The 1,153,433-nt window shown below is 41.8% G+C and overlaps 63 protein-coding genes, 5 long non-coding RNA genes, 3 other non-coding genes and 1 pseudogene across 135 annotated transcripts; 37 read left to right on the top strand and 35 right to left on the bottom strand.

Annotated features, from left to right (window-relative positions):
- Positions 1 to 94,507: 94,507 nt before the first annotated feature.
- LOC105286482 (netrin receptor UNC5C) lies at positions 94,508 to 124,925 on the bottom strand. 3 transcript variants are annotated; one of them, XM_011351460.3, is made up of 12 exons: positions 124,484 to 124,925; positions 114,928 to 115,174; positions 105,066 to 105,479; positions 104,159 to 104,440; positions 103,795 to 103,962; positions 103,073 to 103,105; positions 102,336 to 102,500; positions 101,833 to 101,874; positions 98,611 to 98,748; positions 97,526 to 98,023; positions 96,072 to 97,029; positions 94,508 to 95,684 (listed from the first exon to the last, which is right to left on the bottom strand). In XM_011351460.3, exons 2-12 carry the CDS (start codon positions 115,007 to 115,009, stop codon positions 95,513 to 95,515), a joined length of 2,952 nt encoding a protein of 983 aa, XP_011349762.2. In that variant the 5' UTR covers positions 115,010 to 115,174; positions 124,484 to 124,925; the 3' UTR covers positions 94,508 to 95,512. The 3 variants fall into 3 exon arrangements, with proteins under 3 accessions (XP_011349762.2, XP_011349763.2, XP_011349764.2); XM_011351461.3 differs by having other exon boundaries at positions 105,066 to 105,476; XM_011351462.3 differs by lacking the exon at positions 103,073 to 103,105.
- Positions 124,926 to 245,541: 120,616 nt separating this feature from the next.
- Positions 245,542 to 254,867, top strand: LOC105286481 (netrin receptor UNC5C). Its single transcript, XM_011351459.3, has 13 exons — positions 245,542 to 246,241; positions 247,322 to 247,536; positions 247,859 to 248,072; positions 250,182 to 250,517; positions 251,022 to 251,189; positions 251,489 to 251,653; positions 251,962 to 251,997; positions 252,065 to 252,335; positions 252,455 to 252,603; positions 252,845 to 253,587; positions 253,752 to 254,143; positions 254,338 to 254,439; positions 254,523 to 254,867. Exons 1-13 carry the CDS (start codon positions 246,181 to 246,183, stop codon positions 254,692 to 254,694), a joined length of 3,024 nt encoding a protein of 1,007 aa, XP_011349761.1. The 5' UTR covers positions 245,542 to 246,180; the 3' UTR covers positions 254,695 to 254,867.
- A 35,503-nt stretch (positions 254,868 to 290,370) lies between these two features.
- Positions 290,371 to 294,922, bottom strand: LOC113562020 (myrosinase 1). Its single transcript, XM_026969908.1, is given in 4 exon segments — positions 290,371 to 290,593; positions 290,595 to 290,801; positions 291,054 to 291,122; positions 291,315 to 294,922. Coding segments are annotated over 4 exon segments (549 nt in total). The 5' UTR covers positions 291,462 to 294,922; the 3' UTR covers positions 290,371 to 290,467.
- On the bottom strand, positions 293,354 to 298,236 carry LOC113562019 (sperm-tail PG-rich repeat-containing protein 2-like). Its single transcript, XM_026969907.1, has 11 exons — positions 298,125 to 298,236; positions 297,902 to 298,029; positions 297,652 to 297,807; positions 297,351 to 297,515; positions 297,061 to 297,282; positions 296,778 to 296,897; positions 296,551 to 296,701; positions 296,189 to 296,439; positions 294,280 to 294,448; positions 294,105 to 294,223; positions 293,354 to 293,548 (listed from the first exon to the last, which is right to left on the bottom strand). The coding sequence occupies exons 1-11, from the start codon at positions 298,234 to 298,236 to the stop codon at positions 293,354 to 293,356; spliced, it is 1,788 nt and encodes a 595-aa protein (XP_026825708.1).
- A 1,376-nt stretch (positions 298,237 to 299,612) lies between these two features.
- On the top strand, positions 299,613 to 367,264 carry LOC105286472 (nuclear migration protein nudC). Its single transcript, XM_011351445.3, has 7 exons — positions 299,613 to 299,849; positions 299,948 to 300,025; positions 300,146 to 300,364; positions 300,622 to 300,810; positions 366,278 to 366,472; positions 366,673 to 366,875; positions 366,974 to 367,264. The coding sequence occupies exons 1-7, from the start codon at positions 299,775 to 299,777 to the stop codon at positions 367,023 to 367,025; spliced, it is 1,011 nt and encodes a 336-aa protein (XP_011349747.2). The 5' UTR covers positions 299,613 to 299,774; the 3' UTR covers positions 367,026 to 367,264.
- On the bottom strand, positions 301,138 to 318,326 carry LOC105286471. 2 transcript variants are annotated; one of them, XM_011351444.2, is made up of 5 exons: positions 317,412 to 317,493; positions 316,972 to 317,216; positions 303,092 to 303,280; positions 302,423 to 302,687; positions 301,138 to 302,289 (listed from the first exon to the last, which is right to left on the bottom strand). In XM_011351444.2, the coding sequence occupies exons 2-5, from the start codon at positions 317,011 to 317,013 to the stop codon at positions 302,264 to 302,266; spliced, it is 522 nt and encodes a 173-aa protein (XP_011349746.1). In that variant the 5' UTR covers positions 317,014 to 317,216; positions 317,412 to 317,493; the 3' UTR covers positions 301,138 to 302,263. The 2 variants fall into 2 exon arrangements, with proteins under 2 accessions (XP_011349746.1, XP_011349745.1); XM_011351443.3 differs by lacking the exon at positions 316,972 to 317,216 and having other exon boundaries at positions 317,412 to 318,326.
- On the bottom strand, positions 367,246 to 370,316 carry LOC105286473 (serine protease 48). Its single transcript, XM_026969906.1, has 10 exons — positions 370,270 to 370,316; positions 370,045 to 370,082; positions 369,842 to 369,963; positions 369,666 to 369,770; positions 369,464 to 369,603; positions 369,123 to 369,253; positions 368,834 to 369,036; positions 368,434 to 368,568; positions 368,133 to 368,357; positions 367,246 to 367,837 (listed from the first exon to the last, which is right to left on the bottom strand). Exons 1-10 carry the CDS (start codon positions 370,314 to 370,316, stop codon positions 367,544 to 367,546), a joined length of 1,440 nt encoding a protein of 479 aa, XP_026825707.1. The 3' UTR covers positions 367,246 to 367,543.
- A 5,984-nt stretch (positions 370,317 to 376,300) lies between these two features.
- On the bottom strand, positions 376,301 to 376,516 carry LOC113562037. Its single transcript, XR_003406596.1, has one exon. It is a non-coding gene; the product is annotated as a small nucleolar RNA U3 (small nucleolar RNA).
- A 1,139-nt stretch (positions 376,517 to 377,655) lies between these two features.
- Positions 377,656 to 379,048, top strand: LOC105286475 (coiled-coil domain-containing protein 58). Of its 3 annotated transcripts, none has more exons than XM_011351452.3 (2): positions 377,656 to 377,762; positions 378,266 to 379,048. In XM_011351452.3, the coding sequence occupies exons 1-2, from the start codon at positions 377,718 to 377,720 to the stop codon at positions 378,650 to 378,652; spliced, it is 432 nt and encodes a 143-aa protein (XP_011349754.1). In that variant the 5' UTR covers positions 377,656 to 377,717; the 3' UTR covers positions 378,653 to 379,048. The 3 variants fall into 3 exon arrangements, with proteins under 3 accessions (XP_011349754.1, XP_011349755.1, XP_011349753.1); XM_011351453.3 differs by lacking the exon at positions 377,656 to 377,762 and adding an exon at positions 377,793 to 378,053; XM_011351451.3 differs by lacking the exon at positions 377,656 to 377,762 and adding an exon at positions 377,793 to 378,087.
- On the bottom strand, positions 378,749 to 381,026 carry LOC105286476 (UPF0389 protein CG9231). Of its 3 annotated transcripts, none has more exons than XM_011351454.3 (4): positions 380,522 to 381,026; positions 379,845 to 379,989; positions 379,655 to 379,748; positions 378,749 to 379,488 (listed from the first exon to the last, which is right to left on the bottom strand). In XM_011351454.3, the coding sequence occupies exons 2-4, from the start codon at positions 379,984 to 379,986 to the stop codon at positions 379,305 to 379,307; spliced, it is 420 nt and encodes a 139-aa protein (XP_011349756.1). In that variant the 5' UTR covers positions 379,987 to 379,989; positions 380,522 to 381,026; the 3' UTR covers positions 378,749 to 379,304. The 3 variants fall into 3 exon arrangements, with proteins under 3 accessions (XP_011349756.1, XP_011349757.1, XP_019889577.1); XM_011351455.3 differs by lacking the exon at positions 380,522 to 381,026 and adding an exon at positions 380,182 to 380,513; XM_020034018.2 differs by lacking the exon at positions 380,522 to 381,026 and having other exon boundaries at positions 379,845 to 380,010.
- Positions 381,027 to 381,154: 128 nt separating this feature from the next.
- Positions 381,155 to 387,920, bottom strand: LOC105286478 (E3 ubiquitin-protein ligase listerin). Its single transcript, XM_026969668.1, has 9 exons — positions 387,239 to 387,920; positions 386,794 to 387,003; positions 382,781 to 386,712; positions 382,551 to 382,697; positions 382,325 to 382,455; positions 382,031 to 382,242; positions 381,752 to 381,943; positions 381,465 to 381,632; positions 381,155 to 381,376 (listed from the first exon to the last, which is right to left on the bottom strand). Exons 1-9 carry the CDS (start codon positions 387,773 to 387,775, stop codon positions 381,317 to 381,319), a joined length of 5,589 nt encoding a protein of 1,862 aa, XP_026825469.1. The 5' UTR covers positions 387,776 to 387,920; the 3' UTR covers positions 381,155 to 381,316.
- Positions 387,836 to 388,207, top strand: LOC105286531 (phosphatidylinositol-glycan biosynthesis class F protein). The gene has a single exon (XM_011351545.1). The coding sequence runs from the start codon at positions 387,836 to 387,838 to the stop codon at positions 388,205 to 388,207; it is 372 nt and encodes a 123-aa protein (XP_011349847.1).
- A 1-nt stretch (position 388,208) lies between these two features.
- LOC105286479 (alcohol dehydrogenase class-3) lies at positions 388,209 to 391,379 on the top strand. The gene is made up of 7 exons (XM_011351457.3): positions 388,209 to 389,153; positions 389,452 to 389,695; positions 389,870 to 390,090; positions 390,206 to 390,422; positions 390,524 to 390,654; positions 390,734 to 391,008; positions 391,126 to 391,379. Exons 1-7 carry the CDS (start codon positions 389,133 to 389,135, stop codon positions 391,148 to 391,150), a joined length of 1,134 nt encoding a protein of 377 aa, XP_011349759.1. The 5' UTR covers positions 388,209 to 389,132; the 3' UTR covers positions 391,151 to 391,379.
- A 41-nt stretch (positions 391,380 to 391,420) lies between these two features.
- Positions 391,421 to 486,599, bottom strand: LOC105286480 (proteoglycan Cow). Its single transcript, XM_011351458.3, has 10 exons — positions 486,498 to 486,599; positions 435,708 to 435,765; positions 424,369 to 424,471; positions 422,125 to 422,253; positions 412,218 to 412,363; positions 409,263 to 409,417; positions 396,858 to 397,080; positions 395,364 to 395,523; positions 394,510 to 394,736; positions 391,421 to 394,096 (listed from the first exon to the last, which is right to left on the bottom strand). Exons 1-10 carry the CDS (start codon positions 486,597 to 486,599, stop codon positions 393,966 to 393,968), a joined length of 1,434 nt encoding a protein of 477 aa, XP_011349760.1. The 3' UTR covers positions 391,421 to 393,965.
- A 968-nt stretch (positions 486,600 to 487,567) lies between these two features.
- LOC105286470 (inorganic pyrophosphatase) lies at positions 487,568 to 491,883 on the bottom strand. 2 transcript variants are annotated; one of them, XM_011351441.3, is made up of 8 exons: positions 491,289 to 491,883; positions 490,422 to 490,660; positions 489,710 to 489,796; positions 489,548 to 489,611; positions 489,372 to 489,434; positions 489,045 to 489,258; positions 488,855 to 488,964; positions 487,568 to 488,586 (listed from the first exon to the last, which is right to left on the bottom strand). In XM_011351441.3, exons 1-8 carry the CDS (start codon positions 491,482 to 491,484, stop codon positions 488,555 to 488,557), a joined length of 1,005 nt encoding a protein of 334 aa, XP_011349743.1. In that variant the 5' UTR covers positions 491,485 to 491,883; the 3' UTR covers positions 487,568 to 488,554. The 2 variants fall into 2 exon arrangements, with proteins under 2 accessions (XP_011349743.1, XP_011349744.1); XM_011351442.3 differs by lacking the exon at positions 491,289 to 491,883 and adding an exon at positions 490,916 to 491,198.
- Positions 491,884 to 493,192: 1,309 nt separating this feature from the next.
- On the top strand, positions 493,193 to 497,895 carry LOC105286469 (pre-mRNA-splicing factor SYF1). Its single transcript, XM_011351440.3, has 15 exons — positions 493,193 to 493,234; positions 493,318 to 493,466; positions 493,554 to 493,875; positions 494,064 to 494,363; positions 494,451 to 494,592; positions 494,677 to 494,828; positions 494,908 to 495,128; positions 495,269 to 495,431; positions 495,513 to 495,626; positions 495,727 to 495,889; positions 495,985 to 496,094; positions 496,221 to 496,424; positions 496,509 to 496,731; positions 496,814 to 496,966; positions 497,684 to 497,895. The coding sequence occupies exons 1-15, from the start codon at positions 493,193 to 493,195 to the stop codon at positions 497,758 to 497,760; spliced, it is 2,535 nt and encodes an 844-aa protein (XP_011349742.3). The 3' UTR covers positions 497,761 to 497,895.
- On the bottom strand, positions 497,044 to 501,189 carry LOC105286529 (F-box only protein 42). Of its 2 annotated transcripts, none has more exons than XM_026969484.1 (7): positions 500,616 to 501,189; positions 500,173 to 500,516; positions 499,864 to 500,021; positions 499,654 to 499,784; positions 499,270 to 499,409; positions 498,987 to 499,123; positions 497,044 to 498,866 (listed from the first exon to the last, which is right to left on the bottom strand). In XM_026969484.1, the coding sequence occupies exons 2-7, from the start codon at positions 500,374 to 500,376 to the stop codon at positions 498,329 to 498,331; spliced, it is 1,308 nt and encodes a 435-aa protein (XP_026825285.1). In that variant the 5' UTR covers positions 500,377 to 500,516; positions 500,616 to 501,189; the 3' UTR covers positions 497,044 to 498,328. The 2 variants fall into 2 exon arrangements, with proteins under 2 accessions (XP_026825285.1, XP_026825284.1); XM_026969483.1 differs by having other exon boundaries at positions 500,599 to 501,186.
- Positions 501,190 to 502,683: 1,494 nt separating this feature from the next.
- Positions 502,684 to 507,061, top strand: LOC105286468 (cell division cycle 5-like protein). The gene is made up of 10 exons (XM_011351439.3): positions 502,684 to 502,900; positions 503,017 to 503,282; positions 503,617 to 503,747; positions 503,852 to 504,354; positions 504,555 to 504,729; positions 504,809 to 505,252; positions 505,517 to 505,635; positions 505,733 to 505,897; positions 505,999 to 506,280; positions 506,500 to 507,061. Exons 1-10 carry the CDS (start codon positions 502,856 to 502,858, stop codon positions 506,719 to 506,721), a joined length of 2,352 nt encoding a protein of 783 aa, XP_011349741.1. The 5' UTR covers positions 502,684 to 502,855; the 3' UTR covers positions 506,722 to 507,061.
- Positions 507,062 to 507,103: 42 nt separating this feature from the next.
- On the top strand, positions 507,104 to 507,642 carry LOC113562023. The gene is made up of 2 exons (XR_003406571.1): positions 507,104 to 507,382; positions 507,571 to 507,642. It is a non-coding gene; the product is annotated as an uncharacterized LOC113562023 (long non-coding RNA).
- Positions 507,643 to 508,163: 521 nt separating this feature from the next.
- Positions 508,164 to 525,106, top strand: LOC105286467 (nuclear receptor subfamily 2 group E member 1). Of its 2 annotated transcripts, none has more exons than XM_011351436.3 (9): positions 508,164 to 508,798; positions 510,687 to 510,767; positions 511,133 to 511,294; positions 521,133 to 521,298; positions 521,936 to 522,140; positions 522,657 to 522,782; positions 522,866 to 523,108; positions 523,331 to 523,412; positions 523,681 to 525,106. In XM_011351436.3, exons 1-9 carry the CDS (start codon positions 508,789 to 508,791, stop codon positions 523,932 to 523,934), a joined length of 1,329 nt encoding a protein of 442 aa, XP_011349738.1. In that variant the 5' UTR covers positions 508,164 to 508,788; the 3' UTR covers positions 523,935 to 525,106. The 2 variants fall into 2 exon arrangements, with proteins under 2 accessions (XP_011349738.1, XP_011349739.1); XM_011351437.3 differs by having other exon boundaries at positions 508,183 to 508,798; positions 521,130 to 521,298; positions 521,945 to 522,140.
- Positions 525,107 to 525,489: 383 nt separating this feature from the next.
- Positions 525,490 to 525,705, top strand: LOC113562038. Its single transcript, XR_003406597.1, has one exon. It is a non-coding gene; the product is annotated as a small nucleolar RNA U3 (small nucleolar RNA).
- A 913-nt stretch (positions 525,706 to 526,618) lies between these two features.
- LOC113562035 lies at positions 526,619 to 526,834 on the bottom strand. The gene has a single exon (XR_003406594.1). It is a non-coding gene; the product is annotated as a small nucleolar RNA U3 (small nucleolar RNA).
- A 234-nt stretch (positions 526,835 to 527,068) lies between these two features.
- LOC105286466 (venom protease) lies at positions 527,069 to 532,692 on the bottom strand. The gene is made up of 7 exons (XM_011351434.3): positions 532,547 to 532,692; positions 531,003 to 531,089; positions 529,259 to 529,588; positions 528,431 to 528,733; positions 528,221 to 528,322; positions 527,986 to 528,137; positions 527,069 to 527,679 (listed from the first exon to the last, which is right to left on the bottom strand). The coding sequence occupies exons 2-7, from the start codon at positions 531,067 to 531,069 to the stop codon at positions 527,518 to 527,520; spliced, it is 1,116 nt and encodes a 371-aa protein (XP_011349736.1). The 5' UTR covers positions 531,070 to 531,089; positions 532,547 to 532,692; the 3' UTR covers positions 527,069 to 527,517.
- A 1,137-nt stretch (positions 532,693 to 533,829) lies between these two features.
- On the bottom strand, positions 533,830 to 540,201 carry LOC105286464 (E3 ubiquitin-protein ligase Arkadia). Of its 7 annotated transcripts, none has more exons than XM_011351431.3 (14): positions 539,878 to 540,197; positions 539,231 to 539,420; positions 538,679 to 539,117; positions 538,313 to 538,449; positions 538,051 to 538,166; positions 537,687 to 537,838; positions 537,457 to 537,575; positions 537,135 to 537,261; positions 536,816 to 537,050; positions 536,571 to 536,735; positions 536,268 to 536,465; positions 536,102 to 536,184; positions 535,878 to 536,013; positions 533,830 to 535,810 (listed from the first exon to the last, which is right to left on the bottom strand). In XM_011351431.3, the coding sequence occupies exons 2-13, from the start codon at positions 539,412 to 539,414 to the stop codon at positions 535,884 to 535,886; spliced, it is 2,085 nt and encodes a 694-aa protein (XP_011349733.1). In that variant the 5' UTR covers positions 539,415 to 539,420; positions 539,878 to 540,197; the 3' UTR covers positions 533,830 to 535,810; positions 535,878 to 535,883. The 7 variants fall into 7 exon arrangements, with proteins under 7 accessions (XP_011349733.1, XP_011349732.1, XP_011349730.1 ...); XM_011351430.3 differs by having other exon boundaries at positions 533,830 to 535,797; XM_011351428.3 differs by having other exon boundaries at positions 533,830 to 536,013.
- A 435-nt stretch (positions 540,202 to 540,636) lies between these two features.
- LOC105286462 (succinate--CoA ligase [ADP/GDP-forming] subunit alpha, mitochondrial) lies at positions 540,637 to 543,885 on the top strand. The gene is made up of 7 exons (XM_011351425.3): positions 540,637 to 540,807; positions 541,864 to 542,099; positions 542,169 to 542,390; positions 542,458 to 542,562; positions 542,645 to 542,824; positions 542,969 to 543,103; positions 543,203 to 543,885. The coding sequence occupies exons 1-7, from the start codon at positions 540,771 to 540,773 to the stop codon at positions 543,287 to 543,289; spliced, it is 1,002 nt and encodes a 333-aa protein (XP_011349727.1). The 5' UTR covers positions 540,637 to 540,770; the 3' UTR covers positions 543,290 to 543,885.
- LOC105286463 (UDP-N-acetylglucosamine transferase subunit ALG13 homolog) lies at positions 543,537 to 544,994 on the bottom strand. Of its 2 annotated transcripts, XM_011351427.3 has the most exons (3): positions 544,857 to 544,994; positions 544,543 to 544,744; positions 543,537 to 544,372 (listed from the first exon to the last, which is right to left on the bottom strand). In XM_011351427.3, the coding sequence occupies exons 2-3, from the start codon at positions 544,627 to 544,629 to the stop codon at positions 543,956 to 543,958; spliced, it is 504 nt and encodes a 167-aa protein (XP_011349729.1). In that variant the 5' UTR covers positions 544,630 to 544,744; positions 544,857 to 544,994; the 3' UTR covers positions 543,537 to 543,955. The 2 variants fall into 2 exon arrangements, with proteins under 2 accessions (XP_011349729.1, XP_011349728.1); XM_011351426.3 differs by lacking the exon at positions 544,857 to 544,994 and having other exon boundaries at positions 544,543 to 544,822.
- Positions 544,995 to 545,109: 115 nt separating this feature from the next.
- Positions 545,110 to 550,916, top strand: LOC105286461 (nuclear pore complex protein Nup214). Its single transcript, XM_011351422.3, has 5 exons — positions 545,110 to 545,439; positions 545,629 to 545,925; positions 546,049 to 550,222; positions 550,431 to 550,605; positions 550,686 to 550,916. Exons 1-5 carry the CDS (start codon positions 545,407 to 545,409, stop codon positions 550,711 to 550,713), a joined length of 4,707 nt encoding a protein of 1,568 aa, XP_011349724.1. The 5' UTR covers positions 545,110 to 545,406; the 3' UTR covers positions 550,714 to 550,916.
- On the bottom strand, positions 550,894 to 554,826 carry LOC105286528 (integrator complex subunit 4). Its single transcript, XM_026969938.1, has 7 exons — positions 554,502 to 554,826; positions 553,974 to 554,392; positions 553,496 to 553,822; positions 553,153 to 553,417; positions 552,544 to 553,006; positions 551,974 to 552,463; positions 550,894 to 551,873 (listed from the first exon to the last, which is right to left on the bottom strand). The coding sequence occupies exons 1-7, from the start codon at positions 554,550 to 554,552 to the stop codon at positions 551,135 to 551,137; spliced, it is 2,754 nt and encodes a 917-aa protein (XP_026825739.1). The 5' UTR covers positions 554,553 to 554,826; the 3' UTR covers positions 550,894 to 551,134.
- A 154-nt stretch (positions 554,827 to 554,980) lies between these two features.
- On the top strand, positions 554,981 to 557,296 carry LOC105286460 (myeloid differentiation primary response protein MyD88). The gene is made up of 6 exons (XM_011351421.3): positions 554,981 to 555,225; positions 555,334 to 555,533; positions 555,615 to 555,707; positions 555,792 to 555,919; positions 556,005 to 556,333; positions 556,432 to 557,296. Exons 1-6 carry the CDS (start codon positions 555,110 to 555,112, stop codon positions 556,826 to 556,828), a joined length of 1,263 nt encoding a protein of 420 aa, XP_011349723.3. The 5' UTR covers positions 554,981 to 555,109; the 3' UTR covers positions 556,829 to 557,296.
- A 137-nt stretch (positions 557,297 to 557,433) lies between these two features.
- Positions 557,434 to 678,475, top strand: LOC105286458 (neurocalcin homolog). The gene is made up of 5 exons (XM_011351418.3): positions 557,434 to 558,075; positions 669,101 to 669,311; positions 669,681 to 669,799; positions 669,943 to 670,131; positions 670,449 to 678,475. Exons 2-5 carry the CDS (start codon positions 669,242 to 669,244, stop codon positions 670,647 to 670,649), a joined length of 579 nt encoding a protein of 192 aa, XP_011349720.1. The 5' UTR covers positions 557,434 to 558,075; positions 669,101 to 669,241; the 3' UTR covers positions 670,650 to 678,475.
- On the top strand, positions 558,070 to 660,025 carry LOC105286457 (neuronal calcium sensor 2). 2 transcript variants are annotated; one of them, XM_011351416.3, is made up of 6 exons: positions 558,070 to 558,518; positions 585,940 to 585,982; positions 639,665 to 639,783; positions 641,262 to 641,405; positions 646,873 to 647,001; positions 651,644 to 660,025. In XM_011351416.3, the coding sequence occupies exons 3-6, from the start codon at positions 639,673 to 639,675 to the stop codon at positions 651,818 to 651,820; spliced, it is 561 nt and encodes a 186-aa protein (XP_011349718.1). In that variant the 5' UTR covers positions 558,070 to 558,518; positions 585,940 to 585,982; positions 639,665 to 639,672; the 3' UTR covers positions 651,821 to 660,025. The 2 variants fall into 2 exon arrangements, with proteins under 2 accessions (XP_011349718.1, XP_011349719.1); XM_011351417.3 differs by lacking the exons at positions 558,070 to 558,518; positions 585,940 to 585,982 and adding exons at positions 610,235 to 610,829; positions 612,842 to 613,322.
- Positions 678,476 to 678,992: 517 nt separating the features above from the next.
- Positions 678,993 to 686,642, bottom strand: LOC105286454 (GTPase-activating protein and VPS9 domain-containing protein 1). 8 transcript variants are annotated; one of them, XM_026969937.1, is made up of 18 exons: positions 686,503 to 686,641; positions 685,966 to 686,121; positions 685,742 to 685,885; positions 684,149 to 685,493; positions 683,851 to 684,053; positions 683,489 to 683,648; positions 683,028 to 683,201; positions 682,777 to 682,938; positions 682,343 to 682,601; positions 682,142 to 682,230; positions 681,770 to 682,057; positions 681,633 to 681,664; positions 681,080 to 681,542; positions 680,747 to 680,973; positions 680,379 to 680,635; positions 680,085 to 680,296; positions 679,618 to 680,003; positions 678,993 to 679,522 (listed from the first exon to the last, which is right to left on the bottom strand). In XM_026969937.1, the coding sequence occupies exons 3-18, from the start codon at positions 685,871 to 685,873 to the stop codon at positions 679,391 to 679,393; spliced, it is 4,521 nt and encodes a 1,506-aa protein (XP_026825738.1). In that variant the 5' UTR covers positions 685,874 to 685,885; positions 685,966 to 686,121; positions 686,503 to 686,641; the 3' UTR covers positions 678,993 to 679,390. The 8 variants fall into 8 exon arrangements, with proteins under 8 accessions (XP_026825738.1, XP_026825731.1, XP_026825736.1 ...); XM_026969930.1 differs by having other exon boundaries at positions 681,633 to 682,057; positions 686,503 to 686,642; XM_026969935.1 differs by having other exon boundaries at positions 681,633 to 682,048; positions 686,503 to 686,642.
- A 1,315-nt stretch (positions 686,643 to 687,957) lies between these two features.
- Positions 687,958 to 694,383, top strand: LOC105286455 (uncharacterized WD repeat-containing protein alr2800). Its single transcript, XM_026969945.1, is given in 8 exon segments — positions 687,958 to 687,992; positions 690,494 to 690,735; positions 691,007 to 691,230; positions 692,951 to 693,002; positions 693,004 to 693,135; positions 693,272 to 693,473; positions 693,735 to 693,929; positions 694,174 to 694,383. Coding segments are annotated over 7 exon segments (1,188 nt in total). The 5' UTR covers positions 687,958 to 687,992; the 3' UTR covers positions 694,315 to 694,383.
- Positions 694,384 to 694,649: 266 nt separating this feature from the next.
- On the bottom strand, positions 694,650 to 789,924 carry LOC105286456 (protein phosphatase Slingshot homolog 2). Of its 2 annotated transcripts, XM_011351414.3 has the most exons (9): positions 789,669 to 789,924; positions 783,447 to 783,502; positions 743,973 to 744,132; positions 724,771 to 724,949; positions 719,599 to 719,664; positions 701,485 to 701,679; positions 700,476 to 700,745; positions 699,665 to 700,221; positions 694,650 to 699,586 (listed from the first exon to the last, which is right to left on the bottom strand). In XM_011351414.3, exons 1-9 carry the CDS (start codon positions 789,723 to 789,725, stop codon positions 697,344 to 697,346), a joined length of 3,783 nt encoding a protein of 1,260 aa, XP_011349716.1. In that variant the 5' UTR covers positions 789,726 to 789,924; the 3' UTR covers positions 694,650 to 697,343. The 2 variants fall into 2 exon arrangements, with proteins under 2 accessions (XP_011349716.1, XP_011349717.1); XM_011351415.3 differs by lacking the exons at positions 783,447 to 783,502; positions 789,669 to 789,924 and adding an exon at positions 769,199 to 769,680.
- A 2,217-nt stretch (positions 789,925 to 792,141) lies between these two features.
- Positions 792,142 to 793,301, top strand: LOC105286453 (cytochrome b-c1 complex subunit 8). The gene is made up of 3 exons (XM_011351411.3): positions 792,142 to 792,304; positions 792,534 to 792,699; positions 792,820 to 793,301. The coding sequence occupies exons 2-3, from the start codon at positions 792,546 to 792,548 to the stop codon at positions 792,912 to 792,914; spliced, it is 249 nt and encodes an 82-aa protein (XP_011349713.1). The 5' UTR covers positions 792,142 to 792,304; positions 792,534 to 792,545; the 3' UTR covers positions 792,915 to 793,301.
- A 1,040-nt stretch (positions 793,302 to 794,341) lies between these two features.
- LOC105286451 (ribosome maturation protein SBDS) lies at positions 794,342 to 795,959 on the top strand. The gene is made up of 2 exons (XM_011351409.3): positions 794,342 to 794,845; positions 795,180 to 795,959. The coding sequence occupies exons 1-2, from the start codon at positions 794,715 to 794,717 to the stop codon at positions 795,805 to 795,807; spliced, it is 759 nt and encodes a 252-aa protein (XP_011349711.2). The 5' UTR covers positions 794,342 to 794,714; the 3' UTR covers positions 795,808 to 795,959.
- Positions 795,954 to 802,841, bottom strand: LOC105286452 (cob(I)yrinic acid a,c-diamide adenosyltransferase, mitochondrial). Its single transcript, XM_026969431.1, has 4 exons — positions 802,727 to 802,841; positions 797,204 to 797,402; positions 796,654 to 797,023; positions 795,954 to 796,574 (listed from the first exon to the last, which is right to left on the bottom strand). The coding sequence occupies exons 1-4, from the start codon at positions 802,818 to 802,820 to the stop codon at positions 796,347 to 796,349; spliced, it is 891 nt and encodes a 296-aa protein (XP_026825232.1). The 5' UTR covers positions 802,821 to 802,841; the 3' UTR covers positions 795,954 to 796,346.
- Positions 797,474 to 801,340, top strand: LOC109611141 (THAP domain-containing protein 2). Of its 4 annotated transcripts, none has more exons than XM_026969432.1 (5): positions 797,474 to 797,626; positions 797,859 to 798,019; positions 798,406 to 798,529; positions 798,805 to 799,123; positions 801,257 to 801,340. In XM_026969432.1, exons 2-5 carry the CDS (start codon positions 797,867 to 797,869, stop codon positions 801,309 to 801,311), a joined length of 651 nt encoding a protein of 216 aa, XP_026825233.1. In that variant the 5' UTR covers positions 797,474 to 797,626; positions 797,859 to 797,866; the 3' UTR covers positions 801,312 to 801,340. The 4 variants fall into 4 exon arrangements, 3 of the variants coding, with proteins under 3 accessions (XP_026825233.1, XP_026825235.1, XP_026825234.1); XM_026969434.1 differs by having other exon boundaries at positions 797,476 to 797,626; positions 798,805 to 799,127; XM_026969433.1 differs by having other exon boundaries at positions 797,477 to 797,626; positions 798,835 to 799,123.
- Positions 802,842 to 806,090, top strand: LOC105285263 (cell division control protein 45 homolog). 2 transcript variants are annotated; one of them, XM_011349380.3, is made up of 9 exons: positions 802,842 to 802,978; positions 803,438 to 803,590; positions 803,774 to 803,888; positions 803,969 to 804,139; positions 804,219 to 804,457; positions 804,549 to 804,885; positions 804,959 to 805,353; positions 805,456 to 805,532; positions 805,609 to 806,090. In XM_011349380.3, exons 2-9 carry the CDS (start codon positions 803,565 to 803,567, stop codon positions 805,671 to 805,673), a joined length of 1,425 nt encoding a protein of 474 aa, XP_011347682.1. In that variant the 5' UTR covers positions 802,842 to 802,978; positions 803,438 to 803,564; the 3' UTR covers positions 805,674 to 806,090. The 2 variants fall into 2 exon arrangements, with proteins under 2 accessions (XP_011347682.1, XP_011347681.1); XM_011349379.3 differs by having other exon boundaries at positions 803,679 to 803,888.
- On the bottom strand, positions 805,762 to 823,665 carry LOC105285265 (nucleoredoxin). Its single transcript, XM_011349382.3, has 7 exons — positions 822,995 to 823,665; positions 808,133 to 808,402; positions 807,805 to 807,905; positions 807,394 to 807,589; positions 807,162 to 807,252; positions 806,932 to 807,071; positions 805,762 to 806,861 (listed from the first exon to the last, which is right to left on the bottom strand). The coding sequence occupies exons 1-7, from the start codon at positions 823,463 to 823,465 to the stop codon at positions 806,631 to 806,633; spliced, it is 1,500 nt and encodes a 499-aa protein (XP_011347684.2). The 5' UTR covers positions 823,466 to 823,665; the 3' UTR covers positions 805,762 to 806,630.
- Positions 823,666 to 826,233: 2,568 nt separating this feature from the next.
- On the top strand, positions 826,234 to 838,687 carry LOC105285261 (oxysterol-binding protein-related protein 8). Of its 7 annotated transcripts, XM_026969495.1 has the most exons (18): positions 826,234 to 827,045; positions 827,350 to 827,492; positions 829,254 to 829,382; positions 831,295 to 831,347; positions 831,586 to 831,816; positions 831,890 to 832,034; positions 832,230 to 832,451; positions 833,758 to 833,969; positions 834,166 to 834,344; positions 834,441 to 834,618; positions 834,770 to 834,866; positions 834,958 to 835,154; positions 835,265 to 835,390; positions 835,454 to 835,702; positions 835,804 to 835,971; positions 836,260 to 836,312; positions 837,084 to 837,256; positions 837,365 to 837,378. In XM_026969495.1, the coding sequence occupies exons 2-17, from the start codon at positions 827,357 to 827,359 to the stop codon at positions 837,166 to 837,168; spliced, it is 2,460 nt and encodes an 819-aa protein (XP_026825296.1). In that variant the 5' UTR covers positions 826,234 to 827,045; positions 827,350 to 827,356; the 3' UTR covers positions 837,169 to 837,256; positions 837,365 to 837,378. The 7 variants fall into 7 exon arrangements, with proteins under 7 accessions (XP_026825296.1, XP_026825297.1, XP_011347677.1 ...); XM_026969496.1 differs by lacking the exons at positions 837,084 to 837,256; positions 837,365 to 837,378 and adding an exon at positions 836,522 to 836,655; XM_011349375.3 differs by lacking the exon at positions 836,260 to 836,312 and having other exon boundaries at positions 826,235 to 827,045; positions 837,365 to 837,596.
- Positions 838,688 to 839,176: 489 nt separating this feature from the next.
- Positions 839,177 to 840,094, top strand: LOC113561908 (annotated as a pseudogene).
- Positions 839,693 to 844,918, bottom strand: LOC105285256 (protein asteroid). Its single transcript, XM_011349366.3, has 7 exons — positions 844,757 to 844,918; positions 844,466 to 844,664; positions 844,065 to 844,254; positions 843,930 to 843,996; positions 843,684 to 843,865; positions 843,472 to 843,590; positions 839,693 to 842,413 (listed from the first exon to the last, which is right to left on the bottom strand). Exons 1-7 carry the CDS (start codon positions 844,769 to 844,771, stop codon positions 840,129 to 840,131), a joined length of 3,057 nt encoding a protein of 1,018 aa, XP_011347668.2. The 5' UTR covers positions 844,772 to 844,918; the 3' UTR covers positions 839,693 to 840,128.
- A 244-nt stretch (positions 844,919 to 845,162) lies between these two features.
- On the top strand, positions 845,163 to 851,296 carry LOC105285257 (basic salivary proline-rich protein 1). Of its 4 annotated transcripts, none has more exons than XM_011349370.3 (7): positions 845,163 to 845,229; positions 845,308 to 845,604; positions 845,758 to 845,834; positions 846,118 to 846,199; positions 846,293 to 846,503; positions 846,649 to 847,850; positions 848,074 to 850,269. In XM_011349370.3, the coding sequence occupies exons 2-7, from the start codon at positions 845,545 to 845,547 to the stop codon at positions 848,281 to 848,283; spliced, it is 1,842 nt and encodes a 613-aa protein (XP_011347672.1). In that variant the 5' UTR covers positions 845,163 to 845,229; positions 845,308 to 845,544; the 3' UTR covers positions 848,284 to 850,269. The 4 variants fall into 4 exon arrangements, with proteins under 4 accessions (XP_011347672.1, XP_026825300.1, XP_026825298.1 ...); XM_026969499.1 differs by adding an exon at positions 851,195 to 851,296 and having other exon boundaries at positions 845,190 to 845,604; positions 848,074 to 848,294; XM_026969497.1 differs by having other exon boundaries at positions 845,190 to 845,604; positions 848,074 to 848,294; positions 848,806 to 850,269.
- LOC105285258 (KDEL motif-containing protein 1) lies at positions 849,840 to 852,739 on the bottom strand. Its single transcript, XM_011349372.3, has 8 exons — positions 852,658 to 852,739; positions 852,043 to 852,263; positions 851,721 to 851,929; positions 851,447 to 851,658; positions 851,125 to 851,369; positions 850,814 to 851,051; positions 850,207 to 850,506; positions 849,840 to 850,133 (listed from the first exon to the last, which is right to left on the bottom strand). Exons 2-8 carry the CDS (start codon positions 852,204 to 852,206, stop codon positions 850,014 to 850,016), a joined length of 1,488 nt encoding a protein of 495 aa, XP_011347674.2. The 5' UTR covers positions 852,207 to 852,263; positions 852,658 to 852,739; the 3' UTR covers positions 849,840 to 850,013.
- On the bottom strand, positions 852,719 to 855,439 carry LOC105285259 (exocyst complex component 3). The gene has a single exon (XM_011349373.3). It carries the CDS (start codon positions 855,338 to 855,340, stop codon positions 853,073 to 853,075), a length of 2,268 nt encoding a protein of 755 aa, XP_011347675.1. The 5' UTR covers positions 855,341 to 855,439; the 3' UTR covers positions 852,719 to 853,072.
- Positions 855,440 to 855,518: 79 nt separating this feature from the next.
- LOC105285254 (50S ribosomal protein L27) lies at positions 855,519 to 856,380 on the top strand. Its single transcript, XM_011349364.1, has 4 exons — positions 855,519 to 855,606; positions 855,704 to 855,782; positions 855,888 to 856,057; positions 856,126 to 856,380. Exons 2-4 carry the CDS (start codon positions 855,704 to 855,706, stop codon positions 856,327 to 856,329), a joined length of 453 nt encoding a protein of 150 aa, XP_011347666.1. The 5' UTR covers positions 855,519 to 855,606; the 3' UTR covers positions 856,330 to 856,380.
- A 69-nt stretch (positions 856,381 to 856,449) lies between these two features.
- LOC105285255 (tRNA-splicing endonuclease subunit Sen34) lies at positions 856,450 to 858,326 on the bottom strand. Its single transcript, XM_026969500.1, has 5 exons — positions 857,840 to 858,326; positions 857,465 to 857,733; positions 857,170 to 857,380; positions 856,901 to 857,062; positions 856,450 to 856,831 (listed from the first exon to the last, which is right to left on the bottom strand). Exons 1-5 carry the CDS (start codon positions 857,895 to 857,897, stop codon positions 856,626 to 856,628), a joined length of 906 nt encoding a protein of 301 aa, XP_026825301.1. The 5' UTR covers positions 857,898 to 858,326; the 3' UTR covers positions 856,450 to 856,625.
- A 74-nt stretch (positions 858,327 to 858,400) lies between these two features.
- On the top strand, positions 858,401 to 864,347 carry LOC105285253 (ras-related C3 botulinum toxin substrate 1). Of its 2 annotated transcripts, none has more exons than XM_011349362.3 (4): positions 858,401 to 858,626; positions 859,174 to 859,300; positions 859,791 to 860,127; positions 860,226 to 864,347. In XM_011349362.3, the coding sequence occupies exons 2-4, from the start codon at positions 859,185 to 859,187 to the stop codon at positions 860,358 to 860,360; spliced, it is 588 nt and encodes a 195-aa protein (XP_011347664.1). In that variant the 5' UTR covers positions 858,401 to 858,626; positions 859,174 to 859,184; the 3' UTR covers positions 860,361 to 864,347. The 2 variants fall into 2 exon arrangements, with proteins under 2 accessions (XP_011347664.1, XP_011347665.1); XM_011349363.3 differs by lacking the exon at positions 858,401 to 858,626 and adding an exon at positions 858,638 to 858,799.
- Positions 864,348 to 865,222: 875 nt separating this feature from the next.
- On the top strand, positions 865,223 to 872,649 carry LOC105285252 (ER membrane protein complex subunit 1). Of its 3 annotated transcripts, XM_011349357.3 has the most exons (16): positions 865,224 to 865,647; positions 865,815 to 865,930; positions 866,187 to 866,370; positions 866,613 to 866,666; positions 866,952 to 867,107; positions 867,256 to 867,592; positions 867,683 to 867,986; positions 868,446 to 868,466; positions 869,040 to 869,212; positions 869,274 to 869,435; positions 869,518 to 869,802; positions 869,886 to 870,081; positions 870,166 to 870,363; positions 870,446 to 870,571; positions 870,663 to 870,890; positions 870,993 to 872,649. In XM_011349357.3, the coding sequence occupies exons 1-16, from the start codon at positions 865,502 to 865,504 to the stop codon at positions 871,151 to 871,153; spliced, it is 2,847 nt and encodes a 948-aa protein (XP_011347659.1). In that variant the 5' UTR covers positions 865,224 to 865,501; the 3' UTR covers positions 871,154 to 872,649. The 3 variants fall into 3 exon arrangements, with proteins under 3 accessions (XP_011347660.1, XP_011347659.1, XP_011347662.1); XM_011349358.3 differs by lacking the exon at positions 868,446 to 868,466 and having other exon boundaries at positions 865,223 to 865,647; positions 870,993 to 871,153; XM_011349360.3 differs by lacking the exon at positions 866,613 to 866,666 and having other exon boundaries at positions 865,502 to 865,647; positions 870,993 to 871,153.
- Positions 872,650 to 872,824: 175 nt separating this feature from the next.
- LOC105285251 (TELO2-interacting protein 1 homolog) lies at positions 872,825 to 877,625 on the bottom strand. Of its 2 annotated transcripts, XM_011349356.3 has the most exons (14): positions 877,367 to 877,624; positions 877,008 to 877,279; positions 876,757 to 876,893; positions 876,514 to 876,691; positions 876,228 to 876,405; positions 875,818 to 876,140; positions 875,545 to 875,756; positions 875,050 to 875,445; positions 874,714 to 874,953; positions 874,079 to 874,639; positions 873,708 to 874,008; positions 873,388 to 873,616; positions 873,044 to 873,175; positions 872,825 to 872,937 (listed from the first exon to the last, which is right to left on the bottom strand). In XM_011349356.3, the coding sequence occupies exons 2-14, from the start codon at positions 877,187 to 877,189 to the stop codon at positions 872,845 to 872,847; spliced, it is 3,162 nt and encodes a 1,053-aa protein (XP_011347658.1). In that variant the 5' UTR covers positions 877,190 to 877,279; positions 877,367 to 877,624; the 3' UTR covers positions 872,825 to 872,844. The 2 variants fall into 2 exon arrangements, with proteins under 2 accessions (XP_011347658.1, XP_019889129.1); XM_020033570.2 differs by lacking the exon at positions 872,825 to 872,937 and having other exon boundaries at positions 873,166 to 873,198; positions 877,367 to 877,625.
- Positions 877,626 to 877,843: 218 nt separating this feature from the next.
- LOC105285248 (PMS1 protein homolog 1) lies at positions 877,844 to 884,480 on the top strand. The gene is given in 16 exon segments (XM_026969501.1): positions 877,844 to 878,319; positions 878,322 to 878,453; positions 878,565 to 878,729; positions 878,825 to 879,099; positions 879,176 to 879,295; positions 879,502 to 879,645; positions 879,829 to 880,250; positions 880,357 to 880,543; positions 880,637 to 880,781; positions 880,929 to 881,235; positions 881,320 to 881,458; positions 882,646 to 882,831; positions 882,930 to 883,064; positions 883,289 to 883,491; positions 883,765 to 883,942; positions 884,210 to 884,480. Coding segments are annotated over 16 exon segments (3,183 nt in total). The 5' UTR covers positions 877,844 to 878,063; the 3' UTR covers positions 884,399 to 884,480.
- A 298-nt stretch (positions 884,481 to 884,778) lies between these two features.
- LOC105285247 (mitochondrial-processing peptidase subunit alpha) lies at positions 884,779 to 888,485 on the bottom strand. 2 transcript variants are annotated; one of them, XM_011349353.3, is made up of 12 exons: positions 888,340 to 888,485; positions 888,101 to 888,271; positions 887,698 to 887,951; positions 887,524 to 887,603; positions 887,110 to 887,295; positions 886,877 to 886,969; positions 886,593 to 886,765; positions 886,297 to 886,408; positions 885,994 to 886,202; positions 885,675 to 885,840; positions 885,329 to 885,461; positions 885,038 to 885,216 (listed from the first exon to the last, which is right to left on the bottom strand). In XM_011349353.3, the coding sequence occupies exons 2-12, from the start codon at positions 888,157 to 888,159 to the stop codon at positions 885,038 to 885,040; spliced, it is 1,644 nt and encodes a 547-aa protein (XP_011347655.1). In that variant the 5' UTR covers positions 888,160 to 888,271; positions 888,340 to 888,485. The 2 variants fall into 2 exon arrangements, with proteins under 2 accessions (XP_011347654.1, XP_011347655.1); XM_011349352.3 differs by lacking the exon at positions 888,340 to 888,485 and having other exon boundaries at positions 884,779 to 885,216; positions 888,101 to 888,159.
- Positions 888,486 to 888,539: 54 nt separating this feature from the next.
- On the top strand, positions 888,540 to 892,839 carry LOC105285246 (general vesicular transport factor p115). The gene is made up of 12 exons (XM_011349351.3): positions 888,540 to 888,889; positions 889,104 to 889,332; positions 889,392 to 889,651; positions 889,741 to 889,942; positions 890,027 to 890,178; positions 890,291 to 890,481; positions 890,578 to 890,750; positions 890,882 to 891,309; positions 891,387 to 891,567; positions 891,805 to 891,992; positions 892,078 to 892,455; positions 892,542 to 892,839. The coding sequence occupies exons 1-12, from the start codon at positions 888,812 to 888,814 to the stop codon at positions 892,602 to 892,604; spliced, it is 2,523 nt and encodes an 840-aa protein (XP_011347653.1). The 5' UTR covers positions 888,540 to 888,811; the 3' UTR covers positions 892,605 to 892,839.
- Positions 892,840 to 893,114: 275 nt separating this feature from the next.
- On the bottom strand, positions 893,115 to 896,954 carry LOC105285245 (NADH-ubiquinone oxidoreductase 75 kDa subunit, mitochondrial). 2 transcript variants are annotated; one of them, XM_011349350.3, is made up of 12 exons: positions 896,795 to 896,954; positions 896,376 to 896,548; positions 896,078 to 896,185; positions 895,637 to 896,002; positions 895,220 to 895,441; positions 894,991 to 895,126; positions 894,529 to 894,881; positions 894,271 to 894,456; positions 894,005 to 894,194; positions 893,749 to 893,924; positions 893,530 to 893,664; positions 893,115 to 893,434 (listed from the first exon to the last, which is right to left on the bottom strand). In XM_011349350.3, exons 2-12 carry the CDS (start codon positions 896,532 to 896,534, stop codon positions 893,282 to 893,284), a joined length of 2,184 nt encoding a protein of 727 aa, XP_011347652.1. In that variant the 5' UTR covers positions 896,535 to 896,548; positions 896,795 to 896,954; the 3' UTR covers positions 893,115 to 893,281. The 2 variants fall into 2 exon arrangements, with proteins under 2 accessions (XP_011347652.1, XP_019889130.1); XM_020033571.2 differs by lacking the exon at positions 896,795 to 896,954 and having other exon boundaries at positions 896,376 to 896,772.
- A 1,239-nt stretch (positions 896,955 to 898,193) lies between these two features.
- On the top strand, positions 898,194 to 900,166 carry LOC105285244 (elongation factor 1-beta'). The gene is made up of 3 exons (XM_011349349.3): positions 898,194 to 898,599; positions 899,439 to 899,860; positions 899,947 to 900,166. Exons 1-3 carry the CDS (start codon positions 898,208 to 898,210, stop codon positions 900,099 to 900,101), a joined length of 969 nt encoding a protein of 322 aa, XP_011347651.1. The 5' UTR covers positions 898,194 to 898,207; the 3' UTR covers positions 900,102 to 900,166.
- A 1,763-nt stretch (positions 900,167 to 901,929) lies between these two features.
- Positions 901,930 to 905,665, top strand: LOC105285243 (lysozyme). The gene is made up of 4 exons (XM_011349348.3): positions 901,930 to 902,711; positions 904,530 to 904,715; positions 905,273 to 905,346; positions 905,445 to 905,665. The coding sequence occupies exons 1-4, from the start codon at positions 902,648 to 902,650 to the stop codon at positions 905,583 to 905,585; spliced, it is 465 nt and encodes a 154-aa protein (XP_011347650.1). The 5' UTR covers positions 901,930 to 902,647; the 3' UTR covers positions 905,586 to 905,665.
- On the bottom strand, positions 901,967 to 904,573 carry LOC105285242. 3 transcript variants are annotated; one of them, XR_895036.3, is made up of 3 exons: positions 904,436 to 904,573; positions 904,190 to 904,300; positions 901,967 to 902,736 (listed from the first exon to the last, which is right to left on the bottom strand). It is a non-coding gene; the product is annotated as an uncharacterized LOC105285242 (long non-coding RNA). The 3 variants fall into 3 exon arrangements; XR_895035.3 differs by having other exon boundaries at positions 901,974 to 902,736; positions 904,100 to 904,300; XR_895034.3 differs by lacking the exon at positions 901,967 to 902,736 and having other exon boundaries at positions 903,884 to 904,300.
- On the bottom strand, positions 904,806 to 905,393 carry LOC109611343. The gene is made up of 2 exons (XR_002193724.2): positions 905,270 to 905,393; positions 904,806 to 905,149 (listed from the first exon to the last, which is right to left on the bottom strand). It is a non-coding gene; the product is annotated as an uncharacterized LOC109611343 (long non-coding RNA).
- A 106-nt stretch (positions 905,666 to 905,771) lies between the features above and the next one.
- LOC105285241 (nucleolar MIF4G domain-containing protein 1 homolog) lies at positions 905,772 to 910,889 on the bottom strand. 3 transcript variants are annotated; one of them, XM_026969507.1, is made up of 9 exons: positions 910,146 to 910,884; positions 909,358 to 909,935; positions 908,958 to 909,242; positions 908,710 to 908,897; positions 907,117 to 907,292; positions 906,684 to 907,036; positions 906,446 to 906,577; positions 906,044 to 906,342; positions 905,772 to 905,922 (listed from the first exon to the last, which is right to left on the bottom strand). In XM_026969507.1, the coding sequence occupies exons 1-8, from the start codon at positions 910,600 to 910,602 to the stop codon at positions 906,046 to 906,048; spliced, it is 2,466 nt and encodes an 821-aa protein (XP_026825308.1). In that variant the 5' UTR covers positions 910,603 to 910,884; the 3' UTR covers positions 905,772 to 905,922; positions 906,044 to 906,045. The 3 variants fall into 3 exon arrangements, with proteins under 3 accessions (XP_026825308.1, XP_026825307.1, XP_026825309.1); XM_026969506.1 differs by having other exon boundaries at positions 905,845 to 906,342; XM_026969508.1 differs by lacking the exon at positions 906,446 to 906,577 and having other exon boundaries at positions 905,845 to 906,342; positions 910,146 to 910,889.
- A 2,910-nt stretch (positions 910,890 to 913,799) lies between these two features.
- Positions 913,800 to 1,010,878, bottom strand: LOC105285240 (Down syndrome cell adhesion molecule-like protein Dscam2). 4 transcript variants are annotated; one of them, XM_011349343.3, is made up of 33 exons: positions 1,008,324 to 1,010,878; positions 962,898 to 962,989; positions 942,506 to 942,692; positions 942,098 to 942,240; positions 934,707 to 934,871; positions 928,519 to 928,665; positions 928,195 to 928,335; positions 927,605 to 927,795; positions 926,686 to 926,926; positions 926,258 to 926,411; positions 926,034 to 926,185; positions 925,368 to 925,637; positions 924,959 to 925,104; positions 923,998 to 924,433; positions 921,640 to 921,933; positions 921,294 to 921,524; positions 921,069 to 921,224; positions 920,919 to 920,989; positions 920,515 to 920,758; positions 920,294 to 920,440; positions 920,009 to 920,170; positions 919,677 to 919,893; positions 919,512 to 919,600; positions 919,230 to 919,409; positions 918,893 to 919,081; positions 918,628 to 918,813; positions 918,031 to 918,478; positions 917,725 to 917,951; positions 916,174 to 916,342; positions 915,876 to 916,024; positions 915,666 to 915,768; positions 914,779 to 914,967; positions 913,800 to 914,354 (listed from the first exon to the last, which is right to left on the bottom strand). In XM_011349343.3, the coding sequence occupies exons 2-33, from the start codon at positions 962,929 to 962,931 to the stop codon at positions 914,303 to 914,305; spliced, it is 5,910 nt and encodes a 1,969-aa protein (XP_011347645.1). In that variant the 5' UTR covers positions 962,932 to 962,989; positions 1,008,324 to 1,010,878; the 3' UTR covers positions 913,800 to 914,302. The 4 variants fall into 4 exon arrangements, with proteins under 4 accessions (XP_011347645.1, XP_011347646.1, XP_011347644.1 ...); XM_011349344.3 differs by having other exon boundaries at positions 914,752 to 914,967; positions 915,876 to 916,039; positions 1,008,324 to 1,010,877; XM_011349342.3 differs by having other exon boundaries at positions 915,876 to 916,039; positions 1,008,324 to 1,010,876.
- On the top strand, positions 916,033 to 916,635 carry LOC105285238. Its single transcript, XR_895032.3, has 3 exons — positions 916,033 to 916,209; positions 916,304 to 916,431; positions 916,588 to 916,635. It is a non-coding gene; the product is annotated as an uncharacterized LOC105285238 (long non-coding RNA).
- On the top strand, positions 999,576 to 1,010,307 carry LOC105285239. Its single transcript, XR_895033.3, has 2 exons — positions 999,576 to 1,006,661; positions 1,007,454 to 1,010,307. It is a non-coding gene; the product is annotated as an uncharacterized LOC105285239 (long non-coding RNA).
- Positions 1,010,879 to 1,017,610: 6,732 nt separating the features above from the next.
- Positions 1,017,611 to 1,033,460, bottom strand: LOC105285233 (protein abrupt). 6 transcript variants are annotated; one of them, XM_011349329.3, is made up of 9 exons: positions 1,032,929 to 1,033,451; positions 1,031,719 to 1,031,913; positions 1,031,370 to 1,031,621; positions 1,031,124 to 1,031,262; positions 1,030,852 to 1,030,938; positions 1,019,908 to 1,020,080; positions 1,019,396 to 1,019,615; positions 1,019,143 to 1,019,257; positions 1,017,611 to 1,019,019 (listed from the first exon to the last, which is right to left on the bottom strand). In XM_011349329.3, the coding sequence occupies exons 1-9, from the start codon at positions 1,033,115 to 1,033,117 to the stop codon at positions 1,018,968 to 1,018,970; spliced, it is 1,422 nt and encodes a 473-aa protein (XP_011347631.1). In that variant the 5' UTR covers positions 1,033,118 to 1,033,451; the 3' UTR covers positions 1,017,611 to 1,018,967. The 6 variants fall into 6 exon arrangements, with proteins under 6 accessions (XP_011347631.1, XP_011347632.1, XP_011347633.1 ...); XM_011349330.3 differs by having other exon boundaries at positions 1,030,852 to 1,030,923; positions 1,032,929 to 1,033,447; XM_011349331.3 differs by lacking the exons at positions 1,017,611 to 1,019,019; positions 1,019,143 to 1,019,257; positions 1,019,396 to 1,019,615; positions 1,019,908 to 1,020,080 and adding an exon at positions 1,020,410 to 1,021,374 and having other exon boundaries at positions 1,032,929 to 1,033,457.
- An 8,821-nt stretch (positions 1,033,461 to 1,042,281) lies between these two features.
- Positions 1,042,282 to 1,084,045, top strand: LOC105285236 (trafficking kinesin-binding protein milt). 4 transcript variants are annotated; one of them, XM_020033580.2, is made up of 9 exons: positions 1,042,282 to 1,042,472; positions 1,048,082 to 1,048,186; positions 1,051,751 to 1,051,855; positions 1,077,827 to 1,077,903; positions 1,078,178 to 1,078,553; positions 1,078,661 to 1,078,896; positions 1,079,069 to 1,079,262; positions 1,079,418 to 1,079,660; positions 1,079,738 to 1,084,039. In XM_020033580.2, the coding sequence occupies exons 4-9, from the start codon at positions 1,077,853 to 1,077,855 to the stop codon at positions 1,081,197 to 1,081,199; spliced, it is 2,562 nt and encodes an 853-aa protein (XP_019889139.1). In that variant the 5' UTR covers positions 1,042,282 to 1,042,472; positions 1,048,082 to 1,048,186; positions 1,051,751 to 1,051,855; positions 1,077,827 to 1,077,852; the 3' UTR covers positions 1,081,200 to 1,084,039. The 4 variants fall into 4 exon arrangements, with proteins under 4 accessions (XP_019889139.1, XP_011347637.2, XP_011347636.1 ...); XM_011349335.3 differs by lacking the exon at positions 1,042,282 to 1,042,472 and adding an exon at positions 1,044,986 to 1,045,069 and having other exon boundaries at positions 1,079,738 to 1,084,045; XM_011349340.3 differs by lacking the exons at positions 1,042,282 to 1,042,472; positions 1,048,082 to 1,048,186; positions 1,051,751 to 1,051,855 and adding exons at positions 1,063,136 to 1,063,768; positions 1,063,975 to 1,064,348; positions 1,071,502 to 1,071,890 and having other exon boundaries at positions 1,079,738 to 1,084,045.
- A 404-nt stretch (positions 1,084,046 to 1,084,449) lies between these two features.
- On the top strand, positions 1,084,450 to 1,086,110 carry LOC105285232 (60S ribosomal protein L11). The gene is made up of 5 exons (XM_011349326.2): positions 1,084,450 to 1,084,542; positions 1,084,992 to 1,085,156; positions 1,085,247 to 1,085,396; positions 1,085,469 to 1,085,616; positions 1,085,933 to 1,086,110. The coding sequence occupies exons 1-5, from the start codon at positions 1,084,537 to 1,084,539 to the stop codon at positions 1,086,058 to 1,086,060; spliced, it is 597 nt and encodes a 198-aa protein (XP_011347628.1). The 5' UTR covers positions 1,084,450 to 1,084,536; the 3' UTR covers positions 1,086,061 to 1,086,110.
- Positions 1,086,111 to 1,086,231: 121 nt separating this feature from the next.
- LOC105285227 lies at positions 1,086,232 to 1,098,188 on the bottom strand. Of its 3 annotated transcripts, XM_011349319.2 has the most exons (10): positions 1,097,692 to 1,098,188; positions 1,093,692 to 1,093,940; positions 1,093,106 to 1,093,371; positions 1,091,622 to 1,091,900; positions 1,090,987 to 1,091,532; positions 1,090,620 to 1,090,856; positions 1,090,428 to 1,090,523; positions 1,089,692 to 1,089,793; positions 1,089,124 to 1,089,182; positions 1,088,621 to 1,088,730 (listed from the first exon to the last, which is right to left on the bottom strand). In XM_011349319.2, exons 2-10 carry the CDS (start codon positions 1,093,915 to 1,093,917, stop codon positions 1,088,709 to 1,088,711), a joined length of 1,833 nt encoding a protein of 610 aa, XP_011347621.1. In that variant the 5' UTR covers positions 1,093,918 to 1,093,940; positions 1,097,692 to 1,098,188; the 3' UTR covers positions 1,088,621 to 1,088,708. The 3 variants fall into 3 exon arrangements, with proteins under 3 accessions (XP_011347619.1, XP_011347620.1, XP_011347621.1); XM_011349317.3 differs by lacking the exon at positions 1,089,124 to 1,089,182 and having other exon boundaries at positions 1,086,232 to 1,088,730; XM_011349318.3 differs by lacking the exons at positions 1,089,124 to 1,089,182; positions 1,089,692 to 1,089,793 and having other exon boundaries at positions 1,086,232 to 1,088,730.
- Positions 1,093,874 to 1,103,031, top strand: LOC105285228 (DNA topoisomerase 3-alpha). 3 transcript variants are annotated; one of them, XM_011349322.1, is made up of 13 exons: positions 1,093,874 to 1,093,962; positions 1,094,879 to 1,094,982; positions 1,098,710 to 1,098,796; positions 1,098,959 to 1,099,302; positions 1,099,373 to 1,099,491; positions 1,099,575 to 1,099,921; positions 1,099,988 to 1,100,276; positions 1,100,354 to 1,100,852; positions 1,100,955 to 1,101,297; positions 1,101,383 to 1,101,977; positions 1,102,052 to 1,102,292; positions 1,102,425 to 1,102,672; positions 1,102,831 to 1,103,031. In XM_011349322.1, the coding sequence occupies exons 3-13, from the start codon at positions 1,098,716 to 1,098,718 to the stop codon at positions 1,102,869 to 1,102,871; spliced, it is 3,147 nt and encodes a 1,048-aa protein (XP_011347624.1). In that variant the 5' UTR covers positions 1,093,874 to 1,093,962; positions 1,094,879 to 1,094,982; positions 1,098,710 to 1,098,715; the 3' UTR covers positions 1,102,872 to 1,103,031. The 3 variants fall into 3 exon arrangements, with proteins under 3 accessions (XP_011347624.1, XP_011347623.1, XP_019889142.1); XM_011349321.2 differs by lacking the exons at positions 1,093,874 to 1,093,962; positions 1,094,879 to 1,094,982 and adding an exon at positions 1,098,296 to 1,098,481; XM_020033583.1 differs by lacking the exons at positions 1,093,874 to 1,093,962; positions 1,094,879 to 1,094,982 and having other exon boundaries at positions 1,098,296 to 1,098,796.
- Positions 1,102,698 to 1,104,093, bottom strand: LOC105285229 (protein chibby homolog 1). Its single transcript, XM_011349323.3, has 3 exons — positions 1,103,593 to 1,104,093; positions 1,103,397 to 1,103,512; positions 1,102,698 to 1,103,232 (listed from the first exon to the last, which is right to left on the bottom strand). Exons 1-3 carry the CDS (start codon positions 1,103,774 to 1,103,776, stop codon positions 1,103,140 to 1,103,142), a joined length of 393 nt encoding a protein of 130 aa, XP_011347625.2. The 5' UTR covers positions 1,103,777 to 1,104,093; the 3' UTR covers positions 1,102,698 to 1,103,139.
- A 137-nt stretch (positions 1,104,094 to 1,104,230) lies between these two features.
- LOC105285230 (85/88 kDa calcium-independent phospholipase A2) lies at positions 1,104,231 to 1,107,892 on the top strand. Its single transcript, XM_011349324.3, has 3 exons — positions 1,104,231 to 1,104,783; positions 1,104,993 to 1,105,083; positions 1,105,263 to 1,107,892. The coding sequence occupies exons 1-3, from the start codon at positions 1,104,563 to 1,104,565 to the stop codon at positions 1,107,360 to 1,107,362; spliced, it is 2,412 nt and encodes an 803-aa protein (XP_011347626.1). The 5' UTR covers positions 1,104,231 to 1,104,562; the 3' UTR covers positions 1,107,363 to 1,107,892.
- Positions 1,107,893 to 1,108,003: 111 nt separating this feature from the next.
- On the bottom strand, positions 1,108,004 to 1,116,902 carry LOC105285231 (transcription factor Sox-1a). The gene is made up of 4 exons (XM_011349325.3): positions 1,115,912 to 1,116,902; positions 1,110,256 to 1,110,433; positions 1,109,683 to 1,109,770; positions 1,108,004 to 1,108,946 (listed from the first exon to the last, which is right to left on the bottom strand). The coding sequence occupies exons 1-4, from the start codon at positions 1,116,165 to 1,116,167 to the stop codon at positions 1,108,269 to 1,108,271; spliced, it is 1,200 nt and encodes a 399-aa protein (XP_011347627.1). The 5' UTR covers positions 1,116,168 to 1,116,902; the 3' UTR covers positions 1,108,004 to 1,108,268.
- Positions 1,116,903 to 1,122,730: 5,828 nt separating this feature from the next.
- LOC105285226 (transcription factor SOX-9) lies at positions 1,122,731 to 1,139,593 on the top strand. Its single transcript, XM_011349316.3, has 5 exons — positions 1,122,731 to 1,124,038; positions 1,128,192 to 1,128,338; positions 1,135,295 to 1,135,631; positions 1,136,016 to 1,136,329; positions 1,136,606 to 1,139,593. Exons 1-5 carry the CDS (start codon positions 1,123,812 to 1,123,814, stop codon positions 1,136,871 to 1,136,873), a joined length of 1,293 nt encoding a protein of 430 aa, XP_011347618.2. The 5' UTR covers positions 1,122,731 to 1,123,811; the 3' UTR covers positions 1,136,874 to 1,139,593.
- Positions 1,139,594 to 1,153,433: the final 13,840 nt, after the last annotated feature.

Raw genomic sequence — 1,153,433 nt, 5'->3', positions numbered from 1 at the left:
TGGCGACAGAAATGATGAAAAGTATTATTATACACGTTTCTCCGCGATGTGCGAAATAAGGCGGGACATTTCGAGGGTAGATGAAGTATTAGAATCATCGTTTTCATTACTTTTTATTAATCTTGCCATCTACGAAAATTCCCGATAACGGCTTTTGATAAGGATCCCTCGTCGACGAGAGACAGAGATCGGTGCGAAAAGCGCGTTGCGATTCCCGCGGAGGGAGGAAGGGAGAGTCAAGTCTCATCAATTAGCGCAGCGATGTTACACATTTACGTATACACGCGGAGAGTGACCGATGAGTCATTGTCATTAGGCGAACGTATAAGCTGGAAACTACTGGCTGCACGAACCTGGGTGAACGGGACTTCGTTGACGTTAACAAATCGCATACGTGCGAATGAAGCGGCGCGATTCGGTCGTTGCAATGATCCTTGGTAATTACGTAATATTATCCTGCGATCATCTGCTCCGCTCTTTGGCGGAGACGCCGTCCTTCCTTGCCGGATCGGCGAAACGCGATCTCGCGCGATATCTCGCCAATTTCACTTCGTATCATTCGAAGAACTTTGGCATCCTTTTTTCTCCTTTCCGTCCTTTCCTTTCTCCTCGTTTCTTCGCCCACCCCTCCCCACCCCTTGCCGTTTCGATCTTCGCTTTCTGCCATTGTACCTTTCGCTGTGGCTCTCTGGTCGTTTCATAGCTTCATTAGAAGCGAGGGTTCGTTTAATAATTCATCGGGGGAGCACGGCCTCATCGTGTCGCTCCACTGCCTCGCCTCCGTCTGTTCTTTGACGAATAGTCGGGTATCTCTCTCGTGTACTTTGTTCTTGGCGGAAAGTCTCGTTCCGATAGGGAATACCGCGATGCGCCTTATTACAGTGTGTATATTCAGGTGAACAGCCGCCTCGGTTTACTTTAATAGATTCAATAAATAACCGAAAATAAATGCTTTTCTTCAACTGTAAAGCTTGCCGAAATTATCATCATAAACAGCAAAATTAACAATTCGGACATTAAACACGTTTATGTGAGGCCAACAATTTCGGAATAAGTTGTAGTTCGTCACGATTCCTGTTGCAAGTAATTTGTGCGTCGCGTTATAAGACCGTATGCGAGCAATCGTATCGTAGTAATCGTACCCGGCGTGTTACAATAAATCATTGTTGTCTAGCGGAATGGAACAGCGAGTGGAGGGCGGGACGATGTCTTCTGAGGCGCATTTTATCCGGGAACACGTGGGACGCGCGATGGTAAGGGAATGTTAAGAAGAAACCGGCATCTTCGAGATAATTACAAGCGGCTTCCAAAGCGAGAGTCTCGGATTCAGCCTTGTCTTTGGGCTCCCCCGAGAATTCGGTCGCTTCGAAGGAAATGGTGCCTCGTAAAATAGAGAAGAAATATTGTCAGGCTATTTATCGAATCATTACTGCCCATAGGAATCCAATGACGCGGAGTTATTCGAAGAGAGGAGGGAATGCCTCCTTCCAACATGTGCAACATGCGGAAGGAGAATTCTCGTTCGGAGAGAAAGAAAAATCGCCGCGATTATTACCTTCGTTTAGGAAACAAAGCTGTGCTCTTACAAGGCGATTATTTTTATACTGTTCTAAATCATTTTTAATGAACGCATCAAATTTGTCGTCACTATCTATCAAGATATTGTCTCGCTATCTATAAAATGGACTTTTACCTTTTTAACTTTAACTCTCCCTGTCTTTGGTCAGTTTATTTATTTATTTATTTTATTTATTTATTTATTTTATAGTATACATATATAATTGTGTAACATTCCGGAAAAGCCATCCATTCCCGTGTATGTGCATTGATCGAAATCGGAAAACAGAGGTAAATTCGAAGCGATGAAAAAAAATATCACGCATATAACGTTACGGGCGTTAAAGCATTACGCGTTAAATTTCCGACTGAAGTTTAATTTTACGGCTTAATTACTTCGACGAGAGGAGCTTTTAAATTAAACTGCTGAATCAATCAACGATGGCGATACGCTGAATTATTCGTACACGTGGAACAAGTGAGATCGGAAACATGCCGAAACCGACGAGTTAATACACTTCGGTTCAAGGTTCATTACCTTCATTATCACGTATGAAAATTAAAACCGCCAGAGGTTTATTCCGCAAAAAGTTTTATCGATCTTCCAGGAAATAAAATTCCGTTCTGCGCGATGTTCTCTTTTTATGATATTTATCAGAATAGGATTATCGGACGTCGATTCGTTATTTAGAATGTCGTATATCAAGCATAAATTTCAGAGTTTGGAAAATAGAATATGATATTTAGTCAGATTCGTGTTAAGTAGAAGCGTTCTCTTTGTTCCGTGTCTCTGCCCCCTTGGGAGAAATTTTCGTGCACGTACGTTTATTGCGCGCGGTTCAGGCATAAAGTATCAATTCCGATCTTCCTACGACGTGTTTACGACGCCGACGGACTAACTTTATGTCTTTCTTACGAACTTTACGAGACCTGCCGCCTTCCGAGAGTGCGTCCGCGAGTGCTACATATCGCTGTTGAGCGAGGAAGGAACCGTCGTCCGTCGATCCTTCGTCGGAAGGAAACGTCAGTCGCTGTTTGTTACTATTAGTGGCTGCAGCTCATGCGAGAATCGTCCGTGCGAGAATCCCGACGCGATTCAGATTACGCGATGCTGTTATGGCCCGTAAGCGAGACAATGGATTCGCTGGATCGAACGGAATGTGACTGCGCGGAAGATAGATAATATTGTCGCGTACGGAGGCTTTCCATGGCGGTATACTGTTTATCGTGAAATTCATGCGATCATTCTGAGGCACGATTCAAAACGTTAGAAGATTTATTCAGTTATTTGCAGGTTGCAAATAACCGAAACCTACTTTCTTCGCGTCTCGATCTCTAATTGTATGCAGGTAAAAAATAATGAATACAAGTATATAACGTTACACACTTTATTCAACCACGCATAAGAGAGCTTTTTTACATCAATAAATTTCCGCCGCGGACTGCCGTCGCGCGAACATTCGATTAAACACTACAATCTCGCGCGCGAGATCATTCCGGCCAACGTCGAATATTTCATATCCACCAATTAGAGCGCTTCTCGGTGATCAAAATGCCGCGACCAGATAAGCATTTATCAGTTTCGCCGAACGGCTAAACTCGTTTTCCTGCATTGCGATTAAAATCGCGATGCAGGCGCGCGCGCGAGACCACGCAATGCGTGTTCAGCGCGCGCGTGCAAATATTCCTCGTCGCGCTCTCCCCTGCTGAGCCTCCTCTCGCTCTCGCCACCGAGTATAATTGAGTTAGCCGTGTGACACGTCGTGCCATCTCTTTTGCGAACTCTCTTTCTCCCTCTCTCCCTCTCTCTCATCAGGTGGCGGCGACGCTGGCGTCCGGGGGATGGTCGGTTGGTCTGTTCCGCGACGACGATGGAGATTCGGCCGGTTGCAGCTGCCGCGTGCAATTCCGAGGTCGGGACGCGCCGATAAAACGCAAACATTTAATTAAAAGATAATCAACTGGATTGCGCGGCGCGGCCGCTAATGTTGCAGAACGGGAGATAGGACCAGGACCGCACAATATCGGTTCTTTATGCATATGAGAGCGTGCCCGGGCTGCCGCGTCCGCGCCGTCGCTCGGCTATGTGATTTAATTTTACACGAATATAAATTCGTATCTCGCGTACAGTCCGATACCACCGTGTCACCTCCGCCATCGACCGCCGACCGTCACCGCGTCGTCCGTCCGCGTCGAAGCGGAGATGATCGCAGCGGATATCAAGCCGATTTCCTATCAACTCATCCGTGACACATGCGAAGGTAGGAATGTGAGATACGATGAAAATTTCAGATCCCGTAGAGGTACAGTTTTGATCTTTTTTAAATGTAATGGATGTGTAAAGTTTGCAGCATGCGTGATGGTCCACGCAATTGTGTTCGCGCCTCGATAATATCCTCGGAATAAAAATTCAAGCTCAACTGTGATAACGTAATAGCAAGGAGGATCTGTCACGTTTCTGCATTTTCTTTTATTTTTCGGTACAGCGTCTAGCAATCGTCAGGATTACAGACTAACAACGGTGATAAGTCCGTGTCCAGGTCTTTGCGACCGCGAAGGGAGAAAAACGTGATAGCGGTTAAGAGAGCGCGAAGAAACGGCGCGAAAGGGTGGCGACGAAGGGCACGATCGTCCCCGGGATATTAAGCTCGCGGTCACGTACGCCATTACCGAAGCTAATGCAAAGCTCTGCCAGTCGTTTTATGCCATCTGTAACCGGATCTCCCTTAGACGACGAACTGGTGCTCCGCTCTGCCTTCACCAGTCCTCCTCCTTTTCCGCCACCTCCGACAATCCCCCAACAACTCCCCGCCGGTTCCCAATCGATTCGACGTGCCTTCGATTAAAGACCTCCCTCTTTCCTCCCTGCCTTTTCTGCGTTTATTCGTGCGCTCCGTCTCACTCTATTCTTCCGCATTTCCTTTTCGTAACCCTCCTTTCTACGTGTCGTTCTTTCCCTCCGTCGGGAAGAAAAGTGTCCCGAGATTTTTTCGCCCCCTTTCTTTCACTCGCCCCTTGATACCGCTCGATTTCGGCGAGTCTGTATTCAACGTGCGCGATCGTTTTTTCCAGAAACGGCGTGATAAAGCCTGTGGTTTATAGGTAAAATTCCTTTGCCCAAATCCCGTATACGCTGATTGCTTGAACACATATTGCGAGCAAAATACAGACTTATTTCGAGTTGGCGATGAATCACGAGTCACTTGCATGCCTTATTCATAAAACGCAAATGTAACGCATACGAATTCGAGAAATCCCAAAATCTTGTTTTCCGGCGATTCCCCTCTTTGGCGTTATATCATTTTTATCATTCTTCATGACGAATCTCGTCTCGTTTGTATCGGAAAACGCTTACATACAAGCCGACAATATTGCGGAAATTTACACAGTCCTTCTACAAAAATATACTATCTAGTCGATTTATAGGGCAGTCTTCCGTTCCTACGCAGTCAAAAGTTCTCCCTTAGGGAGAAATTCAGAAGGGCATGTTATCACGAGGATTTCTCACGTAACTTGAGCCTTAAAGAAAAGTCTGTAAGTCTAAAAAATTTTTTGTATAAATCAAAAGATAGATATACAGTTTGCAATTAGAAAATTTCATAAAAAAGAGAATTTATCATACTTTATGCGGGCAATATCTTTTGACAAGAGATTATCCGCCCTTATCCAACTAAGTGCAGCATAATGAATGAATTGCCGACTAAAAGACGTAAAAGAGTGCTAGCAAATTATTAAGCAAGAATGTATTTCTCAAGCTTTGCTCCGATCCTTTTGAGTTACGCGCGAAACCCTTTAATGCCTTAATCGACGCGTTCATGATTCAAGATGCCGCTCCCCTCATGAATAAAATTTGCAGCTTTCTCGAGCCCACCGGGCTGTTCGTTAACGTTAACGGGGGTTGATTAAGCCTAAGTGAAAATTCTGCATGATACCTATTCTCTACTCTGCCTCTCACATTACGGAACGGTAGGTTCTATTAACATTACCGTAGGATTATAATGTAGAAAGAGATGAATTATAATCTAGAAAAAGATCTCGCTAAGTCGGGGGAGCTAGTTGAATTAGATTGTCGAAGCCCTCGAAGTCAAGACGAAGGGACTGCCGGAGAGTCTGCGCTATTTTGCTCCCTCCCGGCTCTTTGTTAATCGCAACCTGCGCGCGGTGCAAAAGCGATGGTGACCACCTCCGACAATAGTGGCGGCAGGTTCGATCCCGGGGGCACGATTATGTGTATGGTGTGCCATGGAGGAAGAGGGAGAAAGTGGAGGACGGGAGAGAGAGAGAGAGAGAAAGAGTGACAGGGTGACTGGGGGAGCGAAAGAGAGTGACGTTCTCTGTGAAAGGGACCCTCAGCAGCGCGGCTATTGAAACCGAGCGACTCCCGTGGTACGCAACGGAACGGCGTTTGCGACATGTATATGTATGCGTGCCGCTGTGTTGCGCGATAATATTATATAGGTGCAATTTGAAAAGAATTGCGCGCGGACTCGTGGACTCGGAGGTTCCCAACGATATCGGGTTACCACGTCATGCGGGTCGAGCGATGGACAAACGGATGGATGGGGCGGTATGAGCAGGCCGGTCGATTGACGATAACGAATGCTAATGGATCGGATGAGCTAATTTACCTTCATTAATCGATTGGTCTTCGAATCTGGTCTTGGATGCCGCGCGAGCCTGAGTCATCTAGGCTGCTGGGAGAGACGATCGTGATCTATTGAGGGTTGAGCTACGGATTAGAAGAGAGGAAGGGAGGGAAAAAGAGAGAGAAATTCAGCGGTACACTAGGGTAGCGCGAGCGAGGGCTACTTTTCGCGGGGTTCACTGCGGACAGGTCAATAAACTCCTTTCGCCTATCGACGGGCGAACGTCGGGTGGCGAACGGGACGAAGGGAAGGTCCTCTTAAAACGTCGAAATTAAATTCCGTCGGGGGTGGGGCGCGCCACCCAGTTTAAGGTCCATTCTTATAGCCGTTCCCGTTGTGTCGTGCGCGCTACTTATTTCTCACAATCCTCGATGCCTAGCGCGTCCTTATTTCCTTCCTCTTATTCTGCCTCGGCTGTCGTTTTCCTCCCCTCGCGCATCCCTTAAACGAGGGGCGGTCTCGGAGCACAACGGGGCTTTTTCCTTCTGGACGAAGCGAAGAAAAATATACGCGGCGGTTAGGCGGCCTCAACAACGATCCATTCTGAAGCACGACCCGAGGAGTTTTCCATTAAGTGCCCTACGAAAAAGCCCGCGTGTGCGGTCACAGAGGAAGGCGGTGATACGTTTTCGATGTTTTCGCTATCTCTCCGCATGTACTGTTCCGCGGTGAACTTCCGTCTACGGTAAAAGCGTGCTCGTAGGAAACTCGTGCTTGGTCATTTTCGTTTGAGTCGTAGCGAGTAATTGTATAGCTTCACAAGATGGTCGGGATAAACTATGGCACGTCTTTCTCCCGCCATCTCGTCTCCTCTTTGTAGCCAGCCTCATCGTCGCTCTGCAAAGGTAAATAGGTATTGGAAATTCAATTATTGAGCCCGCTTTCCTGTCAGCAGTCGACCTTCGTTATTTTTAATGAACGAGCACTTAGAACGGGGACGGAGAAGTAGTCCGGGAAGGAGAGCGTATGATCTTCTTCAGGATCACGGTCTCGCTCTTTGTACCGCGAGCAACGATTATCGAGCCGATAACGAGATCGTCCCCGCGGAAATTCACCGTACCGGTGTAATCCCGTAGGAGTACAAAGAGAGCCGTATTCAGCGCGGATAAAATGTAAGAATATTCATGCAAAGACTCTTTTTTCCATACCTTCGGCTCTATCTCCTTCCTCTCCGTTCATCCAATACAAATGCAGCTAAAGGCAAAAGCAGAATCTTCTTTCGATGAGATCCCGCTGCTGGTTCTGCAATACCGTGATTGAAGATTCTTCCGCAGCGGGACGAATTACAGCTCTAAAAGCCGCGATTCCGCGCAGCGAGTCCCATTGCGCTTTACGCTCATCCATTCGCGATTGATTTCCTCGCGACTTTGATACCGGCAATGGATGATATTCTGCGAGTGTAATTTCTCGGCAATAAAGTTTGCGCTTTGCGATTCCATTGGCGTGCTCTTTCAGGGAGATTCGCAGAAGGGTCCGCCTCGATCGCATTCTGCCCTTTCGATGCTAATAAATTGATCTACATCATTCCCGGTACTCTGATTATTTCTAGGTAGCGAGGAAACGAATAATTATCGTGAGTCAATGTTCCTTTATTCAACACGGCGCTTCCTCGTGAGCACGCGATGCTAAACGCGCGAATATATCCGAATTACAACGACGACGACGACTTGCAATCGATCAGAACGTGTGCATTTCGTGCTGATCATTTCTTTCGTGTTTTTCCCTCGATACGCGATACGATGAGCAAATTGCGATAACGATCATCAATTATCGAGTGGCTTCGAAGAACGCGCGGAAAAGGAAACGGACATTGCATTTTTTCGCTTTACTGAGTTCCGGCTGTGTACGGCGACGAAGACAATAGGAAAGTGCGTTGCTCAATGTGCAGTCGAGTGGCATAGGCAATAAAGAGTCGCGGTCCATAATAAACAGTTCCTGAAATAGAATGATTATTTATTACTTCCTATCGATAATGGCTCCTCGACGCTATTAATTATTGAGGACCGACGGTTTTACGATATTTCGCTGCCGTTCGCAGAAATATCCTCTACGAGGAGAACGCATACGAGCCGGACGAGCGCGCGGATGCATTCAAGCGTGAACCTAAGATCGATCGGGGTTCATACCGCGGAATTTCTTCCCGGAATGGTAATTACGAGATTCCTCCTTTTGTTACGTCCTACGGGCACGGCAATTGCCATCGCAATAACGAGTTTTACGTAATTTGCAGGAGGATACTACTAACGCTTAAATTACGAATAATGACGGGGCGCGGGTTAAATGAAGTACCGAGCGCTATAATGATCGACTGCCGCGAGAAGAACTTTATTGACCCCCGACGCGTCACGTATCTCAAATAACTAAATATCCTTATTACTATATCCCGACCGCGATCTCGCCGACTTGCACGAGCCGCTCCGCGCTGAAAACGGTACGCCGGCAATCCCGTTCTAATTAATATCTCTGCGAGAATTTTTCCGCGTTTCTCGATTTTTCTCCTCAAGACGAGACGAGCGGAAGTTAAAAAAACCTGGAAATTCCGCCTGCGATGGAAGCTCGCCGTTTCTTCGTGTGCACCTCTTTTAGGATAACCCGTATGCTCCCACGTGCGGCCAAACAGGATGCGCGGACTCGTTCGAGCGTGGTAAGACCGATAGTGTGCCTCTCCTTCGTGGCGGTTTTTCAAGCGGGCCCGTTGGGCGTTTCACGGTCGCGCGACGCCAGACTTTGAGCCCGACCGTGGTCTGGTCTATCGGCCCATTACCAGCCTGGCACGTTGAACGCCCTCGTAAATCACCGAAGTGGCTGCTCGCGTTTGTTGCCGCGATTTCTTGCTGCCAGCGAGAGATTTCTCGGGCTCGTGCGTGTATGCGCGTATGCATGCACGTACATACGTATGCGCGATCGCTGCGTGGAAAATCGTTTGAACCGGGTCTCACGTCGCTTACGCGGCGCGACGAAATGTTTACACGCGCGCACTCGTCGTTTTACGACTTGATCCCGTTGCCGTGCATGGTACGAGTTGCAGAGCGAAGGAACGCCTGTATTGTCTTAACGTCGCGCATTTCAACGACGTTTGTTTAACGTCACACCGACGTGTTCCGTTTGGATGCGAAACCGGTAACGCGGTCTTCGGCCCTACTTCGCGCCTTGTCATGAAGCGAAAGCATGCATGTGATAATTCATAAGAACAGCTACGATATGAGAGATGTATGAATCCCAGACTCTTATGCGATTTAAAGGGAGACCTAAGTGTATAAAGAAATACCGTGAGAATATGCATCATGTCTAGTGCAATTCGCACGAAGGGTGCTAATATGCGTAAAGCCACGTCATTGTAGACATACCCGAGCTCAAAGATAACAGCGTTTTATGGCGTTATCAAAACGTGACTCGCGCCAGAACTCTGGCCGTGATTCTGGCACGCGACGTAGCCGCGGTTTACTGCGTACGTATACTTAGCGAGGAAACGTGTGTCTGGCGACGAAACGATGAGATAACTCGAGGGACCGAGGCACGCCTAAACATCGGAGGCGATCAACGAGGGGACCGTATAAGAGGTGCACACCATAAAACGGCACGTTGCGGGGGGGCCCGTTTGCGCCGTTAGAGCATCTTGCGTGTCGAACATTCGGCGCAATGCGAAACGACGTTAAGGCCGACTTGCGTCCAAGATGACTATCTTTATACCGTTGGAGTCTTCGTCCCGCGGCCGTCGGTAGTTCTCCTTCACCCTGCTCCCGCCCATCGCCCCATCCCGTTCTCCGAAACCATAGATCAGCCTGAGACCACGTTCTCTCTCTCCTCAGGTATATTATCCGCGTATTCGTGGCGCGCTAAAAATACCGAAACTCCGAAAACGGGCGTTAAGATAGCGCTGGGCGTGACCGCGTCTAGGGGTCTGCGGGCGAACCGCGCTTAAAGAAGGGTTACGGCGAAGTAATGGCCCGTGCGGGCAAGGGGAAACCCTGGGTGCGGACGAAGGGGTGAGGGTGATGTCGGTTTCTTCTTTTTTTCTTGCTACACGCACTCACGACAGACCACTACCTTACAATGGTCTAGGCCTATAAAATGGAAAATCAATATCGCCCGTTTTCGCGCCCGCTCTCCCCCTCGTTCCCCTTCGCCTGTAAGTCCGTCCACGAGGTCGCATCCCGCGGAGTTATCGCTGCCGCGAGGTAGATATGGGGTTTGAACGAGGTCTGGGCGATCTCTCGTTCCTCGAGACGTCGATGCAGACTGCACTTAAGTGCTAAATTGAATTTGTTCTCCATAGCGGCGAAGTCCGATACAGCGCCGGCTCTTCTTTCCTTCGTTCAAGGTCTCGAGGATCAATTATCTCAATATAACTCCGTCACAAAGAAGCTCGGTCGACGACTATCCGCCTTTACGTACAATAGCTATTAAAAATATAGTGGTCGCGCAAGGGGATAAGGGATGCAGGGGTGGGATATCGGGCAATAATGCCAGTAATTCCATAAAGAAACTTTCCATCGTGCCTGAGAGAGTGCTCGTCATCGCTAGTCATGGCGCGACGAATGGATGAACGCAGACGAACACGCTCGCAGATGCGGCGTGCAAAACTTTCCGTGGATTCGGGTCCAATCGCGCCCTCGAATCGAGAATTATCTATTAATACTCGGAACTAGTTGAATCGTTTTCTCCCGTCGCTTTTGCCTTCCAGTAATGAGTTCTATAGAAAAATTCTTTTGGTGCCGGACGAGGTGCGCGAATAATTTACAGACGCCTGAAAAAATATTTTCAATTGAAGGAACGCCGAGATGCCGGCTGAGTGCCGTCTCTCGTAATGCTCTCCCGCTGTTTCTATCGCGTGCAACTTGAAAGTTACCCCCAGCGAACCCTCCCTTTTAACATCTCCCCTTTTCGCGCGAACTCACAACTGTCGAAATCTCGTTCCACGTGGCGTTTTGAATCGTGGCGATAAGACTCGTGACGTTTTCGTTTCTCTCACGAAGTAAATGTCTCTCGACGATACCATCAACATTGTCTATGAAATGCGAAGTTATTTCATTTCATAGACCATTTTTGTAAAACGCACACTTGTTTGTGGATTCTTTTCGCTCGTGGATCCAAAAATTCCTGTACGCATGTTTCAACACTAAGGGAAATATGATAATTGAAAATACTTCTTCAAAGCTTCTTTCTTAACAATTTTTATACATGAACTGATTCTATGCACTGTTGAATATGACGAATATAACATGATGCGAGAGGAATACTTTTTGTGTTGTCACGCGAAACATTTATCGGTAAAAGCCAGTTTTATGATTTGTTGATTATAACAATTGCAAGAGAGAGGTAATTTCGTAGGTAATGCAGAGCTTTGTATGCTATTAGGTAAATATAACTAAAAACGAGACAAGTACGTTGACAAGCAATAAAAACTTTTCGGGTGTAAAAGCGGTAAAAGGCGCTTTAAAAGACGATCGTAAATTCGAAAATAATTCGAGCTATTAAGGGAGCCGTAAAGAGACGGTTTCGCCAAACAATTTTACCGGAAACGACATTACAATCATGGTGAAAAAGACGGGTGGGAGGAAGGCGTCTGAAGTTTTCCCATAGCAATATCTATCCCCCAGCGACGAATTAAAATTTATGCGTCGAGACGGAGTCTCGAACAAACAATTCTTAAAGTGCTGGAACGTGTCTCCGTTGTGTTCGCGTCGTCACATCGCTTTACTGAAATTTATTTTAATATAGAAACCGACATTCTTTCCTGTCCGTGATGAACGACGTGCCTCTTCCTCGACTATTGACGTTCGCAAAGCACTATTAATATCATCTCGCGCAGGGCACCGTGCTTGCAGATTCCTCCGGAATGAGAGTTACGTGGCCCCGGGGCGACATACTCCGCGTATGCTTTCGCATTCCCGTGCTGCGACTTGAAACGAGACACGTTGACATCGCGTAAATTGCATCCTTCGTAAACTCGTCTCCCGGCGAGACCGCGATCCCGAAGTATGGTAACCGCCACTGGCCGACGTTATTATGACTTTAAGAAACGTCTCATCGCGTCTTCTCTTTTCCTGGCCTCGCCTGGAATTTATACTGAAAACCGTCGCCGTGGCAGGAGCAACTTTCGGTGGTTACCTAAACTCCCTAACCCATCGACTTAGGGGGGACACTTCCAAGTGTATTTCTGGGTCAGGGTGGCGAAACCCCGCTGATATATACCGCAGATATGCGCGGTTGAAAAGAGAGGAGGCAAAGCACACGGTGGGTCGATCGAAGAGAAGCGAGGAAAAAGAGGTGAGGGTTTCTCTCGGCGAAGGGATTGAGGGTGGGTGGATGGGTGCTTCTCCGCGGACAGAGACGGGAGAATAAATAGCGTTATACGCGTATCCCTCCGCAATACACGTCGCGCGCTTCCGCCTTTCTTCTTCTCCGCGGAGGCCATCATTTCCAGAACTCTGGCTCCCTTGTAAACGGGAGTCCGGGATCCGCGCGTGATGCATGCGGGCTATTTGCAGTGAAAAAAAGAAGGAAAAAAATAAAGAGGAACCAGCGAGCTCTGTCCCACATTTTTGACGGGTCGCTGGATACGCGCGTATCCAGCCCTCTCTTCCCCCGGTCGCTTTTTATCCGCTTCTTTCCCTCTGTTCTCCGCTTCCTCTGGAGCGTGCATGAAGATAATGCGAGCGGTATCGCGTACGGGCGAGATTTCGACATCCCGATTAAACTGTCGCTTGCTGTTGCTTCAATTTGACGTTTGCACCATTGCTCTCTAATTAGAAAATGTAAGCGGCTGTTATCCCATCTGCACGAGACAGTCTTATTACGTGAATATGTATCTCTCTAGTACGTTTACGTTTACGGTAAGCGTATTATTACGTAAGTGTGTAATACGATAGTGTGTCAGTGATTGTAGAACATTTAATTAAGTCGATTCAAGGAAGCCATCTGTTGCATCAAATATTGAAGTTGTTGCTTACATTACCACAGATTTATACGTACATTCATAGTTCTCAATAATAGTAATAATATAATAGTTTTAAATCTAAATTGCAATATGTCATACAAATTCAACGATAAGGAAAAATGCTGTGATATGACGCCTCAAAGTTATACAAAGCAACGCTATTCCTATGACATTACCTTCATAAATCAAAAGCTATCATTACGGCAGGAGTTACCGTCCATGATTCTGTTCGATAAATATTTCATGTAATCGGCAACCCGATAATCGACCTTCTCCACGCCAGCTTGAAAAATACTTTACTGCCGAGCTAGGTAAGCGGCCGTTGATCGTTAATGCTCGTTAATGCCCATCTCTCAAGCTCGTCAATGTCTCGGGACGCGCGCTCGATCAAGTTGCGCTAAAAGGCAAAGACGCGCGGCTGACTTGCGAGATTAAATATTCACATCGTTACTGTACTCGCTCGCTCGTGAAGCGTCGGTTATTACCTGTCACTTGATATAAAATCATTTTAGAATTTCAATAACCGGCTCTTGGCCACCCCGTATGTCGACCTACCGGCCGGCCGGTCGCTCTCGCTCGGTGGCGTTTCTCTTTACAGCACGGGGTGAGATCCCTTGTATCGGTCGGCAGGGCTAATGGCAATCCCGAACGGACTTCAAACGCAGCATACGGCACGTATGCGAGGCGCGGCGCGCGACGCGGCCAGTAATTATATTGGCGGCCGATGGGCATCGCCTTTGACCGACTCGATTGCACGGTAAGCAGACCGCGAAGGAAATTACCGGACGATCGAGTGTCGCTGTGATGGCCTCGTGAGTCAGTACGGTACTCGATGGTCGCCTATGAACGTTAACGAAACGTCAGTTCAGAACCGAAAAGTCTTGCTCTTCGGAAGATTTTCCTGCGAGCACGTCGAAATGATCGGAACTCAATTTGTTGACAGAAATAAACGTATTTGTTTGTCTATGCGTATTCGTATTTGCATGGTTTGCCCAGAGAATCGTGTTTATTATAAAAGCTTTCATGTGAAAGAACGAGCATTTTCTCCGTGCAGAAAACGAGCCCGTAAGTGTTATCGAAATATCTGTTGGTACCTAATGCTACGTATCACAGTAATGCACGTAACGTGAAAGAGAACACGATTCAGATCAGCTAGCATGACGTACTTATTAAGGCGAGCGTTCACACACGCCCGGCTTATTACGCGCACATCTAATCACATCGACGGGGACATAAATAGTTGGCATTGTGAAAGCGTAATCAGCTTGTTCATCCAATATCCTCGCGATGCCGGCGCGACCGAGAAATGGAGAGAAAGAGAGACCGACGAGATTTCGTGATTACGAACGGCTGATCAAGGCGGATCCAATTTTCGAGACCTGCCAGCCGTTAAGACAAGCTCGACGACCGCAAGGACACGGTTCGCGTATTAGTTGCGAGGTACTTTCTCATCCACGTTGCCTCGCTACGCGGTGGAAACAATTTCCTTAAATTTATGCACCCCCGCGTGGCGCGGTTGCGGTGCCGGCACCAGCTACCATCGATGCAGTCGAGCCCGTAATATTTTCACGAAGGAAGAGGTAGAAAAAGAGGAGAGACGGTGGGAGAGAAATAACATAGCGTACGGATGCCCGTCACCACGAGGGCGGAGAGGAGACGCCTTCCGCTCTCGTGACGTTATCGGGCTTTCAGCGTTTCCACGCCGAGGAAACGCACGGCGGGTGGATGATATTGCACCCGGGAATCGACGGAAGGGGGACACAGGCCACGCTCGGCCGTCGATGTCGATAAACGCGCGAAGCCTTCCTGGACCGCCCTTTTCGGCCGTTACGTTGCGTTACGTTGCGTTACGTCGCGTACTCGCGCGACCCTCCCGCGCCGCATCGAGCGAGGGGTAAAACGAAGCGTAAAGTCAGCAGGCGAAAGTACTGACGCGTATCAAACGCCCCAATGTTTGCGTTCGCAAATTAGCACTCGCGAGGAAAATCGACGCGCCGACGAGGTGGATGCTCGAATGAATTTTGAGTGTTTGTCGAATCACGATTATCGAAAATATAGATGTCGGAAATTTTATTTTATTATTCTAGAGAATCTCGGGCTCTTTAACTGCAGGCAATTAACATTGAGCACTTGCCACAAAGTTTATATTTGCGAGCTTTCTTACGAAGGATATTTCGAACTACAGCGAAGGCCGCAGGCGTTCTAGGGTTGAATGCAGACGCATGATTCATAGCTATGCCGCTTGATGCAGTACCAGAAGCTGTATCTCGGTAGCGATCTCGTAATGATCGAATGGCTTTGAGGCCTCGAAACGGGGGTGTTTCGCTACCCTGAAAAATAACACACGCTCGACGGACACGTGTAGCAATTAATCAGCTTCGGGGGTGGCGGCTTGAAGAGGTTGTTGCCGTCACAGGCAGATGACGGCCTGCGGCGGCATCGTACTGTATTTTATACGGTGTCGTGTTATGGTTTTGCGGTGCCCGCGGTCGTTCGCGTGCAAGTAGAACGGGGCTGCAATTTGGCAGCAATCGTTATATTCGGCACGACGCCACCATCCCTCCCGCGAATCATGCTTCGTGCGTATGCGTGTAGCTCACACACACGCACGCACTGGTTGCGTTCATTTTTTAAGCTCGATTTCAGCCCGCGGCCGCGGGAATTATCAACGGCCATATCGTTCGGCGGCGAATCCTTCGCCGGTAATACGAGAGACTGATATTTTTCGGTTCCACATGGCCACTCGTCAATGTCGAGCCAGCTGACACGCGCCGGCGCGCCCGCGCATGCACTCCCGCTGTTGATCAAACTTTTATTCACTGATTGCGGGATGCGATTTCGCCCTTGAGCTATTTTCACGCTATCAGTAACGAGGATGTCTAACCGATGATGAATCCGCGCGTCACTTCGAATTGGTACGATCGTTTTGCATTTTACATTGCGTTCACAAGCGGACATGGCTAGCAGTTTCGTGTTTTATTCGCGCTCGTTCTGTTCCGTTCGTGATTCCAGGTACAACTTGATCCTCAGGTGCGGGCCCCTCGTACCTGTCCGTCGAGCAGGATGAGATCGGAGGGAAGAAAAGCATCTCCGGATTCTGAAAGGATGCGATATCGTGTTACACGATAACAACGGTACAATGGGGCTTTGTTAAGGACTGCCGGGTCCTTTATTAAAGTCCTATTGATTCCGTGTGACCCCTCGCTGCCCGAGCAAATGGCTTGACCTATTTCGCCCGCGCTCATTATTATTTTCTCGTGGAAACTCGAGCTTTTCTCTCTTTAAGCGAAACGAGCGACGAAAGAGCGTGGCGCGGATTCCGAGGACCGAAGGAGGATATAATCCGATCGGCGGTAACCGTCGTAAAATCCGCCGACTTGGAATCGGGATGGTGGGATTTATCGAGGCGGCGAAACGGAATATTCCATCGTCTCGCGCGCACTCGCACGGCTCTCTCCTGTTCCTGTGAGAAATGAGACGGAGATCCAAAGTTTCTCCGTATAACCTCCCGGCGCATTACCGCGCGTGCGGTAAATAATGTGTGGGTGAACGTTAAATCGTCCGTTAACGTATTATCGCTCGAAACGAGATCCCTTGAGCAGAGGGGCTCGCGCTAGTGCGCGCGCGTACCTCAAGACGAAATGCATCTCGATTCGATGTGTTATACGATCTGCTCTCTCGCGAAGGACCTTGCGTATTTATGCCGCGAATAATTCTCTTCGCGGCTTCGTGGGAATTATGGGTTTCCTTCACAAGATTCTTTCGTCTTCGATTCTTTTACTGAGCTCCAGCAAATCACCTGCGTATTGCAAAATCATAAAATAGAAGGCGACGCTTTTGCTCCGAGAGCGTCTCTTCCTTTGCCTTTAAGGCAATGTTTATTAAATGCATTTTTATTTCACAAGAAAATTTCTGAATAAACAGAGTGTTTATAAGCGTCAGCATTACTTTCGTCTCAAAAGAAGTCACTTTGCTAATATATTGCGAGTATATAAAATAAAATGGAATTTTTAAATTTATCAAAGCTTCTTTTTTCGATAAAGTTATTAATGATTCTTTAAAAGCTAGGAAATTGTTGATTGCTGCGGATAGCAAAATCGCTTTTTCAGAAATCATGAATTAAAAAACGGCGAAAACACGTCGTTACGATTTTCATTTAATGATAACTTAATTACCACGTCGGATTACCTTGCTTGAAAAGACATCAAGCGAAACGCGCTCGAATGGAAAAGGTGGATTTTACAGTCCAAGGAATGTTAATAAACGTCGAGGAATTTGCACTAGTAACGAGGGTAGATTCTCTGAGTGTAGAGCGTGTTTGTTCGGCGATCGTCTTTGCAACGCAATGTTCGGTCTTAACCGTTCATGGGAATTTCCCTTCCCGTTAATTGGAACTTTACGATCGAAGGCTTTGTGCCTTTCGCGGTGATTGTCAGCACCCGATAAAAGCATCATCGGGACGTTGAACCAGACTTCCCTTCCGCAGGGACGGCATCCCCTGATTTGCTAACCCACCGATCCACCGATTTCACCCTTTGAATAGCCGCTGTCACGTGATCTATCAATTTTAATAGATAGCAGATAATTAATAGATAGCAGTGGACAATATTATTACGAAGCTACTCGAACCAATCTTTGAAATGAAATGTATCATTCAGAAATGTAGCTCTGTGCGAATTTGTTTTTGCATAATTATGTCTTCCTCAATTTTAATATCTATTTCTGTATGCATCACCTCTATGTATACAAACGTGCAGATTAAGTGCAAATCCGTTGTGGAAGATATATTTTTCTGTGAAATATTGATTGCTCGACAGCAAACGGATTCAAGTCGGATCTTGTTTTATTTATTCCTTTCGTTTGCGAAGATCGTATTGCGGGAAACTCGCAAATCCCAAAGTGACATGCTGAACTAGATATTCATCTAGACAGTAAGTAAAGTTAGCAACCGTCAATGGCGCTAAAAACGATGGCGCCGAAAATCAATACGACCGCACGGAATGAACCAGAATATATCCTGCATTTTCAACTTGGTACTGCATTCCTTTTGATTCTATAGGTTTAGAAGTAAAAATACACATACAATTGCAATAAAATTATGTTGTGTTTACGGCGAAATTTTGCAAGGTACTTTACGTATTCTTGGGACAGCTTATCATGCAAATAAATGGATTCGTAAGAATGAATAGTATACGGACGAGCTTGTAATAAATGCTAAACTAGGAATCCCTTTAGGCTCAAAATAAAAGTACTTTATCCTTCTTCGCCTGATTGGATGGCCCACTTCAGTCGTTGTTCCCTTCGGTATTGAAATTTAGAAAGGTAGACGCTAACGTCATTCGGTTACGAAATAACACATTTGGGGACCATCTAGAGCATGTGCAAAGTCCCATAGAGATTAAAGAAACGCGTGCATTAGGGGTAGTCGTCCAACTATGTCACTCGACAAGTAAGATACATCTTGCGATAAACTACAGACGACTTTTTCGTCGTGTAATCTCATTTTACGATAATTCGCTTTTAGTCTCGGAGCTGCGACTGTTTGGTTTTATTCTCGTTGTGCCCTGGATCGATAAGTGTTCTAATGGCAATTCGAATAAAGTCTATAAAATCCCGGGCGTAATTATCGGTCCTGATGTTTGTTTGCCGTTCAGCCAGCGAGAAGCGCTTGCATAGGAAATCGAAAAGCGAATAATAAAAAAAAGAAAGAAATGCAGAGAAAAGGCATGGGCTCGCCGAGAGGAAGTCCGAAACGAATTCTGGCGCGGGCTAAACTCGGTATCAATGAGAATTTCCAGATCGATTCCGCGTGGAGAGCCCTTCTTTATACAATCGACGGTATTCTCTTTGCTCTCGCTCTCGGCAAGCTAACGAGCGTAATGTAGTGTAGTTAATTTTTTTCATGATGCCAAGTCCGGAAAAAGCGCGATTTTCGCGTCGAGTGGAAATATGCTCCGGATATTCATTCGGGCAGTTTTTAAATGTTTTGTAATCGCGAGAAAGACCAACAAACTTTTTTCTGCGCGAGTTTGCAGTACATCGTTTTGCAGATATATGCATTAATGAGAAAAAGGATCTTTTATGTGACGTTTATTTGGGAATCTCTCTGGGAACATTTATAATAACTTATTCAATATATCGCAATTTCGAGCAATATGTTAATTTCGAACAAGAGCTTTTGCCTCTGGGAAATAAAATGGTTTATTATCCAACATGGTAGCTGCATTATACCATTGTCTGAATCAGACTTCTGGAAAGCTTTTTTCCGCTGAAAGCGATCACTCGGGAATAAATTGGGCGTTGAAGCGTCGCGTGAGCAACGCTACTTTCGCGGCGATATACCGGATGTATCATACCGATTTATTTCGTTTCTTGACGCTTGGTCGGTTAATCGAGGCGCGTTTCGAGTTAATCGGCCGATATCCCCGTATCAAGGCGTTTGGCAGCGTAAAGCGGATTTCGGCGGCTTGGAAGTCGCTCGCGCGCGCGACAAGGCGGCGGACGATCCCCCGTTGGGGACACGAGCTGATCGAAATCGATGGCGCGTGCGATTTGAGAACCGGCAGGGGTACCCTGTGTAAATAAAGCATGGAACGTTTACAATGTAGGAAGGAAGGGTGGAGACGAGAAAGGACGGCACACACGCGACGGCCGACCGACGCCGGCGTCGGCGGACTCCGTCGCAGCCGCATGTCACTCCGGTTTAACCGCGTGTCAGCCGATATCATCGCACCGAGTGGAAATCTCTGCTATTGACAAGCGCATGAATATCGTTAATAATAAATAATGCCCCACGCGGATCCGGCCCCATTCTCGCTCACTCACGCTCTCTCTCTCTCTTTCTCTCTCTTTTTCCCTCTGTCTACGATTAGTTCTGTGACTCGCATCGGTTGACGGTGTCGATTCGATAGAGCAATCGAGAGGGAGAGAGAGTACCGATCGAAAAGTCACTGCTCGCGTCACAACGCCGGTGGAGAATTCTTTTGATTGAATTCTTCTATTTGAGCGACGCGTAACTTATTGTTAGTGACGTACGCCGATCTTTCTCCCGATGGATTTTTCCTCGAGCATCGCACGATCGATTCGCGAGACTTTGTTTCCGTGTGCTGATGGATGCCGAGCATCGCGGTTGCGGTACAATGTGAAAGCGGAAGCGGGTTGTGCATTATAGATGACGTTGATCATTCCCGATAGCCGAGTCGAAAGATAGAAGGACTATCCAGGCGCATTTTCGAAGCGCGTTGCAACGAACCGCGCCGCGCCGAACAAAGAGCAAAGGGACCGATATCGCGGATGCGGGCGATACATTAATCACGCGCCATTGAGAGCGAGCGTACGCGCGGTAATCTAGATTTAATTGACACGCGGATATGCCGCAAGTTAAAAATGCTGGCGCGGTCTCGCGCTGGTTCGCGCGTCGGAGGATTCTCGTCGCCCTGTTCCGCCTGGTGCAGTCTCGTAACGCAATTAACTTTTTGCGTAATCCTGCTGGTAATGACGCGAAGGAAATTGCGAGAATTAATTAAGACGGCGCGGGAGTACCGGTGGGGTATACCCGATCTCCGGTTTTTTCAGCGTGCGACGCGCATGCACGCGCGTGCCCGGTATGTTCCTGCATCTAGTCCCGGAAAGAAGCCGTTCGTATAAAAGGAGACCGTTTGCGCAACGTGCATGTCTCAAGGGTGGCGCGCCTAGAAGCCGATGAATATGCAGATGGGCCTTTCTTTCTCTTTCACCTTCTCTTTCTTTCTCGCCCTTTGTGAGTCTCATCTATGTCTGTATTTCGACCAAATAAGTACACGAGGAATGAGAGATAGAGAGAAAGAGAGACAGGAAGCTGCGGCTCCCCCTGCGGAAGAGAATTCGCGGTTCGGTCGAAAACATTCTTTGCATTTTTAACGCGTTTCGTAGGCCGTGCGCGCACGCGTCAAGTAAATTTCACCATCGGAGCGAGGTGTCGTTGGTTCGTCGTTCGATTTTTGAGCGTCACACTATGATCCACCATTATGCGCGCCGTTAGGGCGTATGCGCCGCTACGCCGGGAACCTGTTTTGTCTATGTTCCACGGCGAGGAAGTTCGCCCGTGGTACATACGCCTGAAGGGCTGTTCCGTTAAGATCCGATGAATATGTAGATTCCATTCGCCTGCGCGCCCGTTCCGCCTCTCCTGTCTCCCCTTTCGATTCTGATACGTTCTCGAAGGCGTAGTCCGTCTCGGCTGAAACTGCAGCTATCTCGTTACTGGGTTAAAATAATGCGAAATGGCGAAAACGCCGATGTAACTGTATTTTTGCGCGGGGAAAATTAGAGTGCATCGTCGGCATCACGTTGTAACGTGGCTTAATTCAATATTCTCATTATGTATAATATTATGCATATTATAAAATATGTATCACGGCGTATTTCGGTACAGAAGCAGCTTAATTGTTAACCTGATTAATTTTCAATTTATGCTATTATATGATTTGGATTATATTATTATATTATATTACAATATATGTATATATAGCAACAATGTGCAGTTGGATGCATTAGTACTGTCCAATAGATCGCGTTCATTAAGAATAGATGTATTATAATACGCGATTAATTAATTCTTCGTTTTTTACAAGCACGAAGCAGAATTAGAATGTGCAATTAATCACGTAATTGAGTGTAAATTTATTGGAGAACATTAATACACCCGATTAAACGAATATTTTATGTAACTCGGAGGTGCGTATCGACAACGCCGTTAAATCTAACATTCTAATAAAATTTCGTCGAGTGCGTGGCTTCTATCACGAAATAGTACTCCGAGATATCTTATTTCCGGGCGTTACATATGTATCCACATTTTACATATTACATGTCATCTCCGGTGGTGTCATGTTTACAGAGTGCTCCGCCAAGGAGCAGGAAACAACAATATAGCATTCGCGGAGAAAAGACGAAAGGCGGCCTTTCCTCCTTCTCGCTGCCAAAATCGCGCCGGAAGGAAAGAGCTCCTTGCATTATGCAAAGTGGCATATATCGCGGCGCGTGCCGGAGAGGCGGAACGAAGGGCGCGCATTGTATTCGCGAACGTCTATGGATTTCGGGATCCATGCTCGCATTTCACGTCGCGAGAAGAGATGTGGAGTTCTCGCTGGTGAACCGCGACGTACCGCGACCGAAGAAAGCGGAAGTAAGGAGAGAGCAGGAGGTGGGCTGGCACTTATAGAAAATAGATCTCGGGGGTGCGACGCGCGACGTGTCCGTCTCGTCGTCGACAGCGCTATTTCGCTCGCGCGAGCTCGACGCGAGGTAAATACATCAGAGAGCGCGCGTACACCATTGTCGTATTAATGGAAAGGATTGCTTGTTCAACCGTGTAACGGGAAGTAGCGCTTCGACGGATCTAAATTGAAATTCGATTGTCTGCCGCGCTTGGCTCGCGTCGACCGTGTTTGCGCCGCCGCCGACGCAATTGTCGTCCCGCACACAGAGACAAAGACAGCACGACTTTCCGACGCTGTGAAATGTTGACTGGTGGCTCGTGTGAATTCGTAATGAATATCGGGATGCGGAGAAGTGAGAGTCTCCCTCCGCTGATGGCTACAGAAGCCCCAAGCGGGGGTTGCGATGGGGAGAACGCAGGGAGATGCGTAACTCGTTCGCCGACGAAAGTCTCGATGTTTGCGGAGGGAAACGAGACAACGAGCGACAATGTTCGTGGAAAGCTGCGTTTCCGGGCGTTCTGATGAGAGAAGACGGTTTAGCAAATATCATCTCTAGATTGTCAAGTTTCGACAATTATTCCTATCGAGAAAGAGAGAGAGAGGGGAGGGGAAGAGAGAGAGATATATATATGCATTGTATTATATGAACTTTATATTCGTTAGGTGGGAAAGCACGATAAGGAAATCGGAGCACTGTTGAAGCATACTCGTATTCTCGTTTCCACGAGGAATAATGAAGGACGCGACGCGCACTTTCCGAACAAGCATAGATATCGGCCGAGAATCAATTTGAACAATTCCACGGCGATTCCTTTGATTAAACAAGACCGCGTATGCAGGTCGTTATAAACAGGGTGCAGCCGTCGCGTGCGCTCGTTACGCGAGTTTTTCGTCAGCGCGAGCCCGCCCGTTTCCGCTTCAAAGGGATCGGCGGCGTGGCGGCACCGATGCCAGCGGTGAGGCGCAATTCGCAATTAGTCCGACATTCACGTCGTATCGGCTGTATCGCTCGATAATGCCCGGTTGGATCTAGACGCCTGCCGCAGTACCGACTTTCCCATGACATAAAGACAAACCGCGCGCGCGCGCGGGGCAGCCTTGTCACGTTCAGATGTAAACCAGACTCTCGGGCGCAGTCAACCTCTGCCTCTATCTACTACCTCTACTACCTACTCTACCTATCCGGCGAAACACGCGTCACGGGGGGAGCCGTGTGCCCGTCAGGAACACGAGCATCGCGTTCGCGTTCTACACCTGGCTGCAACGCACACCGCGAGTTTATCGTGTACGTGAACCTGTATTTACATATGCGTGCGTGCACGAGCGAACGCGAATGCTTCGCGTGCGTAACCACGGATGTTCGCGGACACCCGACACCGGTAACTTCTGCAGTCTGCAGTCTACTTGAATCGGGCGTGTGTGTCTTCCGTGTCGGCGTTGCCCCGTCCGCCACGAAATTCACTCTGGCGTGTACGCGCGCCCCATTCAATGAACGAGGGCATTCATCCCTGAGGGGAGGAGAGAGACAGACAGAGAGAGAGAGAGATCGCGCGCAAATTCATGAGTTTTCGATCGAATTTCATCACGCCGCTATTCAGAAATTAGAAACTGCGCGGCACAGCGCGCGTTCTCCTAGACGACGTATTCTCGCTGCATGCAAATTCAAACGCGTTCCCAACGCGTCCGTGAATCGTTGCCGACAATCGCGACGGCAGTTTTCTGCCTGGGATGGCCTGGGGTGGAAAGATGAAAGAATGGTCCATCGCGTATTTCCACGCTAAGTCTGTTATCGCGCCGCGTGAGAAACATGGCCTCCCCGCGAGGGAGCGTCGTGGAGCCGGGGGTGCGAGCTTGGTGTTTGTTTGGGAAGTCGGGCCAAATCCCAGTGTACACAGTGACAAAACGTACAACTTAGAGCTTAATATCCGAAGCGATGTGTAAGGGGCGGTGCGATGCTCAGGACGACGGACACGACGCGGCGGCGCGTCGGAATATCCGTCTTGACAACCCCATTAAATCATTCATCCACCGGCAGCGAATTAGCATCCGTAAACAGCCTCTCTTCCCCTGCAGCCTGTATCACCTTGGTATTTGCTAAACGTTATGAAATCAACGAGCGCGCGCGCTCTTCTCACGCCTCTCTCTTCTTCGCTCTTCCATCGTCCATTCACCCCCGAGCGCTATGGGTACTCGCTATGGGCTCTCGAAAGAGAATCGATAATGGTCCCGGACACATTGGATATACAAAGATTGTTTGCCTCCTGGAAAAGCCGGCGGGCTCGTCGAGGTGTCGATATCCGGGCATATATGGTCTACTATATCGCCGTTGTTACGCGCGTTCGAGTCAAACCGCCGCAAAAGAGAGATTCTCTCGACCCGGGCAAGCACTCCAGAATTCTAGTGACAGTTGTACACTCGGCGTAAATCTCTCTTTCTCTTCCGCCCTTTCGAACATTTTTTATTCGTTATTCGGTCGAGGGGGATTATTTTGTGCACGCGTGAGGAAGTGCGCGACCCTCTCCTCGAGATCCCCGGTCTCCTCTTTCATTATCCGTCGAAAGAAGCACGGCACCCCCATTTCGAATCTAAACTGCCGCAGATGTGCGCCGAGATTAGACGGGCTCGTCAAATCGGAGGATACCAGACACGCACGTTTCGCGATTCACCGATTACGCGGAAATCCAGATGAAAGTAAATTAATAATCGCAACCTAATCCGATTATGGTAATGCAACAATGATGCGTTGAATTAATTACAACGTAGAACTGGGTTACGCGTCGATACTTGCGAACAATTGGAATAGCTGATGATGATGAACTGCTTGATTATTGATGATTATTATGCATATAAAAATATACATCGTATTGTATACTTTGAAAGTTTATTTTTGCCAGTAATCGCACGAGTTTGGTATCAGCATATTTTGGAATTTTTATTCTCTAAAATTGTAGTGATTATCTTTTTCTTGTATTTTTGTCTCTTCGTCGCTCCGTACGCTTTTTTCCAATTTGTGCATGTAAAATACTCTTCTGTTACAATGTAACAGTTACATTATCCACCGTTTACAAACTTTTTGCAGATGGATTCACATCATTAGTGAATTTCATATTATATTTTGTTGGATAAAGTATCATAAACAAATGACGTTTATTATAAAATTGACACACATCTTCTTTACTAAATTTACCGAATTCGATTCTGAATCGAAAGGGGAAGATACAGGTTTCTTCTTCGCGTTCTCATATATTTTGTTGTTTTTATCATAATACCCACTTTATAGACGCATACAGAGATTGGAAAGTCCATGATCCCTTTCGTTATTAGAAATGATAGGTTCTGGATTCTCCGACTTCTAGCAAAGCGCTGCTTTGCTGTGATATTTTGCGAAGAAAGGCAGCATCGAACTCATCTCTTCTCGCTCTTTTCACTTTCGCGTTCTCCTTCGACATAGAGGAGACTACCTCTACCTATGATCCTTTTTCAATCCCGTGGACCGAGAAAAAGGCGACAGGACGCATGGGATTTGGAGCTTTAGGAGGACTTTATGGTAAGCATCTTCGATTTTCCGTTAAGGTTATGGGCCACAGCTAGGTGTACGGGTCTGGCTTACAGACGGAGTCTATTCTGCGGATTTTCAAGGATAACGTGTACCTGATAACGTCCTTCCCGAAGTGAGGGTAAGCCGATGCCGACTTGTCCACTGATGTGGATTTCGAATTTCTTTTCTTACGTTGACATAAGTTGCGTGAAGGAATAGGAAGATGAACGGAGTTTATAAGGCGCACTCTTCCAAAAGAAAAAAAAAACATACAGCAGCCGCATGTTATGTTCTAGCGGGTGCATAAACGGCGTGTTGCGTGCCCATGAACATGGCAGGGTGTAAATACGTCGAGGGATAAAGCGCGAGAATCCAACATCTGATAACCGTCGCGCGAGCTCAATGGGGTTTTAATAGTCGTTTAATGGCGTTACTTCAGAAGTTGGCAAGTAGTCGAGCGACAATTTATTCTGCTATAATGGACTCAATGCTGTAAAGTCCAACACCGTCGTTCCGACGGTGTAAAAATCACGCTTGTAGCGTCACGAATGCCGTTTGTTGGCCATCGATCCGTCGTCGAGGCGTTAACAATCGGTGCACGGTAGCGGCGCATCTGAAATCCATTTTCAGGTTGGAAACGAGGTCGGAGGAACTCGTTGAATCGGAAAAAGAGAGAGAGTAGGAAATTCAAGGCGTCGAGGGCAAACACGGGTGCTGACATTGTGTAAACATGCTGTGACTACCCTCGTCCACGGCGACGAAGACGACGACGACGGCAGGCGAACAAGAAGAAAACGACGATGTCGGTGGCTTTCCGAGAAACTGGATATTCCGCCTTAAGACAGAAATTAAATACGCTAGATTGCCACGTGACGGTACTCATTTTCTGAAATTAGAAACTGTAATCTGTAGACTCGACCCTGCCTACGTACACTGACGCCTGCAGGAATTCATTATTTCCCAGAGATTGAAGAAAATTGTGTTTGTCGTATCACGAGAGCGTACGATTTCGCAAAGCCTCGTTTGGAGCGGAATCGAACATGAAAATTGAATTGTAAATTGATACATTATTGACCTCTGTGACTCTTCGCTTCAGAAACAGCTTGTCTGATTTCATCTGGTCACGCGATTTTAGATGTTGTTTTCAGATCTCTTATTGTTTGAGATAAGTTGAGTAAGTCTTTGATTTGATAGTTCGTTTATATTTTTCTCTTCTATTTTTCTTACACACGCTACTTTTCGTGTATATGATACGTAATAACATATATCTACATTTCCACAATATCCTCTAGACAGTATTTTAATCTGCACTTATTCATTTGGCCTCATATCTGTAGGTTAACAGTTCACATTAGTTATTTATGCGACCGAACTCTTTTAGCAATCTGGGACATGACAAAAATTTAAACGAGGTCATCATTCAAATGCGGTTTCCTTTCGGAGCTCAAGAGAGTGAACGAGAACAAAGATGAGGGTGGAGTGCCTGGAAGCACTCATTTCCTGAAGTTTCTGGGACGAGTAACAAACCGTAATATACTGACAACCCCTTTCGGCCCTAAACGTAGCCAATATCTCTGCTCTGCTTAGTCTGTTTCACGCTCCGAATAATATGAGGTCATTTCGTAGGTAGGTCGATCCACGAAATTGGACGTCGTGGTCCACAACGTGTCAAGTAACTCGTGTTTAAAGACTTAAGTAGGTTTATGAAAGAAACACAAAAGAAAGAATAAGAAATAAGATTGCGTGTGGTCTCTAGTATCTAGATTTTTAAAGAACAAAATATTCTTTTAATTCATTTCATTCGCATACAACTATTCAAAAAATAAACAATTATTATGAATCCTCATTTTTCAACATTTCTCGATATCGCCAAGACTCGTGGTTAAATTTAACGTATTTAATTTAGTTATTACTTGAATGTCTTGAATATACGCAAGTTACAAAAGATGTTCCATTCTCACGCGGAACATGAAGATGTGCGGGTAATGCAACCCGACAATGTTATCATCCATCTCTGCCTCGAGGTATCTCTCAAGGTACAAGGTTGCACTTCGCGTACAAATTAGTTGGTGTTGGCCGTTGCCTAAGTAAATCGCTGCGCGAAATTGACGTTACTCATTCGCGGGAGAAGAAGAGAAACGAATAGCGAGAGAAAGAGCAGGAGAGGCATTATGAAAGCGAGAGAGAAAGAGACCTGCTTTCCTCTTTAGGTCTTATCTTCGAGGATAGAGTGGTGAGTACACGTCGTGGAGGAGACTCTCGGCGAACACGGGAGTAAGTAACGTACCGGTGCCGCTTGCCTCCGGAGTACGTAAATCTCTGCGCTGGAACCGGAACTCGCTTAGCGGCAGATTTAGTACGAGGCGTCGACTCCGCCTAGAAACCGCGGAGGTTTGAGTTAAATGGTTTATGCAAGACCGAACGAAGCGGTAATGAAGTTCTCCCGCCGAGCCGTGTACAAGGATAATCTACGGGACCCTCGATTTATCGCCCGTTTATAATACGTTACGTTGCGCGTACGCAACGTGAAGCGAGCGCACGTGGCTTTTAAGTGGGCGATGCGTCCATTCCGCCGATTTCGCGATCCGCAAGACGGAAATACAATCATTTCGCGCGAACATGGGGTTCCGTTGCCCGAGCTTGATGGAGGTTCCGTTGTGTCGTGATTATACGAGTTGTCGTACACAGGGCCGAGCACGTGCAAACGTGGCGCGGAACTTAGGAAGCTTCTTTCACGAAATCGATTCGGTTTACTGACGAATAAATCAGAAGGCGTTTTCTAAAATTTTACGGTGTTTGCGAGATTTATATTTATAGTATCTACCGGCTTTATAGCGTATGGATTAAAATAGGGAAAGTTTGAAGTACCCACGCCGTGGGTACTTGTAGCGCTTTAACCCACGTTTACGAGTATGCGCTGGTTTTATGTGAACGATGTGCACGTGCGAGGTAAAATTGAAACGCTTGATCTGCATGAATATGGAAGCTTCATTGGAGCTTGTTGGTAGCCAAACTTTGATATACTGCGACGATATATTTGGTGAATTGGATATGTCGGGTTCTCCGAGCTGACTCTCCCTCTCTCTCTTTCTCTCTCTCTCTCTCGTTCTCTCTATCACATCAAGGGTGCCGGAAACGGAAGGTATTACGCGAGGGCAATCAGCATGGGAGCCGATTACAATCTAACATACGGATTAGTCCTAAATTTGACATCAAATGTAATTGCACTGCGGATAAGCAATAAAGCTCGAGCTGGAAAGCCCGTAAGATCTTTGAAATTTCACCGGAGAATTAGCTCGTTGAAGATTTCATTAAAACAGATTAAGAGCAAGTTACACACAGAGATAACGAGGGACCCGCGTCCAGCGGTTCGATAGCAGCAGCTTCCTCCGGACTGACAAGAAGCGTTATCGACAGATATATCGACAGTTCCGTCTCGCTGGCGGAGATTAATACACTGCCGCGGCAACGCGTGAAACATGGAGAGTCCTCGATACAGGATGGCGAATCGCCGACACGTGTTGGCAATAAGAGGAAATGAAATTGTCGTCAGGATCGTTTTCTACTCGTCTCCATAGACCGGTCGCGCGCCCTTTGGAAAGAGAGGAAGACGATCGTGAAAGTGTGTCATCCCCTTATGCGGAAGACGTCCTACCGCACCGTGCTTGCACGTGCCCCTCGGTTAAACGAAGAGGTCGGGATGGAAGGTCGGCCGGCAGAAGCAAGAGAAATAAAGCAACGTGGATGCGCGAGTTGCGAGAGAAGGAAAGACGGAGGATGGACCGCGGGAGAAAAGCGAGAGAGGAAAAATGGTAACGCGCGGCCATCCATTTGTAACCAATGTTTGCTTTGCCTCGCTGCCCGCTGAAAGCTTTTACACCGCCGACCGCTCGAAAAGCTACTTGGTACCTGCCAACATCTATACGGTAATTCAACTCGCATCTCCGCTAATTACCCGTCAGGGAACGTTAATGCGGCTATTGATCCTCTTTCATGTCGTGCGCTTTTGCATCTCGCTTTTTAAACACTCGCTCGCGCGATGTGCGAGTACCCATTTCGTGCTATGCATCGTTCTCGATGAGTAAACGCCGCGTCGAAACATCAACGCAAGTGTGATTATACGAAGCGTAAACGAAAACTCGTTAAACGTGCGGAATTATTTTACAACGTGACATCGACGCTAATCAACCGTTAATTACGTTTGCTTATTTTTTCTTCAATATAAACTGGGAACTGACATTTTTCCCGAAATCCTTCTTAAATATAAATTAAATACAAATATCACATATATTACAATGTAGCTTATACCTCTATTATTCTGATGTGCTGTATTCCACTTTGAAATGTGAAACTGTGTTAAGTGTACACGTGATTTATGATGTACCCGATATTTCTTTTTCGACAATTGGGTCGTTCGGGGATGTTGCTTGAAAGTTTTCTGGAGCGAGGCCAGTTATCTTTCCTCGGGTCATCACGGAATCATTTAAGAGAGAGCTCGAGTAGTAATTCTCTCGTAAAGAAAAACTCGGCCGGAGTTACGCTCTATAAAAAAGAAATACTGCGAACGAACGAGCGGAGGAGTTACGCTGTTAATCAACGGTTAATGCGCTGCCAACAAAACCCAGCGGGTTTTAATTAAAATCGTTCACCACACAGTACGTTCCCCCTTACGTCGTTAAGATCGTGAGAACGAAAATCGAAGCCAACGGGAGCGCAGCTACAAAAGTCGATATAAATACACTCTGTGAACACGGAAAACCGAAAAAACTTTATTGCCTGGAAGAAGATACACATGTGCAGTAGTGGGTACACGAAAAAAGAGAGAGAAAGAGGAAGAGTGTTCGCTTGTGTTACTCGATAGATATAACCTTTCAGAATACGTGTAAATCAACGTTTTAATTCCATTTATATCGGATACGTTTACTTTGTATCATGGTACATTCGTGGGTAGTCTAATTGTCGTGACGATTGTAATTATACTATTATAATATCGTTATTATTATTCGTAGCCGCTTCATGCTGGATCGCTGGATGCATCATTATTATTTGTAATATCGTGATTGTCGTAGTCATGTAAACCAATTGCATCACGTTATACAAATGGATTGTAACGAAATACATTGCTATACACTGGCACATAGCGGAGTATCCGTTTGATGATTAAAATATATAATACACGCGCGATATTGACAATCCAGCTACCGAATTACTAGAATTACCATTTATCGAACAATTGGAACCAATGAAAGTTTTTGCTTCAAGCGTTTTGCATGTAACGGAAAGGCTTTCGGTGACCAAGATTGAAGCGAATAATGCAACTAATCGATCTGTAAGCGTTGCGTTGCCACTTTTGCATGAACGTCACGATCGATGATCGACGAGCGGGTGACATGCTAGTGCGCGTCTCGCGTCAGCGAACATTTTCAGCCAACGTCAATACTTTTACTATCGAACGTCTCGATCGCATCGTTGCCATCTTCGTCACTCTTAGGCGGCGTGGCTTTTGAATGCCAACGTTGGGTGCAACGACGTTGATGACGACGAGGACGTCGCGATACAGCCCGCGAAGGGCCACCATCAAGGGTAGCTCACGGATCGATAGATCGAGTGAGATCCAAGTAACCCCTGTCTGCCATTCGCTATTCGGTCGTGCTGCCCCCATCCTTTCTCCTTCCCGGTCTCTTCTAGCGGCCCTCGTCACCTGAGTAAATTTGGGAAACGCCAGTATTAAGGGCCCTTCGCGGTACACGAATTTCTACTCGTCGGTTCTACGCCGTCTGGATAGACGCGGCCACCCCCGCATATAGAACTGACGTACCCGGAGCTGGGCAACGAGTCTGGTAATGGAAATGGGAATTCGTGGTAACGGGAGAGTCAGTTCGTCTCAAAGCGGAGCCCGGTTGCTAAATAAACAGCGGCAGCGCGTCTTCACAGGGGTCTAGTAAACACATATCGACGATTGATTGATTAGCGAAATCAGAGTGCGACTGTTGCCGGAATGCCGGTGTCGCCTTCGTAGGTGTTTGGGAGTTCGCGTTTGTCTCGGGCCGTTAGATCTTCTTAATCCGGCGATGAGAGTTCGACGAGGGTACACTGCTGCCAGATGACATCTTTAAATTGCGCTGAATCAATCAATTGACATTTTATTTGTTTCATTTGTGTGTCGTTTATTATTTCGTAAATGTATACTCTCTTACTTCCTCTTTTTTTATTTTGTGAAAGATGCATGGCTGATTATCCAAATACTTTGTTGGCAGGACTTAGTGTAAGAAGATTAATTATGACGCAAAAAGCGGCTTGGAATTATTTCGAAGCAACTGCAAGTGACGCAGTCCTGTTAAAACAGTGCTGTAGACTTTAGAATGACTGCCGACAATTGTCCCGTCGGAAGTCGCGAAAGAGTTTTGTTGATTGAAAAGTCGTATCTTCTGTGGCCACCAAGTGCTTCCTAAGAAAGTCGACTTTCGAGAGATTTTAATGAATAGAAGCATTCGCTATTCTTCGTTACACAGATGTAATTGTAAAATCGGTCCTTTGTCTCAGACTCTACTGAAGAAAGAACACCTCTTCGACATCATAGACTTATTGTAATAAATGACTGGAATTAAATTATGCATCGCAATTGTGCGACTTCCGCTTGGTGATACGAACGCAGCTCATATGATATATGATGTTCATGTTTTCATATAATGTTTGAATACATATACAATCTCTTGCGCGAATATTTCTAAATTATTAAATTTAATTATTTAAAATTACTAAGAATTTATTTGGCATAACAAAAAAGTTTCTTAAAATGTTTAGCAAATTTTCCTAATATATGTTTTTAAATCAAATATTGACTATGTGTTACAACGTTTCGTTTCGTGAAACAATCATTAAATGATTTTTTCGGAGAAACAACGCGATAGACACGCAAGCGCTGGGAAACGTCATGCTTGCCAACACTCCACATGTCGTCTTCCGACGCGAAACACTCGTCGTTCTCAGGCATTCGAGAACATGATAGTGTGAATATCTTTTGCTGAGAAAGTGTGAATTCTTTATCTGCGAGATGCAGAGTCTTGACAGTTTGCCAATGTCAGAGAGATAAAGAAAAAAAGAGAAGAAAAAAAAGAGAGAAAGGAAAACCAGCAAACGAAGGCATCGGACCAACCTTCAGATATCAAATGTTCCTTTTTACTTTTATTCTCACCGAAGGCAAAACGCCAAACTATCTCTGACTCGGTGTACGTAAAATATATTTTCACGCTCGCGAGGAAAAGCATGAATTTCGTTAACAGGATTTACCGCGCCCGATACCATCCACGTCCTGTTCAAACAATTCTTTCTCTACGCAAGTGCCGTTCGTCAAAAGTAAATATTCGCTTATCGATAGACGGCTTTCATGACCGGGAGAGGTTTTATCGTCCGCCGGACTCGGTCGTGTCGGCTTTTCCCCGTGTTCAAGTGTATTTAACGGGCTGTCAGCTCGTCCAGATTTGCGTCGTTTGCCTCTTATACGTTTATACGCGCGTGTACAAGCGAAACTACCGTCTTTCCGTGAAAAGGACAAGGGAGATCGGGCTCTTTACGAGCATTTCGCGCGTTGTCTCTTTACGCGTTCGACGCTCGTTTCGCACGAAGATCCCGAGGCGGCTAGGACATGTGCGTTTCCGGTTGCGAGTGTGTACCGTCATCGTGACACCGCGATCGTATCTCGCAGCCGATTACGCGGAAGAGTCGTCGTTTCCGCCGCGCGACGCCAAGCTGAGAAAGACCAAGACCGAAAGTTGCATCAGGCCGCTCCGGAGTGTTGGGGTCAGAATCGCGGCTCAACGTCTCAGCCGTATATACCGGGAATAACATTCGTCATGACGACGCCAGTGCACCGTCCTTTATTAAAGGTCTGTGCGACGCGGCTTTGAAACGTGATCAAACGCCGCGACCCTACGGCGAAAACGGGCGGGACGTCTTGACGGATGACGAAGATCAACGAAGCTTGCGAGAGGAGAGCGAGCTCCCGCGTCGCCGCCACTCCGAACGAGCTCGTCTTTAGACGGTGAAGATCTTTGCATCGGCACTTTGTGCGATCGGTGGTAGTAATGGTGGTGAAGGTGATGGTGATGGTGGTGGTTGGGAAAATATTACATGTCTGATCAGAATAGGGCGCAGCTACGTAACAGCGGATACGTAATGGATAATCTCGGCTGGTTAATTAGAACGATCGTAATTAGCGGGATAATTGACAATGCACCGCGTGCGCTTGCGTTTCGTATTGACTAATTAATTGGTACCGCCACCGACAAACAGAAGTCCTCGTTCCGTGTGCATTCGCCGATTATCCGCGTTGAAGGATGTCAATTAATACTCATTTTGCGATAGAACGCTCGTGCATTGTTAAAGACGGACATAATGCAAGGAATAAATTGCAGATAAATGCAACATGAAGGCGGCTTTATAAGAGCGGAATGTTGAAACTTTATTCCGAATGATCTTCGTTAAGAGGACTATGATAGGTCTTATTTCTATGGAAACTGAGATTCTACTTTGTGATAATGGACAATTCTCAACTTGAAAGTTTAAAAGAGGAATTCTCGACAAAATCTTATAAACTTTCCTGATATTATAACTCTACTATTCTTTAAAGCATGTTTTGTATGTATCGCGCAAATCATCAATTATTTGCAATAAACTTTTATATTATTTATAAAATAGGATTTGTTGGTTCTAAAATGTTGAAAGACATTTTAAGTTACGAAAAACTATTAAGTAATGTTCGTTTACTACATTTACAAAGCACGAGAGTAGATTTAAAATAATAAATATTAGAATATTATAGTCAAAAGTAGAAGCGAGATTTCGATTCGAGCAAAGCCGTGATAAGAATACAAAAATAAGCTTGTCTGCACGGTTACAAGATTCTCAAACGAAGGCTTAAGCACCGAGTAAACTGGATCACCGGGGCGTAACGAGAAATTAGTTAAGTAGGCATTATTAATGAGTCCGACGGTATACCGAGAGCACCAGATTGTACGACATGCATATTAACAACTTGGCGCCAAGGAGTTTTTGCGTAATACGATTACTTTCCATATCGAAATGCTGCTCCCCGCAGGAATACATTTAATTAATGTCAAAAGTGATCAGAGAACACGAAAAGAATATATTAACGATAAAAGAACGAAAAATTATTAATGAAAGCAGGCTCGTTTTAGGTGTACTTTTATATAAATTCGCGCAAGAAAAAGGATTTATAATCATGTTGAAAAAATCATCGGCAATTTTGACGAATTACTTTATTGAAAAATATCACTTTAGAAATACATTTCTTGTTCCAATTTGTACATTCACGGCATATATCATTGTAATATAGTTTGTTTTTCAAATGAGAGGTACATAGTGCGGCGATAATTGAACGAATCAACAGCAACCAATTTCGCTCCGGGAAACAGGTATATCAACGTTGCCTATAATTTACACCTGCTCCTAATCAGACCCCAGTTATTCAATTAAACAAATTAGAATTTCTCGCGTAGCGGTTCTTGATCTTGCGCGGATTGAGAATAACCGCTCGCGAGAATTTATCCAGTCCCTGCGAGCGTTAAAAAGTCAATCCGCGGACTGTATTAAAAAACGCATTTTTACGAGCTCTCGTACTTTTACGAGCAGCTGAGAAGGAAGGTAGCGTCCGGGATATAGGAACATTCCATGGAACGATCAAGCCACTCGGTACAGCAAACGCGGTTGGCTTGGGGTAGTGCGCCCTTAATTAACCCTTTTATAAATATCCTTCTAGGGCATCCCTAATTTCCCTGCGCTACGCCGCAGCAGTGGAAAGCAGTTTCGCCATCTCGTTGCCTTCTGGCCTTGACTCCCCGCTCGTCCCTTGCTCGAGCAAATATAGAACGAGCCGCGGGAAGCCAGCTCGTGTTAATTATCCATACCACGATGCTTGTTCTCGTTTTCTCTCTCTTGCGCCTTGCACTTTGTCCGTCTTCGGGCTTGTTCTCGATACCTCGTATACAACTTCGTTGTCAGCGTGGAGGGTGGAAGGTAGGCGGGGGTGGGTGGTGCGCAAAACTAGCCGAAACACAAAACAACAAGACACCGAAAGGCGGTACGACTTCGTATTTCGGCACAAGCGCGGTGGTGGGAAACAGACAGTCGGCGAGACGCTGGATCCGCTGGAAGAGAACATCTTTGATGAGTTTATTTAATTGCGGAACGTAGCTCGGAGCCGAATAAAAGAATCAGGAACTTTGCGAAGTTTGCGTTATGAGAAGCGGGAAGTTTATGGCATGGTCGAAGACGCCAAGTTCCGCCTGGCGTATATAATTTGCGGAGACAGTTTATAAACTCTTTCTGCAGCGACTCCCTCGCTGAGAGTAATCCCGCAGCGTTATTTTCGGACGATGTTACTATTTAATGATCAATAAAAATGCGGGAGACGAAATGCAAATATTATATATTTCCCGTGATGATCGTGACATCCAATGGTATTATCCACGCAGTCGAAAGCGAGATATAATTTTCATATTAGCGAATAGCGATAAAGTGAGAGGGAGCGTCGTACTTTAATTATTTTCATAATCTGATTCTTATAATCAAGTCTGATAACGTTCATAATTCTAAGCCACGTTCTCGAATTAATATTCGAGGCTTGGTGATATCTTCTATACATAATTGATGAAAAACGAGCTTGTTAGCAGATACGACGATAACGATCCTCGGATAGCGATATCGCGATACAGCGGTGTCGTTTTTCATGACTGTAATTATCGCCCTTGACCTTGCTACCGGAATTACACGATGAGATCTGGCTTCTATGTAACCGAACGGGTAGTTCTGCACGTCAGCCCCGAGCGGGTAATGTGGATTATCCACGACGATCGATCAGTCCTCTAATAGCTCGCTCAGGGGTAGGGGCGGTGAGATAATGCAAAATTGATGAGTCCCTCCGAGTGTTTGTAATCCCGAGAAATATATTGAAATTGCCGACGATCCGGCACCGACGGCTGGAAATGATTCGTCGGCCGCCGCAATAATTCTGGATGATTTGCTTCGGATATTAGCAGGCGGAGGAAGTTTACGGTCTCCTCCCGCGCGAATTACCGATTCGCCGCTGGTATTTGATATGCCGTCGCGCGACCGAATAACGATCGTAATTTCGTGGATACCGCCATTGTCGGGGGAAGGGGGCGAGTCGCGATTTTGCCTTTCACCCGCGCCGCCCGGATTCGCGTGTAATTAGCCGAGTTTTTAGCGTCTGAGAGTCTCGCGCGAGAACCTGTTTGCGTCTCTCTCGGTGAAATGTTGTCGGCGCCTGATCGTGACTTCTCACAGCCTGTCGTACCGTACGAACCACTGATATTTGCCGAGCGGTATAAAGTATGAAGTATACGGCGCGCAAACGACCGCCCATGGTCGACGAGTAGCATTTCTGATTACAGCCCGACGTATATTGACTGCTTGATGTTTGCGATCGCACCCATACCCGTTAAAGCATAACCACGTATGTATGATTTCCATTTGGTACGCGAGGATGCACACCTCGAGCGTGCACCTCGTGAAATGTGGAGTCGTTGTGACGTAAAATGGCTCGTTGCGCATTCACATGTATTATAGATAAGTGGCGTTCACTAACGAAAGTAACTCTGGCTGCTCTGTTATCGATACACTAAAAAGTATAAGACGAAGATACACTGCCAAGAGGTACTAATCCTCTTTGATACAACCGTGGTGCAACCGCCGAGGAACTACCTTGAAACAAGATTTGCCTTTGTAACGAGAGAGTCTCCGCGTGAGTGGTTCGTGCCGAAGCACCTTCATAAAGGTGTACGCCGAATCCCCTTGGATTCACGTGTCTGTCTGGGAATTCGCTCGATGTTAACCAGTCGGTGCATATTAATTCCGAGGGATGGAATATCTGGATCTTTGAAGAAGCCAGAAAGAGAGAGGGTTGAAGAGAGAAAACGAAAGAGAGAAAGAGCGAGAGAGCGAGAACGAGAACGAGAGTGAGAGTGTGTGTGTAAGAGAGAGAGAAAGTAGAATAGGCGCCGGATAGAGCGCTAAACTGGTGATAGAGACGGATTCCTCTTCCTTCAAGGTACCTCTCTCTTCGCCGACGATCCTGGGATTTCTTCGTTCGTGCGAATTCTTAAGATCAGTCAAGAAGGAAGCGAGGATTTTCGCGATAGATGAAATAAAGGAACGGAGGCGAACGTGCAAGTAGCAGGAGAGGGAGGAGTTATTAACGATTATCGGACTGCTGGATCCTCCGTTCCAACCACCATCGCCCGCTACCCTCTCGCTTCGACCACCCTATAGCCAAATCCCTATCGTCTGCCGTGCGATTAAATGCGGTGTGCCGTATTAGCAAAGATTCTCCCGGCGCTCGAGGACTCGGGATATTGGAATGCGAGTCTCGTGTGTGTGCACGATGAAAATCCACCGGCGTGTACACGCGCGCGTGCGATTTACCTGCGTTCCGCGCGCTCGCGTACACCTGCCTGCGCGCGTTACATACGATCGCGCGACTACGGGGAGTCGGGGCTGTAATTCGATTTCGTTAATGGCATCCCGCCGCTGTAGCGCGATGTCGTAATTTTTAATGAGCCATGCGGTCGCTTAGGGAGAGAGCCCGGGCACGGCGTATTAATGCGGTCGGAGTGAAAGCCCCGGTGATACGTTTCGGCAGACCCGGGGCCGATTGCGCCATCGATTAAGATCGTCCGATTAAATGCGATTACGCGTTGATCCAGATGCAACAATATCTCGCGCACCGTCGCCGTCCGGATATTAATTGGCTCCGAGAGTCCTTTGAGCTCGCCGGCGGCGATCCAATTGACGGAAGAAGTTACATGCGATTCTCAGATATCAAAAGTTGGTACTGCAATTAACATTAAAATATTCGGCAGACGTCGCTTAAGTTATTAATTAACGCCGCACGCATGACAGACACGAAATCGCGGAATCTAGCGTAATGTGACACGTGACGCGGATAAGGAGACGTAAAGATAGGGGAACAGAAATACTTGTACTTAAATTATGTGCATGTGAGAGCCTAATTAAAGCGGAATTTAAATAGGGTTATGAACATATTATTTATACAAGATACCGCGTCACCGTCAAATTGTGATGTAATACGACATGACGTGTGATGAATATAAATGGCTCCCTCATGCGGGTACAGACAAGCAAGGGTTGACTCGTTGAATAAAACATTATAATAATTATTAAATAACGACATTTCACAGACAGTTTTACATAACTTTAGTAAAAGAATAAAGGCGTGTTATACGATTCAATTCTTGCCATTCAACGTAACTAAAATTTATCCGGTTTAATTGGTATTAAAATATAAATTAACACTGGTCGTCGGAATCAATTCCAGCATGCATGTTGCATTGATCGTTCGGGGAACAGTCTAGTTTGAAAAGCGCTTTAGAGAGATGCGGTCGAGACAGTTTTCCAATGGACGAGCCACGTTTACGAGCAGCTAAAGGTCTGTCCGCACGTAGTCGCGAGCGACTTGCACCCCATACGACACATAAATATATTTAGAGAGGTTATAACCCACTCTTCTCTTCCCTCTCGCCCTTTGCCTTCTCTCATCTATCCGTCGTATGTAGAAAACCCAGCGCGGTTTTGTCGGGTTACATTCAGTACGTCTTATTTATTGCCTCTCGTCTCTTTCGTGCTGGAGGTAGAGAGAACATCGGAAGGTGGAGAGCGTCCCCTCCTTACTCATCCACCTTGCACTTTCATAAGCTTGGGCTCGTCTCCTTCGCGCATACATAATCAGCCGCCGGAAAGAAGCTGCTATACCGAGATAAAGTCACAGCCAAGCACGAGAAAGAGAAGGAAGAAGAGAAGAAGAAGAAGCGTAAGGAGGAATAAGAGAAGCAGAAGAAGAGGATAAAGCAGATCGGGACATCAAGAAGAGAAAGATGGAGAGGCAGGCAATAAGGAGGAGAAAAAGAAAGCGAAGGAAGTGGAGGAAAGAACGAGAGGGATGATGAGGAGGAAGGGGTGCAAGGCAGAGAGAGGCCGAGCTTAGTCAAATGCACGCTCCAGGGGCTCTGCATAACTTGTCGACTGCAGTCCTTCATTCTTTTGTTTCGCCTACTTGCCTGATCCCGCTCGGCCCTCGCTCCTGCTCCTCGATCTTATTCCTGTCTCTCCTTCCATCTCTCTCGGTTCACGGCGACAAGCGCCTTTAATGTGATTGGAGTAGAGTCTCAGTAATATCGAACCCTACTTAAGAAAACCGCCTTAAGATCACGGGTTTCGATTACCCGCCTCCGCCTGTGCCACGAGTATTTCGTAGTAAAAGTTACGACCGCGAACATAGTGATTCCTCGAGCGAGTGCCTTAGGAAGGAACTCCGCGAGGAAGAGAGAAAAAGAGACGTTTGTACGTGGGTTTATCTTATGAAGCGTCCACGAATGGAACGCGTTCGCGACCTGAGCTGAAATATTAAAATATATTCGATATAAAGTATATATCGAAATTGTGCTCTTTAACCAGAGTCGGGAAAATTAGTAAAAGTTCGCTAAAGTGGAAGGAAAGATAAGATGATGTCTAGTCGCGAAAAGTTGCGAATGCAATTTTTTGTACACTGAGAAAAAAATGTAATTGATCCAACGAAATGTCTTGTCACGGGGTGCCAACAAAATATATACTTATTTCGACAAGTTATATATTGAAACAAATATGTAGTTCTTGGATTACACACATGAGAATTATAATCCAACAATTATATATTTGATTCAATATATAACTTGTTGAAATAAGTATATATTTTGTTGGCACCCCGTGACAAGACGTTTCGTTGGATCAATTACATTTTTTTCTCAGTGCAGTCTGTTACATTGTGCGGGAAGAGATTTTACGGAGAAATCAGTACTACACGTTTCTGCTTATTTTACGGAGCATCTTAGGTGTAACAAAGGTGAGCTTGTAACTATTTCAAGAACGTTCCTCGAAGTAGATGCAAGCTACAGGTGTGAATTAAGCGAATTTAGCTGGGTATTTCTTTGCGGTGGAATAATGCGATAGAGCAGCAAGAGAGAGGCTCGGATTAAATCGGATTTTAAATATACGGCGCTAAAAGCGCGCTCACGGATGGTGTACGTAGGACAAAGAAAGAAGATGAAATGAAGGAAAGAGAGGAAATATCAGAGAAAGAGAGAGAGAGAGAGAAAGGAATGGGCTCGAAATTGCATTATGCATGCGGCGCCAAGTACACTCAGTAATTACTCGTATTAATAGAATCAATCTCTCGTCGCACATGTTGGGATGACATTTATTAGCGACACGTGTTCGCCGTGGAGGAGGCTTTATGCAGTGTTATCCGGTACTCGGGAGTGGATGGATACGCGGAACGTGATATCCGTCGCGCGCTCACTCGTCGTTGTTTATCGAGAAGCGGCGGAATTTTTGCACGCCCGATGCACGCACACCTGCTTAATCGAAATAACGCATTTTTAATGGAGGACTCGTCCTGTCGAGCCGCGTACGCGTGTACTGCAGACGGAAAAGAGAGAGAGAGAGAGATAGTCCAGGCGTACCTGAATTTATTTCCGTATTCGCGACGTATAAACATTTGAATTCATTACGCTTTGAAATCAGGCAGAATGATTCATCGAGACAGCCATTGAAAGCCGTGAACACTCTGACGAGCACGTTCCCGACGTGAAAAGGTTGTTGGCGTTATTGACGGAAGCGTTAAAACCGAAAACAATGCGGACTCCTGTTTTTCGCGTGTACACACGATGCCCCGGCGTCAGCCCGCGCTCTCGCGAAGGGATAATCATACAAATCCGCCGGCATAAGCTATAATTAATTAAATTCAAATAAACGAGGTAATCGGCGCGACAGATTATTCATTCGGTAGTAGGATTACACGTGTCTCAATACTCCTGAAATCCGAGAATTTACACGCGTTAATTATTTTGCGAAAACAACCGCGCGTTCACGTGTTGCCCGTGCAATATCGTCGCAAAATTGGGGAAATTTCAAAATGAGACACGTAAATTCCCAAAATGGGTCCCGTAGTTGGATTATTATCGTGTTAATGTTAGAACGCATAAAACAGTTTGGAGAACGAGATATTACATTTCGCGAAGAAATAAAAGCTGTAAAAATTTCTTCAGAAAAATTACCGAGTCGACGTGAGCGAAAAGGTAGAGTTATAATAATATCGTACCAACACAGATTTCCGTCTTCTCGAACAGGTAACTGGAGAGGTCTTGGGCCATCACCTCTCTTACTGTCGGTCCGACCTTTCGGAACTTTTGTTCCCACGTTCACCGGTGCTCGGAACAGTCGAAAAGTGAGATTCATGGTGAAACTTTAAAAGAAGAGTATAACTTGCTATCGCAATTTGAATATTTGGAATTATATATAATTACGATGTTACCGAACATAAATTTCGCAAGAAACATCACGAGCATTGCATTTTATCGTTTATAAGTACCGACATAAAAAATGTATTCTTCTTCAAAAATATCTACCTTTAAAATATTAGCGGAAAAGCATATCAATATAACAAACATGAATCTTAAGCATTTGGAAAATATCATATGATATCCAAATCTCGAAAACATAAAACATAGATTATAGGAATAGGAATGACAAATTTCAATTTTACGCGAAATAACACTTCTTTCTTAGATACGTTGTCGAAGTTTACAGTTAACGAGAATACGATTCTTTTCTCTTATGATTATCGATCATCCTTAACTGCAGTTGTCGCGTGAAAATTCACGAGAGACCGAATTTGGTTTCAGCTGGTGCAATTCCGGTGCTCGGGCGTCGCTCCGCGCCGGTAAGTTCGACGCACGGTGGCGGCGTTTAGCTGTCGGACTTTTACATGTTACCGCGTGTCCCGTCTCCGCCCTGGGGTCCTGGGGTCGTACACCTCTAACAGTTTTACTGTCATTTATTTTATCGGCGGGAAATCAGAACGCGTTATGGGGTGTCGTAGCACACGGGGCCACAGCGATCGGTGATCAGCCGGACGATAACGACGTCGTTACGGAGTGCCGGTAGCTGATATACATACGAACCGTACAAGCCGATAAACGTGCGGCTAGACTCGCCGGCCGGCGCCGTCGAAACGATTCATCCTTGTGATTATTAATTGGCATGTTCGTGTGAAGTATTAAGTGAGCCTGTGTTTGTGAGCCGTCTTTTGATTCTTTTGACTGCTATCAGAATCTAAATTGATTGCGATGTGTTTTGATCAAAAAGTGATTGCCACTACAGTCTACACCAATACTCGATTGTGCGACGATGAGGCAGGTGACTGAAATTAGAGTCGCGAATGAGATGACAGCAGCCCCATTCAAGGAAGACGTACTTGTGGGATACTTTTTTAGGGTATTATGCAAATAAGAAGTTTTGAATAAATTAACTAGAATCAAAATTACGTCATACACAGGGTGACCGTTACTCACTGTGGAACGACGACAGTTTGGTTTGCACCTTTAATGTCCCGTGAATGCATTCGGAACTTCGAAGCGACTTCGACTTTTCGATGGATGCACATGGTTCCTAGCATATGTAAGCGTGCACGATCGCTTCAGTGAATTGCGACATCCAGAGACGCGTGCGCGCGCGTTTATCCGCTCGCGCGGATAAGGGGATGATTTCTGGTGCGCGCGTGAATCGGCGCTCGAGCAAAGTTCTCGCGGAAAGTTTCGCTGCCAAGAACAACGTCGGGGCCGTCTCCAGATGTCCGTAAAATTTATTTTCCTCGAATGAAAATCCTCAGGATTAAATTTAAAATTGAATTGATGTTTTATATCTAAAAGTTAGTTATTTATAAGTTTTAATTATTGTATTGGGAGATGTGGTTTTACTGATGCAGAAAAGATACTAATGCTTTCCAATAATTGATTTTTATCGGGAGAGTTCCGCGTTCTTCTAGAATTGAATAACGTCAAGCTATTGTGGAAATGGTGGTTAGCATGAGAAAAGGAAGCGTATATCTTGAATAACGTCGTTGACATGACGGTTTGCTGCCGTACGCTATGATTGTCACCGCGAAAACCGCAATGATATTACCCAGCACGGAAACAGGAAACATTTCTTCAGTTGCCAGGATTTCAATAAGCTTCCTTGAAATACGTGTATCTCTACTTTCATACATCCATTATCACACGTCTTGTGCGTGGATATTCACATTCCCATCACGAGAAAAGTGCGAGTGCGAGACGTGACGTTTGGTCATTTTAAATCGTCTTCCTCATTCGCGCTTAAATGCAAAGTTTATGCACCGTCAAGTGATACTCGTTTCATATCGTGAGACGGCTGTCGTCGCGACGAAATTTTACAAGTGCGTCACGGATAATAGAAACGCGCGACGAGATACGCACGTCGCTGCGGGAGAGCGCGCTCCCGCGACCGGTCTCTATGTAAATTTTATTTTGCACGAAAACCGAGGGTTTATACGGCGAGATTAATAGCTTCTGCCTTCCTCCGGCGAGCGTGGGATAAGCGATGTGCGCGCGAGATAGTAGCTGTTCCAGAAACTAGTTGCTTCGATGTTCCGTCGTACGAGCAGAGAAGACGAGAAGCTGCGGGACAGCAGCTGCGTAACTTTTATTACTGTCACGCTCGATTACGCGTGTTGATGGAAAGCGCGAAGGCCCCTCGCGCTCGTAAACAGAGAAAAATAATTAGCAATAAATGTTTGTCAGTCACATAATGCGGGTGCAGCAGTGTTCTCTTTCGCTTTGGTCCGATAATGAGCCTCTAGGTGAAAACACGCGGCGCGCTACTGATGTGGAACAGCGGCAGGAGCCCCCATGGGGATCCGATCGCTTGTTGTGGCATGGTGTGGATAACGCTTTCGCGTACATCGTTAATATAATTTTCCGCAGCCTGCATGCGTGCGCGCGCGGAGACAGAATCTACGACGGCGGCGACTGCGTCGATTTCTGCGGTGTCCGATTTTACGAGCGATCGTAACGTTAAATGAAATCGGTGCTCCGTCTACTGGCGCGGGCTGACGGAGCGTTACAGTGTTGCTGAGAATCCGATTCTCTATAAATAATGCCGCCGATAACGTCAAATCAGCATGCACGCGGTCGTACGTTGTACTTTTACGAGCGGAATACGCAATAATGCCGAGTTCACCGTTGCCCCTCCGTCGTCCGATATTCAATAAGAGAATTCGTTTCTTAGGGATTCTAACAAGAGGAAATATTACTTGCTGCGAATTCTTAGCAAACAAAGTCTGCGATTGAATATTGGACGTTGTACGTCGGACGACAAAGGCAACGTGAATCCGCCATCAATTCTGGCGATCTCTTTTACACATGAACACCGACGATCCGCAGGAATGTCATGAATCGTAGCACGCGATCTGAATAAATCGACCGTACGGTGATACATGTTTATCAATGAACGAGCGTCTTGCTAGAAAACTGTACGCCTTTACTTCGCAGACATTTGCTGCAGCTATTACTTTTAATTATTAGTCTCGCCAATAATAACTCACGATTTATAGCGTATTCGTAGTGTAATGCTAATGGGCTATTACTCGGTTAGATTTATGATTAACACTTGACCTCTTATTGCAAATATGCGCGTTCTGATCAATCACAATTAATTAAGGAAACATAGAGATATAACTCGCGTCCTACTAACCGGTCTCCGAATATCTCGAAATTTTCCTAATTCGACTACGTAATTCGCGTTCTTTATATATAATAATTCTTTAATTTTCTGAATAATCGAATATTAATTCTTCGCTAATATTAGATGTAAGTTTTGATTCTTTCGCTGTGTAAGTTTTTCTACAATTTGATCATTTCTCGAAACACGGATTTTCGAATCCGTCGGGAAAATGCAAAAGCTTGTAGTCGACACGACGGCGTTCACGACGTATAGATAAATTTTGTGAGATAAATCGTCTCTGGTGTTCGGTGATGGTGGTCTGTGAACAATGAGACAACCAGCAAATGCGCGACCCGAGGCAGCTTGCAGCATCGTGTAATAACGACGCCGAGCAAATCGGCGGCGTGCTGCTGCAGCAAAAACAATATTGAAATTTGCGCTTAATGCCTCGTATAAAATTACCGTGCCGCGCTCACAAAGGCGGACTAAAGAGACGTGTCGACCTACCGTGCGGAATAAAAATCTCATTTCCGTTCCGCGCGACACTACACGACGCGACGTGCCTCGTGCTTACTGCGGAGCTCTTCGTGCCGAGCGATCGTAAACCTGGTTTAAATTTAAAAAAGTCGCGATCTTTTTCCAGCGTTCCAGCCGCGTGGCGACGCGAGCCTGATTTACTTTTCTGCGCTTTTTCTCTCTTTTCCTTTTTTTTAACGCGCCCGGATTTAAATTGCACTTAGCGTCGCGCGCTCGTTTGACGAACGACGCTACGGTGTCGAATTTCGTAGGGCAGACGAAGATCGATTGATTCGTCGACGGAAAGGGGTGCGATGTCCGCCGAGATTTATTCGCACAAGAGCTTGGAAAACATCATACTTGCATATCACAGCGTGACATAAAATCATACGCGTGTATTTTTGAATTGTTCTTTTTACTTGACGAAATATAATACTTTCCCTGAATATTGCATTTACGATTTTCTTTTATCGCGAGAAAATAGAGAAATTAATTTAAATTTAAACTTTCACGCTTTGCGCTAGATATTATATTCTGTTTGAATATAGAGTAATTATTTCGTATATTAATTTTCATAACGCGAGCGCTGTCACGTCAGCGAATATTTAACGTAAAATCTGGTGATTGACGTAGAGTGAAGAATGTCTGGTCGCGATAAAATGCCAGATTAATGGAAACCGAAGAATGGACCACTCGATTTTCTATTCTATCATTTACATATGGACCAAGTTTGGTTGAAGCTGACTGCAAACACAAGCCTCATTTAGAGTGGTCACTTTCGAAAGCACTCAGCCAGTGGCACTCGAAAACGTACCATGAGTCCGCACGCCGTTAAATCGAGTTCTGATGAAACGCATCGATCGCAATGGTTGCATGACAGTAAAGCTATTATATGTAATAGTTGCATGTTATAGATTGCTATCTGTGTGATATATATATTTTTTTCCTTTTTTATTACAATGATAATTTATCGAATAACAATTTTACTCTTTGACGAATATCTAATGTACATTTACATATACTACGTATATAATAATTATGAGACTACTTAATATGTCATGCAAATGGTCATAACTTTTTACAAAAAATTGACAACATACAAGAAAGGAAAAGAATAATTTCATTTTATAACAACTTTCGATATTCGCTTAATAACGGAACTTCTCGTAGCTGTGCAAGCGTTGCGTCTCGTCCGAGCGTTCGATCACGGGACTGCCAAGAGTGACGCAATCGGGAATTAAAAATTCTCTCTACACAGTCGTCGATAAAACCATCGACGTGATCGTCGTATAACGTGGTCTCGATGTAAATAGGCGATCGTCTTTGAGATTCGTGGAGTCACTTGGACGGGCGCGATCGTGTTTGAAGCCGTCGTGCCGATGTCGAGATGCCGATGCCGCTCGAGTAATCAGCGAAACACTTCGTATTCTTCCTGCTTCTAATATTCCCGAGACGTGCGCCGACTCCTCTCTCGGAGACCACCAGGATCGCCGTGGTACCGGTTCTCTGGCGGGTTATTACGAGGCAGCTTCCCGCTAACCGATGATGCTCGAGCAACGGCAGCACGAAATTCTTCGGTGCATCGTGTGAACATACGCGATGGATGGAAGAAAGAATCGGGCGAGCGCGTCAATTTCTTTTCGTATTTAATTACTGGTGCCGATGAAACGTTAAGTCGACCTTTGTCGTGCAAATTGCTACCCTGCAATCTGCGCTGACAATGCAGATTTGTGTGGCGATATTACATGCGCACGTCGGTTTACATGAGGTGTTTCAGATTTGCTGATAGCATTTGAAGAACGGCTAAAGAAAACGGGTTTATTAGTGGACGCAAGTCAACGGTACAATGAAAACGAGATGATATTCTATTGAGATTTTATACGACCACGATGTTGTTTCAAGTGAATCTCACGGTCCCTGTCTCAAAGCTCCTTAGCAAAGCGATATAACGGAACGGCGAACGTCAGTTTCTCGATGGGTTTCTATTTGCTCAGAGTACACAGTTTGCCAACCTGTGCGGTTACGGGCTCATTATCCATCTATTCCACGAAGGTCGTGCAAAAATTTGCGCAACTCGCAGGCACACGTTCGTGCATACATGTCCCAGCTTCTAACAACGGCACGAAGACACAGGGATTTAATCTCCAGTGTCTCGAAACGTGCGAATCACCCGTGATTTATTTATCATCGCGTTACATTCTGCTCGCTAATAGGCGCAAATAAATTTTGATTGTAATGGTAATCAAATGCGAATATTTAACCAGCGTGGCATGCTTGAAATCGTAGATTACGGCGCGTGCGAGGCCATAAATACGCTAAATATCGACAAGTATTGTGCTTTACATAACAATCCCGTGAAAATAACCGCGGCGCACGAAATGGACATGCGTCATTAATAGCGTTGAACAAATCGTGCGATACCAGCCTAGCTCGGCTCGCCGCCCACTCGAAAATCCCTCGCTATTCAGTCACACTGACTCACAGGAATTACGAACATTCAGGTTTTAATAGATTTCGCCCGACGCGTGTCATTCGCCCCCGGTACCGAATAAATCCGCATATCCGTATCTAAAATAAATTCGCTGGCTGCATATGCTATCGCCGTTATTAGACCACCTAGCTACCGACTTGCGCAAGTTCATCTAGATAAAATAAACATGTTGCAAGCATTATCGAGTCTCTCAGGTGAAAACAAAGTATGATTAATCTCACATTAACGTAACGTCACGCATTAACGTAATGTAATGTTCTTGCGTACGCGACGAGCGGGATAATTACATCGCTAAAGTAATTACCTTAATGATATAATTTGTTGCGTAATACCTTTTACGGCTAATTATTATCTTAATCGGTATGCGCGCGGAATTATGGTATCCATAAAATTGCCTTTACAAAATATTTCGTCGCAACTGCTGTTCGATCCGCATTACGCGTCTCGCGAAAAACTTGTGCGTAAATCAATGAATATACATACACTCATGGATTGTGTCAGATGAATTTTACTTTACGCACAGCTTGCGTTTCGCAAATCGATAGTGTGTACTTTCGCGCGATTAAACGCGAAGATACCGTAGGCACGCGTGCAGTCTGTCAGAGAGCGCGAGGGGTTTGTCCGAGTTCATTGAATTTTCAACCGATTTCTACTTATCCCTTGGTTAGAGTACACGGCCAGTCGAGCAGCCATGGGGTCTTCCTATTGTCCGGCTACTCTTTTTATCCCGGTGGACATCGCGCGCGAGTGTCTGCGGCCACCATAAATCGCCGCGGACGAACGCTCGGGAATCCTCCGACGTCGCCGACGTCGGCTCACCGCGGGAGAGAAAACCGCCTTTTGTCCTACGGGGACGTTAATAATTACTCATGCAAACGAGTCGTACGAGCCGTCGTCGTTTATGAGCACGGCTCGTCGCGAATATGTGCGTATGGAGCGTTGCGAAAGTAGCGGGCCGGAGAGGATTCGCCGCGAGTGCGAAACGAAGCTGGAAGAAGAATTCCGGCACGGCGAAAGCGCGCGATTGGCTTTCGTGATTACCACGCGTAACAGGGACGCTAATAAGCGGCGCATTAATTAACCGGACAACGCTAATGTGCCTTTACGATTCGTTAATGGCCCGTCGGCACGCTGATTGCTCGTGAGTTTCAATACTTCCGATCTGTCGTCGTGGTTCTGCAGCCGCGCTGAATCATTTCGTCAGAAGCGAGAAGCCGGGCGTATCTTTGTCTCGTGGTACTCTCGGGATGCTGAAGATGTTGGGCCTCTCGATGCTTCCGATTCCGAACGATGAAGGAATAATCGAGCACTCGTGAATGTGGCCAAAGTGACGTGATCCGAAGTGACTAGAATCGGAAATCTGATTCGCCGCGCTGCTATGCAGTGAACATTCTTCACTCGTTCCGATCGAGCACTCGAAATCTCCGAAAAGAAAGCTGTTATCGCGTTATTCTTTCCCATATATCGGCGAACGCATGTATATCCGTGCGTACGTTTCTTGTCGCTTGCCGCCATCCTTCTCTACCTTATATCCGCTAATTAGAATAAACAGGTTGCCGACAGCGGGATCCTTATGAGCTTTATCGAGCGGTCGATTAAGGATCCCGATGCTATCTCGCGCAACAACGAGAGCGCAGCCTACTGCCTCGGACATCTCGTAAACTCGTCCCGGAGTTGCATACGACCAGAGAGGAGGCAGGGCCAAGGACACGTGCCGCGAAGGGAAAAAAGAAACGCGCGAGCGGCCCTTTTATTTCTTGACGGTGAGCACACGGAGAGATATTCAGATGGGCGGCGTGTAGTACGAGGCTGGAACGTAATTGCCCGATTCGGTCATTATAAAGCAATGCGCTTTATTGCCCAGCGACGACGTGGCTGTAAGGATCGTGTTTCCTCATCAGCGCGGTCGCGAGACATTTCTTGCGAGTTTCGTATGGACGTGGTCGGTTCGTGAATTACGCGAGATCCTCTTTTCGAGTCCGCTCGACGATGCGCGCGCGGCAGGTCGAGCCGAGATCCGAGGAGGTTAATAATATTAATAAATAACGCGTCACACACGCGCCGACACATTTCGCAATCGATCCTCTCCACTCGCGGATGCTTCTTGACCCGGGAATTTTTGCGATTCGTGCTGGACGCTCTCCGAATATTTTTCCGTTACTTATCTCTCCGGTGCGATTACAGGGACTCTTGTCGCGTTGGCCGGACAGTTGCCTCGGGTTTTACGTATAAATTGCGCGACGGGTCGCAGCGCGGATGACAGTTGGAATAAAATCGAGGAATAATAACGATACGAATTTTATTGTTCCTCGCGGTCGAAGGTCCGGCGTGCGACGTAAACTTGTTTCTCGCGTCCACCGCGTGGGAAAACGAGCCGGGGACATTGGAAATTTTGTGCAATTCAAAAATAAGTAACGCACTCTCATCCGGTCGTATGCAAAATGTACGAATGTTTCTCTTAATTCGCGTGAGCGATTCACATCGCGAAACACGATGATGCGATCGCGTGCAGCGAATTAGACTATCATCGCGCGAATGTATAATAGCTTGAACGGCGTTGCTTGCTCGGAATTATCCCGAATTACCTGTACACAATTACCGTGAAACTACGCGGGAGTAGTAAGCGAACGGTATACAGTCGAGCATATCGATTCGACAGAATCGCCACGGGAGAAAGAAACGCCTGAAGATCTGCGTCTGTCTCGTTTCACGCTGATGCGAAACTAGAATCAGAAGTGTATTGCCGAACCAATTGCCATTGTAATGTTCTCAACGCAACGTCGTGGAGTCGACGGATCCGTCTGGATTACGTCCGATATGTCCGTCAATGCCGGACCAATTAACCTTCCTTTTCCTGCCCCCGCGCCCTCCATGTATCCAATCGAGGAAGATTGAAAGGATAGCTTCCGCGCGCCGCCGAGCACCAAAAAGGGGTGGAATTACGCTGCCCACTTTTTCCCTCGATATTAGGCGCCGAATTAACTGTCGAAGCCGACGAACCACTCGACCTTTTCTCCTTCATTCTCGCCGTCTTATCGCCGTCCGCGAAATTACCGAATCCCGTATACCTACGTCTAACAGATGTTAGCTGTACCAGATGTTTCACGTAAATTTTTTCTTTGATAGTTCCAGATTTGCAAATTGTTAGTGCTGCCAAGATTGATTTAAATACTTTGATTTAAATGATTGCGCAATCTCTTAGAGATTATATGGATAAGATTATAAATATTGAAAAAATTATAAAAATAGAATTAGAGAGAGAGAGAGAGAGGTTGATAAAATTTTTAATTGGGTAAAGAGCAGAAACATTTGCATTTGTTATTTGCATAAATCTTTTCAGAAATATTTCTTTCATAAAATTTTGAACATGATCATTGCTCGCATTTCAAATATTGATTGTTGCTCACGGATTTTGTTTTATATTCACTCTTGCGTTCGACATTGGAGCATCAAGATGGTATGCTCGGCAGCGATGAATTTTAGACTTTTTCTCCGGTATGAACGACGGGTGCATTCTCTTCTATCAGAGCAAATCGGTAATACATTTGAGAAATCCAGAATATTTTCCTACATAAGGCTGTTCAGCAAACCGTCAAATGCGCTAGTAAACCCTTCCGTATCGTGGAGTATTTCCATCTACTTATTGGCTTTTCCGGTATTCTAGAACGATATATACGTATACATATTTGGTTGCCGGGAGAAATCATGATTTTATACAGTATCAAACGGAGCACAGCTAATAATCATACACCAAATTGATCAAATATTATATTTATTATATCTGAATTATTTTACAAATATTATACATCAATAAAAACTAGAATGAAAAAAGGATATATCGTAAAACATTCGTAAAAATTTATTTGAAATTATTATTGAATTTATTTAAAATTATTTCAACATTTTATGAATAGTTTTTGTTAAAATATTTTGCAAATAGAAAGTTAATAGCTTTTAAATTTAAATTACGTTTTTTACAGCTAGTCTTTCTTTGTGGTAGGTATCATTTAAAACATTTAAGCGATCAATGGACGTATCAGTATCTAAAGCATCAGAAGCAAGACACATTTATGAAATAAATTCGATCGATCTCTCGCTATTTAAACATCGCGCAAATGACACAATTGCAAGTGTCTATTTCGTTGGTGATATCCAGCTTTGTGTTGTGTCGATCTAATCAAACTCGCGGATGAATAGAACAGCTGACGGTCTTTTCTTGGCTGCTCTGAATCGCCGGGAAATAGGCCTGTACCATTTCTGACACCGGCAGAATTCTATCAGCGATCTGTTGTGACAGTTGAGCGATCGCATAATAAGTTTTATCGATCGAATCGGACATTAGCGTTTATCTCGATTGCGGTAGCCACGAGCTGGTTGGCGACGAACGAAGAAAAAGGGGATCGAATTATTCATTACACCTGGCCTTCTTCGGCTCTCGTTTGCATACGATTTGAGAAATACATATGTATACATAGGATAATGCGTGTGTATGTATATATATATATATATACACACACACACACCACTACGCGTGTATTATTCCTCAATACGCATTCGTCGCCTTGCCGACAGAAACACATGGCATTTTTATGCAAATATAGTTTCTCCTGACGACTCTTTAAAGCCAGTCCGACCGGTCGAAGTTCGGAATACGTGTACCCACGTACACGCGTACGTGCGTTTTGTTTTACGAGCCTTTCGTAATATGCGCTGTTAATATTTGTCGTGCTAGCGCTCGGTATTAAAGTGGCCACGGTTGACCGACCAGTTTATAGTCGATATTTAAATATCCGCGTCGTCGCGCCGCAGACACACGCACCCTGCGGAAAGATGTCATTACCTCGACATTTCGAATCGATGTATTTCAACGCCTCGTTAAGAATCGATGACCGTCCGTGAGATATCAGTAAATTTTTATGAAGCCCACAATATCGTCCGAAACGCACATTCTCGAATAATTATCATGCGTAATTAATGTATATGACCGGAAACGAATATGAATTATAACTCATATCGTTATCCACGGTTTTCGCGTTACGCAATAATCTTCAAATCACATTACGTTTGCGTGCGCGGACATACTTTCAAATGTATAATATTGTGCATAATTAACAATGATACAAAATTCTAATTAACATAATTTCTTAATTATTAACAAGTGCGAGGTAACGTTGAGAATTTTCTCTGCAAAGACGAGACCCGTTTCGTAACGAATGTAGACACATTTTATTTTTAATTAAGTATACGGCGTCGATAAAATGTCATCTGGCTTCCACCGTGGCGGAACGATCCACATAATGAGTTTCGTTGCGAAGGGAGGTTGCGTACAGGCGCACCATGGAGAGACGTTTTTAACATTCACGTGCAGAGAAGTCGAAAACCCATTACCGCCCTGCGTGAAATGAGCTACGGCTACTTAGAGGCGCCTCCGACCGGGAATTCGTACTGCAGATACGAAACTGGATTTGGCCACTACCAGCTTCTACTCCGTTCTCGCACGAATCTCCGTCGAATCTCTCATCTTTCGCCTTTCATCTCGCTTTCTTTCTCCTTCTTCTCGTTTCCCCCTTCGTGCTGTATTTAAATAGTTTTGTCTACGTTCCACTTATACCAACGAAATCCGCGTCTCTCATGGCACACCAAAAGGGAGAAGCCTGACGTGCGACCGCGCGGTAAACTGCAGAATAAATTCACGAAAAGACGGATACGCCTGCCAAGGAGGAACGAAACGTGTGTCACTCTCGCGAACCGGCTTTCCTACGTGGAGCAATAAATCCTGTCCCCGTACATTGTTGAACGTGTTCCTGATTTCATTCCAGTTTCGGTTCACGAACGCGCGCGCGCGCGCTGTAGGTAGGGCAGGGTGAGAAAATAAATTAAAGACGCGCCTTTTGGGGAAGATGGCCGAACCGGCTGTTGTTTCCCTTTGAATATGCAAATATATGTTGATTTGAGAAATCTTTAGGCGCATGACATAATGATGATGATGACGACGACGAGACGTCGGGAGACGAGCTATGGCGATAGAATATTAAGGGACCCACCAGAGGAGCCCTATAATCTTGCGAGAACGCCAAGGTTCTAAAGATGCTCATTCTCACGGAGAGGATCGATTTAGCTGGCGGACGGTAGTGATTATGTCCAATTTCGTCGGGGGCTGATTTCGAACTAATGCGGAGCGATCTCGTATCCGCCGACGATGCCCACGGTCTTTGTGTTAAATCAAATTACGGACGTTTTGTGCGCATCGCTCGAATTTTTGCGTCTTTCAGAAACAAGACTCTCAAGTGGTGTGTCTGCTCGTTTAATATATTCGTACTTAAATCGGAAGTGTCCCTTGTCGCGTGATAAGAGTCGTACGGATACACAGTATCTCACGGCTTGATTAGATAATCCGAGGAATAAATCAGCCGAAGGTACGATAGTTACATCCAGTTAAGACACACGTGAGCGCAATCGCCATAAATCGCAAGTGTCGGCCGCAAGGGTGTTGCGCGAGCGTTAATTATCGTGCGTGGACGACCGAATTGACACGATAAAAACCAGCTGCCTCTCTGGCACCTGAGGCCAGGGCATGGTCGACATCACATTGACTGGTCAACTTGCGGATGCATCGGCACAACGCGCTCATCCTAAAACTACATTCTATAAAAACAAGATTAACAAAACTATTACGCGCATTTTTACTAAAATTTTTACTAAGATAAGCGCGAGCTATGACAAATATGACCGTAAATAATAAGTTGCACAAGAATTTTCCCTCGCGGTGTCTGCGAGTGAAAATAATTAAAATGTGTAGGCTTGATACTGCTTTCATATAAAACTCCAACCGCTGTCTATCTGCTTTGTCTATATTTATTCGCTGATAAACCTTTCATCGTCGCGATTTTACGAGGTACCTTGTGAAACGTTCGGAATAAATCGCTGTATAGATAAAACGGGCTGTTGCAGTGCCATGCAAGAGAAACTAATAGAATCGGCTATTAAATTACACGTAAATAAATTTCAATTATGTCCTCCCGTGTGCGTTACATTCGTCCAGGCGACATGGCGCAATTACTCCGCATTAAAAACTCGCAACTGTCGTTAAATAAATATCGCGGAAAATGGAAATGACCGCGTGCACACGCCCCCGCTAAATCAGAACATTCCTCTTCATTATCGGATAAGCCCGCTGGTTTTTTAATAACGCGCGGGGTGCTCCATAGGTCAAATGTCACGCGAGACAATTAAAAATTTGATCAGCGCGACCTCGTCGATCGGAGAGAACCGCGAGTAATTTTCGGATCGCATTTTGTCGAGTGGCACGGCGTATCGAATTTCAATTTTTCTGGCCGCCTCTAAGCGGCACCATCACTTTACAAACGGGCCGCATCGTGCGAGAGTTCCTCGTACCACGTGGCCGTCTTCCGTCCTTTCGTGAGGTTTATGCATATTCGGAAAGTGCACTCTGCATATAAATGCACCCCCAGACTACCCGAAAGGCGGCGCTTAGTCGGGATGGCAGCGGGAGAAGCAGGGAGGCTAGTATCACGTCCATCGAGACATTTTTCGCGGTATAGCTCTCCCTTCGGCCGCATTTATATATTTATATAGCCGGTGCTTCGTATTTATATGTAGACATCTTTCGTCCCGACGAAACGCTCCCGAGGATTATAAAGCTCGCGAAATATTTTCGGGCCACGACCGTCATAACTCAAGCGCCGCGCTCGTTTTGCTCTCCTTCTCACCCTCGTCGCCTCGCACGGATGGGAGAACCACCAGAGTCGGAGCCTCTCGCCAACTCGCCATGGAAGAAAGAGAGAGAAATGCAGTGCTCACACGAAATACGAGTGCGCATTTGTCTCGCGCCGTGCGCGGATGCTGATAAATGTATCTATTAGCCGTCGCGAGCCGCATTGTTACGTGGTAGTCAATCGTGCAATGAGTAAAAAAGGTGAGGTACGCTGAAAGGCGTTCGCGCCGATCGGAATGAATGAAAATTACCTTCGTATTTTCGAACGACTCGCATTTGAACTCCATTTGGGCCAACCGAGGGGAGTTTCGGATTGACGTTTCAAGTGCACGCGCGACTGCCAAAAAATGCGCTTTGCTGTTCTTATTATCGAAATCCCATGTTTTACTCGCTACTTTGAATTTTTCAACACATGTATTGTACTTTGTATTCAATTGTATTGTAACACATATTCATCCCATTTGCTTAGTATTTTTAATAATGAATATATGTTACAGTTCTTATTATTAAAACCACTAAAAAGACGGGATGAATATATGTTACAACCAAATACAACGCGATACAACAGGGATACAATGTTGGAAAATGTCTGTTGCCTGGTTTATTGCCTCGGCAATGAACGGCGTAACGCACAATAGGAATTGGCGTTACCGGAAGTCCCGAGGGCGAATGCCGAGTTAAAACGAATCTGTAACGCTATAGCGCGAGCAATCGAGCAGCGCATGGGGGGGGGGCATGCAGCAAATGGGGCTCGCGATACACAGCGAACATAATCAGACATCGCGTACAATGTGTCGGGGATTAAAGCAAGCGCCCCGGACTTGAATCGGTTAAATAAGCGGCCAGGTAATTTTAATCCGCCACGCTCACGCGAATTTCACGCCGCGGAGCGTGAACAATACCGCGGCTTCGCGATGTGATTAATTAGACGAAATTACAGGCCCCGTCATCGATAATATCTCTAAGATAAGGATCGGCCGGCACGTCGACGAACGGACGTCGACACGGCGTCGGCTCCCCCAAGTCTCGCTGAATGAGGAACAGGACGGGAATAATTCTCCTTTTGCTCCACGTTCTTCACCTTCTTCCTCGCCCTTCTTCCTCGTGAACGTGTCATAAAAGCCTTCGTACGTGAAACTATTTCTGCCGGTGACAAGCAAGTATCCGTTCTGGTGCGCGCGAAGATATACCATCCTCTTAGCTTTCGTTCCGTCTCTTTCTTTCTCTCTCTGTCTCTCTCGGTCGACCAGTATGGCAAAAAATCGAGCGCATACATTCCCCTCTGCTTATAAATAGGAATTCGAAAAGTATCCTCTTCGCATCGGATGCAGTCTCTTATCGCCGGGCGCGATAATTAGCCGGACTCGGATGCTCGTGGGCGTGTATCGGCCGTTTGCACGTCCGAATTTATTTCCCCGTTCGGGTTTTCAAAGCGGAGACACGGAGACGCGGAAAGTCACAGCGACACGGCAACGATATCACACAATGACGCAACGTGACGTCCGTGGCAGGAAATGAAAGTTTATGACATTCTTATTGCAAGTAACCCGTCTCCAGATTTTCTGCCTGGCTGCGTGGCCGGGGCGTATTTTGCGCTAGTGTTTGCGTTTCATTGACAGTAATAGACTGCTCATCGTCGAGACACCGAGAGTGAAAAAGAAAGAAAGAGAAGAATTGGAAGAGAGACAGAGAGAAAGGGAGAAAGAGAAGTTGATGCTTGGCTAGCTAACCGAATTGTAAATCACATGGCATTATATTTTCCGGCTTACGATGGGCGGTACCAGAAGTCAAAATACATCGTCGAGATTTACCATTACGGACGCCTCGAGATAATATCGCCTGGCATCTCTTCCGCTACTTCGGCATTCATATATTCCCGTCGTAAACGACACAGCGTCGTTCACCGCTGCGCGCCAATCCTCTTGGTGTTACCGTTATCTTTATTCTTCTTAAATTAGAGAACTGTTTTATCGCCATCTCCTAAACGACTCGATTAATCTGAATGTTTCTTCTTCAAGCTCGTCCAATAAAATGATTCGATAAAATCGTAACTCGAAGATTCACGTGCGATATTGGATCTCCTGGAAGTCTCGTCCTCGGATCGAATCGAGGCGCAAGTCGGGCGCGACTTGACAGAATCAGCTGGTCTCATCAGGTCGTCAAGGCTCTTGAAGCGTGACTTTCCCTCGAGACTCGTAACGCGCGGTGATGATGTAACGCGGCAATTCCGCGCCGTGAAAGCATAAACGTTCACGCCTAATTAAAAGAAGTGTCGCTCGCCGACTCGGCCAGGAATGAAATTAATTATGCGCCACTAATCGCACGCAGCGCGCTGCGCGACCGATCGCGCGCATGGTACCGTTAAAACACCAATTAGCAAAACAAACGTTGCAATTAATGACTAATATTATGCGAGACTTATTCATCGCGGTTGCTCGTTAAGTGCCGCACAGACGGAGCAATTAATCGCACTGCTTCTCAGCCAGCGCCGTCCAGACGCACGGCGCGCAATTTATCGCTCCGATTCCGGCGCAGATGATGTGCTAAAAACAAATGAATGTCGGCATTGTGTGGTGGCAAAGGAAGGATTTCTTCTCAGAACGTTGCGGTACTCGAAAATCTGATAGCGCACGTACCTTCGGCCGCGTCATGCAAATTTTACGGCGCGTTTCGTAGTTGACGGATGGACATCGCGACCCCATGCATTGTACATGGTGTCTGCTGACCGCATTGCAGTTAGAGTGGATTAATTAAAATAGTTGAAGGCATTCAATTGGCGCTCAGCTGTCTCCGGTTGATTAGTCCCTCGTTCGACTGGAATCCCTTTCCTTGAATAATTTACCTTTGCGCACTATGTTCCCTCGAAATGACGTGGACCAACCAACGCGATACGGAATTCCATTTCGGAACATTATCCGCCTTCATCGGACAACCGGCCGCCTCACAGTGAAGGTATACACGGTGAAAACTGTACTTTAAGGATCTCTCGCGCATTCCCGTTGCGTTTAAAAGTCGTACACGACTGTCGGCGTCCACGTCCCGCTTTCATAACGCATAAGCCGCGTTTCCTCTCGTTATAACTCTCGTTATCTCTCTTCCTCTCTGCTTCTTTATCTCGCTTGATACTGCGGCGATGTACTTTAATACGAGCCGCCGAGTTCAAACCGTTTCGAACCCCTCCGCGGTGTAATCACGTAATTACGCGCATTAAAAGGAGCCTCCTCGGAGGTACCAATTTAATTTCCGAATTTCCAGCGGCGAATTACCTCGACCGCGCTGCTGGAGTCCGACAGTGGACTCAGCCGGGGTCGAGCAGAGCAGGGAGCGAGCTGACGCGACGCGCCGCGCCGCTCCGTCGCAATTCAGAACCATTAGCGAAATTACTCCGTGTGGAACGCGCTCGGGAGAGTCGCCCATACGACCTTTTTCTTCTCCGATGAGGCGAAAAACGGCGCAAAGCCCGTTCTCCTAAAGATCGAAACGACCCTTACGCGCGGACGTCGTGTCTGCGTATGCAACGTACGCGTGTCCTGCTGTAATGGTGGCCGGTGAGGTTGCTGCATCCTGTGATCGTGTACGGGGTAATTTTCACATTTGCACGTTCCTCTTACTCGCGCTCAAATTGCGGCGACCGTCGCGAATTCAGAGTGACGAATGCTAATAAATACTTTTGAAGACGTTTTATCGTTGCCGTGATTGTTCGGTTGGAGCAAGCTCGATGTAATTCTTGAAATTTTCCCGCACAAACCGTGAGTGGCGACTAGTATTAAGCTATCTTAATCACCACGACTCCCCTTCGTCTGATAGCAATATTGAAGGAACGGCGCACAGCCGCGCGCGCGGCTGCACGAGCGTAATTACGCACGTGCGCGCGTGAAAATGATGAACGTATTCGAGTTTACGATAGTCCGCCACGAAAGAGATTCCGCATGCGAGCGTTTAACGGCCGCGTCTCACGCGATACGTATTGTATAATTAAAATATCGACGTCGTCACCCCGCACCCTCCATCTCTTGCACCTTTAAGAAGTTCTTTTTCCGCTATTCCCGTCTGTCTCACCTTGAAACGCTAATAAAGACGATTGTCGACGGCCTCCGGCAACCACGCGAGGAACATGCCGGACAAGACCACTTAGCACATTGAACACGGAGTTAGGACGGTTTAGATACGAAAATTACACGTCTGTTTTGAAGATAGTCCCGTTACTCAGCGTGGTACTCGTATTCGACAACGCCAATCGCCGTGCATCTCATAACGAGAATCCGTTCGTACAGCATTCGCAACGAACGTGTATGGAAAGTTGGAAGTATCGTGCAGAAAATTACAAATAGCCTAACGGTCACGTGGTGTCAGGTGCTGATCATTCTTACGCGTAACGAGAAGTTCCGAAACGCGTACAGGCGAAAAACTTGCAGCAAGAAGGATTCAAGTATCATGGAATTAAGTACAATCTTTCATTGATTTTTTCGGATTGGAGTGAAGAAACCCTTTAGCTTAATTGCAAGGAAATCAACTCGAGAAATTCGTGAAAAGATCTATTTTAAGGTGTGTCGTTGCCGCTTCATTTCCCAAGCAATCAGATGATTCAATATCTACATTTTCACTGGAGAAACTTTCATTACAGTGAGGCACGCAGCGAAAGGCTAAGGTTAAACGACGATAAAGTTATCTCTTAAAAAGCATTTGGTACTCAATATCTTTTACGACCGACACCGTGTTTCTTTGGAAACCCGATAAAGACGAGTGTGCCGTGCGCGCGCGCGTCTAGTGACCACGCGAAACGCGTGTCCGGCGATGCCGGCGAACACATCGAGCAGAAAATCGTTTACAGCAACGCGATTACGCTCGTCCGAGTACCGACGACGTAGGTATCGGACTTGTACCCGCGGCAAGATACGCGGATGTACCATTATCCGTACGCGTGGGAGGCACTTGCACGCATACGTATGAAAGCGGGGGTTCACCTACTGATATCAGGTACACGCACACAGAAAATGTCTCGCCTGGACTCGACTGGCATCGATCTTGCCTATCCAATAGATACGTCGAGTCTATCTCTCTCTCTGTCTCTCTCGTCTCTTGCACTCCTCGACACTCGCTCTCTGGCCATTCGCAATTTTACGAGCTGTTTCAAGACCCATGACGCTGCAATCCCACGGCCAACAATGCGCGCTCCCCTCCGCCCATCCCTTTTTTCCCCAGCCTTTTTGCTGGTCCAAGATCATGCGCCAAGGATTGCCTGGGATTGCCATGCGGAGCCCGCAGCGTGCGCGCGAGCGGAGACAACCACCGTGAACTGGGGCGATATTTTCATCCCGATGCTCGGCAATCCGCTACATTAGTTTACGTCGTCGGCTAAGCGCTCTTTAAACGGTTCATGCATTATGGATTAAGAAATCTGAATTCCTGCCCGCGCGAGCGAGCAATCAGCGCTGTGGCTCGCGAACGCGCACTCCCCTCTGGCAATTCCGCTCACGATGATAACGTTGAATTTATTCAGTGGAAAACTCGAGCGTCGAAAAGACGAATCTCGACGGAGCTCGCTGTCAACTTTTGCATTGTGAAATGACATTCGATCGTTAACGCTTAGAATCGACCATCGAAGCGGTTGATCAAATTGATCAGCTGTAATGATATTACGAAACATCAGCTTCCGGCAAGACGCAAAGATCTCCTGTGGAACAATCGGATACTGTTTCACGGAAAAATACCACAGATGATATCTATGAATCGATCCAAAGCAAAATTAGCTTGACTTCTCATCAGAAATCTTCTCGCATACATCAACCCTTTGATTGCCATAGCGATTCATTAAAATTTCTTCAAATATTCGAAAAACTGCTGCAGTACCATGCTCTTATTGTTGAAAGATCTTTTTCTTAGAAAATTGCTTCGAGTTGGCGATATATTTTCGCACTTTTATCAGCTTCAAAGAGTTAACATAATAATTTAAACATCGGATCAAACATTGGATCAAAGTCTGAACGAAGTGCACGCGCGCGCATTCCGCTCGCTACTTTTCCGAGATGACAGGACTGGCAAAAAAGAAGCTGGTCCAGTTTTATCTCGGTTCGGATGGAGTGGTGAAATACGGGCTGCGCTCGTACGTAGGTAACAGCTGTAAAGAGTCAACACCGCATCCAAATATACGACAGTACACAGACACAAGGTGTCAGTCTGTCCCCCCGCGTGCGAGGTGGCGTGGCGTGCGACTGTCACGTACAGAGCTCGGGCGACTGGGCTTCATCCACCACCCCGCTCGGGAGATGCAATTTCCGCTATTTTTACCCCGAAAAGCTTCTCGGGGTGCTCCCGCGGCACGTTCCTCAAATAAAGCTCGGCCGCCCTACGTGCACGAGGTTAAGCCGCGTAGGTGCCGTCGCGAGCATATCCTCGACCTTCTCCTCGCCGTTTACGTATACCGATGCACCCGCTTCGGCGTTCCGCGCGATTCAACGAGGACGATCCGCCCCGCGACCTGGGTGGATACGTTACGGACGCAATTTGTGAATCCTTTCGTGAATCTTCCCGGCGATCCGTTGATCTCTCCCCGGGAAGCTACGCAAATCTCACACCCGGTCGTGTGAGTCATCCTCATGCGTGTGCACGAGAGCCTACGAGAGCTTCAGGCTTCAAGTTGTTGCCAAAAGGGGATTCCCGTGAGCCTTGATCGTCTTCGCGTCTACCCGGCCGAGTCGGAATCGATCGCCGGCCGGAAATGGAACGCGCGCGTGGAGGAGGTGTGGGTGAAGGAAACGACGTACTTTACAGTCTCGTCGTGCATCGCGCTTTTGTTTCACGGTTTTCCTTGTCGTAAATCCAACGATCCCGCGTCCTCGCGCAACGTCTTGCCGTATCGCGGCGGAGACGTGCGCGATGTGACGCGTGATCTGCCTCGTGTCGGCACGTACATGCACACGTTTTTGTTCGCGGACAAATTTGGGGGAAAAAATTTCGGGAGACGCGAAACGCTGTATCGCGAGATACGATCGTCGAGCGGCGAGTGGACGTAACACGATGCGATATGTTTTAACGACCGGCGCGGTGCGTGTCACATCGCGATCCAAATTACTCGGTGACTTTACGGGTTTCGCGTGGCACTCTCATATTTCCAGACGCGCCTCGACGTTTATCACGTCTTGTCTGATGACATCCTTCCCGGAGACGTTTGTTTTGAGCTCACGGGACATTCGTAGCAGCGGCGCGGAGACGTACACCGGGGTGCTACTCTTCGTCTTCGGTCTTCCCCGCGCTCGTCTCTCCGTTTCCTCCCTTCGCGCGCCAGTTCTGTACCCGGGACTGGTAATACCTCCAGGGATACCGTTTAACGTCCCGTCATCTGACAGGAAGGATTCCAGTGGCGCTCGCTGCTCCCGAGAGCGCGGTACATTTCAGACGATTAAATTCAGCCGCCGCGCCGACAGACAAACGGCCTTAAGCCGTAGGATCATGCCGTAGCTCAACCTCGGCACGACAAGCCGCGGCCCTTAATCCTAGCGATCAGGATAATCGTTACCGTACGTACCGTCACGAGAGCGAACTCGAGAGGCGCGGATAAAGGTCAGGGTTGCCGATGAGGGATCCACTTTGTGTTTCCAACGGCGATTGTGGAACGCGCTACGCTACTCGTCGAATATCTTCATTCATCGGGAAACTTGCCGGAAATCGATAAGCTAGCTGAAGTAGTTTCGTAAGTCTAAGAGTAACGGCTGCTCGTGCTTCGAACAGAACGTATCTATTTAGAAATCCGAAAGCGTCTCGGATCTTCTGAACCTTGGCGCCTTTGATGAAATTCCTACGATGGTCTATGTATATTTATTCGAAAGCTTCTTAAATGTGATAAGCGCGAGAGAGCAGCGCATTTTCACTCATAGATCACGATAAAAATCAAAAGTCATCGCGAAGGACGTCGGTGCCCGTTTGCATATTGCCGAGATGAGAAATTATGCGCATGGAAGAGAAGGGAGGCGGAGTAGCCGAGGAGACGAGGTAGATCTAAGATGAAGAGGAGGAGGAGGAGGAGGAGGAGCGCTCTCTTTTTCTCTCTCTGTTTCTCCCGCATGTGCTCGCGATTGTATCGCCCGGTGTGAACGTCCTGTCTGGTAGTTGAGATGACCAGGGTACGTAGCGAGAGAGAGGTGACAGCGGCGACAAGGGGGAGGCAGAAGACAGAGAGGGTGGTCGAAGAGAAGTTTTATTGCGACAAGTGCGCTGCTCTTTTCTACGGGCCCCATTACCGACCGACTTCCGGTCGGCATTGTGAATCGGCAGGGAACAACGAGGCTGAAATGCAATTTGCTCCCGCCCTGCGCCAGTTGAAACTCGAGAGCGAGTCCCTTCATTCCCGTCGTCCCAGATATGTCGATCACAGACTGGAGAACCTCACGCGCATAACAGTATCGTTCTTATACTTATTAAAGGTTTGTTAAATATGCTCGCGTTTGGCCGAGTAAAGGTTGCTAAGAGAGTTAACGTTGCCGTTGGTTGCTTTAGAAAAGAGCTAATGATCGTGATGATTAACTTTCTAAAATCTTCGTACCTTTATAAACCCACTGAAAAGAACAGTTACGCTGCCATTTCGTTTAGTTCCTTGGGAATGATGTATTAATCCTAATTGCCACGGATGAATCATTAATGACGCTTTTTATGCGATTTTACGTGGAGAATGATAAAGTGGAGGTGTATTAAACATGTTTCGGCTACTTAAAGTATACATCTGTCTTGATATTTCATATCAAATGAACCTTTATAATATACCGTTGTTGCAAGAATTGACGCAATAATTGCACAAAGGCTAAGCTAATCGGCCGTATCAGCGTACCATGTCCATCGTGGGATCGCTGTCGCTGCAATTGTCCACGAGTCGCGGAAAATGGATACCGGCCGTCAACGGGCGTCAAAGTCCTCGACGGTGATTTGATTTGCAAACCGTAACTCGAGCGCGAAAACCCAAAAAGGGCTCGCCGACCGAAAACAAACGACTCTTCCTGCTGGTCCCGGCAGAATATTCGAGCCCGCGCGATTGTCCGATCGCCAAGAGACAGGAAGAAAAAACCAGAAAAATAGAGAGAGACAGAAAACGTTCGCGTTGAATCTACACGTGTGCAGTCCCGATACCCGCGTTTATTGCCATGGATTAACTTGATCGTGCACCGATGAAACTGGTTCACGGCAGGAGGAGGAGGAGGAGGAGGAGGAGGAGAGGGTGGGCATCTCGAATCACGAATCGCGGCGAGGATAACGGCGGGAAAGGGAGCGCAGCCACTCGCTAATCTTGCCGGCGACGTAACCGTATCTTAGTGTGGCGCCCATTGTCTTTATCCGCCGTGAAAGGAGAGGCACTTAATTATTCCTACGGGACGGCCGTTAACGATCGGTGACTGTCGACCTCCGCGACGGATCGCCGGCTAGAATAAGGGGCGAGGAGAAGAGAAATGTCATATATCGGATTCATATATCGGACTTGCATAGCTAAGAACAGGGGACTTGAGGCGCTGGGCGCTTGACTTGGTGCCACGTGCGTGCTCCGTTCGTTCCACGTGCACGTGCCCAACGTCGTGAATCTTTGCTGATTGGCGGCCTTATCGCGATACACCAATGCGTCAGGGGATGCGATTCTGTCGCATCGCGATTCGTCGAGGAAGCGTGAAACGAGCGCGATTAGCGAAGCCATGGTATCCTCTAATCGATCGCGATGCAGTAATCTCCCTGTGACGCGTTTTATTACTTAACCACGCGTAGGGAGTCTCTCTCTTTCTCTCTTCAAGGTTCTCTATACATTTCATTCTTTACTACGTGTCATTCTTTACGGTAAAATATAACTAACAGAAACGCTTCTCTCGCATCAAGTTCTGCTTATCCCTCCAAGACGCTTAAACAATCGACAAGCTAGTTGAACGAGAGATTCCCGCCGACCGTTTCATCTCGATCTTCCATGCCGCTTCTCGGGGGGGGGGCTGGTAATCGCGACGAGGCCGCACACGGAGCCGGTAACAGCCTATGGCAATTACGGTTAGGCAGCATCAGCAACCGCGGCAGCCATCGGCGGCAGCAACGATCGCGCAGCGGAAAGCAGCGGCAGCAACCGCTGTGTCGGCAGCAGCGACGTGGCTCGCATTGCCCGCGCGAGATATCGATCGAACCTTCGCCTTTCACCGGCCATTGTCCACGGCGCGGTGTGCGCCGGGGCCTGGAAATCTAACTGCCGATAATTGCCTTCGAACCCGTCAAGTCATACGGCGTAATAGCATAATAACCGGGGCTAAGCGATCAGATTAAGAGAATGAGTGCCCTCCGGGTACCGGCAGTCACGGGTGCGCGCGGTAACCCTTCTTTATCTATATATCGCATCTCTGTCTTTCTCGCTCTCATCCCTACGTCCCTTCGTCGCTCCGCGACGATCCCACCTTTCCCCTTCGTTGTCCCGACAGCCGTGGGGTTTGCACACCGGAGTATCTTGGTCGCGTTGCTGTTAAAATTAGGCAACGGAACCGTCCGAATTGGATGACGATGTCGTTGTGTTATGGCGATGCAATTCGCATTCCAACTGAATTGCATTGGCTGGATAATGGCACATTCAGTCTTCTCTTCAAGTGCTTCTCTTCAAGGGCTTCTCTCTCTCTGAAGCATCGTTTAATCTCCTCTGTCTCTCGAGTATAAATCAGTTCGAGTTTCAAGATACTGTTATGTCGTTATTATACTTATGCCATAGACGCAGTCGCGCGACAATAAGCCTCGATACTCGATAGTGTCATAAAGAATAATTATTGGCGATTGGTGCGCAGAGCGATAGGCATTACGCAGAAATAAAGTGCAACAATGAATGACTTGGACTGGGAATTATCGAGCAGTCCGGCTGAATAGACGGTCACGCAATGACTGTCTGTTTCTTCCGGTGGACAAGATCGTCGAAGTCACCGTACCCGACGTGTCTTTCAGCCGCGCACGCGGAGATCGTTGCGCGAGATCGTTCTCGCAAACCACTAAACCACTTCTCGGTACGGAGACGCAGAAAAGTGTCGAGTGCCGGACAAAGGACGTAAATTCGTGCCCGTAGGTTACCTCCAGGTGCCGCCGCCTACGTTTACGAGGCAAAATGCGCCCGACGACGCCTCGTAAACGCGCGCATAAGGCGAGCGCAAGGCGCATTATTACATTGTGACTAAGAAAGTCAGTCCGCGGTGTCTACGGCCATGCCTCGGGGCACCGATCGTAAATATCATTCGAACTGCTCGCTCCTGGGGCGCCCAAAGGCGAGAACGCACTATCCCGTGACTGGTCAGCAAACGCGATATTAATCGCTTTTGATCCGCGTTTCTAGGGTGGGCGAGCGACGCCAGGATTCGGTCGCAGTGACCGGCGCTTTCCTCGAATAAAACGGTCTCACGAGTTTAGTACGCTATCCTATTCGTTTCTCCACCAGAACTTTCTATCGCGATGAAACACGGCCGTCTATAGAGTTGTTCCTTCGTCGTAACTTGAAAAGCGATAGAAAGCGCAATCGTATCGAGACGCCGCGCTGACAATGATAGTGTCACGATTTAACGTGTGAGAAACGAAAATATTTCATGCTTTCGAAACGCGCGTCCGTCTGGAAGGATTTTTGGAATCGCGCGTCTGTTTCTCGATCGTCGTCCGACTGATCGTAAATACGGCAAAGTTGACTTTTAGTGCTCAAAGGTGGTAACGAGCGCCTATGATCAGCTAAGAGGGCTGCCATTAGCTAGATCGATGGGCGAAAGTGTCAGGAGTTTAGAACGCATAATGCCGTCTTTCTTCGCGACCGGCTGACTTATCGCCTCGGATTATATACTACTTCGAGCATGTAGTAACTCTTGAGCAGTTACGAGGCTTTAATTCGCCGGAAAGAATTCGATTTTCTCGTCATTCTTGCGGAATCTTGTCGTAATTTACGTGTCGTTCTCGCTGTCGCGCAATTGCGGTTGATGAAACACGGAAATGCGTGCACGATAACGTTGCGCTAACCGATCACACGTACCGAGATCTGCGTACTGATATGCCGATAGCACTTAATCGTGCTTAATCAGTCGTCCGCGCTTCGCGACTCTTCAACCGACACGATGGCTCGACACGATCGGGACTCATGTATGATGGCGATTCCACGTGTCACCCGGAAACTCGGAATGAAAGAGCATCGAAGAGCGAGGATGGAGCGTAACGCACGTCGACGCACGATGTGTCTTGCGAGACGCGCGGCGAGTTCTCTTGCTTGACAGACATTTAGCTGACGTGCTCGTATCGAGCTATGCTTCGTGTCCATCTCGCGATGGCCGTAATCCGCATGTCACCGTACTTGTCGTACGTCATCAGATCGACCGTTTTGAGACGGGACAATGCAGGCGCTCGTAAATTTTATCAGGAAACACGTTCGATTATGGCAGTGCAAGTAACAGCTACGGACAGTTTGCTTGAATCGCCAATGTCGCGTTGCTCACTCGGCCAATTTTCTTACTAGTTTGTATCGATTGCGTGAGGATCGAGTTACATCGTAGAATGTAACGTTTGAATTTTATTCAATGCATCGCGCGCGCTTCATCTTATTACGACGAGCAATTATACGAAAGAGTGATTTTAACGCGCGAGTTGCTCAGGCCGCCTTATTCCGGTCGTGATGGGACTCGCGAGACTGCTTTTACCATAATTTATGGAAATTGTAGAATGACCAATAAAAATAATTGAGAATTATATTTATGATGAGCGGTTAGAGACTGATTCGATTAATGACGCTTTGCTGCACGCGAGACCATTCAGACGTTGGTGCGTGTTAGTTGATGATCGCTCCGGAGTATCGATGACGTTTAGCATTTGTATGCGCACTCTTGATCGAGGCTCGTAGCAATTGAGGTATAAATCTCCTCCTGCTAGGCAAACGAACCCGCGCAACGGTGATTGGAGCCTTTCAAGGTTCAAGGTCTGTTCTCAGCCTCTACTACTTGCTCGCTTCTACTCACTCTTGTTCCTTCTTCTTTACTTCTGCCTTCCTCGCTTTCTCATTCCCGCGGTTTTAATCTCTTGCCTCGAAGAGAGCACAGCCGTTTCCTACGAATTCTTCGTATCCATCTCACCGTAAAAAGTACATTGCCGAGTATCATTTTCCCCAAGCATCGCGGCAATCGTAGCTTCAACCACGTAATGCTTCTGCACTAGCCGCACATATAATACATACACAGTCGCGGTTAATACCCGGCAAAATTGCGCAATCTGACGATAAAGTGCAATCTCGAGGAGCAGAAGAGATATGAAGCACATGACGCGCATATGAATATACAGCGCATTGGAAGTGTTATGCGTAATAAAAATAATTATGGATTTTTCATCGCACGTGCGAGACCGACGAGGTTCGACTTTTATCGTCATCTAATCATTTCTTACGATTCACAGCGTTATGACTCGTTACGTGCGTCCAGCTACTTCAACCAGCCTATAAATAAGAATGCTCGATTCCGTTCCGCAAATCGAGCGACTTCCAAATTCAATTGTCGTAATACCTGATTTTTATTGCGATCTTTCAGGATCGCAGTGTGGGTGATTAAAATTAACGCAAGCTTGTACAAACGTTAGCTACACGTGCATACGCATCTGTATATGTGTTTTGTATTTGCATACTTCTGTCCCATGTGTTTTGAAACTCATGGCTACACCAGGATAGTTGAAGGTAGTGGACGCGGGAGAAGATAGGTTGTTGGCGGTTATAAAAGAGCAGTAGAACGATGCTGGGGGAACGGACGCACGCTGATAATTAATAACCCACTTCTTCGGCGAGGTTGCTCGGCCTTTGTGCTCCGTGGACTCGCTCGTTCGCTCGCGAACCTGATTCTCTCTCCCCATGCGAGCCGGGCATACCTTCCAGTTCTAGCCAAACCTGTAACCGGGAGCAGGAGTGGTTCGAACGACGATTCATTAGCCGAGCAAAACACTAATTGGTTCGCTTCCCCGAAACCTCTCTTGCCACTGCAAGAAGCACGACACAGATACGAGCAGCGACTTTTCGGAACGATATTTTCCATGTGACCCACTATTACAGCGGCATGTACCAGTGGTCGAGTGGTCACGTCCGAAGGAATGAAGAGATTTTGCATCCCGAGGATTCCTTTAGCTGGGAATTACGCCAACCCGGAAATGATAAAACGGTGTTTCAACGTCGTGTATACTTGCAATTATCTACACGAGTAATAATCGTTCGAGGTGTTTCCTTTTCTAGTTTCTCATCTTATTCCGAAAAACTTGAAAGTAGAAATCCCAACTTACATAATTTTGTGACCTAAATTTGGTGTACGAGTCTTGAAGTATAAGTAAAAAATGATCAGAAGCTCTTCAATGTTTCAGAAGTAATTTTTCGCGCTCGAAATATCATTGTAAGGATTATTTCATCCAAAAATACTTATTACAGAAATCGCTGAATGTCAGATAATGAGTATCTGAATTACACGCTCGAAAATAATTTCTCATTAACGATTTATACTTTCTTCGATCGCCCGATTTATACTTTTGCTCCATGTGACAACAACTATATTGTTGTTGCCCCGGGCTCTCCAATTGAATTCAAGCTGAACCTGCGAGGCGCTCTCGAGTCTTCGAGACGAATCGACATGCACGCGTCCACACGGTAGCAGCCTGCATCGCGATGCCTCTTCTGGCGGCGGCAGTGGCGGCTGCAGGATGTCAGTATAAAGGTCATGAGGAAGGGGTACGAGGGAGAGCGGAGGTAGTCGTGGCGGCCGGCGGTCTCCGAAGACCGCCCACTAAATCACCGAACCGAATTCCATTTGGCTCTCGGGCTTCTCTCCGTAGAGTCAACAACGTATTTACCCGTCGATTTGGATCTTTTGCGGTCAGCGGGGCCTCTCCGTCCTCCCCCACGGTCCCAGGCCCTTCATGCGCTTACGCGCTGCCCCCGCATCCTCCTCTCCCTCATGCGTTCTCGCCGGGCCCTTTCTCATTTTTTTTCCTCGTCGTTCGCCCCCGTCCGTGCACCGCATGCGGTCGGTCGGCGTGCTGCACGTTCCACGGATGTCTCCAGCTCGGGATTATGAATATTGATAATATCGCCGCCGAAGAGACCGATGGCGGTTCCAATGTAAATATCCCGGCGACTTCTCGGGGCTCTTGCCACCCGCGCGCTCGGCTCGGCTCGGCTCGTCCTCGCGTGACCCTTGCACTCTGCCGCGAAGCTCGATTTCTGTATGCTACCGACGACAACAGTTTCGTTCGGAAATGCTCTCGTTAGAACGAGCGAATCTCGACAATTGGGGTGTTGTTCTCCAAAGATCTTGTTGTTTTCCAAAGATCTCTCTCGGCGCATATACACGTACATCTCTCAAAGAGACATTGCGGACATTGCGGACGGATGTTCGACGGATGCACGAATCTAATTCGTTCCTACGAAATTCACTACGTCACGCGAGATAATTCCCTCACGGACTGGCACGCTACCATGCTGAGTGACAAATGGATCGGACGAATGATTATGACAGTTAAATACGGAGGAAGACGCCGTACGCGTTGTTGTACAGTCAATCTACAAATGCGGAGCATCGTCCACTTTTTAAAATGAATGTGCGCGCGTCCAGTTTGACGTTTAATGATCCTTTATCGAGCTAATACGTATTATCGTAACATGATTACTTTCGTAATTCTTTTTATTTTTTTGTGTCCGTCTCTCCTTTCACAAGCGCACCTTCGCCGGACTACGAGCGAAGCATCGCGGAGAAAAGTTTGCGAGGAGGAGGGTCACGCTACGCCGAATATTGCAGCAGACGCCCCGCGTGTCTTAATAATCGTATAATATCCGACTAAAGGCGAGCTTACGCGTCTTCCTACCCCATCACACGCATCTTCGCCTGCAAGAGGTTCTGCCAGATCGCCGGAATGCGAAGAGTCGGAGCTCGCCCGAGGGCATCTGCTCGACGATATGGCCTTCTGTGCGTCCCCTCGCGACTGCCACCGTTCATTTTACGAGGCTCCACTCGAGGCGAGCCGTCAAACCCGCGTAATATCGGGTAATCCTCGGCAAGGTGGCTGCAAAGAGGGAGCAGGACAGAGAAAAGGGGTGGCACGCGTTACCCACGAAAAGGGAGATTCCGGAAGAGGGAAGTGCGAGTGCGGTGGAAGACGCTCGCGAAAGCGAGAGGGTGGGCAGGTGGTGGCGGAGAGAAAAGGCGGAGGTGGAATCCCCAAGTACTTGATATGCGGCGAGCGACAGCCTTCTGTAAGGGCTGCTTGCGGTCTTAAGCCTGCAATTCCGAGCAGAAATATGCCACCTCCGCCTTAAAGCTCCTCTTTAACGGTCGAACTACGCCGAAATTAAGCGGAAAAGGTCTCTCTCGAGGAGGAGTCCTTCCTCGGAGTCTCCTTCCGCGGCCTGCGCTAGATATTGGGTTATGAGACTCGCGATTTTAACTACGCAATGCTACTAGCTGCCATAAAGATGCTTCGTGGGCGTCCATATTGACGATAAATTCTCGCCGAGCGTAGTACTGGATTCTGTTCTTACCTCTGCGGCAATAAAGGGTAGCGCTTATGAGACACGTCGCAATTTAAAGGATTCCGCTGTAAAGTATTTGCTTCGCGTTGCTTGCCCGTTATTACGTTTTTATTCTACGATTATTTTCGATATTTATTCTACGGCTGGCTAACGATTTCTCTTAATTAAGCGCGCACTTTAAGCCGAGTTAAGCCGAGCTGGTAGATACAATCCCGGATTAAAGTGTCGATGTTTATCTTACTGGTAATTGGTTGACGCCAGAGCAAACGGATTTTAATGAAACGCACGGAAAACGCACGTGAGAGACGCACGTCAAACTGTTTGGGGATTGGTGCATTTCACGCTTAAATGAGATGATTTTTATTTAGACAAGGCCTCCTACTCTTTCAGCACCCATCTTCCCGCTGACTTACTCAAGGAAAAAGAGTGGCGTCTCTCTTTGTTGCCGGCAGCTCGACTTTCCGTCTTGTCGACGATCCCGTTCTAGACAGATGCACGCGTGTACGGCCACGTCATTACGCGGCGAGGAGCGACAGGATGACACACGCGGAACCCATAAAGCTGACGCGCGGCGAGGAACGAAGGGCTCTCGATGGAATTTTAATGAGCGGCATTTCGTCGGTACTGTCGGATTTTCGGAGTGACGCGTTAATGCCTTCCAAATGTACGTAACGCACCTTCGTGAAGCGTAAGGAACGCGAACATGCCGTCCTCGCGCCCCTGAAACTCGCAAAGTGAGACCTTTACGAACTGCCGTCGCGCACGCACGACTTCGGGTATACCCTTTCTTTCCCTGCGTGGGTGTCTTGTACCGAGTTAAGATTAAAGGAAAATGTTTCCAACTCGTGTACGACGAGAACGAACCAAGTTTAGCGGTAAGTTGTGAGATGGATCGCGACACGTGAGGCAAGGGATAATAAAATTAAATTACGGGTCGGCTGGGGAGCTCGTGTTACATGTGAACACGCATAGGCACGAAAATCCCATGGAAAAGTATCACTCCCGAGGTAACTTCTCGGGGTACGTGTAAAGCCGAATTTTCTGCACCACTTTGAAGCGTTACGATCGTCGGAACGTTATCGCGCGACGTGTCATTTAATTCGACGCGTTAATGTAGTACATCACGCGCGAAGTTGTCATTTAAAAAATTTCTCCCTCGTCGTACCAAATTTAAGCGGGCTTTGCCCAAGCTTTTTTCGCGGTCGGTAGATGTTTATACTGTCTGCGAGATATTTCCACATTGTGCGCATTCTCAGGATTCGTCAAATATAAAACTCGCGTGTGACTACACGTGACTGTACATACAATATCATGTATCTCGTGGCATTATTAAAAACCACAAGCGTTCCAGACTATCGTCAGACGTTTTATGCATTCCTAATGCATTCCTGATGTATCCTTATTCCCGTAACATAATCATCACGAAATTAAGAGAAATTAAAAGACACAATGTAAACTAAAACTGCTCAGAGGCGAGATTTTAAAAGTTGCCCTATAATTGCTCTTATTACATTATGAATAGCGTTGTTAAAGCCTTAATTTCCTTTTCACTCTCTTGACACATGTTCCACGGGCGTCCACAGAGACAACCGAGAGAACGTTGTCATTATACGCATTACATTACACCTCTTTCACGTGTCTCCGCCACGCCTGCCTTTTAACACGTAATTATTTTCTCGCTTCCTGTTCTCGCGCGCACGCGGGTGTCAGCTTCCGAGCGGCGTGAAGCGCGAAGAGATGCCGAGATGCCCACGCAGCATCTGGTCCAGACCCGATGAGTACTGCGATAGTCTCGCTTATTGGATCTTGCGATTCAGTGCCATGGACCGATTCGATCCTCGGGAGAGCCGGGACGCTGCGCGAGCGGGACAGCGAGGCCGGTACACGCGGATCGTGGCCTGGACCAGGCACATTTGTCACCACGGAGAGACGTTGTGGCGAGCTGATATAAATAGGCGCAGCGGTGACAAACGACCGGTTCTTACGGCAAAATAAGCAAACACGGCGTTCTCGTGGCGGGCCATGGTCGGTATGCGGGTTGCGGGGGACAGAATGGTGTTATAGATGCCCTCACCTACGTCAGTTCGGGTCACCGTCTCGATTCACCTTCGCCGCTGCCAGACATGATGGAGCTCGCACGTAGGTAAACGCGTATCTATGCACCGCGACCAGGATAAGCGAGAGCTCGTCCTGGAAGGATGTCGGTTAAGGCTCGCGAGACGTATTTTTATCCGTCGAAGCAGCTAGAGGGAGAGTTAGGAGCGCGCGAGAGAGGCAAAGAACAGGAGAGAGAGAAGGAGAGAAAATGCAGCGGAGGCTGGTCGCAGCAACGAGCCGCGAGATATATCTGTGCAGACGCGTCTATATTTACGTGGCGGACGATCGTGGCGAGAGGGAGGGAGTGAGAGAGAAAGAACGAGAGAGAAAGAGAGAGCGACAACGCCGTGCATCATCGTCGAATGAAAAATCTGGCGTTTCCTGATGAGAAACGATATTTATAGGGCCCGCACCCGGTTGGTTGTACGTGTCCGAAGTCATGAGCTCGACGTTGATAGTGATCCTATTATGGGTGGATCGACTCATCCGGCTGGCGTGCCAATGGCTGATGCTATCCCTTTGGAAGAGATTTTACGTACTTGGCCTGTAATCAGATATGTACGTTGTACGGAACGAGCGCTTACGCGCGAGCAGATGAATCGCCGTGGCGAGTGGTAGGCAGGACTTTGAGCGCGCGATTGCTTATATTATACTTTATACTAGCCTGATTTATGTCTCTCGCGCGGTCCGGCAATATCGATGGTTAAGGAAGGGTGGCGAAGGGGGCCAGTAAGCAGCATAGCTTCGTCGAGTGCAAAACGCTCAAGAGAGCGTAAGAGAATGGACGACGCAGCCGATCGTATTCCGCTCGGTCCGCTCGAACGGCCGATTAATTGTCGGGCACATAGCTTTCGGAGTGCGCTCCCGCGCGGCACTAGGAGCATAAGCGATTACTTATGATGCGAAAAAGGAGGAGGAAGCCTCCTGCGTCGCATCGCGAATGCAAATGCACGAGCGGAGCGATAGAGGGTATCGATCTTATCGGGACCATCTCCGACCTCATCGCCGTCGTCGCCGGCTCCGTCGCCATGCCGGAGTCATCTGGAGAGCCCTTAACGCCGCGCTGGCGGCCGCTTGGAATGTAACCAAGTCCGTGAGTAAATAAATGGCCGAAGCAAATGCGGTCGGCGCAAATGAAGCCGGCGAAATTTAATTCCGCCTGCTCTCTCCCAGCGGGAAAGAGCTCCGCCGGTTCCCGTGCGCCATTGTTGAATCACTGCCAGCGCGTAGATCAGAGAAATGTGACGTCTCGTTCGCTCGCCTCTCTCGCCGTGACCTACATGCATACCGACTTTATTGAGATATTCCGAGCCCCGGGACGAGCTCTACCATAGGAGGAGCTCGCGATGGCGCTTCCGCGACCGTAAATTCGGGTTTATCATTATGCGATTCCTAATGAGGGTCGACGCGGCCGGTGGGGTCGAACGTAAACGTTCCCGGTTACGAAAGCTCGTGGTCGGCGCCGTTCATCTAGGAGGATCGTGCTCGGTTGCCAACGATTTTTTGAAATGGTGCCCAACTCCGTGGCTGGGAAAGCGTCCGCTTGGAACTTTTCAACCGCCGTGAATACGAATGCGCTCCGGGGACAGCGCGAATGAATGTAACAAGTTTTAGACTCTCGATTCGTTTTTCGGCCGGCGCAAATGAAAGTCGTCAGGTAAAAAGTAATTCAGTAGTTACGTAATATCATCGGATATTATTGTTGCATTGTGTGCTACTCTCTATCTCTCTCTGTCTCTTTTTGTATCTATCTGGATTACGTAACGAGAAATTAAACTTGTGATCGAACCGTTAATCAAACGCTGACGATCCGACAGACTCGTAGCTATGCCGTTACATCATCCTATTACGCTCGGCGGCGATCGGTTATCGTGATTTCGTAATAACACCTCGTTTTCGCTAACAAATTGAAAACGCTCGAAAGTGCGCGCTTAACTATAAATACACGCAATTTTCCTCTCGGTGGTGAACCGTTCTTCCCGGTCCTTTCCAATTAAATCCATCACGTCGGAGGGCTGGAGCAGGCCGTGTGCCGTGCCGTCGAGTTCATCCGGGGAAATCGGGCGTAAGAAAAAATGGAGCGAGAAGAGGGAGGCAGAGATAGACAGAGAGAAAGAGGAAGTAAGAAAGAAAGAGACGCAAGGAGTCGGCGGCGAAAACGGAAGTGAAACGTTACATCTGGCTTAACGGACGTGGACGTACGACGGTGTATAAGGCGTTCTATATTTACTGGATTCCTGTCGTCGTACGATTCCTATGCCGCGGCGATAAGCGCTCGTCCTCGACGACAGATTTACTCGAGCGAGGGGTATTTCCTGATTCCACAGCGGGCGCGAGTCTCCCCCTTTTGCGACTGCAGATCCAGGGGGCAGATTGCAGGGGGATGCTTCGTGGAGAAATCTTAATTGGACAGTTCGTTGAAGTAGCCCGAGTTAAAGACGTTTGCGTGATAGAGAGCACCCACGGTAGGATTAATCGTCCCGGGGTGCTATTATCGGACCAACAGAGGGGGAGATATACAAATACTATGGTAACGTATAGGCCTCGCGCGTGGTTAGAATCGTATTTCATGATAACGATATCTACAGCAACCCGTATGCTTACACGGAGATAGGAAAAGAAATCTACAATTTTCTTTATCAATTTTTGAGATAGTCCATTTAACGAGCGACGCTTATCCTAATAACTGACAGATCACCCACTGTCGCAGCGCTAGGCGAATTTTACGAGCGAAATGCATTCGCCGAAAGGTAATTGGCAATTTGCTGATTTAGCAATTTGATTTGCGGATGCTGATTAGGATGCGGATGCGAGTGCCGTTCAAGCTGTTTCGATTGTTCCGCATGTAAATACAGTCTCTCTTGACACTGTAGTGTACCACAAGTTCTCCCGGTGGTTTTCGCATTTCGCGACCGTGTGGCGAGGCTTAATACACGCGCGAGTGCAGCCTGCGCGATCTCCACGAGATATCTTCTCTCTAGCAGGGTTCCCGGTGCGCGGCACGTGGATACGTTTTGTTTTCGTACAAATAGGAACACGGCGCCTTGGCACCCGGAGCGGATTGGCTTGTCAAGTTGCCAGGACCTCGCGAATACGGGATGCCCCCGGGTTTAGTCAGCGGCATTCCTGGAAGCCATGCCTGCTCGCGCGCACCGATGAATTATTGCGCCGATTTAGAGAGGCCTACGGTCGTTGAATACGACGCGCCGCCACTTCGTCGGCACGTTCGTCTCGCACCCGTGGATGGATAACTCTCGCGCGGTTCGTCACAATCCGCGTGGCTACTGCCATGAAACTTTCACTCGGAAAAGGTAATGATCCCACCACGTGCATGCGAGAGAGTACTTTGCTCACGAGGGCGAAGCCTTCTTTCATCGTATCTCGATCTGAAAAGTCGCGCGATACAAATCGCTTCGGGAAGGCTCTTGTTACAGGAAAGAAAAAAGAGAAACAATAGCGTTGATACAAAGACGGCTCTATTGACTCTCGTGGAGTACTTTGGAAGATGCTGGAAGAGGATACGCGCGTGCGTAAGCGAGGAGGACGATTGCAGATAAGAGATTGTGAATGCGATGTCGTAATGAGCAATGGAGCTTAGGATCTCCTTGAGTACACGTACGATATCTCGATCCGATGAATCATCACGATGATTTCGAAATGTCCGGCGGAGGCATGTACCAGCCGAGAGCTACGGCTTCTTTAATACCGCCTGGTCGGGTGCCGAGCGCATGAATGTCTTTTGTGAAGTCAATCGAAACTTGTCACGTACCGAAAGGAGCAAGCATTATGCGCGCCTTGCGATCCCTATCGCGCACATACGATGTGATAGAATAATAAAATAAAGTTATGACACGATGGTGGGTGTCGCGTTGTTGCGAGTCTGGACCAACGATTTTATCGATCGTGCCTCAGTGTGCATCAAGACAACTAAAGAGAAAGAAGGGGAGAAGAGATGGAGAGAGAGAGAGAGAGAGAGAGAGAGAGAGAGAGAGAGAGATTACACATCTCAACGCAATTATAATTTAATCCACCGCGAGAAATGGACACTCTGGGAATTAATCGACATTCACAGCACGTCCAACGGAATTGCGGATCAGTGACGCATGCGACGTTCATCGAGCGGATAGCTTGTCGGGGTGGTATATGTGACTTGAGAACGCATTAAGTGATTTCGGAATGGAAATCTGCGTCCGCGGTCCGCGCCGATTCGAGAAGTTGACGTGGATATCGCGGTCGTGGCCGCCGCCGCAGCGAGCGCCTTCGGAAAGTTCGACTAACGTTGATCTACGTGCTGGAAAGATAATGCATAATACATCCCGGAGAGATGGCGGAGAGCGAGACCGCGGCGGTTGGCGTCGGGTCCTGCGGGGTGCAGAGTCGGTGCAGTCATAAATTTGCAATAATGCAAATGCCTCATAGCTCCTGTGCGCTCGGTAGCCTACTTTACGGCACCGACGCAGTGGTAAACGCAGTGGCCGCAATGGAGAATGCAACGAGAAATGCATGCCTCGAGGAGCATCTCCGCGAGCGAGAGAGAGAGAGAGAGAGAGAGAGAGAATGAAAAAAAAGGAAGAAAGATAGATAGAGCTCGGCTCCTCGCTATTATCGGCCGCTCCGTTGTCGTATGTAATTCTGCCGACTGCAAGTTACGCGCGTAACCTTTTTCGCATTATTGCGATGCCGTCACCGGCCGATTATCCGCTAAAATGTTGCTCCGTAAATGGTATTTTTTACGATAATTGGTGACATTTGCGACGCGTCTGACGAGCGAGCGATCCGCGCGGCGTTTATTGTCGCTTGATATTTTCCGTGGCAGTAAAGCGAGTACACGAGTTGACCGTGCTGCTCGGTATTTTAATAACACCATAAAATGTGTGGATCATGTAACTCCGGAAAATCATCACATTTGCGAGATATTTGTTTCATATTTCGTCTCTTCGTTAACAAACAAATCACACTTGTGCGAATACTCATTTTCATCCAATTCTGCATTTTGTTGGCTGTCACATCACGTAACACATTTTTCACCCTTTCGTATTGCGTCGCGTTACGATTCCGAAATATCTAGGATCGATACTCGCTCGACCCGCTCACTTTACGATCGCTCGTAGGGGCGTCTTTACGATCGGGGACCGCTCCATCCTGCTCCTTTTCGAGTTGTAGGCCTAGCCAAGCGATATATAAACCGTGACATGCGTCACGTGCGTAGTCGGAGGCGCGGACCACGTGCCATTAGCTGCGTAAGAGTCGAGAAGTGGAAGGAAGCGGGGGTGGAAAGTGGCCTCCTTCCTGTGTGTTGCGCGCCCGACTTTTCTTGCTGACCCACACTGACAAGAGTCGCTCGGAATCGTGGTTTAATGGCAGTGAAGATCACAATGACCCCGAAGCGGGGGATGCGCTGAAAGTTTCATGGGGGTTCCAGGACAGGGATGACTCACGACAGCGTCCCCGCTCGCGCGAGTCGAGATTTATGCGCGCCTCTTTCGCGGCAGCGAGTAAACGAATTTCCCTTACTATCCCTCTTCGGCGAATTCTCTCCTCTTCTTTCGGCAGCAGAAAGAAGCGTAGGCGAAGATACGAGGGAGAAGATGATGCTTTAATGTTAACGAAGGCCTTATACGCTTTCGGCATTTCTCCCCTTCCGTAATGCTGTAACGTTAAGGATGGATGCTTGGTGAGGGACTACGAAGTACGATTGATAATGCAGTTTCGGCGGAGAGAATTGATGTTTCTCGCTAGATGGGTTCGCGGAATAAGAAGGCACAAAGTACGCGTCTACGTAAGATGAAATCCCAGTGGGATAAGTGGATGAACTGTTATTGAAATTGGGTCGGAATATAACGAAGTCTGCCGGCGGGCAAATATTTCGATACGAATTAGAAATGTGTATTTTATATTCCTACGCTTCCAGCAATATCCAGGTTCAATTCGACATACCGCGTCGGAGTTACCTCTCCGTTTCAGCGAATTTCTATTTCGAAGAGAGAGAGAGAGAGAGAGAGAGAGAGAGAGAGAGAGAGAGAGGAGCTACTCTTAATCAACGCAAAGGCAAGTTTACCTTACCGTAAAGTACGACGTTAAAAGCAGAGCAAGACCTTCGGAAACGCCGCGAGACCTGGTTTTCTCGTTCGATAGTCTCTTAAAGAAAAACAGACCGCGGCCAGATGCCGCTAAATTGGCACTCGAAGACGTCCCGGAGCGCCCGTGGACCGGAAACAACCGAATTGGGGGACAAATTTAATTTGGCCAAGGCGAGACGCGCGTCGCTAACAAAGCAGTCGAGGATGGCTTCTCCTTCTCTCCTCTCTAGCCGTGGATTCTGACACTCGAAACTTTGATGCATCTAATTCATTCAATTTCTCTCTTTTTTAACGCCTGCATAACTGCCACCAGTCAGAGACATGTTTACAATTGATACATTGAATTTAATTAAATAAATTCCATTGACATTTAATTAAATAGATTTCGTGAAAATTAAACGAATTCCCAATAATTAAATAAATTTTGTTTCTCCGTCTTTCGAACAGAGAGACAGAGATAGAGAGAGAATGCGAGAGGCAGCGAGAGGGGGCAGAGAAACAGAATGATGAAACTCGCTTTTACATCACACTCGGGGAGGCAGAGCTAATATCGAACCGCCCGAGGAAGACTTGGTAATTCTCCTCTTACACATAATTAATCCACGCCTTCGCAACAAGTCGCGGTTCTCTCGTACAAGCATCCTCCGCTATTTATAGAGCGATCTATTTGCGCCCGCGCGGAACATACAACCCGACAGTCATACCTTCTGACATCGCTCGTCGACGTGTTCCGGATCGAAAACGCGTGAAGACGACGAGCTGGAAGAAGCTGGAAGCTAGGGAAAGGGGCGACGGGGGGTGGCCGGTGGAAGGTGAGGCGCGAGACCGCGAGGTAAAGGCCGCTAACGAGGCCTCCGGGCGATTAACATCGGCATTTTAACTACGCCGAGCGGGGGCCCCAGTTGATTTAACGGGGCCCGTACTACAACTCCTACGCGTAATCGTGCCGGCGAATAACGAAGGCCAGGAGAGCCCTTCGGTCGTATACAGTCCCGTACACGAAATCCTCCCGCTGGGGATGCGCATTGTTAGATCCGTATCGCGACGGCACGTGGAACACGCCGCGCACGCCAGAAAAGGAAGGTGATCGTGGAGGTCCGGCGAGCGAGATCTCGAGAGATCTACCGGCGTAAGATCGATCGATTCTCCGGACGAAGCGCACTGGCATCTCACCGAAATTGAATATCTTTGTTCACTTTAATGCGCCGCGCGGCTCGTTAACGTTACCGCCGACGCCGACGCGCGCGATTAAGTCGTATTTCATGCCGGCATAAAATCGGCCCGATCGGCAGATCTGCTACGGCTACACGATCACAGTAAGTATAGGCTACGTTTCAGTTCGTGGTAATTAAAAGCGAAGTGCTGTATAAAGTCGTTTCGCGGTTTACGACAGTGTCACGGGCATTACTTATCGACAATTTTTGCGGTGTGTTTAATAGCCTTGCAGCGTCTGGATTTATGTGTGCCTCATTACGTAATCACGGATCGATTTAGATATTTCTACTTTTCCGCATTCGCGGGAGGGGTGCGCACCTGTTTTTTTGACCGTTCATAATGGTCACGCTGTGGCCTTTGTAAATATTAGCCGAAAAAATAACGCGGCGTTCCTTTCCCGGCTGTGGACTCGCGTGGGCACACGCGCGGAATCAATAAAATATCGTGCCGAGCTTGCTTTTACACGCGGCACGTCGCAGTTTCGCCGTTTCGCAGTTGATAGAATAACAGAAACGCGTGTTTGCTTTCGCAACACGACTTTCCACGCTCGTTCGCGATGCCGCTCGTAATCCGCGCGCAAATATACTCGCAAGGAGGCCGAGACGATTTCTTACTAACGACACGCATCCGTTGATCTCACGTTTGATCGAGCACATCGTGAGGTCCAGAACATGCACGTTCGCTGATACGCAAACATGAAATCTGTAACAAATGCAGTTGAGATAACAGTCCATTATACGGAAACCGTACGTCGTAATAGTTAACATCCTCGAAATCCGGATATGAATTTCTCGATTTAGTTACCGACGGAATGAAAGGCGTAAAATCGTGCCTCGAGATATTTTCCTCGAAAAAGTTGGAATGATGGGAGCATTAAACGCGCAGCAAGTAGTCGATGGCAAGAAGATATTCTCCTTGCAATATCTGGAGCGATATCAGTATGCAATACCTGTATCGACATCCTCGCCTACCGTTCCATGATGAAACTTTCATATTTCGTTTTAACGAGCCGGCTGGCGTTTCTCGCCGGCGATCATTAATTTGATCAATGATCCATTACGCGGAGCACGCGCGTTGCCTGCGCTCCGCGTTGTACCGCTCGATTCTTCGTGATGTCCGTAGGCTGACCCGAATATCTCCGACATTCTGTCGAAGCTCTCGAAGCGCCGCGGCGACGAGCTCCACGTGGAGGAACAACATGACGACGCGTTACCTCGCCAGGCCGGAATTGCCGGAGGTTTATCACTTCCTGCCGCAATTGTCGGGCGCGTTGCGTCGTCGAGTGCACCGTTGAGCGTCTCGGGGGGGATTAACGATACTTTTATTGGTCTTGTTACCGGTTAATTGCGCCGGTTCGCCTACACCGTGGCGAGGCGGAAGCCTCCTGGATCTCGAGACGTCGAGATCCCGTGCACTCGCGTCGAGGTACGTTCTCTGCGCCGCGTTGGACGCGCTCTTCACGCTGCTCGTCGCTGTCATTACCGATTAGTCGGCGAGGCATGGTGTTTTACGTGACCGATCCTGCGAGATGCACCCTAGAGATGCCACGAGCGGACGGACTTACGCGTGCATGCAGGCGTGCTGTAAACCGGTTTCTGGAGCAGCTCCGGAGCAGCTTTGTTTACGGGGCCCACCGGGGCCGTTTGTCGTGGCGCTACCGCGGTTGATTTTATATAAATGGATCCGGACTTCGTTCTTCTCCCGGTCTCCCCCTGTCTTCCCATTCCTCGCTCTGTTTCTGTCTTTCTCTTTCTCTCTCGCTCGGCTATTCTCTCTGTCCACGATCTCGCGCCGCTTGTCTAAGCACCCGCCGGCCCAGAGGCTTTAATCAAGGATAACAGCTGTAACGGTGTAATCAGCGACGATCGCGGGGTGCTACAAGCAGAACTATTAATATCCATTTGGAAGTCAGTCTCTCTCCACTCCGCTCCCTCCGCTCCGCTCTGCTCGGCCTCGCGTTTGTTCCTTTCGCGCGTGTCTCTGTCACACTCGAGCAGTAAAATTGGACTCGTGGGGTGCACGAGTGCGGACGAGGGTGGTCGGACGAGACCGGGTGAGCGTAGGGAGTGAACGAGCGGAATACCCGCGCTCGTTCGAACGCTGCGCGTCGACAGCGAGGAAAAGGGGTTGCGAATCGATCCGAAAATACCGAAGCGGAAATTGCCGCGCGACATGCGTCTGCCCTCAACCGCCGATCGGGTGAGATCGTCGTCCGCTTCGGGATTCCGCGTCGGATCCGCGCGCGATTCGCGCACGTCCTCGGCATTTCGCATTGATTGCGCGCGCTCGCCTGCGAAAATATTTGTCTCGCGTATACGAGCGCGACACCGCTCGTGACTCGATTTGACTCGTGCAGTCTCGAGGCCGTTTGACATGGTCCTCACGCCACGGCCGGATGCCGTTAATACGTCGTTCACCCCGGATTCATTCACCCCGTCGCGACGCAACGCGTAGCTGCGCCGTGTGCAACATAGACGTTCAGTCGGAAAAATATAAACTGCAACCCGCAAAGTCGCGAGGCTGAGATTAGAACTCCTTTTAATGATGAAAGCTCGTAGCGCGCTTTTGTTCCTGCGCCCCGAGTCTTAATTAAAGGGATCCGCAGGAAGCTCATTTTCCGGCCAGTTTTCATGCACAAAGGATCGCCCGGCGGTCGGCGATTCTTTCCTTTTTTTTCCACTCCCTTCTGTCCCCCTCTTGCCCTCCCCATTTGCAACCGCCGCTCGCACCGAAATAACGCGAAGCACTGTCGCGAGTTAGCACGTAATTTTTCGTTCCGCCGTTTAGTCCTGCACCGTGCACCGCATCTCCCTCCCCCTTTTTCTCTCCTTTTTCTCTTGTTCCTCTCGTGAAATTCTGGTAGCTTGTTATAACGAACTTTCGAAACTAGCTGAGATTTGCATAGCATTACTACACCCGACCGCGCGCGCGCAGGCTCGGCACTATCGTCGTAGCATTTTAAGGGGGCTTTGCGCGAAAGAGAGTGCCGACCCTGTAATTTACATGAACTAGGCGCTCAAGAATGACAAAACTGACTGCGACGTAAACTTATAATTCTCCCGCGCGGTTTCTCGCCGACTCCGCCGTTACTTTAGCGTCTCTATATGTCTCGCGTAAATATATTGTCGGAGCTCGTTCGCTAGTCTTCATTAAGGGCTTTCTCGGTATTTGCTCTCATTTTGCCCGCGTTTCTCTAAATATCTTATATAGGATGTTTCAGACGCGTAAAAATATTTCAAACGAGTTTCACATTTAATTACTTTATCTTTTTTTTCTTGATCTCATAATTAATGTGTTGTTATGCTACAATCTTTAAATATTTATCGTTAAATTTTTTGACGAAAGATATAAACGATCGAAAGATTAGCATTGTCAAAGTGCAATTTGCGAATATATCTACCTTCAATCTGATATCGCATTCATATCGAACTCTATACTCGATTGAAAATCAATTCTAGTGACACTAAAGTATCTCTTCAAAGTTTCTGAAACGTAATATACATTTTGTTCGAATTATAAATAAAAATTTGTCAGGTCTCCCATAATGACATATATTAAAGTACCAACTTCATTGAACTACCTGTCCAATCGTGTAAATAACCATGCGGATACGCGGATATAAATTCATAACTCGTGACAAGAGCTGGAACGAATGCTACGGTAGGTTGATTCGAGCGCGTAATGAGCTAGAATTTCTATTAATATCGCATCCCCGAGCGCGGATGTTTCCTGCTGCTGCGACGCGAACTCGCGTGATGATCTCGCGCCGAAATCGAAACTCGGCGGCTTTATTGGATTTTCCACGGGGAAAATAGCTTGCACGCGCGCGCGGACAGAAGTGGAGAGAGGAAAAAAAACGTCGTTCGTTGCGGCAAAGAGACGACCGACGGAAGAGAGCGGTCCTCAATTACAGGTAATTAAATTAATTGGGCCACGAGACAATCAGGCCAATTACCGATACCAATCAAGGATCGCACCGCGTCACTACGTACTGCCGATGCGGCTGCACCCACACGGGGCTTTTTTACTCGGATGACAAACCCCATTAATTACAGGGCCACGGAGCCGACCCTCCGAAATTAGCACCCTCCGCGTCGAGCGGTGCTGCCAATTTCAGGTGGGTTTAGTACGAGCGTGCAGTTTTCACGTGTCTTTTCCGTGCATGGTGCCTCTCTTGCGACCAAAGGGCGCCCGGGACTATCGACTTGTTCGTTTACCGCTTTTCGAATTTGCGACTACTTTGCGAACTGCGGCAAACTCGGGGAAAATTTCCAAAAGTTCGGATCTCGTTAGCGCGCGAGTAGCTACGCGAGTATCCCGCGAGAGATCTACGCGACTGCGTTTCACCCGCTCGTCTATTACGTCTATTTGCGAACTCGTACGCTCGCTAGTACACACGGAAAGTAGGATTTAATGTTAATCCGTGAAAATCCGTAATTGCACGTTACACGCTGACGCCGGCGTTTCGCAAGCGGCGCGTTGCGCCAGCCGCTCTCGATCGCGTATTTTATAAACGCGGATCTTACATCGATATCTTGCGATTAAACGATTGTCGAGATTGATATCTCAATTGGCGAGTAACGAGTCCCCACGTTATTAAACGGGCGGGTGTTCCCGCGCTGAGAAATGCCCGCTTTCTCGCGGGGATTTCACTTGTCAGCGACTGCTTTAATCATACAGAAAGCAAGGCTCAAATTGATAGGTACAAAGGATGTTGAAACGCGCTAATTGCATGGTAACATACAGTAGCATACGAGTTTTACACGAGCGCGATAGTAAAATGTGCGAACAACTGGCCGGAATATTATTACGATCCTATATCAGCGATGGAGGAAATAACATTCGGTGGCATAATGAAGAGGGAAAGAGAAACGCGGTATTGGCTTTTAATTTAAGGTCACAATAATAACGCTTTTAATTGCACTCGACTATGCAATTAACTAATCTATCGTAAATGCATGAATATACAAATACTGTCATTCTTGCAGCCGACAGTTATTTCGCGATAATGTTCGATCGTTCGATTTAAAGCTTGCGCCCGTTGTTTGTTGCAGCTCATAATTATCAGTAGTGATTACAATGTGTAAAATATCCCGAATGACGATCATACATATTTAATCAACTCGCGAGCCTGCGGCTTTCAGACCCGCATGCGAAAAAGCTGCTCGCATGTTCGATTGGACAATTGGGCTTGAAAGGTAGCAGTTGAAATTGTTTATTTCGCGTTATTCGATACTTTAAAACAATTATTATAAATCTAAATGCATTGTGTCAATATTTTATTCCAATACTGTGATAAAGGAAAATTCGATCTTCTATTCAGTTCGCACACGAAACATGTATCAAAAAAGCAACCACAACTCTCCCGTTACATCATTTTACGTGAAATGTAAATGTCTCTCGCGAATCGTTGCGATTTGTACGGCACTCGAATGCAGCCCCACCGGCGAGTAATATTTTCTCTTACTGTTAGCACCAATTTAATCCACAAATTAGCATCTGGTGCCGTAATCCTAATGACCGTGATTCAAGCCGCTCCGTTGTTCGAACAGTTCTTGTAACAGCACACGCGCGCGCAGGCCATTGCTCCAGACAAGCCGCGCAGTTGCACGGAAACACGCGAAGATGATTAAAGCTAAGCAAGCTATTATGCGCGCGCCGAGCGTGATTGGTCGCGGCTCGTTTCAGCAACCTCCACCCCCGCCGAAAATGCGCACCCTCACCAGGGTGAGAGTGGGTAACAGAAAATTATCGCGACCGCGTATCGCTCCCCGGAGGGGTCCTCGGCGTGTGCGGTACCCTCGCTGCGCTTTCAACCCCCTTCCGATTGCGCCGTCGCATTACGCATTCGCGGTGCGCGAGGGGATTCCTCGCGGTGTTCGTTACTAATGGGCGTTCTATTTAGCGGCGCCCTCGGTCCTCTAGGGACGTGTCACGCGTCACTGATCTCGCCAGGCCCGCGTTTTCCGGCGTACAATGCTCGATACCGACAACGGCGTCCGGGATGTCAAAGATATCCCAGAAGTCAGGGATATCGCGCGTATACGCGTCGACTTTCCCGCTGCGCACACATTCGCGCGATCACGCAAAGGCGGCCCCCGATGCGAGTGCGGAGTCTCCCATGCACGGAGTGACACTTGGTCGAAGGGAAAAGGACGCGCCGACGCCCGTGCCCCTCGATCAACGTCAATCAGCCGTTAAACAATGACGCGCCGCGCAAAGAGGATTTTATTGTATTGCGGAGAGAGCAAAGTTGGAGGCACAATGTGACCCCTCGTTCTTCGGGGGCTTTTGCACCACCGAGTTCTCCCTGAACACCGGGATCTGCTCCTTTCTTTTTTTTTCTTTTTTTTTTCTTTTTTTTTTTCTGTACGAGCGTGAAGGATGCGCTTTTCGGAAACGCTGTTGTCCTGGCGGTTGCACGGCGATTGTATGATCTCTCTCGGGGCGATACGGTAAACGATCTCGAGGAGCTCGGCGCGGGGTGAGAATTAGTCCACGACGAGACGTGCGGGTCACGAGTCGCAAGAATTTTAAAAAACGTTACCTCGATCCAACGTTAAGGGCGAGTGAAATATTATACGGAGAAGGGTTGCCGTGTTGCACGTTTGGCGTCTGTGTGCGAGAAGGGTGGAACGGAACGGGGGATGGATGAATGCCGGAGCTAAACGAGGGAGGAAGGCCCGACTGGCTTGTTCTGAAATGGATCTTGATAGCGCGACAATGCGGCCGTGTACGTGCAACTCAACGCAACGCTACGACGTGGTGCAATATCGTCGAGAGAAAACACCGCGAAATTTACCATGTGTCGTGCATTAACATAGCTGTGCTGTATCCACAGAATTGCCGTGCGAAAACATCAAAATACGTTTTTAAAAACCTGTTGACAACAAACACGCGTTTGTGCGCGCATTATGAAAGCGTACATCTCGCGCGAGAAGAACCGGGTTGCGATTAAGTACGAAGAATAATGGATAACCGCCGGCGGAAGGGAAAAAGAACGAGAAAAAGACAGAAGAGAGATAGAAAGCAGGCCAGGATAGGCGCAAACAAATTACAGCTGTAATTACCCCGGCTTAGGGAAAGTATTTAATAGGATGCGATGTATCTCCGCGAAGAAAGGATCGACGAGATCGGGCCCGTCTGCACGATCTTATCGCGCCTTGCGTTCTACGCGCCATAAAACCGCCTGTCTTTCGCCTGTATTATGCGGCTGTCCGTCGCGAAACCATTTGTAAGTGACACACGCAGAAGCATAGCGTCTCTCTCGCATATTCCGAAGTGAGTCACGAAAATCGCGTGGGTTTACGAATACGGGTATCCGCGTCGTTTATCCGCTGTCTTGAGAATCGAGTCGACAATGGTCGAAAGGACGGATACATATGCGCGCACGTTGAGTCGATACAATGGCAAGGATTCCCTCATTTTCATATTGTCAAGAATACTAAAGTGAAAATCCTTAGACTAAAGTCTAGTGACGTATCTCGTGCAAGATTAGAAAAAACGGGTAGTTTCAGCAATTTCATGTTTAATCAAGATCTCTCTGTCACTCTTCTCGCATGCAAATTTCATAACGTGTATGAAAGACTAACGGAAGGGAGATTTTTATGAATTTAATGAATTATGCTGACAGATCTGTCCATTCCATCATGTCGCGTTTTGACCGATCCAAGGGACAAAGTAGAAATCAATCGCGACGTTTCTCGGGAAGATGGTGTCTGATTCTGCCACTTGTACCGCGTCTCGAGTTTAACTTGGCGATGAGGCTCGCGGCAAGCGAGAACTTGGTGCACTTGGTGCAACAGCAAAGATGTTGTTTAGCCGAGTGCTCGTTGCGGCTACGCCACGGTAGCGGCAGCAGCCTCCGCGGATAATATACGAAGCGATGAGCGAAGGAAATTGGAGAAACGCCGGAGGCTGGCGATGTGTATCACACGAGAAGCGGCGGGCGAGAAGAAGCTCTTCTCGCAGCTCGCGCGGAGCAAGTTGGAAAGAATGAAGACGAGTCCCCGCCAGCCAGCCGGCCTGTCGAAATCGATTTCGACGGTGCAGAACGCCGTCCGATGTAATAATGCCGTGTGTGAGTTATATACGAGCGCTCAGCCGCGGCATTTTCCAATGGAGTCTGCAATAAATACGTCTCCGCGCCGCTGGCATCGTCGGAAATATAGGTACGCGCGGGATCCGATGTATTATGCATCCGCGCGCCCGCGTGAGAAATGCGGGCGTTTCGACGAGAGCACCGTAATCTTCCCCGTCTCGTATTTACACGCGTCTTTCGCGGATTTACAGGATTTTGCAGACGCGGCGAGTTCCGTGAGGCGAAGATTGCGACGGATCCGCGGCCTTTTTCGCGCGATTCAAAGACACGGCAGCGTCGCAAATCAGCGAGGAGGAGGTGGCCACTTTCCGACGCTTATCCTGTAAAAGTTTAATCGCTCTTTGTAAGCGTTAATCCTTCCGGAGAGATCTACCGCGGAGCACGAGTTAATGGTATTAGTAACGCGATTGGGGTTTCACTGTGCTTCTCATTATGGATTTATTGCGAGTAATGTCGTCAAAGCTTCTTTTGATGAAATAAATGCAAATAAGAACAGATAAATACATTTTTGCATCATAATAACAAAATGTGTAGCTATATAAAGATAAAGAAGAGAGCCGTTTCTATTGACGCGTTTTACCCCAAAATATTACTTAGAGAGATGCCACTATGTGACACGTGATCAAAGAGTTCATATTCATATAAATATTCATTGCGAGTATATTTATTTACCGTTGTTTATTGTGAATATGCATGAATAATTTGCCAAAATATCTCTTGATATTCAAGTTATTCAAGATTCCACGATGTACCATGCTTTCATTTGATCGCGACGACGGAAAATTCAACCTTTCACGTGAATTTGCGTCTTAATCTATCATCTCGCTACGGGCCTCGCTGAAATCGTTCTTATCTCCGATCATAGAGATGCTAATCTGCAAGATGCCAGTGATTTCGTCAGTGTTTGCACGAGTGTGCCAGGCGAGCGATTATCTCGCCGTGAGACGCGCCTCGAGCGAGCGCAAACTCTACGCAGGTGTAACGCATCGCGAGGCGTTCTTTGCGAAAGAGGCGAGTACGCGCATTCTTGCCCTCGATGTCGAGGGCGACAGCATCACATCATCACCACGGATCGTGCTACACCTAATGCCGAACCATCGACAGCGAGTACGACAGCATGAACATACTCCATTTGCGCAACGAACGGAAATCAGCACGCGCGAATCGCGGGGAACGATCACGCGCGCGATAAACGCTTTCGTGTCGCGTCGCCTTTGGTATAAATTTAAATTCGCGCGACACGATATCCTTAAGCGACGGCCCTAGATCAGGCGAGTACACGCGCGATCCCCCGGCGTCTGTCTAACGTGTCATTTGCACGTCGATACCATGGCCGTTTCGCGCATGCCGTGACCGGAACACGCGTGGCGTACACGCGCGCGCGATCAAACGCTCGGAAATAATGACGAAGCCGGCCCAGCAACGCGTTATTACTTGCACTTTCTGTCACGAAGGGACAAGGTACGCTTCTTGCCTCGCGCGAGCATCCGCGCACGCGAGGCAACTCGGTCCTGGCCTGGCCGAGAGGAAAAAGGAACGAGTCGCGCGTTGTAAGACCCGTCGAAAGAAAAGAATCGAAGCGCGCGTATAGGTACGTGCACTCTCGTGTGCTCCCCGCGTCGCTTAATGATGATTCAACGTGCCAATAAGTCATTAGCGTCGAGCAGTAGATGCGCACGAACGAGCGAGCGACTCGTACAGGAGAGACGTGCACGAGAATCGTGATTTGCGCGCGTGGCTTTATTATAATTTACGCCCTGTCCGCCGTCTCGCTTTAACACCCCAGCTGGATAGACCCGCTCGTGTATACCCACGCGAATGTCCGACCGAGTGAAAAAAGATGAGATGCCGAACGTCCGCCCAGCGCCTCGCCACGACAGGAACGAATCGGAGCGCTTATTTTCACAGACGCATTCTCAATGAGGATTCGACATGCCGATGCGTCATTGACTGTCTTTCGAGCGACGAGCGATATGCGATACTCGATTCGATATTTCACGCTGTCCCGTAGTAGGCGAGGATCTACACAATGGCTCGTGTGAGTCAAAGGACCATGTAAAGGCTTCGCTGTTAATAAAAATGTATGCCTAAGCAAAGCGCCGTGCAAATTGTGTAGCAAAGGGATACGTGAACTTGAGAGAGAATTACATGGTGTTGTTTTATTGAGACGTGTAGTTGAAGGATGCGATTGCTGCTCGTGGAAAAGTAATCATTCCAGAGTCGATAGACGATCGATTATCGCGCGAGTAACAAAGTCCGTCTCGGACGGAGAGACTCACTCATGTTATCGAGAGAGGAAGTAACCCTGCACTCGAAGCTATTTTTATAGCGCCTAGTCTTTCTGGCTGGCAACATGCTGGAGCACTTGAAAAACACTTGTGCGCATTCCGTTACGTTTACGCAACGCTCTCGCGCGGAGCGCCTCAAAGAAAGAGCAGAGAAAAGAAGCGGAATTGCTCTCCAAGGGCGCTTCTTCAGCGCCGGGCGTTTTTAATTTCCGAATAAGTATGCGCCGGAGTCATTTGTCATCTTTTTTTTAAGCTCGAGTTGTCGCACTTTGTATTATAAAGTCCAACGAACTTTGCTACGAATTTATCATTGTTGCCGCGCTCGACGTTTTTATGAGAGTCCAGTTCATTCACTTCTGTTATTCATCAATAATCAATTATTACCGCAACTGATGCAGCTGAGAAAACAATAGTAAAAAAATATTTTTTTAAAGAAGAAATCAAGAGGAAATGCATGATAAACGATTGCATTTTTTCATTTACAAAATACACTTTTATCGAGAGAAAATTGATGGTTGAATTGATTCGCGTTATTGTGATGTTATTCAAGTGACATATATTTACGACGAAAAATACACAACGGCAAAGAAATTCCATCAGACAAGTTAAATAGTTTATCTGGAATGCAGTTGACATTTTCGTAAAATTGCGCTTTTAAAGAGTTAATTCCGACGTCCATCACTTTTGCGGCGGCTGAAAAAAAGTTGAAATACTTCTCTCCCGCCTCCACGTTCCCATCCCACACCCCCGAGTGCCGCCTTACCCGTTTAATTTCCGGCACATCGCATCGCCCAGCGCAGCGACGAAAGTTTCCCACAATTCAGCAGAGATAAAGCATTTATTGAATCAGATAAAGTTTAATTTACCGTGCTAACGTACAAATACGATGGAAACGTCGCCGGTTTCGATAATCGAGCTTCCGACTATCGAATTTATCGTAACGTATTTGTTTCGGTTCATTTATTAAATTTTTGCACACTTCCGCAGAATAATTTAAACAGACCGATGCGCTGTCCTTCCGATCCAAAAGTATTCAGCATTATTCATAATTGAATTGATTCGATCGATTTTATACGTTTTTCGTTTTCGCTTTACGGATTTTATCGTAAAGCGAAAAAAGAATGGTCGTTTTCGGATAGAATCACGCGAAACGTCCGCTAGATAAGACCGTTTAAAAAATTCAAAGTCGTGCCGTGCTATGAAAACACAGCGTGTGGTAACCGAATTACATCGACACCACGTAGACATCGGCGAAAAGCTGTCGAGCTCTCGGAAAAGCTCGGAAGGGAGCTATAAAGGGAAAGGGGTGCGAAGGATCGAGTGAGAGAGCACGCGTGACTGGTATTGGCATTTGAAAATTGCAACGCCCGACGTCCATTGTCACCTGTTTCCGCCTCCTGCAACTTTTGCAAAAAGTACATACCTATTTTCGAGGAGAAATCGAGGAAGGTCGCCACAGCCGGAATCGTGGAGGATAGAATATCTTGTCCATGTCGAACGTCCGGAGACAAGCTGAAATTGAAGTAATATACAGCGTCTGCACGCGCGCGTGAAGGTGCGCCTTTAATAACGGCCAAGAAGGATGTTCCTTCGCCAGCAAAAAATTATTGACAGTATGCCGATAAAGTGCGTTTGCAGAGTTATTACATTGCGGCGTTCTCTCGGTGCACCGACAGTTGTGATACGACCTTTCACGCCGGAAAGTTCCATGTGGGTTTTATGGATCGTGTCTGCATTTATTCTTCTGCGTTGTTAATGAAAGAGTAATTTCGCATGAATGCAAGATAAATAAGACGGCATTTTTGTGTTCGAGTTTGTTAAGAGATGAAACACTCGCGAAGGTATCTCGAGAACGCATCGTACTGCTATAAGCACGAATGTGCAATATAAATTTTCGCAAATTAATAAACTCGACGGATGGAATGTTTCATCCGAAGGAAGGGTTGGAGGGGCCGGGATCGGGCTGCAGTAATGAAGACAAACGAGTTTGACTCTGAGGTATACAAGAATATTTTATTCGTCGAAAGTAACAAATATACAATTCTCTCAAATAAATCGTCGATTTAAATCATGTCTGTCGTAATTAGCTCGTTTTATGCGATCGCGCGCGTTGCTCCGCGTTCCCCGGAGCGACGCCGTCGTGTTACCTCATGTACCGCGATCTGTATTGTCGACACGCATAAAAAGGATGTGTACGGCCGTTACACGAAACTCTGTTGTAACAATAACGGAAGTGCATACGCTTACGAAACCGAGGTAATTTTGGCACGATTCTCTGAAAAATAATAATCACCCGCTCGTGCTCGCGTGCGTTCATGCTAACAAATCGATGAAAAATTACGTCATCGCGTCGAGGTGTCGCGGATTGGTATTGCCGATCCGCTCGAACTTTATACTTGGTGTCCTGTATATATAATCTATATGTATATATATATAACATATATTTATATATATAAACATCCATCTAGAATGGATATATCCCATCTGCATCTGCGCGCGTGTTCTTAGCATGTATGTACATGTACATCCGTCTAAATGCACAGTCCCTAATTACTTCGTCACGATTATATACGGTTTCCCTTGACGGACCACGCTCTTGAGCCTCTCGGATAAGCATTTCTCGGGCCGTGGTCCTTCACGCGCCCGTGGGATCCCTTCCTAAAGGGGGATCTTTGAGCTTCCCGCTAACTCACGTTTATTTACAAAGTACCAGTGCGCTTTTGTCGCGCACAATTAAGGCAGTGTTTCGATGAGTCCGTTCGGAGAACCGAGTTCTCCTCATTCTCCTCCTCTTTCATCCCTTCGCCCTTCCTCTCACTCGCGCGGTCCAGCGATCCGACTCACTGTGCTCACTTGTGGACGTCGATCTCGAGTTCACCGATCGCTGCTCGATCACCCACCGATTCACTGATCGCCCGTGATCGCGGGTGGGCGTGCAACGAACTTTCACTCACCGCTGGAAACACTTTCCAAGATCCGGTTCTCCATTTTGTTCAGAGCCACGGGCCGAGCTGCGCCTCCAGAATCGTGGCGGCGTCGGTTCTACCCATCACTCTGAGGTGGTTCAGTAGATCCGTCACCGCTGTCGGTTCCCGGTGCCTTGCTTCCCACAGATCCAGAATGTGCTCGGTCGGGCTAGCCTTGGTCGCGAAGTAATTGATGTACCTGTTACACGAGCGAAGACACCGGCCGCGTGATTACTGAGGAAAGCGCTACGGGCGGATATACCGCTGGCGAAAGGCATTTGGGAAAAGATCTATATACGTAACTAGACGAGCGCGACTCGACATCGATCGTCACAAAACTTTCTCAGATATGATAAAAATAGCAATCTTAAATTTAGGATGCAGGAAAAGTAATGTAATCCGGAGAAATCATCCGATTTTTACTGAATTGTCGATTATTGATGATACGATTGATTTATGGAAGAAATAGCTTGCTCTCGCGTGTTTTATCGCGGCGTGTGAACGTATTTCATGTCTAAATGGAGGATTTATTAAGGATCTATAAAGCAAGCAAGACGGAGAGAAAGCTATTGGCCGGGTTACCAACCTGTCGACCTGAAGCCTCTGCGCCAACATTCGCCAATCGTTTCCCAGAGCGTTCGGCGGGTCCAGGCACTGGCAGAGCTGCTTCCTCAAGGATCTCGTAAAGCGGAACGGCCGCAGCGTGGTGGAGTCCGTCGTGGCATTGTTGGCGTGTCCGCTGCTGACCACGGTGACTTCCCTGAGCGGTCTCGTGACGCTACCCGACGAGATCAACTGTTTCGCGCCGTCGTAAACGATTCTGAAGACCTGCCTCGTGTCCGAGTTTCCTTGCGAGACTTGCAGCTTGTAGCTCCTCGTGGTGGTCGGGCCAAAGGCCGTATCCAGGCCGAAGGTCACGTGCTTGGCGTTCTCCTGGCAGTTCCAAATGTCTCGGAACGGGACTTCCTGACGCTCGGTGGGCGACTTGCTCTGCCACTCGTTGCCGACTTCTTCGAGGCTGACGCAGAGCGACTCTCCGTTGTCTTGGAACAGCAACGTACGCGGTTTGTCCAACAGGTAGCCTCTGATCTGCGACTCACGATCAATGATGGCCTTCATGGCCGCCTTCGTGTCTTCCACGGCGTAAACCCGAACGCAACACTGGCCAGCCTGACTGGCGAACAGTGCCAGTCGTAGTCGTTTCGTGGCAATCGAATTCTCACAGCTCTGACCGGCTAGCACGTAACCGCGAAGCTGCTCGGTCACGATGAAAGCCTCCGCGTGATCCAGCTGCGTGAACAGCGGTGTGTTGATAGTCTCGTTGCCCAGAGTCAGCACCCTGGTCCACGTAATTGACTGATGGTCTTTTGACGTCATCGATGAGGAGCCGTCGTCGACATTAACGCCGTCGCATGCCCAAACGCTCAGTTCCCAGGTTGCGGGGTGCAACATGGCACAGTGCTCGAATTGGAGGATCACAGGCTTGTTGAAGGTCGCGGACGACGGGCCGCAGGTCACCACAGCCGATAACTGGGTTATCCCGTCTGTAGGGGAAGAAGACGGAATCGAGGATTCGAACAGATACGACGGGAAGAATAGCGAGTGCGATACCATGCTAATTATCAGACTTTTAAAAGCCGTTATTGTGCTGTTATCATTATCAGCGCGTTGTTGTTGCCGATCACGTCAAATTGAGTTCGCTTGATTAATCGCGCTGAACACGCGTAATACATACACCCGCGATTTTTTCGATCAACAACAAAACGAAGTAGGCGGAGATCGACAAGCGCCGCGGATGATATTATCCATCAACGTTCGTCGGCGTCGAGTCTTTCGCGGTGCCCTATATTGGCCTATATCGAAACGCAGGGATATAACTCGAAGCACGTGCGGAACGGCGTTGATATAAAAATAACATCGCGCTATCGCGAATGTACTTGGGCGTACGCGCGGAGTAGGCGTTTGCAGCTGCGATCATAAAAGCCCAGCATCCGGCCGCTGGCTCCCGCGGCGTAACGTCATGAATAATTTGCAACTCACCGGGTAATCGGGGTCTGTAACGATCCTCGTTGAGCACGGCCAGGTAGAGCTCCTCCCGCAGCGGCTTCGGAACAGCTCCCTCGGGCACCGACATGGAAATCCCGGAGTCTGGGAGCACCAACAGGGCGCCGCGCGTGTTCACTGCCGCCCTGGCGACGTTTCCGGCCTCGAGCTTCGGCAGCCGCACGCTCTCCGAGGCGACGTTATACGTCGAATCCGAGGAGGGGTACGAGCTAGTGACACTGTTCTCGCTGTCGGAATGGATCTGCTTGTCGCTGCAGGATTCCTGGGTCGACGTACTCGGCGTGGGCGACATCGGCGACGGCTGGGGCGCAATCGACAAGTGCGGCACGTCGTAATGGTGTTCTGAGAGGGATCTCGACATCGACAGCTTCGGGTCGAAAGGATACTCGTAGCAGGCCGGCACACTCGTCGCCGTCACATCCGGCTGCAGGCTCAGTTTCTTGTCCTGGTCCGGGAAGAACTCCGGCTGGAATTCTGAAACGCACACGGCCGACGCACGGCTCGTGGGTATCTCTGCGCGCTGCGGACAAACGCCGCCGAGATACTATTCCGATATTCTACGGTGTGACAACGACGGAGGGCTCGCGCCTTTCATTCGTGGTTATGATAAATCTTGCCAGAGAGATTAGCGATATTTGAAAGATATTTCAGACATTTCCGCTTAGCTTGCGTGAGAGATCATTAATCATGCGGGCTTCCACGAATGAAAGTGGCGAATACTTTTATCGATCTCGAAATAGTATCTTGCTAATTTCTAATCGGCTGATGTACGAGCGATTTAGAGATAACGTGTAATCTCTGGATGATACGGGGCACAAAATAATTTTACTCCGATTAAAATGACGTATGACGATAAGAACGTTTTTTCATTATGCGTGTAATTAATAGTAGACTAGCTATAGGATAATCGCAGAGAGAAAGTTTAATCTCTACACGAATCAAAGTCTTGCATTTCGCGCGGCTGGTTCTGGTTCAAGCAAGAGGCGTGTCGTATTTTTCTTTTTCACGAGAAAAGTTTTGGCGCCACGTTTTATCTAGGTTTTTACCTCGGAAATGCTTACCATTACGAGCCATCGAGTACAAGGAGTGATCGCGACCTTTGCGTCGCAGGAGTCTCGCCAGAAAGATCGCCAAGCCGCCAATTACCACGCAGGCAACCGTTAGACCGACATATAAGGCTACGTCCATCTGACGATTCGCTGGAAGAATTACATATTGCGACTTATTACATCTCCCCCATTATCTCTCTCTCTCTCTCTCGCTCATTATTAGTTCCTTACAAAGCAGACAATCGAGGATCGCGGGAAAATTTCTCTCCCCTCAAACACCCGGACAATACTGCGCCTATTACGGTGCGAGAACCTCGAACAATTATTAGTCAGTTTAGCTTTCATGTGGACCGGCCGACCACGTCGTTTCTTCATGAATACTTAACGCCATAACTTTTATTTACTTTTTACGCGAGACTTCTCTCGCGACGACAAAAGGCGCCAAGAGGAGGAGCGTTAAGCGCTCCCGCGGTCGTCGCTAAATATTACGAGCTCTATAGGAAAGTTTTAAGGTTCCCCTCCATTTACGCCGGCGACACGCTCGTTTCCTTTGCGCGCTCGTTTTCTTTAGCGCGTCAGTTTATCGTTTTACAGCTGCGCGTTATTTCGTACGGCCATAAAGATTCCGATCATTATTATCGCTGCCATTAACGTACGCAATAAAAGCAACGCGAACATGCTCCGCGCGGAATAATAATTTCAAGTTAGCGACGCGTACATAGGAAGGGGTAAACGGGGGAAGGAGGGAACAGGTCGAAAACCGCGGTGTGGAAAGCCGTTTAATACGATCGACCGAGATCACGCCGCAATGCAACGGGTATTTAAGCGAAGCGCTGTTCGCGGCTTACAGATCAAATTACGCGAGGGTGCACGGCCCGTGCTCGAGAATATCGCGCGGGGGTGCGCTTACGCAAATAATATGAACCGCCGTTGCTTTACGAGCGCCGTCGTTCCGGATACAGCGAGCGTAAGCAAACACGACCGCAGAAGATGAAATTCCCGAAAGTAAAACCGGCCGCGCGTAGTAAAACGTGGCTACGGCTACGCGCCGGCTGCCGCCGCTTCGTATCTGAATTATGGGCAATTTTTCCCTTTCCCCGGATTACTTGGCGTACTTAGCCACTCAACGAGAGCTCTTCCGTGGCATGCGCGTCCCGCGCCAACGATGTAGAAAACGACGTCTCCGTGGTCGTAAAAAATTTTCGAGGAATACCTCAACCGGCCGGGGCAACCGTGCGCTGGGCCTGACGCTCTTAAGCTTCTTCCAATTTTAGAATGTCAAAGCCACACGAGGTCGTAACCCCGCTACGTGACTTTCGAGCCCGAGCTCTCCCTTTCGCGGGATCGTGTGCGCCTCGTTGGCGCACGCCGTGTTTCCGACACGTGCCCGGCACGTCAATATATACGACAGCGACGAAAATGCATACGAATTCGGGCCTCCGAAAACGCAATAGTTCCACATCGTTACCCGCAGAACGCGGCAAGTTGGGATCGGAAACGCGCACGATTTCCACCCTCCTCCTGGAGGACAGCATGAAAAGTGGCTTTCCGCAGGGGCGTCGGGATTTATTTTCCACGAGGCTATTGATAACGCTTCATAACTCGCGGACTTAATGTATCTGAAGCTATCTTTCATCTTGGTTCCTGAGGGCCTTGGCGCACCGTGCGGATATTACAAAATTCGCCGTCAATAATTTATTTATCATTTTGACGGGAAATTGTAACGGAGATGTTTCATTTTCATTTTTGTAGAGTTTCCTGTGCTTCTCTTTCTCATCTCGTGAAAGTAAAATTCAAGAATTCCGCATTCCTATTCGTTGCATCGACGCGCCCGTGTATCGATCAGCGTGAGCTGTCCACTTTGGACGTTCTATCTCGATTGACGGCATTGCATCTTAAATATTTAAACCAGCGACGTCCGAGATGACTCGAGGTTTCTCCGTGAGACGCCTGTCGGCGTAAGGCGGTAAATCGCATCACGTTCCTCCGGCAGCGTGCGCGCGCGTATCTTCCATCTATATTTTATCGTCGCTTTCAGGAAAATCGAACCCACTTCTAGATTCAAGGGGGCTGCTTCGGGGGGGCATCCCAGCCCCCTCGACGAGAGATCCAGTCGTGTACACGCTCGGGTCTGCGCTACGGGATAATGGCACTTTATTTGCATGCGCGATCAATTTCCCCCTTCCGCGGCGAGGGCGTAACGGCTACCGATTACATAATTTTCTTCGATATTAAAGCCGGTCTCCGCCCCACGGCGCAAAGGGGGGCAGAGAGGGTGCAGCCGTATCGCGTGCAACTTTGATGTGCCTCGGTCGATAGAATTGGCTACCTTAGGGTGGCGCGAGCGAACGGGGGAGGACGGCTGGCGTCTGTACGGACCAGAGTGAGCCACCCTTGGCTACGAGCTACCTCATTGTTACGATTGTTTGGATCGCGCAGCCGAGGGGTCGCGCGGCCGATCATGCCGGGCCTTCGCGGAGCGTCAATAATTAACTGGTCGAGTAATTAAAAGTAAATAGTACCGCGCGGGAGGGCCGTCCCGCGTTCTCGTTATCGACGCGGAAAAACGCAAATACGCGCGTCGCGAATGAAGCGAGCGATCTCGTGAGCGAGCGGTCGCGCGGATCGCGGCGGTCTCTCATTTCATCCGCGGGAATTATCTGCAACATGCGTGCGTAGATACGCGGTACATACAGCTACGTGATGCACGAGGACGCGAGAGGCGCCGGGACTCGCGTTATTACGTCGGATTGATGAATAATGCTAATGTCCATCGCGCCGGGATTCACGCTGTCTTTCTCTGTTTTGCCGCCTTTTTCCAGCCGCATAAAACATCTGATTTGAATGGTATCAGATCGCTGGGTATAGCGCCGCGTCGCTAGCCAAGAATATAAATGGCGTGCACCGGGCGTGAAGAATCCATCCAAGAATGTCGCACGACGAGTTAAGGACATTTGCTCCACGGTTGAACGCCTTGGTCGCGCCCTGCGCGCAAGGGAACCTCCTCTCCTACTCGTCCCGTTTTATTTTTCGCGTGCACTTACAAATCCGGAACGAAACGGAGGTCCGAGCACAGCGCGGAGCAATCGCAGCTTGTCTAATCGAGAAACTTTTTTCTCTTTGCGGATCGGCCGGTCTGGCGCGGAAAACGACGCGAGGGCGAAACCGTAAAAGGAAACGGATCGACGGGGATTTGAAAGAGCGGGAAAATGCTTTATTGCTTGCCCAACTCACCTTCCTCGGTCAAATGAGCGCCGCCCACCTTCGCGTTGCCGACTGTAAAAGGAGAAACGCCAGTAAGTTAGATAATTAAAGGATTTCGATAGTATCGTAGTCTACTGATAAACTCTCCGGCGAATGCCGTACGTCTGCCAGTTTTATGCTTTTACGTTGTAATTAAGTTTGCTCCGTTAATTGTATAAATATAACAAATGGCAAAAATAACGAGAATATCCGTTCCAAAAATATAATAATAGTCAGTCACACATTTCCGATAAAATGTTTCATTCGTTGTTCCAACGTCAATATTAAAAAGTCGACCGAAAGATGATAATTATCTTTGCATTACGTACATTACAGAGAACGAGAAATACGTCGACTCGGTAGTTTAAAACCGTCCCTCCGAAGTAGAGCGCGATTGAATGGCTCGTGACTCGTCGGAAGTTCGCGGTACGCAAAAAGATTCCAACAAGCGAGCAAGTGCAATCAAGACATAGAAAAGTTCGCCGATGACTTACCGTTGCACATGCCGCCAGTGCAATTCGCCACGCTGATGTCCCTGCCCTGGCAAGGTCGCCCACCGTGGCTGGGCGGGGGTTCGTCGCACGTTCTCCTCCTCGTGTGCGTGCAGTCGCTCCCACACACCGACCATGCCGACCATCTGGACCATCCGCCGTCCACGACTGGTAAAAAGAAGAAAAGAAAGGAAGATTGAGGCCTCGTTTCGTTCAGAGTCGTTAAGACGAGTCCGATCGATGCGCTGAGCGACGAAGAAGAAGAAGAAGAAGTTTCACGAGACAAAACGGCCTCGTAACTCGCACGAATCCCCGCGGTCTCGTTGTGGGAGACCATACTTGCCAATTCGGTCACGTTTACTGCCATTGTACCGGCTCTTACAACGACGTTTACCTCTCTCTTTTTCTCTCTCGCATAATTGACTCGTATCGACACGTTTTTCCTCGCGTTACCATGCGCGAAGTACAAGAAAGAAAAAAAAGCAATCAGATAGGTGACTAACGTAAGACGCGTCACATCCGTCTGCACCCCCAAGTCTCTCATTTCAAGTAGGCTGCTTTATTGAGCGCACTTGAACACCACCGGAATAAACAGCACTCGCTGACGGTTCGCTGCGTTTTATTAAAACGCCCTTACGCACGGTTGCGGCTGCGGTCGCGTACGTGTCGCGGTTTAATTTTCATCCGGACCATGGGGGCCGGTGATAATTAATTCATTCATACACATGCGAAGGACTTACCCAAGGTATTAGTGAATTCCTCCAAAGCGCCGGCTACTCCGAGGTGAGCGAGCGTTAAAAGGGGAACAAAAAGTGCGTGGTGAGTGCATTGACCAACGTGAGTGTGCGAGTGGCTAACGCGTCTCTCGCGTGAAAACGCCGAAAGAATCTCAAGATCGATCAACGTCTCAACCGCGTCAATACGTAGCAGCGCGGACACCGACGCGGACTCTCCTCGGGCATTATCCCCGTGGGCTCGGTCGTTTGCATGCAGCCTGCATAGTTCTTTACGGGGACAGCCACAGGTACCTTCAGGATGTCGCGAACGTTTCGAAAGGCGAATACGATTCACAACGGGCTCTCAACCGCGACGAGAGCGTGACGCGCGCTACACAGATACGCTCGACGACGGGGGAGGGCACAAACTGCGAGGGGATCAGACTGTAAATCAAGCGAGTGTCTTGTCTCTTCAGCATCGGTAATATATCGGTAATATCGTCTCGCAATGATAGAGTCTGTCCGTCCGTCCGTCTAACGTTTGCGCGATGCAAAGTGGAGTAAGAAGGAAGAAGACATTTCTCTCGCTTCTCTACACGTTAAGTATCTTGAGTGGCCGTAGCAGTTAGAACGCGACAAAGAGCTGCATGAAGACGAGCAGGAAGACTCCCAGCGGAGGGAGAGAGGCTCCTTCTTCGAAAGTCTTCTGCGCGCGCGCACATGGATAATGAATTCAAGGGACTCACCAGGGCAGGCTGTGTTGCAGTCCATCTTTTGCTGAGACGGACCGAGGCACGGCTGGCCGCCGTTCATGGGCGCCGGATTCGTGCATGTCCTCGTCCTCTTCTGACCGCCTTTCGCGCATCTCGAGTGGCATTCCGACCAGGAGGACCAGGAAGACCAGCCGCCGTTAACTAATCGAAAACAAGAAACATATTTTTGGAATCGTGATTTTCGAAAGATGAGTGTCTTGATTAATTAGAAATATTTCGACGGAAGTTGTATGGACAAAATTCTATGCGTCAATGATGCAGAATAAGGATTACGCAGTCATAATTAATTATGTTATTAATTATAGTTATAGAAAGCAGTTTCTCATGGTGAACGTACCATATACCGTCAAGCTGACTGGCTCGCTTAGTCGTTTCGCCGCGATATTTTCGGCAACGCAGGTGTAGTTTGCCTGATGGCTGAGTTTCGCTTGACCGATGAGAAGATGGCCCTCACTGGACACTAGTAGCGTGTCCGACTCGGTGTCCACGGGGATATTATTTCTTAACCAGTAAACTCTAGGTGGTGGCACTCCCACCGGAGGCAGACACCTGAGCTCGGTACTCTGGCCTGCCTCGACCGACACGGAGTATGGCGGCGACTCGAATTGCTTCTTCAAGTCTGCAAAAAGATGATTTGCGCGATCGTTTTGATAAAACTGATCATCAACAGTGGGATAAGGGAGCGTACTATATAAGTTGAGTGTTATTAGATTTGGAAAATATCAACTGTTTTACTTAACACATATATCAATTTTTTTCTATATTGCGCGATAGTGTTTTTGAGTTTTTGATAATCTATATGTGCCCTCTACTTTATCTCAAGCTCATTTCTACATCTAGCTTTTGAGTTATGTAATTCTAAAATTGGCCAAGCGGTTGTTCCTTTAAATTGATTCTCTTGGAAACTCGACGCTCATTGCATTGTCGTCAATTAAGCGACAGAATTAAATAACGACTACGCCGGCAGGAGAATCAAGATAATTACGCGAGGGGACGAAGACAAAGTGAGACGAAAAGTCGGCTGTCCCGAGAATCCTCGCGCGACGTTTATTTCCTTTCTCATTCAAGTACCTCAAGTACTTTGAGAACGAGAATTGTCTGGCTTAAAAATAAGAGCATAATCTCCACTATTACTCTGAGAATGTCGTTATTGCGACTTTTAATCAGTTTAAACATTTTCTAATAAGATGAAAGATTTAAAAAAGGATTAATAGACGACAGGATCATCTTATTTGCACACTCACAAGCAACATCGATGATTGCTGGCTGACTCTTGATCTGCCCCGATCCGGACCAAGCAATGCAGTCGCACTTGAACTTGTCTTTGCCAAAGTACTCCTCGATGTGATCTCTCGTAACGTTGAGCTCACAATCAACAATCCTTGTTCCCGTGTGCGGATCCACGAAATCCTGCTGCTGGGAGTCCTTCACCCGCTCGTTGTTACAACGAAAGTAAATCTCGAGCGCGTGAGCAGCCTTGCAATGCAGCGTGGCAGGTTTGTTCTTTACAACGAACGAGTTTACGGGTTCCGTGAGAAAAACCGGTAAATGAACACCGCCCTCGGAGATGAGCTCGGTGTCACTGGCTATTGTAGCCGAAGGCACATCGTCTTCCTCCAGGAGATACGAGTCCTCATCTTCTGCGGCATCTTCACCTTCTGACATAAAAAGAGTTTAATTAAACAAGGAAAAAGACTGCATTTTACTCTTCTACAGATATCTTTAATCACAATAATGCTGGATATGTCTACATTCCATCTGTCTGTAGCATTGTTATCTGCGAGGGAGATGGATATGGTATGCGAGAGATTTGTATGTCGATTTATATAGCTATTTGCTCAACATCTCTCATATCTGATGCGCAAATAGACGTCGCGAAAACTCGTACGTTAACATTAACAATTAAGCGGATGATAGAGAGGGGGGAGGTGCGCCCATTATTGCGCGATAAATCGGTGCGATTGCGCATTATCGTATCAGCGGCCGTTCATAATGTCTCGTAATCGGCGAAAATCTGGCGACGCGGCAACGCCGAGTCGGTCGTCTGCGTTCGCTAAATACGCCGTAACCGTAACTCATGGTCCAGTTATTAATTCGATGATGATCGTTATTCGCGTGGCGCGTTTCTATGTCGGAGTCGTGAAAATTTTATATTTCCCCGTCGACACAATGGTGTCCCTCCTGTAAATCCTGACGCTCGGCCATTAATGCAACGCCGCCGAGCGCAGGCCGAGCTACGAACGCCGACTACGAACAATCGCGGCGCGCACTGCAGTAATGAATTTTCGGATTTACGCGGCGCACCGGTGCACAAGTCCGATGTATTTTCCGCCAACGAGTGGTTAGACCTTTATCCCCGTGCGACATTTGGCTGGGGACCACAATTTCCATCGCGATAAACGCGCCACCCCATACACCGTCACCTCTCTTTCTCTCTCTCTTTCCTCTCACGGCGAAGCTTAAAAAAATGCGACGCATCAGTAATAAACTATCTGTATTCCATTTTTTTTATACAGTGCTCACTTTGTCAACATAAAGTCCGATATCGAGCGCGCCTATAGTACCTGTATCGCGACATAAATACGAGGATGCGAAAATCCGTGCGGCTGTTAAAGCTGGCGAAGCCCACTCGCGCATTGTTCGCGTCGCGATCGATGAGGACGGCTCTGACACGGCGTCGATAAACGGATCGGATAAACGCGCACGATGTATCGCGGGATCAATGCAGATGTGCCGCATCTCGTCTTGCGATCGGTTGTTTCGAGGGATCCGGCGAAGCGCGTGAAGCGAGCACTCGACCAGGGTAGTTCTGACTAGTCGCGCTGGTTTCTTCCTACGTAGTTTCGGTGTTGTGATGGCTTGATTACGACATGCGTTATTTCCGATTTGAGTGCGTCCAAAACGAGAGAGAGAGAGAGAGAGAGAGAGAGTACCCGCGAGTCAACGAAATCAAATGAGCGCGTTAAAAAATACATGGCTTTACTTCCCTCTGGGAGAGAGGGAATTCCGCGCGATGGTGGCGTTATAATGGGGTGGGCGATTGCCAAGGGCTGCACGGGGCGCAACGGGCACGAGCGGAACTCCGAAACTCCGCTGAGAGCGAGGCCGGAATTCGGTAACGGGCGACACACTCGCGTTCGCGCGCAAGAGACGCAAGCAAAATAGGATTTTCATCGGTTTCCGATAATTCGAGCAGATCGAATGGCCGATAGGATCCATCGAAATCATTCTGCCCGGTTTCTCCTGATGGCGGATTCGTCCATACGAATTCTCGTTAGTCGTTTGGGCGCATGCGGCCAGTTCGTTAACCATTTCGGGACACGGCTTTCCGTCGCACTCGCCGGCGATTTTATTGTACGACGCCCAATCGGCATTTCGTCCCGAGGAGGGAACGAAAACGCGTCAAAAACGAGTCATCGTATATTCGCTAGTTATACGTCTTGTTTATTACGCAACGTCGCCGCCAACAACGCGAACCGTTTAATACCGGCGCGAATGGAATAACTATCGGGCTAAATTGGAATTGCCAGTTCCATATCCCGAGCCCCTCCTAATTGCGATCGCCCCGAGCGCCGTTTACGGCCACCCGTCTCGCGAGTCGGATGGACGCTGTATAATTTGTAGCCGTGATCTATTTGCGAGCCGTATACCGGCCGCTCTGATAGCGGCCTTTCCAGCGCATTGGATACCTACAAAGGAAAAGAGTGCACGCGATAACAAGACGTGGATTTAATCGGGCAGCGTCACGCGATGCACGGAAGTGGAACGAGGCGGAATGGGACTTTCATCGGTTCCCGATGAAACTCGCGAGCGGATCGAATCACTGACGGAGAATATCGAATCACGCGCGCGAAACGACTCGATCCTCTCTGCTCGCGATCACCGTACGTTGTGCGCGTCATCGTCAATCTCGCTCTCGCAGCCGCGTAATCGCGTGTACTTTTAAAGTACTTTCCGGTGGCGGTTTCCAGGCCGCATGATTGACAGGCCCCTGACCAGCAGACCGGCTCGCCGTGCTCTCGAGCGAGGTCTTTAAACGCCGAAAACAAGAGTGCGGACCGAGAAATGCAGGCACGCAGCGGACGACTTAATTGACTCGGGTCACGCGACACCGTAATGCCGAGTCAGGAAAAAGTTTCGCCATCGGTCCGAGATAATTATTCCAAGTGGAATCTTGTCCACGATGAATATTCGATGACCGCGATCGCGAGCGCAGTGCCCGTTCGTTATTCATTATGCACGCGTCTAGTCGGACAACGCGCGCGCCGTCACCGCGTCACGTTACTGATCCCACAAATATCCTCGAGCCATTACCTCTTTAATCGAGAACATTTAATATCTGATATTAATCCGGCGAGACGTCTGGAAAAGTTGGACGTGCAAGAGTGGGAGGAGGAGGGCCTAATCGGGCGACGTCACGCGACTCGGCGTCGCGAGCCGTGTCGTGTCGCACGGCGGATTGTCATCGGTTTCCGATAATTCGACGTGATCGGACGGGGATGATAGCGCCCGGATGGGGCAGTTGTGTCCGGTCTCTCGTATCGTCGTCGAATCACCTGGCCACGGCGCCGGCATATGAGGCATATACCCTCGTTAGCCACGGTTGGAGGACTAGTTAGTCGTATCTTCGTCGGATACGCGTCGCGGGCAGCCGGCAGCTGCGTACACAGCATGTACCTACACGTATACGTGCATGCTGACGCGACGTGCATTCACGTCCTGGAGCCCCACGTGGCTCCAGTATGCGGGTTGGCCACGTAGGATATCACGCCGGGACGAGACGGAGACGACACCACCCTCGTATACGTGTACGGTTGCACGACGCGTCCGCGTACCGGGAGACCACACATGACGCCTCTTAATTAACAAAGGTACCTGCAACAGCGGCGCCCAGGAGCACCCGATGTGGGCTGCCCCCCCGGGTTAACGCCGCACCGAGCACGAGCGCGAGGAATACACGCCGGGTTGTACAAGAGGGTATATGGACGAGCCCGATGTCTCGCGAACGCGACAAAGAGAGACCAACCCAGGAAGAAACAAGGAGCACCCTTGTTTCTCACGTCACGTGCCTTGTTATTTTAGCTAGTGCGCCGAGCAACTTTCAAACTACCGCCGTCTGTTGTTTCGTGGCCGCGGCAATATTGACCCAACGGTTCGTTGTAGCTTCCCTGATTTTCGTGCGCGAGCGCGAATAAGAGAAGCAGACGACCGCGCGTCACAAGATAGAGTGAAAGATTTGGAAAAATGACGCCGAATAAAGGGTGCCGTGTTCCTTTCGTGCGGTGTGAAATCGGATTAGCTAGAAGTCGCGTCACTATGTGCGGCCCAGGTGCAAATATTTGGGGGAGCCCTCCCCCGGGGAGACGGCGAGTCAACAATGAGTCCCAAAAGTTGAGTTAACGTTTTCATGATCTCTCATCGCGAAGAGACCCGTTTCCGGTTCGAGGGTGTTGCGGACGTAGCGTGTCATCACGTCACAATGGGGGACGGCGCCTAGCCGTCGTAGCGGGGTCGGGGTCACCATTGTATTCCACGCCGTTCATGGATCACGACCTCTGGGCCCAAATAATGTGAGTCAAGTTCTCGGTGCTCGATGCGGGACTTTGTCGAACCGTCATTCGGACTAACGAGAGACACGAGAAACGCCGAGCGGCTCGGTACAACGATTTCTTCATCGATCGGTATCGCTCGCGCGTGGGAGATATGGTCGAAGATCGCCGCGACTAAAGAGAGCTCGATGGAGATCGTGATCCTTTACTCCAGCGGATAACGAGATGACATCGCGACGGACGGATTAAAGTGCCCCGACTGATCCGGATTGGTCGATACGTCTTAATCCCGGGTAGAGACGTGGAGGGAGATTGCTTATCGTGCGTACTGCTTTGCACGCGTGCGAAAGTAGCACGTGTTGCTAATGGGATTTTCTAGAAATCGCAGCCGTACAGGCTGTTCCAAACTTGAAGTCCGCATGCGGACTGATGCGGCGTCGTTTGCACAATTTCAAGTCGATTTGCCGCGACTTAATTGGCCAGAGCTTTTTTTCGCAAAAGGCTCCTAAAATGCACGGGAAGGCTGGAAATACCATTTTTGCGCGAGAGTAATCGAATGTAGCCCGAAGCGTAACGCACGCGCGCGCAGACGCGCGACACCGTGTGCGTCGACGGCGACTAAATGAATTAAAGAGCTCGAAAATGCATGAGCAGCGAGGGTGAGAGTGGCGCAAAGAGTGGAAAATGGAGGGTGATGATGCGTATTACACGAGACTCGATTGCGGCGCGGCCGCGCCGCTACGTTAAGGCGTGTAATTAAGCGAATAACAGAATCAGATACGACTGTTCGCGTGTTACCACCCGCGGTGGCTTCTTGGAGGGTGTATTGATAACAGCGAGGTGGAATCGCATGCGTCATGCCGATATGTTCCTCCAATACTTCCTCGCACGTATCCTTTGTAATTCCAGACCATTAAAACCGAACGAAAATTCGTGCTCGACGTAACATCAGCGGATTCATCGCTGAAGTTATGACGTATCGAACGTGCATCGTAATGATCCATGATTCTACATCGAGATTGCATTGAAACGACTCGTTGCGTATTGTTCGAGATAAAAGCGAATACAAGTTTCGCAGATCGAATCTGATATCACGCTCCGAGGATTTTTATTTTTTACACGTGATGTAACGTTGCGACTGTAACGAGTGTGAGTTTGCTGTGGCCTTTTACACCTAAAAGTGTACTCTCGCAATTCGCCAGGTCGTTCGAATATGGATAGACGTTTATACGTAATATTATTAATCTGAAACGACGACGGGCGTTTCGAAATCGTTCGCGCTCCTTAAACTCGCTTCAAATCTTCTTGCAACGACCGTCATTTATAACGTGATAATTAATCGAGCGTAATCGGATAATAGGAACTGCGCGCTTTAATCTTATAAAAAAACGTACGGGAATATCACGACTACGAGGAGCGTAATCCGATCGGCCGATATTTCACGATCGCTGTTCCCTCGCGGGTACCGCTCTCGGCGGGCCCCCGGTTTCTCTCCGCCGACATTCTCCCCGATTTCAACAATAATCGTGCTTGCGCAACTTGCGCGGGCCTCCTCGGCCGGCACGGTGCAGCGGCCGCAGCTCGTTTGATTTACGATAATTAAAGCTGACCTGACCTTTCGTCGCAGCGAGAGGAGCGCGCGCGCTCCCCGGTCGGTCGGGGTACCGATGAGAGACTACGAGATATTAAAGAGACTCTCTCTCTTTCTCTCTCTTCCTCATCCTCATTCTCGATCGCCGCTCGTTTTTTTCTCTCTTTATCCTCAACGCCCCCTTGCCCTCTCATAAGAACCGCTCTTTCCGAGTCTGACAAGACGAGACCGTCTGCGGAACCAACCGGGTAATTGCACGACGAGCGAGCGAGTTGGCGCACCAACCGGCATTCGCGGCTTTTGCATTTTTGCCCGTGGCGGTTTCGCAGATCTCGCCAGCTTCCACCGCGTGCCCCGCACGCGCGCACGGTCAGTTGCATTCGCGATCGGCGGTTGTATCGCGAGTGGTAATCGCGATTTACTTATGATACTTATCGTGGCGGGCGGGGGCGGATGATCCGTCGCGTTGGCGTGAGTAGCGGATCTTCCAGCCTCCTCTCGATCCACTCGCGCGCATCTATTATTCGCTCTGGACGCGCCAGCGCCACGCTGTGATCGAGAATAACGAATCCAAACGCGAAAGCGATGATATAACGCCCGGCGATTTATAGCGCGCGATCGTTTCGTGAGGTGTATGATTAGAAACACCGTCCTCGCCGTGCACGCGTGCTATTGCCGGCGCACGAATCCGTCACGGTTCGTGTGGTTTACTACGCCGCGCGATTAAAGCGACTCGTTTCGCAACGACGAGACGAGTCCCCGTCGAGGGAACTCTCTTCGATCAGTACAGAGACAGAACTTGCCGAGATCATCCTTGGTCAGGCTCACAAAAGCATCGATCGCGAAATCAATCTGCCCGCTGCGTCCCTTCTCGCAGCTGCCTCGGACGTTTACGTGCGTCGTAACTTACCAAGCTCCCATGTAAATCACGAACGAACTCGGAGCGCACACGAATTAACGATCAATTCCTCTGCATAATCCCGCGTCGCGGAACATAAATTTTCGGCCGGGGCACGCGCGCGACGCTATCGGTTTCATAAATTTAATCCCCGCGCACGAAGCGGATGCGGCGAGCTTCCACTCGAGCGGTGAGCTCCGAATTCGGGCCCGGCGTGAAAGCCACGATATCGCTGACCCTCTGTCCGTAAAACGCGTCGTAAAATATCCTCGCCACCCCCTCGCGAGCCGAAATACCTTCCCGACTGAGATTCGCGCGTCGCAAGATAACGAGCGTGGCTGAAAAATTGAGCGGCATCGCCGCGCGCAACGATGCTTGGAGACCGGCGTGGCGAAAACGTGAGAACGTCGGGTCGTTGAAACGGCACCTCCTCACCGCGGGCACCCCGTTAATTATTAACGTGGCTAATATTTTTCTCGTCGTGCCGCGGCAGCGCCGCGCCGGTCAAGACAGCGGAATTATGACGCGATATCACGTCGCGATAAATCGTCGGCGTAATTATTCACATGCACGCACGCGTGTGCGTGCATGCGTGCATATAATACGTCTCGCGCGCCCGACCGACAAGCGGCATGTAGGAGAATGGCCAGTCTGCGAGCTAGGCGCCGCTTGCTCGCCGCTTCCTGTCTGAGAACGACGACGAGAACGATGACGACGATGACGATTGTTCCTTAGACAAAGTAAATCACGGGAAAGACTGATCGCTGCGTCCGTTCTCTCGCCGCGAGCGCGACGGCCGCCACCGTAATTCCCGCTGTAATTATTACGAGGTCAGGGGCCATAATTGTTATTTATCAACGGCACGATGTACGGCTAAGTACGTATCGCCATCACGGCTTGTTCCCCCGTAACGATGATAATAACGAGAACGGCAATTATCTCTGCGTCACATGCGACCGCGACTTGGAGAACAGATCACAATCGTTCTTTCATTCACTTGAAAGGTGCGTCCCGCCTGTGTCATTACGCGGGGTGGTTCCGGATCAGCTGGGTGGTATTTTATCTAAACGCAGTCTGCGACGACGAAACGCTCGATGCGCCGAGTAAGTGTACACGCTAGCTTTCACGCGTGGCATGCACGCGTGTGCACGATTCTAACCGACACTTGTATTGTATCGCGGATACGCGACGTGCCCGCCGACGATAATTGTTACTTCTCCGAGGCAGACGTGCGTGAGAAATGGAAAGCACACTTTTGTGATCACGCGTACTCGCGTACGTGAGAGATGCTTACTCGCGCGCGACGTTGACCGTACCGCGAGATTCCGCTTGCCGCGGCTCCACGTCGCGCGGATGCTGCGAAAGAATGAGAATTATTTATCTGCCTGGCGGAGAGCGCCGCGGAGAAAAATGAGCAAAGGTGGACGGCACTGTGCATGTACGCGTTATGTTGCGATTTCTATTGTACAGCACGTACCCGGGGGAATGGAAAACGAATGTTTTCAAGCCGGCGCCGTTTGTTCCTGTCGATGTACGCGTGGGCTATACGCGTCTCGCGCCGGATAATGAGGATGAGGAGCCGCGTATGTCGCGTGCACGTGTGTATGCATGTGTGTACGAGCGCGCGTTAAGATTACATAGTTAGATCCTCTCAGGAAAGATAGTTAGCGAGTCATAATTGTATCCTCGTTCTGTGCTGGCGTTAAATCATACACATCCGCTTTTTCCGAGAGGCTCGTTTACCCGTAAAACAGTTACTCGCTGCACGAGTTAACGATCGCTCGCGTGGGACACGAGCGTGTGGGGTTGCGCTTATTTGGACAATGGAACGAAATTTTGGCCGTGAAAAAGAGAAGACGCGTCCACGGAAGAACGCGAAAGATGGATCACGCGACGCGTGATTCGTTTCGGCGGACGGCACGATACTTTTCACCCGAACGTTAACGGAGATTGATTATCAGGCGCCCTTTTTACATACGTTAACGCACGCACATTAACGTTTGGACGTGGCAGCGAGTATCCGCGTCGCGGTGGATGCGATCCGTCGTTAGCGCGGACGACGGATGACGAGAACGTGTCGCGGACGTTAATTAGTTCGCTGCAGTGTCCCTCCGAGAGAGAAGATTATAGAAAGAAGGGAGCAAAGGGCTCGGGGGGCCTCGCCACGTAGTCCGGGAGGTCGCTCAAAAGTAGCTCCGGGGAGGTGTAATCCATCATCGAAAACGGACTGGTGTAATGTAACCGGCCGGTTATACGCCGACGACTAATCAGTCAGAGGCTGCCTTGCCGTATAATTAGCGATCTCTCGGTCTCTTTCCCGCGGCGGATATCATCTCTCTGTATTTGTTACGCTCGTTCGTGTACACGCACGTATCCCTTAGCCACGGTACTCGGCCTTCCTTCCTTCCTCCGTAGCTCGTATAAAAGGCACGCCTCTATTTCGGTTTCCCGCTCGCGATCGTTAGCGAAACGCCCGAGTCATGGTATATTACGTCTCACTCACGTTCATGATATTTTCGAAATTGCATGCAACGCCCGTCGCCGCGCGATCTCATCGTCCAGATGAGGCTGTGCAACACTCGAGTGCGCTCGGATTTTATTAAGAATGCGGTTTGAGAGGCGCGTCCGTTGTTTATCGTCCCGTGTAACCGAGGCAAGAGGATGACGTGGAAAATGGCTCAACACGTCCGACTGCAAATGAGGAGCCCGGGCAAACTAGCGCGATTAACGATCGGCTCATCAACGACGTAACGACACAACGTAATTTACAGTAATCTCCTTCGTGCAAACGAACGGCCGTGTCTGGCAGAAGAATTCGCGTAAAACGGTCTTTCTGCCACCGCGTCTAGCAGAGGCACCGCGAATGAGGGGCACTCCGAGGGTCGCGCAGCATCTCGAATCCAGGGAGATGCGCCCGTTCAGGGGTCATTACAGGCTCGGCACGAGTTAAATGGCGAACTTAACGATCACCTACGAGATCTACTCTTTCTAGCTAGCTTTACGACGAAGCAGCGACCGAGCTTTAAATCTCTCTGTCTCTTTCCCTTGATTTTGAAGTTTTTACTTACCCTCGCCAGATGTGAAGGGGCGAACCACTCCGGGCAGGAGCACGCAGAACAGCAGGAACAGCGAGCAAGATTTCGGCCTCATCGCGTATCACAGATCACCGCGGTCCGGTCATTCGTTCATCTCTCGCACGCCACCACGTGTGAGAGTGGTCCACGAGCGGTCCGAGAGAGCCGGAGACTTAAAACACCGATGCGCGTCACTCGGCACGACGCTGGCCGCACTCGTCGGTATGATACGTGCCCGCACCTGCAACACAAGCAAGAGAGAACAACGCTTGATTAATGTGATAATTCCAGCGTCCCGTTTCAGTTAACGCGAGAAAATTTATTTTCCGCGAACGCGCGCGGTCCGTAATCGCGCGCGCGTGCCATAAATCTTCGGCTCTTGCCTATGAACGGCATAGGCGTAATACGCAGGCTACTTTTAGCGATTTCGAGAAACACGATAAAGCAACCCGCCTTGCTCTCGCGCGTGGTGCATGTGGAAGGCTGCTCTTTACACAAAATGGAAATTCCCTCCAACACGCAACCGCGGCAGGGAAGTATCGAGGTGAAACGGGTTTAACGTTGGTCGGGTCGCCGCCGCGGCGTTGTTTCTACCGGAAAGCGTAAAAGACGGTTAGGAAAGTCGAGAGTGCCACTTACGACGAGGCTGGCAGCCCTTGCCATTTAAATATTCCAACGACGGCAGACACTTTCCCGCACGCGAAATTTCCTCGCGGCGCCTTCATTCCCAGTCGCTCCGCCGTCGTGAAAGGTACGCGAGGAAAGCCAAAGCGGCAAAGGGAGAGGGCGCAGTATTCCCCCATGGTTCGATGGTTCCCTCGAACGCGAGCGAAACTGCTGTTTCTTCGAAAGGGGGAGGATTCCGGTCGATAACCGTCGGAATTAATTATTAAGCGCGATTCGTCTACTGGAAGGAAGTACCGTTCCTCAGGATTACCGCCGTACATGCCGCTGGAAATCCGAAATTGAAGAAGTTGATGCGTTTAAGGGCGGAGACCCGAGGGCCGCCTTCGCGTAATGGGATTCGGAGTTTACTCTTTCGAACGCGGCCTCTCTCGCGAAACGCCACGTAATAAAGTTCCGGCAAGATAGCGCGTTATAATCCATGTTTCCGCTTGAACAACATTGTTGTCCACGGGGTATTACACCCTCTGAGTATTACGCGAGAGTTACTCTCGCTCGTCGATCGATACTTGGAGCTCCCGGCGAGATGCTTAAAATTCACGCGATGTGTGCGCGTATCATGCAAGAAAATCCGCGCGGAAACGTGCGATCGCGAACACGCTTAGCGTGCACATATGCAAAAGCTTGTTAGTACCGTATAAGCGTTGTTATACGATCTTGCCGAGTCGGTTACACGTTGAAACATGACTGAAGGATCGTTTATCAATGTCGTTCGTCAAGGTCTCTCACTAGATGTTCGATTACATTTGTAGGAGCTATTGCACAGCAGCTTTCTCGTGAGTAAATGCAATCGAATCGAGGCAGAATGGTGAAATTTAGCGTGCCGTGATAAAAGAAATGGTAAATCGCCGTCTTTAGGTTTCGTGTTTGCGAGCGTCGTGAAATGACGCGAGCTTTGCTCCGGAAATAATCGCGATAACGAACTCGGGTCCAAAACGACGCTTCGTGAAATAATTGCACTGGCCGATCAGATTATAATGCTGTTTTTCATATCGCATGATAAATTGCACTAAAACACTATGCAATGTTTTCACGCTATGATACGTAAATAATTCTCCAACAAGGACTAACGAGTTCTCGCACGACAGGCAATATCTTACTTTTTATTTCCACGCGAGATTCATCTGCTCCATGTCACATCTCGCGTTTTCCGTCAACAATAGCTACCGAGCGATCGATGAAACCGCTGAGCGACATCGTTGCGAACGATGCTGCACCGCAGGTCGAAAACGCTCTCGGAGATTCATGACGCGGAATAATCCGACGAAGACCCGTGCAACGCGCGCATTATGGTGCGCCGCGCGTATCGCGCGGCCATGCACAGATTTCCCATCTCGAGCTCGTCCTAATCCCCCGGGACGAGGACTCAATTTATAAACGTGCTCGGCATTATCCATCTAAAGGTTTAAAACACTCGATGGAGCGGGCGGCGTTGCGCTGCGGCCACACGGCATTTCACACTGCAGTTGGCACGAATCCGCCTGTCCCGAACTCCGTTTGGTCGGAAAAGCCGACTACCGTCCTTTCTTTCTTTCGTTGAATCTGTTCGGATAAATCGCGGCGACTTGTGGCGCAATAAGGGCGCATCGCGTCGGCACTCGCAGGCAAAGCGGAACGAAGTAGGCGCTCCTTTTACGTGGCAACTGGAAGGCGAACGCGATACGAGAGCAGCTTAAGCCCTCCTGACACATCCCGAGTATCGCATGACAACAGGTAGAGCGACCGACCAGACTGGACCCTAGTCAAAAGGATTCAGCTACCGGTTTCTTGATGAGGTCGCCTTTCTCGATTCGGGAGGGTCAGGAATTGTACGCGTACGCCGCACGTTCGTGCATCTGAGAAATTTCGAACGAGCGATGATCCTGGGAGGAAAAAAAAAATGTTGAACCCAGTAGGCCGATGCAGCTGTAAATTTCAACTGGAGGTGTCAGTCGCTCGATAGTCCAGTATTCTCGTCGGCGATAAACGAGGATAATCCTGTAGGATTAAGAAGGTCCATCCGACATAAATCCCAACGTCTTAATTCTCGATAGCTGGCGTTCGGTTACGATCGAATACTGCACCGGGACGTCCAGATGTGTTCCACGCGTATCTGACTCTCTATGTTCTCCTTTTCGCGGACGTCTTGCTAGGAAGGAAGAGCTCTTTTCTTCTATCGGTTCCATTTATATTCCGACCATGCATTGCGCGAGACACGGTGCGCGTGATGCGCTCTCAAGATCCCACGAAGCACTCGCACGCGCGTCACAAGCGCGTGCGAAACTAATCCGCGCGCAAACCGCACGAACATTCCTCAAGGATGTACCGATGACCGCAAGGAATCCCCTTGGAACGCGCGTCGAGCCCGAGGTACCATCCGGAACTCCGAGGAGACCGTTTCTTCCTCTCCGGTCCGTTTCCCTCCGTTTTTCGCCCGCTCTCTTCGCTCCTCTCCTCCGTTCGCCCGTAACGTAATCCGAGAAGATTACGAAGCGAAATAAACATGTCAACCTCCCCCGCGGCGCAGCGGCGACGGGGATGCGGGTTTGCGCAGCGTCTTTATAGACCGCACGTAGAGGGTATCGCCTTTCTTTTCCTCTGCCGCTGCCTTCTCTTCCATTTCTACCTCGTGTGCTCACAGAGACGTCTCCTTCGTTCTCTCGACGTTCGCTCGTTGGCGACGTAGATTCCTCAGATACCGGTCCTCTCCTTCTTTCTCTCTCTTTCTCTCTGTCTCTCTTCTGTTATTTAGCCGAGGGGCAGATGCGTCTAGTCCGGTTCACACGAACTCGATCGGTCACGCGCCCTATCCACGTACAATCTGAATCCTCCAATCAGAGAGATAGGTCATCGCGGTTTTTTTATTTCCTTCAGAAAGATCGATCGTATCGGCCTCCGTGCGTGTTTTTTCCTTCTCTTCTTCCTCAATGTGTATAATTTATACATGCTGCTGTCCAAGAAAGGGAGAGAGAGAGAGAAGGAGGACATGATGTTGGGATGCTGGGCGGGCTGACTCACTCCGCGGGAGTGGAAACCTGCGACTTCGTGGAACGCGTACAAATTCGTGACTACCTGCGGCAAAGGGAATCGATTTATGCGCTCCTTTGGGGCGCACCGTGTTCCAGGACTTTAAAAACGACCGTATTGTCGGTCGAGATGTTCGCAGGTGTTTCAAGACGTGCTGATATGCTTATCGATTTCTAGTGGTTATTAATGGACTATAACGGGACGGAGAATCCAGCTCTCCGCGGTTTACACATCCAGAGCGAATACTGAATCGCTCGTTTTTTGCGTATCTTTGTGCTCCATGTTGTGCACGAATCTCCTCGGTATCGCGCGATGCGCAGTCGGATCACGCGAGGAACGATCACTTTCTCTATGCGCGCAATGTTTCCGACTGTAACACGCGCGTGGTGAGATCTTTTACGTGGGAGAGCGTGGCGCGCAACATAAATTACCTGTTCGTGAGCACCAAGGATACTATCTCGCGTTCAATGTAGGCTTCTCGCTCCCCGGCCGTGCGACGGGGTGGTAAAACTCCGGCGCGGCGCGTACTTCGGCTTCCAACATAAAGTAAGCGTAATAACTCGGGGAGATCAAAGGAAGTCGCGAGTGGGGTTTAAAAGAGTGCAACCCGTAAAATCAAGCGTCGCGGCATCCGTGAACTCGGCCGGCTACTTCTTCGCGCGCGAGGCGGAAGTGGGAATGAAGCACGGTGAGCAACGGTGTCACGACTCCGGACACAAAGGATCTTTACAACTTCTACCGCGGAGCGGATCAAAAGGATCCGGAGGCCGCGGACCAAGAGTTTCCAACCCTACGGCAATCCCTTGGCGTTCCTTTCAGGGGCATTTCGAAAATCGGGCATCGCAACGGCGCGACTACGGCGCGAACGAATGCCGGGAGCCCCAGGCCACGTCAGCTCTCGCTCGACCGAACACCGAAATACACCTACGTTCTCTTTACTCCCCCTTTACTCTTTGATCGTTTCATCGGCCGCGCAGAGAACGGCACGGCCCGTGCGGCTACGGCTCTTTTGCGCGTAGTCATCTCGCCAAACAGGAACGCCAAGAAGGGGATAGGAGCAGGCTGAAAATATACACGCGCGGAGACGATCGCGCGCACTCGCGTCGCACGTCGGCGATACCGGCGATGTGAATCTCGCCCGGACTCCGTGGAGGAGGATCAAACGTTCCAACTCGGCGCGCTTAGCTTTTGGTCGACGAGACGAGCACCGTGCCTGGAAGTTATTTGACGGTTTTGCATGAATATAAAGTACAATGCGACTACGACCGCCCCGGGCGGGATCCTCTTCGTACCCTCGATGTGAGGCCGAGAGACGTAAGAAAGCGAGGGCGACGCGACATCCTCCTCGATCGCACCGGCATATTGGCGCACGTAAACGAGGAGCCGTCGCGAGCGTTACGAGATTCCTCGTCCGGTATCCGCAACGTGTAAAAAAAGAAACGATGCTATCCACCGCGGCCCGTAAAATTCCCCGATTTTCCGTGCCGATAAGAAATCTCGTGTGCGGTAAAAGTTCGCGCGCCGGAAGCGGTTGTTTACGACAGGTGTTCCGCGCGGTTCTTCCGTCACGTCGCACGTGACTTTTCCGCTGCTTTCCACGCGGTTCCCATGAGAAGTGGCCCGCGAGAAACTGAAGGCTCTCGGGCCATCAAAACCTTATAGAGACATCGCGAACATCGCCAGAGCGCATTTTTATTTCAGCATGTTTCATCCGCGCGCGGTTTTATCGTGTCGATGTTACGCGAGACGAAAGCGTTTCGCCATCGGAAATCCATTTGAGCGGAGCGAAATTGCTCGTTTCGTTATCATCTTCATCTTGCGCCTGCCGTTCCTGCATTAACTCTCGGAGATGATCGTCCGGCGTCGTTATCGATCAATCAAATAATCTCGAAGTGCTTAACATCTGCCCGTCCGTCGCGTTCAATCGGCGTCTTACTTTGCTGCGTCTCGATTTGTATCGGCCATGTTCACCGGTGGGATAATGCCGTGGCGGACCGGTCGGTCCTTAAAGATCGATCGTACGATCGATCGGTCGGCGCGATCGGCTCGAAGACACGGCCGTTTCGCCACCGCAGAAATTCGTCGACGCGTGAATGTGTTTTCTCGCGCAGAGTCGCATCGGGCGCTCTCTCTCTCTCCCTGCTGGGGCCTCTTTTGTGCGCTACGAAGCAGGTAGGCGCTTCGTGTTCTCACGGACGCGCCCCGAACGAGTCGAAGGGCCGCCGCAGATGGGGCGGCCCTACGCGTGCCAGGTGGAGCCCCCTCGGCGACTCCAGGTCCACGTCTCGAGCCGATGCAACAACGGTCTTTCCCGCGAGCTGATCGAAACCGCGATACGCGTCGCAAACTGTGTGGCAGGCCCGGGCTTCGTCGATCTGACGGCGAGATAAAAGGCGATACCGTACCGAGTTTTTAATGGCCGAAGCACGGAAAACGCGGGGGTACCAATGAAGGGGGATCATATGCCGCTCACGTAGCCGGGGCACGTACGCAGGGGCTTCCTGTCTTTCTCGACGGAGAGTCCGCGTGGCGAGCCCCCCGATCGGGGGGCACGTATCTACAATACGTGCTGTCGTGCGTGGAACGGCGAGAAGCGGAAGTCGGAAAATGCGCCCGACGAAGACGCCGGCGGCGGCGACGCGAAATGATAGACGGCGTTAAAATCGTCGGGCACCCCCGACACGAACGTGACCAGTACGCACGAATGTGTACACCCTTCCGCGAATAATATCGCGTGTGAATGGCGTATTAACTCCGGCGGAGGAGTATCGGGGCCGCTCGGTTTCTGCATGGATCCTGTGGAAATTTGAGAGTGCAGGGTTTCGCGTAATAGTTTCACTCCAGAATATTCCAATGTGATCTTTTTGCACGTGCCGGGCGAGCGAGGGGCCGAGGGGGGTCGAAGAATTTCAACGAACGCATTACGAAGCGTGCGCGCACGACAGTGAAGCTGAAATTGTACGCTCAGGGGAGCAAGAAAAGCAATATGAGCGTTTGATATGAATTGGCTCTTGATACGAATCTAGAACGCGTCAATCGATACCCGGATCGTCATTAAAAATATTGAGCCTCTCATTGCGCTCGGTTATTATTTAAGTGGCTGATCAAGATTGAAGTGCAGACAAAGCGGGGCCTGGTATTTGCGTACTCCATCGTTCTCCATCCACGCTACACTCAGGACGTACCTGAAACATTTATTTAACATCGAGATTCATCGAGTCCCTCGAGCGAGCGTTCGCGTAATTTAAACTCGTGGACCTGAGTTATTGTACGGAAAATTCATAATTACTTCGTAAGAAACGCGAGCCATCCTGACGTGTAATTGCTTTCGCGCTGTTACACAACGAGAAGCGGAAGTCAAAAGCGCGGCGAGTGCCGACGCGGAAACCGACGCGCACGAGACGGGCGATGTCAGTCGAGAGGCGAGTTGTCGGCGACGGTAATATTCAAAGGAGCACGCGCGCGTGTCACGGTACTCGGTGTATTTACAGAGAGCGACTAACATAGCAAAAGCAGAAATAAAGGGATCCATCGGTGCGACGCGGTCCGCTTCGCTCCGCTTCATTATTCTCGAGAGCCCTTTTCCCTGCGGCGTGGCGTTGATCGTTCTGCGCGGCTCTGAGCGCGAGTTAATCGTTAACGACGTCTCCGAGCAAATCAAATGGGACACCTCCTTTTCAATCGCCAAGTGTCAGCCGCCAACGCAGCCGGTCGAAATGTTTAGTCAGCGATCTGATCTGTTCCTTGTAATCGTTTAGAAGCAGCGCGATCTCTTTCTGGTATCGCGTTTCGAAGTTATTTATAACGGTGGGATCATACGTTGCCGGATTGCTCCAGATCGCGTTTATCGATTCGACTAGTCGAAGTCGCGCGAGTGTATTTTCGTATTGCGACAGAAGCGCGCGAGACGTTCATCCTGTACAACTTATCGCGAATTATTTATGCGAATTATTTATAATTAATTAATCAGTGTTCCATTGCGGATGGCGCGGAAATGTTTCCACGAATATAACGTTCATTAGATGACACAAAATAATAATCTCATTAACGTGATATCATTAATACATGATTAATACATTCTTCTGCGGTGATTTAAAGAGATGACGTCGTGTTATTAATTAATGATAAACGAGTATGCTGTGGTCTAGCATTTTCCATCCCGAGCGATTTACTCCATGCCACAAAATCGTGATCTTTACGAGCGATTGCGAGGTCATGGAGTATCACGGCTAACGATTCGCAGTCAATAAATGCTGCATATGCTCGGCATCGGTAATATTACTGATTTGTCGGAGATAATACCGTGCTTTCAGCGTCGTTTTCCCCCGTCGTTGTCGTAAGCGCGCAAACATACTGTCGATACGATCGTCCTACCGTTTCACGAGGATGCTGTAATTGAATCGATCGTTCTGTAAACCGACGATTTGGCTGATACGGCGGTGTAATAGCGGCGTTTTATCGAAGATCGACGTCGCGGGCGTGGAAACGTGACGCAATCGACGGATCTCCGGAAAGCTTCCTCGGATACCACGTATCATATATTTCGCGTATTTACAGGTAGACTAGTAGAGTGCAATTTTAAAACGCCGCAAAAGGATGCGGGCGTGTATCCCGCCGTAAATCGCCGGCAACTTACTGCCACCGTTAAGTCGTGTCGAGGAACGTGCTCCCGTACACGTGCAGTCCTGGTAAGTGCCCTCCGAGCACTTGTAAATCTCTCTTCGATGCTACATCCTTACGACTACGTGTGGCTACGCGTGATATTCGAATGCTCTCGCCCGGGAATCAATTTGCCGACGTGCTCGCGATCGCACTTAATCCTCGTGCGGTTGCTTTCGCGCGTGTTACTTTATCCGATAAAGACAGAACGTTTTCAAGACGGTCCACCGAGCGTCTTGAAATCTCCTCGCTTCCTCACGGAGCTCCGCGCCAGCGGCGTAAAGGAGCGACGTGAACCAGGGGCTTCCGATGAAGCAACAAGTAATAACGTATATCTCGAGTGAACACCGCTCATGTAATTTTTCCGACGGCTTCATTCATTTAGCGCGCAGACCTGTAATATAGCGTGCTCAAGCCTGCCGGAGCAGCAGCGACGGCTACGCGCGTCTCGAGATTATAGTCGTCTCGCGCGAATCCAGTAGTTGGTATCGGAAAGCGATCAGCGGATCGCGGTTCGTAACAACCGGTATTTCGGAAGAAGCCGATCGGCGAGTCGTGGCTAAGAGCTTATGACACGCCATGGCTTTTTAATGGGCAGCCCGGCGACTTTCGATCTGGGTGCAACCCAGCAGGAGCGCAGGGGTTAAATGTTTAACGTCCATCTTTCGACTCGGTACCCCCGGCGGGTTTTTGAGTATGTGCAGCCACCGGAATGGATCGGGAACGCTCCGATCGCAGTAGGGAGAGCATAATGAATCGTCTCGATTAGTCGTCTGAAATATCGCGACTCTCAGAATGTTTGAATGTCTTGATCATGGGGAGAAGAGAATTCTTACGCTTGAAACGGATGGTACACGGTGCAGTTTTTGGAAACACTTTCACGAATTAAATCGATGTGAGAGTCGCACCAGTATCAGGACACGCGTCGCTTCGCATCTATCATTCAATTTCGCAGTTACGCATTGCTGCAGTCGTCTGTGATGTCATTCGCGAGTTTGCATCAATTATTCTAGCACCGTCGGCGATTACGAGACGGACATGTGTCACTGTTTCTGCGGGCTTCCCATACAAAGGCGCGCTTTATCGCTTTCTTTCGCTCACTTTATATCTTGACTTTGCATTCGCTGTCGCGATGTGTTCTCCGGCGCGGGAAAAATTCGCCACACGACGCATTACGCAACCGACATCGGATATCACTTACTCGTGCAGCCAATCAGCGATGCGTGGTTATCCATAAACCGGCTGGCACTTTAACCCCACTGCACTGACACTGGCGTTATCATCGTCGCAAGTTCGTTACACCGCGCGCCGTAACGTCATTCTTCCGTCCCGATCCGGCGAGGGACCACCTCACATCGATCTCGCGAAATCTTCGATCTCGGCAAACAGGGAGAACGCGCCTAGTTCCCACCGTCACCAGGAAAACCGCTCGAAAAATCGATCCCCCGAATTCGATCCGCAAAAATTCGCCACCCCACAGGTACAAACTGAAAGCGAAACACGTCGATCTCACCCCTCGCGCACGTTTCACGAACGATACGTTACACGCGCGCCTGCCAAAGTACGTACGAGGGCACGGGTGTCTCGAGAGTAGCCGTTAAGAGCGGATAAACAGCCGGGAGCCCCAGCACGCGCAGCTCATGTCGGCCAACTGACTCGTAGCGCGGAAACCTCGGGGCCCTTCGCCTCTTGGGCGCCGGTGCTGGGCGAACACGGCGGTGGTGGTGGTGGTGACGGTGGTAGTGGTGGTGGTGGAGGTGGTGGTGGTTATGGTAGTGGAGGTTGCCGACGGTGGTGGAGGTATCGTGGACGGCGACGGTGGAGGTGGTGGTGGCGGTAGTAGCAGCGGCGGCGAACGCGAAGCCACGATGGTGTAGGCGCTGGTAGAGGCGGAGAGGCGACTCTCTCTCGGAGGAGAAGGAGGGAAAGAGAAAGACGGAGGGAAAGAACGAGAGAGACAGAGCTGGTGGGAGCGTGGTGGATGCTGCTCTACAGTCGTAGCTGCACATGCTGCGGAGTACCGTCCGAACTGCCGCACGAGACGGAACGTACACTCTCCACATGGAGAGTGTACAGAGAGATGGCCACGGACTTTGTTAAATATTCATCCCATCCAGTTGTCCCGGTGGATCGTATGCCCATCGTGGCGCAATGTTTGTCCATGCTGCTTGCCTTCGCCGATTGCCTCGCTCCGAGGGATTCTACGGGCGAATTCCGGAACGTTCGTTGCCCGTCACGCGTGCTCGTCCGGGATGCACGATGCAACTACGAGTAACCGATTAATTGTTAAGGGCAGCTTGCGCCGAGGAATCTGTGAATGGTATTTCGTGAACGAAAACCGAACCTCGGCTAAAGCGGTCGAAAGCGAGGGAATGTGTTTTCTTCTCGTTTGTCTCAGCTTTTAACTCCGCGGTAAAGCAAGGTTTCCGAAGGCAGGGCAAGAAATTCGGGAAACCGGAGAGCTATTCTTTTCACTTTGACAGAATGGGGCTCAGGTTGAGCATGGAGAATCCGCGTTCCGGACTCGGTGCATAAATTTGTTTTTTCACCAAATAAATACCGGCCATTTATTTAGGTGGTCCCTTCGTCCTCTCCTCCTGTTCCGCCCCCTTTTTCCCCGTTCTCCGCGATCGTCCTTTCCCCGCGTTCGCCAACGCTTGTCGCAGCGTTCGCTTCGATAAATAAATATTGACCGTCGAGGCGGGCACCGCAAACAAATCCATTAATAACACAAATTTAACCCCGTCGCGGAGGCGTATGCGTGTACTCGGTGGAATCGGGGGCGCGAGTACACGCGCGTTTAGTTTCACCTGGACCAATCTGATGGCCCCCTCCGTCTCCCTGCGTCCCGTGCGTAACTCGACGTTGTCGGTGTCAATTTATGCCTGCGGGTGGATTCGGCGTTACGGTAGAACAATTTAATAACGTTCATTTCCATGCGTTCCCCACCTCGGCCCCGTGCCCTCTCTCCACAACGGGCGATCGCACGGTTCAGTGAAAAGACAGAGAGGCGGTGTCGCGATCGCGCGTAACGGAGAGAAAGAAAGATAGCGAGAGCCAATCGACGCGGGGGACTCGTGGTGAATGGTTTCATGCAAATTCGCGAGCTTGCAATCAAATAATACGCAATGTTTAATATCCAAGTCCGCGGCGAGTCTCGTTAACGCGCATGTTACAAAGGCAAACATACAAGTTTCATCGATAGCTCTTTCTCCCAATTTCCCTGTCCCCTTGCGCCATTTAGAATGGAGAAGTGAGTGTATGCAAGGGGAATTTCGGAAGAGTTGGTTTCCCGAAATTATATTTGCACGAAAAGAACGCGTATTATTATTTTTTAAATTCTAAACGTCTCTATCATCGTGCGATCTGTACATTATTGGATCTTGACCAATATTGTTTTATGTATTCCTTTTTTTCGAGGGATATACCATCTTTCTTTCTATTTTGCATGGGGGTGTTCATCAGGCGTAGGTAGAAACCGTCTAGCTTTTCCCGCTGCTAGAATTCAGCGCGAGAAAACTCACCGATATTTCAAGTCGTAGGTACGAGAATTGAATATTAAAAATAGATCGTGAGAATACGAGCGCGCGTGTGCCGAGCGCATCGCGGCAACTATAGCGGGGTGAACAGCCCCGCGCGACGTTGCTATAAGAAATTCATCTATCATCCTCGTTGCTCTTGCGAGTTCTCTCTCCAACGTGTCCGCGCTGAGAAAGTAATTAAACGTGGACTTAAACGCGTGTAAGAAGCAACCCTCCGTTTACGTTTATGTCTTCATTCGTGTGGCTGAACCACTTAAAGAAAAAGGGATGCATAACTATCACCCGTTCTCGTGACAATCGTATTTGTATGCTTGATTATTCGTTATTCATAATTACCGAGTTATTCATGCATCTCGTATTTAATCCTGACGACAACGTAACGTGATATGACGTGTGTCACGCCGTTCATGTCCCTTCATCACATGACTCGTGATCGATAAGTGAGAATCCTTCTGGATAGACAATGGTACAGCTAGCACGAGAGGGATGAAAAATTGTACCCTTCTAGCGAGCCCCCTCGTAGCGCTGCGCGGAGTCTGGACACAAAATGGAGAAGATGATCGCCTCGTAATCCTATATAAACACGGTTATTTTTATCCCATTACGGGGCGGTCCTATAACGACCCGTGTAGCCTCAAGTCTGCATAATGCCTACGTTCGTTGTGCACGAAGCTTTAAAGGCTGCCGACGGTCGGGGATGACCGCAGGGTTCCGAGGGGTGTACCGGTGCCACACCCCCTCCCGTCTGCTGCCACGAAGCTGCTTAACAGCAGGGGGTAAATGTGCCTGGTCCATGATACAGTCCTTCCAAATAGTCGGCTCCTTCGAAGACCTTAGGAGTATCGTTTCATTGAACTCTGCGCCTTTGCGTCGTCGAAATAAAACGCGTTGTGTAACGCCTTCTGAAAAAAATATGGTAGCGATATTGAACGATTTTCGTCATAAAGTATTTAGCAACTAGTGTCTGGGTAAAGATTTACATATTACGATTATGAAAGCTCGAAGACCGTGCCTCGTGTAAACTTTCAACTGGCGACGGCTTTTAATCAAGTCTTTGTACTGAAGAAAAATAATCAGCTTGTTGCGTTTAGATCCTAATTCGATACGTTTATTTTGCTTACCGAGATACTATGTTGTTTTACATGCAATTACGTGTAGTCCCGTGATGTTCCCGACGGAGAAACGTTCAGCTTTCTGTGGTTTTCAACTTCGGCCGACAAGAAGCTGAAGAATCCACGGGTTGGCCAATGCCGGTCACACGTGTCACGCACTCATTCTCGAAAGTCTCGGTTGCACGTGACGCTCAGGGAATCGGACGTCTCTCATCTCGCAGCCTCCTTCTGCTCCGTTAATGATATGCGGCAATTATCGCCGAAACACGACCGTCCTTTGAAAACGCACCGGAAATGGCTCCTTATCAAGCAGAAAGTTGAAGATATCCCAGTGCGTATATCGATGAAGAGGCCGAGATATATAACGGTCTCTTCGTCCGTGCGGAATCCGCCCAGAAGCACGCCGCCGAAGGTTCGCTCGGCAAGACGTGGAATATTTTTTTTCTCAGACCCTCGTGCATTCGTTCTCGTGGGTTGCTTTCCTTAAGAGGAAACTCTTGTAAGGTCGTTTCGTTTCGCCAGGAGGTCAACGGAGCTCGAAGGTGCCCCTCACCGCCACTGTATCGTTCTCCCCTTCGGGGAAACCAGGCCGAAATTCTATGGTTGAATCGAATCGAGAGAAGATGATCCGGTTTACGTAAACAGAGAAACTCGTGTATTCCGCGTATAAATATGTATAGAATATTGTGTTACGAAAGTGGATCCACGCGACAGGTGATTAGGATTCGAAGAACGTTTTTGAATAAGCTTCGTCATCAACTGGAATATAAAAATAGCAGGTTTTATATGTGATTCCGCCAAACACAGTTAAGAGTAAATGTATCTATCCTTGTACAGTTGTATTCTTCGTTTCTTATTATATTGATTTATGCTGTGCTATATCTATGTATACATTCTCTTATACAAAACAAAAATGCGACTGGAACAAAAAGGGAGTGACTCGCCAGGAAAGAAGATCGAAGCGCAGAGGACAGAAATACGAGGAGACGACTCATCGGGCGATGTCGTATGACCGCACCGAGACGAAATTGACGCACGATAAGATCGTAGAAGACTCAATAGAACGGAGTACAGTTTTTTTCGCGCGTGTCAGCGTGTCCATTAATTTTCAAGAGGAAAATCGACCGTCTAGTATTACGAGCAAAGTCTATCCAAAGACCCTACCGTGGAGTGAAATTCGAGCTTGTCCTCATTTCTCGTAAAAAAGGGACCAGAGCAGAAACGGGAAAGCGAGAAAGAATCCGGAGAGTAAGAGCGAGATGAAAAATGCTTGCTGGACGGACCCTATACGAGGGTTTCACGAAGATATCGAAGGGACCGAGGACGGAAGACGAATACGCCACGTTCAGCCGATGCATTCGAAATATTCAAGGATGGGTCCTGTGCGCGCGCGCGGAGATCGGTGGGGAGAAGAGACTGAGAAGATTGAGTCCTTTATCTGGAACGTAGGATCTCTCCGTTCCCTTGAAGAGAGCCCACCTAAAACAAATACGTCCACTTCGGTCGAGAGGTGCGCTCAGGCAGGTAAGCATGCCCAGCGAGTGCATCGATTCCGGTTCCTCTCATACTTTATGTTTATCTCTCTCTCTCTTTCTCGTAGTCCGTCTCGCTAATAGTACTTAATGGAATCGATAAGTTGTACGACAAATCTCTGGTATCTCAGCGGTATAGAACTCGCGTCCGTCGTAAATTCTATCAGCTCTCGACCTGGTGCCGGGCAGTGCGCCGTTCGATTCCTGCCGGACGGCATTCCCACATTATGGGGGCAACACATGGACCGGGAAGATAGTTGGAGCAGGTTGGATTGTCTTTTTTATAGCTACCGTGACCTTTACGATCGTTCTACCTAGGGCTTTTATAGCTAATACGATTACTTTTATTCGGCCGTTCCGTCTCGACGTCGACGCCTCTTTGTTCACATATCGATGCGGTTTTCTGGCCGATGTCGAAACGCTCGAAACTACGATAACAAGGAACCATTTACGAGAACGCGAGTTCCGCCGTGGTATTAATGCTGCTAACTCATTACTGTGAGATTTCCCTGAGGAGATGCCGAAACTATTGAAGCATCGTACTTCGCGAACTGCACGTCGTCCCGCGTTTCCTCCGGATTTTAATCTCCCGGAAACTCTCCACGACGTAGAATAATTGCCTGCTGACGATGAAAAGGATCACGAAGCTTCTCCACCCGCGTGATGCTTGAGCTAAGGAGATCCGGGAAGCGGGTGACGCGATCACGACATAGGAAGTCGGAACGAAACAAAAGAGAACCGAGTCCTTCTTCCCTTTGTCTCTCGCAGGAACACCCTTCTCTCGCGGCGCGTATTATTATTTACTGGGCGATACGGCTCGCCGGTGCACACTGAGATATCGACGAACAGAATGAGGGAGACCGGACCGCTAATGGCACGTTGGTTTTCTGAAAGCCGGGGCGCGACTCTCGAGTCCGGTCTACGAGGAGTCTCCCCGTAACCCGGCAATTTCGGTGTGCCCCACAATCTGGCAGATTGCATGCCGCGCGCTGCCTAGCAAGCGAATTATCTCGATTCCGTACGCGAAAGGGACCGCGCGGTAGGGCCGGGGGTTGATCTACCTTTCCCGGGATTTTTACGAGCGGCGACCGCTTATAATTCAGAAACGAGATATTCCTCTCTCCTTCAATCTCCACTTGTGACTGAATGCTCTGTCCCCGCCCTCCCCCACCGCACCTGCCGCTCCCAGCTTTTCTCTGGGCGGCGGTCCGGGATAATGACGGAGCCGTTGATCTCATGGGATTCTGAGAAGAATCGTGCAGCAAATCATATCCGCGTATAGCGTACGCCGATTCGTAAGGGCTGCTTTGAGGCGAGAGAAATCGCGTCGTCGCGTTGATCTCCCGCGGATCTTTGAACGACCACAGTGAGAAGTTGCATGCTGATGATTTTGTAACGCGGGGTGGGGTGTAATCTGTGATAATGCGAAATCCGATAGCGGTCGTAACGTTTTATTTGCCGCTGCGTACTCTGTGATCTCGCACGAATATTTATGGGCTTGCAGTGCGGCGTGCTCCGTGCTAAATATATTTGCGATTTATCATCGTATCGGGGATCTTAGTTTATGGCAGTCTTGGCATTTAACGAAAACACTTCATTCTCATGTCATTAATCATCTTGCAACACGCCGGCTATGTGACTCGAAGGCTCCGATTGTTTCTTTTTATGACGTATTAAATAATGCATCGATAAATTGCGAAAATCTGGACGTATGCATGATTAACGAATGACTTGCCTCGCGGCAACATCACGTAATAACAGTGCCTCGTGCGTTTACGAAAGACCAACAGAATTGCTCGTTAGGCTTCGTGCTTCTGAAAGGACGATCAAGAGATGGAGCGAAAACGATATTTATTTCGATTACACATTATCAGAATCGAGGCTCGCATAACGACCGTGTACTTTCGCACAGTGCCGTGTGCCTGCCAATCAGGCACCCATTCAAGCCCGCGTATCATTGAACCATGTACGCCCTGTCTGCTCGCTCAAGCTAAACTCAGTCAATCCGAGCGTATTTACTTCTCCTCGCCGCGTCGGTATCGCGATTTTCAATTAGCGAGGGAAACGACGAATCTGATCCGTCGAAGAGGACCGGGCGTTGTTTGACAGGCCGTGTTCGCAACGGTAGGCGGACTTGGTTGGAGCGATTTGACGCACATTCTTTGGACGCGTGCTCGGCAATTTGCGGTCCCAGGGCGCTTTACAATTAGCGGTATCTTCGTTGGCAGCGGCATTCTTAACAGGGTTCTTCGCCGGTCCCACGCACCAGCTCTCTTCCGAGGGGTACCTGTCGGTTTTGTCGTTAAGCATTAATTGAGCCCCGGCCGAGAGATTACAGAGAGGATCCTCGCGCAGAGTGGTATCCCAGAAACCGAATGAATTTCAGACCATGCGTCGCTCTCTCAGCCTCCTTTGCAGCGATGTTTCTCGTCGGTATCGTCTCTCTTTCTCTCTTTCCTTCGTCCTTTCCTCCTTCGGGCGCGGTTACAGCTCGTCCGACGAATCCGACGAGGCCAACCTGTTATTAAGGGACCCCCGACGATTAGATTGCGCTAATGGCGAACCGCTGTCTCCTCCTGAGAGAAGAATCGGCTTGTACTTCTTTTGCCTCCATATCCTCCTGCGCTGGTCGGCTTCTCGGCAGCCCGCTGTTGTCCGCCTGGCAAAGGTCGGCGGGAAAGCATCCCGAAAATCCGTGCTATCGCGCTGTACCGCGTTTCAAGCCTCCTTGTATCTATCCCGGACCTTCGGTGGACCTCTGTTACTCCACGCTGATTCCATTAGGGGAGAGTATCCGCACCCGATTCCACTCTCGCCCCTTCGCCCTCCCGCGACGATTCCCTCTCGCGCGACGGGATTCACTCCCACCTCCACCGTCGAGATGGTACTCATTTAAGCGCTTCGTATTTCCCGTGGGAACTCGGCAGCCCCAACAAAGGCACGAAAAACGTTTAATAAATAAATTGATCAGGTTTCTCCCCACTATGCAACCCTCGCTCCCGACCTCTTTTTTTCCGCAAACGCCTGTCCCGTTTCTTCCTGCCGCTGGCAGGACGCGTGGTGCCAGGAACCCCTCTCAGCTTCCGGAAACGCGACACCATGAACTCGAATCCAACTCACGTTTCATTAGCTCGCTAATGCCCGGGAGATGAGAGCGTTCCGCGTGGAGGAACGTTCGCTTACTCCTATTATTGCCACGGCATAATGGAATTGTTACGAGATTTTCGACGCACATGGCACGTCACATGCCGAAAGTATACTACTAGTTTCCGAGCGCTCGATCCCCGGCGAATGCTCCAGTTTTCAGACCCCGAGTCGAAATCTGGGTCGAGTGCTCTATCTCGGCGGGATACTCGTATATTATATTATTATTTCCGAACCGAATGCGTACGATATGACATAAAAAAATATCGGAGTTATCCTGCTATTTGGAGATTGAGAACGTTGTTCCCCCGTTGCGCATTTGGCGCTGCATTATTCGATTTTTCGACTCATTAGCGTTTACGTTAATCTCTCAGTATCAGTCAAATAAACACGTCCAAACAAATAGCTGCATTTAGCGGTCAATACGACGCTAAAGAGGGATCACAAACTTAATGCATGCTCGTAGCTCACGGAGAAAGACAGAAAGAGAGAGACATCAAGTTGATATGTAATCTTCTTGATTGTGTTGAAGAATGCTCCGGCTGTCATGTACGCGTCGTTCCGCGGAGAACGCGCTTCAAATAAGGATCCGCATTGTAACGTGAGCATGAGTTTACGACTCGCGCTTCTACGCGCCTAGAGGTGAACAATGGACTATCCTGTGCCGTACAAAAGTTGTCGTCATTAAACTACCATATGTAAGCGCGTACACGCATGTATATCCGCTCGCGTCCCAAACTTCAACTCGTCGCAAAGTTCCATTGTATCGACGACGGTTTACGACCGCGGATAATAATAATCAGGAAAACCGACGACGAAAGGGGAGCCTCCGCTCGCGCGGCAGCGGTCGCTTTCCACGGTGCTCCGTCTGGTTCTGAAAACCGTCGAACCGCCCTGCAACGGCACCGCGGTGGGTTGCGCTATTACACGGTAGTTTGCGAATCGTCTGTGTTCGCCATAGGGGCAGCAGGGGGTGAATAGAGGGAGATCGGTGGGATCTACGTGCACGCGTGCACGCGGGGCGACACAATTGCGAGCGGCGGCGGGTAACTCGAGTAGGCTCTCGGCGATCTCTCTGGTCTCTCGCTGCGGGATATGCATTGGTGCAACAGGCCTTATACAACCGCTGCGCTACTTATGCAATCGTGAATGCGTCGGCATCCCCGCGTCTTGCTCCCCTCCTGTACCCGCACGTATGCAGCCCGCGATACGTTTCAATACGTCGTGCCCGCTCGAAGGCCTGCTTTGCCCGCACGAGATATGCGCCTCGAGGAGACGAGCGGCCATTGGTGAGACCCGGGTGCAATTTTCCTTCAGCTTGCGAGGGTTCGAGTTACGTATCGTTAGTACGGAATCTAACGAAATCAGATTTTTTTGTCGGTCAGCTCGGGTCGCACGGTACCGAGAAAGTTGTCCGACAAGTAGCGTGTTACTTGAAAAAATCAATGTCAGAAGTTGGATTAAGAATTTGTTGGCAAGTTACGCAATATATCCCGGAAAAATGCTTATTTCGACAAGTTGCTTAATAATCCAATTAAGTTTGAACTCTCGTGATACAGGATTATCGTTTCATTCCGTTCGTTCGTGCTTTGGTGGGCGATAAAGCCGAAGCACGAATGCCGCAATAGTAGAACCGTAGCGGTTCGTGCCGCTCGTTTTACGAGTCAACCTCCGCGTCTACGATTTCATTTCATCATACCTGAGGGAAATCCATCCGAGCCATTTTCTCCGTGACTCTCGTTACAGGCCCGACCGGTGTGCGGCCATAATTAACATAATTAATACACGGTCGACGAGTGCCTCCCGCGGCTTCCAACCCGAACCGCGGGACTTTCGGTTACACAGCGTGTGGCTTTACCTGAAATTACCTGAGCGAGCTGGCGGGAGAAGGAGGATGACCAAGGGAAGGAAGATTCGGGGAGATACGCAATGCCCCCTAGAGTGTGCGGGAGTGATCGATAGGCAATACAAAAGGTCGGATTAATAGACGGATGGGGTTGCCCGTGGTCCGTCTGTCCTCTGGTAGTTTGATAGTTCTTCGTCGGAGCAGGGGAAGGAAGAGAAAGGATGGGAACTGTAAAGGATCCAAGACCGGAGCGGTCGGACAGGATGCACGTCGTGCGTCCCTCTTGTCCCCTTCGAAAAAATCCCACGTCCGCACCCACGACCTGCATTCAGTCGCAGGTGCGGAGGTCTCGTCCATTTCGCGCACCGATGAGGACCGCTTTATCCGGCAGCTGCAGACTCGTTGTCATCCTTCTCTCGCTCCTTCAATCTGCTGTTTAACTTCGCTCTGTCCGGCACATGGTCCACCTTGACATCGTCGACTCCGTGAGTCGTGCGGTCGGCAGAACAGTTTCGTGCCACTGTTTTTTTCTCCTTTTTTCTTGGAGTCGAGAGGGCCAGGAACTGCTCTCTTGACAGTCCCGCGGCTCGCAATGGATTGCAGGACCGTTGCACAATGCACCGGGGTAACACCGGGCCCTTTGTGCAACGCCGGCACGTACGCGTGCTCTTTCTGCCTATCGTGTTTCTCCCCTCTTTCCTCTCTCTCTTTCTCTCTTTCCCTCTTTCCGTCTTTTTCTGCTTTTAAGCGGAAGAGAGGGGACACAAACGCAAAAATCTATGCGCCCTTAATTCGCTCTTCGGTGAATGTACAATGGGTGTACGTTTTCCAGCTCGCCAGAGCGACGAAGGAAAGCGTTGGTTCACGAGCGGATTTTCTCCACACTCCAGAGATTTCGCCTCCCATTCATGCGCCTTTGTTTCCGTGTTCCTTTCTTTCGTTATTTCTTGCGCCTACCGAAACCGCTAGCCACTCGCATCTGTTCCGGCCTGTCTGCGGACATTGATCACAAGGGAGATCGATGTCTTCATGCTATAATTTGTCCTTGGTCAATGTAAGTTCGGGGATAAGCTTCCTGTCACTCACGGCTGTACGTTGATGGAGGGAATTTATCGTAAAGCACGTTTTCTTGTTTCGCTCATAATTAGATAAAATTATATAATCGAAATAAAATTCTCTAAAAACAAGAGTGACACTTTAGTCATTTTCCGCGATCACGTTCTTTGCCTAATAAATTCACCTCGCCGTGAAAGATATCCTGTTGCGAGCTCCATTTGCCATCTCGGACGTTGCCGCAGACGATCCCAACTGCGGTAATCGATCACCGGATAGATTTTCGTCCATCAATTCTAATTGATGCCGCTCGATTTACGTCTCGCACGGAGGTTTCTTGCGACTGGCCACCCTCAATCTCGTTTTCCCGTGCAGCGCAACGTAACGCCGTAATTCGTCGAACAACCGCAGGCTGCCGATACTCGGCGGTGGTAAGCATGTAATTCTGATAATGGACGTAAAAAGGTTACCTACGTTCTCGAGGTATCGAGAGCTCTCTCTCTCTCTCTCTCTCTCTCTCCGCGCATGGAATTTAATTCTTTGAAAGATTTACGTCGGTCACGAGGTCCCGCGAAATTCATGGTTCTATTTAGATCCCAGGCGATTCCTAGGGGCCATATGAAAATTGAATGGGATCTATCTCGCGTGCGTTCCTTTCCACCAGCGCCAATTCTCTCTCTTCCTCTGTTTCTCTCCCTCTCTCTTCTCTCAGAGAGTTCGCCGAGTTCGCCGCTTTCCGATGAGCGTTCCGACGTTCTCCAGAGGTAACGCTCAAACTCGGACGATATTGGCGAGATTGCGGCGGGCAAGTTGCTCAACCGGCAGTAGCCGTGCGTATTGCGCCTTGCGAAACAATGGGAGCCCTTGAGCGTGTTGCGACGGACTTCCGGCAAGTAGAGTAGTCTGTGTCGAGGACAGAAACGCTGCAGGGAAGCGGCCGTATCAGCACGGAAGACACGTTGCCGCTAAGTTGAAACGCGTGGAAGTTGATCAGGCCACGCGTTCTTCATTGTTAAGAAGCAGAAATGAACGAAGGACATCATCGATCATAAAATTGATCATAAAGGCGCCGTTGTGCGCCGTACGTCGCCGTAACTCGTTTTCTTCGTTCGACCTGGCGAACGATTAATTGTGTTAACGAGGCGATTAATTGATTCTCTGAATGGTTCGCATGTAGGGACAAGACGCTTGAGATTTGCAACGACGACATTGCGATCCGCACGTCGATGAAGGCATGAGTATTAATGCGGGATGATGCGAAAATTAATGGTCCGCCGCGTATCGCCAGTCGATTATCCGATTTTTCGCCGGGAATCGATTAATCTGGAAACGCGCCGGAACTATAAACCGTAATTACTTATCTTAATCCGCGTAAGTGGTGGTTTTACTTGGAGGCGAACGATGTTTCTTCTTAATGACCAGGGACGAACGATAATCGAGTCAGAGCTGGTCGACTTAACGTCAATCAATCCCGGCCGCATCGCTTCCACGGCACGCTTTTATTTTATCTCTCTTCCTTTCTCTGTTTCGCCTGACTATAAATCAGTGCGTTTTTACGGATGCGCTTTTTTCGCTGGAGATCTCCAACGCGCGCATGGGCCTGATTAAACGGGTTATTAATTACGCCCTGCCGACGACGTGGATGAATGTGGTACGCCCGATAAATTGGGGAACGTCTTTTTTCTCGACTACTTTCTTATCCTAGAGAGCGTTTGGATCACGAAACCCATACTATACCCATCCGTAACACACACTGCAGGCAAACGATGCACAATCTTGAAAGAATCTATGCTAAAGAATCCATGCGAAATTAATTAGTTTTCCGTGAAATTAATTATTATAGAATCTTCACTTTAACGTGTTTCGCTATTTTGGAAGATGAAGCCTTCCCAACTGATGTCAGGCATTCGGAATACCTAGAAAATTAGTTGCCGATTACATTAGGCTCCCTCGTTTGCCATTCGGCGAAGCAAAAGTCCGTTCCGGCTACGGGAACAGGGAACCGCTCGTAAATAGAGTCATCCCATCAGTCCGAGCTGGTAACGACACGATCGTCGCTACAGGGTCGCGTTGGTACGAATACATTCATTAATCCAAATCAAATGTCGTGTCACGAGTTACTCACGAGAGAGCCGGCTCGCTCTTTGTGCTTATTCCAAAGCCATAACTTATCTCGGTTGCGGCCATTATCGTTCAATCGAGAGTAAACACTATGAACGTTTAATTGACTTTTCGAACTTTTCTCTTTTCTTTTCTTTCTTTTCCTTTTTCTCTTCTTCTTCTCTTGCTCTTTTATTCCCTTTTATTCTCTCTTCAATCGCACAACCAAAACTTTTTCTGAATGACTGCAGTGAGCCTGTAGGAGCTGCGATAACGGATTCTTTCATGTGAAGTATATTATTCTACTTATGAGCAGAGTCCGACTCAGTTAAACTCTTTTACAAAGTATTTAGACGGATTTACGGGCACTCGAGTGGCATCCGCCGTGATACCAGCTATATTATCTCGAGAGCAATTAGCCAAGAACACCGTTCTTTCGAGGATGCAGGCCGCGTCTTCTTATCAACCTGAAATAAACATCACTACCAGCTATCCATTATCGCGGGATAAGAAAACCTTCATCGTTTTACCGGCAATGCCACGCGTTGAATGACGTGGAACGGTCTCCTTGGAGCAAGTTAGCCATTCGGAGCGATTATCCAGTCTGAATGTTTAATTCGCGCTTTCATTACATTACTTCGATATGAGGATTAGGAAAAGACAAAGATATGTGCACCACCGTGCATAATGCGAGAATTTTAATCTGCAAAATGCGCGCAGGTGTTCAATGAAGAAGTGTAGGCAATAAAGAAGACCAGGCATTCGGTATTTCTCATCATCATGGAAAACGATTCGTTTCTCTCGTTTCTTTTTGCGCGCCCGCACGGAGATCAGCAGCAACTGCATATCTGCATGTTCTCCATGTCTCGTTCCGGAGGAAGGATTTCCGACGTCGAGAACACGCCGATCGCGGGATGCGAGATACCGATCTCGAGCGCGCACGAGAATCGCCCGGATTGCTTGTTCGGATAGGACGACTACAACCGGTAACGTCTGATAAAAGCATTTTTCCGCTCGGCGAGAATTTCACGGAAATCAGAGCGTTTACCAGACATACTCGTGGCACGATCCAGGAAACCGGTTGGCGGTTTAATAAGGAGCGCGCGCGTTCGTTAAGTCGTTACGTCGAGCTAGTTAACGTTTGCTAACTATTAGCGAACGCGAATGTGTCGTCCGTTTGAGCGGTCCCGAGCGTAATACATCGCGCGAGCGGTTGCTGCTTTAATGGCGAGCAGCGTGTTTCCGTAATACGCGAGATAATAACGTAAGATACGTCACTCCGAATTACGCGCGATTACGCGGCGCGTAACGCGCTCGCTGCTCGTTTCTGCTCGCGGACGTTACTCGCGTCGTTCTCGGACGGAATTGCGAGCGGATAAATTATTTCGCCAAGCGTGCGAGACGCGGGTTTGAGTAGACGCGAGCGAGCGTGCTTCCTTCAGCTCTCCATCAAGTATGCGCTTTTTTTCATGGCACGTTACGGTGCAGCACGCGCGCCAGAATGTTGAAGAGAAAAAAAGGGGACATGAGCGTCCCCGTTCAGCCGCATTAATTTATTATTGCGATCGGGCATGTTGAATCAATTAGTTCGTCCGAGGAAAAACGGGTTCTCGTTGGCCCTACAGCTTATGCGCTCACTATCGGCAGCACAAATTCCGCACAAACGTCGACATGTATCTGTGACCCAGGTCGGGTGCCGTGCGCGAATAAATAATGGAGTTAACGAGCGCGGAGCGTCGCACTCGGCCGACTTTCTTGGCGTCGTTCGGTCGTGCTCGGTCACCAGGCTCGCTTGGAGCCGCTTGGAATCCACGTCGAGAACGTGAGCGAACTTGGAGAAAGGATCGATCGATTCATCGATCGATAGTGGATTTTAATATGCCTGGCGGACCACCAACGGCGGGTCGATTGCATGACAAGATAAACGGAAAAGCGCAGAGTACGCTTTCGCCGATTTAAGTTACTTTGTCTTAGTAAATTCGGCGCGTCGTGGGAGAGAAAGAAAGATCACAACGGTAATTTCTCTGCTTCTAGACCGCTTCTAAGAGATATCAATCGATACCATCGAGCTCGATGCGCATCCGTGTTCTGCGTATTACAAGGAAGATGCATCAGGCTGGACCTCATTATATTGCGTTCCACGACAGTGAAACGTGCATCCACGAGAGGCGCAAAAAGCCCTCGGACCCGGAGTAAAACAGCGCGAACGTACGAGAAGTACGCGCCGTGAAGACGGGTACGCGCGCCACGCTCTCGCACGAAGATACGCCGGAATTTTAATATTCCTCGGCGACGAGAAAGGGCCAAGTGTAATCCCCTTGACAAACGGTTGCCTCCTCCGTGATGCCGCTTGACAAACAGGGGCCATCGGTTTCGCGCGGAGCTGTGGACGAGGACGGCGAAGTTGACGACGAACAGAAAGAAGAAGAGCAGAAGACAGACTAGGGGGAGGCGAGTCTCGAACGAATCGTCTCGCTATGCTACGCGCGTGAAGTGCGGACAACGGAAGGAACACGCGCGATACCCGGGGCGCGCGAGGGAGGAAAAGAAAGAGATAGAGATAGAGATGCTGGACCGGCTCCAAGAAGTTTTGCCGCGCTTTGTCGCCGAAACAAATTGCTCGAGCTCGTCGCGCGGGACGCGGACGTCGCTTTCGTTCTCTCGTTTTCGCCATAATTGCTGTTTCGGCCAGGCGAGCACCCGGCTGCGAGTAGACCGGTCCAGTTACTCTTTCTCGCCGTTGTCACCGTTGATCGCGTCGCGGAAAAATATGGGGACTATTGTCGCCAGCATCGCGCCGATGGCACGCGCGAGAAATGCGACGGCATCGTCATTCGGCGCGCCACAAACCGCGCACTCGCGACGAGAGAGTTCTTCATATCGCGCGAGCATTACCGGGCTTTGAGCCGCGCGCGAGCCGCGTTCATGGCGCACCATTAATATGGGTCGCCGGATAGCTGACAACGACGACGGCTACGTTCCAAGATTCCGACTCGCGCTGCTGCTATTTTCAACTCGCCGCGTCGCGCATGTCGGCTGTATCCACGCGGGAGAAAAATTAGGAGTTCGTCTAGTGACGAGCGGCTGCCGCCTGTAAACGACGCATATTTCGTGCAAAATTGCCGCAGGCGGGTTCCACTTTTGCGCCACGTAAGAGATTCCAGATGACTGCAAGTCGAGTATGAGCTGGATGCACTTTTATCGTTAAAATCTACATGTTGCTAAAATCCTGTGATATTAGGAGCATCTATGCATAACTTTTTTTCCGGAAATATATATTTTATTTTCGTTATATAAAACAGTAATCATACCGTGTAACATGATATTACAATTTGAAATATTTTTAAAACCATGTTCAGAGAAAGGAGCTGATGTATATATTTGATAATTACATTTATTAGATGATTATTCGCTGTTCTTTGAATTACAATTAAATCATTCGCTTACGGGCAAATGATCTACTACGATAAACGCCTGCGACAAGTAAGCGTTATTTGTATCGCAACAAACGCTCAAGGAACAAGCCGACGAAAGCGGTGTGCAGCGGAGAAATGGACTCCACTCTCGCGGAAGCAGTAGATTAATCTTACCGAGGTACCGTACAGAGATACGCGCGCGCTGGCGCAGGATTATTAATCGGCACCACGGCCGATTACACGCGGATTGTTTTCCTTTCTTCCGTCGAAAAGGGCTTTCCAGAGATCGGTATCTACATATTGTAACTCTAGCGCGCCGTAATAAATACGTTACTGCCGGCGTAGGGGTCAGCGCGGAAGGTTGGCCGCGGAATGCGAGGGTTGTCCAGACGAGAAAGGCCGCGGGATGATAAGGGACCCCGGGAAAATGACAAAAAAAAGAACTGGTAAGATAGCGCGAGAAGCCGACGGGAGCGAGACATAGGAAGGAAAGGGGAGGACTTGGGGGGGAGAAGAGAGCCGTGGCGGACAATTAATTTCGAAGCGTCGCGACGAGAAAACGAGTCGGGGCGCGCCTCGACGAGGATCTGCATGCAAGAACAATTAGCTACACCTCCTCGTGGCTCACCTCCGCGATAAATCAGCGAACCGCATTACCGCAACGGCCAGCGCACACAATGCCTGTAATTCTCGCCCACTCTGGGAGCCGTAAGAAGGGACGTAAGGAGGGAACAGGAGAGAGGGTGGGCTGCTCTCCTCGACGCTCGGTCCGCGATCATCATCCACGGAGACACGACCGAGAACGCGGTAACGAGAATGTACACTTTGCCCAGCCGGGATTCGTCAACGCCTTCTACTCGTCGCCGACGACAAGAGATTAATGAGGACCTCGTGGGATCGCGTCGCTCATTGCGCCGAGACACTTCACGGAGCCTCGTGAAACGAAAGGGCCTAATAAAAAAATGCCCGTCCCGTCGGTATGAAGGGACATTTGTGGCGGACCGAAATATGTGATGTGGTTTCGCAGGTTTCTCATTCTTTATCACAGCGCGATGCAACGGACGTTAATCTCTGCCGAGCATGACGTCGCTATAATTTTCCGATTAAATTATGGTCCCGATGGACGTTTATGGTCTCTTCAGGATAGTAAAAGTAAAGTGTCCGCAGCGCATTCATGTGAATTTTATTTCAAAAATCTGTGCGAGTATACGCTCGAAAGTACATGCAATAGACCCCCATAGATGATACGGAGGATACACATTCCGCGTGATGACGAATCGCTATACAAGTATATTATATATGTACGTGGAAATGCTTATAAATTTTAACTTTTACATATATATAAGCCTGCACATCTCTTACTTCAGTTGCACATATGACAAGGATTAATCGTCTTTTATTACATGCATCATGCAACGCGTTATACAAAGCCGCGTTATACGGGATTATTATCATATTCGACTTATTTTACGTTTCTCGCATATACAGCGCTTTGCACGAATCGACTACCGATTTTCTAGATCAGACCAGAAGATACTCCATGAATGATTAAAACACCCTGGACATAGGGGCCATCATATCTTGCCTTCTTTACCGGCATGTTTGTCGCTGTAAATCAGAAACTAGAAGCGTGTGCATCATCAGCGAAGCGTTCGCTTCTCGGATCTCCATTATCCGTGGCGTCGGCCTTCGCGGCGCGAAATATGCGGCCGCGGCTTAACAGAACGACGTCTCGATCGTTCAGGCCACGCGAGGAACAATGGGGGCTGGTGCTCGTAAACGTGGAGTACTCGGAGGACTCGGACGGGACGATAAAGCTCGTGCGATAGAGACTCGTCGGAACACGGGGGCGAGCCGTTGAGCCGTGTGGCAGGACGAGGAAGGAAGCACCGGTTGTCGTGTATCGGTACATCGAGCACCCGCGCTTACGGCTGATCGAGCGGAAACCTTTACTGCCTCTCCGCCTCTTCGTAAATCGTCGCGCCGCTTACCGATTTTATTTACCGCCCGTCAGCAGTGCCGTGCACGACGAGACCGCGGAGGAATCTTCTTCGAGGGTTGCTCAGTTACAAGGGATAAAATGCGCGCTGGGATTTATCGTCGCGCGGATATATTATATAATATCCGCGCGCTCGCGCGGAATCAGGGCGGAACAATGGTCGGAATAATGGACGCGAGCAGTTTTCATGGGAATGAAATCGTCGCGCGCTTCTTCCCTCTTGTCTTTTCTTTCGCTCTCCCTATATTGCTTTCTCTGTGTTGCGCTCCCTTCTTTCTGCCGGAATTTTCAATGACGAAGAGAACGTGGCTGGACCCGCGTCATCGAGCGTTTTACGCGCCGCACGGCAAAAAGTTTAATGACGGCCGCGGCGATTGTACTCGGAGCGCCCGCAATTTCACGCTCAAGCGATTCGGCGAGGTGCGAGAAGAAAGCCTGAAGTATCCGATAATGTATCGTTAAGTGATCAATGATGTCGGGACACGGATGGACACGGAGGTTACGTGTTAATGCGGCGTCCGGTATGTCTGGTTTCGCGGTAAGCACCGTCATTTTTTCCGCAATTCCGCGTTTATCGCGTTAGTGTCATTAACGGCGTCTACCTCGTAATTAGCTCCCCACGAATCCGTGCTCGGCAGCATGTTGAGCACTTAATTGCATTCGCGGGATATGCTAAGCGGATTCTCGCTAGAAATATGTCGCGCTACAAATTTACTAGCCGGAATGCTGTCCTTGCGAAGTTATGTCCTCGTCGACTAATATACTCCATTAAATTAGAGACTTTTCGACTCGACATGCATTATGCAAAAGCAATCGCGTGGTACACGAGTTGTACGACAGACATTAAGGCAATTTATCGCGCGATAACGTGTTTGTTATCGAGGAAACAGAAACTGCGCTAATTATCCAGAAATTTATTCTTACAATCTCGTCCTACAATTATGTCAAAGCATACACGTTTGATATTACAGGTGATATCAGTTCAGCCGTCCCCCAGCTGGGTATCCCGTAACCAACTGAACCAACTTGTAACGACCGAGAATGAGACAAAAGGAAAACTCGCCAAGTGAGTGACGGTACGTCAGTAATACCGGAAGCCCGGCAACATTAATATCGAGCCTCTTAACGAGCGATTCGTATTATCGCCATCGATCAATGTTTCATAAATGTATCACGGTGGAAGCGTCCGACGCAGACAATGAGCGGTTTTCGACGATAGCGCGATTCCATCAGCGATCCATCAACGAGATAAAGGGCCTATCGATTCCACCCCGAGGCGGAGAACGGGTTAAGTCTTATCCGCGGTAAGAAGCGCCGGGCTAGATTCACTTGATCAATCATTCCGACAGTTGAAGGATCGATCGACTCGCCGGTGTTTACGGGGAATATATCTGCTTTAAATTCTTCTCCGTACTTCGCGAAAGCTGCGCTCGCGATCTCGGCAGGAAGGACGAGAAGGGAAAAAGCGTTATTAAAGCGTGTCTTCTCTTCTCCAAGAAGGAAGAGAAAGAAAGAGGAAGAGACAGTACGACAAACGTGCGCGAAATAAGAGCGACAGGCCGCGGGGGCGGTCAGACGCATTTAAAACTCCGGGCGATGCTGCGAGTGGTCCACACGCAACGGACCCGAGAGGCAACAATTGGAGCGTAATTATGAGAGCGGAGGCCTCTCTCTGGACGGCTGACTCATATTCAGCCGGTCGCCAGTCTCTTCGTGGTCTCTCTCGTTCTCTTTCTCTCTTTTCCTCGCGTTTCTCCCGCTCGGTCGTGGCACGATTCCACGAACGTTAGAAAAAGTATCTCGCTCTGGGCGCTTATCCGTGCGAGCTTGTGGTTTCTGACCACATGTCGAGATAGTGAGGTACTTAGGCACTCGCAGGCCTGGAGGCGTCCTCCGCGCGCCTGCACGCTCCGGACTCGCTCGGAAATTTCGATAATGGCACGGCCATTTAATGGCTGCGCGCTGGTTGTAAATGTAAATGATAGGCTGCAACGTGTTATTAGACTAGTATTCTCAATCTTGAAGAATCTTCTTACCATCCGCGAACAGCTAAACAGATGTTATCTCTGTTTCCTTTTTTTTAATTTATGACTATAATGCTGTAACAATAGTTCCTCTAAATTGATATCCTTGGGTAGACAGACAAGAATTTTAAGCTGTATGGATTACGTTTAGGAGGAAGATAGGAGCCGTTTTCTGCGTATATAGCACAAATTATCAGACCTCGCACGTGTTATCGGCTGGCTGGTACGACACAGGAAACTCGAAAAAGAGGCATAAAAGTGCAGACTACGCGCGGCGGGGAGACTTATGGCTCCGAATAATTTTTCGTCGCGGAGGAGGTTGGATAACACCCAGCTCCTTCTCCAGGGTGGTCGTAAAACTGCCGGACTTTGTACGTCCCTGGGCAGAGATATGCCAACGCCTCCCCAACGGAGGTTACGGAGCGTAACGCAGCCATTCATCCCACACCTCGTCGCCGGTGTCCGGGTTCCGGAGCAGGCCGGCGACCTGGTCGTAGCGGCGCACGCGCCAGGAAGTGACGGCTGCGGTGGTGAATACCAGCATTGGACGGCATGTCCGAGACATTACATATTTTCTCTGCGACTTGCAAACAATATGAACAAAATAAAATGAAAAAGAATGCTATCCGCATCAAAATCAAGTCATCGACAATTTCCAAATCAGAAATTAAACAATTTCGCTCAGAATAAATCCAAAGACAGCAAACAGATAAGATAAATTCATTCTTCGAACGAGTCTACAATTGAACAAATTTTTGTTAACGGAATTTGAATTGGAAGCTCAATGCTGATACTGCGTGCTGGACACCGAGAATCACGAGAAAATCGATATCGTGATAATCGCTTGGAGCAAGAGAGGAATCCGTCTGCAACATGCCGAGAAATCTCCGCGAATTTCGAGCGAAAGTGCGTGACTTCTAGGGCACCCTGTGAGCAAGCGTGCACACATGCATTTCTTCGCGTGGCACTCGCACGCTGGGAGGCGCCGCCGATAGTCGTCTACGGACTTATCGCACTTCCTCGATCCGTGTAAACGTGAAATATCCACCGCCGCTCGCGGCACGCACGTGAGATCGTCGAACTCGGCGCCGATCGTTGTAAATCACGAGGGGCCACGATCGATATCCAGCTGTGGGTAGATCGATCCGGGCTTGATGAAAGATCGATCGCACGCGGAACTGCAATAATTGAGCACGGGGGTGGATGATGGGCCGGCGCGTGGGCAGGCCGCGCCACGTGCGAGAAAAATTGCGCTCGAGTGTAATCGATCCGCGCTCGTGCGCGCGATACTCTTTAATAGAAAATTGTGATACGGTAATAACAGGGTTTGCCATTGCGCCAGCGTGTGTCTTGCACTACGTGAAACGGTATCCGCGAGCTTCGCGGATGGCATGACACAAGTATGGATAAATAATTGTATATTGTTCGCCGTGCGTGCGTTCCGTGAGCTCCGCATGCGAGAGCTGTCCCTTGTTGCGATGAGAACGTACATACGTACGGTCGAAAGGGGCGACCGATTGTCTCAAGGAAGAATCCGCGAAGGGCGGAGGATCCGTGTAATTTATTATTTGCGAGACGCGTTATTGTTCGCCGAATGGGATCGAATCTCGTATCCAATTATACCACCAAATGTCGGTCGTTTCGCCGACGTGGGCGCTACATTGAAGGGTGCTTCTTCAACGAAAACGTATATCCTCGTTCAATCTTAATGCCGTGCGAGCACTAGGCCAGATTCTCGCTCGATATACAGGAAGTAGCTAAATCAAAAGCGAAGAATTTCGGGCGGGATAATTTACTGCGGTCGGCTATCATTTTTTCGTCGGATTTCTTGTAAGCCCTCCGAACAATTAGACCCCTTATGAGATGCGAAGGGCTGCGCCGCGCCGCGAGGGAGATGCGCCTCTCTTGCATCCCGTTGCCATCGGCGGCGAGGAGGGCGGAGAGGAAGTTGTCCAAAGTGACGCCAGCCACGTGTTACGGAGTACGAAGTGGAAGTGTATGGTGCTCAGAGCGACGGAAGTCGCGGAGGATAAAGCGCGCGGCGCGTGTAGATAGAGGAAGAGAAACGACGACGCTGACGCCGGTCATAAAATCCCTTTTTTTCGGAAAATCCATTAGAAACATCGGTGCCGCGGCACGCCGCGACTTATTACTATCTACCTACCTACGGGAAGTCCATTATATTCCGGGGAGATTTAAACGCACTTTTAACCCTACCGCCGTAGGTATTTATGATTTGTTATTTGTGTCATACTCGGCTAGAGATAGACGGAGAGAGAAAGAGGCAGAATAGTCCATTACGTATCTGTTCAGTTTGAGGCCGCGCGCGTTGGGGACCAAAGATTTGTAGTGCGTAAATCAGGCGCGGCGGGACGCGCAATCGGCTCATCCTCTGTCGATGTTTCGACCGTTCGTATATTAATTCACACGATCGAGAGTTTTATCCTGATATCTGCCGAGTGCTCAAACACACAGGCAATGATACAGCTAAGCGACGAGCGCCTTTTCGAAGAAGCAGCACGTGCATCCGGACAGATAATATTTGTACGATGTTGAATGTACACCTAGTGAACATATCCTGAAAATCCAAGCATAGATGACAAGATGCCTTGTTCCCGACTTCTTTTTTCTTCTTCGACCTCTTCTTTTTTCTCGGTCTCGTTCCATCTTTAACGCCACTCAGGTTTCGAAATGCGTATGTCTGCCTCGCGTTTTCACAGCGATGCGTTTCCACGAAATGAAGTGATGTACGAGCAAGACAGGCGGGTAGGACGACGATAGGGTGAAGGTAGAACGACGCTCGGACGATGCTCCTCGGGCTAGGGTTGAAGAAGGGCACCGCCAGCGGGTCGTTCGCCAATGCGAGCGGTGAAGCCTCTCGATTAATGGACTACGCGTGTCGCACGCTTGTAGCGGACGCGTGTAGACACGGCGCGGGTACACACCACCGTCCGATCGTCGGGCAGACGGTATAAATTGGTAACCAGAGTTCGTAGAGACAGTCCGCACGATCGCGGAGACGGACGCAGGGCGTCGCGACGCGCCGTCCTGAGCGGAGAGAACTCGACGTCCGCGCGTACGTCGGTGCACGCTTTCCGTTTTCGCTCGACAATTTCCTGGCGCGCGTCGTGCGCCAGGTGTACGCTCCCGTTATTATCGCGTGGAGATAGGGAGGTAGGGTGCATAAGTGATTAGAGGACAACGGACTCCTCGCGGCCCGTTGTTCTCGTGCTCAGAGAAGCAGACGCGCGCGGACGCACTCCCGCGAAAATATTATATCGCGTTTCGATGATGTGTGAATCGGCGAAGAGGGGTTCTCTCGCTATTTCTGGTCTACGCGCGATCGATCGATCCTCTTCCCGATGCTGTCGTTCGTGGTGCGAAGCGCCGCAATTTATTTCCTTTATGTCGCCGCCCGACGCGAAGGCTGTGTAGGTATTTGATTGTGCGCCGTGGGAACACGGTTATTGCGAAAACGTTTCAGGAAATTACACATTCTTTTTTTATATATTGCATAGGCAGGCGTTGTAGTTTTTACTGCCGCTTGTGTAGAGAGTATTGTATAAATTTATTCGCACGATGAGATGACTATGACTTTACGCAATCCTTTTATTTCCGGTTTCGATAGTGGGAAATGAAGAAGTCAAATGATTTTTCCGTTAATTTCAAAGCTTTTATATAAACAACATAATCATCCAAGTCAATCAATCAATAGTCAAAAGCTCGTACAATTATATTACATTACCTTATGTATGCGACAAATAAAAGAAGGGAAGTTTATGAGGAAGTAGTACTTCCACGCGAATATCGGTGTCGGCCGGGCCATTAATTTTTCCAGGATGGGCCACGAGAGGGATCGGACTTACCCTAGAAAATTAGCGCATCTCGTTCCGGCGTTGCCTAATCTTGTGCTTGCGAAAGAAACGAAAGGAGCTAATCGGCCACCAAGTGGATTATAAATCCCGGCACGCGGAGGCAGCGTGCCGGCAGGACGTGCAGAGAGGAAGATGCGTCTGGCATTTCGCCGAGAGGTACCGGCGTAAAGCAGCTTCGGCGCCGGGTTCGGGCAACCCCTCTAATTATTAACCGCCTTATCTGGCCAAGGAGGGAGCGATAGAGAAGAGACCGGCGTGGCTTCTCGTCGGGTATCCCCTGCGCGTAATTAAAAATAACGACTCGCGGTGGGACACTCCGCGCGCGAGCGAGCGTTGGTCGTTCCTGAAAAACGAGCCAGTGTCCCATACGCGAGGCACTTTTCGCTCGCCAGCCACCGAACATCGGCTGGCAGGCAGTCTCGACTGGCAACCCCTCCTGCAAACTGGTTTCGGACGTAATTGGACGCGACTTCGGTCTGCGTTAAAGCCTGCGACCAGCACGGACGGACGACGATGCGCGTCCGTCGCTCAGCCTGCAACCGCGAACGGGAAAGTCCGGTGTTGTCGCTAAATTTATTTTGCCGACCCTTCAGGCTCGGTGTCCGGCTGGTGCGCGGTAGGAACGAGTGATAACTTGGCACACTTAACGGCCCTGCGAGCTGAAGTCAGAATTTCGTTGATTCGGTCAACGAACCTAGTACCAATGTAAATTTACGTAAAGTTACGTAACGGTACGGATTGTAAAATACTTTGAGAATGAGACTTGCATGAGCTTAGAGACGCATAATAGATCGCGTTTGCTCCAAGGGGAAACATGTAAATTGATTAGAATTCTTTGGGCGTCAGCAGCTTCTCTTATACAGCGTTATATTGACACTATCAAACCGCTACCAATTAGAAAAGCAATTCTGCTGTTCAATCACACTCGGAAACATATGTAGGTCCATAATCGGGCCAAAAAAGCACGTTACCGTTACGCACGTCTCGGAATAGGCATAGTACGTTTCCGTTCGATTGCTCCGCTAATTGTCGGAGGGAGCCGGTAACGTTAGTGTTTACCTTAAAGCGGATAGATCCAATTATGGAGCACGTTCGACTCACCCTCCCGTAGCCTCCGAGAGCGCCGCGATCGTGCGCTCTCACGATGGACGAGCGGCTCCCAAACGGTATCTCGCACCGCCGCATCAATCTCCCGCCGGGGTTCTCTTTTTTTTACACTTTTCGCTTAGTTTTCGAAGGGATTCTAGCAATCGGACGTTGCAGGAAGCCGCGGCGCTTCTCGTCTGGTCGCCGAAAGCTCTCGGACGGAGCAACAAACCCACGCGAAAGTTTCCCGCTCTGCCTCGGCCGGATGGTCGAGGGCGAAAAGGTCGAGGCTTGCCTCCGCGTCGTCCTTTCCACCAACCCCCGCATCCTCCAGTTTCACCTCGCCCTTCTGGTGGGGTTAGCGCGGGGGAGCCGCGTAATGAGCTTCCCAGGCCGGTTGTAACGAGCAAAAACTTATCGTCACTCTCCCTTCTGATTTACTCGACCTGCCACGTCGTTAGTTGTAGTGTTCTTCTCTCGCTTACTCACTCGCTCACTCTCTCCTCAAATGCGTCCTCACCCTGAAAAAAGGCCCGGTGCTCTCGCAGCATCACCACGGGCATCATTTTTTTCGAGGGAACCGCAGCTTTGCCGCTTGTTCCTCGAGCGAGATTCTTGGCTGGCAATTACGACTCGAGCCGCTTCATAGGTGTATTAACTGTCTGCGGTTCACTATTTGCGTTAACGTCACGTATATGTCTCGCAACGAAGTTGTGTAATGAATCCAACGGACAGTGGAACATGACAGGTCGTTTCAGATACGGCTTCGAATGAAAAAGAGACACTGAGCGAGATTGCTATTACTGGACTTCAGAGAAATTAATGTTTTAAGCAGAGTTAAATTTCAGAAACGTGACTACTCTAGCAAAATTGAACTTTATCATCAAGATTTGAACGTTTACATTTATTCGAGTGTTTCCAATGTTGTAAACGAAAGCTCGTGAGTGCTCGTGAGCGTGTGGATATTTTATAAAATTTTAGAAGGGAAGAAGGGAATGTGGTTGAGGATGTTGCACCAGTTGGCCCATTTCCGCTATCAATATATATTTGTTTCTACAACCTCTGCGAGGCTTCGTAAGCCTTTTTGTGAACAGGAGGCTTTGGTGACGGCTGGAAGCCACTGTGCTGTCAGGAAAAATTTCAGTTTTTTAGTATACCTCTTCAGATAACCCCGAGAACCCACAAGGGGATAACATGATAATTTTAACGCATGGAATATGTTCATTGGTAAAGAAAAGTTGGAAACTGATCATAAATAAGAGAGATAAGTCATCAGCTAATTATCTAGTATATACCATACATATATGCATCGAAAGTGCCACTCAACAAGTCCAACATCTTGTAACCCGATATTAGAAACCCTCATCATGACTACAGTAACAAAAAAAAGGTTTCTTCCTAAGAGACGATCATCATGCGATTAATTTGCTCCTCTTCGCGAATCCTCTTCGCGCCGTTACAGGCGCGGGACGATCCCGAACAAAAGAGCGAGCAATAAAATGCAGATCCTCGACGAGATACAACGAGAGCTGACATTTGATAGATCGCTTGGCGATCAGTGTCGGATTAAATAAGATGAGAATGCACATTTCTGACGTAATGGTAACGGTTTCGCAATCCTCCCTGGCACGGAGGCGACTAGGCTCCGATCGCTTCCTGGAAAATCGTAGGAATTTGATTGGACGCTCGCGGCGCTAATCGATAGCCTTAATTATAACTATGCCGATCGTTCGTTGAACGAAAGAAATCGATAATGCGTCGACTGACTCGGACGACTGATGTCGGGCCGTTGCCCGACTCCGGCCGGCCACGATTCGCGCGTTGTTTAAACCGTTTGTCTTAATGAGAGTTATTTGATCCCTCGTGTCGCCGACGCCGCACGACGACGGACTCGTAACGCAATAAAGCAAAAAGCTAATGGTCCTCGTTACCGCATTGTTAGGTGATAGAGATCGGCGGAACGTCGTCGGCACATATTTCCAGCGGGCGCTGACACGTGTCGCTCTCGTGTCCCGGGTCGTTCTCCGTTGCCCCGGTTGCGCAAATCAGACGCAATCTGTTGCGTTCGATTCGTCATCGTCGCCCGAGTGCATTAAATCGTCGGCCCCATTTCTCGGATGTCGAATCGTGCATACCGTTTCAACGCACGGAGCGAGCGCGTTTCTCGCGATAGCGCTTAGAGGCGTTCGAGCGAAAGAGCTCCGAGCCTTATCAGCGGTGTTCCATTCGATTCGCGCGTGCATTCATTTTCGAGACTGGCATTTCTCATCAGCATCCAGACATTTGTGGATCGTTAACCTTTATGTCGTTGTTCTACTTTCTTCTGCACGGTCGGCCTACTTGCTACCGTAAAAGCACTATTGCGCGCTCGTGACTCCGATATCGGATCGCTCCTTGTTGGTTCTCGCGCTATCTGACACTCGTAAAATTGTGCTCTGTTCTTTACAAATGGCTCTGCTCTTGCCATCTGGAGTAAACCGTTACGATGAAATTCCTGGACCTTTGTACCTCGATCGCTGTGTGTAACTGACAACGATCTTGATAAAAAAAATTAATGATTGCCTGTTTCAATCATACTGATGCTGAGTGAATTATGAAATCTGTACAATAAATTATGTTATATTATTACGCAATTATTTCTGCCAAATTAATTTTTTACGGATGCAATTTGTAAGAAAATTAATTTAACGCGTCGCTTAATAATACGTTACAAGTGTGTTACAAGTTTTTACGTTTAGAATTAATATTTGGCAAAATGCATGTTATATCTCAGTACATCTCTTCTTAGACGATTTTTCGCTACGAGTTGAACGTTTATTCAGGTGCAATTGCGCCGACCGTCCCTCCGGAACGTTATAAGGGTCGTAACGATTATCTTACCATTCTCGGCGCATTAGAGCAAGCTCTAACTCGTACGATCCAAATCTTCCGGTCGCCGCGAGGGCAGCAAGTTCAGAACTAATTGACCGTGGCAGAGAACTCATTAAAAGTGCACTCCGGAACTCCAGATGCTGGTGGTTGGTAACGAGTGTTGTAATTCGAGCTAGATCCTTCCGTGGCATGTAAACGACAGCCCTGTGCTACCGTCTCAACAGCTGTGCCGATCTTTTTTGCTTTTGATTTACGCACCTAGCATCGTCCTACTTTCAAGTCGGTGAGCAAACAGGACGATATCCTGGCAATATTGCAATCGAGCATCTCTTTTTTTTCATTTTTGAAGTTACGTGTCATTTTAGAAGAATTATTAAAGAGAATGGAATAACTAAAGGTTGAAATTTATGTTATAAGCAAGATGGCGATTATAATTGGAATTATATATAAGAATTGTGTTTCAAAGACTAAGTACTTAAAAGTCTTTTAATGCGAAGGATTCGACGAGAATTGATTCAGAGTAGGAGTAATAGGAGACATAGAAGTGATGAGTTACATATAAATCAACATGTTCATACTATTGTGTTGCATTGGTTTTTGCTTTTTATATAATACATTTGATGAAACTACATTATATCAAAAGAGCATAATTAGATTTGGAAGTGCATATTATAGACGCAAGGTGTGCTCTATAGTGGCGAAAATAGTTGAACCAGACGTCGGTTTGCTTTCTGAATCGTATTATTAATATGGAGTGTCTAAGTGTCTAAGTGTCTAAAAGTTTGAATTACTTGATTTATTAAAGACGAATCGAGCGAAGACATATAACTATGCATTACAATATTCAAAAAGGTAAATGATGAAGTGATCGAACATTCTATGAAAATTACAACGTTATTAAACGACTGTGTTATTAAAGGACCGTTACCAAGTATGCATGTTATTCAAAGTCAAAATGGAAATGTTATCTCTTCAGAATTATGTCAAGACGAATAATAGCGAGATTATATTCTCGAATCAAACCCAATTGAATCAACGGCGGACGAATCGGTTAAGCAATTAGAAGGTATAACTGATTTATCGGAATCGTTCGAGAAAGTTTTATTGGCGCAGAGAGATGTATTTCTTTATACACCGAGCGGCAGCTTTGCCGAACAGAAGAAGAAAATAATCGGCTTATCCGGGCGACTTCGTTAGACTGACAAAAGTTCGTCTCTCTGGCCGAATTCCCATTCCGAGTTTTTCCTCGATAGGATCACAGCGGAGAGCTGACGATGCGGAGATAAGGGAGATTGGAAAAAATATAGGAAATCTGAGAGACGGAACTTTTCTGCCGAGGAGGAGAGGAACTGGTGAAAAAGAAGGAGAAAGTTACCGCAAATAAGGAAACGTTCCGATAGGCGTATCAAACGCGCACAGCTGTCTCTGCGAGGACAATTTCTATGGGATCTCCGATACGTAATACTATCTCTTCAGATTATACAACTGACGCATAGTTCTCTCGTGTCAACGTTCAGTCACGCAAACGCTCCGTTGTGAAAGACGATATTAAGTAATCAGTTACCCACAGAAGATAGGGCGAGCGATGGGAGATTGATCAAATGGAAAGTATAGCTGTACAGTTGCATTCCATTTATTCACTTATGCTGCACTTATCTTGACTATATAATTTTTTACATCCGATAAATAAATATTTACTAATCCATTCAAATAATTACGATTTCTTCCATCTTCGATCTACGATTTCTACACATCTTCCAGTTGTTGATGATTTAGAGGGTATGTTCTTTATATCATTTGATAACGTATAAAATCTTTATACGAAAGATTGGGTTTCTTCGGCGGATGACAAATGCGCGTATCCGTGTTTAGATACAAACGCGGAAATAAATCGCGCGAAGTGCGGGAACACCGGCTTGCAATATTGGAAGTCACAGGTGCTCGACTTCTCTCTATATCCGGAAACTATTGTTTTCTCATAACCCCTTCATAACTGCTGGCGCCTCGTATGTTTCTTTAGGATCACACGGAAGAATTTCAAAGGCTGCCGGCATTGAAACGCTCGCGTTTCATTGGGACTCGGCCTAAGACAACAAACAGACAACTCCCCGTCATGAAAAGTGTACGAGCATTCTCTTTTGCATCTCTAATTTCGCTGAATTATTGTAGTGTAATTTGATGTCAAGCTATTTCATTATTATGGCGTATCGTTGATACGTCAATTTCTGCAAATTGCAAAAGCAAATTAGATAAAAATTTCAAAAAATACAGTTATTACCGTCAAATCTGGAAGAATATCTAAGAAAATATCTGTAACAGAACAAATATAAAAACACATTCTCAACTAAAGTTCTCGGTATATCTCTAAATCTTTAAAGCGAACTCTTATTGTTAAATAATAAATTTTGGACCTTGGCCTTTCTTTTCCAGCTTTGAAATCATAATATCAGAAAACATATCTGAAAAATCGTATAGTCAAGCATTTATATAGTTATTTCGCCACTATTTCATATTATCTACTTCTTCCATCTTCTTAAGAAACGACACAAAGAAGATCCTTCTTTGCAAAACACGGAGGAATTTCCTTGGGCAAGGCTGTTCCTCGTTATCGCACTTTCCATAGCCGGTGACGCTTATTTATCTAGCAAGCCTCTTACGTGTCTGGGAACGGAAGTTGTCCGTCCCCGGAGATAACCGGAAGGAATCGACATTGGGGCGCCTTAAACGCAGATTAACGCGCGCGCATCGATCAACTTCATGGACGTCGTCTCCGGGGAGAGAGGGCCACTTCTGCATCTACGTAAACAGCGGTTTGCCACGGAGATCACGTTTCTACGGTGGTCGGGAGCACACCCGGCAGCTTGTTAGTATTTGCACATGGCGTTAGGTGTTGCCCGTGGGCTGCGTGTGGGGTACGCACGTGCGTTCTGCTCTCTTCGGCCTGCCTGGCGCTTCCTGATGTGATAACGTTCCAGATAACGCCGCCGATGCGTGCGGAATACTTAAGAGTCGGGACTGCCCCGACCAGGGCGCACCAAGTGACTGCGATCCTGGTTCAGCCCCGTGTAATATACCGTCATGCATTCGTGGAATGCGAACGTTCTCGGGGAATCGCGAGGGATGGAGTCCTGCCCTTAAACTCATCCCCCGCAGCCGCGCGATCACGCCGAGATCATCCCGTGCCGTTCAATTTTCGCGAGTCGTTTAAAGGCACGAATGTAATTTGAGATTCTACGAAGATTCGACGAGATTCTTTATTGCTCGTATCCAGCCACGTTCTTACGCGGGTGCCTTATCTCTACCGTGTTACGTTAGCCCGTTAGGTAGGACTTTAGCGGGCCGTTCTTGTTCTACGTGTACGTATAATTGGGCCGACGCTTTTCTCAGATCCGCAGTCGTGGCAAGTGCAATCTAGAGAGCAAATTCTCTGTTAAGACCGCCGCGTGGAAACAAGTGCGCGCGGTTCGTGCGAGATGGACAGGTTTGATTATACCGGCGCGGAGCAGCAACCAATAGCCACCTCTGTTGGCGGTAACGATCCTGTTGCACCACCGTCACGAAGCAACGTCGAGAAGAAGTCGGGCTGAAATGACTTCCGGTAACTCCAGATAAAAACTATTTACATGCAAATTTCTGCTTACAGAATTCCAAGAAATTGTAATAACTACGGCGCGCCTCCGGCCACGTTCGCTTCGCCGCAAACTCAGAGATTATATGCAATATTCATTTATATTCTCTCGTTCATTGAATGATACATTCATTTATTTTCACAAAAGTGCGAAAATTAATAATGTTCCTTATCGTATCGTCGTATCGATCGCCGGCTGTACGTGTATGTACATGACACGTTCACGCGCGCAAATTGATTTCGCACGACGTCAGTGATACACGCAGGTGATGTCTGTCGCTAATGCGAGCGCGATGGTAAAATTAACGCTAATGGAAATGCAAATGATTCCGCGCGACGCAAGAAGAGCACACCGTACGGATATTAAAAAATAGCAGACGGGAAAGGATACCACGGAAGGATAATTGCGCGCGCCAAACGCGTTGCGCCAAATGAGCGAATGATGATCTCGAGGGCCGCGAAAGGGAGATAAGATACAAAGGCGGGGCGCGGGAAGGCTCTTTCTTTGTAACAATACCCGCTATTCCCGCCCCCTTCTTTTTATACCCTCTTTATACCGATGTCCCATTGAATGCAACTTATGGAAGTCCGTTCGGCAAAGTTGCCTCGCGGATTTTCGTGGGGTGGAGGCCGTAAGCCTCTACGTCGTCGACAATGGCCTTCCATTCTGCCCCTCCCGTCTCCCGGCCGCAGCAGTTTCTCATTCCCTCCACCTCGGCGACTCGATGGACCTGAGGAAAAGGGTCGTGAGAAGGTGGCGGTGGGTTGAGGTCGCTACCCGGAGCGGGCGACGGGGGTGCGCGGCGCTCATTCCGGCCGCAAGATTTAGAAGCCAATTTTCGCGAGCATTGACCAGACTCCTTTTCCTCCCTTTCGGCCGTTCTCCTCTTTCTCTTTCACCCCGTATCCGCTTCTTCCACCCTTCCGGCGCTCAGCAAGCCGAAGGGCTACCGTCGAAAAGAAGCTCAGAAAATACAGCTGGCCGTTGACTGACCGCCGAATCGTCGTGGAGGAATATAGGGCGGCGGCGGAGAGCGACAAAAGAAGGTGGAAGGTCTTTGATTTCGTATTCTCGGACTCGACTGATTTGAAAGTATAACAGCCCGACCTGAGCCAGTATCGCGCAACAATCGACGGGAGGATTCTACTTTGATACATGATCGCGATATTATCGTTTTGCACGTAACGTCTCGAATGCGCCGCGTCTATTGACCACGATTTTCTTGGATATATCAGATTTTATGACTGGGGAGCGTACTAGCTTGACTGCTGTTGGGTGATACATTTCAACCGTTTTCCATGAAATGATGACAAGTGATCAGAGTGTACGATACTTTTATTCGCAACTTGTGTGCTCCTGCGATAATTTATTTAAGTTTATTATCTTGATATTCTGTCAAACAAGTCGAAGGACGTTCGTTTCGTTCTTATTAGATCTTAATGAAAATCTTCCTTTTCGCTCTAATTCGAGGTGAAATTTTTCTCCGCAATCTCAACGTGCAAGAGTAACCGCTCCGCGGAATGATTTAACTAATGACAGAATCGAGAAAACGTAAAATGCCATCCCTTCCGTATGTTTCATCCATTATCGCGAATGCCCGTAGATACGGATCTCCGTTCGAGATCGCGCTCATCTCGCCGGTGGATCCGGGCAGCGGAGTTTCCTCGCCGTTTTATCGCCGATCATTAACGTCCTGGCTAATATTTTACGCGCGTCGCGTCTCGAAATTCCACGGGGTCTGCTAACGAGGGAGCTGCTGGAACGATCAAACGCCGTACGAATGACGGCACGCCGGTGAACGAATCTCTGGCTCCGCTCGTCCGAGATGCCAAATGCTCCGAAGATGAAATTAGAGTAGACGACTGTTGTCCACGGATCCGGCGCTCTTCTTTTCTCTCTTTTACTCTCTCCGTTTCGCGACGTGGACGAGGGCACGGCTACACGAAGACGGAACGGAAGAGAGACGTCGGGAACGTCCTCGGGTATACGCGCAATTACTCTCCCCCCGTCATATCCGACGCCGGTCTTTTCATTACCCTCCTAAATGGCGCATGAAGTGCCCACCTAGCCCTCGTCTCTCCCACCTCCCCGACAGTCGCTGAAGTTGAAATACCGCGGATAGGTGAGGTGGCAGAAGTACGTTTGTATGTGTCCCAGACTCGCTATAATGCTACTGCCATGCAACTCCAATAATTACTGGTACCCGGGAACAATGGGCCGTGCCTGTCATAACTGTCATCCACCGCGCTGGCCTCGCGTTATTTAAGACTCTCGTAGCTTATTACTTCTAATAGCCGGCAGAGTTACGAGCGCTTCTTTCCTCGCCGGCTGACCTGCAGAAACGCGGTTAGACTGGCTGCCGTTCAGCCAATGTCCCGTACATCGGATAAGCATCGCTTATCGAAGGTCGCCAGAGGCCCGGAGAACGGAGACTACTGCGGGGTAAAGATCAAGACGATAGAAGATCGCTTCAACTCAAACGCTGCCATTTCGACCCGCAATCTCTTCACTCGTGGATAATTACTGTAGGTACAACGATGAGAGGATTGATCGGAAGTTGATGTTATTGTCGATGAAGTGCGATAGTAAACTGCGCGTTATCGCGAAAATCATGATGGCGTTTCTGATCTGGAACCGGAAGTTTAAGTGCCGGTAGAGGAAGCCATCTTTTACTTGGCGTCAGTGCGAGACGATCCCCTTTTTACGCACGCCAAAGCAAAGTTTAACGTTAAACGGTGCCGCGGGAAAGCGCGGATTGTTACGAGATTGTCATCTTAAATTTTACGGCGCTGTAACGCCGCGTCATTACGGAGTTATAGGGGTCGTCAAAATCGTGTTACGATAACGTATCTACCGGCCCGTGCTGTTCTTGATGTGCTGTCTCGGTACCGCGTATAAAGAAGCGCGTTCAACATGTTTTTTTCATTTCTCTTTCTTTGTAAAGGAGACGGGGACGTTATATGACTTTAGTGGCTCTAATTTCATGGCCGCGAGAATAATGCATCGCAGCGAATGAAACGATTACAGCGTGCACGCGCGCGCGGAATATTTCCCTATCGTTAATCGTAAGAGGATTATAGCAGCTGTGAAGGTACTACTACTATGTGTGGCCGCAAATGAGATTTACTGCCTGACCGTTAATAACTAATAGTTTTGAATAGGAGCTCACAGAAATTATGCATTTGCGTCATTAATCGCTTCCCGCGTATTCGTACCGAGCTCTACGATTCGTTCGCCAAATAGCTCGATAGTCGTAGAAGCAATCAAGAAATGTTCACTTCTTTGCCACATCTGCCTTATTCTCGCTATTTTCCCTTTGCATTTTCTTCGATTTTCTTCTTCTCCGTCTCCTCGTCGACCCAATTAAAATGCCATGAATACAACTCGGATCGTTCTCAACGATATCAATGTATCTGGTATAATTCAACGCAGAGCTATCTCTCGGATCGGAGATCGCTCTCATTGAAGATCGGTATTCGGGGTTCCCCATCGGGAATTCGAGCATCACTTGAGCACGACCGCCTTCCAAGTATGACGAGTACGTGTGTCATCGCTCGAGTGCGCGCACACCAGATCTTCCCCGCAGATAGACAGACAGGCGTAATGGTTGTGCCGTGGGGACGCTGCTGGAGAACTCGAGGAACTCGAACAGATGCTCCGATCGCTCCGGTAGCCGGCGCATGCCTCACGCTCGTCAGATAACTCGGCTGAATTCAAAGCGGACCGCGAATCGATAAGAGCCGCTATCACCGTCGAGCTTAACCAGAGACCAGCAGGATCGAGCGACTCGCGCAGCAGCACTCTTTCTGCGGCACTTTTGTAGACTGCACCGTGTATATTTCACGAGTGTTCTGATAACGGCTCAGGTACTTACTCTGCAGGATATCATGGAATATGCGCTTGCGACCAGTGTCTGGAACACGTTTCCGAGGAAACGTTCTTGAGAGTCTCTAAAAAATGTTATTTGAGTGATAATTCATCAGAAAGAAACATGATTGTTGTAATTCAATTGATTATGCTGTAGAAACTTGCGATATCTGCGTTGAAAACATTGCTGGAACGTACGAGACGGGAATTGTTTCTAAAACCTCTCTTTTATTTTGTGTTTCGACTATTAAATTATTTCGATGGCGAACAATGCAAATGAATTTATAATTGCGTAGTTCATGTATTAGCATAAAAAGATTCACCGTCCGCATTCGGTTATTTGTAGCAAAATTCTGCATTACTAGGAGAATCTGGGATATATCTTATTAAAATCCAAACTCGGCATCCGCTTTTAATGCGGAGAGCAGCGAAGCAAAAGCCGACTGGAAGGAAAGTTTTAATTTAATCCGGCGGTCTCGCGCCGAAGTGGTCGGCTCGCTTACTAAAATGGGGGATGGTGCTTCTATCGCCGGAGCGCGAATTATACGACGGATGACCAGCGAGCTAACTCAATTGCCTGCCATACTCTTACCTCGATGCGTGTGCCGAAGAGATTAATATTATCCTACCTCAACGCAGCAGAGTTACGATGAGGGAGTTCACGTCCTGATTACCATCGCATATTTCTACAGAGGAATCCAGCTTGCCAATAAATTATCGCTCAGATACCTCCTATATTTAATCTCTTCTCGAATAAATTACACGCGAGAGATTCTCTTTTTCGGAAGGATCACATGTTACGATAGAAGGATAAAAATTACAAGATGATAATTGATAAGCTTATCCGATCGAGCTTGCGTGTCGAGTAAATCGAGTGAAATTATAGCGATGCATTTTGACAAACATCATTATACTTCTATCTGCTTCCTGTCAGAGAAGGGTAAAGAGACCATATCACAGTAAGACTTGTGGCGTACTTTATTATCAGGGACTTTCTTTCGTTTCTCCTCGCGCTGGTAATATCAAGAGCGTGACGGACGAGAAGTGCGCGCCGTATTTATTTTTGCAAAACGAGTCGATGCGACCGCGAGCGCCATTAATCGAGAGCTCCCCCAACAGGAACACCACGCGCACGAGAGAAGGCAAGAAGGAAATGGTCTTAGGATAATAGCGTTATTATACTCGCGGAGTAGATCGTATCGTAGGACGAGAACCAGACCCCGCTGCAAGTGCGGAGGTAGACGCGGGAGAGTTTCGAAGGGCCTGGCTGCCCTTGGTGGACGTTCGAGAAACGTCGAGTGCGGTGTCTGCGCTCTCGAGAACGTTTATCACACGTGCGTGTACTCGATGAAATCGAATTTACGTATGGAACGGACGGATTATCGTGTCGACCGAGGGCGGGTCACCCGATACGAAATACGGGGTCATCTTTCGTCAAAAATCTTGCCCTTTCGTCGTACCGCTAGCTTTCGTCGCGCAGATGCTACGGGTCAATCGTCGCCGAAAGGTCGGATTCCTGCGATGAATTATTGCTTCAGCCCGGGCTCTACGTGGATATCGAAGGAGACTCGTGTGCGACGGTGGTAGTGTGGGTGCGTTCGTTCGCGTAATGTGAGCCCGTTCCTGAAACTATGATGAAAGAGTATCGTTGATACAGATTGAATCCGCTGACGAATGACTGATAATTATATCTGACAAAGATCGTAAGAGAGAAGAAAATCTAATATTTCATTTATATGTTGGGCGTTTTATAGCTTAGAAAGAGTGTTTTGTATAATTAACGATGTATATCTTCATTTTTATTAATTATTAAAAGACACGAGAACGTATTGAACATTAATCGTCATTATTTTCGACATGCTTTTATCAACTCTCTCGCCAACGATATAGATACATACAACGAGTGCATTAAAGTGCAGGGAGTAGTGCAAAGTTCTCTCAAAGTAAGAAGCGTGCGTCGAGTGCGTTAAACTCCCTGCTCCGAGCAGGGATGGGGTGCAATCTAGATCGTTTACAGTCATCGACGAGGCATCGCGTCCCTCCGGTTTCGAACCCCGCGCACTGATGGAGTGAATTCATGCAATAATGCCTGTTATATAAAAAAGAGGGAAGTAGAAAAAAAGAGAGGAAACGAGAGCGGACGCATGATTCGTCGATACTGCCGGTGGCGGGTAGTGAGCACGTCCTTGTCGGCATCGGGTCATACGCCAGCTGACGCGGCCGGGGATAATAACGTCGCGAGCCGCATGCATTAACTTTAATTAACAATTTGACGTAGGTCTTTGCGCGTGCATATTAAGCGCGGCAGCCGCTCTCGCGCCGCCGCCGACGACGAACGATCGCTCCGGGCGACATTCTGGAGCACCGTTCTTCTGAAGCTTAGTGCTGCGTCGGCTGATTAAACTTACAAAAAGACTCAGCCCGCGCCTTGCACCAGCACCGGTCCCGGCCTAACGAGAAGCGAACATCCTCGGTCTAATAAGGGGGACCGCGTCGAATTCTCAGCAGCGATATCTGAAGCTTAATACCGACGCATGTGCCCGGAACTCGGCTGAACCGTTCCAGCCGGACTCGACGATCGCGTGGTGCTTGATGGTGGCTCTTCAGGAATGGCGAGGGACTGGCGAGGGATAGGTGCGGGCGTGAGCAAACCTGGGTTTTCATTTATTCCCGAGCTGATTTACGACGGTCGCCGGATAAGCGGACTGCCTCGTGGATGGCCGTGCGAACGCTCGGCGTCGCCTGGTCGCTTTCTCTCTCTCTCTCTTTCTTCCTCTTTTTTCCGCGCCGCATTGTCTTGCTCGCTTGGCGCGCTCGCGCACGCTAGCATAACTTGCACGGAATCTTATGATTTAGGTAGCAATTTTTGCGGCGCCAACAAACTCTTTTTCCGCTGCTCTCGGCACGGAGATGTATCGTTTCTTTCTGCGATTACCGCTTTCCTCGTATCAGGTGCTTCAACACGCATCGCCTCGACAGGTGCACAGATTCCTCTTGCGTTCGCTTCCGTCGTAAAATTGCTAAGGAACGCCTTCGAGGACGCGCGTTATCATCGTCGGTGTTGAATCGTGGACGCCTAACGAGCGCTGATTCCATCGAGCGTCGTTATCAAAGCAACGGGATCATACCGACATTAGCCTAACCGAATCTTGTAAGACATCCGGCTGGAGACAGTCGCGATCCGCTGGGGCTTCACGGGTTCCGCTTCTTCGATGGCTCGTCGCATTTGCCCGCGCGATCGTGAGCAGCCGTCCGAGGAGGACGACGACCCGGCTCGCTCGCGTCGTACCCCATCTGCTCGGTATAATAAGATGTCGGCCATAAACGTCTTAGCACTTTGCGGGCTGCGCTTAATTGATCGTCGCCCTGGCTCTCCTCGACGATTGGGATCGGTGTACCTGGCGACGAAGGAGCGGCGCCGCCGCTCTTTCCCAGGTAAACGCGACTTATTATGCACGCCGCAGGGATATTAGGGCCCATGGGGCCCCATAGCGTAACGGTTTCCGTGACTGCTTTCCGCACGGGCGCTGCTTGCTGCAAGTTTAAACGCGCTCAGAGAGAGCTGCCGCTCGAGTAGTGACTCGGTGGTGCCTCGACAGTGTGTTCTAATTAGCGTGACACACCGAATATTCCCGAGAACCAAGGCTACTGCTGCTGCTGCTGCTAGCGTCGCGACGGCATTGTTAAGGATTCCGTGTGAATGCGAGAGAGGGAGGGAGGGATGAGTGTCCGAAATTAATAACCGCGGTCAAATTCCGGGAGAAAGGCTCTTCTCGCAGACGACTCTAAGAATTCTTTCGTCTCGTGAAGACGGAATGCTCATCAGTGGTCGTCGACGTTTCACGTTATCCGACTGACAAAAGTTCTCCGGCATAATATCGCGATACTTGTCTGCACTTACTCTTTGTGTTTATACATTGAAAACTTTCGAGTAGATTCATTGTGACGTATACCGTGTCACAAATGGAAACTCACTTGTTGTTAGCGACAAAGTGAGCCATTGTAGATTCCGAAGGCTCGGCGTACCGAGAAAGACGAACCACCGACAAGCCGTTCGTCTACGCACATGGAGTATTCGCGGGGTTCTTTCTGGACGAGGGTGCAAGTGGTTTTCTGAGAAGCATTGGATACTCCGAATTGGCGGATTGCACGCGGAACGATTAACTCGCCCGGAACAGAAAAACGCTGGCTGGCTTGGCTACGGAAGATTAAAGGGCCCCGCTCCTCTGACCCGTAAGCAATACCGCGAGCATTAAACGCCATGTGTTTGACAACGTAACACGCCGCGTCGAGATCTGAGAGAAAGGCCGCTTCGAATATGGAACATGTGTAGGTTCGCGACTCTCATGACTATCATCGTTCGTCGACGAATGGAGGCGTTCCTGCCATACACCGGGCTATCCGTCGCCGCCAGGAGAGAGAAAGAAAGAAGGAGAGAGAGAGAGGATAGTTGTCGGATGTACTGAAATAAAGCCGACTAAAATTAGGATGGCACCTCGCAATAAAACGTCCTCACCGCTGCCTCAGCGATGACGACGTCTTGCGTGGTACGCGCGTAATTACTGCACTTCCACCCTTTGCCACCTTCTCGGCGCGTCTCCACGAGATGTCTGCATTTCAACGTGCATTTCTTTCGCTGGATTCGCTGGATGCATTCTTCCGGACAAGCACACTGAAAATGATCATCAAGCGGGTTATCTTTTTTTTTTACATTTTTCAATGAAAAGTAATCTGCGGATGTATTTTTTTCCAAATTTTTCAACCTTTTGCTAAATAAAGTCGGTGGATTAATGACAAAAGAGAAATATTAGACCGCTCTGAATGATATTACACACGCAACGTGAACAGATTTTAATTGAATGTTTCAAAACGATTTATTTCAAAGTGTATACAGAAATTCGTGCGAGAAATATTCGTTTACGATGCACCGATGCTCCGCCATCGATGAGAGCTGTTAAAAAACGCGGGCATGTTCAGCGCAAAAAACGGTTGACGCGAATAGTTCATTCGACGATGCAACTGCCTACAAATATTTGGTAGGAAATGTATAGGTGCGCGTGCAAATATTTGGTGGGCGTTCCGCAAAATGAACCGACTGCAATGGGGAGTATCAAGTAAATCGTTTTTGATACGTTTCGCGATATGGAAACGTAACGATTTCGAAACGATTCACAGGTGACATACCGATAATTCTCAATAAACCGTGGCGCCACAACTTCTACAATTTTAGATGCAATTACTGCTGCTAAAAAATGGAGCAACATTTCGAGTTCGAGCTGTGGACATTAATCGGCGTGGCTCCTTCCGAAAAATTAACTGCTAATGGTTTGGAGGTAACGGTTCGGATCGCTGGGACGTAAATCAAATGATATCTGTGTCCGAAAGATGGTCCGACCTTTAAGGAAATCAATATCCACCCTTGAGGGGAGGGAGGCGGACAGAGGGAGGATAGACGACAAGAGCGACCACGGATGGGAGGACATGTGTATATGTGTGCTATACGTATGTCCACAGGAGACACGAGAGACACCAGGGGGTAAGTATTTGATGCTTGTCTCATCCCTCGGTGTACGAGAGTCGCGAGACGGGAGGGTTCAACTGATCTATGACTCAGTCAGGAAGTACGCCTCGACAAGGGTGACGCGGAGTACGAGCGAGCCTCAACCTGCCCTTAGCGTCCCGATACCCTTGAATCATTTCTGAAAGTTCGAGGAAAACGATGAGCCAGCATCGAGCTCGCTATATACGTGTACGTATCGACTTTGTCTCGAAATACCCGAGTAGAGAGACTGGCTTCATCCCCTTTACAGACCGGAAGTATGATCCAGCGAGTCACGTGCCCGTCGAGCGAGAGGACGCGGAACTGAAAAAGCGTCTGATGAAACGGGAGACGCGCGATCGATGAGAGCGACGGAGGAAAAGAGTAGAGAATAGGGTGAGGGAGAGAGAGGGTTGTACAGAAGAAACTGAAGAATTAGAGAAATAAAATATCCATTACGGATATAGAGATGCCGAAATTGAGACATAATTCCGTGATTAAAAGCACGGGGTGGTACGAGCTGGAGTTGCAGCGAATTAACAAGCGCTATCTTAGAGAGTCCGTTATTGGTGGAAATGACGCACAATGGGAGGATAATGGATGTTAGAGTAGTTGATTGGGGTGGTTAAACATCTGACTCATCGTTAGATACAAGTTACCACACGATAATCGACGCATTCTTTTTTTTATTTTATTGAGATGAACGTCCGTATCGTTAAAATTATTTTATATTGCTTCGACTCATCTTCCGTGACTCCTCGGAAACGGAAGAGGGGAAGGAAAAAAGCGCGAGAGGACAAATGAAACGACGGGAGAGCCGAGTGACTGACGACCGTGGAAGAGCCAATTTAACTTCTTTCAGCTCCAAAGAAACCCTTAGCGCGCTTAGCTGCCGTATCCTCGCGAGGAGGTCACGGTCTCCCCCCGAGATTGCAGATAACCTTAATTGAATAACTGTCAAATTAAAGTGGCAAAATTTTAAATCAGCGACATTGAAGTAACGCATTCAATCCGGTGTCGCTCCGTCGCGAATTCGCCAGATTAAATTATCGCGCGTTCATTAAGACGCGAAAAGCGGAACGCGCGACGGATATATAAAGAACCGGAGCAGTCTCCGCCACCTACGCGAGTGATTAATGGCGACGAGATTTTTAATATCTGTAAAGTGTCGGCCGCGACGTCCGTTTCATCGCGTTTCCTACCGTTCCGCGACGACGCCTCCGCGCGTCCTCGCGTTCCTCGCGGTTGATCCCTCACGCGCGGAGGGATATAAACGAACAGCCGCGAGACGAGAGAAATATCGCCGTCGCCCGGATGAAGAAAGGAGGGGAAAAAGGGGCGAGGAGATCGCGTGACTGCGGAAACGAGAAGAAAGCCGGCGCTGCGGCGGAAACGGTGCGAGAGGACCCGCGAAACGACGGAAGCGCCTGGAGCCGAGGGGCAGGAGGGAGGGCAATCTAATTTCTCCCAGATCTTTGCGTCACGGGAAACGTCTCTTCTCTCTTCCCTTCTCTCACGTATCTCGCGTGTTCGCATAGCCGCGAAAAATCGGAATGAGCCGTCGTGCTTTCGCCAATAAAGATTTACGGCCGAGGCCGACCTTTAAAGACCATCGAGTGCCGGCTCCGTGGAGCGGAATAAGCCGGGGCGGAATTTGCGCACGATACGAGTCGTCTTAAATATGAACGTTCTCACAGTTATGGGAACGCTCGAGTTAGAAGCCGAGGGTCCGGAATCGAAGCCACTTCGCATCGTTGACATTCCACGCGCTACGACAACGCCCTGTCGCCGATGGGGCATTATTACCGCCGCCCTTTATCACGCTATCGAACGCTAAACTGGGACGATGCATCCTCGCAAAGAGCACCTCGAGAAAATCATGGATATCACATATCGCATACTTGAAGGAATTGCCACTCCTTCACCGTAATCACGAATTTATCATGTTATTTCCGTTCCGCGTTCAAACTATTGTTACGCGAAATGAGAAGACCGTTTTAACGCGTCTCGGAATCTTGAATCCCGATCTCATTACGAAGCAAATCCTCGTCGCGGATTCTGAAACGAGACTTCAGATTCATCTTCTCCGTTTCAGCGGAGAGAGAACCATGGGAGCGCAAAGATCCGAGCGGATTCTATACCGTCGCCAGTAGGCGCCCCCGCGCGAGGAGGAATCAATCCTTCGCGCTGCATTCATTAGCGTCGCCTTAATGACCCTCTAATGACCGTGGGGTTGACCTTATCTGAGGCGAACTCGTGCGTAACGAGAAAAGCCCGAAACGTGATTTATTATCGAAAAACACCGACGCGAGATGACGAAGCGGAGTGACGAGGAGGACCAAGCGCGGGCGCCAAGCTAGGGAGAGGAAAAGGGCGTCGGTAGTACGTACAGTCGCGGAGCGGAGAAAGTGGAGACGCGTGTGGAACGACCCTCGGGCAGAAATTTGCCGACGCGTTGGATCGACGACGAAGGCGAAAGACGTCGAAGGAAGCAGGGAGAAGAACGAGGGGCAAAAGGGATTCCCCAAAGCGCCCTACGGGGCTCTGTAAACGCGACATTAAAATCAGCTTACAAATCGCTTCGACGACGTTTCCCTTCCGCTCGCGGAGTGCCTATCGGATTGAAGCTCGGTGAGACCGACTGCTCCGTCCCGGTTCTTCGCGTTCTTTGTCCTCATCGTTGTTCTCGTCGCCATCGTTTCTCCATCTCACTCGATTGTTCGGGAGAGAGGGTGATTTTTCTGCAACCGTTGCGTTTCTACGACTGCAAATCGATTCGATTGTCGCGGGTATTGTCCCTTTCGGCATTGTAATGATCCTCGAAGTCCTTTCGCGAGCTCACGTCGAGATGCTCGTCCACAGGACGTTGCCCGATAATGTTACTCCGTTCGACTGCGAGATCGGGTATTAGCAGGGGCTGCGATGGGAGCTTTCCGGGTATTATTCATTATTACTTATAACGTTCACCAATTTCCCTAAATAGTTACTGTCCACTTATTGATGCATATGATTCAATAATGCATCTACATATAAGTTATTAAGATATAACAACGAGTTCTAGTAACTATTCTTTGAATCGCATCGAACCCTCGTATTCTTCAAGAGGTCCGCCAACTATGCCTGATACTAGATACCTGAAATTTCCGCGAGCCAGCATTCAATCGCTGGTGAAGCAGCTAGGAATCTGCAAGGAGTTTAGTTGGGCGAGTCAGGGGTTCGTTCCAAGTCACCTCGCACGCCAGTAAACAGGGTGGAGATGTTGGCGGTACTATAGGAAGGAGAAGAGGGTTGAAAGAGATACGTGTATGTGATTCAGTGGCAGAGTGAATCGCCGTCTCTCTCTCTGTGCACTTCTGTGCGTGGTGCAGCCGGTACTGCCGGCTTTCGAGTGCAAGGCAAAGGGTCGAGGGAGCAGAATAGAGGACGAGACGAGAAAAGCCGCAATCCTCTCTCGCGAGAGAGGCGCTCACTCGAGTCACGAGTGCGCGTCTGCAGAAGAGGATCCCGAACGAACGCGCGCGACGCGTTAAGGCCATCGTACGTAAGTAAGCTTAAAAGCTAAGCCCTAAGCTCAACGACCGATCGCGCGTGAGCATCGTGCTCGCACGCCGATCGCCGACGGCCTCGCAGCAGGAACGAAACGACTTCATTCGGACGTCCGTAAAAAATGACGCGATTCCGCTCCAAGTCGCCGCGGCCTCGTGCGCGAAAGTAATTTAATGCCCAAGTATTTTATCGCCGACGTATAACTTAGGCGAATAAGGGTTTTAAGCGCTGAACGACGCGAAAGTAATCCCAGGCCCCGGGGGATAAGAGAAACAAGGGTCGGTGATCTCAGCTTGTTTCGGATATTAATTCTTACGACTAAATCTGCGGACTGAAACTCTGAGGCCGCACGCTGACGTAAATGTTCCCTGGAGTAACGCGCCGCTCTGCTCGGATCTATACACCGCTTCTCTATCCTTGGTAAACTTGCGGCTCGATTTAGATAGCGCGAGTTGGGAAGAAGTTTCGGAACTTGAACATTGTATTTACACGCGCTGCGGTTCCGTGCAAATATTATAGAGAGAGATTGCATGATCGTCATTATTTTCTTTAGAGGAAACGGCGTCAGGTCGATCGCGTACAACGAGAATCGCATCCTTCAGCCGTGTCCCTATTTCCGTCGGTGGGAGCTATATTTATTCCCTAATGCCATTGATATATTTACTGTCAAGCTCCTGTTCTCTCTACGCTAAGCAGCTTGCGTGAAAATAAAGTTTCGCGTCCCGGATGCAGCGGCGGCGGGTGATCCCTTAATCCGTCCAACACCGTAGTTCACGCTTACTTCCCTACTTCTCGCTGCCGTAAAATCCGACGACGTATACGACGCAAATAAATCCCACGAATTAAGTTGCGCCGTTGACTTTCGCGCGAGCCGGCAGCGCGAGTCGACGGCGCCGCGATCCGTGCGTCACGACGTCGCGCGTCCTCCGTAAAAGCGATCTCTCCAGCAATAAGGTAGCGCTCCGCGGGTTTATCACAAGCACAGCTTTACTCGGAGGCACTTTGCCCTTCGCTCAAGCTCCACGATAGAGACCGTCTCGAAACGAAGGCAATTACGCGCCACGGCATTATCGCCTGACGGGTGCGCTCGATTTCCTCCGCGCACCCCGGCGCTTTTTCTTCATCGCTTTCCCTTTCGCGACAATCGATATATACAGGCCGAAGGTCTCTCTCGTTCATTAAAGTGTCAATCCAGTCTCGAGAGGGTGAACCCCTCCCGTCCTTCACCTCGTCACCCAACCGCCTTATCCGTCGCGAGAGACGCCCGTGAAATAAAGCAGACTCCGTCTTCGAAGTAAGCCTCGCTCTTAGAGGAGAGTTTCTCGGCAATCTGCTAAATCGAAAGGCTTTCTCGAACGGCTTCACATTCAACTCCTACGCTCAAAGAACGAAGGTGATTGTTTGATCGCACGTGACTCGCTGCAAGTTTGTCCTAATTATTTGAAATCTGCAATGAGAGACATCGGATATCCTCAGAACCTGAGACAGACGCTTGCTTCAATGTCTCGATAGAGATGCATCAGCACAACACAAACACAGGATAAGGTGAATATCCGTTACCGGATTTGTGCAGTCCGATTCCCAGGAACGGTTGGTCGTTCGTCTAAATCGCGACAGCTGTTATCGGTCTCGTAGATCCCGGCGCTATTATACTCCTGCATAATCGGAAGTCCGTCGCCTTAACGGGAAGAAGGTGCACTGGGATTATCATTCCAGTCACGAGCGGCTGCGAGTTACTCGACGACGATGTAACGCCAGCACCGTTTCATTCCGTAATCACCCCGGCGCTACGTACATACTCGTAGGAAGGCACGAACGAGCGCGCGTGCAAACGGACATCTTTAACAGCTCTTCTCTTCCTGTCTTTCTCTCTCACTCTCGCATCGACTCTCGTGGCGTTTCTCAGTCCGCTTTCGCGGCTCAGCAGCCGCCTGAAAACCACTCGTAGCGTCGGCGGCGACGACGACGGCGGTGGCGGAAGTTCCGCAAACTTCGATAAAGTTCGTCGATTAAGCGCGGGGGTATGCCACGACGACGCGGAGGGCGAAAGACGCTTCTCCGGGTGTTCCGGCGGCGGTGGCCGTCGCGACGGATGTGCACGCAAGGGTGAACAGCACAGTTAAGCCGTTCGCGCGCGTGTTCTCTCTCTCTCTCTCTCTCTCTCTTTCTCTCTTTCCTTCATTTCTTGCTACCTGTCTCGTTTTGTCTCTCTTCTTTTCTCTGTCGCGCGTCTGTTCAGCGTCGAGAAGATATAGACGGCGGCCTCATCCCGCACGCGGCCTCGGCTTGGGCCCCTGTTCATTATAACTTGGCCGTGGGATGCGCGAGGCCTCGTTGTTGACGGCGTCGGCGTCCCAATTATATACGCGTTGCCGCTAACTAACCTTATTTGCAAACCCCGCGGGCGTGCACCCCTGCCGCCTGTCTCCTCCCTAAAATCCGTCTCGGCGAGACCTCCGCCTCTCCCTTCGTAAGCCACCGGAACCCCGGCGTCCCGCCGATTTAATTGCGACTTGACCGACAAGCCGACCGTCCGCGTGGTCTCGTCGTTGACGTTCGCGATGCCGACCTCCGCGGTGAAATCTCTCGGGCGGATGTCACGTCGGGATTAATCCGACGTGGAATTTCTTAATCGAGCCAACTCGTGTCAGCAATGACAGCAGGATTCGCTTGAAGCGGTACATCCCGGTACATCCTGCTTAAGTTTTGTGTTAAGACGTCACATCTGCGACGTCTTGTCGTTTCATGGTCGACACCGATCTTAGCATCAGTTCTAAAATTATATTCTTTTTCCTGCCGATTGTCACCGTCGCGTGTTTACTAATTCTTCGTTCTAAATACGTTATCAGTTAGCTCGTTCTTCATACCAAGCGGGGAGTCATTAAGTTTTCATGAATTTAAAATGGACGAGCTGTTGTGGATTCACTGCAGCCCGCTTTGCAGATTTAATTGCGTCTTGACCGAGACCGTCGTCGGATGATTATTGCCGTCGCGGCGAAATCCACGGGCGGATGTCATATTTCGCCGTCAGAATGAGCGTATTACGACAAAAGTTCTGTCAGGCTTTTGGTAATTCACCAGAAATAAGCGGCTGCGAGCAAGAGAATTTTCTGCGCTCGAGATCACTTCGCGAAGGCGATGGTGTTTCTTTTTAGCAACTTTGATGTTGCCTGAGCATTTTCTTATTTTCCGTGTATTTTGCCGTAATAACGGTTGTTCGTGTAATTTTTGCTTTACCGATACTTACGTAGTCATCGCCCTTACTTTGTCGTGGAAAGTTGCGTGCGCGTCTTCTTCGCGTTCGTAATGAAACGCATTTGCGAAATACGGGAACGTGAAGTTATCTCGTTTTGCATAATTTCGCGGGAGCATAGTTGCCTTCCGGAGTTTCACGGACCTGCGATGGAAAATAGGATACACACGGTTTAGAGTTTACCGTTGGTTATTATATGAAAGACCGTTCTATTCCGAGTTTGTCGCTCGCGCGCTTTTGGCAAACGTACGCTTGTTTATTGAACAAGCGTACGTGATAAATTCGCTACGTTTCCGTACAACTACACGCACAAAGGGAACACTTGTGAGAGAATAAGCCTGTCGTTTCGTCGTCTATACTCGTGTCGTGGAAAGAAAGCAATATTCTCGAGGGAACAACGAAGAGGAACAACGAAGAGGAACAACAATATCTCTGATATTATAACAGCAGTGATGTGTGTCGGTGCGATTGTGATGTCGGAGAGCGGCGCTCCGCCATTTTTCTCTACTCATCTTTTTTTCTGCCCAACATCCGGAATAGCGCCGAAGTTAATATTTCATGTGCCCGGCTGTTCCGGCGTTGAGAAAATGGCAAGGGCGAGGCCGCAGGTTTGCGCCGTGGTAAAAAGGGGTGGTTCGGGATACGAGGGTGGCTGGGTGCGTGAAGTTATGAGGCCCTTTCCGGCGGAACGGCCGGACTACCCGCGGTGTGATTTAGCGCCAGTAACTGTTCCTTCTCATTCAATGAAATCGTCGCTTTTACCTATCTTCGACGTACGAGAGGAAAGATCGTTCTTTTCGAAAATAATATGCTTATTCTTAGTGCTACATAATTTTATTTCATTCTCTTCGATTTACAAAGATCTTCGATAAACGTTAAATTCGTCGCACGCTTGATGGAGAGCTCTCCGCAATTGCGGAATTGTGAGTCCGCGCCGGAGACGACGGACTCTCGTTGCTCGCACGAGGAAGGGATCGTTAACAGTTGGCCGGAAAGTATGGAAAGTTCGCCGTGGCTGACACGGGAGAGCCGAATCGGCGATATTCTATTTCCGTGGAGATGAGGGATGCTGCCAAAACTTCTCCTTGACAAAGCGTTCGAACGGATCTGACGCGGTATAGTTGGAGCGATAAAACCGAGACGGCGACGTCGACGGGACGTCGATTAATCTCGTCTGCAGCGACGTCGACGCCGATCGTTCTCTCTCTCGTTCTTCCTCTCTACCGTAGTAGAAATCGAGGGACGAGATAAGTTCCCGAAGCTCGACAGTCAGGAAACGACGGTCCTTACAGTCATTACCACGCGTCGGATGGAATCCGAGAAGAAATGTCTCCCGCGTTTAATCGAGCCACTCAGTGAGTAAAGATCGTGAGCGGAGCACGTAGCTAGTGCCTGTTTCCACTCGGATAGCACAATCGATATAGTTAAACCGGGAGACAAGCTCCTGTTGACGAAGCAAGCAATTGCACCTGTTCCAAACAGGATATAAGAAAAGTTTGCCGAATCGTCGTCGACAGTTGGCGAATTATTAACGAGAAATGGAAATCAACTGCGATAGCTTGCTTGTGTTGACGAAAGAACGGTTTCTTAAATGTGCCTTCCAGCAACGAAATTCTTTCTATCGAAGTAGCAACGCGAGAAACAAACTAATCCTCGCGAGCGGCAAGGGATCGTAAATTTGCGACATAGATGCGGGATCCTTTCCGCAAATACGGCAAATCCTTTTTTTCAAATCATGCTGTTATTTTCGCACATACTCTCCATCGGGATGATCATTCGTAGATATTGCTCGCCATCGATCATCGATCGATGCACCCAAGTCCTTATCGCGGAGACGTGCGCATTTCTATTGTGCATCGCGCCGAGTGGCGGGGTGTGAAAGCGTGAACGATAAAGGTGTCGGTTTGCGAGCTCCTTGAAAGAATAATGGCGGTATGTAGGTAGAAGAATCCCCCTATCTCTCTGCGTCTGCCCGTTCTCGTTGTTCGGTAAAAGCTTTCGGCGTGCTCGTTGGGAATCGTTGGGAATCGTCGTCTCCAGCCTCGCACCCCCGCATCGGCCCAGCCACCATCTTCTGCACCTCTTTCGGAAGATGTGCACTCTCCGCTCACCGGATGTGTATCCCTCCCATGGCCATTTTAACGGACCCCCATTGTCCTCGGGATCCCGACGCGGTAGTACGCCACACTACGAACCCCATTAGAGGTACCTCGAGCGCGACGCGCGCGTCCATCTCAACCGAAGGACGATTGTTACCGTAATCGCGAACGACGTGACGAGGAGGTACCACTTGGTTTCGTCGCACGTCACCCTGGATCACCGGAAGATGTTCACTCTGACTACGACTGTCTTGCCCACTCACGCCGCAACAAGACGTTTCTGCGTTGATTTATTGGTCGCCGTTACCTCCGTTGTCGATCCCGTAGAGACATCGTCTCTAGATGATATCTGACGAAAATGGAAAGGATGTGGATGAAACTCGTAATTTCCGAGAGTAGTGTATGAGAAGACATCAGGATACACATCAGAAATGAGTTAAACCGATGATGACCGTGGTTTTCTACGATCTTATTGTCGGAGTGATGATAGGCTTCCATGACATAAGAGGTACGAATCTTTGGATGGCTATTAAGGAAGTTTGCGATTCTGAGAGGCCCGTAATATCAGACAATGGCCCTGTAAATTTAATCGCAGTCTCACTCGCGTTTGTGTTTGTCTTGTCGGTACTCCTGCGGCTCGCTCTGATTATGAGTTTCTTAACGTTCAAACTTCTCCGTTGGATCCCCATCGAGGAACGGGGCGAGAGCGAGTTTACATTGAAGAATATAAATCGCCGATCGCTCTCGCTCTCTCGTTCTTCCGTTCTGTCCTGTCTGCATTTCTTTTTTTTGTCCGCAGACTTTTTTACGTGTTTCCTCTCTCCCCGGCGGTTTAGAAATGGCGGAGGGAAACTTTGACTCGCAGATATAACGATCGTCTGTCGATAACATACTTTTCAGAGTCAAGAGCCGCGCGAAACATAGTTTCCACGAGATATCGGCGAACTTTATCACTTTGCCGTGTTGAGAATGGACGCTTTTCACGGTGGCGGCGGCGGCAGTGCAGCGGCTACGACGTTTCCGTTTTACAAGACGTACATCCTTACCGAAACAGCCGAGCGGAGTCTGCTGGCGAACGTTTCTTCTCGAATTCACGAAAAGACCGGGAAAACGCGCTTTACTCAAGCGAGTGAAATAAAGCCGGGAAAGCGAGAACGACGGAGGTGTGTTTAGTATTTATTTCCCTAAAGGCCGCGCTTTCTTATTCTCCACGTGCACTCGGCCTTTTCCTTTTGCACCACTTTTCGTATTGCGGATCCCTTTTTGCCGTACCGAAGACGGTGAACGCCGGACAGATGGATCGTGCGCGCGAAGGATTCCACGATACGGAGAAACTGTACCAGACGGAATTCGAATACGGTAACGGTGAGAACGAATCACTTTCGCGTGCGGAGGCACGTACAGAATGCCGTATTTAGTATGTGCCACGAACGAACGTAATAACGTTTTCATGAAAGAGAGCTGTACATTTGTCCGCTGAACGTAAACTTTTTAAAACACGCGGAAAAATATGTTTTCCGAATTACATGCGTGTAACTCTCTCGTTATTTACGATCCGCTTCGGATATTTGAAATGACATTTACACGTTTAACCAATCGGCAATTATTTTTATCCGAGATTTCATCTGTGTCAATGAAAGAGATGTTAATAAAATATTAATACGAGGAATGAATACAATTCACCCTGGCTGGCGAATGAACACGGCAGTTGGCGGTTGAAGCGTCGCGAAAATGACATTTAGTAAATCAGAGGTATGTATGTATGCAAAACGCAGGGACGTTAAATATAGCCAGAAGCGAATTCCAGGACCCGCCGCGTTTCCGCCGGGATGCCACGGGACGCGACCATCATTTACGTATTATGCGGCGATTGTGTCCCGCCGGTTTGCGATTCCGAAATTTGCGCCTCGCAAATGAAAATATAATGCCGGGGTCGCGCGTAGGCTGGCGCGAATTTTCGGTTAGGGGACCCTAAATCTCCCTCGTCGCAGCGGGAAGTCGAGACGCAATCTCTTCCCGGGGGCTAGTATCTCTCTTCCCCTAGACGCAAACGCGTGTCTCGCGGACAAAAGATTTATTGGAAATTACTGAGGAGAAATGGAATAGCGTTTCTCTCCGTTCTCTCTCTCCCTCTATCTTTCTTCTTTTCTCTCTCTCGGTACACGCGCGCGTCTTTCAAGCGTCGTCGTCGTCATCTACGACGTCCTCCTCGTAGCATCTATGACCGTACCCGTGTCTGAGCGTTCGGACTGGCGAATAAAAAAATAAGCTAGTACGATTTAAATAACGCAGATTACATTTTACAGCCGGCGTGCATTAGGTTATTACCTCTCGGGCGTTAAGTACCGGAGCAGAATGCTGCGCGCAAAAGTCGTTTGTTTAAAAGGGAGAAGGGGCGCCGTCATAAAGCAACGCGTTTAAAGTAGTTGCGAAAATAGTGGTTACTCGCAGACGAGGAGGTCGACATTTAATTTTCATACCGGCAGCAATACCGGTTCCAATTGGAGAAACAGAAAAACCAGGAAATTGGAGGAAGACCTCGCCTTCATTATATAAAAGCAATCTTTAAAGTACCTGCTTCGATTTTTGTGCCGACATAAATATTCTTTAAATATCGTTAATAATAGTATCGCGTCGCAAATGTACGCACAAAGTACAAATTAAAAAGTGCAAAGTGTAAAAAGAAATAAAAACTGAGGAGCAATCGATAAATGTACAAGACAAGGGATTTCGAAGAATCAAATTAATTCCCGATACGATCTCGACTCACTATCTCTCGTGGTCACGTGTCTGTGGTAACTTTACTACGTACCAATATCAATACATTCCACGCGACTTACATATTGCATTATGCATCTTTGTGATCAATTTTTACAACGTTTTATAACGCGTTCAGTTTTATGTTTCAATTATTAAAATCGAAATTTCACGCGAATCTCGCAAATTCATTGTAACATTCAGCGCGTCGATTTCATCAGATATGAGTTCGCGAATATGCGGATATTCGCGTTCCTAACATCCAATGGCAAAAGCTTTCGTTGTCGCGATCAAATTGTATGTATTATCGCGTATTACATTATTATCGTTATTATTGTGCGTGCGCGATGTGTAAGAATTATAACTTGTACAATTCTATACTAATATTATTGATCCTTGAAATTGCCAGTATAACCATAAAATATCAACAATCTTGAGTGCTACTGTGAGCGAGACTGCATATTAATTCTATTCTTGCCTTTATTTTAGACGTTAATTAAAAGTTATAATAAACTGAATTCAGAATGTTATTAGGAAGCTTAGCGCATACGAGCGGATGTACATAAGCCCCAAATACGGTACTTTACTTTACTAAAGTTCCATCGGGATTTAGAAACATAAATTCACGACATAACTTCGATCTTAAATAATATAAATATTTCGATAGTTTTGACTATTAATTATATACTTATGCGATATTTATATAATTGGATGTAATACAAATATGAATAGTACATGAGTATAGTGAACTATAGATATAACTAAAAAGAATCAACTTTACGTTAAAACTTATAAAGAAATATGAGTCGCACTCTTTCGTACACGTGCTCGTTTCCTCGAAAGAATTCTTCGATATTTGCACCTGCGTCGAAGCTCTCTCTCTCTCTCTCTCTCTCTCTCTCTCTCTCTCTCTCTCTCTCTCTCTCTCTCTCTCTCTCTCTCTCTCTCTCTCTCTCTCTTTCGTGTAATCGCGCTCAGGTAATTACCGCGTGAGGCAATTGGAATAGGATTTTAATCCCTGACCGTGCGATCACGAAGCGGAGTCGCGTTTACGCGAGCAAGTTTTTAAACAGTTCGCGCGACTCCTCCTACCGATCGTTGCGGAGTAAATTATCCGGAGTCGTACCAATGCTCACGAGTGACCAGCGAGAATGAGCGTTTACGCGGAAACCACGGCGAGAAATCTACACAGCGGAGGAAATTACAGTTGTTACTCGGGCGCGGCGCTCTCGCGAGTAATGAGCAGACGGTTTCTTTGAGAATAGAATAAAAAGACGCTACCGATTCCGCAAAGTTCCACGCGTGATTGTCATTCTGATAATCGTAAAATCTTTGGTATGGACCTTTATCTTTATAAACTCTTTTCCGGTAGATGAAATTTGTCCGAAACGCTCGAGAGAACGCGAGATCTTTCTTTTTTCTTACATGCAGGTAGAAAGGAAATGTCGCGTTAAGACGTGTGCAGCGCGCCAAGCATTTCTCGAATCCATGCTCTATTTCCAGGGAAATTACAAGTTCAGACGATCGTTATATCGCGTCGAAACAGGAAACTGCTAAACACCGTTTTAATAGCGGGAGACGTGTACAATATCGCGACATTTTCAATGGCACAGAGGCAGTTATTAATAATTAATAGGTTCCCATAAGAGATTCTCTAACGAGCTCGATCTTTTTTTTTGGGTGCAGCCGCGAGGATTTTTATGGGATTTATGAGCCCGTTTACGCAAGGTTTCGATGACAGGCCATGAAGACATTTCTCGACCGGTTTGCGCTTGCTACGCACGTACGCATAACGACCATAGATGACAATAACTACCGGCGTGATCGACGCGGCATATCAATTTTCCCGCGCAATCTCATACCCGGCAGATTGATAATCATACCGCCGTTGGCTTCGGGGTAACGGTTAAAAATTACGCGTCGCGTAGGTACATCATTAATGACCATCATTTTAATATGCAGCTTCCTGTCTTACAACCCCCTTAATTCGTACCGCCGATATCCGCGCCGAGTACGTGACGATTAAGTTAATTGGGGTAAATGGATATCAGTGGCGCGTCGGATAAGCGCGGCGTCGTGCCGCGCGCGCGCACGTTTTACGCACCGACAAAAGAATTAACATAATTACCCGGACCCACCCGTCGCTTCCTGCCGATTTATCGGGCTTTTATTAGTACGCGCTGTCCGGTTATCATTTACTTCGTTAGCGTAAAATTCGCCAAATGATGCCCCGTTAAAGCTCGAATTCCCAGCCGTGCGTTGCCACGATGGCGTCGTCCCGCATCGATCCTCGTATCGCGGGAACCGCCGCGACAAGCGTGCAGGGAATAAGTACGATCACCGGATACGACCGAATTTGCAATTAAAAATTCTCGCTGTCTCCATCCCGGTCACTTATCCGGTTGCGCCGATAAGCGGTGCTCATTTGCGTACGCCGGGAAATTGTCGCGCGGCGTGAATTGTCCGAGGCGAGCAGCGCGTTGACGCAGATTACGCGCCATTCTCCAACGAAACGTGAAGTTACACGAAACAATTTTCATTTTATCAATATTGTCACACCGGGAAAAGAGGAAGCCCGTGACAAACGGCGTCACTGTTTTGCCTCGTTTCGCGATGAGAAATGGGGGAACTGCGCTCGTGAGGGCGGCCTCTGAAATCGCGGCGCGACAGTTAAGGATCAGAGCGGGTGCGTTCGCGCGTGCATGCGTGCTCGGAGGATGATAAAATCTGCACGCACTAAGAGGCCGCGCGTAAAAAAAGCAAGGGTGCGCTCGCGCCGGAAATTGGTACAATTTGTACGCGTCACGTAGGAAACACGCGGCTACACACATGCCGAGGGCGCCGACGAGCGCTGGCGCCGCCCCTGTGAAGCACCTCCACCGTTGCACTTTCGAAAGAGGAACCATCGCCGCCGTCGCGATTTGACGCAAATTAGTCCTAATGGCCGTAGAGAGAACATCGTTCCCAGTAACTTCCTTCGTTTCCTCTCGCACTGCTTACATCGCCGTTCGTATCCCCTTTCGTCGTGACGAGCGGCGGCCCCCCTGGGGCCCCAAAATCCCGAGGCACCGCAGTCGTGAGATTACGAAAGAATCTCGAGGACCCCACGGCTTAATAACTGGGTACGAGGCATCCCGTGACTCGCCGTGATGGGAAAGGAGCGTGAGGTCTGGCAGGAAACTCACGAACTGGCCTGTGAGAAACTCGTTTATTTCTTAAACATTATTTTATATCGTAAACGCCGCGAATCGTATAGCACTGATTTCCCGAGTCACCTTTGACTTGCCAATCCTCGCAATTCTGATAACCATTTCAATGTCTATCTGTTGCTGCGTTCAGAAAGCACAATGGTGCCTTTCAAAGTGGCCACGTGACTACGATTTGGTTGACCAGTAGCGAGACTATGGCGAGTTCACTGCGCGTCACGTATAATTGTATAGACAGTTCATGCGTAAGCGACCTTAATGTCGGACACAACTGTCCGTACACATTGACTTTAGCTTGTCGCGATTCGGCAGAATTAACGGCGGCGTATAGCAACGTCAGTGCATCCCCTTCGCTGTACATATACCTTTGTTTTCTCTAGAATTTATTAAGTTGGCGGTATAATTCCAAAATAGTCTCTGCAACGCTCGGAAAACATTTCCATGCTATAGTTGCATAATAACTCGCATCAGTTATGTTTCCATTTATGCTCAAAATTTCGGACGAAGTACACTCTAATTCGTCGAGTCGACTTGTATCATTTGGGCTAATTGCACCGTTGTATAATTTAAAAAAAATGATACGGGATCAGGATTTATGGAGGCCTGCGTCTACTTTGCATCTGGATTTTCATTCAGGGGAGCACGCGCAACGTAAGATATCCCCTTTTATCTTCCGCGGGTTTTGTTTCACGAATACATACGGCGGATAGGAATGTCGCGAGGATAATTAAAAATCCCGAGCTAACAAAGCTAGGCTACGTGCCGAGCATCCGGCATGAGAATCCGGCCTGGGCTCGCGATTCGGCGTCCAGAGTAACGTACTACGCTGAAAGGAACGATCCACGCGGGTAAAATCCCCGCGCGATGTAAACGTCCGGGGCGTGCCGCGACATCCCGGCGGCATTTCCGCGAGATTGGAGCCGCGACGACGGCGTTTCCAAGCCGGAAAGTGAGACACGTCGGGAATAATTCAGGAACCCCTCGCGCGGACTCCATGCTTGTTTTACTGACCATCGCTCGCGATGTAATATTCATGGTGCCGCGCGAGTTACGTTTACGAATTTTTCATCCGCCTCGTGCCGGCCATCGTCGGAGATCGCGCCCTTATCGTTCCGGTACCCTCCTTTCTTGATGACCTGCGTTGGCTGTTTCGCCGGAAACCGTCGTCCGTTGTTTACGAGAACCCCGGAACTCCCGATCGACGGGATCGATTACGAGTTTTGGGGCGAGTTCGAGGGGAAGTCCGTGCAAAAAGAAGGAAGAAAGAAAGTCGACCCCTCCGTAGATCGCGCTCTTATGAATCATACGTCTCGGTGCCTGCGGTCGACAGAATAAAGAACCTTCGGAGAGGAAGAACTCGCGCGGCCGAGAAGAAAGTTCCATCCCTCTTTCGTTTCTTCCTGGCGAGAGAAGAGCTCCCGTGTCTCTTCTATTCTCCCGTTGTTCGCTGTTCCTTTGTGGAACTTAAACAATAGCTCGCAACTTTTGTCACCAAACGGCGGAGTCGCGTGATGTAGCAGGTGGAACGTTCTCATCGGGTTGGATAACGATGACTGCGCCCAGGACTCGGAAAATTGCTGTCTGATTTTCAGGTTAATCAGATTCGTCGTGCAATCCTCGTTCGAGGATGTACGGTGAATGAGATGGCGGAACTTGAGACTCGGGAATACCGTAGCGAGGGATTCGCCAAAGTTTGCGATTGTCGGCGAACTTGTTATGCTAATGCTATTACCGACGTTGCGCAAAAATAGCGCAACGTTGCGATTTCACAGGACATTCTATTGACGTCTCGTTCGAAAAGGCTTGCAAAGGCTCCGCTCCGCTCTATGGACCGTACAGACGAAAGCTCTATCACTATTAAGGAAAAGAGTGCAACCATTTGCGGAATGAAGCAAATGGCCGTAATGAGAGAGGAAATTTTTACGATAAAGGGGAGAAGGGTAATAAGCCGCGCCGAGGGATGGAACTTTAATTTTATAGTCACCATTATACGCGAGGAGGCAGGAAGGGATATGGGGTATATTGTTCACGCAATATCGATCTCTGTCACGGTTATATATATATTGGCGATTGGTATTAATGGCAGTTCGTCGCTCGATGGATGAGGCAAAGTGCATACTTTATTTCGGGCGCTTCCGTTCGTGAAAATGAGCCAATATTTAATACGTTTCTCGGTACTTCTCGTCTGCATAAATTATCGGATACTTTATTGGGAGAACGTAACCATCGCTCATTACTGCGCGGTTAAACATACACGCATATATATACGCGTGCACATTTTTTCAATGCGCTACGACTCATAGTTCTATGTAGAAGAACTCTGCGGACGTGCGTCGATATGTTCATCGAAAAGCCATTACTAGGGATCATTTCGTATTGTCCAATTGAAAAATCGTTAACATTTCCACGTAATCAGTAATCGCGTCCAACTCGCAGTCCCCCGATAATTGTCCGATACATGAATATCTGATACCTCGACGTTTAATGGACATTTTTGACAATCCGTCCATCTCTAATGTCCGTAATGGACTTCGTTCAAGATTAATAGTCCCTCTTCATGGAGCAATGTAAATACGTTATACATTTTTCATATCAGGCACTCTCTCTCTCGCTCACGTTAGCTCACGTAACGAAACGCGAAATGTGACAAAATTCCCAGTTAATTTCCACAGCGATGCAAACCGCGCAGGTATTGTCGAGAGTCTACTGCGTGTATAAAGGGCAAGCATAGCACTTTTCGTTACTCCACGATATTTTCTGCTTTTCATTATACCGCTATCTGTGCGCATACATGAGTCTTGACAAAAGAGCAAGAACCTGTCTCGTAAAATAAATCGTCGATACGTTAGACGAGGTGGTATCACGCGATCGACTCGTGCCGCAACGCATCATTGATCGCAGTTGTATCACACAACGCCGTTAGATGTTTCTATTTTCATGAGTCGTGAATTAATCATTGCAAACCTCGCTTCAAGACTACCGTTGCTTGTCCATCGCGAGTATTGGCTACTCGGAAAAGATGCTCCGATAATGTGAATTGCAATTTATCTACCACATTGCTCCATCGTTGCGATTGGAAAAGTAGATCACTTTTTGTTTTTGTTTGTTTTTAGATACTGATAAAGTAAGCTTTCTTTATGGAGATAAAGTAAAAAAAAAGTGATACTGGTCTCGCACGATTGATCGACGCGTTACACATATACATATGATGCATGGTAGCATATGTAATAATAAAAACAAATTGAATTCACAGTATCGCGCATTCCTGCTCTGCATCTATAATTCGCGGATGCAACGCAAGCAGCAGATATAAGCGATCTCGCCTCGGAGCGACGACGCGCACGTAAATTCGACAGGATGTAACGCGAAAACAAAAAGAGGATCCGATGGAGAAGAGGTTCCCTCTTAGCAGCGAGTGCCGACCAATTAAGACTTTATGGGCAATACCGGCGAGGCAGGCGACGTAAACTGCCTGTGCGCCCTCGTTTCGCCGTCAAGCGGTCGTTAAGGACGATTCTTTGTGGCCACGCGGTCGGCCTGTCCGTTAGCGGCTCGAGATCGTTTCGCTTCCAGACGACGAGGAGGAACCCTGGGTTCGACGTGGAAGTCGACACGTGTGCGCGCCGGGAACAAAGAACCGATGCGTTCCCTCGAAATCCCCGTTGATACGCACTTCACCAGTTATCGCGCGAGCTTACGATGTCGTTGTGAATATCAGCCGATACTCCGAACAGATACAGTCCCAAAACTAAATATTCAGCGGTGTCGCCGACGAAAGCTCCGACGAGTTTTTCGCGACGAGACGCGCCGAGCGACGTCGGGATGGGGGCGTTTATCGGGTGGAAAGTAAGTTTCGCTGTTAAGCTTCTCCCGAAATCCCATCCTTGCGCTCCCGTACACGTGCCCGCGACGCTCTCATTGTCATTCCGCGTTTCACTCGGGGAAATAACTAATTCACTGCAACGGGAGAGTGGGTCGGTTGCACATCGCGTTACTTTTTATCTCGAAATCCGATCGGCGAGAGACGTCTCCTCCCGCGGAAGAATCGCTTAATGGCATCTGTTTAGCGGGAGGGAGAGTTCTCTTCCGATCCGCTCGCGGACCGAATTCGTTGGCGCCCCGGATGTCCCGACATCCGAGAAAACAAGCGGAAAACCGGGAAAAAAGGGAGCGCTTTTCCACGGAGGACCGGCCTTGAGCAAGGAGTTGAGCAGCCAGGGATCGGGCGCCGCATTCTTCGGGAAACGAACGGAAGGTGGAGCACGGCTTTTAGGACGGATCGTAAGTGGGGCCTGCATAAGTAATGACGGCGTCGCAACGCCGTGAACGCGCTAGCTGGCGACGCGCCGGCTGGGATTCCGAACGACAGGGAGAGTTTCCGCTCTCCGGACGACAGCTGCGACCGGGCTCACGGTGGCTCAAGCTAAGCCGATCGGCGAAATCCGGAGCGGCGTTCGCTCGTCGTTACGCCGTTCCCCGCGATACCGTCGCAGAATCCGCGCTGTCTCCTCCGCCTCCTCCTCGCATCTCGTTTCGTCACCGGCTTTATCTCGTAGCACGAGGTGACGAACGTTTCAACCAGGCTACGACCGAGAGGACGGCAAACGCAGGCGGAAAACGCTAGCTCGCAGTGAGTGAGCGGCAACGTGCTGCTTGCTTTACCCTTCCGCTTGGCGCCTATCGTTCCCGTGATAAATGACTGCGCGAAGCGAGCGAGTAACGTCCGTCATCCTTCGTCATACAAGGTATCCTGTAATAACGAGCAACGTGACGCAGCCCGAGAAGGTGGCTCGCAAAAGCACGATCATCGAAGGAGCAATTAACGGGAGAGGAAACGTCGAGCGGAAAACGTAATATCGTTTCGTCTCGAGATTTCAAAGCCGTCTCTTCCCCTTTGCGAGATTCTTACCTTTCGTTTCTCGGGGCGACGCTCACTCGCGTGCTCCGTGAGCGTTCATTTAATTAAATGCTCATTTCATTCGACACGCCTCGGCTTTTCGTCGCGTTCCACGTAAAAGTAATCGGACGACGGGCGGAGCATCGCGCGGATCGAAAATCGCTCGCGATCCAATTCCGATAAGGCCGGCTTACGTTACCGTAACGAATTCACCGCGAAATCGGACCCCGAAAGACGCACCGGTAATTTGCCACCGCCGTCGGCCGAATACGATTCCGTGGCCGTGGTCCTTTGAAGGGCGATACCACCGCTACCACCGTCATATCCGAAAGAATCGTTAATGTTATCGACTCGGCGTTTTTCGCCGCGGCTCTCTTCCCGCCGAGTCACGCGATGATCGCCACGCGCGCGACCCACCACACGCACGCATGCGTACGCGTGCGTAACCGAGCACTAAATCATCATGCCTCGTCATTAATCATGGAAAGTGACCGGCCCGTTCGCCTCGCTCGCGCATGATGGAAGCGAGCCGCGCCGCGCCCCGCGCCGTTACAAATTGTGTTACGCGAGATGTGCGAGAGATAATCGCACAGCTCGCTCGAAACGAGCGGCGATGCGGTCGCGCAGACTGGATCAGGCCCACCGCTTTATGACACGTCGTTTACGCGGCTGCCGTAGTGCATTTGCGTCGCGATCGCCGGCTCACCGAGCTTAAAAGCGGGTCCCCGAATATTAGGCTTGAAGCGGAGTGGTTGCGGCAAGTGCGCGGGAATTTGATGGACAGATAGGTGTTCGTGTGATTGAATTCGCCTGGGTGACCCGCGCATCCTCGTCCGGAAGAATATATTATTTTCATCGCGAAATAGCCCCCGTGATCAGGCTTTTCTCCCGGACAATCTCCGCCAGGCAAATAACTTGGATTTTCAACCTGGAAGATCGTATATGCAGAATTGAAATACGGGTTGGAGACTAACAATATCCTTCTCTGTTAGGAAGAGAGACTCGCTGCGAAAAATTCTTCTTTCGCGGCAGGCTTCTTCAACAACGTCGGCATGAAAAGCCGTCGATTGCTTCGAGTTATGAGGGGATCTCGAGGTGCGAAAGGCTGTAGACGAATACATCGGACAATGTGTTGCGCGTATGGGTGTGTGCGGCGAGAAACGGCGGTTGGACAAAAGGAATTACGAGAAAAAGAGGAAGAGCGACGGAAAGGCGGAAAGGGGAGGTGGGGTAGTGCACGTAAAGAACTGTACGTCCGCATACATTAGTCCTGCGACCTCCGGGGTCATCCTCGCAATTTCGCGACGGTGGGAACCCGAACCAGGACGAGAGTCCTTCCTCTTTCTCCCTTTCCGTTTCTCTCTTCCTCCCCCTCTCGCTGTCTCTTTCTTTCACCCCGGATATTTTTTTCGGCGAAGCTCTCACAGAAGACCGCTCCGTTGAGAGACGAGCGTTCGCTAATGTTCCGCTCCGCACGATGAGTTATTAGTGGTTCCGCGCCCGGAGAAAAATGTGATAATTGCCGCGTTCACGGATTTGAGAAATTACTCGTAGCCGCGTGGAGACGAGGGCGAGCAAAACGAAATTGTAATCTTCCGCTTTATATTTCCGCGTCTGGCACCGCGCTCGACGGAACCTTCGCAGAAACGCGGGATAAGCCGCGAGAGAAGAGAAATCCTACACGAAATTTCGATGCGGTAAGCCGAGCAAGTTTACCGTTCTTAATGCAAGCAGGAAGCTGCAGTACAAGCCGATACCTTACGTCGCGCGATAAGCGCTCGTCGCGTGAGCACGGGCGCTTCGTCTCCTTCGATGACGGTAAGTTGGTTAGCGTATTCCTGAGTTATAACGGCCATAAATCGCTCCGCTCCATTGTGGATGAGCGAGAGGCGCAACTATACGCGATGCATTTTCTCGTGCGAGCTCTCATCCTCTCCGAGGAGCCACAATGTGACGGTATTTTTCAGCGCGGCGGAATATAAACTCTCCCCGTTCTCTCGCTTGTTCATGCCCTCCATCCTCTGCGCGCGGAAAACTCGCAAGGACGTTGCCAATGGGTCGTTTCCTCCGCCCTTTTACCAACTTCACGCGCGGCGAGCGCCGAGAAATCTCTTTCCTTTAAGAGGAAAGGGAGAAACGTCGGCGAAGAGAAGGGAAGGGAAGCTCTCCTAATCGAGGGATTCTCGATCAACGTCTCGCGCCGGAAGGGAATCATATTTTCCGCGAGGAAGCGACCGCTTCAGCTTTTTTTCGACCGTCTTCCTCAGGCCGCCCGCCACCCTCCACCCTCCATTTCGCGGTATCTTCCTAGTCGTCCTTGCCGCTCGAGCGGGAAATCTTCTTCGCGCGTACAGACGTGTTTTTCCGATGGTTTTCTTGCGGCGTGTCCTCACGACGGTGGCAGCGATTGTCGTCGGGTTCCTACTCGGGGATTGATAATGCGCGAGACACCGTCGGTATCCGCCCGTCGATTATCGTCGAAGACAAATCCGTATGGCGGAGGGTTGCTCGGGACAGCGGCGTGGGCGACGAGAGGGAGACCGGTCGCCATGAAGAAAAACGCTTGCGGTGGCAGCGAACGGACGGAGACAATCATTTATAGGGTCTGGAGAACGAAGGACTCCTCAGAAGGACGAGCGAAAAATGGCATCGAATGGATCCTCCCCGCCGGTAATCGATAGATTCTTGGTCGCGGAATAGGCCGGCTCTTCCTCCTTCTCGGGAATGCCTGGACAATGGCATGATGGGGACCCCAGTTGGGTTTAATTGCATTACGGATGCTGAGAAATGTTTCATCGTGACTCGCACTTGGTCGGATCGTTAGAAAATATCAATCCCGAGGAGCGAACGTTTATGTATGAGACTATTCGGAACATTAATATTCGCGAGACTTGCTGATTTCCGTTACACTTGTGTCTCATCGTTAGAAGTATCCTAAGGAGAAAATTTTTATGTATGAGAGCATCCCGAGCAAATTAATATTCGCGAGAGTTTTCGATTGGCGGGATGCGATGGAATGAAATCATTTTGATTTTGAACGGATACTTTGAATAATTCGAACGGAAAATGATCATGTAAACGGTCATCAGATAAAAGTGACATAAAAAGTTTTTTAGCAGCAAATAACTTTTGCAACAATGAGTAACAAGCAGTATATGCACATAATTGATTTCGACTAAACACACATCATGTCTATCTTTTCGTGACAATTCTGAACATCACTTTGCTTCACAAATACTTGTTTACGTGGACATAACGATTGGTTGCAACGAAAATTTATTGCGGATTCCTGTGTCCATGTCTGATAATCACTTCAAGTTAACATGTTAATTTTAGATAGAACAGAAAAATTTTCAGTCTTTTGTATTTACAAAATAAAGTGTTTCATGTGAACTGATTGGGTATAACAATGTTGAACATATTAGCATCGTAGCTATATATAATATTTTTATGAACTTATGAAGACTGTTTATTGAAAATCGAGTTACGAGTCACATTGCCAATGTACTATTGCTTTTACGAGTGTTGTAGCAAATATTTCAAAGTGACAAAAAGAGAAGGTGGATATTGAAATAACCTTCTACACGACCACCTAGAAATTTCCTCCCGTATTGGTCTCGAATAATCCCCGAGTCTGGCGTGATCGATGCCCCGACTCGCTGGCAAAAAATTACGTTCCACAATTACGCGGATGTAGCTTCGATCTTTAGCTTGCTCGTCCACCACACAAAAAGCGTCCTGGGGGAAGCGAGCCGGTGGGATGAGCACATGTCGTGCGGTGCAACTGAAAGAAATACGCGGCGGCCCCGAAGAAAGAGTTCCGTGCGCGCTGGGAGACGGTGGTGGTTGGAACGGGAACGGGGATAGGGGTCGAAGGAGAACCGGACGCCGAGGATGCAGAAGAAGCGGAAGGAGTACCGACCTAGCGGATTTCGCGGGGCACGATGACGAGGAGCCGCGGGAACCGGGGAGTCACGAGTGGTCGGGATTAAAAGTTCGCCGAACATCGGCGTGCCCGATCGCCGTGGTCGAGAGCTAATTAATTGCAGAAGCGGTGGACCGGGCGGCATGTAGTAGAGTGGGTTGGGGGAGGGAAAGAAAAAGAAAAAGACCAGGAAAGCGATGGAGGAAGCGGGCAAACCGACGGCGAATGCTAAAGTTAGTCAATAGGACTCTAGGAGTCCCAGTAGTCGGTTTACTTTTTGCGTGGACCTTCGCGACGTTGCTTCTCGTATTCCTCCTGCTTGTCCCTTGGATTCTCCTCTGGTCCCTCTCTTGTTCTCTCTCTCTCTCTTTCTCCCTCTTTTTCCTCCGTTCACCGGCCGCTTCGTCTGCTCCGAGGAGAGTCCTCCACCCCAGACTCCGTGGCTCCGACAATGGAGGGCTCGCATTGTCTTCGTGGTTTATCGCTTCCTTCGATTGCCAAGTACACGCCGGCGAGTCCACCCGACCGTTCCCTCCTCTTCACAGAGCCCGATGCTTCCTCTCTTGTGCTTCGTCTCTGACTTCTAGCGACTCGTCCCGCGTCGCACGCCGTGCACCGCTGTGTTTCGCGCGTAGAACTTACGGTGACCGTAAGTACACTCGCGAGTGCTTCTCCGAGTTTGGACCGCGGCCACGCACGGTCGGAGTTCGTGTCTTCCGATATTCTATCCGTGCCACGAGTACCCGGAACTCGCGAAGCGTGCGGTAAAAATTGTCACATTATCTCGAGATGCTCTTCTATGCGCGGATCGCGTCAAAAAAGCGTCCCCATGAAATGGTGCAAAGATCACCTCAATATTCCAAAGACTCAAGATTCTATTAAATTTGATTAAATCTTTCTAAAGCAGTTTTTAAGTAATTTAATTAAATTTTTCAAGTATTCTGTATGTATTGATATTATATTTTTGAGTTATATTATAATATTATAATAGCTATGAGATCAAAAGGAAGAAATCGAAAAGAGTTATAAATTCTAATATGCGTATAAATGATTTAGAGTCCATAGGTTTTTCGCATGTTAGTGATGGGTATTCTTGTGCGCACTAGTTTGGATGGTAGCCATACGCAGCTGGAGATCGGTTTTTTCGAATGCAGCGAGTCCTCGCAACGTAAGCATTTCATTATATCTAGTAAAAACGAAGATTGATTGTACCTCAGATAGACCCAAAACGACCAAGATGCTGCTTTGGTATTATCACCGCGTTATAATGAAATCTCGCTTTTTGTTATACCAAAATTATTACGTTGAAAATTGTTTAGATTGTATTCGGCCAAGCGGGGGATATTTATCACGACCGTGGGATATAGTTTCGGAAATCCCGCTGCAGGTCCGCAATAATTTAAAGCGGTTATGCAAATAGGCGCCGCGCAGAAAGCTCCGTATTAAGACACACGTGGCTTGTGTGGCCGCTTTGAAGCAAAATGAATTTTCTCAAAATAGCTGCCACGTAACCTATGATTATCCGACCGGATGAATCTTTCTACCGATGCTCATCCATTTACATTCGTGATTAGTTTACAAAAGTCGTTCACGGCAGCCGGATACACGGGACGTAACACGCTTCTGAAAGTCGTTAACAAGAAACTCGGATTCGAGAGATCTCTTCTCTTCTTTTTCTTCTCTCTCATCATCCATCGACCTAATGAAGCACGTAGGGGCGGTCTTTCCATTTCTTCTCTTTTTATTAATCCGTCGGGAGGACCTTTTCTGCGCGCGTCCCGAGGCCGCGCGATGCAATTTGTATTTTCGGCGTCGTAAACACGTCCGTCGCGTATCGCGAGCGTCCCGGCGCGTATTTCAGGCCCCGTATATAAATCCGTTATTCAACACGCCATTAAGTGCTTGGCCCGCTGGAAAGGAGGCGGAAAGGGCGGTGGCGAGGGCGAGCGGACAGAGCGGAGTGCGAGGGCCGCAGTCGTAAATCGCAATTACGAAGCGGCGCGCTTGAGAATTTGTCGCGCGGGATCTAAGCGTTCCTGTGAGAGCGCGCGAGTGCACGCGATCGCGCTGCGTTGCACGTCCTGGACCACCGACGAGCGTACAGTGCACGTCGTCGTTGGTCTCTGATTAAAACGACGAACGTGCCACAACTTGTGCTGTCCATGCTTCCATTTCTCGTAGCGGGAAACAATCTCGGACTCGAACACATGGCAGATTTCGCGGAATTTCCTGTACTTTATACAACGTTAATTCCGTCGTGCTTCAATTCCCGGGATATAATTTAAATAATTTGTCTAATTATTTAAAGAGAGAGGATAAATCCATTGTCGTTATCGCATACCTTGCAGTAAACGCGGATATTCGATTGGATTGTTCGTACTTATAGATCCCAGGGAGCCTCACGCAGTGAAGATAGCGGACCGTAGAATTTCTAAAGAAATTCTAAGGTCCAAGTTCATTTTAGACGGTGAGTCGTTTACGTTGGTAACTGTACGATTGCATGTCGGGAGGTAATTCGAAAGGAGACGGGGATGTCTCTACTCGTTCTCTTCTACTGCCGCCGCCGACTGCCAGGCGGACCTGGAGTCAGCGCGAAATCAATTACGCATAGCGCAAGATGCAAGGCCGACGAGCAATGACAAACATCCCCTTAGCGCGCGTGCCATCATGCGCCACGGCTGCGATCGGTTAAGCTGGCTTATGCTCTGTCATCTATGCGTGAATGTAGAGAGAGAGAGAGAGAGAGAGAGAGAGAGAGAGAGGCCGGCGGCACGAATGGCAGGCAGACAGTTCTCCCCCTCTTTCATTTCATCGTCTGGAGACACTTTTTCGCAGATAGAAAACTTCGGATCAAAGAAGACTTCAAATATCCGCACTTGAAACCTTCTAATAGATCGCGAACATCCTGCAAGAGTGACCTCGCTTTTATCCTCACGTTATTATGCCCTTTATTGGTTCGTAATTTCAAAAAAACCGAATGTAATCCGCGATCGCTATCTCAGCGTTAGTACCACTTCACATGGCCATCAAGTTGTCTGGAATATCAGTTAAATAAAAGCGCGAAAAATTTCGTTAAAAATTTGTTGATTTCTGGGAATGTAGTTTGCGAATCAACCGCTGTTGGTTGTTATAAGTTGCACGAGCAGTTAACGCTGACACGCTTACGCTCCTTTGGGTCTCGATCGTTGAATTTATCGGAAATCCATCTAAACCGTTCGCCTGCGATCCTCCGGAGCCTCTCGATAAACATTTCAATTAGAAACGTATTAGGCCCCGGCACGCGAGAGCCACCCACGTGGAATCCGCCCCCCCGGGGGCAGTTCGCGGGCCAGTGCCCGTGTATTTTCGTGCCGTCTCTCGTCCAGAGAAAAGAAGACCACGATGAGAGATCGGGAAGAAGCTGAGGGACCACCCGCGAGTCGGCTTCCAGAATCGATAAGCTGGAGGGAGACTGGGGGACCCTCGGCTTCGTCGAATCCACCAAGTTCACCGGTCCATTCGTCTTTCCACGCGATCTTCCTCTCTCATCCGTCTCGCCATCCTTCTCGCCGGTCCCGCGCTTCTCTCCTCGCGACCATTATCCTTTGCCCCCGACGGCTTTAGAAATCTCGGGGAGCACGTGCCGACGTAAATCGTAATCTTTACGTGAGAGGAATCATCGTCCACACGCTTGAGGGCACGCTTGATACGGACGCGTCACGACCTCGCGGCATGAATTAGCGCCTGTTCAAAAATTATCCCGCGGTGCGTAATTTATCGTTGTTATCGAGAAGACACTTAAATTTATTATCGCGGAAAGTTCGCTTGCGTTATAGATCCCACAGTGGGATTCCCACTCCGCGTAAATACCGTATTAATACAGGCACTTGCGCCAGACGTATATCGCATTATGTACGTATCAGGTATTTTCTGCTGTTACGAATTTATACTTTACGATTGACGTAACGTTAAACGCGTGTAACCTCTGCATGAGCAATTCCAAGCGTAAATGTTATTAATTTGACGTCCACATATATATGCCTGTTTTACTTGGCAACAACACGTGAGATGCCCAACATTGCTCGAAGGCGTAGCATGGCGAGTGATTCTATTTTAGCATAACTGGTTTATACTTAGATCCTCATAGGTTACTGCATATCTTGAAGAGTTCCCTCATACTTACGGGTTTGAGCGAGCCTCGCGATCTTAGATACTTCCGATGTATTTTGAATGATGATGTAGAAGTCGTTGAGATCGTTGATCAGGGAGAGATATCGAGGCGACACGCTTGAGCGATCGTATTGTGGTCTGACAAAGATGCCGAGAGACCGAGAGGCCAAGGGTGCAGGGATAACACAAATCGTTTCGTGAGAATCGATCAATTTTCACAGGAGTATCAATCAAGGCAGCAATCTTGTTGTAACGAAGATGAATCTGATGATCATTTCTCCGTATTTGTTTTAAAAATTCTATTCGTCTCTCTTTTCAATTTTATTTTAATATAAAGCGCGTGAATCTCATTGTTGCGGAGTATTATTCTTCATTTAAAAAAAAAGTATACTGTATTAAAGTGATTGTGTTTCATAGCGCACTTTGTAGATTTTTTTCTCCGCTTCTAAATATAAGAAAAATTGCTTATACCGCTATTATACCCAACGATGCATGTATTATACATACATCTGCCTTTATAAAAGGGATATTGCGAAATATCGAGAGAAATATGAAATTTCACATCCACTAACAAAGATAGTCTGGAATGCAAATAGAACTCGCGGGTATTTGAGCCGACGCAGGAGAGGGCTCTCTCCCGCGGATTTCTTTCCTTAGGATTCATTTCGCGCCACTCGACCGTTCCGACGTGATTCTTTCCTCAGGTTTCGTCGATTCAAATAATTCATATATCGCGATTATACGGGCGCGCCCTTTCGCGCACAGCAGAAGCCGTAAATGATACGAGGGACGCGAATATATATTTCGAATTCTCGCGCACGTTTATGATCCCGGGAGAAAGTCGTGAGTCGAAAGAAAGGCACAACGGAGGGTGGCTCGCTTACAAGGAGGGTAAGTCAAAGGGAGAGAACGAAACGAGGACAATCTCGTATACGTGTAACCGATACTGACGACAACTACGACGACGACGTCCGAGTCGCGCGGTTCAAGCCGCTGACTCCTATCGATCGCACCATTTGATATTCCGCGTTGAAACTCGGTTAAATATTTGACATACCGAGAATGAGGGTGGCTCGTAATATGTACTGAGCAAACGGCGGTTCCGGGCCCGGTAATCTGCAGCGTCAATGTAATATCCACGAGATTCGACTTGACATGGAGTTACCGCGCCGCATCAGTTTTCCGAAGCCGTGCCAACAATGCGCCGCGCAAGCATCGCTCACGGGCTATTCGAGAATTTATGTGCCCATCGCGATTTATGAATTATCAGACGCAATGTTCCGTTCTCCTTTTTGGCGCAGATGCCAACCGCGTGTGCGTCAAATTAAAGCGATTTTGCAATTAAGCGTGCGACGATGCGCCGAGAGAAGTGGGCATATATTCAATCACGTCACTTTGCGGTCAAAGAAAGTCGTAAATGCGCTCACGTCAAGGTTTAATTTGTTTTTATACGGAGATATTTCTTGGTAACTTCCAGGTGCAGTCGGGATCTTTGCTCGAGTTATATTTAGAAGCGTGAAATATGTATATGTTTATGTACGTACGGTACTCGCACACGCGCGTGCGATGCGATATACCGCGGGAGTACACCGCAACCGTGTATTTCAGTCTGCGAAGACGACGCTTTACAGTGACACCGCCGTATGAATTAACAAACACCCTCCACCGCGTCGCAGGCTCACAAGAAGTTAAGTGCGACAGTAGCGATATGCCGGTCCGCGTAATCCCCTTCACACGCGCCATAATTCGCGTTTACGTCCTTTTCCGGACGTGTACGTCTTGGTTACGTTTAGTAGTGTCATGAAGAAGCGACGAAATCTTACGAGTCGAACTCAAGTAAGATGGAGGTAACAGATTTGCTTGTGAGATCGGTCTTGCTTAAACGAGATAAGAATAAATAAATGTATAATATACAGGAAATTGGCACATGGAATCTCTTGCCTGCCAGGACCTATTGTTTATAAGACTGAACTGATTCATTGAATTTACAAGACTCATATGCATAATTTATGAACGCGATGAATATTTATGCTGCAAATTTCATGCTTTTCCAGTCCAAGTTTTATTAAGAGGGATTGCAGTTTCACACAAGCTAGATATATCTGCCATGAAATTTAAATTACGCATGGTTTATCGTCTATGGAGCAATACTATATATAGTACCGTGCTCTCTAGTATGGAATTCCGACATGTTCTCGTTCGCGCGTTCAATAGCTGAGAAATGCGAGAGTTAAAGTTCGAAAACGGCAAGTGCGACAGTACAACCAGCACGACAGGCGTCCTGCCTCTTCAGGTGTGCACGGGGGTGTACAAATATTTGCCGAGTCTTCCCGCTACTTATTTATCTGACTTGGGTACGTTGAGGGATTGCGCACGCATAGCATATACATGGTATACCTTCCTCAGAAGAAGCCAGCAAAGAAAAAGGAAAGCTGCAGTCGCTGCACCATTAGTGGAATATTATTTTCACGACTTCTCGAGCAATTACAGAAACAACGGAGATTCACTCTTTTATTAGTATGCATTTACGTGCAGTGTCGTAAAAGAAATTTCTTTGCGTCTCTTCCGGGAATCGGCATCAAAAGTCGATGCGTCTAGTATTAATTCAAGCATTCGATTGTGCCGTTCGAGAGCTTTATTTTACCGTTTAAATATTATTCCATCTCTGCCACTTATTTTGAGGAAGCTCTTATCGTGCAGTTGTCTTCTGTCCAATTATCGTTCTAGCAAAGTGACATTAATTTCCTTTAGCGTGTATAAGATATACCGGGATATGATGGTAACATGACATAAAAGTCGAACAAAGCGAGACAGAATTAGCCATTGTTCCTTGCTTATCGATCACTTATATTTAGCAGCAGTAATAGTATCTAATTATGGTTTTACAGTAGGAGGTTTAAGAAAAGGAGAATTATAAGTACAACTGACTTCTCAGAAGAACAAATGGACTTTTATTAACTTAATTACAGCACAATCTTCCCTTGTATCCGCAAAAGAATATTCTCGTTATTCTCGTGCTTCAAGATCTATTTCTAAGTCGATTGAATCATCTTCTTTGAAATGACAGATATCTATATAAAAGTGTGCGCGTCTCTTCCTCCATCTTTCTCTCTTTTCGCTTAAAAGACGTTGGAAAGGCTTATGTTAAAAAGAGAAAAATGCCACCTGCAGCGTGTTTTTAAACCAATGTATTACAAGGGTGGTCGTAATTCGTTCTCGACGACAGTCCACTCGACGTTTTCCGCGCTGCGGGTGCTAAACCACCGGTCGAATCAGCCGCTGGATGGCACGATTTAGCGCCCAAGGCGAATCCGAGTTACCCTCATGTTACCCTCGCACTCCCGAAGGATCCGCGCGAGCGTGGTAACGGCCGGCGGACAGGGGGTGGCATGGTAGACGCCAAAACGCCTGTACCGTGGTCGCGATGATCCGTGTTGCAAAATTTCCCATCCTGCGTATCACTCACGTTACATCACGCAGCTGCAAACTGCCGGGACGGCCGTTAGACAAGTATTTGATCACGCGAACAGCGCGGCCCGCTCTAATGAAGACTCCGCTACCCCATTGTCGCCGCGGTATCTCCATTATTTTTGCGCCGTTATTAAAAATCTACCGTAGACTGCGGGAGCGGGACAAAGAATTCGACAGGCATTGTCCCCTCGTCGTCCGTGCTTTTGTTCGCCACGCTAAATGTCAATGAAACTCCCCGCCTCTTCCACCCCGACTGCTGTCTTCGTCGGCGTTCCTTTGCCTGTCGCGAGGAAGCGAGAGGCTGCGCCCCAGATTCATCGGCGATCTCTGTCGTTTTCGTTGTTCCTGTTGACGTCGTTCTGGGGAAGCCGGGGAGAAACGTTGTCCCAGGCTTTATGTTTCGTCGGGAGAAATCAATCGTACGACGTGGTATCGGGGACGTCGCACCCCTCGCAGCGTCTCTCCACCCTCTCCACGTCGTGACACTGATTTTTCCAACTATTCGTGGACCCTCCTCGTCCCGTGCTGGGGTTACGATAAGACGGAATTGTTGAAGCGGGTGGTATTTGCCAGGAGATGTCGACGTTTCTGTATCGGTTGGATTGTACTTCCGTTGCGGTTGTCTCCAGAGTCCAAAATCATGGGGGTTGCCGGTAAACAATCATCGGAATTCTCCCCTGGCTCAAACTTGTCTTAAAGCTGTATTGCTCCATGTCTGAAATAAGTAATGCTTGCAAGGAATTTATAACGTATGAACGTAAAGCACATACTTGACGCAATGACATGTTTAATGATTTAGATGACTTTCTAGAATAATTTTACATTTTCGTTCAAACATAAAGCGAACAGCCAATCGACGTGTATCTCATTCAACTTAACGCACGGTAATTAGTTTTCTCGCGTCGTTTGCGCGCGATGCGACGCGCACTCGCGCGCGCGCGTTTAATACAATTTATAGTCGGTAAAACGCCGGCGGAGAGAGCGGAATTTTATTCGCGGCGGGGGCTGGTCCGATAAATTTGGCATGAAATTTCGAACTGCCGCTAAAATGATTACGCGGTTCTCGCCCTCCAGGAGCCTATCCAAATTTTGAAGCACGGCCGGCCACGCGGATCGTACGTCACACGTGATAAAGATCTGAGGCCGATCGATCCTGACGCGCGCGAGACCGTACCGTGCGTTCCGCCCGTAACGCTCCGTGAGCGACTTTGTTCGGAAAAAGGGTGTCGCGCGGCCATGGTGGAGGATTATTAAATCGGGCAGCGTTATCGTGACTGAGAGCGACAGAAAGGAAAGTAAGGGCTAGAGAGAGAGAGATGGAAAATGGTAGAATTGGTCCTCGGGACGAGCAGCCAGTCAGGATGGACGAGGCAAGGGATAGAAGGCGACGCGATACCAAACCGAGCGACAGGCAGGAAACGAAGGACAGCACGAGGCAGATAAAGAGGGATGCGAGCAGACAAGAGGAGACAGAAGGGGGTGGTAGGACCGACCAGGCAGGATTGCTCTATGGGGTGGTTTCGGAGCACGGATACCCAGTCTCTACGGCCGCGGTAATGGTTATAGCACCATCGCGTGCAATCCCATTAGCACCGATGCAATTTACCCGATCTATCACACCCTATTAAGCGGTGCGCTTTCCACCCCCGCGGGCGGGCGCTCGATCGCTTAACGCTCGTTTTAATCGAGTTTGCGCAACCGTGGCTGCGCCCGGCGCCCGGACGCCTCTCTTGGCGATGGATCCGGGCGGACAATGTTTTTCGAGTCGCGCGCGAAACTCGTCGCGCCGATGTCGATTCGCGGCCGGACAGCGGCCGGAGATAAAAGAATGTGGTGGTAGTCAGCGGAAGCTGAGGGTTTTCCGATAATTAAACGCCGGCTGAGAGATAAAGTTATTATTCCCCGGCAGGGATGCCAGCCGGGGGTAGCAGCGGTCGTGCGTGAATCTAAGACTCTTTTAATTGTAACGAAGCAATGGAACGATGCGGGGGATCTTTGTCTCGCGACGAGACGCGATCGTAGATGCCTCGGTTAACCGCGCTGCGGAATTTGATCGGCTAATGTACAATGCGGTCGTGCCATTGGCGCAAGCGTTATCGCGAGAGCACTCGAAGGACGTACTCGCAATTATGGGATGGAAGCGCGTCGATATGGAGTCATGCACCTAGGAGGCTCTCAGCGTGCTTCGAGGAGGCTATCGTTGAACGGCACCGAACCGACCGATCGATCGGACAAGTACACGATTCTATAGAGAAATTATCGATGCGCAGGTATCAAGAGGAGTAATTTTTCTTCCCTGTTACGCCTCAAGTGTAAATAGCATTTCGAGCAATTAGAGAGGTGGTGTCAAGATGTTCTTGACGGAGTTTCGAGGAGGTACTTCGAAAATGGATTGAAAGTAGGGCGGATGTTACTCGAAAAACAGTCCCTTGCCACTTTGTACCACCGGCTGCTGAAGTGGAGAAGGTAAAGGCAGGCTTGCTCTGACATAGCAGGGGGGACATAAAAGGGGGTGTATCCCGAGACTCCCTTCTTGCGAGGATCGTAACGTCAGCTGGGACCTGAGTGAGTTGCGACGATTCCGGCACACAAGTCGGTCGCTGCCATCGATTCTGAAGAAACTGGGAGCCAGCTGTCGCTACCCTCAAAGCGTGATTCTTCCGTTTTATTCTCAAGTTTTCGCGACAGCCGCCATCCGCCTCCCTGTTTGCCTTCTCGCTTTTGCGAAGATTCACTTGGAAGGGACGTGATCGGTATCTATCATGAGCGAGGTGTACTTTGTAACCGGCAGAAAGTCGACAGTCAGAGGAGTCGTCGACGTAATGTCCCGATTAAAAATTGGCCAAGAGAAAGTTCGAACGATCCGTCAAATTCGACTTTAATAAACGTTTTAATAGCCGACACGAAACGTCATTGTTGCATCATTACATCGTACAGCAACGCGCGACGTAACGCGTTATGTAGTCACAAAGAACATTTCAGCCAAGTTGCACTTCGTACGGTGGCATGCAGCCATAATTCCCGGTTTACATGGCAGGAACAGCTGTCGGAACTTTCGTCTTACAAATATTACCCGCTCGGGAGATCATCCCTTTACGAGACCTCCTCCGGAAAGACGGCGGGATGACGCACGTAGCCGGAATACGAATGTGCGTCCAACGCGCGGAGATTTCGATGAATCCGCGCGCGTCCACTTAAATCGAGACACGGGAATCTGTTACGAGCACATGCACTTCGGATTACGGGAAAGGTATTTTCGGTGGGTTGTTGGCGGGTTGGCAGCGGGGCGTGGGAGACGAGGGGCTTGCTGATCCACGGGGATCCCGAAAGCATCGGCGACGCCTGTAATCATCTCGTTACAGCGGCATTGTGCGGATAGGAGAGCTGCACGGATATGGCGCACTCCAGTAAAACCTCGTCCCCTTCCGCTTCTCCTCCGCCGCCTGAAGCACCGTCGATGATTACATGGAGCGCGCGCGGATTGAGCCCGCGGTGTATGGCGTCCTAATCAGTTGGCGCATTGTGAAATGCAAAATTACAGGAGACGAGGATGGAGCGCGATGATGGCGGATGACGTCGACGCCCGGCACGATAGAGCTCGAGCTTAATTAACGCCGAAATAAAACGCGTTCTTCTCGTCGGTGATTTCCGGTGCGTGCATGTGCGTGAATGCGTGAAATAATTATACTGTTCGCCCAAGCGGCTTACTTCCTTTTTTTCCTTTTGCATGTCTATATGTGCAGGACAAAATGGGCTGTTTTTCAAAGCGAGTTTACGCGTGGCGATCTATTCGGGCTTCTCATTGTTGCGATATCTTAGCCTGGCTTAGAGTCAGTCGATATTTTCGGGGACACTTAATCGCTCTTAAATCATAGGGGCGCGCTAATGCAGCTGGGAATTAAGTACGGTCTTATTAATATTCATATTCACGTATCTCGCGTCGTAATTAGTAGTTAGTCCGATACCTTCTGCGCGATGTCGATGCAACTAGACTTGTTTAAGCACTTAATCTCGGTGTCCCAATGTTGGGGGAAGGGCGCAGCGCGATTGAAATAAAACACTAGGTGTTCCCTCATACCCGCGTGATAGCGCAGAGTCTATCTCTCGACAATCAAGCGCAACGGCGAGCTTCATTCTTCCCGAAGGGTGAAGCGATCGGAGGATGAAAGGAAGCACACTGGCTGGAGCTTTGGCCGATCGGTGCGGCCAGTGCGTAAGCTATGCTATTAAGGGCGGCAAGTGGGTGCATCTGTCTGGGCAAACCTGGGCTTAGTTCCAAAATCCCACTGCAAATAGAGATTCTGGTTACTCAGAATGGCAGCTCCAACTCTGCAACCCCGTTCTCTGTATCTTTTTCCCTCTCCTTCTCTCTCTCTCTCTCGTTCGCCTCCGCTTCTATGGGATATTCACTGTCGAACCGGCATCGTTCGAAGCGTAAGTCTGATACGTTCGGTCTTAGCTTGCGATATTACCTCGAGTGCTGGAAGTGAGCGCTCGCAGTCGGAGGCATTTCGACGCCCGGATTGCGCTCCGCTCCGAATCGCTTCGGCGGAAAGGGAACCGGATCTGCGAGTCGCGGATACTCATTCGTGAACGTCGCTTGGCCGTTTGTGTATAGGTCGATGCGATGCGCTCGGTAGTAAACCGATAGCGCTAAGAAGCAGCAGATTGCACAAACCGATTCTCGAGGGCGAGAGTCCGCCAGGCGATTGCACGTTGCGACGCATGTTCCGCTGGTGACTCTCTCTTTCCTCCTCTCGGTCTCTTCAGTTTCCTCTCTCTTTTGCTCTCTCTTGAGATAATACTCGGAGAGTAATGCGCGCCGGCGGTAACGGCGAGCAAAGTGCTGATAAAGTGTATACATCTGTAAAGTAACTGACTGAACCGTCCCTCCTCTCAACAGGACCCTCGTTCCATTATGCGATCTCGATCCTGTGTGTCCGCGGGAAGCGTATCGTCCACCATTAATGAAAGAGCGTGAAAGCTCTCGCGATAATAGCACGCGCACGATGGCGGTTTAAAATGTACGTGAGGCTTCGACGGGTTTCAGGATCGACATCACCATACTTACCGCAGTTCCTGGACACTTCTCTCATCCTCGCACTTATCGGAAACACCTCGCGTAAACTCGTGTCCGATGACCTTATCCGATAGCGCACTTCTGTTTTGTCCCTTGCGTTTCGGTGTGCGTGTTGCGACAATGAAATCGATATTGCGTCCAGTAGATCAATTTCCTTTCTTATTACTAGTATTGCTTGCAGGTACGTAAGTTCTCGTACATTTAGACAATACTACAATTCGATTTTTTAATACAGATCAATGTTTAATTATCTCGATCACAATGTGTCAAAAGCTTTCAAAATTCTTAATTAATAATATATCATAAAAAGAATAATGCAGTAGATCTCGATGTAATCTCACTCAAAGACCCTTCCGCTTCGCATATCGAGATCCTATTGTATTAGGAGATTAAATCATAAAATTTTTTCTAATTTAACACTTTGTCAATTTGCGCGCAACTGTTAAAATACTTTTAAAATATTTCTTGTATCAATAGTCGCTGATAATAAGAGAAATAATGTAAGATAATGAGAATCTAAAGAGAAAAACGGTTGGCGCGATTGGAGATATTAATTAAATAGGTATGTATATCTTTTTGCAAGCATAATTACTTGTAAATTCATGATTTAATAGAATATATTTAGCTCGAATTCACTCACAATCTAGATTCTTATTATCTGCATTGCGTTGATCAATTATTTCGTTTCACGATATTTATTGCAGCTACCGGAAATTGCACAGCATCTGGCTCTAATTCATTTCTAATCCTCCAATAAATTATTTGAACTCACTGGGATGTTCGTGAGATCTCGACAAAATCAACGCAACCTTAAGCAAAATTGATGCGGCGTTACGGCGTAAGGAACATTAAGCTCACGTGTTTCGATCTCTAAAGCGATTTTCTCCCCGCTATGCAAGAAGGGTCTGAATGCAAAGATGTTATTCTTCTTCCTTAACTCATACATATTTCTTCGCTGAAACGTCCCCTTCGCGGCCGTACCACGAATTACAAATCATCTTGCACGATAATACCAGGGGAATCTCCCTGTTCTCAGTAAACTCTAACTCCCGCGGATCACGAGTCAAGTATATAAGCGTCGCACTCCGTAGTGCAGCGAAGATTTCATTGTGTGCATGTGTGCCACGTTATACGTTATACATATTTAAGCACAAATTATTTATGGCTTTAAAATCTCACTTGAAATGTGCGGGAATATTATGAGCAACGCATCTTTTATTTCTCCTCTGTGAGGCGTACGATTTTGCAGAAACATCGCTGTCAGAAGATATCCCAGATATTTCATCGCGAATTCAACTTAGAATCGTCACGCCGCAATCACGTTCACAATACACGTGCATAAATCACTCGGAGAACTCTATCTCGAACTTGGAAATCGCGTCATTAGGGTTCATCGGTGGTAGGTGAGATCGTCGTTAAGCCCATCGACGATAAGTACAGATGCTCCGGGATCTCGTAGATTCCGCTTCCTCCAGCTTTTCTACTCCGCTCTTCCGCCCTACCCTTGGTCCCTCTTTCTCTCTATCTCTTCTTCTCTCTCCCTCTCGTCTCTCTCGTCCTCCCGTTTCACTCTTCCGCGAGTTTAATTAGGCCCCGCTTCGGGATATCGCAGGATCAGCAGCTCGTTAGCATGTTTTAATTGGCGGCTGTCAGAGAGATCCCTCCTTACGATAAGCGCCTCCTCTAACCAGTCCGCTGTTCGGTGACACGACTCTACAGGTACTCGGATTACTTACTCGCGAGACATCGCAGTCGATAGGAGGGGTGAGGTGGGGTGGGACGCAACGGCAAAAGGGTAGTAAGAAGCGAATTTAGAAAGGATCGGCTCGTATACACGATTTTTTGTCGCTTAATTCTGCCAGTGCACGATGGAGGAGACCAGTCGCGTGTGTTCGCCTCACGACATCCGCCTTCGTACGCTCGTGTGTTCGCGATGATGAGCAGGCTGGACGGAGACGTGACCGGCAGCAAAGATTAACAAGGTGTCCCGACCTGATTGTCAGTATTGATCCCTCAACCTTCCGACGCCAGCGTGTACTTTTTAACGAGATTACTCGTAATGACGCTGCCGTGAATTACGCGCGTGCCTGCGCGAGGAATCTATTTAACCAGACAGAGCCTGTCCAACGTTCCATTAATATTCTTCGATGTTAGGAGAACCACCCCTTGCGATTTTCCGCAGTAATTCTTCGCACAACGTCAGTTTAACGTCAATTTAAAATTTGCGCTTCGAGAAATATGTTGGAATGATATGTTTGCTTAAAGTGCACACGTCAAGATGCCGTGTCAATATCAAAGAATTTTATCACCATGTTCACGGTGTCCTATTGCGCAACATCTCCCATTTCGCAGCGCGTGGCAACATCGATTCGCCCACGTTCTACTTTTCGATTATCCCGTCGCGATACATCGAGTGATACATTCTCCCTGAAACGCTAAACGCTCTTACATTTTCTCGGATCTGCCCGTTTCACCATACGCTCTTCGTATTCGCGGCGCGCCCCGCGCGTTGTTGGATAACGTTATACGTATCACGTTTCCCGTGAGCGAACTATCGAGCGATAAATTTATCGCGCGATGCGTGTTCCGTTTTCTCTTTCTCTTTTACGCGCATTCTCTCCCTTTTCCTCTTTTCTGTCTCTCCCTCTCTCTCTTTTTCTCTTTTCAGCCACCATCTCCATTTGCAACTCGTCGCAAACAAACCGCGTAATCTTCTTAATTTTTGTCGCGCCGCTCCGAACGCGCACGTCGACGATCCGCTCGTCGCGCGATTGATTCCCATAAATATGCATTCGTGCTCCTTTCGCCGTCCGAAAACGCTTTCAGCACGCGTTCCGCGCCAACGTCGCCACCCTGCAGGCACCCGCCAAGTTTCGCAATATTTTGCGCGGTGTGGAGGGTGGTGTTCGCGAACCCTCTCGACGCGTATCCGGTCTTAAGCCCCGGTACGTGACGAGGAGTATTTGCGGGCGCGTTACCGGCCCCCCGCGCGCGTGATCAGATTACGCGTAGCGCGCCGGAGGCTTTGTCAGTCCGAGAACGCGACGATCAGTGTACGTGAAAGCGTTTACGCGAACGGTAATCGACTAATTAGCGATGCGTTCCGCCGGAACCTTATCCGCGCCTTATCCGGCGCGACGATTCTCTTTTTTCCTCTTTCAAGCTGCTAACGTAACGTATTGCCGCCTGTAGCGGTGAAAGCGTTGCACGGGGTAAGCACGACTAATTGGCAGTCAGTGATAAACTTTAGTCAAATTGTTTGCGAGTTTTCGGATCGCCATAAATTCACGCGGTTTAATTGGATGTCCTATTCGAGGCTTTACCGGGATTCGTAATAATCCAGTTCCGTATATTCGGTCGGAACGATCGATTTTCCAAGAGAGACTCATGTACCTACCGAGAAACCTCTTCGTCATTGTTTTTTTTTGTTGTTGCACATTTAGAGATGAGCCGCGGATAATCAATTTGAGAGGTTTGCTTATGCACGAAGATGCGGTACGCAGAGAGCTGGCGGTAAAGGAGTTGCTGTCGTCGCAACGCTTCGCAGCGAGGAATCATAAAGTAAAATACGTCCAGATGAAAGATCGCGCTGACCCGCTTTCGTTATTTGGACCGCAGATGCTGCAGTACCTCCTCTCATGCATATTCCATCGCGGCATGGAAATGTCGCGTTAACTCGTACTAATCTTTTACACTGCGCTTCGCCGTTACAATAGAGCGGACTTGTTACATGAACGCCGCTTATGCATATGTCACGGGCTGCATTATAGCGCCCTCCGCTCGCGGTACACGTGCCGCTGCTCGTGCTATTTCCCAGGCCGTTTCATGAAAAATTCTAGATTCCCGCACAAATAGCGGCTAAACGATTCTCCATACGATCCTTTGGTACTTATGGATACTCACGAGTCTCAACGTCCCCTTAACAAAAAAACGTATTACATTTTAATTGCAATCAATAATTTAATATCTGATAATGAGTGAACGATATCGATGAATTCAATCACATCCTGCGATACGCCGAGCGGCCCTTTAAATTCTGCAAACGTACGGTACGCAGGTCCATGGGAATCAAAACCGAGAGATGCGCTTTTCGCTCCCCGACTGCAGTATTATCCGTATTATGTCCCGGACAGATGCACGCGTCCCGAGAGAAGGAAGGAGAGAGAGAAAGAGAGAAAAAGAGAGAGTGACAGTGAGAAGCAAGAGGAGCAGAAGGGCACGGAGGGGGCTCCACTACGTATGCAAATCCGACTCCGCCCTGAATAAAATATTAACCGACCAATCGAACACGGAGGTGGGGAAGCGGGGAAGAGGAGGAGAGAGTAGACGCACGCGAGTCTCCCTCCGGAGCAAGAGTGCCGCTTTTTTTCCCTTCCCCCGTGAATACGCTTCTTTTTGTTACTTTTTGCGTAGGCACTGCCTCCATATGTACGTACGTAAATGTATGCGCGCACACGCATCGCTCGCGCGGGTAGTAAAGATCCTCTCACGACGAGATCCTCCTCCTCCCTTTACCACCTCCGGCACTCTCTAGTTCTCGCTCTACACCGAGTTATCTCCCTTTATCTCGCCGCCGCGTATTCCCCGGGGTCTCTTTAAATCGAAGGCCTCGTTATCTCAGGCCGAACGGATTCTCGTTAGCGAAACTTTAATTATAACCACTCGACAGTGTCCAGATAGCCGTCTCCTCGCTCATCCGAAACGAAGGAGCGCGACAAGTGGACGGGCGGGGGGCATGCAGCTGGAGAAAAACGGCGATGAAGGCGGCTTGACGCCGCCAGGAGCCGTCTCGAGGGCCTTACTAACAATTAACCTTTTTGAGAGACCTTGCGCCCTTGCGACATCACGAGAATCGACTCCCGTGAAACGTCGTACTTTGTCAGGCGACACGAAAGAACGGTAATGGCGCAATATTCTCGGAAAAAATGAACAACTTCCCTCGTGTTCATCGCACCGTACAACGCCCAGCATCGCGTAACCGTTAATTAACCGCGCAAGTACCGGGAAAGCTAAACGTGTGAATGAGTTTTCCATTTTAAACGAATTCTCGTCACGATCTAGCGTTTCATATTTTCCGAAATTATCAAAAGGAGATCATCTCGTTGTCCGTTAATTTAAAGGTTGATTCATGCTCAGACAAATTGTTATCCTGCCACAGCAGCGTGAGACGAGAGACCCATCTCCGTGCCGCGTGTTTTTTCTTCCAATCGCGGACGAGGTCGGCGTTGCGTGAACTTGAAATTTCATTCCTGCACAGTTTGAGAGCGGGTTACCTTTCCCGCAAATGCTCTCCTCTTTGTGACAGACGTTGCAGTACGGCGCGAGACGGTCGAGGACCAATCGCGTCGAGGGCACGTCGCGTGAAATTTAATTGCGTCCAGACTCGCGCGTCCGTCGAATTTCCAGAGCGGCGGTCACGGAAGGCAAAAGACAGAGCGAAAGAGAACGAGAGAAAGAGACGGAAAGAGGAAGCGAGAGGAAAGTAAAGTCGCTCGAGGCGGAGGAGCGTCGTGTCGCGTCGCGTCGCGTCGCGTCGGTCAAAGCGGCCGCGCATCGCGCAGCACCGCTTTTCACCTTTATTTGAGTGTCGTACGACGGGGCACCTCCTGTTTAGCCAGGCGCGAAATTACGTAGTTTCGCGCTTGGGGCTACACGAAACGCGCGCGAGACGGTGGTTGTCGGGGGTGCAACGAGCGGCCACTCTCCAACCCTCTCCGTTTCGAGAAACAAAACTCCATTCCGTCGCGATTCTAACGAGCGCCACTGCTATCGCTCTCCGCTTGATTCCGCACAGGCTGTAACACGTTCCGCGCAATGGTTTTACCGGAAAATAAACTGCAAGCGGAAAAAGAAGATGCCGCGCGCGTGCCCGCTCGCACGTCGCCAGGACAGCTCGTTAGGGAAGCGCATCGCGTGTCGTCGTTTCGATTAATTATGTGTAGGTGTTGGCGCGCCCCTCGCTTTTTCGTGGTTCTCTCCCCCGTCGCCAAATCCACACTGGTGTTAATTAATGCTAACTCCCACGGTTGCGACCAGTTGAACGCGCGTTCTCCGCGCGGGCTGACGCCGAGAGTGACCGCAGTGAGAAAGAACGGCGTTAACTGCGTACTTTTTCGCAGCTGAACGAGTAACGGCACGAGGTGAGAGCGCGACATAATTAACGACGTGAGCAAACTTGAATCCGACCATGGATCCGAAACGCGGATGATTACGTTTCTCGTTGAATTAATTAATTTTTAATTGAAATATATTACCTCGGCTGCGCGCTTGTGGCGACGTAGGTGCGCCGTCCTGTGATTGTATGTTAAGTCCGCGAGTGGGAGGTGAGTTGGATGTAGTGTGATTAGCGCAAAACACGTATAATTTTTAACTCTACGATCCCAACGAAATAATCTCGTTGTAATTATCGGCTTGAAAAATTGCTCGCCTACTTGCTCGTTACGCCGTCGCCGTAATGTCTTTCCAAATAAAAGTGCGCGACCTCTTACCGGGGTAATTACGACAAGAGAAATATTAGTTACCTGTCGCGGACACACCCGCAATTAACGTGCATGAGGCCTAATTACAGTCGAATTACACGAGTAACGCGATAAGTAGCGCGATTATTTACCGAGTCGAATGTTCTTTCCGCGAAAATAATTTTCTCGTCTTCTGCGTATATCGTTTTAATAATTTTTTACTATTTCGTTCGACGACATTCGAGAATTTTATGTTCACGTGTCTGCGCGGGATATCTCTACACTTTCTCAAGATGCAGTTTAATTATCTAAAGCGCTTTACGGGCACAGTACTTGCGATGATACATTCGAATCCTGAAACGACACGTATGAAACTAAAACGACGCGACGCTGTGCGTCCCAACGTCTTCGCGCCAAGTGGAGACTACTCTCGTAATCCGTTTTCATCCACTTCGTCCAAAAAACGATTGGGCGGGGATGCTGCGCGCGATGGGAAAGGATCGCGCGTTTCAGCCCCGAAAATCGTTTCCGGTTCCCGTGGGACCGATGACGAGGGCAAATTCCCGAAGAGATTCCCGACGAGGAATGAACCTAATTCCACCCGGGGCGGCGCTCCTTCCGCGTCGAATTGGGTAGTAAAGCGGCAGTAACGGAAGAGGTGAATGAATATGACCACGGTGGCTCTTCCGGCGTAGCATGGCGTAATACGTATCGCTGATAAGGCGGTACACATAAAATTCGCGAGAGCAGTTTCTTCCTTCAGCAGGGAGGTAAGTTTGTCGCGCAATTCGCTTTTCTCAAGAACGGTGCAGGAGAAAAGAGAGAAATAAGGAGAAGACGAGGCAGAATTACCACTCGGACGAGAGCAATAATATCCAGAATCGCGAATCGCGAATACTTCCTTTTAGGCGTGCAATTGATTCTTGTCAACGAGCGAGTCGTTGATGCTGGAGTCACGCGACGCACGTAAGCGCTCGCTCTAAATCACGCTCGGATCGAAGCGTGACGCCACTTTGAAGATTTACGGGCCGCGCCAGCGATGATGATCTCGCGCCACCTTCATCCCTATTTTATCCCTCCCGCCGCAATGATGCAACGCCTCGTCGTGCGAACGTCGCTTGGCTGCCGCGTCGTCATGATGCGTTGCTTTTGGTTTTCGTATCCCTTTTTTCTCCCTTCGATCCATCGCCGCGTGCCCGATCCGAGCGAATTAATGGCGCGAGCCGCGGGATATCTGTTGCGGGAAATCGGGAGTTATTCGCGCGTACATAATTCTCGCCGCGCGAAATATTTATATCGCCACGCGACGGCGTTTAACAGAATACTCGTGTAATTGAGGCGTGTTCACGCCGGACGCGGGACTCGTCGTCGCCTTCGTTTTGTCGATCGCCGATACGCCTCTCTGGATCTTCCCCGATTCTCTTTTTTTAATTCTTGCTGGTTGCACGACGGCAACCAGCATGCGTGCGCGTCTGTTCGTATGCCGACCACGTCCGGAGGTGCGCGAGAGCGCAGCTCGATGAGAGACGTTGTTTCGCGCGTCCATCGGTCGGTCGGCAGGGATGAACTGTGGTTCGTTAAGCAAGCCATCGTGCCGCAACTCCTCCAGAGCGTATAAAGTTCTCGGTGCCGGCCAGCTTGTGTACCGGCGCGGTTAACTTCACGGTACCAATTATTCCGTGCACGAGCAACGCGCCTCTCGTTATTATTTGCCTACTACCTCGTTCTCGTGACTGAATGCCCGCGTGCGTGGTATTCAAGCCCTTAGATAGTACCAGCAAAGCCGCATCAGCATGATCCATCTTTCCGCGCGATCCGTCTTGAGACCTCCCGCTCTTCCGTTTGAGAAAGAAGCGGCACAATACCCGGGAGTATATCATCGTTAACACGCTGTCATAAATTTCCCGCGCCATTGTCCGCTCTTTAAGAGCGCGATTTATGCAACTGCACGAAAAGCGACGAGCTAACGACACCACTGGCGACACCGGCTCCTCGGCGCGAGATCTTAATTCGCCGCGATAGCACGATAATCATCAAGATTTAAGGACGGTCGGCGGAAATTGATACCCGCCGACGTTATCGTTCGCATCGCGGAACGGTACCGCGAAAGCCGGAAACGGCGCCGGTCCAATATCTATCGTAATTGCGTCCGAAGACGAAACGGCGATTCCGCCATTCGGTCGGCAGGTGAAGCTGCAGACCGGGGAAGAGAGGCGGATTGGGGAGACGACAGGAAGCCATCGTCCTGATCACTAACGGAAGTGAGGGGGAACCAAGCTCCATGCGACCAGATTCTGCGGTTCTTGCTGCTGCTGACCATGTCGCCGACCATGTCGCGGAAAGCGGACGCGCGGCGTAACGGCGATATCGAAAACGCAGTCCCAAAGCCGTAGTATAATTCGTACGAGGCCACGGTCCGTTGGAGTTTAACCGGAAACGCAATTTAAACAAATTGCTGGATCTGCCACACCGACGCCAATCCATCCCGTTCTACCGGCGGTTACAATTCTGCGTGCGGAGCGTTCGTTCTCGTTTTCCTTCTCTCTCTTTTTCGCTGTTCCTGTCCCGCGCTCTTCCTCGCAGGCCAGCGACGACGAATGCCGGGCGTCGAGCGAGACGCCTTGCTCGATTAATCGAAATCGAAACGAACAGAGCGCTACGCGCGGGACGAGGTAACGGACGTTTATCGCCCGTAGCGCAATAATTCGATTTTCGGTTAACGTCGCTTTTCCCGCTGCGTCGCGCCGCGCCGTTCGGTGGCCGGTAGTCGTTCATCCGACACGACAAAACTGCGCTCAGAACGGTTTATGGATTTTCACTTGGCATGCAGCCACGCCGTGAGTCGCGTTGATCGAATTAAAAACTCGGTGACGCTGCGATCGCGAGGTTTTTTTTCCATGGCGCGCGGCTATCATAGCAGTTGTTGCGATTCGAAAAAAAGGGCTTCACAACGTTTCTGGAACTAGCGAGGAAAAAATCGTCGGTTGGCAGGGGAAAGAGTGAAACGAGCGGAACGCGTGTAACTCGACGTTCGATCATTTTGGTTTATCGAATTGCGAACGCCGGTGTTATCGAGCGTACCGTCGCCGTTGTCGAGGAAAACACTTTCGCGTTCACGATTGCGGATTACGGATAATGCGAAACGATTGTCGCGTAGCCGTGAAGTGCGCGCGTACTTCACTTGAGCGCGGTTTCCGTAGCGTTAGCCCGTAGACGCGGACGCGACGATGCGACCGCGTATTGATTTTTGACAAAAATATACGCGGTAATTTAAACGACAGATGTCGTTCCCGAGATTATACGGCCGGAATGGCAGCTCATTTTTATGGACGTTTCGACGAACGTGACAGGTGCGTCGCGAGCGTGTATTGCCGGCGTCGCTCTATATATGGCATCGCGTCAAAATCCAGACAGAGATGCGACAACGCGGCTGAGCGCTTCTCCCGCGCGTGTAGCCGCGATATCTAACCACGATTACACTACGATTACGCCGTAAACCCGGGTGCAAAAACGGGGAACATCGCGATGACGTAGCACCAGCGTAAATCGTGCGTTACCCGATCGTTCGAAAAGTGACGACGGCACGAATTATCGTCGGCTATTAGGGGCGGAATAATTAATTCGGCGCGCGATCGTTCGACCTCGGCGCAATAATTTTTCCTCCCCCGCTCTCGGGACCGGCCGATGGTGGAGGTCAGAGTGTTAGGCGGGAGAGGAAAAAAGGGTGAAAGAACCGGCACGATGATTTCTGCCCGGGACTGTACCACTACCACCGGGTGACAACGTAGTTTCCCATGTTTTATGGTCAGTTCCGTGCGCCATGGTATCTGATTGCGTCATAAATCGAACGAGGAACGGCGCGAGGGTTGCAAGCGCGCGCGATACACGACCTACGAGATTTCGCTCGTCGAAATTTAGCGGCCGCGTCCCGCCGTTCTTTTTTCCCGTACCGCAGTCGCGATTCCCACAAGAAATAAAATCCGTACAAACACTCCGCACATGAAATAACACAGGGTTACGAAATCTCATTAAGTTTAGTTTCTTTACGCGTGGGAGTCAAAGCTGTGGGGCGAATCTCATCTCATAGAATATCTAAGTAAGTAAATAACAGTTTGAAGTAACACTGACTGCACAGAGAGAGAAAATATACGTTTCTCTTTTTCCGATGGCATAATGTGCAATAAACATTATGCATTTTCAAATGTACACTAAAGTCTGAACTTTGTATTTGTTTTAAGTTTCAGAGAAACAAGTGATATATTGTTTAGATGAAAATCGCCGTGCATCATATGTCTGCTGGAATAGAATACGTTAATGAAAAATAGTTCTTGCAGATGCGCGGTACGTGTACACTTAAGTGGTACATTTCTCCTACGGTATCAGGTTCTTGCTCGCTGGCATCTCCACATTTTTCTTGGGTTTATCCGTTCTGCTTCTACCCAACGTAATAAGTTTAAACCGCGCATCAATTTCACACAATACAGTTTACATTATTTACGTACTGAACTTATTGAAATTACTAGAAAGCAAAACTCACTCCACGATTTACCGATAATGAATCAATTAAAAAAAAATCAATTTTATTTTTAATAATTTATTTTTATAAATGTTCAACACAAATATAAACCAACATAAAATTCTCTTCAATATGGTGTATTTTCCAACATACGCTTTACATTATTACAAATTTAAAATAGTCGTAACTTTCTTTTGATCGATACAATTTGCATCGTTTTATCAAGCGAAACATGTACAGTTCTAAACACCACGTTGCATACATTATTCGAAGCACAAAGCCCACTCGGCGAGTCTCCCTCCGAAAAATACGCCGCTGCGATACTTACGTTTGGTCGGAGGTCGCGCACGTTCAACGGGTAACAGTTGTTCCATTAAAACGATTTGGTACTCGAGTACCTCGGTGAGTCAGCGGGGCTCGGCCGACTCTTTCGCTCGCGGAGGGCACTGGAGAGGCTCCGCTCCGTGTAATTAATTCGCCGTGAAATGCTACATTAATTCGTAATGGGCCATGTGTCGTGTGTACGCCAGGTACCCTTCTCGCTTACAAGTGCGCCGGATACACCGCGCCCATTAATTGTTTTTCGCCGTGCCTCGCGCAAATGCCTCGCACGATCGTTGGATCGCCCTCCACCACGTCGTCTCCCTCGCTCCTTTCACCTCTTGAACCCCGCGAGCTCCGAAGCTGAAACCGGGTAATGGTAGCGAACGGTACAATGGGACTCTGTGCTTTGCGTATGCCTCGACAAAGCTCGCGTGCGATTACGATTCGTTTGTCGATCGAACGGCATACTAGCAAGGCGAATGGCTCACTCTTGGCGCAACGAGCATTCCGATTGCCCGGTTGTTTCTTTGTGACCGTTCGTGCGCGGGTAAGTCGTGCAGGAAGAAAAACGAATAAGTGATCAAGAAGAGGAGAAAGCGGGCTTGTGCTTGGGACGACGTTTAAATTAGCGGTTTGGCTTGGCGCGAGCGTGGTCGGTCCGATCGCGCGTCGAGTTCCCAAGTTTCTCTAGCGACGCGCACATCCAACGAGCGGTTACATTGTAACCCGCCGTTTAATCACGTTTTTTACAGCTCCTAGGGAACCGTTTTACGTGGCGGTCGGCGAGCGAGACACGGCGACGCGTGGGAGGTGGACTGGGCTACCTCGAAACGAATAAACTTTGTTTCTTCCTGCGGTGAAGCCGTCGGATGGGACGGACAGAAGCGGCAGAAGGAGCGACGAAGTAGCAGAGAGTAATCGTGGCGCGGCCTCCCGAACTTCGAAACGAGAGAACGACACGTCGTCCTGCTCGTCCCTTTTTCGCTAACTCTTTTTTTTCCTGTAATTTTCCTCGGCCGGTCTCGTGAAACTTTCACCTTCAAAGTAGCAGCGCGTCGCTCCAACATCCTCGTCCGCGACGACGTCGACGCCGACGCCGACACCGACGCCGTCGCCGTCGCCGTCATCCGCACCATCGTCACGCTTTGACGGCGGTAATGGTCGCTACCGTCTAAAAACTCCGTCTTACCTCGACGTGCCGCGACACTTTTCATCGTCTACCGTATTCTCGATGCATCGAGCCGCTCGAGTTTTTCTTGGCGATTCTTTTCTTCCTTTGGCTTTTCTCATCGGATATACCGGCTTGCACGCGCGCGCGATCGCCGTTCCCACGGGAATCCTCCTGCAACTTGCCGCATGCACGCGTATACGAGAGGAATAGTGCACCTCTTAGCCGCACGCTGTTCGAACCGGTTACGACGTAAGGTCGGAGGTCGTACGGAGCTCCCTTTCCTCCCTCCTGTGAACTCCGAGGGCACTGGATACCGCCGGTTCCCGGAGCGGCTTGGTCGACCTGCCCTATCATTGTTGCGACTTTACGAATATTTATCGTTGCTGCGCCCGTCGAGCAGCGCGATAAAGGTCTCGGCGTTTGTGCAACGTTAACGCATATCGAGCAGGCCGAGGTCTCCAACTCGCGAGAAGTTCAGCTTGAAAGCTGAATCTGATTCGATGCAATTTCATGCGAGCTTATCGATTATTGAATCACTGATGATTTGCGCAGAAGAGACTGAGTCTCGCATAATCATTTTCGCTCTTAATTTTCACTCTTTTTTTCAGTTTTTTTCGAGGCGTAGAATTTGTACGCGTGTCCTCTTAACTGGAATAATTACATTTAGTAAAGCTGGATTGGCGCAATCGGAAGACGTTCTAAACTTTTTGCTTCCATCTCGTCTCCGCGTGAACTGCGCAACTTGAGACAATCCTCATGGCGCGTGAATTCTCCGGCAGCTAAAGCATTGTAGGAACGCGCGAATCACGACTGATTGTCTGTCTGTCTGCCTGTCTCTTGACGAGCGAAGGTAAAGCGACGAGAGACGCGCGCGTTTGGGGGATTCGATTGACGACGATGAGCGACGGTGAGACCGGCTCCACGAGAGCATCGTCGACGAATTACTTGGAATTTTCGTCGGGGACAGATTTCACGGTCTGCTTGAGACGTTCGAAAGTTTGGAGACACTGAAGCAGCAGCAGCAGCAGCATCAGCGATGGCAGCAAAACGGCAGCGGGAAAGTAAGAGATGGAGAAGACAGATAGGGGGAGATGGATAGACAGATCGCAGGGGGAAGATAGTGCGAGAGAGACGGCGGTTCATAGGGCAAAGTTTCTCTTAATAACTATGCCGCGTAACTTGACAATCGAGGCGTGAACGCGAGATACGGATTAAAGGGAGAACTTTGCTTCGGTTCTCGTAAGAGAACAAATTTCGGAGGGTAGCTGTTTTTCGTCATCCCTTGTCGCAGGCAAGTGTTGGGGCGACACACGACTGCGAGCCGGGAGGAGCGAGATTTCCTGAGGAGCAGCGGAAAGAAATGATTGCATCGAGGACAGTAATTTAATCTCGGACTAATATCGTAAATACGTAAAGCCGCGTAATAATTCAGGCACCTTTCGCGGAGAAATCTCGTCTCGCGAAACCGGTCGTGATGAGATCGCCCGTGCATCTCGGATACCGCGAGAAAGAGACGCGCACCATGTAAAAAAGCGGGATAGAAGCGAACGCATTTTGCATTTTGATCATGCGAAATCCTTCTCCGATTATAACCGGGTGTCATTTTAATCGGTCTCTCACGATCCTCGACTAATACAGCTCGAGCGAGTTGTCGCGGTAAATGTCGAAATCTCGATAACAGCGGGAGAAAAAGAAAAACCGCGGAGGTAAAACATTTGCCTTGATAATTTTCAAGACAACTCTCTGCTCTCTTCGGAATGACCACTGCGTGCGACAGATCGTTAAAAAGTTTCGTATCTCTCGCACCGAAATAATCTGCAGGATCTCATCGGAATCGGTCGGAGGGAAAGAGAGAGAGAGAGAGAGAGAGAGAGAGAGAGAGAGAGAGAACATTTCCTATGCCGTGTTATCCAATCAACGGCGCTGCAACAAGCCAGTTACAGATACGCAAGCGTGGCAATTACATACGTCGCGTTGCGAGCACAATGGAAATTCGCCAGACTGTTTGAAATTCGAATTACCGCACGGATATCTTGACGCGAGAGTTGCACGCGTCGAGTTATATCAGAGCTCAGACACGCGCGTTGTGCGCGTTGTGTGCATGTATAGAATCCGCGAATTATAGACTTCGAATCACACAAACGTAACGTAAACAATCGCTGCAATCGACACGTCTCGCGTCAAATCTTGTTCATCTCCTGACAGTTCGTGCAAAAGACCTCTTTAAAACTGGCAAATGCAACGTCCATTTGAGTCAAACGACAGTCATTATTTCGTGCTGAATGTGCAGCGGCAATAGAAAAAAGTCTCCAATGACTTTTGCAAGTAAACTTGTTCGATCGTTATTACGACTGACTAAGAGTGCCATTGCTACTTTATCGCGAGGAAACTCTCGAATGGAACTGTAATACAAAGATCACTACTCTACTACTAGAGAACGCCGAGGATTATTGCGTGCGGCACGAAAGTTTCACGAGCAATAAAAGAGAACAGCATAGCGTAATTGATCGCCGACGAGCTGTTCGGTTAGACTATTTCGAGCATCGTTCTGAAAGAGACGCGTCGATCACCGCGCGGTGCAATAGCCGCCAATTTTTATGATGAAATCATCGCTTTTTGCGGGAAGCAGATTTTTGCCGGCGGTGCGAAAGTCGGGAAAGAAAAATAGGGATCCGTCCGCTAAGGTAGACAACCCCACCGGATCGGAGCTCATCAGGGAACGTTGTAAAACGGGTATTGGCGTTATAAAACCGGAATCGCGCGTTGGGGGAGAATTTTGACGACGAGGGTTGGACGCCCGCGCGTCTCTGGCGCCAGCCCGGAAACTGCAGTGTTTATATCGGCAATTAACAAGTTCGCGTACGTTTGGGTAAGTCACCCCTCGTTGGTGGCGTACTAACGACTACGAGGGCGGACCCGCTAGTTACGACATGGGAAATTTCGTAAAAGGCAGCATCACGATAATACGGCGCTGTTGATTCACTGTAAATCCCCTTTACAATTGCGACCATGAAATTAAGTACAGCGACGTTTTCAGGCGAGTCTAGGAGCAATTCAATCCACTCTTTCGATTTTTCTGATGCGTTTCAATGAAGTAGTAGAGCGAGCTCACAATATCAGCATATCTTTAAATTAAAAAAATTCCTAATCGCTGGTTTTCTGGGATGACACGCGAGCGCGGGAACGAGTTGCAAAAAAATAGAAAATAATTTATATCCTCAAGCATAAATTCTTGCGGAGCATCTCCGCAAGTTACAACATAATCTAAGTTACGACATGATATATTAACATGATATAACAGGCGGACCGGTTTTAAATCTCTTTTTCCTGATCCTCTCTTGAAACGTGGTGGTTTCATTTAATTAAAGTTCTACTTTTAATCTACCATCTTACATCATTTTTGCTCGTGGTGCCGTTTGCCGCAATTAGTAGGGTGTTGTCAGGAAAAGTCACCGCTACATATTTCAGCGATATTCGCGAGCGCAGACAATAATATCGCCGCCTTGTCGCGCATGTCGGGGTAAAACGGGAGGGATCTCGCTTTCGGGACTCGGAAAGCGTATTTTCCAACCCCTGCTATTTTTTGCATTCGACGTGCGCTCCGATCCGTGACGAAATCTCATTTCTTTCCGCGAGACGCGATTTCGATATGTTCCCGCTGCGAGGAGAGTCGGAGGGAAAAAACATATCCTCCCTCGCGCGCCGCACTGAAAGGTCAATATTTGACAAGAAGGCGGTGGTGGCGTCGTGAGAAGGGGTGTCAAGCGAGATGTCGCACGTCATGACGAAAGAAGATCGCATGCAGGGGGCAGCGATAATATCCCGGCAGAGTACGATATGTGTTCTCCAAGCAGCGTCACGGTTACTTTTCGGATGACGCCACCGAATACTATATACCGTTCCTCGGAATGGCGGTTGGGGAAGATTAGGAGGTTACTTTTTCGCAGCAAAGAGAGGACGCGGAATTACGGGTCTAAGGGCTACCTCGGACGAGGAGAATCCCGGGCGGACAGGAGCATAATTGCTCGCCGAGTCGTTCACGCGCAAACCTTTTTGATATACCCACCAAGCCTGATTGCGAATGTGATTTTCCCGGAAAGCAGATTAAGGATTAAGTTCATTCCGGTCTGAAGGTCCAGATAAAGCGAGATACGTCGGCTTTGGCGAATATATACGTCACTTTCGCTAATCGCACGAGAACGGCGCTTCCGCTTTTTGTCGTTTCAATGCTAGTGATTATCGCGGACTGCTAAATGCTTTAAATCGAGCGAAGTTGCGCGCTGTTCAACGCACCGTTCCTGTTTTAATTGTAATCTTGATAAATCTCGCGGTAACTTCTCCTTTGGTGCTTTCAATTGAGAAACTTCGGAGCGCGCGAGCCCTACGGTGGATCCTGCGTCCGCTTTCGAGCACAATGGAGCGGCGATCCCGTACAAAATGCGCTACAAGTATCAACTTTGTCGCGCGATATCGGATATCGGAAGACTGAAATGTCGCCAGGGTTTTTTTCACGCGAGAACGCATTGACGCCGTCACGTTTGCAACGGGTCCCTACGACGAAGTCGTCCTTCGATTTCCATGACAACGGACGCGAGCTTGAATGCACGTCGTTTAGGGGCGATCGACAGGCCTCTGGCCTCTCCATATTCAACGAGCGAAATTCCCGGCCTCTCCGTCACTACGACGATCCATCGTCGGCTCCTTAACGTCGATCCTCCAAGTACCGACGTTGCGCCGGGTGGCGGCTTTGTTGTCACGACAATGGCTTCGCGGGAGTTCCCACTTCGTTTCCTCGTACATGCGAATTATTTTGTATGCTGCGGCAGATTATTGCGCCGCGGCTGTCATCCGTGCTGAGAATTTATTAAAAATTTAATTACGCCGATGTCGGCACGGAGCGCGGAGGAATGTCAATCGATACAGCCTGCAACAAGTACAGGTAAAACGGTCGCATTGCTCATTACGCCAGCTAAATACTTTTTAATCAGCCAGTACGCTCTGCTTTCGTAGAATTTTAATTAATACTAATACTAATGGCGGAAAAATGCATCGAATGAAGTAAAAAAGTATAATTAAAAAATGAAAAGAGTTTTCATGCAATCGGGAATCCTTATTTTCCCAGACGCAACGAGATAAGTTATTCTTCAAAGTAACTGTTGGCTCCCAAGGCCTCAGCCTTTGCATCGAGTATCGAGGTGTAAAAAACGCGACTCCTGGGCTCATCGGCATTTGTACGCTGGCACGGCGCAAGGATATTCTTAGCGTTTGTACGCAGACATCCCGGGTACAACACGTAAAATGGAAACACGTGCGATGCCCGATGTTATCGTCCCTTGGCGCCGCGCGCTCGGGAGTATCCCACTCGCTCGGTCTTGGCGGAAGTTCGCCGCGAGAAATTTAATTCGAACCACACGTTGCGTTGTCTTCAAAGCGCCCTGTAGATTGCCACCTCGTGTAAGAGATCGTTCCCTCCGGCTTAGAGCTCGTCTGTTCGCCTCCATCGGCCAACTTCCGTTTCAGATAGCGCGTGACACGCGCGCGTTCGTCTCTTAATTGAGAACATTCCTCCGCGTGCCGCGTACGTTCGTGACGTTTAGCGCGTCTCTCTTCCTCTCTCTCTCTCTTAGAAAAGTGTTATATAATTAATCGTACGCGCTCGGAGACGTGAATCCGGTGCTTTCGATTGAGAAGAGTCATCTATAGTTTCCATCGTACAGCGTTTTCAATCATGGATCGCGATTAATTACTCGTGATTCGCCTCTCGCGCGAAGCTTGCTAACCGAACGAGCTAACGAATTAATCATTTGAGTCGGCCGATCAGAACGAACAGTCGGTCACGCAACTGGCTAACCAAAACGGGCAAGTGTCCGTTCGATTAATCTGCCAAAACGAGTAAACGAACGACGATTTGATCGATTTACCTTTTATACATTTGTTTGCCAGCGAGAGGCGAAGGGCAGAGGGATGAGAGGGGAAGGAGGAGGATGAGGATGAGGATTGCTCGACCGGACGTGACGCGCGCAGTCCTACATCCAACGAAAACCATCGCGCGCCGTTAAACGCTATAAATCGAGAAACGAAACGTGGATGGCGACCGCGCCAGAAATTTATCGAACGCTACTGGTCATTCGCAGACGGGGGCGCATCGAGCAACCCCCCATCGAGTCCTGGCCTTCCGGTCCTCCTCGCGATCGGTTACATGGCGTAAGTGTAATGAATCTCCGATCTTCCGTGAAACGGCCGTGCGCCTGCGCGGGCATCGCCGACCTGAGCGGTTCAATGCGGCTCGTTAACGCGTCTCTTAATCACGATCATCCCGAGCGGACAATGAGCTCAATCGGCAGAAAAAGTGGCCGGCCACGGCGGCAAATATAAATCTCCGGTGTCAGAAACAATGCGACGCGCTATACGAGACGGAAAGGGGCGCAGGGGGGTTCGCCCACGCGACTCGCACCATCGATACTCATTCGTACCATCATCCCACTCTGAGCCTCCTCTCGCCCGCGCTTCTTCATTTTTTTCACTCCTTCGTTCCCCGGACGAGGAGAGACAAAACGAGCGCGCGAGGGCGAGGAAGATGGAGGAACGGAAAAAATTGCCGGTGATCAATTTTGGCGTGCCGATAAAAAATGCGCGAGTAGCCGCACGGTGTAGGTTTTTTTTCCTCGCTGGATCTGACTCGCGAGAAAAATGTTACCTTCGGGCTGCATCGATACACGGGCGCGACAGAGTAAAAATATTCCGCTCTGTGGAGGAAGCTAACGTTCAAAACGTAACGGCGCTCATCCTCCAGGAAGATAAGCGGGATATAAATGAAATTCCTGGAAATCGCCTATGAAATTGGCCCGCGGACGTTATCGCTGCATCGATTCATCGTTCGCCATTGTAGCGTTATTCCGTTTTACTCGCACACTTGCGTCGTAACGCATCATGATGATATTCCCTGAACGCACGGATCCTCCCGAAATTCCCTCTTGGCTAAAGTAGATCGATAATCGATACGTCGAGTTGCGGGCGACGTGGAGGAGCGGAGGATGCTCCCGGGTGAAATTGAATTGTGAACCGCCAGTGTAATTGGCTCGAATCAAGGCGCGTATCCCTCGTTCGGCCGGAGGAGGCGGTGGATAAGGAGCGATTAGGATAGAGAAGAAGGAAGAGCAGGAGGAAGAGGATACGGAAGCGGAGGACGCTATACGTGCATCCTCGAGCGCACCCACACACTCGCGGATACTCGCGCAAAGGGGGAAAGAGAGAGGGCCACTCTTCGAGGAGGCCTGTGCAGCGAGGAGACAGGAAGAATTTCATGCTCTGCGAAGCGGGAGACTCTACCCGAGGGATTACCTCCAATTGATCCGGCCCTGTTGCCTCCTTTCTCGCTCCTCGATAGATCCTTCTATCGCACTTCCTGCGCTCGCCTGTCCCCCCTTTCCTCCTCTACGTCTCCCCATATCGCTTTGCACATATATACCATGAGGCGGAGAAAAAGTCGGTGGATCAGAGGAGGATGCGCTTTCCTCCCTCTCTTGCCTTGATCTCCTTTTTCCCCCGACGCGCCTCGTCCTTCTTCTCTCGGCCATTGTTCGCGCGGGAAACCAATAGCGGGAAATACATCGTTAGGAAGTGACAGGAAGGAAGGAAGGAAGGAAGGAAGGAAGGAAGAACGAGGAACCGCGGCATAGTAACGACTCTCCGACTCGCGGGAGCGCCCTTTACATCGAGGCTGCTGTTCTCTCGGAGAGGGTGCTGGCGCGACGGCGAGGGCGAAGCGCCAGGAGGATGCTCGATCACGCCTGATTTCTTCTTTCTATAGCGATCTGGCGGCATCTTTTCTCTCTTTCTCTTCCTCATCCCTTCTTCTCATCTCATGCCTCATCTCGTCTCATGCAGCCTCCAAGGGAGTCTCCTCGTGACTTGGCCCCCCGAGACTCGCCATTACGAGCGCGCCCGGAAGACTCTGTCCCCTCGTTCTTCCTCAGCTCTTCCTCGACGCTTCTTCGGCTTCGCTTCTCTTTACTTCCACTCCTTTCTTTCACCGTATCCGCTCCTCTTCCTGTGCGTTTTCTTTCGTCTACGTCGGTCCTCTTACCCCCGGCGAGCTTCTCGCGCCAATTAAAAGAAGTGACTCTCCATTCTCACGCCCGACAAGGCGAAGCCCCTCGGGGGCTAAGCGCGATGCGCGTTGACAAAGTGACAATTACGCAGCACGCATGCACGAGTGCAGGCGGCCGCCCGAACGGGGGAGAGGAGGCGCCGCAACCCCCGCGTATTTCGTAGTCACGTGCGGTCTCGTGTTACATTTTCATTCGGCTAATTGCCTTTTCATCGAATCCCCGTGCTTCCCGCGATACGACGTAACGCACGTCTCCTTTCCCTGTCTCTTTCTCTCTCTCTCTCGTTTTCTCTTTTTTTATATTGCATTCTCTCTCCTGCAGACGAGAGTAGAACGAGACTCAAATCATGTGACCCGCATGTACGCAACCCCGATAGCTGGGCATCGGCGCAAATTGGAGGGGCTCCCCTCGGACTTCTTGAATAGCGCGGTACTTATGCTAGTCGAGAGGAGCGCTCTTTGCTCTTCCGAAAAAGGAATTGGTATACGAAGCGATGGAGAAGAGTAGCTTTAGTGTATTCTACGAAGACATTAGAAAGGTATTCAAGCGTTAAAACTGGCACTTGGCTCGTACGACTCTAATTACAAAACTAAATCAACGTAAAATCTACTTTAATTATTAGCTTCCAAGTTAACTATCGCATTTAACGTTTTCTTACTAACGAGTTCGTTACGGATATATATCCGATATCCTGAACTTATTTTATACGCCGCACGACTGATTAAGTCCTTTTACCGATGTCCCCTGCGAGGTCTCTCGTTCAGCTCAATTGCTTCCCAAGGACTTTTAATAGCGGTGCCTCTGGGGACCTCGGTTCTCTGCGCAAATTGGTGGTCTTCCCCATTGAAGTCGACGCTATTTCCCGATAATGAGAACGTGATATATGTCGCGGTCAAACGCCTCCCTTTTTTCGAACATTGACCCATAAATGCAACATCCATCATGATTTGGATAAACAAATCGAACAGTACTTTTGTATGCGTTTATAAATGTTGGAACACGATTTAAAAAAAATAAAAATCGTTGTTTCAATCCTGATACGCGACATTATCATCTACTTTCATAGAACCACACTTCCACAAATTTTTACACAATTTTTACACGCGTTACACAAATATCAAGCAATACATAGTTATGCAATGCTCGACCATACTGGTCGATTGGTCTTTGAGAAGCGAAAGAAAGCAGTTGTAAAACGAGTGGCTTACGGGACATAGCGAGACGACTAACAATTCGAGCGAGCATCTACACAGAACGGTCGCCACACAGAGCTTCATCCTTAATTCAGTTGAACCGCGGATGATCAAAGAACGATAAGCACGAGCGTAGTCGTTCGTATGGTTTCAGGCGATCGAGGTCGCGATTCCACTCCCGTGGACGTCGCTTATGTAAGACAGTTTTCAGCAAACGAGGAGCGAGATACTCGGAAGGAGAGTAGAAAAATAAGCGGGAGAGTACAAACGCGAGAGGATGGGGGATGAAGGGACTCGCGTCTTCCGTTTTCGAGAACCATCGACGTCGGCAAAAGTGCACGACGATTCGTCGTCGCCCGCAGCACCTCCGAAAGGTCCTTTTCGCCGGTCGACGCGCAGTTTATTCGACTTCTTTATTTCAAGAATGGACTCGATTATTTTCTCATTTCACCGAACGCTCGGTGCACCCCCGCGCCCTCTTGGACGCCAGCCAAGACAATTCCAGCGCGAGAAGGACCGTTCCGTGGCGGATAATAAACGCAATCTTAATCCCTCTTTCGCTGTCTTCGACGCAATTCGGTACTTTAATTGGAGATTCGCGAGAGGGGTGTGCCTGATGTGTGGGAGTTGAAGTGAATCAGATTCGTACGAACGTGCATGTCTTCTCTGCGGATTGCGCACTCTTATCCTTGCTGACAAGATTACAAAGCAGCGTCCTTTTTCGCGTGTTTCCTCTCTCGAGAGATGCACAGGCAGTGATTTAATTTTAAAAAACCGTAAATTGTTTTGATATTACGATTTTACGAAGTATTTCAAAATATACAGATGCACATTCACGTGTGGATCAGCGTGCGACTATAAAAGTTTTAAATATTTATTACGCGCGCGTGGAATTCCTTATATAAATATTATCCGAAATTTTCTGTAAAAATATTGTGTTTATAAAACAGCTTTTATCCCTACCACATCAAATAACAGCAATAAAGCGAGATCACAAGATGCAGCGCGCGAAAACAACAGTGAAAGGCAGAGTGGAAACTCTAGTTAAAACGTGGCAGAGCGCATTATGCACAGCTCGTTAGTTCACGTGACCGACTTCGAGAATTTATGGTGGAAGCTGAAGCAGAGGTCACGTCGAAGTCCACAGCCGATGGTATCGCGCGACGACGCCGGATGTGCACCTCGGAAAAATAGCTCTCTCACGCGGTGTGCTCGCATAAACCATATTAGTCGATACTGCCCACCCGCAGCTTATTAGGGAACGCAACCGGAAATGTAATCTCCTCGGCGGAACAAATCTCCGCGGCAAAAAAACGAATCCGTGATTATCGTAACGATCTCTTCGTTTCCTCGTTCGGTGGACACGCGGCGCAACGGCATTCCACATCCCGGGCACGTATGTAGAGTCGAATTTATTCGTGAACGGCGCTACGCCATTGGACGCTGGGAAAGCATTATTTACCTTGGTAATTACAGCGAGAGGCCGGTTCCACGCCGGTGGCTCGCGGCCCACAAATTATCGAGTGCAAGCTTTCGTTGTTTTCGGCGGCGCAAGGGCGTGCCCGCCGGCCAGACGCGAATCGTTATATAAATCCCCTTTTACAATCCGCCGTAATTTTTCGCAAACCCCGACGGAGGTCGGCCGCGGCTATGAAGATCTCCTTGGCGGCGACGTCACGTCGCCGTGCCGGAATAAACTCGCCCTGCGCGTGTCCGCGCTTCGGTAATTCTTGGCTTTTACGCGCACCGGTTTCTCCCGCGCTTACGTTAATTGCCGTCCGCGACGTACGCAGAGACGGTAAATTGTGCACGATGCATCCTTCCCCCGTCCTGTAATTAAATACCGAGTAACGTCAAGTGTGCACACGACCGTGTTCATCCGATCCGATGTTAATTTCCGTTTCCGCGCCCATCATCGTTAATTTCATCGGACAACGCGCCTTTCAAGAACGCGCGTCTTGAAAATGTCTTTAAACGGTTGAGTTGGATAGCGATCTAACTGGTCTCTGTGTCCGTTCGATAGGGTTCTCTCTTTTAAATATTCCTTTCCGAAACTTGATACATATTAGTTACTTATTATCGGTCTCGATTTCAGAAAGAAATTTGATTACTCTGCGAGGTAAATTCGACGACATCTAATCTTCGGTTTCTCAGCAGCCGCATCTTCTCAACGGTAACTCCGCTTTCAGATTTCCCGGCGCAGTATCAGTATGTTATTAATGAGGACGTAAGGCGATGGCAACGGATAATCCGATTTCGTGGTTTCGCGCGCGCCGGCTTAAAGAAATCTTAGCCGAACGACGTCTTCGCGTTCCCTCCACGCGTCCGCGGGAAGACCCACGCGAACGAACGACTTGCAGGTCCTCGCGTGCAATCTCGGGGTAACCCGAGTCTCGAATGATCGCGGTCGCTGAGACGTTCCCTGGTGACGATGCGGGGGGAGGAAGTCTTACGAAGTCGTCTTGGGTCGCACGTCGACCGTCTCTCGTCTCCGTTAACGAGCCACGAACCAAGAAACAGCCAGCTGGTAATTGGATCGGCCGATCGACTCCTTTATGCACCGGCTTTACGCCACCGCGACGAGCAATGCGGTCTTCCTCAAAGCCACCGAGGCGTACACGCAAGACTCGGTGCAAGACGGGGCGGAGGGTCACGGGTAACGTTATTAACCCGTAATCGAGCTCCGGGCAAACAATGAGGCGGTTTAGTCAAGTCGGTGCCCCGGCGATCGTGCCTTCCGGCACTTCCGGCCGCGTCCCCCCCCCCCCGCTACAAACTTCGTCACCCCTCGCAAGAAGTTCCACAGCCTCCCGCGCAACATTACGTAAACTTCCCTGTGCCTGATCGGAGAAACCAGGTCTCTCTTGATAGGTTTCTTCTTAAAATTTATACGTGGCCGATTTATCGTGAATCGGTTCGTGGAAAAGAAACTAAGGTCGTCTCGAAAATGGGAACGAAATTGAGATGAGGTTGGATTTACTCGCGACGTTTTATTAATTTCACAATGTGTTGTGACAATATTCTGCAAACGATTATTTGGTCCTCGTTTTATACGTACTTCCTTCAGAATTTGCCTATTAATTAAGTAGGTTCATTAGAACTTGTACCAATTGGAAGGAATTCGGCAATCGTCAGCGTAACAGACGCAGGAGCAATGGGGAAATTACTATGATGATCGATGTATGGGGTCTGGAAATCGAGGGGAGGGCCACGCAAATTTATGGGAAAACTTTGCAGTCCACGCGAACTTTATGAAATGACGTGGGCGTAGCAGCTCTCGAGAGAGAAACAACTTAAAACCTGGAAAGGAAAGATTAACGTCGGTCGGATGACATAAAAGCATGTATCTTAATGTAATTACGTACATCCGCAAAGGTACATCGTAAAGCAGACCTCTGCTCCGCTTCTGCCTCGTGTGACGTATAATAAGTGTGTTACATATGTATTAAGGAATGCATAATTACCGTGTCACGGGAATACTCAATCGTTAATTAACATTTAAATCTCTCCACGTCGAATTCGTGATAGCTCGGGACACGAATACATCGAAAGGAACGCTACTGTCGTATTCCGATAGCCGTCCGGCTGGAAACTCGGTCGCACAAGTGGCTACTTAAAATACTTCCGCGGATATATCATTGCTTTAATAACGTCAACGCGTGAAGTTAGGGGCGGCAATAAAGCGCTTGAAATATTGCCCCGCGGAATTCCCCCGTTCCTCCCTTCGCGACGCGTCGCGTGGCGTATAACCAGACGCAATTTTTCTCGTTATCGCGACCGAGGTACGAAATAACGAGATTCCGCTATCGGCTTTGAACAGAGATCGAGGCGAGGAGTGGAAACTCGCTGGAAACATCATGGAGGAACGGCAGTAGTGATGAGCCAGCGCCGAAGGGATTTCCATAACCGAGTCGACCGGACGCGGAGCTGCCTTGTCGGCCGAGCTGTCGCTGCAACCGGTGCAAGCGTATTCGATTTTCACGGGTCACATCGCCGGAAACTTATTATTCTCTGGTGGGAGGGGTGGCGGAGGAGAGAGAGAGAGAGAGAGAGAATGTATGCGTGTATACGTGAGAAAAGGAGGAAAAGTGAACGAAGGTAACGTGGCAAGAGAGACACCGTCGAGCTGACCCGTCGATGCATGGTGTCGACAGACGAAAGAGCGAGAGAGACCGCGTGCACCAAGCGACTGCAATAGCACGTTTCACGTATAAATCCGCGGTGATGTGACGCGATAAAGAACTTCTGTCTCGTTCGGATCTCTCTCGGATCGTATGCGCTTGCGATGAAAATATCGCGATGTGCAAAGTGACCGAAACGTTCGCGCTTCGAGTGCGAAGCCTGATTACGCGGAAATGAATTTCCCCAACATCCCGCGCGATGGACGTTCCCTGTAACGACTGGTATGCTCTTAACGGTACCAATCGGGATTTCCAATTAGAAAAGTAAACGCACCGCGTCGAGAGGCATTGAAATTCGTTCAATTAACCGACGATCCTCCGCGACGTCGAAGTCGACGGCGCCGGCGCTCGATAACCGTTGAAAGGACGCTTTTATTACGTCATTCGCGAGCGGAGGAACGATTTCCTCCAAGTTTCCTCGGTCGTTTCTGCCTCCGCGTTACGGTGCGGTAGGTGGCCGCCGTACGTTCCATTGTCGACGACCGGATCACGATTTCGTGACTTCGTGAGCGCGCGACTCTGTGAACGGTGGGCGTATCGATCGCTCGGGCCTTGATGCCAATAAGATCCTTAGGTAAATCCTAAGCCGATGAGACGAGTCGAAGATCAGCGCGCAAAGACCGAAAGGCTCCGAGTCGGCGGCCAGAGCTAATCCTAATTGAGTCGCCTTATATAAGTCCGACCGGTCGCTCGTCCTCTTCGTTCTCTCGCCTGACAATCTCTCTCTCTCTCTCTCTCTCTCGCTCTTCCATCCTTTGCCGTCCCACCCTCCTCCCGTCGACATTTCGAACGGGCGGGCGGGGAGCATTTTCCGCCACGCCGAGGTAACTTCCATGACGGATTCCGAAATTGATTTCTCGGCTGCATTCACACAGCCTCGAGGCGAGCATTTTCCGGCCGCGGTGTCGTAACTTTGAGCCGCGGAAACGAATCGGCCGTACGGCCAGCTTGCTTATTCTGAGCGAGCGAGGGGCTGGGTTGGAGTTACGTAACTGGATGACGGAGTGGAAGACTTTGATTAAACTTCGATCAGCCTGTGTTTTTCCAGGCGGCTTTATTGGCTGTCGATGAAACGTCGGGCACGAGAAGTCATCGCACTTTCGCACGCTGTTTTGCTTTTATTACGATCGATTTAAGGCGGATTTGTTCGGAATATTGGCTCGCGTTAGCCGCGTTCCGCGCGTAGGCAGATGAAGATGGATGTACGAGGTTTTTATTCTGCTCGACGCTGTTTTCCCGCCGAACGTCGCCGTCTCGTTTCCCGCTGCAACAGGTAGACGCGACGCCCTAATTTTCTCGCACGAGAACGAATGGAAGAAAGTAAGAAAAATACGCGGATGAATCGACACGGACTCGGAGAGACACGTACTTCACGTCAACGTCGTCCGATTCACTTCCATTGGATTGTCTCGCGCCTGGCGAGCGCGCGGCATTCAAGGTCCAGGGGAAATATGGTATAGCCGATGGGTACGTGATCCTTTGATCCATTGTCTCGACGTGAAGGGGATGCAAGTCGGAGAGCCCCCGGGGAACCCGGCGTCGCCGTCGCGTCGGCGAAAAGGCGAATTCTAATTTGACGAATGAGAAAGTTTCAAGGAGGTCCGTTGCCTCGAACCTCCCCCGGTGGCACGCGACAAAGAGCGTCAAAGAGCAGCAAGACGAGAGTTGTTGCGATATGTAAAGAGAAAAAAAGAATATACGATGCTGTTCGTCGCGGATGAATGACGGAGGCCGACGCCCGGCGCCGCAAAGCATGTGCCGTGCTCAAAGGAACCTGAAAACAAGAGAAGTATTCGCGTTTGACGAATAATGACATTTCCAGAGCGAACGCCTCGAAGATTTCCTCGGAGGCTGTAGCAACGCGACGTTGGGGCGTCGCTTAAATGCATCGTCGGTAGATTGCGAGAAGCGGATGTAGTCATGTAGATGTAATAAAGTACGCCTCGTAAGCTTAACGTAGTCGCGTATTTTCGGTGCCTACCATTGCTTAACGACGTGCATTCGATCGATAAACGCATAAATCAGCGCTTCATTTCTTGCGACACGTCGAACAAACAGTCCGACGAGGCAATTTTTGGAGAGCTGCCCGCGTCTCGAGAGGCGGATAACTGATGAACGATAAAGAACGTCACCGGCGATAAAGGGCGCATCGCCAGTCATTAGGAGTACAAGCGTGCGCGCGAGGAAAGGACGCGCGAGAAGCGTCCTCGCGAGGCTGATGGAGGCGCGTAGCTTCAAAGCGTCATCCAGGAAAACACGGCGAAGAGGGTGGAGGATGGAGGCGAACATGAAAACCCATTGCCGCGTAATTAATAACCGTTCGAGCGGCGAGTGCCGAGCGTGGGTGTCGTAAAGTGGCTGTCGTTAGCCGGTCGTTGAAACGGCGCCTTACCGCCTGGCTCGCGTGTGTCGCATATTTCTCGCGCGTACCCTCCTCGCGTTGGGCCTCGAAAAACTGATTGCCTGATTTAATAACGTTTTACGGCGACACGAGAGATCCGAGGTAATTATCTTTTCTTAGACACCCGTGGCGAGAGCGAATCACGCGACCGCCGCACGTTTTCCACCAGCGTCGACTTTAACGTCGCCGTAAATCATTGCAATTTTTCGTTACCAGCCGTTCGGTAAATGATGTCCGTTTTGTATTTGTACTGTTTGTCGGTCAAACGTTTCGCGCTGCGAATGTAATCCTATGTTGTTTGATGTAATAATCGAGATTTACCTCGTGTTAAATTTTAGTTAAATCCGTCCCTTTTTCTCTCTTATGAACATACATTGTATACGACATAACATTATTTAGTAACTGAAAGCTGCATCTGGCACGGATATTTTATTTTGATGCTATGGAGTTAGTATACGTGCGCGGTGATTCACGTTTACAAGCACTGGCAACAAGTAAAGAATGACCACGTTTAATCCTACGTACTACAACGTGCAAATACCTCCCTCAGCATTACCAGAAGGATAATAAATGCGCATAGCGATAGTTCTACGACTCGTCATTTTCTTATCGCCCCTTTTTATCGGCTCGTACTGTTGCGCATGCAGCATAAGCGCACGATTCCGCCTAGTCTTCGACGCTCTCGCTTCCCACCGAGTTAATTGCGCTTATAATCGTTATGCCGAACGGTTACGGTTAATAAATCACACTCAACCTATTATTATCGCGAGATTCGACAATACCGTTATACCTGGCAACGCTCGTTGCAAGTGATTGAATCACGGAGACTCTCGGATTCAAATCGCAAGAGAGAGAGAGAGAGAGGCAATTCGTCCGAGTCGATTCTCAAGAAAAATTGAAACCGTTAGATTTATTTCACCTTTTCTACCTAACAATTTTTTCTTTATGCGAATCTTTATACGAAGATCTTCATGCCGTTGCGTCAAATTCCGCGCGATGCAAGATAATCGCGTTTCGAAGCAAAAAGGTGGCGTCCCGTTTACGAGGAGCTTCTTAAACGGACGATAACGCGACAGTCGCGTCGCACTGATTGCTTCGACGCAAGCTACCCGGCGTGTTTCTCCATTCCGAGAAAATTGACTGTCATACGTGCAGTCGCCCTGCCAGGACGGCACGAGCTTCCGTGAGGAATAAGCTCGGCAGGTAGTCGTCATCCAGGAACGAGGGAACGATGCCGGCAGCTCGATGGAAATAACGCGGACGGCCGCCTTGTTTCGTTATCGATGTACCAGCTAGACGGTCGCCAGCCGGTTCCTGCAAATTGGACGAGGCAAGGCGCTCCTAAGCCGCTTCTCGTTTCACGATAGCGGAAGCGCTGGAACGTCCCGAGGACGTCCGGATTGCGACGGCGGGTAATTTCACGTCACATCGTGTCCTTTTGCGTGAGCAAGAGGAACGTCTCGCGATTTCACCCTCTTCTCCTTTCTCTCTGTCGGATCGATGCCAATCGCCATGGTATCGATAGCCGGCCGTCCGTAAAATTGATTCCGCTTCCATCGGCTCCCTCGGGCTCGACCACGAGCCGCAAAATCTCGTGGGAACCAAAAGGTGCTTCCTTACGTCTTCGTTGCTCGTCCGGTCCTCGGCCCTTGGTCTTACTCCCTACCCATCCCTTCACGCGGCCTCTGGAGAGACCGCTACGTGTTTTATTTCTTCTCTACCTCTCGTCAAGAGGAGGCACGGTCTTTCCTCTCGGTCGGCTGCCCGGCGCCGCTGTTTGCTTTTCCGAAAGCGGTCCCGACATGGCGCGCACACCTACCGTCCCCCGGCCACGGGTCGATAAGATTTGTCCCCCGGCCAAACGAGTGCCCGTTGCACCGAGTGGCGTTTCCTCGAGTGCCATTTTATGACCGATAAGTTCCGTCGGAAGACGGCGAAATATTTACCGTGCCCTTCTGGTCCCCTTTGTGTCTTTATCTTCCTTTCTTCGCGCGATTGTCGAGAAGGACGTCCTCGAAACACTCCAAGGCTCTGCCAGCGTGTCGGTGCAAAAGTTACAGGGAAACGTGGTAGAGTTGCAGGGACGCTTGTCAGATACACAGCTCTGGTACAGAGGGATGACGTTTCTTTATGCGTCACTAGTGTAATATCGAATGGAACGCTCACGGAAATCAAACGAAATGATATGAAACATATCACCGTATATAATCGACCTTGTCTCTTTAACGAACAAAAAAAGAAGCGTACAGGTGAAAAATGTACATGTAATTTAAGACGGCCAGTGTATCTGGAAACGGTCACGTCCTCTGCAACCAGGATGTCACTTGGTCCGAGAAAAAGTGGCGTGGCCGGTAGTACGTACCGCGAGAGAGCCGCTCGTAAAATAGATTCCAAGATATTCAATGGGACGGCACTTAAGGAAGCGAGGAACGGCGACAGCCGTAAAACCGAGTCTCTTAATTTAAGACGAGCCGAGTTTTCACGTTGACATCGGCCGGGATTACGCGCGCGGTGTTCTCTTTGGAATACCGGATGCGTCTCCGTCTGCTAGTTAGCTAGTTACGGCGTACCGATTGCGAGGATATACCGTATCGACGATATCTCACGTATATGATTCTTTAATGATACTTTATGCGCTCGTACGCGCGCGCCTGACGCGACGCGAGCGTACGGGGAACGTAATTTCAGGGGCGTCGTATTCCACCGACGACGTTCCCTAAATCGAGAAACAGCAAGGGGTGCATCGCGACTCTGCGAAATCCCGATACGCATGCATTTATCGCGGCAGTTAAACGTAGCGTTAAACGTGAAACGAGCTTCATTCGCTGTTTAACGTTGTCGCGTCGCGCCGCTGCTCCTCGGGCACGCCATCGAAGATCGTTATCAGCCGTGGTTTCTCCTCGATCCGTACACACCATGACAGAGTGTACTGCCTGAAGACGTGGTGCAGACATCCATGGAGCATTCTCTCTTCCCACCACCAGGAGTTGATGCTCATATTCTGATGAAGATCCATCAGCGATACCTAGAGAACAGGCATGCGGTCGTCGGACAGGGAAATCATTTTCCGTTTGCTTGCTTCGTATTCGCCAAATGTGTCGCATACGATTCGCATATGGATTTCTGTTGCATTCTCGATATTTACCAAGCTGAGGAATGAACCAAATGCAGCGGCGACGGTGACAGTTGCTGTGAGCGTGTGCGTGATCACGAGTAGCAACTCTGTGCCGAGTATGATGACGATTAATATAATGCCGAAACCAAATTCTATTAAATACGACCAGTCACCGCTCATGTCCACCTGTCGGCCAATTGATTTGTCGAGCTTAACGCGCGCGATAATGTTCATGAACAGGGTCGACGAGGGTCGACAGGGTCGCGGCGACAAACGCACCAATGCAATTTATTTCGCTCGCTATAAACGTTTCTTTAATTTAATACAGGAGTGAGAGAGCGCTTACCAGATCGGAGTATGCAATGGCGATACCGAAGAGCTTTATGATAACGACGGTGATTAACGTTAATGACACTAAGCCAGTAGCGTTCCAGCCCTCCACTTTCGTCATGGACAATAGTGTCAAAAGCAAAAGCACGAGTGCCACTTTCTGTGATTAACAGGACTGTTAATTTTAGCTAATGTCATCGCAAATCAGCAGAAAAAACTCTCTTTTAATATTAACGTCTACTGCACGTCACATTTACCACAAGTGTAGCGAATATTAATTGCAAATACAGCAGTTTCGTGACTCTAAGCAAGGTGAAGTGAAAACTGCTCAACAGCAAATAAAGAATCCTGTAATCATGAATCGATAGTTTTGTTAAGTTGTCTCGATAAAGTAGACTGTAATATATAATAAATGCCATATAAAAATATTCTTACGCCAGAATAACGATTGTTGCGACTCGCGGAGACAAATATGCTTTAACGGTTGGTCTGCAATAAGTGCATATTAAATTTAAGTAGTATACATCCCATTTTCTTTTTTTAAGGAGAAAAATAATTATAGAAATGTTACAGAAATGTAGTAACAAAATCTTTTATTCGGTTATCATAAATGTAATACAGAAGGAAATTTGCTTAAAGCAATGAAATTAATTTGACCTCAACGACATCACGGTACCTACGATAGTTCAATGGCCGCTATTCCAGCGTGAAAAGACTTGTCGAGAACTTCGACGATGCTGGCGCCGAGGAAGCCGACTCTACGATTAGCTCTATCCCGGAAGATTCCGGAGTAACTATGTTCGAAGCAGCACATCGCGCAGGAGAAGTCAGACAATACTAATTGTTCTTTCGACGAGCGCCGGCGTGCCCTCGGGCTCGGGGAAAAGTGTCGGCGACGTCGATTCTATACGGACGACTTGATTCCTCTCTTTTACGTTCGATTAGTATCCGCGACGCGATGGCACGCGAAGTTCACGAACGTGACAGCGAAACGAAACAAAAGTCGCACGGGACTGGTGCCTTTCTCATCGCATTCTCGCCATTCGCGTGTGATTTCGGACACGTTCGATCATACCGGAATCCAGACTGACGTTTCGCCGATAGAGTTTCACTCATCCGTGAAACAATATGAAAAATTATAATACCGATTCGAGATTTGCATTCAGAAAACTGCGCGATAGTGTGCGACAGGTACGTCCAGAAATTATTCAATTGTGTATACGTCGGAATAAACTCGAAGACCGCAGCTTGCGGTCGGTGTTTTCTGTTTCTTCTCACTTCATAATGGCAATTCCCTTGGCGTTTGTCTCTAAACCACGTAAAACCCGTCCTGAATAAACATGGGGTAACTGCACCGGTCGGACGCACGTTCCGTCAGCAAATTAAAAAAAATAGATGCACGAAGAAGGGGAGAATGGGTTCGCAAGCACTGCGAAATAAAGTCTCACCGGGGCCAATTCGATCGGAAAAAATTCCGAGGGGATTTCCTCTCCTCTCCTCTCCTCGGGTGGGACGGGATGCTGCGCGCGCGCGCGCGCGCGTACAACTTTTTTTTTTTTCTTTTCCTCCGTATCGGCCCGAGTTTGGATCGGACGCTCGTCCATTTATATGATTAAATTCCACCTGATACACTCTCGTTCCATTCGAACTTTACAGACAACCCGCGCGAGGAAGAAGTCTCTCTGACAGGGAAAGCTGATTTCTTTAATGTTCCGCTTCCGACGTGATCCGCATCCACGCGCGCCGTTTCGGACGTGACAAACCAATAGCTCGAAAGTATTATATATCTCGCTCATGGACAATATTATGGCGAGTATATATGTCATCTATATATATATATATAATTTCTTGAACATAGTGTAAAGCCGAATGAGTTTATCGTTGGAAAAAGAACGAACGTCCAACAGCTGACGCATCTTGGACGTTTCATTCGTCACCGGCAGTCGTCGTGGAGCCGATGTCGCCCCGACAATCGGGCACATTCCAGGCGTCAATAAAACTTAGTCGAACAAGTCCGAGCACGATCGCCGGCGCTTAACACGGCCGCCACTTTCGATGGAAGAAGTTTCGCCGAGCATAACACACCGGAGAAGAAAGTCACTTTCCCGCGCAAACTTTGATAAATATCGTATTTGTGCAGTGATATAATGTTTCGAACTTTCGCGCGGTATAATCATAATGCTCAACGAGTTAGGAGAACTGGCGCCCGCTAATGCTACAACTTTTAATGGCATAACACTGATAGTCGCTCGCGAACTAGCACCGACGTTGAAACAACGGCGCGACACCGCCAAAGTTTCGATTGTGTCCCTAGTCCGATTATGAATTTCGACCATATAGGACCAGAAATTAATTTATCCTCTGCATAATTATGTAATGAATTAACACATTATTGCATTTTGCGAATGCGCCCTTTAGAAAGCTTTATATGAGCGTGCGAATGCAAAAAGCTCGATTACATTCTATATTATGCGTGTTATGATATCTCAATATTAATCCGATTATGCATGTGACTCATGAAAGAGAAATAATAACGCACACTTATGATTACATCCTTGCGGCAGTCCCTTGCGCACTCGAATCTGGTGTCACATGACACCAGATTGACCATTGACCATTGACACATAGCGGAAACTGCGAGCAGACGCTTGCACCATATGCTTGACGCAGTGATGGTGATTATATAATATTTTTCTGAAATGCGCGCGTGTCGCTGCGGTTGCCTCTGTGCGTGCATCGGTGATCAGAGAGTTGCCGCGTGCATCCGGATTAAGTAGAACGGAAGTCCCGGCGTAATTCACCGTGGAGAACCACTTTGCCGCTGACTGTGCCGTTGCGAGTCGGATGGCGCCAGAGGAATGACCGGGTGTCGAAAAGGGAGCTCTGCAAGCGAGTCTGCGAGGGAGTAACAAAAGAGCGGGCGCGAGAGAGGACGTATCGAGCAGTATATCATCGTGCGCGCGCGAGCGAGCGAGCGATCGGAGAGGAATGGCGAGGACCCCGTTCCCTTCGTCCTTTTAGCATATCGTTACTTCGGCACTCGAGTGTGGCTGCGTTTAACGACCGCTCGGGACACCCGCTCCGACTCGCTTCCCGCTCTCTTGCTCGCACGTCGATTCGATCGTCGTGCGCGCCGACGACAAAAAGCCACCAACCGCGCGAACTCGGAACGCAAAGAGTGCTCGCGACGTCTCAATTGACTCGGTAACGGCTGATTTACGGCGCGATTCTCCACGATTCGCCGCCGTTGGATCCACAAAGCGCCGCTCCACTCCACTCGTCGCGAGAGGCGCGAGATCCACCGGCCCCCGGTCGTTTTCCACCCTTCGCGCGAGCTGCAGCGGATAATGTATCTCTCACCCCGCAGACGCGAGCTCGGCGAGGCGCCGCAACGCGAGCAAATCGCAGGGTACACAGCGCGAGTGCATACGTGCGCAGACTTGAATATACAATACCGTTTACATGGCTGATTACGTTATTTAATCCGCTGTAATTTTCCCCGCGTGGCCTCTTATCCGGCTTTCGGAACGTTCAGCGCGCAAAGCTTCGGAAAATATCATTTACTTGAATTTCGGATTAGGTTTGGGATAATTGATCGCAAACTTGACGAACCTTGCGAGATTAAATAAGGCAAGTGTAAACCGTGAACGCAGTCGTCGAATTAGAATCGTAAGTTGATTGCCTTGATGGGAGCTTTGCGATATCTAATATCTGCGGGAATAACAGGGATGATTGTATTTGTAGGGGTTTAATCGTAGGGGATGAATGTACCCATTGCGATCAGAATATTATAATTGCAAAGCGTGGAGAAACCGGACAGTTCTTGTGAATCTGGTTAGCTGGTGCACAGCCGAATGGATATTTTAGGCAACTTCATCGGTACAACGCATGAATTTAAGGGTCGCGCAACGAGTTTTTGCCAGTGGCGAGCCGCGCGGTGGCGTCTTCCGTGAGGAATTACGAGGAAGCTTAGTTCAATATTGACCCGAGCAAACGTGTGGCGAATATTATTACGCCATCTGCATAATTTCTGTATTCAGTCGGTGCTCCCTGAAACGCGTCTGTAATTACTTCGGTTGCCGTGAGGCCCGTCGTCGTGAGGATGGTGGCGACATTGAGCGGTGGTTTCGGCATCAGGTGGATAGGCGTTTGTATTATATATGTTATGTAAATGCTGTATACGAGGTAATTGGACGATCGTGCAAGTCCGAAAAGCCGAATTTCTCCGTGGTTTCCGGTTTTCTCGTCGAATCCCAACGTGAACCCGCATTCATGCCGGAACGTCGTACTTTCTGACACGTACGCACTTTCCAACGAGCAAACGTGGTTCCTAAACTCACACATCTCGCGCGCATAGATTTTCATGCTCGCAACGGTAAATAGAGTTTCACTGGTCGCCCATGATAGAACCTCAGACTTTCGGGGTTGCGCCAAGTATCGCTGATGCTATATGTTCGCGATATTTTTATTCATCTTTATTTGTCTTGCTTTATCGCATTAATTGAATATATTAATCTGATTTTATTATATTATACGATATAGAATTGCAATATGTTATTGCAGTAGATGGGATTTTGTGAAACCTGAAGATGATATATGAATCTAACAAGTTTCTCTTATATATATTTCTCACTAATATATTTATTTATAAAATTTTATTTTAATTCTACACTTAATTTTAAATCTACAATCAAGTCTAAAAATTTCCAAGTTTCATTTTTTTGACATACTTAACACAACAAGAATTGTTTCAATGAGATAAAACTATTACATGATTAAAAAATAAAAATTTCGTAGAAATGAATAAGAGCCAATAATTTACTGTGTGTCTCATTCGGAATTTTCTCAGCAACGGCGGCTACCGCTATTGTGTTTAATTTTTCTTTTTTGCCAGTTCGAAATTAACTCTCCATTCGCACGTAACGGCTTCCTCTCGTGTATATAACATCGGATTCACGCGTCGAATGCTGTGCCATCAATGGACGGTGGTATATTCACCGTTACAATGGAGATCGTGAACATTTTAATTCATGAACCGATGAATTAATCATCACTTGCAAATGTGCTCCGTCTGGAATCTCGAATAGGGTCTTGAGCCGTTTCTTGCGTAGGTACTTTGTCATATCTTGAATTACTTCGACATACACAACCGCTAACCGTACGCATATTGTTGATATCTTAAAGTATTCCGATCAGTATCGACAGACATTCGTGAAAAGTGCGTGCTTCTTCGATATGAAGAGAAAGATAAGAAGTAAATTCGCGAGTTGGATATTGCGATCTCCTTCCACGTTTTCGGGAGTGAGTTTCCCGGAGCTTATCAGGTAAGAGAGGACTGAAACCCGCAATATTCGCACTTCGCCTCTCGCTGCAGACGCGAGTGAAGGGGCGATTTCCGCCGTGCGGGAACGTCGGCGATCAGTCGCGGCGCGGAAAGTGCGCTGATTGTGAATCGACCTGATTGCCCGAATGCCGACGGCGTTCAAACATCGTCCACAAAGGAGGCGGTAATACCAGGGACCGTGGGCTGCGGCGTCCTCCCTAAAACGATTATCCACTCGACGAGCCCTCGGCCGGAGGGAGGGTTAGCCGCCCTCGTAACGACGTATTGTGAGGACCTCTCGTTGCACGAAACCCGTCGGGACTTCCTACCTCCGACGCCGGAAAATCCTCCGAGAGTATCCTCTCGAGAATCGCGCTCCTTCTGCTTCTGCCACCCTTCGTGAGGGCTGGTGATCGGCGTCGCGTACTTCCGCGAACGCGACTGAATTCGCGCTTATCGAAGGATCACTCTGACGATTCCGAGTGCCCGGTGATCTAGGAGCAGCGTGTCCCGCGAAGTGCTTTCGGGAATTGGGAGCTTTGTTGCATTCTCGTAAGGCTGGTGGTGAGTAGACTGCACTACGAAGCTAGAGCTGCTCTTTTTCACCAAGTATTATAGAGAAAAGTTCAGCTTAAGGGAGTTTCCGTCGTGCGACAAGTTGCTGCAAATTGCAAAGCATGCCCTTGAGGATGATGAAAGTTTGGTCTCAAAGCGCGGTCTTTGTTTCTTCTGGCGTGATGGGCGTTTCGCGAATAAGACCATTGTACGCTGGGTGAAAAGGGGACTTTCATTTTTACGACGATGCGAACGTTGCATTGTCACAGTCCTAACGTTGAAACAACGTTATTACACAATTAAGAAAATTAAAGGAGAGCGTGGCATTATTCAAGAAAGTCTATGTACCCGATGAGAAATTAATTAAAAAAAAAAGAAAGAAGCAAAAAAGTATTTTAAAGAAAGAGCTGGACAATTTGTCGGAACGCGTTAAGCTAGTTCCGCTAAATTGCCGGAAGTTCTTTTTGCGAATTACAGTATATCCATGTCATCTGAGTTTCTTTCTTGTCGCAGGTCAGGAAACTGTAATGACGTAAAAGTTTAATGACGATTACTGCGCGATATGTAACTCTAAACTTAGACACAGATGCCCTGTGCCGGCATGTGGTACGGAAGTAAAATTCTCTCGAAGGGGTTAAAGCAACTTACTTTCCTGGAGCATTGGTCGCCGCTTTGCATACCGGAGTATTCTATTACCCCGCCGCTCATGCATTATAACTAACGTCACCGTATCTCTAGATCGGACTCGTTCTTTGTTCGGTCTTACCTTCCGGGAAAATTCGCCAGCCGCGTGTAACCGCAAGTGCTGAAAGCTGAGTAACGCATATTTCTATTTTGGAAGACCATTCTTTTCTTTATGCATCGGCGAACGTTAGACACGAGAGGCAAGAAAGACAAAGAAGACAAGAAAATCTCCCTATAATTCCGCTTCGACCAATAATCATTCTGTCCACATAAAAAAGAAGAAACACGGCTATAAAACTGAAATGACAAAATGGAAAACAAAGATAACGAGATCGTAATATTGTTTGTTATTAATACTCGATTTTGATTATTAATGCTCGATTAATATCCAACATTTTTTATTACTCAAGTAAACTCTCGATTAACATTGCAGTAATTGCGTGATCTCGTTTAAGCGATCCGACTGGAATTGGCCTTCTCATCGGGAGTGCTTGGCAATTTTCCTGCCGGCTATCGTTGTCTGATCACGCGTTTTGACATGGCAAGGTCCGCGTTTTGCCGGGACAGCTGCGGCACGCTGTTTCACGTGCGGCGAACTTTCGACATGAATAACCGATGGCTAATGGGTATTCCGGCGTGTTCCGCGGTCGGCCCGTGGGTCCTCTTAGCGCCCGTTGAATTAATAACAATTGCTGTGCATTTCCAAAACGGGTGACATCACCGCGATACGTGAACCGAGTTCCTTATCCTCCGTCTCTCGTCACAGCCGTGCGGCCACTTTCGTCGACGATATGTAAGAGAGCGCGCGAGGGCAGTTTTCTCGAGTTTGCGAAGACAACAGCTGCGAGCGTGCTGAAATATTAAGGCGCTCCATGCGCGAGTGAGGTAGATTCTACGGACAACCCTTTGGGAGGGATGCAATCGATGAGAGATAGTACGTTCCACCCGCGTTTCCTCAACCCCGTGCACGCTCGATACGTGTATACGTATCGACGACGTTCTATTGAATTGTATGGACGCGAGAGACAGACGTAGGGGATGGTCATCCGCTCGAAATGACGTAATACATTGTAGACGGAGCAACGTTATACCTACGTACATCGCATCGGTGGAGCTATAAAGAATGTCTTGAGGTACGCGTGCCTTTGTATCTCGCCAGATATATAATCCAAGAAAATCCAGCATTTTCTAAAGTAAAAGCCTCTTGCACATAGAGCTGGCAATAATTATTATAAGAATTCCGTTAGTAAGAATCATCCAGCAAACAATTTATCCGATAACATGTCTTTACTGCCGAAATATAATAAATCGCAATGGAGCATGCACTGCATCGCCCCACCCGTGACTCCACTTTCGCTGGGATTGTCCGGGTTTAACGGCGAGCTCAATCAATGCCATTAAATCGGAAAAGGCCACGGACCGGTGGTAGAAGAACACCCTTTGCGATTTTACTCACGTCGCACGACAGAATTAAATAACAATCGATCTGCGCGACGCAGCGTGCCACCGGCATTCGACGCGCCCGAAAGCGGCCGGCGAACGCGAGCACACGATTTGCGTTTTAGCCGCATCGCTAAAATCACCACCGTCACCTTCCATCTGTGCGGCACGCGTGACTTCGCAAACGTCATCGTGGACCGGAACGTTGTTTCACGCCTTGCCGGCGCGTGTGGTTCATTTGCGAACAAATGCCGCGGATTACACGCTGCCCGCCGCTGCCATCGTCATCGTCTCGTCGCCGATTTAATGATTAAATCGCCGGACGCGCGTAGCCGCGTTATCCGCGCGCATTCTGTCAATCGCATTGATCATCGCACGACATATTTGGCGAAACGCGTTAAGCGTGTTTATCGTCCGGCGTTTAACGGCCGCAGCGCGGAAGCCAATTACGCGCGGTGTCTGTTTGCAATCGGGCAATATTCATTGTCGCCGGTTTGCAAGCCGCGCATAATCATACGTGACGCGACATTGTTTTTAATTACGCCCGCCGATTATCTCGTTATGCGAATTGTGATTTCCACTAAATGTCGCCTGACGCCAACGCGCTGCAGATAGCCTGTGTCATGATACGGAGATAAAGATGGATAACAATGTGCGATGTGGGGTCGTTCCTGTTCTCGTTGCGCACTCGCATCCCTATGGCACTCGGCCAATTAATGTCGATAATCGATCAAGTCGACGACACGTCACAGATAAATTTACCCTAATTGCACAAGTTTTTTTATTATTCTACAGGTGTAAATCATTGTAAATATATTTATACGTATATGAGGACTCTCCCTTTCGCCTGCGCAAAAATTTGAGGAAACATAATACCGCGATTTCCACAGAGTTTGTTCGAGCGATGACTCAGATGATTACGATGCCGAGATAAGGCAACGCCTTTCGATTTTTCAAATAACCGCTTATTTGAAAAATAAGCGGATAAACGAGCATCCCGAGTCAGCGGCCGCCACGCGCGTTAATAATTCGCGGCGCGGCTTATCTAGATGCGGCGTGATATACAGCGTGCTATACGCGAAACAAGTATGTGGTAATTTATACCCACGGCTATACCCCGCAGTCGATACGACGTAATGTCTGTGAAGACCTGCCCCACAACTCGATGATAAAGCCACGTACTTTATTTCTTCATTTACGCTTTCAAGCGGACGGAGATTTTAACGCGAAGGCGCTTTCTCGCGTCGCCGTAGCGTTGCACGGAGGAAATTAGCGATCGCAACTGATCGTCGCCGAAGAAAAGACTTGCGCTTGGAGTAAGACGTCAACGGGACACCGTCGACGAGAGGCCTGCGCTCTCGTCCGTTATTTTAACGCGCGATACCCGCGGGCACGAGACAACGAGCCGCGTGCATTGTTCCATCGCTCCACATTTTACTCCTTTCTTCTCGTGTCGCTCGTCGTTCTCGTCGTACGGGTTTTCTCGTTTCTCTTTTTTTCGGGTATGTCTCTCCCTCTGTCTCTCTTTCTCTCTCTCTCCGCTCTGGATCCGAACGGTACGGAACGAGCGCGTGGGTTCCTTTTTCCCGAGGGCGACATAAAGCCCGGGACAAATTGCTACGTGTGTTTACGCTAAATCGCTTAAGCGCGCCACGCTCGCAGGGATCGGCTCTCTCGTAAAGGCGAGAGATAACCATCTGCGAGTGAGGGCCATCGACGTAAGTCAAGCTTCGACGTCGCGGCGAACCGATATACATGTGGGTATAATGCATAATGGGCGGGCCGCGCCGACGGTGCACATCCGGATTAAGGATCTACGCGATGCCGCGGCTACCTTAATGCCCGGTATGGTGTGCCTTAAACGTTATCGCGATGCATGCCGAACTCGACCAGGGCATGAAATGCGCATACTTTGTGTACACATTCATCCTTTCCGCCATTAATTACCGCCGCGGGGATCTTCCTATCTAATCGGATGCCCTGAGATACCTAGGATAAACAGAGCGCTTGGATGGACGCTTTAACGTTTGCCAAGGTGTGCCGATCGGATTCCCGGTGACGCGATAGGTCGCTGGGAAAATATTTGCAGATTTGACGTCTCTATTCCACCCTGATGGCGCGACAAATTCGCAAAATATGAGAGCTTAATTCACGGCACATCTGTCACGTTCTGCTTGCGGAGGATGTCATTCTGCTCTTCAAACGCGCCGTTACGTCGCGCACAAAAGTTACTAGGCGAGGGGATCGCACGTAACGACTTTCATCCGAGATTTCTCTCGCGACAGAGCACGACGGCGGTACAGGGACACTCTACTCGCTTTGCGATCTATTTACGGCAAGTAGCGACGTGGTATCGGTTTCCTGGATGTGTAACCAAGCGATTCGGAAGCTCGTTTACCGTTACACCCACCCTCTTACGGAGTCGTGAGGTTGAAGGGTCGCGCTGCCGCCGTTGCCGTCGCCGGCGTCGCGACGACGCGTCTAAACTCGTTCTCGCGGTTGGATCCGATTTCACGTTCGAGCGGATCGGCAGTGATCGACCGTAGGAAATCCCATATGTTCCCGCGAGGATGCTTCTTCAGAATTTCCTCCCCCCGACGCTCGAAGCGGATGCTCGAGCGATTTTCATTCGATCCTTAGTAAAGCACGACGGTAGACGAGATGCGATAACAATGACCTCCAGGCTAACGGCGTTGGCTTTACGACGCGCCATGAATGAACGGCTGGATGAATATTGAGTCATCAAGAAACGGAGACGTATCGACATTTCGAGCGACAATGCGCACCTCACGGACCAAGCAGGGGCTTGGCTTTATCCGGATGTATGTCCCGATCATAAAAAAAAAACGGCAGCTTTACTGAAGAACAAATGACCCTCGACATGCTTTCGTTCCCAACTCGCGATCGTCGTTGATTATGTCGTGGATGTTCCGATGCGGTGAAGGGTTGAAGTATCGGCAGGGATGAATAGAAATAAATACCTCTTCGCGGCCACTCACTCAAAGAGAATAATTGCATCCCCTTCTTGTGCTTTCAAAAACTAAAAACTAAAATTGTGCACATTTAATAAAATTGTGCAAGTATACTTTGAAAAAAAAACAAGTTAAATTCAACGAGCGAGAAAATCAAGGGTTAAACGATTTCCGTTGAAGCGGGTGCTAGAGGGATGCACATTGAAAGCGAGCTGTCGATCATCGGTGAACGCGGAAGGAGGACGTTCGCAGAAGAAAGCGCAGTCTAAAGCGTCATGAGCTGCCACTACCACACCACTACCACCTCCACCATCACCACCACCATCGCCGCCGTTGCCGGCGACGCCGCAGATACCGCCACCACTGGCAGCAGCAGCAGCCAGCAGCACCCCCGACGACAAGGGGATGAAGAAGAGCGTCGGTATCGAAGTGAGACGTATATATATGTATATATATAGAGGTGCGCGCACGTCGGCAAGTTCAGTCGTCCACCGCGTGCCGACCCGCGAGCATCGAGCGTAGCCACCCTCCCTTGGCGATTTTCTCGTAGCCACCCCCGTTTCGTGCGCCACCGTGTGCGAGGGGTCGGTCACGTGTCCCCTACGTCTCTCGCACGCTCGAACGCGAGTGCAACCATGCAAGTGCGAGCACCCTCGTTCGGATTCGTCATACAGTCTCCGACATGAGCCGCTACTAATTATGGCGTTTCTCGGCGAGGCGGATTCCTCTTTGCAAATCGACAAGTTAGAAGCGAGTCTGGAGACATGATGCTCGATCGTTTGTTTCGCCGTACAAATCCCGTGCACGGCGAGCATTCAGTCGGGGTTGCTTCTGCTGTTTGATCAGAGATGAGTTTGATCCATCTGGATACACGATCCACCGGTGATCACGCACGATCGTGCACCGGCAATGTTCACTAAAGTCGCGCGAAATAGCGAACGAAATTTTCTGCTGGTTCTCGTTGTGACCATGATCGCCGATTATGAGGCCACAATTGTTTACGAGGAATAACAAGCACGACGTCGGTAGAGTACGAAGTTTGTTATGCTCGGTTTCCTCAAGTGGCATCGAATAAAGCGCCGGTTTCAGTGAGATGTGAGGCAACGATGGAGTTGAGGATCAGTATACTTCTCTTGATGCTTCTTCGCCTTGCCAGTACGCTCGAAAGTAAGTAACGAGGCGTAAAACGATACGCCGAAGCAACAAAAAATCATGTTCTCTCAAAGAGATTCTTATTACGTATCTTCGAACTATCAATCCGACCTATCTGTAACAGCCCTTTTAACCAGATGATGCATTTCACGTGTTTGCTACTTAAAATGAGATGTCAGCAGTATTAATCGTGCACGTATGCATCGCTGACTAAGCGCATTGAAAAAATCCGTCCGGCAAAAAAATAGCTAAATATTAACGGAGCTATTATTGCAACGCGGAAATTGGCCGGCGCTTTCCGGAGCGACCGAAAATTCATTTCGCACGCTTCCGGCCGGCGGCGCATGCACAGCCGTCCGAACGCGGCGCAAATTTACGCCTCACGTTCCTCGCGAAAGCCCCTCGTTGCGGATCGTGACATGTTTTCTCATGAGCGTGACAGCGGGGGTAATCATCGTTCGCCGACGCTTACTATACTGCGGCGGGTCGGACAAGAGAGGCGCGGTTGCTCGGGGTGTAATAAAGTTCCCGCGGGACTTAGGAGCGAGACGGCGAACACGAGGCGTAAAGTCCGCGAGATCTGTGCGTGAGCGTGCCCCGCCGGCTGATACACGGCGTAAAATCCACCCCGCATCGTTAAGTCCGTCTTACCGTTTCTATCGTGCGTATAACTCTACGTCTAAATATACCACGACGTGGTATCGCGAAAACAAGAGCGCGCGCACACGCTTCGAACGTCTTCGAGCAGCGATGCGCTTTCAGGGAAAAGATGATGAGAGTAGCAGGATCGGAGGTAGTTCGTGATGGTTATTGGATCCGGTAATGCGCCATTAGTAATCCGATAACGCGTTTCCATCGGCGCTTCTTTTTATCGCGGTGATGCGGCTTAATCCGTTGGATGGACCAAGAGCGAGCCCGCGGCGACGATTGCAATTCAATCGATCCGATATGAAAAATTTAGGGACGTATGGGTTCGTATGGGGATTATAGTGACGGCTCCATCGGATTAGCGGAACGAACCGGGCTAGAATTACCGATTCCCTTCTTGCCTTTTTATTTGCAAAAGCGTAAGCGTGTGCTGCGTATGCTCATCAGATACGAAGGAGACGGACGACGCCGACGAGGATGACGAGGAGAGTTATCCAGTCGAAGATTACGATTACGGTGACTACGAGACCGCGACTATAACCAGCGATACCGATCTCATCGCTGGTGGTTCCCTGCCGATTTTCCTGGCGGAGCCCGTCGATACGTTCGTCGTGAAGGGGAAACCGGCGACGTTGCACTGTCGCGCCGCACACGCTCTTCAGGTACGCATTACGCTTGTGATAACCGCCAATTTCTGTCTTCACTTAACATTTTATACAAACATGCGTTTCTGCGTGACATACTTTCGTGTAATCTGTATCACGTTGTACATGAATATACGAAGTTATCATTTTCTCCACTCGCAACCCTCGTTAGGGCTCTTCACACAATGCCTTTGTCTCCATCCTCTTCTCGGCTCGTGCTTCGTGCACAGCTCTCTCTTTCTCTTCTCCGTTCTTATTACCCACTTAGCCGTAATTTAACGAAGCAAGCTGTTTCTTTCACGGTATGTGAACCTGCACGCTCCGCCGCTCTTTTCCGCAGGTGTATTTTCGTTGCAACGGTGACCGGGCCGAACGCTCGCAGCAGCAGGATTTCGTCGACCCCCGCACCGGAACGAGGGTCGTCGAGGTCGAGTTGAACGTGACAAGGAACGAGGTCGAGGAGTACTTCGGAAGGGAGAGATTCAAGTGCGAGTGCGTGGCATGGTCGGGACCAGGTCAAATTCGAGGGCAGCCCGCTACGGTTGAGGTCGCCTGTAAGTAGAGAGCTCTCCATTCCCTCTTTCTCTCTTTCTATTCTCGCCTTGCTATCCTATATCCGCTGTCCTCCCCCGATTCTCTTTGAACGTTCGGTTTACCGACGCGCCGAAAGGATTTTTCTCTCTCGTTACGGTAATGACCGTCGGCTCATTTCCGCGATACGTGAGGTGCTTTAACTCGGAAGATTACGTCACTCTCTTGCTCGCGTTCATACGAGGGGAAACCTTTGTGGTAACAGCTATCTCCACGACCATTCAATTGCAATTTACTTGCTAATGCAGATTGTAAAATACACGTCATTATGATAGTTAATAATTGCATCGCGTTGCATTCGTATCGTGCCCCGATAATATGTATAATTATATTTGTTAACATTTCTTCTCCGCGTAATTGCGCTTGTGCGTGGGAAAGTCGGAACGTCAGAAAAAAGTCTCACGTTTAAATGATAAATTATTTTATCAGACGTACGCGATGAGAAATTTCGCGGTTATACTTTATTGTGTCGTTATTTAGCAACTTCGTTAACGTGATTTTCCCGTAACTCGTTTAAAGCTTTTGAAAGTACTCGACGCAAAGTCCACCCCCTCGTACCACCCCGCGGTAAATGCGAGTTGGAAGATGGAACAAATTGAAGGGACAGAGCGAGTGTGATTCGGTTTTCATCAAGTGTCCTGTGACGCGCAAATCGAGTACAAAATCTAATCGATATTCTATCGCAAACGGAACGACAGACGCGTAAGCCCTGAAATAGCGTTGCGTTTTTCCAGAGAAAAAAAACGAGGGGCGGTCCTCTGTTATTCATTGCAGAACACTCGTGAGTTATTAAAGCTAAAATAAAGTCACGTACACATGGGACGATAAGCCATGATCGAAAAGTATATTTCGGTATTTCGTGCATGGGATTCCAATAACGGCGCGACTGCGCCGGGACCGGACGTCTCGTGAAAGGCGCAGCGCAAGAGCAATTTTCATTTAGACATTTGCGAGTCGCGCCACACCGCGCAAACACGCGTCGCAAACAGGATGCAAAATTAAATCAGTATTTGCATGCAAACAGAAAGCAGACGTGCTTTCGAAATGGAATGCGCGATGTCGATCGAATTGACGTGCCGTGATTTATCGTGGAATCCGACGATTGCACGTTTCGAGAGATATGGTCTTGTCTTATTTTTCACTAAACGAAGTCGACAATTGATTTAATGGACACTGACGCTTCTTGGATTATAATCTTCTTTAATACTTGAATATTTTATGCTTGCGATCAGTTAAAGTCGATGATGACAACGACGAAAATAACGGAATAACGGAAAGTTGAACGGTCATAATTGCATAGAGCTGTGATGTCTAAAATACTCATTATTCGTCTTCTACCTACAATCTATTTATCCTATTAAGAACGTCAAATAGAACTGATTCTCGCACTGAGTTGTGCTCGAGAGACTTTTCGCAGTCGAGTCTGCATCGATAGAAAACGTTAGATACGTCTTAAAGCATACGGACGAAATTAAATGACATAAGGTCGAAATTATATTCGGATTACGTCATATCGCGAAAAACTCTCGGTGCCATGAAGGCATCGTAAACTGAAATACGTGCAGCTCGATGTATCCGTAGATGGTCCATAACGCGGACTTTGTGATGCTGGACGTATCATCCATCAGCCCGGTCCTACATACCACGTTATAGAATCCCAGTTTCTAAAGCACGTAACCGCCCGTGTAGAGGCACCATGCTTCCCCTCGGCCGGTGGCTTCGGCCGGTGCTTATACTCTTCACGAGCGATATGAAAGCCCCGCTTTTTGAGCGCGGACGTGGCGCGGCAAATAATGCCGCGACGGATAGCCGCGCTGAACGAATGACCGCCGTTATGCATTCCGCGGTTCTCGCGCCGCAAATCCCTTTCCGCCTTCCCGGCGAAGAGATGCGGGGGTGAAGTCCGTGAAAGCAATCCCCTCGCGCGAGCGCGCGTTTGTGCACGCGCTGTAATATCGCTGAGTGCCGCGCGCCCTTTCTCCGTTTTCCCTTCCTGTCCGTCCCTTGACGTTCGTTCGTGTTCACGAGCGAATATTAAAAACTGCCTGCCGGTGCCGATCGCGCCGATGTAGATCTGAAGAAGCACTTCCTGTCGCCGCCGTACTCGCTGTCTGTGGAGAACGGCCGTAACGCGGAACTGCGATGCTCCCCGCCCATGGGCATACCACCGCCGAAGGTTTCTTGGCTGAGGAACGGCTCACCCCTTGAGACAGCCGTCGCCGGCGCCGCTTCCGCGTCCTCCGACGCAAATCCCAACGACGTGTCCTCCGCAGACGGCTTCGTGCAGTCCGCCGACGGACATCTGCTCCTCGGGGAGGCTGAATTGAGGCATCAGGGCAACTATTCCTGCGTCGCCGAAAATCTCGCCGCCAGGAGGGTCAGCGAACCGGCGGTACTCACGGTTTACGGTGAGCAATTTACCCTTCCGCTACACGAATCGTGAGATGCAGTTAAAAAATACGCGATAATTGCGGAAGCGGGTGGACAAAATTGTACAAAATTGAATTTTTCCTGATGTTTTATTTATAGTGTTATGTTTTCATACTAATTATTTGCATCGCGTTTTACAGTGCCAAAATCTTCTTGCTTGTGTTAGGTATTGTTGTCGTGTCATGCACATGTATTACAAAAATGATAATTTTTGTTCGGTGAACATCTGCATCCTATTCATCTCACACATTCATAGTCTTTTGTCATGAGCTGAATTCAAAGATCTGATGCGCTTGCAGATTTTGTGGTGATTAAACTCTGATTTTCTTATTTTTAATTGGCGTTGCGTTCGATGAGCAAGTCGCCCACGTCTCGGCCCGTTCGAGCCGCGGGGTGTAACAAGGTGTTATTTGTTCCCGTTTTAATTTCGCCGTCGGCATAGCGTTCTTTTTTCTTCCTCTATCTTGCCGATCCATTCTCAGTGAACGGCGGGTGGTCGTCCTGGTCCGGATGGTCCGAGTGCAGCGTACGCTGTGGTAGGGGCGTACAAAAGAGGACAAGAACATGTACAAATCCCGTTCCAATCAACGGCGGCCAAACGTGCCCAGGCCCAGCCACACAAAGGGTGGAATGCAATCCTTCCTGCCCCGGTAGGTGGACTACAAAGACTCAAGCACGCGACACTGAAAATAATATAGTGCAACGTAGCGAGTCTTAATAGAATAAGAATTACAATAACAAACACTCATTACAACACTAACCCTTACCCGTCTCCCTCTGCACCCCTAAAATCCATTGAAACGTGCTAAAAATGTCCCAAGCGTTTTAAACGCGCGTCCTGATCAAGATACAGCGGTACAGATGTATCTATTCTTTCGACTGCGCGTACCTCGCAAATCAGATAATCGTAGTTTAATCGGGGTTTTCAACTTCGTCTCGTTGCACGCAGCGATTGATGGCAGATGGTCAACTTGGTCCTCGTGGTCCGCATGCGGTCCTGATTGCACGAGAGTGAGGAGGAGATCCTGCAATGATCCCCCGCCGAGCAATGGCGGTCGTCCCTGTCAAGGCAAGGACGTCATCGTCGAATCCTGCACCACGGATCGATGTAATGGTGAGTTCCAACCGTCCCGAGTTTCTGTTTCTTATTGTTCTCCGTGACTCGCGCTCGATGCCTGGCGATTTATTCGGAACGGGCGGTCCTTTGGTTCTCCGTTCGATCACTATTCGTAAAATTTGATGACTCTGCATGCGCGATGATTCGTCGGTAAGACGATGTCGATGGGTGAACTTCGAAAATGACTCATTCCTCTGGATTCCGTAATGTTTGCTAAAACAAAAAAAATATTGACGCGAGATTTGTTATACACAACCTTCGCCATTTGGATCAGATTGAAACATTTTCCTCCTTGTCGCACGCAGCGCTTGGACAAGATGGGCCAAGAGTATTCAAGGAAGGTAAAGAAACGATCGAGTTACTTTAAAGTGCTTTCGTTTAAAGAGACAAATGTTTTTCCTTACGTAGCAACCAGAGCAGTCGACCACAGGAATATTCTCGCATTGTGGGTGACTTTAAGCTTAGCCGCGATAATACTGGCTGTAACAACAATTTTCTTCGTTCGCCTAATGCGTCGGAAGGAAAGAATGGATGCTTTGTACGGCGTCGCGAGGCTAGACTTCCGGCGTCCGGGTGATCTCGCAAAGTCGGTCGTTTCGAAGAACGAGCGTTCCGTTCCGGCTAGCGACCGGCGTCTCGAACATGTGATCGACGAATCCAACGCCGGCAGATTACCCAGGTATATATCTACGTATCGATCGCGAAATAACGAGAGTACGGTGCACGATACGAATCGCAGCATCACCGGTTACATCTACATCTGACTTTACGATGCGCCGCGCGCGCGCGATTGTGCAGATCCTGTTCCGAGCATCATTACGACGTTCCGCAATTGTCATTACCGTCGACAACGAGGCCATCGCCGAGCTCCTCCGTAACCAGGTCTTCTTGCAAGAACTCGCAGCGAGGACGCGGCATGTCGGATAATGAGGAGGGACGGTCCTCTCGTAAGAAATTCCCATAAATTCGAGAACGCGACAGAGCTCCTTACTCCCTAATCAGTCTCGATAAAAATCTCGATCCTTCCGCCGTATAAATTTGAGAAAGAATACCTCGGCTCTCTCCGGCTCGAAATCAAACTTGATGTAGTACCTTGAAATACCTGATATAAATCGAATTAAGTACTCCGCGCTCGCGCGCGGATCAATGCTCGTCACTCCGTGGCGAAATGTATTAATGTAACCTCAGGCTCAACCTACCAAGCAAATCCAGAAAGCACCAACGAGGACGACGACGAGCAGGACGACGACGAGAGACCGGACGAGAATGAGCGATCCGCGACGGACGACGGTAGTGGCTTCATCGTGAGAGCCATAATCGACGAGCAAGGCGCCCTCCTAGTCGTTCCTGAGGTGGGCGTCTCGATGTCTGTGCCGGAGGGTGCGATTCCGCGTGGACGCCGACACGGTCTACACCTCGCCGTTCTCGGGGAGAACTATTTCAGACCGAATCTTCCGCCCGGGCTCACGCTGCTGTCCGCCGTGGTGGCTTGCGGCCCGGCGGGCATCGACCTCGTGAAACCGGTGATCCTCCAGTTCGAACACTGCGCCGAGCTCAGGGCCGGAAACTGGGAGCTGAGCCTGTGGTGCGCGGAGATCGATCTGGAGACCCGCTCGAACAACTCGGCCAGCTCGTCCGCGAGCTCGAGCACTTCCCCGTCTGGTGCGACGACCTGGCGCAAGGTGCTCATGCTCGGCGGTGATCCGACGAATCTGCCTGGTCAGCCGTTCGCACAGCTCGATCATGCTGGTGTGTTTCTTGTTACGGAGACGCCTAACGTTTATGCCGTGGCAGGTGAAAATTCGGCGGTTGCACCTGGTCTGGCTGTGAAGCGTCTCTGTGTGGCGGTCTTCATCTCCCGCGAACGCGATCACATCAGGTGTCACGTGCTCGAGGACACCAAGGCGTCGTTCAAGCTCGTAAGCGAGCAAGTGAGTCTGAAATGAGTCCATTAGATGTGGATATTTAGATGTAAATTTCGATATCGCAAGTACGTGGCAAGTACATTGGCAGGATGCAATTATAGTTTGCATCAGCAACTAGTTGTTCATATTTATTGTGTCATTTTCGTGAGTCGCGCATAATACTTTTGCAGGAACGTCGTTTAGGTAGCAGCCATATCGATCACGGTACTCTCGGATTTCGTGCCAGTGGCACGTCGCTTCGAGTCGATCTCGAGGATAGAGAGAGTGGCTTCGCCGAGCGACAGGAAGTACCTTATCGGCGCATTTGGGGATCCTCGAAAATCAGTATCCGGCGCTCCTTCAGGATAGAGAAAGTCGTTGCTGACCTCAGGCTTGGCTTCGAGCTTCGTGCTTGTCAACGTGGTTTCGAGGATCAGAGCTTGCTTCTGAGAATCGATCTCGATCTCGTAAAACGAAATAACATGAGTGGAAAGAGAAGCGGTAATAAGGCGGAATCTTCTGTTGTTCTACGGGGAAAAAGTTCAACGAGATCCACAGAATCCGTCATACCGAGACCCTTCAGGTACTCGTTTTTTGCGCTAAATTGCGTTTCTGAAGAACAGAAACATACAATTCGTTCATTAAATTATTCGTTCTTTTGCAACATATTGCATTAATTGTTCAAAAGATGAAAAATATTTTAATATGTTTGGTTGTTTATCTTCGTTGATAATTTGCGATTATAATAAAGTTACGATAAATGTTTAACTACTACAGATTTTCAAAAACGTTGAGAAAGCAGCTGTGCCAATGTCTGGATCCGCCAAGCGTGCGTGGCAATGATTGGCGGATGTTGGCGCAGAGGTTGCAAGTGGATCGGTAAGTTTCAAGCTAATCCTTTACAACGTATCGTCCTTTGCGGATTTGCGAAATAAATTTGAACCACCGCGATATTTTAACAGATATGTCGACTATTTTGCGACAAAAGCGAGTCCAACGGAGCATATTTTGGACTTATGGGAAGCCAGACACCGCGAGGCCACGGCTCTAGCTGATTTACTGAATCATTTAAGACTGATGGGTCGCGTCGACGCGGCCAACGTACTCGAGAGTCGCCTGGGGCCATGGATCTAAAAGATCTCGAGAAACTTACACTGCCATAGCAAACGAAACCTAAATTTGTAACACGAGAAACAAAAGTTTTGTAAATAGAGTAGTTATTACATGGTACTAACAAACTGGACGTAGAAATATGTTGTATAAATATTGTCAAATCATATTTGTACATAAAAGTCGTTTACAACAAATATCTGCAGAACTGCAGCATGTGTTTTCTCATATCTCCTTTCTTCTGTCTCCATTTTATTAAATTAAGAGCTATTAAACTAACACATATAACATGTAACTAACATTTAAACTAAAGGAACTAGCAACTAGAATCAAATTTTTATTTTGCAGTCGTTTCAGAGATAATTAAATCATTAAATATCATTAAATCTAATATAATTTTTAAGAAATTTATTTAATGCGATTTTAATGTATACTCTAAAGAGATATGTATCATATTAACAAAACGCATTGTGTAACGCTGATTTGTCATATTGTTACATATTTATAAATTTAGTAGATCCTTTTTACATCAATTATTTGATAGTAAGAATATAATTTACTCTTTTTATAGTAATTTTTCATTATGGAAAATTTTTTCACTTAATTCATTTAATTCATATTATTTTTAATAATGATTATTATCATCAATATTAATAATTTATTTTTACTGCTTACTTCCAATCAATTGCGTTTAATGATTGGTGCGAATTCCGCCTAATGAGACACATCTTAACGAGCAAAGCGATGGCGTGTCCGGGTAGCCCGGAAATCACGGATGAGACATTCATGGCCGTATGCGCCCAATTTGCACCTGAATGCCAATCGTCGCCAGGTATCCGGTGGTCCTCGACTGAGATCGGACGAGGCAGAAGCTCGACGGAGGATCCAGTTGTGGTCGCATTTAGACGGGTATTTAGGTGCCATTTGGACGTATCGTATCGCGGCGCAAGCATTCGAGGAAGGCTGCCAGGTATCGCATCCTGGACCAAGGATGCGTAGGATGCTCGAAACAATGGGCATTATCCCGTCTCCGTATAGGGGTAAGGGTCGAGGGGTTTGGCAAGGTATAGGTATGCAAGTACGGATGGCAGAGCTAGCAGCCCCTATATAGGTATGCACGTATCCCTCTGCTTCCTCTATCGCTTTTCCCTCCCCTCTCTGTTTCCTCTTAGCATTGCCATTAGTCCTTCTCTCTTGCTGTGCTATGTCTCATTCTCTTCTTCTCTCTCTGTCTCTCTCTTCTCACTTCCTCTTCGGATCCTCCTGGAAGGATGAGAGGCGGAGGGGCGGTAGCATTTAATCACAGGGGCCCGCTGGTGGTAATTCCGCCGGACAATGCCTGTTGACCCGAGTCGCCGGGGTGGCGTACCGACCACCCTTTAACGCTATGCGATTCGCTAACCACGAGTCCGATACCTCTCTGTACTCCTCTCTTCCTCTCGCTTTCACTCTCTCTCTTCCTCTTTCACCCTTTCGAATTTTTATTTTTTCACTTCTCCACTGTCAATGTTCTCGTTTATCTATCAGCTTGTTCTTTCGAAACTTACGACGAGAAAAACACTCGCCGACAAAAGAATACAGAATTAATCGAGCGATGTCTGATAACATCAAGAAAAACATTATTTGTTCTCTTCGAAAGACTTGGATAGAATTATTCGATAAACAGAAAATAGATAAACTGTACACATCATCGACATCACATCAAATAACTATCAGCTTTTTCATGAAGTTTTCTGTGATGAAGCGCATCTCTTACCCATAATATTGTAACAAGTAAACGGATTTAGCAAACTGCAGCCAAGACTGTCTCTCCAGTGATTCTAGACATATTAAGTAACATTATTGGTCACGTTCAACATGTGTTTACTCGTTAACGACTAGCACTTGAGACACGATGTGATATCGCGTTTCAAGACACACGATTGTCGACGGTAAGTGAAGAGCTAGCGTAGCAGAAAGAGCGTCGTGCCTTCGGAGGGATCTTTAAGCGTCATTGTTGCGTCGCGCAGTTACGCACGAGTTACCGAGACGGTGCGTGCATAATCCACGGGGTGAGTCACATAAATCGCCGGCCCGGTATCGTATTAATTTCCCGACTAATCGCGATTGGGATCTACAGGCAATTACGAGGCGGATCGGCAAATCTGATTGTACGCGCGGCGCTTTACCCGCTTCCGTGCAACGCGCCGCGAAGTCACGCACACGCGGAACGCACCGCATCCGGAGCTCCACGGGTTCGTACAAAACACCCACGCCGCATGCGAGGGTACCGCTCGGGGGTGGTTTATGAATCGGCCACGGACGTATCGCGATCGAGTGACGTGGGATCGGCTTGGAGTACGTGGAGTCATTAATTCGTGCCGCGGGGTGTCCAAATACGGCATCAGCCGCCGGCGATTTCAACTGCAGATCCCCGACCGCGGATCGGTTTGATTTTTACCCCGGAGAGAGAAATGTCAACGCATCAATAATACATACACGGCGTATTACACGAATCGAATCGAATCGTAAATCGCGTCGTAGCGTGATCTTCGAAGAAGGAATTTAATAAGAGTTTTGGGACTCGAATCACGGTACAGCTATTAATGGGGCCTTCATCGCAACACGCAGCAGTCACTCACCCCCCATTAAAAGCGTGAGATGCGCACGCGGACTGTCTGCGAGTGGACTTACGCGCAATAAAACACGGCTGTAAAAAGACGCGCATAAGTTCTCCGAGTAATGGTGTGCGCGTCGCGGTTGCCGAGCGTGCGTGTAACGCGAAACCCGCTGGTATATCGTCTTTCGAATAATTACTTTTCGTCGAAAGGAAATGAAGGAGGATCCCGCGGATAAGAGCAGTATATACGACCGTTTCGTACCGAGGGGGGAAGGTTACCGCGTGCGCTAACGAAAGAAAGATCGTGAAGGATGTGGAGGCAGGGATGGGAGATGTTATCGTGGATTGTGCTGGGCCCTCGCACCCTGGGAATCCAATCGTAAACGACGAAAACTGAAATTACGGACAGCCACCGACGCGGCGAAGAATTGTGCGTGTCGAATAAATTAAGCGGCCCTGTACTCGCGCGTCTTTAAATTCCCTCTCTCGTCCAACGAGCCGGAAATACTTTACGGGCTAAATTAAAACCGCCTGCCGACATCACTGAACGTCACCTTTATCGTGACTACACATTCCGTTATCCTACATACTTTTATATCATCCAATCATTTTTATCTGCGTGTGTATTCGTTTTACATGCAATGTTCGTATTGTATTACATTTCCGTGCGGTTGTTCTAAAACGTGTTAATACAAAATGTCTGTTTACTGTTATGCAAATCAGCGATGAATATGATTGAATAATTAAACGCATGACGCTGAAAATTTAGACAACAGAGGTGGAGCGGAGGTGTACGCCGCGATAAAATAGCGTTGCAATAATAGGAGGGGAATATTGCCATTCATCAAGTTAACTCGTTAGCTGCGGCTGCCATTAAAAATGTTCGAAAAACCGCTCGCGCGCGTAGGCGTTGCACGTGTCGAAGAGAAAGTTTTGCGACGAACGAAAATTCCCGGAGCGTTAGCCACCACCGAAACGGCAGCGGAAGGAAGAAGAACATTTTTTCACTGTCGTTCGCCAGGATTTTTGCAGCGCCACCGAAACAAAAAGCCAGCCACATAGTTCCGAAACAATTTCGTCGTGGAATTCCACGACATCCGCAGCTAAAAGGCAGTAAATTTCGCGCGTATTCCGTATATGTGGACGACGGTATGTACAGTCTCGCTTGAAATTGTTGTCAAAGAGAATCTCGCAATCTCTCGCGATCGTTCTAAAATATAGAGCAAAATCCACAATTGTACAAGATACGTCTTCAACTTTCTTTCTTTACGTTGCATCATATCGGAACTCTCAAAGTGAGATTTCACGTTTGTACACAATTGATATTAATATTTAATTAAACTTTAACAAGTAATCAACTTCCTCGGCATCTCCGTAAGAGTATACCTCCATAAGAGCGCAAGATGATTTATGAAAGTTATTAATCAATACAAATTATTTCAAGGAAGGAAATTATTTGCATTGATTAATATTTATTTTTGTCCATAAGGAAGCACTGTTTGCATCTTTCAATTTGCATTGTTCTCGTTCACCGCGCAGAGTATACCGAGAGACGGTGAGATATTTCGATTCACTCCTTCCCTCCGCGCGAATTTGTTCAACGCATAATTCTATCTCCTTCACGGCGGTAAGCGAGTATCAATGTCTTGATTTGCTCGTGTCACCCCATGTCTTCCTTCGAGCGGGAACGACGCCGTAGCCATCTACACGAGGCATTTGCATGGGAACGCCCGGCTTTAATCCGCGCAGCGGCGAGCTGCCGGCGGTGCTGAATTATGCCAGCGGCGTAATTTGCATAACCCTTGCAGGCCGGCCCCGATAAATGACGATTCGCGGAAAATTGGCCCCCGGCCGCGGCATCCCTGCACTCCGAATTAAATCCGCCGCTTAATTAACCGAAGTTTACAGCACGAGAGTCGCCGCAATCTCGTTCGCTGCGACCGCGCTCAAGCGCGCGCCGCTGTCACGTAAAATCGTAAGAACCTTCTGTTTAGCGTATTACATACATCCGTATACCGTACGAGGCATTTTTAACTCTTTTTAATACCTAATTAAATACAAAAGTTGTAAAACTGGTGTGCGTTCCTTTCGACTGTAATTCCTGATTTGCTTAAAATTAACGTATACACACACAGGCGCGCGCGCAAAATTTAGCTACCGAGTCACAAGAAAGACGCGTGATTCTCTCATAATTTCTCCGGCATTTGTTCAGCATAAGTAATTAATTAGTCCTCATGAAATCACTTCCCTCGCATTCCCCAAATTAGGCCAACGCAAATTCTGCTGCGCGATCGCTGTTGAGAACTGCATCGAGTAATTACGCCCTTAAACTATCGGCGGATAATAGTTGAGAACATTGAAGTTTCGAAGTGGCGTTTAAGCGAAGGAAGCCGTTAATTAACCCCTGAACTTTGCCGTTCGAAGGGAGCAAGAAGAAAAATTCACGTTAACCGTGGTTTGCTCTCCTTCCGAAACGCACGCATGGTCTCAATTCCCATCGAAACGAAATTACTTGAATCGGTTTATCCCCAATGAGATCGTTATTTGTCAGTGTTTTTTCTTTTCTTTTCTCCGTTCTCCGTTCACAGAATTACGTTAATCGCGCGAGTTAACAATGAAAAACTGCTGTTACTGAACTGCTAGATAATTCAGTGCATAGAATGTATAAAGTGCAACGCAATGAAGCATAATGGCCGACATGATCCATGTCTCAAGGCTGAATCAAAAGGCGATTTACCTGGCTTACGTCTGGTCAGCACACGCTGGTGGCTGGATCTTAATCCCCGTTTCATTCCTCCTCCAGCGGTGCCTTTTCCTTGCGCTGCATGGTGGTGCAATTTATCGTATTAACAAATCACTCTCTTCCCTTTTAATGTATGCATGCCTTGGCTTCAAGTATCTCGCGTCGGAGATCGCGTTTCTTCTTCGGCTTTCTCTCTCGATTTCGCATCGCGACTTCTGCCAGCTCGACTTTTCGCTGGAATCTCTCTCGTCTCCGGTTGTCAAGCTGAGAAATAAAACTGGTGTCGTTAAAAGACACTTCGTTCCGACAAAATTATTTCTTTTTTTATGAATTTTAAATACATATAATAAAACCTGTGTGTTTTAATGATTCGTTTTGTTTTTGAGATATTCGAAGGTACGAATGCGTGTTCTCGGAATCTCCGATCATCGATTCGCAGATGCGCCATGTTAATGATGTGATTCATTTCGCTTTCATTTCCATGCGCCTCTATCTCGAAATGGCATTAATTACCAGGCATAAATTGTGTCAGTTCCCGTCGCATTTTAACAGGTGATTTCATGCATAAACATGTCCTTCCGATCTACGATCCCAAATTGGTCATGTAATTTTAAAAACGTAATACCGCTACATTCTACTGTCCGTCATGGGCTTTTTCGTTGTTAATGATGCAATCATACCCGTCCGTCCCCTTTGCTGGACGATGTTCCGTATTAACAAATTACCAGCACGCCTCTCGTCATTACACAAACGCAATTTCGCGTACCGGTTTCAACTTTAAAACCCCGTGCACGCGCATACTAATCCGAATCCGCCCGGTTTTATTCACTGCTTTATCAACGACATTTTACATTTTCTTTCGAGCAAATTTTAAAAGTAAAAAGCACAAGAATTTATGTTGCATCTATTTATTAATTGTACTTTTATTGCTCTCTCTCTCTCTCTCTGTGCCACAATGAATTTCGAAATTCCATAACGATAAATGATCATCTAATAATTCCGGAATTAATGAATAATTCTCTGAATATTTTGGATTACGCGTATGCGATTAATTATGATGCATTTGTCACCCTGCAATCGTGTTTTACAACATAAATAAAATGACAAGAGAGACCAGAGAAAATTCCAATAATCTTTTTTCGCGCGGTGTTGCACATGTATAAAAATTGCAAAAAGCAATTGTGTATTTAATAAATCACGTGATGTCATACATTATTGTCGCGATTCTTTTTCAGAGTTCGGCATCGCAAAGCGATGGCTGCCAGGAGGACGAAGAATCGGAGGAAGTTTCGTGATCTGATACTGATAGATGAAGGAGAGAGCGAGCGTCGAAAGAAACGCAGAGCGGCGGGTTCTCTGTGCTTCAGTGTCGCGTTCCCTGGAACGCTGACAGTGAAGAACCGACCGTCGTGCCAGGGAGATTAGTTCCGGTTTCTGAAGAATCGTCTGTCTTGTCCTGTACACGGCCACAAGACGCGAAGGAACGGTAAGGTACGCTCGGCGAGAAGAAGCCCGATCAGAATCGCGTATCGAAATAGAACAAATCGTTCGACACCGCAACAATGACGTCGCGATATCCGTCAAAAGCTAAATCGCTTTAAAGCTGTCACTGTGGGATGCTCTCGAGGCGTAAAAAGGGATGATGGATGTTGAGCCCGGCTGACAATTGCGGAGCGCGCATAATGGCCGCGCCTTCGAATTTTGTCCGCGAAGCGAGCCGCGATGTCATACATAAATTGAAATTCACATATTAAATTCAAGTGGGTAATTGATATGTGCCGACCGTAGCCGCATTAAATTTAATGAATGGTCGCGTATCTATCCCTATGAGCGCGTACTCCATTTACAATACTGCGAACCGCAGCGACGCCGATAATTCATCGTGGTTTCGCGTGATTCGCCGTTGTGTATTCGTCGATCGTTCAGCGGAGCGCTCGCTCGCGTTACGTATTAACGTCGGCGTCGATGACCGGCAACAACGCCGATAAAAGAATCAAGTCGCAGAGTCAAGTCGCGGTTTCGGAGTTCCGGGAGGAACTCGTCGCGCCGTCGCCATTCGTCTTCGAGGATCCGGAGGAACGAGTCGTTTGACAGCCGTACAGCGTACAGCTGGGAATTCCAAAAATCGCTTCCGTTATCGCAAGCATGGTACGCGCAGTCCTGAACGCGCTACGTGCGAATTAAGTGACGTCGTACACGGTGGACTATGAGACGGGGTTCCCGGGGAAAGGAGAGTACTATAAATACGGCAATAAATCGCCACCATAAATCGCTGGCTTTGTTACCGTCGGTATCGATATCGTTGTCGACCCCGCTATCGGATCCAGGTCTGGATCTCAACCAAAGACGAGGATGACAACAAAAAGGAGTAACAGAAGCAGGCGGTGAAGCAGGAGGACGTGGGGGTGGGAAGGAGAAGGCGCAGACCTAAGGTGGAGCAAACACCCCCGTTACGTGTAGGACGAGGCACGGACGCGTTTCCATAAGAGGACGAGGGTGCTCTCGATAACGCTCTTGTTACCTCGAACGCGGACACGTTGCGCCTTGTATCGGGTCCTCGAGCAGAGCCAAGCCACATCGAGCCGCACGATCTTCTTAGCAGATAGGACGCGATCGACCCGCTCGGCCTTCGCTCTTGGAGAGAGATCGTCCATCCGAAGGGTCATCCCGTTTCAACATCCACTCAGATGAGCCTGGAAAGGTGTATCATTGCCGGCGGGAGAAAATGTCAAGGTTGCGTTTCGCGTGGCGGTTGGAGAGGTGCAAATGAACGTCAATTGAACTTCTCGAGTTCCCTCCTAGCATCGAAAGAGGATTTCTTAGGCGACAGAAAGCGTGTTCTTTCGGAACAGATGATTGGTGCTTTTCAGGTCGCGTTGAGGAGAGATGTTGCAAGAGATCTAGAAATCTGAAACAGCGTAGATGTCAATTACACCTAAAGTTTGATAAAACGAGATTTAGCGTAGATTTAAATGAAATCAATCCTCGTAAAGCCCTTTCGTGCTCATTTGTCACGGAACTTAATAGATCGTTCAGGAATTTCTTCCTGCCTGCCTGCCTTCAGGCAATACGAGCGCTTTGTTTGTCGCATTCCCATGGACCCCGACTGCGTTTCTTCAACAAAACTCCCAGCGATTCCCCGGATACCACGGCTCGTGTTTTAATTTCAGGCGCTCCAAGTGCGTCTTCTCTGTTCCCCTTGCTTCTTTTGGAACGTCTGTATCTCAGTTGTTTCCGTGCTTTCTTTCTGTCCGATTGGACAGAATCGATAGGTACCGGTGGATGCCTCATTCGTCGCGAAAATTTCATTTCCTCCCATTGTTTTCGCATCAGATTCTTCAGGAGAGATTCCACCGCGAGAAAGATCTCATGATTTACCGCATCTACACGTGTACACTTCGCATCTGCATCAAAAGCCTATTAGGCTCTGAAGAAAAAAATATAACGACGATTTTATCAGCACGAACGCATTATAAATCTCCTGATTATCAACGCTTTGCTGAAATTTTTGTCAATTCAGGACTGTTTCTTCACTTTCTTCACATACGCCATAATCAAAACGCGCGAACAACGGAGTGAGTCCCGTATGCCGATCGTATCGTATCGCTCTGTGACCATATGCACTTCTTCAGCAAAGGAACTCGCTCCATCGCGATGGACTCCAGGGAACCGCACTATCTTTCAATACGCTCGATGCGTTGTGGGCACTCCGAGGTAATCCTGGGGCACTATCGCATTCTGTTGCATTCTTTCATAGATTTGCGCTGCGTGCGTGCGTGCTCACTCGTCCAACTCTTGTCAGGGAGTCGTAGTAACTCCCTCTTGGAAAAGAGACTCTGCGCATTACTATGGTTCACACCTCGGAAATTAGGAACTAACAGTAAAAGAACGTGGTCCAGTCGTAGACGTGATGACAGCGCGAATCTTTCTGCGTTTTCCTCCTCGTACGTGGAAAATTGGTGAGGCCGAGCGAAAAAGACTGAAACGAGCCGAGAGGTAGTAGTTGCGAGTGGAGGCTAAGCGCGTGACACGCTTTATTTACGATGTTATTTCCGAGGAATCTACCAAGCGCGCGCGTTCACGGTGGTAATTTGGTCGCGCGGCCGTGTTACTCGCTAGCTGGTCGATGTAAATGCAAATACAAATGCATTTAAACCGGCCGCCTTCTCTCTCTCCCTTTCTTCCTCTCTCTCCCTCTCTCTATTCTCCGCGTCCCTCTTCTACTCGGGCGATTCTGCTCCGCGACTCCGGCAATCGCGTTCTTCTCCTCTCGCTTTGGCGAACGATCTCTCTGCCTATACCCGCAGCCGTAACCGTTAATCCGTGCCGCAACTAACCGCGCTCGAATATGCCAGCATGGCTACACGTGTGCCACATTGCCGCGAGCAACCCCCTCAGCAGATCTAATGCTCCCCGATGCCTCGACATCAGTTACCAAGTCTGATGCCGCGCGGGACGGAGCTACCCTTCTTCTTCATTAGCTCCGACGGGTGACGTGCACGCGAAGCTACCTTTCTTTTTTGGCCGAACATTTGTCCTGAAGCTTCATGAACTATCTGCGGAGCATGGATCTCATAATATGTACTTCGTCACTTTAATTAGGCAGTTTAGTTCGCGCGTGACATTGTCGCGGACGCGGCCCACGCGCGTATTCCATTTATATCTGGATTTATATCGTTGATTTGGATTCCGTTGATCTATCCGCGCGTCGCAACGCGTCACGTCGTGACATCCGTTTCCTTCCTTTTTGATTTTTCCCGTCGCATGCAGCTTGAGTCACTCCTAGTTGTTCAAAAGTTCCTTTTGGGCCTGCGCCGAGTTTTCATCAGGAAGGGCTTACAACTCTCTCTTCTCGTCTTCGATCATCTCAGGTTCCTGAGGGTGATCGATCGCTCACAAAGCTTCCACTTTTAAATGTTGCAAACCAATCTTGGAGTATGTTCTTTCGGTCACAACATTGCCGTCATACGTTTCACAAATAATTATGGTTGCAGTGATAAAAAATAGTCTTTATGTGTAGCGAATGCAGAAGTTTAATTTCGTAAATCAGTGATTAAATTCACTGACAACTCAGATACATGGAGAGTTAATCGGGATATTAAAATGTCATATGGTTACGAAAGCAATAAAGCTGAATAAAGAATCTTTCTTTGGTTTATCCCGTACGAGCACCTCTTCGAGTTTGAAAGATTTCCGGAAAGAGAACTCTGCCTTTCTCCTCCGTCCATCGTGTGAAGGTGTTTCTCTCGTCGCCGAGCGAACTCACCCCCGTACGAATCATAGCGAACGTGTCTGGCGACGACAGGATAAAGAGGCGCTCCTACACGCACTTACGTCACGTCCTCCCCTTTGTACTCCCGCGCCATCCGGTGCGAAACCATTCGCCGTCTTATCAGCGCGCGGGGCGCGCGCGTCCAGATAAGGCACGTCGGACGTGGTGCGCGCCCAGCAGCATAAATTGTTTCGAGGACACTCGCCGATCTCGCGAGCGATTCGTGAACAGTGAGGAGCGAGGAATGGTGCACGCTTGTATGTGCAAGTATATGGTCGCCATGCAGCCCCGTGTATCGCGCAGTTTATATGGGAGCGACCGTGCCACTCGTTCCTTTGCTATCATCCCGGGAACAAATGTCTCCTTCCCTTGTCTTCCGTCTCCCCCGAGCAGCGAGAAGTTCGATCGTTCAGACCGCAAGAAAGTACTTTCACGACGTCGCTCCCCCATCCCCACCCCCATCTCCGCACTCTCTTTTGCAGAAATCGCAACGATCCTCCGTAATCTCCGAGTATCTCGGATATGCCGTTGCGACATATCGAACATCGAGAAAAAAAGTGCGATGACATCGAAGTGCGAGGATATCTCCGTTGATAATAATGATAACGGAAACGCGAGTTGCTGCTAATTTTGACATTAATTTTGACAGAGCGTCGTCCATCCGCGATGGGCATGCTTTCGTTTCGCTCGCGCACATGCACACAAGTAACATTCATTCACAAATGTTAACGATGATCTCTTTCTTGCTGATCTCACATTCTCGCTCGGCAAATTGCCGTCCATCTCGATTTCGCCAAGAAAACACTTGGAAATCCGCTTCTATTGGAGATTTCGCCACGATTTAAACGGAAGAATGCGGTTGAAGCTCTTTCGCTTGCTGGAGCCGGTAGATACCAAGATGAAGACCGAAGGGGGATGAGTCTTAGCCGGCGCGCAAGGAAGCGCGTTACTTTTCGTTGGTAAACCGTGGTCAGCGTTTCTCGAGGATCTCACGATTTACAGGAGTGAACGTTATTAAGGAGCTTTCGTCCGAAAGCACCGATCCGAAGGCGCTTCCATTCCGCTTCTTTCGTGGGGGGACCTTGGTAGATTTGACCGCGGTCGAGAACTTTATTTCTCCTCTGCCGCCAAAACAGGTACGAACCAGGAGGAATGAAACGCGGCGAGGGGTTGGGAGGGGGGAGAGAGGAAACATTGTCGAGGGAGAGGACGGGAACGGTAGTTCGTTAGCTGATGTAATTTCAAACTTGCTGACTGGCCCCGTGTATGAATGGATCCGAGCGAGGGTGATCGGGCCGGAGTGAGGCGAGAGGGGGTTGATCCGCGAAACCGCCATTCTATCGGGCCGGTGTATGTACCTCTCTCCAAAGCCCAGGGGCGGATTAGACCTTCGATTGACCCTTCTCGAGTTTGTTCTTTGGACCGCAAGTCGTTTGACCGCTCAGAAAGGCGAACTCTCAAGTGGCGCGTATACAAAATCTTTCTTTCAATACTTCTTCTCTCTTTCTCTCGTCGCTTTACTTTGTCGACTTTGCCTACGCGTAGGAGGTAATGGAACGGCTTTTAGCCAGCTGAATAGGCACCAGAAGGGAAGTGAACAGACCGATGAAGCTGACTTTAAGTATATGCCACGAGTAGACAGCCCGCGAATGTTCGCTACTTCTCGTTTCTTTTCTCTCCTTCAGGGGTGATGTGGTTTTCATTGTTACATATTTTATTGATCACGTGAAAGAGCACTCTAGGATATTGTACGCGCTTTTGTAAGATCTTCATATTCATTTAGCAACACCGAGATATCGCAGGACGATCAGACGGCTACGAGGGGATCGATAATTCTGCATTTACACAGGCAAGTCGTAAACTCTCGTTCGAGGGTTTGCGATCACGTTAACCTGATCGCGATCCAAGCCGAGATTAAGGTGGATCCTTGCCAGAGCGTATATCAATCGTCCGATAGCCTGAATTGTGGAATCCCACGAGCTCCAAAGACGATCGCCTCTGCATTAGGGGTTGCATTATAAGCGCGGCCGGCGAATGGTTCTACATCCCCTCGAGCTATAGAATATCGGACATGCGATATATATATATATATTGTGCTGCTCGAATATCTATCGGATTATCGTACCGTAGTAGATCACCGCGCATTTGATGAAAAGTAATTCATCCGAGAAAGAGGAAATAACTTCGGAAGATATTTCACCACGTAACGACGAGAGTGAAATCTTTTCTGGGTTAATAACTTCGTGTTGGACGTTGTACGCAGCTTATCGGGATACATCACGGACCTCTTAATATCACGACATTAACATACAACAGGCACTAACACGCTACTTCATGAAACAATCGATTCAACGTGTATCAGGCGGGCGCAATCGTCAACGATACAAATTTATTCTCATCTGCGGTGGTTGCACGCCACAGTTTCGCCGTTAATTGCCACGATATCTCCGCAGATAGCCCGCGACATTGTTTCTCGAGCTTGAGAAATACTCGGACGAGAAAACGGTTGCGGGCAAGCACGGCCGGGCGAGTTGGCGTGCCGCGACGCGTTAAAAGCTGTCGTTACTCATAATTAGCGCCGAATCACCGAGGCTTTTACACGGATGAAGGCCTTTTAAAACGGCGAGCATTCGTGACGGTTGGCTGTTAGAATACTTGGGCACGCAGGTACCTACGGTATTACGAGTTCCTGGTCTCCGTTGAATGTGCATGGGCTGCGCCTGAAACAATGAAAGAAGTCTCACCGCAACCATGAAGTTAACTACGTGGGCGAAATTGTTTCCAGATGGTGGTAGTGGTAGCGTCGCCACGTTGCCGCCGAACATTCGTAGTATGGTCGATCGATAATTATTTCTCGAAACTAAATTCACCTGCTCATGCGAAATCGCCTGCAGAAAGAGATCGTGCGCGTCCGTTGATTACCCTGTCATACCTTTTTTTCGTTCTTGCGTCGCTGCGGAAGAACAATTGGGCGAATCAGTCAAGTTTGTATGCATGGAGCTGAAAAAGGCTGTTGGAAAACATATTTTGTAGTTCGTATTCTTGTTGTAATACGTTCGTGAAAATTTTGATACGCGGCAATGTGTATCAATGGCTTGTTAAACATACATGAATCTGTGGAATTAGGTAAAAAGAGGAAAATGAAGATTGAACGAATCCGAATGTAATCCGCAATGTATTTATCGAAATGCGCAACATTCATTCCGGACAGCGACGGCTTTTTATTGGATTTTGATCACACTTTTCAATTCTCCGTCTCGCACATCGCTTTATTTGGTCATTTTTTTATGCCGGCTGCACACGGATTGTCAATTATTGTGTTAATATTTTGTCTTATTTGGCGACTCTCATCACGGCGCTTTCCAAATATTTATGCGACATATGATGGGCTGCTGGAAACCGTTTTATCAAGTTTTTACAAATCGAGTAGTATAACAATAATACATATTATGTCATAGTATGAAACGACAATGTATTTCCCAAGTATCGGGCCCTTTAGAAACAAAAATGTCTCGGTTAAAAGTTTTTTAAACTGCAATTGTCAACCGCGCATAATCTAGGAGATAATTACAGACGGAATAAGAATGAATCCGAATCAAATGCTTTGGATGCTCGCCATATAGCCTGTATACAAGTTTTTTTTACGGTCTTTATGGTCACAAAGCCGACCACTTGGCGAGCTAGTCGTTCCTTGATGAATAAACTTTTTCGCCTAGGGTTTGCCTCTCGCGAATAAACGAGGCACGCCCAGTCATTTGTACAAACGTATAAAAGCAGCGCGGAAAAGGCAATGAATCGCTTTATCTGACGAAAAAAGAGGCGAAGAGCAAGCAGAAGAAAATGCCGCGTCGCTAAATAAAATCTCGGAAATGGAAATCGCGACGGAAACGATAAGCGTGTATGTAACTATCCTTTGCGTAAACTTGAACTCGGCATTTTAAGCGAGAGATTCTAATATCTTTCTTAACACCCGATATTGAGGCGGGGGGAGTGTGTATATACTTTTCTCTCTCCTTCATTAAGATGTATAAAACTTGTAAAAAATCATACACGCATTTGCACCCGGAATCTCTTGGATTTGACTATCGTCTCGTGATAAATTGAAGATTGAGACAGAGATGGAGGAGGAGTTTGTTAAAGCTTCGATGTTCAATGCCGAATGTGCGCAGTGACAATTTAATACACAGGGATACTTATGTGGTTACCATAACAATTCGAACCCTTATCAGTAACTTTTGTTCGAAATTTTGACAGGGGTTGTCCGAAACAAAGACGGCGATTTCTAAAGGCGCTTCGTTACGTCGGCGGTGGTTGACGTCACCGTCGACGTTGGCGAAAGGCCGCAACAAAGGAGCCGAGATCCACAAAGAGGAATATTATTCCTGCCGGGCGTAATCCCACGGGCGAGTACGAATATTTATTACGCGGGCCATGTTAAAGCGGCCGGCTGAATGCGAAAACAATGGCGGATTTTCCTCAAACTGACTAGCCACACACGAATAACGCGGCCTATCTGATTTATAGGGGACTTCTCTTCCTCCCCGTTTTATCTCTGACGGAAATTAAGTTTTCCGGTCAGCGTCGTAATATCCAGTAAACGCGCGGTAACATCGTTAGGAGCGCACTGTCGCTTTTCCACGATGATGTTGATATCCATGACACCCGAATTAAAGTATTAAAATCGCAACGTGTGAGACACGTCGGAGAGGAGAAGCTCGCCTGTAATCTTCGTTACAGTTTGCATTGCTACTCTGTCTAATAAAACAACAATCGAAATAAGTTTCCTTAACGGGAGTGCTTCCCTCGACGGTCGCCGCGGGGAAAACTGGATGCAGGTAAGACGTCACTTCTACTCCTTTTGTATAAAAGAGACAAGTCCTCGATTTTCACGGTAAGCCCACCTCTTTGCGTAACTGGCGCGCACACAACGACGCGGCCACCATTTCGCGCAGAGTACGAAGCGACCGCGCGCGCTTTCCGCCCTTTTACCCCTTGTTTTAAAATATTTGGGCTTTATGAACGCGCTCGCAGGGTGCATAAATTATACGGTATTCCGTGCGACGTAACGAGAGAAAGAGGAAGAGAGAGAGAAAGAGAAAATGTCAGAGAAAGAAAAAGAGAGACGAAAAGGGAGACGCAAAGAAGCAAAGCGTCCGGAATATAATGTCCCGTCGGCTTTTTCCCTCGGCGCAAAACACCACCGGTAAAGCACACAAATTGCGTGACGAGGGAAAGAGGAGAAGCAGCAGGAGACGTCGACCCGCTCGGATGTCACATCGAATATTCGTGGAATAAATTGTCACGTTCCGCTCACGCACCGGCGTGTTTAACCGTAGGCAGAGCGTTTTCCGCTATTTCTGCGATATTGCGGCAAACGCGTAAGACATCAACGTGACAGGCCATCGAAAATGTATACGTTGCGAGTAACGTGGCGTTCATTGACGTGATTACATTAATCTCGCGCGGTACGAGAGGAGTCTTCCCGTTTGATTACGTTATCTCGAACCAAATTGCACCACTGACATTTACAAGATGATAATATCCATAAACCTGGCTTGACTGTGTCGAACAACTTGATCAAGCGGGATGTACAGGCGGCGGCAATTTCGATCACGAGGGAAATGTCGAGCGGGATTCTTCCGCGCTATAAGAGAAAGGGTCATAGGTGAAATGTGGGTAAGACGCATTTATCTTCGTTTCGGGCGAATCGAGTGCGAATAGGCGAACACCGATAACCCTCGTACACCTGGGACGCGGATCGACTTATTTCCGACAAATCGGCGCGAATGGCGTCGGGCTTTCGATTGATCGAACGAAACATTCTCCGGCTCCCGACGCCGTCCCGAGGGACCGAAACGACTCCTCTGGCCGCCCGCCCTCCGCGTTTCTATTCCGCAACGACGAAGGTCGAAACTTTCCCCGTTTTCGCGCGACCGTGGAAATCCCTGGGCGCGCTCAGGTACAATGATTTGCACTGTAAACGCGGAATACCTGGCGTGCTATTTTCGTCGACTCGCGCCGCTGTGTTTCCCAGGAAGGTAATACTCCGCGACGAGGAGCACCATGAGGCCGATCTCGTTTCTCGTCTCGTCCGGCTTTCAGCGGCAGCGCGCGTAAACCGCGAGTAATAGAACGATTCCGCGGACGAAACGTCTGCGAGTCTCGTCGAAAACGCGACATGTTTCTTCAACGTTTCATCATGAACGTTTGATTGTGACGTTGAGGGAGGAACGTAATCGGCAGGACGATCGTTTTGTCGCGCGATCGGTTACCGCGCTTGTCAGGCCTCAATCTGCCTCGGATAGCGTCGTCATCCCTCGCTTAATTGCACCGCCTTTTCTCTTGACATCAGCCGCCGTTTAAGTATTCTTTGAAGGCCAGACGCCGAGAATTTTACTCGTTTTATTCGCGATCCGCCTGCTCTCTCGTTCGGTCGCTCGTGTGCCAGCTCACGCTGCACAGACGCGCGGCTATGCCTCTGAGATATTTTAATTGTCGCCTCAAAGCACAAGCACAGCCCTAATGTAAAAATTCTTCGTCACTCGGATGAAATATGAGAGGAGTTGACGAGTCGCTAATAACCTCCCCGCGGAGCTACTGACGGCAAATTTAAAGTTCCCCCGAGGGTCACCCCTCCAACGTGTGATCTTACATTCGCATCTCGGGCTAATGCGTGCACGCATTAGTACGTAGTGGGCGAAAACTTTTTCTCTTGAAGAAGTTTCAGATCAGTATTAAACTCTAATTTTGTGCTCTCTTTCAATTTATTTTATATTTAATATAAAAGATCCAACATTTGATACATATTTTTACTGCTTCACGCAAATAATTACTAATGTGATTTCTTCTGGAATGTTTTCTAGAATCTCATCGCAGAAATTGTAATCTACTTGTTCAGCACCAGTAAAGATATGCAGTGATGCGAAAGATCGTTTTCGTTATTCATGAGGGCATATAAAATATTTATGTCGAAATCAACGCGCGCGCGGCAATGGGTAATTCGCAAAAGAATAGCGAGGCGCATCGAGTCGTTACGAAGGATTGCGTTCCATCGATAACCGCGTTTCGATTTCCGAGGCTCAGGTGCCTGGATGTTGAATTTAGTCCCCGGGGCTCAGGCTGTGCGCGGCAGCCGGGAGCTCGTGGAAGTTCATAGGATCGCGCCGAGTAAATCGGGATGCAAGGGTGGGCACTGCAAACGCGAGCCGGTAAAGAGAGCCGTTCGAGCTCGTTAACACGCCCTTTCGACGGACCTTAAATCACTCGTGTCCTCGAAGAATCGGGAAAGAAACTTTATAACATTCTGAGATTAAATTGGATTTCTCCATTCCACCCCCATCCCTACGGAAAGAGCATGCGAGGGAGCGAGAGAAGAGGCCAAGAGGAACTCCCCGCCAGCGCTTAATTTTCGAGAGCGACCCTTTCGGAAAGTCCGTCAGTTAGTTACGAAAGGTAAATCGCCGCGTGGAGAGTACATCGACTGGTGATACAGGAAAACGCTTACTTTACGGGGTAACGAATCGATTCGCACCGATTAGCTCGCGCGGATCGGTAGCAGACGTTGTATTTCCGACGTGGCGGAATCCGTGGAGGCGCTTTCTTCGGTTTCCGGTGCGTTGCGTGTCGAGGGTGATTTTTCAGTCGACTCGCCCTCGCAGCGACGAGACGCGGCCCTCGGCGCCGATAAACCTCTCGCTCGCTCGCTTGTGCGACTCGGTGAAAAATAATTTGCCGTGCGCAGCCAACTTTCGCGAGCATTTCGGGCCATTTGTCCGCGGTAGCACCTCGCCTCACAGAAGGAACTACTTTAATATCGCCTCCACCGCCTATTTCGTATGCATGCCGCGACGCGATCTCGTTTTCTCTTTCTCTCGGGTGTCGCTTCGCCGCCGCCCGTCGCCACCCCCTTCGTCCGTCAGAGAAAGAGCACGCGTGAACGACCCCGCTCGTTGGAAATGGCACCCGTTCGTAACCCTCCAGGACGGGATCATTCGGATCATGCTCCGCAGTCAGAGGTGTGCGCGTCTGGCGTGCGAAAGGAGGAATCACGGGCATAACTTTAAAGTCCGACTACAACTGCCCGCCCTGGATAATAGAAATCCCCGAATTGCACGCGTCCGCTCCGACGCAGACCTCAGCAGCGGCTGAAATTGAAACGGGAGTCCTGTGCGACGCGAGAGATCATAGTTTTTTAAATCCCTTAACACCCTCGAGACTCCCATCTAAGAACATCGCGGCTAAGTATACCGAGTACTTTGGTAGACTTGGTCGCATCGCACAAAGAAACTTTTATAACCATACATGGACGGTGCTTAGACATCGAGAGCACGGAAGTCTCGTGTTCGTGCGTAATCCGTTTTCCGTTAAGCCCGATTTTATTGTGCGATATTTGCCCTCGATTGTCGTACGGCATTGCACGTCTTTCTGGATCTCTGTTGTCCGGAAACGGTTTTCTCAAAAGGCAAATTAATACGTCAGTAGTTGAGCACGTTGTATAAATTCGTTGACGAAAATATTTTCATCTCGTTCCTCGGCGTTTTCATGTCAGAGTCAAAATACAGAAGAAATAATAGTGTGAAACTGTCGCGGTAATTTATTGTTGGAAAACATGGAGTGATAAATAAACTTGTCGCAACGTGCTCGTAAGTGAATCACACGGCTTTAAAATAAATCTGGATGCTACCCAACCGAGGTATATTCTTGAGAGCATACGTTACATCAAAGTGTACGTGGCTTTTAATAAAGAGCACTGCTAGGGAAACGTGGCTTAATAATGCACGAAAGCTTTCTTCCGCTCTCCATTGTCGCTTGGAAGTTGCGCAAATAAAGAGGACGCAGTAAACTCCACAGTTATTGGCACTCTAAGAGCAGGTGTTCGGAATGATTTCTCCTGGGATCCCGGCTCTCTTCGGATGTGATTCTTTTATTCTAGCCGAGTGAAGTCTCTACCGTGCGCATAAGAAATCAGAGGCGGGGAGATTAGTAGAAAACGCAGCTGAACGTCAGACCGAGAAGTGATGTTGGAATCCCGTGTGTGCCGCATTTGTCATAAATTTTAACATTCTCTATCTAAGTTTTATGCGACAACAGAATTTGTATCGAGGCTTCTATCCAAGCAGTATTTCAGGATATTTGCAGAAATATGTACATTTTCTTGATACGCAGGTAATCCTCCACATATAAGAACATAGATGTTGCACATCCTCCATCACGCGCGCACGTATGTAGGCTTGCGAAGGATAGAAAAGCACAAAAACTTTCAGCTTGGTGAATTATAGGGATTCCTCCGCGTTTACGCTGTATATATATAGATGGTGGCTCCGTAACGCACGCACAACACACAGAAAGAATGTTTGTTTCACGCCCCTTCGAGAGACCGATTTAAAATCAGGCTAAAGGCGCGTAGGCTGGTTTCCGGCGGACGGCATTACTGCCGGAACACGATTCAGACCGCTGTCATTTCGGACGATTCGTTTTCTGCCTGCCTTCGCCGTGGCAGCGGCCGCGAAGGCCTCATGAGGACGTAGGTGGAAACACGAACTTCCAAGGGGACACTCGCTCGCCGTCCACCATGCGTACAGCCGAGGCCGCGGCCATAAATTCACAGCACGCGAGCTCGCGCCGGAACCGTGTCTTCGTAAAATCTTAGATCGAAGATTACCGCGCTCTCGTCGGTGCCGCCCGCGCGCTTGTGAAAAAAATAATTAGGCGGACGCGTTCTTACATACGCGATGCATTATTGCGGCTACGCGCATTGTCGCGCATAAATTGTCACGAGGATGTGCTAATCCTCATTTATTAGACTACTTTACCTTCTCTTTCTTTCCCCTCCTAAATGAGTACAAGCTTGCGACACAATATTGCTTCATGGGGGAGGAAGGCGAGAGTCATGTTAAATGAGCGCTCTGAGTCTTCCACGTTTTCATTTACTTATCTTTTTACAATAATTATCAGATATCGTTAGATAAATAATAAGCTTGAATTTCGTGATATGTAATCCAGTTAATTTAATCGTACTTAAGCGATACACAAGACCCCGCCGGTTCACACTACACTCGTCACTCTCGCCCGTAATTTTCTCCTGAAATTAAAACATTACGACACTTTTTATTAAGGGATGCTGGTCGTCGAGGCGTGACATGCGCGCACGCTCGTCGTGATGTACACTGTGTATTTAAAAAATGTAGATTAATAAAATTCGAGTACGCGCGCGAAAGCAGTGCATCCCGGCTAGCCGACGAGACACCACCGCGACGGGGTTCGTTGTAATTTATGCTCGCGCTCGTAGGGTTGGTTTGCCCCATAAAGCAAGATAAATATGCGTACCGGTTACCTCCGCGTACTCTTAAGGCCCGTGCACACGGGATCGGAGCGCAATCGAATTTTCAAGCGTCGTGCTACGAGCCAGCGAGCCGGTCGGCGCGATGCCGCGCGCGGATGGAAATAAGTTTCAAGTAGCGCACGTAACTTGGACTACCGTCGTAAAGTCTGCGTTTCCAGTAACTTAACTCTCTCGCGGGTCTGGCAGGCAAATAAATTTGCGGAATCGCGAAATGATGCAAGGGCTGAACGCAACCTAAAGGTCGGCCGATCGTGCGCTCCGTAGCTCCACATTGCGCCGCGAGAAAGTATGCTCGTATATCTCTCCGTTCAGGTGCTTTCTCGAGAATATGAGAGATATGTTTACTGCCCGTTCGCTATCCTCCCGTTTCCGCCTTCCTCTTTACCCCGCACGGGCGTCAATTGATCATTTCGCGTTACTCGTATCTCAACGGGCACGTTCTGGGTGCTTTCTCCCGATATTCAGTTCGACTCGCTTGCCGATTCGTCTTACGATGCGAATGAATTGAATTAATTAATAGCCTAATAAGAAGTACAAATATTGGGGAGACCGATAGTATTTATGCACCTTGCGTCTATCCTTTGGATTAAATTATTTCGATTTATTGCGTAGCGTTGGGGAAGGAGGGATGAATCACGTCACGGCGCAGTTCTCATGAATATATCGGTGCACAATCCACGGGATACGATGTGTTATGATTTTATTTCAATCGTGTTCTCCGTTTTATAGGAATCGCTGGCGCACCAGTACTAAACGTTCCTCGAACTGGAAGCAATTCGTGCTTGCGTGCTGCTCGGTGAAAATGCGCTCATATATCTCTCTCGTTCAAGGTGTCTTCTCGAAAGATACGTTTACCACCCTCGCTCTCGTTATTCTTTTTCCCTTCCCTTTCTCTCTCTATCTCTCTCTCTATTCTTTTTTTCTCGTTTTCTACTTCACTCGCTTCCTCTTTCTCTCTCTGATTTTGCTCGTGCGTCGATTGATCATCTCCCACACCGCAACTTTACCTCGTGTGCGAACCACGTGTGCCTCACGGTATTTTCGCACTCGCGAAATTGTTTCGCGCCGCTATTCGCACCACGATAACGTAATAGCCATGCATTATTTGGTTGCACACACGCTGCGCTCGAGTCTAAAAATAAATACCTAACGGAACTGGTTTATCCGATTCGACGGGTGTAATTACAGATACAGTGGTCAGTAACGTATTGTTACGCCTGTAAATTATCCCGCTTTTCTTTATTAACAGAATTTAGCGCCGTGTATTTAAACGTATGTAATGGATGCCGTTTAATTTTATTTTTTAACATTTTTCTCGTTTTCTTTTAAGATCGTATCTTTGATATATCGTGTGTGTAAATGATAACGTTTGGCTCTTTAAGCAATATTTAACATGAAATCACGTATCGAACCTTGAAAAAACATTCTCGATATACAATACACACAATTATTGCTACTTTGAGATTCTCACACGTTTGATTCGGGAAGAATATTAAAACGATGATGTCACTACTCGCGCAACGCATTTTCCTGCCACTATGCGCAACAGATGAGCAAGGCACCGTCTCGGCAGAGTTTCCGGTGCGTCTCGCGTCATCCATCGCGGGAAACGACGAACGAGAGTAACGAGTTGACAAACGACAACAAGACCGACGAAATCTTTCCTAGCATGAGAATGCACTTTGGGGATCGGACACGGTTACGAACGCGGTAAGCGTTCGTAGTGTCTCCATCCATCACGCTTCTTAGAGTTCGACCGTTCGATCCTTCTCCCTGTATATGCTGATTAATGATCGGCGAGTCGGCGATCAGGCTTGCCCGGCGTCGAGTTTCCTCCGTAGATCGACGTGGCCCGTTAATTCGCGAAATCCGATCGGTGTCCATCGGTGTCCATCTGTGTCCATCTTCTCCTTCGTCCTCCGCCCCGTCGCTCCAAAGGAAGAAGCGGGTAGCTTCTTTCGATCAACGTCGATTAATCTCGATTTGGGTTCATCTCGTCTTGCTCCTCGCGAGCGTTCTTTTTTCGACGCGCGCGTGTACTGCAGTCTCTTCGTCGGCTAAAGGGCGGAGAGCGCATAATTATTCATCGGGGTCTTTGCCTAATTCCAGCTCGTTAATCACCGCTTCTCGAGGGCCGCCTCCTTAGGTCAACGGACTCGCGGAAGATCGACGTTCTAAACTTCCTCGTTGATCTGAGCAAACGGATACCGCGGATTTTCCTTCCATTTAATTATTGTTAATCCCGATTGCCGAGTCTGTCTCCCAGCTTTATATCAATCCCTGCCAATCCACACATCGAAAACATCGGAAACGTCGACTTCAAAAAGAGAAGTAACGAAAAGGACGAAACTAAACGCGACAATATGATTTACTGAAAAGAAGATAAAAAAGACATACGCATATTGCAGCATATAATAAAATATACTTTCGTGTCGATGCAAGCGCACGCAAAATGATTCTGCATCAAGGACCGTAATCAACCTGCCTCTCGCACGATATGGTATTAACGGCTTTTTTCTTAATTGGCATATCGGACAAGCACGCAGCTTCAGGATTAAGGTGCACTTGCACTGTAAACGTAAAGTATACGCCCGGCATCGCACGTATGGCCGGAGCCATAAAATTAAGTGGCTCCCGTGCACGCGTTGGAAACGAAATCCACCTCGAAGTGGGAGAAAATTATTGGACCGGTCTGCGCCAGGGCGAAAATTGCTGTCGTCCCGTTTTTATTCTGATACGACGCGGCGATATCCTCGGCGGAGGCAGTTTCGATCCGGTTCCCTACGCCGATACGAATCTCCGCTGTGTATGAACGAGCTTTAACGCCGGAACGATCTTGCCGCGACTAGAGGCCGTAAATGAAGTTCTGTTCACCATAGATGAGGATCTTGCTGCGGCAACGAATAAAGATATCGCGTCGCACGTCGGTAACGTGACTCCGTAGTGTTTACGTTAATTAAGGCATCGTATCCGACGCGATTTATTCATAACTGATGAAAATCCCTCGGGAGATGTTAGAAAACAGTCTTCAAAGGTATGCCAATCCAGCCTCGCCGAGGTAAAGAGCATATTACATTACTCGCGCTTGCGATGCGCCACGCGAGTTAAGCGCTAAATAGTCGTGTCCGTTATTGCGCATAAATGCAGGGTGGATAGCGCAATTTCCAGTCGCTTGTTGGCATACCAAGCGCCTAACGCAACTTCAATACATCCAATAGTCATGTAATGAATCGATAACCATTTGCACTAATAATATGTCGGACTATTAGCGTAATTACTAACAGCAACATTGCGCATCGCAAACTTGTTACGCTTGCCAATACCTACGGAATTAACATGATCTGCTCGATTTTAAGATAAAAGCATCGTCACGAGCGAGCAATGAGATAATCCGCGAAAAAGCGAGAAAAAGATCGTAAAACGAGTTCAAAGGACAAGAGAAGCGAAAACTGCTATTGAATTATCGATCGAGAAGTCTCAAGTCGAACGCATGAACAGCTTGAACGTTCGACGCCCGAGACTCCCAGGGGACCAATCAATTTCAAATTTGCCACATCGATCTCGATTTTCCATCACCCTGAGAGCCACGCATTTATTGCACAAAATCTTTGCCTCCCTCTCGCAAGAATCGACGGTGACACCCTTGGTCCCCTTGGAACGGTGGTCTGCCCGGTGCGCCCTATCGATCAGCGACTCATTCAGCCCGCATTATCCGTATGTGAACGCTCGTATGCGCCATCACCCTCTCACCGTCCTTTAATTCACTCTTCTGTCTTCGTTGCCCTCTCCACCGTTAAATCTTTACGCCACAGCGTATTTGGTGCGATTCCTCCCTGTAATTGACGCTCATTCGATCCGCTTACTCCGGCAGACCTCTCGGACGCTGTTTTTGTCCTTAATTATCTCGCTCCGCGTGGTACCGAAAAAGAAAGGCGGCAAGGGAGTAGGGACGGCGAGGTGCTAGAGAGACTCGTTAGTTTTCATTCGGGTCGTCGAACTAATTAATTTCGTCCAGCCGCGACGAGCCGCGCGCGTCCTCCGTTTAAGACCGTGAAAAGGAAGATCGCGCGAGGAAAGGGACTCCTTTGGGGCCGCTTCCCCAATTAGACACGGATATGTAACCGTCGGTAGATTAACTCCGCGCGACGCGTGTCATGCGTGAGATTGATCGTCGACGGTCCTCTCTCGGAGAAGACAGCGGATGAGACAGCGTCAGCGAGAATTGTCTTCACGACCGAAACAGGAACGCGCGCGCGCGCGCGCATGAGCCAACGAACTTTGGGACTTCTTCTTCTTCGTGCGGATGACGGGTCGACGGAGAAAAATTGTGCACCGTCTTCCTCGAGGTCGGAAAAGTTTCCCCTTACGCCGAGCACGCGTATGCGGTCGCGCGACTGACATGACGCAAAGTTGAGCTGCTTTCTGCCGGAAACTGACAGCCGTCCTTGAAACAACGAAAGTTCGTTGTTCGGCTTGGTTGCGCGATGATGTACGATTTGCAAACTTGATCGCTGAACGATAGTTATTACATTTATGCCATGATTCAGGTTGTGATTTATCGCGTTTGCAGGAGTCGGGCGCGTCGAGGATTCCACGGCTGTTGTCCGATTCTCAGGACGATTCACAAAAGAAGATATCGGAAATATTCGAGAGAATGCCACGCTCGTAATTGCAATCGCCTACAATACGAAGAATTCGCCGCGCTTCTTCCGTCCGCGATGCGAGAATTTAGACCCGCACTAAAACGAATCGCGGGAAAGGTATGAAAGCGCTCGGTCTGTGTTTGGATTTGCTGGTGTGTTCGCGCAAAAGAGACTGCACGGCCAGAACGGAGGAGAGTCGTGCACACCCTGATTACACCATAAATCGAATCTCGGCCGACCGCGCGGAAGCTCGGATTAAATGAAATTCCTATGCCATCTCGTATATCTTTCCGGTTTGCAGTGGCGGTTGCTTCGGCAACGAGAAACGCGTCAATGTAACGTTTCCCGTCTGAGAAGCTTGCCGGGACGCTTTGCGTGAAATATACAGGAAGATTTGGCGGCGCGGATCACCTTACTCTTATTAAATGCAATCTAGTAGGTTGATTGATGACCACGCCGCGACCGGCGCACCCCGCTCAGCGGGCAAACAATAAATCTCGAATCCAAACGGTTAAAATGCGAAATTGCCGGATATCCGATATTCCGAAGGCTTAATATATGGGACTTTAAAATATCCCCGTCAGTTGTTTGCGTCGGATAAAGAATCGTGAATTATTTCCGCGATAGATAACAGTTACAACTTTAACGTGGTGCGTTCTAGAGAATGCAGCGTGAAACGTCAATCGCATATATTATGGAAAATGATAAGTGAATGTACATGTTAAGGTTCAATGTTATTCAATATTAAAATTCAATTAATGATCATAATCTGAAATTGCATGCAATTTAACGTCCAATCATGTCGTATATAGTACACATGTGCACATCCTTGCTCCTTTTTTAAACTGCAGCAACACGATAATAATAATAATAATTTTTTTTGCGAATATTCAGAGAATTTTTTCTTAAAATATATCCACTTCACTCGGTTGCACATTCAATTCGACACCCAGTTGGCTACATCTTTGCAAGGCTGGCTGATGTTTCTGTCTCGAGAGACCATTCGTTCCGACATCGTGCATTTTGTGGCGCTACGTCGTCTCGTCTTGGTCGTAGAAAGAGAGATGGACAGATAAGAAACGCGAGGCGGTGATAAAGGAGCAAGGGGATGATTCGTATAAGAAAGAAAAAAAAAGAAGAAAGAGAAAGAGAGACAGAAGAAAGGAACAGAACAGGCCGAACATGGCTTCGAGCGTGGGCGGGCAAGCCGAAAGATCGACAAGATCGATAAGATCGCGCAGTTCGATGCTCGCGGTTGAATTGTCAACTGGTGCCGTCGAACGATCGGACGATCAGGATTCAACATTCCCCTTCATCCCCCGCGGCCAGGTTCCTGCGAGAACTCGCCGAAATTCTGCAAGAGGAAAGAGCAGAAGTATCATTGACGTTTTATCCGCATTCCGGATGGGAAAAAAGTGAATTTTGGTTCTATCGATTTAATTGTCACACAATATTACGATCGACGGTGCATGCCGACGTTTTTCACGATATTTTCTCCGTTTTACGACGCTGTAAAAATGCTTCTGTAATCACGTTACTTCACTTGTAACGGAACTCGAACGCGAAGTTACGATTGCAGACGCGTGCGGAAGAAACCCAAGGGAAGAACCCTTCATTGCAGAAAATGCGGCTGCCTCTTGCGGACGACTTTATAATCGAAGATCTCGACTCAGCGGATTGCCAAACGAATCCGGCGTGGCCGCGCCGTGGAAGTATCTGGCTTTGGGAAGTTTTAACGAGCTTCTTCGCTCGTCTTTTCCCCGGCATCGAACCGGTGTTTGCTCTGCCGAAGTAAAACCTGGCGACGCTGGTACCCGTAGACGGGAAACGCGGTGCACCGTCGTCCGTTATTTGTCTTCGTCTCGGCACGAGCGTGGCGGCGGCTTACCGACGAAAAATGTACCACCTCGTGAAATGAAATGCGCAAAGCGTCGAGTGGTCGCATGGCCGTTTGTCTTGCGTGCCTCGGGGCGATGTTAATTAAATTGCTCGGAATCGGGTCTTATCGAGAATTAATATCAATTAAAGGCAACGACCTGTCGCCGATCGAGATTGATGTGCTGCGAAGTAACGAGGCGTCTTGTTCATTACGAATTCAAATAAAATTCTCGTTCCTTTTCGTGACAAACAAACATTCTGCAGGTACATCGCCTCGTTGCTTCCTCGCGGTTTCGTTTCGTCGTTTTCGCATTTTTGCGTACGAATGCATTTTATGAATATTTTGTTGCGCGAGCACCTGCATCCTGCAGCATGAGGGAATCAGAGTAATTAAGTCAAAACTTGTGTGATATATACCGAGTGTTGTCGCTGAAAGTTAATTACTCTCGCAGCGTCACGAGAAAATTAATTAATTTATTATGTATCAAAGAAGATAAAGAGAATTTAAAACGCTGCTACGAATATTTCGCTCTTCCGATAAGGACGCAGTATTACGCGCTCACGTATCATTGATGTAGAAAAATACCGATCTTTTTCAATATCCGAAGTAGCCGCGGCTGTTGGCTTAAACGCGGAATGCCACGAGCATTTCTCCGTTGTTAAATTCAATTACAAGATCTAATCCAGCCCCAGCGCGATGTCTACGATAGTCAGTTTCAGCTGGATAGAAACCGGATAGCGAATGAAGACACTCGGCCATTTGCAGGCTGCGATTTTGCCGGTCGACCGCTTCCACGGAATCGCGTCATGAACTTTGCTCGTTACAAGCGTCGAAGCGGACACACGCTGACGCTCGTGCTTGCAACGTTAATCCTTTGACAGTTCGAGAACGGGTATTTGCCGAGCTAATGTCACGCGGGAGAGGGGGATGGGTCAGGCACGGGGGTAGGAGACGCCGGATGGAAGAACAGCGAGAAAGGGGAGGAAACGTGACAGGGACAACCCTCGCGCGCGAGTGTCCGACCCTTTGTTTGAGCTCTGTCAACCGAGATACATTTTCCGTTTCGCGCCAAGGGTGCAAAGCGATTGTTCGACGCTCGAGCTCCGCTCGTAAGAGCATCTCCCAGCTGCACTTACGCGCATTACAGCATCCCCTTTTCTGCTTCTTTCACTGCGCGATCCTTCACGGTAACTGCCTCGGCGAGGATTCAAGCAATACAATACCTATCTGCCGACACGCGTGATACGCTCGCGAGTTTCCGGCAGACAAACTTGATTTCGAAAGGAATTTAATAAAAGGAATGCACATTTGTGTGAACGTTCTCACAATGGAGAAAATTGTCATTTAATATGTCATTTACTTTACAATTTATATAACGTACGTAATTTAATTTATAACGTGCTGAATGTAATCATTGTTAAACTACGAACGAGCATCTCCTCGCGATAGATACGAAGCTAGCAGCTCGCGGGCGAGCTGAAAGTAACTGCGCCATGAAATATTCATGGTGCGAACCATGGTGTTTCATGTACGCCTGCCAGGTGCAGCCACCCGCAGTCGCATCGGGCCGCGCAGGTGTAATCCGTGCCGCTTAATCGCGCGCCTGGAGTATGTCGGGAATCGGTTTGTAGCGTGGCAATTCGGTATTAGCACTCCCCGATTATGTAAAGCTCGAGCGATTATGGAGATCGAATTAAGCTCGTGGCGCGCGCCCGCGCACTCAAACGGGGATGACGCGTGAAGAGCGGGAGGTCTGCGGCATAGGGGTCGTGAGTGCTTTTCGCGGAGGTAGCGTAGCCTCTCCACCGTCGAGCAGCTGGGGGGAGGGGATGAGCGCGGGCGGGCTTGCAATTCCCGTAAATTAAAGGACAATCGAGCCGAGGTCACTCCCCATTGTTACCGGCTCTGGTTCCAACGGCACGACCGGACAATGCGCATCCAGCGAGATTCACCCCCGTATTTCATGTAACTGCCAAACGCTCGTGGTTTCCGACCCGAAAGAGGAGCAGAGACGCTTCGTTTGCGAGACGGACGCGCGAGTACGAAGAACACCCGTCAAAGATAAAAAAAGAGAGGGTTGCATTGTGCTCTGCTGATAGCTGTCTGTGGCTACTCTGGCGGCCACTTATCTTCGCGAAATTTCGCCACTTACCTTTCGGCGAAATTTTATACATGTATATAGCACTCAGCGGTCTCCAGAACCAAGGGGTTTCCCAGATTCCCATGGAGCGAGTGTCGATAATCGTACCGCAAAGCGGTCGCACTTCGAGCGCGTTACATCGGAACTCTGCAAGTTCGGCAAGCATCTTGGCACCACTAGCTGCCACCTGTGCGCGAGTTCGCGTTTACACACCCCTCAGCGTGCCCTTCCTCCGGCCGGATTAGACTCCTGGCAACGGCGAGATCTCCGGAGGATCTTCTTGGTTTACCTCGGAATCGTGACGGTTTGCCTTGAGTTACCGGGCGCGCTTTGATCTTCGGCTTCGATAAGTCGCGAAAGGATCCCTTCCTGTGCCAATTGCTTGTGTAAACTTTCATCGAGTTCCCGGCGCGATTGCTCGCGAGTCGCGTGCTGCTCGGACGTTGGATCGATCTTGCCGCGGTACTTAAAGTCAAACAAGCTTGTATAGATATGTAAATCGCGTTACGCTCGCGGAGTCTTGCCCAGCCAGTCGATTAATTTGATGTATTTTAATTACGTTACTGGTCCCGAGAGCGGCTCGTAATTGCTCACGAAAGGCCAGTCTGCCGGCCGCGAGAGTTATCTCTTTTAATCGATCGAATGCTTTTGTAGATGAAGGGAACAGGAGTGCCTGTGCAACTGGAATCATCGTGGCCGATTGGTTCTTTACGAATTTTACATCAAACATTACTCATTTATCAAAGATTACTTATGAGCTCTTTGTGAATTAATGTTATGCAGAAAGAGCATTTATAATTATAACAGACCAGTTAAAAACTTGTATGCTTGAACAAATTAAACAATATTTAATTTCTTTCTTTAATGCGGAGTGTGCTTAATATTTAAAGTGAGATCAGATATTCTCGATAAATAACAGTCATAATAAATCAAATTTGTTAGTAATATATGGTTGGCAGAAAAAATTTATAAGGAATGACAACTCCGTGTAAAAGAAACAATCTCTATTACAATACATATTACAATATATATATTACAACATCTTGTTATATTGAACAAAATCTGCTAGATGAATAATCTTTGAGCACATCCGATCGATGAGATTTCCATTTCGCCGTCAGTAATGATGGAATGTTACAGAGATTTCTCTGACATGCGCATTTAAAACCAAGATACCGCAACCCTTTGTGCCGAAACGCATCCCCGTCACGCGTGCAAACTAACGGCGTACCCCGCGGCGCGGAAGTCACCGACAAGTCGCTCTCCCTCTCTCTCTCTCTCTCTCTTTCTCTTTCTTGTCTCGTGCTCTATTAAAATCCGTCAAACGCTTCGCGGGCAATTAAAGCTTGACGGCCAGCCGCATCAAATAAATCAGAGATCAATAAATTAGCGGGCGGTTAAGTTCGGGAAGGGGGTTGTGACTTTATCTGCGCGGTGGCATCGCGCCGCGCCGCATCGCGCGCTGCCCGCACCGAGCCAGGGAGGCAGAAGCGGAAGCTGGCCCCAATAAAACACTTGCCACCCAGCGCTCTTACGTTTACGTCTGCGTTTGCACCCCCGCTCTGTGTTCTCTAATCTGCATTTTAAATGTCGACGCTCCTACGTGGCGTACAGATAACGCCGAGCACCCGGACTGAAACCCGCCCTCGCCGCCGCCCCCCGTCGACGAGTCGCTCGCTCTCTCTTTCTCTCTCTCTCTCTCTCTCTCTCTCTCTCTTTGTCTTCCTTTCACTTTCTTTTCTCTCTCTCTCTCTCGTCAGTAACCGCTTCGTTCTCGTCCTCGCCGGATACGCCGCCACCGGATACCTCGCGAGTACATTCTCGCGCCCGCCTCGGAGATAAAAGTACTTGCCAGAATAAGCTACGGAGATCCCGTCCCGTGTACCACCAGTCACGCTGAGAGTCTGTCCACGAACATTCGCCAGACGACTTCATTGTTCGCCAGACTTTTCGGAGCATCCGCCTTTCCGCGCGAGGATATCGGCCCAGTCTGCGCGGCTCGTCGGCGAATTCTTTTTGCGCCCGGGGTAACGAGCTGTGCGTCGGAGTTCCTCTCGTCCGCTTGAAAGCTGGTTTATGGATCGTTTGGGGCCTTCCGTTATGACGCGACTGGGAAACTTTAATATTCATTTCCGGATGTGTCCTCCGCGAACCTCGCGAGGATTAGCCGCGGGCGAGAGGCAATCTTGGATTCGGACGTTTGGCGGGATGCAAAAAAACGCGCTGAAAGTATATGACAAGGAAAAAGTTAAGAGATAAAAAATATTTCAGGATATATAACTTCAGTTATGCCCATGTACTTATAATGGCCGGAGGGTTTCTTAAACTTTGTACATCCATAACTTTTGAGCAGTAGTAGTTTTCAGTGCGCGCAGCCTTTATCTTACCACCGTAAAATAAAAATATCTCCCTCGTGCGCGACGTTCGCGTTAAGTGTAGACACTGGGAAGATCATCCTGGCATCTATATTGTCATAGAGATCAGCGGAAATGAGGCGTTTCGTCGGTGAAACCGACGACATAAATCCTATCGGTGGTAGTTCGAGCCGAAGAAACGCTCGATTTTATGGCTCCGTCGAATTCAATGGAACAGGAGTTACGATGTACCGAATACATCAAAAGATCGCGGTATCGTAGTGAAGGGGGATGAATCAAGGGCGGCGACACCGTTGGCTAAATGACCGTACGCGATTGCTCGAAGCAAAAAAGCTCCTGCTGTTTCCCTTCATTTATGCGTTTGTTTTCACTCAGTTTCGTAAATGCGACGAAGAATGGCTCTACCACTTTAGTCTCGCAGCTTTGGTGAAAGTTTTCCAAAGTTCGAAGCACTCGACGTGCCAACTTCTTCTTTAGTGAAATTTATTTGCCTGTTGAGTTTTTAATCTGATAATTCTGATAATGTATAATTTCATCTACAATTAAAAATTGAATTGACATAATTATTATCCAAACGATTTAAGAAAGAAATAAACATGTTTGTTAAAGAGAGGTTTTTACATAGTTCATATAGACGCAAAGAGAGTATAAATGACAATATGATAGAGAAGAGGGATGGAACGATGCTAGATGGCTGCCACCCCCGACCAAAGTGCTAGTAAAGTCAAAGGGACAACGTCACATCCTTCCTGGCGGGATATTCCTTTCTGCCTTCCCCTACAGTGACTTTTGCAGACCCCGTCATCATACGCGCAAACAATGGCTTTTCGCGAACGACTGCGTGAGTCGCGAAAAACTGAGACAGTCGTGTGGCAAGACCCTTTGTCCATGGGGTACAGTCGGGAGGTACTTTCGAGGGGACCGAAAGAGAATGATCTATGCCTCGCTAGCCCTTCTTTCTTTACTTACTAACAACGGATGTGAGCCTTTTGTCTTACGTTCAAGGAAAAAATATTACTTGGATATTACTTGGATAATAGAAATTTTTAATTGTAAAAATTATGACTCTAGTCATTTTATCCAACAGCCTTTTCATTGTAGTAAATCTTGCTTTCTGACTTTCCCTGTTCATGAAAAATATTGTAGTAATCGAATATTTAAAAATACAACTGCTAATGCTATTCATATTTTCTGTATATTATTACCTCTTTTGTATTATTTATAAGGCATGTTTGCCAGAGAGAAAAGGAATAATAAAATCACAATGTATATTATGAAAACCAAAACCAAAACCTTCTCCGCTTACGGAGAAAGAATCCAAAAAAGGAACGAATAATAGAGAGAATAATAGAGAGAGAATAATAGAGTTGATTTTATGAAAGACTTATGATGAGAGAAAGAACATTGCGAGTGAATTTATTTTACGTTGCACTTATGTGTTCGTTTTATCTCATGCTACATTTTGATTTTATTATCACTCGACTATTAAATATACATTTAAAGTATTGAAGAGAAAAATCGATGTATCCCCTGTTTCCTACAATATTGCATACTCCTCAAGCATCTCAAATATCAAGTACCTATAACTGATATTGCTACAAACTATTTCATTTATGATTTTCCACGGCAGTCTATTTTCTTGGTTTTTGTTAATGTCGCGTGTCCCATTGTTTTATCGCGAAACTTTCAAACGGGAACCCGGAACAATAAGACTTAGCACTATGCAATGGCACGTGTCGAATGCGCGCTTCCTTCGCCATCTCTACTCCTCACCTAGTCGTGAACTAACAAAGCTTCGAGTAGCATAATAGCACCCATCGCACACACCGAATCACTTACATGGCGAACTAGAACAAAGTAGCGTGACACTTCCAGTAACAGAAGCGTCATCGGACAGAGATACGTCGGGATGCCGGCGTGCCGGTGCTGTCTATCTGTCCTCGGCAGACAATACGAGATCCGAGGACAGACGTGGCCGAACCGCGCCCCTTTCATGTACCGCTGATTGATACCCCCAGTCCTGTCCGACGTGGGGTTGCGACGGTAATGTCGCCCTCGTTGCCAGTCTCGCGTACGGCCACATTATCAACGCCAGGCTCGAGATGTGCCGATTAACCGAGTGGACGATGCTCAACATCGCCGAAAATGTCAAGTTGCACGCTCACAGCCTCGACGTAAAATAAGGACGAGCTCGCGTTCGTCATGCCGTGCGTCATTGAGACTCAATACATCATCACGTGGCGATCATGTTACGTCACTCTCATTATTACAAAAATGAGACTTACCTTAAGCGATAAAAGCATGTATAATAATATCGTCGTGCATGTAATACAGAATTTTCGCAATGCAGATATGCAGCTTACAGCCTCTCAGCTAAATTCTTTTTAAATATGTAATCTACGTCCCAGCCCTTTCTGGCGCGCGTCCTTATTTCCCGCAGACAACCGTTAATGCGCATTAACTTCCGCCGTCGGGACGGACGTTGAAGCGCGGATAACGCTATTTCCGTCATCGTCAGGTGACAATCGGTATTACCACACTTCCGGCTCGAACTTGCGATATGAATGTCGTTTCCTTCGCATCGGGTGAAGCGACGTTTCAAAGGGCTTTTCTCGGTAACGGCGACGGAAGGGCTGACTCGCGGATACGTTGTTGCAGAGTTATCCGCCGCATCCGTCGCTTCTTGTTAGAGTGACGTTCGGGAGAGACGATCAAAGGCGACATTCCTCGCAGGCAAGAATCTGCGGAATTGCTTCCCGGACGCAAGCCGGCAAGCCGCGCGTGACGATTCGGCGAGGAAATTAGCGGGTCGTTGACTACACGGATGATACACCCCTTGTCATCGGGGTGGTATCAGCGTCGCGCCCCAGGCGTCGCCCGAGTTGAATTCGCGTGAGTGCCGTTTTAATCGCGCACAAAGTGCCGGTTGCGCCAAGGAAAGACTTATCGATCTGTGTTTTACGGACACGCTGACATGTCGTGGAGAAAACGCAGATGTTTGCGAGTTTCAAAGTTTACGCAATGTTTTATGCCGCAGTGCAAACGCGAGATAACAGAGTTTATTCTTTAAATTTGTGCATGTACTTTTTTGTTTTAAAGTTTTGACGTATCGTCTTTATATTATATTATTTTGATGTTTTGAAGTGTTATTATCTTTGTAATTAAATTTTATTTAAATAAAAGTTGAGTTTTCTGTTGGAACATATAAAAATGAAATTATTTAAATATAAACATGTATACTTTGATTTGTTATTAGAGAAATGCGTATAATTTTATTGGTATTTATGAAAGCATACATACACACACGAATACAAGTTGCACACGCAATAACTTTACGCTCTGATTTCAATTAACGATTTGTTTGCGAGCGTGATGTATTGTAATTTCAATTAACTCTATGGATGAATTACCATACCGTGAAAAATCGCTGGCTAACGACCAAATCGAATAACTCCGCATATTGATGCTTTTTTGCATAGCTTTCATAACTTGCGACACGTGCTCTGCGGAAGGTAAATTATTCCGTTTACATCCACTATTTCTCCGTTAGTCACAATTTGCCCGATATCGACATACCCGTTTTCAGTTATGCAAACTTCGGGTAGCATGTAATCGTTATTTAACCGCTCCAGTAATTTGCCGAGCGCCGACGCTGTAATCTGCAATCAAAATCATGTAATTGCGAGAGATATATATCTTTACACATGACACATAACGCATGATGTATGATCTTTCGTAATAATTTACAGCGTTTTATCTTCGTACATGTATTATGTACATTCTCTTTGTGGAACGAGTGCACCATCAGCGTCGCGTTCGAAAGACATTTCTTTTGTCCAAGCGAATATCAACTTCTCCGTAAAAATTAATCCCGAAGAAATCGGCGGAGCCCTTGACAAGGCGCACCTCCTCGTCTGTGAAATAAGGCATCGCGAACGGGAGAATCCTTGGAAGAGACTTTTGAAGTCTCTACTCGATCTCTCATCAGCTTCGAATAGTCGCCGCTTTTGCTGAAAATTGGATGAGTGAGCCAGCCATTGTGCCATTTCGAGGCCTCTTCTCTGTCCGGAAATATCGACTTGTGAATCATCGTTCTGCAGTTCCATCCACACGTAGGATTGAATAATTCCAACTTTTCCTATCGCTGATTGCGAAAAGACACGATTTTAATACACTGCGACGAGAGCTTTCAAGTTGAAATGAAAACTCATTCGAATTGTAATCTTCTCCCAGTAATCCGAATAAAAATGTCTTGCCAAATTATTTGCCGTTGGTGCATACCATTCTGTGATCGACGAAAATTTTCATTATACATGTCGTATACCTTTGCGTACGCCAATAGTGCACAATGACCACAGAGATAATCCGCAATGTCAGATTAATTAATTGCCGCTATAAGCATACTGCGGTCAGGATACACTATCACAAATTCGTCTCGATTATGGTAACCCAAAATTTCCTAAAAGCAGAATTCAATATAAGAGTACAAGTACGTATTTCTCTTTAAAAAATCGGAAATTATTACAAAAATGTAACAAAAAGAAGATCCCATATTCAAAAATTACAAACATGCAAACAAAATTATATGTTTGTAATTATTAGACATATTTTTGACAAATTTTCTTTTTTCACTTATGCTATAATTTTATACCCTATCTACAAAGGCTTCAAATACTATTTTAGCATAATCCTGGAACCATTCTACTAATATAGAATTCGTACGTTCTTCCAAAAATTGTAAATTAGACAGTAAATCCCAGTCAGCTAAGCTAACCATGAACATCATATCATTTGCCATAATTTTATTAACACCATTATAATATCATATAGTATCTTGGTTAACGAAGTTTGCGAAGGTACGCTACAAAATTCTTGACAGGGATATCTTAAACATTTTAGCCTGCAAATGAGCAAACTTCTTAGACGACACGGAAACATCGTTATGTATTATAATATCTTCGCAGCAACGACATACTCACACCAATGCTTTTTGCAAGCGTAACGTCCCCCTGTAATGTGAGTCAAGACTTGTATATCTTGTAACGTTATTCAGGGTACACCCCGATTCCTCGTGCAATGCGATCCTCTTTCATCTGTAAGGAAAGCGTATCTATCTCATCTTTCTAAGAGTATTTTATTGTATTATATTTAATAAGAAAAGATCAGAAAACTGTTTATATGATATCTAAAATTCTTTTAATACGTTTGAATATGTATAAATCAGAGTTGAGCATTATTCGAATAAAACATTATTCGAATAGCCTTTAAAATATACTATACATATTCAAATATAAATAATTACATAGATGTTATCAATTTTTGAAACACCATTATTTAACATATGATTAAACTTTGAGTAAGATTATTATTTAAACGCATATGTAATTTTCTAGAAAAAGGTTTGATCATATTATAATTTACTCACAAACAGTGAAGACGTAGTTATTTATCTTATCTTTAAATTTTGGCTGGCATGAAATTCATGATTATAGAGGCAATATATCCTCGCATGAACGAACATAATATGATGTTCACACAAATCATCTGTGATCTCTGATTCGTTTAAAACCGCTATATATGCATTGGCATAATCAATGATGCAATGCATATCTGGTCCATTGGTAACGATTCAACGTTTAACTTGCATAATTTTCATCCTCGTTTATTAGATTCTAATAATTATCTTGGCAATATTATTTGACAACTGTTGTCGCATATAATATTTGCTGTGCACACAATATAAGTACGTAAATTATTTAAATTTTGTACAAATTTATAAATAATCTTTCTTTATTTGTTACGTAGACGAGTTGAGGTACAGTCTTTGTTCACTAAAAAGGGAGGAAAGAGAATCATCAGTACAGCTGGTGAGTATTAAGAGATATTCATAACACGCAGATGCAAAGAGGATCTTGATACTTATACTTCCTGTCTGATGTATAGATCCTCTTTGTGTTTATGATAAAAATCATTCGTTATATACGCGTTACTCTCGTCCAGTGTCGGTCTCGAATTCGCATGAGTCATATAATCCTATACAAACTGTTCTAGAGATTATTTTGCTGATTTCATAAATATGCATCTATATGTATAAACATAAATATATAAGTATATTAAAGTTACATGACACGTTTGATAAATGTTATCTCGTTTCAAGCCAACAGTCGTTCGCTCAGTATATTCAATACTGAGCGAAAGACGTTAAATTTTATTTTACTTGCTACATAGTGGCCAATAAGTGTGAGCAAGTTGCCTTTCCAGTCGCATGATTTGATATTTGGGAAACATTTGCCTTTCTTCACGCATCATTACGCTCGAATGTTACAGTTCAGTGAACGTCTTTTGCCATCTCCAACTTTCGCGGTATTGATCTTAGTCGCGATCTCCCTCTCGAAAGTATGAAGAAAAATTTATTGCACTGCAAGTTCTTCTTCTTGTTTGAATATTTATAGATTTTTTACATCCGTGTCTCGCATAAGTAAGCATAAATGATTTATAGAAACCTAAGACTTGCTTGCAGTAGATTAAATGATTTATTCAAGAAATTTTGTGATTCGATTAAGTTTGGAAATAAAAAACTGCATGAAGAAAATGTTATAAAAAGTTAAAAACATACATGTTCGATAATTATGTTTGAAATTACTCGATAAAAGGGAGAGAAGATTTAGTCTATTTTATTTTATTAATTTGTCAGTTGATCAATAACGATTTGGAAACACAATGCTGATACGTTCTTCGAGGCACAACGAAGTAACGAGAAGTTTTCTTCGATCGTCGATGGCACGACGACTTCTGAATTTTACAGCTAGGTTTTACGATTTCCGATTTATCGAGAGTGATGTTAAACGACTTCTTCAGGACCGATGATGCGATATACGGATGTATCTGCATAATAAACGATTAACTGAATTAAACGTGTATTAAATTGAGTCTATATGGCATTTGAGCGCTTGAAATCATGAACGATATTATTCACACAAACAGTGCATTATAATGTTCATGATAAACAAGTCGCATTTTTCTCTAGAGCCTGCGATTTATGAAACCACTTTACACACGGATATGGCGAAAATACGGTAGACGGAATAATGCAGGATGCTAGTCATCTCATAGTGCATAACTGTACCTCATACATCACCATCTGAAGCATCCGGTATTACTCTCGCGTCCTACGAGCACGCAATATCCTGCCATGTTACAAGTAAGTAAATACTATCGAATGCTTCCACCAGTCGGAAAATGAAAAAAGCGGAGCCGCTCGAAAGCAATCACTCAACCGTTAATTATTTTCCAATATGTTCGCGTACCGAGATCAATCAGAAATGCTAATTACTTACAATCTATATAGTATTTGTCATAAAACTGTTTATTATAAAACGTACGTTCACTAAATGTCCAGCGAAATGTATTACCGATTACATATAAATTGAAAAAAATTTACGCGATAGTGCGATGGTCCTGGTCCTTTGATTTCCTTGTTTCGTTCACGAGGAGCGTAGCATATCACGCCGTACTTCACGTTCTTTGATATATCTCCTCTGAGATCGTAGTGTGACGGACCTGTGCACGCATGGCAATAATGAAAAAGCTTCCCCGACGATTTCTTTGTCATCTACCTCGCTTTGTACCTGGTACATGGAAATCAAGGCTTTTCGGTATCGTCGGAAAGCGACTGGCGCGTGAACCGAAGGGTGGAGCTAATCGTCGGCAAAGGAAATCGCATCTATCACGATTAGCCTTGAAAGCTGATAAAGCTTCGTAAGCACCCGGATACGGTCCATCATCCTATCAAAATTGAACGATAAATAATCCTTAATCCGTAGCAAATGAATATTGGCATAGTACTCGATCTTATTGTACTATGTTCATCGCGAGACGCGTGAAAACGCGCGCATAAAAAATATTTCACTTTTTATAGGTCGAGATACACTAATTCTATGCGTTGAGATCAAGAGATTGCACGATAATCAGGAAAATTTCACCCCCTCCTTCGTAATTTAATCATTTAGGATAGACGCCGGCTCGACGCAAATCCGAGCGTCGACGTTTCCGGTTATCCGTAGTTCGCACTATAGGGACAGAGACACCAGGCAGGGATTGGCTCGAATTTCCGGCTCAGCGAGCCGGAAGTGATTTCTCTGGGCAACATTCTCGGCCACGCGCTTCTACGTGGAAATGACCTGCAGAGCACAGCAAAATGTCATTTCCGACGCACAGTCACCACTCTTCTCCATATCATGCAGATACAGCCTTCTTGAGTTGCGGGGTTGATACCGTTATTGTCGATGAAAAAGGCTCGATGAAAGGGAGGACACCAACTGCTGTTCCTCCTAGTTATCGATGGGTGATTCGACCATTCGCCGAGGAACTGATGTGGCTGGTCAATAAGCGCGTTTAATTCATTTACTGATGCTGTGCACGTAGATGCATCACAGACTTTGCTTACGGCTTCGCATTGTTTCGATTGTTTAAGCGAGACACGCCGGCTAATCGAAACTATACGAACTCGTCGGGCACAGCGGAATCAGCAGCAAGTCGTTCGGCACTGGCGATTCTATCCTGGCCTATCTACTGGCTGCGGCATCGAATCTCGTCCCGACGCTCTCGATTAACGGCCAGATTGGATCCCGGCCCCGAATCGCCCCGGGTACGGATGCATCGGTTCGATCCGCTGCCATTAATTTCGTCTCCGGCTCTCCTGATTACCTTGCGCTTCCAGGATTACTTGGGTCCCACCGAGCCCACGGATTCCCGAGCAAGCGACCGAAAGAATCTTCGGACATCCGGTCTGACCACAAACTTATTGTGACTACTGGCCCGAATTTTGCACTGTCTTGTTAAATGCGGAGGCGATTTTCATTATCACCTTTTATATCGTTATGAGTACATAAAAGTAGTATTTGTTGGCTCCTTCTGCATATAATTTTACTTGATTATTTTTGTCTCTCTTTCTCTTTCTCTTCTTCTAGTTTTAATTATATTATATAAATAAAAAGAGAAATGTTAAAAAATATTTGTTTCGTTTAAAATAGATAGTGTTTTAAAAAAATTAGTTTAATTTTCATTAGAAACCAGAGTTTTAATAGTCGAATATTATGTGCAGTTTTTCATTAAATGAATTTTTTAATTAAATGAGTGCTATCTATCCTAAAATTATGCTTGTGTCCGTATGTGTTTATTTGTTTATCCTGGGAAAAGTTAATCATAATAATTTAGACCTGCTTTTGTGATAGTGCTGACATCTTTTAGCGAATGGAGCTAACTGTACATATACGTACTTTCGTTTCTGCAGTATATCGATTAAAATTACATAAAATATTTACAGAATCATTCAAAAATTGTTTAATTACAAATTATATAATCGTACTTGAGATAAGAACAAGTTTTGGCAAACTTGGCAAACTTGTAATTAATGTAAACATATTAGCAAATAATTTTTATTAATTAATTTTATTAATTTAAGCAGTTGAATTGTAAAGAAAAAGCATAATATACAACTATGTATAAAATTTTTACGTTACTTACGTCTTTGCGGATTTTGGCAAATCTCTCTACTCTTGATTTAAACACTGCATGATATACCGCACATTTTCCCTCATCCGTTATCTTACGTTCATCAGTTAATGCATATTCCTCACTGAAACTTGTGATGTCACTCATTGATGTTGACGTTACGTAAAACTTTAAGTAATCAGTCATCTTCTTATGTTTGCCTTTAAAACGCTTGGCGGATTCAAAGGCCAAATTTCCGATATCTGTGTGATAATCCCCAGGGTCTATAATATAAATTCATGTAATTCGACTTTGAACATTTAATGCATATATTAAAATTCATAGGAGGTTCTCGTAACGAACATTATCCAGAGATTTCTGACAGTAATGTATACCTGGTGTATCCGCCATGCGGACGGGTTTTTTAAAACGGGCACTGCAAGCACCGAAAGGTGCATTAAGAATGGAACCGTAACAAATTTGTCGAATCGCGACATCGTATGCGTCAGGTCCAGGTGTATCTGACCAAACTTTTACTTCGAATCTCTTGAATGAAAGAGCAAGTCACAGTCAATAATGATTTCGCAATGACTGATGAAAATTACACTGCGAAGTAACATACCTTGGCAGTCTGATTAAAGGGAGGCGGCTCTGCCGCATAAGAATCACACTTGCACGAGATCCGTTTGTGCTTATCGAACACGCTTTTCCGTGGATCGTAATAATTGGGAGCCGGAAAATTCTTTGTAGGAAAAACAAAAATATTTCCTCCGTAACTTTTCCGCCACGATAAATTGTATAATTAAAATAATCCGTCAATACAAAGGTATAGTTTCCCCGAGGTTTTCGCGAAGGAGAAAAAGGGGTGGCTGCACGAAAGTTGCAAAGCGTGTTCTTAAAATTACTTGGCGCAATTTTTGCCGGCACAAAGCCTCCAAGAAACGCGGCTGCTTAGCGGCAGCCCTTTTCGCTTCTCTGATTCTCTCGTCGTGGATTTGGGCGGGACTTTTCTTTGTCTCGTGCTCGTAACACCCGGGACCCGGAGTCGCGGAAGTCCGTTCGTCATCTCTACCCTTCATTCTGCTCCAAAAGTTTCCTTTGTACTTCAGAGTAGCAAAGTTTGTCTCCTGCGGTATAAATAATCGTTCGCGAGACTTTTTAAGGAAGGAAGGAGACGGACACGGCATTTGTATACCCCTCGGGGAACGTCGTAAAAATCGCTCGGCTCCTGCTCGATGACCGGATTTTTCGCAAGTACGCCACGTTCATCGTATCCGTATCCGCCGAAGTCTCGTGTCGAGCTGGGAAACACAGAGAGGCCCGTTTGCATGATTGGCCGCGGTGGACGAATCAACCATAACTATAAATGCATCGCAAATCTCATTACGTGCACGTATACATGTTTAAATGGAACAATAATACATTAAGGACACATATCACTTATAACAGAGTAAAATGGTAAAATAACAGGGAAGGCAAGTAAGTCATTAAAGTACTTTGCCCGCAGGACCTCGCCAAGTGCCCGGATGGGATCTTATTCTCCGCGGCGTTTCCTTGAACAAATCATCCGGCAAGGTATACTTTGCTGGATCTGATCCTTTGTCTATGCTTTCTTTGAATCTAACGTCGGTATAATCGATGCTAATGCCGCCCTGTAAATGATTAAATCTGATCGAACTAAAAGTCCTGATACACGATGCAGGGATATGTAGCGATTGCGAATAAATAAGGCACGAATAGGGAAACTGCACGTTCTGGTATACGTTTCCGCAGTGCCTCTATATTGTAAGAGCCCGGGCCTGGAAACTTATGCGAGTCTTTTGGTATGCTGAGTGTCTGCCTGCTGGCACCGTTCAAAAATGGATAAGCGTTTTCTGCGGAACACAGTCGCGTAAGAGCATACACGACGTGAGTGAATGCAAGTTTCACGGAAAATACACGGATATTGTAGGTGCATTTTATGAGTTACCCGGATCTCGAAGCGGCTTTGATAGGTCCGATATGTCGTAAGTACCCGGCCCCACACGGGCGGGAGTTGACGTGGTCAGTTTTTCAAACCTTTTTCTTCTATCGAACGCCATAACTTATTAACCTTTGCACACACGATCGAAGAAGAAAATTAATTTATTTCAATTATACATGCCGCTTATAACCCGAGTGAATATAATGAACATAAGTATGCGCTCGAATATGTTTCGCAATCGCAAAAAACAATTTAGAATCAAATTTCTTTTATAGCCTTTTCAATTAAATATCTTCTCGCGCATTTTTCACATTGCATTAAATATTTTAGCAATTTACGTAAATTATATTTTGTATTAATCTTTTTCTAGTTTTCTAATATGTTTTAGCAGCATGTTATTCTCATTCATATTTTTATTAATATGCGACCTATCGGTAATGTCAATCTCTTCTATTATCCCCAGGCTCACGATAGTTTGTGTATAGACCGTCGATATTTCAGTTCGGTAATTGTGAAGGAGAGCTCCTTCCTCTCCGATTTCCTTCAAACTTGGTAGAAATGTATATTTTGGTCCTAAAACACGATTGCGAGAAGGAAAATCGTCGCTCTGAAGTAGAAAAAAAGTTATTACGTGCTGAAAAGTGACAGTTTCGAGGTTAGGAAATCTGTCACACCGGCAATCTACGGGCGTAGCGCACACTGACCAAGCATGCGCGGTGTTTTTTCACACGCTTTTTATGCTTATTTTGTTCATAGTATACTTTATAGCAGCGAAATGTAAGATTACTTGTGTTAAGGCGATCCTGGAGTCGTCTGTATTACCGGCGGAATCGGTGATTTTCCCGCATTAATTTCCAAATTGCTATTACACTTCGGACACTATATTTCTTTGTTTATTAAATGATGCTCATTGGCAAATAAAAAGATAATTTTGTAATTATAGTTAAATACACGGTATTCTCTGCTTTAACCAAAATCAAACAGTTAAATAGAAATTATTCTCTACTTTAATCGAAAGTAAAAACTGCGAAAGACCTAACCCAACCCAACCGCGTTTTTTATTTAAAATCGGGAAGGTCGTCTGTAGTATACTTAATTACCAAATTATCTTCTTATTTGCCAATGAGCATCATTTAATAAACAAAGAAATACAGTGTCCGAAGTGTAATAGCAATTTGGAAATTAACACAAGTAATCTTACATTTCGCTGCTATAAAGTATACTATGAACAAAATAAGCATAAAAAGCGTGTGAAAAAACACCGCGCATGCTTGGTCAGTGTGCGCTACGCCCGTAGATTGCCGGTGTGACAGATTTCCTAACCTCGAAACTGTCACTTTTCAGCACGTAATAACTTTTTTTCTACTTCAGAGCGACGATTTTCCTTCTCGCAATCGTGTTTTAGGACCAAAATATACATTTCTACCAAGTTTGAAGGAAATCGGAGAGGAAGGAGCTCTCCTTCACAATTACCTTCAGTTCCTCGTCGTGGTACCCGTGTCGACGTTTAGAGTCTCTAGTTGTACGTGTTCACGTTGGAACAACCGTAGCAACGAAGTTTTGTAATTGTACGCAATAGTGAAGGAAGAAACAAATTGTTGCGGCCTTTTCTTGCAAAGTCGAGTCGTGTAACATACGCGTGCATATTTAGAAACAATGACGAAAGAGGAGGATCAATTCGATGGAATGTTGCTGGCGTTGGCGCAGCAACACGAAGGTGGTGTTCAAGATGTAAGTCTCGTTTCCTTGCCGGTTGAGGTTAAGTGACACAATTGCATTTTGCCGGTTGTGCAGGAAAGTATACAAACGTTTTGCTTTTTCTCTCTCAGTTATTAGACACGATCTTCAGTTTCCTGGCAAGGAAAACGGATTTTTATACCGGCGGTGGCGAAGGGGCAGCCGAAAAGGTAATTTTCCTCCATGTGTATGACGATTGTTATAAGTCTAAATATCATCAATAAATATTCTAAATATGAATTTAGAAAGTTCTAAGTCAGGTATAACTTGTATGGTTCCTTCATTTGCAGCTTGTTATGAGCAAATTCAAGAAGCATGAAGCTAGCGCTTTAGCCAAAGCTGCCTCCGATAAAGCAGAAAGAGCTGAACAAGAGAGACGGCGCAAGGAGAGGCTTGAGAAAAAGAAGAAAGACGAACAAGTCGAGGAAGAGAAAATAGACAATAGTTCTAAAATAGTTGAGTTAACTGATGAGCAAGCTGCCAAGCTGCAGGAAGAAATAGACAACAAGGTATCGTATACCGTCAAGTATCGTTTTAGTATTAATATTTTTTTAACCTATAATGAATTATTTATTATAAATTTTACAGAGAAAAATAAAGTTTGTTATCAAAAATTTTGAAACAATTAAAAAATTAAAAGCCTGATCTGTGACGGAGATTTTTTTTTCATCTGAGAGTAGTGGTAGTGAATGTCTTAATTAAAATATAATTTTACTCAGTTTAATGAATTATAACAATGTTGAAGTAAATAATTTTTATTGCAAAGAACCTAGCAAAGGACGTTGCTGTTGCGGGACCAAGTGGTGATAACAATAGCGTGTCTAAGGGAAATGATGCAAATGAGGAAGAAGAAGAAGATGATGATGAAAAAGAAAAGAATAAGCTGAAGCCTAACAGCGGTAATGGTGCAGATATGCCGAATTATAGATGGACACAGACACTTGGAGAGGTGGAGGTAAGTCTTCCTCCAGTCTTCCTTCGTCCAGTGTCACATTTTACGTACGATGATGTAAAATATTTTTTTTTAACGCATCTAAGTAAAAAATATTTTTAAATGCTAATTTTTTTTTCCTGTATATGAATACAGAATAATTTAGCATTATTATATTTATTCCGATAAAAATTTTCAAGTCGTGATATTGCAAGCTATTGGGTAAATAATGAAGCAAATGATTTAAGATACTTACCACATTCAGCTCGTCATTTTCTGACTGTTGTACGAATATCAATATGTTGTAAAGGATGAATGGTATTTGTAAAGGTACGAATGAAACAACGTGTAGTATATTTGACAGTTTCTTGTTGAATCGACGATTAATTAATACGCAAGTAATATCACAGACGCGAAAAGCGATCGACGCGACCGCCCCTCAATGCTTTTCCATTTATGTTTGTCCCTGGAACAACGTCCCGACGGTCTGATGAAGGCAGTTTGTTAGTAAAGATTAAATTATGGGCCCTAAGTGATACATTGATACACCGTCTTGGTCCCATTTCGTCGATTGCTTCGAACTGTCCGTCGGCTTGTCCGTTATTCGTTATTCGTCGAAAAGAAATCAATCTCAGAATCCTATCGGACGATCAGTGATGCTTTAGTGATTTTTCATCGCACTCTCCTTTCCTCGGTCATCGGCTCACGATAATGTTGCCGCGATTTACATTAGTGAACGGTAAATCGGTCGAGAACCAACCGACGAGAAGCGTCGCTACGCCAAAAGTACGTTTCATTTGGAGCAATCGCGAACCACATCGTGTATCACTGTCGTCCGTAATCCCCTACCGCATACGTCTTCTCCATATGCGAAAAAGATACGCGGCGTGCAGAAAGATGTCATAACCGCGCGTGTGAGACGCGGTGAAGAAATTTCAGAGAAAGTCGCTCGTGCTCTACATGACACGCGCTAAGGGCTAATTAACATGAAATATTACAATATTCGCGGGATCGTGTCTCCCAGCACGATCCGGTGAATCCGTTAGTTCCAGCATAAATATACAAGGCTATCCCATCGCGAGGATTTCGTTAATTCCTTAACAGTACGTCGCTCATTACACAAATGTAATTACTGGTTTTCACGTACCACACTTTTGTCGCGGTGCAATACAGCATATATCTATAACACACTACTAACCGTCGCCGAGAACGTTTACTAACCGAGAGCGGTCTTAACGGCCGTTATTAACGCAAACGTTACATACACATATAAATACAAGTAACTCGAATTAATTATCGTGACTGGATTGTGCTCGTTAACTTGCTCGCTTCCTCGCCCTCTCTCGTTTCCATACAGATCGTCCCAATTTTATTCCGTTCTTCGTTCGTTTCTCCATTGCTCATCCCTATCATGACGATCATCATTCACGGTCACATGTCGTCGCCGCCGCTGCTTTTTCCTCCCGTCACCCTCGGCCTAGTTGTACTTGTCGCGAGCCCTCACTGCAATCAGAGGTAAACACTGAGGTGAGGTGGTTTTGCGGATAGTGAATCCGCGCGAGATCGCGCGCGATGTTGAAACATCGATGTGGCAATAAGAGTTCGCGCGGTGGCCGCTGATGCTGCAGATACTTACTTTCCATGTAAAGGATGCCAGCAAGCAGGCCGACCATGAACAGAAAGCTCATGGTGCACACGAGCACGGTGAGCTGATTCCGCGCGCACCAGGACTTCCTATAAACGGTGACCGGTCTGCCGAGGCCGTTCACGACCGTGAAGTGGGTGCTGCTGGCCACCGAAGCAGTGTCCATCTGCTTTGGCGCCGTCACCGTAGGCGGGTGTATAGCGGCGAGATTCGCTAGATTCGCGGCTGTGAGTAGCAGTGTTCCCGACGCGGCGCTCTGTAAAGCGGATATTAATGATTTCGATCATTATAATCTGTGAAATTTAACGTTTCTCTCTCGGGTATCGTAGATGAAAGTATAGAAACATTTCTATACTGCGCTCGGAAATACAAAGTAACGTATTTTAAAAAGTTGGGCTTATCGTTCTTAATATAAATGAAGATTTTATAATACCAACTTGGGTCACTCGTGGAATTTTATATCCTCGACATCTGCCAATTCTGTAATTATGTTTGTGGAATTTACGATTAAGGGGCTTTCCAAGATTTGCATGGGAAAATTTGTTAAGTCTTTTAAATTAATTCCGGTCGTTTAATTAAAATCTGACGTCCAAATTTAATTTAAAGTCGTTACTATTCCTTTAATTTCACAAACAGACATTCGAAGAACACTATATTTACGTGTGTACTGGCAGTGGATCCTTGAGACGACGTCGACCCTCTCGAGGGGGAGTTTGGATGCAAGTGATGAGCCCAGCTTCCATTCTCGCTGTCCCTCTCGCTGCGTCCGACCAAGGACGGCCTTGGGATGTGCCAGGAAAGCGGGCTGGCGGCAGCTACCGCCGTTGTCGCCACCGCCGTCGTCTCGATCTGAAACCAACGTAAATCGACATGAAGCTTTGATTGCGTAATCGATAATGCCATGTCGATTGCACTTCTCTACTCTCTCGCCCGCATGTCCTCCACTTGCGAGCGCGTGTCGTTTATCTGCTCGCTGGAGAACATTACCTACTCTACATACAGCTACGCGCGGTACCAACGCGTAAGCGCATTAAACGCGCATTAAATTGGCAGGGTTTTTACGCGACGATGAAATTTAACAGCCCGCGACGACCGTTTTGTTATTGCATCGGCGATTAATTCTGCCTACGTATTCTGATCCAAAAGCGAAAAGGATCGACACGAGATCACGAGATCGTATTTGGTAATTTTCAGCAACAAATTGGAATTGACTTTCTACGGTCACGTTTGACCTGGTTTCCTCCGTGTAGAGATATCCTCAAAATGTTTTTAATTTGCCATTTCGGCTATAGGTGACATCGATTCGCCGGCTTTGGCGTGATTTATGTCGCTCTTAATGGGCTATCGTAATTAGTTTTTGTTCTAATGCACGTGTCCCTTTAGCACGTGCGGGTATTCACGAGTCACTGTTGCACTAACAGACTAGACTGAAAACGTCGCACTCGAATGCCAGTGTTGGATTATACTTCGTTTAATTGCTGTTAAAGCAATTTTCAGGCGATTTCAAGTTTCATAGGATGCGGCCTACTATCACATCTCCAAATAACTACGTACACGGAATAGAATGCATGATATCTATTTACTGTCAACCGATGTAAGCAAGTAAACGTATCATACTTGCAATACGTCGTTCAATAATACGCTTTAGTGAACGTCATTCAAGAACCCGTATTTTTTCAAAACGTGATTTCGAAGATGCGCGACGTCGAGCGACACGTCTCGCGAAGCATCTTCTGCTCCCACTCTTCCTTCCTGCGAGAGGAAGATTGACGAGAATTTCGGCGTCTCCTGGGGGCGTGGAGCACCTCGACATTCCGGTTTGATCGTTGCACAACGCCGTGCGCTCTCGAATTCCGCGCGCCTCTCCGCGCGTTAACTTTGCCGCCGTTGTTTTTGCATCGATCTCTTGAGACGCGACAATGCGTCATCGTCGCCGTTGTCGCTTCCTTTCCGTGCGGCCAGCTGCACCCTGGCTTTTTCGTGCATCCGTCGTACTCTTCCGAGGCCGCGTTATGCGCGCGTCCAGCATTTCCGCGACTTGGCATCGCGTTTGCAACGTCCGCGCGCACGCACGCACTCACAGGCCGATTACGCCAGTTAATTGGCGATTTTCGCACGTAAATCAAGTGCATTTCACACCGGTGTGGCCTACCTTCGCGGCCGGGCGCCGCCCAAGGACTGCGTCCGCCGCAAGACTGGACGAGTTTGCACGTTCTTTTTCGTCCCCAGCGTCGGTTTTTCAAGCGCGTGCGAATTGCGTTCGTCCTGACCAGTACGGTCACTCTGATGGAACACTGCGTTTGGTACTGGATCGCGTTTGCCCTCGAGCGAACAAAGAAGATCTTTGATTGAACCGCCTCAGTCAACTAACATGGCAAATTAATGAGAAACTCGTGTATTTATTTGCGGCGTCGATTATGGTCATCATGGGAAAATGCTTGACTTTAGAAATGGTATATTAGGAACTTGGTTCAAAGTGAGAAGAATGCTAAATTTCCTAAACGACGTGTAGCGTTCTTTTTCGTTTTTATATAGTCGCCTGTTGAATTTGCTTCTTGCAGCTTAATGATATCGGTTTTAATTACGTATGGGTCGTTTTAATTAATCTCGAGTGATTGCTCGCTAACGTGAATGATTACTCCAAATTAGGAGTACCATAACGAGACGCATATAAATTGCGATGCAATGTAGGTATGGCTGATTTACTGTCTGACAGATGATTACGATAGGAATCATAAACTGGACTTGTATCGAATATCATTTCAAAAGAAATGGAACTTTATTCCTTTTGAAATGATGTTAAATATCGCTGAGAGTCGAAGCTCTTGCAATCAAGCAGCAAGTGCATCATTTGAAATGAGTGATGGTCGACATTCCGCGAAATATAGAGCAAGTGTTTGCAGCATGAAAGGAGAGCACTCGCGAAAACATCGGGCGAAGCGGGAGTTCCGTGACGAAATCATCAGAGCCAAAGTCACGACGGTGACAGGCATATTTCTTCGCGAGCCGATACCTCTTGAAAAATCCTCGTCGTTGTGCGAGAGCGAAGGATGGGAGGAACAGCCAGGCCGGAGAGAGAAAGATAAGGGGAATGGCGACGCTTATGGTGAGGGGTCGTTAGGAATTTTTGTGGAACTCAATACACCGGTCAGCCTCGAAGCGCCGCACCTGTGCCGGGCCCACGTAACGTGACACCCTGAAACGGATTTTGAACTCGTGTGCAGAGCTCGTTACTAAAAGGTGTCAGATGTGGCTTTTCTTTGGGAAAGGAAGTCGCGAGTAGCAGCAAGTGCATGGCAAAGGCTACCAGCTATGGAAATTTATTATCGAAGTAAACCAAGGACACGTTAAATGCCGTCTCTCTCGGAGGATGCGTCTAGGTTTGACACAAAAATTCCCGCGTCTACATCGTAAAGAGAATTCCATGATTCTAAAGGGTATGCGAACGACTCTGCCCCTTATCTTTATGATGTATGAAAAGTCGAATGTGTGTGATAGGCATCGACGTAACGTCAACCGGATTTGCATATTAACGTTTGCGAGCAGCTCCGCGTAGACGTTTACGGTTTTTCTCATTGATGGTCGACGGTAAGAGTAATATCGCATGCGCGGAGAAATTCTGCTCGGAATGTCCTTGGTGTCCGTATGATTAAAGTACAGCATTAAGTTTGATATTGGTGCATGTGTCGGACATTATGAAAATGCGCGCACAGTTCGCGATAGCCCATTAATTGCGTCGCCACTCTCTTAAAGCTACGCTATTCCTCATTTCCGTCGTATACCGCATAATTACGCTGTCATCGCACGCGCCTGCAACCTTCCAGAAGTGTATTAAACACGTTCTTTTAGCGAAGGTGAATATTCTATTAATGCAGCGAAACTGAGCGTAATACGGGTGCTATCAACAGTATTCGGAACAAGGCTGCTGATCTAGAAAAAAGAAAAATGTTTTCTCGTTCATCGTTAAGATTATTATGCTGTATTAAACGAGCACGCATGATTGCGAGATAAACGGTAGTTAACGTTAATGCCGCGTATGGCAGACAGTCGTAATCGTCGTTATTGTACATCCCTAATGTAAACGTCCTCATTAAAAAAGACGGTGTTCGGTGCACTCGCCATTAACTCGCCAAGATCCCTACCATCAACGTCGCGCGCAATCGCGGAACGATAAAAACGTAATCAACATCGCATCGCGCCTTTTTTCATCCATTGATCGTGTATCCGTGAATGACCGTTGACATTTCGCCGAGTATGCATCGTCCATCTCTTTCACCGTCATGTATTAGACATATTGAAAGCGACACCGTTGGGCCCATGAGTTTTCTTCGGGTTTATATCGCGTTTTCTTCTTCCTGCCTTACGTAAAGGCTTGTAGTAGGAAGCCGGCAACGCGCTAGTAGATTTTAATATTGCCACAGGGCACGAGGTTGACTCATTAATCGACAGGTTCGTAACGTTCGATGTCAAAGGCATGCACAAGTGTCAGCTTGTGTCAGTTTGCACCTAAGGGCATCGTTCCTCGTTATAGATGACTCCCGGTAGTCTATTTTGCTTGTAAGTAGCGAATGAACGTCAGTTCGTCGGATGTGTGAACGCTAATGAGCGTAAAAAGGTATCTGTTACAAGGTAGCGATAATAGACTCCGCCGTGCGACCTTGTGCATCTTGAAATGGATTATTTTACACTTACGCATCGATCGTCTCGATCCGTCGCGTATCGATCGGTAGAGTCGCGGAAGCGGCAACTTCTTACGTTCGCCATGTCGAAGCAGACTTTACGACTGCAATTTTTGCTGACTTAATTATTGGCGGACATACACGTGTTGCTTGTATGCACAATTGCATGCCTATTTCAATGCTCGCAAACCACCATGCGGCAAACCGCCTCGTAAAATCGGCCGTGCTTTCTACCACGTGCAAAACGGAAAATAAATCATGAAATTCCTTCGACGTCTTCGAGGAAAAGGTGAAGGATCGTCATCTTGCGTGAAATAGGATGGAAACATGGTTAATTGCGAGACTGCGTTTTTAAATACAACGACGGCATGCGAATAAGCGTCACTTTTCAAGAATAATTTTTCGCGTATGTACAAATGCTTAATTAAACTTCTCTTGTATTTGAATAATTCTATTGATTCTATAGTCACTAATTTTCTTGATTTTGTCTATTTTATTATTTATTTCTATCCTATGTGATATATAATTTTTAATATTTTTTGAATGCAGTGTAAACGAGGTTGTAATCTTAAAGATCGAAATTCGAGATTGAAAAATTTTAACGGTTTGTTGGATGTACCGTTGGTTGGGAAGAAGCAACTCATAGGAATAACTGGAATTTCAACAAAATACACGTAGGTAGACAACTTGGAGCAAGGGTCTAGACTACACAATACGTAATATATACGATCATCTATGATAATAATGTCAAGGTGCCAATATCTCTTTAATGACACGCCTTTTTTATAAGCTGATTGACCATGAATAAATCGTCTCATAGAATTAAGTAATTCAATGTAGAATGAAATTCTTTCCATGCATGTAAGATTGCAGCATTAGTATGCTCTGTTACTTTGCAGTCATTACCTTTCTTCCACAACATTATTCAAGGATAGATTTAATAGCGGAGCAAGATACGCTACATTTTATCGCGAATCTATCATACCATTGCGCCCATTGAGCTCACATAATGCCTTCATTAAACTGCCGTCAACTATTAATAATCAGGATGTTGTAGTCTGAGCCTGCTTAATGTGCAAAAAAGTAATTAAATTCATTTCGCCTTAATTTTACTTGTTCCATCTATAATTTCATTGTTTAAAGCTTGCTGAGAATGCTTGTGAGGTACGGCGTTCTCGTGTCAGAGATTGATCATGTTATTCGAAACAGTGTCGTGTAAACAAATTACGCGGGAAATCAGTTAGGAGAAATCTAATGGCTTTATGAGTTCAACAAACTCAATGGACATTTAAAATAGCGTCGTGTATTGGCGATTATAGCTTTTCAAGGTGTACGCCGACAAGGAGTGCTCTTCAGTATCTTTTGCGCAATTTATCATGCATTTTGCAACATTACCACATCGCTATGCGGTGGGGGATTTACGATCGTTGCCGCGAACAAACTTTGCCAATTTCTTGCAGCTTGGTTCTGTAATCCGCGATGCATCGATCAGGGAAGACTATCCCTCGGCGAGACTGTCGTTGGCCTCGAAGTCCTTGATTATTCAGCTCGGCTTTGTAACACGTTTGCGGACGAGTAGATGCGTACGGACACGTTATGTGCACGATTACGAAACGAGTTTCCACGATTACGATTATGATTACCTTTCGCTGACAGTAACTACGTCGCGTGCAGCGATCGCCTACGAAATCCTCTTGGGAACACGAGATCAGTTGAAAAGATTCAGTTGAGAATTTTCCTGGAGAAAAAAAATCGCTTTCATCTTCTTTTACTAGCTAGGAAATCGTTGCATTTTAATGCATTGAAGCAAGGAGACACGCACGTGTTGGATGAGAACGGAGAGTTAAATTTGAGTTTGCGGAATCGAGAACAAAGCCTCATTTTCGTTGACGATCGTCGCGCATTATCAGATGGAATCACGCATTCGTTGCAAAATTTGATGATGTAATTGTGAGCGGAATGTTACTTGACTCTCCGTTATGCTCTATTTCTCGTGCTCTTTCAGAATTCATTCCGAGCGATCTTTGAAAACTGACTCCAAATTGATACATACGGCGTATCACTTTCCACCTCTTTATTAATGTGTGACTAATTTAATCGCGAGAATATAATACGCCAATTTCACGCGTTACATTTTTGAGTCTTGAATTAGTACGATCGAGCGTAATGTCAATATCTTGTCACGTACATTGAGAAGTATAATTTATTAATTGCTGCATGCTTATTATGGTCTGCAATGTATTGCCATCGAGATCGCGCGATCTCATTTTCGAGGACGCGTTGGCAAAGAAACGCAAGAAGTATAATGTAGATCGATTTTGCCCACCTGTCCTTACCGCCGTCCTTTTTCCGTGTCTCATATCTGGGATGGTCGCCCGCGAGGTCGACCTGATTGCCAATTAGTAGATACCAGATCGATTTGCAAGGAGAAAAAAGACCGTTGCAGCCGGAGTACGCAATGAGGAAAGTTTGAGCGATGACTCCGAGTGCGAGGTATGTGCTGACTCCTTATTGGTAATTATTCCCTCATTATTATGAACGCCTCTGCACCATTAAAGCCATTGTGACAATTTATCAATTTGGAATTCGGTCTTTGATGTCGTGAATTGATTTCTCGATAGGTCGAGTGCCTTTGCAATTGCTTTGTGTTTTTGCATATCCCCGTAGAAATTTGTATGCAAAGGAGATGGTATAATATCTCAGAAAACACACACAGTGTGTATGCTGATTTTCTCGAAAGGCTTAAGAGATGGTTAAATGTTTAACGTAAGCGATTGTTACGGGAAGATGAAAGTCGTCAAGCGCAGATACGTACTCCGAGTCGTTCGACAAGTGTTCGACAAGAATAGGAAGAAAACCATTTCCTGAAGCAGGGAGCGCGTATTTGCGCGTCAATCGTGCGCAAACCATACGGCGTATACGAGTCTTGAGAGTTTTCACCTCGTTCTTCCTGCCATAATTCATTTTCTCGAAGCGGATGTCCATAACGATTTTACTGCTGTGACGACGCCAGGACGACGTAAGAATTACACGACTTCCTCGTACCGATTTGACGACAAAGTACATTGGATCATTTTCTAACATTTCACGCAATGTTATATGCATCAACTGAAATCAAGTGGCTCATAAATCACACGGATCGCGTACTTGCGCATCTTGGAAAGTTATTTGCAGTTACATGATCAAGTGGTGTACTTGTAGAAACGCTTCTGCGGTAAAAAAATTCCTCTTTGCTTGGTGATCACGTTGAACGTGGCACACTTGATGATTTTTAACGTTTCTGACATGTCTTCTATAGACACATCAACGGTATTCCCGTATGTCATCTCCATAGGCATTTATAATTTAATTACTCTCCATGATCGACAGCTAGCGTAGACTAAATACTCATCCCATATTTCTTTTGTTGTCCACGCTGACATAACCGACTGTTCGTTTATCTTCGTTAGTTTCCATTTAGGCCTTCGACATGGCCTGTGGCGATTTGTCAAACGTAAAACGTAGGGGCCTAGTATGCGATAGGAGCTAATTTTGCGCGATAAGTTTTCGATGCTCATAATTCACAACATCCTCGACACCTTTACGGGCGTCCTCAGGTAATTCTCGCCGAATTTTGCAATTTTTCGGTACTCATCCGGCCTTGATGCGGACGCGCGAGCAGGAAGAGCAGCTAATCGATTATGTACGAGCGCCGTTTCTTTCCTCACGCATTTGGCGCAGCGTAACATTAATACTTTCCTGCGGCCGTGACGCTCACAAATCTCGACAACTTTCTTTTTCCGTAGTCTAATCACGGAGATTCGACAGCGTCACACAAGATGTATGTACCTTTGAGTGGTACTTGACGCGGCGGGCCTCTCTCCTCTTCGTCTCCGTGCTTTCGACTACTTTCTTTCCTCGCCCAAGGGCAATTGCGAAGTTTCGTCGTTCGTTTGAGTAATCAGTGGGTAATTTCGCTAGGACAATCAGAATGTATTGTCATGTAAGCCTTGGGTCTGATGCTGATCGGTAGATGGTAGACTCGTTTATTCGATCCGGTACCTGCAGCTGTGTTATTAGCAGAAATTCCAGTGTGAGCTCTAACGAGCTCTATATCAGCATGGGAATTGCCATCCATAAATTCGACATCCTTACGGCCGCTTTCTTCTTTCTTGCACGTGCGATTTTACGCACGGTCACGGTTGACGAGGAGTGTCGTAAGAACAGCACAGTCTTCCGTGTTACGAGCACGGCTACTTATCAAAACTAGCAGCAAGTCGACTATAGGAGTGGAATGTCGGCGGTTAAAGCACGTTGATAATCGTAATCATCGTGTCATGATGGCATCATCGTTATGAAATGTCACACCTACGTTCCAACGAGTTCGAAACTCGTCTGCGGCTAATCACCGTGGCTCGGACCTTCTCTGGGTCGTCGTGGTCTCTGGTGGCCGACACCAGATCGATTTGCATTTACAACGTAAATAAAGAGCCCGTCAGGATGGCGCTCCGTAAATTGCGAAATCGCCGATGGTTACGTCCGACTCGCGTGCCAAAGGACGTTGAAGCCGGCTCCAGCCTTCTTCCTCTTGCCTCTCTGTTTCTGTTTGGAGTTCTCGTACGGAGTTCTCGTAGCCGGCATCGCCGAATTCGATCGTCAATCGTTCTCGAAGTCGATCGGCCGTGTCACAATCCATCAGGGTCCTTATGCAGTCTGCAGGAATATCGTAACCGTTCTCTCGTGGAGGCCATTCGTCTTAGAACGATCGGTTGTTTATCGAAACAAAGGACATTTTGGAAAGTGCGACCTAGCAGAAGACTGTTTGATGATGAAACTTGCGATTCAGCTCGATCCTTCGTGACGATCAAAGATCGATGAGGTCTGACGACGGCACGACGAGGAAGCGTTAACTATGAAGCAAACATTGCAAAATGTGCACTGTTAGTAAGGTAGTCGAACGACCCGTTTTCGGTGAGTTATAGTCGCGTTTCTTCCATATTCATTAGGATCTTTGAGGCGCTTTTGTGGATCTTTGCGAACACCGGAATATTCCGAAGGTCCGATGCGAAGGTTTCAAATCGGAAGAAAGCTCGGTACACATCTTGCGCGATCACGCAACTTAACGAAATGTTTTCTCAAGGAATTCGGCAAGTCGGCAGTTATATAATTGCAGCACGTTGTAACGTTTAGCGTTTCTCGATGTGATAACATCACTTAGTCATCGTTTTCATCTCTTTTCGTCGAATACATGGCCGCTTCAGGTGCTCCACTGGCCGAAATCGAAATTGGTGCCCGAAGTCCTGGCGAGTGACAGCCGGTATGCAATTCGGACGGACCGTAAGTTATAAATAAAAGCTTTTAAAGCCTTGTGATACAGAGTAGTTTGCATTATGTAAGCCATTGCATAAGTAATATACAAATGGTACACATACGATCGCAGATAAAGCAGATGGAAATGATCGAATCGAGAGCCCTTATGGTTTTAGCGAACGTATATGCATTATCGGAATTATGAACTTGCTGAGTCTCGCGCGTTAAGAAGTAACTTTCTGTGTATAATGTTATTCACTTATCGAGCTTGTGCTATATTGTGTTGTTATCGTATAAGCGCCGAAGGGAGTCGACCGAGTTATTCGTTTATTGCCAAACCGGTTATCGAGCACACGTAAATTTAAAAAGAAGAAACAAAGTAGCTTGTAAACGTAAAACTTAATTTGCTTTTAACGATTAAAGCACCAATGTAATGTCGGTAATGTAATGTTAACATTAATTTAATCGGGTTCTAGTACACCTGCAATGGCCAACATTTGCACTATGAACGCTTATAATATTTTTGTAGTTGGATTCAGTGCAACAGTCAACATTGCATTCAGTGTCAGTGCTTGTAGATACATATTGCTTTCTCAATGATCAAGATCAGTAGATAATGATCAGCTATTTCTTATTGAGATTAGTTGCGTTTGAAACAGGATATCGTTAGTAGAGTATTGCCTCGATCTAATTTATTTTCCATTCTTCAACGAGATTTTTTAAACTCAGCGTTTAAACACAAAACAATTCGTTTGATGTCAATTTATTTCCTAACTATAAAAACTTATTTGTTCTAGCGAAAGATTTTTCTTGAATAAATTTACGTGACTTACACGAATCCAATTAATAATCTGTCATGTAGCGATTTTTTTCGCTTATGTAAATTGACGCAACTCAAAGTAATATTCCGTTGTATGTGAATAATCACATCGACAATGGAAGAGAGAACATTTTTAATAATGCGTTAATGAAATGGAATGTCGAAAAGGCTGAGTTTAGCTTCTCGTTCATCTCAAGCGGCCGTCTGCATTAATGTCGTGGGATTTCCCTAGTTGGCATGTTGCAACCAGTCGAATAATTCTGTTGCAAGATGCATGAGCGGGATCCGACTGCGAGGCGGATCGTCGCGCTAGACACGACACGCGGAAAGTGAAATCCATGAATAGTTGTACCGATCACGTTCCCTATAAGATTGAAATAATCTTAGTTGGCGGTCAATGACTTCCCATGGATTACGGAGAGTCTTTGATTAGACGCGAAATAAAACTCGTGTATCTTAAAATGCAAGCGTGATTTTATGCTCAATCAGAAACATTGAGCAGTTTTTATGTGAAAAGAAATTGCTCTTTAATACAACAAATTGCATCTGACGTTTTATATCTGCATAACAAACGAATTTTCACGTAGAAACTTCTTTCATGATCCGAAAGCTTCATAATTTAAAGAGAAGTTTAATGATAAACGCACAAAATGTATAGCGCAATATTTGCCACGTAATTGTCGATGTTTTCTTCATCGATTTCGCTTGATCGGATTAATCGTTCGATGATTTAATTCTGGCTGGATGAAGAATTCTTTGCGCGCTTGGTCGATTATTTTATACACGTATATATAGCGAAGTTTAAAAATATTTGGTAAATGAATTCATGGTCGAAGGTTGCTTTTAACATACTAGATGCCAAGGAAGCCAGTCATCTCTGACACAGTGTTGCAGTTTGCATGCTAAGCAAGGTGATAGGCTCGTATGTCGCCAATTTCGCATACACGGCTAATTTGTATCGTGCAGCGAGCACTTGCTCGGGTGCCGCATTGAACATTGTTGTTTCCGTTCGCTCGATGCAAACGACATGTCACGACGGGTATTTTTCGTCGTTAGTCTACACGTTCTGGTCCCTCTTACAATGACGTTAAGTACCAGCGTTAACGTTTACTTTCGAGCACTTTGCAGCCACTTCTGCACCTTCGTCGAGGCGTGCCGAGAGGCAAAAAGGGGCGAGATCACACCTGGCATGACTAGTCGTTCGGCAAACGACACTCGCTACATGCATGCATACCTCCCGGTCTGCCTTCTCAAGGTTTGGGATGCGCACAATAAAATCAAGCGGCGAGCTAAAATGTTCTACACGCGGTTATTCTATAAATAGCACCTTTCTTCGCGATAGAAGATGAGATCGGCTACGATAAGAGACTCTCGTGCGTGCGAACTTTCGGTCCTTCATCGAGTCATTGCGCTGTCACGCAAATGATCGATCCCGTGGCCTTCTAATTCGATTGGCAATCAATACTTAATCTTTTTCGATCGACGTTGCAGTCATTGTTACCAGATACCGTCACGGGACTGGCGTAGGCGTGTCTGTTATGAAGCTCGATCATTATCTAGCTGTCATTCTGAGGCGTTTTGTTTACTCATCAGCGACTCTGCCATTTAAAAATGTTTAGCGCCGTCCCGTCCGACGCGTAATGTTGCAATGTAAATTACGCACGCACGATGCAGAAAACGGGCGAAGTCATAAATCACCGAGTCCTACGGTTCATTTTCGGTGCTCATTGTATGGCAGAAATTTAAAGTTTAAGTGTGGGACGGGATGAGACAGTGAGGCATAAATTGAGATTTAAAAAAAAGCCATCGAACAAAATGTCCGGAGAAATCAAATTTATTGCAGTTGGCCAGATTGTCGGGACGTCAAACTTTTATCTCTGCGCGTATAGCACGACATTCCGAAAGATCCTGCCTGCTCGTAACAAAAAGTTAGTTTCTCGAGACTCGAAAGCGGCGTAGGACTCAAAGGGCGCGCCATTAAACCTTCATTAGGCGTTAGCACTTTCCGCGGTCGTAAATTATAACTCTCCCTTGTGAACGAGGACGAATTTTTGCATCGGACAAAAAGCAGCGTGCATCCCGTCAACTACTCGCGCCTCTCGCAGCCTGCGCGTGCTTCACACGCGCGCGTAACCGCGCGAGTGAAGTCGTAAACATTAAAATAACGAGAATTATGGAACTCGCGCATGAAATGATTAATGGCTCGCAGGTGGCTACGTGGATACCGCCTCGCTTGAGATCTCTCGTTCGACTCGCACCCGCAAGCTGCACTTGGCTTCTGACGACCTTAACGTCATAACGAGCGTTACGAGGGTAACGCACGACTGCTCGTAAAGCAGACTCCAGGGATTCGAACGAGACTTGGAATGTAATCGGTAATCGAAAAGGGGAAACGCCCGGCGCGCCTGTTGCGGAAGAGCGAGATAAAGAGGAGAATTTAATTCGCGTTTATATCAAGCGGGAATTAGAATTTTCTAGGAAATGTTTGTCGCTTTGCATTTTTATGGCATGCATACGCGATGAGGCTGATCTGTTCCGTGACTGCTGGCAGCGTGAAAGTTTAAGAGTATATCGCCGGTATATATAAGTGAAACCGAATCTTTTTTACCATGAATAACTCAACGACCCGTGTTGCTTCGCGGTTGTTGCACGGGCTTCGGTAAAAGTCGCGTCATTATGCGCGCGCGCTCGCGGGCGACGTTATTGTAATTAAGTGCCGCGCGTTAAGCGCAAACTTGCCGTCATAGACCTACCGTAACGAAAGAGCGAGTCGTGCCGCTTACTATCGCTCCAAGTTATGGAACACCGCAGACTGCCGAACAAGATCTGTAAAACGAGATCAAAGGATACCTGTGCGGCGTGAAAACGATATCGCCACGCGCCCGAACGCGGTTCGCGAGAAACGGAATGATCAGATCGACGAGATGTCCCGAAAACAGCAATCATAGTTTCGACGACGGGTCCCGCGAGTAATGTCGAGTTGCTCGTTTTTTTTTCTTTCTCAAGTTCCGCCGGAACGTACGTAACGTACTTCCGTATCGGAGAAATTGTGTAATTATGCGTGACGCGTGATTCTCGAGGTGCATTTTCCTTGAAGCGCAGGTCGACGTCTTCTGTCCCGCTGCACCCGTCGTCGAGCGTTCTCACGAGTGATAATTACTACATACTTAACGCGGGATATCAGCTTAGCTCGCGAGCGTTCGAGCGTTATTTTCCGCGCGGTTGCTCGCCGCGCGATCGACCCGAGTCTGCGTATTCTCGTATATGGGAATAATACTGTCCCTCTTTTCCCAACCGGCAGCGGAGACTCGCGGTGCCACGTTTTTGCATTACATAAAACTCCGACGGGTGCCAGACTTATTAAGTATTCACGGTGAACGGTATTACGATATATAGCCGTACATGTTGCCCGTGAACCTAACGTATTCGACGCCTTTTACCAGAGTGCCCGATTATTAAGACCGCGTAAGGCTTGCCGTACGCATTCGTGCGTTGAACCTGTTTGCTCTTCTCGGGAGAGCCCCAGTCGCGGTTCTCTGAATAAGAGATCGTCTCGAGTGCCGTCATAAATCATCCGACAGGCTCCGGGACCAAAATAGATCTAACACGTTGACACGTGCACGTTTTACACGACGATGCCACGCGCAAGTGGTCGTTGATCGGTGGACAGAGTAGAGACGTTGCCGCATGCCTGGACGATCGTTTTACGATAGAAAGAGGCCGTATAGCGTAACGACTTCTTAACCGTCTACCTCAAGATTTAAGGCGTTCCTCGTAAACACGCGTAACCGCATTGGCGCGTTGGCTCATTGATCGTTTCACGTTGATCGGATCCCTCGACCCTGTAGAACCCTGCTCGCGGTTCCTTTGTGTCGCGCCGCGTTTCCCGCCCGACCGAGGAGGAGAGGCGTTTGTCGCGCAACCGTGAAAGTGCCTCCGGGTCTCGCGAGGTTGAATCTCAGACGCGGAGATCGGAGCGTGGATGAGCAGCAGCCATCTGAATTGCGGAAGAAACGATGAAATAGAAAGCCGCCGACGAGCGACAAAAAGCGGAGGGAGCACACGCACGATTTCCGCGTGGTGCTGTCGTCTGTGCGCCTCCGCGCCTTCCTCAGCAGCCATGAAGATCGTTGACGAGATAAGATGTTACTACATGGCTTATCGAGTCGCATTTATCCCGTAATGGACTTACGTTTCTAACGAAATCCTCACGGTTGGCGCTGGATGCCTCTTCCATGTTGATGCGAGTCGCCGATAGGGGCGTCGATCCCTCGCGAAACCACCCTGACAGAGCACTCTCCTCCAGATTGTCACCGGTGGCTGGTGGTGCCTCCTGTATCCTCATCGGTGCTATCCGGGAGCTGCTTCTCGTCGACTCGAAATCCCTCCTCGTATTAATTCACGGATTCCACAAGAAACCCACTGTCGGTTAGTCACCCTTGGCTAAGGAACAAAATAATCGGTCAAATTTCTTCCGTGGGTGCTCCGTGCGCGGCTATCGGCGTGTAATTCGAGATCCTCGCCCTTTCTCTCGGGAGGAAGGGCTCGCTGCGAAGCGCGTGTGTCCCGGGGAACGTGTCCTCGAAAACGGAGCTCAGCGTCCTTTCTCTGTTTCCGCGGAGCAGGACGTGCCTCTCGTCGTCTCTCGTCGATCTGGCTTCCCCTTCGGACTCTTATGCCGCGCTACGCCCGGCGAACTCGCTTACGACTCTTACGAAAATCCTGCACGGAATCACCACCGAGGGACGGACCAGGCAGTGCGCTCTGATCACTGTTTCATACGTGTTGCTCGCGCGCTCCGCGTCTGTTCCACGCGTCCACGCTTGCTGTAAAAAGGAGTACCGCACGCCGAATATCGTGATCGTCTCTCTCGCATAAATGCGACTAGAGCCGCCGCCGCATCTGGCCTTTGGACTGGCTGGCAGCAGTCCACCGGATCGGTTTTATACCTTCGTATCTCCCACTCTGGCGGACGTGCGAGCACGCTCGTGCTCGCTCGCTCGTTCGCTCGCTCGCTCCGCGGCACGTCGATTCTGCACACGGGCAATTCCACCACGGCCGAGAGGATCGATCTTTCTTTTCTTCCTCTCCGGACGTACGTACATACATGCGTGCGTACGTACACATGTACATACGTGTGGTACGGCACGCACGAACATATGGCAGTGGCGACGGCGGCGACAACGATGGTCCAGAGGATGCTGCGCGTCCTCCAACGGACTTGGAACGCTTCCGATGGCACTGCTTCTAAACGCAAGAATAAATGGGAAGTTGAAAGAAGGAACTACCTGTTTATGCTTTAAGTTGCTTCGGTTTATGTGAATTTCATCGGCCGGTCAGGTGAACTGATCGATCTCGTTTCTACGGCTGCGGATGCAGGAAACGCGCAGCGGGCGCGAACACCGGAGCGCATTATCTTTCCGGTTACTGTGCGAGATCGTTACGCCGCGTAATGAAATCGAGGAAGTACGCGAACTCGTTCCGTTCTTATCTGGCGAACGCCGCGCGTATCGCCAAACCACGATATACACCTTACCACGGGATTTCGTTCTTGCCAAACACGGACGGGGAAAGGTGTGCGTGCTCGTCTTATCTCGACTTCCGGCTGCGGTTTTAATAACGTGGCTGCAGCCGCGATCATTCGCCGTCACTCCTCGGCGCCACACGGAGACACTTGTTTCCTTCACCACGTGGATATTGCTCGTGGGGAAAGACGACAGCGAACAATATTGCACGAGTTATGACAATGCGTAATGATACGGCGCTCCCATAGCTCGATTGACATTTTATTAATGCGACCGCAATGGGGCAGGGGAATTTTAATCGACTTCCGTGCAATCGCTCTTAGAGAAGATATGAAATCCTTGATGAGAGAAATCCCGTCGCGGTGAGATATTAAATGACCTCACATTATCGTTAAATTAAACATTCACTCTTGCTGTCACGAAGTATCCCTCCCTTGCTTTAGCGTGTAATGAAATATCCGCTTTTTTTATTCCGTTTTTATTCCTGTAACGAAATATTTGCAGTCTTGTACTTCGTAACTCTCGCATGTCCTTCGAGCATGTTTGTCGATCGTAAGCATGATCAACGACCGGAAGAGGGTTCGTCTTATCGCACCACGTTGGTTTCTTATTTTCGTGACGGTGCCTGCAATCTGGAGCTCTTCCGTTTTTCGTCGACTCGTATATCGCTCACAATTTTCTACGTGAATATCACACGGCAGACAGTACGTGATACAGACGTAACCAAACCGAGACGTATCTCGTGTCTTTCCTGTTGCAAACTCGTTCTCGGTGCAGTTTTGCGTAGGTAACGATGCGGTGGGAAGACCTCGTAAGGCCGTAAACTGTTGTCGATTTAGTTGTTTTTGTTACGTGCGTGACGTGATTAAAAGAAAGAATGTTGGCGATTCAAAAGCATCCTTTGCATCTTCGTATACCGGCATGGTTTTTGCTCACGTATGCCGTCGAAGGTAATTGCACTCTGTCTTATGTGATATGGAAGAGTTGTGCGAATTACCACACGCTCTTTTCCGATCGGACGAATTGGAACAGAACGGAAATAGCTACCCGCATAATATTATCGACATTTCATAATACGCAATGCGATCACGTTGGAGGCCAAATGTTCATTGTTATTCTGCTATATCAGCTGTATCATTCATATTTACGATAGAAAGTTTAAATAAATCTCGGATGTTAGTTTGGACAACGAGAATTGTCTCGCGAAATGTCCAATTTCCTGTCAGATTTTGTGAGAATGCCCAATTTTCGATATCGTAATCGATTCGATATCCTTGAAGAATCGATCGGCAGGATGCAATCTGGTGCAAACCCTTTGGAGAAATCCCTTACGCGATGAGGGCTGGGATTACGTGTGATTTGCGGGTGACGTGACTTCCGAGTCCGAGGTTCACGAAACTTGCTGTAATCGCGACCGAACGACCATCCTTACGCAATGTTTGTCACTCGGAATACCGGCGGCCCGTTTCGTAACCTTGAATTCCGGCGAGCAAAGGTGGCTGTTTCATTGGCATCCAGCTGATCCGCATAAAATCGTGCTGAAATCGGTTCTGGGAAGATCTCCCCTCTGACGCGTTCCATTTCGATCGGATGGGACTGACTCACACGATCGCTAGCTTGTCCGAGGATGATGACGAGGACATGAGTATGCGCGTTTCAAATCAGGTCTAATCACCACGTTCGGCTTTCCGCGCAAATTAAATATTCAGCTCGGAAATTGCGCTCGCCTAGTGCTCTATTGCATCCAAGGACCAACTCGCCCGGCTTCCTTCTTCGACCGCTTCCTTGCTATCTCTCCCGATTCCCTTCCCGCGTCGTTCAGCTCGCGGCCCGCGAGAGAGATCTACGAGGTCGTGATCTCGCGGAGCGATCTCGCGATCGTCGGAGTCAAGTGCACCGTCCCTCCTCGGCCGACCTCCGGTTGCCCCAAGGCGAAAAGTTACGTGGCTTTTATGGACAGCCCGATCTCTCGCGGGTTGCCATCACGGACATCTCGCGAAACTCGCCGTTTAAACAGACCGTGGCGCGTGCTCTTTCCCGCGCGAATATCGCAGCTGGTGTCAAGTGATTCGTTAAACCGCGATCGACTTCCCGACTGCATTGTCAATTAATTTCGGATTATCTTTTTTCTTTATTCTTTTTGCAACAAAGAGAAACGCCGCGGCGGATATTCTCTAATTGTTGAGCAAGAACGGACGCGAGTCAACGGACTGTGGTCGCGAGATTAAGAATAGAATTGTTGATAAGACGGTAATTAAGCAGAATCACCTTGAATCCTTCGTCTTGCGGATATTTATGGCTGCTGATTTTCTCTCTCGGATACATGCTCCAACACGATTCTGGCTGTTTCTGATGAAATCGTAACGCTTACTTGCGTGGCCATTTTAAAGCATTATTACATGAGAGACTGTAGTTTCTAATTATTTATAGTGTGCAAGAAATATTAATGTGTCTCTGAAGAATGTATTTGTATTAGAAATTGTGTCTTTAAGTCAAAGATGCCGTATGAAAGAGAGTGCAGTAAAGCAAGGGCATTCCGCATACTTATGACTATGCTGTGCAATTAGTCATCTCTGTAATTGTCTGCTACTTATTTTCTTAAGTATATAGCAGAGGACAAAGTATCGTACGCCATACGATAGTACGATGTTAACGAAGAAGGCACTCGCGTACAAGTCGTTTAAAGTTATTAGCCGCGTTTCGCAAACATGCATTAATCGTCACCGGCGAGTCATGGAGCGTCGTTACTTACTTGTCGTTGGAAAAAACGAGTACGTCCTCACGTGCAATTTGTACGCTTTCCATTAACGGCGATTGCGCCTCGATTGAAATTTAAATGTGACCACACGAGTTAGCACGCGCGTGCGGCGCACCTACGCTTGTCATCCAACGCAATGACTCGCGTTTATATCAATCACGATTAACTGCATACCTGGGGAATCCACTTACTCCTTAATTACGTGAGTGTTTTGCTGAGAAGCATTTTATAAGCTAGGAATGACGGATTTTAAATCCACATAGTTCAAATTTTGCGACATTTTTATTGTCCTCTCAAGGCGAAACGACATTTCTCTCAGTTATTAATTTTTCTTTATTGCTGACATGACAGAAACACCCCATAGAAAAAATATTTCGTTCATACATGGATATATCCAGTCTGTATGTAGTATGGCACAACGTTCGTACGCTAAAGTTCCGTTGGCGGAAGTCGACGGGCCGCACGCCTCCGGGATTTTTTCTACTTGGGGTACAGTTTTGTCTCATGAATCTATTCAGCTCGTTTCGGCGGAGCAAGGCCGTGCTTTCGACAACTTCCTGATCCCCATCGCTCGCTGCCGCCGTCGTCGCCGTCGTCGTCGCCGGGAGGAATGCGCGTCCGCACGCGGTAAAAACGCGCACGGTCAATGATATATCGATCTTTTTCGATCCCGAGCAAGGCCGAAAGGGATTGGCCACTTCCTCTCCTGCGCCTCGCGTCGTGCTATGCACTTGCTGTTTCTTTTTGTCGTATTTTTCTCTCTCCCCCTTTCCTGGTAGCCGTATTTCGTTGGTCGCCCACTCCAGCACGAACCTTCGCTTCGAGAAATTAATTACGTGTCTACGTCCGTCTACCTGTCCCTGTCCCTGCTGCGTACCACCTTTATGCGCCTCCTCCCAAGCTTGCTCAAGACTTGGCGCAAGTCGATCGTACTACGCATTCAACGCTACGATGCTGGTTGCACGTACGCGACGATGAATGGCCGAGCGGAGCCGCTCACGAGATACGTCTGCATGAAGGCTCTTTGGAACGGGCACGGCAAAGGTTCTCGGCAATAAATGCACGAAGCACATTCGTAAACTTAGAGCCTGTCCTTTATGCTCCGACTTAACTGATAGACGTTACAAACCCATTATCTTGGCTGAACCTCGCTATGCAACTGGCAACGTTTATTCGCTTGATTCCATCAGCTTGATTCCTCCATGCGACGTAAATTCTACGCGGTTTGTGCAGATTATGTAGATTCTGTTTGATTATCCGGCAGACTCTTCTGCGATGAAGTGCGCGATAATGGCGTCCATGAATATTCAACCGACGATGATCGCCACGAACTGTTTTTGTAATCCTAGAAGATAACTTTGGCGATAATAATATGAATAATCCGCAGCCAACTGCGGTCCCAGGAGATGTCAATCCTATGTCGCGTGGCGAACCAAAGAAGCGCAGGCTAATTAATCTGTTACTCGTAGGTCGTAATCATGGTGTCTACTCGTGATTAGCCTGTCGCCGCAATTACTTAACTGGCGTACCGGTTAATTGCCTCCAAGTCCCTAATTGTAAGTCACGTTTTCGTCGATGCACGTAAGGTGATTGTGACAGTGCGCTGTACAAGAATTCGCGTAGCACCATACCGCTATTATGGGATACCAAACTTTCCCTATAGTCGTGCCGAAGACACTAGATGACGAAAGGAGCCTGGGCGGGTTCAAGCCGACGTCGCTCGAGTCGTTTGCAAAGTGTGAAATGTCTACGACATTTAAACAGTGCCTTCGGTCACCTATAGCAAATCACTGCTGAGGAACAAGCGAAAATGTCAGTAACCTTTAATCGAGTGGAATGAATCGTTACCGTGCAAAGGAAGTGAAATTCATTCAAACATTTATGTACTATAATATCGGATTTATTTTATTTGAAATAATAGTAGAAATGTCTCGATGATACTCATAATGACGTTGTACAAGCATCATCTGGTAGTCGTCGTTCACGAGACATGTGAATGCGCAGTATTCTACATGCAAGAAGCTTTCTCGTACAATATCCTCAGGATCTCGTCGTCATGTCACTCCGTTTCAGCAAGCTTTAATAGTACCCTACGCTACGGCGTTGTGCGCGCGGTCTCATGCCTCTCATATATCGCTCAAGAATCCCGACTTGGCCTGCTGATTAGCATGGCGACGTAATCGAATACATCTTCGTACTAATCTGCATGAAAATAAAGCCCGGCCAATTGTGCCGTAAGATAGCTAGTTCCGGGATAGATCGCGCGTGCTATTTCTTGCACGTGGAGGACGAATGCGTGGTTCGATCTGTGTGATCAGACTCGCATGTACGAAAGCCGAGATCGCGCAAAATCCCACGATTAAAACGGGCCGAGGTGAGCGCGGAACACGTCGTTACACGTCGGGAAACGTGGAACCCTTCATCAACGCCGCGGTACTTCGTGAATGGTTCCGTGTGAGAGAAGCGGTGCCCGTCTGCGAACCCGGACACGGCTCCCCCGTTCTCGCGTGTTACGTTATTGCCTTCGCCGCTCCCGATCCGATCGCGATCCGTTTATCTCATCGACCCAGAACCGTACCTATATCCGTGCCCGTGACCCCGAGATACGTGAAGCCAGATTGCCCGCCGATTCCTCGTTAAATTTCCGGATGTAGATTATGTCGAATTAGATCTCTCGAATTCGAGCTGTGCATGTGTGAAAGTATCGATCGCATTCGAGATTAATAATATCGAGTAATAATCAGATCAGTAAAAAGCGTAACTGTAATTGTTATTTGGAAGAAATATTTTCGTGGAAAGTATTTGGTGTCTTACACAGACGGTTTTTATTGAAGAAAATTGTTGTAATGGAACTAAAGAAATCGAATATAATACTTTTGAGCGTCAAGCTGTGACATGTGAAAAGATATTTCAACGGGAAATCAGAGAGGGAAGACTTTCCCGTAAGCAAACACGTAACATTCAATTAACAGAACACTGTGATAATTGGTATACTCGCGCATGCGAATTTCTTATATATGTATATATTAATATACCAGCGGAATTGAAATTTTAATATTGCTTTGTACATTCTACTCGTCTAATCTCTAATACGCGAGCGAGATACTTTAAGTGCAAGAATATTTCACGTAAAGGCACGTTTCACGGTATTACGAGCGCAGAGAGTTGAAAACATAGCATAACTCGTGATTAAACTGCAAAGGCGAGGCTCTTTTCATTATAAATTCTCTAGATCTTTTTCATGATTGTGCTATAGCGTAATGAACACCTAATGTATACTCATATAAGAAATATCCTGCAATCTAATTGGAATCCAGTTTAATTTGCTTTAAAAACCGTAGATTTTGATTGGAAAACCTAGAAAATTTTGATTAAAAGTGTGATTTTCATTTTGATATACGTTGTAATTGATTATTGCTACGGTCTGTGTTTTAGAACTTTCGCAAACATCCGTTTAATATGCGAGCTCATATCGGCCTCGTATCTCCCCGAACCTCCATAATTTTCTCCTCGCCAATTGATCGGCATACAGAAAAGCCCGTTCTTGAATGCGGTGCGTAATTTGCTTGCCATATCCGGGCCATGAATCAAAATCCGCTTAGCTATTTTTTTCCAATGCGATTTCGTTGGCGTTTCCCGGTTTAATAGTTTTAGGAATGCCTGACTGAACGAATTTACGACTGTCTTGAGCCGTGAAGCACTTTCACACCCACGCATCCGTTTAGGAAACGCAAATTCCTTTGTTGTGCGTGATCATATTTGCAACTATCGCCGTTCAATCTGAGAGAAGAAAATCCACAGAAATCAGCGTGCATGCACCACAATTCGAGGAACTCATTTATTTGCGCTTCTTACGCCCGTGCCTATTGCATTCGATTGCTTCGTCGCATCGTCATCGGAAAATTATACGGTTTAAATATCACGCGTGATCTCCGAACTCATTTGCGAGTCTAACGTATGAGTTCCGACGTTTGTTCCAGGCGTTCAGAGTGTTCGTTACATCGCCGCTGAGCGTAAAACTTCTATCTATAAGAAGATATCTCGCGTTGCGTAATTGCATCTCAGTTTTACAGAAATACGGCGCATTTGCTTTCTTCAAGACTCGTCATGTCGTGTGCCACGATTAGTCTCGCTCGCGTCTCGTTTTAACATTCCACGCATCCTTTCCGCGTGAGATGCGTGATCTCGTCTTACGCTTACCGTTCGTTGAATCAAGGAAGGAAGGACGCTGGGGAATTGTGCAAGCAAGTGCTTCGGCAAGGAAATCTCTATCTCCGACGTGTCGCAAAACACGTGGACGATCTTTGCGCGTGTGGCTTAGGTAAGCCGAAAAGAAAGTGGCTATCGGAAGGAGGCACGCCTTCGTAACGTACGTGCACACGCTTGTATGCGCGCACACGTGACTACGTCGACGTGTTGAACTCTTCACGTGCTCCCGAGGAAGCTGTTACGTAACGGTCCACGGACTCCGGTAGTCGCTGGTTCACCATTAACGATCGATAATATCGACATTTTTATTATCCGAAGAATGGGAGGTTTACTGAAGGAAAAAGAAAAGAAGAAGTAAAAGGAAGGCGAGGCTGCTTCAATATTTGCCTTGATACAGGAGAAGTAGACAAAGAAGACGGAGTAAACCTCTGGAGATATCTTCGTTGAGTGTAACGAGTAGAAAATCGTATCATATATCATATTATATCATCAAATTAATCGAAGGAACTATGTTTTTTTAATGTAATATTCTCCTTCATGCTGTAACTTCACCTTTCTCCTTAGATTATCGAGTTCTCTTAAATTTCTGACTACATCTTGATTCTGCAAGATACAATCGTGAACCTTTATCGCTACCGCACGGAGTACTCACATTGGAATATAATCCGACGCGATTGCGGGGCTGGTTTCGAACGTTCGATTACGATAAACACTGGTGTATAATTAAGAACATGGCGCGCATCGCACGTCAACGATAACTAACAGCCAAGTTACGATCTGCATCCCTCGCGTTTGCGAGATTCGACGGCGCTGTCTTTATAAATTACAGCTGCCGAGTGGCAGTAACTCAACGCCTGGCCTTCGGTAGCGAATTATAATTATGCCGAGCGTAGCAAGTCGTGAGCAACGGCCGTCGTGTCGAAGCGCGATGCAACTGAGATTCATGGGGCGTGTGCTGGACACCATGGACGATCGCGCTAGGCGCGAACGCGCGCCCAGCTTCCTCGAGCCTTCACGAGCCGATGATTAACGAGCTCGACTGGACGTGTGCGTGTCCCCGAATAGGCGACAACGGGGAGAAAACAGCGGAAATTCAGTCTGAAATCGACGAAAGGACCGCCGGCTCGTAAGTCTTTCCAGACATTTCTCGGCCGTCAACAAGGTACACTTGTTTGTGCATAGGACTTGCACTCGACATCTATATAATGACTGGCGTCATTTTTATAAAGAAATAAGCTGCTGCGCGCACGCATGCTGCGGAACCGACGAATCTCATACTGGATTCGTCAATGGCGAGTCAGCGCTCCGGAAGATAATCGGCTGGACCTTGAGTTGCCTTCTCGTAAGAGACGCAGGTGCACGATTGTGGTCGACCGATAGAATCGCAAGAGACAGCCGGGAGAGATTTTAATTTTTTATAACGTATTTTTTTATATAGACACGTTCGGATAATTATCGTCAGCTGGGCGAAGTGGTGCTCGGTCTTGTATTGTTCACGGTCAGTGTACAGTTATTCTGATCGTTTCCAAAACGTAATGAAATCCTTAAAAATTTATGATTATGTTAATTTTTCATGTTTTTCCATGGATACGTCTGGATGGATTATAGATAGGTCCGCTAGTTCGCGTGTTACTGACGAAATTCTTACGTTATAAATGCGATTAATTCCCCAAGTACTCGACATCGCTGGCAAGTCAACGATCCACAGCCATGGTCGATTGAGCGGCGGAGATAGACCCATTCTGTCCAAGCCGATCTATCGGGTTCCTGGTTGTAAATTTATGACACTCGATACCGTTAACGTGGGTCCCCGCTAGCAACCGGCGACTGTAGTGAGCGAGGCGAGACCAGCCGGAGATTCCATTTGATCCACGGGAATTTTGGGAATCCCCGATGGCCACTAGATATGCAGGAATGTTTGCGCACGAAGCGCAGTTCTTCAAGTTCACGGTTAAGTCTGTTGTGCAGCGAGCCATCAGCTCAATATTTCGATGGAAAGTAAGATCCTGTTTTGGATGCTTTTAAGAAGACAAAGGCCACTAAGCGAGTTTAAGATTAAAACACAGTCTCACGCATGGGAGAAATATGCGGAACGTAAAATTTCGGTGCGATAAGTTGTGTATTTTTACCAGAAATTTAGCATAAGTTTTGCCTGAGATATCTTGTTAATTAGTTGCACGATAGCTTCGAGAAATAAAACGTCGTAAGAGTTGCATGATCACATTAGAAAGAAAGCAATTATATTTCGTAATACAATGATGCCTTTGCTAAGCATATTGCTGAGCTATTAATCTTAGAAATGCTCCGATAAAATCTTGCACCTCTAGATTATATAATCGCATACTTGTTTCGTTTTATCACTTTAAAACACGACGAATATCGGAAGCTGTCTATTCGATAACGCGTGCCACCCGTTTCGAGTTATTATATCAGCTCGTACGATTACGTTGCAGCATTCTCTCGGAAAAAGTTGTAAATTGTAATTCATGTATAAGCGGTCAAATGCCGCTTTTCTTCCGTATATCACACGGGAATTTCTAAGACTTCGTTCACACGACCTATTCTCCGACACTCACGCGATGGTCGTCATTTTTACTATTCATCGATCGTTTTCCAACTTCTAACATATTCATAAAACTTACGTTCTTCGCAATTCGTTTGGGATTGCAAAAGGCATATTTGTCAAAAGAAAAAGAAAATATACCAATATTGAACAAAACTTCATAGCGGATCTCGTTCGTACGAATAGATTCTGAATGTCACTTGCGCAACCAGACAGAAAAATCGCATTTTGGTATAATGCCAGTTTTCGTTGGCAATTTCACGGCGAATTAAACGCACGTCGAAGATCGAAAGACTGCGTCGTATCGCTCGGTAAATCACTTTGACACTTCGTAACAGTGTCCTACCTGTTGAATTCCACATATAACATCGCTCGTTTCATCGAAACGTAGCCTCTCACGTGAGTCATCAGAGTTTTTACAGTGACATCAGAACACCTCGAGTTTCTTACCGCTCGCGCGTGCATGCACGCACGTACGTACGTACATACGTACATACATGTGCGTGTACGTAAGTAGATAAATACCGATATTCCATATACGTATTCCCGCCGAGAGAATGAGAAAAGGAAACAAGAAAAGTTTTCTTCTTTCAGTTCAGTGTTTAGCAGTCGCCTTCATCGCGATGCGACTCTTAATGCGAGAAGTAAAAAAGAAATGAAAAAGAATCCGCCGAAGCATTTACAAGCACGCGTGGAAATAAACGCGCGGCGGCTCTCGTACTGTAAGACGAGTAGCGTAAAATGGGACGAGGCGCGTGATCGGTTACACGGTCGGTCTCTAATTGTCCCCGATCGTCCACGATTTCGCAATTTATTCGTAAACTCGTCTGGTCCCATGTCTCGTGCCCCATGCAATACCTGCTAGCCGGCTAAGTCTGACGAAGTTGGAGTTTCCGAAACTTCGGCACGAGCACGCTGCGAAAGACGGCGCAACGGTGATTCACTCGGAATGCAGATCGGTGTTGGACCGGCTTTGTCGAAAGATGCAGATGAGGGGGACATGTGAATACTCGCGTGGGCGATTGCAACGTCTTCCAACATTGTGCCAAAGATCGAGAGAAAGGAAACCCTGCGGTGCAATCGATCCTCCACCTCCTTCTTCTTCATCCTTTCTGTCCCAGTATTGCCTTATTCGTTTGGACGCGGATTTGCCACGTGCCACGAATTCCGCGCACGTCATACTGATGTTATGCCGTCGCGAAACATCGTCGCGACGCCTACACGTTCGCGTGACGCCCAGCCGATTGTCTCGTGAGGCAATGGATGACTGGAGTAACAGCGTACATCCGACATTTCAGACGACCTGCTAGAGTGTCTGCTCGGTCCATGAAACGCGAATTGGTCCTTCGGGTCTTTCGATTTCGTCTTGTCGCGAGTCGTTTTCGCGAGACGTCTTTAATGAGGGTTGCGAAATGTCGTTATGAAACTGTGGTGAAATGACTTCATAAATGAGCTAACTAAACGTGCCTCAGTTGACAATAACGAGTGTCTCCTTACGAGAATTTTGTAACGTCTAGGAAATTTTGGTACTTTATTTTTATTACATAGTTTCACTTACGTGATTAATCTAGCGTGCTGTAATAGTCTTCGATTTACACACACATATACATATTCACATACATTATGCTGCTAAATATGCTAAATATGGATCCCCAGACGCATGCGAACCGGATGGATGTGTCATCGGTTTCTGATTTTCATGAGTCGTTTCGTTACACTTGCAATGCATATGTCGCATAAATTTATATAGCAGTCTGGTGGCGTGCCGATGTATTTTTTGCGGCGCAAAGGTTTTTGCCGGCGCCGACGGTATCGTGAAAAACTTATTTTTGGAATTCCGCGTAGGATTTTACACGCGTGCGAATAAAAGGTAGCCGTTCTGGGCCGGTTGACATTAAATATTCATTGCCCTGTTGACTTCAGAATACTTGGATCACGGTGCCTATCCGGATTTAGTTTTTTATATAATTCGTTATCTTTCCAGACAACAAATCAATTTTAGCAACGTAAATTTTCATTTAAAATCTGTCATATCGCTGATGCTATTTTTGCTTTAAAAGACAATCGAGATTTATGTACTTAATACTCTGAAATTAGAAGCATTTTTAGCCTGGCACGGCAATCGGCTCGGGGAAGATTCAGGATAATACGAAAAAAGTCAATTATGTAAGGAAGATGAGACGAGCTCTGAGGAGCATTGCCCTCGAAGCACACACGGTATAGGGAACGTTTCTTTGAAATCCATTTTGCGGTGTTTCGCGGGTTCCTTGACCCGTACCAGCCACGAGAAAGGAACTTTAAAGGAAGGCGTAGCCAGTGGTCGACAAAAGGACCCATATGCGAAATTCGCGGCTCGTAACGTTCGCCGTGTTGCTCCCTGAAGTGCGAATATCCGTTTCAACGCGGCTATTCGTCGTCGCAAGGTGAACGAGCGCACGAAGTGTTTTAGCACCGTGCGTAGAAATCCTGATCCTTCCTTCTTTTCTCTTCCGTTGTGGCGTTTTTCTGCTCTGTTAAGTGTAATCGTGGCGGCGCTCTTTGAAAAGTACGATTCCATCTCGTTGATAAAAACAGAAGAAAAAAAAAGAGAGACAGGTGACGAAACCACCGAGCGTGCTAATTATCAAGTTTCACCGCGAGATCTATTACTTTCGCAAAATCTTGGAGCCTTGACCAAAAAGTATATAGCAGGATACGGATTTCACGGTGTTTTTGTAACCAATATTTAAACGCGTCTAGAGCCTAATTAGGGCGGTCACGTCACTCACACATCCAGACTTTCCTACAATCAATCGAATTAGATCACGTTTCGAGGCTTCAGCCCTTATCTTCTCAGTTTACTCGAAGCATGCTCGATGTATTAACTTGACGTTGATTAAATCCACGTACCCTCTATACATGCAAGCAATTTTCTTATACCCGTATCCTCTCGCGTACCCTGGACAGTGGACATAAACTTCGGCAGAAATCACGACAAGGACGTGGCTCAAATTACTCGTGCCCGTGCACACCCGCGTAACCCTGAACCCCTATTCGCGGATCCCGGAGCTCTCAGCGGCTTCTCGATTCTTCCTCTCCTTCCTTTTCTCCCACGTCTGCGGAACCGCAAAAATGTCTAATTGCAATTGCGGGTGCGTGCGACCGTCTACGAGCGGCACATACGATGGAAACGATGTCTCCCTCGTCTCTTTCCCCACGGCACCTCTTCTCTTTGTTTCATCCCGCGGCGTCCCTCCCAGCCCTCCGGTGGGTCGAGAAGAAGAAAGAGAGTGGGCCGTAACAATTTATATGCGTGGCGGCGTTTGTACACGCGGATGTACAGGCTGAAACCTGTTGTCCGCTTAACGATAAAAGCCACGCGTGTACGCGCGCACCACCTCCCTTCGAGATTCTTTTATTCCCGGTCGGATATTCAGTAATGATTCGCCGTGCGCAAGGTCACGGTGCGCGAACAGGTTCTCCGCGGCTGCGAGGCATCGTCTGCGAGCCCGAAGGGTAAAATATTGCCAAGGGGTGGTGCGAATGCCGCAAATGGCAGACAAAAGCTGCGTGTCGTCGCGCGATTGTCCGGCGTGTAAATCCAATTACGCCCGTGAAAAACGCCCGCATGATGCAGGATAAAGCAAATAGCGGCGGCGAGATCAACGGCGGACGATCAGTGATTCATCGTGGGCGTTTTGCGGCGCGAGAGATCCGTTAAGAGATCCGACAGAACGATCACGTGAGACTTGAGGGCTTTTAACAGATCAGCGGATTACGGATGGACTGACGTGCAACGTGTAATACAAGTCGCGGCGACGTGTAATAGATTACGTTCGCATGCTGCGTGTTTCCCGCGACGAGTTAAGTTTCTGCAACCGATGGACTCTCCGATTGCATTAATTACAACGAGGATCGGAGTTCGGTCGCTCCGCGGTCGGTTTCGAGACACTCGCCTCGCTCTCGCCGGAGGCGTTTCGTCGTTGCGATACATATACGCGATTAGTCATCGGCAGTATTTCTGTACTCAATCATACACATGCATTACACACGCATACACAAACCCGGAACTTGTCGTTATGCAGTACTCGGCGATCTAGCGAAGGCGGATGTATTATAGATCTTTCGGGCATTGATTTGTATTATCAATAATACAAGGCTGAGACGCTGATGAGATGACCAATGATCGCCAGAGCAGTTACCACTGAGTTGCAGAGGTGATAGAAGAAAGGAACCGTTAATGGCGTGTTGCATTGAAAATCGCCCGCGCGACAGTTCGTGAAAGGGAACGCTGTCCTTAAATGTATCCTTCCTTAAAGGAAAAGGTCGTGCCTTATCTATACGCGTTTAACCCGCATCAATTTATCAAACACTGTCATAACCGTTGAGCTGCACGCTGGAGGTTCAAGACCGAGACCCGGCCCGGAATGATGCATTACGCATGACACGCCATTTCACATTTCTATCATGAAACAATATCTAGATTTGACGTATGATCATTCCCGTATCATAAATAAAATACTTTTGTCGTGTAATACGCGCGGCGTGTAATGTTAAATATGCTATTGTGCGGATCAGTTGCTTCTTATTATATTCTTTCGCTGTTTAAACATAAGCAGCGAGCATAAATGTAACCGTAGAGAATGCTAACGACGTCGTGGAACACATTATACTTTCATGCGATATAATATAAGTCTCATATCAGGAAGTAATTGTGAAATACAGAAGCTTGCGGAGTGAAGTACGCGCCGCGCCGAACACGCGCGAGATTATATTGCCAGGAAAATATACGCCGACCCATATATAACCGCAGAATTGCCGTCGTGTCGCGCAAGGAAGTATAATATAATGTGAGCAAGGTTGCGGTATATTATATCTTTTTAAGGTAGAGGCATTAAGTAACTTGCACGCGCAGGTAAAAAAGAAATTTTATTGCAACGAGAAAACGAGAGCAGCGGAAAAGTTAAATGCTCGATATGAGGCCACCGTTTATGGTATAGATCGTATAGATCCAAAGGCATTGCTGTAATTCTTCATCGATTCAGACTTCAGAATGTTAATGCGCGCCGATTGCAATCTGGATATTTATTCAAAGCGGAAATATTTGCGCGCTGAAACGCCTACGAAATCTCTTTTATGTCGCGTTGTACGATACATGCCATGTGATATGAGAGAGAGAAGAGTCATTAGAACTTTTTTATGATTTATTATACTGTTTTCCATAGTGCAATAAATTGTTATAGAATAACATTTTATGATGATATTTACTGGCGCTGCAGTAAAAGTACATATGTCTTTTTGTATAATGCATATCTTCGTAGAAAGTTTATGACAAACTTACAAAAAACTTATTAATTGTTAAAAAGACCCGTGAAAGTTACGTTGGCGAATGATTGATTTAAATGTTGATTTTTGCAATCGAGTAGTAACATGGAAAGTTACTCCGTTACATGGAAAGTTACTCCCTTCTTACCGTAATCCGCTTTACGTTCTGATCGACGCACTCTGACTTTTCGTTCAGTAGAGCATATTTTTTAAACTTTTTGGCGTACACGTAATTCATAACCAAATTCATAACACCTTATGCTCTTTTAAAATATTTCGCAGACTCCAAATAAATTTACCTCACCTGCTTTTAATAACTGCAATAAATTGGATGCCTCTAGTGAATGCCCGACGAACGCGCGCTCGTTTATATTCCGATTATTTTTGCAAGTACTTGACATTGTTACATACGTACCTTATCATCCGGACAAATGCGAGAACTGTCGTACACTTTCTCCAAGAATAATTTCCTCTCCGCATTGGGAAAGCATTGTTTGCAATTCGATACCGTAACGGCCGCGCGCGCCACGTGATTTCATTCACGGGCGGAATAACATTTACATAATGTTCATTTCGTCGTGGCCCCCGTAATAATCTGCGGGTAAAAGCAGATTGATAACAACGAGAGCTTATGTAAACGTGCATCGGTTTATTAGCTCGTTACGTGGCGCAAACATTTCTTGCATTCTCGCGTCTAAGAATCGGTGAAAGCGGCAGCGTGCACAACGCAACACGTTGCTTTTCTCGCCATCACGTACTACGCACTACTACTCCTCTCGTGCTGCTCATGGTGTGCTTTATGCACGCCTCTACTTGCGGAATGCACACCGCATTTCGGATTTTAATGCAGAAATCACGCGCGGCACGCCACATCATCGCGTATGACGAAGGCTAAATCGTTGATTATACGCAGATGCAGGGGGCACAAAAGCCAGGACGATCGAGTGATGCGCGCGTGATGTCGCGGTTGCTTTGCTCGTACCGCTCCCCGGTGAGAAATCCGCCTGTGCCCGCACACCACGCCATAGGGGGATCCTTCAAGGGCGCGAGCAGCAGCCACGCGAGCATTAAGATCAACGGGCATTGCACCTTGCTGGCTCGTACATACCGCACACCTGAGGCGAAGATTAAATCAAATGCTTGTAAAAAATACGACAAACGTTGTTGCCCGACCAGCTTTTATCGTGATTTCATTTGGTTTCGAGATAGAGAGAGAGAGGTAGAGGGAGAGCAGGACCGCGAGGTATATACGTTATGATACTTGACTTTTATTCACGGGATTAAATTAGCGGTCCTGCGAAGCAATTACGGCCGACCTCCGCGATACTTTTGCTGGCAGATGCGATAACAAAGAGACACTGGGAAGAAAAATTCATTCTCGGGGGGACAGGTAGTTGCAGTTCGGTATTTCACGTTTGCAAATGTGCAAACGTAAACTTCAGAAACTTGAAAGGGCGAGGTCGAAATAAATACGCGTATTATATCAACGGCAATCAGCCGGTTCTCAAGCTTCTCACACGTGCAAAGATGTACTTTTACGCGATGAAAATTCAGTCGATGTCGATTTCAACTGTGCGTTGATGATCGCGTTTCACGTTATTCGCATTGCGATTTACAGTCTTTGAAAAGGGTGAATGAATTGTTCTTAGCCGTTTCTAGATCACGTGAGTATACGTATTCTGTCTCGAGGCTTTTACCACCACGCGCTTCCGCGTGGAGCACGTTTGACACGCACGAATCGTCATCCTCTTAATTCTCGTTAGCATTTTAATAACGTTCGGAAGAGACTTCACGCGGACCAGCTGAGCATTGCGCAACGGCACTTTCTAATTGTAACTTGGATAATCGATATGGATTTCATCCTGCTTCTGCCGAAGTCCGCGTGACGAGAATGTCAGCTGTTTCTCAATGACCTTCCGGCCGTGAACATTTTGTACGCGCTGCTTTCACGGAAACCCGGCAATAACGGCGACGACGTAGAGCTGTCACTGCTGTCATTGAAATCACCGAGTTGCGAAGGCGCAAAGGCGACTTGTTAGGCAGCGACACACTATTCGCATCGGCTTGTCGCGTGCATGGCTCGTGCCAGTAAAAACTGTGGTCCAAAACTGTGCGCACGTGCCCTTGTCCCTGATTAATTTAATTTCCGCACCGGTGAGGTAATTTATATTGGCACTCGCAAAAAAGCTTATCAAAGAGACGGAGGTTGGTATTGATCGAATTCGCGTGCGATTGCATTGTAATTAACAGCAATGACGCATGATAATTATTTCCGGTTTATCTACGTGCGCGAGATTAATCACAATCTAGCGAAGTGTATCGCTCTTAATATGTTATATGTATGTTTTATAAATATTAAATTTCCGCGACGTAACATAACTAAAAAAGCATCAAAATGATCTCCATCGCTCGATTTAGTCTTTCTCACATATGACTCGACGAAAGCATACTACTTACTTCACTGAATCAGGCAATCCTTGTATCGTATCGCCATTCGACGTGATATTTAATATTCCATGTGATATGTCAGGTATAAATCGATCGAAAAATAATTCTGTCGCGGAAAGTGTGCACATTTGGGCGAATTCGACACGGCACCGGCTCCTAAAAAGTGCATAGTTGTTCTCGAAATACGACTGACAGGCAAAGAGAAAAAGAAAGAGAGAGAGAGAGTCCGAGTTATTGGATTACGTAACCGTCACATAAATAACTGCGTACGGATAAGGCGTACGCGGAATTCATAGTTTCTTTAAAAGTAAACCATTCGCGTTTTTCTTTTTCTCATGACGTTTTACGACGAGGCATACATCATCAATCGTGCCGCGCGCGTTAACAGTTTGCTCGAAAATTGCTGCCAGGTGAAATGAGAAAAAGAAAAAAGGTCGGAGTTGAACGTGGTTTGGTAGCTCGAGTCTGGCTTACTTATCAGTTGAGAAGCGCACCGCTAATCCGAAGGATTCTAGAATATCAATTATCTGGTGCACAATGAATGACGTAATATGCATTGTATGCGTGAGGAGGATGATAATCTTAAAAAGTACATGGATAAAAAAGAGGAAATAACGGAAAGCGTAAGAGAGCATTAACACATCGAGCATCTTAATTATATCCTGCTTAAGAATACCTTGATGCAATAAATGAAATGTTAAAAAGGCTTACATCCTGCTCCTGTTCCACGAAATTCCGATCGCGATAAAATCATTCTCTCTCGGCGATTATTACTTAAGAATTCACAATCAATTCAATGTATCTTTTTCTCCCTTCGTTTTTGATGCGCTTTGTGTATTTAATTTATTCCTTGTACCAATTATACGCTCCTTCGATCCGTATCGCAAAAAGCGCGAATTTATCGATGATCGGCCTTACGCAGCCAAGTTAAATGCAGTATCGTTTTATCATACTGTTTCGATATTTTTTATTAATATTTCTTGTTCTTTTCTCGTCACGAGAGCACACCCTCGTAAAACACTGCGAGCATACGCGGGAGGGTAACTGCCCGAACACGGTCATTCGCGACGCAGTCGTTCGCGCACGGTTGTGAGACGTAAATCCGGTATTAAAGTCGCGAAAGGCGGGCGGGGCGCGATATGAGCGGGCTCCGTTCGCGGATCGGACCAGTTCAAACGAGTTTGAGGCCGAAGGCGAACCGCTCGACCCACGAAAAGCACGAACGAAAAGTGAAAGGGAGGGAACTCTGGCAGGGAGATACAGGGTTCGGCACAGCAGCTCTGGAAGCTCCCCGACCTAGTATAACCAGTGAATAGCATCGGCGGATGCTATTATCTTCGATGCACGTATCCCTGCAAAATTAATCACCCGGGAATCCCGGAGGGACGGGGACCCCATGTTCCAAACGAGTTCGAAGAATCGCAAGAATTACTCTTCGAGTGCGAACGAGTGGGACTATAAATGGCGGCCTTGATGAACGCGGGGCTCGCGATCCCTCGTGGAGCCCGTCAACGGATCTGTCCATCCGCTCCGTTCCGCTTTCGTGGAAGGAACGACCTTCGCGCGTGCGGACGATTGCCTGCCGTGCGTATCATCATCAGCTACAAATTTCTATGATGTTGCAAGAAAAAGGGGACCGTAACCCTGAAGGAGATTCTAGTCGGCGGGCCCTTATAAAGGTCATTAAATCGTTCTTTGCTACGGCGGGAACGATTTTTTAACGATGGAACCGGCGACCTTCGCCGATGAACTCGAGCCTGGGAATTGCGACAAAGTATCGACCGAGACCTTGAGGCGATAGAGTTGATGGACATAGCTAGCCAGTTTCGGCCCCGGCCGAAAATCTCGATTTGATTTATATTGGACTAGGTCCAGCGAACGTTGTACTCGTCTCCTAAGAGATCTCGCTATAGAATTCTAATTGGTCAACAATCGAACTGGGTTGATCGTTAATTCAGTTTTATGTCATCGAGACCTGTTTCTTGGGTAGTGAGAGAAGTTGAATTTTCTTGCTGACTTATCTTGACTTTAAGAGATATCGGTTCGCTCAAGACAACCGTTTCGAATTCGTTGGAACTCTTGGTTGGTTTTGCCTTCCCGCTTTTTGCAAATTCCATTTCCAAAGATGCACGGCTGTTTATGAGACGAACGTTAAATACTCATGTCCCAGGAACGTATAACAGTATTATTAGTTGCGCGAATGACGCGGTATCCGTCTTCACTGAGATTTACAAAATTTCGTTTTTTATGAATATCCTTATCGCGATGGTACAGCATGGTTGTTTACAGATATTTGCATACTCGCCCGCGTTTCAAAATTCCGATCCTCGATGAGAAAGGCCCACGCCAGTCGTTTCTTTCCATCATTTCTTACCCGTAACCTTAGCAACGTTTATATCCGCGTCGCGATGAAACGATGTAGTCATTACGTGTAATTGAGTGTAATTTGACAAAATTCGAGTATAATAATGATTAACAACGAATTTCCGATCGTCTAACAACATTCACCTAGCCATTTCACCGCTTGAAGATCACGGTAATTGCGATTAATTGGGAAGAGAGTCTCCTGTAAAATTATCGGTTACTTTTGGATATTTGCGATAAAGTCTTGTCCACTGATCGACGCGAGTAAAAGAGAGAGAGAGAGAGAGAGAGAGAAAAACTTACGCAATTTATAAGTAAACGCTATGACGGATAATTTAATCTTTATGAGGTCTTATGAGGTGATCGCGTTCATATCCAGGTGCCTCTTCGGAATTATTGGGTCGTCCGGAAAGTTCGTGCCGATTTTGAAGGAAAATTCAAAGGCAACATTTTTTTATGTCGATAAATATTTATTGACTTATGTATGCACCGTTTTGTTTCACAACCTTTGTCCATCTTTCACGCAACTGGAAGATTCCATTCTCCCAGAACTTCTTAGGTTTCTCGGCGAAAAACTCCTCAAGGTGGTTTTTTTATGTCGATCAAAGAGTTGAAGTTCTTGCCGCTAAGAGAATTTTGCAAAGACCTAAATAAGTGAAAGTCTGAAGGTGCAATGTCTGGTGAATACGGTGGGTGAGGTAGCACATCCCAGCCAAACTCCAACAATTTTTGTCGGGTAGTCAAAGAAACATGAGGTCTGGCATTGTCCTGATGGAACACGACGCCCTTCCTATTGGCTAATTCTGGACGTTTTTCCTGAATCGCTGTCTTTAATTCGTCCAGTTGCGAGCAGTACTTATCTGCATTTATCGTTTGGTTGTGTGGTAGGAGCTCATAATATAGGATTCCTTTCCAATCCCACCAGACACAGAGCATGACTTTTTTTGGACGAAGGCCGGCTTTCGGAGTGGTTAATGCTGGTTCATTTCGCTTACCCCAGGATCTTTTTCGTTCTACATTGTTGTAAATGATCCATTTTTCGTCACCCGTCACTAATTGCTTAAAAAATGGTACGTTTTCGTTGCGCTTGTACAGCGAGTCGCAGATGGAAATGCGATCCATTAAATTTTTTTCGGCCAAATTATGCGGAACCCATACATCATAGCGACTTTACGTAACCAAGCTTCACTACATGATCCTGGACAGTGGTTTTCGATATTTTCAGTATCTCTGCTAATTCACGTGTCGTGTAGCGCGGGTTATTCTCGATCAGTGTCTTGATTTGGTCATCATCAGTAGTAGAGGGTCTGCTCGAGCGTTCTTGGTCTTTAAGGTTAAAATCACCAGCTCTAAACTTAGCGAACCACTTACGTACGGTTCTTTCAGCTAAAGCGCCTTCTCCGTAAACAGAACATATCGAATTTGTTGCTTGTGAGGCATTTTTGCCTTTCCGGTAATAGAAAAGCATCAAGTGTCTAAAATGTTCTTTGTTTTCTTCCATCTTCAAAAGAGTACAAAACTGACACGAATCAATTTATCTCAAACAACTTTTTTCCTAAAGATTCGTTGAAATGTCACCTTTAAGCATATGTATATAAATCGTATGTTTTCAATAACATTGATATATTCAGACATGTTCCAACGCCATCTATTAAAAATCGGCACGAACTTTCCGGACGACCCAATATTAACAGCAAAACGTGATACAGACACTCGAGATTGTGCATTACGTGTACTATATTAAACACGTGCTACATCGAGTGAAATCATTACGATGAAGACCTTGCGTTTTGCATTTCGCATTCAAAATCATCAACGTATCATCAACGTGCTTTATCACGGAATTTCTCTCTCTCTTTCTCTCCTCTCCTCCCTCTCTCTCTCTCGCTCTTTCTCTCTCTCTCTCTCTCTCTCAGGTAACGATATGATTCTTACGCAAATAATGCCATAACACGGTGACAAATATCTATCGACCCGCGACAGGTGATGTCAGGTGATGTGCAAACGTGCCTGCCTAACAAGCCGGGTTTATGATGGATCACCGTTGCTCGGATGAAATGCGACGTGCCCGACGATTCCTATATTCCTCCATCTGGCGCAACGTTATTCCTGACGCAGCGTCGTGACATGACGTCGCGATTTTCCAATCATGATGAAAATGCATTATGCGCGCTGAATCGTCGCCGTAAACCCGCAATTACGCCGGTGTGCAGACGATCCAGCGCTTTGTGGCAAAAATGATTTATTAATAAGGCATAATCATACGCAGAACCACGACGCCCGCATCGTCACGCCTTCTTCAGCCGTTTTAATATGGTCGATGAGACCCTGGAGTCGATATTTTTGTGAGGCATCTAAAACTTATGACGCGACTAGTTGTCCTTTCGATTGTGCTTTGCTAATTAAGCGAACGTATTGGAATTGCGTTATGTGTCGCGTCGATGATACGAGGGAGTTAATTAGGTAAATATCATACGTGTTGTTTTTTGAATCCTGTTTGTCTCTGTGGTTTCTCTTCGGTACTTTTGCAATTGAATCTGACATTTACGACAGAGAGCAATTGTTTAAGTAATATGTTGGTTAGTAATTTAGTAGATGCAATCATTATATTATGATTAATTTTGTATTTATTTTTCTTATTTTTCACGTTTTTCGTTTTGTTGTTAGATATCTAATTGCAATATCTGTGAAAGAGAAATCTGCAGAATTAGACATTACTTCATTATTTTCCTGAAGATGTGTTTTATAGCATAACCAGATTTGAGTGTAATGAATTGCTCTCATAGATCGCATGCGATTGCAATCGTGTGTTGCAAGCTTTGAATTTTATGGCTGCTTAAACTACATCAGAGAATCGTTTGTGTCCAGATAAGCAATTTATTCTGAAAAGTTATCACTTTGCTAAAATTATTATACATATTACACTACACGTTGTAGAAAAAATGGTCGGAAAATGTACGTAGGAAAGACGTAACTTGGTAGAAAAGGTACAAATTCCGGTACAAGATCCAAAATACATTATTAATGATTTCCCGGACGTGGCGAGGATAATGGGATTCTAATAATAGGAAGAGCTCAGCTCATCGGAAGTGATTTCTCGCGGATTCGACGAGATGCATGTAAATTATCTTTATTACACGCACATTCGGTTCCTCCTTGGAGAAACCATTACTCCCAAATGAAAAACAAATTGCCGTCAAGTATCATTAGAATCCGCGAGTATTACTACACATGATCTCGCATATATTAAAGATATAATATTGCATCTCGCGCGATGGGTATTACGTTGACTACCAAGGTTACGACTATGGTGGTTTCGTTGGAGGATGATTAGGCACGTTAGACCGATGTATCGCGAGTTGCACGAGAGTACATGGTAATGCGGAAATGACGTTCACCGAGGAAGAAGAACGGGCAGAAAAACAGATCCGCGAGGAGCACCTGACGTAAGCCTCTCAACGAGGCAACAAAAAGTATTGAAGAAGAATCGTGACCGCACGGTTATGGTGATCAATGCTCAAGTGGCCGACTTCTCTTCCTCGTGGTCACTTTTTCCTGCCTCCTACGACTTGCAGGTTGTATAAATAGCGCGGCTGTAGCCTCGACCAGAGAGCATGCGGAACTCTCGAAGTTGTGTTAATTAATGCGTCGTGAAATCCTCTGCACCTTGTGTATCTAACGAATAGGCACGAAAACATTATATTCACTTCGCCAACAATCTGATGATTAATCCAGTCGTAAAGTGAATGATATTACGAGAAGCTGAGAGATATCGTATCTATGCGCGTTGAGAATCGTCTTTTAAAACGTTAATTCGTTAATTCAATACTGATGCGATTATCGAGAGTTATCCTAAATTTTCCAGAGAATAGCGATCATTACGTTTCACATTGCAAGAGTATTTTGTTGCAATGGATTTTAATAAAACGACTTTGTATTGATCTTTATATTGATTGTAAAACGTTATTTTGTAACTATTCTTTATTTCTTGCATATACTCGAAATATATGTGACAGGTATAGGAAAACTGACTATTTTTATGGGAATGCAAACAAGGCGATGCTTCAAGGATTCTCACCTACGAGTCATATAGATCATCGTTGATGCACGCTCAGCGGGTAAACCCGGTAACTCAGTTGCCCACCTTTTAACTTCGTCTCGCCCTCCTCTGGACGATTGAATTAATATTCAGCTTTACCAGCGTCCCGGATCTTGGTATGCACATGCTGTTCAAGCCGTAGGATGCCTATAAATTCCTCCCCGTCCGGTCTGTGGAATGCGGATTTTTTTTAGCGGTGGTAAACGCGTGCAAGGGCAAGGCTTTTTTCCGTGGTGTTCGCAGATCCGTTGTGGAACGAGAAAGGCGGGGCGGTGCACATGCGAGTGTCCATTTGGTCGCAAGAACTCGCAGGAACTCGTCCCGAGACAAAGGCGAGGCGTAGCTCCGGTCCGCCTCGAAAATCGCTCTCTCGTTCGACAGGTTCGAGGACGTAGGTAAATGCTCCTTCTTCGTCATCGATTTAACGAGACGAATAACATGCTTGCTTGCTTCAAGTATCGCGTTACAAATATTGTGCGCAGCTCAGCAATTTTAATACATTGCGTCTTATCATGTCGGGTTTCATACGCATCAAGTTGGAGATCCGGGATTCCGGAATCTTAATCCGGAAGTCGACTAATATCCTAGATCGTCCATTGTTGGCCAAAGAAATAAGCATGACGGTAAGCTTGATGTAGGAAGGTAGCAACCGATGATACAATTCCGCATGACATCGCGGGCCTTGGTTGATCCCAGATCTAGATCGAGGGATCGCGTACCAGACATTCTCGAGTCAGTACTTGACGACTACATCAAGCGCAATGGGAGCGTCCGTTCTGTCCGGGATCTTTATCTCGACGAGCTCGACGAAGACGCTTTCGATGCAGCAATCAAATGCGCGAGACGCATCTCACATAATAAGAGCCTGTGTCGCGTAACGATAATAATGCCCGAGTCGCCGTTTCCTTCCAGGAAAAGATGCGGATCTCTCGAGAGATCCTCTCGATCCTGGCGGTCGGCCTTCGGCATCTCCTTTCGGAGTGCCGCTGTAACGGCGATACCTGTTCCGTACTCGGGAGCGTTTAATAATGCGACGCCGCGCAGTCGAGCCGCGCTAATTAAGGCGATTCTATCATCTTCTGTACCATATCCACGTGGGGGTGTTCCTCTCGAGTGTTGGCGATTCATAAACGTGCTGCCGTTTACGATCGCTGCTTCCCGGACATGGTATCGCACGTGTGCACCGCGACGGACAAAAATTATAAATTTAAATGCACCCGGGCCGGTCCGTTAATGAGACACGTGGGTGTCGCCGAGCCGAGAGAAACGTGAAGGTGCTACTGGCCAGCGCTCCGGCGTGCCAGAAATCGTTTTGTCCCGTTAATTAACTCGCGTCGTTTATTGCGCGACGACGAGCCATAATAATCGTAACATGAGCTCCAATGGGCGAGCACTCCTTGCCCTCTCGAGGAGCGAGGACGTCACCTCGAAACGAGGTCAATCACGAGTGTCAGCGGACGCACTGGCGCGTGCTTCGTTTTGACATGTCACTTGGTGCGCGTTAAGCCGCTGAAAGCATTCTCCAGCACGACAATATAACAATATGACAATCAGTAGTTGTCTCGTGAGTGAGTTGTACGATCGATTCGATTCGCAGATATATTATATTAATGAAGGATATGCCTGTGAAGTATCTTGTTTCCGGTTAAAATATCGCACATGCTAGCAAACTTTGCATAAATTCCATGAATTTGACCATGCGTACCTGTGTCACGTATAAACGTACTAGAGGAAAGAATCAGTTGCACGCATAACAAGTAATGATTAAGTGCTGAATATTATTAGTCTCAATTATAGTAATAGATTCTACATGGAATGCGGTTACGCTTTTTGCTTCGCACAATGTACCGCTAATTGATTGATATTCGATTTGTTTTCCGTTTAAATTGATTTACATAGTAGTTCTAACCGCACGTGTGGCATCTTCGTTTCTCTCTCTCCCTCCTGCGGTTATAAAGTTATTGCAATCTGTTATATAATACCGTTTTATGTACATAAATCAGGTTTTATACCGGTTTGCGAACATTATCCCATCAACGAGATTGGCTATCCGCTTATCGGACTTACATGTGTCATACTACATCTCAGCGGCGTATCGCTATGGAAAAAGATTACCACTTGGTAAATATATTTTCGTCACTGTCAGTTGGCGAATACGTTACTTCCATCTCACTGCCTAATTTAGTTGTAATTTTTTCTGAAATAGCTGTGTCATGTGTTCTCACAGCAATCTATCTTTTGTGCATATGAAGACTAAAATGGGACAAGAGAGTACAAGAACCGCTATGCGAACGAAAAGGCATTATATATTGTATCTTAACGAGTGTTGTAAGATCCATACATGTGTGTGAGAATAAAAGGTGTATGAACTCGGGCCTTCGTCAACGCCAATCAATTCATTGTTCTGCTGTCTTGAACCTGCTACCAGCGATTGATGATTTGAGATCGTAGGTACGTTGACTGCTTATACATCAAGCGGGAACAATGAACGTGCAAGAAATATGACATTAACTATTTTCCTGTCATCGCGACAAAACACCGGGTGATGCATCTAGGATGTATAATCTACTAATGCGACGTAAACGATGTAATTAGATTGTTCTCATAGGAACGTGCGGAAAGGATGAAGAAATAATAAATAATGCGCTTGAAAACGATGTATCATGCGTGACAAAAGTCGACGCGCGTGATATTAAGAATATTTTCTATAATATCAAAATGCGTTGTACATTGTTATTAGCATTTATGTTACATTACGTGGCATTTTATTAATGCATAACTGTCTGCTATGGAGATTACAGTAATATTCTAAGAACGTTTCAGGCGCTATTACAATCCTCCACCTGGAGGTGCATAACCATTTATAGACGGTGTTCCACCAAATGCCAACACTAAATTTATTTAGCCACGGCATTTCGTTTCTCGTCCCAGCAACATTAAAACGCCGTGCATAATGCATCAAGTAAATCCACACAATTATTTCGTACCTCTTCATAATCAGACACGCGATTCATAATTTATGTAATTTATACCCGCAAATCGTGTATAAATCTGAATCATAATTCTTAATTTATATATCCCAATAATAATATTTTCTGCCGGATTCCAGTATTGCAAAGAGTATTTCTCTGTTATCATCTTCTCCACTTCATGATCGTGGAAATTCGGTTTAGGACGATGGTGGCATCGATATCACGATTGACGTGAGACAATGAGCAGACCAAGAGTTGGAGGACGATGCTGAGGTGCGAGCGAATGGCCGGGATGGGATGCTGCGTCGGAATCTCCGTCGTCATTGCCCATCCCGGGACATCGCGTACCTTGGTCGTAGACCTTACTCGCGAGAGCCGCGCGAGTAACGCGACGCGAGTAACTCGCTAGTTGCATAACGTCCGAGATTTCTCTGTACGCTCATTGCCGCCGCGTCGATTCTCAATAATACGCGTCGTCGGGTCTCCTTCGAGCTTATCCTACTTACGATTTACGTGCGGCTATGTGTGGCGCATCATCAGTCGCACGAACGTCGGCTTATCTGACGGCAGAAGCTGCGGGAAGTCCGTCCAAGGTGTTGCGTTTGCAACAATCGCCACGCCAGAATTGATGAATGAAAAATGCGAATGAATATAATTAACGACGGTATTCCGCGTAACGAAGCAGAACTTTATTCCTTTGTGGAAGCGCGACTTGAAACTTCTCTCGGGAAATTATTCAAAATGATAAATATTTACGTCGAATTCTATTCTGGTAAAAATCTCTATTCTCTTACGCGATGTGCGATTCAATGGAACGTGTTTACCGTAAAGCCATTTGGGGGATAATCGCTTGCAGTTTTATGTAACATAGCTATACACGATGCACTCGTAACCGCGGATAATTTACGATAAATGTGATAACAGTTTATTGTAGTTATACGTGCAACGTTGCGCATTTGCGACAGTGATTTACTACGCGTATATCCTTACTTGGTATCGCGAGTCAGTTGGTAAGCTAAGAAGCGACTCAACCAACGAGATACGAATATGAAATATGATGTGTGAAGGATAATACGAGATATCTAATACTCTCCTTATCTTTCTCGTTCTCTTGCTCTCAGGACACGATTTGTAAAGGTTTTACAAAATGTGATAAGACGCGTATTAATTGATGTTTAGTAAAATTTTTAACATTACGGGGCAATGCATTTTTCGCAAGATACCTTTTCGAATTTTCGCACGATTCCACGCTGATGCACACACGTCAGAAAGATCTGAGACTAACGCACGCTTCGACGATCTTTCATACTTACGAAATATCGGTCACTAGAGTGCCGTAATGCGAGAAGGAGGAGAAAGAGAACCGGCAAGCCGCCCGCTGTCATTAATTGCCGCTACTCGCACACGCGTTACATTACTTTATATACGCGAATTACGCAAACTTGTCCGCGATTTACATTTGAAGTTTTACGCATAATAATAATGGTCTAATTTGTGGTACATACGTGCACAATAGCCTGTGTTGCGTAAAATTGGTTGCTGCGTAATCGCGACAAACGAAGTATAGAAGCTTGATGCATTGCATGATAGACGATGATTTGTGTAATACGTTAAATTTGAGCTATGAAATTCTACAGATGTAAAAAAAGATTGGCGAGTGAAGATACGCGCTGTTTTGCATACTATGCAACATGCAATTATTGTCAAAGGGTATATATAGAAAGACACGGGAGATGCCTATCGATAATGCCGACTTTCTTCTTCTGCCTTTCCCTCCTCGCTCTTGCGCAGTCTTATCCATCGTATGCAATTAAATTTGACATATCTGGGTAAAGAGCTTTTACTCAGCGTTTATGATGCCGATCGATCGCTATTGGCAATCCAGCCATGCCCGACTATCGATTCACATCTCACAAAAGTGAACATTCCTTCTCGTCGATAATTTTCCGTGACATTGCGCTTTCGTAGAAAGAAAGAAACGAAGTTCGAACGTGACGTCTCCAGAATTCGAAACAATCTGGCTAAGATTCTTTAAGTTCGAAATATGATGTAACAGATATGACTTGGAAAATTGACTTTCAGCCAGATTTTGCGAGTTTTGGATTACTACACATCGCTTTTCAACGTTATTGCAACGTCATTACCCACATTTACTTTCCGATTAAAGACTGCTTATCTTGGGAATCTCTTCTACTATTTGACAGTAAGGTCACGGAAAGGAACAGCAATTCCTTTGAAGAGAAGTGCATTAAAAGATCCATTGTATTCCCGACAAATGCGTTCACTTGTGTCTGTGTGAAGATGCATCTCATCCGTGAGTGCAAAGTCTCCGTTGTAATGCTTTCCTAATCGATTTCAAGGATCATATCTCGGGACAACGAGAGAATAAAAGGGAAGGGGCAGACAGCGACCGACATTAAAAGTCGCCGAGTACGACGTGACTGGATAATCTGACCATGGCATCTCGCCAAATAAACGACTCTCAACCGTGGCCGGCCAGTGGAATCGTGACTTTTTATTATGCCACGGATTTGTACACGCGCCGACGAAATCATTGGGGAGGCAAAAGCGTGAGGTTCACTTTCGATCGGACTGCGTGCGAAAAAAAATATATCGCGCAAATACAAACTCAATATGTGTATGTTTATTCTCATCGATTGTGCACGCGAGTTCTATACGTTTGATAACATAATTTTGCCGTCTAATTAAGAGAAGTATTAAAACCTGAATGCAGTAGATAATCAAGAATAGCGGAAAAGGTCGGCGCGGTTACTTGATATATCCGTGTATTGCCGATTTTAATGCAGCAGTTAAAATGCAGAAAATATCATCGAACGTTATAGCAGAACGTAATATTACAGTATTTCAATCGCGGGTTTTAATTCCATTAACTTGAAAGAACTTGTAGCCGGATGAAATTAAAATCATGGTCACGAATTAAAGGTCCAATTAAACGCTTGTTTAGAATTATTATCGTCAAGAAAAAACTTTTATGTTTCGCAATCACCTTAATCATTATTAGACGTAAAATACGTATCCTAAGCAATACGTAACGGTAAGATCAAGGATTGGCTTGAAAAACGCGCTTGAAAAACCGCACGCGCGTTGCATGTGATACATAATTTATATCGTATAATTTGTCTGAGGGATGAAAAATGTAACCGAAGGAGGCTGTGTGTTAAAAGAGTCTGCTGGTAGTCGCGCGATTCGTAAGTATATATTGCTGCCTCTTTATAAATCTCTGCGTTACGTTTTACGGTGCTGTTGCGACACTCGGACTCGGGAGGTGGATCGCTGTACGCACGGGAAACCATCCCAATTGCAAAGACGCACGTATGATTGCAGCTGGTCATTGCGTATCAAAAAACATCGAAATCACATTAAGCCGCGTCCGGGATATGCCATTAGCTGAATCTTAAGAGTCTTCGGCTCGTGCGTACGTGGAAGGATTCGCGTGAATAGTGAAGGAGCACAGGAGATCCTTCACGCCCACGCGTGTCTATTCTATTATTGTCTATTGAGCAGAATCTAGTGTTTATTATGTTACGCTACTCTTTCTCCATGAAAGAATACATTTCCTGTACGTGACTAGTCTCTCTCTTGTGAAAATCGCATCGAATCTACCTATGTTTATCTAACATGCAAAAGATTCAATGCAAAACTTATTTTGTTTGATTGTCATAACACATAGATATAATATATGCCAAGACCTGAGCGAATATTAGAATAAATGCTCAGTGGAAAGTACGGTGGTTATTTTCTTCGCTGTTTAACTTGAAAAGAAGAAATGTTTGGATTATTATTTAAATCGCTGAACACATTGATATTCATGAAGACGTTAACCTTGACTATTTTGGTACAACTTGTAAATAAGTAGGTGATAATGCGTATTTTTAGCTACTTAATCATATGGCGTAGACTACGAAATAACATTCCTTGATTGGCTTTGATCAACTATATGCTATCCTAGTTACTCTCAAGCATATGCGCGTATGACTCAAGTCGGAGAGTGTAGCATACAAAGTGTCCAATATCAAAGGAAACAGCTCGGAAATGCGTTGTGGGTGAGACGGAATCTGGGTCACCGCAGTGAGAGACAGATTTTTCATCGTTACAACGCACTACAATTAAATGAGAAGAAAACCGTTGAAATCTTACTCATACGTTGTAATTTGCTTACTTTGCATTCTGTTCGTGATTATACATAATTGTATAATAATTGATCATTCTGTCTGTGCGCCCTCGCAAAAATCGTGTGATTTCGCTTTACAGATAATCCAATTCTAATTTGTCAAGTTGCTGAATAGTCATTGTTCCAAGGGTTTGAAAAGGAAGAATATTAATTAGTACCAAGGCTAACTTCCACTACAATTTCTAATTGAAATTCTCATTCTATTCTATCTTTTTTCTGAGTTTTGTTTCATCATAATTTCTTGCGTAAATCTGTCTCGCGAAATTGTAATTATTTATTCGGAGAGATTTGCACGAGGCTGTAAAATTTTGCATGCAATGTTATTCATCACGAGCAGAAAATTTACAAATTTCGCTCTTTGTACTGCTTATGCAGCATATTTAGCTAGTATGTTACACTTTTTTCTTAGAGCGGTCTTCCGCTACTTTATCGTGCATTTACATAAAGGAACGTCTCTTTCACAATATCTCATTGCTTCTGAATTGTCGCAGAGTGGCATAAGCGACGAAGGAAATTCCGCTTCGGACATGATTTCGAGAAAATAAAAATGAACCTCGAGTTCTTCTCGACCGATATCCTGCGGCAGATTGAAATGGTCGAGCGGAGTTGGGGCAGTTACCGCAGCCAACGGAGCGTGCACGCGACTTTTCCACAGTCACTTTCATAATGCAAGCCACTTCCGAAAGTGAATCAACGTATCCGACGCTGAAAGAAGGTTACGCATAGCTAATGCAATCTTATTTATAAGGCGAGATTACGCGACACGTTGAGGAATTTCTTTGTGCGTGATTTTTGATGTGTTGTTCAAAAGTGAGATTTTTGAGAGGTTTGGTGGCCGTTACGTCGCGACTGCGAATATTATGTCAATGATATTATGTCAGCAAACGTAATAAAATTATGCGTTTCAAACAGCGAGTTAGCAGCGAAGGTTTGCACGTGATATATAAATGTTCTTTTATCGATTGGAATATAATTCACTGATAAACTCATGCGTAACCAATCGAATTGCGCAACGTATATTATAGCTTTGATTCATATACGTTATTGATGCATTAAAACTTCTAGAGATGCGAGATTAATTACATGATGGGTTACGCGATAGGTCGGGTGAAATTATTAATGTATCCTAATACGTCGATAACAACGATTTATTGAGATTAATATGTTTAGCAAAGAGATGCAAAGAAAATGTACATTAAAAAATGTTGATGAATCGCTGCTGTTGTGAGATCGATACAGGTGATCAATATTACCCGTGATTGTCGGGGATAACTAGTCATGTTTTTCAATTCGTTTCTTCTTATCAACCCTAAAGCGGATTGAAATATACTGCGCTTGAAAAAGCACTTTAATGACTGATTTTCACGCACGTCCATTAGCACCACGCAACTACAAGAATAATGATAGAATAGTGATAGAATTATTACCATGGTCAATAGAATATAAGTGATGCAAAACAAAATTTTATTTCCGCTTTATCCTAATTTATTTCCTCAAGGAGAGTATTTTTCTTCTGTCGAAGAATACTGTGATATTTTACGTCACAATATATAAGAATTTGCGATTATATGATCTCGTAGGATTTGCTATTGCTTTCATACCTATCTAGATGCAATTTAAAGATTGCTTACGTGTTCAATATTACGATGCTTGGTAACGAGTTCTACACCTCAGGAATCCTGTCCCTCGAGAATTGTCGCGAGAGATGAAATACTTCACAGAGACAGTACAGTTTTCATTCTCACACTTTAAACCTGCCATTGATAATTTATTGCTGGATTGTTTAATGATCATTTGAATTATTTGAACCAAATTCTGATAGTTTACGAGTTTATTGTGCGTATTGCATTGCATCTATGAGTTTGTATGAAATCGATACTATAGTCGAGATTAAAAAAAATAAACTTTGATTTATTTATAAGATACGTTATGATAATTGTAATATTTGTTATATTTCGTAAAACTTGTCGAGGAAAATGATAATCGAAATAGTATGATCCATGGTGAATCTCCACAATGTCAATCAACGCTCAACGATGTTACGTGATTCGCATTGTTCTCAAGTGTCACGGACACTTCGTTGCGTAACGTTATGATGAGTGATTGACCTACGGATACCTTGACTATAGTTTTTATAAACGTCCAAGTACGACACCTTATTCAAGTACATTAGCCATAATCGAGGTACTTACAATTGCAACACTTTTCATATTATTGCGTGAGTCGTATAAACCACTTTCGATTTTTTCAAATTCCAATGCTGCGGCAATCTATTACGCAGAACAAAAGCTATGTATTGCACTATATATATTGCACAAATAATCATACTAATACTAATTGTCTTAATTTATTTTGAAACAAATGCAATTATTTTTTTACTCATACAATTATGCAATTTTAATATAAAATTTGCAACCTATAATATTATTTGTATTAATTTTTTTCTTATTATATATAAAAATAATATGCATATGTGTTTGTAAAAGAGTTTGAGATGCACTCTTTCAAACATATGTTTCAAATATATTAATAATGTACATTCGAAACTTGATGCAAGATCAGATTTTTCATAGTTTTACGGTTTTCGCGCCTTGCTAAATTTAGCTTAGTGTAAATGCATCCATTCCCGATAGAGTCCGGTGGATCTTGCATAATAACAGGCGCGTAACGTGAACGTAATACTCACCAACATTTCGATCAAGGACGATTCGACGTATCTCGAAGATCTTGCGGGCCAAGATGCACCGATCGCGTATCTTTACCAATTATTCCGCCGTGCGGGATAGCAACCTTCTCAATGGTGCACCAATATCAGCGTCATTCAATTTCACTTTCCTCCCTCGCGGCAAACTACGAAACGTTCGAATTACAACGAGACTGCGACGGGGTAGAGGGGGCGAACTAATATGTGACCCAAGATGGGACTCGATTGATGATCGTTATGCAATTTTATCCGAGCCGCGACGCGGGTACGCGAGATGCGTTCAATCGTTGAGACATGCGGGTTTCGCCTGTAATTCGAAGACTGGTCATCATGGTGGCGGTGCCACAGTATTCAAAGATCGAAACCGCCGAGAGAGTGTCGCCTCCCGCGGGGGATCGAATGATTCGAGGAAGGCGCGTCCTGTTAGAGGCGCTGTGGGGGATGACGGGAGAGAGGACCATCGCGGAGGGAAGGGGATCGAGGGCCCCCCTGCGATTTTTGTGGAAGGGGCAGAGAGGCATCCGAACCCTCGATTCGCTGGTAGGGGCTTGAGAGAGGGCCCAAGTTGGCTGATCGAAAGAGACGGAGGGAACAAGTGAGACGAAGAACAAAAACGAGAGAAAGAGGGACAGAATACAGCGGGAGGGAAAGAGACACGTAAGCCATGGTGAATCGCTCGTAAGAAACGCGCATTGTTGTGTGTCAGCGCGCGCGATAGTTATGGGTCCCAGGCAACCTTGTCCCAGTACCGTGGCCAGTCGTATGCTCGTCCGGCATGGTCCCGCCGTCGCGACGTAACGCGACGGGACACGGCGAGCTGGTACACGCATCAGAGATGCACATCCGACGAGATATACACGAGCATCGAGACGACAAGGAACCGTATGAGGCGCGTACGGCGCCACGACGGAACAGAGGAAGAAATCCTTTCCGCGCTGGCGTCGTACGCGTCGCTTTCGCGATCGGAGGATGCGTCGCATCGGTATGTCGGATTTGGGTCATGGATGCACCCAAGAGAAGACGACGCTGCATTTTGGTCAGGTCCCCCCTGACCGCGCGAGCATACGTACTTTCCGCTGCCGCTTCATTGCTGCTTCAAGCAGGATTACTTAATTCACGCATCGCGCACGATTGGAATGTGCGGAGGGAAATGCGTAAGGCAGGAGTTATCGCTCGAAATGCAGCGATGGTCATTGGTGAATGGAGGTACGAATGAAGATTTGAGACAATTTATGTAATGTGGTTAGGAATGAATAAAGCAGTCAGATGGTCTTTCATATGAGCATCATCCGCAAAGTACCTGACCCCTCTTGGTTTTTCTTCAACGTTTCCCCACTTCCTAGAGACTTCTTTTGACTCTTTAATACGCGAGTTACGCCACTATCCTTTACATAACAAATGCTTTGATCGAGTGACAAGTCATTACTTGCGGTTTCGTGATGGAATTATGTAAATGGTCTGTGAAAAGCGCTAGAGGCACCGCAATAATATGATTAGTGAACTATGTTGTACTCCTTGACTCGTACTTGTGGAATTCTGACAATGATGAGGACAGCTTATTATACGTCCACATACCTGCAGGGCTACGACCAATTTTCTGTGTACAACGTTGGGAAAATCATCGTCCGTTATTTCGTTAGGACAGTGAAAGCAAATATGGTAGAACCGAGGGAAGACTAGTGAAACAACGTGACCGCACATTGTCATGACTCATAGTTGCGACAACGAAAAACCGAGATTAATATCTATTAATATCTATTCCGATTGCATCTCTTTTGCATGAGCTATATTTAGAAGAAGAATAAAGTAAAGAAAAAGTCAATTTTCACTGGATACGCAGGGATATGTGAACGAGGGATACTTTGCATGTGGTACCGCTACTGGTAGCGTACTGCTAATTAGTTTTAATCGCGACATTACTTCGAAATCCTCAATCATGCTCTCTTCCCTATCTTTATTATCCGAACACACTGTAATTACTTCACTGTATGATTACCGATGTGTATACACAACCGGGCTGGCATGTAACGTCATGTATGCGATCCCGGGCGTCAGACAGCGTGATCATCGATAAGTCGATACCTCCCGAGCGAGAGCGCAACGCCGGCCGGCGTCCGGTCGTGATGGATCATGATTATCGCCGAGGAGAACGTCCGAAAAAGCTTCTCCTTTTTGTAGGCGTAAACAGCAAGTCGGACATGTGGGTCAGGGACTAGCGATGAGGTGTTTTGACTACGACCTAGAGCCTAGAACCTAGAAGATGCCGTTGCCCTTTCGATAATCGCGTAACTTAACATCAAGAACTGTGACTCCCATTTTCATCGCATATAGGAGACAAAGAGCCATGCAATCGCGGTGTCCGCATTTATCAAGCCTCTTGGCGTCATTTAACATGATTTGATTTATTGCGACGGCACGACGCGTGCACGCACGCGGTTCTCCGCTGATGATCTTCACGTGTATTCATTGCACGTGTCCTCTATTCAGTTGCCTCCGAATGTGCGCATATTATTGCTCGCAATTAATGGCGATGTGATTAAATTAATATAACGAGCCGAAGAGATCATTCCCCGCGTGTAAGACATTTTCATGAGGCAAACAATTATTGCCCCGCACTGATGTATTAAATAAGATAAGCTTATATCTCGATTGATGAAATACTCATTCGGGAGTAGAAAAAAATTCGTACGAGAGCCGCGTATTGATTACTTCATACACAATAATAAATTGAAATTGCACCCAGTTACGATTTATCTTGTATTAATCGTGTGGCTTCGATAAATCGCGCTGAAAAGACGCATCATGCTCCGGGCCGTCGAGTCGTACGCGATTTAAGCGCGGTGCGCCTTCTCTTCGCACGATCATCTGAGTACGCCTTTTCTTAATCGGCGAACCGCGAACGACGTCGAGGGAGATGTTTTTATCCGTCCGATCGGGCGTGTGGTGGAGCGAAATCGATTTCGAGCAATCGCCAGCGTCCGCCAGCCATTAAGGCGTATCTCGTGATCGCTCACCTGGCGCGATCTGCCTGTGTCGAAAAATCTGTCCGATGACGATCGCGTTCGAAGAGTGCATTTATTATACACACGATCACGCAAATGTCTATCAATGTGCTTGCACCACGGAGGAATACTAACGATACGTTTCAACCGTGCGCAAACAACTCTCTTATTCGCGAATTGTTGCTTCAGAGAATAGCGCGTGGACCGCGGAGATTAACGAAGGGACATTTTATTTTTATAATAATATAGAATGATATTGTTTCTCTTCGCGAAAACATGGATTAATTAACAAATCACTCGCGGGTCGCTCATCAAGTTTGAAAGTTCTCTTGAATCTTGCAGATTGTTTCAGTCATACGTGCAAACGTGGTGAGTGATAACGTCAGAGAAAATTCACTCATAGCGTAATATGTCGAAGGTCGAGGACTCACGCGAGCGTTCGGCGTGTACTGTCAAGTGCAAGGTTTTCGATATAGCATAAAGTGAGTATAAAGTGAGTGAGGCGACGGGACATTTTGCTGGGTATCAAGGGGATCGGTAGTATTCTTCGGGGAGGAGCCTGATTTGCGCATTTTTTCCCTCTCGAATTTTTCTCTTCTCGACTCCGTGCCCGCCGCTAATTATTTTGCACGAAATCCTTTGGAAACGAATATACACCCCCACCGCAAGGCGTTCCTTCTCGTTGTTTCGCAAGGTTTCGTAATATCAATTACGCGGTACCTGTCAAGTTATATGCACGTGCACGGTGCGGCGGCGGCGGCGGCATCGCGTATCGCATTTCGCACCGTAGTATTATTTCTTAAGGTGTTCTAAAGTATTTAAGGCCGTGTAATTTAATAAAGTTATGCCGGCGCGAGGGATTACGCTTCAGTTACCGAGTCGAATTCCAGCCTGCCGTCCCCGGGGCGGCGTTAAAAATGCCGCCCTTTGCGAAATTGTGAAATTACAGCGCGGGTGTGTTGTGATGTTACGCCCCTTTCAGCTTCATTCTTAATCCATTGCCCACGGGTTAGGAGAATTCTCTACTGTACGTGCAAAGCAACGATTTCTACAGCCCTCCGGCGGCGCGTGCTAACGTTCCCTTCTACATTTTTCACGCTGCATCGAGGTGCCGCATTCGTATTCTGTTGCGCGCGAAGGTGCAGAAAGGCGCGACCGAACGTAAGATTTTATGATGTTCCGGTTTATTACGTAATCCAGTCGAAGATTGTACTCGAAGATTTTTACGCGATTATTTACAATGGCTTGCCGATCACTGACAAACTTCCCTCGCGCCGTGTATCTTTTGGCGAGTAGACACGGGTTGCGTCAATGCATTATAAACGAGCTCGCAAAAAGAACTTGAGAACGCGATTACATTCGAGAAGCCGGTCGTGACATAAGTAAGAAATGTGAGAGAGATAAATTAAAATAACCGCGCGCGTATACGGTCTGCATCGTGGTCCGCGATCGGAAAGAGTTAAGTAAGATGTATTTTTAGAAACGGCCGCGCATCCGCAGGCCCACTAGCCACAGAAGTTGCATATCGACGTAAGTCGACAGTCGTAAGAATTCGCGACTGTCAGCTTATCGCGGCGCTGAAATTCTAAATTAACCGATTTATAATTTCGGTATCTTGCTTGCTTTGAGATGTCGCACGCCAATTTTAGTGAACCGGTATAGACGCGTGAGCTGCATCACGTAGATACACAAATGTGTGCGCTACTTGCTTCTCGACACCTTGTTTTATCCTGATAAATTACGTCTTGGTATCCGCGATGCGACTCGGTTTGCAACTGAGACAGGAATGTCTTGTGCTGAAAACGCGCGTATATCGTTAGACATATTTCATGTATTAATTAAAAGTGTCCATAAATCAAAATGGATAGACTCGATAGATGCGTAAACTGTAAAGATTTTCCATAGATTGATAGCTAGTATCTCGAGGCCACTTCAAACTTCATCAAAGTGCATCCAAAAGTCTTACACTCGAGAATTTTTAGTACGAAGAAGTACGTTCCTTCGCACGATCGCACCTTCGTGCTAAAGTCTTCGAACGACATGGTAGCTTTACGTGAACGCGATTGACGACTGCAATGAAGTGCGTAGCCGAGGAACCTATTTGCATTTAGATGAATCTTTGACTGTCCTGCCAGAATGTGACAATCGGGCTTAGGCATTACGCAATATGCGTGCGCGCGCGACCGTCACACCGTTGGAAAGCTATTTCACAGGGAGTGCGGAGGAGGATATAACGGATCGTCAGGCTGACATTGGACTCATATTTTCCGTATGCGTCTCGCGTCTTAACGTTCGACCGGTGTGAGTCCGTCTTCTTTCCTCCTTCGTGTTTCTCATCTCGCCTCACCTACTTGAGATCACGTATGAACGCGCGTCAAAGGCACAAACGCGTTTGACAAGACTACCTACGTGCTTGGGAACGCATAGAGCGAGCATCCGCCAATTGCGAAATGTAGGAATTTAAGCGAGGCATTCTTTGTAAGGTCAACGACGACGCCCGGGGTCATCTTAATAATTGCATTCGCAATTAAAGTGCGTGCTCGGCCAAAACAGCGGCGCTTTGTTGCGCGAGAAACGCGTAGGCATTAGTATTTCCGAAATTTTAGAAATTTCAGAGAACAAGGATGGACTCGAATTATCTCGAAGTAACACAAGTGTAAAATGTAAAAATGCACACGCGTTTAATCCAATTTTTTTTAAATTACGTTTTCGAAGAGTACACACAATAATTCAACCTTTTCTTTTACGGATAAAGGAAAAATCTTTAAGTGCACATGTATAGAATATCGTTTCGTGTCTTTAGAAAGAAATACAATTTTGAGCACGTGGCCTCGGTACTAGAAGTGCTCGGTGCATGAAAGACCGTATTGCGAAATGGAATATCCATTTTCATAATATCTCGATTACAAATAAAAAACGTATTATCTCAGAGAGGTTCCTGTGTAAGATCATCGCGGTTCTTCAGGGTCATCGCGGTAATTGTCTGCAAATAGCAATTAAAAGGAAGGCGCAGGTGGTGAAATTGCGTGCTCCCACGTTCTCCCAGTTTCTGTCGTGAAAAGTATGAGCGCGAATATATATTATAAAATGGTAAAGGTAATGTAACGCAACCAGAACGCAATCAGGAATAATAGGCATGTTACGAAGACGGAGACGCAAGCAGTCGGCTCGACAATCCTTCGATTCGCGACGAACAAAAGAAATAAAGCGATGAAATGTCACATGGAAAAATGATCGTTTTACCAGCGAAGAAATCAGATTGAATGCGGCTGCCGCACGATCGTGCCGAACTATCGCCGTGCATTGCGTAACGCATAAACTGTGTAAGGTCGCGCGTAGCTACGAGGTCTAGGCGGTAATTGCCGTGGAATTAGAATGTGTGCACTTCGCGGCGTGCGTATAATAGCATGACAAAGGTAGTTCTATACGAAAAGCACCTGAAAAATTGACCCGAATGTTAGTAATAGAGATTGTTTCGCCCGATATATAGAATGTCAGTTTCAGTTACGATGATAAATCCGTATACATTGCACGCTGGTTTGAAAGGCACCCGTTTAATTTATCGTAATTATACACATACATGTACACTGCATCTAAGCCTTAAATGTCAGTTTGCACCTGAGTCACGTTATTGCAGCTGGAAAATAAATACATTTGTCTGATCTCTTCCACGAGATAGAGTGCCAGGAGATTTTGTGAAGATTTTAATTTTTTCATTGCTTGTTCCATGCAGTCTTCTTTGCGTCTGATATGTTTGTCAGTTATGAAACGCAGAAGCGTTGCAATGCCTGCGCAGCAACGCTTCTGCGTCAGCCGGGGTCGTCGCAGCAATTACTATGCAGTTAGAGAATGTGCGGCCGACGACGATCGACGACGACGTTGCGCACCTTGTAAGAACCGGTAATTTTGCAATATTGTTGCCCGATCCGCGGGAAAAATATAATAAAGCCTGCCTCACGATGGACGAGCGTAATCGTGCCGAAAAACGGCCGTGCGTGCGTCCTCCCACCGATCCGCAATTTCACTTCATATTTCGAGCAACAGAATTGTCGCGTTACGAAAGATTCCCGCGCTACTTAGCGAATTCGTATTCTCGTTTCTTGCGGTAACCATGTCCTTAAACCAAATAATAGTCCCTCATTAGCGCGTGCCTGGCCTCGTAAGTTCTTAATTTCGGCAAAACGTAAGGCATCCTGTTATCGAAAGTGGGGTCAAAACACATTCGCGATATTATTAACATTGTCTTGTGAATAAAACTGGTGGTAGTACGGTAGTAAAGATTCCTTCGTGAGATCACGATGATCAATGTAGAATTACCGAAATTAGAGGAGGCAGTTAATTTTGCAACTACATTACAACATTTCGAATCGTGCCTATGCTCTTGCCGAATTAGTCAAGGCTTAATTAAGTGAGAGTCAGTTATTACTAACGTTCCTAATTGTGGTAGCGGCAATGTAGTGCAATAGCCACAAAGCACATCTACTTTGCGTAGTCTTTTCACAAGTTACCAGCACGAAGTCTGATTCAACACTACGAATTTTGTGCTCGATTTTAAAGGAAGCACGAAAAGTCGTAATAATTCTCATGGAGTTTAATAGCACGAGTGCAATATTACACAACACGTTTGTTATCCCTGTTACGATCAATATCGATAGTCCACTTTTCCATCAAACATCAAATAGGGCAGAATCTTGCAACTTTGAAGAGAATAATTACAAATTAATTTCTCTAAACAATGATCTTTCCATAAAGACAAAAATTGCAGATGGGCTGATACTCGCATCGTGAACATGATTTGTGTATTATCTATCTAGAGCTTATGGAAGTTTGCCAAATCATTAATTTACGGTCAGCAATCCCGTTTGACGGAATTGCGCGGAAGAGGACAAAGAGAAATGCGTCCAGGATTCGACGGTGTCATCTGGCATGCACACAGCCTTGTAACATATACGCAAATAACCCAATAAATCTCGGTATAGGCTGCTGCTCATCCTCCGGAGTCCTTGACACCGACGTAGTGTCACCGACTGCGCGAGTGAGAGCCGTGATGTTCACGGAGGAAAAGGAGAGTCGACCGCTCGCCGTGTCCATCGTGGAAGCGACCCGGATCAACCTCGCGTCGTTTCCCAATACGTTACTCTTGGTGCGGGATGTGCGGGATAGATTCCCCTAGAGAGACGTTAATGATCGGCAAGAATTGTCGACCGCGAGAGGTTCCGCTCAGCTGCAAGCGCGGTACACCACATTCTTTCTCAATAACCCGTACGTGAGTCTCTGCTTTGTGCAGCAAGAGTGTTGTATCTTGCCCCGTTTGTTCAATATCCTTGCATCTTTTGTGAGTAACGCGCTCGACGTCGGAATTAAAATTACATTGAACGCGCGAAACTTGACTGCGATCACAACACGAACGCAAATAATACGCGCAAACTGTAACAGACAGTGTGTGTTTGACACACGCAGCTGTAATTTTCTTGCCATTCGGTACGAACAAAGAAATTATTAACGATTAACGTTGTGTAATGTTCGACTGATGCGTGAAAGGTGTTCGCTGACCCAGATCAATAATCGCGATCCAAGCGATTTTCAACCGACGTCTTAGTCGCGCTAATATTTCTGCTTCTTTTATCGTGCTGTTCTTTGGTACAGCAATCGACGAAATTAATTTGCTCGTCGACTGCGGTATTAATTTTTCTTTAACAAAGAAACATACATTGTGTCGCGCAAGGCAGCTGTTAAGAATAATGTTTGCAGTGATTTCAATTTAGAATCACGTGGGAAATTAATGATCTTCGGCATTAATTACTGAGTGCATAATGTTAATTGATTCGAGACGAATTTTATTTCCCAATCCGAGTGTACTTCAGCACTGCAATTAATCCCTCGTTATTACAGTCTGTTCTTAATCGCGAGGACAAGGAGAGGTCGTTGCTGAACGACAGTTTCGCTAATAATTAGTGTCATCCGCGCGTCACATTGATGATATACGACAAGCAAGAAAATAAAAAGGAAGATAATTATGATGTCATTAGTATCGGTGGTGAGGAATTTGAATAATCTGTCGATACATCCGGCTGCCGGATGCAGAATAAACGCTGAAGATGAATAAATAGTTACGTATGTAACACACATTGAAATAATGGGCCACCTAAGACAGACGATTATCAATAGTGTCGATTATCAATAGCGTGGAATTGCTTTTAAGTAGTGATGCAGAGATGGATACGTATGCGATTATTCGTGTTACGCAAGGCACTTATCGTCTCTTGTTCTCAGTTAGAACATTCGAATGCCTTGTAACACTTTTATGAACGAATCATCCCCTAATAGTCGTACTTTAAGCGTGCTCTACGGATTACGATATATCATCACTATTGTGTGTACGTAATAATAAAACTTTATTTCCGATATACGAGGAAATCATTATGTTGATTTAGTTACCAACATAAAAATATATATAAGATGTCATAGCCTTAGTCATTCAAAACATCATCGCAAGAAATCGTTAACTTTTGTATAATTTCCGAATGATCTAAAGCAGAAGATATTTGAATCTCTCTGAACATAACTTCTGCAAAAGATGGCTGTGTGCGAGAAAATACTGATTAAAGGTTGAACGCCAAAGCTGTAACGGTGCAAAATGGTCTATCCTAACGGTTTATCGAGAAACTGGAAAAACATTATATTAAGGTATACCATAGTACATGCCTTTTACCATCTTCCATCAATATAAAAACGCTAAATAATGAAGAAAAGATTCGTAATAACAAGTGCACAAAAGTCATTGATTGATACTTATCTACATATTAAATCTAGGAGAGCAATAGTTAGAAATAATAATTAATTTACAGAAAGAGAGAGAGAGAGACGCTGCCAAATACGTCAGATCTGTTTAAATTTTAAATTATATAAAATAAAATCTCTTGTTAATCGATTTAAATTATATATTGTTATTTTGATTGTACAAATTACAAATACAAGTAAGAACATAAAAGCAGATAGAGTCACTGTCTCACAGCGCAATGAGATTGATTGCTGAATGACGAGAAATGATCACTCAGCGCACTTAAAGGACTAGGCTTTAAATTCGTCGCATTTCCCTTTTCCACTCACATGACCGAGAAGCGCTCCATCTCCGCTTGGTCCTCTTCCATCTCTCGATTTCACTTTTGGCGGCCGTCCTTCCCCTTTCCTCCCCTCGGTCGGCTCCTTCGCTGAGTGTTTGCGCAAGTGGCGCATTTGCGCGCTGGCAACGTACTTGCGCGCAAAGACGCGCTTGCGGCGGCGCCTGGGCCGCACGCGCGCCTTTCAAACAACTAAAAGCGCCATTATGCCGATGCGCAATTGAGCATAATACGCATTCACCACGAATTCGCGAAAGTAGAGCGATCATTTTTACTATCAGCCTAACAACCGTGCAATTTTTCCCTCCGTGCCCCTATCCAGCTATTTAGAAATCATCTGCGATATTCGTCGCGCAACAACCAAGTTTATTCCGTTGCTAAAGACTTCGCGTATTAATGTCACGTTACGTTATTCGCGCGAGCTTCGTTACGCAATATTTCTACGAACATTGATGATAGTACACTTGTTCCGTTCTGTTGATTCTTCCTCATGTGTGCTACTTAACGTCTCTGTGAAGTCTGTCATTACGTGACAGTAATGAACGGGAGCACATTTCGCAAGTTAAATTCCCCTGTGGATATTACTACAAACTTTGAGAGACATTTAGCAGGTAGCCAAAACGCACATGATCATGTCATCTAGAAGTAGCGCGGCTTTATTGAATCAGTTACGGCTAAATGACGTAATTGATACGAGATAAAGTCTTGCGCATCAAAAGCGGATAGCAGACAAGTTGATGATAGCCGCAGTAGTCATTCGCGACCGAGTAGGTTCGTGTGAAATTTTATGGTTGCACAATGCTTGTACTTTCCCAAACCGAAGTAGAAATCTCATTATTGTCTTGTGTACATATGGTATAAATTTTATATGTTACGCTTATTCATATTTTTTTGCCTCTTCCATGTATACTATTCTTGATCACTTTCGTCATTTTATTATACTTTTCATTTGTGTGTATAATCTGCTCATCCAATTAAATAAAGCTAATATCTATCAGAAGCTCTGTTCTGAATTCGTCACACTTCATCGAGACTGATGTCGAAGTCATGGCCTAGCGATGGAAGTCGTCGCGCGTCGATACATTCGATTAGTAATCGCTCGTAGCCTTGATTAGTATCAAGAATTCCTTGTTGAAATTAGCATACCACTCATTTTAAATACCAGTAGCCTGAAGAAGCGATTAATTACAATCGCCCGATTATTTTCGCTTCATCACGAAAGACTTCGCATAAAGCAGCGAAACGTACAATTGTGAGCGGGTGATATAAAAAATATCTAATCCGATGATGAACAGTCGCTGCTTTTCGATTTTGCGGTCGGACAGGAGGCGATTAATGCATGATGATCGGCATTATTGCGTGGACAGGCATTATCATCATTGTCTTCAGTTCCTCTCGCTTTTTTTTGCTTTTTATCTCTCTGACATAAGACATGTTTACGCCACTGATTCGGCGGATGATATCGATGGTGAATCGAATTTATGGGAGGGGAATCGCGAGGACGCGAAAACCGCGCGGAGCAGTTACGAGGCGGCGGAGATGGTGAAGAGGCTGCGGGAGTGAGGGACGGGCGAGAAGCAAGGCCGTTCTTTGACCCGAAACGTGGTCAATTCGGCGCCAATTTTTCGGGAGGAACCGGTCTCACCCGGCCTCCTGGAATTCTGGTCGGCGCGCACAGTCGCTGTTGCTGAACTGCGGTTTCGCCGAGAAAACCCGAGGACGACACGTCGGTATATCGCCATAGCAGCGGGGATTGCATCTGCCTCTCTCTCCGACGATGTATGTGTGAGGTATCCTGGCGAGACTCCGGCCGATTAATATCGAGAGAACTCCGCCTCGCGTTAGCAAGCGCCGTCAATCAACGATAATCGAGGATCACGTAGAAAACAAGAGGTCAGCGCGCTCCACGGGTCCTTTAATAAGGTCACTTCTTCGGACCTGATGCTTTTGCATACCACGAGAAAACATGCATCTAGTTAATTAACTTTTTCCATAAATTGTCGTACGTTACGAGAGGTGTTTCCTTCAAATGTGATTTATGGAGTCGAAAATTCAAGTTAGCTGGATAAAGATTGCCTCGAGATTAATGCGTTATTGAGCGTTTTTGTCGATAAATGTTTGGCAATGCATACTTGTATGGTTCAAATTTGTTGTTATTATTTAATACTGTCCGAGTACATTCAGCTAGTTAAATCTTGACAAATTGAAAACGGCGCTTCATTTTTCCACGACTTTATCTAGATATAGATTATGAATACTCATATATGCGCGCACTCGCTTGTTAAGGTAAACATATTAATGAATAAAGTAACGCGCGCGACCTACATTAGCCGGATTCCAGATTATGGCGTGAAGAAATATGTACCTATAGCCTCCTGCCTCGCCGGTTTACTCTTCACCGACCTGAATTCCGTGTTTACCGGCTGCGATGATTTTTATTTTAACGCGCTATGGACGTTAAGGTAAAAATTGTTGCGCTCTTGCTTCGGGAAGCGTCCATTGTCGGAGCTCATTATCGCGACGACAGCTTCAGTTTAATCTCGGCAAGCACTTTCGTCTCTTGCAACATCTTTGTACGCATATATAAATTACGCGTCTCAGTGTTTTCGCTCTTATCGTACTCTCGCACTCTCCCTTTCTTCCCTCCTCTTTTACCGTTAATGCGATTCGTTACACAAAATTTGCACTCGCAAGAAGCCTAATCTCTTTCTCGAGCCGGACTCGCGCGTCCATTTATGAGCGTCTTGCCTCTCCTCTCGATCTGCATTTCCCTCCGTTCGGGGAGGCGATTTTTTTTCGTCTGAAGGACTGTCTGTCGCCTGAAGGAAACAGTATTTGTTAAGTGAATTTATTATCGTTGGCCGATTAAACCCCTAACGATTGATTTTTTTATCGTCGTTGGTGTAATTCTATCTTGCACGATCAAAAGGCTAAAATCTTATTCGTGCAACATCGAAGCAATTGTAAGTTTCGAACTTGTCGTGAGACCTCCGTATTGAAAATGGATGTTATTCGATACATCATGAGTAACGAGCGAATTATTTGATTGCGTAATCGAGGCCTGGTAAACGTGTTCGATTCTTCAGTATCAAGGATTCAGCCGAAACGCTAAATAAATCGGTTATTTGCGAGCAAGGCGCCGCACGACTACGGTAGCCTTCAGAATCACATTCGCCCGTTCGCGACAAGTCGTATGCCGAGGTCTCCGACGGAGCTTCACCGTGTCGCGACCATTAATTCATATGATACGGTCTCCGTTTTTAACACCTGTATAGCATTTAGAGTCGCCAAAAACAAATTCAATCAGTCAAATATCATCATTGTTGCTCGATATCATTTATTGAGCAATTTATTCCGATATCATAGAAGTTTGATGGCTTGAACGTGGTAATGTTGCCAAGTTATTTCTATACCTCATTTGATGTTCAGAAATGTATGTGTTCCAATATATATTGCATCGGGAGAATCGGGAGATTAGACACAATGTCTATCAGACACAATAATTTTTAACAAACAAGAGTTTGGCTTAAGGCTTTTTTTCTGAGATTGTTGCTTTTTCGTTTCCGAAATCCGAATCAAAGAGTACTGCGGTTCGGATCACGATGATTGAATAGAGAGATTATGGAAAGATAAAAAACGTGTCCATTCTAAACACGCTAAGAACGGTTCTTTCTCATCCTTGTCATTGATTGATTATTCTATCCATTTTTCTTTTTTCGTACATTCTTTTTCATAATTGTTATATGACGTGACGTATATCCGAATAAATGAATACAGATTGCACTTTTTTATTATAGATTAGAGTGCCACTGAAAATTAATTTTGCGGCCAGACCTAGAGACGTGGTTGTGACGATCGCGAAGAAGCATCTAAGCTGCGGACTAAAGGGTCAGTTGCCGATCCTCGCCGGGGATTTCCCACACGAAGTCAAACTCGAGGAGTCCACTTGGGTAATTGAAGACGGAAAACTGTTGCTGATTAATTTGGAAAAAGTGAGTTGTGGACACGCGCGCCTTTTAGTAACTTTATTAGTAATACTTTTATCTATTATACTTTTATTTTATTTATTACTAAAATTTTATTACTAATGGCTTTATTAATAACATATTTTTCGATGGCCGTGCTAATTTTTCACCTTGCCGAAAGTGCTTCCAATTGTTCATCCAGTTATAGACGACATTATCGTTTACAGGTCAATAAGATGCAATGGTGGCCGCATGTAGTAACAAGCGAGCCAGAAATCAGTACGAAGAAAGTGAATCCTGAACCTAGCAAACTTTCCGATCTTGATGGGGAGACTAGAGGTCTTGTGGAAAAGATGATGTACGATCAGAGACAGAAGGAACTAGGACTTCCTACGTCTGATGAGCAGAAGAAACAGGACGTTATAAAAAAGTAAAGACAACCTTTTAACATTTTCGCATAATTGTATGACATTCATTAATTACGTTAATATTAAAATGTTTTGACTAATTCATTGAATTATTTTCCAGATTCATGGAACAACATCCTGAAATGGACTTTTCAAAATGTAAATTTAATTAATATTGATGATCAATTTACCAAGGACTCAGAACACGCTTAATAATATTCCAATATTTTATTAATGCTGATTATTAAGACCGCATCTTGTTCATTATTATCATAATAAAGTACAATAACTGCGTTCATTGTACTGCATAATTGAAGGAAAAGAGTGGATAGGATTGCGACATATTGTTCAATGATTGCAGGACATGACAGCACTATGTTATAATGCCAGATACAGAATTCTATCAATTGTATTTCTTCTTCAATCACCCTCTTATTCAGCCGTTTTCTATATTTCTTATTTATCTGTAGATTTTTAAGAAAATCACGGATATATCGCACAATTACAAATATTTAGTTACTATATTGCGTTCTCATCTGTTACATCAAGTTCACTGATCAAATAAAAAAAAACGAATAGCTTAAAATTATCTAAAAAAAAATTATATAAAATACATGGTGTAGAATTATTTTTTTCCAAGTTCAATTAATCACAATTTTAACTTACTTGGCATGTTTTCTACGTTCTTCATCTAAGTTAACTCATCCATCTGTTTCATTACACGTGTGATCCAATTCACATAATTCGATAGTTTAGCATATATTCCAAATTTACCGCGCTTGCCGCAACCTTCACCGAAACTAGTGATGCCGAAAATTGTCCACGGCTGATCGGGTTTCTGATAATCTCGGCAGAGTAGAGGTCCTCCGCTGTCGCCCGCACAGGAATCCATTTTACCACGTCGATACCCTGCACAGAACATGTTATCCGTGATCTTGTACTCTACATAGACTTCTCGGCAAATTTCGGTGGATACTATTGGAACCTGAAACATCAAATGACGTTTGTATTATTCTTCGAAGTGCACAATTATTGCGGTCGCAGCTTTGCGAAGATATTAAATTATTTTTTCTTTATTTAAGACACTATTTTTCTTTATTAAATTATTTTTCTTTATTAAAGACATTAAGACAAAGGTCTTTAATAAAGGTCTTTAATAAAGAAAAATCATCAATATTAATTAAATTTAGATAAAAGAGTAGAAGAGAGAAGAGAGAAATGAAAGAGAGTAAGAGGAAAAAGATGAAGAGGATGAAGGAAGAAGGTAAGAGATTTCATACTCTGGCTTCGTGCAGCACGTCCGTTCCAAAGTCATCCGTTACGCTAGATTTGCCCCAACCGATAATGGTGCAAAATTGGTTCATTGGTATAGGCTGTTTAGGGCTCGGCAGACATGCGATCCCTCTCGAAGCAGACATAGTCAAAGCGTTCGGTAAACGCAGTAGAGCGACGTCGTTATCAACGGTATCGGCGTCGTATTTCGGATGGATTGTGACAGAATCGATCTGTATGATTACACAAATAATCACGAATTAGTTGCAAAATCATTTTCCAAGCCTTTGGAGGCTACGCGATATGTACCCTAAGCTCTAATTCGGTGCCTTCTTTTATTGTTAAATCGTGTTCTCCGATGCGGACGTACAAACGTTTTCTAATACAATGTGCGGCAGTTAATACCCATCTTGGGGACACTAATGTACCGCCACAAAAAGCTTCCTAAAGAACAGATTAAAAAGAAAAAGACTATTATCAACATTGATTTGGACAGATAACACAGATAACGTTAACATATTTCAATATTATTCTTATCTTCTAAATTAATTTTTTTAGATTTATGGTTAGCACTTATTGACCAGTTCCAAATAAAATCACGGTACATTACCGATATGACGATAGGACCGATAGGTCACAACACAACAATGCGAGGAGTAATAGTCTTCCGGCCAATAAAATACAAAATCTCTTGTTTTAACATACGTACCCGAAATCGATTCAATATAGCCACTTGCCACGGCCAACTCCCATGCGTGGCCGGACGGCCACCAATAATTCGTGTAAAGTAAGATAATCTAGAATTCTTCTGGGTATTTGCTATTCCGCATTTCCAAGCGTTTGAATTCTTCTCCGCAATGAAATTGCCCACAATATTGGGATTGAGCTGGAGTTTCTTCAACACTAGGCGATCTAGAAGATCGGGTAAAATCTGCTCACTTTCCCGTGTGCATATGTCGATACTATATATCTAATGCTACAGAATACAAGATACTTACCTTCGCTATCTTCTTTGTGGCTACCTCGAATCTTTCGATGGATCCACTTCTGGCAGAAGGTACCTTCGACATAGCAGTACGCGCTTTCTCGTATCACATCGCGTCCACAGATATTGGGCCTTTTACACCATCTAACCAAAACATACATATATCTGCATTGATAATATTCAGAACTAACAGTATGATCAACATTATGCTCCGACCGCCTAATTTATATATTTCCCCGACCGATGAGGGTGAGATACTCATATTTTAGGCGCGCATAGACATTCACGCATCCTTTTTCTCATATTGATTACCTGATTGATTAGCCACTGATTATGTGATACTATTTTGCGTACCTGTGACGTTGCGTAGTGCACAATCTCGTGCAAGGCGACCATTTGCTCCATTTTCCATAATGCCTTCCGAATGTAATTGGTTCCTTGGTATTCTTGCCCCTTTGCTTTCCTTGTTTGGGTTTTGTCTCTTTGGCTATCTGCTAATTGTGTGCATATACATTGTTCCAATTAAACATCGTCGTTATTGTATACCGCAACTCACCTGGACAACGTGGAATTGTTTATTCCATCGTTGATGCCCTCGACGTTGATGTTGTTTGCATCGCTTTTGACGGGCTTCTCTATCGTGGTCGCAACTACGTTCTTCCTACGATAAGGCTATTAGTTGAAAATTAATTATTCGCCATGTTACTATAGTTATATAGTTTATGTATTTACTTTGAGTACGGTGGTTCCACAATTTTTTTTCCATCGACACTTCCTTACGCGATTTTGCGTACAATGTCGATTGCATACTGACCACTCGCTCCAGCTTGTGAAATGCGATAATTTTGTCAATGCTGTAAAAATTAATCATAAATACTAAAAGAGAACTTTTAATTGAGGAACAAAAATTGATAAAAAATCAACAATCTGCTTACTGTTCTTGATAAATGCTCCATGGCAAATGATTGGTTGACTGAATGAGAAAAATTTATATCACCGGAGGCGAGTGTATTATTTTCATTCTAGAAATAATTAGAAATGTAAGAAACGACAGTTTCTTATTGGTACCAATTATGTTCATATGGGCATGCATGCTTTCTTTATAGTTTATACTAAGGCGTTACGCATTGTGTGCATAATAGAGAGATTACGCCACCGACCATATTTCTATTCTTCCATCTTGTCCACAACCGTCCCATAAGATCATGCAGTCTATATATATGTCTATTGGCAAAGCAGACAACATTGCTTCACAAAACGGTAGTGAACACAATGGCGTCCGAGAGCAACATATTAAACACTATTCTTTTCACGTTTCATTTGAAGAAAAATACTGCTGAAATCGCAAATATGATTTGTTCAGCTTTGAGGGAAGATTCTGTGACACACATAAAACTTGTATCTGAGGTTTCAGAGTGGTCATTTGAGAATATTCATGCCAAAAAGTTATTGTGCATTTTAAGGTTGTGATATAAGTTGTTAGAATCTAGTCAGACTGTTGATTCAGAGCGTAATCAATAGCAACTCACCCGTTGGAGTGATAAAATAAAACGGAAAAAACTATTTATGTATACTATTTACTGATCACGAAAGGACAAAAAATGTAATATTCTTTCGCGGGGAGCCAAAGGAAGAACACAAAAGTGCAAAGAAACCGTGAAAAAAGAATGAGGCAGATGAATATGAATATGAAAAAGTGCAAAGAGAGTGCCTTATGTACGAGAGTCTCTTCGGCAGCAACTTTATTCTTGGGACTTCGTACGTCTAGGTTCCTCTCTCTCTCTCTCTTTCTCTTTCGCTTTTGATTTCTCTTTTTCTCCTCCCTTTTCTCTCTCTAGTTTAAATATAATCTTAATCTGTTCGTCTGTTCGTCGTGTTCATCTTTCATCTTACATTAATACACGCCCTCTTTCTCTCTCTTTGATAAAAATATATAAAAATTATTAAGATAAAGGAGAAGCATAAAAGTATAAAATTGCAAACTTTTTTAAGTTAAAATAATCTCTTTTAGTTAAAATAATCTTTATTACTGCAATATATTTTATTAGAAGCGTTTCAAAGAAATAGTATAATTCTATGTCATGTAATTTTATATATTTAACACATTTTTTTATTGCAACTTATATACGAGAAAAAGTACCTATCACACAATTCGTGCAACAAAATATGATCTTCTAATATCTATCAGTACTGTCGACATGCATGAAGTACTCACTAGATTGTCGGCGGCAATAGCATGGCCCAAGACGAGTAGAACGATGAGGATTTGCAGGATAGTGACGGCATCATCAGTGATCATCCCCAGAAGTGAATTGGCAGATTGTAGCCAACGTGGTAACCAGTGGGAGCAGTTCGATGCCAAGGACGAGAACATATTCGTCGGCAAGATAAACCAGTGGTACTTCCGTCGTGGACGCATAGCGTCATGATCGCGATATGCTGCCACTCGCTCCCTTCCGGTGAAGTGGGCCCGATGTAGCTCGACTCGACGGCGTTTCCACGTATACCTACCTATCCATCTACCCTCTGAGTAGAAGAAGAAGGGAGGGAGAGAGAGCTGTGTACATAAACGCGTGTGCCGCACGTCGCGTACGCGGCCCTACGCACTGCGCTACGCGCAGGTCTATAAATACGAGTACAACTCCACGCGAAGAATTTCAAACAACCGTCTCGTAAAATACCGTCGGTGGAGAGAATCTCAGCGAGGAGAGGAGCTCAGAGGTCTGATCCTCCTAAGCGTGAGGACCACGTCAACAACCTTCCCTCGAATCTGTCACAACGTGCCCTCGACCTTGGCGTTGCGCTTCAAATTCAGATGCATCGGAACAAATGTATAAAATCTAGCCCTATTTCAGATCTTAAGTTATGTTATAATATAACGGTAAATAAAATTATATAACGGTACCAGGATTGCGGAAAGAGTTACAGTTCAATTCGATGTCGAAGAGCCATAGTAGCAAATAGAAAAAATAATAAATGAAGACAATGTGACACTATTTAATTCAAATAATGTGCAAACTGGCGGTTCAAGCGCATAAAAGTCGCTAACAACTTCTTTGCAGTACGATATGCGTGATTGACTGTAGCTGCCTAGTGAATCGTCATCGTCTATGAGATTAAAGACGAGTGCTGTTTTCATGACAAGATATTATCTCTCTTTTCCAGCCGGTAAAATTGCCCAGAGCATGGCAGAGCGGGACGGCGGCCGACTAATCGTGGAAACTGACTGATATTTTTAGTTCTCCCGACTTCTCCTGACGTCCGTTTCGCCTTTGAGAGCTAGTTGTTCTAATTGTGAGCGCGCAGTCATATTTTTCTTCAGTGTATACAATCGGTTCTAATGAGAGATCGTTCTGCGTTTTGATGAGCTTGATCGATAATACGAATGATGATGTATTTAAGATTTCTGTTTGACTTGATATCCAAAGCTGTAGCTATTTGTTTTCGAGTTACTGAATATCTTATCGATGCGTGGGACTATTAAAATTTATCTCTCCCTTTCTAAAGAATGTTTCTTCAAGTGACGGTTTTCCTCGATCGATTTTCAATAATTCAATAAACGAGGATAAATTGCACGAATGTGTGAATTCAGAATTATTTCATTGCACGCAGAGATAATTGCACGCTAAAACGTTTCATTTATTAGGAAAGGCTAATCGGAAATTGATTTGATTACGCGATTTGTCGGGGTAAATTCGCACTGTCTGACACGCGTCCGATAGATACGTTTTCTTACACAGGAGACTCCCCATTAAGTTCACGCACGTGGCTCCAGGCCGACTGACGTGATACATGCGCGCATGAGGAAATCGCTTCACGGAGGTTGTTGAGAGGAGTGGCTGCTAAGCCAAGCGGAAGTGGAAAGTGATTCTGCATCGGTTACAATCAAGCAGTGGTGGGAAGACGAAAAGATATTGTGGGCGACAGGGGATATATCTCTAACTCATGGTTAATAAAGAAGATGTGTTTTATGATCAATATAATGTGCGCAACAGCTGCCTGCATGAAAATAAACCGAATATGATATCTATTTAAGGGAAACTACAGTGACTTCGACGCAAAAACATCATCGTTTATAATAGATGGACTAAAAAATGTCGTGATTGGCATTACCGATACATTGACGTCAGCAACGTCAGGCAGATGTAATAAATTAATTATGAAAACTCGATATACACGTCTGCATTATACGGTCGCAATATTATTTCGATAATGTGAGATATGATACGTACGCAAGATTGTTCATTTACAATTGCAATGGAAAAGAAAGTAAAAAACTGGCAAGCATAAAAAACAAATATTATTATTGTATAATACATGCACACGTTTGTGTCATATGAAATTTTCCTTTAAAATTATAATTTTACGATTGCCGATATGATATGTGAAAAGTGAGCTCAACACACTAGAGCGTATATGATCGCGTCGATAATATTTGACCGATAAAACAGTCTGCAGACTGTAGAATCCTCTAATGTAGTAATTAAATTGAGGGATAATGTATTTGTATTACTTGTTTATTCGTATTAAGTTTCGCAAAATCTAGATTTTTATTTATCTAATTCGTGATATATTTTTCACGTATAATCATTATCTCAATTCAGAATAGATGGCTCTAATATTAAGTAAATTCGATTAAATTAATTCTATTATTGGGTTGTTCGGGAAGTTATTTCGTTTTTTCAAGGAAAAATGAAAAGCGGTTTTTTCATATTTAGAATAAATTTTATTCAGTGATGTATTGGCCATTTTGTTCCACTACCTTTCGCCATCTTTCTGGCAACTTTAAGATTCCACGCTCATAGAAGTCCTTCTCCTTATTGACAAAAAATTGAAGCAAGTGATTTTTTACGCCTTCATTTGAATCGAAGTTTACATTGTTCAAAGAATTTTGTAGAGACCGGAACAAATGGTAATCGGATGGTGCCAGATCAGGAGAGTATGGTGGGCGTGGTAGCACATCCCATCCAAGCTGTAAAAGCTTCTGGCGAGTGACCAAACTTGTGTGTGGTCTGGCATTGTCGTGATGGAATACGACACCTTTCCTATTCGCCAATTCTGGTCGCTTCTGCTTGATGGCAGCATCCAATTCATCCAACTGACGACAATACACTTTCGAATCAATCGTCTGGTTGCTTGGTAGTAGCTCGAAAAATACGATTCCCTTCCAATCCCACCATACAAAAAGCATGATCTTCTTTTGATGAATATCTGCCTTGGATGTCGATTGAGCAGGTTCATCTTGCCTGGACCATGATCGTTTTCGCTTAACATTGTTGTAAACAATCCATTTTTCATCTCCAGTTATGATTCACTTCAAAAATGGTTCATTTTCTTCACGTTTCAACAATGAATCGCAGATGGTAATGTGTCGAATCAAGTCAATTTCCTTTAAATTGTGTGGAACCCAAATATCGAGCTTTGAAACGAATCCAAGGCGTTTCAAATGATCGTAAACAGTCGAATTCGATAAATTTAACTTTTCAGCAATTTCGCGTGTTGTTATGCGACGGTTTGCATCCACCAGAGCCTTTATTTTCTCGTCATCAGCTTTAATTGGCCGACCTGAACGTGGTGCATCTTTCAAATCGAAATTTTCAGTACGAAATTTCGAAAACCAATTCTGACACTGACGTTCACTCAATACATCTCCGTACACGGCACACAATTTTTTTCTCGCTTGCACTGCATTTTTACCCTTTCGGTAGTAAAAAAGCAAAATATTACGAAAATGCTCACTTTGATTTTCCATGTTTGATGTGATGCCAAAAAAAATTACTTGACAGATCGCAACACAATAAGATACTAAATGACGTCTGAAATGTCAGTTGTCAAAATATAAAACGAATTTGCCGCTTAGAGTAAGGTTAAGTATCGAGGAACGCGACTAACGACATCTCTTTGTGAAAAACAAAATTACTTTCCGAACAACCCAATAGATTAAGTAAATTCTAATTAAATAAATTCACTTCGATCCGGAAAACTTCGTACGCACCGATGGAAATTCACCGAAGAAGCACTGTTACACTCGCGCACACCGAAGAAAATGAATAGAACGCTCGCAATTGCATATTGGCACTTCCGATACGATTTGACACGCACTTTGGCCGAAAAGTAACGCGATACATCAACTGAAACGCACTTGCGCATAAATATCTGTCAGGACCAGCGAGCTCGCAGCTTTCCAAAACTCTTCCGACTCTTTCACGTGTAGCCAACGGCAGGATAGGAATAAGAAAAGTTTTCGAAATCTGTAGTGTCCCCGCAAGTTTTCTTTCTGTCGGTTCGCGCTCGCGATTATGTAGTATAGCGTTGATACCCAAAAAAATGGAAAATAGTTATGTAATTGTTTTAACAAATCCATCATAAAATGAGATTGTGTACATTACCGCTGTTAAAAAAATTATCCACTTCTCATATCGGTTATTTTTCTAGATAGTTAGCTATAAAATCAGATTTCTTCGTTCGTTGTTGTTTTTCCAAACATTTAATTACTTTCTAGTTTTAATGATAATTGAAATAAAGAATATATACGTGTATGCACTTGCTTCCTTGTGACATACTCTTATTTAATAAATATGCTTACGTTTATCTGTTTTTATTATGTATCATTTTATTATACGTTTAAAATATGATGCCCAAATATATTAAATCAGAGAAATGGTTAATACATGCATTTCTGACGATGCTGGGCACACCGTTTAAAGTTTAAAAGATTCTTTAAAGGATTGCAAAATTTATGTTACATTATTACATATGTACATGATGGAAAAACAGATTTAAAGTCGATTCACACTATACGACATGGAGACATTTCACTGAAAGACTTGCAGTTTGTTTAAAGTATCTCAAATGACTCATTACGTACAAAGACTCACAGGACTTAACATTTTTAATTAATTTTTCTTGGTCCATCTTCTTCGCGTCCGTTCTCTATCATTTACTGATTCATTACTCGCAAACCAGCACTGACATATACCGTCAAAACTAAACATTCTTTGCGAGAATGCGGCTAGCGCCGGTACGTCTCGTTGACGCACGGTCGGTGTTCAACTGTAGAGAATAAACGTCGATTCAGTCATATACGTGACGTAATTTCAGTTATCAAACTGTTTGTGCAACATAATAGTCGCATTGTACGGAGATGTATCTCAATTGCTGAAAAATATTATTTTTTGTAACGTTTAAAGAACCACTCAGAAAGCCCTACCTCCCATCCCCTCTGTACTGAGTACAGAGAGTGAACGATCATCGATGACAGAGATCTTGAACAGAGTCGAGATCTCGTGTCGTTCTCACGCTCAGGGAAGAGAGCCATTTCTCTTCATGGTAGTTACAACAACTCCCGTGTTAGGGATAGAGAGTGAGATCAACGCCTACAGAACTGATCCTGTGAAGCATGATCTTAAAATTTTCTTGCCTAGCGAGTCCTACATATACCTTAGTTCACGGATTTTTAAAGCGAGTAACATGTAGTCGACATAGCCCTCTTGTAGTAGCAATCGGAACTAATGCTTAAGTAACCTCTTTATATAACCTACTGAAAGACTCGATCATATATTTTTACAAGTCTAAAATGGAGCCAACACACTTTAATATAAGTATGCCTTATAAAATATTTCCAAAATAATGTAAACATCGTTTAAAAGTTTACGAAGCACTACGCGACGCGTGACGGTTCAAATTCAAACACGGCGCCAACTTCATGAGTCTCTTGCATCGCGGCACACGCACATACACTAATCTCAAGTCTGAATATTTTACCAGAAAATAATAATATTATTAATATTATTTTTAATACTATTTAATTTATTATTAATTTAATATTAATATTATTTGATTAATATTATTTTTCCCATAATATGTTAATTCTGATTCCTGTTAAACTGCCTTATAATTCGATAATTGTTTTTATACGCATTCTGAAGCTTGATGTGACTCTAATGCACGAAAAATGCGTGGAATAATGTCTCAATAAACAAGTTCGCACAGTGAAGCGGCATATACTCACCGATCGCGAATGCTGAAAATCTTTTCGCCGATCGAACGCGATCGTAAATAGGAATTGATGTTCTACGACGATCATCATTGCACAATGCAACACTTCTAATGCTCATTTGCCCTTCGAAATCCCTTTTTATCGGAAAAAAGCTTTGACAAAACGCGAACCGACCGCGCGCGATTCTAAATTCGTGCAAACTGAAGGTAGCAGTAATTGTGATTAGCGAATCAAACAGGATGTCGCAACGCGTCATGGGCGCCAATTTTAATATATTAAAATGCAATAGATATAATCCTGAATAAACTGCAAGAAGATATTTGACGTATTAAATGTTATAAATTGATTGTTATAAATAATCATGAAAAAATATTTGGAGGATAATTATGAATGTATGACAAATGCATAATTTATAATTGGTTGATTCTCTATCTGCAATTCTTTTAAACTGCATGGCGTCATATTTTTTTAAACGCGATGATTATAAAACAAAATTGAAAAGAAAAGGATGAAACAGCAAAATTAAGAGAAAATTGTATTATCCCTCCTCCCACTTTTATCTCACAATGAATCTCGTAACTGGTTCACGAGTGGTTTTCCAACCTAAAAATGGCAGCCGTGAACGTGGATTGTAGCGATTTTTTAGAATTTCAGGTATTTCCGCAAGCGGGATCTATATTACATTCATGTATTCGCACGTAGCATTATATGGCTCCAATAAACATACGTAAATTTAGAGGAACTTGAGTCATCGTAAGGAACAGTGATGAATGATGATCTTTGCCATCGGTGCCGGCTAGTGAAATCTTATTATGAATCTTATTATGTATTTAAAAGTATAATCTGGTAAAAGAAGCCGGCTTAGATTTTAACGGTACATAAAATGTCAACGTTACTGTCAAAAAAACGCTTCGGTGCGTGTACACGTGCAACTTTAATCACGAGGTTAGAAAGTTATGAGGTTAAGTGCAACGGCATTGTACGTATACGTGAAACGAATATAGCAATACTCCATGTTCTCTGTGCTCCTTAAGAACATGTACATATAATTATTTCGATTTACGCCGTGTGCCAGATTTGCTAGAAATATTTTTCGTTAAACTAAAAATACAATGATCAAACGTGAATAATAAAAACATAATAAAATAATGTTTCAGGATACGTTAAAGAAGATGCGACTGATAGATGACAAAATAATTTACTTGCTGAATACCACGATTCCCACCGAGTCCTTCAAAAGCCAATTGAATCCCACTGCACAATGTAAGGATCTATTCCAGCAAATAGAGTCCGAGCATAGCCAAAGACAACTAGCGATCAAAAAGTGTTTAAGTGTCACTAAGGAGAAGCTGATGCAGTTGAAGAACTCGAGAGACAGTGGCGACGAGACTCCGGCACTGCTGAAGGATTTGAGGAAGCAGCAAACTACGCTGAGACTGTTGCAAGCCGAGCTCAATATAGAGGAGGTCGTTAGGAAGCGTACGCGAGAAGTGTATCACGAACGATGCCGTGGCTTTTACAAGCCACTGCACGCGGAGACATAGGACTTACGAATAACGTGTACAGCCCTATTGATTTGTATTATTGTAATACTTGAATCGTTACAATACAGTTATACATAGCAATTTTGTAAACATTAGTAGCAATAATTCGTTTATTTCCTGTGAATTATGTTATCTTGTGACGAAGATTTACGGTACACATGGAGATTCTGTTACAAGCGTTTATTATACTTGTGCATTATCTACGAGGATGACTATAGATGGAACGTACATGGATCATAAAGATTGTATAGCTATTTACACAAATGTATATTTTGCAAGAAATTCAAATAATTGTTAATCTAATGAGGATCAGATTGTACAATATATTGTATACATAAACCAGGAAAATTCGCATAGAAATAAAATATATAAGTTTACAATAGATCTGTACATGCATATATCTTGTTGTTTTATTAATTATTTTGCTTCATTTGAATTATATTTGCAAAATTATTGCTTTAATTGAAAGATCGCTGCTTAATAAAATGTTCCTTCTACATCATATAATTATCAAGCGTGAATATTGCTCTGCATGAAAAATATCATATGAAATAATGCTCCGAAACAACCACAATATCTATTGGCTTCCCAAAATATATTTGGCCTAAGTATTTTTAACATATTTCTAAATTTTCCCCGAGTATTTACATATTTATTTGTCTTTTTCTGTAACCTCTTTATACCAATCTAGTCTTCGTTTATGCAAGGAGTCTCCTTCTTTAACCTGCTTTTTTCCAAGAAACGCAGCAAATAAACAACCAATCAAGGTTACAACAATCATGTAGTTAGAGGCCTTAATTCGAGCTTTACTTCTTGCAGTGAGTAGGGTTTCTTCACTGTTTAAAGAAAAATATTTATCAAGCAAGAATTATGAGGACTAGATAAAGAGAGAGCATAAGAACATTATATAAACTCATAAAATGTACAGACAAATGCATCTTCGCACAAATATATGAGAGAGAATCTGTAATCATGTTTTTTGATAAAAATACATTGACATACGTAATATCTTGAGGGACCTCTGCAACACTGGGATATCGTTTTACCCAGACTAGTACTTTCCTGTCAAAATCAGTGACGTGGTGCATACGTTTTCCTAAACCATATAAACATAGTACATCGAGAGCACATACATAAGTATTTATTTTCCATCAGATATTACGGAAGTACTTTATGTGAGTTTGTCTTTTACCTGATACGACGTTTTCATCTTTACTTTGATTACTTGCTTGTGTTTTATTACTTTCACTAGTATCTCGGGAGATACTGCTACGTGTGAACCATCGCACCGTTGCACGTGTTTGTGCACCATGAAGGAATTGTCTGGACAGCATTTTCTGTAGCAGGGGAAAGTAATACTACATAAAGTAAAATTATGAAATATATATTTATACACAAACTGAATATATATTTTCCAAATATATATAATATACTATACTAGATAACCAATTATAACTGCAAAATTTTATGTGTGTGTATGTGTGTGTATAGCAAATTAAATGAAATAATAACACTGTAAGCGAAAGTACTTGATAGTATCAAGTTGATACTCGATCGCTACGCGATAAGATGACAGCGACAAATCCGCATCCGCATAATTATTGTGCAATTATCATTCAACTTCCCGTCATATGATGTTTTTAGATTATACATGTATATAACTGTCAAGAGATGTTGCGAAGTTACGATGTAACGGGTTTGATACTGCATCGATCTATCTATTAATATTACATTTCCATTTCACTCCGTTCTGTCACATGTTACGTTTTATTGCTACATTTGAAGGTTACAGGAACATGTTTATCATTCCATTGCATAATTTGTTCAGTTCACAGAATATAATTTAATCTCATGGTAAATAATACGCACTTCTGGTAATTACTGTACTTCGAGATGATTCGTAGTACACGAACGTACTTCCAACATCGATGTATATTGACATACTGAGCATACTGATACACTTCGTCGCAATTTCATACATATATATATGTACATGCATACATGTAGATCTTGCTTCGTATGGCGCCACGGCGGAGAGTTACGGATACTTGACGCATTTTGCGAAGTTCACGCGCGAAAAGTGAAGTTTAATTTTAACAATTCTAATAAACTCTCTCTCTTTCATCATTTCACAGGTTTTCTCATAATGACGTGTAGTCGCTCTTGGTGAAAAATTTGCCAGTGATTTCTCGTTCTTTGTAAATTTAATATTCAAACTGTTACATTATATTTAGATCTTTCAAGCTAACTTATGGTTAACAAATTGTAGACGTACAATTAATGAAAATTTCAGAATTTGAAGAATTTGCAGGCAAAAATAATCGTGCTTGTCAAAATGATTTCGAGACGTCAATGATTTTTAAATGATTTAAGAAATCGTCTTCAGCCACATGTAGTTCTATTACCAATGAAAAATGGGAGTTCATCATGTAACGATCATTTCAGAAGGAATTGCGAAAAATACAATGATAATTATAACAACAAAAAAGCAATAACAGCAGATAATTTTGACGTTTTTTGCTTTATATCACTTTCTTATATAATACAAAACTTATTCCTCACGCAATGCCAATCTTATCACATTATTGTAAAGTTTTAATTTATTTTGTATCACTGTTATTGTTCCTATGTACAAGAGTGTACAAGCATCTTCTCCAAGTTCGATTAAAATACATTTCTACAAATCGGGCAGGTGGACTTTTGACTGGTGTTGAACCATTTATACTAAAATAAAAACACGTTATAATTACACGTGTGTAATTTTCTCCAGACTTGACGTATAAAATAACAAATATGGATAGCGTATACCTACCAGACAAGGAGTGTGAAACTTCTTACGACAAGTGTGACACGATAATTTTGGTATTTGGTATGTGCTGATGTGGAAAATACTGAAACATATGTAGCACTCCTCGACGCCTGCAAATTTCTTATCCAAATTGCGTTTCCACATTATCAGACCGTCCCAAACAGAACCATTCTGTAAGAAAAAATATATAATATATAATAAAAATATATAATATATAATAACAAAAATATAATGCCATATTTTTGTTAGATTACTACAAACGATTATTGCGCATATCGTGATACACTTACCTGATGCGTGAGGAAGATGGAAAGTTGCATATGACAATTTCTCCAATTTGCCGTGCCACCTGCGTGCTGACCAGGTTCCACCGTCACTATACCCAAGGGATGATTAGGTGGTAGCACTATACTTAATTCCAATTTTGTGTCGTCCATTTGGTACAAGGCCACTACTTCCCTCGCTGTTGGATGCACCTTTATCTATATCAGCACGCAAAGCACACGGGATTAGATTAAGTTCGAAAATAAATGTGCAAACGCAAACTTTTCCAGTGAATCTCGCCGTACCTGCATATTTTCAACATTAACCAATCTCTTATCGAGGAGCTCTTCTTGGCACAGCATTGGACTGACATAGTGGGTCGTAATCTTGTCTATTGTCGCATTGACTCTGCTGTCAGCTGTGCTCAACCATTGTCTAACTAATACTGGTAAATGCCGCAAACAGTTCGTGTACAACCAACCTGTGATGTGATCTAATCTCGACTCTGTCCAACTTTCTGTAATAATAATACGACACGGTGAAAACAATTATATGTAATATACGTTGTTTATATATGCAGCTATAATCAATCTTAGTACCTCCGAAATTAAACGACGGAGCAGTGGTAAATATCTCCATCAATTTTACAGTCTTATTTTTATTATCCTGCAGTACTTCCAGAGGCATTAACTTGAAGATATTGTTTAATAGACAAGGGAAAAGACCATCCCTACAATTCATATATGTATTTTGTATAAGATGCCAATCGTATGTACGAGAGACGCGTAACAAAAATCGTTGAAATAAATATTGCATACTACTTACTTTAATATTTCGGCGTACTGACACCGCAAATCACTGTGTGAATTTGCGCAGATGTCTAACACAATCGCCCATACTAGCAGGTATCCTAACGTGTACGTGTAAGAATCTGTAAACGGCTGAATCGTACAGCTGACTGCATCACATAATCTGAAGGAAGAGATACATGTTAAAAATTATATAGATAATAAATATAGATAATGATGATGATTTCATATAAAGCGAAAACTTACTTGAAATCCATGAGCATCGTATTTACAATGTTCTGCGTTTTTAACAGTACTTCCTCGAGTTTCTTGATATTGAGGCTGCTCAGTTCGAAGTTTTCAAATTCGACGAGGACTTTGTCATGCCGCACAAATTCTGGTATCATACGCTTCAACGCATGATAAGCACCCAGTTGAATACTAGGTATTGGCGACTGCAGTAATCTCAGAGACAGCTCTAACATTTCGTTGATATTAATCGCGTCCATGTCTTTACCATCACTTTTCTTGAATAATATATTTTCGTCAAGCATACTAATCGCTTTGCCTAAATGATCTAATGTTACGGTAGATTTCACAGTTGCCGCATCTTGATCGCACAAATCTGCGCAATACATCCAAGTCTGTGCAACATTACTATGTATTTCATTAGCAAATACATTTTTCCATTCGTCCAGGAGCGCGGGAGGTAAATCTGACATTGGCTCCTGCTCATGTTTGTTCATTAAAGTTTGAAGCGCACAGTACAACTGGCTAACTGCTATCATTAATGCTGTTACTTTGATGTCAGTATAATTATGCTTGGACTTATTAAGGGACTGTTGCCACGTTGCGAAAGATATCAAAATAAAGTCCCAGTGCTCTTGGTTCAACTTTGACGGAACTTTTTGGATGAGGGTCGTCAATAATCGTATCACTTCCAATGATAAGAACAACTGGTTCCAGGAAACATCGGACACATCACGGTCAAAAATAACTTCTTTATCGTAGCTCATGATCTTTTCCATAATAGTGACGTACGCGAGACTGTCTTCTTTGACACACGTCACAGTTCTTGTGGCAATCAGTGCGTGAATATCGTTGTCCGTTGATAACGGAATACTCTCTGGCGGCCAATAATCGCTTAAGATTTGAATCGCTTGCATGTACGTTTCTTCATCATGTTCTCCTTCACTGCTGCTGCGAGTCTCATAATACTCCACGGGATTCTTGCTCGATTCAAATTCCGTGTAATATGTACGGATGATGTATGGCAGCATATATCCGTAACTCGATTGATTTACTTGTAAATGAGACAGCACATCGTTATGAATGTACTTTGCAAAATATTTCTGCAAATTGACAAAACTGCTGTTGAGTGAATCGTGAAGCTTGTTGACTTTGTTATAACGTTCGGTGGATTTATAGTGTTTGCTGTATACCTCCGCTATACTAGCCACATACATGACGTTCGTCAGTATTTCTGTAATTCCCGGCAAATTTATATCGCGATTCTCTTCAGAATCTGACGACAGATCAATACCCTCAACATTTGTTAATCTCGTGTACAGATTATTAAGCAAATTTGTGGTAAACGCAGCCCATGACAGACAATTTGCCATATTATCCGAAATTGCGTCGTTCGTTACATCAACGGAGGTGCAATGCTGGAGAATTCGTATATTCTGTTTCGCACTCGATACGTATAAGTTTCCTGTTACTATTTCACTGTAGATCGCAGTGACAGTTGCTTCCGCAATCCACACCTTTATGTCAGATGCCGTCAAAAATAGCAGAACAGTTTCTTCAATGCAATGAGCTTTTGCATTGTCATTACCATTAATTATAACTTCTAAAATATCCGTCGCCAAATCTACCAATGCATCCTTAACGTGACCAGCGTATGCTGTGTATATTTTGCTCCAGATAATGATTGCGCATCGTTTAATAAGATCATTAAATTCGGAATCGGATAATATTTGATTACTTTTTACAAGTCCCTCTTTCCAGCTGTTGCGCACAGTATCGGTTATTGAATCGTCATGATCTCGAGTGCATAATTCAAAAAGTGTCTCCAATATCTGTACAGCGCTTGGTATTATTTGCTCGTGACTCCAAATTAAAGTCATCAATTTCATGATGAATGTAACAAATTGCACGGAGCAAATATTATCTGAGCCATTCAGTGAATCACAAAGAATCGACACGATCTCGTTCGCTCCCTCACTTATCAACAAATCTCCGGTTTCCGAAGTTTCGAATGCCAATAAAATCAAATTTTGATTCTTTTCCAAGTTATCGCATTCAAGTGAAGCTACTTCTTTGGCCACGTCAATTAACAATTTATTTACACTGGCTTGTGTATACCATTTCCTTATTATGCGATCACTTCTGTTACACTTAGATAAACTGCATTGTATGACGTTTCTTGTTATTGCGATATCATTCAACTCGATTAATGATTTTAAAACTTTCCCCTTTTCCGCATCATTTACATATGTAATAAAATAAAATATTAATTCCAGAATTTGCTCCATCGTTTCTGTATTTTGCGAGAGCAAATATTTCAAATTCTTATCATAAAACTCGAAGAAGTCATCATTAATGTTAAATGATTTCGAAAGCGCAACGAATAATTCCTTCGTTGCAAAATGTTTCGTAAGTTTGTTCAGCTGGCCAATATAGTCTATCGATCGTTCATCATTAATTTTATTAAAGCAGCTTACACAAAGCGCATTTACGAGCTCACAAAGCTCTGCATCGAAAACTGCATCTGCATCGACATCAATAACTTTTACCTCCGATCGACTCGCTGCGGAATCGTTTGAATCCGAGAATTTTACTTTTAATTTCTTACAAGTACGATCTGGTGCAGTCTTTAAAGTTAGCAAGAATTCGATTTGAGAATCCCTTGTATTTACGGTATGTGACATCGCAGTTTCCCGCGATATGTTTATCAGCTTGTCGAACAGCAAGCGTAATTCAATCCAGAACTGTTGTATTAAGGGGACGTACGATTTGTATGCCTCGTTGCCACGATTTTTACTCCAGTATCGCACTAAATGCGTAATCTCGGCAAAGCAGAACGGTTTCATTGCGGTGTTGTCCGTCATACACGCCTCTATAACGGGCACGAGCTGTTCCTTGAGGAGCCGAATACACAAGTCGACATTCTCGGCATTTACAAGAATCGAATAACGTAAGCATTCAGCAAACGATGTTACTACAGCCAGCGTTTCCGAGCGGCTCATTTGCACACTTCTGACAGAAAATCCTTGACGCATATTATCAAAGAAATTTATGTAGAGATCATCGATGGGGACGCCCAACTTTGGAAATTGACTGACGAAAGGCAAGAGGTTCGGGTAGACGGTGCTGGCGCAACACTGGCCGCCAGATCGTAAAACGCGCCACAGTTTCGGCAGCACGAGCTTCTCGATATTCACGACGAGATGCCAGTCGTCAATTTTCGTCGTAGCTACGAGCATCGACTCCCACACAGCCGATAAAATCCCAGGCTCGGATTCATCGAGATTGTTCATGATAGCGGTCACTGTCCGCTTCTTCTCACTTTGCAATAATTTCTCTGCATTATCCATTACCGATGTCAGGACATTGAAAAAGGCTGTTCGTATTGGCAGAGCATCGTGTTTAGCGAGTTTCCAAAACCTTGAACTACTCAAGAGCTTGTTGTGAGTCTCCAGGTTTTTCTCGATTTCGTGAAGCGGAACCTTCTTGAAATAAAAACTGTACGCTTGAAGATTTGCTATTAACACTCTCTCGTACCTCGCTTCCATCTCTTCGTTCGTAAGAGATTTCTGTGCCGATAGCGTTTGAGCCGTGTGCACAGTTATATTGTTACTAACGTAGGCTAGAATTTCACATTGACAATGGACAATCGCGTCGACCATTTTCCGAGGTGGGAACGTGTTATTGAAAGAATTAACGGCAGCCGAAGCTGCTGGGGGGTACGCGTCGTATTGAGAGGTGAACCAAGCACCAGCCAATTGTTTCAGGTACATTGCTATGCCTTTGCCGATACGCTTGACCACTGCTGCGTGTGCTAATTGTGCAGCTTCTCTCACTCTGTGATCTATGTCAATGGACAGAGCGCAATATAATCGTGGCCAAAATGATAACATACCCTCTACCGCTGGCAACTCGGCGTCCTGGCATAAAGTTGCAAATTCTTGCAATGCCTGTACACACATATTTCTCCGTTAGCTTGACTTGTAGAAGGTATGCAAGCTGATCGGTTAACAAATCGGCGAACTAATTACCTTGTACTTTGTCGTAGCATCCTTTTTGCTCATCTTTTTCAGTACCACTTGAAAACTAGAGTCAACGCTGTTCATTTCCACCTCATTTGCCGAACACAGAGACAAACCGGGCAGGACAGGAACGTATCCTCCATCCTTGACCGCTGAGAAGCCAACGAAATTGGGCACTGCGGTCCCCAGAAGTTCCGCACTACGGCTACTGTTGGATGGCTGAAAAACGTTCAAGCATCTTGAATATATCAAAGCGTGCGAAAGCCCAAATATTGTCGTAAGCAAAACATTTCTTCACGTATCAATAATCATCGCTCGCGTTGACATGTCACGCGCGATATTAGTGACAACGACATATGTTAAAGCTCGCGTGTAACACTTGTAGGTTATGTGCTGAAAACATTACACAGCGCCCGCCCTAATCACCCTAATTCCACAGAAAATTTGTATTTACCCGTGCATTGTTCTTGGTTCTTTGCGCCTGCTTATTTTTACCCATGTTAACGATCCGGGGACGAGAAGATCTCGGTATCAAACGTGCACGAAGATTTCGAGCCGCCACACCGAGCGTGAGCGACGTCGCGTTAGCCAGCGTCAGCTGATAGGCTAACCTCAAACGATGCGCGCGTGCATCGAGCGTGCCAGCGCGTGCATCGGTGTTTCTTCGTGAGGTAAACGGATTTCCAAGCAGAATCGATCCCACGACGAATTTTGCGGCCAAATGGGCGCCAATGGCAACAAAACTGAGCGGCGACTGTTGCTGTCGTACTGTTCCTTCACCTGCATCTACCTGCCGGGGATCCTGACGCTGGTGAAGCTCAACGACAACTTGTACAATGTCGGCAAGTACAAGTTCCTGCCGGTGCTGCTGATACTCATGTTCGCCGAGGTGATAAAGCTGCTGTTTCCCGTGCTGCAAGCAGAGGTACCCACCATAATCAAGCTCGAGCAGCGCACTTCGTCGAGAACGAAGAGGTCCTGGACCAGGCATCTGCGGGAGGCCTTCAAGTTCTCGCTCATCGCGTCCGCGCTGTCAATAATCTACTACGTGATGATCGTGCTGTTTGGCGCTCCAGTGCTCACCGATCACGAGGAGACGACGATGCTCGTCATCACGTTGCTCACCCTCACTTTCGTTCCTACCAGTCTGCACTTGGGAGTGGACAGCGCATTGGACATTCTAGTGGGAGCGTACGCCCAGAAGGGCAATATCCTGGCGGACGCCCTGAGGATCAACATACAAACGACGATACTGGGCACCTGGCTAGGTGCTACCGTGATCCCCCTGGACTGGGACCGCCCGTGGCAGGCTTGGCCGATCCCTTGTGTGATAGGTGCACTGCTTGGCTACTTGATCGGCCACTTTGTCACCCTGATCAGGACGCTCCTCATGCCCAAGTTGCATAGGAAAGTTCATCGATGATAAGAGACACTCTGGTTGAATTATCATGATTTTGCAGAAGACATTTGTTTCTAAGGAAACGTCATGCTGACACTGTTGGCATATACCGTATTCCGTGGGATCATTCTAGAGATAATTGATCTCTGGCGTTGCTGTCTTTCTCTGATCCATTTTGTTGTAAATTTGTATTATTATTATGTCTATGGTATATGATTGTGATGTATGTATGAACTGAGATTATAGCGCAAACGCATTTTAAATGATGTTTTGTGAAGTAATATGTGTAATGACAGTAGTACTAATAATGATATTTCATTATTATTCATCACATACTGCAATTTATTTGTTCCATCTATTCACATGTGCATGCATAAGCGAGGATTTCTGATTTAAAGAACGAGCTCATTCCAAGTCATAATTGTATACTAGTGGTAATCAGACAAGTTGCATAAATTATCAAACATTGATAAAGCATTTACGTAACAATATTTTATCGAGGTGGCCTCTCGCCCTTTATATCAGTTATGTGATAATAGGAATGAGAGAGAAAGAGAGATATATCTTTCCTATATTTATTCTTATTTATTTCATATTTGTAAAAAATTCTAGCGTTTTGTTTTTATTGTCATTGTGACAAAATAGCACGATTTGTCTAGCACGACCAAAGCTGGTCGCGTCAAATTTACGTAACAGCATCAAGAAAAATGACTGAATTATCCTCAAAGCACGACCATGAACGGAACATTTCCGTCGTTATTGCGCAGTCGCGATACACGTTTCTGTATAGTTCATTCATTCGCTGAAGAACGTTGCAAGAGCGTTGGGAATGTGACTGTCAGCTCACGTCCGGCGTGTGTATTATTCTTCATCAGCGTCTCCTCATTTGTCGCGTAACTCGAAACAAAGTTGCATCTAAGTTGAACAAGTGTGCGATAAATTCGGAAGGATGTCGGACACTGCTGGAAAGGTACTGACCTGCACCTGTTTCTGCGAATTTTATTATTAATATCTGCTGATATTCACCGGCGTTTGCTTTATTGCTAATTACTTTGTTAATGCATTTAACACTCGTCATTTAACAATGTTTTAATTAATGCAATAGTTGGTAATAATGTTGTCATGCATTAACCAATTCCACTAATTGAATTAAAATAATCATTGATGTTTTTTTATAACGTCACTCGACATAATTTCCGCATGAAACATTAATATCACGTAGCAAAGATTTTTATTTGTTAAAAAATTTATATTTATTACTCTTCCAGGTTATCAAATGCAAGGCTGCCGTAGCATGGAAGCAAAAGGAGCCTTTGTCCTTGGAGGAAGTTGAGGTAGCTCCGCCAAAGGCACACGAGGTCCGAATTAAAATTGTAGCTGTTGCTCTCTGTCACACGGATGCTTATACTCTGGACGGACTGGATCCAGAAGGAATATTTCCCTGCATACTTGGTCATGAGGGCAGCGGCATTGTGGAAAGTGTCGGAGAGGGTGTCACCGAGTTTCAACCTGGTATAACAGAGTAATCTTGCGTTGTATCCATAGAAATGTTTTATAAGTTATTACACGATTTTGACGACTGAGATGCAGATTATATTACGGTTAAATTTTAATCAATGCACGTTGTTAAAACTACACTTATCTGATGCATCTTTAATCATGCTGTTTTCATACGAATAATTGCAGGCGATCATGTTGTGCCACTTTATATTCCCCAATGTGGAGATTGTAAGTTCTGCAAATCGCCAAAGACCAATGTGTGCAGCAAAATCCGCGAAACCCAGGGCAAGGGCTTAATGCCCGATGGTACGTCTCGTTTCACGTGTAAGGGACAAACAATTGCACACTTTATGGGCTGCTCTACCTTCTCCGAGTATACAGTAGTAGCCGATATCTCTCTTGCAAAGGTATTGATATATTCCTGCACATTTGTGAGTTTATTATATTTTTATAAAATTTGCTTTTATTTAATATCAATATGTAAAAAACTAGTGAACTCATACAAATGTTGAACGCGCATAGATTAATCCCAAAGCACCGTTGGACAAAGTGTGCCTCTTGGGTTGTGGAGTATCTACAGGCTATGGTGCAGCTTTAAATACGGCGAAGGTAGAGCCTGGAAGCACTTGCGCCATATGGGGTTTAGGAGCTGTTGGTTTAGCTGCAGCACTTGGTTGCAAAAAATCTGGCGCATCCCGTATCATCGGAATAGATATTAATACGGCCAAATTTGAGCTAGGTAGTAACATAACAAAATTGAGTAACGCGATAATGAAAATAATTTTTCAGAAATTCTGAAAGCTATAAACTTACAATTTTTACTCGCATCTATTTATACAGCTAAAACCTTTGGATGTACTGAATTCGTAAATCCAAAAGATCACGACAAACCTATTCAACAAGTGTTAATCGAAATGACTGACGGTGGATTGGATTATACTTTTGAATGCGTTGGAAATGTGAACACTATGGTATGTATCCAACGATTCTTTCTTTTTTTTTTAAACAAAATGTAATATATGTCCTATAAATATTTTATAAAATTTTCAGAGAGCTGCATTGGAATCCTGTCACAAGGGATGGGGTACATCCGTGATAGTAGGCGTAGCTGCAGCTGGACAAGAAATTAGTACTCGACCATTCCAGTTGGTCACGGGGCGAGTGTGGAAAGGAACCGCGTTCGGTGGATGGAAGTCGAAGCAAAGCGTACCAAAGCTGGTAGAGGAATATCTGTCAAAAGAATTGCTGCTCGATGAATTTATCACGCATAATCTTCCGTTCGAGAAGATCAACGAAGGTTTCGCTTTGCTGCATTCAGGCAATTGGTAAGTCTTGGAAACCATTTTCATGCGTTCCCATAACAAATATATCAATAATTTGGAATACAATAAATTATACATTATAATTTTCTTTACTATTATAAGAATGTATCTCTATTGCAGCTTGAGAGCCGTTCTGAAGTACTAGCAATACGATTTTCTACCTCGCGCACTGTGTAAAGATTGCTGAAAAATTTGACGATTTATCGATGATAATAAGTCGCCAAAATCACGCAATAAAAGCGTGATTAAACAAACATAAAATATATATTTACCTACTATTTTGTCTACCGCCGATTTATTCATTTCGATTTGTTACGTATTCGTACTGAATCTGCTCAAAACAAAAATTACTGAATAAATTTTATACTTACTGCAACTGTGGTCTCTGAAAAAAATATATCATCTCCCCGATTTCTACAACAATCTTTATTCATAAAGAATTCTTACAGCACATGTACAATACCAATTGAGTAAGATACTTACGGTAGCTCTTGAATGAAGTAAAAATTCTTTACGCTTTGATCAAGTGCATACCATACAAAAATCATCACGGTACGAAGATCACTGACGATGATTTTCATTGTATATAATTATGTATATACAATATGCAAGACTCGGTAAAACTATTCGCATGTAGTAGTCGCATGTATTAATTAGTCTAAATCGACAGTACAGTTAAGTCAGGCAATGCAAATTGCGCTCGATGCAGGAAGGAGTAATGCGTTAGCTCATATTGCGGACGATGTCGTTTATCAGTTAAATATGTAGATATATTTTTTTTAAGTGTCATCTACATACTTTAATGCGCAAGAATAACACGCCATGTCCATGTTAAGGCAAGACATTATGGATGAACTGACAATGATCAAAGTTATTCTCTGAATAACGAAATATAACGGTGCAAATTGTCATTTATATAAAAATAGACGGCTGATAAAATCATAACCGTTAACCGTTGCGTCGTGCGTCAACGGAATAAGAAGCGTACTAAGGGAGAAAGAATAAGGTGCGCATTCTCGCATACACGCGCGTGACGTCTTACTTAAATACTTTTTAATATATACTACGTCGCCTTTGACCAATACAACGAGTCATCCCGTTTTCCCTGAATACCTCGTCGAAGGAATGCATGTCGAAGTGAAACGCGTTAGGCTGGCAAAATCAATCGTGACTTTCATTTTAAATGAGACACGTGTAATTTGCGTCGACTATCTCCCTACGTAAATTGCCTTCTAAACGCTAGGGGCATATTCACATAGTCACACACTGATCTTTTTTTTTTCTTTCTCTACGGATTACATGTTACTCTAATATCTACGGTGTACCATGCACACTCTTTTAAGTAAAAGTTGTAAGTAAAAATGCTTATTATAATTACAGTAAATGCAGACGAATCACGACGTCAAACATTTTCTAGCTTCGTAGAAAACAATCTCTCAGCGTCGCGTGATGGATGTTGCTCCGATTGCGGGCGTAAAGAATCGTAATGTACATACATATCTCTGCGAATCGGACCGCGCAATGTGGTAAGAGATAACGTGCTGCTTTTTTTTCGCGTTACTTCTATAAGCGATCTCGCGCATTCTCAACAACCGATTCCGACGTCCGATGGTCGTGATTGAACTGCGATGTAGGTATGAGATAGGTCGTTAGCGAGTACGAAGTAGATCGTTTATTCCGCGTATCTTACATTAACCTTATAGCGCGAGGCGGCTACGGGAGAAAGGAGAATAACTTAAAGAGCGCTCTGGGCCTGCCTGAAGGGAATGTAATAAATAAGCGGAATGACGGCGGGATTCTCGTATTCCGCATTCGGCGAAACACAGCCGAAGGTGAAGAGTGACAAGAGCTACGAAAACCTATCTGCTTCGGGTGGATCAACTAAGTTCTAGCGTGTACAAGCGCGACAGTAGCAGAATGACTTCGCTTCCGCTCGCCTCTTTCGTCCGTCAACAACACTCCCGTCCGTTTTCCCTCTCAACCGATTTGTTTGCTCGCGTACAGCTGCTGCGTTATTACTACACAACATTGTAATTAGCGTTATTATTATTATTATTATTGTTTCGACGTTTACAATCGATATTGTTGTAATCTAGCGATTAGAAATCACACGCAGGGCGTTTGTTCGTTATTTTCTCGTTAAATGTAATTTATGTCATGACGCGTACGTGAAATTCTGGCCGATTCTGCCGGCGAAATTATTCCGTTCTGCCAAAGCCATCGCTATTCTGTATATGCATAAATGATCCATAATTATATTATTTATAGATTTAGTTGTGCGTGGAGGTACCTCGACAGGCACGGAGATAATCCAAACGGTCGGTATTCAACGCGGTTCGCAGCGGAAGTTTCCGACTCTCTTTCTCTTCCCCTCGTTCTCTCGCTCCGTCGCCAGCAACCCTCGCACACACGTGCACACACTTCGGTCATAATTTGCGTATTCTCTATACAACGGACTCTATTGCATATTGCACGGAATTACGATTGCACGGGATTCTACGGCGTAGTCTCGACCGCAAACGCCGCTAGCTGGACATACGCGATTATTGCACGACAGCCAAGACACTCGCTACTTTAACGTTGACTGGAGTTTCCTAATTGGGACGAAGGACGCGTCTAAAAGTCGTTACGACGATTTAACAACGATCTCCGTCGGTTCGGCGCGGCTCGCCACGGGGGCCCGACTTCCCCATAACTAATGATCGTCGTGCTTTTCGTTGCTCTCGGAACTCATTTAGGCTCACGTTTCGTTTATTCGTATCGTGTGGATCGCGACCTCGACCGGATCGACAAGCGGCCCGATGACAACATGGGACACCGTGACGGTGTTCCCTGCAGTCGGTGGGCGACCGGACGCGCGCCATCCTTTCTCGCAAAAGAAAATGCTTCCCGCGCAGTCGGCATCGCTCTTATCGGTGAAGATGATGCGCTCCCGTTGCTGGCCGCCAACTCTAATCTATCTAGAAATCTAGAGGTTGATCTGCCGAGCCTTCGAGGTCCTGAGCGGAATCGGTGCCACCGTCCTCGTCGTCGTCGAGGTCCACGTTGTTGGTCTTGAGCCCACCGCTAGTGATCTTGATCACGATCGTGTCTACAGAAACATTAAATTATTTGATTATGAGCGTATAACAGAATTGTAATAAAATCTTCATGATTCATAATTTTAAGTTTAATATAGCACTGAAACTCGGAGTGCCATTGCAAATTATAATTTAATTTTGGATAATTTAATTTTGGATAATTTAATTTTGAAAAACATGTCGAGAAAATTGAAAATATAATATGGCTCGATATCAAATAAATAACATTATTCAATATAAAATTATTTTAATTTTCAATGGAAAGTATCGTATTTTCCATTATCGAGAGCATATGTAACATTTAAATGCACGATAAAGTTTCAAATCCACGATTAAAAATTTGGTCACTATTATATTCAGAATATATTCAACGTATTTATTGCTATTCCAATATTATTTATATTTATTCGGCATAAAAGCATACCGCAATCAGGCTTTGCGCCACGCGTTCTGGTACCAGCGAACTCAACACCGTGCGGATCGACACACCAGCAAAGGCCAAGGCCACGATGGCACTGGGTACTGCGGTAATATCCTCGCGAATCACATGCAGGTGCGGAATCCGGTGATGATCGTCTGCGCACAGCGGCACATGGACGTTCAGCCTTGGAGAAGCATCCGCACCACTCAGGTCCGCTTACGAAAATATCACTAAAAATATGCAGATAAAATCAATAAGTAGATTACCGTATACATTACATAAAGAGTAACAATATATTAGTAAATAATATATGTTAAATAAATGGAGAATGATATAATATATTAATGTACTAGCAACAGATAAAAGATAAAATAATAAAATGAATTTCTGATTTGCGAACTAGCACAGAACTCTACCTAACGATAATAATCAGTAGTCAAGGAACATGTGCGTTCAGACACACTAGTAGCAACGTTACGCATTGATTCAGACCGAAGTATTGTATATTGGTACGATACATCATTACATTATTATTCTTGAACATGGTCTGGTTGCCTTTCCAATTATTATTTATTCAAAGGTATCATATTAATCTAATTATGTGTGCATTGTTATGCGAAGCAAGTCTGTTAAATGAATTTATAATTCCTCGATAATTCCATTCATTTTGACTTTCAGATTTTAAAGAGTACAAGAGAATATATCTCCGTGTACCTCGCCACGCCTAAATTTATCGATCTTACTTCACGCATTACTCCATTGTTGAGGTAGACCACAATAGAAATGCCAAGCGTAAACTTAGATGCGATCGTAAAACGCTCCTCGCGCGCGAACAGGAATTCACAAATGACTTTTACCTATCGGTATCGCAACCATCCAGGAAGGGTTTCAAACACGGTTCATTCTGGTCGTGTTCCAGACCGTACAGCTCGGAGAGCGAGAGTCGGCCGTCGCTGTCACTGTCCAAATGCCCGAACATCCACCTGACCTCGCTCTGACAACCGATAGGGAAGTGACCTGAAATCGTTCAACACAATATATTCTTTCTTCTCGAAGTACCGTTAACTGAATCGCCAGATCGATCAAGAAGCAGTTGCATTATACGATATACAGATGCGGAAGGTCCGCGATATCTTTTTAAACCGTAAAATATGTTCAATGTATTCCGCAAATGTATTTCACGAAGATAGATCCACCTCGGCGAATTTTTTAAGTACAAAGTCAATTCTTCCAATACAATTGACACTTATAAATACCTCATGGCTCCTGAGAAAACCAAATTTAATTCTAGCATAAAGTAATTTTACAAGAAAGTCATTTTTAGCTTAATGCAATCGAGGAAAGATATTTGGGGAAAGATATATACTGATTTCAAATTTTAAGAAATGACTAGTTATTATAATCGAGACTGGAGATATAATCGTGCGCCAAGTCGGATCCTTTAATCGTCGCAATCCTGGACCGTCCTCTCGATGCAAGCGATCCAGGCATGGTACTCAAACCATCCTCTCGATTCAGATGGAATCGCCGGCTGCATAGCTATGTGCATAGTACACTTTGTTTTGCCTCGAGCGACGTAATACCGTAAGATCAACATAGGGACGGTACTGGGAGGACAATATCGACAGACAGTGCCGCCCAAAGTAATCGCGACGTACCTAGGGCGGGAAACGATTCATTGTACCGAGACAATTTCGAACTGGTACGAAACTGATTGTCTCGAAGTCGGATGGCAGGCAGTGTCGGTACCTACTTCGAAACTACCGGGTAGATCCTATGTCGCAGTGTCCATCCCCTTCCTCCGAGGACAATTAGTCTCTCTTGTACGCCTTGTAGGACCGTCAACGTCCCGCAGGAACGTTTCAATACGCTTCAAGCACATACCTCGGTTTATGCGCGTTGTCAGATGGCTGTTGAATACTCCTCTCGACGAGTGTTTATGCAGTATCGCGAGTTACGAAACGTCGAAGAGGGATACAATCAAATTTCGCTTATTAACTCTTCTCAGCGATCCAGAAGTGCACGTTTCTCGAAACTTTTCCGACGTTTACGTGGATTAACAAATTCAATTGAGGGTTTATTATAGCTTTAGTAGCTTTAGTAGGAAACATGTTGAAAATAAATGTTGCGATATTAATAACCGACTTGGACAAGATTTTTATAGAAAGAAACTGACACCAGACCACCACGGTTGGCAGAAAATATAATCTAAAAATGACTGCAAGTATGACAAGTTCCGGATGTGTTCCAGAGGATCCTGAATATATTGATCGCAATATTTCTGCTTGGCGAGCAGAATATTTTTGCATCGGAAAATATTCGACATGTCTCCTATTTTTGTAGTCTCCTACCTTTAGGCTTAGGATGCTGACGACGATGCTTGAAGTCTGCCATCACGACGGAGAACCAGTCCAAAAGGCGATTAGCCATCGCGGGCTTGGACGACGACGGGCAATCGGTATTTCTGGACGGTGATTGCACATTGTACATCGCTTTCAACGGTGACTGGGTTTTGTCCATGACTTCGTTGCTCATCAAATGTTTGTCGTCATATCTGTTCGCGACAGCGAGATTCTGCGGACATATAAAAACACACGTGGATCGTAGATTGCGTGTACAGAGCGTAATTGAACGCGCAAATATATGTACAAACGTAAATAAATAAATATAAATGCAGCGTATAAACGCGGTCGGTATTTTTACGCGTCGATTGTTACACAATACGTCAAATAAGAAAATCAACTGAATGGAACAATCAATATTTTATTTCGCTCGGCCCGTATTGCGGAACATTTCGGAACATCATGTCGTTTCATCGCCATTTTCCGTCTCATAAATTTTCAATTAATAACATACAGTAACTCTGCGTATCATTACCGCAATTCCGATAATTAACCAAAATATGAATTTCGCCTTTTCGTGGTAGGCACGACAAATTGGATTATTATGCGGCTAAAATGTGATTAACATTTTCCATCTTTTATTCTTTAGTCAAATTAATTACATTCGAGCACATTGTTTAAAGAGGTATATACGATTTGTAATTATTAATATTTCGTTATATTTTTGCAAGCGCGTTTACAACACAACAGACTCTCGCATAGAAATATTCGAAAAAGCTTTTTAATGTTTCATGCTAATTTTATAAATATTTTGCATTAAAATATATAACTCACTCCCTTCAATCGCGCTAAAATGCTACTGCGAAATCGCGCCATTTGCTCATGAAAGTAATAATAATTCAGCAACTCTTACTAGGCTAAACAAAAATTGGTTTCTGCGAAATTATTATTTCAGAATTGTTCACGAAACTATGTATAATAATTTTTCTGACTCAGCTATCAATAACGTCGATCAACAGCATGAATTATGAATGGTTGATTGAAAATATTGTTTATTGATGAAATTATTCTCATGTTGCCGTAACTTCAGTAATAATACAAGCACAAATATGTATATACAACAACCCAAAAAGCTCCAAAATAACTATACAATAACAAGTAAACATTACATAGAAACGAGGTTGTTAAATTTTAATTTAACAATTTATTTCCTGTTCCCTCGTGAGTGACTAAACGGTCATCTACATTGACTTGTATACATTATCGGGCGGATATCTCTCTCTACTATTGCATACATGTCTGTTAAGTTAGCACCCCCACCACACAAAATCGAAATACTAAATATACAGGAATTAAGTGCTCTTTATGTGCTAATTATGTGCTCTATTCACGATTTTTGTGCTCAAGCGGTTTAGCGAGAAATCGCAATTAAAAATGGGGGTGCTGACTTAACGTAAGTTAGCACCCCCACTCATTGAAAATGCATACCAAACCAAAAACTTGGTACGCCAGAATTATGTGCTTTTTATGTGCTTTTAAGAACATTACACAAAATTATCCTATTTGAAATAGTTTAGGAGATGCATGTCAAAAAAGATCGATACATACATCACTGATACATTTTGATACATTTTGAGTGGTGTTAACGTTCGGGGCGGTTAGTCGATCGAGAGGGATAAGCACAAAAATTTCATGGTGCATATTCCGAAAGCACATAAATCGAGCAACATTTTGAGACCAGAAACGTTTCGCTATCTGTATTTTAACGGGCACTTTACTCTTGTAAGCATGGTGGTGCTAACGTTCGGGGCGGTTAGTCGATCGAGAGGGATAAGCACAAAAATTTCATGGTGCATATTCCGAAAGCACATAAATCGAGCAACATTTTGAGACCAGAAACGTTTCGCTATCTGTATTTTAACGGGCACTTTACTCTTGTAAGCATGGTGGTGCTAACGTTCGGGCGGTTAGTCGATCGAGAGGGATAAGCACAAAATCGCATGATGCATATTCCGAAAGCACATAAATCGAGCAACATTTTGAGACCAGAAACGTTTCGCTATCTGTATTTTAACGGGCACTTTACTCTTGTAAGCATGGTGGTGCTAACGTTCGGGGCGGTTAGTCGATCGAGAGGGATAAGCACAAAAATTTCATGGTGCATATTCCGAAAGCACATAAATCGAGCAACATTTTGAGACCAGAAACGTTTCGCTATCTGTATTTTAACGGGCACTTTACTCTTGTAAGCATGGTGGTGCTAACGTTCGGGGCGGTTAGTCGATCGAGAGGGATAAGCACAAAAATCTCATGGTGCATATTCCGAAAGCACATAAATCGAGCAACATTTTGAGACCAGAAACGTTTCGCTATCTGTATTTTAACGGGCACTTTACTCTTGTAAGCATGGTGGTGTTAACGTTCGGGGCGGTTAGTCGATCGAGAGGGATAAGCACAAAAATCTCATGGTGCATATTCCGAAAGCACATAAATCGAGCAACATTTTGAGACCAGAAACGTTTCGCTATCTGTATTTTAACGGGCACTTTACTCTTGTAAGCATGGTGGTGCTAATGTTCGGGACGGTTGGTCGATCGAGAGGGATGAGCACAAAAATCTCATGATGCATATTCCGAAAGCACATAAATCGAGCAACATTTTGAGTCCAGAATCATTTCGCTATCTCTATTTTAACGGGCACTTTACTCTTGTATCAGTGATGTATGTATCGATCTTTTTTGACATGCATCTCCTAAACTATTTCAAATAGGATAATTTTGTGTAATGTTCTTAAAAGCACATAAAAAGCACATAATTCTGGCGTACCAAGTTTTTGGTTTGGTATGCATTTTCAATGAGTGGGGGTGCTAACTTACGTTAACTCAGCACCCCCATTTTTAATTGCAATTTCTCGCTAAACCGCTTGAGCACAAAAATCGTGAATAGAGCACATAATTAGCACATAAAGAGCACTTAATTCCTGTATATTTAGTATTTCGATTTTGTGTGGTGGGGGTGCTAACTTAACAGATGTATTGCATATAGTATATTGCACATATAGTATTGCACTGCACACTCGAAAATTTGAGCCAATCTCATCAAATAAGTTGCAGACCTGATCTTCTCCTTGTAAGCTTAACAAGGGTTCAGCAATTTAGCCGGCAAAGTTTATCCATTTATCTATTTAGCTATCCATCATGCGCCGTAACTATCCAAGTAATTAAAACGAGATCCGGGCTCGCCGAATAAATTTTTAAGGAATTAGCGGCTGCATGCGGCGCTTGATTAGAGCTGTTCGTGGAATTTCTAGCGACGCGCGGGTAATAATTAATTACGTTAGCTGCAATCAGTTCGTTAATCAACGCTCTCCACTGTCATTCCCGTCCAGCCGCGCCTACTGGCCACGGGAACTGTTGAATGATCTCTCGATTGCCAATTCGTTTAATCATATCGCCGGCGTCTCACTCGCGCGCGTGCATTAAACCATCAATGGCTAGGTCCGATTAATTACGGCCAGACTGACGCTGACGTGTGACGTACTGACAAATAATTCACCGATGGATATTTCGCGCAAACCAGTAATTCATTGACTCGAAAAAAAGGTCAGCTTGAAACATCAAGAAAGTGCTGCAATATTTCTCTCGTCTCACGTCACGTACGTAATAAATAATCCCTCCGTACAGGTTTTATGTATTGACCTGCGCAGTATTCAAGCTGCAGTTTAACAAGATTCTTTCATCAACCTGCTAACGACTTTTTCTCAGCTGTTTCTCATGTATAAAACGTCGAGACGTCGATAGTTCTAGATCGCGAACAAGTAGAAACGAATTCTCGCGTGATGAGCATCGCGGATACGTAATCGCAAATAATGATATTCTTTACTTAATGTTGAACTTTGTTTTTATACACAGAGAGAGAGAGAGAGAGAGAGAGAGAATTTTAATTAACTTTAATTAACGAAACGTGTAACAGGTTGCAATAATACGATAACAATACCTAAGGAATTGCAAAGAAGTGCACTTTTGCCACTCCGCCACAAGTTTTCCGCAAATATTTCTCGAGATTGAAATATCTAAAGCAAGTGCTATTGAATCGAGATTGGAAGTTCTCTGGAATATTCCAAAATAGCTTCCGCATAAAGAACATGTTGGAAATTATTTGAGGCCCGAGTGGTTGCAACGAAAAGCATTACAGAGAAAGCTCTGAACGTTTGCATGATGGACGAAAGCAGAGAGAAGATCTCCACGAGGAAATGGTGTGTTACATCAAGACAGGACAGTGTAATTCTATCGAGATCGTTTTAATTACACGCCGGATGTGACGCAAGTTTCACGCCGAGTTGGCATAAAGGGCGCACACATATAATGCTAGACATAATTAATAATTAGGGAGCAGCTTGCGGAGAGCAACTCCGAGTTGAATTTCATTTTTATAGTAAAGTCCACCGCGCGTGGAATCTCTCGTTGCATTCGCTTTGTCGCTCGCGACACAAAGCGCAGTGTCATCTGCGCAACACTAATTTTCCTCTCCGAGAAGGAAAATGTCAGATACCGAGATATCTTCCGAAATATCTGAAAGTTTCGTATGCATATGTATGCGCATCTCGCGTTCGAGCAAATTCGACCCTTTTTCCCCACGCCATCATTCTTATCTACCCTCATCTATTTCTGATAGGACTGACGATCTTTTCTTGGCAGAAGTTTGCTGAAGCAGACTTTCCTTACAACTTTTGATATATTTAATTTGGTTAAGAAATTTATTATAGACAATTTTAATCGACATTTTATTCGACATGTTAAATTATACTGTGCCCAAAATTAGGTAAGCAGAAAATAACGATTTTCCAACTTAAGAAAATTTTAAATAGAATTTTTAAGTAGTTTATAAGTAAGAAGTTTTTAATCCTTTTTATTTTAGCAAGAATTAAGTAAATGGATATTACCTTCATATTGTAATCATATTATAAAATGAAATTGTTTCAAATAAGCTAGTTTCAGGTCGAGATAAAAGTGTCTGAAAATTGGAAGAATATAGAAAATAGATGCTATGACCTTATTCTCAATAGTTTTAAAAGGATTTTATTGAAATTTTAATTAAAGGTTTCATTATCGCAATATTTAATAATGAAATTTAAAAAAGTTTGAATGAAAGAATATAAAATTCAATTAAGTTTTTGTTGAGGTAAAATCGACCTCAAATTCACCAAAGAATTTATCCAAGGGCCGTGCGCGACTTTTGACACAGTCTGTATAATCTGAATATTCTTCTCGCTTTGCGCGAGTGTTAATTTCCTGAGGCACGCCGTTCAAGGAGGTAATATCTTACGCCAGCTTAAAACGATTCTAATGCATATCTCTCTCACATAGTGTGCAGCGACAGTATTTTTACCGATGACAGCCATCGCGCGAAAAAATGTGATATTATTTAATTTTCGAAATATTATTTTATCAAGTAAAACATTGCACATTTTCTGATAAACTATCCCTTATTTTTATTTTCGCCCCTTTTCTGACAGAGATATACATACAGATACATCATACAGTATTAGATGGAATAATTAAAATCACTCGTTTTTTTCGTATAATCGAAGATATAAATAATAAAAAATAAAATAATATAAAATAAATTAGATCTCTCTTTCTCTCTTGATTATGTTTCTAGAATCAACATGCAACGAGAAGCAAAATTACATGCAGCGCTGGCAAGATCATGTTTATCCCTGAAGCGCGTTCCCAGGATCAACATGCCCATCGAATCTCGAAACAGTTGTCCTCAGGGGCCGACGTAATCCCAGTCTATGTATGCATCCCTTATTAACCCGCGGGTCCGAAATAAAAATTGGATCGTGGCCTCGTTTCCTCACGCTGCATAAAAGCGAAGAAATCCAAATGCCGGGACTCTTTACTACGTCGACGAGCATCCCTCAAGCGCGCGACTCGCGTCTCATTGGTCGGTTATAAACCCCCATGGTGGCAGTTCTCTCTCTCGCTCTTGCATTTTCGAGCATCCCAGACGAAGCGTCTTTCCATCGATCGAGGGTGAGCGAGGGTGTTCCTCGTCAGACGAGGAACCGTATAATAACGTTAGCTTGCGCGAACGTCGCGCAAGACTCGCAATCCCCGAGAGAGAGAGAAAGACACGTTTCGGTATCGACAGTGATATACATACGTATATGCACATGCAAGATGGGATATATACCATATACTGTTACATATTTAATTCGATTCACGATCTAGCGGTAGCCGCGATCCGATAAATATTATATTACAAAGCTCGTCATGATAATTGTCGTCGTGCAGTATAAGGTCGTAGATACAATTATGGGGGAGGTGGTAACTGGCTGTGACAGAAACATTCAGACGTGGATTCCCCGCAGGCAGTTTCGCGAAAATTACGTTCTCGCATTTTCGCGTTACAGTAAGGTATTCTCTTAATGACACAGACATTTACGTGTTCCGTTTTAAACGCTCTCCGTTAATTAACCCGCCTGAAGTTCACAATTACCTAGTTTCTTCTTCATGCGAAACTTGAGCACACTTTACTTTTGTATGTTTTGTATATAATATTTCTATTGATTAGACTCGTTACAATTTACGATTCCTGCGGACCTTCCCACGTATATTAGATTAGAACAAAAAGAAAACATCAATTTAAATTTCAGAATTTAAATATACTAATGTATTTACAAACACTAATGGAACGAATATATTTACAACTCAATATTGAATTTCCAGAAAATTTCGCAAGCTGTTTAAAACAAACCTGTACAACTGTTCAAAGAGAGTCGTGCAGGAAGCCGTACTTGGATTCAATAATATGTAAACCTGCAAGTTACATTATGTGCATTACATAACACGAACCAAGGGAAGGTCGAGCAGCGCTATCGCTATCTTCGAACCTCTCGCATACATCGACGGCATGCTCGTAAGTTAATTTAACATGGCGCAACGAAGCTTTAACCCGATATTCACGGCTGAGCAAATGTTACAAAGCACAAGAGATGTAACTGATACCAAGCTTAGAGACAGCCTGAAACCTACCCAGCAACCTACAAAATTAATTCTCGCTAGGTCAGAAGTGTTGTATTGCTAACTAACGTTATATACGCAACGAGATCTTCGTCGCTTGAACCTGCGCGTTTTATCGTTCTACAGTTTTCGCACCATCAGGATGTAACGTGGGAAGATTGCGAGACCTTTTGCGACGGTGTCGATAACGGTATCAATCAGCGACAAATTCGATCTGCCCTGAAGACTCGATCCGACATGAATGAATGCGCGTTACGCGATGTAATCGACGTCAAAATGTCGAGAAATAAAGAGTATCGCTTATGAGATGATGGCGAACGAATCTTATTGTATATAATATTTATACTAATTTTACTGAAGATATATAAGAAACGCTGAAAGAAATGTCACTGCGCAAACATCTTCTTATACTTGTCTTCTGAAAAATTTGATGAATGAATGTAATATTCATTGCAAAATGAAAGGATCACACGAAAACTTGTGCGCCAAAGTTAACAAATTTACGTTTTAGTAAAGAGACGTGGATATTTCATTTTGAGAAGCGTACGGCATATCAGAATATAAAATCCAAGATAAATCAGTTTTAAAGAATGCAGTAACTGGCATTGGAAACAGTAACAGCGATATCGTGAATAATGAAGTTTGAAGCTTTCATAAATGATATATAATCTTGCTAACATATTCCATTGCGTTTCAGGTGCTATTACAACGGTGACATGTAATATTTGTATGGCATTTTTACGTATAGCAGATATCGACAGTTCGCGAAATATTTTATGCAGCCCCAATTCGGTGGCGAGTCTATTAACCCTTGACTGGATCGCCATTCGCAGTCGTCGCAGCTGCAGGTCGTTAATGGCCCTCCATCTTGCATGCAAACGTAAATGTCCATTGGAACAGCAAATCCGGATTATAAGCGCTATAATTAACGTATTCGGTAATACCTCCAGTTCCATTTCGTAATCTGGCGAAACTCCTGGCCGGAGATCGGGTTTACGATCAATTAGTTGGTTTGTGTAAAATTTCGATATCGACCAGCATTTTCTTATTGTACCTTTTAATGCAACCAAACTGGACAAGTTAGATGGATATTCGCGTAAATGTGTCGGTATGAAAATTAGAGAATAAAAGTTGAATGCCATAAAATCTCGTCATTTGGAAAATTAATTTGCGCAGGAATTTAACTTAAATAATGAGCACGCGATTAAGAACTAGATTGATATTTCATTAAATCCCGCATATAATGCTGATAATACTAGTATTCATGCAATAGATATTATATGAACCGCGTACTCGTTTAAAACGATTATTTCGCCCAAGCTGATAACATATTAAAGTATTATAACGCTATTCTGCTAAATCGCTGATAGACACTCGCGCGCCTAAAGCGGAATAATATTTTTATGAGCACGCCGGGAAAAGTCCTGACCAAATATTGAGACTCGCTTGGCTAGATAATTCGAGAGACCTTTCCTTTGTCGGCCGAGACGATGAATCCACCCTGATAAATTTTTCCACCGATAGTGCCTTTCTTTCAGAATGAAAGATATTTTATTTAGCGTGAGGGGTTCTTTATGTACTTTTATCATCGACGCTGATGGGCATGTGACGCGTGAATAGCATGAATAGCGTCACAACGTCGCAACGTCAAAGCGTTTTTACAGTGCACACGTAATGCACGACAACATATGTATATAGTAAAGCACACAAGATATTTGTGTAGAAAAAATTGTAAAGGATAAAAATTATATCGTCAAGTAATCGAAAAAATTCGATTATTATAAAATAAATAAGATATACATTGTGCATATATTGCAATACATTGTGTAAGATATCTGCACGACGACGGCAATTAATTTGGAGAAACCTAACGAAAGAGCGAGTTAATTCGCGATTTCCATTAGTCGACGACTATTGAAGCGGAGCAGATTTACGACCTTCCTTTTGGCGTTCCCTATTTTTCTTCCATTAGATGCGATCCGCCAGCAAATATTTTCGCTAGTATTTGCGCCGCGGCAGATGTTTCTCGTCTTCATGGGGATATATTTTTCATAAAGTGTATGTGGAGCTTGCATCTTCTGGCGAAAGATATAGGACGGAGAAGAAGGAGCTCTCCGAAAAATATCCTGCGTCATTAATACCGGAAACGAATAAACCTCCGGAGAATTGAAAGGCGAATTCATCGAACTCACGGTAAAAGTTGTTTGACTCGATCGGGAACGCGGATAAAATTAGATTTGAAACTGTATTATTCGTGACGAGGTGAATTCCACGGAAGTTCCCATTCTGAATAGCGGCCTGCGACGGCGTCTGCATTCACGCGCCCGAAAAATTTCGAAAATTGAGGGATTTCTTTGACAAATGAAACGACAAAGGGTGCAATTTGCGGAAGGTCACGCATAAATAACTCTTTTCAGAGCCACTACCAACGGTCGCGTAATTCACCGGAGAGAAGAATTTATTCGGAGCGGCAACCGGGAAGAAGGGTGGGAAAACGCTTGCTGCCCGTGGGCCATGTTTATTTGCAAACGAGAGTTTAAAATTGTGTTTCCCGTGGCGGAGTAAATGGCCGAGGTTAACGGCTACCCGAAATTTAATTCACGAGATCGCCATCCGGCGGATATACGCGTTCGATCCGTATATCGCCACGCATTTGCATCGGCGTGTAGCGATAATTGGGCAGGCCGTGCGGGGACGCGAGCCGAAATAAATTAGGCCGAACTTCCGGCTCGCTCCGACACGACTATAACATGGACTGTCATTAAACTAATGCACCAATCAATCGGTCCAATCATTCGATCTGATCGATTTCTCACGAACTTCCGGAAAATCTTCGATCATCACGTACGCGTGGCGCGATCCCATTTTCGTTTGTATTTGCGTTACGCAAATACAAATGATGCAAATGTGCGATGGGTATATATTATACCATGGAAAGGGATGCAGATTGTTTTAGGGGAAGTGTTATAGTATTTTTAATTTATCAGCGAGAGATATATCGCAAATTGAACGTCAAAAATATCCATCTAGACCTCCTATAACAAATCTCATGATAATTTCATGATGATTTCATGGAATAATCATAGTGATAAAATCTACTATGAATGAGAAGCTTCTTCTTATCAGCTGCAGTGACGGTACAGCACGTTCTGCAAACAGAGCACGGTTAAATTCGCGTTTAAGATACATCCTGTATTTATCGACGAACGGGATAGAAACGGTAATGCACGGGTAACAGGATGAAGGGTATAGCGCGAGCTGCAGGCGATGGAAGCTACAATATTGGACGTTGCTTTTTAGCACGGCCGGGTTGCGTTCATAAATTCCCTCGAGAGATCGTAAGATCGCGAAAATGAGGAGGGAGCGCGCAAAGAAGGTGAATAATACTCAACGTGACACGCACAAGTGTTTTACATCGAGCAAGAAAGCCATTCCCGTGCGGAAACAAGTTGCGCAGCTACCGTGTACGGTTTAAATAATTTTATATATCCGAACGCGGCGCCGAATAAAATGCAGCCGAGAGGGATGCCGAACATCGGAAAATTCTCCACGAACGTAGATCAGTCATATATCCGGCTCTCTTTCACGCTGTGCATTTATATCGCTATATGCAGGCACCAATAAAACGCATCCACTGAAAAATCGTGAATATAGCGAATCAATTTAGAAGCAACGATATTGCACCGTATCGCCGCGGCTCTGCGCTCTTTTGTGCAACGGCGAAACACACGAACGGGGTATATAAAGGGAAGATCGAAATTAAGTCTAGATAATGCAAGGGTTTTGCTCTTTATTGCACGCGGCACACAAAAGAAATTCAGCGCCTTGTGATATCAGCAGATTTTATGAAGAAAGCAGAAACAAACACCTTGTGCAAAAGATCTTCTCTCACGATCATAGACCATAAGACCATAAGACCCAACTTCGGTTCGAATCTTATTAACACCGCACTTGATATGACACAAATGGCTCAAGAAATTTAAATATTGTTTTCATGGTTTCGTTATTCAATGGTACAAAATATTGTAAGAGGTTCTATATAGCGCAATGTCTCCTCGCATTTCCAGGCAAAATATATTAGCCACCCTTTCGTGTAACTGTGCAGTTTTCGGTATACTTTTTCCTGTCGGAAATCGACGTCTCATTTTATTACGGACGAACGGGCGAACCGACGAAATTTTATTACGAATCTATAGCTTTGCGATTACCTTCCTGGCCGCGACCTTGCAATTTCGCGCGCCGAAAGTAGCGTTTTCCCGAGATGGAATCGATCGCCGGCGAACGAGCGAGCGTATCGCGGAGTCGCGACCTAGGAAAAGGGAGCGCCGTGTGATTTACACGAAGGGTGGGCTCTCGCCTCGTTTTAGTACCGTAAACGTGATATGTAGACTCTTTGTTCTTAACGCGAACAAGAATACAGTCAGTGCGACTGTATCCTCTCTCGTCTGCTGCTCTGAAGGGGAAACCAACGAAGAGGGAACTGGCCCGTTGGTTCCACCCCCTCTGAAATTCTTTGGCAAATAATCGTGTACTTATCTAGAAGTCGGCCGTAAATTTCAGCCGAGCGTAAATTTCAGCTGGCTGCAAATTTAATCAACACTTTGAGCACTTGAAATTTTTCGACTGTTTTATTTAACGTAGAGCATTTCATTCTTTTTGTAAATGTAATTTAGTATGGCAACATGTAGGATATATTCAATCTTACGTGAGGAACTTAAAAGACTTCTACTTTACTAGCTCTACTATGCTAGCTCCCGGCGAACTACTTCACAAATCTGTAAAGAGTTAAAAGTAACGAACCATGAAGCTATAAAGTACCAACTCATGTTTCCTCTGAATCGCGCGTCCGCCGTGATCCATTTTTATGAGATTCTACGGCGAGAAAAATGCCCCGGCTAGGATCGAAAATTGGAATGTTGTAGATAAATCACAATTCGCATCACGGATAATTTGCCTGTGCGATATTTCCTCTTCCGTATTCTTGCGAAAAGTGGAATCGCATTTTGCCTACAAATTTAATTTAAATTATTATCATTCTCTTTCAACAAATACCTACACGCGCATGCACTGTTTACATAATCATTACACCGTTGTATGAAATATTTCTCGCGTCTACCAAATTATTTTTCTTTGGCAGCGATTTTCTTGATTACACACCCGATAAATTGTGCATCCAAAAACGTGTAATCGCAGATACATGTACGGATACATACATGTTACACGATACTTTGCAACGTATACATATTTACGCAATAAAACATGTTGCATAACAGCGGTGAGAGGAAACATCCCCCATTCGGCAACTTTTAGTATGAAATAAAACGAGGATAAGGATTCCACGCGATATTTCCCGCGGAAATGCAGCGTAAACGGCAAAAGCACTCACCTTGCCGCGTTTCGTGTACTTGAGGTACTGGTAGTGATGATTGTCGTAATTGAAGTCGCGGGGCGTGAGAGTGATGTCGTGGTTCCGGCCCATCTTACCCATTATCTTCTTCCTCTGCATCTGCATCTTCTTTGAGTACGTTCGCAGATCGGCAACTGCAAAATTCACGTCTGATTAATGCACTCACTTTTCTCGGCACACACTGATTGCAAGTCGCGGCGAAATTACATTTCGCCCCCTCCCCCGAACCGCGGTGCGACTCGCCGTCGAAAATAACTTGGTTCGTTAGCCCGAATCAACTCGAGCATGACTGCCGACAAATTGCACGTCAGAAATCGAAAAGCCGACTGCACTTTTCAACGGTGCGAGGCACTTCCCACAGCCACGTCCTCGCGGCGGGGGTGATTTTTCCGCGAGGCGAGCGGAAGTTCTCGGTTTGTCGTCGAATACGACGTGAACGACGCGGGAAGAGACTCCCCTTCCGAGGAGCATGTCACCGATTTTCCTGCCGGAAAAACCGGAGAGATTCTCGCGCCGCGCACGTCGCGCTGCTCTCGTCTATTTAAAGAAAGGCTCGAATTAAAAACGGAATCGAAGAGACGTCCTGGAGCGTCATTGTGTCATCTAATACCGTTTTTATTGGAAATTTTCATTTGTTCGTTGCGAGCGAGATGGTTGTTGAAATTACAAGCCGACGAAATTCGACGGATTTAATTGTGACCGAAAAGCTTTACGATCGATCGCTGCATAAACACGCGTTTTATCTTGCACCCTAGCACGTCGTTTTTCATCAAATTTCTGGGGATTCCGGGAATTCGACCGTAAACGCGATGGTTCTAATGGCACACCTCGATAATTGCATTGATATTCAGCACGTATGCCGTGGATTGTGAATGCAATAATATTTTATTATCTCGCATCAAGATTTAAAACGCGAAGAGCCTCCGCAGGCGCGCGGCGTTACGAAATGGCTGATAAAAATTCAACCAACTTTGGTATCAATCAAATTTACGTATCGATGGCTACTCATTAACCGTGTCCAGACAAGCTACCCGAAATTAGCGTACTCGCATCCGTTCACGATCGACGAGCGTTATGATTTCTCGACAAAATGTTCCCGAGCGTTCGCGGCGATACTGCTCCATAAAATTCAATTACCGCTTATACACCATCGAGCCGGCAGTTTTAACTGATCGAAACCCGCTCGTTGATACTAATGAATAACTGATTGAGCGTTAAGTGAAATTTGTTCCAGGTATTTTCCCCTCCAGTCGTATATTAGTGCAACATTCGAGTAAGCCGAAAATTGCTGCGTCTGCTGTAGCTTTGAATCTCTTCTGCAAACTGAACGTTCCACCAAATTTCCAAGCGGGAGAGATAGTTAAAGAGGAGGAGGGCAAAGAGGGTAACTTCTATACGATACGTGGCCCTTCTATATTATACTAAAAACACACACACACACAAATTTATACAAGATAGGCCAGTATTAAATCTTCTAGAGATATATATGTATGCCGTTATCGATTCCTGTCCTTCCTGTGCCGATATGCAAACCGTGATAGAGATAAGCTCGTATGCGCTAAAGGTAAACAGCAAATCGCCGATTTGCAAATTCAATCAAATTCGATATTGCTTATTCTTCCGATTCGACGATGATTCGCCATTCGGTTTGCCGAACGTTTGCCAAAGTACATCGCGTTGTATGCCCAACAACATAACGGCATTATTGTTCTAACCAGCAATTATGAATATTCATGGAAGGCCTGCGTGTCGTCGGGGCGGAGAGCGTGATGCAAACGCGGCCCCAAAACCATTGTGAAACTCACAATACACACGTATGTCCCGTCATGAATATGCTTACGGATTGATCTCGTGCTTTAAGAATCACAGATTCGTTTTACAATTCTGGTCGCCGGCAACGAGATGTGCTTTTATGCCCATCACGACCGCCAACTCAGCTGGATTTCCCGCACATCGTAAAAATCGTCACAGTAATAAAATCCCGGTAATTTCACCGATATGTAATTCACTTTCATGATTTCTAGATTTTATTCGGTCGTTTTAATCCGCTACATGCGCGAACCGAATGCGAGCGAATGTGGCGGAATGTTCATTTCTTTTTGGTAAAACAGAGCGTGCCAATGTGATGATTCCGCAGAAATTCTAAATATGATAATATTGCTGTTACTGTTTAACATGTAACAGCGGCTTCTCAATCTGTTGCGAGAATATTAGCTAGATTTTACCAAATTTTAGTACGTATTTGATTGATTAAGATAGAAATTAAAATTTTCGGATAATATATATATCTTTATACATCCGTCTTTTTATATTTTGCATACTGACAATTGTAAAGTCAATACATTTCAAATCTACCCTTTATTATGTATTTTGTGCATTTTACAAAAAGCGACTTTTTTCATGACTTATTTAATCTATTTTTACTCCAACGACATCAAACATAGTTCGTAAAAAAAGATAATTAAAACATGCAATGGATTTTTTTAGCCAGAGGATATTAATTCCACGAAAAAGGCTTTTCATAAACCAAAAAACATGCAAAAAATGTAAAAATGTATCGGATATCCAGTGATTAACCGATTCGAAAAATATCCTTTATCAGAATGTCGCTCAGAACTTGAAAACAGTATCAGAGATTTGAAACATATATAAGCGCTTCGCTGCAATCATTATGATACACTATTACACCGAGAAACGAATGTATCAAAGAAGCCTTTTAAATAAATGATATCTCAAGTTAATAAAGAGGAATTAAATTACAAGTACGTTTCCAGCCAAAGAACAATCGCATCAATCTCGCATAACTCGCTGAAACTGTTCGCGAAACTCATCTCGCAGACTCCAAAGCCCTCCTCTGAACGGCATTTGGGATTAAATGAATTTCTCAATTTAAGCTCGACGTGCGCGAAGACAATCATGTGGCATATCTCTCACCTTTGCACGGACAAAAACCTTTGCAGGTGATGTGGACGGAAGTGTGGTGAATGCAGTTGTGGTACTCGAGACGACACGGCGAGCTGTACGTGCGATTGTCGTTTCCGCAGAGGAACGTAGGCTTCACCACAGGACATTCCTGGCACCTGTAACACAGGAAAAACGGACGGACGGTTTAAACGGCTGGCTGTCGACACGCGCGAGTTCCTGAAGGGACCAGTTCAGCTAGGTGAAACAAAGGATGTGCTCTGTGTCGGGAATATCGAAATTCGATGCTCTCGGCGTGCGCCGCGGCGCTTGTGAATTTTGTTAAACGACATGTCACTGGATATCGAGGACGACGAGAACGATGACGTAGCTCTCTCGTATCTCAATATAAAGCTCATAAAATCTCTCGTGAAAATTTATGAACCCCCGTGGGAGACGGCGTGCGATGCAAACGCTTCGTGGAAAGAGAAAGGGTGAAAGGAGGCAGGAAGTGGTGTACAATCGGGCGGTTTTCCGGCTGAGCTTTGTAGAACTCGCCACGACACGTCGTTAAAAATGTCGATTGTCTCTTGCGAATGGGAGAGATTGGAGAACGAGGATGTCTCGGAGGATAACGGAATTCAGTTAGACCGCGATTAACGGACGATGAAAGTCTGAGGAGGCATTATCGCGCGGTCCATCCGGAGGACGGAGATCAAAGACGTCGTCTTCGCGCGGACGAGTGCTAAAGAACGGCATGGTGCGCTCGGGAGGCTGGAAAAGTCTCGTGCTCCTCCACTGCGCCGGAACGGCGCGAGACTGAATAATGAAAAGCCAAGGATGTGCCGGGGAGTCAATTACAGATATGGCTGCGTTTAATCTCCAGAATTGCTTGCCTCGGGTCTAAGCGCGCCATTGTACGTATTATTCTCGGTGTGCTCTCTCTCTCTCGCATCAAGCGGCGTTTCACGGCCGCGTGCACCTTCGTCTTGCCTTTTGTTATCCCTTTTGTTACCCTCACTAATTCCGATACCGAGGGTGTCTCCTGACCCATCACGAAATCTCGCCATTGGTGTGGTAAATCTTGCCGAATTTCAGGAAGCGGGATAGTTTATTTGGAAAACCTTGAAAGTGAAAAGGTTCGTCTGCGGCGATCTTGTTCTCGGGGAACTAACGGGGAATTATTTAATCAATTTGGAATTTTAAGGGAGCGCGTGCTTGCACTCGAGTCTGCGGCAAGTCTGAAAGAAATAAGGAAAAGAAGCTTTCTCGTGGAAGCTCGGATTTACACTCGAAACGAATCGATTCGTCAACTGCCAGTCCGCTTCGAATAAAAACCCAAGGAAAGCTGCGAATAAAGCTCGTGTACTCGATAAGGATTTTTCGAACGAAGCAGGAGCCTGTAAGTCGAGATGCGTAGTACGGCCGGCGCGGATAAACCGGAAAGCCGCAGGGACAACCGAGGTACGAGCTAACGCAGACGGCGGGGTCCTCTTCACCTTGTGATAAAGGAGTTAAAGCAGCTTAATTACTACGTTACTCGGTTTAAACTAATTACGCATTTGCGCGGAACCGCAAATTCTCGAAGCACAACGTAGCGACGCCATTGCGGTCGAATCCGCCTTGCATCGCGGGGTAGAATCTCAGATGAAGAAAGGCTTCTGTGTCATGAATCGCGTTATATGTGGACGTTCTATAATCGTCCTATAATTCACCGGACAATTTTCGACGTGATGTTGCGTGGCCGCAGTAATCGTCGGCTGGCCGAGTTCCACGAAAGCGGAAATTCGACTCGTATCAAATTAATTGTGAGGTTTATGCGTGTTTGGTCGTGTTGGAACGCATAATTATTGGGACGATCTGCGTTTGAATCTCGCACTTTGCAAACGTATCGTGACGCAATAATTTCCACGCCGTGTACTCGATAAAATGGCAAGGAGATCGAGAAAAATAAGCTGGTGGAAAACAGATAATTCGAAAATGATGGATGTTAATGAATACAATGTTTGGTATATATGGTATGTACACAGTATATAACAGTATGCTGTTACATTTGGTATACGTACATATACCAAAAAATCTATATTCGGATTAAATGCAGCATGTTTTGCCGAGTGCAACAACGATGCCTCTCAAACGACGTGCGAACATAACTCTCATGCAAGCACACGTCCGAATAAATCTTGGAGCAGATAACGCGCCGAGATTTATTCAACTATTTTTCCCCCGTGTATATGTTCTCTAATCACGCCTGGTACCTGCATTGATTGATAGACCGCTATTTACTGATCGCTGAATGGCAGATCGTTTCCCCGAGAGAAGTTCGTTTTCGATCAGACTTCGATTGCACTTGATTCAGCAGGATGTCGATGGCTCTTTCTCTCTCTCACGGCGAGATATTCAGCGGGGAAACAAATCGCTGTAACTAGAGGAAGTGGGAAGACTGGGTAGGTAGTAATGCACATGCCAATCCACCTTTAATCCACCCCATCTGTATCGGGAGGCCAGCCGGCTACAGAGAGCCTGTGAGAAGCTTGAAACTTTCGTCAGGTGGCACTTGAACTTTATCGTGTCTACCTTGGACGTCCAGGATAAACCATTACTCTCTCTCTCTCTCTCTCTCTTGGGCGACGATACTTCCACCAAACCTAAATCCGGCCGTTGAAACAAGATCGTAGGGCTCTGCAACGCGAGACATAAAAAAAGAAGCTTTGTTTTAAAAAGAGAAGCTGAGACGATGAAAATCCACGGGAAGCTTGACAAACTGGATGCTGGAAATTAAAATCGTTCCTCATCCTCATGACGAGTCACAGCAAGCTTTATGATGCGCATATAGCGTGTAATCAGAAATTAATTAAAAATTAATAATCACAAGGCAGTATTTAATTAATCGCTCCAGGAACTTTCGATATATAATGCACCGTCAATAGAATGAAAACGAACCGCGCTTTGTTCCAAAGTACAGCGAGATATAATTGCCGATCAAATAATATAATCACTGATTGTACGAAAATTGCGTCGCACAACAGCGAATTAACAATAATAATCAGATGGAATTTTTGCGTTCCGATTATTACGATTACAAGAGACTACGGATTACATTTAACAATATTACAATAAATTATATCTGCGGCACAGAATTAACTTTTTTCCCTTTATAAGTACATCCCTCATAAAATCACAGAGGCACATCTCTATTATTCAATCAGAAAATGGAGGCTGAAAATTTATGTAGCATTTTTGTACAGTAGTCTATTGCGATTCTTCCGATAGATTGGCGGCTTGAAAATCCTGGAAGCATAAATAAAGCACGGATGGTATTCATGGGAAATAGCATACACATCCTGCACTCGCTGTTATCACTGTATCGTCGTCGTTCGTGATTTTTCTTCGTTTTCCATAGCCCGATCATGTCGATGGTATTGCACCGTGTACCAGGAAAACAAGCCTGGATAGCGCAATGATGCGTAAGCAACGCAAAGAGAGAGAAACAGCCGGCGACGCGCGTTATACGCGTTGAACGAAGCCGGTTTCTTCGATCTCGGTTCCGCTCGCGCGTTTGCGCTGCGCTCCGTTCAGCTTATATACGCCCTCGAACTTTTGATTTACGTGGCCTCGATGGAATTCCATGAATGCGAAATGTAATCCCCTACATACTACACCCCCTCCGGCTCTTCTCTCGGCCGGTTACCTCCGGCCGTATCACCACCCCTCATCCAATGTGAAACTTTGCGTTTCAATCGCGCCCTCGAAGTAACAAACGGCGGCAGCTGCCTACGGGAAATATATTTTCGGCGAAAGAAGTAGCGATTTATTTAGGGATAGAAATCGGCCGGACGCGAGCAAGTGAATACGAGAAAATCGGGATCTACGGAAGTCCTTCGCGATCTCGCGAAAAATCAGTGAGAATTGCTACAAGAAGAGAGAACGGAAGAATCGTTTCTTACGCGGCAGACGCCAGCAAGTCCCTCGAGAGCGTTAATGACCGTTTTGCAAAAGTGTGCATCAAATTTTCGAGAATTATCGCTGAAGGAGCGATCAAGAGAAAACACTCTAAACTAAACTGTGAAGATACGCGATTTAAGAGAATTAAAAGTTTCCGAGAAAGAAATCGCATCTCGGCTCAAGTTTTCTCTCCAAGGGAATATCGACCGTAAATTGGTAAATGAGTCTATAATCGAGAGAAAACACGTTAAACTTCCGGGAAGCCCTGTATATCGACTTTAAAGCCAGGACTGGCTCTTTGACGAAGACAAAGTGTCGGCGCGCAGCGCAACGCGGGTAAGCTGACTCGCAAAAAGAATCCCGGTACGGTACTCGGGCTGTCTTTGTCAGCGCGCGATTTTTCTCGGCGATCGACAGGAGGAGTCTATGCTATTAACGACCCGCCGAACGTCGCATGTCGGAGATTGAAGCTCGTAATGAACGAGCGGACGTCGTCGCGACAGCGACGACGAGGACGGCGACGAGGACGGCGATGAGGACGACGATGAGGACGGCGGTGCTCATGGGATCCATCGGGCATTTCCGTTTTAATTGCGAGACCGAACCAGGTACTGTTTGCTTATAATTAACGATACGCCGGAGCACTTTGCGAATTAAAACTTTTACCGACAACTCCCTTCTCGCCGTCTCTTTTCGCTTCTGTTTCGTCGTCCCATCCACTTTTCTGGATTTCTATCTACTCTACCTTTGTTTTTATCGTTTTATATGCTGTACTTTTCTGCCCTTCCTCTTATCTTCCACGCTCATCAGCCGCGTAATCAGTTCCCGATACCATACGCGAATCCGCTTTCGTTTCGAGAGCGCGCGTGCAGCGAAATCTATTTTTCAATTACCTATTGGGGATTCTTCTGCGATCGGGCTCGAGAGAGAGGCGAGCGGTGGCAATGAAATTTCTGCAGAATTAATCAATTCCTATGCGGGAAATAATATGAGATTCTCTTTGTTTTGTGCTGAACCGCGAGCTTCATCATCGATCATCGATAAGCGTACAACGATCCTCGTGAATGCAAATATTTATTCAACTATTTTATTCGCCGATCTCGATATCGCGCTTCATAACGCGGATTCCATTAATTCTTTCTTATCCCATCGCGCGCGTGGCAAAAGTTAGCCGATTATTCAATCTAGTCTTTAATTCAGGCAAGAAAAAATACTTTCTTTCTTCGTATTTCTTCGCGGCAATCAAAAAATGCAAAATAAATTTATTATTTACTGCATAACTCGAGAAAATTTACCAAGTTTACGACACACGATTTAGATATGTCGTCAGTATACATCAAACGATCCTGAAGGTTCCCAGAAGTGCATTCGCGCGAAAGTGCATGAAACTCATAAACGACCGTCTCTATAAGTCGATCGGCATTTCGATGGAGGAGAACTTGGACGCCATAAGTCGTCCTACGTTCATGTACGCGCTTCTCGCAAATACGGGAATTCCAATTCGGAAGCGGAGCTGTCGAGACGAAGTTTGAATAATTCGGGTTAGCAAGTAGTTGTAGATCGAAACCGCTCGAGGACGTCTTTGGTGCAACGTAGACTCATTCTCTCGACAATAAAAAAATCTATGAGCAAGGAAGTTCGGTTACAACTACAAAATGACGGTACACACATATACAAGAATAAGCGCGAACACGCACACACAAGAGAACACGAACTTAGCGAGACGGGAATCGTCAAAGTATATCGACTGCGCGACCACCGTCCAAATCCTGAATTAAACATGAGGAAGTAGCAGTCACTCGACGCTAACGGAACGAGACACTCGGCGAGATGTCCGCTGCAAATGGGACGCGTTTCTACTTTCGTCGTATAAAATTCCGTTCCTGACTGCTGCGGCTGCAAACACGACCCCAACGTTCACCGGAACGACTATCGATGACGGCTTATGCAGACGCGAGAATCGACGGTAACTGCCGACGACCACGACAGTCCCGCAGACGTTTTCGGGAAAGCGGAAGAACCTAGTGCTCCATACAACGTTCGTCTATCGAAAGGAGAGACGGTAATTCCTAGGGCGGCTCGATGACGCGAGATTAAATTATCCTGTCGAGAACTCATTCTGACGGGCGCAAAAGCGTGGATGCGATCGACACGAATAATTTGTTCGTTAACAAACGACCGGCTCGCGGAGAGACCGCCTTCCCGCGTCGCTAATTACGACAAAGACGAACGCGCGACGAGTGCTAGAAAGCTCGTTGCAAAATAGAACAAGTGGCTGCTGCCTTTGAACGCGCGCCTGCAAATTGCAGTCGTCAAGTCGCGCGTTTCTTACCGGAGGAAAGAAGACTCCCATCGGCGCACAATCCGATCCCCGACCGGATCCGCAGTCGAGGATATTGTACGAGTTGTACCGGAAGCCCTCGATTTTAATGACTCTCCAACCAATTTCGCGTCGATTTTTTCCCGGACACCGGCGGCCTCCGAGTCAGAATTGATTGAGAACTAGGAGCTTCTCGCGCGAGGACCGAGATGCAATTAAATGTATTGTTCGCCACAAAGCCTCATCCTGTTTCCTCTGATTCGAGCGAGATTTACTTTTCTGAGAATTTCATTTCAAGATTTAATTATGTAGAGAGTTAAAGTTGGTCATTGAAGAAATTGTACGAAACAGTCTTTCCGGTATTTTATCTTTCGGAAAGGATTGACACCAGATTCTATAATTCTGCATTAAAAGCGAAATAAATCGCGATTTTGGATAAACACCGAAAGTAGAATCAGACTACACAACCATACAAATTTGCAACGAAATTGCAAATGCACAAAGCACGAAGACACTAAAGAGTTGGCGACTCGTCAATAGCGTTTTCGCGCAATTTCTCACAAAGTTACTCCCAAAGTTGATGGCGAAGTTACCGGCAGAATTCGCGACTTTGCCTTTCCGCAAGAAATAAATTTTTGATTCTCTAAACACGGCAAATGCGTTGCAGCATCATAAATGTACGGTAAATACACGCGAGCAAACTAAATGGAGCGGAGACGCACAAGAATTACCGGAAACTCTTTAAAATGCCAGCCCGCGGCGAATATAATATTACTAAGACTGCGTTTCCGTAATAGTATGTAAATATTATGCGAAGACATAATTTCGGGAAACATTAATGTTGATACTATTTCGCGAACTACTCGCCATGACCTGAAATGCAAAGCGAGGGCGCCTTCCGGCGCGGTAAAGTAATTTTAGATAATGGGAATCACAAAATTGTACAGTTTGTAATAAGGTCGAGAGTGCCGATGCATTATATCAAGTGCAAGAATGTAAGACTGCGCCCTGGCCGAATTTTCGGCGAAATATGATAACATTCTCAAGTATTTGAAATCAGTATCTGTTTTCTCGGATAAAAGTTTCGATAAAAGTTCCAGCGCGTGCAAAAGCCCCGTTTCGTGTAAAATACACCGACCGCGTATTAAAAAAGTATTACGGCGAAAAAGTTTCTTTATCGAGAAAAAAGCTATTTCCCTACAGCAAAACGCTTTTCCCTGTAACATTTTTATCTGTCTCTAATGCGCTTCTAAAGATGCAACCGGGTCACTCTGTAAAACATTATATTTATTATGGATATAAAATGTATTACACAATATTTTATGCATGCTCTCGCAGGACTCTTTGATCCTAAAATTTAATACATCGCGTTGTTCCATGCTATTTTATGCAATTATATTATACTACGTTATATCATCCTCTGTATTATGGCAGTTACACCGTAGCCAGAAGAAGAATACTGAAAAAGAAGCTGCTGTAACAGAAAATGTAAATGTAATGTAAAAGAAAGGCTGCTCACGCGCTAGACAAGCGAGGAAATATAGAGTCAGGATTGTACGAACGTGACGGTAATTTTGCGAAATTGTGTAGTATCTCGTTTCGTGTGTCGGACGTAATTTTTTATCATGCGCAACGAACTTCCGAGGACCACGACCGAGCCTAAAAGGGGCAAAGGGATTGAGACATTCCTCTGCTTGCTCGTGCAAATTTAAATAGAAAGAACCTTCCGCTGTCAGCCTATGACTCTCTTTTTTTCTCTCTCTTCCTCTCCTATTTTTTTAGCATTCTTGCCTTCGAAAAGAGTATCAGACGTCTGCAGTTTTTACACGTGCCGTTAACTTTTATTTGATGTCTGACGTGCCAAAAGAGAAATATAGGCACGACGTTATCGAAGAGGCATTGATGCTGAAAACGATATTTTTCACGGCGTTATGAAACATTATGGACATCAGCATTAGCCTTTTATCGCCTGATAAAATCGAACGTGCTCAATATGTTATAATACTTTTTTTAGTATATTTGTAATATTATTAATCTCTAATGTTTTCCATTGTTGGTACTGACACAATTTAGATACATGCACGTACTGACAGTCACGTGCCAGTTTTTTTTTTTTTTTTCAAGACAAGAAAAGTTGTACCGCCGTATCATGTGCTTCTTACGAAATATTCGCGAAAACGTTTCTCTAGAAACACATTTTATCTAACATTTCCTAAATGAATAGAACTAAACTAGCAAGCCAGACGGTGGTTTATAGATCACATTGAGATTTGTAAGAAAGATTCTGAGATCATAAAAAATAGATAGTAATAATTATCATAGCTAACGTGATTGATAAATTGCTGATTTAAATTGGTTTCGCCTATGAGAAAATGATCGACAATTAATTCTTTCACGATAGACGAGATAGACGAAATAGGCTACATACAATGTATTGTTATGCATTACTGCGTGTTATCTTCAAAACAGATTTGCGCTCGTAATTCCCGCGATAATGTTGAACCAAGTTCGCTTTAATAACGGACGCCTGAAAGTGCAAGACACGCGTCTCTGAAAGTGCGATGACGGCGAACAGTGTTTTCAATTTCGCGCTCGAGAGACTTTATTCTCGAGGGAGAGGTGTTCGATCTCGCGCTTCTCCAAAGCGAAGTCTGCGAGGTCCATTTGACGCATCGTTTGATAAAGGGATAAAAAGAATATTTTCCGTTTCCATAAGATTCGTCCCCACCATTGCAGTTAATTGCTCACCTATCTGAGAATAGAGAATAGCGTCATTGGTAGACGCAAACTTATTAATATTAGCGTGAAATCGAGCAGTAAAAATAAGATGTGAGCTTTATGCGGACAGCTCGACAGATTCCATCGTTACCGGACGAGAGTAATGCACATATATGTTGTATGATTGTTGATTTAATCGTTCATCCAAAATCGAAATAAATGCACGAAGATTAAAATTTCCGCAAAACTTTCATAAAACGCAAAGGCAAGGCAGATTATTGAAACCGATTCGCGCAAATCCACACGGCAGATCGAATTCCGAGCGAAAATTTGTTCGATACGGTAATCCGTTCCGTATTACAATTCTATCGGAACGCAGGCTCGAGAGAATTTTCTCTTGCCTCTTATCGTTGATACGCATCGACAAAAAAATTACATTGCGAAATGAAATTTTCAATTGCGCTCTCGGAGAATTTCCTTCCCTCGGGAAGCCGCGTTTAAAAGTTCGTGGCTCGTGCACGAGCTGATAATACTCGTTTGACGTGGCTCGCGAAAAATAAACACGAGCCGTAGCGCGTTTTCCGTGGGCGCAACGCTACCTTCGGAACTAATTTTTCCTGAAACTTTGTCGGTTGTATTAAACAGAAGCTCGCGCGCGAGCGCCGCAATGTGGCTTTTCCAAATGAAGTTTCCAGAACTATTCAGGGAACCGTCTACAGTCCGCATAAAGATCACGTCTTATTCTTACTGCTCGACTTCACGCTAATATTAATAAGCTTGCATCTACCGAGAGGCACGGAATACCATCAACGAAAATAAGATTCTTCGTCTAGAATTCTAAAGTACAAAATTCTACGCGGATGAAAGTGCCTGCTTCGGAAACTTTACATTTTAATCAGAGTTTAAAGCGAATCCGTGCAGTGGATTAAACGGATAATGGAGTCTGTTGTCACTTACTTTGACTCATCCTGGTCCTCATCGTCGTCCTCGGAATCAAAGAAGGCGTCGTCGTCGTCGGAATCGACCGAGGTTTCGGTTCTCATCCGTCGCTGTTGAATCACACGAGACTTTGGAATCACTATATCCCTGAAACACATTCATGCAATTCACGATAAATTCACTCTGTCGTGCATTTAATTGTGTTATCATAAGAAATCTGTCACGATGAGATTCAACGGATGAGGGGCAATTGGACATTGCATTATATCGTTCTGATTTGCGAGAATGAGATATAGAAATCGATAATTAAATAGATAAACCTCGCACAGAGAAGTTGTACCAACAGAGTATGAATTTTTCATCTTAATTAAGATTTAATTGTCGTTCTCGGAGAAAACAAGTATATGTCAAGCTGCAAAATACGATAGATATAGTATTTGCGTTTGTCGAATGCAAGAACTTTTATAGCTATGTCGTGGATAATTAATAATGTTCTTGCTGGTTTCTCTCTTGTTCAACGTCGACGTGGTGGTTTCCCAACAATTAATGAACAGTGCCACGGTTTTTCTTGCATGACATAAAACGCAAGCTCGACGTTTCAACTTCGAATTCTAATTGTTCTATCTCGGCGCGTGGAAACTTCGAGCAATTCAACGCGCGCGATTTGCATAGAACCTACTTTATTCGATGAATTAATACTCGTTATGAAGTTTCGTGTCCTACAACCCCGCCCGAGGCACTAGAGGCACTACACCCTAGGAATTACAAGCGCGAAGTGCGAATTAGCTTTATGCCAGAGAAAAATTAAACGACCATTACTCTCGAACTACGTTACCGAACTAACTAAACTCCCGGTATTTAACTGGCGCGCGTTCTAAATCCCGAGTTTCTCGTTTTACCGTTATTATTTTATCTGCCAGCGGCTACGAGAGCGATGTAATCGTATTTACGATAGCAAGTCTGTTATGTAATTCTTCGCGATTATTTTAACGTGACGATCGCCACAATCTTTCGCACTGAAAAAATCTCGATGCTTATGTATCGGAGGCAAATTAACGCAGTATGAAATTTCAGGTCTCCCGAAATAAAATTGTAAAACGGTATTTTGTACACAAACTAGAAAATTGCTCTTTATGATAAATATAATTATAGAAATCATTTAATATCTATTAACATTTTCAAGCTGCATTTACATACGCGTATTAATTACGAGATTATTACAGCGCATTGAGAGATTACTTAATTAAATTTGTACGAGCCACTGGCAATTCGTTGAGGCGCGAAGAGCGTCACATCGTGATTCGATCGAACGCAAAATCGATGCCCGAAAGTGAAACGCCGATAATCAGCGGGCGCGGCCGGCAGAATTAATCTACGATGGGGTGGCATCGATTTACTGGGGTGAACCATCGGGCTGCTTAGCCGTTAATGACGCATTAAGGTCGCATTTAATCCTGTACGGGTGCTCCAAGATGAATACCGCCGATCGAGATATTCGGACGCGGGATACGCGCGCATACATCGCCGTCGAAATGCGCAATTACGGTTTAATTGGCAATAAGCACCGCGGGAAATCAATGATCGCCGAGACGGTTTAATGCCGTTTTGTGGCGATACGATATCGTCATTAATATCGACGCTGCTTAAATGCCAACGTCGGTGGTAGCTTACAACGGCCGAGGAATCTCGGTTATTCGCCCAGCGGAAATTGCCGCGTTACAGGATCGATAATACGGGCGACCACTTTGGAAGATTGCAAGTTCGGACGCAGGTAAAATGTCGATCGAGGATTTGCGCGTTATCGTTGTTTGCGGCGGCGAGTAAATTTTCCCCGTACAACGGGGATCCTCTTTGCGAGAGATCAGTTTATACCGTACCACCGTCGTTGCTCCCGAATAAGGACGAGGGTTTAGATGAAGACGTAAACCTAGCGCGTGCAAGTCTCGGCCAATGGTGCGCTCAACGTAAGCTAACATATATAAGGAACAGCATAATATCTTGTGCTGAGCATGCTATTATATTAACAACATGCTCAGCAATTGCGTCTTGGACGTTTAAACATCGCAGCAACAGATCATGAAACTTGGTTTCTCCAGACTGTGTTGTATCTTTTTATTAATGTCAAAATTATGGATGTTTGTGTCAAAATTATGCTTTACTAAATTTAAGCATCCCTTAATAATGCCCTCATTGGTCGAATCTATATTGAGCAAGTCATATTGAAATATTCCATTGAATATGAAAATGAAAATCGATACTCACCCCGATTTGTGGAGCTCTTTCTTCGAGACGCAGACAGCCGTGAACGTATCCTCCAAGAGGCAGAGTTCCTTCTTCTTGCAGTTGAGTGGACGACAAAGCTCACCTGGAAGCAGAAAACAAAAATCAATGCCACGTCACGTCACGTTTAACGCTCCAGACGACAATCGATTTTATCTTATCTTTCATCATTAGTTACATAAAAGTACAACTGAACTCGATTAGATCTTTGTTACTATCTTCTTTTTTTCTACCAATGTCCTAGCATTATTCACCACATGAACGCTCGGAAGAACTAATTTCACGAACGAGCGAGTCTCGGCAACATAAATTCAATTATATCGACAATCACTACTCTCCCCGCAATCGCAAACTGAAGGCGTATTTCCTGTAATGTTTATCGAGCCGTTCGCCGATGCCGTAAATAGTGCATCATAACGGAGTGGGCTGACCACCCTTTATAATTCTTCCCCTGCTGAACGCATGACAATAATTTGCTGTCGCAATCGTTTACCACAATAACCAGAGCAGCGATGAGACCAATCGCCGGCGCCGTCAAATCCGGACGGATTTTCTGTCTGCAAAGCAAAACAATTCGCCGTGTGTTATCCGACGTAGATACAGACACATAAGGGTTTCTACCCGCTTGGAAAGCGTCGACAAGCGATATTGATCGTTCGAGTATGCTCCCAGCCAACCCCGAAATAGATCGAATCTCTCTTCTTCATTAAACTCCGGAAACAAGCATCGCCGATGTCTTCTCCTCGCTCTTGCCATCTTTGCAATCAATAAAATCAGACCCTTCGCCTCGGCCGGCTCTTCAGCATGCGGCATCCAAAAAACGAATATGCTAACACAGGACCACATCTGGCGGACCACCGCGTGTCATGTCTGATAATGTATTCCGCGCTTCGAAGATTTAATGTGCCTTTGAGGGTTTACATCTTTTAATCATTTTGGTCGCGAATAAATTTTCGCGACTGTTCTCACATGCCTGTGCGCGTTTATAACGAAATTTGCGCGACCATTACGTAACACCTATTTTCCTTAGGTTCATGAAATTTTACGCTTTAGATTGATTGAGCATGATATAAGCAAAGCATCCTTGTAATACTTCATGTCTTCCTTTTATCGTATGCCTTCTTATCAGGTTACTCTTTAGATCTTTAGATATATTATCACCGTTGTAATACATAATATATCGTTTTCAGAAAGATCAATAATTCTCAAAGAGAGGATGAAAAGCTATTTACTGAAAAATTATATAAAGTAACGAAATTTTTCCAGATTTTGAGAACATGCAATCAAATCTTAATTCTAAATTGTTTTACCTTTCAATTTTGATGGAAATAGTAACGAAATAGCATTTGAAATGGCAGTTTTCTTTGGTAAAAATAAGGTATGTTGGCCGCGGAATTACGTAATCAGTTTTTATATAGATAGCACGTTGCTTGTTCCCATTTGCAAGCGCACAAAAAAGTCATTGCAATTTGGGAAATGGGCGACAGTGGAGACAAGAAAGAAATCTGCTTCCGACAACGCGCGAGTTTTTGCGTTGTGCATAAAATTGGCAAGTACTCACAATCAGCCAAATTGCCAGTTTTCTTTTTAATTGGGGCAAAGTACATAATATTTCCACATGGTCCAGATATAATTGATTGACCTTGTTTGCAAATATAGTATAAACTGGCACATCAAACGTGCGATAATTAATCAAGTGTACGTTACTGAAAATTTGTTACGTATTGTTATATTATAATGCAAACGCGATAATTATATCATCGTTATCAATGTTAAAATAATGGTGCGCGTGATCCAAACTAACCATCATGCTTATCAAATAAAGTATAACTTTTTAGTGCAATTAATTCTGTGTCACTTTAGGCAATTAATTGTAAGTTTATCTGAAAGCTTATTACCATATTACTTATAGTACCATGACGCAAACTGTTTCATGAATACTATTATAAACTCATGAAAGTTCATCGGCAATATTCGCTTTCGTGACAGTTATGAACGTCCACAAAGACTCGGTGGTCTCTCAAGGATTACTCAAGAGTTTATTATTATATCGCTCGCATCGATATATGAAATAAATTACATCACGAATACCGTTATAAATTGCGACAGAATTGATTTCAATATTCACGCGACAGTAATCAGACATCGCGCGATATCTGAAAGTATTATACGTTCGCATCGAGAATGTTATTATAAACTCGTAAAAACCGGAGTTTGACAGTTTACGTGACACTTTATAAACACCTGGGAGGGAAACTTGCTGGCGCATCGATGCAGCGTGAAATCGCTCCATGTTTCTCCTCACCGAGTAATATGCGTGGCGCTTGTAGCGGAAGAAGGCAACCCACCCATCGCGCGCGCCAGCGGGAGCAAAGGGGCGTTCAACCCCCTCGTTAATCGATAAAAGAGGACCCACCACCGCGTCCGCACATCTTCATCCCCATCATCCCCCATTAAAGATTTCAAAATATCCAATTAAAAGTTTCTCTTATGACGCGAGCCTTGTCTCCCAGTGCCGGTGGAAGCAATATCGCGCAAACGGTACGCTGTTGGGTCGAAATTAGAGTCGACCGTACATGAATTAAGAAGACCTGGCCGTGACTTTCTTGACGGCTTAATTTCGCGGGATTAGACGAGAAAGAAGGGAACAGAATGGAGAGGGGAGAGGATGGAAAGACGAGGGAGTCTATATAGTTAAAGCCCCGTCACGTTCCTCGTCGTATAGCTGAAAACTTTCCCCTGGCCATAGTAGAGAAGACGAAGAGACGCACGTCGCCCGCAGCCACATTGCGCGCTCGCGACTGCACGTTGCACCCTCTCGGAATGAACGAACCGCGGTAACATCTCACACGCCATAAGATATCGCCGTGAATCTTGGCTAATGGACGAAGCGTTACACCTTGTGGTTCCCTCGTGCGAAAGAGGTGCCCGTCAGGGAAAGAGGTAACGCGATTCGGCAGTTTTCACAGACTCTGCAAAAGGGGAGCGGATCCACGTCGTGCCGGAAAAGCCGCGTTTGGCTCTTCAAGGATAGACGTACATGGGGGTGAAAGTATTCAATGTAAGCATTCGCCAGCCATATTTGAGCGGTTCTTCGAGCCGGATCGAACCAATCCGCCGACCGTAACTCCGGATTTCGCGGCAGTAAAGTCGAGAATTTTGTAGCGAACGGCTTTCTGGCGGGCTGCGGAAAATATTCGCATGTATCCAGGCGAAGTTGCATTTCCGCTAAAAGACCGTGTGGAAATCCCGCGGATTTTTCGCGGACGTAGATTTCCACGTTAACCATTAACAACAGAAATTTGCCCGTTATCTCAGTGAAATAGAGAAATTACTGGTATAATGACAGATCTGGGAAAGAAACGTTATAGAGAAATGTGATCCGTTACATGAAACGTAAAACGACATTTGTACAAATAATATTTTGCTGAATGTAAATCTATCGAATTTCATAATATTTTTGGAGAAGAGAACTTTGCAAATATCTCATGTATTTAATAATTTAGTTTTAGATTACAGATAGATTAAATAAATACGTATTGCTGGCAAAATGGTTGAATACACCCGTTGTTATGATTTTACTTGTTACAATAAAAATTTACAGAAACATTCAGTGAATTATTTATAAATGCAAAAATGTGTCAGGTACAATTCAATTAATCCAATAATATTTTACTACATAAAAATATTATTTGCAATATTTTTTCAAAGAGTGATCTAAAAAGTATTATTTACAAGATATTTTGCGTTGGTGTAAAATAAAATAGTCGTTTGCATTTTATCAGAGCAGAATATCTCGTAAATAATATTTTCCAGATCTCTTTGAACATCGCAAATATCTTTTTTTTTATGTAAACGACTATTTCTCACACACGCGTCAAGAACACAATAAAACGCAAGGCAAAATCACAAAAAACAAAACTTTCCATTAGCAAGCAAAAAGAGAATACACAATATAAAAAAGGATCGTGCCAATGCGAGAATGAAATAGTAAAATTCCGTAGCGAAAGCGTCAAGGAGTAATACCATTTCTCCCGTATTGTTCGTCATGCTCGACAAAACGACAAGATTTTCCGGTATGTTAAAAAAAATACAACCGACACAACCGAGGATTATTTCGACTAACGGAGCGTTACACACGCTAAGAGACAGTTGCATGGAACGAGAGATGCTCCTTGCTTCAGATTGTGACGTTGATTATACGCTATAAAGCGAGAAAGAGCGAAAGGGGGAGGAGGGAAGGTAGGTGGGCGGAATATAGAAAAGAAAAAGGACAAGACCTCCACGACGGCAATCCACCAGAGTATGACGAACGTCAGGTGGCACGAGGACGGAATATATTATAATTGCAGAAAGGACCGGATCCCGAGACTTCTCGGCTCGCTTGCGCAACTCGCTCGACGAGCGTACTAATTTACTTGAAACTATTCCCCTCCGGTCGCCGTCACCGACGGTGGCCCATTTTTGTTCCAAAAGTTCATAAAAGATGGTTGAAATCCACTTTACCGCAGCGGGCAGCATTGTCGCGTTAACGGCCAACTTTCGCTATTACCGTATTCTGATCGCTGATACAGTTATTAGTTCGCGACCGCAGAGAGAGGACCGAATGAGAACGGCGAAGAGCCGCGCGTCCTATCCTCCTTCATTTACCCTTCCTTCGAGGGCGCGAGAACGGCTTGAGCCCTCTAAATTACCTCGGGACCGCCGTGGGACTTCTTTTCTGTGCTTCCAGCACGATTTACGAGAATAGTCGATCGCCGCGAGAGATGGCCGATCCGCTCGCCATCTATTACCGACACCGTCGCCACGAGGGATCCGCGGATACCATAAATCGCGCAGCTATCGTACGGGGAGACACCGAGAGTGAGAGAGAGCGCGACTCGGCGATATTACAATATGGGATTGCGCGGCGTTATATTACAATACTGGCGATTACGCGACACAATGCGCCCGGAACCGCCGACGTTCGCTTCGAATTAGGCGTCTCGGTAAAGGATGGGGATCGATCGATCAGACGCGCGCGCATCTCCACTCGGAGATGGAATGATCAACGATGCTAATAGCGCTGGAGGATCAATGGTGTGGAGAACAACGAGAGCGTTCTGATAACGACGGCGGGACGCGATAACACGAGCTCGTTTTCGGCGGATGCAGGCGCGGATGCAATCGCGCGCGTGGTGTCCTGAGAACCACGATACCTCGCACCATCCATGTGCGAACGCATACGTATTTGCGTGCGCTTCGATGACTGCATCCCATGGCATGATGATGTATGCCCTCATACGGCGATCAACTAGCTAGCGTGTTGCTTCGAGAGGAATTGCCTTACCTTGGCTCGCCGCGCGCAAGGACTCCTCTCGCAATTAACGAAACACGTAAACGCGTGGGAAATGTAAAGCGCGTGTTTGCGATTTCATTACGTTCGTCAAGCTCTCATTTAACAGTGTTAATAGAAATAACGCGATAATAAACACGCGCTCTCGAGAGTTCAGCGAGAGTTTGCGATCATGATTATGTAATTCGGGTATATTAATACTATAGAGAACATCAACATGTAATATCAATATGGGAATCATGATATTTTCAGGTAAATGTTACATAACTCTCCGAAAAATTATTGCACAAAATGAACGTGGTAATGTATTTTGCAATTAAACTGAAACAAAATACATCTCGTTTTAACGTAACTTAATCATCAATCTATCTGTAGATGCGGCTTCAATGTCAATAGTCCGAATCTCGATCATTCGATTTCACTATCAAATCTAGGGATCGACATCAAACTGTTTGTCACGACATAGACATAGAGTGTAGTAAATGAAGTAATATCAGAAAAACAAAAAGAAAATAATATTTTTTGCACACAAACAGAATATTTCTCTCTTCAAAATGTTTAAAAAGCAAAATTAATAATATAGTTTAATGAATATGTCATTTTCTTTAACACTTTTCTTTCACTAGAAAAAATATTAACTGTGATACACATTGCGTTTTTTTAGTATGCAATTAAGATTAATTAATTAAATTAATTAAAATAACATTCTCTCTTTAGTTCATTGTACGGATCCACTCTTAAAAAAGCCGTGTTAAATCAAATCGAAATCATTGTTGCCTCTTTTCCGCGACGCTGATTGGTTATCTCGATTCGCGTTGTGCGTTATGTTCATTTTATATTACCATCGCGCGGCTGTCTTCGCGTGAAGGTTACTACTTTGGTAGAGTGTGATAATTGTGCGTATAATACATACTAGATATAAGATATTATTATTCGAAAACACTATTAATATTGAAAAATAAAATAGCGCGCGCTTGTGTTGTACTAACAATATAAATAGCACAGAACTCCTCGGAAAAAGAAAAAAATTTTAATAGCTAGAAATTTTTCATTTATTGTTTTAACGAATTTTAAATAATCGAGAACTCTAGGCAATATGCCAATTAACAATATAAATAGCACAGAACTCCTCGGAAAAGAAAAACATTTTAATGGCTAGAACTTTTTCATTTATTGTTTTAACGAATTTTAAATAATCGAGAACTCTAGGCAATATGCCAAATAACAATATAAATAGCACAGAACTCCTCGGAAAAGAAAAACATTTTAATGGCTAGAACTTTTTCATTTATTGTTTTAACGAATTTTAAATAATCGAGAACTCTAGGCAATATGCAAATAACAATATAAATAGCACAGAACTCCTCGGAAAAGAAAAACATTTTAATGGCTAGAACTTTTTCATTTATTGTTTTAACGAATTTTAAATAATCGAGAACTCTAGGCAATATGCCAAATAACAATATAAATAGCACAGAACTCCTCGGAAAAGAAAAAAATTTTAATGGCTAGGACTTTTTCATTTATTGTTTTAACGAATTTTAAATAATCGAGAACTCTAGGCAATATGCCAAATAACAATATAAATAGCACAGAACTCCTCGGAAAAGAAAAACATTTTAATGGCTAGGACTTTTTCATTTATTGTTTTAACGAATTTTAAATAATCGAGAACTCTAGGCAATATGCCAAATAACAATATAAATAGCACAGAACTCCTCGGAAAAGAAAAACATTTTAATGGCTAGAACTTTTTCATTTATTGTTTTAACGAATTTTAAATAATCGAGAACTCTAGGCAATATGCCAATTAACAATATAAATAGCACAGAACTCCTCGGAAAAGAAAAAAATTTTAATGGCTAGAACTTTTTCATTTATTGTTTTAACGAATTTTAAATAATCGAGAACTCTAGGCAATATGCCAATTAACAATATAAATAGCACAGAACTCCTCGGAAAAGAAAAACATTTTAATGGCTAGAACTTTTTCATTTATTGTTTTAACGAATTTTAAATAATCGAGAACTCTAGGCAATATGCCAAATAACAATATAAATAGCACAGAACTCCTCGGAAGAGAAAAAAATTTTAATGGCTAGAACTTTTTCATTTCTAAATCTAAATGATTTTCAATCGTCGAGACCTCTTCGCAATATGCCAAAGAACAATATAAATAGCACAGAACTCCTTGGAAAAAGAAAAAAAATTTAATGAAAAATATTTCAATATTGAAAAATGAAATAGCGCGCGCCTGTGTTGTTCTAGTATAATAAATCTCACATCATAATGATATAAATAATAATTCTGTTGCGCAACTACCGTTTACTGCTTTAAAAACAAGATTATCTAAAGAACCGATCCACATAATGATAAACGCACTATTCTGATATGAACTCGTGAATTCGATCGCACGTGAATAAGCTGTATTGCCGCTGAGATACAGAATCGCGATACAAGCATTACACTATATCTATCTCTCTCTATCTCTCCTTGATATATATTATCAGATAATAATTAGGTGTCTGCAACGTGCGTATTATCGTGCAAGATCACGTTATTATTACAGTCAGGTCCAATTACACTTACACGCTGAAACATCAATTTGTGCCCGCCGGCGTGTCGGTTCGCGTGCGATTGTCATCAACCATTGCATCCAAATCGCTATAAATACCGCGTAATTAAGACGTATAAATAACGCGCAATCGTGCATGTCGCTTGCTGTAATTTATTGAAATTGGTGTCTGGCCGAGTTGAGATATCGTATTCTCTCTCATCAAATCATTTCTGTGCAATTTTCGATTTAAAAGTCTCAGATGATTACAGCATCACAATCGTGATGCTGTAATATTAAAAAATGGAGGACGAATAATGTTCTGCTGTGAAAGTTTTTCCAATATTATTGGCATTTCTTACTGTCATTAAATTGTCGGGGAAGAAATGTCTATTTCAACAATGGATGAGAATTTTTTTGTTCTGCTGTTGCTTAAGAAAACGATCGCGTGAGGCCAGCGAACATCTACCGACTCTGTGAGAATTAAGGATGCATCATGTACTATCTGCTTCGTCGCCCGAAGGAAAACGACGATCAACGCGGATAACATCGCAAAATCGAGCACGCGAGAGGATTCTGTGGAAAGGGGTATTAAATACGTGACTCGACTCATCTCAGCCCTTCCATCGCTCTGCCTTCACCTATCCTTAAACTATATCACGTTAAGAAGCGTGAAATGAAACTTATCGTCATTGCTACGTTCTTTATGGCATGACTTTACTTAAAAATTTGTCATAACACGCGCACACTCCTTCGGGGAGAAGATTGAAAGAAATAGAGAAATATAATGTATTCCTCGTCTTCCTTGCTAAAGTATTATAAATTTTCATCTGGAGTTGTTCGTATTCTCGTTAACAATTCCTAAAGTAGCTTAACTCGCGAAACGTTGACAGACATTGCGTATCCCTTTGCCGCATAAAAGTTTACATTTGGCTAGAAGATACTTCTCTTCGTGTAAACTCGAAACCCGTTTTAGTGTGCAAGCCCTTTTCGTGCTACGAAATCCGCACGCGAGAGAGAGAGTAAAATTGCATTATTTAGAAAAATAATAAAAATGTCTTATACTTAAATATTCTTTTATAAAATGGCCCTTCTCTGTGTATTTTCGAGGAAGAGAAAATATACAATTAGAGTTGAACGTTCGCGACTAGATTACAGTACAATATTTATATCTTAGGCGTTTATGTAGTATTTACTCGTTATTAATTATGACCAGTGAAATGATTCACTTAATAATAATGAATACTAGCGATTATATCAATAAACTTCCATGTCACGTTGCGCATAGCGCACGCTTTGTATAATATATTGTATTACACAAATGTATAATATGCAAATGCATAATATAATATGTGCGATCGATTATAATTATGTACATATTAATGAGTATACGCAACGTAACAGTTAGGCGAAACAAAACAATTTTAAAATGTACAGGAAAATCCAATTGGCTCACAGTTTTTCTGAATGCACGTTGCGCGCATATCGCTTTGCGCAATTAAAGTCAAATGCATAAATACGCGTGCATAGTTATCTGGCGCAAATTACGTGTACGGGTGCATAAATTAAAAAGAGCGGCTTTTACGAATTAAAAAGAATTCTCGCGTCCAAGTGACATACAATGCGTCAAAGCCAATTTCAAAAGAACCGGCAGGAAAAAAGAAAGTCGTAAAATGACAAAAGTAACGTTGCAACAAAAAATTGGGATAAATGCATCCAACTCGCCTGTCCATTCCCTATGCATTCATCCTCCACTTTCCACAGTGTGCGCTATACACACATGCGATATATAAGAGAATTACGTTTCTCATTTACAAATCCGTTCTGCTGCTACCTGCATACAGCGCTTTTTATACACAGATCTTTGGTGAAGTGAATCCAGTTGGATTTTAAATGATGACGCTATCCGAATCGAGAGCGTTTAAAAGGCGACATGCAAGTTTCGCCCTTTTTTTATAACTCGCATTAAATACGTTCGATAAAATCCTCTTTCATTTATCCATCAATAAATTTCAACTGCATACTAAGTACTGTAAGAAGCGATTTTATCATCCTAAAACTAGCGCCGGACTATGCGCGATTTATAATTCGTGATTCGTAAATTTGTGAATAGTGTGGAGGGAAAATTCGTCATGTGCAATTCGCATTCGCACTAATTCGCTAGCCGAGCGGTTTTTTGGCGAAACTCAAAGAATACGAATCAATCCATTCGAATTATGAATGATGTACTGCAAATCACGAATAGTGTGAAAATTTACGCTGATGAATAACGAATTTTCTCGAATGTCCAATAAATTTCTGCAAATCACGAATCACAAATCGCGAATTATGAATCGCGCATAATCTGGCGCTAACTTAAATCAGTACTATGTAGCGCTACGATGACGTTGACAATTGCAAGCAGGAATAAAGGAAGAAGCGCGAACGCGCGGGACAGATAGATCATTTTTTTACGTATAAAATTGAAAATTCGTTATTCACGAGGCACAGTGTGTAAAGTCTTTTATCTCAAGATAATCCTACAATATGAATTATTAATCTGATTCGCGAATTTGAGTTTATGTGCGCGCGCGGGAAGCGACCGCGCGTTACTTTTAATCAAGCTCTTTTAAATATTCAAGTGTTCCCTGCAAAACTTCTACGCGAGTCTACGCAAAAGAAGAAGAACGAGGAAACAATATTTGTTCGCGCATATCATCCGCATCGCGTGATATTCTTGTCGAGAGTATTCGCGTCATTTTGACAAGCATCTATCGTTCCGACTCTTACTCCAGATTTCCACAATATTCTGTCGCGAAACGCGAAGTATATATAATATTTGGAATTTTCTGGGGAATTTAGCGGCAACGCTCGTGATAAATATCACATTTCGCCGAGCGAACCAGCCGACGCGGGCGGAGAGATTCCATTCGAATTCATGCCGGTCGTACGTATATCCGGCTTTACGATCCTCCTGGCGCGAAAACTTCGCGAACGTGCATCACCGCGGGGGTGAAAAATCGTGAGGTATTCGAAAGACGGGCGATGACATCGCGCGCGACGATCCGCGCCCGAGGGAATACACACCACATGAAATTCATTCGATGTGTCATAACACAATTTTCGTCGGCGACAATGCCAATTACTTGCACAAGCATCGCACGATATGACACATCTCTGCCGTGAAATGTTTCCCCAGACTCACGCGCGATTCAAATGCACCAAGTCAAATTTTCATTATGATTATGCAAATGTTCTCGTTTACAATATCATATCATTTTCAGACGATATGAAAGTCGAGTTGGATGCATTATATAAAGAACGAATATCGATCTTGAAGAAGCATTTAATATCTAAAAATACGGCGGATATAATACTAAAATATATAGTGGTTAATGTTATAGTCAAAATATACTTATAATTTTTTTATATGTTCAGTGTTACATTACTTACTATTCGGATCGTGTATCCAACGTTTCTTGTCGCCCATTTTCATTATGCGGGTATCATCCTGCAAAAAAAGAGAATCGACATTAGGAAAGATTGTTCTATTATATTGGTTATATTGGTGTAAAAATAATTACGATTTTTGCTATTCAACTTCATAGCAATCTTTTTGCACCAATCTAATACTTATCAATCCCAAGTAGTACTTAGTTTCGAATATACTGAGACATGCACAAGAGTAGAGCACGGATTGACTGAGGATCGTATTTTCACCGTCACGGGATCAAGGGTAAGCTGCATTTTGCGCCAAAATGCAGTTCGATTGACGTGATGCGAAAGCTACCGATAGAATGCATGTATGCACGTGAACCGAGAATATGACAAACGATCGTTCGTCACGTGCATAAAATTCAGGGTTGCCCGATAAAATAAGAACGCATAATCTGTTCGAAGTTCAGGCCGAGGTCAACGGCAAATAGGGAGAAGTGAGGGAGTAAGACATGAGGGTAGACGAGAAATATCGGGGGTGTGAGGACGAAGAGGAGCGAGCTTGCGGACAGAGCTCGCGTGATAGTTCACGTGCCAGTTTGCAACAATTCGTGGATAACATCTAAAATACCTATAGGGAACCGCCTGAAATGTAGGTTGCTGACCACGCTCTGGAGATCGACCGCGAGTTACGGAGGTTAAATAAAATAACGGAGCCGAGTCGAGAGAAAGAATACCTTGCGATATCAAATGCTAGGCGCGTTGCGAAATTGCGGAATTACCCTCGGGGCAGCCAGCGGATCTCGTGATGTCGTAAACAACATTGCGCGATAATTGTCAAATCAAGTAAAGCCGTAGATATTTAATGCTACAGAATAATAATAATAATAATAAAAAGAAATGAAAAATATGTTATATGACACACTCGTATACTGCATTCTGGTATACAATAAAAAATGAAATAGCCTGGCACGTATAAAATGTGCAATACAGCGTTGGATTTGAAAAGCGCACAAATATTTTTCACACATATATGTTTCACGTATTCACGGACGACATTGTATCATGCATTAGGTAAATACCTTCTTTCGGACTGTTTTCTCTTTGAAGAGTAGGATTATACTTTTCAAACATTTTGCATACAGTTGCGCGTAGTCGCACAAGTTATACGTTTTAAATAATAAATAAAACGTATGCGGTTTATGAGCACTCCCTTTGAAGAAGGACTCAGCTAGGGCAATTTTCGAGATGAGTTTTCATTTGAGTAAACTGTGGGCTTTTTATGCCCGCGGGAAGGTAATTACAGACTTCATTCGACTTGAGCTGAGCGGATCGGAGCAAATTTAAAGTACAAATTTAAAATACGAAATCCAGCGCCCTTGAACCTATCAGAGGAAACCGGCATCATCCTCGATCGAGGAATATTGCTCTTCCCTAATTGCACGGCGACATGCCGTTTTGCGAGATTACTCGAGAACGTTACTGCGACAGAAGTGCGGCCATTTCGCGAAAACAGATGACACATATAATGCACCGAACGCTGCTGCGAATAAATAGTCCCCGTAAACAGCTATGTATGGGGTGCCACGAAGAGAAATGAAAGCACACACACATCCGCGAACCGGTAGCCATGTCGTGTGTTATTTCGTGGCCGGCAAAAACGATCGTGCAAAATATGAAGAGCCGGCTGGGAGGAGTCTGCGGGCGAAAAGATCACGCGAAAATAAAAGCCGCGGCAGTCATGAAATTACGAGCTCTATGAAAAATAGAATCGTTGAGTATCGAGGATGAGCCGTTGCTGCTCTCTCGTTGTGTCGTGTTTTCCGAGTGCGCATTTTATTTATCAGGCGAAAATTCTACGCTACCTTCTTATCATAGTCACAATTAGACTATAAAGTATCTTTATTACAGGTTGAAAATAATACCGTATCTCAAAACAGGTTAATTTACATGTCCGGAGAAGAAATTTATTGTTACAGTAAATTCATGAAAATAAAACGCGAGAGTAAAAATATCTGATTTGAACTTCTTTAATTAAAAAAGAAAAAGCGATATGCATATATGTGGATGAACGTGCATTAAAATCCATGGATGATTTTTATACGAGCATTTTGCTTTTAATGTGTAGAGAAATACGTTTAATCGTGACGTCGTAAACATAATATTAAAAATTGCACGTGATGACATATTAAAATGAATAAAACCAGATATGGAGAGAGTTTAATAATGTATAAATCATCCTTTGTGATGATAAAACGTGTGAATTATTATACTAAAGTGTAGAATATAATAAAAAATGCTGTTATCAAAGTATATAATTCTGCGTTTCATGTTACCTGAAATAATTAACTGCTCGGCACACACAAGCATGGTTGAAGGAACAATTCGGCTGGTGACTTGGTCTGGCCCAAAGCAAAGGGGACTACTGAGAGTAACCGCGCTCTCGTTAAGTCGCGATTTTTAACATGTTCTATTCCGCGGTGCTAAACATTTAGCGTGAAATCCAATAAAACATCGCAGCAGAGAGCAACGAAAAACAGGGCGAAGAACTCCGTAGAGCAAAGGGCTATTTGTCAGACTCGTTCGCGTTCCGCAGGGGTGTTAAGTTATACGTCAGACAGAGAAAAACGGATCGCGATTCGTCGCGCTGAGTGTCTGACGGCCGTTGAAAATTCTGAAAAATTATGTCGGTCTCCCGATCGACTTTCCCAAAAATCCGGTGCGATTCCCCGCTGAGCGACTTGCTTCTCTCCATTTTTCAAGCGAAATGTTACCTCTGCCTTTGTTGTCCGCCACCCCATCCGCGCACACACGTGCAAGGTATATTAACTTGTTCTGAGATACGGTATTATTCATCCTGTAATAAAGAATACCTTATAGTCTAATTTTGACTATGATAAGAAGGTAGCGTAAAATTTTCGTCTGATAAATAAAATGCGCACCGTCCGGAGACCGAGCAAATTTGCCAACAAACGGTAAAACTGCGGCGAATTCCGGCTTTTGAAACCGTTGTGAAATTTATCGAGTCGACGAATAAAACTGAAAAACGAGCGGAAAATGTCGAAAAAGTGGTAAAAAGGTGCAATCCGAAAAGTTGCCTTACTGCGAACTGGCGCCGAGAATAAAAGGCGTAGCTACGTCCGCATTGCATTTTCGTAAAAAGACTTCATAATGAATTCTGTGTGCATTAAACTATATCCCGAAAAACATTATAAAATCGTGATTATAAAATCGTGATTTATCTTCGAACGATATTTTGAGACCTCGCAGCTAGCCATGCTACGTACTCATTAGACAATATATTTATAAAATTAGCTTTTAAACTAATGCATGTTTATGACATCCAATTAATGTTTCCGCATCCACTAAGGCACTCATACATGCCACTGTGTCCGCAATTTTAGCTATTTGTGAATAGCATCTGATAAATTGTGCAGTTGATATATACCGTGGATGCAAGCCACATATTTATCCGGAAAATGTGATGGATTTTAACGAACTGTTTTTGTACGCATTGCCATGAAGTGGGACAGAGATAAATACGCAACGCTGTAACGAGTGAAGACCGAGCTTAACGATGTAAAACAGCGGGAGATAAACTGCTATTTTTCGCGATTACGTATACGCATGATGTACAAGCATAAAATATAAAACGTACTGCAGTCTTCTCTCTAAAGTTCCCTCCAAATATAATGTATGAATGCATACGTCACACTGACCTAATAATCACCATAAATCTAAGAGATATTATTCATGATACTTGCAGAGGTGCAGAACTAGTAGTTCATAGACATCTCTCCATTAAGGATATGCTTCCGTCTCTCTCTATCTCTCTCTCTCTCTTTCCCTCACATCCTTTCTCTACAGTGTTAAACGTTGCCGCAGTAAACATCGCAGAGTTACGCGGTACGCGCAGCCACGATGCGAGAGAAATAAATGTCCGAGTCGTAGCAGGTTGCAGCTCGCAAGTGCAACAAGGCCGGCTTTGCTCGCAATGGCATTCATTAACGAAATGTAGGTGTCTACTGACATTACGTCTCGCGCAACCACGGTGGCGTGCATGCATTTACGCGCTCGGTGCCGCATTCGCGCGAATGCATAACGCTCGCTTTGTAATTCCGTTACTCTTCAGCCGGAATAATTTGCCGCTTTTCCTCGCGCGTGACCACGTATGAATTATTAGCGGTCGCTAAAACGGTCTTTGAAGTTCGCAACTTGCCTGCATCTGAACAAGAGCGACCTAAACCGAGATGAACGGTGGTTAAATCAATTCCTAAACGCGCTTTCACGGCTACACGTAAATTCGGAACTCGTCGTATTGTCCCTGTGCGTCGGTGAGTATCATCGAAATTGCTTCGGAATTAGGTAGATTCTGAACAAGAAAATGGCAAGAAAATGGTGGTCCCGTCTCGCCACAATCAGGATGGGACTGTAAAGACGATGAAGGAGTCCCGAACATCAACCCCATACAGAAGCATACTGGCGCAGGGAAACCAAGAACTTATATTTCTACGGTTCCTGCGATTCCTTCAAATCGCACTCAAGCAAGGTGTGGAAGCCTCAATAGGCCATGAAGGGAGTTTTAGTCAGTAAAAATCCCATACTCCCCTCGGCACCCTTCTCGGGGGACCGAGAGGGCTTTTTGAAGGTTTTCTTCTGCTTACAAAAAAATGGATCACATGAAAGTATTTATTCAAATTGGATAAATCAAAAGATGTTTTATTACCATTATACACATAAATACAACTATTAAAATGTAAATGTTACTCGTTAACCAACTAAATCGAATAATAATGAAAAACTTTTTGGTAAAAGGATCAATATGGAATGGAAAGAAAGAGATATTAAAATAAGAATGAGAAATTGAAGCAGCAGAAGTTAGAAAAAATGAGACAGGGAGTCTGGAAAAAGAGTTAGCAGAAAGAGAAAAGAATATCCAAAAACAAAGTAGAGTAGAAAGATTGATTCAATATGTTCGAGAGATATGTATGAATGAGATAAGTTTATCAACCAAGTCAGCGACTATTACATGAAAACCGATTCCACGCATACCATTTTACCAAGGTTCACAATTTATTATGATTACAAATCAAAAGGAATTTGTACATGCCTACATGGCTATTAAATTAAGAAGAAGTTCAATCTGGTTTTGTGAATAACATCCTATTTACCGATGAATCATGCTTTACGCGCGATGGTATCTTCAGTATTCATAATACGCATCTCTGGGCATATGTTCAAAAATATGAAACTTGTGACTCAATAAACTGTAAGCGAGATTTTATTTTTTTCTTTTCTTTTCGTGGTTACTTCTCTCTCAGTTTTCCCTTTCCAGTCAATTCTTGCATTTTCCGCAAAGAATACTATAATCTTTGTTGCTTTAAACTAGAAACGAAATTATTTTTATTATAAATAGCTACGAGCGAAATACTAATATTTTTCGTGTATTCAAAACTTAATTTATTAAAACAAAGTTGTCAAATTCACATAGATACAGTTTGGCTAGTAGAATTAAACAAAAATATATATTACGCCTGAGGCGAGATCAAATAATCCAAATTGCATGAAGCTTCATCGCTTGAAAAATATTTTCTGTGAAATGCTATAAAAATTCTATCAAAAATAATTCCTGCGATCTTCTTTAAAAGCAATTACATGCTTTTACTCGTCTATCTTATTTTTAGCTATTTATTTACTCTTTATCTTCCAGAAAAGAGAAATAAAGATAAAGGAATCTGCTTATCGATTTGCTATACATTGCTCCTCAACGTTGTGGGTTCGATCGGTAAGTTAATCCATTTTAAAAACACTAGCGGAAAGGAAAGTTGAGCAAACTTTTCCATTCAATCCAACGAATAATGACTTTTTTTCTTCTTGCACCCCATATCGCTTCGTTCCAACCTTTGGAAGTAATGTTACGCAAAAGCGCTGTAACGGGAAATCGGACGCTGGTGGAACTTTAGCAATTAGCCGCTCTTACACGTCTTTCCTCCTTTGCCACGAATTCTCACGTATAAAATGCGGCAATCTTTTCGGTTCGTGCGTCTCAAGCAAAATATACATTTTGTATAAATTTACTTTAAATCTTAATTTCCCAAGACATGGTGGTATGAGCAACGCAGATTCTGCCTGGCTGCATTATAATTTTTCAGCATTACGCTTTCGCAAATCTCGGAGATCTCTGTACTTTAATCTAGAGGAAATTTAGAACTATGTCTCTCTGCATGCACAGACATTATTCGGTATAACTCGGAATGTGTCGTGCGAAGAAAATTCGTAAAGATAAAATCGCTTTTTCGAACATATCTCTGTCTATCTATCTATTCTATATATACCTACATACATGCATTTTGTTTTTGCCGCTTGAGTTGTATCGCTATCTAAATAAAACTCAGATTACTTAGTTAATGATCTAATGCCTGCAACATTTTATAAATCTATGCACTTTATTCCAAAAATAAAGATAATTGACAGAGACGCAATTTGCGTATTACATACGTTAATTATTATGTGGCAACTGACAATTTTCGTCGCCTCAATGTTGATCAAATATTACTCTTGCTTAATACCATCTCATGGAGTATATTGTGTCACTATTACAATCATGTTACTAACATATTCTCTTTACACGAGCACACACGAGAGTACACGCGTTTCCACAGTCACATGATGTTGAGCATCATATAATTTTCAACAAGGCGCTCGTGTTATTAGCAGAAGCTAATAATACGAAGCTTTACACTAGCTCGCCTTGCAACTGCCCGCTGATTACTCCAGCAAGATAGAAGAAAGTCGTTCCTCGCACCACGCCCATTATCAGTTTTCTTCGATCGGGCGAGCGAATCTCGCTTTCCCATCGCGGTTCGCGTGAATTGTAAAAAGGATGGCGGGGATTTGGGTTAATCGGCTGCGGGTCCTCGACTGCAACGGCCCTCGAGGGCCACGGAACGGCTTTGAAATGCAGCCAAGAGCCCGGAATCGTTCGTTTCGTTTGTTCGTTTGCTCGCTCGCAATCGCGTGGATGCGGCATCGGTGCGGCTGTGGAAACTTCTCTATCCGATTACCGGCGACAACCGCTCAAGGCTTTTCAAAGGCGCGAATTGACTCGTACTCTCGAGCAACGTGAATCCCTCGGTTTGCTGCGTTACCGTAATCCGCAGATTGTGCGAGAACCCATAAATATTATTTCCGCGATGACCAGACCACACATCGCGTGGTCTCATAATAGAGACGCAAGAACTGATACAACAAATTATTACAAGAAACTTCCGGATGTCACGGAAAGCGGTAGTGCGATATCTCGTTGTAACTTATTGAAGATTGTGAAGATTTTATTTCTGATTGAACGGATTGAACTTTTACTTTTCACTGCGTGCAGATGCCAATTATATTGCAAGACGAAGATTTAATGACGTTTAATTACGTTGGAACTGTTTGTTTCTGTCGCGATTTCGTTGGCGATGTTCAAATGTATTTAACGGGGTAATGCAATTAAGCAATTTACCTTGGGAACGGAGGGCAAGCTTGCGATAAAAGTATAAGATCGTAGTTGTTCTTTTGCAGCCGGCAACGTGGGATAAGAACTCAGGATTGTTATTCTTTCTTTATCGAAACCAAATAGACTCCGAATTCGGTAAGCCAAGTCGTGGATTATCCTCGCGAATTCGCTGGTAATCGGCGAACAAACACAAATACAAAACAAGAAACACAATTATATGCACACACACGCGCGCGCATTTAATTCTTCAATTATCTTTCATAACTATAATATGGCCATGGTCTACAAAAGATCCAAGGTATTCCTGCATCACATATTGTCTACTATTTTTTTGAAAAATGTTCCGACATCTGTGTTCGAAATCAGTTTGAAAACTTGCTGCAGGAATAAAGGATGAAGTTTTACTGTGATGAAACATTTTACCACGAACGCGATATCTAGGACACATCCTGAAAGTTTTTATGATTTTTATAGTAACGTAGTTTATAAGCAAAATTTTTAACAAGGTAGTAACAACAAATTTGGAATATATCTCGACTGTGTATCGCAGTTTTAAGCATGCAATTTTTACATTCTTTCCTAAATGGAAGTAGTGTCGTATCGGTTTATTTGTCGTTTTGCTGTTTTTAGCAAAATTGTTCTAGCTGCAGGCATTTTTCATTTACATTGTTGAAACACAATACACAGCTGATGTTATTCCGCGACATTCTGACAGGTTTATAATTGCCCGTTACCGAGTCATTACTTGGTATTTTCTGCTAATATTTTGTAACGCTTGTATTCAAAAAGAGATGAAAGATTTTTCAACGCGATCCTCGCATTTTTAATTTAACGGAAAAGAAATGAAAACAGACATCTGACGGATATACGACGAAACATACACAGAATTAAACTGTGTCGATTATGCTCGCGGTAATGCTTGATGCATTTTTACGGAGGATAGTTTTGCGCTTGCGCGGCCACGCAGGAAACTCCTATAAAAATATTAAATTGCTCTTTTTCTCTCGATGCTCACAATTACTTGTCGCGTCATACAAACGCGTTTGCGTTTGCGCGGACGTGCCAGGAACATCCCAGGAATGCTTTCTGGTCCACGGTAAATACGATCCGTGAATTATTGCAATTAAACAACATTTGCCGATAATAGACATCATGGGAGGAAGGCACGAGTGCCGAGTTCATGAACGTGAATTTTCTCACCGCTGAAGACGATGATCCGGACGATGTCCGGGTAACACTGCTCAACCGGATACTAGGGACTCCCTAGTAGGAAGAGAGCTCACATTGGGATGAGTCTCGGCGGGGCCGAATTGCACAGAATGTCGCCGGGTTCACTATAAAATGCATTACCTCCGGGACACGTCGGCCATTGCTGCAACCGGCTATATTCCTTGCTGGCAAGCGTTCTATATCGCGCGCACGGTTCACGATCGTAAATCAGCTTATCGATACCGCCAAGCCGCGCTTACCCCACCTTTCTTCTCCCGCCCTGCAACTCCAACCCTCTTGACCACTCTTTATTCTCTTTGCAGGAAAAAACGTGTTGTGTCGTCGCCGAGCTGGTACGTCGCGCGTAAATTCACCGGCGTATATCGCAAATTCACAACAATTTGCGATTATTAACGTAATTAGGGATGCATGAGACTTTTCTGAGTCCAAAATTATATAATTCAAGTGCCAGTCTTATTCAGCATTTAAATATTTACGTGAATACAGAGCGTAATTAATTATATGCATTTAATAATTTACACATTTGTGATATATAAATATCATTATTTTATATGCAGTATTGCTGTACGCTATACAATAAACAATGTATCGGTGTATATCGATGGATAATCTCGTATCAGAAATAAATTCGGATATGCTCCTCATATTTTATTCATGCTTTTATATAAATGTGAGATTTGCCTATTTTATCCTTCATATTTATCTCGAGGGTGTTCCTCATAGTTATCTTATCGTATTGATAGTATTATCACCTACAAATAGCCGAGAGCATTAACATCGACAAAGTATGTATTGACGATATGTATACATTATGAAAGTTATATCCGGGAATTTTTCATGAATCGTCGAAAAAATAAGATTTCGAAGAAATGCTGACAAGCACTCGGAAACGTAATCAAAATACAAGACACATATTCTCCTGAACGTTCCCTCCCTCTCCCCCTCTTTCAGGTAGCGCTTTAAAGAAAGCTATCTTCCTCGCATTTTTAAATGCCTGGAATTTTTTCATGGAGGACTGGCTTCCTTTGCAAGCACAAATTAAAGAACATAAGGATGACAGAAACTCGCGTTATTATGTCGAAGCTTAAATCGAACGCTGTTGCCGATATGTATCTCGAAATCGCATCCTATTTTTTCCTATCTAATAGAAATAATTAAAATACATCAATGGGCATGTCAAGTTACCAAATAATTATTCTTTCATCAAAAGTCAAAGGAGCAATTTTATAATTCTGCTCATTAACTTAGAAGTAGTCTGAGAATGAATAATGACAAAATAAAATTCCAATTAGAAATGGATCTTCGCAAGGATCATTATATGTAAAAATGATATTATTGTTAGTTCTTTTATGGATTATCACCAACGCTTATTGGCAGTAATCCAATTCGGGAGCGAATCGACATGAAAATATATTCGCTCGCTATTGTAAACACGTACATTTCGATTGCCGCGTATTTTACTTTATAGCTTCTTACAGGATGCACGTCTAGGCAATAAAGTATCCCCCATACGTGAGTAATATGTGACCCACAAATTTATTCCGCCACGTACGAAACTAGCTAGGTATTAAAAAAAAGGAAAAAGAGGCAGAGCTAGCTACCGTGTATGTTCGCGTGTAAAAGATAGTTCGGTCCGTTGAAATACGATCCAGCTGGCGAAGTAGATGAGAGAGAAGCATTTTCCCTTACTCGCGCGCAAGCACACTTGAGATAGAGCGAAAATAAATGACACGAGATGAAGGAGTCAACTTTCTATCGCGCAATGACGAGCAACATCAAGAGGACGAAAAAGATACCGAGGAGGAGACGCGCAGCGCACGAAACGAGAAACGAGTGCAAAGTTAATTAATAATGGAAGAAATCGCGCGAAGTGTGTGCGAGCCACTCGAAAATGCGGAAAATGCGGAAAATGCTCAAGAAGCTAATTACGACAGGGGCGAAGCTAATGTAGTAGATGTGCATCAGCCATAATTTACGCCCACCGCACCTCACCGCGCCAGGGAGAGTCGCGATGATGTAAACGGCTCGATATAATTTTCAGTCCGCCACGCCTCGAAAGATCATGGTTATTTATAGTTTCGCGATGGAGCTTGCTGGAAAATGTGCATAGCAAATAGGCTCCCCACACCACGGCGGGATCCGGCGATTGTTGTCAGCGATGGGATCAACCCCGTCCCCGTGTCCCATGACCCCCATAGCGACTCGCTCTTGCAGCGTCGTGAAAGTACGTTACATTAAGAAAGCTGATACCAGCGTATCGCGACGAAAATCCCACTCGTCGTTTGCAACGAGGACTGGTTTGCAACTTACCTCGATTTGTAATCGCGTAATAATAGAATATCCTCACTATGTTTGCGTGGGCGATCGCGAAATCAATCTGATCGCCAATTAAGATCGAAACGGCGCGTTAATCTACGAGGGATCTGGAAATCGTTCCTGGGTAGAATGAGCCCGCATTTCGTCCTAACGACCAGGATGATAGCGCTCTTTGCGATTTCTTTTTCCCTACCCCAAAGAAAAAAAACGGCGGATCAAGCTCGGAATCACGGAAGAAAGATCGACCGCTGATAAAGGCGATAAAAGTCGTTTCACCGAAATCATTCTAAGGGACCACGAACTTTCACGAGAACCATATATCGCACAACTACTCTCTCCGTCCTTCCTTCTTTCTTTCTTTCTCCCTCTAAGTGCACTTCATCTTTCGTCCGGCGCAAAACAGAGAAATGAAATTGCAGTCCAGGTAACTCCATTTGTGAAGTATATTCGCAAAGAAAATAACTCGTCGTGTAGCTTGTATTGAAATCTGTAGAATGTGACTTTACGTCGTAAACCATGTGCAATGTTTGTGTGGGAAAAACTAGATTATTATTATAGATTTTCAATATATATGTCTTTTGTACGAAAGAAATGTCGTGACGAGTCCCTAAATTAATAATATCGATATGCACATAAAAAATATATTTCTCTACTACAAATTGTTGAATAAAAGCTAGTTTCGTTTGAGAGATATTCAAACCCAGAAACACTTCGGATAATTTGTAAGTTACATACCAGCGATAGATGTAAAATTTATTAATGACAGTTATGAAGGGTACGCTCGTGGACAAATTCAAAGGTAACACGCGTTGGAAGCTATCTCAAAGTTCGTAATAATTCTCGTTAGCATTCCAGGTTTAGCACGTCACTAATGACGCTGACGTACCTCGATATGCATGTAAAATACGACATGCATATAAATGTACCACACAAATCATATAAAATGATGTGCAATACCATCCTATATAAGCTAACAGAAGAAAAATGTAGAGGTGGTGTTCTTTTTCTTTAACACACAGAATGATTCATTGGATAGGGCGTGTGCCGAAACCGGCAAGAAATACTACAGCCACTTTTTATATACATATAACTGATATAACTGATACAACTGTGGCCACTGCTTCCTCTTTACGCTCTAGCAAAACCGTAAAGAAGACACAAGTCATGCATCAGCAAAGAACCCTTGTAAGCCGTGAGATCGCTCGCCTGAAAGGAATGTCATGCAGCGGCAAATCAGAGGATACCGCGTAATATCGCGGGGTGACCACCCCGGAAGGATGGCACCACCTCGCATCTACACGTACTACATGGCCACACAAATGCATGCAGGGTGTACCAGTCGTTCGCGCGCATAACGCATCCGTATTTACCACTCACGTGTGCACGTGCACGCGTCGTCACGGAAGAGAGAAAGGAAACGGGCGATTCGCGTGAGGGGTGGTTTGCTGTCACGCGAGGTGGAAGCGCGTGTAGAGAGCGGGTGGAAAAGGGGGGTTAATACGAGGGATGTGCACACACCCCGAGCCGCGTTATTGCATGCATTCTCATCGCTGATGCATACGGCGAACCCGGCGCGCGCGACGCGTGTCGGTGCAAGGAACGGGAAATATGTTTTATAGTCTACCGCGCGGTGTTACGCCACCGCATACGCGTGATTCCGCCTGAAATATTGCGAGGAGCCGACACGCTGCTTCCGAAGAAAACTTACGAGCGATGGAAAAATCTCCCTGCCGCGAGATATCATCGCGGAGAACGAGGAACGCGCCGCGGCGCGCGATTCGGCTACGCGAGTATTATATTATATATCGCGGTCGAAGTATGTACGAATAAATTTCTGAGCGGCATAGAAACGGGGTGAATGCGGACGTAAAATTGGCGCCGAGCACCGGTATCACGCGAGCGTGTTGGAATTCGCGTTTAAATGCGCGTGTCTTTGTAAGTGAAACGCAGGATATTTCGTGATTCATCTCTCATCTCGATGTAACATTCTGGACCGTATCGAGATCCATCAGTTCGTTGTGCAAACTCTTCTCCAAGAACCGTAAAGTCTTTAGAATAGTACATTATTTGCGTAATGCGAGAGAAAGACAAAGAAAAAGGAAAAGAAGATTTCGATCACTTGTTCTTTTGCCGGTGCAAATCAAATATTTGAGGCCCCCAGCGATGTCGGAAAAACTCATCGTAATACAAATCGGGAGGAGAACCGAACTTGCCGAGTTACTATTGAAATGAGGGACAGAGAAGGACCGTTTCGCAGCCACGTCGTGCATCCGCGAGGCAGGAGTTTGACGGCCGCAAATTCTCCGTAATGTCGCGACACGTATATGACGCTGCAGCGGCAGCGTGGCGCATGTTCTAATCCGGTTAATACACACGCGTGCACACGAGCACCAGGGTGCTGTATAACGCACTTCGCATAACGCGTTTCACCGAAACGACATGCATAAAACATAAACCGCATATACGCAGGTGACGCCGAGCGAGAACGGCATCGATTCATCGCCGAGCGGACGCTCGATTGGATTTCGCCCGCGCGCGGAAGCGCGTGTTTCCTATTTTATGTGTCCTAAGACGGAAGATAATTATTAAGCGGGAGGTATTGGAAAATCGCTTAGCAACATCAATAGCTCGGACGAATTGGCGTGCTCTCGCGTTTGTTCATTTCCAGACTTTCTCTTGATTGTCGTCAACTACCCCTGTACTTTCGCGACTCACGTATTGGGTAGACTGAGTAGCTTGGTTCCGAGACCGGAGAAGTAAAGATGCGAAATCGAAGATTTCTTTTTTTTTTTTAGTTTTCCTCGAGCCTTCGCGATTGATAGACGTGCATCCGCTGATCTCTAGTTTTCTTCTTTTATTCTTATAATAATTCTTGAAGTTTGTTAACGGTGTTGAGTTTTTTTTTAATGTTTCATTGTTCGTTGCAAGCATCTATTCCAATTTAACAGTCTAAATTTAAATCTACGACGGCGGCTTCCAACTGAGCGAATCTACCAATTTTCTCAGCGAAATCGCCACAGCGAGGATGTTCTTTATGCGGATTGTATGTTCTATGATTGCGAACGCAGCTAGTGTACAAGACGCAACTCTGTGCAGCTATGTAATACAAATAGAAGTTGCTTGTGCGTGCGAAAGATCGTTTATACTGCTTCATACAAATTAGGGCTCTGATTTTATTTTGTTTATCGAATATACGTGTAAACGTTAAACGTTTATCTGTTTACACTTATTTCCAGAAAAACGTTTACTTGTGGGTAAACGTTTAAACGTTTATTATACGAATTAAGGATCGAAGCTTCGAAGATGTGAAGTAGTCTTCGAAGGTCAATAACTTGAAATTATGCGGTAATCGACTACATGCAACCAATTTCAGCTTGTGTTATCCTCATGGTGCAACGTCGTCGTCGTCGTCGTCGTCGTCGTCGTCGTCGTCGTCGTCGTCGTCGTCGTCGTCGTTGTCGTCGTCGTCGTCGTCATGGTGTAACGTCAATGACGAGCCAATGAAATTAAAAATAAGAGGTGGAGAAAAATGTTTACTTGTAGAAAAATGTTTACACGTAAGGCGCGATTATAAACAGATAAACGTTTAATATACGTGTAAACGTTTCTTATGAACGGATATGCTAATTATACGTGTAAACGTGTTTCCGTTTAAACGTATAATAGCGAGCCCTAATACAAATGCAAACTTCAAGAAAAAAGTTAACAAATTTGTGTAGGATTTTTATACGTTTTGTGTTAAAATTTCTAGTACATTAAGTGAACTGTTGGCAGGATATTGTTAAAAAATGTGAATACTGTAAGAGTACTAAATATAAAAAGGCCGAAAGCTGATTATAGTTTGTTCTTGTTGCATGAGCTTTTCGTGTTTATTCGTTCTATTTTCTTCCAACTTTTATTCTTTTTCTCTCTGAGAGTACATGTAGTGCAACACGAACCTCATGGCTGCTTATGCTGCTATAAATACGTTAACCAATTTTCCTTTAATCTACATCAGCCCGCATGTATCCATATACACAACGACTGCGAAATCTGGTTTACACGGCATACAAGTCCCGCCCGCTGCATTATTTTTGCATTAAAAGCACGCGGTTCCCTTATTTTCCGCCGGTAAATACAGCCTTTACGCTGCCTTATGAATTGAGTCTTACGCAACTTGCTGGACGGCAAGATCCACTTTGTCGTTTTCTCTCGAATTGACATTCGAAGTTGTATGCACAGTGCACTTAGAACTCGAAGAGTTCCGCGCCCCCATTCAAACGAAAGTAATGCAGTCTCTTGCATGGAACTAGTTTACACTCTGACATCCTACGTGAAAGATTTAAAGCTACGCAAATAAGAGAAATGAGAAATGTAAATATCGAAATTGAAACAACTATGATTGGCATCGCAGGATCGTTATGTACAATTGATGTGCACCCTACAATCATAGACACAAAACACTGAACATTTACATTGTTAACGCAATTGTTAGTCAATATATAGAGAGCATTAGTAATGGTCTAATCATGAGAACAGTAAACGTTTGAATTAAATAAAATTCGAAAATTATGCGAGATAATAGTTTCCAATGAATACATAGAAGAAAAATTGCGAATTTATCAAAACAGATACATCCCAAGCATTGATTTTCCGCCTTAGCCCGCGCCGTAGTTGTAAGAATGATGAACCGAGCCGAGTATCCAGCGAAAATTCAATACTGCTCGGAAGCGGTAGATCGGGACAGAAATCGATGCATTTTCCAGCAACAAATAAATTCTTGATGACAGCGCCACGTCGAGTACAACACACCCGGAAATGGAATCCCTTCGGCTCGTCGCTCTCCCGTGGCGATTGCGCCCCGGCAAATGGAAATATCTCCTAGCGTATCTATTTTCATCCACTGTGCCTGTGGAAGGTCAACTCCGCGAAACCGCAAAACCGTACATCTATATCTTTCGGCGGACAAGATCGATCTTTCCACCGTACAGTTGGAAACATCCGAAGTTGAGGAACCCGCAAAATACAAGTCCAGCATGAAGTTTTACCATTCTCCCAGAACCAAGAACAAAATCATCAAAGCTGGAATCTGCTGCTTGCTGAAATCTCGAGATTGATCGAGTGACAAGCTAAAAGAATCTAAAGACGTAAACTTGCAACGACATTCGCTGCGGAATATCGAGGGGGTGGATAGCCACCCCGTTTCTCGCTTTTCGGGCTTGCAATAACTGCTCAAGTCCGCGACTCCAGGCCGATCCATCTTCCGCTAGTAAAGCACCAAAAAATCGACTGACCGATGAGCTTCGAAATTGCTTCTGCCGACTATTTCGCCTTCGTAAAACGAAGTGCGGTAAGTCAAAGATAACCAGTTTAAAGCACGGCATCGGAGTATGCACTGCAGACGAGCGAGAAAAAGGAGGAACAGGATGAAAGCAGTTTACTGCGGCCACACTATCTGCAAGAATTTGAAAGACTGGAAGCAATTCCCGTCCCTCCCCCGTAACAAAGGATGGATCTACACTATATTGGCTCTGGCGCTGATCCCGTCCGTGCAAAGAGATGCGTCAGGCAACCGTGTTTTCGCAAAACGCCGTGGAACATCCTAATCTCCGGAAATTGTATCAGGAAATACCCGAATCAGTCAATCCGCAGCGCAGCAAACGGTGCGTTGCACGCAGCAAATTAAATTCCCTGCTATTCACAATAGTCTGGTTGTTTCGAATCGACATCGATAAATTTATTGTACGTTTTACCGCAGAAATATCGCGAGATCTATAACCATTGAATATTTTATCTATCACAACTATTTCGGTGGCACGATTGATTGATTCTATTAAAAGTTTAAATTTTACTTTACCGCAACGCACGGAAGAATGTATGAGAGAACAATTTCTATGTACATATATCATCCTCCAAGCGCGGAAAAAATCAATACTCAACTATTCCAAAAATTCACGCTAGATCTCTATTATTCTGGAGTCTGCTCGATTATAAATTCGACTCCGCAAGCAGTCGTGCTCAAGAAACATCATTAGTTATCGTGTACTTGTCGAGAAGAACTTGTTCAATGCTCGTGAATACTTTGACACCTGGATATGACTTGGTCTCACCAAAACAGTTAATGACACGGGTCAAGGCATTCAAGGTTTGCAAGGTAAAGCAAGTAAGCGATCGATTCGACGAAGTTCTCGCAGGGAAAGCAAACAGAGAACGAATGCGAATAGATGACGATGTCAGAGACGAGGATATCCGCCTGGATTACTCGGGTGGCGTTAGGTTTCCCTGTCGGACGGGACAAACAAACGTGCCAATGCAACTCGAGACTGGAACTGAGGGAACCGACATAAATGGATTTGCCAGGACGAAATTGCGAAACGGCAGGAAGCAGCGGCCGAAATTTACCACTACCATCGTGGATCGGCCGAGTTTGTCGTCTCGATCGGCGAGGTCAAACGGCGCCGTCTGGGGGTGGAAGAGGGCTGATGTTCTGAGAGTCATTCTGACTAATGTAGCTGAGATAATGGCTAGATTGAATTGATATAACAACTTGCTCCGCGGTTGATACGTACAAAGGGATGCCGCACAAGTTGGTATTGATATTTGCGATAAGTTTGCAACAAAGCACAGTAGTTCGATATCAAGACTACTATCAACGGTATAATTAACATGAGAAAATTTATAAGTCTCCGTATCTGATATTTTGAGTTTTATTTTATTTATTTTTTAGCTTATACCAATGGTGGCAAACCTATGGCACGCGTGCCAGAGGCACGTACGAAAATTTTGCTGGCACGTCAACGATTTATAATATCATTTTATACACTTCTAAAGTATTCAAAATATTTTTAATTGTTACAATATGTACAAGTTAAATTTTGTTTTATATGAAAGAAACTAATCAACAAATGCATAGCCCAAACACACCCAGCTACTGAAAATTTATCTCAATATAATTCTGCAAAATATAATTAATTTTCTATTAATTTTTAAAAACTGCCCGGCATATCACAATTCGATAAATATTATTTGTAAATTTTTGGCACGCACACATAAAAAGGTTCGCCACTACTGGCTTATACCATTATAATTCTGAATTTTTCGTCGAAATGTGTAACAAGTAAATTTTTAATTTGTACTTAAAAAATTTAACGTGTAAAACCGAATCTCAATGTAAAATTAATAATTTTATTTCGTTTCCATTCACTACGCTGTTACGTTGGATTTGTGTTTCCGCTTTAATAATAGTCAGAATTAAATTCTATAAAGAATAATCTTCCACCCAAATTTACCAATAAAATTCACCAACATAATTATGGAATTATAAATATTATAGCTTCACATTTTACAGACAGAGTTTATTGATTCGCGAAATGCAATGATGCCAATATTTCCAGCAGCCGGCCAACGGGAAAGGAACCTGACTGTTTATCCATCTTTCCGAATCGTGCACACGCAATTTTAGTATCGATCAGGAACATTCGATGCTTCCGCAATTTCGGAGTCGTCGGCTTCACGCGGATCAATGGACCGAGAGGAAGCGACGAAGGATAAATGAAGCTGGGTCCGAGAGAAGGCCGATGACGGTGATGAGGCAAATGTGGCGTGGGCATGGCGGTCATCTAAACGGCAACCGTCTGCAAGTACCGCGGTCATGTCCCGGAAGTAGGCAAAGGCGGCTCGAAAACCCGATCGAGTTCCGCTCGACTGGCGCTCGATAACAAATTTTATTGAATATTGCTGCCCGATAAAGAAAGACGAAGGAGAACAAAGGCGTAATAAATTGAGATCAGGAGAGATTATTAAAAAAGAAAATTATTGTGGATTTTACCTCGGGCGATACCCGGAAGGTACGCGGAAAAAGCACGTCCGGATCGAACGGGCGTTAATATATTAATTCATACATTAATACATTATATCAGCGACTATTATGATAATTAATGAAGGATACTGTAAAATTGCCAGGTAACAAGGAGAATCGTCATTGTGTCAATATTCTCGCACAGGCTTTGAATGCGAGGCACGTTACAAATGCCACAGGCAAAGATCCACTATCTCTCGTCACTATCAAAGAGCAACGTTGATCAATATGCGACAATGTGTGGATACTATCGAAATCGACTGCATCATGTGTGGCGAGGATTCCATTGTAAATGGACATTCTGTTGCTTGTACAGCGTTGCGTGTGAATACGCACTTAATTGTATCCGGAATTACTCTTAAAACTAGAAAAGTAATTATTCATCAAATTATTTTTTTTGTAAAACAGATTCATATAACGCATTGTAAACTAGCATTTATTAAACTTCTAAGTTATAGCAGTTTTTAATATATACTTTTTTCATGTATAAAACTTGCTTGTGTAAACATTGTAACTCTTCTAATTGCTAAAATGTAAATCTGTATAATCTTTGTTTTTAATTTCGAATTTTTCTTTACAACTTAAGAATTTAAATTTAAACTTAAGAATCTAAATGCTTTTTATTTTGCCATACACATAAAAATATAAATTACTTTAATCATAGAATAATAATTTATTAATAATGTTTCTTGAGCACGGCTGCTTGCGGAGTTGAATTTATAATCGAGCAGACTCCAGAATAATAGAGATCTAGAGTGATTTTTCGCCGGAGTAAAATGTAGCACATTAAAATAATTGATGTATGTAAACATACGTGAATGTATATTTAACTTTGTCCAATGCATATTTACTTTATTAATTAATCAAGTATACGTTGTATCGCAATTTATATTGCTCATACGAATAAATATTATATCAACGAATCATTTGCAATTGCCCGATCAAAAAACATCGAAAATATTATTAAAATATTAAAAACACAATTAACATAAAACACAAAAATAAATAAAAAATCGATACTATCGTGAGAGAAATATTAATTAGAAACTTGAAAATGCTTTTCACACCCCAGCATTCTGGTTGTGATTGTTCTCCACTAACGCGAAAAAGGTTAAAAAGCTCAACTGTTCTCACTTTACTTTTTCTTCGTCCGCATAATGATGTTACAAGGGTGATTTCGCAATTTCCGCGCGGGCTCGAGCAACATCGAGACACTTTATTGTCGGATTTAAATTGCAATTCGCGACACACACGTACGGGCACGACAGTAGTAGCGGATCTCGCTGGAGATGCGCGCTCGAGCGCGGATCGCCGGCAAATTGTTTTCCCGATTATTCCGGAAAACCAGACCGCCGACTGGTTGGCAATCAGAAGCCGTGCGAATCCGCATCCGTTTGGCTCTCACGTAATGCAATCCGCGGGTTCCGCATCGCGCGCGCGTCAGGCTGCTTCGAGCGGATGGTGGTCATTCGGCGACGTCCACCATGTATAAAACCCGATACTCGGCAAGCGCATTTTCAGCGGACTCGGTCGAACTGTCAGACCAGCGTTTCGCTCTCTACTTTATGAACCGTCTCGGAGGCAGCGCTCCGGGCTCCTAAATTACAGTTGCAAATTACAATCGCAAGCTTTTATCGTAAATTTCAAGTTGTACTATTACACGGGGTGTGGGTTCTCCAGATTTCACGCTGAACACGTCACGTACTTTCGAGATTCGTTTTTTTAACAGCGCGGAAATTGTGTGATATCCTAGGTCGAAAATTATAGACAGCCACGATTGATAGTGAATAATATATATACACTTTTTTGTTCTATTTAAGTGTTTTTCCCTTGGCACTAATTACCAGCCTCGTGTTAAATCCCTAAACGCCGCAAAATCGCTCGCCGAATTCGTAATTTGGGGTACGCTTAGTGGTCCGGGTAATCCGTTTGTTTTTATGCACTCCACGCAAATACCGCGCTGTGCCTCGTCATCGTGCCGTTGCTACTGCGGATTCTCCGCGTCATGGAGAATTAGAGACGGTCTTTTGCGGACGAACGCACGTATGCAAATGCGAGGGTGTACGTGTCAGCGCCGAGCAAAAACGTCTAGGCAAAATGCTACTCGAGCTGGTCAGTCACGTATAATTAGGGCGGAGCGAGTACCACCATTCCACCACGTTCCGTTCCATCGCGAAAGTCTGACCAGCATTACTTGGGCAAACGAGACTGCCTTACGGAGCACCGTGAAATAAGAAGCACAGAGCAACGAGATTTACGAGATTGTCGTGCAGAGTTTCTAATTATGTTATCTTGTTGCTATCGAAAGATTAACGAAAGGTATGTTCAACAACCACGGTAGATATCGATTCATGTGCATTGTATAAAATTGTGTCTTTTCATTTTTCTGTCAAAGATAACATTTGTTTATGTAACAAAAGAAAGATGCTCGAAGGAGTCACACAGAATTCACATTTCATCATTATATTTGGTATAATTTTTCTCTTGTTATATTCTCGTTCACTCTTTCTCTTAACTCTGCTTGTTGTATAGTATATAAGCTCTCTTTTTCTCTGTAAAAAAGCTTTATATTTAATGATAAAAGATAAAAATATCCGTATACATCACTCTCACTTTATGCTCTTTAAACAATATGCTTCGCTCGTATTCATAAAGCCATTCGCTTCTGGTCTTATAATCCATTATGTCGACAAGAGCCACCATGCATGTTGCAAAATGCAATAATTGGAGAGTGTGCCAAGAGAAAAGCGTTCCGCTACGCGATCGTTACGCGAGATTCTATTTATCGTGGGAGATTACTCCGGCGGCTACTCCAACGCTGCTTAATAACAGCAACTGTAAAAAGTCATTGCATATTACGTTTCGTTTGTTAAATCAGGCTGCGGGCAGCGCGCGAGGCAACGTTGCCGCAATCTTCTCGCGCCAGCGTGACGCAATATTTCATGTAATGTTATTAAGCGGCGCCGGTAAACGCCGGTTTCGGGGGAAAGCTTTGTCAAGAATGCGAAACTGGCTTTCGGCAAGATAAGAAACATCGCGTGGCATGATAACGACCGCATTTCACCAAACTTGTTGAAAACTTCCATCTCGAAACTTTTCCATCTCGCCCACCCACATATACGTGTTTCAACTCGATTATAAAATAACGTCGCGCGCTCGTTGGTTCTGTGCCAATTGAAAAATGACAAACACGTACGTACCATAACGCGGAAATATCCTTCTGGAGAGCAATCGTGTTCGATAACTCATCCAACACAGCCCGATTTACGCTCGTTGTCATGAACACAATACTCTCGTCGACATTTTATTTTCAAAAAAACAAGAGGGAGAGAGAAAGAGAGAGAACAGGAAGAAATCGATGTATATAGAGTAAGAAGCACAGATGTCGATGCTTTTACAGTTATTGTTTTAATCCGTAAGTGCACTTTCCGACATTTTCTACTGCAAACCTAAAAGAGTGGGACAAAGAGAGGAAATTTACGACGATGTAGGACTACAAGCTCGATCTCTACAAGAGCTTTCAATAACACGCAATTGCAGAAAATCTGCTTCATTAAAATTGCTAACTAGTTAGTTAACCAGAACGAATGCACAACCGATCAGAATACTTCACAAGGTTCGTTGGATATTAACAATCCATTATACTCCATCTAATACGATTAAAGCGCAATACACGTCAAACTATCGCGTCTAGCAGTTCGTTGAAGCTCCTGCTGCGCCCGTGACAGCTTTTCAACGTCAACCATAGACACTCGGCGTATGTTCATGTCGCGAGATGACGGGGCAGGGACAGGAAGACGGGTATGTTAGACGCACGTAAGAGAGTAGCTGGGGGAAGCAATACGCTCAATTATAAACGAGAAGTGGATATAGGCGTGCCGGTATGTGTGGGCCACCTCTGGGACTACAATTCAGACAAGAGAATCTCACGGAGAACGGCGGAGCAGCGGAGGCTCACAAATAATCGTCCTACTCGCTCCATGTATCCCTTTCTTCCTGCCTTCCGCAGATGCGCAAGAGGCACATCCGCCTGGAATTCTCCCGACATTGTCTTAGTCAATCCACTCACACATCACGTTACATATACAATCCAACGTACAAGAATCTATCAGGTCAAAGCGGATCTGAAGATTTTCAGCAACGAAAGGCGCCGTCATTGTAAAGATTGATATGCACAGAAAGTGAACCAAACAATTTCGAAGAATTTAAGACGTTTCAATCGTCGTCGCAGTATCTTGACTAGCTAAGTCTTCACATTCACGCTAATTATATATGCTCGACAGTCTCAAAGACGTTAGATTAGGAAAAGCGCGAGGGTGAATAAAAATATGGCATAAATCGAGTCTTGTAACATTTGTGGGGACAAAATAGCAGTTTCGATTCTGTATGAAAAGAATTTAAAGGAATGTGGGCGTCGTGCACACTCTGAATTTCGAGCAAGCCGCTGAAAGACAATGATGAAGCATAAACCGTAATTAGATAGCTCGCAATCCGTACGTGCGTATCCGCAAATCGCAATTACCGCATAGTGAACGACAACGTGTGCCGAAAGTCAACCGAGCAATCCGGTTACTACTCCATTAACGTACAATCAGACACTCCGCTGCTTGGAAAATACGAGTGCTCTCACCTCGATTCGGTTCGCAAGCAGAAAATCGATGTCCGCTCGTTGCAGCGAGAACGACGATGCGGTTTCGTTTAAATACTCTGAAAAACCACTCAACTTCGTTCGCTCCTTTGGCCAAGATTTCCGCGTGCCGGCTTTCGTGGTGCGGTAACGAGAATCGGAATGTTACCTCCCCGTGATCACAGACAATGCCGATGCGATACAAACATCACGAAACGTTGAAATACAAACTTGGAATTTTCAAATCGACTCGATTCGTCAGAGTCGAGCGCGCGTTCCCGCGACACGCCGATGATCTATTCATTTCTGCATTCATTCGATCGGATTTTATTGTCAATTAGACGCGGTACGGTCCTTGCGTGTATAAATGCGAAATAGCGAATTAACGAAGGTATGGAGAGTGCGAGATTGAGTAACAGCGTTCCGGCATATGCATATTATATGATGTATATTGCATATGTATATTGCAGCATAACGAGAGAGATGCTCGATGGGACGATTGAAAGCTCAGAAATTAACGAAACGACTGGCGAACTGCACGCGAATTTGCATTAATAAGATTAAACTCGCAAAGTACTCGCACCATTTATATCTCGTCACTCACGCTGTTTTATCTTTCGCTTGAGAGCATATATGGGAAAAAAATATGCTGTCATGCGATGATCTCGATATTTCTCGATATAGTTTATAACGATGACGTTACCTTTTTAACGCGCAAATTATATATTGACGATTTACCCTAATTTATCGCGAATTCTATCGCCGCGCAGTAGCAATTTGAAAGATTGGGATAATAGAGAAAGACGCGCTTTGAATCCTCGAGACGGCAAAGACCATGTAATCAGACGTCCGTGTGATCTTAATCAGTGGTTACCACGACGAAATGAGAATTCGAAAGATCACAGAGAAAATCCGGTATTCTGCATAAAAATCTGGAAAATCCGGAACAAAGAGAACACTTATGCCTCCTGATCAAAACGGCAGACGACTTAATTATGGCTGTAGTAGTTTTAAATTGATTTTTTGTCTCTTTTATTAGCTCTTTATTCTGCTTTTCCCTCAAAAACGTTGGCGTTAATATCGGGTGAATGAATATTCGGCATTTAAATTAGGCATTCCTTTCTAGACGGCACAAGATATACGTGTATTTATGAAATCAAAGTATTCCTTTCTTTCGACCGACCTGGCAAATTTATTGATTATATATTGCACGACGTTTCGACCAAGTTTCTGGTCCAAGTGTACATGGAACAAGTCATTTTTGACTAGAAATCTCTCAAACTCAATCAATATAACATTCGATGATCGATAGAATATCGTGACAAGAACTCCCGAGTGGAAAACACGTCAGCACTCCACGGCGTTCAGCAAGCAAATTATTTATATCTGTATTTCTTTCTAAAATTCACTAATATTTGATTATCAAATTTTTTATTTGTGTGATATTATTATTGTGTGATATTATTATTTAAGAAACAAATTATATTTTCTTAATCCATTTATGATAAATTAAATTATCATATAATATAAACTTTTTATATTTTATAATATGATGCCCACTAATGCCCACATATTCATTGCTATTTTATGATATGAGAACATACGATATTTAGCACGTTATAAATGTGTATGTGAGCATGCAGACTGCTGTGATGCTTAACGAGTTGCGCTTGATCATTAAATCATATATATACACATATATAATAAAATATCTCATATGTATTATTGTTTATAATTGATATAAATTAGCTTTCACAACTCCAAATATTCTAATAATAGAGATAAAATAAATTCCATATAAAATGTAGAATTTTAGAAATGATAAAATCACTTGACGTCGAAAAGGAAAAGTTTAATTAAACTTCGAGGACTGGAAGTAACGAAACTTTAATTTTGGTTAATATCAAGCGATCTTCTGCCAGGAATATTATTTAATTTTCAACATTGGATACTCTATCATTGAATTCGCTGTGTGATACATAATTAATTAATTCAGAATTTCATACAAGTTCCTACTTGATGGCATATTCAGTAGTAATTTATATAAAGCACTATGTATTAGTCTTTATTACACACACAATATATATTACCGTGCGACGCAATATACGCGACGACAGGCGTTTCAATATTAATCGGATTCTTCTTGCGCATAACTGAACTGCAATTCCTTTACGACAACGGCTATTATGGGTTTTCCGATACACGTTCAGCGAGACGTGTACACAATAATAATACTATATGCGAATACAATAATAAAATCTCTGATTGCAATATACCGTTAAATGTCTCGATCTTCCAAGAAGCACAATTTCATAGTGTCAGAAATAAAAGATCGCTGCTTGGAATGCTCACGAATTTTGCAGTTAAATAATATTTCTTGTGTCACTGCCGGTTAACGATTCTACCGCGCCTGTTCAGCCATAAATTACTAATCGATCCAATATTCTTTCAGCAATTTGCGGTCGCCGTTTTCTTTCGCCGTGGTCACGTTTACGAGCATTTATGTCCGACGAGAAGAGAGAGTACATGTATGAACGACACTCTGATATTGTTCCTCGGCAATATATTTTTATATGAAAAATCGAATGGAGTTTTCAGAGGAATCCATTACTGCTCTGAAAGCTCATATTTCTGTTCGAGTAACGCGAGTCTTTGCACTCGAGTAATAGCACGTGTATCAACTGTAAAAATAACCAAAGAGATGTATTTTTACAACGGCTCTCGTAAAACGCTTCTTGATAAAATTGCACAAGAACATTAAAATCAAGATTGTCACTTGGTTTTGAAATAGTTGCGTAATTTTAAAAATCCATTCAGAATCAACCCATGCGTAAAAATACTCGGAGATCGATCGCTCGGAAGGAGACTATACAAAGCGACGTCAAAAAGTCGGCGAATGGTCATGCGTCCGAGCAATCAGTTTGTTAGAGACAAAGCAGAGTGCACTTGGAAAATCGATTATCAACGAAATAGGTCATGCCGAACTGCGTTCATCAATTCGTAATCAGCGTATGCCGAAATTCCGTCACGCCACACTAGCGCGTAAAAGAGTAATGTCACGCGAGTGACGGTGCGGGGAATGACTTTGTACCTATAATTGAAATCACGACATAAATCCACTCACAGTATCACCTTCGGCTTCGTCGCTGGAATCAGCCCTATCGATTATCGCCGATAGCTGTGCACCCTTCATGATCTCGCGGAAATAGGACATGGAAATATTCTCTAATGCGTAACGCAAATGGCTTCGCGAGAAAACCCATATCTACAACTTTATCGAATTAATCCTTCACTGCAGAGTAAATCTGCCATGTTTCGCGTTGTAACAAGCAGCAAATTATCTTGAATCAAGTTACATTACACGTCGCGTTTGGTAGCATCCATCATACTCGTACGTTGCAGAGCAACTGTTTTGCGTAGCTATCTGCGCAAATTCCAAAGTATTTAATATTAAAAGCTAACTTCCTGACGAGCAGCAGCTGTGGAAGAGTTCGTATTTCAAGTTCAAAAAAGTACACAGCAAGAGTATATACTAGCTCTAATGTTATGTATAATAATAAAAAATACGTATTTCCAGAAACAGGAATATACCAAGTTGTGCATATGTGTGTGATAAAAATAGATTATTGCAATTTAAAATCTTACGTTGAGGCACGATCCCTCGTGGCACAAACACAGTTTCTCACAGCGAAACGTGTGTTTCCGCCACTTTTTTGCGAATATTGCAGTTTTCCTTTTAGCATATTTCTATGCACGCTTCCGCGCAGCCGAGAGATATTCGTTTTAAAAAAATTTCTGCAGCAAAGCACGCGCCTTCTCGCAGAACAGGACCTCATTCCGGCGAGCATTGACCCTGGAAACAGTCCGCTCGAAACATTTTTACTAACATCGGCGGATAACCTCGGAGTTGATTTTGCAGACCAAATTGGACATCCACGGTGCGCCCCGCTCGAGCGGAATTTCGTTGGCGCACTTTCCTATCGGCACAAAGCCGAACCGCCCTTCTTTTTCTCCCTCTCTCTCGCACCTGAAAGCGGGAGGTTTTATACTGCCCTTTCACGCGCACGACCTAGAGAGAGGAGAGCTTTCCGATAAAGGATCGGTACACTCCGGCGAGATTGCGTTCTATCGGCTACGAGCACCACGAACGAAACGCGTTTTATCGCGATCAAGAGCCGTGTGTCGGTCGAAACTAATTTGCGCGCACGCACGCTCGCGAGCGCAGATCTGATCCTTCTAAATCGGCACGAAACACGAGCGATTTCGTCATGTCATGAGAGAGACAACCTTGCCAATAGCACGTGGCGTCAGAATTCCGAGCAAGCGGATCATCTTCGGATCCGGCCACGTTACGAGCCGTTCTCGTTTTCACCCACACGGCGCGCGGTGTGCGGAAAAGAGAAGTGGCCCTATCACGGGGGTGAACACCCCCGACGTTGTCTCTATGGATTCCTGCATCTTACGCGCATGCGGGTGACTGTGTGCGGGGGTGCGCACACATACATACATGCACACCCTCGCGTCGTCGAGCTCACAGTTATACGTTCCAATAACGATACGATGGCCGTAATACATCCTCGTGATTGCACTCGCGACAGGCGTGCATTTTATACGGCGCATGAGCTTCGAGCTATCATTTTTACGTCAGTCGTATATTTGCGCACCCACATTATCCGCCGGGCAAGTGGATGGAATAAAATTCCGTTCGTTCGCGGGCGAACGAACCCTTCCTCCCTAATCGCGTTCCTCCTTTTTATCGGCTTCCGCGGGAATCGGATATATTTCCCGAACGAGGCAATTGCGAACCGTCCGGCACGAAAATTTCGGACTCGCCCGTGAAAATTGCTCGGAACCAGTTTTTCCAAGTGACGCCAACGTGATAAGGAAATACCGAGCGGCGCGATCGACTTTGCAATTGTGTCTCGATTTCTTTATCGGCCGCCCAACGTGTCGCTTGTATTAAAGTACCTTCCCGCAACGATCTCTATCGAAAAACGATATATAAGAAAGCGCCTCGCTATTTCGTCACGATACCTTTCCCGATAGACATTTCGTGCGTCCACACCCGTGCTCTCTTCACTACATTCGCGAGGAATGACGAAGCGTGTCGAAGCAATTAACGAACGCGGATCTTTTCATTTTCGGTACACTTGACAGAAATATGATCCCGGTTTGATGGCCGGTATTGACAGACTCAGAATGACGAGGGATTGGGCAATCGATCAATGTCATCGGCACGACCGAATTCAGGATGGCTTTTCAGTAACGTCCATGTTGCTCGGGGTAGCATCGTTGCCCGGGGAAAATCGAAGGACGCGCTTACCCTTACAGATTGCCAAGAAATATTGGTCATTGTGTAAGGAATTTTACAAGAAACGCTGTAAACTGTGACAGTGTCGTGAAAAGATTCAGCATTACAAATAACTTGGCATCTCATATCTCATATTTTTTCGAAACTTCTCATCGACGCCAATATGAATATTAATGATCTGCGCTGCCTCGCTCGAGTAACCGACAGTTACGATGCACGAATATGATATAAACATGATGTACATGACCCGAACACGCCCAATATTGATGCAGCTTCATGTAATTAAACACTTTTGACACCTTATACAACTAATTAATTCAGGAAAAATTGGCTTTACATCAAATTTCACGTAACGTGATCATCACATATTAATTATCTAACGTTCCGTAATATTAAAAATATGTGAATTATGAAAATGCATATTTGTGCATTGTTAAATCATTAATCATTCAAAAGCAAATGCTAAAATCGGTGAGAATACACACAGGGATCATTATCAAAGCTGTAATGGTACTTACAGCCGGGGCACGAAACTAGTAGAACTGATCGAGTGTCCTATTCAAAGGGTTAATATCGTATATCGGCATCAAACGAACAAAGCTGGGTCGCCGAATCACAGAGAATATTACGCCTTTCACGAGTGACGTGTATTCGAGGTATTAGGAGAATTAGAATGTTAGTTTGAAGTTGATGTACTCGCGAATCTCGGCCCGGAAGTTAATGCCAGCAAATTTCGACGTAGTCTGTATTGTAGTTTGACGTGTCTTATAATTGTATGAATTCAGCATGCAACTCGCTTAGTAATTAAAGCATGACGTTAACGAACATTCTACACGAATATATCTAATACAGGAAAAAACTGTTAAAAAATTAATACATGTATCTGTGTTATAATAAAACCAATAAATTTCAAGATATGAAAAATTATTCAAATGCAAAACCTTGATATTTTTAATTACTGAAATTATTTTAAATTACTCTCTCTCTCTCTTGTATCAGGTCTCAGATTTTATTTACACAGATGTTTTTTTGGAGGGACTTATTTTAGAACATATTATTATTAATTTCAATACACCTTTGTGGAAGTGATGTTCGCCTTTAGCCTTTCACGGTGCAGCTAATGAATAAAGGATAAGTAATGACGTATTAAGATGCCGATATCGAGCGTCAGTCGAGGACTACCAGCTCCGTTATACAATCGAAGGCCCCTCTAACGCCTACGCTGCAATCCGTTACACGGATTATAAGAGAAATAAAACCGCGTTTAATTTTGCATAGCTTGACTCATGTTAGCCTTCCCGTCGCGTCGTGAAGGTAACCAACGGGCGTAACTGTTATGAAATAAGATTGTTTGCAAAATGGACATATGTGTGACCATAAGTGAACTCGGAAGTCATAAGAGCCGCGTATAAAACGCAGCTTATTTGAATAACAAATATACATATCGACAATGTACATATAGAAACTTTACTTCTTTATATAATCATTTAAGTAGTTGCCAGACTATTAAGATAATGGAGTTTCGTAAAGAGAGAGCATAAAAGTGAAAAATATAAATCTTCAAGCAATATATAAATCATGGCTAGTATAGTTTGGGAACACAAAATTATAAATAGGCAACAAAATTTAGTTATCTTGCAAAATGTGTTTGATCGCTGCAAAATGCGTAGACTTATTTGAAAGATAATCAAATTATCGTACGTAACAAGTTAATCAGGCTAACGATTAGCAGTTCACACCCTGTAATTATTTATAAGGGACACTTGCTGGAGAAGAGGAACAATTTATATGGCACGCTCATTAATTAGATTAGATTAGATTAGATCTAGCCAAATCATATTTGGAATTTCGTTAGTTGCCCCCTTTGACATATAGTCAAAGGTTGTCCTGAGATGCTCGTGATCCAAACCGATACTGCTATGAACTGGAACCAATGGTTCGAATGGTGGGACACGACCGGATCGTTTCTCATTAGCCGGCAAAGCTTGAAAGAAAAGAAAAGAAAAGGCGGAGATTGATTCTTTCAAGGAGGCTGAGCAGATCCTTCGTTCGTCGAATAAAGACCTCAGTCGGTGACTTGATCGCTAGCTCGTTGTGCAAGGATAAAAGAGCCCCTCCCCCCCCGAAGGGTGCGAGGACTAAAACGGCCTTTTCACTACGAGAGGCAAGTAACTTGGGTCTTCGCCAACTCTATTCACTTCGAGAAGCTCTCTTGCGTGAAATATAAGAAACACAATTAATACATAATGATTATTTTAGACAGGCACGAGATTGTGTCAAACACCAGCGCAATAATGCACGTATCATCAATTTTGATTTTATGAAAATTCGATGCATCTTATTTCATAATTTAGATATAATTTTTAATGTCTTATAACGTATATTTTAACAATTTTATCATATATCTTACTTAAAGAGAAGCTGAAAAAAAGCAAACAACAACCATTTTGGTTGGTCACTTATTTTTACGGTCAAATGGGTATGTGAGTAAATGCTTTGCACATGGTACGACGTGCAGGATATCAATCGAAAAATACGTAACAATGTTGTATCCGTTACGCGAGACACAAAAATAGAGCGGACCCGAGCCTCGTTCTCCGTGAAATGAATTTTCGTGCAATTCCAGCTTGTACGCCATGCACGTCGAGCCTTCCCATGTCGTTACCTTTGTACGTGTCGGAGGAATCGTACGAAACCAATGATCCAACTCCTTATAGATGGAAAGGACGACTTAACCTATATCTTCCCGAAGGATACCTTCATCACTGTCGTCGATAGCGTCGCGTAAACCTTCAGACTAACGTCTGGATTTTGCGCGATTTCCTGGGCGATAAGTTCAGGCGCAATCAGTTCCTATGTAATCTAACACGATTAACGTGCGCGTATTACTAATTCAGAAAACGCTAAAAAGGTTTGCTAAGTGCTACTGCATTTAGATTGAAAAATTAAGTAGTCGTAACACTCCACGGAAGCATCAAACGGAATTTCTTCAAGTTATCAGTCAGGCTATCAGAGCTGATATAGAATTTATTATTTGAAAGAGCGATTAAGAAACGTCAAAATCATCTCGTATCCAGGTTCGCAACGAGGAACGAAATATGTAGCAATAGAAATATACAGGATACAGGACGAGGTAACTGTAATTTATCGTGTTCGCGGGTCTAACATTATTTATTGTTGACGAAGCTTTATGCGTTTCGTGTCCCTGGTCGCCGGTAAACTTTGGTATCCCTGTCGCGCGCTAGAGAAACGAGAAACGGAAGATACCGGCGGCGGCAGCGACGGTGGTTTTCCGTGGATCGATGACGGCGACCTAACTGGGAGGTGGAAAATGAAATGCTACGATAAGAGTGCAGGATGTGGAAGAAAGCGGGAGCGCAAGACACGAATAAAGAATGCAAAACGTCGCGCGTCAAGTCAACGTTCGCGCCTACATGACGCTGGATACGTAGCGCAAATATAAAATGTTTGCATTGTTCTTTCCAAGATATTTCTCTGCGAATTCTTTCACCAATTCTGGACAGCATTGGACCGCTCTCTACGGATTTTCGACGACGAAACGCAATTTGGTCGTTTTACGCCGAATTAACCGTGCAAATATTTCAAGAATATGATTTATATGTATGAAACGAACTCTTGTTTGTCGCAAGGATCCTACTTTCTTTGACTTCCGGAAAATGTATTACGCTATTATGATATGCATGATAGTTTGACAGCACTTAATTAAAATTCTACGGTAGTCAAGCATACGTAATATTAAGTTAGGAAGAGAGTACGCTTCATTTGCTTGAATCCATTTATTTTCTTGAAACTCTCTTGAAGATTCATTAACTTGGCGGTCTTATATCTCGGAAACTGCACAAGTGCCTCAAAGTTTGTACAAAAGAGTCGACTGCTGACTGGTCAAGAAATTCGTAATTAATAAGATATGTGCTTGGTACACTCTGCATCTACTTATACGCATACGTATAGATATCCTATGAGTCGGCAGGTAGACCGAGATAGACGAAAGATATACCCAGAGAAACGTGCTCGACCCGAAGTCGACGAGATGATCTCGCTTCACGAGAAAGGATCATTTCGAATTCCTAATGCGTTGTCTCGTATCAATGGATTTGATACGAAATTTGCCATTCTGATTTCATGCATTTCATCCTCGCTTGTCGATTATAAATAGCTACACTCCAAGTCGATTGAAATTAAGCTCCTATTGAAAATTGTCCTCATTCATTCACGATGTCACATCCACGATATGCGGCATCAACCAACTCCTATTTCAATTTTCTCTCGTATAACGTTTCAAAATGCTCCATTAATGATCCATTGCGAAGAGTAGCTATTCAAAAGATGTCAACCTTGTTAAAGTACTTTATCAATTTTAATATGACACTGGTAGCGTAATTTTTTTGTTCCTTTCACACTGTACGCGTACAGTTCATACATAAAGTACTTTCGAGTAATAGAGCACAATTTAATCGATAAGCTGAAAGAACGCTTTGACCTCCTCCCTTCCCTCTGATGTTCCACCAAATAAACGAGTTCATTAGAGCCAACCTTATTAACTGCATGCACGAGCCAAGTAAATACCTATAGGCGGTAAATAGAACAAAGAGAGGCTTCTTCTATGTGCAAAGGATTACCTGCCACCGTATAAGCGTACATGTATGGCTGCAATTATCGTTACCCTTAATCGAATTCAGCACGAACCGTTCTATGTCAATCGTATCGACAGTTGCCCGCGTGTGGGAATACAACGGGTTCTACGAAAGGCACGCAAATATGTGCAATGACGACGCGATTCCAGCAAATTAATGACGCTTAGAAATTCGAGATACGCGAGATAATTAGAAATAACGAATACCACGGAATTTATAATTACATACATTGGCACAATTACGTGTTTCAACAAAAGCGGCTTTTGCAGCTTACGACTTCGGCTAATGCAGCTTTTGGAGATTATTAAAACTAACCGCATGCTAAGAGGTAAAATCGACGGAAAAAGTTTTAATTAACTGTGAGTGCGCATATGAAAATAACTCATTATCAAGCTTGAATAAGTCTACTTTGAGTTTTCTGTGTGCTAACAGTCTTTTAAGTTGAGAGAAAAGAATAGAAAGAGAACACATTCTTTACTCACACTATTCCACTCGTACTATTCCCATGTACAGAATTTAGAATATACAGAACGTAATAAGCGTAATGAAGTCAAATTTTCATTACAAAATACTTAACAACATAGTCTTATTTTAAATGAAATCTCAATTTCAAAATTATAAATTCAAAATTATTCAGAATTAAACTAAGAAATAAAAGAAACATTTATTTACATCTCTGAAACTTGATACGTCTCAACACTCAACTAAAAAAGGATCAAAAATATTTTAATTTGAAATTTTTATGATCACGATCGTTAAATCGTCAATGCATCATCTTTTTTGTTGATGATGATGTTAATAAGAAATTTATAGAATCGTGTTACCGTATTCAACTACAAAGCAGAATTGTAAAGGAAGCGTATTAAGCGCAACTTGGGGTCTCAGGCCGATGTAGCAAGTGCTCATACACAAGTGATCTTATTCTCTGAAGATATCTCCATATATTTCGGACACACACATTGCGGGTGCGAGGATATCTTCTCATTAAAGTGCATAATCTTCAAACCGACAGACAGTCCCTGGGGATACAGCCGAGCCGCATGCAAAATCCGGCTTACATCGTATATATTGCAAAGGCAAGAGAGAGAATAGAGGATGTGAAGGGATGCGCTCGTTAGTACTTTCAGAATATCCGGATATTAGTGGATCGCATTGCTCATTAAATTCGAGGGCCTATCCAATTTATGGTGCGCTACAATTCAAAACGGCAATTTGCGAAAATAATTTTCTCTTCGCGAGTACTGCGCGCAACTCTCGCGGTCATCGCTTGCGTCAATTTGGATTTACACGTCAATTAACAGCGGCTCGAATTGTTGCTACGTGTACACTATGTACACGGCGTTTTGCTCCAACGTTTACTCGCAATCGTATCAAATTCCAAAAATCTTTTTTATAAATTCAAAATCACTTTTCTCTTTTAGCAAGAAACCTCCTCTTTTTAGAGGAAAATTAATTCTTTTTAGAGGAAAATTAATTTAATCGTATATTTCCCGAGAATCTTTACTGTATAAATGCTACTTTTCTTTTATTTATATTGCTATCGTTATTTCTGTCTCTTGCACGTAAAATATCCTAGAGACTGCGAGTCTAACATAGTTTGAATATATGTAAAAGATATAAAAATGATTCTCCTAACACTGCGATTTTCCTGGAACAAGAGAGGCGATAATATTCCACCTGCGCAACGAGCCAGGATCTGTTTCTCATTCTGTGGGAAACGCGAATGGACCGTTTCTGGGATACCGTGTTTGCTTTAATCCAGCTCAAATGCGGTATATATAAAAGCCTTTTATCTATCGTAACTCTGTAACGTGCGCATGGGCAATGAAACTCCGCATGACCGTGTTTATACAGGGGAACCCAGAAAATCAACACGAGTTAATCAGGCCGGACATGCAAACAGTCCGAGAAGGAAAAATCGTAGGCGGATATCTGCACGACAATTTGGTACCACCCCTATGATTGTGCCCATATCAACCATGATATCTTCCATCACGCGATTCTCGTGCTTCATTTACACTTGAATGTTCCGCGAACCGAGTTCACGCGATAATGAAAAAAAATCCTCCCCCCCCCCCCCAAACTATTTCACCTGTGCGTGAAACAAGAGAAGCGTATTAACGGCATATAAAAGAAATTTTTTGCACACGCGCGGAGAAGTCAGTCCGGCGGAAAATTTCATCAACTCGTTCTTCGCTAACGTATAATATTTTTACGTCTTGCGAGTCCCCCGACTGCCATGACATCGGGTAAGAGACGAGGGTACGCCACGAGTGCCGGTAATTCTGTACCTCTCGAAATAAAGTCGCGTTACCACATCTCCAGCTTCCGAAGATCTGGCATGCTTCAGCAATGCCGGGAAGTCCGCTAAGCGGTCGTAAACGCGCAAACGGCACGCTGAGGAACGACGGCGGCGACGAGGACGACGTGTAGGTACTTGGCACGACAATTCGGCCAGGGGAAAGGCGATGGTGTGCCTATTGCAAGCGAAGTACACGGTGCAAGATGCAGGACGTGCCGTGCATAACGTAGAATGCACATTGCGGCGCGTTCCGACGTCGGTCGACAACGACGGACGAGGAGAAGAGCACTCGTTGTGTTAAGGTGGCTCCTGCAACACGGCACGGCGCCGGCTAATGTGTTTACAGATCCACCAATTGTAAACTAAACCGCAATGAGAGCGCATTTCCACCTGGTTCTGCCTGTGACCCGTGCGTTGCACCCCGCTGAAACGATACGGTTGGCACAATGCGCGCGCCGAGCGCGCCTCATCTAGAGTTAAGCCTCCGCTAAGCTCTTTCGACCCCCTCGCACACCCTCGGTCCCGCCGCGCCCCGAATTCTTCATCGAGACAGAGTGGATGTTCACTGTGGGTGCCGGCTTTCTCCTCTGCAAATACAGATCTCTTGCCGGCGGCGGCTATTATTCTGAACTTCGAGCGAGCAGCGCGAGTTAACTTTCGCGAAAGCGGCACGTATTTGTGATGTATTTACGATAGTTGATCTCTTTACTTCACTGTTGCGAAATCCACGTTTTGTTGATGGCTATCACACCCATAGAAGGGAATTAATGCTCCCTTCGTTATCGAGCCCCAGTACTAGCTTCCGAGGCTCCACCGAGTGTTGCAATTATCGCATCGTGATCGTGCAGCTGATACGGTAATATTAAAATTGTTTCCGAAAGAGAGGGAGAGAGGAAAGGAGAGAAAGAGGAATGCGGATTAGCCGAATGGACATGGAAATCCGCCGCGCGCGCTTTTTATTCTTCCCGTCCGTTGTATTTTCGACGTCGCGGCACGGTGACGAGTCATCCCGCGTGGAAATGGATCTCGTTGGTGCAGTACGTTTCAATAGTTTTAATGCCAGTTGCAGCTGCTAACTGTACAATGCTCTGGGACGGTGGCCGGAGAGTACTCACTTTGGCACAAACGGCTCAGCCGCAACTTTTCTCTTGAATTTAATTCCGTCGCTCGCGACGGACTGACCGCCTCTCGGCACGTCAAGTATCGAAGGATTTTATCCTTCAGCGCGCTTTCGCGCAGACATTTGTCGACGCTAACGAACGACAGCTTGAATTCAACGAGTGTACAAACAGAGGTTTGTCGAGAATTTCACAAGTGAATTTCACTGATGTTCACTGATATTGCGAGGTGCGATTACGATTCGATAGTGACATTCGCTTTGGAGGGAGCAATTTCGCAGGAGCGTGATCGAGAGCGAGATCTTCGGAGTTCCGTTCGCGTTCGCGACAATTTGACGACTTGGCACCGAGAATGTAGAAAATGAAATCTCTACGAAGTTCCTAATTAGAATCCGGCACGCGTAATATAGACGGCCTCGTTACACGGCATACTCGAAGAGTGGAGCCAAAGTTTCAATTTCACTCTCCAACTCGCCAACGTTCGACATCGTCGCCGCGTTACGAGAGCAGTTTCAAACTCATCCGTAGCCGTGGTACGATTGCCGAACGTTCTCCTTCGAAAATCGATTCGCAGGAACGCGAATTAACGAGAAAGAACGAATATCGCTTCGAATACTTCCGCGACACCGGAAACGACGGCGGATTATAGTCTATCCAGAGGCATCATACCCAAGTTGGATATAAAAGAAGATCAGAATTGCAGTTTCAACGATGCGAGTCGATTCCGGAAACTACCTATTCGTTGGTAACAACCTGATAAAGTAACAACAACAAATTCGCGTCGCTGATACTCATTACATTGTAATGGGAAGAATATAAACTTTATCGTCGATTAAACTTTCCAGTTTTAATACGTCGACTCTTGAATTTCGCAAGTAACGCAAAGGTATATTAATCAGGATAGAACTTGATGTAACTTTCACTCACTGTCAGGATAAAAACTCGGAATTAACAAACCGATGCGAACAGATCGAGAACAAAATTTCCTGCGTCCGTGCAGCGCGGACAGGCCGCTGTAAGTAGTACGTTTTAATTTCTTCACTGCGACGACAGTACATTCTGTTTACGCCGACTGCTTCTACACGATATGCAGCAAAATCGATATGTTCACGCCACTCCCTAGCAAAATACGAGTCGGAATTTCCTTCGAGCGTAGCGACGACACGTCGCGTTTATGCGACCATACTAAATGCAATCTGTCAGCTGTAAGATATAACAGTGCATTTCTCATAAGAATGCATCGTGAAGATGAGAGGAAGAGAGAAAGAAAGCGGGGTCTTAAGTATTGTCCGTACCGTACAAGTATTGCCATTATGTAAGTAAACCTGTAAGCTTGTAAGTAAACTTGTAACCCTGTTGTTTCTATCTTGTTCTATTCTACATTGTTTGGAAAAAATTAAAAAACTAAATCTGTGTATCATAATATACATCATGTACTTTCTCTATCTATCTATCGATAGATAGTCAATCTCCTAATCTTAAAATCCCATTGGACTTTCAATTAGCGATCGGCGCGATTCCGGAAAACAGCGATTGTTACCAGCGAAGACAATGACGTAAGATTTTTTTAGCGTGGCGAAATTCGTTGCAATTGGACGAGCAAGGTTTGCTCAGATTTGGAGCATATGCGTTATTGATCCGGACGCGAGTATATAGGGCGTCCTCTTTGACACACGCTTTGCAGCAAGTGTAGTACTACGTGGTTTTCACGTTTAATAATGCGAAACATTACGGACATTGAAAATGTTACGAGTGAGTGACATGCTCGGAAATAAACTATCACCGCTTTGTCGCGTACAGCTAAGCAGAATGCGATCGCTGAAAAAGCACTCGAATCTCTGACTTGTTCATTTAAAAATATCATGTAACATTGCAGATATAATGACACCGTTATCTAAAAAGCATTCAGATATTACGCTGCAGCAAAATTAATATCACGTAGGTCGAATAAACGTTTAAACTTCTCGAGAAAATAAAAACGTCGCGAGCAGCCTCGGAAATTACATGTAAGAACGATATTGTGAGTTACGTCACGCCGTCTCGCAAACGTGTTTCGCGTGAACCGCCGTCGTCAGTCACCATGAATCCACGCTGTCGCGATAAAATTCTATGAAGCTCGTCACTCTCGATCGCTCACGGTCATAATTAGTGTCAATTACGTGCAATTTCCACGGACGCGCATTGCGCAGAGAACGATTAATGGAAACTGGTACGCGCAATACAACGACGGCGTTTGTCGTCGAAATTCGCGCATACGAGCAACGCATCGGCTGCTCGCTGCGGCCGATGCGTGGAGCAAGAATTACGCAGATAAACGGCGAGAACGGCGTCCGTTTTGTCACGGAAGACAAACGGGCGTGCAGGAAAAACGGGTGCGAGCAAGCGGGACGTCGGAATAGCGCGACGACGTCGAGATTGCACCGGGAGTCACGCATTTCTCGGTTTTTATAGCGGCGCGACAGTATCGTGCTATCGTGATATAAATCGGACACTGCGCTTTCGTTTCCGTACGATCGATCGACGTACATGTAATGAGATTACGAACCGACACAAATGCTCACGTGTTGCACAACGAGAGAGTGAAAGATTCTGATTCGGATCTCGCTAATTTCCAGTCCGACTGCGTGAATGTTAATTGATTAAATGCAAAGTATAACATTATACGTTAGATAATAATTTGCAGGTAAAGTGATTGTATTAAAAATGATTGTGTTGTTCTCAGAATACCCTCACGCAGACAGAATCAAAAAGTACCTCGTACTACTACATAAAATGTATCATGCAAATACAAATGAAATAGATTGATTTGCCGTTTAATGAAGAAGCAATAAACGATGCTATCGATAATGGAGTCATTTATTGAATAGCTCATTTGCGAAACAAGTGCTACGATATAAAAGATAATATTGCTCATTATTCGCATGCGATACATGGATCTATAATATAAAATCAGAGAGCACGTTATTCTACATTTTACTTGTTTCACACATTATTTGGATAAACAACAAAAGTTGGAGAAAGCAAGTCATGTTACATAAATAAAGATTTGAGACATTTTCGCTGTTTGCCACGTCACCGACAATGCCACAACTCTTCATGTCGTGAACATTCATAGTTTTACGCTAAAAATGAGATGAGGATATGAGTTGTATGTCCAGCGACGTTTCCCGTAAGAAATGCCAAAAAACAAAGAAATTGTACGTCGTGACCTACATTCGTTCGTTTTGTATTTGCGAGATGCAAAGAATGGCACATGTGTGCTAGTTCCTGAATTTATTTCGTCTCTTGAATTTATTTTATGTAGCCTGTAGAGATACAAACAGCGACCACCCATTCACCCTACAGATGCCTTGCTTCGGGTGAAAAAAAAATATTTCTCCACCCACGAATATATAGCGGGTCTCGCGGGAGAATATTGAACGACATCGTCGAAGACAGCTATCGCGAAAGCTCGTCGCACAAACAGGCTCTCGACGAAACGGAGGAAGTTCGGAAATACGCAGGAAGTTGATTTCTATCCGAAACTTACCGAGCGAAGAAAGAATGCGTAAAAAATCTGAAACTTTCTGCAAGACATATTCTCTCCATGTATATCTCTCACAATATTTTTATTGACACTGCGATATTTTTGCATCAATTTCATTTTATGCGCATTATTTTCAATTAAAATTTAATAAAGTTTAGATGAATTGTTATTATATAACATTACGTACACGATACAATTTTATCGTAAATGATAGTATACATGAAAAGGTAAAAAAAATCGATAAAAGTTTTTTTAATAAAAATTCTTTCAATCAAGTAAATTTTTTGCAGTATAATTTTTAATATCTATTTAAATTTCGAGACGCTGGTATTAAGGGGCGTTAAATATGTGTATCCTAATTTTAATTAGACTAATATGCAAATTGTATTAATGTAAATTTGCACTAAAAATCAAGTACTTTAATGCACAATTTAAGACTAATCTAATGTAAAAAGAAGAAGAGAAATACGATATTTAAACGAAGATATTCATTATATTCAACATCTCTTTCATATCGTATATATTTTTAATAATTAAAAATTATTAAAAACTATATATTATTTTGGCGGACAAAATTGTTATCTATGTGATACTGTTGTTGAAACAAAGCACTCCACAACAGAGTACTGTGATGCGCTATGTAACAACATACGCAAATTAAATTCGGCTATGTTTGCACGCGCGTATCTCGTGCAAGCAGACAGTTACGCAAAACACATTCCTTGCGCCCGTGCCGTATAAATAAAATACGCCGGGTGATTTGATTAATTAATTAGATACGATGCGTAACAACATGTTTCAACGGAATATTCACTCGATCTCAGTTATGTGTTACGCACATATTATAGCAAACCCGATGCGTATTCTTGAATATACCGAAGGAAAAGTCGAAGTAATACTTTTATATCAGCATAAAAACTTTTTTTATAGTGACGATACGGTATGTTGTCGCAAGTTGAGATGCAGTGCAGTAATAAAAATGCAAATTTGCGCATTATAGCAATGCGATTACGAATATATCCACTTTTATAATAAATTTCAAAGGATATAAAGTTACTTTCTTCGCACGAGAATATATATACAGGAGAATATATATATATACAATAAATATATACAGAATATATATATCGCCTGATTATATATATATATATATATAAAATCAGGCGATAAAGATTTTCATTGATTATTGAAGCAAAAGAAACTCGTAGCGCTTCGCGTACATTTCCATATCATAAATTTATTACGAACGTAAAAGACATCAAATTCGGAGTACGCGATATTTATGCAAAATTAAATTACACAAAATTTCCGCTAAAAAAACAATTTCTAAAGTTTCTGAAATCAATTATAGTTACAAAAAAAAAGATTTAATGTTGCATTATATTATAATAAAACTATCAGTTTCCGTCATTAGCTTGATACATTTCTACAGTCATTTTTAAAGAAAGTGGAAGAGAAACATCTTTGGTCAGCCATAGCAAAGTATACGTTACTAGTAAAACTAGTTACTAATTCTGCAGCTCAATTTTTCGAAATCTTTTGTTGAAGGTGAAAATAAAAGCTCGTATTTCTAGCTAGAAAATAACATATTCATACTTCGTAAAAATATTATCTGACACGTTAATGTTGTTATATTAACATATGGCATAGCATACAAATATTGAATAATCAATTCAATTATTGAGAAAGCTTATTCCCGAGTTGGTACTCATAAAATTCCGCAAGATACATTAATTCTATGAGAGAAACGTCGATGTGTGCACTATATATGTGTGATCTTTTACTGATAAATAAATACTACTCGGACGTATATAAATCACCTGATAAATCAGCATAACTCCGATTTCACTTTAACCTCTCGCGGATTAAATGAAAACGGGGAAAGAGTCTCGCAAATAGCCGTTCTCACGATAAGGTCCAATAAGAGGTCGTCACGAAAGATATCGCCATCGTCGCGTGGACATTAAAACGGAATCTATTTTCGCGCCGCTGTTTGGAGAGGCGATAAAAAACAATATACAAGGAACCATCGCGATGGGGGTGAGATGCCTAACGGGGAGGAAAAGCTAAAAGTTTCGGGAGCACGTAGCATCGTCATCGGTCTGCAGGGATGGAAGCAGGAAACGCGGAATGCGAGCGATAGAGGGAAAAGGACTCTGGAACTCGACTCTGGGTTGGAGACGAAGAGGCACAAGCGGGAGCAGAATGAAGAGACCAAACCAAAACCAAAGTAGTAGTAGTAGTAGTAGCAGTAGTAGTAGTAACAGGAGTAACAGTAGTAGTGGTCGTCCTCGTTGTCGTCGGTCGCCATCGAAGCGAGAACGTCCGATGAAAAAGTCGTTCGTGGCGCCCGCCAGTCTGGCCAATATTTTACTATCCACCAGCACCATCCCAGTTCCGCCTGCGTTTCCAGTTCCTCTTTCTGCTCCCCTTGCACCAACATCATCCGCAGCTTCCTCGTCGCCAAGCACAGCGAGAAGAGCGAGGGTGTAGATGGAGGAAACGCAAGAATGGGTGGAGATGGAGGGAGAAGAAAGGGATACAAATATTCGGGGATGGGGACCGAAGGGATCGACCGATGAATGTTCCATGATCTTTTGGCTTCCTCAGAGAGATCTAGGGAAACCAGATGATCCGCGCGGCGTCGCGATAAAAGGGAAACTTTTGCCATTGCTGCCGCCTTAATCTCGACACGAGACGCAAGATAAGGCTGGAACACGACGGGGAAATGTGAAACGCGACGTTTCACACTCGACGTGCACACGCGGAAACGCGAATAGATTTCTGTCGTGCAGAATCGGCGAGATCAGAACTTCTCCACCGCCGTGACTTGACATTTTGATTTTATATAGATAAAAGGGATTAGCTATATATCTTTCAACGTTATCTACATTGTACTATTGTTAAATCTCATCGGGAAAAGGAAAAGTGTATTTAATGTGACAAATATAAACTTACGGAAAATGGTAGATTTTCTTGAAAGAAAGTTAATTTCGCGCAGACATGTCGAAGGAATCTTATTTTATAAAAATTAAATTTCACGCTTCTGAAGAACATATATGTTGTATTCAAAGATATACATAGAAGCATACGTCTAAAAAGATATATTTATTTAGAAAAAGAGTAAAAATAGTAATAGAAAGCTATTTTCTGTATGCATAATAGTCCGTGCACCATGTTATTCGGATCTATTTAATTAAAGGCAGTTAATTAAGAAAACTAATGTCGTAAAAACTAATGTAAAGAAAACTAAACGCTTTGTTACAGTAACCAGAAATTTCGTGACACTTTTCAACCGTGCGCCGGCTAGAACCGAGATAAGATTTTGTTGCGCTTAACGGGAAACCACGCGACGTGTAGAAAATTTATTCCCGCGTAACTTGAAACTTTGCCTCTAAAATCAATTATACGGTAGAAAACTACTTAAACAACGAGTCACCGATCGAATCGCGTCTCCACAATCATTCCTTATTTTACACGAATCGATTGCGTGGCACATTCTCGGAATTCCGAAAAGTCATCTTTGCTCTTCGCACCGAACCGTAAAGAGGGAAACGCTCTCGCCATAGGGGAAGTTTCAAGAAAACGGCGCTGATTCTGCGGCATACGAGATTACAACGACGGGACAAAACTTCCCCGCAGTTTCTGATCGTTCTGCGGAATCAGACGTGCAAGGTAGATTCCCAAGAGATGATAACGGTACACCACAGCGTATCCTTTGGGATTAATTTTACAACAGACGCGCGGCATAGTAAAATAATCGATTATGCGTCTCGCACGAATTATCTCGACCGTACGTTTCGAAAGTTATAAGACGGAGGAACGAAAACTTTCGTGAATGTTATACGGATGAATGTACAAACAGACGTAGTTAATCGGGAGAGAAATATATCGAGTGAAAAATCGAATACAACATATCGTCAGAAATCTGCCGATTAAAAAGTCGCTTTGGCACAATTGTAGCAACAGCGGAACGAAATAAATTTCGAATTTCGATAACGCTCAACAACTTGAAAATTTTCAATATGACGATTTATGTGCCAATATCTATAACGTTTTAAATGCGAGTATGACGAGTAAATGCAAACGTTGTAATTTGCGAGCAATAAGCTCGATTATACATAAAAATACACATCGATTTAGGAAAATTCCTGAATTGAACCATTTTCGAAATAAACGTTTCAATCTGCACGGACACGGATCATCTAGGTCGAGCACGAGGAAAGTAGGGTATAACTTCGAGAAACGCGAAATAGATGTGCAAACAGCCAATACGGTTAACCCCTTAAGCCGGTAATCGATATTCGCCAACGATCGATGGCGTTCTCCTACTCGGCCGTAGGTCGTCGTCTACGACAGCAGCCGCGTTTGGAAAATTGGAAAACTATCGGTTGTCTGACGGGGCGAATCACTACGAAGACAAAGGACCGACGAAACTTCGACTACGGAGATGCCTTTGCCAATTTAAGGGTTGTCAGCCTGCTGAAGGACGGCGGCAAATAAAACCGGATGTGCACCCGACACTTGGAAATTTCGAGCAGCGCGCGAAACGAGAGGCGAAATCCCGCACTTTATTAACTTTCTAACATGCCTCGACGCATATTTTTATGAGACGCTGCGCGATCGCAGGCTTCGTTTCGGAATCGACTATGGAGGAAAACTTTTCGTGACGTTTCTGGCACGACCTATCTCCTCGCTGAAAATCATCGATTATAGATAATTATTGTGAAAAAGGATATTGGAGCTTGAAGAAAATACTATTGGTATCGTTATCTAACAGTAGAAAACTTTCTCGCTTGGAAACTCTAAGCGACCTAAACGGAATTCTGGTTCCAAAAAACCGACCGATTTTTAAACAAGTGACTGCGCTAATTTACCGATTGTAATACATGCATTGAATAAATGTCACGTTCCTTTACACAATGCTTCAATCCGTGAAAATATTTAAGAGGCATCGTCCGAGAGCTATCCGGTCTATAAAATCTGATTTATCATAAGCTTTGTGTCACCCTCAATTAGACCATCGTCACCACGTGGTGGCGAAAGACGGAGGCGTCCTTTTGCCATATAATGTGGCACTTGAGTATAAAAATGGACATGTATGCTACACCTGTGACGTGCACCCCGCCCGCACAGCCATAAACAATAAACTCGCGAAGGTATCGCCGAGCACGATCGTAAGGCGAATGGATGTGACAAGGCGAGAGTTGGCAAATGTCGCCTGAGAGGTGTCAGTCGACATTCCCGGCATTCCGACCACCCGCCGCGTTTTCTCGAGGCGATTTGCTTCACCTGTCTTTGCTGCACTACACAACGACCGTATTCCATAATCCGTGATTCCGCGACATTCACTAACAAGATGCCGTCCGCGACAACTCGACATTCGCAAAAATGTAACGGAAATGCGGACCCAACGTGCATGAAGGCATGTATGTATGCAAACTGCCTGTTAATCAGAATGTCCAAGTGAATGTTGAACGTATCGTGTAAATTGTTTCAGTGAAAATGACATTTGTGACAAACTGTGTATTGAATGTAATGTTAGCTTGGATCTCTCAATTTTTCTCAAGAATTTTCGACCGCATTGTACGTGCATTATTTCGGAGACAACGTTGCGGCAAGAGATAATCGCGTATCTCATCCGCTACATTTACGTAAAGAAATATTCTATCGCTGAAACTTGCGCGTCAGAAAAATATCGATGGAAAAACAACGGAAAAAGGCAACTCGCGAAGTAGTAGTTTCTTTTCTGCACCCCCGGTAACTGCCGTTCGCCGGAAACTTCGGCGAGTTCGAAACGTGGTAAACTTGACTTCTGGACTAACCGAATTTCAAGTCAAGATTAACCCGATGCGCTCGATTGGAAAATTATAGATACCTGTGATGCGCGCTCAAAGAACGTTAACTACGAACACGATCAGCCAACTTCCAATGACGACGGCGGAGTATCGTGCGATTACAGGCACGAGACAATTGCAAAACTGTTGAAACAGCATCATAAAGTTTCTCGATTTACGAAAGCGAACTCCGTGAGACAATGCTACGAAATATCTCGTGCGGAAACAAGTTTGATCGTGACGATTATCTATTAAATCATGTTGATGTCGATTTGGAAAAACATCGCAAATTTACACGCGCGTTCTTTCACTTATTTTTTCGCGATATTTATGGAGCAAAAACGGAAATTGCACGAGAACCGGAAATCATGACGTCGTCACGTCGAAAGCGTTATTTCGTGCAACGTTTAATCGCGAAAAGAAGTGTCAATGCGTGGCGCGATGAACAGTGCGGACTACAAACGACACTGCATTGTATTTATCATCGACACCGTGAAATAAAAAACATTTAAATCTCCGGCAGAGTCTCCCTCTCGGTAAAATAAATCCTTTTGTCTCGACATCATGGCCCGTCATCCGAATTCTCGGATGTGGTCGCATCGATACGCGCGTACATGTATGCCGATCGTGTTCGGGGAGAACTATGCAACGTGTACACGACGTGATTTATACCAGTGTACGATTTATACGATGTTCCGTGTTCTAAGATGTAATTCTGTGCACAAACAGCTCGCGCACAGTATGAAAGATTACGACGTATGTATATACTTCCATGTAAATTTAATTTAATCCGAGATGTTTCAGCAACAGCACTATCGACCTGGTATGAAAGCGCATGCACATCGGATTAAGTATGTAATACCTTAGTAATGTTTAATGCTCTAAACTTGCCATAATTTATACGCGCAGAAATTTATACATTGTATATATAAAGGATAAATATAAAATACAAGGACATATATCAATTCCATATGTATATACACACACATGTACATACGTTGTGTAATCATAGAATAATTTAATGTAATAAAAATGGTAGGATAACACAGAGTCGAAAATTGAATAATAAATCTTCCGAAATGATGCATCTAACGTAAAAGGCTATGTGAATCTATATAAATCGTCGTATTTTGAAAACACATATTGAAACAAAAACCTTCATGGCATAAATTATTTTAATCTCCGCGACGTAACTTGTCACCGCAGATCATAATCTGCATGCAAATCGACGCTTCCTGAAAATTGTTACGACACAAAATCTCAAGTTGCATATTAAGTACGCGTTGCTCGCGCGGATGATTGCGCCGATGCAACGAAAGGACCGCGAGATGCAGGATGCGCTCGGCTGAAATGCAAATCTCGATTAAACGACGCGTTCGCATCGAACGGCCCGCATTTTCAGCGTGTATTCGGCACTAAATGTACCTGTGCGATTCCCACGTCATGTTGACGTCGAATTCGATTTTCGTATTAGGCAAATCAAGTTCGTGGGATCCGACGACCGCGTTGTAACGTCAAACGATCAGGGGCGCTGGAAAGGACCGAGGCCGACGAGAATGCGTAAACAACCAGAAGAAAATATTGTGAGCATCAGAAAAAGATATTAGCTATAAAACGTCGATAATCGAGAGCTGTTCGATAAGCGATTATGATTAGACACGATTGGAGGCGCGACGTATTCGAGATATTTGGGGGTGACAGGAGCAGCGAAAATATCGGAGCAGACAAGTCGAGTACTGACCAGAGTTGAGAACGATTGCGAATTTTGAGAGTGGCGTAGGACTGCCTCGAAGCAAGATTCGCGTAAGAAGAGTCGATCCATGAAAATTTGAGAGATATTGTAAGAGCAGCAGGCTCAGGAACAATCTGATTCCAGTGCGAAAAAGTTGTTTACGTCACACTGAACTGAATAAAGTTTTGTTATTTTATTCTTTTAATCGAAACTTCAAGTACTAGTTCAAATACTTTTACTCGAAGCTTACAATATGATAATTATTTCGATAATTATTACAATTGTCACGAAATAACAGTGACACTCGTAGCTAACTATACTTCGCTATATACACACCCATTCACCTTCGAGGCACTAGGCCACACGCATAGTTCCGAGGATCAATAGACGGACTCTTTTGCTTTACGTGCGACTAGATTCGCAGGTCTGCCAGTTTATAAACACAGAGAAAGAAAGAAAGAAAGAAAGAAAAGGAGACAGAGAGAGAGCCTGAAGGCCAGTGGTACACGATTATTGAAACTACAAATCGCGGAGACGCGTATATAATGATGCTCGCAATAACTTGAAGGAGAGAGGTGACGTTATTCGCTCTCGCGAGAGCCCCCGACAATTCTTATCGTTTCCTCGAACGGTTACTACGTTCCTTCCGCTCTCGCCTCGAGTGCACACAAAAGAAGAACTCAAAGTTTTACACGGTGTCTCTTCCCGGCAATGGCGCATTCAAACTCGCCGGTAAATAGCGACAAGTCACTAAAGAGACTCGAGATATCAACGTGAAATTGCAGCGATGAGCGAGCGAGGCAGGGGGTATGAAGAAAAGCCTCTTCTATGAACTCGCGATTTCAATCCCGAGGCTGTTGTGCAATACTGCAAAAAGCTCCGGCTTTAAATCACTTCCGAATTACGGTAGATTAACTCTTAACCTCTCACGAAATAAAGGCAGTGAATTATATAAGAGTAATGAAAAATATTATATAATCTCATATATTATATGTAATAATAATATGTAATATGTAATAAAAAATGACGGTGACGGAATTTGTGAAATTGAAGTCGTAATCGTAATAAATAATAAGCGTCGCTTGTCTCGTCAAACGGTTACTTACAAAAATCTTAATTTGATCGAAAACCGTACCTCGTAATGCGTAACAGCAAGAGTATAATTAACTCAATTAATTAGAGTTTAATTCATTAAATGACGATAAATCGAAATAATCTCTCTAACAGCAACATTTTTTTCCTGTTCCGTAGCTCAACAAGCTGCTGCAATATTCAACGTGGATGGTGATGAGCAAATTTAATTCTCTATATCATTGATGTTACGTTACCGGTCTTCTTGTTTTTTGCATGTTGCCGCGCAGTGCAAATAAGACTCGTTGCAGATCATGTCTCCTTACAATTCTCAGACAGATTCCCGATCGAACACGTTGCACGCGCTCGTACAGCACCGAAATTGCAACGAGCTTTCGCAGTTTCGGAGCAACTCGCGTTGCAGCTTGGCAGCGCAAGGCAACACGCAAGGAAACTGCTGCTAACAAAACTATATGCTTCGGTTTGCCGGCGGGCTTAAAACTCAAACCGAGTGTATCAAAGAGTTAACTAACAAAGGGGTAGTTCATGCGGGCGTTCTCTCCGATCTACCGTATGACCAAAATTCGGAAAATAAACAAATCAACGAATACTACATTCGCGGCCAGCGCGAGTCTTCGTCATAGAAAAAACAGGCGCGGTGAAAACACCGCGAGTGAGAAAATGTTTTTGTTGCTGATGTGCCATTGGAATTGCAGGTGGAAGGATCGGAGAAGGGATTCCAGGAAGGGTGGAAGAGGACTGGAACAACGATGTTTGTCCGCGTCCTCGACAATGCGCGCAACGTGATTCGTGAAGCTGTGCGAGCATTCACCAGCGAAACGACGAACAGTTGCATCGATAACATGAATTTCGGCGGAGATTCGGTTACATGAAAATAAATAAGAGTCACGGACACCGATTTCCCTGTATAACGAAAATTCCTCGGCTGTAATTGCGTGTACGCAACGTTGTAACGATCGTACGGAACCGCCGTCTTAACGGATCGATTATGTGTCGATTATGTATCGAATATCGTATCAGATATTGATGTAGAGTTGCGTAAGCGACGAGAATTTTGACGGGCAGAAAGACGGATTTTTTAAGAAAATCTGTATGAAATTATTTTTCAGTTAAATTAATTTTATTTATATTCATTTTGTTAATTTATTTAGAATAATAATAGCTTGTACCTATACAAGAAAATAGATACAAACACGGGGGAGCATCGCTACCTTCTCTGTTTACCGCGACGTTTTTAAGAACTAGAACACGACGTTTTTATGAATTAGAAACGAAGAAACAAGCGAGTTGACATATAATCAAAGTCAACGAGTCAGAAATCCGGCAATACACGAAAGCGCGAATCTCAAAAGAAGAAAGTGACGGAAGGACGGAAGGAAAAACATCGAAAAGGGAGCGTTTCGCAATAATTCGCAATGGCAAAGCGCCATTCTGCGCAACCGCTATTATTATTGCTGCTGTTTTGTGACATTCGGCTTTTCTTGTGTCAACCAATTTTACATTACGATGCGGAAACGCGCTGCTCCACGCGTTACCGTAAGTTGCAACAATCTTCGAAGCAACGAAAGCGCTCAAGAAACACGTCCATCTGTCCGCGACCTGTCCTTATCGTTCGGAGAATCGACAGAGAAAATAGTGACCCGTCAATCTGTCCTCGTAGTAGGAAAAAGGAAGAAAGGGTGAAAAGAAGAGAGTGGGGTGCAGAAATGAACAAAACTTCGACTCACCTCCTCGGCGAATTCAAAGTCCCCGTCGAATTTCCTCTTGCACCTTACGCCCGTAGCCAGGAACAGCAGCACCGTGGCTGCGAACACCCACGAGAATCTCATGGCTCCTGCTGCGTCCTTCGAGTTCTCGGTCTCGCCTTACTCGCGGAACCGTCACTTGGTGCACCGGAAGACCGCGCGCAAGGTCGGCACTCGCGGGTGTAACGTCCGCGCGAACGAAAAGGAAACGGGCGTCGGACGGTCGATGCAGAACGACGAACGGCAACGCGACGGCGAAACGTACGTATCGCGCGTACCCCTGTCACGCGCAACCGAGCGACTCGATAACCGAGCGAGTTGCGAGTGACCGCGCGAGGTGAGACGACGTCGCCGCTACCGTCGCCGCTGCGCTTACCACAGGCGCGCGCGCGCTCATTGGTCGGACTCCGACGAATGACGCGCCGTGAGTGGCCCGCGGAGCACGGGTGGGGGAAGCGGTCGGCGGCGCGCGCTATACAGACCGGAGTGTTCGCTGCTTTGCTGGGCCATTCCCGTCGGCCTCCCGTTGGTCCGTGCTGCTCGCCGTCGACCCGTTCGGCTCTCCCCGGCACGACGGCGAGCGGCATTAACGCGAGCGTGAGGTACGAGCATTGCGCCAGTCGATACCTCCAGCTGCTTGATTCGTCTACCTGTCTACCTACCTACCTACCGATCTGCCTACCTGATGCAGCCTATGGGTTGATAGACAAAAAAAACGAACTGGAATTCCATAGAGAAAGGCGTCGAGAAGAAATAGTCTCGTCCAGAGTCTCGGTCGGTTGCACTAAAACCGATTAGTTTTTTTCTCTCTCATTTTCTTCGTTACGATTTGCATTCGGCAGTTTCGTTCCTTTCGTTTACCTTACTTTCTCGGAAAAATACGGTATACTTTGCCCGCAGATGTATTGATCGCAGTTAATATATAAAATATAAAAAATTAAATTTAATATTATATATTTATTATAATATTAATCTTAGAATTGCGTAAAATGTTAAATGTAATATCTCAACGAAGGGGAGAGAGAGAAACAGTTTTCGATAACAGAAATAATACAACTCTTAAAATTTATTAAAACAGCATGCTTACAAAACTTGCAATCAAACAATTCGATAAATTAAATTCTATCGAGTTACGCTCTTTTGATCCCAAAAGTACTGAAAAATTGGCACTTGTTTTGTGCCGGAACAAAGTCGATTATCTCTTTAGTAGAAACGATAATTTGTTTTTCGTACTATCGGAAGTTGTTTTATTCTCTCATTTACCCGACAGAATTTATCGCACCGAACAGTCGCTCCACTTTGCAGGTTTAAAGTGGATGTCACGCGAAAAAACTGGCTCGTGCAGTTCGTACTGTTAAACACATCTTGAAACGAAAAAACAAATGCTTTCTTCGAGATCCTTTCTCATGGAATGTGATAGCCAAACATGTAGCTGCAACTACGATGAGATCATTATTTACAATCGCATGACTCTCATATCTTATATATAAATATTAATATGAGTGTAACGATATTTTAAATAGGGATAATTCATGGGAACAATATACGCGTTCATGCTCGGATCAGTTTATTTATTGTTATTTCTATACCGGAATAAATACTGAAGAAATTACTTTCTATTATCAGAGGAATTGCGTTGTCTAAACCTTCAGCTTAACTTTAACTTATCACAACCCACATAACGAGATTATAACCAAAACGTGCTGCTATGAATATACAATATTGTAATATGCATGAGATCTATGCACGCGACGTATGTAAAGAAAGCTAGGTTTTGTGATGCATTTTACCTAAAACCTACATCGAAAAATATTGAAGGTACAAAGCTGATGAAACGTAAAGCTAATAAACGGTAGACTTATCATAACGCCGTATATACGTTACCATTATCTATATTTATTTAAATATATTGAAAAAATGATGTACCCGGTGAGAAAACATGAAAATGATAAATAAGATAGCACTCCAGGTGAACAAATAAAGTAGACATGTGCCGACTCCAATACAGTTGAACGATTGAAGAAATCCAAGAATTATCTTCATTTGAGATGTACGTAATGCCATTTATCCACTGAAATCACAAATACAGAGAGAAATCAATATCAGCTTTAGTCGATATAACAATCAACTATACTTACTAAATTTATATAATTATTATAGTACACTTTTATTATAATTTCGGATGTGCGAAATAACATGAGTGCACTATAAATAAACGATGACCAAATTAATTATAACATATAATCAATGAAAAAATAAATAAAAATATGATATCAGTCAATGTAAAATAGAAACTTCTATATTCACTACTTCTGCTACGTTCTGCTTGTACAACTTACCTATTGGTTCTACAGGTTGAGGTTCTACCGGTTCAGGTGCTTTCTCTAGAATTTCTTCAGCAGTTTCTGCGGAAATCTTGAAAGAACTATCTTCCACGGTTACGTTACAACTGCGAGACGTGACATGCGTAACGTTAAGAACGTTCTAGGTAAAGTATATAATTCTTATTCAGGATAAGGATTCGCATACCATATTATTCCACCAGCTGGATCCTCCTGTTTCATCAAATTTTGCCAGTGTTTATGCACTTCCTCGACAACGTGCATTGCGAAATCTCGAGATTTGGCTTCACCATTAAATGCAAAATGATTTTCCGGCTTTCCATCGGGAATTTTATATATCTTAAACCATTCAAGCGTGGCTTTCAATAAACCTGGAAAATGTTTCTCAATATCGTTTACATCTGCAATGATAACAGATTACAGATTAGATTAGAAATGTTAAAATTTACAATTTCACCAATAATATATAGAGCATACACACACAGCATGTAAAAAAACAAAATTTGTAATTTACCATTCATTTTATCTGCTAAGGGATCGTTGACGTCGATTACAATAATTTTCCAGTCAGTTTCACCTAAAATAAAAATTTTTCGTAAAGAAAATATATACTATAGGTACATTAGAAGACAATATTTTATCTGCAGGTTATTTAATGTCATATATCATATTTTTATATAATCCATTTACCTTCATCAATAAGTGCCACCGTTCCAAGAACTTTCACTTTCAATATTTCACCTCGTTTTGCAACCTATGTGAATATAACCATTTTCTTCAGCACCTCCATTACATGACAAGTATAACTTCACTTATGCAACTACCAAATAATTTAAGATCATAATTTCTCACCCTGTAACCTATTTCAAGGACATCAATAGGATCATTGTCACCCTTGCAACCTGTTGCTTCATCTAAAATTTCAGGGTTTTCCCATGTCTGCAATAAAATATAATATTACCAATAATACTAAATTTTCCAATAAAAAAATTTCTTATTTTAGAAAATCTCTTCATTGTCTATTACAAATAAAGAATAAGACTACAGAATTAAATTTTTGTTAAAATATATAACAATTTTCTTTTTTATTTCAACTAATAGATAAGGTAATGCCGCCAGCATACAAATAGATGCAAGAAGTCTACCAATGATAAGCGTTAACCTTGAACTATCAGTGCAGTATTTGCTCACTAGATATAAATAGAACAGGATAAGAGATTACATGTAGATATTTACCTATGATTAAATTTAATACTTCCTTCTAGACTCAGATAATCAATGATATCACTATTCAATTACAAATATTATCAAAAGAATAACAGTTATCTTGACGAGTGATAAATAACACATAAGGTAGATGAGAGAAAATATTATAAATGTAACTTTTTTTATAATTACTTTTAACACCTTTAATTTTTCAAGTTATATAAAGCTCCTTTTAATTTCTTCTTTTTACATAATTTTTTTAAAAACTAATTTCTTGTATTACATTAATGTCATTACAAGAAGTTCAAAGTACGTATTGTCATACGTACATATCACAGAAAGCTGTCAGAATTCCTACCTGTGGCAAAGCACCATAATTCCATATGTATCCATGATGAGGAAAACAATTGGCGACAAATCTCAATTTGCCTTTCTTAACATCCTGCTTAATAGGATTTAATGTCTCTTTGAGACAGATCTCCATCTTAGCATTTGTCCATCTAGGTATCTCGACAATCATATTTAGTATTTTCTTTTCTTCATCAGCGTACAGTGGAATGTCATGCATAGGTGAAATCGGTACATTCAGATCATTCTCTATAGGACAGAATAAAGTACATTTTATAGAAAGGAAGCATACATATCGTTATCACGAAGAATATTATATAATTTTATGAATAAGCCAAGAAAATAAGAAATGACTGAAAACAATGACTTCCAAGTAAGAAGACATGAATATATGTAAACATATGTCTAGAATAACATCCAGATCAGGCTACTTCCTCTTACTGGATACTTTCAAATACTTTCACTCAATCTAAATGTCATACGATGACATTAAGATACACTGACGTAGCAGTTGTCCATGTATCATCGGAAAAATCACTCGTGCACGCTTTCTGTTTGCAAATCGACGATCCATTGCGAAACGCATTTCGAGCAAGAAGATTTACAACGCAGGATGGACGAGAATCGCGTCTCAATCCGGTTGTAAAATGACGTATGCGATTGTTCGATAGCGCTTAATTATTCACGACCAACACGCGAAACTTGACGCAATCGTGTGTCATTAGACAGAATCCGAGGGAATCACGTTTAATAATACATGGAAGAATCTCAATGTCATGCGGCGTGCGAACGTGCGTTTGCGACCCCGCGACCTCACGGAATTCGCGGGTTTCGGCGACTTGCTGCTACTCGATAGGTTACGCGTAAATCTACTCACTGTAAAATATCCTGTAGTCCGTAGTGTTGAGAGCACCCCGTTCAACAGTTGCGTACGACATGTTTCGACGAAGTTTTCCAACCGCAACGAATCGCTTGAACACTACCGGTCCACCGGTCGCTACGAGCCGCGACGGATTAATAAACCTCGCTGCTAAACCGTGGCAACGTAACACGTGCAACGTTACCAGCGACATTCTGCCATCTATCGTCACACGGTGCTTCCGCGTGTACGGATGATAACGAGAAGAATTGATCTGACGCAACACCGGTTATATTGGAAGAGAACCTTGAAATACTATACATATTCGACGTCAGCATTTATTTCTTTCGGAATAAAATACATATCAGTGAGACGCACTTAGCACTCGCTTATTGTAATTGTTGATTGTGGAATAGTCCAAAGATGTATATCTGTCGATATAACGTGATGTAACTTGGGTTTTATTTTTCTTAATTTTATACGTAATCTTTAATGCCTATCAAATGTGAAAAAGACGTCAAAAGTCAATCAGGTATCTTCAGATAATGAAATATTCCGCAGATACTTTAGATGAAAACTCGAAGTCATGATAGGTGCGTCTAACTCCAGAATGTCTATTACAAAAATATGGTAATTGTGAAGGAGAGCTCCTTCCTCTCCGATTTCCTTCAAACTTGGTAGAAATGTATATTTTGGTCCTAAAACACGATTGCGGGAAGGAAAATCGTCGCTCTCAAGTAGAAAAAAAGTTATTACGTGCTGAAAAGTGACAGTTTCGAGGTTAGGAAATCTGTCATACCGGCAGTCTACGGGCGTAGCGCACGCTGACCAAGCATGCGCGGTGTTTTTTCACGCGCTTTTTATGCTTATTTTGTTCATAGTATACTTATAGCAGCGAAATGTAAGATTGTGTTAATTTCCAAATTGCTATTACACTTCGGACACTGTATTTCTTTGTTTATTAAATGATGCTCATTGGCAAATAAAAAAATAATTTGGTAATTAAGTATACTACAGACGACCTTCCCGATTGTAAATAAAAAACGGGGTTGGATCGGGTTAGGTCTTTCGCAGTTTTTACTTTCGATTAAAGTGGAGAATAATTTCTATTTAACTGTTTGATTTTGGTTAAGGGGATCCTGTGTTTTCCTTTAGGATTAGAGGTTAGAATACAGGAGAACACAGAATTCTCTTTTATGATTCTTCTAAAGTCACTTCGAAAAGCATCCTCATATTCCTTAATTGTGTCCAAACACCGCTCAACAGCGATTTTGTCCGTACAAATTGCCAAATTTTTGTAAAAAGCATTTTATTGTGCAAATATTATGGCGATGGCAGCACCATCGCGAAGAAGTTCACTAGCAGCTCCAGCATCCCCTTAAAGCAGAGAATACTGTGTATTTAACTATAATTACCAAATTATCTTTTTATTTGCCAATGAGCATCATTTAATAAACAAAGAAATACAGTGTCCGAAGTGTAATAGCAATTTGGAAATTAACACAAGTAATCTTACATTTCGCTGCTATAAGTATACTATGAACAAAATAAGCATAAAAAGCGCCATGAGTGTTTCCTAGAACTATTTTCAGAATAGCTTCAACAAAATCTGGTGGATATCGCCACGGTCTTGTGTCGCGCGTCAGCTATCTCGAGCCATCTCAAAAGTCGTGATACGTAGAGAAGAGAGAGTCTCCTTCACAATTACCGAAAAATATTCTACTGCAGGTACATTTTACTCAGTCGGTAGAGTAAAAATTTCAGAGGAGACAGTTTACAGATCGATAGGAGTCCGTAGCTTGAAAAGCTTGTGCCGGAACGTCTTGACAAGAGTGTATCGTAATTAATTGTGACAAATTATATCGCAACTAAGTCTGATTTCTACAGATTGAATTATTAATTGCAACATATCGTCATCCACGATGTTAGAACGCAAAGACGATGAAGGAAACCTGTACGCCTTTGTAAGTACATTTATAACCTAAAAATCTGTGTCAATGTATAATCGGCAAAGTGTTAATGTGACAATGTAATTTGGATTGAATAGAACGAGGAAGATTTACCATATGAAGAAGAAATTTTACGAAATCCATATTCAGTGAAACACTGGCAACGCTACATCGATCATCTCAAAAACACAAAAAGCAAAAACTTAAATGTAGTTTATGAGCGGGCATTGAAGGAACTCCCAGGCAGGTAAACGAATTTTCTCCCGTATTTTCATTACTGCTTGTGTATTTCGATGGAATCTTGAAAATTAATATTACTCATTTGTTAATGCAGTTATAAACTTTGGTATAACTATCTTCGACAACGCGTGAGCCAGTTAAAGGGCCGTTGCATAACAGATCTGTTATATGAAGATGTTAACAACGCCTTTGAGCGTGCTTTGGTATTTATGCACAAAATGCCACGTATATGGATGGATTATTGTACACTAATGACTGAACAATGTTATATTACACGAACACGTCAGGTGTTCGATCGTTCTCTCAGAGCACTTCCAATTACACAGCATCATCGTATATGGCCGTTGTACATTGATTTCTTAAAGAAGCATGATGTCTACGAGACTGCTGTCCGAGTCTTTAGGAGATATTTAAAGGTAACAGTCGATATTTATTTTTATTATCAATTCTCATGTTATCTACTATGCTATATATTTTTTCTATGCTCTTTAGATATTTTTATAAGAGCAAATCTCAAAGTTTTTAATTTGAAAGAATTATTCGTTTCTGATAAAACTTTTATTATGAATGTTATTATGTTATTTTATGTTGCATATAAATATAGTTGGCGCCAGAAGATACAGAGGAGTACATAGAATATCTGATATCGATCGGAAGACTTGACGAGGCTGCTCTAAAGCTTGCACAAATTGTCAATCAAGATGATTTCGTGTCAAAGCATGGCAAGTCCAATCATCAGTTGTGGAATGAATTGTGCGATTTGATCTCAAAAAATCCATCCAAAATAAAATCTCTGAACGTCGATGCTATTATTAGGGGCGGTTTAAGACGTTACACGGATCAATTGGGACCTTTATGGAATTCACTAGCAGACTACTATGTCCGAAGTGGTCTCTTTGAAAGAGTATTGCATTGCTTTCGTATTTATGTTTCATTACGTTCGATATTTTTTGTATTGCCATTTCTATCAAAATGTGTACATGTGTTTTAGGCAAGAGATATCTATGAGGAAGCTATACAGACTGTTACTACTGTTAGAGATTTTACTCAGGTTTTCGATGCCTATGCACAATTTGAGGAACTTAGTCTGAAGAAGCTGCTAGAAGAAGCAACGGAAAATCCTACTGAAGAAGGTACCATTAATATATATGTTGTTTTAGATTAATGTTTATATTATTAATTGATTATTAATCTAGTTTTTTATCTTCTTGCATCAGACGACATAAAATTAGAATTGAGAATGGCACGATTGGAAAATCTCATGGAAAGGAGATTATTGTTACTTAATTCTGTGCTGCTACGGCAGAATCCGCATAATGTTGCAGAATGGCACAAGAGAGTCAAGCTTTATGAGGGACAGCCACATGAGGTAAAGAGATATTAAGGAAAAATTCGTGGACGACTAATCCCTCCTTTGTTTCATTTATTAATCGACGTATTGTTTTTAGATAATTAACACGTATACAGAGGCAGTGCAAACAGTGCAGCCACAGTTAGCAGTTGGTAAGTTGCATACGTTGTGGGTTGCATTTGGCAAGTTTTATGAAGAAAATGGACAAGTAGAAGACGCGAGAGTGGTATTCGAAAAGGCAACTCATGTTCCATACACCAAAGTAGACGATCTTGCTTCCGTATGGTGCGAATGGGCAGAAATGGAAATAAGACATGAGTAAGTTTCAATTTGTCTCAATTATTTATTACATTCATGTTCCGCAGCAACATAATCGGATAATTACGTGTTGTAACGAAATTATATGTTAAATTATATAATTGAATTTAAACAAAATGCTCTCTACACTATCATTACAGCAACTGCAACGAAGCTCTGAAGCTTATGCATCGTGCTACTACAATGCCAGCTAGGAAAGTAGCGTATCACGATGAAACAGAGACAGTACAAATGAGATTATACAAATCCTTAAAAGTATGGTCCATGTATGCAGATTTGGAAGAAAGTTTTGGTACATTTAGGGTATGCTATCGCACATTCTCTCTTATTTGATTTAGGCAATAGTGAAGTGTCTTTAAATCTTATGTATTTTTATCACAACAGACTTGCAAGGCGGTATACGATAAAATAATCGATTTGAAAATTGCGACTCCTCAAATTATTATCAATTACGGGCTGTTCTTAGAAGAAAACAAATACTTTGAGGAAGCATTTAGGGTACGTCAAATATTTTCCAATTATACATACATACATACATATATCTATCTATTTATCTGTGTATACCTGGCAGCCAATAATGTTATAAAAATTCTTTTAGGCATATGAAAAAGGAATTGCGTTGTTCAAGTGGCCTAATGTTTATGACATTTGGAATACATATCTTACAAAATTTTTGAAACGCTATGGTGGTACAAAACTGGAACGTACCAGGGATCTCTTTGAGCAATGTTTGGAACACTGTCCCTCAAAATATGCCAAAAGTACGACTTACTTTACAGATTATTTTATACAATTAAATAATTATCTTACAATATATATATTAACAAGAATATGATTAATTTTTGTCTTTTTACAGCTTTGTATCTGTTGTACGCAAAGCTGGAAGAAGAACACGGCTTAGCGAGACACGCTATGTCGGTGTATGAACGAGCAACGAATGCGGTCCTCCCGGAAGAACGATTTGACGTAATGTCCTTTCATTAATGTATTTCTCTTGCTGGAATATTAGGAAAATGAAAAATAGTTTATTTCTCCGTGCTCGTAAAATTTTACAACTTTACAGAATTTTACTACAATGCACGATTTTTGCAGATGTTCAACATATACATAAAGAAAGCTGCAGACATATATGGAGTGCCGAAAACTCGACAGATATACGAGAAGGCGATAGAGGTCCTAAATGATGAGAACACCAGAGAAATGTGCTTAAGATTTGCAGAAATGGAGACCAAATTGGGAGAGGTGGATAGAGCGAGAGCGATATACGCACACTGCAGTCAAATATGCGATCCAAGGGTATGATATTGCATTTAGATACGTTTTTAAATGACTCAACAGCGTTTACACAATTGATTTACGTATTAAATTCAAATTATTTAGGTAACATCTAATTTCTGGCAAGTTTGGAAAGAATTCGAAGTCAGACATGGTAACGAAGACACGATGCGCGAAATGCTTCGAATTAAGCGCAGCGTGCAAGCTATGTATAACACTCAAGTGAACATGATGTCTGCACAAATGTTGAATAACGCATCTAATCAAGTGTCGGATATCCCCGTGGACGCTATGCGCTTGTTAGATAGTAAAGTTACGTCAAATACAGGTAATAGCAGTTAATATTACTTTTTTTCTGTTCTTACTAGATGTATCTGATGTCTTTTAACTGGTAAACCGTCAAATTGCAGAAAGTGTTACCAGCATGAAAGCGGGTATTAAGTTTGTACGTGGTGTAACGGAGAAGGACGGCAAGGCAGAATCGCATGTGAATAATCCAGATGAGATTGACATCGACATGGATGACGAAGATGAAAATGAAAACGATGCAGAGATGGAAGAAGGTATACTTAGACACTTAGAAGTAGTTTGTACATATCGGAATACGTTGATTTTCACGCAAACACATATAAGCTATTAATTTTTTAAAATAATTTACTTTATTTTTTTTTATTTAATCCTTGCTTTTCGGCTTAGGATGACTTCCTATTTACACTTGTTACAATACACGCATACATTTTTTAACATAAAATATGAAACAAAACAGAACGTACAACCTAAATTATAACATCTCATAAAGTTTCATAAAATTTCATACAATTTCAACTTTTTCAACCACCGGCTGCATCCCGCTCTTTCAATTCTCTTCTTTTCCCTTGTTCCTTTTCTTTTTCCTGCTCTATCCTTCTCACCATGTCCATCTTTCCGTCTTCCCTTAATTCTCTTGATTCTCTGTTAATTATAGAATTTAACACATATGCTGCATCCATTACACCTCTTCTTGTTCTAAAACGAAACTGTTTCCTGTAACTTTCTATTTACTTCTCTTATCAATTTCTCATTCGAGATACTCGTGTAAATTTTACGCGTATATGCCGTATCCATCTCAATGTTATTCCTCTAATTAATACGAAATAATTTCTAACATCACTTCTATCTCCTTTTTTATAAATCAGTTAATTATTCTTTTTCTCCAATCTTCCGGCATGCCTCCGTATACCATTGATCAATTTCCAAAATATCTCAAAATAATGTACTTAATATCTTATATTTACTTTCAGATGTCCCAATTGAAAAACAAACTATACCATCACAAGTATTTGGTAGCTTAAAAGCAGCCGAAATAGAGGATAATTGAGATCTTACCAAGATGGCGTTTGTAAAATAAATATCATAATTATTGTCACTTTATGACAAAATGATATACAAAAGTGTACATAAAAATACGTAAAAGTGTGCCGCTTTGATAATTGAATACAATTTATAAATCTTCAATCTTATTTTATTTGTGCATAATCCATGTTTCTCTTCAAAGTATATTTAAAGCTTCGGAATACAGGCTGCACTAGATCTGGAGTCGGTGAAAACGGTAAGAATATCAAAAATTAAAATAACGAGCGTACTTGAAAACAAAAAAAAACGGTAAATGAAAGTAGTCCAACGTCTACTTTTTCTTGCAGCATCGAACAAGATTGTATTATATGTTACACGTTTTATTAACATAATATTCGCAATGAAAACTTTTGCCATTCGCCATTTTGAATTGAATTGAATTGAAAAACGTTTGACTCGTTCAGTTCTTACTTGTAACAGTCCAGTTCCAGTGCAGCCCGAGTTCAGCTATAAAGAACAAATCTATTGTGAACGAAATTCTGATAAAATAATATGATGCTTCGTATGACCATATTTATAATATTGTTTCGATATTAAATAATGTAACGAGGTGGACGTATAAAGTGGAGATCGTTATACACTACAGAATCGTCGGACTGGTCTAACATCGAGTGTTCCTTACGGATACCTCCGAAAACAATTAGCTCTCCTCTTCCCTCCACAAGAGAATACAGAATTTTCTCGTCGGGTCCCGAATGATCGTTCTGCTTCACCGGGATCCACGAGGCATTGCAATCGTCGGAAAACACATTCGTAATATCTAGCACGTATATAGACAACGTATTCTCGGCCTTCGGAAATACTTTCATCAAGTGCGCTCTTTTATTACGAAGTTTCTCTTCCATTCTTCTTAGAGTCTCCTGGCGTCGTCTGTTCGTGCTCGAATTATTACGCAGCGGTTGGTCGCGAAACGCGGCCATGCTTAGAGTGTTGTCACTGTACAATGGTATTATTTTCGAGATGTTGGGAGTGTGCGATGGAATGTGCGCGTTCTGCGAGTGCGATCTGGAGAATGCACCATGCCGTCCATTTACATTTTCGTCTCTGTCTACGGTAGACAAGCTTCCTTGTCTAAAAAATTAAATTATATTAATATTAAATTATTAGTAAGAGAAATTGTTCGTACAAATACTCTTAATAATGTTGCATTATATAAATAATACTTCATTATATTACTATGTTACGTCATACCTTTCATGTAAAAGATTTGATTCGCACAAACGTGGTGAGATACTCCTTTGGCAAGCAACTTTCTTCAGCGAAATACTCATATCACTTGGCTTAGCTTGAGATTTGTTTTTACTAAGTACTATGATATAATTTCCGACCTAGATATAAGTAACAGCATTATGACTTATTGATCTAATAATATATATAATAATATATATATATATATATATATATATATATATATATCAGTGGAATCCAGAATTAAGAATTTCATTGCTTTGATATACTATTTTAACAAGTTCACCTTGCAAGCTTGGTGACACCAAATACGAGTCGGTCCCCATTCTGTATTGCGCATATTAACTTTCCTCCATGTCCAAGATGCGCCTTCCATTATCAGCAGCCAAGCGTCATTCATAGCAGCATTCGGGCCTGTACAACCTCCTGTGCAGTTTCAAATATATAACTACGTGCTTAACTGTATCGATATTAAATAAATGTTAATATTCTAATTTAATACTTGTTAAAAATTTCGGAAACTATTAACGCAATTATATCTTTCATTTAATTAAATGCACATAGTGTCCACCAAATATCACGTTTCTCTATATTTATCTATGTATTAACTAAGAAGAATGGCGACTGTTTAAATGTTAAATTTTTCGTAGATAATTGAAAAAATTTCTACCAAGCACAAGTAGATGGTTGTCTCCAAGTTTAATTTGCGACTGGCCATAACGTCGTTGCGGCTTAAAATTTGATGTAGTTTGCTTATGCCAGCTATACGAGTCCAAATTCAGGCACCACACATCGTTAGAACTGTTATAAAGTAATACGGTTGAAAATATTTGTGTGAGCATTATTAGAAGTTAACGTTTTAAGTTTTCCAGAAATATACCTGTATCCATCATTGACTCCACCAAAAACGATCATTAAATTCTTATGTATTGTTGCAGAATGTGCGGAAATTGGTGGCGGAGCTTCTAATGTACTTATGGCAGTCCATTTATTTGATTCGATAGAGTATACGTGTAATTCATTGAATAGTTTCCATTGCTAAAAGCACATTATATGATTAAAAGATGTCGGTCATATTTAATTGAAAGTTTTATTTTTGCAAAATTTATGAAGTTTATTTAAAAAAATTGGAGGTATATAAATTTATAAACACATTATTAATATTTTATTACAACAAATAAGTAGTTACCTGATGCAGAGGATATGGCGATGGGTGTGACCACCCTCCAAATAAAATCAGGTTTTTCTTGTAATGAAGCATAGTGGCGCAAGCTTTGGGAGATGGATAACTGCCCATAGTCATTGGTCTGATCCAGGTTCTCGTGTCCAGATCCAACTGCCATAAGTCGTTGAATGTTGTCCAGGTGGCTGTACAGCCACCGAACACGTACATGGAATTATCATATATGCATGCAGAATGTGAGTGTCTCTTTCCAATAGTGGGTGCCCAGTGTGGGGATGGCAACGAGTTCCACAGCAAAGATCCGGAAGCAATGGACTTTTGAAAGTGGGCTCTATTGTGGTCTATCACATCTGCGATTGGCAAGATACACGAGTCTATCAGTGCACAACATACAATATATATACGTAACAGTACAAGAAGAGATGCGCATACTTTTGGTGACACGATACCATCTTTTACAAATAACCCTGCACTCCTGAAAGTCTTTGTAAGGTGGTATCAAGCTCAAAATGTACTCCAGCAATTCGTCAGGCAAATCGTCGATTTTACATTGCATTTTGCTCCAAGCAGTAGTTATGGATGTGTTGTGAGAGTCAATTATACTTCGCACTAAACTTTCGGCATTTAGATGCCAGCCCCATACAAAAATACGTTTATTTTCGAAAATACTCTATTTACAGACGCATCGCTGTTTTTTTCACGCTATTAGGCGAGTACATACGTGCCTAGTACATCGTACATCTTAATTTTGACAGGCCAAGCATAATAGTTGATAGCATAATTTGCAACAAATATATTGGCTCTTGTATACACGATACAGTGTACCGATCGATGAGAAAGATTAGTGATCAATCAATCTTTCATTTTTCTTTCCCTCTCCTCGGAAGCAACAGATGTACACTAGGAGATGATTGGCATAAACTTTTACTACATTCTACTACGCGCACATTGTCATGTACGCGACGTAAAACACAAGTTACATCAATATTGCCTCAAGTGCCTGTTTCTATTGTACAATAATGGCTCCTGCACATAGAACGCGACGACACTTGACCCGCGGCAGAGAGAAATCTGAGAGCGGCCACCAGCCTCCTGACGTTTGGCGCCGCCTGGCAAAGCGGACGTGAACTAGTTCGTTACGCTCGATAATGATACAAGTGAGCATTTTCCAGCGGTACGGAAAGTACATACCATGAATAGCTACAATTCGGCGTGAAGCGCGGTAGTCCAGTGGCTAAGCGCGAGACTCGTATTTTGCCATCCGCGCAAGTTGGGTTCGAGACTGAGCTGTGATAATTTTTTTTCGGATTTTTGTTTCTTTGTGTTTGCATTATCTTTTTTTATTATGTACATAATAAATTATTATGTAAATAATGATTTATTATGTTTTATTATATTTTGGAGGTATATATATATAATGAGACATAAACATATACATTTAACATTTGTAAACTTTTTATTTATTTATATAGTTTGTATACTGTCGAGTGTTTATTTATTATAAAATTCTGACATGACTGTACAGTGTTGCGGATGGAAAATTTATATAAAAGCATAAAAAACATAAATGCTTTTATATAAATTTTCATCCGCAACACTGTACAGTCATAGGCACAGAGGTTGTGACACTTTTTTTTAATGAGTCAGAATTTTATAATAAATAAACACTCGACAGAATACAAACTATATAAATAAATAAAAAGTTTACAAATGTTAAATGTATATGTTTGTCTCATTATACATATACGTATACCTCCAAAATATAATAAAACATAATAAATCATTATTTACATAATAAAAAAATATAATGCAAACACAAAGAAACAAAAATCCGAAGAAAAAAATTATCACAACTCGGTCTCGAACCCAACTTGCGCGGATGGCAAAATACGAGTCTCGCGCTTAGCCACTAGACCACCGCGCTTCACGCCGAATTGTAGCTATTCATGGTACTTTTCGTACCGCTGGAAAATGCTCACTTTTAGATGTAAATTTCTCCGAAACCAAGGCTCATAGACCCAAACCCTCGAACACGACATTAATATTTTTACCTTCCCTTTCGAACGCACTATGACTCGTTCGAAAGTAGAGTTTACATGGGAAAGCTTCCTTGTGAATAGTTTGGACACGAATCATGTATCATTACCGAGCGTAACGAACTAGTTCACGTCCACTTTGTCAGGCGGCGCGTCAAACGTCAGGAAATGTGCCCGTGGAGGCTGGTGGCCGCTCTCAGGTTTCTCTCTGCCCGCGGTGAAGTTAGCTATGGATTGGTTACCGCATCTAATTGGCTAAAAAGTATCTTGAGATCATATTAGAGACAACATTAATATAAGAACAGATAATGAATACCGCTCGTAGCACACGATGCTTCTTTTCGTACGAAATTGCATGAGAACATCGAGCACAATCGACCAATCATGATTTAGAAACAAAAGAATACGACACTGCGATTGGCCGATGTGATGTTCTCATGCGAGCTCATGGAGCGGTGCAGCACTAGATGCACTCGATACGAGCTTTGCGATTACCGCGCTTGTGTGTTGAGTCGTTACGTCGTGCTAAACTTCTGACAGAGAGAGGAGTGGACAAGAGTTCTTGTAGGATTGATCGTGTAGCTTTTTCGTCGTTTATTCGAGATAATTGATATTTTATTTCTTGACACAGTGATATCAAATTGAATTAAAAGATGCCGCGAATAATGATAAAGGGTGGAGTGTGGCGTAACACGGAGGTAAATGACACACGATATTTTCTAACCCCAAACCTGTAGTGTCCTATCCGGTCTATCTATCCGGTCTGTAAATGTGTATAATATAATTTTATGAAAATCAAAATCTCTATTTTTAGGATGAAATTTTGAAAGCGGCTGTGATGAAATATGGGAAAAACCAATGGAGTCGTATCGCATCTTTGTTGCACAGAAAATCAGCGAAGCAATGCAAGGCCCGTTGGTTCGAGTGGCTAGATCCAAGTATAAAGAAAACAGAATGGAGCCGGGAAGAAGACGAAAAATTGCTCCACCTTGCAAAATTAATGCCTACTCAATGGCGAACTATCGCACCTATCATTGGCAGGACAGCTGCACAATGCTTGGAGAGATATGAGTATCTACTGTAAGTAAATATATTTTAATTGAAAAAACGTGATTTACCCTTGGCCTTACACTGATTTTATTAGATGCTTGTAAAAGTTCGTGATAAACAATAAAAGTTATTTTTATTTATTAATAACAATGAGATGATATATAATATTTTAATCAAAGTAGCCATTGCTGTCAATAAGTTTTTGCCACTAGGTTTGGAAAATAGTTTGATTCTATGCTGATAAAATGACAGCTTTTGAGGCAATCCATTTATTTGTGACCTTATGAACTTTTTAAGCTAATATATCTAATATTCTAATTGTTGAATGAAAACATTTTCCATTATGCATTATAACTTACTTCAGTGACCAAGCACAGAAGAAAGAAGAAGGAGATGATGCTGTTGATGATCCTCGTAAACTGAAACCGGGTGAAATTGATCCTAACCCAGAGACAAAACCAGCAAGACCAGATCCTAAAGACATGGATGAGGATGGTAAATTGATATTTATTTTTACAAACTTTATTATCGAATATAACAGAAACAACTCTGCGCCAAAAGATAGAATGTATATTTATAACAATTGTATTTTTTTACAGAATTGGAGATGTTATCAGAAGCGCGTGCTAGGCTCGCAAATACTCAGGGAAAAAAGGCGAAACGCAAGGCACGCGAAAAGCAGCTAGAAGAGGCGCGTAGGCTTGCTGCGTTGCAGAAACGTAGAGAATTAAGAGCTGCTGGGATCACAGTTTCCCAAAAGAATAAACGCAAACGAGGCGTCAATTACAATACAGAAATACCGTTTGAAAAACGACCTGCAGCTGGTTTCTATGATACTTCCAACGAGCATGTAGACCCTTTGGCAATTGATTTCTCAAAAATGCGACAACAGCATCTGGACGGTGAGCTCCGGCAGGAAAAAGAGGAAATCGAACGCAGGAAAGACAAACAGAAATTAAAGCAACGCAAAGAGAATGATATACCTATGGGTATGCTCAATAACGAGGAGCCTGTAAAGAAAAGGAGTAAACTAGTTTTGCCAGTGCCACAAATCTCCGACGAGGAATTACAACAAGTTGTGAAACTTGGTAGAGCTTCAGAGGTACGTGAGACAATATTTTATTTTACTACACAAATTATCACAAAATGATGATATTAATCCCTTGCCATATAAGGAGTGAGACTTGTGGTAGGAATTATGAGCCAAACATAATCGGCAAGGGATTAACATTCATGTAGAATGATTTAGCAAGTTTTCTAAAATATTATCTTATGTGCACGTCGCTTTATATTTTATTACAGATCGCGCGAGAAGTTGCTACTGAGAGCGGTATTACGTTGTCGGACAGTTTGTTAGCCGACTACTCTTTACCCACGAACGCGGCGGTAACTCCTCGTACACCGGCCGCTACGGATAGAATATTACAAGAGGCTCAAAATGTGATGGCTCTCACGCATGTAGACACACCGCTGAAGGGTTAGGAGATAATTTATACTTAATGCTGTAAAAGTTGTCGCATTTATCACGTACTTATGAATCATTTTGCTTCGTTTAGGTGGCATGAACACGCCGTTGAATAATACAGATTTTGCCGGTGTCGTGCCTGCTAGTAACGTCGTCGCAACGCCGAACACAATTTTAGCCACCCCGTTTCGGTCGCAACGCAGCGATGAAACGCCCGTGAATTCCTTCAACACGCCAACAGGCGGGGCGTCAGTGCGAACGCAAAACGGAGTTCTGGCGGCAACGCCCGTTCGCGACAAGCTCAACATAAATCCCGACGAGAACGCGGACGGTTCGGAAACTCCGTTCATACAGACTCAAGCGAAGACCTCGTTACGTGCGGCATTAAGCTCTTTGCCGGCGCCGTGCAATGATTACGAGATAGACATTAATGACGGAGATATAAATGAGGAGAGCACTGGCGCGCCTGCGACTGAAATCATAGAGGACCAAGCGGATGTCGATGCTAGACAGCAACAGGAATTACTAGAACAAAGTAAGTTCTACAATATACGAATTAAACTGTTTCGAGAAAAAGCACATTTAAAAAGCTCCTGATTATTGTCATTTATTTATAAATTATTCCGGATTTAATACGTACATCGCATCATTTTATTCATATGTCGTAATAGAACTTCACTGGTCCAGAATAAAGTCAAAGGCGCGCGTGTTACTAGCGACATTAGTCATTGTTTTACAAGAATTTTAAGAGAATGAAAGATCTAATTTATATTAACAAATCTTTCTTTCTTTCTTGCAGAGAAAAAAGAATTGGCACGTAGATCGCAAGTGATACAAAGAGACTTACCGCGACCTGTGGATGTAAACATAAATATTCTGAGACCGCACATGGATGCACCGCTTACTGATCTGCAAAGAGTATGTAATTCATTTTTTACATATTTTTCTCAGCTTTATAGATGATCATCTTTATTCTTCTCTTGTTGCTGACTTTTTTAATTTATGTTGTTGTTAGGCAGAGGAGTTGATAAAAAGAGAAATGATTACAATGTCGTATTATGACTCACTGCACAATGCCGTGCAGCCAAATCGAAAGGGCGCCGCGGCGTCGTTAAATCAAGCTCAATCATATTTAGAACAGCATCCGTATGAAGTCTTCGAAGAAGATGATCTCGTTGCTGTGAGTATAAAAGCTGTCGAAAATTTTTCTCTGTCTTCTGATGTCTGCTTTACAAGTAATTCCTACAATAGAGTTCTCCCATCCTAATATTTAAATTTCAGGCCAAGAAAACGTTAGCCGACGAAACGATAGTTGTAAAGGAAGGAATGGCACATGGGGAATTAGGTTTAGAAGCTTACACCACTGTATGGGAAGAATGTCTGTCACAGATCCTATACCTCGAAACGCAGAAACGGTACACTCGTGCTGCGGTAGCCTCGAAGAAGGACAGGATAGAGGTGTCCGAGAGGAAGTTAGATGAGAATCGTATGCATATGACGGGCGAGGCTAAACGCGCTGCCAGAATGGAGAAAAAGTTGAAAATACTTACCGGCGGTTATCAGGTAAATAAAATTATGAATTATAGAAAACTAAGGTGTATGTACTAAGAAGCTGCACGAGATAAAGATTAGGCGATGTGACTCTTAAATTAAAAATTATAAACAAAGTATAAATATTAGTTATAATATTATTATAATATTGTTTTTGAGATTAATATTGTTATTAATGTTATTTTATTTATTTTACAATACTATTTAATTATAATATTGTTTGTTAAACAGACGAGAACACAGGTCCTGACGAAACAGCTGCATGAACTGGGGGAGCACATAGAGCAAGCCCATTTGGATTTGTCGACATTCAAATTTTTGCAAACGCAGGAAGAGGCGGCGATTCCAAGAAGGATAAACGCGCTTATGGAAGACGTAAACAGGCAGACAGAACGAGAACGCTCGTTACAAATGCGGTATGCTCAGTTGCAAGACCATTTGCATCAGTGTTGATTGAAATAATATATCTTAAAAATACATTATAATGCTTGTTGCATATTATACAGCAAGCTTTATTGCAACATATTTCTCACATTATTTTCCAGACTATATTTAATTTTAATAAAACTATTATAGTGTCATTTTCAGAATTAGTTAAGTTTATATCTTTACATGCGCCTACGATACTAAATAATTATTATACGAAACAAACATGTCATTGCAGTGTGCATATGCAGATTTAATTTTTCTTACATCTCGTGAAATGTGGCAAAAACGTTGCAGTAAAAGTGACAAAATTTTGTTTTACGTATTGTAAAATACTTTAGTAATAAAAAATTTATGTATTAAGATACGCAACTCGTTAAATATCAATATATGTTATATTATCAACGGTGTTTTATGAAAATGAAAATTTTTTAAATTGATAATTTATAACAAATCGGATATGAATATAATAAATGAACCGTAAAATTTCAAAAATAATTTCACACGATTTTTTCTTTAGCGAGGACTAAAACCAAGATATAATTACCGACTGGTAAAGTCGGAAAGTCAAATGGGCGTGATCGATCGAAGCACGTCGCGCGCATCTCGCAAATGAAAGCTCGCTCACCAATGAGGGGCGTGTCATTCATAGTGCCGACAAAATGGCCTAATCGATATAATGCACTAGGTAAAAAGATCATAATTGCTTAAAAAATCATTTACAAAACATTTATGTGTATATGTATACATTACAATCTGAATGTGGGTCTCGATTTAATTTGGATAATTCTCTCTCTCTCTCTTTCTCTCTCCCTCTCTCTCTCGACAAAAAATTTAATTAAAATCGTAATTAAATTGCTATCTTACATTTTCAAGACACTTGTCTTGTCGACATTCGGTTCGTTGAAATAGCAGGTGTAAAATCGTAATATAATTGATTCGATTGTATTTATTCTATTTATCCACTTACCTTCCACTGTATTTTCCATCAGTTCCACTTACCCACACGTACATACACTGCGAAAAAGCAGCAACACCGCCGTTAGCGTGTCGCCGGTAAATAACGTTGGCTGCCGCCGGAAGGCAGATGTTAACGTCGTCGTCAGCTACCCTAATCCCGTATTGTCGATTGGTCGGCAACGCGACTGGTAACTCGACGTCGAATCAGCGTCGTCGATTCGGCTGGCGCCGCCCACCACCCTTTTGTGCACTTACCCCCACCCCCTCGCGCCGGCGTGGGTGGAGTCGACCAATGACACAGTGGTAACGGCCGTCTGACAACGTGGCCTCCGGGAGCCGCCCCCGTAGTTGCCGATGGCTAACTAGCGCTACCCCGCTATAGCCGAGTCAGCCACTCGGCCAGCAAGTCCCCGGGCCGAGTCTAGTCGCTAGCTCGCTGGAATTCCCCACTCTATCCACCCGCCACCCCGTCCACCACCGCCCCTTTCCGACGTGTAGGCCAACGTGCCAACGGCGGCGGCAACGGCGGCGGCGGCGGAGGTGAAGGAGAGGTGTTACACTGTGGATTCGCGTGACGTAACTCCGGTATACGCCATCGCCGTGGCCTCCTCGCCGCGACTCGCGGTCGTTTAGGGATTGGCGTCGGTGTGTTGGTCCGCGCTCCAACCACCCACCCACCTACCTACCTACTCTTTCTCATCCCCTTGCTACCCCACTCTACCACCCACTCATCCCTCCATGGACCCACCACCGGAACATGTCGACCGTATCGGGGAACGACCCATGATTCTCCGTGATGTGGCTGCGGACAGGAGAGATAGCTGCTCCGGCAGCCAGTCGGGCAACAACCCCTATATGCGCATACACGGACGAATGGCCGCACGTATACGTACACACGAATACACACATATAGATACACATAGACGTAGACACGGACACGAGTACGCGAGTACGCCCTTCCCGACAAGAGGGAGAGAGAAAGAGAGATGAGTAGGTACGTCGAGGCTCGAAGCCACCCCGTCACGGAGAATGCTTCGGGACTTCGCGCGACCTCCTCGGCACCGCGTCGGGACCACGAGCTCGGCTGTACGTCGTTCTCTGGCGATGCTCGACTTTTGAGCAGCTGCGGAGGAGATGGGCACAGGTCAGTCTCCTAAGACTCTTGCCGCTTCTCTCGCTTTCATTGATCTTACACGCGATAAAAGGTTTAGCTCTGGTGGTATGATCGCACGATCCAAAAGGTACGCAGAATTGTGCGACGTGAGAGTGATTTTGGCGCGATAGTTTTTCGACATTGAGTGTTAAATTGCAGTTGTCTGCGTCTGGAAAAGTTGTGTATTAGGATTCAGAGCCGATTAATAGTGTTTAAATGTTTCGAATGTTTGTCTGCTACCAACTAAATCGCGCGACTTTTGGAATCTGCGAAACTGTGTAATTGCGAGAGGCGATTTAATGGTGCTTGAACGTTTCGCGCGTTTATCTCTCTATTCATAAGTAACTGAAAGAAGTTCTCGAGGTGAGATATTTTCTGCACAGAAATCGCTAGATAGAGTTAATAAAAACAACAAATTTGTAATGGATTTAATCAGTTATAATTTTTAGGATTGGTTAACGCGAATGAGAGCCAATTAGCGCAGCGCTTGATTCTTTTGCATGTCTACTTGCTGACTTGTGTATCTAGTATCTACCGCTTTTAAAAGAATTTAACATACTTATTTGACCACTAAAGAAAAAGAAAAATTAAATGCTTGATCTAACATAGTTAAATGTTTGTTTATATATCTACTAATTGGTATAGTGATACATAAAGTTACATAGAATGTGCATTGTAGTCAATGAAGATATCTTGAGCGAGAGTTCATAAATATTACCGAAGTAATACAGATTTTTAAATGACCGTTATCATCTTATTTGTGTGCTTACGTTTGTATTATATTTTTCATACTTCTATGGATGTTATATCCAATGTCTGTTGGAATATCTTTCAGTATTGCATATTATCTCAAGCATTCCCCGTTAAAAAATATTTAGCTTTAATATTTAAAGATAAAATATAAATTTAAAACTCTTTTATAATGTTAGCTAGACTCGAATATTTTGTTAAATATCTCAGAAAAATAGTAAGTGTAAGTAATCTCTAAAATTAATTCTGGAATATATAAATAACAATATAGAAACGATTCAACACACATTGATGAAAAAGAAGAGATGTTTATATCAGAAGCAGTTAAAGATTCAATTAAAGTCAATTGAATTCGAGTTTTTCTCTTGAAGCTTTTCTCTTGTGCTTCGAACTTAATCTACATGTCTTAAATGACGTAGGTGTTATGGAAAAAGAAGAAGAAAAGAAGAAGAAGAAGAAGAAGGCGGGAGTACACGACGGAGGTGGTAATCCGTTGGGGTTGAAATAACCTAGGTTGATCGGGTTAGGTTGGTTGGGTTTGAGACGCAAAGGCGGTTGATTCCCCAGATCGGGGAAGGAAGGCTTTGGTTGGCTTAGGCATGGCCGTGTTTTTCTTGCCGCGGATCATTAGGACGATTAGGGTTCCTACGAAAAGGGGGAAACAGATTAGCACCGGTGATCTTCTTGTGGCCCGTCCGCTTTTCTTAAACGGGATTTCGCGAGACTCCTTTAACGTCAGTCTCTTTTTATCTCATAATTATTTGACCGCAATGAATACTGTAACGCATATCTGACAATTCGTTCTTTTAATGTGATTATTATTTTGTTATAGCACAATTGCTAAGAGTTGAGATTGATACATAATACATATTTACATAAAAGATTTTCTGAAAACGTTACTGTTAAATAAAATTAAATCATATAGTAGAAAAATAACATGTTATATTAATTTTACCAGTTTTCATTAAATTTAACAATTTTTCCTTGATGTAGAATTATTTATTAGTTCGAAAATTTGAAAAATGTGCAATTGTCACAAAATTTTCGGCATACACTTAAAAGAGAAAAGCATGAGACAGATTTATTATCATCTCGGATTTTAATGACGCACTGTTTACTTTTATTTCAGGAGACAGATTACTTGATATACTGTGTGATGTATGCGGTGACCGTAGTTCCGGAAAACACTACGGCATCTACAGTTGCGACGGTAATTAATTAATAATATAAAGACTCGTAAAATGTAAAGATACATTTTCACAGAATCTATTTTAGTAAAATTAATTACTATATCTGATTAATTAAAAAGATGGAAAAGTGCATAAACTACAAAGAAAAATAAGATTTTATCAATTTTCTAAAACAAAAGTTTCTAAAATTTTAACGAAAGATTATTTTAAAGAAAAATATAGATTAATTTTTTTGATATCTGAAACGTGTTTCTTATTATAGATATCAATGATCTAATTTTTCTTAATGTCAAATTATTATTGGAATTTTTTAATTATTAAGTAATACTGAATTTTATTTAACTATTGTACTGTATAATCATGTATGAATTTTTTTATGTGTCAGGTTGTTCGGGATTTTTCAAGCGTAGCATACACAGCAATCGAGAATACATCTGCAAAGCCCAGGGTGCCAAAAAAGGACGTTGCCCGATCGACAAGACCCACAGGAATCAATGCCGTGCTTGTCGTCTCGCTAAGTGTTTTGAAGCTAATATGAACAAGGACGGTAAGTATTCGTGAATAATTTTAACATTTCTCATGCATTAAAGACTTGTTTAAACGATTTAAAGTAAGATAATTATAATACTTATTGTCACTTAATCTCGATTACAATTTTAATCCATAATTAGAGTTTCTAATTTTTTACGTGTAATATTTGTAATTTTTAATATGTTATATAATATAATTCATACTATTTTTGTCAAATTTGTGTATTTAGAGATTTGTCTAAAAGCATATATAATTCTATTTTCAAATTTACGTTTTATTATATTTAAAAAATAATTCTATTTTTGTGTGTGTGCTGCTTTCTTTTTCGCATACATCTATTAATAAAACATTATTTAAATATCATATTTTCTATAAATATATGTATAATTTTTTAAGAAAGCTGATTAATTTAGTTTTGGAAAGTCATATCTTGACATGACACGCGTATGGTACAAAATAATTACTGCATCTCAATGTATGTGTGTATGCATGTATGTATTTGTTAATTACGAATTACTATGAAAATTGGCTCATCGATTGTCACGTGTTTTCGTGAAAGACCACAGATAAACCACAAAGAAATTGACTGTAACTGTCGGTCAACCAGACTCTCCTAAATAAACCTCCACGCGAGACCACCAAAGCATTGACCACGACCGGAACAGTTCATGCGTTATCAATGTAAAAGCTGACGCGACAAGATCAATTCTGAAAGAAATGTCGTTTTATAAAGATTTTCGGTGTTAGTGCGTCATTTCGAGATGAATATTATTTCATCTCTATTACGGTATTATGGGAAACTCGAATGTGGGCTTGCTAACCATCGAGGCGGTATAATGGTCGCGCATCGTCATGCGACGTTTCAGTTTTCCATGACGTGTTACTTGATCAACATCACACTTCTTAATACATTTGACCAAGCACTTTTGACATTTATATCATTTGATATTTAACTAGTAATTTATGAGTACTAGTTCGCGTATAAAAAACAAACATTTTATTTTAAAATTACAAAATCCCGAGTTATGCTAGACTTTAGTCTTTTTTCAGCAAAGTTGTCTATCTGCCAATGACTTCATCTATGCGTTCTAGATAAACTCGCTTGAAACGAGCCTTGTTTTTTTTGTACAACAGTTTTGGATCTACATTCTCTCACACATGCCTATACTATCGCATTCTATTAGACATTCATCTTCATTGTTCTTCGGTTTAACAGCGATATTTAGAAATAAGCGGGTTTGATCTTCCGTACGAGAGTTACACGGGATGGGCTAGGTGTACACGGGTCGATGTTCCTCGCCATCGACGGCGATATAACAGCGGCGGAGGCTCGTTTTCTGGGACGCTTAGCGGGGGTTGGATTCTGTGCGCGGAGGTGGAGAGAGGTAGCGGCGAGGTGGAAAGAGAAAAGGTGGATGGGATGGGACTCATGACAGCAAGGGAGGAGGGAGGGAAAAAGGGAGGGAGGAAGGAGAGAGGGAGCGATACGAGACCGCTTGGCAGGGATGAGGGTGCTCAGGGTGTCGGGGGTGTTTAATGCAGGACGGGTGCTCCGGTTCCCAGCGGTTGTCGAGGCTCCAGACGCGAGTAAGAGAGGAGATTCAATTAGTGGCAGAGCTTCCTAACGTTAAGGAGACTCCACACGGGGGTTGAACCGGGGGCCACCTCGCCCCGCTTCGTTTTGCCTTCGCCACCTTTGCGAACACACTTGTACACGTTAACGCTCTCCCACGTCGCGTTCTCTGCCTCTGTCTCGAAATTACTCGTACTTTGTTGTTGGAGTTAATTAGACGCCCTGATTAATTGCCGACGTATAGTCGACGTCAGAATGGCGCAGGACCACTCTTTGTTTCGTTAGGCAAGATCTATCCACGAGTCTTCCTTTTCTTGTAGCTAATAATAATAATAATACTACCAGGATTTGATGTATTAAATGTATATCAATATTTACGCTAAAACGGAAAAGTATCAAAGTTTCGATAATTATAATCATCGCGTCTTTATTAGTAAATACATAGAGTTTGCTAAACGAAAAGACATCATTATAATGAAGAAGATTATAATAAAGAGAAGATTATGATTTTTGATACTTATTACTATTTCTTTTTTTTATAGTTCTTTTAAATAACTTTTTTTAAATGCTATTACAAACTTTATTATTATTATATTTGACAAGTTAAAATTGTTATTACTAATAATACGAATAATATACATACAACAAATTTAACCGCCTTTTTACGCAATGTAAAGAGGTATGGTAAAAATTAATATCTAAGAAAAATTATACAAATTGGAATTCTTGTTTATTACGACCAAGCTTTCACTATTTCAAACATATTTCATGAACATGTTTGTTAAGTGATAAAACCTAACTAAAGAACTTCTACCTTGGTTTCCATTAATGTCAGAATCATGCGTTATCCTTCGCGCATAACGTTGTGAAGAACCCATAAGATGTAGGTGACCACTCGGGGTACGCGCCCATACATTATGTACGTGGTATTCGACGCATCGCGAAGCGTCGCGACGCCGCAGGCGCGCAATCATCCGCTCGCTGACAACCCCGAAACCTCTAACGCACTCACACCTCCGACGTAATCGACGTGTTTTCCTCTTTCCGCGAAAATTCGTTCCCGCCTGTGATATTATCCGCCTGTGCCGGCAAAATGCCGCCCTCTTGTCTGATTCCGTGTATACATGCGGACGTATACGTATATGTGTGGTGCGAAATATGGCGTAAAACGACGTTGGAAGATTACTGAGCAGCTTACCGTGACGGATTTGTGATTCTTAGTTGCCTCTTTATTCACTTCCGCGTTTTCAATTTGCAGATAATTTTTCAATAATCTCTTGTGTTTCGTAAGGTTTTATTTAAATATTATAAAATCGTTCGTCTCTCTCTCTCTCTCTCGTGTTGGATTATTTGGCGAAGACACAAGATGGCGATTTTTCTATACGGTTGAATATCTTGTTAAAAAGTTAAACGAAGAGCGAAACCAATAGGTGATGACCAATGAAATTCTACCCTCAACGACTTTTCCCGGAACCGTACGGTCAACATCATTTCTAGTGTACACACATTCAGATCCACCAACACTCTTGGATCCGCAAACTTTGTCTCGTTTTATGCCCAATCGATCGCGGCCCGCCATTTCAAACTTTAAATCTCTTTGTTTCCGTTCATAATTCGGAAGCACCCTTTCTGAAAGTATCAAGTACTTTGAACCGGAATTAAATCGAGGCCCTTATCACCCGAAGTATTTACCCCTTTCGGTAGTTATAGATTGGAATCGTTCGAGCATTTTCCGTTCTCAGGAAATTGGGAATAAATTTCGTTATATCATATAATTGCAAAAATTTTATTAGAAGTGAGGTCACTTCTAAAAACAAGTAGACGCTTAGTTCATTTTTGAGACCACATATTTTATTTATTATGGACTACGTAGATTTAAATTATGCAAAAAAACAAAGAAAGAGAGAGAGAAAGAGAGGTCTAGTTATGATCTTTAATTAATAAAATAAATAATTTTCAAGGAAGAGATATTTCGGCATAATAAAAGGAAAATATGTTTACAATATTATAGTATTAATGGTTATAAAAAATATTATATCGTTTTCTACTAAAATCAACAAGTTTGAGCATCATTTTACGAAAAAGCTCTTTTTGAGATTTTTGCATTTTAATATCGAATCGTACAAAATATAATATCATAATATGTGCTACGAAAATCTGAACATCTCGCGAGTCATACACGAAAGGATTTTACGCTGGTGAATGGCACTCGAGCACAAGAAAAATAGAAAAAGAAATACGAAAAGCGAAATACGTCAAACAGAAAGAGAGAAAAACGCCTGTCGACAGGATCAGTGAAAGAAAAAATGCAACGAATTATGTGAAGCATTCTGATTTTCAAAAATTCTGCAACTATTTGTACAGATCAGTTTCATAAACTCAACGAAATTTTAATCAACTTTGAAGAAAGTATTTATTACCCGGAATATTTCTGCAACTTTTACATAGCCGATGAAGAACTTGCACGAAATCAATAACATAATAGCAATGGAAAAAAATAAGACCCGATGCTTCTATCCCACTAAACAAAAATGAATATAATCAAATTTCTATGTACTATGTAAAAATATTTGTATAACACAGAAAGACGACGATAAAATGCGAAAAACACGTAATTTATATAAATCTATTATGTCAATCTTGTTCACGAGTTCACGCAAAATTGCTCGTCACATCTCCATACCCAAATTACGTTGTTCCAAGTCATGTAGCAGACTCTCAAGAAGCTATTCTCAAAAACTTGTTTCGCGTCTCGGTAATGTTTTTGGCTGGCTCTGGACCGAGAGGGTAGTGACAGCACACAAGGGGAGTCGCGTGGGAGTGGACGGCTGGTAACGCAACGAAGCGAGGCGTGCCGTACACGCGACGGGCAGCATCAATCCATCCACATAAACGGTAAACGCTAAAGCGGCCCTGGAACAGAGAGAGGGATACAATAGGCGTCATAAATGCCTTCTCGTCACTAGACGAGTACATCTGGAAAGAATGCCTCTAGGTGCTTGTAAATCAAGATTGTTTCTCAACAAGAAGACAAAGTAATAAATGCAAATGTTTTCAACACTGCCCGTGACGTACCTGAGAAAGCAAGATGTTTCAGATTTAATAAATAAATAAATAACAGTAATATGAAGATGATGGCATAATCGAGCAACAAAGATCTTTAACCGCTTATCCCAAAAGTAAGTTTGTAAATTTTGAACATGCTTTTGGTTGGATTAACAACAATAATAATGTAACATTAAATTTGTTCATTTCTTTATTTTATGAATCAAATTACGAATCGTTTAAGTTTACGAGGGTCTGTACACGTTGTTTCATCAGACTTCGTGTCTAATGACGGGTGTGCATCTATGACCACCAATGTACGTAGCAAGAGAGGCAGGGAGAAAAATAGAAGCAGGAATAGGGAGTGACGGAGGTAGAAATGGAGAAGGAAGGATGCGAGCGCGTTCCCCTCGTGATACGAGCGCGATGTGTGCGGACGAAACGGGTCGTTGCGCTAAGCCGGGCTTTGATCGTCACCTGTCATCATACCAACACGCCCGGAGGAAGTGCAGCGATCCGGCCTCGGTGTCCCGGCCACCTCCGTCTCGCATAAATGCGAGAATTACATCCGCGGGTTATCACGGGCTATGGTTCTCCATCACCCCCCCCCCCCCCCCCCCGTGTCGTGAATTGTGGACAGCTCTCGATGAAAATACAGATGGAAATACGCCCAACCACTTCCCCGTTGGACATTTTCACGAACAAGCGACCATGAGATATTAAGTTTCAGCAAGTTTTAAACTTTCTTTGTGCCTTAAGGAACGTAATGACGTCATCTACATTTGGCTGTTAGTAGTAGAAAATTATTGAGACTGTCTTCTTAGTCAATTTGCTCGAAATTTAATAAAATTTCCATGACAGTTTTAGAGCGATCATTTTTAATCGTCTTTTGTAAATTGGAAAATCGCCCTCTTTTTGTAATATTGATATTCCCATCACACACAAAATACGCTAAAAAATCGTTATATACTTTATATATCTACGTATGTTTTTTATTTCTCTATTTTTTATTACGTTTCTATGTGTTTTGGGTGGCACGCGGGCAAATTATAAATATTCGGACGAACCGAGGAAATGGTCAATTAAACACTGTTTAACAAACCTAAATAGGAGCACGAGCTGTGCCTTATGCATATGTATTTTATATTCGACTGATCTCATTTCACGGAATTTTGATTTACGAGATTGGTCGGGGAGAGCGTTAACTGCACAGTGAGAGATGTTACATACAGATCGCATACGGTTCGTAACGTATGCAGGTACACGTGTGATGGCATGCATACGATTTTCCAAACGATAGAAGCGATGCAAGTGGAAACTGATCCGATTCGCATGGCCGACAGCTTGTGTAGGCGAAACGTTTTCTTCAGCAAATCTTCTGACAAATTTACGGTTTATTTTTTCTTTAACAAAATAATTGCTATTATGTAGCAGCTTTAGTACTAATAATACTTTGATATTAAATATATACATGTCCAAGCTGTTTACTATCAATTTTATGTAAGTCTATTTTATTAGCGTCTTATAAAAATGAATATACGTGTTTAAGGGCAAAATGGAGCGAAACCGTTCTCTGATACAACGCTCCAACAAAATTTCACTGATATCGATAAATTTCAACGATATTCGATTCTGATTCAACCGATATTGCACCATCGACATCTAAATGAAAAAAGCTATCAATACGTATATATGTACATACAATATATTTTTATTCTTTACAATTTTTTATTGAATTAAAATAACATCGTTCGTGTCCGGTTTAGCCCAGCACCCTCGCCGGCGCGTGTCTCCCGAATCAACATGGAAATCTCCCTGAAGTGTTAACACGTGTGTCATACGCATTCGACACGCGATTCGCGAATCTTGTGCGACGGCGATGACGCCGACGGTGACGGTGGTAGTGTGTCGTCCATGTGTATCAACCCCATTCACCCGGGGATTAGCCTTCGAGATCGCTGACTGCTGAAATGTTCACAGATCGGTTTACCGTTTAGCAGGATAGAGAGTGTGAGCCCACCCCCGTGATCCGTGGCCCGTGTGAGCACCGTGTGTGCCTCGACACATCGCATCCCCCCACACGTACACGCGCGTACACGCATCCCCGTGGTATAATGTTAAAACGGAAGGCTTTCCCGTACGTTGTATCGCGTCTATACCTTGCGTTCGTACATCCTACACGCGTGCAGAGAAGGTGCCTACGCCTACGCTGTGGGAACTCGCATTGTGGACCACACGTGCCAGCCAGAGTATTACGGTGGTGTTCATAGGTGCACGATAATGTACGTGTGTGCCTATGTGTGCGCGTGAACGAAAAGAGACGGGTGAAACAAAAAGAGGGAGAGTGAGAGGGAGAGAAAAAGAAAGAACGGAATCGCGAGATGAAAAGGGAACAGGGCGCGGTCCATTCCAGCGCATGCGATTCTAATCCCCGGCGCCGTGTCCATTCGCTGTCCGGATACGCACGTTCCCTCGAAAATCGCTCGTCTAAGCCACTGACGCGCGAGAAATTCGAGGATCAACGCAACAGCGATCTAAGCCACTTTTTTAAGAAGCTGGGAGAGGGTTGACCTGGATTTGACTTCAATAAACATAATTTCCACGTTTCTTTTATGTCGGTTAGATCATAAAATATATGTAGTAACATTATGTATCATGAAATTAAAAAATTCTGTTTCCCTATTTATTTATGGCATAAATTTTATGCAAAAGAAACGAACGGGAACTCGATAGATTCAAATAACGACTGATAAACTAAAGATACAGTATGCGTGTAATTTTATGTCGATTTTTGCGAGAACTATAAGATTAATTTGTCCGATTCGATGCCTTGAGAGCTTTCCCTTGACGTATATTCGTTTTCGCTTCGTCGAACTGTAAGCCGCTCAGCTATAAAGCTCTATATTTGAGCAACGATGCGTACGGCTCGACAGTGTTCCTCCTCAATCGCGAGATGCTGCGCAAAGCGAGGCACTTTTGTGCGAAAAAGGCGAGCTTAATGGCCACGGCTGCGAAAAACAGATCGTTTGTCGTCTTTGATTCGCGAGGGATTTTCGATGAAAGCCGATAAAATTAACATCTGTATTGCTTGAGTTCATTTCTCTCACTATATAATATTTTATAAAAAAATATATATTATAAATATAAATGTTATGTCTAACTAATATTATTTTTTTAATCAAAATTTATATAAAGATCATTATCTTTCTTATTTTTAAAATTCTGGTCTTAAAAATCCTGATGCGTTAATCGCAAATTAAATATTTATTAAAAAAGAAATTATTCAGTAACTGTATAGGGGAAATATATAAATTCAAAAGTTTTGTCTTTATTCTCTTGAATATTCTACTAAAGTTTAATATTTTTCATTTATATATTATATAGATTTTTAATTAAATCGCAATTTAAACTTTCTGAAAAGAGAGATGTTTCTTTATCATGAGTTCATCACAAATCATGTGTTCAATCAATAACAATAAAATATTATTGTGAAGATATATCACTTTTGAATCAAATTTGAAGTATTATCTCCATTATGGGTAGAATATAAAGATCATTGTTTATAAAACAAACAAATCTTTATCAGACGCGTTTTTCCGACAAGGGAGCTCATCGTTGAGAGAACAATTACTCCTGGAAAATAATAATATTTGTACCTGTTACGATGTGCCCGACCAATTTGGTCGATAGAACAAACAACCCCGAAGCGGATTTCACATCGCTTCTTTTTACTAGGTACACGCGCGTTGATGCATATGAAATCGTTCGATTTGAAAAATGATTTTTTGTATCAATTTCAACTTTTCAATTAATAATAATAGTGAAATATAAATAAAAAAAGTATAGATATTGCTAATAAGAATAAGTATAGAAGATATCTTGAACTGTTAATGAACAGAATCAAACTTTAGTGTCACTGTAATAGTTATTATTTTATAAAATAACTCTCTCTTATAGTGACAGAGAGAGAAGATAAATTTAACACATACATTAAGATATACAAAAATCTCAATAAATAAATTAGATTGAATATAATGTGGAGCGATGAGTCATGCAACATTCAGCACACGTTCAGATATATGCTAAAAAACAATAAAATTTACTTTAATACATCAATTTTTTCTAAAAAACTTGAATTCTGGTACTGAAACGAGAAGAAATTCTCATTGCGCCAGTGGCAAAGTGCTTCTCTTCCTCTCCCTTTCTCTCTTTCTCTGTCTCTCTTTCTCTCTGGACGGGACGATGCGTGATAAAGGGGAGATATTGCGACGCCAGTGCGAACGTGGGAATTCGCGGCTGCTATCCGCTCAGCTCATTAATGATGATGTGCTTGCCACCCAGTTGCAGCTCCCGCTCCGCCATCTAGTTCTATCTGTCTTCCACCCCTTGGGCGTCCTCCGCCCTCTTGCTCGCCGCTACTCTCTCTTTCTCTTTCTTTCTCTCTCTCTCTCTCTTTCTCTGGGTTTGCAGCCACGCTCGAAAGATCGAGCTCTGTGGAAGCTGACGCCCGGCCAGCCACCACATCCGATCTACACCACCCTCTTTCATCCGCGATTTTCCCCTACCCTCTCGACCTCTTGTTCGCGCTCACCCCTCCTCCTCCCCCGCCCATCGGGTCACAGGATATACAGCTCTCGTACATCTCGAACGACCTACAACGCGCGTTATACCCCGAATTCAATTCCGCGCAACCTGCGCCCACTTTTTCGCTCCCACCGTTAAGTCCATCGCCGATATTATTGATAGGCGGTCCTAGATACGGGCTTTCGATCACGGAGGCCCGGAGGGCGAGGGTACGTCATCCGTCTGCATAAGGATATTTTTCGTTGAGCTTCGGAACGTGTCGAGGGTGCTTACGATATATGATAGACGCATTTTATCAGTTTTAAAAACCGGTAACTATGTAGTCTTGCCGCTATCGGGTAAAAAGACTGAAAAGCTGAAATCTTTATTATAGGAGAAACAATTTACATCAGAGACATCAGATACCTTTTTATCCAAGTATCGGACGTGTCAAATATTTCTTTGGTATACAAATTGAGTAATAATGTTATTAATTAAGAGATTATTAAATCTTTTTATCTCTCTTTATTTCTTCTTTTTGCGTAATTGCTTGCGAATTAATAATCAGTATTGTATAAGCTTTGATTCGACTGGAGAATTTGATGATGCAACCGCGGAGTAAGATGTCAGACGTCAAAAGTAATAAAACTTCGTCGTAACTGATGTTTAGCAGTACAACATGAACGTGGACCGAGAAAACCGAAACCCCATGCGATTATCTCGGAGAAACAACATCAGCAACAGTCACCGATTCAGTTATCCCCTCATTCTGCAGCTCCGGTGCACAATGATCGGTTAAGACCAGCACTCGCTCCCCCGTATGTTCTATCGCCACACAGGTGTGTAACGTTTACTTAATTGTCTTATTAAAATGAAAGGCTTATTAAATATGTATCATGATGTCACGGCGTTCACGAGATTATAAATCAGATAACAGAGACATGACGAAAAAATGCATCAAAAGTATGGAGCATAGCGAGAATAATTGTCTTAAATTATTAAGTTTATAGTTGATATTTAATGTTAGAAAAATTAATTATTCCTGTGTTTAAATTCTGTGAAATTTATTTTCATCACTGTCTGAAACATGTTAAGATGTGCTTATGTAAGGTGTGCCTGTCTATTACCACATTAATGACAGATTTTATAAATCATTTTGCTATTGATCTTTTCTCAATAAAGCTATTAAAACATTAATAGCTTCTGAGAAATTACATCATGAATAGACAGACTGTATTCTTCATTTTGCGCATACTTTAACAGAATCTTGATTATAAAAGATTGTAATTAGAAAGATATATTAAAAATTGAAAAATCATCCCTTTTTTGTTAAGATTTTATATTCTCAAATTAGCCGATTTAGCAATTTAATCATTAATGCGGTAGCGACGACTCTGTGTACGTACCCGTACGAACGAGACGATAAAATTATGCAAAACAGATTCTTCGTGAAGTAGTTAAGGGTTGTTACTGTAGAAGGTTAAGGTGCGACCAAAGATTCACGCCTTATCCACGACCGATGGCGCTGGTACAGAAACCACCCGAGGAATCACCATCCCCCGTGCCGTTGGTTCTACCGCACCCTCGCACGACTACGACCCTCTATCAGGCGGCCACGACCGTCTCCCTAGCACCGCAGCCTCCCCTTCTGCAGATACTGATGTCCGCCGAGGAATGTCAGGTAAGTAATTTAGCTTAATCTGTGCGACTCCCTTCCGTGTCCCATTTCTGCAAACTTAATAAGGGTGGGTGGATCGTTGAGTTCTTATCGCGGTCTAAGTGGCAGACAAATTATACGCAGAGATATCATTAATTTGCTTGTCAAATAAAAATAATATCTCTACGTGTACCTATTTTTTATTTTTTAGATTTGTTAGTTGAGATTGAAATGTTGGATCGTTAACTTTACGAAACGTGTATCCTACTATGTGTCTTTAAAGATGAAAAGATTAAATATCAAATTTCAGCAGACAATAAAACAAGCAAGTAATTGATATAATCTATTAAATTATTGCAATCCCATAAAATACTGCATTTTCTTATTTTACCTACGTGGTCATAAAAGTTAGGTTTTTATTCATTTGTCATTGGTTTACATACTTGTCTTAGATTCTTCGCTATTTATTCTCGCTACATAAGTTATCTTGCATCTAAACGAGAATCGTGCGTATGCAAATCACCATCTTCTTCTCACAAGGAATTAGTTTGGAACGCGCGATTGCAACCCACAGCGGAATACCCGATGGAGCAAGTGGAGGCAGAAACAAGTCAGAGTCCGACGGGCACCATACAGAGCTTCAGTCCGACCTTGGAGATACTGCAGGTATCTTCCAACGTTCTCTTGAAGATAGCAGCCTTCGTCCTCTTGACTAACAGCATTCATCATACACGTATGTTGATAACCAGGAAACAACTGCTCGACTGTTATTCATGGCTGTCAGATGGGTGCGATGTCTGCCACCTTTCCAAACGATATCGAAAGACGACCAATTACTATTACTGGAACGATCCTGGACGCAGCTATTTCTCCTACACTTGGCACAGTGGTCCGTTTCCTGGGACATTACCGCGCTCCTCGAGGACGAACAAGTGCGCGGCAGGCTTCCCACGGATGACAATCCGACAAATCAGGAACTCGTCCTCATTCAGGTCAATCGATTTCATCTTCTGCCCGTAGGAAATCGTTACGATGATGATACTCTTTCGTGAAGTCGTCTGCATCGAAAAACACGCATTATTTAATATCTTAATCGAGAGCTTTTAAGAATTGATATATTTATTTATATTTCAATCTATTTTTATTGATTTTCAGAGAAGCTTGTTTGATAGACAAAAAATATTACTCCAACGTAATATTCTCTTGCGTTTCAGGCTATAATATGCCGATTTAGGCAACTATCTCCCGATTTCGGCGAGTGCGGTTGCATGAAAGCAGTGGCTTTGTTCACACCAGGTGAAAAGATTGTTAAGCACGGATTACTTATCATATTACTGTAAATGTGATATACATTTTATTTTTATAAATTTAGTGTTTATTACAAGATTATTCATACTACCTATTTTTGTTCATCATCATTACAATATGCTATAGCAACATTAAATCATAAAATTATTGTTGCAACATTTGTTTGAAATAATTCGCCACATTGTGTCATAATTGCGTTAATCACTTTTGTCGCATTAATATCACAATGTGAAGCACTTCTTCTTTTTGTAAACAGAGACAGTGGGCTTACACGCGGTTCAGTCTATTGAGATACTGCAGGATCAGGCACAACGCATCTTAGTCGACTACACGAGATCACGATATCCGCAACAACCGGGCAGAATTGGCAGGCTGATGATTCTAGTCGGATACCTGAGGTGCGTATCTTCGAAGACCGTCGAACGTTTGTTCTTTCACGAAACCATTGGGGAAATACCGATCTCGCGCTTGCTAGTCGATATGTATCAGATGGAAAGATACATCAACTGAAACGCACTTGCGCATAAATCTGTCAGGACCAGCGAGCTCGCAGCTTTCCAAAACTTTTCCGACTCTTTCACGTGTAGCCAACGGCAGGATAGAATAAGAAAAGTTTTCGAAATCTGTAGTGTCCCCGCAAGTTTTCTTTCTGTCGGTTCGCGCTCGCGATTATGTAGTATAGCGTTGATACCCAAAAAATGGAAAATAGTTATGTAATTGTTTTAACAAATCCATCATAAAATGAGATTTGTGTACATTACCGCTGTTAAAAAAATTATCCACTTCTCATGTCGGTTATTTTTCTAGAAAGTTAGCTATAAAATCAGATTTCTTCGTTCGTTGTTGTTTTTCCAAACATTTAATTACTTTCTAGTTTTAATGATAATTGAAATAAAGAATATATACGTGTATGCACTTGCTTCCTTGTGACATACTCTTATTTAATAAATATGCTTACGTTTATCTGTTTTTATTATGTATCATTTTATTATACGTTTAAAATATGATGCCCAAATATATTAAATCAGAGAAATGGTTAATATATGCATTTCTGACGATGCTGGGCACTCCGTTTTGCAAACGTTCACATATTACTATCTACTACTCATACTATTGCACTCTTAAATAAATCAAAAATTACTTGCTTGATGAATATATTAAACAATTGTGATAATTTTGACAATTTTATCCAATTTTCAAACAAGAAAAAGCGGCAAATTAAAGATTTTCGAGCATTAGACATGAATGTAAGTACTCGAATAATATATTGGTAATTGTAAACTGTAGAAAGAGGTAATAAAACTATGTGCAGTTTTTGTTGCATCCAAGTGCGTTACTTATCAGTGTAGATCACAAAAGTCTTGTCAGAAAGTTTATGTTAATGATCAAATAAAAAACATTTATTTACCATTAACAATGAAATTGTATTTCAAAATAATTGTTACGATCTATCTTTAAATCTTTTTGTTAATAAATTTAATTACTTTGTTATACATATACGTAATAGTCTACACAGGATGAGTTTTATTCTGCAGTAATAAATGTCTTGAACAAACATGTATTTATATCTGTTTTTTTTTATATTTTAAGCTATTTTATCGATATCAAACAAAGTCTGTTTTAATACACACTCTTAATATAAAATAAGTGGCATGTTGTTATTAACAATAAAATGACTTCCATTAATAATGAATTAATTTATTCAAAGTAACGTTTATAATCTTTATCACGCTTGAAAACTAAATAATTTAAATAATAATTGTTACATTTTACATTCATAAAAAATATTTTATTTTTTACATTATATTTGTATTATACTTTATTTTAGTTTTATTTTTTAGTGTATTTATTCTATATATTTACATATATGTATATATTATATCTATATTTGTATTTATTCTATAAAAATAATCCGTTTTAAGACTTTTTTATGTACACGTGTTCATTTTTAACAGGTAGTTTCTAAATTTGAGTTTTGTTACTAGAGGGCTATGTCGACTACGATTACTCGCTTTAAAACTCCGTAAACTAAGGTATATATAGGACTCGCTAGGCAGGAAATTTCAAGATCATGCTTCACAGGATCAGTTCTGTAGGCGTTGATCTCGCTCCCCATATCCCTAACGGGAATTGTTGTAACCACCATGATGAGAAATGGCTCTTTTCCCTGAGCGTGAGAACGACACGAGATCTCGACTCTGTTCAAGATCTCTGTCATCGACGATCGTTCACTCTTTGTACTCAGTACAGAAAGGATGGGAGGTAGGGCTTTCTGAGTGGTCACAATTTATCTAATAATTACAAAAATAATATTTTAGCAAATACAGTATTAATTGTCATACAATTTAATGCTAAAGAATCTATCAGGAAGTTACAAGGAGTTTACTGTACTGTAAAACATATATTTTCTTCTTCTTTAAAGAACTAAAATTTTGGAGAACTAAAACAGTTTTTATCACACACATAAAGTTTAGAATATGTACTAAAAGATGTTAAATGTTGTTCAAAATTATGCGATTTTGAGAAACAGTGTGAAGTTAGCACCCTGTTTTTCCAACGCAATTATATTATTCATCGCTTGAGTCTTATTGTTAAATAATATAGAAGTCTAAACTCTCCTAAGAAAAGCGGAAACTCGAATCAAAATTACGAAATTTTTTATGTCGGTGTGCTTTAATCTTCACACTCTCGTCGCGAGCTTTTCTGAGAGCTTTTTGAAGTTTAAAGGATTGCAAACTTTATGTTACATTGTTACATATGTACGTGATGGAAAAACAGATTTAAAGTCGATTCACGCTATACGACATGGAGACTCATTTCCCTGAAAGACTTGCAGTTTGTTTAAAGTATCTCGAATGGCTCATTACGTACAAAGCCTCACAGGACTTAACATTTTTAATTAATTTTTCTTGGTCCATCTTCTTCGCATCCGTTATCTATCATTTACTGATTCATTACTCGCAAACCAGCACTGACACATACCGTCAAAACTAAACATTCTTTGCGAGAATGCGGCTAGCGCCGGTACGTCTCGTTGACGCACGGTCGGTGTTCAACTGTAGAGAATAAACGTCGATTCAGTCATATACGTGACGTAATTTCAGTTACCAAACTGTTTGTGCAACATAATAGTCGCATTGTACAGAGATGTATCTCAATTGCTGAAAAATATTATTTTTTGTAATGTCTAAAGAACCACTCAGAAAGCCCTACCTCCCATCCCCTCTGTACTGGGTACAGAGGGTGAACGATCATCGATGACAGAGATCTTGAACAGAGTCGAGATCTCGTGTCGTTCTCACGCTCAGGGAAGAGAGCCATTTCTCTTCATGGTAGTTACAACAACTCCCGTGTTAGGGATAGAGAGTGAGATCAACGCCTACAGAACTGATCCTGTGAAGCATGATCTTAAAGTTTTCTTGCCTAGCGAGTCCTATATATACCTTAGTTTACGGATTTTTAAAGCGAGTAACATGTAGTCGACATAGCCCTCTTGTAGTAGCAATCGGAACTAATGCTTAAGTAACCTCTTTATATAACCTACTGAAAGACTTGATCATATATTTTTACAAGTCTAAAATGGAGCGAACACACTTTAATATAAGTATGCCTTATAAATTATTTCCAAAATAATGTAAACATTATTTAAACGTTTCGTAATATTATTTATTGCCTCAATTTTGGATTCATGTAGTAGTGAAGAGGATAGGTGTATGTTAAGTGCACATTTATTTTACCTACGTATGATACTATCGATTTACTGAAATCACATTCTACACTTTCCATAGAGGGCAACACTTACGTGGATTACATACAGAAGTACAAGTTTGCTGTAAGTGTTTTGTGTTTTTGTTTTAATAAATTATTTAATTTCGCTTAACCTCTTCAGGGATGATTTTTTTCAATTCAACACATAAGAAATATTATCACTCGAAACGATAACTGTATACATATTTTCTTACGTGTTTTACTTTCAAGAAAACTAAACGTACATGTGTCCCTGACGAGGTTAAGTATAACAGACAGAGACAGTCACACATATTTCGATCATAGAAAGCGTATAATTCGATTTTTCATGTAAGTGCAAAATTATTTATACTAATTGGCTCGTGATGAAATCAAGGAAGGCTGTAACTTTAGTATATACACCTGGAAAACCAGGTTCGGCACATTTAAAGCCAAATGATACTACTCCAACAACATAAAACTTTCTGGTTCGAGGATCCGGAGTCATCAGTGGTCCACCGCTATCACCCTGAAAATTATTTTGCATCATAAATAGAAAACAGATATGTAAAAATATTTATTTCAGATTAATAAAGAAAACATCTAGTTATGTATGAAAGATTAATAAAAATTATTCTTGTTTGTAAAATTTAGTTTTAAAAATCGCTCCTTTTTGTTTTTTACAATAAAACTTTATATTCTTATACACAAGTCAGAATTAATTTTTAAATTACATTATTTAACAGTGTACAATAAAAATGTTCATAAACTTTTTTTTATCAAATTTCATAATTCTCTAATTTATATATTATAGCGTTTCGCGATCATTTCTTACCTGGCACGAGTCTTTTCCACCTTGAGTGTAACCAGCGCATAAAACGCGATTGTCGATTATAGTTGATTTGAAGTTTCGGAAGGCCTGTTTGCAATCCTGCTCTGTACGTACAGGCATCTGAGTCTGCAACAACTGACTACTTGCGGGCCCACCTAAACATGAATTATTATAAATATATTATTAATTTATGAAAATGGAAGAAATAATTGAGGTTTTCATTTTATATATTGCTTACGGAAGTAAATAGATCCCCATCCAATAACGAAAGGAAACGAGTTGTCCAAATTCCTGTACCTGTTGTATTCATCTACCGGGAGGCAAACGGGATGAAGCGTAGCTGAAAATTTACGAGAACATAACAATTTGACGTGCAGATGATAAAATATAGCGATTAATAATACGCTAAATGATTTAAAACTCCGAAATAGAAAATAGAAAGGCTTACGTGAAAAAGGCACGTCCCTAGTCGTTTTCAGAATCGCGATGTCATTCGTAATAGTTTTGGGATCATATCTGGGATGTATCGTTTTCCTCTCGATGAAGTCCTCAAATGGAGTCGCTCCATCGTAATCATTCTTGAGATCCAAATCGCCAATACGCACTTTGTACAAATCGTTTTGTTGGTACACGCAATGCGCGGCAGTGAGCACGTGCCGCTTGGAAATCAGAACACCGCCGCAAAGCCATTTTGGAGAATTTCGATTCAATCTGTTCCTGTATCCCAGAACGGTAGCCCAGGGCCAAGCACCTGCGAAATTAATCAATTATATTACAAGCAATGATGTAAAGTTATACTGACAATTCTTCTGTTTTGAAATCAATGTTCAAATAGTATATTGCATATTTTTTTGATATTTTCAAAGCATTTCTCTTTTAATATTAAGATTGTTAAAATTGTGGAACTCAAGACTATTAAAACTGTAAAATTTACACATTCGGAATTAAAAAAAGAAAGAGTGGAGCTTGGTTACTTAATTTTACTTTACAATCTTAATTCGCGAGGAAAATCTTTATTCCTTTGCTTAAGAATAGTATAAGTATTCTTATAAAATTTGTTCAGGTGTAAAAGAGCAATGAGTCAGATTTGAATATTAATGGCAATAAATTAGTAAATTCTTCATAAAAGGATTTTAAAGCGAATTTTGAAGTGTTTAGGTTGACGACAATCAAGAAATCAGAGGTAATCAGGAGAACGAAATAATCAAAAGACGTCCCACAGAATTCGATCGAAATTTCTTAGCATAAAAATGATTTATTACAAATTATTAGTTACCTAACGTCGCTGGTTCGCCACCAACGATTCTGCGTAACGTCAAATTACTGGATCCGCATTCAGGCGGATACAGAGGACCGTACGCAGTTTTTGTGACTCCTTTGCTACCTCGATCGCCAGCCACTGTGTCCGTGTCATCTGCATTTCCGCCGCCCCTGTCGGATGGACAGCAAACTCGAGGATCTTTACCTTCGTAGCCACAAACGGAAGAACGAAGGAAATTGTTCACCGCTGGATTTTGAGAACCAGTTTGCAGTAGATTGAGTAAGGCTGAGCAACTTCTGATATTAATACATGTACCGGGTTGACCTTCTGGATTTGTGCAGAATTCTGTAATACCAAAAGTTAATTTTAACAAGTATTATATATAAACTTCAATGTCGCGCCTTGTACATTCCTTCGGAAGATGTTAATGCTTCTGTTTTTCTCTGTATTTTTAAGATACGCATCGCCATGTAAATTCAAGGATCTCTTTTAATTTATATTCGTGTGCTGCATAATACTTGCAAATATTGTCATCAGCTTCTCATATAACACTTAACAATAGTGTTAACAAATAGTGCCAGCTGTATTGTAGACAAGTGATGCAACCATCCGTTGATAATAATTCACCGTTTGCAAATATGTATTACTATTATACGAAAAAATATGGTCAATTCTTTGACATTGGCATTCCAGTTGATATAACAAATGTATCATGTACCAAAAGACGTTCTTTTCACCCAGTATTTTAGTTTTCTATATTAAGTATCGCTCGAATTAAAATTCCACTGTGATAAAGAATTAAAAACAAAACATGTTTTAATTGATAATAGTTTGCTCGTTTACGGTAGCGTATTGCGCAGTGGAGTTTACATACGCATTGAACGTGGCTAACAGTAGTTTAATCATTGAAAATCATACATATCCGAATGATTAATAAACTGGCAATATTTACTGCATAATTAACGAGTCTTCCTCAAAACCCGCTGAATATAAATGATTAGAAATTCAAATCAGCCTTGCACGCATCCTGCTTTATAAGTGTAAAATAAGATACGTTTATGAGATAAACGTGAAACATACACTGCGAATTTCGTATCAATGTTAATGTTAGATATTCCGTGGTTTTCGTATTTAATTCGATTTTCCTTTAAGAGCTAATCTACAAAACGATTTTTTCAAATTACGATCCTTCTCTATTTAATATGCATTCAAAATGATTTCCTGGAAATTTCTAGCGTTGACCCGAAAATGTACGTCAACGCGATCACGTCACTTATACAATCGTGGATTCTTCTCTCATAATTTGTGATGACACTGTTTTTTCTCAGAAGAATCAAACGGTTGAGAGAAAGATGCAAAATGTCGTAACAAGTCGGCCTTCAGCCGAACTTCACTGATGGTCATGCCACGTAAAACTCTCATTTCCTCGATCTGGCCTTGGCCGTGTTCAGACATCAGTTCTACATCAAGACCTGCTACGTCAACACTTAACACTAATAATTTGTCTTGATGTAGGATAATGTCTGTACAACACGAGTAATATAAAAAAGTCACTTTAATACAATGAAATTAAATTAATCTGTATGATTAAAACGCGTGCTCTGCCTCCCGTTAGCAGAATTTTTGACAAGCGTCGAAATATTAGTTTGCTAGTATAGTAAATATTCAGGACGGAAAAAGATTGTGACGAAATTATAATGGAATCCTTATATGGAATTTAGACACATATATCTTCAAAACGGTAATAAAAAGTGCATACCTTGAGAGTGCGTCGACGGCGTCAATATGCACAGCAAACTGACGAACACGGCAGCGAAAGGCCACATTTTTTAATCACGAGTTTATCCTATAAATTCAAATGCATCATCTCAGTCCTGCATGCATGTACAAAAGTAAGTCACAATAGGGAGAACTACTTATAAATAAATAATTTTAATGATTAAACCAATGATTAATAAATGTCATACGTTTTTGATACAAAAGTTCAAAATTCTTTTAGGTACTTATCTAATCAGATATCGAAGTTTAAAACCATATATACTGGTGCAAGAGTTAGTAAAAGGTTTATCAAACAATATATGTATAGTGTGTATACAATTTTCTAGTAATTCCTTGTATTCATATATTAAACATATGATAATTATTAAATCTAAAATTTCTTTGCTAAAAACCACGTGAAAATTTTATTAGAGAATAAGATTTTGCCGAATATATGCAGCCTCGAAACACAATTTATTGAAATTGTTTTTCTGTAATCTGCATGTGATTTCAAAACTCTGTTATAATTAACATTATGATATCTGTTGAATATGACTAATAGAATAGGATTTATCATCATTATCTCATTATCTCTCCTATTTCTTTTATTGGAATAATGACATAATAACTTCCGCCTGAAAATTTAACACATATGAATTGAAATATGGTATATACGTATAAAGATTGTAAAGAAAAAACCGCAAAAGAATTCGCACGTCACGGATAGTAACGTAACACGTGTGCGGAGATTTCAATGCTTCTGCCGCGTCAGACAGCGTGAAAATAAGTTCTGCTTGGGTACTCCGACATTGAATGAGTGCGAGATGTTATCCATAACGGATGATATAAATCATTTGTAACATGGAAATAATTTGTTAGTACAATTTAAGGTCAAAGTTAATTAACTCATATATAGCACTAGATAGAATTGCTCTGAATATTCAACTCTATACTCTGTGAGAATGTTATTGTTGAATGTCATTGCCAAGGTAAATATACAATATGTTGAAAACAAAATGGTCAGCACATTGTTTGAAACGTTCCGTAGAAAAGTAAATTAATAATTTTAATTTCAATTATATGATTATTTTAATGAAACACTTAAAATCTTGATGTTGATAATATCTTAACAGATTAACAAGACTGTCATCTCGTTAATTTTATTAAAAAATATAATTATTGTACTAATGCAGTAGTAATTTATAGATGCAATACAAACATAGTTATCACTGAGATCGGTTAAGACTTAGCAATGTTTTTATTCTCAGCAATACATTATTAACACTTCTGTTCCATGCATTATATATATTAAACAGACATTAATAATTTCACAGATACTGCAATTTTTATTCAAAGTCCAAACACACGCGTTATTTCGTAACAGTCCATAAGAGCATTGCTGTAACTGGAAAATTTGTGACTGGCATATCAATATCTTCGGATTTTCCTTAATACCGATACACAAAAATCATTTCAATTTTATACAAATTTATTTGTGAGTAGAAACAAAATTTTGAAATTATATTGATTTCAATTTTTACTCACAGACTGGAGACTTTAATCAATCTTGCTTAATCGTTTCTCACTAATTAACGTTGTTGTGCCACGTGTTCACACACGATTCAGATCTTTCCGCGCAAAGAGAAGTCTTAATGCGACGAATGCCGCACGAAGACTACTGCGTTACTTCCCTCTGATACATTCTCTTTATAACAGACGGGGAAGCGATCAGCCAACGGAATCATAGATCGTAATTCATTTGTGTGAGTGTAAAAACGACAGATCCTTCCGCATGTATGTTCACGCAAATATACGAGGTGTCTAAAAGTTGTTGGAATTTGTGAATGAATGTCGGTGACGGTAGACACCAAGAAAATATCGATTGTTCTGCAAAACAATTAAAATAATAAAACGATTTCTTTATTTTACTTTAACTTCTTTTATCTTTACTTTACACGCGTGGCTTACAAGTGTTCCTACATATACAATGACATAAAATGTACATGCATATTTTGTATTCTACGTTTCTATCTTAATTTAAAGCGCGAGATTCATATCCAAATTTCGAGAAGGATAATAAATAAATAAAAGCTAACATTTTAACATCAATTTAATTGTATTACAATTTTCATTAATTTTTAGAGCTTAGCGATAGAACATTTTTTTAAGTATTTTAAAGTATTAAAAAAAGTATTTTAAATTTATAGAGCTATCGATATTATTGACATTTAAATTATCACTATACATAGGTCAAGGACTCTCTACGAAAAAATCAGTATTCTCGAACGAGCGCAAAAAGTCCCGTGTCTCGGGATGTTCCCGATATGAGTCATCAGGAAAAGTCGTATACATAAGTATCATCAAAACCGCCAGACAGACTACTAGGAACGAAGCCCTTTTCATAGTTCATAATTCCTCATGACGATTATTTCCCCGATACTAGAGTTCGGCCAAGCAGATATGTTAAATTTCTGGACTATCATGCTTCAGTAGCAACCTTGAGCCGCCGTCCAACGTACGTATATTCATACATGACACATAACGATGTTTAATGATTTCGTGCATCTTTGATGATCGCGAAACATGTAATACCAATTCCAGGTATGCGGCGTATTGTTTGCCGTAATTTAACGATAACAAATGAGTGCCATTAATTTTACATCCTTTATATCTGATGATATACAGGCGTGCGTTCTTCAAGGAAGTATTTTCCCTCATGGATAAGTCACGTTTGTGTACATACATCATTCACATACAGTAACGATGGATATGCGATGATATCTATGCGGGATCAAATGAATTTGAGTGTTTGAATTAAAACGAGGTAATGCTTTTTTATGATTCATGTATTTTGTATAACGTTTACTCTAATGTTGCAACAGTAAGTCAATACAATTTTGCATTATCACCCTAGATTTATTATGTACAGTATAAATTCTTACTATTTATGAAAGTATATAAAATTATTGTTTTCCGATATACATATGTCATAATTATGTAGTTAATATAGAGGTACATGTATTTTATATACCCATTTGTTCTTATTTTGCAAAATAAGAAATTGAATTATATCTAACTACTTGATTGTATATGGCAAATGTATCTTTCTTGTTTTTTTTTTTTCATGATCCTTAAAATAGGACGCATTACGTGCCACCTCCCCGAAACACTTTAATTAAACAATTGAAGTATTAATGTACTCGGTTAAACAGTTGTTAGAGTGTTTCCTATATATAATAAATCGTATAAAATAAAACAGCCGTGAGATATTTTATTCGTTCCATAATAATAAAGTTAATTCTGGTAAGTAGTTAAGTAGTAATTTGTTACATGGCAGTGTAAAAATGTTTTCAATAATAATCATTTATCAGTAATGTAACACATTATATGGGATCATTATACGTTCAAACGATAAAATTCATAAAATAAAAATGTACAGCTTCACGAAGCTATTTGTCACGATCAATAGTGTTTTCCGTCTCAATTCATTAAATATCAAACCGGAGCAGAACAGGAAATCCTGTATGATATTACTCGTATATTTTAATGCTATCTATTATAATATCGCACGTATTAACAAAATAAAATTATTCGCGTTACAATATTAATTTGGATACTGAAGATACTAATATGGTAAAAATGTTTTTTTTTTACTACAGATTGTTGTAGAACAGCAGTAGTTTTTGATTCTATTATGTAACAGAACATATATACAAGAGTGGCAATATATGTAAGGCCCGACAGTACGGTGATTTTTTTAGTAGTTTTTTTATAAGTGCAACGGCACAATTATCTTTAATTCGAAATCGCTTATTCACTCTATGCAGATATTTCTGTACGCTTACAACTTAAGCTAAGTCTTTGGCTTAGCATCGGTAATAGTATTCGGAGGAATTCATATGAACAATTGCCCTTCAATATAAGTCTATGTCATCATTTTCGGTTTTATTTAAATTGACGCTGCATTTTAACTTGCTGAATAATATTCATGAAGGGAAATATGTAATGAAACAAATTGCTTAAGAAACGCAACATAGAACAGTATTCTAATGTCGAAAATTATTGAATAATAATCTGCAACAAGTAACTACGGATATATGCTAATATTATATGCAGAATAGAAAATTTAAGCCTATTATAAATACATGTCAATAGAGACAAACAAAATTAGATAAAAGCTAATTTTGTTAGATTGATATTAATAATAGATGTGCTGCTATATAGATATCGAGGTCATAAAATTTAATGCAGGTATTACAAAAATTTACATGATCAGTTTAATGAAATAGTTAGAATAAAAATTCCAGTATTCTCGTAAGTTGAGATATATACCAAATACGCGTACAATATATGCATATGTGTAATTGTATATCACAAATATAACATTACGTCGATGTAGAATCAAATCGATTTGCCGAACTGTAAAAATCTGTAGATTTAGGCACGTACTCAAAAAGTTATGCGTAATATATTTCCCATAAAACCGTAAATTATTTCGTACGTTTTTTTACACAGAGATTTTGCGTTCTTATATAAGAAAGATAAAAATAAAGTGAATATTCATAATTTAGCATAAAAGCAGTAATATGATATAAAAGAATTTAGTCATGTAATATTAATAATAATAATTATCAGTATGCATAAAACCAACCACGGTTAGATCTACCGTAAAATTGTGAACGGTGACAACTCTTCTCGTCTTCTTGAGGAACTCATCATTCGTTATTATTTTGATTATCCATAACATTTTTACACCATTAATCCATAGTAGTAGTGGTAACCCAGCGTATTTTCACCTGGATGGATCATCTTGAAATATTTGATATCATACAAATGTTACCTGATTATACTTGAAAAAGAGGCAGATATGAGAAACCTTAAACTATGCCGAAGTAGTGAGCTCCTTGTGGAGAAAAGTCTCGATATCCACTCGGCATATAGGACAACGCTTGTTTGTGCATAACCATCGGTCAACGCAATCAATATGAAATAAATGCATACATGGAAGCCTCCTGAAGACAAAGGAGAATGCAAAGTTACAAAGTCGTAAAGTAAATCGTAAATGCAAGCTGAAGGTAAGCTCGAGGCTCACCAGCTTACCTGACACTCTCACAATCTTCAAATTCGGATAGACATATTGTACACTTTTCGATAGCATCTTCCCCATTTTTGACTTTCTTTACCTGCAAGCAAGGATAATTGTTTATGTAATATAAATAAGCAGAGATGTTAAACGTATTTTCACTGCGTCAATATATTTCTTTACTCGTTTGTATTTGTGAGGGAATGTGTGGCTTTCGATGGACTCCTGCGTAGCCCCACAACTTATATGAGCCATACGTCGCAAATCAACGATCCGCATATAATTGTCCAGTCGAGTGGATACGTGACGCGCTCCTTGCAACACCAAATCCGGCAGACCCATCGGTGGGAACGGCATTATATCGTGCGTGCCAGATCCTTGCTGCATATGTATGTTGAAAAACGAAATGCATTACGTACAACATTAGTTTAGAGAACTATAAGGTGCAATATGCTTAGCAAAAAAAGAAAAAGAAAGAAAACATACTATATGGGGATGGAAACTAATGTGAACGTGGTGCATGCGTTGCGATGGCCGTTGATGCGGATCGTAATGATACATGTGATGATGTACATGTTGATGTACCGGCATTGAGGGTAACATCACTGGAGGAGTTGGTTCCATTTCTTCCACACCGCTCAACGGATTTACCTGTAGAGCAACATGAGAAAAAATTGCCAATTATAAGATACGTTATGAGAGAACGTAGAGTTCGCAGAATTATAAATTACGATTATAGGCAGCACGGGGCAGGGTGCCCTATAGAAACTAGACGGCCCTCGAGCCTCGGGATGACTGTAAACGGTGGGTTGCTGCGGCTGCGGTAAAATCGGGGGTGGAAGATAATTTTCCGTGTACGCTGCGCTGTCCGTTGTATTGTTGCACCGAGTGCTCGGAGGGCTGTTGTTTCCGTTCCCGCCGCAGGTGTGTTGCGTCGATGAATGCACATTACATGGTCCCGCATTACTAGAAGAATTAAAGAATTTATAAATGCACAATGTTCGCCCTGCAGATAGAGTGCAGAATAATAATAATAATGCTAGAACTAACCCGTGATGTAACGAAGATCTGTGTAAGTAAAGTCTTCGTCTATGCACTTCCTGCATACGCTGTTGATTCATCCACAATCTTTCTTGGACAGGATGCATGCGTGGTCTTGTTACATTGGCAGATGCATCTGCGTACGATGATAACGAGAAAAAATTTTATTTTATTTTCTTTATGATGTATTAAAATATATATATATATATATATATATAAAAATGCTGTAAAATACTTTATAGCACATACAGTATATAAAAATACTATAAAATACTTTAATATTACTTTTTAATAGTTTATAGACGAATTTGAAGATATGAAATACTTGTACCTCCTACAGATCCACAACCCGAGTGATCGTGCATCCTGTAATTGTGATACATACGGCTGTTATGCATAACATGCCGCATACGATTGTGATACTCCGCAAGCGTACAGTGCGGATTGCTTCTGAAAAGGATTGCATCACGACTTAGCAGTAAGAAGAGTATACAATTTAATGAGAAGCACCTCGCGATTATTATATTTTTAGAAAATTTGTTTGCAAAACGTGTTACTCACCTATGATTATAATCTGCCGACCATGGGTTTGTGACTACGGGATTTGTTGGCATAGAAGTGTGTACTCTTGGAGTGTACTCTTCATCGGACTCTACAGTTAAATCAACTACAGTGACTGTACGATTATCTTCATTCGTATTTTCTAAAGAGTTCTGTAACATCGTAAAAACAGTGTCTTTGTTAAATTCGGTTTGTAAAAACATCTGAATCAAATCTGCATTTAATATGTATTATATTATTTAATATAACATGTACTTTTATGCAATTTAATGTGTACTTTTATGTTTATTATAAACTTTTATTTATGGAATAATATAATTGTATCTCGTGCAAGCTATTTTTCTAAACCTGAAAATATACATACTTTGGTATTATGATTAACAGTTCCAAGTACTTCAACTGAGCCATCTTCATCATCACTATCACTACTGGAGGACCAATCTAGTTGCAAATCTGGTGCCGATGGTGTATCATCATTTTCTAGTTACAAGAAAACTTCGATTAAAATTGATAATAAAAGGGATAAAATTTTTGATAATAAAGAGGATTACCGAGCAATTAAAATAATATATTACTCAATAATCTAATTACTAATAATTTGGTCTAGATATAATTTGTCAACGTACGAGATGTATGTACTGAGTGCACTTCTTGAGGAGTTATCACATTCGACATAACTGAATGATACAAACTATTAGACTCATTGGCATTATTACTTGCTAAATTTTGTAAAACATCCGTGTTCTCTGTCGATCGCGTAACACTGTAAAGAAGACAACATATTATTATACAAGTGAAATAAAAAAAATTATACATTAAGAAGTACAAAGTGAGACTCGATTGACCACGTTGCAATTTGACACAGCCAATAAAATTAGTCAAATTTAACCCAACCAAACTAAGCAATTTGATTGGCCTGTGGTCAATTGGAACGTGGGCAAACAAGACGCTCCCGTAAAGAGTTAATCGATATTAATAAACAATATAAATACTTGTTTGAAACAGGATGTTCTGACAATCTAGATGGTCCAGCTATACTCAAACTATCCGGTTGCTGACCACTCAATAATTTCTGGTCTTCACTCTTCTTAGTTTTATGTTTAACCGTCAAATCACGATCGTGCAAAACTCTCTTTCTCCTATAATTATCACACGCTCTCTCCTCACACGGATTATTCGATTGTCGAGTAGGCGATTCTTTCTTAGAATTCCTCTCCTGTCTATTTTGGCACATGTTACAATTTAGGAGATCAGGTTGCCAATATTCTTGTGAATCACTAGTTGTATCTGGTTGCGTTAAATAATTGCCATAAACAAAATTATTCTCGGAAGCAGTAGGACGAGCCGAATTCGTATAAGGACCGATAGCTGTTACGTCTGACTCCTCGATATCACTTTCCGCAAATAAATGCTCATATTCCATTTCATTACCTAGAAGCGAAACGTAAACGGTTAAACTAACATGATTCTAACAAAAGAAATGGTTAAAATATCTGTTATGCACAAACTTGTGATGAAAATGAAGTAAAGTTTCTCATATATACCTGAGGGAAACCGCGATTGCGGAGATGGATCAACCGTCGATGTAAATGCTGTATCAAATATATCAGCTAACGATGTAGAATTAGCTTCTACGGATGTAGTCGTAGATTCCCCATGAAACAGCTCGCTTTGTTCCTCAGGCTTACCTTTGTGCCAAACATTCTCCGAACTTGTGCTTTCCTCCATTCTGTTCTTTCATTAAATTACAACGAGCGCATTACACATCAGACAGGATAGATCACTAGATTTTGATTGAGCAATATCAAAATAAAATATTTGGAATAAACAATTATCATTTCTCGGTTCTATGTTAAAATATACGGTCATGAGGGTGCACATAAAAATATCTAAATTGATAAATAATAATGCTCTTCCTCGACGCACAAATATTTCCGGTCTGAGATAGCAACAATGCCAGTTCAGGCTTGACCTCGAAGTGGAAAATTTTGCATTCTCGGGAGTAATGCTTGTGCGTTACGCGTGACGTTATCGAGACACTATCAAATTACAGGAAGAAAACTCGCGTAGGATACTGCTAAAGAGATAATGACACTTTGTATCTCCGGGATCTCTTGCCGTGTGTAATCTTGCGATAAAATCCTGGATCAATACCGCGATGGAATAATCCGTGCGCCGAAAGTGCATTTACCTTGTAACTCCCTTGACGCTGTCGTCAAACGATAAGCGTATCTTCACCACGTCATTTTTATCAGATTTATTTCCCGTGACACCGCTATCTCTTATATCATGTATTCCACGCGTGCCGATATTACCTTCGAAATGAAGACACTTCGAATTTGATTAAATAATGATCCATGTAAAAAAAGGTGGGTACAATTAATTTCTTATATCAGTAATAATGATAATGAAATCGAAAAGAATTTACGTGGACTTATGTAGACCGTCTCTTTGGTAATGCACATCTGGCAACTGCGATACCATCAATCGTACCTTTCGTTAACTACGCTCATTTTTACGAGTTCCGTTGATTGTACAGCACACTACCTTTTCAACATCTCTATTTTATGAAGAGCTCAATGTCGAGTTTAAGGCCCATTCTTAACGAACACTTCGGAGACATATATGCCTACATGCTGCATAATTAAGGATCTGTAGCCGGCATTCGTAGTCCGTTCTTATATCAAGTCGACTTGAAAATTATCTTGGATACTTGCTAGCCAATCAGACAGCTATATTAGTATCTAAAAGATATATTCAAGATGATCCCGGTATAAGAATGGACTATGAATACCGTATTATTTTTACATCCACAATTAAAAATTAAAATTCTAATTATATTCTATACAATTAAAAAAAAGCAGTAGTTACATTCATCAGCCAATCAGAAGCAGCCGACGAACGGTTTTCCATTCTGGCTTCATTTGCAGGTTCGTGGCGCAGATGAGGCAGCTTCATGCGATGCTGGCAATCTGTGTTTCATTCTGGACTTGACCTTCTTGTCAGTTCACAGTATTTTAATGGTGGTCTCGTGTTAATTCAATTTTCAGCATTGCTTCCTTAGCGGAAAGAACAAATTAGAAAATGGCTGTGGCTGCTAGGACACTTTCAAAATTTTCAGGTGAGTTTCCAGCGTGTTTCGTGCGTCCCGCAGCCTTCGTGCACCGAGCCGTCCCGGATCTGCATTTGGACTTTCGCACGTTTGAACGGCGTATTTTCAATTTTTTTTTTCTCGGTTGCGCCATGTGCAGCCTGCGAATGAACTAAAAATAATGCTGACAGCCCGTGTTTATGATAACGTGTCATTATATAAGAAAGGACACGATCATCGTAGAGTCGCACTTTGTTACAAAATATGCGCTCCATTAATTAAAACGGTGTACAGTGTCGTACGCTTATCGCGGATCACATGCGAAGCAATTGGATGATTTGATGGCTCTCCCTATATAATAATCACGACCCTTCCTGCGACGATAGCTCGCGCGTTCAGCGTCAGCGCTATCACATTTTTCATGTACATTGCTTCCTAGAATGCTTCAAGCTACATACATGTTTTTTTCAAATAACTTTGCCTATCACTTTGTTTTATAATGCAAATGTCAGATTACATTCTTGATTCATTACAAGTGAACCTTGACCCAAGAATCTTGAAATTTGATATTGCTAAGAATAACACAAGGCAGTAAACATAAAACGTTTTCTCTCTAATTTGCATGTTGTTGAAATCTTTTGTATGCACAATTTTGTTCTGCATTAAAATACTATGTGCGATATTGTATTTTTAACTAACTAGACAATATAATAATATAACAGTAAATATTAAAACAGAGCAAAGCATTGTAGATGATATACTAGTTCACAAAGCTAAAGGTTCTTAGATTTGATTTCTGGTAGAACCAAAAATTATATATACTTGTTTTTCTCTTGCATGATAATGGTAAGCTACTGAGAGTATCTTGCCAAGAGAACTAATATAATATAGCTGTTGACACTGGCACTAAACTGTAGCTCCCATATACATAACTCATGTGTGGAGTACATGTATATGAGAGAAAAGTCATCAGAATAGAGGCAACGGGACTGTAAAGAAAGCAGAAACGATATAACACATTTTATTAATAAATCTAGTGATACATTCTATATGATATTGCAAATCAATTTTCCTATAATTTTTCAGTCAGAAACTGTGGTAGTTTATTACGGTCCCAAGTGAGATTTAATTACACGGAAACTAGGAAGAATTTAAAAATCGATGCAAATACCAAAGTGATATGCCAAGGCTTTACAGGAAAGCAAGGAACTTTCCATTGTCAACAAGCTCTTGATTATGGTACAAAGATAGTAGGTGGAGTTAGCCCTAAGAAGGCAGGTTCGGAACATCTTGGAAAACCAGTATACAAAACAGTTAAGGAGGTGAGTACTGCTACTGGTTTATATTTATTTACCCCTCATGATACTTAAATTAGTTATTGTCTTTTATAGGCCAAAGAGACAACCGGAGCTACTGCAACAGTCATTTATGTTCCTCCTCCAGCTGCGGCATCAGCTATCATGGAAGCAATTGACGCCGAAATGCCGTTAATTGTTTGCATTACGGAAGGTATTCCTCAGCACGACATGGTCAAAGTAAAGAGGCGGTTGCTCGAACAAAACAAGTCGCGCTTAATCGGTCCAAACTGCCCTGGAATAATCGCTCCCGAACAGGTATGCGTCGAAATAATTTTAGACATTAAACTAAAATATGACTTAAATCGTTTACGTGATGTTATAGTGTAAAATCGGTATTATGCCTGGCCACATACATCAAAAGGGGAAGATCGGTATCGTCTCAAGATCTGGTACTCTAACTTACGAAGCTGTGAATCAGACTACCCTTGTAAGCGTTTGCAAATGATTACGCCTGTTCACGTATCGTACAGTAGAATAAATATATTACAGCAATGGTTTTATATTTCCAGACTGGCCTTGGGCAAACGTTGTGTGTTGGTATCGGTGGCGATCCGTTCAACGGCACTGACTTCATCGACTGCTTGGACGTATTCCTCACCGACCCAGATTGCGACGGTATCATAATGATAGGGGAGATTGGTGGCAGTGCAGAAGAATTGGCAGCAGAGTACCTCATCGAGAAGAATACCGTTGGTTGCTCTTCCATACTACTGGTATCCATGTCCCAGCCCATCCTACCCAAATCCTATAATTTCATTCCGGAGACCTTGTGCTAATTATAGTATATCGAATTTTTATGTATTCTCTTTTACAATGTATCACACGTGCCGTAGGGTGGAAAGGCTAAGCCTGTGGTGTCGTTTATTGCCGGAATCACCGCACCGCCCGGACGAAGGATGGGACACGCTGGTGCCATAATCTCGGGAGGAAAGGGTGGCGCGCAGGATAAAATTAATGCACTTGAGAAGGTAGCGACTAAATCATACACTTGTTTTTCATCCCTCATTCCATTAATGTGAAATAATGTTTGTAATGAGTTGATAATGTACACGAGCTTCGTTTATCAGGCTGGCGTGATAGTGACAAGGAGTCCCGCACAAATGGGCAATGAGCTCCTGAAGGAGATGACACGGCTTGGGTTGGTCTGTAATTAAAGCACGCACTACTATAATTCTGTGTAGTTTTTCTTCTTGTCCATGTATCTTCAGGAAAAATAAATTGAAAGTACGTCATACAACAATGGCTCACAGAACATAGTAGTGTAACACGTTGAGGCATGGAGATTACTTGGCTTACCAGCGATATATCAGCTTTTCTTATTACCATAAGACACTGATCAGAGAGCTATTTATCTGCTACGGATTGATTATCAACACAAGGGAAATAACTGATATTTTTTTAAAGAAGCCAACTTATTTTAATAGCAAGCATCATTTATAATAGTTTTATAGAATTAGCCGTTGCGTTAACAGTGACAGGTATCGAAAATAATTTGTAAATTATCTAAGAAAACGTTAACTGCCATTGATCTGTCACGGGTTCGCTGTGCAAACGCTGCGAAACGAAGTTATCAATTTTTCTATAATATATAATCATAATTTTGTGAAAAACGGTTGTTTAAGTATATAATGTATTGTAAATTATATCGAACATATATAATATACTATAGTAATGAATTTACGTTTTGTGAAATATGTATCCTTACTGTAAAACATGTTAAAAATTGAAATATATATAATATTACTGCTTGTTGAGCTACTTGACGTTTGCAAATAACCAATGTATAACAGCCGGTCATCATTACGCAAAATATTGCGTCATCACCTAAACCCCATTATTTCATCGATAAAACCAGCAATATTTTTACTCTTATCGCTGACGAATGGCTTTAACTTTGCCAGGTCCATTGTTTGTACAGTGTGCAGTAAATTTTGACAAGTACAGTAATATAAATGTTCGTCCTTGCACAGCTGCTCAGCTAATTCTACTTGATGATTGTCCATGAGAAGATCATTGATCACTACGATTAAGTGTTTGCGATTTTCCAAAGCTTCCAATACACTTCCTGCGCCAGCGTGACTTATCACAAGATCTGCAGATTGCATGTACTCTCCAATCGAAGGGCTTAATTTAAAAGTTTCAATCTTATGGAAGCCGCAACGTGGCGAACAATCTGGCTCTAAGCCACTACTGCCAATTTGCAGGATCAGGTGTTTGTAATTATGTGCCGACAGAGCCTAAAATTGTGATAATTATCATAACGCAATATATACTCTATTATTGTTATTAGTGTATATTGTATAGCTATAATATATCAAGTAATCTAATAATGAAACATAAAAAATAAATAACCGGTCACAATAAAAAAAAGAAGGAAATGTAAGTAGTGCTAAAAAATGCATACTACCTCTAAAACTTCACGACTCAACACTGTAGTTATCAGATTATCGAATTTCGTTGTGCCGACTGTGACAAATACTGTTTTACTCGACATTACGTCGCGTTTGTGTTGCTTTATGCATCGGAAATCGAAAAAAGATACGTTATACTCTATTTCTTATTTATCCGTATAATAAATTGAGGCACTGCACACGCAAAGATTCATCATACTGAAAACAGGTCGATTAATGCGATCGCTTGACGTTATTAACTCAGTTTGACTTCGTTTTTAGGTGGAAATGGGAATTTGATCCAAAAAGAATCAATAAGTCGTTTATTTACATTTAATTACGCTGAATTGAAAAAGTCGAGCATAAAACTTCGCGTAGAAAAAAATCTGTTCTAGGCGAGTCTCTCACGTGATCTAGATAAAGCATCTAAAAATCCACTCAGGCGGATTTGCACAGTCATATATAGAACGTGCAGGAAGATTGACCAATGACGTATCTGACAAATGGCTAGCGCCATATTGCTGCGTATTTCTCGAGTGGCTTCACGTTTGAGGCACATTTACACGCAGCGATACCACGTTGGTACATAAAAGATTGAAGAAAATCTAATCTCTCTTATTTTATCTTGCGATAGCTTTACATGCAATTAAAAAACACAGGTTTTTTATAATTGTTTCTCAGCAGGCGTATACATAGCTCGTAACCATAAACTATATGAACACTTGATCTAATTTGTAACGCTATCATGCGAATCATATTTAATGGTAGTTAGCGCTGGTGTCGAAGTGTGGTTGAAACGTTGGGATATACAGTCAGCTTATTTATTACAAAAATTATTTATTACTAATTATTTATGAGACAGAATCACAAAACAATCAGAAATGAAGACGGCGCCGGATCCGATATACGTACAGGTATTGCGCGTCATTTTATTACAAGGATTGTACATACTACGTGTCGTAACATAACCGGCGTCGTACCAAAAATTATTTTTATTAAAAATTGTGCAATCAGTTGGACAAATTTACTTTACCTTATCTTTATTCATTTTCCCTCAAAATATTATTCTCTGCTCAAGGAATTCGTTGTTTTTGTACTTTCAGGAATTTCTATTTAAACAATCGAATACCTCTCAAGTATTTGATTTCAAGTCTCCCATTTCTGCTGCTTGTAATCTTCTCGTGGCTGACAAGAAACGAGGACTTCTTTACATAGGTCATGATGATAGAATTACTGTGTTAAAACCAGCAGGAGAAAACAACGCAGAATGGAAGATAGAACTCCCATTGCCAGGCGCTATATCAAAGATTGCAATTAATTGTGATTATAATTATGTTGCAGTAGCCATAGCACAGAAGCCTACAATATTGATATATGATGCCCAATCACTAGCTAGAAATGTATGCACATAGCGTGTTTTAGTAAAACTTTTAAGAGTATTTTATTACCATGTTTTGCTTAATACTGCAGATATGTGAGAGAAATTAGAGTACTTGGTTACTAATTAATATAATAATTTTCAGAATCTTAATCTGTTACTTGAGATAACATCGTCGAACAAGCACGATAGTTATGTCACAGACATACGATGGAATCCCACTATACCTACGATGTTTTGTACCGTCACTAGTGACTGTACCATTGGCAGTTTCCAGTTAAAAGTAGAAGAAGGAAATTCCGTGTCAAAAGTATCTGTACATTCAAAAGTGTCAAACGAGCCACAGGCTTTGTGCGCAGCATGGAGTCCCAAGGGCAAACAGGTGGCCGTGGGCTGCAGGAACGGAGACATCGTACAACTGAAACCGGACACTCTGAAGGTTGCTCGAACGATCGCGGGTCCCTCGCCGTCCATCGGAGAAGTGATTAGCATCTTGTGGATCAGCAACTATCAGTTCTGCGCCGCGTATTCGAATAGTGAGCGGCACATCAACGTTCTCATCGTCGACGCGCCCAAGGGGGAGGCAAACGCTATATTTACCTGCTACGAGGACATCACGTACGGGTGCGTCGATGCCGAGGAGGCTGAAAACGTCCCTCGTTATTATTTCGAGCACGTGCCGGAGTGGGGACTTATCATAGCGGGCAGCAGTACTAGCAGCGAGATAGCCGTGTTGGGCACTACGGATGGGGGCGCAAATTGGAATCAATGGCAGTTGGTAGACAGCGGCAGAGCTCAGTTGCCTCTAATGAGAACTACAGAAATTTACCCAGTGGGTCTAGCTGTGGATAAATCGGCCACTAATGTATTACCATGGGGCACGGACTCGACGTTGCCGTATCCAGTTCCCATTTTGCACATACTCGGAACGTCTGGAAGATTGTGTAGTTTTCACATGGTTAATTTGGCGCCCAACTGTCCTGCCATTAATTCACCTCCCACGGAAATTGTCGCGACTCCAGCTCCATCGCATCCTGTCGCACCACCTGCGGAAATGTCGTTTACTATGAACGCCGCGGTAACTAGCACACCACGTCCGAAACAGCCGGAAGTTATGCCGGAACGTCCAAAGCCCGCTGCCGTGGCAAACATATTTGGCGAGTCTCTAAAAGCGGCAGGATTCTTTCAACAACCTGTCGAGCAGCCAATGGAGCAACCGAAACCGCAGGATGAAAAGCCTGCGTTGATCGCGGTTGCAAAACCGGCGATTGTGCCGAAAGAAACGCCAGTGCCAGAACCGGCGAAATCGGAAGTTAAATTAGCGGTAGACAAGGAAGCCAGCTCGTCGCAGGCAGTAGAACAGAAAGCTTCTATAGATGATGGCATACGAATGCGAGCTTTTCTGCAGGAACAAACGATGTTCGAAAAGGAATTGCGAAACAGGCTGCAACCGCAAGTGTGGGAATGCGGCACGGATGAGGAGAAGAAGCGGCTTGGCGAGATATCCACCGTCATAGAACAGTTTCTGAGGGATTTAAAGGACACGACGAACAGTTTGTCCAGCGATATAGCGTACTTGAAGGCTTTATTGCTCCAGTCATTTGCATGGATCGAAGAGACGAAATCGAAAAACGCAGCGAGTGCTGAGGTCACCAGTAGGAACTGCAGTGAAAACAGTAAAATAATGGAGCTACAACGATGGTACTACTACACGCAGTCGCAGCTTAATCAAGTCGGTAAGATATTGGATCTAGAATGGTCGGAGCATAAAGCGCAGGAAAAGACAAAGATGAAAATCCCTAGCTTAGAATTCGTCTATCAGAATCTCGTGATACACAACAAGATTTTTGCGAAGGAGAAAGAGAAGTTAGAGCGAATCTCGCGGCGATGGAAATCTCTCAACCGTTCATTACCATATAATGTCAATGTGTCAAGTCTCAATCGCTCGATGGCGAGTCTGCACGTGAGCTCACCGAAATTGTCGTCTACCATTCGTGGAAAACCCGACGTTATAGATGCCCGCTGTACAACTATCGCCCTGAAGACGCTGAGTTTCACGCACGAGAAGCAAGTCAAGTTAAAGGCATTGCTCATCGAATCGTATCCGAGAATCGTCAAGCCGGTGAACCCGTCACCGATTCAGGATCGTTTAAAGGCAACGCTGTCTACCCTGGCATCCCTCAACCCTACGGTTGCCGAGGCTAAGGCAAAAGCTGAATCATCGGTTGTTAAGCAAAGCGTCGCTACCAACAAGCAGACAGTCGAGAAGCAGGTCAAATCGCAAAATCCTCTCGCTTCATTGAACAGTATTGTTGCAAGAATCGGTTCGTCCGACACCAACGGCATCATACAGAACAAGTCTCAACAAAAGCCGCTTCCCGCGACCGCTCCTTTCCCTGCCGCGATTTCTACCAAACAGACGGACAAAAAGCCTACTGTGGCAGCAGCTACCGTAGCACCGCAATCTAAATCGAAACAGGATCTTGCCATTAACTTCCCATCGTCTATTACGTTTGGCACGTCGACGCAAAAATCTCAAGATGCTCTCTTTCCAAAATCTTCTCTTATGGATACAACTGTCAGAAGCAATAAAGAGCCAACGACCAACGATAATATCCCTAGGGCCCCAGAGTCTTCTTTATTTTCGACTGGACTATTAAAGGACGCGCTGTCAACGGAATATCCGCTGAATTCAGAGACCGCTCATATGGGAATCGCTCGTAATCTACCATCGCTGTCTGCAGCATCAGCTGTGAAAATGGATAACGCTTCTACGTTCAGTTTTGCTACGCCTAACATGGCCCTGAATTTGGCGAAAAATACGTCCCCCAGTATGGCCCTCGATACGGCGATGTCCTTCGCCTCGAAACCCATGACACATGCTCCTGCTGCAGAACTATCCACGACGACGGCTCAAATATCGGTGCCAGCACCGATAAAGCTATCAGCTTTATCGTCTGCTTTGGGATCACCTGGTTCGTTGACTCTTTCATCGAACAGCGCGGACGGAAAAATAAATACCATCACGTCTTCGATGAGCTTCGCTGCTGTACCCGCTGCACCCGTTGCTACAACACAGGTTCCCACGATGACTGCCGTTGCTACACCCATTACAAATATCGGCAATATTACTGTTAGCCTCGTATCCACGAATTCCATTCGCAAATCAACGCAGCTGTCACCTGTCGCAGATAATATCATTATTGAAAAAGTTACCACACCTGAAGTGAAGGCACTCAATTTCGGAAGCATATCTGCTCAGGCTGCAAGCCCATTATCCACGGCACCGATATTTGGCGGTCAAACTATCGCGAAGAGTATGATTCCAGAAGCAACGACTACGTTACCTGCCACAACTACTACCTTCGGCGCGGCCGCTTTCCCGTCGATCGCACCTCCTTATGGAACGTCAACCTTAGCACCGACGGCATCAGTGTTCAGTGGATTCACAAATACATCTGGCGGCGTTACTATCACTCCTATCCCCTCGGCGGCACCTGTCAGCAGCGCTGTGTCTCCTTTCCAGAGCTCGCTGAATAAGCCGACGTTCGGTGAGACTACCATCACCAGTATGCCGGCCACGAGTTTCGGTATCAACTCTAGCAATACATCCGCGGGCACAATCTCATTTGGTGGTCTTACGACGACGACGATGACAACGGCAACAGTGACGACGACGATGGCGGCAGTTTCGCCGGCATTCGGCAAAAGTCCAGTTGTCTCTTCACCGTCAAGTACACAATTCCCGAACGCTCAGACACCTGCGTCAGCGAACGTCTTCGGCAAGCCGATAATCAGCCCTGCATCGACACCGTTCGGTAATACCTCAGGCTCCAATGTGTTTTCCAATATACCCGCTACATCCTCGAGCACCTCTATGTTCGGAGGCAACAACATGAATTCAGTTTTCGGCTCAAGTCCGCTGTCTTCCACGAGCGGAAACATTTTCGGTGGTAACACGGCGGGATTCGGTACGCCTACATCGGGATCTATATTTGATACTAGTGCTCCGAAACCCGGCGGTATCATGTTCGGTGGAGCGACGAACACAGTACCTGCTTCTCCGTTTGGTAACGCGACGAGCAACGCATCACCAGTGGCAGCTGGTGCTTCCGCTACGGACGCGAATGTTTTCAGGTCTACCGTGACTAACACATCTCCCATACAGCAACCCGTACTTAGCAGTCCATCCGCTTTCGGACAAGCCCCTGCCTTTGGCGCTAAACCAGTCTTTGGATCATCACCCATTTTCGGAGGCGCGAAACCTGTTTTCGGGGGTGGCTTTGGCTCACCTCCTGCATTCGAATCTTCCGGCATAGGTAAGTGAAGCTTACATCACAACCTTCACAGAATGTATAACAGTTGAAGTTCTAAAAAAAATAACGCGAACAACTTTTTCTTGTATACTTTTTAACTCTTTCCCTCAAATCTGATTAAAATATGCGTGTAATGCTTCAATTAATTTTATGAGGAAGAAATGAACTTCAGATGTAAGCATATTCATATTATACTTACGTCGTATAACAGGATTTGGAAGTCCACCCGCTATGCAAGGCGGTTCTACGATGGAAAATATGTCGAAAGTTTTCGGAGAAGTAGCGGGTAACACTACTTTTGAATCTTTAGCTAATCAATCAGGTGGCCTCAGTTTTGGTAGTTTAGCTCAAAAGAATCCAGAGCTAGAGAAACCATCATTCACTGCGTACGTAATTCTTGTAATAATTTGAAAAAAAGCAGAAAAATCATATGGAAGAAATTAAACAAATAATTATTTCATTTCAGTGGCAGTTCATTTTCCAGTTGGAGATAAGTACAATTGTGGTGGGTTTAAACCTTTTAAAATCATCATGCATCATTTATTAGGAATAAAGAATTATATTGTTACAATCGCATAATTGTTTTATATCCAGGAAGATGTACTTTTTATGAAAAACAAAATTACGCTCTATTACTATCTTGTACTGTTGTAATAAATGAAAAGAGAATTAGGTTTTATAATAAAACATTTTCATTCAAAAATGTACAAATAGTTGATTTTCCACGCTCCACCGATAAACGCTCCATCGACTTCTCTCGTACAATAAAATTTTGATAAAGTCTTTTTGACGATACAAATCGGTAAATTCACTTAAATTATATATTTTATTAACAACAAATCATATGGAAAATATTGTATCTTAATCTATAATCTACATCTAGACTCTATATAAGGTAATTATTGTACAATACAATCATATACCTCTTTTGATGGCTTTTGGTGCAATTGACACTTTGGTAGGTTTACACAGATCAATCACGCACGGATCATCTAAGGGAGGATGCGTACAAATCGAAGACGAAGGTGCCAGTAGTGCCAAAGAAATTTCCACGTTGCAGGGCTCCATCCATACTTGATGGGATAGAAGAACTGTCGTTCGCAATCTGTAATCCTTCTGTTCGACTTGTTGTATACGTAGGTCTGACTGTCGCGGTAGCAGTAATTGCACCTGCTGATCCGGGTGCCTGAGCTTTATTCGCAGAGTACTGGGATCGCGTAGATTCAATATTTTGGCATTCAGGGGGATGCCCAGTAAAAGACCGCCGGTGAATTTCAATGCTGCGTCGGCGTCGCTTCTCGGCTCGTCGATTTGTGCGCGACAGAAGCGCGTCGTCGCCGACGGTCTGGGCAGTCGTTCCTCTCCCTGCACCATCGGCGTCAGCAGCAACGGGAGCAAGAGCCTCATCAGGGAACCTGGCTTTACGTCCGGCAGAGTCGGTATCTGTAGGACCAGCGCCCTGGAGAACGGCGGCAATCTCGATGTATCTTGAGGTAAAGCGTCAGCTTCCGACAGGAAATGGCGGGCCAACGGTAACGCGCTACGAGTCGCGCCCTTTGTTATCCTGACCAACTCTATAGCCAATGCTTTCAACCACATATCGTTAGCCAGAATCATCTCGTTCTCGCCGAGTCCGCTGAATAAACGTTGCAGCCTAAAGACACGAGACATGTCGATGTTCTAAGCTTTTGTTCTTAATTAGCATTATATAGAACATGTCAAAATTGCTTTTTAGATATATCAATAATACGCACTTTTGTGTATGCTGAAGAAGAATGGACACATTATTGCTAGTGTTCGGTACTGGACTCGCTGAAATCGACGTCGTCGACGACACGGAGAATTCTTTGAGGACAGACTTCAACAACAGCAGGCATCGAATGTACAAGGCGGTGAAGCGCGCTGCACCTTCCATGTGATGATCCATCTCCGCCAAGCAATCGAGATCGATAGCTGCGGCCTCCAAAAGCTGCGTGTGTACTCTGCCCCCTGGTCTGGCGTTCTCGATTCCAATCACCATCTTCTCTAAAAATTGTCGACCGCGTTGATCTCGGCTCTCTTCGTTATCCATGTCTTCTGTTTTAATCCCGCAGCCGTTCGTGAGCGCTGGCCGCAATCGCGGGACCAAATGCGGCATTGTATCGCGCAAATAATGATAGTGCTTGGAAGCGTGCTCCGTAAACAGAGCGTGCATGCTTGGGCAATGCAACGCCGCGTTGAATATCAAAACGAGCACGCTTGCATCTGTCATAAAAAATGAAGAGTATTAAATTCAGCTGTAAAGATTGTCTTACACACTAAGATCGTATAAAAAGTTTACTCACAGGACGGTTCGTCCACATCTGGCTCGGGTGTGTCGAAGAAGGGATGTCGACCGAGAAGTTGCGGCACTAAAGGTAGTGTCAGGTATGGATGCGACGCGCCCAACGCTGCCAAGCAATTCCTAATGCTTTCTCTGTCCTGGGGGTAGCGCGTTAAGTTATCTAACAAACGGTTCACACACATATAGAGACAATTCGTGGTGGCGAGATGACTCGCAGCCAACATGGAGTGCAACCCCTCTCTCACTTCTCCCGAGAAATCTTCCAGTGCACCCAAGATTGTCTCCAGCTGATCTTCCTGCAGGGTTACACTTGCTGACATTTTTCTTAAAGATTCGATGGCCCTCAGCCTGACGTTCTGAATCTCATCGTTGAACATGTCGACCATGAAATCTAATGCAGTTCTAGCTATACTCGGTTGTTCCAACGAAAGCGTGCAGAGTGCCTCAACGGCCGCCGTTCTTACCTGAAACAAAATTTATTTTCGGATTAATAAATCGTAGGAAAAATAGCAAATGCCGCGGAATTCAATTGTATATTAATTTTTGATTACAAATTGATTAAAACGTAAAAATAAACTCGGTTCGACATCCAATGTAATCCATGGAATACCTCCAAGAATTCATCTTCTAAGCCATGAATAAATGCCCCACAAGATCCACTTTTTTCTTCAACTTCCGGTCTGTCTGCTTCAACTATCTTTTGCTTTTTGTCTAACGCTTGTTCTATGTAACGACGCGATACGCTTTTCATTGTTCCTAAAAGGGACATCGCCGAGGTTCTTACACGAGGCGACAAATCACCCATAAGACTGCAAATTTGCGAAAAAGCACAGTCTATCATACGTATATCCTCCCCATCCGATCCAATAACGATACTGTAAAGATATATCGAAAAGCTTTAGAACAATGACTAATATATAAAACGCATTTATAAATATAATTACGTTACTAACTTCTCTGGATATTCTCTGCCCAAAAGCCAAATGAGTTTCAGAACAACCCGACGTACAATTTCATAATCGTCACGTAGAGCCGCACAAGCTTCTTTGAAGAAACTCGCTGGCAGTCTGCAACCTCTGTGCGAATGCAGTTCTGCCATGGTTTCAAAAGCTTGGGCACGAACCCTGGGATCTTGAGAGCGGGCGTAATTACCAATTAATGTTAAAGTATCATCAGCAGTATTTGCTGTTAAATAACGTCCAATGATAGAAAGACATCGTGTTTGAACACCATGCCATGTGTCTGGAAGATGCTCCTGTGCAACTTCCAATACTAAAGTTCTGAAAATATTTCTTTTATTTATTTATTAATAAAATATTTTTCTTTCTGATTTTAATTAAGGGGTAAAGGTATACACTTTATTTTATATGGAACTATCCCTTAGAAACAAATGAGAAACAGAGAATGATAATTTTTATATAATACATGTACCTGTGATAATCACCCAACTTTAGCAATGTTGCCAATCCTTGACTTTTTACTCTGTGTGATTCCTCATTTCTTAGAAGTTCAGCTGTCTCGTTCACAATTTTCGCCTTTTCTATTATGTCGGGTGTCACTTCTCCCAATTCAGCGAACACCAAAAATATCTTGGCTCTAATTGTAGCTTCGTTCTCAACGGCGAATCTTTCTGCCAGCTTTCTTACAGCTATAGGCACATCCTCTGGTGCTATATATGCTATAGCATCCGAGATACGAACAAGAAATTGTAAAGCATCATTTCCATTTTTGCATTTTTCAAGGCATTCTATGTAAGCTAATGCCGAACTACTTTCAGTACAACTCTTTGTACCAGTCGTCGATGATAGTCTTAGAGTCTTCAATCGTTTGGTTGGTGGTTCATTAATGACCTAGACAAATATTTTATAGCCCATGAGAAACAACTATTTTACTCTGAATTTTATGTATATATATATATATATATATATATATATATATATATAATGACAATCTTATTACCTGACTCTGTGTAAATTCTGCTAATACTCGTTTTTTCATTAAAGCTGCCATTCTTAATGAATATTTTATCCGTTTATCAGGATACAAGAAATAATAAAAATACAAGTATTCTCTATTGAGTGATTAAATAATTATTCATATTATATATTACAAATATAACATTGTTAAATTAAATCAAGTATAGTCTAACAAATATACACTTTCTTTTTCTCTTTTTATAAATATTTATGATATGGAGACGTAACACAAAATTTTCACTTTCTTTACTTTTTGCTTTTTATTTAGTTCAATTCAGTATTCTAACCTGATAAGTCCTACGTATTCTTAAAGCCTTGTGTACGATGCAAGAAATTCGCAGTTCTTGATCCTAAAGAGAATTATGTGGCCAATCAACTTGTAACTTTAATGGAAAGACTGCAAGTTGATTGGCTACACAATTCTCGGATCAAAAACTTGGACCAATGTCAAGCATCGTGTACACAAGGTCTCAGACCATGGTCATGGTTGATCATCAGTCTACTCCGATTGAGATTCAGTACAACAATTTAAGTGAAATAATTTGTCGAGAATAATTATTCGATTATAGTTGTGAGGACAATTTGATCAGGATGTCGATTGATTTCTCAATTGTACCACTCGTTGCAGCTTCTGCTGTGAGTATAGGTACTATTGCAAGGCTGCTAAATCCGAGAAAATATTTACCAACTGATGACAATATGCCAAGGTAAATATTTCTTGCTTCTTGCAAGCTGCTTGTAATGTCTTACCTATTTTTAAGATTACATGCTAATTTTATTATTATTAATAAACAAATAATATAAAATTTTTTAAGGGACTACAGAGGCCTTGCGTATTTGTTAAATTTCAATAATGAGGTTATGTCAGTACTTTTTTCACACGATAATCCAACAACGCATATATTCACATTACTAAATGATAAACAATATGTAAATATCACAATAAAAAGTTTTCAAGAAATAATGGAGAAGATTGATAGATGGGATGTTATTAAAAAGACTCTAGCATCCTTAGGTATATTACTTATTATAATTTACTAAGAACATTTCTAGCAATTTATAATTGCAATTACTGATTGAAAATTTGTTGCTGTAGAAACCGATGCTATAAAATATTTAGAGCAGCAGGGTGATGCTGAAACAGCAGCAGATAAAGTAAATGATCAAGATCAAGATATGCTTACCTTAGGTTTGTAATAAACAGTTATTTTTCTTTTTGAATTCTGCAATAATTACATTCACATTACATACACACTTACAATTCATGTTTTAGCCGATATTTCTAGATTAAAGCAGGGTTTAGAAGTACAGCATTACGATGCATTCCTTTTATATGCGGACGAGGATATTAATTTCGTGAACGAGATGGTAGAAAAGCTTGAAACAGAATATCAGTTGAAGGTATTACAACTAACTGAGCTACGTATAGCTTGCGACTTCATCTTACACAGATTCAATTTAAACTGAATAATATTATTGTTTTCAGCTGTGTTTAAAAGATCGAGATCTAATCAACGGTGTATTTGAGCACGATGCAATAATGAGATTAATATCTGAACGATGTAACAGATTGCTTATTATATTATCACCTAATTTCTTGAAATGTTCAGCAAACAAATTTCTTTTAAGTTTTACTCAAGCACTAAGCATAGAGAAACGACAGAGAATACTCATACCATGTATATATGAAAGATGTGAAGTGCCGCTTCAATTAAGATATATATATAACTTGGATTACAATTGTAAAGGCTTATACGACTTTTGGGGCAAATTGAGCAACAGCATAAAAGCTCCAAATTCCAGTTGTATTACAAGGTAACATAATTTACCTAATACGTACATAGCGATAATTTATTCATAATGATCCATTATTTTGAAAGTGCACAAACTGAGCATAATCTATAATTTTATAGCTCTGTGAAACAAGAAACTGCAAAAAGTTTTTCTGACGAACGTATATCTCAGCCTGCAGTTCAAGAAAAAGAAGCATTAAATTCACAAGAGAAGGTCGAATACAAAGTGGCTATAACAAAAATGGATGACACGCAAACTGTGAATAATAATAGTAAAAAGAATAAGACATTATTAAGATGGATAAAACCTTTAGGAAATTCGAAGGCGAAACAAACTAAACAAAATAGCCAGTTAATTAAAAAACCACTTGACAGTGTGTCATTAGAACTGGACAATTTACCATCAGTGGACAATATGGACAGTTTAAGCGATTTAGATATACCTGAGAAAAAGAAACATTTTTTTAACAAGTTTAAAAAGAAAAGGAAAGCAGAGAAAATTGCTATGAAGATCTGATAGCAAATCTTTAATAGTGAGAACATTGTATATGACACATTCCATTTTATGTGCATTTAATATATATTTTATGTACAGAGAGAATATTGAATATCGAGTGTGTAAAGACTAAGAAATTTAATATAAAAAACTATTTAAGAACATAGGAAGTTTTAAAAAGAAAGTATATGTACATATGTATAGAGTTTAACGTAGCATTTGTATATTTTCTTAAGAGATAAAGTTAGAAACAACTCATCAATTTAGTTTCTGTAATATTATATTCCAGTAAGTTTTCTTGTGAGTTAACTGTTAATTATTTTAAGTATTTTGTAAATGTGATACGTCCAATATTACTGAATCGATCGCGAGAACGCACGAAGCAAAAACTAGATTTAATCCTGTTTTAAAAAAAAAGCGAACGAGTTTCACACAATATCGTATAATTGCAAAACGAAATAATTACGTCGCTAATAAAAACTGGCATACGCAAATGCAAATCTTGGTTGCTTGCCCATTTATCATAATAAACGAGTTCTGTTTTTGCGCTGCTCCGATTGCGGTATCGATGCGGCGACGTTGGTAATGTGCGATCGCGGCATAGTGACTTTCTTGAAGTTGCCGCCGTGTTCCCGCGTGGCGGCGCCCCTGTACGCGCCTGATCGGTGGCGATCGCGGAATGGGATTCCAATATGGCAGCGGTCGTGACAGCAGCACAAGTCAGTGTCGCGGAAATGTTTTGAACTCGCTGAGCAGGCAACCGCGACAACCGGTCGACGTGCGACGCATAGGTCAGTAGGACGACGTGTAAACGCGTCGGCCGTGTCTCATGTCGGGCGATCCGTCGGTTCGTGTCAAGAATAGCGAAGCGGGCCGTCACTCGCGGGACGGCTCGCGACTTCCCCTTGCTGCCGCGCGCGCGGATGTGCACGCTCGCCGCGATCGCGAGATCAATCGCACCGATATGCTGGCATAGGTTACACCCGACCGGTGCTCGCCCGGGCGCGCCGGCCGCGACGTACGGAGCGTTCGGCGCGTGCGACGACGCTTCCGCGCCGCTTACTTACGCGGCTACCGCGGTTCCCGTCCTTCATAACGCGCGACGCCGCGTCGCGCTACGCCTCACCGCACCGCGTCCCGATCCGCATTGTGTACATTTACGACGTGCGTGTTGCGTTATTATTTCCCTCTCTGCCAATCGCACCGACTTGTGCGCGGACTCTCGCTCCCGCTGCTCTCCCGCCCCGAGCGCGTCGCCTCTGCGTCAGGTGCGTGATTTGGCCGCTCGTGCACCACTGCGTGAGTGCATGCTTACGTTTATGCGTCTGTATGTGTGCGTGCGTGGGAATGCGTGAACGTGTGCGTGACTGGGTACGCGTGTGCGTCTGTACGAATTTGTTTTGAAAATGTCGCTTGCACTTAACCCCGCTTTCCCCGCTTTTCCGTCTCCCCTGTCATTGTCTATCGCGCGGTCGACTGTCGCCGCGTGTGCGTGCGAGTACGTGTGCGTATGCGTGCGTGTTTGTGGGCGTCAAGAGTCCGCTACGCGTTGGCGCTGGTCCGTCACGGCTTCGCCCGGCTTTTCGACCTGTCTTCTTCGCCCCCCTTCCCCGTGTGACGACGACACGCGTGACATCGAGACGCGCGACCGCGTCGGGACCACGTCGAAAATACCCGTGAGCATGGTGACACCCAGGCCCGGCGACGTTCGGTAAGTCCATAACCTTACTTCCACCGGCTTATTTTCGATCCGAGTCTGCACCTGGACGGTGCAGGTGTTTTCGGTGAACACATGGCAAAAATCATTGTTCTTGCGCTCCGATTACCGTTCGCAGTTGCAGAGATTAATCCTTCACTCCTAAAACACACGAGAATAGGAAAATATTCGTTTGTATTGTCGATTAATTTTTAACATTTGCTGCTATGCAGATTAATTCGATGCTCTTTTTCAAGAAATTAAGATTTTTATTTATTACAGATACATAATAAATATCAATCTGCGAATTGTTTGCTACCATTTTCTAATATTTTCCTCCATCTATCGGGCAACTGATGAATCGCCTCTCGAAAAAAGAAAGTAAATAAAGACTCACCAGTTTCTTCAAGAATTAATTTGTACGTCTAATATTTAATGCAACAACCACGTTACGATAATGATACATCAATGACAGTATCGTGTAACGTATCTGGTATCTGTATTACAAACTATTATTGTTCGATATCTGTTCTAAACTATCAATTCTATGTAAGGTCCAAATTGTAAATCCATTACATATTTCGAGGGATTACTTTCTGCCTATTAAATGATTTTTATCTAGAACACCATTTTTTTCATATATGTCATATACTAATCGATTCCATCTTAAAAGGAGTAAGAATACCTATATAAGAATAGGTATTATATATATACAGGGTGTTTCCTAAGTAAGTAGACAAACTTAAGGAGGATATTCCTTGGCTTATTTTAAGAAGAAAAGGTCATATAAACATATGTCCTAAACTGCTTTGTTTTCCAAAAAAAGTACAGCACTGCAGTATCATGGCTGCAGGTGGACATTTTCAGCAGTTACTGTGATGTTATTATTTTTCTTTTTAGTTACTATTTTCTTTTTCGTTATAATTTTTCTTTTTGGTTACTATTGTTTTTCATTTGTTTCATTTGCAATAACACAAACTGTTCTATAATAAACGAAAAGTGAACGAAAACAGTGATGTACTTTTTTTTGGAAAACAAAGCAGTTTAGGACATATGTTTATATGACCTTTTCTTCTTAAAATAAGCCAAGGAATATCCTCCTTAAGTTTGTCTACTTACTTAGGAAACACCCTGTGTATATATATATATATATATATCGTATTAATATGCAGATATTTCGAGCGAGAGATATCGATAATCTCTTTGATCTGTATTCTCCAATTTAAGTTTTATGAAATGCTTGGAAAAAGAGAGAAAAAGAGACACAGAGTAGATACTGCTATTTTCGCATTTTACGTTCCAACCAAAACATCTTTGTTATATATATATATATCTTATATTCAGGAATGGCAAACGCGCGCGCGCATTATCAAGAATGCTAGAAATGCTATTGTATATCTTGAATTTCGATACCTTTATTGCGTTCGCGTTACTTAATGTTACGCGATTACGCGTAGGAGGATCAGATTTCATACGTGATATTTGCAGTTAGGAATACTACCAAATTTCATTCCTTGATTGCATGCACAGCTATTATTCTTTATTTTTGGCACCGTTGCAAGCATACGATCATGCTATGTTCGTCGTCGCGAAGAACGTAAATAATGAACGATCCGCTCCAAAGAGTTTCTGTCGTATTTTCATTCAACACCGTATTAGATTTTGCTCCATTCCGACTATATTCCGAATTGCGCTGATAATTCCGTTTTGCACGATTTTAAGATTCTACATCCTCGTATAATAATTCCATAATTCATATCAACTTCTTTTAAAATTCTCTTCGATCAGCCATTTTTGTCGTTTCTACTTTCTTTTCTAAATCTTCCTTGAATGAATTTAAATATTTTACACAAGTATTTTTTAGAGGTTTAATTCGTCAAGGATTAATTATTGCATAACTTATATGTCTTGTTGAAATGCTATTCCATTTATTTCAGCGATAGTCATAATCGCTTCCGGTTGCTCTTGATACGTGGCTACATAGGAACGGATGTAATTCCGTGATACATGCTTGTTTTCACGTGTTTCATCGTATCGCACTTTCGTAGCAATCCCTGAACATGATACTAGAATTTTAATCTCGTGTACGTAATGTGAAGTTACAACTTCTTTTATGCGACGTGTTTATTGAAAGTTCGTACATCGATTTGAAAAGATCGTGAATGGCATGTATTGAAAAGGACTTTTAAGTAGCAATTAAATCATAAATCTATTGGGTCGTCCGGAAAGTTCGTGCCGATTTTTAATAGATGGCGTTGGAACATGTCTGAATATATCAATGTTATTGAAAACACACGATTTATATACATATGCTTAAAGGTGACATTTCAACGCATCTTTAGGAAAAAAGTTGTTTCAGATTAATTGATTCGTGTCAGTTTTGTACTCTTTTGAAGATGGAAGAAAACAAAGAACATTTTAGACACTTGATGCTTTTCTATTACCGGAAAGGCAAAAATGCCTCACAAGCAACAAATTCGATATGTTCTGTTTACGGAGAAGGCGCTTTAGCTGAAAGAACCGTACGTAAGTGGTTCGCTAAGTTTAGAGCTGGTGATTTTAACCTTAAAGACCAAGAACGCTCGGGCAGACCCTCTACTACTGATGATGACCAACTCAAGACACTGATCGAGAATAACCCGCGCTACACGACACGTGAATTAGCAGAGATACTGAAAATATCGAAAACCACTGTCCACGATCATGTAGTGAAGCTTGGTTACGTAAGTCGCTGTGATGTATGGGTTCCGCATAATTTGGCCGAAAAAATTTAATGGATCGCATTTCCATCTGCGACTCGCTGTACAAGCGCAACGAAAACGTACCATTTTTGAAGCAATTAGTGACGGGTGACGAAAAATGGATCGTTTACAACAATGTAGAACGAAAAAGATTCTGGGGTAAGCGAAATGAACCAGCATTAACCACTCCGAAAGCCGGCCTTCATCCAAAAAAAGTCATGCTCTGTGTCTGGTGGGATTGGAAAGGAATCCTATATTATGAGCTCCTACCACACAACCAAACGATAAATGCAGATAAGTACTGCTCGCAACTGGACGAATTAAAGACAGCGATTCAGGAAAAACGTCCAGAATTAGCTAATAGGAAGGGCGTCGTGTTCCATCAGGACAATGCCAGACCTCATGTTTCTTCGACTACCCGACAAAAATTGTTGGAGTTTGGCTGGGATGTGCCACCTCACCCACCGTATTCACCAGACATTGCACCTTCAGACTTTCACTTATTTAGGTCTTTGCAAAATTCTCTTAGCGGCAGGAACTTCAACTCTTTGATCGACATAAAAAACCACCTTGAGGAGTTTTTCGCCGAGAAACCTAAGAAGTTCTGGGAGAATGAAATCTTCCAGTTGCGTGAAAGATGGACAAAGGTTGTGAAACAAAACGGTGCATACATAAGACAATAAATATTTATTGACATAAAAAAATGTTGCCTTTGAATTTTCCTTCAAAATCGGCACGAACTTTCCGGACGACCCAATATTATTCGTAGCCAACTGAACTTGTGTATGTATTATAAGTTTTTACTTTCGCAGAATATTTTGATTCTGTTTATTTGCCGACATATATCTGTATAATTAGCTACACACTGCGCAAAGACACTGAAGTAAAACTGAAACACGTAGACTTGGCTTAAGAAACTTTATTACTATTTATACCTAATTACGAGATCAATGAGAAATGTTTCCACATAAAATTAATTTATATCTATTACATTTTTTAATATTGCGCAAATTTTATAATTCCAAGAAAGCTACGAATTATTATTTTTTCAGAAAAAAATGTTATTTTTTCAATATGACATAATGAAAGAGAAAATGTGGGTGGAATTCAATTTTCACAAAAGCGGTAAAAGAAGAAACGTAATTAAGTTCAAGATGTTTAATCCCCGGTCTCGCGAACTTCGATGAAACGAAGCAAATTTGATCTGACAGTCGCGAACTTCGATAAGTTCGATGAATACTCAAACTTCTAACAACTTTTTACTGCATTCCTATAATTGTATTTCGCGTTTGCCGTCGATCAGTTAGAAATAAATTATACTCGAGTCGGGAAAATTATTTTGCTTTTAACGTTCCAGATACGTGTATCTGGTGTATGCTATTTTCAACTTTTTCTGAATAATTAATGAAGGATACGGAAAAGAAAATAAGAAAGATGTCGACGAAATTTCTTCTTTGATTTATTTATGATTGTCCTATTTTAATGTTGTGACGAGTAAACTCTTTCTTAGTGGTTATTTAAGATTTGTCGTTGTGTTTTTTTATTACAGTACTCGATGCAGAAATTGTAATCTTGCAATCGGATAATAATATAATTATTTCATAATACGTAACAATCGTTTTATAACGAACTGATTATACGAAGCTTTGTTATAAATGTTTCGCTCTATTTTTATTTTATCTATTTTGATCTCGCAAATGATGGCAAGGAAAAACAATTTGTAATTAGGTCAGGTATGAAATTTACACCTTAATGGATCTTCACACTTAATCTTGAGTAAACAATTCTCCGTTCGCCTCTACACTTTTATAGTCGCTGCAGTGTTATCATGTTAATGTTATGTCGCACGATATAGGTGAGAATGTAAATGGAGAATATATCGGAAATATTGCTCATATTTCTTAGGACGCAATTTATTAAAAATATATCGCTCAGCGCATTTCTCTCGAACTATTTTCAAAGTATCTAAATATTCCAATTCTTCATTTCTCTACCGTACTTCTGTGCTTGCAACGTGCATGAAAACGTAATACGGTATTGGTATTGGAAAGATTTGCTATACTTTACTCTCCCGAATGTCGACGGTGATCTGTTACGTCGCAAATACTGAAATTTTTGTCTAATTAAAATCTTTATTTGCGATGATACATTTCATCCAACGAACGATAATTCTTGCCTTTACGATTGCTTTCGTCTTTGTATGCATGACCTTCATTACTAAAGTATCGCCAAATGAGTCGGGCTCCGTGTCTCGGTGCCAAATGCACAATGAAATATGATTTGCTGAGTAGCTTGTGTTCTTTGATCCGATTGTTGGCATCGAAAATTCGCCATCGCGATCGGAATTTAAGACATCAGTGACATAAACTTTTATATAACTCGCGAGTTATTCCCTAATTCGAACGTGGTATATCGATATTATCGCGGTACTTCCTTCATACCTATTTTTATCTTCGCAGCTGTACTTATTAGGCGATCTTAGATGGTAATCATTTTAAAGTCGCACACATGGTTCTTTACACGCACGTGTTGTGCAATTACATACACGAGAGAGGCAGAGAATTGGCTTTTATATCTTCGAAGTTTTTAAATTCAATGATACTTTTTGCGTTTGCATCCGAATCTTTCGCAGAAATATTTATGCAATTCTCGCGCGCAGCTCTGTTAGAGGTGACGGTAATACGCAAAAATGGTAACGATTCGAAGCAGCGAATATGTCACGTGGGTCTTGTCGGTTACACAATCTTCCGTGTGGAATCAGTGCATCAAACCATCTTGGCATCATTTCACGCTACGTTTGAATTTCTTCATCTATGCTCGCCAGAATTGTGTTAAAATACGATTGTTACTGCGAGAGTACTACGATTTCTGAATTATATTTCGCCATTTTTTAAGCAAATTATTTCATTACTCTACGTTACATATGTAAGAAAAAATATATACCAGATCGTATAGGAAATACTTTATATCGACTGGTTTTCGTTATATCACGTTATCATTGAATTTGTTCCTGTCGACGGCGATATTTAAAAAGCAATGCTTGATGAAAAATGGATAACTGGAACTTCTATGGATATTTACGCTTGTTTTTCGTATGTTTTGCGTATTCTTTTCAAATCGCGATATTGCTTTTTCGTCAATACCTACCGGACTTTTTCCTTGCATTGTTTCATGCAGAACTTTGTCATTCAATGAACTGTGCAGTTAGAAAAGCAAAATTTATTTATTAAAGAGATATGCAAAAAGTACTAAATGCGAATAGTATTTTTAGAAAGATTTTTAATATATATAGTCAATATGAAAAATTACTAATTGGCCAATAAACAGTGAAATAATTACTGCATAATTACAGCTCATAATTACAATCCATTAATTACATGCAAGCATATATTTCCTATTAATTATAATTATAAAATACTCTTAGTGGAGGACTGCGATGAAAATAATCATAATTTATAATATAATTAATTAGTTTGTATAATAATATAATACTAATTTTTATGATGTACCAGATAAGCACAATGAGACAAGAAGTATAAAAATATCGAAAACATGATCTTCGTATATAAATATTATAAAACAGCAAAACATTAAACAGCTTCAACGAAGAAACAAGTTGATTAATGAGACTTTAATCTTCGGAAGCGTACATAACGTTCAGCATCCAGATCTTGACAAATGATCTTCGATACGCTAGACGTAACCTTTACACGAATCAAATAAAATAAACGCAGTGTGAGAATACGGTATAAAAATACAAGATACAAGATAAAAACGTATCTGGTTTGATTGCTTGCTTGATACATTATAAAGAGTTAACTAGTTCTAATGCAGAGATTGATAAATTAATTGTGCATAATGAAAATTACGTATAATGATTGCTCAATCAGACGTGCGATGTTCAGCACTCCTATCTGTACAAATCATCTTCGATATAGTCATGTTACCTGCATGATGATGCAATTTCTTCGTAAACGGAGATCCCCGTCGTGTCAACGATAGCGGTTGCGGTTCGATCGGACAATTACGTCAGAGATATCGATCGATTGGATCATCGGGAATATTGTGCACATGCAGATCACGTATACGTCTAGATTATTATATGCATTTTGTGGATTAGAAATATTGCGAGATTCGCGCCAAGCATGCAGATGAGGCAAGAAAAATGAGTGCGACGAAAAGCCAAGGTTGCTTTCGTCACGCGCGTTCTATATGAAGGAAATGTTGAATATCACGCCCTACTGCTGGAAAACAAGAGAACCTGTTTCTTCTCATTAACTCGAGAATTGCGACGCGAATTAGACGGAACTAACTCTCTAATTAAGAACTCGCAATTTTGGACACAATCTCGGCGTAAAACGAAAGAATTCACTTCGAAAAAATAAACCATGACGGAAGCGCCTCGATAATGCGTTTTTTTCTGCAAAGTTACATAATAATTTGCGAGTTTCTTGACATCTGTGTGCTACAGATAATACATGATTATTATTAATAAACATATAACAATATTATTAAATTAGTAATATAAAGCATGGGATCTTAAGAGGGTTTAATTTTGTTTCTTAAATTGCAAGATTTTAAAAGGAGCAATAAATTATAATTAAAAAGATGAAGGAATATGTGCGGTTTGATGTTCTGACGAATATCAATGGTTAAGCGGAAATTAGTACGTTGTTAGATATAATATTTTATTCGATTAGTACGTATGCATATATAGGGAATTGAGAGGAATAGGGCATGAAGGATATTTTTATTATGCACGATCATTTGTATTATGCACCTTGACCTTTTCCCTCAATGGAAAAGCGATTATGGCGCGGCAAAACAAAGCTTATCCCACCCTTCATGCAGATGATATAGCTCCCCAAATCGTTTCAATTTCCGCTACTGCAAACTATCGGTTTCAGAATGCCGCACACACCCTTTTATAAATTTTCCTCGCATTGTTCTCCCTTGTCCCGTTTGATTTAGATGCAAAGTAGATAAGGTTCGCTATATAAACGTTGAAACGTTATGTAATATTTCACAACGGATAGAAATTTACTTTTGTATCAAACATGACGCTATTTTTGTATTGTAATCCACCACGAAATCGATCTGTATTGGTTGACCACTCTCGGAACACTTTATTTCTCGAACTAACGGCACGATATTTTTATATTTGACTACACTTTCGAATAGAAAAAAATGGCAGAAAGTCAGATCACGAAGAACAATGCATTATGTCTTGCACGGAATAAAGATTGTTGGCAATCATAAGACTGGGCGAGAAAGATCATTGCGAATCATTAGAATTCAGAGTAAGCCAAAGAACGTTTGTAAGAATTTAAAGAATGATGTTTTTAAATTCTTCCATTTAGACAGGATATTCCTCAATATCGAATATTATCATTAACATTAAAATTTTTCAACGGAGACTGCGATACTTGAACACTTAATAAATGAAATTTCAGAAGTAGTTTTTTTAAAATGAACGTATGCATGTCCTCTTGCAATAGAGCTTATTATAATGCAAACGCACGTCTATTTTTATCGAATCATTTAATTGAACGCGCATGCAACGTGAGCAAATTTTCCAATTACGTAATGTATAATAATGGCAATAATGCAAAGTAAGCATCAACGGGATCAGCACGAACAGTCTGGGTGTGTCGAAGCGTGCTTCTCTACGCAGCTGTTTTGCCAATTAAAATGCTAGTTGCAGAAAACGAGCCAATATCTTTCTCTCTTGAATTACTCTATTGTCAAACCAAAGAGATCCCCTTCTTCAAGTCACAAGATTTTTCTTATTGCCCCCCATTTCTCGATGGAATAATTAAAACGTATTATAACTGCGAGCTTTCGTGTCAGTTACCATTGCTAAGAGTGTCCTCCAATCATGAAATCCAATAGGGGCGGCAAGGTAAAAGAACTTGCGGTATATAAAATATAATAACCTTATCAATTTATGCGTGACTCTAGAGTACGGGCTCTATGAACGTTCCTTCTATGAACCGATAAGCTCTGGGCGGTGCGACATTATTCTCAGGATATAAGTTATAGACGTGTTAGTGCCGGCGATACGAGCACGGATGGAAGGAAGGTATAGGGACGACAAATGATAATACTTCACCTTGTACTTCTTCCGTGTATCTATATCCAGCCCATCCGGCCGCTGTGTTCACCGCTATTGATCCATTACGGAACGCGCGCTATGTGCTGAAACCTTTACGTGTTAGCTAAGGCTAATGGCGAGAGCAAAAAAAAGTGTTCCTCATTTATGTTTATCGTGTGCACGAAGGGCGAAGGGCGCCACCACTGCTACCGCCGCCCCCGTCGTCTTATATCGTTTCATCAGAAAAAGGAAAGGAAAAAATTTGATCTCGAGCTGCAGGTAGTCGTGCGGCAATTCCCTTTGCTCGACTTTAGATAGGCCGAACGCGCGGGTACGCGCCGCGGGAAAAGCTTTTTCTCTCGTGTCTCGTCGTGCCATTGATTAAACGTCAGCTGTCGGGGAACACCTGACATAAATATCGAGATATCGGGAAATGTATCTGCGCGGCGAAGTATCCGGGGTGTCTTACTGATATAAATGATGAATAATCGAGGGGTTGGTCACTAGCGGTTATAGTGTACAAAAATTACCCTTGATACGGATTACCTTTAAATTACCTCAGATTCCTTAAGATTACCTAATACTACAACAGTTCGATCACATAACTTGGCAAAAGTTTCAATTTACTGTCAAAATTCATCAATGCCGTATTTTCCGTATTGATTTCAGCCGGTAGTTCCCTCGATGATTGTTCAGAATTTTCCATTTTGATCGATTTCGATAATAAAACTAGAAAAAAATAATAAACTAGCACAGAGCAAAAGAATCAAGCACAGAGCAGGCAGCTCGGCGGACATATAGACCCGAAAACATATGAAAGGTCGCGTTTCCGATATTTGGTTGTCTCTCGGCGGTTAGATATACTGAATATACAGGGTGTCCCGGGTTTTAACCGACAAACTGCGGGAGCATATTCTACTAGTGGAAATAAGAAAAAATTCTTATATCGAGTTTGCTTAGAAATGCTTTATTACAAAGTTATAAACCAATATTGAAAAGAAATATCAGATAAGTAACAACGGATTTGTTCACAAAAATAAAAATTATCTACGCAATGATTTAGTGACGCATTTCAAAATGTTGTCCTTGCACATCGATGCAAGCTAGACATCGACGTAGTACAGAATTTGTTACGGTACGACATTCCTGAAAATTTTGTTGCATCTCAGTAACTGAATTAGTAATTCGTTGCTTTAAATCTATCTGGTACTCTCCTGTTAGGAAATCTACGTTGATACTCTCGTACGGCAGCTCGTGCATTTCCGTCACAGAATCCGTACACGAAATCAATATCGGTGTATTCCTCATTTGAAAACACTTTTGGCATTCTGATAGTAATTGCTAGTTGACACGACGATTGAAATCTAACGGCTACTGTTGTGAAAGTAACAATCATACTGAATCGTTTCAACATAGTGAACATGAATACACGTGAATACACGTAACATAAACATCTTCGACCTTCCAAATTCTACACTATGTTCCGTTGTTACTTATCTCATATTTCTTTTCAATATTGGTTTATAACTTTGTAATAAAGCATTTCTAAGCAAACTCGATATAAGAATTTTTTCTTATTTCCACTAGTAGAATATGCTCCCGCAGTTTGTCGGTTAAAACCCGGGACACCCTGTATATCGCGCATGGCATCACGATTACCTTAGATTACCTCAGATTATCTGAGACTACCCTAAGAATTACCTAGCCCTTGTACAAAGATTACCTCAGTGACCAACCCCTCGTGAATAATATATATGGGGGAAGGAGAATATTGTCTCGACTATTTATGATCGCCCGATTTTTTCTTATCCGGTGTTCTTCCAACTTTGATCTCTGCTGTGGTGAATTATGACATTAATCACGACAAATCACGTGTATCTTCGATATGATAGGTATATTTGTTAAGAAGTTTGATACGCAGGAGTTGCAATAGAAATGAATTTTGTTTGTAAATTTCTGTGTATCTTTGGTTGTATATTTCGATGAAAGATTGCTTTCATCGAATTTGTAAAGATTAAAATGCTAGATTAATTTTATTTTCAATGAAACTTGTTGTTAATCAACACTATTTCGATGAATAATATATATACATATATATATATATATTCATGAGATTATATGCAAATATGTATAAATAACTATACGCACGTGATTATATAATTATCTTTAATAGAATGTTGCAAAATATATGTGTCTGGTGTGATATTCAGATATTAATTACCAACATATTCCACAACCTGGCAACTATCAAAGTATTATTCAGATTAATTTGGCTATAAATCTCGCAAATAACGTTCCGCTCCATTCGAAATCACTGGCAGAGAACGCTCCAATTTGGATGGCCTTAATTGTCCTTGCGGTAGTTATACAGAAACGGTGGAGCTCGCGTTGCCTGTCGTGCACTATTGCCGTCAAACTCTCATTTCTATGCATCCAACAATAAGGCACGTAAAAAAATTTACGGCTCGGTGAAAAAAGCCAACTGTGCGCGCTTTTCCAGTTTCTACTGTTATTCGTCTTTTAATGCCACAATCTCATGAGACCGTATAATCTTTCTGGTTATATCAGCGGCGAGATATATACCTAAGAAGGATTTCTATGTCATGTAAAACATGGTTCAAGATATTTCTTTCTGAATTCTTAAATATTCAAAATTCTTAAAATTTGACAAAGTAGAGAACGCACACACGCGCGCGCGCACACACACACACATGTTTAACGAAATATTATGTAAAAACCACTTCTGTTTTGAAAAAAGTCTTAAGATTAATTTATGAACGCTTATAAATGCAAGGACTAGCGATAATTTTGGAATATAATTTAATGCATTTTATTTTCGATGTAATATTCTAATCTAATTATTTAAACTATACGATTATTAAATCAGCTATCTACATGCATTAATTGTTAATTGCATACAAAAATCATCTTGCGTTAATAAACTGAGCTTTGTTTCCGAATACAAGCTATGAAAGGGTATTGCTATCTTCGATTTGTTTGGATTCTATAGACTATACGATGAATGATGGTAAGCGTGATGGCAGGTTGCGCTTTGAAACTATATTGATCGGAGCCGTTTAACGACGAGAGTATCTTCTCGCCGACGGGTTGATTGTTAATTAAGGACTATAAGAGTAGCAGTTTAATAACACAGTTTAATATTTTATTTAATATTGCAACGCGCTGCTCATATAATCTTCGATATTCTCTTCTTTGCTTGTGTAGGATTAAATATTAAGGCGATAAAGCTTTCTTTCCTCTTTTCTTTCCTCTCTTGACGAAATTTAAAAACATTCCGTTAATTGCAATAGTAAAATATGCAATATTCTATATTTTAGTGCCAGCTAGATTTTCATGGTTTTGTTAGTGGAAACATTCAGAGTTAAATTATAGGACAAGATTATAATTTGTTCTATATATACATATACTATGTATACTTAAAATTTCAATATTTAATATATTGAATTTTAATATTTGACGTCCTAGCAGCAGATTTCTAAATTAAAATTATACATCATAATTTTACATATAACATTATAAAGTTATATATCAAAGTAAAAAATTTATTTTAAATTGGCTGGAGATAATATCGCATTCTCTGAGTCGTAATCTGTATCTCTAAGATTTAATCAGTGAAAAGCTTCTCTTTTGCAACGGCTTCTAGCTCACAAATTGTTGAATATTTTTGGCAAACCAAAAATTAAGTGCAAAGGTTACACGGTACAATATTTTATGTGTACGCGTTTTCTTAAATTTATATCCTTCTCACTACACACGTGTCTACGTTCGTTGATACTAAAAAGTTCAGTATTCTCAACGGACCTACTTTTTCAACAGTATTTTCCTCTCATGAATATCTTATTAAATCCCCTGCCCTTTTACATTTTTGCCAAGCAAAAATGGCTCATCCGTGAGGAACACTTTTTCTGAAACACAGCATCGGAACAATTTGAATCTTTAATCCTACGTGGTTCTCGCAGTTTTAAGGTTTCTTTTCAATGACCAAGTTTACACGGCAACGTTAATCGGGTTTAATAACATCCGTAGTTCTAAAACTGTCTAATTACAACTATTCTCCTGAAGAATGGAATGACTGTGATTGGCCAACCTTATAATGGCACTCAATGTTTGCTGACACATCCCTACGATGTCGATTCTATTCTACGTCGCAAATAGACGCCATGTGCTATAATTACGCGCGAGGAAAATGTCAATTTATTTTAGAAACTCACACAACATTTCAACCGATAAACAGGGTTAATTATTTTACTTTAAAGCTGCGTAAAACATTTTTATTAACAATTGTATTTGACATGGTAAGACACGTTCGCTGTTTGCAGTTTGCCATGATTAATGACCACAACGATACGTAATTGATTGCAAAGCATGTATGATTAATGATGATAATTAGGAAATTTCAGTAACGTTTACAGCAGAGATCGATATGATGCTTCTTCAGAGGTTTGCGTTTAGAAAACAGCTATTTTTCGTGGCCAATATCTAACAAATATTTTTAACCGTAGTAAACTATTCGCTGTAAAGCGTGAGCGCAAAATAGTTGTTCTTAACAATATTTTATATTAGTTAAAACGACAGAAAAATGAGGAGCTTTGTAGAGCCGAGTACAATTAAACGATTACTTCACGATTTCCGGCGCACACGATGACGCACGGAAACTGATTTGTAGTATGCTGACAGTACACAACACAAGCTGCATATTAATAGGCAGTATAATTAAGTTAAAGCCACGATCTAAATACCTTGGTTATATACGGACTGAAACATCTGCCGAGAAACTACGCGCGTTAATTTGTTAATTTTGCATCTCTATATCTCGTTAGAACGATTATACTAAGAAATTGGCTTGTCTTATAAAGCACAGATTTACATAAAATTACCTAATAAAATTCTGATTTCAACATGATATTCTTTTTGCTACATTCATTTCGAAGAAAGTCCCCTTTTCGATAGTCTTGAACGCTTATTTTATAGTTTTATAGTTACAATAGATTTATACATATATTGAACGTATGTATATGTGAATATTATAATAGATTTACATCATATTATGCACGCGAATGTCGTATACGGCGACGTAACAATATTTTGTTGAATGTAATAACAGCTGCGATACATATGCAAGAAAAATTTAGTCTCGTTATATATTTTAATATTTTTTTTACGTAAAAAACAACATATTTTCTTTCTATATAAATATAATATAAATGGATACATTTGCATAACTTAATTTTATTAATTTTATTACTTAAGTACGTGATATTTCCTTGACGACGTCTTAAAATAAGTTTACATCTTACTTATATATAATGAGAAAAATAAATTAATATTTTTTTTATTATCATGAATACCGCTATAAATATTGTGCATATACGAGCAATTTTATTAACCCTTATATGGATAATATCTATTTTTGTAACTTGGACAAGCCAGTATGATCGGGATTCGCTTCTTGTTACCCTGATATTTTACGTCAGTATAATACTTAAGTTAATAATTGCACAAAAAGGATATATTCTATTGTTCCATTCGTTATATAATAACTTATGTATTTCTTTTCTTGGTATTATTAGTTCTATATATATATTAGTTCATTACATACATACATTAGAGTTAATTATATCAGCAATAACAAGTAATATGTTCTGATTATTAACTGAACTTATATGCTTGTTTGCAGAAGAATTTTAAGAAAAATTAAACTTTTTGTCAAATTAATTTTTTCTTTTATAGAACTGCTGACTTTATACATTGTGAATAATAAAACATAATTTTTATTTTCTATATAATTTTTTAGTAATATTTTAATATTTTATTAATATTAATATAGAAATAATAAGTTTTTTTATAATTTTTTATTACGATAGAGCAATATACATACTAAAATATTCTCGAATAAAGATGATAATAACTATGATATATGCAAGCTTATTATCAATGCAAATCGTTTACATATTTTTTAATACATTTTTCCTTGTGTGAGATAAATATACACAAGCTTTATCCAATGTAGGCTTGAGTTAACTTACGTGTTATTAAATTAAATTTTCTTATAGCAAATTAAAAAATTAATTGGGCACAAAGAGACTTTTATTCAATAAAGGGAAAATAAAACTTAATAAAAAGGTAAAAAAGAAGTAGAGAATTCACTTTGTCGAGAAAATGTAATAACTCATTATTTTTACTTTTACTCATGTTATTTGAATAAATAAACTGTTTTCATCTCGCGGGATTTATCAGAAGAGAACATGTGAAATTGCAGCGTCGTATATTTGTGCGGAATCGTTGCTACGGATAGTGGATAATGCAGGTAGCTGCGAGCGAGTAAAACAGTCCACTGTAATTCTACACCGACAGCCACGCTCGTAATCGTCCGTCCAAGTTGGACAGATGGGGCCATGTACATAAAATGATGCTTTCTTAGTAGATAATAAATATATAATACAAATTTAATATAGACAAATACATAATTCCATTCCTTTTATTTTCGATTTTATTTACGCAAGTTTAAATAAAATATCAATGCAGATCACCTCTCAAGTCATTCTCTTCAATCGGTTAATCATTAATTTAATTCCAAATTCTTGTAAAACATGTAATTATCGGTAAAAATAATACTCGAGAAGTATACAACTGATAATTATTGATTACAATGCAATGTGACACAATTTACACTTGTGCTTTTATTAGCTACTTTCAACGCGGTTCATCAATATGCAACGGTCACGGCCAAAAGTTTCAATCCAAGAGTTCCGCTTTAACTTCCCACGTTACGTTCCCTCTGCTTCCGCTGCGCATCTCGTTGATATATATGCGCGTATTTTCCTGCTCTCGATCTGAAGAAAAAACTTGGCACGTGCGCTGTTCGACGCTGCAGGTACAATCTTATCGATCTCAAAAAGAATTGCTTATCCGAAGATGCGATGAAACATATCTTCTATTTCCGGCAGCACGCTCGTATCCTCTCTAGGTCCAAATTATCGCTTTGCCGCGAATTTTAGTTGCTGCTGAAGTTAGTACGGGAAATATATATGCTTTGCAATATGGTATTGGGTCGGAGGTCAGAAAGTTTGGTTCGAGTTTTGCGTCAAATTTTACTTTATATATTGTCTATCCAAGAATAGAAAATTTTTGCCGGATTCAATACTTCGCCTATGTAGTTATATCGGAGCAGGCGAGCAGCAATTCCTGAATTTTCCACGATTGTCTCAAACCAGAGCGATACATTTCATTAGTCCGATCAATGTTACTTTAATTCCATTTATATGATCAAAGCCATTAAAGGTGGCCGTTGCAAGCTTCTCTGAAAAGCTCTCCTATAAAATCTGTAAACTTGTTTGCCATGAAACTGCATTATAACACGTAACGTAACAGAGATAATAATTCAGTTGAATCATCAATACGTCGAATTTGTTGGACCGGAAATATGCGTTAGCTATAGGCAAATAACAACGGTCCGTAAATGCATGAATGGTTATATTGCTTGTGACATACTGCTATAAAATATTCGATGACCGCACTTGCTGGTATGAATAAATTCGTTTTTCCATATCAGTGAATTCACTTATGCGTTCGTTTATGTTCTCTCTCTCGCGATTCATAACGTTATTATTTGCTTCTTCATTTGCGATTTGTAATATAATATTTTTGCTGATAAATCTTTGCAAGAGATTATGCGAATATTAATTTTTTACGCGTTTACAAATTGAATTATATCATTCATTATATTAATTAGTGGATTTGATTCTAGCTAATTTCTCGAATTAAATCCTTTGAAATGGAAATTCTTAACGAATTTCCTTTTACTGTAGATTCCCGTTTAAGTGACTTAAATCAATATACACACGAAAAATTACGAGACTGTCGAAATGCCATGCGAGCAACGTTACTGAATTCGTTTGCACCGGATCGTGAAATTGACATCTTCACACAACGGAACAAAACGCATACGAGGATTCATGACGTTTGTGATGTGAATCGCACAATGTATGAATTCCTTTTGCATTCAGAACACAAGTGTTGTTCCAGTTTGTAGAGGTACAATCGTATTCACTCCACTATCAGACCGAACAGCAATTTCTACCGAGTAAAATATGGGTGTTGTGATTTTTCGCGACTATAACAAGTGTGGCAATTTATTTAGCTATTCGTAATACTGGAAAGAGCTTTTTGGTTCTATCTGTCTGAAAAACGAACGCAGCGTTACTTCTTACAAAATATGCAATAAATATCCAGTAAATACGAAAACAAAAGGAAACATTTATTTTTCAATTTTTGAGATTGAAGCATTTGATATCTTAACAATACTCGCATGAAAATCCTATTAACAGAAAATCCTCTTTAAATCGAACGACGCGAACAAGGTTTTATCATTCATCCCATAAATCTGATCTCGCGACCTCATCTATCGAGGCCTTATCATCTTATTACATGAGGAACCATCGCCTTATACTTTCGCTAACAAATATCTGCAGCATAAAATTCAAAGGGTTGCTGTCCACCGAAACCTCGGGACCATCCGGTATGTCGAAGAGTCGCAGCACGCAGGTGCGCATACCATCCCTCAAATAGCGCGCGGGGTGGTCCGCCACGCGGTGAAGAAAAGCGGCTTCTGTTTCCATCTCGGCGAGATTACCATGACTGTTAGTTCCCGGGGGGGTTTTTCCATCCCGAGCTTCTCGACATCTTCGCCCTTCGCGCATCACCGTCGTTCCTCCACCGTCCTCTTTTCGCGTGTGATCTCACTGCTTCCCGCATTGCGTCGCGACGCTATCCTCACGACGCCGGCGCCCTGCAGTAGCGTGTTCTGGATCCCCAGCCTCTCAGCCCGCTCGCTTCCTCTTTCCCTCCTCTTTCCGTCTTTGCGAGCCTCCGGCGGTCCCCTTTGTGCAACCTTTCGACCCGAACGACGACGACGACGACGATGATGACGACGACGACGACAATGATGGTGACGACGACGACGACGACTATGCCTTCTACGCGACTACGAACTTTTCGAAACGAACTCCTCGGGCTGTTAGAGCGGAACTGTAGTTAGTTTGTCGGATTAAATCGTAATTATTCCCCTGACTGATTTCACCGATTGATTTCGAGTAGTTGATTGCGCTCTAATTTATTTCCGAATTATTTCAAATTGATTGATTTGATGTGTATTGCAGATTGATTTGCAGATGTACGTTCATAGGTATCTATAAAACTTCGATAAAGGTCCATTTGAATATTGCGAAGTAATCTTTCGGGAAATTATAAATTGAGTTAATATTTAGCTTTTAAACGAATTGGTCGACATAAGTTGATAATAACTTCCGAAAGCAAATGTTTCGATAAATGCGCGATAAACTTCTTCTTTCATTATCTTTCTTATTCTTCTTTTTATTCTTTTATTTTTCGCGCTTTGGAGATATCTTCTTTCATGTTGTCGATGAAAAGCGTCGTCCTAAAGGCAAGTACCGAAGTTCGTGCTGGAGCAACGATCAATGATTAACTGATACTGAATAAATGAAATCAAAGTATTCCTTTTGTCTCGATCGAACTGGCATATCTATCGATTATCGAATGTTGCATCGATTGGTTTGAGAGTCATTTCTAGTCAAAAATGACTTGTTAAGTTCCTTGTACACTTGAGAAGGACCAGAAACTTGGTCGAAACGTCGTGTAATATATATTAATAAATTTGCCAGTTCGGTCGAGAAAAAAGGAATACTTTGATTTCATTGATTCATCCTGGCGATACAAACTTATTAATTTGGATACTGAATAAACATTTACTTAAAGAAGATGAATATTTGATACAATTTTAGCTAAATAGTCACATTTCAAAATGATACTATGATATGTATCCATTACGATTTTTATAAATATTTAAATTAGCGATGAATATACATATATGCATATCGAAAGAATATCATCAATAATAAAATCATGATATTTTATAGTTTGAAAGTCTTTTATTCCGCTAATATGGTACTATAAATGTTTGACGGCTTATGTCGAGTTTGCCTTAGATTTTGGTCCTTTAAAGGACTAATCCATCGATAACCTTATCGTCTAGGTTGACATTGATGTTCGCTTAACGTGAATGTGTGAAGAGTGTCGTTTCCCTTTGCCCTCGTTGGTACGAAACATTTAGTTGAGAAGCGGCCACTCACGGTTTATCCGTCACAGAGTCATTAATCATTCGTGCTTTTCTAAATGTAGAGTAAGTGATGTTATAGTACGTCCCTTCTCGCGGCAAGTAACTTTACATGTATAAAACACATTAATTGATCATTAAACCAAGAAAATTGGGCAAGAAAATTTTATCACACTGCTTTACACATATTTGATCAAACTTTTGTTCCCACAGAATCTTTGACACAGTTTCATTCATCTACATTTCATCGATCGAATTATAAATCGAATTATTAACGGATGTTGACAATCTCCATGTTCAAGTGCTTGCGTAGTGCTTGCGTAAGGTTCATCGATCTCGATGATATCGCGGAGAAAGCCTTCTGTTCCAGATTTAACTGGTCGTACGTAGGAAGTCTATCGCTCACCACGAGATATTTCCCGACATATCTGCCATAGCAATTTATTTTCTCGATGTGCACAATCGGGCACCGCCGTGGCATGCTTCCTGCTCTTGACGCGTTCATATCGGCAGGAAAATCGAATAAGGACGGTGCAGTTCGCAGTAAATCCCAAACAGCGTCGGGCCACTTCCGATGGGGATCTATTCCATGGCAATTTACCTGATTCCCGTGCGTACGGTCGCGTCACCCCGGTTATCGCCGTGAAATTAAGGCCTCCCTCGATTTGACGTTTCATTCGATTACGGTGTGGCTTCCCCTCCGCCTCCCGTCCTCTCAACATCCTCTCGCGTGTTCGTCCCAGGGTAAAAATAACGCGATTTAGCCTTGCTCCGTACACACGAAGTGATCTTTACCCGAACCAGTTATGAGCCGGTGGTTAGCCCACATAGCTGCGGAAGCAAAGTTGGGAAAGTAAGTGTAACTGAAAGCAAATTGCGGCTGGGAGTAAGAGGGGACCCAGAAACCCTTCCTAGGCTGTTATGTTTCTCGTGGAAATACTGAGCTCGAAAAATATTCTTTGAGAGACTTTACTTTTATTTTATTTAGAATTATTGCGGGTCTGTTATATAGCGAATTTATTATTGTTGAACTTGTTACAAGTAATTATTGAAATTAGGATTATGTATCAAATATCAATATAGTACAAATTATTAAAATCTATCAAACATAGCTGAAGATTTGGTAGATATATGATATAATAAAATAGATTTTATATTAAAAGTTTATATAAAATGTAAAGAACAATAAGAGATGCATTTTTGTAGGATCATATTTTTGGATTATAATTTATTTTCCTGATTAAAATATTACCTTCGGAAGTAATATGCCGAATTGAATTGCTGCAACTGGAGCACTAAAGATTAATCTCGGCGCGTGACGAAATTGAATCGATCCATCAAGCTTATGTTCGAATCAACATATATGAAAATTGGCGAATTACTTGTTTTCGTCGGACTTTGGCATTTAGTCCACGACAAAACGACCAGAAAGTTTATGTGCGGGCGTTTTATCGGCGTAACGGGCTGCAGTGCACAGAAACGGCGACGACATAAAATTTGATCCGAATGGGCGCTTTAAAACGTGTTTTTCAACCGGATTTCCTGGGGCGCACCCTCCGAGCGAGCCGTTAAATGCATTAATCCGTAACTGGTATGATGGGGATATGTGAGACTATCCCGAGCAAATTTCGTTTCTGTAATCTGAGTTATCGAGTTGCATAATTTCTTATTGCATCAAAAAATTTTATTGAGTTCTAGCTGATCGATTATTCGTTTCTGAACTCTTTTTGAAAACTTCTTGAAAGATCTGGTAGATTATACTATATCATTTCCGTAATATAATCCTACCAATTTTTGCTCATTTGATTGTGAATGATCGTGCGTTACTTTTACGGGATAATAAGTATAAAGTGGCTATTCGACATTGACGATATGGAGACGCTTGATCTTCGAGATACGCGACCGTTGAGGATCCTCACTCGGCATGCCGAGATTTCTCTGCGATTAACATATAAATGAAGGAATTTAAATCCAGTGAGGCTACACCCCGCTCTGGAAATCTCGTCTTCGTAAAATTCGGTACGCGTGGCGAGTATTTAAATTGTTATAGTAATGGTTTCTGTCTCAGAACGTTCTTGATTATTAACGCTTAAAGAATGATTTCCGAAATATCTTGATGACCGTTCCTCATTTAGATAATTCATGCGACTCTTTCACAAGAGATAGAAAATATCTGTTAAAGACGGTGGTAGGAAAAATTTATAAATTACGACTAGCTCGTGAAATACAACAGAAATTTGTTTAAATATAAATACAATGCGATGCGTGCGCATAAATGAAATTAAATAAGCGATAATCGATAACGATAATCAAGGAGTTTTTTTGGCTCGCTGTGCAAATCAACTACATTTATTACGTTGCAAATTTATTCGCAGAATTGCAAATATGTCCAGACAGTTACCAGTATTACAAACATATGTTCACAATCGCATTTACATCCTCACGTTTGTTCGCATTCTATGTGTTTTATAACAAAACGAACAAGAGTAGTGTGTTGCAATGTGACATCACGTTTCAGCGAAACACAGGATAGAATCACGTGAAATTGCGTGAATTTGAAAATGCAGAGAAGCAGACATCAAGAAAGTAGTTAGTCGCGCGAGAAGCCAGTTATCATCTACACAAGCAAGCAGGAAGCACAAGGAGTTTCCTGCCATCTCTCCCGACCTAGTTACGAGTCTACCTTAACATAGACTTAAATCAAAATCGTGGCAGACGTAGCCATGGTAACCCAGATCTAAGCCAGTTCTAACTTCGAACTATGGAAATTCGTGCTTGGCTCGTCTTCGAGGTGTTCTGGCAAGAATGCTGCGTCGTCATTTAAAAGTCTGTCCTGCACACGTGCCGATTGTATTGCATTCTGCACCGACATGTGCAAACCTGACTTTCAAGAAAGTAAACTGATAGATGATACACGTATACTTTATTCATAACTATATGTATCCATATGTGAACTTGTGCTCAAAATTTTTACCTCCTTTAAAGTCAGCTGGTAGGTTTACATTACGCATATGCGCGGTAAGCGTAATGTAATGTCTCATTGCAAAACAAGACAAGAAGTGATGTGGTTAATGCAACGACCTCGAAAACTTTGGAAGTTGTTGCATTACGATAAAAAATATTCGCGTTGCATTGACTATACGGTTATTTTATATTTGCGTCGCGCTATAAACTTCTCTCGCACATTTACACAATGCTGCAATATCGAAAAAGAAAGATGCAGAAAGAGAGAGAGAGAGAGATGCTCCTGAAATTCCGAAACAAACTCGTGATATAAAAACATTGCTGTTTACGTGAACTGCGTGGTCATCATGCAGTCGACGAATTTCGTTGCGGAAGTACGAGATCAGTCAACGTTTCCAATCAATAGCGTGACCTAACTTTCGCCCTGGATCAAGAAGTTCATCCATTTCTCTTCCTACCCTTCTGATTAGGATGAGATATCGAGGAGAAATTCAGCAATAATATGGGGCAACTCGTGGTGCGAGTTCGAGCGAATTAATTCTGTGTGCTTAGCAATAACTTTGAAAATCGAACTCGCTGTTTAACGTGACATGAGGCGAAGTAGAACTCCGGGAATGATTAGTTGAATTTTGAAATAAATTACTAGTTACTATCGTTACTAATTAACTAATTATCGGTGAAAAGACAGTCTGTCAGTTTGTGTCCATCCATTTCATTTAAAATTTCAAAATCAAAGTTTAATTAATGAAACTAATTTAAACTTGACCATTATTTACGAGACTAATACTTTGTGTGCGTCCATGGATATGTTATATTACAGTTTACTACGTAATCTTCTCTCTTCTGTTTTCAAGATAATTCCTGTAATAATTTGAGACTTTGCTGAAAATTTGTTTGTCTTTTTGCTGTTTTTTAGCTTTTGCATTTCAAATAAGCTTTGCACATTCTAAATAATCAAAGTTTACAATGTCGTTTAAAAACTTATAATAATCACAAGATTATTTAATGTTAAAAAATTATTATATTAATTCTCTAAGTCGCTATTTTGACACGTGAACGAATACGTGAATAATCCTTGAGTGACTTTTCTAAAAAATAAAATAACTTACGAATCGCGAATTCTTGACGGATTAATAATATTTACGACACCAAATTGCAGTTTCTACCGTCGAGTTTTTATGGTTACTAAATTTTGCTACTTGTAATACTGGCGGAAGCATCGATAAAATCGCGGCAATTCTGTTCTAATTTTAATTAATCGCGTAAACCTTATTGAGTGTGCTCGTTTTCGTTTTATGATTCTGAGCGATGGAAAAATCGGGAAAAGAGAACGAATTTAGGGCACAGTTGCACGGCACAGAAACCGAAACCAATTTCTCTTTCCGCGATTCGAAAACACACCGCGTACTTCACGATAGTTACGTGAAGTATTGTACTTCCATCGGATTTTTCGCGACATCGATAGAGTGAGAGAAAAACGGAAAAAAAGAATTGCGATACGAACTGCATCAGTCTTCCATCAGCTGGTTATTTCTAACAGTTCAAATTCATTAATTTATCTGAGCAAAACTTTATTCATTAAATAACGAATGATCTGATTTCGTAATTAGCGTAAACGACGTTCCGACGATTTAAGATCCTGGCAGTCATCTGCAAAGTACCTAATATCTTTATAGCCGAACGAGCTTCAGCGTGCTAACATAAAAGTAACTGTTGGTGGTGTCTTGTGAAATAAAGCGCTGAGGAACGAGTAGTAATCGGCGACACTAGTCAGCCGGTGCACTGCCGGAGAAATGACAAAGGCCCTCTTCCTTGGACCGTGGCCGGCGACGTTCCTGCGCATTTCTCTGGAAGTCCCATTTGCCATCCCGAGATTTATACGAGGTCGCCAAGCTTCCGGACGAGCATGCTATCGAGGAAAACGGGGGACCTGTTGGTCGGTTATTGTCGGTAGATCGTAAAATCTTCGAATTTCTCGACTATTCCGGACCTTGGATTCTCATAATAATCGTATAGGTGCATTTTGAATCCTAGAATCTCCGCATATCGCTCTATTATTCCTTCCTTATATTAGTTATTCCTCCCTTAATAACCATCAAAAAATATTAATATAGCTCTGTTGATCGTACGATGTGCTACTATTCTCGATTGCTTTCTGCTTAAAAGGGAAAGAAATTTACGCAGCATATAAACTTCGCGTATTAAGTATTGCGGATCGATATGTACTCTCGCGCGCGAGCATATGCATTAAGAATAAATGTTGACCAAATGATATATTACCTCTGGCCATACCTTGCCGCTGGCAATAATTGTTGCTGCTTAATAGCGTGTCAGTGTTTGCGCGTGTGGATATAGATAAAATAAGTACAATATTGATTCCCTCGTTGAAGCTTCTCGCAATAGCTGTCACGAGCATTTTGTATTATACAACACAAATGATTAATTAATAGAACTTGTCCTTCTCCTGCAGTAATAGTACATAAACTTGTCGTAAGCATATCTATATTTAAGCATCGTTCCTTAGATTCAAGAGAAATAGTGTGTGTGAAGCTGGCGTATCATTTCGCGGAAAATCATTAATTATTGAGTCCATTCTTCGGGTGAAATAATTTTAAAAAAAATTTTCTAATTGTTCTTCCTGTCAGAACTCTTTGGAAAGGCATTGTACATGTCCCGAACTATACGAGAACTGTTTTAGAATAAGCAGAACTCTCGAAAATCAACCAGCGTCTCACTGGTAAAGTCGAAAACGTCCACTCTTTGGGCGAAATAACTTTTTCAAAAATTTTCTAATCGTTCTTCCTATCAGAACTCTTTGGAAAGGCATTGCACATGTCCGGAACTATACGAGAACTGTTTTAGAATAAGCAGAAACCTCGATAATCGACCAGCGCCTCATGTATATCTCCTTAGATACGTCTTTCTCGTACGATAAAAATTTTTTATTAAATAATTGTTAATGTTTGCGGTCAGAACTCTTTGGAATACGCTTAAATACGTTCAGAACTATACGAGAAATATTTTAATCTTCACAGAACTCTCGAAAATCGACCAGCGTCTCACCCATATCTCTGTATATCCGTCTTTCTCGGACGATAAAAATTTTTTATTAAATAATTGTTAATGTTTGCATTCAGAACTCTTTGGAAAATGGTTAAATATGTTCAGAACTACACGAGAAATATTTCATAAAGCACAGAACTCTCTGAAATTAACCAGTCGTCATTCCCTTAAACATTTTTTAGCTTTAATAATTATAAAAAGATGAAAAAAAATTTTTTCGCTAGAACTCTTTCTAGAACTCATGTAGAACTGTAGATCTTTTAAAATCTAGCCAGAATTATGGCGGAAACTGTCGCAGGAGAAAGTGAGACGCTGCGTGAAGTTGGCGTCTCACTTTGCAGTATGCGATTTTTTCGCTTTAATGGCCAGAACTATGTGTTTAACCTATCAGGAACTCTAGAACTATTAAAAAGGGAGCCAGAACTCTCAATAATTAATGATTTTCCGCGAAATGATACGCCAGCTTCACACACACAGAGAAATAATGAGTCTACCAGTGCGACTTGTGGAACTGCGCAGATTATTGTGAAGTGGCGCGCGGAATGGCCTACACAGTGAAATGGACCCCCCCCCCCGGTTTTTAAATAACTGGGAAATGCTCCCAGTTATTTAAAAACCGGGGGGGGGGTCCATTTCACTGTGTGCGTTACACAAATGCTCGTGGAAGAAAGCGGTATAATGGATGAGGTTTTAAGTGGATTTATCCCTTTATCGCGACACTCGGGTATCACGGCCATTCATCGTGCACACGTCGCAGTAGTCGTTGCCCCGTTTATAGAGGTAGACTTATCATGACTTTTTAGCATGAACATTTTATTTTATTGATGTTATATGTATTCCGCAGTAGATTTTGCAGCGAGACACTTTAAATCAGATTTATCTCATGATTGTTTCGCGGGAATTGCATTCCCCCATAATAGTTTTATTAATTTACTTTCGTGATTTGAACATTGAAGCGTATTACTCATTCAAAGTTAATGATGATCGTCAATATTTAATTTCGATTGCTTGCCCATGCGGAAAAATATGATATTAATTATTGGAATTGGCAAGGAATTTGACCTTTATTTTACGATTTTGAATTGTTCGCGACATATTTGTCGGGTACGCACAATTCGTTTCGGTGATCAAAATTATTTCTGCCGACATCATCATCATTGTTAAGTGGAAACATACATCTATGTATCACTATTACGTGATAGTAGCGATAGCGTTTCGATTCCGCGGATGACAGTACAATAAATATATAAATAATGAGTATGATAACCGCATCGCTGATAACCGTGAAATGTAGGATAATTCACCCGATTCAATGTAGAGTTTGCCTTTGGGAATATTGGAAACAACCGTATATTTTCTGCTATACTGTAATCTCTGTTTATCTATTTAATTATTGGATACCCATGGTATGATAAAACATAAGCGTTTTGCGTTGAGTTTCGGCGGGTCCCTCGTCGCATGTTAATATTACATGGGATATAACGGAAAATCCATATACGTATAATATGATGGTTCTTCATACAACTCGACGAGAATTTGCTTTTTGTGAAAATTTCATGGCGTTTTGTTTCTCTCTCCTTGACTTCTGGACGAAACTCCAAATTAAAGTTTGATTGACATAAATCGAGATCAAATTGATATCAAAATTTTATTTAAAGAGATGCAATTAATTATATTTCTAATGTTTTGAAGGGAAAGAATTTGTTAAAATAGAAGATGAAATTTTTAGAATTATCAGTGATTATCCTTTTGCGAGCATGTACTTGATGAATAAATAAATAAAACGCAGCCAAGCAAAGTTATATAAAAGCGTCGATGTGACCACTTGCTTATTCGCTGATGGAATTTTCATTCATGTTAAAAGGTGATGGATAATAAATTTGATGAATAAATCTAATCTTTCTGTCATAGACTACATAGTTCCATTTTTCTAGACCATTTATATGCATATTTATTGTTTTGAAAAGTGAATCAAAAACATATTTTTATTTTTCGACAAAGAAAAATAAATTGGAAAAAAGTATTCTGGGTTATTGGACTATCTCAAAATAGTATGACTGAACAATATTGAAAACTAAATTCAATCTCTTTTAATTAAAATTGAATGTTTCAATTTGTTAAGGTTACTCTTTTCTCTCATTATTTTATACGAAAAATAATTTTGCTTGCTTTGAACAGATCTCAACTTTTCGAAATATCAAAATGTCATTGCAGCTAATATTGTAAATTTACATCGCAGATTTATGCACATTTATTTTGTTACTGAGGACAGAATTAGAAAAAAAAACAAAGTGACAACATTTGCCTTCACTTTATTTTAAATGAGACTGTAAGACTTGAGACTAAAGATAGAGATTTCTTTTCGTTCACGAATCAAGAATGCAACTTTTCCTTCATGAAACGCTTACTTGTCTGTTTCAGGAAGTTGGCGTGGTGTCCATTGCGGTGCAACATGTCAAGAAAGGTAAGAGGCAAATTGAATTTTTACGAAATGTCGGCCGCGTGCACCATTCCCGTGGCGACATTGAATGAAATTTTTAGGAACGTATTTCTGCAATACTTGCCGCGCCATGTCGGCGTATTACAACTTTTGCAATGCGCGACCGCCAGTTTCTGCCTCACGTCATGTCACGTTGCGTCACGTTTTGACGAGCATTTCGAAACGCATTTTCGTCACGAGTTGCTGCGACGTGTCTTGTAAAAATAAAAGGTGATGAATCATTGTACAATCAATGTAATAACGCGGTCGTTTCGTGTGAGTGGTGATGGCAGCGCAATGTTTCAGCGAAATGTTCGGTTAATCGATAATAATTGCCTTATATCGACCTATGTCTGCTGATATAATATTTTTAAAGTAACAATGAGTGGATGCAATTGTGTGGATACACAATTTATTGCGACCATAATCGATTTTATATTTTTCTTTTTTACTTTTCACGGTTCGTGGAAGCACATTGTATGTCTATATATCTCCGATTTGTTATTGCAGTCATTTATATCTACGCGATCACATACCATGTTCGATAAGAATAGAAATCGAATTTGTATGATAACAGTTTTTGCAATATTGCAGAGATGCTTTTAACGATCTCGATATCGCTTCAAAATATTTAGCCATTCTCCACGCAAATTTTTCGCACACGATGGAGCATCGCGATAGAGTTCGCCTCAATTGCGTTATCTCGACGAGGAATTCATAGCGCGAACGTTGATAAATTGTTGGCGAAATATTTAGTAATATCTCTCACAGTGTTAAAAATAATTTTTTACACACTTACAATGTGCGCTAAGCAATATAAGCAAGAAGAACTCTTTAAATATTTCTATATTTAAAAAACTTATTTTGCGATAAAATTTCTGATAACAACCAATATCGCATTGTACAAGCCAAAGATTAACGTGCAAGTGAATAATGGGATCAGCATTTATATTTCCATTTATATCATATTATCTCTATCAAAATATATAATAAATAAGATATACATGATACCTAACAATGATAAATGCACGTATATTTAGGAGACACGCACAGAGTATCTTTGATTGTTTCAGACGTGAAACGCAGCATCAGAGACATTAGCGATCTCGTACACACAACTGAGCTCACAATTTAATCTAATTCGCTCGGATCTAAATAGACCTAAGCAATATTGAATCAGTTTAATAGCTTCAACCGTGCCGACGCCCGTGCCCTAGCTTCTCTCGGTATTGCATCAATGATATTGCTGATGCATAGATCACGCTGACCTGAACATCGTATCCGCCAATCCCACGCATCCCTAATCCGCATATGCGTTTCAATCAAGAGGACGTGCGCGCGTGGGCTTAAGCTCTACAAGTTTTCGATTAATCGTGGTCTCTGTTCCAATTTCTAGATTCACAGATCCACAATCATCTTGGTAGCACACGCGCACGTCATAACGTGCCTGCCTGCGTCGGACATTGTCGCGAGAATATTGATTTCTTGGACCCTCTTGAACGAGGCGTGTTGAAGGCACGTTTCGAATGGAATGACTCTGCGATCGCAATTATTTTCGGCTTTGTCACAAGATTATCCCGTGTTCCGCATTCCCCGCTATTATCATAAACGTTTCCCGATCGGCTCGGGCGCAATATTGTCCACTGTTGAGGAATGAGCAGATGTCAATGATATACCAGAACACAGGACATCTCAAGGCTGTCCATTAGATCCAACGTTACGCGAGGGTCAAGTAATAAAAGTTGATTGATTTATCTAAAATTTCAAGTGATTGTTGAAGTAATCTTAAAGTAACGCTATTTTCTTCATACTATTTCTCTTCATTCTGCCTAGAGTCCTGAATCCAATGATTTCTTAGGCATGCCACGAAATGGTAACTTGCTGCCGTGCTGCCTGTAGATCCCCAAGAACTCCGTCAAAAATAATTAAACTGGAAAATTTGAAACTCGGACACTGTTTAATTGTCCGATCATTTATACAATAGCGGCATTTTCGTTTCACTTTGAGCTCAAGCGGCTGCGGCTTAATCGAATCGACGACAATGGATAGTTCGAGAGGGTGTACGGAGACGAGAGTTTCGATGAATTTCGCGCTACAAATGAACGATCTCGCAACGAGCGGTTGCGTTCTCTTCCTTCGGCTGTGCATCCGATGTGTTTACTCAGGTTCTTCGCTAAGCAGAAATAATCGGATTCACCGCCTCTCCCGCGCGATCGATACGCGTTTATCAACGTTCCCAGACTATACGTACACGAGTCCTTTGAAGATAAAGCACAGCATATAAATATTTGACAGCGCGAAATGGCACCGTACAAACGCGTTTCGCATATTTTGCTCGTCGAACGGCGGGGATTCGCATTTTAACACCGCTCTGAATTTATTCGGAATAACGGCATTTACGTGCGAATATAAATAACACGGAAATCATCCCGCGTACACTCTTTTCGCGCGATAATAAAGTTTCACACCGCGATATTTCGCTCGCCGATACGTGCTTCTGACACGATCGTCTACATTTCTTCGTTTTCTCGCTTTTCCACGTATTTTCGTTAACAGCCGAAGCACAAATCAAATTGCAACGTCGCGATAACATTTTTTGGATTTTTTTCGGGAAAGCTTTCCTTTTGTCTTGTCTTCTTACCGCAGAAACAACTGTATACGTGCATCGTGCATCCTTTCATGTTGGTACTGCTTTTGACAGGATGATTTTATCAACATGTCTCCATTTTATCTCATGTCTCCATAAAGGGAGAATCTTTGAAGATAAAGTCGATTATTTCGTTTAATGCGAATTCCATGCAATGAAATGAAATACTCGACAACAAAGCTGGTGATATTTTATAGAAAATTATATTTGAAACATCAATTGTGACCGAGAGAAACGGAGTAATATTTGTAATTGCTGTGACTGCCTTTAAGATTGAAAAGAGAGAGTGACTTTTCGCTCCGATTCTCGTTAAGGGGGGAGCCTGCTTTAGAACGCTGAAAATAAGGTATATTTTACGAATTGTTTTTGGAGAAACTATACAGCGGATCATTATAAAACTTTGATGCATTTATTAGTACATGTTTAAAGATAAAAAAAATTATTTTTTTATTTGAATATATCGCCTGTAGAGGTCGTCCTGGAGAAATCTTAGTACAGCCGCGTCGCCGGCATTGCAAATTGGTGAGCATTCTCCTGCCTCCAAATTTCGTCTAAACTGAAAAATTGAAATGTGTTCTCGTTATTTATGAATTCCCATCGTCGATGAACCAAAGAGAGAAGAAAAAAGTTGAAAAGTGCCAAAATGGTGGAGCTTAGAACACAAAAGTACGATTTTTAGGCAAAGTTGTTGAACTTTTTCATGCAAAAGTAATTGTTTAACTTAATGTTTTTATGAATATTAAAGGTTCATCGACGATGGGAATTCATAAATAACGAGAAAATATTTCAATTTTTCAGTTTGGATGAAATTTGGAGGCAGGAGAATGCTCGCCAATTTACAATGCCGGCTGCACTAAGATGCCTCCAGGACGACCTCTACAGGCGATATATTCAAATCAAAAAATAATTTTTTTATCTTTAAACATGTACTAATAAATGCATCAAAGTTTTATAATGATCCGCTGTATAGTTTCTCCAAAAAAAATTCGTAAAATTATACCTTATTTTCAACGTTCTAAAGCAGGTTCCCCCCTTAAATACAGCGACAGAAATAATCAAATTTTTAATAATACGATTGCGATCAATGTATCTTTCATATAATAATAGTAACGGTGGTAAATTTCTCTGAATAATAACCATCATTGATGATTATCGAGCAATATTTTATGCTAATCCGAGTTATACTTTATGCACAATTTTGAGCTTTAAAGTGCAGTCAACGAGATAGGATGATGGTCCTTTTGGATAAACGCACATTGTTGCATGCATATATCGCTGCACTCTTGTCGCATGTGCGAAATAACATCACCGCGGCAAAACTGCAACGTTATAAAAATATACTTTCGACACGGCCGATGTATACCAGCACTTACAAAAAGCCGGCGATGCCGGTCGCGGAAGTGATCACCCCCTCGCCATACGGCGTTTTTATTACGCCATGACGCAGCTCTGCGTCTTATGGATATTTTCCCAGCTGGCATGTCCGCCTTCGTTTTATCCTTTTTACGCCGTGTTCCACGCCATTGGAATATACACGTAATGGAAGAGAGATAAAAGAGAGGGAAAACTCACGCCGGCGGAAGTGCGGTGTACGTACTTTCACGAACCCCCTCGTGGATTTGCATGCTATCCGGGACGCGAACTCGCGTATCTGCATAAAGCATCGTTTCAATTATCTCCTATCAAGACGCTCGTATCAGTTTCACGTTTAAATTATAAATATTCCGCCATCGATCGTCTCGGGCGACGCGGCTGGCAAGACAAATGACGGAATAGTTCCGCCGAAGAAGGGTGACCAAGTGGGTGGCAAGTTGGGAGTTGAAATGAACAAGTACGTGACAATAGCTTGATCTGTAACAGATTTAAAATTTCATCTATAATATCTCGTTTATTTAGAAAGTAAATGAATCCGTTTATATTTGATTTGGATACAATCTTTATTGTATTTGCAATTTGCTTTGCGTCTCGTTCTCATTAAGTTGAGATTAAATTCTCAGAAATTTATGTTAGAGATTTATGAACTGATGTTATTAAGTATTACTTTTCTTCGTTATATTTGTTCGGTTTCTAATGCAAATATTATTGAATTGTCCTACGTCGATCGTTCAACGTTGAATAGGCGATGATATCGAAGATTCGATCGGTCAAGCGACGCTTACACGGATATTTCGTCACATGAGCTAAGGGTAGTACGTCTTTGGAAGAGATTGAAATATCTATGGGTGAAAGGTGAGAAATATTTAGACTGAAAATAAAATTAGATATAAATATGCATAATTGTAAAATATCGTGATCTTTTGCAGAATTATGTTTTTTTTATCGTGTGAAATATCTACATGATTTATGTTTGATATTTAGATAAGACAGTTTTAAGGCAGAAAGTCTGTGTTTATCAATGATTTAATTAAATTTTGTTTTGTATATATTCAATTTAATTACGCCATGCCAGTTGCCAGATGAATACATTTGCAATGAGGGTATACAGGACACGTATTCATATTCGAAAAATTCTGTATATTTGATATCAAAATGCAGAAAATATTACAGTCTCACAAAAATATTACAGAATTCTATATAATTTATTTATATTTTATATAATTTATTTGATTTTATGGCAGATGCAAATAATACGCGAACATATTAAATACGTTAAACATTACTTATATGTTATATAATATTATATATTATACATTATAAGAAAAATATATTAAATAAATATAAAATGTCTCAAACAGATAATTTAATTAACGATAAATATTAAAACGTTTTCAATCACCAGCTGCAAAAGTTAGATATGCGATAAAATAACTGTGTCGTACCACGAATGCGGATTGCTTTCCCACAAATAGAAGCACGGCGGTCAGGGATTATTTGGTATAGAAAGCAAATATTTTCTCCCGGAAAATGTGTCTCACTTTGACTCGACTATCCATTTGCATTATCGAAATTTCGCCGTAACACTTACCCCGATTGCGTCGTAACGACTTAAAATCCCACCGAAATTTAAATTTAAAATCTCAAAGTCGACCAGCTGAGAATTTAAAATTCACTTTAGCTTTTTAAGTAGGATCACTACAGTCAAGTGTTGATGCTGGGATGTAATAAAAGCAAACCATTTCACTAAAAAATAACGTTTGCAAATACGGTATCGTAATTAATTAAAAAACTAGAAAGCATTTATTACATCAAGAATTGCAATATATATAAATATCTTGATTTATATAACAATGTCAGCGACATGGAGTAATAACGTTCAATAATAATCTCATCGCATAAAGTAAATAATTTTTATATCCAACCAAGATTTTCTAATTTTGTCTCACAGCCTTGAGGTAGAAAAATACTCTTGCAAGAAATTGATCTTCGAATTTCTGTTCTGCACTAAAAATGATATTTTCCTAAAAATGATGAAGGATTAACCGCGCAGATGTTTCCTAAGATGATTCATGACAATCCGTCACTTGCAGAGTGCATAACTTCGCGATTGGTGAAGTAGCACCCGCGAAATAAATCCATCACGGAGTCCGTCGATTTGTCCGTGCCTTTCCTCGAGGCCAGCGCGCGACTCGTTCTCCTCGACATTCCGGGGGAACGATTATTGTCGAGGGTGCGCTATCGGGGCGAACCCCGCGGGGGTGGACGTGTCGTGGAGTATATTCGACTTTATATATATTGTATATATGTGTGTACATATATATATGTAATACGCACAATCTTTCTACTTCATCCTCCTCTTACGTCTTCTCTTTGTATCTTTCCAACCTTCTCCTTACCCCCGGTCCTTTTCCTGAGGCCCAATGCTCATCCTGCGAGTCGTTGGCTACAAGCAGGGGTAAGAGAGGTCTCCAGGTGGGCGGAGATCGATAGCACCACGACCCAGCTTTACCCAAGCAGGCCGGGGAACCCACCGCTTCTAGTTTCCGCGACGTGTGTATCTATACAGGGTGTCCCGCTCGTTTCCATTAACTTTTTAATTTACCGACTCCTGCCTACGCATGGGGATGGTCTCGAAAGTTACGGTGCAACATGGGCGGCCCATACCAGAATTGTTTTCTGCAAAATGAAACAGTTTTTATTATTGGAATACTGCTACTATCTGCAGTGTAGAAGTCTTATTAAAATAATGTAACATAATATAAAAATAATAATGTATTTATTGTATGATAATGAACGATATATTTGTAAACGTGATAGTTATCCATTCTTTTTTCTTTTTCTTTATATAGTTGGCAGATTAATAAATTTCTGTTTTAATGATCGGAGTCAACATATTTTTTATCACTATCCGAGATCATAATATATATATTTATTATATTATTTAGTATATTTATTAATTAAATTAATTTCAAGCATTTTGCGTAATTATCGAAAATGTAAGTGAATAGTAAAAATTCGTGTGCTGTTAATTTAAATTAGATTCTTGATTCTACCAGAAATCTTTTTTGACGTTTAATTGATGAGATATATAATATTAAAAATTAAACATCCGCTGTGATCTTTTATCATAGTATTGCTGAGAACATATTAATCCCGAATTTCAAAGAATAGTCGTTAACAAATAAGAATGCTGTTCGGCTTTACACATGTATGCGAGCTTACAGCTGGAAAAGTAATTAGCGCTTCTTATCAGCGTTATATGCATACAATCTACATTATTGTACTCGACATTACAGTCCTTTGTTTCACAATTATATCTTCTATTCTTTGACAATTTCGCTGTTTCTTGCGGCACTTTTGTTGTCATGTTGGATCTCGTTTTACGTTTCTACTGAAATGTTTTCATAATCTTGCTTACAGGCAAGAAACATGATGTATGTGGATCTGTGTAATTTCCATTATTGTGTCGAGTACCACATGTGTTAATTACTCGATGACCAGGATCACCGAAACATAGATAGATATTTGTCAGAAAGCAGATTCTCTCGGAAACATATGTATATCCGATAATATCGGGTCGTATAGCAAGCAATATATATTGCTTGCTATACGACCCGTATATTCATTAAACATTCTGTTACGTCATTGTCAATATCAAGTATAACAAGATTACGAAATCGAATATAGGTAGCTCAATTCTCTCGTCAACAGCAGAAAGCACGTCTCTTTTGAGAGCAAGCACTGTTGTTTATTCGGAGAATGAGTGTCAACCGAATCAGCATTACGTATGTACGAGAAGCACATGTCGTATGCCATTTTCCAGCATGCCGACCGAAGCTGATAGCACTGCATTATGAACGGCGTTGAAAGTTGCCTCGGTGGCAAACTCGAGTACTTAGCGTCGCTTGCAAAGACGAAGGATCGTAATTTAAACCACGAGTGTTCATGCTAGGATTCGGATCAAAAACCACATGGTAAAACGCCGTGTGCACTTGGCAGAATATTGCCGTTAAATGTCAGCCGATAATTAGAAGCGTTCATCAAGCGCACCAAGACGTAATAATTATGAAAAAATAAATTTTTCTAGACGTCTTCCTTGCGTAAAAGCACTTAGCGTAACATTATAATGTCAGCAGTTTCTTTGGCTCATTTGCAGCTAGCTTTCCCTTAACGGAAACTTGAAAAGGTCATCTTACCTCACAATAGAAGTAACAGAACTTTTGACATTACAGAAACTCGATCCCGAATCGATCGAAGCAGAGTGAGTGTTGCATGTAAAAGAATCAGTGATAAGTTTGTGCATATCAAATATTTCACGAGTGTTAGCAACGCGTTCCGTGGCGGGCAAACTTTTTGAGCGGCATGATCCTGCCATCCTGCAAAGTGGCACGCAACTTGAGAGGCAAGAATCATTTCCGCGACTAACATCTCCTCCGAGTATGCACGAGCGATGAAGTATTTCCACTAAACGGAGCACGAGCGAAGCGTGTCCTTGTGCTCCAGTTACGTTGAATCGGGTTAAAAACGTGCGTTGTACAAAGCAAGATTTTCTCGAGCGATGTAGTTCAATTGCGACTCGTTCGCACCTGCACCGAGCTTAAAAGACCGTCATTGTTTTCGGATGGTACATCTCTCTCTTTCTCTTTCGGTCTGCTCGCGCAACAAAAATGAAGTAGACAAGAGAGCAAATAAAACGTAGATACGGTGAAAATGAAAACAGAAATGGACGATCTTCTTGCTGAATATGCAATTTAATTGATGAAAATGCTTGTGCGAATTTTAAAATCATTATCTGTCATTATCTCTTAATCTGTTTTCATACTTTACTAAAGTTTGTAATAAAGTACTTGCCAGATAGAAACTTGCGTCGTTGCCATTATTACATTAAACGTAAATTGCGTTTAAGTTTCCCTAATTTTAATGGCACCTAGTCATTATCACGCCTGTCAGTCGTTCGAACACGAACGTATATGTTGTTCAAAGGATTAAATTCCTCTGATCGTACACCTCTGCGCCACTTTAACCCTCCTCGTTGTATACATGTAGGTTAGTAAACATTTAATTAAAGGAATGCAGCATAAACGTATATTCTAAGCTTTCTTAAGCGCATTTTAACCTTTCTTTGAATTTCAAATCAGAAATAACATATAAGAAAAATTATCATATAATTTCGCAAGCTTCGATTTTTACGTAATAAATATCTGCTCGTAACTTCATAGAAAAATACGTGAGATCACTGACGAGCAGGAATTCAAGCTTATTAGGCAAATTGATCAACAAATGAATGAGACCTTATTTGACAAATGCGGATGTATGTCGACAGAATGGAGATTCGTATGATTAGCACGCGAATTGAATCGACCTACGTGCTTGGCATTATCCTCAATGGCTCGACAATTGCGTCTCATGTCTCTGGCTTCATGCCCAGAATTTCTCCTGAGGTGCAATTAAAGTATCGTTTTTATACAAGCCATCCACGGTGTATTAAGGAATTCAATTGCGACGCAAGTCGTGCAGATTTCACGCGAGCGAGACACAGGAAGAGAGTCATCGTCGTCTGACGACTTGCGCGACTTTATGGTGATTTTTGTATTAGAAATGAGATAAAAATTATAATAAAATTATAAATAGTTTAAAATATCAAATAGAATTAAGAGTTCCATTCGAATGAGAACTATAGTGGTAAAAATTGCGTGACATCTTCAAATTGCTCTTATCACATTTGATGCACTGTACTTTTAAAGTTTTCAACATCATTTCTGGGACGTCGATTCTTCTGTTCTCTTGAGTATCACTCTTTGCTTTATTGTATGTCGGATACGAAGTCTATTATACATGTATTATGAAGTAAATAAATGTCAGAAATAGTTTTTGAAAATTTTCGCTGTCACGAAGTTCGCCTACAACGTGCTTTATTCGGAAGTAGAGAATTACTTGCAACTTTTTAGCGAGTATTTCCTCTTGTGACTCAGATACCATGATGCTTATTATTATGTTATTAGTAATTCGATATCGTAGTATACGTGTTATCCGATATTGTCACGCCACAAAGCCATCTCGTTTCAAACGTGGTGTATTGTTAACAGTAAATAGATTTTGTTAGATAAATCCAATTATCGCATAAATATAGCCCCGCCAAAGATATAATTTTCAGGCAACTATTTTTTAATAAGGACCATCGTAGTGTCGGACGCAAATTATCGGGAGAAATTTCCTCTTGAGTCAAGCGTGCGCTCGTACGCGATGAACCAGTAAAGCAAGCTATCATTCTCGTGCGTGCATCGACGTTCTCACACGAGGGAGTTAGACATACATTGAAGCCAAATATGGGGAAACGTGCCTCTTACTCCGTGCACATGCACGTTTGATACTAACGTTTTAGCTGCTGTAGCACACTTAATTTCTTCATGCATAATTATGTGCGTATTTCTACAATTCGCCTTCAGTTAGTGTCGTTCTCATAACTCGATAATCGAACCATCGTTTCAATATTGACCTACGATGTTTCAAAATCGAATTATCATTCCGGTATAATTTATTGAATAATGATAAATGCTTTGACAGACTCACAAACGGCAGAGTGTTTTTCATCAGTTATCATCTGATCACGATATCACATTTGGTAACGGCCAGTATATAGCGTGTCTTCGCTTGGCATTAAAAAGAGAAAATCGATTGCGAAAGTAAACCATCAGAAAGTCGGAAAATGTTGTCGAAGAGCGTCCAAGTAACATATTTAGTTACATTGAATGTTTGACAGAGATGATAGTTTACACTGTAACGTGCTTTGAAACACCTTTATTCAACACGACCATTTTTTAACAGACCCATAAATTTCTCTTTTCTAATAAATTATGCTGACCGAACTCTCGTCTGCCTAATTTGACAAGTCCAAATATTAAGACGTAAGGATGCTGCAGTATTGCGCACGAGGTGTAGAACGTTTCAGGTATCTCAGGCTGCTCAAAATTAGCAGAATAATTAATGTCCCTCCAAGTATAACGTCGCGACGCCTGCAAAGGGCTCAGACCCCCGAGGATAGGGCGCGATTGCCCGGAACGGGAAAAAGGATTTCCTTCGTGCGATCTTCTACGGAAGTGCAATCAGCCGTAAAGAGCACCATCTAATCCAGGATTACTCTGGTATGAGCCGAAGCAGACTGAGCTATTACTAATTTCCGTGCACGCACGTGCCCTGTAATTAATGCGTCTTCCGCGAGGGCTGTCGTTTCCGCAATTGCAGCTCGTATCTCCGCGCTCCCTCCCGTTTATTAACAATTACGCCAGTTATACCGTGACATCATTTGCCGCACGTGCATCTGTTGTGTCATGTCAGGACAAAATTGCGGTTGCAGCGACGACTTCGAGGAGTCGCCAGCATCATGTCGGTGCCTTTGTTGAAGCGAAGTTAGCATCTCGCTCCGAAACGTTACCATTAATTGCTCGCCACGAGACTTGCACCATATGCTTCACAGTCAAGTAAGAACATGCTTTCGAATGAGAACGAAATTCATCGCGTACGAGAATTGATTTTGCATACGTGGACGCAAACTGAAGGTTGAAGATTTGAGTGAAATTCGCTGATTTCCATAGACTTCTTTTCATCATCATCTTCTTCTTCTACTTCTATTTTTGCGTTAGTGGATTGTTTTAGTTCAGTACACGCTTCTCCTGTGTTTCATGGTCAATTAGAATTTTGCATCGCGATGCCGAAAACGTCGAGCCACAACATCACGCGACTATCAGCAACGTGACTAGCAGCTCATAATGAGAGCAAAAATTCATGGATTAATTTCGCTGATTTTCAGGTGCTTGGCACTTCCCACCCAAGATGGCAGGAGGCAGTACTTCGTTTCCCTCTTGTTATATTCTTATTATACCGCTCTAGTTAGCATCGCTGTGCCTCCAATCGTTCGTAAAGCGCACGTCACATTCCACCTCGATCCAGCGACTTCCTGAGATCGATTTATGCCTGCCGATCGTCGACTTATGCGTCCCGCAAGAGAATATCACGCGATTATAATAATTTGCGATAATGCTACGTGTATTTCTCATTCTAATCAAGCTCTTAATTCTGCTTGATATTTTAAACTTTTCTCTTATTACGACTTTAAGTAATAAATAATATATAATGAAGAAACTTGTTATTGAGCTAAACAAAGTGTAATGAAATAAAGATTACCAAGATTAAGTACTAAGCATTTATTAAAACAAGGTCGTGTGCGAGAATAGACGCGGAAGACGTGAAAAGATAGTTATTGTTGGTGAGAAAATATATGTCCATTTCATAAATCAAATTATGCGGCGGACCGTATGGACCTCGCAAATATCATGGAACTATGGTAACTCGCGTTAATGCGCATTCTACATCCCGAATTAATGAGTGCCCGGGAATTCTCTCCCATTCGATTCAGCTAAATGATGCAGGAAAAACCGCACCTTACGCACTCTCAAATGAGAATGAGATAATGGGAATTGTAATTCACCCTCGATTCGTTCAGGGATCCACGAAACATCGGCAACGTTCCAAGCAAATTCGCGTGACCGATTCGCAGGACGATAGACAGATTACGCAAACGCTCATTTTACTTTCAAATCTTCCTATATTTGGGATACGACGCGAACTTGCCTCGCCACGCGCGTCGGAGTTTGATTCACCGATCGATTTGTTTTTTTCGTAAACACATACTTGATCAGGATTAATATGTTGTGATTGTTTAAAACAATTAAGTGCACCATTCTGAAGACTGTGGATTCGTTTGCAAAACATTTTGTTTATATACGCTCGTTTTTATTAGTTTTTTGTTCAGTAGTTTAGATACTAGATTTTTTCCCAGGTTTTTTAGAAATTTTTTGTTTTTAATATTTGAGATTGCTAAGAGTATACCTAGACTGCTTTTTTAGATTACTGTTAATATTGTAAAAATGATTCATGCAATCTTAACTGTAGGCTTAAGATATTTTATCAATATATTTAACGAGCTTACATCAGCTGTAAATATTTTTACATAGATGTTACGTTTTAAAGCAGAACTTCGTATTGGGGCGATTTTAGCAATACCTCGTATTTAAATACAACAGGCAGCTGCAAAAATCGATAATCCCGGGTTTCGAGCGGAGTTCTCGCGTGCGTCGTACTCGTTACGCTGTATCAATGTGAGTTCCGTTTTTGTTTCTGTTTTTTACTTGCTAAATATTGCAACTCAAATTACTGATGCAATTTGTCGCGTGCCGCCACGGTTAATTTTTAAATCAAATTGCAACCTGTACATTGTGATAATTAGAACTATGATGTTTTATTAATGTTGAAATAATATCAAGAACGAATATTAAATGCTATTAGACTATAAAGTTTATAAAATTGCTGTCTAATAACTTGAGTTAACTGTTTTCTTCTTTCTCATATTTATTATTATATGTCTTAATTAGCCACATGCTAACACTTTTTCGATCTTTAATCAAGCTGTGATTCATAATTATTAACATCTAGATATTATAGGGCTTGAAGAGATTATTCTATGTGTCATAAACGTATTATAAATATATGATACCACGGGATCAAGTTTATGCATTAGAAAGCGTGCCAGGAGTGTTGCTTCATAAATTATTTGTTACTCAGCGTTGCTCGATATGGACATGTATGCGGGGACACGCATAATTAAAAAGGAGTTCACGAGGGAAGGGTTCCCTTCCTTTGCAAGGCTAACTAATTTGCGAAAAAAGAAAAAACGACCAAATTTTACGATTAACCCAATTTAAATATGAATACAGTTATCAAAAATGTTCGTAAATTATATGTTACACTCTCGAGATTACATTCATTTAGATGAAAATAAACAGATTTTTTAAATATAATATATCTCTTAGGCATTATCAAATATTCTGTCTCTTTTGCAATAAAATTAAGTTTGGAACGAGAATTTGCGGGTATTTTAAGGATATGGAATAAGCAATGCAAGAAATACACTCGTGAATTGGATGCAACTTTAGGATAACAAAATCGTGACAAACACTATTTCTTGAACCGCATCCGACCAAACAGCGTCAAACTTTCTGATGCCGGATACAATTCACAGCGCGAATACTGAAACTTAATTTTTACTTTCCCTTCCGACGTTATTCTTGGAACTTGAAGATGTTCTTTAGAGCACGCCGCATCGAAATGCGATTCGAAAGTCTTTCTGCTGGTTTGTTCCACCTCGATTTGTTTCCGACTATAACCGGAAACTCCGCATACGAAATAGAGGGAGTTACCCTAAGCTTTTCATATTTTCTATATCTCCTCGTAAGCTCTATTGTCTTGCCGCTTAATCCGCCGAACCGACTGCCATTCTTCAAAACTGCGCAGGGGATGAGTTTTTCGCCATGTGCGATTCCAATTTCAGTTTGAAATTTGTTTCACCGTGATTGCCGTGAAAAAGTTATTCAGAGAATTAGTTTTATAATAGAGATAAATCTGCAACGGACTACACGTATAAACCTTAGACGTTACAAAATGAATGAGAGTTTTAAAAATGTGAAGAAGTTAATTGAAAGACGTTACAAGGAACTTTTAACTATCACTGAAACTGCAATTGCGAATCACGTATAATCAAATCTTTGGAGTTGCCATGGCTTCTCAGTTTTTCCATTTTAATCCTTTCAACTATATTTTTCGCAGGCCTTCTGCTTTGTTAATCCGGACTCAACGATACATGCTTATCTCGTCTTCATTTAATTAGTTGGTTAAAGCTAATGCATTCCTCATTATAACGGCGCGTAAAAAAAGAAAAGTTAATCTCTTGTAGCGTTTACGAAACGATAACAAAGGATGTCTACGCGGTTAATGCCGACCAGAAAATCACGCAGAGGATGGCTCCTATATCCCTCACCGCGGTTAAATGCATTCAATATACTTGCATTATATCGCGTAGTAACTAAAGGTATGCCGCCTTTAATTAATTCACGATCTAATTAAATCCCCCGCTATGCGGGTAAACAATTAGCAAACGCACGTGCAATCGACTGGTGCATTCGACTATGTCGTTACCGCAATGTTTACGAGAATTGCAACATGAACGAAACTTTAGAATTAAATGACGGAATTCATTGTAATTTATAATCTTTTTTATTTTTTATTCTTAACAAGAGAGCTGCTTGATGCGAACAAAATAAATGCGCCTTTCATCGAAAAACACAAGATAGCATATGTTTTGCTTTAATCGAAGATGAGGAAAAATAGAAATGATTTAGTTTGAGACAGCAACTGATCCGTAACGAATGCGACAGAAAATTTATCGACGACATCTGCGTGTGCGCGGTTTCAGGAAACAACGGCACATATGTTGTGTTGGCTTTATGAAATATTCAAGTTGTGATTATTCTTGACAGTATCCGAAAGAGAAATTCTAGTAGAACGGTACCAATTTTCTGTATCTAGAGACATATAACGTCTTTATAATAGCATTACACCGTAATTCCATTTTCCGCATTCATTCTGTTTTAGAGAGTTGCTTAGCGACTCTCATTTGTTAACTACAAAGAGCATACTACAGTATAAATCTTAACCGAATGAGGGAATCATGTTTAACATTAAATTCCTTAAATGCGGCAGTCTTACGATGCATAGTCCACAATTACTCATTTCGATTTATTCTCAAGTGAGGCGGCCAGAAAGCAAACTAGGATACGATCGTATATACACAAATGCATGCATGCATTAGGGCGATTTATCGCATAATATGCAGTTCGATTCTGGCTCGTATGGTATTTCAGAATATCCGGCCAATGGAATGGAAGGTCTTAATTTAAAGCTACATTACGTGAAAAATTCTACGTGATGCACAACACGCAACCAATACGTGCCAAAATCGTTGATCACGAAATGCTTTTTAATTCAAAACATGTTTAAAACAGAATTTATGCTAAACTAATATACTGCGGGCAAACACTGTTTGGCAGTAAAAAATGCTGAGTGTGAATATAAAAAAGGAATCTGCCAGCATACGGAATATGCACGAAATGTATCGTTAATCTCATCAATGGATAATTCCATATAAAAAAACAACAATTATTTATAAATACAAACGTGATGGTCTTGTTGAAAAATAGGGAACGTAAGTTACGACGAGAGAATAAATATTTGTAATTGGTTGCTGCAATAGCATTTTTACAGATAACAATATTATCGATGTCGATATTTAAAAAATATTGAACGTGTATGCGCATACAGCTTCATAATTTCCGAACTTGCAAACAAAGTGAACTGTATGTAAATTTTCGATAGATTTTGCACATAGTGTGAAAATAAATTGCAAGACGGAATTTGATCGAAAAGATATGCTTTTCAGATAACATTTATATTATGCAACCATATTATTGAAAGTAATCGTTGGAATACATGTAATATGTAACATTAGTTGTGTATCTTTATCCGGTGTCGCGAACGAATTGCAATACGGTTTACAAAGTTTGAAAAGAATACTGTAATAATAATTCCTCTATCACTATCAGCGTGTGAGTTAGAGAATACTCATACTGTTCCAACAGAATTATCAAGCCGCATGTTTGACTTCCAAGCTGTTTCCAAACGGAATATTTGAACATTGCGTTTATCATAGATCTCAGGACACGTTGTAGATACTGCAGTACATCGTTTGCTGTTATTCATCGCATGTCGAACGTTTTGTAAGCGACGTTGCAGCGGAGAGAAAACGATAGAAGATATGTGCAGAAAGGGGAATACGGGGAATACAAGTTATTGTTACGAAACTGAAATTTTAAACACAAGAATTTACATACTTTCGCATCAATAGCAAATTACATGTATAAAGAAATCAAGTACAGAAATAAAGCTTTAAGACAAATTATTATAATACATAAACAATAGTTCTAGAAAGAACAAAAGAGAGAGGACAGCTTAGAAATCGAAATATTAATTTACAAATATGCGTGCGACGAGTATCTACCATTTGTCAGTTTGCTTTGCGAATGATTGCATAACGAACGGCTTTAATAATATTTCCTATAGTTTTCGCTTGTGCTAATGCCTAATTAGTTTTCATGTTAACGTCTTGCAACCATTGTGAAAGTTTACTAATGTGAAAGTTTCGTGACAGACAAACTGCATAAACTACACTAGACAATCTCAAGATAAGACGCGAATGGATTTGTCGCGGATATATTTTCTATGGAACACCGTTGTCTGAAGCAGCTCGCAAGCCTTCCTCAAGCTGGCAAGGTATAGTTACAAGCACTATAAACGCGACATATCCCTTTTTTGCTTCGTGACCGCGCGACACGCGACCAGATCTTTTCTGCTTTCGAAAATATTCGCGCGAATCATTATCCACGATGATCTTAATTTCTTCTTACGCGCCAAGGTTCTCACAACCGGGCCGTACTTTTACGTTATCCGTGCGCGACGTGATTTCAAGCGGCACGCGAGCACAACCTGCTGTTAATGCAACGACTAATCAAAATCGCATGCATAGGCTTTACAGGATGCGTCAAAAGCCGCACGTCTTCTCTAGATGTTATAGTTCTGTTGGTGAAGTTGATTCATTATCTCTTTGCACAGTTTCTCATTTTTGATATCAATTTTAAGAAGTATCTAGTTATCCGATTTCACCAGTCTGAATTGACAGCACTAGTAATTGAACAGTGTCATTACTGATCTTTTCTAATTTGGCATAATCGCGCACATAAAAATCGTAAAAAAGGAGAAAACACGCAGTTGAAGAAAGAATTTTAGAAATGTTTTTTTACATTACGCATCCATGCATGATCGTCATTAATCCTTAATTATCTGTTAATATTTCTAAATATTATAAATTTGTAATAGATAAACGAAGTAACATTTTGGAATAAGCGTATTTTAATAATTGTGCGCCAGCTGTTGTTGCGCTTAAAGAGGGCCGTGGCTGTAGTTTACGAAAGTGTAAAGAGATTTTGATAACAAAGTTAAAATAGAATAAAGGATAAAATAGGATAAAAAGGACGCTTTAAAGGGAATCTAGCTACTACATGTTACGTTGGTTTAACAAAGCTCTCTAAAACTAAACTTTAAAGTGATACAAGCATACGTATCATGTGTAAAAATCTTTTTTAATGTAGAGTAATATTTATCGGTTACAGAATATTTGCAATTATGCAAATAAAAAATTTAAAAATCATATTATTTAATAATAAGAACTACAAATCTTTTACAATCAAAATCTGCTAATTTGGTTTCTATTATTTATGATTTAAAAGAAGCATTGCAGTCTTTGAGATTGCCTGTATACTTATGTGCAACGCTATTTACGAACGGTAGGCGACTCGCCCTTAAAATCTCGCTTTTTAAGACCCATTCTCAGCTCTATGACATCATTATACTTGTACAACATCGTTAACAGCAAATTGGATGGCCGTAAAAAAGCAATGATGTAGGGTGATTAGGTAAAGGGCTAAATATAATGAGATGCTATTACACGTGTTACTCCACGTACTGTACTAGTACGATGTACTAGTAGTTGATTATCTTTTCATTTTATTAAAAATGATATGATTTTCAGTTATCTGCAATAAATAATTCTTTGTGTATCATTTAAAGGTGAGCATTCAAAAAAGGAATTTGCTTTTGCTAGTGAAAGTTGTACTTTTGCTTATCATTTTAGCTATTCGATACTGGATAGTATTGCAAGTTAGTAGTGCTTCGCTTGATATTGCTTGTGCTGTCCTATTTTACAGAGTTATATTTTGATTTTCGTTTTGTATCGTTCCATTACTGTCTTTCTTGAATGAAACTGTAGTTCTAGCACGCGTATTGCGTATATTGCGCTCGTACAGATAAATCTGCGGAATTTTATTTTGAGATTGAGAAATGTAAAAGATCGCAGTATGCGATGTTTCATTAGAACATTGCTTTGTGGTGACAATTATGGTGAATATTGAATTTGTTCTCGTGCACTGTCAACGACATTTGCGCGACGCATACAGAACGATTATTTTCCCAAATAATAATTGAAATGTGAATCGATCTTGTCTTCTTCTTACGTTACCAAGTTGAACAATAGATTACATAAAGGACACATTAAATATTTCTTATCTGCCCACAGATACACGTAAGTTATTTTAATCAAGTCGGATTTAATAAATTAGTTCTTACCGCAAGCATATTCTTAGGATTGCTTGCATAGCTGACCTAAAGGTCAGACTTTGTAATATTTTTCAGCGTTATCATTAACGTATCCGCAACGTGCAAACGCGGCGTACAATAACGATCGCGCTAACGAATCAAATATGCATCGTACGTAATGCACGCCATTTCGGGCAGTATATTTAAACCTTTAACTAGAGCGACATGGTTCATATAATCGCGTTTCAGTGCGAAATATTTAAAGCTTTTCCCGGGACCATCTTGCTGCAGACGTTACGTTATTATTATGCTACATAATAATAAACTTCATGTTATAAATCACATCAAACATTGTTTTATTCGAGAAGTTATTCGAGAAGTCTACTATCATTGATGCGTTAAAGTGCAGGCATCCTTTAAAGGCATCCTTGGAGATGAATGCGTATTTTCTGGAGATTCTCTGAGGTACATACGTGCGGGAATGTTAGAAATGTGGAGCTTGCACTAGGGTTTTGAGTGAGATTGCGTGTTGTTTTTTTTGTGGATTCGACATGGACAAGAAAATAAATTGAATTCTCGCGATACCAAACAATCCCTTTTCAAGAAGCAGAAGCTTTTTTGTAATTTCTTAAGTTTTTCTTTTTTTTTCATAGAAACGTTACGAGCTTTATTTAGTAGAAACACTCACAGATGTACTTTTTGCAATAATGAGATACGATTGCAGGATCCTTTTTCAAGGATTAGTATGCAATTTTTGTTTGACGATATCGCTAAACAAATTTATATTTTTACGGATAAGCTCTGACGAATTGTCGTAATATTTTTAATACGCAATACTTGTTTCAATAATTGAGCTGTATTCATCTATTAAATATACAGAAACAGAAAAATAACGGCTTTAAATTCAGGATAACGACAAATACTTCTAATTTAATTTATCACGATATAAATAAAATCTTCAATTTCATTTCGATTTATTTTGTAGCATTACTTATGATATGACAGTGTTGGCAAAGCTGCTGGTTCAGGACAGGAAGTTTATAAGCCCAATTTATTTTAATGCTTACGTTGTACAAGCAAACATGATAACATGCGATACAGGAAGGGAAACTAAGTAATGTAGCAAATGCATTTCTCAGGCTAAGGTTCGTTGCACGCAGCTGGTGCTGCACAATTTTCATCGCTATATAGGGATGATATATTTGTTGTACTCGTGCACTCGCACAATTGTATTTCTAAAAAATGCTATTTATATCTCAATAAATTTTGTTTTATATATTTAAAATGATATTCCATGAATAACGAGAACCTGAATGTCTCATAACTATCAATATTGATATCTAATGCGTTCTTTTTTATGCTCGCTTTCATTTGGAGTTTAGAAAGATTTCGTTAGTCTGAGAATTTTCTTCCACGGCGCTTTTTTAAAATAATCAGCTTTCACGAACCCATTTCTCTCACGGGAACAGCGGGAGCAGGTATATCCCGGGGTTCTTTAAATTCAACATTGCGGCGCGTGTTCGCCACAAAATCGTGTCTCTTCTCTTAAATCGCATCGTGTACTTAGCTGTAACTTTCCTCGCGGTGCGCAGCATACATTTCTTGCCTCTCTCGCTGTTTTTGCCAGGGAAAGTACACGCGAGAACGGATCTCGTAGGGACGACCGAGCTTACGTCGGTTGTGCAATCGCGCCGGCAGCTTTTTGCCGACTCAAGGATGCAGAAAAATCTATGAGAAATTCCTTCGCCTCTGCGGCATAACGATGAAGACATCACGGCCGATATTTTCTTCCGTTTATTTCTCGACAATACCGGCACTTTACGGACATTTATAAGACGATTTCTTACGAAGCTCTGGATCTGTACATCTGCATTTGTCAACTGCAGTAACGAGTAGAAAAAAGGATAAAATATACAAGTTAACTTTTTTCGCGAAGCATATTTATTTCTAAACACTCTTCTGAACGTTTTCGGTCAACTCTCGTCGCAATATCTGTGTTCATTATCGATTATCCAAATCAATGCAGGTGATCGATGACAAGATGTAAGCGCAGAGAGAAAATACGTGTGCAAAACTAGAATTTCAGAAACAAACTGATCGCTCGTTGTTTTGTCAGTTCCAAATTTGAATGTTGATTTGGTAATGCAAACGAGAATGGCTTCAATCGAAGCTGCTTTTTACGTCTAACCGGCCATTATGAGCTATTTGCTGCGCCAAAGAATTCTGACACGATCGATACCGTGACGACCGAGCACTCGTTCGGTTCGGCGATTGCAAAGTTGCGGATATTTACGCTACGTGCGTGGCATTTTGCGCATTTCATAGATGCGATGCGGTATTTTACTCGTTGACTGTCATCTCAGATCGTATCTGCCGTAATTGCTAAGAGTTTCTGTTTTTCCGTGCACGAGCAAATTGGCGAATCGTAAGAATTTGTCGAAGAGACCACGCGTACGTACAATGACAAGTATTATACCGTCGCATTTTCTCGCAATGCGAATTCACGCACGACGTAATGTAGATCCCTCCGCTTTGCAGTCGCGCGATAGCATGAATAGCTGGTGCAGAAAATTGAATGGTCGCTTTGGAAGAACGATGCCCCTTTTTTAGCGAGCGCGTTATGGCTGGACAGTACGTTGCTGTGAATGCAAGATTCCATCATATTGACATAGAAGCAATTTAAAGCTGCCGCTCGACGATTTTTAATTGAACGTGAATGAATGAAAAAATTTTACATGTGTGCAATATGTGACATTTAATCGATCAAAATTTCGCTGTATTGTCAAATAAATAGTTGCTCCCCGGTCTACTCTGATTGACTGCAAGCAATAATAATTGTCGCCTTTTATGTAAAGTTATTTTATTCCATTAAAAAACAGTACTTTTTATTGAATTATATTGAGTTAGTTATCAATTAATGCATTCGATATTGATGAAATGTTTCTTTTTGCTATTCTCTCTGTTTGGAAATGAATCTGATAAAGATAAATACCTCCAGTATTTATTTCTACAAAATTTAACTCTCGAGTACGTGTCGCGGTCCCTGGAATCATAATATCAGAATAACATCGCTTCTTTTTTCTCACGTAATGCAACTCCAGATTCTATCTCCACGTTCCATACTCCGTTTCCCTCCGTTTAAAACATTTCCGCGTGCGATCCGCTTTTTTATTTCGACGGTAATCCGAGATGCTCACGACGAACTCCCATATCTTTTCTTCCCTCTGTATTTTATTCGCCAGCACGTAAAACGATCCCTCTACCGATACCAGCACGTGGCAGAAATAAGCGGCACTGCGCCCGTCCTGACAGCGTAAAACATCCGCGTGTGTTCCTGATGAAATTCAGAGATTTCCGCGGAGCTCGCCCGCTCGTTCGACCGAGCTTTCGCTGCTTCGCTGGACGACATAATACGGTAACACTTATGACCGTATATACCGTAACGTGACCAGCACAACGACTATTGATTCTTGGTTTCTCTCAAAAGCGAACGTGCGACGTGTACCGTCCGCGTGTGTGCTCGCGCGCGTTCACGAGGGATGAAAAGCTGCGCTTTTGTTTCATTCGTCCCTTGTTGCGGCAACAGCGACACGATTCCACCCCCGGGCGGTCTCCCTCCGCACCTGCGGCCCGAACAAGCTCACCTCTTCACTCTCATTTAGGGCCCATCGGTAAAGCGTTAATCGATATTAATTGCATCGAAGTACGATGATTCGGCTCCTGTCATCCGGATCCGGATTTTTCGGTAGTGTTGACGCGTATTGGCGCGTATCGGTAGCACGTTTGTTTGTTCCGCGCAGTGGATATCGATAATCGATTTTTGATGGAGCCGCGTATTTGCATGAGAAACGATCTATATTGCACCGGACAATCCAACTTTCCGTGCAATGTAACGAAGCGCGACGCGTAGCATTGCGGGCTTTTGAATAGGAGCGATGTCGTTTCTGCGCGGCATGACGCAACGCGATGAATAATGCGAGTTGTTTATCTGGAGAATGATATAAATATCTGAGAATTTTTCTCTAGGATCTCGCTACGTATCTACATCGCTATCTAGATGACTTTCAAGCACACCATTTTCAGAATAGCTAGTGTGACAGAATACGCGATGGCAATTATACAAGTATTATGATTGTGAGAATTCATATCGACGAATTTGTGCAACTTTCCACGACATTTTCAATATTTCATTACAATGATTCAACCTGTATGGCGTATTAATCTATAGGTTCATTATATCTTGTTTGCAAGATCCGCGATATTACCACAATGATTTACGATACGTCTTAATCTTCGTTAGAGCAGGAAATTGCGGTAAATTTCTCGCCAGTTGGCGCAAATCTATGTGAGAAGCACGAGTTCTTCAATTATTATATTCTCCAATTATTATTTGTCGATGATTGTTTGTATCTGTGCAACTTTTAGTAATAATACTATTTCAATAGTCAATCCAATAACAAATTTCCGAAATCTAGTTCGTTCTTAATCCAAACAATTTAGAGCAATTTATTAAGTAATACTCTGAAGCATTCCGCAACGATAAGCCTTGGAACGTCCAAGGCAACAAAATAAAAACGTTTCTCGTAATTCGCCACAATCCTCGCCACGAATTTGAGGTGATCCTCAAAAACGACTTCGCGCCCTCGTAACCGACGTGCAGGCGGCTACGCGTGGCGGTTAAAACGTCGATATCGCGCGTGTATTGCGGTAGAACCGTCCCATCCACCTCGGTAGAGAAACGGTTAACATTAGCGGACACCGTCACACTCTGTCGCCGGTGGTGGACAGTAGCGGAAGGTGGCGGAAGTCGGAGGAGAACGCAGGACACCAGTAGGGAGAAGCATCCCAAAGAGAAGTAGAAGAGATACGCAACCCTACGGGTGCGAACGATATAGAGACGGAAGCGGCATACAGTCCTCACCGGAGAGGGAGGGGAAAGAGAGGAAAGCGGGAGGTGGAAAAGCTTTCGCGAGCTCAGGGAAACCGGCGGGAAGGGTAGTAGGAGAAGGTGGGAAAGCAGGAGGGGGCACTGCGAGGGCCGCGAGGAGCCTTGTGGCTGTGGAGGTGGCGGGAGGTGATGGTGGCGGCAGTGGAGGCGGCTCGTTCAGCACGCAGGATCAGTCTCGGGGAGAGAGACCTCGCTCTAGCTAGTACCTCCGCCGCACTCGCCGTACGCGCCAGGAAAACGCGTCGCTCTCTCGCCGTCCGAAGCCGAGCCGCGCAGAACGCGCAATCCGCCGCGACCGGTACAGAGAGGTTCCGGTGGAGAGAGATAGAGAGAGACAACGGGAGACGCGCACTCTTTGCGTCGCTAGACGAGAAGTCGAGTCACTTCCGTCGATCCGTCCAGTTCCTCGCACCCTCCCGCCCCCCCCCCCTCCCATCCCCCATACTGACGTCTTCCTTCCCAGGTAGAAGGGCATCATCGCGCCACGCATCCCGCGCGAAACCGTCCTTCCGGCATCCCTATCTTTTCTCTTTTTTTTCACTCCAACACTTCTTCACTCCGTCGACGACGAGTCGACATCCACGCGTCGTGCTGATCGCGTCAGTTGTTCAGTTATACGGTTGATCAAAAGCTGTTTGTGAGGCGGGGTAAAAGAAGAGAGATAAGAAGTGAGAAGACCGCGTGCGTTCCGTCTTTTCCGATCGAGCACGCACCCTTCTCGGTGGTGATCGTTGATCTCGGTGGCAGAAAAGCGGGCATCACGTGTAAGGATCATTTCATATTGTTATTCGCACTATCATACGTGGCGGTCTCGGTAAAAAAAAGTGTAAAAAAAGAGATGAAAGAGGCATGTGAGGAGTTGTGAAGCGTTACAGCAAAGATTGAAGAAAGAGAGAAAAAGAGAGGAGATCGCTTGGAAATCGCGCTGACGTTTAAGTCGCGACACAGTATCCTCTGGAGAAGCAACCCTTCTTTTTGCGAGGGCGCGAGTGTAAGACTAATTAGCGAGGGATACTAGCATAGCGACCTAGTGAAGGGAGGGAGGTCGGAGGGAAGGCTCCACTCCCCCTCTTCCTCCCGGGCACGGTACCGGCATAACCGGGTTGAAGAGCCGAAGACAAGGGAAGATCTTGTGTGGGTGTTCCGCTCCAATGTGTGCATTCGCTGGAGTTCCAGGGTGTGTACAGGCAAGAGCGAGCTGGGAAAAGGGCGGAAAATCTCTCGATTCGCCAACCCTCTGCTTCCCTTTCTCGTCGGTAGTCTCTCGGAATATGCGAGTAGCTGTCGAGCCGGCAAACGTCGGGTATACCGACGAGGCCAGGTCGCCGTCCAAACGTTCCAGGACTGACGTCTATCTTGGATGTAGCAAGGCAGGAATGCGACGTCTTGGTCCTTTCGTTGTATACCGACATGTCCGAGAGTCACCTCGTGCATTTTGCAGGCAAAGCAGATGAGAGATACATAGCTGGATGGGAATTAGGGTCACTCGATCAGATTTGACTTCCCGTTCACGTCGGACCGCTAAGCTCTTTTAGGAGATTGCTTGTAGTTTCAGTTGTAGTTCGACGAGAATTTCGTTGAGATAAATTGCACGGGAAAGACGAATGGGAATATGATTAATGCGATACAATAAGACTAAAAAATACTTACTGATTTATTTATGTGAAGTCCTGCTCATTTTCTTGCTTCTAATTGAATTTAATATTACTTAATATTATTCTTCAATTGCAATTGCTACTTGCGTCACGGTTTACGAATTTTGCAATCAAATTTTCAATTTTATTTGCACACTTGGCTTTAGAAGAAGATAATTTTATGATGGAAGAAATCGTAAAAATCTGAAATGTTTGCATCGCTCTTGATCGAACTGATCATCATCAAGTAAAATTTGATCGAATAATAAAAATAATCCAAACGGAATCCCCAAGTAAGGTACCATTGCCAAGTCTCGGTTTGCAACTCAAGATCTTTGAGACTATCAATGCTGAGAAGCGATTAAGCTCCAAATTAACTTTGCGCAACAAGAAAATCGAATCAAAATTACTCAAGCATGGGAATTCAGGGAACCCAGCGGCTCGTACGAAAACTTAGCGGAAACTCCTAGCGAGACTTGACGGATTGATTTATTGTGGCGTATCTATTTGTACTGCGGTGACGCGAGATTACATCAATAAGCAATTTGTCTCGACCTATTTTTACACACGACCGTGTACGTGAGATGACGTTGATTCGTGTAAATACGGAGAGAGAAACCATACGAAATCGCGTGGAATACTATGTTGCTCACCCGTTGCTACGTAAATAAGCAACACCACCGTGTACCCCTCGCTTACCTCTTGATTTACGTCAAACATTGAAAAGCAGCGGATCACGGTCGATCGGATGTGGGGCCTGTTGCTCCGAGCGGCTTGAAATTTTAAACACTGCTCTAGAATAAATTCGACCGGCCACCCATCGCGTACAGAGATCCGTCGATCCGGGGATTTTAAGCCCCCGCTTAAACTTTAATCGACATGACCCGGCAATGCAATCGAACGAACGAACGAACGGGCGGACGGACGGACGGACGGACGGACGGACGGACGGATGGACGGAGGGTAATGGGTTAAACGCGGCCGAGTACCCTCTCATTTCTCTCTTTCTCGCCGCAGCTGCGGCCCTTTATCGGCCACCACCGAGACGCCTCGATCGATAGCTTGCGAATATGCAATACGCTCGTGCCGGACGCTCACTTGTGCCGTAAAATTATTATACATGCGTTGTGATGTATCCGCAGGACGGGGGCGCGATAATATGCACTCGCGAATTGCGCGCGAGGGTGCGCGTACCAGGAGGGAACCAGCCCGGCTGCAGCAGTGACTTGCGAGCTTCGCGAGCGTATATATACGCGCAGCTCACGCAGCGTGCGTTCCATGTGTCGTGAAAGGGCTCGTGCCAACGGCGGCGATCTCGCGGGCACAGTTTTTCGGACGAACGACGGCTTCTCGTGAGTAACCGGCTGCTGACCCAGTTGTTCGGGGCAATTTCCTTCTCGATCGTCGTCCAAGCTCGTCGCCTTCCTGCTCGGTCAGATCCCTGCTGGATGCGCAGAGGACGTCGAGGAGACCGAGTCTGAGGAAGAAGTGCACGAGGACGCGAACCGTTTCCTCCGAGTAAAGCTACTGTTCTTTTCGGGTACCACGAGAATCCTAGTGCGACGGAGACATCGGGAGATCCTCTGGTGTCGTGGAACACGCTGCTACGTGAATAGTAAAGTGGTAAGCTACTTTTCCGTGCAGTTCATTAGCGTTCATTAATTCGCAGATCTTGTCTGGAAGCAGTGGCGTAAAGTTTCTCCGCTGTTTCTCTTATCTTTCCTTCACTTGCCGTTCTTGCACTGTTCTATGCTTCGCTAGGTAGCCTATTATGTCAGAGATAATTGCTGAACTTTAAGTGGAACTTGAAAGCCGTATAATTTCGAGAGGATTTTTATCCCGACGATGAAAATAGGCAGAAATTTAAAAAATCACTCGTTTGTGTATCTGCGATGATAACGATGTGACGATTGATCAAAAATAGACTTTTCCATGTCTAAAGCATCGAGAATTGCATTCTTCGATAAGCTGCTAGTATTCTTGCTCCTCTTGTATCGTGCTTTAATATTATTGTGTAACCGAGCAAATTGACAGCTGTGTATCTTCTGTGATTTTTCTGATTTCGATATGAAATAGTGCTACTCAGAGCGCTGACGTGTCATGAAAATGTTCATTTATTTTATTTAATGTTTTAATGCTAATATGTCAAAGGAATGGATTATCAAATAGTGAACAATTTAGACCGACAATGTGTTTAAAGTTTTCATAAGAAAGATGGTGCAGTTTTTACAATTTGCGTGCAATTTAAGTACATGCAATTTTAACAATTAAAAATCTCTGATACTATTTGATAGCACCATTTTCAATTTCAAGTCTTGGTTCACAAATATGAATTAAATGTGTGAATGCTAATAATATCCATGAGAGTTAAGAAGAGAGGTAAAAGGCTCGCGATCAAGAAAAGATAAAATTTGGAGGAAATCGTAAAAAAACATGAAAATATGATATGATTTTTAAAACATCGTTTATCAGAGAAACACGCGGATTTGCATGTTCAAGAATAATATTCTGGAAGAGTAAATTAGGGAACACGTCGAATTACCTTGAGCATTTGTGTCACGAAAAGTTCAGTTATTGTTCGCATCTTACGCGCCACTGTATCGTTATGACAAAACATCCTTTATACACGTTCAATTAGAAAATTAAGAGTTTTACAACAGCTCCAAGATTAAGATTTTACAATATTAATCCGTGATCGTTATTTTACGACGATCAAAATGAATAATAAAATAACAGTTATATTTCGTCGTATGGAAATTCTGTTTGAATAATTTAGAAAGATATGTATGTAGTTAAAATATGAATTTTAATTGTCTCTTCTCGTCAAAATTAATAGAATGTTAATTCTACATTATCCGTTATCCATATCAGCTAATTATTCATATAAATGAGTACATTTCATCAGGAAAATATAAAATAGTAATAAAATTACGTATACTTTTGCATTATGCGTCTGAGATTATATCTCAGACTTATCTTGTTTGCACGTTTATGCAAGAATATGAACATTTTTATCTTACATTCTTAAGACTACTCCAGTAAAATATGCAAATTGAAACGTTAAGCAGAATTACTTCAAGACGCATGAAAATTTCCTATCTGAAACGTCTCGAAATAACATTCTGCAGCTGCAAGAAAGGATTGCTATAATAGCAAATTTGATAAATTAAATAAATATAAATAACAATACATATTATGGTAATTATCATGATGTTACTATATTATTATTATATTTAACATTAAAATACGAATGATGTTTGCAAGAGTGTTCGACAGTAAATAACGATCAATTATTTATTGTTATCGATTGCTGTCTTCCATTCAGTCTTAATTTGAATGACGCAACTGGCGCTCTTGATTCTTATAAAGTGGTTTTTGCACGATAGTGCGTTTCATGACTTGACGTCTGAACGATTTAACACTCATCTCGTTGCGCATTAACAATGTTACCCGTCGTTCAATTTCCCGTCGTTTTATCCAACCGCGACGTAGCCATGAGGCTGAAGTGTCTGCATAATTCATGGTCGATCTCATGGCGGTAACTTCTCGTCCATCATCTTCGGCTCGTCGGCCGTTTTCATGTTTATCACAGCACACTTGCGACGCAAAGCGTGCTTGAGGTAACGTTGACGGCAATTATTTTCCCGTTCTTTTAACGATATGTGAAAGATGAAAGGAATCGATTTTGCGTAATTAGACAACTGAAAATTAGAATGATTTACGATAGCGTGATTTTTGCTTTTTCGATACGCTGGCAGACTATCCAGAACAAGAATAAAAAGAATCATAGAATGCGCGAGCGCACATACGATATTTTTTGTTCGCGCAGATGTCGAAGTTTTTCTTTTTAACTTGAAGTTTTCGCCGCGCTAGAGCGTAAATCCGAGAGAAGTAGCCACTGAAGCTGTTCTATTCGCGATGCGTTTGATATGAAAAGGATAAACGCGCGTTTATCGATTTTTTAGATGTTTTAAGTGCGGAGAAGCTGCGTTAAAATCCAGCGTATACGCTGGAAAGTAGCACAAGGCCGTGCAACAATAAATCCAGCCGTAGTTCATCTTTTATCAAAGTTTTTTTGCCTTTTGTGGGTTCCGTTTTGGAATCCAACATTAATCAAATCTCGGGTTTTCTTTCATATTTCCTTTCATCGAGCTCCATTATTTCCCTTATATACTACTTGGCTTAAGCGATAATTGCTAAGATTTCTTTTTATACTTCGTTGCTTACGTCGTTTGAAAAATATTAGTACTTGTGATTAAACATGATGATATCAATTTTTAAATAGATTTATATAAATATTTATATAAATATAAAGTTTCAAATGTATTTTAGAAATACAAGAGAACTTTTGTCATATCTTTGGCAATATCGGATATACTCGCCCGTTACACATTCTTGCGAATGTCGAATACGATATTGCCTCCGGACGTATCTAAAAATATACTTCATATTACATTCCGGTTGGTATCCTGTTGTCGCTCGCAGCTCGCGAATCATATTTTCAGGCACATTTCGTAAAGCATTAAATTGCTGACAAATCCGAGTGTGTGCAATGAGCTCTCGGATACTCGTAGCTCGGATCTAGATGCGCATCACTATGACATGTAGAGAGATAACTACACAGAAAACGCAAAGTGCCTGTTCTCGTTCAACCGACGCGCTGGATCGAAGGCAATTTGAATAATTTCCTTCGTGCTGGCTCACCGGTAACTTCTTAAAAAGACTTTCGATAGACCTATAAATCGTTCCAACGGTCGTTACGTTAAGTACTCGATCGGTGCGCGGAATCCTCTTTTATACTTTAAACGATTTTTATCGCTTTGTCGCACGTTTCGGCTTTCAACTTTTTAAATACGGAAATTACTGAACAATTTTCTACATTTAACTTCATTATTTAGCTATTACACTATACGCGACCGTAATCTTGGCGTTATTTAGATAACTAAGATGAAGTTTTACAAAATACCACTTTCGCCAAGTGACATGTATTTTCCTTGAATAATAGGAATGTTATTACTGACCATGACAATAATGCCGTTTCATGATAATAGAAATAGCCTTCAACGATTAATACGCAAACGAAACTAGACGTAGTTATGAAATAGTCTTTTATTTGTCGGTTGGAAAACCTAGATTATACCTTATTTACTTCAACATGCACAGATACGCCCGAATATTTTGTTCCAACACAAGCTCCTCTTTGCGATTGCACATCGATATAATCGCGTGAGACAAAAATTGTAAATCAGGATGCTTGATGATCACATAGCCGGTCTAATAACAGAATGAACGTGGAATTTAGCGCAGCCTTGGCTCACCAATCCGACTCCTATCGTATCTAGATGGATCTTGACTTGTATTGAACTATGGCAGTCACCCTTGACATTCCAGCACGCGCTACTCGTTTCTAACTGGATCGTCATTACTGGTTGTGATTGGGTGTATAATATGAGTCAATGATTTTGAATAATTCATAGTATCGAATGCGAGGAGTAATGAGTATTATCAAAGTCTTACGCACGGTGCTGATTACGTAAACGCGACACGTAAGAACGCTCGAACGGTGCAAGTCTGTATTTGAGCGCACGATAAATACGCGGAATCACAAGCACGATATTTTTAGTATGGCATTTTAGTCGCGCATAGTATCATGCAATTTATAGCTGCACGTTATTGTCACGGTCTGAAGAAATTTACAGAAAGGATAGAAAAAGGTATTATCCTTACTTTAGCATAATACGATCAACATTACATATTCTAAATAATATTCTAAAACCAATACAAATAATTGAAGTAAGTGTGTCAAAAGAATTAATAAAATAACAGATTTTTCATTACATTCATCATTTCAGAAGAAAGAAGAATGACGCGAATGAAAGAAAGAACTGGAATGAGACACCGAGTTCTTTTAAAGGGCCAGTCTCTGCTTGTTATCGATCAATTTACGAGCAGATTTTTATCCAACCGATAGGCGAACGTAAAAAGAAACAATTCGATTCGCCTTTTTCGAGGCGAGCCATTTCGTAGGATCGATACTAGAACATCTAGCACGACAGCAGGATTTAGTGCGGCCTTGAGCTACTGATCCTAGCCCTATTGTACGTGGATCTTTCCTTTCGATTTACTTGGCCGCTATATACCTGCGATCGTTCGCCGTATTGAGCCTGCTCAATCGTGTTTGCTGCAATTGTGATATCAACGCGTTACGACACGCAACCTTTGTATTTCGATCGGATAATGACGATCGATTAATCATAACGCCTGTCTCAAGCGTCAACCGTCATAATCCTCCAAAGTTTGTCTACTTGAAGCACGTATTCTCGCGTACACCAAGATCAGAAATGGAGATTGCAATTGTTCGCATATCAACAGCACATGTGATCCATAAATCCTTACGTTATTAAAATTATCTAAAAATATATCAAGAGAGAGAGAGAGAGAGAGAGAGACAGAGAGAGAAGCATAGAAAAATTACATTTGTCGTAAGGATAATTTATTATCCTTGCACACATGACTATCATTTGTGACATAGCGTATATGGTCGAAAATTCGAAACGCGAATGGAAGTATCACAGAAGATTCATGTGAGACAGAATGATTAATAACCGTACAGGATCCGACATCGCAAATAAAATATCCACCTGGGATCTCTCGTCGGGGCAGTAAATCCCACTAGGCGACGTCTCTAGAATCCACCTGACGACGATGCGAGGCGTACAGCGAAATATATAAAACTGATAGTTAAAGGCGACGTAATGGACGTCGACGTGCACGGTCGTAAACAATTTTCTTCAGCGAGCTGCCGCGATCATCGCCTCCAAGTCGTCGCAAGTCAGACTTTATGATCCGCTCCGAGCTCGTTACATCGAAAAGTCGGATAAACCAACGAAAGCGGATGCATCGAAAAAAAAGAAGAGAGAGAAGGAGAAGGAGAGAGGAAAAGAAAGAGCAGATTTAACACGGCCGTTTGGTACTCTCGATCGACTTGAAATTATTCGCTGAGTCGGAAGAATCGGGAATGAGATCGATGAATGTCTCCGTTGAGACGAGGATGCAGCGGGACCGGGCTCCCAACTAGGTCGTAATCGCGTCGTGACAACTTCGAGGGATGATTGCAACGAACGATCGCGGCTTATTTTTTATCCTGTCATCCCCGAAATCAAGTGCGGCAAACCGCATGGCGTACATGAATGTGATCGCAGTATGATTTTCATCTCGTGCATTATCATTGTCATCGGATTACCGTCTTCGGTTTCGCGCTTCGATCGTGTCGGATCGTGTATCGATGCTGATGGCGTAAATTGAATACTAAACGTATTTGCCGTTCGTGTATGTCCATTGTGCAACCGTGTGTCTATTACTGGAATTAATGGACGCGAGCGATGACTTCAATTACGGCATCCAACTCGGCGTCCAACTGGATCGCACGCGATTCAGTACACACTTACTTCGTTAAAGTGCAGTCACGGAATGTTGGACTTTGCAAGATGAACAATTGCGGTGGGCTTAGTTGAGAAGTAGACGGTAGAGCTGGCAATTAGTTGAGATTGCAACCATGCTCCCTTGTGCCAAGAAATAAAAGATAATTGAGATTAAAAGAAGTACGCGCTGAAATTTTGAGGAATATTTCCAAAGGTTTTTTCACATCGTGCCTTACGCTTAAGTATTGTTTGACGTGTATAATTTTATTTTTATAATTATTGATATAAGTATGCAGCGAAAAAGTACTTGCGTTTTATTTTATTTTGCATACAGCGTATCAGAATAATATTTGCATTTCTAAATATCTATATTAAACTATCTTTGAATTATTTAATCACTGCGTGGTTTAAATGGTGAATTATTTAATCACTGGTGTTGTTTAAGAGATTTGAGATGTACTAAATTAATATTGAAAAATTTTACAACTGTACTTTCATAATTATATTTTTCTTTTTTATTTAGAGTTAGGGAAAGATCGATCGTTTTGAGAAACAATTATGTTTCCGTGACATAACTTAAAAATACTCGTATTTATGTTTATGACAGTAATACCGGTGGCTTGTATATTTTCTTTTCCGGAATACGCGCGCGTATCTGGAAAATCTTTTCATAATTCGATGAAATAGTATATCCTCTAAAATTAGGCAAGGCAAAGCCACTCGAAATCGCGAAAATAAGCGAAGATATAAGTAGGAATACGGCACTTCACACTCATACGTGAACAATAAAATTTCGTAGATGTCTCGATCTAATAATAAGTGCTGGTCCTTGACGTCTACCTTTCTTGACATTTGATGGTGACGGGTTATTTCTTGACGTTGTAAAGCATCATGCTCTTGTAGAGGGTGAAATCCAATTTCTGACCAAGTAATAGTCTACATTTGAATAACACATATTCATCCTTCTTCTCAAAGTTCATTTATCCTCTCCATCCTTCTAATAATATCTTTTTTATTTCCTAAAAAATAGATCCAGTAAAATAAATCTACTCATTCAAGGACCGGTACTTTTTTTTCATGGAACCACACAAGTCTGTGTACTTTAATTTAATTAAAAGCATGGAAATATAAAAATATTTATATTAAATCTATTTTCAATACATAATTATATAGAGAAGTGTGATAAAATTTTAAATATCCAAAAATGATTATATAGAGATTCTTTATTGTCTATATTTTCTATATTCGTTTTTTATTACTCGTTCTTGGCTCGGTTTCAATTTCATGCTACGCTTGCGAATTTCTGTAATACTGCACGTATTGGCAATGGACAGACCTAAATATCTATTTCCATGAATTCTCTGAATTATTCACGAAACTGATATGGAAACGGATATCTCCATTATATCGCTACATTAAGTTAGGAAATTGCTGACAAATAGAAAGTAATATGTAATAATAACGTAGAAATAATATATTTTTATCATTATCGGCGCAAGATACTGACACAGAAAAAATATTGATATTTATTTTATTAGTCGGTTTATCCGAACAGTTTCCGCGTGTAATTTTCGTGACCTATTTGGCGATGCTTGCTAGACGGAACTAGCGGGTGGTCTTTTGTGGAGATTAAGGGGTGCTCCAAAAATGGGTGGGAAAGCTTTGTTCGCTTTATACAACGCGAAAGCTCTGTAGCAGATGGAACATGCTTACCAGACAATGAATGCGAAATTTACGACGTGCGAGTATTACCACGTTTCGAGTCTTGTCTCCGATCATTTCACTTCGCATCGAGTAAATCGACACGCAATCAGCTCTCAGCAAAGAATATTCTTTGTGCATTGAAAGGAACACTCGTTACGTACAGTCACGATGCGAATGTCATCGGAAACGGGCATGGGACTCTTACAACAACGCATTACGATTCCAAACGCTCGTGAATTCACGTTTTATGTATCCGTGGGCCAAGCCGTTCGATGAAATTTTAAGCAACCGTAAAATTCACGAAGAGCAGCTATCTACGAGCTATTCCCAAGAGGGAGAAAAAAAGGATGAAAGGGTATTATTAATCTATTCGATGATCAACGGAGGACTAAACATGCCCATGTCAAAAAGCATGTCGAAAGAAATATGCGATGGGAGAACTCGAGTGGTTCCCTTCATCCAGCACTATGCGAACATATCTTGAACGATGGACTTAGAAATGCTGCACAGATGAATTTTTATTGCATTTAAATATTTTGGATGACAAAAATCGGCATGGTTATGATGGGTTATCATGGATAATATATGTAAAATATATATAAAATATCAAATTGATTCGATGTATCATAAATCTGAGAGGAGTGCGTATTACAAAATTTTACAGAACTTTGAAGTTTATTCTTTATTCAGAATGTGTATTATATTTATCTGAACTTTTTTAACCGACTTATCTACGTATTTTCCAGCACTACGTTGCTTTCATCTCAAAAAAGTTCTATGAATTTCATAAATTTCTCAGTCTGTTCTATCGAATCAATTTGAAAGATATCCATCTTTATTCCTCGCATCTTTATAACGCATATAGACACTACGAATACATACGTGGAACGTACGCAATTTATTATGTATTGTGCAACATGTATGCAATTTACTATGTATTCTTTGAAAATATCCATCATCCGTGTAACCTAATCTTCATGATACCGACTCAAGAAAATACCTGTATAGAACTACGTAACGTGCAAAAGATAAAAGTTCGGCGAATTTTCTCTGAGACCTAGTTTCAGTTGATTCTCCTCGTCTTTGAGAGTTATCTCCGTCATTTTCCACCGTTCTGAAAAACGGTCCGCAAACTTGAGGGAACTACGGCGCCAACGCCGTAAAATGTGCTGAAGAAACCTTAACGACGGCTAAACGATTGAATGGTTCCCCCAGGACATAAAAACAAGTTGGCAACAACTCGAAAAATGGAATAAATGCGGTCTACCTTCGATATATGGGTGTATATATGTAAATATATATATATATATATAATATTTAGCGAAAATTTTCATTAGACATTTCTATGTTTTATGTGAAAACATTCACACTTCTCTAATTTTCTTAATGATAGTATTAATCTTAATTTTTTAAGTAATGATTATACACTGCGTAAGATAAGAGCTTCTTGTTCGCTTTACTTTTATTTATGAATATCTAATAATACCGATATCACCGAGTTATAAAATCGATTAACGGAAATACTATCCGGATATCCGGTATTTGGCTTCATAGAAAATCAGGATGTGATCCTCGATGCTGCGGATTTTCAAGGCGAGAATGCCTCAGTCCTCGATGTCGCAGCTTTCAACAGCACGCTGGCTGGATTTTAGTTTGCCACTAGCTTGTGAATCCTTTTCAATCCTGCATATCGCGAATTCATAAGAAATTCCTCTAGATAAGATCGAGTCGATAACTCTTCGTTTTCTCATCAAGTCACCAACGATGAACTTCGTTATCCGTGGAAATTCATCCTGAATGATCGAGTCTCCCAGCGAAATCAGTTAATTATGCGTGCGGGCTCTGTCCATTTCGTTATTTGATTTGCCTATCGCGTGTCCCTAAATAGGTGGGGCACATGATCAACATCATATTCGCACACGAATGGTCGATCGATTTGACGGAGCTTATGCGCGAATACCAGCACTATTTAACGCAGAATACTGTGAACAATTGATATGCTTATTGTTATCCAGAGAAATCTTGTACGTAACTCGCAGATGAAATTCAAATATTTTATCTGAAAAATTAGTTTAAACAAATTATATGTGATATACTTTCAGTAAAAATGATCTTAAACAAGCTTCTTTTCTTCAGTACACTTGTATTTGTACTTCTTCATATTTATTTCGTAATCCATCGAGACCGACCGGACGCGAAATGTTTTATGTATTTTCCCATGAACAATGTACCAAGCGAATCGTACGGCATTGGAGTATCGGAGTACTTTACTAGGATACTGTTTTATCGCATGCAAACGTCGCATCCGACCTTAGAATAGGGAATAGCGACGTGAGGAATGGAAAGTGTGGGGGATGTAGGCAAACACCCACGAACTTGGTATTGTGGTCCTGTTGACACGTTCATCAGGCAGTCGAAGTCGAGGCGATTGAACGGATTGTTGAAAGGATTTCATGGTTCAGATGAAATCGGGATACTCAGTGCTCGATTTTCGAATGTGGAAGCAGTCCGCAAATCCTCTTATTGATCAATTTTGAAGATAAAGCTTTCAAATTTGTGAAAGACTGATGGAAATATTTCAGAAAGATAGAAAATTCTATAACAGAATAGAAGTAGGAAAATTTATATAATATAGATAAATTCGGATATTTAATTATTAAGCATTTCTTATTTTTGCTTTGTGGAAAATTCTTGGCTCGTTCGAAAACTTGAAAAAAATAGACAAAATTGAAATTGAAATTTTTATTGGACATCATGTAAAATTATTGTACCCTTTATGTCACATTGTGGAGGCAAGCGTTGCGGAATGAAAAGCCAAGAACTTTTCGCAAACAAACACGAACAGTTGAAAGTTGAAAACTCTTCCGTCAACTAGAAAGTTGCGCCTTCATATTCTCTAATGTCGCGCTCTGGTCGTGTTCTATAATTCCTTCAGGAGCAAAAATTACGGGAAACTTCAAGAAACGGATTGTCTGTGAATTCTAAATCATGTGATGAAAGTGAATGATGAAAACGACTCTAGAACGAGCAAAATGGCTCTTCTGGATTATTAAAAGAGACATAAAATTTATATTATATAATACAGAAACGTAGAAAAAAAATTATAATATAAAATACAAATATATATTTCTTATTGTTCACTTATTTATCACCGGTTAGGCACAGTTCGATACCAGTTTGATCAGAAAATATATAATGTATAGATATACACAACTACTCAAATAATAAAGAAAATAAAAAATGAGTTATTAAATTCCAATGCACATAAAAATATATGTATTATGTTAATATTTACTTTTCTTAGATTTTATCCACTTGAATGGTACATTAAACGCGAGTTAAGCCAGTAAAATGAGCGTCAAAATGAGCGTCACGTCGTGTTTATTTATTATGTCGACGGAAGCGTTGTTTCGTTCGTGTTCCTAGCAAGAAATTAGTTATGCAGATTAACGCGTAACGGTGTATTTCGAAAGTTCTTATAGTTTCAACGCAGGTTGCATGTATGTACCGCGCAGCATCGGATGCTACGCTCGTACATGCACCAGTATCGCGTTTAAAAGTTTGACCGAACTTCCTGCTCGGTATCTACCCGGTTGAAATCCTTTTACGACGTGTATATGCAGTTTCCTGACATGTTTCAAGGCAGGAAGACATCTCTCGTAAACGTGCATTCACGGAAGGTTTCGTTAATCCTTTATGGCCTGACTGTAACGTTTATTGTTCTGTTGTATACATTCCTCTATGTAATAGCAGAAAAGAACATCAACGTGAATCTGATATCTATTGTGGAAAAACGTTAAAAATTGTACACATTTATACATTTCCGTTTATATTTTGAAATAAAAAATATAAGATTAAAAATATAAGGTTAAAATACGTTTTGCAATCGATTATCATTACGCAAGATATTTCAATTTCATTAATTTGTTACGGCGTATAATTTAGAGAAAAATTATTTCCATTTGTACCGGGGCGAGCTTTTGCGCGAAATTCATGTTCTTTTTGCAGCTACTTTAAATTATAATGTAATGCATGATATATCCGAAACCCATTACATATCTTTTCTAAAAGAGAAATATATTGTTAATAATCATTTTTTACCTCAATTTCCGCTTTACGAGTTTCTATCACGTTATAACAACAAAGTGAATCTTGAAGTAGCGATTTGCTTTTAGTTAGTAAGTAGGTAACACTTTCATAATAACAGGCAGACTTACTTTAAAATCCTTGGAAGTGTATTGTTATGATATAGCTGTCAAGTTCCATTTTACATAAACTACATAATAGTTATCTGCCATATTTCTCCTCGTATATGGACGGTAGATTATTTAAATATTTAGACTTCTCTTTGATTTACTTAATTCAATGCTGCGTATTGTACTTTCTCCGAAGCAAACCCATTAATGCAAACCACACAATTATGAAAATGATATTGCTGAGATCTGTGAGATATTATATATAAAATTTAAATGCATGTGATAGCTCTGTGATACACCTCTTATTAACTCAATTAATTGTTGAGTTGAGCGTCTACCGATCTAGCGGTTACATTAAGAATCATTAATCATCGTCATTTAATTTTAAATACATAATCACATAATGTTCGAGTAAATTGTATGCATTTTATAGGACACACTGGCAAATTAAACGTTAATGAAATAATATATAATTGCCAAGTACTGTGAATCGTAAACTTTACATTTATCAAGCACACAATTCGCGCCGCTCCTTTTTAATTAAGCATTTTCGCATATGGCACGCAACTCAGACATTACGCTATTAATTAAAAGAGCCGCTTGCGCGCTATGATTCACAAGAAGTCGTACATTATAGTCACCGTATTAATTAAATTTTGGCTTTGTATACCAAAGTATTAAGTGTTGACACGCTTCGTTTTATTAATAACACTGCTTTATTAGTTTCCCCTGTATATTCATTGTTGAACCATGTTTTAGTTATGCGAATCAATAAGGTATTAACAGCTATAGTACAATTTAGCTCTTTACATAGCGTACCGATCGATAGCATAAAATAGTAAAATGTTTGATATTACACAACAGATTAATTGTTTAGTAGACGTCGCAATTAGCGTATACGTGTACAAATCATGTTCGGCACGCGAAGTTTCGAAAATAGAAATCTAATTACCCGCGAGCAAATAGAATTCGTTTTTCTGCGAGTAAACGATGTATGCATTTTCTATTTCCTAAAATAGAATCTGTGTCCCATTAGTGATAGTTGGCCATTCAGATTCAACAACTCTAATTGTACTTCTTTAAAAATAAAAATGCAAGTGAACAAGTGCGAACGCCACAAAAATGTGATATCGATACATGAAACCGAGGATGCTTCTTGTATCGCAAATTGTCTGGAATTTCATTACATGTCGTTACAAATATACTCCTCGCTGTCGCAGTAGAAAATCCTATCTGTGATCAGACGCAAGCGGCGTCCGCGTCGACGACACTAAACGCTTTTCATGCGTGCGGTCGGTGCGCGTTCATATCACGGCTTATACATATATTTTTTATGTTTACAGTTTACCGTACTCTGTGTGACAGTTGAAACGTTTTGTACACGTGTCCCGGTTCTCCGGCATACTATCGATCTTGATGTCGCGCGGCTATTGCTGCCCAGTGAAATACCTCGCGCGTGGAAAGTATTCCTAACGCGTTTGAAAAGCAACCCAGTCTGCATTCGTGAATATCGTTTTACAGCGAATGGCACCGGTCATCTGTAAATTTTCACATGCCAATCTTGGAAATACCTTGGACCGTAGTCCCCATTGTGAAATATTCAAAACCTTCTGGATCGTGCAATATAGTAGGTAGAACGTCGCTTTCGTCATCCCCGAGCAAATGTACGATGTGGCAAGAAACTGAATTTTAAAAATGATAATAGATAAAATTGATCTTAAAATAGCGATTGGAACGGAAAGATAAAAAATCCTTAGCGCGTAATTTCCGCATTAGAAATTTTTTATTTATATATATCTTTTCTTAGTGTACGTTATGCGACCTGAATTAATTCCATGACAACAAAACAATGGATATCTTTGATAGCCATATAGAATATGTTAACACATATTGTTTAATAATAATATTGAATTTTATGAATCTCTCTTTTGTTCATAGCTATTCGTGGAACAATTGTAGGCAGAACAGAATATGTTGCCACATTTGTAACTAAGATAAACTTTGACTCGCAATGACGTCTACGAAGTGCAACAATGTGCAACAAACTTTCGAACACACGAGATCTGTCAATAGATTCCTCGGCGTTGAAAATTAGTTCGATTACTATATTGTTTAAACGGTGAGAATTTCTGTAAAAACGTCAGGTAGATATTCCGTGAAACATGCAAAATCGACATTACTCCATAATATCAGTTTTAATTAAAAAATAATACGGATAAATGTAAAAGTTTGTATATTCTCTACAAATGTAACATATGGAATAGATTTCAATTGGCAGTTTATGATCCATTTTACACTTACACAATTTCCACCAATCATGGCTCATTTGTTAATGGCCAGTGCATAAATTGCGTTTTCATCATCATCGTAATTTGCATATTTTGCCAACGAACTTAATGTCAATGACAATTGAACAGAAACTGTGTTTAGATGTAGTAAAATTAATTATCTCTACCTTGATTAACCGGAAATTATTTCGCTTATAATATAATTGGCCGTTTCGTAATTACGTTATGCTTCCAAAATACGTTTTTAAGCAACAATTTGCCATTCACAGTTCATAATGCGTCATGCAATATTCAATTATGCCCCGTATATGTTGGTGTTTAATTCTAGTTCATGATCTTTTTCATTTTCGAAAAACTGAAAAGTTGTCACTAATGCGGTCGTGTTCAAATCATCGTTCTATGCTTGCAGGCGCGTGTAAATGAATTGCGGAAAAAACGGAGAACTCGATTGTGCAATAACGTACATGACGCATCTGTCACAGTGTTAGACAGGTTTCGTGTTATTGACAGAATGACTACCTTTTCGAAACATGAGAGCAGGAAAATAAAAGTGAACTCGCAACATGAATTTTGACGTTAGGTTCCAAGATTTCCAGTTGGAAAAATTCGTTATTTAAAAGATGAAAATACTTTACGGAATTGTTCAGGTATATCAAAAATATATCTTCGCGTGTTTTCTTTTATATAGATTATCTATTAAATAAAGTTGTAAAAACTTGTCATCAAAATTAACGCGAGAGAGTCATTTCTCTACATCGATTGCAGTTCTGATCCGAGATTAATTTTCAACGTCACATATTGTAGGCCGTTCGTTACTGAATTTTTTTCACGTAATTGTAGGTATCGATCCTTGTTTTACGTGACACTATCTGATCGATGTTAACGACTATGTAATGCGGTTCTTCAATCGCATCTAGAAAAACATAATCTCTCGTCGAAATCGTGTAATTTGTGCTATAGCTTCAATTTAGATTCATCAGGTGAATCAAATAATGTCGTATTATTACGAAGGACGAATATGATCGTCGATGCAATCGTACTACCGTTATGGAGATATACGTTCGAGTATATATTGTTCTCTCAAATTATTTGAAATATTAATGGAGCAATCCTGTTATACGGGAACCCCCTAGGGACACCTTATGCAAATCTCGGGTAGGATCATTGTATATAAGAATCTAGGATATTCTGATATTCATCATGACTCAGATTGCACGACGACAGATTTTTTTCGCTAGAAATTCAAGTTCCTCTTCAATATCGCTTTAATCGAACGCTGCTCAAAGTTAAAATCTACCACACAAATGGAGATTGAACCCATTATTGCTTTCTAAATATCATTGCTTTATCTATCTAACCGTTTGCAATTTCTATTGTTGAATATATTTAATTTGGCACATTTTTACGAGGAATTACGAGGCATATTTCTCGAAAAGGGAACAGAGATAGTCCTGGCAGTGTCATGCAGATCACGTATTACCTCGATTTATCTTGGATTCGATCCATCTTTCTAACAAGATACCGCTCACGTTAAAATCACGTTAAGAACGAAGAACAAACTGTCGAAGATTTTTATTTGAAAATATATGACAGAACTAATATTGGATTAATATAATAGCTAATGATAACTAAAAATAATATCAATATTACATCTTTTTTTTAAGTTAATATTGCATACCTCTAAAAATTTCTTGATGCAAAGAAGTATTGACATGATTTATTCTCAGGAAATTCTTCAAATTCTTCTCCTTATTATCGCGCTCAATTATTCTATATTTATTTCTTATCTCTATTCATTTTAATCTCGCTTTCACTACGTTTTCATTGAAAATTCGCAGCGATTTTCACCTCGAAAGCATCACGGGAGTGTAATGTCTCCGCATGATGTACGTGCGTACAACGGCGACGAGCGATTAGAATTGCAATTTTGTTCGCGTGCACGAGGCTGTCGTTGGTGATTCACGTCAATGTACCTCGAGAGGTATGACCCCTCGGTAATTTATAGTTGGAACGGAGGAATTGCAAATTGCGGTCATAGCTGAAAATCCGCGCGACCACCACTGATACCATGCGCGATATCAACCTACAATTTGCGCCTCATTTTGACCTGCTGTATGTAGGATGTCTGCATTTGCTTTATTTCTTGGAGATCATAATCGTGCGATATTGTAATTAATTGTTTTTTCAAGTTTTTGTGTATTAACCATTTCTCTCTTTCTCTTACTAATACATCATCCCTGCTTTTTGTGCAAATTCGAAATAGATTATTTCCGCAAACACAGTGTGTTAATTACATTTTCAGTCGAAAGTTCTGCAATATACGTGAAAATCTATGTGTCGTTACATAATGTGTTTAATTCCAGATTATTTTGTGGATAAAATCGTGAATTTGTTGGACACCATTTATATTGATTAATAATTAAGCGATGTCTCGTTATCCGTTTTCGGTTGCTCGCTCGTGTGACTTCATTACGAGTGCATTACAGCTTGACACTGTTGCAATTTGTAATTCAATGCTGTTGCGATCAGCCACATGATTTTTACGGATCGGCGAATTTCGAGTTAACTATCACGAGTATTACAGTAATAACTTATAATTTATAATCAATAGTGACGTTTGTGTACGTGCATTCGATGAATTATTTGTCCTTACATATAACATTGTTACATCGTATTGCGTATCATTTTACGTTACATATTATAATCCAATTTTGCATATGTATATATATATATTTAATTACCTAATATATCGCTGCTGGCGATAATAATCCTTTAATAACGCTTTAATAGCCTTCGCAGAAATGTGGTCTTGCGCTCGGTTATCATGATTCTCTCTAAAATCATTGCGCGACTATTCTTCATTGTGCTTAGCAAAACGAAATTTCTGAACGAGCAAAATTGATGAGATATTGCAGAATTTCCTGAGAATTTTAGGAAAAATTATTAAAAGCGCAACATAATGAGATTTCTTGCGCTATTTTATGCACTATTACGATTTACGAATTATGCGGCAGATTAATTTTCGTGGAATTTATGATCGCTTTAATTAAAACACGGCGAAAAAATGGTTAACGGTAATTGTGATACGTTTAATTAAAACTTAGGAGAGATGTCGCACAGAAAAGAGCTGCTAACCATTGAATAAGATATCACGCGAATCCTCATATATTCCTTGCCATGGAAAATATGACTTTCCCGAAAGAAAAGTGTATTATATGAGATAATACTCTGCCAACGTTGCTCGCCTCGCTTTGAAATTTAACATTATCGCTGTCTGAGAGCGTTATAAAACAGATCATGCTTTTGTAACTTCACAGAAGCGAAAGAATAGGTAAAATATAAAACATGTACTTTAATAAATATATTTCATATGTATATGCGGAAACTTAATTTTTATATTATCAACCTACTTCTATAATAAAAATCACTTATCATTAAAAATGTTTTTTTCTATTTATACGTTTTTCCGTGCGCGCATAATGTATTAATTAATCTTAAAATTAAAAAAATATTACAAGATACGTTAAAATTGGAATTGTGCGAAATGAAAGTGGATCGAAACATTGATAAAGTAATCAGGGAAGAGAGACATAATTCATGTTTGAATTACTTGTAAAAGTAAAGGTCTAACGCAAAGATTATTTGTCCGCCTTATTATGTCAGTGAACGAACTCGCTGCAAACTGGAAACTTCATTCGCGACATTCAAAGCGTGGAAAATTGTTCCGTTTTACTTGAACGCAATCCGCACGTTAGTGCAAAAGCACTCAGTAGCTCGAGACCCGAAGTTTACTTCGAGGCACTTTGATTTGTTTCTTGGAAGTTTGCACGAGCGCTATTCTGCACTCATTCTCCATCGTAATCTGCCAGCGCTATTCGATAATGTGTGTGAAAAGTAAATTTGGAGGGCACATATACTTTCTTGATTAGCACCTCTATAATGAAATGTCCGCACGCATGAAAAATTTGCACGAAATGTAATGTGAAAGAAATGTCTCGTCTCACCTAATTATGTTACACATAAGTTATAATCCTGACAGTTTCCTTAATTCTTTTTAACACATTTATCACCATGACGATGACCGGCATAGATATAGATGACTGGAATAGATTAAGGTATACGAATAATATTATAATATAACACGCAGTTACTTACATTTTCGGGCAAAGTGCATTTGTGAACAAATTAATATTCTTATTTATTAAACTTTTATGAATAAACTATATATGAATACATGAATACATATAATCCATTCGGCTAATTTTAGTAATTTAGATGACATGAACGAGGAAAATCGAGTACACTGCGTGTGGCAATGAATGTGTTAATTATGATTACTGTTCATTATTTTAAAATTGACTTGATCTTGACAATAAATAATCCTTCTACAATGTTAATGAAGAGATTGTCTGGATAAGAGGATCCTTGATTGTCTAGATAAGAGGATCCTTGAAACAGCGATTCTCCGCATCTTCCAAGCCACTTTACTCAGGGTTACATATATGTATTTTCAACCAAGTGTCTCCTTGCCCCCGTGATAGTGCATCCGCTTTGACAGTGAAGAAAAACGCAGTCACTTTGACTAGCAAAAGTGTATCCCTTTTGACTGTGAAAAGTGTATTCACTTTGACCGTCGTAAATTTTTCTTGCCGTGCAGGAGTCAACTTGAGAATAGACGTAAACAAAATCTCACGTCTCGTTATATCTGCTGGTTTTACGGGCTTAATCAACGGGGTTTTGCATCGCCTTGTCGGAAATTGTGGCAGGTTTTCTCGTCGTTTAGTTGCCCGCACTCAGGTGCACTCATTTTTTTAGGTCAACGCGGTTTGCGTGCATGGTCAGGTCGCGTTTATTACCGGTTACGATTCATCTTTCTCAGGCTAAAACTCCGGAGGATTATTAAAATCGCTTATATGTGTGCGTATGTATGTATACGTGATGCGAGAATGCGCATGTGGGATCGCGTCGAAGCTAATTTTATAACGGTGCGAGGTAATTTCGTATAAATGCTTTCCGGGCGAGAGAGCGGGGAATTAACATCACGTTTTATTATTTAATTCGGCACATCGGTGCATTTCATTATTTCGTGAAATGTCCAGGTTTGCTTGATTAATCACCGCGGTCTGGCATACCGCGCGAATTAATGATGAACGGATGCAGCGAGCAGCAAACGCTGTTTTGTTATCGTAACATACTTTGTAAATTTCATCGTTTTCCACTTTTCAATTTCACGCTGTAAATAAGCAAATGGTTTATAAAATTATCAATTCATTAAGATTTATGATATAATTAAAAATGTGTATTTTAGGTGACTTCTATGTGTATAGATTCAAATATATTCTTTTGTAAATTTCTTTTCTGTCCAAAGATAAGTTATTATTATATTATAGACAAAATTATAAAGGATATGTCATATATAAGAGATTTGTTTCTATATCTTTTACGTAATATACACGTATGTTAATGCGTGCGTTTTTATACTATTTTATTAGCACAACTCGATCGTGCGGTAAACATGAATTCCCATTGCATATGCATTATGATGAAGATTGTTAGTATTGCTTCAATATTCGAAACCATTGGACGATGCAACGTCCATGATTCGCCGGCTGGATTATTCGCATTCTCTCCATCTCGTGCCACCATTATGTATTGTACCTATGTTAACACTACTCACGATGTGTGCATACACCATAGTTAACATCGCCATCTTGGCATTATTACGTTATTCTCATTGTTTTCGTTTGATTCGATTCTAAAACGAAAGCCATCATTGGAACGACATAAATTCATTGTTCGTTATTCATCGTTACTTCTGTCTTCTGGTTCTAATTTTGCTCAGTGAACAATTATATTACTTAGCTATAAACAACACTATCAAATCACGCGCTTGTTGTTGTGCGGAATTTATTATAATTTTTATTACAATATAAGAAAAATTTGGTTTCTTTTTTGGAGAGTAACCGCAAGAGCTTTTCTGAGATATAAAATTCATTGACGAATTGCTTATCCGTTTACTCCCGAGGCGATTATACGCCTGGCATTACTGTGATAAAACACAAAGCGCAACGATAATTGGATTTTAGTTGAAAAAGCGGAGGCAATTTTGTTTCTCGGATCGTGTATAAAGTCGAATAGATTAGACGCTTATTTGTCGGAATCCTGGAATTAGCCGGGGATTAAGTTTCGCCCGTCGCCGTTAATACGGTAAAATCCGCAAAGCCTTTAAGGAGGACACATCGTTTGGAACTCGCTTCGTCGTGGAACATTCCCTCGGTATTGCCCGGAAATTTTAATGAAACTGCCCCACGGTACTTTTAGCAGGCCAGAGGCTCGAGCAACGCGTACAATAAGCAATGCCTTCAGAAAGGTTTTGAGGGCGAGGCGGCTCCTAAGAAATTTTTCAGCGCTGCGGTATCACGACCAAGTTCGGTAAATAAGAACGGATACCAGGTCGCTGTTTGGTCGCGTCTATAATTTATAAGGCATCACTGCTGTGACACGGTTTGCCTGGTGAATTGAGATTTTCCTAGGCGCGATATTACTTTTAATAACTTTTTACGTCTGTGATTACGTGGTCACGTCGCGTTCCAGTCGTCAAAGGAGCGTAAAAGCTGAAGATGACGGCGTGGAAAGAAGCAAATCTGATTGCATTTCTGACATATTTATGAGTGAATTATAATAAATATCATGATATACATAAGTTTAACTTAAAAAGTGCTCGTTAGGAAATTCAATACATTAATTCTGTAATTAATAATGGGCACATACAAATCGAAGATGAATAATAAGGATTTATAAACTATACTTCATCTAATTGATTGTAACTATTTAAATTGACTTTTGAATTTTTTTCTTCTATAATAAAGGCACATAAAACGTGACCTAAATTGTAGTAATGCACTGAATTTGAAAGTTGAGAATATTAAATTATATTTGAATGGATATTAGAGAAGAGATAAAGCGTTTCTCTTCATTTAACCTCTTATCTCTTCAATTATACTAATGCAATGAAATTTATATAAAAGATTTTACTTAAAACATTCCATTCACTTTAAATATATTTTATCAAAAAAGAATAATTTTATTTATAATTATGATTAGTACGTTTGTAGATTCTTTTTTACGATTACCTGTTTTATGTAATTTTTTCAAAGAGACTGCCATCTGTTTCAAATAGTGATCTTGTTATGTGCAATACATGTATACGATGTCCTCATAACATACTCGACAAGTATTTGCAACAATTCATTCTATTTATTCGAGCGTGTCTTCTGTCTAGGTACAATATCGCTTTACGGCGTTTTGCAGCTGAAGCAATAAATTACGTGTCAGTTCATTTACACATGGTGACATTTCTTCTCGCCTACGCCACAAAATAGCTTTATAGCTAAGTGCACTTATTATATAATAATAGACATCAGCATTATTAATAGTACAGCTAGCTATAAAACTAGTTTCGTAACACACAGGTGAGACAAGTATGTCGTGCCTGCCTCGTTTTCCATTTCCGCGACGCATTAATCATCATCGTGCGATGATTGTACAAATAAACCAAATTCTTTCTTAATTTCGCAGCAAACAAACAAGCAAACACCGTCACTTTATAAGCGATCGATAATTACGTATGATCAAATATCTATTTTAGAGGTACACGTTGCTCTCCTCCAACAATATCTTGTTACATGTTTACGGAGTGAGCAACAATCGCTCGATACTACAAGAATGATATGGAGACAAATTATCTAGGGCAAATGACGTCAGAAGACCTGCACGGCGCACAAAAGAAAGCCTGAATGTATAAAACGAATGTACCTCATACACTTTGCATACATTGTTATCCCAAGACCTCATTTTTTAATCATTTATTAAATTTTCTCAAACTCTACGTTATCTTCTATTCTCACAAATGGCAGTCAGCAAATGGAAACTCTCTTCGGTCGAGGGAAATAAATTAAAACTGACAATCGCACATCTCCCAACCGCGTTGCAGTCCCTCGCTGTTTCGTTTGAGACAAGCGCGTGGCCGTGTTTCGGTTAATTTCGACGCGCATCCAAACATCCTCATGGTACCAAAAGCAAAGAGTGTCACGTTGTACGATATGCTTAATCCGGCCACATTGGCGTGAACGTTTCGTTAAAAGAGACAGTCGCGAATAACGCGAGTACATTGCTGCAGGCGACGGACACAATAGCCATGGCCACTGGAGAACAAAACGGGGGTTGAAACAAAGGAAGTCTGCGACACACGGTACTCTCCTCCTCCTACTACCCTCCTACTACCCTCCAACCCTCCCTGTAAATGTGCAAACTGTGTCGTACTGCCGGTCCTCGTCGCGTCTCGGCCGACAATGAGAGCGACGACGTTATAAGTATCGCACGATGCAACGTGATGCGGATGCCAATGCAATCGGTCGGACTCACGCGGTACCGGAAGTTCCGGCGTTAATTCTTTGTGCGCGTCGCCGCCAAAGACACCGATCGGTCGCGTGATAGTTATGTCAGTCTGCGCTATAAATATACCTCACGTGCGCGTACGTCGTACACGGGATGAGGGTATAGGTACTCCCCCGGGTTTTGCCTAGAAAGAGAGAGAGGGTAGATCGATGACTGCACGCGTTTCGAGTGCACTATGAAGTGCACCAGTCGTCGAGATCTTTGCGACAGAAACGAGAGTGTTTTACGTGTATAATGATCCAGATGCTTGCAGTTTTTGTATCATATTCTGATCTTAAATAAGAATTCTGATTGTCATCTCGTTGAAGTGTTAAAAGATTTTGTTAAATTGTAATAAATATTTTCTTGAGATTGAAATATATTTTTCTTTTATTACTCGCGCCTTTTTATGATGATGAGATTGAATAGAATTTAAGCAAGTACTGCAGGAATGATGTATTCGACGCTAAAATATGATATTTTAAATGTTGAAGATATAATTCTTAGATCTGCTGTTAATCGTATTAAGAGCAGTGGAATAATTACGTAAAACATGTTAATTCTTTCAAGAATTTCATTCAATTGTCGAGGTCACCGAAAGGTTCTCTAAGATTTCCACAGGAAACGTAACAAGAGAATAAGAATCAAATTCATTAACAATTGTAATCACCCTGCCCTTCTTACGTTCAACGTGAACTTCTTTCTCGCAATTTTATTTGTTACTATCAAGAAGCAGTATTATCGTGAAAAAGTAAATATATAATAAATATGCATTTATGGTAACAATTTTATTTAAATGATTTGCTACAGCTAAAGATATCAAAGGTATCTCGCGCAAAGCGCAAAGCGTTTTAAAATTTATTTATCAAAATTCTCTCGGATTAACGGTAAAAGTGAAAAAGCATGATACGCGGTAGTAGCTACAATTTCTTCCTTCCTCAGAACACGATCAATAAGTTCCTCCTTTTGCTTCCTCTTTAAAACTTTTAGTAACGAAAACCTCTTCACGGCAAGCTAGAGTTAATATACTTATGAATGTACATTGAAATTTTTCTTTAGCAACAGTTTAAACCCGCCACTACCACCGTAATTCGCGTTTCTTCGAGATACGCGGGAGGGAGGGAGATGAAAACGCGGTATAACCGCACCTCGAGCATGTAATTTCTTCCCTTCTTCAGTCGAGCACATTTAAAGTTTCGGCAATGTAGTTGCGCGACTGCGGCGGCATTAACTCGGAATAATCAACGATCTCGTCGAAACTCGGCCACGTACACGCTCTCGTGGCGGCGCCCTCCGTTAATCTTCATCCCCCGCGCTTAATCTCGTAAATAGGCGGGCGCGGACTTGATCGGCGCCACCGCAAAGGGCAGTGTGGGCGTTAATTACATTTACGTGTTTCACGTTTCGCGATTACGTTCTCAGACAGCACGGAAGTGCTCGCAGAGCTACTCAAAGCGTGTTAAGCCTTTGTCGCACGACCGGCCATTAAATCGGCCCACCAACGATGAAGGACTGTCGTCTTTAAGCCGGTCACGAACGCGGCCGTTTCCTTTCTTTCGACGTGCAACATTATTCATGAGCGACCTCGTGGTACGTTTTTTAGTTTTTTGTCCTGCCAAGAAGAGTATTTTTCGTAATACTTATTGAGTATTAATGGCCACTCGTTCATATAAAAAAGAGATTGTGCATTGCAGATTTATTTTATGGGTGTCTTTTATTATAGACTGGAAAATTCTAAGATATTTATCGAAAAAATTTATAACAAATTTTATTTCGGAAGAAGGATGCTGCCGATACTCGTGCGAGGATATTACATCGTCGGATATTAGCTTTTAAGCCGGGTTCTTTGAATCGTCTTTCTTAATGCTCTTTGCCGTTACGTCGTATGTGTGTATAAGTTATATTACCACCGATAATATCCTTCGTATTATCAATCGTCAAGTCTTAATCCTTTCATTATTATCATTATATTCCATAATTACACGATGCAACCTCTGAATCCTTTGAGAAAGTGGATGTCAATTTTTACACAAAAATTGAATTATTATAAATTGAAAGTGTGTTAGAAAATTATTTATTACATCTACTGTTATCATTACTATGCTTTTAATTACATGTTTAATGACATTTCAGAGAAGCGTTAATGCTTAAAGTTAATGCTAAATTAAAGAAATATTTATGCCTTTTCGTTTGTCGAACGTTTGGTAGCAAAAGTAACGCAAGTTCTTCCATAGTAGTTAATCTACGTGAATCAGCGTAATATCAGACACGCTGTTGCAATCCTTTGGGATTACCTTTCGCTCAGCTTCAGATTTATAATTAAATTTGCGGTTAAATTTATTTGCCAGTCATTTGCGTAATTTTAGTTACGTTTAATTATGAATCTCTTTGTCGGAAATGGGACGAAGTTACCCACAAAGGGTAGCCTCATACTAGTATCGAACCCGCTGCTGTAAGCGATCTAGACATCTTCCCTTCTTTGACTCTTTAAAGTTGAGAAAACTTTTTTATGGAAGTAAGCATGAAATCATATAATTAAAATGTCATAGAAAAGATATACGGTGACATACTTGTCAGAAAAGTTACTTTCAGCTATCCATTTAATGGATGCAGATACGTATCCTAAAAATAGTGCGTTGTTATGTGTTACTGAATAAATTGAATTTACTGATAAACAACAGATTTCGCATTAAAAGATTATCACAAAACGTATCACGGTCCAACTAGATTAAAATTCGCAGCGATAAAATATCCTCTGTTACTTTCGTAACACAAGAGGGTTTAATCTGGCTGTGCGCATGAGAGTTATTAGAAAGCACTTCGCTTACGTATCCTTCACAAAATGTGCACGTATTCACTTGTGGTTCTCGTCATTGTTATCCCAATCACGCTCTGGGATCCGATATTCTGCTGGTTATGGGACAACAATGTATTTCGGGCGAGAGTGCAATCGACGATTGCGTGCATTGCGTGCATTACGTGCGTGCAAGCGGTAAAACGCAATAAATGATATCTCGAAAATTACGTACGTCTCTTGCCATGTAACAGTTCAGAACTTCCGTGTAGTCCTTATCGAGATTGCTCGTTTCCAGGCTATACTTGTAGATCACGCCGTACATGCCGCAGGTATCAATTATATGCATTTTCGAAATCTCGCAGAAAATCTGCTCGGCAAAAATCTTAATGCCTGGCCTCTCTTAGCCAAGAATATTAAAAACGCATTTTGCAAAAGCTTCTGTTTTCTTTATGCAAGCATTAAAATTGTATTTCGTTCACGAAGAAAAGGCAGAGAAAACGAATTTTTAGAAATTTTAAGAAATTAAACACATATGATATTACAAATTCAACCGTTTTATTGCAAGAATTTATCATACTTGGTAGAAGTTAAGCAAACCGTGATGGCCCTTGCGGGAAGATCGATGACGTTGACTCTTATCGAGATGAAACGTGCGAGCGTTTCACTTGATGAAGTATTGGACATGATAGAGTGGAATAAAGTTAGGAGAGTAAAAGACGCCCACGTCCCAGTATCCAACTTATTTTACGGGTTTATAACTTGTTCGATGTTGCACGCTGACATAATTTCCTGCTATCAATATGCGCGACAGGCGCGCGGTGGTTGACTCAGACGAAAGTTTCGCAAATCGCGACGATGCACGTACACGAATTCGCAATCTAGACACAGTGGTGAAAGTTTCAGATTGAAATCACTCGCTTCCAGGTAACAAACGCACAATTTTACTCTGCTAAATACGAGGTAAAATAGCGCAAAACGTGATTCGTATTTTCAGACAGTACAAAATACATGAATTAATCATCCAAATTGTTGATTCTGTTCATTGGTAATTTGCACGTTTCGCTACTATCGAAAATTCATTTATTTCGATTGTTTTCACGAAATGTTTTATCGATTGTTGCAGATATCAAAATGGGTTGCTTCGGGAGCAAAGATAAGTTGAGTAAGGAGGACATGGACTTCCTCAAATCACATACGCGATACGACGAAGCCACCATAAAGGAATGGTACAAGGGTTTTAAAGTAAGTAGTGTTAAAAGAAGAATATTTACAGAATATTTTTAAATAATTCTAGTTACGGGTCGAGAATCTCTCAAGAACATCCATGAAAGCGCAATCAGAAATACGTTATTTTTTTCACTTCGTGATCGCGAATAAGTTGCAGTTTGTAATTTGTATTTTATAAATATCCGACAGACTGAAACGCGTCATGTGCGACAAATTTTATGGCATTGATAGGCATCTAAATTGGGACATTGTCATCTTGACACCTATTATCTCATTCACACAATGCGATTTATTCGGTTTCGCTAATATTTTAATAAATATTTAATATTCATTGAGTGTACGCACTGTTTGGCGAACCCGCCTTTGCCGTATTGCCACACGTAATTACAAAACATTGTCACACATCGATATATGCATCATCTCGTCTCGTTACGTGTGACAGACGCCAAAAATTTAATCGGTTTCATATGATTGAATACATTTGTCGAAAGTATTTAGCACATCGCACAGTATCTGGTAAGCATCAGTCGAGAAACTCGAGCATTGTCGAGATTTCAAGCGCTAATAGCATCGAGCATATTTACGGAGAACGTGTTAAGAGGTATCGCGCGTATACCGGATGTCGGGCGAGCATTTCCGTGAGATAGATCAATCTCGCTTACGACTCTTCCGGGAGGCTGAGTCTCGAGCTGCAACGCGAATTTCATCGTGAATAGGATACGACGGAGGAGCTGCTGGTGCCGCGGAAAAGTTGCGCGCGTACTTTCTCGGGCAATTTAAACGGGCGCGCATCCAGCGGAATCCGCGGCGCCGAACTAATTAAACTAAGCGGACTCGTTAGCGGACGTTCCGCAATCCGGTCGCGTCTCGGCCGCATCGTTCCGTGCAATCCGCAATGAATCACGCACGAGTTTGCCCCGGCTCGGATTGAAATAAATGGAGACTGATCGCCAGCCAACGCGTATCGACCTCGCCAGAGAAACACGCTCGAAGAGGATTGAAAAATATCGCGGGTGCGCCCCGGCGTACGCTCGTTTCGGAAAGCCAGAGACAAACGGCATTAGATTAAGGCCAATCTGATACGAGTGCTGATAGCGCGATTTTTTCCCTCAAGGTTCTTCGCATTTTGTTTAACCGACAGGCCTGTAATGTTCGTCGATTGATGGAATTCTCTTGGCAGGAGTGGAAGTCACATAATATACTCGTCTACAATCTTTTGAAAAATTGTGTTTCATTCTTATTAATTGAAATTTATGATTTTATTATTACTTTCTTCTTTCACATTTACTTCACATTTACTTTGGCTTTTAGGTTTCTTAGTTTTTTTCATTTGTAAGATGGATAATTGCAACTGTAAAAGGCTTGTGCTGTATTCGATGTTATTACATATATAAATATAAAAATTTAAGTGTTCACGATATCATCTAAAATATTTATAAAAACTGATAAAATTGAACGAAAGATTGACCATTATGTTTTCTTGAATGTTACAGCAAGACTGTCCTAACGGCAGGCTAACGCCGGCGAAATTCGTCGACATGTACAAAATGTTCTTCCCGTCCGGCAACGCGGAGGAATTCTGCGATCACGTTTTCCGCACATTCGACATGGATAAAAATGGCTACATCGATTTTAAGGTGAGTCCCTTACGGGAGAGTTCATGGCGGAGCGTAAATTGCGCGGGGGTGTAATGACCCGTGTAACGACTACCTCACTTCACACGGCACACGGCAGTTTCGCCAAAGAGCGACTGATTGATTTCAAGAGGCGTGTTGAACGTCGCGGTACTTCCATCGGAATTGCACTTGCACGACGTAGAAATATCGCTCGCGCGAATTTAGATCGACCGGTGATATGGAAAGCTCACGAATCGGGATTCAGCGCGGAGGTGAGGGTGAAGTTTAGTCAACAATAGCGCATAACGCGATGAAATACGGATTTCTCGTCTTGGAACGGAAGTGCGGGAGAACGAACGGAGCTCGGTTACGCCTGATCGTAAGCTCGATATATTCGATAGCGTAAATCTTTTCGGGACTTTGGATCGCGTACGTTCTCTTTGCATGATTACTTAATCGAGAATTGGCCTGCTTGCTTCTGCCGTTCAATTCCTGGTAAATGATTACTCATGTCGTGGGGTGTAAATACCCAGAGCAATCCTTTCTGCGAATCTCTTTGCTCAACTCGATTCGAGTCTCCTCCTCTCTGTCTCTCTTTCCTCTGAAAGCTCTGCTTAGCATCGCGTTGCCTTCCGCCTGTGGGCGTACCGAGTGGATATTCCCGGCTGGCATCGCCATGTTCGTCGGTAATTTAATATGGTCCGACAAAGGTATAACGCGCGCCGCCGTGTTCGCCAATCGGCGAATAGCTATTTGGCATCTGACCCGAATACGCCGGATAAAACCACGGGCTTTGTCTAACGTCGCGCTTTGTCAGCTGGTTTCGCACCGCGTCACTGATCAAAGCCTTCCTAGAGCCATTGCGATTCGCGCCGTAGAAAGGCATCCTTCGACGCGTCCAACGTGCGACTTCCCAGCAGTCAGGAATCACCTTGCCTTCTCCCTTGCATCTTTCTATCTTTAATCTTGCAGTAGCATGTAATATTGTCGTCAATGCTTCTCTTTTCTCAAGATGCTAATGATTAATCAAGATGCTAATGATTAATCGAGACTCTCGGAAGATAGCACGAATTAGAATGAATCAAATTCCAATATTGTTTGATCTTTTAAAGGCCCTCGAGGCTAAATGTTGGCAGATAATTATTCCTATTCTTGCAACTGCTAGATAGATCAGTCAATGTACAAGTGATCAGCTGAGGAACAAGAGTCGCACAGCAATTTTATTAATTATATATTATATGAATTATTATAGATTCACAAAGAATGTAATTACATTCGTTAGCAGCAGGAAAAAGGCGTCGTGATATCCACTTTCTCCCAATTATAATCTTAAGTAAAATAGAAATCAAGCGATCGAAAAGGGATTTTTGAAGAAAACAGAAACTCGTACAATTTGGTACAATATCAAATTCACATTCAGATTCAGGTAAACACAAAGGATGCTTGCTCCTCTTTTCGTTAACTCACAATATCCTCGTTAATCTACATTGAAATCGAAATCTACGAATGTTGCTGGACCAGTTATCGATCCTGACGTTTACTATACGACGCAGTTGCAATCTGCGTTGCGGTTGTGCCTCGCGGTCGTGCGCGGCAGTTAAGAAATTCCGAACGACCAAGTTTCATCAGCTCGCTGATGTGAAAGCGCCATTGTAGCTCTCGCAAGCTGAAGTTCCGCCTCTTTATTGTCTAACGCACCTGCAAGCTCTAAACGCCCATTATCCCAGCACTCGGTCGTGGTTTATGAATAAACCTGGCACAGCTCGGCTGTCGCTCAATCGTATTGTGCCGGCGTCAATATTGTCGACACCGGTAAAGAGACACTTGCAATCCGCTACGCAAGTATGTGAGCTTCACCGGTAACGAGCTGGAAGACACAGAGACCGAGCGAAATAATTTTATCGCGTCTCTAAAAGGCTGTAAAACTCCGACCAGTCCTAGCTTATTAGGACCTTTACGATCTAATAAAGTTAAATAAGCAATTACTACTCTCTTCTCTCTCTCATATAATATCATTTACCTCACGAATCTTTCGATTTGTAAGAGGCGAAAAATAACTAGGAGACTACCTTAGATTTGAACTCGAACTCTCCGGGATCCCTGGTTCACACGCCTAGGTCTTAGGCTGTACGGCCAATACTCCTACCGTTGTGATCAACTTGTTTTCATTCTGATCCTCTATACGACCTGTCAGTCTCGACTATCTTTCCAGATCTTACAGATTTTTCTCGGAGAAAATCCGAACAAAGTCGTCGGCCAGGAATGGAGGAGTTTCCACGATGTGACGCGCAGAATGTCGCCGAGTCGATAACAGTGGCAGTAGCAATAAGCGATGAAGCTTGCGGTGAAGGTTATTACCGGCAGATCGTGTCGTGCCTCGACGCTAACAGCGAATGCGGCTGCCGAAGCCGCAATGAGTACACACAAGTGCATCACAATAAAGCCGTTTACGAGGGAAGCACACAACAAAGCTCGAGAGTCCTACCACAATAACGAAAACCGCGAGATTCCGTTAGATCGGACATTCCGTTTGACGCGCTTCGCTCCCGCGGCTGCGCGCGCATCCGGTGCGACCGCGTCTATTGCACTGCGCATGCGCGCGAGCATCTTGGTCCAACGGAGCTTGCGAAAGGAATTCTTCGATGAAAAGATATCGGAGAATATCGACGCCGTCCAGGTAATTTTTATAAATTACAGTCGAGAAAAGAAATACGAAAAGTTTATTTGTTAAATTATTTGTTTATTTGTTGTTTGTTCTCGTTTTTAAGAGTCTTTAAGATCAGTCGGTTCCGTTTTCGAAAATGCAGGTTAGGGTAATGCGGATTTACGGCCTACTCTCTTTCACGGCGTTCGTTATTTTAGGATCTGTAATTTTAAGATGGTTAATCCGGATTAGCGATAACCTAAAAGAGCAAGAGATAGCAAAAAATCTGGGTAACGAGTGCGCGATTTCTTATTCAAATATGTAAACTATGTGTGCTCGGGGCTTGTGCAAACTCCGAGAGGCAGGCTTCATTATTTCGTCGGAAATTAAGGCAACTTGAAGTTCCTGCATCAGCCACGTGTTAATGTATTCGTTTGCTCCCCTTTCTTTTGTGTTGGATTAAAATTGGGTGGCCGACACTGTGCCTGATAATCCTTATCAAGATTTATACGTACAATTTTTAATAACGTAACTTACTTGATTAAACTTGCGCATCACGTAGGAGAGACAATAAAGTGAATCAGGAAGGACTCGCATATTAAACGATATTAAGAATTTAGCGAGAACTTCCGACACACAATTTACTAATGCTATCTTCCGAGCGATTCTGGCGGAACAATGTGATAAATGGCGAACAGATCAGCTATCTCGTTCTTGCGGCCTTTTTTACTTGCGAATCAGTTCGACCCCCGCATTTGTCATCCTCTCTCCAAAGTGTATCTAAAATCTCGAGAATCTCGGAAGCACCTCGTTCTGCATAAACAGTGTTTCGTATTCCTTCAACCACTGTATTCATGTACTACTTGTGACATGACAAATATTCTCCAGCTTGAGGTTCCTTGACTTCTGTGTGAGCAGTTCGAATCATATCCGACATCTTTTTCACTAAAAGTTATTTGACTAAAATTGATTCCAATGCGACACATTACGTGTTCAAAATATAACTTTATATTATATCAAAATATGCAATATTAGGAAACACAAAGTTATATTTAGAAATATAACTTTGTGCTTCTTAATATCGCATATTTTGATATTTACGAATATAAATATTTAAAAGATATTAAAATTACAGTCTGAGATGTTTTAGTTCAGACTTGAGAAATATGCGATGACGTTGGAAAATGTATTAAATTTCTTTGGAAGAGCGTAATGTGGCCAAGGGAAGAGCATCTAGTGTTACGTCGTGATAAAGTAACAGTCACGTCACGTAACATGTGCAAGAAGAAAGTGCACGTTTTACGGAGAGAGCTTTCCTTTACTTTCTTTTACGTCCGACCTTGAGTCACGAACAGACTTGACCCTTTTCTTAAAGAACGCTCGATTCTTCAGTGGTTGCATTTCCATTAGTGTCCATCAGGTACCACGTTCCATTTTGAAAGTCCATTTCAAATGTCTGTTCGAAGGAAGCGCGTTCCTCGACCTTCGTAGTTTGAAGTACTTCTCCGCAAGGCGGATGTTCTATTTCCCGCTGGAACCCCCTCTTTGCATTTTTAATTTGTGCATGTCAGTGGTTACTTGAGAATTAGCAAGTCAGTGAAGCGTTAAAGTCAACAATCCTATAACCGCAAAATCTTAAAGACACAAATGTTAAACAATACGACATCATGATAGAAAATCTAATCCTTCAATATACTCCAATGAAATACGCGATTTCATCATGGCATCTGATCGTTTAATAGTTCCATGCATCCAAAGTGACTGTTTTGAATGTTCAATCGGGGACCACCGATCGCAAGTGCCGCCCGGGAAATCCTCATCCCTCGGGGAACCACCGAGCTCTGCTCCCTCGGCAAGCCGTCGCTTCGCATTTATTCTCACGAGCGTGGTGTCCGTAAGACCAGCTAATGGCATCACAAGGATGTTTTCTCTGTACTTGGCGCCGGTGGTCGCTCCTGCGACATAATGTCGCGGTTTTCGCGAGCTTTGCCGGTAAGCTGCATCTAAACTAAGTGCAAGCCTAAGGCTGGTCAGAGGGAACGCTGTATCCCTTTCTCCCTTTTTTTTCCGTCCTCTTCGCTCACTTCTTCTCAAGTCAATACGAGAAGTGGCGACACTTGAGAGGTCAGGAGAAGCAAAGAGCCGGTTCACCCTCCGTCCGTCCCCTATATCCCGTCCTATAAAGCTCTCGGCCTCGTTTGTCTACCTCGGGCGGCAGGTGACCCAGTTCTGCCGGAACGTTCTCCTCTCTAACGACACGCTGGTGCTGGAAAGGTTGCGGCCCGGGGCGAGGATATCCTCGACGAATTTGACCTGGACAAATTCGGCTGACCAGCGATCACGATCGCCACTTTGCCGCCAGATCACGAGCGTGCTTTTACGCTCGTGCGTTTGCCGTTTCGCGCGGTAACACTGAAATCTGGCGGCTCGTAAAAGGAGATGGGCATATCCGCATTGGCGACGTGATCGTGCGCCGATCGATGACGTATTTCCGAGATATTGAAAGCCCTATTGACGTTATCGGCGAGAAAGTACAGCCCGCATTTCTATTAGCTTTTACTGCTGTAAATTCGTGAACGGATTCCTATATGTTGAACCGATTATTTTGCTTATGCCACTACTTTTAGCTACGAATCCATTCTAAAGCTTCAAAAGAGTTTAGAACTTGCTAGAATTATCGCGTTCGAACGTGCTTTCAGATGTAGTGTGTCGTAGATACATCTTGCGAGACAGCTTTTTATTTCGCACAAAAGGGAGATTCCTTTGCGGCGGGATATAAAAGTTTCGATATTGCTCGGTTACGACGCCGTTACTGATGTTGGATACCATTGGCCTTTGTTGCAGGAATTCCTGTTGGCGATCGATGTTACGTCCAGCGGCACGCCGGAAGAAAAACTAAAATGGGCGTTCCGTATGTACGACGTTGACGGTAACGGCGTTATCGATATGCAAGAAATGACGAAGATCGTCCAGGTACTGTATCTCATGAATAATGCATGCGCTTCGATTTATCTCCACTTACCTGCACTCGACCGCAAACTCTTCCGCGACGGAATACGGAATTTTTTATCACTTGACGTCAGTACTACCGGCACGACTAATCAATGAGGGATATAATATATATCGGGTATAATATATTCATACCAAACATACACAAACGTACGCGATACATGCGCGACTATCTTGTTATCGTGCTGTAAATTTATTATCTGCCATCGCATGATGCAACGATAGTCTTATTATGTTTCTCTATAGATGGGTTTATCTAATTGAAGAATTTTGCACTTAATATTTATGACAGATTCCTAAATATGATTTTAATAACGCGTACCATTTCTGGAAGAAATTTCTTGATAAAAATTGTGCATGATACATGTGTATTAAAGACATGAAAAATAGAATTACTTGAGAATTCAAAAGAAAGAGAGAATTAACAATCCGGCAAAGTCCTGGAATTAAATTTGTGCGATCGTATTGTCTCTAATGGAATTAATTTTCTCTTATTGCTCGCTCCGCGATACACGAATCCGCTCAACAATGGGATCACTTAGGTAATCGCTTTCAATTCACTCGAATAGATCGACGCTGATTTGCATGGTGGTTCATTAATTCGCGCGATTGCAAAGCGGGCGGCCATAAATCAAGAGCTGTTTTTCCCTGCTGCACTCGGTGGATCTCTGCAGTTCTTGCTCATATTGAGTGGCGTATACGGCAAACGCTGACGCACTAATATTTCATGAAGCCCTTCGTGAGAGCACATGTCGACGCAGTTGCACGGCTCTTCCATTCCTGCATTTCTCGAAATTCCAGAAACGGAGCTTCGCTAAATGCAGCTGTCACGTCTCATTTTTAAATAAATGATTAAAGGTTTTTGCGCCGCTCGGTGACTTGGCAACTGCGGACCGCGACAGAGATGGGTGGAATTTCGCAACGAGATCTTGCACATGGGTTTATGTAGAATTATATAGTACATAGTGGCTCGCATACTACGCTTGTGTGGACCAAGCAATCGGGCTGTGATACTTAAACAGCGACTTTGATATTAAACGGATTTTTACGGTTTTAATATGCACAATCCTGCTTATCTTGCAGTAATGTATTATATATATAAGCCTGAAACATGTGCGAAGAATGGTCGCAAAATTAAAACAAAATAGTATGTAAAATACTGTCTTTAAATATAAATCTCTCTTTTACGCAATTAGCAAATGTTAATAAGCAAAAAGTATGTTAATTTTCTGCCGCAGGATTCTAATTATGATAAAAAAATGGAAAATTTCTTAATGAAAATTTAATTTACTTGTTTATTGTTTAACAAGGATTATTTAAAGAGATAATTTAATAATATGTCAAATTTATTGCAGGCAAGTGCTTTAGCAGAGATTTGGAATTATTGTGCGGCGTAAATGCTGAAAATTGAGGCGTGGAGATAGAATCGCGGCGAAGCTAATTATCGCGAGTGTGAATCTGGATAAATAGAGAAACGCTCTCATGTGCCACAACGGCTCAGAATGTGGAAAATCGTAATAAAACTCTCAGCGACGTAAAAGTATTATTGTCGTGCTTCATAAAAGTATTATTACATCGACGACTACGTCATGCATTTCAGCGTAGCTTTCCGCTACTCGCGCGATTGCTTTTCCAAGTCCATTCTCACAAGACGAGCGTAATGTTTACGCATTAAAATTCGTTTTATTGTACGACATATGACTATAATTAACAACCTTGTAGACAACAAAAAACGTGAGCCCAAAATACTTCACAAGTATTACATAAGTAATAAAAATAATGTCTAAGGTAAAATCTTGTTAATGCAAAATGCTTCGTTAATGCATAGAAATAAAATATTAATTTTTCATGATAGAACCTTTTTACAATTCATATTTTATGTATTATGTTACGTTGACGTGCTGTGGGAATTGAAATGATGTTTAATCAATAAATTTAACATGATCATTTTAATTAAATATTCTTTTAATGGACTTGAATTATTAACATTACATTACATAATATTATATTATAATTAATATTATAATATATTATAATATCAAAATTTTAACAATAATTTTATCTTTTTAAAATTGTGTTAAAAGATTAAAATATGTTACGGTATCTTCAAAATTATATATTGTTTTTGTAAGAATTTTTCGTTTAGCAGCAGCCTTTATTTGCAAAGACTTTATTTGCCTAAAGAATGATCTTTTTAAAAGACCGCAAATTTTAAATAGCGAGGGCCATCTTGAAGGATTAAACGAGCTAAAGCGTTTTAATTATATCGACCAAAAGTTTTACGGCGGGACAATGGGAACGCTCTTTGCCCCTGTGCCTTGAAATAACGTTAGCTATCGTTAAAAAACTGATCGAGTCGCTTAGTTGCATTCACGTTCGGATACTCATCTCTACGCTATTAGAAGTTCGGAACTTCCGTAACATTGCCGCTTCCACCGGAATTCCGGCAACCGGGGCTTTTCGCGCACGGAAAATTAACGATGGAATGTTTGGTGAAACTCCACGCCTCTGTGTTTAACACTTAACTCGTGAGAATCTATGTCGTGAGATACGTATTTTTGTAATTCGATTGACCCTACATTCTGTTATCGAAGTTCTGAATACAATATTGATTCGTTCCTACTGATTTATGTGGTTTAAAGACTCGAAGAAAGTAAAGTAAAATATATAGTTATTTATAAAGTAATATTTTATGTGTAATTACTGTATGTGCAAGTAAAAGAATGATTCATAGTACAAACATAATATAATACAAGATATATAGCGCATTTATAAGTTAATTAAATTTAACATTGTTAATTATATCATTACGTTGCAACAGATAAAAGAGTTTTATGCATTATTGTGTATTATTTTTTTAGTTATTTTTTCTTATGTAGCTTCAATGTTAATTTAATTTTCTAGATAAATGCACGTATATTGCATTGCAGGGAATTGTGTATATACATGAAAGAATTAATTGTATCTAAATAATCGTTTCCCTGCCGCAAGTCTGTCAGCTTTCATCGCATTTGCGATGAAATTAATCTGCTTTTCTCATGTAGTTGTGTTAGGTAAGAAGATAATAAATTTCGTGCATTCATCTCACTCCGAGCGATTTACAACTTTACACCAGTAGAAAAAAGGTACAAAACGAGATTATAAATAAGGAATTACTGATGCGTTTCGGTGACTTAAAGTACGGTTATATCATAAATTACATTTTCGAGCGACATGACTTATCACTTAGTCATATACAACCGTGAATGCCACGAGGAAAATAAGTCAAATGACGGTACATGTTTTATTTAATTTTTATTTTGCCGCTTCTTTTCTTGTCAGTTACAAATGCGTTACATATTTCGTAGTAGCACAAAATACATAGGACTGATGGTAACTGAGCAAAAATTTTACTTTTCCACTCTGTCAGTAGCTGTACAGCTCGTTTTAATTTAAAATTAAACAGATTACCATCTGTTCAAATCAACTGACTTTTTTCTATGAAATTACATTAACATTTTAGATAATTTTTAAATCTGATTTTTTTATTGTTTTATGGTTTAGAAGCTTTTCGAAATGAACCGTAAGACACTTGTATTATATAAAATATATTTGTGATACGTAAAAAATTGTACAAATAACTAATAGCTTCATTCGAGACACATCTTGCATATCCCGTATCTCGTTTGGCAGGATACAAAACGAAAGCAGCTATGCTTATCGACGATTTATCGAACTCTCATTAATCAGATGCTTTTTTTTACCTTTTTATACCCCGATATCGCAACCGCGCAACCTCCTCCAATCTTTTCTGATGGATTTAGGATAGACTCCCGTTTGAAAAAGCATGACACAGAAGGATGCCTTGTGGCTTTCGTGATTTATGACTTTATCGTATTTCTAATACGCGACTGTGCATCCTGATCAATCTTTATCCCCAGTTTCTCTCAATACATATAACGTGTTTGGCAAGAAAATCATCAAACAAAGTCTATACTGACATTTTATCAATATATCTCACTTAATCTTTGCTTTAAAGTATATAATATCAGCTCGACTGTTATGTTTTGCTTCGTCGAGCGAAATATATGATACGTTATGCGTCTCGATATAAGGAAAGTCGACATTTAATTAAAGGCTTTTATATATATAACTCATTATCTGCATAAGTCATAAATAATCGTGCTTATTTTGTTGCATCAATTTCATTTGTGTGTCGAACAAAAATTGAAATATAATAATACTTTCTCAATCTAAAAACACATCATAAAAAACAAGTTTATTATATTAACTTGATATTTTATGAATTCCTAGAAATGCTGATTGAAGATGCTTCAACGTCTTGAAATGAGAATGATCGTAGCGCTGTGCTTTCGCGAATTGAAAGCTGAAGAGAGAAAATTTGACTTTTAAATTGTGCACACACAACGACGTCGATCGTTCTCATTCCAAGGTATCGATATCGATGAAACTGTCTTTCATAACGATACGAAATGATCCAGAAATTTAGACATCATTTCCAGAGAACGTGGCAAAAAGAGAGAGAAAGAGATACGTGCACCGTGCACGATCCTGCGTGAATCTGAATATCACGCAGGGAAACAAAGTGTTATCCTTCTGTTCCCAGGCGATATACGACATGCTCGGCGCGTGTTCGAGCAACAGGCCGGCGGACAGCGCGGAGGAGAGAGCGAAGAATATCTTCGCGAAGATGGACGAGAACAACGATGGGCAGCTGACGCAGGACGAGTTCCTGAAAGGCTGTCTCCAGGACGAGGAGCTATCAAAGATGCTCGCCCCTTAATCCCGACGCCGCCTCACTTCCGGACGAGCCGTCGACGCGCAATCGTAATGACACCACGCTCTCACGATTCTCTCAGAACTCAACGTCGGCAGCAACAGGCCGTCACCAAGATCGACACTCGCATACATACTCGTAACATCATTACACGCAACACGTACCAATACAATATTTCCTATTAACTGTGACAATTATCGCGGCGATTCGGTAAGAAGCCTCGCCGCCACTCGTGCCCCACGAAGAAGGGAGCACGAGCTGTGATGATGGTGGATACTGATGAAGGATCATCGAGAATGATTGAACGAATGAAGTACAGTGACTCGGTCGGCGAGTCGTTTTCAATTGTTGCGCGAGTTTGCTGGAGAAAGGAATTTCCGAGAGATCACAGTGACGCACTGCACCCCCAGAACTCTTGTTCGCCGAGCGATTGCGGGACCAGCGATGATGTCGGTGATCGATAATCTTGGCTGGTAATCCTGGAGAGAGAAACCTCACGGACACGAAACAGGGAACGACGACGACGACGACGACGACGGGGGACCTAATTAGCGTGGAAATCCTCGCGACCATTTCGCCAGTTCGTCACGTTGACAATCACACAGCGGTTCGCACTCGCTAGTTCGTCGCTCGGATTCAGGACTCTCCTCGGACTCGTAGTGTGATGGAATTAACGGTGGAATCTCCGAGTTCTCTCGGCGGAAGTGACAACGCCGGTCATCGAGGTCCGCGACAACTCTCAAAGCCCGTGCTTGCACCGACAATTCGGCCCGACTGATCCTGCACAAACGATTCGCAGTCTCCCCTTCCGGATTGTAGCTTCGTCTGATAACTGACGGAGAGTAGAAATTCACTCAATCCTCTGATGCGCTCGGGAAGTCCTGAAGGACTTTGCACGTAGTTTCGTATAAGTTTCTTATCGCAATCCATGATTTTGGAGATCTCGACATCGCGATTCTAATTTTACTCCGGATTTATCAATAATACCTGGGGATTCGCGGCGAGTCTTACCAGACCCCTTATTGTTTTCGCGAGTTCCCATTGTTTCCGTTTCGTTGCCGCAGAATTAGTGTAATGATTCACGTGCATCACAGATTACATGTTTCATACACTGCGCACTGATACTGCGTTATGTAAGACGTCTGCGAGCATTTACAAGCACTTGATCTATAGTATCATCAAGATTCCTGTGCATATTACACAGAAATAGATATCGAAATCATTTTAAAATCAACTTTCATTATAGATCTAATCTGTATATATAATCTCCCAGTAATATAATTTTTCAATCCCGCAAATCTCTTTTCGAGAACTGATATCGTTTGATCGCACGGTGCTGTCTTTTTCTAATCTTGTATAAATCTACGTAAACAGCTCAAAGCTAACTGTGATTTCAATCTCGCGTAAGTTATTCCTTCGATGATCACCATCAATCTCCGCTTGTTCCATTTTGCTACTTGCTAAGTCTCACTTATCAGAATGCACCGCAGAAGTCACGTCAAAGGTTCACTGATACAATTTTACACTCAGTTATCTAGAACTAGAACTCTAAATAAAGTGAACAATACATAGTGCATCAGAGAGAATGAATGAGAATTTAAATTAATGCTCCTCGGTGCAAAATCGGCTTTTGAAGTCCAAGCGGTTTCATTGTCTCGCGATGGGAGCGAGACGGAAACCGGAACCTTAAGTGTGAAATTAAAGGTTGAAAAGTGACGAGAATCACCGAAGAAAGCCTCGTAAAAGTGACGAGCAAGAGACTCGTGCGAAACACGTCACAAAGAGCGCAAATTTACCAGCGCGGAAAAATAAAACGTGTCAATGCGTCTCTTCTTTTCCTGCGAGCGTGTCGATCGTAGATCGTGAAGATCGATGTTACGAGGGACGAGCCATCGTCATCCGCGGAATTACGCGCTCGCGCGAGATGGTAACACAACGAATTGCGAATTATAAGGTAATGTCGCTTAGATAGGGGGAATATCGCTTAAGGGAGACACGTTAATTTTATATCGGTGCTTCGCGAGAGCCCTTACATCGATCGCACTGTCGACCAGCACGCGCGTCATCGTTCGCTCAAGTTCGCTGAAGACAATCTATCTGTATCTCCTCGTATAATGCCGTTACGTGCAACGAATGCAGACACAGCAGTTCTGTAATAACGTACGGTCGAATGTACGTTTATCGTGTTCAACAGAAATCCACTGGACTTAGGTTGCACGTGCGGTGTTGTGTGTGGATTAAGCGAACGGCAGCGGCTAAAGGAAAAACGATGGTAAAAGTTGTAAAAGCGATAAAAGCGAATTTCCGGGCAGCCAATACTCGCGTGAAACCTACAAATTTCTTCAGGAACTTCCTATATTGCCGCGCCTCCGCTTGTTCTTCCCGAGACCGTGTGCACACATGCAACCCGATTCTGAACATGTATCTCGTGACTGTCGCGAGAAGCTCGTACAGCGGAATCTTCGCTGATGCCATTTATCGTCGCGTGCTTCTGAAAATAACAACGAGGTGTAATCATCGGTTATGTCGACGCCGATTAACATTGCATTCATCTTACTTGATTTTCTTTTCTCCATTTTTTGAAAATTGAGCAAAAACTTAGTGAAGCGATACTGACGAGGTCAGACAGAGCTGTGGTTAATTAAAACTAAAATTTGATGAAGGTGGTCAAAATTTTCAAGCAACGATAATTGGTATATTATATATGCAGCACGCATAAATACAATGTAATATACTGCCATATGCGCGAATAATATATTGATTATATTTTTTCTTTTTTTTACGTGAGACGTTGTATGATTACATGTTCTTCGCATCGTGTTGCGTTTATGATACGGAGAGAAAACATTTCGCACTGATACCGTCTTTCTAATCGATACCAAAAAAGTCGGCCTCGATTACTGCATAACGATTTAATTTATTGGATTCGCGTGCTCGTCGACGCACACGCGCATGCACACACAAAAATTCCGACGCCCTCCATCGCGAAGGCGTTGGGTTCTCGTTTTCTTTTCTCTTTCTCGTATTCGATGGTATACATCATGTACACGTGTTCGCGAGAAACACAGTGTGCACCGAGGTCAACGTGCTTCGCGTGCACGTATAATAGTTTAAGATTTATGATCGCACGTATATCGGACGCACGACGTCACCGCGTGACGTTCTTCGCGAATATGTGTGCTGGGAGACTTCCGGTTCGCGCGAAGGTGGACAAATCGGTTAGCTTGCCGTCGAGGGTTGCGCCAAGCCGATAAGGTAAGTCCGTCACCCACCACAGAGTATTTCGGACGTAATGCGAACGTCTTTGTACGCTCTAAATGTATCTCGAGCGAGATTATTTCCGCGAGATGTCTGCCACTTAAAGAATTGAGAGTATTTTTAGAAACGAGCGCTGCTACGTCGGAAATCCATCTTATAAGAACGATTCCTATTTTTCTTCAACGATGTCTAAGGATCTCTGCAAATGTATTATACCTATTGCAGTACTTATCATTGTTTCACTTGATGCACAGAATTGCGCGATGCACGTTGTGCAGATTTAGGCACGATCATTTCCGCTGTCATTCCTCATGGCTCGCAAGTGAAGCGACCTCGAGTACTCTTTTTATCACGTAGCTTTGTACGTGGCGTAGGAACTTCTCACGTGCAAAGCGGTTTAGTCGCGCTTGGAATACATTGTGATCCGCGCGGATTCCTGATGGACAAAAAGACCTGCTACATTCATTCAAGCGTCTCCTAAAGAAATCTTCGAGTCGCTGGATCGATTCTGCGCTACAAACGGGTGAATGAGACTGGTTGGTGACTCGGATGAAATCTAGTTCTTGAAGTTTATGAGGGAAGATTCTTACTATTCAATGTGTATAGATAAATAGTACAATTATACAAAGAGCACATAATGCGAAAACAAGCAGTGCAATTTAGAAGTCAATCGTAGGAGAAATATGCGAATTATAAGCTGTTGGAATAGCTGTAACATTACGCGATGAAGTAGCCTAATTATAAAATTATTTTTCCAGTAATTCCTTCGATACGTCGATATTTCGCATATTATAGTTCAATTACTGCGTGACTAAACTGTATTAGAATCGATATTAGAATTAAACCAATCTAGCAATTTGTCACGTGTACGTGGAGCTGATTCGGACGTGTTTATGGAATACTTATTGATGTGCGATATCATAGCATCCGAGGTGAATCCTCTGTGCTAAGTGCTAAGACACTCTATATATTTGTATATTGTTATATCTTAGACAAATCAGACTGATAAATAATGATTGTGAAAATCATATTTAAATGATGAAATTAATTTTTAATCGTGGACACCAAAAAGATTATATTAGAGAGGAAGATATTCGCTGAATATAATAATAAAAAGAAATCGCAGCGCAAATAAAGATATAAAACGCAATACGAATAACTGCTTCTGATTAAAAATATTATTAAAAGCAGTCGATGTGGACAGAAGTGAGCGGATAAGGGAGCTTTTAATTAAAATTCCGATTCATCTTTCAGTTCCATTCGCCCGTAATTACTATAACGAATGAAAAATAATCAGAGGCTTGATCGATAAAATGGGTGAATGTAGTCGTTAAAAATCTTGCGTCACGATACGCAAGATATAAAATACTTATAATATTGATTCAGATTAAAAAAAAAAATCCATTGATCGAAATAAACTCTAGAGCGCTTTGATGAGTGCATTACATTTGGAAACTGTGAGTGTACTCTATAGTATTTTCACGAAAAAACGTTACTAAGACTTTCACAATTTACATAGAATAATTAAATTATAATGGATGTTACTTAGTACTTAATTTAAAAAAAAAAAACAAATTTATAAGACAAAAATGTAGGGTAAAACAATGAATTAATGTCGCAAAACTATCATCACGTTTAAAAGCATCGGCGGAAGCCAGTTAATAACGTGATTAAAAATCCTAATGAATGATGGCAGGGTATCAAGTGGTGGTATCTCTCAAAATTAATTGTCCGTGCTAAAATTAATCGGTGGCACAAGCGTTTAATGAATGGCACCAATCTTGATTAGCAATATTAATCTCACCTAGTTGCACCAGTTGCACTAAAGTTAATTGCATCAGAATTAATTGCTGACCAAACCTAATGGATACGAAAATTAACTGACCTTTTACATAGTAATTGTATTAATCTATAAATTAATAAAATAAAGTGGAGAGAGGAGAATCTCTCTTGCCTCCCTTTTGTATCAGTCAAAGAATAACGATAAGCGGACCACAATGTGTTACTGGCACGTCGCTTCAAAACAGGAATCTTGTAGTCAGAGAAAGATCTTTCTCGCGAAAGCATGTGAACATTCTTTACCGACTTTTCTTCAGTAGGTAGACAATGTCCAGGACGGATAACGTTTCGCATCTCTGTATCTGTAAGAAGTAATCTGTAAGAAGAGACACACTTATCATTCGAATCGTGTACACTCATCTTGAGAATACGATAGGCTAGTGTCTATTAGTGATAGTATATTCGACCAATTGTGTGTTTTTATTAGGACGATACGCTTTTTGATCCGCGCGGTTGCGTTCACCCGTCTCTCCGCTTCTGCGTTTCGCTCGCGGATTTCTCATCAAAGTATCGAACAAATGACGATATTTCGATCAATTTCGTGCAATCCCTCTCTAGATAAATTATATAGACACAAATTAATATCGTATAGCTTGATATAAGGGACAAAGTGTTGCAAAAGTCGCGCGTCGCATGTGATTTCGTCTGCGAGCGAAGGGACAAAGGAAGCGATTTTAATCAAACTTAACGAACAATGCTCGTAGCTCGTTATTTTTACACAGTGCTAGCGCGCGAAATTAAATCGGGAGTGTTGGCCTACTGCGGCGGCGATTTGCCGGTTGAAAGGAAAATCGAGGTCGATCGATTCGCGGAGCGGATTGGAGAACGCTTCCGCGCCCCATCGAGATAAATAAAAAAAAAAGAAACGCGCGCTCGCATATATTTATATTAGGCTAGGTACATATCATCGGCTCCTTCCATGATGCGTGAGTGAGAGGCGGAAGTCCTCTCGCTTCGCGCAATTTTACTCTCTACGTGCTTCAATCGCAACTACCACGATTAAGTCAATTTTAAACGAAGATGAAGAAGAGCTCTATCCGTTAACACGATATTTCGAACTATATATAGACGTACGTAATTATATATGAAACGTGTTATAAATAATATAATAATATAGTATATATTCTATGTGTTTAGCGAATCTGTACCAGTTCGTGAAAACGGTCCTGCACACTGGCGATGGCAGATTTTGAGGCGGAAGAAATTGTCGTATCAATGAAGAAATCTATAAATGACAGAAATGGCAGAAGCTTTGGGGAAATGCCAACAATTACAATTATAATTATTCGCGCGTCGTTAATTCGAGCGTTAATTCGCGCTGTATTATTGAGCAAAACCATCACCAATGTGCAGGACCTGAGATAAACGCGTTCGCACACTGTCCTTGATTTACGTAAAAGTACACGCTCGCGTCCTAATCCGCTAATCGTTGGAAATGAAGACTCGGCTCGTAAATCCACGCAAGACTTCCGGGTAGACTGCGGGGATAATGCGGGGAACGGGACATCGCAATTCTCCTCTCGAATAGAAAGTGCAGCATTGACAATCGACATAATAAGAGTTCCCTTTTACGAAAGAGTCGACGTACGTGTAGACGGGAGAATTTTATAAAGCTTAAGAACGGACCTAAAGTGCATTACATTATTAGAGGAGCCGTCGTTTGCGTCTCGGTTGTCGCCCCCTTCGACGTGTGATCCTTCTTACGAAACCGTCATATGCAACAGGGAGGAAACGTAACGCACATAAATGCACGCACGCGATCGTGCGCGCAAATGCGCGTCCAGGTTTCCTGAATTACGATTTCCGCGCGCAACGTACCATATTACAGAAATATCACTTCAGTGGCAAATCAACCACGCCATTGATCGCCAATTAAAAATATAACGATCTCGAGCAGCGGATCCGAAGTGTTGACTCTGCGCTGTCACTCTTATTCAACCTTCTTTCTGTGCGTTGGCTATCTTCAGCGCAATTCGAAATTCTGATGCTTCTTATCGCACGCACCCTCTATATTCCTTTCGTCGGTGCCCCGTGAATCGCATCTGAGCGAATAATCTAAGTAATAAACTTTTTTGACATGCTGCGCTGTTTCACAGTCGCGCGATTAACTATCGCATGTCGGAGTACTTCTCAGGTTCATGTCCCAAGGACGATCGTAAATCCTCCTTCTCATACACCCCCTTCGCCAATTCATGGTTCGCAGAAGTACTTCATGCCGTTTGACATTTGGCAGACGTTTTCTGGTGATGGAGGTCGTGAAAATTATTCATCGGGGAATCATTCTCCACTCTGCTCCCTTTATGATTGCTTGGGTGAATACTGTGCTGCCGCTCACTCAGTAATTTTATTAGCTTATTATTTGATCTCCTCTGATAGATATTACGTCATTCGTTTCTCTTTTATACTGCACTTATCGTAACTGTAATTTCAATTTTATATTTGCCATTGAAAAAGAAACGTTTAGCATATTTTAGTTTTATAGGAAAAGATGATATGAGAGAAGAGAGAAAAGATGCAATCTCATTGCCGAATGATACGATTAGAGATTTCTGATTGAAACAGGATAGATAGCATTCCGGTCCCGCGAGAGTTAAGTGCGATTTCGCATTGGCCGATAAATTTAATCTCCTGGGAAACACGGCACTGCGAGATCGATACGTCGATGCCGATCTGATCTGTCGGAGGATCAATCTTGGCCGTAAACGGTACGAGTCCCTCCTTCATATGGTAGCTGCGTATCCCGATTCGCTCGCTTGTAATATCGATGAGTCGGCTCTACGCTGTAATTTCCGTAGTTCCGTTCCTACTCGATGGAAAGATATCTCGCTCTTAACCCTCTATCCTGATAAGATGAAGCACGTTGCAGTATCATCATTTATCCGGACCGTAACAACCTGCGAACGCCGTAATTCAGTGATTTTTAATCTTTTCACGTTCTCGCTTTTCAGACATTTATCTCAATATCCTGGGTATTACCACATCTCACATTAATTTTCAAATAAATAAATATTAATTTCACTGCATGATTCGCAGTACTTGAAGATGTAATTCTGAGATTTCATCTTTTCCATTTTTCTGCAACAGAACACTTTCTCAAACTTGAAAAACCAAAAAGAAATACTCGTGTATTCAAATGCTTTTATTACATCATCAAGTCATGATGCGTGTTAGTTGCAGATTATCTTTCTGCATTTTAAAAAGTGTCGATTAATCTCGCAGTCATGTCTTCGATTCCTATCTAGCGGTATCTAGCTTCGCTCGATGCTAACAAAAGATTGTGATTACAACAATGTGCATGTGCACATTGTAGTGAGTGTAGAAGACACTTTTCGATTACATTTACTTCCACGTAATTTGATTCATCCATCCATCCACGAAGCGTATCGATAGAAGCTGATCTCTTCTCGTGAACACTCGTGATCGACTATCGATCGGAAAATCAATCTAGGATCTCGGATATTGTAACGTAGCACAATTATTGTATTATTGTAATGTCGCTCTTATTGCATATTGCACTGAATATTCATCCGACGTAGCGTCGGATTACCGCTAATCCTGAGAGAGGCGCATCTCGTGACGTTCGGAGCTTATCCACGAAGGAGATATCTGTGTTCCAGCGTCACGCTTCTTGCCTCGGGTTTCACATGCTCGCGCAAAATTAGCCCCCGCAAAGGGCTGAGTCAAATGGTTCAAGCAACATTATCGTCGCTATCTCGTTAACGCGGAAAGTATTTTGTACATATATATATATATATATATATATATATATATATATTTACATGTCTAGTCTAACTGGGGTAGCTTTTATCGCTAAATATAGTGGACTCGTTCCACACCTAAGAACGTCAATGCTGACGAACGTGATCAATGATCGCTCTCAATTAGATGCCGATTTCTTTATGACATTATATGTAACTTACATCGCGATTTTCTTCACTGGCTTTCTCTGGTTTCAACATGAATTCTTGTGGTCTGTAGTCATTTCTGCTGAAAATATCTAAATTGTCTTTACAGCTATTCATATCATTCTTTATCTTCAGGACATCTTATGACACCAATTGTTATGATGGCAAATATGTTATACTTATGAGATATTCTTTCGGCCTCACCAGATATTTTCTATTTCATCAATATCTATTAGTATGCCTTCACTTGATCTCCGCATAATGATTATGCGCGTACATAATCATCAATCATTTTAACGGATAATTGCATCCGTTTGATCGATGCGTGTTAATCAATCACACGTTTTGCATACACGTACATGATTTAATTATCTATGAACACGTTCCACGCAGCGGAGGTAGCGATCTTGTTAATACGTGCGTACTCGGCTAATGCGAATACACAGACCAGCAATGATGAAAGTAAAGTGCTTCAGCTAACTTGACAGTCTGTAATTTGTACAAAACAGCGTCGAATTGAATCGATTCGGGAGACGGCATAAGGCGCTCGATATGTATCTGTGACTCAAGGGAATCACTATATTGTTGTTCTTTATGTTTCACATATTTTCACCTCGCTTCAAGCGAAAGATCTGGCAGACAGATCAAATCGGTAGCAAAAATTTGTGGCTCGCTCATCTCGCTCGTCGACGAGCTTCGATCCTTTCGTTTTCGTGATGATACGTCAGAATTGAGATATTGGGTCGTCCGGAAAGTTCGTGCCAATTTTTAATAGATGGCGTTGGAACATGTCTGAATATATCAATGTTATTGAAAACACACGATTTATATACATATGCTTAAAGGTGACATTTCAACGCATCTTTAGGAAAAAAGTTGTTTCAGATAAATTGATTCGTGTCAGTTTTGTACTCTTTTGAAGATGGAAGAAAACAAAGAACATTTTAGACACTTGATGCTTTTCTATTACCGGAAAGGCAAAAATGCCTCACAAGCAACAAATTCGATATGTTCTGTTTACGGAGAAGGCGCTTTAGCTGAAAGAACCGTACGTAAGTGGTTCGCTAAGTTTAGAGCTGGTGATTTTAACCTTAAAGACCAAGAACGCTCGGGCAGACCCTCTACTACTGATCATGACCAACTCAAGACACTGATCGAGAATAACCCGCGCTACACGACACGTGAATTAGCAGAGATACTGAAAATATCGAAAACCACTGTCCACGATCATGTAGTGAAGCTTGGTTACGTAAGTCGCTATGGTGTATGGGTTCCGCATAATTTGGCCGAAAAAATTTAATGGATCGCATTTCCATCTGCGACTCGCTGTACAAGCGCAACGAAAACGTACCATTTTTGAAGCAATTAGTGACGGGTGACGAAAAATGGATCATTTACAACAATGTAGAACGAAAAAGATCCTGGGGTAAGCGAAATGAACCAGCATTAACCACTCCGAAAGCCGGCCTTCGTCCAAAAAAAAGTCATGCTCTGTGTCTGGTGGGATTGGAAAGGAATCCTATATTATGAGCTCCTACCACACAACCAAACGATAAATGCAGATAAGTACTGCTCGCAACTGGACGACTTAAAGACAGCGATTCAGGAAAAACGTCCAGAATTAGCTAATAGGAAGGGCGTCGTGTTCCATCAGGACAATGCCAGACCTCATGTTTCTTTGACTACCCGACAAAAATTGTTGGAGTTTGGCTGGGATGTGCTACCTCACCCACTGTATTCACCAGACATTGCACCTTCAGACTTTCACTTATTTAGGTCTTTGCAAAATTCTCTTAGCGGCAAGAACTTCAACTCTTTGATCGACATAAAAAACCACCTTGAGGAGTTTTTCGCCGAGAAACCTAAGAAGTTCTGGGAGAATGGAATCTTCCAGTTGCGTGAAAGATGGACAAAGGTTGTGAAACAAAACGGTGCATACATAAGTCAATAAATATTTATCGACATAAAAAAATGTTGCCTTTGAATTTTTCTTCAAAATCGGCACGAACTTTCCGGACGACCCAATACCTCAGCGTGGTTATCGCGAGGAACGAGACTGTGACGCGGATCCGCGATCGATGGGTCTTCGAGCTATATGTCTAATGAAGAAGCTACTCGTGAGGAATGTACTGCCGTTAATTACAGTCCCTGGTTCGTGAGCATCATGAACGTTACACCATTACGGGTGACATTCCCAGAACACCCTCCCATTACTTAGCCTAGGCTACTTAGGACCAGATTTCTTGACACATGAGGGAGTATATTCACAGAAGTCTTAGATTACCTGAGAATTACGTAGTCGGTGTGATTAAAGTAGAAAGAATCCCGCGATGAGGGATCCGCTGATAAATGTTGGTTTAAAAAGCGATTTCAGGAAGCAAAATGCTAACGCTTCGGCAAGGAATAGGACAGGGTCGTTATCCTGTGTCGCTAATTAAAAACCAGACCGAGGCCATTTTGAGCTCGTCCTTGTGCGAGAATCGGGAAATGTATTTAAAGTCTTGATGTAATTCAAATTATGCACCATACTTGCGATCTCGCTAAAATTATATAAAAAATAGCATGCTTCATTTTAAAGGATAAACTTGTGAAAAATAAATTGTTAGAATTTTTCGTATTATTCAAGGGAAAAGAGTTTTAATTCTCAGATGTTCTCTGTAGATATTTTTGATATTATCTTTCTTTATATTTATGTCGTCCAATTTTTGAAAAGGCACAATACTTCCCAATAGATGTGCACAGAATTGACATTAAATTCACGGAGCTGTGGAGAGAAGTACTCATGTATTTCCAATCTCATTTAGAACTTGAAATTCTGGTGACGTCGATTATATCGCTCAAGACTATTGATGTGCACGATACACCACCATCTACTCGCACTTTAATGAATACAACTATCCTTTCGCATACGTGCAATTTCATTGATCGTTCGGCGTACTATTTTCGCATCGTATCCAACACGCAAGATCTAAACAGCAGGGAAGTTGCATTCCAATTGTACAGCGCGGTAACTTGTTTAAACAAACTTTACCTCCGAATTACATGATCTATCAGCAATCAGAACCAATCGTGTGGGGTTATCATGAGTATTTGGTGGGCATTTCATGGATTTGCGCGATTGATCGTAACACGTGCTTTTGCTAAATGGTATCTATTTTCCGATGCTAAAAGTAGATCTGGATTTATATTTCTATACCAGTAACTGAATATATATCAACTATATATATATATATAAATAAATTTATAGCAAACTATCTGTATCTGAAATTTATACTGCGAAAGCTCTGATTATACGATAACTACGTCGGTGTGGCGGGCTTTAACATTGATGCAGAGTTCAGAGTTCGAAATCAGAAAGGACTGAACGGATTGACCTATGAACTCACAGTTGAGCAATCGACCCTACAGCAGGACGAGGTCTTCGCATGGAAGGCTGAAATTCGAATGCCACGTTTGGCGAGACCAAACCTGGTCGTGACGATTTCGCATTTACGATAAGCGAGCGATTCTCGCTCCTCGCTATAATTTGGAATATTGAGTCGAAGCACGATACATCCGTGTACTTGCGACAGGGACAACGCGTGTAATTCGACAGGCAATCTGTTATCGTACGCAATTTAGGGCAATCAGTTATCAACGCAGGATCGATCGCGATTTTTTGTTCAGGAGATTGCACCCTCTCGCAATCTCCTGAACGAATATAGTCAGACTCTCCCTTTTTGCCGTTACATGTTAAAGTGCAAGTCTCGTGCAAGATTTATTGTCGCTCTTATCCGCTTTTGTACAGTTTACAAACTCCCTTTGCTATCGATCTAATTACGTTGCACGAATCAATCGAGTTGCTAATCTTGCTGATGAATATTTTGGTGTTTGAGCAGCTAGAATCGAGCGATCATCAGGATTTCGTGCATACAATCGTACGTAAAATCACGCTCTTGAGTATCAAGGATTTCGAGTCTTGATGAAATCTTGGCGAAATCAACAATTAAGAATTCGCTACTCCACTTCTGTTCGTTGCTCTACTTGTTACTTAGGTACCCACTTTTTTGTTGTGCCACTTTTTTGGAGAGGAGGGGGAGAGGAAATGATCGTATCAAGGAACCGATAACGTTGTAAACACACGTTTAGAATTTCTCGAGCACGCTACTTCCTAGTTAGCTCGACAAGTCCGCTTATCTGAAAACCAGACTCTCAGACATATTACAGACGTCCTTGCGAGATAATTGCAAGCACGATATTTTGCATACGGCTGTCCCATATTTCAAGTAAAATTGATTTTCCGAATAAGGTCGTTACCGATCAGAGCACAAGACAACGAGCATAAATCTTTCGCAAGGTATTAATTTTGCCCGAAGGCCATAAGTGCTGCTTATGGTCACATTTGACGCGCAGATAAAAGAATATGCACGCATTTACCTTAGACAATCCACAAATGCAGGGAGAGAAAGTGACATACATAAATAATACGAAATGATGGCTGATGGACGTTGCATGCATTTTTAATCTGCTATTCAGAAAATCGGAAGATAATACATGAACGCAATTATAAGCTTCGGAGTTGAATACACACGTTGTACCAAAAAACAATTTTGTGCATTCCGTACAATTTTCTTCTGTCATTAATTGTAGACTGAAAATGGGTCGTAATGTAAGACGCAACGTGAAAACTCGATACGGTAAAAAAATGTGTTATAATTATAAAAACATAGAAATTATAAAAAGATAACTAATGTTACTGGAAGTGAGTATAAAGTTTATTTGCATGTTGCAAGGTGTATATCAATACTGCAATAAATATTCCTAGCACTTACATCGTTTTATATTTCCAGTTGACAGTTAATTGTAAGGATCATATCTGAGATCAGAGACATTTTAAATTTGTTTTTCCAATCTGCATCTCATAAAATTCTTTTTTAAGTTAGAACAATCTTGATTTGCCGAAATACTCGACGGTAATATAAATTATTACTGCATTTATATGCATATATTTATTTTATATATGTTTGTTTCACTATTTCTATTCAGATACATTCTTCAATCGTATGTTTATTGATCTGATAGTAAAGACAAGATGTATAATGAAAAATATTAAAAGGGAAATGTTTGTGACGTGTAAACAGCGCGTTTGTATGAGAACGACACTTCAATCATTCCTCAACAGTGTGCCATAATGATACAAATTTAATGACTGAGCTGCAGAACAGAGGAATACCTTTTCAAATGATGCTCCAGAACATGATAGTACAGCCATACAGCATGTTACTGCTCCCGAGCTATATCTGAAATTAAATTTCCGCTAAATGCGATATATCGAGCGTGGATGAAAAAAAGAAACTTCCACAATTCTCTGCCATTATTTACGCTGGTGAAGCTTCTATTATTCAGCTTCTGATCCATCGCTGCGTTGTTACGCTCGCGAGTTCGAACGCGTTTATTCGACTCGAAATTTGCAGAACTTTTTACCTTTTGTTTTTTAAGAAAATACATGCGTAGATCGTTGGGCGGCTGAGTTAACTAGTCATTGATTAATGCAAACGTGTAATCAGCGCATCCACTGATTGCACGAGATTGTCGGAGCGTGTCCGGATAATGCGACCACGAATGTCACGTAATTATGATTAATGCGTTATGTACTTTTCATACGCCATGAGTTTGCCATGGATTTAACAATCAGCAAGCACTTTAATAGCTTTTAAAGAGACACGTGCGATTCTCAGTTTGCTTAAGTTAGATTTGTTTAAAATATATTTATTATCCTTTTTAGACATACGAATATAAATTTGCGACATCGGAGTCTCAAAATGCATGTAACATAATTTCTCTGTTCATTGACTCTTTTGAATTTGTATTTGCTCACGTTATTGCATAAAGATTGCATAAAGTTTATTAAAATATGTACATAATTACTAATTGGCATCGTATGCAATATAATACAATGTAATGCCATGTATTCATGACATGCAAACTAACTTTTCAAAAGTTGTGACTTTTTAATAATTATTTTTTGCATCATTTATGTTCATTTAGCCAAGTCAATCAATAGTTCAGCAGTTGCAAAAATATGCACAATTATTTGTCACATTCGGAGCAAGGATTAATTCCAAAAGAGTTAATAATATATTTCGCTTTTGTTTAGTCAGGACATAATTATTGCGACGCGAAAAAAAATCTTTATTGCAAAATATCGTGATTTACGAAAGAAAACTAAGAAAAAACTGACCATATATCATGTGATCTGTTTCCCAGAATTTAACAAAATGACGACTGGATAAATACATGTTAATACATTATAACGACTTATTATACTACTTTATTCGACAAAGACGACAAGATATCTAAATGTTAATTATCGATCCCGAAATCTGTTTTCGCGAATATCATAATAACAAGAAAACAACTCCGGAACGTGGCGGGTGGGCGATTGTAACAAACAGAATTTCATCTGATCGAACTTACGCCGATAAGTTTGCAGATATGTGTGTCAACTCAGAGCGCAAACAATCCCCGTTCCATAAAAAGCCTGCAGACGCGATGCGGAAGCGCGAACAGTTCTCCATGAAAAACACGAATCTCGAGAATTTCGCGAGGCCGGATCCGTCACTTCCGGATACTCTTAACAGCCCAATTCGAGCTTCATGAAGTGGGCCCGCATGCGTGTGTCCACAATGCGAAACGAAGCTACGACGACTCAACAAGCGCTGATACAGAAGACAAACAATATATTTGCAACGAGCGCGATGCGCTGCATAACGGTCATCCTCGCGTGCGTCCAATTAACTTCCCTATCCGGTTTCGATCGGTGCCGAGTGTCAATGACGGAAACGCACGTGAGGGTGAACTTCCGCCGGGCCGTGTGCGACTGCACACGCGCTAACGCGTTTGTTGTTCCGCGTGCGCAAAATTATACATGTATATTGCGGCGAGCGTTATTTCTTTTCGGAACAATGCGGGGAGAGACCGATCCTCCGTACGAGATGCGATCCGATGCCGGCGTCGAAGGCGCCTCCGGAGGAGAAGACCGGAGACTCGAAGCATCTCTCTCCCTCGAGGCCGCCATCGTTTCACGACGACGAGGCGATGAAAGGACGCTGCTGTCGTCGCCGGTTATCTGTACGTACGTTAACTATACGGCAAAAGCGAGCGAGAAGGCGAGATTGCATCGTCGCATGATGATGCACCCTCGCTCCGCGAGCAAATATTGCTCGTAACGCCCATACACACACACACACACGACCATACGTACGTACGTATATACATGTATACACACGGATTTACACTTGAATAAGATACACGGTACCTACGTATTGTAATTACATTATTATTGTGGTATTATTAATTAATTCCGTTTAAGCAATCAAAATAAATTCGTATTTTGTATGCGGGTCACGCGCGGCGTGGTACCGCCGTTAGGAACCCGCATTATCGTCATTACTAATATTATTATAATAAAGCACACACTACGCTCCAATTGTCATTATTGTTACTGCTACTTGTCGTTATTGTTACTGTCAGTTGTTTCTCTTGCGCGTGGCCTCTCCGCGCGCTACGCGGACTACCGTCTCTTGCTCTCCGTTTGTTTGTTATTAATCTTGAAAATGTTTCTTTTCTGTTGCAGTTGCGTGTGAATGCGTACGATTGCGAATGCGAGTGAATGCGTCCATCCCTCACCGTTAAACTATCTTCTCTCCTGCAACCCCTGTTATCACCTCCATCGCATTCAGTGTCCACTTACCGAAAAATGCAACTCCTTTCGTTGTTTCGAAACGTCGCCGATACATCCCGCCGCGAAAAAAAAATGGATAAAATCGACCCTCGTGATTTCGTAAGGAGGATTTTCGCTTCCGAAAAAGCCTCGGTGGGAATTGAACGACGACGCGCGCAAGTCTCCGAAATCGCGCGTCCTATTTTGCATTTTTTGAGGACAATTTTGAGGATGATTTTGAGAACAACGCGTTTACCGATCGCCATCGCTTTTATGCACTCAACGGCAAAGATTTATCGCAAATATTGAACAACTTGCTGCTCGTCGTCGGTTTTAATATCCGTTGAGCGGGAAGTATCCTCCGTCGCGGTTTTTATTCTGTTTCACTGCTTAATTGCAGCGAACCGATTGATCTCGAATGCGGTCCCATCCCCCCAACAAAGTAATAACTGCCCTCGCGGAACTGTCGAACGGGAAAAAAGCGATGTGACCTATCGAACATCCACCGTCTTGCGCTCCTCCCACAGCTGGCTTAATCGCAAAAACTCTCTGAAAGTTACCGGACATCTCTTCTTCTTTCAGGCGTGTCTGGTTGGAGAATACCAGCCGCGAAGCGTGTTGTGCTTAACGGCACTATTAGAATAGTAGACTAGTTAAAGCTTAATTATCTGCTAATTGCGTTCCGGGAAAGTCGGGGGATTCTGGAAGGGACTTGAAGCAACGATGGGGAAGCAGAACAGTAAGCTGAAGCCGGAAGTGCTGGAGGACCTCAAACAGAATACAGAGTTCTCAGGTGCGCCGTTTTATACAGATAATTAATCATTTTAACTGTTTGATATGCTTTTCTTATCTATAATGTGCGTGTAACAATTTTTCCAAGATAATTGTATTCCTGTTTCAAAGACGTACATTTCGTTGAACAAATCTTTAATTAAGATTTTAATGAGGATGCTCACAGTGTATATATACAGAGGATCTTTTTGCTTAGAGCGTATCAGAAGGTAAACGTGCAAATGTTTGTCGCATAATACGCGTGGAGCGTATTATGCGACAAATATTTGCAGATATCGATAAATATTTAGCTCGCGGATTTGTTGAGCAGCAGTGAGTCGGCAACGTCAGCAATGCTAAGTGCAAGTAATATTTTACGACCTTTTTAAAGATGCGGAGATCCAGGAGTGGTATAAGGGATTCCTAAAGGATTGTCCCAGCGGGCACCTCAGCGTGGAAGAGTTTAAGAAGATATACGGAAATTTTTTCCCTTATGGGGACGCGTCAAAGGTAAACAGGAAAAATTTCGAGTAAAAGTGTATACCACGTACCATAGACGACGCGTAATCGATAAATTATTTACATGTTGCATACTACCGGCGACCCGGAACTATTAACGTTTTTTTCAAGAATTTATTATGATTTTCTTTCAGTTTGCGGAGCACGTATTCAGGACATTCGACTCTAACGGCGACGGCACGATCGATTTTCGGGAATTTCTCTGCGCCCTCAGCGTGACGTCCCGCGGCAAGTTGGAGCAGAAGTTAAAGTGGGCCTTCAGCATGTATGACCTGGATGGCAACGGTTACATCTCGCGACAAGAAATGCTGGAGATCGTAACGGTACGTGCCAAGTCGTAAAATCTGACTCGCGAGCTCGCGAGAGGATGAAAATAGAATATTTTAAATAATCTACGAAATATCTCATCATTACATATAGTCGATAATATACATCACTGTTTGTGCTTTATTAAAAATATTATTTGTATTATATCTAACATAACTTTATTATCTGAATCACTTTTTCTTCTGAATCACTTTTCATGTGTTGTTGAAAAGTTTGTTATTTTTGTATACAGTTTTGAGAAAATGTTTAAAAGAGGATGCGTATGAGAAATTTTATTTCACAAAATTTTATTTCATAATAACATTGATTGCAGGCGATCTACAAAATGGTAGGTTCCGTGATGAAGATGCCCGAGGACGAGTCGACACCGGAGAAAAGAACTGACAAGATATTCCGGCAGATGGATAAGAACAAGGACGGCAAACTATCGCTTGACGAGTTTATAGAGGGTGCGAAAAGCGACCCGTCTATCGTGCGACTGTTGCAGTGCGATCCTAGTGCACAAGCTCAGTGAGGCCCTGGGCCAACACAGACAAATACTGCTATGCCATCCGCATAGCCGAATCGGAGTCCGGCCCAATTAGTAAGCCGTGCAGAAGCGACGCGATCGTAAAAATTTACCCGCCTTATGTCCAGTGGGGGTTCACTGAAGAAACTGTTGAAACGTTATCTTCTCTTATCTCGTTTTTTTTTATTTTAATAAATTATGTGAGGAGTTATATAACATAATTATTATATAATAACAAGATTGTGTAAAGTTTAAAAAAACGTGTAATAACTGCAATATTTATGCACATCAAAAATTTATAATGATAAGATGCATAAGGGTGTGGATAACTTATTCACCAATAATTTCAAAGTTATTCAAAGCAAAATTATTCATTATCGTTATGGAAATAATTTTGCTTCGCGTTTTATTCGTGGACAATATTAATGCATTCAATGGAGATTAGATAAGTAAACGCTTACGTGTCTTGGCAATTAGATCACATTCGACACGAAGGATAATAGAGATTTAAATTCAAGACACTGTGTTACGTGTAGTTCGCTTTATGATTAAGAATTATATGCTTAGCGAGATATTTTAACAACGATAAGTTAAGTATTACTTGTCAGTAAATGATCAAACGCTATCGTTTCTGCGGATCTGCAGTGTAAAAAAATGATTATCTGAAGTTAATACGCTCGCTCAAGCATTGTTATCTCGATATGTGATGATAGTAATAAGTTTTAAGAGGTCGTGCTCATTAAAAGATAATGTTTCCGCGGTTTCTTACGGATATTCCACGATCGCGTGTACGTGCTATCTGCGTAGATGCGTGCAGGAGGTGGTGGGCTTCTATGAATTGGGCCGGTAACTCCGAGACAGGTCCAGGGTCACTGGGCCCATGGCGCTTGCGCATACCGCAAGCTAGTCGACAAGACTAGTCCAGTCGCTCCGTTTCGTTGACGGATCGGTTTAGCGAGAAGCTTGTTACGCCTTTTCGAGTCGTGCTAACGCTGCGTGCGCTACGTACGAACGACAACCCGCAGATTCGTCCCCCCCCGCGTTCTGAGACTCTTGGCGCAAGAGAAAGAGACAGGAAGTCGGTCCGCGTTGCTGCGCTCGCGAGCGAGAGCGACTCTGACATCCGACGTTGCGTTGACGCACCATCGATGAACTTCGATGGCCGTGAATCGGTCACCTGCCGCTTCCCATAGGGCGTTTGTAATTGCGTGAGACGATCAGCGAGATTCTAAAATACTCTGTGTTCGTAGTACCCGTGATTTTCGGTTGCGCGGCGGACGAAGGCTTCTCCGACGGCGCGACGACGGGATTTCCGAGTTTCCTCGTCCTCGTCGCTCTCTGGACGGAGGAGGGAACTCGCGATGGGCGAACGCGTTACGCATCGCAGGCGCATCCTTGTACATACGCGCGAGATCGTATCGCGTATGCGTCGGCGCATCCTCGGGCTGCCGTCGCAAGGGAATCGAGGGTATCCCGCTCTCGCGCGCGCGCCGTGGTCGCCGTCCTCGCGCGTCGCCGCGTTCGCTCTGCCCTGGTATCCAATACCCGGGTCGGACGGATCGTTTACTCCCTCGAGGACGCACGGTATCGCACATCTCACGCCCTCATGGAACCACCGCGAGTATCTTCACCATCCACCAGTATGGACTGACCGGAAAAAGACTCACAGGAGACTCACACCGCGTGGCGTCTTACTGCGCGCGCTAGCAACGAAAAAAAAAGAAGAAACTTAGTCGTTAGAAATCCCGCGAAGGGAGCAAAGGTCACCGCGAAAATCGAGATCTCCGCGTCGGTGAGACGCACCTGCTAATTAGACGCGCTTGTAGAGACCGAGCTAGAGCTTGACTTAGCGAAAGGGTTGATGCGACTGCGAAGCGCATGGTCGGATTCGCTGCCCTCCCGTCGAAGGTGCTGCGAGAAGAAATACTCGATTCCGATATTGATACGTCGTCGGCGTAGAAAGAAGCGATCAATCCTTTATTTCGTCGCGACGCTTCTCGATTTACCGCGCACGATTTTAGCAATGAAGAGAGCTACTCGCAGAGCTGTGCGATCGTTTCGTGAAGAGTTCGTCCTTTACCGTGGCCGTTATCCGTCTCGTCGTCGTTTTGCCATTTCTGGTGACCTTTGTCGTTACGGCGGTACAGTAGGATGAACGTAATCGTACTCGGATAGCATGAAGGTCCGCCTCTTCCCAATCTCGCTAAGGGGAGCGAAAAAGGGCACATCCTTGCCGATCAGAGAGCGACTGGTCCTCAGCTTTAGCGGAGGCTTCGCGCTTCGCCGAGCGACTGACGGATAAAAAAGAAGAAACCTCACGCGCTCACGCGCGTGCCGTATTTAGAGATTTATTTTTGTGAAAGCGTGCGTCCTGTGCGTACTGTGAGCGTGTAAATGTGCGAGTATATCTGTTCTGTGCGTATGGCGCGTGTCCCGTGTAGGGAAGCGTGAACGCGAGAGAAAGGAACAGAAAAAGAAGAGATGGCTCGAGGTGCGAGCCTTATCGCCCCCGTCGTCCGATTAGTATTGATCGAGTATTGATCGATCGATCGCGATAATTATACATACATAAATATACATATTATACATACGATTATATATATTAATGATGAAAATATAGAGAGTGGCAAGAAATCGCATGTCGCGATCTTCGCCCGCGCGAATCATACACGCAGCAGCAGCAACAGTAGAGTTTCGCGATTTGCGGCGATATGTTGGCTACTGCGCGATCGGACGGTCGAGTTTAATCAATTACAGGAACAAACACGAGCGTGAGCGATCTACGCTTCTATATATATTTTTTCGGTGTACGATGAGAGTGACTTCCGACGGTTTGTAGTTATTTGTCGAGAGAGAAGATGGATTCTTATTAAGTTATTTTCAGTTCGCCTCTTTGTGAGCTTTTCCTCATCTCGTTTCCTCCCTTTTCTTATACTGTTTCTTCTTGTTCTCGTTCTTCTTCATTTTCCTCATTGACTCACTTCGTCCCTCACAAACGTGATACACTGCGTAATCATCCTTCGATCCGTGATCGATATCTTCGGAAAACACTTTCGTTGCACTGCGCGCTCCCGACGAGGCATCCGGTCCAACGTGTCGCGATTAAAAGAATGCGGCGGCGTGTAAGTGAGTGCTGAATAAGAATTTCGATTTTTACGTTTCGCAAAATGCGTTATACAAAGAGATGCAAAATATTATAAATATTATACATAATTATTAATAATATATACATATAGATACCACACACACACACACACACACACACACATACACGTACACACACACACACACACAATCTTTATTATAATATATCTCTATTGTATTTTCTAAGATGTACATCTATTCATCTCGTGCTCATTAATATTTAAGGATAAAGACTATTTAAATAATATCTCTAATCTTTCACTATAGTCATTATATAAACGAATAAATAACTTCAGTAATGTTAATATATATGTATAAATATATTATACACGTTAAAGAGATTCTAAAATTACTCTTGAAACTCTTTTCTCGCGATTATACTAAAATGAAAAAATTTTATTCTTTAACAAGATATAAGAAAAGAGAGAGACACCTTGACAGAAGCTTGGGATGCACAGGCAGTAAAGAGTAGTTATAAACGTTCGTTGAAAACGAAATCTACGTTACAGCAAATAGCATGTAGAGAACTGCCAATACTATTTCATTGAATTCGAGTGACGGCAGTTGAGACACAATTAATTGTACCTTATTACAAATGAAGAAAGCAATAAACATGAGAAAATATTGCGACTAAATTTGCACAACTCGAAAGATCGTAAAAGTGGCACGATTTTCGAACAAAATTTTGATCGAAGATAATTTGACGATTATTACGAAACGAGTAACACCCGAGTTGTGTCGATTTGTCAGAACACGAGCGGTATCAAAGCAATTGCAATTGATAACAATGCGCGTACTCGTTGAATTGAACAAAAGGATTAAAAATTCCTTGTGCCGGAAATTGTTCAAATAATAATATCTCGTTCTGTTTTATCAAGTTGAAATTTCTTCTAATAGTTCGTACGCGTTTCCTGGAGAAATTTCGCCAATATCATCTCATTTTTATTCTTTATTTGATTACAAAATCACTACTCTGTAAGAAACACACAAATCACATTCAGTTGTTTCGTCTTGATTTAGTTCGTTTAGTTAATCTTACGAAAGCGTGATTAACGTAACAGATTTCTTCACGTCGTTATAATTAACTCTTGTACGATGTAACGTCGGTGCGAACGTTTACATATGCGCATTTTGCAGCGCATTATTGTTAATAAAAGAATCAAAATCATATAGGGAATACGTGTTGTCGTTCTAGAATTTAGATATGTTTTAAATCAGCATAGAAACGTCTAGCTTTTTATAACGATTCCATTATTTGATATAAAATGATAGATTGTACGAATTATAATCGCAAAATTGCGAAAGATCGCGCGCCAACGATTCTCGTTATAATCACGATTACATCATATAACGTAAACCATTTCGAGATCGACGTTGCATTGCCTAGGAGTACAGAATAAATATTTACCGACCAGGGACATAAAAAAACACGAGTATATTGCGACAAGTAGAGAATTGAAAGATGCTAGAATTAGGGAAAGGGAAAAAAGACAAAGTGTCTAATTACTATTATGTACCTGTCTCATGAGTGTTCGCGCAATAATAATTTATCACTTTACTCAAACTATGGGTGTTATGAATTATTTTATCCATTTGCAATCCTAATGGAATATACATTTAATATACATATACATTTAAAACAGAAACACGTGTTACACATTTATATTATATTACGTCATATTTGCTGTACGTATTTTAATTTACAGCAACAAAGTGCTTTCGTGCTGCGAACACTCACGAGGTAAAATCAGAGCGAGATTAAATCTACATCTGCTTGTTCTCTGCTGCGCCAGTTGAGTTGCTCTGTCCAGAGGCAACATTTGCTCACTGCGTTAAATGGTCCACTTTCACGAATTCTATACGACACTGCTCTCCACACTAGGTCCAAGGAATACGAAAACGTCGTAAGGGATATGTAAAAGCACCTGAAAAGCATTTAAGAAATCCTTAAAAGACACTCTAGATATATGCTAAGTATATTCTTATATCCCAGAAGATATATATCCCAATTCACTGAAGACAGTAATCCATTCTTTAGAAAACTTTAGCGCTTTTTCGCGATCAAGAGCCGAGGAGTTCAACTGCGCGTAACGTGCGAAGATATCGCCGCGAGGAACACGTTTGGAACTTTCGTTTGTACCGACTTGAGTACTTTATAGGGGGAAAAAAAACCGGTTGTGAGAGAAGGAGATAGAGAGTACTAGCGTAACTCTTTGATTGAATGCGTGCCTCGATCACGCTTGAAACTCCACTTTTCTCGAGAGCGTGTCTACGTTCCCTATTCCTGAAGAACTTTTCTCGTTTCCGTCTGATCGCATCTTCACGTTCTGATATCCGCGTGTCTGATACGATCACGAGATATATATATATATATATACGAAAGAAACATGCACCGAAGCGCGAAAGCTTGCCAGTCTCCTTTTCCTTCCTCTTCAATCTTTCAATCTCCTCTCGCGAAGCGATCCATTTCTTTCCACCATCAAGAAGTTAGTACGATAGCTCGTCGTTTCACGGAAAGTAGCATGCATGAAACGCACAAAAAAAGATTTTTTTAAATATATATATAAGCGCGAGAGAAGATTACGTTCGTCAAAAGAGAGAGAAAGAGAAAGAAAGAGAGAGATACGGATATATTATCGATGACACTTGCTGCTCTCGTGTTTTTGTCGTGATATTTCTTCCTAAATGTAAGGTATGCAAAGTTAAGCGTTAAAAAATATGAACTGTTGAAGAAAATAGTTTCTCATACTATCAGCATGGCAGATTCGAGAATGATGCAATAATCGTTAATCGTACGAAGGAAAGGAAATTATAATTCTCTACCGCAATGTTCTCACTCTACCTATCTTGATTTCTCTCTTGCCTAAGGGTCATAGCGTTCTCGACTACTTAGAGTTTCTCCTCTCCTAGGATTACAATGATATTGCGAGCTAATCGGAGATTTATCGGCAGGACTCTATGTAACGCTACTTCTCTAACAAATATCGCCGATCTTCACAAAAAGACCTATGCCTTAAAACTTTCTCTGCATCTTCTTGCCAACATGTTCTAGTGTCTACTACGATAACGGTCGTTGGAGGCGCATAGCTCACGGGTCAATTGATGCTATTCTCTTTGTCAGAAGTTGAAGAAATCGAAGCGCAGATTACGCATCTCGCATGCACTTGCGATGATATGTTAGAGATGATTATAAGTCACGGTGTATGAATGACTTTTTAATTTATTCTCTATTTCTTCTCTCTTAATTTATTCCTCTTATATTGATTATATGCGCGCTGTAGCTATTTAGTGGAAATATGTAAACGCTGAAAAACACTTCGCATTAAAATCTTTTAATATTTTTCTTTTTTTTCTTTTCTTCACAATTCTTCATCATCAGGCCAAGTCCAAATTCCCGTAGATTTTATTTTATTAAATTGCAAATCGAATTGTGGTTTCTTCTATTCAATTGCCAGTTCCTATTATCACCTTTTACAATTGCCTTTAAATCCCAGATTCATTCGCCGTGCTAATGAGACTTCGCTTCACATTTACTCCGTAATCACTTCACGTTCGTCTGAGACGAGTTCTGAAAATCGCTTTGCGAGCTACGCGACTCGAGAGTCCGATAAGAAACATGAAAGTTGTTTATGGAAGTCCGTAATTAGAGTATATTACACAAATTTCGAGCCAGTGCCCGATGTTTTTTCTCGTAGGTGTAACACAGAAACATTGACGTTCTACGATAGACTCTTCCTTGTGCGTAAATTCACCTATTTTCGATTCGTATGTTTTTTCACGATTTTAATAACGTCTCGATGTGTCTTGCAATCTCGACCACTGTTACCACGAAAATAATCGCTGTATCTCTCCATGATGTTCCCCTCTATATTCCAGAGCAGATATAATTACTGACATTTAAACGTATTCATCTTTCTGGACGCTGTAACTCCCTAAATATTCCTTCTGTACCTCTACGATAATGTAATTTATTGTTACTTTGATATGTGGTTCTATCGATGCTAAGTGTACGAAATACGTGTTTTATCTCGCATATATTGTGTTTGTCCCGGATAATTATTTGCCAGGCTTTCGCAAAACCGCGTCCGAGGCTGCGCCTTCCAACGCGTGGACGTTGGATATTCGTATCTGCCGATCCGTGGTGTTCCTTAGAACGAACATCGGGTGTGTGGACAAAAAATTCCGTGTGGAAGAAAAATGCCACAAAGCTCCCCTTGAACGCGCGGTCGTTAACGCGGCAGATGCGAAAGCTGCCCAGCAAAGTTTTGTACCGTGTAGCAATATCACTCGACCTGCAGATAATCATCACTACTTGTTAACTTACTCTCGGAGGATACGATTAATCAATTAATTTATTATATATCTTTCCCCCCTTTTCTTCGAAGAACACGCGATGCGGTGTACCGTATGTGATATACATGCTGACGTCGTACAAATCGAGGAAAACACGAAAATCAAAGCGCACTCTCCCGTTTCCTTGCGTTCTGGTACTGACAGTGGAACACCGGTAAGATATATTAATGTTGTGTATATTGATGATCGTGAGGTGTTACAAAAGTTTTATTTGCTTTACGCCTTATACATATTTACTGTAAGTTATAATTATTACTAGTTGTTCATTATAAATAAGAACGAATCACTTGTGTATCAGTTAAATTGCTACATTAAAGTGTTGATATTATACTCGTTCAAAATCGTGTTTCAATTGACTCCTATGGAAGTGCTGCCATTTCTTTCGGACAACACTTGGCGCGGCAACACTATTGCAACTTCCCTGATACATCCAGCCGTGAATTGTCCATTATTTCATCCCCGTAATTTCTTTCTCTTGCAACTGCCTTTTCTCAATTGAGCGCGTTGTTATCGTTATTAAGCTACCGCGGTATTAGTATATATCAATATCTATTATTAACAAAATTTAATATTAACGGGTAGTAGCTCGATAGTGATACAAACTATTTTGCTCATACTATTAACAGATATTATGCATTAAATTTGAGTAAGCTAGCCTATTGTATACATTATATCGATCGATTTGGATAGGCCTCCTCGATTGCGAGAACATTCCTAACATAACATCCTGAGTAAGACTGTGTAAGAGTGCTACGAAAGCGTTGACATTTTTATGGCTCCGATTCGATTTTTTTGGTTTCTCATAGGGAGGGGGGAGGTGCGCAATATGGGAAGAATACTCCAACACAGTTATCCTGCTAAATGGTTATCAATTGTGTAAGTTCTGTATTGTTTACACATAAATTATAGAATAATATCTAAAACGTTTCTTTTTCGATGTTCTGTGAAATTGTACAATAGAGATTTACAAATAAGGGTGAAGCCATACTTTACGTACAATCTGATATTCAGTCTTTGCTAATGTTACGTATTAACGTGCGAAAGAGCTAACATAGTTAGATTGCTACTTCAGAATCATAATCAAGATTACCGGAAGCATAAAATCGTTCAGCTAGCTTTACACAAGATATTGGTCTTCTTCTTCTTCTTCGTTTTTCCTTATGAAATCGCCGAAATTATGATTATGATACAACATTTCTACAGTATCACCAGCATCTAATCTTATTTATCATAATACTCCTGAGAAACTGTTAATCCATCGTCTTGATGAACTCGATCGCCGAACAGAACTGCGTCCACCAGTATTGTTCCTCGCCCTCCAACCGATTTCTGTAGAAGCTGTCTACGTACTGGACAGTCGATAGCAATGACGGCGGATTGGTCTAAAATTGAGCGAATCGTTAATCGAGCAACTTATATCACAGTCTTCTATTCCTCTCAAGTGTGTCATCAACCCTTTCCGCGCTCGAACGCGTACCTTGATTATGACATAGACTAGCACCGGAATCAAGTCATCGGCGGCAGGTATCCCTCTTTCCGACGCCATGGAAAGTAGATTCATGATGGTAGTGGCGCAACGAAACACACACTGCAGCTTATCCCTAGGAGTCTTATACGCCGATATCACAGCCAATTCAGCCTGCGCCCATGGCCAGGGGCATTCGTAATGATAAACCTTCGGAATGCGTAGGTCCTTGTGATTTGGAGTTACGACTTTCGCCAACTTTTTTATGTGATCCTGAAGCAGCAGGTCCCTGTATATATCCCCGTCTCCATTTGGGTAGAGCGCGTTGTGGTACACCCGTGCCATGACGGTCCTCTCCACCACAACTCTCGCCAGATCCAATTGATTAGCGCACGCCGCTAAAGATAGGATTTCAATATTACACGATTATTCAAAAATGAATTCAGAATACAGATCGACAAATGATCGTATTTACACACATTGCCAGATTGGATCGTTGTCCATCTCGGCGTGGACTTTCCCTAGAAAATTATCCACGAGGTCTTGCTTCTCGTCAGCTAACTTGAGCTTTTTAAATTCGTCGCAAAAGCGCGAAAGGAAAGCTTCCCGTTTCTCCAAGAACACCCGTACGCAAACGGATACAAGATGATTATTGATTGCATCCCGGTCGCACTTGACTCGCACGCATAACCTGGGGAATATAACATTGTTTAGAATCATACTCGATGCTACTAATATTTTATAAGAAAATGCAGATTATACATAAACAGTACCTATCTAAGTGAGCTAATGTCGACAGCAATCCTTGACGACATCTGATTAAATACGCGATATAAGGAGACCGCTTTTGATAATCCTCTCGTAGAGATTTAAAAAGCTTTCTACAACCATCGTCATTGAACAGACGCACGCAACGTAAGGTTTCGTGAAGATGAGCTATCAGTGCTCTATCCTGCAAGTTTATAGCTTCCGCCAACTGTAATTGCAAGAACGCGACCAGCTCGTTTTCTTTCTGCGACCAGCAATGTCTCTGCAAAGTATTTGTATAAAATTTTCTATCAAGTTCTCTCCGTTTATATTATACAAGTAATTTATAAAAGTTTTATCCTTCACGATATAAATTGATAGAACAGATTGATACCTCAGAAGTATTCCATGGAATGTGTTGAAGGTCAGCAGTGCTAAGCACCATACGTAATTTCCGTTTAGCATCCGCGAAAGCGTAAGATAGCTCCACATTATTCGGGTCGATTGAAAGTCTCTCATCTTCCACCTCTTTCGTGCGGGACTGATTGCTCTCGACCGAAGCTGTATCACTGGCCGCGCTCGGTTTCCTCCTGTATTTTGCTAGTATGTCATCAGTAGTGTCTGAAATGAATTAGAATCGATGAAACTCGCTTACGTATAATCACGGATATTATAATACTTATTTATTAACTATTATTTATATTTATTTATTAACTATTTATCTTACCGCCTGCTCCATTACCGGACGACGTCACCTCCTCCGACATGATCCTGCGTAATCTGTGCCTGCACATATCGACACCGTCGCCACCAGCTTCTCGATCGTAACATCTGTCGTCCGTTCCACGGATTGCTTTACCCCTACGATTCCTCAGCGACAGCTTCAATTTGCCGAAGAACCCACGCTTGTTCTTCTGATCGTCGTCCAACAGCTCCTTGTCGCCACGCTCGGCTGTCATGTCGAAACTTATGCTCTTTGGGATCGCCCCCGTTGATGCACTCGGCTTGGAAAAGTTGGGACTCGCGTCTACCGAATCGCAATTACCGTTAACCGTTGGTATTGGCAGCTCCGACGTCGAAGTGTTGCCCTTTATTCGTGGCTCCGATCCGGAACTGCTGCTGGACGTTAGGCTGGCCGTGCTTAAACGGCCTACGCCATCTCCAACCGATCCCATACAACTGTCCAACTCCTAATTTAGAGTACTTATATTAGATTATCCGTAAGATTAGCAGTAGGGAAGTAATAGAATTACAGACAAACCAAGAGAAGAAATGCAAACCTCCGCTTTTGCGTCACCGTTCTGGGGCTTCTCTGGTAAAACAGGTGCAGAAATATGATTAGCTAACAGCAATGCCGGTGCGACTGCAGCCGCAGCGATGTGATCGTGCGCAGTTGCTTGACGTTCGACTTGCTTACCGTTGTCAATTTGCAGCTTGTCCATCAGATGAACCAGCCCGTCGTCCCGTAGCGGTTTACCGTAATCCGTATTGCTTATATTGTTGGCGTTCTTGTCCACGTACTCCATTGTGCTGCGTTGATAGTCCGATTTTGTCCCACCGCGGCCGGTTACATTCGACGATAAGGGTAACGGAGACGTTGTCGGAGAAGGATGGACCACCACCGAAGCCCCCACGCCAGAATCCTCGCGAGTACCCGAAACTGATGACGAAAAACTGATGCCCGAACTGTCTGGACCTGAAATCACTAATTTGTAAATTTTCGTGACTGAGATTTCGTGACAATCTGGTATATATATATAAATCGATAATATAATTGCGCTATATTTACATGGAGTTGCAGACTGAAGCGTTTCTTCATTCCCCTCGGAGTCAGCGCGACTTTCTATCTCAACCTCCGACCTCGCTGTATCGTCAGACCTTCAGCATGTCATATCGAGAGCGGGTAAGTTGCAATATTATTTTATTAATTATAGATTTATAACGTTTGATAATTAAACTATTGCGCGTCAAGCTTGTAAATGTAACGTACCTAGCAACGCTAGCAGTATCATCGGTATCTACTTCGGTCAGCCTTTCCGAATCGCTAGCCAGTACATCTGTACTCCAAGCTTCGGAGGCGGTTTCACTGATATCTAACAAGGTTGGCGTAGGCTCGACGGGCAAAACAGGCGCGACTTGTTCGGGAGGGACAGGGAGCGGTATTCTATCCTGCTGTTCAACTATTTCGCTATCTGAGGCCAACACATCCGTAGACCAAGTATCGGACACCATAGAAACAGTCTCATCTCCTAGGAAATACGAATGTGAGATGTATACGTGACAGAGAGTTGCGCTTGAAATAAATTCATAAAAAATATTATCGCGATAATATTAGTCGCAATGACATTATATCGATCATCAAAAAAATAATTCATCCTAATTATCATATTATTATAGTACGTTTTGTATTTAATTTATGCTTACCCTCAATGAGCTTCTTAATTTCAAATTTGCAAAATTTGTCGTCAATTTCAGATCGACTTTGCTTCGTTGGGATATTAGGCGGCGCCAAATCCAGCTGCCTTACTTCACCTGCAGCACGTCCATCGTCTCCTTCCATGATTTGAGATGACGGCGTATCTCTACCTGATGATCGTCACGCGGAATTATAGAATTTGCAAATGTAATAAAGAAGTACAAGAAATATTAAGTGTAATATGTCACAATTAATATACCTGATATATTAGGAGATCCCCTTCCTGACACATTAGCAGACACCATATCTGAGAGATTATCATTTTGATCTTCTGTCTCTAACTCCAGAGAAGAAGCGACACTGTGATTGGATGCGGCTTCTGATACAGCTTCCAAATTATCAGATGTATTGCCAATCGATCCTTCGAACAATACTGATTACTTTTAATGTAGATGCGATATGAAAGCTAATAATCTTAAATTACAATTATGAAAAAGATGTTAATTTTAAATAATATAAAAAAATTAAAGTGTTTGTTTCTTATCAACTGTACTAAATAATCCAATAAAGTAAAAAGCTGGTTGCAAAATTATAAGACAATAAATTAATGCTACAAAATTTAATGAAACGTATAAATGAACATTAGTTACAAGCTATTCTGAAAGATATAAGATACTACGATGAAGTCAGCTTCGTATCCAATATCAGTAACCGATATACCTTCATCATGTGACAATGAAAATCGTGTCCTCTTCTCTTGCGTTTCGATACGTTCCCCATTGCCGCTTTCCTGTCTAGTATGTTCAGTAGATGCATCATCAGGAAGATTCACAGTAACAGGTCCATTCCCCATACCACTTTGAAGCTCCATGCATAAAACCTTGAGGGATAATAAAATATATTTATTACAAAATAACTTCAGATTTGATATTTGTTTTTGTAATTCTGCTCATATGAATGTGAGAAACAAAGTTACGATATTACATATTGCATTAATTCTTATATCTTTCATAAAACTATTGTATAAGAACGATAAAAATGAATAGTATGCAATAATCTACCACACTGACACACGCACGTACTTTCTGTTCACTGAGTAACCCAACAGATTCCCCAATTGTCGGACCAAAAGGTATGACTAGCACGTCTTGAGAATTCTTATCCATAGTTTCCTCCTCGGGAGTAGCAGACTCTTTGCTCAATTTGAAATACTTGGTTTCCTCCCCATTTTCATTCGCCACATTTGGTGAAAATGATGTGGCCATCTTCGTACCACGTCCTTTTCCTATAATGTAGAATATCTCAGCCTCATTGATGTAACATTTAAATATATATATATATATATATATATAGTAACAATTAAAATACAATGTTGTATACCTTTCCCTACAGCAACGTTTCGTTTGTTCGGAGTCTCCAGGTAGTCGTTGTTACTCAATCTGTTATTATGCAGTAAACCTGAAGGTAGTTGCGACAGCATTTCCGCTAATTGTTTCTTATCAAACGTGTTCGTGAGCGGTACCGTTTCTTCATTGTTATCACCCACGATCGTATTCAGAAACGTAGTTAAAGAATTTAATTCACTCTCTGTGAACAGCGCTGCGGATCGTGACAGGCCTTGAAGCTTATTGTCGATCACTGTTGGTTCTTCCTCCAGTTCCTCCGTCGCACCGTCCAACATTGAATCTATTATGGAAGACACCGAATCCTTTTCGAACTTTTTATAAAGGTCAATAACCTTGCTATCGATACTTTGATACTTTTGTAGCGAGAGCATTTGCAAAATTTGCCCAACTTGCATGAGATTGAATCTCGCGACGTAGCTTATCGGTGCGTCGGTGATGCCGTAAGGCTCGGGATTAACTATCGCAGGACAAATAAAGTACGTGAATACAAGATCAGTGCACATAGCGTGTACCTCCTTCGGATCGACGTTCCCATTCTTACTGAGAAGCCCTGCCATCTGTCTTACAAGCCAGCAGACACTCGTAGGAAAGCAGTGCATCGTTTCGCGGATGTTGACAATAAATCTATGTGTAATACGATACAAGGAATTTACTATACACAGTCTGTAACGTTGTATCTTGGCTTGATATTCCGGCGTGCCTTCCTTCCCAAATTTCTTCAATCTCTCCACTGGTACAAATCTAATAGGCGCTTTATCCGGGTCGATGTCCAGAAACGGTTCGTCCTCCATGAGCAATTGCACGATGGGGCTGTGCAAAGCCGCCGTGAGGAAAAGCTTTGCGGAAAACAGACTTTCGTGAAAGATCGAGTAAAACTTGGAAAACGCGCACGTGCCGTGCCTGAGCAATCTTCGTGGGTTATCAGACGGGATTATCTGCAGTAACATGAGGTGCCTGAGCAACTGGAGAACCAAACTTTTGTCCTCTGGTAACAGACAGCTGCCGTACAATCCGGCGGCCAAGCATTGCACAATCGTCTGCATCGATTCCGGAGTGACTTTGTCCCCTTCGACCAAGCACGAAGCGAGGAGCTTGGGCGATTTTCGCAATGCGCCCAAAAACTCCCCGTAAGACAAGCACGCCTGGTAACGCAGGTACTTATACGCGTCGATAAAGTGCGAATTTTCCAGTGCGTTCGCTCTTAGGCAACACGATGCTGGAGTACAATCTGGTCTTGCCACTATCAAACGATTCAGATTGACTCTCTGTTGCGCGGTTATCCATGCTTGCTGCGCTAATTGTGACGACATATACAAGACCTAGAAATAATGGAATCCTATTCAACACTGTTTGAGTTAAAAAATACATAACTTTATATTGTTGAGCAAGCAAGGTTGACAGAAAACGACAGAACTTTTGGAATGACCTAATATATAAAATAGTATTACAGTAATTATATTAAACTGTAAACTATATACATAAAAGTTATATATCGAATATAAGTTATATACATATATAACTTCTATATATATATATATATATATATAGCACTAGATGCACTACTTACCCGTTCGTTAAGGGTTTGCAAGTTTTGCTGTTCTGAATTGACGAACAGCCTTTCTTGTCGCAAATGACGGGCCAATTCCATCATATCCCACTGTAACGTCCCATGGGGATCAACACTGTTAATCGATGACATTATTGGATGCACCTGTCGAATTGAAAACAACAATACAAGAAGGGAACAACATCAATATCCAATTCAGCAACGAGTATCGTATGCGTAGTTACTTGCGTACAATCCAAGTTACTCAGTTGAGCATAATGCAACAATGACGCAAAAGTATACGCAGCGTACTTCACTAGGAACGTCAACGAAACTCTGAAGCATATGTTTTATTTCTCGGACTTAGAAAAATTGCGCGCGTGCCTGACACGTCACTTCACCTGACGGAGTAAACAGAGATTTCAATTCGGGCAGGACAGCACACCTCGAATATTGCATAATACATTAGGAAATAGGTACGTGAGCGCAGTTTCGTGATGATATCATAGGAATGGACTTCAAGGTGAGAGACTTCAACGCGATTGCTGTCACTGTGCAAGCCGTCGTACGTCAAGTGTGACGCAAATGTGCACGTACGCGTGCTGATATCACGGCAACCAGCACGGGCTGTGTATTATTATTGCGTTCGAATTACACGCGTGCCAATAAGAAAATTGTCTCCCGACGCGTCTCGCTTTTAATCGTCCCTTTGTCACGTACGCTTACTCACTCGCGACAAACGAATCGAGAGATGCACACTCGATTAATTGCTCAACACTTACGCGTCGTCGACAACAGTGACTGTGAGGTTTGTTGTTATCGTTTGCAGACCAGAATAACACCCCCTATGATACGCGATCATTTTCCGTTGCAGGTTAGATTTTTTCTACAAATGGCCGCAGGTGTTGTGCCATAGACGTATAATATATTAGAAGGGGGATCCCTTCTCGACAGTTCTCTATGCTGTTTCCCCACTCGAAGGGAGGGCGTCTCTCCCACTACGCGTCGTTAGAAGAAGACAGAATGGTGATCGTACAGAGGCTTTCTCTTTCTATTCTGTGACGCGCTCTAACTGCGGGAGACATAGGATCGCGCGGTCTATATATTATCAGAGAGAAACCTGAGAGCGGCCACCAGCCTCCTGACGTTTGGCGCCGCCTGACAAAGTGGACGTGAACTAGTTCGTTACGCTCGGTAATGATACAAGTGAGCATTTTCCAGCGGTACGGAAAGTACATACCATGAATAGCTACAATTCGGCGCGAAGCGCGGTAGTCCAGTGGCTAAGCGCGAGACTCGTATTTTGCCATCCGCGCAAGTTGGGTTCGAGACCGAGTTGTGATAATTTTTTTTCTTCGGATTTTTGTTTCTTTGTGTTTGCATTATATTTTTTTATTATGTAAATAATGATTTATTATGTTTTATTATATTTTGGAGGTATACGTATATAATGAGACATAAACATATACATTTAACATTTGTAAACTTTTTATTTATTTATATAGTTTGTATACTGTCGAGTGTTTATTTATTATAAAACTCTGACACGACTGTACAGTGTTGCGGATGGAAAATTTATATAAAAGCATAAAAAACATAAATGCTTTTATATAAATTTTCATCCGCAACACTGTACAGTCATAGGCACAGAGGTTGTGACACTTTTTTTTAATGAGTCAGAATTTTATAATAAATAAACACTCGACAGTATACAAACTATATAAATAAATAAAAAGTTTACAAATGTTAAATGTATATGTTTATGTCTCATTATACATGTACGTATACCTCCAAAATATAATAAAACATAATAAATCATTATTTACATAATAAAAAAATATAATGCAAACACAAAGAAACAAAAATCCGAAGAAAAAAAATTATCACAACTCGGTCTCGAACCCAACTTGCGCGGATGGCAAAATACGAGTCTCGCGCTTAGCCACTGGACTATCGCGCTTCACGCCGAATCGTAGCTATTCATGGTACTTTTCGTACCGCTAGAAAATGCTCACTTTTAGATGTAAATTTCTCCGAAACCAAGGCTCATAGACCCAAACCCTCGAACACGACATTGATATTTTTACCTTCCCTTTCGAACGCACTATGACTCGTTCGAAAGTAGAGTTTACATGGGAAAGCTTCCTTGTGAATAGTTTGGACACGAATCATGTATCATTACCGAGCGTAACGAACTAGTTCACGTCCACTTTGTCAGGCGGCGCGTCAAACGTCAGGAAATGTGCCCGTGGAGGCTGGTGGCCGCTCTCAGGTTTCTCTCTGATATTATATGTCTATGTGTGTGCATTCAAGATTCAGGGCAGAAACACAGACTTTTGCATAAGCGCATAAACAGATTGATCCATTTCCTTATGTACATGCTTATAGACCAATCGAATTCCTTATGCATCTGTTTATGCGCTCATGCAAAAGTCCGTGCTCCTGCCTTCAAGGTTAGACGGAGAGCAGGAGGACTGCTCGGCATTCGAATGAGCGGGAGAAGAACCACTGCATGCATGAAGGCTGGTTTCCAACAAGCTTGGACAAGAACATTCTTTGATTGGATTGAGCGGAAAGACTTGCCAGCCCCATTCAGTTGGGACAATTAAAGTTCAAATGCATTAGGCACTTTTGGCATGGTTGACGCGCAAAATTTTGTAATATTAATTCTTAATACAGAACTTTATGTAAATCTTACCAATAAAAAATATGATATCGGAAAATGGTGCCAAGTCAAACTTACATGTTGCAATATTTTTTCCAAGTGATATAATTATTCGCATATTTGATCTCTATTTTATATAAGGTTCCGATTCAAGACAATGTAAAAATTTCTTAATTCTGTTTGGAATTATACAATGCAGATCGCATAATAATAAATAAATAAGTTTCTACGGGCTAGAACTTTTTCACTTCTGGTTTTACAGGATTTTCAATAGCAGAGAACTCTAGGCAATAAAAAAAATAATGATATCATCAACTCAGAACTCCTCTGAGAAAAAAAATTTTAAACTAGAGAACTTTTTCATTTCTGAGTTTACGGTATTTTCAATAGCAGAGAACCTTAGGCAATATACAAAATAATGATATCATCAACTCAGAACTCCTCTGAGAAAAAAAATTTTAAACTAGAGAACTTTTTCATTTCTGAGTTTACGGTATTTTCAATAGCAGAGAACCTTAGGCAATATACAAAATAATGATATCATCAAATCAGAACTCTGAGAAGAAAAAAATTTTTAACTCGAGAACTTTTTCATTTCTGAGTTTACGGTATTTTCAATAGCAGAGAACTCTAGGCAATATAAAAAATAATGATATCATCAAATCAGAACTCCTCTGAGAAGAAAAAAATTTTTAACTCGAGAACTTTTTCATTTCTGAGTTTACGGTATTTTCAATAGCAGAGAACCTTAGGCAATATACAAAATAATGATATCAATCAAATCAGAACTCCTCTGGAGAAAGAAAACAATTTTTATAACTCCTCGAGAAACTCGTTTTCATTTCTGAGTTTACGGTATTTTCAATAGCAGAGAACTCTAGGCAATATAAAAAATAATGATATCATCAAATCAGAACTCCTCTGAGAAGAAAAAAATTTTTAACTCGAGAACTTTTTCATTTCTGAGTTTACGGTATTTTCAATAGCAGAGAACCTTAGGCAATATACAAAATAATGATATCATCAAATCAGAACTCCTCTGAGAAGAAAACAATTTTTAACTCGAGAACTTTTTCATTTCTGAGTTTACGGTATTTTCAATAGCAGAGAACTCTAGGCAATATAAAAAATAATGATATCATCAAATCAGAACTCCTCTGAGAAGAAAAAAATTTTTAACTCGAGAACTTTTTCATTTCTGAGTTTACGGTATTTTCAATAGCAGAGAAACCCTAACCTAGGCAATATACAAAATAATGATATCATCAAATCAGAACTCCTCTGAGAAGAAAACAATTTTTAACTCGAGAACTTTTTCATTTCTGAGTTTACGGTATTTTCAATAGCAGAGAACTCTAGGCAATATAAAAAATAATGATATCATCAACTCAGAACTCCTGAGAAAAAAATTTTAAACTAGAGAACTTTTTCATTTCTGAGTTTACGGTATTTTCAATAGCAGAGAACCTTAGGCAATATACAAAATAATGATATCATCAAATCAGAACTCCTCTGAGAAGAAAAAAATTTTTAACTCGAGAACTTTTTCATTTCTGAGTTTACGGTATTTTCAATAGCAGAGAACCTTAGGCAATATACAAAATAATGATATCATCAGCTCAGAACTCCTCTGAGAAGAAAAAAATTTTAAACTCGATAAAAAGAAGCAGCCACTGGATGCGATTGTCACTTTGAAGTTTTGACATATTAAAGCTATATTTTAAATTCCAGTTGTTTGGAAAGTCAAAATAGTTTTTCTCAATAATGCTTAGCGAAGTTTTAATGACAAACAGCAAGATATATGACGCATTATAAAATTTTTTCTGGCATAGACTTTTAGAAAGTGTTCATATATTTGGTAAAGACTATCAAAAGGATTCAAAAAGGTTAATAGAGAAACCTAAATTTTCCTCTATTTTATATTTCATCTTTGATTTATTCTGTTAAAGTCAATGTAAAGCTTTCTCAAATTTACCTTAAGCAAAATGAAAATTTTTGTGAGAACAGTTTCTGTTTTATTCAACTTTGTAATGCCTGTTTATGATTTTGGGTTTTTACATTTTAATTATCCTTTTGCAAATATAATTAATGATATCTTATTTTCCTAGATGGATGAAGACAAGAGCGAGCAATTATTGTCCGTAACGGCTGATTCATCCGCTCAACTGAACGATATCATTACAAGTGATTTCGATGTGGTGACTACACCCTCAATGATATCCGTCATTAAGGAATATTCTCCCTCAGCGGGGTCAATAGAAAGAGGAGTTTCTGCTGCCGCGTCCGGTACACGCTCGGATATTGAGCACCGTTATCAATTGAGTGGCGATATCATCATTATCAATCAAATGTATGTACAAAATTCATGAGTTTCTCGCTAAATTTAGCTCTTCCTGAAGGAAAAAAACAAAAATGCTCCGAGTGAGAATATTAAATAATTAATGACTCATAAATAATTAAAGAGTAGAGGAGTCTTTCGCAAATTAAGCGGCAATGATGCGAATAAATAAATGACGTAATTTTACTTCTTTAATCTTAAAGGGATTTACTTGTAGCTTTCCATAGCTGTAGCCTTTCGAAATAAGTCAGCTTGATAAGTAAGCAAAGTGAACAGTTTGCAGGGAAGCTGATCATGACGTGCTCTGCCTGTGTTACACGGAAACTTACGACCTTTTGGCGGCAGGACTGTCGGATGGCACGTTACGGTTTTACAAAGTGAATACAGGGGAGAACACCCTGACCCTTTGCGATGCAGAGATGATGCAGAATCCGGCTCCAACGACTGCTGTGAAACATCGGCCGGTGCGCAGATCACACCCGATCACGCGTACCGTAATAGCAACTTGTTAGTACTTTACATCTTTATATTATTGGGTTGGCCAAAAAGTAATTGCGTTTTTTTTATATAAATAAAAGGCGAATTTTTCATGGGAAACAAAAACTTTATTAAGCAATATATTGTCCATTTTGTTTGATTATCTTTTGCCATTTTTCAGGCAACTTCATGATTCCGCGCTCAAAAAAGTTCTTATCTTTTTCAGCAAAAAACAATTCCAACAACGATTTCATATCCTCATCAGCAGTAAAGGTTTTACCATTCAAGGCGTTTTGCAAAGAACGAAACGAATGGTAATCTGATGGTGCCAGGTCTGGCGAATATGGTGGATGTGGTAACACATCCCATCCAAGCTGCAACAATTTTTCACAAGTGACCAAACTTGTACGTGGTCTAGAGTTATCATGGTGAAACACAACACCTTTGCGATTCACCAATTCTCGACGTTTCTGTTTGATGGCATCATTTAATTTATCCAGTTGACGACAGTATACGTCTGAATTAATGATTTGATTTCTTGCAAACAGCTCAAAATACACAATACTTTTAAAGTCCCACCAGACTGACAGCATAATCTTTCTTTGGTGAATATCTGCTTTTCAAGTGCTTTCAGCAGGTTCATCACGCTTGCTCCACCATCTTTTTCGTTTGACGTTGTTGTAGACGATCCATTTTTCGTCGCCTGTTATCATACGTTTCAAAAATCGATCATTTTCCTCACGTTTCTAAAGAGAATCGCAGATGTCAATACGCTTAGTGAGATGAATTTCTTTGAGCTCATGTGGTACCGAAATATCGAGCTTACTAATGTATCCAAGTCGTTTTAAATGGTTTTCAACACTCGATTTCGATATGTTAAGATTCTCAGCAATCTCTCGTGTCGTTAAACGCCGATTCGAATCGATCAGTGCCTTTATTTTGTCGTCATCAATTTCGATTGGCCTTCCTGAGCGTGGTGCATCTTTCACATTAAAATCTCCAGATCGAAATTTAGTAAACCAATTTTGACACTGCCGCAGCTTTAAAGCATCTTCGCCATATACATGACATAACTTTTTATGAGCTTGCACAGCGTTTTTCCCTTTTCGGAAGTAATAAAACAAAATATGACGAAAATGTTCTTTTTGATTTTCCATTTTGAAATGGACGGCAAAGAAACAATTGTTAACGAAATCGTGTACTTTCTTTTTGTAAAACAAGCTTGAACTGTGAGTTGTTAACCTACATAATGAATTTGCGGTTTAGAATGAAGTTAGTTACATTTGAAGACATGTATATCCATCTATTGGAAAAAAACGCAATTACTTTTTGGCCAACCCAATATTTTGCGCTCCCGTTTCAATTATTATATGAGCTATTTATATCGGAGATGACTAAAGTTCGGTTATCTCTTGTCAAATCTCGATAGATATTTCCTATTTATATTCAAATCTCAATGCGATTTATATGAGATTGAGTACGAGACATTTTTGTAAATAAATAGGACAAATTTTATGAATTTATTACGAACAAGTAAGCATTATCTTCAAACGTTGCATTACTTTAATCTTTGTCTTATTTCGATGTCGATATTTATTCAGCTATAAGTTTAAACGAACTGTTAATTTAATATAATAACTATGAGATAAGAAGAATTATGTTACTATAACTTCAGAATTGAAGGATTTATTAAATTAACTTAATTGGGAATGAAATTAAATAAAAAGTCTTACGTTAACAATTTACGTAGATGCCAATGGCTGTGTTAAATGCTGGCATTATCCAACGGCGCAGTGCCTTTATACGAGAGAAGCGACAAACGCTCGGTTTAGCTTATCATCCTCAATTACCGAAATTTGTCACTGTCGGGGACGATGCAAATTTATACTTATACGATGAAGAAACAAAGACACGAGAGAGAATATTCCGCGGAAGGTATTATGTTGATGGAAATATATTCTGAGAGAGAATTTCTTTTTCTAAACGAATATCGCTTTATGAGTAAATAATCGAATTCAGAATTGTTCTCATAAAACATTTCATACATAATAACTAATCTCTCCAAATATAGTGATATGCCAGGTGTCATGGATGGTCATAAATCCAGAGTCTTCAGCGCCTGCTTCAACCCCAAATCCGCGCACGAGCTAATAAGCGGAGGCTGGGACGATACTGTCCAATTTTGGGATACCAGACAAGCTCATTCCTTCCGATTTATATCAGGTGTACATATGTGCGGGGATGGCCTAGATATCAGTAGAAATGGGAAAGAGGTAATCTCAAACCTGTCAATTTTATATATTCACCATGTCACTACTTTGTATCTATAGTAAATCGGGAAATCAAAGGAAGAACTAAAAAATCAATATTTATGCCCGATATATTATATTAACAAATTTGAAAATTAACTAACAAATTTATGCACGTGTCGATAACATTACTGATAACTGCATTATCCAAATAATCGTGCGATTTGTTATAATAAGTATTATTTTTGTAATGTTCGTGTAATTTCAAATCTCTTCTGGTGACAGATTCTTACCTGTGCTTGGCAGAACAAAGATCCGCTACAATTGTGGGATTACGATAGCGGCAGACTGATCGCCAACCTGGAACCCGATAGTTATTCCTCTTTATTATATACCGGAAAATATGTGACAAATATGTTTGTCGCATGCGGTGGCTGCGACATTGATCTCTTCAGAATTGTCGATTTGCGATCTCATGCTGTAAGTTGAACAGCATTTTATGCTGTACAGTGTACACAGTGTATCACTTGTATATTTGTTATATATTTTATTACGACATCGATGATGAGCAATTGGCAAGTATTATTGGTACGTGGTACGAGATGTAGAGCAACTTTTGAAACGAGAACGATCACTATTATGGTGTCGTGTCAAACTTTATTAGAAATTCAAGTTCTTATTTCAAGATAATAATTTTTAATAATGATTTTATTTGCTTCGACAGACTGTAGCGATGATTAAATATCTCAGGAGCGGTGTGTATTGCTTGGACATCGGTCCATTTCAATCAAAATACGTGAAACTTCCGAAGCTCGCTTTTTGCGCTGGAACAACAATTTTTGAGGTAGACGCTCAACCCAGTTAACAGACCTGTGATGTATACAGATATATCTATGCATCTTTGATAGACAAATATACATAATTTTGCAACTCACGTGCATTTAGTACATATCTCTAAACTTGAAAATAGATTATTTAAATTATTATTTATAAGCAGACAAGTTCATTTATGACGGTGTTTCAGTAACGTGACATATTCGTGAATATTTAGTTAGTCGATATAAGATTCTCGACTATGACTTTTATGACGGAGTCTTTTCATGTCGATAGTCGTAGCGACAAAGCTATTTTGCTAAATGAATTTTTTAAGAAAACTTTCTTCCTAGAGGTTTTTCAAATAAAGCGACGCTTGTGATATTCTCAAGCAATAAACAATGTATTTTATTTAATACAAACTATAGTACAAAATTTATACAGAACAACGTATGGTTTTATCATCATTTCTCATATGACAGCAAGTTCTCGAGCGAACGCACACACTTAAGCAAGACTTAAGAGACAGGGGGAGGGAAGAGGGGGGGTTGAACGGGACGGTCAAAGGATCGGAGTTGAGGGATCAGGGGACAATCACTAAAACTGAGCACATCGATTTATGACAATACAAACTTACTTGACACGAGCAAATCCATCGGTTGACAAGCGACGCGGTATAGAAAAAGATCGCTCGCGCACAAACACGCCGAGAGAGCAGAAAGCGCATCGGTTTGATAATCGCACCGAAGACGACACGTCCTGTTTCATGACACAATTGCGGCAATTAACGTTGTCGAACATTCGTCTAGATTCTCATAAAAATCTCACGTTTAGCCACTCAATTACGAACAATTCAAATAGATTCTAAGCTTGCCGGTTTTGCTAAACATTCTAAACACTGAAAATTACGTTCTCGCGCGAATAACTAGTCGCGTTCGAACGAGGATGCGTCGTCTCCGACAGCGAAATATCGAGAGAGAATAGAGCCTCCTCCTTAATCGCATCCGATTGTACTTAACTGTGTAAATAGGTAATAGTTAATCTCTAGGTGCGATCTCTCCAACAGACTATTCGGAAAACTACAATGTTTCAGCACATCATTCGCCCGTATCTACAATCTAAACGATCAACGAGCTTAATTTGGTTGAGAAACGTGTTTGTAATAAAATATATTTATACACGATAATCGCGCGACGCGCTCGCGAAGCGCCTTTTACCAGCGATCGCACTCGTCAGAGTATAAAATTGGTCATCAATGCGCAGTGAATCGGGTTTTCCTTCGTTTTCGTTTTATGTTTTCTAACTAAATTCCGCGACGCTGTGGGAAACGTGGTGGCGATTTACAAAATTAACGGTGATTATCGATGATTATCGATGATTATCGATGATATGTGTTTAAAAAAATAGTCACGCTTAGACACAACGCTCCAGGTCGGTCGATGGAAAAGTACAGTACATGCATGCACCCGTAAAGATCAACGTATCATTTTTCTTTGTCACTTCATTGTACTTTTTTTTAACTTCTTCTACATGAGTTAATACAGCAGAACTTCCTGATGCACTATCGTCGCTGCATCGTCAGCCGTTGAAAAGCGTTAGACGATCAACCGATCTGAATTAATCGAGATAAAGAGATAATCTATAATAGTAGGAGTACAAAGAGCGGGTTAATAACAATTAATGAACGAGAGAGGTACCTAATTCGCGAGTCGTTTCAGCCTAAGACTCTCTTGGATCACAAACGGCACAGATCCAATCCGTAGGTACACGTTTGTAGCCTAAATGTGAGACGACAGATCAAGCTAGATGGAAATCTAGTTTGAAGATCTAATTTTTTTATTACAATCGAAATTGCAACATATATCACACATTTCTGGACAGGGTAATACGTAATACTAAAATTATTATCTTACAATTTAAGAGAAATCTATTCGGTTTATTACGTTACGCTAGCTTCGATTGACTAATTTTGCATACTTCCACGTTCATGCAAAATATGGCCGTTGACGAAAGATCATGAGGAATCACTTTTATCGGGGTCTCGGAAACGATCAAGAAACTCGTGAATTTCGGTACCCCCTTTTCGGTCAAACTCGTGCTTCCGAAAACAGTCGCTCAACAAAAAACACACTTCGCTACATCGTGTCCTCGCATACTGTGCATCACTCTAATCACATTATCACCTATAAATTACTACTAATGTGGCTTATAACATTACATTATCTCGAGGTCTCGTCGTATGTAACTTTTGTTCCGTACACGTTACGACAAAATCGACAAAGTCGCTTCGCAGATCGGAGATTTATCGTTTCAGTAACTTCGAATTCGACGAAAAAAAGGAAAGAGAAAAGATTAAGAAAGCGAAGCAGAAGAAAGGTCAGCGTGCGTCCGAGGCTCAGACCTTACATTCACAGCCTGACTGAGCACTCGGCTCGTTCTTTTTCTCCTCGCGAAAACCGAAATCTGCGCCGCCTTTCGCGTCATATCATTTCATGCAATACGCTTTGCACACTTAACGCACGTTTGATTCCGAGCCCACTAACTTACGATGAAGTGATATAGAAATAAACTTCCCTAACTTACGTTGACCTCCTTCTCGACGCGCAGCCTCATAATTGTTGCATTTCCAGCTTAAAATAATTGAACTAACGCCAAGCCAAGATACACGTTGACGAGAAGGAACATAAACGCCTGTGTCGCTATTTTCTAGCAAAAGATCTGAACACTTACGCGAAATTGTTGCTCTTATAAATTATATGTTACATTACTGAAATGACAAGATCGTTCTTCTCAGCGAATAGAGACGACGATTGCGAATAATTACAGCGATGATTAAAAAAAAAACAAAATAAAAAATAAGAAGAAGACGACGAAGGAAAAGATCTACTCCTGGAACAACAGGCGCGCGACCATCTCGGCTCCAAAAATCCAATCTTCATCGCCAACATAAAAAGAGATCACACGATTTTATCGTCACGATGACGTACCCACGTGGTGGCTACTCGCCAGTCCAGATTAGGTACGATGCGCTCGCGTTGCGCCTGAAGAATCCAACGTGCACGAAAGAGCGTTGTTTTCTCTTCACATGGTGTTGTAAACCGGACTGCTGTGCCTAGGCCTGACCTGCAGCCTAGCAAGAGGATGAGTTCTGCCATGCTGCTGTTGCTTCTTACTAGCTGCCTTCGCCACCACGCTAGCCACTACCACGCTGGGCGAGGGCACCGCTGGCGGTCTGCCGGGTGCCTCCGGCGTCTCATTGAACAAGGACGAAGAGTGATTGATCATGATTGGCGCGGACCTCCTCGAGAACTCGGGCGCAATTTTCGACTTTGCCGGCGGATGCACTTCCATAGCGTCCCAATCCTTGTCCTTGTGCGTGCGCAATTGTACGTCCGAGCTCTTTCTAGATTCCGGCTTGGCGACTTCGTACTTGCCTACTAACACTCTAACGGAAAGATCCTCCGCATTTTCCTGCGACGACGGTGGCGGCGTTGCTTCGTATCTCCCGCCTTGCTTGTCTTTGGTTTCGCCAACGCTGGACGACGGCTGAATTTTGGACTCGTTGTGCGGGATTACCGGCGATGACGGCAGACTCCTAATCTTCACGTCCCTCTTGGGTCGCGACGTCAGCGATGCACTCTCGCCCTCGCACACGTTCTCCGGACTCTTCTCCAGCTTGGTCGACTTCGCCTCGAACTCCTTTTTTAGGTTCTTGACTATGCCGGACGTGCTCCGCGGACATTCCGTTTCCGGCGAGTCGTCCACGGAGAGGCAGCGCTTATTGAACACGGACTTATTACAAAGATTTTCCAGGACCATCTTGTGATGTTTCACGGAGGGGCACTGTGGAGTATTAACGACGCACGGACTGGATGTCTCGCTTTCCGATCTACAGGACCGCAGAGATAACGGCAGATCAGACTCGGAGGACAGAGAGGACGGTGCAGGTGCGCTGGTGGACAGTCTTCCGATCTGCCGCATAGACGTGAGAGAGATGTCGATGCTGCCTACCGGACTCGGCGAGTCTCTACTCGCCTCCACTTTAAGATTATGTTCCTGAGTAGGTGACGAATCCCTCCTCCGTGGCGTCGGCGAGGGCATGTGGTGCAGCAGCACCGGATTGTACGTCTCAACGGCAGTCGGATCCGCCTCGGCGACCAGTCTGTCACTCTTGTCCTCTGCGGTCGTTGAGTTTTGCGTGCATACGCGTTTCACTCCGCCCACGGTCGTACCTTCTTCCAGCTTCTGTTTAGTGCGCTTCACTGTGCCCGGGTGCCACGGTATCTCCTCTTTGTCGTACGGGAACAGGCCGCTGGAGCCCAGTAGATCGGACGGCCGCATGTCGTACGAGCCCCAGGAACTGTTCCGAGACGGTAAGGTGGCCCACGAACTGTGCACCGAATTGTTGTCGAGGACCACCGCACTGTCGTAACTGCTCCAGGAACTTTGTCGACTCGGCGACTCCCGCGTAACAGGCTCGCCCTGTCTTTCCTCGCGATCGAACACTCGGTCCAGCTGGGCACTGAACGGATCGCCGTCTTTCTTCGCTTTCTTCCCCAGGACGTCGGGACACGCCGATGTCGCCGACAACGCGGTCGCGGTCGCGGTCGCGGTCGCTGCTGTCGTCACAGTTGTCGTCGTCGACGAAGTCGTGGTCGTCGTATCCGTCGTTACACTCGCGATACACTCACTCTCCACACTCACGCCTGTGTCAGTTTTATTGTCATTACACGTATCAGCACACGTTGCGTCCGCGGACGCAGTCCAGACTAGACATTCACTATTATCGTCGATCTCGGTGGACTCCAGGCTCCTCGTCTCCTTTTCTCTTTCCTTCGATTCCTCACCTGGGTCCCAAACTTCCTTCTCGGAAGGCGCGCTCGCGATGGAAGCCGCGATTTCTCGCGTTCCTTGTGATTGCTCGCACTGTGAATGATCGTTTTCCATCGGTTTCACGCTGTCTTCCGCGATTGAGCTCTGAGACAAAGCCTTCACGTCCGAATCGGACCCTGGCGACGAAGGTTTACTGCTGGCCGCCTCAAATTGATTGGTTAGATTGAGTACCAAGCCCTTTCTCTTCTGTCCCTGAGTTTCCAATTTACTAATCCTATTCTTTACGCTAGATGTGTCGGGATTGGGGGCGGGTAGGTGCACTATTTTGTTCTGCGACACGCTGTAGGACTGCCCGTTATCGCAGGGCATTAGAACATTGCGAGCCTCCTGCTCCATCGTTGATTTTTGATTCGAGCCGCGAAGAAGATCCTCCCGCGTGACTTCCGTATTTCCTGCCTTGTCGATACTCTCCAACGATTGCGACAAAGGTACTGCAAGATAAAAGACATAAGAAATCAGAAATGTTTATCTCTCACCATAAATGAATTATTAGATAAAGATCTGCTTACCGGAAGGTAACATATTCTCAGCAGCCTTGACATTCGGCGACCAACTCTTTGGTCTCTGACTACTTTTCTTCAGTTCCGAGCCTGAAGCCTCCCGTAAATTACTCTCTATATTATCAGATTTCTCTTCTTTTTTTGATTGATCTTTCGCGGACGTAGGAGATTTCAGATTCGTGTCGGACTTGGATCTCTGTAGCTTTTCCTTGTTCTTCATCGCGTCCAGGATACCTTGATACGTTTCTAGCTGCAGGAGGAAGCTATTGTTAGGCTTGATGCAGTTGCGCTTCTCTTTGACGTGCTTCCACGCTTGAGAGAAGTCCCAGTTGTAAGCCTTCATCGCGTAAGCTATCACCACGGACGCAGATCGGGACACTCCCATCTTGCAGTGCACTAACACCTTAGAGCCCTCCATTTTCGCCTTCGTAATGTATTTGAACGTGTTATCCCAGTGCTTTAGCAGATCCGTCTTCTCATCGTCATATACACGCACGTTCAGATAAGTGAACATACCCGGGAAAAAATTGTCGATTTCACGAGTGACGTTTAAGATATGCCTTACACTGAAATCATATAATAAAAAACATATAAAGTGGCAGTTCCATTTTAATGCTGCTAATATCAGATTTTTCGCTATTAGTATTCCGAATAATATTCGAACACAGTTCAGTAACACTAATTTGAATATGATACTTGAAAATGAATTACGGATGATTAAGAAAAGAAAATATGAGCCTCAGAATAAATTTAGAAATGGCAGACAAATTTATATGATGTAGTTATGCAAGAGCTGTCTTGCGATTGAGAGAGCACATACCCATTTTTCTGAAGTTCCTCTAAATTGCTGGCGTTCCACTCACTTCCGAGATAAACATGATCAAATATCTCTGTTGGCGCATCCATTTGCCCCAGTATAGTGAGCATTTCTTGATCGATAAACGGCTTGAATTCCCCGAGATCCATGTCAAGATCTTCCTCGAGTCTACCTCTAATGTACTTGGAGGTAACTTCGTCGAGGTCCACGGACATCATGATTTCCTTCAAGGTCGATCGAATCACACGCTCGGTCTCCTCCCTTTCCCTGGGCCTATGTTATACAAACATTCTCCGTTATAATTTATAACAAATTAATCAGATAATAGCAAAATAAATTACATGCATCAATAAATGACGGTTGCACTTATTTTGCATATTCATGAAACAGTATGAACGTCTTTTTTCTTAAACTATCAGCATATTTGATCAATTTGCAATTATTATCGTGCATGTATATTTCGTGATGTGAATAATGTATGTGTGAGAGGAAAATTAGAACGAAGTGGAAGTCCTCGAGTACATCGGCATCCGTATCCAAGAATTTCGTAACACTGGAACCCAATAATCGGAATGATCTAACACTTCAAAATGCTTAGCTTTATTCGGAAGGGAAGGCAGACGCAGAAACTGGAAATAATTGAAGGACGGCTATAAAGTTATGCTCCATTTGTGCACGCGATCCGACGCAGCAGACACGCAGCGCATCAACAAACCGCCAACTTTGGCACGGCACCAAGTTAAATTTGCAGTGGCCAGCTGTTTCTCCCGAGACGGATCGCCTAATACACTCCGTGAATTGATTTCGACCGAACGTGAGATACGTATCGAGGTCACTAAATCGAACGTGCGGACGAAATAGCTCGCCGAAGACGCCAGATGAGCCCTGCACTTCTAAAAGCATAGGACTCCCGACCCCCGCATGCAATCTATCATTCGGCTGGAAAGAGCTTTATTGATAGGATTTCTACGGCGTTTCGAGAGGGAGGGACCGATAAGGATGGCCGACTCACTTGGTGCGTATACTATCCGGTGACGGCGGTCTCTTGGACTCCAGATTGTCCATGGCATGCCACTCGTTGAGGCACGACCGATCGCTCTCGATTCGTTGCTCATAGTAGCTGACCCAGTCATGAGACAGTCCACCTAGAAAATAGTTCTGCTCGCGTGCCTTACCGGACACCTTGTGCAACGTCTGCAAGGCCGACCTGAAAAACACAAAGAACAAAAAATGTTAGGAAAAGCTGGGGAAACAATTGGTCATTAGAAAAAAAAATTGATGTTAAATTTCATCAGGTGGCGGTAATTTTGCGCCACGATAAAATTAATGATACAGGAATATTAAACCTGAACGAAATAGCTAGAAACTAGAAAGTTTCAATTCAAATTTATTCTGGCATACTCGTTGTTTATTCATCACGATTTGGTTTTCTCGAAAAAATTAAACTTTTTGCCATGTTAGCTGCACAAATTGCCGCTGCCGTAATTCCGCAGTAATTTCACGATATTTTTACAGACACGAAGAAGTAAATCGATCGACCATCTTCGAAAATCGACATGAATTACGATCTTCCGAGAAGACAAAGAAAGTAAGCGTACTTTCTAAACGCCGACGGTTTTGCAAGAAATATCTTTGCGTTCCGGATTTCGTCGGACAGCGAGAGTCGATCTTGCATCGCGAGATATACCCTTCGGAATTACCATAACTAGTAACTTTCCCGCTCGCCCCGTGATCTATTCTACGACCAGCGGTGGTTCCCACGAAGTAACGATCGCTGCGTAAGGCACCGAGTAAAAAATATTGGCCAATGCTTGAGAATAGGGACAGCACATCTTACTTTAAAGCTGTGAAGAGCAACATTACGAAAGAGGAAAAACATAAATTGCAAAATAATTCAATTTTTCACGCGACAATCATTCGACAAGTGACGCAAATGGGAACTCGAGAAGACACTCTTTAAACGGACAGACCGCGTGCAAAACTCTTGCAAATCGGCTTCTTAGATTTATTGCGTAGCAAATTTGAGTCGCGCTAAATGAGGGGACTCACATTGATGATGTCATCGATATAGTTCGATGAAACACTCGCTGATTCCTTTTAATAAAACATAACTCTTGCTGTCACGGCGAGCTGTCATGTCCCGTAATACGTGTAAGAAATTATAAAGTTAACGGGATGCTCAACAATATGAAAGTTTTGCAATTTATTTCGATGAATCCTGCTTTGCAAACGAATCGTGCTTACAATTTGTGATACCGAGACTCTCGTAATTTACTGTGTATACTTAATAACAACGTTGCCAAATAGAATATAGACTGCTAAAACAGATGATTCTTCGCGGACGTTATTCAAGACCGCGGCACACTATATTGAAACACATCAAAAGAGTACTGAGTAGACTAAATTTATTCGTCCGCAAAATTATCCGCCCCAATTGCATCGCGAGAACGATGCTGCGATTTAATATTCAGCGTCGTGTTTCTAAACATTGCAACGAGTTAAATTCTAAATATACCGGACAAATAGGAAACGAGTTCTCGAGGATGGCAGGAACTTCACAGTCTCTTTTCGAGGACGCAACGCTGCGGAGCAGTAGTTGAAGAAAGAAAAAAATCTGGAAAAATTCCTTCTCTTCAGTAACGCCTCAAAGTATGCTCGTAAAAACAGAGAAATTGTAGAGTGTCTTCTGATTGCGGGAAGTGCAATAATCTTGATTCTTATGAGATGTATTCAGAGTTTCGTCCACAGGCAATGTACAACCTGTTCTTCTATAATAATCTCAAACCGGTCTCTCGCGCAACGTGAACGTTCCGTGAATGTATGGGGACTCAATTTCACGTTTTTCCGAAGATCAATCAGCATGTGCAACAAAATTGCAAAGGCCTGCTGATATATCCAACTTTACATCGCTTGAAATAATACGGAGAGACGTACGCGTACAACACTAACTATAGAAAATCCGCTTGTTTATATATATATATATATCATTATATAACATTATCTTAACATACAATTTTAAATCGGCGAGAATGACATTCTCTAATCGCATATCGCTGTCTTGAGAGAGACAATTTTATTGTTTAAATCACTTCGTCTCGTATCATTAACGTGATTTGACGTTCAACGACAAAATCTCAATGATTTTTCATCATTACGTCGATTCTTCTTTACTCATCTCTCGGAAATATCTTGCAGATCGCAATTTCTGCATAATGGAATTTTCCTTCAGTTTTCCGGCTTAAAGCAACGCGAGAAACCGCCTGACAACTGTTTCTGCGACGAAGCGCGGTCGTCCTGAGGAAAGAAGAAACCTCGAACGTCGTTATTGTTAGTGCTCAACCATGACACATAAGAAGAAAGCGTGATCGAAGATACTCCCCTCGCTATGGTGAAGAAGTCGACGGTGTTCTCGACAAAGTCATCGGAAGGTAAGCTTATGGGACGTCGATTATCCTGACTTCTTCACGCAGTTGGAGGTCTTGGTGATCTTTGCGGTACGGTATCTTCGACCTATTCCCGTAATTACGATGCCTGCGCCTTTTGTTATTTTATCGATGAGCAGACCGCGAAAAAGAAGCTCAACAATAACGCGTCTTGAATGTGGTAATCAATGGAACGTGTCCTGAGAATTATATCATTCCCATAAATGTAATCGTCAAAAATGCGAATGTGCGTACATTTCAATAGCGATTTTCACTAAATTATTAAATAGCAAAATAAATAGCAAAATAAATATGGAATAAAGATTATTTCATCGTAATATTGACATTTAAAACTATCGTGTTTCACTGCTCGTAAAAAATATTTGTATCCTTCCTGCTTTGAATGCTTTGAAAATCGAAGATTTTCGAGTAGACGATATTTTATCTCTCACTACATTCCCTTCCTGACGCTCGGAAAGGACGAATCGGCGGATATCAGTCGGAGTTCAATTAAATCTCAATCGGGAAAGATACCTGAGTACGCTATCGCGAGATTTTACGCTTCTAGCGGTTCTCTTGCAATCTCAGGAAGACTCGCGAGTCTCCGCAGGCAGAAAGATACGTGAAGACCCGCCGTAAGAAATCCGAGCCATAAAGTTCCAAGGATTCCAACGTCCAGGAAGTTCGCCAGTTCCTGGTGGGTTTTGCGGATTGCCACCGGGAAAACTGGTATAGGCTGGCAACTAGGGAACCGCTAAGGACGCAGAGATAGACTAAGAATAAGAACTGAAGTTAAAGATGCCAGTTAAATTCGAGGGCAGTCTCGTAAACAAACGTGCTCCTAAATACTCATCAATTTTTCACAGCGACTCACTTTAGTCTTTATTATTCGCGTAATACGGAAACAAGAATGTAATATTAATCGTATAAATCTTCCAATCGAGGAACGCGATAAACTGAACGGAAATGCATATAAAGTTACAACAGAAAGTAACGGCATATGCTTTGGCTCAAACGATGACGTTAAATGCGTTGGAAATACCAGTGGAACAAGCAGCCATGGAATAAAGTTGCGGCCACCTTTCACACATGCAAAATAACATTAAAAAAGCAAAAAGACTTGCTGAATACGTTTTGCAAAGTATCCACATTTCGCGAATCGAGATTGTTCTCGCAGACTCAATTACCGCGCCTGAATAATCGACGTCGCTCGAAGGTGAGCTTCTTTTTGCAACGAACATCCGTTGTCCGTGTACGTCCGATTCTTGCGCGCTCGCATACATTGCATCTGGGGGACGTTGAATCAACAGAAAAACCCGGAACACGCGTACAGAATATTCGTCGACATCAAAAATATAAAATTAAAACTCTCCTTCTCTCTCTTTATATATTTTCAATATATCTATCTCTTGTTTAAATAACATTTAATGAATCTTAAGCAAAAATTCGAAGTAAGACTGGTTTGCAATTAAAAGTGAAAAAAACAGAATCACGATTCAAGATAATTTGTGCACGATAACATAATTCATTAAATCATTTTAATTTCGACTAGGTCAGGCAAAACTCAATAAATATCTGAATACATCTCATATAGATACAGAATATCCTTGGGTCTCCGTAAATTTGCATAAGTGTGCTAGATATCTATCGACATCCCGTATAATGTATTTTCCATCTCTGTGAAACAGCCAACGAACCGTTCAGTCGATTGTAAAACGTACGTCGGAATTTACGTCGGCGAAACACGAGAAACAGTATTTTTTCACGCATCTCTCGCGCCGCATCCATACATCGTCTAGCTTTTGATTGGCGATTTATTCGCGGATGATGATGAAACGTACGTCACGTACCTCGCTATTTTATCTGCTCCGCCGATCGTGAGGCCGCGTTATTAAGAGACCTCTGAGGAACATCTTGGCCTTTTGATGCCTTGACCTTCGTTAGGTAGCCCCATGCAAGTAATAAACTTCGTTTCTAATTTCTTGCAATGGTTCAAGCGAGAGGGAACGGCTTGCCACGCGGTTTGTTAACTCTTTAAGAGATTAATTTCGTTAAGGATCGATAATACACTTGCAGCAGGCATCTTGGATCGCAACCTCAAGACGAGGGAATTCTTGTAACTTACGTGCTCGAGTGCCTACACATGCTCCGAGTTGAAAAGCAGTTTCATTGATGAAGATTAATTTATTCGTGCGAACGCGTAAACTGGATGCAAAAATGGCGCGTAAGCAGGAGAACAGTTTTACAAAGAAATATGATTAAACGTAGTATGATGATTGATGATTGATGATGATGACTTCGACAGACAAAAAATGCCTGGAATTGTTCCGGAGGATATATAACACAAAATAAAAATTTTAATTAACTTTTTTCCTAACGGTTATCTACTTATGTTTGCTTTTTTCCAAACAATGTCTGAATTGCAAGACCCGAAACTCCTTGCTTCCATATTATGCGGAATTTCAAAGCGGAAAAAATGTTATTGATAAAACCTAATTCTTAACTCTTAATTAAAAAGTATGCAATTTATAATGTTAATTATGGGATTAAAAGATACACGATGATAGTAAATTTGCTTGAGTTGCTTACAATATTTGAACACTTTCACTAAAAAGTTCAAAGCAATGTTTTAGCGACGTTTTGTAGAATGCGTGGAGAACACTTTTGCAAGCATGAATAGCAAATAGCGCGCAAGAAACTATTTTCCTTCCGCGCCAACTCGGCAGTGATTAGATAAGACCGCTTCCGTTTTCTTGGCAGTGCGTAGGAAATGGGGAGAGTCTTAGCACTCATAGGAAGTGGGTGCTTTTACGTGTCATTTAACGTGTCTAGAAGAGTTTTACGCAACATGCGATGATCATCGACGGTAGCCGTCGGGATACTATAATTAAACATTTACGTAATGACCACCTTCGGATCTCCGAGCAAGAGATCCAACAAGAGCAGCGGGTTAACGCACCACCGAAAATATATAGCCCCTTTTTCATTATAAAATTGTTTCAAGGACAATACGTACTTATCACGAGCACATTTCGATATTACAGTTAATTATATTAAGTTAATTTAAAAATAGCTTTTATAGCTCACTCGCTTTTTTGTGAAGAATTTAATTAGCATATTTTAATTAAAAAATTGTATTGTAAAAATCTAGCTTATCGGAAGAACTATATATTTGTTACCTTCGTTAAAACATGAGATTCCCAATCAGAGATGAAAATAATTCCAAGTTACCTTGGTAACAATTTGTTCCGTCACTTTGAAAACATCAGGAACCAAAATAGACTTTACGATAATTGCGGAAGACTTTACCGATGCAGGTTACTTGCAGTCGCTGCTTATGCATTAGCAACAGTTACACATCCGTGCGAATTTATTATACTTTCACACTCCGTAATAATGATCTCTTGTTGCGTTGCGCTTTCAAGATAAATACGCATTTCCGTAACTGCGTAACTTGCACATTTATGTCAGGATTATATGAAATTCAGAATTTAAGTATCTCCCGCATTCGTTGGAACGATCAACAATCCTGATTTGGCTATAATGCGAAGAGCTTTGCATGACCACCCGGCGGCAACAACAGCGAGAGACGGACTGAGCCGTTAGGAGTGACATCGTTAATTGTAATGAGTCGCGTCATCGGTGGAACATAAATGGAACGCCTTGTGAAGCGAGCTGTTACAGGCCGATCGCGCGGAGGCCCCGAATCCCAGTTGATGTCACCGCCACACGCACATTCAACATTCGACCAACCGATCTCAATCATGGATGGATGGCACTATGACCTATTAAGAAAAACCGATTACTCAAAGACACAAACAGAAAGAACAAAGCTTAGATGACATCAGATGATGGCAACTCTATAAATTTACTGTATTAATGGCAGCGATTAAAGCTACTTTTAATTGCGAATTTAAATAAGAGATAGATGTCGAGAATAAATAACATTTATTTACTAAGCTTATTTAATTACAATAATCCTTTATAGTGTATCTGCTCGACATACGTGCATCCAGGAAATATCCCAGCTGCTAAGAGAATGCTAAATAGTTGGCAGATGTTCATTATCTTGCTCTTGTGTTTATTTTCTTCATCTGTTAGTCTATAAAATTACCATAGCTATAAAATTAGTTTATAAAACCAATTTTTTATATTACATAAATATATGTAATATAAAATATTGGTAATATGTTCGTACTATCTTTACTATACAAAAACAGAAATGTTTTGTATGTTATACCTCATGTCGATATGCACGATTATAATGACACAGTAGAACATTTTCGGGAAAGTGTTAGCTACTTCGAAATCCAGAACTGTCTGACGATTATCGGAACACAATCACCGTGTACAATACTCTTGTATCATCAGTCTACGCTGGAACGATTTCCTCAGTGAATTATCATCTGGATACGTGCCAACGCAGTCCGAGGAACGTGGAATCAAGAAAGAGAGAAAGCCTAAGATAGGCCGCACGTGAGTGAACAAAGAGTAATGCATAACGCGCACTTCCCTGACGAAGACCGAAATAATCCAGTGAAAACGTCGCAAGCGTTGCCCGGCAGGCGATTCTTATTCGAGAACATGGTTAATTTAATTTATTGACACAATATGAGACGACAAAGTTTTGTAATCGTAGAATTGGGATCATTCATTCATTAATACACTTTTTCAACTGAACAATTCGAATTCAGTCAATCTGTCGTTTTAGAATCGATCAAGCGATTTGAAAAGTGCCAAAAAAGGCCTGCGAGGATCCCTTAGGGCTGCCGATAATTCACAGAAACGCAGGCGAGACGAGAAACAGCGTCACGAAGAGTATCAGATATTAGTGCGTTTCCTCGCGCACCGACCTTGCCGAGTTATTCTCGTCGAGGTCGCAGAATCGCCCCTACGAGACTCAGACAGACGCATCTCGTCACCTTCGTATAAACGCGTAGCACCCCGTGTTGCCCCGCGTCACGTAAGCCCCTTTTCGAGGGTACGCAAGGCCGCAGACTCGCCCAGATTTGGAGCAAAACCGGCTGATCCGCTCGCAAAAACGCGCTGTGGTTGGCCGCCTATCCATCAACAAATACCTCCGTCTCGTCATTCCGGAATGCGCTTTCTCATCTCAACCAGAAACGAGAATTTTCTTGATCCCGGCGGATATATATGAGCGTCTGCGAAGACATTTTATTGCTCTATTTGGATATCGCACATGGCGAGCGATCAACGTTATTTAAATGAAGACATGAAAGCAATCAAGTCGCCACGCCTGAATTCCAGGAAACAAATCCATCAAATTGATGCGGTTGTAAGAAATTCGGATGGAGAATCATTTCCATAGAATCCTTAACACATTTTGTTCCCATGCAGTATAAAATTCCAACAAAACAAAGAAGATGAAAAAAGGGATCATTTGGAAACTGGTTCTCAAATGATACAACGGGAGCGACGATCGAGAGTGGAACAATGATGGAAACCTGTCCGGTAGTTCCGACATCGTGAAACGCAGATGCAACTCCCTACAGAAACAAACAGGATCGAGATGCACCTGCTGCTTTTCTTTCCCTGCTCAACTAGTCCTCAAAGACGCCATGAATTATTTAGAACCGTCGCGAGCAGAATGCAAAGAGTTTTTCTGCGAATTATGCTCTTTGCAAACAAAGTCCACACGTCGCGTCGGCTGCACATCGTGCTTCATTCTAAAGAAATTTACGCTCTTCAAATATATGACAAAATAAATCTCGGAAATTTTATTGGCGTTGTTTTCGGCGACATACGAGAGCGAGTTGCCGAAATTACATAACAATATCACGAAATTTCAAAAGATTGCAAGAAGTTACCAATTGATCCCTGTGTTATCGCATCTCTTTGATGACTTTTACATTTATCTTTAACGAACACTGTGTGAGTTGGAAGAAACGTTGGGAAAGGATTTTACATTAGGCACTCTTCGAATGCCACACGAAGATAAATCGCGCATAAGGGGGTACGCTTGACTTAATATCGTGATAATGATTGATTCCCTTGGAATTTTATGGCCACAGTCTAGGATAGAGCCGAGCAACGAAGAGAAGACGATTTATCATGCTCGCCAATACGCTAAACTTGTTTAGCATGAGAATTCGCTTGCCAAACCGTACTTGACATTACTGATTAATGACATTCTAAGTAGCATCGCATGCTCATAGTAAAAGTTATCATCACTAAATATTAGTTCTGGAAAGTGCGACGTGTCGCGTTTTAATGATACATAATGCACTCTGACTATAAAAAATCTCGAAAAAAATTCCGCCAACAAATAAATGTCATCATATCAATACAAAGTTTCCAAGTTGCATTAAGTGTAAACGATTTTTTACCTTTGCGACTGAATTCTTTTTAAAGGAAAAAAATTGGAAAAAAATCAAGTCTCCAAGTCGATTAAAAAATACATAAAGAAATGATGATATGCACAAGGAATATCGAACAACCATCAATAGTCAACCAACTCCGACAGCAACTAATAGTCCTTGGAGGCATCTCTCAAGACGTGATCGCATCATAAAGCATTTCAAGAACGGCGTTATTTGCATCCGAAACGAAGAGAGTGCATCAAGGTGCCGTAAAGACAGAATAGCTATTCGCTCGCCTTCTCTTATTATTCCTATCCTGCGGTTGAGACGGCAATGGATCTTTACGGTCACCGCGTAAAAGTGAAACAATCGGAAATCAACATACGGGGCTTTCGCGAGATCTATGGGACCATCGCGAAAGTTAGCAGTGAATCTATTTCGGCATTGTCGGCTTGTACTATTTACGAGGAGAAATAGTGGAGATCCCACGTGGAAACGTGAAGACAGTGATTGGCCCCGATTGTCCTGAACAAATACGAATGTTACACACCGAGGGATATACCGAGTAAATCCAGTTCGCAAATTGGAAAGAGAATGCGATCACAGCGATCGGGGTCGTCAATGGCTGCGACCTTTGATAAAAGGTATTGAAAAATAGCGAATGCCGATAATTAAAATATGGAGCAACATGGCATATAATGGAAAGAAAAATGACATACAATTATTCCAGATTATTCTGACATTTATTTTTGCACCAGACATTACGGACATTCGCGTCATATCTCAGGCAATTTTCAGAGAACGAACATTTTGAGCGATTCCAAACACGCGCGATTCTGAACACGCCTGGATAATAGCTCCGACCTGAACCTGAACGTACGTGTTCCCCACGTTCTCTCGAGTATTTATTAGCCTCCCTGAAATGCGAACGTGTTCGGATTTAATAACTTTTAATAGCAGCCAAATAATAATTACGAGAAAACAGCCGGGAAGCCGAGAAAATACCAGAACACCTCGGGCATTTGCATTTTACTCTCAACGCTCGCACACCGGTTTATATTCCGCCGCGGTACGCTTAATTACGTCCTCAATTGCGGTAACTGTATCTAAACGATACGCATCTTTAAATATCGATAGTAACTTATATTTACGGCTTCTTAACTACCCTCGCCGGGAATGTTAAGTAGCCTCTTCTTGTCTTTCGCCTTCATTATGGCAGACAAGCGCTCAAGGCGATAATAAGAAAGTTACAGTCAAATTGCAACAGTAGTAATCTCACATGCACGTGACAATAATACAATAATCCTCCCCTCACTTTACCACAAAAATCTGCTAATCTCACAAGTCCCTCATTTTTATCTATAACAATATCCTTCACTTCACATCCGAGACAGGTCACCACGTACCTCTCGACAGACGGACACGTTTCCTTATACGGCCAAATCTAATAAGTCCCGATAAGTATCTCGATACGCAGGATGATTCAAGTCTACCATTCGTGCATCGAATTCAATTACCGCGGACTTGAACCGGATAAATCAATCGCGATCGTTCTACCCAGCTCGCGGGGAAGAGCGCAAAAATACGTGTCTCGCGTATTCCTCGGCGACCCGTTCCCCATGCCGTGGTGGCGGCGCGGCGGCTGCAACAGTGAAAGGAATGGAATCGATTATGCTACGTGCACAGGAGCGCGGCGAGAACAGCCTCGGCGACATCAACGGGTACCTCTGGTTAAGGCGTTAACCACCGACTAGCCGCTGATAGGGATCTCGCCGACACCCGTGCGCTGCTCCACGTGCAGTTTCCGCTGGATCCTATGCAGCGGACCGTGAAAAACAATTAAATGGCACGGCAGCCGAGTCGCGCATTGCGCTTTTGGTTTCCAGGATACAACTAGTCTTGAGACTTGTCTATCGTGGAGTGGACATCGAGCGGAAATGTTGATGGCGAACGCGCATTAGCTATCAAAAGCAGTTCATTAACCGCACAGAAAGAACACGCTAAAATGAAGCAACTATTTATCTATTGTTGAACAGTCGCATATTGTTCAGAGAGCGTGCTCCCTGGATGGTATTTCTCCTAAGAGATTAATATGCAGGAAGGAAAGCGCAGAACTTTCGTGAGATCTCCTCGTGAAACTTTGTTTCGCCGACTCGACTTCCGAATTCTATTAAAGATCGATTTTATTGGCCGTGTATAAATATTTACGATTTGAAAATCAAGATTCTGCCGCAGCAGCCACGCTCTCGCGTGAAAGCATAAGTTGCTAGAATGAGATTAAAGAAGCAACCAATTAAATCGAGGATTTTTGTTCTCTTAATCGGAACTTTGCTCTCTTAAGGTTTCATTATATGTAATTTATAAAAAAGGAACGAAGAATATTTATACGTATATTTTACATGGTAATATCTTAAGAGAGAACCAGCACATCCGCTCATTTACGTATATTATAGCAGTTATCAGAAAATCGTTTATCAATTTCCGCTGATGTATGTGGAGCGACCGATGGTTTAATAGGCGGGTTTAAAATGGGGATTAAAAGAGGAAGTACGGTACAAGACAACGCTCGCGGCTAAAGCTTTCCCGAGCTGGATCGGCTTCTAACGATCGCACCGAGTACTAAGGCACTTGGATGGAAGATGTACAGTGACATTCTTTCCACCTCAAACGTGCACTGTGACTACCAGTATAATAGGGTAACGGTCAGCTTTCCAACCGGAACCGATTCTCTTCAATCGATCCATCGTCGTTGCTATCGTTGTCGTCGATTCCTGAAGATCCAGTACTATCGGCTAAATTGATGGAGAAATAAAAAAGGATCGGTGCCAGTGTAAGATCGGATTACTTCCGTGAAACTATCACCAAGATAGCAAACGGAAACAACTGTAAAAAGTATTTAAATATCAAAAGAGTTATGGTAAACGGACGAAATAGCAATATCATATATCAGTATTATCATGCAATTAAACATAAAAACTGAAACTCATTTCCAGAAATAATAATCTACGAAAGATTTGTATCTTCATATTTTTCGTTCTCATCTCTTCTCAGATGTAAAATAAAGTCTAAACTGGTGTAAAATTGGAGGCAAAACAATCAATATCGTTGAAATACACGTTTGCCAAATTGTCAAACTTTTATTGCATAAAAAGTAAAGCAGACAATAAAATCTCAAAAGAAGATGTTGAACATTACATACGTGCAAATCTTAATGCAATCAATTGTCACGTTCACCGTGCAGTCGGCACCAATTGCATGCGCCGTGCTATCATGATTATGCAACAGAAGAGACACAACCAAGTTATCACCCCTCATTCAGCGTTCCGCTATCAGTTCGGGAAGTTGTCTCACCGGCACGCCTCTTCGAAGGGAACTCGATGTGATGGAGCGAACAAGGCAACGCCAGAATAGACCAGAATGGAGACTTAGCGAAGAGATGGCGGAAGTTCGAGATAGGTGCTTCGAAAGCTATCGCGTCATCGATTGACAAGAGGGAGGCAGAAACGGGGTTGACTGGCCGCGTGATTGGCCATTAGAGGAAATGCAGATCTCCCGTTGAAAATTTCAGACGACGATCCTTACGGAAGAGGCATGAATCGAGGCATGAATAAGTCGCTATCGAATATCACCCCAGTATCCTTTTCGCAAATATCAACGCTTCAATGCTGGCGTACTTTTGTTGTATTCTACATAGTAGCAGAGGCATGACGAGTTGGCAGTGACAAAATCAAGGGAATGCAAGGCTGATGACGAGATAACGTGGTAACTCGAGTCCGCGTCTGTTATCTACTTCGCCGTCTGACTGACACGGACAAGAGAATGAAGTTATCGGGCTCGTCCGCCTGCGCGTGACAGACGAATTCCATTAAACACCATATCATGGTCTTGTAAGCGTGCGTGCTAACGTGCGTGATATGTACGCGTAGTCTCCACCGAGCTGTGACACAAAGTCTGTTAGCAACAACCGTCAGCCAGTAAACTTTATCCAAATTAATTCTGTGCATTAGTTCTAAAACGCTGCGGCGAACATGCGAGACCAGCAAGAGCGAAAAAATCTGCTGAGGTTACAAACCAGATTAACGTGCACATGAATACTACGTCAATTCAGTAAAACGATGTAGAGAATAACATGAATAACTTTGCATCAACGAGTATGAAATTGCGGATAAATTTTGGTGGACATTGAATATCTAAATGTCGTCATTAATTAGTTTTATGAAAATTTTATAGTGAGAATTTATACTTTATCGTCAGGATAAATATTCAAATGTTTTCCTCTCGTGTATCAGATAAATCTAGAAAGGCAAAGGCGTGAGAAATTCGCTTTTACATGAGCAAAGTAGCGTCGCTCTTTCAGGTTTGCATGTCCAAAACGCGAGCGATATCACTGTGTCTCTTTCAACAACGCAATAAATCGCGTCGGTATCGGACAACGTGAAAGCGGCTTTACGCTGAAATCGGCGGAGGTTTCTCTGACAAAAAGTGAAAACGCGCGAATCGGAGTCGACAACCTCCGCACGAAATATAAAGCAAGGAGTAGCAAAGTCTCGAACAGGCCGACGACCGATTAATCTCGCCGATAATTGACAGCATCTAGCATCGGTGTCTCTTAGATCGGCGATCGTGAAGAAACGCATCCGCAAGACCCTGGTAGCATGAGCGCTCATGCAGATCGACGTCGCACGACGATAACAGCTATAACTTGTTATCTGCTTCGTTTCAACGAGAATTTACGACTTAAAAGCTTAGCAGTTGTATTAATCCTGTTCATTCATGCGATCCCTGAAACATCCGTTAAGTAAGAGGCAGAAGAACGTTACTCAACGTTGTAAGGTCGTTCGAAATATCTGATTAATACGAACTCGAACAGAATTAAAATAAACTCGTCAACTTTTCGCGTTTCAGTATGCGCAAATTGTTCATTAAAAAAAGCATCTAAAATGATGTAACAAAATGAGTAGGCACTGATTCGCGCCGTGATAGCTCTTTTCTGTGCACAGTGTATGATTTATCGAATAGAACCAACATTCTTCAGCTTCTTAAATAATGGGTTTATGTATGAAACAAATTAGCAATCCGGTTTCTCTTGGAATAGATCCTGCGAAGTATGCTCGCAGGATTGTCGTGATGCGACCGCTCGCGCTATCGGTACGATCGCATCAATTATGAGAACGCCGTACGAGTGCCGGCAATCTCATCATAGAGCGAGGTGTCATTTCGAGTTCTCGTCTTCGTCATCCGGTCAGGAACCGGTTCCGGGACCGGCTGTCTCTCCGTCCATCCGTCCGAAGTTCATTGATTCCCAATGATCCAAGAAGACTTCCTGCCTGCCGGGGTTGTGAAAGGTACGAGACCACGCTTTCCTTTTGGCCTTTCATCATCCTTTGATATGTCCATGTCATCGATGAGCCACCGCGAGTTACGTTCGTTCAAATCGGCACTTCGTGCTGATTGATTAGAGGAATCTTTGTTCAAGCAAGAAATTATGTACGCGAACGAGGACAAAGAATACTCATTGCTGGACATTCACCACACCTGAACCCGTCACCACGACCTGGAAACCAGTCGACCTAACGTGTTTTTGCATCGATCAGAACAAAAACCAGACGGCAAACTATCGTTCGCTGAATCACAAGTATTTATAGCAGGATATATGCTGTATAACATGATTTATCTGGGGCAAAAGTATAAAAGATATTAATTTACTTCATACATATACTTTCTCTCTGCGTGCATGTGTGCGTTTATGATGTTGTGTACTTTTTCAGAAAAAAATTTCAAGGTAGAGTTCATAACACTCTTTTACATCGTAAGAGTGAATATTTTTAATACATTATTATGTATTTACATATATTTCTTTTTAATAGCTCTCTCATTTTACTAGAATTTCTCAAAATTATATATATATATATCTTTCATGTTTACGTGTTTGATGACAAAGCTATGCATCAATTAATCTTGCGAATCGTTGATCGATGTTAATTAAAAACCTGTATGAAATGCATCAGTTAATCCGGTATATGGTATCAGGCACCAGGTGGTACACTACTAAGGGGGCGTTCATAATCTACTGCGGCGACCGGCAGTTTGGAAATTCTGTGTCAAGGTATCTTGTGCAAAGAGAGATCGACGAGAACATCGACGGGCGTTCAAAACGACAAGTCGCGACCGGGAGTTCACGTTCGACCATTCTGGAGCTCTTCGAAAATAGATGGTAACAATAGACTGAAAAATATGACCGGGAAGAGGAACGTTCATAAACAGCATTCCTCCGCATAGCATGAGCGCTCGCAAAGAAAATATCGAGACCGCAGAACCAAGTACGCCTATATTTCACACTTGACACTGAGCGGCGAGTTTTAGGATCGGAGAGGTGGTCCCATCCGTAACGATCAAGCTTTCAAGTCAGACGAGGTAGGTACCTGCGTTTGCTCGCAATTACGTATGTGGGTTACGTCTACGACCGGCCACCCACATGAGCGCACGGGAGGTAGAGAAAGGAGGTCTCTCTTACTCCAGTGTGAAATTTCGTAGCATGTCGAGATACCATGTATAATGTCGTGTACGTGTATAAGATAATTTTTAGATGTACATTCATGTTCTTCACGAGGAACGATTTTGCTCTACCTTTTCCCTCCACTATCAAAAGAAATAAATTATTTTACGATAGACGAATCTCGACGGAAAATCTTTTAATTACTTGCTACATGTAATCATCGTGAAGTTCACGATGTTGTTGCAATAATACGAGTAATAATTACGTAACAAAGCGGAATCGAGCACGAAAGTGCAAACTCATGCGGAAACGGCGTGGTTCCAAGAGGGATTCGTTCGGTGCCGCGCGACCACGTGGTAAAATTCGGCAAAGTGACCACGCGTCGCGACGCGCCCATAAATGGCGCGGGCGATGGTCCATGGTCGTAACCAACCCCACCACGAGGTGCGATAGTCGAGAGCAACGAGGCTTCTCCAAAAATAGGACGACGACGACGTCGACGTCGTCGTCGTCGTCGTCGACGAGAGGAGACCGACGCTGCTCCCGACATCGCGGTGTTCGTCTCATAATGCACGATGCACTTGGACACGTTGCGTATCGTCTAGCGATCAATCTTTAAGATACAATGGTATATTGTGTGCAAGAGTTTCCGGTTTAAAGGGGGTTTTTCTGAGTTAACATCAGTTCAGTAGAAAATGCTGAAACGAGAACGCGTTCTCATCAAATCTTGCTACTCGAAATTAATTAACGATCACTGTAGGATCGATTTCAGATATTAGTAAATTTGAAATTCAATTTTGTTAACGACATTTTAGTAAAATTGCATCTCAATCATTGGATGCAATTAAATCATTAAATTGTGAAGTTAAGTTTTACTTGTAGAAAAACATCTTTAGCATTTTGTCAAAGTAGGAAAAAGAATAAGATTAAGAAATATAAAAAGATATGGCAAGGCCGGAAAAGTTGATTTTTAATACGCGACAGCTTTTCACTTTCCTTTTTGATGATGATGATGAAGATATACCCTTTTGTTTCATTGTCAGTAGCACTGTGTCTCTCTCTATACTTTCTCTTCTCATTTCAAGCATCCGTTCTTATTCATCGCTGCTGCTTCCTCGATGCAATTGTTGCGTGAGCATTGTAGCTCATACATCCGTACGCACACACGTAAATCAATTTGCGAACTAATCTATTAGTACGCCTACAAAAATTCACATCGCGGTCGACATCAAAGGTGTACGCGCCCACGCACGTCAAGCCGATCGCACCTTTGCAAAAATCCACGCGCTAACGCTAACGCACGTGGCTGATCGGAGGCCAGACTATTTATAAGCCAGACACCGTCCAAGCACACTGGCAGCACCAGAAATAACAAATCTCGAGTCGTAGGTCACGCGGAATAAAACGAATAAGGAGACGACGCCTACTCTACTAGTCACTAAACGATGTATTCGATTAAAATATGCACGTAGAACAATTAAAAAGTACTAAATCAACACACTAAAATTCTCTGTCTTATTTCTGAATTTATTTCTCGTGGAAACACGACTCTCTACACGTCATTCACTTCTCAGACAACGTATCTATTATTTTTTGTGATGATATTATTAATTACGAAGTATATGTATTAAATATTATATTAAATACTGAATTAAAAAATATTTTATTGTAACTGTAAAAGATTAAATGTCATTTTTGCAATAGACCGTTTTCACGGGATTTCATTCTCCATCTGACAATTGAAAGTTACGCGACGAGGAGAGATCGAACGTAAAATCGTGAAGCGACCCGTGTGGGAAGAGACGACGGCGTTTTCGCCTGTACTGAAAAATCCGACACCGGAAGAGGCTGGGCAGCCAAGAAAGTTCCTGTTCTCCGTCCGACCGCGCATAGGGCAATTGTTGATGTCGACCAATTAAGCCACGGCCCACGCCTGATTTTTCTTTTCGCTCTCGCTCGAGCCTCTTCCGCATCGATAACATCTTCGTCATCCCACCCCCGAATCATTCACTGCGGGCTCTGTCTTTATTGTACTCACTCGACATTGTATTTCCGCACGTAATTGTACTTCTCTTCATTTTTAAATAACTTACTCTGCGTTATATTAATGCAAAACCAAAAGAATAAATATTAATTATATTATTAATATTGTTTCCAAATCTTCACTTCGTTACTTCCAAAATCATTTATTCTTGGATTATTGTGAGATTACCGAAAACTTTTTCCTCAAATTTACCCAACAATTGCCAGTATTTATAAAAAAACATGTCAAACTACATGCACGAGTATCGATCTTAGTTTGCGTTCCTTCAACAATTTATCTATACGATATTTTTATCAAGTATTTTTCTATGAAAACACAGTTTGTACGGAATCTTCGAAAAAGAGATCAGATGAGCTCTTCATGACAGTTTGTTCAACTTAGCATTAATTTATATTAATACGAATATATAGTTTTATTAATCTTATTAAATAAAAATTGTAATTAAGAAGATTTCATTAAATATTATAAAATTCCACTATTTATATGCGTGTATGTGAGATTCTCTTACATCTGTCATCTTTCACGAGCGACAGTCGTCGCGGGTCATTCGTCGTGCAATTATGCCGGCATTATCTATTAGCCACGGTTGTTAGGCCTATGACAATGATCCTTCTTTTTCAATCGCATGACTCGCCTAGCATAACCGACAAAGATATCGAATACTATGCGAATTGATGAAAGCATTGCGATTTACCGTTTACCATAGATATGAAACATTACTCTAAACAACCATTAGTAAGATGTATTTGACACAAACGTAATATTTATTCCTTTTTTTTCTTTGTTTCATTCTGGTGCTATTGCCAACCTAGTTTGTTCTATTTTGTCAAAGATACAGACTTACCACATAGCCTGAACAGACACGGGCTTGAAGATGTGCTGTCGACCGCAAACACTGACTTTGAAACCCCTGTAAAATAAGAAATCCAGGAATCAGATCACTATAATCTTGAATCATTTTAATAATTAATTCTACACGTTACAGCTATCTTCAATTTTATCAATTCTGCATTTTATCATGATGCTAAAGTAACGAGCATGATATGCATTAAAATATCCCGGTTCGACTCGAGTTTGACAATATCAATTGCCAATGACGGCTGATGCTCCGCAATTTCCCAATTTCGCTATTCGTTGGACGGTCGCCACTAAAATCGACGAGCAAAATGTCCGGATTTGAAGACTATAATGGTAATGCAATTCTCGCGGTTACGACGATGAGAAGAGAGGAGCGCATTCAACGCAGAGCCATTAATTACGCATTATGTAAAAGAGATCGCACCGCAGAAGCATTCGCGAATCGCTGCCGTAATACGCGCACTGACCAGATTTCCAGGAAATTATAGTCGATTCCGTTCGCCGATTCGTATTTCCCACAAAGAAACGGTACTCATGTCAGTCGTTGTTACACATGCACGGCTGCACGCTATATAGACTGTCCGAGGCATAACGTGTATGTACTTTCTTTTACCTGCAAATGCGCTCTTAAACAGCAAACTTAGTTTTCATTTTAACAATAGAACACAGTTTGCCATACAAATCATGTCGATGTAATTTGCATGCAAGTCAGTGGGATAGTCAGTGGGTCACTTTGCAACGTATTATAAACGTTCTTTAAGAGACGTAATAATTAGCGGAACAAGAAGAAATAACAAGAAGAAATCTCCAAAAGAGAAAAAATTATATCAATGATAAATTTTATCATTCCATAAATTCATTTTTATGTTTAAAAAAAGCGCCCACTCTGGAACAGCCTAATAAGTAAGCTAATTATAAATCATGTCTTGCGCAACCGTAGTATTATTCATGATATATTGCGGTTACGTAAGCGCACACAATCGAATAAAAAGAATGGTCAGCGTCGAACTCAGCCGCGATCAGTTACGCAAAAGTGCTCGCGGCCCGGAATTTGGGCCTGTTACACGCAACGTCGCAGATTCGCGCGGATCCTTCATTCTCTCGTCGAGAAAATATAAAAGAAGAAAAAATGCAATTCCTCCTGCTGTTCCCCGCTGCTCGATCCCGAAATTACCCAGCTCGCACCGTTATCATCCTGATCGTAAAACGGACGCCCTCCTCCGGGCGTTCCTCTGCTTTCGGATCGCAATTCGCCTCTCTCGCCGATTACAGTTACCCTCTACGCACATTCCACCAACGGATTTTATAGTTGGCCTTTTGCTTCTCCGAGGTATAAGTATCGGTCGAAAAATTGAAAAAAAAAAAACAAGTTTCGCGATCTGCCGGATTTCGAGTTGCAGCGTGCGCTTTGAAGAAATAGCAATGCTTCTCTTTTTAGATGCGACAAAACTTTCTACTCTGTAAAAAGACCAGTCACGTGTAACGTAGCGAAATTTTACAAATTATCGAAATTGGGGAAAGATAATGTAATGTCGAGTTTTCTGGTTGATTCGGATTGGTATTTTCCAAGTTGTAACGATATTATGGGCACTTCAGAAAACAGCGTAACGTCACACGATGCTCTAATTGCTTGATTGGCGCACAGGGTCGGCTACACCGACCCGGCTGGCTGACACCAACTTGACTTTACCGCAACACCGCTTGGATTCCGATTAAGCCTGCAGAAAGGTTCTTAGATCGTGCGTTACGGCGAATGAACGCGTGGTCTTTCGCAATGCTTGTTATTTCGTTTAATTTGCTCTCCATTATCGGCACACGTAGCTTGCTGAATATAGCCGGCTGCGCGCGTTCTTATACGCGTATCAATAAAACACTATTAATATCATAGAGCCGGTGAACCGTGACCGTCACGGCATTGAAATGCGTTAACTTTACATTTTCTTTATCTGACGCACAGTTGCCACTAGGTAACTTAACAAAGAACGGTGCATCCAGCTCGAGATTAGGTAAGCAAAGTTGTTGCAACTGGCTTAGACTCCCAAGTTGACCGATCAAGAAAACGAGTGACGTATCGCGGGTTTTAATGCGCGGAGAAGAGACCCCTCGTGGGTTCGCGACAGCTGCATCGAGAGGAGGATGAGATGAAGGAGGAGGAGGAGGAGGAGGAGCAGCAGCAGCAGCAGAGGAAGAGGAAGATGAAGAAGAGGGACGACCGCACGCGCCCCGAGGGTCATCGACATCGGAGGAACGCGAGCTGACCGGCGTTCGCGCTCATTTTCTTTTCCCATAGCCGGCCCTTTTCTTTCTCCTTTTCCCTTCGCCACGCATCGGCCCGTCCATCCGTCCCTTTATCGCTAATTTTGCGAGAATTGCTCGCCCGACCGGACGCGAACGCGAACACGAGCGCGCGTCGCCCAGTCAATGTGCTTTCGCGTGGATAGACTTTTTGCTCAGGTCCACGAGGGGGAAAAGCGACAAAGTTCCGGTGTTCGCTAACAGCGCGAAAAGCTACTGGTTGAGACCGTGCAGGCGCGATTGAAATCGTTTTGTTGGTGCACGCTGCCGTTGATATGAAAATGCCACGGCCATTAACTCTGCAACCGCGACGCGCCCGGTATATCAGGCGTCAGATCTTACGACCATCACTTCAGAACAATTACAGGACTGTTACCCGAACTGTTTCAGAAAGGCAGAAAGAGTATAACATTGACTGATAATAGCTGCATTGTATATCTGGAATAGAAAAACGCTAGAAAAGCAATTATTTTTAATAACTTGCGAGACTTTGAAGCTGAACTTAGTTCTGGACAATAATAGCGTTCAGAACACGCTGGATCAGATTCATCGCATCTGCCTGCAATTATGGTTCCCTTAATTAATCCAAGCTCTATTTTAATAGCTAGAGCTGTGCATAGATACCGTATTCTGCAATGCCACATAAACTTTTTCGTAATAAGCTCCTCTGCAAGCGTGTGATTCACACTGTGCGCCGTATTGCGGTAGGTAGGCAACCATGCTGAACCGTACGATCCGACTCCACGTCGCGATTTCGCAAGTTATGTCGAGACCTTCCGTCGTAACCTTGGTACTCACCTGTCAAGTACCTTGCCTCCCAACACGCGTGCCTTACGGTAACGCGCTCCATTTCCCTATGCTCGAGACTGCCGACCTTCGCATTAATCTTTATGGAAGAGGTAATATATTATGTCGATACGTTGGGACCGATAATTGATCGTGCAATTGAATAAAGTAAAATTTAATAAAAAAATAAAATTAACCATCCTATATGCTACAAAGTTTTATCAGTGATAACAGAAACTTCAATGCAAAAAATGCTTTGTAGATCAAATTTAGTTTCTGATAAAGGATGAAAACTGCACTCTGCGAAGACGGGAGAAAGGAGGAGAAAGCAGTTAAACATAAGCCTATGTTGCCTACGTGGACTGCATTGTCTACATCGGTTACGAGTAAAAAGACAGTATACAGAGTCTATAGTTAGACTATTGCTGTTTACGCGAAAACGCCCACTGTGATGCTCTCCTTTCCATTTCATAGCATGTATGTGTGCAACTCTATCGTCATCTCTGCCACCACGTTCAACTAATTATCGGACAGCAGATTTAGTCTGAACGTTTGTCGAGCCGTGGCAATGAGTCACTTTAAAGCAGAAGGAATTAGACAAGTTGGCACAGCCGTTAGAAAGCAGCCTAGCCAGCATGCCTCGAAAATGTCTGTTGTTCTGTCAGGTTGCCGGATGTAGAGTAGCGTAATGTCAGCGTTACGTCTGAATCGCACAGGATTTCAATCAAGCGAAATGTATCCGATCGGAGCAACACAGAGTGTCTCAGAAGTATCGTGTTTCCGTTCAGCCGCAAATGTTTTGATTAATTTAGCCGTGTCGAGAGTTGAATAAACGTTACCGTTAATTATTCCATGCTATCAAAATTTTATAAGTGTATCTACACGTGCAAAGACGGGCGTGTTTAAATATAATATTAGACAAGTCTAGAAAAGCAAGCGTAAAATGTAAATAAAGAACACTTTCTCTATTTTATTTATTCTCCACGGAATTGTCGCATTGGAAGTTTTCTTCAAAACTCAAGATATATGACATAAAAAGTTAAAGATTTGTATTAACTGATAATTCGCTCTCGTCTTTCCTCATCAAAAATACCCCCAAATTCATTGTAAAATTTATTATCGGAACGGTATCACCTGATTTATGATACGACACCCTGTATGTAATAACGGATTTATGGTCACCGCGTCGATAAGAGAATAGGAAATTAAAGATAGAGAAAGCAAGCATTTTCCGGGTGTCTATCAATACTTTTTCTGACATTGAGGAAATGCAAACTGGAAAGTGAGTTCTTCCTTGTCATTAATTATATTAATTATATACGTTAGTCGCATTGCAATAGAAAGTGTATTAATAAGCATTATACACTTTACGCTTTGTAATAAAACCAACAATTAATCTAACTGTTATGCTACCGTCCGTGACATCAAGGAAAAAGGAAGACATCGGATGTCAGGGTCACTATACGGTATACATTACGTTGTGTCACGCCTGCAGATGCATGTTGCGCTCATGACATAAGCGATGATGACGTTCATCTAGCGCGCAGTTATTATTCGGATATTCTTATCATGTATATGATGTCCTTTATTTTACGGTGTTTAAATTTAATATCACAATCTCAAAAGATTCCAATAAAACCAAGCATAACCGAGTAAGCCACGAATAATCTTTCACTAACGATCAAATAATCGATCAAAAACAAATCATATGTTTTCCAACGTATAAAAAGGCGTTTTCCACGATATAATTCCACAATCAAAGCTACTTTCATTTCGTTCGCGTACAAGTACGAGCGGAAAGAAAGCAAGAGGGACTCTCAGGCTACCTGCAAAGCTACAAACTGATTGCTCAACGTCGGCAAGTGTTCGTAGCTAACGACTAATGTAACGAGTCATAAATAAGACGAAACAAGCGGTACTCATTGCGAGGATCAGTAATCATCGCGACGTGCTAATTCGCGGTATCGTGAGAAACATTAGAGGAAACAGCGAGACCGTAATGTGCTTTCGCGGTGAGAGCCGTGGCGGATACCAGCAATGAGAGACACAAGTAAGAGAAGCAATCGTGCAGACTCACCCATCGCCGTCGAGAGTGATAGCTGTGTCGGCCAAAACTCGAAGCACAAGACCGACAGTCGCCCTGGCATGGCAATCGATACCGAGAAGGCAGCTCTCCTCGGCGTCCTGCCTTCCCGTGCAGGAGACGACGACGAGATACCGCGTCCTTCCTGGATGCACCGACTCCAGTTTCACGGCCTGAAAAAAACCACGAGGAAGTCTCTGATTACTCACGGTTGTTAAAGCACAGCTCGCAGACGGGCATTTAAAGTCCGCTTACGAACGAGGGGGCATTTAAGCCACGTTCGTCAATTGTAGCAGCCAAAGATGTACAGCTGCTTTCGAATATCTCTGTTATTAGAACTATTATAGGGACACGCAAAAGTTTTAGTCTTTTTGTTCAGCGCTCTAGTATTATTAAATTATTTTAAAAAATACGTAAGTACATTCTAAACTTTAAATACATTCTCGTCGTTTCTCAAGAGTTGGCATCAAAGTTTGTAAAACGGCATAATATAATACATTGCAATGCACTTATGATAAATTCATTGATTTACTCGCAACCCCGTGGATGGCACTATCTTTTTCTGTTTTAATAGTGAGATGGATAGTATTTTATTTAATTAGACGTTATTAATTATATATATTGATAGTTTCTATTCTGAAGCCTTACAGTTAAAAGGTTGTTATCCAAGCAAAAGAACTTTCATCAAACGTACGAAGGTAAAATGAGACCAAGATGTAACATAATTTCTTGCTTGCTATGCCTTCGATATTTCTATGCTCGTCTGCAAGATGAATAAAGAGATTAATGAGAGAATTCTACGAACAACACGGAGAATGTGAACCAACGATCGATCCGAGTAACACGTATCTTCGCGTGTAGGATCTCCAGGATAAAATTCCCCGCTGTAGCTCGGTTGAAACGATTAGACGAAGAACGTCCACAATAATTCGCTCGCTCGATTAAACCGCGAACATATCACTCGCGGTGATCTCCGCGTGAACGGTTACGACTTCCACCACGCGAACGATGCATCGGATACTCCCGGACGAACTGTTTAATTACTTTCACCGATCCGTCCGTTATCTCGCATCGGCTACCGTGGAAGAGTATCGGAGAAGACGGCGGCGGCGAACCACGCGAATTACGAGAAATCACACGCATGGGTGGATGCAAAAGGAGCAACGAGCGATGGCGATGTGCCACTTGCGAGTATCTCGGACGCGATTTTTCAGCATCGCGGTTCGCCGATTGCGGGGTGCGTCCAGTTTACGGGTCGCCAGGAAACGCGGCGACCGGAGCGGTGTCGGGCGTCGGCGGGGCGTTTTTTGCAATATATAATGCAGCAATTAACACTTCCGTGCTGTCTGCGAGGAATCTTGACCGCGATAACAGACCTGAGGTTCGGTGATTGCATCTTGGCGCGCTCTGCGGATTTTTCCCATTTGCAGAAGAAGAAAAACAAAGGGAGACGAATCGCGGTAATCGTGCGCGGGAGCATTCGCGCGTAGCGCAAAACGCACAGCGTGGACGTTAATAAATGATAAATGCAGGGTTACCTTGCAGAGAGTTAATTAAGTTTCATGTATCAATACACGTGGAACTAAAGCCGACCGATGTGTTTCTAGGATTTGGAGCGGAAAGAAGAAAATGCGGGAAATATTGCACCTTGCGATCAAAAATGGAGGATAATGTGAGTGACCGTTACTGTTCCGGATAATAATCTTGATTGACATGTACTTTCTATACAAGCGTCTTTGTCTAGAGTTATTATATCTTAATTACGCAGTCTTTATATTGTCTGTTACTTTCGCAGATAATCATATATCGTAAATGTGAAATCATATATTACAAAATAATAAAATCGCAAGGAAAGGCCATGAGACACGGTAACAGCAAAGAAGATAAAAAATACATGTATGTAGCGCAGAAGTATTGTTAGGATCCGCATTGTTTCTCATTTTAGATGCAATAAATTAATGAAATTTGCAAAATCAGTTACCATGAACCGATTTACAATTGAATTTACAATTGAATTCTCCAGTTGATATGCAGCTCTCAGCATTGAAAATTTCCCATTTCTATCCGAGAGGAGGAAGTGATCGATTAATGCATGCGACAGATATCGTAGTCACGATTTGCTGTCGAACCGTCTCGCTCGTTTCGCCATTAATCATCGAGCGGAACGGTTTCCCGATCGCGATCAATAATGCCACGATTATGCGATCCGTTCATCTGTGTGCGAGTGTGTCTTTGAAAGGCGACATGCCACAAAATCGCAAAAAAGATCCTCGTCACAGAAGCAAGGAAACAGCGAAAGTCTTGACGAAATCGGTAGAAAAGAAAAGCTGTCGACATAAAAGCTGGTCTTCAAGCTTGATATCGTAGCTAAACGATATTAATTACAAATAATAAGATATTATCAAGATATTGACGGGATAGTCCATGCGGATTTTAGTAAAATTCAAACACAAAACTTTATATTTAATAATTCTTAATTTTACTAAAAAAATCCGCATGAACTTTGCGGTCAAGCCAACAATTATAAAATACTCTTTGGCATAGTGTTGCTGGAGACTCGAAAGTCTCGCTTTAATAATTCCTTGCAAGAAATGCTAATTTGCTAATCACAATGCACAGAAAAATTGCAAGGAGACTTATAATTCGGTGTTGAATTTGTTTTAAGCATAAACGATGGCGTAACGCTTATATGTACATAGGATGTGGACACTTGCATTTCCAGACCCATAATTATACGTAGTTGACCCCAATGAATAAGTAATTAGCTAATCTACGTTCCTTACGAGACACCATCAACCACGCGTTTCTTCCGTAGTTACGATAATCAGCACATGACGAAGAAAATTAAAACATCATTTATAAATAAAGTTTTATTATGACAGTAATCTTTCTCAGTTAATTAATTCCGCCAATCTTCAGGTCAATGATATGCCCATTATATCTTTTCTTACGAAATAAGAAATTACTCAAAATTTGCAAGTATTATTTATCTCTCTATAAAAATAAAAAGAAAATATAGTGGAGGATATGCTTAAATCAATTTTTACAGTTTTACAAATTACAATGGCACTATATACAGATTTAATCGCAAATTTACTCTTTATATGTCAAAGAAACGTTCCTTGATGTTTGTCCAGTTGAAGACACACCAACTTCAGTCAAAGCATGCATCTCGTAAAGATCTTCATTCAATGTGAACGCGAAAGTGCTTCAAAATTAGTGCTGCAATGCTGCATGTGTTAAACACTAATTCGGTTAAACGACGCGATACCGAGAAAAGTTTAATAGCGAAATAACATGTCACATAGTGAATTAGAATTCCCAGACCGGTTGACAGTCACGCGGTTGACGTCGCGAATCAATGTGCATATGTGTGTGTACTGCCTACGATAATCTTCATCATTATAACGTGTTCATCGTTTAAGAAAGGATCAAGATTCTCAAGCATCGGAAACGAGAGTTACTTTTACCGTAGCAAGCATATTGTTGCAACGTGTTGTTTCGCGTTTCTCCTAATATTTCGACTATGCTCAACATCTCTATTTTCACCAAATCTTATAGCATTATCTGCCTATAAAATCCTGCTACTTTTCTTTAACACAGAACAAAATGTAATTTCACAAAAGATTTGAGCTTTCATATTTATAATATACAGGGTGTCCCGGGTTTTAACCGACAAACTGCGGGAGCATATTCTACTAGTGGAAATACGAAAAAATTCTTATATCGAGTTTGCTTAGAAATACTTTATTACAAAGTTATAAACCAATATTGAAAAGAAATATGAGATAAGTAACAACGGAACATAGTGTAGAATTTGGAAGGTCGAAGATGTTTATGTTACGTGTATTCACATGTATTCATGTTCACTATGTTGAAACGATTCAGTATGATTGTTACTTTCACAACAGTAGCCGTTAGATTTCAATCGTCGTGTCAACTAGCAATTACTATCAGAATGCCAAAAGTGTTTTCAAATGAGGAATACACCGATATTCATTTCGTGTACGGATTCCGTGACGGACATGCACGAGCTGCCGTACGAGAGTATCAACGTAGATTCCTAACAGGAGAGTACCAGATAGATTTAAAGCAACGAATTACTAATTCAGTTACTGAGATGCAACAAAATTTTCAGGAATGTCGTACCGTAACAAATTCTGTACTACGTCGATGTCTAGCTTGTATCGATGTGCAAGGACAACATTTTGAAATGCGTCACTAAATCATTGCGTAGATAATTTTTATTTTTGTGAAAAAATCCGTTGTTACTTATCTCATATTTCTTTTCAATATTGGTTTATAACTTTGTAATAAAGCATTTCTAAGCAAACTCGATATAAGAATTTTTTCTTATTTCCACTAGTAGAATATGCTCCCGCAGTTTGTCGGTTAAAACCCGGGACACCCTGTATAATATATATATATATATATAAATATTTCAACAATTAGGTATTAATAAATTCGATGTAGATATAGAATCCAATAAATGAAAGATGTCTTCCTATCGATTTACAATCTGTGAGTTTAATTCGTCGACGAGTTGCTTCAAATTCAACCTAGTTTATAATAGTAAAATTAGAATTCGATATCAGATTCATGCCAAGGAAAAAATTCAGATACAAGAGGGACGGTATAAACGTCGCGTACCAGAAGATACATGTCAGCGTATACGATACAAGATACGAGATTGCGAGAGACTCTCAAGTGTGCCATTAGGATCGTTCGCTTAGAAATCGTGTCCCGATCCGTCGAATCGCGATGGAAAGGACGCGGCTGGAAATCGAACGATGATTAGATTTACATCGTAAGACGACGTAACGGCGTGCTCACTTTGGAGGATCGTTCCCCTACGGATTTAGAGCCGTGTGAAATCGCGAGATATTTAATTGAGGTCAAAATGAATATTTGAATAATCGATGAGCTGGTAGTGCATTGTGTGCGAGCACAGAGATGTTTTATAATTATCAGATGCAAAATCCAAGATTATAAAACAACACGTTAAGTATGTCATGTTTCCATCAACGGCGAATTATGCTTAAATAAATCATTTTTCATGCTTGTGTTAATTGTTAAATATATGAGACCTAGTGTTACGTAAACTTTAATTTAAACAGCTCGTTATCGTTCCATATGGAAGTCCAAGCAATTGCCTGAAGACAAAAGCTGCAACAATGGGGCTGAGAATCACTGATCTTTCTGAATAAAAAAAAACAGCTATCACGACATCGCACGCGTGATTTTATTTAGGCCACGTGACACCGAAATTACAGCTCGTGGCTTGCACGTTTCGTCTCGAGGGGCCACTTCCAGTCGTTTAATCTCTCGATGGAGAGTCTCTCGCTACAGCGTCTAAACGAGATAATCGTTATCGAAAGCTGGAAAGAATCCTGAGGGCGGGAGGGGATTATAGCAAACGAGAGGAAGAGTCCGGTACGCCCGGGGCATAACTCGTAGTTAAGAGAACGATAGCATCTCCAGACGGTCATTTCTCCCGCTGCAGACCCCAGTACCGAGGAGCACAGCACATGCAACGAAAGGACGCGCCTACGAATATATCTCCAGCTGTTTTTCGCGAGCGATCTTGAAGAGGGTGGCGCGGGATTAACATGAATCAGGTTGGCCAAGGTCGCGTTCAGACTTTTCAGTGCCTTTGCCGGCGTCTCCTTTCACGTAGACGACGTTAACTTAAGTTCAGATTAATAATCACTCGTCTGACAAACCACAGATTCCAATGTTGGATGTCTGGAGATTGTTTAAAGCTTGCCTGGAGCAGAGACACCGCACGCGCGCCTTGGGTCTCGTGAATTCAGCACGTGTACTGATTTACAAAATTCTGACCCACCCGTAAATATTTTCTAATCCCATAAGGGACGTTTACGAATCCAGAATTAACATCGCAATCGTCTACCACGTTTATCTGATCGAGCACACAAACAGAATTTATTTTCGGCAGAATTGTTATTTATCCATGTCCCATATTTCAGCGTGAGATTATTGCCGAGGCAAACGAATCCGACAAACTCGAGACGAACGTATATCGGGAGGCAGCGGCATTTGTTAACGTCAAAAACTAGGTCGCTCGTCCCGATCCCAACCGATTCCCGAGGCACGGTGATCCCACGAGAGGCGTCGCGAAAGGCCACCACCGTGAAAGTGTTTTGCGATCGTGTCTCGATCAGCGTATGCTCGCGTGTAAAGGCAAAAGTCATGTACAATGCAACTGCATCTACGAATGAAAGCGAATCGCGAGACAAGTACGAAAGACGGGTGCTTTTTCTCTGCGGCTGCAGCGATAATTTTGCTGTATAAATCACGAGATACCGACGCGAAATGAAAGATCGGAATGTAGATTTGATCAGAAGATACAAGAATCGAACAACATCGCATTTATCGAAGAAGATAAAAGTACACAGCTTGATACGAAAAACATTCATTATTAAGAATGAGATTTATAAGAAGAGTAAATGTGGATAATTGCACAGACAACATCTGCACAAAAAGAATAAAACACAATTGTAACTATATATCTTTCAGACATCTCATATTTGTTATATTAAATTTATAAATCTTTGTAAATTTTGTAAATTTCGAAATTTTTATGTACTGTAATATTTTTTTTTTTTCTTTTTTTTTATCTCTATAAGCCGTTATTATGCTTATAAATTATCTCTTCTTATTGGAGTAGATTTGGATCGGGAGCTTGAATGGAGAATAGTCAGAATACTCGTGATTTAGCAACACCAACAATATCTTATATTTAATACCGAACTTGATACAGACAAAGGATGATTCGCTCGTTATGGATTCTCGCACTACCTATTCATTTGATTATCGATCTCAGACTGCCCGCTCCGACTTCCGCGACTAGCTCGTCTCAAGCGCTCGCTGACAACGCGCCCTCGCGTAAAGTATTTCGGCTACTTGGACAAAGGTATCCAGCAAGTGCTGCCTATTGTCGTGTGCGCGTGTCAACATGACGTACTTACGATCGTATTTCTTACAGTACCCATCAAGAAAAGCTGATTAAATTGACAAATTTCACGTGAAGACTACCGACATAAACTCTGTTGCGCTGCTTACAGTTAAATCCGTACGCCCAGATGCGACGAGTATCATCTCGACAGCCGACGAAACGAATCTGAGGAGATGCTGAGGAGCATCCGGACGGCCTTGAAGAGGTTCTTCAGGAGCTTGGCGCAGATAGTGGGCGGTCTGTGTGACGTTCCGTTCTGTTCCGTGCTCGTATGCGGCTTTATCGATCAGTCGCGGCCCTTCAGGACTTTATGAAGAGACACGCCGAATGCAGCGGCGGCATTTATGACGAGCGATGATGACTCAACGAGTTAGTACGCGCCGCTTGCTACCAGCCAACCAAATAAGGTCTTCCCCGTTGGTGTTCCTGGACCAAACTCGGTCCGATCGGCGACATTGATCCGCCCGAGGCCGTCGCGGATAAAATCGTTTCGTTATCTACGCACGGCTACACGTGCCGATTATCATGATCCATCGCTGATCGAGATAGCCTCGAATGTGCGTCTCGCGTTTCCGACCGTTTCCGGTTTCACTGTGCGTCCTGGTGGACCGGTTGATCGAGGGCGAATCCTCGGCGGATTGATCGTCCAGGAGATATCGCGAATACGACGCTGGTCTTGTTTAAAATGAGGGATATGCACTGTCGAGATGCGCTCTTATCTTTTCATCTTTCCTTGGCAAGCAGTTTCGACTATCTCACTCGCATTCGCGTGCTTTAGTGAATTTTTTGAAAACGTTCTCAACAGTCAGATGTATTGTTGTATAAACATTATTATTATCTTTGAGATGAAAAACAGTACACAGTTTAACCGGAAACGGAATGAACGGGAAGAAAAGATTCTTGCACTTTGGATAATACGAGAACCAGATCTCTCTTTAAAAATAAACTTTTTAAAGACATAAGCAGAATGATCGATTCGCGAGTCGCTTAACGTTCAACTGCGAGTGATGCAAACGTCGGTTTCTGTCAAGATTTTCTTGGTCGGGTTAAACGTAGCCACACGCGTGTTCGGGGATAGTTTATTATTGCGAGAGAATAATAATAGAAGAGTGCTGTTGAAAGAGTCGAATTAGCTCAACGGAGAAATCCGACACAAAGAAAATTCTATTCGCATGTTCTTTTATCTTGCTCGGGTAAATCTTTTATCAAACAAATTCATAGTCGAGATGATCAGTACAAATAGAGGCCAAGCAATTTTCAAACATGAATAAATTTAGAAAACATCAAAAGATACTATGGAAATTTATCAATCAGAGTAATTCGTACTCGTTCATATATAATTTTCGCTCGATTCTTTTTTTTTATTGCAGCCAGTAATAATTTTAATTTAATCTTTATTGCACAAAATTAAAAATTAAAATTTATTCAAACTTATATTTGAAGTAGTGAAGCACATAGATATACTTGATTATATTTCATTTAAAAATATATCGTGTTCTTCTTGGCGTTTTGAGCGACGTATCTACATAACTGCCGTCGATTTCACGGCTATCAAAATAACACGCGTAACAATGCAATAATCGACCCCATCGGCCTTGCAATCAATCGTCGCGAAATCCAATTTATCTTGGACCACCCGGTAGTAGTTATCCACTTGCGCTGTCCCTCTTAACGTTTACCGTACCGATCAGTAACGTTTCACGCTCGATTGGTTTATCCTTAAAGGGATTTCGTCGGAATCGATGAAAAAGATCGCGGATATTCGACAGACAATAAAAGAGAATTCCTAAACGGTGGAACTTTGAATTCTATCGTAAAATACAAAATGTCGTCTTTTTAATTACATAAATTAAAAGGCGAAAGATACGTTTAAATAAAATATGTTCTTGTTGCCTGTAGAATCTTTTATACACACAATTTTACGTGTTTGTCGAGTATATTTATTTATATGGTAATCAAATAACTATTATAGCTTTCTCACGAAACGTTTGGTATTTAGTTGCTTTAGCCGTTCATGTTTCGAAACATGCATTGATCTTCAGGATTACTGCAAAGCTCTCCTCGATCTCGGTCGTGTAATTTATTACAAGCTTTGCTTTCTCTCTAAATCTTTTTTTCTTGAGCCTACCGCCCGGCTCATGTAATCCCAATCATTTCTTACACCACGATTATGTCACGAAAAAAATGCACACGTGTTTTGACACGGTGCGTATTATGCAAGTGTATTATATTATACATGACGCAGTTCAAGTATTCATAGGTTTTGTCAGCAAAAAAAAACGTCGACAATTTCCACGGCTTCTGTTTCGTTGTCGTGATGATTGATACATTGTGACAGCACGTTTACGTAATTCTGCAGTGCGAATTAAAGAGCACGATCAATTCGTCATGATAAATTGATCCTCTATATAGTCTTACCGTTTCGTAGCTTTCACCGTTTCGTGTTAACGAAACTTGAATCCTCCTCGTGTAGAAGAAATAAAACTCACGTGTGTGTAATGTAAATATCAATACGTGCGTTAAATCCTCTTTAGAAATTTTAGTCATGTTCTCCGACACATTAAACTAGAGACTCACTGAGAAATATAAATTTTCATCTACTTAAAAGAGTGAAAATCCACCCGAACTCATCCGACAACTGCATTTCAGCGGATTCGAAGAAAGTAAAAAGAAAGAAAAAAATAAGAACATTTCCAATTCCTTCGATCCAGTGAAACGAGGTGCATCTGCATTCGCTCGCCGCCAATCGCTCAGCGCAAAAAACTTCCACGCATTTGCGGCAATTGTCGGGCTCGCAAGACCGACTACTTTCGCTCGTAATGTACGTGCCAACGTTCCCAGAGTATTTACTGTCGATCTGGACCGACGTTTTTACTTGGATCTCGAAATCCATCCGGTATCCGATGCACAGCTTCACTATGATGGCGATGCAGAATTAACGGTAGCGGCGCGCGCGGAGAGAGGGTCGTTAATAAAAGGCGCTTTCTAATAATAACGGGGTGACTTTCGATAATCGAAGATTGCGTAACCGTTGCGGCGAACACAGCGATTCGCGAGATCCATTATGTGACTGAATGACGAAACGGGCTCCGTTTTGCAGAATGCCGGAACCCGCGATTTCCATCTTGCTCCCCGTGTACCCCGGTGTACCTGCAGATCGCGTGCCCCGAACCCTCGACCAGAAGTCTCGTATCGTCGAGCATCACGTGCCCCGGCCGTGATGAAAGTGTGTCGTGACCAGCCGCGCAATGAGCTGTACCCGAGACAATTGTGACACTTATGAAACGCACGATAAGCAACGCGGTTTACGTGCTCACTGGCTCGCTTCTTTCTCTTTCTTTCTCTCTCGCGCCGCCTTTTAACCCCATGACCCAGGAACGGCGCCGAGATACGTAATTTGTCTCGGCAACCCGAAACCAACGATACTTTCCCGACGTTTCGCTCGGACTTGTCAACAGGTTTGCTTCTGGGCCGATGCAGAAAGCTCTCAGCTTTGTTAATGATACAATGTCTTGTAAATTAATAATCTATTCGATATAATTTTTTTATATATCTCCAAACAGATTCACTGTTTGTGTCATTAATCCTGGATCCTGCACCTTCTCGCCCGAGGATGAGGAAAATGCCTGGTCATCGCGGTGTAAGCACCATAACTAGCAATAACGATGTACGAATGGGACGAGATACACCTGATACAACCACATAATGACAAATTGCAGGGCTATTCAACACGGTAATCCCGGAAGTGGCCATATGCGATATCTATTTGCACCATGATCTAACGGACTGCAATCGACCTCACACGCAAATCATAATTACCAATCAATCTCGATCTTCTAATGCAATTTAAAACTTCAAATTATAATATATTATCGGAACAGTAATAGATTTCCCTGAAAAAAGGAGGAACTCCCTTAACTCTTCGCAATTGCAGCAATGCCGACAGCAATTTAAAAACGTGACTGATATAAAACCGATATCGTAGCATGAACATCGAAGGGATCCCCAAGACGTGTTCTCTTAGAATCGAGCGGGAGCTGGACTCCGCTCCGGTAAGTTTCGTAGCGATTGGACTCGCTGGTCTCTGGGAAAGAGGTAAATTACCGCCGAAAAGAATGGCTGGCGGCATTACTAGCTCTCAGAAAACCACATACTGTGCAGCGGCCTGTGACGACCGGCACGAGCAACGGCGTGGAACGCCAAATAAATCACGACGTTCGCGCCAAGTCGTACAACTGCTCATCCTGGAAAAAATCATGATTTTCCAGCGGCTATTAATCCTCTCGCGCATAACGCGGTAACAGAATGTCAAGTGTGCGGTCCAATTATAAGGAACTTTCAGGTCTCGCTAGATTTAGCTCTTCAGCCTGCAGTGTACACGTGATTAACACACATTTGCAGCGAATAGCTCGTGGCAGTTTCATATTCGTATCTCTCTAAAGGATATTGATCGCAAAAAAGAATGAGGTAGCCCCAAGGTAACAGTGATCAGAATCTTCGTTCTTAATTGTACTACTGAAGCTTGGATCACAATCGCGAATTATGAATGTACGTTTCGTCAGCGAACTATCGATATTATCGCTGAGCCGAGACGATCGTCCATCGTATCTACGTTTGCACAGCTTTATCGCGGAACGTGACCTTACGAAACCCCGGAAAAGCAGCGGTCGCGTGGGAGACGATAATTTATCGCGATAGCTCTGTCCGTTGAGAAATGAAAGAGATTCTTGGTAACGCAAAGTAAGTGGAAGAAGACAACAAAGAAAAGGCTCTGATAATCTATAAGCGAACTCGAGATCTGCATAAATTATTATCTCCGTGATACGCAGATAATGTAATTTATTCAACGTTATCGATATACAGCTGCACCTCGAAGAACAATGGAAAAAGTGATTCATCATAATAGACTACTAGTATTCGTCAAACGCTATTCTTATCACGATTCGGATTCGCTCTGGGCGCTAAGCCGTGTCATCACTGAAGCGTCATCGAGACGATCGATTTCAGCGAGAGAGAGCTCGAAGCGCGAGCGAATAAAGCACCGGAAGTGGGCAACCGAACTGTGAGTTAATGGTCGGTCGGGTCATCGACATCTCGCGCATAGAAGATCCGGGCCCTGAGCGGACAAGTACGCGCGCAAGTTTAAGTACGGACGTAAAAAGTAACGGGGCCCTGCTGAAAAGAAGTCGACGAAACGACCTGTAGCGAATCATGCGGCCCCCTTACCTCGTTGTCCTTGTAGGGACCAGTTTCTCGCCGGTCCCGTCCAGCGGCTCCGAGGAATCTCCGACATTTCTTCGTGATGCGCCCTTTCAGATTGAACCGAGAGGCGCGAAACGAAACGAACGCTGGCATTTCCGCGACGTCTCAGATGAGTCATACCGTGTGCAGCGTTGCTCATTAATTTGCGAACATTCACGGGAAATGGGAAATTGCTGATCAGAGAAGAAACCGATGTACGTGATTGGAGATGTCGCGTGCATCTCGCATTTCTAACGTGCAAGTCGATATGAATTTCTAATTAAAATTGCGCCATAAATGAGTAATGTATGGTGCACAATATGATATTTATGACATCTAGATATTTATGTTTGATACGAGAGGAATCTATCGGAATAAATAACCTATTACATGCTGCAATTTACAGAGTCTCGCCCTCAAATCAAGATGACACGTTTCAAGTAAAAAAAGGCCATCTGCGCTTTATGGCTTATGACATTTCCGGAATATTACGAAATGTCTTATCTTCGTTGTCCTGTTCTGCTTAATAATTGCAGAACACGTGCTATCACGATATCAAGCCATCTGCAACAAGGAAACTAACAAAGCGAGTTGTCATTACGTGACCAAATGCGCATAATGAAAATTCCCACGTGTGAGATTTCAAGATGGGAATCATCGTAAAGCGGGAACTGGCTGCACAACCATCACGTTGCACTAATTATTATACTACTTTATTTAGCCTAGAAACATCGCATCACAAGTAACGGCACATTATGCAAGCCCATTGTACACCAGAATACGCACCTATTTCCCGAGAGCTCTTTTTATCACAATGCACTATTATATTATAATACTGTTGCTCTTGTGGCTGGCACTTAGATGACAATTATCTTGATGCTATTTAGCACAGAACTGAATTCTGAGTCACGCGAAGCTAATACGAGTCTCTATACGTGCGCTTGCTTCAAAAGATCACAACCGGCGCTTTTGTCTTTCCGCGATCCCATGTTTTTTTTCTTCACGCACGTGTATCAGGGCCGCACACACATCAGAGTTTTATATCTGTACAAGTTACAACGGGATTAACTTTGCGATAGAAGAAATTTCTCTTCTCGATGGCAGTCTCATTTCCATGGTAATCGAACAAATGGCAGTTGGAATACGCATGCAATCGACGAAACGATTTACGAGGTCGACGGTCACGGCGGTAACAATGCGCGGTCCATAAAAGCGCCCACGTGTCCATCCGCGTGCATTTTGCCAGCTTCTTCTCGCCAGGATCTCACCTGAGAGATATTTACGAGCCCGCGACGCAACAACATTGCTAGCAGCTGCAGCTGCTAGTTTATCATTAATCCTACGAGACTCGCATTATGCCGACGGGAATCATTTATCTTTCTCACGGCGGATGACCGCAACGGGGAATTTTATTCGCTGTACGATTTTTTGCTGTGTTCCGTGTACCTTCGGCGCGACGCGTTTTACACCGTGAGATTCATCATCGGGGTAATTGCATCAAGGAAAAACCCTTGTGTCCGCTTGATACATGCAACGATTCCAAAAAGGATTTTTTCACTCTAACGCTGAAATATTTCTAGAGCTTTAACGTAACGCGCAAAGTAGTTGCTTTGCTCAATTGTTATTATTGAATTAACCGACTTCGCGACATACACGCAATCTTTGGTGCTCCTTTTTCCATCAATTGTCGTCCCTGTATCATGAAACTTAATTTTTCAAGATAATCACTCGAGGTGATGCATAACTAAATAACATGGAACAATAAGACACCGAGCGAACAATCGCGTTTTGCTGACAATCAAAAGTCACGTTAACAGTATCATCAAGAATGACTGGTTACTGAGGCAATTTAAACAGACGTTTGTCACTTCTTACGTTAACAATCGATACGTCACTTCCTCCTTCTCGCTTCCAAGTCACTCTAATCAGCACTTTTCGTATTCAACGTACTTCAAGTTAGCAGTATACGTGATTTCACGTACATTTCGATCGAGATCAATCAATTTAATTTCAAAGCGAAAATTCGAAACAACGCAACGAGGGAGAGGCGGGGAGGACGAAGAAAGGATGAATGATGAGTGATACATTATGTCGTTCGAAGGATGGGCGCGTTTATCGCGCCGACACCGTGATTCTCCATTCTTTGTTCGATCCTCCGAAGGAGGATGAACACGGCGAATTGCTCAACTACCGAGGAGCAAGATGACAATGCGCCCGAGTCTTTGCTGCCTTCGCCAACCTTGCACATCCGTGCGCCGTGCTCCTATCTTATAATGCGATTTATACCGTCATAAAGGTCAGAATCATGAGCTTGCGATTTTATTGCTTATCCGCCTCCTCCGCGCATATTAGCCGCTCGCGCGAGTGCGACCAAGTGATTTTTGCCGCTCTCCCTTTGCAATTACTTCTTTACTACGATTACTACGCAAAAGGAAACGCGTATAAAGAAAACCCGAAGCTACTTGCGAGCTACGCTTTTGTATGCTATGCTAAATCCTTTTATCGCGTGGCATACATATTCTTGAACACTCGCGAGTTCGAGAAAGAGTCGCTCAATGCTTTGATCGCACCCTCAGAAAGGATTTCTGATAACAAAACGAAAAATATTCTTGACTAATTTAATCGTATTACAAGTATAAAAAATATGAAAATAAAACAATTTTTAATTTAAATCAGTAATTTCTATTCTTCTCTCTCGAATTAAATAACATTGTCTTACTGTCTTGAGACAAGAGTAACATATACAAATTTATGCTTATATATTCTTGTATGTAGAATAATTTGATATTAGCGCCACTTTATAGTAGGCTTTGTCGATGTCGACGCATCATTTTCTCACAGTCGCTCGTCGACTCGGCGCTTCTGCGTCCTTTATTCCGATAAAACGGCCAATATTTATGTGTTGCAATCGAAAATCGGGAAAGTATTTCTGTTATTTACAATGAATAAGTGCAATACTCTACAAGAAATATTAAAAGATATGGAAATGTAAGTAAGTATATACAATATACTTACTTGAGAAATAAGATTCGAGATAAGACATTTCCATATCTTTTAATATTTCTTGTAGAGTATTGCACTTATTCATTGTAAATAACAGAAACACAGAAATACACAGAAACACTTTCCCGATTTTCGATTGCAACACATAAATATTGGTCGTTTTGTGCAGATTCTACAAATTCTCTTACAAGAATAGAATAAGATGTCTTTTAGATCTCACGATATTCTTAAATCAAGAATATTTTGAACTTGCTACAAATTTTTATCTAAATCTTTCTGAGAAAATTAATGAGATAGCACCAAGATTATTTGAATCTAGATTTTCGAATTTTCTATTCAAGATTAAAATATGCTTCTTTTCAATAATAAATATGATTGTCGCTATAGCGATCTTATTTTATGATAGATTAAAGAGTAATAGCATTAAGTCCAGAAATATTTTCTGTGGGTGCGCGAATTTCCGTAGCTGCTTTCCGAATGTAGCTATCTAGAGAGATCTGACAAGGAATCTGCGAAACAAAATACAAAACGTAAAACAAGTCGCATATCCCGTCGATTGCGTTGCAAAGTAATCTTGGAATGCATTAAACGTTTTGCATAGCACTTGTTTGCACGCTCAATAAAGCCACCGATATGCCGCACAACGCATAATCGTGCAAACGTTTGCACCAGAAAAATCACTACCAGCTGCGAAATCATTACCAGAGCGGAAACCTCTCGACTCGACACCCAATATGCGCCTAATCGCGAAATTATGAATTGCACGATTAAAATGCGCGGAATGTCGACCACCTTCGATCAGCTCCCACCTTCGATGCGATTTCTTTTGCTGTCAATCGATTCCGATAAGGAATCCGGTTCGACGATATCACCGAACTTCCAGCGACCGGTATCTTTTTTGTTCGCGGCGAACAGAAAAGAGAATTGTCGCTTTACTCACCCTTGACCTCTGGACACCTTGCCTGACCTAGGTCGTCAAAATCTATCGAATCTCGCGCGAACGAAACAACAGTGACCCGTTGTGCGCCTCCTCCTCCTCCTCCTCCTCGCGCTAAAGGAGAACGAGCTGAAGAACCGGGTCAGGGTTCTCCTTCTAACAGAGGCTACTTTTTCTAGAGCTAGACTTGTCCTCAATGTGGAACGCTCATGTCAGAGGTAATAAGGACGAATTTGTGCCGTTTGCTCCATTGACGGTTGGTCAATCTCGAGTGCATCGCATTCGCAGAGTGAAAGAGAAGCGAATCGCGTAAACAACACGCCAGCAAAAAGCATGATCGGCCAGACCGAACAATAAAAGAGCTACGGTCATTCTCTACTTTCGCCCAAATTGGATGATCGTGCGGGATGAATCATGAGCGATGCCAAACCCCGAGTGAGTGAGCGGCGAGAGTGCTCGAAAGAAGGTCTCGTTACGCGCGTGGGCGTAGATGTTGGAGGTACATAGCGCAGGCGAGATGTATTGGATTCAAACTACTATAATATTAGATTATTACTTAAATCTGCTGCCACAAACAATTCAGGCTCTAATAGAAAAAAAAGGAAGTCTACTCTATTCAAAAATATTCAATTTAAGGTACAACAGTACAACAGTTGAATGCGATACACATTATCTTCTAATGCCCAGTTTCTTCATACCTCTCAATAGCTATATATTTAGTTATCTTCCAGATAACTAAAAATTTGTTTTCTTTATTGAAACCTCTGATTACGTATTTAACGGATAGCTATTCTTCATACTACTCACTTTTGACACAAAGTGTCTAGAATGTTATTATAAATTACCATATTCTGTCAGGTTACAAAGGTGAAGAAAACTGATTCTACGAGATATCTTTTGGATAAAGTTATCGAGAGGTGAAGAAATTGGGCCTAAAAGGAAAAACCTTCTCGACTCGCAGAGATTGCCAGCAGCGAAGCACCGCAAATCGGAAGCGTAGGAAATCGCCATAAATGTAGGATACAAGAGTCACGGTTCATGCCGTTCACCGATTCGATTGCGATTCGATGTACCTATTGCAACGGCAAAACCCGCAGCCGCCTTTCCTTACTCGCGCGGCGACCGGAAGTGCTCGTTGCTCATCGGCCGCGACCTCAAATGCGTCGCCTTCGCTCTGACGACGACGACCCGCGCATGTGGGTCGCGCTTAGCCCACTTCGCGACAATCCCGACATCGCCGTGCCACGCCGCACCGACCGACTCGAAACGGTCCCACGTGGAAAATTCCAGGTCGCCGAGAGCGCGGTAGACAGCGTGGAGCGGCTTCAAGATCGCGCAACTGCTGCTCTTATCTCTTATCTCGACTACCCAGCGATTTTCAATCGGGTCATGTATAGGGTGTATCCGCCCACTACTGATACGGTGGATTATCCATTAGCCGCAGTGCAAACGCATCCGACATTCGAATAATTCATCATGGCAGCAAATTGCCGTATCGCGCGTGCTTTCTGCGTTATTTTCTGATATCATTATCACTGTTTGTCTCTAGTTTCGTATCATTTTCAAATTTTCTTAATATTTCATTTGCATTCTCAGCGAATTTTTCAGTAGTGTTATTGTATCATGCATAAAATGTGTAAACAGTTGTGTCTCGAAAAATATGTTTATCTTCAGAGATCTCAACATTAATTTCTGGCGACAAGATTTTCAGCAATTTGAGATAAAACGATTTCTCTAAATGATACGGCTGCTTCTTGCGATTTCTTCATATTTTGAAGATAAAACAAGTACACAAAATGTACTTGTGCACTCGTCGAATGCCTTTATTGCAAATGAAAGAAGACTGCACCCCGTGGTTTACGTGAGAACATATTGTTCAGACTCGCTGTTGTGGATATATTACTTCGGGATCCCCGGCGGAAATATTAGAGGCCTATGCGGAACTTCCTCATACGAAGAGAAGAATAACGGCAGAATTGCTTCCGTGCTGCTATCCGTAAAGCATATTAAAGTAGGTATCCATCTAGGGGTAAAGAGTTCCGCGACTTGTTAATTACCAGATGCCCGAGGAAAAGGTGAAGTGCATTAATTAACCCTGCGGGCATTTAATTACGTAGCGTACGCGTCATGGTCAACACGTACTGCACAGCGAAAGCTTACTCTCCAAGAGAAATAAAAATATCACGTACATTGTTTCAAAAATCGCTGCTTGCTGATCAAAGTTCGCATCAAGTTTCCAAAATTCAAAACGGTCACCATTTCGCTCGATCCCGAATACCCTAAATTCGTGTGCATTTCTTTAAAACACGCCAAGCGCGTATTGCACGCAGTATAGACATAAGCAATCGAATGATCAAGCCGATTGTCACGAATCTCGTCGAGACACGTCTCGAGATAACAGCGATTGCCAAGTTTCTCGCCTCGTCAAGAGTGCATGACTTGGCCAGGCTATACATGCCTGTTTACACGATTCCGACGAGTTCCTCCAGCTTGGCAGCGATCGAACGGAATGGTAAGTCCGCGGTAATTCGAGTGTCCCCGTATTGAACATGAAGCTGCCAATTTCACGAAGGCGCGCATTAAAGGCACATGATCCTCGTGCGCGTCTCAAAGGAAACGCTCCGAAACGTGACTCCGCCGCGGAATTATCCGGCAATCCGAGCCGCGAGTCGCGCAAGAGCTGGTAGCGACTCGAACGCGAAAACTCCGGTAACGAAATACTGTTTCGCTACTGCGCGACCGTTCGAAATCGTTGCCAATGCACAATTGCCAGTTCTTGGAAACGGTTGAAATATTTTTAGCGACTGCGTAACAGTCGTGCTTCAAGCGATGCATTCTAGCGCGCTCAACTTGCGTTTGCTCTTGCGAGAGTACGCCTGAAAAGTTTTGTTTCAATTTCCCTGCCATTCGAGTCTTTCGAGATAAATCGATATCATATCATCGCGCACGCAAAGCAAAGCTGTTCACAATTCGTACGAAAAAATTTCTCCTACAGTTCTATACAAGGAAGTTTATACTTTGAAGATATATTGTACTTACCATCTTCAAAGTTTCCTCGGGCCTCAAAAGATAGAACATGGACTGCAAGTGCTGCTGAATATCGCATCCTGCCGCCGACACTCGCCTTGAAGGGCGAGCCCTTTCGTTTGGCGGTAAAACCAGAGCTGCGCCCTTGCCCGCGAAGTAACATTCGCTCAGACTGCAAAAATAACAGAGAAACATATTTTATATTTGATTAATCAAATTATTTTAATAATTTAATCGTAAATAATGTGCTTATTCATAAAGAATTTATTTCATAATTGAAAAATGATTTGAATATCAGAAAGGCTTTAAATTTTGAAAACTAAATTAGTAATAATGTTTTTAATAACTTGACGCGGCTTCGCAACGTGAGTGATTTGAAGAATAATTTTTTAAATCGATGAATCACCATGCTCTTATCTTGACAAGATAAAAATAGATTTTCTTTATCCTAAATCGACGAGAAATGTCAATCCTCAAGTTCAAGGAACGCAGCATGCCTTGATTCAAGAGTAAATGAGAGTGAATTGACGTTGATAGTTCCGGACAGCTGTCGATTATAATCTTCGGCATCGAGATAACAGAAACATTAATCGATTTACTCGTGTGCTCAGCTGGCTTCGCGGATGCTACAATTAGTAACTCGCGGTAGTACCGAATTAATTAATGAAGGCTACTACATAATCAAGACCATGTACCAGTAACAAATTGACGAATCGTTCACAAATCATGTAAACAAGTAAACGCAAATTGAAACAAAGCACAAATAATTGTCATTTGATTAGTAGAAATAGGAAATTCTAACCAAGAATCCGCCTCCTTGCTTCTCTTGATTACAATAAAAATTTATTTCTACTAAATATAATTAATATCTCGGCCATTTGTATGTGTGAAGCTGGCGTATCATTTCGCGGAAAATCATTAATTATTGAGAGTTCTGGCTCCCTTTTTAATAGTTCTAGAGTTCCTGATAGGTTAAACATTTAACCATTTTCCAAAGAGTTCTGAATGCAAACATTAACAATTATTTAATAACAAATTTTTATTAATGTTTGCATTCAGAACTCTTTGGAAAATGGTTAAATATGTTCAGAACTACACGAGAAATATTTCATAAAGCACAGAACTCTCTGAAATTAACCAGTCGTCATTCCCTTAAACATTTTTTAGCTTTAATAATTATAAAAAGATGAAAAAAAATTTTTTCGCTTGAACTCTTTCTAGAACTCATGTAAAACTGTAGATCTTTTAAAATCTAGCCGGAATTATGGCGGAAACTGTCGCAGGACAAAGTGAGACGCTGCGTGAAGTTGGCGTCTCACTTTGCACTATGCGATTTTTTCGCTTTAATGGCCAGAACTATGTGTTTAACCTATCAGGAACTCTAGAACTATTAAAAAGGGAGCCAGAACTCTCAATAATTAATGATTTTCCGCGAAATGATACGTCAGCTTCACACTCACCGGCCATTTAGTTAAATTATTCTACAATTTACCAAGAAAAATATATCAAAGACACAATTAAATGCTTTTATTAAAAAAGCATCTTGTATATTTATAACAAAATCACTTTGACTTCAGCGTGGACCTTAATGGTTACATCAACCGACATCGTCGTCACTTAATTCCCATTAATTAAACGCTTGCTCGTAATGTAACCAGACGGAAATGTTTACGCAAATCGTCCGTGGAAAAATGCATTCCAAGGCGCGAATCGCGATGCATCGACGGGCAAGCTTCGCACCATGAGAACCAGACGCACGCATCTAATCTACGAACCGAATCTAACGTACACACACGATCCAAGATAATGCACAAAGGGTCGACGCACTGTGCTACGCTCCGCCAAGCTTTTCCCGCGAACGTTATTTCACATGTTTCACCCACAAATTAACGTCGCTCGAACGCTCTATTACATTTATTCCGCTTCATCATTACCGCGAGCGATCGCTCCTTCGATGTTTTCGTGTAATCAACGTGCGTATCTCTACAAACACACGTACACAATCGTACGCACGATGATACCACGTGACTAAATGGCAAATTACACATGCACGTGTGTACACATCGCGATTACGCCAGCGATGCCATTTTCTCATAGAAAGTAAACCATTCTCGTATGATAATGACCACTGGCCAGACGACGACGCGTACATGCCATTTGGAATGCGTGAACTTCCGCTATTGTGAACAATAGCAAATTTCTCTGACGATCTCACCACGTAATAAGTATACAAATCATTCCAATGTGTGAACAATCCCCTCCGAAATCACACCTGACATCACAATAAAGTGCTAATGTTCCGACTGATTCTCCAAATTTCGAGAATTTGTGTAATCCGAGATGAATGATCGATTTGTACAAATACGAAAAATTTGTACAAATGCATCTTTTCGAGGAAGATCTTCCATTTGGATAAATATTACTCAATTTCAGGCGCAATTCAAGTCAGCAATGCTTGAATAATGAAGCTATCGCTACCACTTACTCCGAATTGAAATCACAAATGTCCAGTGTATCAATGTCGACAAAGTTGAAGACGAGCATTTCATGATGAACGAGCGAATCTGCGCCAGAAACTGGAGTGAAAATCTATCATCATCAAAATTGGCGGGTCAGCTTCCCCGATTGCCGATGCCTCTCTCTAATTGTGTTATCGAAAGCCACGACGATAACTTTCACACGACTGGATTACCTTACCGTGACGTGGCTCAATTACCCGCACGAGCTTATTAACAAATTGGGCCAAGTCAATCTCACTCGACATTCTCTTAATATTCACTGTAAAGCGATCAGCTTGGCCTTCTGGTCATCAGCCAAGTCGGTACAGCCCCGCGGTCTACATATACAAACAAGATTCTAAAGTAAAGTGTACGGAAAACAGACAGAAAATGAACACACGTAGCGTTATGAAATCCGAAACAGGTTTGCTCCGGTAAAAAATCGACGGACGCAATCACTTTTAGTCATTTTTCTGGGTGTAGCAATTAATATCGCAGCAACCGCATGACCCAGTAGTGACTCACGAATTATGAATGTTACAGAAAACCACGCTACAAATTGAAACCAAGACCAATGTTGTATTATTTATCCGTGTCTCTTGCAACTGGACTCGCGAAAATCAAGTTTCCAATATCGCGCAGAAGTCTGGTAATTGTTACTGACACGAATAACAGGCACCAAAATCACACACACGATTCGCGAATAAATGTGAAAGAATAAGCGGAAAAAAGGTCAGCAAAAATAGTCAGCATAAATGCAACCAGGTTTTTTTCGAATTTTCGCCAAAGAGCAATTATGTTGAAATGACTGAGGTGTCGCAGCTTTCTAACGACTTTATAATGACAATTAAGTAAACAGCTCCGCTATATGCTGCAACTACGGCTTCATAATAGTCCAGCTTTATCATTAACAACGATCCCGGTCCCACGTTTATCCCGCTGTCGGTCAATTACTCCGATCGACCTTAATTGCGATGGAAGTTTCAAGCTAAGTTCGCGATGCACGCTCGCCTTATGCACTCGGCATTCGCACATGCACGAGTAAACGAGCGAGCAATTGGCAGAACGTTAAAAGCGTGCCCGTGGCGAGCGAATCGCGCGAAGACACGTTGCCTCGTAAACGTAGTTTACAATATATTTTACAGCAGTGCCGTGGCGGTGGTTTTTACAGCTCGCCACAGCTAGCCGGCCGTTAAAGGTTCTCAAGGTTGCGAATCGTTCGGCGCTTTACGATAGACGCGCGGCTCGTTCAACCGTACGGCGCATAACTGCATAATTAACGAGAATGATCGGCCAAATAAATTGCGACGGCCTGTTCGAATAATGCCGGCGCGTCTGATCCCAGCCGGAATAAGGAGAAACCAACGCGCGCACCGAGAATATTTAAGTATCGTCGCTCGGCGCAAACGCGCGTCGCCGCGCTCTCCATTATACCGTGTATCACGAGTATCCAGTGGATATTCGGAATATCCGGTGGATATTCGGGATCATTAAGAAATTTATCGAGCCCTCGGCGCGCTAATGCATCGATGATGTTCCCGTGTTGCATTATACGTTCATATCAATTTGCGTTTTCGCACGAGATATGTCTTTACGTTACGATGAACAACGATAATGAATACTTAAAAATTTCAAAGTTTTGTAGAATATTAAGTTGCCGTGTTTTATGGTACCCAAATATTATATACCTATTGCTCTCAAAAAAAGCACCGAATTAATTTACATGGCTAATAATTTTCATAAATATACTGATATTTCATTTCGTTGCTGCAGCTTTCTTGCAGCTTTTGCAAGTCATAATAGAAATAAGTGTATTTATGAGAATTGGATGTATTGAAGAGAGAGTTAACGCAAGCTTTAGTACATGGACATGGACATAAATACTCGTTAAGAAATCTGCAGTAACATAAAAATGTTATTTAAATGTCTGCTCACAATCAGCATATCCTATCATCCTTTATCTCTTCGTTTCTCTCACTCCAAATCAATAATCAATTCAATAAAATTTATAAGGCACACGAAAAGCTATGGTTATCAATTCAGGAAAAATGTTTCCAGCAAGATAGATTTTTCGGCGACAATACGTTCTGTGTCTCGAGGGAGGAAGAAAAGGAAAGAGGGATGTCCGGGATGGTATCCACGGAGTAGTACAGCAGCAGCTGATACTGCCACCGTAAATCGGGGTGAAATCTTTTCAAAGCATCCGCACGGAGGTAGCCGACAGCGGGACTGTGAAAAGAATTAATCGAGGCTGGGATCCATCCTTTCTCTAACAAACGATCTTTACCTGTCGACGTAGCCGTCGTTCAGGTATATGACCGGTACCCCTGCGTTGTTGGCTGCAGGGGCGTTCTCCTCAGTATTCTCCGTAATGGTGCACTCGCGAGATGACGACAACTGCGGAAATCGATCGGCCGGAGGCTGCGTACCGATTTGTTCCCGCCAACGAAATATTCTACCTTCTCGCCGATAATTTCTCTCCGCGAGATCTATCGATCTTCCGTTCTGTGATCAATTTACCGCGCAACAATGTCGCAAGGAAATCTTCGATTCAAGATCCAACGACGATTCTGGGCGAGATCTGAAAGTCGCGATCGCTCGCGTTCACCGCTTGCTTGCTCGCGCGGGAAATAATTCCCACCCGCTCGAATAATGAATAGGAGACTCGATAATCGCTCGCGAGATTTGCGAGAGAAACGCTGGTACGGCACGCGTGTGCGATTAGGCGGAGAACCGACGGGATACTAAAATCATCTCGGGGATTTAAGCTAGAACGAAACGGCGATACGTGGGCGGATCTCCGCGCGGACCCGCACACGCCGAGCGGAACACTCGTTCGCTCGCTGGTTATATATCGGCTGGCTGTATTATTAGCGCGCGCAAAGAGACCGTCGTCCTTATTATATACGTATTTGCATCGGGACACGAGAGAGAGATTCGTGGAAATCGCGGTGTCGAGCGAGATATGCGCCCATGGAGCACCAGCCTCCCTGTTCGGCGTTTATCGCGCGTATCTGCGACGGCTTGACGTTACATTGCATCGTACGTTCCGCGTGCGATTATTTTTGCCATGAAGGAATAGCTCTCAATTGCTATATTTACTGGCACCAACAATCACAGTCACCATGCTTCAATTCGCCAGTACATAATTCGACAAAGAGCTTGGTCTATTCCGTCAAACGTATACAACGTCATGTTTCTCATGATGAAGTTTTTACAATGTTACTATCGCGTAAGTTAGTAGTAATAAAATAAAAATCTGAATACGGCTCAGATAGGTCTGCAAAGTTGCGATAAGAATATGATATAATTCGTATTTTTAGATTATTTTAACTTGTAAAGTGCATTAAGAAATGTCATGTCGAAAGAAGAGGAAAAGAACTATATTTTGCGCTCACTTATGTGTTAAAAACGAATTTTTATAGCAACTCAATAAAGATCGCAGATAAATTTCCTTATTTGCTAATTTAAATATTTTTACATGACATTTGCGCGTTGCTCGCGCCGTTTGCCGGGTAAAGCATACATTGACAATTTACAAGGTTCATCGAAAGCCTGAGATGGTAATATGCCGTACCGTATACCGAAGGCAAATAGCGTTTATGTTAATGTGGCAATATTCCTGAAGAGCTTAGTTCGCAACGCAACAAACGCCGGCAGAAATCGAGAGGCCGGCTTCTTTACGAGATCAATAAATAATCGGTCGTGTGCTTAAGCACAGTGCGCTTATCACACGCGATTCGCATATTATATCGCGTCGTGGTACACGTGACGTGGAACATACTCGACGTTATTGTACGTGCATCGTTCATCGTGAAAACGATGACATAACAGCGTTAGCTGTGGTCAGAACGGCCGAACCGGAACTGACACACGGCGATAATTTATCGATAATTTGATCCCGTTGCCACTCGACTTAAAGGAAACTACATAAAAAGAATGACTCTTATTTATTATTCCGGAGCAAGCGCATGAGTATTGCTCAACAGTAGATATGAAAATAATTAAAGTAATAAATACACGTAAACTGAGAAAATGACGATTAGGAAGAGAAAGCGTGTTCATGTATGTGACCTAAGAATAATAAATAATGTCTTTAATATCCTCTAGAGAAGTTGCCATTTTGCACTTTTACGTAACATTAAAATTAAAAGGATAATTTCATTAATAGATATTGTATGTTATATTTCTTGACCAAGTTCATATGTAATTTAGATACTCGTATTAATATTATACAAGGAAAAGAAATGTAAATCTTGAACGAAAGATAAAGCAAAGGAAGTCAATCTTTCATACCTCGCAACTAATAAATGTAACTTCCTTCAATTCATTTGTGTAAGAGAAATCTTTGCACAACGTAACATTTACAATAAATGGTGGAACTACTGCAGTGCTCACGCATAAAATATTACATCCGTTTCATAGATAAGTAAAACAAATGTGCTCCAAAAGACACGTAAATAACCGGAGCAGTAGAAATGTAGCAGAAACATTTTAGCGATCACAATGCGATTGCTGGATAATTACTCGAGTATCCGCTCTCGACTATATTGATCTAAATAACTTCCTCGATAATCCGAGCAGTATATAAATAGATAATAATCAGGAGAAAGTTAAATAAAAGAGGTAGTAAAATGGAAAATTGCAGAAATTGGTGCAACTCTAATTTAGTTTTTTTACTTTTTTCCAGTAACTTCAGATATTTCCTCTATTTCAAAAGTTTAAGTGTGAAAACGGGAGATAAGTTTATTCGTGGAATAAGTTTATTCCAATAAAACTTATCTCCCGTTTGCACGCCGTTACATAACATATTTAACGAAGTTATAAATTATTAACGACGCGTATAATATCTTCACAGAACTTGCGGAACCCTCCGTAATATTGCTCACGGAATGTTTTCCGGACCGCTCGTAAAACCATAGCACAAAAATTCTTCCTGTAACAAGATTACATTCTCGATACATCATATAGATAGCATCGCAGCAGGAGATATAACTTCCCGTTTTACGCTTCCCCATATCTACGATCCTTACTTTTGTTACAAGAAAAGAAAGAGATCGAACATTTTGGCAAGCATTGAACGAAATCGCCAATTTACGAGGCAAAAGCGCAGAAATTTATTCAACTAGGTTGACGAAGAAACAATTTGGTATCGATGAACATAGAGAAAAGAGCAAGCAGAGATACATCTCCAGACATCACTATTATAATAAAAAAGGAAAAAGAAAGAAAAAGAGAGAGGGATGAAAAATGCACCGGTCAGACTTAAGTTTTTTCATTGCAGCTAAGGATGCACCTTACGGAACACGCAAATTACAACGATTTCGCGTAGTGTAGCGTGCAGATCAGTATATAGGATCTCGAATGCTGAATCGTCAGCGAGAAAAAGGAAGCGCCGAGCAAGCTCGATCGTAATCGAGAGCGCGCGTCTCGCAAATTGGACTGGCGCCGAACGCTGGATCTTTATGGGGATAATGCAGAGGGGCAATGCAGATAAGAATGACCCGAGCTGCGAGCGCCAGCACCGTTAAAAGTCCATAAAATCCGCACAAACGTGACCTGCAGTCAAAATCTGCACATACCATCTCTCTCGAACCAAAACGAACGGCGCGGTCTCGCCAGTGACGTCAGTCCGATGTAAAGTACGCTCGTCATGCACATGCATGCATCCATTCCTTACACATGAGCGTATACTCGATAATACTGCTGCGAAAGCTAGTCATTTTCTTGCGCTCGTGAGGAAAGTAATCGCCGACATTTGTTATCTTTTCAAATCACGAACCGTTAGTTAAATCATGAAAATTTTGGCAGACGAAGGAACGAGATACTGACACAAACTGCTTGAATGAAATATCAGTGTATTAAACTCCTCGCCTAAATAATACGCATCTGTGTAAATAAAAGGACATTAATTCCTAAATAGAGATATCTTATAGAAAGAGAAATTTCCTTTATGTTAGCAAAATATTTGAACGTAGTCACTGCGAGTTACGTGTCTGAAAGCTGCAGTAAAATCGTGAAAGCACATTTTCGATACATCCCGTACAATAACTCGGGGCAATTTTCTCAATAAAGTGGTGGTTTATCGTCGCAGCACGGGTCTAGCATGCAATCGAGATTGCATCTCTGCGATTGTCATTCCCGCGTGCTCCTCCGCGCCGGCAGAGAGATCTTTCGGACCGAATACAATTCGCACAAGTCGACGCAAAGTGTGTCACGTACCGGTACCGCCGGTTACGATATACAGAGCCGGCGCGAATACAGAGTGCGAAAAAATCGCAGTCCGAGTCGGCGCAAGATGATATCTCTGTGCCGATTACACGACGCGCCTCCGAATTCGGGACGGCCGTGGCGAATGGAGCCCGCAGTCGATCTTTTTTTATTGCTCGATATTATTTTGCTGCGAGCGTGCGGCCGCATTCCCGCCGGGATTGCCAAGGGATTTATGTCCGGAACGGAACTCTGCGTTTCGAAAGGATTGCGACAGTAGATAAGGAACCAGTAGCGCGTACGTGTCAGATGTACATATATCAATCTTGTATGTTATGCGTAGGTGGATGTTCTAAAAATTAAACCTTTTCCCTGAGCCGGAAAGAAAGAGAGAGAGAGATTTATTACACTAAGAATTAGATTAGAAATAGCAGTTGTTTCATTATGGAATCAATTAATTTTGGAAGATAGTAGCGAAGATAGTATGCATAGATAATATGATTTAAAAATATTTTATTCTTTGATCGATTTATTTTAATAAAAATGTAAGCTATGACTTCATTTTACAGAAAAATAAAAAATCCAAAACAAGAAAACTAGTTTATATTTGTATGAAAAATTTATTTAAAGCGTTTTAAGAAATCGCTTATCGATGAAAAACTGCACGCTTTCTAGAACACTTTATATTTCAGAATGAAGAGTACGCACGAGATTGCCCCCTTGCATCTTGATTTTCTTTGCCTTTGCATCGAAATAGCGTTACTCACGCGAGCGTCAATTATGATCAATGACACGGAAGAGACGATGATATGCGATACAGTTTGTCAGATCAAAATCTAATGTAATTCTGCAGATGCAGCTACAAGACAGAGATAAGAATGATATTTCACGTAGAGCTATTTTGAGATAACGTGCAGTGGCATAAGATTGCTCGCGTAATCTGTGTTTTTAAAGATACCTAAGTCACTTTTTAATAAAATTGCGCATATACGCTTAAATGAAAAGAAATTTCCGCTTAGTGCATTTCGTGCAAATGTCGATTTCAAAGTAAAAGAATCGCGCGACTCTGACCTTCGACGGATTACCGAAGTTGCAAGGTGCTAAGCGTACCTTTAGCTTTTTCAGCACGCGGACAAGACTCGTAGTTCGTGGAACAAAGATGACGACAGAGAGAGGGAAAGTGTATCTGCGAGTATATCCGTATGCAAAAGAGAAAAGATGAAGTCGTAAATGCGAAGGAAAGTGCCGGCGAACACGACCCCGCTGCGTTGATTTCACGCTGCGCAAGACTGAACAGCAAAACGTTAAGAAAGAACCACGAGCGACCAAAACTTTTTCCGTATTTATGTTCCCTCTTCGTGCGGTATAAAACCCCGTTCCGTTCCATAGCGCACGAAATTGGACTTTCGTCGATTTCCCAACACTGAGAGATATCGATCCATCGGTCCTAGGACGAAAAATCTCATCGGATTAAATAGTGGAACAAAGAAAATGAGATGTATAATATCCTAGAGATTATGTCTACAATTATCCATGTTGAAGAAAACAAGAATAATATGTTCTATTTTATATAATTTTAATAAAATATCCATATGATCTCTTTTCTCACGCGATGAATTCCTCTTCCTATATCTTATAGTTACTTCCTATTTCCTATAGATTAATCTTTTCTTTTTTTTAATTCTATTTTATTATTTTAATTAATTCGATCTTTCATCGGTCTATTTCACATTTCGAAAGTTTATCTTATTCTTCTATTTTTTCTTGTCATTCTATTGTACAGTTTCGTCTGTTCTCTGTCCTGACTTCTTCAAATCTGACCCAACACGCCCCATTCTAATTGATCCTATGCTGTCTCACTCAGTCATAATCCGGATATGGTTTTTCTCGACAACAGTAGAAACCGTCCTTTAGTTCTAACACGAATATCACGAGCAATCGTCTTTGTTGCACTCCGATATTCCGGTCGTTAACGCATACATGAAGACAACGTGTTACTAAAATTAGCCCGCGTTCCACAAGAAGAGACCATCTCTCCAAAGGTAGCCGTATCTCAAAATATAGAATTTCTCGTTAAATTAACCTTGATGACTCAAAGCCTTCGTAGGCACTTTCAAGGGTGTCAACGGTACTCCTTTGATAATTGTGCGAAACATGAATAGAACCGAACACACGCGTATAAATAACATCATCCGGATTTTAATAGAACATTGCAGATCGTCGAAAATTTGTTACGCTAATGTTCGGCAGATCTAAATTTCCTCTTTTCTTCAGACATATTTTACATAAAAAATGCATAAAAACGCGGAAAAGCTGGAACTGATTACACAGCCTAACAACACACTTGCTCCGTTGTTAATGACGTTGTTAATGTTCCCTAATTAACTTTACTAACTATTGCTGGAAATTGCACGAAAAAATTGTAGCACCGTTAAACGCCAGTTTACCCGTTTTCTTTTTTTTTCTTTTTTCGGTGCGCAAGCGTGATTCAGCCACACCTGAATCGTGCATGCACTCAATTGCAAGACGGTCAATGATCTCCTCAAGTCACGTTGGCATCGTGCGTCACGAAAATGATTCAAGTTGCAAACCGAGAGGAAGTATAACACACCACGTGTGTTATACAAAATCGATGTGTTTTATGATCGTTCGCTTGCTCTGTTTGACGTAACGCCACGTAAACGCACACATTAAAATATCATGGACACAAATTATGCGATCCATACATTAATCAGCAATGTGTATTACGTAATGCACTTATTGTTAAAGTCGAGTACGATACACACGTACAAGATAGACAATATTTCACACGTGCTCATGTGACTGATATAGCATCTATTAAAATTTGTGGTCTCATCTAGTTGCGAATTTATAATGCATACGTTTATGTGCGCTTTGTTATGATGCTAATATTATCCGAATATTACTTTTAAACTAATAAAATCCAGCTGAGTAACGTAAATCTGTCCTAATTGCAAAATATATTTTGTATTTATATTTGCCTTTTCTTCTAAACTGAAAATTTAATTGATAACATTAATATTTCATCACTTGTGATGAAGCAACGTCCATACTATGCATGTAAACAGCACTACATAAAGCATCCCTGAATAAAATTTTTCTTAAAACTTTAATCTCGAAAATTATTTTCCATCTATTCAATCCGTGCTTGAATTTGTCTCGATGTCGAATTCGTATTAAATTCTTCGCAGGTTTTTGTATACCAGCTGCGTGCATTTCTATCCAGAAATTTGCATATCGTATATCTCTCCGATAATAAATCGTCAATAAAAATATGGAACAATCACGCGTTTCGTCAGTGCGCGATAATATCGCGTTACTAGGACTAGGATGAGGAAACTTCAAACTGCACACGCACGTCGTCAAGAAAGGGCGAGAATAGCACTTTCTGCGCATCTTTCACGGTGCCTGGCCACGGTTTAACGATAAAACGCGCGAATCACCTTGAACGCATCCGACGTGTTCTCTTTTCGCGTGACGCGCATCGCCGACACGTGCACAAGTCGAATAAATGCGAGATGCATTTTCGCTGCCGAGAGTAGAAACTGATGTCGTACGTTTCAACATTAATATTAATAACAGTTTATTTAAGCCAGTGATTCCCAAAACTATTACGTTTTAACGGTTCCCAAAAATACCACCGGAATAAATACGATATTCACTCGACAAATATTTTCACCGTAGAAGCAAAGCACGCAAAAGAGGCAACTCGTAAATCGTGGGACGGATCTAGCTCGTTTCTTATATTGCATTTCACCGTATAACGGTGACCCGCGAATCGTGCAGGATTGCGAGCGGACGACATGCGAACGTTATCCGCGTCCGAGAAAACGTCTCCCAGCGGCGCCATGAATTTCCACCGGGCAATCGATTTTTCCACAATCACGAGAGCGGCGTAACGAGCACTTCTCACGCTCGCTCATTTGATTCTCACAGTTGTTCCATCTTCGTCGCGCACCTTCGGAACAATCGGCCGAGCAATTATCGCAAAGCACGCGGCCGTTTAACCGGCCGATCACGGACGCGGCGCGGAATAACGTGAGGATGTCGGGATTACGTGGCGATTACCGCGGATGATCGGCAAATTTATTGATCGAACCGGTTCCCTCGTTCTCTGACCGATCAGCTTCTGCACGCGCGAGGTATTTTATGCGTTACGCGTATTACGTAATGAGATTTCCATGGCGTGTACGCATCTCGAAGTATCAAATTGCACGTAGAGTTAAAAAAAAAGTTAATTATCTTCCTGTCGCTTCTTATGTTCATAATTTCTTGCATATAGTACGCTGAATTCCCGTTATTATCGAAGTATTCCGACATGGTTCAGATCTATGTACGTCATATACACGAAAAGTTTTTCATTTGTAATCATAATCTGGAAAGAGAAAGAGAGAGATCTCTTTGATTCTTTATAAACGATATCCTTAAATGAAATGTTATTAATAAAAATGGATGCTCTCTAATTACATGTTTGTAAATCATATTCGGCGTACATCTCTCGTTACAATATGAAATGAATTTCTTGTTCTTTCCAAATATAGTAATGATCACTTGTCTTCGCGCAACATCATTATCGTTAATCTCGCGCCGATGATGTTACAGGAATCATCCGCAAGAGATGAATCAGAATTTCCATCAGTTCCAGCTTTCCGAATAATCGATCGTACGAAATCAATTTCTCCGAAATCCGCGGAGTCATCGTAGTTCGCATCACGCATAAAATAGAAGAGAATAAACGCAGTTAATCCTTGAAAAGAAAGAAAAGTCCGTATACACGTTTACAGTATAACGTGCTGCTCTTCGTTGGAAATTCCGACGAACTTTCTTTCCCCGCGTATCCTCGATCTCGTCGATTATCCTCGCTTCCTCTCTTGTTCTTAGAGAAAGTTGTCGTAAAGCGCGTAATCGCCGGAATAAATCGTCCGGCGAGGATAAGAGTAAAAGCACACGTGTTACAAATATAAAAGCAAATATAAAAGATTATTATACGCCAAATGAATTCCAAGATTTACTGTTCGGCAAAGTAAATATTGATATGAAAATCATTAAGTGCTGGATATTATTTCTACTGACGTAGACCGCGAAAAGTATTTTACATTGGTATGCATGTTATTTTATTTTTTTCTATATCGATAGATAACCTTGGACGAATCAAATTAATTTAAATAATTTAAATTACATTCCTTGCGCTCCTTTAACTAACTACTAAGATAAGTTATAATTTTAGCTAGATAAAATCGTTAACTTTAAAGATTTGCATTAAAATTCGGATCTGGTTTTCTTTACATTTACTGTAAGTAAAAAGAATTAATTCAAGAATTAATCGCAAAAAGAATCATGAAATTATTAGGTTTTGAGATAAACTTTACATCGTGACATATGTATCTCAGGATTACCTGCACTAATATTTGTAATATCTCAGTGGCAAGCCCCTGTTCATTAAACTCAAACAGATTGCTTAAGACGCGATCGCTCGATTTCGCAGCCAGTAATCGAAGAAAATAAACAGCAAATAAAAGAGTGAAAAACGAACATTACGACGTGCCTGTGGTTCGCATTATCGTGCCATAATCTCATGCAAAGTGATAAGAGAGCCTCGTGGACGGCTGATATCGAACGTGTACGCGTAGCCTAACGATTTTTAGCAGCTAGATAACATATAGACGAGTGGCGAGAAAGTGGCATAAATCCCCGAATACTGCCATTACTAAAAATAACCGGTTTTTGCGCGTTATTCTTGCCGTGTCATGTATTCACGTATCCTGCTTTCTTTGGTAATAAGGTTGAGCATGGACTCAATAGCGTCACTTTAGTTTGACTTTCTTTTAAGGCGCCGATCGGCGCTAAAGTGCTCGCTTTCGCTTAAATGATGCGTAATGTTACCGTTGCTCATCGTGATGCAACCGCAAGATCGCACCCAGGCAAACGAGAAGTCGATTAATTTACGTGTTAACAAAATCACATAATGTAATCAGTAGTCTCCTTATACTGTAACGCTATCTTAAAAGCTGCTAATCACGCATTAATCTAAGAAAAAAACATTCCAATAAATAAAATCTATATTGTTACTTTTTCTATAAATATCTACATGAAAATTAGTAATAATATCTAAAAGTGGGAGAGCTGCAAATTTTATTCAATTACGCGGAAAAAAAACAGAAGAAAAATAATGGAGTACTCTAGACGCATGGCAGAGTGACACAAAGAGCTAAACGCATCTTCCCAGGAACACGTGCTTCAGAGCCGTGAATTTTATCTTTAAGAAACCCAGCTGAACCAAACCGGTTTCACGTTAATCGCTGCTTCACTTGAACTCGTCTAAAGCGAGATTGACAAACAACAAATGCTCGGTCTTTTCAACGTAATGATTCCAAGCTTCTAATTTTGGAGCAGTTACTGTTGAAAGCGAAAGCAGCGCATGTCACTCTCTTTTCTTCTTTTCTATTTTGTACTTAACTTGACACAAAAGATATTTGAAAGTTCGAAAAAAGCATAATTTTTATTAAACTACGTGAACAGCATGATGCCGATCACGAATATTTTATTGTGATAAGAAATAGAATTTCAGGATTCGAGATAACCCTCACTCAAATCAGGTTTACGTATTGCGCAATTTAGTGCTGATTAATAACTAATTGGTAACTAATAATATTTTGCTATTGTGACATTAATATCCAAACGCGTTTACAGGAGAGGAACTTATAGATAAAAATACTTAAATTACGAAATTATAGATGCAAATACTTAAAGCTGCGATTACGAACCGGAATTAGAAGAAACAAAACATCGTATGAGAGAAGATCGGAGATGAGTGGATTGAAAGTAATTACGACGAGTAATTATCAAAAGATAAGTCTACTTTGAAAAGAATTAATTGCATCACGTACAATTGATTGAATCTCATTTTCTCTCTGATAAACCAATCTTTGTGCGAATATAACTTTACTATCTTACAAAACAATCAATTTTGAACCATGCTTGAAGACAAACGTTCGTGTATCTTTAATTAAAAAATAATAAATATTTTAATTTCAAAAGAATTTAAGAAAAATTTTTATATTTTAGTTTCTAAAATTGTATTTTTGTCGTAACAATATACCGTATTTATTGCTAGCCACTTTTCTAACTTTGCAAAACTTCTAAAAATGCAAATGCGAAATATACACTATCGTTATCCGCGTAATAGACAATGATAATTTGCATAGTTTTTCACAATAAATCACGCAATATCTTTAAAACCGTCAAGATCGAAGATTATACATGATTAGATATGCGATTCAACAATCACTCACTGACAGCATTTCGACATTATTTGCACCTTGCAAACATTATCTCCAATTTTATCCGTCATTTCAATACGACATAGCTGTATATTGTTTCCGGTTGAGAGCTGTTGCGCAATTGTCGGATGACAAACTACGTTCTAAACACATGACGCGATGAAGTGGTGATTCTACTAAAAGTGCAACGAGTGATGCACACCATAGATCAGCAGGCAAAGAGTAGTTTCGCTGTTGTAAGTGAACAACGTGTCGTTGTTCTCGATCAACTCACGCGTGCTGAACATTTCTGAAGCAAAGATGTGATAGCTGTTTTACATTAACTCTTTTTCTCTCTCTCTCTCTCTCTCTCTCTCGCACAGATCAAGAATGATGCATACTTATTGCAAATATGCATAAATTGTTTTAAATATGTTTGCACATTTTTAATCTATACATTAATTTTATCTTGTAGTGCATTTTGAAAATCGAAATAATTAAATAAGTAATTTTCTTGAGCTTTATTTTAGAGAAAGTTTCTGATCATGACAAATAGCATCTGTTAACTTAGAATAATTGAAAAATATATATTTAATTATTTTCACATTAGAAAGAATTACTGAATATGTATGAGCAATGAATAACTGTTTTATAACGTGATACGCGTCGATTGTCATTTAGTAAGATATATCCGACAAATGCAAATATTTTACGATGAACTTGATTTCATCTGTTTTCGTCCTTGATCCGTTATCTGACACAAGACTGGAAACGCAATCTTCGTCGTCAATTACGTGGTCTGCTACATATATCGACTTCCGTGTTTTGAGCTTCGTTTCTAAGCAACACCGCATTGCTGTACATTTCTGTGGAAACCATAATCGAATATGCGTCAACATGATAATGATGCGCTGTAAAGGGTCATTATCCTAACAAGGATTTTAACTAAAAATAGATATAATAATTATTATTGTTACATCTATTGTATCGCTTAAACTTTGTAGAAAAAGGGAACAACTATTGATCAAACAAAAATATCTTTTTCGATTACAAATAGTACTAGTTAGACAACATCAAATATCAAATAATTTATTGAAATTATACCCAAAACGAGAACAGCGGTCTTCAAGGAAGAAAATTTATGCCAATTCTATGTACTGAAGCAAAAGTCCTCACGAGTCAACATGACAGCGAAAACAGATTTTACGAGGCGGAACCTACTCGCCGGACAGAAGTTGAATCTACATAAATGAATCGGGTATGTCATTGTGTGTATTCGTCCAGAAAATTGATGGAAAGTAGCCTCGAGCCAACTAGAGTGAGCAAATCGCACTTCGATCAATTCGAATTGCGAAGCAATTTAAGAGCAAAACACAATAGCGATCTCGAAGATTTGCGGAGTAAAAGTAGATTACGCAAATATGTGATTAATATCGACAAGGTTAACCGGAATAATTACTTTGAATAATAATCGCAAGACTTGAAGGCGATTAATTATTGTGCAATCGATTATGCTTCATTTTCTTTTCTTTTACTTCTTCATCTCCATAAACCGTACCATTTAACGTTGATGCAAGTGGCAAAAAACTGATTTATCATGTAATGAGTATCTTAAATGGTGCAATATCATGATACAATCATTCTATTTTTAAGCATCATGCTATTGTAAACTTTAATATTATAATTATGCTCGACAATAACAATTTATTATAATCGAATTGATTGGATCGTACTTTTATGTTTCTCACAAAAATCTACGTCCAAGATCGTAATCACAAAATAAAACTAACACTATCATTGAATTGCAAAACTTCATCAGTAAATGTTATTCTTTTTAATTGAAAGCGAACTTTCTATTTCTACTGTCATGTTTAATTAGCGATTCATTATCATTCACGATTCAGTTATATCTGTAAAAATCGAATCTCATTTCATTTAATGACAGCAATTTTCTCAGATTCATAAATACATTACGATCATAAGATTTCCGCTTGTTACTATTCTAAGATACAAAGAAAACAAAGAGTAGCAAAACTAGGATAATGCAAAGCACGAGCAGATAAATTCGAAAGTTTTATTTTCTTTAAAGTCAGGGGTACCAGATTCGCAATGATACAAATCTTTCTTATTTCTTCAATAAACCATTTTTCCACCATCCAGTAAACAATAATCTATTTTCGACTACAAATGTTCCTGCAACCTTACCGGATACCGGTAACCGGAACACATTTCCATAGACGTGAAGAAAATTAATCGTTATTTTCACGTTGCGGTACCTTCTATTAGATACGCAGGGAACACCAGCGAGTTAGTTCAGCCTGCTGCACACATACGCCAACTTCTTTTTCTAATCGTATCAGATGCTGCGCGTATCAATGGAATTAATTCTGGACTTAATGGACGTACGTTTCGCTCAGAAATTACATAATGGGAAGTTAACGATCTTAGGATAATCACGTGGACGCACAGGCTTCCTCGACTATAAATATCGGTCTTGAGCCCACGAACGGCCACGACCGACGGTACCGACACTTTAGCATTCGCAACGACTACGCAAGTATTGATTTACGATCGGTGGCTTACGCGTGAGTATCATCCGCGTCGGAGAAGAAGATAGCAGCCCGACTGTTCGATTCGACGATTACTCGGCAATAATCGTCGCTACGATTTATACCTCGCAATGGGAACCGTTAAAGCGGAGCCGAGGGAGAACGTTGCAGAAGACAGCTGCGGCAATACGGGAGCTAAGCTGCCTTTTTCTAACGGTGATTAATAGAGATACCACATGTCCGATCGCAATTTATAATCAGCGCTATTGATTAGAACAAGAACATTGATAGTCCAGCTCATCTCGAAGGAGTACATCTTGTAACGATGTTCATGATTCGTTCGTTCAGAGCAGTAACACGGATAGTGAACAGCATAAACTGATGATTGTTTTATATCAACACGACTGTCGATAATCGTTTATTTCTAGTATAAAAGCATCCTTCTTTCAATAACATCTCATAAAGTGATTACTTTTACTTGAAAGTGTTAACGAATACTTCTTCCAATTTACCACGTTTGCATTCCAATCTACAACGCTCGTTGTATTACAACGCAACGAATGCTCCTGGACATATTTATGGATCGTATAAAAGTCGACTTTTCTCATGGCAAGCTTTCCTGACAAATAATCAGGGTCTCCTTTCACACCTCGCTCATACAAAACGCGCAGCTGATGCTTCGAGTCAGCTGATGCTGACAAAAGAGCACTGCTGCCAGCATGCACATGGTATTTTAACTAACACCCGGCGCATCGGCATCCAACGCCTTCCCCACGTTAATAAAATCTCGAAATCGTTAACCGTTTTCAAGATTCAATTATCTTTAAGCGCTGCTAGATACTTTCTGCGAAGTTTACTGTTGTTTAAAACGATATGTAACTAAAAAGTGGATGCTGAGACATCGGTTTTACACATTTAGTAATCCTCGCGTTTCTTCCTATCACAGCTCATAGTTTAATAAATTTCTCGTCGATTTAACTTGCTTTTGCATATTGCAATTTTTACATGTAGACAGATTGTTCGACTGATTTACATAAAATATCATCCTTCCCTGAACACGTTCGCCATCCGGTTCCTCGGATACTTCACCGAGGTTGGCACGCTGTGCGAGCTTGGAGTCCGTTGTAGACAGACGATCGGTTAGGGACCCTTGCGGTTTGGAAAAAGGAACAAAGAATACGGTTCGTATGCCGGTGAAGACAGCGTTGCCAAGCATCCTCCCATCTTAAACTGGACCATCGCTAACGGTACGAAGAGCATCTACGTAATTTCTGATCTCTCAATTAACCTTCGCGGTAGAATCGGCAGAATCCTTTTTCGCGAAAAAGTATTATTTCGTGCGAAAGGAAAGCAAACTTAACTGCGGACAAAGTAGCGTCGCGGGAAACACCAACCACGGGAAAAGTTGTTTAAGGAAATAGCACAGAAGCTATCTGACCGCATCCCGTTTTAACGATAGATATTATATATCGTAACTATACGAATTACGTTGCGAGATGTGGGATTATATTTAAATGACGAAATATTAAAGCTAACTGCTAATAATTTGCATGCTCAAAGATTCAGAGATACCGTTACTTTTATTGCATTCTTTAAGATGCATGGTATGCGATTATCGGTTAATACCGGCAGATATTAATAGTAAAATAATGATACGATTATCAAAAAATAATATCGATTATCTTTTGATATTCAGAAACTATGAAATCTATTTTTCTTCTTAAACTATCCTATTAATCGTTTATATGATATAAACAATTGATATAAACTCTATATACAATATATAAACAATATATTAAATTTATTGAAAACAAATGTGACAGATCACATCGTGTATACGACATATATAAAGCAATAAACGATTGGTTGCCTGATTGAATACTGCAAATACTTGAAAAAATTTTCCACGAAAAAAGCAAAACTTATTGTTTTCTGTAAGCCGTTATTTACTAACGGTTAACTAAGAGATTATCGGTCAATCAGAAAGTTCATCAAGATACAATTAAAAAGAAGCTGCAAATGATTCTTTTGATCTATAGTTACACTGATATCATTCGTGCCAAGACCTCATTGGTACCTATTAAAACGAAGTAATCATAAAATAAGGCAAATGCAATCAAACAAGATTGCAGCAATAAAGATAATTCGATTGAAAAGATTTAAAAAAAGGAAAGAGTAGAGACTGTAATGTAAATTCTTGAACTACATTTATGCGTCTCTGTGTACTACTTAAACAGGTTTGAGTGTCTATATGAACATTCATCCTGAGTTAAATCGACTAAAGCTTCGATTTTAAGACTTTGTTCAAATAATATCATTTCTCCGAAATTATTTATCGCCAAATTCGTTATTACAATGTAATCACATCTATATATATATAATAATCAATGTATTCACGAAAATAAAGTTTTCGTTACAATTTGGTGTAATATCTCAGTTTTATTGCAAAATGATTCGTTGAGAAACTTTGCTGTGATCATGAGATTAAAAAATATTATTGATCATCCTTTCAAAGCCAGATTAAATCTTTAACAGGGTCTCCCGTCGTGTGAACAATGCTCACACTCGAGATATCTTCTTTATGTGTCGAAAATGATACTTGATTTATTATCGCAATTTTGATCAAAATTTCAATGTGGAGTATATAGAGATGTACAAATACATAAATGTAAAAATGTTACTATATATTTTTCAACAAAAATTAAATGACTGGTTCCTTTATTACAACCGTTATTACTACCTGAACTATTGATCTCAGAAGTCATACTTAAAATTGCTCACGTCTTAAGAATTCCTGTCATATTTCCAACGCATTGAAAGACTTTAAAGATACTTTGGGTCATATAAATTCCTTTTTAGAAATTGTTAAAAGCATTAGTAAATACCTCTGAAGACCCTAAGGACTTTAAGAATTTCAAAAAGGAGAAACTTGAAAAAGAAAAATGATTCGAATTCGTGCAACGATTCTGAATTCAGCATTAAACATGATATAAAACATAACAGCATGATAAACGTTGTCATCACTTTTTTAAGGATTGAAAAGCATTTTATAAGACGCAACATACGACACTTAATATATCAGAATCGCGTGTAAAATTACCGTACACCAAACAGCTTTCACTACCGCTTTGTATTTACATGACAATAGCTTGTATCAACGGCAATATTAGCAGTTGTGTTATGTTGAGTGTGATAAATAAACACTGATGACGTTAAGGCCAAAGACATACGAATGCCGGAGAAACGGATGTTGTAACGTAACATGATTTGTTAAATATTTAATGTTTCTGCAGGACCACTGAACATACAGTGCTCAGTACGCTCATAAAGGCTCACGATATTTAACAATGCACGTTGCAGTACGTTTCTAGACACTCATGCATACTCCGACACGACATTTTTATTCTCTTGATATAATTCGCACTAAACGTACATAATTCACCTAATTTTTAACGAGTTCAAGATCCTTCCGTAAACCACAATTGTCGATGTAAATGTAAATTCAGAAAAACCCGTTAATTGTTAACTACAATTATAAACTAAGGCTCATTGATTGCCTTCCTGATTTTCTTCAAAATCTATACAATGCAACCTTATTAAAATCAACCCTCATCGATTTTTTCATATCGCAATAATCTCTGACACGACATTTTTATTCTCTTGATATAATACGCACTAAACGTACATAATTCACCTAATTTTTAACGAGTTCAAGATCCTTCCGTAAACCACAATTGTCGATGTAAATGTAAATTCAGAAAAACCCGTTAATTGTTAACTACAATTATAAATTGAGGCTCATTGATTGCCTTCCTGATTTTCTTCAAAATCTATACAATGCAACCTTATTACAATCAACCCTCATCGATTTTTTCATATCGCAATAATCTCTGACAAGACATTTTTATTCTCTTGATATAATTCGCACTAAACGTACATAATTCACCTAATTTTTAACGAGTTCAAGATCCTTCCGTAAACCACAATTGTCGATGTAAATGTAAATTCAGAAAAACCCGTTAATTGTTAACTACAATTATAAACTAAGGCTCATTGATTGCCTTCCTGATTTTCTTCAAAATCTATACAATGCAACCTTATTAAAATCAACCCTCATCGATTTTTTCATATCGCAATAATCTCTGACACGACATTTTTATTCTCTTGATATAATTCGCACTAAACGTACATAATTCACCTAATTTTTAACGAGTTCAAGATCCTTCCGTAAACCACAATTGTCGATGTAAATGTAAATTTAGAAAAACCCGTTAATTGTTAACTACAATTATAAACTAAGGCTCATTGATTGCCTTCCTGATTTTCTTCAAAATCTATACAATGCAACCTTATTAAAATCAACCCTCATCGATTTTTTCATATCGCAATAATCTCTGACAAGACATTTTTATTCTCTTGATATAATTCGCACTAAACGTACATAATTCACCTAATTTTTAACGAGTTCAAGATCCTTCCGTAAACCACTATTGTCGATGTAAATGTAAATTCAGAAAAACCCGTTAATTGTTAACTACAATTATAAACTAAGGCTCATTGATTGCCTTCCTGATTTTCTTCAAAATCTATACAATGCAACCTTATTAAAATCAACCCTCATCGATTTTTTCATATCGCAATAATCTCTGACACGACATTTTTATTCTCTTGATATAATTCGCACTAAACGTACATAATTCACCTAATTTTTAACGAGTTCAAGATCCTTCCGTAAACCACAATTGTCGATGTAAATGTAAATTTAGAAAAACCCGTTAATTGTTAACTACAATTATAAACTAAGGCTCATTGATTGCCTTCCTGATTTTCTTCAAAATCTATACAATGCAACCTTATTAAAATCAACCCTCATCGATTTTTTCATATCGCAATAATCTCTGACAAGACATTTTTATTCTCTTGATATAATTCGCACTAAACGTACATAATTCACCTAATTTTTAACGAGTTCAAGATCCTTCCGTAAACCACTATTGTCGATGTAAATGTAAATTCAGAAAAACCCGTTAATTGTTAACTACAATTATAAACTAAGGCTCATTGATTGCCTTCCTGATTTTCTTCAAAATCTATACAATGCAACCTTATTACAATCAACCCTCATCGATTTTTTCATATCGCAATAATCTCTGACAAGACATTTTTATTCTCTTGATATAATTCGCACTAAACGTACATAATTCACCTAATTTTTAACGAGTTCAAGATCCTTCCGTAAACCACAATTGTCGATGTAAATGTGAATTCAGAAAAACCCGTTAATTGTTAACTACAATTATAAACTGAGGCTCATTGATTGCCTTCCTGATTTTCTTCAAAATCTATACAATGCAACCTTATTACAATCAACCCTCATCGATTTTTTCATATCGCAATAATCTCTGACAAGACATTTTTATTCTCTTGATATAATTCGCACTAAACGTACATAATTCACCTAATTTTTAACGAGTTCAAGATCCTTCCGTAAACCACAATTGTCGATGTAAATGTAAATTCAGAAAAACCCGTTAATTGTTAACTACAATTATAAACTGAGGCTCATTGATTGCCTTCCTGATTTTCTTCAAGATCTATACAATGCAACCTTATTACAATCAACCCTCATCGATTTTTTCATATCGCAATAATCTCTGACAAGACATTTTTATTCTCTTGATATAATTCGCACTAAACGTACATAATTCACCTAATTTTTAACGAGTTCAAGATCCTTCCGTAAACCACAATTGTCGATGTAAATGTAAATTCAGAAAAACCCGTTAATTGTTAACTACAATTATAAACTAAGGCTCATTGATTGCCTTCCTGATTTTCTTCAAAATCTATACAATGCAACCTTATTACAATCAACCCTCATCGATTTTTTCATATCGCAATAATCTCTGACAAGACATTTTTATTCTCTTGATATAATTCGCACTAAACGTACATAATTCACCTAATTTTTAACGAGTTCAAGATCCTTCCGTAAACCACAATTGTCGATGTAAATGTAAATTCAGAAAAACCCGTTAATTGTTAACTACAATTATAAACTGAGGCTCATTGATTGCCTTCCTGATTTTCTTCAAGATCTATACAATGCAACCTTATTACAATCAACCCTCATCGATTTTTTCATATCGCAATAATCTCTGACAAGACATTTTTATTCTCTTGATATAATTCGCACTAAACGTACATAATTCACCTAATTTTTAACGAGTTCAAGATCCTTCCGTAAACCACAATTGTCGATGTAAATGTAAATTCAGAAAAACCCGTTAATTGTTAACTACAATTATAAACTAAGGCTCATTGATTGCCTTCCTGATTTTCTTCAAAATCTATACAATGCAACCTTATTACAATCAACCCTCATCGATTTTTTCATATCGCAATAATCTCTGACAAGACATTTTTATTCTCTTGATATAATTCGCACTAAACGTACATAATTCACCTAATTTTTAACGAATTCAAGATCCTTCCGTAAACCACAATTGTCGATGTAAATGTAAATTCAGAAAAACCCGTTAATTGTTAACTACAATTATAAACTGAGGCTCATTGATTGCCTTCCTGATTTTCTTCAAAATCTATACAATGCAACCTTATTACAATCAACCCTCATCGATTTTTTCATATCGCAATAATCTCTGACAAGACAGCAACGCTGAAAACGAAATATGAAATACCTGATGTACTGGATGTATCCGTGCCTGGCGTCCTCGAGCAGGAACCCCGCAGGGTTCCTCATCTCGATGTTTTCGAAGACCATCAAGAGTCCGTCCACGAGACACCACGCGATCCGACGCAGCCGAATCACTCCGCCACCATCGGCCTGACGCCGCTGCACTTGTCTCACCGCGGGCACAACATGAGAACGCGGACGAGCGCGGCCGCTCGTGTCGGCGCGATTCACGGTACCTTCGGGCGCATCTCCCCGAGAGACATCGTCTCTTTCTCCCGGCGAACCGGTGCGTCGCGACGAAAGCGGACGACGACTCCGAGAACCGCGGAGCAACCGTTTCACTTCGCGCTTAGGGCTGGCGCGACCGGGTCACGCATCCGCGCGGGCGAAAGCGAAGAGACGTTTTACGGCGCGGGAGCGACGCGCACTCGCGACGCCAACGGACGCGAAGTCGGGAGGCGACTGACGCCCGTGCTGGCGCAGGCAGGCGCACGGAACTCCACCCCCACCCCGAGCCGGTCGACGCACAGATCTAACCTCACTCACACCCGTAGCAACCTCTCGGTCGATCGAGAGGAAGGCGAACAGAGGAGGAGGAGAAAAGGACAAGTTTCCCTGTAGCACGACACCATAACACATTTTCATCGCGCATATTTATCGAGATGCGTTACGTACACAGGCGGTGCAGCAAGTTGAATTTTTTATGCGTATGCAATTGGACGTGGTCCATTGATTTGGATGAAACTAAGCGTTATGACACTGCGATGAGTATAAGACACTTCGGCAGGTCGTTTTGATTGTTCTTTCGAGTTTTGGAAAGCTAAAGCTAAGGAGAATAAAATATCCGTAATAAAGCATCTTAAAGGGATTACAGAACACGAGAGGACCTTGAAGGTTCGTCATGCGTTTCACCCTCGTGGAACCATCAACCCGAACGTTTGAAATGTACGTGTATTTAGTACGAACAGCTACAAGCACTGTTATTAAAGGAAAATATATAAATAGAGTATTATCATTATGTCTTTTGATTTCTGTATGTATGATTGCCCGCCCCTCTGATTTCCTCCCGCTCAACTTAGGGTGATCCTTGCTTTTAGGAAAATTGAACTATATATTATTATATAGCTTATAACATTAAGAAACTCGAATTAATAATTTAATTCGAGTTAAAGTATAAAGTTTCAAAGTGTGCAACTATGACAAATAAATTTCTATTCCAATAAAGAGAATAATTATATGTAGATTTCGTGAAAGACCTTGTGCTCGATCATTTTAATCTCAATTATTGAAGTGGCTATAATGTTCAACACACGAGATATGTGGCCGGACGAAGGTAATGGACGCCTTGAATCTTGAATTATGTAATCTGACCGTGACATCAACATTATAATCGTCTCTTTCTCAATTTTTCTCATCCGTATTATTTTTGCATTAAATAATTTTGTATTATTTTTGCTAACAGCTAGTACGCTTTGTCCACTGGAAGCACACTGACCGTTAGCAAAAGAACATCGTGTAAATCAAGCTTGATGGCGCCAAGTACCCTTTAATCAGCAAGCAATCTCGTAAATTCGCCTCGGGGTTATTACATTATATCATCGAGTGTATTTACAGAAATGTATTGCGTGTTACACGGCGTACGTAGTATTATAGCAATTGCCCGTAACGAGAGAGGCAATTGTGCAGTCCTACGGGCATTATAGCCAGCCGCATCGTACAAACGGATCAAAAGGCAACGAGCACGTTCAAATCGCAAGAAGCGAACAGAATTCCAAAGCATTGACGCGTTTCCTGTCTGTGTACTTGCAACGGCAAGCTTGCGCCGAATCGGAATCGCCAGATTTTCGACAATCAACAGCAAACTTCCTCGGAACGGAGCCAGCAAAATTCTACTGTTTTATCTCGTCGAAATACTGCTTTCACACTATCAAGTGTCGCAAGAAAGGTCTAGAAACGATACTCGATCGATCATCGGATGTTGAATGTTTTAAACATAAGCTGAGAGTTCAAGTAGCGCACGGTTGTAGAATAAAGGGATCAGTTATTGTGTATGATGCGAAATATGCGACACGAGACTTCGTGTTTGCTGTCGTGTACAGTTACATATAAATGCATTGTTGGACATGCAGCGTAAAGCGGTCAGCTATAAATGAAATATGCTTTCGAAATATATAAAACAGATATCGAGTGACCATTATATTACTCCCATAAAATGTGAAAAGTTATATATAACTCGTTTACATCGTATAACGAATTATATTCAATGCTTTCACAAAGGAATCCGCTGCGATAGCTATTTTCAAAAGATATTCTATGAATCCATATTGACACGTGATAAATCATTAAAAATATCGATTAGTTTTTCAAATATCGCTCATTCTTAGTTAATTGCACAGCTACGACCTCGCCGTTGCAAACAATGATTCATCGCGTCATCCTACACACTTGGTGAATTTTTTCGAGATCTCGTTACACGAATCATTTCTGAATTTTTTCACTGTCAAGGGGAGCGCATGTGACACGTTAATCATCTGCGTCAACCGGTCTGGTCGCGTATGATTGAAATCGCGGTTACACGCCCGTAGGCTAAGGCGGAACTAGGTCGTGTCGTATCTAAGATTACAAGGTAGTCGAATGACTTCGCAATGCATTTCGACGTTATTAATGTTTTCATTTGTAACTGAGTGCACGGTATATGGCAACAGTTATTAGTCTTCTCCGCGTAAAACCGTTTGCATATAATTTGCAAGCAACCGCGGAGAAGTGACTAGAGCACCACGATGAAAATCGAACTTAATGCAAGGGATCGCATCAATATTCTTGGTGCATCGAACTCTTACGTCATGCATATCAATGACGTAAAACTAAGGAGAAACTCTCTCGTTTCTCTCTCGATAACTCCTCTCGGAATGGTCAACAACCGAACTATCAGATACTTCGTATGAGAAAATGAAACGCTGGGAATCTCAAGAGCGTCCCGCGTTGTTGAATATTCATGAATTGATCATGGGTATAACGACGACTCCAACCATGCATCTATTTCGTAATGAAATGATAAGCTATGCATATATTAATCGTTAATTTATCGAGATAAAAATTCGATAAGTCACTTTATGGTCTTTTCAAAAACTAGATTCTCATCAGCTTTCTTAAACTAGCAGAACCAAATCGAATGTGGCTTATAATGAATTATTTAGTGCTTATTTTTTATTATTTCCATTTAAATCATCCGAGTAATAAAATAATATTAAAAATTCAAAACAGATACATTCGAGTATTGACAGCACTAACAACATTATCATAATACTGCGTGATCCATTCGTGATAACTGTCACATATGCCGGTGTCACGTTACTCATACAGATACACATGCATCATCAGTGCATCGACCTTTGTTACGATTGTCGTATATACATGTCTGCTCCGATTTACCAGTTCATCCATGCAAAACGCAAGCGAACGCCGTATAACGACTAATGGGCTATTTACACGGCGCTGCTTTCATTCGTTTTGACCAAGCTTCTCTACTCGTCAGCGAATTCGCTGGTAAAAACTTCTTCTGGACGCTCAATTTTTAATCGCTAGCGTTAAAAATTTTGAATTCGCTGCGTCTTTAGTCACTACTATGAAGTTGAGCATGTTCAATTTTAACGCTCTCGACTTAGCAGCGGCGTCAAGAAAAGCTGCGTGAGAAGACAGCAAGAACGACTTTTGACGCTTCTCGCTGGCTTCTTTTATCGCGCCAACTTCTTGCTCTCCAAGCTATTCCATCTCGGACAAAATTAGAAATCACTCTTCGCTAAAGGTGGACATGTTCAACTTCATAGCAGTGACTAAAGACGCCGCGAGTTCAAAATTTTGAACGCTAGCGATTACATTGAGCGTCTAGAAATTCTTCTACCAGCAAATTCGCTGGCGAATAAAGAAGCTTGCGATTGGCTATTCCCACAAAATTCTCGCTAAAACGCTGGCAACTTCACACTGTTTGCCAGCAACGTGTAAATGATTTAAATAATTTAACGCTAACGACTTTGTCAGCCGAAAATTCGCTCTGAAAAAGCGAGAAGTTGGCGATGAAAGAAGCCAGCGATAAGCGTCAAAAGGAGCTCCGTCTAAATCACGCTTAATACGTTCATGAAGAAGCCTTGCACAGAGAGACGTCTGCAATCCATTTGTTTCGCTTGATAAACAACGTCTATTCGCGAGACTCTGATGGAAGAATTACTGATTCCTTTATTAATCAAACAAGTTCGCATACTGAAACTATTTTTCGATAGACTTATTTACACTTAGCATTAGCGAATGCTTTGCTATGCTCAAGTAGATCGTTTTCTTAAGTGTTATTTTCTTAATAATATGAAATCCTATTTTTATGCAAATATCATATTTGCAAAAATTGTCTAACGGAGACAAATAATGCAAATGATCAAATTACTGTATTGTGCTGTCTGATAATTCCGAGAAAACAAATTATGTGGAACAGAATTAATTGCAAGTCAGACGTCTTTTTAACGCAAAGAAATTATCTCATTTAGCAAATTCATGCACTTTGAGATTCGCATTTGATGACAATTGCAAAGGGAAGCTAATAGCACTTGTATCGCGCCAAGACACGCGATATGAAAATCTGCTTCGCGATACATGTCATATCGCTTTTTACGTTCTCATCAAGAGCCTAGGGAAGGATGACAAATGGGTCTAACGAACCCGCAGCTTGTTTTATCTCCTGCCAGCGTACTCTTGTTCTATCAAGAAAACAGAGTCTATCTGAAAGGCTGGAAAGGCACGCAACTTGCAGCGAAAGTGCATGACCGTTTAGAGATCGAGGAAATGAAATACAAAAAACTGGAGACTGGGTCATCATGAAAAAGACTAAAACGACTAAAACAAAAGAGACGTTTTCATGAAATGTATTGAATTTTTCATACTTTGAAAACTTAGAATACTTAGGTACCGGAATCAGCTGTTCGCGTGCTACACGCACAGAAAAGAATAATACGTGAGTCTAACTATAATAATGTACGTTAGCAAGTTTATTCTGACGTTACAATGTAATGCTAATAAATCATCTTCATGATTCTTCAAAATTCTGTACTTTTCAATAAAATCACAAGCATTAACAAAAAGAAAGATCAAAGTTTATCAAAATTAAATGCAAAACTATAAGAATAAGAAAAGAAATTGGTTTTAAAAATATATCTCACGTTTCACATTCTTCCCACTTATTTAATAAATTGAATGAATCGGAGCTTAAATTAACAGGGAGACTACGTCACGAGAATCAATAGGCGTTTATTAAGATGCATGCCCGGTGACACGTAAATATATCACAGAAAATAGCATCGAGGAAGGCTGGAAAAATGCAAAGGAAAGAGTATCAATCTCAAGGGCGATTACGTAAATGACACTTCGCGTAATGAAGGGAGATGCGAAGGTGTAACTTTTTCTGACGTTCTTTTATGACGCGACTAAGTATCTAAATTTATCATACTTTTTTCAGTCAAATGAATCTACGTAATTTTACTTTCATATGCAAGAATTTCATTTTGTTGATAGAAAAATGTGCGTGTTTTTAGAAAACACGCAATTTATTTTTCATACAGATTTCTAAGGTTCTAAATTTCTCAATTTTTTTAACTAATTTATACCCTGCTAGTATATTTAAAAAATTGAGTTTTTATTGATTATTATTATTAAAACTTCTTAACGTTTCAAAGCTTGCAAGGAATGCATACTACATCTGTATGAAGTAAACAAGTCAATCTTGTATGTGTTTAATGGTGCGCGAATTATTATCTACCATAAATAATTTTAATATAGAATAATGCGCGATATACGGCGATTCGTTCTGCTTGGTAAATAGACAGTGCTTCATTACACGCTGCTTCATTCATGCACACTGTTACTTCACTGTGGGTAGTGTAGTGGGTAGTGCACTTATGTGCGCAATTAAAATCTCCTTAGCAGGGAAAAAGTTGCGAAAAGTTCAAAGGGGAGTTTGCGTCGATTTTTACGCGCGATTGCTCTCGCTAAAAATACTTCTGTTAATACGTATGACAAGAACACTCTTATCAAAGTACAAAAGTAATGACTTCTAGACATTGTATGATATATTTGCATATATATATATATATATATATATATATATCGCATTATATATTATCGCAATCTTTATCATTAATGTCTACATGTTACTGTAAATCACATCTATATAACTTTGATTTTGCAACGAATCACACACAAAAACAGTTGCTTGAAAACAATAGCGACTTAGTCATCTCGAGTTCATCTATAATCTTTTTTTCTTGTCTTGCACGAAGTGTGAAAGTATAACGTGCGGTTAGTTATCGCGTGTTTTTTTATAAATCTTTGCACCAGACATTGTGGTTACAGAACCGAGGAAAGGGAAGGAGGGCGGATTACAATCGTGCCAGACTGATCGACGACGAAGCACGCATCGAATAAACATGAATTATTCACGAGCTAGCTTAAAACACCCGTGCACGATCAGGACGATCGATCCCATCCCAGGAGACCCAGAATCTCGCATCTTCTGTAGCGAAAAGTTTCGGCGTAAAACTTTTCTTGCGAACTTTAACCGAGAACAATCGACCGACCGATGCGTGTCGCAAGACCAAAACCAATTAGCAAGTTTCGGAACGCGATCCAATCTCACGTTGCGCAAGGCCGCTCATTGTTTCGCGCTCGCCCGAAATGCTTGGTTGAAATATAGTTCAGGGTTACATTTCTCGGACGAAACTCTTGAAAAACCTACAAGCATTATACACAGAAGAAAACTGATGTCTTAAGAAAATGTACGCATGTATTCGCGCATAGGAATATAAAACAATATTAAAACAACAATTCACATCGCGATGTAACTGGCATGTTGAAAGAAAAAATTGCGTCGCGTGATTTATTTATTTATCGTGCACTTGTCATGTTAAGTGACACTGAATCCGTTCTGGAAGTTATCTTATGATAACTTCCATTGCGATAATATATCGATATTAGTGAAAGTATATTTTTAAACGCAGAAAAAAGAATAAACGAAAAATATGCATACTATTTTCGATATTTGTATTTCATTCACCGTCTCGCACGAAAAGCTACTTCAGCTTTAAAATTGTAATGAGCGGCACATACGCGGCATTATCTACGTTAGCGAGAGAAAATATGTGTATATCCGGCTATTATCCTCACGAGTCTCGTGACTCTTTGTTAGTGAAATTTACGAACGATCAAGAATCCCGTTCAAGGTAGACCGCCTTGGTCGGCTTCGGGCTCCGAGAGCAGGTCGTCAGAAATTCTCACGAGCCCCAGCTTCTCTGTCTGCTCCGGGAGTGTGATACTTAAGGTACAATCATGCGCCTGAAAACGCAACGGTCCGCAAAGCGCTAACTCGCTTTTTAGCAACCTGGCCGTTAACGCGTGTTAACAAGCCGGGAACTCGATACACGCGTTGTATTGTAACTGCGAGACATTGAAACCGCAAACACTACGTAATTGGAGACAGTGTCTTAAAAGCAACGAAGTATTGCCATCCTCGCACAACCGTATAAAACGATTATACAATTATACACGCCTGGCCAATTAGTCCTATTGCGTAGCGAAAGCTAACGAAACAGATTATATAATTGCGCGGATTACACAACGGAGGCTTGCTTAAATCGATCAACTTTGGCGAAATCTTTGTTCTTGTGAAATTGGGAATGTAAATCGTAAAAATGATGTTTCTCTACGGATCTCTGACTCGGATTACTTTACAGATATCTTCAGTTACAAATGAAATATCAGGATACTAATCATACGAGTCTACGTGAGCATAAATCTGTCTGGTTTGCCATATACAAGTTTTTGGCGTATCAAATTTCTTACTTGAAGTACGGCGTTGCCATATCTATCCTTGCTAACGCAAAACAAATGTACGAATTTCACATACGTCACGTAATATAAGTTATAACAGATCTCATTCTAAATTACGCTGCAACAAATCAAGGATGCTGAAATGTGCTCACACATAATTAATTAATTAAATAATATTAGTTATTTATATAATAATATAATATTAAATAGTTATTTTAATTAATTATTATATAATTAGTTATTTTAATTAATTAATTAAAATAACTAATATTATTTACTCATTATTTAATTTACTTATTTCTATTTATTTGTTGTTTCTAAATTATAAACTCTTTTGTTAAAAATCGCAAAAATATTTTATATGCAAAACAAAGTTAAATAAATTAAACAAAATCAAAGTGTGAGACTTTTATCTTAGATATAAAAAATTTACCAATTATGATATGAGACAGATAATAATTTCTAGTTAGACGACTCTGTTTTAAAAAGTTTTAAGGAAATATTTCTCGGAAAGAATAACCATGCACGATTTTTATTTATTTTAATGCACGATATCGATTCTATCCCCTCCACGATACGACTACTAAATCTTGAAAGCTGCAGAACAAACGAGTGGTATCAGATCCACCCACGCAATTCAAGTCACCATGTTACAGTTCTAAAATAAGCACCGTCCGTGATTGGAGATCGCAATTAACGATAATTACGCTATTGGCTATGTGGTACCTGCTAAGCGCTTCTGCCCTTTAAGGCAACAAGAGGACTGAACTTAATTGCAATTATAAATCTAGATCGGCATTGCAATGTCGGTTTAATTACTTTGGCACTGTTTACGTTCCGTAATTGATACCTATGCGCGTTTCGTTTGTCGTAGACTCGGTGATAATGAATTTAACGGAATACCCTAATGGATAGCTCTAATCAAGCAACGAGGTACATGTTGCAGTAATTTCGATCAACAGCTGATTTATTATTATCATCGTGTAAAACTTATGTGAACTGGGCACCTCACTATTAATAAATTTTGAATGCATAAAATAATTAGCACTTCGTTTGTACTTATATTTATAGCGAAAATAATTTCGTGTGTAGTTTAATGCAAAAAAAGAAAAAAATTATAACATTTTGCACCCGATTAAGATAAAATAATTTCGAGGATATATCGATTTTGAATCGATATATTATATTGGGTTGGCCAAAAAGTAATTGCGTTTTTTTTTATATAAATAAAAGGCGAATTTTTCATGGGAAACAAAAACTTTATTAAACAATATATTGTCCATTTTGTTTGATTATCTTTTGCCATTTTTCAGGCAACTTCATGATTCCGCGCTCAAAAAAGTTCTTATCTTTTTCAGCAAAAAACAATTCCAAGAACGATTTCATATCTCATCAGCAGTAAAGGTTTTACCATTCAAGGCGTTTTGCAAAGAACGAAACAAATGGTAATCTCATGGTGCCAGGTCTGGCGAATATGGTGGATGTGGTAACATCATGGTAACACATCCCATCCAAGCTGCAACAATTTTTCACGAGTGACCAAACTTGTACGTGGTCTAGCGTTATCATGGTGAAACACAACACCTTTGCGATTCACCAATTCTCGACGTTTCTGTTTGATGGCATCATTTAATTTATCCAGTTGACGACAGTATACGTATGAATTAATGGTTTGATTCCTTGCAAGCAGCTCAAAATACACATACCTTTAAAGTCCCACCAGACTGACAGCATAATCTTTCTTTGGTGAATATCTGCTTTTCAAGTGCTTTCAGCAGGTTCATCACGCTTGCTCCACGATCTTTTTCGTTTGACGTTGTTGTAGACACGATCCATTTTTCGTCGCCTGTTATCATGCGTTTCAAAAATCGATCATTTTCCTCACGTTTCAAAAGAGAATCGCAGATGTCAATACGCTTAGTGAGATGAATTTCTTTGAGCTCATGTGGTACCCAAATATCGAGCTTACTAATGTATCCAAGTCGTTTTAAATGGTTTTCAACACTCGATTTCGATATGTTAAGATTCTCAGCAATCTCTCGTGTCGTTAAACGCCGATTCGAATCGATCAGTGCCTTTATTTTGTCGTCATTAATTTCGATTGGCCTTCCTGAGCGTGATGCATCTTTCACATTAAAATCTCCAGATCGAAATTTAGTAAACCAATTTTGACACTGCCGCAGCTTTAAAGCATCTTCGCCATATACATGACATAACTTTTTATGAGCTTGCACAGCGTTTTTCCCTTTTCGGAAGTAATAAAACAAAATATGAGGAAAATGTTCTTTTTGATTTTCCATTTTGAAATGGACGGCAAAGAAACAATTGTTAACGAAATCGTGTACTTTCTTTTTGTAAAACAAGCTTGAACTGTGAGTTGTTAACCTACATAATGAATTTGCGGTTTAGAATGAAGTTAGTTACATTTGAAGACATGTATGTCCATCTATTGGAAAAAAACGCAATTACTTTTTGGCCAACCCAATATATCGTTTGTAGTTGTACCGTTAACATAAGCAAATATGTATATGTATACAATGTCATAAAGATACGACACTTTGTTCTTTCGATCATACATGCCTGTGCGAGCATTAGATAAATGAGTGCATTTGAAAGTATTTATTTAGATATTAATTAGATATTAATTAGACGAGAGATATTTAAGCTTCCATCACGGATCTTCATATTGCTTAATAGTTTCGTTACATCGGATCAACTCAATGTTACTCCCTAGCAGAACGGATGGCATCGCACGACTTCACGTTGGCAATCTGAACTTAAGCCAGGCTAAAGGTCATGTATCGGATACGTGCCCTGTTGAAATGCCTCGCCAACAACTTAGCCAAAAATAGCGAGCGGGCATCGGTGCTGCCAGTAGCAAGAGTGAATCGAGGATATTATATTACGACGTTGATTGCCTGCAGATTGATTTTTTCATACAAAGATCAAAGAAATAGAAGGCATGTAACACAGTGCATGATATATTCGCCTCAACAATATCCAATCCATAAAACTGAAACCAAAAATACAAAATCCAGGGTAAATGCGGCGCAAAATCGATTGTGCCACGCTTCTGTCGAGAGAAGTTCCTCTTCATTTTTATTTGTTCAAAAAGAGCTATTGCTATGACTGATCCGTTTGCAGTGACCCGCAAAAATTGTGCGGCTTCTATTTGTTCCGCTATTCATCCGTGTGTGGAAAAAAAAGCAAAGCGCAATTCAGATTCGAGATCTCATCCGCAGCAATATCCGCGACCAGTGCTCCTGCAACGATCGCAACCCTCGTTAGGGACTTGGCCAAAGTATCTTAATATCCGGTTGCGACGAGGGGCGTTTTTTTCCTTTTTTTCCCATCTACGAAGCACTTCGATTACGTCTCCTGCGCAACGTAACGCTACGATCCGCGCGCAAGGCGAAATGTTACGCAAACGCGCCGTAGAAAGTCGGACGATTAAGAGCGAAGCGTTCTCCTCGTGGCGGAACATACATAGAAGAGTGAATCGTTTCGCAGATATTTCTCTTTCCCGTGTATACACATTTAAGTTACAAGTCACAAGCGTGGCGCAGATTAGAGATGCATGGGACATCTGAGACGACGCACGCGGAAATTCGCACGCGGAAAAGTGCTTTCCTTGGAGACGACAGGTCGGATCAAACAAGCCGGCGACCCGGAGGAGGAAGCGGAGACGCGCTTCCAAGAGAAAACGGTAGAGGAACTTGTTTCATCGTTGATTAAATAACACCGTCACATGCCGCTTTATTTCCTACTAATCGACTTACGGTTCCGGGAACGTGAATGAATAACTTCGCGATTTCGCGATTGTCGTTGAGCACCTTTCGCCCGGAAGAGATCATCGATCGCTGACGCGGTGAAATTGCTTCGTGAAGAGTATATTATATTATACTCATCATCCCCGCGTTACGACTTCAGCGTAAAATCTAGATTTTATTTATGCCATCATAAAGCATTAAACTGCTTGATTAACAAGAGGCGAGAACGCAGAATATTGCCGTGCATGTTTTTATGTAAAACACTACCGTGCATCTTTAGTACAGAAGGCGCGATTCTGAGAAAAACGTAATTAGCTACAAGATCTATAGAATCACGATTCAGAGGAACGATGGTTGAAGACACGCAGGTATGTAGATGGTGAATGGATTTTTTTCTCAAACGACAATATCAAGGAGAGTATAACTATTTATTACAACGTTTACCACGATAAGATATCGAATGCTCTTTATGCATTTCAATATATCGAGAATTTTCTTATCAAAAACCTAATGCATTAATAATGCAGAAATAACGCACTGCATTAGCTCGCGCAAAAGATACCTTCAGGACACCTTCTCAAGATGCAATCTTGCAACATGCACAAGGTAAACTAATTTCAGATTAGGTATTCATTCGCACAGCGATAAAACCAGCGTCGATCGTTGCGGCTCACCGATACCTGTCTCCAAGAACATAAACACAGTAAGACACGGCGCTGCTCGATGAAACCAATATAAGCACCTGGTGCGTCTCAGATATCCGATGATAAAACTCCAATCTACCCGCCGCTCGTATGAGAGAGATCGTTTTCGATTCACGAAAGCCCACGGTCGATAGCGTCGAAAAAATCTCGAACGATCCTCGCGAAAACGGCAGAGGCGAGTTTTATCAGATCATCTGCCCTTGGAAGCCGACCAAACGACGATCCTACTGCCAATGATCGGCAAAGCGGGAGCGAATTACTCGCTAAGTGCAGCTTACTACTAGTCGTGGTCTGGAAAGCCACGTTGTTCATCCCTTATCACGACTTATTAGGGGTGTGATTTAGTTTTGAGGGTTTTTTTGCTCTAAAACGCATGTATTTAAATATGATAATGAATGAATACCTTAATCAAAATATTTTCCTTCGTTTTCTATAACTTTTTCTCATCTTTCTGGCAAGAGATCGATTCCACCACGATAAAATCACTCTTCTTTTCAGTTGATCCATTCGTCGACGAATTTTCGCACTTCTTCGAAATTATGAAAGTGTGTATCCTCTAAAGCGTGTTGCATCGACCTGAACAAATAATAATCGCATGGAGCAATGTCCGGAGAATACGCGGGGTGCGGTAAGACTTCCCATTCGAGCTCTAATAGTGTTTGTTTCACTGATAACGCAACGTCAGGTCGAGCGTTGTCACGAAGAAGAATCACTTTCCGTCGTTTACTCGCAATTGGTGGTCGTTTTTGGTCCAATGCTTGCTTCAACTTGTACAATTGGTGTCGATAACGATCAGCCGTGACAGTCTCATGCGGATTTAACAGCTCATAGTACACTATCCCACCAAATACAGAGCATTACTTTTCAACCGTGAATATTGCGTCTCGGAGTGGATGTTGATGGTTCGCCTGGATCCACCCATGATTTTCTGCGTTTCGGATTATCAAAATAGATCCACTTTTCATCCCCAGTAACAATCCGAGACAAAAGACTCTTCTTTTATTGCCTGGCGATCAACGAAATGCAAATGTTCAAATGGCACTTTCCGATAATTGATGTCGAACCCATTTCCCTTCTTTCTGAATTTTTCCCATTTCATGTAAATGTTTGGTAACCGTTGTACGATCAACATTTAATGCTCTGGCAAGTTCTGAAGTGGATTGTGTTGGATTTTCGTGCAATAATGCTTGCAAATCTGCATTTTCAAGCTTTCTTGGTTGTCCCGAGCGTTCTTTGTCCTTCACATCAGTATGACCACTTTTAAAGCGTCTAAACCAGTATTCACACGTCTTAATTGATGGGGCAGAATCGCCATAAGTTTCCACAAGAATTCTATAACCCTGAGCCGCAGTTTTCTTTTGATTAAAAAACAAAAGCAACGCATGTCGAAAATGCTGTTTCGGAAGTTGCATTTTTACGATGATATAAACACGACTGTTATTGCATCTATTGCTATAATGCTACCAAATGTCATGGATAATGTCAACACTGTAAGAAACAACAGTTATCGGAAACAGCTATTGGAACAAACTGACACTACAGCCATCTGTTGCAAAACCCTCAAAACTAAATCACACTCCTAATATTAGCCTGTGGGCGCGTTAAATTCTGCTTCATTTTGCGCTTTCCGAGCGCGGCAGTTGGAGCAACAAGCGCGCCGACAAGAGAAAATCGGCCGAGGGAACATTCCGCACGCGAAGGAACGAGATGAAGAGCACGGAGACTCCATGGATCTCGACACGCTTCATGGCATGGCCTTGTGATTCGATCTTATCGCCACTGAAACTGGGTACGTACGCGGATCCGCCTATATAGGTATCCCAGGCCCGCCGAGGCAACTCGAAGTTGGAGCAGTAATCTGGTTCTAACTGCATTCGTACACGTAAATTAATGATCGTTCCTGTGAACTCACCTTTTGCAACTTCTCGTAGTGTCCTCGTCATCTGCTGGTGCTCCTGCCCCCGAATCCTGAAAAATATTTTTATATCTAACGTGAGTATACGGTAGGTAATAAACATGTATACAATAACAAATAAAATGATTACTTTGGGGAAATTTAATATTAAATCGTTTTTCTTTAGAAAGATTAGAGTTCCAAGATCGAATCACGTTTATATCGACGATCTTCTAGATTATAATTTAAAAAAACTTAATTAATTAACAAGGCGGAACTTTTAATCGCTTCCTCTTTTCCCTCTCGACTAATTTCTGCTTAATTACGGGCAAACACCGTCAGATATGCGGTGTTAATAATTTGCGGTGAAAGCGTCAACAACGAATCGTTGTCGTGGAATTACGTCAATACTACTAGCTTCATACTACTAGCAAGAAAACATAGGTAAGCCTTTGTCCCTCTCGAAGATAATTGAAGTATCGTGACAAGTACGGCGAATAGCAAGAATCGTTGGAAAACAATCCTGAAAACAATGCATGTTTCTCTGTAAGTTACCGAATAAAATTGCGACCGAAAATGCTCAATTGGAAAGTTTATTACACTCATCTAACGGATCTTTGTCTGACATGAAAACATAATAATACAATTGAACAATAAAAAAATCTGCATAAATAATACAATAAATAAAATCTGCAGAGATCAATTATTTGCTCCAAACCGTTAATAAATTGTGATCTAATAAGAAGTATGCATGCAATAAAAAGTACTGGGATTAAAGAGATTCCGTATTATTTACGGTAGCATGATCATCATATTAACATATTTAATAAGAATAAAATTAAAAAGCAGTAAATAATTAAATCTTGTTTTTAATTCTTGAATTCTTACTTATTAAAATTCTATGAAATAATCGTGAACTCAAAAACGGACGTGACATAGTTGAAACACGTGTTTTACGTGTTCATACATCAATGCACATGCAAATTCCGTTTGTCGGCACAAGTTAGTACGTTATAGCGGAATTTATAGTCTTGCTTTGTCCCGCTCTTCCCATATATCCGGCTAATAATGCAGCGAGACATTTCTACGCGTCATTTATCCGCGTGTAGGATTCGCGCGCGTCACGCAGTGGTGACTCTTTTATTAATAAAGTGCATCGTAAATATCAAGGATGCGAAGAGCTCGAATCTCCCCCATGGCAATATAGGGTCATGGTAGCGACCGAACCCTCAAAATCAATAGGCGACCATGGCAGTCGGCAAGGCTCTACCCCTCTCCTGCCGCACTAAAAAAATGCAACTAGCCCCTTCTGGAGTACTGGTGGTAAGTGCACTTCGTTGTACGCAAAGTGCACGATAGGGCCGATCCTTTTTCAATCCTTTAAACTAAGAATGCTCAATGAGCGAGCAGAGTAAATTTTCCTCGAGGACATTTTTGGCACGCGCGTAAATATCGAGTTAAAAACTTTCTACTGCACAATTTATAATTACTACTTTTCTCGCGGAAAGCGGTTTAACATGCACGGCAGATAAGATAAATTATGCCAATGCTGTCCTTGAACAAAAGTGCGCGAGCAATATTAGTTTGTGACTATATATGTATACAGGGTGTCTCGGGTTTTAACCGACAAACTGCGGGAGCATATTCTACTAGTGGAAATAAGAAAAAATTCTTATATCGAGTTTGCTTAGAAATGCTTTATTACAAAGTTATAAACCAATATTGAAAAGAAATATCAGATAAGTAACAACGGATTTTTTCACAAAAATAAAAATTATCTACGCAATGATTTAGTGACGCATTTCAAAATGTTGTCCTTGCACATCGATACAAGCTAGACATCGACGTAGTACAGAATTTTTTACGGTACGACATTCCTGAAAATTTTGTTGCATCTCAGTAACTGAATTAGTAATTCGTTGCTTTAAATCTATCTGGTACTCTCCTGTTAGGAAATCTACGTCGATACTCTCGTACGGCAGCTCGTGCATTTCCGTCACGGAATCCGTACACGAAATGAATATCGGTGTATTCCTCATTTGAAAACACTTTTGGCATTCTGATAGTAATTGCTAGTTGACACGACGATTGAAATCTAACGGCTACTGTTGTGAAAGTAACAATCATACTGAATCGTTTCAACATAGTGAACATGAATACACGTGAATACACGTAACATAAACATCTTCGACCTTGCAAATTCTACACTATGTTCCGTTGTTACTTGTCTCATATTTCTTTTCAATATTGGTTTATAACTTTGTAATAAAGCATTTCTAAGCAAACTCGATATAAGAATTTTTTCTTATTTCCACTAGTAGAATATGCTCCCGCAGTTTGTCGGTTAAAACCCGGGACACCCTGTATATTAGGCATATGTGTAAGTTACTCACAATGAATTCAAGAATAATTATTCCATGATATTCTCAGGATATTAATTCTCTTTGCAATGTGTTGGAATTTGAAGGGCATCTAGGCGGTAAATGTATTGTTCGACGAGAGCAGAATATGCAAACTACGATATCCTACAATTATCCCCGGAGAAGGTACCACCGTCGCCGTGAAGAAAATTGATCATGCGAGCGCATAAAACAACACGCGCTGTTAGTAGCGCAGTGCAATTTTCCAATCCTACCTTACCGCAGCGGCTTAAAATAGAACCTTTCATTCGCTGAAAAGAAGATTGCGCCTGACCGAGGCAAGAGGAAAAGAGAGAGAAAGAGAGGGCGAGAGAGGAAGAGCAAAAAGGAAGGGAATAGTGAGTAGAGGCTCTGCAGCTTTTTAATTGTGGCTTTCAAGGCGAGCTGAATGCATAGCATCGCGCGATGCACATGTAAAGTGAATCCGCTGCTGTTATTATAAGCGCTTCTATCTTTAATACCCGATTCGCCATCTCAAAATAGCAGATAAATATCCATTAATTTACAAACTATGTCAGATGCAGTAGTAGTATACTGGATATCATTGTCGAGTTGATCGAATGATCAAATGAGTTGTATGAAAATTTAAAAGGTATTTTTATTATATTATATTATATTATATTTTTATATTATATTATATAGACAGAAATAAGTGATACTTTCGCGGTGAGTTTTCGGATTTCAAAAAAGTTTTAGCATTTACATGTTAACGTTAGAAAATATTTCCCGGCAACTAAAGGCTATACGAGAAATATATAACGTATCTATGGTGATTTAAAGTACGGCTTCAAGTTGCAAGTGAACATTGCATCACGATACGTGACCTTTCCAGCACGCTTCCCACCCATCTTCACTTTTACTCACAATAAACAAGAGGCATAGTTTTAGATATAGTCGAACTACTAATGTACAAGGTGCCCTAAAAAATGATGATACTTTGCTCATTGAAAAGAGTACACGTGTGTGCAATTAAGATCAGAAATTCCAGATAAGGATAAATTCATAAGCTCTCGATGACGGTTACATATATGCAACCAATTTGCGTGTACACTAAGGTGCATTAATTCGCGTGGTAGCGAATATATATATTTATTAATATTAATATATATATTATATATATGTGTATATTATAATATTATATACATGTAATATATATGTATATATATATATAATAATATATATATATTATTATATATAGTAATATTAATAAATATTAATATAAATATTTGCTACCACGCGAATCAATGCACCTTAGTGTACGTAATCCTATCATTATGCTCAAACGCATAATAATATAATAAAGGCATGTAATCACAGGTGCTATTTTTCTCAGCAAGATATTAATCGTACAAGACAAGATAATCATTCGAGTATCTAAAAATCCAGATTTCTGAAATGAGGTCACCATCGAGAAGCTCAGTTGTTAAAATTATATATGATGCACACAGCGCACGAGATACGAATTATTCAGTTCCATTTCGGGTTATAATTGCACGTTAATATGACTAAAGACGGCGACCGCGAACGATATCATTTCGATCATCTCACATGAATTATTCCGCATTTCTCCCGATTGCTTTCGACTGAATCCGTGAACGATTGCACGTTCTATTAACACAACAATCATTAAACGCAGATTCTATTTAATATGATTTGCGTGTACAAAATTTTATTTCTATATATATATCACTTATACTTATGAAAAAAAAGTGTATTAAATATGTAGTACTATATATTCAGATAAAGCTTTGTCAGCGTATTACGAAAAGTGGCTTTTATTTGATTAAATTCGCATATACATTATCACGCGAAAGATTACGATCAATATGTTACACGAAATGACCGAAAATCTAATTTTTTCATGACCCAACTTTGTTTCGCCCCGGAGTAAAATTAATACGTTGTGATAATTTTGTACCTTTGCGTGCTAATATAGACAAAATATGCTCGTGTCCGTAACGTCCAGTGTGCCGTTAAAATGACTTTCCCCGCTCGATATGATATTTGCGTGTTGCTTAGTACGCCGTTATCGCAGATCTTGATTATCCTCGAAGAAAAGTATGTGATTAATTCAAGTAACGGTCGTTGTTCACCTCAATTATTCCTACAAAAATTGTACTTATCTCCACGATTCATTTCTTCTCATCAAAGCTAAATTTCTTTCGTCACGAGAATTTGTGGGCGTCATAAATTTCCATTTTACACACATTTCGTCCGATATCATACGAAGATAAAAAGATTATCTCAGACTTAATGTTAGATAAATTTTAACAAACTTTTCTCTCATTCAGGATTTGTTATACCGAGGCATTTAATTAAATATTTGAAAAATCGAGATTATTATTAAAACAAATTTCAAATATATTGCGATAAATATAATATTTTGTATAATATTAATCTTATATTCAAAAAATATATAAAAGTATATAAAATTTGCACAATTACTCTGAAAAAAACACTCAATACTTTTGTGTCTGAATTTACATAATTATTAAAGTCAATATGGAGCACTAGCGTCAATCTCAATGCATTATATGTATCTGTAACACGATAAAAAAACTGCTAACATGAAATATTACTTTTGCTGCAACTTTGTCTCGCGTGCCGCACATGCCACACGCGACTCTTCGGCCATGAGATCGCTGATCGTCCCAGAGTATGCTGGACCACCGCGAGGGTGGCTGGAGTGCCGCTGGCAATGGCAAACTACAGTGCCGAGATGCTTTCTGCTTCAACACGATTATGCCTCGCGTTCTATCGACAAAAGCCCCCTCACGACATGTAAATGCGATAAGCGCTTCCGTGCACCCATCCGAAACTTTCGTCACGAATAAAAATCGTTAGATGGCAAATACGAATCTGAATATCGAACCAACTTTGCAGTATTTTATTACAGGAATACCATAATTAAAACACTACTTTTGCAACTGTATATTCTAGTCTCACGACGATAATGATACCCGATAATCAATCACTCCCAAATTATTGGCTGCACAAATTCCGGTGCGGGAAACAACCAGTGTCGCGCGTTCGTTTTTCATCCGTTGCGCAATTCTATAATTTCAGGAAATGAAACGACGAACCTATCGTCCGCCTGCACTATTATTAGTGCAGCGGAAGAGCGTAATCATTCATCGGGCACTGGCGCGCGCGCGCGCCATGACAAAAGAAAAACTCGCGCCTTTCGTTTCATCCGAGCGCGAGAGTCTCCGATATCGCGAAAGCACCATAGCGAACATCAATAAATACGGGATCCCCGACAATTGAACGCAAAAACCGGCCACGACCGCGCGCGAGAAGTTATCAGAGACGCGATCGTGTGAACGGAAAGCGAAAGCATGAGCGGGCGAACGAGGGAAACGATCCCGCAACGCAATCTCCCTGCGAAGCGATCGACGATCTCGAGTATCGAGCACGAGCCGCGGCGATTCATCGGTGGAGGCCCATGGGACTCCATGGGCGCGCGATTGGGCGACCCGTCCACCTACGTTTGTTTACGCTATCGATGTTCTTTGTTTCGGCGCGCTTTCCGTGCCGGCAGCCGCGGATCGGCTGCACCGCGTTGCCTCGCGAACGTGGACAGGTAACTTGAAATTCCCTCCGTCTCTCTCTTTCTCCACCGATTCCCTTTCTTTCGCTCGGCTGTCAGTGCGCCGCCAAATAAGGCAGAGAGGCCGGTCGGCTCCGAGCCGAGCGCGCCAGTCGCGAGGGCGGCAACGGACACCGCGCTCGGCAGAACCAGCGAAACAGCACCGACGGCATCGGTGCACGCACCGGACCACTCGCGCGCGTGCACGGAAGGAACCACAAAAATACTCACCGAACTCTGCGGGGAACTCGACACGCTCGGAGAACGCTGCACCGTGACCAACGCCATGATGATGCGGCACCGCCGTCGCGTCGTTCCGGCGCCACGACGCGGCACCACGCTCGTTCGACACTATTCTCACGTGCACGCGTACGATCGCGCCGTCAGGAGCGCGGAAAAGCCGTCATTTTTCGCGCACCTTCGACGGCATCGCGCTCGCGGCGGCCATGTTCGATACAGTCGACGGCGACATTACGCATGCTCGCGCGGTGGGATCGTCTCTCTCTACCTCCCCCTACTCCGTGCTGCACTAGGGCACGCGTATCGCGGGCGCGAGTTCGTCTTATCGCGCGCTCGCGACGTATGACGCCGCGATTTCCGATTTCCCCAGCGCGAGTCTCGCGACGATTGCGTTAGTTCCTTCTGCGCTCGCATTCCTTTCCTAAATTCGCCAATAAATTTCCTGTTATTCGCGATTTCATTTATACATGATACGACAACCCAGGCAGCACATGTTAGCCTAATACATGTTTCTTAGACGTGCCTAACGTATAAGAAACATAAAGTACCATTTAAGAAACGGTTTAAATAGAAACCGTTTTCAGACCTAAATTTTGAAAACGTATTTTTCACGTTTCCACAGAAACGAAAAATGTTTTTTATTAAATTGGTTTGAAATTATATAATTAATATAGAAAAAATAGTCATTTCTACTTACTTTGCGAGTATTCATTATTTTTACATCATACGTTTCAATGTACTCGATTATGGACAAGAGACAAAAATCAACACAAGTGTGTGTGATTCCCACCTCTGATTCACCAAGCGACCGATAGATGGCCGGCCAGACGTGACGTTTACGCAAGTAACATTTGTGTTATCACCTTATAAATAACCATCCGGAAAACCGATCCGATACTCTTTTCTTTTTCTTTTCTTTTGAAACTTTTGAGATCACTATTACTTGAAGTGATATTTCAAAAGAGTGAGATTCCACTACACGAAATTTAGAGAGTAATTCATAAAATATAAAAATGTAGTTTTTTACAAAAATGTGACTTAACTCTGTCTATCTTTGAGGCACTGATATATAGAATGATAAATATTTTTCTGATGGTTTCTGAAACGTTTTTTTGCCGAAAAAGAAACGTTTTTTCGTTGGACATTTTTCTCCTAAATAAACGTTTCAATAAAATGGTTATGAAACGTTACGGCAAAACGTTTATGAAACGGTTTTGAAACCAATGTGTGCTGCCTGGGAATTGTTAATGATAAACGTTATTTTTGACTAATTTTGTATCGTATTTCTGGATTACTTGCTAATGTTTTTGTCACGGACATCGATAAAATATTATTCAACATTTATGATTAAGTGCGTGTCAAGGCAAGCCCGGAATTGAAGCGGTTCATGATAATCGATCGTCAGTTTATATCGGTCCATTATTGAAATCGTAATAAAATGATTATTGTACCTACTTGGCAACGATCATGCGCTAGCTATACTATTGCGGCATCGTCGACAAGACAACAATGGCGTCGGATATGCAAAGATTTCATCGGCTTTGAATGCACTGAAGTAAACTCGACACCGAATGATAATAACGCATAACACGAGTTCACGTCCCATACAAACACTGTATGCAACATTTTCAGTACTGCTTTATCGGAAAATTCACGTGTAGATGATAATAATCGCGAAAGATACGGAGCGATTCAAACACGAGCGTCCAGTATTCTCGCGACGTTCGGTAACTGCCTAAATTCAAAATAAATCGAAGAACAAGCTGCGAGAATCGCAATATCGATATGGTCGAATCAGCGAACCAATCACGTCACAGTAATTCGATCTACCCATTTCAGGTGTGCAATTGCTGCACTTAATACAATTAATATTAATAATTTGAAATTTTTTTTGTTCGATATATAGCAATATATTTTATGGAAATAAGAATAGGACAAAAATATATTACTAGCTAGAATCTCTAGAGAACAAAGATTCTGATTGGACACAAGATACTACATCAGCTAGAGTTGATACGTGTATCCTGGGCATCTATCACGTAACTTTTCCCCTAGGATGAAAAATGAAAAATGAAAATTTCGCGTAAACTTTTACGTTATGATTTGCTACTGAGATGAAGAACTTTTCATTTTTCATTTTCCATCCTAGGGGAAAAGTTACGTGATAGCAGAGAGAAGCCTGGGAGCGGTCACGCTCGCGTTTTAACTGTAACGCCTCAAACGTGGACATTGAAGCGATTGAAGTGATTCTGTCTTTATTGCTCACTGAATATTGAATAAAGATGGAATGACACCGCGAGCGTTGGGAGCGTCAAGTGGAACGCATATGTCCACGTTTGAGCGTACAGTTAAAACGCGAGCGCGACCGCCCTCGGGCTTCTCTCTGCTATCACGTAACTTTTCCCCTAGGATGAAAAATGAAAAATGAAAATTTCGCGTAAACTTTTACGTTATGATTTGCTACTGACTTTGCTTGTGGGATGAAGAACTTTTCATTTTTCATTTTCCATCCTAGGGGAAAAGTTACGTGATAGATGCCCTGTTAACTACGGATGGTACATCTGGAAACGGTCAATGGAGAATTGACGACAAAAATATCACGATACTTCACATTCACGCGTAGCTGAGTGAGTATGAAGAGGTTACATAATTATTTAATGCCTAAAATTACTGTTTCGTTTGAAATCTTTTAAGATCAAATTTAAAATCATAAACTTGAATATTACAGATACATAAAGAAATAAAACATCTAATAATCCATTTTGATTTCAATAGTTCATTTTGTCATGACTCTATACTGTCATTCGAGACTGGTTATGTTTCCTTAGACATCAATTGTAACACTGAATTTTTTAGGCTCGAGCCAATATGGGAAAGGAGTTTGGAAATTTAGCCAAAATCAATGGCATTGCCTACTTCCGGCTCAGTCCATATGAGCAGAAAGCCTTCAAGGGTATGATCACTGAAAGTGTACCAAATCTGATACGCCGTTTCCAGGGTAGCGTATTTCGTGTTGCTCCTTGTAAGTAGTAATATATTTAGTAATTATATATTTGATTATAACATAATTATATATTCGGTTCTTTCTTAATGTTACAAGATGCACATTGATTATCATGAAATGATTCTTTTCGTCTTGCAGTCTTCATGTTCAGCTATTTGCTGATAAGCTGGTCAAAAGAACAGAATGAAGCAATTTCACGGAAGAACCCCAAGGATTATGAAAATGACGTATAAAATATAGGTGAAAAAATCTCTAGTTTGGCACTTAGGTCATCATGAGATCAATAAATTAATCTTACTTTCTTTTATGTGAAAGTAAAAATAATATATATAACTACATGTACTAGAAATATGTTCGACCCTTGTATAAACCCACATTGCTTTCCTCTTATGAAATACGCGAGTAACAAATTTGATTTCCAAGTCATTAATATTTTATGTTGAATTACAGTCTGTTTCAGAATAATATTTTAAGTTCTTATTGTATAAATATTCTTTCTCTTGTACATGTAGTGCGATTATGATTATCTCTATGAAAAATGTAAAGTATATCTCTAATATAAGTGATTGACAATAAGTAGAACGATGAACGGTAAATACATACTGCATGTTATGTAAAAATTTCCTATACTGCTTCAAATTCTTAAATGTTATTATTGTCTCTCTCCGCGACACTCACTCACTCTAGTATACAGGGTGTTTCCTCTAACCGTAGCACTTAGAATATCTCTGCTTTCCTTTCCTTTGATGATATGAAAAAAGTCAAAGGACGAAAATTGTTCGATTCAAAGAGACTAGTACTCTGGTAAGAAAATTATTTTTTAAATGTGACCTTTCACAAGATATCAAGGTCATGAACATTTTTTTAGATGAGATGGTATGTTTTCCTTAACGAAATGATGTAGCTCGTAAAAAAACAAATTCAACCATACAGAATATGTTGACCTCCAAATGACTTTGAACCACAAAAATCACGTTTAGGAAAAGAAAGTCTATTTATTGTATGTATAACTACAAAGATATACCTTTTTTACAGATGTTCGAAATGATCACCGTTTACTTCCATACACTTTCGAATTCGATGAATAAACGATTGTTTTACGTTTTTGAGAGATTCCGGAGTAATTGCGGTGCACGCACGCTGAATTCTTTCTCGCATATCTTCAGGTGTTGTCGGAATATCGCGATAAACTTCATTTTTTAGGTGTCCCCAAAGAAAAAAATCAAGAGGCGTAAGATCTGGTGATCGAGCCGGCCAAGAAATTCTTCCACCACGTCCAGCGATCAGGAAATGATTCGTTGAGTATGTTCCGTGCAAATGAAGTTATACATACAATAGTTTCTTTTCCTAAACGTGATTTTTGTGGTTCAAAGTCATTTGAAGGTCAACACATTCGGTATGGTTGAATTTGTTTTTTTACAAGCTACATCATTTCGTTAAGGAAAACATACCATCTCACTTAAAAAAATGTTCATGACCTTGATATCTTGTGAAAGGTCACATTAAAAAAAATAATTTTCTTACCAGAGTACTAGTCTCTTTGAATCGAACAATTTTCGTCCTTTGACTTTTTTATATCGTCAAAGGAAGCAGAGATATTCTAAGTGCTACGGTTAGAGGAAACACCCTGTATATAGAGCTCAATGGTGCATACCAAACTAAACACTTTGATTGGCTAGTGCGCCATGTGCGCAATTGCACCCTGGGCAAATGAGACGCTCCCGCTGAAAACGATGTTCGATGGATCAAAATATTACTACGCGCAGTGGGGATAAAAATCTGAACGCTGATTGGCCACGGAGTTGCTTGTAGGGCACTGCATGTGATGTATCCCCAGTCGTTCAGTCACCACATTGCGGTGGTCGTCTTGCCGTGTAATACTGTGTAACTTGCTGTAATAGTGTGCAACATGTGTTCGAATGACACCTAAATAGAAGTAAACAAAGGCATTGACAGTCATTATTTCGACACGATCGGTTGAGTTTGCTGTGCCGGACCAAGTTTTTAGTTGGGTCAGGTCCAGTTGAGCGAAAATGTCAAAGATATTCACGCCGACGAATCAAATAAAACTGACAAACGTTGCCGTCGTTCGTATGAAAAAAAGTGGCAAACGCTTCGAAATCGCCTGTTATAAAAATAAAGTGCTCGCCTGGAGGAACAAATCGTACGTATACACCACATCTGTACGCTCGTATGATTGTATGTTCCGTGTCGTTAATCTAATCTCTGATTTTTTTCCCGATACTCGTAAATACGCAGTCGTTAATTGCACTTCACCACGAATTACTTAACGTTACAAGATTGAGTCTGCACCGAGGAGATGCCTCCTTGCCTCATTTCTCTTACATTATTTTCAGTTTTTACACTAAACTAACCTGCATCCTAATTCTTTCTCTTATGTTATTTCTTCGATTATCATCCAAAACTGAAAAAAAAAATTACATCTTATATCTTAAATTTGTTCTAATTGTACTTTTTTTTCTCGAAATATATTTCAGAGAGACGGACATCGACGAGGTACTACACACGCACACAGTATTCACCAATGTATCGAAAGGCCAAGTGGCAAAGAAGGAAGATCTTGTGAAAGCGTTTGGCATTGAGGATCAGACTGAAGTGTGCAAACAAATTCTTGCGAAGGGTGAGCTTCAAGTTTCCGACAAGGAAAGGCATTTAGCATTGGAGTCGACGTTCAAAGATATCGCCACGATAGTCGCCAGCCAGTGTATAAATCCAGAGACTAAGCATCCATATACAGTGTCCATGATCGAAAAAGCTATGAAAGAAGTTATACACTTTTCCGTGAAACCTAATCGAAATGCCAAACAACAGGCGTTAGACGTCATCTCGCAACTGAAGAAGGCGATGCCTCTGGAACGCGCCCAAATGAGGATCAAAATTGTTATTCCAGAAAAGGAAGCAAAGAAGTTAAAAGATAAGATTGCTAAATTGATAGCGAAAATGGAGCAAGAGACGTGGGAAGGTGGAGCGTTAACGATAATCTGCTTGATTGATCCAGGTCAATACAGAGGACTAGATGAATTAGTGCAAGCAGAAACAAAGGGTACCGCTGTATTCGAATTAATCAGTTTAAAAGTAATCGAAGAAGAGAAACTCCTAGAATAAGTTGTGAATAGATTTAGCTTTTTTTTTAATCATTGTTGTCTCCGAGATTCATATTTATTAATATATAATTTAATACGTTGGTAACAACTTTGTTATATATTAATTATATCTGGCACTTTGTTAACAATGACTAATAAAGTAATTTGTATTTACAAGTCTTATTTAAATTATCTACATACGCGTGTTGTACAACAATATCTTTACCGTAGCTATTTCTATTTAAAGTAATAAGAATTCAATTAAACTTTAAATTGACCATTACAACGTACTCTTTATTTGAGTAGTTTTATTCTGTTTAAAAATATTTCCAACTTTCTCTCTACGATATGTATTATGTACGCTGCCTGCAAAATGTACTCACTATTCACTCAACGTAGAGGTAGGTTTGGTAACAACTGGAGGCAATTAATCACACTACCAGAATTCGCAGCTAAGCTACAGGTACTTATATTTGCGTACACAGCGTTGAATATCTATAACGTTTACGTAAGTGCAAAAAATCAATATCCTACAAAAAGAAAAGTCACTAAATCAGTCCTTCACTTTTCCTCCGTCACCTCCGCTCGTGGAATATAAATATTCTCTGTGCGTTGATCACACTTGGCCGCTATACGCGACACTGTTAAAAGGAAATCTGACAATCTATTCAAATACGTTTGTGCCTCTTTATCCAGAGCACCGTCTCGCACTAGCGTCGTGATACTTCTCTCCGCACGCCTACATACCGTTCGTGCAACGTGTAAGGAAGCGCAAGCTTTTCCACCGCCCTAGTATAAAAGCATTAGATAGTACCAGGGTTAATAAAAACAAAAGTACATAAGGCCACTGTAAAATCTAAGTAATTACTGGAATGATATAATCCTCTGGAGGGGGCAGTTGATTCGCATACTCGAGTATCCACTCTTCGAGATCTTTTGTATGCTTGCTTTCAAAGGACCTAGTTTTCCCAGGTACCGACTTCGATATGGCATGGCTAAGATCGAACAGTATCATTTGAACTCTCTTAAGCTTATCGACATACGGATGTTCAACCTTTCCGTCACAGGCAAACTCTCTCGCTAGCCCTATGTATGAGGACAGTTCATCGGTCGCTCCGAGAGCATTGAAAATCATATCGTCCTTTGGCTTTGTGTCACCGGCATCCGTGATTGTCAGTCCGGAATCGCCGTCTCGTGAAAACACCGCTACTTCGGCTACATTCGACGTTGAAGTGCCACTGGAACAACGTCATCGTCAGGGAATTGATAATAACGTCAACGATCTTGGTGGATGTTGTACGATGCATGTAACATGTTATTTCTCTATTATTTATTATTAACAATGTATTGTACAATGTATTGTACAATAGTATGTATCTCACTGCAATTGCAGGTTAGAAGAGAATTCAAACGTATACCTGTGTCTCAATGACGTACACTGAACGCCGCTCTTGTATATCAGAGTCGATTTCCTCCATAAGTTTCTGACTAATTCCATTTTGCGTATCGAAGGCCGTTTGATAGATCCACCTGATGCAATTCGTTCGCGAATTTTAAAGATCCGTCGGGCGCTAGTAACACCGACGCAGAACCAGTAACGTCGCCATGAAGATGCCGCTACAATTTGTAAAAGCGACGTTAGAAATGGCTAGAGATCCTCCGGGGAGAGTTAAGACACCGTGATCGCGTTTTTTTATTGGTGGGCGAAACCGGATGTCTCCCACTACGGCTACTACACATAGTGTAAAGAGTGTGAAGACAATCTAAAGAACATCTGTTCATGTCAACAGTTGTTGACAATTGTATTTTCTTTCATATTGTTAATTAGTACACACGACAGCGTAAGTATAGAAAATATATTATTATTTCTAATTAAATAAACTTAATGTTCTGTCTTAATGTGTCTGCAAAAAATAAAAATTAAACTTAAAAAAACGAACGCTATAGCTTCGTACAGTTTAACCTAAAATCTCACATTAATTAAATGTCAACATTGTCTTATTTAATCCATGTTTTATTATAATTTTTATAATAATCGCTGTTATAAATTAATTATAAAATTTATTTTATCAGATACAAAAATGCCTGGATGCAGCGCTGGTTACTGCACGAATTCGTCAGCAAAAGGATATAAAATGTTCAAATTTCCTCAGGATCCAAAAAAGAGACAAAAGTGGATTGAAAATATGCTTCATACAGATCAGACGCCAGGAAAATATTTTGCATACTGCGAAGTAAGTAGTACCCAAATTGGATATATACCGTAACAGTTTTATTTATATATGGTTTTTAATTCTATATGAATATGTTATTATATAGACATTCTGTGTAATATATAGGCCTCTTCAACTAGCTTTATTTATTGCTATGACAAATGATAGGTTTCAGATACAGAGACATTCTGAGTTGCTCGAATTGCATGTTGAACACGTCATATATGTATATAAATATAACAGATTAATTCTGATTTTGTTTCTCATGTATTAAATTTTGTTTTTCTTATATTCTTATATTTAATAAATATTAGTGCAGGCAGATTTATGTGTGAGTATGTACATTGTTCTATTTGTGAACAATTTAACAATGTTTTACTTTGAAAATAATTGTATTTCATGAATAGGTTCATTTTGTAAAAGAAATGTTTACGATTACTGCATCTGGTCAACTTCGATTGAAGCCAAATGCTGTCCCGACAATATTCGGACCCTCATCGCAACTGCCAATGCAAAATACTGATACACTAGGTACATGACTTTTTTTCATATTCACAAAGTTGATTTTCATATTATTTGAATGTAAAAGAAATATATATTATATATTTTATTCAATACATAAATATATAAGTATCAGTTCTTACATTATGCTATTTTCAATACAATAAACTAATAAATAATTAAAAGTAATTTTCTTCACGAAAGTATATTTTAAATGTTCTATTAGTTTATTATGTTTTCCTTATATGTATATATAAGAGAAACTTAATGTTAATATGTTTCCTTTATATATTGTTTGTTACTAGCTTTTTTGTTTTTTGTATTTTGTACTGTAGAAAAGTTAACAGATCCGAAGGAGCCAATGATGGAAACTGACTCATTAATTGAAAACGAAGAAAATTGTAGCGCAACTGTTATACAAGATGATTTGGCAAGCAGCAAATCCGATGATTCAGATACATTCGAAAAGCCACTTATATTGTTGCAAAACAAAAATGGTTTTGTACAAGTCAGTCAAGATTGGATCAATAAAATGGAAACAATATTTATTCGCAACGAAAAACTGAAACGAAAGTTAAAGTACAAATTAGATGTTGCGCAACGTAAAATCAAAAGACTCCAGAAGCAAGTAATTAACAACACTACGTTCAACTCAGTTTCTACCATTTTTAATAGCGATCAATTAAAATTACTAACCAAAGAGTATAAAAACTGCCTCGTTGGTGTAATAACACTGTGCTAAAAGCTTTCCGGTTAAAATTTGCTTGTGGAACTTCAGGCTACTCAGAATTGTTTGAACAAAAGATACCTTTACCATCATTACGTACTTTAAGCAGAAAACTGGAGAATCTAAAATTTCAAAGTGGTATTTGTGAGGAAATTTTCGAATTTTTTAAATTAAAGATTTCTTTATTTCCAAATGATATTGATAAAAAGTGCATGTTAGTTTTAGATGAAATGAGCATAACTCCTGGACAGTTGTATGATACAAGTACTAAAACGTTCTGCGAAAATGTCACGCTGCCTAATGACACAAGAATAGCAAATCGTGCGCTAGTTTTTATGTTGGCTGGTCTTTCTGCTAGATGGAAACAAGTGGTAGCTTATTATTTTACAAGCGCTAAAGTAGATGGAAAAATGTTTAAACCGATTATTATAGCAATAATTGAAAAGGCAGAGGAAATTGGCTTACGTGTTTCTGTAGTTACATCAGATATGGGGCCAAGTAATCAAGCTATGTGGGGAACATTTGGCATTCAAGCATTACGACATTTACAGACGGTAAATAGTTGCAAACATCCGTGTAGTGATAATCGAAAACTATTCTTTTATGCCGATACACCCCATGCTTTAAAAAATATTAAAGCTGCACTTTTAAACAATGAATTTATTACATTACCACAGAAATTTATTGATAAATTTCATTTAATGTCTGAAACAGTGCAATGTAGTCATTTACACGATATAATTGTAGCAGATGAAGGCTGTGACTTAAAGTTAGTTCCTAAGTTACGAGAAGAGTCCTTGGACAATAAAAATCACTTCCAAAAAATGCGCGTTAAAAACTCAATACATGCTCTAAGCTATGAAGTCAGTTCTGCTCTTCAATTTTTATCAAATAATAATCCAGACGATCCACGGTTAACAACTGCAAAATTTATTGAAGTAATCGCAAGATGGTTTAGTATTATGAGTGCGCGAAAAATGTCTTTAGCTTTAGGATATTTAAACCAAGACAAATTTAAGGAAACTATACGCTTTTTAGAAGATGTTATTGAACTGTTTCATGACATGAAAGTGGGCAGCAAAGGTCATTGGAAACCGATACAAACTGCGGTTTTAATTTCAACCAAAACAGTTTTAGAACTTACAACATATCTTTTAAACAAACGGGGTTTCAAATTTTTCCTGCCTTCACGCCTCACTCAAGATTGTCTTGAGAATTTATTTTCACTCGTCAGGATGAAAAATGTTATACCAACTGCTCTTCAGTTCAAAAATAATTTGAAATTAATATGTATTTCACAATTTATGAAATGCATTTCTAATAGCAACTACGAAGAGGACGATCGAGAATTTTTATCCGAATTCTTAGACGTACTAATGCAAAATAGAGATAAACAAATGTACTTTATAACACCTGACATTCGAGCAGAAATTCCACATTATTCACCTCAGGCTATCACATTATCTAAAACAGAGATGAACAAACTTTATAATATTGCTGGTTATATCGTTGCAAACATATTAAAAACTCAAAAAACCTGTAGTATTTGTATCATGACAACTGGCTCAAAACGTTAACATTGTATTTTTATAGCATGTTAACTCGGTGTAAAGCTAGAGGACATAATACTTTGTATTACGTCAACGCTGCTACATTCAGTTTTTTCTTAAAGATGGAGAAAATGTTTAGATTTTATTATAAACATGTTCGTTCAAAAAACAATATTAATTTAAAATCATTTTTTATGGAACTATGTAATGACATACCATTTACAGTGCCCGAATGCCACAATTTAAAACAATAATGTTAAGATTTTATGCGTTCAGACTTAAGATATGTAGCAAATCGTTACCGTCCAAAACTAATCATTATTCTAGTAAAAGCATGGCAATGCATGCAGTGCCTCAATAAAATTATTTAAAATTGTTACTAAAATAGTACTGTGCTTTTCAATTACCTCAATTATATTGGAATGTACAAATCTTACTACTTATAAGTAGTGTTTACAATATATTGTTTGTTTATTCCAGATGCAGTTATCATCTTAGCCGTGTAGCAGTACAATACACAATTGAAAAAATCTAGATAGAAATAAAAAAATCAATCACATAAAATCAATGTTTATTTGTATTATACAATCAACTTTATAAATATTGTTATACAAGACTGTTGTTATACAAGAAGTTTTTAAATAATCACAAGATATACAAGAATTTTTGCAATAATCACGATATACACATAAATAATGTACATTCTAATTGTATTTTTTTAGCTCATTATACGTTTATGCAATATATACAAAATTGTAAATATAAATAGTAATATTTGATACTTATTTCATCCTTGTAATTTTAATTATACTGCAAAAGTTATTGACTTAGTAAATCTTTCGTATTCTATCATTCTTCTATTTATTTACGTTTAAACAGTTGGCGCCAATCGAACGTCATTTCCGTTTTCGCCCAATGGCGACGGATTGTCTTAAGGGGGGACCCTGCTTTAGAACGTTGAAAATAAGGCATAATTTTACGAATTTTTTTGGAGAAACTATACAGCGGATCATTATAAAACTTTGATGCATTTATTAGTACATGTTTAAAGATAAAAAAAATTATTTTTTTATTTGAATATATCGCCTGTAGAGGTCGTCCTGGAGGCATCTTAGTGCAGCCGGCATTGTAAATTGGTGAGCATTCTCCTGCCTCCAAATTTCATCCAAACTGAAAAATTGAAATATGTTCTCGTTATTTATGAATTCCCATCGTCGATGAACCTTTAATATTCATAAAAACATTAAGTTAAACAATTATTTTTGCATGAAAAAGTTCAAAAACTTCGCCTAAAAATCGTACTTTTGTGTTCTAAGCTCCACCATTTTGGCACTTTTCAACTTTTTCTTCTCTCTTTGGTTTATCGACGATGGGAATTCATAAATAACGAGAACATATTTCAATTTTTCAGTTTAGACGAAATTTCGAGGCAGGAGAATGCTCACTAATTTGCAATGCCGGCGACGCGGCTGCACTAAGATTTCTCCAGGACGACCTCTACAGGCGATATATTCAAATAAAAAAATAATTTTTTTATCTTTAAACATGTACTAATAAATGCATCAAAGTTTTATAATGATCCGCTGTATAGTTTCTCGAAAAACAATTCGTAAAATATACCTTATTTTCAGCGTTCTAAAGCAGGCTCCCCCCTTAACTCTCCCTGGAGGATCTCTAGAAATGGCAAGTGTCGCATGAAAGTGCATCAATTTTGGGCGTATCCAAGCCATGTGCGTCACATCTACACGTCCCTATTTCGTGGCTATATAACATATCGATCTGCTCGAATAGATCGATTAATCGCGATCGGTTTGGAATCGATCGCACGCTACCAGTGTTTACAAATTGTTCTGAAAAACTGTTGTTGTATCGAGTATCCATCGCTCCTGACAATGTTAGTAAAATCTGTGCGGAGGATAGCATGCGATCGCTTGGAAATTTCAATTTTACCTGCCGCATGACCCGGTGTTGCACCTGCACCGCCGGAGATAACCCTTTCGTCGGTACGGTGATGGTTGCTCCGCCGTTGCGCGCGACTGTGCATCCTGTGACTGACGGTTTGGATTTTCGCGCTAATTCACCCATGCCGAGACCCTCGCACGAAGCTCTTGCAAAACTTGCAATGTCTCGCGTGTTGTAAAACACCGCAACATGTTCGTGACGAATCTAGAGAAGGATTTCTACAGTGTGCTACAAAAAAGCGTAAGTTGCTCCGTTTTGTTTCGCGCTAAAGCATTCCGTGTCTCTCATATAGGTTACACGCCGATGCCCCTGCACGATTACCTCCTAAGTTTTGCCTGATACTCGTCTTCGATTTCTTTATAATATTTCGATCGTAATGCTCTCATTACATTTTTGACGTTTGTCTGTTGTCTTTTTTTTTAGATTATTATTGCAGATAATTCTGTCCTTTTTTGTGTAAGCAAGTGATTAGGCTCGTGCATTCTATTCTTATTTTCTGGATAAATAGCTGCAAAGAATATTTTAGAAATATGTAATGAGACACGAACAATGTTCTGTTTCATATATTTTACGATATGAATGATTTTTGATGTCAGATTTTTATGTGATTTTCGATATCAAGATTGTGAAATTTAATCTCGGCTATTAAAGTAGATTTATTATATAACGGAGATATCTTTTTCTCTTCACATTATTTAGAGATCTTTGCTCCTGGTAAACTTTGACGTCGATGCAATCTGTGCCTGCAGAATATTACAGCAACTTTTTAGGAATGATCACATGATATATACTCTTGTACCCGTTCGTGGCATCCAGGATATGATAAATGCCTTCGAAGAAAATTGCGAAGAGGTAACGCGAGAGCCCTTAAAAGTTATTGTTGTTTTGCACCTCATACGTTGATGATCCTCAATCTCACAGAAAATTTCTTTCTTTTTAGATAAAGCATGTTATTATGATAAACTGTGGTGGTACTCTAGATTTAGTAGAATTACTTTGCCCACACGAATCCATAGTATTTTTTATTCTCGACAGTCATAGACCTTATGATTTATGCAACATATATTCAGAAAGTCAGATACGTATTCTTGGTAAACCCGATGAAGACAATGAGATCCCAGAATATAATGATATATTCCGAGATGACAGTGTACGTAACGTTTACAATGAATTATTGTAATTTAACTACCTTTTTATATATAAATAAAATCCGTCTAATTACATGTATAGTCAGATGAGGAAGAGATGAGTGGAGAATCTGACAATGAAAACGAAAGACAGAGCAAAAGACGAAGATTGAATGAAGAGGATATTGTGAGGCGAAGCGAACGAAGAAAATGGGTCGAAAACAGGGCAACGATCCTTTTTAATTACACACAGTACAGCTATTATGGCAAATCAGTACGTGTATGATATATTCAGTAGTACAATTACACATTTCAAAGGTCGGCATATATATATGCGCAACGTTTTATTACAGAGTGCGATAATAGTTTTCGAGATGGCTTGGAACATGTCAAAGGATAATTTAGACATGGCCTGGTGGGCCATAGTTGCTTCAACAGAACAGTCTATTTTGAGTAAAGTAGAGTCACGAGTAGCCGTTCTTGAGGAGGGATCCCTTCAAGCCCATGTCTCAAGATTAACGCATAGACAAGGCATTGACACCGACAAGCAACAACAGCAGCGGAGTATCGTTAAAGTTACTTATGACAAAGAGTATGTCCTCATTATTATTTTTTATTCGATACTATTTTTTATCTACCAAATACGTAAGATTAATTCGTTAATGACCAACCGAACGAACCAGTCTCCAGCTAGCGTTATATCGTCATTGGACCGTTGAATCCAGTTTGAAGTACTCGATGTCAACTGCGGTTTCCTTACGCCTTTGGTCCATCAGAGGGGAGCAGCGGCTGAGAGAAGTCCTAGCTGAGATGGGCCTGCCTCTAGTGCAATCCAAACAACTGTTTCGTGCAATGGATCTTACATTTAGACAAGAATTTCGACAGATGGTTGAGAAATTAGCTGGGAAATATAACGTTAACAGCATTATTGGTACTAGTTTTACTCTCCAATATGGTTATCGTTTCAAATATTGTGCTTCCGATATGGTATACGCGATGTTAGCTCTGCTGGACTCTACGGTAGGTCAACAATCTATAAATATAGTATCGACCCTCCCTTTATTGTTATTTATCACGCGTTACACCGTTACAGACAAAGGATAGACAGCCGCAACGTTGCTTCTTGGATGCACTGGACTGTCTGTCACGCACGAAAAAGGACGTTTTAGAAAGTGGAATAGAAAAGGCGAAGCTCGTGCTTCACAATGTCTTCAAAACTGCACAGAGCATACTGGAAGCGAAGCAAATCAAGAACTTTGGTTCCTTCTTGTATCTTAACGTGCCGGAAGGGAATATAGACAATTATTTATTTGCGCATTCTCATCCTCTGATTATGTTAGCTCAGTTTGCTCTCAAGGCGTATGTTAATTCGTCGAAAAACCGACGTGCCTCGGAATGGCCTCTCGTAGCCTCCGCACAGTTTAGTGCAGAGGAAGGCTCGTGTCTTCTTGTCGGAATACCGCCAGTTTGCGAGGATCAGCCCAGAAGGTAAGCACGAAGAGAATATTATCAATATTCATTAGAAGTTATATATTTATAATATATAACTATATAACTATAGTTTGATTAACAATGCCATAACGATTGCAGCCTATTTGGCAAAGCATTTGAGCAAACTGCGAAAAACAGAAGTTGTTACATCGAGGCAGACTACTTTGATAGTACAAGTGAGTATGAAGCGAAATTTGCGAGTTACGTGCGTAAGTAAAACTCATTGTGCCTAACATTTTTCCCTTTTTACAGTAATAAGACTGAAAATCGAGGAAAGATCCAAGTTTCTTGATGCTCTAGCAGCTCTCCTTGCGTGATAATCGTCAGAAATGCATAATCATTGAAGGCAAATCGCGAGTACGATAACCATATTAATCAAAGTTTTAACCAATGCGACACAGCTTCTAAACAATCGATGCACTTTATTACTCATGACATACAGTGCCTTTTTTTAAAATACAAACTCTCGGTGTATAGTTTTTAAACCAGCGACGGTAGTAGCTTTATAATTGTAAAATATTTTATATGTACATTGGGACTGATAAAAGTGTGAAATATTAACTTTGCGTGTGTGTGTGCGTGTGTAATGTGTGCGTTGTATAAGAAATACTAGGATACAACAGCAAGTAAATGATAAGATGCGAAAGAGCTTTTCAGTTTCATTCCAACATGATGGATTTAATAATTTTATAAGAGAGATAGACGGAAAAAACCGGACGTATAAATAAAATTATTGAAAAATAAACGTACGAATAAAATCATTACGCTATATCTGACAACTGATATAACACTCTACATTAGAGATGCCTACGTGCCCGCAAATGCATAGAATAAAAATGTGAATTATTAGATGCTACGTATCACGTTTTTAAATATGTAACACGAATACAATGATAATTATACAATGAGCGTAAGTTGTTTCATAAATATAAGGATTCTTTTGTAGAGTGTGCGCCTACTTGGCATTTATTAAGTAATATAATATATTAACGTATTCGTGTGCGTGTACGTATACTTAAAAATACAATTTGATCGATTTATTTTTGGCTACGGTATAATATACAATTTTTGGTTACTTCCGTAAAAGATTATGTGAGAACAAGTACAATTTACGCGCGAATTTCTCTACGGAAAGAACGACGGTATCACAGAGACAGGAGTACAAAAGAGAGAAAGAGAGAAAGATTTCTTCACCTGACACTCGACAACTTATTTTCTTATAAAATTTCACAAATACAAATTTAGTGCTTAATTAATTTGACGTTTCGTTGACTTTAGGCCGGCACGTGTTCGCTTGTCTTTGACGTTTTGTGCACTGCCGCTATTTTATTGATCGGCAGTTTGTTGTTGAGAAATCCATCGACGAATTGCTGCACCGAGTCTACGGTGATCTCGGCGCCGTACTCCATCACCACGTAGATCCCCCGCGGAATGTCGATAGCAGTCAAGAGAGGTATTGCGTCATCCAGACCAATAAATTCGCGAAGAATGTCGGATGTTTCACACTGTGCCAATGAAATTATTAAATATATTCGCATACTATCGCATACTATGTTACGCACATGATGTACTTACATCTAAAGCTATATAAAACTGCAGTGTATCGTCATCAGGATCATCATAATTTGGATCGTAATCGGGTTGATCTCTTCTGTACGCTTGTGCAGCTGGCAGTAATACGCTTTCCCCGAACTGAATTTCGCAATCTTCTCCTTCTGCAAAAAAGTGAATAAAAGCTTTTTCAGCAGATTTCGACTTTGATATAGCGAATGTTATACTATACGCCGCATTTTACGTAATCTTACCGACGAACAAGATAATGGCTGGGGCATCGTGCAACGATGTAGCATATTTTTCTGTTAAAATGTTTACCAGTCTACTTGTCCAAGGAAAGTTCTAAAAATTTATAATACATTCAGAACAACATTATTTCGTAAGTAATAAAAGTTTTAATAGCGAACATTTTTAATTTTCGTAATTTCATTTTTAGAACCGAAGTCTCTAATAACAATAATCCAATAATTAAACTTGTACTACCAGTCCTTCTGGATCTTCGATCAACTCAGCGCGTCCATCCAGAGTGATTATATTGTCGCGGGGGTCCAGAATTACCAGAGTTGGTATTGCTTGAACGTCGAGAGCTCGTGCCAACTTTCGACGTCTTTCTTCTTGACTGAAAGGTATCCTCAACCAAGGCATTGTTTCCGTGTACGCATTATAGGAATCCTCGCTCCTACAATAAAATCGCACAATTGAAATGCTTTACGAAAGAACGCATAAAGAAACCCAAAGAATTCTATAGTGTAGCAATCGAGAAATGGATCGTTGAATAATAGAGATAAATACATACACACATATACATTTATTTATAATAGTGCGTAATAATATAGATATCTATTATGAACTACACACACACATTAATTTTTTGATGTCGAAATGAACATGTACCTGTCCGAGCTTACGAAAATTACTTCAAAATCATGACCTCTCTCCCGGATTCGTTGATATGTATCCACGAGTTGCGGAGTGAATGCTTTACAAGGGGGACACTGGACAAAAAGAGCACACATATCTATAACGCACACGTATGTGTTATTCCACATATACATGCAGTAACTATTAATAACTGTAATCAAAAATTGTTTTATATAACACTGCAATAATTTATTCAACTAAATTAGCCTTTCTATACCATTAGTTAATTAGCATCTTCAGACAGATCTGACAAAATTGTTATGCACAATGTAACATGTAGATGACAGCTGTTTAAGTTTACCCAGTGCGCACTGAAGTACACCCCCTTGAAACAGTGACGAAGTTCCTCGTGCAACATAGGTTCATTGTTATCTCGGGCACCGCATGGCAGGAGAGGACCATCCTCAAGGGCAGCTTTAGGATGTGGAGGTCTCCAAGGGAACTCCACGCCGGTAGGATCGGCGACGGTTCGTTCGACTCCACCGCGCGTCACTATGGATCCATTGGAGCCCTCGAGTAAGATCAACGTCGGTACACCGGCCTTTATACGATACCTCCGAGTCAGCCTGGTCTGGAAAACAGAAAGATTAATCTGTGAATGATAATTCGACAGCATCAACGGAAAATAAATTTTCCGTAAAGTGTTTGTGAAAACGGCAACTCGTTAAGAGAAAAGTCTTGTACGATCATTTCTCTTGCAATATGATATTGTGAAGAATATTGTGACGAAATACGGAATTGCATAACATATTAATATACGAAACAAAATTTTTTTTTTTTTTCAAATAATTTTTGAATGTTTTGATCGATCTCGATTGAGAAGATTCTGCCTCGAAGCATTTACTAAGAAACGCAGGTATAATACTCTTAATTAGTCACCATTAATTGTGCTTTCTGGGCTATTTTTTATTGTTTAATATTGAGTGTAATCGTTCCGTAGGAAGAAAAGGACGTAACAGTTTCGCGCGCGCTCAGACCAATGAGCAAGACGCGCAGAAAGTATATTTCTCCAGAGACTATGTAGCAATAAGCGTAAACAGCTGCAGCCAGAGTTATATTAACGATGCAGGAATATTACCGTGCAGATCATATTTCTCGGGAAGTAATAAGCGTAATGGAATAAGAGCTACATGGGAAGCAATTAAGGACGGAAATGTATTGATAGTTTACGATACTGTACGCGCTGATCTCGTTTTACGCGTAACGGTGCACTGTGCATTAATTATGTTCACTTTCACGTTGCTGAATACCAATTCTTGTTTCGTATTTCTGTCAAAAAGATAACAATATTGCTAATATGCTACATTACTGTTTTAGAATATTGTTGTTTTTAATTATATAAAATTGAGGTTTGTTGTCTCCCCTCGTCATCAATTGATCATCAATTTCCCAAATCTTCGTGACAAAAATTAGAAGGATCTCTTGCAGAGAATTTCATTTCTACTCTCCTTACGTACATAATTAAAGTAGAAGTACATTGGAATAATCTCTTTGTGCTTTGAATAATGTATTTCATTACTGATAGTGCATCCCAATGAAGAAGTCCTGTCGCACCTTTGATTTTATCTTGATACTGCCTTTTTGAATCTGTCTGCCTTCATTTTCTCGTTATTTTAACAACCTCTGAGCCATATTATCTCTGAAAAGTCTCTCGTTAAGTATATGTTCCACTGTCTTTTTTTAACTGCAACGGAATAGTAAGAAGAAATAGTAAGAAGCTATAATCTCAATTTATATTATACAGGGTGTTCCGGGTTTTAACCGACAAACTGCGGGAGCATATTCTACTAGTGGAAATAAGAAAAAATTCTTATATCGAGTTTGCTTAGAAATGCTTTATTACAAAGTTATAAACCAATATTGAAAAGAAATATGAGACAAGTAACAACGGATTTTTTCACAAAAATAAAAATTATCTACGCAATGATTTAGTGACGCATTTCAAAATGTTGTCCTTGCGCATCGATACAAGCTAGACATCGACGTAGTACAGAATTTGTTACGGTACGACATTCCTGAAAATTTTGTTGCATCTCAGTAACTGAATTAGTAATTCGTTGCTTTAAATCTATCTGGTACTCTCCTGTTAGGAAATCTACGTCGATACTCTCGTACGGCAGCTCGTGCATTTCCGTCACGGAATCCGTACACGAAATGAATATCGGTGTATTCCTCATTTGAAAACACTTTTGGCATTCTGATAGTAATTGCTAGTTGACACGACGATTGAAATCTAACGGCTACTGTTGTGAAAGTAACAATCATACTGAATCGTTTCAACATAGTGAACATGAATACATGTGAATACACGTAACATAAACATCTTCGACCTTCCAAATTCTACATTATGTTCCGTTGTTACTTATCTCGTATTTCTTTTCAATATTGGTTCATAACTTTGTAATAAAGCATTTCTAAGCAAACTCGATATAAGAATTTTTTCTTATTTCCACTAGTAGAATATGCTCCCACAGTTTGTCGGTTAAAACCCGGGACACCCTGTATATCAAAAACTTTAATAATATTAAAATATAAAATTTAATAATTAATTATTTAATAAAAACCTACAGATAGATCCCCTATTATCTTAAAATACGTCTTTTTTCTTCCACGTCTTCGTTGAAACGAAACTCGCTGACGCTGCTCCCGTTTCGACGTCATAATTCGAGCGAAAATCGCGCGAGCGCGCGCAGGGGTCTAAACCTTCCAATCCACCCTCGAAACTGCATTAAGTCGACCGACCCTTTCCTCGAACGTTCTAAACCCCCCTGGCTCCGCGCGCTCCTATAGTTCGATATCTCAAGGGAGGGTTGGACGATTTCTCGCATCGCGCGGGATGCCCCGTTACGGGTTACGACCGCGCGTAAACGAGGGGGAGGGCAGAGGGGAGAACAAGGAGGGCGGATAGGACCAGACATAACACGAAGAGAGAAGGATAGATAGGTGAGCGGACGGCGGGATCCGCTGTACGTTATCGCAAGTACTTTTACAGGGAAAAGAGAGGAAGTTAGCCGCGCGGGGGAAAGCAGGGCGACAGAGGAGCGTCGCTTCATCCCTTCGTACATTTCCCGCGCGTGTTCTCGTTTGCGTCACGTGGTACAGTACGACGGAACGGACGGAGTTCGCGCTCGCCCTTGCTCGTTTGCTCGCTCGAGTCGCGGAGCGGTCGATAACGCGTGCGTCCTCCCATGCCTCGTAGCTACCGCTCGACAACGGGGCTATCGCGTTATTTCCCTCGCTGATCTGTACACCGAGCGCCGTGAACGCCCCGCTGTTATTGGATGTACACTTGTCGCAAAGAACTTATCTAGATTCCGCGTCTGGATACTCGACGACGATGTTGGTACTCGGATTGGATTCGGATTTAAATTTAAATTTGATTTTAAATTCAAATTCAAAATTCGCAGGTTTGGAAAACCGCGAGAGTGCGAAAACTCGCGAGTTTTCGCTTCTTTATTGGTTTAGTTGGTGGAATGTTCTTGCTCGTTCGTTAGGGTTAATTTATTTAAGATTCGAGATTGATTACTTTCCGATATTTAGGTTTATTTAAAATTAATTATTTTCCAATATTAATTATTCTTGCTGATTTCTTACTATCGTGGGTACACGTTTCCTGATTTATAAATATTCAAACACAATGTATTCGATCAAGTTAGACATTTAAATATAGTTAGTAACTCCTAACATTTATGACATTTAACGCACATTTAATCGACGTTGCATTATGTGTTTCTTCTTTTCGTTTGCTTCGCGTTCTGTTGTCTCGTCGGGCTTTTCACTCGCCTTCGTCCGCTGCCGCTCTCTCACCCGGTCGGCAAAATCCCCTATCGTGACTTGGAGTAGAACCGAGCAACCGAGAACGCGCGGCTGAAAAAGAAGCGTGATGAAGGGACAGGCAGAGTGAGAGAGAGAGGAAGAGAGACAAGGCAGAGATCGCTTTTGACTGGTTCGCACGCGCGTTCAATCATCTCCCCATGTGTATACAGACCGCAGTATAACCCGACGCCTCCGCCGTGCGCTCGCTGCAGCCGTCGCGACGACACGACCGCGCGTTCTCCCTTCGGACTCCCGAACTCCCGACTCCCCTGTTGTCTACGAGAGTTGCTCACGCTTGCAGATAAGCGAATGTCGCGTGTGGGTGGCTCGTTACGGCAGTGCGGGATTTGCCACTTTTGTGGCCCTATAGCTTACTATAGACTCTCTTCTTTTTACTTGAAAATAATATAATTTCGAAGAACGTTACATCTCAAGTATTGTCATTACCAATAAGCCGTTCAAAACTCGACAATATTAATAATGATAATTGTTAAAATCATTTTGCACTCTGCACAGCTGTTATTAGTCAACGACAAAGGAAATTCGAGGAAATCGAGTAATTTAATTGACGCAAGGCATTTATATTGTTATATACTGTTTCAGCTGGCAACTTTCATTCTTCATCGGACATTTCATCAGCACATAGCTTTCGATGCTAGTCTGAACAATTTACATATTGTAAACGAAAAAATCCCTCGTCTGTCTGTTTGTTTGTTACACCAACAACCGATATTTTATATTCATTTATTCACTCGTTACGTGACTATTAATAATCCTCACGGACTAAGGATATTCGATTATAACGGAGCTTATGCAACGGTCCCTGTGGAGGGTTGATACACGATGATAGCATGGCTCAAGGTTCGTATCGTGAGATTCGTTTTTCTCTCGCAAACACAAGGACGGCTTTTCATGCGAGCAATTTGTGCACTCACCACTTTCCCTTTGACCACAGACTAATAGGCCGTGCACAATTCATAGACCGTGGCAAAAAAAGAAGCAAAACGTGCCACAAAGCTGCGACTGTCGGCACATGCAACGACGATAAGATTTCCTGTCTGCGATCTCCACGAAATACACGTGTAGGCATACGTGTCAGATCCAACAGAGGAATCAAGCAACGTGCGCATACTTTTGATTATTAAAATTTAGATATTTTTGAGATAGACAAGATCATCGTCTTTCTAAAAATATAGAAAATTTTCGATGCGTAATTATAACGAAATATTATATGTAGAGGAAAGTCCCCGATTATGAGATACCATATCGATTTTGCCGAATGTAAGGAAATCTATAGGCAGAATTTAAAAATGTAATACGTTCTCTTGAAGAGAATTTAATAAACTTTAGGTTGGTGAAATGAAAAATCTAATTTAAATATTATTTTTTCTGAAAATTAAAAAAATTTGAAAAAAGAGCTTTACGCAAGATCGCGAAAGTGTGCTCCTAATATAAGATACCTCGAGAAATCGGTGTTAAACGTGCAAAATACATCAGTATTGCAAGTAAAAAACTTTATTAGATATTTTTATAAAAATACTGCTGCCACAGCCTTCGCCAAATCTTCACGATTCCACTGTCGACGCTTCCTCGTTTCTCTAACCTCCATAGTCAGATTCTATAAAAATTAAATACACAAAAATTCGTAATATAAATTCGTATTAACTTTTCTTTAACCTTAAGTAGTATTTTCTTTCTTTTTATTACACTACATACTCTTCATATTCGAGCAATAATTATCTCATATTAAGAGTACCCTGAATATCTCATTATACGAGCCACGCGCCTAGCGGTTCCGCGATCATGAAATCTAACCTCTACAATTAAGCAATTCAACAAATCGCGTATTTTCCTGTTACTACGATTCTACTCTATCATTGCATACTGAATTTATTGCCAAGCATTTCTTTATTATATAATAAACAAGGTTTAAAGACTTACCTTAAGTTCCTTTGACATGTTCACAATTTCACAAACCTTTTGTTGCAAAAGCTAAACGCAAAAACGAACAATGAATTTTTCACTAAATACATTTTACACCAAGAGTAATAAGTTTATGGTGGAATTAACAGATGGTGCTCACTAATTTAGCAGAAACTCCATTATCTCATATTAGGAGCATATCTCATAATAGGGGATTCTCCTCTATATTGTTGAATTTGTTAATCAAATCTTAGATTTATTATCTTTATCACATAATTCATGAAAATCGAAATTATGCTCTATTAATGCATACATCAAAATCAGATGATAAATTCGGGAGAATAAATCACCGGGGAAACTACAATAGCTATCTGTCGGCCAACTCATATAATAGCTTAATTAACAAGGTTGGTATAATTAATAGAAACAGACTAATGTACATTCATATCTACCTCGGAGATATATTACCCTGGAGATATATTACATTTAAACCATTTAAACGTAATTTAAACATTGCATTTATAACACGACTGCTTGTTTTGTCGACTACATGTACGCAATAAAAACATTACATATATCGATATACACTCGTCAGTGATATATTCCAGATCCGCAATACGCAGCTCCGAATATTCCAAACAGTTTACAAAATGTTTATAAAGTTTATAAAACAAATATACAGATCCACAGATACAGTCAGATACAATGAATCTTTAGCTACGGATTTTGTGAAAAGTTTATAGAATTGATTTTCTTTTAAAGTCAAGCTAAATTCCTCTCCTTTTATTCTATAAATATGAAAGATCACATGTATCTATACAATTACGCTTCAAATTCACCAAAATATTTTTATTAATGCAAAATTCTTTCAGGATCATAAAACGAATAAGAATTTGGATCTATGTGATCAAGTTCAGTTTTGCATCGTACATTACGCGTGTCAAATATCAATTTGAATTGTCAAGACGACGTAGTGTCCTATAATTAAACGTTGATTTCTCTAATTAAAATTTCAAATGCTTGTAATTATCCATTCACAGAGAAAGTGTGTGTGAGCAAAAGAGACAACTTAAATTCCACGACGGGTTAGACTTTCAGACATTCCAAACGTAAGAACACGGCTGTGCGTTTGCGCTCGAGTTCACGGCTCATCTTTCATGAACAAGCTCGTGCAAGCTCGTGCGAACGAAAAGAAACATACATCGCGTGGCAAGCTCGTCCGTCTCTCCGCCGCCCCGTCTCTTCCTCTTCCGATTCCTTTCATTATCGCGTGGTAGAAACGAGAACGCTATTTGAGGAAGATATGGGTCGTCCGTCCAGAATAGAAGACTCCCCTTTTTCACGACACGGCTTTCTCGTCGGTACTGCTCGCAAAGACGCGCGCGTTTTCTACGAAGCGATTTAAAACGTCCGAGCTATGAGCAACCGCGCTGATTAAAGCGTTCGAGCGACAGGACCTCCTGGAGGCGTCTCATTCATGAAGCGCAGCACTGCAGCCGAGTGCAGCCCTCTCTTTCCTATGAAAATAAAAGAGATGGAGGGCCATCAAAAGCACGAACGCGAAAACGACTGCCCGACTCGAGGATGATAGCATGATCGGCACACGTACGTACTTTTTGTCTCATCAATCTTTTCTCATCTTTTATCACATTTATGAAACAAGTAGAGTAAGCCTGCGAAAACAGAATATGTATAACAAAGAGCAGTGTTATGTATAATGTACAATAATCTTATTCATGAATTCTCAATACATCATGATGAATCTCTTCAGTAAAAAAAGTAAAATTAATCCTTAATTGTTCTGAAATCGTAGTCTTCAATTAGCTCGATTTCTCTTATCGCAAATGAAACTATTGCAAAGCTCACAAAGCGTAATTGTAGCGAGACGCTCTCAAAACCGATTGAAGTACGGAATCAATGAACGAGAGACCGATCATGATGCTTGACGTAGATTATGTAGCTAAAGAGCTTATCATTACGGCCTCTTCACTATTGAGACCGATTAAATGTAGGTAGGTGCCCTGTGTACGTCTCTATTATAAACATCAATGAGTCTAAAGTACCTCAATTGAATAAAATATAAAGTGCTTCAGCTTTCATGTAACGAGCATTCTAAATGCATTGTTACGTCAGTAACCCTTCATCGGATGGAAGGTTCTCGAACGATCTTCGAAGGCTCCGGCAGGCAAGCCTGCTAGCCGTAGCGAGCGTTATCGCGAGCCCGGCAATTAAATAGTGTAAATCCGCGCATACCAGCATCTTTCTAGAACCTAGCACGTTCTAAAACCTTAAAATATATATATATAATATCATATTATATATATATACAGGCTGTCCCGGGTTTTAACCGACAAACTGCGGGAGCATATTCTACTAGTGGAAATAAGAAAAAATTCTTATATCGAGTTTGCTTAGAAATGCTTCATTACAAAGTTATAAACCAATATTGAAAAGAAATATGAGACAAGTAACAACGGATTTTTTCACAAAAATAAAAATTATCTACGCAATGATTTAGTGACGCATTCAAAATGTTGTCCTTGCGCATCGATACAAGCTAGACATCGACGTAGTACAGAATTTGTTACGGTACGACATTCCTGAAAATTTTGTTGCATCTCAGTAACTGAATTAGTAATTCGTTGCTTTAAATCTATCTGGTACTCTCCTGTTAGGAAATCTACGTTGATACTCTCGTACGGCAGCTCGTGCATTTCCGTCACGGAATCCGTACACGAAATGAATATCGGTGTATTCCTCATTTGAAAACACTTTTGGCATTCTGATAGTAATTGCTAGTTGACACGACGATTGAAATCTAACGGCTACTGTTGTGAAAGTAACAATCATACTGAATCGTTTCAACATAGTGAACATGAATACACGTGAATACACGTAACATAAACATCTTCGACCTTCCAAATTCTACACTATGTTCCGTTGTTACTTATCTCATATTTCTTTTCAATATTGGTTTATAACTTTGTAATAAAGCATTTCTAAGCAAACTCGATATAAGAATTTTTTCTTATTTCCACTAGTAGAATATGCTCCCGCAGTTTGTCGGTTAAAACCCGGGACACCCTGTATATATATAGCGATTTTATAATTTAGGAAACTCTATATTATTATTTTCCTGAATGCAAATGATCATATAGACGGAATTTAATACGATTACAGTCTTCAAAATAAGCATTATTTCTTTTAATACACATATCTTTGGATTAAAAACAGATACAACAACCATCCAAAATCCTAGAAGATCCATTTTGCAATCAGGAAATTAATACCGAGAGGAAAATATTATAATCATAAGGCGAACTACGTAATTAATTAACTTAGGTATTAAGGTTCTGTACAGGGATGTTTACGCGAAGGGCCTCCCTCCACAGAACCGAGATAACCGTCGAGACGAAGACGCGGGCCCGATTTTCCTAAACATTATTGGTGGAAAGTCAGTCCCACCATCGATATTTTCAACCACCCGCCTCTTCGTCCACGATATAAAAGGGCCTGCAGAAGGCCAGGGAACTCAGTTATAAGTGCAGCAATAAGTAATCAATTTCGTTAAGCGTTTTCGTGGTCTTGGGTGTCGAGTCTGATCTCTACGTTTAAGAATAAATTCCGAGCACCTAGTGTTAGCGAGACTGTGGCGACTGCTCCACTCCAGAGCCACGACAAGGTAGATTTATTTGCGACACTGCGTTTCCGAACCCGATCATCACACTCATATAGTATCAATAAATAACTTTACTTTAAAGGAACAGTTACTGAAAATTAATGAAGCTTCTTCTCTATATTTCTTGTTTTCGTTCAAATTGTTCATTCTGATTTCCTGGAGGATTTGCAACTGGCGCTGCCGAAGAGTGTGGCCCTAATTTGCGACCATAATCCTACAGGAATCCGCGGATAAATATAATTCAATTAATTTCCATGCCTACTAAAAAGGGGCGCAGATTCCAAGAAAAGAAGCCCCGTTATCATCTCCGACTTGCTTACTCAAATAATCAGGACCCGTTTCCTCTCATCCAAAAATTAACGAATCTAGAAGCCGACCGAGCATTATCAAAGCAAATTCCGTACGTAACCCGCGAACTCACTCTGAACCACAATTATCCTGATTACCGCAACATTCGTAAGGGTGATCCTCGTCGAGTTGTTTATAAATTACGAGAGTTGTTCGGGTTGAACCGTAAAGAAATCGAGATTCCGAGTTCGTATCCAGTGTTACCACCCATCCAAGAGTTTTAATATACAAACAAGTTCTAATCACAACGGAATAAAACCGTAAACCAAACGTGTGATGTGTCGCGGAATATCGAACCCTTCCCGGCGTACCGATTTGGTACTAGAGTATCAACGGCGATCCGGCGTGGTCGCGTGCATGAGATATACGGCGTATCTCCGACCTATAGACGGTTCTCTATTTTGTACCATTTGCTTCGTTAATAGAAATTTTCTTCACAAAAACAAAATTATACTTTGCTATCAAAAGACGATTTAATAGTGGGGTTGAGACGGCACGTTCCTACGTGCGTAATTTGCGATAGAGACCTTGCTGGGTACGCGCCGTTTTACAATTGCGAAATCTGCTCCGACGGATATTTAGAGTTGCTCGATCAATTAAACTCAACCGGAGAGGATATTTTTGAGCTTTCAGACCCGACAGTAATTCCATCACGAGAAGAGTCGACGGGATTTCTTTCCCTCGCCTCCGAGAACAATTAGCTTCGCGATCCTCGGGAAGTATCCTCGTATCTAAGCATACGGACAGTCGGAACGTAACAGCATAATCGTGATGCAAGCTATATAGTTATATATATAACTTGTACATAATTAAATGTACGTGTAATACATTCCTCGCCGCTGTTAACAAATGAAAATTTTAACGATATTAGCAATAAATAATATTCATATAAAAGCTGAAAGCGGGTGCTCCGATCATTTTGCTACTCCCAATGTGATTGTAAAAACGTACAACTAATACAAGTGTGATGCGTTCACTGAAATCTTCATCAAAAGAAAAGATGGACACCATACTCTACATTATGCTCTGAAATTAATAAATCGCCATGTAAAGTTAAATTTTTCTCATTGTTTTACAGGACTGTATCATCAAATGTTTTTCAACGCGCTCTAATTCTTCAAGTGTCTCTTAGCCAGGCCAAGAAGTTCAAGATGAGATGCGTTAGCAAGTAACGGGGTACTTGAAACAAGACACTCTACTGCACTCCAAGCACCGCTCTTTTTCTTGGCCGTTCTTACAGGCTGCACTTTCGCAATTTTCTTTGTCGCGGTATATAATCCTGATCCTTTCATGTCGCATCGACGGCAACGGTTAATGCATACCGGGAAACGGTAATGGCAAAGAGATTGCGTGGGTGGATAATACATTCCCGGAGGTGTGAAGCGCATGCGACCCCCCGCGTTATACGCCTGGCGTATTCGCGTAAATAAATTTCAACCTTAAATAGCGCGACTGTGCGTGCTTGAGAAGAGGCTGAAAGGCCTGCGGCCGCAGTGAAAAACGCGCGTTGTCGCCCTTTAGCCGGAGTTTTATGTACGCGTGCGTCTGTGCGCGTGCACGACTCGCAAAATCGCCGCCAAAGATGATGTTTACGGTATAGACGCGCTCTGACACGTCCCGGCAAATTCGTCGGGTTCCATTCGCCGGATGGGCTCGACCCGCAATTAAGACTTCTTTGTGCCTACGTTTTCATCTCGCACAGAGCACGTCCGAGGAATTGCCGGATGCGCCCATCAACCGGAGATGTTAACGACGAATCGCTTTCTTTTATAAGAAATTTCCTTTGTGAATACTTGTTTGCTAGGATTAATGTATTATTTTTCGGAATTTTAATATATTAAATTGCTTTTAAATTTAGGACGTACAGTATGCGAAGATACTGTGCGTTTATTTGTACTTTTATCTAACTTGAAATTCAATCAAACATAAAGTATGCTCGTGACTTTATGCTTTCTACAGTATTTATTAAAGATTTTTGATCAAATTAATGCTATGTCAAGAGTAATTCGACGATTAAATTAATTACAATCGGTATCATTTGATCACAAAAGTTTCGCGTTGTATGATGAGTAACAAAAAGATACCAAAAAAAATCATGAGAGCAACTCAAGAATCTCCGTACAGAAAACTTTCCTAACAATTCTCTCTTCCAGTTAGGATTAATGCCCAGCATTTTCCGGAATTTTAATATATTAAATTGCTTTTAAATTTAGGATGTACAGTATGTGAAGATACTGTGCGTTTATTTGTACTTTTATCTAACTTGAAATTCAATCAAACATAAAGTATGCTCGTGACTTTATGCTTTCTACAGTATTTATTAAAGATTTTTGATCAAATTAATGCTATGTCAAGAGTAATTCGACGATTAAATTAATTACAATCGGTATCATTTGATCACAAAAGTTTCGCGTTGTATGATAAGTAACAAAAAGATACAAAAAAAAATCATGAGAGCAACTCAAGAATCTCCGTACAGAAAACTTTCCTAACAATTCTCTCTTCCAGTTAGGATTAATGCCCAGCATTTTCCGGAATTTTAATATATTAAATTGCTTTTAAATTTAGGACGTACAGTATGTGAAGATACTGTGCGTTTATTTGTACTTTTATCTAACTTGAAATTCAATCAAACATAAAGTATGCTCGTGACTTTATGCTTTCTACAGTATTTATTAAAGATTTTTGATCAAATTAATGCTATGTCAAGAGTAATTCGACGATTAAATTAATTACAATCGGTATCATTTGATCACAAAAGTTTCGCGTTGTATGATGAGTAACAAAAAGATACAAAAAAAAATCATGAGAGCAACTCAAGAATCTCCGTACAGAAAACTTTCCTAACAATTCTCTCTTCCAGTTAGGATTAATGCCCAGCATTTTCCGGAATTTTAATATATTAAATTGCTTTTAAATTTAGGACGTACAGTATGTGAAGATACTGTGCGTTTATTTGTACTTTTATCTAACTTGAAATTCAATCAAACATAAAGTATGCTCGTGACTTTATGCTTTCTACAGTATTTATTAAAGATTTTTGATCAAATTAATGCTATGTCAAGAGTAATTCGACGATTAAATTAATTACAATCGGTATCATTTGATCACAAAAGTTTCGCGTTGTATGATGAGTAACAAAAAGATACCAAAAAAAATCATGAGAGCAACTCAAGAATCTCCGTACAGAAAACTTTCCTAACAATTCTCTCTTCCAGTTAGGATTAATGCCCAGCATTTTCCGGAATTTTAATATATTAAATTGCTTTTAAATTTAGGATGTACAGTATGTGAAGATACTGTGCGTTTATTTGTACTTTTATCTAACTTGAAATTCAATCAAACATAAAGTATGCTCGTGACTTTATGCTTTCTACAGTATTTATTAAAGATTTTTGATCAAATTAATGCTATGTCAAGAGTAATTCGACGATTAAATTAATTACAATCGGTATCATTTGATCACAAAAGTTTCGCGTTGTATGATGAGTAACAAAAAGATACCAAAAAAAATCATGAGAGCAACTCAAGAATCTCCGTACAGAAAACTTTCCTAACAATTCTCTCTTCCAGTTAGGATTAATGCCCAGCATTTTCCGGAATTTTAATATATTAAATTGCTTTTAAATTTAGGACGTACAGTATGTGAAGATACTGTGCGTTTATTTGTACTTTTATCTAACTTGAAATTCAATCAAACATAAAGTATGCTCGTGACTTTATGCTTTCTACAGTATTTATTAAAGATTTTTGATCAAATTAATGCTATGTCAAGAGTAATTCGACGATTAAATTAATTACAATCGGTATCATTTGATCACAAAAGTTTCGCGTTGTATGATGAGTAACAAAAAGATACCAAAAAAAATCATGAGAGCAACTCAAGAATCTCCGTACAGAAAACTTTCCTAACAATTCTCTCTTCCAGTTAGGATTAATGCCCAGCATTTTCCGGAATTTTAATATATTAAATTGCTTTTAAATTTAGGATGTACAGTATGTGAAGATACTGTGCGTTTATTTGTACTTTTATCTAACTTGAAATTCAATCAAACATAAAGTATGCTCGTGACTTTATGCTTTCTACAGTATTTATTAAAGATTTTTGATCAAATTAATGCTATGTCAAGAGTAATTCGACGATTAAATTAATTACAATCGGTATCATTTGATCACAAAAGTTTCGCGTTGTATGATGAGTAACAAAAAGATACCAAAAAAAATCATGAGAGCAACTCAAGAATCTCCGTACAGAAAACTTTCCTAACAATTCTCTCTTCCAGTTAGGATTAATGCCCAGCATTTTCCGGAATTTTAATATATTAAATTGCTTTTAAATTTAGGATGTACAGTATGTGAAGATACTGTGCGTTTATTTGTACTTTTATCTAACTTGAAATTCAATCAAACATAAAGTATGCTCGTGACTTTATGCTTTCTACAGTATTTATTAAAGATTTTTGATCAAATTAATGCTATGTCAAGAGTAATTCGACGATTAAATTAATTACAATCGGTATCATTTGATCACAAAAGTTTCGCGTTGTATGATGAGTAACAAAAAGATACAAAAAAAATCATGAGAGCAACTCAAGAATCTCCGTACAGAAAACTTTCCTAACAATTCTCTCTTCCAGTTAGGATTAATGCCCAGCATTTTCCGGAATTTTAATATATTAAATTGCTTTTAAATTTAGGATGTACAGTATGTGAAGATACTGTGCGTTTATTTGTACTTTTATCTAACTTGAAATTCAATCAAACATAAAGTATGCTCGTGACTTTATGCTTTCTACAGTATTTATTAAAGATTTTTGATCAAATTAATGCTGTATCAAGAGTAATTCGACGATTAAATTAATTACAATCGGTATCATTTGATCACAAAAGTTTCGCGTTGTATGATAAGTAACAAAAAGATACAAAAAAAAATCATGAGAGCAACTCAAGAATCTCCGTACAGAAAACTTTCCTAACAATTCTCTCTTCCGGTTAGGATTAATGCCCAGCATTTTCCGGTGGTCGAGCAAATCGGATAATTCCAACTTCCAGCTAAACTTTTCGGACTTAAAAGTATATCCAATCCTATTTCAAAATCTGAAAATGTGGGTAACAAGGTAATATCGGAACTGAGAAAATTCCGATAATGGGAACAGGACTATGTAAAATATCAAAGGTAACTTAAAAATCTAATAAAGCAACATTTAAAAGTCGAAGAGAGCTAAGATAGTAATAAAAATAATTTTGTTTAATAAATTTTTGTCTCCAGAGATAGAGAGACGATATCGGGGAGAAAGGGAAATAGAAGAAAGCGGAGTAACACGGAGTGGAGTCCCAAGAGATGCGGATTTCTATATCAGTCAAGGAGAAGAAAAACAAGAAGGGAATCTTCCTTACCTTTCTCTCGTAGTCCCGGTTGGGCACTGCGAGCCAAGGCAGATCGGCCACATGAGCACGGAAGCTGTCCTCGAAGTCGAGCACGTCGGTCACGTTGCTCCAGAGCACCACGTGCACCACCTCGAATCTCTTCCTCTTGTCGCGGTCGCCGCCGGCGTCGGTGTCCGCGTTGACATCCGCATAAAGCTCGACCAGCTGGCGCGTAAAGTCATCGCAGGTCGCACCAGGATTCACGAAGCTGAAGTACATGCCGATGATCTCGCAAACCGGCCGACCGTCCTCGCGGACGAGCGAGGCGGCCGCCGAGTCGATCGACATTTTCGCGTCGTTAACCTGGTTGCAGCGCGCGAGCTGCTTGCCGAACAGCCGGTGTTGCCAGCACATCGCCGGTTTGCCGGCGACGGTGGCCGTCGACGCGGACCTCCTCGCGACGCTTTCCGACGGCACCTGTTCACCGACGCACGCAGCCATCGCTCCGCGCGACGCGACTAACTAGCGCGCTTTACGCTCGCCGACGACGCGCCCCGACGAATTTCCCGACGGGGAAGGGATTGACGGATTATCCGACGTCGCTCCAAATCGCAGAATGCGATCGCACGCAAGGCCGCACGCCCAACCGCATCAAACCGCACACCGATGCAGACTGACGAGTCGTGTTTCGGACAGAGACTCACCGGCGGCGACGGCTTCGTATTCGAGCGCGGCGGCACCGATCGAAACCGAGCGCTCCCGAATCGCGCCACATGGAAACGCGTGCATACACACTTCGATGACAGCGAAATATGAATACTGCGCTTTTTCATATTTCAGAGCACCTGCTTGGCTCAGCTACTGACTTTGTTTCTTTCAATAATTAGAGGTTATATTTAAAACAATGCTACTGTCGCCGTCTTCTGTTATTCAATTTGAAAAGTTTGGATTTTCCTTTTTAAAAATATACTCGCATCATCTTGCAAGAAAGTATCTTCATAAAAAATTATAGTGGACTATCATCAGGGAGCCTATTAATAAACTCGACGTGTTAAAGAAGCAATAATGTATCGCCATTAATAAGTGCGTTACACAAGAATGTAAAAAGCAAAGAAAAACGTGTAAAATGCGAAAATATTTAAAGCACGGAAATTTTTAATTAATGATGTGCAATCTGTCGGAACTTTGTTATACAGCTTATTGTTGGACAAAATTTCTACTGAAGGATACCCAGTAAGCAAAATGTGTGCAATCTGCCAGCAGATTGGCAACAGATTAGTGCAGAAGTTGATAGCAAATTGGCATCCGTTATGTCCGCATTAGGATAGTGATCTGCCAGCAGAGCCTGCTAACGGACTCTGACAGCAGATTGGCGGCAGAAACCGAGCGGGATCTGTTAACATTTGACGGCGGATTGACAGCAGAAACCGAACAGAATCTGCAGCTTTTGGCCATTCATATTTACGATATATTAAGGGGGGAGCCTGCTTTAGAACGTTGAAAATAAGGTATAATTTTACGAATTTTTTTGGAGAAACTATACAGCGGATCATTATAAAACTTTTATGCATTTATTAGTACATGTTTAAAGATAAAAAAATTATTTTTTTATTTGAATATATCGCCTGTAGAGGTCGTCCTGGAGGCATCTTAGTGCAGCCGGCATTGTAAATTGGTGAGCATTCTCCTGCCTCCAAATTTCATCCAAACTGAAAAATTGAAATATTTTCTCGTTATTTATGAATTCCCATCGTCGATGAACCTTTAATATTCATAAAAACATTAAGTTAAACAATTATTTTTGCATGAAAAAGTTCAAAAACTTCGCCTAAAAATCGTACTTTTGTGTTCTAAGCTCCACCATTTTGGCACTTTTCAACTTTTTTCTTCTCTCTTTGGTTTATCGACGATGGGAATTCATAAATAACGAGAACATATTTCAATTTTTCAGTTTAGACGAAATTTCGAGGCAGGAGAATGCTCACCAATTTGCAATGCCGGCGACGCGGCTGCACTAAGATTTCTCCAGGACGACCTCTACAGGCGATATATTCAAATAAAAAAATAATTTTTTTTATCTTTAAACATGTACTAATAAATGCATCAAAGTTTTATAACGATCCGCTGTATAGTTTCTCCAAAAACAATTCGTAAAATATACCTTATTTTCAGCGTTCTAAAGCAGGCTCCCCCCTTAAAGCATGTGTTTACTTTTAACACACTATAAATTGTTAAAAGAACGCATTTGTTTGTTTGTTAAATTAAAGTACATTTGGCTTGATGTGTCTTTCTGACAGTTCGTTGCATAATCTCTCTCTTACTGTTAATTTATTCTAATCCGAAGTCCGAGTTTTGCTTTCGAACTTCAGATTGCTTGTGGCGTGCGTGAACTACATGGACGTTGTCCATGGGAGCCTCTGTGCCGCAGGTGCAAAAATTTTCGGAAAAATTAATATTATCGTGCCAAGGCGCGTACGTTAACTTATATAACTGTTAGGCCAAATCTTAACATCGAGTAAGAACTCGACGCGTGCACCGCATAGAGGTGCGGAGCGAAAACACGTGTTCATAGCCGTGTAAATTTGAATACTGTCAAAAGCTGCGGATCCTGCTCGGTTTCTGCTGCCAATCTGCCGTTAGATTCCGCGCGCGCAGATCTTGCTCGGTTTCTGCTGCCAATCTGCCGTTAGATTCCGCGCGCGCAAATCTTGCTCGGTTTCTGTCGACAATCCGACTTCGAGCCACGTTTGCAGATTCTGCTCGGTTTCTGCCGCCAATCTGTTCTTAGATCTTGTGAGCAAGCTCTGTTACATTTCTGGCACCAATTTGTCGAATTAATCGTTAATAACAACTTCTGTATCAAATTTGTTGTCTTTTGGCTGGCAATAGTTGATAGCAGATAGTTGGCATCATCTGCTTTCGGCAGACTTGGCTATCTGGGTATATTCTCAAGTGGTTGGTGCTACGATCGATCAGCATAGACTGCTACACCGACTGCCGCATCGAGCACCCGCTCTAACCGACTTCAGATTAGCGCTTTTTCAGACGATAATACCATCGTGACATCCACAATACGCGCCGAGGGAGGAAGTGAGCCGGTTTTTAGCGAGGATGCGTCAGCTAATATTAGAATTGGCGCGATCGCGGTTATTAAAGATTCGCACGTATCAGCGATCGATCGATTCGCGCTCAAGGAGGGAGAAAAACGAGAGAGAGGAGAAGGTGCACCGGCGGTGGAGTTGGAGCGGATGACGATGAACAATTCAATTGGACCCGCGTGCACGTTAACGTCATCGGTTACGGCCGGCTGCGCTTTCGAAAACGCCGGACATTCCTGCAGAGTGTCCGACCGTCCGCGTCCGGCGGATTAAGTCGCACGCGGCCGAGACGGCTTTTCCGCGGGCGGGTGCGAAAACAACGCGCGGAGCGACACGTACGCAGCAGTCGCGGAACGCTCGCCGTCGGTGGACGACCGCGCGCACGGTGAACCCGTGGGACCGCGTCGTCGCGCGTGGTGACGCGATGTTTTCGTCGGATCGAGCGCGCGGCTGTGCCGGCAGTTAACGAGCAGTTTCTGTTCCTTCCTGCCGCCGAGCGTGCGGGTCTCCGCACTTGCACTTACGTGCGACGCGCACCCGTCCCGTCGCCGTCGGACCGCGTCGGACGCAGCTGGTCGCGGCGTCCGCCCGTCCGCGTCGAACGGCGCCGAGTCGACGCGAGTGATCGATGGTACGTCGCACTCCGCGCTCGCGTCCTCCGATGTCCGCCGTGCTCGTCGCCGTCGTCGTGTCGCAACGTCCGTCCGTCCGTCCGTCGCGCGCGCTCCGCAACGTTCCTCGTCCGGCTCCGACGTCAGGTGCAACCACCGCTCGCAAGTGCCGGCGCAGCCCGCGACGGCGGACGGCCTCGCCGTTCTAGAAGCGCGACCAGCGACGCGTTCGCGCGATGTCGCGCTTCGCCTACGACGTTGTTCCCGCGTGCCTCGCGCTCTAATTGTCCCCTACGCGCGATTCGCGTTATTTGCGATGGACTAACGCAACCGTCGTGCAAACGAGAGCGTACGCAGAGCGAACTCCCAAAGGTAAGGCTTCTTCGTCTCGAATCTGCGACCCTCGATCGAATGAACTTGATCGTTTCAACGAACCTTGAAACACTTAAACGTAAACACTCGCTCAGGCAACAATTTTTTATTCGTCACGCTGTGTCCTGTCACTTGCATTCTATCGTCATTGTCGTTCAGCGTACTTTTTTGCGTGTCACATCGCGCTATTCGGATGCTTTCACAGATTACTGGTATTTATCACTCGATTTGACACGCATGAAGGGATAAGTGAACGTCTTCGCCTGAAAGCAATTTATGCTGACGATTGCGTCAATCTTTTCAGATTTGCAATGAGTTCACAACCGATCGTGGTGCCCGGTGGAGATAATCACCGTCCCCAGGTGGAAACTCATTCTGTATCCGTTGGCGGCTCAGTGGAAACTTTTAAGACCATGACACCGCCAAACGTCAGCCGATCTCTCAGCCGTAAGTAATATTATTGTGCTACATGGCCATTGTTTCAATATTTTGCATATTTAGGAATATGTCTGTGCTGTCAACGTGCAATGTTATAGGTAATTCTTAATAATCGTGAGAAAATTTATACACTTCCACTTCATTTGTAAGGTGTGCAAAGCTTTAGTATTATACACAATAATTAGTTTGTACATAATAGAATTACAAATAAGGAATTGTAAATACATGCAACAAAAACATCAAATTAGAAATTACTACATATTCATCGTATCTCAATATATTATACATATTCACACAATTGTACGTACATATCTACATATGAAGGACTATACATTGCTCTACAGAAACCACACAAGTTACGAACTTTGTGAAACTTATACTTGTCATTGACATTTGAACCGAATTAAGAATGTGGGCATAATTACGGCATGTCTCTGCAGAAGTTTTCCCTGTTATTAAAATGTCCAAGTGGGCTTATGTAATACTCTCTCAATGTAATTCCGAACAGTTTTTTTATGTTTATATAACACCGACACTCTTATAGACCAGTATCTGTGTTTATACGTCGCAATTTAATTGCTATGAATGCATGGATGTCTCTCCAATTGCACTTATTTCTGGAATTGTGAATGTCACGTGTGACTATGCACATTATCAACATTTCCAGACATTTTTAAACATCATTTGAAAAACTGCATATATAGGAAAATGAAAGATACATTTATTGATTTTTAAATACAATCATCTATAGTATATATCTACGTTTTTTTATGTCTCTGGTTTGTAATATATCGCAACGTGCAAAGTTATTTAATGACGTTGCCAATGAAGATACGTCCACTTCGTAGGTATGGCAGCTCATTAATATGAATGAAATACATACTGTAGCAAGTCTTACGGTTGAAAAAATGGAAATCGATATCTCAAAGTATAACAAACCGTTCTCATATTATAGCAGGAATCTCTATGTACTGCTATAAGTCCTGAACTTTATTATGAGCAATAACTTGTGGTTTGTGACCCACTTTCTTTACCGTTTTTATTCTTTAATGTGTAACATACGATTTTACACTAAGCATTAGACTTTTTTATTAAGCTTAAAAAATTAATATTAGATATTTTAGTACTTAGGTACAATTTTTCATGATAATATCATTTATATGTATTCTCTCAGTAAAATATAGTACACTATATAATTACGAAAGGATGGTATAAAAATAACGTTTCATGATATCAGAAACATGATATCATGATCCGGAAGCTAATTGTCATTATCTACCGCGAAAACCTCAGAAGTCAGATGTCTATGTTGATTATATATTTTAATATATTTTAAATACTAATTATTAGTTTCAGTTTTTGTCAATATATTTCTGATATTTAATTTGCTTCTGTATGGACTGCATGCAGCAATATACAATTATAGCGTGCTTTATTGTGCACGTATCAATTAAGCATGCATACCTTCTTTCTTTTTGCAGCAAAATAAATGTGCGACGTTTTTTACTAAACTTCATCTACAAACAATCACGTATCTTTGTGATCTCTCATCTTATTCATCAACAGAAAATATTACAGTACATTATGTAATATATTCTTTCTATTACACTCTACATGTTAATATTATGTGTCTGTAACATAGAAAACAAATTCTGGTTATTATGTATTATTGAGCATTTATTCGATTAGTTGAAATATTTTCTATCTGTAACGTGATGTAAAATATGACAATAAGTATTGAGTGCAACTGAATAAGTGCTAAATATGTAGAACCAGCGGATCGACAACATCGACGAAGCAGCATCCAAGCACAGTCTACACCATTACCTAAACTTCCATCAACTGAGTCCCTTTCAACAAGCATAAATATTACAGCCGGTGCACCTCCAGCTTCTCCAGGTATAGATCTAGAAATATTTTCCAGAAATAAAGTAATGCGTTACGTATCAAATAATGTAATCTGGAATAACTGAACAGATACAAGCAGCTTTCAGAACTTGATTGGCGTTACACGCTTTTATTTTTGCAGCATAATAGATGTACGCTAGAAAAACTCTGAAATCACGTGTGGCTTGTGAAGTCTTTTGTAAATTTATATTTAGGCCTTTTGTTTTATGTAGTTTTCTTTATAAACTTCATAAACTCTTTATATGGCAATATTATTTAATGCTTATTATATGCACCTTATGCTTTATTTAACTGCTCTATGCTTCTTTTGATAAAATAAGCTTTAGATTTATTAAATATAATTTCTTTTGTTAATTGATTTCATTTTTTTAATAACATTACGGATATAAGAGTAAATACATAAACCTAATTATGTAACTCGACATGATAGTATAATAATAGATATTTATATCTCTTTATATTATACAGGCTGTTTCATATAATTTGCATCAAATTCACGTGTGGCCTAAAAGCAATTTTATTTGTTTTAATAGAAATTGATTGCTTGTTTTGTGCAAAACTTCCATATCAAATATTGTTTTGTAACTGCACAGATGAATATTTTAAGATAAAATTTAATTGTTATTCTTGCAAACTGAGTATTAAAGTATTTTATGTTAAAAAAGTTTGTAACTATCACATGATTTAAAATGTTTACAAATGTTTACAGAGGAATCCAATACTTAAAATTATATATTAAAATGTATTGAAATTTGATGCAAATTTTACAAAATATTCGTCATATTATATATTTGTTAACATTAGATACATAATTGCTGTATATTATACAATAATCATTATAGAATATATTAACATATTAGATACGATTAATATTTTTATTAAATACGTTTTTTTTTCATTCTGTTCCTATATTGTACATGACTAAAATGATGCGTCACTAAATAAATGTATATTATTAAATAACAAGAAATAAATAATTTAATGTAAATATAATTCGTTTATACCGTACTTATGATGCAAATCAAGATAATAAATCTTTTATTATATTAGCTATATATCACATTTAATTATATTATTCTACAATCTCTTTTCTTTTTAAAATATATCTATTTTATAAATCTTAACTATTTCAAACACAAAGTATAAAAAGAATAGTATATTTAGTTGTATATCTGCTAATAGATAATAAAGTATGCACAATAAGAAAAAGCTGAGTGTTAAACTACATATGTTAAATTAAAAAGTATTAGAGAATAATTATCTTGATTTGTTTAATTATTAAAATATAAATAATTTATATAATATTCTATACTATTTTAATTAGACTGTGATTGGAATGTGTGAGTAGAATTCCATTTATACAAAGCAAAAATAAGATGGCATTATGTACCTTTTCGCACTTACCATAAAATCGTTGCGATTTGTTTTATTTCCACGGTGTGTAAGCATGCATCCTCTCTAGAATTGTGAAATATATTGATTTTATCCCATTTTTAATTTTAGATTATTCATTATGTTTTAATAATTAATGCAATTTGGTTTTACAACTGAAAAATTATTGGTTTATCGATTTATTATGAAAGTTATATATAACATAAAGTGACAGTTTGTTATACTAAATACATTATATGTAATATTATTAGAATAATTCGTCATTAAATAATTAATTGGATCATTTATTACATATAAGACACATATGAAAAATATTTATAATGTGTGTAACATTATATAGAAAATATTTTGTTAAATATATCGAAATTTTGGAACAACTTTTGGAATAAATTTTTGAATACTTGTTTAGTGACATATAATCTTGTTTGGTCTAAATATCATTACGGTAATTGCATTGCTGATCATAAAATATATCTTGCAAGACAATAATACGCAATTTTATATGTTATAGGACTCTCCGCTACGGGTGAAGGTAGTCAGAAGGTTGATAATTCATCAGATAAGGTAAGTAGCTTCTAAATCTTAAAACGCAGTTGAAGTTTATTCGAACGTCTTACGTAGGTCTTATGTAAGTTATCTCAAAGTCATCACATTTTTTACTCGGAATCATATTCTTGCTGATGGCACTGCAAGTTCTTGGATATCTTATATTTTTATTAGAAATAATTATGTTTAGATTTTTATATGATCTATTGTTAAAATTGGATAATACATAAATATAACTTTTTGGTAATGTTTTCAGTCATTGGACTCCTGCAAATTAACACGAAAGGAATCATACAAAGCTCAGAGAAAGAATTATCGAATGGAGAAGAAAAGAGTAGCTAATGAACTTTTAAGTTCGTTTAAAGATCCAACCGTTATCGTTATGAGTGATTGGTTAAAAGTTCGCGGTACTTTGAAAAGTTGGACCAAATTGTGGTGTATCCTAAAACCTGGATTGTTGTTACTGTACAAAAGTCCTAAAACAAAAGTTCGTATTTTTATGATATTTCTTATTACTATCTCTTTTTTTATTCTAACTGTATCTTTTGGATTTATTGCAGAGTAATCATTGGGTAGGAACAGTACTACTTAATACGTGTCAAGTTATAGAACGTCCGAGTAAAAAGGATGGATTTTGCTTTAAATTATTTCATCCTTTGGAACAATCGATATGGGCTCCTCGAGGACCAGAAAAAGAAGCTATTGGTATGATTAAATAATCAATATTGAACATTATACATAAGATTACCTTTACTACTCATTTTTTAAATATATTAATAAATGATATGAAATTTAATTCGGTAGCAGATGCATGTAACTATATACATCGTGTAATTAAAAAAATTTTATTTTAGATCAGTTATTTTAACGCCAGAATTATAAAGAAATTAATATTTTTAGGTGCCGTTGTACAACCTTTGCCAACATCTTACTTAATTTTTCGAGCACCATCCCAAGCGGCAGGCAAATGTTGGTTAGACGCACTTGAATTATCGTTACGTTGTTCCTCGCTAATAGTGCGCTCGACAAGCGCATTACCGCGTCCTTTGCCACACGATACAACCACCACTCATGAAACTCAGTGGAGCGAAGCTGATTATGAAAAGCACTTTGATGATCACGGTTAGTATAATTGACAAGCATCCTACGTACTAGGTATTTAAGTACAATAGCAGTAGAATCTGTGTTTGAATAACGTTTTTATGGAATTTCACATGTGCAGGGCATTCTAAATTTGTCTTGCACGTTTTCTTTCTTTCTTATGGATTGACAAATTTAAAGTAGATTATTTCATAACAAGAGTCTTCTTATTTTTATTTTATACGAATTCTTTTCCTCTTCATCCCTGTATATAATAAAAACAAAAGAGATAGAACAATAATCGATATTTCTGATACAACAGTTGGCTACATATAGAGAATTGAATTTATGGAGACATTTATTAACTAGAAAAGTATGTTGTGTGTGTGTGTGTACAAGAAATACTATTTGTGAAAGATGCATGGTGATTTATCAATTTGCACTGCTATTCATAAAAGTATAAATGGTTTCATATCATTATTTTTTATAAGTTTTATATAACCTAACAAACGTCGCGACATAATATAATCAGAATATAATAGAATAGATAGAATATAATCTTTTTCACTTGTGCAAAATACCACACGATCCCATTGTTTAATATAACTTTTTTCACATTTTTAACGTAATTTTTTTCTAATATTTATGATTTAATGCTCTTTACATAACTTTAAACATATATTGACGGAATATAAACTTCAATAATTTACTCTTTAATGTATCTAAAATTTTTTATTGACAATTATGATTATTTTGTGCTATTCTATTTTTATTTTCAATATTACAATTCAAAGAAATGATATTAAAATTACACAAATCTTTAAGCTACTCGGCGCTAGAATATTTTTCATTCTTCTTTGTATTCAAATTTTACTTCATACAGATTACAATAATATTAAATACTTCGATTTATATTTTGTATTACATAAATAATAATTATTAATATCTTTTCCTTCCTATCTGTCGTCCTGGTATTCGTTGTCCTGCTTTTTTGCACCAGTAATATGTTTAAGTCGTTATGCCCCGAGAACGTCTACGACACCTCAAAGGCATCTGTTATCATGTCCGCAGCCACTCTTACCTATAACGCACGATCCTAGAAACATTTGCCCCTCTCCAACTCCAATGTTTCAACACCTTTATCATGCAGTCGCATATTGGGAAAAACAGTTCTTCGACCGATCTCCGACACCTAGCACAGATCAGGAAAATATTCCATCTTCGATTTCCATTGAGGAACCAGATGGTGATGATAATCAGCCATCTGGTTTTTCGTGTCCTACTTCTACACTACATCCCCCAATTTCCTCGGCACGTCGCATGACTGTTCCTTCTGTACATGTCTTAGAGTACGATACCCATCAAGTAGTAACGCTAGATCCTGTGTACACCTCGCATACAGACCTGGACGATATTAGTCAACCAGAGAATGGAGTAGCAGCTGATGCCGAAATTAGTGCCTCCGACAGTGAATCCGAGGCATCGGCTAAGGAAGATCAATCGTCAGAACCAATCACCGAGACACCATACGTAGCTAATGAAAATGAATTTTTAGGAACGGTAAATATCAATTTTATGTGACGTATGTTCTTTATAAGATGACATTTTTATGTGATAAAATTTATTACATTCTCCTCTCTCTCTCTCTCAGAGAAAGAGAGAGACTCCTTTCTCGAATCACATTTTGTCATAAATTTCTTACAAATCACACATTTTATATCCATTTTTATAGTGTTGCATTATTATTAATAAATAGGCCGGCGAAGTCGTAACGGAACTGCAAGAAGAACAAAAGTCCTTAATATGGTTTTTAATGAAACAAGTTCGACCTGGTATGGATCTGTCCAAAGTTGTATTGCCAACTTTTATTCTGGAACCACGTTCATTTCTGGAGAAACTGGCTGATTCGTATTACCATGCCGATTTATTATCTCAGTTAGTAACGTATAATAATATACGCTGTATTTTATACTTTGTTTTTATATTTGTTTCATGAATAAATACAATTCTTCGACTTTGTTTGTTTTACAGAGCAGTACTGGAAGATGATGCGTTTACACGTATGAAAGCTGTGGTAAAATGGTACTTATCAGGATTTTATAAGAAACCACAAGGCTTAAAGAAGCCATACAACCCACTTTTGGGCGAAACATTCCGCTGCTATTGGCAACATAGTAATGGTTCAAGAACATTTTACTTAGCCGAACAAGTAATTCACATATTTTATGTTAATAATATTAAATGATTCACTATAATCAAAATATCATGAAACTCTTTGTTTTAATTGTTAATGATAAACTTTCTAATTCTTAGTACATAGATTGTATGTTCTGCTTTAGTACATGTAATATTTTTGCTAGTTATCGCACCATCCACCTATCTCAGGATTTTATGTGACAAACCGCCAAGATGGATTTACCATCAGCGCTACAATTATTGCAAAGTCTAAATTTTATGGTAAATATTCGTTCGCTGTTTTACGTATAAAATGTAATCCTTCTATCGAACGATAACTTTATTTATGCTAAACATTTTTAACTTTTTACAGGCAATTCAACCTCCGCAGTTTTGGATGGTGTTGCTGTATTAACAATGTTACCGAGAGGTGAAGATTATACAATGACAATTCCTTATGCGCACTGTAAAGGTATTCTTATGGGAACATTGACAATGGAACTCGGTGGAAAAGTGACCATAATATGCGAGAAGACCGGGTATCATACCGACTTGGAATTTAAACTCAAGGTAAAAAAGACTGTTATATTTTTTCTGGGTGATGTAGCCGCAGCTATCGATAAAACGATAATTTAACTACGAAATATATATAATAATAATAATTATAATAACATTTTTAGCCGTTTCTTGGTGGGGCAGAACTAATGAATCAAGTTGTAGGACGGATACGTCTGGGAAAGGAGACTTTGGCTACTATATCGGGATATTGGGACGGTCAAATTTTAATAACGGACAAGCGAACAGGAGTAAGTTAAATATAGGTATTAATCAATATCTTCTCAGCTAACAATGAACATTTCACTTTTCAGCAAGAAAGTGTATTTTTTAATCCGACACCAGAAGTACGCAAGAAACGATTAAAAAAGTTCACCGTTCCTATGGAATGTCAAGGTCCGTGGGAAAGCGAAAAATTATGGCACACCGTTACGCTAGCCATCAACAGGGATGATCAAGTTGCCGCTACTGAAGCTAAAACTGGACTTGAGGAAGCACAAAGGGAACGCGCTAAAGAGCGGAAAAGAATGGGACAAGAATGGGTACCAAAATACTTCGTTCAAGTATGTTATTTTTATATTTTTATATAGTTTTATACACATATCATTTGATTAATATATGCAATACAATTTTATATGCAATTTAATTTTCTCCGCTCTGTCAGGACATTATAACGGGAAATTGGGTTTATCGGCATGCTGATGTAAGACCATGGGATCCAAGAAACGACGTAGTACAATACGAAGAAAATTACGTAGTGCGCACAAAAACTAGACATAAAACACCTATTATGCGTACTGGTAGTATTGTTTCTTCTGAACCACAATCACAGGTACAGCGATGTAAAAGCTAATTTGCACTATGCATGCTGCTTTAATATTTGTACACACATAGGTAATATTGTCTTAAATGCTTTATCCATTTTCTTCGTTTTTGACAGTGCTACTAAATAACTATATTATACTGCTATCCTTTATTTTGCTATCGATGGATTTGAATAGATTGTGTATACATTTCTGATATTTTTAATAAACTTATTTAATTCAACTTGTAGTTTATATTCGTTTAATGTTAACTGTTATCATCGCGTTTGTTAATTAATTTAACATTGCTTTTGTAGACACGTATTTCGATCTGCACAAAATTGAAAAATCTAGAATTATTACGTTCAAAGTAAGTCTTTAAAGAAAACATATATCTTTGAAACAGAATCATAAAATATATAATATATTTATAAAATATATAAATTCATGTTAATTTATAATTTTTATTTATATCTTTTACGTTGTATTGAAATTTTCCTAATATTAAATGTCTCATTTGTAATGTATTGCCATCTTCTCTCCGAAATAGCTTCCTCAAAACATGTGCTGTTTTTTCAGAAAGTAAAACATAATATAAAGAATAATAGTTAACAATAGATAAATGGAAAAATAGATCCTAGCAAGTAAAAGAGGGATGAAATAGTACACATGAGTGAAGAATATTCGTTAAAAATTGTGCACGTTAATGGAAAGAATACTAATCTTACTTTTTCTTCTTATATTATGCATTTCTTGATATTTCAGACGAATATAAGTAAGGGTCTCATTCTTTTTATTACAATTTTATTTTATTACAAATGTATCTGAATATATTAGTGAAGATAGAAATAACTTACTCACTGTATCGTTATTTTTGTACTTTAATCAATATATTATATTTCAAAACGCACTTAATCAGTTTATATATTGAAAATGTTACAAGAAAAAGACGACAGACAGCTTTAAAAATTAATTAATCAAAAATCGAACTTTTAAGATCATGAAAAACACATCTTTATATTTATTTATTTATATTATAAATTGAACACTTCGGTAAAAAGATCTTATTGTTATTTTATTTCTAGATTATATTCAACTCTTGTTAATAATATAAATTATATGCAAAAAATAATTATTGCAGATTCCATTATTACAAGCTGAATCACGTTCCTCCTTATCAGTGCTCAAATCTTCAAAGAGACAGCTGTCTACTAACATGCCTCTGACAGAGGGTCATGACTCTGGAAGCTCGTCCGCAGAGGCGCATACCGATTCTAGTCAATCGTTAGGCAAGAGAAGACGTTCAACCGCTAGGTAAGGATATTTAGGTACAATTAAGATGTTCAGATGTAATTAAGATATGAAATTACTTTTTACAAAAATTATATAATCCCTGACAAGATAAACGTACATTTATTTCAGAATAATAGATGTAATAAAAGAAATGGAAAGTCAAATGTTGGAGCACAATGAAAAGCTGATTCGTATACAACAGATTGTGGAACAAGTTGCCAGGAAACAAAGAGAGTCCAGTGATCACTATCACAGCATAAACATATTTAAGAGCTTTCTCGATACCATGCTTATTATAATCATTGTTTTTTCGGTACAATATTTTGTAAGCATTTGGAACAATGATCTTACTAAAGGTTGAGGAACATAGTAAGATTTCTTTCATACTTTTTGTGTTGCTCGTTGTCCGAATTATATATAAAGATATATATATATATATATAATAATTTATATATATATATTATAATTTATATATATATATATATATATATAAATTGTTCGTCCTGAAACTTTTGCAACGTGGTGTCGGTACTGCTTTATGATTGTTCTGAAAGAAATATATGTATGTATACGATATATATACATATATATCGTATACAACTATATACATATGTATATATAATTTTCCCGGAACAATATATGAAACATTTATCGATGTAGAAATAGAATATTAATGGCAAATCTTAGGAATACCCATAGATACAGTGCAATGGTATTTTGTTATAGTTGCAGAAATATTCTAGTACAGAAACTAAGCTAATCTATATGAGCTTATATTGTATATAGAGCGTAAATAATGGTGGAAGATATACTTCTTCAATTACTGATGTAATTTTTATTGTGCCCAGCCAGTACCAAATTGTAATATAATCATATAATTATTGTAAAAACGCTTAGGCATCATTTTCTCGCTATTAATTTATTGTAAATTTTATTATATTTAGTTTCTGTATTATATATATATACAATCGAGTATATTGTAATTTGATTCGAATGTATCATTCACGTAACATTCGATTTGCTATAAAACCTTGAGTCGTATACGTTTTATATAAATTGGTTAACTCTGTTATCGCGTATCCGATAAAGCACGTTAAATGTTCTATATTCACACGTAATATTAATAAAAATTTTCTCAACTCCGGTAGAAAAGCTTGTTACGTCCAATATTTTATTTACTGTTAAGCGGCGCTCTTGTGATATCTCGATAGTAGTAAATATCAGGCTTGTTTATATATATAGAAAGTAATGCAATCCGTTTAAAATTGCACGTTTATTGACAATTTTTTTTTATTCCTAAGTATATTTATGTAATTTTTGAAAACTATGAATTCAATAAAATAGAATATAGAACTTTATCATTTTACCATGTATATATAGTTCATTTATATGTATCAAAAACTGATAAGGGGCAAAAGGCAATTGACAAATAAATTAGAAAAATTTCATGTCTGTGAATCATTTTCTTTTACGATATTTTTCTACTAATTATGACCATAGACATAGGCAATATTTCTTATGTCTGTGATTTTGACTTAAAAGATTGTCAAAATCTAAAAGATTGTGAAATAAGCACATTCATGTGCTTTACGAATATTATCGATTACGTTCATTTTCTAAATCCTACAGTCGAATTGTCCAATTATTAATGTCAAAATGATATAAAATATTATCAGCATTTTTTAGTGAAAATTGCTCATCGAACATCGTAAGTTAAAATTATTACAAAGTTATTGTTTTGAAAATACACATTAACTAAATTCGTATGCTCTTTCTCAAGAATTTCGTTAAAACTATTGTAATATAAATCTTATTATATAAATTTTATTTTTAATTCCAATAAGAATAAAAATATATATATAATATTTTATTACTCTTGCTTCAGTTATACATAGAACTTTATTAAAATATATTCTATATTGTATTCTAATTAAATAAGTATATTTTCTGTTCAGATGAGCAAGATCTCTATAACGCCACAAATGCTACGTGCGGCGATAAAAGAATTACAAAAATATAAATTATTTGTTAAATCAAAAGATTTAAGAGATTATTTACAAAGACATTATCCAGTTGAAAGCGATCTTCTTGCTCTTGAGCAGGAATTACAAGAAAACTTAAGATATGCTATCTGTCTTGGATTAATTGCTAAACATGAGGATGACCAGTATTGCGTACCTACTTTACGGGAAGAGGCTTACGCTGCTAAAACAGCGTTCAGTGCATTTTGGGAAATCCATAAACATGTAATATCAAAATTCATTTTTTTCACATCAATCTTTATATTACACAATAAACATCTTTATCTTGTTATTCGTTTCAGAATAATCAGTTGCCGAATACAAGAAAGAAAGAAATGTAATACTACATTACTAATATTACATTAGAAACGAAAGGATTATACAAAGATTATTCTGAGTGATAGAAGAAAACTGATAGTAAATGAGAATTGCGTAATACAAGAAAAAAAGAAATTTAATATTATATCATTAATATTACATCAGAAATGAAAAGATTATACAAATTCGTCTAACAATAAGAGATAAAACTGATTCAAGAATTTAGATTCTCTTTGATCAAGTTAAACATGTTTTCATTAAATATTAATATCATACAATTATATTACACTTTGTCACATTGTAATAAATTTAGATCCATCATAAATACAATTTGATTGTTATACTGACTTATAACAAATTCATAATATTATATTAGTAAAAGTTTGAGACATTTATTGTATGTGTGTATTCAACCATATGTATCGCTCACTATCATGCGTTGCTTATCATCATTTGCCATCTTTTCGGTAGCCTTATGATTACGTCCTATCGGAATGTTTAATCTTTTTCATCAAAAAAATTAACGCTAATTTTTGTTAGAATATATAAAAAGTTTAATGTTGTACGACATTGAGAATAGAAAAGCTATTATTAGCATCGTAAAATGTTTCTTCATTTTCGTTGCTCTCATTTGTTGTTTCTTCATCATTTTCTTCCTCTGTGCATTTATTTTCGTTATATTTTTTTGTTTTACGCTTTTTAAATTTCTTAATTTTCTTTTCCAGTGCCGTACCAAACAGAGGTTTCACTTTTGATAAAAGCATATCAAATAAACGTAATAAACTCGGAGACTCTTTTAACACCAGATTAATGTAAGCTTCAACATCGCCACGTCTTTTAAAATTATCACACAGATTATACAGCAATGTGCCATTGAACACATTGGCAACCTTGGTTTGTTCATACGGGTAATCTAATAGTGCGTTCAAATTCATGGCATGTCTCAAGCAATTCTGAAACTCGGCAAAACGATGAATAATTGCGGTATTCATTGTTTTCGGATAAGCATATAATTTTGTATTCATTTCGAAATTAAACTGAAACCACGAAGCTGCAATGTAGCAGTCATCTACATTAACTTCATGAAATGCATCTCCAAGTGTTGCGGCATTTTCCGAATATTGCGAATTATAATATCTCCTTCGTCTCGTGTATCGAATCATATCTATTTGATGATCGAAGCTATCATGGAACTTCCTCGGATTTCTATAGACGCCTATATTACAATCTATTATGGTAAATAACATAGCAAATAATAAGGAATATACGTGACAACCTAAATTACACGGTTCTTCTTGTTGATCTATCCAATACTTGATAATAGCGATATACAGCATCCAGCTTGATGGAATTTCATGGAGATAGCTTTCATGACTGATTCCTAAAGTAGCGTTCATAATTTCTCTTCTGGTTATAACTGGCAGTGTCCTCAAGTTTGATAAAAGAGGTAATTGACAACCGTATAAAGTATCATTGTACTCTAACTCGTAACACTTAATTTCCTTATTTTCTCTAGTTATGTATTCCAAGCAGGTTTTATTTCCTTTAACTTCTGATATCAGTAAAGCATAAATAACACTTATAATATTTAAGCTTGCATTGAGAGATGTGGGGCACGAAAAGTCTTCAATTTGTATGGGACAAACATATAATCTTCGTATTATTATGTCTATAAAATAAGAAGGATATCTGCTCAGTTTGAATTCATCGATGAACCATTGAGGTAAAGTATCAACCAGGGATTCATTGGAAACATTTTTCCCTTGCAATATATTTGTTATTTCTTGATCATCTAATTCTTCGTCGTCGTCGCTCAAATTGGCCTCACTTGAGTTCTCCTCGACGTAAGTCAGATTGTATATATCACCTTCAAATTTATATTTCTTCGACGTATACTCCATAGCTTTCTTTGAACAGTGCTCAGGAGGAATACCTAGCATGTGCAATACGCTTAGCGATGCACTGGAATAACTATTAAGTACCATCTCTATTATATTCAATACACGTTTGCGTTCTTGTTTTTGTAGCCTGCTCAGTATGCCCGTTACAGCTTGCGGCAAGTTGTGTCTTCGTAGCCAATTAAATGTAGCGTCTATACGTCGCTGTTGGTCACTGTACATTATCCTTCCTGTGTGCGGTAACTTCAAGTGGCGAAAGAAGTTTTTAAATGTATGCGGCTTCACGTAATCATTTCCCAGCAACATGGCTGCCAGAGGCAACAACAATTGATTCAATCCCTTGTAAAATTGGAAAAGTTTGTTGACGTGATAAATCTTACAGTACTTTACGTAGCCGTTACCCGATGGATTGCGACTCACGAAATTCCGACTCCACGTATCGAACGGTATATATAGCGATCCATAGATGTAGAAATCCGAGTCGTAACTTAACACGGGGCAGTTTAGAATACGCGCTATCGCAGCTATGGTATTATCTGCCTCGAATATGCACTGTGCATACCGGATGCCTTTTCTGTTCATAACATCTTTGAAAACTTCCTTCAGCATCAGAGGTAAGAACTTGTTAGTGTTCTGAGAGGCCGGCGTGTAACACGCTGCTCTTTGAAGCTTCTCTTTCGTTCTAGATATGATTGTCTTCAGTTTCTTGTCTTCACAGCCACCGTCTATTATGACCAACGGTGTGACATTACACTTTAACAGTTCGTCAAAGAATTCTGATACACACAGTGCGTACTTGTCATAATCACCACCAAAGAGACAGTAACTTTTTGTGTAATACATGTATAACTGGCACGCTATGCAATTGCCATCAATTACCAAGTAAGTATCGTGTAACGCATAAGTCTCAAGGAAACGTTCGGAACGATTCGATATGTATGCTGCCAAGCCACGAATTCCCATTGTGAAGATTGATTATTGATGCTTTTAACTCACGTGAATTTTGTGAAATTTCTGGAAAAATGATTAATTCAAAAAAACATTAATATTCTTAGTGTTTCCATTTTCACTCTTTTCTACAGTCATTTTTACTATTTAAGATACGTTCATTAATGATTAAATCTAACCTCAATGTGCTTTCTTATCATGTATAGGCTCTCTGATGTCAAATTTCCCTCGTCGGAGTGGCCTATCTCTAGCGAGCTGGAGATGTCCTTTCTGGTATTAACTTTCAAGTTTCCATCATTCCTTATTTTATTTTAGCAAAGATAAACATGTATAGATTACAGTTTTCGACCAGACACAAGTGAATACTTGACAGAACAAAATGGCTACTATTGACTGTTTCTAATTGACTATTTGATAATTTGGTAAAAATAAGGATAAGATATTAGGTACACAAATTAATACATAAAGCTAATATATGTATAATCATAACTAATTTAATAGAAATATAAAGTGATCAAACATTTACATAAATATACAGATATTTAATTACAAAGACTGAAAATATAAAGATATATTAGTTTTTTTTTACTTCAATTACATTTTATACAAATTCTGGAATGTGTTCTTTGTTAAACCAATAGCGTTATGCCTTCCTGTTAGTTACAAGTTGGCTGAAAAGGGGAAATCACAAGAATTAGTTTATGTAATTAAACAGTTTCTTTTATAGAAATTTCATAAAAAATCTTTTATAAGTTTTCTTTATAAAAATTATGCTATTAGTTGCCAGAAAATTTCTCATACAACTTGGACTGTAAAACAGAAATGTAAAAAGGATCATAAAGTCAATTATCAAATATTATCAATGTGACTAAAATATTTCTCAAACTGCAATCAGTAACATATAATACGTATAAATCTTGCAATATTTGTGACCAAACTGCTACACATGTATATTATAAGTATTATTACAAGATATTAGACTTCGATTCGTCTAAGTATATTCAAATTATTGTGCACAGTTTCTCATTTAAGTCTGCATAACTTTTAGTACCGTGATTATTTGCACGCGCCCGATCTCTCTCATCCCATATTGTGACGCCGTCGCATGCACAAATTTTTTTCGTATTCTGGAATAACCCCGACGATCGAGCTATGATACCACAGGCTAGTCTATGGGGAGAAGAGAAAACAAGAGATTCATAAAACAGTAAACAATGAATGATCAGCTGTAAAACTTTTATATACAATAATCATTTGCCATACCTAGTCCCACTATTTCCATTTATCTTGGACTCCGGATCGTCACCTTTGCCAAGATCATCCGGATCTTTAGTAATAATGAGCGATCTCCCGATGATGTCAGATATTTTAAGAAACTTGTCTAGACTCCGGAAAGTGGCTCTGCCTGTAGCATCCACTAGAATGTTACCAAGATCACCAACATGCTACAATTGCAGATAATGGTACTGTTAGAACATATCTAAACAGCCGTCGCATCATCATGCTTACCCTCTTAGACAAATCGTCTTCGGGACCTCCATGCTGAGAATTGTATGGATTAAAGTGCTCACCTACGCTGCAGTAAAAGTCGGATTTGTTCAAGTTGTCAATTTGGACATTTGTTCTCGCTTGAGGCAAACTTACCTGTCACAACCATTGGAAATGTCACCACACTCATGTATATGCATGCCATGCTCGCCTGGACTCAAGCCATCGACCGTACCATCTACGATACATCCATCAGGAGTCTGTGCGAATCTTATTACCCCTTTGATCAAATTACCTATACTGTATCCTGAGTTTCCACCTAACATCGATACTGCGCTTGATCCGTCTATGAAAGTTAAACGTAACGTCAGCGAATGAGTTATAGTATAAATAACTATAGTGTAACTATAGCATAGCATATAACTACGTCACGTTTTCCTAATAATTTCCTAATAATTTTAAGAGTAGGTGATCTTAGAAATTGAGGATTGTCATTCTGTCGCAAGCACACCAAGCATGGTTTACTATCACAACAATGAAGAAGAGATATATTAAACCTCCATATCCTTTCAAGACTGCCCGTCTTCCAGTTTTCTCAATCCTTTCTTGTATGACAGAATAAGACAGATCCGATTCAACAATGACAGTGCCACGATCTAAGGATATGTCGATATTTCGAATACCCTCCAAGTCCGCTAGACTTTTCGAAATAGCGTTGACGCATCTCTCACACGTCATGTGTACCGCAAACTCGATCTGCGGAAATTACGAGTCGTGATCCACAGAAATCATTTATACCGATTGCTTGATACATCATAATTCATCAATGAATCTAAAAAATTGCCTACCTTTGCCGATGCCATTTGTATGCGTATTACGTCAACGTGATAAAGCAAATCTTAGAAACCGGCACTTCCGCATCATTTTTCTGCTTTCAAGCGGAGTGCATGCGGCAATTACACGCGCACATACGCAGTTTTAAAATTCGAATGTGTTCCGAAATTCACCGCCGCCGGTCGGATCGTAAGTTGGTCGCCATTTTGCGGCATTCAATGCTCAAATTCGATGTTGGATGAGATAAGTTTACAAAAGTTTTGTTTTCTAAATATAATGCGACGTAGAACAATATCGATTTATACACGTCATTTTTTTATCTATTTTGCAACTTATATATTGCGATCTAAAATGTCGGTGATACCCGTACTACGCAGAAGAAAGAGAGTGCGCGTGCTCGCCGTTAGTGGCGCTGCCTCTCTAGGCCATCTATTTCGGAAGGAGTTCGACCTCTCATCCCTCATTCCGAAACTGGATACTCCGCAAGGTAATTGCCGATAATTGCTACACGCGTCAACTATATTCTCGCAAAAATACTGTGCATGGGTGATTGGTTTGTGGTTAGATAACGCGCGGGTCGACCGAACTGCGGGGGATTTCTGCTTAGCCGGACTCGCGCGAGTAATCGCGTACTTCGGGGCGCCGACATCACCGAAAGGATGCTTCGAAAATACGATGAAAATGGACGTGCCACACTTTGAGGCGTTTTTAAGTAGCTTCTTGTGATGGTGTAATGTAAAAGAAGACTAGCACTAGTTGAGCAACTTTTTTCATCACAAGACTGTTCCGACTTGCTCCAAAAATGTCTGTAACTTTTGCGCAACGCGGTCGGCCGCCTCCAAATCCTGCCCAAATACAGAAGGTAAAGAAACTGACTGTATGACTTTGTTTTAAAAAAAAAGGAAATACAACTTTATATATTGCTTGTAACCAAAAACTGGAATTTTTTAATATGTACTTGCAATTTTTCATCTTTTCATAATTTTATCTATGTGTATATTTTTATGTTCTCTAGATGCTTGATGAAAATTGCCAACTTATACAAATGATTCAAGAGTATCAGAACAAGGGCAAGGCACAGGAATGTGTACAGTAAGTAATTAATGCAGTGGTTGTAATGTCTTTTAAATATATTGCATAGTACTTTGGCTATTTTTGTAGCAGATATAAATAAATATTGCTTGTAAAATGATATTATGTAATAAAAATTAATTTTTTGTCATAACAATTTTGTACTTATAAGTAAATATCGTTTTAATTATTCTTTTTCGATACATAGTATCAAGAAGAATTGCTCTTGTCATTAATTTATTTTTGTTGACCTGTGTATATATATTTTTTTATGTTATTTTTATTTATTAAATTTAACTTTCAGGTATCAGCAGATGTTACATCGCAACTTGGTATACTTAGCATCCATCGCAGATGTAAACCAAAATTTGCAAACTTTATTACCTGTAAGTAGAATCTCATATTAAAAAACTTCAGTCTAATAAAAATACAAAGTTGAATAAATTGTAAATAATTTAATTATCTTTTCTTTTTCCAAGCTACCTCAAGGTATACCCAATGGCCCTCAACATGGTATGATGAATCCACAAGGACTTCCAAGTGGTCCAGGTGGTACAGCAGGCCCTGGAGGCGAAATGCCACCGAATACACAGCCAACCATGCCAATGTCGACTTTTAATCAAGGCCAACCGATGGCGCAAGGTGGTTATCGCGGACCTGTGATGCCTGGCCAAGGACCTACCATAAATAGTACGTTATATACTAATTTGTTGATGGAAATTTTATTTCCACATTCAAGTTCGATTTAAAATTATAGTTATATGCTGATTTATTTTGTGATTCGAATATTTCTATTTGAGATTATGCATACATCTTAATCTATTAATATTTATAGGGCCTCCAACAGCACCGGGTCCACAGCAATACAGAGGTCCACAAGGTTATCCCCAGCAGCCTTCTCAGCAAGGTTATCCTGCTCAATATACCAGTCAGAATCCTGGCTCAAATTATCAAGGACCACAAGGGTCTGCGTACACTCCTGGCCAACCAAACCAGTACGGACCACCAAACGCTTCTCAGCAACAGGGATACAGTGCAGCCACACAGCCAAATTACGGTCCTCCGACCACAGTAAACAGCTACGGTCCGCAACCAGGTGGTTATCCACCACCAGGTTCAACTCAGCCGCCTTCTGGATACGGACCACCGCCACCAAATCAACAAGGTTACCCACCTTCTAATGCTTCGCAGCAGAATTTCTCATCAGGTAGTCAACAACAGCAACCAGGGCAATATGGCAGTCCTAGTCCACAACCAAATTATCAACAGCCACCGTCCCAAGCGCCACCTCAAAACGCGTACGCTGCGGGGCAACCCGGGAATTACCCCCCACCCTCCTCACAGGCATACGCGAACAATGTCCTACCGCAAAATTACCCACCGCCTCCGACAACCAGCGCGACTCAACCCCCTCAACCTGGGTCTCAGCAAAACGCGGGTCCGCAGCCCAACTATGTTAATCAACCGAGCCCGGGTCCCGGTGCGACACAATATGGCCCCGCGTCTACGTCTCCGCCATTTAGTACTTCCTCTGCAAGCGGTGGCAATACTTACGCTCAAAGCAGTCAGCCGACAAGCACACCGTCTGCTTCGACGCAGACGTATCCGCCGAGTAGTGGCCCACCACCAACATCACAGGGAAGCTACGCCCCTCCGGTGCCAGCCCCTTCTGGGTATCCTGTTCATCAAACACCTCACCCGACATCGCACCCACCACATCCACCGCCACCGCATCAATCACCCCATCAGCCACCGCACCCCCCACATCAGTCACCTCATCAGCCGTCTCATCAATCCTCTCATCAACCACCCTCGCACCAATCACCGCATCAGCCACCGCAACAATCTCAGCAACAGTCACAAACAGCTCCGCAGACGCAACAGCAACCAGCTCAGAGTCCGGCTCCGAGCGGATTTCAGCCACCGTCCGGCCCGCCGCAGGGTCCCGCTCCACCACCAGGCCCTCAACAACAGCCTGCTTATGGACCCACTACCACGCAAACCTATGTTCCACCAACCCCAGGCGGGCAGCCACAGGTATTTTCTTCATGTAATTCATAATCAATTGAATTGTTTCTATTCTTCATTATATAAAATATTCTATTTTCACAAATTACTTATAATTATCAAACAAAAGTAATACATTTTTCTAGATTAAGTATGCATTCCAAACATTGTTCACAAATAGTTGCTTTAATACAATCGCTAATTAATATATTTATCATGGATATATTCAAAATAGCAATATTTTCAATTATAGATTTATAGTCCTCATCCGCCACAAGGTGGCCAACACTATGGACATCCACAATATCCTCCTCAAAATTATCCCCCACCGCCGACAGGACAAGGGTATCCACAATATCCTCCACGACCACCTGGTGGACACATGCCTCCGCCACCTGGACCTCAAGGACCACCTCCTCCTAATCAATATGGAGGTTACGGTTATCAACCACCTACACAGTAACTTCTATAAAGGTCCATAAATTGATATAAATTAAGTATATTAACACACATATATATTAATAAATTAATATATACATATTATATAATTAATTAATTTATTAATATGTATGTGCGTGAATATATCGAGAACATTTTAATTTCTTTTATTATATGGTTATGTTAATGTAACTTTATTAATTCACAATATTTATGCACAGATATTGTGAATATCTACATTAACGTGAACATATGAAGGGTTTATCAGCACAATGAGATTAGATTAAGAAAATGATTATGTGGAAAACTTTAATTTAATCTTTATTAATGTGTCGCATAAGAACATAATAAGAAACTTAGAGTTAAATATATATAAAGAATAATTGTGCTGTAAAATTTGAGCTTAGCTTCAATAATTTACAATTCTTTTTTTATTTCAATATTTGCGTACGTATTTTTCTATGCTAATTTGTGTGTGATGATATATATATATATACTTTTGTTTTTGTACTGTTTAGGTGGGTAAAAATAAATCTTTTTCTTTTAGATCTCAAGAAAATGAGTATATTAATATTTAAGATGGCTTTTAACTGTTATGACAAGACTTGTAATCCAGGAAAAACGTACAATTGTTACAATTTAGTATATTCTTTTTCTTTTTTTGTCTAATTTGTTTTATACCATTTGTATACATAAGAATAATATACGTATTTATCACAAGTCCATATTATGCTTGTAACTTTTATATTTTCTTCTATATACGAAAAAGGCGATAATCTATATAAACTTTATTTTTATTACAAATGCATATACATACACACGTAATTTTTTATTAATATAGTTATATTAATATAGCTAGAAACATAAATTGAAAGTCAGAGATATAGTATGATAATGTATGGCAATGTTGATTTATGCTGACACTGGCAATAGTGTTTAACGTTGTGGGATGTAAAATTATTTCACTTTCATGATTGACATATATACATATAGTACGAATGTCAATATATAAATTTTTTCATGTCACATATAATTCGCAATACAGAGTCTGCAGCGCAGTTAAGAAAAGAGTGATTTCTTATATAAAATAATAAATTATTATGATATTTGTTTCATATAAATCTCTAAATTCTAAAGAAATCAGTTTTGAAAAGTTAGAAGTCGATATCTTTCTTTATCAAATTAATATAATTTTTTGTATATATTAACGTAATACGTTATGAGTTATAGCGCTTTTTTCGTGAGACATTACCATTATATAATATCATAATGTTAATAAAAATAAGATATTTCACACGCAACTGATATATAAATATTTTAGGCTATATTTGTTATTTTTATACAAAGAATCACTTTCTTCTTGGTTGTAATATGTAAATCTAATATTCTGTATTTGTCCTACAAATATTTTTCGAGGGAGATGTTAATAATTGTACAAATAAATGTATCTTGTTCGCGTTCTCAACATGACGTTAGATTAAATAAGTAAAAAATATTAAATTATATATATAAACATAACAGGTTGTACAAGTATTGAGAGAGAAAAGATTTATCAATATTAGAGAATCGATTTTCAAATTAACTCGTATATTGCTTTTTATTTTTGACAGTGATAAATACAAAAATCTTAATAAAAATGAACATATGTCCATCTTTGTGCATACATAATAGATGATTTTCGTAATATGGATCTATCAGATGTAAATCTTAATTCTATAAATAAACCCTAGGAAAATATTTTGAAAGAATGTTAAATTATAACTCATCTTTGAAGTTTAAATTGCTAAGACGACACTGACAGGAATGACTAGGTTGTGGTACTTCTTCCATGTTATTTAGGACTTCAACTTTACTCTTTAAGCGTTTACTCCATTCCTGAAAGAAATATATATTATTTGGCAAGATATACCAAGAGAGAGCAACATATAAAGCTAGAGCTTTCTCATACATGAAATAAAACTGTATGGTAACACAATATATCACGTGGTAATAAATTATCCCTTGCAAATTGTCTAGCGGATTTAACAATTTTCAATCCATCCTCGTCGTGCTCTTTCGCCCACGTAATTTTGTCAACGAGATCTGAGAGATCACTTTTCACAGGCATATAATGTACTTCAGGTATAAGATCTTCGTAAAAAAATTCGTAGTATTTCGATTCTTGTTTAAATACCAAAGAATCGCCAGCAAGTAAATATGGAAATCTATATGCTGCTACTGTACCATCAATATTCAGCTGGTACTTGTACTGTGAAGAAAGATAGAATTAATAAGATTAAACCAATTACATTTATCTATATTTCTAGTATTTATGAATTAAAATTTCATAGTTGAGTGTGACAATAAATTATTGCAAAAAGAATAGCAAATTCTCTACCACAGAACATGCCTCAAAAATTTGTAGACAATAAAGTGCTCTTATATCAAGTAGTGAATATTACATGCATATTAAAATAACGTAATTGCTCTTAGGAATATAACTTTAAAAATGTACTAAGCTTAACTTATTCTTATCTCTATTTACACAAAAATATTACAATGTTTTATATATTTACCTTAAAAAAATTGAAAAATGACACATGAGTTTGTGCAGGTCCATATTTGTCTATTTCATTTCTAAAGAAGAAGAAATTAGTAATTGAGACATTGAAGAGATCTGGATGTCTTCTTGAGATATCTATTAAGTCGAGACGTTCTCTTCTGGAGTCACGTCCACGCCAAAATAATTGTTCAATCTTGCTATCCCATGGCAGTTCGGTATTACCTTGTACGGAGAGTGTATCTAACATTACCCTGTTTTTCAGGCATATGATATTGCAAGTAAAATGATATTTTAGATTACTGGCATCATCAATACATATTGTACCTTCCCATCGCCTCCAGGGATGATTCCGTGATATCATACGTAGGCATAACGATATCCTTTGTACTTTCAGATCCGCACCATGAAAAAATGGGATAAAGCGGACCTGCATTGGGCACAAGCGGCCAGTCACCCAAATTCACAAAGAATTCTATATCTGGCAGCACTACTTTACGTGCAAGTGACAGTAATATGGCGTCCATAAATATTTTAAAACCAACATGCTGGCCGTAACATCGCCTATAAATCTAATTTAATCTCGTTCAAGTCGATATTTATGAATATTAATTATATAAATAATAATATAATACAATATAATACTTACTTTGTTGGATTTCAATATGTAGTGACAAATGCTGACACTGCTTGGTTGATCATATCTTTTAATAATGCTTTCACGTATTCTGTCAAAGTCAACACTTGGAAATGAAGAAAGATCATGATGCATTTGGGTATAATTCTGTTGACATTGATAGTGATGTAGCCAAGTAGTGACTGATGGGTTTGGGCAGTAACATTCTTCCTCGTAAACAGGACCTAAGCAAATATTTCTTGGTCAGATTCTTTGAAATTTTAAGTGAAAGCGCAGGTATGCATACCTTTGATCTCTGAAGGCATCGGCAATTCTTTTCCTTTGATCTTTACTTTAATCATGATTTTGAAACAAGTATTAAATACTTTGTAACGTATAATGAAGCTACCATCCTTACAATCATAAATTTGAGTCCATATTCGGCATATTGTGCCATCAAAGGATTGACCATGTACTTGACCAGTAACTACATTTTTACCAGGAGATACTGTCAAGCTGGAATATGTGATATTACAATATAATGTTAGATACATAAGCCATAAAATTCATATAATTAATATAATTACACACACACACACACACACATATAATTAGTTGATTATACTAACTTTTTTCCAGATGAATCGACGAGTTGCAAAAAAATATATCTTGCACGCATAGTAATTTCCGCTGGTTTCAATCCTGGACCCCAAACGATTGTTTTCAGTGGATCTACATCAATATTACTTGCTCCCGCACAAATAAGTACCACTAGGAATGTTGTTAGACGCATAATTCTCAAAAATATTTAAACAAATAAAACACAACAGTCCTGGATTACGTCTTGTTACTGAAAATATAATATTTTTATGTAATTATATAGTTATGAAAGATTTATCTGTGCTTATTGTTGGCACATAAATTATCTCTACAGAAATGGAAAAATTTTTTATTATATGCACATGTGCAAATTATATACATTCTTCGAATTTATGCTTATTTATACTTTTATTATATATTCATAATTTTATCAGTAAGCGGCTACTCGAATTATCTGTAATAGGTTAAGTTTCTTTATTTGTTACCAATACATATGTATAAATAGTATGTTATGTAGTGATAAGCAAACAGAAATTAAATCAGATAATTATAAACTCATGAAATAATTTTTTGCGGACTTCTATTCTTATATATATGATGCTAATATTGTAGCAAGCATATTTTATGAATGATTCAAGACTTACTGCTATTGATGTTCCAAGTGGAAATTGGAGAGGTTAAGGAGTAATAAAGATTCATTGATAAGATATTATAAACATGATTTATCTAATATTAATCATTTTAATACAGTTTTTAGTGCTTCTATAATACTATCATTTATATAACAATTTATATACATGTTATATATTAATTTGTTTGATAACCTAGTTTAAATAATTTTTGGTCTTAGTACAAACCTTTACAATTTTATGAAATGTAAAACCAATGTATAATGAAATTAAATTAATTTAACAACAAATTTGTATAATATAGTATGTACTGTTATATTGTCTTCATATTTTACGTTAAATCTTCCTGATTCAGAAAAGTCATTATGCTAACATTAGAAAACCCATTGTCGTTTCACGTTTTAGTTTCATAAAAATTCTTTTTCCAGTCTCAAGGCTTCCAACCAAGAAAACTGTCCTGTATAACTATCTGTTTGAATATGCTGTTTGTGACAGATTGTACAGGCTTCCGATTACGTTGAGCTTCCATGATGTAAGAGACCTTTCCTCGAGCCTCCGCCCGTGATACATCACCTCTCAGACCGAGCAATCTAATCAGATGATCCTCGGTCATATCAGGATACTTCTCGACCAAGGAGTGCAGATCGAGAGATAGAATCTCCGAGTCTTCGCATCTCAGTACCTCGGCGAGACGTTTTATTATTTCGAACGGCGAGTTGAAATTTCCGACTTTTGGCGCGATTCGGTCGAAGAAATTCTTTAATTTGTCCGCTTCCGTCATTATCTTCGATGTGCACGTCAAGCACTCGTCGTAGGTCTTCAACGATATTTTCCTCTGCAACATCGCGGAAATGTAACGTTTTGCGATCAGATTCTGCGCCTCGCTAATAACGTACTCGAAATTCTTTGGACTCAGATGATTATAATCTTGAAAGTAATCTTCCAGGGTGACGCAGATGGTCTCTACCGGGATGGGCGACGACAGCCACTTGGGCGTGATCAAATCTTGGAAATGCAGTTCCAAATCCAGGAAAGATTCTTGCAATAAAATGGCAGCAGCCTCATTCCTCAGTTGCTGATAATTCGCTAAGAGATTTTCAAATTTTATAGTAGCATCCCCGCCGGTGTAAGGCACCCAGTAAAGTTGCTTCATTTGCTGTGCTAACTCGGTGAATTGTATGCAATTATTAACTATCGTGATCATATGATGAGTGAAGTAAGGTACTTGACTCCTGTCCTCGAAATGCTTCGTCTTAAATTCCAATATCGCTTGTCTATACATAGATCCGTATTTAGTTACCTGTTCGATGCAGAGAATCAACGCTTGCGCCATTAGATCGGAACTAATGGTCTTTGCAACTTGCAGATTCTGATCGATCATCTGGAATATGATGACTGGTGCCGCGGTATGATAATAAAGCTCTTGGGTACTGCTCTCGGGCAGAACGCCGCTCCTCCAATCGAGTTTCTCCGTTTCTAACGTCTTCCTCATCCAGTCCTCATAATTCTGACACATGTTTCGCAAATATTTTTCCTGAAGATCATTTATCATCTCAGGACTGAGTAGCGGGCCAATATCAGATGTGTCAATATTTAATTCGGGATGTTGCATTAATTCCGGTCCAGTGTAGGTATTCATTATCCATGCCAACAGGGAAACATATTCGTTCCCTTCCAATCCACCAGCGATTATATCCTTTAAATGTTGGGACAGACTAGTATGATACATTTTGACGAAAGTCCTCACTATATCGTACCAAGGTGGAAAACAAGGCTTGCATAGAGTCTTCACTACTCGTAAGTCCTCGAAGATCAAGAGCCTCGTAAGCTCTAAATATCTCACTAACCACATTTTGTTATCCGCCCTTTCATCTACTTGAGTTCCCTCGATTCTGTTAGCGACGGACTTCTCCAGTACCTTCATTGCCATGTCTTTCCACCGCTTGGGTCTGCCCGGTGCCATAAATCCACTTTGCTTGTGCCTCTGGATGGCAAACTGATCAGCCTTCTCTTCCCTCTCGATGATTCTCAGAGGCGTCACTATAACAGTAGGTTCCTTCCTGACTGTGTTCAAAGTGCGACTCAATACCAGCCTTATTTGTTTCTCCATTAGCTGAGAAAGCATTTCCACATCTTCGAAATAAGCTTTCAACATAATTGTGTCCGCTGGTGACTGATTCGGCAGCTTATGCAGCTCGTAGAGTAATTCATCTCTGGAAGTCTCAAGATCCATCAGGCTCTGGTGTGCGTGCAGCAATTTACCCTCGTTTATCCACTGCTTTGTCTTCTCGACGCTCTCGGGAACGGTGAATATGTGCTTCAAGTTCTCCTTAGCAATCACGTATTGAGAATGACGCATGTTCTCCTCCTGCACCGCCTGCAGCCTAGAACTAAGCTTCAGAACAGAACTGAACAGTTGATTCATGTGATCCAGATCATCCTTGATAGCAGCGATACTTTCCAAGGAACTCTGCAGTTGTTCGAAGCCGACCCTGACCCCGTCCAGCTGACTTTGCATCGCGGTTTTCAGCATAGTCTCGACGGACGCCTTCTTCCTGCTGATTCTACGCTTGTACATGTCAATTTTCTCCAACTGACCCGGTCGTTGCAGAAGGTTCGTGACATACTTCGTACCCCTGGCTATCGCTTCTTCTTCTAATTTTTGTAGATCCTCGTCGCTTTTGTAGACTTTCGTCATTTTTGACAATTATACGCTGCTGAGCTACGCTGAATTGTCAAACGCCGGATCTTTGGATTGGAAAAAATCTTCCCGAAATCTGCCTGAAGTATATCGCATCAGGATGACAACCGTGTGAAAGAAATTAACTTTTGAGTTAGGGATATTTATGTATAGCCTGGCTGTAGTCCAGTTAGTACTGCGGATGCTACAAAACGCTTTCTATCCTTTTCGTCTTTCAGTGCTAACTTCACTCTAGTTTCGGAACCGTCTAGCCGGACTGAAATGTTGGTGTAATAATATTAATTACGATTTAGTTGATTATTTATATAAATGAATATGATTTGTTATTTTCAAGGGATGTAAATACATAATATTTTGCAGATGGCTCAATTGTCACAATTGTTTTCTCTTGCTTTGCAAAATGTTCGGCAAACTCTATCGTCTAATATAAATGATATGGGTTTGTACATAAATATTATCTATTATCGTATTAACACGTGATTTAATCAGATAGATAATATAATTATTATATGCTTAAACGATTAATAAAAGTTACTCTACTTAGTTAAGGTATGTGTCAGAAATGCCTCGAAGAAAGGTGGCACTAGTACCAGAAATCGAGGTGGTCATCCCAGACCGAAGCACAGAGGACCCAGAGTAACGGACGGGGACACGGTACACGCAGGCAAGATGTTAGTCAAACAGCACAAAACCAGGTTTCATCCGGGTCTCAATGTACGTATTAATGCAACTTCCCTGTCATTAATCATTGTAAATATTGTATATTTCTGATCATATAATAGGTTGGTTTTGGACGAAACGGAACTTTATATGCCTTGGAAGAGGGCAAAGTAATAGTGACTTGTGAAAAAATTAATCCTAATTGGGACCATAGTTGGATTAAACAAAATTACGCGGAACGGAAAAGTCAAACTATATATAAGAAACACTTTAATGTTATCCCCATGCCTCAACATAAACGATTTAAATTGATTGAAAAATTGTAAAATATGTATTTTATGTAGAAAGTGTATAAAAACTTTCTTTTTTCTTTGAAATCTGTTTTTTCTGTCTGTATTTGATAAATATATTGCTAGACAAATCATAATTGTCTAGAAATCACATAATTTTGTCTTAAAAGCAATATATTTGTTATATAAGCAGCATATATAAACATAATTTTTAATACCTTTTGAATATTGATAAAGACTAGGGACTAAGAAGAATAATTCTCTTTGAAAGAATTGATTGAATCTAGTACAGTAAATAAATATCTCAACTCGGGTGAGCTCTTGCACTATAATTAGCAACTTTCAAGTATATTACTTTCTGCCCACTGTAAAGATTGATATTTTACTTTATCTTCTTCTTCGCAGTATATAGCAAACACCAATGTTTTTCTCACGTGACAACTAACTCTGCATTGAGCTATGAGTTCCGTGATAGATAGCTCTTCGTCTTTGGATTTGCACAGTACTATAAATTGTGAATGAAACATTATTGGGTCACCTGAAAAAGAAAGATTCATTAGCTTTTAACTGCAATATACGTGTAGCGAGCGATATGTAAAAACCATACCTGGATATACCAAGAAATCACCACCAAATTTTTCCCCACTCGTAATGTAATAGTTCCTCTCCCAAAGATCTTTATATACTTTGTACTTAAGTTGTTGATTAGAAGTAACTGGGTATTTCCACTCCACAGTTTTCATGGAATCTGTACTATTCCATGGATATGCTATGCATATAATATACAAGTGAATTTATTTCTTTAAATTTCTTTAAATTTATTATTTATTGATATAGATGGTATATTTATCAAGTGCTACAACTTTTGTATATTACCTGTATGTGTTTGTACAAGCGCTTCATTTTTACACAATTTAGGCAATTTAGCCAATTCTTCTTCGAGCAGATCTTGAGTATTTATTTCAATATTATCCATGGCTTCCCGTGTCTTCTTATCCAACGGTTTCTTCATGTTCTTCTTGCTTGTATGCAAGCCCAACATCTTGCGCTTTTTTCCTTCTACAATTTTATCCATTACAGAAGTGATCTAACAGAAAAACAAAACTAACGTTGATCTGTTGTAACAGCTCCGTATCCTTTTCAGCGTTAAATGTATATGGACAATAAGTACCTGTTTTCTTCTATTTTCTCTCAAACATTCTGCTTGCTGTAGGAACAACACATTCCGGTATTCTTGAAATTTTTCCTTCAATGATTCAGTTGGTTTGTCTAAATTAACGCACTCTATGAGGCAAGCAATTCCCTTCTCGAGTAAAAGAGTTACTTCTTCTGATAATAGAAGCAACGGGAGACCTGAAAATACATCCTGTCTAGTTGATTTGGGAAAGGAACCTACTAATTCACCGATTATTCTGTAATCCCGTCGCAGCTTCAACCAATCTACAATGAAACGAGATATTAAATATTGCATATTAATATGTAAATATATAAGGTATATTAATCTATAATATTTTTACTTATATAGTAAAATATAAATATGTTTTACCATTAGCATTCCATACAAAAACATTATTTCTTGAAGCAACGAGGTATATATCCGGCATACTGCTGATTCTTTGGGTCCTAGTTATTAATATTTTGTAAACAAATGTATGTTTTGTAACAAAAAAACCTCCTTTAAATTGCACTCTTTCCCCGCAACTCACATGTAAGTAAATGAAAGATTTGTGTGCATAAAGAAAATTTAACTAGGGATTTTTACAATTTACTTTGATTCCAACATTTCCAACAATTGGAAACAAAATGCCAATCAGGTTTATTATCTTATTGTTCCCGTCTTGTCACATTTGCCTTATTTAAACAAATTGTTTTGACAAATCTTTGTCAAGAAAAGTCGATTTGCTTCAAATTTATGTAACTCATGGACGTAAAGTGGTAAAAGCGGAGATTCCGCATGCATTCTGCGCATATTTTCTGGACGTGATTGGCTGGTCTTCTGGTTCATTATGTCTGGTTCACACGGGTGTTTCTGAACGAGGTGCGATGTGCATCGCGCATAAGAACGTCACGGTGATTACGGTCTATCACTTCCCCGAAAAGTAAGTTTTACGGCAAGAAGGGGAAAGAAGAGTGAGAGAGGTGTGTGTGTGATTGTCGAACATCTGTCACTAAGCGAATGCTAGCTCCGTTCGGTCCCGAAAACCGCGATACTGTCATGGCAGCACTCGCTTTTGTGATTTTTTGAGGCGATCACGTATTACGTGCACGCGTATACGCATTTGTGTTGCGTTCGACGATTTTATATAAGACGAGCCCTCGTTCGTACACACACGGTGAGTGCGAGTACCGTTTGCCCGGTGAATTCTTGTTTACTTGTTACTTGCGCATGTAGCAAGTATGGTGCGGTTTTAGGGCAAGCCCTTCAATTCGACTTAAACGCATTTATTCCGCTGGAGCAGCGATCTCTATGCCCGTTTGTGACACGAGATACCACTAAAGTGCAAAAGTGAGCTTTTTCTGCAAATTCACGAGTCCGTGCAAGCAACTCTTTCGTCGACGATACTTTAAATGTGCTTGGAGATTGTTCTGCAATTATCCTATACTCTTATTTTACCTTCTGATGAATATAATAGGTGTTGCGTTATAAAATATATCACGCATATACCACATGTATTATTTACGTCTGCGTAATTTACATTACTTTTGATTTGCGAGATTTATGTCGAGTTGGAGCTTAAATTATTGATAATTCTAATTTTATTAATAAAATCGGTAGGATATTATTAAATGTACAGTACTCAAAATTTAGACATAACGGATAACGTATTTTGATCGATTTGTTTGTATAACGATACTAATGATGTCTATCTTTTTCTTTAGATAAATAAATCATGAGCTCAGGTAGACCAATAAAATGTGTAGTGGTAGGGGATGGGACAGTAGGAAAAACTTGCATGTTAATATCATACACAACAGATAGTTTTCCTGGGGAGTATGTACCTACTGTGTAAGTATTAATTGTTATTTATATTATTATTATTATCCTTATTTATATTACAATATTATTATAAATTGTAAAAAAACAGGTATTTTTTTGTAAAAGAACTTTCTGCTTTTCAATACATGGCCAGTACTTCAAAGAGATACTTTATGGCAAGGTTTTTGCCTTAGTTTCTTTCTTAGACCAATCAACTGCAATGGCTAATAATAGTATCTGAGCACGAGATAGCTAACTGCTGTGTACAGGAAGTAATTCATTTCAAGTCATCTTTTTATGTTGCTTCCTGTCCTTTGCATTCTCACAAATCTATTTTTGCTTAGCTTTATCTCATTTGGCAATATCCGTTTATAAGCATAATCGAAACATAAATAAATCTTGAATGAAAAATATAAATAATTATTAAATTAAATAATAACAAATAGGAAAGTGAAATATTATAAAAATCAGAAAAATACACTTTAGAATGTATACTAAAAAATGTTTAATATTCACACAGGTTTGATAATTATTCAGCACCCATGGTTGTTGATGGAATTCCAGTTAGCCTAGGCTTATGGGATACAGCAGGACAAGAGGATTACGATAGACTTCGTCCTCTCTCCTATCCTCAGACAGATGTGTTTCTCATTTGTTTCTCAGTAACGAGTCCCTCGTCATTCGAAAATGTCACCAGCAAATGGTACCCCGAAATAAAACATCACTGCCCAGATGCACCAATGATACTTGTTGGAACTAAAATAGACTTACGAGATGACCGTGAAACGCTTACTGCCTTAGCTGAACAAGGCCTTAGTGCTATTAAGCGTGAGCAGGGACAGAAGCTGGCAAACAAGGTCTATATTGCCCTAATTTCTATATATTGGAGTAATTTATAGATATTTGTATCAAAATAATTATGCGTATGACTAATTATAATATATATGTTACACAGATTCGTGCAGTGAAATATATGGAGTGCTCTGCTCTTACACAACGTGGACTGAAACAGGTATTCGATGAAGCGGTACGTGCCGTTTTAAGACCGGAGCCGCAAAAACGCCGACAAAGGAGGTGTATTATGTTATAAATGAACGATGGGAGAAATTGAAGGAAATCAGCATAGGTAAAGAACGTATGTAAAGCAACAGATCAAAACGAAAATTTGATCACTATACGCAAAGAGAGAAAATATGAATATTTAAAACGGGGAAAAAGAAATGAATAATACGTGCATTTTAACGAATTATTCTGGCAGCTATATAGATTACACCACATCACAGAGGGAGAGAGAGAGAGAGAGAGAGTACAATTTGTAACTTCCTGGTCTCGACGCGAGTTGTGATGCTGAAATCACGACTAGAAAGTTTAGACAACGAGAAAGTAAGAAAAAAGTAGAATAATTGTTTAGCAGTTGCAAGAGGGAAGTCCATTGCAGGCTTGCAGGTGTCTTTCCTTGAATTTACATCCGTGTATACATATGCATATTGGTGAAGGGATATATGATCACAATAATGTGCAGTTGATATTCTAACTTGAAAATGGCTCATGACATTCTTTTTGTATTTTATAAGAGAACTCTCTGTTGATTAATATTGCAGTCCTGCAAATTGATGATACAGTATAAATGTGTGCTGTGATGACTACAAGCATTAAGTATCGAAGCTTTACTTACCACAGGGCTGCCAGATTTTCGACTTTTTACATTTACAGTAGTAGGAACATTGATTTTAGTACATGTAATATGATAGCTATTACAACAATCACATGCTGACAAGTTTTGCGAAGTAAACGTAAAACTAGCGTTATAGAATTATTTAAACATACAGTGCCATAGCAACGAAAAATCAAATGGATGTCGCAAGCACTTAATCAATCAGTTCTAGACAATATATGTGTATATTTTACTAACAATTATTCCAAATACGGGAAAAAATTCTTAACAAGACGCGCGTAATCTCATAACAAAAAAATGTATGTACGTAATTTTAGACAAACGTTTTAGCACGTTTGTTTTTCCATTTTTTAACGACACGTGAAACATATTTACTTTTATTAATACTTCTATTAAGAGATGTATGCATACAGGATACTGCCATGAAATAATAACGTAACGCAACACCTTCATAGTATCCCATGTATTGCCAAACGAGGAAAATCTATTATCTTGTCTAATAATTATACAAATCAAATTTGACAGTGACGCACGAGATACTTTATTGTCTAGAATTGTAACATGTTTTCCATGCCTGTGTGTTGAAAGGAGTAGTGGTACGCATGTACATTAATATTTATTTTATTTTGATAAACTTAAAAAAAAACGGAGAATATTTTAATATGATTTTATCGGAGGAAGTAGAATCTCCTAATAATATCTTTTACTTGTGCTTGTAACAGTTACAATGTTGTACAAGTTGTTGCATCGATGCCCAGTTTAACTAACATTATTCAAAACTTTTTTACATATAAATATAAACCTAAATATGTTTTGCAAAAGTAATAATCAAAAAAATATATCAGTTGGATAATGATATGGAATACCAGTAACAAATATATAGCAATGCAAAAGCCACCTAAATCGAGATATACAAATATAGCACAGTGTATTTTCTTAAATGTTACAGTATACTTCTCACACTCTCTTCCATTTATTTGTATGAGAATAATTGTTTATATGAAAATTACGAAAAAACTAGTATGATAATTTAGAGATATAGGTGTCTTGTACAAATAAGTAATCTATTGCTATAGAGTTGCTCATATCATTGTAATTCATTATCTTACTAATCAATTGTAATTGCGACTATGTACTTTTTTTTATTTATCTTCTGTTAAAAAGATCAGGTTTCATTGCCATAGATATTAAACGCTCTCTACGGACTCAATGATAAAGTAGTGTGATGATAAATGGATATTACCTTACTTGTGATCACGCTATTTTTTTATATTCGAAAGCTTAGGATAGAAGAGATAGGACCTTTGTGCCATATGTTTTCCATTTAAAACATATATTAAATCACATTCGAGATCAACTTTCAAATGATTATTGTAATCTCATAAAATTTAATTATAAGAAGTGAATATCTAGCACTAGGAACGACCGAGTGGCTCATAGTAGTTATTTAAACAAGTAATTTTTTAATTTTGTTTTACAGCAAAAGATAGGAAGCAATTTTAGAAGATAAAATATTTTTCTCTTGCAATCTACATTACCAATATTAATACGTTTTTATGAAACACAAATTTTACAGTTGCTTGAAAAACTTGGCGATTAAAATTATCTTGGCCGTTCTAATGCTAACACGCAGCAGAGATGAAAAAGCACACACACACACATAAATTTTACATATTACTGCTTATTAGGTGTACATAATGTAGCATAGAAAAGTACTTCGAATTTCGAACGTATTTTATGTTTTTTACAGCAAAACTTACAATCTTTTTTATTCCGGAAATTTTTATATGCGCCGATAGGTCTTATCGTGGATTGATCGACTCGCAATTGATTGATTAAATATAATTAACATTGAAAATATATAATTATATATGTAATTTATCTTAAAGTATTTATGATATCCTTGTTTTCACGAAATTAAAATTTATGGTAGAATGCTCTCTCTAAATTAAAATTGCATCTTTTAAATAATTTATCAGGTCTACCATTTTTTAAATCTTTTTTTATTGCAACCTAAGATATAGTTAAGTTATTTATAAGTATATATGTGTATACTTACATATGTACAATAATGTATTAGTTATAGCACAATAATATACTACGATTATCTATTGTAAAGTAATGTTATGCATAGATTGCATTTTTGTAAGTAGTGCATTTATTTTACAGATTTCACACAAATATTTAGCATACTAATTTTCTTACATTGCAGCAATAATGCATTAGCAGTAATATTATTTGTCATTGTACTTTTTCTCCGCTGTTAAAAGTATACTTTTGATAAAAGTTATTTAACGTTACTTTTTATTACAGTTTTTGAAATTAAAATTAAGATACAACTTTAATTATAAAATTGGTAACATGATTAATATTAAACAATAACACTACTAACAGCTGTTGAGTGAGATATGAGTGCAGTATGGTACGTTTGCATTTATTTCTCAATGATAAACTTGAACTATTTTAACCAAATAATAGCACAATACGTAATTTAAATTACACTACTTACAATTTCTGCATCGACGATCGTAAGATGCGAATTACTTTTTAATCTTTCCTCTTTCTAACGAAATTATATTGAAGAATGCTATAAACCAAAGTTATATATTACGATTTAAGATGACATCTACATTTTTTATTATGGACAATTGCACATAAGTATACAAAGGATGAATGTATGAAATGTAAAGATATTCTAGTCATCACGAATCTGCTTCTAACTTTTATTTGTGTACGTAAAAAATTATCCGAGATTGCATATAGGCATAAACTATAATCTTTAAATGGAGCAGTTTAATGTGTGAATGAGTGAAAAAGGAAATCACGATAAAAAAAAGGGATATGAAAGTAAAGATGCAACTTAATATTGTCAATTTAGATAGGATGCGAGAAAACCAAACGTTGGGAATAGAGATTCTGTAGAAATTACAAATGTATGTACGTGTGCTAGGACTTTATAACTTTAATTACGAATAATTTATAAAGTCGTCTGTCTATTTTCGTATAAAGACTTCCATACTTATTATTTATGTACTAACAGGACAGCATAAGAGAGCATGCCGCATCGCTTCTATAAATCTTTGAATCCATGAGTTTTCAAATTTGTAACAATAAACCGCTTTACAATAAATTTACAAAAGATGTAACTTTCTGTTGTACTGATGTATTGTACTTTTTATGCTTAATGCACTCTTTTGCTGTCAGTATGATAGCGAAACAAATAGTGGCCTCGAAATTAATTTGTATATTATCCCGTTTTCTTACGGAAAGGATTACAAAAGTAACTACAATGTGGGTAATGTGTGACTACATATTCTATATGGCACTAGGAAGCATTTATTTTTTATTTATATGTATTTTGAAAAGAACTTTTTCAAATAAATAATACAACAAAATCATTACAAAATAGTGTAGTTTACGATAACGAGCGTGATAACTATCTTATATAACATGTTGCTTGTTGTGAGATCTTTTTCTTTCTGGCATGCTTTTCTTGATTAATATTTTTAATACTATATTTAAAAGATTGCTTTTTCACTTACAATAATAAGTTTAACGTATTACGAAACCATGATATGTTTCATTTTTATTTAAATCAATGATTTTATTAAAAATGTTTTAATAAAACTATTATTAAACGCTTTATTGACCATCTATTAACTTGTTCAATACTTTTACAAATATATCTGTAATTGAAGATACACATTCACAGTTTATATCTCTGTTTTTTTGTCTGATAACTTTTCTATGATGAACTCCGAAAACTGATTTCTAAAATATTTTCGAATCATTTAGATATCATTTGTATATCACAAAATTGATATCTGTAGGGACGAATAAAATGTGAAACTCATTAATCACGGTACCTCCAATTCTTGAAAATTTATGAGAAATGGCAATTACTTTTACCTTCTTCAACTACTTATCGTAATCATAAATAATGTGATACATAAATAAAATTAAATCCTTATAACTATTAGAAAATTTCGTTGGAAATAAAAAAATTCCACGCGTCTTTGCATCGTTCAGTTTTTGGTGGACTCTCATGGTGCGGCATTATTTGTCACGAAATAGAAATCATCCTAATACGTATGAATACACATAACAATCTATTTTGCTGATTGCTGTCAGAAATCTGTTCGGAAATGTTAGTACCGGGCGCTCGGGCGTTTCGAGCCAACCTTGGATTAGCCACGTGTTGGACGAAGATACAGGCTCACCTGGTGCTACCTGTCCTTGTCCATTACTAGCCGCCATGTGATATATATTCCACGCGAGGGGGAGGAAGCGCATCAGACTATCAGCATCATCGGGCATTGTCAGGCATGACGAGGCAGCACGGGGGGTGACAGCGCAGGGTGCGATAATATATGTACGATATTGTCCGTGACATCGCGTTATAGGCACGTCGATGGTGTTAAGCGATCGCGACATCGTACGCGAGCTAGCGAGAGTGTAAAGTGTAAAGCGGTGTAAAGACCGTGCGGGCGTCCGCCGCGTTGCGGATTGCGATCTATCCTCTCATCGGCGGTTATCGGCGCTCTTTGATCATCGTGATGGCTTCGTTCGCGTGGACTTTCCGAGGGAACGTCAACCGGTTTCTCATCGACGCGCAGATCCTGCAATGCCTGCTCGTACTGGCGGGCCTGTTTTTTAACCTCTCTCAGTGCCTCTACGAGGATCAAGTCGGCAAATTCGATTGGTAAATAATACTCGGCTGCGAGGCAAAAACCTCTAAATAATGCAGAGCTACGCTCCGCTCGTTCGACGATGTTCCGAGAGTTCATCGCTGAATTATTTTATGCCCCGCTGTTGTACCGAAGGATTTGCTAGCTAATCAATCGCGTTTGCGGCACGTTTGTTCGACAGGCGACAGAATTACGTCGGCAAAATCAAGTTCGCCAGTTTCGACACGGTGTCCACGGCGAAGAAGATCATCGTCGCCACCGAGGAGAACGTCATCGCCGCGCTTAATCTCAAGTCAGGTAAATGAAAATGCAGAGTTGTCTGGATATGTATTTGCGACTGGTAAACACTGCGTCGTTGTATATCCTTGATGCCTTTGATTTTCTAATTTAAGTTTGAATTGTCCTGTCCGTATCAATGCTAATTGATTAATTGATTATCTTGAGACGTATTAATAATTACAAGACAGGTGACAAAATTCTATGGGTATCGAGGGAACTGTAGAAAATTGATGCAACATTAGATATGTACTGAAATGATATTGCAATGCAACAGGTCAAATATTATGGAGGCGAGTGTTGGAGAAAGGTTACGGTGGTCGCATCAGAACTTTAGGAGGTGTCGCGGATGGAGATCTTATTTCTGTCAGCGGAGGTGTCCCGGCCATTGTTCGTGCCTGGGATCTGGCAACTGGGCATATACTTAACGAGTGGCCAATAGCGGAACAAAATACTGATAGGTATAAAATGACAATTATTAATTAATTGAGATTTCTCTTGATATGCGAGACTCGGCTGACACAATGATACTAATGAGAAATCTGGAAGTACTTGCATCTTGATAATGGAATCTGATGGATGATAGAAGAAAGATCTGTGTGATTCTGTTTTAAATAATATACAAAATGGGATGTACTATACATCTGTCAAGGCTTTCAGTGTTAATAGGTTGAAGATAAAATGTAATCCATTGCTTTTACAGATATGAATCTCCATTTATATCATTTTCTACATTGGGCTTATATTCATCTGACAGGTTTTTTTACTTTTATTCAAAGCACAGTTAATAATATGTGTTGTATACACTTAGTTGTAATTCTCGTTGTTGTAAATATTGGATCATCTAGTTTTATGTATTTCTATTAACATTATTATTCTATTAAATGAGTAATATATGCATAAGAAATGTAATCTGTGGTCTTTCAAAATGAACAATCAATATCTCGTGATCAAAATTTGTTTTCTAAAATTTGTTATCAAGGTTCAATGTGTCAAGTTTTTTTTTTAAGCACGTTAAGACATACAGTTTATCGTATTGCAGGATAAAAGATGTAAAATGGCATATCAAAGATGGAACATTGCATCATATACTACCCATTTACAATAGTGGCGTTGAAGTAACATCTTACGACAGTAAGACTGGAGAGAAACTGAAGACTCGGAGGGTTTCTGCACCATTCATAAGTCAAGAAACAGAGTAAGTAATAACAGATTTAAATTTTCATCTTCAATATTAATTTCTCCTTTGGTATTATTTCAATAAATACCTTTTCCTTTTAATATATAAAAACATTGTATTTTCTTACATTAAAAGAATAAAATTGGTATGCGCTTTGTTTATTTAGGTGTGTCTTGGCAGCTCCGTACTTGGCATGTTTGAAGGGAGACAGTTCTTTAGCTGTAGTGTTCTTAGTACATTTATTCGATACTAATGCACAGCCGCAGTCAGTTACGATAAACACGATATTCGGGGCTGGCGCGCAAGGGCCATTTAGACTAGAATCTGTGCGTGGAGAAGAACCTGTAATTTCCATTAACGCCGATAATGATCAGAGAAAGCGGATCTTAATTATCGGAGAACTTCCGATTCCTATACAACGAGACATCGCTGGCGATACAACGCTTTATGTTGTTTCCGTTGATAACGAGAAAGTACTTTTGGAAACAACGTATAAGAACGGAGTAAGTACTAAAATATATTCCCTTTTATCCTTAAAACAGATTTTTCTCGTACATGTTTGCTTTACAAGCGTCTTATAATTTTACTTATAGAAGATAGAAATAACAGCTATGAACCTATCATCATCCACACCTTTACCTGAATTATCGGCTACTCTGACTCACGCTTCTGTACAATCGCCGACTATAATGGCATCGGTTTGCCCTCGTCAAACGAAAGGGGTAACATGCCGTCACTTATTATCCTCGCAAGATCACAGCGTCGCGTTATTGCAACATAATAAACTGGTATGGGCGAGGGAGGAAGCACTCGCTAGTATTGTGGCTGTTGAAATCATAGAATTGCCCATGTCCGACAGAGATCAAGCTATCGAAACGGAATTTGATCAAAAAGAGAGTAAGTATTATTATCTGTTACACGTCACGTATTGTAGATAAAATAGATAATATAAAGTAAACTAAAAAGTTATACTTCTCTATTCCTATATCGTGAATTTAACTGAATATTTCTTATATAATACATATGAATTCACGTGTATATATAACAATATAAATTCCGTCCTTCCTTCACTAATGAATACCGAAAAATAAAATGTCATCTTTGTTAAATAAGAACTTTATTGAAATGTATGTGAGGTGTACTCTTATTCTTGCTTTGGAAACATTATTGCAATACTTAATTTTTTTACATATTAAGTTACATACAATATTATTTCGAGAACATTCAGAAGCTTGCTGTTTTAATTAATAACTCTTGAAAAATGATACTGTTTACTAGCACAATTCAATCTTTAATAACAATCTACCCCTGTTAAGTTATATTAATTAACTCTCTTTTGTGAATGGCTGCTGGCAGGTATTGATGTAGACAGTTCATGTAAGTAGTGGAGCAGGAAAGCTGGTTTTAATGCAGTACTTTGTTTTATTGCTACTTACCAATTTGCATGATGCAACTTTATTATGTACAGGCTCCTAAAGATAGCAAGAAATGTAGGACATACATATGTGGATGTGATTTATTTAACATATATACATATAATTAAAAATATTAAAATTACTATCTATGCATGATATATTACATGTAATAAAATGCCTATATTTTTGCATTTTTGTCATTTTTAAATTAAATTGTAATGAAGTAGTGTTGAGATAAACAACACAACAACATGATAATTTCGTTTTTGTATAACAACCAGCTGTGTAAAATGCATGTAAAGTTTTCTTACGACTTTTGAGAGATTATCATATACATAAAGTCAGACTTTGCTACAAAAGTTTCATAACGCAGTATACATAACTGCTTAGTGATCGTAGTATATGCTAGTTGCTATTCTGACATTGTCTAATTCTTCCTCCCGTTAGCTAAATCGTCCAAGCTACGCCGTCCAACCTATTTCGATGAAACAATTATTCAAAGACACGTATTTTCTAACTTTTTTATTTTAAACAGGGGATGTGCTGAGCATGTTTCTTCGGAGGATCACGTCGCAGATCAATCAAGTCCGAACGTTCTTTCAAACGATACTAGACTTAGTGCCTCAACAATTCAATCAACGTATCGATCTAGTCCGAGATAAATTTGGTTTGCACAAGATGATCGTAGTCGTTACATCCGCTGGAAAGGTATGAATCCTTGTATGTGCCAAAAGTACTTTGCATTACAAATGCATTTTTCTCTTTATAGTTGTACGGCATAGAAACCAGGAAAGGTGAAATTATTTGGCAGCTCAGACTACCTAACATTCGCGGTTTCACGAAACTATCTAACACAATGATCTTGTACGTACAAAGAGGTAGCAGGCATTTTCCGCACCCACCGCAGTGTGCATTGTTAGCAGAAGACAAGGTACGTACGCATTTATGTATCGCACTTAACGCTGCGTATAATATTTGCGCGTTTGTCTCACGTCTCGTTTGTATTACAACAGGAAAGTGGAGAAGGTGTCGTATATACTTTTAATCCGATTACTGGACAGCCGTTGGACGGACTGATAAAGCTTGGGTACAGGATAAAGCAGTCTATGCTACTCCACGTAGCGACTGACGATTTCCTACGCGGTATTCTCATTCTTGACGCACGGGATAAGGTGCACGTTTTTCCCGACAGCGCCACCGCAGTCGCAGCTTCGCTCGGGAAAAGTACATATCTTTTTACTGCGGATCAAACGACAGGAATATTGTCCGGCTTCTCTCTTTCGTACAGCACGACACAGGTTTGTGCACGTGCACGCAAGTGTACATCTAGCGCATTTCTGCATTGGCGGATATCGATTATTATTTCGATGACTCGTTACAGGAACTGATCGCCCACAAAGTATGGGAGTTGTTACTCTCGCCAAGAAACCAGAAAATAACGCAAGTCGTAGCGAAGAATCCGATAGAACGCGTGCATTCTCAGGGGAGAGTCCTGAGCGATAGATCGGTGCTGTACAAGTACATCAATCCTAATTTGGTGGCAGTAGTGACCGAAGGTATTGGACATGCCCATAAAAGTAAGTGTGTCTCTGTCAGCGATCGCGATTCGTTCGGTATCGATCATAAAACATATTTCTAATATTCCTTGTATTATCGCGCAGATACGCTTAATTTGTATCTACTGGACGTAGTATCCGGAGCTATGATTTTCTCGATCACGCACAAAAGGGTACACGGTCCAATTCACATTGTACATTCGGAAAATTGGTTGGTGTACAGTTATTTCAACGAGAAAGGACGTAGAACGGAGATTGCTACGTTAGAGCTCTACGAAGGGAAGATACAGAGTAATACCACAGGTAAAAGTCAACTTTCCATCGGTGTACATATACATAATGGTATGTTCATTAATTGAATAATACGTAATATTGGGTATTTCAGTGTTCTCCTCCTTAGCGACAACGAAATTGCCAATTGTAGAGAGACAAGCCTTCATTTTCCCGGCATCTATTGAATATATGCAAGAAACAATCACTGAAAAGGGCATCACTAGTAAACATATAATCGGTACGTGAGGTTACAGCTTGTTACTTAGGAAAAAATTGTATTATTATACGTCTAATTATATTTAATAAATTTTATAAATTCGTCTGTTTAGTCGCTTTAGCTAATGGTGGAATACTAGAGTTGCCGTGGATGATGGTGGATCCACGAAGGCCTGTTAATCATGAAATGCGAGAGGAAGGAGTGATACCATACATGCCCGAAATTCCAATCCATATGGATGCTATTATTAATTATAATCAAAGCGTTGCTAGGGTTATGGGTATTCATACTAGTCCCAGTGGCCTTGAAAGTACTTGTTTAGTCTTCGTATATGGTCTTGGTAAGTATTTATTGATATTTTATCTACTATTCCCTCTGAAATATTCTTAATCTTGTAAATTGTTCTTTATATAAATTTATAAAATAATTTTTACGCTTACAGATCTGTTTTACACGAGAGTGGCACCATCCAAAACGTTTGATGTATTAAAAGAAGATTTTGATTATTACCTTATTGTGATAGTGCTTGCGGCGCTGTTGATCTCATCGTACGTCACCAAAAAATTAGCATCACAGAAAGCTCAAAAACAAGCGTGGAAATGATGCCTCGCTCTTCTAAAATTGTGCAATATTTATGACTTCGATCATAATAGGCAACAATTTTTGCTAAAAATAACTTGTAAAATATACTGTTTTATAAATAGCTAATTTTAAAACACACAAAGTGAGAACGCTACCGTGTTATCTTACCTAAAAAAATCTCTTAGTCTTAAATCCTAACTAAAAGTATACATAAAGTACATATTTTATCTTCTTAGTGGTACAGAACGCACACGCGCGACGGATAGAATCTTTCAAAGTGCGCTAATTAATAAATGACGAGAGTGGACCATGATCATCGATCATTAAACTACGTTAAAGTAACTGATGACGTGCTCAAAATGTAATTGCTTCTTTATTGCATAGCAATTTCTGTAAAAGGCACGACGTTTTTTTTGATACCTGTGCATTTTCAATTTAAACCGAAGCAGGAATCAGCAATTTATAAAACTCAATAATATAATTTACAGCGAAGGTATTAAAATATTGATAAAATATTCAGTATATGATACTGAAGAGCGCCGAGTATAGATGTTTGCTTACTATGCAAAAGGAAAATGTGTGATTGTGTTGTATTGAATAATGAAAACCTAATTTAGAGAAATAAATATTGTGTTTATAAGTTCAGTTTGCAATTGTGAAATGGAATCTTTGGTTATCGTGGAATAATAATATTTTACATCTTTCTTTGTACCTGTAATTTAGAATTCTTTATAATGTAATATGTAAGATGTATGCACTTTATATACACATGTATATTTCAAGTTTCTTGTAAGATATTATTACGTATTCAATTCTGCAACAGTTTAATTTCCATTATTTATAATGTTTACAAGAAGTGTCTTGTTAAAAACTGTAAACGTGAAGAACCGTAGTCACATAGACTTTAAATTTTCATCCTGTTTCCTCTTAATTTGTTACAAAATTCAGTTTTTTACTATTTAGTAAAACGAACTAGAATTATTTGTACAACTTGAAAAATTAAATGACTCTACTAAGAAAACATTATAGAGAAAGGAAATCTGAATTATTTCCATTTATATGCATTTTTCGTATTTGAAACTGTGGCTCTCCGACTGCCAAACTATATAAATGTGGCAAAGACATTAAATTACGTTGAAAGTCATGTAATTTAATTAATCTTAATACATTCGCTTCCAGATCCACTCAGAATCAAATAAAAGTGATCCTACTCATAGAATATTGAAATAAATGTAAAATTTGATATATTGCGATGTACTAAGAATGCAATATTCATTGTTTCATATAAACATTAAAATTAATATGAAACAGGAGGAATAGTAATGTAAATATATCTATCGTTCAAAACTGAATAATTTTTATCACGAGAATAAGTTTTATTTTATAAAGTGTAATCAATCGCTTTGTGTGTAGATAGTAAAAAGAAGTATGATTATTATATACGTAAGTTAATTGTACAATGTGGATAATAATTATAAGCATGTTAGAGAATTACATATGAATAAAAATTCCGTCACAGAATTTTATTACTTTTTTCTTTAATGTACTTATAAATTCATATGAGAACAATTTTAAACGTATATAAATTTGAACAAAGTATATGTTTTTATATACGATTAATTTTTTAAGTCTCTAAAAAGCTTTAGATGATTCAGAACACACGATTTAGATACACAGAACAAGGATGCTCCATTTATAGGTTTATAGGTTTTTTATTTAACATATTGGCTATTCTTTTCCTGAATATACTGAATGACTTCATTCACATTCTTATAATACTCCTTTGATAAAATAATATCTGTATCCTGTAGAATAACACAAATTTAATATAGTACCATATAGTATTAAATTTTAATAGGAATAGAAACAGTACATAACAGCATTGCATTTGACAATTAACTTGAGACATACCAAATCCTTCATATCAAACGTTGCATCTGTCGCTATTCGTTTAATTTTTGAATTCCAGATACTAAGACATTTCACCCACGCGATATCTCCATTATAATCAGCAATATCCTTATACAATTTTACACAGCACGCCTACATTAACAAAATAATAAGTCCTCAAAAATGCATATTCAAATATTTGCACACGTATACTTCTTATGCCCGGTTCCGCCAACGTCGCTTAACTTTAACCGTAGTTTAACTCACTTTTCATCTCTTTCTAATTGCCCGCTTAGAAAGAGACAAAGAGTGAATTAAACTACGGTTAAAATTAAACGATGTTGGTGGAATCAGGCCTTACTTACTTGCAATGCAGTGTTTTGACGCGCGCTAAGATACATTTGCGTGTTAGTCAGTATTTGCCATAATTCTTGCTCCCGGAGTTTCAATAACTGTGCAATTACCCCCAAGGTGGACAACAACTCGTATTGCAACTTATAAATTTGCGTAAATTTGTAGATGTTCGTAGCACCTTTATGGATACTTTCCTTAGAAGATTCAGCCAGGAATTTAAATATCGATGGCAGTACTTGACTAAAAAAATTAATTACGATATTTATTACGCCACTCGACGTTATTGTTATTTAAATATTACCGCATTAAATATAAGAAATACAAATCTTACCGTAGAGTTCTGCTTTTGATAAAGTCATTCGATATGTCGGCGAGTACGTGCAACAGTTGCCATGCACGATTAATTACAAGAACATTTTCATCTTCAAATCTATCCATCAGTGGATGCCATACTTTATGCACGATAGGCAATAATTCATTTTCCCACTTGATTAATATTGGTAAACCTTCTTGCAGTGTTTGCATCGCCATTAAAGATTCCTGTACATTCTTGGAAGGCAGAAAGTTTAAGCAGCGTATCATAACTGTGATGATTATTTTTATATGGGCTGGCAAGTTTTCGTCTTTCTTGTCTACAATAAAATTACATGCAATACGTACATTTGTGATTTGTAGAAATAATGATTTACTGGCTTTTATTACCTTCTACATTGGAATCGGGACAATCCTCATTTGTTTCTTCCAATGGATCAATGTTCGATGCATCTGCATCCGATTCTATTCCTTCAATATTTATTTCTTCGGCCTCAATTTTTTCATTAATTTTTTTCGCGTTGTAATATTCTAATAAAGAAAGAATAATCGTTTCCGAGGGACTGCTGTTCGCTCGCGTATCTTCTTTCTTTGCTACTTCCGTATCTTGCGATTCGATTAACATCTTTATACACACAATAAATTTATAAAAGACCTTTAGGAATGAATATGTGTTCTTTTTATAATGAGAAGTACTCAATTGCCTAAGTACATCTTCCACAATTCCCTTTAAATGTGGCAAAAATTCTAACTTGCTATATTTCATAACAACTTCGACAACATCGAGTACGCCAGGATTACGGTCCAGCTTGCGTAATTTTATTATCACGTGATAAGAAAAGTAATCTACATTCGCTCGTAGCAGATCGCCAATTGTTTTATGCTGCTGCACCTCCGCGATACGTTCGAGAGTACGCATTCCAATGTAGCTGATTAAAGCGTTTCCACTACCTAGAAAATTACTTATACTTTTCATTTGTTCACAAAGAACTCAGATTCTATATTTTATAATCGATGACACGTACCGGCCCTTTCAATGATCAGGTACAAAGTTTTCAGGAGATATCTGTCGTAATCGTGTTGTAAATTTTCTGCTATATGTGCTAATCCTTCTGTTAAGAGGCAACATTGTACTACATTACTCTGTGCTTGTACCAAGGAAGTATCTTCAGTCACTTCTATGGGCAAATACCATAGCTCCTCTGTTGTATAGAAGTCCACAATATTCTTGTATAAATGTGAAACTGACGGATTTCGAACGGAGGCTGAAACAATGAAAACCATAATTGTGTTTATACAAAATCAATTTTGGCAAATGGTTTATTTTATTATCAAACAAAAGCATCGTCTGTCTGTATCACCTAAAATCCAGTTAAGCAGCAAACTCAGTTCTTTTCTGTATTGCCGCATATCTGACATAAGTTCAAAAATAGTATCGACTAATATTCCAACGTCCCCAAGTTCTCCAAGCAGTTTGCATATTACAACAAGTTTTTCTTTACACGAGTTATCCTTAATAAACTTGAACTGCCTCCACGAGTTTGATCCGTAGAAATACGCGGGATCGTCTAAATCTTTTACATTTACCGTCTGCAAAACAGACACGTCGCTGCAATCTATCAACATAATATGTACAAGCGCTAACAGCAGCCTTTGTATGTGAGCCTGCGATCTCATAATATGCGGCAACCGTCGGTTTCCAAGCAGCCTTAAATAACCAGTAAACTGATTTAAGAATGCTAACTGCTCGTTGTCGTCTGAAAAATATTTAAAAAATATATGTAAAATTGCCGATTTTCATATTTTTGTACTCTCGATAATTATAGTCTCTTAATAATTAGAAAAAAAGATTTTACCTGACCGTCTAACGATTGTGGGAAATTTTGTAAGTAAATCATAAAATTTATCCTCCAACGAGTCAATCAGAGATCTCATATTATAATTCTCCATATAGTTTTCACTTATAGTACGCAGCACATTGTGTGCTCTCTCAGCAACTTCTGTACACTCGTCCTCCGACAAGCATATTAGATAATCCATTAACGCCATGACGTTCGGTCTCATATTTCTGTATGAGATATTTATTTATTTATTACATTGCAAAAATGTAAGAAAATAAGATATATTACCTGGGACAATTTTGAAGTATAAGATTGATGCTTTCGACCAGTTCCTCTCTGATTTTGTGATGGGAGTGGCTTCTGATTTTGTCTAAGAGTTGTATACAATCGCCAAGTCTAATAGCTGCAGCTTCGAACCATTCCTTACATCTAGTAGCTCCTTCCAGATTATGTTTTATGTCGCACTTCGTCTTACATGTAACAGGCTGTGCTGTGCCAGTGGATATGCTGCAACTCTTTTTCATAACTGCTTCTATGGATAACGCAGTGTCCTCTTCCTCTTTATCGTGCATTATGAGAGATATGATTCTTCCCCATGCTCGAATAGCCATCTGGAAAAAATAATTAATTGTGTTTTAATATGTTTTTACAAGAATATTTGAAAGAGATTGTTGGGATGTACAAAAATTACGTATTACCATTGTAACTCGATGATTCTGGACCTCACTTTGCATTGCAATTTCCTGTAATCCACCAACGACACCAGGTAAAAATGCCATAATGATATCAGCTACCTGATTTTGCATCACGATATCAGATTCATCTATTTCATCGTCTATATGGCACAGAGCCATTGTTGCATCTATCGCTGCTAATCTAGCAGTTAATGTAAATCAATATAAATACATGCACATTAAGACACACATTAAAGTTAATGAATACAATATAATTCTCAATATAAATTTAAAATGTACGCATCTATACCTTACGACAGATGACTTTTCAGTTCTTGCAATTATTAGGCATAATAATATTCCTTCACCTAATTTGTGTATATTTTCTTTGGTATAAAGCAACTCCAGGACATCGGAAAAGCATTGGTGAATCATGTCTTTAATACACAGAGTTACTGCTTCCTTAAGTTCCTCATGAAACATAATTACTGTAAAATTTAAGCAAGTGATTATGTTATGTGAAATACCGTTTGATATAATTCAGTTTACGTACCACGATTTGGTTGTTGCTTGTCAAAAATCTGGATCAAGAGAGTTCCATAGATCTCATGAAAAAGCTTTAAGTTGTTAATTCTAATTTTTTTTAATACAACTCTCAAAGCTTTCACCAACTCTTCTTTAATATCTATACTGTATATGATATACGCAATAAAAAATAGATATGTATATGTAATTGTATATGCACAATTACATTTTTTCTTATATATAATATAAATTATGATAAAAGATATTGTTATGCATTACCTCACATCCTTGCTTCGCAGAAGATGGATAATAGGAAATAACCAATTATTTGACAACTTTTGTACGATTTCATCTGGAATGTTATTTGTTATTCCCACAAGTTTATGTACCTGATCTTTACTTGGATTGTTCATCAGATTACTGCAGATGAATTTTAACTCCAGAAACTGTGACATTGCCATTTCGATCCCAATGTTAAAACGTCAAAATCTAACGTACACTATCATCTCTTTCTTATCCTAATTTGTACAATTACTGAAGCTATTACTCTGCTGTAAGTTTACAATATAGTATTACACTTTCGAGTTTATTATAAATAGGGTGATAATATAATTTTCTAATTTTCTAATTATATTTACAGTATTTTGAACTGAAATGCCCACGCTCAATTAATCATTTTGTACATCACTTCTCACTCAACTAATGTACTATTATTTCTTATAAACATTGATGTCTATGCTGTCAGTACGAAAAATGCAGTGATGACGGATTAAGGTTACATCCCACACTACTTCGCACAGTTTCGTGCTACATATGTTCATTTGAATTTATTGGTTCCTTTCGATGGCTCCAGAAATTCATGCGCAAAGAAATAAAAAAAAAAAAAATAACAAAATAACTAGATAAAACTAGAGAACCTCAAGTAAGAGTATGGACATCGTGGATTGAAAATGGCGTTCGTTTATCACTAGTATGGTCACTATCTATGATGGCGCGGTCCCATGGTGCGGAATATGCGCAATGTGGAATTTGCAGAATCCAACCAATGACAGACATTCCGCCACAATGCTTGTCGCGTCCTGTGTGAAGGAGCCATGAGGCCTGTGACACATGCTACGTATGCTATTTGCGGTATTTTTGATTTCTTCCAGGTTATATCATTTGAATCCAGTCGTAATATTTTTTAGTGTTATAATGCAGTGAATGTAATGACATTAATGACTAATTACATACACGTGTACATAAATAATTATAAAAATAATATTACAATTCTGAGTATTTCCTTAGGTTTGATATCGTGTGACAAGAATATTGTGTCAACAGCAAAATTTGAAAATGCCGATTTTAGCTTTAGATGTAAAAACAGTGAAATTAATTACTACCACGCAAATAATATCGTCTGTTAATACCGTGGTTAAAGAATTGATTGAAAATTCACTTGATGCTGGTGCAGATAATATCGAAATTAACCTTGTATGTAAATGATAGAGATTTTATATTTATATTGTATGTGATTATGATACAATATGTCATGTGATTTTTATATCACATAATTTATTTTTAAAAAAAGAAATATCATTTGTCCCTCTTATTTTTCCTCTCAGACTGATAATGGCACATCCTTGATAGAAATAAAGGACAATGGTTGGGGTATATCTAAAGAGGATGCACCATACATGGGATTACCTTCTTACACATCTAAGATATTAAGTTTTGAAGATTTAGGTAATATATTTGTATATCTCATTTACAGCTTTCATTAATTAAAAGAGTTATCTCTTGCACTGTAGCATGGCATGACCAAAACAATGAATACAATACCTTTATTATCTATAGATTGCTTACAAACGTTTGGATTCAGAGGAGAAGCACTTAGCGCACTATGTGCAGTAGCAGAAGTTATTATTATAACAAAAACAAAAGATGATATTACTGGGAGTTCATATATAATGGACAATGATGGACAAATCGTAAAGCAAGAACCTTGTCATAGAAGCACTGGTAAGAATATTTCCTTTATTCTTGGATTTTGTATGACCAGTACTGATATTAACGTTCCTATTTTAATACAATTTTAAGAGACGTTGATTTATTAGGGACTACTGTGCAAGTAAAGAATTTATTTAAGCAACTGCCCGTAAGGAGACAATTGATTACTAATATGAAAAGAGCTAATCAAGCTATTAAATTACTGGAGATATTAATTCAGAGTTTTGGCATCTGCAAACCAAACGTAAGAATACAATTCCGAGTGAACAGCAATGTTATATTTACAAAACCAAGCTTAAATAATATTAAGGAAGCTGCGAGTCATATACTTGGTAGAAAAATTATTTGTCACATGGAATGGGTTGAGCCCGATAATACAGAGGTATGTCTAAAATAATTTAGAAAGATATCCGTTGTAATTTATAACTTACATAAATTAAATCGGGATAATTTCTTAGTTCACTTTGCAATTAATGTTACCATCAAAGAAGATAAAGGATTTATCAGAAATTTCTCATCCAGACTTGCATTATATTTTTGTAAATAATAGACCTATTAAACATAAGGATCTTGAAAAGGTATGTTCTGTGTGTCTATTATGCATTATCGTAATTGCATATCCCATATAATATTTAAAATATAAAATTGTTTTCAAGAAATATATGGAATTATTTGCATATTAATTATTTTAGTTTATAATGATTATTGTAAATTAAGTATAAGTAGTTTAAATATACAATACTAAAAAAACTACAAAATAATAATTCTTTTATATTTTATATAGTTAGTAAATAGTTTGATATTAGAATATTTTGAGCAAGAATCATGTAGAAAAAAGATGATATTTCTTGTATATATTATTTTGGAACCAATGGATATTGATGTTAACTTGGAACCCAATAAGGATGCAATTCTTTTCAAAGATCAGGTAAGATCAAAATTGTAATTAATATTAAATAATGGTATCTGTGTTTAAAGCATTTAAATTATCCATGATAGTTATGATGCAACTTTCTATACGAGCTTTTTTAACAGTTAATCTTAAAACTTTATAGAAATACAAAGTACCATATGTATTCTTAATATATAAATTGTATAATTATATTTTTAGAATAAAATTTTTGATAATATAGATAAAAATATAAGAAAATTTTATGGGCTTAAATCTGCAAATGTGGCTGAACGTGTGGTTGGAAACGTATCTATCGACACATCTGCCTGTTACGAAGATTTTACACTCGATATGAACGAAGATATCGCCGATACAGAACCTGTATGCAAAAAACGAAAAATACACGCTGAAGGAAAAATGATTCAAAAAGATGCTGCCGAAGAAAAAACAATTACTCGCGATAATGATGTCACAAATAAATGTGGAGAGTTTTCTCAAGACAAACAAGAGAATAATAATCCGATTTATGATCAACAGCATAGAGATGCACTGGCTCTAACAACCCATATGCAGCCACCAAATTTAAGTGACTCTGATTCAAATGATGACTTTCCTGTTGCCACTTCATTTAATGCTAAAATGTCAGTAATATTGTTAATATGTTACAACAAAATTTTTAATATCATCAATAGATCTTTCGCTATTATTCAATAATTACAGATAGTTACAAACTAATATAATTTACAGGGCAGAAGAGCGTGAAACCTTGAGTCAATTACCTATAGTAGATCTCGGCGAGGATTTTGACTTCACAGAAGAATTTGGAGATGAAAATGCCTCAACAAATGGAAACGAGAATACTTTAAACGAGATCCAAGCAAAGAAACAAGTTTCGTTAGAGGCATGGAGTAAAGGGCACGTTGCCGGTCTTAAGGTGAGATTTTTTCATGATTTTAGAGCTTCCACTGATTTCTGTAATTTAATGTTATCAGAAGATTATATCTTATATTCTTGATACGTGTGACAGGGTGGGACGGATATAAGATCTGATATTGCCATTGAGAAGTCATCAAGTAATAACTTGGAGGATAAAATTAATGGAACACCTGAATCAAATAAGCCACACGTTGACCGTAAAGATCTTAACTTTCTAAAACACGTTAGATCGCAAGGTGTGTATGATAAAAACTATACGTCGCTTTAATTATTTTTATGTGACAACATACAAATCTAAAATACATAATATATAATGCTTATACGACGGTTTATATGTGCATAAAATATCGGAGATTATAATATTAATTTTTTTCTGTTTGTAGTTGCAAGGGAAAATCCTACATTAACAGCAGCCCAGACTGCAAAGAAGATCACTGAATTTTGGAAGCAATTATCATCCGAAGAACGTGGTTATTATCGAGACGTTGCTCATGACGAAGGAAAGGAACAGCGAGCGCATAAAAAGGCGGAAGAAAGAGCAGAAGCTGGTAAAATAGACGCGGGAAAGAATAAAAGTAGACTTTTACAGTTATTTGAAAAAATGAAAAATACGAAGAACGAAAAAAATGAGAAGTTAAATATGAGGACGATAGTACCTTGGATTATTGACAGAGCTAAGATAATTAAAAGGTTCTACTTTAAGTACAATAGTAGCAAAACCTTGCTTATATATTTCTTTTATTTATAATGTAATTATTTAACGATCCTTTTTAGATCAGAGTTTGAGAGCGAGCATATGATAGGTCGATTAACGAGAAATTTATGGGTTGCTACAATTTGCGAACAATTGTGGATCGTAGATAGCACTGGCCTGATCAAAGGTTTAAAAGTTACCGATATCGATGCAGATAGGGTATTCTTTTTACTGCTTTTTTGTGAAAATTGTATTAAATATGGTTAGAATATGTTGTTTTGCTGTTAATACTAATACTTTTTCTTATATATTGCAGGTCGATGCTAAGAGACTTGAATGTCTTCTCAAACAGTGGTTGTTGGAACGAGATGATATGTCAGTGATGCACTCTATATATGAATTAAAAAAAACAATGTAAATACAATTGATACGAAATATGTTTTATAACAGTTCAACAGTTTTATGTATTTTGTGTACAAAATGTGATAAACTTTAAATTAAAGTTGAATTTCCCTGAAAATGTATTCTGTGCGACATTCAATATAATTTTAAATCGATGAGTTATTACGTCCATAAAGATATTTAAGGGTTAATTTTAAGCATTTGTGGGCAACTAATTTTTATATATCTAAAAACATTTTTGGATAGTTACTTTGCTTGACTCGCACTGTTGACTATCGTTGCCACTATCCAGCTGTCGCTAGTGTCGCCTGAAAGACTTCAATCTCCATCTTGGTCACTGAAATAGTCAGCGATCTTCTCAAGCCTGCTCAAGCCGCCTCCATCTTTTCTTTCCAGTCTGCTCGTGGTACGGAGTAGTTCTTTGGAGTATTGAATTACTCTTGGCATAATGGTAAGTAATAAATTTTTCCTGCTAATATTCGCAGTGTTCGACAAACTAAACTGTAATATGTTTAAATAATTTATTGAATATAAGCGAAAAAACAAGATGCTTGTTATATAGATAGATTCGTTTGCCGCGTGGTAGGAAGCTTCTTCGTGGAGAGGCATCTGTATATTTCTAAATATAATTCTAACAATATTCTCTTATATCCTAAAAACATGTATTTTGCTTTCGAAATATATCGAGACATTTTTTGTTAATAAAAGATTATAAGTGCTTTTAATAAAGTCAGCGTGAGGTTACTGCCAATGTAATAGCCACGCCACGCCACGTTATATTTTAAGTGCAATCGTGTCGAACGAATAGCAAATTATATGCTTTTTGTATTAAGAAGTTATAAATAATTGATAATTTTTGCTGTATGATGAAAATTTCAGCTCACTTTGATATAAAAATGAAAAAAAACTTTTATCCCAAGTTTTTCTGACTATCCTGTACAAGTAATTAAAAATTTGTTATATATTTTATGACTTCTAATGATATCTAAACCATATGTTTATAGGGTTTCGTTAAAGTAGTCAAGAATAAGCAGTACTTTAAGCGGTATCAAGTTAAATTCAAGAGGCGTCGCGAAGGAAAGACCGATTACTACGCTCGCAAGAGACTAATTGTTCAAGACAAGAACAAGTACAACACACCTAAGTACAGGTTGATTGTACGTCTGTCTAATAAAGACATTACGTGTCAGGTAAATTAAATGTACATAAATTCAGTTAATTTTTATATAATCGACATCAAATTAAAAAAATTATATGTGACAGCTAACGATGCGTATCTTCTTTCAAGGTTGCCTACTCGAGAATCGAGGGAGATAAAATTGTGTGCGCTGCTTACAGCCACGAACTTCCCCGATACGGAGTTAAAGTGGGCCTCACCAATTATGCATCCGCTTACTGCACTGGTCTGCTTTTGGCCAGAAGGGTAAGATCCTCCTTTCTCTCGCTTTTTTTAAAGATATATCTGCAGTACTCGTTACGTCGTCCACATGATGATACTCCTAGCTCACTTTGATGTTTCACTGAAGAGAAAACAATTGTTCCCTATTGTATGTAATCTGATATCGACAAGCGAGAAGCAGGTTATTTGTGAAATGAAATAATATATCAGCCCTCATCAAAATTAATTACATGGCGATTGCTTTATAGCTCCTTAAGAAATTAGGGTTGGACAAATTATACGTGGGTATCACGGATGTAACCGGTGACGAGTACAACGTTGAGGAACTGGACGATGGCCCAGGCGCCTTCAGATGTTACCTGGACACGGGATTGATGCGCACCACAACTGGCGCCCGAGTCTTTGGCGCCATGAAAGGCGCGGTTGACGGTGGCCTCAATATCCCTCATAGGTAAGGAGAAGATTGCAACTATGCGATTATGTAAATTAATTGTATTTTGTATTTATTGGATCGTTCGGTCGATAACATGATGATTTTATGACACATGCGCGTCATCTGAGTCGCCTTGAAATTTGCTCTTGCCCTTGTGTTTTACAAGGGCAATGTTGCAAGTTTCATACAGACGTAACAAGATTAGAAAGTGTCTCTGACATCGATTCCCAGAATGTTATAGTCATTTTAATCATTATTTTCATGGCGATACATTATGTTGTTGTTTTACAGTACCAAGAGATTCCCCGGCTACGACAACGAGACAAAAGCGTTCAATGCAGATATGCACAGGCAGCACATATTCGGGCAGCATGTTGCCAACTACATGAAGACTTTGGAAGAAAATGATGATGAAGCCTTCAAGAGACAGTTCTCGCAGTACATCAGTCACGGCATAACCGCGAACGATGTAAGTGATCTCAATGGAATATCAAATGCACTATTTATGATTTTATCCCGTTTTAACAAAATGGTTCCGATAAAGTGTACGTCCAACTTATAATTGCTGTCAGATCACTTAAATCTACGCAGTGTCGCAGTTGGACAACAGTAATCTTCATTGGTTTTGTTAACGTAAATGCGTTGTGTATTAATGCATTTATCAAAACCTATGGCACATGCAAGATTTATACAGATGAACGTTATGATAAGATGAGAAATATTTCTTTTTTCATAGATCGAGAACATCTACAAGAAAGCTCACGAGACAATCCGGTCGGATCCGGAACATAAGAAGGTCACGAGGGAGAAGGAGGCTGTCAAGAAGAGGTGGAACCGCGCGAAATTGTCGCTGTCTGAGAGAAAGAACCGCGTTGCCCAGAAGAAGGCCTCGTTCCTCAAAACTCTGGAGGAAGCAGAGGTGTAATCATTCTTCATTCTTTTTTGTAATATACACACAGATTTTATGTGTATGAATCAACTAAGAATAAAGAAAAATCGTCTGAATCTAATTTATATTTTAATTGTATATATATTATTTACAATATACATAACATTCTTATGGGAAAAGGCTTGTGCTGTACTTTTGTAATTGCTCCTATAGCATAAATTATTCAGGAAGAACGTCATAATTTCATGAAAGGTAACAAATCAATCTTGCATCGTCTTTTTGACTAACGGCTCAGTTCTTCTCTCGTGCTGTTGATCGGAATTATTTCTAGTGTTATTTCCGTATGTGTACAAAATCTAAACTATCACATCAAAGAAAATGTATATTATACATATATGCTATTTAAAAATTCAATATCGAAGATACTATAATTGATTTATTCAATATTATTACTTATATCACGTAGTAAATAGTAATATTGTTATTCGATGAGAAACTAGGAAATTCACAATTATTTTGATAGTTATCTAAACAAATTTAATGACAAAGAAACAAATATTTTTCATACAAGATTCAATCTAATGTAAAGTCAAAGTATTACAGTATTACTCATGTACAATCGATTACGCGACATTTATTTAAGATGAAAACCGCTTGTATACTTTATGCATAGTTTCAACGAAAAAGCGATAATCTGGTGCGAGAACCTGGTAACCGACCTTTCGCGTTCAACAAACCACTTTGGATGTCCGCGATAGAGGGTACAGTCTTTGTTTCGCCGCGTGCCGCTATACAAGGTCGCGATTTTAATAAACGTCCTGCTACTCTGTTAATGTCATCCTTAGATATTCCATCTGCAAGCATTACGTTTGTTTAATGAACATTACTGCTGAAATACTAAAATTTCGTATTTGATTTTTAATTGTTTCTAATTTATTATCTAAATTACGAAGATTTCCGGTTTACCAATGGCTTGTATGAAGAATTCTGGCCGTTTCCTGGAACCAGTTGCTAGAACTTGTCTGCCAATATCTTCAAACACAACGGGCCGTTGTTCCAGATTCATCAGTAACATCGACTGCAACTGTTTCTTTGCTCTCTGTACGAAGAACGATGTCGTACAAATTATCGATTAATCGCAACGATTTTAACGAGAATCAAATCAATTTTTTCACTTGCGACTCTTAACATTTTCTTGCTTTCGAACCTTTTACTTTTGTTTATTACCTTAATTATCGACCATGTAATTGCAAACTACGTAAACATGCCTTACGATATCGCTAACTAAGGATTAAAAATATGAAGATCGTACCCCTAATTCACTATCTGAGACTGCACTTGCCATGGCGACCATTTCGTGCACAATTACTTCTACCATATCTTTTACGTGAGATAGTGTACACGAGGCATGAATACAGAACAGACCCGTGTCAGCGTAAGCATGATTGTATGCAGTTGCACTATACAACCAATGATACCTGCAATATCAATGATTTTATATAATATTTTCAATCGAAGAATTGAACATAAAAGTCTAAGCTTGTAACATGTTTCTCATTTCTTTAATGAATTAATTAATTGTAAGAAAGATAATAATATTTAACGAGTCATAACTGGAATAATAATCTTACCTGTTTAACACATTGGTGTACAATCGCGTATACATGCCTTTACCAGGACCGCCAGCACTAAAACTGCCGCCGCCTCCCATCATCATATTTAATACACACATAGCAACGAAATCTGGGTCCTGATGAGAACAGCCTTCTAAACCTACGACAACGTGTGACAATTCCGGCAGGCCACTAGGTCCCGCATAAATCGGCACATTGCACTCATCCTGTTAAAAACACAGACATGTTTTTTTATTTTATTCATTTCATAATAAAACTAAAATGTTTCATCTTATTTTACACATGTATGAACAATCATACCAGAATATATCCTCCGGTATATTGCGCGATAGACCTATCTACAGTATTTGCGTTATTTTGCAGGATAAGATCAGGTTGCTCTTCCCAGATAGGTTTTTGTTCCACGAAGTATCTACATCGAAGATAACAGTATTATTTTAATTATGTTAATTAAAAGTAAGATATTTTGTACATATGTCTACACATTAGTATTATACATTATAAAAAAACCATGCTAGTGCTTAATTTAATTTGGAAACTCTACCAAATAATTTCTAAATTACTTTTATGGTCTAATGAAAATTTACAATTATTACTTATTAACAGCCTGAACTAAGTCATCATGTTCCACACCAACTCCAGCAACTACCATTCTACTCGGTACATAATGATACTTGAGGTACGTGTGCAACGATTTTCTGTCGATCTTTTCGATATTTTCTTCTGGACAGATTTTTGATAGACCTAATGTGTTATGTCTATATCCAGCCTATATAAGGTTTTTATAAGTATGTGATTTTTTTCATAATAAAAAAGACATCTATATTTATATTACAATTATACTGGAATATATGTTCAATCTTATTTAAATTAAACTCACAGCATGAATCATATCCATTAATATAGGTTCTTGTTCTGGCCTGGTATGTAAAGATTCCAATTCAAATTGTACTGTTTGTCTGGCATTTTGCACCTAATGACATGATTTAATTTCAATTTCAATATATTATGTGTATAAGAATATTTTAAAACATGAATCTCTTTTTAACAATACAATACAGAAAGAAAAAAGAAATAAAAGTTTGTTACATGTTATATACCGTACATGCATACCTCTTCCTCTGTAATTTGAGGCCTTAAAACGATATCACCTAAAACTTGAGTCACTATATCCAAACCACGACGTTCTGCGGACGCTGCATAGACAAAAGTGTCACGCGACGCCTGGCAGTCGCATATACCACCATGTTTTTCTAGTGCCAACATTATCTTATCCTTGTTCTCATACGTATTTGTAGACTATGTAAATAAGACATGACTTTATGTTTATAATGTAAGTTCAGCAAAAATACGTTCAGTAATATTAGATTGTAAAACTAAACTTGGAACATCCATTAGCAGATCCAAAATTATTGATACAAAGATACATATCATACATATGATTGAGTTATTTCTATATTATTTGCTTATTACAAGTTAATATTCAAATAATAATAATAATAATAATATTTAATAACAGAATCTTACACCAAATGCTAATTTTTCCAGAAAATGAGAGATGCCATTGGGATATGCTACTTCATATCGTGGACCCGAGTCGATAAGAACTAGAAAACGTATTTACAATGCATTAGTCTGTACATAGATTCAACATAGATGTAATTAACACTGAAATGCTCATTTATGATACTCTTCACTCACCACCTATGGTACAAAATTGTCCAAATCGATTTTCTGATGCAACTTTCAAACCATTTGACAAGACTGTAATTTGTGTTGTTTGATGTTCCTCTTTCGCAGAAGAATAAACGGCCCTTGGCAGATCCGGAATAGACTCCGTCAATGGTGGAAATGATCTTACAGTTTTCTCTTGACTTTCTTTCAAATCGGACGGTATTCTTTGAGAGGAGAAGTTACATCTTGACCAGACATTAAAATATTCCGTTTGCGTAGAACTGAAAGATCGAAGAATATCGCGCGTGATAGACAGTATTTCATGAAGCAAGCATGCAGATGCAAAGATGTTCATCTTTGTGCAATAAAATAGGGGTTATTCAAAGCTGCAGCATTTCACGATTACTCGATGTCATGCCGCCGCAATTACCTTTTCTTGATCGCAACGATTAACGGTCTTTGCGGCACTTTCGAAAACATATTGTACATCTCGTCGACTCGAGGAGATTTGCAGCATACAGAGATCTAGCTCGTCTATTCCAGCCGCTACCAAAAGTTACGAAGTTACCTTTGAAATGTATCTATAGATACGTGAGTGTATCTGTAAAAAAAGCAGCGAATACCCAAGTTTCGTATGTTTTCATATAACGTACACGCGAGTCAGCATACTTTCGCACGCATTCGGCAAAAATGCATCTCACACTGATGCAATCGAAGAAAAAACTCAATTTCGCGAAATTTTAGGTTAGATATATGCACGCGACTCGTGGATCTGTTCTTTTTAACTGCGTCCCTTGCGCGTACTCATACGTATCCTCCGATTAATATTCACTCAAGAAACATGGAGCAGCTAAAATGAACAGACCAGCGTAGAGGCAGTCGTGCCATTTCTTTCGGAATATTTCCACTCGATACCGCAATAATTTCGTATTTTGCGTAACGTCGCAATCTCGGAATTTCAATACGCGCGTGCAGTATTTTCTTATTTATTTATATGATAATTGAAGGTACAGCTGCTTCATAACCGGTGTCAAAGGGAGACATACTAGCGGCACCGTGCGATACGGTGAATCTTAGGATTTAAAATGTCGACGTGTGACGTGTAGTTTACATTGACAGGTGTGGAAAGTTTGTCAGAGAAATGGAGTATTTTAAAAGTGGCCTGAAATCGGTTTTGGGAACCGCTCCGGCTGGTACGCAGCCCACTGGTGCTGACACAGTAAGTAGAAATTTGAATGCAATGTTACATGTTACGCGAGAGGTTATTTTCTTATGTTTTCGCGAAGTGTCATATTTTTCTACAAAACTACGTTATTATTAATACTCGAGAAAATTTTTTTATCGATATCAAATTAACTTGTAAATAGGCGTTGTCATGACGTGAACAGATGTAATGTAAGTGCTCTTGTATTATTTTTTGTACTTTGATACAGGTGGAAAAATTAGTAGACAGATTGCAATCGTCTACCTTACTCGACGACAGAAGAGATGCTTGTCGCGCACTCAAGGCGCTGTCCCGCACATACCGTGTGGAAGTGGGTGTTCAAGGAATGGATGCGTTGAGGCAGGTACTGGAGATGGACAGGACAGATTGCGAGATAGTCGGTTTAGCCTTGAACACCCTCTGTAACATAACAAACCCAGAAACGTTTGAAGAGGAAGGTAAGACTGTGACCTTCAGCATTATCGGTTCAATATCTGATTGTCTCGCATTGTTTCAGAGGTGGACAAACACAGTCCTACGAATAAAATAGGGGAACAGTTTACAGAAATATTTATTAAGCATCCAGATAGCGTTGGATTGACACTAACATTTCTCGAGGAGTTTGATTTCCGTGTCAGGCGGCCAGCGCTGCAGCTGCTGACGCACTTGCTGACAAATAGATCTAAAGATATTCAAGAGATTATCTTGATCAGTCCTATGGGTGTTTCCAAACTGATGGATTTGCTCAGTGACAGTAGAGAAGTTATACGCAACGATGTACGTGGCACTTATCACTTTCAAACAAGTATGCTTCTGAAATAGGAAGATTTGCTTCGCTCTTCACATTATCTGCATTTGTTACTCAGGTTTTATTGCTACTTATCCAACTAACAAAAGGCAATGCAAACATACAAAAGATAGTGGCGTTCGAAAATGCGTTTGACCGCATATTTGATGTCATCAAGCAAGAGGGTAATGCAGATGGCGGCATCGTCGTAGAAGATTGCCTCTTACTGATGTTAAATCTCCTCAGGGGAAATGTTAGCAACCAAAACTTCTTTAAGGAAGGCAAGATCTTTCTGATTAAATTTCTGATAATTTTATAAGTTTAGCCTGTTGATTGAATGATTTTACGTGTTATGATACGTGCAGGTAGCTACATTCAAAAATTAACACCAATGTTCCAAATACCCAATGAAGTTGACGATAATAATCTTAGCAGCTGGAGTCCACAAAAAGTGTCTAACGTTCACTGTATGGTACAGGTTGTGCGAGCATTAGTAGCACCGAGCGCTCCTGCACAGGTATTAAAAATAACATTAGCACGATATACATTTAATATAATCTCTTTCTCTTTTTCTCATATTATATAATCTCCTTTCACTAATATACGAACGTTCGTACATACGTATAAAGGCAGTTGCTGCTTGTCAACGAACTATGAGAGCATGTGGATTATTGCAAGCATTGTGCGATATACTAATGGCTAGTGGAGTGCCTGCAGATGTCCTAACAGAGACTATTAACACTGTAGCAGAAGTGATAAGAGGAAATGCTAGTAACCAAGAATTTTTGGCTAGTGTGATGGCACCAAGCATTCCACCGAGGTATACCTTAAAGATAATGCTAAATAAACATTTTACATCAACAACGTTCAGAAGAATTTAAAAGCGATCTGTAAATTACAAGTAAATATATTACAGGCCGGCCATAGTTGTTTTACTGATGTCCATGGTAAACGAGAAGCAACCGTTTATTCTACGCTGCTCAGTATTATATTGCTTCCAATGCTTCCTGTACAAAAACGAAGTTGGACAAACGCAGTTAATTCAGACTTTATTGCCGCAAGGAAACGAGGCACCATCGTTGACTACAGGTTCATTAAGCTCTCTTAAACGTGTAGAAATTAAAATATCGTGTAAAATGAATGTTTGAATCGGGAGAAAACTAGTTTTGTGACCATGACAGCGGAACGGTGAAAAATATTTCGTGCATATTTGTTGTTAGGACAGTTGCTGTGCGGTGGACTGTTCTCTATGGATTCCCTATCGAATTGGTTCTCCGCCGTGGCGTTATCTCACGCCTTAATCGAGAACATAAGTCAGAAGGAGCAGCTGCTAAGAGTGCTCCTCGCAACCAATATCGGCAAGCCACCAGTAACGCTAATGCAACAGTGCGTCATGCTGCTGCAACAGGGGAACAAGACGCAATGTAAATTGGGCTTACTGATTCTTCTTTGCCGATGGACGTCGTATTGTCCACTCGCGGTAAAGTCATTCCTAGCTATCGACTCCTCAGTAGCGTATCTAACGGCCCTCCTGTCGTCGCAAGAGAATAACGATGATTTACAAGAGATCTTGTTGCAAAGCATGTGCGCCCTACTTATCGGCATTTGCGTTCACTTCAATGACGACAGCGTACCTACTTACACGAAGGTAGATACGATTAATGATAATGAACAATTAAAAATAATTTAATGTGTTACTGATAACTTTTCGGTATAATTTTGCAGGAGAAAGTGTGCAATTTAATAGAGAACAGGATAGGTTTGGAAAGATTTCAAGACGCGATTGGTGGTATCGGCAGACACGAAATATATTCTCGGACGTTGAAACACCCACAGCCGTCAGCCCAAAACCCGTCGGAACTTTTACTGGATCATGAATTTTGCAAATTACTGAAAAGTTTAGAAGGTGACCTTATTTGTGTTATATATGAGCATGATATTAAGTCATATCAAGAGGGGAATTTATTTAAATTCTTCACAAAGACAAAGATGCCTGGAACTTTTTGTATAAATTTCTATAAAATCTATACGTGAGACTTAGATCCATGTTTACTTGTCTACAGGGGATACACTAGATGAAACTTGTCTTTTTAGAAAAGTATCAACATTTTCTTTTAGAAATGTCACAGATTTCTTTTTTCAGGTACTATAATAAAATCAGTGATAGATGCTAATAACGAACATCAGAACAGAAATCAGTTATCTATGATAAGTTTATCTGATAATACACTGGTTTTACAATACAAGGATCTCATTAGAGAGCAGGATATGCAAATTCAAAGGTTAAATCAAGCTAATGATTCCCTCATGAAAGAAAAACAAGAACTTGAGGTATTACATATATTTATAGGCACATGTTCATGAATAAATGTTTATGAAAAAACATATATTCAAATCAATTTGAACATTATTGCAGGCACAGGTACAAGAACTCCGATCGACCGTTAGCCACTTGCGAGACCAAAATTTAGTTCTTCGAGCTGCACAAGCAAATATAGGAAATGAAAAAGAAACTATTGCTTCCAGCAATAATTCAGACTTTGAAAAGGAATTGCAAACGTACAAAACAATGGTCGCAGATTTAGAAAAACGTTTAGCGGAACATACGCACATAACGCAAGATTACAAGGAGAACGACAGTGAAAAGGAATCCGAGTTGGAGCATCAGTTGAAATCGAAGACGGAAGAGCTTGAAAAATTGAAGAAGGATCAAGAAGATCTTTTAGAACTCTTAACAGATCAAGATAATAAAATCATGCTGTATAAGGAAAGATTAATTGAATTAGGCGACAAGGTATTTTATGAAATTGTTCATATAACAATGTGAACGTGACAAATTAATATAGCACATGGTAAATAAAATGTATCTTTTCTTTTCAGGTCGAATCTGATGAAAGTTCAGGTGAACTTGACACGGATGATCAACCAGAATCAAGTAATTGAAGTGGTATTTAATTGGTATTTTAGACAAATTAGCAACAGCATTCTGTCCTCAACATTCTTTTTTTTTATCAAATTTTGTCTCATAGAAGATGTAAAATATAAAAAATGTATTTAAGATTTATGCAAATAATATGCGCTGCACACAATTGTAAATTGATATTATTTCCAGAGACTAAGATGTATAAAACATCTGATGGATATATTTTAATTAAATTGTAATATCTTTGTAATATTATACAATTATATTTTAATGTACGTTCCCGTATGCTTATGAGAAATAATGTAATTAATTATTGCATTAGCGAATCTTTAGAATTTAGAAGTGAAAAATTGTTGAGCGTTCCTGTAACGCATTCAATATAATTTCCATGTACTTTGCGCGAGGACGATACATTTACAGAAAAATCCGACAAGAGAACATTTATTATATTTATTTGAAATAACTTATTATCTTAAACTACGAATATACAATTTACGGGACTGACAGGATCAACATTTGCAAGTCATATATCCCATTTTCAGTATAGTTTAATATACAGAGTTCTATAAATACATCTGGACACATTTCTTTAACGTTTCTGTAATTCTTTTGTCACTGGCTACGAGATGCGTCTCCTGTCTAGCCAGTATTATCGAATAACTAGCGGGTGTGAGAATTTTATACACTAGCGGATAACTTACACCGGATTTTGTCGTTGTTTCATGACTGCTTGTATGCACTTCGCCATGGTTAGAGATGCTCGTGATATTACATCAGTCATGAAGAATTGATCCAACGTTTTTTGTTTGATATCCACGGGGTCTGACAAAAATGATCCTCCAGATTGTTGCTATGTATGCATAACAGACAATATATATATATATATATAAACAATGTTACTGTATATTTAAAAGATTTTCATTACATTGAATGACCAATACAAACCTTAGCTATCTCCAAAGCTTGTGTGAAGAAGTTAGCCGGTTCAACATTACCGTATCGTACCAGATGAGGTGCAACTTCTTCAAGCCTCGATTGCACTTCGTTCACGTCATCGTATGGCAAAGGAACACCAATTACCTAAAAGAATTTAAAGATACACGTAAATTATATCAATTTGAATCGATCATCTCGATTAACGATTTATTCAATATATAAATTTACTTCAGAAAGAGCGCGAATAATTTTCCAATCCGGACGCGCTAAGCCAGGTGGTGTGATCGCTGCAAGTGTCTGTTGGGCTCGACCTTCCGTGTTAACGTAGCTCGCGACTTTCTCGGTATACGCTGCTCCAGCCAATACGACATCCGCAATGGTCGCTCCAGCGTCACCATGGCTTCCTAGAATCGCAAAGAATTTTATCGATCGTAGAAAAATCCGTTGATCAAGAATTATAATTGTACATTGAAATTGTACATACCTATATAAATAATAAATGTATTTGGGAAATCTTCCTTCTTGACATTTGCGTCGTCAGCACCCAAAAGGAACAGAACCTTGGGTTGTTGCTGCTTGATCTCCTCCACGGTGGAACCATAGCCGATATCCAAGGCTGCAACTTGAGAAGCATTCGTGTGCAATATGTTTAAGATTTTCCAATCCTGGGAAGCCTGAAGCAGAGCAATTAATTGTTATACAAATCTCTAAAATCAATTGTGACGTATGAGATTAAGAAGGGTAGTTCACTTTTGAGTTATCTCCTAAAGCCTTCGCTAACGCTTGCGTTTCGTAAAGAATCTTCGCTCCGTCCTTCCGAGCAAGCTGATCGGCACCTAGGATAACGAGTGGTTTCTTAGCCGCTTTCAGAGTCGCACAGAACGGGTGCGAACCGTTCCGCAATTTCGTTATCACGTCGAAAGACTCTCCCAAATGCTAGAAAAAGTTACATTCTGTAAGATATAGATACTACTAGGATCAAAAGAGTAAGAGAATTGACATTGATACCTCATGTTCATACGTTAAATCTACATCCGGGCCAATAAGAGCAACTGTCTGTTCACCGTGCAGGTAACCCTTCCTGAGACGCGTGTTTACCAGTGGTGCTTCGTATCGCGGATTTGTACCGATTAATACTACGACGTCCGCATCTTCAATCGCAGCGATGGTATTGTTCAACAGGTAGCTGCTTCTTAAATCGATGCCCGAACCATCCTTCGGGTAGCATTGTTCCGTAGCCAGCCCCTCGCTGCCCAATTTGTTCACTAGATCCTTCATGGCGATAAGAGCCTCCGCGTCTACTAATTTCCCAACAATTGCAGCGCAACTGTCCGCCGGTAAATTCACCAATGGCGTAGCAGCTAATCATCATAAAGGATGTATAGTTATATATAATTTGATTACAAAAATTAGTGGAAATAGAATGATTTTGGAGATTTATTAAATATTAAATATTCATCAATGTCCTACCAGCGATAAGCGCATCTTCCCAATCCACAGCTTGCAATTTTCCGTTAATTTTTAACATTGGCGTAATGAGTCTCTGTCTCTTTAGTCCATCGTATGAGAAGCGAGCTTTGTCCGAGAGCCATTCCTCATTCACTTCCTGTAAATCAATTAATATCAGCGATATAATGACATAATAACAATATGTCAATGTAATTTTTACATTGTTTTCTGTAAACTAAAAAGTACTTGCCTCGTTCACTCGCGGTAGTATTCTCAGAACTTCACCGGTTCTATGGGAGATGACGATGTTGCTACCAACAGCGTCGTGAACATCGATACTGTCGGTACGACGCGTCTCCCATGGACGAGCGACAAATGCATACGGTTTACTTGTTAGTGCACCCACGGGGCAAAGATCGATGATATTGCCAGACAGTTCGGACAGAAACATTTTCTCGACGTATGTTCCTACCTAAAATATAATTCATCAAATCAACATGAAGTTCTACGCATAGAGAATAAAGGATAAATGATTCTAAGAAACTAAAATTTAATGCAATCTTAAAATACATGACATGAAATTATACGACACCAATATCTTTTTTTAATGGGGATTGTCACAATTTATCCCATAAGATATAATTAAAGATACAAATGCGTTGAGTACCTGCATATCGTTACCACGCCCTGTAGTTCCCAAGTCGTCGATACCAGCTACCTCCGAAGCAAATCGGATGCATCTTGTGCAATGTATGCAACGTGTCATAATTGTCTTGATTAAAGGTCCGATATCTTTGTCTTCTACCGCCCTTTTCCCGGAGAAGTTAATATCAACGAACCGGCTCCTATCGCTTCCAAACGCCATGCTTTGATCTTGTAAATCACATTCCCCGCCCTGATCACAGATTGGACAATCCAATGGATGATTAACCAATAAAAATTCCATAACACCCTCACGCGCTCTCCGTGTCAAGTCAGAGTTGGTTTTCACCCTCCAGCCTTTCATCACTGGCATAGCGCATGCAGCAATAGGCTGTAAAGTAATTTTAATTAGTTAATTGGACATATTTAATATTTTTTTCGTCCGTCTGTCCATTCTGTTCTATACCTTGACTTGTTTCTCTATTTCAACAAGACACATCCTGCAATTACCAGCTACAGCAAGGCGCTCGTGATAACAGAATCTTGGTATCTCAACTCCCACCTTTGCAGCAGCCTAGAAGAAATACTTTCTTACTACTATTTACTGTTATAATTCACATAAACATCTTTCGCATTGATTAAAGGACAGAAATTTCTTGATACGTAAAATTATTGGTCGGACACCGTGTTGCGTATTACTTAGAGTGAGATAGAAACGAAGAACGTCAAAGATTGGAAAAAGCAGTGAAATGAAAATTACAAACCTGCAAGACCGTTGTTCCCGGTGGTACTTGCACAGGCTTATCATCAATGAAGAGCTCGACCAATTCCTGTTGCGACTTGCTGGATGTAGTATGAAAACCAGCAGCACTGAACCTCCCACTTGCCAGGCCGGTGGCCCGTACGACCGGTAATCGCAACATCTCGCCAAGCTAGACTATCAACATCAGTTTTACTTTATTATGTAATAAACAAACTTTGCTGCACTCAATGGCGAATTAACCTAACTGGAGACGACTGTAAATTAGCCCGGACATATGCCTCTCCAAGACGCGTTGTCACAACGTAAGACCGGGTGTTTATGTTAAAGCATACTACGATAATTGATTTGTCAAGTATCCTGCGCGAGATTACGCTCTAAATCTCACAAATGGAATTGCTACAACTGTCTAGACGTAGATACCTTCTCTAGATGTCAAAAACACCTAACAACCTGCGCCGAGCTCATGATGAGCAATGGCGAGATCGATTGAAGAACGGACGTTACGTTGATTACTTTTGCGTCACCATGTAAATTCCGATCAATGATCTTGCATAGAATAATTGCGCCTTATTACGATATATACATATATATAGTACAATATCGCAGATAGTTCTAAATTTTTATCGATATATGATTTTCTGTCTGTAAATCTCTCTTGCAAATATTGATTAAAGATAATTTTGTGGCATAAGTCAAATTTCATCAAAGATCTATAAACATGAATTTTTTAATTATTTATTATTATTTATTATTTACTGTTGCATATTGTTATTTTTTAAAATGTCATTTACTATTTGCTGCATTCAGTTTAACCAGAGAGAAACCTGAGAGCGACCACCAGCTTCCTGACGTTTGGCGCCGCCTGACAAAGTGGACGTGAACTAGTTCGTTACGCTCGGTAATGATACAAGTGAGCATTTTCCAGCGGTACGAAAAGTACCATGAATAGCTACAATTTGGCGTGAAGCGCGGTAGTCTAGTGGCTAAGCGCGAGACTCGTATTTTGCCATCCGCGCAAGTTGGGTTCGAGACCGAGTTGTGATAATTTTTTTTCTTCGGATTTTTGTTTCTTTGTGTTTGCATTATATTTGTTTATTATGTAAATAATGATTTATTATGTTTTATTATATTTTGGAGGTATACGTATATATAATGAGACATAAACATATAAACATAACTGTACAGTGTTGCGGATGAAAATTTATATAAAAGCATAAAATACATAAATGCTTTTATATAAATTTTCATCCGCAACACTGTACAGTTATGTCAGAATTTTATAATAAATAAACACTCGACAGTATACAAACTATATAAATAAATAAAAAGTTTACAAATGTTAAATGTATATGTTTATGTCTCATTATACATATACGTATACCTCCAAAATATAATAAAACATAATAAATCATTATTTACATAATAAACAAATATAATGCAAACACAAAGAAACAAAAATCCGAAGAAAAAAAATTATCACAACTCGGTCTCGAACCCAACTTGCGCGGATGGCAAAATACGAGTCTCGCGCTTAGCCACTGGACTATCGCGCTTCACGCCAAATTGTAGCTATTCATGGTACTTTTCGTACCGCTGGAAAATGCTCACTTTTAGATGTAAATTTCTCCGAAACCAAGGCTCATAGACCCAAACCCTCGAACACGACATTAATATTTTTACCTTCCCTTTCGAACGCACTATGACTCGTTCGAAAGTAGAGTTTACATGGGAAAGCTTCCTTGTGAATAGTTTGGACACGAATCATGTATCATTACCGAGCGTAACGAACTAGTTCACGTCCACTTTGTCAGGCGGCGCGTCGAACGTCAGGAAATGTGCCCGTGGAGGCTGGTGGCCGCTCTCAGGTTTCTCTCTGGTTTAACAGTTGGACAACGTTACCGACCAATCCGATTGTCCAACTCAGAGGCTGCTGAATATATCGCTTCCTTGAAAAGCGGCGACCAAATCGAACGCCAGTCGCCGTTCAAGTCGCTACGCGAACCGGGTCGTATCGTAGTTGCCGGCGGTGTCTTCGCGCTCGCGACGCACGCAGCTCTCTCTTCCGGCGACCAGACGAAGGGTTCCCCGTTGCTGAATCGCAGAACTCGCGATCAACCATTTACTCGTCGAAAGCACGCTTTTGCCATGGCTGTTGGTGACTTGAAGACCGCCAAAGGCGTCGAAGAACTTAACACCTACCTCGCCGACCGCAGTTACATCGCAGGGTGAGCCTACTTCCAATAGTGCCCCCTGCACGATTTATCCCTCCGGTACACGTGCTCTGCGTGTCGGCACTTGACGCATTCTTTCCTCGTCCTTTATCGCACTGCTGCTTTTCGTACTTTCCCATAAAAAAACCGTCTTGCGATTAACCTCAACGCGGGCTTACGCCGCATTCATAACCTTTAATCTCGCCGATGCGACGAGACGGATCGCTTCCGGTGTCACGTATGGACATGTGACACACAGACGACACACACGCACGCACGTACGCACGTAGCAGTTAACAGCTTATACTTATTTTTACATCTCTGATCTTTCTTCTCCTTGCTCCTTTTGGTTAACATTCCGTGACCTAGCATTGTAAATTCTTTGCTGTATTTATCGGTAGCAGTTAGTATGGACCGATATCTATATCTGGACATATGTGAGGGCAAGCGGAATATGATTGTTCCTTATATTTGTAAATCAGGATATATTTTATATCTATTATAAATTCCTGTTATAAATGTGGATGTGTATAATATCCTTTCTATGAATGGTTTACAAATGATACATGTTGCAAAATAAAATACTCATATTATGCATAATGTTCTTTTTTTTATGTAGATATGAATTAAGATTATAAAAAGATATAGATGTGCTGTATTTTCGATTAATTATATTTTTAATTCTAATTTCTTCATAATAAGAATGATAAACTTGTAAAATTTATATTAAATTTGTATGAAATGCTATTAACACGATTAAAGTATCTTTGTGTATATGTTAATAGTTAGTAATAATATTCCAATTAATAAGGATTTTTAATATAAAAAAACATAAGAACGTTTATATCTAATAGGTGGCAAGCAAGTCAGGCTGATGTCGCAGTATTCGAAGCTCTAGGAAAAGCACCATCCTCTTCGAATGCTCATGTACTCCGTTGGTACAACCACATAAAGTCATACGACCTTAAGTCACTCCCCGGAGAAAAGAAAGCTCCTGCCATTTTTAGTACTAGCGCTCCAGCTTCATCCGCAGCGAAGGCGAACGAAGATGACGATCTGGATTTATTCGGTTCGGACGAAGAAGAGGATGCGGAGGCTGCAAAAATCAGAGAGGAAAGGTTAAAGGCATACGCAGAGAAAAAATCGAAGAAACCTGCAGTCATCGCCAAGTCGAGTATCGTATTGGACGTAAAGAGCTGGGGCGATGAAACGGACATGAAAGAGATGGAGAATGCAGTGAGATCGGTCCAGATGGACGGCCTTGTCTGGGGTGCATGTAAGTTTTTACCTTTCTGTCGTTTACCCTTTTGTTGTTCCATCAATATTGTGAATTGCACGTAACATAAACTTTTGCATTTTCAGCGAAACTTGTTCCGGTGGGTTATGGCATAAACAAGTTACAAATAATGTGCGTGATAGAGGATGAGAAAGTGTCTGTGGACTTGTTGATCGAACAGATTCAAGAATTCGAGGACCTAGTTCAATCTGTAGACATTGCTTCGTTCAACAAAATCTAAGGGACAAAACAGCTCATTACTTTTAATATTGAATTAATAAATATTAATTGTTTACATATATATAATTTGTTACTCTCTCTCTCTCTCTCTCTCTTTCTCAATACTCTCCCGAAGTATTCCTAGTGCAATCTTTGAGAGTAATATAATGCTGCTAAAGTTTCATTAGGAGAGTGTTCATTTTAATACCTTGCATATATGTATATTATCAGAGCGAGCGTATTAATACATTGTGATAACACATTTTCATTTCGTATATATTTTATATTCATATATGCATTTTATTTCATTAGACAAAATCTCAATCCACAAAATTAAAATGTTCATGAGTACATCCATAAATGTATCCATTTGTGCCAAACACGGGATGTATTATAAAGGTTTTTTCATTACGTTGGGATATAGAGAACAGAAACGTTTTTAGTTACAATTGTCGAGTAGCAATATCTTACAATCTGATATGCAAAGGTATCACTATGACATGAATTTATTGCATATATGTTTTTGTGCCGTTTGTGGCGTGTCGGGATAATTTTGTCGAAATTATTGGATACCGCGTATCGCAAGAACTTCGACATAGTTTTTTGACGATTATTTACATGTATGATAAATAATACATCTCCCTAATATTTTATATTATGTATACTCTGTATATGTTACATGTGCTTATAACAATATAATATACGTGCTACGCGCATTATATGCGTGTTGTGTACTATATATTTGTATACTGTGCGTTAAGAATTTATTTCATGACACATAATATTTCTATCTTATTTCCTTAGATGCACTTCGTACTCGTTCCTACGTGATTTCTTAGTTTTCTTATTGGACAAAGACTTTGGCCTTTGTAATTTAAGAAAGTGTAATGATGCGATATTTGCTATCAGTTCTGTAGGAAAAAACAGAATAGCGCGAATGTAGCAAGGAAACAAATTAGACCTGTGCCAGTGTGATACCGACTTTCAAGTTATCTTGCCTAAGTGATGATGTAACGGGAATTTCAGAGATTTTATCTGTGTAACGAGCGTCACACGCATACACCCATCAATTGTAGCTGTCACACAACTTGTTCATTAATCTAAAAACACATACACATATGTTTGTATTTAGGAGGAAAAACGGGATTCCCTGATTTGCCGATTTTGCCGATAATCTATCTAAAAATTTAAATAGTTTAGGATAGTTTTAGTTGATGACGTGTTGAGAGCATATGCAGGCAACGCGTGCTCTCACTTCGCGTGTTCCTCGCACGCATGCCTGCCGTTTCTACAAACTCGTTCCCAAGGAAAAGCATCAATTGTAAGTCCATCGACGAGCAAATCGTGCGCGCGCGCCCGCTCTTCCAGGGCATTGACATTGAACTTGGGATCCGGTTGTCGCGGTCTTCGCGTTCCTGTTGCAAGTTTTTAAAGTAACGACATCTCGACGGATATTTATATTAGAAGGGATATTAGGGATCGCGAAAAATGCAGGATTATGTTCCAAGGTTTGTCCTCCATCGCCCTGTTTCTACCATGACGCGGGATTTAAGTTTCAGTTTTGTTTTTCTTTTCTTTTTATTCCTGTTGTAAATTTTTATATTTCGTCTGTGCTGGAGAGGCACGTTAGAAAACGCGAAAGGATTTGCTTCCTCACTTTCATAATATTCCGAATCTTGCAAGTTTCGAAAAAAGATTTTAGGAGCATCAATATTCATTAGAAGGTACAGTAATAACAGTAGACGTAACTGTGATAACATGTAAAATATAAAAATGTAATATACAAAATATTAAAGAATGTAGAATTATGTTTTTAAATTAAACTAGATATATGATAAGCATTATGATAAATTTAAGAAGAAAAGATATTTTATTAAAAATACAAGCTGAAATAGGATCACTATTTTTATATTACGATTATTTCTTACATGATTGATGCAGATACGCAAACACTATTATCTATAGCTATTTTAACAACTTTATAAATCGCTTATAAATCATAAATAAAATATACGAAGAGACTATAAAAGATTGCAATTCAATATAAAAATTAGACAAAATTTGCGGAAAGATCGAAAACGATTTAATTTCTCAGAATGTTAAAACTATTTAAAACCAAGTTTTTGATGTTTAAAAGATTATTTATTCCTAGAACACGTACCTCTACTGCCAATAAAAAACTCTTATTTGTTGAGTTAATCAGCAGCGATCTTAGATTTGTACTGAAGGACAGAGTATCTCTTTTAGGTACTCCTCTGACCACTATCGACTTTTGTCTTCGGAATTTCTTTTCTTTTTTTTCTTTGATGCGAATGACGACGACCACAACGATGAAATCCTCGGCCTTCGGTTACAACTCTGTCTCTGAAACCCTTTTCTTTTCCCCGCTCTCCTCGTGCCTTCATATCCTCGCTGCCTATCTTCGCTTCCATCAGGCGGCCGCTATCTCTATATAAGAAAGCGATCGTCGAGGACGGTCCGAAAGCGCGGATCATCTCGCGTCAGTCAACAAGCACAGTGTGCTAATAGTCGCTGCTTCTTGCGGATCGACAGCAACGTGTCACCAAGATGTTCGCGGGAGTCTCGTGGGTTGCCGCAGCGACATTCGCACTACTTTGTGTTTCTATTTATGGTAAGTCATCGAATTTTCCTGTTTTCTGAAAGAAGAAAAAGAAAGAAATTGTAAATATATTGTTGCTAGATTAGTAGCATTGTTAATGTAACAACGACTTAGTTTAAACAAAAAAAAATGAAGGATGTTTTATATTTATTTTTCTTTCGTATATCGCATATATACTTTATATATAAATTAAACAAAATTTATTAAATATGTTTAGCGTGAAGCAAAGTGCTGTATTAAGCTTCAATAAACTTTGAAGACGCGGAACAATCTGTCTGTATTGGTGATTCCAAGAATTTTTAATATCTGCATAATAGCAGCTTGCGTCGTATCGGCATTATTTGAAAAAAAATATCCACGTCCATGACCGCGTCCCTGACTATCACACGTTGCGTGGGCTGATCTCGAGAACATTATTCTGCAGTTTCTTTAGCACTGAACTGTCACCTACACATTTATACTTTCAGGAAAAATACAGACGCAGATATATATTTCTTTATATCTCTGATACAAAAAAAAGTAATTATTATATACACTTAAATATATCTCTCGGTCTTTATTTTTCCGAGAAATTTGTGTAATTTTCTGATAATTCATTATTACACTATAAATACTACATTACGTGTGGTGCAATCATGATATTGTTATTAGAGTCTACTGGATCTTTGTTACTCAAATTTGTTAGATGACTGGGACGGTTACGTGAACTGTTGTTCATTATATATGTTTTATGTTTACAGTTACGTCGGTGTAGCAACGTATAGTTCGCACTCGACTTACGATGTATATTACAATTAACGTTTTTCAAATACTACATATTATAATAATGCACCGTCGACGATATTTGTAAAGAGATTATTAGCAGCAATCAAGAAGAGATTCAATAATGTGGCAGTTAGTTATCTCTGTTTATGATAAAAAAAAGATAATAAATAAAGATAACGATGAGGAAAATGTGTTCGATTATTTTAACATAATTGTTGTTTACACTCGCTGCATTTTCCTGTGCCTTTAATTTTCTATTAATACTTCGCTAAGTAGAATAATGATTATGATGTATCTGTTTTAGCAAACTTGCTCACGATAAATAATTCTCTATACATTGCGGACTAAATATGGAAACTTGAATGATCGTGCATATTGAAAAAAATAGAATATATAAATTTTATATTCTAGATGGCTGCCTTTGAATAATCTGCTCGTTGACTTTGAATGATTCTCTCGAGAAGTAACAAAGGCGAAGTATGATCTGAATATACAAATCGAATATCACGAAGGTTTTTGTCGTAGTTGCTATGGTGCACGTCTCCGAGCGGAATTTAAATTCACATGCTGATTTAAGTTATATTTTTAACCGTGACGCTGAGAAACAACCGCGCCCATACAGATGCAACACGTACATACAATCCAAGTATATGTATGTACAAGAGGCATCGTGACATCGAAAATGCCGGTTCCATGTATTGCAGAAATCTAACAAACTGGTCTACCATTTTCGTTGCTTTTATTGTAACTCCATTGAAAGTATGTCAACCTGAAGAGCCGCGATTAAATTTGAGCCTCGCGTAAATTCCCAACATGAATATTCCATTCCAGAAAGCCTGTAAAAATAGTAAAATTTAGATTATTATCATTTTTTATTACATATCCTTATTGCTAGTTATTATGTGTATAAACGCTTTGTATTAGATTTTTTAATCATATTTTAATAGAAATTATTTATAATCGGCACATACTAAAGTATTAAGGTCCTTGAATGCATTGACTTCTCTTTCCTTCTTTTTTTTCTCTTTAAGTTAATAATGTTTGCATATTCGGTTTTTGTTACAGCTCAACAACCCAATCAGCAACTCGTTTCGCAGCTCTGCTTAGGCTGTATATGCGAAGTTACGTCGGGATGTAACACAACCATCGGCTGCTTTGATTCAGTATGCGGACCTTTCGCTATAACATGGGGCTATTGGTCTGATGCTGGCAAACCAACACTAAACAACGAACCAAGCACTAACGATGGTGGTAAGTTATTTTAGCAACAAATTATTTGAGTATCAATTCAGCTATAATGATTTCAAACCTGTTCTTTATATTTGCATCCTTTTTATATTCTTTTGTAATAGAGAAACACGTAACTCATTGAAAAAAAGAAGGCAAAGAAAGATAAATGTAAAATAAGTACGAATAACTAAGAGAACATCTGATAGTAGTGGAGAAAGGCCTAGACGGATATTATCCGTTAATTCACATTGAGATTGTTGCGTCATTCGATAATTAAGTAAACGGAGCATTGTGCTGCATAGTTGCATAAAATGCATGTTTCCGAGAATCGATAATTAGCTAACTGTAAAATGATAATACAAAGAGATATGCTGATACGCAATTCCTGCAAGAATATTTATTTGATTTTAAGTGATTTTTCCTCCCGGATGTATACACGTTTAATTTGCCAAGATCTGAAAATAAAATATAAAATGTAGTATTGTCCCTATAAAAACGTAAGCTGATTATTATATAAAATATCCCTAAAAAAATATAAAAATATTTTAATAATAATATATGTCTCTTTGTTTTACCAGCCTACGCTCGATGTGTCAATGATCCTTATTGCGCCGCTGATACGATACAAGGCTACATGGCCAAATTCGGTCAGGTAAGATCAATTCTGTATCTAGTCTAAGATTATTCCATATTTTCTATAATACAACTATATGTTTCCTATAATATATATTATGTGTGTGTATTAAATAGGATTGCACTGGAAATGGAGCGATTGACTGCGACGATTACGTGCGTATCCATCGATTGGGCGGATACGGCTGCACAGGTCCACTAGACGGCAAATACGAGAGTAAATATAAGTTATGTATGCAAACCTTTGGACGACAATAATATATATATATATATTGACATTACATTTGATAATACATCTGATATGATTATTTAATAAAGACTATTTGTATATCTGTCACCTATTTGCCATACAATTGTTAATTTTTATCACAGCACAATAATATTTCTCGGTCTTTGCTTTCACTCATTGAGCTGTCACTCAGTAAGTAACTTTTTATTAATAACTTTTTAAATGGTTTGTAATACCTGCACTGTTACTGCGTAAAAGATATTTCAAAAAGATTGGTTATAATATAGCTTTTTATAGTGTACACTTTATAGAATTATCTTTAGATTAATATTTGGACGATTATACTATATGTATATCTTTTTATAACTGCAAGAAAAATATATATTAAATTAGATATTTTAAAGATTAGAGAAAAAAAATAAAATGGTTTAGAATGTAATATATAAAAATATATTATATATATATATTTTTACATTAATGATACAACCTTTAAAATATACATTTTGTCTCACGATTTTGTCTACTTAAAATGTTATCTATCAATTCAGCACGTTTTTTCAATAATGCACTTTGTTCCTGCAGATTTTCAGCGGTAGAAATATTTTTCACGAGAAAATGATTTATAAATAATCTGAGACTTTCTTTGAAAGCTTGCAATTTTGTAGATAAAGATATTCTTTCAAATACTTCTAAACAGGCCCCTTCATCTTCATGTAACAGTATTCCCAGCATAATTTGCCGTACAAGCCTCATAGTTAGCTTGTCTAATTCGGTAAATTGGATTACCTGTAATCAAGAAAGTTAGACATAACGTGATAATATATATAATAATATTAATAATATATTTTGTAGGAAAATGAATGTAGAAAATAAATAAACCTTTACATACTTTCAAAACGGATAGAGGAAGGCCCTTGTTTAAAAATAAATGGATCAACAATTTTGCCAGATTTGTTAATTGCTTTGTGTTCAAATCATCCAATATCTTCAATTTATCCCATAATGCATATTGTATATTTAACTGTAACCATTAATCATTAGCGATTATTATAGCAACTTTAATTTTTAATCTACTAAAAGATGATATATTTTATGATTTATTTTATAAAACGATATATTTTATATACCTGATATTTTCTATCACAGTCACATAGTCTTTGCGCCAGTACGGCATAGTAAGGATTGAACTTTTTCTCTTGAATGCAACAGTTGAGAATAACGTAGATCACTTCTCTCTGTTGTTGATTTTTCAAACCGAGATGATGAATCTTCTCAAACGCGTCTAAATAATCTTCGGCTGTCATAAGAACGCAAAAGATATCTCTTCTGATATCGGTATTCATTCTCTGTTTTCGTGCCAACTCTAATATTTCTGCACTATATTTCTGTTTTTGTTCTCCCGAAGACTTCTCTAATTTACCAATATCTTTGAGACCGGACCAGGCTGATCCGACTATCCACCATTTTCCTCTTTCATCGGCTAAAAATAAACACAGATGAGCAATACACAATTGTTTAAAAATAATATATTATTTCGTTCATTATATAGACTTTTCCTACCTTCTAACAGGTCTTCCAGAGTTACATTAAATTGCGTAACGCTATTGCCCTTATGGATAAAGTTCTTCAAAATTTTCTTCAGATGTTCGATTTGAGATGGATCATACTGAGGTATTTTGCTCATGTTATTATTTTTTATCGCCAACAATACGTCTAACATAAATTTGACTCTCGAACTATGGAAATAATAAGAATAGTTATAAGGTTTCCATTATAAATAAAAAATGCAGAAATTAGGTTTCTATTGGGTTGTTCGGAAAGTAATTTCGTTTTTCACAAAGAGATGTCGTTAGTCGCGTTCCTCGATACTTAACCTTACTCTAAGCGGCAAATTCGTTTTATATTTTGACAACTGACATTTCAGACGTCATTTAGTATCTTATTGTGTTGCGATCTGTCAAGTAATTTTTGTTTGGTATCACATCAAACATGGAAAATCAAAGTGAGCATTTTCGTAATATTTTGCTTTTTTACTACCGAAAGGGTAAAAATGCAGTGCAAGTGAGAACAAAATTGTGTGCCGTGTACGGAGAAGATGTATTGAGTGAACGTCAGTGTCAGAATTGGTTTTCGAAATTTCGATTTGAAAGATGCACCACGTTCAGGTCGACCAATTAAAGCTGATGACGAGAAAATAAAGGCTCTGGTGGATACAAACCGTCGCATAACAACACGCGAAATTGCTGAAAAGTTAAATTTATCGAATTCGACCGTTTACGATCATTTGAAACGCCTTGGATTCGTTTCAAAGCTCGATATTTGGGTTCCACACAATTTAAAGGAAATTGACTTGATTCGACGCATTACCATCTGCGATTCATCGTTGAAACGTGAAGAAAATGAACCATTTTTGAAGCGAATCATAACTGGAGATGAAAAATGGATTGTTTACAACAATGTTAAGCGAAAACGATCATGGTCCAGGCAAGATGAACCTGCTCAATCGACATCCAAGGCAGATATTCATCAAAAGAAGATCATGCTTTCTGTATGGTGGGATTGGAAGGGAATCGTATTTTTCGAGCTACTACCAAGCAACCAGACGATTGATTCGAAAGTGTATTGTCGTCAGCTGGATGAATTGGATGCTGCCATCAAGCAGAAGCGACCAGAATTGGCGAATAGGAAAGGTGTCGTATTCCATCACGACAATGCCAGACCACACACAAGTTTGGTCACTCGCCAGAAGCTTTTACAGCTTGGATGGGATGTGCTACCACACCCACCATACTCTCCTGATCTGGCACCATCCGATTACCATTTGTTCCGGTCTCTACAAAATTCTTTGAACAATGTAAACTTCGATTCAAATGAAGGCGTCAAAAATCACTTGCTTCAATTTTTTGTCAATAAGGAGAAGGACTTCTATGAGCGTGGAATCTTAAAGTTGCCAGAAAGATGGCGAAAGGTAGTGGAACAAAATGGCCAATACATCACTGAATAAAATTTATTCTAAATATGAAAAAACCGCTTTTCATTTTTCCTTGAAAAAACGAAATAACTTTCCGAACAACCCAAAATAATACTTAAGAAAAATAATTAAATATAAATTTTTTACCTACGTGTATCGATATTATTTAAAATATAACTTACTTTTCTAAAGTAGTATTGTTTGCCTTTTGCTGCAAGTTTAACACAAGTTCCTTTAACGCAGTTGGGTCATCTTTTCTTAACTGAAAGCCCACTGTTCTTAAAATTAACAAAGTCAGTTCAATTTCTTTCTCTGTAAATTTTGCTGCCAGTTTTTTTAATATCTGATATAAAAGGCGATGGCCATACACCTAGAAGAAACATAATTGTATCTATTCTGCAAGGAAACTATAAGCTAATAAATATTTTACCTTGAAGTTGTAGAGATGAGAGATCATAAGAATTATATTATCCAATTGTTTATTCTCAACACAATGAGACTCGTCCAACATCCGATGAAGCTTTTTTACAGTAGTCAGTAAAAAGTGCGCGCCCACTTCTGTACCAACGTTCGCGTGCAATATAGCGATCAACATCATATGTTCACAAATAAGCCGATCTGGCGTTAGAACTTGTGCGACTATACTTTCCATCATCAATGTAAATAACGTTACGTTCATACTGTTACGACTGTTTGACATGTACATCTCTTCTACCTGCAACACAAAAAATATAGACGATTTTTTCATTAGTATTAACTAATCAAATTCAGTCAAATATATTATTAAATATATTTGACTGAATAATATGTATCATGTAATAAAAAATTACCTGATTTGCAATAGTGTGCATATTTTGTTCTGCCAATCTATTTAGGATACCTTTTAATTGTCTCTCGAGTTTACGAGTTTTTTCATCATCCATAGAGATGTCTGTGCTTGTAATACGTGCAGCAGGTGGTACATACTTCGTAGAGACGATATTACCTTCTTTGTCCCTTTGTCTACCATAAATATCTTCCCATAAGCCTTTACTATCATGGGAATGCTCCGATGCATCGCTATGTATTGATTCTTCAGTCTCCAAGATAGCATCTTCCTTATTTGTTGGACGATTTCTCGACTTAATGTTTACTTTATCTGCCTCTTCCTCGGAAACTTCATCATTGTCCTCATGGTGATCTGAATTTTCATTGGATAAGAGACTTTTGTTATCCTCTGTATCCTGCTCAGAATCCTCATTATCATCCATGTTATATTCCGTATCATCTTTTTCATGTTCTTCTTCAGAATCATTCTCTCCGATAGCAATGTTCAAATCCTCTTTGAACTCTGTGCTCAATCCAGATTCCAATAACTGTTTCTCAGTTTCAACGTTTCTGTTTTCTGAATTGCAGAAATCCAAGATATCTGCCTAGGCATTAAGGAAATATTTCAAAAGAATATGGTAAACATGGTATATAGATATTTTTGCCCTAACACACAGAGAATAATTTACAGGTATACAATAATTTCTACTCTTGTCAATTTATATAAGCATAAAAAGAAGCTACAGAAACATAGTTGTGAAAGTAAAAATAAATGTACAATACTTAAAATTATAAAAAGTGTAAAGGATACAATCTAAACCATCTGCTACGAAAGACTGTGGAATCGATTTGCTCTTTCGTTTATTCAATTTTAATCGTTTTTCCAACTGTTTAATCATTTTGTCTTCTTCCTTATTAGCTTGTTGTAATTGCTGCACTCTTTGCTTTTTCACATTCTTTTCAGCCCTTTTTTCCTTATTTTCTATATCTTTAATCTTCCGTTTTTCTGCTTTTGTTGATAGCTCATCTTTAACATCGATTTTTCCTCCTTTTATCGATTTATCATTACCGATTGCCGATTGCTCCGATTTTTTAAAAGATTTTTCTGGTTGATTCGTCGACTTCTTCTTTTCATAATATGCTGCTTTATTTAACTTTTTTTGTACCCTCTTTTCTTTACGTAATTGTTTACGCGTCTTTTCAGCCGGTTTAGTCTTGTTTAGTTTCCTTTTATTGTTTAACACTCCTTTACGTTGCATACGTCCCATTTTATAATAAAATCGTTTTACTTAGTATTTTCAAAATATCATATATAACAATGAATATGCATATTATGATGCATAATAATTAATTATAACATTAATCTATAGAAACTATTCTGAGATACTTTAAAAGGAGATATTTTCACTCTAACCTCACTTTTCGTGCAACACACACATAGCACATGCATCAAATTACTGCTAGTCATAATGTATAAATTTGTAGATGCGGTATCCACTTCGAGATGCCTAACTTGAAAGTAACTATAAAAACTAGTGATTTTGTGGTGATCCACAGCGCCAACTACTATCTCTAGATTTTGCGGAATTACAATAGCCATTTTCCTTACTATACTTCATCCGTTCATCGTCGATAAAATCGCAACTTTGTACATATCATAAACGTCAAATATATTATTTTATTCTCAAGTATAGAAATTTGATAGGTTTTATGAGAAGATTAAATTGAAAGATAAATAACAGGGATAAGTGTCTACCGTGTGTATCGTATGTATTCCTTTTTTTATTTCCTTTCTCAGCGAAATGTATACATATTTCTCAGTAAATCGGTTTGTTGACACGTACAAATTTCAGAATTGCTGAAGTTGTCAAAATGCCATCTCTGCTCTAGCTTTTCGTCGTAAATAAATTTTACTTCGTTTCACGATTGTGTGGTTATTCGAACGGACAGTCTTGATTTTACGATTCTACTTATACATGATGATAAAAACATGTATACATGGTTTTGTGTGCCTTCCAAAATGACGCATTTCACGTGCATCCTAACTGTTCAACGGGCAGTCTTGCTTTTACGATTGCGATTGCACAATGAATTGAAACACACGCATGCATCATCCCTCCAAAATTATTTCGTTTCGCGCATGTTTTAACTACTTGTTGAACGCAGACACTCGTAATTTACCAAAGATAAATATAAATTTCGGGAAATTGTCAATTTGAAAATCATTCTCTCAATTTAGGAAATTATTAAAATGAGAATCTTAATCCCACAGAACGATCAGTAGCTGTCAATCATTTATTTTCTTCTTTTTGCAGGATTCTAATAGAATATTCTCGCATTTGTTAGCGTTTTTTCGAAGAAAATGAGAGTTCAACCGCGCTGGCCAGTTTCAAACAATATCACTTTTTAATCATCCCAATTATGTATATTGCATCTACGTAGATAACTTGCTGTGAAGTAATTAAAGACGTACATCATGAATTTTCGCGGAATTTGTGCGTGGCTTATCAACGCGTTAATAAAAACAGCCACGAGATAATTCTAAGCAAGTCTTTACTCTCTTTGATTAAAAGAAGAAACAAAGAGTATGTCGCGTGGTTTCGTTTTTCGCAATGTATCGAAAGTATCGCTCGATCATCAGCCATTTGTTGCTATTCGCATAGATGAACGTATAAAGCGAACTTGATCGACATCAGTTTCGTGATCAGTTACGAGTTACTTCGAAAAGAATATCAGGCGCCGAATTTCCGACGGAAGAAGTTGTAACTTTATCGATCGCTTTGTGTAAGATTTTCTATCCCGTCCGCGGACGCGCTACTTGATACCTGATAATCGTTAGCGTATTTTACAATCACATCGATAAGTGCCGTTTCTCGAAGAGAGCAGTTTTTAATTTATTTATTTACACACCCAGATAGCCAAGTCTGCCGAAAGCAGATGATGCTAACTATCTGCTATCAACTATTGCCAGCCAAAAGACAACAAATTTGATACAGAAGTTGTTATTAACGATTAATTCGACAAATTGGTGCCAGAAATGTAACAGAGCTTGCTCACAAAATCTAAGAACAGATTGGCGGCAGAAACCGAGCAGAATCTGCAAACGTGGCTCGAAGTCGGATTGTCGACAGAAACCGAGCAAGATTTGCGCGCGCGGAATCTAACGGCAGATTGGCAGCAGAAACCGAGCAAGATCTGCGCGCGCGGAATCTAACGGCAGATTGGCAGCAGAAACCGAGCAGGATCCGCAGCTTTTGACAGTATTCAAATTTACACGGCTATGAACACGTGTTTTCGCTCCGCACCTCTATGCGGTGCACGCGTCGAGTTCTTACTCGATGTTAAGATTTGGCCTAACAGTTATATAAGTTAACGTACGCGCCTTGGCACGATAATATTAATTTTTCCGAAAATTTTTGCACCTGCGGCACAGAGGCTCCCATGGACAACGTCCATGTAGTTCACGCACGCCACAAGCAATCTGAAGTTCGAAAGCAAAACTCGGACTTCGGATTAGAATAAATTAACAGTAAGAGAGAGATTATGCAACGAATTGTCAGAAAGACACATCAAGCCAAATGTACTTTAATTTAACAAACAAACAAATGCGTTCTTTTAACAATTTATAGTGTGTTAAAAGTAAACACATGCTTTAATATATCGTAAATATGAATGGCCAAAAGCTGCAGATTCTGTTCGGTTTCTGCTGTCAATCCGCCGTCAAATGTTAACAGATCCCGCTCGGTTTCTGCCGCCAATCTGCCGTCAGAGTCCGTTAGCAGGCTCTGCTGGCAGATCACTATCCTAATGCGGACACAACGGATGCCAATTTGCTATCAACTTCTGCAGTAATCTGTTGCCAATCTGCTGGCAGATTGCACACATTTTGCTTACTGGGCAGTTAAGGCGCTAGTCGCTCGTTCAAATGATCGGTTCGTAGATACTATTTAGTATGGCGAACAAATACCTCACTTGGAACCTGAAGGAGCATACGCGCTTCCTTCGTCTATCCTTCCAAGTCTTCATGACGTTCTTAATACTAGACATTTCGACTAGAATTGGCACTATTCGAAAAACCATTCGTTCGCTCATTGGTAGTCGGTCTTAATGTCAAATTAATTGAGTCACTACTCTCGATCATCTGAAACCCAAGTAGATGAAAGGATTGAGAAATCAAGTCTTCCCACTTCAACCTCGGGGGGTTCAATGTTGCAGAATAAACTCTCGTCCTTCGTTCAATTAATTGACCTATTTGTTACGGGGATAACATGTATAACGCTGCGTTTCTAAAATCTCTTAAAATGCAATACTCATTCCCGGTCGTCTCTACATTCATACACGGAATAATGGCACGTTAATAAGATCGCACTAGTAAAGCGGAGATACTCGCATGGAAGTTGGCGTTCACCCTGTACATCGATAATTGGTCGTCGCGAAAGTAATGGATCGGTCACTCAGACTTATCTTTTTTTTTTTTATCGTGATCACGTTTCACATACAGTAATATAATCGTAAAATTCGGTAATAGAAAGAATAAATGCGCTATCAAAAACGTTAATTATCGGATGTTTCCATTGCTTCTCGGTTAATTGAGTGTATCGCCGAGAAAATTTGGCGTTCTTATCGGGACTCGGCGCTACACTCGTACGTGGTACATACAGGGCTACGTACGAAGGCCATGTTTCGTGTATAATAACGGCAGTATTTTTGGCGCAATGCAGATCGGTAATTGAGACGCCTCTTCGGCGAATATACAGTTGAGTCTTTTTCTTGTTGAGTCTCCTTGCCACCTTTTATCTCCAATTAATTAAATTGTCCTTTACATATATTAAACTACCACCTTCAATAAGATTCCGTAAATTTCCGTCATCAACAACGGATGCTGTCAAGGAGAGACGGCCTCTCCACTCTATCTAAACAACGTTAAATCGTCCGGCGAAGATACCAAGTCGAACCAGCGAATCTCGATCATACATGTATAGTGAATTCTTGTCTTTCTTGTTCCTTCCTTTGCTGATATCTGTAAAACAAATAAAAAGATCAGTGTGTCTCAAAAAATATAGTAACAATTTTTTCCGTGGTCAAATTAATTTTAATACTCTAAACTTTTACAGAAAATATGTGTATCCTAATTATTTTGAGCTTTTTCTTGACTGATTTATAATATTGAATATTTCGATAATTATAAACGCCTAAAAATTAAAGTTTTATTAGATTATCTTTCATATCGTTGAAAATTATTAATATCTAAAGATCATTATTTTTCTATCATTTCTATATAGTTTCTATATAGTTTTCTTAGTTGAATTTTACTGGATAACATGACCGTTGCATATCGTCTAAAGCATCCTGTACAAGTAGCCTAGCAAAATGTAAAACTTTCGAGGCTGTTCTCAGCTACTTGGTATTTGACATGCCTGGTCTACGAAGACTCGTGCCGATACCTAGCGAGCATAGATTCGACGGCCTCGATCGGGAGTCTGCCTAAGCTGCCGCCGTGGCGAGTTCCGGTCGACAATCCTTGCCACTCGCGATCGCGTTCGCGATCGCGGTCACGGTCACACTCCACATCGCTCAATTCACGGCTGTCGCTGAACCCGCTTGGCGGCAATAGCGTCATGTCTTCCACCGAACTATCAAATCAGATCAGAAAAAATGTATCTGTTAAATCAGAAGAAAAATCTTATAATATCTAGGCAATACTGTCGCCTGAATTCAGTAATTGATGAAACATTACTTTCATTGAAATTATTCGATTTGCAGTGAAATCTTTTATGTTTAATATCTAATAATACACACATATTTTAGAATAAAATATTATTAAGAAATTTTATAGTAAAGAAAAATGATGAATTTATAATAAAGTGTCATTAGTAATTTTATTATAATAGTTTTGAGATTTTCTGGATTAGATACTATGATGATACTAAGATTATATATTCCAAGCGCACCATCATAACGTTTTACTTAATTATACAAAGGATTACTTGAATTTTTTCTAAATAGAAGAAAATAGTCACGCATTCATTTTTTTATACATGACAGCACGTGTATTACAATATTTCTAAAGGCTTGATACTTGTATGAGACTGCAGTGTGAAGCGCAATAGTGCGAAATAAATATTTTAGAAGTCTATGTCTCTCCCAATAATGAGAGAACGAAAGAGGAAAAAAAGTTACAAGCGCAAGCGTATAAAACTCATCGTACAAAAATATTTCTAGAGATGATTCGTACTGTTGCGCTTCTTCCTCGCATCCATGTGAAACTGATAAGACCGATATCAAATAATCAAAACTGAGTGCTATGTGGAAACAAACAAACCTTGGCTACCTGCGAGTAGACCGGCTCGGCTGTCGGCTTCGTCGTCTCGCGAGCGATGGCGAGCCTTCGTTGTTGGATTCCGTACTCGATTCAACACCTCGTGAAAATACATCTGTAAAGTATCATATCGATCAACATCATCCGTTGCCGAATCCGTCGATTCTTAAGTGATTTCTGACAATTTTTATATTAATCTACAATAAGAATTAGAGTACATACCTCTACAAGGCTTCACTGGCACTCTATAACTAGGCCCGGCGCATTCGCCGCAAGGACTACCGGATGTGTCGCTCCCGGAGCCTTGTCGGCTTGATCGCAGTTTGCTTTCGGCTTCCGCGATGCTCGGGAAATAGCGTTGCTTGTGCCACCTTGGCGTTTTCGACCTGCGCGTGAAAGAACACCAGAAGGAGGAAGAGAAGAGGCGGAGGACAAAGATGCGAAAGCGAAAGCGAACCGATTGGTAGCTTTTCGAGGAATTTACGACACGCTAAGAAGCGATACGGAAGAAGCCAATTACCTTTCGAACTCTACAGTCGACCTCTCGTAATCAATGGTATTGATGTCTTCGTTCTCCAAATGACCGAATGTCTTAAACTGCATCGTGTAATCGAGCGTTGCGGTTGTCACCGAACGGTTCTCTCTTCCAGGAACGCTGAACGTGGCGTACGGACTTATCTCGTACATCTCTGCGAGTGATAACGAGGCATTTGTGAAACTGTATTCATCAAAATGACTTATCAGCTGGGATACATAGAGCTATTGGGTTGGCCAAAAAGTAATTGCGTTTTTTTTTATATAAATAAAAGGCGAATTTTTCATGGGAAACAAAAACTTTATTAAACAATATATTGTCCATTTTGTTTGATTATCTTTTGCCATTTTTCAGGCAACTTCATGATTCCGCGCTCAAAAAAGTTCTTATCTTTTTCAGCAAAAAACTATTCCAAGAACGATTTCATATCCTCATCAGCAGTAAAGGTTTTACCATTCAAGGCGTTTTGCAAAGAACGAAACAAATGGTAATGGTGCCAGGTCTGGCGAATATGGTGGATGTGGTAACATCATGGTAACACATCCCATCCAAGCTGCAACAATTTTTCACGAGTGACCAAACTTGTACGTGGTCTAGCGTTATCATGGTGAAACGCAACACCTTTGCGATTCACCAATTCTCGACGTTTCTGTTTGATGGCATCATTTAATTTATCCAGTTGACGACAGTATACGTCTGAATTAATGGTTTGATTCCTTGCAAGCAGCTCAAAATACACAATACTTTTAAAGTCCCACCAGACTGACAGCATAATCTTTCTTTGGTGAATATCTGCTTTTCAAGTGCTTTCAGCAGGTTCATCACGCTTGCTCCACCATCTTTTTCGTTTGACGTTGTTGTAGACGATCCATTTTTCGTCGCCTGTTATCATACGTTTCAAAAATCGATCATTTTCCTCACGTTTCAAAAGAGAATCGCAGGTGTCAATACGCTTAGTGAGATGAATTTCTTTGAGCTCATGTGGTGCCCAAATATCGAGCTTACTAATGTATCCAAGTCGTTTTAAATGGTTTTCAACACTCGATTTCGATATGTTAAGATTCTCAGCAATCTCTCGTGTCGTTAAACGCCGATTCGAATCGATCAGTGCCTTTATTTTGTCGTCATCAATTTCGATTGGCCTTCCTGAGCGTGGTGCATCTTTCACATTAAAATCTCCAGATCGAAATTTAGTAAACCAATTTTGACACTGCCGCAGTTTTAAAGCATCTTCGCCATATACATGACATAACTTTTTATGAGCTTGCACAGCGTTTTTCCCTTTTCGGAAGTAATAAAACAAAATATGAGGAAAATGTTCTTTTTGATTTTCCATTTTGAAATGGACGGCAAAGAAACAATTGTTAACGAAATCGTGTACTTTCTTTTTGTAAAACAAGCTTGAACTGTGAGTTGTTAACCTACATAATGAATTTGCGGTTTAGAATGAAGTTAGTTACATTTGAAGACATGTATGTCCATCTATTGGAAAAAAACGCAATTACTTTTTGGCCAACCCAATAGATATTCACATACCTGATCCATGATCGTTAGACTTGTGATTTTCTTGTTTTACGGGCGAGCTAGTGTAAACCTGATGATTACGCCTGTTGTCTCGTTCGGCCGTCGATTTGAGTTGCACGGTCGACATGCAACTGGACAAGTGATGATGCTGTTGCTGGTGCTGCTGTTGTTGAACTATTCCCAGTCCTGTCTGCTGTTGCTGCTGCTGCCCCGGCAATATTTCGCCCAAATAGTTTGCTCTATTGCAAGATAACGTTAAAGAACAATCAATTAAAGTAAAATAACAATTTTGGGAGTTTTGGAGGCATCGCGTTTTACCTGCCACTACGTTTGAGCATGACGTATCCGAGAATTACCGCAGAAACGACTAAAATGATTGCGCAGATGAGCGGTACAACGACATACAGAACTTTCTGATTAGGCACCGTCCTCTTGATGTCGTCCTCCATTATCAGATCATTGGGCGGACCTATACTGACGCCGCTCAACGTGGTCGTGGCAAATTCCATTTGTGTCTGAGTCGAGCCAGCGTCGTTGTGGGCTGTCAAACGTAGGCTGTACCACGACGCCGTTTTCAAATCGCGAATCACGAGGTTTTCGGTCGCTCTACTAGCAACTAAGATCCACGGTTCGGTAGTGATCCGTCTGCGGTATTCGACGGTGTAAAATTGAATGGGACATCCTCCGTTGGGCCAGGATAATAGATTTAGTTTCACCGATGTACCATTCGCCGAGATAATATCTCTCTCCTTGGGCAACAGAGGCGCTAGAATAAGAATTAGGGAAAGTTTAACGACTGCAAGATGAGATACATCAGCAAACAATTATTACTTTCATATCGAAATCTCGAATTAAATTTAAGTTATGATTATGTTGAACGATTCTAAGTATACGCGAAATATCTTAATCACACACCGGTGCCTTTCGTAGTCGCACTTATCAGTGGACTCGGATCACCGGTGTCGACGCGATTGTGTGCCGTCAAATGCGCCAGATAGGAAGAGCCGCACTTCAATCCGGAGAGCACAAATTCTGTCTGTTCGGGAGATAAAGCGATTTCCTCCCATCCACCCTGATCCCTCTTGTAGCTTAACACGTATCCTGATACAAACGGATTCTCCTTACAGGCATATACATATACGTATACATATGCAATTAGTAGTTAAAGATTCATCATTACCTTGTATAGTAGCACCGCCGTTGTCAGGATGATTCCAGCGGAACCTGATACTGTTGGTCGTCGTGTATTGCAACTCCAACGACGGTGCTCTGGGCGGCATCACTACGATTAACGAATACGTAATGGAATCGTCGCCAAACAGATTGCTGGCCGAACAAGTATAATTTCCAGCAATCGATTGTTCCAATCCTAAATGGAACCAAAAAGATATATTAGGTCAATAATAATTTTTTAAATATTTAATTTTTTAAATCGATTTTTTTTTATTTTGCACTTGATCGCTTTGTAGCATAATAATTTATCAAATAACAAAAGAATTAAAAAAATGGACGCTTACCCCGTATATTGAGATGTCCATCCATTGTAAGTTCGTAATGTCTGCCGGTAGTGATTTGACCGTTCCTGTACGTCCAGATAGGTCGTGGCGTAGGATTTCCTACCACCAGGCAGGACAGCATAACCGACGACTTCACAGCTCTTCTCAATACCTGCGAGAACGATGCCACTCTGGCGGGAGCTACGGAATAAGTTCTACGCTCTCAAAATTGTACAAAGGAGAAGTTGAATCGTTAAATGAGAAAAATGTTTTGCACAAAATAAATTCGCGATTCGCAAGCACCTCTGGTGTTCGTTGTCTGCGTAACTATAGTGGTTCGTTCCCCTTCTCCGATGCTGGTCGTTGCCGACACCCAGAACTCGTACGATTGTCTAAAAAGTCACGATTTGGTTTGTAAAGGAGATACAGTGTTGGAAAAAGTCGCACATTGCGGATATTCATGTATACCTTTCTATTAGATCTCGCAGTTCCATCGTAAGAGTGTCCGTGGGCGATGACGGCGGCTCGTGCATCGTATGTGCATTTTGTTCATTGGAGCCAGCTTTTCTGCTGTACACGGTATACTTGGAAACGTTTCCGTTCGGTTGTAGCGGCGGCAACCAAGAGACTAATATACTCTCCGCTGTTAATGCTAGTGCTTTAATGCCAGCAGGCGGGCCTGGAACTGTCAGGATAAATAATATTTCGTTATTATAATATTATATAAGTAGTATTATTTTTTTATTATATAAAATAGCCAGATATGATTCTTTTCGTTCGCCAATGTCAGAATATCTCACCATCCTCTTCCGTCATGCAAAAAATCGGCGGACTCAGCGCTCCGTCACCCGCGCCAGTGAAAGCCAGTACCTTAATGGAGTAATTTGTGTATTTGTACATCGTGTGCAAATAGGTATCCGTGCCAGAGGTTTTTTTCACTTCACCGACCGTCGAAATATCCACTGCAAAAGAAATAATACATTGTAAATACAATAATTTCTTAATTAATGTTCAGTGAGCACACGTTTATCCGTTATTCGTGCGTGTTGACCTGCAAATAACTAATACACAACAGTAATACTTACTGTTATCAGTAGGGACCGGTCTATAATAGACTTTGTATCCCTGAATAATTCCACCGTGCTGATGAGGTGGTGGTGCGTTCCAAAATACTCTGACACTTTGGGAAGACAATGGATCACATGTCACCTGAGTCGGCGGCGTTTCTGGTACTATAAAGTAAAAATAAATGAAGTTTAAATATATATTATATCTTGTTGCTACTCGTTCGATATTTTTGTCATACCTCCTTCTTGGGTAGTACCCACGATGGGAGCGCTGGCAGGGCCGCTGGCAATGCTGTTGAAGGCTCTGATCGAAATATCGTATTTCGTAAATTTTCTCAGACCAGTAAGCTGCACTTTTGTTGTCGCCCAACCATTCACGGTTAAACTTTTACTTTGATTAACGCCCGAGGTGGACGACGAATGTTCCGACCATGTCACTATGTATCCTAGTAGATCTCCGTTGCACGATTCTTTTGGAGGCGGCTGAAAATGTGAACATGTCTGATATATCGTATTTTTGATGATTTATTCAATTTTTCTTCAATTTTATTAACTTTAAAAATATGGATCTGTTATAAAAAAAATTCACTAAGTGTCATTAACATAGCTCTTAAATTGTCTCTGAATCAACAATATCACTTACCTGCCAACTGACTAGGAGCTCTCCAGGTCCGGCGGACTGCACTTTGATGTTTTGCGGCGGTTCAGTAGGCGCTGTTACAGACAGTGACGTACATGATACAGTAAGACTTCGATCAGGACATCTGATCGCATTGTAATACGAGGCATTTACCTTCCTCCTGAGTCTTCGCTACCACAGACTCCGTAGGCCCGCTCGCATCGATAGAGTTTATAGCAAAAATCCTGAAGATATAAGTGACAGCCGGATGGAGACCACCAACTAGAGCTACCTCCTGGTCATCGTCGGTGGTTTCAAACGGAGATAAGCCTGGAATTGATGTAAGTTATGAAAGGAGACAGATAGAGCGGCGATATCGATCGTGGCGTGTGGACGGACCATTTTGAGTCGGATGTATGGAATTACCGCTACTGGGGCTTCCTGGCGTATACGTGACGTTGTGCGTTTTAACGGGATTCCAATCATCGGTCATGCCGTGGCTCAACGACTGATATTGTATCACGTAATTTCTTATGGGGCTGTTTCCATCGAAGGCTCGCTTCCATAATAATCGTATTGACCGGGAACCGATCTCTATTACTTCGAGCCCGGCCGGAGGATCCGGTCTCTCTGTAAAGTACAAAACCAATCCCTTTTATCCCACGATCTTGATACAATTACTGATAAAAGCTCTCGCTATATATGCTAGATTGAAAAAGACGTGTGTCAAAAAGTATATACTTGCCTTGGACTGCTAAGTAGATCAAGTGTTCGCTTCTACCATAAGCGTTATCGGCGGTGCATCTATAGACTCCGGAATCTTGTCGATCGCTATTTGCAATGGATAGTTGAGATTTCATGCCGTTGTCAGTCTTTATTTGACCGATGTTTAGTCTGCGATTGCTCATGTCCAATCGGTCGCTGATGTGCATCCATTGAACTTCTATGGGATTGTCGCCAATCACAGTGCAGTCGATGGTCACGGACTCTCCGCGGCGAATTGTCACGTTTTTACTCTGAAACTTGAATCTCGCCGGTTCTGCAACAAAGATAATAAATTTTAATTTCTGGCTTTCTGTGTAGATTTTATTGCAACTTCTTAATATTATTATTAGGTGACTTCCTAGAAAAAAAAAATACTTCCATTACCAGAAAGAAGTTATTTTTGTTTCCGAAAAATATAAATTCACGTAAAATATTGGGTTGGCCAAAAAGTAATTGCGTTTTTTTTATATAAATAAAAGGCGAATTTTTCATGGGAAACAAAAACTTTATTAAACAATATATTGTCCATTTTGTTTGATTATCTTTTGCCATTTTTCAGGCAACTTCATGATTCCGCGCTCAAAAAAGTTCTTATCTTTTTCAGCAAAAAACTATTCCAAGAACGATTTCATATCCTCATCAGCAGTAAAGGTTTTACCATTCAAGGCGTTTTGCAAAGAACGAAACAAATGGTAATCTCATGGTGCCAGGTCTGGCGAATATGGTGGATGTGGTAACATCATGGTAACACATCCCATCCAAGCTGCAACAATTTTTCACGAGTGACCAAACTTGTACGTGGTCTAGCGTTATCATGGTGAAACGCAACACCTTTGCGATTCACCAATTCTCGACGTTTCTGTTTGATGGCATCATTTAATTTATCCAGTTGACGACAGTATACGTCTGAATTAATGGTTTGATTCCTTGCAAGCAGCTCAAAATACACAGTCCCACCAGACTGACAGCATAATCTTTCTTTGGTGAATATCTGCTTTTCAAGTGCTTTCAGCAGGTTCATCACGCTTGCTCCACCATCTTTTTCGTTTGACGTTGTTGTAGACGATCCATTTTTCGTCGCCTGTTATCATACGTTTCAAAAATCGATCATTTTCCTCACGTTTCAAAAGAGAATCGCAGGTGTCAATACGCTTAGTGAGATGAATTTCTTTGAGCTCATGTGGTGCCCAAATATCGAGCTTACTAATGTATCCAAGTCGTTTTAAATGGTTTTCAACACTCGATTTCGATATGTTAAGATTCTCAGCAATCTCTCGTGTCGTTAAACGCCGATTCGAATCGATCAGTGCCTTTATTTTGTCGTCATCAATTTCGATTGGCCTTCCTGAGCGTGGTGCATCTTTCACATTAAAATCTCCAGATCGAAATTTAGTAAACCAATTTTGACACTGCCGCAGTTTTAAAGCATCTTCGCCATATACATGACATAACTTTTTATGAGCTTGCACAGCGTTTTTCCCTTTTCGGAAGTAATAAAACAAAATATGACGAAAATGTTCTTTTTGATTTTCCATTTTGAAATGGACGGCAAAGAAACAATTGTTAACGAAATCGTGTACTTTCTTTTTGTAAAACAAGCTTGAACTGTGAGTTGTTAACCTACATAATGAATTTGCGGTTTAGAATGAAGTTAGTTACATTTCAAGACATGTATGTCCATCTATTGGAAAAAAACGCAATTACTTTTTGGCCAAACCAATATATATGACTGATCATCAGTTTAGTATATTATTGTAGGGATCACTTGGTGGGATGCAAAGGATATGATTAACAGTATGTGACTTAATTGAGTGTAAACGTAATATGTATTATAAAAATCCACGGTTTTACACAATGCTGAGATATCGGTTCGATACAACGCTGAGAGATCCGACTCGGACTACAACTCAACAACGACCGACTCTGCTTCGCTCGCGATTGCTTCTTTTATATGTTGGTCGGCTCTGTTTCAAACGCTTTTGATGTTCTTCGAAATTTCTTGATGTAAGATCAAGCCGCACGCATCGCCGCTACCATCAATCGCCGCCACCGCTCACAATCAATGGAAACTAATACCGCACTCGGCGGTGTCTTTTAGTTCGCATAGCAATGCAAAGTTTAACTTAATATTAAAATAATAGAATTCTCTTAGATATGCGCGACAACAAATGATCAGCATTATTATACCGATACTACATTATTGGAATTTTTCGCACCACGCAGATTTTTAGGTTTTTTCACTTTATATTAGATTTTTGTTTTTTTCTATTTTTCTTACTTTATATTAGATTTCTGTTGGTCTAATTGGTCTACAATTTACAATATCAGCCATTCTTACCATGCACCGACACGTATATGACTTTACTTAGTCCCGAACCGATGGCATTGTTAGCCCGACAGAGATAGTAACCCTCATCCTGCGGGCCGGCGGAAGCCGTCCACAAAGACCCATTAGGCAATATCGTGAGTCTGCCATCAGAACCATCGAGCAGCGGCTGATAGTCGTTGGACGTTCTGCCTCTGGCACGGAGCCACATAATATGCGGAGGCGGAAAACCTTTTGCCTCACAATGGACGTTCAACGGGTTGCCCAGCAAAGTCGCCACGTCTTGCGGCTCGAATATCCATTGAGGAGGCACCTTCACCAGGAGTTCTGCCGTATGATTGACCTTGGCAGCGCTATTCGTGGCCACGCAAGTGTACTTGCCGCTGTGTCGTGACGACAACTCCTTGAAGACGAGCAAGCTGAAGAATTCTGCACCTCTCTCTTCGATCTGTATAACGAAGAAGTAATTAAAAATTCGAAATTGAAGTAAGATTTATAATGAAAGTAACAAAGAAAAAATACCGTATAAATTTTTCTCATTATACAATAATTAAGAATGCACGAAATATGCACAGAATTTTTGAGTCGAAGGAAAATAGGAAATAGAAGCTATTTTCTTTCACTTCTGTGTGTTTTCTATCTGCCACGGTTAAAATTTGATCTCATTGGATTTCACGTTTGTTTGAAGAACATTATTCACGGAGGTTGAATATTTTCCGCGCGGCTTTTGTTACTTGGAAATACGTATTTTCTTTTTCAAAAGAAGGAAATGTCGCGCAAAAATATAAAGGGACTAGAAAATTAGTTTCCATAATATGTGCAAGTGAAATATGAAATATGAAATATGTGCATAGTTTTTAATGAAATTTCAGCTTTTTAATCTTTCTACCTTTGTCGGAGATACAATGCGCGGGAAATTATCGAACGGTCTCTTTACGTAGAGGTCAATTTTGCGAGCTAAGATAACGCTTACGCGAAGGGAAGAAGGCAGCGGTTCACCGTCCTTCAACCAGGAAATGTAGATTGGAAGATCGCCCGATGTCACGCTGCATGTCACTTGAGCACGACTTCCTTCTTGCGAGTTCGGAGGAAAGGTGAAGGGACTCATTACTGGCGGACCTGCAAAAGTATGCGCACACACGCGAGAGTGAAAAAGAATGATATGTTGCTATAATATATATTTCAGCTCTTTCACAAAGCCACATTTTCCTACAATTCGTTCTTCCGTTTAGCGAAATCTAAAAATGCGAGAATTTTTCATCGAAAACGTATTGTCTTTGAAAACGCGCATTGATCTATTTGAAAATATTTAAGTTTGTTAGCTATTTTTTTAATTAATTCCATTACTTCGATTTATCTACTCTTTCTTCGTTCTTACTTACTACTGACGGTTAGAAGTATATCTCTGTTAGCGGTTTCCCCGGAACTCGCGCGAACTATGCACGTGTAAGTGCCGGCATCATTTGGATCCACCGTGTTAATCGTAAGGAAACCCTCACTGTTGACTAGGTGCCTGATGTCAAAGGGCAACTCGGCACCACCACGGGTCCATCCGACCGATGTGATCGGATATCCCGAGTAAGGGCATGCTATTGTGATGTCGACACCGGCGATGGCGCGAATCGGGCCAATTAATCGGATGTACGGTGGTCCTAAAAATGGTTTCTTATTAGAGCGATTCCGGATTTAGACCGCCGCTCCTGCACAAATCGATCACTTCCTGCGCTTATTCGAGATCATGCTCCTGCACAAATCGATCACTTCCTGCGCTTATTCGAGATCATTCCTCTTGTGATAAAGTTACTATTGGACATATTAATTTTAACTGTTCTGTAAATGCAAATTTTGCAATTTACAAATCCATTCTTGGCGCACTATAATTTGATAGAAAGATTACACCGATTCTGTCATAACGGGAAAATCCGACGATTATTCGAAGTTTATTCGAGGATTTTATACATCGAAGGTATTTTGCTCTTTAAATACACGCGTGATTGCATTTACGTTTTCAATGTACAATTATTTTTGTGTATAATTGCATGTCGTACCGTAAATGTTCAATCTCGCTTTGTGCTCGACCGTCGCCAGGGTGTTGGACGCCACGCAAGCGTACAGGCCACCGTCCTCGGTTCCCGCCGATGAAATGTTTAAGTGACTGATCACATCACCGGACTGATCCACGTATTGGCCTATCGCGTATCTGCGTGTGTAGTTCCTGATTAGAAGACAGTACGGCATATCGCGCCAATGTCAGAATATAGACACGATTTACCTGTGCCCAGTTGCAATTTGGCTCAGCGGTTCACCGTCCAGTAGCCACGTAAAGGACGGCGTCGGTGAACCGGTGGCGGAGCATCTCAGGGAAACCGGTGGACCTGGTCGTAACGCTTGCTCGATGAACGTGTACTGTAACTCTGGAACCGTATCTGAAAAATTCGAGAATCGCGCTTGAACCTTGCCCCGAGGCAACAAGAGTTGGAACGTAACAGCCAGTTTTCTCAAAAGAGAACAGTCGTGCTCTTCACGTAAAAAAGAGCAAGCGACAGAGTTGGTGCATGACATCCAGTGAAATAAAAGTCCCTGCAGAAAATATGTACGTACAAACAAGCGATGCAAAGGTATAGACGATGAAAAGAAGCACGAGGGAGCGGGGATACCCGTGTAAAACCTGCGTTAAAAACAAATGGTACGTTCACTGACCTCCGAGTTTGAGTTCGGCAGTGGCCTGAGCGTTTTCCTTGTCACTCCTCACCAAACACTGATACATCCCTTTGTCTCTGCGACCGACGGAGCCTATCACGAGCACCAAGGGAGCCAACAATCTGATCCTCGTGTCCTGGGCGGTCAATACTGGTACACCGTCGTGCAACCACTCGACGCTTTCGACCGGATACCCCTCGACCGTGCAGTTCATCGTGGCGGTCTCGCCGGAATTAATGACCTGCAAATGACGATACGCGAGCGAATTCATTTCTGTCTCGCAGCCGGACCGACCCATATTTATATCTATGCGGTTCGTAAGTCAACAAAATTTTCACGATTTTCCGCAGCGTGAGCGTGAGATAAATTGTTTATGTCTATTACATTAATATTACATAATTTAATATCACATTTAATGCTTAATTTTTCCATTTTACATCCATACCGATGTGATAAATTTAATCCACCAGTCGCCATTATTCGATATCTGTTTCATTAAATAGTAATTTTATATTATTGATATTATCGTTAATTAATTATTATAAACGAAATCGTAGCTTATACAATCACATTTAGCTTAACCCAATTTTCTCATTACATTACAGTAAAATTAGAACATTGATTTGTAAGTGGATTTAATATTTGATTTATATTAATTGCTTTTCTGAGCTAATCGGATAAATAACCTTTGGTCAAATAGCGAAATACGTCAACGGAAAATTTTCTTTATTTTTCCGATTGCAACGTATGTTAATTATCTTTAAACATAAAAATATGTTTTTATGTACATTGTTATTCTGCAACGTATCGCGCGATATTAAAAAAAATAAAAAATGTTATCTCGATTGTATATATAAAACTTCGTGCATTTAAAAAGAAAATATGTCCATACGAGTAAATCAAACTGCGTTGCTTGTACCTGCACACGCGGCTGAATCCGAGCATTCAACTTTGAAGTGACTGACAAATGCGTCTCTGCTCGTTGCTCGCCAAGTTGATTGCTGGCCCGACAAACGTATCTTCCAGCGTCCTGCGCGTCCACGCGACGAATTTGCATTAAATCACCCCAGAGCTGGATACGACCGAACGATTCGACTGGTATTGAGTGGCCTGCGACAAGACATTCGGATATATCTGTCCGGTAATACCCGCGAAGTTACTTCGCAACGTATTTAGCATCAGATTCAATTTACATTGGATCCGACACAGCATTCGATTCACGAAGAGCGAGAGCTTCCCGAGACGTTCTAACAGTTCTCGTGGTAAAACGAGATTTTTCTACAACAAATTTCCAGGAAGAAGAGGGTGGGTGCGTGCGCGCGCGACTCTGTTCAATATTAAAGAGACAGCTCCTTTCTCCTTGGCAATGTATTCATGCTAAACAACGTTCTGTAAACGTAATGCTGTATCCGCGCTATCGAGAAATCGATGTTTGAACATAGCGGGTAGTTTGTTCGGCGCAACCGTTAACATAGCTTATTCGGTAAACATTCCCCTAATTAAACCAACCATTAACATCGCGATACCAGGTAAATTGCGGCGGCGGGCTTCCTTGCGCCGAGCACGTGAGGTGAACATCCGAGCCGCTTTCGGCGGAAATAGCGATTTCGGAACGTTGCATCAATCGCGGCGGCGAGGAACCGGTTGGTTCTACAAACAAAACGCAGATGATAAATCTAAAGCAGATGAACAGTAGTGTGCATCAAAGAAAATGACCTTGTTCTTAATTCTTATAAAATTATATTTACGCCGACGCGTTAAGGTTTAACCAGCTAAACCAGTTAAGGTTCGTCCATATTTAGCGCAAGGGCTACCCCCTGTTTAATCGGTTACCCGTTACTGTTAAAGTGGCCGGTTCGCTTCTTCTCCGTTCGCTGGTCAAGGCGTGCAGGGTTAAACACGAGTACGTCGCTCTGCCGTCTTCTGGCCTGGCATCCCTAATGTGAAGATCACCCTGCGAGGTAACCACGAATCTTCCGCCTGTAAGCAAAGCCAGCTTGCATACATAACTCGATTTAACACATAACGGTTTAGGTACCTTGTACTTTCTCGCTGCTCTTTCTTTAACAAGATCAATATCCTATTCTACTAAAATTTTCTGGAGAATTTTATCGTCAGCTCTCTGCGCAGATATTGCAAGTAAACAAGTGTATATTTATCTCTAGAATCAAGTTACGTGAATTCGATTTTACTATACGATTTTACAAAGCATAGTTTGTTTCTTTTTTAAAATAAAATTCATGAATTTTCAATCATTTGTGATTTAAAAATTATTAATGTCTCTTTCGATGCTCTAAACATATATACATAAAGTAAATAAATTTATAAAACTTTTTCGACATACAATATTGCAAGCATGCATTCGAATACAGATTTTTTTCCTTATCACTATCGTGATGGAGAAAATGTTTCTCTTGACTTCGCGATTTACTCCACTTGCTTCTGTAGCGCGGCAGACTGAGCGGAAATATCAATAATAAATCCCTGAACGTTCCACGCGGTCCCAGCAATATTTTCTCTCGTATTTCAAGTTCGCGGGAGCAAAAGGGTTATGCAAAATCCTCAGCATCTGTCGATGAAACCCCTTCGCATCACGGACGGGCGTACCATCAGGCGTGAAATTTTCAATTTGGCTCAACCATCGGACAGCCATCGAGCAGTCTGAACTACCGACTTGCTAAAGCCGTCTATTTTGACTATTTTGGATTGACCTGCCACAATTTTTGTTTCCATCACACTCCAAACGTTACAAATGTAAACAAGAAAGGTAGCAACCTGCCGCTACCTCTCGTTGTGAATAATCAACGGAATAATTAAACGGGTATACTGATGCTGAGAATAAAACTTTTTTCATATTTTTTCTGATGCATATATAAAAAATAAAGATTGCAAAATCTGTGGAATATATATGCACTAGTTAATTTCGATTATTCTATCAACTACTTTATTCACAGATTTATTATTTTTATATTAATATACAGGGTGTTTCCTCTAACTGTAGCATTAGAATATCTCTGCTTCCTTTGATGATATGAAAAAAGTCAAAGGACGAAAATCGTTCGATTCAAAGAGACTAGTACTCTGGTAAGAAAATTATTTTTTTAATGTGACCTTTCACAAGATACTTCATTTGCACGGAACATACTCAACGAATCATTTCCTGATCGCTGGATTAGACGTGGTGGAAGAATTTCTTGGCCGGCTCGATCACCAGATCTTACGCCTCTTGATTTTTTTCTTTGGGGACACCTAAAAAATGAAGTTTATCGCGATATTCCGACAACACCTGAAGATATGCGAGAAAGAATTCAGCGTGCGTGCACCGCAATTACTCCGGAATCTCTCAAAAACGTAAAACAATCGTTTATTCATCGAATTCGAAAGTGTATGGAAGTAAACGGTGATCATTTCGAACATCTGTAAAAAAGGTATATCTTTGTAGTTATACATACAATAAATAGACTTTCTTTTCCTAAACATGATTTTTGTGGTTCAAAGTCATTTGAAGGTCAACATATTCTGTATGGTTGAATTTGTTTTTTTACAAGCTACATCATTTCGTTAAGGAAAACATACCATCTCATTTAAAAAAATGTTCATGACCTTGATATCTTGTGAAAGGTCACATTAAAAAAAATAATTTTCTTACCACAGTACTAGTCTCTTTGAATCGAACAATTTTCGTCCTTTGACTTTTTTCATATCATCAAAGGAAGCAGAGATATTCTAAGTGCTACAGTTAGAGGAAACACCCTGTATATATGTAATAAAAATATACTGTTATACATTATTTTATAACGGATAATTATAACTTTAATTCACTTAGCATACGTTTCACTCCCCTTGAAGCTTATTACGCTAAATTCTGTCAGCATCGACAAGGAATGTTCCTTCTTGTCAGTCGTCGTCTATATGTAATGCGATTCTAATGACGATATCTCCGGAACTATGCATGAAGACGTATTCACTTTACCGTGGATACAGTTTCGAGCGTTTCTCCTCGCGACGATATCTAGCAAGAACGATTGTAGTAGGCTTGACATCGTTATAATGCGTCAATGATAGGAACGTCATGTTCTTCCCGCAATGTACAAGCGGAATCCCGTGTCATCCAATCAAACTGCTATCTGATGCGACGCGTGACGTAGCAGATACTGTGACCAATATGTATATATCGTATCTTTTAAATTTTGTCTTGGCGTTTTCGAAATTTTATATTATATATACAGGGTGTCCCATGGGAAGTTGCTGAAACTAATCAGCTGTTATTTTTAAACGTATGCAGTTATTGAAGAAACAAACATTGCGTCGGAAAGAAGAGGAAAGTCTGCAGTTTTTAATGGGTATAAATAAAATTTAGCAAAATGTTTGTATATCAGTTTATTTTATTAATGAAAAATATGCTAATAATCAAGTAAGCTAATGATAAATATTTTCAAAGTGTGCACCATCTGAATTTGTACAAAAATCAATTCTTTTACGAAAACTTGTGAAAACTTTTTCTAACATGTCGTCTTTAATGTTGCTGACGACCTTTTTAATAGCTACTACTAAATCTGACACTGTTTCTGCATTTCCGGCATAACAATGGTCCTTAATGTATCCCCAAAGAAAGAAGTCACATGGATTTAAATCCGGCGAGTACGGTGGCCATTCTAGCCCCCTCCTGGGCAAATTTGGGGTATCCCAGACCGATGACTCGATTGCCATAAACTTTATGGATTGTTTCGAAGACTTCCTGGGTTCGATGTGGTGTCGCTCCATCCTGCATGAAATGAAATCCTCTGACCAGGCCTCTTTTTTTTGCATGAGGGAAGAATTGTGTTTCGAGAAGCTGCTTGTAACTTTCACCAGTGACTGTTGATTCGAAGAATTGCAGATAAATTCCTTTTACCGAGATCGCAGCCCATGCTGTTATTTTTTATGGATGTAAAGGTTTAGCCAGGAAAACGTTGGGATTTTCCGACCCCCAAAATCTATAATTTTGTTTATTAACATAACCATTTAGCCGGAAATGTGCTTCTTCCGTGTAAATTATCAATTTTGCATCAAGTTCTCCATCTTCAAACATTCCATTTATCGTCTTGCAGAATTCCACACGTTTCGTCATAGCGCGTTTGGTTAGCAATTGATGCGATGTTATTTTATAGGGATGCATTTTCAGGAAATGTCTTAAAATCCTGTGTAACGTTGTTTTGGATATTTCAAGAGCTTGGGCAGCTTTCCGAATGGAAGAATTTGGATTCTCTTCAAAATACTTCTTAATATCTTCAATGTTTTCTTCTGCAGCTACAGACACAGAAGGACCTGGCAGATCATGTCACGGTCTTGGATAGTTCCATACTGCATAAAATTATCGATAATTCTGATAAAAATAACACAAAACATTATTTTAATGCAGATTTATTGCCAAAAAATGGAGTGAGGTAACGCATACGTTTAAAGAAATAATAAATTCTAACCGTTTCAGCGTGTTTTCGCTCTTAACTTTATGTGTTCCGTATTTAGTACGAAACCCCCTGTAAGCATTGCTATAAACTTTTCCTCTGGAAAAGAAGCACTCGACAAGATAAATCTTTTCTTCCGTCGTCAGATTACTCATTGTGACGCGCACGGACTTGCATCTACCACACCAGAATAAAACTGCGGACACTCAGATGAACGACCGTTAACCGTAAGACCCTTTCTGAAGTCATGGAGGGGAGAACCAATCGTTTACCTTCAGCAACTTCCCATGGGACACCCTGTATCATAGGACGAATGCATGATTCGATTACCGGTTATCTCGAATGTTGCTCTCATTAAGAATATTCTCACGTCAATGTCGCCACCTTTCTACGAGCTTTCCCGCCGATGGCGGTCCTTCGTATTTTGTACTTCGTGCATCCTCGTGAATCCTCGTGCCGTTTCGGACTTCGTTATAGTTCGAGTGATTTGACTCGGATCCGTATCGCTCCCCGCGCTTTGTTTCTCCGCGCTTTGTCGATATTATTGATATGCGACGTGCGATCGCATGACGGAGACGGACGGTGAAATCGACGTCGTCACTTTCGATGTGATGTGTCTTGTGCGATGCATCGCGTGCCTACGGCGATACCGCGAAGAGTACGCGTCGACAAGTATGACACCGAGGGACATGTAGCTTACGTTCTCGATGATGCAGGTATCTTTCTCTCTGGTCCTCTCTCTCTCTCTCTCTCGCGTGTGTATGGCGGCATAACGTTAGCCGCCTAGTTACGAAACAAACGTATCAAGCTCCGACATGACGCGATGCTTCCCATGATATTCCGACGGCACACACGTACGTGTAGCCAAGCGCACACTGGTACCGGTTACGTGCAACCGAGCGGCATAAATATGTATGGGACATGAATGCCTGAGCGCGTACAGGACGATCTAAACCACCGAGTTGGCGCACGTACGTGTGTAGACCAGGTGTACGCGTATGTGCCGGGATTCGGATATAGTATTGGCGCGTATCTATACACGCACTCGTGCGCTCGCGCGTGAATCTGTACGCGCGCGCGTCGCCATGGATGTTCGTCCGCGAGATCGAGCGTTTGCACCCTCTCTATACGCTACTCGTTTCCCGCCAGCGGGACTGTAATTGCGTTAACTCCGCTTGGCGCTCAGATTCTTTCTGCGTCGGTTGTAATTTTTCAAGAAATTAACAATGCTGGCTCTATAGCGAACAATTACTCCTTGCGGGGATTGCGACGAATTATGTAGGTTTTTACACTTGGAATCCGCACGTATACCTTTCAGTTTACACGCGTTCGTTCCGCTCGTGCATTCGGCGATGCTACTTTTTCATTTGTTTCAGCTGAATGCACGTTACGCACTTGTAGCGTGATGCGTTTTATATTCATAGATTAATTTTTTATTGGTAATTATTTAGTTTAACGGAGCAACCTCGGATGACCTTGCCCTTGACATGTATTATAGAGGTCACCCTCCTGAGTGACCTTCAAAAGATTTTAACCGTCGCCCATTGTTTATTAAAAAGTTATTAACAAAAGAAGTTTAATGATTTTGCACGAATTTTCAACTGTCCACGCGAAGCAAGGACTCGAGTTTGACATATATTACAAAAGTTACCTTCCCGAATAACCCGCACTAGGTTTCACCCGTCGCTCGTTGTTTGTTAAAAAGTTATTAACAAAAAAGTTTAATGAATAGAGCATAATTTTACGATATCATATACGTTTACGAAAGAGTAGTATATTTGATGGAATTTTACCTTTAAATCAGAAATAGGTTTGGGTTAGGTTATATTTTCCGAAACTGGAGCCCCGGACACATACGCTCGTTTTCAGCCCGCTACGCGGGAGGGCGGGGGGAGGGGCTTTGCCCCTCCCCCCGTCGGAGCCGGTGTTACAGATTTCACCGTACAGATTTTGATCACCTGGTACACGGCACGGATCCAGGCGGGGGGAGGGGCTTCGCCCCACCCCCCCGCCCTCCAGCGAAGCGGGCTAAAAAACGAGCGTATATGTGTCCGGGCTCCAGTTTCGGAAAATATAACCTAACCTAACCTAACCTAACCAGGTTAGATTAGATTAGGTTAGGTTAAATCACTTTCCTTTCTTCGTTCATATTCGTCGTTTATGTCTTTCAATATTCAAAATAACTACTATATTTTCGAAACTTCTTTTGTTAATAACTTTATAATAAACAATGAGCGACGGCTAAAACCTTTTGAAGGTCACTCAGGAGGGTGACCGTGACAACATATGTCAAGGTCAAGGTCATTCGAGGGTGCTCCGTTAATCTAAATAATTACCTTTTTATTTTATTATGCAAACAATAGGTGAGGAAATCGGGGATCGGTTGGAATTAATGCGAATTTTGTTTTGCGCGGCGAATACGATTAAACGATGCGGGAAACTAACAACGTTGCGTTGTTGAAATATTCAAACACGAGCTGATTTGGATACGCCGTTAATCTCGAAAGTCAACATGCGTTCTTTCAAATTAAAACAGCAAACGTCACATCTCAATACGCTGTGCAATTCACTTACCGGTGTCTGTGTTTCCAGGTAGGAGAATAGCGTCGTCGCGAAACCACGAAGTTACAGTGAGGTGTTCCTTAACGTCCTCCCGAGCTGTACAGGACAACACCGCGTTGCATCCTTTCATGACGGGTTGTCTATTTACCCTGACGTCGTATCCGGATACCGTCAACACTGTAAGTACACATCAGATTGTAATAATACGTTACGTTTTTTAGAGCTATTATTATGGCAATTATTATGGCAATTACGGAAAGTAAATGTCCCCGCACGTATGTAGGATGTCATGTTTTAACTGCCTCTCTTTTGATTTGGCGATTCTCCAGCGTGAATCGATTCTTTCTTCATGAGAATGTGTAGAGGAAACAATCATTTTAAACTATAAAAGATTAAAAGAAGAAGACTTCTTCGAACTAAACTTTCGAGCGGGTAACTAAAATTTATTCTTCAGACACTCCTGAGAGTGAGTGTTACTTTAACAAAACTTTAATTTGAGATCTAATCACTGCAATGTCTAATATTGGATAAATTTAAAAAGATTGTGAGGCAGACGGCGTTGCCGTTTGCCTCAAATGTTTGATGTGCAAAAATTGATTGAAAACTGATTAGAAATTAAATTAAGGAGAAAATATAATGTCCGATATGAGACATCTTGCATAAAGTCTGTTATATATTATACGTATAAGTCGGAGAAAAACGTGGAAAAGAGGAAGGGAAACCGACGATGTAGCGTAAGGCAAAGTGACGTAGCGTTGAAAGCGGAAGATGGATGATTATTAAGAAGTTACCGCGGACAGAAAGTGGAAAATAAGACACAGGAAAGTAGAAGCATGCATAATGGACGATCAAACTTATTTCAAGTCCACGGACAATGGCTGTGTTGTAATGCGATTCACTCCACTTATTGCGTTACGAAGCGTTAAACTTTATTTACGAGAGCAAAATTTTAAACATGTGCACAACCGCCCATATGGTGATACGTTACATGGAAATACGTTAGGAGTAGTTTTTCATCTCGCATTAAGGGGGGAGCCTGCTTTAGAACGTTGAAAATAAGGTATAATTTTACGAATTGTTTTTGGAGAAACTATACAGCGGATCATTATAAAACTTTGATGCATTTATTAGTATATGTTTAAAGATAAAAAAAATTATTTTTTGATTTGAATATATCGCCTGTAGAGGTCGTCCTGGAGGCATCTTAGTGCAGCTGGCATTGTAAATTGGTGAGCATTCTCCTGCCTCCAAATTTCATCCAAACTGAAAAATTGAAATATTTTCTCGTTATTTATGAATTCCCATCGTCGATGAACCTTTAATATTCATAAAAACATTAAGTTAAACAATTATTTTTGCATGAAAAAGTTCAAAACCTTTGCCTAAAAATCGTATTTTTGTGTTCTAAGCTCCACCATTTTGGCACTTTTCAACTTTTTTCTTCTCTCTTTGGTTCATCGACGATGGGAATTCATAAATAACGAGAACATATTTCAATTTTTCAGTTTAGACGAAATTCGGAGGCAGGAGAATGCTCACCAATTTGCAACGCCGGCGACGCGGCTGCACTAAGATTTCTCCAGGACGACCTCTACAAGCGATATATTCAAATAAAAAAATAATTTTTTTATTTTTAAACATGTACTAATAAATGCATAAAAGTTTTATAATGATCCGCTGTATAGTTTCTCTAAAAACAATTCGTAAAATATACCTTATTTTCAGCGTTCTAAAGCAGGCTCCCCCCTTAAATTAGATCTCAACGCAGAAATTTTCGGAAAAAGTTTTGCTAGTTTAGCAGTAATTTTTCATCTCGTTTTAAATTAAATCTCAATGCAGAAATTTTCGGAAAACTTTTTGTTACGAATGAGTTTAATTCAATGGCATAATACGATTGCTTTACTTATTCAACAGTGCGTCTCACTCGTGGTTAAAGCATGCGATGTTGAGACACAAGTTCTCACTCTAAATCTAATCACTCTCAATCTAAGCACACATACTCATACATCAATATGTACGGCGACGCTGAGAACAGCACTCGAGTTGCATGTACCATCCTCCGGAGACACATCTGTTTGCACATGCATATACATTCTACTGACACTGTTATACTCTGCTATAATGAATGTCGGCACAAAGTGTGCGATTAATTTCCCGCATTTACATCCTGAGTTATATTAACCATGTAATCGCTAAGTAAAGTGTGCTAATTCAAAATATCATTACATTTACATCGCCCCAGTTACCTTGAAACGTGTTACCTCTACATTGATTGATTTTCTACAGCATCCAATGTGCGAATATTATCATTTATTTAAAACAATGTTTACCCAGTGTACATTAAGTGTACATTGCATTAAGGCACGCTCAGAAGAAATAACTTTTATAATAATTATAATAATTACATGCATTTTATAATTCTGATCAAGTCACACACGCAATTCGAAATGCACGTGGAGCTACGGAGAACTAGGATTACTGAAAAATTCACGTTCCTCAAATATCGGCGAGGCATCCCACGAAATCGTCCGTAAACTTTCGTCGCTGTAACGCGCGCGATTTCCTCGATAGATCGTAAGTACGCGAAGGATGAAGCGGCGAAACCGGGAGGTTAAAAGATCCGAAGAACGGGGCCAAGAGGAACGCGTGTTGGGGAGAAAACGCGAAACGAGAAAAGCCAGAGAGGTCTGGGAGTCGAAGGTACTACTCGCGCGGTGACGAGACGGCTCGCGTCCTGTCCCACCCTTCTCGTCGCCTAGCCGTCGTAGGAAATTGGGGGCTCCGCGGATGGCGTCCCGACGCCAGGCACCCTCCGCCACCCCGTTCGACGCCGGTTCGCGAATCGGGTCGACGAAGGGTGATAGCCGGAGGACCGGGACCGAGGGAGGCCACGTCGGCGTCGTACGTGACGATAAAATTGAGATGCGCTGGTGAGAGGGCCAGGGAGAAAACGAGAGAGCGCAGACAGGGTGCAAGCGAGCGGGATGAAACGAAATGTGCAAATAAAGCCAATATACGCGCGGATCTCCAGCCAGGCGGGCAACGATATTTCCACGAATTCCTAGAAATCGTTGAAATTAACTTTCCTCCTCTCTTCTCGGTTGTAGGATTCGCCCCGAGGACTTGCTCCTCGCTCCTTGTGCGATCGCTCATGCTACGATCTCTGATACCGCCGCGCTTGCTTGTCGCCGATTACACGCCGATGCAGCGTGAAAATGCACGCGCGTCGTGGCATGTCGATGCACCGGGTCTTGTGTGGAGGACCGGTGGATTTTAAAAATCGAATTTCCTGAAGATGGATATTCGCGTGCTGTAGGACGGCAAATATATTGCCACTCATGTCGCGATTAGCCGAGGACCGATACGAAAACGACGCAGATGAGATAAATAAGGGGATGGCACAGAAAACTTTTAATAAAGGCGAGAACTATTTGTGCCATTTACCTCTCTAAATATTTTATTTTATTTAAAGATCAGGTAATTCTTTTTAACTGTATTCCGGATGTTTTGTCTGCGAGTTCTCGTAGCTAATTATCGTTATGCGAGACATTTCTTACACGTTTTTACCGAAAATAAAAAGTTCTTTCGCGCGTGATTAAAATCGTCGACCGTTTTGCTGGAATTACACATATACAAGCATTTGTCGTCCGAAAGGGTATACCTTTTTCTACCCAAGACCATTTCTCGGGAAGTAGCGGCGGGTTGCTAATGTGGTTACGTTCTTTTTCTAGTCGCGCACCTCCCGTTGATAAAATGGAGAAAATAAAGAAGAATAAGAGCGGTACGCTGGAGAATCGTCCGTCCGCGAAAAGGGGTGATCTCTCACCGTGTGGTGGGCAATAATTCTTTCCTATAGCATCCTATAGTTGGCACGTATATGGAGAAATACGGTTTCGTCGCAAAACAGGGCCGAATAAATATCTAGTATGCAGACTTCAACAGATTAGGATGCAAGATATAATAATGTACAATATGCGAAGGAATCTTTAATTCATCTGCATATCGTTCGTTGTACTTCATAGCACCTATTACGTTCTTTTTATTTTTATATGGTATTGCGATTTTTATTCAATAAAACCTAGTAAAGTGATATAAGATGCAAAGTGATGTGAAACGATATAATCTGACATAGCTTTCTGATTTTTTAAATTAAGTCTCAATTTACATTTGTTGCATAAAGATGAGACGATTATTTATTCGTGTTTCTCCGAGGTTAAATCCATCGTGATGCTTTATTCCTCGACGTTAAACACCCCGCGGGCGATTTTTTGCTACGGGAAAACCGCGGAGAAACGCAAAGTACATGAAATATAAGATCTCCACGGTGTCGGTATATACATTTCTCGTGTATCTTCCACATAATGAAATCACTTGAAAAAAATTAAGATTAAGCGGGAGTAGCTCGGTGTACGCTGTCCTATAGCGACGATTATTTCTCCCGCTGAAAGTTAAGCCCGAAACGTTCCCTTCTGAATTTTTAAGACGCGACACCTCTTCAGAGACGTTATTTCTCGCGCCACCGTGCTCGGCGACGGCATGAAACCTAGGATAATGAATATTCCCTTCGCCGTTGTATCCCACCCCGGGGAGTGGTTCTTCTCACCGAAGAGAACGAAGACTGGACACGTCGGTACCGAATTCCCGGGCTCGGAAAACGCAGCCCTCACAAAAGGGGATTTCGACAATGACTCTCTCTTGGAGCATAAGTCCTTTGGCGAGCACGTGGGGACGGCCGATGTCATTTTAGATAAGTGAACCGTTCCTTTTCGGCTCGCTCGTTTCAGAGGAAGCACCGCTCTTCAGAGGAAGGATTCCTCTCCTTTTGGTCGATGTCGCCGTGTATAGAGGGAAATAACGCGGGACGAGGAGAATCTTAGATAATCTCCAACTTGCACGTTGCATTAATGAACGTACGTCGCACGTTTAAGCAGAATAGTAATTAACTCTTAAGCAGCATGTACCGCTACCGTTGTCAGACACTTGTTATCATCGTGTTATCATCATCAAATCTTCTTATATAAAAATGTACATGTTGTTTGAAGCTACGTCATATTACGTTGCATAAAATGAATATTGTCTTCTGAAATGTTTGTTCATGGAAGATTTGACAATTACACGCTACTCAACATCGACAATAGTTTCTCTCTTTTCAATATGAAGACAATTAAGAACGATTAAGTTTAAAAATCTGTCATCTTATTGGAAAGCAAATAAGTTAGGAAATCATGTTACTTCAAAGTTGGTTTTACTCCAGAGAAATGATACTCGCACGTTAGAAGAACAATCTGCCGATTTATGTTTAAACGATCGTCGTACATCACTTTGAAACCATATTAAACTTGTTTTCTCCGGAAAGCACGAACAGAATGGCTTGATTATTTATGCTTATACTCTGGGGCAGACTGTGAACTTTTAACGAAAGCGTCGAGGAGAAAAGATAGACGAAGCTCTATATCGGCAGACGGTCCATGTGGGACGAGGATGGTGCGGCAAAGAGGTATCGATTGGACGTTCTTTCATCGTCCAGTGACTTTGGGGGGAAAGTTTCGGAAACCACTAACGGCGAAGCGAATTTTTCTTCCCGTTTTAGTCGAATCATCCTGAAAAACTTTCCGGCTAAAGTTCTCCGACGGCTGGGGCGTGCATTCCGTCATGCCTCACGTAAAGCGGCTTTGAAAGGAGAGACAGCCGCTTTTTGGACCGGCATCAAAGAGTATCTGAATTCTCGCAATTTCTTCGAATTTGTATGTGCCGAAGAATACGACAAATATGCCGGTTTCGTTACGGATGGGTATAAAGCGTATTGGAATCGTAGTAAAAGGTTTGATATACGGCACATTCTTGTATTTTCCGATTTTCAGCTTGTCAATATTTTGCAAAGGAATCGCTTTCATAATGCACGTGAGGTAAAGTCGAATTCGCTTGTTATTTTGAAGGTAACGAACAACAGGCAGGGCTTATACATATTGATGTTTCCCTTTTACAATAACAATATCATGTATTCTATTATTTGAAATTGAAAGTAAAATTCGTGTGCGATTTGCACTGGCAGTCGTTCTCGCAAAATCGACGTCGCGTCTTTGCCTTTCCTGGCGGGATTGAAAGCGCGTCATGAAAATGCCGTTGGGAAAGCAAGCAGCCTGAGTGCAACGTAAGCTTAGAGCTTCGTGAAACCGATCAATGTTTACCCATTTAAAAGGTTACATGCACCGGCTAAAAAGTGAACAAGCATGTCGTTTCTTTTGCTGCCATCACTTCATGCTGTGCATTTATCTTCCACGATTAAATTCGTTCCATCTATCATTCAGTTTCATTGTGATCAATGGTATCTGAAATATTATGCCATGAGACATGATAATTAAATAGTATTTCGAAAATAGATTGATATTATTTACTGAACATTTCTCTTCTTCCTTTACGTAGAAAATAAATTCCTGTTTCTTTTCTCAACTTTCGAAGCATATTTTTGCACAGAAAGTTACATCAGTTTTTTATTCTTACTTTGCAACGTGTGAAAAATTCGTTCAATTCTATTAACATCGATAGGTAATTTTTCAGGATACAGGCAATACTGTTACACCGAGTCTCCATTACTCGTATTACCACCATTACTTGATTCGCACAGAGAAAATGGGAAAGAATGAAAAAATGAAAAGGAAAGAAGGATTCTTTTCCAATTGGAATCGTGCAGCGTATGTAGCGAACGTTGGCGAATTCAGCGCGGCTGGCAGTAGTAATGATCAACTTAAAATCAGCCATTTAAATGATGGCTCACGTAGCACCAACCGGACAAAGTTTTGTCTCTCCTTGGGTCTTTCAATGCGGCGCAGACCCGCCCACGTACTCGAATCGAACTTCCTCCGATACAATTTAACGGCTTTCAACCGTTTCCCCTACGGTATTTACTTGGATAGCGTGAAGCCTCCCTTGAAAATGCGAGGTGTTGGCTCCGCACTCATCGTAGCACTCTGACGTAATGGGATGTTCGGTAACTCAGTCCGTTATTGCAACGAACTCCGCACGGAATGGAATGACGTTTCTTCAATAAATGACAGTTATCGCGTATCGGCGACATCAACGACTAGCGAAACGCAATAGCAAAACGCGCTTAGACTTTATTCGCGCGACTGCAGTTTTATACGAAATCGAAACCTACTCTATCAGCGAAATAATAATTTACCAAACGTTTTCGGTAAGTTATAATTCAGGTATTTCAGATTGGATATGACAAAGAAAAGAAATTTCTCTCCAAGAACTTGGCTTTCTGTCTTCCAGATCATCAGACAGTTATCGTTTCGGGCTTGCGTGAGAGACATCCCGAGATTTCGAGTTCGCATAAGTCTCTACGTACACGACTATGCTTTCACTTTTGAATGGGATAAGACGTGGATAAAATATCTTACCAGCACGAAGAGTGACCTCGCGGGAAAGCACAGTCCCGACGGAGCTGGTCGCACGGCATCTGTATCGAGCATTGTGAACTTCGGCTCTAAAATCCTGAGCCAGGAATGGCGGGAAGTAAAGAGTCCCGTTGCCCAGAAGTTGTCTGAAAAAGGATTGAAAAACGAGTCTTGTTGACTCGCGTAATGGACGAAGGAAAAGTAAATAACGCAGTGAGACGGCAGTGTACGCGGATTGCACTCGGCTATCAAATTTACTGTTTAACATGCGTGTTGAAAGAACGCTTCCACTTTGCTTTCAGCGAGTAACGTATCTCGACGGAGAATTTAACGTGGAAGAGCGACCTGCGACACGGACGGCGACACGAATGGCCGGAGAGGTTCGCTTGGAGATCCGGGTATGTGATTTACCTGAGTCCCGGAACTGCTGTAACCGATCTCTGATCTGGGCTGGTAATCCACGTGACATGCGGCGTCGGGCTACCGTGTGCGGAACAGCCTAATTGAGAGCCCGTGGTGTTTGAAAAGACTAGGGTGCTCGGCGGTTCCAGAACGAAGACCGGACCCTGCTGACCAAGCACAAGTTTCACGCTGCATCCTAAAACGAAAACGGTTTCTCGTTAATGGTGTAACGTCAATTTTGTTGCGGCGTCTCGGTAACATCGACTGCCTCGTCACAAGAGACGGTCAAACGCAATTAATTTAGCTCGAGCTAACTTATATTGCCTTTCATCTACTTAATTCTTAACAAGTCTACTGATGAGCAGCACCGGAGATGGTGTTATTTTATTCAAATGACGTTTAACATTTCTCGCTAAGACGAAGCCGACTTATAAACGAACAATTAAAGCATTACCGATTGATTCAACTTGCCATTAAAGCATTTCCTAATTAATAATAGAGATATATCATATTTATTCACTATTTTTAATTAAATAATTTATAAAACGAGTTTATACATGTTACTTCAAGACCAATATTTCTCTATCAGTCATGACGCATGGCTCGAAGCGCCTCGGGCCAAGTGATGGCTCTGATTGGACCCGTGAATTAAACTCGGATGTTGAAACGATTACTCGATTTGTTGGTTGGTAAGCGCCGCAGATAGAATTTTATCTTTTGTCTCGTCGAAGCGGGTGGAACGACCTGATTCGCGAAGCCGGTCTAAACCCCGCGACGTATACATTGTTCGCAACCGAGAAACCGGAGAAATCAATTCCACTAAGCCGAATTCGACCTAGATTTCGAATCGATTCGAGACCATGCTCGTTCCGGGATTAAATGCACGCTGGAGCGAACGGTCGCGTCACTGCCCGATAGCATCTACCAAATATTTCATTCGAAATCCTCGGATTAAGAAGCAGCGTACGCGAGCTTCTATAATCCCTTCCCGAACGTTGAAAGCTACGTTTACGTATAATGCAGATTTTCCTCGATATCCAAGTAAAATAAACGCCCGCCGATCGCCGCCTTCTGCTTGCTTATTCAGAAGGTAAAATGCTCCAATCGGCGGAATATGGTGTTTGTTGTTGCGGCATGGCAGTCGAAAAGCGCCAGGGGTTTGTTACGCGCATCTAGAAATTCCGCGCATACGGAATGATGCAGAAAAGCTGTGGTGGTTGGACAGCTGAAATATGCAACGTGCCCTATTACGGGATGATTGAAGGGAACGTTGCACGGGGACAAAGTACCGGGACGGAGAGGAGGATGCGGCGATCAAAGAGATCGATTCTCGTTGCGCGTCGGGAATAGGAACAGAAATAATTCATGGAATGAATTATTTAGACCGGCGCGACCTAGCGAGCAACGCGGTTTAAAATACGATTTGACGCGGTTCAGACTCTGGTATCTATGCAACCGAGAATAAGGTCGAAATTGAATTATTGCAAGACGATCAAGCCTGTTCGAAGCGGGAAACGTTGGTTAGAACTGGTAATCATTTCGAGCACTTTGATTGAAAAACGAAGGTTGAATTTCAACGAATTGGAACGGCTTTGTTCAGAGATACATCAATCCCATCTTTCGCTCCTTGCGTCTACCACGAGTAAATGATTTCACTTTTTCAAGATATTTTTAAATTGCCCCACATGCTGATACCACTGATAGTACTGACATTGATGCTATATCCGATACTAAGAAAGCTTCGAATGCTAGATTCCATCCACCGTGCGAGATCAGAAGATATAATACGTTCATATAGCAGTGAAATTCTATTCCCATCTATCGCGTGAAAGTTTCGCGTTGAATTATCGACGTGTGACGCATTTGAAAGTTAAAAAATTCTCAGTACAACGTGTTTCCTTTCAGCACTGAACTGCGCTAGCATTCGACGCATAAATTCCCGCACGTTGTCAAGAAGGATGTGGGCACGTAGCCCACGTGTTTGCTTGCTTCTCCACGAGCAAAAATCGAACGGTGCTCCGCATTTTCCGTCGTTTCCGCTTGCACGTATCGCGTCTGTATGCGCGCGTGCCCGCGCACACTTATTTAGCGCTCATTCTTTCCGAATAATTCACGAAGCCTTTCGCGTGTACGTGGTTCACGCATTTTCGATGCTGTCCTCGACATGCAATCACCGGGGCGCCGAGTCATCGCGCTTTTCGCGTTACACGTGACAATAAAAAAAATATACCCGTGTTCGTTGGTGATACGAATACCCGTGCGGAGAGCGCAATATTTTATTTGCGATCGTTGACACGTCAATTTTTAGCATTTTTGCAAATTTCCAGCAGGCTCCGGCTCTCGTGTTTCACGTGTCATGCTTTGAAAAAGCGCGTTTTTGCACGGGACATTTAATACCTACGCACGACACAAACATTCGACGCCTATGAGCCGACGTAGATGAGCGATGCGCGAAAGTAAGCGAGGGAGTCCGCTGACAAAGCTTTTGAAGAGCCGTCGCATTGTTTTTGCATTGCGTTGCCGTCGCTGTGTCTCAAAGTGTGTCAAAGGAACATAAGTGTATGACGTAGCGGCGTGCAACCCCATCGCTTTTTTTTTCTTCCCTCGAATTTCGATATCTCTTGCGGGTAGGGGATGCATGGGCGCGCTTGCGCGTCTACATTCGCAAGGAAGACGTTTTCTGCTCATTGGTCGCTGAAACGTGAACCCAATTTGCGATTCGACCGAGACCGGGATTTTTCCGTTGCGGTCCGAAAGGTCAGAGCACGTACAAACATTGCACGGGTGAAAAGTATACGTATACGGAGCAAAACACGGTTTATTTGAGAAACAAATCACTGATGCATTCATTGAATCAAATTAATCTTTCGTTACGTATATAGATCTCTAAATTGTTTTATTGCATTTGGAATACAAGGCAGAAACTTGATAGTCTGTTGCAAATATTATTTTAAGTCTACATATCAATTAGGGTATCATCGGTTTACTCAGAAAAACATGAAACAAATATGATAATAGTTGACAATACAGTATGGCAAACATGAAGCAATACTACAATTTATAAATGACAGAACGGTGTATATTACATTAACGGTTCGAAACAGGAACGATAAACATGTTTTTCTCAATTTCTACTAAAGAATCAAAAATTTAATATCGCAAATTGCATTTAGTTTATCGTATTCGCAATCGTGAGACGTCGTCTGCTATTCTCGTTCTCATCTATATTGATGCGTTTTCTACTAAATGGATACCAACGTTTCGACACCGCGCATTATCGGCTTTCGTGATAGATTTACTAAGAAAATCCCAAGAAGCTGCATCGGGATGCAAGGCTCTGGCAGGGGAAGGAGGCAACTGCGGATGCGGTCGTACGTGTGACGGGAATGGTGCAAGGGCCAGGGTTCCAAAGTCGACGAGAGAGTAGGTAGTCACGTCGACGTGAAAGATCGTAATTGCGAATTCGTTGACCCGCGACTCGAGTGAGCTTTTCCATGATGGTGGTTGGAAGTCGATGAGAACGAGAAAGAAACGCGGGAAACAGACGGCGAGGGGACGAAAGAACGACGACGATGACGACGACGGCGATGGTGTGTAGGTAGAGCATGCACGGAAGGTAACCAAAGAGGAGATAAAAGAGGACGAAGATACCTCGAACGAGGGGATGTAGCTATGGCGTGAGAGGGTAGCAGCGAGAGGCCAGAAGACAGGGCACGAAGAGCTCCGCCTCGCTGGGCGCGGGAGGGTGGTGGAGAGAGACGTGGGCAAACAGACTTTGCGATCGTTTATTTTTCTGGCAATTATATCCTTCCGTAAAAAGAGCTCGGAGCCCTTTTCACTCCGCACTTATTTCTGTCGTGAATGCGTCGCGAGTCGTCGAGCCTACTGGCGGTTTTCGAATAGTGGATACGCACCGTAAGGAGAAAGAAGCTGAAGGCTTTTTCACGGTATTATGAAGATCTCGGGTTAGCGAACTCGTTCCATTCAGTTGCTCCATTGGTGCGTTTAACGTCTTGATGCTATTTAGCAGAAACGAGGATTGCAACGAGGAAATATCAGTGTACATTTTAATGACACGTTTTCTTTTTGGATTAGATAGAAAAATGAAGTCGCGTTAGGAAGACGAATTCTTTTTAATGAAAGGATGACGTTTACGAGATAAGCAGCTTGAAAGTCAGAATCAGTTTGAAGATACTGATAAAAAGAACACTATTGTGCAGCAAATATTTATATTGCCAGCTTATATGCATCTATCTTTACACGATGATGCAAAATTTTGGTCTGTGAAGCGTATAAGGCTTATAGGCTTTCATCACGGGAGATCGTGGTCCGAATATATCACGTCGTTTCATTAATAGCGATGGAGCGTCGCAAGAGGCAACTCACCGACGCGGTCGATACAACGATGAAGATTAATGATTGTCTGGCCAAGTAATTACCACCGCGTTTTATTACCTCCGATGTGTAACTTCGCGCGAGCGACGTTTCCTGTTCTCGCGTCTCGTATCGTGCTGGGAAAATCGCGATCAAGCCTCTGCTTTGGTATAACGAAGGGTGAAAATTATTTAGCAGCAGTGGCACGCAATCTGAGACAGTCCCGAGTGTCCACATATCCTCCGTATTCGAGGATATGATGCACGTGGGTAATTCTCGTTTAATGCACCTACACGCAGGGCGGTCTCATCCCCATACATCAGGGATTTCCAAAGTTTCTGGAGCCAGGCAGGATTTATTTAACGCATCAACTGGATCGAATGAAGAAACGAAAATTGCATTTTATAGCACGTTATTTGCACGACATCCGTAAATGTGTTCTGACATAAACGTAAGAAAATAAAAAAGAAAAGATCAAATAAATGAGATCAGACTTCATCTTTCTTTATTTTTACGTAGGTAATTTTATTTGCAATAACTAGATCTTCTTGATTGATTTGAAGAACTGATGTGTGAAAACCTGATTCTCCAACTTTAGAATCGTTAAATTTAGGAAATGGATGGGTCAACGATTCAATAACTAAATAACTCAATTTATTTTAATTACACATAAGAGCTCCATTACTGCGCTTCGAATAAAAAGCCATACTCGTAAACAGAAATCTCCCGTAGGCTGGGTACAAGCTGCAGCCCGTAGATTGGAGATCCCTGGTGATATACGTGAGCACGCCCGTGCGTATTATGTAGGGATGCATCGCGGGGATTCGTCCGATAGAGAGACATCGATGACACTATACATATTGACAAGACACTCGAGACCGCCCGCAGGTCCGGGTCGCCGGAGTTACGCCGCTCTTGTCATTCGCTCTCCCTCGCTCGCCCAATACCCTCGGTGAACCCTTCCGTCGTTGGCGATATATCGGTCGCGTTATGCCAAACGAGAATACAGAGAGAGAGAGAGAGAGAGAGAGAGAGGAAGTAAAGTGGAGAGAGGCAAAGAACTTTCTGTATCCACTAACAGCGCTCAGCGCAGAGTCTGGTCGAACTTGAAGCAGGCGACTTGATCAGTAGATGAAGTAGTACTTCATGAGAAAATGAGGGTGCACTGTGGTAGGAATTGCCGGAGGATTTGAGTAGCGCGACCGGCTTTGGTATTAGCTCTTTTTAAAAATCGCGAAATCGTAAATATCTGAGAGTAAAAAGCACGCTAAGTTAAGAACAAAGTTTTAATCGACCGGTGAGCAAAGTTGTGGACGTTGACGTCAGAAAGGATGTATGCTATGCATAATCGTCGGCCTTTAATAATATCATTCGACGATTTTGGAGATGAGATATCGTTAGCTAAAATATGATTAACGTGTAAGATAATTAAGTTAAATTATTGCAGAAAGATGTCTCCAATCGTATTTATTAAATTTGCATACGAGAGAACCTTTCCAATTTTATATGGACCGTCTTCTCGAAATCTGATGAATGTCTCGCATTCTCAAAATGGATAGAGATATAAATGCATTTGCGAATCTATAAGAAAGAATTAAGGAGAACGAGAACAATGCTATGAGCTTCGACCTCTCTTTATAGCCTCTTATAGCCTATAAATGACGAGGACAATGTGGAGCATTTGTTCGACAATACCATACTCAAAACAATAAGTGCTTCGATACCGCGAAACAATACGTCCCATGACAATAATGATATCTTTTTGCCGATGTAGATCCATAGTCATTGATGAAGTAACGTTCGTTCGAAGGGATCGTATATGCATTGTACGAGGATTGAAACGAGATCGTGAAATGATATTGCTGACGAAAAAACGGATATGACGTACAGTAAACGAACGCATTTCTACTTGCTCGCACTGAAGCATGCAACCGCAGCATGTAAATTACAAAATTCGAAATCGCTTAGTTTGCAATTCGATCTAACATGCTTTATTTGAACGGGGAAATTGCGTGGGATTGTCCTCTGCGTGTTTTACGTTTCAAGTTTCTATTTGTGGAGAATTATTTTCTCCCTTTTCCATTTGATCACTTTCGTGCGTTTGACAGTTAAATGAGGATCCAAAGGATTCCATTGTCTTTATAGTGGAATTAAATAATTGTGTTTATTTGCGCGCACGTACCGTTTTCATTAAATTGTTGACTCAACGGCACGAGCGTATCATCCTTATTGCACATCTCTACAAATATACTTTTACGCGAAAGATTTTTTTAGATATAATATAATTACCCTTGCGTGATATCTCCCGCAATTGACATTACCAGGATAAATGCGCGGAGGCGGAAATAAGATACAACTGTACCTTGACGGGGCGTAATGCGAGCTCATAAAGAAGCAACGGAGTGAGAGGGAGGAAAAAGAAGAAATAAAAGAAATGCCAAGAGAAAAAGAGGGTAGTTGGGAGAGGGTTATAGCCTCGTCGTAATGGTTTGGAGGTTGGCGGTTTAAAGACCGGTCAAATATTTACCGGGACTTCGCCTGCCCAGACCTCTTTAATAAGTTTTTTATTGCAGTTCGCTCTTTGTTTCCAGACCACGCTCTCGTATTTACGTGCGCTCGATCGCGTTCGGCGACTGAGAATTCTCTTTTGTCCTTTTTATATAGCCGTGTTTCTCAACATCGAGGTTCGCTTCTTCGTTTAGATGAGCCTCAGAAGCTTCAGAAACAGACGGCAACGAAAAGATAAGGTAAAAGTGAGAGTATAATTTCGCATTTATGTCTTAAATTAGTAGTGATTCCATGATTTTCTTGTCGTCGGTCAATTTTTTGCGGCCTAAAAATTTTGCATACGGAATGAAAAACAGTGGCTGACAATGAGGCTTTGAATCGGGGATTCAGCTCGCCAAGTTGTTGAGGAGGTAGGCGTTTCTCGTACTCCGTACATTTCGCTAATTAAATCAGGAAGAGGTTTACCCTCCACTCTTCCCGTCTTTTTCTTTGCTCTTCCTCAAGTTGACGGAACTTCCCCTGCCTCTAGCAGCTTCGTCGCGTTATTCTTCTACGCGTCGACACGCAGCTGTAAGTCAAAGCGAATGTCTCCGACATTGAGGCAACGAGAAATTGCTACGTAAATGGACGCGCGAGGAAAAACTAGCGCATTCATTTTAAAATCCTCTTTTAAAGCTTGCTGATTGCAGGAGAAATGCATTTCCACCAAGGAAACAGTTCGCCCGTCTTTTAGACAGATATTTAAACAGATCCGCAAATGAAAATGATTCTTTGAGGCGCATTAAGATTTTTCTCAAACCACGGGAATGTTCTCTCCAAGATTTGTTAGTTGATCATTGAACGAAATTTTTCTTCCTTTCTCTTCTGTATCTCGGAGAACTTTTGCGAGTTGTCAAGCGTGCATATCTACCACATCGTCGTGATGTTTCTTTCATGAAATTGTTTAGGTCGGGAATGCGACACGGGAAATAAAACAGAGACGTCTGTTGCATCGTGATTTGCTTTTAGTATAAAATTCGCTTTGACCGATAGCGCTGAAGAAGCGACAGACTTTGCTGTCGCGAAAACGACGACTTTTCCTGCAGAGAGGACGACAGTGGGATGATGGATTCCATTTTGATGGAATCAACTGATTTCCATCTTGGAAGCATCAAGCCTAGCGTCGCCTGTGGAAAAAGTAATAATCCCCACGTTGATGATCATAATGGTGACTTAAGGGGGGAGCCTGCTTTAGAACGCTGAAAATAAGGTATATTTTACGAATTGTTTTTGGAGAAACTATACAGCGGATCATTATAAAACTTTGATGCATTTATTAGTACATGTTTAAAGATAAAAAAAATTATTTTTTGATTTGAATATATCGCTTGTAGAGGTCGTCCTGGAGAAATCTTAGTGCAGCCGCGTCGCCGGCATTGCAAATTGGTGAGCATTCTCCTGCCTCCAAATTTCGTCTAAACTGAAAAATTGAAATATGTTCTCGTTATTTATGAATTCCCATCGTCGATGAACCAAAGAGAGAAGAAAAAAGTTGAAAAGTGCCAAAATGGTGGAGCTTAGAACATAAAAGTACGATTTTTAGGCAAAGTTGTTGAACTTTTTCATGCAAAAATAATTGTTTAACTTAATGTTTTTATGAATATTAAAGGTTCATCGACGATGGGAATTCATAAATAACGAGAAAATATTTCAATTTTTCAGTTTGGATGAAATTTGGAGGCAGGAGAATGCTCGCCAATTTACAATGCCGGCTGCACTAAGATGCCTCCAGGACGACCTCTACAGGCGATATATTCAAATCAAAAAATAATTTTTTTTATCTTTAAACATGTACTAATAAATGCATCAAAGTTTTATAATGATCCGCTGTATAGTTTCTCCAAAAACAATTCGTAAAATTATACCTTATTTTCAACGTTCTAGAGCAGGCTCCCCCCTTAATTATCTCGTGCACGATACCTCGTCATAGTTCTCGCTCATGGCTGATAGTTACTCCACTCAAACGGATTCGGTGCATCGTGTTCCGTTCCATTCGCTTGCGAAGTCGAGCGGAGCAGCGCGTGCGAGCAGAAGAGAAAGGGGTTATATCGAAGCTTTCGGGGTATTGGGGCTTTTGGGGATGAAATCCGCTCGTCCGTTCACGCGCCCGTCAGGCTGTTATAGTGTAAGCCGATTATGCTGCTGCCCCATGCGACTCTCTCCATCATCCTCTTCCCCTCTAACTCTCCCTTCCTGCCAACTGATCGTCTATCCCCCAATTTATCCTCCTCTCTTCTCCCTCGCGGCGCAGAAAGTTCTCAAATGTAGCAATACTGATTTGATAGACTATATTGGTGCGTTGGATAATTTATCTAACGTAAATGTGATCAGAATTCAAACACAATTACGCTAATAATCATAAGGACATCTTGTGAAAGTTTATATTTTTTGTTAGAAAATATTTAACGTCTGTCCTAGATGTGGAACATCTGCCGACGTAAAATGGTTTGGCTGAGGAAATGAGGTACCAATTGAAGAAAATGAAAAAATTAAGCTACATCATTCAGGAAATAATATTTTTCAAACAATGAAATGTTATTTGAGAAAGCTTATTTATCGCTTGTATTCTTGAAGTCCCTTTATCTACTCTGTAATCGATATCCGAGTACAATATTGTGACGGCATTACTGATACGGCTTTCGAGACCATTTCTTAAACGCTTTCCTCGCAATAGCCTTCAGTTACCTCACGGTTGTCTGAACTATATGACGATAAATGCAAGAAAAATGCATCGGACGACGGTTCTACAATATAACCGCGCGTGGTACAGTGGAGGATATAGGCGTCGTATTTTCAAAGCGTTTTCGAGTGGCGTCATAACACGTTCGAGAGGATAGTCAAACTGTTTTTGACCCGGTTTCCGAGCATGCCGGCACACGTACGCGTATGCATCGATAAGCAAGAAAAGTGTACTCTGGTCTAGAGTCCTCGAACATGGGAATTTGAGATTTATTTGATACGTTTGCTGTCTGCAAAATTGAAATACAGGGCGGATTTTCAGTGCGGAAAGTGCTACTTTCACAAAACAAAAATATGAGATTTTAAATTTTAATATTACTTTGTACTCGGCTTGGTAATGACATTTTTCTGACAGAAACAATAATGCATATTTCTGCTACGAGAAAAGATTATGTTATTAATATACAATTGATTATTTGAAATGCAAACGCGCGTAAGAATATACAAAAGATGATAAAAATATATACATATAGAGATAGAATATTAACCATGTATTAAACATGCATCACATATTTATAACGTACAATATATGCGGGTTGATGTTTGGGTCGAGATGTATCTGTTTTTCGATGCATCACGCATTAACGGTTTTGCATCTGCATTATTCATTTATCGTTTACGAGTGTTCTCCGTGATTATAGGTTGTTACTGATTTAGATATACACGTTGCACCAACAGCTTTGTTGAAAATGTACATGTAATATGTGAGCTGTTATATTAACAACGAGATATAAATTATCATATCAGTTCTAGGATCCACTTACGTGTATTTACGTCCATTTCCATGAAAAGCGATATGAGACAGCTGAAGTAACATGGTACATCATGACGTAAGATCATGATTTTATAAGCACCATACGCTTTCGACGTCACAATCACAGTCAACAAGTCACAATAGAAATTTTTCGATACTGAAGATACATGATGCAACTTTCGCGAAAATAAACGTTGTATTCACGTTCAAAATATCTTTTGAACGTATAATCCTTCAAAATAATCGACTTGTATCCTCTTACTAGGCGAATCAAACTTGCTTTTTCTCAGATTGATCATCCGAAAATCGGTTTATCAAAGGGAATCAGTTTCCCAATTATGCCGGATAATCTACGTTCCGCTTAACGCATGTTTCTCTTTTTTTGCCGCCCTCGGTCATTAGAGCGTAATCGCGTTGGAGGATGTCCGAACGAAGGTCTGGCCGTACGCTCTTAATTAATCGCGGATCTTATTTCTCAATCCATTTTACGGAGAATGAAGTTGAACGTCACCGGCTAAGCACACGAAAGCTGCAATCAGCCGCCAGCATCGGATCTTACATCCTGGAGGGCTGACAATCTAATGTAATTTACTTCCCGTCTAACGCAATTAAAGCGCACTTTGAGGTGTGGCGGGACGAGAAATTAGCAGTGAACTTCGGTTTACCGATAAACTTCGTCGTTGAAATCGACACCGCCGTCTCGTTCCACCGGCATCTTAGCGAAATTTTGCGCAACGATGCTTACCAAGCGAGTTCCAAATTCCCATAAACTCCAACTTTAAGTCACACAGTTTCCGCAGCTCATTAAAATTCGGCATATTTTACCGCATATGAATATAATGCGTGGTATGCGCACGTATACCGCCTGCTTTGGTGGATAAGATGGCATTCGAAGCAGGAGACATATTGCAAGAAATTTCAAACGAGACATCCACAGTATCCACAGGTTTCGAATCGTTTTTTCCTTCAACGTTCCATCAAATTTATTTCCTGTTGCAAATAAGAACACATGGACGTAATAAGAGAGCACGCGAATAAGCTATTGAAGTATTAGGTTGGCAAATAAGTTCGTTCGGTTTTTGCTTCGGTGCAACTTCTTTCCAATTCACTCTTGTTTTTCTCGACACTATTGCACAACTTCAGAGTGCATTTGAAAGTACATGTTTCACATAACCTTTCTGTAAATTTTGGTTTGACTAACATCAATATTGTGTGTGCTGCGTAGCTGTAAAAATGGAAGTAAATAACGTGCATTATCGTCATATTTTGCTCTATTATTTCAAGAAGAGCAAACGAGCTGCAAAGGCTCATAAAAAGATATGCCGTGTTTATGGAGATGATGCCTTAACAGAACGCGTATGTCAAAAGTGGTTCGCCAAATTCCGTTCTGGAGATTTTGACGTCAATGATGCGCCTCGCTCCGGTCGCCCGATCGAGATTGATTCAAGTAATGTCAAAGCTATCACCGATAAAAATCCATCCCAATCGGTGCGAGAGATTGCTACAGCACTTAATATATCTCATATAAGCGTAGAAAACAATTTGCGCCAACCGGAATACGTTTCTCGGCTCAATGTGTGGGTGCCGCATGAATTAACCGAGGCCAACTTGGCCACTCGCATATCCATCTGCGATTTGCTGCGGAAACGTCAAGAAAACGATCCATTTTTGAAGCGGTTAATGACAGGAGATGAAAAATGGGTCGTCTATGAGAATGTAACGCGGAAAAGATCATGGGGACACAGCAGCGAGCCACCACAAACAACCTCGAAGGCAGGATTGCATCCGAAGAAGATCATGCTCTCCGTATGGTGGGATTTCAAAGGTGTCATTTACTACGAGCTGTTACCGTCAAGCAAAACGATTGATTCAACCACATACTGCTCGCAGTTAACAAAATTGGACCAAGCACTCCGCAAAAAACGTCCAGAATTGATAAATCGAAAAGGTGTTGTCTTCCACCACGATAACGCCAGACCTCACACATCATTGACAACTCGGAACAAATTACTCAGTCTTGGCTGGGATGTTTTGCCTCATCCTGCGTATTCACCGGACCTGGCCCCTTCCGATTATCATTTATTCCGGTCGTTGCAGAACTCTTTGAACGGAAAAATCTTCAAGGATGAAGAGAACGTCAAAAGACACCTGGATTGGTTTTTCGCCGATAAGCCTCAGATGTTTTACGAACGCGGCATAATGAAGTTGGTGAAAAGATGGCAAGAAGTCATCAATAAAAATGGTCAATATATAATTGATTAAAATTTATTTTGTGTATAAAAAAAATTGTATTTTATTCCACCTTAAAAAACCGAACCAACTTATTTGCCAACCCAATACTTGTTATACAAAAACAATCAGATATCACAATCATATCTAATTATATTTATGTCTAATTATATCTAAAAACACAACGAAATACAAAAGGTGCGGGAAAATTTTGCAAGTATTGGTTCTTGGTTCGCCCTGGTGTTCAATCTTATTTTATCGTACGCCGCATAGACGGGAACAAAATTCCACGGTTGATTCGAGCAACGAAGCGATTGCTCACTGATACTTTCGTGCTTGAAGAATCGTGCCATCCTTGTTATCGGCAAGCCAGGTCCTCCGCGAGCGTTCGCATTTTCCTGAGCGAGAACTCGGGTGTTTGCGCGGTTACCCGGAGTCGGCCGTAGTGGAGGTTCTGGGCACGCGAGCTTTTGATACCGATGCCAGTTGTGCGAATGTCGAAAGGTAAAGCGATAGGAAAAGCGGCGGAGACGCGGAAAAGCGGTAGCGCACACCCAGCAGCTTTGATATACGACCGTTGGGCCGCTGATACCCACCCTCTGATACCCTTGGCCCGCCCGCCCATCCTATCGCTCTACCCCCTGCATCCGTGACTACCCCGATAATCGAGCATTATTGCGTTGCGCCGAGGAGCGAGTTCCACGGTCACGACACGTGCGGCGGAAGATAGCTCGTATTCGCGAATCGTGTGCGGGAAATGCGATTCCCATCGCGCCGAACACACGTGCCAAGTTGAACGAACATTACTTGCACGACTGTGAAACGCTGGAAGAAACTAACTGTCGGCTCGACGACAAAATCGCGGTGGCAATGCGTCGGCACGCGTTCATCCGCGTGAGTCTCGCGGGTGGACGACCGAATAGATTGCTGATGGGAGATATAGGTGGTTTCCATCAATCTTCCTCAAGACGAGTAGTTCCCATTTTAATCTCGGCACTGTCCTCGAGACGCAATTTGTTATTCCATTTCACGGACGATTTATTGAGAAAGAGACATTTTATTTTATTTTGCGAATACTTGTTCTTCCTTGCATGTTGCGCATTGATAATATAGCATATGTATCATTTTCATATTAACATTATGTATTGCATTACATTACGCTGCATCATGTTTCGGTGCGTCGTAATGCTCCGGCGCCTCTCCCCCTTCCGACGGGATCCGTTTCTCAGCTTGGCGAGTACCTGAACTTATCGTCTGCAAGGCAAGGCTTTAGCGATTTATAGAGCATGAGAAAAAGTGACGCTCTTGAGTTACGGACTGGAGGAATTCGAATTCTGCCAGTAGCTTGATATTGCAGCTCGTCGGCGCGCGCAGAATGTCTGCAGGGTATTGGTGTACCAGCATCTTGCGTGACACGTTCGCGTTAAAATGCTGAGGCGGAGCTCCGAGATCGCGCGTTGCCGGGTCAAGCTCGTCGCATTTCGAAATCATTGCGGATCTCGCGGCGCGACAGAATGAATTTACTCGACGGCGGACGACCGATAGAAAAGGGAACAATTCGTACGCATCAGAATCCCTCGCTCCTGTCATGTGCGACTTCATCGCAGCTGCGAATTGCTTGATGAATTTTTAACACAGTGCTCAACTGTGTGAGCAATGCCGCGGCAATGTGCGTGGTTACACGCTCTTGCTCGATATTGCGGATGCAATTCGCATGGCTTATTCGTGCGACGAGAAATCGCAATCCTTTCTGTTCCGTACATAGACATCGATTGCGAGGAATGACCTAATATTCGGCGTAAGCTGTTTTCGGTGGTGGTTCAACCGCGACAAGGTTTATCATTCAGAAAGCGGCAGGTTCACGTATATTTCGCGAGTACCGAGCGACGCAAGGCAAGGCAAGGCACACGTCTTCGTCGAGACGAGTGGCTGGCTCGCAAATGTTTTCTTCGCGCATTCGGGGTTATTGCACTCGCGATTATCAATTTTCAGGCACCACGACGCTCGCGCGTCGCACGTATCCTCTCCGTTTGTTGCATCGCGCTGACAGCCAGAACGAACTTTAACGTGCAATAACGAGCATTTGCGCCGACGTGGCGACGCGCTGCCTAACGCGGTTGCCATGCCATGATGGATTAGATGCGAAAACGACGTATGACGGATACGCCGTCGCGGCGAAAATGCAATTCGAATTGCAATACGCTGACACGCGCGTAACGCGTGGGGTGTCTTGACATACATATTTCGCCATACTGTACTCCGCCCCAGAAGTTACCAATTCTTCGCGGACCTATGCCGATTCCGCAGGCTGAACCAAATCCGAAATTTTCCTTCAAGCTTCGGAGATTAAAGTTGAAAAGAGATATAAAGGTTTTTCCTGCTATGTGTCTAATTTTAACTGTTTTTATACAAAAAGTTATGTCAATCACAGGCAATTTTGTTCATGAAGAAATCCTAGTAGGAATATTCTGCAAAAACTCATTTCTCACCGCAAAACAAGAATCGAGAAGCGAAACTTGCTTTGCAAATGGAAGAGCGTGATTCATGATCAAAACTATACTAATACAAAATTTTTCTCAAAGGCGTGTTTTCCGTAATATTGAATAATTTTGAAAAATGGCACGCACATATCGTATTCTTGTTTAATAAAGTAGATATATTGCCTTTCCGGAGCATTGGAATAGCGATGTGCAAAAACTCATGAATGCGAATAACACGATTCGTACTGGAAAATAGAAGAGAAAGAATATAGAGGAATTGTGTCGGGATGACAAGGAAGACTCAAAATCAAATCAACGTAATAGTAATGCCACGCGTGAAATTAGTTTTCAGCGCGATGCGACGTAATCGGATGAATATCGATCGATATCAGAAGATACGCGCGCATTGCTCCATTCGTAGCAATTACCTCTTCATACAAACCTATATCCGAGGGAATAATCGATCCGAGATATCTCGTGTAAATCAGAACAGTGTAAATTAAAACAGAAGATAATTCTCTCGTATATTCGACATTTCATTTAATGCGGGTACTTTCTTCTTCTGTTTTACAAAATTTGGGTGTCCAGTATTTGCAGAATAAGCTTTCAATATAATTATTATTCCTATTATATAAAATATATACGTTAATATACGGATGAGTCTATGTCTGCATTAACCGCAGAAATATGATATAGCCACGTGTAATATATTGAGTTTTATGAAATAGCTATCTAAAGCACATGTATTTAATACATAATTACATCAAACTTGAATAAGAAACAGAAAAAATGCGAAAATTAAGATAAAAATGCATAAATTATATTTTTTTAAATAATAATACCTGGTAAATTGGAAATAAATAAATAAAAATATATTATAACACTGGATAATGCCAGATATTATAATAATGACAGGTAATTTCAAACAATTCTGCAACAATATCTTTAAATTACATATTGTCGAAATTAATCTTGAATAACGCGTGACAATATCTGTCTTTCTCTCTTTCTCTCTCTCTCTCTCTCTCTCCCTCTTTCATTTATGTTTTAATTCTATATATTATTTCGGTCATTAGCAATACTATTACTATTATAATATTATTATTCATTATTTGAGATTATTCGTTACAATTACTTTATGGTAATATTATATAACATAAACCATTCCCTCTTTGATTTTTGTTTAAAGAAATGCATTCCATAAATTGAATGGTCGGAAATAGGAATTGGCATTATCTTGATATCTACACGTGTCAAAATTTCATTCCACAATTCTATAGTTTCATTTCCATAGTTCTCGTCAAGTCTGCCATTCGATTATCATACCCTATTGAATGGTGATTTCATATTGATAGCATCATCTCTCCTATCGATTTTCACGATCAAATAGCAATTCGCTTTCCGATTCATATGAATCGGATGACTGAATCGGATGCATCAGTTCCAAATGATCGTTGAATCAATATTAGCAGATAATACAGTCTTATTTGTTCATTACAGTTAATATTTTTATTGCATATTTATTTTTGGAATATCCTGGAAAGAATGAATCTTCAGTTTTTAAAACGTTCAGTAATTCTAATAAGTAATCGATTTAATTCACACTTACAGAACGATTAAAAATGATTAGAAATCGCAATAATTTTATAAATGTTCTCCAACCGATTTTATTATTCTACACAGAACTACACAAAAGATACAGATTTAGATGTCATCTATTACTACAATATATGTACTCTGTGCTTTCGACCATCGTGATAATATCCGTTGCCAATATTCCTATCGTAAACGCCATTGAATCGTCAGTGTTCTTAATAATGAAATTTGTTATGCCTGGCAGCCATACGTTTCGCCATGTGGTCTAGAGTAAATATTAAGCACATATTTTAACGCCCCTGGCAACGCGCCCTGTGTGGTCCCCGTGGCCCGCTAAAATCCCGACGTTACTGATGTGCCGTACTGTGGTGTGGTGTGGTGTGGTATGGTGGCCGATGGCGCGACCGTTGCTCCGAAGCTTCGAAATCGATTTTGTCGAAATCGAATGGTCAAAATGCAACTCGTGCCGTGCCCTTTTACGACGTAACTAGATGCGTCGAGACCATTCGACACATGCATTTTCTCTTTTTCGGACGAAGCGTAGGGAAGCCTGTCTCGCGCCGAGATGCGATTTTTTCTTTCCGTGACAGCCGCATTGTATAAATAATATCAAAAACATTGGTGACATACTGGACAAGAGGAACGAATCCCTCGTATAATGGGATTAATATTATATTCATGACGCTAATCCGCGATGTCTTTCATCAGGTTCCCGCATTCGTGATAAATTTAATCCTCAACGCTTTGTAGCGACGGGCAGCATAACGCACATATTCTAAAACGAAGAAAAAGAAAAGATTATACGAAAGAGAGATGGAGGGAGAGAGAGAGAGAGAGAGAGAGAGAAGCGATTTTAGAAGATGATAGAAATAAAAGCGTTAGAACTACGCGAATGAGAGCTTTTTGTCGGGAATATTCGTTGGCACGATTTTCGAGGTGACCCATAAATGAACTTGCGACAGAATTATCGTTACGTACATCAGGTAAATTTTGCATTTTAGTTAAATGGTCTGATCTGTAAAATGCGGCGTGAAAAATTTTATGTAATTCTCAGCCATTAGCATTATGACCAACATGACACAATTAAATCGATCTTCAAGATAGTTTCTCAAAAGATTGCTCGACTTTATCGAAAAATATTCATCATTTTCTTTTTTTGCAATTATTCTCATAGTGTATGTGTCTGTATTGATTTTTATATTTGATTTGGTATATCAGCGTCAATAACAGTTGCCTTTGATATGTTTCATAAAAAAATGGGTTTTACATTTTTACGTCAATCCAAAGCAAGAGCGTGCTGCTGTTGCTCGCAACGCCATTTATTTGATCCATTACGGTGGAATACCAGTCGGTCACTGGTCGTCGATGACCCCCAGCATACGCGTTAGCCAGTGACCGTTGTATCTTTCAACGATAAAACAAAAATCAGGACGTTCATGTCATGCCTGCCTATCCATCCTGCTCGGCTCGGCGAACGTAGCCTTTATTTTGAGATAAATAATTCCATCCAACCAGTGGACGATTCGCGGATGCACACCGGATGCAGTGATAAATGAGTGATATAGAGTCACACACATGCATCTACACGCATCATGCGTGTGTCGTTATGCATTTACTTTTACGCGATCTTGATTTCAGTCGCGTTATGTCCATTGCTTATTATCATTTCATTGCATGGCGGTTTCGGTATCCGGTAACGTGGCCGCGAGATTAATTCACGCGAGAGATCGTCCACGGCCATAAAGAGAGCCTGCAAATGCGATATCTTCGTGCAAACGCACTACATATTAGCACACTATTTGCATCAAAATTTTCCAAACTGTTGTTTGTTCTTTTGATTACTTTATGAATTGCCATTATAAGATCAGGTGTCTTAAGATGAAGAGAGATAGGATATAAGGTATAAGGTGTTGGGGAAGAAAATCAGTGGAAGTAATGATCCATCTCGCCTGGACATCCACCTTCGCTTCACGTGTGCGCGTGGTATTGAAAATCGCGATACAGGGACACGCGGACACCGGAGGAAACGAGAGAGGGATAGGGATTGAGCGAGAGGACGAGGGATACGGATGGAGTGAAAGAGAAAGAGAAAGAGGGGGAGGAGACGAGTCACAAAGAGAGGCGATTGGGGATGGAGAGGAGCGCGAGCGGTGGTGAGAGGGCGAGTATCGCGATACTCCATCGGACAGAAATCGATACAGGGACGGCCGGGGTAACCGGGTGCGGGGGAGAGCGGATTGCCAGCCGGGGGTTTCTGTATTTTTCGCGAAAGCATTACGAACTCGTCCGCAAATATCTCCAGCGCATGGCTCTCAGCTACGCTCGGGGATTTGCGCGACAGCTTCTGGTGCCCGCTTTTCTTGCGGGTTTCCGGCGAGATGAAGCGACAGATATTGAGTCTCAGCGGAACTAATTCTGGACGCGCGTCGGAGGTCACCGCACCCCGAATTATTCGCATCGAGGCGGATCATCCAAGACGCGGGGTGAATTACGACAGAGGAAGCCGTGTCGACCGATTCCTGATACGTGTCAGGCCAGTCGCGCGCGATTTCTTCGGTCTCGCATTTTTCCACGGGTCGGTCGGACCTTCCGCGCGGAGAGTTCCGGTTCCGCGGTGGAACGTCACGAGCCGTCTCCGCATCGTGCCGAATGAGAACCACCGTGCTCTTCGCCACGTAGTGTTGGCAGAGTGCTCGTGATCGATTACTCGTCATCCGCGCGCGATGTCCCGAGTTCGACGCCCACCGCCCACTGCCAAACCAAACGTACTCCTTTCTTTTTTCCTCCTCTCTGTTTTTCCCGGTCGCGCACTCGCATTCGTCCTCGCTTCTACCTTCCACGTGGTCATCGACCGTGGACCCGTGGTGCGCGCACGTAGAGACGCTCACCGCGCGGACGGACGCGTTTTTCGCCTTCCTCTCCACGATTCTAGGCGGGTGTGCGAGGCGGTGGAGCCGGGTTATTCTGCAAGTTCACAGAGCGTCAAATCGAAGTCACTTTCCCCAAACATTCCCGCTTCGATGGAGACTATATATATTTTATTCTGCCCTATATACACTCGTGTTCGTGAGGAGTCGAGGGAATATCGGCGAAAATGCGCCGATATGAAGAATGCATTCAGAAACTTGATATCGTAGGTTTGTGCGTTATCGATCTATGCGGCGTATTAAAATTGTTACCTCTTGAACGGATTTTCAAGCTTTTATTCGCCCACGGAAAATAACTTTGCCTTTACTGTATGCTAATAAGAGGAGAAACATTGTTGTCGCAACTGAATAAACAGTTTACCAACGATTGTTGAAGATGTAAACGTGCTCTCATGTTTTTGTTAGACATCACACGAGATCTCCATTTGATTATGAAAGGCAGTAACGTGAAATAGCTGTAAGGCGATAAGGTGAAATAAGAATGAGAAATGTCTAGCAGCAATTTGTGCGTCGCTTTAATCTGGCAAGAGTATTCCCTCAACATTGTGGAATAATTCATTGTCGCAAACGGGGAACCGAACCGAAGTTTGTAACAAGTGGGACTTGCTGCGAAAGTTTTGCCAGGACTTTCGGATAGTCTCCGCATGAAAGCCCATCTAAATCTAGATCCTAACACTAATAACTCCGACAGTCAACACGCCATTTCTTCCGAACTCTGCTTGCCCATAGAGAAACTGACTATTTCATTAACTCACCGGTCAGTAGGAGCAGCAATAATGTCGAATCCATTCCTAAAACCCTCGTGTATGTCCAAATGGGATCAGTTCAACACATTCTTGAAACTTTCCTGAAATAGAGCAAAATGAGGATTAGAGAGGCAAGTTCTTGATATAAAGTTTCCGGCAATTAATCAGGGGTAAATTATCGCGGACGGCGCAAAAAAAATTAAACCGGGAAGAATTTAAACGAACGATTCACTAATATCACTTATAAAAATTACATTAATCCAAAGCGCGAATTTTCCATTCGAAATGTTCAGTGTCAAACGTATGGTATAACGTTCAGCATAATGCACAGCGAGCATGATGTTTCCGATGTTTCTCTCATGGTGCATAGTGACACCCAGGTTGGCGAAGGTGTTAGGGGAGACGATCACTATAATCATGCGACAGGACAGCTCACGGAACTATGATAAAACGCTTGGTTTGCGCCAGGGACGTCAGGGACGCATGTAGCGCGTTGCGTCAAATGGATACGGTTTGGGTCGATGGCCAAAGTCGGACAGGACAGTGGTGAAGAGCAGACAGGTACGAACGCGTCGAGAGGGTTGCTCGGATAAAACGCGTTTCGTCGACGAAACGGGTCCGGGCTGAGGGCCGAATTCGGAGCAGGGGGTTGCGAGGACGCGGGGGTCCAAAAGGGGGAACGTTGCCCGTACCGGAAGCGCGACGGCGGCCATTTTTCACGGCGCGGACGTCCGTTTCCGGTGCACGATCACCACGAAATACAAACAAAAATGGCGGACTCCGGGAAGAAGATGGGGATTGGGACGAGCAAGGGACGAGAGATACGAAGCGAAAGAGGAAAATGGGGAAAGACGGAAATCAAGTGCCGAGAGACAGAGAGACAGAGGGGGCCGCCAGGCGGAAAAAGGACGATCGCCGCGTGACGGCACGATGGTGGTTCTGTCGTCCATCGGAGTTGTCCTTTTCTTCCTTTTTCGCCACACCCTTCTTTTCCACTCTTGCTGCCACGTTAGCGCGTTACAGCGTGTAGGATATACCTCGATCATGGGATATCTTTAAGATCTCGTTCAGCCTCGGAAGCTTCTTTTATGCGCTCAGACGAGATCGAAGCTTCATGACGCTTAATATTAGATGTATCGACATAGAAGGGGTATGGATTTTATATCCGTACTTTCATCGCACACTTGTCTTTTTGTACAAGACATACTCCAATCACCATAGCTGCTGAGAGTGAAACTTGAGAGCCACGGAAGCACGAGAGGCGGTAGAAAGAAACGAAAATTCTTAAATATGTTGAACAGCGATTTGATTGAGTTACCCAGTTTAATCGAGGAGATTCTTCATAAACTTACAGCGAGGAAAGTACGAAGAGAGCGAATTAAATTGCGGTTAAAACAAACTCAAAGTTAGGCAAACGCGTTCATAAGACTCAACGCGCCGAATCTGACAACGATGCACGATTGGCAAGCGAATTCCCACCTATTGTAAGAAAGAAAGGAGAGACGCGGGATAACCGTCTTAGGCGGTAATAATCCGAGTTCTGCGGATATAAGGTAGTCGTCTTTGCCGTTCGACGCCAGCGGGAACACTCGGCATCCTTGCCAATCTCCGCCCTCGCCGTTCTCAATTTCCATCGCTCTTCCCACGTAATAAAGCCTCTTTGTCTTTCACGACCGCTGCCGACGGCTGCGGTGACGGTCTCTTTTCGGGATTCGCGACCACCATCGGGAAACGGAATGGGAATTTAGTTTTCTAGGACGCGGCGTGTCTTCGAACCGATTACCATATCGGGCGACAAGGACGAATGAGTCCGACGTAACTTGGCACCGATCTGAGCGCAAACGAGCTTTTCAAGTTCACCATCGATATCGTATAATCCGAGTTTATCAGGGAGATTAAGGTAGCCGACATGTGTAACCACGGAAATTGCCGAGTTCTTTGCCAAAATCTTAGAGGAGTTCATCATTGATCTCTGAGATTCAATTTTTGTTAAACTGAAAATTATTTGTCAGATTCCAGAGCCAGAGATCGCGACAAATTCGCGGTAAGAAAATTCGGATCGGGCCAAGCAGGATCGAAGAAAAGCTTACAAATCTTTTTAATCTCTTCGTTAAGAGTTTCTCCACTTAAAAAATCCCATTTTAGCGTTTGACATACTATCTGTTTAATTGAATATTGTATTAAAACAAACGCGAGCAAATGATGCGATCATTGTGTGTAGTCTACTTTGTTGAGCGTATTTTTCGTATTATATTTCGTATTATATCAGTTATACGTGATGGTAGAATTAAACTTTTTAATGAAAAGTGCATGTAATAAAAGCATAAATTGAAATATTTTCCATATCTTTCGTTAACGTAGTAATATCAACGCAAGTAACATTCTATATAACGCATTATTAAATATTATTATATAACAAATTGCGCGTTTTGAGTATTACTAGATTGCACAACACGTTCGAGTGGATGCACATCCGTCTTAAATGCGTTACTTCAATTAAGCAAAAATCACTGGCATGAAGAGTTCATCGAGTATCTGCTAATTCTTCGGTCTTCGGGGGGTAGTTCGGTTTAAGCTGGCACAAGCAATTCTGCAAAAGTTGAATGGCCGCGCGCCCGCGCGCACCCGAGAGCAGTAAGACAAGGACGGGCAAGAGTTATGCATTATGATTCGCCGTTCCCTCCCTTGCAACCCTCCGGCGCCAACCTAATAACGTCACTTGTTGCACGAGCCCCCCTGACCCCCACACTAACCCGTCGGGCCGTTCTCTCGCTTCGCCTTGCGCGAAACTATTGCACCCACCCGGCACGGCAAAGTCCTGTCTCAAGGATACCTCCCGTCTTATGAATTTCATTTATCTCGAGCGGCCGTGAACGTGCGCGCGCGAACCACGTCAAAATTATTGTACGGTACCGCGTGCGTGCGTGTACGTGCACGTGAGTGAGTGCACGGTGGTGCCTGCACGCTTTCATTCACGGAAACCGCAGCCGCAATGTCGCGTATACGTGAATTTCGCGTATCCGCATCAACGATAGAACGAATACCAGGCTCTTTGTATACGACTACTAATACGAGGGTTGCTTTTCAGCCACCCCTCTCGCCCGGGAACGCTTTTCATGACTCGCTTCGAGATGGTGGACGGATTTTTCCCGCATTGTCGATGCGAGAAAAAAGCGGAAGAGAAGGAAGATCGGGCAAAGGAAGAAGGGTCGATTCCACGTTCTTCTCTCTTTCTTATTTCGTGTGTAGGAGAATGCATCCTTCGCGGCGTGCAATATCGAGAAACATCCTATTTCTGGATACAGTCGCGATTTGGTAGGACGGGAAAAAGGGTTTCTGCAAAATGTCACGGATTATCGCGCTTTCAGTCGCAGCTGCCCCAAATAGCGTGCCGATAATTTAGCGCAATGCAGTTTTTAGCGACAGATTTATAATTATTCGGTTGAGGCGCTGTGCTAGAAATGGCATATCGAATTGTTCCGTTTAACTACGTATACGTGAATACCGTAGCAAAACGAATCAATTTGTTCGAGGAATTTTTTAATTAAACGTTCCCTTTCTTTGCTTCGTTACGCGTGCGGTCGGCTATTGCGTGACTTGCTTGCACAGTGTGTGCTACCACGTGCGTGAATACGGAATTCACGTGTGTGTATGCGTACGCGTATGTATATAAAGATCACATAATACGCCGGATGAATATAAAAATAGACACTTTTTCGTCTCGCAAAAGAAACATGCTCGTCAAGAACTTCTATATCACGAGAATTGCAGTTTAATTTTCATTACGAATGATGATGTTTCAAGTATCTTATTTACATCGCTTTTTTGGCAACGTGTACCAACATTTGCAGAAAGCAACGGAAAAGGATGTGCCATTTGTTATCTCGACGGATAACGCGTTTATACAAGAGTATAATTCGGTTGCATGAGTCGTAAAATGCGGTGTCGTGAAATCACGTCTCTCGAGTACGCGCGGGAAGGGAAGAACGACGGGGAACGTAAAGGATAACAGTAAAGGGAGATTGTTCGAATGACTTCGCGCTCTTTGCGCGTCGGACGCCCCATCGTGGCGCATCGTTAACGAAACTTTGCTGGAATTTCAGCGCGCCATTCCTCACCGCGCAATCACCGACATATATCACGAAAACCGCACCAAAGTATCAACCCGACACGTTTGCTCGTTAATGCGGAAATGATCTCAAGTACATGGCCAAATAAAGGATTTCTCGAATACAAGGTGTTCTCCCCATTGCATTGGCCGAATCATACCAAATTGATTTAGATATGATTGGGCACGTGGCATAACCACGTCGGGCAATCATGTGCACTTTGAACGATTTTTGCGATCTAATTGGAAATTATCAAATTTAAATGAGCGGGAATAATCCGATGAGGAAATCTCGACTCGTTATACGTGATGAGTGCAAGTGGCATCGCGGATCATACTCTGAGAGGGAAAGCCGTTTCGCGCTATTTAGGTTTCACGAATCAGCGTAATACGAAATTGTTTACTACCGCCGAATAAAAGCTGCGCTGCTTTGAGGCAAGTTACGGCTGCTGCCGTAGAAAAAAAAAGAGACCAACTACTCTTGATAATAGAAGCCCGGGATGATTTTAATCGAATCGAAAGCAACGAAGCCGCGGGGAGTACTCTGATTGTAATCCGATAAAGTTTCGCTCGCGCTCGTTACACCGTCAGATCGCATAAAGCATAAATTCGGATGGTGTTTAACGAACGCGAGAAAGAGAGGGGTTTCGCCGCCGGTCACGAGATACCGCGGTACGAATGTTTCACCGCGGGGAAAATAATCGACTGCCGGCTGTCAACGTGTGCTTGAATTGTAGGCAATAATAGCATCGCTGGTACGCGCGGGATTAAAAGCGACGGAAAAACTGCGCTGCGCGCGCGAGATATATCGCTACCCGATATATTTCGCGCTAAGCTTTCTGTTTTCATGCAACACCGCAGAGCGCGGTCCGAACGAGAGCGTTATATCCCGTCGAATCTTCCCGGTATGAAAGCTAGAAATCGGAGTACACGTTTTTGGAAAAAGGAGTGAAGATACACAAGCGTTACATCCATTTTGAAAATCTCTACGATGTAATCGTTTCTAAGTATCAATTTGCACTAAATACCTGAAAGAGTACCTAGACTTAGGAGAAAAGAAGGAATATATGACACAACGAAATTGTTAAGTTGCGTATGTTTTCTCGTTGTTTTTCAAGTTTCTGTTCTTTTGATTTTGAAAACTGTGATTTTCCAGAGAGAGAAAGCTCTCTCCGTGTACCGTCGAATATCACCGAAAAGTGACATTTTCAAACAATAATATTTCAGCGCAATGAATTTTCGAGGTTTTGTTGTATTTTTCCCGTTCTGAAATTCAATTTCCAGGGCTTTGCACGTCTATGTATGCAGTGAATAAAAAATGTATCTTTCATATTTCACGGATGCAAAAGTAAGCGTATTAACGCAATAGCTACAAATGTTCAAGCGCAATAGCGCTTGTGATTGATGACACATTTGCACAGGCGATTTCTTAGTGATTCTTTTTATATTATTTATTATCAATCGAACTAATCGAATGGAATGGTTACATTATACAAGAAATTAGACTTGAATATGAATCAAAAATTGTATTCGACTCATTTACATATCTACAGTCTACGCAACGACCTTCTGACCATAAAAGAGAGAGGTAGAGTCATTACGAACGTATCTCTTTATTCCTCTTTACAAATGTGAATTAATTCTAATGCCTCTCGAGCTTTAGCATCCGCTAAAACTTTAGAGAAGGAGACGCCTTCTGCAAAACCTGCATTAAAAGATGTAATGAGCGTATAAAAATACTCATTATGCATTGAAAATACGCTTAATGCCGCGGAAGGCATCAATATATCAAAAGGGCTTTCGAGCTTTCGCCGCTTTTGAATCTGCGCTACGAGTCTTGCTCACAATGCGAATTCATAAACGACTCCGGGCGAAGAACGAAGGTATTTCCGCATAATACTGTGCTTTCCGCTGAAACACAATCGTGCAATTAACTCTCGCTTCGTTAACAGCCTCCTTATACATAGAATGCGGTATCAGACTAACATTCGCCCTGTAGCCGGATACATTTCTCCGTGAAAGAAAACAATCCCGAAAAAGATCAATGAGGGCAGATGAGAAAGATATCCTATACATGGAACATTCCGTTTAGCAAGTAATTATTATTCAAATTGTCAGTTTAATTATTCATTCGTGTGTTCCAAAAAAATTACGGAGATTATACATTTCAATATTGTCATGTATGAATCTATTATATGCCACATATTACTACACATTACATATTTAAGATGCCATATTGAAATATTGTATTATTTACACGTTTGTTCGCTGCTCCACGTAATTAAACGGTTCAGTTGGTTAAATGGTTGAAACGAGATCATTCAACTGATATATATCTTTATTTCTTCCGGGCTTAATTCCTTTCGAATAGTTGGAAATCGTTGCCGAGGGCGAGAAGAAAAGAGGAACACGGAGTAAAACGAAATGAAAAAAGAAGGAAACGGCGAAGAATAAGGTAGTAGAGCAGGAAAGAAAGAGAAATAAAGAAAGACATGGCGATGTGGTGGATGAGCGAGACAAGGAGATTGCGGGAGCGTCGGAGGATGTGCCGTCGTTCCAAAAGGATAGATCGTTAAGCTACTGCTGAATGGGGACGTCTCCTTTTTAGCTCTCGTTCGGCCTTTTCTTCCGCCTGTCTCCCGGCCGACTTTTCGATTTTCTACGTCGTCGCGAAGAAAGGATATTGTTCGGCCAGCAGCGGTATAGTAGTGGCAGGGTGGTGACTGCCGCGAAAGAAAAAGGGTCCCGGGATCTCAATGAGAATTTTTCATCAGCGTTTGCGCGCTGCCAAAGCGCTGATTAGCGACAACGAAGCCGATGAAATTGTTTTCCGCACCGTTTCCCGCGGCACCGGAAATGCATTCGCAGGATCTTGAAGGTCTGAGGGAGAATCTTGATGTTGAAGGTCGTCAAGCGAACCGCGACCGATGATTCTTTTCTGTTGGATCTGGCTGATTAACCAAGCTCAAGTTGCTTTTATTAGCTTTCGCCAATTAAAGGAAGACTGCAGAGTCGCACAACGAATAATAGCGTCCACATAAACATTAAGTATGATCATAGTCAGTTAGCTGACCCTGCGTTAAGTACAGATATTACGAACGTTTCATCAAAAGTTATGTCCCTGAAACGTAAGAGTCGGGAGGTCTGCCATTTTGACGCCATGCAGCGTTTCATAGACATTGTACAGCGTATACGTGCATAAAGTATTTCAGAATTGTCACGTATCTTTTCGACAACAAATTGTTTGATAAATTCAAATATTAAATGCTTTATGAATGAACTTTGCAAAGTTTCCTTCCTTGAAGGAAACTTTAGAAATCTCTTTAGAAACAACTTTTGACGATATTATTATTTACGAATAGACTTGATCTAGTTTTCTGGATTGAAAACATGTAATAGACATACAACTTTAGTATTACAAGTAATTAATAATGAAATATGAAGATAATGTCGGAATCAACTGATCAAATAGTAAACGCGTCGATAAATTATCCATCCTATTATAATATTAATCCATAAATAAATTACTCATTAATTAGTTAATATATTTTATATTGCACGTACCTGCGGAAACTGCAGTAATTGTTGGTCAAACTCAATAGTTCATTATCATTTTACGTTATTAAATTGCCCGTTTCAATATTATAAAATCTCAAAATAAGAGAACGTTTATTATACACTAAACGTTTGCGCATTAATGTAGACAAAAATAATATAATTTCTCAGATCACTATTGATGAAATAAGAATTATTTTCAAGATAAATTTAAGTAATTTCTAAAGTAAAATTTTCTTTAAGATTGGAAACAACCATTAATCCTGTTTCTTTTGCATTTGCCTAATTGTCTTTTCTTTGTACAATACGCACATCGTGCCATAAATTACGCGAAATAATTGAGCTTTAACAAAATCCGATTTTAGTAAAAGTGTTAGCTTTCCTCATTTTTCGACATTGTCTTTTATATTTTTAATCGTAACAGTCATGCCTCTCTTTTCAACGTGCAGTTGTGATTAATATTCTGAATTAATTATTAATGCGATATCGATAGGCCATAGCTCGACCGTTAATACATTATTCAGTTACGTTGCATTTGCCGAACATTATGAACATCACAGACCGTGTAATTGTTCATCATCAAACTAGCTATTGGCTGAATCAGGTCAGCAATTTGTTACGTTCGAATAAAAAAGAGGAAAGTTGAAAAATTATTGAAATCATGTCATTATAATTTCGACAAATATTTAAATATTTAAATAGTAACAAAATCCGACACTGTTGACTAAACTCAAAGAAAGTTTACAAAGTTTTGCGTTACTTAATACAAAGTGACGCATAAACATGAATTTTCCGTTTTTCCACACACTGAGAAAAAAATGTAATTGATCTTACGAAATGTTTTGTCACGGGCTGCCAACAAAATATATACTTATTTCAACAAGTTATATGTTGAAACAAATATGTAGTTCTTGGATTATGGATATGGATGTGTAATCACACACATGAGAATTATAATCCAACAATTATATATTTGATTCAATATATAACTTGTTGAAATAAGTATATATTTTGTTGGCAGCCCGTGACAAAACATTTCGTAAGATCAATTACATTTTTTCTCAGTGCACGGTTTACATTCAAACGGGAAAGATCAGAAAATTCGCCTAGGAAAACAAGCATCGAAGAAAACATCTCGGTGAGCGGAGAGAATATTCCATGAAAATAACCCTGATGCATTATAACATCTCTTGAAACGAGTCGCGTTACGACTTCGATTTAGCGGAACTGCTGTCCCACCGGTATATTTCGTTTTATTTATCTTCCTCTAAGCGCGATGTTTATATAAACGTTCTCTCTCAGCGTTTTCTCGGGGCGTTTTCCATCGAATTGCGATCAGCTTTTTGCCACTTCAAAATTTATCCGACCGGAAATTAAACCCGCCGCTTGGCCGATCCGTCCGTCTGTCTCGCTCTATCCTGCTTCCGGGCTGCGGAAGCAGATCTCCTCTCCCCTTACGTACTTCTCCGTAGCCCTGGCGAGATGGAAACGATCTTCGAGATGTACCGTGGAGTGACCAGAAAGTAATATCGTTGCGGTATTGGTCCGTGATCGAGTCAAACTCGATCTAGAATTTGCATCGCCGCTTTCCTAGCTGCGGCTGTTATCGCGGGTCTCGAATAATATATTGGACGATCCCGAGGATCCTATATCTAACACATAGCAGATTTCCTAAAGATCAGAAATAATCCACTGTTGTCAAATATTCAAGAGTACAAAAGAAATTTGCGTATACTCCTTTGTTGCTCGGTTAAGGGGGGAGCCTGCTTTAGAACGCTGAAAATAAGGTATATTTTACGAATCGTTTTTGGAGAAACTATACAGCGGATCATTATAAGACTTTGATGCATTTATTAGTACATGTTTAAAGATAAAAAAAATTATTTTTTGATTTGAATATATCGCTTGTAGAGGTCGTCCTGGAGGCATCTTAGTGCAGTCGGCATTGTAAATTGGTGAGCATTCTCCTGCCTCCAAATTTCATCCAAACTGAAAAATTGAAATATTTTCTCGTTATTTATGAATTCCCATCGTCGATGAACCTTTAATATTCATAAAAACATTAAGTTAAACAATTATTTTTGCATGAAAAAGTTCAACAACTTTGCCTAAAAATCGTACTTTTGTGTTCTAAGCTCCACCATTTTGGCACTTTTCAACTTTTTTCTTCTCTCTTTGGTTCATCGACGATGGGAATTCATAAATAACGAGAACATATTTCAATTTTTCAGTTTAGACGAAATTCGGAGGCAGGAGAATGCTCACCAATTTGCAATGCCGGCGACGCGGCTGCACTAAGATTTCTCCAGGACGACCTCTACAAGCGATATATTCAAATCAAAAAATAATTTTTTTTATCTTTAAACATGTACTAATAAATGCATCAAAGTTTTATAATGATCCGCTGTATAGTTTCTCCAAAAACAATTCGTAAAATTATACCTTATTTTCAACGTTCTAAAGCGGGTTTCCCCCTTAATCCTGCAGTAGTTTCCGTGAGAGTGCCAAGAAGCCAATCTGAAAAGCGTTGACTGCTCCCTGCCCTCTCCGACTTCGCGTAGTCCGCGATATCGCTTTCCGTTGAAAAAGGTGACCAACGATAAGCCGGTCTCTCGCTCGCTGTTTTACTGCAGCTATGTAAATCCCACGATTCTACAGCGCGAACGTTCGCGAGCGTCTCGCGAAGCGGCCGATACACGCGGGTGCAGTTTCCGGTCGTAAAAAAAAGAAGCGCGAACGCCGTGTTGCCCGAAGCGCTCCTTCCGTCGTTTCATCGGAGCCATCGTTTACCCAGCGGCGAATAAAACCCGCCCGTCTCCGTCTCGCTTCCTGCGGCGTTGTCGCGGAAACGGAAGAACGCGTATTCGGAAAAGTGGACGTCCATTACGTCCACTCGCGTAGCTCTGGAAAATTCTCCGCCGTCGTCGGGGAGCGCGCTCGCTCGCTCGCGTCTATAGGCGCGTAAATGGCGCTAGGCGAGGGTGGGCGAAGTCGGGTGGGAGTCGCTGAGAGAGGGATATCCCGGGGACGTTACCGGCACAGAGAGAACCTCCGCAGATTTATGTCCTATTCATTACTAGCGACACACGGACGTGGCGAGTGCGCGCCCGCGCTCGCACTCTCGGGGCCCCGCAAACTCCGCTCGCTCTGTGCTTTCAACAACCCCCGTCGCTTTTGCCCCCGTCCACGTCCGCCTCCGCCGCGGGCGCCGATATGTTTACCGTGTAGCGAACCGGTGTTTGCTCGACGCGCACAGCACCGCTGCGCGAGTGGTGGCAGTGCATACTCCCCCCCCCCCTCCCTCCGCCCCCGCGATACTAAGGCACATATGTGTGCGTGGTGATACATTAATGACAGGTGGACGGACGCATGCGGCCGTCGAACTGTTCCCGGCAATGTAAGTGTGCGTACGGCCAGGGCCGCGGGGGATGAAATATCCCTCGGTCCTTTCCGATCGACCTCGTTCTCACGATATATAGAATTAATCGGGAACCAGCTGAAATCTCGACAACAATTGTGTCGGATCTAGAACACGGGTCAGTTACTACTTAATAATTACGAATATACGTCTCTGTCAGTGTTAAAGTTGGAGAGACGAGAAACATTACTTTTTCATGATACCATACGAAGAATTCACGTTTAATTGCAAGGAAAATTACGAGTAAGAATTGCAAGCATTTTAATAGAATTTTCAAGTATCCCTTGAACCATCCCTTGATGATCTCCTTGGCGTTAATGTGTTAATCCGCAGGCAATTTCCTCCCAGTGAAACTCTACGACTAAATCACGTGGCGAGCATTCGATTATATACCGTGTCGGTGAATTCGGGAGACTGCCGTTTGTACTACGTATGTAGGATAGGAACGAACGGCGTAGAGACGCGGTCGAAACGCTGGTATTTAAGTCGAGTATTTGCTGCTCGAATGTTTAAGGATAAACGTCCAACGGATCCTGCTCAATCTAATTGCATATGTCGCGCTATCGACCAAATACTGCAAATTCGCCTCGATGCGAGCCGATCAACGCACCCGCTCGCGTGTACGTATGTATGCACGAGCATTCGGGATGGCGCGGTATCGTCGCATTTGATGGCGCGGCCATTCTCGCTGAATTACGGTGGAAGTGCGCACCCCGAGAACAGCACCCTTCCTCTCGCTCGCTCGCTGCCGGTGGTATTCCGGCCCGGTGATTCCTCGTCGCCCAACTATACGCGAGCCCTGCGCGCTTGGCAGCATCGCATTACGGTCTTATCTAGCTTGCTGTCCGAAAAAATTCGTATCTTGAAATATATGTGCGGCCACGCTTAAATCGCGGGATTCAAGCCGATTCGCGTTTCACCAAGTAAACAGCGTCTACCCGTGCTGGCAATTTCGCGATTGACGATCGCGACCGCGCGCATGAACTTTGTCCTTTGCTAATTTGACGGATTTACCGATGAGAGCACTTTGAAAATGAAACGTATCTTTGAATTGCGACGTCGAGCTTCAAGTGCCATTGCTCATCAGCTTGGAGTCGCATTTGGAAAGGCTTCTATGACTCGCGGAGGATAATGACTCGTATTTACCGTCCTCTTTAATTCTTTTCAGAGTGCGCGCAGTAAAGATAAGTCCCCGCGAGAGACGTCGCTTACATGCGCAGTAGAAAAAAAGAAGCGTAGCGCGGCTTATTCTGCTTTCAGCACGAATTCGGACTCCATGCGGCTTATTCTGCCGCAGCCTTGTGTGATTTGTGAGTTTACTTTTATTCGTGACTTATTCTACCGTATGTGTAGCAGTCCAACGCGTTTCAGTTCTAATCGGGCGCCCTGTTTATCCACCTTAACTCTCTCCAATTTAATTTGCAAACTATCGACTGGTGACAATTAACCGGTCGATAAATAATGTGAAGCCCGATTGAGTCGCGAGCTAACGCGTGATGGAAGCAGATTTGATGATCTCGTCGAAACGCGACCCCTCCCCGGAGACTGCAACGGCCTCGATGATCTGTTTGTGAACGATGTATGCCCGTGGAAGCTAGCTTCGCTAGTCATGTCGAGAAAACTTTTATCGCGCGTCAAAAGTTCTCCCATTTTCCTGGCGAATGGCGCGAGGCGGACGTGTGTTATCGAAGTATCGGATCACCCGATAGCGAGAAATCGATAATGTCGCACTCCTACCCCGCGCCCTTAACGCACCATATTAACGGCAATCTCTTCTAACCCGGGAAAAGAGGTGTTTGGTTACACCAAGTTTATTAAGATTCGCGAAGTCGCTCGCTCGTAAACCCGTGTATCATCGGCATTAAAGTAAAGTAGCTTATATTTTTTTATAGCCAGAAGCTAATAAATATGTATGGGCTACTTTGCTGTAACCGATACAGTGATACGATACGGTATGATATACAATATTGTAACATTATTGTTTGACAAATGTCGGATAGATACGCTACAGTCTAATCGCAGATAACTCGTGTACAGCATAAAGCAAATATGACAGAGCTCGGATATATAAAACAAATAATCAATAGAAGATGAAAAATAAATGTTTAAATATTTGCGAGCGATAAATATTTGTACACGTTCCGTGCTTGCACTACGTGCATATACAGGGTGTTTCCTAAGTAAGTAGACAAACTTAAGGAGGATATTCCTTGGCTTATTTTAAGAAGAAAAGGTCATATAAACATATGTCCTAAACTGCTTTGTTTTCCAAAAAAAGTACAGCACTGCAGTATCATGGCTGCAGGTGGACATTTTCAGCAGTTACTGTAATGTTATTATTTTTCTTTTTAGTTACTATTTTCTTTTTCGTTATAATTTTTCTTTTTGGTTACTATTGTTTTTCATTTGTTTCATTTGCAATAACACAAACTGTTCTATAATAAACGAAAAGTGAACGAAAACAGTGATGTACTTTTTTTCGGAAAACAAAGCAGTTTAGGACATATGTTTATATGACCTTTTCTTCTTAAAATAAGCCAAGGAATATCCTCCTTAAGTTTGTCTACTTACTTAGGAAACACCCTGTATATGTATGTCTCTATATAAATCTAGTGCACAATCATAGTAGTAATCTCATCCACTAGTAGAAATAAATAATCAATTTCGAAATTTGTTGCAACGCAAATAAGTTCTCCCCATGGATGTATCAATTTCGATTCTACATGAATCACGATTAATTTCTGTGCAATGGATCGTTCCGTCGCGCCGAACTTCGTGCTCTAATCTAGAAATACAAGTTCATATCTCAAGCAGCTGCTGTTGCCTGACATTTGGACTGATGGCCAAGACATAGGGGATGAAATCTTTAGGGGTGACGCTGATGTATCGTAGCTCGTCCCGTAAATGTCGAGGGAGATCTGTCGACTAGATCGCGAGACAGAGTTACGTTCACGGTAGAAACGGAAATGTAACGAGCGAAACGCACGCGAACATTTCGATGGCGAAGCCTCGAGCTATTTGCTCGTGTCCATGGTGTGGATACGCAACAAGGGACGCGGAAGGGAAGAGTGCACAGAGAAAGGGAGATAATACGTCGCGCATTTGCATGGAAAAATCCGTATCACGGTGGAAGGTCGATAATGCAATAGAGACATTTTTGCGTGTCGCGCCATTTCGATACGTTCATATGGTACTCGATCTGCGGGCACGCTTTAGCTTTGAACTGCACAAAGAGCAGTTCAACGAGATATTATCGCGCTAACCAGAAACCATATTAATCGATTGTTACAACGTTAACGCGCTGAGTGCCATAGTGAGAACACTTGTGTCCGTTGTGATATTCGACACTTCTGCATGCCATGCGATGTTTCCTTTTGCGCGGCGTTCCAGAGCACAATTTATTACACACATTTGTAATTATAATTCGTGTACTCCTTCTTGAAGGTGTTTGCACGATAATAGTTATAATAATTGATCATGGTTTTTGAATTTACGTTAATTATAATCAGTAATCGCCATGAATAAAAGAATTAAAAATACACATATATACATAAATAAAATGTACATTTTGGAGCGATTGATCGATGTTAGCTCATTGATAATTAACAAAGTGATAGGCCACTGAAATGTCGATCGTTGTTGCATTGCGACCGAATAATTCCCATTCGGCTGTTCAAGCACAAAGGGCCAACATTCTGTCGTGCGTAATGCGGGAGCTACGCCTGCACGTTGCCGGGCCATTGGCTTCCAAACGTGCGCACAATGAAATACTTTCCGATCCCGCGTCTCCCCCGCGGCTGTTTAAGCGCGAGTCATGGGCGTGATACTCCAAACGTTTCGCCCCCCCCCCCCCTCCCCCCGTCGACCATCGGCCTCAATAAATAGGTGGGTTTATCGTTACGGTGCGTTTGCGGCTCCCCTAAGGGCAATCATAAGGTGTTTATATTGCATTACGCCACGCAACGCGAGTGCCGCCAGCTAATCGTCGAGGGTGCGCGCACACGTTGGCGAGCAAGGTGAGGGTTAGACAGTTATCTTTGTATACACGGTAATCCCGTTGAAACGACGATTTAGCGCTGCGAATACCGCGCGAATATGCGGGAGTAATAAATGACCGTTTACTGAGATAGTAAATACGGCCGGCACTCCGCGCCCCCATTATCAACCCTCCCCTGCAATAAGGGAAACCGATCGCGCGCGCGAATATGGAATATTGAATCGATCAATTTCCCGCATTGCGTTGTATGTCACGACAAATTGGTAGCACGTGCAGGCTCGAGCAGGATCCTCGACCTTATTGTTTTAATCTTCCGCGGAGGATGGCCGTACTTTGTTCCTTTCCTGCGTTGTGGATCGTTTTAGCAACACCTACGGTCACGCTTGCGATTTAACACTGTGATTTAATAGTGCTAAATGTACTATGCTGCTGTCATATGCCGCGAAAAATAAAGCATGTCGCAGAACATGTAATATCTTTTGTTTTCACAACGTACGGTATAATAATTGCATTCCGCTTTAGCGACTTGTTATAATACATTGTATCATCGCGCAGCTAATTGTTGCTGTGTTGATTGTTACACTGGTTTATTATGATAATTATTCTGAATAGTGCACGTTTAGTGTATGTGTTTTCGACTTGTTAATTACAGTGAGCACATTTGCACGATTCCATTGCAAATGATATGATTTCTAAGTACTCTAGGTGTCATTTAGGAAGTTAATCGCAAGCGAGCTCGCGAAGGAAATTTGTGATTTTACCTCATATACTTTTCCATAAAATATTAAAGCTTTGACGGAATCCGCGGGATTATTTCTGATCTGAACGTTTATCTGCACAGATGACATTTCAACGAGATCACATTTTAAGCATCGCTCTTGCGCATACGCGAGCAGGGCGCAAGTTCGCGTTCTTCTTATACACATCGCGTTCGCATTCCGATGCTTTCGAATTCGTCGAAAAAAGAAGAAGAAAAACGGCGACTATTGGTAGGAATTTTTCAGACGAGCGAGCATCGGAAATTGTTTCCGCAGTATAAATTCTTAGTGCGGAATTCTCCGGGGAATTAGGGTTTTCCGATCCCCGATAAAGATGCTGGCACCGGTGGAATATAAACTACGTGAACTCCAACACGGTGAACTCGGTGGTCGAGAAAAATATAGGTACCGGAACGGACCCGATGATCGGATAAAGGATATTCCTAAGGCGAATCCTTCGGCCATCGCAGGTGACAGTTTTATCCAGCTATATCGATATGCTTCTGCAACATTGAATTTGTCGAAAATCTCCCTCGCACCGTCGATAGACCAGCGACGAGGCAGTAGTTTTCAAGGAAGGTAAACGGCTGTGTGGCATTGCCGCAACTTGGAGACACAGCGAATGCATAATACATGCAGCGACAGTAACGCGCTAAACACTTTAATTTTATTGCGTAAACTCGTTGAATACATTAATCACTGTTAAACTTTAGTATGATGAAAAATGTGTTTGAAGAGTGCTCGTGATCGAGTGAAGCGTGTGAATTGCCCCCTCTTGTTTTTACGGTGTGTATGTGCAATCGAAAACCGGGCGCGGAACTGAGTATTTGGCTTGACGAGAGGACCTTTCAAGTTGAGACAAAAGCGGTTTCGAAATCAGCCCGCGTTTCATCGATCGCGCGAATAGAGGCACATTGCCGCGGAAACCGCGGCTGCGAACGCACTAATTCGAAAGATTGCTTTCGAATTAGCTCGACGATGCGCTAATGCACCAGAAGAGCCCGCGCGATATGTGCAGAAAGCATCGAAATCGTCAATCAATCGACGAAATCATTGACAACTGATTATCGTAAACATCGTCTACTGTGATACAGTTTGCAAATAGTTTTATTCATTAATCAAGACTAACATAATATCTTTATTTAAAACATAAATATAATTTAGTTTAACTCTATATTAATAATTTAGTTTGTTTAATATAATTTAGTTTCTACCGACATTTCAATTTTTCGATGTTTCTCTGTCATCTCGTTTCGCTCTAAACCTCATAGAAGCTACCGCAGATATAACATATTATGTAAAAAAGTATTAGGTCGCTGCATAAGTTCTTACCGCTAGATTGATGAATGGATCATCTCTCTCTCAAAAGATGTCTCCTTCTTTCGATGTGACATTCGCACATTGTCGGAAAGATGGGAAAAAGTCATAGAAAACGATGGAAAGTACTTTGCTTGATTTATGCTGTATAAATTGTTTCATTTTAATAAAGAAAAATTGCAAAATCGGTAAGAATTTATGCACCGACCTAATATATTAATTCCAAGCGTATTACATATATTATTACAAAAGGGAATCGAGATGAATGCAGTTGCAGAGAAAAAATTACGGGTCTCGATGATTTAAATATAGATTATATAATCATATATTCAATGACCGGTCGTTCACTGGCTACCTAGTCGTTCACGGCGCGCTGACCGTCCGGTCAATAAATCCAAACGTATCGAAGGGATTACCGGGCGAACACCATGGTTGCACAGCTCGAGCGCATTAGCCATAATTACGGCGACGGGACGCGGATCCGCTGGGTGCGACGACGCATCACGTAGATCAAACGTTGTCGCAATAATGACGGAGCGCCTTGAAACTGAACGGCATGGGGATACCAGCGGCCTTTAGCCAGGCTTTTGACCCCGCTTTCGTCGTTATTAGTTCCCATGTCCGCGTACGCGTACGTGTAGGCGAACACCTGACCATCTCGGACCCTGGGCACACCGTTCTCTCCTATCTCTGCTCTCTGTCCTCTCTTCCTCTCATCTCCTCTTCTCTCTCGCCGACCATGTCGATGTATCGCTCTCGGATAGCACCCATCGGTCGCACGTGACACACAGCTCGTGCATGGGCATACGGTGTTACGCGAACGGGTCGTAGATATCTTGTGGTATGGACGTTCTCCAATGGTCAAATACACGCTACATCGAGCGTACGCGAGGGTAGAAATCGTCCTGCCATCCTTGTTATCCCGCTGACGCTTGTCGCATGAGCATTTGCGACACTCCGAAATAACGATGTGCGAACTGACCGTGTATACGATTCCAGTTACAAAGATACATTGATTTTTCCTAGTTCATGTTTTAATTAGTAATTCTCCTGCGCTGAGACCTTTATACTTTTAGCATTAGGTAGCAACTGTTATTTTTGCTCTCGTTTGCTAAACTATTGCGAGATATATTCGCAGAGTGAATTAAAATGACATGAAGAAACGTGGATTATTTCTCAGTAATTAAGCGGAGTGTTAATAATAAACGGAGCGACTGATGCTAAATTCAGCGTTTATTTATATTTCGTATTGTGAAACAACGACGTAGCTCAGCCGGAAAATGGGAAATCTCTCCTTCGGTTAAGTGTTAAGATTAAACTTTAGCTTCTAAACCGCTAGGGAAGCCACAGTGTACATATCATTTAGATAAACGTAGGTACGGCATTTGGGATTTGAACCTGTGTTTGAGTCCCAGTCCACTCTACATGATTTTACGCACGTGAGCAATAAGGACAATAGCAAAAGGGAGTTTAATTGATGAATTGCTAAATCTCTGACAATGTCGACATCAAACATATCATTTGCTATTTGTAACACACTGCAGCGTGTCATCAATCTAGAATTGGTAATCGATTAATTAAATTAATTAACAAGTGCGACCGATGCGTTCGATTTAATCTTTCGTCACTTTTATTCTTTGAAATTAATCGCAATTTGAACATGTGTTTTTTATTAATTAAGTTTTGAATGTTATATCCCTTTCGATATTATATGACCATATTATATGGATATCATCTAATGCATGGAAAATGTACTTGCCAGTTGAAAATAATATACAGCTTTAGAAATAATTTATCCTTTACGATATCTCTTTATACTAAATTATGCAACCGGTATGTAGAAAAGAAGCAATGTGATAAAGGATCATGCAAATAGGGAAACAAATTAGAGATGCGAACGGAAATGCAGGCCGGAGAGACGGAATCGCGCGATTGTGTCTGAATACCGACACTTCCTGTAATACATTTCGTTCGTGAGCGGACAGAAATTCTCTCATCTCTCGTTCCGAGACTACATTGTTTTTTTTTCGTCCCACTATAACGTCGCGTTCTCTTTCGCTCTTTTCATGAAGCGTACAACAAAATCCTAAGCCGCTTAGAAGCTTAGCAGAACCGACGAAAATTCCGTCCGCTAGCCGCGACTAAAACGAAATTCTCTGGCTTGATTCTCTGGTGCGCTATCCCGCCTTTTTCTTTTTTCGTCGTAGCTACTCACGGCAAACTATTCAATGGTCGAAAAAAATGAGTCGGGCGAAAGCACACTCATACCGAGAAAAAAGCTGAAGATAATAGGAAGAAGAGAAGAGAAAACTTCCGAATTATCTTGACGGGAATATCTCTGAAAAATATTGAAAATGCAGGTAGAAAAAGAACAACGGGGGAAGAAATAATCGTAGATTCGAGTATGACAACAAGTGGGCAATGACAAAGGATGATGGAGGGCGACAAGAATGAAGTAGAACGACAAAGTCAAAGGCAAAAAGTGATAGTAAGGGACAAACAGGGGCGCCTCTTTAAAAACGGGAAAAAGGGAGCAAGATATAAACGAGGGAGAATAGAAGGAAGGAAGGAAGGAAGGAACAGAAGGAGATGTAGAGACGTGACAAGCGGCTAAAAATGAGGGAAAAAATGAATGAGCGCGCAACCCTTGCGACAAGCATTCCGGACGTTGCGTAAATGTTCGATCCGCGCAATACCGGGCGCAACGGTAACGCGATGAATCGCAATTACTTTTGTTCGCCGCTCCGGGCGAGCGACAAACCCTCATTTGAAAACTGGCCGTATAGAGTAGGCAATTAACGGCAATTAGTAGCGCAACCGGTATTTTACTCGCTCACTGGTGGTGTGGCACACTCGTGTACAAAATCTATTATCCAGGTGTACCGCGTACGATATACTGCGGCCGCACTCGTGCATATGCTCTCTCTTTCTCTTTCTCCTCTTACATGAGGAGACCAACTCTTTATCATCGATAATCGTCGCTGCCTCTCCCGACTGCTTATTGAACGGTGCCACTACCGCGTATCCAACTCCGAAACCGAGAGCACATATTTGTTTAATAATTTGTAATTAGCGAATTACGGATCACGTACACTCTAAACGACTCTGTCCGTGCGCATGACAAGACTAGAATTGATCGATATCCTGTACGAATGAGTTCGAGCTTTGCATACCATTCCGTTTAAAGTTGACTTTCTCGCAATTTGTCTTCCTTTTTAGCTCATCCTTCGTCTCGAACGTTATTTTGTCGGATCTTGTAAGAATATAGCGGAAATTTATAATTAATTTACTATAACGTTGAATAATATTGAAAGGAAACGAATTTTGATATAAAGTTGTTTTTCCTAGAAATTTATAATTGTAAAAGTAGAAAGTAATTATTTAGTCAGATTAACTCGCGAGCTGAGTAAATTTTTCTTAGTAAAAGGACGAGAAGTTTTTACTTCTAGATTTGCAGATTCGCAAATAACACTTTTTTCAGGCACGGAATTATATCTCAGTAAGGTAGATTTTCTGAGGATAATGTAAAACATTTGCAATTAACGGAAAAGAGATATAATCTTCATTCTATGTAATCCAGAGACATAATCCTCGAATTACCAATTTATATATCGATCTCCCGGATTAAAGAAGAATTGTCATTCTGAGATTTTACTGCACTCTACTTTCATTCATGAAATTAATGGAATTTACTTATTATTCTTATCGCGTTTCTGTCGCCTGAAACGGCTCTCACACAGACTAACATTAAGTCGAGCAAAAACAATTCCGGATCGGCCGTCACGAATCATCCTGACTTTTGACAATGAGAAAAGCTTTACGACACAGTCGCCTTATTTTGCCATAGGCGACGATCCTTTGTTCTTTCCCTGTCAAGCCAGCGGCAGCGTCTAATGACACCTAGAATCTTCGCGCTTACAAAAGTGCTGTATCACCGAAAGATTTCCGCTCGATATTCTCCTGCGCGTCGAAATATACCTCGTTCATCCAACGAAAACATATTACCATTACAAAAACTGTGTATATCCGCAAGTATCATGTTTACGTCTGCTTTTTATTTCAGCAATGTATCAGCAATGTAAAAATTGTTAAACCAACTTCTCGCATTGAAATTTTCGTAAAATGATACACGCTATTTTATGATTTAATGTTATAAAATTACACGTATTAAAAGGATGATTGAACGTAAAACCAAAAGAATAAATAGATGTAACTTAATAAAAATAAGATCGGAAAACACGAGAAAAAGCACCGTTGTTCTATTACGAGTACGCACAACTCGAATATTCCGGATCGAGTAACGAGGTCGACGACGATAATAACATCCGATAGCTCGCAACGCCAGAATGAATATTTTTCGGAGACACACGGCGTCGGTCGGGATCAATTTTGTTCGAAAAAAAATTCACTCCCCGGGGAGAATGCACTATATTTATCAGTGGGTACGACGAATCAATAACGCAGTACGATGCACATCGCGTAGGCGTGCAACAAAGTTTTGCTGGGGTAATCGAAATGCATCTCTCATCATAGACGATAATAAATGTTTTCATTGGTCAGTGATAAGATTCTTCAGCGAATAGAGCGGTCGCACAATAATTTGATATTCTTCTTAAAACGTGTTGACGTGTGGACCAAGTCATACGTTTTTAATCAAATTTATTTGGGATGCTCCGAATAAATGTAGGACTTTGATCAATCAGTCACACTTTCGTGGAAAGCATATTTAACCGTTCCGTGTCACGTGTACCATTTTCAGTACACACTCATTTCAGGTCAAGTGATATTTTTAGTATCATTGGTAGATAAAGTGCAAGAAAATAATTGTTGGTATCACTGTTACATGTTCTATGATGATGTTTGTTAAGTGCATCAAGTTTCTACTATTTATTCTACTAAAAAATAAATTTCCTGCTCACAAAAAGCAAACAAATAGATAATTTATACATATTTATCAAACTTTATGTTTAAAACCGGTAAAAATGGTACAACATGTACCATTTTTGGTACACATAGCCGGAAAATAACCATTACTCAGGAAATGTGTTAAATAAACCGATATTTAAGGTGGCAACTAAAATGTTCTGCTCTTATTGTAAAATGACTTTTACGAATATATTGCGAGGAACAATCAAATTATAGAAAAAAAAACAAAAATATAACAGACATTTATTAAAATATCCATTTTTCATATAATCGTACATATTTATGGCGCATAAAAATCATGTTAAAAATTTGATTTCATGAAGATCGTTCTGATGACGTAATTCAATATTAATCATACATGCTATTGATGCAAGTTGGTCCGTTCGTGTCAAAATTACTTCATCAGACAGAACGTCGCTACTTTTTCGGCACTCGTCCGCAGTAGAAAAGAGAGACATTAAAGCCCACAAGTGTGTACACGAAAGCAAACGTCATTTACCGCGTTCACCGAGCGCCGCGTGCGAACGAGAAGAGCGGAAGTGACGAATGCGGGAAGGCGCGAGGCAACGGCATTAAATTGCAAAATAGTTTCGCGGTAAATAACGAGCGGAAAGTTCGCTTCGAGGAGATGTACTCACGGCAGTCGTTGGCAGAACGAGACGTTTTTCTTCGTGGTGAACCATTACACGCGCGCGCACGTATATATGCGGGCGCGGATCCAGTTTCCCACCGCCCCGAGCAAACAGATTTCAGATCCGCCCACTCCCATGATATTTTTTTCTGTCGATTTTCCCATTACGTTTTACACTAACTCGTGTGTTTACATTTTATCGGTTTTGTTAAATTAATTTTATCGTGGTGAGAGATACGTGTGTGCGTGATTGAAGTAATTGTTGCACAGCCGATTTTTAAATTTGCTTATTTCGCATCAAAGTTTTTCTAAAAATTGGTTTGAAAGTATAACCTCAATGTGAATAATTAGCAATATTATCATGTATCATATTATAGTATTGGCTAGCGTTTATATCATGCGTCACAAGAATATTCTATAGAAAGTAAGAAATTTAAAATTTCTGCTACGATGCTGCATCGGATTAAACGAAATTCAAAAATTATCTCAGTGCATCCAATAAAACGTTGAAAGTTGATGCAATTTCAGAGGAATCACCCGATATACCAGCGTTTCATCCTCTCGAGATTTTCTCTTATCCGAAACCTACAGCCGCCACGAGCCACCGAATCGAATTTAATTACCGATGTGCAGATATTTACTTCGTAAACTACCCAGGAGCAGGAGAAGCAAATGGAAGGGTGAGCGGCGAGCTCGTTAAAAATTTAATTTTATACGACGACAGCCGTCTCCCCCAGCTTCTCTGAGCTCCCAGCTGTCCGTCACAAAGGTCATCCAAGATGGCGGATACGCGCCCGGCGTGGCGATCCACGAGATTCATTTTCTAATTAAATCTTTTCCACAATTGCGTAATCCCCTTCAATGTTCCCTTGCCAATCCTATACACAATGCATATCTGTAAAAAATTATCCTTAACTATTTTCCGGATATATTCCAGTTAAATTCAATCTATGTAGAACAATTGTGCCTCATCGATAAAGTTCCTCAATCGATTTTTCGATGGACCGCAAGATGCAGATCAACCACTTCGTTCAGCCATTCTGCAATCGACATTGCTTATTTCGACGAAAGCCATATCGTGAATAATAGTGACCATGCCACTTTTCCAGGTCCGACCAAAACAAGTTTGCGGACGGATATACGCTTATACCGGACCGCAGGGGGTTAAAGCGATTTCCGTTAGTCACAGAAAGGCCAGACTCGGGCAAACCATCCGCTCGGTTTCAAGCGCTCGCAAACCGCCGAGCTCGGTCGCCTTTTAAAAGTTTCAGCCATTACCGGGAGAGAGAGCGGGGATTCTCTTACCGGCATTTTCAATAACTTTATAATGCCGCGCAGGAAGAGGGTCGCTGCGCGATGAATATAATTGTGCCGAAGTTTGGACAGTTTGCAGTTATTTCCCGCAGTCGATGTCGACAGAACGAGCCTCGCGTTTGTCTCGAAAAATGCATGACTCGTTCCCATAGAACATCATCGTGACCCATTGAAAAACGTGACGAGTTTATGAACTTTATTCCAACTGCCAAGTCCGAAACACGGGACGGGATGCCGGAGCGGAAATAAACCGTACCCGGAAGTAAACTCTTTTGCGTGCGATATACAGCACGTACAAGAATTAGCAGTGCCAGCGAGGCAAACGGCGATTTGTTATCGTGGCAAACGAGTTTCTTTGCGAATATAATGACTCGCAATCCACGGGACTATCGTTATGCTTGAATCGCGCTACAATAAATGTCTATAAGCAATTTGCTGTTTCACGCTTAATGAGCGCTTGCGAGAGCGAGGCAACGGCCGGGCGAGTTGTTGGCACCATGGTGGATTTCCATTTCTCGAGTATCGCGTATTACATTTGCATTTAAGGTGCTTCAATTAGTGCGGGGAGACAGCTCCGTGTAATGACGAGAAAGAAAGCTCGCACCGTTCTTCGTCGGCCTGCCCGCTCCCTTTAAACCGCGATCGCAATTATCCCGGTTACCGGCGAACGCCGATGTGCCCGCGCTCTCCTTGACTACCCTTGCTCATACCTTCACGCTTGTTACACCCGATTAAGTGAGTAACGTAAGGAAATACGAGCGGCAGCGACGGAAAATGCCCGTAGTTAGACAGTTCCGCGGAGAGTTTCGCGCGTTCTCCCGTGATCCTTAATGAAAAATTATTCGCGACATTAATTTTTTGTTTCCGCACGAACAATCCGCTCATAAACAAGACCGCCGTTCCGTAAGATACATCGCTTTATTAGACGTGATGGCACTTGAGTTAATAAGCTTGCGTTTTCCTTAATCATTTACAAATGTATGTAAATGTGGTGCAACGCTCGACTAATTTTGAATCCGATGTACTCATGCAAATGTCAACGGGTTTACTTTATCCGCGACGATTTCAGACCGAAGAAAGTGAACATAATCTTAAACGACACTATTATATTAACAAAATCATCTCTGATTATCTACATAATGTGTAAATGATGAATAATGTGAGCTTGAAGCAATTGCATTAATAATTTTGTGTATTATTCTTTGAGCTATTGTCCAAAAACTTATAAAATCAAATATTACATCTTGTAAAACTCGCCGAACGGCGAGTAATAAGGTATCTCGACTTCCTATCTAGAATCAACAAAATTTCATAAAAATCTGGAATCCGGCCCATTACGAGTCCCCGCAAAATGAGTATTTCTCTGCCTCTATACGTGTACGTATCACAAATCGATTTCCGTCGAGTTACCGCAAGTCTATCCACTGTCGAATTCAATTCTTCGGATTCTCGGATGTAGCCTGAACGAAAACGTAGCCGAGGCAGCTCCGTATTTACGTCTCTCCGCCACTCTTCTCACACTCGGAGCGACAACGTAAGTTTGCATTCGTCCAGATGCACGTAACATCGTGTCAATATGCGTTCGCGCAACCACGATGTACGTTCGCACATACATGTACATGCATGCATATATTTCCGTCACAGAGCGAGTTTGTTGCCCTTGAATCATTAAATCTTAAATCTTAAATCTTTTCCGCTCTTGAAGAGATTTCCCAGAATTTCAATTTGTAAATTTTTATAGCATTCTTGAGTTCATGGATACCACGTATTTTCCTGAAGTTGTAACGTCCCTTTTGCTATTCCGCGCAATCCTCTTGCTATAAGTTGCTTCCTGAATGTACGCTCGACGCGCAATTTCATCCGAAGCATTTCGGGCGGTGATAACTCAAAAGTCATTTTTTTTTCAAGTTGCAACTCCTGCACCGAGTTATCGATGTATCGGGCGGCTGTGAGAGCCGTTGGAGAAAATCCTGCGTGACTAGGCGAGAGGATTTAACGACCGTCGTTTATATTGCAGCAGCCCGTAAGCGCGAGGGTGGGCTACGATCCAATCTTTTTTGCTTTTCCCTGTTTCGCACTACGACCTTCGTAATACGAGCCGCCATTTCTTTCGTCTCACCCCTTGCTATCTCGTACCTCTCTCAGCAGAGGCAATTACGTATGCAGAGAGGCCAAAAAGTAACGACCGGCTAGGCTTATCCACGGGATCTATCAGCCGAAGTAGCATTATTCTCCCTTAGGTTTATTAGCTCTTCTTTAAAATTAAGGAATTAAAAGCCGAGATCAAAAATTCTTCCGTCAAATTTATATTTTCAATGACGTTAATTTTGTTTTAAATTTATAATAAATATGCCTGTATATTTAAATATGCCACCTAGTCACACGATATGCAAAACATTATGCTGCATTTTACATTGATGCAACGTTCAAATATATTTGTCATTATCATTAATAAAGCGACACCAAATATGCATACGCATTTTATCACTGAATATAAACGCGCGCTACGTCAGAAAAATAAATCGCCGTTTTAAGATAATGAAATTTGAATTAAGTGTGACCATTTCTTTCATACCACTCGTATATTCGCAAAGTAGAAATGATATCTTACGCAATTTTAGCCGGGAAAAGAACGCACGAACGGAGAAGACTGTATCAAATTCATTTTACCGCGAGCGTAAAGTGAGAGCTTTGTTACCCTCCATTTAGAGGTGTTTTATGCGCGCGGCTTAAAACTCGCCGCAAAGCGGCCATAAACCCGCTTTTTCATGATAAGAAACGATAAGACACGATGATCCAGTCGGCTAAGACGATTGTTCCTGATTAACCACGAACAATCAAAAAATAATAACGTTCCTAACGGCTGCAGGCACTGAAATTAGCTCGAGGCACTCTCCTCACTCTTTCCCTCTCTCTTCTTCTCGATCGCGGAAGTCGTAAAATTCTTACGACGACATTTGCGAGATTCGTACAGATAAGTTATTAATTATTACCACGATGTACGTTTTTATGGAGGCGTTCGTGACGAATTATCGGTGATGCGCGACCGGCTATAAAGTCATTTTACGAGCCGTGATTATGCGCTAACGCATGCCTCTCCTTGTCTCTTCCTGAACGGTGAAAAATATTTGCGGAATTATAAACGACGTCAGGATCCCATTTCATAGAACTATAAGGTACATAATGTAAATGTTGACTGAGTAATATATTTGCCTTATTCATAGTCACACCTCATATCTCGCTTTTCTCGGTTACACGCATTTCTCTTTTTTATTACAAGTTTTATAAGCTTATGAAATGAATTCCAGATGTATCGTTCTCCCGATCCGGTTGCGCGCGCAATATTTTTGATGCAAAACTTCCTTAAACAAACTTCTTCCCTTCTTCTCTTACTCTCTTCCTCTGGCAATTTATGATGAAACACCACCTGTCATGTCATGACATAAATTTCAAACAATATCGGTATAACATACTTTTACGTTGGTTTTGTTACGCAAAGACAAAACGTTCGGGATGAAAGAACAACAAATATAAAGTGAGATCTAATGTAAAAATTTATAACACAGCATTGTTATCTAGCATATCCTCATTCTTTTGTTTCTACAGAAACTACTTCTCTTTAGTTCTCTGCAAAATTCTTTAAATTATCTCTGTATTTGAAATTTTACTGCTTGCACCAGAAGTAGAGTAGAATTAGACTAGATGAAAGGTATTCCGGCGCAAGTGTGCTCTTTTAAGAAACCGAGCGTTATTTTCGCCAGAGCTAAAACGCTTAAATTTTTCCAATTAATCTCCGGTCCGACGAAAGCGCGTCCATGTTGTTTTATCAACGACAAATAGACCGACGTTCTGATCCAAGGGTCTCTGATCGGAGCCCGAAATAATTGAAATTTAAGACGCGAAACGAGCGTACGGACGGTGACTCTTCCTCGTCGTTGCCTCGACTCGATTCGATCCAATTAAGCGCGGCCCCGAGGGTCCCACGGAGTGCTGTCGGGAACTTCGATTCCCCTTTTCCTCTTTCTTTTCCTCTTCCTTTCTCTCTCTCGTTCTTCCTTTCTTTCTACTGCACTTCTATCTTCACGAAGACCTATACTATGTTAAGGGGCGACATTCGAGCATGAACAAAAACCGGCCGAGACGACGGAACACACTCCCATCTCTCTTGCGCGATATTCGTTACCTTAATTACATTCGGAGCGTAAACCACGTAATCAAAAGGGACGGCTGTACCTGTTCGCGACAGGGAACATTTTTCGGTACGTAAAATGAAGTTTCGCGAAGCAGCGCGTGACAAATTCGGTCATACGTTCTGTGCACTAGCCAGGGTCACCGTCGATATATTTTATTATAATAAAAATACTCTAATGTTCGCTTGATATTTCACAGAAAGCTCTTTTTCAGTGAACGTGTTTAGTACGAAGCAGACAAATTTTGTTAACGGTTTGTGACTGGTATTCTTAAATCATCAAAATCATTTTCTACATATATAATACTTGTCTTAGAGACCGTTAGGTAGACCAAGACGTAGATGGGTAGACAATGTTCAGTCGGATCTCAATGATATAGGCGCCGAGAGTGGAGATTGGGAGGCAGTAGCTCAGGACAGGGATCGATGGCGAACTTTGGTAATTGCAGCTATGAACTTTCGAGTTTTGAATGCCAGCTAATAATAATAATAATAATAATAATACTTGTCTTAATCTCTTTTGCGATATTCCTTAAATATATAGAGGAAGATGTGGTTAGTCAGACCGCCATATGTTGAAAGGATCTCAGTATTAACATACAATCAATAAAGGGAAATCGTCTTCGATGTTCCCAAGATTCCCTTCCGCCTTATTCTTGTTTCAGTCTTGAGGTCGACATTTAGTCTACGAAGGAACAAACGGGCAAACGCGAGCTACAAGTAACGTCACCTCCATTAATCTTCCCTCCGCTCGGATTAGATCTAACGTAAGAGATTCTCACGATCTTGTCCCGGCCGAAATTACGATCGCGATCTCTTCGTGACTTCGCATCACGGAAGCTGCTTGTATCCCGAAAGGAAGTGCCTCGGTATAATTGAAAGTAGAATGTATAGGATATCACGAAAGTCGAGTATCTCTCGTGTCGAGAGATTATTTCGAGAGATTATTATTAAACTTGAAATAACATTTCGAAATATTTTGGGACCATTATGTAATTAAATATGAAATATAATAAAATATGAAATAATAAAGCTTTTTCAATAATAACGCGCTTTAAAATATGAAAAATTGTCTAATGTATTATATCTTTGAATGCAAATCGTGACGAAGCTTTTCGCGCGTACAATTTCCACCAATTGCAGAGCGCCCTTAACGTGCATATTTCAGACCACGAGCTTGACGATGGGCAACAAACAATAGTGTGACAAAGGGTAATAGATAGCAATGAGGTATTGTCCCGTGTTGCTTTCAGCGCGTCCAATTAAAGCGCGTCGGCTTAAAGTCAGAGCATGGATGGAGTGTTTTTTCAACGACGATGAACGAGACACACGTGGAAAACGGTGTATTCTAGGTTTCAATAAAGTCTCGTCACTGCCACATGCATACTGTAAATGCTATAAATCATCAATTTTCCGGAATGCTTTCTGCGATTGCGAATTGTACGATCACGGAATAATTAAAATATAACAAATTGACAGCATAGCAAAACACGTATCGATCCTCCTGCCCTTTTCTTTCCGTTCGAACAATACATTTGCCGGTACGTGGAACTGTCAAAGCACTCGATATATACAACTTCGTGGAGGACTGACAATGAGAGACACGCTTCATCCTGTCCATATTAAATCGATCTTATTGAAACTTGAACGCTAACTACACAGCTCTCTATGCATATGTCTCAAAGAAACACATTTCTACGTAAATAAGCTGTAAGTAAATTCGACAAGATTTATTGTCGCGTTTAGCATTCAAAAGAATATACTGGGCAAACATAAATTTTAAATAATACATGGACATTTTTCATGTAAGCTATTCATGCCGGAGTCGCGTAAGGCAGGCGCTAAAGCCAGATTAGCGGTGATACTCTCTTCTTTTCTGTTTTTTTTTTTCTTTTATTTTACGAAAGCCCCGTCGATGCGGTCGCGACGCCGGATCGATACCAGACGAAGACGCCGAGGTGAGCGAAAAACAAGATTCAATTAGAAATGCAGGCCGTAGGGCAAAGTCGGGACGGCGCATCCGGCAAGCCGGGTGTAATGCGATTACCAGCGACTGAAATTGTATTCCGAAGAATCGAATTTGCGGTCAAACAAAATGGTCAAGTGCGCAACGCTCATCGAGCGATCGATGTGAGACGATTCCGCTCGCGAAACGAAATGAACAACCGTAAACTTCTTGCGGGGTCTTACTTCCGCCACAGTAGAATAGTAGTAGTTGCGGCAGATGATAAACTTGTGTAAGAAGTAAGAAGGATGAGTCAGTCACGTGAAAATGAGAAGAGAGAAGCGCAAGAGGATGTTGAAGAAGCTTTGGATCAATATTTGTTGATGGTATCGTGTTATTAACGATATTATTGAATAGTAACTGATACCTGAGAATTAGCAGTAACAAGAGAGAAGATATGATGGAAATGAAATTATTTGCTGGATGGAAAGCAGGTCGAATGGATGATATCCTGAATTCGATTGATTTTACAATCGCGCGCCGCGATAACGAATTCTAGAATCTTTGCATCCAAAATGTCGAGCATATGCTCACATATGTTAATTTCTTTTCATATTTTATTCCCTATTCATCGATTTTATTTTACAAATGTTGTGAGATATCTATTCTATCTTATTAAGAAAGATTGGAAGAAGAAGTAAGAAACGTTAAAACTAAAATATCTTGAAATCCCACAGACTTCGTACAATGCACAGGGTTAATAATGGAAGCTGTTGAAAAATTGTTTTACCAACTCGAGCCGACAGACGACATCGCGACAGACAGAGTAGTTCTACCATGATCATCGGCTTTGTTGCACAAACAAACGGGCGAAAAACGGTATGATATTTCAGAGTGGCACGCACGATAGTTCTTTTCGTCGCATCAAAGGGCAAGTCCTATCTACCTGCCACGCGTTTTCACTTGGCTGATTTTTCATTTTGCACGTATCACGTGATGAAATCGAAGGAGATGCGAGCCCGACCTGACATACGCGCGCGAAAGAAGGGAACGAGAGTCAGGGCGAGAGAAGGGCGACACTAGCAAGTAGAAAGAGGAGGGTCAAGTGCGTTTGAACAGACACACGACACTCGACCATCCGGCACTGTCTTCGCCCTTCTTTGTCGCATCCGGCCCCTGCGTGCGTCTGTCTTCTTACTTTGTCTCTTCACCCTTTGTATCGTTTTCAATAGAAGCGACGTAGTCGGTAAAGATTTTTGACTCGGCGTTCTCGTGCCTGAAACGAAGTACCATTCATTTCCGAGTTGCGTAACACGCTCGCCCATGGCACGAAAAGAGGACTCGGTACACGACAGGGCGGAAATAATCACGGAAAACTCTCCGCATAAATGTCGCTCAGTCGTATGAGTGACAGTTGTAGCTCGTAAAGAGCAAATATTTCGACAGTTGCAACATTGATCGTTGTGCTTCGAATATAAAAAATATAACGTAACATGATTGTCGCGTCTATTATAGAATGCCGCGTATAGATTCGTGAACTGAAAATTTCATTCTGTTAAAAACAGGATTGTAAACCGGAGCACAAATATGCTCTTTGGAAAAATAACTGAATAATAATAACGGAGAATACCCAGGCAGCACATGTTAGCCTAATATATGTTTCTTAGACGTATATAATGTCTAAGAAACAAAAGTACCATTTAAGAAACGGTTTAAATAGAAACCGTTTTTGGACCTAAATTTTAAAAACGTATTTTTCACGTTTCCACAGAAACGAAAAATGTGTTTTATTAAATTCATTTGAAATTATATAATTAATATAGAAAAAATAGTAATTTCTACTTACTTTGCGAGTATTCATTATTTTTACATCATACGTTTCTCGATTATATACTCGATTATGGAACAAGAGACAAAAATCAATACAAGTGTGTGTGATTCCCACCTCTGATTCACCAAGCGACCGATGAGATAGCCAGGCCAGACGTGACGTTCTCGCAAGTAACATTTGTGTTATCACCTTATAAATAACCATCCGGAAAACCGATCCAATACTCTTTTCTTCTTCTTTTCTTTTGAAACTTTTGAGATCACTATTACTTGAAGTGATATTTCAAAAGAGTGAGATTCCACTACACGAAATTTAGAGAGTAATTCATAAAATATAAAAATGTAGTTTTTTACAAAAATGTGACTTAACTCTGTCTATCTTTGAGGCACTGATATATAGAATTGATAAATATTTTTCTGATGGTTTCTGAAAAGTTTTTTTGCCGAAAAAGAAACGTTTCAATAAAATGGTTATGAAACGTTACGGCAAAACGTTTATGAAACGGTTTTGAAACCAATGTGTGCTGCCTGGGTATATATATTAATAAGGAAAGAAACGAACTATTAGCGGACCAGATTATATTTTATGAAAAAGAAGCTCCATATAATATGCATTTATATAATTTATATAAGCTCCATGTAATTATTATAATTCCAACTCATGAATAAAACTAAATCGAGTACGCGATGGCATAATATTCCTTATTCAAAGTAAACGCACAGAGCAACCAGGAAAAAGCACACTCTCGGTGTTTAGACAGGTTTTATTCTACGTCGCAATAAATGTGCAGTTCGGTGTGAAAAGCGTTAATTTAAACAAGAGTCGTCCATGTGAGATTACGCAATGAGTTAACACAATTTTCAGCGGAAGAGGAAAGACCAGCTATAAATGGCCGCAGCATTCGTACGAGAAATCACAGTAGCAATGTAAAAATGCAACGGTGGGCGATTTTACGCTTCGCACGGAGATGCTGCATCCTTCCGCACTGCGCGTCTATGTACACGGTGTACCCGCTATTACTAGATAATTCAACTTTGCAAATTGTTCTAATGGCCGTATACTTTGCGGCACGTTAGGGAAAAGTGGAGGTTGAAACGCGATACAATCTTTATTATTGATAAAACTTGAAAGATTGGCTTTCTTATTAAAAACCTGATTCAATTTGTATTTTTTAACATAGCTTTATGATAGTCTCATAAATTTGTCCAGCGCGACATATAAAAAATATAAAAAAGATATATAAAAGATTATAATATTTTCTTTTTTCAATGTTTTTATCGTGTGCATGTTTCTTCTCGTTATCGAGTTGGTAAACATATATGTATGTACATCAAAACTTTTCAATTTTATAATGCGTATATGTCGTGCGTCAAATATCACGTCAACCGTATCATCATACATCATCGTAACGTATACATGGTATGAAAGTTATAAGCTCTTTCTCTTAGATTGCCAGCGAAATTTCAAAGTAGAAGGTCGACGAAATGATCCATTAAAATCGTCATTTCTATGCAGTGCGTATTAATAAACACGTTTGTTAATTTAATCGCCTTGCGAGAACCGTTTATTACGTGATGGCGAGCAATTGCAAACAATCAATTAACAGCAAATCAACAGCAACTGCACACAAATGCTAATTACGAACCACTTTTGCAAGCTCATAATGTCATTACCGATCAAAGAGGGATCGTAAAGTCCAGTTTTAGCGGAACACCCTGTACACGCGAATGCTTCCAACGTATCCAACTATCCACAATTTCGAACGTCTCCTAGTATCCACGTTCTACAGCCACGTCCCACGCATGCACGTACACATACATTCACCATCCCCAAATCCATGTACACGTACACGCATACGTGCCCGTAGAGAGCACCTCCTGACCGAGCCAACGGTTCCTGAAAACGAACTGCTTTTCACCGCTGTGGAAACATTTTTAACCTGGCCCGTGCTCGCTCGTTTCTCTCTCTGAATCGCTTGGTGCCGCCGCGATACGTTAGCGGGTCTCCCGAGTCGGCGGCCTGGGCCACCAGACTCGTTTCTTCCAACCACCGTTGGGACCCGAGTTGTCGTCGCGGTTACCGATATTCTTCACGGATAATCGTCTTGCGATCTTCGTTCGTTCGTCTCTTTCTATCCCTTTCAGTCTCTTTATCCTCTCTGTCCACCGTTGTTTGTCTCGGGCTGAGGGAGATGGAATAAGTAGGATAAGCTCTGCTTAGTTCGCAACTAGGGAAAAGCATTGCGTTTGCGAGCTGCACTCTGGCCAATACGCTCCGCAGCGTCAGTGGGGAGGTAATTTACGCGAACGCACTGCTTCCGTAAATTTCCACTTTAATTATTCGCCGCGATAAACATACAGCTTGTAATCTCGTAGAACAATGCTGGCACGTTATCGATGACGATAATATTATAATTATAGTTGATCTCTTTCCGCAGTCATGTGTGCGTGTATGTTGCAGTTATCAATGTAACTCGAGAAAACTATAATTGTTTTATGATTTTTCTGCTCCTTTGTGTCTTTCCATTCCACGTCTCTCGACTGTGCCAACTTTTTCCTTCTGTTGTTCTTCTCGTGAGCTTTCTTCGCTCTTTCGGATTCCTTTGCGAGCCACACGTCGTAAAATCGGATTACTGTACGTTGCGAAGCCGAGGAAGTTATGTATCATTGAGATCTTTTACGGCGAGAGGGGCTGCTCGCTGTGGCAAAGCGTAGAGGAAAACATCGATCGTTAGGTAGCAATAAAGTGCGCTCGCCAGCTCGTATTTGTATTCTTGACAGGCATGACTCTATTTCCAGTATGCCAGTGAAACTGTCTCGTGCGACCGATCGAGCTTGCTGATCTTTGTTTAAACAAGCGATCTCAAGATGCACAACAAACAGAATGCGACGTTGCTGAAAATATCTGACACCGGTTCTCGAGCATGCCTTTCGTCTTGACAAAATTCGTCAAGTACTTGACAAGTGAGGAAAATGCATAGCCGACACGTCGAAAATTTAAGTTGAAAATTATCACACTTGAATGAGGCTATGAAAATTGATCAGATAGCTTCCGAATAAGTGAACTTGCTTGGAATATTCATTTCCGAAAATTTTCCGAATCCGCCAAGTAAATTTCTTGTTACTTATTCAGGTCTCTCTACATCATGTATCAAAAGCAACTGTATCAAATATTTGTAGAGGAATCTTCTTCCCCCTTTTCAACTGATTTTTTTGATAAAATAAACAAATTAAAGCGCATAAAATATGCTGCATTACCTGCAATTTATTATCATCAAATTAACATCATTGCGTCATTAAATTAATCGAGTTTGCGCGTTCATGTTATTAACTTGCAGTTAGCCGGCTACGTTTATTGCACGACCGCTCGTAATTTGTAATCGTAATCGGTTATATCTATGTGCACGTACGTTCTGAGCGTTAACGACGAACGCTTTAAAATCGTCGACGGTTCTGCGCCGCGTTTATTGCACCGACTCGGCGTCTTCCTTCAGAACTACAGCGGATCATTCGGATGATCATTTGGACGGAATTATGTGCACGACCGTTCGTCGCTTGTCGCAGTCGACAAGCAGCGATCTGAATCGACGGATGGACGGCGAGTTAACGGTACGCTTGCCTCATCCCGATCTGGGTGATTATGAACGTTTCGCTCCCGTGCACGCTCATCTCGTTACAAACCGCCTGATTACAGCCGACTGCTTTCACTGTGCGGACGCGTCACACGCATTGCGGATAGCTGCGGACATGCTGATAGCGATAATGCTAAATGCGAGAGAGAGAGAGAGATTGATGCCCACTTTCGTCTCCTAAACGTTGATTTCGTAAAGCGCGATATTTTATCTTCTTTTAAATATAATGCGGTTTATTTGAAAACACTCACGAGCAGCATTGTACAGAATTTTTCTCCATATCTCCGTATCTCATACACGAGATGCAATGCATGTCGGCGTTAAGGGGGGAGCCTGCTTTAGAACGCTGAAAATAAGGTATATTTTACGAATTGTTTTTGGAGAAACTATACAGCGGATCATTATAAAACTTTGATGCATTTATTAGTACATGTTTAAAGATAAAAAAATTATTTTTTGATTTGAATATATCGCCTGTAGAGGTCGTCCTGGAGAAATCTTAGTGCAGCCGCGTCGCCGGCATTGCAAATTGGTGAGCATTCTCCTGCCTCCAAATTTCGTCTAAACTGAAAAATTGAAATATCTTCTCGTTATTTATGAATTCCCATCGTCGATGAACCAAAGAGAGAAGAAAAAAGTTGAAAAGTGCCAAAATGGTGGAGCTTAGAACACAAAAGTACGATTTTTAGGCAAAGTTGTTGAACTTTTTCATGCAAAAGTAATTGTTTAACTTAATGTTTTTATGAATATTAAAGGTTCATCGACGATGGGAATTCATAAATAACGAGAAAATATTTCAATTTTTTAGTTTGGATGAAATTTGGAGGCAGGAGAATGCTCGCCAATTTACAATGCCGGCTGCACTAAGATGCCTCCAGGACGACCTCTACAGGCGATATATTCAAATAAAAAAATAATTTTTTTATCTTTAAACATGTACTAATAAATGCATCAAAGTTTTATAATGATCCGCTGTATAGTTTCTCCAAAAACATTCGTAAAATTATACCTTATTTTCAACGTTCTAAAGCAGGTTCCCCCCTTAAACCGATTGAAATATTCTTTCAATCAAATTCTTTCGCAACGCATTCTGAAATGTGTATTTTTTCCCCGTTGCCGGGATGCGAACCTTCTTGAATTCGCGAATTATTCAGTCGTAAACGGTCGCCCGATCGGCGCTCTTCTATTAAAATGTACGGATGCTGCCTCGAGTATAAAGCATTTACGATCGACCGACTAAGCATTAGTAGTATGATTAGCTGAGATCGCACATAAATGCGAACGGTCTGGATACCCACGTCGAAGCCATCTTAACGGTCATAAATACATTAACGAACGTGCTCGGTGCTTATGTCGCGAGTTTAATTATGCACGCATTTGCCTTGTAATTAGCACGGGCTGTTTGGTTACGCCGACCCGATACTCACGGAACTGTAACTCACGTGACCTGTTTGTGAGGTTTGAATTACGTAATACGGGCTGCTGCTATCCACACACAGGCGAAACCTGGGAATGACACGGCTATGATACATGACCGTGCCGTGTATGTATCTTGCAGGGATGATTACATATGTAAAGGTATTTATTTTCAATTAGTGCCACTTGATCGGATCCATAAAACGCGTTGCGGCCATTGTAGTCACGTTTATTTGCGCGATACCGGGTATCTGCAACGTTTTTAACATTTGCCCGTACTGCGATACTGCTGATACATTAATTAGCGATACAATGGGCAGTCGATTATCTGGCGAGGTCGCCAAATGAATATCAGCCATAACAAAAATCCGGAATCATATTTCCATCAATATCGCGAAATATACGAAAATATTAAGATAATTATTGTGGCAAAATACGAGTGCCCATGTTTGTTGTGCGTCTATAGAAAGTACAATTACGACTTTCTCAAATAAAGGAGGAAATTAATTTGCGATGTTATTTGTAAAACAGCTGTAATGCGCACATTTAAAGATAATTTGGGACTCCAATTCCTTCTGCATGAGGGCACTCGAATGAGAACGAAAGGCATAACGGCCGATTACTCTGCCAAACGATCTGGAAGTATTAAGTCGATCGTACGTACGACAAAGTGGATTATCGGTCTTCTTTAATTCGGTCCTTTAGGGACGAACGGAAGAGCTGGATGTGCAAAGCTTTCGCGCCAGCAATTTTCGGAGATAATCTGCACAAATACGATAAGACCCGATCCTTGGAGTCTCGCTAAATCAGAAACTCAAAGTTTACAGAAAACTAAAGAGAGTTGGAGTTTGCCAGATTAAGTACACGGCGCACTGTAGACGCAATTCGTTATCATCATTGTAAAAAATTTTAAAAACGACTAACGCGAGGCTCAGTCAATGCGAAGAATTTGGCGAAGCAACAAGTGTTTCCATTATTGTCTGCCGCATCAGTTTCCGTTTCCGTTTTAATTATTTGAATTAACTTCATTATTGAGTTACTTAATTGTAACATTATCGGGGCGATTACGTCACGATCCCCGTCAAAGTTACTAATAATTCAGCAACACAACGTTAAACACTTCGCCAAAGGGTGCGCAATAACGACGGGCGTTGAGCGGGCCACGCTTTGATCAAACACGTTAATGACACACCGGTGGCACAACAAACGCCACTACGGAGCCGCAGGATACGGAATCTGTTACGTGAGGTGCACAAAGTTCGCGGATGAATTTAATACTCAAGTTTTTCAGATCTTACTGAACGCTAAACGTTAAAGTCGGAAGACGAGTACCGTTTTAGGTAACAAATTCGAACACTCGTAATCTCCTGACTGGTACATAATTCGCTGCGTGGTGTTTCGCAATACCATGCCAATGACTTACGAGCGAGTGGTTTCAGGACGCGATCACTCGAAGTAGTACGAGTCGATACATGGTCAGCCGAAATAGCACAAGGCAGTACTATTACTCGCACGCTAGGCAATAAAAAAGCATTTGCTCCGACGGCGATTCCGACGACGTGATGTCTCTTATCCGCAAATTATTTCAAGTCGTAGAAGCCGTCAAAAGTGCTGCTGTTGAAATATTTACACGTTCCTCATCTCGCCGAGCGCGTGCCGACACCTCCCTTTGGTCTCGTGAGACGACGACACCAGGAGGAAAGGACGCGGAATGGATGACGGGAATTAGGTTTTCCCGGGGATATGTGACCGGCTTTCGTAGATGGTGTCTCTATACGATGTCAAAGTACCGCGGCGGCCAACTTTCATCGTAAAACTTCGCTTCCTCTTCTATTTTCAACGCGTTTCCGCGATACGCGCGACATTCCGTTTTGTGAAAAAAGCGTAACGCGCACGATGGTTTTTCCCACCGGTCGCAATTACGACCAGTACGTGATGAGCAATCTAATGAATTCGGATCCATCATTCAAGTTATTAATCCTTGCGCTGCAGCAAAAAATTGTCTCTCTCTCTCTCTTGAACGATAAAAGATTGATGAATGAGAGAATTTAAAAAATATATTTTCTTCTTTTCTCTGTCTCTGTCTCTCTTTTTCTTTCTTGAATAGATTAACAAAATGTTTTGCAGATTTTATTAGTCAGCAGTATTTTTAGAGTATTTTTCAGGCGTGTGAAAAGTTCAACAACGTCATTTAGTCTCGCAATGTGCATTGATGAATATCGTAACGATGGGATTAAAAAGTACTGTGTAATGCGTTATTGTTTCATGCGCTTACGCATCACGTAATCTGATAAACTATTTATAAAAATTTAAAATTTTTTCCAAAGATAGAAAACATTCGAGAAAGCAGAAAGGAAAGCAACAATTATGCACATTTCTATCCGATTCCGAGGCAAATCTTAATTATATTTCTCCAAACATGACATACGTATTACCGCAGCTTGTTAACTTAAACGAAACACATGAAAAAGCCAGTGCAAATTGATATTTCTTTGTTCTTTTTAATTACTTGCGTAGAATCAGTCCATGGGGATACTTGTTGGTGGGAGCTATGCAACGGTGCAACACAAGAATCGTAAACAACCGAGCAGACTAAACAAAAAGCCGCGGGAACAACGCGAACGGCGTATAGACAAGCCCGCATCGTCTCCCGCAAATAACAGCAAACATCGGCAATCACGTGCCGATGCCCGAACAGGCGGCACAACGACAAAACCTGCAGATATTCGCGAAACGAGACGGAGTGGAACGCGCGGAAACTTGCACGAACGTACGACGGCCTCGTACGCGCAATGGGGAGAGGGAAATCCGAAGAATTTTCCGAAGAGCGGATTTCCGCTGGTCGTTATATAACCGGAAAAGCTCGTCCGCGATAAAAGCGGCGTAAAAGGAATCCAGGCTGATTCCCGCGAGCGCACCGCCGTCTCCGGCGCGTTAATTGTAATGGTATTAATTACGATAATGGAGCGCCTCCCTCCTCCCCCTCTTTCCCGTTTCTCTCTCTCGCGCTCTTTCCTCCTCTTCTGCCGTGCCGCGCACCCCTTTGCGCCCACCCTCGCGCGCGCGGCGCCGCTAACCCCTCTTCGGCCATCTTCCACCCTTTGTTCCATCCCTTGACGTTGGCGTCAATTAAGTGGATATCTCAAACGAAAAATTCTAATAAGCCCGCTCCAACCAACGGTTCCAATGGCGCTTCGGCGCCCTCATGCGAGCAAATGGCACCAAGGCATCGCCGATAGCAGCTTTTTTTCTCACCGCTGATGGCGTCGCGTCGTCCTCTCTCCATCGACGATGCGGGGCGTCGCGACGCCACGCGATGCGACGCGAGTACCGCGCTTCGAGTACCCCGCACGTTCGATCGGTCGGAATTCTCGAGAGAGTGACTCCACGGCGGGAGAGCCTCACGAGAATTCAGGACTTTCCTCCTAGTGAGATCTATCGACGGCAAGGGATGAGGGTGGATAAAGCAGAAGAGGGTGTACGGGGGTTGCAACTCGACGCAGACGGATACGTTTTCGAAAAGGTGAGTATGAGACCTTTGTCTCCAGCTGAGCCTCGAGCACTTTTGCATTCGCTTTCTTCCTACTTCGTTCCCGAGTAGTGTTATTTGACGTTCGTAAATGAATACACACAGTGGTGCGGGAGTCGTATATTTGAGATTGCCTTTGTAGCTTTGTCGTTACAGTGTATCGCCCAATGTCTCTCGACTCTTTGACGAATTCGACGAGAAAGTCGATCTTGCTTCGGCAAACATTCGATGGGAGAGATCATAGGATTCTGCTCCGCAATTTGCATTAAATTTGCTTCAATTAAGTCTCGATTTTCCCGATAGTGTATTGGTTATGGGTTCCTATTTGCATAAGGATTGCACGTTGAGCTATCAAAAAAAAGAGTATTAAAAATATATTATAAATATATTGATATTATATTTGTATTTATCCAGATATAATCTTGAGAGAAGAATTTACATTCCTACATACAAGAATTCCTGGATGTACATGTCTCCAATATTTTATTTTCCAATTTTGTACTTCAGTAATCGAAGTCTTACTTAGCAATATAGAAAACTTGATTATACGACACTTAGAATTCTATTTAACCATGAAACTTGGAACTTTTCATGTCCGAAGACTGTTGAAGAGAGCTTTGTGATGGCGATGATGTACGATCGGGGACTCTTACATTAATTCATATACCGAGAAATTAATTATACTGTCCGGATAATAAATGCTCCCCATGGAATTATGCCGTTTCCTTGGTGACGAGACTTATTGATGAACTAGCATTATGCGATCGTTGAAAGGGGGATTGCGGATACGATGCTACATTATAGCCAGATTAGTTGTGTAAAGATTAATTAAGCATTCTCAAGGTCGTTATTTTCGCAGTAATATACGTCGTTAACACGAATTTAGCGTTTAGGATCGTCGGTATTGAGAAAACAATATGTGATATCATTTGTGTGTCCAGACATATAATTTTTTATGAAAAAGAATAAATAATTAATAAAATAAATCTGTCTCTATACTCTTGCATATTAAAATAGTTAAAAAAGATAACTTTTGGAAATGATGTTTCTTGGTATATGTCAGAGAAGAGTTGTAAAATCTCAACGTTTGTCTTTACGTTTTGTCAACGTAGAAGACTTGCAAATGTAGACTGTCGGATGGTTTCGGTGAAGAACGTTAACTTCGCTAATTAAGAGTTGAGACAGCTAATACCCTATATTCCACTGCAAACTAAAATTTCCAAATCCGAAAATAACCAACGAAACAGACGTCATCCGTTATTTTTAAGAATAAAAGATTCAAATATAGAGAATGATTTCACGAAACAGAAAAGAGCGTTTAATAAAAGAATGTACGGACAAGTTTATGAATAGTTTAAAAAAAATTTATTAATAGTTTCCTTGATATAGAATTAAACTCTCAAAAAGAAAACCATTTCCCATATATAGTAGTTTATATGTATATAGTATTCTTTTTCAATATAACTCTCTCTTCCTTTCATTTCTCTTTTTTCCTCCATTTTCATATTTACGGAGGAAATTTCGTAAATTTTAATATATGTCTACAGAAAAGCAAGAGTACATGAACAAAACACGTAATAAATGGAATACAAAAGCGATGTAAAATATAACTGATTTAACTCGTCAAATAATCATGTTATAAATTGCGACAGATATTTTACTGTAACGTAAATCATATAGTATCATATTTACGAAACGAGTGCTAAAAGAATTAATAAAGGAGTTTCGTTTCGTCCTCTGCTGTTTCTCTCTTCGACAAAGATGCGACCGCAATTAAAGAACACGCCGTATGTACGAAGAAAGTAAATTCTCTTTAAAAGTGTATCGTGTAGAAGATTTCAACGCTGGCAATGTTCCAGTTTTTAGAAATTAGTAACGGTCCGGAAACACTTGGAAGTAGATATAGTAGGCGGAAGTAGACAACAACGGATAATAATGGCCAAGTTGGTTACGCTGTGGCTACGCGAGAACGCCACAAGAAGCATACTCGTCTTTCTCTATCCAGACTTCAGAAAAAGGTCAACATCCTTGATCATGATGAAAAGTTCTGCCGCCAGGAAGTTGCGGAAAGAGATAACGTATATACGATTGTGCTCGCAGCTTGGTCTTTACAGAAAGTGCACATTTGCTACCATACCACCGTCCAAAGTAGCAAGTGAGCTAGAATTGACATAACGCAACTTTTCTACAAGCCGCTCCAAGGAACCTCTGTTTACCATCTGTTACGAATTTTCTGTTCAATTTGAAGACGTAGCTTCTCAACAGAAAACTTTGATAGGGCAAAAGAATTTATTTATGACGAGTGTGTGTGTGTGAATTTATTTACTAAGGTATTTAATTTTGCGTGTGAATAGAGAGCTAATAGAGTAGTATGGAAAACGAAATGAAAAAGAGATTTCTTTCTAAATCAAAAGTGGTCTCTTCGAAATATTCTTGACTGCACGTGTCCAACTTGCCGACTCGTTCAGTTTGATATCGGTCGCGCGGAAAATGCCAAGAATTTCTCAGGCCGCCGGAGTCGTGTCGCTCCGTTTCTCCGATTGTAAGTCGGATGAAGGGGCAATTAACCCTAAAGGCAATAGTCGGCCGGTGATGCCGTCAACCGCGAGAATTACGTCGCATCGACAAAAATACGTAGGCGGTTCGCCGCGCGAGAAAGGAAGCCCATTAGCGCTCGTGCGGGAGCGAAGTGGTCGTTCATTCATGAACTCGGGGGGAGCAGGGGGTGTAGAAGAAGGGGGTAGCCCATAGCGCGTCGTAGTTACCGCTGTACTACACTCGCCGCTAGTATTGTCGCTACCACTACTACGCCCGCTACTACCCTTGGTTGTACTACTACTACTTGCCACTACCACCCTTACAGGGCACGAACGCTGCTGCCGCCAATGCCGCCGCCACCACCACTACCACAGCCACCGCCGTCGCAACACAACCACCAGCACTGCCGCCCTCGGCGCACCAACGTCGGTTACGCGTTCTACCACAAACCGGGTACCGGTGCCGGCGCCGCCACCGCCGCGGCGTGCCGAGCATCGCGTTCCTGGCGTTCTTACGTGAGGAGCGACGGATACTCCCAGTGCGACGACGGTCTTTTAGAAGGTGCACTTCCACACCTGAACGCCTTGACATTGAGAGCATCCCGACGCGAATGTTTCGCCACGTATCACGACTGTTCCGTTCCTAGCTGGGATTGCGTTTCTCGAGGATGGTGAGCGTACTAGTCGAATGAATACCAAACACCGTTCTTGCGAATCTCTAATACTCTGACTAACTGATGCGCATTCGAGAACTGTCTGCGTTACTGATTGGGATATCTCGAGGGTCGAAAAATTTAGATATGAAAGAATATTTTATTCATTTATCGGTTTCGGTTTAATGTTGAGATACTGTTAAGATTGGTTGTTATAGTGATGTAAGTATCTATCAGTTGGACATTACAAGACAAAAGGCTTGTCCATCAAGTTGTAATTCACAATTTTAGACAATTTTCTAGGAAATTAGAATGATTATTAAACTAGACATCTTTCATCTTGGCTATATAAACTGCTAAAATCATTTATCTCAGTTATCCCGCAATCACAGTAAGCATATTAATGGCTCGAAGTTACATCTCATGTTCAACCAATTGTGTTAATTAGAAATTTTCCTTTCAAGAAAAGGCAGGAAATCAGCTCTTAATTTTAGTAATGGATCTGAAATCTGCAGAAGCAAAATCAGCAATAAAATTACTTCAGTCTCACGAACAATGCATGTACAAGTATGTGATAGATATTAAATCATAAAATCTAACTTTGATTTCTTTATAAAAGTAATTAACATTCGATCACGTAAAACCCACTGTCGGCGATCATCGTTGCAGTTACTTTTCAACGAGAACTCTCGTGAAAGTCTTCATCGATGTATTTCTTTGCCACGACAGCTTGTTCAACAAACAGATGTTTATTTTACAACTTTGTCAGTCAATGCGGCTCCAGAAACGTGATTAAACTTCCTCTTACAGAAATCGATCAAAAACATTACCGTCGCTCGCTCGGCGTCGCTTCCGGTTATCCCGACAGCTTTAAGGTCAACGCGCATACTACGGTCCTTGACACTGAAACAACACGAAACTTTGGCAACTTGCTGGTAAGTTTGCGGGATTTCCATACGTTGTTCCAAAACGGAGAGAATGTCCAATTAAAGCGACGAACGGAACTTGAGTTCAACTCAAACGCGAACTATTTCCTCGTTTTCTTCGTTGCTTATTATCTACAGCAGAAGTAAGTATAAGAATAGGCAGAATGAAATATTTATAGAAGTGTTAATCTACGATGAGGAAACATAACATTCGTAAAAGATAATTATATTAGTGAGTGACACGTGAAACTGTACTTTTTCTTATTTCTGTGATACTAATGGTACACTTTCCGCGTTAATAACATTCGAAAGTTTGAATTTTATTTGCCTTTACCTGAATGTCTTTAGACAGTACGATCAAAACGCGTTTTACTTAATAAAGATTAAGTAAGTTTTTGACATTACCTATAATTACATATCCACTGCTACATTTACTCTGTAATATTTCTTGTTAATTACACTAAACTTTACTTCCTTTTAATCGAATTTAACTTTGATTCGATGTCGTTCTTCACGAATGGACTAACGAGACTGATCGATAGTATCCACGAATTTTTATTATCTGACATTCAGGATGAAAAGAAACTCGATCTGTGATATTCGAACGTAGCTTCACCCGAAAATTGCCGGTTCATTTCTTCACGAGGACACGCGCGAGTGACCAACTCTATTTTGAGGGTTGGACGAATGGTGATGGTGGAGGTGGTGACGGCGACCGCAACGTCGCGAACAGAAGTTAGAAAGAGATTCTCACCCCCGAAGCAAACAACTCTCTCGCCGCTTCCGCCGGAGCCTCGGACCGTAAACACACGTCGGTGGTTGGTCGCGTACTGAAGTTTCCACTAGCGGTGGATCCAGCATCCCCGACCGGAGGGAGAGAGAGTGAGTGAGACAGAGAGGATTCCGCACACCGGTGTTCAACCCCACCGCCCCACTCGCCACCTACCACCGACGCGAACACCCTTTAACCCTCCTCCGTTCGGCGCCTTCCGTCCTCCAGCCGTCACTCGAAACCGTCACCGTCACCCTGTACGAACCGCTACCGATCTCCTACGTAACCCCTCCCTTCGTAACACCTGAACGAGGGGAGGGAGTTGCACGAAGATAGGATACTTGGCATCTCCCCACACACGGCTAACTTGGAGGCGATCGAAGCTGAACTGTTCGGCTACTTTTTTCGTATTAATAAATTTACACACGTGTTGTGTGAAAGAACTCGAGCTGGGTATGAAGTGGGTATGAATTAATTGATTGAAATGGGAATGAATTTATTGAAGCAATTATATGACATTCGGAGACGTTGATATTTTTAAAAAAACGAGATGAAAAATAAAAATGTTACAAATATTAAAAGCACTTATGCACTTGTTTGGCAAATGTCGCGAAATCGTTAAAACCTCTTGCGTCATTATTTAATGGACTCTTGAAAAATTCCGTAATACCGTATATATTTGCACACTTTTCTGAACAGCATCGTATCTGTGAAATGCAAAAATAAAATGCAAAAAAAGAAGTGAGAGGAGATGGAGGAGACGAATTTTCCATTACTAATCAATTTCCATCGTCTGTATAAATGTGTCTCAGTGTTCGCCGTTAATGGAAAGAATTAATTGTGCTCGCGGGCAGATGGAAGGATCAGACTGAGACGTAACACCAGGAATCCGATAGAACAGGAATCTATATTGAACATTCGAGAAGCGCCTGAAGCGCCAAAAGAGAGGAAGTTTACTCTAGATCCTAAACTGTGGATCGCATCCTAAACACTTTTCTCTTATAGAGCTCCAAAGCCATTCTTACGAGCACTCGTCCTTATAAAAATAACCGTTTGGCCGGGCAAACCTCTGTCGACGTGAGGCAAAAAGTTAGCGAAGCTCGCCGAAAGTTTTCTACCTTCGTTCAACAACATATTTCATTGTCGGCTACCATATAAATTGTAAGAGATTTTTGCGCGATGTAAGATTTAGCTGGTGATTTAACGGGAACGCGTTACGGACGCGGCGGCTTTCAGGAGAGATCAAATCCCCAGGAATCAGCGGCTCTCGAACTTCGAGGATCTCGGAAGTCCCTCGCGATTTAGGAAAAGTTTTCAGCTGCCGAAAGTTTTTGTATCTGTAACTTTTCCTCCGAAACTCGGAGCATCGGAGCCCATACCCTTTCGCCTTCTCTAAATGCATATCATATACATTCGTATGAATATCCGACTGATGTGTTTGGATGAAAGAAGAAGCGTACGAGTCGCGCGTCTTCATCGACCCATGACCCCGTAATATATATGAATATTAAGCGATTCATATATTCCATCCTTTGTATTGAAATTTTAGAAAGGTATTGAAATTTACTCCGAATGTAGATTAATAATTTTGTTCTTGCAAAAGAGATCGCACGTAAATTCTGATTTAAGCGCGTGCGAATAGTATTTTATTATGCGTGTATCGATATTGTAAACTACAAACGTGCCCAATAGTTTTGTATAATCATGCGACACATTTATTATATAAATTTTCGTTGCACTGTTAATATTTCCGCTGGAATATTTTTGCTAACACAGGCGAATAAAATGGAATATATGAAAATTTTACCATGCCACATATATATTTGTATTTATTAACGATTATCAAGTGGATTTAAAATCGAGTATTAATATTTTATAGTTCATATTTTTATTATTTGCATGGTATCGATGTCATGTAATATAACATGTAACATGTCATGTAAAATAAAAGTTGTGCGATATTTAATCAATTAAAAGTTTTTTCGAGAACACTTATGCATCAATCTGACTGAACTCTTCATCAAACATTGGAAAAACTGTCTCGCGTTTTAATAAATAAACACGGCCTAAAAGCTCTGGCATATGTTCCACAGTATTTATATTTGTTCTTTTGCTTTGTAACTTGAGTTGCGCAAGTGCACATAAAAGTATATAAATCGATAGCAGTAGTAGTATTAGTTCGTAAATCATGTCGAGAGGGATTGGAAACACAAAGGGAAAGTTGATGAAAGCTTCAAGAGCTCAAATATAAACCCCATCAAGATCATCAGATTAATTAAACCTTGCACGTGCACGAAGTGTTTTTGATGTATATGACTTGACCATGTTTAAAACTTAGAAGAGAAAAATAATTGCTTGTAATATGTAAATTATATTTTTGAGCTATTTTTATTTACTGTGTGACTTGTGTATATCTTGCATTTGAGAGTAAGGAATATTTTATAGTTAAACTATATACGACATATGCTGTGCAGTATGCATATTTCACAAGAAATGATGCTATTGTGTAAAACATTATTTTAGCATCTTAAATATTTTATCAAAATTATACGTGTGAAAAAATTTTAAAAGGCAATAAAAACGTAATTATTTTTATATCTTTAATCAAATGCAAATGAAACAAAAATGCAGCATTGAAAACTGATTATAATATTATTACTTTATCAAATCAACTATTAAATTTTTAAATGTGAAGGAAAAAGAGGAGAAAAGTTCTATTGACAGATAGGAGTTCTCATATAGAGTATTAATAACATGATATTTTTATAGACGGTATGGTGTAAACAACGTATATGTATTTTATTTCAGATAAATATCTCAACATTGAACATTGACTAATGTATATGTATAAGTACATCGTTTACTCGTTTACATCGCAGTGTGTGTGTAGTAGTCCGATATTCGTTAATATATTATATATAGTTCTCTACCTATCACTGGTCTCTCTACGGGTTTGTTACAAACTATCTGATCGCTTAATGTCGATTATACGCAATAATGATTTTTATCCCTTATATAATATCTTAATCATCCCTGTATGCATTTATTTTCTTTATTTACTCTCGATAATCTGTCTCTTATCTACTGAATCGTCGTTGTAATCGCATCGACGATTGTTACATCGTATATAACGTTTATCTACTAATTAACTATATTTATCACAATTACGGTATTATTATTAAAGCCGTTAGAGCGCCGGGCAAACTTTGTCGGAACACTTTGATGATCCATTTGTTTCTGTTGAGAATAATTATCGAAGATAATTACTTACGGCTCGTTTAGCGGAGTATTACCCTTCATGTAACTTACTTTTGACTGTGTTTGGCAAAAATTTTGCTATACAGATTACTAAAACGTTAGCGGTAAAAGAATTAAATCCTTCTTTACAAAATCCTAAATATATACGGTTAACATTGAACATTATATAACACTCGAACAAAATAGTTATAGAAAAAAAGTTTGAGAATAAAAATAAAAAATTCATGGTATAGATATATAAAAGATATAATGTTACGAATATTCGTTAAGGGTCAATACTCCTCGATTGCAAATTTCTTGAAGGATAATATTTTGTTGTTATTATCCTTGTATCATCTACATCGTTTCCAAGATAATCTAACCACACAACACAAAAGCTTGTAGCAACATTGCTGTAAGCATCTTTCCCGTATGGGTATATACATCATATTATGAAAAACATCGTTTTATGGTCACGCAACATTTTTATTCGCCGTTGTTATCTTCTAATCTCTGTGTGTTTCGTGGATCGTTTGAAATATATTTTCTCTCATGCAAAGTAATCAACGAGATCGGCATCAAAGTTCCCGTTTTTGCGAGTTTGCCGAGTCGCTGACGCTCGATCGGTGAGCGCAATTTATTTAACATTCGTCTTGGATCACTTTCTTAGCGCTTACCGGAAAACGCTATTATCTAATTAATTAACGGTATCGCTTATTGCTGCTGTTTCGTGCATTGACTTGGAGGTGACGTTCTTCTAAAAACGAACGAAGCTGCGTGCCGCCGTGATCTTTGAATACGCTACGCAATGTCACGTAAGACATATGCAAACTAAATAACAAGGGGTGCCGATCAATATCATGATCAAACAAAAATTTATAACGAAGACACGAGGGTAAAACATCCTCGGAATAGATATTGACTTCTTAACTGTAGAATTGTTTCTTCTATGTCTAAGATCATCTTAATACTTACAGAAGACAGCCGCTCTCTTAATGCATCTACCTTTTTACAAGAATATTAGCAGTATATCATACCCCGTAGCTAAGAATGACACAGGAACAAAAATTCAGGAATCGAACAGAAATAAAGGTAGGCGTAGAAACAAAATAATTCATGAATTTATTAAAAATAACACAGAAGTTCGAAATGACACAACAAATCAGAACAATAAGCCGCGCTAACGGATTAAGACGTCTGACGATTACTATAGCGTATCACAATCGCGGGATTATTGCCCGAAGATCAATCATGTAGCTCCCGATCTTCGAAAAACTCCCTCGACGATATTGCCATCGGTTCCAAGGAAAACTTCGCGTCACGTGGATCACGTTTTTCAATCACTATCAAGAGAACGCCTTCGAAACACTTAACAATATTTTCTTACGTATTCCCCCTACTTATTACTCTATTATGCATAAATATCGTTCTCACTAGCCGCTCAGCGGAATATTTTTCGTAAAGTTATTACTCTAAAAGGTATAGTGCACGTAAACTGCATTCACTTCTCACTTATCTAACTAGAGTAATCCCTAGAAAAACGTCGAAAATAAAACATACATTACATAATTCCTTAAATAAATGGTATTAACATTAGTTTCTGAAAAAATTGACATTTTCCATGGGATTTCTTCACACGTTGGCGAGTATTAAATTAGAGGAAATTAAAAATAAAAGAACATCTTTTTGTTTTAGATAAGCGCGATGTTTAGCTACAATAATTCATACTTTAAGTAGCAAATCTTTTTGCAATTAAAACATTTTTCCATTGCAACGTAAACCAGATTGATGAACAAAATGAATATTTATATTTATAAATGAATATTGAATTGGAAGTATACCACGTGACGCTATTTTTCCCGGCGAATAGTTTCTTCGAAAATCTTTTCACAGACGAATCATTAAATCTCTGGTATCTCAAACAAAATCTTCTGATATCGCTTGTATTTTCTCGAAGAACTTCTAGAAACCTATTCGCCAATGCTATGAGTATGAAGTAATCTACTAGGGTTTCGACCCTAAACAGTGTGAGAGGATTCTGAGCGGCCCTTTTCATTTGTGAAACGAAATCTTCATTTAACAGAGTTCATCCATTTTTACTTATTGTATTCACAAATGTATAAACACATTGATGCAATTACGTAAATCAAAATCAGGGCACGTACGAGGATTTTATTTACATAAATATAAATTCATTATTACCATATGCAAGGTCCGCCAGGCTCTCTCTTACACTCCGTAAGTAAAATATGTTTATTTACGATTAAGATTTAATGTGTGCAAGGTCCGACAAAAAGAAACATCCATCTCCAGGATGACTTACTGCCTATCATAAATCGCGTCTAAATAAATATTAACGATCGATTTTCTCGCTATCGTGTTCACAGCTTCTAGGGACTACACGTTACCTACAGGATAAAGCGCTCGAGATGTGTTTTATAACACGGTAACTGTAAGAGTTGCGATCATCTTTGGACAAATTGTACTGATCCAGACGCATTTGCACTGCAATCGCGTAAGCGAATTTAAACCGACCACCGTTATCTGATATAAACAAAATTCCTGATATTTGAAACAATAACAATGTAACACACATCTAAAATTTTGTTTTCAATGATATTTAATATATTAAATATACAGTATGCGAAAAAGAGAGAGCGAGAGTGAGAGTGAGAGTGAGAGAGAGAGAGAAATTTAAATACAAATGACTGACTATTTAACATGCAATATAGTAAAATAGGATTGCATTGCAAAATTAATCCAAATTAAAAACATACAAGAGCCAGAGGCTGCAGTACATGTTGTCCAAATCGACTCCTCGAGATTACTTTGTCGGCCCGTAGTAAAGCGATTAAAAACTATACCAAATCACGCAGCATCGTTCGACTTAGCGGCATCACTTTCCCTACTACGTTTAGGGATGCTTACTACTCACTACAAATGAATGAAACGATGAAAAAGCGCACGGTGAACGGAACAGATCGTCAGCTATTGTTGATTTTCCTCGGTTACCATATTCCTTAATTATTTCGTTTTCATTTATCTTTTTAATTCTGATTATATCGCATTACCAGATTCAAAAGCGTCAAAATTGTCGATCCAAAAATGCTTTCTATCGATATGTGAAATCTAATTATTTTGCAGGACAAATAGAATATAATTTGTGAGACTCGTTTGTTTCAATCACCATGCACCTTTGTTCGTCCAAATATTTCGTCGATTACTATTCGCTTGTCGTCTACAAAGACACGCACATAGCGCTGGGAATTCAAGACGCTATCTGAAAATTCATTGATCTCTCATCAGCAACTGCCGTTACGATTTTGCTGTTTCACCTGAACGATTCAATTCCCATCGCCAAACGCGCCAGAACAATATGGTCTCGCTAATGCTTATGATTAATTCACTAATTAAATAGATCTATCTATGCTTATGCGTACTTGTATTACCTATTATTATAAGGCATGGAGTATGTTACTTGTCCAGTCAACCCTCTCTTTTTCTCTCTTTTCCTTTTTCTTCCGCATCTTCGCGACTACCGCCCATTCTCTTTTTCTCTCCCTCTCTCTCATTCTTTCGTTTATTTAACTCCATCGTTCGATACCCTTTTTCGTTTTTAAATCTTCACCGCGAGCTATCTGTACGTGTAAATGTTGCGACCCCGTTTCTGAATTTTTTTCGTTGGAAACTAGTTTTGTTTATGGTATGCTTAGTACACAAGATGAATATGCACACGATGCTCTTCCGCGATCCGAATAGAGAAGTGGACTCGGAAATTTTGTACGCCTCATTGGCACGGTCTTAACAATTTACTAAAGGTATTATCTTTTGGCCCAAATTCTTCAATTCGTATTTTATGCCACTTGAATTTGCGTAGCTATCAAAGGAGGCAGCTCACGTTGTTCTTACCTCGCACACGAGGTCCATTCTCTGTTCAGAGTAATACAATAATAATCGTATTAATAGTCATAGGCGCTTAAGACGAGAATTTCCGTTTCGAGCGGAGAAATTCCTCGTCACAATGTTTCACTATCGCAATTAACGTTTTATTTTGTAGTTGTATAACGTTATACTCGGTGACTATTTACAAGCTCGTTTAGCTATGGGGAGTGACTATGTGAACGATCGAAGAGTCAAAACGCCTAGCATGAATATCTTTATGTCGTCGCGTGTCTTTTGCATGCTTTATATATAACGCATGTGTTATAAGCACATAAAGATATAAAACTGCGATTTAATTGATTGCGGCATGGGCGAATATTACATTAATATGGATACTGCACTCACAAGAAATGCAAAGAACAAGATTTCAATAAAGGAAGTAAAACATCCTTCGCTAAAAAGAGCAAGCAACATTGTGTTATAGCAATAACATTTAAATTTAACTAATTAAATTTAAGCAATATAACGAATGATAAAAGAACGATAATTAGAATATTAGACTTGCATCTTCCTCCGCATTAATATTATTTAGAATAATTGCAATGTTATTAAAACGAACAATTCAAACGTACCAATGATAACAATCTATATGTTTCTTAAGTAAACATTAATCTCTGATGATAAAAAGAGAATTTAATCTTAGCAATCAGCAATTTGAAATTATCAAAATTTATCTAAATTCAATTACAGATTAAGATGTACTATGTCGAGAAAATGATGAATCAGAGATTTCGTATTTGTTCACTATGGTCACTCGAACTTTCATAGTTTTACAATCCACGTAAATAAAGTGTTACTTATTGCTGCATTTCATCAAATGCATTTTATAAACACGTGAGTCGCTGCGTGACTAAGTGTGAATATGAATGTATATTACGCAATTTGTATGAATATATATATATATATATATATGCATACGTATTCACGTACGTATATGTATATATACATACAGCTCATCACTTCGAGCGTATTTCTGCAACTATAATGATTATTACATTTAAGGCCGATCATTGTCTCTCGCCTGTTTTTTCTGACTGATATTAGAAAAGGAAAGACCCGGATATTTCATATGTTATAACTCAGATAAAATTACGTTAAGTTGAATATTTTTTTCCCTTCTTTTAATTCACATGTAATTGAACAAAACGATGTTATATAAGTCACATAAGCAAAACATAATTTGCTAATAGACCTAAAAGGAAAACCTCTTGAATTCTAAGCAAGAATTAGGCCAGCAATGTAAAAACTACATTTTATTTAAGGCTTTTCAATTAGTTTCATCAATTAGCAAACGAGCAAAAACGAAAAATACTAATTGCTTAAATGGTATCATTAAAATTAAAAATAAATTTTTGTTGCTTGCACCACATGATTTTAGAAAAATTAGCATTCCTGTATCCTTCTTGTTAATGACGAAAGCAAAGAATTTAGACCGCACTTAATGGAGATATTTTTTTAGTTAAATAAATCGCAGATAGCAAGCTGTTCCGCCAGACGAAAAAAATGGATAAAACATCTGTACTTTAGAAGACAAGTTTGCGCAATCACACTTGCCATCGAACTGTTTCCGTATACGCATAACGATCAGTTCAACGACAGATGCAATCGTGCTAGAACACTTTAAACGTTTCACGTTATACATGTATTCGTTAAAATCTGCATGCATACTCATGTTCCTCCTTTTCTGTGATATTTTTTTCTTTTTTTGAGACGCTTTTATAGGCCGGCCTCTCCATGCCGCGCGCGCGAATCTTTATAAAAATCATATATTATATTATATATATATTATATATATATATATCACCAAATCAACAAATAAATATCCTAAATATATTAAATATGTGTAATATATATGTAATATATGCTCTCCCAACAAATAATATATAAGTTCATCTATTTCGTTAATAATATAGTAATATATATATGCATATATTACTATATATTTGTATAATATATATTTTTTATTTATATATATATATATATACTATGTATTTATATATTAGGCATACTCTATGAAAGTCTACCCTTGTATCCCGGTAGGATCGGTCCGTCCGATCTCTTGCTATTTTTTAACAACATTTCTTTTTATCTTTTTTCTTTATAATATTGCCTTCTCACTATTTATCACTCACCTTCTCTCCGGAAGGATGCATTCTCTTTCATTAGAGCCACACGGATCTCCCCCCTCGCATGTGGTCGTAGCTCACAGCCAAAACCAAATATAAATCCTCCTAATATGTAATTTTGCCCAGAATTATATATTTCTCGTCTCTTCGTGCCGTATTCTCAGTCACCTTTCTATTTACGCTGTTCTTTTCTTTCTCAGGTGGCGCACAACAAATTCGTAAGATTATTGCACGGATAAGAAGAAATGCATTATTTGTTAACACAAGAGACCTGCACGAAGGGACGAATTTTTTAGGCAAAATTCCGCAGCCACACAATAATCCGCATTTTACTGTCTCGTATTTTCTATTCATATGTAATAGACCTCTCGTTATATTCTAAGTGTAAAATAGCCCGATGTTTTTTTCTCTCTGCCATCGTACTAGGAGTACATAGAGCTTTTTGAAACTATTGGCTACGATTCGTATACATGTACGAATAATCTGCATCGCTACCAAAGCAACCAACAGCTCTCAAAACTGATATGTACACTCAGAGTACGATGCATTAAGATTTCAAGTGTAATATGGCTAATCTTGCTGTAGCACAAGATGTACCAAGCAATCATCCGTTTCCGCGGTGCTTAATTTTCTCCTACTCTCGCGAAATAACATGTCTCTACTATATTCTTCACGACCTTGCATCGTACATTTCACTCGACAAATGTACCTACCGTGCTTGTGCTGCGCAAACCGCTTTCGAGATCCTTTTCAAGTGTAACCACATTAATAACTCTTTCATTGTCCCGGAGCAAATTGACCATCCTCACCGTCGAAGTTCCCGCGATTCTCATAACAAAAAGGAAATAAAAAAAAAGATGAACAAACGTGTTTAATATCCCGTAATATCGTCCAGATCGTGTGCTGTAACGATCGGAAATCCTCCCAGCTTCCTTTTCGTCAGAGTTAGTCCGTCGTAATTCCGTCCTGCCCTTTCAGTAAGATTGGATCTTTTCGATCGGTGCAGCTGGCTTCGATCTGCACTTAAATGTACGAGACCATCGTCCTTTGTAGAATGGAATGAAACGCGTCGTGAAGCGTGTGTAGAGGCATCAAGGCCGGTCTGCCTGGATGACGTGGGAGACACGTCGCCCCCATAATCTTCTCTGTATTTGCGCCTTATGTACTTGTCGACGTATTGTTTGTTACTATTGTTATTGCGACGATCGCCATGATCTTGCGGGGAGCGCTGCAGCGAGCGGACTGTATCGGTTGGAGGGTGCGGGAGGACGCGACGAAACTGAGGAGCGGACTGCACCCTGCACGCACCCTGTACCCCCTCTCACTTGTCCTCAGGCTCGGCTCGCGGTGACGTGTCTCTGTCTTGTCTATCACTGTAAGTACGTCCGAAAAACATATGAAGATGAGATTTTCTCATTTTCACGTGTGGACCTTCTATATACATGGTGATATGCTACATCCTTTGTTTTTGCAAATGCATGATTTCCAAAGCTTACCATATAAATCGTATAGACTTCATTTTGAGAGCGGTTGAGTTCTCTTTGCATTTGTACGCTAGAACCTGTTTCACGCTGCTGACATCCACTGATGGAAACCTCGACGTCACAAAAGCTGTAACAATAAAGATCCCACCTAGCTTAGTCTTAAAGGAAAAGAGAATATTAGATAAAATTTGCATTAATGCCAATTAAGCTGCATTCTTCTTAAGAGATCTGTGCTTTATTACTTATTATTTTATCGTCTACTTACATATAATGGCTTGGACCTTAGCCTTGTCAAGGGCAGGTTTCACGGGACGTTCAGTAGCTGTGCCAGCGCGACTCCAACGTTGTCCAGTGACGGAGCACGTTGCCAATTCCGTTGGACTGAACAGTAGCGCAGCTAATCCACGCGTCAACTTACGATAATCACTCAATTTGATGGCCTTCAGTTGCTCCTCGCAGACAGCTATACCCTCACCTAGATGGACCTGCAAAGACGTGAAAAGAGCATGCTGAAATTACATTCGAAATTACAGAGCGTAACGTTATTATTTTCTATATATCAAGTTTTTCACAAAGATTTTATATCTAAAGACTTTTAAAAAGTGTGATCCAATATTCTGATATAAAAATCTACATTAAAATAAAATCTAGTAATTATAATTATAGTGGTGAAATATAATAAAACACATTTCAAAAATGTTCTTCAGAAAGGATCGCACCTTTTCGTGTGGAAGATATCCACACAAGTTGCGATTACTTTAAATTTATAATACTGACCACTCCATCAGATGAAGACTCCTCGAATCGGAAGGCAGGCATCGCTGGCGGAGTTGTTCTCATGTCCAAAGGCAACCAGTCGCTTCTGGAGGGCGAGTTTCTGTGAACGGACGGCGACGGATGTTTGCCACCTCTGGTTCCGAGTCGCGGCCTACCGCGACGTACTCTTCGTGCTGTAATCATCAATTGTGGAAAGATACGTGTTTAATTTCATCTTTTTGAGCGTCATATGGACCTCAGGAAATGTTGCATGATGTTTACTTGCTGTCATGTATAATTATTGTTATTATACACATTATACGTCAAACTCGATGATGCAAAGCGGTCATTATTATATAGATGTTAATGTTATGTTTTATGAAAAAATATGAAAAATGATACATTTGTACATGATGTATGAACAAGTCGTAAAAGAACGCTTTTTAAATAATTTACAAAAGCACACAGAAATTATACTTTTAACTATTGAAGTTTTTCCGAATCTAGATTGATCTAATGCCCATTTTTTTCTAAGAGAATGTATTTATTTATTTCTTATAAAAAAAGACAATTTATCTTAATTCAAAGTTATCTTAAACATAAAAGTTCAAATAATCCACTATGATACTTTTAAGAAATCGTAGAAATGATTGTACAGAACACGCGAAGTGTTTTCGTTGCATTTTTGCTGCTATTACAACACATGCTCAAAAATATTTCAATCGTTATTACAACAATCTCTTAATCGACAAATCAATTATCATGTAGTCCTTGATTACAGTCCGTTGATACGTAGAGGAATCCAAATACCACGATTTTTCCATCAACTTTCTAATATTTACAGAATCCTTCTTAGTTTCTTAAGACATTCACTATCTGATTATCAATTAATCATCTGGTAATCCATAGTCCATTCTCATAACTGCAAACTCAACTAACGATCCTCTCTCTCAACGACTTGACGATAATCAGTATTAACATTAACATCAAGAATCGCGCACGGCAGTCATACTGCTCATCGTGCTTGCAAAGACTTGGTCAAAGACTGACGATTCATCCTTAATATCGCAGGAACTTGTTGGCTGACTAGTCTGTTCGGATGCTACGGCGCATGAACATCGTTGTAAGTGTCTCTTGGCGATGGGAACGTTGCCATCTGAGTGAACTGCTGACAACTCGACGTTTCTTACGGTCCCGCGACGGAGGAAGAGGAGGGGGCGAGGATCAGGGTCGTCGGCGGTAGCACGTGAACTTTCCGTTGCAGCGACGTCAACTTGAGGAGGTCGGGAGCGGTCGCGTGGGCTGACCTGAGGTGCCTGCGCAGGTTACTGTTGTTGCTGTAGACGCGGGCGCAACGCGGACACGGCCGCGGGGAATCCCAAGTGGAGACCGCGTCAGGCAGGGTGCCGATTGCCCCGGAGATACTCGATATCGTTAACGACGCCGATGGCGATGGCCCCGCTCCCTCCGTACCGAAGCTGACGGCGGCTGCAACACACCAGCCGACCAATCTAGATTAATTCCTCCATCCCATCCATCGCCGTCAGCCAACAATCACCCTCCTCCCCTCCGTTTCCTCTTATTCATTCCTCTCTCGCCCTCAACATCTTCTCTGTCTCCCCCTTTGGTTTTCTCTTTCTCTCTCTTTTCTCACACCCTCCCGCCGATCTCAGATTCTTATGGACACTTTAAGCAGACCTCCCAATTGTCAGAGAGATCATTACCAATATCAGAATGTCTTGAAGTGATGCTTAAAACTCAAATCTTTGAAATCGAAGGTTCCAGCTAGGATACTTTACATCATTCTCTCCATTGTTGCACTTTAATGGTTTATTATTTCAGACTTGTCTCTTTTTGTCGATCAGCAGCTCGATATGTTCTAATAACGTATGTGCCTGTACAAGTATATTTAAAATAACGTATAGATACCATGTATCAATAGTTCCAATAACTAAGGTTGATCTAGTGCGGTAGATTTGCCTCGCGCCAACACGTAAAAATAATGCCAATACATTATTCCGTACAAATGTGAATTCCTTTATTCAAATGTATCGTTTGACAAAATTTCGGGTACAGAACGAATCGCTACGATCGGGACACTGCGCTAAAGCCAGACGGAAAGTCTCGTATTCGTGATTATAATACGAATTTGTTTTCGTAGCCGAGATAATCCTTTTTCGTTTCGTTATATTTTCTTTTTTTTTTGTCATAGTAGTAATAGGGCGTACAAAAACACGAACATAAAATAGGAACATCGCTATTATGATAGGATTACGCTTAGTATCGTAGTTGCGGGAATTGCGAGAAACAACATGTCGAGCGAATATTGACAGCGATGGTCTCATCGCAGATCGATATCGCAATTAAATGAGACTCGCGTGTTGTCTATGCGTCGCAAAACTGGGGGAGGGGTGAGGAGAAAAGCACACTTGATTACAGATCTATGGCTACTTGATGCACCTGTCGATAGCGAAATTAACGCACGTGTATACATGTATAGGTTTCTACGTGCTGCGGCTTGACAATACCGCGATCCTTCGCAAGCTTCCTCTCCTTCTTCTTAATTAACCATTTGTGCATTTTCGAAACAGTTTTATACCAGTTTGAAATAACAGGGCGAAAACGTTTTCTATCAGGAACAATCGAGCGATGAATATCGACCAATTACGTTAGTCAATTAATACGTGCTTCTTTCATGCAAATTTTATATCTGCGCTCGATTCGAATTGATTATATTCGTCCATGTTTAATTTCTTAATTAATTCACGTGACAGTAAAGAACAATTGTACGCCAATTTGTATTCGGAATATAAATTTTCTAATTTATGCTACGCGAAACGATTGTTTTCTTTTATAGGGTCGTATCTCTAAAACTCGAAATTAATAATGCATTAATGATGCAAGTTAATATCGAAATCTGTCATAATTAAATAATTAATGCGTCAAGGAAGATACGTAGCCAAAATAAATTAATTATCCTACTATGGAAATGGACGGCAACACATAATACTATTTAGTTTCGCAAGTAATAAATACGTCTCTTTCACAGTCTGTAGATAACAATTATGTTATCGCTTAAAAATAACGTAAAAGCTATTAATAACGAGATGGAGGCAATCTCGTTCTCGAACAGTCACAACGATCACCGGGTATGTCGAAAATAAATTAAATCGTTCGCGGCATTCATCATCATGCACAATGGTTTAAATCTTGCTCCAGATAATTCCCGACAAATTAAGTGCAGCGTATGTGCAGTAAATTGCAAGCGCACTCGATGCAAGCTCAACGATACTTAAGCTACTTTGTAGTGTTGGGCCTCGGATACATGCGCACGAATACACAGTTTTTGTGTGTATACGTAACTATATCTAAATATCCTCCGACAAGATAATAAACTTGCAAATGCATGAAATCAAAACATGTTAATAAAAAAGCATGCCGTAGAAAATTACTGAAAAAATATGTCTGTAATTTACATTGTTATCGACGCCTTCACGTAATCCATAATACAGTGTAAAATTCATCGAAAGTAGTTATCACGTTGTTGAAAGTGAAAATTACATTACTGGGCAATATAATATCGTATATAGTTGCACTAATGATAGTTCCTTGATTGATACATGATGGCAATTTTATAAACTAATAAAAATAAATCTTAAAATACTGTCTGCACATGTATCCAAAACTGTCAAACCACTTCTTGCCCATCACCGACTGCTAGTCAGTTAAATATGATGCAGTGTTATAATAAATAAAGTATCGTGGCGTATCAAATCTCAAGGAGAAAATATTGCGAGAGCATTAGCTGAAAGTAAAATATACATCTCTCGATAAATGTCGCGTTATGAATTTGAGTTTTTTTTTTTGATGCAGAGCTCATTCTGTCCAGATAATTGCTTATTGAAGAAACGAATGTCTATACCTTGAAGCATAAATCAGAGAATTTGCATTTTCTTCCGTCAACTCGCGTCGCAATTACGTTAAGCCAATACTAAGTCACTTTCGTAGAGCACACAGCTCAGCCTAAAAAGAGCACTTCTTCGATTTTTGTATTCTATCGGTCCTGTCGCTACAAAATTGCTACTCCTAGCACGTGTCCTGATAGAAACCAACAAGAGCATATTTATCTGTAATCATTGAAGTTGTATTCATTTTAAATGTGGATTATAATCATCATGTTGCCATAAAATATCTATAAAAAAAGATATAAACAGATCTCATTCTTATATTATATCAAGTTATAAACTAGAATTTTGTATTACCCAAGTTTGCAGATATAATCACCTAAGTTATTTAATTGTATGGACTATTAAATTGATTTTCTTATGTTTTTCCTTATGATTTTGCTGTTTCTATCAAGAACTCGGATAGATCGTCTTTCGCACGCGCGATATTATTTTATTTCTTCACACATAGCGTAGAGACACGAAACCAGTACGAATTTTCTCATCAATTATCTGCTCAGAAATTCCGCCAAAGTACAAGATGTTGTACTTCACCTTCCATTTTTCTCTTACACTTTTATACGCCTTATACAGTACATACCGCGCGCGCACACACACTCGCACTCGTCGAAAATCAGTCGTATGTATACTTTTGCGATTGCCATTATATATATAATTATACGTGGGATAGCACGAGACGCTATTGACCTGCCCGTTTATACTTAGAGAATAACTTACTTCGGGTATGCCATGATTTGAATAAATATCGTACTTAAATATTAGCGTGTGACTACTTCAGAAGCGAAATATTCGTATCATCGATACGGATCGTATTGGAAAAATTGCCGCTATTTACATCGAAAATTTCACACTTTTGTTTCTCGCCGGCACTAAAATCTAACTCTATCTTAAGCTTATATACTTTTGAAAAAGTACGCTCATAAGAGACCGACATGTCGATCGGAAACAGAATTTACATAAAAAATTATGTCGAATATATTGCGATAAAAAAATGCGGTTTCTCACTCGAACGAAGATACCACAATGCATTCTTCTGTATGCAGTAGCATCACTGTATTTTCCAATTTCAAAAGTCTCTTTAATACTTTTTCTCAATAAGTCAATAGCATTTTATACACGCGTGTTATTGCTATACAAAAACTTTCATCTGAGAACTTAAACTAATCTCATATATCGTCAATACAAAATTGAAGAATAAGATTTTAATGATACGATTATTTAATCGTAATCTTGTAATGAAATAATAATCTAATGCCAACGAGATTATAATTAAAAATATTAAGTACTACGTATTCTTGCACACTGGATTCGTTTCCTTAAAGCATAACGTATATATTAATTAAAAAATAACTAATAAAAAATACCTAATATAATCAGAAAGATTTAATGTTAAAAATAATATTCCATTCAAAAAAATACTTTCAAACAGTAATTTCCAAACAAAATAATATAATACTTTTCAATTACAGATACTTTAATTCTAGAATTAATACTGGCAATGACCATGTTTCCAACAAATAATAATACAGATTGACATTAATGACATTAAAGGCATTAAATATCGTTTTCAATGACTAGATTGAATTCTTAATTTTGAATTGAAAAATAAATAATAATAAAAAATCAAAGTGATACTGTGAAGTTTCTCATAACGATCTTCGCAAAGAGATATCTGTCGTTCAAAAGAAAAACCGTATACTACCCTTAATCAAGGTAATATTCCCTATAACTACATCTATATTAGTAACAACTAGCGATCGAATACACGAGTTATCTTTTTTTTTTGTGACGCGCATACAAATTACATAATAATTTACATATATACAACACATAATTAAATGCGCTAAAAGATAATGATTTCTATGATCAAGAAAAGCGATGCACGCCAGAACGTGCAACGCGGGAACCAAAGTATGTCTTTCCGAAAATAAAATATTCTCCAGACGTATACATGTGATCAATGTTTGAAATTAACGACAATAATGATAGTACTTGTGGTAGGAGAATAGCAATAGTAGTAGTGATGGTAGTAATAGTAGTAGTAGTAATAGTAGTAGTATCGATAGCGATAATAATAGCAGTAGTTATCGTAATAGCAATAATAGTTATAACAACGCATAATACAAATGCTGTAAATCGCAGTAGGATAAAGTTAGAACTTATTATCGCAGACAAAAGATACTTTTTTTTCCAATGAGCTTTCTGTACCTACTCATCGAGTTCTTTTGGAAAAATGGCAAGTAACTGTTCGTATTTCATCACAAAGAGATACTCTGTATGACACGGTGCATGTCGTCAATATCCCTTTTCATTTAACATATATATGTGGTAAGTTGTATCGTTAGACCCAAAAATACTACGCGGAGTTCTTTTCTGTTTTCTATTAGCTGTAAGTGTGCTCGTTTGATCAATTAAACCGTCGTTTCCGTTTTTTCTTGTTGCTCGTTTATGTTCTTTGTCTGTCTCCCGTGTTGCGGAATTACGGAATGTTCGCACACCATTTGAATTCGTAATATAATCGCAATTATAACATTGAGTGTTCGGAATTGTATTGTGATATTAGCTAGGTAACCGGTTTTTAATGCCCAGCGAAGTCCGGCCTGTCAAATGATGCTTACTATTATGTGACATTCTGTAACACATCACTCTGATATACATAGTATATGGATCTCAGGCAAAGGATCGAGCAGATAAAATTATTGAAAACAAATATCAGAATACTGTGACAACTCTAATAAATACTATCAATTGTCAATCTTATTACTAATGTACAAAGAAAACAAGCTAAAAGCTAACAATAAATGTGATAAACGATATTACATTTTCTACAACTCAGTGGCTGCATTTATATAACTGATTATACCATATAACATGAGAAATAAGAAAGTGCATTATGAGAAACATTACTCTGTATTGGCGATAGGCGGAATGTGAAGTTCATGTATGATCCAAAGCCTGAGAGTTGATGAATGTAACACTGCTTGGCAAATGTATAACAATATTATAATATGATATGCAACATTTATAATCTAATCTTATTTCGGTACTAATTGTCAGTTGTGCTGGGCATCCATTCATATCGTAAACAAAAATCTCGAATGTACATTCGTAGTACATTTAACTTGTAAAAAAACATTGCAATCACTTACCAATGTAATAACAGATAATAAAAACCGTTTGTATAATATCGGCAATCTGTGTTAGTTGCAGTCGTTGCAACTTCCCAGTACTATTGTAAATTGTTGTATGTAAATATATAATAATATATAGCTGCATCTGTTTAGTAATTTGATTGTATGTGAGGTAAGGAGCCTGTCATATGAATGGTACGACTTAAAAAGTTACGATTCTAGGGAATTATATCCTATGCCACATTTCCTAGAATCGTTATTATAAATCGTACTTATGGAACTATTGTCATCTGTAAAATATAATATAAAAGATCCTGAGAGTTGTACTGTGTGGTACTATGGCTATGGAATTGTATGGCAAATACCTGTGCTGGTTTATTCTTATAGAAAGCTGAAACTAAACATTTCATTCAAAATAAAAAGAAAAGCAAGTAATAGAAAAAACTTATTACTGAAAGTAATCGGAATCGAATTCGTAATATTAAATCGGAATGTTAAATGTAATTAAAGATTTTATAAATTCATACAAATTAATATATAAAAAATGCATATTAGAAATATTAAATCCAAATAAATGATCTTATTAAAAAATATTTTATGCAAAAAGTCATTTAAAAGCTTTTTTGTAAGGAACAGAAGCAATGCTATTCTCTACATTTGAGATATCTAAAAACTTTTTTTAAAGAAAATTAATAATTAAAAAAAATTATAATTAAATAATTTAAAAAATACAATTTATGTATAAAATACATATAATGTCGTTTTACAGCAATAAATTTGAAACTAAGCAAAATAATTTATGACTGAAATAATATTCTCGCGGTTTTCAAGTCTAGCGTTAGTTAGCACGCAGTACATTGAAAATTTATCTTAACATCAGGATATGCCGAAGAAGTCGATTAAAAATGTATTGAAAAATAATTTGTCTCTCTCTCTTTTTCTATAGATATAATGAAATAAAAATATATTTAAATCGTCCTCATAAACACGTGTATTATTAAAGTACTTTTAAAATATTTTTAAACTAACCCCTCCTATAAGCATTATATGCTGAGAATTAAGAAACCAGCAGAGACATTGCCTTCTTATTATATATTGTTAAATTCAATCTGCTGCATTATTGCGATCACGGTTTGTTGATAACTGTTAATAATAAATATTATTACTCTGTTGAGCTGTCAATTGGCTGTATATTGCAATGTATGCATGTGAAAAATATATCATGTACGAGCTATGTCATTGCACATTGCGTTGCAATAATAAAGTAAATATAATCCTCTGTAAGAATATAATATTGTTGTAAATATCTGTAGTCTGTATAACACTGTATAGCATTAAATAAAACAACAAGTATCCGGCTGCAGAATTATCAGTACGAGGTGGGATGGCTGCTCCACCATCGGCATTTTAGTCGTTCTCTCCCTCATCAGCGTTCATCATGACGATGAATAGGCACGGGACTTTATATGTAAACTAGTCTCCCAAACCTATATACATTGTATCGATCATCGTATGAGTGATCATCCGAATGATCTGTATAGGCGTCTTATTACGGACGAAAACAATGAAGTGCGCGACCGTCAATCAGATTTGACTTCTTGTCCTCCACTCGTGTTCGTGTGACAAGAACTGCATACGCATAATATGTTTCAAACGATTTAAAATTATAAGTTATGTCCTGTGCATCTGCCGCGCACAGGGTCTGATTATTAAATACGGAATCAGCCTTGTGTCGTAACGTTATTTCTACCTACTTGTCGGTCAACTACGGAGATACGTTTCCTATTGAATCACAAGTTCACTAAACAATAAAGATAAACTCGATTTGTTACTATATCACAAAATGATACTGGGCGATAGATTAAAAAATAAATAAAACCTGTACATTAGTGATACGTAGCATCGAATTGCAACATCCCACTAGCAAAATGCTTTGAATCACCGATCTGCGTCACCTCTACCGAATAAGCATTATCGCCAGCATGTGCCTGATACGATCTGAGCTTTGGTTCCGCGGTGCTCCCGCCACCGCTAGCCCCGCCTTCCTCGGTAGCGTTCCGGGCAGGTGGTGCTGGAGCCGCTAAAAGCACCTTATTATCCACCTGAGTCTGAGCTTGAATCTGAGCTTGTGTTTGAGCCTGAACTTGTGTTTGAGTTTGAGCCTGAGCTCCTCCCTGAACCTGCGTCTGTCCCTGTCCCTGTCCCTGTCCCTGTCCCTGGACCTGAACCTTAACTTGATGTTGGTAGATCTCTTCCTGACGTTGCCTGTCTGCCACACTGAGTTCGTGGAAACTGACCAGGTGACGCTTCAGGTACAGCTTGGTCTTGAATGGCTTGTTACATAGAGGGCAAGTGACACTCTGAGGGTTGTGGATGAGGCGCATGTGCTGCCGCAGGTTGGACAAGTTACTGTACATGCGGTTGCACACAGGACAGGGGCGTGGGTCCAGCGAGTGCAGTTTACGCGGGTCAGCTGCAACACACACACAACTTGCTCTAACCGGTAGCAGCCCACAGCATTGCACGTTACCACAGCATAGCACCACGCCTTGTCACACCACGTATAATATCAGAATGATACCACCCACCACAGGACAGCAACAACCAGCAAACCCTATTTAGCGCTACCCAATTTTGCTGCCTGCACGGTACAGTATAAAAAGGGCCCCGCAAGAGTATCACTTGCAAGGATATGCGATGAGTCAAATATGTTTTGGCAGACAAAACAATGGTAATGCAGTAAGAAAAAACATATAGTTTGAAAACAATGGTAAGCATGAATCGATGAGTAATGACAACCAGTTTAATTCATGAGATTCTTCTTTACATACTTATTGTATGTGTATTGTATTTCATTCTCTTTCTCCTCTCTCTCTCTCTCTCTCTCTTTCTATATATATTATTACATATAGATAAATAATACTTTTCTAAGCAGATTACTTTGGGAGATGAGGTACATTTTATATGTAGACACAGATTTATAATACACTCATATGTGATAACACGATCTTGATTAGACATTAATTACTTTACGAACAAATGCAGATTACTATTAATACACTATGAATTTCGTTTTTTCACGGAAGACATACCAATCAAACATTATTTTGGAGTACTTGAAGACAACATGTATAGTGGAATACAACGTTAATGAGAGTTTAAAATCTGATACAATTCCGCATTGTACTTTCATCAGTTCATTTGTCAATAATTATACTTTTTGATGTAATAATGTTGTTACATTACACATAATGTATGACTATATTACTTCATCGAAGGCAATATGTACAAGCCAATTAGAAAATTAAAACTGTTCATTTTTATGTAACTATGCCATTGATAATTAGTAAACGAGAAAGCAAACGATTGTAAAACAATTATTGTTGATGCTACCGCGTGAGCGTTAACTTTTTAATATAAGCAATTATCTCTTGTGTATGAAGTATTCTATCAGGGCAATCTAGTGTATGTATGTGTATATATGCATTAATATACACGTGAAGCGGGTAAACAAAAGATTATAAAGCATATTGTGGGATGGGGGTTGCTCTTTGAATATGTACACGCAGGACTCGGTTGTTAATGAATCGAGTTTCCGGGCTATTTCTCGGTAACGTTCATACAACACAGCTGCTTAACTGCAAACTGCACTCTGTGGACTCAGGCCTATAGCAGCCTCCGAGTGTCAAATGTCTCCTACCGCCTACCAAGACCTACCGAGCTACACACGAGCTTACCATTTCAAACCATCAAGATTCCTTTCTGCTTCCTTGTTTCTACTCACATTTGACATTTGTGATGTAATGGCTAGGTTGTTGCTGTTTGTAATGGTGCTCGCACTACCAACAAATAAATAAATTCCAACTCACCTTGCTGCTCCTGATTTACTTCCGTGCTCCCGTGTGATGGACCTGGTATTCCTCCTTCCACATTCTGGTTTCCTAAAAGAAAAACATCTACATGAACCTTTAATATCCACAAGTATAAAAAAAGTTCGAATATCTTGAAAAAGTTATCTTCGGAGCATTAACTCGTTTAAATACATTGTTTAAATAATTGTCTAAAATAACCGCTTATTTTCACATTTTTTTCGTTAAAACAAATGCCGTAATAGTCATTATAAACGCGCTAATATAAATACCTTGATAAGATGATGGATAAGATGGCAATACTTCCATACCACTATCCAAGCTGAGAAATCCACTGGGTAATGTATTAGCTTCCGGTTTAGGTGAGCAATCATCATCATCACTGCCATATTCAGGTAATTCTATTTTTGGCTGAAAGTAGAGAGAATAAATTGACAATAAATATTATAAAGATATTTTATGCATAGAAATATTTATATTAATACATGATTTAATGTGACACATTGAGACAGATGTACCTCAACGATGTCGAGATCTTTATAATCGAGCTGAACTTGAGGCTCGATAAGCGGGCGCGAGCGGGGTGCAATGGTAGCACAAGGCGGCACATTGGGTACTGGACTAGAAATTGGAGGTGAATCACTTCTTTTACACAGCCTTTTCAGTGGTGGAGGGCTTGAAGGTGGTGGAGTTTTACTGTGTTCGTCGTCAAAGGTTGGCGAGATCAGATCACGGCCATTCGATGCGTGGATGTTATTTGTCTTCACATACTGAAAATTATTTTTAAAAATTATATATTGTAACACTTTTATATCCTAACAAGAACGGAGAGAATCATTGATGCATCAATTTATGTAGCGAGCGAACCTTTTCGTTGTTGTGCTGGTTACTTTGGGAGTCGGTGAGGCCACGAATTTGAAGAGATTCAGCAGTACGCAGAAAGGTAGGTAATTCGGCCTGCGAGATATTTACCTCCCCGGCGTACATAAATTCCAATAGCGATTGCAGATGTTCAAATTCAACATCCCGCATAAAGATTATTGGATGTTTGCAAGGATTTGTCTGCAAAAAGGAATCTCATGTTTAGTTAATTCATCATGTACAATCTTATGTGAATATGTGAAACATATCAATTTTGTTGTTTTATGTTATATTGTTATATAGTCTTCACCTTAATAAATTAACTTTATTTGTACAAGGTATGCTTTCTTTCTATAAAATTTTGTAAAATTTAGGAATATTCATGACTATATTAATAAATTTCATAATAATTAATTACTTTTGCATCGTTCCATATTGTTCATTACTATTAATTTATTACTATTGTGGACACATTTATTATCTGTAATTGTAATTAGCTCTTCTCATTTATGGATGATCCACATTTCATAATATCATATTATAAATAATCTTATTCATTGAGTAAAGTATATTAATAGAACAGCGATAAAGCAAAATTTCTAATTACTGTTGCATAATTTCGTCTCTGAAACGCGAGGACGACTAATTGCACAAACGTATGTGACGAGCCATGTCGTTCATTTATCGATTTCGCCTCGCCGGCGCGTTAATTGCCGGGCAGCAATTACAAATTTTGTTCGGCGTGGTCGCGAAAGGCTGCAGCGGCGGCGGCGGCGGCGGCGGCCGGGGGGGCTTGTCGGAGGGCGAAAAATATATGCATATCATGACGTAACAGTGTGCACGAGTACAGGTCGCTTTGAAATGAGCCCGAGGCGCGACGAAAAAGATAAGACGCGTGAGAGGTCGTCGCGTAAATAGGTATTGTGTAATTTTGGAATTATTCATCGCAAGATGAGACGAAGGAAATGCACGTTACGTATGCCTCCGTATGCCTACGCACGCACACGCGCGTACCGCGGGGGGAGAAGGGGGCCAGGCGGTATGGAGAGGGGGTGAAGAGACGTCGGAGGAGGGGCGCGGGGAGAGGGGGAGGGCGTCCACCGGAGGACGAAAGGGGGGAAGAAGGATGACGGGAGCCGAGGGGTGGATAGGGGGTAGCGGGGGTGGGGGAGGGTTACGTCTAAGGTGGGGAGCGGGAAGAAGATGGTTTTCTAACCTTGAACAACTCCTTGAAGTAAGGGCTGCACGCGGAAAGGACGACCTTGTGCGCCTGGAGTCGCCTGCCGTCGCACGCGAAGGTAACGTCGACGAAGTCCTCGTCATCTCGCAGTGCCTCGAACTGGCTCGTGATGTTCGCCTGAAAGTTATTCCACCGCAAGCAAAACTGCTGCTGGCTATCCGTCATTCTCTTCACACACTCGACTCCCCTTCAACAACACCTATGATCACACATGTGGGGGCTAACTTAAAGTACCATACGCCCGTGGGGAAAACTTAACTCTCTCATTACTGTAAAAATGTAAAATGTAAAAAGTGAATCGATGACTGAAGAGGAAACGTACGATATAAATAATGACAATCGATATCCAGGTTGCCAGCCATCGGGCAGAAAAATTCTCTAGGCGACAAACGGCGGTCGCGCCGCGATGTGACCACATCGCGCGGCCGCCGCGCCTCGCGATGGGAAATGACTGGGAATGACGAGATCCGAAATTCGCCAAGATCGTTCATCGAATTTCGGTTCGGTGGGTGTTTCATAAAAAGGTTAGTACAGTTACGTATTTCTTTATATCAAATTGTTGTTCTAAGATTCGTAAACTTTTCGTTAACCTTAGTAAATCGAATATTTTTCTATCACAATTTTTGTAAATTGAAAATTTATTTGCGTTCTTTATACTCTGAAGATTTCAAATAAAAACACAAAAATTAATAAAACTATCACAAATGTGAAATGTAAATTTCATGACGTTCAGAATAGTTCGATTAATTACAAATTTAAACAATTAAATTACAAATTGATTTGACAGAACAATATGTTTATGGATTTAATTTCAAGTTTTGAGTTAAAAAGTACAATTGATTTGATCGAGATTCGATGTTGATAATATACAAAAGTGTCTTTTACATTTACTTATGGAAATAAAAATTGGAATAAAAATTGATAAATCGCATTTTCTTATGCGTTGTGCAGTAAAAATTTAATTTTACGCGAGTTGTATCAATTTCAATCGACATTTTAAATTCACGGCCAGCAAATAAAGCACTCTTCGAGCAAATTGTCCCTAGACGGTGCGAGTTACACCAGTTCGAACGGCGCATGGGCCGCCGACAACGCGCGCTCTCGCGCCGACTATCGAAACTGACCGCAGACGAAACGGGTATCGAATTTTCGGAAATAATAAGCTACATGCAACAATGCTTCGATCCCGCTGCGAGTACACACTTGTATGCGGGTTGCGTAATGACAAATACTCGTTCGTAGTATATGTGCAGTGCAGATGGCCGCTTCATTGCGGAAACAAAAGCTTATGGAATCAGGTAATAACCCAGGCAGCACACATTGGTTTCAAAACCGTTTCGTAAACGTTTTGCCGTAACGTTTCATAACCATTTTATTGAAACGTTTATTTAGGAGAAAAATGTCCAACGAAAAACCGTTAGGAGAAACGTTTCTTTTTCGGCAAAAAAACGTTTCAGAAACCATCAGAAAAATATTTATCAATTCTATATATCAGTGCCTCAAAGATAGACAGAGTTAAGTCACATTTTTGTAAAAAACTACATTTTTATATTTTATGAATCACTCTCTAAATTTCGTGTAGTGGAATCTCACTCTTTTGAAATATCACTTCAAGTAATAGTGATCTCAAAAGTTTCAAGAGAAAAGAAGAAGAAAAGAGTATCGGATCGGTTTTCCGGATGGTTATTTATAAGGTGATAACACAAATGTTTCTTGCGAGAACGTCACGTCTGGCCTGGCCATCTATCGGTCGCTTGGTGAATCAGAGGTGGGAATCACACACACTTGTGTTGATTTTTGTCTCTTGTTCCATAATCGAGTACATTGAAACGTATGATGTAAAAATAATTAATACTCGCAAAGTAAGTAGAAATTACTATTTTTTCTATATTAATTATATAATTTCAAACCAATTTAATAAAACACATTTTTCGTTTCTGTGGAAACGTGAAAAATACGTTTTTAAAATTTAGGTCTAAAAACGGTTTCTATTTAAACCGTTTCTTAAATGGTACTTTATGTTTCTTAGACATTAGATACGTCTAAGAAACATATATTAGGCTAACATGTGCTGCCTGGGAATGCAACATGAATTTCACATTGATGAGAAACTTGGTTCTGAATAAAAGAATAATTTAATAGCGTTACTAGTGCGCAAAATAATGCGTATTTGTTATTAACAGTATGCGCTGCATCTTCTGAAGCACAAGCGATAAAAATATGTATCCCCATACAGCACAAAAAGTTGAAATAACGTTGCGAAGATGTTACAATGTTGAAATAGTAAAATATAAATATTTTTTCAACGTTGAATCTATGTTGATTCTTCTACATTGATTCTGTATGTTGCTACAACATTAAAACAACATATAGATTTTATTAATTAACAAATAGATTTTATTAATTAATGGTCAATTTAAAGTTGTCATTCTTCTTATATGTAACAAATAATTCTATTATATTTAGTAATAATTAATTAATAATGTTAAATCAATAGGTTTGTTCTTTTTCGCTGTACTTCTGAACTAGTGCAATAAGTTAGAATGAAAGAAAGTATATATGTTGCTATGCAACGTTTCTGAGATGCTGATTTAACGTTTGTGTGCTGTATGGGATCATAAGCGCTTGAAACATATACGTTACATCACACATCTGAACATGTACATACATTACATATATCACACATTCGTGTAACTCATAAAGCATGCGTATGTGTAATCTCTCATCTCTCGTAAAATATCCATAAATTTGATTATAAATTAAGAAAAAAATTTTAAGTTTTTGTATTTGCTCAAAGAGTATAACATAAATCCCATATTAACATTTATAATTATTGATATTATATATAACATTTATTTCTCTGTTTAATGTGATTATAACGCGTTATACCTGTCCGCTAAAAAGCGCGTGATAAGCTATAATATTTTACAAAGTATCTCTTCAGTATAATCATGAATCTAAAATAAAATATGAAACTAATATATGATCAAACAATTTTGCAATGACTGCAAATAATTTAATTATCGATTGGAAAATATAAAACTTCATCACGTAAGTTTCATCTTGCAAATATAATTTAATCATTATTTTTCTTGACCATCTTTAATTACACTGAATATTCGTGTGAAGTTAGCGCTCTTTAGCGAAAGGAACGCAGGAAGGGCATACGAATTGCCACGATTTGTGCAAAGGTTGATCTACCTGATACGGAATAATAGAACAGAATTCGTAGTATGCTACTATGCTTCATTTATTCTCATACGTCTGAAGTGAGGCATTTCAGACGCCATTATATCCAAGTATTTCTGCATTGTGTGCATTCAACATCCCAAAATTATTGTCCGTTATTTAATTCAATATTGTATAACACATTATCTGATTTTTAAAAATTTTATGCCTAATATATTTCTTGATATATTTAAACGCATCGTGTTGAGACGTTGGGTCGTACGTTTGAGTCATGGTGTACAAAGTCTCTAGTTATGGCGCCTCCGATCAGAACGCATCTAACTTCAGGCGTGATGTCATAAACGACGCCGAGTGTACGCTGGTCGTGTGCGCATCCCGCGAGGCGCTCGCTGATCTCGCAGGCCGCACAATTTTATCCTATATTTAACGCGTGCTTTCGACTCGACCTGGCGTAAAGCGGCGCGGTCTAGCGTTTCTCGGCTCGTTCGCTCTCATCCGTGCTCGATCGCAATCGCGCACCTCTCGATCTATTCCGCTGTTGGCCATATCGAACCTGAAAGGGATCGGGTGCCATGGAACACTAAGAAGAAGAAGTCGATCTATTCCGTCTCGCGACTCACTTCGCGTCGTTCGATTCTTCCTTGCGGGTACAAGAAGTATGACGCGCGGGAGTGCGGGAGTACCTCGAGCTCACGGAGAACGTCAGTGACGTGACGTGCACACGGCGTCGGACACGCATCGTTTCGCGTTCTTCGAGCAAGAATGTGCGCCGGGCATCGACGCACGGTAAGCGATCGAATTGTCCGCTTCGTCCTCGTGACGCCGTCCTTTAACCTAATTTCGCCCGAGCTCGCCTGAGCTCCCTCGCTGCAGGAATGTTCAATCGATACACCGCGAAAACATCCTGTCGTTTATTCGCGTTAACGCGAGTATAATTCCATCGCGGTTCGATGCACGCGTCGCCGATTCGCGGCATCAACAGCTGATCTGATCCTTCGACCATCGCCCGAATTGCTCGCGGGCATTGCGTTGCGCCCGTATGCATTAAATTCGCGAAGGGAGGGGACGAACGGGTGTATCGAAGCAGTTAAAACATCTAGCGTAATCACGCGCACCTTGTACCTTGCACTGGGTATCTCGTCGAGGTACAATATTCCTATAACCTAAAAGATGAACTCGAGCCTGTCGGGCTCCAGTCCCGTAATCTGCCCCTCTCTCTGCCCATGCACTTTGTTTCTTTTTTTGCAGGATGTCGATATTATAGACATTGTTCGATGACGATATGTAATTGTACGGAGCATGATTTATGTAACGTTGATACAGTCACTGTGAGAACTCGCACTTCTCTACTGCAAGGCGCATTGTTACAAGATTATTTTTCACACAGAATTTATGCAGTACAAATAACATTTACATTCTTTTGTCACATAAAAGTTGGAACATAGAAATAATGTAAATAGCAATTTCATGAAACGATGAATAATGTAATTGACAAGAGAAAAACACCATCATGACAATTACATAATTTGTTAATCAGAAATTAATGAATGTAGCAGTAAACAAAATAATGTTATTGTAAGATTTTAATAATATTAACTAGGTTCTTTTATGATTTCAGTATCTGCACAATCTCTTCCATTGGTGATCGTGGTGGTTTCCCATAGTGGAAACCAAAAATTGTATACTACGTTACGGTGAGTACTTTCAAATAATTCTGATTTCGTACAAGCTGCTTGCACATTCTCTCTTAATTTCTTCAAATATCATACTCATGTTAACTCTGATTTAACGTCTATGATTGTTCTGGATATGATACAAGGTTTTACATGCAAAATCTATAAATATAGATTGGCGTAAAAGTTATAAATTATTTAGGATCTCTCTAATCTCCTAAAATGTGTAAATGTTTTTTCGTTTCTATCTGACTTTCTCAAAAATGATACATTTAATCTAATCTATCTGAATGAGCAGTGTCAAGCAATGCACGAATCACATGACAGAGCGTGATGTGTTCATACCTTTGTGCGACTCCAAATATTACTCTAAGGCTTCGTGAATGTCGCGGCCATCCAGCGGAAGCACCATAGAGAACTGAAAAGACTACATAACTATTGTATCATATCAGCCGAGCATTACCTTAATCTTGGTAGGAGTCGAACGGACTTAGCAACGTACAGTCTGTGCAGAAAGTATTCCGACATGATTCAAATGAATGTCAACTTTGTTAACGCGTTATTCACTTCTCAGGATTGCTTAACGATTGAGTCAATTCACTTTTTGTGTCGTCGCTATAATACATTTTAGACAAAGCGTTTTACTATTAATGAAATACAAAAAGTATCACATGCATCATAACAACATGCATTTATTATCTATGTAAAATTCACGTGCTAATATAAATTTAAATTCATTTATTTAATCGTATCTCATAAAACTGTATTTATTCTACATACATACATATACATATTTTCAAATTTTGTACAAGTGACTATCTTTGAAGGAAAACATAGAAAACATAGAAAAAGGTATCAGTTGATTAATATAGTAAAAAAACGAATATTCATTTTCTTATTTCCAACTGACGTATATTTACGTCATATTCCGTGCATCAGTGTGTTATTAATGTATTATCTGCAAAAAAATAGCTTTCCCATAATGACAATAATAAGGCATTAATCTTTACGTAAAACTCATTTTAATGACAAAACTTATTTCAGAAATACGCCTTTTATGTAATTTCCGAGAAATAAAACTCCATGCTTAAATTATGTATAAGTTTTTAAAATCAGAATAATATATGTAAATTAGATCAATGTATGGCACATACATAGTTAATAAACACGTGTATACAAAGTCACTTGATATGTAATTATAACGTTACGTAATTATATGCAAGAATGTTGCGAAGAAGTAAGCGTGCAATTTGATGTATGATGCGTCGCGATGAATAAAAAAAACTCATAAAGCTGGTACCATCTGGTACAAAATTATTTAACATAGTCTTGGATTATAATGATTACGATAATGATTTTGACACATAATATTTTATGATACGTCTGTTCGTAATCTATATAAAATACAAATTCATGTAACACACAATTGGTGTACGTACAAAGTATTTAAAAAAATTCTAAATCAGTAATGATTTTATCTTGGAATACATCCATAACGTTGTTAAAAGTAACGATACTTTGACATTTTATTCCATCATTTAGAGAAGCTTAAGATATAACTGTTTACATTTGAATTGTTCTTTAACTTTCTCTTCCTCTTTCTGCATGCTGCTTTTATATATAGATACGCGTTTTAAACAAGCAATTTCGAAAAAGATTGTACCACGTGTTATCAGCAATCCGCAGATAAGGCACGCTCATACTGCTTTTACATATCGATTCGACGTACATCCTGCAGAACTCATCGAGTCATCTGTCCGAAGGATCGAATCTTACGAAGGCCCATTCTATTTTCGCGCTTCGCCGTGTTCGCAAGATAAATTTACGAGTTACAATTTATCAATTGCGAGTTTACGTTACGGATCGACCGCCTGGTTCGCGGCGCGCGACGTCGCAAAATTTTAATGTTCAAATTACGTCAACGGCACAATTGGAGGCATCGTGCGCATCGACCAGTGCTCATCTTTATCGCTGAAGGCTGACGGAGACCGCAGCTTCTTTATTTGCCAAGAGTGATAAGCGTCATCCCGTATAATTGACATTGTGAATCGCGCACGCAATGTTGCTGCGAGGAATTGCATTCGCGGAGGCACGCCGCAATTCAGCGCGGCGTGTCTTTAAGAGCTGCGATAAGACTAACGGATGCGAGAAGGACGTGGTTGCATCGGATCTCTCGCACGATGGTTCTCTGGTGCGACATACGCGCACGGCGATGATCTGTCGGCCCCCGGAGGAGCCGCTGTCCCCCGTTTTCTCGATCCCTTTCGTAAGTTGCGAAAAGATATCTAGTAAAAGTTGGGAGATACGCTCTGGCATAAATAAGAAATATCTGTGCATATATATGCATAATTACGCGATTGGCATCATTATCATCACAGATTACGTCAGCGGGTAACGTGTTGCATCACATCATAAACTTTTTGCCAATTTTGCAATAGGTAAAATTATTAGGCGCCTCTTTTTGTGTGAACCGCTTGCGTTGAACCACAATTTTTACAAAATGTGTTAAACTGAAAAGAATCGCGTTCACGAATTATTACTCGATGGATCACTGCGAGCAATTGCGACAAATTTGCATTTCTTATTTAATACCACGTGTTGAACGCGGTAAACAATGAACAGACCGGTTTCTCCCACTCCGTGAAAGCAGTTACCTATCTCAAAAGAAGTTCCTTTAATTTGTGAGGGACGCATATGAGTTCAGTACGTGGCATTGATTACGTTGAGCTTGCTCGTATGAACTGCAGTGCGCGATCGATTATATCGTTTAAATAATCAATCAATACCAGTTTGCGATAAACAGAAATACACAATTACATATCTTATTTTGACTTACTTAATTTGCCGCTAATAAACGCTTTAACGTTTGCTCTACCTTTTAAGAAAAGAATATTGGAGTTCTTCACGGTAAAATAGCTTTAGTCGGTTATCTATTATTAGTGTATATGCTAATTCTCTACCTTCCTAAAATAGCCAGCTAGAGATATCGCTAGGGAGATCGATTATCTGTCTTATAACATACACACACATTTTTCGCGTTACGTTCCTATACAGCATATTGTTGTAACCTTGCGCTACCTTGCAACGCTAAAACCGCCGAGAAGATTGTAGAAAGGTAAAATTGACGGCGGAGCACTTAACGAGCCTTGACTGACGTGCGGAAAGAATGTGCAAAACGCGTTTCGGGCTACCTCCGGCCGCGCATCTGCACTACTTCAACTATGACGTTGAGGTTTGTTCATAAATATCTTCGGCAAATTTATGCGACGCTCGTTACCTTCCTCCTAGAATATTCTTATCCACCATATAAAGCAGAGAGGAACTCGACGCGTAATTAAAGTCCACAAATGTTCCAACTCTCAATGATAACGGTACAACAACTCCGATCTTATGATCCATTGTCAGCGATTAAATTGCACGTATCTGTGCGTTTCTTATCATCTTATCATTTGATATGGTGTCGGCCATGCTGATGTATCGATCGCAATGGTCATGAAAATTTCCGAAAGAGATTAGCGTTGCATTAACGCACTTTTTAACGCAGAGAAATAGTCAATTTTTTACATGTTTTTGTGTTAAAAGCTAATAACTGTAATTCTAAAGATTACATTTATGTCATCACGAATTCGATTCTTGAATGAAAAATCTGCATTGACTTTTCGGACAGTAATGATGATGTCTGCAAAATGTGACGCAAATTGACGAATTTAGTAAATGGCACTTTTGCAAAAACAGTCGGAATAACTATGCTGTCTCGAGTCAGTGTCCTGAAATAAACCCGGTGGAACACACACAGGAAGACGAGCAAAATGAACGTATCCGCCGGAGTGCTACCGATCTAAATAAGCACGACGGCTTAAATACTGGTCCCCTGGCACGTATTTAGGGGCTCAGAAATCGTGAAACCTTCCCTTCAAAGGCATTTCGCTTTTGCTTTAGCGATGACAGACACGAAGAAGAATGCGCTTTGTTTCGTGTTATCTGACGCAATTTAGTTGAAATTCTGATTTTAAAGAAGATGCAGCGACAAAATTATATTGATCAAATAACTTCAAATACTTACGTAAATCTATATATAAATACATTTTTCTTTTTTGAAGTATTATTGTAATCTTTCAATCGCGCAATAAGATTAGGATTAGAATTTTTCTGAAACAGATAGTATGTTTTATATATATATATATATATATATATATAAAACATACTATCTGTTTATATATAAAAATTCTAATCCTAATCTTATTGCGCGATTGAAAGATTACAATAATACTAATACAATAATAATAAAAAAATATGACTCCATATATATGGAAAATATATATATTTGTTTTTAAGATATTTTAATAGGCAAACTAAATGCAAAGAGTCATATTTTTTTATAAGGAAGGGATGTATCGATCTAATAACGACGATTTTATTAACGTTAATTTAAAAATTATGTTTTTAGGAAAGCGAGGCGATATCGCTTGTCGCCACAGCGTCCAAGCTGGCCACCGTGGAAGATGTGGGTCCAAAGCGGCCCGAAGGCCCCATCCGACCATCCACCACCTCCCTAAAGGTCTCACCCACGGCCCGGGCAACTCTCCAGGCGTTACGGTCATCACCCAAGAGCAAGTTAGCTACCCCTGTTAGTACCCGCGACGCTGAGACCATTACGGGTAAGTTACTATGGAAGATACTATTTTTACATACGTACCACAGCTGTCGCTTGCACTATGCCGTAGAACAGTGTTCAGAATATCAATTCTTTCACTGATTTCTATGAACTATTGCTATGAACTAGTTTCACAAAGATCATGGTCACTACTTCTAAATTAAATATATACGTTTATTTACAATTATACACACACGTCTAAATGTGATGACAATTCGACGGAAGAATGTAAGTAAAACGAGAATTTTTGTTGTTTGTCGGAAAGATAAGAATCTCTCACGTGAAGAAGCGGTTTTTTCAAAATAAGAGCGCGCCGGTCTCTCGTGAATTCAAGGATCGGTGAGCAGGATGCGCACGGATTTACATCTGACGTTGCAAGCGTACGAGGAGAAACTGTCTTTGACGGTGCTAGCACGAGAAGTTTTATAAAGTGCTCTACCTGTTCCGAGCCTTCATGGTGTTTCCCATTGGCCCGAGCCAAATGATGATTACTCCTGCCCGGCGGATAATACGCCACGCTCCATTCTCATCATCATGATCGTCATCATCATTATCGTTATCGTTCCAGTCATCATCATCATCATCATCATTTTTGTCGACGTCAGCATCATAATCGTAATCATCATTATCGTCATCATCATCATCATCATCATCATAATCATCATAGCTAAAAATGAAATGAAAAATTGCTGTACTTCTTCTTATCCCCATTGCAAACATCTGCAAATATCTGTGATGTTTGGTACCTTCCATTATGCATTGTGATACTGAATACGTTCAGTAAAGTTCCTCAGACAACTTTCTCAGGCACCATCATTTTGCTACGCGTCCAAAATATCGAGGGCACGATTACTCAGATCTCGAAATAAGTGGCCTACAAAGGGCTAATTTTGTAATGCGCTAAAATTTAAATCAGAGCGCGCTTTGTACATTTTCGGGAAAATCCGAGTATGTAAAACGATCTCCATCCATTATCGTGTATTTTTTAATTAGCTGACCGTTATTAAATGCACTTTGTACCGAGGATGTAGCCATCTAGCAACGCTAGAAAAAGCTCATAGAATGTACAATTAAAATTGATTCCATTACACAGACGTACGACACTTTATTCCCGTCTATTATATAATGCAGACGTATACATAGTACGCGTGTTTTTTTGGATTGGTTTACTTCGTGCCGTTTGCCAGCAACCTTGTCGTCAGGAGCTACGGCTACGTCAGTGAAGATTTAAACTGATCGATCTTTAGTTTTCTTGCTCGTTATGAAATGCAACTGAAATATCGTTCCTACATTCCAAGAACTATCTGTGATCTAACTCTTTTTCTCTGAGTAAATTATTACTCATTCAATTTAATATTTAAATATCACGAGACACGTACGTAGGATGGTTAATCTTAAAATTTTATATATTTATCATGTTGATTTCACCATCATTTACATTCTTGATATTTTTCTTTAAGTACAGATGAAAAAGTTCAACTTTTTAAATTAGATTTATTCGATAAATGGCTCGATCGTGGGAATCGAAATTGGCTAAACTCCAACTATACTGGTCGCTGCTATTTTCCTCCGTTGCGACGTTCGTTCGTCGGAGTTGTCCGGTGACTCGCGACTCAAAAAGAACGTTTCTCCGAGTTCTCGAACGAATCGCCGTCGATGATAGATCGCGAGGAGTCTCATCTACCGCGTAATCACTAGAAATAAAAATAGGAAAGACACGAGCGTTCCGTTCACAGTTTCACGCGAATTAGTGGGTATAACATATATAATCGCGGCGCGACTATCCTATCGATTACGCCATCGATTTCGTTATTAATTCCGCGCAACGGCAAGGTGTACGCGGACCGGTTATACAATTTAATTCTTCGCAGCTGTTGAGATAAAAGAATTCATACCAGATGGAACCGTTTACTAATGATTCATTGTAAACGTACTTGATGAATTGTTGGGTCATATGTTCCTGTTTATTAACAGTATCGATTTCAAATATAAGCTATGCTTCATGTTACGCTAAAAATAATTAACGTTAATAGTACTATTCCAAAATACTTTGTGAGATTAGGCAAAACTTTTATTATATTTATGTACAAGTCACATTCAACGTTCTATAAGAAATTATTCTATTTATACGTTTTGCGAGACAAAGTGCGTCGCAATACTTGCAAAACGTGAGACAATTTCAGAATTAATTATTAAGCGATCTATTCGGATCATGGACCCTTCGAGTCATTGTCTTGGGAGCTAATTATGCAAGCTTTTTGGCACGTCGCTTTTCAATTTGGCCAGACGATCATTCGCATAAAACGTGAAAACGCTTGATGGTCAATGCGCTCGATTGCTGCCAGTTCGGCTTTACGTAATTCGCAATGTTCGGGATTAAATCAAATTCTCTGAATTTTTACAAACGATGAATTCGAGTTTGTTGACGGTGTGGCAGGTGCCTTAATGAGGAAAGTGCAAGGGCGACAGGTTCGGCCATTGCCGGACACTGCCGGCAGATTATGTACCTAGGTACAAGGGAGGCGGGAAGGCCCAAGGGCCCGGCGAGACTCAAAGGGATTCTCGAGAGGCGCGAAACTGTCCTTAGCAAGTGGCGAGATGGTAGGACATTTGTTCATTGACGTTTTTTTTATTATAGAATTTATATATTTGGAATTTCTATGAAATTCTAATTAAGCAATTTTCAGTCATCTTTTAAGCATAATTAGTTTCTATTTATGCCTGTATTATTAAATGATAATCTACTTTTACTACATTGTACATTGTTGCTACAATGTAAGTTAATTGTTAATATTTAATCAAGTTACTACTTGAAATCACTTGTGCAAGGTATAATGCTATATAAAATGCAATATATATTTTTAACATACTACATGCATATTGTATTCTGTTCGGATATTTGTTGATAACGTGAAAATTGCTGAAATGCGGTAAAATTGCAATATATGTTTTTCTCTTTATCAAGTATATAAATTCCTCTTTTTTTCATTTATTTCTTTTTTTATTCACAAGCAACTTATCAATATGATCTGCAGTTGATAATTATATTAAATATCCTATATATATATAGTTTCAACCTAACGTATTATCTTCTGTAGTAAAACGTCGGTGAGATACCTTTTTGCTACATGTGATTGCCAATACGTGGCAGCACGTGCTCTGCGGCCAGGCTATTTATGTCACATGACAAAGTTCTTCTGCATGATAAAGAAGTTAAAAAGACTGACATTGAAAAAGCTTTTACATAACTATTCGTCAATTTAGAAAATGATTGTACTTTGGATTTTCTAATGAAATGATCGAAATATTAACCCAGACATTTTGTGTACAGATAATTATAAAACATTTACAAAAAGATAAATTGCAAGCAAGATTATACCTTGTAAAATTATTTTGTTGCAATCAATACTTTTAATTTATTAAGAATTTCTTATTTCTATATGAATGTTTTACACAAAGTTTGCCCGAGAAATTTTATTAATTTAATTGAAAATACTCATATCTTGAAAATACATAGAATTTTTTTAAATATCTATCACCTTACATCCTAAACATTAAAATTATGAAACTGACAAGTCATTAATTACGAGGAGTGCTTTATCGGTTCACGCGAGTTCGATGTTTGTCCGCCATTCGAGTCATACAACGCAAAAATATTCTATTTGTGCGTCTTTTAAAACATTAACCCTTTGCTTCGTCACGCTGTATGATTTTTCTAGCGCGTGTAACGATTTCAGTATATAATCCTGCCACATACAAGTCCTACGATCCGGTTTCCGCGATTCAATTGAACAGAGACGTTGGGAACCGGCTGCAGGCTTAACCGTTTCCTTTTTTTTATTAATGAAATCTGGGAAAATTTTGTGAAAATTGCGCGCGGCCTAGCATTCATTCCGAACAATCAGCTTCTTCACGGGGTAAGACTAATCTAGGCTATGCATCATCATATGCGATTATGTGCTAAACCACGATAACTTTATGCAGCGCGATATCATCTCGCGCGGGTCATCTCAGTCTCACGAGTGCGCGCTCGCAAGTACAAAGTTCACGCAAAGCGAGACTGGTGTCGCTTCCCGGTGCAGGCAGCATCTGTAGTTGCAGCACTGCGCCGGCTCTGCATGGATTGCGTCGCGTTTTCATATCGTGACGGCAGCACACCTTACCATCGCAACTATTCTCGATCGATGCACTTTACTTTTTACGTGGTAGTTATGAGGATCTCGTAGAAGCATATAACGTCAGGTCAGTAACAATGGTTACTATTAATTAGTTGACTCTTGATTTGAATATTTGGTATTTCGTGGCAACATGAGTCCAGAAGCAGTTTCATTGTATTGCGCAGATCATTTTGCGCGGTTTCTTCATGGTCATAAATTTTGACCGATCAACAACTACGTACTGTGATGTTTTCATCTTTTAAAGAATATTTGAGATAATATCTAATCTGATGCAGGTATACTAGATAATTATACATGAAAATTCCATAATTTCCAAGATTAAACTCGAAGAACGTAAATTGGAGAGGAAATGTTTGTTTGTTTGTTTGAAAATGGATTTCAATTAATATTTTATATTTGAGACTTTCTTGACACAACGGAAAATTAAGAAAATAGTAGAAGTTGCGACGTAACGGCATTTTATCATTTTAGTCTTTGAAAGATTTATCTTTAAAATTCACTAAAATACCCTGTACGGGTATCTCCTCTGTATCACGATACGGTCACAGTATATACGGTAATGCAACTCACCTAATTTTTCGTACCATGAAATGCAGTTCACGTGCCTGAAGTCCAAGCACTATATTAGTATCACCATTTAAACTTTTCTCTCATTCTTTTTGTTTCTCACTCTTTCGCTCTCTTTTTAGCATATTACTGCATATTATCTATATGTTTAGCATATTATCTAAAGTTGGAATAAAAATTGCATAAAAACAAAATATCAATAATATAATATATGCAAGGTAAGGTAAATATCAATAATTAATATATGCAAGGTAAATAAGAAATAAATTCCATCTTCTGCCATACCGCAAGCAATTTTTTGTCATACGGATCGTGCACATTTATTTATCTTACGTCGTAGGTAGATTCATTACATGTTGAGATAACAAAATGCGAAATATATTGTTACAATATTTCTATTTTTATAATTGGAATTCAACTTTCGTCCATAGCAAGTCCATTTTTATCACATTTCCATTTTTATAATGGCATAATTCAATTTTCGTCCATAGCAAGACTATTTTATCACGTTTCTTTCCCTTCATGTGTTTCTCGTGACAATTCTGACATAAACATTGCGTCACAATGCTATTATTAAATCATGCAGTCAGCATCGACCGCAATCCTCGTGCACAAAGAGTGACCAAGTCGATGGTGGGCCGCGTATTATTGTAATTTCTTCCGTTTTTGATGCGAAAGAGCTTAAGTACAATGGGAAGATACGCGCGGTGTGTATATTTGATCGCACGTGATCCAAGCACGTGCGAGAAAATAATCGCGTCTCGCGTAATGCGCGTGCCTTGAAGCGGAACGGCGCGATTTATAACGCGCGCATAATGACGGCTCTGCACTTAGTAACGCCATGGTGGATGCTGCTTGATTGTTGCAGAGGTGTGCAGCGGAGAGGAGTTGCCAGAAGTCGAGATAATCAGTCTGCTGGAGGAACAAATTCCGAGATACCGTCTACGAGCTGACACATTAACGCAGTTTCAAGGTAAACTCGGCTTCCTTTCCTTCGCTTACGGCGAAAAGTGTCAGGCAAAACGTGAATTGAACATGTAATATCTTGTGCAAACAACGCACAAGAAATATACAGGGTGTCCCGGGTTTTAACCGACAAACTGCGGGAGCATATTCTACTAGTGGAAATAAGAAAAAATTCTTATATCGAGTTTGCTTAGAAATGCTTTATTACAAAGTTATGAACCAATATTGAAAAGAAATATCAGATAAGTAACGACGGAACATAGTGTAGAATTTGGAAGGTCGAAGATGTTTATGTTATGTGTATTCACATGTACCAATTTTGATGGAAAATGTGCCACTGCAGTTTCGCCAAAACAGCTGGATACAGTTAGACGGTTGTCCATCGCACTATGCTAGACAAGTTAGAAACTGGTTAGACGAACATTACGCTCATAGGTGGATTGGTCGAGGAGGACCGGTTTTCTGGCCTCCAAGATCGCCCGATTTAACGCCTCTTGATTTTTATTTATGGGCAACTTTAAAAAATAAAGTTTACAGTACAGAAGTAATCTCGCTTGAAGATTTAAAGCAACGAATTACTAATTCAGTTACTGAGATGCAACAACATTTTCAGGAATGTCGTACCGTAACAAATTCTGTACTACGTCGATGTCTAGCTTGTATCGATGTGCAAGGACAACATTTTGAAATGCGTCACTAAATCATTGCGTAGATAATTTTTATTTTTGTGAAAAAATCCGTTGTTACTTGTCTCATATTTCTTTTCAATATTGGTTTATAACTTTGTAATAAAGCATTTCTAAGCAAACTCGATATAAGAATTTTTTCTTATTTCCACTAGTAGAATATGCTCCCGCAGTTTGTCGGTTAAAACCCGGGACACCCCGTATAGCTGTTGGCGCTCGAGGAAACCTCCTGCGTTGCAGAATGGATTCTTCCGAGGCATCATGTTGTATGAATTCGTATATTTCGAGCGTTATCGAATTTGTTTTCCGCGATGATTTATTGACAGCAACGAAAAACAAGATCTGGTAGATATGCTGATAATGATCGACGAATCTATATCGCGTTTCAGATAAATATGACCGGTGAGTTATATCGAGTTACGTCGATTAAATCGAGGATCGAAATGTACGATCGTTTTGAATATTGCGCAAATGGAATTCCTATAGAGGAACATCGACACATAGATTTGTGGATAATTGTGTTCTCAATTCAATGATGCGTTTCTTTATGTGATCAGGGTGATGCGATACTGCAGGTGTAAATAGATAAGGAAAACCTTAATGTATGATAGGATGCAACCCGTATGCGTCCGTTCAAATTTCATGCTTCGTTCTAATTAAACGAGGAAACCTTTTCGATAACCCTGCGATATTCCCCGAGTGTTGATTTACGAAACCTTGTATTGAAATTAAGGGTTTCATTAAGAGCATCGGTTAAAAAATTATAAAATGGCTTCAGCGCTAGAAAGACAGGTTTCGCTAAATAGAGAAGGCTATACATATTATTATTTAAACAATAGCAATGTTAACTCCTCCTTCTCTTCATCAGTGGAAATAAATATACAGGGTGTCCCGGGTTTTAACTGACAAACTGCGGGAGCATATTCTACTAGTGGAAATAAGAAAAAATTCTTATATCGAGTTTGCTTAGAAACGCTTTATTACAAAGTTATAAATCAATATTGAAAAGAAATATGAGATAAGTAACGACGGAACATAGTGTAGAATTTGGAAGGTCGAAGATGTTTATGTTACGTGTATTCACATGTATTCATGTTCACTATGTTGAAACGATTCAGTATGATTGTTACTTTCACAACAGTAGCTGTTAGATTTCAATCGTCGTGTCAACTAGCAATTACTATCAGAATGCCAAAAGTGTTTTCAAATGAGGAATACACCGATATTCATTTCGTGTACGGATTCCGTGACGGAAATGCACGAGCTGCCGTACGAGAGTATCAACGTAGATTTCCTAACAGGAGAGTACCAGATAGATTTAAAGCAACGAATTACTAATTCAGTTACTGAGATGCAACAAAATTTTCAGGAATGTCGTACCGTAACAAATTCTGTACTACGTCGATGTCTAGCTTGTATCGATGTGCAAGGACAACATTTTGAAATGCGTCACTAAATCATTGCGTAGATAATTTTTATTCTTGTGAAAAAATCCGTTGTTACTTATCTCATATTTCTTTTCAATATTGGTTCATAACTTTGTAATAAAGCATTTCTAAGCAAACTCGATATAAGAATTTTTTCTTATTTCCACTAGTAGAATATGCTCCCGCAGTTTGTCGGTTAAAACCCGGGACACCCTGTATAAATAAAACAAAGGATCTTGTTCGTCAACCTTACTGGCTGTATATTTATTAAATATGTCACGTAAGTGGTCTCTTCCACCACGGTTTCCTTATTATTACGATGTCTTGGAGAGATCACCTTGATGGGGGGGGGGGGGGTATTTCTTATAACGTTTAAGTCTTCATGTGCCTTTGTGTTGATGTTATTCTGTACACACGGGATGTTATTCTGTGATTCTGCAGGCTGAACATTCCCTGCGTTCTCAGCGACGGAGTGGACCGCATCGACGAAATCTTTGATCGGCGGCTGCGGACTGCGGTTCTCAATAAAATCCGTTGTGTGTGCACCGCAACTAAACGTTAATATTATATTAATATTACGTTAATATTACGCCGATCAAAGGTTTCGTCGATGCGGTCCACTCCGTCGCTGAGAACGCAGGGAATGTTCAGCCTGCAGAATCACAGAATAACCAGCTGGACTTAACTCCAGCCGAAAAAGCCCGTCTTGGCTCCGGTACGAGCTTTTATTCCGTCGACCTCGCTAATACCACCAACACGATCGTTACACGGATCTAACTAATCGATTCTGCCATGCGCGTATTGATCAGCTGATCAATTCGCCAAATCGGAGCATTCCGCGTACTCCGATCGCTTATCCGCGCAAACGCGGGGGTTGTTTCGGAGCTCGCCCGCTGTCGGAAACGCCAAAGGACAGCGGTTCTCATCCACTGAGAATTTTACAGTACAATATAAAGAGAGCGTATGAAAAACATGCTTGGGTTGTGCATCTGCGTTTTTCAAGAGAACGTTTAATCAACATCGACATACGACGCATGAGAAATGACTAGCTACTAATTTGAAACCATGGAGGTCCACGTATCGCGTGTCCCGTCAATAAAACGAAGCTCTAAAAGGTGCGCCCCTCCAGGGTTGTGACCGCGCCTAGAGCAGCACGCGTGTATCCACCAATTAGCTACAGTACATTTAGCCTCGTGGCTTCGCTTCACGCGAGTTATAACGTGCGTTTGTGTTACTCGTCTTCGGAACGGATACGATTACCGCATTAATTAACACGGTAATACATTGCCCCGCGAATATAGCTGCTGTTCTATCGTAATATACGGACCGAGGCGCTTAACACATTTTTGCAGTCTCCGTTTCAGTAAACGAGTAAACTAGATTACTGCAGAAGCGCAGTTAAGGCATTCATGTTGATGATGTGAAGGACCTCAAAAGATCTTTTTTGTGTATTTGCAGGATACGAGAACGCCGATTGGTTTATCCCGGCACCCGCGCTCAAGTTAGAGGACGCCGATTTGAAATTATCGCCGGACCAAATCCGGGAGACTCTTAACTACTTCCGTAAGTGCAATTTTCCAACTTTTCTATTATTTGCACGCTTGTAAATTTCTTTGTAGATTATAATGTAATGCGAGCCGGACGAATAAAACGGAGAGGCCGGAAGCAGTTTGCAAATTCTCAGATGATCGTGTAAAAATAAGATTTATCTTTTCAACGATTCAGGAAAGAAAAGTCCCGAGCAAGTATGTTATCTTGTTTTGCTGCTAAAGGAAAATTTATGATCTAATCACATTACTCGCAGTTTGATGCGTTTGAGACGCACAATTACTATTTAATTGCTGCCGTGTTACTACTGCAATTAAAACGTGATGATAGACATCTGAGGAACACTGAATACGTAGGAAATAGAGTAAGGTTCAGTCGCACGCGTCGAAGATCGTGATATTAATGCAATAAGCAGAGTAAATCTAATCAAAGCGGCTTAAGCAGAAATCATTGGCCTTCGATGCTGTATACGCGGTGCAACGGCCATTCGCTCGCGCGAGTGCGAGTTCCGCGATGCGTGGAAAATGCACAAGAGACGCGCGGTTACGTTAGAAATCCATCCGGCTAAACGAGATGGAAAAGCGAGGATTATTCGTCGGGTACGCGTACCGCCAGGTATCGAAATGCGTCACGCGATTATTGTAACTTGCGGAATTGACGCGAGAAATTCTGCGGGTTCCCTCAAGCAGGATGAAAGAACAGCGCGACACGATTTTCCCCTACGAGCGGGAAACGTTTCGCTACGCAATGCGGGTGCAACTCTCGAGACCCTGGTGTCGCGACGAGACATCTCGCGTGTCACTGATTACCGATTTCTATATTCTTGAGGCACGAATGGACCTGCGTGCTCATTTTCATTTACGTGCTCCAGATACCGCGCACCGTGTAACGTTTGATTGCCGGACGATCGCATTGCATACAATTTAACAGAGCAGATTTTATTTGCGGTATATGCTTATTTTCTTGGAGAGACATCGTGTGAAAAGCGATTCTCGAAATATTGACTCGACGTATAGTTTTGTACAATACCATTGATATCATTTGGAAATTAGCATCTTAATCACATGAAATCTGAATGTTATTTTTTATTTATAAATATGTGCATATCATATAAACTATGCACAGATCTTTTGTAGGCAATTTCTGTTTCTGCTTAGAATATGTGTCCTTTAATAGTTTGAGAGAGATAAATGTTATCTCTTTTTAATAATTTATGTATTATATATTGCTACATCTTGATTCGCGAAAGACGCTTGTATTTATGCACAGACGGGCACAGTCCTTTGGCTATTGACGAATATGGGAAAGAACGGTATCTAAGATGTACCAGTCTATTTAGTAATTGGTACGTGAAAGTATTCTGTCTTCCTTTCTCTCCATCTCTATCATTCATCATCGAGTCTGTCCATCTCTTTCCGTGTGTACCTATTTATCCGACTTCGTCGAAATGACAAAATATGTTTTTTCTAATCAAATTCTCACGTGAAATCATAAAGGAACATAGGATAATATCTATAAAAATATATATCCATGTTATAAGAGAATACATAGATGTTAACAATCTTCTGTAAACTACATTTTTTTCTTTGTGTAGTTAATGAGGTTCTGCATTGCTTCGTAAAGTTAATTGCACGCATACAGTGGTATAGTATGCGCATAAATTAATTTGCGGCAAATGTGCGTTTAATGATGCGGTCTACTTCAAAACTAAGCATTTGGGAAGCAGGGTAATACGGGAATCAATGGAGCTGGAGGAAAGGTGAAGGCACGCCCTCGAAACCGATAAGATATTATATATTCATTGCCGGAAGATATCTAGAATAATTACATTAATGAAGAAATATTTCGCATCCTTTCACATCAAGCATCTCTTAATTATCCATAATATGTGTGCGATAATTTAAATACCTCGTGTGCGCGTGTGATGGTAAATGGAACGGAAGAGAGGAAGATGTACATACTTTGATTTCTACAAAGATTCCAATAATCATTCAACAATTGTTTAATAATATTTATATTCATATATATCTTGATATTAATTTCCGAAGTTCTCAACAGGCATTTCTAATAGTATTCTAATAATATTCTGTCAACTCATAACGTTCGCGTTTTACCATTGCGAGGCGAGCGCGTTCGCACACCTTCATTGAATGATAAAACGACTCCTGTTCTTCGCCTTCCATGCCTGTGATTTACTAACTAACAATCATTTGTTTTCCATGCTATTGCATCCGAAGTAATAATGAGAATCCTCTCACAGTCGCGGGATGCGCGCGAGATCGCATTGTTAGCGCGATGCATCATGATGCCTCCTCTAACCGCTCCACTTTTCTCGTTTTATTTTACGTATACGTGCCTTTTCACCTTTTCCTTGAACCGTGCAAAACGGTGAAACTCCACTCCAGACGGGAAGGAATGATACAACAGCTTTTTTCGGTTCCCACAGGAATTCCTCCATTCTTGTTTTCTGACGTCGCGCGTGATTTCTCCATTCAATCTTCCATCGTATCCGAAAGTGTAGAAAGTGTTCGCAAGTTTGTCATTTAATTGCGCTATTCAATTATGTGCTATTTTATTGTCCCTCCAGTTGACTTAATTCCGGTCACGCTTTTCTTTTTACTTGAAGAAAAACTCTTCGTTGCTCGAAGAAGTCAAACGTATTCCGATGGTGACATTAACATAAACATTTGGATGTTTGTTATGATCAATAATTTTATTCGATTATTTCTTCTTTTGTTTAATCATTAAACTCGATATATCACAGTTTTACACAGTACTTCTTTATAATAGGAGAAAAGCAATCTCGAGTACTTCAGTGATGAGAATAGTAGATTTTTATTGCATTAGGGAAGATGATTTACGAGATGGAATCTTATATGCAATGCTAAGTTACTTAATGAAAACATGATTCCTGAGATATCTCTCTGAGATATCGCTCTTCCGTTCTCACGTCTTTGCCGGTAATATAACAGAAGAATTAACGTGCTTTATATAAAACTGTCATGAATTTATGCAAAATATTGAATATATTTCCTTATATTCACTAGATATCATAAAATTATCAACTCTGCAGTAGTATACAAACTCTAGAAAATCGAACTTGATCATTTCTTTTTCTGCCAAGAAAAGACACTGTTGTATATCGTGATATTTATCTAGAAATTCTACATGAAGTATTCAGATGAGGAATGAAATCTAAATTGTTCTAAATTAGCTTTCACTAGATCATATATTAATAAATAAAAGCGTATTCCAAGCGAATGACGCGTGCGCGATGCCATTTGCACCTTAGGAATTGCAACTATCCATTAGATCGCATTCAGCAAAGAGCGCTGCTTTCTCAAGCGATATCTGCCAGGTGTTCTCGCGGCGTATCCTGAAAATGTCGAGCGCCCCACCTGCGCTTGATATTCGCGTGTTAACAATCGTGCGATTCGACAATGCGACTCGCGTTCTTGCCAGTCGCTATCGATTATCTTGCATGAAATATCAAGGATTTATCACCTATCGCAAAGCATAAATCAAGTTTAACTCCAGTGTTTTATATAACAATCAAACTTTCCGTGCTTAAAAATAGCGATCACGTAATTACGAATCACGTGATTATCGTTTTCAAGGTTACCGCTATTTTAAGGATAAAATGAAAAAATATTCACTAGAAGAATGGCAGACACGTAGAACAAATTAGATGACTCGTATATAATAGAGGAAAGTCCCCCCCCCCCCCCCCCGATTATGAGATACCATATCGATTTTGCCGAATGTAAGGAAATCTATAGGCAGAATTTAAAAATGTAATACGTTCTCTTGAAGAGAATTTAATAAGCTTTAGGTTGGTGAAATGAAAAATCTAATTTAAATATTATATTTTCTGAAAATTAAAACAATTTGAAAAAAGAGCTTTACGCAAGATCGCGAAAGTGTGCTCCTAATATAAGATACCTCGAGAAATCGGTGTTAAAAGTGCAAAATACATCAGTATTGCAAGTAAAAAACTTTATTAGATATTTTTATAAAAATACTGCTGCCACAGCCTTCGCCAAATCTTCACGATTCCACTGTCGACGCTTCCTCGTTTCTCTAACCTCCATAGTCAGATTCTATAAAAATTAAATACACGAAAATTCGTAATATAAATTCGTATTAACTTTTCTTTAACCTTAAGTAGTATTTTCTTTCTTTTTATTACACTACATACTCTTCATATTCGAGCAATAATTATCTCATATTAAGAGTACCCTGAATATCTCATACGAGCCACGCGCCTAGCGGTTCCGCGATCATGAAATCTAACCTCTACAATTAAGCAATTCAACAAATCGCGTATTTTCCTGTTACTACGATTCTACTCTATCATTGCATACTGAATTTATTGCCAACCATTTCTTTATTATGTAATAAACAAGGTTTAAAGACTTGCCTTAAGTTCCTTTGACATGTTCACAATTTCACAAACCTTTTGTTGCAAAAGCTAAACGCAATAACGAACAATGAATTTTTCACTAAATACATTTTACACCAAGAGTAATAAGTTTATGGTGGAATTAACAGATGGTGCTCACTAGTTTAGCAGAAACCCCATTATCTCATATTAGGAGCATATCTCATAATAGGGGATTCTCCTCTATTATTATTTTAAAAATAACTATCGAGGAAAATCCGTTCGAGGAAATTGCGTTCCGTGTCCACCAGAATTCGTTCGTTATTAAAAGTGCAGCACGGGAGATATAGTAGCACGAGAGACGTCGTCGTCGTCGACGCGACGCAAGGACCGCATCCTTGATCCGATTCTCGTCATGTCGCGTCGCGGTACGTCGCCGCATCGCGCAGACATCTACGCATCTGCAAGAAATGTATACATTTGGAGAGATTTCTGGAGCATGTTGTATCGATTCAAGAAAAAGATATTGCCGAAAAACGCCATCGTTCTTAGCTTAATCGATCACGGAGCGCGATGCATCGCTATCCGCAATCTTATCGTGGCGGACTCGCGAGGGTCGTCGCGTCGAGCGATAGACGCGCGGCTTCCTCGTTATCGAGGCTTTTCTCGCTCGCGCTATCCGGCGCGTTCAACGCACTCGGCGCCCAGGGGCGACCTGACCAATCACGTGGCGCGGGCTGCGAAGCGAGCGCGTCCGCCGGACGGCGGTCGCTTCGGGCGCGCCGCGTGCGCTTCAGTTCGGTCGCGCTCGTGCAGCCGCGAGGTTCGTTCCGCTCGTACGCGCCCGCCGCGCGCTCGTTGCCAGCTCGCTCCTTCGCCGCGCTTATTTCGCGAGCTTAAAAGCGCGCGGCGGTTGGAAACCGCGGTTCGCGAGTGCGCGAGGACACTCGGCGCAACTCGGAGAGCGCTGGTCCAGCACGGTGGTACGTGGAGCATGCGCGAGCGAGACTCAGTCGCCGCCCGTACCCGGATTCCGCGAGGTTCCTCCTCTCGCGCGACGCACGTCGGAGGATCGCTCGCGCGTCACGCAGCCGATTCCGTACCGCAAACGCATCGACGGCCGCTAACCGCGCGACGACGAGTTCCGTCGCGACGAACGCGCGTTTCTGCTTATTCGATCGCGAGTATCGGCGTCCGGCACGCCTAGGTTAGGTCGCTCTGGAAGTAGGAAGTTGGCCGCGAGCGGATCGAAACCTGGTCCTCTTTATCGCGCGTACGTGCCTTGGGAGCGGATTATCGTTGTCTCCTACATTGAGTGCGTTTACCACGCTTGCTTGCGATATCGAGAACGGAATGCAAAAGAATGTCACGAGGTATAGGCGAAGTCCACTTAGTTGACGTGGCGAACGCGGGAATGGTATCGCGCAAGCCACGTGCTGGTAGCGCGATTGGCATTCTTGATAATGCATTATACTCTAGATTTCTTTTTTAGATTTTTACGATCGATCGCGAGCTTTTACCGCAATGAACTCGGTGGAACAGAATCGTCGTATGATTCATACACGTGCTGCAGCCTTAAAAATTTTCACCGCTATTTTTTTCTTTTTTTTATCACAGCGAAATGGCGTATTTAAAAAATCGGATTCCTTCGAATCCCCTAAAAATGATTTACATGCATAATTTTTTTTCTCTCTTTCGAGAAACGAATTTATTTTCTATTTTTGCGCGAAAGGTCGATCGAGTTCTCCGTGAGTAATTTGAAGCATATCGTTCCCGCAGCGCGTCACAATCCATACGAGTCGAGTCATTGATTGCAGGATAATGACCCTCGGCTACGAGAAGAGAGTCTCAGGCCGAGATGCAGTTCTCCGTGAAGTTCGCTCTATTTCTGTGCGGTGCTACAAACGCGCGACCTTGAAAGCTCCGAGGGATGACCTAACTCCACCCGGAATAATAACGTACGCCTTGAAAAACGTGTTAATTTCGTGCACGGGCGTCGATGCCGGCTCGGAAACACGATTTTCGACTTTGTTCCGGATTGCAGTTATTAATGGAATAGCGATTGATGATCACTCGCGTAAAGCAGCCGCTAGATCTTAGATAGCATTCCGCTCGCATCAGCAACCACGGCGAAAAGTTAAGCATTATTACCGTTACGCAAAGAGTTCGCTGCTCCCATCGGCCGCCATACGTAATTAACGTTGCACATGTTATCGATATCGCTCACGTTCGGTGCCATAAACAGGAAAGCTCGATCCAAGTACCGAGAGTCCTCTGTACTAATTGGCTTTTAGCACTCTTGATTCGCAGAATCCAGAAACGCTCAATGTTCAGTTTGTCCCCATTTGTGTTTAATTAGGAACTTGGTCGATACATTTCGATGTATTCTTTATCCTCTTTTTTTTATGTTAGATTTTCAAATTTTTATTTTCGAAAGTCGGTCGTGACTGCATTCTGAATATTGCTCGAGGACATTGCGCTAAAACTGACGGAAATTGATCTGGAATGATCAAGGTTACATTTGATAAATGTGAGATCTGTCGAGAGAAAAAACTTTTAAGAAGCAAGAGGCTTTTGAAAAAAAATCATGTTTCCGAGGTGTTTGTGGTACATGCTAAGTATCGCGTATGCGTAACGTGAAGTAACGTGCTAGTTGATCCTGCTAGTAACCGTCAGCTGGAATGATATATTTACACTTCTGTTATCATTGTTGTCACATGTTCAGAACAGATACTCTATTGCGAGCTAATATGACGTGTACAATATAGAAACTATTTCTCAGGTACAACAGTTAGCAGAAGTATTGTAGCTTCAGTTATATTTAGTTACATAAAATTAATCGTTTTCATCTATATTTATTTAATCATGCAAACATTCTAATTACATGTACCGAAATGAGTGTGATTATCTTTGTATGCATTTTGTAATTATATTGTCCGTCTATCAGAAAATCTGCCGGTCTCTATATTGTCTTATTGTTTGTTCTTACTTAACAAGCATCTAAAATTTGACTAAAATCACTTCGTCGCGCGATATCGAGCTCTTATCGTTGTTTACTTAATTCACTTTCAAGCACGCATAATTATCATTATCGATTCAATCATTCATGATTTGCGATTTTCTATCTTACCGAAGCTTTTGTACGTGATAGATACGTACGCGTACACCGCGCGATAAAACTTGCCAGCTGTACGCTCTCTTGTCTTCGAATATTTATACTTGTATAAATATTCTCTCGATATTTTTTCGACATGTTCTATTTTTATCCTTGTATAAATATCCGTTGAGTCTGTCTCAGACATTTATCTTCGGGATGTTGTTGGCGTACATCAAGATTTTAAGACTGATTTGAAAATATCGTAGTTGAATTACTTTATTTATTTTATTATAATAGTAAATAGATTGTTTGCATGCATGAAAATGTGCAGATATTTACAAGTTCACAGCACAGCAAACGATTGCCTAGTATAATTCTCTAAATCTTTATACTTCCGACGTAAATTATCACTAGATAATTGCACAATGAAATGTAATGATATATAATTAATATTAATAGCATGCCATGTACAATAATCGAGTCGCTCATGATCGTTGAACAATGAAACGTGCAAATTTATTCGACGCATAATCTAACGGCGATTTTTTCACGATCATTTCTTTAATTAGCATGTATAATATATATTTTTTCGATCGAGATGTCTGCCTCGAAAGTGGACACTTCCCTTCGTACTTTCCCCGAATTCGTGCATTGTCAGTGAAATCGTTTCGGAAACGTTCATCCGTCACCGAAAACGGACGCACGTGCCCGCCTTCGAATGGCGAAAGCGGTTTCTGTTCGAGACGATTTCGATTTAGGGCGATCGATCTCCCAAGCCGAAATTATCGCGAAAGGAGATCGTTCGATATCGTTCATTACCGAGCAAGCGCGTTCATGTATCTATCTGTTTCTCTTTACAATTGTAGTTTTCGAGTACATCCGTTCACCGCTAATGCCCGGAACTTCGTATTTTACTTTCACGAATATTAAGTATCAATTAATGAGATCTCTTCAATTGCGAATCGCTTTCATGGATTACGCTATGCAACTCGCCGCAATTCAAGAATGCAATAAATAATTCTAATTGAGTGCTAAAAGTCACTTCATCTCCACCACTCTATTTACATAAATAAATGAAAAAATTTTTCCCAACTTTAAAAACTTTAGTACAGATCGGCTTCATATTTTACTTAACAGTAGCAACGCCTTTGTGCAACCAACGGTGTTGGACGTATCAAACAAACAATTGATTGTAAAAGAGAGTTCTCAGAATTCGACTATATTAATCCGAAATTAATAATAATTAATTTCGACTAAATTAAGTTAATCCGAGCGATTTGGTCGTTTTCGGTGTATTATTTCGAACCTTGATACATTTCGCACGAGTGTCGATCTGTGATTCACAGTATCTCTCTGGTTATGCCTGCTGTGATGCTCCGTTTCGATGAACTCGAGTTTGCCTCGTTCTACGGTCGCTACAGTATTGAGAGAACCCTTCTTTTTCACCTACTTACCTCGGTAGCAGATATCGTTGCAGTTATACCGCAGACTGTAACGATCGCGTGCACAACACGACGGATGATGTGTTGTTTAATACATGAAATTCGATTTCGTCAGTTAAATTACACATATTATCGATATATGTAGTTCTAATTCAAGACAATTTACTCACGTAACGAACTTTGTCGCCTGATTTTTCACGGAACCGTTCAGAAGCAGGATGTCGTTCGTTTCCTCACGGCTAACTTCCAATCGATTAGATTCGGATTTCTAAACAAGTTTATTAAACGATCGCTCGTACTGCTTATCAAGTTTTTAGAATTTCTAATCTATGCACCGCGGATTGAGCAAGCGTTCAATTTTGTCGCATTATGTACCGCATATCCTCGGACGTTCGATACATACACGCAGTATTAATTTTTCCGAAGAAATGTGATATATATTTATACATTCTTTTTTATTAAAGAAAAAGAGAATATTGACGCCGGCAATAAAAGTGCTAAAAGTGCAACGATGGATTGATGAATGTGGATTGAACAATTTGATGAGAAAACTGCATTTTCATGATCTATGTGTGCAGGATTAGATGGGCTTCAGAGATTGAAAAAGTACTTCCGTGTCACCGCAAAATTAATACTCTTTCCTTGAATTAAAAGTAATACGCGCGCAAAACATTCGTGGAAACTGCAGTAATAACCGAACAACAAATTCTTTCCAATGACTAGAAAGATTTAAGATAAAAGGAGGCGTATGCGACAATAGCGACTACTCAACAATTCGAGAGAAGATTTGGGTAAAGAAATTTCGCATTTGACGAAACTGCGAAATTGTTCGAAGCGGAAAACGACGATCTAAGAAGTTATCTTAGTGATTAGTGACCTCGCTTTTGGGTACAGATGTAACACACGACAAAGTAAAAGACGAGTAGACAATTTTGGAGCAACGGAGCAAGAAAGGGTCGAGAAGAAACGAAAGGCTCCCCTAGCGTTACGTTTAAAGCTCGCCGCTGATGCAAAGGAGCTTCTAGTCTCCAAGATCTCGATCGTTGGTGGTGAGCAGGGTCATGTCAAGGTCATGAGCAGCCCGACTCACCTTCGCGCGAGCAGCGACGCATCTCCGAGTCCTCTGCATTCGCCCACTGGTCAACAGGATGAGGCCACCCCGTCGACTTCCAGAGGGAGAAGCATCGGCTCCATCGTCACCCTCGGCGAATCGACTTTCGACAGTATCGCACTGGACGTTTCCTATGCCGGTCTTGACGTATCCGGGATCGATTTCGTTGACTCGTCCAGCAAGCGATCGAACGTGAGCAGCCCGTTACGAGAAGATGTGTCGGATTCGCCGCAATTCTGGGAGGACATCGGAGTGGTCGAGTACCTCGACAGGAAACTCGGCTCGCTCGACGAGAGCACGCCGGAAGAGCGCGTCGCGACACTCCGAGAGATCCTCGACGAGCGAACGGACATCCACGAGGGCGATGGCAAACTCTCGGACTTCCTCTTCCACGTGGCGCGAACCAAACACGGCAAGGTCTACGTAAGAGTTATTCGGACTCTGCTGTCGAACAGAGGTAAAACGAAGGCTACTATCTTTCTTTTGCTAGATTAAGAAAAATCGTTGAGAGATACGTCTTTCTCGAACGCCTTGTACGTGCATGGAGCGTTTCGTGACGACGATTTTCCGTTATTTCTGCGATCGCAATTTTGTTGTTTCCTTGCGCAACGACTCGCGCGACGCATGCCGCGTAGTTTCGGTGATTTCACGTATCTGTGGTGTCCTCAAGTCCACCCAGTATGTCGGAGATAATTACGCAAACTGTGATGAGGAAGAATGACGATGAGAGTGATGGTGTCGTCAGTCTGGAGCTCCTCGGCGACCCTAGCGATAATGTGCAGCTTCCTTTTGATCCTGAGAAGCATGGTCTCCCTGCGGATTTTCAGTTAACGAAATTTGCCGATTCGCGAAGGAAGAGCTTGTTACTGGATCGACAGGAGAGGCAGTTGTTGCTCGATCTGTTGAATGTAAAAAAGGTGATTGTATAGTAGAACGAAATTGACAGAACTCAAATTAGACTTTTGTGAATAATTCACGATAATTATATCTTATTTAGATACCGGTTTTATTAGCGCAAAATTGTTATTTTTTACAAACAAAAATGTATTTATATTTATTTCTATCATAAACTTTTTATGACTTCGATGAGAGCACAATTTGTCAATTACGAAAAATTGTTTTTTGAAAAGAATTATCTTTATTACTTCCGTGATTGTTGCATTCATCATCGTTCTACCTGTATTGTCCGTAACAAAATGCTGTGGAAATGACGATTATGAGAGCACGCGAGCCATCGTAACTTTTCATGAAAATTCCATAAATTGCTTGATTGATGCACATGCAGGATGAAAAGACGGATCCTTACGCGTCGACACGCGTTTACGAGGATACTCGTATAACAAAGCTGAACGACGTTGGCGGCATGCTGCTGATAGAAACGTTCAACGTTATTCCCGCCGTGGTCGATGATCCTTACGTGATGGGCAGGATCGCTTGCGCCATCGCCCACGGGGGTGTCCACTCTCTGGGCCTCGCCAGGTGTTCTAGCACCAGGATCATCCTGGGCGTTTCCGACGTTATGAAAGACGACGAGAGGAAGACGGTGATGCCAATGACGATACGCGGTTACATGGATGCAGCGAAGGCAGCTGATGCATCTGTCAAGGACTGCCAGGTCTTCCAGAACCCATGGTGCCTGTTCGGCGGGACCGCCACCGTAGTGTGTTACCTTCACGAGATAGTCCAGCCCGTGGATGCGATCGTCGGCGATGTTATAGTACTGACGAAGCCACTCGGAACGACGGTGGCTCTTACCGTATCGGAATGGATGAAGCAACCCGAGAAAAGAAGCAGATTAGTGTTGACCATCACCGAAGAGAGCGCGGAAAGGGCTCGCTCGCGCGCCGTTGATTGTATGACCAGAACCAATCAGGCCGCCGCTATGCTCATGCGAAAGGTTTGCCACTTCAAAGTTAGACCCAGTGAATCGCAAGGGTCGATCAGCCGCGAATATCGTTCATAATTTAACAACGTATTTCTATTTGTTATCCGAGAATCAGTTTCTAATTTGCCGGCTGTTGCGCGATTACTGTTTCTTTGCTTGTAATGGCGCGAAAGTGAACGCGTTAGAAAAGGTAGCTCATTAATCAATTCTTGGATCAGTACAACGCGCATGCGGCGTGCGAAGTGGGCTCCTACGGCATCCTGGGGCATGCGAGTCTCCTGGCGCAGCGGCAGGCGAACGATGTCAGCTTTATAATTCACAACATGCCGGTGATCGCGAGAATGAGTGCGACCTCAAAGATCATGGGCAACACGTTACCGCTCCTGCAGGGCGAAGTGCCCGAGGTGTCGGGAGGACTGCTGGTGGTGTTACCGCGCGAACAGGCGGCAGCTTATTGCAAAGCTCTGGAGAAAATCGAGCACAGGCAAGCGTGGATCGTCGGGATCGTCGAGAGCGGCAATCGTACGGCGCGCGTGATCGACCGACCACGAGTGATCGAGGTGCCTGCTAAGGATAACGGTGTCTCGCTGTGGTAGATGAAGGATCGCGGGACATCATCAGCAATGAAGAAACTCGAAAAAGACAGTCTCGGTCAGATAATTTCAACATTTTATTCGATTCTGTTGTTTACGAGCACGATGCTGCCGGGGGGATTACGAAAAGTATGGGATTATTGCAGTAATAAAATAACTCTAAGATACGTTGCAAAACGACGAATTGATTGACAAATAGATAATTATGTTACTGACTGATGTTTAAAATACCTTTTCGTTCTGTAAACTTCTGTGATAAACTTGAAATTTATTATTGAGAATTGAAAATAATTCAAGTTTTATTAAATTTAATTATAGAATTAGTTTCGGACGTACAGAAATGATCTTGCTAAATCTTTGAATGACGATCACAATTTGAATCGCAACCGCCTTTCATTAGCCGGTGCATTTCGCGATTCAATTGCATCTGACGAATCGCATCGAAACTCGACCGTATCAACAAGACTCACATGCGTTTAATGCAGATATACAGTTAAGACAAGTTTACGGTTAATTAAAGAAATTAGCATTCCGTCGTGCTTCACCCTTCCGGCTTCCCGGTCATGGGAAATCCGTGAACTCATCTTGTGCATTTACACGCGTCTATCTTTTTATCTCTTCCCGCAATTACTCCTCGCATGGCATTTTACGCGCGAAACGTGTAATGCGAGTTCCTTGACGCCTTGACGCTCGGTATCTTAATCATATCTTGTAAACTTGCCGAGAAGTCGATTCGTCTTCGTTCCTCATTTCTCTGAAATCGCCGTGTGTCGTCTCAAATTATTTGACACCTGAAAGTTACTCCGCGAGAGAAAAAAAGACGTATTTATGCGACATTTTTCTCTCACCCGAACAGGAACAAGTTCGGAGACAAGACCGATCTCGTCTCTACGTTCACCGGATCGGAGGTCGAAGCGAAACGCGGTGACCTCGCGGTGACCTCAAACTGTCGATATCGCACTTTGATGCGAGCGGTAAGAGATAAAAAGGCTGCGCGCGAAATATTCGTCACGCTCGGGAGATCGTTCGGATTTGCGCGACTCTTCCAAGGAAAGCCGCGCGACCGTGAAAATGTGATTTTCATGGCGCATTATCCCGGCGACCGGGTGATGCTAAAAGGAACGTTTCCCCGCGCTACTTCCAGCGCGACGTTCATTCACGTGCCCTCTACAATAGGCTGCAATTTTGCGAAATTCGCTACCGCGTACGATGCACGATGCCTATAATAGATGCCATTATCGATTCCGATCGGCGTGTAATAGCTGACGTGTAACGTAATACGTTCTTCTTGTTTCCCAGATTAGATTCCACGCTGTAACGCGACGCGTTTCCGATTCCTAAAACGTAATTTAAGGGGGGAGCCTGCTTTAGAACGCTGAAAATAAGGTATATTTTACGAATTGTTTTTGGAGAAACTATACAGCGGATCATTATAAAACTTTTATGCATTTATTAGTACATGTTTAAAGATAAAAAAATTATTTTTTGATTTGAATATATCGCTTGTAGAGGTCGTTCTGGAGAAATCTTAGTGCAGCCGCGTCGCCGGCATTGCAAATTGGTGAGCATTCTCCTGCCTCGAAATTTCGTCTAAACTGAAAAATTGAAATATGTTCTCGTTATTTATGAATTCCCATCGTCGATGAACCAAAGAGAGAAGAAAAAAGTTGAAAAGTGCCAAAATGGTGGAGCTTAGAACACAAAAGTACGATTTTTAGGCAAAGTTGTTGAACTTTTTCATGCAAAAATAATTGTTTAACTTAATGTTTTTATGAATATTAAAGGTTCATCGACGATGGGAATTCATAAATAACGAGAAAATATTTCAATTTTTCAGTTTGGATGAAATTTGGAGGCAGGAGAATGCTCACGAATTTACAATGCCGGCTGCACTAAGATGCCTCCAGGACGACCTCTACAGGCGATATATTCAAATCAAAAAATAATTTTTTTATCTTTAAACATGTACTAATAAATGCATCAAAGTTTTATAATGATCCGCTGTATAGTTTCTCCAAAAACAATTCGTAAAATTATACCTTATTTTCAACGTTCTAAAGCAGGCTCCCCCCTTAATAGTACGAACGAAAAGTACATGAAGCAGTGCTTGCAAAAATATTCAAGATTCGGTAAAAATTCGAGCTTATATTTCCGACGTTATTTATACACTGTTAAATTAATAACAGATAATTATTGTGTCATTTATATAAGGATTCTGTTGAATTGGTTCGTTTATTCGTGGAAAGGTCAAAACGCCACGTCGTCGCGCCGCTTTCTAAGTGCAGCTTCCCTTTAATGCCACCGGTCGCGGCGGCTTCGATTTCCCTCTCGTTACACCGCTCAGATCGAACCGCGGCAGCCCGGAAATAAATGGGCATCGTGCATCAACACGACGTTACTTAATTCCCATCAGCTTCAAATGTTATTAGCAAGCATAACTTACGATCCAATCAGCAATTAAATCTTGATATTTTCTACTAGCTTTTCGCTTATTTCGCTATCGCAAATGCCACGTTAAAACCAGCAAGCACTAGTCTTATTTTCATCGACTTGCTAAATATCGTGGGAGAGGGGAGGAACCTCTGCCACTAAACTATAATAAAACGTGATTACACCCACAGAAAAGATTTCTGGACTTAATGCTATTACTCTTTAATCTATCATAAAATAAGATCGCTATAGCGACAATCATATTTATTATTGAAAAGAAGCATATTTTAATCTTGAATAGAAAATTCGAAAATCTAGATTAAAATAATCTTGGTGCTATCTCATTAAGTTTCTCAGAAGGATTTAGATAAAAATTTGTAGCAAGTTCAAAATATTCTTGATTTCAGAATATTGTGAGATCTAAAAGACATCTTATTCTATTCTTGTAAGAGAAGTTATAGAATCTGCACAAAACGGCCAATATTTATGTGTTGCAATCGAAAATCGGGAAAGTGTTTCTGTGTTTCTGTTATTTACAATGAATAAGTGCAATACTCTACAAGAAATATTAAAAGGTATGGAAATGTCTTATCTCGAATCTTATTTCTCAAGTAAGTATATTGTATATACTTACTTACATTTCCATATCTTTTAATATTTCTTGTAGAGTATTGCACTTATTCATTGTAAATAACAGAAACACTTTCCCGATTTTCGATTGCAACACATAATATTGGCCGTTTTATCCGAATAAAGGACGCAGAAGCGCCGAATCGACGAGCGACTGTGAGAAAATGATGCGTCGACATCGACAAAGCCTACTATAAACTGGCGCTAATATCAAATTATTCTACATACAAGAATATATAAACATAAATTTGTATATGTTACTCTTGTCTCAAGACAGTAAGACAATCTTATTTAATTCGAGAGAGAAGAATCGAAATTACTGATTTAAATTAAAAATTGTCTTATTTTCATATTTTTTATACTTGTAATACGATTAAATTAGTCAAGAATGTTTTTCGTCTTGTTATCAGAAATCCTTTCTGAGGGTGTATACTGAAATGAAAAAGGACGACACAAAGACGTTTCGCATAAAGTAGACGTTCATAAAGGAACACTGGAAGCGAAAAATCTCGTGTGAGGTAGTTCAAGGTCGTTAATTAAGCTGGAAGCGCAAGGTCACTAGGGGTGCATCGGGGTTAGGGAGCGCCTTTCTTCGTAGTTGGCGGGGTTGCGCGCGCGCCGGCCGGTTCCATTCCGCGCGCGTTTCGCCCGCCGCTCGCAAGGTCCTGTTCCGTCGCGTTCCGTCGGCCCCACGGGCGATTTAAGATGGCGCGTTGATCGGGGTCGCGTGACGTCTCGCCGCTCCGTGATCTCGCGTCGCGCAAATCGTCGCTCGCAAAGCTCGCGGGGTCACGCGGGTTTCTCCTCTCCCTCGCGCATCGCGATAGGAACTGCGGAGCGGATCAGCGTACCGGAAGTCGGGGACGATGCGCGCTCGAAGGGTCACGCGCGCGCCAGTGTGAGGTGAGTTCGCGAGACGTGACGTCGCGCCCGGGCCGCAGCCGGCTTCGCCTACCTCTGGACTCGCCACTGCGGAATTAACGCGTTGAATGGTAAATATGACTGACGTTTTGCACGAACTTCATGACGGCGTGAATCACGATCACGGGCGATCGTCGCGATCAGCCGCGGCGGTGCGGGAAAAATTCATCGCGTCCTTCGGGGTGAGAACGTTCGGATCGCGTCCTTCTCCGCACCTCTTCCCCCTTTCAGCCAGCGTCGCGACCTCGTGATGCGACTATGCGCGCTCCGTTGCCTAGACGCTTGATGCTCGAGTAGTTTCCCGAGACCCGCTTCTTCGTCGGCAGCATAGTCCGTGGGGAACAAAAATTGCAATTCGGGGGTGGAAAGCGCGATTGCGTATCCGCGGTGGACGAGACACTCGCTATTCACACGCGATAACGTTTCTATGCGTCGTTTCTAACACTCACGTAAGTCGTTCATATTTATTTGGTTCATTTTGCAGTTTACTTTATTTGTTCTGTTGTATTGTTTCGAGATAATTTTATCGCTTTTATAAACGATAAAGAGATTGGGTGCGTTGCAATTAGCGTTGTATCGGACCTCTTAAAGATAGTTTTATGTAACGTGGTTAATATTGTTATAGCAGTGATCCTAAGTTCTCGTTAGATTAAAAACATGCGATATTAACTCTCATAATGGGTTTGCGTAACGTCGATAAGGCTGCTTCGAATTAACGTCTGGTGCTTACGTTTGAAAACAAGGCCGCTGATCTGTGACCTCCCAGGTTCGATGTCAATGTATCGTATATCAAGTATTATTAGCGATTTATTGGTTTTATTTTATCCTGGTTAGCGAACGGTGCGGGTCATGCGACGGAAATCACATTAAGTTTTTCTGAGCATGCAAGCCGAAGAGACATGAAAACCGATAACGCAAATGGAAGTTTCGTAATCTGGTTATTCTGCAATAGCCACGTGTTTCACTCATTCCATTCGTGTCACAAAAAGCAGGAAACTCGAAATGACACTGATTGCATGGCAATCGTCGACAATCGAGTAGTAGTTTTTCTCTTTATCTTAAGCACGTGCGCGATGTAATATATCGGGAAAAAATCATGTACAGTGAGTTAGTTGAATGTTATAATAAACGCGTAAAAAGATAAATAAATGTTTGGAATAATTAATTAATAATGGAACGATGTGTACAAAGTATTTTATTTTATAAACGCGTACAAAATAGGGCTTGTGTTTTTTCTTACGTGTAATTATATGTTAAAAGACCCTGTCGTGCATCAAACCGCTTCTTTTGATTACGTAATACTGTTTGCGTTGTACATACAATGTTTAATTGCGCGAGGTTTTGTGGATCGTCCATTATCTATTGCGGATTCTTATGCAAGCGGGGGAACCAAAGAAAATCAATAATTACCTGGCCATTGTACCTCAAGATGTACAGGTGTAATGCAGTCAACTCGTTCTGTGCATAAAGTCTACAATATGCTATTTTTCATTAGCTTTGTTGACATATTTGAGCATTTCGGAATGACCTTCCGTGAGAAAACTTCAACAGAGATTAAAGTAATTGTGCAGAAGAACAATGTGGGAAAGCGAAAGCGTGCTACGGAAATGATAACAAAAGAGGCTCACGATCGATCGCTAACAGAGATTGCAGGGACGTTAATTCAAAGTTTGTCACGCGCAACATGTGCCCAGTGATTTCGAAATTATTTAATTTCGTTCAGTCAATGCAAGTCATTAGAATAAAATTGATTTCCTTCTGTTTTTAAAACAATCACGTGTATTTTATTTAAACATCACTAAGATTGGTAATTATGTACTTTAACGGACCCAGCCCCGATGACCTTGACCTTGACATATGTTGTCCAGGTCACCCTCCTGAGTGACCTTGAAGAGGTTTTAGCCGTCGCTCGTTGTTTGTTAGAAAGTTATAAACAAGGAAGTTTAATGATTTCGTACGAATTTTCAGCTGTCCACGTGAAGCAAGAACATGATACTGACATATATTACAAAGGTTACCTTCCCGAATAACCCGCACTAGGTTTTAGTCGTCGATCGTTGTTTATGAAAAAGTTATTAACAAAAGAAATTTCGAAAATATAGTAGTTATTTTGAAAGAATATTGAATATTGAAAGATATAAACGACGAATATGTATATGAACGAAGAAAGGAAAGTCATTTAAAGCAGTGAATTGTTAATATATAGAATAGTTTCCTTTAATATAAGTACAAAGTATTCTTCACTTTAACCAAAAGCACAAACAGTTAAATACAAAGTATTCTCTGCTTTAACTTAACCTAACCTAACCTAACCTAACCTGGTTAGGTTATATTTTCCGAAACTGGAGCCCCGGACACATACGCTCGGTTTCAGCCCGCTTCGCGGGAGGGCGGGGGGAAGGGGCTTTGCCCCTCCCCCCCCCCCGCCAGGGCCAGTGTAACAGATTTCACCGTGCAGATTTTGATCACCTGGTACACGCCACGGATTCCGGCGGGGGGAGGGGCAAAGCCCCTTCCCCCCGCCCTCCCGCGAAGCGGGCTGAAAACGAGCGTATGTGTCCGGGGCTCCAGTTTCGGAAAATATAACCTAACCCAAACCTATTTCTGATTTAAAGCTAAAATTCCATCAAATATACTCTTTCGTAAACGTATATGGTATCGTAAAATTATGCTTTATTCATTAAACATTTTTGTTAATAACTTTTTAACAAACAACGAGCGAAGGATGAAACCTAGTGCGGGTTATTCAGGAAGGTGACCTTTGTAATATATGTCAAACTCAAGTCCTTGCTTCGCGTGGACAGCTGAAAATTCGTGCAAAATTATTAAACTTCTTTTGTTAATAACTTTTTAATAAACAACGAGCGACGGCTAAAACCTCTTCAAGGTCACTCAGGAGGGTGACCTTGACAACATATGTCAAGGTCAAGGTCATCGGGGCTGGGTCCGTTAAAGTACATAATTACCCTAAGATTTAGCGATTGCACAAAATTAATTAATTTTTATAATTTATTCTCATAATAATCCGACCGCACGAGTGCTCGTCAGATGACAATTGGTTCTTCATCCGGTTTCTCTTGCCGCGTTCTCCATCGATTTCCTTTAGTCATCTCGCGAGCAAATCACTGTATCACGCGACAGTGCGTCGGCATGAAAGACTATTTACGACAGCTCTTGGTCCCGGGACCGGTCCACGGACCACGCGTATACCCTGGAGGAGGACACCGCGGCTCGCGAGGAGAGGACGCCGACGCCGGACGTCGTGGAGCCGGAACAATCCGGCCGCGAACACGGCGATCCGCAGGAGGATGATCCCTACGAGTACGACGACGACATCAGGCTACCGGCAACGTCCGGCGAGCGTCGTGATGTCGACACCGACGACGATGACGAGGAGTGTCTGTCTCTGTTCGAAGCGGCGAATTATCTCGTCTCGGGTTCCTCGGTGCCTACTACAAAAATCAGTGCACCCTGCTGGGGATGCAAGAGCTGTACCATCGAGGGCTTGCCGTTGTTCCTTCTCGGCTCGCCGGTGGAGGCATCCTGCACGTGCACCTCCTGTCAGTAACTTCCTGTCAATTTGCTGTCCAGGTCGATATGTTCGCTATTCGCGTTCCCACTGCGTCAGGATTAATACGTAAATTATCCGTCATCCGCGCGGATAGCATAAGCGCGCGCTTGATCTTGAATGGGCGATCGATTAAAAATTACAAATTGAAATAAAATTATTGTGCTGTGTGAACATTTACATTTTATAAATTTTGTGAGTTGCATAAGAAGAATACGAAGTTTCGAAATTCTGATCTTGTTACTGGTGGTAAGAAATACTTTAGCAAAAACGGAAGAACGGAAGCTAACAAATCCGTCGAGATTAGAAACTTCGGCAGAAGTTTCAATTGATCTTTCATCTTTGTTAGCGAATTAGGAGACATATTGCGAGGTTACGTGACCAGAAGTTTTCTCTTGGTAATACTGTGGATAAATGATATTTCTTGTTTTAATCGATCTATTTGCTACGACGGCTGCAAAATATATATATTAGGTTGTTCATTAAGTTCTGCGGTTTTTTTGCTCTAAATTAAAACATAAATCTATTGTACTTACACATTTATTCAATCTAGAATGTATTGTCCATCTTGATCGAGCACCTTCTGCCAACGTTCTGGAAGAGACATAATGCCGCGTTTGTAGAAGTCGCGCGACTTCTGCGCGAAAAAGTCCTCCAAGTACGTTTGAATATCGTCCACTGAATTAAAGCGCTGCCCGTCGAGATTGTTTTGGAGTGACCGGAACAGATGGTAATCCGACGGCGCAAGGTCTGGGGAGTACGGTGGGTGCTGCATGACTTCCCAGCCAAAGCACTTAAACTTCTTCTTGGTCACCAAAGCAGTGTGTGGTTTGACGTTGTCGTGGTGGAAGACAACGCCCTTCCTGTTCGCCAATTCCGGCCGCTTCTCCGCCACTGCCTGCTTCAATTTTTCTAACTGAGCGCAATGCTTCTCGGCGTCGATGGTCTGACCGCGCGGAAGCAGCTCGAAATACAGGACGCCTCGCCAATCCCACCACACACTCAGCATCACTTTCTTCGGATGCAAATCCGCTTTGGCAACCGATTGTGACGACTCACCCGGACCGCACCATGACCGCTTGCGTCGAATGTTGTTATATACCACCCATTTTTCATCTCCCGTGACCACCCGTTTGAGAAAGGCCTCCAGCGAGTTCCATTTCAGCAGGGATTCACAGATCATGACGCGGTCCAAAATGTTCTTTTCGGTGAGCTCGTGAGGGACCCAAACATCTGCTTTTTTCGACATCCCAAGCCGTTTTAATCGCTGCGCAACCGTTGTATGGGCGATGTCGAAGCGCTCCGCGATCTCCCGCGTCGTCAGGTGTCGGTCTGCTTTGATTGCGGCCACGATTTGGTCGTCGTCAGTGGTGGATGGACGACCGGAGCGAGCAGCATCGGAGACGTTCACATCTCCGGAACGAAAGCGCGCAAACCAACGCTGACAAGTGTCAGCGCTTATGGCCGAGTCCCCGTACACGCCACGTATCTCACGTTGTGCGTCTGTCGCTTTTACTCCTTTGCGGAAGAAAAATAGCAAAATGTGCCGAAAATGCACCTTTTGATCCTCCATTTTCAATGAATAGCGCGTACACACAACACGTCAAAACACAACAAAGACTCTGGCGAAATGTCAAGCGTTGTCTAACCTGTCACGGAGTATGCGGCAATCCGCGGTTCAGGCGATGCATGCTATCTTTTTCAATGGACAAACGCTATCTATCGAGAAAACCGCAGAACTTAATGAACAACCTAATATTTTAAGAATATAATTCAACCTAAACAGACAATGTAATAATGTGTAAATTGCGTCATACGCTCGCAAAATATAATACTTCGCAGATCAATATTTATCCGGCGCAGTGTGGACATCTCTAAGTGGCACTCTCGTCATCTGCCTATTCGTGCAGTTTTTTTCTTTTTGCGTGTTAAAACGTCGTCGCGTCATTCTTCGTATCGCTTCGAGTTTCATTATCGCCTGATCAGTTGCTTTTGAAAATATTGCATCCGACAAGGACGGCATGATCGAAATTACACGGCTTAAACTGGAACGTAAATTGCACAGTGCACACTCATTAGATAAGGTATGTTGTATATCGATAATAAATAATGGCTTGTCTCGATAAAATTAGATAAGATATAATCATGCTACATAGCGTGGCTTATTTTTGAATTTCTTTTATGAATGTCATCGCGTAGTTTGTTTTTATAGGTGCAAGCCGTTCTTTATTATTACCAGATGAAGATATTTTTTAATTTGACCGTCTGCTGCTATGTGCACGTATCATTTGCTTAAAGATTTCCTGCAAAATTTATTCTATCTTAGTGTAGTATTGTAATATTCCTGCGCAAAATTTAGTGATATAGAAAGACGAAAATTCTATCAGAAACATGGTCAATTTTTATACAATCTTCTTGTATAATGTACGGACGGGTTGATACACAAACTATTTACATGCCTCCTCATGAGTTCCCAGTATGGGAAGGTTTATCTGCATTCCGATCGTACCAGATCGACGAGTTCACATCGTCTTCCTGAATGAAAAAGGGCGAAGACCGGTTTTAAAAGCCCAGTACAGAATTACCGGCATGTCAATGCGAATTCCGGACTACAGTCCAATGTTCAGTACGTGAAGATGAAATATTTGTAATCAGCACATCTGCGTGTCTGAAAACAGATAAACAGATTTTAATGAAGGTAATGTGATCTATTAAGTTCTAATAATTCAGATCTAATAAATTACTTTTGGTTGACAAAAAAATAATTACTTTTCTATCAATATGAATTATTCTATGAATATATTATTATCAGCATTTATCAGTATTATATTATTATATATCAATGTCTAACAAAAATGTAATTATTTAATAGATATATAATCAATCAATTAAACAAATAATAAAATAAATATACATTAAAGTAATCTTATTTATGATATTCGATATTGCATGATAACGAAGTGATTTTTGTGTTGAATTGTATCTGTTATCAAGGATAATATAAAATTTTATAGCCTTCCAACAATTGTTATTAGCGTATTGGCGATATTTCAACTGCACGGTCTGTGATTTCTAATCACATTATTCCGCACAAAGCACTCATTGTAGTCACTACAATCGATATCGACAACGAGCTGCGATTTCATTCCACAGTAAAAACGTGTTACGAGGTCGCTGACGATTTCATAAATTTTCTCCTATCTCTCCTACCTACGATAAGCTTGTGTTCTCTATCAAAAAGGATATGTACGAAGAGAACGTGATGCAATCATCCAAAGAAAAGTTCGGAAAGTAGAACATATGTTTTGAATTATACAAGCCGTTTTGAGAAAAGATCTAGTTACTAGTAGGATTCTTATCGAGAAGCATCTTGAAATTTTTCTTTGAAGATAATCGCATCACGCAGGCAAAATTGCAAATGTTATGATTGAGAATGAAATTGTGACAGTAAGTTATTCTAACGATATTTATTCGACGTACTTTGTTGCATTTTCATCGGTAGGGAAATGTCGATTTCGTGTATCTACGGCACTGTCTGAAAATTCGCTCACTGCTTGTCAATCATCGTGATCAACTGGCCGTGAAGGTGTCTGGAACGTAGTTCACCCGCGAAGACGTTGTCATGAAGACGACGACGAAGAGTTCGAAATGCAGTGGAGGGTATCGAAGCGCGCTTCTCACGCGCTCTGGAATTGAGTGTCATTTAGTCTTGCTTCTTCAGCATTGTGATAACTAACTGTCTACCTATTTCCTAGGCAAAAGAATTATTCATAGAAATATTCATAAAAGAATTATTCATACTCATTATTAATTACATAATGAGAACATTTATAGTGTTCATGTCTCTTTTTTCTTGTTGAAATATTGCCATGGTTTTTATATCTTTTTTACTTATATCATTTACTTTTTTAGCAAACATTTCATTTAGCATTCAGAATTCAGTATTTCTTCGCTATACATTAAAATTTATACTAGTCAGCTCTATATTTGCGTTTTTCGAGTGAGCGGGGTAACTGGGCCAGTAACGTTATCTTAAATACATTTTTTAAATGCACTCTTTTGTATCACGTGTGAAGGTTTTTCGAAAGCGGCTAATGCGTCTGCGCTTTTAGTCGGTCTTTAGCCAGTGTGTCGTGCCGTAGTCGATCAATGAGAGGGATGCAAGGGACTCTCCCGTGGAGCATCATTTCGTCTCCACGCTTTCCTGTTCTTTCCATGCGTGCCGCATTTTCTCGTCGCTCTCTCGTTAAACTCGCATCCTGCGAGACACGCGATTTTCCTCGCAGTCTATCTCACGCACGGAACAAGCAAACACTTGCTGAAAACGCGCAAATATTTGTTGCTCATCGTTTTATTACTTGTTCAGTGAAAACTCGGAGAATGGCAACTTGACTACATTAATTTTAGAGAAACGATAAGTGAAACGCTGTAAAAATATTAAGTGTTAATATGTGTGTTAAGTGTGTTAAAGTCATGTGTAACTAAAAAAACTTTCATGAAAGTTCATTATAAAAATTGAGAATTAAAGAACACAAATCTATGGGTAATAACAAATTTTATCAAATATTCTTAATGAATGTTTTCAAGTATTAGACTTTCATATTATTGAAAGCAATATTTCTATTACGTTTACGTCGAGAGATCACGGGAGCTCACAAATGTAGAAAATATGCATGGAGAATCCATTAATTTGACGACCTCAGGCAATTAATAATTTGTTGCATTAGACAATATTATAACCTAAAAAGCAAAATAAAACCAACGAAGAAAAATATTCAATAGCACGTATGCGTCTTGAACACGTGGTTTGAACACGTATTTGAACATATTTTAAATTAAAGACTTTTAGTATCATTTGAAATATCTGAACAAATAAAATTTCACGTTCTTTTTTAAAATAAATGCATTATTGTTATTTAAACAACTATTAAAACAACTATTAAACGATTATTAAAATGTCGACTATGTACATAAAGCAGAGTAACAATACCTTTTTCAATATCGGCAACGATTAATCAGAGAACTCAAAAAGTGCATAATACATCCAATCAGGATTTACGCTTTGCTTGCTTACAATAGAATTACCCACGTTTTAGACCGTTACCCTAACGCGGGGGATTATAAATAGCGGAAGATCGATTATCTCCGTAACGAGATAGTATGTACATGCGTGAAGATCTGATGCATTATTCTGTTACTCGTCTTCCTTCTGAGAGGAGCTTTTGTTTATATAGTAACGCACTCCATGTCATATTGCAAAGGAGTTTAAATACAGTATAATTACAATGAGCTTAATTTTATGCTACGGGTAAATAAAAAATCGTTTTTACATCAGTTGACACGATTCTGTTATCGCGAATAAAATAAAAGTAGAGATTTTTGTATGTCTGTAGCAACGAACTAACTCGTTAAAATTATACTGGTTTTAGTCACCGTTATTGATAGTGCCAACGATACGCAATAGATTGTTTGTGAAATATCATTCAACGAAAGAAATATACGGTACCATACGCCACATTGTGTGTGCTGTACAAGTCACAGAGAATTGTATTGTATTGCACGCAATATGTGAACAGTACTATAAGCAGTACAAGATATAACTTGCACAAAATCTAAAAATAACATGAAAAATTAAATAAAAAAATTTTATCTGTATATTATTATTTACTACAAGTTCTGAGAAAATGTACAATATTATGAAAGTGATTTATTTATAACATGTAGAAGATTAAGATTGAACAACAACGGACTATTATAGTCTAAATAGAATAAGAAAGTAAAACAAAAACTTTCAAACGCTGCTTATATTATTCAGGGCTTAAATGATCCGGCCTCTCTGCATATCTGCTATATATCTCTTTTATTTTTATCAAAGCACTAAGTTTTTTGATCCCAATCGTTTAATAACGGTGTATTATCCTGTTACAGTCTTATGTAGCAATCGGGTGAGCCAAATGACCAAGACCTATAATGACATAGAGGCAGTTACAAGGCTTCTAGAGGAGGTAAGCCTGGACAAGAAATATGAGCTAGTAGAAACCAAGCTCGCGCCGTGCATAATACGCACCAGTCAAGCTTTACGAGTGTAGTATCTATATCTGAAAATATTACCGAAACATTTACAACAAATCGGTATGACGTAGCTTGTTAAATTTTTGCATGAAATTGTTTCTATTATGTATTTCGTTTGTATGCATCCGCGATTTTCCCAAATTTTCATAACTTAAAAATAGTTTTAATAAAGACAAAAAGATCAATGCCCACATTCTCCTTTGATAGAAAGAAAAAGACTTGGAGCTGACAGCGCGTATTGGCAAGGAGCTGCTAGCACACAATCAGAAGCTCGAGGCTACGGTGAACGCGCTGGAAACCGAGCTGAAGGAAGCGAACGAGAAGATTACTCAATTGAATCATGAAGTGTCGAAGAAAACTGAGTTAATACAAATACTAACAAATGACGTGGATGAATCTAGTTCGGAGGCCGGAACTCCCACCGGCTTCCGCGGCATCAATTTCGAGATGTTGCAGAGAAAAGTTGGCTCGTTAGAGGATGAAAATAAGCAACTGCGCAACGAATTTGCCAAGCTGGTGCACGATGCTGACCACTCTGAAGAACAGGAGGCACGCCTCGTAAAGGACATTGCGGCGCAATTAGGTAATTTCACAATTTCAGTATTAATCAGTCAGTTTTGATGAAACTAGTATTTTCAGAAAATCATAATATTACAAAAATAATTGAATATAACATTTAACAACTAATAGCAAATGCCAACATGGAGGTGGATGGCATAGCGGAGGAGCTCGCTCGCCAAAAGGAAGAGAACCGGTTGCAGCATGAGCAAATAGTGAGCCTCACTGCAAAATTAGCTAAGACGGAACTCAGACTTGCTCAGCTTATGGCGGAACACGACGAAGTGGGAGCGACTCTAGTCATCACAAGGGATAATCAAAATACCCTTGCAAGTGAACTAGCCGAATTTAAAGAGCGATATGCAGAGGTACGTTTTTACTAGACGTTTATTCTAGATTAACGCAATAAATTTGCTTCGTCTTATTTTAATTATGTGGATTATGCCACAATATAGATGAAAGACTTTGATAATTAATTGGTTGCAACGCGAATTTAAATCTATTGAAATGTGCTAAACGCTTGTACCGTTTGTGCATTAGGTGGTGAACTTATTAGCCGAAACACAAGAGCAGCTGCGAAAACAAAGGAAGCGTGGGATGCCGGTTGTACGGGGTGGATCGCTGTTTCCATCGATGGGTGCGGCACCGCAGCCGGATTCTATCGCTTCGGAATTGGAATCGTCCCTTTATTCTGAATTGAGTCTCGACTCTGGAATCAGTACCGGTGATAGAATGTACGTTACAAACTTAATACTCTATTATTAAATTTCAAGTAAAAATTATAATGGAATTTTACATTTTTAGAAAATTATATATTCAAATAACGTGAACTGTTGTTTCAATTTACTTGGCAAGTTATAAAATAACTCACGGTACATTTGTTTTATAGATCAACGTACAAGAAGGCGTTTGAAACGGTTCGTAGCGCATCTCGTGCATCGTACGCGGGCATGGATCCCAATCAGTTTCCCAGGATAGGCTCCATGACGACATCAACGTTATCCAACAATTCTACTGGACCGCGAATGAGCTGTGGACAAATACGGCCCCAGGCATCTACGTTTCCTAGTTTGGATTCCACCGGTCACAGCGAGAGCGAAGGGTCTTTGCTTACCGAATCGGAGGATTATCCGTGCGTATTAATTTTTTATTCGTCGCAAAAGTAAATCTGCTTCCTCATCATTAACAAAACTCTGCCACGCGTTTCAGAGGGCCACAACGAACCGGGGTTCCTGGTGCTCCAGGTGCGGCCGATCTAGAAGCCGCTCTGCGCCGCTTAACGCCGGCCGAGGTGTTAGTCAGACGTGCGTGCCTCAGCACAGGCGCCGGTTATAATTACGATTACGACGGTGGTACGATACATTCCCCGCCGACCTTCTTGCCTTTCGACTGTCGCACTCCAGACAGCATCATGTCGACCGGCAGTAGCGGCAATCTGAGCGGCTTCAGCGGCGGCAACGCTTGGCGCATACCGCAGAAGCTGCAAATAGTCAAGCCCATGGAGGGATCTCAGACATTGCATCACTGGTCACGATTGGCGACGCCGACGTTAGGTGGACTGCTAGAGGATAGACCAGGTGTAAAGACCAGGGGTGGTCGCGCACTCGAGGATCTCGGCCTCATAACGTTCGCGTTGAGCGATCTGGAAGAAGACGAGGAATACACGAATCCCGGTAAGCCGTTCCAGGATACCGGCTCGGTCTATACCTACACTAACAGTACGGTGATGCATCCGGATGATCATACCGCTAGTAGCGTGACACCGAGCATCGTCGGTAGTCGCGTCGCCACCGCGCCTAGCAGCGGTATGAACTCCGGCATGAGCACTCCTCGCGCGCACAGCCGTCGTAACTCAACGTCGACGTTCTCCACGACGTTCGGACTGGCGAAAATGTTGAACGAGAGGGGAATCAAAGCCGTCACGCCCTCGTGCGTGGGTACGCCCACCGACGATCGGAATTTCACGCCAACTGCCACGCCATGCAACAGTCCGGATGCGAGTCTATCGCCTAGATCGTCGTCACCGCCACCAGAAACCGGTGCCTCTCTAACAATGGGGTTGCTCAGTAGCGGAGCGGAATTACTCAGGCGTACCTTCAGCTACGAGACACCGGCGGTACAGTCTAAGAAGAAAAGAGCCAAGTCTACGATCTCGCGTTCCGACAAGAAGGCTCTCACGGGGATACGCTTAGTGGAGAAATTGGAGAGGATCGGTATCGATGCGATAATGGCTACCACCATTAGCTCGTCGATCTCACCGTTAGCTCTGCAGGGTGCTCTGTACACGCGTCGCTCAACTGGAAGTCCAATGGCACAATTGACTTTCCTCAAAACTTCAATGTCCTCCAGCGCCAGCCAAGAAAAGCTAACATCCCCTTCGTCTTCGGCATCCTCCGTTAGTAACGAGTTCCCGTCGGGCAAGCCGCCATTACCGAGCAAACGAGACGACAGTAAGCAGCCCGAGGCCAGTATATCCAGTTCCAATGCATTTAACTCGAGAGCGGGTCAATCACCGGATCGACAACGACGATCGGGCGCTAGAGCGACTAGGCCTGATCTGGGACGAGTTAAGCCACCAGTAACGACGTCTGTTACTAAAGAATCCACCACACAATCGGCATTGGGAGCGATAAGCTCGCTTCTCTTTGGTCGTAAGGGTGGTTTATTGTAAAGACTTCGTGGAGCCTTTAATATGAAAAGCGGATCAATCAATTCCAGCGAATTAATTATTTATGTACGTGCAAAAGAAAAGCTCATTTTTTATTACATGGAGATTTTGATTTCCGCGTTATTGCTTTGGCTAGCAGAATTCGTGGCCTGTCGGTCAGCATCATTGTGCTTTCATTCCTCTGTACATTAATTTGCCGCATCGCAGTTTTCAATGCAGTTGTAGCAAGTTATTATGTAAAGATAAAATTCTCGAACGATCCTCTACATGTTAATTCTCACAACTTATTGTAAATTAGGTTATTATAAATTATAGGTTGCTATAAATACATTTTGCACAATGAACATAAAATCATTCAATTTTAAATTTTATTTGAAAAATTACAATGAACATACAAGTATATGGAGAATCTTTTAAACACGGTGTACAGTGAGCACGAAACTATATTTTAAGTTTTCTTGTAAAGATAATTATTGTAATCGGGACGAAAGACAAACATTTTGTTACGTTGAGAAAGTTTGTCACGTCAAGAAAAATCTGCGAACTCGATCAATTGCAAAGAACTTAAAGATCATTGTACCTCGTTGGGAGTAAAATTATATTGAAATATTCAATTTGTATCTATGGACTGCTACTTACTGTACATGCATATCATACTTTAACGACACAAACGAACGAAGAATTATACGCATAATTACACGCACGAAAGAATGATCTTTCTATGAAGAAAACGCAGCTAAAACTCTACGTAAAAACATACGTACAAAACGTACGTACATAATATAAATACTTTTAATAAATTTATTTAATAATTTATTTAAAAATGATATGTATATATATAATATAGTATTACCAGCACACATTAGCAAAAATTAGCCAAAGACTAAGAAATTGTAGCATGTAGTATATTTATTCCTAATTATTTGGTTCCTTGTTTCATTTTAATATCTGTGATTGCTGAAAACGTAAATCTCGAGTTTGGTCGGACAACGACTTTGGGAAACTACACAAGTTTGCTGTAAATATGCAGCACAGTTGGCACAGTCCATACGTACACAGAAATCAAGATCGAGATTCATTTCTAATGGTATAGAAGAAGATGAGAAATAAATAAAAAAGGACTATAACAGCAGAGAACAGTTAACGAGATTAATACACATTTTAAATTTGCAGCTAATGATTGGAAAATAAATTATTGACACAATGTAAATCAATACAAAGAAGAGAGCGAGAGAATGAGTGTGCGATGCATCCTATTATGATACGATGTTTTATGCAATTTTTAGCATAAAGTCAATCGATTTGGTGCTAATTTATTTTCTCTAGCGAATGTTTGATGAAGAATCATAGATTACAATGCTATTGTCAGTCTTTGCACGCGGAAGATTGTGCATTTAGCATTGATTTATAAGTATTGTACAGTATAGTTTAATGATATGCAGCAGGGTAATCAAGCGTTTTACGTTTTCCTTTTTTTTTTAGCAATTTCCTATTTTTTCTTTCGTAACTTATGGCAACTTTTACTTTCTGCAAATAGGACTGACTTTTACGTAAGAGAACTGTAATGTATTATAGGGAAGCGTGTTTAGCTCGACGCAGCCTTGTACATAGACGTACAAATTAATAAATTAAGTTGGAAAACAATGCTAATATCGCTATCCTACCTCGTTTGCATTTCCGCCGACATTTCCTCGTTTTCTTTTGATCTTTCGAGAGGCCTAAAATTAAATTGAGAAAATTACAGTGGATACGTATGTTATTGTAAATAGAGCGACTGACGAATCGATCGAGGAAATATGTTTTACTGCAATTACGTTACATGTTGATACTTGAAAGATGCTGGACGGGAAACTTTAACGATAAACGATGTCTCATATCTACTAACAATCATCGATTCCTGCAAGATAATTTTGTATACGTTGGGAACGAGTTTCGAGACCAATTCTGAAGCCAACTAATAAAAAATAAATTGTATATCGAAAACGACGAATAATAAATATTCTGCATGAAGGATCTAGAATGTAGTAAAAATGCATTTAGATAGAATATAGATATATTTATATATTATATTTCCCTTAAACAAATAATAAACACAATATACCATATACCGTTAAAGAGTTATTAAAAATCAAACGTATCGGTAATTGCGGTAAAATCAAGTGAATGTATGATCATGAAACGGAGTAGGTAAATAACGAAGCATTGCAACTTAGATGCATGTCGGTTTTTCATAAAATCCGAGAAACTTTATAAGGAAGCTTTACGTAAAGTGTATAAAAAATAAATAATGTATATATAAACAATACGATAAAAGCTTTTGATGCTATTTGTTTTGTGGAAAATCTTACATGATTAATTTATTCTGGCAACCAATGAAAATTGTACGCGGATGTTCAGTTTTTGCAATAAATGAACAATATTTGTTATAACAGGAAAGTTGCATTGCTTCGATATATGATGTTCCTCTGGAAAATATAATGTTATAATAAGTGATAATATGAACTATGATCCTGTATGCTAGTGTCTGTTAGATTTACTGTTAGTATACTGAGATTGAGGCCTTAGTACCTGTAAAGTTTTCGTTTAGTGTTTAATATCTTATTTTAGATTGCAATGCTGGCATATGTACTTGGATTTCATGTAGTACTTATCAACAAGCATCACCGTATTAATTTATTCAATCGGGCAATTTAGAACATGTTTGGAACAAAGTTCTTTAAGTCTAAAAAGGTGCTATATTATCATGCTAGAAATCTTCATAGTAATGTATAATTGTTACAGTAGAGATACAGTATATATCTCCCAAAATTGTGAACAATAAATATATTTAAGTACTAATGATGTATATATACAATGCTTTATCTGTTATCTGCCTCAAACATAATTAATAAATAAAATTCTTGTTTTATTCCTCCCTTTTTCGTTTACAAAAGAAATAAAATATCAAGGAACTGATAATTGTGTAATTCATAATAAAATTATTCATTAATTATATTGAAATATCTGCGCTAGAACATTTGATTTCATGAAATGCATTATACGCTTTGCATTTGTAATATAGAGAAATTAATTTTTATGAAATTACTCGATCTCTATACAAATCAAATGGCTCCATTACGTAACACGCACAAAAGTTAACCAATCGCAGGAATATAGTAATTTGTTATATCGCATTTCTGATTGGTCAATTATTTCCTCTTCTAGTTGTTTCCTATCTTCACGTGAATAACATACGATATCGTCTACAGTTGGCCATCCTGCTAGTGGTAAGTTGGCAATGCTGGCATGTCGACCATAGTGAAGTAGCGTGGCCGCGTGTCTTGGATCTCTTCTTGCTATCATGGCGGTGAGTGTGTGATTCTTGTCTCGAAAATTCTTCTTTTCATCCGAATGTATTCATTGCATCACGTAGTTGCGTTATGTGTCATGTTGCTATAGGAATAATTAAAATTATGGACAAATCACCGATAATTTACGTTTTTGGTAAAAACGTCGATATTCAAAGTTGTCGCTGTAACAGATCTACATGTAACACGCTTGTTTTCGAACAGCATTTATTCTTGTATAACCTATCGTAACTAGAATATTATTACTTTGCTTAACAATAAATAAAACTGTTTTGATCAACATAATCTTAACAAACTCTCTTGTTTTTACGCTAAGCATGAAGGCAGATAATTAAAAATATGTTTTGTCGTTACAAAATAGACCAGAAAAAAATTCATGCTGTATACTGATCCATTTGCTGACAATCGATTGTTTTCTCATATTAATAATTACACTGTATAATTCTAGGACACGAAAAAGGTGCCCGAGAAAAAGGGCACTTTCGAGAAAAAACTGAAGAAGAAGGAGCCGAAAGATGCATCGAAGAACGTGATGCGCGAAGTTCGTATCCGCAAGCTCTGCTTGAATATTTGCGTCGGAGAATCTGGTGATAGGCTGACGCGTGCTGCCAAGGTAAATTTTATAATCAATTTATTTTTATTCCGATCAAAATATTCACGACGGGTTATTCAATCTTTAGACTTAAATTAACTTTTCATGCAGGTGTTGGAGCAACTAACGGGCCAGCAACCAGTATTTTCTAAAGCTAGATATACCGTACGCTCCTTCGGTATCCGACGTAATGAAAAAATAGCGGTTCATTGTACTGTGCGTGGCGTTAAAGCCGAGGATATACTTGAGAAAGGCCTGAAGGTTAGTCACGAAGAAAAATTTCCTCTGATATTATCATTTATATCATTAATTTAATGTATCATTTGTTTACAGGTACGAGAATATGAACTTAGGAAAGAAAACTTCTCTGGTACCGGAAACTTCGGTTTTGGCATCCAAGAACACATTGATTTAGGAATCAAATACGACCCGAGTATCGGTATCTATGGCTTGGATTTCTACGTTGTGCTTGGACGTCCAGGTTAGTAATACGATTTACTGCTCGTTGAATATCGATAGTGGCACATGGCATCATAGGTATCATTGTTGCATGGTGGTATCTATAATATTATATTAAATATGTGCCAGAGGAAAGTGCTTCATATTTGCAACTCATGCCTACTTTATTTTACTGGGTGTGTTACGTAATTGAGGCTACATTTTTATAGAAATATTGACTCGTACTCCAATACTTGCATAATTCTAGTAAAAGTTGTTATTAAAATTACAATTTATCGCTTGCATATGCATAAGAGTAAACTATAAACTAATTGTTTGATGTTATATCTGGTTTGTAGGATTCAACGTAGCGCACAGAAGGAGAAAAACTGGTAAAGTCGGTTTCCAACACAGACTTACCAAGGAAGACGCTATGAAGTGGTTCCAACAAAAGTACGATGGCATTATTATAGCCGGCAAAAAATAATGTTCATACTTTGTATTTTATGACTACGTCATAAAGATATTTTCAAAAAATTGTCTATTATTTCAGTAATACCTTGTATCACCTTTGACAGTGCCTTAATATTGTTCAATCTTATGAATATGCGTTTATTTAGCTCTCGCAAAGCATGGAAGTAAGTTATCGACATACTCAAATTTCTTAATTTTTATTTCAACTTTCCACACTGCGTACAATGTAATCCAAACACCGATAATGTAAGAATAAATTAAGGAAATATGTCTTTCACTGTAATATATATAAAAGGGGAAGGAACAAGAATGTAGAATTAATTGCATTATACATACTTATTAAAATCGCAGAAACTCTTATCGAAACAAAGAAACGAATTTTTTTGAGTGTCATGTTTTAAACATTCCTCGACATTCTTTCACGCATTATCATTATGAATATTATTTTCGATGGAACGACATGTTGGAGCTTTATCAATTATAATGGCGCTTACTTAGGCCTAATACTCGTACAAAAAAAAGGAACTTCATCGTAAAATAATTAAAACGAAAATTTTCAGAGTTAGGAATGTGACTGCTTAGATGTAATATACGAAATCATATTTTTCAACTATGGACGTTTTGATATAGCAGATATTACTGTTAATGTTTGTTTCTTGATTTATAAAACGTTTATTGAGAGAGTATTGCTTCAAAAAGCGATCTGTATGTGATATGATCTGTATCTGTACATCATCCCTCCATCATTGGCACCCTTATGCACACATTTTTCAAACCAATCGTGTTAAATGATAAAATTCTAACATTACACATTTTTATTTCCGTTCGATACTCATTAAACGGTTCAACAATATACCAATCTGAAAAAATAATATGAAAATTAGCTATATCTGACGTTCTTACGAACATATCCAGGCTTTGACGGAGATAAAATAATGTTTGATGCTAAGCATTAACTTTAATCATAATAAAGTAATTCATGCACGTTAATTGACTGTACGTCTCTCTTTGGTTTGAAATTAAGTAAATGAAAGTATCGCATAAGAGAAAATGAATAACTGTAATTATAACAAGACATAGGAAGTGTGCTTATTGACGTCCACTAATAGTTGCACTTGAATCACAAGATCTACTTAACTTGAAGTTACAAGCAGATAAAAAGGCAAGATATATCCTTCAGTCTCCATATTGTTACCTTATCTGGACGTCATTTTACCAGACTTTGATATAGATAATATATACAGGATGGTTCAGAGTATTATGTACATGTAGAATTAATTTATTATCCTTTAAAAGGATATCGATTTATATCCCTCCTACTGCGGCATTCTACTCCAAAATCATATCCTAGTACATAATTAGAAACGTGAAAGGCGAACAGGAAACCTGATTCATCCTGGATATATACGTGTATATAGATATTATATATATTATATATTTCATTTTCATAACAGGTAAATATATAAATAAATTTTATTTGATCTATGTTCAGGGATTCACACACGTGATAACGAGAAAGATATATTCAACTTTCGTACTTGTACGAACAGATGGACATGCATTTCAAATAATTATACAAAGATAAATTCTCGAGTTCGATTTCAAAGTCTCCTTCACATGAACCTTTTATCTTATATCACATGCTTTTTCCTCATTTATATAGAATGTTTCATATTTATGATATAAAGAATGTAAGTGCGTAATAATCATGAAGAAGTAAAATATGATTAGCGATAACTAGACAATGTAGTTTTTGTCAGGTATAACTAGCATATTTTTATCTATATTTAAAGCATGTAAATCGTGCGATACGCGTAATATTACTTTGTAATACATGGCCATCGTAGAATGTGATGTTACACACACAGCTATAAATAAACCTTTCTCAGTCTATCCAAGCTATATGTATATAATTTTTGTTAAATCCCAGAACTTTACATACCTCATTAGAATAATTTAGTTTCCCTAAAATTGCCAACTAACCTGTAGCGGCGCGATAAAAATGTGATGTAAAATATTATAACAAAATTTTAATACATTTATATTTTTTTGAATCTTTTATAATAATTTGTCAGACATATTGTCAGACGTGTCTTTTTTTAAATCTTTTGCATTACGTTACATATAATACATAAAAATTAAAAGTAGAAAGATTTTTTCACGTATTTTTGATAAAATATAATATGTATAAACTTCACAACGTTCTATAAATTAATAAAAAGTGATAATTGTTACTTAAAAAAAAATGTTTAAATGGATATTTAAAAAATTTATATTTATCATGGACTTATACTGCATCTCCTAATAATTAAAAAGTATTCATGAAGTTTATACAAAGTTTTCGACTACACACCAGAATGCGTAATCTCGAAATCTACGAAAGAAATGTATCGTGAAAACTCGGGCATTAGATTATTTAACACCATTCGTCAACAATGAAATAATTTCTTATATCGAAAGCTTTTAGAAAGCGTTACTTTCTGGCCGTTCGATAATATTTATCGATATTGTGCTTTTCCGCGTCCGTAAAACCCAGGATACTTTCAATAGCATTTAGATGACCTTGATGATTCTCCTTATCAGTTAGGAAATAGTAGATCGCCGATTTTAGGAACTGCAAGGTGATTTCCGGATCGAGAGTACCCTGGCTGCTTCTCGCTTCTACAATGCGCCGATACATTGCCTAATTCAAATAGAATGGCACATTTGTTAAGAAATGCTGGTAGGATAACGTGGGTGAGACAATTTGAAAATGTACAATTGTTTGTACGTATGATCATGTTCCAACGAGTTTGACTCCAGATGTACTCGTGTATATACATTGTGTCACATTTCAAAAATTCGATCATATAATGATGTAAATAATATCTAATTATTAAGTATATATGTGTGTGCATTCGATAATATTAAAGCGATTGTAAAGAATTTTAAAATATAATATCATAACATTACATTACAACCAATTCGAACACTGGTTTATGTAACTCATATCAGTAAGCCAACCATCTGGACTCAAAGATATACATCTTGTATGCGGAGTGAAAGCGTGCATGGCTGTAAGCTCGTGCAAACTTACATTAACCGAAGATATAAGAGGCTGTTTCTTCCAAGTGCACTGGGATAAAATCGCTCGATCTAAGAGCAATGTATAGAAGTATAAACCATCTATGTTCGTGCTTGATAGTTTGCATGCAATGAAGCATTCCCTAACGCGAATATAAGAAACAAAATAAATACAAAAATATATATATATATATATATATGAGCGCAATTGTGTGCTCTTCTCCACACGCCCTTATTCGCGTCCAAAACCAATTCTACTGCAGTACATGTACAAGACTCTTCCAAGGTATTGTCATCTACGGACGGTAACACTCTGGGACAGTCTGTGCAATTAACAAATGAAGAAAAAGTTAGTGTTGATTAACACTAACTATGATTACTCCTCTATCTTTTCAGTTACAAAACGTAGAAGCGGAGACCGTAGCGAGCGTTGCATCTGTGTCAGAATACTAATTCTTAATATAATAAACATTGATAAAAGATCGAATGGTGCATCGTATATGCGAAGAGATGCTACGTTTATGGGCGATAAAAAGTGGATAAGAATTGCGTCACGTTGGCAGTCGAGTTAAGATACAGACCTTACGTGTGCCAAGGACCCAGAGAGAAACAGCCTCCTGAGCGCTTAATAAACTTTGGCTACGTTCGGCTGAAATGTGAGGTTCAGGCGAGTAACTTGTGTCCTGGAGTGTGAGCGGCGACCAAAAAAAGTGACACATCGTTAGTACAAGAGTATTGTGAACTACGAGAATGCTCGAAAAGTGATGTACACGCCTCATTAAGCGTGATAAATGTGAAGAATGAATCAATAAACGCTTAATGTAACGTAAGTAATGTAAAAAGCTGATTAGACTGCACAAGAGACGTAATCAAGATTTATTTTGTCAGGCGTGTTATTGTGTTAGCACAATTAATCATGGGAAGATCTCGCTCTTCCTCATTTGTGGGAAAATTCAGTAAGATATTATAACTACGCAAGTTCTATTCGTTATGCTTTAGATAGAATGCACATCTAGGAAGAGGAACATACTAATGATTAAGCAACGAAAATAATGCAAACGTCGGACCAAAAAATTATGATGTGCAAATCGCAATGCAGTCTAATGAATTATGAAAGCTCGATGACGATAAAAATGAATTCGCTGAAAAAGACTGCATTAATAATAACTAATATTTGAAATGCTTGAAATAAAAAAAGTTTAGAAAATTGAAAATTATTGTGCAATACAAAATAAAACTGATTTGCGATTTTCGTAATTTCATATTTGGTAACGCAAAGCTTATGAAATGATAAATTATAAATAATTCACGTCTCACCTTAACATTTTCTAACTCTGCTTGTGTGACGGTCAATTGTTGAAGCAGTTCTGCAACGGTGACTTTAGGCGGTGATTGGTGCGCGTGCACGAGTATCTGTAATGAAAAATATTCATTTGAATATATTTTTTTTAATGTCTCGATACTGCTTCCGTTTTGTTTTTGTAAATCTTTCATGAATCTCTTTTATACCTGATCAGCTTGCTCTATACGCGCGGCTTCTTGTCCTTTGGCATACATTTTCAGGTACATTTGCTTATTCCTTTCCTCTTGTTCGCTCAAGAGAGTTTTCTGCTCGTTAAGCTCAGTCTTCACAGCCTCTAATTCGCCCTCTAATTCACGCGCACGAGCCTCTGCAAGGTCCACGGTTGGCCGCACCTCGCAATAACGGGTATTGACCTCGGACAGTTGATTCAATAAACTTTCCACCTATAATGTACATATTACCGATATATTTATAATTATACTTTTCTTTTCCCTTTATGAAACATTATTAATTAAATTAAGGAGGAAAATCTATGATATGTCATTTACCAACCACACGAGAGACTTTATTTACCTTGTCATTGTGTTTTTGTTTGACTTCCTGCAACTCGTCGACATGCCGCCTATGCATATCTTCGATTCTATTTTCATAATGACTAACTAATCGTCTCTCTTCGTCTCGCTCTGTGTTAATCGGCGTTGCTGAGGTCGCATCAGAAACAATATCGCTGGATACGGTGTTGGCGCACGTTGCCGTACCGGTAACGATCTCCGGCTGTGATTCGGGTAGGCATACGGAGTCTTTCGAATGGACGGAACCATTTTCGAAGTGCCCGGAATCGGTTAATGACGGGGAAGGATCCACGTGTGCACGTTTCTCCGGCGTTTCCGGGCTGACAATGGATTTCTCAGCGGCACCTTCGTCGGGAAGATCTTTGCTCGGCGACTCCGGCGAGAAAGGATTGTTCTCACGCACGGTGAGCGCGTCGCTACTATCCGTTCGTTCCTCCGGACTGTTCAGTGAAGCCTTGTACAATCTCAGCTCCACGACCTCCTTCGTTAAACGCAAGATCTCCCGGTCCTTCTCATCGATCTCTTTGCGCGCCTCTTTCAATAAAGACTATACAATAAAATATATACAATAAAATGAAAGTAATGAGTAAAAACCGCAAATTGTTCCTTTTTTATCGTAGAGACGTTCGAAATTACCTGAAACTTTCTGACATGTTTAGCCGCTCTTTGAGTGGGCGTGAGGTATTGCTCGTTATCGCCGATGTGATTCGAACAATGCACGACGTATTTCCGCGATCGACCGGACCAAGTGGTGCCGTTCAATGCAAAGGAGGCATGCTCGCAGGCACTCGCCGTGCTACAAGCGCTGCTGTAGCTCCTCACGCTTTCGGCATCGCTATCATCGTTAGCTCCCGTCGTTGTTCCCCCAGAGGCCGCGTGACCAGGCCGCGGCCTCACCGGTGTCAGTGAGAGACTCTGAACGGTACATTTTTCAATTAACAAAACCCGTTAGCGCGATTAATTAAAGCAAAATGCACAATGTACATCATTATTAATACTGCGATACATAAATGCCGCATTAATTTCCCAAGAATACAGTTTTCTTGTACATTAAAAAGTTTAAAGAAGAGTGGACAAATTTTATATAAATTCACGCAAGAGAACATCAGATTGATAAATATATTGTAACTTTGCAAAGAATATTTTAAGAAAAATATTTACAGCTTAATTAGATCAAATATTCAAATTTATGACACTTATTAAACATATAAGCTTCGCGGATATCAATGTTAACTGTTTACTAGTACTTCTTTATTGAATTTTTTAAGCGTGAAAAAATTAGAGGAAAAGAACTACTGGTCTATGTATGATAATTCACAGAAATCAATACGACGGTTTATAACGAAGTGCCTACCTGTTGGACGATTCCTTACGTGTACGTGCTGTACTTAGGATAATGACACGCTCGTCCGGAATATACCTAGTCACGCGAACGGGGCAGACCGACCATTGCAATTTACCGTGCGAATTAGCGGTTAATCAACGGAATCTCAAACGATGTGCCGAAGTTGTGGCTAGCGAATTAAAGGTAAAGGTCTCGGCACGGATTTTGTCGAGTAGTATATGCGTGACAAAAGCCGGAGATCAATTTCTTCGCGCTATAGACTTGCCGAATACGCTCGCGGATCTTGGAAGCCGAGCGGCGGGGTGTGGATATACCTCGGCGTTCTCGATACGCTTCTTACTGCGTCGCGCGAGGGTAGGTGCGCGAAGAAAATGCGAGCACATTGAATATTCACGCAGACTATTCTACGCTGTACCGTCGCAACGAGCGAAGCATAACGCGGTATCTCTAGTAGAACCATCGTCCGCGTCCTTTTCATTCTCGCGTTTCTTTGTGCGTGTTATAAAAGAGAAACCGCACGAATCGAGCGAAAATTGGTATGATTTCGAGCAGCTGCATAAGCTGCGTGGATCCCCAGGTCCGATCCAAATTAATTTAATCCGAAAGTGCCTGCCTACAGCGGCGAAACCGAGAATGCCCGATCTACGTAGTACGTGCTACACGACGATATTAATCGCTCTCCTCGGATCGACAGCGCGGGGACGGTGCGAATTTTCGCGTAAAAAGACACGGCAGCGGGTGACACGACGGATGCAACGTGGTGGACGGTACTCACGAGGGATCGTTGTCGCGGCGAGTCGGTTCCATTCTCCGTGATGACCGGGAAGGTATGATGATCCGGATGTTGATGCTGCTGCGACAACTGCAGGAGGTGGTTGTGACGACGGTGATGGTGTTGGTAGCCGACCAGGGTCGTGCTGGTAGCGGTGGTGGCTCGCGGATGTGGCGGTACCCGTTCGCCGCGCAGGCGCATGCTAGCGGCGCGACGCAGGGCCGACGGCGATGGCCTCGGTATACGGGAGTCCACTGGAGAGGTGGCAGCTGTTCACGGTGTTCACGGTTAATAATTAAACAGCGGGAGATGGAACTGCGTGATCGAAGGCGGCCACGCAGTGGATAGCCTGCCTCGTGGCTGCTTCGATCGAGTACAAATTTAAGAGTTCAATGTTCTGACGTTTGCTTTAGGCGTTGAATCGAGTAGTTTCAAATTGATCGTTCTTATAGCGTTCAAAATCTATCTATATGATCCATCAATGGCTATAAAGAAGCCCGTTAATTATTTTAAGCAATGCATTTTAATGATGTCGACCGTTACTTGGCGTAGAGATAACCCACGCGGATTTTAGCTTTATTAAACTCACTAGGACTATCAGCTGATCCAGGACTTGACACGCGAGGAGAGCAAATTGCGGCAGTGACCTTGTTCGGCGAGGTGACAGCACACGTTGTCATCGTTGACGCGAGAGACGTTGGGGTAGCAGCAGCGGCGACAGCGACGGCGACGACGGGGAGAGTTGATTGACCTGGATGCATCGATTGTAGAGGATGAAGGGATTTTTCGCTTCCGTAACGAGCCATCCAACTCATCTTAGCGCCGCAGTAATTGTCTCCTGGTACAACACCGAATGCCCGGTTAATAACTGAATATTTCTAACATTTCAGAGATTTTTAAAAATCTTTTTTAATCAAGTGTAATTGTTATTGAATTTCTTTACTTGAATTAATATAGCGCTCGATTAATCTAGCATGTAAGAAAGTGGTATCATATACAGGGTGTCCCGGGTTTTAACCGACAAACTGCGGGCGCATATTCTACTAGTGGAAATAAGAAAAAATTCTTATATCGAGTTTGCTTAGAAATGCTTTATTACAAAGTTATAAATCAATATTGAAAAGAAATATGAGATAAGTAACAACGGAACATAGTGTAGAATTTGGAAGGTCGAAGATGTGTTTATGTTACGTGTATTCACATGTATTCATGTTCACTATGTTGAAACGATTCAGTATGATTGTTACTTTCACAACAGTAGCTGTTAGATTTCAATCGTCGTGTCAACTAGCAATTACTATCAGAATGCCAAAAGTGTTTTCAAATGAGGAATACACCGATATTCATTTCGTGTACGGATTCCGTGACGGAAATGCACGAGCTGCCGTACGAGAGTATCAACGTAGACTTCCTAACAGGAGAGTACCAGATAGATTTAAAGCAACGAATTACTAATTCAGTTACTGAGATGCAACAAAATTTTCAGGAATGTCGTACCGTAACAAATTCTGTACTACGTCGATGTCTAGCTTGTATCGATGTGCAAGGACAACATTTTGAAATGCGTCACTAAATCATTGCGTAGATAATTTTTATTCTTGTGAAAAAATCCGTTGTTACTTATCTCATATTTCTTTTCAATATTGGTTTATAACTTTGTAATAAAGCATTTCTAAGCAAACTCGATATAAGAATTTTTTCTTAGTTTGTCGGTTAAAACCCGGGACACCCTGTATATATATTGTCATCGTTTTTATACCGGCACATTATTTTCAGATATCCTCGACGTGACGAACAAATCCCTCGGCAAGCCGAAAAGAGAGCTATTAGGTGGGGTCGAGGACATATCGATTGCACAAAGCGCCGTATGCTGAACCTAGGTCAGTTGTCCACCGAACCCATTCCTTATTTTCAACATGACTTGCAAATTTTTGGAGTTCACGAGTTTCGGATTCTCATTTCCTCATGATTACCGAAATACAGTTGCGGACTTGCGCATGTCTCTTGCGTACACCGACGATCGCGCGACCTCGACGTTATTCGCACAATCAAGTGCATTAAGCGTTCCGTGCGGTTGTTAACTTCGCGTGTACTTCGTTCTTGTACGCGGAAGCCGGATGCGAACCGTAATTTTATGGCGCGCCTTGGAACAAATCACAGGATTGTGTAATACAGTTTCCAAGGGACCGCGAGCCCCAGTCAAACGCATCTCGGTTTTGCTCTCTCGAAAAGAGAAGAATCGAAAACTTTAAAAAACGAGAAAGAATACAGTCGAGAAAACTATATAAGGTTTAATAAATATATATACAGGGTGGGGCAATAACTATTACCACCTTAAATATCTTCTAATTTATAAGGTCCAGAGGAAAATTTATGTAATCAAAATTATATGGTACGAAGGGGGTTAACATATGGCGATAATAATTTTTGTCCTGGTGGAGGCGCTTCGAAATACATCTTGCACGATTGACTTATCTATCGATACTACTTTTTATGTTTATCTTATCCTGTGAACTTATTAAGATGGCCTTCAAAGGGTCTTTGTTTTCATTGAAATAAGTTTACGTCACTATTTATTTTCATCGATGTATCCGTTTGAAGAACAAGTTGATCCTCATTTATGAGGAATGTCAAAATCAAAACATTCCGACAAAACATACTAATAAAGCGTCATTTCGTACATCTTTTAAACGTAAATTTCATTTAATATAAAAATGTATTTTTTATCCTTTTCATTTACATTTAATCTTGTTCAATAATTTTGTGTCATGAGTTCCGTACTTGTTTTAAGCTCCTCTATAAAATTATGGAAAAAAAACATACCGAACCTATTAAAAAAAATGAAGGTGACCTTGATATCTTCGAAGCGCCTCCACCAGGACAAAAATTATTATCGCCATATGTTAGCCCCCTTCGTACCGTATAATTTTGATTACATAAATTTTCCTCTGGACCTTATTAAATTAGAAGATATTTAAGGTGGTAATAGTTATTGCCCCACCCTGTACATGTAACTTTTTTATGAACGCATATAAATAATGAATTGTTACTTGAAATGATGATGAAACAGCAATGATGATAATTTTTGTGAACTCTTGTTATTATCATAAAAAAATGAACAGATCTTAATGTTTCTAATGATATCGAACATATCGTTTTAAGATCCTTCTTGCGTTCAATCGTTCGTTACGCTCAATGATTTCAACAGCTGTTACGAAAGCCGAGAATGCGAAATCCCGTTGATTTTGGTTGACGTAAATACGTCGGTTAGGTTTGAACGTATCACGGTGACCTGGAAAAAGCACTCGAAATAAAACGAAAGGCTACGAGGAAAACGGAAAGTCTACCTTTATCGAAATGCGAAGTAATCGATCAGTCCGCGTTCTATTTCAAGGATACGCCGCGCTATTATGCAGCGTTTTACTTGTCGACGAGCCGGAACAGCGATTTTACGTCAATAGGAGGTCCGATATCGCGCTCGTAAATAATTTTATGTAAATGCTTTGTTGTAATACGCACAATATACGTCCACTTATCTTTGTGCTATTTACACCTTTAAGGAGAAGAAATCATATTTTATATTCGAAGAAAAGTACTATTATAGATTAATTTTTATTTTATTTTATTCTGCAATATAATGTTGCAATAATATAATTATGTAATAAGTAGATGTAGATTTTCTGTGCTTTATATTTTAACAGCGTAGAAAAAGACAGAGAAAGAGAGGGAAAGTGATACTTGCACAATAATTGACATATAAATAATTGTTATGACGCTCGGCATGTGTGTGTGTGTGTATGTTGAGTGCAAATAATAATATTAATAACTTAAAAATTTTTAAGCATATGACTCTTATCGAGTCAGCAACATTGAGTAAGACATGTTACAATAAACAGGTTAATACTTTCGCGTGAACATATTCGAGCGGTCGATTGCTGTGGAAATAATACAGCATCTTACATAACGCAAACAAACTAATTATTATTACGTACATTGCAAGTTTTTTAACGGGCTAAGAAATAAATATATGGACACTCGCGATTAGCATTGTTTAACGTTAAATGCAAAGTCGACGTAACGTTTTACATTAAAATGAAACGCAAGGAAGAAGATAACTGCCATTTCGCTATAAAAAAATTGTTCTAAATATTTTTCTGAAAAACTTCAGTGTACATCCACGATGGTTCTGTTGCCCGCGTATTTTTAACGCAATCCACGATATCTCGCGATAAGACGTTACAGTTTACAGATTAGATCCGTTCCTTTCGACTGCACCATGTTATTATCCTCCGCGTATTCAAAATACGTTTAAAATCCGACGCTAAAGGGAGGAAAAAGAATAAATATTCAGAGAAATACGGTAGACCGGGGTGAAAAAAAGGGAAACGTGTTTTACGTGAATAGATCGCGATCGTTGGCACGATCTCTTTCCCACGTTGCCGCTGCATGATCTCGAGACACTTGCAGCGTTTACGCTTTCATCTCTCTTTCCCTCTCGCCCGAGAAACGCTGCACGCGTAACACGTACGTGCGCGTAACATATCCGATCGATAGCTCGAGGAAGGATCGAGAAGATCACGGGCACTCACCTCAACGGAAAGCATCGGCGTCGCAGAAAACGCGCGGTCATCCACTTGAAGTCGTCTGGAAGCGCGCGACTATGCTTCATAACCCGCAATAATATCGCACGGCACTCTCGAGGAACCGCGAGAGAGAGAAGCAGCGTTCGCCCGCCGTCGAACGTCGTGCACCGTCGAACACCTACTGTCACCGCGACCAGGCCACGTGGGCTCTCTCGCCGACGGAACTACTGGCGAGTGCACGATCGAACACCCCCGTGGAAAACCGTCGTCCCCGGCCGTGTCGCTCGCCGACTCGCGAACGGCGTGAATGCTGCTGCGATTGACCGCGACGAGCGCGGATCACGTGATTAACCGCTTCGCGAAACGAGCCGCGTTCGAACAGAATTGTAGCAAGAACGCAGCGTCGCACTATTGTCGCACCGAGGACCGCGATATCAATCGCACGTGACGTTAGCGACGAAAAGTCGACTTCGTTGCACGTACGCTGCATCGCCACGAACGATCCGGGGCGATCTAATGAATCGGATTCCGACAGCGTCGCGGACTGCACGCGACATCTGTTGAGCGAACAGGACGAACTCGCGCGGTCGGTCGAGTGGCCGATTCGAATAACGCCGATACGCGTGCTCCTTTTTTACTAAAAGAATAAAAATCGTAAATGTTTCATTTACCTCGATATATAAAATGTTTTTTATATATCGAGTTGATGATTTATATTACTTCACGCGGTAAATCTGAAGAGTCTCTTCTTTTACATTCAACTCGATAGATAAATTGCTACTGATATATCGATGCTGTACGTATTCAAAAACGTGAAGATTACCGAAGATTACGGAACACATAACCTACAATTGAAGTTGACAATGGCAAGAGTCGTGTTATGGCTCTTCTTAAATTTGTTAAATCGCATAATATTGCATTATTAAATCGTATAATATCTTGTAATCTGACACTTAAAAGTGCAGTTAGCAGTTTCTTTAAACCGAGTGTTTCTTGTTTGGTGATAAGGTGGTACTGTTCACAGCACACCATGAAAGTCCTCAATGTTGCCGAAAAGCACGACGCTGCTAAAAATATCGCTGGTTATTTATCACGCGGTACCGGTAGAAAGGTAAACACTTGTATCTTTTCATTTATAATGTTCTCAAGATACATAATCCTGACTATCACTTATTCATCATTATCATTATCAGGATTCATATCGTCTAATTATATTTTATATTTATGAATGCAGTATAAAAGTAGAGCAGTAAGCGTTTCTTTTTCTTTATAGAGAGAGGGTTTATCCGTCTACAATAAAATCTTTGACTTTAATGTACAATTATGGGGCCAAAATTGCCAAATGGTGATGACATCTGTGTCTGGTCATTTATTAAATCACGAGTTTGTGGGAGCGTATCGCAAATGGCAGGGCTGTCATCCGTTAAGCTTGTTTGATGCTCCAGTATCCAAACAATGTCCTGAAGATTACGTAAAAATCAAGAAAACCTTGGAGCGAGAAATACGATCTTGCAACGCGCTGATTGTTTGGACAGATTGTGACAGAGAAGGCGAGAACATAGGCTTCGAGATTATACAGGTCTGTCAAGCAATCAAACCTAATATTCGTATATACAGGTAAGCAAAAACATATTTTTTTATTTATTGGTGTGACAATGTCTGTAAACTGACATAAATGACATTTTAGAGCAAAATTTTCGGAAATTACGAGACAATCTGTCGATAGGGCTCTGCACACTTTGCAGGAGCCAGATAAGGCAATGAGCGATGCTGTAGACGTAAGAAGCGAACTAGATTTAAGAATTGGTATTGACACTATTGAACAAAATTATCAGTCAATTATGCGGTAATTTCTTTACAAGCTTTTAATTGACATTTATTGTCAATAGGTGCTGCATTCACGAGGTTTCAAACCTTGAGATTGCAAAAAGTCTTTCCTAATACACTTGGAGACATGCTCATCAGTTACGGAAGTTGTCAATTTCCAACGCTTGGATTTGTGGTCGAGAGATTCTTAGCTATCGATCAGTTTAAATCCGAGCCATACTGGAAGATAAAAGTGACCGACGATCGCGACGGCATATGTGTAGAGTTCAGATGGAGCAGAGTACGATTATTCGAGAAGATGCCTTGCCAGATCTTTCTGGATATGTGTTTGGAACGGCCAGAAGCTACGGTGGAGAAAGTAACGTCCAAACCGAAGAGTAAATGGAGACCGTTGCCTCTAGACACTATTGTAAGTAGTGAACTTAATGCACAAGTGAAAAAATCCATTGTTTTATTCCAAGAATTATCAATACAGGAACTGGAGAAGCAAGGCTCCCGTAAATTACGTCTAAACGCGAAGGAAACGATGAGGATAGCGGAGAGATTGTACATCCAGGGTCTCATCAGTTATCCACGCACGGAAACCAATATATTTCCAAAGGAATTAAATCTGGGATCGTTAGTGGAGCAACAAGTGAACAATGAGGCATGGGGTGGCTTTGCGCGGGGTTTATTGGGCACCGGAATATCTCCCAGGCAAGGGAAGAAAAGTGATCAAGCGCATCCCCCTATTCATCCAACTAAATACACTGACACTTTGCAAGGTCCGTTTTTAGAACTGCGTTTAAATATGATATCAATGTCTATCAGTTAATTATTGCTTATCGGAAAATAATTGTAGGAAACGAAGCGCGAGTCTACGAATTCGTGGTGCGGCATTTCTTGGCTTGCCTGTCGAAGAACGCGGAGGCTCGGGAAACGACGGTGGAAATCAATATAGCGGGGGAAAAATTCACGGCCAACGGTCTGGAAATCATAGCGAGGAATTATCTCGATGTGTACATATACGACAAGTGGGAGAGCAAGCAGATTCGCGCGTACGAACAGAGGCAGGTCTTCAGGCCGACCAGCATAGATATGGTGGAGGAGAAGACCTCGCCACCGAGTTTATTAACTGAAGCTGAATTGATCGCGCTGATGGACAAGCACGGCATTGGTACGGATGCCACTCACGCCGAGCATATCGACACCATCAAGTCCAGACAATACGTGGGGTTGCCGGACAATCAGCATTTTATGCCGGGCAAGTTGGGCATCGGTCTGGTCATGGGTTACGACAACATGGGTTTCCAGATGTCCAAGCCACACCTGCGCGCAGGCCTCGAAAAGGATTTACAACTGTAAGCCAATCACAGCAAGTCCCGTGCAATCACAAAAGAATTTTTATCTTGCGCTTGAACGGAACATTGTGCTAAATGTATCTCTGTCACGCGAAATTGTAGGATATGTCAGCGACAGAAAGATCCAGGTGAGGTATTACAGGACCAGATTAATACATACCGCGAAGTGTTCAGGGTGGCGATGGAACGCGCGAACCTGATAGACGACGCTTTGGCACGCCACCTCGACGAGAGGCCCATTCAAACCGAGCAAGCGCAACTGGCACCAGCAGGGGACATCACTATCTTCAAATGCCCGAAATGCGGCTCTAACATGGTCTTAAAGGACAGGAGGCAAGGAAGAGGGAAGTACATCAGTTGCATGGGCTATCCGTCGTGTACCAATGCGATCTGGTTGCCAGAGGCTGTGGAGGATGTCGAGATCCTGAACGAAACGTGTACTCAGGTAGACGAAACATTTTTAACCGCCATAGCTCAATTGATGTTTTATGTCAAATCATTAATAAGTAATGCAAACAATTTGTTTCCAGTGTACGGGAAACATGCGGAAATTACGATTCAAATTAGTTAGGAATGTGATACCTTTGTACGGTACTTCTTACACGACTTGCATAGGCTGTGATACTACGTTCAATGAAATGTTGAATATAAAAGAGGATTGCGTGAGGCAAACTGGAAGAGCGGCACTTACCGATCACCATAACACGAGGGACAACTCGTCGGGCACAACGTTTACCACGACCACATCCCAGTCGCAAAATGCTCGGCAACAACGGCCAACAATTTCCGGCAATATGCGGTATCCTGCTTCAAGTAGAGGCTATAGCGGCTCGATCGGAACTTCCAGCACATCCGATAGACGCGCGCAAAACCAACCGAGTAGAGCAAATAAGCCAAACACCGGCAGTAGAAGCGCGACGGTATCGGACGATGAAGACTATAGTTCGTGGATTAGTACGAATGACTTTAACAGCTCGGAGAACAGATCAGGCCAGTCTAGAAATCCTCGTAACACGAACAACAGAACTAATACGTGGGGTAATATTGACAACGACGCTGAGGTCATGTGTAACTGTCACGAAACCGCGATCCAGTTAACAGTAAGGAAGGAAGGCCCGAATAAAGGTGGGAGTCGGTTGCAAGTTTTCATAATTCGCTTCAATCGTGAAAATGATGAACAACCAGCCGTATAATTCCAGGACGCCTGTTCTACAAGTGCGCTAAACCACAAGGCACCGGCTGCGACTTTTTCTTGTGGGCAACCGATAGCGTTGAACCCCGGGGTAACACGACGAGCGACGATTCAAGCTGGACATCCAGTGTAAATAGAAACCACGGAAGTGCCGGTTCGCTTCCTCGCGGTGGTGGTGCCTCTAATAACGATTGGGGAAACGCGTCGACGAGCAGTGTTACATGCCACTGCGATCAACCTGCTCGAAAGTAAGCGAGCTTTTCCATCTTTCAACTAAACTTAATAATTTTGAGTTAAATTGAGTAATTTTGAGTTCAATTGTTATCGATTATTCAGCTTTACCTTGTTCCGAAAATATTAATTTTCACGAATTTATTTAGGTTGACGGTTCAAAAAGATGGTCCTAATAAGGGACGACAATTTTACGGATGTCCAAAAGGCATGAACTCCACTTGCAACTTCTTCAAGTGGGCGGACGAGGACGACGCTGATAATGAAAATACAGATTGGAGCAATTCTGCTGCGGCTAGAAGAGGGAACCAAACGCGTAATAGAGGTGGAGGCAGTGCTCCTAAAAGGCCCAGACTCGCTGGCGGCGGGAGAAAGTGTGGAATCTGTGGAATCGAAGGTACTCTAGTGTAAAGAACTTATTTTTCGTTTGTCAGATTTATTTGACTTTTTTCAAAATAACAATTTTTTATGTCTGTGTTAATTATATCTATTACGATGTTCACACAAATCGTACGTGTCAATTTATTTCTTTATTAATATATTATTCCTTTGCAGGTCATACAAGGACTAGATGTCCAGAAAATATGAGGGATTGACGAACGTACTTCTTTTGACACAATATTGTAAATATTGTACAGTTAATATTTGAGACTGGAGTTATAAAAAGCCTAATTAGAAGGAAACAGTGTCAGAAATGGCTTTTTTCTAAGACTTAATTATCATTATCTTCATAAGTACATATTCATAAGGACAGAATCAAAAAATATATGAAATTAATTTTTTAAACAAATGTTGCATTCGATCAAACTTCACAGTTGCTATTTAATTTCTAAAAAGCACAAGTTTAACAATGTTTAACAATGCTTAGGCGGCGATTCTCTTGTTGTGAGAAAAATTATTTTTCAGTCTCTCTAATTCTTCTTTCTGGGAGTGAGCCTCGGCGGTTGTTCGTGTTAGCTACAAAACAAATGAACGAATTATCATATTACCATTATTAGTTATTGTTTATACGCTGCCGTATCAGAATTTTGCTATATTTATTATTTTCAACATAAATGTATCGTCCTTTTCAACGTCAATCTTTTTATGTTACTTATAAGATATATCGTGTAAAAAGTTACCATGTCTAATAGTACGTCAAATTTTAGTTTTAACAAATTGTTCTCCTCCTCCAGTCGCTTTACTTCTTTCTTTAATTTCTCGTTTTCTTTAAAGGTACCTCCTACCTTACCAGATTCTAGGAAAAAATCTATTTTTATAGACAAGACACCAAGACTTAATGTATGAAATTCATGTGCAATGATGAGCGTTATTCACCTGGAATCCATACGCCAGCCTCGAAAACGGCTTCTTGATCACCAAGCCGAAGACGTATAGGGCCTACCTCAGGGCCAAGTTCTTTCTCTATTCGCTTAGGGCTTAAATTTTTGTTTGCTAGAAAAACCGCTGCTTTCCTAGTTGGCGTCTTTTTGGGGGAGAATTTATTCGAGAATAAAGGCATCGTGTCGCGTTCCGTAAATTAAATAGTGTTAACAAGTATTTTTAAGACTAGCATTGACAAGTAAGGTTACCTAATTTAAGAAAAAATAGCATAGATTTATGGATGTTTTCTTCGAGCGAAGCAAACTTACGTATACTTCACTTATTAGAGGTACACTTATTAGAGATATTTTCTATCTTATATAAAAAATATTTTATTAAATATTAAACACTATTTTTTTTTCTACACTCTATTCGATGTAATTTACAATCGAATGAACAGAATACAACGAATCGAGTTTGTTTATCGAACGTCGCCAAGGCAACGCCAGGGATGTATCATCGAAGAAAGTCGTCCGCTGCATTCAGCGGACTGAACGTTACTAAATTTTCCGCCCGGGTTGCCCATTCGCGGAAAATCTAGTAACATTGTTCAGCTGTTGTCTGCCGAATTGCAACACGTTCTAGTTATTTTTTCTTTCAGGGGATGATGCGTTTGGTGCAATGATTCGCGACTTTGCATTCCCGTCGCGTGTGGCACCCGAGTAGAGAAGTGGAGGTAGATTTTAGTTGGTGTGATTCCCGTGATTTTTCAAGGTTTGAATCGGGTGAACACCATTCATGTGCGTTACTTATGAAACTGGGTGAGCGATAGTAGGGGACATAGTGCATGGGGCAAGTTGTCATGCCGTTGTTTCGCGACGTAATGAGCGATACGAAGTCGCGTAACGCTTCGATGCGGTAGAAATCGGTGACACGTTATTCTGTTGCGTGAGAAAACCGTTTTTTAAGTCGCAACGCCGGCACTATGGCCTGGCTCGGTACAATCGCAAATAACGTCCTGCGTAACATCGTTTTCTCGGACACACCTCCGAATGTCGTCCAAGAGGTCCGACCGGAGCAGTATACTCATCGACATATCCATTCCCGCGAGGACGGGATCGTACTTTATGGACCTGGTGAAAAATCTCAAAAATATGAAATTGTATTGCACAGACCTTGCACGGAAACTCTGCATCAGGCGTATAGGTATATAGCTTATTTAATGTCACGTTATATTATCAATGTAAAACAACTCGATTTTATAATTATTGATTATAAATTCTAATATAATGACACTAATTATAATTGTATGAGAGAGAGAGAGAGAGATACAGCCTTTTCTTTATATACATTCTCATATATACATAATCATATGATATAGTAATTTGTTTCTCAATTTTGAAATGCTCTTTCAGCCTGTTTCGTTCGGAGATTCCCGAAGAAGTTGAGACACGATTCATAATATACAAGGACAAAGTCCCTGTACTTGTACAAATAGTACGCGAGGTAATGTACTTTGCTGAATATATTTGTAAAAGCTGACTCTGCTTAAGTAAACTTTAAGGAAATAGTTTTATTTGTAGTGTCTCAATCTTTTAGGTATAATTTAAACAAAAACTTGCTAATCGTTAAATATTAATAAATTTTTCTACAACTTAATTGAGTGTGTAATAATCTGTTTTAAGATGTGTAGCGTTGGAAAAATTCAGAAACTATGCGACACCTTGGTGGAACACCCAACGTGGACTCTGGCGCACTTAGCGGCCTACTTTGCACTCCACGACGCATTTACGCACGCTATTGTCAACAGCCAGCTTAACAGTGGTGACTTGGAGACCGGTATCTCACCCTTACAAGTCGCCGTGCAGACCAACAATCTGCGCACCGTCGAGTTGTTGATAGCAGCAAAGAGTTCGCTGGAGCATTTGGATCACAACGCGAATACAGTCTACCATTACGCTGCCACATCCACCAAGGAGATCATTCTTGCTTTGGGCTCGGGTCTTCCAAACAGTTTGAACAGTCGTAATAGCAGCGGTCATACTCCTATTCACGTTGCGTGCCACAGCGACAAGCCCGAGTGCGTCAAGGCGCTCTTATTGATCGGTGCCGACGTGAACATACCCGCTTCCGAGGGCCAACCTTCCAGTCCCGGTTACGTTGGCGATTTCCTACACAGCCAACCAAACGTACTTCACCCCGAGGACATGAAGTTCGGCGGCACGCCGTTGCACTGGTCGCGCAGCCGCGAGGTGATCACGGCGCTGATCGAGACCAACTGCGACATCGATGCGCTCAATTTCAACGGACGCACCGCGCTGCACGTGATGGCGATGCGCAAACGGCTACCTTGCATAGTCGCTCTGTTGAGCCACATGGCGTCTGTAAATATTGTCGACAACGACGGTAACACGCCGCTACATCTGGCCGTCGGGGCGGACACACCGGCGATCGTGCAGGCGCTCATCGGCTTCGGCGCCGATATCGACGCCCGAAACTGGAAATCGGAAACGCCCGTGCACAAGGCGAACATCGACACCACCGACGGCAACAAGATAATCTACATATTGCACGCGGTGGGCGCGCAGAGGTGTCCGGCCGAGATGACGAGCTGTCACTTGGGCTGCAGACACGGCGAGAATTACAGCGGCCTGTCGCCATCGGAACCGCCGCATTACATGCCGCGCAACGTTCTCGATCAGATGCTCCACGTATCCGGCATGGAACAGATGGCCGAAAGGAACAAACGAATTAAAGGCGGCAAGCTGCTCTGCCTCGACGGCGGCGGTATTCGCGGACTGGTTCTCATACAGGCGCTGCTGGAAATCGAGTCGGTTCTACAGCGGCCTGTGGTACACTGTTTCGATTGGATCGCTGGCACGTCGACCGGTGGTATCCTGGCGCTCGGCCTCGCTGCTGGTAAGTCCCTACGAGAATGTCAGGCACTTTACTTTCGCATTAAGGAGGATGCCTTTGTGGGCTCGCGACCCTACAACAGCGAGGGTTTGGAGAAGGAGTTGAAGAAGTGCCTCGGCATGCACACCGTTATGGCGGACGTTGTACGGCCAAAGATCATGATCACGGGTGTACTGGCCGACCGGAAACCCGTGGATCTTCATTTATTTCGTAATTATGATGCAGCTAGCGTTCTGTTGAAACTACCGGAGAACACGATGTTCAAGTCGACGTTGTCGCCAAAGGAACAACTACTCTGGAAGGCGGCGAGGGCGACTGGTGCAGCACCGTCGTACTTTCGAGCATTCGGTAGATTCTTGGATGGCGGCCTGATCGCCAACAATCCCACTCTGGACGCCATGACGGAGATTCACGAGTATAATCTGGCGCTTAAAGCCGTTGATCGCGAGAAAGAAGCGGTACCGTTGTCGCTGGTAGTTTCTCTTGGCACAGGAGTCGTACCGACCACATGTACTTCGCAAGAAATGGACATTTTCCGTCCCGACAGTCTGATAAGTACCGCTAAGCTTGCATTTGGAATTTCGGCGCTTGGCTCGCTGTTGGTTGAACAAGCGACAGCCAGCGACGGTCGGGTGGTCGATCGCGCTCGCACTTGGTGTTCCATGATTGGCGTGCCATATTATAGATTCAATCCGCAGCTATCGACGGAGGTCGCCATGGATGAAAAGAATGACGAAGTCTTGGTAAATATGATCTGGTCCGCGAAAGCGTTCATGCACGCGAATCGAAATCAAGTGAAAGAATTAGCAGCTGTTATTAATCGTGATCTCAACTCGGAGAACGATATTGCGGGACTATATTGCGCATAGTTCCGCGTACAGTTGATATTATTATGTCGACAATTTACCACTAGCTTAGCTACTTAATTAATTATTTAATTTATTTCATATTTAGCAATTTTCTGTCTGCATGTATTAGAAAATCACTGCAACTTTTTGCTGATGTCTCGACTGTGAATGTGATACTAGACCTATGTCTACATTAGGTACAATATCGTTTGCGAGACGCTTGCACATGGTCACGTGCTCTCCTCTCCAATTCAGTCAAAATAAAATTTTTTTCCTAATCACTGAATAACTAAGAAACTGATGTGATCTGATGTATAATTAAATAATTTTTTTTAATTTTATTTATAGATCTAATTGTAATTTATAGATTTAATTGCAAGTCCCATGTTTCTAATTCTATTATTTTTCTTTTGTGTTATTTCCGCCAAAGATTTCGAGGCGAGCGTTACATATTAAGATGTAGATCAAAGAAAGATATTTAGACAATAGATCTGATTTATTTATTTATATTGTCACAGAGTTTACAGAGAAGAATAAATAAAAAAAAGAATAAAGAAGTTGAAGCAGTTGGATATAACATTTTACCTCATAGAATAAATGTCATCGGTTTTGTCATTAAGTACGATATGCGCACGCGCATTGCTTAAATATCAGTATTTAAATATAATATTTTACAGTTTTCATTAGGCACACGATATTCGAGATTCCAATGATGTAACGTACCGTCAAGGAGGTGAACGATCCAGATTCCAGGCAGCAGTCATCAAATAGCTCGGATACATGTATTGCGACTTGAAAATATTCGGACAGCTCGAAACTGAGCTTAAAACTCGATTACATTTGTACGATTTGACCATCGAAAAATTCCAAGCTCAATTTGATCACGAACGTAGCGTCGTCTCACCTTCTCGGCGGTTCGGGGTTCATTTATCGGGGTCCCATATAATACGGTGGTTGCGCCATGGACGCCGATATGTAGGGATAAAAGGAAGGATGCGACGACACGCTCTGCGACTGATAGTCGTTTTCCTCACCGTGAACAGCGTATCCTTCCGCGGTGGGATAATACTGCCCGTGCACGCAGGTGTAGGAAGTCTTAGCGGCGGCTGCGGCAGCGGTGACTCCACTCATCTCCGCGGGATACTTGAGACCATCTGGATACCCCTTGGCTTCCGGATACCCCTTGGGCAGATCGTAGGATTTAGCCTGCAAGTCCGAGTATTTGATCGCCGTCGGTTCGTGATGATGATACGACCTGGTGCCAGTCATCTCGTGGTACTTGGCGACTTCGTGACACTTGGCCTCGGCGTAACTCCTCGTCTCGTACGTCTGCTTGCCAGGATGATCGGCGGCAGTGGGATACTTTGCGACGGTCTCGTTCACCCAGACCGGTCTGGCTAGGTCATACGTACTGGATTTGGGCTCGTGATAAGTCGACGGTCGTTCATACGTCTTTACACCGGTGTCCGGGTACAGACGAGCGTACGTGCAGTCCGAAGGACTAGCCGAAGAGTCGAGGGAAGTCCCCGGCGATGATAGTCCGCCTCTGTGCATGATGATGCTCATCTGATCGTCCGACTTCGGCTTCCTCCGACGCGGCTGATACTAGAGTTCCGATAAAGGAATAAATTGTGTAGATAATTTATATAAATTGTTAGTAACTTTATGATATAAATTAGTTTTGGCAATTCACGGCGGAGATGCTCGAGCTTGAAATTAATTCGAAACTATGACTAAACTGTTCGAACAATTTGAGCTGGTGGCTTTTGAAATCTTCGGACCATGTAACAGATTCACATGATTCAGTTTTTTTATCGTATCGGTAATTTTGCCGAGTCGGCGCATTTATCATAGTGAAGGCGTTTAGACGATTCGAACCGAGCCGAACCGTGTGAACTGTTAACTGTTAAATCTTGTTTTTCCATAGCACGTCCGTCGCGTTCCGTCGTCTCATCATTGCCACTCGACTTTCTCGCTCACATCGAGCGGCGACACGGATGGTTTCGTCGCGGGGAATTCATTTCCCCTTCCCGTAAATCACCGTCGGCGCGGCGTGGTAGGATGTAAATCGCTCGGCCGATCGAGCCTCGATTAACCACTCGAGCGCTTTAAGACGAATGCGTGCTGCATGCGCTAATTCATCTCGCTATCCCGCGAATCGGAGACTGGCTCGATCTTGCACGATTTCGTAACGCGCAAGACGTTCCCTGTTACTTTTTAACGATGATATGTAGGATACCTCTGCCTCTCCTATCGGCGCGAATACGCGATATCCTCGCTCCACATTATAGCTTAGTCGTGTTATCGGTTGATTATCAAGCAGTCGGTTTATTAATGTTACCTTGTAATGCGGATGTTGCTTCTTGTGCGCGTTTCGCAGTCTTTCAGCTTCCTCGATAAACGGCTGCTTCTCACCGTCGCTCAAAATCCTATGGTGAAATAGTAGGATACAAAATGGTAGATGAAAGATTGTAATTAATTACTTAAATTATCTGATTCTAAATAGTTTGGAATAAAACTACTCAAACTTTAAATTCGAATAACTTATATGGAAACACCAGCATTCCAATTATTTAATCAGTTTCCTTTTTATGATTCGTCATCACCTTCATTGGCTGTAGTCCAATTGATGTATTCCAAAGCTTTAAAACATTTTTTTTTCCTTCTTTTTATTTGCAAGAAGAGAAAAGATAGAAAGTATTTCAAAGCATTTGTAGCGCTAACAATAAGTAGACCGCACTCTTTATTTAAATAAGAATCAGACCAGTTGGATATCTTTGAAGCTATTATAATATTATAATATAAATTCTAAGTATTCGAAAGTCCGAACAACAAGGTTGATTGTTTAATATTAGTGATGATTTTTCCGTCATACAACATTCTTTTTCTGTATAGTGTGTTTAGTTGAGATTACCTCCACAACTTTCCCAACGTTTTTGACAATTCGGCGTTATGCAATTGCGGATATTGATCGGCCAATCGTCGTCTTGCCGCCTGTGCCCACACCATGAAGGCGTTCATAGGCCGCTTCACATGGGCACTTCTTCGTCCACCGGCGCGCGAAGTTACCGGAAGTAGCGTCCAGTCGTATCCTGCAAATACAACAGTTGAAGAATTCGTGATTTTTATAAAGTTCATTTTATTCATATTCACGCGCGTTAAATATATCATGAACGTGGATGGATTTCAGGGAGAGTAGGCTCAACGATCAGAAATAATCGGAAAATGGAGAAAGAATAAAAGTACAAGAATAAAAGCCCTCTTTGGTAAATTTATTTGTAACTTTGGTAATTTTTTTTGGTATAAATTTTAGGAGCATTTGCGAATTTCGGCAGCTTGCAAATTTTGTTGAGACTTGATGGGATGATTCTTGTAAGAGAACGAATCTTATAACGCACGTACATTTGCATTGCAAGTTGCTTTTTCATTGATTCAATTACAATTATACGTAACAGTGGAATTTTCCGGTTTATTTCATAGATATACAGATTGTCCTCGCGAGCGCCGGAAGTAATCCTGCTCGCGCAATTGGATCATAAAGGTATACGAGATAAAGCTACACCTGTATCCTCGTGTGGCTCGTGTGACCGATTCGACTGACATTTGTTGGCGCCGTCGGTTTCTCTCCTCTTCTTCCGTCTTCTCTCTATTTAACTTCTCTGCGAACGCGATAGGACTTTTACGACCTGGAAATCGTACAAAGAGAGTGAAAGAGAGAAGAAGAGAAAAAGAGAGAGAGGAAAGAGAGTCGGCTCGGTCAAACACAGCGGACTTTATCGCTGTCCATTCTCGTTTGCTTTGAGAATCTAATTGTTATTGCTGCTTGGCAATGTTCCCTTATCTCTCGCAAATAACTATTTAGTCGTTTATATTAAAGCTTATTTAAGTTGAAAATCTCTTTTTGTAGTCTTGTATTGATCTGCAAGACATAAATAAAATTAATTATTCGAATTAAATCAGTCTCGTCTCCGTCTTGAAAAATTAACTTTTCACATCGCATCTCGTATTAAAATGTTTAGTCGAATTTATGTAGACATAATGTATTATTAAGGTTCATTATGAAGTAGCTCTACTTCTGGTCACATAGTCGCCACGTAAAGTGACGTAAGTGCTCCGAATTACCAAAAATCTCGGGTCGCTTAATAAGAATTCGACTCCGGATGTGTTCCTATATTTCTCTTCGTGGGAAAGGAGCGCGTGCGTTACGAACGGGCTGAGGTCGTAAAACCTCGTCTCCCTTCGAACAAAAATGTACACCAACTTATGTAAATCTGCTCTGCACTCCTCTGCTTCATAATCCTCCTAAATCTTAATTCTCCGGCCCACACACACACACGTACACACATTACATACACAAAGAATGATCTGGCTCATATTCGAGGCAAATGACTGGAGGAACGAGGAAGAGTCGCAAGGACTTAATTACTTAACTTACAATTTACAAATGGCCGTAAATTGCAAAAAGCATTGAAAGGTATTACGGAAAAAACTATATACAGGGTGTCCCGGGTTTTAACCGACAAACTGCGGGCGCATATTCTACTAGTGGAAATAAAAAAAAATTCTTATATCGAGTTTGCTTAGAAATGCTTTATTACAAAGTTATAAATCAATATTGAAAAGAAATGTGAGATAAGTAACAACGGAACATAGTGTAGAATTTGGAAGGTCGAAGATGTGTTTATGTTACGTGTATTCACATGTATTCATGTTCATTATGTTGAAACGATTCAGTATGATTGTTACTTTCACAACAGTAGCTGTTAGATTTCAATCGTCGTGTCAACTAGCAATTACTATCAGAATGCCAAAAGTGTTTTCAAATGAGGAATACACCGATATTCATTTCGTGTACGGATTCCGTGACGGAAATGCACGAGCTGCCGTACGAGAGTATCAACGTAGACTTCCTAACAGGAGAGTACCAGATAGATTTAAAGCAACGAATTACTAATTCAGTTACTGAGATGCAACAACATTTTCAGGAATGTCGTACCGTAACAAATTCTGTACTACGTCGATGTCTAGCTTGTATCGATGTGCAAGGACAACATTTTGAAATGCGTCACTAAATCATTGCGTAGATAATTTTTATTCTTGTGAAAAAATCCGTTGTTACTTATCTGATATTTCTTTTCAATATTGGTTTATAACTTTGTAATAAAGCATTTCTAAGCAAACTCGATATAAGAATTTTTTCTTATTTCCACTAGTAGAATATGCTCCCGCAGTTTGTCGGTTAAAACCCGGGACACCCTGTATATATTTTTATTCTTTCTTTTTTATTATACTTTATATTATATATTTATTATATTTCGGAGAATCTTAAATTATCATTCTTAAATATGGATACTGAGTTTTACTCTCTCCTGTTCCCGCTCGAGAGTAATGTTTTTGCTCTGCGTGAAATCGAGTCAAAGTGTCACAGTAAGCCTGTCATGTTGTTCATGTTCCTAATTGTGATGACTATCGGAGAGCGAGTCATAGCGATGTGGCAAAGGGGGACAGAGGAATGCAGAAGAGACCTCAGGAGGACGACGCACGTGGCGAAGTGTCAACCCGGGGGTTCGGGAAGCTAGTCGAAGCTAATTACCGTAGATCCACGGTCCACTGGCGCGGCACTTGTGTCGGCGTCTTTAAGCATCCGGGGGAGGTCCTGCGTCGATACCCGCAGCCGAAATGTAAGTTTTACACGGAAACGCGGAAGGGCTTGTTGCGGAGAACGCGACAAGAATAGAGAAAATTTCGCGCGAAACCAGCCGAACGTGGCCGTACGTGGTCGATTAGGCGTGCGAAAAGCGTGTCAGTCCTGGAAGAGGATTCGGAGGAAGAGCGGTCGCAGTCCGCGTGCAGAGATGCGACTCATCTTTGAGATTGACGGAGTACGAACCCAATAAGGAACATCTTTTCGAGCGGAGTGGAATATGGAGGATAGCGTTGTCACGTTGGCATCGTCACGAATGAGACAAAAATTAGCAACATAATAAATTATTACTTTAGGGTAACGTTAATTGATGTATCCATTATCGGAAAATCGGATTGTTGGCGTCGGATGGATGCCTGACGCTGATCGCAGGATGAATCTCGGATCGCAGAATGATGACAGCGGCTCGCCAAATATCTGCGCTTAATTTTAGTTGCTCGCCTTCCCTCTTGCTTCGATCAGGCTAATTACGCAAATGACGAGTCAGCAAATCGGCAAATTGGCATGATACGAGTGACCGAGAACTCTCACGTTTTTCCAGGATCATGAACGGCTTTTGAGCGGAGATCAGGGCCGTAGTTAGTGCCGTCGTGCCAGGCCACAATAGGCGGGTTGTTGGCCTGGTGAATGAACCGGTGTGCTTGGCCATGCCGGCCGTCAATGACGACCTGTCGTCGACTCTTGCTACATTAACTCCTTTACAAATCCCTCCCCCTCGCCTTTAACGAGGCTCTCTTAAATGCTTCGACACCTCGTGCCGCCGATGTTTGACATTACGTAGCTCGTTGCCACGTGCTCGATGATTTCCAAATGGAAATTTCACCGTCGCCACAGTATTATATATTCTTATAAAAATTCGCAAAGATGTAATATCCACTCTTTTGAATAAATAGTACATATATTATTTTCAACTCAACGAATTAGTGCAGATCCTTCATTGAGTGTGTTGATACGAAAATGATGTATTTTGAAGAAATGTCATGCAGTATTATCTCGTAAAAATCATCACGTAAAGATATTTGAAAAGAGATAGGATATAAGAATTCCTTTTCTTTTTGCTCATTGTATCCATTCAATCAACGCTCCATACTTAATGCAGTTTGGCAAAACTTAGATTCAGAACTATTAATGTAAAATAATAGAATTTCGAATTGTGTAATATGAGATAAGTTTACATCATTGCGAAAAAAGCGGATCATTTATACGATATATTTATGCGAAATGTGCTCGCGTATAATTTATGATATATGTATGTCGAGGGTTGCTTGTATCTACATCGAGTGGACACTTTGTAATGAAATGCGCATCGCTTAGCGTCGATGAATCAAATATTTAAACTCTGCCACGCAGGCTTCTTCTCTTCTCAAGTCCCATGATAAATTATTTGGATTATACATTCTTGCGGCCAGTGTTTATGAATCCCCCGCGCGTGCCATCGGTTTTTGAGCTTCAACCATCGACGAGCTCCAAGTATTTCTTCATCTCGCTGTTGTCTCTGGCATTGCACCGTACAGCTCTAAGTAATCCTCCAATTTAATCTGTTACAACAGAAGCCAATTCTGATGCGCAACGTAGCGTTTCGAAACCAGAGACAGATCAATCACAGCACGAAAAAATTGATTTCTCCAGAAGAAGTGAAGAAATTTATTTATTTTACAGTTACGAAAAACATTTATAACATTTATATTTATAGAAATTATGGACTAAATATTTAGCAAGCAATTGAACGCACAGTGCTAATAGTCCATCTTGCGTCCCGTTCTCAGGATCCAGCCAGTCTCCGCTGCGGTCAAATCGCGGCTCTTCGCTTAATCCGCTGCATCGACCAGACTTCATTAATCCTCATAATTATTCGTGTCGCGATTGTCTAACGTCGCGAGTAAAATTAGTCCAACGGAGATATCATCTCCGGCAATTTCTACCTGCCCGCCGACGATCTCCGACGAGGAGACGCGCGTACTCTCCGCGGCGGAAACTTGGTCGTCTCGCGGGGACTAAGTCTCGTCGCGCGCCATAAATCATGTCTCGCGGCCCGCGGCGGCGAACGATCTTTCAGATTTAATTCGGTACTAACATAATTAGCGGCAGTGCGGTGGCAGGCGCGCACGTTCGCCTCGTCTCGCTCTGTTCGCAGCACCTGCCGTGCTCCCGAATCTTCCCCGGTGGAGAGTCGTCTCCCCGCGAGAGTTGTCCTCGGCCATATTTCTTCAACCTCGTCCGACTCCCTCGTCTTTCTCCCCTCGTCAGGTTCCCTGCTCTTCTTACTTTCTCTTCTTACTCTCGTTGTCGAATATCGCTCGGATAAATCTGCGAGCGGGCGAATGGAGGAGAGGCCGACGACGCGAGCTTTCAGCGCCAATTACCAGCTTCCCCCCAAACGATGAAGACGGGCAACGGGCGAGAAAGAATGAACGGCAAATGAATGCGTCACGTGCTATTCAGAGAGTATATTTTTCGCTGACCAATGTGCACTTATAAATTAATGTTCGACTTAAATTTAATTTAATTTGATTTAATTATAATTTAATTAATTATTGATATCGTCAAGCCTTGTAGCTGCAGATTGTGCGAATATTTTGTAAATATTTTATCACTTTCGTAATGTCTTGAGACAAAATAGTTTCTCATTGTTATATTGGACAATGAGCTTTAATGACAAATCAGATCTAAATGAATTTTCTCAAACGAAAGATTACACTAAAGTCACCGATGCGATTGTTTCTAAACGATCGGCAGTTTTAAAGAGCAATGCTTCAAGATGTGTACTTTTTGTTTATTTCCAATATTCTCTATAATTAGTTGGAATAATTGTTACTTTTAATATAAAAGGAACTACGTTGCATAATATAAAAATGTGTATGCACACCTTGCAGTAATTTGCCCACGGCGTCGTCCAAGGAGTTGTTGCTGCAGTGTTCATTGCTGGATGGGCCAGCTTTATCCTCCATCGATGGCAAACCGTTATTATTGTGATGGGCCTCCATTTTTATCCCCGTCCTAACACGCGCGCAAAACACTTTTTTCACCAGTTGGTACGCACAATCCAAGACTCTCATAAATATTGAAGAGATCCGCGGACACAACAAATTCTTCTTTCGGCACGAAAATGTGAAAAATGTCATCAGACGATCAACGATAAATCGAATGGCAAATTTCGATGAGAGATAAAGTGCGCCTCGTGGATTTGATGCCGATAAGCACTTCTCGGTAAGAGATCTCCGTCGCAGGAAAAAAAGGCCTAATAATTAATCAAGGGTTATCAGGACGCGATTATCGGGTCGGACAGGTCAGGCCGAATCTTCTTTATAGACTACTTAGACGACCCCTGTCTGCGACCTCATCCTCATCGGATATATATCTCGATATTGAGCCAATTCCTACGAACTCGTAGATCACTCAGGGATTCACTTCGTTATCGGGTCCGGGAAACATTAGACAGAAATCGACGCGATGTGTCGAGAGGAGAGATACGCTCCACCGAGCTGCGTTTCCCGGATTTACTATGCCTCATCCATCGATTTCTTCGAGAATACCGATCTTAGGCTCTTTCCATACTTCGTACGAGACAAGAATAGTCCTATGAGGAGCACGCTACTCCGCGATGCCAAATCGAACGGAAATGGATTCGCCCCGGACGACTTCGGGATCATCGAGTCACGTCATCGTCAAGTTGGCGACGTCTCGAACGCCAGAGGCGTTTTGTCGCGCTTATCTCTCTTTTCTTTCTCTTCCCTCTCAACATTAATAATTATCGACGACGGAGAGGAGGTACGTGCTGATCGCGTCGCTCCGGTTCCGCTCGCGTCATCGACGGGGTCACGGAGGTGTCACGGAGGAACACGCGGCGGCACTGGCGGGATCAGGTGGACCTCCGATGGCCGACTGATCGGCCGAGACGAGAGACGCGACGACGTACCCGACGGATTCAGGGAGGCGAAGGAACACGGTGTTCAACCGCACAGGTTGCTCCGCGGGAGGAAGAGGCCGCGAGGCGAGAGACGAGACGAGCGCACGTCTGGCACACGCACCAAAACCGTCGGACGGATGGCAGACGGAGGCGGTTCCGTGGACCACCTCTATCTCTGGTGGGGAGACACGTAGGATCTTCCTCCTTTCTCTTCTTCCGCACCCTTCGCCGTCCCCAGTCCCTTTCTCTTCATTGTCGCTTCCTTGCGTCAGCATCGATCCCTCCTGCGAGTATCCTGCGCGCGCGATGCTGTCTCCTTACATCCCCGCGTCGGATCTTTCATGATTCCTCTCTCCGGCCTGGAGAGATCTTTCACGAAAAGATCAAGTTTTGTCAGACGTACGTTTTCTACTTTCATTTAATTTTTGATTTCAGGAAAAATGGACTTCACATTGTCAAAGAGTCAGTCTGTCAGTCAGAGGCAATCCTAAGTGAACTCTTTTGCTGAATTAATACGACAAGTTTGGGGAGAGTCATTTATAGAATCATCTCTTGGATTTTTATACGAATTTCGAGTTCTTCGTACGCTCGCACGGTCTACGATTATTACGATAGATCCATAGATACGAGCATCCGGTTAGCGATACTCACTCCGCACGACGATCGCGACAAAGCGTCGACTAATTACCGTCCATTTGTTGTCGCGAACATGTGAATCGTACGTGAAAGGTCACTGGAAAGTGGAGCGCCAATTTATTGATCATCGGCGAGTCAATGATTAATGATAAGGGTCTGCGAAAAGAGAGAGAGAGAGAGAGAGGAAAAAGAGAAGGAGAGACATCCACGTACGCACAGACGTGATTGCGAGTGCTGATTGATCGTTGATTATCTTTACACTCTATGGTTATCTAGATATACATATGCATCACTTGCATTAACGTTTTATGGTTGCGCCTGCACTGAAACAAAGCGAATTACATCAAAATACTGTTTCGCAGCCTCTTTGCAAGAAATCTTTCAAGCAACACAATCTTTCCGGACAGTTCAACGCTCGAAACACTTCTCTGTACATTCGATATGTAAATTCGAGAAAAATAATCCATCGCATACATATTAGGGGTGTGATTTAGTTTTGAGGGTTTTTTTTTGCTCAAAAACGCATGTATTTAAATATGATAATGACTGAATACCTTAATCAAAATATTTTCCTTCGTTTTCTGTAACTTTTTCCCATCTTTCTGGCAAGAGATCGATTCCACCACGATAAAATCACTCTTCTTTTCAGTTGATCCATTCGTCGACGAATTTTCGCACTTCTTCCAAATTATGAAAGTGTGTATCCTCTAAAGCGTGTTGCATCCACCGGAACAAATAATAATCGCATGGAGCAATGTCCGGAGAATACGCGGGGTGCGGTCAGACTTCCCATTCAAGCTCTAATAGTGTTTGTTTAATTGATAACGCAACGTGAGGTCGAGCGTTGTCACGAAGAAGAATCACTTTCCGTCGTTTACTCGCAATTGGTGGTCGTTTTTGGTCCACCGCTTGCTTCAACTTGTACAATTGGTGTCGATAACGATCAGCCGTGACAGTCTCATGCGGATTTAACAGCTCATAGTACACTATCCCACCAAATACAGAGCATTACTTTTGAACCGTGAATATTGCGTCTCGGAGTGGATGTTGATGGTTCGCCTGGATCCACCCATGATTTTCTGCGTTTCGGATTATCAAAATAGACCCACTTTTCATCCCCAGTAACAATCCGAGACAAAAGACTCTTCTTTTTTTTGCCTGGCGATCAACGAAATGCAAATGTTCAAATGGCACTTTCCGATAATTGATGTCGAACCCGTTTCCCTTCTTTCTGAATTTTTCCCATTTCATGTAAATGTTTGGTAACTGTTGTACGATCAACATTTAATGCTCCGGCAAGTTCTGAAGTGGATTGTGTTGGATTTTCGTGCAATAATGCTTGCAAATCTGCATTTTCAAGCTTTCTTGGTTGTCCCGAGCGTTCTTTGTCCTTCACATCAGTATGACCACTTTTAAAGCGTCTAAACCAGTATTCACACGTCTTAATTGATGGGGCAGAATCACCATAAGTTTCCACAAGAATTCTATAACCCTGAGCCGCAGTTTTCTTTTGATTAAAAAACAAAAGCAACGCATGTCGAAAACGCTGTTTCGGAAGTTGCATTTTTACGATGATATAAACACGACTGTTATTGCATCTATTGCTATAATGCTACTAAATGTGATGGATAATGTCAAGACTGTAAGAAACAACAGTTATGGGAAACAGCTATTGGAACAAACTGACACTACAGCCATCTGTTGCAAAACCCTCAAAACTAAATCACACTCCTAATATATTGCATCTCGTACGAGACGTACGATTGCTGCGCGATCAGAATGCGAAAAAAGCGCGTGCGACGAAATAAAGCAACGTGATTCGCGAGCAGAGAGCATCTCGAGTCTCTCGGGGAGTCTTTCCCTCCTTCGCGCTCACGGCTGTTCCGGCGAGCCTAATTATACAACGAATTTAATGAATGAGTGAGCTAGCAAATACAGTGGCTCATACACGGGCGTATATAACCACGGTCAATGCCGTGTGGCGGCTTTTGTGAAAAGATCAAAGAGAGCATCTCGCTCGCACTTTGCAGGATTAGCTCGCGCTGTCGGCGCGTGAACGCACGCGAGTGCGCGACTCCCGGCTCACCCCACGGATCAAAAATTGCATTTTTCGTCAGTTCTTCACGTCGAGCATGATGTCTCTTTTGACCATCGTCCCTTTCGTCCGCCACGTGAAGATGTCTCACGTTTTGTGTGCAAGTAAGAATGACAAAAAAGCTCCGTATCGTCGCTTATTATATTAATAGCGTTTTTATACAGAGGGGATCTTAAAATTAAATTAAAATGGCAGCTATACTGTTTCATCGATCTCTGCGTACGTTCGTCGAGAGATACTCGTTTATCCCGCGGATTCTCCAGATGTCTGCTGGCTGGGCGTCGCATTATGCAGCGACTGCGGCGCTCCGGCAAATGCAAATTTAGCTCCTCGCGGCGGGAACAATAATATTGATTTCACGAAGCCGGAATTTTGCTCGTGCCGGGATAAACATCCCGGCGCGCGCGCACGTGGCGTCAATATGCGCTTCTCGTTTCATGGTGTACGTAAGCGAGAATTCGTTTCAGGGCCGTTCCTGAGGCGCAGGCCTTGTCGACGTTTCTCCACGAGGAGAACATTCGGACGCGCGATCTCTTTATTTCCAGACGACGCTCGGTGTCGCCTTTTTAACGCGAATCGCTCGAAACGAAACATCGAGACGTCGCCGGGACTTCAGCGTCCAGAAGAAGGCATATCGGAACGATACGAAACGAAGAACAAAACTGAGGCCGATGGCGTACAACGTTTGAAATTACACGATTACACAATCGCTATTAATCACACGTATATAATCCGAAACGCCGGGGAAAATCGCTGTTGAAAGGCTCGAGAGTAGATTCTCGAGTCGATCGAAGGACACATCGAGCGGGTCGCCGCGCGATAAAATGATAATTCCAGCAATTCCTGGGGGTCGCGGCGGCGGCGTGCCGTGTCGGATACTTGAAAGAACCCCGTGGACGAAGGGGGAAACGAGCGGGGGGTCGAGCCGGGTACCCGACACATGTAGCCCCCCGGGTGGCGGGCACCGCGACTCGCGCTCGGACCCCCAACGGAGACACGAGCTTCGACACATTCTGCACTGTCATCATCGCGTCTCGGCAACGTCATTGCGTAGTACACGAGGCCGATAGCTACACGTGCGCGCGAGGGTACGCGTGTCGCTCATTTTCTCGAATCGCGGTTAAATCATTTTTATCAGAGCACCGCGACTTTCGCCACACTCACGAAAGAGTAATCATCAATTTTAATGTTTGATTTCAGCGAATGCGCTTGTTACTAAGCTAATAGTTAATAGTAGCTAATAATCAAGAACCATATTCACATTGTTTTTCATCCTGGAAGAGCTTTTCAATTAGATTAATATCTAATTGAATTCTTCAATTAATTTTTTTAGGAGAATTGCATTTGCAATTATCATACGTGCTATAGTTACAGAGAGCAAGATGCGAAGGGACGAATGATTAAACGAGTGATCGAAGTTGTGAAACTCACGAGTCGGTTCCTGTTGCTTTCTGATGGACTTGCTCGGACATCCTGGATTAAAGCTTACGAAACCTCTAATTACAGCTGACTCTTCATTAATGAATGAGTTCTAGAAACGGTTGCTCTCTTGGGACATAATCATATGTACCGAAATTTGTATATTTTCAGAAAGGAAAGTTATGGAAGCAATATTCATCGATTAGTACTGTCGTTTCGTTTTTTCAAAGAAAAGTATCCTTGATTCCATCGATCCTATACGGGGTATCTTTGATACTTATTGAAAAAGTAGTCCCGTGTGCGAGATACAAAATCACGACTTACATTGACTTTTGATACAAAGTTACATATTCTCGCGGATTAATCTATCTCGTTTTAGCACCTTGAAATTTCGGATTCTTCTTCGAAGGGCTGTGACGCTCACACGAATCCTCCTATCGTCGTGAGGATCGAGGGATGAGTGCAACATGCAACCATGAGTGCAACCGGTCTTGATGCGGTGCGTATTCTTCTCCTCGTGGCGTCATAATTGCAGCCGACCAGCGGACCAATCGACGAGACCGCGTGAGGGGGAAAGAGACCGGGCGGACAGGACCGACGGACAGCAGTGCGGAAGGAAAATGAGAGAGACGGAGAGAGACAGAGAGTGACCAGGGGAGAGATAGGTGGAGCGAGCAGAGACCCGATTGGTTCCTCTCCCGGAGGATAGCGTAGCCATGGAAACTGTCTTGTCAGCAAAGAGTGGTAAGAACACCGAAATATAAATGGAACGACCGACCGATTCGATAGCGTAAAAAGAAAAAACAGGAGGGGGGAATCACACGGAGGAGGAGGAAGGGGGGTAAAAATCTGCACGAGAACAAGAGAAAGAGATCGCGATGTTATTATCGTCCAATTGTCGGTCAGTCGGTGATCTTGCCGCGCGAAACGACGTCAGGACGCGAAATTACATCCTTTTCTTTTCCTTCTTTGCATCCTCTGTACTTTCTCGTGGTCTTCCTGCTCTCCCGGTGCTCGAGCACCTTTCTCTTCTCGTGATACCTTGAATGCTCCTCCAATGAATCTATTTCATTCGGTTTTATTTTATTTTTCGAACTTATTTTCAAATGCGTAACGTGTAATTTCCTTTTTAGTTTTTTGATCTAAGGCGATCTTGGGGCTCATCGATCGCTACAAAGTTCGCTCCCTCTATTGTTACAATTACTATTTAACGTTCCCAATTTCCAACGTTAAAGCTGCGATATAACATAGGAAGAAATGCGGGAGCGAAAATGCGGCGGTCCCGCGGCCGTACGCGGGTGCCGCCTTATTTGGCCGCGTTTCTCGTTGCGCGTACGCGCTCCAGTGCCAAGCAACGACAGCGTCGACGGCCGGACCGGCGGCGGCCGCAAGATGCGCGGAGCGAATGCCTCTCCTCGTCTCTCGCTTCCATCGCGAGAGACGTCCCGGCCACTTCCACTCCACCGCAGCTGCCGGTGCTCCCTCCCGGTGCACGCGACCGACGCCGCGGCAACAAGTGTTACCAACGCCGCTGCCTTCGGCTCCGCCCCCGAGCGAGCCAGCCCGGGAACGACGCCGGGCTCCTCGTGGTGGAAACTGCCCCGAGGCGATACAACCACCTCACTCGAGCGCCGATCGCGCGACAAGCACCCACGGAATCCCGACTCGAACTCGGCGCGAGTTCCGCGCGAATCCCTTCAATCGTTACAACCGGCGAGCGCTCGCGAACTTCCGGTCCGGACGCGCCCGGAACGCTGCTTCGATCAGTAGCCTCGGCCGATCGACCGATCTCGAGCGAAAGTTCGCAGGATCGCGGGATATCCGAAGGTCCCAAAGGATTGTCGAGGCTTAGCCCTCTAAGGGCTCTAAGGGTGCTAACGGAGTGGTTCCGCTAACTTGTGAAATTGGAACGGGGTCGCGCGAGTCAATGATTCCTCGCGATCGGCGGTTCAACATCCACTGGAACTGTCGTGCGCTTCCAACGGTCCTGTGAAGACGGGTTCGTTTCAGCAAAGCAGCGGCGAGTTCGCAACGCGATCGCGCTCGGGTGTGACTTTTGCTAAAACGAAGTACGAACACAGCGATGGATCATGCTGATTCTCGTATGAACGCTTAGCAGCCTCCGACTACGATGCACACGCGTGCTAACGGCGCGAGGAGGGTGCGGTAGATCACGGGGAAGGATAAAGGAATGGATTGTCGACGGTGCGATTATCGCAATCTCGCGTGATACGATCTCGTCCTCGCGGGACTCGGACGCGCCGGGAGACGCAAAGAGGAGCGCGGATAAGAAGTGACGGGGTTGGCGAGCCGAGACGAGCAAAAAAGGGAACGAGCGAGGAGAAAGAGATAGGAACCGAGAGCCCTGAGCTAATCGCGAGCGAAATTAATTAAACGTGACGATCAACGGTTGAAACGTGATTCCCGCAGAAGGGACGGGGGATCGAGGTCGAGAGCGAAGATCGGCAACGCCAGCGACGTCAGCGGAACTATCGTTAAGGAGGGTGGAAACACCGCGAGACGGAAGCGACGCGATGATAAGTGACGACGGAACGGCTGGCTAATTAATTGACGATCAGCGGGGCGAGATGAGCGTGTTTTTAGCGAGTCGCGCACGATAAATCGGCAGGACTGACCACGTGACCGCGATCGACCTCTCGATCGGACGATTCTTGCGGTTCCCGTTCGCGCGACCACGCGACACAGGGGATGAAGATGAATGACGTCAAGCCGGAGAGCTCCAGCACGTCGATCCCGTCTGCGGGCGGAAATAACAACAACAACAGCAACAGCATCGGCAACGGCAACGGCAAAGCGTCTGCAGCTGTTGCGGCGGCGGCGGCGGCGGTCACCGCCAATGGCGGCGAGGGAATCAGCGCCGCCGTCGCCAAGGTGCTTCAGGGATACGACTGGACCCTGGTACCTGTTGCTACCAAGTAAGTGTAGTGTAAAATGGCATTTTTCTTCCTTTTCCTCTTTAAATTAGCACCGGGGAGTTTTCGATGATTAAATATTCAAATTTGGAATAGCTTAATTCTAAATTCAGGTAATACAAAATAAAATAGCTAAAATAGGCGTTGTATTGTGAGGAAAAAGCAAACAAAACAATGGTGCGAATTGTTTGAATTTGAGATACAAATATTTCTCTATTTTGGACTATTTGAATAAATAATTTGATTCGATCGAGTTATTTGAAGATATAATTCAATGATACGGATCATTCAAACATATAATTCACATAAGTCGTTTGAATCTTTGGTCGGTTAATTGATTTTATTTTTATAAGAAAGTTTGAAAAAGAATCTAGCATATTCAAGATAGTATAAGATCTCTCTTTCTCTCTCTCTCACACACACACACACATGCACATGTTATCTGACATTTAAAATTATTTTATATATATTATTCATTCATATATATTTTATTTCGATATTTTACATATATTTTACTGTTCTCGATTTTATACAATAATAATATATTTTGTTATAGACACATTTGATCTTTTCCTTGTTTAACAAAAAGATATTAACAGTGTTAAAACTCGCTCTAACAAAAGTATGCTTTCGAGAGACATCTTTTTTTCCATCGAGTTTCTTCAGCTCTTAACTATCAACGTTTTCACGAAGCGTTTTAATCACCGCGAGCTGCATTAGCGACGCGTTAACATACATATACATACGTGCAGTTGCACAGTTAAGCTTCGCGGGCTTAACTCGCGCGACGATGCGCCTTGAGGAAAAAAAAGAGAAAAAAAAGAAGAGGAAAAGAAAAAGGATGAGGAGGGATGAAGAGACGACGCGACGGAGTTGTCGAGAAGAGAAGGGGGCAGGGAAATGCGGCGCGGTCTTAAAAATACGTAACGCTAACTCAATTATGACGCACTCGTTTCCTCGGCCTGGGAAACGCGCGTCTTGCGGAAAAATGTCCTCGGCCGCCAATTAACGCAAATTGGCTAATTAATGCTCGATCGTGGCATCCCGCTCCTCGGGTGCGCCTCGTCGGCTCCGCGATCGTGGGAAGGAAGGAAGGAAAAGACGATCTTAAAATAACTGATAATGCGGTCGGAAAAAAAATAAAGCGCGATTTCTTCTCGTGGCTGCTGGGACGAGTCATCGCGGTGTCCTCGGTGCGTCGAGAAAAATTATTAGATCGCGGCGAACTCGATTCGCGGAAAATTGTGCAATCGGTACCGGCCGATTCATCGTTAACGATCGATGCGACGATTTGATGTTTCTGATTACCGCGATAATTGGCAGTCTTTTTAATTTTATAGATGAAATTTGCCAAGAAAGACGGCATAATCAAGAAGAATCTCACTGAAATATTATATTATATGTAACTCAACGCGGGCTGCTTTCGCTCTCGCGACTGACTCTTCTGTTGAAAGATACGGATTCTTCATTCTCATTTAATGTCCAACACGTTTCTCAAAAATATATAAGCAGTTTTTAAAATTTCTGTCCATTATTAATCTCTTTTTGCAAAGTAGGAACTTTTTCAGAACTTTAGATAGAAATTCTTTTTGTCATCGATTTTTGTACAAAGAAAGCGTAAAGTTGTTTTGCTCCGCATCTTGGGATTCTCTTACATTCGAGTAAATGTAATACTGATTGGCAGAAACTTCTTTTGGGATGTTAAGAATTTTAAAACTCCATCAAATGTATCGAAATTCTAAAAATAAAATGCTGACTTTAATTTGTTAGTCATGATTTTATAGCATACAGTCCCAATGTCATGAAATACATTTTAAAAAACTTACAAAAGATTATCAATTGTCGCGCATGATTGTCGAAGATAAAATGCCGAAAGAGTTCAACGGTGTGATGAGGAAGAATGATTACGCTAGGTACGCAGTTAGATCATAAAGGAAAGAGCACGGCTGTACGACGGAAATCACGGAATGTATCGCTTATCGCGCTTAACCCTAAATTACGGGGTTATCGCGGGGTAGCTGCAGGGTGCGGTGTTTATTCCCGACGATAGAGTCCGATAAAATCGACTGGTTCCCGTGGAAGCGTATCATATGCGTCTTGCAGAAGTCGCGATTACTTCTCGCTCTAGCACATAGTATTACATTGAATGAATTAATTCAATTAATCAAATTAATTCAATTAATTCGTGAAACATTTACATGACCGTTGTACAAAACCGAGATTATTGTCTAGTAACAGCTTCAAGTAAACGAAGACTAAAATTCTCCAAGTTATCTGAACAATTTCTTTCCTAATTATAAATTAAATTACAACTTATACATAATTTAATTATAAAAAAGTGTATTTAACAGGCATCCAAGTTCAATCACAGACTCGGTTCAATAAATAATCAGTTTTCGGTCGCTCGTACGTTAATTGATACGTTTCGCGAAATGATTGCGACGCCGTTCATGTAGGACATCGGCGATAAATCGAATGTCTTCCCTGTGGCGTGAACACGCGGCTCTCGGTGCATCCTCGGCGCTGTCGCTGCACACATTCGTGCCATTTTACACGGCACCACGCCTACATCGCGAGCGCGTAGTCGCACGCGTAAGCGTCTTTCGCGGTGTATCCAGGTAAAACGCGCGCGCGTCTCGTGGTGCCGCGCTCGCGTCGAGGAGCGCCGTGAAACCCTCGTTAGTGGACCCACGCTAATTACCAACGGCTCCGCGGGTTTACACACGGATTTAACGCCCCTCTCATTTCAAAGAGGCCGAAATACACGGGGGACCGCTTTCGAATCCTTGAGACGCGCGCGGAGTCCTTTTCTCCCGCGTACGCGCATTCGCCACGCTTATCCCCGCGTGAATCGAACGTTTATAGATCCGATTACAAAAACCATTGCCACGAAGTTATCCTTGGATCCCTCCGTTTCCCTCAGCCGCGGGATCTTCCATAGCGCGATCCATAGTGCTTGTTCCCGATTGTGCTGTGTACCGCGCTATATTAACTAAGTAATTCTAAATAAGTCGCAGTCTAATATAGTAATAATATCTAATAATAAGGTGACGATACAAATATTGTTTTTTGTTTCTTGTTTTTTGTTTCTTAAAGATTGCCTGTTCTGCTATAAAATTAATACACGACAAGCTATGTCGTACCGTCATACGTGTTTAGATTCGTCGCCATCTAAACGCGATCCGGATTACTTAGTTAATAATAATCTGCTATCTCAATTTAATCTGTATCTGTAAGAGAATTTTGTCCTAGAGAGGGAAACGTGATGTAAACGTTGTTTAAAGCTTTTTATCTATCTAATGATTTCCTGATGAAGCGTAATCTCGCATATATAGTATATCGGTCGTTCTTCACGCCTCACGGTCAATCGGCTCGCCGCTCAGGGTCCGCGCGAGTCCTTAAAGAATCCTCGATTAAGGGCAAAAAGAAAAACAGGGGGACCAGGATACCTCTCCGGCGCGGCAATCACGTCAGTCACGTCGATCCCCGGCTGGACGGGGCAAAAGTTTTATGAAGTCATCTTCTCGGAAAGAAAGGGATACGTCCATTCCTACCCGTCACACGTCGGCAGCCACGGTGTTATTTTAAGGCCGGTTTTAAACGCTCCGCAACGCTCGCCAGGATGACCCGGGGGTAGCCCGCGCGGTAAAACCCGATACGGATACATATACGTGTATATGTATATATACGTGCCGTCGCCTCTGGTTATTTTCTTCTGCAAGTCACCAGATTATCCGACGGAACAGTCGACAAGAGGGAGAAAGAGAGGAAACCTCCTTCGCCGTCGAAGCCGCTTTTTCTACCAAGCTGATTCGGAAGATCTGTCATTGACACGCGTTTCTCTTTTTAATTCATAAGGAAACACAAATTTACGCCATTACGCTGTAAGGTGTAATAATGATATTAAATTCATTGAAAAAATGTAATTATCTAATGGCCGGAATTTGTTCGAGAGAAATATTGCCAAGAATTAATTTCATGATTTGCGTCATTGGAAAGTATAAAGAGAAATTCTTTCTCTTATTTCCTTAATCTTTCTTTCTCTCTTTTTTCTGTCTTTCTATCTCCGAGAGCCATTCTCGAATAGCTACTAAGCGTTCACGTAAATTTGTAGAGAGATATCGTTTCCAATGAAGATAATGTCTTCAAATTGCAGGGGCTCCGGCGACAAAAGGGCGGCCCACGTCAAGAGGCCCATGAACGCGTTTATGGTGTGGGCTCAAGCTGCAAGGCGAAAACTGGCCGATCAGTATCCCCAGCTTCACAACGCCGAGCTATCAAAAACACTGGGGAAATTATGGCGGTAAGTGTCGCGCGTTCTTCCTGCCTTTGCATCAATATTTCGAGCCACGGAGCGGAACAATATAAATCAATAATCAATAATCAGTGATCAGAAATGTCTGAAGCTCAATATAAAATACCCGATTGTGATAAAAAAAAGTACAACACTGACCGCTCCTTGTGCGTTTCTTACGTTCTCGTTTAAATGATTTAAATTGAAATCTCATGAGAACGAAAGAATCTCTTGTTCTTTTTTATTCGTTTACGTCTCGTCACGGTCGCACGTACAAAAATCCTGCACTTGAGGGTCAACGCAAGTGCGCAGCCGAGTGCTCAACCGACGTCGAATAGCGTTCGCAGCGGCCGCCCCGCCTGGCGGAAAGACACTGCTCCGATAAAATTAATCGGCACCACGTGTCTTCAATCGGATGCCTCTCCGTTCTTCCAATCTGATAAGCCCGATTCTCTCACAGATGCGAGCTCGCCAGGCGGCGGCCAGCCATGCGAGGGGGTAATCGCTCTGGCAGATCTTCGTTCGCGCTCGCCCCGTTCGGAGAAAATCGGAGAAATCGGAGCTCTACGGAAATCTGCGTTGCGTCGATCGTTTCAGTCGCTGTTATATATTTGAGGCCACCTGCGCGTTTATCGGCGATTCCACGCTTTCAGATTCGCGCGTTGAATCCGCTCGACGAATCCAAGCACGGTCTCTTTATCCACACAATTGCGCGGAAAGTCCGTGAAACTGCGTTCCAATTCCCGCGACCACTTGTTCTTTCGTAACCCGTTCTATTTTTACCAGCAAATTCGCGAATGCTTTTTTTTCAACTTGTCGAGGCAGCAACACGTATATCGAACACACTCGCACCACGTGGCGCCTAGGCTGCACGTGGTACAAGTGTTCCTGCTTCTTAAAACCCGTGAGCTCGGGTCGCATGTGTAACAGCGGGAAACACGTTTCGTGTGACGGTCCTCTTTCGTAACCATAATTCTTTTTAGAATCTGTGTCATTATAGTTTCGTATCACGTAGAAAATCTAACAGAAGTTAAGTTACATTACAGGAATAACGCTGATTCTGATTTATCTATTAATTTATTTAAATACAATATTTATTTATCTCTGATTCATTGATTTTCATTTTTAATTTTTATCATAAATAAGAAATTAAAATAAACTTTTCGTTTGGGCGGTTATTTTTTCCATTCACACTCTACGTTATTTTAATTTTTAATAATGTATTTCCTACATTATTTATTATTTATTATTTGTTTATTAAGCGTACAGTGAAAAGATCTCCTTTTTGTGAAGAGAGTTCTCCAGAAAGTACGTACCGTCGTTTGAAAATTACGATCAACCTTTTGATTAGCCTTATCGAGAGAAAGTATGTGACTTTCGGTACACCCTGTATACGTACGGGGTCCGGAATGACTCGTGGATGATTCCGTTTCCTGGTTGGGACTAACGAGGTGCCCCAGTGGGCCATATAAACGATCATCAGAGGACGCGCCGACAAGAACCCCCGTCGCGAATCATTTAATAACACCAGCCGCGATCGCGATCGCTCGTCCGGAGATCGACGGTCGATATCCCGACGATTGTCACGACGGAACTTTCGCCGAAAGATAAAACGCGGTCCGGCATCGATCGATTTTTTCCTAACGCCGTATCAGGGGGGGTCATTAGCGATCTATCGATCGGTAACACGCGCAACGATGTATCGCATGACGTTTGTCATTCGTGTTTGAGTCCTCGTTTTCATGCGCAACCGGGCACAGGCAGGGGAAAGACCCGCACGTACCTTCGAGCCGAAGTTAAAACATTGAAACCGGCGTAACTCTCGGTTACTCGCAATTCGGAAGAGACAAAAGTCGTCCTTGAGACAGGATACGTTGACCCGCGTGTTTCGGTTCTTAAAAAGTAATTATTTAGCACCTACCAGCATGGAGCTAGTACCAATTAACACTTTCGTCCGAACGTGAGGAATATTTTCGTGACTGTGCCAAGGCTCCCCGCGATACGCGCGAACGAGTTAAATCGCGTTTTAAATTCACAACGAGGAATCGAATTTACGCGATTCATCGATGATTAAGAGACGTCGCTGTGCGCCGCTTTGACGTTTCGATCTACCTTCGCGGAGAAACAAACGATACAGTCATCTTCGGTAATGAACGCGATGCTAGAGTGATTGCTACACGGTTCAGATTGTTCGCGAACCGATGGGATCGATAAAGCACGAAGTTCAGCGAAGATCGCGTGGTTGCGTATACGCACAGATTGAAACATCCGTGGCGCGCAGTGTGGTTTACTAGGCTCTCTGCAGCTCAAGTGACAAGTGGAGGTATCGTTGCACTTGAGTTACAATCTCATATTGTTACGTCATTATGCAATTACGTGAATAAAACTAGAACAAGTATAAAAATAAGAAAAAAAACATAGAAATATTGGGTTGTTCGGAAAGTTATTTCGTTTTTTCAAGGAAAAATGAAAGGCGGTTTTATCATATTTAGAATAAATTTTATTCAGTGATGTATTGGCCATTTTGTTCCACCACTACCTTTCGCCATATTTCTGGCAACTTTAAGATTCCACGCTCATAGAAGTCCTTCTCCTTATTGACAAAAAATTGAAGCAAGTGATTTTTGACGCCTTCATTTGAAGCGAAGTTTACATTGTTCAAAGAATTTTGTAGAGACCGGAACAAATGGTAATCGGATGGTGCCAGATCAGGAGAGTATGGTGGGTGTGGTAGCACATCCCATCCAAGCTGTAAAAGCTTCTGGCGAGTGACCAAACTTGTGTGTGGTCTGGCATTGTCGTGATGGAATACGACACCTTTCCTATTCGCCAATTCTGGTCGCTTCTGCTTGATGGCAGCATCCAATTCATCCAGCTGACGACAATACACCTTCGAATCAATCGTCTGGTTGCTTGGTAGTAGCTCGAAAAATACGATTCCCTTCCAATCCCACCATACAGAAAGCATGATCTTCTTTTGATGAATATCTGCCTTGGATGTTGATTGAGCAGGTTCATCTTGCCTGGACCATGATAGTTTTCGCTTAACATTGTTGTAAACAATCAATTTTTCATCTCCAGTTATGATTCGCTTCAAAAATGGTTCATTTTCTTCACGTTTCAACAATGAATCGCAGATGGTAATGCGTGTCGAATCGAGTCAATTTCCTTTAAATTGTGTGGAACCCAAATATCGAGCTTTGAAACGAATCCAAGGCGTTTCAAATGATCGTAAACGGTCGAATTCGATAAATTTAACTTTTCAGCAATTTCGCGTGTTGTTATGCGACGGTTTGCATCCACCAGAGCCTTTATTTTCTCGTCATCAGCTTTAATTGGCCGACCTGAACGTGGTGCATCTTTCAAATCGAAATTTCGAAAACCAATTCTGACACTGACGTTCACTCAATACATCTTCTTCGTACACGGCACACAATTTTTTTCTCGCTTGCACTGCATTTTTACCCTTTCGGTAGTAAAAAAGCAAAATATTACGAAAATGCTCACTTTGATTTTCCATGTTTGATGTGATGCCAAACAAACATTACTTGACAGATCGCAACACAATAAGATACTAAATGACGTCTGAAATGTCAGTTGTCAAAATATAAAACGAATTTGCCCCGTTAAGTATCGAGGAACGCGACTATCGACATCTCTTTGTGAAAAACGAAATTACTTTCCGAACAACCCAATAGTATAGAAAGAAATGTAGAACATAAAGATTAAAAATGAGAAAAATATATAATAATAATACGAAAGCCTCTCTGACATTGAACGTACTCGAGTATGCAAATAAGTTGAATGAAAGGGTTTAGATAAAATCGCGAAACGAAAGCATGAGTTCTCGCAATAAGTTCCGCGAGAGAAGAAAGGCAGGCGAATCGTTTGATCATCAGCGTTGCATTCAGAGTGTTCAAATTTCAAGATCGAACGCTTCTGCTTTCTGAACTGCTTCAAACAGTTGGATCGTACAATTCGAATTCTTTGTCTGAACCCTATTACAGACTTCGACACCGACTTGTCTCGTGTCGATATCGATAAGAAGGCCAGGTGCAGTGAGTGCTTGGACATAAATCTTTTCCTCGCGCTCTTCCTCTCCTCTCTCTCTTTCTCTTCGCGCCATCTCAGAACGTATCGCCATTCGGATCCTCCAAACGCGATGTGTTTGTCGACAAAAGGAAAACAGATATCCCCCGGTTCATCCTTGGCGCGTGCTCGCAGCTGCCGGCCGGTTCCTGCCGGAGATAAAGCGGCCCCCGGGGACCACAATAGGCGCCTTGTGCCCGTCAGGTGAATTTTTCCGAACCTGCCCTTCCGTTCCCCGGGCCCTCCTGCAAATAGCGCGTGACGAGAACAGGTAAATCCGCCTTATCTCCCGGAAGGAACGATTCCTCCACACTAGCCGGACTTCCTCCGCTCGTATTCCGTTCGTGGGGCTTTGCAGTAGCAGTATATCGGTTCTGAGTAAAAGCGCAAATTCCCACTTGGCACGATTGGAGCTTTGTATCCTCATCGAATCATCGTGCATCCCATTTGCAGAAATCACGTTTTTGTCTTTTTTGCCAATGCTTTGTAATGTGCAACGTTACGTTATCTTGTCAAACAGATTAGCCGCCGCCTCGTACGATTTAAATTGCGGAACCTTCTGAGGAAGTGGGACAACTTCTCGATTTATCGACATGACAAGCGTGATAATTCAATTAGAATCCGGCAATGAGGATTCGTCGAGATTAAATCGCGACCTTCGGCCGTGTGAATGTCGCTCCTCATGGACGCTTCTTTGACGACGAGGTAACATCCGACACGTACAAGAGTATACGTCATAGAGATACTGGCAAGAGACGGGGATCTAAATTGGCCGATCCTGCATTGCATCTGGCGAGGAAAAAGAGACTGCGACGGCTCGCTATCGTCGGCACCCACCGACGAAAAAAAGCTCGTGGCAAGTCCATTGACCAGATGGGTTTTCTCTTTTCGCTTCTTTCTCTCTCTCCTTCTGCCAGCGACAAACACCGTCGCTTGAGGCTTGGGATACGTGCCTTCAACGTGTGTCAACTCGTTCGAGAGCTCAGCTTCCGTCGTGGGATTTAAATCCCGAGCTTGCGAGTACTCCAGATGACACATCGAAAGCTTCCTCAAACGATCCTCAAGTGTCAGCAGTTTCTTTTACATCGCGTTTCGCAAAGATGCATTATTTACGCTATAAAGTTAAAGAAAGACATCAGTGAACAATCAGAAATGCAGAGAATTAAGAAGATGGACGTTAAAAATATTTTATGTATTTTTTTACAAAAAATGCCTCGAATCAAAGATGATAAATGCAGAAAAGTGCGATGAAGCTTAGATTACCCTGCATATCGCAGTGCATGTTTACTGAAGTGCATCAGCAGCGCATTCAAAGTGTAAAAGGTGCGAATTTTGCGAAACGTTAACTCATTGTCGGCGGGAAATCGTCGAGAGGTCTCTTGGACGGCCTCTGTTACACCGGAAAAGAGCTTATCGCAGCCGCGAAGTTTATGAGCCCAGTGGGAATATAAACACAGAGCATTAAGAACCGTAACCGAGCGCACCGAGTCGCGCGTCGGGCATGGCCGCTGGTAAAGCGAACCAAGTCCGCCGGTTGTTGCGCGCGAGCGCGCCCTTCGAGCCCCTTTAACGCGCCCAGAAACACTAACCAGACCTCCCATTTCGACTCCTCGAGAGTATCAGACGCCGATGGAAACGGCGTCGTTCGAGCCTCTTCTGATGCTGGAGCAGCGAGAGATGCTGAGGGCTACTAGCGATAAGAGAGAGAGAGAGGGGCAATCGCCCGCGTATATGCAAGCGCGAGAGACGTGAATCACGTCGAGTCGACGACAGACTTCACGACCGACGAATTCACCGCTTGAAAATTGCTTCACAGATTTACGGCGACACGAACATTTCCGTGCTTTCGGCCGGAATCGCGCCTCGGGGTTTAACTTGGTTCCAGACTCGAGAGAATTACGTACGATTGAAGCGTTTCAACAGCTCGACGCGAGATTATTTGAAATTCAGACAGTTTGAAGAAAATATCAATGATCGAACTATTTATTGTTTAGCTTCGCTTTGCCATTTCATGGAAATCCTTCGAATTTTTCATCCGTTGGACAATTCTGAACTTAGAGTTTCAAGCAAGCATACACCGTTAAAAATTGTGCGTCCATATGTTAAAATTTTCTTGTGTTGCCATGTTTTGATTACTACTTCAATGTAAAATTAACATACAACTGATATGTTATTATTTTTATAACAATTTTATATGTTACATTAATGTTAACTTCATAACTTAACATTTTGTGTATGTCTCTTAGAAATGGAATATTATTTGAAATGCTTTTAACACAATAATTTTAAACAATCAACATGTCACAAAGTCAGTTTAACATTCTAAAAGAAGTTAAAGTAAATCTTCAAATAATCATGAACTTTGACATATAAAATAATCAAATTTACTAAAATTAAATGTTTCTATCAAAAATAATTTAAGTTGAAATAATTACTATCATGTGTTAATATAACATAAAAAGTAAATGTTCATATTGTATGAACGAAAATGTTCTATCAACTTTTCTGATGAGTTATTGTAACTTCTCTTCCATGTAGTTTTCAATTACTTTGTATGTTATTTTTACATCACACTTAAAGTTACAATAACAAAAATAAATGTTAAGTATTGTGTTAATTACTTAACATTTCTAGTTTGTCAAGAAGTAACATATGACGTTACTTTAACTTAAAATTTAGAGTGGACTTTCTGGGACATGCAAAAAATGTTAAAATTAACATTTTATTTTTTACTGTGTAGAAGTCGCAACAAGTAGTTGAATTTCCTATCTACCTAATGAATTTAATGCGATTGTCTCTCTAATATTTGATGAGAGATTAAAAGACGACGTCATTCGAATTGTAATTGAAAGTTTCCGTTGCATGATTGATTGCAGACTTTTATCCGACAATGACAAGAAACCCTTTATCGAGGAGGCCGATCGTTTGCGCGTGATTCACAAGCGCGAGCACCCCGACTACAAGTATCAACCCCGACGTCGGAAACAGAACGGCTCCGCTTCCACCCGCGAGAGTTCGCCCGCGAGAAATCAGAGCAACGTGACGTTCAGCGTTTCCAGATCCTTGAAACAGGAGGACATGAGTCCCAGGGGTGTTCAGGGACCCAATTCACCGCAGAGCGGGGTGAGCTCCTCGCCACCTACGACCCCCGGTCAAGGCCTGTCCCCGCCGACACCCCCTACGACGCCCAGAGGACAGCACTATGTTAATCAGGTACCCGATTTGCTTATCGCAATTGTTTTTTTACTCGAAACTTGATGATTAAATAAAAGAGAAATAATTCAATCGAAATGTAATAGGTCCAAATCCAAATTAGTTTCGGTGCTTCTTTTTGAAAAAGTTGAACCTTTATTTATATTCTTATTTTTTGAGAGAGGATTCGTCCGATAGAGAAAAGTATTAAAACACTTTGATTAATAAATTTTCTGTAATATCAAAGATTCAATTTTTTTCTTCAATAAAAGCATCGAACGAATTGCACACCTGATATAAATCTGATTTGAAATACTGATTGCAATGCTAATCATATAATTGGAAAAATTCGATTGACATCAGTTGATTGACATCGCGCAAAATTGAAAATACTTGAATGTACAGAGCAATCAGCTTCTGCAAAACAACACCGTGTACTACCAGGAGTTAGTCAGTAACACGCCATCGAGTGAATCTCCGCATCAGCAGCCGTCGGTCGACCTGCGATACATCGAGATCGGTGACAGTCTGCCCGGCGAAGAGAACCAGCTGAATGGCCTCGGCACTTTGGGCGGGCTCGATCTGAATCTTCCGGTGAATTTTCAGGAGTGCGAGGTGGAGAGCAACGAGCTCGACCAATTTCTATCATCGCAGACCGCGCCGATACACCAATATCCACCCGTGCAAGTCACCACCGCTTCGCAGTGGTTACTCAACAGGTAATCTCACCGATAAAAAATTCAGCAAAGAACGTAGTATTAACAGCTTGGAAATTAAGAAGCTTCTGATCTTACAAGATACAAAAATCATTTTTATTCAGTACTATCAAAATAAAATTATTTTATATGTTTAAAAATACGAATGTGTGAAAAATATGCATGAATAACACAGGATAGTGTTAGACATGTCATGGAACTTTCTAAATTTTGCAATTGACTTTCTTTCCTTTTCTTTTCGCGTGATTTACGTGACGTCGGAATAAATTTTGCTTCTAGATACGAGGAGGAGATTGAGAGGCCCATCAAGCGTCACTGTTCGGAGCAAGCGATCGCCGAGGTGTCGTCATGGGAGGACAGGACTCAGGAGATGGTCAGGTATCATGAGTTGCAGCCTCCCCTTCCGCCGGTCCAGTACATATCCGCCCATAATACACACCACTCACACACGACCACGCAGATGGTCCATCCGCACGTCCCTACGCCTTACGCGCAATATGCGCATCGCTACGTACCTGGCATCGAGACGTGGCCGAATTATATGTAACCAAAGCGAGGTAAATATGACTACAATCCATTTATATCTTGGGACGCTAAGAGGCGTGCTAAAGTATCGTTGAATATTTTATTTTCGTATAAATAAGCGAGCGAGAAAAGATTTGCGCGTAAGCTACTACTCTCACTCGCTGAAAAAGATGTTTCAGGAATAAACTGATATTGGTTTCTTCTTTATAAGAAACATTGATCCTAACTCGCGAGATTTCGTTATTGATATTTTCATCTCAAAGATATTTATTTTGCAATTGTAGTTAATGAAAGGAGATAATTAATATGTATTAATATATTGAAATAAAGTTGTCGTTAATCTAAGATTGATTCAGATCCGAAGATTCTTATCCGATCCTGCTAGTTTACTTCAAAAAACAATATAATTTCAAGTGATACATAAAAGTTTTTAATAAAACTTTCTTACATCTTAAAAGAAGAAATCCGTATCAAGTACGAAAAATTTGTTTCTGAAATACTTTTTAGATGTCTATAGAACATCTTGTAGATATTTCCACGGATAAGATTGTGTATGAAACGTGTTCCGTAAGACATTATTTTACATCTAGTTTTATTATCTAATTGCGGATGCAGATTGTATAAATAATTCTGATTGAAATAAACGAACGTCGGGTCTTTGCGGCCTTGCTGAATACGGGGCCCGAGAGATGCCAAATATACATGCAATTGACAAATTAATTGCAATGATGAGCTTTTTGCTGATAGAGATATATGCGAATTTAATCACGTTTGTATGGAAAGTGCGTGACTAATCGAGAACTTTCCATGACGAAACTTATCATTAACACAGATATTGCAGATATTTCTTAAGAAACTTTCAAATCAAGCATCCCTTCTTCAAAAAGACAATAATTGCGTTATTTGTAACGCCTGAAAGTATTATTAATGACGAAAAAGCGAAAAGTGTCGATATAAATATAAAGTTTGTAATCTTTTAATTCTAGATTTTCAAAAGTTATTTTTACAAAAATTCTCGCGATGGCGCAATGTTGATATCTTATCGATCCAATTTTACGTAAACGATATTGCGACGATTAGATACGCATGCTCGTGTTATCCATATATTATCCTTGAACTACAACTTGAACAAAAACGAGTGATCATAAGTCAAATAAGGAAGAGTTCGCGCATTGTGCAGAGCACTTCGTGAATGATGGCTGCGATTGACTTTTCAAATTTGATTGATGTTTTAAATGCTTCAGAATACTTAATCCTTTGTCTTCTCTCAAATAAGCGAAGGAAAGAAAATGTTTTGAAGCATTTAGAGCATCAATTGGGCCATAGCTGGTATAACGTAGCCACAGCATCTTCAAACGTACATAGGCGAGCGAAAGAGTATTGGTCCACGGGGTCTTAACGGTAAGAGCGGTCATCCGGCGAGCGAGAGATCTTGATTCCCGTCCAGTTACCCGCGCATTTTTCTCGCCTATATCCCTACAATAATATTTGTGTAGTATTACGAACATCCCGTGAACGTTAACAGAATTCGTCGTGAATTCATCTTTCCCTGCGTCTGTGACTAAAGAAAAAAAAAGATACGGGAGAAAGATGGGTGTACAATGCGCACGACTGATTGCGCTAATCTATTGTGGAGATGTACTGTAGAAATACTCAAGTCAGAGTCTTGGCGGAGTCAATCAGCAACTTCTTTACTTTTCTGATTTTCCATTCAGTAAGATGTCACTCCTCATCTACCTTTTCTCTCGATATTTGTTCTTCGGCTTTCACGCTCCTGTCTGTCGTATTGTCACTTTTACATATTGTCGCTTCCTTCGCTATAATTATATATTCCGAATTAATTATATTGTCGCAACTAATGTATGAATCAGACAAAGCAGGTTTTTATTGTTCTTTAGCGGAAGATCGCGGTAAAATTAATCCGTATTAATGACAATTCTTTTCCTTAAATCGAGATAGATACTCCTTGCTTTGTAGTTTACTTTGCATTTTGCGCATTTATTCAGCGACGCATCGTTGCGATGCGAGAAGGTTGCGTTACGTACTTTTTACTCGACGCGAAAATGGACGCGGATTGGCCATTCTCCGGCTTGAGTCTCTACTACGAGGCGCGGTCACGATACTCACCATGACATCATTCCATGACAGCCGGCCATTCCAAAGCGCAGAATTTCAGGCCAAACAAACAGGCCGCTCGATATGTGTATACGGTGCCCGATGGCGCGTTCCAAATGTAATAATATATAAGTATATATATATGCAAGACGTGCGAATGATATAAATCGCCAATCGATTAATTGGTTTACCGTACGTTCGCGCACGTCTCGTTCAAATGAATCGCTGAATAATTGTTCGGCGCATTTTGTTCAACATAGTATTTCAAAATTTTGAAAATTCAAGTAGGCTATTCACGCTGGAGACACCCTATATATATCGACGATCGATGATAGCCTGATATCGAGCGTACATAATATACAAATGAGGTAATAGCTCCACATATTAAAATGTGTAGATTGCGTATATACATCATGTATTATTATATATTAACTTACCTAGTTACGCTGAGAGAGCCGTGCTTTTGTACTTAGATATTTATTTACCGCTTTACACGATGATCAAATATAATACGTAGATCTAACGTTTCAGCGTAGTTCTGCACATGTTGAGAGGCGAGCATTAAACTGTAATTTATAAGAATGCGATGTACGCTAATTTGTAGAAATAAAGCAACAAGAGACTAAAGATCATTTCGAGGTAACTCATCCCCCTCCTTCCCGGCCTCCCGGATGTTACAGACGTTATAAATTAGGGTAACTCGCCACGATAAGGGACGATTCGCGGCAGGACCGACCAGGAATCCTTTAATGTCGCCTTCCTGAATGATATTTGCGACGATACGCGCGTAGTGAAATGCAATAACGTGCGGACTAGGTCACACGCGGTACCAACGCGCCTCAAATATTTGTCGAGCCCTTTTACTTCCCTCTTTTTTAATGGCCCGAAAACCGCGAGTGGACTACTCTCTTCTACGTCTCTACGTCGACGTCGAGCAAACAGAGGGCTTATCGAAATCCGTCCGGCGAGGGACGTGGGAATGTTCGCGACTTTTATGCCACATATCCGCGTCTAGGAGATTAAGAGAAGAGAAGTGTACGTGTGTAGGGTTCCCCGAGATGTCAGCTGCCAAATATTCAGCACTGAATTCGGACTAGAGTGTTCGGAAATGCAGAACATTCGAAATCCTTTTCTGGATCACGCCAGATATATGGTGAGCGATAAATAACGAAACAAAAGCGATTTCATGACAAAAACAACTCGTAGTAATTGTTTATGATGAATTTCGATTTTAATCAACTGAGTCGACTTTTTATATCGTGGGAAGAAGAATGACCAATGAGCTTGACGAGAGCCAGTTCTTCCGTATCATCGTACAGCCGCGCAAGTTTTTCTTCATATCCTTGTCAATCATCGAGATTATAAAGTAGCGCGATTCGAACTGACGAGAACGAGCAGTGGAACGAGTGAATAAGCGACGGAAATCGTGCTTGGGCTTTTGACCTATTGGCACGGCGGGCTTCTGTGAAAAGGACGAAGAAGATGTAAACGGTCAAGAGACAATCGTGATGCAAACGGGACAGTACTATCCACTGAAGTACTGGCCGATGGGTGTCGGAATTGTCGGAAACAGCCGCTATTTGCGCTTTATCTATTTCAATTTCATCGTACATTCGACTTACTGGAAGGCGGCTGATCTTTGATTAAATGACTTCCGGGTGCTTCGTGGAAACCATGGAAGTAGCCTCGTTTATCGCCGTAATCACCGTAATCATTCATATTTCTCTTGATTCGTATATTCTCGCAACGATCTCGATGAAAAATACTGCTAAAATATACATTTTGTTGCTATAATATCGTGTTAATGTTAACGAAATTTTGTTATAACATTTGTGTAAATGCATGTTAATCAAATGTTCTCGCTCAAATCGGAGTAATCCGCCTTCAGGACATTCCCCCGCTGCGGAAGTACAATCGCGAACCGACCGAGTGCGTTGACATTTCGTACGATAAATAAATATTTGATCAGCCATGATCAGTTTCGATAAAATTTTCGACAGTTCGGGCATTCAGAGTTCAGCAGAATAAAGAGTTGTAAATCCTTACACAGCCGTTGAGATTGCGTTACGTTATCGCCCGGTTATATATTCTTCTTACTATCCATTCATCGAAATCTCGCCTCGTGGCACGCGAGAGCTATCACGATTATAGGCAAGATTACGGGGTTAACCGGTGTCATCGATATTTTTCCAGCGAATAATTTGTCATCAAATCAAATAGAAAATAGTACAAAAATTCAATTTATGACATTATATAAATTTGTGTACCGTCGCATTTATAATATATTACAAATTAAATTCTTGTGGATATATAAAAGGAATCTCCATTTAGATCTAAAGCAATTGCATCGTCTACAATGTCTACATAAAGAAGCATTTTATTACTTTGCGTAAGAAAATTACATTTCTACAAAATCTTTTCATTTTCACATTTATCCAACAGTGTGTCATTTTGCTTTAGCGAAGACCCTATATATTTCCAAAATTTACAGATTTACGTGATCGCGGTATGGCTTATATCTCAACGTAAGCTCGATACATATTATATACACACACATATACGTGGCAGATAAGAAAGGATCGAAGAACTTATCAGCCGACACGACGATAACTCTAATTAGCGCGGCAATTAGGTCGTTTTAAAAATCGTTCTGAATAGTCGCGGAGATAAACATCGTCTACTTATTTGCGCCAAAATTATCAATTAAATTCGACGGGAGGTCGCGACACATCGTTTTCCGGTCGCTGAAGACGAGACACCTTTCGCCTCGCCCGTTGTTCTTCCACGGAGCACGGAAAGGTGATGTCGTGACTGTCGGGCAATCTAATCGGGCGCTCTTTTGATATACACCGAGCAGAGCAGATCACCACGTGTGAAACTAGACGAGACCGCATACCCATAGAGACGAGAGCTTACCGTGATGTACAGTCAATAGCAAGTCAAACATGAATAGCGGTTTATCGTGGCGTTACCATGGTAATTACGCGGTAGATACCGATAAACTGCGCACCTAGGTACATACTGCTGATACAAAGTTTTTATCAGTAAGGACCAAAGGGTGCGCGTCCAGGAATTTTAATCTTCCGCGACTTAGCATGCGCAGTACTTCTGTGTAAATAACAGATTTAAATTATTTTATTTCAACGAAATAATATATCTAAATGTTATAAAATATTTACACCTCTTCCGAGAAAAGGTTCGTTTGTCGGGACAACATTATTTTAAAGAGCTCATGTGAGGTACGATTTTCTACATCAATTTTCTTTCAGGAGATTACGCATTTTCGGAACTCTGAGGTTGTGCTGGAATCTTGTTATAAAAGTTCTAGCTTCTCACAGAAGCTACACATTATTATCTATTATTCATTATTCACTTATTTTATTTCATATTCTACTTATCATTTATTTTATTTTTCTATTTATTTATGTGTTGCGAGATAATGCGTACGTGCCGCGGTTTGACTGGCGTCGCGGGTCGGCGTCCATAGGACTCGTGCTCTCGTTTCGACGAAATTGTAACGTACTTCTTCATTCCTTGGCAACCGATACCGCCTCCCTTCACTCTTCGGCCATCCATGCGCGGCACGTCTTAATTGCCAGCGGCGAGTAAAGATAATTGGCATTTGGCAGCGAGTGATCCGCGATATGCTCAGCGATGGCGGCACCGCGCGGTAGCTTCTTCTCGGAAAGAAGTTCTGTTTGTACGTTTTATAGGTCTTGAATTTACCACTGGCGTCGCCGACCGCGCGTCGTCGTCTCCTTCGTCCAACATCGATGGTAGATATGGGGTGACGCCGTCTGAAAGACGGGGTCCGATCCTCCCCTTGGTTTCTTTCCTTCTGCTTTATTCTCCGCGGTGTCGCCATGTCCGTTTTTCTGCGCGGATAGTTTGCTTCACGGTGATACTCTTGGCGATGTTGATAACGCATTAATATAATCGGGCTTGCGTTCTGTCCGATAAGGCGGCGAATCCCGCCTTGAAACCCCCCGCTTTCTCTCCTAGCACCCTTCTCTTCGTTGCGATTTTGCGATTAAGATTCTCTTGACGTTTTCTGCTTTCCTCTACATTCAAAATATTTAGTTTCTTTCGTTTAACAGTTTATACGAGGGTCGTTTTGTAGAAGATTTTTCAAAAGTTCGGGATTTTCGATTAAAAGATTTCACAGGTATTAGAACTACTTTGCCTGGTCCAAAAGATAGAGGAAAATCCCCGATTATGAGACACCATATCGATTTTGCCGAATGTAACGAAATCTATAGGCAGAATTTAAAAATGTAATACGTTATCTTGAAGAGAATTTAATAAGCTTTAGGTTGGTAAAACGAAAAATCTAATTTAAATATTATTTTTTCCGAAAATTAAAAAAATTTTGAAAAAAGAGCTTTACGCAGGATCGAGAAAGTGTGCTCCTAATATAAGATACCTCGAGAAATCGGTGTTAAAAGTGCAAAATACATCAGTATTGCAATTAAAACACTTTATTAGATAGTTTTATAAAAATACTGCTTCCACAGCCTTCGCCAAATCTTCACGATTCCACTGTCGACGCTTCCTCGTTTCTCTAACCTCCATAGTCAGATTCTATAAAAATTAAATACACAAAAATTCGTAATATAAATTCGTATTAACTTTTCTTTAACCTTAACGTAGTATTTTCTTTCTTTTTATTACACTACATACTCTTCATATTCGAGCAATAATTATCTCATATTAAGAGTACCCTGAATATCTCATTATACGAGCCACACGCCTAGCGGTTCCGCGATCATGAAATCTAACTTCTACAATTAAGCAATTCAACAAATTGCGTATTTTCCTGTTACTACGATTCTACTCTATCAGTGCATACTGAATTTATTGCCAACCATTTCTTTATTATGTAATAAACAAGGTTTAAAGACTTACCTCAAGTTCCTTTGATATGTTCACAATTTCACAAATCTTTTCTTGCAAAGGCTAAACGCAATAACGAACAATGAATTTTTCACTAAATACATTTTACACCAAGAGTAATAAGTTCATGGTGGAACTAACAGATGGTGCTCACTAGTTCAGCAGAAACCCCATTATCTCATATTAGGAGCATATCTCATAATAGGGGATTCTCCTCTACTTGTAACGGGTAGAAAAACGATTAACGCCGCAACGTCGCCTAAGGTGGTAGATAAAAGAGAAAGAAGTGAGAGGAGACCCGAGGCCTTCTGCACTGTCTCAAGCACTCTCTTCGTGAGTGACTCTCGACTGGTACGGCTGACAAGGAGCGAGTATCCACCAGTATCGAGGTACTAGAATCACCATGTGTACTACCCGTGAGTACTAGCAGCTTAGCGAGGTCGTGCTACGAGCAATTCACGTTATCGTCTTAAGCTTTCGACATTCTGGCAAAAATTGCCAAAGAAGTTGAGTTCAACAAATTCGTTCCATGTGCTGCTGAACAAACGTTGAAATTTCGATAAAATAAATTGTGAACAAATACGATTTTATACACGATCTCTTTTTCTCTCCCTCACTCTCTCTGTCCAGGCTCTGATGCGATACCGAAAAAAAATACAAGACGTCAATTATATCTTGTTTTTGTCTCTTTTTATTCAAAATACACAAAATCCCTCTGGGATACAATGTTGGAAGCGATTAACAAATTTTTCAAAACAGTCACTGTGCTCCGTTTTCGGAATCGCTTTTAATTTTGGGTGATCGTAGCTGAAATAAGCTTCATAATGCAACCACTCATCAAGAGATAGTGCTGCAGGAAAAAATTGTAAAAAAGCGATTGTACCAGAATGTGGACAGATCATGTATACAATACAATACCAGAAGCTGCCATGGATTTTTACTGATAATTGGTAAATTAAATCAAAATTCTTGAAAAATTAGGAAACAAGAATTTTCACATTAAAATATCTAGACGTCCAGGAAAAGCAATTGCGAATGAAAATGCATGAATCGGTTAACGGACAGCACGTGTTAAGGGGGGAGCCTGCTTTAGAACGTTGAAAATAAGGTATAATTTTACGAATTGTTTTTGGAGAAACTATACAGCGGATCATTATAAAACTTTGATGCATTTATTAGTACATGTTTAAAGATAAAAAAATTATTTTTTTATTTGAATATATCGCCTGTAGAGGTCGTCCTGGAGGCATCTTAGTGCAGCCGGCATTGTAAATTCGTGAGCATTCTCCTGCCTCCAAATTTCATCCAAACTGAAAAATTGAAATATTTTCTCGTTATTTATGAATTCCCATCGTCGATGAACCTTTAATATTCATAAAAACATTAAGTTAAACAATTATTTTTGCATGAAAAAGTTCAACAACTTTGCCTAAAAATCGTACTTTTGTGTTCTAAGCTCCACCATTTTGGCACTTTTCAACTTTTTTCTTCTCTCTTTGGTTCATCGACGATGGGAATTCATAAATAACGAGAACATATTTCAATTTTTCAGTTTAGACGAAATTCGGAGGCAGGAGAATGCTCACCAATTTGCAATGCCGGCGACGCGGCTGCACTAAGATTTCTCCAGGACGACCTCTACAAGCGATATATTCAAATCAAAAAATTATTTTTTTATCTTTAAACATGTACTAATAAATGCATCAAAGTTTTATAATGATCCGCTGTATAGTTTCTCCAAAACCAATTCGTAAAATATACCTTATTTTCAGCGTTCTAAAGCAGGCTCCCCCCTTAAAGCACGGTTCGTCACTCGCGCTTCGGCGATTTGTATCCATGTTGCGATCAAATAAATCTTGACTATTGCTACAAGTGACTTTTTATAAAAAGTAAAAACCCTACAGACGTATCAACGATTAATATGTAATCTATTACGTACCGCCGCCATCGTGTTTTCAGACTCGGGGAGGGTGGAGACGTCACAATATGGAGCGACATTTATGTACGGACGATTTTAACCCTCTCTCTCTTTCTCTTTCTCTCTTTCTCGCCTCAACAGGCGACTTCGACGAACCGTAGAACCGTGACACGCAGCAGGTACGTCTCACTCTTCTCGGGCTGAGTTTTAAGAAGCTTTTGAAATTTGAGAGGCGATACCGACACGTAGCTCACCGATTCGTCTCATATACGAGTCCTTATAATTGAGTCCTACGAAATACATGCCAATCCGTTGGTCATATTTTATGAATCATGTGCAAAACTTGCCAAGAGGAAACATACATTTGGAAAAAATCGGTCTTTCGTCTCGTTATATACTTTAATATTTAAAAGTATACGGAGATTCCTTTATTCAAGTAGTTTTTCATAATATTTAGCATTAAACGGTTAAACGAAACAACAGTGCCGTAAATGATCATTCCCCTTCGAATGCTTGATGTACGATGTCCTACAAGCTGTAATCATCATTTAACGCACGGATAAAGAAATCTGTCATTTGTTTTTTTTCTTCAAAATTACGTAGATAGAAGCAAACGTTTCTTCGGGTGGACATGAGTGATCGAGCGAGAAGAGGGGTTTCTATCGGAAGTCGGGATGAAAAATTGCCGCGATAACGGTCAAACACAATAAACCAGCTCCCCACTCAGGTCGCTCAGTGCCGACTGAGACTAATTGCGGCTCCGATTACAATGTCCTCGGCTATTATTATAATTTATAACTTGGTATTGTTGTTGCGCGACCGCGTTATCGGCGATGTGACGCGCGCATGCCTTTTCATCGTCGAAGCCAATGAACGAAACCTGGTCTAAGAATTGAAAAGTGACCGAATGCCAAGATTGATCTTTCCTTTTCTCTAAAGTTCCACATAAAAGAAACAGATTCTACTTTTGTGTTTTAATGTTAAAAATGGAAATCTGACTGTATTAAGCTGATTACATAGGTATCGAATAACAACTTAACTACCGTATTGCCGAAAAATAAAACAAATTCAATAAGCCAATCTTATCTCACGACTTTCATATTAAATAAGCCAGGTTCGTGATTTAGCGCTAAATGAAACTGTAATATCGATATATTAAACAAAATATCTATATTATATCATTGACGATAGAATGTTGATTCGTTGTCCTCACACGTTATTTTACCGCGATTATAAAATGAATTCGACGGTAACTAGAATGAAGAAAAATACATGGAGCCCATGGCAAACTTTATGGTTCCACCGTGACGAATTAGTACAATTATGCAATCAAGACGGTTCACACGACTGGTTAAAAGTCAGATGCATTATCGCTGGTGGTTGATACAGAAACATCGAGGTGGTATCGAGTCGTTGGACGCGGTCCCATCAAAGGTTTTTATCGTCCCATACGCGAGCTTTCCTCGGTTTCTCTGAACGGAAAAAAGGGAAATTATCATCGTCGCATTGTCTGCGGGTGTGATAAAGAGGTCTGTCGGGGTCATGTTGCAAGAGCACGACTCTGGGACGCGCGGCGTTGCCAGACACGACAGCGATTCTGAGCGTGCACAGCGAAACTCGATTAATTTATTTATTGAAATAATTTTAACACGACAGAGATTCATCTTCTCCGTCTACCTTCGTGCTGTCGTAACGACACGTTAATCGCTGTTCTCCATCGCGCGACACGATCGCACTCGCTCTTCCGCGTTTGCTCACGAAATTTCCGTCGACTGCGAGCTGTCGTGAATTTATTACTCGTCCCGGCCGGCCGGCCACCCGCCTCGACCGTGATCCTCGTGGCTCCGTGGGGCGCGTACGCGAGGGAAAACGAAGGCGAGAGCGCAGCCTCAAGACGGGACTTTTTGCTCGGTACACATGTGGCCGGCTAGCGGCGATTCGGGCTTGATAAAAGCTCGGGTCCAAGATGACGAGGGTGGGGGGAGAGACACAGTCGGCCGGACCTCGCTGTTCGCCAACTTGAGCGAATCAAGCGTGTGCGATGGTGCGCACATCCGCGAGAGCCCGGACAGAGGGGGAGAAACCGAGAGAGAAACGCGCGCGCGCGCGCGTGTGCCGTGTATTATGCACGTGCACCGTTCGCTGGTCAGCGCGATGGCGGACCGGCCGCAGCCAGCAAAAAGCTCTCTCTCTCATACAGCCGGCACGATAACGAGCTCGGTCATCGATTACGCGCGACGGAGAGCACGATACGATTCATTAAACCTTCGTGATCCTTCCTTGAGGTGGATCCGAATGGTTCGCGAAGACGAAGCGAATATTTCCGTGATGACATTTCAATCGATTGGTTTAATCGGTCCTATACATTATTGTGTAAGAGGCGAAAAATAACTAGAAGACTGCCTTAGATTTGAACTCGAACTCTCCGGGATCCCTGGTTCACACGCCTAGGTCTTAGGCTGTACGGCCAATACTCCTACTGTTGTGATCAACTTGTTTTCATTCCGATCCTCTACGACCTGTCAGTCTCGACTATCTTTCCAGATCTTACAGCTCGGCCAGCCTGACATTACATTCGTCCCCGAATGTCTCCAAATCGTCGATTCACTCCACTTGAGTCCCTCCCAACCTCCATTTTTGGTTCACTCTTCTGAGTCCTTCCCAACATCCATTTTTGGTTCACTCTTCTGAGTCCCTCCCAACTTCCATGTTGGTTCACTCCTCTGAGTCCTTCCCAATCTCCATGTTGGTTCACTCCTCCGAGTCCGTCCCGACCTCCATGTTCAGGCTTCACTACCGGCCAGCTGCTTCTCAACTCCCTCCTCTCCGAGGGATAGCGGATGAATCTCAACTGTCTTCGAGGGGTAGCGGATTTTATCCCCCTTCTGAAAAATAACTAGGAGACTGCCTTAGATTTGAACTCGAACTCTCCGGGATCCCTGGTTCACACGCCTAGGTCTTAGGCTGTACGCCAATACTCCTACTGTTGTGATCAACTTGTTTTCATTCCGATCCTCTACGACCTGTCAGTCTCGACTATCTTTCCAGATCTTACAGCTCGGCCAGCCTGACATTACATTTGTCCCCGAATATCTCCAAATCGTCGATTCACTCCACTTGAGTCCCTCCCAACCTCCATTTTTGGTTCACTCTTCTGAGTCCCTCCCAACATCCATTTTTGGTTCACTCTTCTGAGTCCCTCCCAACTTCCATGTTGGTTCACTCCTCTGAGTCCTTCCCAATCTCCATGTTGGTTCACTCCTCTGAGTCCGTCCCGACCTCCATGTTCAGGCTTCACTACCGGCCAGCTGCTTCTCAACTCCCTCCTCTCCGAGGGGTAGCGGATGAATCTCAACTGTCTTCGAGGGATAGCGGATTTTATCCCCCTTCTGAAAAATAACTAGGAGACTGCCTTAGATTTGAACTCGAACTCTCCGGGATCCCTGGTTCACACGCCTAGGTCTTAGGCTGTACGACCAATACTCCTACTGTTGTGATCAACTTGTTTTCATTCCGATCCTCTACGACCTGTCAGTCTCGACTATCTTTCCAGATCTTACAGCTCGGCCAGCCTGACATTACATTTGTCCCCGAATATCTCCAAATCGTCGATTCACTCCACTTGAGTCCCTCCCAACCTCCATTTTTGGTTCACTCTTCTGAGTCCCTCCCAACATCCATTTTTGGTTCACTCTTCTGAGTCCCTCCCAACCTCCATGTTGGTTCACTCCTCTGAGTCCTTCCCAATCTCCATGTTGGTTCACTCCTCTGAGTCCTTCCCAATCTCCATGTTGGTTCACTCCTCTGAGTCCGTCCCGACCTCCATGTTCAGGCTTCACTACCGGCCAGCTGCTTCTCAACTCCCTCCTCTCCGAGGGGTAGCGGATGAATCTCAACTGTCTTCGAGGGGTAGCGGATTTTATCCCCCTTCTGAAAAATAACTAGGAGACTGCCTTAGATTTGAACTCGAACTCTCCGGGATCCCTGGTTCACACGCCTAGGTCTTAGGCTGTACGGCCAATACTCCTACTGTTGTGATCAACTTGTTTTCATTCCGATCCTCTACGACCTGTCAGTCTCGACTATCTTTCCAGATCTTACAGCTCGGCCAGCCTGACATTACATTCGTCCCCGAATGTCTCCAAATCGTCGATTCACTCCACTTGAGTCCCTCCCAACCTCCATTTTTGGTTCACTCTTCTGAGTCCCTCCCAACATCCATTTTTGGTTCACTCTTCTGAGTCCCTCCCAACCTCCATGTTGGTTCACTCCTCTGAGTCCTTCCCAATCTCCATGTTGGTTCACTCCTCTGAGTCTTTCCCAATCTCCATGTTGGTTCACTCCTCCGAGTCCGTCCCGACCTCCATGTTCAGGCTTCACTACCGGCCAGCTGCTTCTCAACTCCCTCCTCTCCGAGGGGTAGCGGATGAATCTCAACTGTCTTCGAGGGATAGCGGATTTTATCCCCCTTCTGAAAAATAACTAGGAGACTGCCTTAGATTTGAATTCGAACTCTCCGGGATCCCTGGTTCACACGCCTAGGTCTTAGGCTGTACGACCAATACTCCTACTGTTGTGATCAACTTGTTTTCATTCCGATCCTCTACGACCTGTCAGTCTCGACTATCTTTCCAGATCTTACAGCTCGGCCAGCCTGACATTACATTCGTCCCCGAATGTCTCCAAATCGTCGATTCACTCCACTTGAGTCCCTCCCAACCTCCATTTTTGGTTCACTCTTCTGAGTCCCTCCCAACATCCATTTTTGGTTCACTCTTCTGAGTCCCTCCCAACCTCCATGTTGGTTCACTCCTCTGAGTCCTTCCCAATCTCCATGTTGGTTCACTCCTCTGAGTCTTTCCCAATCTCCATGTTGGTTCACTCCTCCGAGTCCGTCCCGACCTCTATGTTCAGGCTTCACTACCGGCCAGCTGCTTCTCAACTCCCTCCTCTCCGAGGGGTAGCGGATGAATCTCAACTGTCTTCGAGGGGTAGCGGATTTTATCCCCCTTCTGAAAAATAACTAGGAGACTGCCTTAGATTTGAACTCGAACTCTCCGGGATCCCTGGTTCACACGCCTAGGTCTTAGGCTGTACGGTCAATACTCCTACTGTTGTGATCAACTTGTTTTCATTCCGATCCTCTACGACCTGTCAGTCTCGACTATCTTTCCAGATCTTACAATTGTTTGAACTAGAGCGCTCAAAATTCTTGAATGCTCGAACGATTCGATGGCTCGAAGCTACGCGAATTCTAACTCTAGCTAAAGGATTTGAGTTCGAATCTCGCGAGTTGTTCGGATTTTTGGAGTTATTTGAACTTGAAGAAAGGATTGGCTTTATTCAAACAGTTCGAGTCATCAATCATCGATCAATTTGAGAGTTCTTATCGTACCAAGATATATTTCACGGAGATTTCTTGAGAGAGAAAAGTGGGACAGCTAATCGACCAGTTTAGGAAAATTTATTTATGTCTCCCTGCACTTGCGCGTGTTTCGGCTGTCAATGTGACATTTCTCCGCAAGGAGCTAAGTTGCTCAGGCTAGTGAGTGAGTGAGCAAGCGAACCACAAGTGGTTGCTCGCGCATGGACGAGGATTTACGAGTTTTCGAGAAAATCATGCCGGGTTTTTACGATCTCGGTCGAAACTCGGTCCGCAACGATGATGATGACGGCGATGACGACGCTCGTAAAAGTCGTCTCACTTTCGCTACGGCGATGAGGATTTTGAGCTGATAGGATAGAAATTCGATTCGAGAGTGGTTTTTGGAAAATATCCCCGGCGTTATCTAATTATTCAATTTTATTGTATACACATCTATTTTTACGATGTTCTCTTCTGGGAAAACTCATTCGCGTCGACCGTAATTTGAATAAGTATAATAGCTAGCAATCGTCAATATAATCTTGGCTTAGAAATCACATAATATCCATTTTGATACTTTTTATATGTATAATTTATTATTACATACGTAATGTTTATTCGAGTTGATCGACTTTTTTGTTCTCGTCGAGTGATTCAAATCGTTTCGATTCGCATAGCTTCAGCTAATAACACAAATAATTAACAAATAATTAAAAAATAATGTTAATAAATTACAGGAAAGTTTTAAAATATAATGTAGTTAAATTCAAATATATATAGGTAAATACGATACCTATATTTGCATTTGTAGGATATTCTACCTTTAGAGGCACTTTCTCTTTCAGAAACTCTCTCTCTCTCTCTCTTTCCAAGTGTAAAGTTTTTCGGTTGTGTTAGATCACAGAATATTCCTCGAACCTTCGCGTTTACGACGACGGATCGTGCCCCGGTGGCACGCTCCGGGTCGCGAGCGATCGTAAAACAGCGGAGCCTTGTTTCGTCTAATAGCTCAAAACATCGTCGCCAGGGTCGGCCAACGAAAGAGTGCCACCACCTTGCTCATGTTCTCTCCTCTCCCCCCTCGCTCCTTCTCATTCTGACCGATAAATTTCCTCGCGCGCTTGTCAAAACGCCGGTAGAACTATAAATTTTGCTTGGTCCCCGAACCGGAGCGGGCTATTAACGCGCGACCGACATTTCGCGGCCACCAACGGACCCCCGCAACAGCGTTTCCTCTTCGTACGGCACCGCTAAGGCCACAGTCACCAACAGCGGCACGAAACACGAGCGGCACATCGTATATCACACCGGTCTCCAATTTGCCAGGTGATTTTTACGAGACCGCCGTCGCCGCCGCGCGCAGATTTTACCGGGAAAACGTGACGAATTAGCAGACGATCTTTATCATCGCCGTGTATGGGCACAAATCTTGTAATCCTATTTAATATATCGATATTACACACAACGATATAAGAAATTACGTTATAAAATACATCATTATAATACAATCGATTAAATTTAATAAAGTAATAAAACGCAGGAAGCAGATGAAACGATGGTCAACTAAACGCTCGTCGCTGCCAACGCGGACTTAAGGGGGGAGCCTGCTTTAGAACGTTGAAAATAAGGTATAATTTTACGAATTGTTTTTGGAGAAACTATACAGCGGATCGTTATAAAACTTTGATGCCTTTATTAGTACATGTTTAAAGATAAAAAAATTATTTTTTTATTTGAATATATCGCCTGTAGAGGTCGTCCTGGAGGCATCTTAGTGCAGCCGGCATTGTAAATTCGTGAGCATTCTCCTGCCTCCAAATTTCATCCAAACTGAAAAATTGAAATATTTTCTCGTTATTTATGAATTCCCATCGTCGATGAACCTTTAATATTCATAAAAACATTAAGTTAAACAATTACTTTTGCATGAAAAAGTTCAAAAACTTTGCCTAAAAATTGTACTTTTGTGTTCTAAGCTCCACTATTTTGGCACTTTTCAACTTTTTTCTTCTCTCTTTGGTTCATCGACGATGGGAATTCATAAATAACGAGAACACATTTCAATTTTTCAGTTTAGACGAAATTTGGAGGCAGGAGAATGCTCACCAATTTGCAATGCCGGCGACGCGGCTGCACTAAGATTTCTCCAGGACGACCTCTACAGGCGATATATTCAAATAAAAAAATAATTTTTTTTATCTTTAAACATGTACTAATAAATGCATCAAAGTTTTATAATGATCCGCTGTATAGTTTCTCCAAAAACAATTCGTAAAATATACCTTATTTTC

The sequence above is a fragment of the Ooceraea biroi genome, chromosome 5, assembly GCF_003672135.1.
Source record: "Ooceraea biroi isolate clonal line C1 chromosome 5, Obir_v5.4, whole genome shotgun sequence".
Taxonomy (NCBI): Eukaryota; Metazoa; Arthropoda; class Insecta; order Hymenoptera; family Formicidae; genus Ooceraea; species Ooceraea biroi.
This window is presented reverse-complemented; position numbering and strand designations above follow the sequence as displayed.

What these genes read in the sequence shown, in the direction of transcription:
- LOC105286482 (XM_011351460.3), bottom strand. Translation starts at nt 115,009, where the DNA reads ATGAGGCCGAAATCTTGCTCGCTGTTCCTGCTGTTCTGCGTGCTCCTG. An exon ending in CACTGGCGGCATGTGCAACG is followed by an intron (nt 101,875 to 102,335) that starts GTAAGTCATCGG and finishes CTCCTTTTACAG; the next exon opens with TCGGCAACGCGAAGGTGGGC. An exon ending in CAGAGGCTTCAGGTCGACAG is followed by an intron (nt 95,685 to 96,071) that starts GTTGGTAACCCG and finishes CTCGTGTAACAG; the next exon opens with GTACATCAATTACTTCGCGA.
- LOC105286481 (XM_011351459.3), top strand. Translation starts at nt 246,181, where the DNA reads ATGGAGTTGAGGATCAGTATACTTCTCTTGATGCTTCTTCGCCTTGCC. An exon ending in CACCACGGATCGATGTAATG is followed by an intron (nt 251,654 to 251,961) that starts GTGAGTTCCAAC and finishes TGTCGCACGCAG; the next exon opens with CGCTTGGACAAGATGGGCCA. An exon ending in GTCATACCGAGACCCTTCAG is followed by an intron (nt 254,144 to 254,337) that starts GTACTCGTTTTT and finishes TAACTACTACAG; the next exon opens with ATTTTCAAAAACGTTGAGAA.
- LOC113562019 (XM_026969907.1), bottom strand. Translation starts at nt 298,236, where the DNA reads ATGGCGTTCGATAGAAGAAAAAGGTTTGAAAAACTGACCACGTCAACT. An exon ending in GCCGGCAAAAATTGCGCCAA is followed by an intron (nt 296,898 to 297,060) that starts GTAATTTTAAGA and finishes TTTCCTACAAAG; the next exon opens with AATTTTCCGGCTCCCAATTA. An exon ending in CCTTTAATCAGACTGCCAAG is followed by an intron (nt 296,702 to 296,777) that starts GTATGTTACTTC and finishes CTTTCATTCAAG; the next exon opens with AGATTCGAAGTAAAAGTTTG.
- LOC105286472 (XM_011351445.3), top strand. Translation starts at nt 299,775, where the DNA reads ATGACGAAAGAGGAGGATCAATTCGATGGAATGTTGCTGGCGTTGGCG. An exon ending in ACGAAGGTGGTGTTCAAGAT is followed by an intron (nt 299,850 to 299,947) that starts GTAAGTCTCGTT and finishes TTTCTCTCTCAG; the next exon opens with TTATTAGACACGATCTTCAG. An exon ending in AAACAGGACGTTATAAAAAA is followed by an intron (nt 366,876 to 366,973) that starts GTAAAGACAACC and finishes ATTATTTTCCAG; the next exon opens with ATTCATGGAACAACATCCTG.
- LOC105286471 (XM_011351443.3), bottom strand. Translation starts at nt 317,564, where the DNA reads ATGAGGATACAGGAGGCACCACCAGCCACCGGTGACAATCTGGAGGAG. An exon ending in GTGAGGATTTCGTTAGAAAC is followed by an intron (nt 303,281 to 317,411) that starts GTAAGTCCATTA and finishes CGTTGGTTTCAG; the next exon opens with ATCGAGACGACGGCGGTGGC. An exon ending in GATCCACTGCCAGTACACAC is followed by an intron (nt 302,688 to 303,091) that starts GTAAATATAGTG and finishes TCCGCTTTACAG; the next exon opens with AGCGCCGCGTCGGGAACACT.
- LOC105286473 (XM_026969906.1), bottom strand. Translation starts at nt 370,316, where the DNA reads ATGATCTTATGGGACGGTTGTGGACAAGATGGAAGAATAGAAATATG. An exon ending in AACAATTCCACGTTGTCCAG is followed by an intron (nt 369,604 to 369,665) that starts GTGAGTTGCGGT and finishes GCACACAATTAG; the next exon opens with CAGATAGCCAAAGAGACAAA. An exon ending in CTATATTGAATCGATTTCGG is followed by an intron (nt 368,569 to 368,833) that starts GTACGTATGTTA and finishes TCTGTTCTTTAG; the next exon opens with GAAGCTTTTTGTGGCGGTAC.
- LOC105286475 (XM_011351451.3), top strand. Translation starts at nt 377,992, where the DNA reads ATGTCAACGTTACTGTCAAAAAAACGCTTCGGTGCGTGTACACGTGCA. An exon ending in AGGTTAAGTGCAACGGCATT is followed by an intron (nt 378,088 to 378,265) that starts GTACGTATACGT and finishes ATAATGTTTCAG; the next exon opens with GATACGTTAAAGAAGATGCG.
- LOC105286476 (XM_011351454.3), bottom strand. Translation starts at nt 379,986, where the DNA reads ATGCTGTCCAGACAATTCCTTCATGGTGCACAAACACGTGCAACGGTG. An exon ending in AGATGAAAACGTCGTATCAG is followed by an intron (nt 379,749 to 379,844) that starts GTAAAAGACAAA and finishes TATATGGTTTAG; the next exon opens with GAAAACGTATGCACCACGTC. An exon ending in GAGGTCCCTCAAGATATTAC is followed by an intron (nt 379,489 to 379,654) that starts GTATGTCAATGT and finishes TTCTTTAAACAG; the next exon opens with TGAAGAAACCCTACTCACTG.
- LOC105286478 (XM_026969668.1), bottom strand. Translation starts at nt 387,775, where the DNA reads ATGCCTGGTCCAGGACCTCTTCGTTCTCGACGAAGTGCGCTGCTCGAG. An exon ending in CAGTACGCCGAAATATTAAA is followed by an intron (nt 382,456 to 382,550) that starts GTAAGTAGTATG and finishes TATGAATTGTAG; the next exon opens with GGATGGTCTTTTCCCTTGTC. An exon ending in CCATCTTCCTCACGCATCAG is followed by an intron (nt 381,633 to 381,751) that starts GTAAGTGTATCA and finishes TTTTTCTTACAG; the next exon opens with AATGGTTCTGTTTGGGACGG.
- LOC105286531 (XM_011351545.1), top strand. Translation starts at nt 387,836, where the DNA reads ATGATCGTGCTGTTTGGCGCTCCAGTGCTCACCGATCACGAGGAGACG.
- LOC105286479 (XM_011351457.3), top strand. Translation starts at nt 389,133, where the DNA reads ATGTCGGACACTGCTGGAAAG. An exon ending in TGTCGGACACTGCTGGAAAG is followed by an intron (nt 389,154 to 389,451) that starts GTACTGACCTGC and finishes TTACTCTTCCAG; the next exon opens with GTTATCAAATGCAAGGCTGC. An exon ending in CCGATATCTCTCTTGCAAAG is followed by an intron (nt 390,091 to 390,205) that starts GTATTGATATAT and finishes GAACGCGCATAG; the next exon opens with ATTAATCCCAAAGCACCGTT.
- LOC105286480 (XM_011351458.3), bottom strand. Translation starts at nt 486,599, where the DNA reads ATGAGATTCTCGTGGGTGTTCGCAGCCACGGTGCTGCTGTTCCTGGCT. An exon ending in AAAGAGCTCCACAAATCGGG is followed by an intron (nt 422,254 to 424,368) that starts GTGAGTATCGAT and finishes AATGTGTTTCAG; the next exon opens with GGATATAGTGATTCCAAAGT. An exon ending in TGGCGCAAAGCCTGATTGCG is followed by an intron (nt 394,097 to 394,509) that starts GTATGCTTTTAT and finishes ATGTTTCTGTAG; the next exon opens with ACACGATCGTGATCAAGATC.
- LOC105286470 (XM_011351441.3), bottom strand. Translation starts at nt 491,484, where the DNA reads ATGTCGCTGGTAACGTTGCACGTGTTACGTTGCCACGGTTTAGCAGCG. An exon ending in GGACTACAGGATATTTTACA is followed by an intron (nt 490,661 to 491,288) that starts GTGAGTAGATTT and finishes TCTGTCCTATAG; the next exon opens with AGAATGATCTGAATGTACCG. An exon ending in TCAACCTGTAGAACCAATAG is followed by an intron (nt 488,587 to 488,854) that starts GTAAGTTGTACA and finishes TTGTGATTTCAG; the next exon opens with TGGATAAATGGCATTACGTA.
- LOC105286469 (XM_011351440.3), top strand. Translation starts at nt 493,193, where the DNA reads ATGTTAGAACGCAAAGACGATGAAGGAAACCTGTACGCCTTT. An exon ending in GTCAAATATGCGATCCAAGG is followed by an intron (nt 496,425 to 496,508) that starts GTATGATATTGC and finishes CAAATTATTTAG; the next exon opens with GTAACATCTAATTTCTGGCA. An exon ending in CGATGCAGAGATGGAAGAAG is followed by an intron (nt 496,967 to 497,683) that starts GTATACTTAGAC and finishes ATTTACTTTCAG; the next exon opens with ATGTCCCAATTGAAAAACAA.
- LOC105286529 (XM_026969483.1), bottom strand. Translation starts at nt 500,722, where the DNA reads ATGCAATGTAAAATCGACGATTTGCCTGACGAATTGCTGGAGTACATT. An exon ending in CGCCATATCCTCTGCATCAG is followed by an intron (nt 500,022 to 500,172) that starts GTAACTACTTAT and finishes ATGTGCTTTTAG; the next exon opens with CAATGGAAACTATTCAATGA. An exon ending in TCAAATCTTTTACATGAAAG is followed by an intron (nt 498,867 to 498,986) that starts GTATGACGTAAC and finishes TTAATTTTTTAG; the next exon opens with ACAAGGAAGCTTGTCTACCG.
- LOC105286468 (XM_011351439.3), top strand. Translation starts at nt 502,856, where the DNA reads ATGCCGCGAATAATGATAAAGGGTGGAGTGTGGCGTAACACGGAG. An exon ending in GAGTGTGGCGTAACACGGAG is followed by an intron (nt 502,901 to 503,016) that starts GTAAATGACACA and finishes CTCTATTTTTAG; the next exon opens with GATGAAATTTTGAAAGCGGC. An exon ending in TGTAGACACACCGCTGAAGG is followed by an intron (nt 504,730 to 504,808) that starts GTTAGGAGATAA and finishes TGCTTCGTTTAG; the next exon opens with GTGGCATGAACACGCCGTTG.
- LOC105286467 (XM_011351436.3), top strand. An exon ending in TGTCCGCCGAGGAATGTCAG is followed by an intron (nt 522,141 to 522,656) that starts GTAAGTAATTTA and finishes TCTTCTCACAAG; the next exon opens with GAATTAGTTTGGAACGCGCG. An exon ending in AGGAACTCGTCCTCATTCAG is followed by an intron (nt 523,109 to 523,330) that starts GTCAATCGATTT and finishes CTTGCGTTTCAG; the next exon opens with GCTATAATATGCCGATTTAG.
- LOC105286466 (XM_011351434.3), bottom strand. Translation starts at nt 531,069, where the DNA reads ATGTGGCCTTTCGCTGCCGTGTTCGTCAGTTTGCTGTGCATATTGACG. An exon ending in GCCGTCGACGCACTCTCAAG is followed by an intron (nt 529,589 to 531,002) that starts GTATGCACTTTT and finishes TTGGTATTACAG; the next exon opens with AATTCTGCACAAATCCAGAA. An exon ending in ATGGGGATCTATTTACTTCC is followed by an intron (nt 528,138 to 528,220) that starts GTAAGCAATATA and finishes ATTCATGTTTAG; the next exon opens with GTGGGCCCGCAAGTAGTCAG.
- LOC105286464 (XM_020034015.2), bottom strand. Translation starts at nt 539,414, where the DNA reads ATGGAGGAAAGCACAAGTTCGGAGAATGTTTGGCACAAAGGTAAGCCT. An exon ending in CTGTTAATCATAATACCAAA is followed by an intron (nt 537,839 to 538,050) that starts GTATGTATATTT and finishes ACGATGTTACAG; the next exon opens with AACTCTTTAGAAAATACGAA. An exon ending in GCCCCGTGCTGCCTATAATC is followed by an intron (nt 536,736 to 536,815) that starts GTAATTTATAAT and finishes GTTGCTCTACAG; the next exon opens with GTAAATCCGTTGAGCGGTGT.
- LOC105286462 (XM_011351425.3), top strand. Translation starts at nt 540,771, where the DNA reads ATGGCTGTGGCTGCTAGGACACTTTCAAAATTTTCAG. An exon ending in CTGTGAATCAGACTACCCTT is followed by an intron (nt 542,563 to 542,644) that starts GTAAGCGTTTGC and finishes TTATATTTCCAG; the next exon opens with ACTGGCCTTGGGCAAACGTT. An exon ending in ACCTCATCGAGAAGAATACC is followed by an intron (nt 542,825 to 542,968) that starts GTTGGTTGCTCT and finishes CACGTGCCGTAG; the next exon opens with GGTGGAAAGGCTAAGCCTGT.
- LOC105286463 (XM_011351427.3), bottom strand. Translation starts at nt 544,629, where the DNA reads ATGTCGAGTAAAACAGTATTTGTCACAGTCGGCACAACGAAATTCGAT. An exon ending in TGAGTCGTGAAGTTTTAGAG is followed by an intron (nt 544,373 to 544,542) that starts GTAGTATGCATT and finishes TCACAATTTTAG; the next exon opens with GCTCTGTCGGCACATAATTA.
- LOC105286461 (XM_011351422.3), top strand. Translation starts at nt 545,407, where the DNA reads ATGAAGACGGCGCCGGATCCGATATACGTACAG. An exon ending in CCCAATCACTAGCTAGAAAT is followed by an intron (nt 545,926 to 546,048) that starts GTATGCACATAG and finishes AATAATTTTCAG; the next exon opens with AATCTTAATCTGTTACTTGA. An exon ending in ATTCGAATCTTCCGGCATAG is followed by an intron (nt 550,223 to 550,430) that starts GTAAGTGAAGCT and finishes GTCGTATAACAG; the next exon opens with GATTTGGAAGTCCACCCGCT.
- LOC105286528 (XM_026969938.1), bottom strand. Translation starts at nt 554,552, where the DNA reads ATGGCAGCTTTAATGAAAAAACGAGTATTAGCAGAATTTACACAGAGT. An exon ending in GGCAGAGAATATCCAGAGAA is followed by an intron (nt 553,418 to 553,495) that starts GTTAGTAACGTA and finishes ATATCTTTACAG; the next exon opens with TATCGTTATTGGATCGGATG. An exon ending in AGATGTGGACGAACCGTCCT is followed by an intron (nt 552,464 to 552,543) that starts GTGAGTAAACTT and finishes TTTTTATGACAG; the next exon opens with ATGCAAGCGTGCTCGTTTTG.
- LOC105286460 (XM_011351421.3), top strand. Translation starts at nt 555,110, where the DNA reads ATGTCGATTGATTTCTCAATTGTACCACTCGTTGCAGCTTCTGCTGTG. An exon ending in ACTGATGACAATATGCCAAG is followed by an intron (nt 555,226 to 555,333) that starts GTAAATATTTCT and finishes AAATTTTTTAAG; the next exon opens with GGACTACAGAGGCCTTGCGT. An exon ending in AAACAGAATATCAGTTGAAG is followed by an intron (nt 555,920 to 556,004) that starts GTATTACAACTA and finishes TATTGTTTTCAG; the next exon opens with CTGTGTTTAAAAGATCGAGA.
- LOC105286457 (XM_011351416.3), top strand. Translation starts at nt 639,673, where the DNA reads ATGGGTTGCTTCGGGAGCAAAGATAAGTTGAGTAAGGAGGACATGGAC. An exon ending in ATGGCTACATCGATTTTAAG is followed by an intron (nt 641,406 to 646,872) that starts GTGAGTCCCTTA and finishes CCTTTGTTGCAG; the next exon opens with GAATTCCTGTTGGCGATCGA. An exon ending in AAATGACGAAGATCGTCCAG is followed by an intron (nt 647,002 to 651,643) that starts GTACTGTATCTC and finishes TTCTGTTCCCAG; the next exon opens with GCGATATACGACATGCTCGG.
- LOC105286458 (XM_011351418.3), top strand. Translation starts at nt 669,242, where the DNA reads ATGGGGAAGCAGAACAGTAAGCTGAAGCCGGAAGTGCTGGAGGACCTC. An exon ending in ACAGAATACAGAGTTCTCAG is followed by an intron (nt 669,312 to 669,680) that starts GTGCGCCGTTTT and finishes ACCTTTTTAAAG; the next exon opens with ATGCGGAGATCCAGGAGTGG. An exon ending in AAATGCTGGAGATCGTAACG is followed by an intron (nt 670,132 to 670,448) that starts GTACGTGCCAAG and finishes CATTGATTGCAG; the next exon opens with GCGATCTACAAAATGGTAGG.
- LOC105286454 (XM_026969930.1), bottom strand. Translation starts at nt 685,873, where the DNA reads ATGTCATCGATTAACAGTGTTGATCCCCATGGGACGTTACAGTGGGAT. An exon ending in GGTTACTCAGTGAACAGAAA is followed by an intron (nt 683,649 to 683,850) that starts GTACGTGCGTGT and finishes TTATCCCTCAAG; the next exon opens with GTTTTATGCATGGAGCTTCA. An exon ending in ACATTAGCTCACTTAGATAG is followed by an intron (nt 680,297 to 680,378) that starts GTACTGTTTATG and finishes TATATTCCCCAG; the next exon opens with GTTATGCGTGCGAGTCAAGT.
- LOC105286456 (XM_011351414.3), bottom strand. Translation starts at nt 789,725, where the DNA reads ATGGCGTTGGTCACGGTGCAGCGTTCTCCGAGCGTGTCGAGTTCCCCG. An exon ending in CGAGTTCCCCGCAGAGTTCG is followed by an intron (nt 783,503 to 789,668) that starts GTGAGTATTTTT and finishes AATATTTTTCAG; the next exon opens with GATTCGGGGGCAGGAGCACC. An exon ending in CCGGATAGTATACGCACCAA is followed by an intron (nt 700,746 to 701,484) that starts GTGAGTCGGCCA and finishes TGTATAACATAG; the next exon opens with GCCCAGGGAAAGGGAGGAGA.
- LOC105286453 (XM_011351411.3), top strand. Translation starts at nt 792,546, where the DNA reads ATGGGAAAGGAGTTTGGAAATTTAGCCAAAATCAATGGCATTGCCTAC. An exon ending in CGTATTTCGTGTTGCTCCTT is followed by an intron (nt 792,700 to 792,819) that starts GTAAGTAGTAAT and finishes TTCGTCTTGCAG; the next exon opens with TCTTCATGTTCAGCTATTTG.
- LOC105286451 (XM_011351409.3), top strand. Translation starts at nt 794,715, where the DNA reads ATGTCAAAGATATTCACGCCGACGAATCAAATAAAACTGACAAACGTT. An exon ending in CTCGCCTGGAGGAACAAATC is followed by an intron (nt 794,846 to 795,179) that starts GTACGTATACAC and finishes AATATATTTCAG; the next exon opens with AGAGACGGACATCGACGAGG.
- LOC109611141 (XM_026969432.1), top strand. Translation starts at nt 797,867, where the DNA reads ATGCCTGGATGCAGCGCTGGTTACTGCACGAATTCGTCAGCAAAAGGA. An exon ending in AATATTTTGCATACTGCGAA is followed by an intron (nt 798,020 to 798,405) that starts GTAAGTAGTACC and finishes TTTCATGAATAG; the next exon opens with GTTCATTTTGTAAAAGAAAT. An exon ending in AAAATCAAAAGACTCCAGAA is followed by an intron (nt 799,124 to 801,256) that starts GCAAGTAATTAA and finishes TGTTTATTCCAG; the next exon opens with ATGCAGTTATCATCTTAGCC.
- LOC105286452 (XM_026969431.1), bottom strand. Translation starts at nt 802,820, where the DNA reads ATGCACAGTCGCGCGCAACGGCGGAGCAACCATCACCGTACCGACGAA. An exon ending in AACACCGGGTCATGCGGCAG is followed by an intron (nt 797,403 to 802,726) that starts GTAAAATTGAAA and finishes TACAAATTGTAG; the next exon opens with CGGCATCTTCATGGCGACGT. An exon ending in CAGAGGATTATATCATTCCA is followed by an intron (nt 796,575 to 796,653) that starts GTAATTACTTAG and finishes CTTTTATACTAG; the next exon opens with GGCGGTGGAAAAGCTTGCGC.
- LOC105285263 (XM_011349379.3), top strand. Translation starts at nt 802,928, where the DNA reads ATGTTCGTGACGAATCTAGAGAAGGATTTCTACAGTGTGCTACAAAAA. An exon ending in ACAGTGTGCTACAAAAAAGC is followed by an intron (nt 802,979 to 803,437) that starts GTAAGTTGCTCC and finishes CACATTATTTAG; the next exon opens with AGATCTTTGCTCCTGGTAAA. An exon ending in TGCGAGGATCAGCCCAGAAG is followed by an intron (nt 805,354 to 805,455) that starts GTAAGCACGAAG and finishes TAACGATTGCAG; the next exon opens with CCTATTTGGCAAAGCATTTG.
- LOC105285265 (XM_011349382.3), bottom strand. Translation starts at nt 823,465, where the DNA reads ATGGCTGCGTGCGTCGGTGAACAGGTGCCGTCGGAAAGCGTCGCGAGG. An exon ending in TGTACTTCAGTGCGCACTGG is followed by an intron (nt 807,906 to 808,132) that starts GTAAACTTAAAC and finishes CTTTTTGTCCAG; the next exon opens with TGTCCCCCTTGTAAAGCATT. An exon ending in ATTTTCGTAAGCTCGGACAG is followed by an intron (nt 807,590 to 807,804) that starts GTACATGTTCAT and finishes ATTTTATTGTAG; the next exon opens with GAGCGAGGATTCCTATAATG.
- LOC105285261 (XM_026969494.1), top strand. Translation starts at nt 827,357, where the DNA reads ATGAGTTCACAACCGATCGTGGTGCCCGGTGGAGATAATCACCGTCCC. An exon ending in TTGATAATTCATCAGATAAG is followed by an intron (nt 831,348 to 831,585) that starts GTAAGTAGCTTC and finishes TAATGTTTTCAG; the next exon opens with TCATTGGACTCCTGCAAATT. An exon ending in ACTTGGAATTTAAACTCAAG is followed by an intron (nt 835,155 to 835,264) that starts GTAAAAAAGACT and finishes TAACATTTTTAG; the next exon opens with CCGTTTCTTGGTGGGGCAGA.
- LOC105285256 (XM_011349366.3), bottom strand. An exon ending in AGTCTTGAAAGGATATGGAG is followed by an intron (nt 844,255 to 844,465) that starts GTTTAATATATC and finishes TAACTTTCATAG; the next exon opens with ACGGATCAAGCGCAGTATCG. An exon ending in AATGGAAATAGTGGGACTAG is followed by an intron (nt 843,591 to 843,683) that starts GTATGGCAAATG and finishes TTCTCCCCATAG; the next exon opens with ACTAGCCTGTGGTATCATAG.
- LOC105285257 (XM_026969499.1), top strand. Translation starts at nt 845,545, where the DNA reads ATGTCTGTAACTTTTGCGCAACGCGGTCGGCCGCCTCCAAATCCTGCC. An exon ending in ATTTGCAAACTTTATTACCT is followed by an intron (nt 846,200 to 846,292) that starts GTAAGTAGAATC and finishes TCTTTTTCCAAG; the next exon opens with CTACCTCAAGGTATACCCAA. An exon ending in CCCCAGGCGGGCAGCCACAG is followed by an intron (nt 847,851 to 848,073) that starts GTATTTTCTTCA and finishes TTTCAATTATAG; the next exon opens with ATTTATAGTCCTCATCCGCC.
- LOC105285258 (XM_011349372.3), bottom strand. Translation starts at nt 852,206, where the DNA reads ATGCGTCTAACAACATTCCTAGTGGTACTTATTTGTGCGGGAGCAAGT. An exon ending in GTCGATTCATCTGGAAAAAA is followed by an intron (nt 851,930 to 852,042) that starts GTTAGTATAATC and finishes CACATATTCCAG; the next exon opens with CTTGACAGTATCTCCTGGTA. An exon ending in CATTTTTCAATTTTTTTAAG is followed by an intron (nt 850,507 to 850,813) that starts GTAAATATATAA and finishes CTTTCTTCACAG; the next exon opens with TACAAGTACCAGCTGAATAT.
- LOC105285259 (XM_011349373.3), bottom strand. Translation starts at nt 855,340, where the DNA reads ATGACGAAAGTCTACAAAAGCGACGAGGATCTACAAAAATTAGAAGAA.
- LOC105285254 (XM_011349364.1), top strand. Translation starts at nt 855,704, where the DNA reads ATGGCTCAATTGTCACAATTGTTTTCTCTTGCTTTGCAAAATGTTCGG. An exon ending in GTCTAATATAAATGATATGG is followed by an intron (nt 855,783 to 855,887) that starts GTTTGTACATAA and finishes TACTCTACTTAG; the next exon opens with TTAAGGTATGTGTCAGAAAT. An exon ending in GGTTTCATCCGGGTCTCAAT is followed by an intron (nt 856,058 to 856,125) that starts GTACGTATTAAT and finishes ATCATATAATAG; the next exon opens with GTTGGTTTTGGACGAAACGG.
- LOC105285255 (XM_026969500.1), bottom strand. Translation starts at nt 857,897, where the DNA reads ATGCCGGATATATACCTCGTTGCTTCAAGAAATAATGTTTTTGTATGG. An exon ending in TTTTGTATGGAATGCTAATG is followed by an intron (nt 857,734 to 857,839) that starts GTAAAACATATT and finishes GTTTCATTGTAG; the next exon opens with ATTGGTTGAAGCTGCGACGG. An exon ending in TGATTTCTTGGTATATCCAG is followed by an intron (nt 856,832 to 856,900) that starts GTATGGTTTTTA and finishes TTTCTTTTTCAG; the next exon opens with GTGACCCAATAATGTTTCAT.
- LOC105285253 (XM_011349362.3), top strand. Translation starts at nt 859,185, where the DNA reads ATGAGCTCAGGTAGACCAATAAAATGTGTAGTGGTAGGGGATGGGACA. An exon ending in GGGGAGTATGTACCTACTGT is followed by an intron (nt 859,301 to 859,790) that starts GTAAGTATTAAT and finishes ATATTCACACAG; the next exon opens with GTTTGATAATTATTCAGCAC. An exon ending in GACAGAAGCTGGCAAACAAG is followed by an intron (nt 860,128 to 860,225) that starts GTCTATATTGCC and finishes TATGTTACACAG; the next exon opens with ATTCGTGCAGTGAAATATAT.
- LOC105285252 (XM_011349357.3), top strand. Translation starts at nt 865,502, where the DNA reads ATGGCTTCGTTCGCGTGGACTTTCCGAGGGAACGTCAACCGGTTTCTC. An exon ending in CGCGCTTAATCTCAAGTCAG is followed by an intron (nt 865,931 to 866,186) that starts GTAAATGAAAAT and finishes GCAATGCAACAG; the next exon opens with GTCAAATATTATGGAGGCGA. An exon ending in GCGGAACAAAATACTGATAG is followed by an intron (nt 866,371 to 866,612) that starts GTATAAAATGAC and finishes TTGCTTTTACAG; the next exon opens with ATATGAATCTCCATTTATAT.
- LOC105285251 (XM_011349356.3), bottom strand. Translation starts at nt 877,189, where the DNA reads ATGGCAATGTCACAGTTTCTGGAGTTAAAATTCATCTGCAGTAATCTG. An exon ending in CTGCGAAGCAAGGATGTGAG is followed by an intron (nt 876,894 to 877,007) that starts GTAATGCATAAC and finishes TATCATATACAG; the next exon opens with TATAGATATTAAAGAAGAGT. An exon ending in GCTGCTTAACTGGATTTTAG is followed by an intron (nt 874,954 to 875,049) that starts GTGATACAGACA and finishes TCATTGTTTCAG; the next exon opens with CCTCCGTTCGAAATCCGTCA.
- LOC105285247 (XM_011349353.3), bottom strand. Translation starts at nt 888,159, where the DNA reads ATGTACAATATGTTTTCGAAAGTGCCGCAAAGACCGTTAATCGTTGCG. An exon ending in CTCAAATTACAGAGGAAGAG is followed by an intron (nt 886,970 to 887,109) that starts GTATGCATGTAC and finishes TCATGTCATTAG; the next exon opens with GTGCAAAATGCCAGACAAAC. An exon ending in ATACCGGAGGATATATTCTG is followed by an intron (nt 886,203 to 886,296) that starts GTATGATTGTTC and finishes TGTTTTTAACAG; the next exon opens with GATGAGTGCAATGTGCCGAT.
- LOC105285246 (XM_011349351.3), top strand. Translation starts at nt 888,812, where the DNA reads ATGGAGTATTTTAAAAGTGGCCTGAAATCGGTTTTGGGAACCGCTCCG. An exon ending in AGCCCACTGGTGCTGACACA is followed by an intron (nt 888,890 to 889,103) that starts GTAAGTAGAAAT and finishes ACTTTGATACAG; the next exon opens with GTGGAAAAATTAGTAGACAG. An exon ending in TAATTGAATTAGGCGACAAG is followed by an intron (nt 892,456 to 892,541) that starts GTATTTTATGAA and finishes TTTTCTTTTCAG; the next exon opens with GTCGAATCTGATGAAAGTTC.
- LOC105285245 (XM_011349350.3), bottom strand. Translation starts at nt 896,534, where the DNA reads ATGTTGCGATTACCGGTCGTACGGGCCACCGGCCTGGCAAGTGGGAGG. An exon ending in ATTTAACGTATGAACATGAG is followed by an intron (nt 894,457 to 894,528) that starts GTATCAATGTCA and finishes AACTTTTTCTAG; the next exon opens with CATTTGGGAGAGTCTTTCGA. An exon ending in CTTTAGGAGATAACTCAAAA is followed by an intron (nt 894,195 to 894,270) that starts GTGAACTACCCT and finishes GCTCTGCTTCAG; the next exon opens with GCTTCCCAGGATTGGAAAAT.
- LOC105285244 (XM_011349349.3), top strand. Translation starts at nt 898,208, where the DNA reads ATGTGCCCGTGGAGGCTGGTGGCCGCTCTCAGGTTTCTCTCTGGTTTA. An exon ending in GACCGCAGTTACATCGCAGG is followed by an intron (nt 898,600 to 899,438) that starts GTGAGCCTACTT and finishes TATATCTAATAG; the next exon opens with GTGGCAAGCAAGTCAGGCTG. An exon ending in CGGCCTTGTCTGGGGTGCAT is followed by an intron (nt 899,861 to 899,946) that starts GTAAGTTTTTAC and finishes TTGCATTTTCAG; the next exon opens with CGAAACTTGTTCCGGTGGGT.
- LOC105285243 (XM_011349348.3), top strand. Translation starts at nt 902,648, where the DNA reads ATGTTCGCGGGAGTCTCGTGGGTTGCCGCAGCGACATTCGCACTACTT. An exon ending in ACTTTGTGTTTCTATTTATG is followed by an intron (nt 902,712 to 904,529) that starts GTAAGTCATCGA and finishes TTTTTGTTACAG; the next exon opens with CTCAACAACCCAATCAGCAA. An exon ending in ACCAAGCACTAACGATGGTG is followed by an intron (nt 904,716 to 905,272) that starts GTAAGTTATTTT and finishes TTGTTTTACCAG; the next exon opens with CCTACGCTCGATGTGTCAAT.
- LOC105285241 (XM_026969507.1), bottom strand. Translation starts at nt 910,602, where the DNA reads ATGGGACGTATGCAACGTAAAGGAGTGTTAAACAATAAAAGGAAACTA. An exon ending in ACTGTGATAGAAAATATCAG is followed by an intron (nt 906,578 to 906,683) that starts GTATATAAAATA and finishes TAATGGTTACAG; the next exon opens with TTAAATATACAATATGCATT. An exon ending in TTCCTCTATCCGTTTTGAAA is followed by an intron (nt 906,343 to 906,445) that starts GTATGTAAAGGT and finishes TCTTGATTACAG; the next exon opens with GTAATCCAATTTACCGAATT.
- LOC105285240 (XM_011349342.3), bottom strand. Translation starts at nt 962,931, where the DNA reads ATGGATTCGACATTATTGCTGCTCCTACTGACCG. An exon ending in GCAGACAACGAACACCAGAG is followed by an intron (nt 919,410 to 919,511) that starts GTGCTTGCGAAT and finishes CTTATTCCGTAG; the next exon opens with CTCCCGCCAGAGTGGCATCG. An exon ending in ATGCTCAAACGTAGTGGCAG is followed by an intron (nt 917,952 to 918,030) that starts GTAAAACGCGAT and finishes ATCTTGCAATAG; the next exon opens with AGCAAACTATTTGGGCGAAA.
- LOC105285233 (XM_011349327.3), bottom strand. Translation starts at nt 1,033,117, where the DNA reads ATGACGGATAGCCAGCAGCAGTTTTGCTTGCGGTGGAATAACTTTCAG. An exon ending in ACCAGCACAACAACGAAAAG is followed by an intron (nt 1,031,622 to 1,031,718) that starts GTTCGCTCGCTA and finishes AATAATTTTCAG; the next exon opens with TATGTGAAGACAAATAACAT. An exon ending in AGTAAATCAGGAGCAGCAAG is followed by an intron (nt 1,029,456 to 1,030,851) that starts GTGAGTTGGAAT and finishes TGTGTGTTGCAG; the next exon opens with CTGACCCGCGTAAACTGCAC.
- LOC105285236 (XM_011349340.3), top strand. Translation starts at nt 1,063,145, where the DNA reads ATGCACATGCAGGATGAAAAGACGGATCCTTACGCGTCGACACGCGTT. An exon ending in GATAACGGTGTCTCGCTGTG is followed by an intron (nt 1,064,349 to 1,071,501) that starts GTAGATGAAGGA and finishes TATTTACGACAG; the next exon opens with CTCTTGGTCCCGGGACCGGT. An exon ending in GGACATTGCGGCGCAATTAG is followed by an intron (nt 1,078,554 to 1,078,660) that starts GTAATTTCACAA and finishes AACAACTAATAG; the next exon opens with CAAATGCCAACATGGAGGTG.
- LOC105285232 (XM_011349326.2), top strand. An exon ending in GGCTGACGCGTGCTGCCAAG is followed by an intron (nt 1,085,157 to 1,085,246) that starts GTAAATTTTATA and finishes CTTTTCATGCAG; the next exon opens with GTGTTGGAGCAACTAACGGG. An exon ending in TACTTGAGAAAGGCCTGAAG is followed by an intron (nt 1,085,397 to 1,085,468) that starts GTTAGTCACGAA and finishes ATTTGTTTACAG; the next exon opens with GTACGAGAATATGAACTTAG.
- LOC105285227 (XM_011349317.3), bottom strand. Translation starts at nt 1,093,917, where the DNA reads ATGAGTTGGATGGCTCGTTACGGAAGCGAAAAATCCCTTCATCCTCTA. An exon ending in CGCCGCGACAACGATCCCTC is followed by an intron (nt 1,091,901 to 1,093,105) that starts GTGAGTACCGTC and finishes TGTACCGTTCAG; the next exon opens with AGTCTCTCACTGACACCGGT. An exon ending in GTATAGAGCAAGCTGATCAG is followed by an intron (nt 1,090,524 to 1,090,619) that starts GTATAAAAGAGA and finishes TTTTCATTACAG; the next exon opens with ATACTCGTGCACGCGCACCA.
- LOC105285228 (XM_020033583.1), top strand. Translation starts at nt 1,098,566, where the DNA reads ATGGCTCTTCTTAAATTTGTTAAATCGCATAATATTGCATTATTAAAT. An exon ending in CACGCGGTACCGGTAGAAAG is followed by an intron (nt 1,098,797 to 1,098,958) that starts GTAAACACTTGT and finishes TTTTCTTTATAG; the next exon opens with AGAGAGGGTTTATCCGTCTA. An exon ending in TGGAATCTGTGGAATCGAAG is followed by an intron (nt 1,102,673 to 1,102,830) that starts GTACTCTAGTGT and finishes ATTCCTTTGCAG; the next exon opens with GTCATACAAGGACTAGATGT.
- LOC105285229 (XM_011349323.3), bottom strand. Translation starts at nt 1,103,776, where the DNA reads ATGCCTTTATTCTCGAATAAATTCTCCCCCAAAAAGACGCCAACTAGG. An exon ending in GGCTGGCGTATGGATTCCAG is followed by an intron (nt 1,103,513 to 1,103,592) that starts GTGAATAACGCT and finishes ATTTTTTCCTAG; the next exon opens with AATCTGGTAAGGTAGGAGGT. An exon ending in TTGACGTACTATTAGACATG is followed by an intron (nt 1,103,233 to 1,103,396) that starts GTAACTTTTTAC and finishes TTTGTTTTGTAG; the next exon opens with CTAACACGAACAACCGCCGA.
- LOC105285230 (XM_011349324.3), top strand. Translation starts at nt 1,104,563, where the DNA reads ATGGCCTGGCTCGGTACAATCGCAAATAACGTCCTGCGTAACATCGTT. An exon ending in ACTCTGCATCAGGCGTATAG is followed by an intron (nt 1,104,784 to 1,104,992) that starts GTATATAGCTTA and finishes ATGCTCTTTCAG; the next exon opens with CCTGTTTCGTTCGGAGATTC. An exon ending in TTGTACAAATAGTACGCGAG is followed by an intron (nt 1,105,084 to 1,105,262) that starts GTAATGTACTTT and finishes ATCTGTTTTAAG; the next exon opens with ATGTGTAGCGTTGGAAAAAT.
- LOC105285231 (XM_011349325.3), bottom strand. Translation starts at nt 1,116,167, where the DNA reads ATGACATTTTTCACATTTTCGTGCCGAAAGAAGAATTTGTTGTGTCCG. An exon ending in CGTGGGCAAATTACTGCAAG is followed by an intron (nt 1,110,434 to 1,115,911) that starts GTGTGCATACAC and finishes TTGTATTTGCAG; the next exon opens with GATACGACTGGACGCTACTT. An exon ending in AGCAACATCCGCATTACAAG is followed by an intron (nt 1,108,947 to 1,109,682) that starts GTAACATTAATA and finishes TCGGAACTCTAG; the next exon opens with TATCAGCCGCGTCGGAGGAA.
- LOC105285226 (XM_011349316.3), top strand. Translation starts at nt 1,123,812, where the DNA reads ATGAAGATGAATGACGTCAAGCCGGAGAGCTCCAGCACGTCGATCCCG. An exon ending in CTGGTACCTGTTGCTACCAA is followed by an intron (nt 1,124,039 to 1,128,191) that starts GTAAGTGTAGTG and finishes TTCAAATTGCAG; the next exon opens with GGGCTCCGGCGACAAAAGGG. An exon ending in ACACTGGGGAAATTATGGCG is followed by an intron (nt 1,128,339 to 1,135,294) that starts GTAAGTGTCGCG and finishes GATTGATTGCAG; the next exon opens with ACTTTTATCCGACAATGACA.